The sequence below is a fragment of the Podarcis pityusensis genome, assembly GCF_964106645.2.
Source record: "Podarcis pityusensis genome assembly, chromosome: 14".
In the NCBI taxonomy this organism is placed as follows: domain Eukaryota; kingdom Metazoa; phylum Chordata; class Lepidosauria; order Squamata; family Lacertidae; genus Podarcis; species Podarcis pityusensis.
This window is the reverse complement of record NC_138039.1, coordinates 51,071,586-51,972,464: the sequence shown is the minus strand read 5'-3', so window position 1 is coordinate 51,972,464 and position 900,879 is coordinate 51,071,586. Positions and strand designations below refer to the sequence as shown.

At 45.0% G+C, this 900,879-nt stretch overlaps 9 protein-coding genes and 3 long non-coding RNA genes across 50 annotated transcripts; 5 read left to right on the top strand and 7 right to left on the bottom strand.

Annotated features, from left to right (window-relative positions):
* Positions 1 to 33,433: 33,433 nt before the first annotated feature.
* LRRC49 (leucine rich repeat containing 49) lies at positions 33,434 to 103,132 on the bottom strand. Of its 9 annotated transcripts, none has more exons than XM_080980709.1 (17): positions 102,938 to 103,132; positions 100,559 to 100,621; positions 98,358 to 98,445; positions 97,295 to 97,489; positions 95,397 to 95,487; positions 94,320 to 94,523; positions 89,229 to 89,295; positions 86,765 to 86,908; positions 84,192 to 84,253; positions 79,385 to 79,532; positions 70,595 to 70,678; positions 69,458 to 69,612; positions 49,047 to 49,284; positions 46,752 to 46,937; positions 42,949 to 43,058; positions 38,682 to 38,835; positions 33,434 to 34,131 (listed from the first exon to the last, which is right to left on the bottom strand). In XM_080980709.1, the coding sequence occupies exons 1-17, from the start codon at positions 103,115 to 103,117 to the stop codon at positions 33,925 to 33,927; spliced, it is 2,376 nt and encodes a 791-aa protein (XP_080836835.1). In that variant the 5' UTR covers positions 103,118 to 103,132; the 3' UTR covers positions 33,434 to 33,924. The 9 variants fall into 9 exon arrangements, with proteins under 9 accessions (XP_080836835.1, XP_080836840.1, XP_080836836.1 ...); XM_080980714.1 differs by having other exon boundaries at positions 33,434 to 33,744; XM_080980710.1 differs by having other exon boundaries at positions 95,397 to 95,451.
* A 3,204-nt stretch (positions 103,133 to 106,336) lies between these two features.
* On the top strand, positions 106,337 to 120,344 carry LARP6 (La ribonucleoprotein 6, translational regulator). Of its 4 annotated transcripts, none has more exons than XM_080981561.1 (3): positions 106,337 to 106,453; positions 117,897 to 118,092; positions 118,792 to 120,344. In XM_080981561.1, exons 2-3 carry the CDS (start codon positions 118,051 to 118,053, stop codon positions 119,881 to 119,883), a joined length of 1,134 nt encoding a protein of 377 aa, XP_080837687.1. In that variant the 5' UTR covers positions 106,337 to 106,453; positions 117,897 to 118,050; the 3' UTR covers positions 119,884 to 120,344. The 4 variants fall into 4 exon arrangements, with proteins under 4 accessions (XP_080837687.1, XP_080837684.1, XP_080837685.1 ...); XM_080981558.1 differs by lacking the exon at positions 106,337 to 106,453 and adding an exon at positions 106,928 to 107,199; XM_080981559.1 differs by lacking the exon at positions 106,337 to 106,453 and adding an exon at positions 108,653 to 108,820.
* Positions 120,345 to 122,231: 1,887 nt separating this feature from the next.
* LOC308462901 lies at positions 122,232 to 127,051 on the top strand. The gene is made up of 5 exons (XR_013979423.1): positions 122,232 to 122,348; positions 122,811 to 122,886; positions 124,105 to 124,183; positions 125,581 to 125,670; positions 126,933 to 127,051. It is a non-coding gene; the product is annotated as an uncharacterized lncRNA (long non-coding RNA).
* Positions 127,052 to 132,789: 5,738 nt separating this feature from the next.
* Positions 132,790 to 147,584, bottom strand: MAPDA (N6-Methyl-AMP deaminase). Of its 4 annotated transcripts, none has more exons than XM_080980825.1 (10): positions 147,486 to 147,584; positions 146,555 to 146,685; positions 145,688 to 145,748; positions 144,439 to 144,526; positions 143,272 to 143,353; positions 142,520 to 142,646; positions 141,376 to 141,456; positions 134,673 to 134,811; positions 133,972 to 134,072; positions 132,790 to 133,085 (listed from the first exon to the last, which is right to left on the bottom strand). In XM_080980825.1, exons 1-10 carry the CDS (start codon positions 147,537 to 147,539, stop codon positions 132,894 to 132,896), a joined length of 1,056 nt encoding a protein of 351 aa, XP_080836951.1. In that variant the 5' UTR covers positions 147,540 to 147,584; the 3' UTR covers positions 132,790 to 132,893. The 4 variants fall into 4 exon arrangements, with proteins under 4 accessions (XP_080836951.1, XP_080836952.1, XP_080836953.1 ...); XM_080980826.1 differs by having other exon boundaries at positions 142,550 to 142,646; XM_080980827.1 differs by lacking the exon at positions 147,486 to 147,584 and adding an exon at positions 147,046 to 147,207.
* Positions 138,019 to 141,369, top strand: LOC308462871. The gene is made up of 4 exons (XR_013979395.1): positions 138,019 to 138,454; positions 138,555 to 138,685; positions 139,491 to 139,551; positions 141,149 to 141,369. It is a non-coding gene; the product is annotated as an uncharacterized lncRNA (long non-coding RNA).
* Positions 147,585 to 149,080: 1,496 nt separating the features above from the next.
* TM2D3 (TM2 domain containing 3) lies at positions 149,081 to 157,243 on the bottom strand. 2 transcript variants are annotated; one of them, XM_080981774.1, is made up of 6 exons: positions 157,101 to 157,243; positions 155,258 to 155,353; positions 153,175 to 153,347; positions 151,288 to 151,462; positions 150,078 to 150,153; positions 149,081 to 149,906 (listed from the first exon to the last, which is right to left on the bottom strand). In XM_080981774.1, exons 1-6 carry the CDS (start codon positions 157,189 to 157,191, stop codon positions 149,741 to 149,743), a joined length of 777 nt encoding a protein of 258 aa, XP_080837900.1. In that variant the 5' UTR covers positions 157,192 to 157,243; the 3' UTR covers positions 149,081 to 149,740. The 2 variants fall into 2 exon arrangements, with proteins under 2 accessions (XP_080837900.1, XP_080837901.1); XM_080981775.1 differs by having other exon boundaries at positions 153,175 to 153,332.
* Positions 157,244 to 162,582: 5,339 nt separating this feature from the next.
* LOC308463326 (threonine--tRNA ligase 2, cytoplasmic-like) lies at positions 162,583 to 191,825 on the bottom strand. 4 transcript variants are annotated; one of them, XM_080981599.1, is made up of 19 exons: positions 191,784 to 191,825; positions 190,036 to 190,125; positions 188,689 to 188,879; positions 188,120 to 188,243; positions 186,806 to 186,927; positions 185,504 to 185,621; positions 183,367 to 183,431; positions 181,958 to 182,036; positions 177,889 to 178,035; positions 174,533 to 174,631; positions 173,420 to 173,586; positions 170,644 to 170,806; positions 169,723 to 169,860; positions 168,990 to 169,067; positions 168,783 to 168,883; positions 167,789 to 167,893; positions 166,958 to 167,030; positions 165,538 to 165,652; positions 162,583 to 164,156 (listed from the first exon to the last, which is right to left on the bottom strand). In XM_080981599.1, the coding sequence occupies exons 1-19, from the start codon at positions 191,808 to 191,810 to the stop codon at positions 164,008 to 164,010; spliced, it is 2,151 nt and encodes a 716-aa protein (XP_080837725.1). In that variant the 5' UTR covers positions 191,811 to 191,825; the 3' UTR covers positions 162,583 to 164,007. The 4 variants fall into 4 exon arrangements, with proteins under 4 accessions (XP_080837725.1, XP_080837724.1, XP_080837726.1 ...); XM_080981598.1 differs by lacking the exon at positions 191,784 to 191,825 and adding an exon at positions 191,256 to 191,540; XM_080981600.1 differs by lacking the exon at positions 191,784 to 191,825 and adding an exon at positions 190,830 to 190,850.
* Positions 191,826 to 195,068: 3,243 nt separating this feature from the next.
* On the top strand, positions 195,069 to 549,711 carry TJP1 (tight junction protein 1). 10 transcript variants are annotated; one of them, XM_080980658.1, is made up of 30 exons: positions 195,069 to 195,426; positions 198,206 to 198,359; positions 283,406 to 283,538; positions 474,791 to 474,847; positions 481,606 to 481,730; positions 483,074 to 483,176; positions 492,893 to 493,172; positions 503,646 to 503,749; positions 504,697 to 504,865; positions 505,614 to 505,758; positions 511,190 to 511,332; positions 513,375 to 513,480; positions 514,857 to 515,007; positions 515,656 to 515,764; positions 516,810 to 517,029; positions 517,490 to 517,674; positions 519,260 to 519,355; positions 521,339 to 521,421; positions 522,734 to 522,944; positions 523,632 to 523,732; positions 525,797 to 526,153; positions 527,933 to 528,184; positions 529,625 to 530,497; positions 532,351 to 532,448; positions 535,506 to 535,733; positions 538,887 to 539,056; positions 540,177 to 540,654; positions 542,156 to 542,373; positions 543,810 to 543,893; positions 547,819 to 549,711. In XM_080980658.1, the coding sequence occupies exons 1-30, from the start codon at positions 195,084 to 195,086 to the stop codon at positions 547,911 to 547,913; spliced, it is 5,871 nt and encodes a 1,956-aa protein (XP_080836784.1). In that variant the 5' UTR covers positions 195,069 to 195,083; the 3' UTR covers positions 547,914 to 549,711. The 10 variants fall into 10 exon arrangements, with proteins under 10 accessions (XP_080836784.1, XP_080836783.1, XP_080836781.1 ...); XM_080980657.1 differs by having other exon boundaries at positions 543,810 to 543,914; XM_080980655.1 differs by having other exon boundaries at positions 543,810 to 543,953.
* On the bottom strand, positions 486,589 to 492,138 carry LOC308462891. Its single transcript, XR_013979419.1, has 3 exons — positions 489,383 to 492,138; positions 488,933 to 489,330; positions 486,589 to 488,488 (listed from the first exon to the last, which is right to left on the bottom strand). It is a non-coding gene; the product is annotated as an uncharacterized lncRNA (long non-coding RNA).
* Positions 549,712 to 583,176: 33,465 nt separating the features above from the next.
* Positions 583,177 to 596,904, bottom strand: LOC308463295 (uncharacterized protein). 7 transcript variants are annotated; one of them, XR_013979549.1, is made up of 4 exons: positions 591,062 to 591,841; positions 587,744 to 588,069; positions 585,313 to 585,419; positions 583,177 to 584,222 (listed from the first exon to the last, which is right to left on the bottom strand). XR_013979549.1 is itself a non-coding variant. In XM_080981556.1 (3 exons), the coding sequence occupies exons 1-3, from the start codon at positions 591,312 to 591,314 to the stop codon at positions 584,152 to 584,154; spliced, it is 486 nt and encodes a 161-aa protein (XP_080837682.1). In that variant the 5' UTR covers positions 591,315 to 591,834; the 3' UTR covers positions 583,177 to 584,151. The 7 variants fall into 7 exon arrangements, 1 of the variants encoding a protein (XP_080837682.1); XR_013979547.1 differs by lacking the exons at positions 585,313 to 585,419; positions 591,062 to 591,841 and adding an exon at positions 591,957 to 592,057 and having other exon boundaries at positions 587,744 to 588,092; XR_013979548.1 differs by lacking the exons at positions 585,313 to 585,419; positions 591,062 to 591,841 and adding an exon at positions 591,957 to 592,057.
* Positions 596,905 to 597,394: 490 nt separating this feature from the next.
* Positions 597,395 to 793,408, top strand: ENTREP2 (endosomal transmembrane epsin interactor 2). Of its 2 annotated transcripts, none has more exons than XM_080980755.1 (11): positions 597,395 to 597,599; positions 675,923 to 675,979; positions 722,480 to 722,590; positions 741,024 to 741,152; positions 768,896 to 769,003; positions 784,520 to 784,683; positions 785,578 to 785,713; positions 786,798 to 786,837; positions 788,387 to 788,971; positions 791,048 to 791,376; positions 792,759 to 793,408. In XM_080980755.1, exons 1-11 carry the CDS (start codon positions 597,399 to 597,401, stop codon positions 792,936 to 792,938), a joined length of 2,040 nt encoding a protein of 679 aa, XP_080836881.1. In that variant the 5' UTR covers positions 597,395 to 597,398; the 3' UTR covers positions 792,939 to 793,408. The 2 variants fall into 2 exon arrangements, with proteins under 2 accessions (XP_080836881.1, XP_080836880.1); XM_080980754.1 differs by having other exon boundaries at positions 597,396 to 597,599; positions 786,798 to 786,873.
* A 1,157-nt stretch (positions 793,409 to 794,565) lies between these two features.
* APBA2 (amyloid beta precursor protein binding family A member 2) lies at positions 794,566 to 900,568 on the bottom strand. 5 transcript variants are annotated; one of them, XM_080980723.1, is made up of 14 exons: positions 900,396 to 900,568; positions 871,830 to 871,996; positions 839,074 to 840,080; positions 831,229 to 831,309; positions 829,221 to 829,257; positions 824,359 to 824,504; positions 819,345 to 819,380; positions 814,652 to 814,738; positions 810,400 to 810,585; positions 809,006 to 809,185; positions 805,220 to 805,432; positions 803,984 to 804,103; positions 798,586 to 798,726; positions 794,566 to 796,002 (listed from the first exon to the last, which is right to left on the bottom strand). In XM_080980723.1, the coding sequence occupies exons 3-14, from the start codon at positions 840,040 to 840,042 to the stop codon at positions 795,931 to 795,933; spliced, it is 2,268 nt and encodes a 755-aa protein (XP_080836849.1). In that variant the 5' UTR covers positions 840,043 to 840,080; positions 871,830 to 871,996; positions 900,396 to 900,568; the 3' UTR covers positions 794,566 to 795,930. The 5 variants fall into 5 exon arrangements, with proteins under 5 accessions (XP_080836849.1, XP_080836848.1, XP_080836850.1 ...); XM_080980722.1 differs by lacking the exon at positions 871,830 to 871,996; XM_080980724.1 differs by lacking the exons at positions 871,830 to 871,996; positions 900,396 to 900,568 and adding an exon at positions 900,251 to 900,338.
* Positions 900,569 to 900,879: the final 311 nt, after the last annotated feature.

Sequence of the window (900,879 nt, the reverse complement as noted above, 5' to 3'; positions counted from 1 at the left end):
CACAACACACATTCCAAGGCAGTTTCTATCAAGCCTTGCCCCATCTTCAACTAATGGTGTGAAAGAGGAAGGAGGAGCCTCTTCCGCCCCCAGAACCACATTCCCTCCCAAGGAAGCTTCCAGGGGCCACATGCCGGGGACTGGGGGTGCCAAAGGCTAAAGTGGACCAAGCAACAGACATTCCAGCCGCGCCAAAAGGTCAGAGAGGTTTTGATCTGCCTCCATCTGGCCCAGGTGAGAGCACTGGGGGGGGGAGGAGGGGGGAGGCCTCCGGAGAGGCTTGAGAGCCACATTTCATCCTCAGGCCTCTCAGTCCCCACAGTAGAACATTCAAACTTGCATCCTTAAAGGACAATCACCGTAACAGAAGTGAGGCAGACAGAATATGACAGGTAAAAACCCAGTGGAAAGACAGTTTGGGTTTTTAAAGATGCATTCACTGAGTTTTCAAAAGCAATATGCAATAAAAGCAATACAAAACAAAGAACAAGGACAGAGGAGAGCACATCACTGCAGCTGGAACTGAACATAAGGTTCAGGACACTGTTGCAGACACAGAGTCATAAAACAGATTCCAAGAATGGGGACATTTTGGAAGGAAGAGTCAAATTGTACCATAAGGGAGCTTCACCACCTGGCGCAACATAGGAACCAGCTCCTAGGGCCAAGGGGTCTTCAGCCCTCCAATAAAATATTTGAGGGGGCCAACCCTGCCCCCAAAGTTTAAGGGCATTGTCATTCAAATGGTGTGTGTGTGTGTGTGTGTGTGTGTGCGTGCGCACCGCATCATGTGATCAATTATGTGGATTGGGGCATACCTGCTCCGCCCCCAGTATTTTATTCAAGTTGACATTCTTTTTTTTTATGAGATATTTATTAAAGTTTCAACAATAAAAAAGAGTTACAATAGTAATAATAAGAAAGAATAAAAAAAGGAAGATGAAAATACAAAATACAAAAAAATACAAAAAAGTAAAAACAATTAAAAACAAATCAATCTTTCCATATCTTATGTTTCACTCACTTGTTTCCCTGACCTCCTCACACCTCCCTTTTTTTGTATTCCAGTTCAGTAAGTTAATTCAGCAAATCCTTTCCCTCTTTGTTTTTATCTTAGACCTTTGTCTTAATATATAATAATTGTATATTCTCATCTGTTAACAGTCCATTTTTACATACTCCTTGTAGCATTACTACTAAAAACCCCTTAGCTTCATTCCAACATCATCCTAACATTCATTAATTTTACAGTAGTTCTGTAGATAGTCTTTAAATTTCTTCCAATCTTCTTCCACCGACTATTCAAGTTGACATTCAGTGGGATGCTGTTTCTCTTTATGAAGCATGTCAGAAGCCAGGCAACATAAAAATGGTCTCATTTTGCATCCTCTCTTAGAACCATCCTGCAGTGGGTTAAACACTTAGACAAGGTAATGCCCTACCAGGGCAGGTGTGTGCACATCTGCCCCCACCCCAGGGGAGGACAGAAAACGCTAACCCCTCACTGCTGCTGGAGCGGGGGCAGGGTGTGGAGGGTGAAGAGCCCTCTTTCCTTGTCAGGCACAGGCAGCCCCATCCCCCAGCTGATGGGCAGTGGCTCCCACGCTGAGCAGGGGCGGGGCGTGGGGGGAGCCCCATCAGCTGGGAGCCAAGTGGGCTAGCGCGTGTGGGGGTGCGTGGTTCACCCCCCACACACCCCATGCTACATCACTGTGCCCCACAGGCTCTCAAACTATCCATCCCTAGAGCAACCCGATGCAGACTTCCAGTGTTTGATTATTTTGAGTCCGGTTGCAACCAGCAACAGAGCTAGGAGCTTCTTGTGAACAAGGGTGGAATTTAAATCACTTCCAATGGCCAGGAGGGCTAATACAGAGTCTGGAGTTAGAGAGTGGCTCATTGTTGCAGAAAGGCCTGTGGATATAGACATAGAGGTTTCAAAAAAGCTAAAGGGGGAATTTTTGTGCAGAGAATTCCATAGTCTGCATTGTTCAAATATTATGTATTTTTTAACTTTGTTGTAACAATTGGGGTGGAGTGGGTGGTAAATCTAACCTTGTAATTAAGTCCATTATAGTTCTAGGCTGAAAATAAGAAAATAAGCAAAACAAAACCAAAGTAGCTTGTGGTAAGAACATGAGAAGAGCCCTGTAGGATCAGGCCCATGACCCATCTAGGCCAATGCCTTCTGTTCTGCTCAATTCACTACGTCACCATTGCAACACCCTGCACTGCTCCTAGGCTTGGTATCTAGGGTGGCGGAATCAGTCTCACTGCCCTGAATCGGCCTCTGTCTCCAGCAAATGGCATTATAGCCATTGTAGCTGGTAGCCACTGGTAGGGCGCTCCTGTCCATGGCATCAGGTGACTGGCCTGCAGGTGGCCCTGCCCACCTGCCCAAAGTGGTCTGCAGCATGTTCCATTGGCTGCCCCCTGCCCTGCTATAACTAAAGCCAAGTATGTGCAATGGAAATCCGTGCCCAGGAGAGAAACCTACAACAAAATGTTGCAGCATGGAGTGCCTCCAGTCCAGTTTGGGGATGAAGTCAGCTAGTCAGCCATGCCCCTTTTGCACAGTACTCCATTTGATTCCCTCTCCACCATTTTTCTATCCTTCCCAGCAGAACTGAAACTGAGGCTAGGCGAGGCGAACCCTTGGGCCTCTCATAATCAGTCCAGGTAAGCAAATCACTCATCACCGTCCTTTTGCACAACCTGTTTACTGACAGGGAAAAGCATGCTTGATGCCAGCACAGATTTGTACCCTCCAAGATTCTTTCCCTTGTGAGTGGGCAGAGATGGAATGCGGATTGTACTCCCTCCAGTTATATCACTGTTGAAGCTTAGGTATTTCTATTCATTTACCTGGATTAACCTTGCTGAATGACAGAAGGAGTTGTGTAAACTTGCCTGGGTGATCTCATTAGACTAGGCAGAGGTAGGTTGAATGGTGAGGGTGGCAGAAGATACAGATTTGACCCTTAAATCCCAAAACAACAATGTCCTCGGGGAACACATGTGAAAACGGAAAGCAGTTTGCCCACAGTGTTTTCCCAACAGACGTTTCTGAGGCACCCAAAGGAAATATAATGTCAAAAATGTCACCTCTTGCGGCGAGTTCTCCTTTCTCATGTTTACCCTGAAAGACTAACAAATTTATCATGCCCTAAGATTTCATGGACTACGGTCTACTTCGCCAGATGCAGTTGTGGCTGTGGCTGCAGTTCACACAAGTGTAGCTAGAGCTACCCATTCCTGGTTCATGTCTCAGAAATCTATAATTCCACACTCTTATGTAGCAACTGCCGAAGGCTCTAATGTTAATGGTCCATTAATTCATCTAATCCTTAAAATAAAAGAAACTGCTATCAAAAGTGTCAGGGCCTCATCCTGTGGGTAATGATTTCCATAAGTTAATTTGGAACACATGAGCAATCCCAACAGAAATCAAAGTTCTTCCTCTGTCAATTTATGAGCAATTAAGATGTCTCTTTTGCCATCATGGCTGAAAAAAATGCTGAAGTTTTTATCTGATGCTTTCCAATATTTTGTCAAAAAATACCTATCCTCTTGCGGCTGGCGATTTGGGATAGGCAGTCCTTAGCTTCTCTATCTGTGTTCTGTGCACTTCTCACCCTCAAAAAAAAGGGGGGGGATATCCATTATTTGCTTATTTCTTCTTGTTTTACTAGTGGCGATCGCCCTGTGCTGCTTGGGAATTTGTAGAGACCATCAAATATTGTGTATTTTAAATGGATAGTGCAATTTGTGAGTTTGGATCTGTCATGCCAAAAATCAGGCAAAGTCATGCCAAAGTCACATTTTGGTCCACCCTTTTGATTCAAAATGGTGCAGGGCATCCAAACATCCATGAATATGGACACTCCCACCTCAGGAGCCCTCATGCTGAGTTTGGCAGCAGTATCTCAAGAGGCAGCCAAAACTATGTCAAAACATGGGTGAAGTCATGCCAATGGCCTGTTTCAGTCTGCTATCTTGAATCAAAATGGTGCCCGGCATCCGAGTGTCAATGAGGACTGCCACCGAGTGTCAATGAGTGGAATTTGCTGCCAAGGAGTGTGGTGGAGTCTCCTTCTTTGGAGGTCTTTAAGCAGAGGCTTGACAGCCATATGTTGGGAGTGCTCTGATGGTGTTTCCTGCTTGGCAGGGGGTTGGACTCGATGGCCCTTGTGGTCTCTTCCAACTATATGATTCTATGACCCCCATGTTGGGAACCCTCTTGCCGATTTTGGTGATGGTATCTTGAGAGGTGGCTGAACCTGTGGAGAACAAATGGCATAGGCGGAAAAATCACTTTCCAAAATATGTAATATATCTTTTAGGTAAAGGTAAAGGGACCCCTGACAATTAGGTCCAGTCTCAGATGACTCTGGGGTTGCAGCGCTCATCTCGCTTTACAGGCCGAGGGAGCCAGCATACAGCTTCTGGGTCATGTGGCCAGCATGACTAAGCCGCTTCTGGTGAACCAGAGCAGCTCATGGAAACGCCGTTTACCTTCCCACCGGAACGGTACTTATTTATCAACTTGCACTTTGACATGCTTTCAAACTGCTAGGTTGGCAGGAGCAGGGACCGAGCAACGGGAGCTCACCCCATCACAGAGATTCTGATTGGCAAGTCTTTGGCTCTGTGGTTTAACCCACAATGCCACTCGCGTCCCAATGTATCTTTTAAGACATGGCTATTTCCCAAGTTGGTGAGGAATATATATTAATAAACATTCAACACCTCCCTTCCTTCATGATGAACTAGGCCAGTGTGAAGTCAAGCAGACAGCTGAACTGCTGCTGAACCGTCACTCTTCTCATGCAGAAGGGCAGGATAGGAATCCTGTCATGGTGTCATTACAAATATAAAATAGATTTTAATTACATGTGGCATCTTACAAAAAGCGTACAGAGAAAACAGATGCAAGCCAGCAACCTTGGGACATGACTTGCCTGCTGTAGGTCTCTGGTTCTGCTGCAGATTAAGACAGACAAGTGAGACAGATGTTCCTGTGACTTAGCCAAAGGAAGATCTGCATTTGTTTTTAAAAAATCCTGATATGTTAGTTATGCAAGAGCTTGCTGAGCATGTTATGTAAAGAAATTTGGGGGTGCCAAGTCACAGGATGCATGCAGAGGAGGGCGACCAAGATGATAAAGGGTATGAAGGCAAGTCTTGTGAGGAACAGTTGAAGGTGTTAGGTAGGTTTAGTCTGGAGAAGGAAAGGCTAATAGGTGATACCATAGCCATCTTCAAATGGCTGCCTCTTGAGATATAGAAGGACTGATTGTCACATGGAAGATGGAGCAAGATTTTTCCCCCTGGGTTCCATTAAAGTACAAATTCTCACACATTATTATACACATTATTGTGTGCCCTGATTATAAGCTATATTATATGAGTAATATATTATACATGTAATTTATGTGCATCTACACTCCAGGTTTCCTAAAATAACCACCTCACAAAAATGTGAAAAGGCACAGGACCATAACAACAAGGCATCGATGGCGAGAAGACAAGAGAGAAAACATCATTACAGTTACAAAGTGTATATTTCAGTGATGCTTACAAAGAACCATGTAGCACAAAAGAATTACTTGTGCATTGCAGAATGCTGTAAGCAGCTGAGAAGAGATAGGCTTCCACATCATGTCCTGTTTCAGATATCTTCCTCTGAAAGCAACACCACTAGGAGGACACCAGAAATATTTACAGTATCTCTCCAAAGAAGTTACTTGATTCCAAGAGGACAAGGCCTCTGCAAGGTCCACATTACAAACCTGAGGTCTTGAAGTCCTCCCAATCGTGAAAAGACTTTATTTGCAGAGTGAGCAAAGGTTGGAGAAATAGCTGTTTCCTCTGGTTAGGGCTGCTTCTTAGGATCTTCTGGCTGTTTCACATTTACTACAGTGCTTCAGTGTGTGAGGTGAAAGTTGGCCTATTTCCAGTTGTGGAACCAACGACAGAACCAGTGAAAACTTTTCAAGAAATGGCTATGGCACTGAACGCCCCTCCCCTCTCTTTGGAAGCCTGCCCATTTACCCCCGTCTCCAAAGGATTAAAGAAAGGACTAATTACTTCATTAGCTGTTCTGACAGAGAAATGTGTCAAAAGTTTCAGGAGGTGGTGAAAATGTAGTTTTATTCGTTTGTCAACATTTCTCAGTGTTGCAGTCTCCACGATGTGCCCACAGCTGCCAGGCTCAAGGAGGAACTGGCTCATGGCTTTGATCAATGGGGCTTGTAGAGCCTCCAGAATGGAAGTCCTAACCCCTGGCCTTTGAGGGAAGCGCTGAGGGTTCATTCCAAAATTCCTCCTCCCACAGATTACAGTTCTTTTGGTGTGGTTAATTAAAGCCCTGTTACAAAACCAAGCAGGCAAAGGGGGCAGAGGAGGGGACATTTGACGCCATGAACATTTACCTCATTAAGCAACGTGTGCCAAGCAGACACACATGCACATCTTCAGAGAGGTTGTGCTTCAGCCAAAAGCTACCTATTAAAATGCAAACTACACTAATGAAGTCTTCTTGGCAGTGGGGTTATATTTACAGTTAGGCATGGCAAGAGGGGTTTTACAATGACCGTTTAAAAAACCAACAACCCACCGGGAGTTCTAAAATGTTTGCCAAACTTAGTAGTGCAAGATTTCTCAAGGTCGCTCATGGAAACGAGGACTTGCTTCCATTTCATGGTTAGAGGGTGTGCCTCTGCGACACCTGAGTAACAGATTGCCCAGGCATCTAACTAAAACAATTTAGCCATGCTTCCAAAATTTTCCTCATTTGGATTTCTCACTGGATGTTTAAAGTTTCAAAATGTCTGGTCTCTTCCCATCCTGCAAAACAGCAGGACTAATGAATGTGAATTCTCCATTGTTCTAATACCTGTTCTAATAGCTAGTTCAGGTGGGAAGTGCCAACAGAAATGGGTCCAAAGTGAGGCTACTGAGAAAGGAATTATCAGAAGTGCATATGGAACTCTCTCCCACAGGGGCAGAGACGGCCCCTAACTTGGACGGCTTTAAAAAAGGATTAGATAAATTCATGGAGGAATACTAGCCATGATGGCAGCGCTCTGCCCTCATGATCAGAGGCAGCCACGCTTCTGATTCCAGGGACTGGAAGCGGGGAGAGGGCTGCTCTTGTGCTCAAATCCTGCTTTCAAGTTTCCCAATGGTATCTGGATGGCCAATGTCAGAACAGGGTGCTGCACTAGGGGGTCTGGTCCAGAAGGCTCTTTTTATGCTCAGACGAATGCTGACATTTGCAGAAATACTGCATTGGAGGAAAAAATGAGGGACAACCCTCTTCGCCTCCCCTCCCCCTAAAAAAACCCTCAGACAAGGACTAAACATACTCAGTAGCAATGAAGGTTGAGAATCAATTGGAAAAGAAAATAGAAATCTGGGAGGTGGGAGGGAAGACTGTAATGACCTGCTGGAGGAGGGTGCAGCTACTGGGCTAGAACTATGGAAAGGGGAAGGAGAAGAAGGTGAGGATGCACTGCAATACTCTGCTGCAGTTCCCACTTGACCTTTTTCTATGTCTGAATTTTGCACACTGGACTTGCACAACACGTACCATCCGTTTGAAGGCCTGCATCTTTCTCCCTTCCACTTGCATTACCCATGTGGATAGCCTTTAATCCCTTGATAGTCCTCATTAGCACACACAGGACATAGCAGGGCTGCCTTCTCAGGACTGATCAGCTCACTCATGGGACTCGTCTTAAAACTTGGGGTGTCTAGGGTGGCATCCCCATAACACATTTTTATCTGTTGCACCTAAATGCTAAAAGTTAGACTCTGTTTTGATGGATAGGACCTTAAACACCAAATCTTTCTCTTGAGCAGAGAAATGTAAACGGAAAAAAGAATTTGAGGGTTCTTGATAGTACTAGGTAAAACCAAGCACTAAAGCTTCTGAACATTCAGTCTTTAGATTTTTGACAATTTTATGACCAGTGGTCTCCGGTAGGAAAAGCAAGGGAAATTTGTTCCCTAGAAATACTTCTTCATACACAAGTTAGTAGTGATAGGTTTAGAGCCGGCCCGCAGATGAGGCAGCGTGAATGAGCTGACTCAGGCAGTGAAAACCTAGGAGGAGGTGCATTGCCCACCCTCCCACCCCCAGCACCGCAGCTCTGCTTTGCCAATGATCTCCCCAATGGGGGGGGGGCAGAGAGAGGGACCAGCAGCAAAGCTCTGCAGGATTCCTCCCTTCGCCAAGTCAGGGAGAGGAGAGATGTTCTGCCACCCAGCGTTGCCACCAGGAGAGGAGGGAGGGGAAAGCCCTTGCAAAGCCTCACAATTTTGCCTCGGGCTAACAACATCTCAAAATCTAAAAATCACGCTAAAACCATCCCAATGAAAAGGAAATGCAAGAAAGCAAAGTGGCTGTCCAACGAGGCCTTACAAATAGCGGGGGAGAGAAGGCAAGCAAAATGCGAGGAAGATAGTGAAATATACAGGAAATTGAATGCAGATTTCCAAAGAATAGCAAGGAGAGACAAGAAGGCCTTCTTAAACGAGCAATGCAAAAAAATAGAGGAAAACAACAGAATGGGAAAAACCAGAGATCTGTTCAAGAAAATTGGACATATGAAAGGAACATTTCGTACAAGATTACCATAATAAAAGACAAAAGTGGAAAGGACCTAAAAGAAGCAGAAGACATCAAGAAGAGGTGGCAAGAATACACAGAGGAATTATACCAGAAAGAAATGGATGTCTCATACACCCCAGGTAGTGTGGTTGCTGACCTTGAGCCAGACATCCTGGAGAGTGAAGTCAAATGGGCCTTAGGAAGCACTTAGAAAGGCCAGTGAAAGTGATGACATTCCAGCTGAACTATTTAAAATTTTAAACAATGATGCTGTCAAGGTGCTACACTCAATATGCCAGCAAATTTGGAAAACTCAGCAGTGGCCAGAGGAATGGAGAAGATCAGTCTACATTCTGATCCCAAAGAAGGGCAGTGCCAAAGAATGCGCCAACCACCGCACAACTGCACTCATTTCACACGCTAGCAAGGTTATGCTTAAAATTCTACAAGGCAGGCTTAAGCAGTATGTGGACCGAGAACTCCCAGAAGTGCAAGCTGGATTTCGAAGGGGCAGAGGAACCAGAGACCAAATTGCAAACATGCGCTGGATTATGGAGAAAGCTAGAGAGTTCCAGAAAGACATCTACTTCTGTTCTGGAACAAGATGGAGACAGAATAAAATTGGAGAGCTTTGAAAAATTGAAAAATAAAGTGCGAGATTGGCTCCATTATTACCAAATAATGGAGGCATACAATTTGGACAAAAAAGTTGGTTTCCAGGTGGAAAAATCAAAATTGGAAACAGAACTGCTAGATCCAAAAATCAAGAATCTGTCAAGAATGTATAACTTGCTGTTGAAATGGAACACTCAGGATGAAATGGTGAAATCAGCTATGATTAAATGGGCACAAGATGTTGGACATAACATAATGATGGCTGACTGGGAAGTTATGGACCACAGGTATGAAATTCACGGCATGTACAGTGGTACCTCGCAAGACGGAAAACTCGCAAAACGAAAGGGTTTTTGGTTTTTAGAGTTGCTTCGCAAGACGATTTTCCCTATGGGCTTGCTTCGCAAGACGGAAACGTCTTGCAAGTTTGTTTCCTTTTTCTTAAAACCGTTAATACAGTTGCGACTTGACTTCGAGGAGCAACTCATAGCACGCGGTGTGGTAGCCTTTTTTGAGGTTTTTGAAGACTTTGGTGATTTTTGAAGCTTTTCCAAAGCTTTTCCGACACCGTGCTTCGCAAGACGAAAAAAACCGCAAGACGAAAAAACTCGCAGAACGAATTAATTTCGTCTTGCGAGGCACCACTGTAATGCCCTAAGAGAAAATTTAATGAAAATGAGTTATAGGTGGTACATGACACCAGTCAAGCTTGCAAAAATTTATCATTTGTCCGATAATAAATGTTGGAAATGTAATGAGACTGAAGGTCCATTCTTTCACCTTTGGTGGACATATGCAAGGATTAAGACATTTTGGGAGATGATCTATAACGAAATGAAAAAGATACTCAAACAAACTTTTCTGAAGAAACCAGAGGCCTTTCTCCTGGGCATGGTCGGCCAATTGGTGCCAAAGAAGGATAGAACTTTTTTTATGTATGCAACAACAGCAGCAAGAATACTCATCGCGAAGTGTTGGAAGACACAAGATTTACCCACCCGGGAAGAATGGCTGATGAAGTTGATGGACTACATGGAATTGGGGGAAATGACTGGCAGAATCCGAGACCAGGGAGAAGAGTCGGCGGAAGAAGACTGGAAAAAGTTTAAAGACTATTTACAGAAATATTGTAAAATTAATGAATGTTAGAAAAATGTTGGAATGAAGTTATATGGCTTTAGTAGAAATGTTTTAAGGAATTAAGTATAAATAGATTAATAGAGTATTAAAGGGAAAAATAAGGTTAGAATGTGTTAATTATAGGATAGAAAACAAAGGAAGATGGAAAGGAATTGCTGAAACAATTAATAGAAGTGGAATACAAAAAGGGAGGTGTGAGGAGGTCGTTGAAATAAGTGAATGAAAGACAAGATATTGAAACTGTTTGATGTGTTTTAAACTGTTTTTGTTTTGTTTTGTTAGTTTAATGTGTTAGTGTTATGTACTGTTTTTGTATTGTATTGTATTGGGTTTTTTTTGTAGTGTTTAAATTGTTGGAAAAGTAATAAATATTATTTAAAAAAAAACAAACAGAAAGACATCTACTTCTGCTTCATTGACTATGCAAAAGCCTTTGACTGTGTCGACCACAGCAAACTATGGCAAGTTCTTAAAGAAATGGGAGTGCCTGATCACTTCATCTGTCTCCTGAGAAATCTCTATGTGGGACAAGAAGCTACAGGTAGAACTGGATATGGAACAACTGATTGGTTCAAACTTGGGAAAGGAGTACAGCAAGGCTGTATATTGTCTCCCTGCTTATTTAACTTATATGCAGAATTCATCATGCGAAAGGCTGGGCTGGATGAATCCCAAGCCGGAATTAAGATCACCGGAAGAAATATCAACAACCTCAGATATGCAGATGACACAATCTTGATGGCAGAAAGTGAGGAGGAATTAAAGAACCTTTTAATGAGGATGAAAGAGGAGAGCGCAAAATATGGTCTGAAGCTCAACATCAAAAAAACGAAGGTCATGGCCACTGGTCCCATCACCTCCTGGCAAATAGAAGGGGAAGAAATGGAGGCAGTGAGAGATTTTACTTTCTTGGGCTCCATGATCACTGCAGATGGTGACAGCAGCCACGAAATTAAAAGACACCTGCTCCTTGGGAGAAAGGCGATGGCAAACCTAGACAGCATCTTAAAAAGCAGAGACATCACCTTGCCAACAAAGGTCCGTATAGTTAAAGCCCTGGTTTTCCCAGTAGTGATGTATGGAAGTGAGAGCTGGACCATCAAGAAGGCTGATCGCCGAAGAATTGATGCTTTTGAATTATGGTGCTGGAGGAGACTCTTGAGAGTCCCATGGACTGCAAGAAGATCAAACCTATCCATTCTGAAGGAAATCAGCCCTGAGTGCTCACTGGAAGGACAGATCCTGAAGCTAAGGCTCCAATACTTTGGCCACCTCATAAGAAGAGAAGACTCCCTGGACAAGACCCTGATGTTGGGAAAGATGGAGGGCACAAGGAGAAGGGGACGACAGAGGACGAGATGGTTGGATAGTGTTTGCGAAGCTACAAACATGAGCCTGACCAAACTGCGGGAGGCAGTGGAAGACAGGAGTGCCTGGCGTGCTCTGGTCCATGGGGTCACAAAGAGTCGGACACGACTAAACGACTAAACAACAACAACAACAACAACAACAACAACAACAACAACAACAACATCTCAAGCTGCTCCGGACATCTGTAGAAATGATTCCCTTATCAGAGGATATTAAGACTTTACAATGCAAGGGCCCTGCTGGATTTAAGAGCGTAAGAAGAGCCTGTGGGATCAGGCCAACGGCCCATCTCACCCAGGATCCAGTTCTCAACCTGGCCAACCAGATGCCTCTATTGAGAAGCCAGCAAGCAGGATTCAAGCCACACACTCCTCTCCTGTGTCTCCAGCAACTGGTATTCAGATGTTACAACTTGCTTCCCAATGCGGCCAGACAGATGCTTTTTAATAGAAAAACATAGCCCCGCTGGATGAAATGAAGGTCCACCACATCAGGCCTCCCATTTCCCCCAACAGGGTGCCTCTAGGAAGCCCACAAGCAGGGCCTTTCCTGCAGCTGCCCCTCATTGGTTCACTGCCTTTGCACAATGTTTTATTTATGGGCCACAACATACATTTAAAGCACGACGATGACGCTTTAAACAGTCAGGAATTCTGGGAGCTGTAGTTTGTTAAGGGTGCCAGGAGATGTTAGGAGGCCCCTTATCCCCTCACAGAGCTACAATTCCCAGAGTTCCCTGGGAAGAGGGATTGATTTGTCAACCACTCTGAGAACTGTACTTCTGGGAACCTTCCTTTCTTTAAGCCACCTGCTCTTCAGCTCAAAAACTAAGGAGGAATGTGTCTTTTGAACCCTGATCATGTTCTAAAGATTGATTAAAGAATACAAAAAGCTTTGCAGGCTGCTGTTGTCTCTGCTCAAGCCCCTGAGCTTGTACCTGGCTACACCAGGCGTGCACGAAAGGGACTCTTGGAGCAGCCCTCAGCCCCCTCCCCCTGCCGAGGCAGCCAAGCCAGAGACGGTGTTTGTTAAGCCTCTTGCTCATGTCAAACCTTTGGCTTCTGTTTCAGCTTTGGCAAGATGGAGCACGTAGAATTGCCACGCTAATAAATTACAAAAATGAAACACACAGAGAGAGGAAGACTAAATTTAGAAGCTGATTCTGTAAAAGAAAAATGTGAAAATTCTTGACCAATGGGAAAGCAAAGTTATTTCAAGACCAGGCAATTTCTGGGCAATCATGGGTTTGGGGAGGGAGATTAATGTGGGGAGATTTGTTTACAACATTTGCGTCCTCTAAGGAGCTCAGGGAGGAAACATGGTCTTCACTTCCATTGTTTATCCTCACACCAACCCTGTGAGGCAGGTTGGAGTAAGAGCAAGGGATGACAGAGGTGTGAACAGACATCCCCCAGGATACATCAGAAATACAGCTCTTCTTTGCCTGAGGACACATCTCCCACATTTTGTTCAAGGATTTTCCTTCAAGACATTCTGTGACATTATGGAAATTCAGCCAATGTCCCACCATGTCCCAGCCACCTCCGCCCCATAAAGCCACCCCTAAGAGAGCCACCATTAAACACATTGAAACAAATGTCAAGACAAACAGCAGCAGCAGCGGCGGCAGCAATATACCCTTTTGTCAGCAGAAACAGTAAACAGAGTTGGACCTGCATATATCCCTGGGGAAGGGATGCCACAGAGTGGGTTCTACAATAAGGAACATTTGATTCAATGTCCTGGCAGATTTTGCTTATGGAAATGAAAAGATGAGGAGCAAGACTTCTCCAGCTGATCTAACAAAATAGGGAAATATATTCAGGTGGGCCCTAAAATAGTCTGTTCAAGATTTTGAACATTTTGAACATTTTAAAAGTGTGTGCCTAGTGCTTGCTGATCATCCCTGTACCTTCACTAGGCAGAAGATTAGAAGATGCAAAGCAATTTGATTCTTAGAAGTTTATTTTGTGTGCTTGCTAGATCATTTGCTTATTTGTTTTCATTTTTGGACTGTGTGTCTTCCCATAAGATCCCATAGCAGTTCATAACATAATCAGATGAAACACAACATCACAAAACAATATTTAAAACAATAAAAAACCTTCTGATGCGAACACATTACAAGCATAAGCACTTCCTGTATGGCAGCAGGCTAAAGAATCGCTGCTGGGCTCCACAGAAGTTTTATCTCTTAAAAGCCTGAAGCAAAAGGTACGTTGTCATTTGACAGGGCTGGCCCAAGGAGAAAGGCTGCCCAAGACAGAACAGCAAATGATCCCTGATCCTCTTGTAGGAATGGGAGAAAAAAATCAGTTTGGTATTATTTAGTAAGAATTCACACTTCCCAAAACAATATACAATATAATATCCTTTGAAATTCACGCTTCTCCAGATTTCGTGATGCAGTTCTCCAGACAAAGAGCAGGCACAAAGATACATATATTAAAAGAAAATGGGCATTAAAATGCATGCATGTGATGGCCTGGGATTCGTACTCGGAGGCTGAACCTGAGGAATCCCAGCCTGCACAGGAGTCCCCGCCTCCAGAACCAGCTGAGCCGGGGCTGGGGCCTGAGCCTGAAGGGTCCTCACCTGTGCTGGGTCCTCAGGTGCAGGCACCAGCTGAGTCTGCTCTGGCCCCTGAGGTGATGGAGGTGCATTGCTTGCAGGTGCTCCACTCTCAGCCCCGTCAGAGGAAGCTGAGGTTGCCTCTGGGTCCGGGAACCCTCCAGCCTCTCCTGAGCTGCAGAGGCTCAGGGCAGAGAGGTGGAGGGAACTAAGTTCTCGCAAGAGGAGTGCTTGCCTCCAGGCCAGGAGAGGAAAGTCACCTGTGGACCGGGGCCGCCCTATGCCTCGGGGCAGATAAAAGCCAGCCAGCCCCAGTCCCAGGTTGCAGGAGCAACATTGTTGGTAGCCTGTTCCTGCCTGCACCCTGTCCTGCTCTTCTACCAGAGTTCCTGACCTCACCCGACTCCCTGCCTTGGACCCTGCTTCAGCTTTGACGGACAGCCTCCATACCGTACCCTTGACCTTGGACTGGAATCGGACCTCGCTGCACGGTTAGCCCTCGGGACCAGCACAATGTATATGTGAAAACAACATGCAGAAATGAATTTTATTACGGAAATCTGCTTGCAAAAATGTTTATGCGCAGCAAAATTGCATTCAGGAACATGTACATTAGGAGGAACATATGCTAAAATGCTGGTAAATTTTCATGAGGACTTTCTAAAATAAAAAATTAAACATCAGAACCAATGCAGGAATGTGGAGAAATGAACTCAGTATCACCTTATTTGTCCAATCTTGAGTTGCTGTTGTTGTTGTTAGGAAAATTCCTAAGCAGATAAAGCTGGGAATGTTCACAAAAGCAATGCACGATGTATTGAGCCCATAGCACCTCCTTTGAAAGTTACTGGCCTTCTGAGTCAGGCCGATGTGCTGGAATAATGTGAGGTGATGGCTCCATCCTTGAGTCCTTGATTAACTTTGCTTTCCATCAAAGCGTTGCTTGTCAATGGCCAACACAATAGCTAATTAGGGAGGCCATTGGGGTTAGCTAAATGGCAATAATGCCTCTCTCTATGTGTCCCACCACCTTTTTTATTTTGCAAATAGCAAGTCAGCCTCAGAAAACTTGAAACCTGCATTCAAGTACAGGTATGAGATGCAGATCAAAGGAACTGTTCCATTTGCTGCAACATGGTTTACAGAGCTGGGCCTCATGGCCACAGCCAATCTTTATGGAGAAAGAGAAAGGAGAAGGGGCAGGCAAGAGTGGACAAAAGTCTTTGTCAATTCTTCAAGTAACTCATGGAGAGGAGTTCTAGTAGAGATGTTTCAATTGCACAAAAGCCGAATTCAATTCTGTATGAAGTAGGACACTGGTGAGAGCCAACTCAAGACATTTGGGTGTCTCCTGCAACCCCTGCCAGGGAAGAAGGGGTGAGTGAAGATCAGTATCAGGAGCAAGTGAATGATAAAGATCTACATTGGAATCTGCCTCCTGAGGCTGTCACCTCGTCTTGCCTCCTGGTTGAGCCAGCCCTGGCATTGATCCAATAGAAAACTTAGTTGGTTGATTAATTGCATGCATTGCAGTTTATTAACCAAAGGTTTGATTTGGGTAAAAATGATTTTGCTGAAGTGCATAGCATACTTTAAGACAATGCATGCATTTCTCATAGAACACAGAGCAAATATTGTGTTGTTTTGTATAATTATGCTTCCAACTTAAGAAAATTTGTTCACCCTAACTACAAGGTTTGACTGGAAAGTTCAGTGAAAGGTCACAGAAATGAGACAGCAAGAAATATTCAAACATACAATCGGCATCAGAAACCCACAAAATGCTCACAATTGTGTACAGAGATGAGGCTGTAACTCGAAAGATAGTGTATGAGTGGTTTAAGCATTACCATGATGGGCTGCAAACCATCCAAGATGACCCTCGTTCTGGCAGACCGTCAACAAGCAGAACAGTTGCAAATGTCGACAGAGTTCGTGAGTTATTGATGCAGGATCGGCCGAATGACGGCAAAAGACTTGCATATTCTGCGTGAAATCATTACTGAGGTTACTGAGTTGTTCCACCCTCCATATTCTCCCAATCTAGCCCCACCGAATTTATTTATTTTTCCCCCAGAACTGAAATCTGCATTGAAAGGGCACAGATTTTCCAACATTTTACACGTCCAAGCTGCTGTGACGAGGGAACTGAAAGCAGTATGAAAAGAGGACTTCTCCAGAAGTTTCCAACAGTCCTGCCAACGTTGTCAATGGTGAATCGTATCAGAGGCGGCCTACTTTGAAGGCCTATAAGGCATGTATGTCCAAATATTTCTCACTGTCCGATTTCTGTGACCATTTAATGAACTTTCTGGTCATACCTTATATTTGTATTGCAAGTTTTATTCCCACCCCAAGCTCCACAAGCAAGGAGTTAGTCACTATTCCTCATTTCCACTGGTGGCTCTTTTAACAGTCCTCCAAAGAGAAACTTCTGAGTGGTTGCTCCATTTCTAAGATGGGGAAAAGGCAAGTGAGGCTGGGCCGGAGAAGCAAAGAGTTTAGTGGGTAAATGCTTGTTTAGGGATTGAATGCTTCAAGGGGGAAGGGTGGAGAGTGAAGATGGAAACATCTTACTATGCATTTCAGAGGTTATCCTCTCCTTCAAGAGGAGCATGTAGACATTCCTGGGTCTCCTGGTTAACCAGTGCAAAAAGTCTTTGGACAAAACCTCTGTGCTCTGGGCCAGACCACACAGAGCAACCCTGCAAGGAGCTGCCGGTGGGAAAGCTGAAATATCAGTGCAAATAAAGGGCTGCATCTGGAGAAAAATATCTGAACTCAGGCAAGCCACTGGCTGCATCTCCCTTCCTGCCAGTGAAAATAGTTTTTTAGCAAAGGTCTGAAAGATAATTGATACTTCACAAAATAAACCGCCCTGTTTGAATAGGCATCTGAATCACATTGATGACTTATAATGCAATTCTGTTCACATTTGCTTGGAAATTGTTTACCTGAGACTTGAATGCTTTTTCAAAAAAAATGTATTGACATTTTACGTCCCTGGTCTGCAGCTCAGTGGCAGAGTGTTATTTTAATTATTGGTATTATTTGGTTTCTTTTGCAACAAGAGATACAGAGAAAACTAAACCTGAAATCAAGGCAATTCACAAATATTAGAGCATCTGCTTTGCGGGCAGGAAGTCCCTGGTTCATTCACCAGCATCTCCAGGTCCTGCCTGAAACCCTGAAGGTCTGCTGCCCGTCAGTGTAGACAATACTGAGCTACATGGACCAAATGGCCCAATTCAGTAGAAGGCAGCAGTGCTCCTGTGTTCATAGCCACAACCTTGAGAGACCTTCTTAAAGCTCAAAAGTGGTGTGGGATAGTTTCATAATTTAAAAAACTGAATGTCTCCTTAAGTTCAGTAGGGCTTCCCTCCTGCTAAAACAATCTGGATGGGATGGATGCTGCAGCCCTAGTGGAGCAGGACCTCCCTGATTTCTGCTTGCAATTGTGGGAGATGTACTCTTAAAAATTCAAAAAGGCAGAGTAGATTATTTATTATTATTACTATTATTATTAATCACTTCATCTTGTCCAAGGTAACCCAAAGTTACTTACAACCAAATGGGTAAGTGGCTCTGTAAGGAAAACAGACTCTGCATGAGGTGAGCGGGGGGGGGGTGCATTCCACAAGCCAGGAGGCTCTCACCTGCCTCACCTGATAGAGAGGTAGGGATCCTGGAGAAGGAAGGGTCTCCGAGGAGATCCAGATTCATGAGAGGAAAGGTGGGTTATTTTGGTTGCGCTGTAAACTTTGCTTGCCCTTTTTGTGCTCACAAAGGCAGTCTACAGTCAGGGGATTTCTTTCTGGCAATTGAGAGGTTCTTTTTTGGTCAAGGTAAGCCAGATGTTCCAACTTTGCTAGCTCTGTCCTCCCCTGATTTATAGTCCCTGCCACCAAACAATCCTAGGAGTAAAAAGCGGCTCCACATTCCATGTCTGCTTGGCCTAGGAAGAAAAGCACAGGCTAGCGGGGGGGGGGGTGAGTTTGCCCCTGGGGTTCCATGTAACGGAGTCGTTCAGAAGCCAAGGTGCAGCCTTGAGATAGTTGCAGACCTATACAGAAGGCTATGGAAAACAAGGACAAAGTAGAGTTCAGCCCCTAATGAGGTATGAAGATGCTGCCAGATTTCTGCTGGAAATTGTTTTTAATTGAGCTGAAGTTGATTTTCCACTAAACTAAACTGTTCAGGGCCATTAGAACAAAATGCAAAGAGCTCCAAAAAGGATATCTCCAAACGGAAGGAATGGGCAGCAAAGCAGCAAATACAAATCTATATAAACAAGCGTTAACTGAAGCACAGGGTTGGTTTTTTCTTTCTTTCTTCATTTCACATATATGCTCATAGGAACTAGTAGTGACTGACCAGGAGTGAGACCTTGGGGTCATATTTAATTTTTACTTGTTTCATTGCATTTACATTCCCCCTTTTCTCCAAGAAGCTCCAGGTGGTGTACATGGTTTTCTCTCTCCTCATTTGATCCCCACAACAACCCTGTGAGGTAGGTTAGGCCAAGAAGCAGTGACTGGCCCCAATGGGCTTCATGGCCAAGATCTGGACCCTGGTCTCCCAGGCCGCAGTCCAACACCCAAACCATTGTTGCACACTGGCTCTCAATGAAGATGCTGACCGAGTGCAAGTCAGCTGCAGAAAATTCCACGCTAGCGGTCATGAGGAAGGAAATGAAAATAAAGCTACCAATATCAATAAAGGTGACAACCTTCTCAGGGGTCCAGATCAGCAGAGCAGACCCTCTGCCACCCTCAGAAGCTCAGGTGATCGTGGTGGTGGTGGTGGTGCATTCTCTGCATCAGCCCCAACAAAGGGGTGTTTGGCAACTTCATTATACAGGTTTTTTGGCAAATACTTTGGCAAATAGTTTGGAAAAATTGAAGAGAGATTTTGCTCAATTCAGCTGGTAAGATCAGTTTTTCACAAGGCACAGCCATGGAATAATGAGAAAAGCTCTCATACCTGGAGGGAATTGATCGGTACACAATCTGGTCAAAATACAGGTCTAGTAAAAGTGCAGATGACCTCTGCAGTAAATCCTTTCTTTCACAGTACTCAGCAACACAAACTCATACTGAATTCTAATTTGTGTGAGCGATGTCACCATTACATACGTGGCAATGCTTAGCATTCTTAGCCTAAGTCTGGATAAGTCTGTCAATAGCGCATGATGGAAATATAGAACCTCCCTGTACAGATGCAGTCTGAATCCCAGTCGTTGTGGTCAAACAACCAGGGAGGGCTGTTGCCTTCACAGCTTGCACATGGGATTATCATTGGTCTGATCCAGCAGAGCTTTTCTTATGCGAACTTTTCAGGGCAATTGTTCTACAGCCAGACCACTAGACCAACTTGCACCCACCCACCCCACCCCACAGGATGATAGGCTGGCAACAGACATTTAGTCAAAGTTATGGTCAGGGTGAAAAGTTTACTGCATCCTGTTGACACACACTCAAAATTAACAGATCATGGTGAGTTGCCTTCTGGTTTCTTGGCTGGTTTTATCACAGATAAATATGATGAGCCATTAAGTCTAGAGGGCATACAGATGCCTGCTATGGGGCTACGAAGGCACAAGGGCGAGTGCTCGGACACAGCAACACACACACAACAGATAATACACGGCTGGAAAGCCAAGCCTTTCTCAAAACACTGGCATGACTTGTTTCACCAAATGTAAATTACGTTAATGCCGTTAAAGTCTCTCGTATACCCAAATAAGATGTCTAGACGATGGGAGTGTATATAAAGTAATGCAAACACAACATTTCAAAGGCCCAGTTTCTTCACCACTGTATTTTGAATTAACTTTACAATCATTTGTCTAACAGTATATTTCAAGCCGATGGAAACCAGATGTGATTCTGGGCGATCCTCCCTTGCACTTAAGTGTTAAAGGCACGAATGGAGACATGCAAGGGGGGTTCTTTCCCCCCTTTCTTATCCTGATTCTTGCATGGGGACAGAATACGCAGTTTCTTGGGAGGTGAAATCTGGCACCTTCTGTGCATGGTCCCCACTTGAAGCAGAAGGGGGTTTCGCTTCAGTATCCAGATTAAGCCCCCCAACATGTGAGGTGGAATATGAGGTGGAATACATCTTGCTAATGTATGGAGGGGGGTCATCAATCAAGCTAACTAAAAAGGGGACTATTTGGCCTGAACTGAAATAGTATCACTTCCATGGGCACGGCTGCTGAGCGAGCGCCAACAGGACCGATCTGAGCACATTACTCTTTGAAGAGGCTTGGAAGGCAAGCCAACAGGGGGCTCAGAGCTACAATATTCAGAGCTGCAATACAGTTTCTTTGTTTTTTGTTTTTTAAATACTATCAATAATGGTGGCTGTGGTTCAAACTGCAACATTGCAGGACCACCACCCTCAAAATTCCAATCGGTATATCCCACCTAGGGTTATAAAACCCCATGGGTATCACCAGAGGGGGCGGGGGGCTCCCTCCCCACTTTCTCCCCTGCCACATAGATAAACTTCTATCATGAACATGCACTGTTATTTTTCCTTCAAATATCTTAAAATGTAAGATGCAAGTCACCCACCTAGAAAAGCAGAAGCTTACGAAAAGCATGGCCTATTGCTCAACATCCATAAAAAAAGTGCTGCACCAACAGGCACAAAGCAACCCCTCTGCAGTGCCACAAATCCAACTCAATAGTGTTATGTTGGAAAGTGTTGATCACTTCTCCTACCTGGGCAGCTATCTTCCCACAATGGCCGACATTGATGCCAAAATCCAACATCACCCAAGCTCTGCGAGTGCAGCTTTTTCCCGATTGAAGGGCAGAGTGTTTGAGGACCAGGACATTTGCAGGGAAACCATGATGCTTGTTTACAAAGCTATTTGTACAAAGCAACTTTACTGTATGCTTGTGAAACATGGACCACTTATAAACACCATCTCCCACACCTTGAAAGATTCCATCAATGGTGTCTCTGAAAAATTCTACATATCACTTGGTAAGACAGGCGAATTAATGCCAGTGTACTGGAAGAAGCAAATATCACCAGTGTTGAAGCAATGATTCTTCAACATCAACTTCGTTGGACTGGTCATGTTGTACAGATGCCTGATTATCATCTACCAAAGCAATTACTCTATTCTGAACTTAAAAATGAAAAGCGTAATGCTGGTGGTCAACAAAAGAGGTTTAAAGACTCTCTTCAAGACAAATGTAAAACAATGTAGGATAAACACCGACAACTGGGAAACACTGGCCTGCAGGCGCTCCAGTTGGAGAACAGCCTTTATCAAAGATGTCATGCACTTTGAAGACACTCGAACTCAGGACAAAAGGGAGAAATGTGCAAAGAGGAAGGCACGCTTGGCAAACCTTCACCATGATCAACTCCCACCCGGAAACCTATGATCCCACTGTGGAAGGACATGTGGATCCAGAATTGGCCTCCAACAGTCACTTATGGACTCACTGTTAAGGCCGTGTACATGGAAGACAATCTTACTCGGCTACGAGGGATTGCATTATTATTATTATTATTATTATTATTATTATTATTAATACCCCGCCCATCTGGCTGGGTTTCCGCAGCCACTCTGGGTTGCTCCCAACAAAATATTAATGATAATAATAATAATAATAAAGTGATAAAACATCAAACATTAAAAACTTCCCTAAACAGGGCTGCCTTCAGATGTCTTCTAAAAGTCAGATAGTTGTTTATTTCCTTGACATCTGGTGGGAGGGCATTCCACAGGGTGGGCGCCACTACCAAGAAGGCCCTCTGCCTGGTTCCCTGTAGCTTCACTTCTCGCAGTGAGGGAACCGCCAGAAGGCCCTCGGCGCTGGATCTCAGTGTCCGGGCTGAACGATGGGGGTGGAGACGCTCCTGCCATAATCTTTTTTCTGGTCCACCACCACTGTATACTGGTTTCTGGGTCCAATTCCAGGTGCACCTGAAACTCATTGCTCTATCACTCTCACAGAACTTTGGAAGTGATGGAGCGAGGCAGGAGGAATATGGCTTTCCTAGACATGGCATATCGGGGATGGACAGGACTGGTGTGCCACGAGGCATGCTGAGGCAGCCGCCTTGAATGGCAGAAGCCCACGGGCGCCCCACCACTACCAGTGAAGCAGCGTTGACTGTCCCAGCGGTCCCAGAGAGATCGTGCCAAAATCTCAAGGCAAGGTTGGCTTTGGTGGAGACGGGGGCAGGAGAGCACCTTCCAGTTTTGCCTCAGGCACACCCTCCCTATTTATTTTTTGTTACTACAGTTTATGTTCTGTCATGGTGGGACCAAAGGTCCTGGTGACCTTCAGCAAGGGAGATGCATCCTGTGAATCCAGAACCAGGAGAGCAGAGTTCTCATTTCCATGGAAAAGCAACCCCTGGATCTCTTGGGGCTGGGAAAGAGCCCTTGCAGAAGCCCTGGAGAGTTGCAAAAGTCAGTGCAGACAATACTGACCTCAGCAACCCATAGGTCTGAATTCTAAGGAGGCTTCCTAAGTTTCTGCCACTATAATGGCTGCTGCTATAGAACTGCCATGTGTTTTAGTGCAGCTATACTATGAAATTGTCTTATATTATTATAATTTGCTGTTTTTATATTTTTTGGTAAGCCACTGGAGAAGGGGAGCTGTCCTAGGGATCAAAGATACTGGGTACTGCATGTAGTAAGCTTAATGAAATAAAATATTTGCAAAGGTATAGGCTAACTGGGTAGGTTATATTCACACAACCTCTCAGGGGGGCTGCAGTGAGGGAAAACTGAGATAGCCCCGTGTAAGCCACACAGAGCTGCTTGGAGAAAGGGTGGGATCCTGAGAAACATTGCTAAAAGCTTGCTTTCTCATGCTTAAACTATGAAACTCCCAAACTAGGAGGCAATGTTGGCCACCAGTGTAGGTGGCACTGAAGGAGGACTGGACAAATTCATGGAAGAGGAGAGAGCTATTGATGAGCCACTAGCCACAAGGGCTCTGCTCTGCCTCCAGGCTCAAAGGCGACAGGGCTTCTAAATACCAAGTGCTTTGCAGGTTTCCCACAGGCATCTGGTTGGCCACTGTGGGAACAGGAGGCTAGACTAGATGGGCAGGCACTTGTTATTCATAATAATTTATTATACCTGAAAGCAAATGATATGCACTAGAAATCATATAAAAATAGTACAAGCCTTGTTCCACAGGCTGACAATCCTTTTTGGGTGCGGGACACAAAAGTGGAGGTGAGGTAAGGGAAAGGAGAAACTTACACAACAAGGGGAGAAAAAAAGAAAGGGACTCATAGAATCATAAATTCTAGATTTGGAAGGGACCCCAAGGGTCATCTAGCCCAACCCCCTGCAATGCAGGAATCTTAGCTAAAGCATCCATGACAGATCCAACCTCTGCTTAAAAACCTCCGAGGAAAGAGAGTCCATCACCTCCCGAGGAAGACCGTCCCACTGCTGAACAGCTCTTACTGAGTAATTCTGGGTAGGTAATGAATTTAGGGGAAATCAAATCGGAGGGTAGATGATCTGGTTACCAATTAGGGTGTTCATTTGGGAAAATTTATTCATATAAATTTAATATTTTCTCTAGATATTATTTTGGGGGTGATGGGTATAATTGAATGGAATTAAATTTATCTGGAGTAGGCTATGCTGGAGATCAATTGAGGGAAATGAACTGAAGAGGAACTTGTTTATGGTAAGTCACAAGTTAACTGAAGTATTTCTATGGGATTATCTGGCTGGGAAATCAGTTGGCTCACTTTCTGTGGCATTTAAAGCCTTAATTTGCATATACACATAGGCATTAGCACTGACACATTTTTTTGCAAATGTAGGCCTAAGGGCCCATGCCCTGCATCTCTGAAGCACTGGAACCCTTGAAGGTTAATATGGTTCGTATTCCAGGAATGGTGGGAAATGGAGAAAAAGCCACAAAGACAGACAAGTATCGACAAGAGGATGAAAAGACTTCAAAGTCTGAACTTACTAGAAAACAACAGAGGAAGCTAAGTCTGAACTTACTAGAAAACAACAGAGGAAGCTACTAAGAACTTCCAGGGGTCTAAGTTGCGCCAAACCCGTTTGTTGCCACAAATTACAACAGCAAAGCGAACCTATGGCTAAAATTAGCAAGATCCACCCACTGACTTCTTTTCAAATGGAGAGGCAGTAGGGGGGGGGGGTGAAATGTACTTGTGCTTGTTTGTAAGGAATGAGATACTTAGGACAAGTATGCATTTGAGACAGGCTGAGCTTCAGGATAGTTTCAATTTGTACTTTCAAAGGCTTGTAATTATTAAGATGATGAAAAGGGGAGATGGCTTATACAAACTTGTGCCAAGGTGGCTCAGAGTTTGATCACAAGATGGAGAAGCTCTTTGGAGATACAGATCTTTATTGGCAAACAAGGCAACTTATCTAACATGGGTTGCATGTGAATGAAAAACCTCCAGTCCACCCCCCACCCCTTTAGTTCTTTTCCCAATGTTGGCAAAGGCACATCATGTTGAATTGCTGCTCCTTTCATGCTACAGAGACTCTCCAGATAAACAAAAGAGCACACATTCACTTTTTCCCTTTAAGATCCTCTTTCCAAAGCAGGAAACGAGATACAGCCTTAGTCATCAAGATCTGGACTCCTACTCTGAACAAGAATGCATAACAAATGGGAAAACATGTCCAACCCGTGAAAGGCTTCAGGACTTGGTACACACCCTTACTGTGCAAGCAGTCCATATAAAAATATGCATCTTATTCAAATATGTATCTTATCTCTATGTTACTTGAGCCAAGAGATGCACAACAAAATTAGGAGAAGTGAGAAACCCAAAGGATAATTATGTTCCTAGCCGTGTATTAGTTCAGGGATGATGCTGGGCGATCACTCAACTAAGAAACCTAATCTGAAAGAGCAGGTAACCAGGACACCAAGTTCCCCTTGCTGCAATAATTCTTCCCCTGAGGCATGCAAATGAACAGATTCACCCCCACGTCAGAGCATCACACTCACCTGGATGCAATTGCCTGATACCTCTGAACAAAAATTGAGATCAACAAGGAAGGCATCCTAAGAAAAATCTGACAACAGCTATTAGTTAGTTTGATTCGTAATTGACCTTCCTCCTGCACAAACCTGCCAGAGCCTTGAGGTCATTCTCAGAAGCCTCTCCCTATGCCCTCTTTTCCCCACCTTCAGAAGTGAGATGAATGGTTGACACAGGAAGCTGCCTTACACTGAGTAAGTCCACTGGTCCATCTTGCTCAGTATGTTTACACTGAAGGGCAGCAGCTCTCCAAAGTTTCAGACAAGGGGCATCTCCCAGTCCTCCCTGGAGATGCCACAGAAGGAACTTGGGAGCTTCTGTGTGCAAGGCAGATACTCTGCCACTGAACTATGGCGATGCAGCCATTTCACTGAGGTTGCCCAGCTTTACTACAATAGCACCAAAAGAATTCTTTTTAGACAAAAACACTTTTTTAATGGCCAGACCTTTTAGATCCATAACTTGTAGATTTTTGATGAACATGCCTAACTTTGGTACATTCATTTCAGTGAGTCTGCTCTGAGTACACCTTGGCTGCATAGAGCCCTTAGGGTTTTTCTGTAGGGAATGCCAACACTTTCTGCCTGGCTTTATTTTGTAATGCTCTTGTTTCATTTGAGCTTTGCATTTTAAGGTTTTTAGATGTCTACCTGTCACCCTGGCAGTTTTTTTTAAGATCAGGGATGGAGCACCTGGAGCCTTCCAGATGCTTGGTTGTGCTTGTTGTAGCTGGTTCAAGTGTTTATATTGTTTTAGTAAGCTGCTATGAGTCACTTTTGTTTAGTTATAAACAACAGTCTCCACCAGAGACCAGCCTATTTGCTGCTTCTGAGAAATAGAGGAGGCAGTGAAGCCCCCTACATCAGCTTAGCAGGGACTGTCCTTTGGCTCCTCTCCCAGAACTGCCTCTATCAGCTGCTTCACAGGAAGAAGAGGAACAGTGAGGCCCCTTCCATTGGCCTCGCTGGGACCAACAGTTGTTTAGCTGCTCCTTTTCCAGGACTGCCTCCTGTACTGACCACTCCACCAGGAATCCAAACCATTGCCTGGATAATTTTAAATGCAGATTATGTAACAATGTGAAAGAGTTGGTGGCCTACAGATGCTTATTGCTCCCTTCCCTTCCCATTCTTTTCCTTTTCTATCATAATGTTCAATACACACACACACACACAAAACCACACCCTGATCGCTTTGAAAGAATATAAAAATAATGCACCCAAACATTTAGCTTGTAGGACTGTATTGTATGTTCTCATTTAACTTGGAGCCACTTCATACATTATCCGAACGCAAACATGCATTTGCTATCAAGTGTATGCTCAAACGGAACTTGACACTAATCCCTAATGAGTGTATTTGTACAAAATGTGAGTTGGATTTGCACATTACACTTAAAACCTCTTTTGGTGTGTGAAGGAGCCCTCAGGCTGACCAATTCCAATTGTTTCTTAATGTTTTAACCGGAAAATTTAAAATAACTAAGGGGACAAGACAAGGCTGTCCCCTGTTACTGTTACTGCTTATATTGGTTTTACAGGTTCTGACTAAAAGAATTAGATCTGGTAATGAAATCAAAGGGATAACAGTGGGGCAGAGAGCATATAAGCTCTTATATCAGCATTTGCAGGTGATGCAGTGATATCCGTAGAGGAACCTATGGTCAGTGTACCAAGGGTTTTAGAACAAATTCAGAGGGGTAGCAGGTTTCAAACTTAACAAAAACAAAACACAAATTATGGTGAAAAACATGAATGACCTAATTAAAAATGATCTACAATCATTAGGAATAATGATTGAAAAGAAAATTAAATATTTAGGAGTGTGGTTAACACTGAGAAATATAAATATTTTAAAAGATAATTATGTCAGAGCTTGGAGAGAGGTTAAAGAGTCTAGAAATTTGTGGAAGGGTGAACTTGTCACTTATGAGAAGAATATCTGTGATAAAAATGAATGTGCTACCAAAAATGTTATTTTTGTTTCAAACAGTACCAGGGATCAACAATATAAGATGCTTTAAAGAATGCAGTGGAAGAAACCAAGAATAAAGTATAAAGTATTGACTGATGCTAAAGGGAGAGGCGGATTCTCCTTACCAATTTGAAATTTTATTTTGAGACGTCTTGTATTTGCTGGCTAAAGGAATGGATATCATTGGGAAATGGTTCCATATTAGATCTTGAAGGGCATGATAACAGATTTGGTTGGCATGCTTATTTGTGGTATAACAAGGTTAAAGTTCATAAAGCTTTTCTGGATAAATGTAAAAATTTATTGGAACAAAAAGCACCATGTGGCTCTCTTCACTAGAAGTAATATCGGTGAAAAAAGAGAGTATGAGAAATGATTGGGCAACCTATAAAGAATTATGAAATGATGTAGATCAGGATTTAAAACTAAAGAGGTTTAATATATAATGAAGTAAAAAAGGTATTTAAGTATACCTTCCCTAAGAAACCAGAGGCCTTCCTCTTGGGCATAGTCGGCCAAATGGTGGTAAAGAAGGATAGAACTTTCTTTATGTATGCAACAACAGCAGCAAGAATACTCATCGCAAAGTATTGGAAGACACAAGAACTTCCCACGCTGGGGGAATGGCAGATGAAACTTATGGACTATATGGAATTGGCGGAAATGACTGGTAGAATCCATGACCAGGGAGAAGAGTCGATGGAGGAAGATTGGAAGAAATTCAAAGACTATCTTCAGAAACACTGCAAAATTAAGGAATGTTAGAGTGATGTTGGACTGAAAATAAGTGGTTTCCAGCTGGACAGGTTAAAGTTAATGATAGACTAAGATTAAAGATTAAGATTAAAGATGTTTAAAAAAAATGGAAATTTGATATTAAGAGGGAAAATTTTAACGGTATATGATATTAAGACCAAGGATTAGGTTTAAAGAAGTTGAAGTTATATATTTTAATATTTGATCAAACTGAAGATTGGGATTAAAAAAGTGGAAAAGAAACTGCTGGACAAATAATTGGGACTGGAATACAAAAGAGGGAGGTATGAGGAAGTCTAGAAAATAAGTAACTTAAAAAAGGAAATGGAAAAGAGATATTGTTTTTAATTGTTATGTTTTCTGGTGTGTTTTTTTAATTGTTGAATTTTGTGTTATTTTTTGTGTGTGTTGTTGTTATATGTATTGCGTATGTTTTTTTTTCTTTTTCTTTGTTGTTTAAAACCTTAATAAAAATTATTTTTAAAAAAAATAAAACTAAAGAGGTTTGAAGATATAAGGGAATTAGTAACAGATTGGTTGCAATATTACCAATTTAATGAAATGTTTAAGTTGGATAAAGAGAAGGGTTTTTCAAATAAAACCTCCCAGTTTGAAAGGGAACTGTTAGGAAATAAAATTATGTTCATTTCCAAAATGTATAACCTTCTATTAGAGTGGCAAACAAAAGATGAACAGGTCAAATCAGTTATGATCCACTGGGCCAAGCATTTTGGCTATAACATTGAATGAGCAGCGTGGGAGAGACTATGGACAAGAGGATTAAAATTTACAGTGTGTTACACTCTGTTGCATCTACCATGATGGATAGGACTCAGAGATCAAACGTATCGAACTCTGGCAGACTACCTAAGGCTTTCTTCGACTGACAAATTTGATTTGTCAGACATATGGAGAATAAGAAATCCAATGGAAAAAGACTTTACTTTTTTCTCAGATGCTAACCAAGTATTTTCGAGAATAGACTACCTATGGATATCCAGAGACTTGTTTCCTAAAGTAATAAAAACGGAAATTTGCCCTAAAACTTGCTCTGATCCTAATGCAGTTTCTATGGACTTGAAAATGTTTGTACAGGGTTCCTTCGGATGGAGAATGAATGATGATTTGTTGAGAAGTACTTCAATTGTGAATAAAGCCCAAAAAACCCTAAAGGATTATTTGGAACTTAATATGAATCAGGGAACGGAAACAAGGGTTATTTGGGATGCCAGTAAAGCAGTAATGAGAGGGATTCTGATACAACAAAACTCTATTAGGAGAAAGTCACAGAATGAGAGAAAAGATAAAATTATGGAACAATTAAAAGATAAAGAGAAGAAGCTTAGAGGAAACCCAAAGAATTTGCAGATTCAAAAAGAAATTAAGGCCCTACAGATTCAATATTCACAGTTAGTTAACCAAGAAATAGAATGGAAGATAAGAAGGATGAGACAAAGAAATTTTGAAACTGCAAATAAATGTGGGAAATTATTAGCCTGGCAGTTAACGAAGAGACAAAAGCAAAGTACTATCACAAATATTGTGACAGAAGGAAAATCTGTAGAGAACCCTGCAGATATAAGAAAATGTTTTTACAAATATTATAAACAGGACAAAGAGGATTTGGCAAAAATTGAGCAATTTATTAAAATGGTTTGCAGCAGATTCCAGATGATAAAAAGATCCTACTAAAAGGGTTAATTACAAGACAGGAAGTTGAACAGGCAATAAATTCAATGCAGCTTAGCAAGACACCGGGACCTGATGGTCTGTCAGCGAAATATTATAAGACACTGAAAGATTGGCTTATTCAACCTCTGGTAGAAGTAACCATCATGTGAGGGGGCAAAGCACCTGAAACCTGGAAGGAAGCTTATATTACTCTGATTCCTAAACAGGGTCAAGATAGATCCAATGTTAAAAACTATAGACCAATCTCCCTACTCAATGTGGATTACAAAATTTTTGCAAATATATTGGCTAACAGGCTAAAGAAGGTTCTATCTAAATATATCCACAAGGACCAGGCAGGATTTCTGCCTAGAAGACATATGAAAGATAATATTAGAAATGTTGTGGATATTTTGGAAAAACTGGAAGCAAGAAAGAATTGTAAAGCAATGTTAATGTTTATTGATGCAGAGAAGGCCTTTGACATATAACATAAATCTCCAAGATACATTGTTATATAATTTTGAGAGTATGGGGGTTGGTCAAGATTTTTAAAATGGTATCAAAGCGATCTTTCAGGAACAAAAAGCTAAAATTATTGTAAATAATGTGGTATCGGAGGAAATTAGAATAGAGAAGGGAACCAGGCAAGGCTGCCCACTTTCCCCTCTGCTGTTTATTTCAGTCCTAGAGGTCTTGCTAAGTATGATTAGAAAGGATGACCAAATTAAAGGTATTACAGTAGGATCCAAACAATATAAATTAAAACCCTTTGCGGATGATTTAGTATTGACTTTACAAGATCCAGACTCCAGTGCAGTTAAAGCACTGGAGCTGATACAAGAGTTTGGACAGGTAGTAGGATTTAGACTGAACAAGAGCAAAACCAAAGTATTAGAGAAAAATCTGGATAATGATGAAAGAAAATCATTACAAGAAAAGACGGGCCTGGATTTTGTGAAAAAAGTTAAATACTTAGGGGTGAATCTGTCTGGGAAAAACTTGAATTTATACAAAGATAATTATGAGAAATTATGGAACAAAATTAAGAGAGATCTGGAGATATGGTCAAATTTAAAATTGTCACTAATGGGCCAGATTTCAGTGGTTAAGAAGAATGTGCTCCCAAAGATGCTATTTTTGTTCCAAGCCCTTCCAATCATAGACAATGCAAAATGTTTTAAAGAATGGCAGAAGGCTTTATCTAGATTCATCTGGCAGGGGAAAAACCAAGAATTAAATATAAATTACTCATGGATTCTAAAGAAAGAGGGCGATTTTCCCTGCCAGATTTAAAAATTTATTTTGAAGCAGCAGCTTTCTGCTGGATTAAAGAGTGGATGCTTTTAGAAGATACAGATGTATTAGATTTGGAGGAATTTGAAAATGTGTTTGGCTGGCATGCATATATATAGTATGACAAGGTAAAGGCCCATAATACATTTAAAAACCATGTACCGTATTTTTCACTCCATAGGGCGCACCTGACCATAGGGCGCACCTAGTTTTCAGAGGGGGAAATCAAGGAAAAAAATATGACACACACCCCCAGCTCTGGAAGCAGCAGACAGGCTGCAGGCAGCCTATGCCCTTCTCCCAGACCTTCTCCCTGCTTTTGCGGGAGGTGGGGGAATTCCCCCATCTCCTGCAAAAGCCCACAGGAGCCACGCACTCTTTAAAGGGGCTTCGCGGCTTCTGCTGGCTTTTCTAGGAGGTGGGGGAATTCCCCCACCTCCCGCAGAAGCCGCGCGCTCTTTAAAGGGTGCATGGCTCATGTGGGCTTTTCTACGAGGTGGGAGAAGGGACTGATGCTGCCAGTCAGTCCCTTCTCCCTCCTGGGGAAAAGCCCGCAAGAACCACATGGAGCTTGTGTGCGGCTCTTGGGGGCTTTCCCCGCCTGCCTCCCCCCTGCATTCGCTCCACAGGACGCACACACATTTTCCCTTCTTTTTAGGAGGGAAAAAGTGCGTCCTATAGAGCGAAAAATACGGTAATTAGGAAATCATTGTATAATGTATGGATTGAATATAAAGATCTTTTAGAAAGAAAGACGCCCAGGTGGTTTTCACCAATGGAGGCAAAGGCCCAGAAAAAGTTAAACATGGATACCAAATGGTTGAGATATTCTGATTTAATATTGGAAGATCAAGAAGGATATAAATTAAAACCATTTAATCAAGTTAAAGATAAGTTAAACTGGCTACATTACTACCAGATTAATGAATTGTACAAACTGGATTTAAAAAAAAACGGTTTTGCTTCTGAAAAATCTAAGTTGGAGACAGAGTTGTTGGACACTAAAGGTAAAAATTTGTCTAAAATGTATAAGTTATTGTTGGAGTGGCATACAAAAGATGAATAAGTTAAATCTGTGATGATAGATTGGGCAAGAGACGTTGGACATCACATAATGCTTGATGATTGGGAAAGACTGTGGAAGGGGTTAAGTTCACCGCATGTACTGTGTTAAAGGAAAATATAATGAAAATGATGTATAGATGGTATTTGACCCCTGTTAAATTAGCTAAGATTTATCATAAGTGTGATAATTTATGTTGGAAATGTAAGGAAAAAGAAGGAACTTTTTATCACATGTGGTGGACCTGCCCCAAGGTGAAAGACTTCTGGGAAAAGATTTATAATGAATTGAAAAAAATGTTGAAATATATATTTATAAAGAAACCCGAGGCCTTTCTTCTTGGAATAATTGGTCGGGAATTGCCCAAGAAATATGTTAAATTATTTTTGTATGCCACAACTGCTGCTAGAATTTTACTAGCTAAAAAGAACTACCAACTGTGGAAGAATGGCAGATGAAGATGATGGATTTTTCGGAGCTAGCTGACCTAACCGGAAGAGTGCGCGACCAGAAGGAGGAGGAGTATCGGGAAGAATGGACAAAATTTAATAATTATTTAGCTAAATTTGTTAAGTTAAATTAATTGGAAACAGCTTGCGGGTATTAGATTGGCTTAGGATTTTTTATAAGTTAAGTGTTGAATTAATATGTTTAATTTCAAATTGAAAAGATATAAAGATGTTAAACAATTAAGTTAAGTTTATAAGAATTCTGATTTGGAAAACCGTTAAAAGGATATACACTGAAATTTAACCAAGGGGAAGCGAGGAAGTTGTTTAACAATGTTAATAAGTATAACTTTAATAAGGTTATGATTTATGATTGTTTATAATTTTGTGAAAATTAATAACAAAAAATTGGGGGGGGGATATACAGTGTGTTACACTCTGAAGGAGAATTATATGAAATTGATGTTATCACTGGTATTTAACTTCCAGCAAATTAGCTATGATGTACAAAAAAGAGTCTAAAACGTGCTAGAAATGTAAAGAAAAAGAGGGTACTTTTTATCATGTGTGGTGGTCATGTAAGATGATAAAAGATGATAAATGATATATAATGAACTGGAAAAAATGTTGAAGATAACTTTTCCTAATAAACCAGAAGCTTTTCTTTTAGGCAAAAGTGATTATATGTTTACATATTTAATTCATTTGTTTATGCAAAATAGAAAATGCAAAAATAAAATCTATTAAAAAAAATCCCTGATTTTTTTTAGTATTTGCAGGATCTATTAGTACCTTTTGCTACTGAATCCTTAAGCTTAGCATTGCAGGGTGCCATTGTAACCAAATGAAAGCAATTCTCTAAAGATCAAATTTGGGGTTTACAAAAAGAATAATTTATTGATTTTTCAATCCCCCCAATCCAGTATTTCCATCCGAGAAGTTCTGCCCCAACTCAAACAACAATAGTGCCAAATCAGGAAAACGGCTGAAAGGATGAGGATAAGAGAGAGCGGGACTTTTTACCTGGTAATTTGAGTGCTCTAGCAAAAAAGAACAGCAGCATCAGCAACAAAAAACAGCCAGTAAACCACAGCACAGATACCAAGTTACCTGCATATTGCTGCTTTAAGCTGGTGTATAGACACACGGGTGTATATTTGAACAAGGAAAAAGAACTCCATCTGAAAATGCAAAAGAGGGAACATTTTACGGTGAAAATGAGGCTTCTTCAATGGAATATATATATATACACACACACACACACACATACACACTGTCCTAGAATGATGGTAATTTTTACACTATTTTAGGCCTTTGTGGAAAATGTAGCGTGGCCCTGAAGGGCAGAGGAAGCCATGTCCCTACGATTTCTGGCTGGCGATCCGTTGCAGGCAGAGCTTCATGTAGGAATCCTTATTGCGAATCTCAATCACTGCGTCTCTGACGAGTTCAATGAACATCTGAGGCCAGAGCTTCTGCAAGGACTCATTCTTCATATTGATGTCAGCCGCTTCCTTCACCAAGTCTTGGATGTAGGAATGGCAGAAGTCCTTCCTGTCCTTCGCTTCCTATGCAAAAGAGCCATTTTCAAGGGTGAAGGTCAGGAAACAAATTCCTCCAGAGCAGCTAAGCTTAATTTAAAAAATGCCAGAGACATAAGACTGAAGCGGGCTGAAATGTTGGTCCTCAGTGAACAACAAGGAACACCAAAGGATCCGTTTTGAGAGCAGGTTCTGCTGGGGTAAGAGAACACAAGTGTTTGAGCATTGCCAAGCTCCCTTTGGCAGAAGAGAAAGGAAGCTATTTTTCAACTTATAAAGCAAGCCAAGGTAGGCTAAAAACAAAAATATTCTAGTCACTTCAGACAGCAGCCTGCTGTCAAAGTATTTTCCACTTCAAATGAATATACAAAATGTTAGCCCAGTTCAAATGTCAATATCAAAGCAAGGTGTGGCCATTAGCGCCATGTGCTCTCCCCTTGCTTGGCAACTGTTTGTTTGTTTATTGTTTGGAATATTTATAAAGCACTAAACACTGCAACATACCACAGCAGTGTACAATAAACAACATTTCTTTGTACAAAAATTCATCAATTTACTGTTTTCTCTTTTTACTTTTCCACAAATAATAATAATAATAATAATAATAATAATAATAATAATAATAATACCCTGCTCATCCGGTGGGGGTGGCACTGGAAACAGTGAAAAATAATTGCAACAGGAGAAAAAGAATCAAACACCAAAATGCATTTTCAAAATCTGTAGCCAGGGGGACTGTGAGACATGTACATATCAAGCTTGCGTATGCCCTTCCAGACCTTATACCAACATCTCCCTCAGTCCCAATTTCCTTTTCTCTCCATGTTTTTAAGACACAAATAGTCAAAAGCAAACTTCCCCAACAGACCTAATGTTAATAACTGGCAAAAATCAATGTGAGCAAAAGGAAATATGGAGCGCCTCTTGTATTTCATTTTGCTTAAACAATAGCAGCAAAGTCCAAAACACATGTACTCTGAAGTAAGTCCTATCGAATTCAGTGAGGCTTTCTCACAGGTAAGTAGGGTAATAATAATTTAAATATTTGTACCCCACTCATCTGACTGGCTTGCCCTAGCCACTCTGGGTTGCTTCCAACACATATAAAAACATAATTCACGCAAAAGCTATAGCTGGGTATTTGGTGGGAAACCCATCCAGCAGGTATTCGAATTCAGCTACCTGGGAATCACATTCCATCATAGGCTTCTATGGTCCTCGCACCGTGCAACGGCAGTGAGCCTGTAAGATGTCTATGCAGGCCACAATGCGTTTCTTTATAACAAGAGGTAATTCACATATCCCCTCTGCCCTCAAGGTCTTCAATGCCAAAGATATAGCTCAGTTGCTCTACGGAATTCCAGTCTGGCTGCCAGGGTTTCCCCAGCTGGTAGAACAAGTGCAGGCAGCTTTCCATTTTAAGATTTTTGCTGTCCCACGTTGTGTACCCTATGCAGCCTTGTGTCTAGAGGGAGGTCAACACAAGGTAGAGACCATAGCCTGGGCGAGATTTCTCACATGCTGGTTAAACATCTGCCTCACAACAGATAGAGATCCTCTCCCTAGTGAAGTTTTGCTAGATCCCTTTCTTTCCCCAGGGCTACAACGGTACAGCAACTTGGGCTGTCAGTGGAATCTTTGCGATCAATGTCCCCACCATCTGCCAAGGCTTCAATAAAAACTAGGTTGTGGGACATTGAACGCCAGGAACTAACAGCAGCAGCAGAGAAAACATGTTCCCCTCTTAACTTTCAACTTTCTTGGGCACATGAAATTAACCACAATTATCTTGAATTTTTGCTTAATCCTCAAGAAAGAAGAGCATTTTAATTCAAATCCTTCAAACCTCCTATGGAGAAGGTTCTCGGGAATGGTGGAAGGAAAAGAATTTGCCCATGTGAAGACCATCAGGTGGAAACTCTTACACATACGGTTCTTAAATGTAAACTATATGTTGATCTCTGCCAGCAGCTCCAAATGGAAACCAGAGTTAGAGATCATACATTTTCTATTATTGGGGAATAATCAGGAGCTCACCAAGGTAGTGGCTAAATATCTTTATCTGGTTTTTTGTCGTCGAAACACATTGCAGACATTTGATCTCCCTGGAGACCTAGAGATGTAATGTTAGACTGCCTTGCCTCTTTCATTTGACAAATGTTTTGTGTCACTGGGAAGGCGGTAATTCTGTACTTATTTGCTATGGATGTTTGTATGTGATGCCAATAAAAGGTTTGATGATGATGATGATATAAAAACATCATAAAACATCAAACATTAAAAACTTCCCAAAACAGGACTGCCGTCAGATGTCTTCTAAAGGTTATATAATTATATAGCAAGGATTGCAGTCTTTAAAAAGCAACGATGTGTGTTTCTTTTAGTGCCACAGTTGGCAGGAATGTATTTGGATGTAACTATTAACAACACTGGTGTGTATTTCTGGAAGCTGGCAGTCATTAATCATTTGGATGCAGCAACTTCTACTGTCAATACCGTTGGAAGTCTATTGTTATGAAAAAGTTTGTTAGGCAGTGTACTTTAATATTGTGCCATAGAGCACCATTTCCCATTATTATGTATTGAATTTGTATCTCTGAATTCTCTCTCTACACCCACCCACCAGTATTCCTTCTGTATCGGGAAACATTTTTTGATCAATGAGATCTAGAAAATCAAGCAATTTGGCCTCCACTGATGAGTGGGGAGGGGAGAATCTATTGTTGTGACACTGAGGCTTTCTTGTTCAATTATTCTAATCCCCTTCTATCAAGGCTTTCCACAAAGCCCTATGACAATTGGCTCTTTGGAAGCTGTCACAATGTTTAATCCAACTGATTTATAGCCCAGCTGAAAATGTGAGGTCATGACTTGCTCCTGCAAACCACATAGAACTGTTTTTAATGGGTAGTAGAAGAGAGGTAAAATCCCTTCCAGCTGCCTCGATCTGAAAATGTAACATTAACTTGCTGCCCTCAAGGGTGAACTACCCGTCACATTTATGATGATAGTTTGCAGTTGATGACAAGCTGAGCTGGCAGTTACTCTTCTTCTTACTTGTTCCCATAGGATGTTTGGTAAAATCCACAGCAGGGGTGGCCTATGTGGTGCCCTTCAGATGCTGGACTCCAACTCCCATCAGCCCTAGGAACACAGCCAATGGTCAAGGATGATGGGAGTTGGAGTCCAACAATACCTAGAGGGCTCCATGTTGGATACTCCTGATCTACAGGCACATGTGGAACATTGCCTTTCCTAACACACACCCCCCCAAAAAAATCTGCAATTTACCCAGTTGCGAGATTCCTCAAGGGACCTTATTTTGCTACATAGTCTTTTCTTGAGACGTGATGGAATCATGAAGTGAAGCCTTGTTATTAGCTTGTCTTGCATACTATTTACTGCTTCAAATCCCTGTGTTACACAGCCTCACTTTTCTTGATCTTATAAGAATTCTGTACACGTGGCTCTGGGAGTGGGGAAGGGCCTCTGTTCATAATTGACCTTGGCCATAAAAAGCACTAACTGGCCTCAGCTTCAGGCCCACCTATTAATATACAAAAGGTGGTCTCATGTCCTGGCCACATGCAGGCTAGACTACTGCAGTATGTTATGAAGTGGGCTGCCTTTGAAGACTACGCAGATCCTACAAGTGGTGAAGAAAAAGGAATGTAGACTACTGTGCCCTCTTTTGGTGGTGGGTTGTTTTTTTAGAGGAGTTTTTACATAATGTTTTAATCTGTCTTCTATCTTCTACTTCTACTACTTTTTTGCCTATATCCAGGCAATTCTAAACACAATTGCCTGGATATATGTGCTGTTGCACCCAATGGGATTTAGGACATGTGTAAGACCATACTGTTAGCCACTCAGAGGTCTCCCCTAAACAACACACATTTCTCAATGACAAACGAATTACGTAACTGTTCCCCACCAAGGGCCCCTAAGTGCTGCAGTTGGAAAGCAGTTGGGAGTGTCTGGAGGGGCACTAAGCCTGCTGGAAATCTAGAAGGCCACCAAGGCACTTGGTGGAGATGGTAGTAGAAGATACCATACCTCTCTCATACACTTTGGCTGCCCCCCCATCCCACACCACCAACTGATTGAACAGTGAATTTTAAACCCGGGAACTCTCTTTGCTGAAAGGTGGTCAATAAAAATAAATACATCTGTATTTGCTCATTCCCAGCTGCACATCTGTACCAAATATATATCAGCAGCTTTCTGCCCGTGAAACCCTAATCTGTTTATATTCATTTTACAGCAGAACAGAGGAGGAGAAAGAGAATGTCTTTGGGTATGTCCAGCCTGTGCTGAATATCTCCATTTACAACAAATGTGCATATGCCAGCTTTATGAATATTTTTAATAGTGCTACCGCTAGGTTGCAGAGCAGGAGGTATTGGTTATGTTCCAGTTAAATCTCAAAATAAACTGTTTCACTAGATAGAAGTCAACTGTGCTGTTCGAAGCAGAAGAAAATATATGATAAACCCATTAAAAAGTAAATGAGCTACTGTAACAAAAACAAACAGTTGGGAATTTTTTAAGTGTCTGCTCCACCTGGAACTCCTTACCTCCAGCTTTTCTGTCTGGGAATCTCTCGTGGTGTAATTCAGCGCCAGCCGATTGGCATTCTCTCCTCCCAGCTTTCGGCGATCATTGCCATCCTCACTGGCAGTCCCCAATTTCTTCCCCTTTGCTTCCAAAAGATAACACAATTGTTTCTTCCTAAGGACAGGCAAGGCAGGAGGGAGAGAGATTTACAGAGCTAAATTATTGTAGCTTGGCCATTGCCTGAGTAACCTTTCATTTGTGCTTGTCCATTCAAATTCATGGGTTCCTGGTTACTGAATATCTTGCTGCCCGATTCATGCAAGGTATTCCTCTGTTATCTCAGAACTGCAGCCCCTTGATAGATGTGTTTGACAGATACAGTGGTACCTCTGGTTGCGAATGGGATCCGTTCCGGAGGCCCGTTCGCAACATGAAAAGAGCGCATCCTGAAGCGCTGTATCTGCGAAGGTGCGCTGCATGATTTGGAGCTTGTGTGCATGCGCGAAACGCGATTTAGTGCTTGTGCGCATGTGCGAGCGACGAAATCCAGAAGTAACGGGTACTTCCGGGTTGCCACAGGACACAACCTGACAGAACGTAACATGAAGCAAACGTAACATGAGGTATGACTGTATTGTAAATGAGTCTCAGAGAGAGAGAGAAGTAGGGGTGGGGTTTGGGAAATCTAAACACATTGGCGATGGACCAAAATGAAAACTGAAAAAAGTAGTAGTGAAACTAAACATTTTCTTTATTTGAATTTTATATGAATGTTTCTATCTTGCCCTTCTGGTTCCCATGCCATCATGCAGGGCAACCGACAACATTTTAAAATAAAAATACAATAACATATATATTAAAATACAAAGAATAAAAACAACACTGTTGGGTTGAAATAAACGACAGACGAGTGGCAAGTATCATATGGGAGGCATCTACCGAGCATGTCTCGGAGAGTCCCTTTTATTGAATATTACAGCATTGCCACATATGTGCTTGTTGCTGATTGGTTAACACAAATACAATGCAAGGGTTGTATATAGGCATTAATCATCAATAGATTAAAGGTTGGGAAAGGGAACACATGGTTAGACAGGTATGAAATCCTCCTTGTTAAACTATTACTAGTGATTGATATTGCATGTCTTAATAAACTATTACTAGTGATTGATATTGCATGACTTGAAAAGAGCATAACAATCGCATTCCGTAGATGTGGTCAACAATGCGTTAAGAACAGGTCAGGGTATGATGAACTCAATGTGAACTGAACATTCCCAGACTCATGTGCAAAGGCAGAACTTCCCATCATCTCCCCCTTTCTTTTTTTGTTTTTTGCGAAATGTTGCTTTGTGATTTCAGGGTGGATGGGACAAAAATACTTCGGGATACGTGGTATGCCAGCGCATGCCCGAAATAAGTCTGCCCATGATGTTGCTATGTGATTTCAGGGTGGATGGGACAAAAATACTTCGGGATACGTGGTATGCCAGCGCATACCCGAAGTAAGTCTGCCCACATCTCCCCTATTATTTACTGGTGGTGCTGCCACTTCGCAAAGTAGGCAGCAATGATTTTATTAGGTGGCTGAGGAGGAGAAAGAAACTGAGACCAAAGACGCATGAGACCAGGAATGCATTGGATGAAGCAGCATAGCAAAATTAATATACATATTATGACAACAGCATATTGAAAAAGATTACGAAGCCAAGTCAGGTTTGGCAACCAGCCAGTGAGCCACTGGGCGAACGAATCCCAGAGGCCAGAAAATCCAACGTCCTATTTAATGTGATTAAACTTCCCATCACAACACAAATATAAAAAACATAACAAATCCATTTAAAGAAACATCAGATATCAGCCAGCAAAAAATGTCCAGAAAGGAAGCCATCCATTTAACAGGGCAAGGTTTTCCACAATACTGATGCATCCACTATCAAGGCCATCTCTCGAGTCATCATCAGCCATGTCTCCACCCAAAGTGGGACCCAAAGAAAGACCCTTCCTAGTGATCTTAGGGAGCTGGAAGAATAGCAGGGGAGGAGGCCATCTCTCAGGAACTTTGGGTTCCACCCATTATTGATGACAACACACTGTAAACCCCCAGACCAACTATCTCAGTGGTTCCACCAAGACATGTGAGCCTAATTGAAGTTATGAAGCTGCTTTATGTTAACATTAGGATAATAATGCTCTATGAGCACAGCTTTGGAACTTTTGTGTTAAGTGGTTTATTAAATCTTCTAAATAAATAAAGGGAGGGTGGCTGTTTTTAATTCTGCCTTTCTACAGGAGTCATCTGTCAGGGAAGAGTTAGATTTAGAAGTTCCCAGTTTCCCAGATGGAGAAAGCTTTCCCCAAGGGGGGAGGAGAGCAGTGAAGCTAATAGAAGAGAGCAAGAGGAACAACAGGGAGGGACAGGATGTTCCCAGGAAAGGCAAGGGTTCAGTTCTAGCTCAGATTCGGAGGAGGGGAGATGCAAGCCAGCTCTAGTGGGAAAGCGAAAGGAGCAGCGCCTTCACCATTTTGAGAGTGGCTGGTCACGGAATAAAATAAGTGAAATAAGTGGCTCTGAGGAATAATAGTTAAAGATAAGAACCTAAAAAAAGAACAGTTTGTATTACCTGTGAAAGGGATATCTAAAGGTAAAGGCACCCCTGACCGTTAGGTCCAGTCGCAGACGACTCTGGGGTTGCGGCGCTCATCTCGCTTTATTGGCCGAGTGAGCCGGCGTACAGCTTCCGGGTCATGTGGCCAACACGACTAAGCCGCTTCTGGCGAACCAGTGAAGCACGGAAACGCCGTTTACCTTCCCACCAGAGCGATACCTATTTGTCTACTTGCACTTTGACGTGCTTTCGAACTTCTAGGTTGGCAGGAGCTGGGACCGAGCAACAGAAGCTCACCAAGTCACAGGGATTCGAACCGCCGACCTTCTGATCGGCAAGCCCTAGGCTCTGTGGTTTAACCCACAACGCCACCCGCGTCCCAGGAACATAATCTGCCATCATTATGGGAAGATATTGCCACCTTGTGGTTGTAGGCAAAATCTGAAACTGAAGTCTCCAGAGAAAAGGAATGAAGAAGTCTCCACTGAAGTAGCACAATGATGGCAGACACATGCGCACTAGATTTCCATGCAAAATTAAAAAGGAAGTGGAAATTGCTGGTTTGTGTATTTGTCTGTGATCAGGAATGAAAATCATTCAAGCAGATACGAGAGTTATTCATTTATGTTGTGGGCGGGGGCTTTAAGTCCACAAACAATACATAATTAATTAATTATCTTCACATTGTTTGACGTTTCCTTTACACTGTAATGAATGTAAGTTACCTACATTAACTAGCATACTGTGAGAAAAATAACGTAGTATTTGGCAGAAACCATCTGAAGCAGAATGGAAACAGCCATTTGTGATGAATCTCTACTTGAAAGTCAACATACCAGAACAGCAGAGTTAAAGAAGGAGGAGGAAGCACAACCTTACAGATGGCACAATTCTGAGCAATTGCACGTGGCAGTCAAGGGGAGATGTACCTCTCTAAGGAGGACCTTCCGTTTTGTGGGTATCACAAAAGAAGGTGGTTCTCTGCCAGGGCCCTATTTGTTGTGCATCAGGGGACTTGAAGGGTGATCTCTAGGGTGGAATGGCGTTCTCATGCAGGCTCATGAGGGGGGAGGCAAACTAAACAAAATCAGTCCGCCTGTCCCACTACTGTACTGTCTATTCCAAATGTCTTCAGAGATGCTCTCGTAGCGCTCCTTCAGGCAGGGGTGAAGGAAGGCTAACCGGCCCCCGGTGCTGGGTGTCAGGGGGTGGGGCAAACCGCCTGGCGACCATGCATGTGCGCCATATGTATGGCGCATGCACAGCGTCGCTACATGAGCCAACGAGCGGCGGTGGGATCTTCTGCCCGCGGCTGCTGCTCTGAGAGAGCTGGAGCTGCAAAGCCACGCGCAGACGATGGCTAGTGGGTAGGCTTGTCTTTGCACGCCGCTTTGCAGCTCCCCCCTTTCCCCAGCTCGCTGTAGGCTTGGGAGTCGCCGGGGGGGGGGGCAGAATGTCAGCCCCATCAGGATGGCGCCCAAAGTGCGCCGCACCCACCTTGCTCCGCCTCTGCCTCCAGGGACATCCGCAGGAGGCTTCTTTTTGTGCATACAAAGAAGCTGCCCCTCTGTTAAATTGAATGGGGAAGCACAATCCCGGGGGAGCTCTATGTGTATGCAACTAATCACAGCCTTGGCATACAAAGCAAAATGACTCTCATGTGTGTATTTATATTTACCTGCAATCTCCGAGGAATGAAAGCAGGCGGCAGTAGGGTACATCTGAAGATGCTACATATGCTAAGACACCAAAGAGATTTTCGGCCATGACCATGTCATTCTGGGTAACCTGCAGAAGGGGAAAGATGGAGGGGTCAAAGTGGCACCATCTGGGACATGGTAATACACAATGGGCCAAGGACCTCACTGCTCTGGTTGCATTCAAACATATTTCACACAGGCATCCATTTGGACAGCTGAAGGGCTTGTGTTAACTTACATGTTTAATTTAAGATTCATGTACTGATAGTCACTCTATCCACAATATGAACTGAATGAGGTCTACTCTTATTATTCGAAATCTCTGTTTATTATTATTAATGTGTTTTTTCCTTCCTCTTCTTTTCATTTTAATTCATTTTTTTCTTTTCTTGTTAAATTTTCAAACAAAGCAATTAATAAAAAGACACCAAGTGATCCACTTCAAAGTGCTCTCCATTTCACCAGAAAGGTTTTGCACAAGTTTCCAAAAATGACTGGGTTTGGCAGTCGTGGCTTCTGGTAGCCAATGAAGGTCAGCACCTCAGTGTCCACACCTGCAAAGGCAAGCAAGCAGGTCCCTTCTGTACCCACAGCTGAGTGTGCAGTTTTGCGGGGGGGGGAGCAGCTGGTCACCTCTGTGTGTGCCTGTTCCCCCACCTTCCCTCCAGCCCATAACAAGAGCCTAACATCCTGGTGCCATTTTGACAGAGGCCTCCTTGTACTGCTGGTGGCCTTTTCTGCTATAGTAGATTACGTTGGTTAGAGAATTTTACTGCAGAATTTTACACCAAAATTAAAATGAAAGGTTGCCACTGGATACTGTATTTGTGGGCTCCCTGGTTTAATAACTCAGTAAAATGTCTCCCACTTGTATAGATGCATTGCAGGGGGTGGGGCTAGTTGACCCTATGGGCCCCTCCCAACTCCACAATTCTATGATTTGAAAACTGCTTTCTTTTGCATGGCCTGTGCCCATTCTTACTTAGCATTAACGAGTCTGTGCTGCAGCATGCACAAGTACTTTGCAAGCTTCCTCCTTTCACAACCGCCATGGCATACAGGGCATAATTACCTCCATTTTATAGACAAAGAACTAAAACTGACTATCATTTTGCCTGACGCTGCACAGCAAGACTGCAACCAAACTGGCAATTATTGCAAATAATAATACATAGTGTTTCAAAGCATTTCACACAATCATTCTTACAACAGCCATAAGGTAGAGTAGAATTTTTTATCACCTCCAGATAGAGTGGCTGGGACTTGGGCCTGATTCTATGAGCTCACTGCATTACTCATAGATCCACCTATGGAGCATCCTCCCCCAAAATAAATAAATAAATAAATAAATAAATAAATAAATAAATAAATAAATAAATAATAAATTGTTGCTGTTGTTGTTAATTTATTTATACCCCGCCCCTCTGGCTAGGTTTCCCCAGCCACTCTGGGAGGCTTCCAACAAAGGATTAAAAATACATTAAAACATCAGTCATTAAAAACTTCCCTAAACAGGGCTGCCTTGAGATGTCCTCTAAACGTCAAGATAGTTGTTTATTGCCTTGGCATCTGGTGGGAGGGCGTTCCACAGGGCAGGCACCACTACCGAGAAGGCCCTCTGCCTGGTTCCCTGTAACTTTGCTTCTCGCAGTGAGAGAACCGCCAGAAGGCCCGCAGAGCTGGACTTCAGGGTCTGGGTTGAATGATGGGGATGGAGACACTCATTCATATGGTGCCATAGCCTTTATAATATCTTTCAAAAGCCCATTACCTACACACTCTCTCTGCAGAGCCATTATTCTCCCCCCTCATATTGCAGACTTAGCTGCAGGGATCCTCCAGCTCACATATTTTCTTCTCCCTCCTCCAATATGGCTGCAAGGAAGAGAGTGGAAGCTTCCACTTCCATTTTAGATTCACTACAATTTAACCCAACTGCATTTATCCATTGCATGGTTAATCTTAAATCTGAATTGCTGAAACAAGCCAGCTCCATTAGCCAAGGCTTAACACTGGCTTGTTTCCACAGAACAGGGGTAGGGAACCTGGCTGGCTATCCGTATGCTGCTGGGTTACAAAGCAGCCCATCCTCTGGCCCTGCTGCTGACCAGGCTGGACAGTGTGAAGGGTAGATGGAGTCCAGAAACTAAGACAGACTGAAAAGGGAGGCATTCATTTTGCTTGATAGTACAAGATGGCTCTACAATTTCTCATAAATATAAGTTATGCTTAGCTAAGAAAAATGTCCAAACTGAGGTATTAGAAATTTTATGGCATGTTCTGCTTTATAAGGTCCTGAGTTACTATAGGGTAACTATTCCCTGGCTTTCTTTCTCCTCCCTCTGGGAGGTTTCATTTTTTTTTTTAAAAGCAATTTATTAGGTTTTACAATAAAAATGAACATAGTAAACAATATAACATTGATCTTAACATATTTTCACATTTTCTTTGGACTTCCTCACATCTCCCGCTCCCACTTTCATCATTGTAACATTTTGTCAGCAATTTATCATCTTATTTAAATTCTTATATCCCTTCTATATTTCATAATCTTATAATTCTCAAAAGGAGCTAAATTTCACAGTCTTACTTATTTTCTTAAAAACTTCTAAATTTAGTGGTGCTCAGTTATTTTGATCTAGCATCTTATTTAGCATTCACTCAAATTACAATACTTTTGTAAATAGTTCTTAAATTTCTTCCAGTCCTCCTCAATCCTCTCTTCTCCCAGGTCACGGATTCTGCCGGTCATTTCAGCCAGTTCCATGTAGTCTATCAGTTGTATCTGCCATTCTTCCAGTGTGGGTAGATCTTGAGTTTTCCAATGTTTTGCGAGAAGTATCCTTGCTGCTGTTGTTGCATACATAAAAAATGTCTGGTCCTTCTTTGCCACCCCTTGGCCGACAATACCCAAAAGGAAAGCCTCTGGTTTCTTAGTGAAGGTATATTTAAATACCTTTTTCAGTTCATTATAAATCATTTCCCAGAACGCCTTCACTTTAGGGCAAGTCCACCAGAGGTGGAAGAACGTTCCCTCACACTCTTTGCATTTCCAACACTTATTATCAGACAGGTGGTAAATTTTGGCAAGTTTGACTGGGAGTTTCAGTTGAGTTTAGTGATCCCCCCCCCCCACTCCATGGTTAATGCATGCCAGAAAAGAATTGGAAAGTAAATCTTGCCATTTGTACTCCTAGGTATATATTTCATTAGTTATCTAATATAAGCTCAGTTTGTAACAAATTATAAACAATGGTTTCCAATTATCAGTTAATTTAAGGCTTTCCTGTATGACCAATATAACCAATTAAACATACTGAACTTAACAAAAGATAGAATAGTTTTGCAAAACAAAAACAAAACAAAAATTGCAGCACAGATCCTAATTTATTTATTTTTTGCTTCCTGACCTCCGGATTTCTTGCTTAGCTTCTATAATGACTTCATTCTTTCTTTTTTTGCTGTTGGAATGACAGCTGGCTCAACAGACAGATCTGTCGCCTTGTGGAACACCAGAAAAATGGCTCAGATAAACAACCAATTCATGTAAGCAATGCAAAAGAGGCAGGAAAAACTCTTGCACGTCCTCTGTAACTGGGGCTCCTTGGAGATGAGACAGCCCTGTTGTGGGACTCCTGCAATCATACTGAGATTGTTTTACACTGTGAGTAGACCTCTCACACAAGCAATTTCTCTTGCAGAAGTGAGTCAGTGATAAGACCAACTGAACCAGCTCTAAGGTGTCTGAATGCCCCCCCTTGAAAATGCTGCCTATTCTTACCTCCATTCCATTTATTTTTTGCAGGTTGAAATGGCCCAGTCTAAACATCACGTAATACTTCCACAGGGTGAAGGTGACAACTGGATTTCCTTGAGCATCAACTGTTAGCTGCTCAAGGCGGCGAAGTTGGGCTAAAGCATTGAACTGTTTCAACACAGCAAGGTTGTTCTCCTTAAATTTCAAGTGCTGTAAAGAAACAAGCAAAACAAGAAGGCAGGCAGCATTAGACATTTAGTGGAAGATACAATGATTGCAAGGGGCTGGGTGGCCATTTTGAGAAATATCAGACAGCACCAGATTGGCTGTGCTAGTCAAAGGTCTCTACTCGCTTTGACATTAGGCCTTTGCACTGAGACCCAGCACAACGTACCTAATAGGGCAATAGCCAAGACCAGCCAACCATTAGCCAGATGCTGAGGGATGTGGAGCAGACATAGCCGGGTACCACACATCCTGACCTGTGCACCAGCCTGCTGCCGTCAAGTGCAATGGGGGATGCTCTCCCATTGCCAGTGGTGAAGATTTAACTGCCAGCCAAGGCAGCTTCTGTATAAGGAGTGGATATGTCATCTTATCCTTTGCCTCAGACAGCAAATCATCTTGAGCTGGACCTGGCAGTAAACCAAGGTCCTGGGACTCTTGCAGTGAGTATTCATGAGCTGGACAGGACCTTTATTAGACCCTGGAATCACTCAGCACATGCTGACACCCACATCCAAGCAGGGAGCCCACTAAACGGCCTCGGCCCAGTATACCTGAAGGAGCATCTCCACCCCCATTGCTCAGCCCGGACACTGAGGTCCAGCTCCAAGGGCCTTCTGGCGGTTCCCTCACTGTGAGAAGTGAAGCTACAGGGAACCAGGCAGAGGACCTTCTCGGTAGTGGCGCCCGCCCTGTAGAATGCCCTCCCATCAAGAAAAGAAACAACTATCTGACTTTTAGAAGACATCTGAAGGCAGCCGTTTAGGGAAGTTTTTAATGTTTGATGTTTTGTTGCTCTATTATTATTATTATTATTATTATTATTCTGTTGGGAGCTGCCCAGAGTGGCTGGGAAAACCCAGCCAGATGGACGGGGGAACAAATATATTATTACTACTACTACTACTACTACTCACCCCTGGACCTCCTCCTCTTCTTTGCTGTTCACCTGCTCTCTCCAAGCACACATGTACAAATACGAGCAAGGAGGTAGAGCTTCCTCTACTCACCTTGTCTCTCTCTTCTAGGCATGCAAAAGGAGCAGTGGTGGTACAGACTAGATGGCTAGAAGGCTACAATGGCTTGTTTCTGGATATTTCCATGCTTGTTTGCCCAAGTTAGCGCGCAAACTTCTACTTAAACACACATGACTATGTGCTTGAGGGTGTGTGGGTGTAGTCTGGGTGCCAATTTATCTATGCAGTGATGTAATCTGCTCTTCACTTAATTATTTTCTATGGCCGAGAAGAGCAAACTTCAGTCATTCCATCATAGCAGTCATCAGCAATTGCCAAATTCTGCTTTTACAAGTTTGCCCAATCTTGAGCACAACTACTTGCCACATAATGTCTCAGGAGGCCACCTGAGAACATTCACACATTTTCTGCTACAATGTGAATGTCTGCCATCCATGGGTTGTATGGTAAATTATCTGCTGCATGTGGTATGCCACACAAATAAGAGAGACAGACAAGCTAAGTCAAATGACATCCACAAAAAGTAGAAGGTAAAACTGGTTGGCTGTGGGTTCAGGACAAGCAAAAGAAAAGTACTTCTTGCCTTGCCACAAGACGTGGCACCGGTCATAAATCAGAAAGTTTTAAAGGGGAATTATACTACTTCATGGAGAAGGAGATCTGTTCATCACTGTTAGCCATGATGGCTAAACAGAATTTATCTCTTTATCCCACCTCCAAGGAGCTCTAAGTAGTGTACAGGGTGCTCCCTCCCTCACAGCAAGCCTGTCAGGCTGAGAGAATGTGGCTGGCCAAAGTCACCAAGTGAGCCTCATGGCCATGGGTCTCCTCAGCCTGAGTCAAATGGTCAAACTACTAAACCCTGGTTCCACATTCCACAATTAGAGGCAGATACTGGGAAGTACTGAAGGGAGAGTGTTATTGCCCTCATGTTCTGCTTGTGGGCTTTTCCAGAGGAATCTTGATGTCCACTGTGGGAAACAGAAGGCTGAACTAAATGGAGTCTTGGCCTGATCCAGAAGGGCATCTTGTAGATTCTTTTCTGAACCAAATTAGACATTTGGGCATCCTGCCTCTTGTCCCAGATTGCTAAAAGATCAAGAACAAAACTTCTTACTAGAGAATTGGGAAATCTGATCCTCAGTTTTGGCAACACTGGAACAATTTCATCAAAGTCTATGAAATTAAAGGAGATTGTGGTGATGCTCCCAGCCGTCTGTACACTCCAATTTCGATCAAGGGATTCCAGAGCTCCAGAGCCATATAGGTACACGGTGTCACCTTCTATCTCTACCAAGTGTGAATCAAGGACAGGCAGCCCTTGCGTGCCTTTGTTCAAAAGTGAATCAAGAGACCTGCAAGGAGAAATAAAACAGTCTTTTAAAGGCAAGCCCTACCAATTGAGGCAGTGGAAGACAGGAGTGCCTGGCGTGCTCTGGTCCATGGGGTCACGAAGAGTCGGACACGACTAAATGACTAAACAACAACAACAACCTACCGATTGACAACTAGCATGTGGCTCAGTAACACTTCCAGTCCATAGCATTTAGAATAGATATTTAACATTACAGTTTGTTTATTTATTTATACACCACTTAATGCCAAAATGGGATCCTAAGTGGCTCACAAAGTATAAAACCCCATTACAAAATGTTTAAAATACAAACATCCAAAGCATGCAATAAAACAATTACATTTAGACAACCCATCAAGGAATGCCAAGACAGATTATTTTAGCAGTGAGAGATAGTCAGATCAACTATCTAATTCAGTATTGTCTACATTAGCTGTTCCCAAACTTTTCCAGGCCACTGCCTCCTGGGTTCCATAAACTCATCCCCAGTGCCCCCTACCCTACCCTATAAAAGGCACTGTTCAGAATAACAGTTTGCACAACCCACTTTGGAAGATAATACAATAAAATTCAAAACAATAAAAATTAATTGCACATTAATTCAAAATCCAATTAAAACCATTTGGTTTAATTTATTCAACAAAATGGATGAACTTGATGCTGTGATACCAGCTTTTCAAGTCTGATAGTCATTTACACCTCCAGCACCCCCTGCCGCCCCCTTATCTCTTAACAATGCAAAGCAAAAGAACTGAATATAGAAATGTGCTTCCTTGGCAGTAGGGCGGTATCAGCTTGCAATCTATTCTTTGGAAAGCGGTGCCCACAAGCCCTACGCAAGTAGCGTAACTGCTGAGAGAGGGGGTCATGCTAACCAGGAAGTCTTCTTTTCAAATCTCTCCTCTTCTGACGTAAACTCACTAGGCAATGCACCCTGCCTCAGCCTTGTCGTGGCGAAGGGGCTTGAATAACTCAGAGAAGCTATGAGCTATGCCATGCAGGGCCACCCAATATGGACAGGTCATAGTGAAGAGTTTTGACTAAACGTAATCCACCTGGAGCAGGAACCGGCAAGCCACTCCAGTATCCCTGCCAAGAAAACTCCATGGACAAAGGCAACAGGCATATAAAAGTTATGACGCTGGAAGATGAGCCCCTCAGGTCGGAAGGCGTCCAACATGCTACTGGGGAAGAGCGGAGGACAAGTACAAGTAGATTCAGAGCTGATGAAGCGGCTGGGCCAAAGCCGAAAGGACGCTCAGTTGCGGATATGCCTGGAAGTGAAAAGAAAGTCCAATGCTGTAAAGAAAAATATTGCATAGGAACCTGGAATGTAAGATCTATGAACCACGGTAAGCTGGATGTGGTCAAAAATGAGATAGCAAGAATAAATACTGATATCCTGGTCGTCAGTGAACTAAAATGGACGGGAATGGGCGAATTCAGTTTCTTCTATGGGAGTCTTGCCCACAGTAGTAGATATGATGATCATCCAATCATCATATCTACTCCTGTGGGCAAGACTCCCATAGAAGAAATGGAGTGTCCCGCATAGTCAACAAAAGAGTGGCAAAAGCTGTACTGGGATGCAATCTCAATAATGACGGAATAATCTTGATACGAATCCAAGGCAGACCTTTTAACATCACAGTAATCCAAGTTTATGAACCAAGTTTATGCTGAAGAAACTGAAATTGACCAATTCTATGAAGCCTTCCAACACCTTCTAGAAATGACACCAAAGAAGGATGTTCTCCCCATTATAGGGGATTGGAATGCTAAAGTAGGGAGTCAAGAGATAAAAGAAATAACTGGCACATTTGGCCTTGGAGTTCAAAACGAAGCAGGGCAAAGGCCTGTCAAGAGAACAAGCTGGTCATCACAAACACTCTTTTCCAACAACACAAGAGACGACTCTACACATGGACATCACCAGATGGGCAGCATCGAAATCAGATTGATTATATTCTCTGCAGCCAAAGATGGAGAAGCTCTATACAGTCAGCAAAAACAAGACCTGGAGCTGACTGTGGCTCAGATCATCAGCTTCTTATAGCAAGCCTCATTTGAAGAAAGTAGAGAAAATCACTGGGCCTGTAAGATACAATCTAAATCAAATCCCTTATGTATAAACAGTGGAAATAAGGAACAGGTTTAAGGATTTAGATTTGGTGGACAGTGCCTGAAGAACTATGGATGGAGGCTCGCAACATTATACAGGAGGCAGCAACGAAAACCATCCCAATGAAAAGGAAATGCAAGAAAGCAAAGTGGCTGTCCAATGAGGCCATACAAACAGCGGGGGAGAGAAGGCAAGCAAAATGCGAGAGAGACAAGAGCAATGCAAAGATATAGAGGAAAACAATAGAATGGGAAAAACCAGATATCTGTTCCAAGAAAATTGGAGATATGAAAGGAACATTTTGTACAAAGATTACCATAATAAAGGACAAAAAGTGGTAAGGACCTAACAGAAACAGAAGACATCAAGAAGAAGTGGCAAGAATACACAGAGGAATTATACCAGAAAGATATGGATGTCTTGTACACCCCAGGTAGTGTGGTTGCTGACCTTGAGCCAGACATCCTGGAGAATGAAGTCAAATGGGCCTTAGAAAGCACTTAGAAAGGCCAGTGAAAGTGATGACATTCTAGCTGAACTATTTAAAATTTTAAAAGATGATGCTGTTAAGGTGCTACACTCAATATGCCAGCAAGTTTGGAAATCTCAGCAGTGGCTAGAGGACTGGAGAAGATCAGTCTACATCCCAATCCCAAAGAAGGGCAGTGCCAAAGAATACTCCAACTACCGCACAATTGCACTCATTTCACACGCTAGCAAGGTTATGCTTAAAATTCTACAAGGCAGGCTTAAGCAGTATGTGGACCGAGAACTCCCAGAAGTGTAAGCTGGATTTCGAAGGGGCAGAGGGGGCAGAGGAACCAGAGAACAAATTGCAAACATGTGCTGGATTATGGAGAAAGCTAGAGAGTTCCAGAAAGACATCTACTTCTGCTTCATTGACTACGCAAAAGCCTTTGACTGTGTCAACCACAGCATGTGTCAATCACAGTAAACTATGCCAAGATCTTAAAGAAATGGGAGTGCCTGATCACCTCATCTGTCTCCTGAGACATCTCTATGGGGGACAAGAAGCTACAGGTAGAACTGGATATGGAACAACTGATTGGTTCAAAATTGGGAAAGGAGTATGACAAGGCTGTATATTGTCTCCCTGCTTATTTAACTTATATGCAGAATTCATCATGCAAAAGGCTGGACTGGATGAATCCCAAGCCGGAATTAAGATCGCCGGAAGAAATATCAACAACCTCAGATATGCAGATGACACAACTTTGATGGCAGAAAGTGAGGAGGAATTAAAGAACCTTTTAATGAGGGTGAAAGAGGAGAGCGCAAAATATGGTCTGAAGCTCAACATCAAAAAAACGAAGGTCATGGCCACTGGTCCCATTACCTCCTGGCAAGTAGAAGGGGAAGAAATGGAGGCAGTGAGAGATTTTACTTTCTTGGGCTCCATGATCACTGCAGATGGTGACAGCAGCCACGAAATTAAATGACGCCTGCTTCTTGGCAGAAAAGCAATGACAAACCTAGACAGCATCTTAAAAAGCAGAGATATCACCTTGCCAACAAAGGTCCGTATAGTTAAAGCTATAGTTTTCCCAGTAGTGATGTATGGAAGTGAGAGCTGGACCATAAAGAAGGCTGGTCGCCGAAGAATGGGTGCTTTTGAATTATGGTGCTGGAGGAGACTCTTGAGAGTCCCATGGACTGCAAGAAGATCAAACCTATCCATTCTGAAGGAAATCACTGGAAGGACAGATCCTGAAGTTGAGGCTCCAATACTTTGGCCACCTCATGAGAAGAGAAGACTCCCTGGAAAAGACCCTGATGTTGGGAAAGATGGAGGGCACAAGGAGAAGGGGACGATAGAGGACGAGATGGTTGTGTTCTCGAAGCTACTAGCATGAGTTTGACCAAACTGCGGGAGGCAGTGGAAGACAGGAGTGCCTGGCGTGCTCGGGTCCATGGGGTCACGAAGAGTTGGACACGACTAAATGACTAAACAACAATGATGTATATACAGAAATAATGCATTGAAATGAACTCACTTGCAGGATTTGAGTAAAACACTTACAATGGACAAATATAAATAGAAAACACAAATATGAGGTAAAAATGTTAAGAATAGATTAAGAATACTATTTTAATTTTCGTAGATAAGGTATATAAAATTATAAGCAGAACAAACAAATATGTTATAAACCAGAAAGGGAAGCTGGGGGAAGTCGGGGGGGGGGCAGGTGTGAACTGAAATTGTAAAAAGCAATTTGAATTTTTGAATATGTTAAAACTTGTTGAAAAATCATAATAAAAATATTATTTTAAAAAAATGGATTGGAATCCAGCCCCGAACCCAGTAGGGGGTGGTTTCAGGAAGATGGGAAAGGGGGAGTCATTGTTCATCCTCACCACCACTCCTGTGAACTCACCCCCAAACCGTGAACAGCAATCCAAGTGTCCCGTTCTAGGCTGGATGGAACCCTATGCAGAAACACTTCTGTTAATAGCTGGGGATGCACTTCAACACTTGGTTGTATGCATCTACTTGGAGGTATAATACGGATATATCTTACATGGCTTTTGAGAGAATATATATGAAATACTTCCAACAGTAATATGCTTCACAGATGTTGTATTAGGAATAGTCTTATTAAGCTTGCTCACTACCCAGTTCTGAAGTTCTTGCTTATTTAACATAAAACATTTTTATCTAATTTTCCCTGTCAAATATTTGGGAGTATCGTAATGTACAATATGTCTAAGCACTTACTGGAAGAATCCAACCTTTGTGCCAACATTAAAAAAAAAATTGGCATCAACATCAATTGGGCATATTTATAGAAATCTAAAGGAATCTAGGCACTACTCAGAGAATGTTCATTGTGCATTAAGTTTACTTTCCTTGTACTGGCTCAGTTCCTCAAATTTATCACGTACAGAGCTTTTTTAAAAAAAGCAATTCCAGAGAACAGTAGAACAATGATATTGAAAATAAGTTTGGTTGTGTTCACTTTTATAATTAAAAAATCAAGCATCGCCTCTCGGAACTTGACCTATTATACCATGACACAGTCTTTGCCAACAGGGGGTCCTCCAGATGTTTTAGACTATGGTTTCTATCAGCCCCAACCAGCATGGAGGACACCCCGTTGGCAAAGGCTGCCATCATAAGTGTAAAGTTATGGTGGGGGAGTGACTGAAATTTTATTTTATGTTTCAGTCTGCTGTGCTACTTAGCATATTGGAGGAAAGTGTCGCATGGTCTTTCCTAATCTACGTATGATCCATGTCAACACCTGGGACCTTCTCAGTGTCTTCCCATGAACTACAGACCCTCCCGTGCATCTTGACTCCATTACACTAATGCTACTAAAAATCTGTCTGTTTCTGAATTAATATGAGATTAGACACATGCTTGCTGTATCATAGATTCTAGTTGTTCACCCCCTTGCCAAAACTCAAGGGATTATCTTTGTTCTTTGGAAAGAATATGGGGTACCGAAACTCTCTCTTGGGCACAGCAGGGAGTGAGAATGGTGTCTGGAGGGAGCAGTTATCTCCTACCCCAGTCCCTCAGGGGGAGAGGTGCAAAGTGAAGGCAAGGGCAGATTATCACGGGCAGGGAGGGACTTTTATAGTAGACTCCTGTAGGTCCCTCCTTTGGCCAGCCAAAGGTGAGAATCTCTGCTTATCTTCCCTTAGTCCCAGTTTCTGGGGGCCACAACAGGCTCAAATCCTGGCACTTACTTAAAGCAACAGCTTCTACCTGTATGTGCTCAGCAGTTTAATATAGAGGGGATGATCTGTTATTCTATTACCTAGAAATTAAACCTATTACTATAGAAATTCTACAGAGATTAAGAAATGTGAGACAACGCCCTGACAAAGGCCTCAAGTTGTGGAGAGGAGACAAGCCCTGACAGCCCCCCCCCAAAGTTGGTTACTCTAACACAGGCTGCCTTTAATAGTCTTCCTTCAGAGTAAATGGTGCCATGAACTGCAGGCCCACTTACCAAAGAGGGGGAACTATTTAAAAACTCGCTGCCTGGAAAATGCCCAGGATCATTGTAAACTCTGCAAGACTGTAGCCCAGCAAATAGTTCAGCTAATTTTGTAATAAAAGTAGTATTTTTGCCCCTTTATTTTGAGAGGGGAAAAGGCAGAGTGATTCTTCCAACATCTTCTCCTATAAAAGAAAATTACAGCTTCCAGAAAGAACGTGGAAACTTATTTTACATGTTACATTTTATTATAGACAGCTTGGCTAAAGAACCACAGCGTTCACAATCAGGAAATTACTAAGAATAAACCAGCTTCACAGCCCGTCCGAAAGTAAGTAAAAGAAAAGTTTACACAAAGAACTTTGCTTTAACTGGATAGAGGGGGAAATCTCTTAATACTACACTAATGCAGAGTTCTTGGGGAAAGGAAAGGGGAGGAATTATTAACATTAATAGATGCTACTGTAGGATGCAATGTTTTTACAAAATAAAACTTCATACAGATGACAGATACTGAAAAAAGGCCACTATAAAATATATTCAGGATAATTTCATAGAATCATAGAGTTGGAAGAGACCACAAGGGCCATCGAGTCCAACCCCCTGCCAAGCAGGAAACACCATCAGAGCACTCCTGACATATGGTTGTCAAGCCTCTGCTTAAAGACCTCCAAAGAAGGAGACTCCACCACACTCCTTGGCAGCAAATTCCACTGTCGCACAGCTCTTACTGTCAGGACGTTCTTTTTTTTTTTTAAAGCAATTTATTAAATTTTACAATAAAAATAAACATGATAAACAATGTAACATTGATCTTAACATATTTTCACATTTTCTTTGGACTTCCTCACATCTCCCGCTCCCACTTTCATCATTGTAACATTTTGTCAGCAATTTATCCTCTTATTTAAATTCTTATATCCCTTCTATATTTCCTAATCTTATAATTCTCAGAAGAAGCTAAATTTCACAGTCTTACTTATTTTCTTAAAAACTTCTAAATTTAGTGGTGCTCAGTTATTTTGATCTAGCATCTTATTTAACATTCACTCAAATTGCAATACTTTTGTAAATAGTTCTTAAATTTCTTCCAGTCCTCCTCAATCCTCTCTTCTCCCAGGTCACGGATTCTGCCGGTCATTTCAGCCAGTTCCATGTAGTCTATCAGTTGTATCTGCCATTCTTCCAGTGTGGGTAGATCTTGAGTTTTCCAGTGTTTTGCGAGAAGTATCCTTGCTGCTGTTGTTGCATACATAAAAAATGTCTGGTCCTTCTTTGCCACCCCTTGGCCGACAATACCCAAAAGGAAAGCCTCTGGTTTCTTAGTGAAGGTATATTTAAATACCTTTTTCAGTTCATTATAAATCGTTTCCCAGAACGCCTTCACTTTAGGGCAAGTCCACCAGAGGTGGAAGAACGTTCCGTCACACTCTTTGCATTTCCAACACTTATTATCAGACAGGTGGTAAATTTTAGCAAGTTTGACTGGGGTCATATACCATCTATAAATCATTTTCATTACATTTTCTTTCAGGGCGTTACATGCAGTAAATTTCAATCCATTACTCCACAACCTCTCCCAGTCCTCAAACATGATATTATGCCCAATATCCTGTGCCCACCTTATCATAGCCGATTTAACCGTTTCGTCTTGTGTATTCCATTTCAACAGCAAGTTATACATCCTTGAAAGTACCTTAATCTTTGGTTCTAACAATTCTGTTTCTAATTTCGATTTCTCCACCTGGAACCCTAGTTTCTTATCATTTTTAAAAACTTCTTTAATCTGAGCGTAATGTAACCAATCTCGCACTTTGTCTTTCATTTTCTCCAGACTCTGCAATTTCCAATTGTCTCCATCCTTTTCTAGTATTTCCCAATATTTTGGCCATTTAGCCTCCATATTGGGTCTTTTTCGGGCCTTGGCTTCCAAAGGTGAAAGCCACCTTGGTGTTTTATTTTCCAGCAAGTCTTTATATTTTGTCCAGACATTAAACAATGATTTTCTGACAATATGGTTCTTAAAGGCCTTATTTGCTTTAACCTTGTCATACCATAAATATGCATGCCATCCAAAGGTATTGTTGAACCCTTCCAAATCTAACACATCAGTGTCTTCAAGAAGTAGCCAGTCTTTTAGCCAGCAGAACGCTGCGGCTTCATAATACAACTTTAAGTCTGGCAGGGCAAAGCCCCCTCTTTGTTTTGCATCGGTTAATATCTTGAACTTAATTCTGGGCTTTTTGCCCTGCCAGACAAACTTAGAAATGTCTCTCTGCCACTTCTGAAAGCACTCCGTTTTGTCCAAAACCTGAAGTGTTTGAAATAAGAACAACATCCTTGGCAATACATTCATCTTGATAGCAGCAATTCGGCCTAACAAAGAAAGTTTCAATTTTGACCAACTATCTAAGTCTCTCTTAATTTCTGTCCAACATTTTTCATAATTGTCCTTAAATAGACTTAGATTTTTTGCTGTTATGTTTACCCCTAGGTATTTTACTTTTTTAACCACATTAAGTTCCGTCTCATTCTGAAACCGTTCTGACTCTGTATTAGTCAAGTTTTTCCCCAAAACCTTAGTTTTCTGTTTATTTAATTTAAATCCAGCCACCCGACCAAAGTCATTAATCAATTGTAATACTCTTTTCGTACTGGGCTCTGGCTTCTGCAAGGTCAAAACCAGGTCATCTGCGAAAGCTTTTAATTTATATTGTTTCTGACCGACCTGAATTCCTTCCACCAACCGATCCCTTCTAATCATGTTCAATAGCACTTCCAGAACCGAAATAAATAACAAAGGGGAGATAGGGCAACCTTGTCGTGTCCCTTTTTCAATTTTAAACTCTTCTGTAACCACATTATTAACTATCAGTTTAGCTTTCTGTTCTGAATATATCGCCTCAATCCCATTCTCAAAACCCCGTCCCACTCCCATCTCTTTCAAATTTCCCATCATAAATTTCCAGGAGATATTGTCAAAGGCCTTCTCCGCATCTATAAAAATTAAAACTGCTTTTGTGTTTATGTCTGTTTGCAAAAGTTCCAAAATGTCAATAATGTTCCTTGTATTGGCAAACAGATGTCTTCCTGGGAGAAAGCCAGCCTGGTCCTTATGAATTACTTCATTTAAAACTTTTTTAAATCTATTTGCCAAAATGTCTGCAAATATTTTGTAATCCACATTTAAAAGAGAGATGGGACGGTAGTTCTTAAGTTGTGTCTTTTCAGCTTCCGACTTTGGTATTAATGTGATAAACGCTTCCTTCCACGACTCCGGTGCCCTCCTCCCCTCCATAATTTCATTGCTGACCTCCATCAAAGGTTGTATCAAATAGTCTTTCAATGTCTTATAGTACTTGGAGGTCAGCCCATCTGGTCCTGGAGATTTGCCAAGTTGCATGTTCTGGATAGCTTGTTCGATCTCCTGTCGTGTTATTTTAGAATTCAGGGTTGTCCTATTTTCTTGTGACAATTTAGATAGTCCGTTTTTTGCCAAAAATTGTTTAATCTCAACCTCATCTTGCGGCCCTTGGGTGTATAGTTTTTTGAAGTATCTCTGGAAACACTTTCTAATGTCCACTGGATTCTGGATGTTTTTTCCATCAACCTCTAAGTTTGTAACAGTATTTAATCTTTGTCTTCTCTTCAACTGCCAAGCTAGCAGTTTTCCACATTTATTCGCCGACTCAAACGTTTTTTGTTTCATTAATTTAACCTTCCATTCAATTTCCTGATTTATCAATTTAGAATATTGTGTTTGATAAAGTTTAATTTCTCTCAGAGTTGGCTGTGACTTCGGATTCACTCTTAATTTCTTCTCTAATTCTTTTATTTTATCCAAGATCTTATCTTTTTTCTCATTTTGTGTTCTTTTCTTCACTGCATTCTGTTGTATCAAGAATCCCCTCATTACAGCTTTGCTTGCGTCCCAGATTATTCTTTTTTCCACCATATTATTCATGTTTATCTCAAAATAGTCCTTCAAAACTTTTTGGGCCTTCTTGGTAATTTCCTGATCTCTAAACAAATTGTCATTCATCTTCCATCTAAAGGATCCAGTTGGTAATAGTGTCATATCCATCTTTACTGCATTATGGTCGGAGCAGGTCTTTGGGCAGATTTCCACTTTTCTGACCTTAGGTGCCAGGCCTCTAGAAATCCATATTTGGTCGATTCTTGTCCAGGTCAGTTGGGCTTCAGAAAAGAATGTTCCCTCTCTTCCTAGTGGGTTCTTTGTCCTCCAAATGTCAATCAAATCCATATTGTCAATCATTTCGAAAAAGGTTTTAGGTAGTCTGCCGTCTTTTGTAACATTTTGACTTTGTGACTTGTCCATGTTAGTTGATACGACCCCATTCATATCTCCCATCATTATGATGTTGTTGTAGTCTAGATAGTCCAGCATTGTCTCCTGCAGCTTCTTGTAAAATTCCGATTTCCCTTCATTAGGTGCATAAATTCCTAATATCAGCAGTTTCTCTCCTTGATATTGTATCTCAATAGCCAAAATTCTTCCATGTTCATCTTTAAACAGGAATTTAGGTGACAGGCTCTCTTTTGCATATATCACCACGCCTCTCTTCTTAACTTTGTCCGAAGATACAAATTCCTGGCCCAATCTTTTATTTATTAACACTTTTCTGTGGAGCCTCGTCACATGTGTTTCTTGTAAACAAATAATGTCCAATTGTTCTTTTTTTAATATATGAAATATTTTCTTCCTTTTTTCCGGAATGTTACAACCATTAATATTCCAGCTCAACAGTTGCAGAGACATCCTGAACTATCTGGTTATTTTTCAAGGGGTGGTATCTTCTCAGGGTCTTCAGGTTCCACAGATGCTGATGTTGGTACTGGCGTTGCCTCAGGCCCAGAAGGTAGTTCAATTCTTTTTTGAAGGTCCTCTCCGTATGTAGACAGGAATTTGTCTCTCTCTTCAAGTGTTCTCACTTTGACCTTTCTCCCTCTAAAGGTAAAAGATAATCCTTGGGGAAATCCACCTGAATGGAATTGCGTTGCTCCTTAGTAGTTTAACAAGTTCAGAATAGGCGGCTCTAAGATCAAGCAGTAGTCTTGGGATATCTTTATAAATTTCAATTCTTCTATCCAACACCTCCAGTGATTTTACAAAGTGTAGTCCCAAAATCTTATCCCTTTCCTCCTTTGATCTCAATGTTATCAAACAGTCTCTGGGCCTCTCCTTCTTTATAAATCTTCCAAGTCTGAAAGCTGACACAATTTTAAAGTCCTTTTCTTCCAAGTTCCAGAACTTGGAGAATTCTTTGGTCAAAAACTCAGTTAGATGTCCTTCTTCTGCCTCTTGTAGTGATCTAATCCTTAAGTTGTTCTCACGGTTTCGCAGTTCTATCATCGAGAGATAAATCTGGTGTTCCCCGACTTGTTTAGTGAGTGGTCTTACCTCTTGCTCTAAATTTTCAAATCTTTGTCTGGTGTCCTCAGTCAATTTCCGATTTTCTGCTGAGGCCTCCGTTAACTGTCCAATTGCTTGTGCATTCTGTACCACTTGTGTGGTTAATTTATTTAGACATTCTGTGTTTTTATCAATCTTTGCTGATTGCGCATCTGCTTTCTTGTCCAAAGCTTCCAATTTTTCAAAAATTTTGTCTAGTACAGAAACAGATGCTCCTGAGGCCATATCTTCCAGTTGTAACTGCTCTGCTTCGCCCTCTCCCTCCACTTCTGAGGGCAAAGTAGGCACAGATGATCTGCATGTCTGTGAGGCTGAGGTTAGAGTTGTTAGAGTTGTTTGTTTAGCTCTCCCTCTTTTTCTTGTGCCACTCATTCCAACGTTATCTGTCAGTCAAGGTCACACTGAGTTGTTCCCATGGGAATGGAAAGGTCCAGAGCAAGCAAACAGCAAGGGGAATCGAAAGTAAAAAGTGTATGTAAAATCACTGTTATAATCCAATCCTCTAGAGGGAGCTTAATCTGTCTTTCAGAGTCTAATTTAATGTCCAAGAACCTTCAAATACAAATGTTTAGCAGAGTTTATAAATGGTCACTTTGTTGCAGACAGTGCTTATTTATCTCCAAAAAGAATGTTTCAAATTTAAAAGGTCTCAATACCCTCAGATTGTTTCAAGTTCCAATATACAGTATCCAAATCTGCAGTACTGACAGCTCCCTTAGTACTCAGGCAGCTCCTGATTCTGGGTTTCACCTTCTAGTTTGTAATCCAATAAGAGGAGGAAAGTCAAGTGCAAATAGAAATCCCAAATCTTTAGCTTAAAGTCTTTACTTTAAGATGCAAGTTCAAATAGATGCTTAGATCTGTAAAACTTAGAGTCTCTTTCTTTCAGCCTCCACTCCTCCAGCTGATTGCTTTTTTTTCAAGTTCAATGGCTGCGGAAGACGGACTTCCTGCTTCCACGTCTCTCCGCTCTCAGCCAAGTTCAAGCCAATTTAAGTTTCCCTTTTAAAGTCTCAAATTCAAGTGATTCAGTCTTTTACTCACGAGTTAGTTGCTTTTTCGTCCGGATCCGTAATTTAGCAGGAAAAGGGATCAGCGCTCACCGACAGTAGCAGCGCGGCTTCGCTCCTCAGGCTGTGAAACAGCTCACAGCGCCGCAACCCCCCTCCGTGCTCCGGAGCCCCTTACGGGGTTCCTTCTGCACTTGGAGGGTCGCTCTAGGCGCCCACCGAGCCTCAAGACCCCAGGCTCTTGCCGCCTGGGGTTTTCCAGAGTGGGTCTCCGCTTCGCCGTAGCGGACGACCCGTTGCCTGCGGAGCCTCCTCTCCCGTTCAGAAGAGGACCGCCATTGCCGTTCGCGCCGCCCCCGGAAGTCAGGACGTTCTTCCTAATGTTTAGGTGGAATCTTCTTTCTTGTAGTTTGGATCCATTGCTCCGTGTCCGCTTCTCTGGAGCAGCAGAAAACAACCTTTCTCCCTCCTCTATGTGACATCCTTTTATCTATTTGAACATGGCTATCATATCACCCCTTAACCTCCTCTTCTCCAGGCTAAACATGCCCAGCTCCCTTAGCCCTTCCTCATAAGGCATCGTTTCCAGGCCTTTGACCATTTTGGTTGCCCTCCTCTGGACACGTTCCAGTTTGTCAGTGTCCTTCTTGAACTGTGGTGCCCAGAACTGGACACAGTACTCCAGGTGAGGTCTGACCAGAGCAGAATACAGTGGCACTATTCCTTCCCTTGATCTAGATGCTATACTCCTATTGATGCAGCCCAGAATTGCATTGGCTTTTTTAGCTGCCGCGTCACACTGTTGGCTCATGTCAAGTTTGTGGTCAACCAAGACTCCTAGATCCTTTTCACATGTACTGCTCTCAAGCCAGGTGTCCCCCATCTTGTATTTGTGCCTCTCATTTTTTTTGCCCAAGTGCAATACTTTACATTTCTCCCTGTTAAAATTCATCTTGTTTGTTTTGGCCCAGTTCTCTAATCTGTCAAGGTCCTTTCGAAGTGTGATCCTGTCCTCTGGGGTGTTAACCACCCCTACCAGTTTGGTATCATCTGCAAATTTGATCAGGATGCCCTTGAGTCCATCATCCAAGTCGTTGATAAAGATGTTGAATAAGACCGGGCCCAAGACAGAACCCTGTGGCACCCCACTAGTCACTCTTCTCCAGGATGAAGAGGAACCATTGATGAGCACCCTTTGGGTTCGGTCAGTCAGCCAGTTACAAATCCACTGAGTGGTAGCATAGTCAAGACCGCATTTTACCAGATTCTTTACAAGAATATCATGGGGCACCTTGTCAAATGCCTTGCTGAAATCAAGGTAGGCTACATCCACTGCGTTCCCTTCATCTACCAGGCTTGTAATTCTGTCAAAAAACGAGATCAGGTTAGTCTGACATGACTTATTTTCAGAAATCCATGCTGACTATTGGTGATCACAGCATTCCTTTCTAGGTGCTCACAGACTGTTTGCTTAATGATCTGCTCCAGAATCTTCCCTGGTATTGATGTCAGACTGACTGGGCGGTAGTTATTTGGGTCCTCTCTTTTCCCCTTTTTGAAAATAGGGACAACATTTGCCCTCCTCCAGTCTGCCGGGACTTCGCCTGTTCTCCAGGAATTCTCAAAGATGACTGCCAGTGGTTCTGAGATCACATCTGCCAGTTCTTTTAATACTCTTGGATGCAGTTCATCTGGCCCTGGAGACTTGAATACATCTAAACTAGCCAAGTATTCTTGTACTATCTCCTTAGTTATTCTGGGCTGTGTTTCCTCTGCTGAATCATTTGCTCCAAATTCTTCAGGTCGGGCATTGTTTTCTTTATTGGAGAAGACTGAGGCAAAGAAGGCATTGAGGAGTTCAGCCCTTTCTGTGTCCCCTGTTTGAATTTCACCATCTTCTCCTCTGAGTGACCCCACTGTTTCTTTGTTCTTCCTTTTGCTACGAACATACCCATAAAAGCCTTTTTTGTTGCTTTTAACCTCTCTAGCAAGCCTGAGTTCATTCTGTGCTTTAGCTTTTCTGACTTTGTGTCTACACGTGCTGGCTATTTGTTTGAATTCCTCTTTGGTGGTTTCCCCCCTTTTCCATTTTTTGTACACATCCTTTTTTAATCTAAACTCAGTTAAAAGTTCTTTAGATAGCCACCCTGGCTTCTTTAGGCACCTTCCATGTTTCCGTCTCATTGGTATTGCCTGAAGTTGTGCTTTTACTATCTCCCTCTTAACAAACTCCCAGCCATCATGAACTCCCTTTCCTTTTAATATTACTGTCCATGGGATCTCACCCAGCACTTCCCTAAGTTTTATGAAGTCGGCTTTCTTAAAGTCAAGAAATTGAGTCCTAGTATGCTTGGCTGCTCCTTTCCGCTGTATAGTAAACTTCAGAAGAGCATGATCACTCGCGCCTAATGATCCTTCCACTTCTACCCCACTAACCAGGTCATCAACATTAGTTAGGACCAGATCTAAAATGGCTGTTCCTCTTGTTGCTTCTCCCACTTTCTGGACAATGAAGTTGTCTGCAAGGCCAGTGAGGAATCTGTTTGACCTTATGCTCTTGGCTGAGTTTGACATCCAACAAATATCCGGGTAATTGAAGTCCCCCATTACTACTATCTCCCTTCCTTTTGCATGCTTGGCCATCTGTTCCAGGAAGGCATCATCTATGTCCTCCATTTGGCTTGGGGATCTATAGTAAACTCCCACAATGAGGTCACTGTTATTCTTCTCTCCCTTAATTTTGACCCAAATGCTCTCACTTTGGCTTTGAGGTTCTAAATCTTGGATCTCTTCACAGGTATACACATCCCTGACATATAACGCCACTCCTCCTCCTTTCTTGTCTGGTCTGTTTCTCTGAAATAGATTGTATCCCTCCATTATTACATTCCAATCGTGGGACTTATCCCACCAGGTTTCAGTGATGCCTATTATGTCATATTTAGTTTGCTGTACCAAGAGCTCAAGCTCATCTTGTTTATCTCCCATGCTTTGTGCATTAGTGTACAGACATTGAAGTCCATTAATCATTCCATTTGTTCCATTTTGTTGCAAAGTCTAAAGAAACTTAATGTTAGAATTAAATATGCATATGGGAGGGGGAGTCAAAGCAAGGCATGCTGGGATTTATTCACATTTCTGCCCTGCTCCAGTATAAAGTGGGGCTCTGTCACTTCCCCACCTGCCTTTCCTCCCTGAATTCCACTGTGGAGGCTTCCCCACTTGGGTCAGCTCACCTCCACTCTGACAGCTGAGCCTGGGGAAAGGGGGTTTGAATTTATCTGAATGCACAAAGTGCTTTTCTTTAAGATACTCATTTGAAACATTTCTAGAGCACCCTTCATCCAACAGATGTTAGGGCAGGGCATAATGGGGAGGATGAATAAAGCTATTCCAGGCAGATACAAAAACAACCAAAAAGTAGAACATCAACTCTCATAATGCCATAGCAAAACGACATTTTGCCATCTTTCAGAGGCAGGGTGCCATTGAATACCTGCTTGCAGATTTCCTGCCAACATAAAGCTGTGGACCCTGTCAAGTAGGCTGCTGGAAAAGATGCATTCGTGGTCTGATCCTGTGGACGCTTCTTATGTTCTTTTTTATTTATTTGCATTTCTAGCTCACCTTTTCCACCCATGAGCTCAAGGTGGCGTACATAGTTCTCCCCTCCTAGTTTAATCCCCACAACAACCCTATGAAGTAGGTTAGGCTGAGAGGCAGGGACTGGCCCAAGGTGACCCAGTGGGCTGCATGGCCAAGTGGGGATTGGAACCCCCGTCTCCAAGGTCCGAGTCCGACACTCTCCCCACTACCCCGCCCTGCTTCTCTCATGTTCTGCAGCAAGGCAGGGCACATCATCAAGACGGGTCCCCCGTTTCTCAGCCAGGACTAAGACGGAGCCAGCATTGCATTTGCGCTGTCCCGCAAGGAGGATCTTGCCATTCCCAGGTATGAACTTATGGAAAGGAGTTCAGACATTTCTGCCTCACCTTTATGTCAACAAGAATTCCAGTCTCACAAAGTTTCCATTTAAGAATCCTAAAAGAAGCACTGGTGCCATTAGTTCAAAGATTTTTTTGTCTCATGTTTTTTTCTTTTAAAAAAAGCTTAAATAAATTACAATTATTGGCTTTGGCAGGCATACTCAAAGCTATATGAGAAAAATAACCCAAAATAATTCCAGAAATTATCTTATGAATCATCAACAAAGTAACAGTTAAAGAACAGTTTCTGTTAAAATAACACAGGTGCAGGCGTCAACCAGGGAAGCAGACGGTTCAATTTGTGGAGAGCTGTTCAGAGGAGCCTGTGTTTATGAAGTCTATTCATGCACAAAGAATTAACAGCTTCATTCAGCTGATTTTGCATTATCCGTTTGTTTGTTTGATCTTATTAAACTCACTGTATATTTTGAAAACATGCTGCCAATGGGGAAGGGAGAGAGGGGAAAAATCTGGACTTAAATACCAATGAAAAAACAGTATTTTGGAAGACTGGGGGATCATATACTCCTCTAACTATTACAGTGGTACTTCGGGTTAAGAACTTAATTCGTTCTGGAGGTCCGCTCTTAACCTGAAACTGTTCTTAACCTGAGGTACCACTTTAGCTAATGGGGCCTCCCGCTGCTGCCGCGCCGCCGGAGCACGATTTCTGTTCTTATCCTGAAGCAAAGTTCTTAACCTGAAGCACTATTTCAGGGTTAGAGGAGTCTGTAACCTGAAGTGTCTGTAACCCGAGGTACCACTGTAATACTTTTTAAAGCCAAATACTAAAATCACAAATTTAAAATACAGCACACTTACACTCTCTTGCAGCTTCCCTCCAGATGTTGGTGGGCTCACAACCCCCATCACCCCAGGAAGCAACGCCAATGGCCAGGGATGAAGGGAGCTGGAGTCCAGCAACATCCAGGTGGCTGCTGGATGGATCAAGGGAACACTTTCAGCAGAACTTCACTGGTATTTCTGAAGATGAATTCCTCCCATCTATGAAAGTATAGAATCAAGGAACTGAAGAGCTGGAAGGGATCCCCAAGGGACATCTAGTCCAACCCCCTGCAATGCAGGAATTTCAGCTAAAGCATCCATGACAGATGGCCGTCCAACCTCTCCTTCAAAATCTCCAAGGAAGGAAATCCACAACCTCCCGAGGGAGACCGTTCCACTGTCAAACAGTCAGAAAGCTCTTCCGAATGTTTAGTCAGAATCCATTGGTTAGGATCCTATCCTCCAGAAAAGGAGAAAACAAGCTTGTTCCCTCTTCTATGTGACAGCCCTTGAGATATTTGAAGATGGCTATCCTATCTCCTCTCAGTCCTCTCTTTTCCAGTGTTGTTGACGAGCAGCAGCTGCTCCATCGGCTGTCACCACAGAGCTCCCAGGCGGCGTGCACCACGCACTGAGGCCCATCGTCCAAGGCCAGGACGGCGGGCAGGCTACGCACGCGGAGTGCCAGGCAGCAGCGCTGAACTGGGCGCCAAGCTCTGGCTAAAGCCTCGCGAAGCACCTGTCACAATGCCCATGGTGCGGCCCAGACCCGCTGCCCACCCGCCAGCCTCTCCGCCCATGGCCGTGCCAGGTTTACCTCAGCGCATGGACAACAAGGAACTTCCTGCAGCCAATGTGAAACCGCACCAGCCTCACCTCCTGCCCAGAGGCGTCCGTGGCTTTGGATTGGCTGCAGGAGCTTCCTGGAGCCAAACCGAAGCCATGCCAGTGTTGTGGAAGTCAGTCCACGCGCGGCGAGGTGCCTGCGGCTTATTTTCAAGGAAATGCCATGCTGGTTTAGCTCAGGGCAGGGACTGACCGAGCAGGCGGCAGGGTCTGGGGACCGGATTTATGAGCCTGGTGGGCCGCATCCAGCCCCCGGGCCGTAGTTTGTCGACCCCTACTCTATGGCATGCAATTAAACACAAATCACTGCTTATAGCAGACAGTGCTTTTGAATTGTGTGGATGAATTTGGGGAGAGACTGCAGGTGTGTGGAATGGTGGAAGACTGTGGCAAGTTGGACGGTATAGCCTTCAGCTATTCTCTTAATCACAAGATCATTTTACTCAATTTTATCTTATAATTATAAGCGCCTTTTCCTAGCTGTCATTTGCTGTTCCTATTTTTAGGGTTTTATTGCAGATTTATTTTGGGGTCTGTGTGTTTATTTTAGTGTAGTTTATAGAGAAGGAGGGGGGGAGAAAGTGAGCCGCCTTGAGGACTTCACACCAGAAGACAATATAACTTTCCCTAAATAAAGAAGAAGAAAATTCTTGATACATTACAATAGTTTAACCCTTTAATTCCTATTGCAAATGGAATTTTAAAATGCACAAACATAGAACAGCAAATGAAAAATACCCTAAAATTCCTGGTACTCTGAACACTTATAGAGAATTCTCTGGTTTACTTTAGCAAAAGACCAAAGGTGTATACTTCTCCTCATACTTTTTGTGGACCTCTGATTATTTAAATTCCGTCACTACCTTTATAAACAACAGAAAGACGGGGATATCCAAAACAAGCTGAATCAAAGAGTCACAAAAAGCCTAAACTCCAATTCCAAAGGATCACTAATGCACAAAGACACACATTAATGTGGCCTAAACCTTTGAAAGATGTTTCAAACTGATGAAACAGCCCAAATTACACACACAGAACACCACTCTGTAATATACATCAGTGTAATGGAAACTTTCTGCTGGGGGGCAAAGTCTTTGACAAAACTAGTGCTCCCACCCACCCTCCCCACTGCTAACAAATCTTCTCCATTCATTTTAAGAGGAATTTGACCATCCAGTTGCATAATGCCTCAGGCAGTACTTTTATCCCACATTCCATAATTAATGTTGAATGACAAAATTTAGAGGGAGTAATAGGGCATGTAATAATATTTTTAGAGAGAGAGAGAGAGAGAGAGAGAGAGAGAGATGATTACCAAACTTCCTCCAGCCAGGAACCAGAAACCAAGGTTCCACATGTGGTTCTCTGAGGGCCTCTAGTGGCCAATGGCAGAATCACATCCCACTTCAGTAATAGAGAAAGACCATCTCCCATGGTAATATGGGGAGGGAAGCATGTGACTCTTGATTCCCTCTCTGCTCCATCTCCACAGGGCAATCTGCAGGAGAGGGGGGCAGGATTAAACTCTAAGCAAGAGTTTCACCTCCAATTTTGGCTTGTTTGTTGTCCCCTCTCCCCAGTACAAGATCCCATGCCTCATGACTGAGGCTGCTGTTGGGCTGTAGCCTTTCCCACTTCATTGTGGATTTTCTGGATTCTTCCCCCAAGAAGACACTGAAGTCCAGCTGACTGTTTGATTTTGGCTGCTAGAGCCTGAAAAAGGGGAGGAGGTAGCGGGGCAGCGGAAGCAAGAGAATTAAAGTGAAGGATTTTTATTTGTTGATTTCTTTTCTTTTCAGAAGGTGAATATAATAGCAGGGAAGAGAGTGATTCAGAAGCTATGAGTGAGACAAGGGAAAAATCAGACCGTAAAGAGAATGAATAGCAAGCTGTCTGTTTGGGATGGCAGGAAATGAAATTAGGGAAACACAGAGAGGAAGAGGAGGAGGGAGGAACTTCCTGCCTGGGCGGCTCTAAGAGGCTGCGTAGCCCTTGTTGGCCAGGAAAACAAGGCCTCCATACCTGGTTTCCTCAGGAAATACATATGGAGTACTCCTGCTGTTCTGAGAAGATTCGTTGTGTTCGTTGTTTTCTTGGCTGGAAGGCAGGTGGGCAGAGCGGTTCTGTTGACTCTCCCACTGATGGGCAATATTGCTAATGGTTAATCGTTTCTTTTCCTGAAATGAGATACAAATATACAGTTTGAGAAAAGAGTTTGCTAAAGTAAAACAAAACGGCATTCTGGAAACTAAGATCAAAGAAATGGAATTACAGCAATCAGAAAATTATGTTGATTTCAGTTGGCTATCTGTTTGCTCTCAACACCGATTATTCCATCGGTGGCTTTTAACTAAGATAGACCCCCTACAATCAGAGGATGCTAGACCCTCAATGACAGTTGCTGGGTAGTTTGTGGGCTCCCCATAGGCCTGTGAGAAGTAGGATGCCATGGCCTGTTCCAGAGAGGCTCTTGTGTTCTTATGGGTAAGACAGTAGGAAGCAAGGGCAGACTAGATCAAATACTCTATAGCAGGAGTTCCCAGTTGGCCAAGTTCTGTGGAACCCGTTTTTCAAAAGCCAAGCCATGGACCCCCTACATTTTCAAATGTTGATATCTCTGTGGTCATTTCTGTTATGTGACTGGTTCCGCCATACCCTCCACCATGTCCCAGAGCAAAGCCAGGCCGCGTCTTCCAGGCCATGCTCCCGCATGAGTCACACGACCTGCACAAGAGCATGGAACCCAAAAACAGGATGTCCCATGCCTTTGACGGGTATGTGCCTGGGTGGGTTATGCGGCCTTCCAAGAGGGAACATAGGAACACTTTTTAGGAACATAGGAAGCTGCCTTATATGGAGTCAGATCACTGGTCCATCGAGCTCAGTGCTGGAAGTACCTCTCCAGGATTTCAGACAGGATTCTCTCCCAGCCCAACCTAGAGATGCAGTGGATTGAACCTGGGACCTTCTGCAAGAAGAGCAGGTGCTTCACCACTGATCATTCTTCCCCTGCGATGGAGGATGCCATGTAGTTTGTTTCCAGCAGGGAAGGAGCAGCCATAACAAGGAGACGCAGCTACCAGGGGGGTGGGATAAGTGAAGGGAGGGAAGGGCCCGGTTCTCTTCCATTTGCATCACACGAAGGCCACCGCTTGGTACCTTCAGTAAGGTCTGCTTGTGGCTTTCACGCCTCTTCTCTTCCTCTTTTCGTAAGGCAACAGATGCCATGCGCCTTTCTTCTTCCTGGGTTAAAATAAAACAGAACACTTTGCGGTGAGACTCACGATGGTACTAGTCAAACTTTGCAAGGAGTCAGTCCATAGCAGGGTAGGGGATCTAAAGGTAACAGGGAAGTCATACTGGATTTTGTAAAAACACTGAAGTCATGAACAAGCTTTCAAGTTCCACAGAACAGTGTGTCCAGCTGCTAAGCAAAAAACAAAGAAACAAACCCAAAGTATCCCTACTGGGTAGACTGTGTAATTCAATTATAAGAAGTCCAAGCATTCCCATATTTTCCAAGTAACAAAGCAATGATCACAATGAAATAAAATATTAAAAGGTTCTTAATAACAATAATAAAAATATGTATACCCTGCCCATCTGACTGGATTGCCCCAGCCACTCTGGGCAGCTTCCAGAATATATAAAAACATAATAAAACATTGAACATTAAAAACTTCCCTATACATGGCTGCCTTCAGATGCCTTCTAAAGGTTGTATAGTTACTTATCTCCTTGACAACTGATAGGAGGGCATTCCACTGGGAGGGTGCCACTATCTCACTACATAGTGAGGGAACCACCAGAAGGCCCTTGGAGCTGGGCCTCCGTGTCCAGGCTGAGCGATGGGGGTGGAGACGCTCCTTCAGGGATACTGGGCCAAGACCGTTTAGGGCTTTAAATGTCAGCACCAATGCTTTGAATGGTGCTAAGAAATGTATTGGGAGCCAGCAAAGATCCTTTAGGACCAGTGTTATATGGTCTAGGCAGCCACTCCCAGTCACCAGACTAGCTGCCGCATTCTGGATTAGTTGTAGTTTCCAGGTCATCTTCAAAGGTAGCCCCACGCAGAGCGCATTGCAGTAGTCCAAGCAAGAGATAACTAGAGCATGCACCACTCTCGCAAGACAGTGCGCAGGCAGGTAGGGTCTTAGCCTGTGTACCAGATGGAGCTGGTAGACAGCTGCCCTGGATATAGAACTGACCTGTGCCTCCATGGGCAGCTGTGAGTCCAAAATGACTCCCAGGCTGCGCACCTGGTCCTTCAGTGGCACAGTTACCCCATTCAGGACCAGAGAGTCCCCCACACCTGCCTGCCCCGTGTCCCCCAGAAACAGTACTTCTGTCTTGTCAGGATGCAACCTCAATCCACTGACTGCAACCCAACTTCCAACAGCCTCCAGATGCTCACACAGGATGTTTACTGCCTTAACAGGTTCCGATTTAAATGAAAGGTAGAGCTGGGTATCGTCCGTATACAGATGAACACCCAGCCCAAACCCCCTGATGATCTCTCTCAGAGGCTTCATATAGATGTTAAAAAGCAGGGGGCGGCAGGACAGAGTTCTGAGGCACCCCACGTAAGAGCCGAGGGGTCTGAAGACTCATCCCGCAACACCACTTTCTGGACACAGCCCAGGAGGAAGGAGCGGAACCACGGCATAACATTGCCCCCAGCTGGCTTCCCCAGAAGAATACCATGGTCAATGGTATCAAAAGCCACGGTATCAAAAGAACTGAGAGATCCAGCAGAACTAGGAAACAGCTTTTCCCTCTGTTCCTCGTCTACCAAGATCATCGACCATCTTCCATTATTGGAAAAACTGACACAAAAATTGGAAGTAGCAAGAGGCCAAAAGAAACCTGACAATTTTAATGCAGTCTGGTGTGACAGTTATGGTAGAACAGTACTAATAGTTTACAGCACAGTTGTGCGCGCATGAAGGGCATATTTCAATTTTCCACCTTCCCCCTCCCTATAAATTTTTATAAATTCTAATCGTTATTGATACAAAGTACCTTTTACTTACGGTCACCAATCTAAGCATTAGACAATACTATACATAATTTCATATCTGTAATAATTGTAAGTTTTGGTATATACACTTTGACACAACTTTGTTAATACATTCAGAAATATATATATCTCAATGCAACCATGAATGAATAAAAATTATGTTACCATAAAATATATTAAAAGGTTCTCCAATGCAAGTATCTTGTGACTCTTAATTTTAGATTTATTTTATTCATTTATATACATCTTGGATGTTTAATAAAAAGCCGCAAAATATATTTTTATTAAGAGAAAGTTCTAGAAAGAAGAAAATCTGTATGGCCGTGTAATGGTTCAAGGGGTTGCTCGTGCGTAAGCCGGTGCCCACACCTGGCTGGGTTGCCTAAGTGAACCTTTTCTGTCCGGACAGCCACTCCCCCGTGGCTGTCTCAATCGCTGGCAGAATCCGTCAGTGGGCGTTTCTTAAACTTCTTCCAGCATAGAAGTTCTTTCACACCCAGTTGCCTCCTACTTTCCCTGCGCGGAAGCCTTCTGCGCAAGGAAGGCGTAGGCAGCGGAGGACCCTTCCTCCCCCCGCTGGTCCCAGGCAAGGAGTCATGTGACTCCCTCTCAGATTCCCCCTTCTCCACTGGAGCTGAGCTGATTCCCTCCCCCAGAAGATGGGCTGCCTCTCCCAATCCCGTGACGCTCTCTGGGATCCCTCTGGAGCTCTCTCTCTCCCTCCAGCACTGATGGCAGTTCCCTGACATCCACCTCCTCCTCAGGACCCCTCCCACCCCCGGCCCCCTTTTCCGACACAACCTCCTCTCTCTCCTCGGCCGACGATGCGGGGAACCCCCTGAAAGAGCTATCATCCTCTTCTGAGGATTCAACACCAGCCTCCCATCCGCTGGGATCTCTTCCCACTGGTTGAACTTCCCCATCTGATTCTTCTCCCTCGGACACCTCCTCTCCCTCCTCTTCTGAGGCAGGAAAACCCACAAAGTCCCCTTCGTCGTCTGTGGGTCCAAATTCTTCCTCCCAAAATCTGGCTAATGGTTTGGGCTTATCCGGGAACAAACTGTGGAATTCTTCCACCAGATACTCGTCAGTGATTGATTCAGCTGGGACCCACGTGTTTTCCGACCGGGGTTCCCCCTCCCAGGCTACCAAGTACTCTACCTGGCGACCTCGCCACCTTGAAACGAGTATTTCCGTGGCTTCGTTACAGTGTTCCCTCTCTTCGACCCGCGGGTGGGCGGTGACCCCTTGCTCCCGTCCCGGGAATTCCCGCCCCTCCCTGTACGGTGAAAGTAGGGACCTGTGGAACACCGGATGTATCTTCATGCTGTCAGGCAACTTGAGTTTAAATGCCACTGGGTTCACCTGCTGCGTTACCTCAAAAGGCCCCAGCCGCCTAGGCTGCAACTTCTTGCACCCTCCCTTTAGGGGCAACCTTTGGGATGACAACCACACCCTGTCTCCCACCCGTATAGCCTCCCCCTCCCGACGGTGCCTGTCTGCCTGCCTCTTGTAAACTTCCTTGGCCCGCTCTAAGTTCAGCCTGAGTTGCTGGTGTAAGGCCTCCATTTCCTCCACAAATTGCTCAACCGCAGGTACGCTCCATCCTTCCTCCCCACGCCCCGGGAATGCCCTGGGGTGACACCCGTAATTGGCCATGAAAGGGCTCATTCCCGTGGACACATGTTCAGTGTTGTTGTACGCAAATTCAGCCAAAGCTAATTTCTCTACCCAATCGTTCTGTCTCTCGCTGACATAGCAGCGTAGGTATTGCTGGAGCACGCCGTTCGCTCTTTCGGCTTGTCCGTTGGTTTCCGGGTGCCTCGCCGTCGAGAAGCTCACCTCGACCTGTAGCAAGCTCATGAGTTTCCGCCGGAACCGGGAAGTAAATTGTTTCCCACGATCCGAGATTACCCTCAATGGAGCCCCATGCAGTCTGAAAATGTGATCCACAAACAGTCTGGCTGTCTCCTCTGCCGTTGCTGCATGTGAGCACGCTACGAAATGGCACATTTTTGTCAGTAGATCGACTACTACCATGACCGCTGTCTTTCCCCTCGACTTGGGCAGATCTGTCATAAAATCAATGGATACCACCTCCCAGGGCCTTTCCGGTGTGGGTAAGGGTTCCAGTAACCCCGCAGGGGCAGCCCTTTCCCCCTTTGCCCTCTGGCATCGGTCGCACCCCCGTACATATTCTCTTACGTCTTCCCTCACCTTTGGCTACCAGAACTGCCTGGTGACAAGAAACATGGTCTTGTGCTGTCCAAAGTGCCCAGCTGTTGGGTTGTCGTGGAGTTGTTTAAGTACCTCCCCCCTCAAAGTCTCCCCCGGTACATACAGTGCCCCCTTATAGTACAATAGACCTTCCTTTTCCTCGAACCCTCCATTGACTTCCCTTCCGTCCCTGAGTTCCCTGATTTTCGCCTGAGCAAACTCATCATGCCTGGTGAGCCCTGCCAGTTCCCGTTTCCCAACCAACGCTCCCCCCCACACACACCTATCCTCGGGGAACACGTGCCTGGTCTCTGGGGGCCCCTCTCCTTCCATGTACTCCGGTTTCCGGGAGAGAGCATCTGCCCTTACGTTTTCCTCTCCCGGCACATATTGGATCTCAAAGAAAAACTTGGCGAACTCCTGGGACCATCTGATCTGTCTCTGGTTGAGCACTCGCGCGGTCCGCCAGTATTCCAAGTTCTTGTGGTCCGTTCTGACCTGGATCTTGTACCGCGTGCCCCTATCAATAGATGTCTCCATTGCCGAAATGCCGCATAGATGGCAAGCAGCTCGCGGTCATACACGGTGTAGTTTTGTTCTGACTTGCTCAGCTTCCTTGAGAAAAAGGCACACAGCATCCAGTTCTGCTTGTCCCCGGGCTGCAAAACGACCGCTCCAATGGCGCGGTCGGACGCGTCAGTCTCCAGCCTCATGGGCTTCTCCGGATTCACGTGCAGGAGCTGTTCTTCCGAGGCAAACGCCCTCTTCAGTCTTTCAAAGGATTGCTGCACTCCCTCTGTCCACGCAAACTTCTTTTTGCTACTAAGACGATCCATTATGGGCGCTGTCAAGTGAGCGAAGTTCCTTATGAACTTCCTATAGAAGTTGCTGAAGCCTAGGAACCTTTGCACATCCTTTCTGTTTTGGGGGGCTTTCCATTCCAGCACTGCCTTTACCTTTGCCCGGATCCATGGCTAGTCCCTTGTCTGACAGCCTGTATCCCAGGAACTCGACCTCTCTGGCGTGGAATTGGCATTTTTCCAGCTTGACCCACAACTGATGCTTCTTCAATCTCTGTAGCACCTCCCTGGCGTCTCTGACGTGTTGCCTTTCATCGTCCAAATAGATTAAGACGTCATCCAAAAAGGCTACGCAATTCTTGTACAGCAGGGGCCCCAACACATGGTGCATGAAGGCTTGAAAGCAGGCTGAGCCCGATTGTAATCCAAATGGCATCACTAAGTACTCAAAAGCCCCCAGGGGGGTGAACATGGTCGTTTTCCATTCGTCCCCCTCCCTTATCCTGATCAGATTGTATGCTCCCCTGAGGTCCAGCTTGGTAAAAATCTTTCCCTGCCTCACCCGTGTCAAAATATCGTCAATCCTGGGCATTGGGAAAGTCACGGGTTCTGACACCAGGTTTAGGGCCCGGTAATCCACGATTAATCTAGGCTGATTAGTCTCTTTCTTGTCCACAAAGAACACTGGACTGCCCCCCACTGCCTTAGATTCCTTTATGAAACCTCTCTTCAGGTTCTTGTCAATAAACTGCCGCAGCTCCTGCATCTCCCTCCACCTTGACGGGGTGCCCGTTTGGGAGTTCCAGCACCACCTCTATGGCTACCGCTGCCTTGGGGGGGTCAGGCTGGGGCACTTCTATTGGTTGCTGACCTGGCTGCTGGCCCTGCTGGTTGGCAGCCAGGCGTTGGCGTTTCCCTGCGCCTGCCCCTCCTCCCCCTTCTCGTCGTGGCCTGCAGCCCCCATCATGCCTTGCCAGGCCTTTCGTTGAGGGCAGACCTTTGCAAAATGTCCCGGTCGCTGACAGAGGAAACACTTCTTTCCCGCCCTTTTCCTCCTTTCACCAGCGTTTGAAACTTCGCGTGCGCGCGCTGCATCAATTTCCATCGGCTCTGCCACCTGGGAAGGCTCCCTCGGCATTTCAGGAATGCGGTTGTCATGAAAACGTTCCGCCCTTATCTCCCGCTTCTCCTGAGCCCGCGCTTCCTGGCGTACCCCGATCGCAAGCACAGTCCTTGTGAGTTCATCCATCGACCGCGGGCGGGGCGCTCAGGACAATTCATCCTTCACTTCAGGGGATAAACCCCCCTCGAACAACATTTGCATAGGTTCAGAGCTGAGATCCCACCCAAGTTTGTGGACTAACATCGCGAACCGCGACCAGTAGTTTCTGACGGACAGGCTCCCCTGCTTGCACCCCATCAGCTCCCGGCGCGTCACGCTTTGCTCAACCTCGCTGGAGTACATCACGTCCATCGCCTGATAGAATTTCTTGAGATCTTTCAATGCATCATTCTGCGTTGCCATTAGGGGCCTGATCCATTCACGCGCCCCATCCTGCAGATGTCCCACAATGTAAGCCACCCTCTCCCCGTCATTGGCAAAGTCATCCTTCTACAGTTCCAAAGCGTACTGGATTTCCGTTCGGAATGCATTGTAGTCCTGGGGCTTTCCACCAAATTTGTGTACCAGCCCCTGAACCTTCCTCCCTATCGGGGTGGCTCTGACCTGTGCATCCTGAGCCCGTCTCTCCTCCAGCCGCGCCGTCAGGGTAGCAACATGCGCCTCCAGTTCTCGGTTCCTCTCTACCAGACCTCGCATCAAGGCTTCTTGCTCTGTTCCTCCGGCCGGCTCTGTTTGGCTCAGCGTGCTGCCTCTCCGGTACTGCGCACAAGCAACGTCAAGGACTGACGGATTGCTGTAGTGGTTCAAGGGGTTGCTCGTGCGTAAGCCGGTGCCCACACCTGGCTGGGTTGCCTAAGTGAACCCTTTCTGTCCGGACAGCCACTCACCCGTGGCTGTCTCAATCGCTGGCAGAATCTGTCAGTGGGCGTTTCTTAAACTTCTTCCAGCATAGAAGTTCTTTCACACCCAGTCGCCTCCTACTTTCCCTGCGCGGAAGCCTTCTGCGCAAGGAAGGCGTAAGCAGCGGAGGACCCTTCCTCCCCCCGCTGGTCCCAGGCAAGGAGTCATGTGACTCCCTCTCAGATTCCCCCATCTGTCCCCCTTCTCCACTGGAGCTGAGCTGATTCCCTTCCCCAGAAGATGGGCTGCCTCTCCCAATCCCGTGACGCTCTCTGGGATCCCTCTGGAGCTCTCTCTCTCCCTCCGGCACTGATGGCAGTTCCCTGACAGGCCGGATAGACCCTGCATATTAAATGCAATGAGAGTATTCAGCAGGTGGTTTGTTTAAAAAAGAAAATCCTTGCTGTCAAATTTATTCAGGACATACCTATTCTGACATTTTCATTCTATTTATTTATTTGCAGCAGTTGTAAGGATGCCTGTTGAGAGATGGTAATTATAGTAATGTTGGCATTTCCAACATTTTTAACTAAGCTGTTAAATAGGCTGCTAAAAGAGCCATTGGTTCAAAGTAAAGCCTGTTTAGCTGTATCATACCTTTGGGATGGAGGAATTGTTTGGTGCAAGGTTCATACAAACATCTTTGGAGGGAATGTAAGACAGCTACTAAGTTTCAGAGTCATTTCTTTCACTGTAAAGTTGAACTGGACCTATTATTTCTCTTCTGGGGAGCAAATAAAGCCATCCTCTCCAAATGGTTAATGATCCATCTTCTCACAGCTGAGCGAATGGAGATAACCTTCCTCTGGAAAAGTGATCAACAATCTGCCCTTCCAAAGGTGGTATGACAGGAAGCTTTCTCTGTAAACTTACCCAATGATGTAGCCTAACCCAAAGTGAAATAAGAAGTGATGGGTTCTAGGAAGACTAGTTCCTTCCTGTTATATTAATTCCAGTCCAGGAGAACAGGCTGTCTCTCTCTCTTAATGCCTTAATGGTGAGGCGTTTATATTCTTGACATGGGAGGGAGTTTTTCTTTCATTCGTTTGTCTCTTCCTGTGGGGGCTATTTGTATTCTTGTGTCTTTATGCAGTACAATAAGCTCACAATTTAATCAGGGATTGGGTTCAATGGCGGGTGGGATTGCCAACACCATTTCCCCCAGAACTCAGCCCCTTTCTATTTTTTTATATTTATATATTTATATTTTTTGCCATATGTGTTAAGCTGAATGAGCACAAGTTAAATGTGTGTAAGTTGTGGGTTTACTGTACACAAAGGCTGGTTTCAAAAACAGCTTACCATGCAATTGGGACTGCTGCTTGTGCTCATTTATAATATCTGTATGTTATATGTTGGCTTTCTACTTCAGAGTGGCTTTCAACAAAAATACCAGTAAAATTAAAATGCTGAATATAAAATGCAAACTTAACAACAATGAAGAGAAGATGCATCTTAACTAAAGTTCCCAGTGCTTATTTATGGGAAGGGGATTCCATAATTTGGGAGGGGGAGACCGCTCTCTCCAGCTCTACCTGCCTAAATTCTGAATGAGCCAATACCCAGAGAAGAGCCTCAGAGAATGATCTTATGGAATGGGAAACTCATACTGACACAGACAGTCCTTCTGCTGTCTTATCCCAAACATAAATTCAATGAGTGTAGACCTCACTCCTTATGGGGTTGTCAATAAGACAAACCAGAGGAGATTGCTAAGCATTTTGTATATAGAAAATAGTAAAAATATTCTTAGTAACTGTAGTAAGTTTTTTAAAAATAATAAAAAACACAAAACCTGCTGGCACTGTGAATAGTCTGGTTAAATAAAACTCCTTCCTTATTTCAAGGTTTAACCCATCACAGAGTTTTCCCCACAGAGTTTCTCTTACTGTGATCTTCTTCATATCCAGCTGTCGAAGCTGCATCATATTGTGGAGAACAGTATGCTTGTAAAACGCCTCTTGCGCTATCGGGTTGCCATCTAGGGTGATGTCTGAAAGGGATGCAGAATCGGCAAGGCACAAGATGTCATCAAAACTAGGTGAAAAGAAAAAGGAATGGAACACAAGTCACGGATCTCAAACATACAATCATCAATTTCTATGACTATTAACCTTAAAATAACCATTATTGATATCATTCCACTAATTAAAAGTAAGCAGTAACAATACTATTCCCCCCATCAAATAGAGAAAGGTGAATTTTTGCAATAACTGGTCAAGGTTTTTTGACATATTTGGTTTTATGTGACTTTCAAACTTAATGGGATGTTTCAGTTAACTTTCCCAATATTCACTGGTTTTCTGTTGTAAAGGTTTGAAATGTGTGAATTGGGTTATATCCAGATCTGCTCCTGAGGGATGTCATATTAGTTACATCTATCACTGTCATGGTTTCAATCACTCAAATGTTTATCATGGCTGAGTGACCAACAAACAAAGCACCAATGCAGTTGGGAATGAAATATGCTCAGGAGAGGGCTGGCTGTTTCAGTTGCCCTTTTTTTAAAAAAGGAAATATATCAAAAAGTTTACATGTTTCCTCTGCACCTCTGCTTCTTTCTCCTGGACCCGCAAGCTTGTCTTTCCCATTCTCCCAATGTCAAATTTGCCCAACAACACCAATGCAGCCGGGGGGGGGGTAGCATAGGGCTCTCCCATGCAATAGGATCCTGAACTGAACAAAATACAAAGTCTCAACAGTGAACGAGCGCAAGTAAAGGCAGGGGCTCAGATAATGGCAGGAGGGTGCAATGGCCAAAGAGATACGTATGTGGGACCACTGATTCAGAGGGGATTTAACTGCAAACCTTCTGGCCTGTTTGCTGGTCCCACTGTGGCAAGGGAGGGGGACACACCCTCAGGCATGCAGGAATGGCGGCTGTTGTTGATGATTTAAGCGGGAACCCAGAGGTCCTCCAGGTGCAGTGGCTCAGGGGATGAGGCCCAATGCCAAATGGTAAATTGGGGATGAAGTCCATTATTTACTGCTCCCGGGCATCAAATTCCAGTGCAAATCCTCTATCTAATTTCCCCAAACAGATGGCCAGCTGGCAGAGACAAAAATAAGGTATTTAAAACACACATCAGTTTTTAGTTATAGGTTTCTATCTGTTTTTAGTTTATTGTTGATTTTAATTTTCTTGAACTTTTAAAATTATTGTCAGTTCTTTTTACTGATGATTTTATTATTTTTTTGAAAACCGCTTTGAGGGTTGTTGTTTTTACAATCAGTGTATAAAATTTATGAAATATATAGAAGTAACAGTAGAAATGACCTTCAGTTACTTTTATCAATAATTTATATTAATTGTTGTTGTTGCTGAAATTTGTATGCTGCCCTTCATCTACCGATCTCAGGGCAGTTCACAACATAAAAATACAATAGCTCTTTAGAAGAAGCAACTTTTCTGGATCTCTCTCAGCTACACAAAATATAAATGCTTTTTTCTCCTCTGTTGTGCTAGATAAACTTTTGCAGAGAAATAAAATATTAATCTAATATAAATGAATACACTTGACCTTAAAAGCTAGGGTTGAGTGTATTAAACACCTGCTACATCTTCCCTGAGGGATCCTAGACCTTCCTGTGATTTCCCCCCATAAGTGGAGAGAGGGCTGTGACCCCACTCTTGCCTCTGCCCCCCTTCCTCTTCATGCTGATGGGGGAGGAGCCCCCCAGCTCACTTTCTGTTCTTTTTCTACTGCCTCAGTAGGGATTACCTCTTTCACCTGCACCTTCCTTTCCCCTTCTGACACTGTTCTAGCAGCAGCCTGGCTGGCCTCCCCCGGCTTCACCAGGTGAGCAGGAAGAGGCAGGGCTGCCCTCGCAAGGTACCCAAGGCTGGGGCAGAGGGCAGTCACCCCTGGTTGTGCCTTCCCTGGGGTTTCAACTTAAGCAGGTCTGCAACATAGCTTTAAAAATGCTGCCATTCTTAGTGCATAATCCCTGCTTTAAAAATACTGCTTTATACACAAAAACAATGGCATAAGTGACAGCAATTGTGCAGCCTGAGGTGGAACCTTCACTACTTCAGGTGCTCTCCTGCGGTACATAGGCTCACAAGTAGGAGGAGAAATAACTCATGAAAGCCTAGAGATACAGAGAGATAGAAACAAAGATAAATGGGGGAAATACCAACGGGGAATACTGCAGGAATACAAGAGAGGGCTAGTCACAGAGAAGGAAAGATGGGGGGACGACCTCTGTTGGAAAGAAGATTCCCTCTTTCTGATGTACACATTTACCTGGACAAACTAACCCAGAAGGAGCATGGCCAGAGGTACAACTCCTCTTCCCTCATACACACACCCTCAATTATTACATCTCTATTTGAAGTGTCAAGAACTTAAGCTTCTACTTTAAAGAAAAACATAATATTAATGAACCATCACTTTTTATTTAAGCACTAAGAGTGATAAACATCATGGCTATCTCAAAAATGATTCACCTAGAAAGTACCATATTTTTCGCTCTATAGGACGCACTTTTTCCCCTCCAAAAATTAAGGGGAAATGTGTGTGCGTCCTATGGAGCGAATGCAGGCTCCTTGGCTTCAGCAATAGCAACGCGAAGCCTCCGAAGCACAGAGGGAGTGCTCCCTCTGCGCTCCGGAGACTTTGCGTTGCTTTCGCTGAAGCCTGGAGAGCGAGAGGGGTCGGTGCGCACCGACCCCTCTTGCTCTCCAGGGTTCAGGGATAGCCGCCTGAAGCCTTTGGAGTGCAGCGCGAGTTCCCGCTGCGTTCTGGAGGCTTCGGGTTCCTTTCGCTGAAGCCGGGAGAGTCTTGCTCTCCTGGCTTCAGCAGAGAGGGAGAGCTGCACAGCACCCCTTCAGCGAAGCGGGAGGAGAAATGGAAGGGGTTCCGTTTCTCCTGTTGCTTCGCTGAAGGGGCACTGAGCAGAGAGGGGGAGAATTTTTTTTTCTTGTTCTCCCCCTCTAAAACAAGGTGCGTCCTATGGTCGGGTGCGTCCTATAGAGCAAAAAATACGTTAAGTTTTGCATGTGACAACAGAATGGCAAGCAAACAGCAAGAACATAACTTGGGTTACTTCCGTGAACAGAGCTGATGAAACAGTTTCCTGTGAGGTGACTGCATCCCTGCCTTAGAGCATTTGGAAGAGCTAAACCCTCCTGAGTCCAGCGTGACATCACAGGAGAATGACCCCTCCAACTTCACAGCACAAGAAACAGTTAGCAAACTCAGGAAAGGGCCATTTAAGTTCAGCCCCAGTCTAGACATTGCAGTTTTCTTTTTTCTAATTCACAGTCTCCCTTCCCCAAGTACAGAACTACCACCACCACAGCGGAAATTTGCTTGAGAGAAACTGGGACACTGGAAAAAGGATGTTCAGTTACACTGAGCAGAAAGTAATTCTCACTGACTGCAGGGTTTACATCCTAAAGGCAGAGCAATATACCTCTGCACAGTCTTTCAACTGCTGAGCCCAGCCAAACACTCCCCCCCCTCCAAAAAAGTTAAATCAGGGTAGGATTTATGTGTCATTCAAAGCGAAACAATCCAAACCATAAAGGAGGGCGGGGCAGATTAAGCTGGAGGGTTAGTAGATGGCTGTGTTCATGTCTAAACAATGCTGCCAAATCCAATCTATGGAAGGATATACACTGAATGTGAAGTTCAGGTTCTCAGCACTGTTGCAATACATAAACTCTTAAGTACTGAAAACTCTACCCAGCAAGTGGCACATATCCTTCCATAGTTTAAACTGCAGCCAACAAGCAACACTTTCACAACAAAAGAGTTACCATTTTCACTTATTTCAATTAGTTCACTTCCCCATTCCACTTCTCCAGAACATAAGCACAATAAAACAAACAGCAGTAGTTCCACGTGGTTAAATTCCACTGAGAGCAATTAAAACCCCTTGCCTGCCTCCCCCACCCTCCCAATGTGTGAGTAATTGCTGCAATCCCAGGCTGAATATCCTGCAGTGAGGAATCGCTGCAACGCGTAATTGCCTCTGAGAAAGGATGTTAGACATACTAAATTGTGATCAAGGGGGAAGTGCATCCAGGAAAGAATACATTCGCTAATTTTGAAAACAGGCTTAATTAAATGCTGCAGCCAAAATTATATAAAAACAGAATAAAGGAGGGGGTGGGGAGAATAAGATTCAGAAAATGCAGCTCTTATTTAAAAAAAAGGTGTTTTACTCCTGATTTCATAACTAGGTTGAAGCATAGCATAGAAAGGAACAAGCTGCATCTTAGTAACTAAAAAAAGGATGCTCAATGACCTGCACAAATGGAAGCCTGTAACTTCAATTAAAGAGACATCAGTTTACATGACACTCTGGAGCAAATATAACAGGCTGTATAATCTAAACCCAGTTAGGGCATTTTTAAAATAATGAGAATAATAGTGATTCACAAACTAATTCAGATTAACTTTGACTCTGCAGTATCAATATCTGGGCTTTCTACTTAAGTATGGTAATGACATATTTTAAAACAGAAGAGAAACATTTCTTCTCTGTGCACTTAGAAAAAAAGATTAAATGTTTTGCTAAATTTTGGGTTCATAGTTGTTCTCTTTCTCCATATACTGTATCATTTGTCTAGCAGTCAGACAAAAGTAACCACTGGCAAATATTTAATTTTAAATGGATAGTGGTAATAAGTGAGGCACTGAGAGAGCAAACAGATTCTCTCCCCGCCCACCAGCAGTTTCTGCTTACCGAGATATATTGTTAAAGCTGAGGAAGAGACGTTGGAGGCAGGGCAAAGTATCCACATCTTTCTAGAACGAGAGAGAGAGAGAGAGAAAACACCAAATTCAGCATCTGAAGGACAGCATGCTCTATTGCTTCTCTGGAGGATGAAACATGCCTACTGCAATTTACTGTAACCTTGCTGCAGTGCCAACTGATGTCGAACACGCGGCTCCATCCCTCTGTGGTGCATAGATCCTCTTGGAAAATAAGCTGGACTGCTTGCAACAGAAAGTGTTGAGCAAAAGAGAGGGGAGACGCAGCGGCAGTAGATGCTGGCCTCTTTTTGAGCAGGCTTCTCAAAAAAGGAACTGAGGTGCTGACTCAGGGTTTCAGCTGCAGGGGAAAGCAGACCGCTATGAAACGGCAAGCAAAATAAAATCCAATTTTGTAGTCATGTTGTTGTCTAAAGCATCAAAGTGCTAACTCATGCATGCAGCTGTCCAACCAGCAGCAAGCAATACTGAAATGTGCTCTGCAGACATTTCCCTGCTTCCTCAAGTAGCTTAACGAGTTGGAGTCCCACCACAGACAACACAGAAATGCACTCCAGATCTCACAAAATGGTTATCAGTTTGTAATGCACAGCCTTTGTGGGAACACAGGGAAGGTATATATTATTATTATTACAGTGGTACCTCGGGTTACATACACTTCAGGTTACATACGCTTCAGGTTACAGACTCTGCTAACCCAGAAATATTACCTCGGGTTAAGAACTTTGCTTCAGGATGAGAACAGAAATCGTGCTCCAGCGGCGCAACGGCAGCAGGAGGCCCCATTAGCTAAAGTGGTGCTTCAGGTCAAGAACAGTTTCAGGTTAAGAACAGACCTCCAGAATGAATTAAGTACTTAACCCAAGGTACCACTGTATTATTATTACTATTAACAACAACAACAACATCATCACTTTAACAATCCATCCAATTCTTCCATGAGTCAGAGACGTTTATTTTTGCCATTGCCACCACCAAACAGATTAGTTCAGTGGGTGAGGCAACTCTCCAACTTGCAATGAGTGGATACAAATACACCAAGATAATGTTGATAATGATAACAATGATTTATTAAATTTCTATACCACCCTTCATCCAAGGATCACAGGGCAGTTTACAATATAAAAACACAAAAATGTATAACATAGTAACATACAAAAACAATAACCAAGGGGTCTCCTTGGCTTTCAGGAGCGGGACAAATATGTGGGTCATGATATGGACCAGTCCATGGTGTTTCTCACCCACATCATGATAGGCAAGATTGTTGATTTTCTGGAAGACACAAAAACCCCTTCCCTACACAATGTGAAAAGGAAGACTCATTTTGTCATGCAGATGTTTCATTCTCACCACCACAAGGTCTATGCTCAAGATAACAAGGATTAGTTGCTTCTTAAACAATTGTCCTGAGTGCACAGTCTAGATGGCTAATGTAGCAAAAGGTAGATTCTAACAGACAATGCAGCAATTTCAATCTATTTATACCCCCAACTCTCTAGCTGGATAAACTCCCAGAGTGTCTTACAAATAAAAAAAGTTCTTGCCCTCAGGCTTATAATCTAAAAAGCTGTGATATTAAAGGGAAAAGGGTCAAAGAGGGGAAGAAGAAAACGGGCAAACTCTAATACCAAATTCTTAATGTTATAAGATCCTCAGGACCAGCTTAGAACACTGTAGTGTAGAGGAAAAACAAACACTGCCAGCAAGGAGAAAACTATCACAACAATGAATGGCCTGGACAATTTTGTCCCTCTCTGATGTGCTGATTTTCTACTCAAATGGACTTCATGGACCACATCTCTCCATATGAACCAATCCAGACCCTGCAATCATCATCTGAGACCCTTCTTCATGGGCCTCCTCCGTGAGAGGTACAGAGGGTGGCAACACAAGAACAGGCCTTTTCTGTGGTGGCTCCCCACTTGTGGAATGCTCTCCCCAGGGAGGCTTGCCTGGAGCCTTTGCTACATATCTTTAGGTGCCAAGCGAAAACACTCCTCTTCTCCCAGGTCTTTGGCTAATTAAACAATTTTTTAACTATTGGGGGGGTGTTTCTCTCTCTCTCGCCTTTCCCTGCTGTCCAACTCAGACCACCACCCCTTTTCTCTGAGCCATGCTCTTCTGCAATCCTCCTTTCCCAAAACCTCTTCCTTTCCTTGGTGTATGGATATCTAACCTCTGCTTCTCTTCCTTGCCTAGAACCTTCAGCTTTCCCTCTTCTTACTCAAGAATACAGTTCAGACAATGGCCGTCAGACACCTTCTGTCTGCCCTGACTTTCCATGACCTTAAGATTCCAAGGCTTGCAGCAATTCAAACATCCCTTAGGTATATCACTTTATAGATCTCCTGCAAAATATGTATTCATAGGCTCTCTCTTCAACTGAAGACTATACATGACAATATACATTGATACCCCCCAAAAAATCCACCAAAACAAACTGATTTTTTTTAATCAAATTTGTTTTAAAATTCCAAAAGCAATATAGTTCATTCAAATTATAGCATTTTTTTCTAGAGCAAATGGATTCAGTTCACTTACCACAATTCTGATCTGATTATATCTAAGATTAAGTTCCGTCAGTGAATCTAGTCCGTTCAGGTTTTCAATGTATGTTAAGCAATTCCGGGCAAGATTCAGCACTCTGAGGTCACTTAAATGGTGGAGATTTTCTATGATAGCAATCTGTAAAAGAGAAGATGAGGAAGAATGAGGATTGTATCAGTTGATCCCAACTCTTCTTTCCCCCCTCTAAGAATGACACCATTAAACAAGCAGCTTCTCTTCTAAGCCTGAACTGTGCCTCCGGATCTTATGGAGGTAAAAAAGTGAAATGTTTATGGTCACACCCCTATGCACACTTACATGGGAGTAAGCTCCACTAAGCACTGTAGGACTTACTTCCAAGCAACCATGCAAAGGATAAGTTAATTGTAGAGCACCAACTACTTAAGAAGCAAATAACTGAAATAATAGGGTTAGCAAGCAGTACAGCTGACATCACACAGAAATGGAGAACAGGAACAAGTGGCTAAGAATGAAGACTGGAACTCTTGCTAGGAGTCCCTGCAGTGCCTCCTTTCAAAAGAGCAGAAGCATTTATCAGAACAGCAGAAATCTGGGATTCATGAAGAATTCATAGAGATGTTATTTATGAACTTCTTCTGTCAGTGTTAATGGAATTCCTTCCTATCACAGCTTTCCTTCTTTCCTTTTTAAAACACACACAAACTATCTATAGATCTACACACAGACACACACACATATATGGTTTTATAAAATTATGTTAACTAAAGTAGAAACAAAGCATTAGATGAAACAGAGCTCAAATATTACAGTACGGTTTGAGCACACACAAGATTAAGCATGATTTTCTCAGCTTATCCTTCTCACTCATCCTTCCCCAACAACTAATACTCAGGATACTCCCCTCTGTACACATGAATTCCTTTTAGTAAAAAGCACCATGAATGTTAATCCCTTTTGAAGCTATCTAAGCCAGTGACCATCAATACAGTTTAAGACAGCAAATTCCATAAATTAATTATGTATTGTGTGAAGAGGGATCTTCTTCTCTCTACCCTGATCCTACTAGAAATCAACTTCTTTGGCCGGCCTTGTTGTATGATGACACAAGAGAAATCTAATCGTTCCCTATTGTTTTGAATAAATTGATGGGCAGTTTTGCATGTTTTGGTGGGCTGCCATTTCTGCCAGGCCCAGGGTTCACTGCTGCTCCCAATACTTCCTGGGGAGGGCTCTTGAGCAAGACACCTTCCATGCTTCGCCTTCACCCTGTCCCTCAGCAAGTGAGCCTGCTTGTTGCAACAGGTCCAGGAGGGAACTCTTCTCCATCAGCCTCCTATGGGCCCTTAGCAGGTGCTCAACTCTGCTGATCCTTGATGCCAGCCCTGTACATGAACTGACTAACACTTTTTGGTAGTCAGGTGGGTTCTGTTGCAATTTTAATGGCAGACTCTAATCATAAGGTCACAGAAAATATAGCCATGTTCCTCACCATAGCCATCAAAACCAGGTTAGTTACTAAATGGAAAAAGTGGTCAATCAAAATTTTATGTATTTTAAACTATTTCTGACTGTTCACACATTTTATTATTTTAAAAGGCACAATTTGTGTGCACATATATGCATTTTCTCTCTGCTGTGGTTGTCTTGATAACATATGTTTGATGTTCAATGTCTGTAGACCAAATAACCAAAATGACTGATTTAACTGATTCATTTAGTGGATCACAACAATCTTGGCTAAAAAGCACAGAACTGTACAAATATAATGAATCAACATGATAACATTATTAATATGTCACCTACAGGAGAGATCAGTTATTTCATTTATTTGATTCCACTAAATAATCGTTTCTCAAAAAATAACTTGAAGTGATTCCATAGTGAAAATATCAATAAAGGTAATTACAAAAATTCCCTATGTCAAACCAATTTTATATGTCAGAACAGTTTCAAATCCAATACAGTCGCAGATTAGATAGATTTTCCCCTTACAAGGCTTGTTGAAAAGGGAGGGTCTTTGATAGGCACAGAAAAGAGAGATGGCACCTGAAGAGTAATGGAAGGATACTTCGAGGAGAATGTCCCACCACACTAAAGGCCCAGATTCTACAAGGTCGGATGGACGTCCTAATAAGATGGCATCTGATTTTGTAAACATTAGGTGTGCTCCCCCAACCCACTGGATGTCTTTTTCGAAATAAAAAGCCCCCAAACACTTTAACTCTTCAATATAGTGAAGGAGCAGGTGGTTATCTAGTCATCTGACAGCCCTAACGAAATGAATGATACACTAGACTCCACAGGCTGATGGCATAATTAACTCAATGTAAGATTCTGAAAAACTATGCAAAGTTAAGTTCCTTCAATTTAGCAAGTCTCATGAAAACAAAGGGGAGATGCAAAGCAGCACTACACCTAAAAAGACAGCAACAGGTACCCCATGGTACAAACTGAAAAAGCATTTATCACATTATACCTGATTTCCATGAAGGTCCAAGACATCAAGGCTTACAAGGTTATCCAGGTTTGATATTCTCCTTATTCTGAAACATTCAAGCATTCAAGAAGTATTTTTATTTCAAGGAGGGGAAATTTATTCCCATTTGACCCCTGCCCAGGCTTTAATCTACTATGGGCTTCTGTCCAGCATAACCAACCACCTGAGGATCTAATCCCAAGCAGAATGCCAGTGCATCCCAGAACCTCCAGCATACACAGGTCCCCAATGTGAAGGCAAGGACAGTGGGATTCAACCACAGATCTACCCCTGCTGCTAACGTAAATGGTAAAGCCAACATGCTGAACAGAGGCAGAAAAAAAGGGAAGACCTCCGTACACCAGCTTGAAATTGTATGGATTCTGGAAGTGGAGTGCTTAGCAAGAAGGTGGATACAGGACAAGATGCAACAGCAAACTTGGGAAAACAGCAGCTTCTGAGACTTCTTGCAGTATTAAGCATTCCAATAAAGGAGAGTGAAATTATGAATCTCCTAGCAATCTGTTCCTGACTGGCACCAGGAACTCACCCTCCTCCAATCCAAGGGTGGTTAGAAGTAAATAAAGAAGAAAGCCCCACTTAATTCATAGTTACTTGTGGTTTGTCCCATATTCAGACTTGCATTAATAGCCGCAACTGAACAACCTCCCCTCCGAGTTTGAGGCATCTTGAGTGTGTGGAAGAGGATCTTGCATTTCTCCTCCACTCTCACCCGGTTCCCGGTTGAGACCAGCAGGAGTGGTGAGTAAAGCTTGGAAAGAGTCTCAGAGGAAAATGTTGGGATTTGCAGGAGCTGCTCACTCCTAGGGAGGTGGTGTGCCATTCTGCAGTGCTGGGGGGAGGGAGCCTCACAGAAGGAGGACGATTTCCTCAGGCTCCCCTCACACAAGACAGGGAAAAGCTGGCAGGGCAAAGTTGGGACTCTTTCTGAGGTTAGCTCCTGCTCCTAGGCTATCCCAGCCCCGATATTCTCAGATAGTATGGAGTCTTTATCATGTATAGTTTGGCTTGCTCTCTAGCAGAGTGCAAGCTGGTATAAGATACTCTGTTTTTCTACTTGTTCAATGTTTTATGATGTTTTTATATACAGTGGTACCTCGGTTTAAGAACAGCTCTGTTTACGAACTATTCGGTATACGAATTCTGCAAAATCGGAAGTAGTGTTCCGGTTAGCAAACTTTATCTCGGTCTATGAACAGAAGCCGAATGGTAGAAGGGCACCAGCAGCAGGAGGCCTCATTAGGTAAAGCGCGCCTCACTTTAAGAACGGCTTTGGTTTAAGAACAGACTTCCAGAACGGATTACGTTTGTAAACCGAAGTACCACTATATTCTATATGCCACCCAGAGGGATATTAATAGTAATAATCTTACTCTTATTATTTTTTATTATTCAAAGCCAATATGTACATTTCTGCCATCAACTGGAAAAAAAATTTGCAGAGCTTATTAGGGTCTTGAAATATGCATGCTGTCGATTTCACCATTTTTTTTAAAAATGTATTTTTTTATTAAAGATTTATTGGTTTACAAAAGTATATGCAATATCTCTTTTTCCAAGTTACATTTTCTACAGATCAGTTTCATTTGTTGAGACATTAGTGTTACATTAGGAAGAAAAGGGGGAAAGAGGTGGGTGGAACGGTAAGTGGGGTGGGGTCAGGTGGTGATGCTTCTATTTTACTTAATGTATGTGGGGTTTTGTGTCAGCGTCGCTTGTGCTGGTTCTCTTTACTATTCACTTGTGTTCCTTTGGTGGCGAGAGAAGTTGGGGTTGGCCTAGGGTGTGGTTGTTTGTGGTTGGCTGTGGTGGTCGTTGTTTCCATGTGTGAGTGGGGTGGCTGGGTGTTTTTGGATCAGGTTAGCCATATTGATTCATATGCTATTGGTGGATTCTTGTCATTGTCTTGTTGGGCTGTATATGTGATAAAAGGGAGCCACACCGGGGTGAGGCGTCTTCTTCTATTTGTCCCCGTGTCAGTTTCAGTTGATTGGTTAATTTTTCTCGTAAGGCTGTTTCCCATACTACTTGGTACCATTGGTCCATGCTTACTCCTGACAGGTTCCTCCAGTGTCTGGTTATGATGTTTCTGGCTGCTGAGAGTAGGTGGGTGATGAGTTCTTTGTGATGTGAGTGGGAATTACTGTCTTGGAAGATGTTTAGTAGGGCCAGTTCTGGGGTGATTTCTAATACTTGCTTAGTTATTTTGCATATTACTCATATGGCTGTTGTCCAGAATAGTTGGATTTGGGGGCATTCCCACCACATGTGGAAGTATGTGCCTGTGGAGGTGCACTCTCTCCAGCATTTTGATGAGGTTCCTGGGTGTATTAGTGCTAATTTCCTCGGTGTTAGGTACCACCTGTGAGTTTCAGAGTGAGTTATTTCCTTTTCGTTGATATGGATTTAAAGAAAGGTTTAGACCAAATTCTGGTCCACTGAGTGGGGTTAATCTCATAGCCTATGCCGTCTTCCCATTGTTTTTTGATTACGTCTAGGGGGTTTGTGGGATTTTGTAGTAGTATTTTGTATATTGCGGATACCATCCTTTTGCCGTTTCCCTTTGTCGTTAGGAGAAGGTTTTCGAAGGTTGTCAGGGGCCTAGTTGCTGCTGATTTTACTACTGGATTGTTTACAAGGGCATGTAATTGGTGGCGTGTCAGCCAGGGCATTTGGGTGTCTTCTAGTTTGTCTTGTATTTCTTGTGTTGATAAGGGTTTGTTATTTTGATAGAAGTCTGTTAGGTGATATAAGCCTTTGGTTTGCCAGGTTTTTATCTGGAGGTTTTGTGCTGTGTGATGGAATAATGGGTGGTACGCCAGGGGAATTAGTGGGGCTGGGGCTGGGGACAGTTTACCTTTCCATGCTTTAAGCATGGTCTGTGTGCACCTGTTTAGTGTTGTGGGAATTTTCCTCCGTTTGGGAGGAATGGGTATGCTGTGGTGCAGGTATTTTCAATTGTGTCCCTCTCCAGGTGTATTCATTGTTTTGTCTCATCTTCTAGTATATATGGGATTATGTGACGTACTTGGTTGGCAATATAATATGCTTCGATGTTGGGGATTTCCCATCGTCCTTCTGAGGAGGGGAGGTGCAGGTATTTGGGGCTTATTCTTGGTTTTTTGTGTGAGAAAATAAATAAGTGTAGGTTTTTCTGCCATTTACGGAGTTGGGCTGGGGGAATCCAGGTTGGGAGGGTTTGGAATAGGTAGGTTAGTTTTGGGAGGGTGATCGTTTTGATCATGGCTATTTTGTCTGAGAGAGTGAAGTTCATGTTGTTCCATCTCTTTAGGTCTTTGTTAATTTGTCACCACAAGAGGTTGTAGTTGTGGAGCTATAATTTATTGAGGTTTCTGGTTATTTGTACCCCTAGCTTTCTGAACTTGGTGTGGCAAAGTTTTACCTTGGTGGCGTTAGCGCAGGCATAGGCAAACTCGGCCCTCCAGAAGTTTTGGGACTACAACTCCCATCATCCCTGACCACGAGTCCTGTTAGCTAGGGATGATGGGAGTTGTAGTCCCAAAACATCTGGAAGGCCAAGTTTGACTATGCCTGCGTTAGCGAGTTCTTTTTGGATGTGAGGAGCGGTGCTGAAGCACATAGCTTCCAACTTTGCAAAATTCACCTGTTGGCCCAACACCATTGCAAATGTAATGAGTTCTCTGATTAGGGAGGTTGCTGTGTTTATGGGGTCTGCAAAGAGACTTACCGTATTTTTCGCTCTATAGGACGCTCTTTTTCCACTCCAAAAATTAAGGGGAAGTGTGTTTGCGTCCTATGGAGCGAATGCAGGCTCCTTGGCTTCCGCGATAGCAGCGCGAAGCCTCTGAAGCCTGCGCTCCGGAGGCTTCGCGTTGCTTTTGCTGAAGCCAGGAGAGTCTGGTCTTTGAGGCTGGCGGTGGGGGAAAGCAGCGCTTCCCCCCACCGCCAGCCCCACAAGCTTGGGGGGCAGCGGGAAGGCATGCGACGCCTTTGTGCTGCTCCCTGACCTGGTTTTGAGGCTGGCAGTGGGGGAAAGCAGCACCCACAGGAATTCCCCCACCTCGTAGAAAAGCCCGCAGGAGCCACGCAGCCTTTAAAGAGTGCGCCGCTCTTGGGGGCTTTTCCCCAAGGAGGAAGAAGGGACTGACTGGCCAAGTCAGTCCCTTCTCCCTCCTCTGGGCTTTTGCGGGAGATGGGGGAATTCCCCCACCTCCCGCAATAGCAGGGAGGAGGTCTGGGAGAAGGGCACAGGCTGCGTGCAGCCTGTCCACTGCTCCCAGAGCTGGGGGGGGGGGGAAGAATCATATTTTTTCCCTTGATTTTCCCCTCTGAAAACTAGGTGCACCTATGGTCAGGTGTCAGGTGCACCCTATAGAGCGAAAAATACGATAATTTATAGGTTCAGTTTCACCCATGTTGTCAGTTTACACTTCACTGTACTGTAGAAGTAGCCAAGACTTTTGATAGCACAGGTCATGCACTGAATTTGGGCAAAGCATGCCTGTGTGTGTATAATTACATAATTTGGCCCAACATTAACGGTCTCTGTCTAACAGCCGACCAATTCAGTCTACTCCATTTGCTTCTACATTCCTTCCCACTGGCAGCCCATGTTCCCACTTGCCCTGGGCTTTGTATGCTTCTGAGAAGTTGAAAGGTTAATAAACATACCATAATATTTTGGCAGCTGAGGTAGTGACTTTTGAGGGTTCGTTTCAAGGTACACCTATGGAGATTTCAAAATCTACAGTCTGCATTCACCCCAGGTTGTGTTCTTGCTTGGGGAACAAATTGGCAAAACTGCTATTCTTTTTCTCATATCCACAAATTCTGTACCTTAGTTTGATACCACAGTCACCTCTGTATTGTCACATGTCCAAATTAGTCAGGGCTGGCTTTGACTTTGCAAGCAGACAGCTAGGTAAGTCGTGATTGCCAAACAATAAGAAGTAGATTATGCTGCATTCCGTCTCTGCCAACCGTAGGGGGACTTATTTGACATTACAGTGCACACACCCTATGCAAGTTTCACAGAGAACACTAGAAAAGTGTTTTTTTAAGTATGTCAAGGTCCCCTCCCTTTTTTACCTGTTATTTCCTAACAAAAGGACACGGAGGGACCTTAGTGTAGTAAGGCCGCTGATTTCCTCTATCTGATTATCATACAGATCTAAGAAAACAAGATGCTGCAAATTAGAGATATTCTGGATCCGTGTTATGCAGTTATGCTGGAAGCTCAGCAGACGAAGGTGCTCTTCTCCATCAATAATTGGGCAAACAGTCAGCTTTTGTCTAGAAGGGGGAAAGTTTTAAGAAATGTTTAGTACAGGTGACAACAAACACAGGGAATCACTTCTAAAAGCAAACTCAAGCAAAGTGTTGGCATGACTGAAGCAGTGAGAAAAAAGGTAGAGGTATCAGCATACTCAGGGGAAGTCCAAGGTTTTCAAAACCACAAAAATATCAGGAATTCAAAAAGATTGCAATGAGGACAGAGCATGCACTGTAGCCATGAGTACCCATTAAAAGAAAAAACCAGAAAACCAGGGGGAAGTGGCAATGCAAAGGACCTGATTTCCCAAACAGGTAAACTCCCGTTCTGAGGGAACATTTTGCCCTCAAATATTCCATAGTACTTTATTCAAACTTCCGCTGTTGTTTAAATCCATGATTTTTCTATCAGCTTTCTCCATCCCTGCTTTATTCAACCTTTTGCGGTTATTTTAACCACCACTTTTCCCCACCCCTCGATGTTTCTCCCTTCTCACTCCCATGCCGTGTCCACTGCTGTTGTGCAACCTTCCTTCTCTTTTGTTTCCCTCCACCACCCCAACTTCATGGAAATCCAGGATTGTGATATGGCACTACAAATCCTCCTGTGGGGGTTGTGCAGCCTTACCTTTTTATGTACATAGGAATAAAACCATTGAAGTTCTTAATACTAGCCACTGCTCATGATTTTCCCAGACAGACTAACAGTGCAATTCTATTCTAGTCAGAAATAAGTACCACTGAATTCAAATGGGGCTTACTCCCAGGTAAATGGGATTATGACTGTGGCCTAAGGCTGCAATCCTATGAGTATGTGTGATATGATATCATAACACCTTCTATGTAAACATGTACATTACTGTGAAAAGCATCACCCACCAATTCTATTTTTACCTTTCAAGGGTCAGCCTGTCAGAATGCTGCATTTTCTCTTCTGCAGTTCGGTGCACTAGGGGAAAAGCAGTGTTCCCATAAGTGATATTATCTAATAGAAAAATGAACATTTAAAGGAATTTAACTTTTAAAAAACACACATATTACCATTTTACTGTCCAATGATGCACGTGCCTAACTAGCTCTAGCAACAAACATGAGAGACTTGATGCCAAGGTTGCAATGCCAGAGTTAAGGAAGGGGATGTGCTCCTTATGCGCCAGTCGGAAGCAGTTTTGTTGGGAAATGCTTGTAAGTGACATGGCAATATGGCACATGGAAGGCAAGTATGTATATTCTAATTTCATATCTATGCTTATAAGGTCCAAATTAGCCATGACTATACAGGAAAGAGAAGTCAGGGTTATTGTGGAAATATTATTCCTCTTGTTGGGCAGGGCAAACTATGCATCTAAGTGTATAGCTACAATCAGCATGTAGGCCCTCTTGGTAGTTCTGCCTCTAACTGCTGCCCAGCTCACATGGACCCATGACAGGGCCTTCTTGGTGGTGGTTCCATCTGTGGAATACCCTCCCTGGTGAGGCGCATCTGTCTGTCTCACTCCCCAGGCATTTGAAGGCTTATAGGCACTGGCCAAAGCAACCATGAAATTAATAACTGTGAGGGTATGTATGTTACATTTATGATATGTGGGGTTGTGTTTCCAGCATAACATTAAATAAAAACATTGATGATGATGATGATGATGATGATGATGATAAAAATAATAATAATGTGATCCAGCATGGTATAACTCCATAGCCTTCCCCAACCTTAGGATGTTTTGCACTATAGTTTCCATTATCCCTGGTCACTGGTGACACTGGCTGGGGCTAATGCAAGCATAGGCAAACTCAACCATCCAGATGTTTTGAGATTACAATTCCCACCATCCCTGACCACTGGTCCTGTTAGCTAGGGACAGTGGGAGTTGTAGTCCCAACACATCTGGAGGGCCAGGTTTGCCTATGCCTGGGCTAATGGGAGTTTGTGCCTTCTTAATGTTTCAGACTACAAGTTAGGGAAGGCTGGATTAAGAGTGCCAGACTGGGGAGCTGCAGGTTCAAATCCCTGCTTGGTCATGAATCTTACTGACCAATCACAATTTATCAGTCTAACCTGCATCATGGGATTGTTCTAAGGATAAAGCATGACTGGGGTGGAGAGATCCATGGAAGACTTGAATATATTACTTAACTATAATAATTAAATATAATACTGATGAATATAAATATTATATGAACTGGAATAAACAAGCATTGGAAGATATGAGAAAGGTGGAAAGGAAGATGCAGTGCCCGTTATGCGAAGAGGAGCAGAGGCACAGAACAGGGCTGAGATCTTTACACAGATGCCCAACGTTCAACCCAGCTTCATGCCTAGCATGAAACCTAGCAATAATAATTGTATTATTTGTTTGTTTGTTTATTCATTCATTCAATTTATCAGAAGATCCAAAGGTAGTGGGATACAACTAATAATTGTACTTATTAGTTACTGCCTCAGATAATGAAGGTAGTACACAGGTATCGTGGCTAGTTACCAATGACAGCCTTACCATCCATGTATTTGTCTAATCCCCCTTTAATGCCATCCAAATTGGTCACCCTCACAACGTCTTGCAATAGCAAAATTCCTTCTGTCCAGCCTAAATTTACCACCATTCACTTTCACTGGATGCCCCATACTGGGTTCTAGTTCTACTGGGTTTTAGTTCTATGAAACATAGAAACATTTCTGTTTCTCCATATCAGCCACATCATGCTCACCTCTATCATGTCCTCCTTTACCTGTCTTTCAACAGACGCCAAATGTTTGGAGGCCTGCTTTATCCACCACATCAGTGCTCATCACTTACCTGAAATATTTGGACTAGCATTATGACAGCCCTGTTGAAGTCTGTATTTTGAAGGGTTGGGAAAGGAGGAATCTCCAAATGTTGCCAGAGAGCCTGCACCATATTTCACCTCCATGCTGGGAATATCTGCAAAATTTGGTGCTACAGGGACATACAACTTTTTACTGCGTGATAAAGGACTTAATCTTCCATCGGCTGGGGGGAAAATATATATATAAGGGTTATGACAGTGCTGCTCATCAAAATACAGAACTACAGTTGCAGTCCTTTGCACTCCTTGGCACATCCCACTCCTTGGGATGAAGTCCCTTTGAAATCAGCAGGTATGCTATAATTTATCAGCTATACATGAGAATTTCACAAACTTTCATACTTGCTATGACCACAGTCTCCCTCCATGTGTTATAGACTCAACTTCTACATGCATAGGAGAGAGCCTACATGAGTAGAAAAGGCTCCACAGTATGGAAGTTACCCCTCCAACTCATGGAAAGAAACAGAGACTGCAGTCAGGGGCAGAGCTAGAATGATCATCTCCTATCCCCCTCATCAAGCAGATCATTATTATTATTACAGTTATTCACTGCTTACTACATCCAGTGACTCAAAGCGGCATACATATGTAAAACGTATATACAAATACAAACGCTTAACACAACACCAAAATAATAAAACACCAGTATTTCCTAGAACATGCATGTCAAATGTGGATGACCTGTGACTTTGGAAGCCCCTGTAAAAGTTTTAAGAACCTGTTTGGACTGGGGCTCCCCAACACATCCCCACTGGGTGTGTCAGCCACCCTTTTATGTGTTTGCTGCAGACAACATCAATGCAACAGCAGTAAATTCACAGTAACTGTATCTGCCGTGTGGATCTCAAAGTGGTCCTAAACTAGAAAAAAATCTATGGTTTGCCTGCAGACAGCTTTGCTACCTATTTCAAGAAACAGTGAGAAATTAAATTACAAATAATGAAAATATGTTACAGCTGTAAAAACATTTATTCTTTTCATGGTTGGCATGCAAACTTTAAGAAAGAGGAGTCAGTCTCACAATGTTACCTTGTTTTCCTGGATAGTTCTTTTCAAGATCATGCTGCAAGAATCTGTTATGAAGATACGGCTGCTCTTTGTGTAATCTGAACTCAAGCTGCAACAGAAATTATTACAACAAACCATTATACGTCAATGCAAACAAATGAGAAAGTAAGAAAAACGTGGATCTGCATGTATTGGGACTGTAATAAGGCTGCAATCATACACACATTTTTCTGGAAATAAGTTCCACTTAACTCAGTAGGACTTACTTCTGAACATACAGGTATAGATAGGATTGCACTGTGACCTTGGTTTCAGATGTAGACTGGAAATTTCATATAACAGCCCAATGATATGTTGGTGTGGTTGGGAAGTTCAGTCCAGGCACAGGAAACTGGATACAGAGAACTACTTCCATATGTGGAAGGGCCATCACTCAATGGTAGAGCTTTGCAGGGAGGGGTGGAAAAGTCCCCTGCATGAGATCCTGGAGAGCCGCTGGCGGTGGTCTATGTAGACCAGGGGTGGCCAACTCCCAAGAGACTGCAATCTACTCATAGAGTTAAAAACTGGCAGTGATCTACCCCCTTTTGGGGGGTTCAGGTCAAAGTTGTTGAACTTTTCTTAGGGAGGAGGAAAGCCCAGTTTTTAAGGGGTTCAGGTCAAGAATGCTGAGCTTTTTTCAGGGGAACCAAACTTGTTGAGCTTCTTTGGGGGGAGCCACTGATCTACCAGTGATCTACCACAGACGTCCAGTGATCTACCGGTAGATCACGATCTACCTGTTGGACGTGCCTGATGTAGACAATACACACAAAGACAATATAAGTGGACCAATCTGTTTCAGCTTCCTACTGTCCTATCCATAGTTACATTAAGTTGTACCCCTTCCCCTCACCACACATATAACCAACCATGTGTATGATGTAGAATACCAATGTACACTTCTATGTCAGTATCACATTTCATAATATTCACAACAGGGGGCAGTCAATGCCTCACTGTGCATGTGGGATTCCCTTACAGTTTGGGACAGAGAAGGAGATGTACAGTAAATCTGCAATTTGCTTTACTTTACATGCGCAATCGCAACATTATCTGGAGGGAATAAATAAGCAACAGAGAGCAGTCTCTCTTTGTTTATTTATTTCCACAGACACACATGTACACCCAGAGGATTTCCCTTGCTTACCATGCTTTGGGGAGATCATGGCAGGGCCCTGGGAAGCTCCCAGAAGCCTTGCACCTCCTTCCCAGAGGCTGGGAAGCAAGGTGGCACCTCACCTACTGGGCTTTGGGAAGGAGACGCAAGGGTTCTGGGATGCTGCCAGTTCTGGGGGGCAGTTCCTGGGTTTCCTGAATTTGAGCAATTTTGCAATTCAGCACAGACCCCTAGAATCGATCTCCCCACATAAGTTGTAGGCCCACTGTATATTAAACAGCTGCTTTAATGCTATGCCTCATGCTGCTCAGATAGACCATTAGTGCATTGCGTTTGAATGCTTCTTTTTAAAGACATGCAGACAGGATATCTTAATAATATCTATTAAGCTGTTCCCAGATAGGTAACTGAAAGAAAGGAGTGATTTACTGGAGCACACGGTTAATATGAGGCTGTGTACTCATAGATACAGTATACATTTAAAAGACAACCAAGTGGTGCCAGTAAAGAAATTGAAAAAGGAGTTGGCAGCAATGTGCCCTGCCTGGATCACCTACCGAGGCAATAAAAATCAGTAGCCAGGTGAAGTGCTGCTGGCTATTCTCACCAGTGATGTAGCGTATATAGATACGTGTGTTTTCATGTCCTGGATCACTATTATTATTACTATTACTATTATTATATTTATATGCTGCCCATCTGACTGGACTGCCCCAGCCACTCAGGGTAACTCACAGGGTGACAACAAAATATATAAAACACAATAAAACATCAAACATTTGATCAGCCATTGTCAACCTGGAGCCCTCCAGATGTTTTGGACTACAATACTCATCAGCTCCAATCACTACTGCCAAACTTGCTGGGGCTAATGATTGTTGTAGTCCAAAACATCTGGAGGACACTAGATTGACAAAGGCTACATTAGATCATATGCACAGTTACAAATCATATGGGAAATTTCATTGAAAGCATTGTACTCTATCATTTGATGACACAAAACATCAAATACACTGGACAACTGTGTACAGCTGTATTTCAATAATAAAAAATCAGGTCTCACAGGCTTGGTTCTTTCTGCTGCTGATGTACTCTGGAGAACCAGCTGAAGCCCATAATTGTTGGCCTGGAAATTGAAGCGGTATTAATAACTTTCAGGAATATATAATTTAAATAACAGAAGGTGAAGAATGCTAGAAAATCAGATACACTGTATAATCTAATAATCTGAAATAAGAGATGGAAGATCGCTAATGAATCTGCCACCACATCCAGTGACCAGTTTTTGACCACATGTCATATAACAAACATTCCAATGTATGCTAAAGAAAGATTAAAACCTCATATAGATATGTATGAATTTAAAAGCAATGGAAATAAAAATTGGAACATAAATAATGATCTGTATGTGGTCACTATATGAATTTTACTGTTTAATTGTTTTTAATGATTTTTTTAAAATACGTTTCTATTTTAGTTGTAAGCTGGCTTGAGTCCCTATTAGGAAAAAAGGTGGGATATACTAATAATAATAATACAGTAATAATAATAATAATAATAATAATTACAGATGAAGGTGATAACATACACTAGTGGTCAAAATTGTGGAAATCTTTTGGGAAAAGTGTATTTCCAAGGTTTAATGGCTCATAACACCACATATTTTTGGAGTAATACCATAAAATTATATAATCAATGGAAAGATAATTTAATGAAGAATGTAATGCAACAAAGTTTGTTCAATTTTCTGTATTCTATCAAAAGTTATAGCCAAGTAACCAGAAAAAAGGAAGCACAACTTGCTTAGGTTGATATGCAGTAGCTTTCCTTCATTTGAATGTAGCCAATGAGCAGGAGGGTTTAGAGAGCCAATCAGGTGTCATCTTGTTTTGGCAATGATTCAATCAATGTCAGAGTAGGATTCAGCTACTGATGCTATGTACTGGAGATGAGAGGAGGACATTTTCAGTTGGTTGATTCTTTTGTGTTCTTCCATTTAGTGAGCTTGTAAAACGTAATAAAATTAAAGAAATGGCACAAAGAGTTGACTGGTCACCCAGAAAGCAATGTGAAATAGTACTATTAAGTGAACAAGGGTACAGTTATGAAGAAATTAGAAGAAAAATTGGTGGAAACTTAACCAAAGGTGGCATTTCTAAATTTATGAAGAGGTATCAGGAGACTCAGCCACTACAAAATCAGGAAGGCAGGAAAAGGTGCACAGCAGCAAGTGATGATAGAAGAAATGAGAGACTGTGCCTATGTGACAGAAGAAAATCATCTGGGTGTATACAAGATGACATGGTGCAAGGTAATGTGAAGTTGAGTGCAAGGACTGTTCAACACAGACTGCGGGAATATTGTCTAAATGCTAGAATTCCAAGGAAAAGGTCATCGTTATCTCTCAAACAAAGGTTCAAAAGAGGAAACTGGGCATGTTAACTGGACAGCGGAACAATGGGACAGTGTTATTTGGAATGATAAGACCCAAATCTCATTGCTTGGTAGTGATGGCATGAAATATGTGAGGAGAAGAATTGGAGAAGATTTACATCCTACTTGCATTACATCTACCGTGAAACACTCAGTTAACATTATGATCTGGGGTTGTAGGACAGCAAAAGGTGTGGGCAGAATTTGCATCATTAATGGGAATGTAAATGCCCAGAAATACATGGCCCAGTCCTTAACCCAACTGAAAATCTATGGAGCCGACTAAAGAAACTTGTTAGTCAGATCCAACCCAGCAATAAAACCCAATTAATACAGGCAATAATTCAATCTTGGTTTAACATTATTACAGCTGCAGAACTAAAAAACTTGATTCACTGCATGGGAAGGAATTGTAAGGCCGTAATTAAAGCTAAAGGTTACCAAACTAAATATTAACTGACATGGTGAAAAATTTTGTATATCTCATTTTTTCTATGTGTTTCACATTTCTTTTTTATGACTGCTGTTGTAATAAATAATCCTTCATAAAAGTTATTGCATTACATTCTTCATTAAATTAGCTTTCCATTGATATATAATTTTATGGTGTTACTCCAAAAATAAGTGGTGTTATATGCCATCAAACCTCGGAAATACACTTTTCCCAAAAGGTTTCTACAATTTTGGCCACTAGTGCACACATAATAACCAGAAATATAGATGTATGTGTATTTATTATTACATTCATTTGCATTATTATTATTATTATTATTATTCTATTTATATCCTGCCTTTTTCCAGCACTTGTTTTTGCATCCATATAAATAAGGATGAGAAAACGTTATATAGGTAGATGACTATTAAATATATGGATTCAGAAGCGTTAAATACACGAACGCAGGAGGGCCCGTGAGGCGACCCCCCCCCCGCAGGCGCGGCTCTGCCTCTCCCTTTGTGTCTCCTCAGAGCGGGCTCTGGAGAGGGAGGCGCCCCCCCCGCCCCCGCTTACCGAGACGGCGTGTCCCGGTCGGGCCCCGGCGACGGCCGGCCGGCATTTGCTGGGCACCATGGCAACGGGCTCCTCCTCCTCCTCCTCCTCCCGCGGCGGCGGCGGCGGCGCCCAAACCCCTCCGGGCGACGGACGCCTCCTCCCGCTCCCCTTCGGCCGGAAGCCACCGGCAGTCGCCATAGCAACCGCGGCGCTTCCGGACAAGGCCCCGCCCTCCCGCTCCCGCCTTTCTCTCGAGGCTTCGAAGCGAACTTGCCGGGGCGGGGCCGCTCGACTTTCCTGGACTCCAACTCCCATCAGCCCTCGGCGCCGGCAGCGCTTGGCTGAGGCTGATGGGAGTTGGAGTCCATCACCATCCTGGAGTGCTACCCGCCGCCTTTAAAGACATCGGCCTTCACGGGGACGCTCTCAGTGGGAGCGCAGGGCTTTCTTTCGGTTTTGTCAAGGCGCCCCGAGAATCATAGACTCGTAGAGTTGGAGGGGATCCCGAGGGTCATCTAGTCCAACCCCCTGCAATGCAGGAATACTGACGCGTGCCAGTCTCCCATCTAATTCAAAAGCATGCTGCACCCTGCTTAGCTTGGAAAATATGCTAGCAGTTTTGTTGCCCGCTGCAAGAGAAAGAGGCCATTAAACTTAATAAATTGTTGTTGGCATCCATCTGTCTCGGGTGATAAAGGAGGAGTGCACTTGGAAGGTTACAGCACCAGCTTTGACTGGGGAGACTGATACAGGAGAGACATGTTTTGTTGCAGCTGGGGCAGATGAAGGTATCCGCTTGTGCCGCTGCAGATGCACCAGGGAATTTCTTCTCTCTACACTCCTCTCAGGGGTCATTCCTCCTGTGGTCACAACATGTCTGTCTCCAGGTGCTGCCAGGGATTCCCACATGACAGGGTTAATGCTGCCTGCCCTCTTGTCATGTTGGCAGACATCTTTGCCTGAAGCCATCTCCCCTCCCAGAACGGGTCCTGGAGGATCCTGCCATCTTCCATTCTGCGGACATGACCAACCCAGCATAGATGTCTCTGAGACAGAAGTGCAAGCATGCTGGTAACATGAGCTTGGAAAAGCACATCTTTGTTTGTAGTTCTGTCCTGCCATGTGATGCCCAGAATCTTCCTGATGTAGCGCATGTGGAAGAGGTCGAGGCATTGCTCCTGCGGCCAAATGTCAGGTGCAACCAGCTAAGTCACAAAGGGAGTGAGGTGACACCTCACTACCTCCTGACTACCCTTTTAGCAACATTCACATGGAAGCTGGAGGTGTGGGTTGCATGAGGCACCTGCCTTGCTCCACCCCTATGGCGAGGGCTGGGGAACATGTGGCCTGCCAGATGTTGCCGGATTCCTATCAGGCCCTGGCCTCCGTGGCCAATACTCAGGGATGGGGGAGCTGGGCTTCAGCAGCATCTGGAGAAGATGCCATTGCGTTATTTAAGGACATTGGAAGAATCTGCTGGATTTAGTTGAGATTCCTGCACTGCAAGAGGTTGAACTAGATGAGCTTTGGAGTCCCTTCCAACTCTACTATTCTATTATCTAGTCCAGCATCCTCTTCTCCCAGTAGCTGACCAGATGCCTGTGGGAAACAACAAGGAGGACCTGAGCACAAGAACTGCTTCCCCTCCTGTAGTTTCCAGCAAGGAGTACTCAGAAGCATTGCTTCCTTCAGTTTTGGAGGCAGAGCACAGCCATCGCTGCTACCAACCATGGATAGACCTCTCCTCCATGAATTGGTCCAGGCCTTTCCAAGTTGGTGACCATCACTGCCTTTTCTGGGAGGGAGTTCCATAGTTTAAATATGCACTATATGAAAAAGTACTATCTTTTATCAGTCCTGAATCTTTCAACATTCAACTTAATTGAAAGTCCACAAGTTGTAGGTAAAGGTAAAGGACCCCTGGACAGTTTAGTCAAATTTGACTATGGGGTACAGCGCTCATCTCCGGCGTCCGTCTGCAGACAGCTTTCCAAGTCATCAAAACCATCAAGCCTCTTGAGCTTGATGATCCTAAGGTCAGCAATTCAAATCCACACAATGAGGTGAGCTCCTGTGGCTTTGTCCCAACTCCTGCCAGCCTAGCAGTTCAAAAGCATACCATCGCGAGTAGATAAGTAGGTACCAAAGTTGTAGCGCTATGAGAGGCAGAAAAACTTTTCTCCATCCCTGGTCTTCCTGCCAGGCATAATTTTATAAACTTCTATCATGTCACCTCTTTCTTGTCTTTTCTCTGAACAAAAATGTCCCACTTGATCATTTTCACTGCCCTTTTCTGAACCATGTTTGCCAGCTCTACAATATCCAAATGCGACTGTACAATCAACTTGTGTAATTGCATTCCATCAGCAGTTGCATTTTCCGTTCCTTTCCTATGATAGCATGGAATTTGCCTTTCTCACAGCTAGGTCAACATCTTCAGATGTCCACTATGACCCTAAGGGCTCATTCCTGTCAGTGGCTGCCAGTTCAAACCCTTGAGCATTTATATGAAGTTGAGGGGCTTTGCCCGATATGTTCTCACTTGACACTGGTTTAGATTGAATCACATCACCATTTTACTGCCTTTTCACTCCATTTGGATAGATCATTTTGGAGTTCTTCACAATATCTTTTTGTTTCAACCTGAACATTTTAGTATTGAAGACTTGGCCACCTCACTGCTCACCCCAAAGCTCTCTCCATTCCAATATCTGACAAACTGTTCCTGCTTCCAGCTTCTTAACCAATTCCTGATCCGCAAGAGGACCTCTCCTCTTATTCCATGGTTACTGCTAATCTTACTCATCAGTGAAAGCTTATTGAAAGTCCAAGGACACTATGTCAACCAGATCTCAGCTGTCTGTATGCTGGTTGATGCCCTCAAACACCTGGACTAGGTTCCTGAGACTTGCTTCAGATAGAACAGCTGACTATAAAGGAGACCGGTGGGGTTTGGAGGGGGGCTGAATTGTGGGGACCTGACCATCTGCCTGCCCCTAGAGCCCCCCTTGCTAGTTCCATCCCGGGTCAGCCCGGTGTGGTGTAGGGCTTAGACTCGGAGGTGAGAGAGACCAGGAGCCGCCTCTCCACTTGGCCCTGAAGCTGCCCAGGGGACCTGGCTCCAGTCCCGGCCTCGCCGGGTGGTTGCGGGGATTAAACCCGAGGAGCGGGGAGAGCCCTGGGCTCCAGGCCAGCGGAGCGACCTCGCGCGGCTGCCTCGGACGCGCCCGGCTTTGCGCGGCTGGAGGAGGCGGGCAGCGGCGGCGGCTGGAGGGCGGCTCCTCCGGCGAAGAGGCGGCGGGGGACGCGGCGCCTCCCGGCTCAGCTGGCGGGCGGAGGCTCCGGGCGCGGCATGGCGGAGGCGGGCGGGCGGCGGGCCGGGGGCGCTGGCCCCGTGGAGATCCGCGTGGCCGCGGCGCCTGATGCCCGGCTCGAGGGCGAGGACGCGCGCCTGAGTCTCGAGCCCGCGGGCAGCGGCAGCTGCAGCGACGACGAGGCCGGGCGGGACGGCGGCTTCGGCGGCGGGAGGTCCAGGTAGGGGGAGCCTGGCTTCCTCGGCGCCCTTCGCCATCCATCTCCCGCCTCGGGGCTGGCTTGGCCTGGGTTGACTCCGCATTCAGCGGGGCTGGAAGTGAGCGGCGCGTCCCGGAGCTGAAAAGGTCCCCTCGCTCGCTCGCTCCCAGGCGGGCTGCCTCGCTGCAAGGCTGCTATTTGGCAACTGCCGAGCGAGCGGCATGTGGTGCCAGGCGGGAGTCCGCTCCTAAACCTGCTCCCGGTCTTTCCCCCTGCAGCCCCGGGCAGAGAGGGGGTTTGGCTGGGCTAGAGCAACGCGGTTCTTTTCTTCTTCTTTCGTGAAGCCGTTTAGCAAGGCTTGACTCGCGGTATTTGGTGGATGATCCAAACGGCGCTATTAGTCCGCAATAGTGAATAAGGCTCACAATCCACCCGCGAAGTCTCCCGGGAGGTAGGACTCGAAGTCTAGGATTTCTGCATTTGGGGAATGGAGAGGTGTCAGCCCTTGTGATGGGCTTTTGCAAAAGAAAAAGCCCGGTGGCAAGGGGAAAGTCGCAAACTCTCCTTTACAGAAAGTGGGCGAGGAGGCAAAGAAAGATAGAAGTTTTCCCCCCACGAGCTTCCATAGGAAGTTCAGCGGTTTCCATCTATGATGGAGGGGAGCTCGCCCCGGAGAGCAGGCGGGTGAATCGGTGGAGCCGCTGGCTAAGCCTCCCGACCTGTGTTAGCTACAAGGAGGCAGTTTGGATCCAGCTCAGAGTGACCAGGTAACGTGCGCAGTCACCCTTTTAGGCACGCGTGGCCGTGTGTCTGTGATTGCATTTGCTATAATGCACTTCAGCTCATATTCCATCCACACAGTAACTAGCACTAATTCAATGCACAAAGAAGACATTTCTATTTTTGGTATCTTTGGACCAAAGAGATGCGATGCTGAGTGGTATCAGGATTCTTTTAAAAAAATGGTGGCAGGTGTGTGCGTGTGTCCATCAGGTCCACAGAATATCAAGAGAGCAGGCTTAAGTCTTTCCTTCCCTTACATGAACCCCCCACCCCCAACTCGAAGTGTCAAAATTTGCTCACCTGCTACTGTCTGTCTATCTATCTATCTATCTACGGTATCTATCCATGACCATAGGAAACTGTCTTATTAAACCAAGTCCCCCTAGCTCCTTACTTAGGGGCTTCAACCCGAGACCTCCTGACAAACTCCACCATGATTGCTAAAGATGCATTTGGTGTCACATCCAGTTTGGCTCTGCCAAGATGTGAAGAGAATGAGGTCCATAAAAAACCCAAAACCCAGTCCTCCTTATAGCTGCCCATTGGGCATGGGGCGCCCTTTCCGTGAAAACTTTTCTACCCCAATTCCTCCCTGTCCTGTCCCCTCACATTTGCTCCTCTCCAATTGCGCAGTCTGGGAACTCCCAGCATTCCCTTCCCTCTGCTGTGCAGAAAACAACTGTTTAGCCAACACTGGAACTGTTCACATTGGCAAAACTGCTGCCACCTGCCTTCCACCACCAAGGAAGGAACAGAATCTCAGCCCTTAGTTCAGAACCCGTTCTGTCAGCGATGGGGAATCCGTGACTGTCGAGATGTTGCGGGACTCCCCCTCCCATTGACATCCCACCCAGCCTGGCCAATTGTCAGGGGTGGTGGGCAGAGGGCCGCCCCCACAGTTCCGTTGACTCTGCATGCAGTTGGGGAAGCGGTGCGCACGTAGCTTTTGCCACAATCCTTATGCACCCTGGTGCTCTGCTTTGATGTGTTTCCTTCCCAAAGCAGCTTTGATTCGAATTGAGGAAAAGTACGACCTCGCGTTTTAAGCAGGCCATGTGTGCACAGCCTCAGAGTGTTGCAGGATCTGGAAGAGAGAATAACATCCTCCTCCCCGCGCCCCCCCCCGTCGGGCCCGCCTTCCCTTGCCCCCCCCCCCCTTGCATGATGTTTTGCTATTGCTCCATATTCGCTCCTGCTATAGATGCTGTTAAAACACCCCCTTCCATAAACAACGCAGAGGCTCCCCTGCCAAGGGGCACGCGGGCTAGCTTCTCCCCCCGGCAAGGAGCGGGCGGGTGCCCCGCATCCTCAAGGGGATCCTAGCGCAGTAGCTGACGCAGGCGCCGCGTGACGCGACCCAAGAGGCTCCCAAATCCTGCAGGAAGCTGGGCGCAACTGGAGCCGGATGTTGCACCAAGCGGCGCTCGCCCTGTCCTCCTCCTCCTCCGGTCCAGCCCATGCGATGCTGCAAAGTCGCCTTTGGCCGGGAGCCTGGGAGACGAGGTTCCCCCCACCCCGCCCCAGGGGAGAGGAAGGGATCTCCTGCTGACCTGGCACTGCGCTGTAATCTGATGCCCCCGAGGAGGAGCGGATGAGCAGAAGGAGGTGACCTCCGTTACTTTTCCATCCCGCGAAATCCGTCTGGCTCTGCTCCCTGGGGCGCTGGGAGGGTGTCAGCAAGCCACCTTCGGAAGCGCTTACAAGTTCGGGGTGGGCAGCCGGTGGCCCCTCCAGATGGTGCGGGGCTTGAACTCTCCGGTGAGGAGGGTTGATATTCAGCAACATCTGGAGGGCTGCACCTTCGCCAGCCTTATTACCGATGTTGTCCTCCAAGGGGGGGGCGGTTAATGCCGCCAGCTAAGGATGTGCCAAATGGGTTTTTCTCCACCACCCATAAAGTTTCTGCTTTCATGAAGAACGTGAAGGGGGGGGGGGGCTTGGAGATCCTTTAGTCCTACCAGCTGCTCAATTCAGGATCCACAGTTACAGCCTCCCTGACAGATGAACAGCCTCTGCTTAAATACCTCCAGTGAACTATCTGGTTAGATATTCTAAGATAACATAAGTAGAATTATTTGTAAGTACCAAATTGGCCTAGGAGTTAAATATGTTAAATTGTATAACATTATGGATAGAGAACACTATGAAGAGAGAGACAGATGTTATTTGAATAAGTTAATTTTATTCGAAATTAGATATTGGAAAACTGTTACAATGAGTTATATGGAAACTCAGCTAGGGAGACTTGAGGAAGTCATCCAATAATGATAATTAAAGTGGGATGTTAACAGTTAGGATATATGTTTGTTCATTTGTCTTTTTTATATTGTAATGTTTTTCTTTTATGTTTCTTATAAATTTGGAAAATTAATTTTAAAAATTGGGGGGGGGGGGATTAAATACCTCTAGTGAAGGGAGTTTGCCCCACTGTCAAACATCACCACTGAGATGCTCTGCCTCATGTTGAGCCCAGATTTAGTTCCCTGCCTTTCCCATACACTGAACATATCTGTATTGTCTACATAACAGATGTTTGAAGTCAGATGTTTGAAGTCAGCTTATCCTCTGTGCCCTTAATGTTCTCTTCTCCAGGTTAGATATACCCATTCCTTGTAAGGCTTTGCTTCCAGGAACCCCTCTGGACCAGGAACCCTGTGGCCCATCTAGTCTAGCCCAGCATCCTGCTTACCATGGTGCCAAACCAAATGCCTCTAGGAAGCCCATAATCGGGCCCCAGAGTGAACCCCTCTGTTACTTCCTAGCACTTTATCTTCCCTTGCTAGATGTGCAGGTTCCACTCCTCCCTGAATTTGCCTGATTCACTTTTAAAGCTATCTAAGCTAATAGCCAGCACCACTGCTTGGAACAGTGAACACAGAAACCTTTTCCTAAGAGAAAGTAGCTTCCTTGATGAAATGTTATGGAAGAAATACAGTAAGATGAATGAATCAAGAAAGGAAAGTCATAGATTTAGGGAAATTGTGTCATAACAAGGTGATCTAAAGTACATAACAAACAGCAGACACAACCACTTCTAATTCTATTGCAAATTCAGCTCAGGGTCATTAATCTTGAGAAGTGAATTTATGATTCTCCTGTGCAAGAGAGGAATGGGCAGTGGGGCCAGGGCAGGACTTGGGGGCAGATGCACAGTGCCCCACCTGTCCAAATGAGCAGGAGGACTCCCAAGGGCAGTAGGACCAGCTTATCACATTTTGAAGTGGAGGAGGGGGGAGGGAGAGAGACTGAAACCATTAAGTCCAAATTCTAAAATCACCTAACTGCACCACTGGGGACACCAAGACCTGTCACCTTCCACACCCTTTAACTGGAGATTGCACCGGACTACACTTTACAAATCCACTTCAGACCATGGGTTCTTTAACTGAAACTCACATCAATGTGGCTATGACTTTCATTTCAGGGAGTGTATGAGTCTCTGCTTGCTATCTCCAAATGACACTTGGAGAATGGGGGTGTTTTGGCTGTGCTGGATGTATGGGTGTGTGTTGCAGTCTTATGCAGGCACGCACGCACGCATATGAATGAGTGACCTGCTGGGCACCTGTTTCCATCAAGACTCTGGAGCAGTGGGCAGGTGGTTGTTTTCATGGTGGAGGAAAAAAGATTAGGGTGGCTGCATCACTCAGAGATTAGTGAAATAGGGCAGGACGGCCTGTTAGGAAGCTGCTGTTAATTAGTGTGATTGGCTTGTTGAAGTCTCCCTCTGGACTGTGACGCACTACTGGCTGCTTGCAAGGAGTCACCTAGAAATAAATGGATCTGGAAGATCCTAGGCATAATCTTGGCTTAATGAGCTGATGCTGGGCATCCCCCATAGCAGTGGCGTAGAATAGTAGCTCTGCAGCATTCTGTGCCTGTCTCTCCCTTCTTCCCCTACTACTGGTTTCACTTGACTTTTGAATAGGTTTCAATCACGCATACATTTGGAGGGTGTGTAGTATTGTGGGGGGAGGGACAGGGAGAGATCTAAATGAACTCTGGATAATGTTTACCCAGTAACCAGGACTCTGTGGTCCGAAGCAGAAGAGCTTTTGCTCAGTAAGTAGGAAGCACATCCAGAAGTCCCACCTGGGCTTGCTAACATGGCCCAGCATAGAACTAACTGATAGCCGTAACCCAAATCAAAATGGTGTGTGTGACCTGAAAAACTTTCTGGTAGGCTACAGAATTGTTGCGAGGGGGTGCCAGAAGAAAGGGTCTCTCTCATTCTTATCCCACCAGCATCCAAATCATGTTTGGTTAGAAAATAAAGAGGAGCCTCCACACAGTGGCTCTCCCACCCAAGAGAGTCCCTCCTTTTCCATAGTTCAAACCATGCTCAAGGTGGCTTTCAGCATGAAAAATATATATGTAGTTACAACATAACAAAAGTAGTCATAAGGAATAAATAAAACATCAACAAAACACACAAACAAATCCAACAATTTACACATACAAAAATTTTATATCAATAAAAAACCCTAAACACTACCCCTGCCCAATGCAGACACCAGCAGAAGAATTTCCCTTTTTTAAGGTGGCTTTTTGCTACACTATGCTGACTTGCAGACAGCTCTCTGCATTTGTAAGAAATAGGTGCTGTTCCCCTGTGACAGTATTCCCTTGCTGGGTGGAAGTCCTCGATGCACTTGGACTGCAAGGGGCTTACTTCTGAGTAGACATGCAGAGGGTTGTCCTGAAGCAGTACCATCTCCTTGTTGGAAAGTATGACTCAGAACAAAGAGATTTTCAGGGGTACTAAGGAGATTATGGCCCGTCTTAGACTCTCCGTACACACATACCCTCTATATGCTTCCTCGTTTCTGGCAAGTGCAAAAATAGCATGCTAACAGGGTGAGATTGGATGCCCCATCGACCTCACCACCCCATGACCACCTTAGTGCCTGCAGGAAACTACACGCAACATTTTCTATCCTGAATTCTGCTTAATTCAGTAAATAAGCTATACTGGTGTGTGTTGCATGTGTGTAGAAACTAGGCTTGGGTACCATCGTGGTAACTTTGTGAACCTGGACGCTAATGGGATTTCATTAACTTATTTTATTTTTGGTATTTCTTACCCACCCTTCACCCTAAGGTCCCAGAGTGGGTCATGTTAGCTAAATTACAACCACAAATTAGTGAATAATCAGCAAACTATAAAACAACATCTATATCATCTATATCTATATCTATATCTATATCTATATCTATATCTATATCTATATCTATATCTAAGGTAAAGGGCCCCTGGATGGTTAAGACCAGTCAAGGGCGACTATGGGGTTGTGGCTCTCATCTCGCTTTCAGGCCAAGGGAGCCGGTGTTTTTCCACAGAAAGCTTTCCAGGTCGTGTGGCCAGCAGGACTAAACCGCTTCTGGCTCAACAGAACACTGTGCCAAGTGCCAGAGCACACGGAAACGCTATTTACCTTTCCGCCCCAGCAGTACCTATTTATCTACTTGCACTGGTGTGCTTTCAAACTGCTAGGTTGGCAGGAGCTGGGACAGAGCAAAGGGAGCTCACTCCGTCACAGGGATTCGAACTACCAACCTTCCGATCGGCAAGCCCAAGAGGCTCAGTGGTTTAGACCACAGCGCCACGCACGTCACTATCTATATCTATTTCTAGAAGAAAAGGTGCCAGAACTCACAATGAATGCGAGTTCCTGCTGAAAAAAAGCCATACACACATAAAAAAATTCACTGTTGAAAGGAACGACAACTAGAGAACATTTTTCCTGCTCTTTTACCCTGATCCCTTAAGACCCTCCTGTGTCTCTTTCCACTCTTGGAAGGAAAAAGGAAATGCTTGCGACTTTTACATGTGCTTTGGAGAAGGACATGACACCAGTGTTTCCAGCCCAGTTGAGCAGGGAAGTGTTATACACGTGTGGTCTGCACTTCCCTCTCTTGAAAAGTAAAATAACAGCTGTTTCTAACCTCCTTTACCAGGTCAAGGTGTTGCTTTCCCTTCCGGCTGCCACCCTTGCAGAGCTGTCATTTGCAAAATGCAGCTGTTAATTCCCAAATTATATTTTGGCTGTTTTAGAAATGAGTACGCAACTACTGATATAAAGTTGAAGTGTGTGTGTGTTTCTCTCTCATTGGCTGAGGCAAACAAAATTGTCTCAAACCCTTTAAACAAAAGTTGAGAAGGAATCCTAGTGACTCAATGGCAGAGCGCCAGACAGCTTCTGGTTCAATCTCAAGAAGCTCTGCAACTTGAAAGGGCCAGGCAGCTGGTGATGAGAGAGGGCTGTTTCTTCCTCACCCCCAGGAAAGTCAGCTGTCAATCAGAGTGGAAAATCCCAGGCTAGAAAAACAGGCTAAACTGGCAAGAGGCAACTTCCTAGTGCATAGCGCACAAGTGCTCCGTTTTAGGTGGGACATCCCAGATGGACAGAAGCCGCCCAATCCAGGATGTTCCATTTTGACTCCTGTGCTCTGGCCACACCAGCGTGTGGGACCCAAAGACAGGCTTTTTTTGTCCTGCCCTGTGGTGTGAGTCAGTTGGCTCACACCAGAGTGAGGAGCGCGGGAGGGTAGCAACTTCTCCCTTGGGTGCCAGTTGACGCAACTTTGGTCAAGGCCTTGGAGGAGGAAGAGGAAGCCACAGAGGAGGAGGTTGCAGGTGAAGGTGTGGGGGAAGGAAGGGTGGCGGTGGGGTGGCAGTGGCAGCGAAGGAGCAAGTGGGTGAAGGAGCCGGCAGCTGGAGGGGGGCAATGGAGGGGGGTGCCACGATTTGCCCTCCTGAAATGTGGGGGCAGTTATGCTAATGGCACCTCTTTAAGAAACAAGGCAGTGAAGCAGGCCTTGAGAGTCCATGGCATTAAAGGTTTCCATTCTTTTGAAGTCCAGGCGTAACAGCTCACTCAGCTGTTTCTTCACTGGATTGGGCAGGTTATACATATATGAAAAATAAAAAGAATAGTTGCACCCAGTATAAAATTATAAGTGCACAAGGTAATACAAGACATGAAAAAATAACAATTGTTAAGATACACCCGTGTAAAAAAGATAAAAGAATAAAAAGAATTTTTAAAAAGACAAAAGAGGAAAAGAAGAAGAAAACATAAACATTACAAGATCGTTATTTCACTTATCCTAAACCTAACCTAATACAGTGTATAAAAATGATTTCCAAATATCATTAAATTTGTCCATGGTAAGTCTATGTTTGTACGCAACTTGTTGCAAGTTTATACCGTACATAGATTTTTTTCCATTCGTTGAAGGGAACCTCATTTTTTTCTTCCAGTTCATCAATACCTGTATTTTTGCCATAGTAAGGGTGCAGAGAGTCCATTCATATTGTCCCTTTGTTAGGTTCCATGTATTTGGTATATAATTCAAAATGATATTTTCTTCTGCAAATCTAAGAGATTTCCATACAGTCACATTAATCCTTTCTATTACGCTCTGCCAATGTAGAACATTGTAAGAACATATATTTTAAAGAAGCATTGTCCTTGTTACATCTCCAGCAGCTCAATGTCTTAGATAACACTTTCATGAACAAATGTAATGGAATCCAGTAAATTCTAAATATTATTTTTTTGTTGTATGAGTCTTAGTTTAAGGTCTAGAGACACCCCTGTTAGAGAATACAGTTTCCCATTGCTTGGTTGAGATTGAGACTTCAAGTTCTTTCTTACACTTCCTCCCTTAATATCTGTATTTCAAACTGGTTTGCTGCTAAAAAACATTTGTATAAGGTGATAGTGGGGTGTATTTGTTACATAAGAGTTAATTAGCTGTTTTAAGCTACTGGTCCATAAGTGGTAGTTAGCCAATCCTTTATCTGAACATATTGCCATTGAGCATTTAAGGGTAATTCATATTACCCTTAACATAACTCTTAACAAAGAGTATACATAAAATTCATCCTTCTCATCTATCAATTGGCCTAACGTTAATATGGCCAAATTTATTCAGCTCTTCCATATCCCCATTTATTTCCCTATTTTTAGAGTCTGCTCTCCCCACAAAGTCATTTTAGTGTGGGAGGAAAGGTCAAATTATTTTTTGGGACATGTGTTGCCATATTATTCAAATTGATGAAAATGTTTCAATAGCATCTCAGGTATTATTAATGTGTTTTGATCCAAGTGCTCCCCATCTTTCTAGAGGGTATACATAGCAGTATTCCAAGATAACCTAGTTTGGACAGTTATTATCAGTTATGGGTCACCAGAATCAAAAGCGAGGATTCCTGTTCTGAATATCAGTTGGAAGGGACCAGTGCCACCGAATGTCCAGCTTCTAGTTGAAGCCAGCTGGGCCTCTGTAACATGGGGGACAACCTCCAGAAGATCTCCATCGTAGAGCTGGGATACAAGGGCTCCCAGGGAACCCAAGCCCCTCTGTATTCTGCTTCTGCCCAGTGTGGCTGATGGAGCCTCCCTTTTGAAATGGCAGGAATCATCTGCTATTGAATCCATGTGTGTATGTGAGCAGTGGAGCAGGTGGAGAAGGAGAACCCCCAACGCCTCCACAGAGCCTAGCAATCTGCATTTGAAATATCCAGTGGGGGGTGGTAAGGGAAGAGGAGGGGTGCAAAATTATGGAGACGGCGAAATCCAAAAAAGAAATGATCAAGGAGCCAGAAAAACAACCACATTAGATTGTGACTCATCTGCCTGTGAGTCATCAGACAATCCCAACACAGGCACACGTCAAGGCTAATCCTATGTTCTTTGCCTCTCCAAAGCTGCTGAGGCAGAAGAGTATATTGCATTCTTCAGTGTGATATATTCGAAAAACACAATCTATGTTTTTAAATGGGGGGGGGGGGGGAGAGAGCAGTATTCAGCATCTTTGCTCTCTTTTTTTCCAGACCAAGTGACACTTGTAAGACAACAGCACTTGATGAATCATATCTCTGGTGGGCCATCCGTTTATCAAGACCTGGCATAATTCCATCACTTAACAAAGTAGTTTTTACTGCCCTTGAGGACTAGAGAGAGGTGACTAAAACATGTGGTTTTTGTTTGCAGAAGATGTAGTGATGGATAAGGCTGTCAGTGGGTACTGTTAATATTAGGAAGGGGCTTTCCCTGGACTGTTTCTGATGCCTGCTTAAAAACTTTTATGTTTGGGCAAGCCTACCCAGACATGTAATTCATATATATATATGTATTTGTTTTTAAATGGTTGACTTTGAGCACCCTCTCTCTGTCTCTCTCCCTCTCTATATATATATGGGGGGAGACACCTACATGTCTCCTGTTTTAAAAGCACACTTCCATGTATCTGGGGATTTTATCAGTATTTTCTTTGGAATATTTCATATTGTTTTATGTAAAGCACTTAGAGACTTTTGTTGATTAAAAGGTATATAAATAGTCACAAAAATAGCCCCGATGGCCGTATGCCCCCTCCAGTCTTGGGCCTGCTTAGGGGCACAAGAGGGGAGAGGGCTGGTCCTCTTAAGTCCTGCCTGTGGCTCTCCAAAGGGAGAGGCTTGTTCACTGTGAGAACAGATGGGCCTGTGGTCTAATCCAGTCCTAGAGCTCTTATTGGGTTCTTATATAGGATTGGTAATTGGTGCCTTAAATTGTTCTACATAAGTTGCAGGATTTAGTGTTTCATGGCTTTGGATTTCTGCAAAGTAAAAATGTGTTTTTCTGGGCCTGACATCAGTAAGTCAAACAAGCTTGTCAACCCTGTGAAGTGCACAGATTTTATTATTATTACCAGTATGTAATCATTCCCAGGGCTGGCAATCATGTCCAGTTCTCCCTCTAATACATGGATTTCACATGCTTTCTTTCCTGCTCTGTCACATTGTGACACGTGAATGAAAACGGACAACCTCATAAGACTTTGGTTACCATCTAGAATTGCTACTGTTCATTAATGTTCTACATACCGTACTTGATTCTTACAGACTTTATTCTTGGCAACCCATTACATTTCATTGATTTTGTTTTCCTTTGGGCCTGATTCATGGCGCCTTGTTTTCTTCTTTTAATTTTAAAATATGGTTGCAGCGCCACTCAAACGGGTGTAGAATAGCAAAGTGCTATTGAAGCTTTTCAGTGCTAGCATTGCCTTTGAATTAGAAGCTTCCGCTTGTGGCTTTTAGAAGTACAAAGGTTTAGAAGTACAAAATCAGTCACTTCTAGTTCCCTGCAGGAGAGTCATAATGGCTGCTCTCCTACCACTTTTATTTTTTATTTTTTTATTGTGAAATAGTTATTTTGGAATAGCAAAAAGACAGTATATCACAGTAAAGATAAAGAAAAACAAAACCAGTAATTAATCTGGATCAGGAACCGACAGGCGAAGGAGCAATTAATCAGTAACAGCACTGTCACACTAAACAGGAAGCAACAGCAAATAGAAGCTACAAATGGGAAAATAATAATTAACATTTCTCAGAACATTGCTTGAACAAGGCTTAATTCTGAGGAAACATCATAGTAGGACCATTGTTGCACAGCTGCATATTAAGTGTCACATGAAACCATCATTTTAGTTTCCTATTCAGGTGATTCCATTAGAAGAAATGCTTCTGTAGGTCAGAAGGACTCTCTTCTGAAAGTAGCCTTGCAAGAATGATTCCACCTTGCAGCAATATTTCCCTTGGAAGAAGCAGAAATGCAGGTGTAAAATTGTAATAAGATATCAAGGTGTGTTGAGCAATATCGTCTTCTTTTCTCTCTCTTCCTAGTGGTGGTGAGAATGACGGGGATGACTTTGGCCACAACTGGAAACCTCCGGAGCAGGAGCTGATCGTGAAGCTGGTGGCCCAGATTGAGTATTACTTCTCAGATGAAAACCTTGAAAAAGATGCCTTTCTCCTGAAGCATGTTCGGAGGAACAAGATGGGATACGTCAGTGTCAAGCTCCTGACATCTTTCAAAAAGGTGAGCTTTGTTGCATGGTGTCTGCAAAGTGTTGCTTCAACCAGAGGAGCCAGCAGAGTCCATTCAGGCTCCTATATGCATATGGTTTTCCCTTCCTGTCCCTTTTCCCTTGTGTGTCAGCCCAGAACTTGGATACCAGAGGGCATTTCCACGATAAGAAAGCTTTGCTGTCTTTCAATTACATGGGCCATGCAGGCAGCCTAAAGCTGCAGGAGGCAGTCATAGAATCATAGAGTTGGAAGGGGACCCCAAGGGTCATCTAATCCAACCCCCTGCAATGCAAGAATGCAGTCCTGGCTGTCTTGCAGGATATGCAGCTGGCCCAGCACAGAGCCACTGAGTGTCCTGCTGCTCCCTCCAGCAGCCTGAAGTAGGCTGTGTGTGCCTGTGTCCCTTGGTCTGCCAGGCTAATGGCAAATTATGCAAGTGAACGAAAGCTTCTCCCATTCACTCATGGCTATGTCATACTATTCTGGTGTTTTGTTTATTTGTTTGCTTGTTTGTTTGAATTTCTATAGTACCCTTGACCTGAGGATCACAGGGCTGTTTACAATATAAAACCACAAAAGACATAACATAGAAAGAAACGAAAACAATACCCTCAACAGTTTAAAAGACCATAGATAGTTCAAGTAGCCAAAGGCCTGGGAGAAGAGGAATGTTTTTGCCTTTTCTCAATGAGCTACCTTTCCCTTACAGGTAAAACACTTGACCCGTGACTGGAGAACCACATCTTATGCCCTGAAATATTCTGATGTTTTGGAGCTGAATGAAGACAACAGGAAGGTCCGTCGTAACACTCCTGTCCCCATCTTCCCTAGCGAGAATCTCCCAAGCAAGATGCTGCTTGTCTATGACATCTGCTTGGTTTCTGATCTCCATCCTCCAGATGGAGGACAAGAGAATGGATGTGTTCAAGAGAAGATAATGGAGCATCTCCTCAAAGCCTTTGTCAGGTTTGGTGTCATCTCGTCGGTTCGCATCCTCAAGCCTGGTCGGGATCTTCCACCAGATATCAAGAGATTCAGCAGCCGATACAGCCAAGTGGGAACCAAAGAATGTGCGATCATCGAGTTTGAAGAGGTAGATGCTGCTATCAAAGCTCACGAGTCTATGTCCATCAGGGATAATGAAACTGCCATGAAGGTTATCCTCATTGGAATGAAGCCTCCAAAAAAGAAGGTCCTCAAAGACAAGAACCGTGAAGAAGACTCCAGCAAGGCTCTCAGCAAAATGCATTCAGTGAACAAGAGGGTTGAAGAACTTCAGTTCATTGGTGATGAATCTTCAGCCAACAGCTCCTCCGAGCCTGAGAGCAACCCAGCATCACCCATGTCTGGGCGCAGAAGCAACTCTTCCAACAAATTGAGTCTTTCTGCCTACCAGAACAATCATCTTAGCCCAAACGTGTCTCCAAGATCCAGCCCTTGGAGCAGCCCTTCTGCACTGCGTAAAGTGTCCAGGATGTCCCCACTTGCTGGAGAAGGAAGGCTTAGCCTGAGCACCAGCCCTGAGACATCAAGGAGATGCATGGATTATTCATCGGACAGTAGTGTTACTCCTTCCAGCAGCCCGTGGGTCCAGAGGCGGCGGCAAGCTCAGACTCTGACACAAGAGAAAAGTCCTGTAGGCAGCCCAATGCAGAGTCCCAAAATACCGACTGCAGTTGGGTTACCCGTTGGCGTTCTGCGTCTGCCCAGGGGCCCTGATGGTACGAAGGGATTCTATAACTGCCACGAAAGGAACAGGCCCACAAAGAACGAAGAAGCTTCATGTGGTGCATTGAACTGATGGACTATTCCAGTGCTGTCCTCCTCAAGGACTTGCATTGCTGTAGTATTTTCCTTTTTTTAAAAAAAAGCTTTTCTATCTGTGTAGCTTTGTATGTTTATATTCGCACTTAAATCTATATGTTGTCTTCATTTTATTTTATTTTGGCTGAAATCTCAGCTATGCTGCATTTTACTTCTCTTTTTTATACCAGGAATAACCAAACATTTTAGGGGGGAAACCTTTTTATTTTGCAAAGTGCAAATATATTTTAGTGTGTGCAATGGTCAGAGTTGTACCCGTTATTTTACAGTATGTCAAAGCCTCTCTTGTATGTAATCTTTGAAAGGAACTCTGGAGTTTCTGATATATTGCTAGCATTGACTGTCAAAAAGACAATTCTGAGTGTTTTTTTAGACAAAAAGTGTATTGGTATGAATAAAAAGCCACAAACATTAAAAAATGTTTTATCTCCTGGCTCATCAGGCTTCAAGCCAAGCAGGTGTGGATTGGATTGTGGAATGTATAAAACTGTTTTCAGACATGGGTTTGCTTTGTCTTCTCCTGCCCCACAGGACCCTTGAGTGTTGCAAAGAATACTGGGTTCAGCAAAACTAATATGAAGTGAATTTTGGGGCCCTGCTATGATGGAAAATATTTACACAAATTCTGAGGGAATCTGTAAACACTTGAACCAAAATTTGCTACATTCATCTAGGTTGGAGGTGGGGGAAGTTACTGGATCACTGTGGCACATTCTAGGGTAGGCCATTAGCTTGTGTGGGGTCACCCGGTTATTTGGACCTAGACATCATCCACCTGCATAATCTGAGAATGCCTCTGAGTGGGCATGGTTGTGTATTTCAGAGAGAAACCAGCAACAGTGGGGTTGTTTTTATTCCGGTAAGCTGTTCATGATCCTTGATAAGATTTTGTTCTGAGAAATCTAAAGGTTACTGGGAAATACAGTTGGGGAAAGTGATGTGGCAGACTGCAGGACGTGAGATGCTTATGTGTCAGACTTTGGGGAATTAGATCCCTTCCCCGGTGGCAGTGATTGTAAGATCAAAGAAAATGAGCGTTCTTATCAGAGTTTCTTTAATAATCACAGCAGGAGACAAAGGAATGCATATCTCCCTAAAAAATGGTGTTGCTCCCAGTGAAGGTTCATCCCCCCCCCCCGTCTCCATTAATCTATGCCACTCCTACGTCGGGTAATCTGAGCTTGCTGCTGTTGCGCTTTTTGTTCTATCACTCTCAAAGCCTGTCTAGTCTTAGGCGAAGGGGGGTCAGGAATACTGTCCAAGGACACTGAATCTGCCAGCTATCTCTCTCCTGGTGTTTCCTCTTCTAGCTGCTCCTCACCCACTATTTCCCAGCTTCCCCCCTCTAGACTATGCCCTTCTGCAAACCACTGTTCTGCATCAATACTGTCCTCCTGCCCTTGGGAAGGTTCAGGAGAAGGGGGTGGGGCTCCCACCATTCCTCTTCAGTCCACTCCCTGACACCATGGAGGAAAAACAACTACCCTGCCCCACTACGGAATGGATGGCAGGGCCAGCCAAGGAAGTTTTGCTGCTAGAGGCAAAGCAGAAAATGCTGCCCCCGCTGCTCTTGTGTGTGCACCTGCCACCCCCAACTCCTCTACTGCCATGAACCCACTGCCAATGGTTTTTTTCCAGCCGGAACACACTGGATTTGGAACTCAGTTCCGGCACCTCTCTGGTGGGTGCCATTGCCATTCTAAGAGAACAAGGGAGGGTGTTCATGGTGAATTCTGGCACCTCTTTTTCTAGAAAAATAGCGCTGCCCGCTGCCATCAGCACACAGCAGAGAAGCCAGCAAGCAGAGGAGGCTCTCCACAAGGCTGGATCTGCCAGCCGCCTGCAGCAACGGCCTCACCTCACCTCATGAGCAGGCGACCTTTGAGATGCCTTCCCATTCTGATTCTAGAGCAAGGGAGGGGAGCCCTTTTCAGCCCAGGACCACCTTCCCTCATGGGAAGCCTTCTGGGGGCCACATGCCAGGAGCAGCAGGGCCAGAGGCAACAGTGGGCAAAACAACAGATGCAGCTCTTAGCCATTGGTAAGGCCAGTTGCATTCCAGCTACGTCTGAGGTTTTCCTGTGCCCACCTCTCCATCCAGGCAAGGGAGAGGCAGGGCTGGTGAGGGGGGTGGCCTGGAGGGGGGCTTAGGGAAGGTCTGGGGGGGCAGGTAGTGAGGTCTGGGCCCACAGGCTTCTGTGTTCTGCTGCTTGTGAATAAACAGCTTTTCTTCTGCTCCAGCCTCCTAATAAGTCTTGGTACCCCATGGGTCCAGCCTGGCAGTGAAGCCACACAGCACAATGGCCAATCAGCTTCAGACAGGAGCCATTGTGAGATCATGGGTAATACGTATGTAGGGTAATAGTGGTATTAATAATAATAATAATCAGACCTAGGGCCAGCCAAGTGCTGGGATGAACACAATATGGCTTTCCCCTACAGGTAAGTGTCATCTGCTCAGATGAGGTGCCTTCACACTGAGGACCTCCCTGCTTCTGGGACTGTGATAGAGGATCTCTAAAGCAGGGTGGGGGACCTGCCAGGGTCATCCAGATGTTGCAGGATGACAGCTCCCATCCCTGCTGACCACTGGCCATGCTGGCTGAGGCTCAGGGCCATCTTACCCATAGGTGCTAGAGGTGCGGGACACCCGGGTGCTGGGCTCTCAGGGGCACCAGGCCAAGAGTTCGGGGCCCGAGGGTTGAGTCTGGGGAACAGCCCGCCCGTTGATCGGAGCGCCGCAGCAGGCTCTTCTACTGTAGGTGGCTCTGCAGGTGGAGGAAACTGCCCTGCTGGGTGGGCACAGCCTTTCTGGATTTCTATTGTAGTAGGTGTAGGATTCATTTGTCAGAAAAGAACAGGAAAGCTAAGCCCTGCTTGTCCTCTGTCATGCCTTTTTCACAGAGCTTACCTGCCTCCCTATGCCATCGCCCCAGAATATGGCATCCACAGGCCCGCCTGCCTCTACGTTCCTAGTCCTGTAAGTATGGATTCCCCTCCCCCTATTTGTTTGTTGTCTTGGCCTTGGTGTAGCTCCAAGCCTAGACAACTGCATTATGAGCTCAATGTAGGGCTGCCCTTGAAGAGTGTTTGGGAGACAATCTGTTTCCTGGCTGAGTTGGGCGACCAAAAGTGCACATTGCCCATGGCTGAAAGTCGGGATTATTTCCCTCTGCCATATACAGGGAATGACCATCTTGCTCTCAACCAAAACATGCGAAACTGCTGATGCACACAGCTCGTTGGGCCCCAGAAGGGGGCGGAATGGGCTTACATGGAACTGGTGACACATATGATAACCCAGAACACAACCCCCGTACTGCACTTCACATGGCCAGCTCTATGATTTGGGGCTCTGAATGTTTAAAGGACTGTTCCTGCCCTGTGCCCCATTTGCAATTTATTTGAACAGCTGAGACTGTCTCCTTGTGTCTACAAGTCTAATGGCTTTGAAATGTTTTTCCTGACTCAGCCGGGACCCAATTTGCAAGACAAGCTTCCAATGTAGGAACCTCTTGGCATAACTGCAAACTTCAATGTGTGTTTTCCTGAAGATGCGTAATCAACTTGGATATCTTTTATAAGCTTGGTTTGTTCTCTTGCTCTTTCTCTCTCTCTCACTCCAACAAGTACTGATAATTTATTCTGTTTTCCTCAAAGTAAGCTTGTATATAAAGCTGCCATTGATCCACCCACCTCAGTACAGTATTGTCTACTCTGACTGGCAGTGGCTCTCCAGAAATGGGAAGCTATTTAGGTGGTGATGCTGGCGGGGACTGACCCTGACACCTTCTATGTGCAAAGTCAATTGTTACCACTGACGTAGCTATAGACCCTCTCCATAATGGAGGTGATTATGATGAACACAGCAGTGCAATTTTTGAAAATTAATTACATGTTAAAAAGAACAACACAAACGATTATTACTGAAGGAGTGTGGGGAAAGCATGTTGGTAATGCAGTTGGGGGAGGCCCGTGGCTCAGTGGCAGAGCTTCTGCCCCCCATGCATGTGGAAGGTTCCTGGTTCAATCCCTGGCATTACCATGGAGGCCGGGAGAGAGTCCTGCCTGAAACCCTGGAGAGCTGCTGCCAGCCAGTGTAGACATTAGTGAGCTAGATGGGGAGATGGGCAGATGGGCCAACTTGGTACAAGGCAGCTTCCTATATTCCTAATTTTATTTTATTGTTTCCTTGAAGATTGTAGACTACCGTGGATTCATGAGAGAATGCATTAAACACCGGGGAGCCATGATCATTGATCTGAGTGAGGCTACAGGTAAAAGCCTTATTAGGGTTAAGCTGATGTCTTGAAGGTGCCTTCATCCCTTGTTGCCACCCAAAAGCCATAGCATACGATTCCCACGAACTCCTTGCCAAGGTTTCTGCAAACATCTTGTACTTGAGGCATGTTTGTTTGGAATGAAACTGGAAACACAGTTCACTCTCCACTACAAATTGCCCTGGAGATTTGAAAACAGGATAATGCACCTTGATATAAGTTCATAGTGTTTTGTGCTAAACAAAGTAATGTATGTTTATTATGCTCTAATAGGAATATGTTCTGTTTTTTAAAACCCTAATTACTGATTTAATTACTCATTTTAAAGAGTAGTGATTTTTAATGATGCAAGTTTATCTGAATTCTGTCAGCTTAAATTTTGTTCTCTCGCTTTGTGCTGCTGAGTCTGAAGACCAATGTAATAAAAGATACTTGATTCTGCTCTCCCAGTTTTCAGACATGGAGTCTTTCCAAGCCCAGGGAGGCCAGGGATTGAACCCGAAGCCTTCTGCACACAGGGCATTCTCCCACTGACCTGCAGCCAATTGTTGTTGTTGGCATCTGTCTGTCTCAAGAGACAATGGAGTGCACCTCCGGGGGTGAAGTCATGCTGCTACATTAGCAGCATTAGTGACCTCCCTGGGGCGCAAGCCTGAGCAGTGTGTAGGGAGGTTCTGGGCTGCCCAGACGACAAGATCCCCTCTTGGCCTCGATGATGTGATCCCAAGGAAAGCAGAACAATGCCTTTGGCACCAGCCTGCGTTGCCAGTGTGATATTTGCTTTGTTGACAAGTATGCAGGCAGGGCATGAGTAGAGGCAGGCAAATGGCAAGATAACAGGTCTCCCCAGGTTCTGACCGCAGTTTCCACCACATCCAGCAAGAGAGATTAACTGTTTTGGAGGAAGAGCTGCAGCCAAGTAGAAGGTCCCAGGTTCCACCCCTGGCACCTCCAGAGAGGGTTGTGAGAGTCCCCTGCTTGAAATCCTGGAAAGCAGGCCCCTGTCCTGATGGGCAGTGCTGCCCCTGGGTCTCACTTGTATAAGGCAGTAATTTCTGTACTGCTCTGTGCGGGACCCAAAGCTGCGACTAATGAAGAAGCAAGCTGTCCTCAGGTGCTGACTCTGCGAGCCCTTCCATCCTGTGCTCAGGCTGCACATAGGGATAAATAAAACCATCTAGCCTAAAGACACTGCGGTCTCTCTTGACCTTCATTCCAAGGAAAGTGAACTCCAAGTAAAGCGCTTGGAACCCTTGGGGTCTCTTGTTGTTTGGAGATTGGGGGGCATGTATTATGAAGATCAGAGTGCAGCACCCTCAATTCATTCCTAAGAAGAATATTTTTTCTTCCATACATGGGAAACTATGCTAAACTCATCACTTTCCTTTCTTCAGGACCTGGCCTTACGTGGGAACAAAAGTGGATCAATTATGTCAATGTTGTCAACTCCGTCAAGCCCTGGAGAGCAGCTGGCAAACCCTTTGGTCAGTGCCTGGGTCTCTCCCTCCTTTCTCACCTTCTTTTCTTTCTTTCAGATGACACAGCGTGTGGTTTTCAATGCTAGCTCTGCCTGCACAAAACAGCCCCCTTCAAGATGTGACTGGCTTGGTTTTATTAATTTCAGCAGAGCTACTTTGAGTAGGATTAGCTGAATACCACCTGCAGGTTCTTGGAGTGGGTTTGGGCCAGTTCACACATGCATGCCCAACACTCAAGCAATGCCTCCGCCTGTGCGAATGTGGCCACAGGACTTCCTCTGCGTGAAGGATCATGACTAGTTTGGACTAGGGAGGCCTGGGTTCAAGCACATGAAGAGCACAAGAGGAGAGGAGGCTCTTGTGCTCAGACCTCGCTTGCGGGTTTCCCCCAGGCATCTGGTTGGCCCCTGGGCAGCAGCCTCTTCTTAGGTGACTTTGGGCAAGTCATGCGCTCCCCTGACAGGGTTGTTGCAAGGATAAAGAGTGATATAAGCCACATGTGCACCATCTTGAGTTCCTTGCAGGCAGGTGGGATAGAAGTGTGAAAAACAAAGAATGAAATGTGATATATTTCATAGGAACAGAGGGGGCTGCCTTATATGAAATCAGGCTATTTTGGCTGCATAGCCCAGTATTATTGACTCTAACTGGCAGCAGCTTTCCAGAGACTGAGATAGAGATAGGTCTATCTCCGTTACCTGGTGTTTGGTTACTTTCAATCAGGACTGAATGGTGGGGGGCGGGGGGGGGGGGAGATGTCCCTGAGAAGGGGAGTGAAGGTGGACAAGGATCTGGAAAGCAAATTCTATCAGTAAAAGCTGTTAGGAATACTATTGCAGGGGTGTTGGAGTAGATGACTTCTAAGGCCCCATCTAGCATGATACCCTTGCAAAGCTTGCAGACCTAAGTCAAGGGCAAGGAAACTGGCAGCTGCATACGTCCTCAGTATGCCCTCCTTGCCCCAATTTTAAGCTTGAACAAAGCCTTTATAAAAGGCTGCTTGAGTGCCTACTGGCAGTGCTGATGGCTATTTCCAGAGAGGTGACAATGGGCTGGGAGCAGTATCCCTTTCTGTGCACCTGCAACCCTCTGCTGGAAGGATGAAGTCAGGTAAGAAGCCTCCCTAGCTTTTGTCCAGGGATACCTTGCACTGTGAGATGCTCCACCTGCTACACCTGCCACCTGGGAAGGCAAGATGCCCATCTTCTCTTGGGGCTTTGGCTGTGAATTATTTCATACAATTTGCAACTCTCTTTGGTATTTTGTAGTGTGTGACCGATTCTGGCTCTGGACCAGTTAAAAGGCAAGAAAGCAAGATAAAGAAGAAAGAAAAGACCTAGACGGCTTCTAAGCTCTTTGTGCTTTTATTAAACTTGCCAGCACCAAATGAGAATGTTTTGCTGGGGTTAAGCTTGAACCTGCAAGTGGTAAAATGAAAACAAACCAGAGCAAGAGCAGTCATTTGACAAGAGTGGATCAATGTTTACCGTAAACGCAGCCCTCTTAAGCATTCCTGAATGGGCCTTTGCTCTTTGGAATATTCTCTGCTCTGGCATTTACTCATTCACTTTTCAGGGAGATGTCACTCATAAGGTTATTACAACAAGCTGAGTTTACAAAAGCAAAAGGTTACAATAGGATGGAAAAGACAACCTCTCTGTTTAGAAAAAGCTGTTGCTGCTTCTCCTCCTCCACCCTTTCGACAGAAAACGATGGCTCTAGGAGGGAGGGGCCACCAGGGGAGTGGGATGCCATGAATTTATTTCTCTCCACAAAGGGCAAAGGTGGTCCTTCCATCTGCATATCAATCTGGCTGCTTCCACTGCAGCCTTTAAAATGGCCATTCACAGCTCCCATTATTTCCTTTGGGCCTCACTGTTACACAACAGGTATTATCCTGCATTTTAATGCCACCTGCTTAAGCGCCTCTTAGACGTCTCTCTTTGCTGACACTTCTCTTCTTTAGCATCTGGGACTGGGATTTTGCACAATAAGCTCGGAAGAGGGGTGGGGGTGGGGACACTCTAGAAATAACAAATCTCCAACCTGACAGAGGCAGCTCACACTTTTAACATGCTTCTGATCTCATTGCCCTCCCTATAGCAGAGAACAGAAAGGAACCTCACCCACCCTCTGCCTGCTTTAAGAACATTCCATCCCAGGATAAGGTCTGCTAAATTTTCCAGTCATGCAAAACTAGCATATCAACTTTTCCCCTGACACATTCATTTTCTAGAGGCAGGGAGCTTTAACATCTGGGCCATTCAAAAACATGAGCTGCATACAGACCGGCTTCACCAGCTAATCCTTCTGAATGTATAAACTGACTCAGAAAACACTCTGCACTCTTTGCAGATGACCTAATGGTGTCAACACCAGACCCCATAAACACAGCAACGTCCCTAATCAGAGAACTCATTACATTTGCAACGGTGTCGGGCCAACAGGTGAATTTTGCAAAGTTGGAAGCTATGTGCTTCAGCACCCCTCCTCACATCCAAAAAGAACTCGCTAATGCAGGCATAGCCAAACTTGGCCTTCCAGATGTTTTGGGACTACAACTCCCATAATCCCTAGCTGACAGGACCCATGGTCAGGGATGATGGGAGTTGTAGTCCCAAAACATCTGGAGGGCCTATGCCTGGGCTAACGCCACCAAGGTAAAACTTTGCCACACCAAGTTCAGAAAGCTAGGGGTACAAATAACCAGAAACCTCAATAAATTATAGCTCCACAACTACAACCTCTTGTGGTGACAAATTAACAAAGACCTAAAGAGATGGAACAACATGAACTTCACTCTCTCAGACAAAATAGCCATAATCAAAACGATCACCCTCCCAAAACTAACCTACCTATTCCAAACCCTCCCAACCTGAATTCCCCCAGCCCAACTCCATAAATGGCCCCAAATACCTGCACCTCCCCTCCTCAGAAGGACGATGGGAAATCCCCAACATTGAAGCATATTATATTGCCAACCAAGTACGTCACATAATCCCATATATACTAGAAGATGAGACAAAACAATGAATACACCTGGAGAGGGACACAATTGAAAATACCTGCACCACAGCATACCCATTCCTCCCAAACGGAGGAAAATTCCCACAACACTAAACAGGTACACACAGACCATGCTTAAAGCATGGAAAGGTAAACTGTCCCCAGCCCCAGCCCCACTAATTCCCCTGGGGTACCACCCATTATTCCATCACACAGCACAAAACCTCCAGATAAAAACCTGGCAAACCAAAGGCTTATATCACCTAACAGACTTCTATCAAAATAACAAACCCTTATCAACACAAGAAATACAAGACAAACTAGAAGACACCCAAATGCCCTGGCTGACACGCCACCAATTACATGCCCTTGTAAACAATCCAGTAGTAAAATCAGCAGCAACTAGGCCCCTGACAACCTTCGAAAACCTTCTCCTAACGACAAAGGGAAACGGCAAAAGGATGGTATCCGCAATATACAAAATACTACTACAAAATCCCACAAACCCCCTAGACGTAATCAAAAAACAATGGGAAGACGACATAGGCTATGAGATTAACCCCACTCAGTGGACCAGAATTTGGTCTAAACCTTTCTTTAAATCCATATCAACGAAAAGGAAATAACTCACTCTGAAACTCACAGGTGGTACCTAACACCGAGGAAATTAGCACTAATACACCCAGGAACCTCATCAAAATGCTGGAGAGAGTGCACCTCCACAGGCACATACTTCCACATGTGGTGGGAATGCCCCCAAATCCATCTATTCTGGACAACAACCATACGAGAAATATGTAAAATAACCAAGCAAGTATTAGAAATCACCCCAGAACTGGCCCTACTAAACATCTTCCAAGACAATAATTCCCACTCACATCACAAAGAACTCATCACCCACCTACTCTCAGCAGCCAGAAACATCATAACCAGACACTGGAGAAACCTGTCAGGAGTAAGCATGGACCAATGGTACCAAGTAGTATGGGAAACAGCCTTACGAGAAAAATTAACCAATCAACTGAAACTGACACGGGGACAAATAGAAGAAGACGCCTCACCCCGGTGTGGCTCCCTTTTATCACATATACAGCCCAACAAGACAATGACAAGAATCCACCAATAGCATATGAATCAATATGGCTAACCTGATCCAAAAACACCCAGCCACCCCACTCACACATGGAAACAACGACCACCACAGCCAACCACAAACAACCACACCCTAGGCCAACCCCAACTTCTCTCGCCACCAAAGGAACACAAGTGAATAGTAAAGAGGGTAAATGAAACAATCGTTGAGATGGCTAGAGTGCCGGTGGCGGGTAACTCATTCTGAAGCTGACCGGACACGGGTTAGAGCTCAATGTTGAGCCTACCAAGTGGCGGTAGCGATGGCGAAGAAGACTTTCTTCACAGCCTCTGTTGCACCTGCGGAAAACAGCAGGAGGAGACTTTTTCAGGTGGTTCGCAATTTAGCGGAACCACTTGCTACATCGGGGCCCAGTACGGGCCACAAGATCCCCTGCAAGGATTTTGCAAAGTTTTTTTGCAGATAAAGTCGCTCAGATTCGGGGAGAGAGAGACTCCACCGTAGAAGCAGAGTCAGGGTGGGAGAGTGCTAGAATCCTGTCTAGTCAAGTTATGTGGGATCAATTCCAATCTGTTACCTCCGAGGATGTGGACAGGCTGCTTGGACGAGTGAAACCAACCACCTGTCTCCTTGATCCTTGCCCATCCTGGCTTATAAAAGCTAGCCGGGAAGGGCTGGGCGATGGGCTTTGTGGGGTGGTGAATGCTTCTCTCTGTGAGGGAGCCTTCCCAGACCCGCTGAAAGAGGTAGTTATCAAACTGCTTCTTAAAAAACCATCTTTAGATGCGGCCATGATGGCCAACTATCGCCCAGTCTCAAATCTTCCATTCTTGGGCAAGGTGATTGAGCGAGTGGTTGCTGAACAACTCCAGGCACGCCTGGAAGAAGCGGACCATTTGGATCCCTTCCAGTCGGGATTCAGGCCTCATCATGGGACTGAAACTGCCTTGGTCGCACTGGTTGATGATCTCCGGTGGGCTAGGGACAAAGGTGAGAGCTGTTTCCTAGTTCTGCTGGATCTCTCAGCAGCTTTTGACACCATCGACCATAACATCCTTCTGGACCATCTTGAGGGGCTGGGAGCTGGGGGCACTGTCATACAGTGGTTCCGCTCCTTCCTCCTAGGCCGTGTTCAGAAAGTGGTGGTGGGGGATGAGTGAGTGTTCAGACCCTTGGGCTCTCACTTGTGCGGTGCCTCGGAGTTCCATCCTCCTGCCCTGCTTTTCAACATCTACATGCAGCTGCTGGGAGAGATCATCAGGGGGTTTGGGCTGGATGTTCATCAGTATGCAGATGATACCCAGCTGTACCTATCTTTCAAATCAGAACCAGTGAAGGTGGTGAAGGTCCTGTGTGAATGTCTGGAGGCGGTTGGAGGATGGATGGTGGCTAACAGATTGAGGTTGAATCCTGACAAGACAGAAGTACCGTATTTTTCGCCCCATAGGACACACCGGCCCATAGGACGCATCAAGTTTTTTTGGGGGGAAATAAAGAAAAAAAAATTTATTTCCTCCCCAGGCGCTTGTGGGGCCAGCAGCAGGGAGAAGCGCTCTTCTCCCCGCAGTCCGCCTTCAGACCAGGTCCGGGGACAGCGGGAAGACGCGCTGCGTCTCCCAGCTGTCCCCGGAGCTTGCGGGGCAGGCAGCGGGGAGAAGCGCTCTTCTCCCCACCGCCGGCCTTCAGATTAGGTCCGGGGACAGCAGGAAGAAGCGCTGCGTCTCCCAGCTGTCCCCGGAGCTTGCGGGGCTGGCGGCGGGGTCTCCCCGCCGTCAGCCTCCAAACCACTTCGGGAGACAGCGGGATGGCGGCGTTCCGCCTCCCTCTGTCCCCCGACCTTGTGGGGCTGGCGCTGGGGCTCTCCTGAAGCCTGGAGAGCGAGAGGGGTCGGTGCGCACCGACACCTCTCGCTCTCCAGGCTTCAGTGAAAGCCTGCATTCGCCCCATAGGACGCACGCACATTTCCCCTTCATTTTTGGAGGGGAAAATGTGCGTCCTATAGAGCGAAAAATACGGTACTGTTTTTGGGGGACAGGAGGTGGGCGGGTGTGGAGGACTCCCTGGTCCTGAATAGGGTAACTGGGCCCCTGAAGGACCAGGTGCGCAGCCTGGGAGTCATTTTGGACTCACAGCTGTCCATGGAGGTGCAGGTCAATTCTGTGTCCAGGGCAGCTGTCTACCAGCTCCATCTGGTAAGCAGGCTGAGACCCTACCTGTCTGTGGACTGCCTCACCAAAGTGTTGCATGCTCTGGTTATCTCTCGCTTGGACTACTGCAATGCGCTCTACGTGGGGCTACCTTTGATGGTGACCCAGAAACTACAACTAATCCAGAATGCGGCAGCTAGACTGGTGACTGGGAGTGGCCGTCTTGAAAGACCTACACTGGATCCCAGTACATTTCCGAGCACAATTCAAAGTGTTGATGTTGACCTTTAAAGCCCTAAACGGCCTCGGTCCAATATACCTGAAGGAGCGTCTCCACCTCCATCATTCTGCCCGGACACTGAGGTCTAGTGCCGAGGGCCTTCTGGTGGTTCCCTCGCTACAAGAAGCCAAGTTACAGGGAACTAGGCAGAGGGCCTTCTGGGTAGTGGCACCTGCCCTTTGGAACGCCCTCCCACCAGATGTCAAAGAGAAAAATAACTACCAAACTGTTAGAAGACATCTGAAGGCAGCCCTGTTTAGGGAAGCTTTTAATGTTTAATAGGTTATTGTATTTTAGTGTTCTGTTCGAAGCTGCCCAGAGTGGCTGGGGAAACCCAGCCAGATGGGCGGGGTATAAATAATAAATTATTATTATTATTATTATTATTATTATTATTATTATTATTACCTGCACAAGCGATGCCGACACAAAACCCTGCACATACATTAAGTAAAATAGAAACATCGCCACCTGACCCCACCCCACTTACCGTTCCCCCCACCTCTTTCCCCCTTGTCTTCCTAATGTAACACTAATGTCTCAACAAATGAAACTGATCTGTAGAAAATGTAACTTGGAAAAAGAGATGTTGCACATACTTTTGTAAATCAAGAAATCTTTAATAAAAAATACGTTTTTTTAAAAAAAGAAAACACTCTACGCATGCAGCGTGAGTGCCATAGTTGTTGGTGGTCTGATATGGCTATTCAAGCACAGATGCTTTCAGTTGATGCCACTGCTCCTTCAGTTTCGTCTTTGTATGACTGGAAGCAAAAATGCAGTTGATGGCATTGTAGGAGATTTCCCAGATCTGTGCTTTGGACAGTTGGAATGTGTCCGCAAGCAGCTGGTACTCCTGGCTCAGGTCAGTCGCAAAAACCCCCTTGTCGTCCGTCTGGCAGTAAAAGAAAATGGTAAAAGGGTTAATTTTATAGGCTTTGGGCACTTACAAGGACTGCATCACAGAATATTTTCCTAGCCAACAATGTAGACTGCCTTCCAAAAATACTTTTTATATAAACTTTCTGTTCCTGATGTCCCTGCTGAGGGCTGTCGCTTGTGAGGCCGGAAGGGCGTGGGGTGTGGGAGGTGCCAGAAAGGCCATGATGAGATGGCTCAACCAGCAGCCATCCACCACGAGGGGAGGCAGAACTTCCATGCCCAGGGGCAGCAGACCTGGGAATGCTGCTTGCTAGATACAAAGTAGAGGGAAGGCTGTTCATGGACTTCCTGGAGGTAGCATGGTGTAAAGGTTGGAGTCTTGGGCTAGGACCTGGGAGACCAGGGTTCGAATCCCCGCTCGGCCATGAAGCGCACTGAGTGACCTTGGGCCTTTCAGCCTAGCCTAACTCACAGGGTTGTTGTGCGGAGTAAAAATGAGGATGCCACCTTGAGCTTATTGGAGAGGAAAAGTGTAATAAATAAATATCATTTGATTGGCTATTGTGGGAAATCAGAATGCTGCAACAGATGGCTCCTCCTGATCTGGCAAGGCTATTACAACATGTCAATGGGGGGGGCCTCCTCCCTATGCAGTGGTGTCCAAACTTTTTTTCAAAGAGGGCCAGATTTGATGAAGTGAAGGGCCTTGAGCTTTTTTTAGGATTGAAGTTGTTGAGGTTTTTTACCCCAGGAAATAAACTGCCACAGGGGCCAGATTAAACCGACCGGCAGGCAGATGAGGCCCCTGAAACAGACTTTGGACATGCCTTCCCTATTGTTTTTGAAGAGGTTCTCCGCGCTGACATCTTTGTGTGTCTGGATAACGCAGAGTGCCTTACGCAAAGCACGATGGGATGACCCAGGTTGTACCAGAATCCGAAGTGGTGTTGGTTGCTAGAAGGCACCGTCTGGCTTTTGAGGTTTGACGTCAGGCAGAGTTCTGAGGAAGACGAGAGAAGTCTGGTTCAGAAGGGGTCAAACGGGGAGAGCAAGCATGGGAAGGCCAGCCAAAGCACTTGCCCTAAAGCGGACGTGGTCACCTCGCACGAGCAAAGCCTCATTCCAGCGGAAGTATAGCAGTGAAGACAAAGACGCAGACCCTAGTGTGAAGGCCTTGGCGTTACTCTGGTTGTGTCTGCGGACTCAACATGAGATGGTGTCAGTAGTGGCAAGTGGCACAGCAGACCTCAAACCTCCTGGGAGGAAGCTCTGGCTTGAGGGGGCTTCCACATGGAAACTGGCCCTGCATTAAAGTAAGATTTTTCCCAGTGGAAGTGCCCCCAAATACCCTTGTGAAGCTAGAAACAGAATGTTTGATGTGGACGTTGTGAAGAAGGAAGAAGAGGACCAACGGTGCTCAGCACCAGCCACCTTCCTCCCCTCCTCTCACCAGGGACTGGCCTCCACCGGGCCTGAAAAAATGCTGCCGCAGCCACAGTTCTCTTGCTAACCTCAGTTGAGCTCTGCCAACCAAGGGTGAAATGGCAAAGGAAAGTGAATCCCAGGGAACCTCCATCTTTCCTTCAACGCCTTTCCTTACCTAGGGGTGTGCGATTTTGCCGAACCAGCTGCACAAGATCCCCTGAGGCCAATGATGAAGAATGAAGAAATGTACCGTGTCCAATTCTGTCAGGTGGCAGGCCCAGAAGAAGCCTGGTCTCCTCTTCCTGGTTTGGGATCTGAGAGAAGACACACAGATTAACTATGCACTGTCTTTTGACCGTCCTGAACCCACCATTCAGCTTTGCTGGAGGACCCTCTTTGGGTTCCAGTATCACGAGGAAGGAAGAAAACCCCCACCGTGTTGCCCTTCTGCCCACTGTGCATAATCTGATGGGTCTCTGCTGTGATGCCCCTGCGCTCACCTTCATCCCCTCAATGCATTTGGTCACCCACTGCACACCTTTTCAAGTTCTATGAGCTGAAATAACCAGACCAACCAACCAAAACAAGAGCCCCATAAGATCTATTGCCGGTTTTTTGGAAACAGTATGTAGTATATAAATGTTTGTTTTATTAAAACACAAAATCAAGTGTGGAATCATAGAATCATAGAGTTGGAAGAGACCACAAGAGCCATTGAGTCCAACCCCCTGCCAAGCAGGAAACACCATCAGAGCACTCCTGACATATGGTTGTCAAGCCTCTGCTTAAAGACCTCCAAAGAAGGAGACTCCACCACACTCCTTGGCAGCAAATTCCACTGTCGAACAGCTCTTACTGTCAGGAAGTTCTTCCTAATGTTTAGGTGGAATCTTCTTTCTTGTACTTTGGATCCATTGCTCCGTGTCCGCTTCTCTGGAGCAGCAGAAAACAACCTTTCTCCCTCCTCTATGTGACATCCTTTTATCTATTTGAACATGGCTATCATATCACCCCTTAACCTCCTCTTCTCCAGGCTAAACATGCCCAGCTCCCTTAGCCATTCCTCATAAGGCATCGTTTCCAGGCCTTTGACCATTTTGGTTGCCCTCCTCTGGACACGTTCCAGTTTGTCAGTGTCCTTCTTGAACTGTGGTGCCCAGAACTGGACACAGTACTCCAGGTGAGGTCTGACCAGAGCAGAATACAGTGGCACTATTACTTCCCTTGATCTAGATGCTATACTCCTATTGATGCAGCCCAGGATTGCATTGGCTTTTTTAGCTGCCGCGTCACACTGTTGGCTCATGTCAAGTTTGTGGTCAACCAAGACTCCTAGATCCTTTTCACATGTACTGCTCTCAAGCCAGGTGTCCCCCATCTTGTATTTGTGCCTCTCATTTTTTTTGCCCAAGTGCAATACTTTACATTTCTCCCTGTTAAAATTCATCTTGTTTGTTTTGGCCCAGTTCTCTAATCTGTCAAGGTCATTTTGAAGTGTGATCCTGTCCTCTGGGGTGTTAACCACCCCTACCAGTTTGGTGTCATCTGCAAATTTGATCAGGATGCCCTTGAGTCCATCATCCAAGTCGTTGATAAAGATGTTGAATAAGACCGGGCCCAAGACACAACCCTGTGGCACCCCACTAGTCACTCTTCTCCAGGATGAAGAGGAACCATTGATGAGCACCCTTTGGGTTCGGTCAGTCAGCCAGTTACAAATCCACTGAGTGGTAGCATAGTCAAGACCGCATTTTACCAGCTTCTTTACAAGAATATCATGGGGCACCTTGTCAAATGCCTTGCTGAAATCAAGGTAGGCTACATCCACTGCGTTCCCTTCATCTACCAGGCTTGTAATTCTGTCAAAAAACGAGATCAGGTTAGTCTGACATGACTTATTTTTCAGAAATCCATGCTGACTATTGGTGATCACAGCATTCCTTTCTAGGTGCTCACAGACTGTTTGCTTAATGATCTGCTCCAGAATCTTCCCTGGTATTGATGTCAGACTGACTGGGCGGTAGTTATTTGGGTCCTCTCTTTCCCCCTTTTTGAAAATAGGGACAACATTTGCCCTCCTCCAGTCTGCCGGGACTTCGCCTGTTCTCCAGGAATTCTCAAAGATGACTGCCAGTGGTTCTGAGATCACATCTGCCAGTTCTTTTAATACTCTTGGATGCAGTTCATCTGGCCCTGGAGACTTGAATACATCTAAACTAGCCAAGTATTCTTGTACTATCTCCTTAGTTATTCTGGGCTGTGTTTCCTCTGCTGAATCATTTGCTCCAAATTCTTCAGGTCGGGCATTGTTTTCTTTATTGGAGAAGACTGAGGCAAAGAAGGCATTGAGGAGTTCAACCCTTTCTGTGTCCCCTGTTTGCATTTCACCATCTTCTCCTCTGAGTGACCCCACTGTTTCTTTGTTCTTCCTTTTGCTACGAACATACCCATAAAAGCCTTTTTTGTTGCTTTTAACCTCTCTAGCAAGCCTGAGTTCATTCTGTGCTTTAGCTTTTCTGACTTTGTGTCTACACGTGCTGGCTATTTGTTTGAATTCCTCTTTGGTGGTTTCCCCCCTTTTCCATTTTTTGTACACATCCTTTTTTAATCTTAACTCAGTTAAAAGTTCTTTAGATAGCCACCCTGGCTTCTTTAGGCACCTTCCATGTTTCCGTCTCATTGGTATTGCCTGAAGTTGTGCTTTTACTATCTCCCTCTTAACAAACTCCCAGCCATCATGAACTCCCTTTCCTTTTAGTATTACTGTCCATGGGATCTCACCCAGCACTTCCCTAAGTTTTATGAAGTCGGCTTTCTTAAAGTCAAGAAATTGAGTCCTAGTATGCTTGGCTGCTCCTTTCTGCTGTATAGTAAACTTCAGAAGAGCATGATCACTCGCGCCTAATGATCCTTCCACTTCTACCCCACTAACCAGGTCATCAACATTGGTTAGGACCAGATCTAAAATGGCTGTTCCTCTTGTTGCTTCTCCCACTTTCTGGACAATGAAGTTGTCTGCAAGGCCAGTGAGGAATCTGTTTGACCTTATACTCTTGGCTGAGTTGGACATCCAACAAATATCCGGGTAACTGAAGTCCCCCATTACTACTATCTCCCTTCCTTTTGCATGCTTGGCCATCTGTTCCAGGAAGGCATCATCTATGTCCTCCGTTTGGCTTGGGGATCTATAGTAAACTCCCACAATGAAGAAGTGTGCTTGCACACGAAAGCTCATACCAAGAACTAACTTAGTTGGTCTTAAAGGTGCTACTGGAAGGATTTTTTTATTCCCACAATGAGGTCACTGTTATTCTTCTCTCCCTTGATTTTGACCCAAATGCTCTCACTTTGGCTTTGAGGTTCTAAATCTTGGATCTCTTCACAGGTATACACACCCCTGACATATAACGCCACTCCTCCTCCTTTCTTGTCTGGTCTGTTTCTCTGAAATAGATTGTATCCCTCCATTATTACATTCCAATCGTGGGACTTATCCCACCAGGTTTCAGTAATGCCTATTATGTCATATTTAGTTAGGAGCTCTGGCGAGTCCGTGGTCCCAATCCCTTCACTGAGCTGGGTGGATCAAGAGTCCGTCTTGGTGTAAGACAGCTTCTTACACTTGCTAGCCCTCCATTTTTTAGCCCCCCGAGGGAGTGACCATCACTGCATGCAGTTAATTCTGTAAGTGAATGGTTTGTTCTGTAAAAAAGAATTACTTTTGTCTTTCATGAACCTATTGCCAGTCAGTTCCGATGGATGATGAGAGAGAATTTATATATCCCACTGAGGAATTTCTTCCTGTGAAGCATCTTGAAGCTATCAGCTGTTGTTGATCCAACCACTTCTACTTCTTGTGGCCCCCAGAAGGCTGTCAAGAGGAGAATGCGGCCCTAAAAAAAAGTCCCCTGCTCTTGTGTTGTGTAGGCGGCCAGAAATAAGAACTGACAGCTTAAGGTTAAGGAAGAGAGGGAACTGGGAGGGGGAAAGGGGGTGTTTTTAAAATGTTTCTAATGAAATTTGGGGAGCGTTGAGCACGTATTTGCTTCTGAATTAGGAGCTGCATGCCCACCTGAATGGCTCCATCAGTTCTGCTACCATGAAGAAATTGATGGCCCAGAAACCAGACCTTCAGGTTCCTCATGGAATGACCATGATTGACAAGGGCAAGAGAAGAAGCCTGGAAGAGTGAGTATGTCTCAAGTCTGAGCCTTAAAGGAAAGGCCTGTGCTGGAATTTATTAGGTGAAGCATCTGCCTGGCTGCCTCCTCCCACAACAGATCCCATTCCCACCCTCTGCACCTGTTGGTCAGATGGATGTGTGCTGCTCTTTAGATGCAAGGAGAAATCCCTGCGCTGCAACTTCGGCCTTGTGCATGGTTGAATGTGTTAGCATCAGCAGCTGACCTTCAGATGAAGCACAGACCTGATGCTGCGTCCTCACCCCCTAATTCCCAACCAAACTCTTTGTTTGGCACTCCTGTTCCTCCTGCGCTGCATAATTAACGCCTCCATATGCTCTTAATTGGCAGCGTCAGGCTGTAGCAGAGAAGGGATGAGGACCTCTGCATCAGCATCCAAGGGACCAGCTCTTTTGATGCCTCTCTTCCTTGAATGCTTTCATCCCAGCTGGTCTTTAGAACAACTTGTAAGAGCTTGAACTTTAGGTTTGTTTCTTTTCTCCTCCCTCCCTATCCATTTTTCTTTTGTGCTGAGTCTTTTTAGGTTATAATGCTGAGGACAAGTTGTCTTCCTTTTTATATTTTATATTATTTATATTTATATCATTTGTATATTTAATATTCCTTTTATGTGTACATTTAATTCAGAGGTGCATGCGTGTGGGAAGGGATGCATGATAAATGCAGAAATCTATTTGAAACAAAGGTGATCTCTGGAAACGAGTTCAAAAAGCTGATTTTGGGGGAGTGTGCCACTTTTCCCTTTGTTTTGATGAATGCCTATTCATTGCAATTCTCTTTTCTTTCTTTAGGTGTTTTCAGATGTTCCAGATCATCCATCAGATTACCAATAGGACTGAAGACATATTAATGGTAAGCTAACTCAAACTTAATTTTAATGTGTGTTTTCATAGCATGGAGCTTCCTGCAGCCAATGGGAAGCCGGCCAGCATCGCAGAAGGTGGTCCCTGCTCTGCTCCGTGCTGGTTTAACATGGCGCACAGGAGCCAACTGAGCGGGTGGGGGGGATCCATGGGCCAGTTAAATGATCCCCATGGGCCGCTTGTGGCCTATGGGCCTTAGGTTGCCAACCCCTGGTGTGGTGCTTCGAGTGTTGGACCAGGGTTCATATCTACTCAGCCATGAAGCCTGGTGTGTGACCTTTGGCCACTTGCTGCCTCTCAGCCTTGCGTAGCACAGGGATGCTAGGGGGATGAAATGGGGTGGGGAGAACTAGCCCGGCCACCGTGAGCTCTTTGGAGGAAAGAAGGTGGAACAGAAATGCAGTAAGTAAATACAAAGAATAGAATAGAATCCGTCTTTTGCTGCTGATGAAAAGGAATCAATCACTGGCCAAGCATGGGGTTGTTTTTTGTTTTTTATTCTTGGTGTATTACTTACATATATCTCTGCTTTTCTTCCACCCTTCCCTTTAAGACTTATTAGACTTAGCTGAGAGGGCAAAATTGACATGCTTAATCAGAGAAAAGTCACTGTTAAGTTATTAAAGATTGGAAAGCTCTCATAGACCTTTTGCATGAAATAATGGCATTTTGGTTTGAAGGCTGAAGATAATGTTGGTTTATAGAAAGTAGTCATGCTGGGGATTATATTGGAGTGGATGAGTTGAATAATGTTTATATAGTTTGCTGACAGATTGTAAGAATTGTAAGTTCCTTAGTTTCTTAACTTTAATTTTTTTGTTCTCTCTCTCTTCCTTTCTTTCGTATCTGTGTTTTTATCTAAAGTAATGTTTTAGTCTGGATAAAAAAGATATGTGATAATAAACTTTGTATCTCTCTTTAAATTCTAATAAAATTTATTCAAACAAGAAGTAGATGATATACCCACAGACAGGTACTCCAGCTTGCCGTTTCAAGCTGCCAGCTTGAAGGAGGAAATATATAGGTTGGGAAAAGATTAAGGATCCCTCCATTGCCTCCTCCTCTCCCCTCCACTGTTACCTGGGGGCAGCCACATCCTCAGACCATGGGTAGGCAAACTAAGGCCTGGGGACCAGATCCGGCCCAATAGCCTTCTAAATCCGGCATGTGGACGGTCTGGGAATCAGCATGTTTTTACATGAACAGAATGTGTGCTTTTATTTAAAATGCATCTCTGGGTTATTTGTGTGGCATAGGAATTCGTTCACCCCCCCCCCCAATATAGTCCACCCCCTCAAGGTCTGAGGGACAGTGGACCGGTCCCCTGCTGAAAAAGTTTGCTGACCCCTGCCTCAGACTGTCCCAGTGGGAGAGACAGGAAGCAGGGCTAACTGCATCAGGGGCCTCGTTCCCTGAACCAGGCCGGCTGGCCAATACAGGAACTGCTATTTAGAAACTGGTGCCTCCGCACTGATTTTCCTCTTCCCTCCCTGTCCCTTTCCCCTTGCGTGTTGTGTTTTTTAGATTATAAGCCTTGTAGTAAGCCACTTACAGGTACTACTAATTTATTTATTGCCCATGCACAGTTCCCATGTGGCCAGTGCAACCTGAACAAGTGGCCCCTACACAGGCGGGACTGTCACACTGCAGCTTTGCACCATGGTGGCCTGCCAGTGCTGCGCTGATGGCAAAGACAACCTCCTTCCAGGTGACGCAGGGAACCCTACACACATCACTTAAAATAAATAAATCCTGGTGCCACATTTAGCCTGAGAAGCTGCTCAGTGAGCAAGTCCCGGCAGCAGAATGTTACCTCCGAAAGATGCAACGCCAGCTTCAGCCCGGCTTTTTTCGCTTCTAAGAGAGGCTCCAGAAAGTCCTTGCCATGACCTGCCTTGAAGGTAAAGCAAAAATATAGCTTAGGAAAGAAGTTTACATAATTATGCAAGTCGTGGAGAATGTGGAGAGAGAAAAATCCCCTCCCCCCCCGTAACGCTAGAACTCGTGGGCAGCCAGAGAAACCGAATGTTGGGAGGATTCAGGACAAAGCACCTCTTCAAGCAGCACAGAGTTGAACTATGGAAATTAAAGGTCCAGTCGCGGCCGACTCTGGGGTTGCAGCGCTCATCTTGCTTTATTGGCTGAGGGAGCCGGCGTACAGCTTCTGTGTCATGTGGCCAGCATGACTAAGCCGCTTCTGGCGAACCAGAGCAGTGCACGGAAATGCCGTTTACCCTCCCGCCAAAGTGGTACCTATTTATCTACTTGCACTTGACATGCTTTTGAACTGCTAGGTTGGCAGAAGCAGGGACCGAGCAACAGGAGCTCACCCCGTTGCAGGGATTCGAACCGCCGACCTTCCAAACAGCAAGTCCTAGGCTCTGTGGTTTAACCCACAGCGCCACCCGCGTCCCTAAACTATGGAACTTGGGTGGCTTTAAAAAAAGGGGTTGGACAAATTCATGGAGGAGGAGGGGGCTCTGGAGGGCTCCTGGCCATGAGGGCTCTGCTCTGCCTCCAGAGCCAAGAGGCAGCAATGCTTCTGAATGCCAGTTCCTGGAGGCGAGTCTTGTGCTCAAATCCTGCTTGCAGGTTTGGCACAGGCACCTGGTTGGCCACTGTGAGAACAGGATGCTGGGCTAAATGGGCCATTGGCCTGATCCTGCAGGCTCTTCTTAGGTTCTTAAGATACAGGTGAACAGAAGCCTTAACACAGCCTCCACCAACCTGGTGCCCTCCAGCTGTTTTGCATTACTACTCTGCTCAGCTTGAGCCAGCACAGTCCCAGCATCCACTTATTTGTTTATTTCCCACCATTCACCCGAAGGTCCCAAGGCAGGTCACAACACTCATGGTTTAAAGCAGGTTGACGAAGGCTGGCTTGAATCATGATAGAAACATATGATAGTTTGGGTGATGGCAGAGGTGTTTCTTTCTTCTTTTTAAAGGAAGCTTACTGAAGGGTTTCCACTGAGGTCCAAGCCTACCACCACTCCATCTGTGGAAAGCAGGAAATCTTCGGCGAGTTTGACTGTTTCCTTGGCAGCTGTTTGTCCTCCTCTTCTATCCACAGATAACAGAAACCTAGAATATAGATAGCCATATTATTGCAGAAGTAACAACCATTAGCTCACAAATGAGGAGTGTGATGTAGGGACTGGCCCAGGTTGAAAACTGTACAGCGGCAGCCAACTTCTTTTCCTGCTCAAGTGAATGCAATTAGCTCCTCTCGCAGAAAAGGCCAGGGAGACAGGGCAAACACCAGATAAGCTCGGGGAATCCTTTGCTGGAGATTCAGCACTAGAATCAGTGGCATTTAAAACAAAAGGAGTCTGGCTAACAAACTTAAGTAAAGGTAAAGGTTCCCCTGACCGTTAGGTCCAGTCGCGGACGACTCTGAGGATGCGCACTCATCTCGTTCTATAGGCTGAGGGAGACGGCGTTTGTCCGCAGACAGCTTCCAGGTCATGTCACCAGAATGACTAAGCCGCTTATGGCGAACCAGAGCAGCGTACGGAAATGCTGTAGCGGTAGCTATTTATCTACTTGCACTTGATGTGCTTTTGAGCTGCTAGGTGGGCAGGAGCAGGGACCAAGCAATGGGAGCTCACCCTGTCATGGGGATTCGAACTGCTGACCTTCCAATCGGCAAGCCCAAGGCTCTGTGGTTTAGACCACAGCGCCACCCGTGTATCACTTGCAAACTTACCTAACATCTATATCCAAGCCATCTTCCTTGCATTGTCTTACACCCTCAAGTACAGCTTCCACATAGGTCCTTTTGGTCATACCTATGAAGAGAAGATCTGCATTCCTTTCAAACAGAAGGTATAAAGTGTTTTTGACACACACACACACACACACACACACACACAAACCCTAGGGTTTTGTTTCCTGGTATGCCTTGACCTCAGTCATACCCCAATCCATATATCACTAAAGGTCAGGTCACAACTGACCGCCCCCCCCCCCCCGGCTTTCGTTTCACAGCACTCAAGTGCAGACATTTGCCAAGCCAGGGTTGCACTACTGCAGAAAGCCACTGGGGTCAAAAAATGGCGGGCTTTAGCTCCATCCTGAAAGCCAGGAGGTTCCAGGAAAGGGCACGAGATGAGGCTATTCATACCCAGCCCAGTCCAGTCCGGCCCACTGCACCAAAAACTTCTCCATGCCATTTAGTTATTAAGATGTGTGCTCTCGTATAGTCTCGTTTCTTCAGCTTGTAAGCTGCCTTGTGTATAGCAATGTAGAAAGCTGGTCTATCCCAATTAAGAAGGGAAATGAAATGAAATAAATAAAATCTATTCCCAATAGTTATGGACTGCTTTTCACCCTAGAGGAGGAATCTAGGTGGGGAACCTCCACCAGCCCTGGCCTCCCCTTTGGCCCCCAAGGGCTCCCCCCCGCCTTATGATGTCAGCTGTCGAGCGGGTAAGGGAGGGGCTTCAAGGCAAGACCTGGAGCTTGAAGTGAGCTGGAGCAAGAAGTGCTCCCCCCTGACCTCAGCTGGTGGGGGGGGAGGAGAACATGCTTTGCTCAAGAAGGGGGGAGCACTTCTCCCTCACACAGCTGCCTTTTTCAACTGATGTTCTATAATAATTTATTTTATTTGTAGTTTTGCTGAGTGGGTTTTTTTTAATGCAAGCAACCTTGAGTATGTTTTCTGTAAAATGAAAAATAAATTATTTCACTGAATGTATGTCTGTGGAAAGCAATGCCCCATCTTGGAAGGGAGTGGCTGTTGTGAGGTATTTGGATGTTCCACTCTCGCCAAATCCTGGTGAGGGGAGAGCATTTCTTCTTGGAGGAGAACTTGGGGGCGGGGGTGCTTAGTGGCAAAGAGCAGGCAATTATAAATTGAAAGGGAAATTGTCACCCGTGGCCGGCTCATCTCTGGGCGTGCTCCTTAGCTCTAGGTACTTGACTCCATCAGCAGCAAATTCCTGGACAACATCTTTCATTACCTGAAATTATAGCGGTATTTTGAACCTAAAGGATATTCACAAAGCACACTGCCATCATTTCAAATCTCAAATTCACTCACATACCTGGTTCTATTTTTCAGAAATAATTCTTATATCATCATGAAATATAAATATATGCAAAATCTAGAATATAAAAGTTATGCTTCATATACAATTCATTTACAACCCTAACACTTCAAAAATACTGTAATGTGAATTGTGAAATAGTAAGACATGAGTGTGTATTCATCTCCGCGCCTCTAAAAAGACTCCACCCATTAAGAATTCTTTTTATTAATGATTGGAATTCAGCTACCTACCACTTCACCAATTTTTAATAATTGCTCCAGCTGCCAAACCTTATTTAACCACACCTTACATGCTAATATTTTTCTGTTTCTTCAGTTCTTTGCAATGATCAGCTGTCCATCAGTCTCAAAACAGCGCACACAAGTCAGCCTCAAATCCTGTTCAGCCAGTAAGCTCACTGGGTGATCTTTGGCCAGTGATGATCACTGAGTCTAAACCTGCTCTGCTCCAAGGAGAACGTCTGAGCTGGGAAGGGCAAGAGATGGCTGTGTGCCCCACTCCGAGCTCCTTAAAGGGAAGGGTGGAAGAAAAGCAGAGATATATGTAAGTAATACACCAAGAATAAAAAACAAAAAACAACCCCATGCTTGGCCAGTGATTGATTCCTTTTCATCAGCAGCAAAAGACGGATTCTATTCTATTCTTTGTATTTACTTACTGCATTTCTGTTCCACCTTCTTTCCTCCAAAGAGCTCACGGTGGCCGGGCTAGTTCTCCCCACCCCATTTCATCCCCCTAGCATCCCTGTGCTACGCAAGGCTGAGAGGCAGCAAGTGGCCAAAGGTCACACACCAGGCTTCATGGCTGAGTAGATATGAACCCTGGTCCAACACTCGAAGCACCACACCAGGGGTTGGCAACCTAAGGCCCATAGGCCACAAGCGGCCCATGGGGATCATTTAACTGGCCCATGGATCCCCCCCACCCGCTCAGTTGGCTCCTGTGCGCCATGTTAAACCAGCACGGAGCAGAGCAGGGACCACCTTCTGCGATGCTGGTCGGCTTCCCATTGGCTGCAGGAAGCTCCATGCTATGAAAACACACATTAAAATTAAGTTTGAGTTAGCTTACCATTAATATGTCTTCAGTCCTATTGGTAATCTGATGGATGATCTGGAACATCTGAAAACACCTAAAGAAAGAAAAGAGAATTGCAATGAATAGGCATTCATCAAAACAAAGGGAAAAGTGGCACACTCCCCCAAAATCAGCTTTTTGAACTCGTTTCCAGAGATCACCTTTGTTTCAAATAGATTTCTGCATTTATCATGCATCCCTTCCCACACGCATGCACCTCTGAATTAAATGTACACATAAAAGGAATATTAAATATACAAATGATATAAATATAAATAAATATAAAATATAAAAAGGAAGACAACTTGTCCTCAGCATTATAACCTAAAAAGACTCAGCACAAAAGAAAAATGGATAGGGAGGGAGGAGAAAAGAAACAAACCTAAAGTTCAAGCTCTTACAAGTTGTTCTAAAGACCAGCTGGGATGAAAGCATTCAAGGAAGAGAGGCATCAAAAGAGCTGGTCCCTTGGATGCTGATGCAGAGGTCCTCATCCCTTCTCTGCTACAGCCTGACGCTGCCAATTAAGAGCATATGGAGGCGTTAATTATGCAGCGCAGGAGGAACAGGAGTGCCAAACAAAGAGTTTGGTTGGGAATTAGGGGGTGAGGACGCAGCATCAGGTCTGTGCTTCATCTGAAGGTCAGCTGCTGATGCTAACACATTCAACCATGCACAAGGCCGAAGTTGCAGCGCAGGGATTTCTCCTTGCATCTAAAGAGCAGCACACATCCATCTGACCAACAGGTGCAGAGGGTGGGAATGGGATCTGTTGTGGGAGGAGGCAGCCAGGCAGATGCTTCACCTAATAAATTCTAGCACAGGCCTTTCCTTTAAGGCTCAGACTTGAGACATACTCACTCTTCCAGGCTTCTTCTCTTGCCCTTGTCAATCATGGTCATTCCATGAGGAACCTGAAGGTCTGGTTTCTGGGCCATCAATTTCTTCATGGTAGCAGAACTGATGGAGCCATTCAGGTGGGCATGCAGCTCCTAATTCAGAAGCAAATACGTGCTCAACGCTCCCCAAATTTCATTAGAAACATTTTAAAAACACCCCCTTTCCCCCTCCCAGTTCCCTCTCTTCCTTAACCTTAAGCTGTCAGTTCTTATTTCTGGCCGCCTACACAACACAAGAGCAGGGGACTTTTTTTTAGGGCCGCATTCTCCTCTTGACAGCCTTCTGGGGGCCACAAGAAGTAGAACAACAGCTGATAGCTTCAAGATGCTTCACAGGAAGAAATTCCTCAGTGGGATATATAAATTCTCTCTCATCATCCATCGGAACTGACTGGCAATAGGTTCATGAAAGACAAAAGTAATTCTTTTTTACAGAACAAACCATTCACTTACAGAATTAACTGCATGCAGTGATGGTCACTCCCTCGGGGGGCTAAAAAATGGAGGGCTAGCAAGTGTAAGAAGCTGTCTTACACCAAGACGGACTCTTGATCCACCCAGCTCAGTGAAGGGATTGGGACCACGGACTCGCCAGAGCTCCTTTCAGGCGGGAGACCCGCTCAGCCCGGGAAAGCCGCCCCTGAGCCGGGACCCTCGGCCCGCGAGGCAGGCGCGCCCCCCAGATGCTCCCTGGAAGGCGGCCGGCGACTCTCGGGCCTTGCCCGTTCTTTCTCGGCATGCCGCCTTCTGCGGCGCCTCCTTTCCACCCCCGGCCTCTCCCTCGCCGCCACACCGCCCGGCTCTCGCCTTGCCCCAGGCCGCTCCCCGCAGGCCCCTGGCCGTGGGGGGAAGGAAGGCCTGGGCCCGGCGCCCCTCTCCCGCCCCGGCCTCACCACTTTGGGCAGCTCCCGGTAGAAGCCGCGCGCTCCCGGGGGCTCCGCCGCCATCCCCGCCCAGGAGGAGGCCGCCCTCGTCCGGGCGCCGGGCAGCAGCGCCGCCTCCCGGCCCGCGGCGCCTCATCGGAGGCCAGAGCAGCTCGCCAAAGGAGCCGGATCCTGGAAGCAGCCATTCTGCAAAGGATCCTCTTGCGCCTGCATGCTTTTGCAAAGTGACTGTCAGGTCACATATCACAGCCGCTTTGCTGTGCGACTAGGGCACCAAAAGATGGGTCAGTCCCACAGATGCTCTTGGTTTTTTACAGCCCCCCCCCCTGCATCATTACCCCAGAAAGACCAGCGGCCAGAGGTTTGCTGCATCCCCACTGCACACAAAAACTGAGAATCCATGTGGCTTTGCAGGTGGCCAGGCAGGGCTGCTGCTTTGGTGCTCAGCATGAGAGGAGAAAAGGCCTGCAGTCTCTGTCCTCCGCAATGGCTGGGAGAGGTGAAGGTAAGACTCCGGGAGAGCGAAGGCCTGTCGAATTTGACACTGGGGTGCCATCTCAGTTTTCAGGCCGAGGGAGCGCCAATGGCTGGGAGAACAGAGCTGCAAGTGCAGTTGGGAAAGACGCGGGAGTCTTCCGTCCCTTTCTCCCATCAGCCTTAGAAGGTTATTCTTTCAGGATACAGTGGTAGCTCAGGTTACATAAGCTTCAGGTTACAGATTCTGCTAACCCAGAAATAGTCCCTCGGGTTAAGAACTTTGCTTCAGGATGAGAACAGATATCGTGCTCCGGCAGCTAAAGTGGTGCTTCAGGTTAAGAACAGTTTCAGGTTAAGTACGGACCTCTGGAACGAATTAAGTTCGTAACTTGAGGTACCACTGTATGGGAGTCATAATGTTAACTTTGGGTCCTCCCAAGTTTTATATCTGAGGACAAAGCAGCAGAAGTCTCTGTGTTAATTTAATGGCTCTAGCCAAGTCTGCTTTTCTATACAGTACTTGCCTCCCAACCACCCTACCTTTGATCAGCATTGCTGTGGCAGGCGTCTGGTGGGCTATAAATACAGGTGAAACTCAAAAAATTAGAATATTGTGGAAAAGTTCATTTATTTCAGTAATTCAACTTAAAAGGTGAAACTAATATGAGATAGACTCATGACATGCAAAGCGAGATATGTCAAGCCTTTATTTGTTACGATTGTGATGTACGCCATAAACATCTTAAGAAGAAGAAGAGTTTGGATTTGATATCCGCTTTATCACTACCCGAAGGACTCTCAAAGCGGCTCACAATCTCCTTTCCCTTCCTCCCCTACAACAAACACTCTGTGTGGTGAGTGGGGCTGAGAGACTTCAGAGAAGTGTGACTAGCCCAAGGTCACCCAGCAGTTGCATGTGGAGGAGCGGGGAAGCAAACCCGGTTCCCCAGATTATGAGTCTACCGCTCTTAACCACTACACCACACTGGCTCTCAAGTCCAGGTGTATGCCCCTCCACTATACAAATGGCGGATTGAGCAGATGAGACCAATGGGTCCAATGGTAAAAAAGGTGCCGTACACGGAATTGAGCCCATTAGGAAAAGGAAAAGCATTAAAGGAAATATGTGTGGTGAAAGAAAATTTTATTACAGTCATTATATTAGAAGACTCAACTTCTAAGGTTATCTAGCAATAACAATGTAACATTCAGTCCTGCAGGAGCCAAAATATCAAGTTAAATTAACACATACACTGCATGTACCGTTCTCGGAAATAAAAAATAACTGAATGCAGGAGATAAACACATGTAATAAAAATTTAAAATCTGCTGCTCAATGGATTTACTCAGGGGGTAACAGAAAGATACTTTCTCTCCTTTTCTTCCTCTTCTTTATTTTCTTCCTTTTTTCTTATTTCTCTCCTCTAGATTAGTTTGGCTTTTATTGTATTTTATGTTAAAAACATTTAATAAAAATTGATGATAAAAAGGGAACTTGCTAGACATGTAGTGAATTAGTTTACATCTGTCCAAGAAACAGAACTGCACAACTTAAAACACCTTTTTTCATAGAAAAAAAATTAAGTGCATTTAAAAAGCCAAAAGGAAACAAACTCCAGAAAAAACCCCATCATCCAATGATCCATTCATTTATTTCACCTTAAGTTAAAGGCAGTCTAAGTACAGATGCTGTACATTAAATATATGTGAAATATGGAACAAGTTCTCCTAGGTGTGTTTGTGTGTTTCCAAGTGCAATCCATCTCTGACGTTTCTTGCATTGATGGTTAGATGTAAAGTGAGCCGTCAGCAGGGCCCACATAACCAACGCCTATGAGCAGTACATCTATGAGAGTCCAGATTCCCAGGCCTCCAAAGCTGAAAAGTTTGCCCAGACCTTCTCTCCACTGGCCCAAGTAGAAACGATCAGCTCCAAAACCGCCAAGTGTGATGCTGCAAATACAACACAATTATGTCTGAGAAGCTGTCCAAATCCAGACATCCATTACTGATGCCAGCAGCAAAGCATTTAAATTATTTGCACCTGACAAATAGCATAATGAAGTTGATTAACACTGACTTAAGAAAGTATTTTATTTAGAAAGCAGGTAATCCTATTCCTACCTTAAAGCCAAGGCAGTTGACCATTTATAGCCTCCTGTCCAGTTACAATAAAGCATCTTGGGGAAAGTACGGTTACCTTAAAATAAACAGACATTGAAATCATAAAGCCAAGACCACAAACAGGAATAGTGCTGCAGTGTGTGCTTTGAAATTATTTTAATTGATCTTATTGCAAAAACTGTGACAAATACTTTACAGCCCTGATTTAAGAGTGATATAGGCTCATCTGTTATCAGTGTTGCATCTTTCCCCTTTTTATTCATTAGTATTATTTTTTGCATTTCTCCCAAGTCTGGTATTTTTGCCCCCAAAACATCTGTTAGAATTTTATAGAATTCTTCAGGGACACCATCTTACTCAGGAGCCTTTTAGAGATCTTATCTCTTGTTGAATTTCAAGTGTGGTCAAAGAGGTACTTTCATAACTGATCAATTTTGGTCATGAGGACAAGATCCCGGATCAGAATCCTTTTCATGCTGAGGTGGCTCACCCATCATTTTCAACAGCTAGGTAAAGGTAAAGGGACCCCTGACCATTAGGTCCAGTCGTGACTGACTCTGGGGTTGCGGCGCTCATCTCGCTTTATTGGCCGAGGGAGCCAGCATACAGCTTCCGGGTCATGTGGCCAGCATGACTAAGCAGCTCCTGGCAAACCAGAGCAGCACACGGAAGCTACTTACACTCAACAGCTACTTACCACTAAATTAGATGCCAACACACATAACTGATAAGCTGCGAGGCTTTTCCCTCTGCCTAGTGTCTGCACAAGTTGATTGTGATTATTTATTGCAGTAAGGTCCAGCAATCATCTAATAGCCAGAAACTTTTAGGAAGGTAGACAGTTACTACACTGTCTAACACCAAATGACCATCATGGTATCATATTACTATAACTGTGGGCCAATAGGAACCCCCTGGGATGTGAGAGAGAAAACCTTTACCAGGAAAAATGGGATTGGTGATTTGCATTACAATACCCTCTTGCTCCAAAGTGGTGGGCATGGGCAGGGATGGTTAGAACATCTATGCCTATACCAATGCATATTACTTCATTTAATAAGCTGGATACCACACAGCTTAGTCATAACCTAAGATCCCAAACTTTTTCTTGGTCCGAACAAGATGCTCTGGAAATAGTGAATAATATTGTTCAGAAAGACGCCTTTCTTCTCCCCACCACGTCAAACACCCACACTAAGGCATTGCTTACCCAGACAATGAATATGATCCCGCACCGTGCAATTGGCACTATATCGTTCTCGTGGACAAGAGACCGTTTTGCAGTTTGTAGGATTGGAGCAGACATAATCTGATGGAGGGAGCTGCCAGCAAAGCTGGCAAGTCATGTTGATTGTGAAAGTTTCTGGGCGATTGTTTTTCTCATCCTGCATGAGAATCAGAAATCTTAACTCACCCTTCCAGAAATAATACACAGGTTAACCAGAGAGCACTTACTGGAGTGTGACAGAATCACCAAATACACTTGATTTTTTGGAAGCTGAGAGCACCTAAGTTCTAGATACTTTTACTAAATTAAATCTTTTTTTTCCCATTTCAGTGACTGACTCTACCTTGGGTGCCCTAATGGACGACCCTTATTGAGGGAAGGACCTGGCTGCTTCTGCTTGATCTCTCACCTGCTTCTGATACAAGGGAGCATGGCATCTGCCTATACTCTCTGAAAGAAAGGAGTATCAGGGGCATTGCTCTGGTCTCCTCTTCAGGGACAGTTCCAGCAGACGGCATTTAATAGTGTTTCTCAGCCCCATGGCTCTTGAGCTCTGAGGTGCCACAGTGCACTATGTAGTCCCCAATGCTATTTAACATCTATATGAAGCCATTAGGAGTGGTCATTAGGCGATATGGAGCAAGGTGTCATCAGTACACTGATAAACCCAGCTCTCTTTCGCCATAACATCTGAATCAGCAGAGGCTGTGCAAGCCCTGGGTCAGTGCCTGGGTGCAGTGGTGGGCTGGATAGCAGCCAACAGACTGAGTCTGAATCTTGACAAGACCAATGCACAATTTGTGAACACTTATTGAGTCCGTGTAATTGGTCAATTGCCTGCTTTGGGTAGAGAATGTACTTCCTCTGAAGGAGTGGGCTTGTTGTCCCGGGGTCTCCTGGATCCATCTGTCACTAAGGTGACCTTAGTGGCTAGGAGTGCCTTCTAACAGCTTTGGCCATTTCTAGACTGTGGCAGCTGGACCATCGTAGGTCATGCACCAAGGACCTCCCAATTGGTTTAGACCAGGGGTGGCCAACTCTCAAGAGGCTGCAATCTACTTTCAGAATTAAAAACTACCCCCGTTTTTTTGAGGTTCAGCTCAAAGTTGTTGAGCTATTTTTAGGGAGGAAAGCCCTGTTTTGGGGCTGGGGTTAAAGGCAGGGGACAAAGGGGTAAGATCACTCACAAAAAGATCGCTATGGATGAAAACAGCAGCACAGAGGAAGCTCCGTCTTCCCTTCCAGAGATCAAACAACAATAGAGGGCGGGGCAAGTCAGGAGTCAGTTTTAGCGATGCTAAGGAAAGGGAGCCAGAGATCTACCAAAACCTCACTGGGATCTACCAGCAGATCGCGATTGACCTGTTGACATCCCTGGTTGAGACCATCTATATAATCTTTTCAGCACTTGTTAACAACCTTCTTCTGCTTTCAACAAAACTTTGAAGTAGATATTTTTATTCCAGTCTTTATCAGCACTGGATCAGAAACTGTATTTGTTTTGACTGCTGGTACTTTTACTGTTTATCGCTTTGGGAAGAGTCTGTAAAACAGGATATTTTGGGAAAAAAATAATCTATAAATGCACATATGAAATGTTATAAGGGGTCACAGCAGCCAAACCCTACTGCTAACCACAAGCTGAGGTCTCTGTAATTAAAGTACAGAATTGAATCTTCCCCCTATCAGATAGAAAGCAAATGTCTAGGCCCAACAGAATATCCCTTTCATCCATATCCAGCATCTCCTGAATAAGGTATCTATTCAATTACATATTTTACAAAGTAATTATTCTCCTTCAAACAAGTAAGGTGTAGTATTTCCGCAAGATTCATGTTCATATTACAAATGAACAAGCATTCTACTTACAACACAGTGGACCTGGGATCTGGCTTTACATTCAAAAACAGCAGTTTTGCCATAGATACAGGAGCAATTTGTTTCACAGTCCATACATCCTGGAGGCAGTCGGCTGCACAGTCCATTACTAGGGCATTGGGTCATATACGATGGGGTCGCTGTGGCTTCTGAAGAATTAAAATCTGGTGAGAACAAAAGTTTCAGTATTCCCTAGAAAAAAGCTAGGGAACAAAATATCTGAAATTCCTAGGTTGCTGAACACGAATGCCTAAGCAACTACTTTTTCCTAACCTGCTCAATTTACATTTCACCTATTTTAGTAATGTGCAGCCTACCCAGGAGTAAGATCCACTATAAGGCCCAAAGAATTTAATGGGTCTCCCTTATATGTAAGTTATTTTTAGGATTAGGAAGATATGACTGTCTTAAACTGAGCCAGAACTTTAGACCATCTAGCTCAGTATTGTCTACACTAGAATGCCCTGTAGCCTTCTAAATATGGTTGGAATCCAATCCTGATTAGTCCCAACCAGCAAGCCTAATGGTCAGGGTTGCTGAAAGCTGTACTCCAGCAATATCTGGAGGGTCTACAGTGACAGGTGTCTTTCCCAGCCTTGCATGAAGAAGAAGAAGAAGAAGAAGAAGAAGAAGAGTTTGGATTTGATATCCCGCCTTTCACTCCCTTTAAGGTGTCTCAAAGCGGCTAACATTCTCCTTTCCCTTCCTCCCCCACAACAAACACTCTGTGAGGTGAGTGGGGCTGAGAGACTTCAAAGAAGTGTGATGGCCCAAGGTCACCCAGCAGCTGCATGTGGAGGAGCGGAGACGCGAACCCGGTTCCCCAGATTACGAGACTACTGCTCTTAACCACTACACCACACTGGCTCTCTGATGGGCACAGAACTGGGGACCTTTTGCATAACCCCAGCATTTTTCACAATTCAGATACATTTCTATGGGGAAAGTTATGGGTCACATTCAAATGAAAAGGCAAGTGACTGACTCACAGGCTATATAGAATTAAGTATATTAATACTCAAACAAAAAAGTCAGGTAAGCATTGAGAAATATTACTGGATTATCATTTTGAAACACGAAGCGTATTTAAGTACCATAGCTACTACACAAATAGGAGCTGCATCCATGGAGAGGGATGGACTCACAGAAGGGAAAGTGAAAAGAGAAAGTACTCTGGCATTTATCAATGCCATATGGTAACAGTATTTGTAATCACATGCATGAGTATTTATTCAGACCTGCTCACAATAATTCATGCTGGTTCCTTTGCTCAATTGGTGGCAACACCTTTCAGTTTCATTAGTGTTCTTTGGCTCTTAGTAGGAGATAATCAACAGCTTCTTTATCTGCAGGGTACAATTGTTTTGTTTCCAAATGAAAGACCTCCTTCATTTTTAAGTTCAAGGAAATTATTTTTGTTTCCTTGAGCCACTCAATGGGCTTTATCCACAGAAAAAGCTTTTGCTTCTAGTGTTAGAAATGCCTCCGAGTAAGTGCTTTCGGGAAACAACAACAGGAGTGGTTCCTGCCCTCCTGCCCTCCTTGTGGGCGCCCCAGAGGCATCTGGTTGGTCACTGCGGGAAACAGCATGCTGGACTAGATGAACCCTTGATCAGATCCAGCAGGGCTCTTCTTATGTTTTTGTTTCCTGTACAGGGGACCAAACAGTCCATTTCCCTCCCATTAAGGGCCACGTTATATAGTATGCACAAGTGGAACACGCCCATGTGGAACAGATTGTTGGTGGCAGCTTGGGGCAGTGTTCACAAGAGAGACTCTGAGTTGCAAAATACTATGATCTTAAGAATCAAGATATAACAGAACGGTGTGTCTTCTCTCATTAGCAAATGTAAAGCCCTAATTTCCTAGTTTTTCTTACATTTGAGAATTTGTTTCTAGAAATTAGGGGGTTTTTTTACATGGAGGAAGTGGGATGGAGAGTCCTTCAGAAATAAGGTGTTCTGTAGGCAAATATATCTCACAAACCTCTAAAGATCTGTGCAGAGTAAGGTTTACAAAGACATACATTTTCATTCTAAGAAGTACAAGACGGAATGGAAAAAAAAATACATACCTGATACTTTAGACACTGGAATGTGTGTGCTTGTAGGTACTATTGCAACTTTTGCCAGCTGAGCTTGTGGATGAGAGTGTTCTAAGCTCAGTGATCCTGGGGGTGGGGTGGGGGGAAAGAAACACAAAATACTAACAGGATTCAAAGCATGTTTAGTTACGACTTGGAAGCAACAGTGTGGTCCAGAGCATCAGGCTTGGGTTCAAATCCCTTGTGTGTTCAAAAGAAAGTGGTGCTGGTAAGATAAAGTGGCTTGAATTGCTCAGTACACTCCTCCTCTAGAGGCTAGTTGCCAATGCTGTACTGAGTGACTTTCTCTGCCCAGGGAACTATTACTCTGTAATAGTGCTGTCCCTCAGAATGTATTTCTCATCTTCCTCACCCTAACCCAGGACCTCCAGTCCAAGGAGTAGTACTGTGATCTTTCCACACTTACTTCAATTTGCATTTTAAAAGTGTGGGTAGTTCAGACCCATGAGCCGGTAAGTTAAATTACACAACAGCATCACTACTTTGAATTAAGGTGCTGAATTGCGAAGAAGAGAGAGAAGAAACACTGCCTGGTATTTGCACCTTTGACAACAGGTGTCTCAGATCTTTCAAGGCCTCTTAATGATGCACAGCACAACAACTGAGACGTTTGTCTGTGTTGGACATTACTTGTTTAAAAAAGTCCTACAGTAGCAAGACTGGATAAGACCTTGTGGCGTTCCTCAGACCTTGTGGGGGGGCCGGACTATATTTTGGGCAAAAATAATAATGAACAAATTCCTATGCCCTACGGATAACCCAGAGATGCATTTTAAATAAAAGCACACATTCTACTCATGTAAAAACACCAGGCAGGCCCCACAAATAACCCAGAGATGCATTTTAAATAAAAGCACACATTCTACTCATGTAAAAACACGCTGATTCCTGGACCATCCGCAGGTCGGATTGAGAAGGCAACTGGGCTGCATCCGGCCCCCGGGCCTTAGGTTGCCTACCCCTGTCCTAAAGCAACACTGCCAATCACAGCAAAGGATAGCAGTGAGAAGCCCCAAAGACTGACTTGAATATAATAGGTTTGCAGTTCCTCATAACCAGATTCGGGAACAACGTAAGAAGAGCCCTGACGGATCACAAGAAAGACCCATCTGGTCCAGCATCCTGTTCTTGGAGTGGTGAACCAGATGCCTATGGGGAGCCTGGAAACAGGATCTGAGCACAGCATTCTCCCCAACCGCAGTTCCCAGCAACGGGTATTCAGAGGCATACCCTTTAATCTAGCTTTGTATATTAGCCCCCTCACTCCCTGCATGCAATTCCTGGTCACCTATGGCGACCAGGTAATACTTAAACACAAGAAAGGCTGTGTCTGCGCCATATCCTGAAGTAACAAAACCCAGGTATATATTAACAAAATAAAAACATTACTCCCCCCCCTCCTTCATTTCGCTCTCCTTTCTTGGTTGTTTCTCCGCCCCAGTCCCATCATCCCAATGCCAGTTTCTATAGTGTAAGCCTGTCGGGGCAGAGACCTGTTTTCTTACGGTTTTGAGAGGATGACACAGCACCAGGCGCGAGGCCGGAAGAGGCTGTTCTGCCCCGGGGAAGCGACCCAAGGCTGGCGGTGCAGGCTGCCCCTCTCTCGGCTTCTGGGCAAACGCCAGTGCAGCAGAGCCCGGGAACAGGCCCCGGAGAGAGAGACCCCGCGGCCAGGCCTCCGTCCCGGCGAGGCAGCCTCCCGGCAGAGGCCCGGCCGGCCCCTGAGCGCGTGCAGAGTGCAAGGGCCCCGCCACCCCGGAGCCTCTTCGGCGTGACCTGGTGGGTCTACGAAGCGGCCCGGCCTGGCACTCACCGCGCCCGGAGAGGACGTAGAGCTGCGAGAGGAAGAGGGCGACGCGGCACAGCCTCTCCAGCGCCCGCAGCGCCGCCACCGCCGCCGCCATCTTGGCCTCATCCGGGGACTCCGCTCGGCTCCGCCCCCGCCGGCACGTCCCGCCTCCGCTGCGCTCTACGCAGGCGCCAACCCCAAGAGCCCGCGGGGCAGGCCGGGCCGTGCTCTCTGCTGCCACCACGAGGCCGGGAGCAGCGTGGCCTGTCTGAACATTAGGCGCCAGAGGGCGAGACCCAAGGACGGGAGAGTTGGAAGAGACCCCTGGGGTCATCTAGTCCGACCCCATGCAGTGCCCAACGTGGGGCTCCAACCCATGACTCTGAGACTGAGAGATGCTCTACACACCCAGAAGACACATCCAGGCACCCAGTTATCATTGATAGCCCCCCTGTCCTCTAAGGAGCAGGGGAGAAATACATTAAAAACCTCCTGTCTGCATCTCAAAGGCAGGAGAAGTAAAGGACACAGGCCGTGATAGAGAGGAGAGCTTTTGCCTTGAGCCTATAAATATAATGATGGCGCCTGGCGAGGCTTCCTGAGGAGCGCATCCCACAAACGGAGCCACCCCCACTCTCCCCCACCCCCTTCCTTCTTCTTGTCCTGCAGGGACCCTGTGAGACAGACGGGGATGGCAGGAAGGAAGCCCACCAAGGAGGCGTTGGAAGGCAACAGGGACTGTGGGGAATGGAAGGTGGCTCTGGCACAGGCCGGGCTGCTCCCTTAGCCTGTGGAGAACATCAACAAGGGAGGGAGAGACCAGCCTGGCCCCGAACCCAAAGGGTGCTCATCAATGGTTCCTCTTCAGAGGAACTCAGAGGACAAGATGGTGAAATGCAAACAGGGGACACAGAAAGGGCTGAACTCCTCAATGCCTTCTTTGCCTCAGTCTTCTCCAATAAAGAAAACAATGCCCGACCTGAAGAATTTGGAGCAAATGATTCAGCAGAGGAAACACAGCCCAGAATAACTAAGGAGATAGTACAAGAATACTTGGCTAGTTTAGATGTATTCAAGTCTCCAGGGCCAGATGAACTGCATCCAAGAGTATTAAAAGAACTGGCAGATGTGATCTCAGAACCACTGGCAGTCATCTTTGAGAATTCCTGGAGAACAGGCGAAGTCCCGGCAGACTGGAGGAGTTCAAGAAGGACACTGACAAACTGGAACGTGTCCAGAGGAGGGCAACCAAAATGGTCAAAGGCCTGGAAACGATGCCTTATGAGGAATGGCTAAGGGAGCTGGGCATGTTTAGCCTGGAGAAGAGGAGGTTAAGGGGTGATATGATAGCCATGTTCAAATAGATAAAAGGATGTCACATAGAGGAGGGAGAAAGGTTGTTTTCTGCTGCTCCAGAGAAGCGGACACGGAGCAATGGATCCAAAGTACAAGAAAGAAGATTCCACCTAAACATTAGGAAGAACTTCCTGACAGTAAGAGCTGTTCGACAGTGGAATTTGCTGCCAAGGAGTGTGGTGGAGTCTCCTTCTTTGGAGGTCTTTAAGCAGAGGCTTGACAACCATATGTCAGGAGTGCTCTGATGGTGTTTCCTGCTTGGCAGGGGGTTGGACTCAATGGCTCTTGTGGTCTCTTCCAACTCTATGATTCTATGATTCCACACTTGATTTTGTGTTTTAATAAAACAAACATTTATATACTACATACTGTTTCCAAAAAACCGGCAATAGATCTTATGGGGCTCTTGTTTTGGTTGGTTGGTCTGGTTATTTCAGCTCATAGAACTTGAAAAGGTGTGCAGTGGGTGACCAAATGCATTGAGGGGATGAAGGTGAGCGCAGGGGCATCACAGCAGAGACCCATCAGATTATGCACAGTGGGCAGAAGGGCAACACGGTGGGGGTTTTCTTCCTTCCTCGTGATACTGGAACCCAAAGAGGGTCCTCCAGCAAAGCTGAATGGTGGGTTCAGGACGGTCAAAAGACAGTGCATAGTTAATCTGTGTGTCTTCTCTCAGATCCCAAACCAGGAAGAGGAGACCAGGCTTCTTCTGGGCCTTCCACCTGACAGAATTGGACACGGTACATTTCTTCATTCTTCATCATTGGCCTCAGGGGATCTTGTGCAGCTGGTTCGGCAAAATCGCACACCCCTAGGTAAGGAAAGGCGTTGAAGGAAAGATGGAGGTTCCCTGGGATTCACTTTCCTTTGCCATTTCACCCTTGGTTGGCAGAGCTCAACTGAGGTTAGCAAGAGAACTGTGGCTGCGGCAGCATTTTTTCAGCCCAGTGGAGGCCAGTCCCTGGTGAGAGGAGGGGAGGAAGGTGGCTGGTGCTGAGCACCGTTGGTCCTCTTCTTCCTTCTTCACAACGTCCACATCAGACATTGTGATCTCAGAACCACTGGCAGTCATCTTTAAGAATTCCTGGAGAACAGGCGAAGTCCCGGCAGACTGGAGGAGGGCAAATGTTGTCCCCATTTTCAAAAAGGGGAAAAGAGAGGACCCAAATAATTACCGCCCAGTCAGTCTGACATCAATACCAGGGAAGATTCTGGAGCAGACCATTAAGCAAACAGTCTGTGAGCACCTAGAAAGGAATGCTGTGATCACCAATAGTCAGCATGGATTTCTGAAAAATAAGTCATGTCAGACTAACCTGATCTCGTTTTTTGACAGAATTACAAGCCTGATAGATGAAGGGAACGCAGTGGATGTAGCCTACCTTGATTTCAGCAAGGCATTTGACAAGGTGCCCCATGATATTCTTGTAAAGAAGCTGGTAAAATGCGGTCTTGACTATGCTACCACTCAGTGGATTTGTAACTAGCTGACTGACCGAACCCAAAGGGTGCTCATCAATGGTTCCTCTTCATCCTGGAGAAGAGTGACTAGAGGGGTGCCACAGGGTTCTGTCTTGGGCCCGGTCTTATTCAACATCTTTATCAACGACTTGGATGATGGACTCAAGGGCATCCTGATCAAATTTGCAGATGACACCAAACTGGTAGGGGTGGTTAACACCCCAGAGGACAGGATCACACTTCAAAATGACCTTGACACATTAGAGAACTGGGCCAAAACAAACAAGATGAATTTTAACAGGGAGAAATGTAAAGTATTGCACTTGGGCAAAAAAAATGAGAGGCACAAATACAAGATGGGTGACACCTGGCTTGAGAGCAGTACATGTGAAAAGGATCTAGGAGTCTTGGTTGACCACAAACTTGACATGAGCCAACAGTGTGACGCGGCAGCTAAAAAAGCCAATGCAATCCTGGGCTGCATCAATAGGAGTATAGCATCTAGATCAAGGGAAGTAATAGTGCCACTGTATTCTGCTCTGGTCAGACCTCACCTGGAGTACTGTGTCCAGTTCTGGGCACCACAGTTCAAGAAGGACACTGACAAACTGGAACGGGTCCAGAGGAGGGCAACCAAAATGGTCAAAGGCCTGGAAACGATGCCTTATGAGGAATGGCTAAGGGAGCTGGGCATGTTTAGCCTGGAGAAGAGGAGGTTAAGGGGTGATATGATAGCCATGTTCAAATAGATAAAAGGATGTCACATAGAGGAGGGAGAAAGGTTGTTTTCTGCTGCTCCAGAGAAGCGGACACGGAGCAATGGATCCAAACTACAAGAAAGAAGATTCCACCTAAACATTAGGAAGAACTTCCTGACAGTAAGAGCTGTTCGACAGTGGAATTTGCTGCCAAGGAGTGTGGTGGAGTCTCCTTCTTTGGAGGTCTTTAAGCAGAGGCTTGACAACCATATGTCAGGAGTGCTCTGATGGTGTTTCCTGCTTGGCAGGGGGTTGGACTCAATGGCTCTTGTGGTCTCTTCCAACTCTATGATTCTATGATTCCACACTTGATTTTGTGTTTTAATAAAACAAACATTTATATACTACATACTGTTTCCAAAAAACCGGCAATAGATCTTATGGGGCTCTTGTTTTGGTTGGTTGGTCTGGTTATTTCAGCTCATAGAACTTGAAAAGGTGTGCAGTGGGTGACCAAATGCATTGAGGGGATGAAGGTGAGCGCAGGGGCATCACAGCAGAGACCCATCAGATTATGCACAGTGGGCAGAAGGGCAACACGGTGGGGGTTTTCTTCCTTCCTCGTGATACTGGAACCCAAAGAGGGTCCTCCAGCAAAGCTGAATGGTGGGTTCAGGACGGTCAAAAGACAGTGCATAGTTAATCTGTGTGTCTTCTCTCAGATCCCAAACCAGGAAGAGGAGACCAGGCTTCTTCTGGGCCTTCCACCTGACAGAATTGGACACGGTACATTTCTTCATTCTTCATCATTGGCCTCAGGGGATCTTGTGCAGCTGGTTCGGCAAAATCGCACACCCCTAGGTAAGGAAAGGCGTTGAAGGAAAGATGGAGGTTCCCTGGGATTCACTTTCCTTTGCCATTTCACCCTTGGTTGGCAGAGCTCAACTGAGGTTAGCAAGAGAACTTCCATTGGTAAAAGAAACAAGTCGCCAATTAATTGCCTTTTCAAGCAAGGGCAGCATCAAGGGGAGATTGGCCTGGCCAGAACTGGACATAAATATCCCCTTATAGCTCCCCACTTTGTTCTGGGCCTGTGGAACTGATACCCCACCTCCTCTGCCTTTCCTCTCCCCTTGTGCGTATTGTCCTTTTAGTTTGAAAGTCAGACCTGATTCAAGCAGGACCCTTTTTTAAAAAAACATGAGCCACTTGGGGAGACAACTGCTTGAGAAACAGGATAAAAATCTAGGAAACAGGCACTTCACCTCCTCTTGCTCCCAAGTGTACTGATTTGAACTTCATGAATTCCATTTAAGCCAACATGACTAGCAACCATGGGAACTCCTCTTCCCATGTTTTATCTGATCCTCTAAAGCCATTTAAATTAGGATGTTTACCACATCTTGATGCAGCAGATTCAGTAAGTAATTGGGCATGTTGTGTGAAATAGTACTGTTGTCTTTCTGGACACTGTCCACTAATTGAAAACCTCAGGAGTTCAAGCACTGAGGGGAGCAGAAAGCCCTAACTGCTTTTTTGTACTATGCATAATAGTACAAACTTCAGTTAATTTGGTTTTTCACCCCAGGCATCAAAGACCAGCCCACACTGGTTCAGGGGCTACACATAAAGAAACACTTCAGTAATTTGTCTAGAGGAATTGTGTCTTTGTAAAGTGCCACCATTTTTTAAAAGCCAAGCAAACAAACAAACACGTCCATATTTTAAAAGATGTAGCAATCAAGATTATCATTTTCTCAAATATGAAGCATGAAGTGCTGGTTTTCCTTTTGCCCCTGTGCAAGGCACTGACATATCAAATCAGTATTGTAGCTTTCTCTATGCAGGAACACTGCACATTTAAATAATAATAATAATAATAATAATAATAATAATAATGTATACTTTAAGGTACAATAGTGATAATTCTGACTTGAATGCGTTATTTCAAATAAGAAAGTTACTTACAGAAAAAAAGAGGCAACTCATGCTGATTATAATTTAATTTTATTCAAAAGCTTCTATGTGGGCTTATTCATTGCTCTAAAGTGGGGGAAGCAACTCTAATTTGTCAGAGTTTGCTTTTTAAAAAATAAGAACACGTTATAAGGCTCAATCCATCAGGAAGGTGCACACCCAATGAAATGGACCAAACAACCTGTTCCGTTTCAATGAGGCTCCAGCAGGACTTCCTGATGGTTTGTACCCGCAAAGCGACAATGCTACGTAAATATGGAGATCTCCCATTTGTGCTACACAGAACTGTAGCATAACCTTACATATAAGCCAGTTCTCGGCACAATGTAGAACTTGACACCAGTGAAAGGCTATTCGAGTTCCACACTTGGGAGTCACTCTTCACTTGACTGATGCATCATGGAGTCTTTTCCTTTCAACCCAGACGCTATTATTTTGCAACATGACCTCTAAACATAAAGGCAACTCCAACATACTGATGAGAGAATCTAATACGAACAGGTGAGGTTGCCACAAATAAGATTGCTCAGACAGGCTCAAAATAACTTGCACACTAGCTCACAAAAAGTTGCATTTTGAGGATATGTTACTCTCCTCAGAAAGCAGTAGCAGTAACAGAACTTCTGTATGAACCTCCCCAGGCCTTTCATTCTATGAAAGGGAGATTTGCTGTGTAATTTTGAAGTGTTTTTTTAAAGCAAGATGCCTGTGGTATCTAATAATGCTTCTTCTTCGTCTTTTTGCAGTTTATACAACAGCTTCAAGGAGTTTTGTGTCACCTTAAAGACTAACAAATTTATTATGCTATAAACTTTCATGGACTACCATCAACTTCTGCAGATGCAAGAAGCTGATAACCTGAGTAACAGGTGTTGAGTTATGGTTCAACTTGTGCCATAATAAATAAATAAATAAATAAAATTGTTAGGGATGCATTCAACTAAATTATATTCAGAGGAGACCCCTTGAAATTAATTGGCCTGTTAGTTTGTCCATTATTTTCACTGCATCTACTATGAGTATTTACAGCATTTATATACTGTCTTTTTGTCAGTTTACAATTTTAAAGCACTAAAACAAATAATATAAAATGTAAACTGTGGAGAAGGCTCTGAAGTTGTCTTTGCCTGCTCCCATCACACGATTCTTCCTTCCTGTAAGACAACCCTAAGTCTTTAAGGTAACACAAGCCTCTTGGTTGTCTTTGCTACCCATCTGGAAATTGTTTCAAAAGAACCTGCATCACCTACATGTTTAGTTTTCTGAATGTCATGATGTACTATAGCATCAAACTACTGCCTTGATGGAGGGCTGCAGTCCTAAATGTACTTGCCAGGAAGTAAAGCCCACCAAGCATAGTGGAGCTAAATTCAAGGTGAACACATTTATGATAGAGCCAATATTTCACCTTTCAGCACACTCTCCATTAGCAATAACTAGAATTCCTCTTCTGCATGTAAAGTGTGTGATGCTTTCAATGCCTTTAGCTTTTCAATGGCAGATGTGACTGAAACTTCTCCATGGACCTTGTTGTCTCTTGTTCGCACATTCACAGCATTATTAGTTTTCTCCTTTTCTCCAACCACTGCAAGAAACAACGCAGAGCAATGTTACTTGGCACACAGCCACAATGCCTTGTACTGCGACAATGCTACACACTTACTCAATAAGATGTCCTACTGGATTCAGTAGGGTAATTTCTGAGCAATGCTGTGGCTCACACTAAGATTTATGAGGCCCATGAAAATCCACAGATGTACTTTTTCAGAATATATCCTGTGGCTATAATTTATTTACTCACATGAACTATCAATTCATGTATTTCTCTCTCAAACATATATAATTTATACACACAGTGTGTACTGCCTTCTATTGTGATGATGCTATGGTCTCCCTTTTCTACTCTCGCCAATCAACAAAGGCCTTGTGCACTGACAGACTGTTACGCTGCTCAATGGTTCAATTGTTACGAACATTCTATATCACCACTGGAGCTCAACAAATGCCTAGCAAGTTCTTATATCAAGCTACTAAACTCAGAGAACTTGCAGCCAATAGTGGTTTCTACTGGCCAGTACTTACTTTGGAGAAAAAATTAGTAAAGCCACTGTTTTCCTACAAATTTACATGTTTCTGTGCCAGTGTGGTGTAGTGGTTAAGAGCGGTAGTCTTGTAATCTGGGGAACCGGGTTCGCGTCTCCGCTCCTCCACATGCAGCTGCTGGGTGTCCTTGGGCCAGTCACACATCTTTGAAGTCTCTCAGCCCCACTCCCCTCACAGAGTGTTTGTTGTGGGGGAGGAAGGGAAAGGAGACTGTTAGCCGCCTTGAGACTCCTTAAAGGGAGTGAAAGGCAGGATATCAAATCCAAACTCTTTAATTAAAATCTCTGACCAAAAAAAGGAAAGCTAAATTCACAAGAAAACATTCAGATTCAAGAAGCATTTGTTAGTGCAGTTTTTCCCTAGGCTATGTGCTTTGCTCTTATATGTTTAGAAGCGCACCTTGCAAATAAACTATTAAGTAGCCCAATGAAGTCAGAGAAGAGGAAGAACTTCCTGACAGTAAGAGCTGTTCGACAGTGGAATTTGCTGCCAAGGAGTGTGGTGGAGTCTCCTTCTTTGGAGGTCTTTAAGCAGAGGCTTGACAACCATATGTCAGGAGTGCTCTGATGGTGTTTCCTGCTTGGCAGGGGGTTGGACTCGATGGCCCTTGTGGTCTCTTCCAACTCTATGATTCAATGATTCAATGATTCAAAGAGCTAAATAGCCCCTGAACCTATTAAGACTTAGTATGTTATCCAAACATGAAAACTGGGACAAGCTACCCTGAAACTGGCAGTAAATGAGGGACAGAACTTTTCCCTCTACCCAACAAGAACAACATTCTCTACTTGTGTCAACCATATTGGGTTTTTCATTCTGAGTAAGGTGGGAGGCAAGAATGATGAACGAAAAGTCATAGATACCAAAAATAAAATTATACTGAGCCAGTTGTGCGTTTCTTATCTTCTTGTTTAAGGTGCAGCTTTGATCTAGATCAACATCAGCCATGAATCCAGCTGAAAAAAAGTCACTGCAAATCTAAAAAAAAAAAAAAAAAAGACAATGTAAAAATGTGTTACATTTTACAATTTGGTAACATTTCTGTGCCAAATGATATATTCCGACGTATCTTGAGAAGCAGACTTTTCAAAGCTTCAAGGCTAGAGAAGCCTTTTCATGGCAATCTGTACACTGAGAAACCTCTGCGTGTCTGCCACAAAAACCCCTGCGTTGCAAGGTATATTTCTGGGGGATGTGTTCCAAATGGGCCCTCTCCATTCAAATAGGGCACCTACCACGTTAGGTTGGGCCACATCATTGGCCTAGGTCTAGCGAGAGTACATTTGAGAAGCCTCCCTGTGGTGGTTCGTTGGCAGGGAAACTCTCTAAAGGCAAAGAAGCTGACCTTCTGGGAAGCTTGGCCATTATGATCAAACATCTCAGTGCAGAAGGGTCATCAGCCCCCAAAGAATCCCAGAGTTCCTTGCAACACAGTTTAAAAACAGCTGCTGGGTAACACGCTTAGGTCTAAGTAACATTACTTACAGGCTTATGCTGACTCAGACCACTGACCCACCTAGCTCAGTGTTGTCTACCCAGAGTAACAACAGCTCTCCAGACAAGGGTCTTTCCCAGAGCTACACAGTGATGCTGCTGATTTAACCGGGGACCTTCTGCAAGCAAAGCACATGCTCTGGCAGAAGGAAATTCCACAGAGTTCAAGGCAGAAGCATGCTGAGGGTTGTATACATGCAGCCTCTATTCCTGAAGTTCTAAACATCACAACAGTGAACAATTATCTCCTTTACATAATATACTTTAAAAATTTCTATTTAAAACAAAAACAACAACAAAATACATGTAGGAAACAAAGTACAATTGCACAGCAGAGAGGCTGGAAACAGTAGATGGGATAAAAATACTAGCAGCAAAGATTCCCAAGCCATATTCAAGTCTTCGGAAATGTCATTAAAGTTTAGCAGAGTGAACACTCTGGCAGATCTGAACCAACTTTTAAAAAGGGTACAACTCGGCTGAAAATTACAGTAATTCAGGATTTTATAACTATATATAACTACACTTGACCTTAGCCAAAATGCTGAGAAGCTCAGTAGTAGAGGATCTGCCTTGCAAGCAGAAGGTCCCAGATTCAATTTCCAGCATCTCCAGATAAGATTGGGAGAGACGAAGGCCTGAAAGGCTGGAGAGCTGCTGCCAGCCAGTGTAGAGAATACTGAGCTAGATGGACTAATGGTTTGATTAAATACAAGGCAGCTTCCTATGTTATACCTGAATAAAACCAAAACACTTCAGTTGTTGTGCAGTTGACACTTCTGCTCTTACCTGTTGAGCATATTCTTCACAGGTGTGACCAACAGGAACTACCATGACCTGCCGAGGAGAAAGCCAAAAGGGCCTGACCAAAATAAGAACCTCAGTGAATATGCAGCTATTATAAACTTTTTTTTCCACACAGCGTTAATCACAGTTGCTTATACGTCACACACATACATGCAGACATACTTTGCATTATGGAAACGTTAAGTTCATATTGTGTCGTGTGCTCATGTTTGCACTACAAACTTCGTAGTGTGTTTCTAAGACTCAATTTATATAAAATGCAGATCACAGGTAAGTAATTACTTGTGCAAGTAGTCTATACGCCCCCAAGCATCTTGCATAAAAAATGCTTACTCTCTATGCCAACCCATGCTCATGCAGCACTCGCTTGCCAGCAGCCCGTGTTCTGGCAGAGTGTGCTGCTGGCGTGCAAACATCCACTGTGACAAAAGCATTTCACGGGGGGGGGGGGGATGTTCACACAGATGGATGTTTTACTGCTGGCTAACACCATAGGAACATTGGGCCTTACTCTTTTATGTTTGGAGTAGGTGAAAAGCTGCTCAGGAGCTTCTGCTCTATCATCCAGCAGGGAAGCCTTCCCCAGCCGAGCACTTGGGGGGGGTTAGACTACAACTCCCACCAACTCCAGGAAGGGAGGGAGCTGTAGTACAAAGCATCTGGAGGGCACCAGGGTAGCAAAGGCCGCATTGTGACAGGATGAAATTGTTCTAAAAACGGTATTTCTGCGAAAATTAAACTTTGTGTTCAAGACCACAGGGTGCTTTCTACTCTCTGCAACTTTCAAAACTGCTTCCAGTTACTGCTACGCACCATTTTCCACCATAGTTTTCTGCCAGAATGGCAATCATTCGCTCCACCGAGCCCAAAATAGCTCTATGGATTATCACTGGCCTCTTCTTGTCATCTCCATCTTTTCTGTGAAAGAATGGAAGTTAAAAAGTGGAAAAAATTAATACAAGCTTATCTTGATTTGAATCTGGTTTCACCCCTCTTTTACCAGAGTTAATTCTAGCACATTAAAAGGCATGGCTTCTAATTACATTACATTACTGAATTACAACTTCTCACAAGGAAGGAGTTGGGAAGAGGGCCATTTCAACAAGTTGCATCCCACTGACAGATCATTCAACACTTTGCATCACCAATCTATTCTGAAAACCTTGAGGCTCTCTTGAGCCTGCTGAAAACTCTTCCCTTGTTCGTGATTAGTTCTGTTTTGGCGAAAGAAGGATTGGCACTCAGATAATTTAGTTTACTGTTGGTACATATTATATTGCTTTAAGGTATTCACAGGTCTTTATTTATGTACTTCAGATTGTTGCAATCCTTACAACAATCCTCTGAAATAAGAGAGCAATTTTATCTCCTTATAGCACATGTGGCAGTCAGTGCTGATGTGGCTCACCTCAAATCAGACTTTGAGCTCGTCCACACGGGCCCTTGTCCTGTGCTTTCTAACCACGGGCCTGAAAGGCTGTGCCTCGGCCCCATCACTTTCCCCCAGAAAACCCGCACTTTGGTGATAAATCAGAACAAAGAGCAACCACTGGAAAACATGATTCAGCGCTAAACCATGGGTTTTCCTGGGGGAAAGCAGTGGGGCAAATGGAAGTGTGGATGAGCCCTTACTGTGCTCAGTTACTATGCCACACCAATGCTCCAGACATTTAAGCATTTCTTCAGCTTGTCACCTAGTACCTCCAAGTCCATTTACAGCCTCCTCTGATCCCTTGTTTCCTTGTTTTAGGCTCTACATATTTAAGCAGATCAGCTCAAGTCCTAAAAGACTCTTATGCAAACTTACCCCACATAAGTAAGATTAAATCTGATAGGTAACTGGAAGTCAAGCTGGATAGTAGCACACTGATGGTACCGACCAATAGCATCTCTGATGTTAATATCAATCTGCAAAGGACAACAATGGCAAAATTATAGTTTGGGCTTTGCCATTTATCCTCCACCTGTAGGCTTCAGTAAGAGCACGAGTACAAAAGCATGAATATTTACTAACCTTGGGACCATAAAATGCTCCATCTCCCAGATTTAGCTTCCAGGGCTCCCCCAAGTCATCCAGGCTGTTCTGGAGTTGCTAAGAATAAATCAGAAGAGCAGTTCTTCATTTACATTATCTTGTTGTATTCCTTACAATGATCCTCCAAAATAAATTAGTATTATTATCCCCCTATTGCAGATGGGAAGCGGATAGTACTGATTGCGGCTCACCTGAAGTTAAGACTTCTTACAGCTTAGCCCCCATGGCACACCAATGCTTAAAACATCTAACCATCCTCTGATCCATGTGTCCTCATGCTCTTCCTTGCTAGTTTAAATGTCAGAAATATAAGAACTGTTGCTATGACTGCTTCCGCTTCTACTTCTTATTTCTTACCTCTCCTTTATCATAAGGTCCCAAGGCAGGTTAAAGCAATTTAACAGTTCAAAACAAATTAGTTGGTCATTCACATTCACATTCACACACACACACACACACACACACACACACACAGGCATTGACCAATTTGTGCAGGGGTTATGTCCCTCACCCCTGTCTCTGCCCCCCTTTCCGGCCATTTCCGAGTCGCCATGATCATGTATCCATCAGATATTCATAAATACGTAAACACACACACACACACACACACACACACACACACAGAGGGAGAGACGTCTTATGGAAACTGCATAATAAAGGTGCCACACAAAGTCGCTGTGTTCTCTTTTTTAGAGTAGCAGAATTAAATTACCCTCTCTGCCTGGTCCCAGATCTCCTTTTCCCCTAGAAAGTTGGCGGGCCTTGTGGAAAGATGTAGTTGGAAGGTAAAACCGAAGACAGCATATACAGACTGCAAGAAGTTCAAGCAGCCTTTCATCTCTTCTTCAATCTGAAATTTAAAATGCAAATAAATTTACAGTGGAGATGTGTGTGGGATGGGATTTAATGGGTAGGAGACAATGTAGTAATTGCAATCTATCCCTCCAGGTGCCCACATGTGTGGGCTGAACAGAGTTTTAAAATCCCATCCTTGGCAGCAAAATTAAAAGCATAGGAATTAGGCTGAAAAACCTTGATTTGAGCAAGTTCAGCTATGAAGTAAGGAGGGTTCCTCCTTTTTACCCTGCTTAAGAATGTATCATGCTACAACTCGTAAAAGTAGTTTAAAAATATTATTTACTTACTTTGTATGCACTGGTTTACAGCAAAGGCAGCAGTTAAAACTATGCAGGCACTTTTATTTACAGTATAACCAGCTAGCTTTGGGTATGTGCATAACCAACTTTAGAGCTAGAGTGAGCTGAGGCATGTCTGCATCTATCACCGGTCAAAGGAAGAAAAGGGGTGGAACAGGGAGTACTACGTGCTCCTTCCTCTCTAGCAAAGGAGGGGAAATGACACCACACAGAGCCATCTCTGCTAATTGTAGTTCTATGGTCTGAATGTCTACCTATCAGCCTGTGGCTGATAAAAGTCTGTGGATTTAGTCCCTTCTCATGCTAACAAGCAAGAACATGCACAGGTTTGGTTTGGTTAGGAAGCCCTTTCACAACAGCTGCTGTCTATTTAGCACTCAGACCACACAGGGACTAGTTTATCATGAACTCTTTTATCATTAAAAAAACAGTGAAGGCATTCCTCTACTGTGGCAACCCCAACATAAGTGCACTACCTGCTCCATTGTGCAAAAGATATGGGCGTCGTCCTGCTGGAAGCGCCTGACCCGAGTCAACCCGCTTAGGGTCCCTGAAAGCTCATTTCGGTGAAGAACTCCAAAGTCAGCAAGTCTTAAAGGCATCTCCCTCCAAGACCGAGGACGATGGGCAAACATCAAGCTAGAGACATGAAATAGTTATTAGATCCAAGCATGGTTACTTGACCTATTTATTCACATGCCTCCTTTGTGTCCTGCCCTTTGTCCAGATGGGTTTTCCCACATTTTATCCTCACAATAATCTTGTGAGAAGGGCAAGCCAAGAGATGCTGATTGTCTCAGGGTCACCCAGTGGGTTTCATGCCATAGAGTCAAAATACCTACGATATGGAGATATGCAGTCAGTTCTCCTAACATTTTTAATTTTTTTATTACAGTTGCTAAACCAAACAATCCACTAGAAGACTTTTTGTGTGTAAAGCAAGAGTAAAAGACTCCAGATTTGACTGACCTAGTGGTGAAGGGAGAGGTTTGGTGGGATTTAAAAAAAAAATGCTTCCCCTGTGCCATTTCCCCCGCCTAAATCCTGCGCCCACCTGTCATTAAACCTTGCAGGCATGTATGTTTTCTCCATTGCAGAGTAATACGGGGGGGGGGGGGAGAGAGGAAGGCACACCAATGAAAGGTCAACCCCTGTAACAACACGGCCGGTCTGAAGAAAAGTCCACCGCCGCTATTTCTGTTTTAATACAGAAGTTAATATGTTGATATGATGATACTTCCGAGTAAAGGGTTGGTGACCTTCTGGCAGCCTGCTGCCGTCCATTACCCAAAGAATGGATCTGGGCCCCACTTGCATTATCTGGGTGGAATTCAATGTCACTCTAACAGGATTGTTCTGTCAGCATGAGCATATCTGCTAGCCAGATGAAACAAGTTTGCCTCTCCTCCCTCTGTACACTGGGGTTTGGTGGTTCTTCCAATCCTCCAGAGCAGTGCTAGAAACAGAGATATGAAAGCTAGGAGCTAAATGGCACCTTAAACCTAGTTATGGGCCCCACAATGGAGTATCAAGGTGTGCTTTTTTATAACAAGAATACAAAGCTGAAAATGAATGAACTGCAGCTAAAAACTTATGTTCATTTATTACATAGTCTAGTCCTCATCTGAAGACTGCAAAGAACAAAGCCATACTTCCCATGCCCACCCCCCTTATATTCTTATGAGGGTCCCTTCTTCAGTCTTCAGAGAGTGGCTAGAAGTGGGGAGGCAGAAAAAGGTCCTCCTTTTCTTCCAGCAGTGGTGGTTTTAATCTGAAATCTTAGGTTCAATACTGCACCCAAAGCTCAGAAACTGCTTGAATTAATGAAATTCCAGCACAAAACATGCCTACAACAAGGGGAGTTTCAAACGCTACTCCACAGCAAATCTGGGGAGAAGCAGGGGTACTGACTAGAGGGAGCCAGCAGTAAATCACATTGAGCCAGTTGGAGTTAACTCTTTATTAGGAAAAACAGGATCTGCCTAGGAGTGTCAGGCCTAATGAGCACAGCAATTCAAGTCTGGCAGGTCTTACCCCCATGCAGCAATTGCTGAGACTGAAGGTCCCTGCCTCCCCACAGCTGTCTGTCCCCTTTCTTCCAGGGTTTCCCCCAATTAATCTAAGACAGCGCCTACGTGAAGCTAACTTCTCTGCCACCCTCTTCATGCCTCTCCTGGTTCTTGGAGACTAGCGGGGAGAGGAGCTGGTCGTAGCAGAAGGGAGAGACACCCGTGCCTCTTCACCAGCCTGACTCCTCTCTGCCTCTTGGCCTCCCTCCTCTCCAGCTTCAGCTTCTGCCTCTGATTCTGGACTTCTTCTCACAAACTCCCCCCCCCCCCTACTAAGCCTTGTTACCTCTTCTGCTTCTAACACCTCCTCCCAGTCTTCTCCCTCTGACCACCCATCATTGTCCCACCACCCCTTTCCGGGCTCTGAACCTTCTTCCCTTGGGGGTTCCCCTGCTGGCACCTCCCACCATCCCTCTGCATCCAGCCAGTCTGTAACAGGTACGTGGGGGGGGGGGGGGAGCCCTGTTGTGCTAGTGGGAATCCTGGCACTGGCTTCCGCTAGCACATCTGGTTTGTTGAAATTGGCCCTCTAAAAAACCAAGATGCTGGAGAGCTGGAGCCTCACCCACAGCCTGTCTTGAAGTGCACTCAGCCAAGCAGAAAAGGGGGGGGGGTGTAGGGTGATCTGGGTGTAATGCGGGGGAATTAGAAAGGGGGACAGCTAGCAAGGAGACAGAAGAAAGCAAGAGGGCACAGGGGCCAGGAGAGAGAGAAGGCACACCCTCATAGAAGTTTGGCCCAGCAAGAGATCTTCTTGAACAGAGGTGGAGAGTATTTTCAGCCCAAGGGGTCACATTCCCTTCTGGGGGCCACATAACAGTGGTGGGTGTGGCCAGAGTAATATGTAAAAGTTACATTTGCACAGTAGTTTCTGCGCATGTGTGCACACACACACCTATCCTACAGGGGAGCCAAAGTGTTTATTAGAGTTCAAGGGCCCAATCCAGGCAGGAAAAAACACTCAAGCAGGGTGTGAAGCAGGGCCTGTAGCAGATGTGGCTGAGGAAGGGCTGTGGCCTGAGGAAGAGTCCCAAAGCCAGAGAGACTTGGAGGGGCCTCACCCCTGCTCTTGAATGCACATGTCCCCCCCCCCCCATTATGACTTATTTTTATTTAATCCAAACTGAAATAAATTTCCAATAGTTCAAAATAATTGGGAGTAATAATGAAAAGAACCACCAACCAGTGTCCAGGGCAGTTCATTGGCTTAAGGGCAAACATTTCCTTCTCAGCCTCAAAAGAGAACATGTTGTCACTGTAGTGCTGCCAGTGGCCAGAAGCCTCCCACAGTTTACTGTTGTAGATATTAGGAGACACAACCTCTGTGAAGTTACGCCGGTGATATTCTTCCTGCACAAGGAAACCAAATTCTTAATAAGCAGTAGGCAAACACACACAAACCAATTCTTGCTCTTTAAAGTATTTGCATTACGTATTAATGATTTGATTTATTCCCAGCCTTCACCCTAAGGTCCCAAGTCAGGTCACAATTTAAAATACAGTACTAAAAATGGTACAGTACAGTACAGTACAGTACTGTACAGTACACTAAAATGGTACTAAAAAACCACATCAAATGCCAGGCAAAGAGGTACATCCTTGTCACCTTAATTTATACCACACTTGCAAACAGGAATAGCCTTGCTGATCAGACCATTTAATAAGCATGTCGATACTTCTACACTCAAAGCTCATACCTGCTTAGAATTTATAACGCTTTTATCCTACCCTTCCTCAAAAATTGTTGAGAGGGTGGTGTATACACACTCCAAATTTCATCTTCACAGTAACCCTGTGAGGTAGGTTAGGTGAACAGATGGTGACTGAGCCAGTATTACGCACTAAGCTTCATGGCAGAGTGGGAATTTAAAGCTGGGCCACTCTAATCCCTACCCAGCACTTGCTCTTCAGTGGCACCACCTACAAAATGTCACGGTTTGTAGAGTTGCTGCTCTGGGCTCCAGCCCATCAGCCATGCCACTTTCTAGAATACTCCATTCCGCACCCCAACAGCCAGCCAGCACCTTCTAGCCTCTGAGCCTGCTCAGACCTCACTGGGCTGTTCTTTGGAGTCCCCCTCTTTAGGGTTTCTTTTCTCCTATAGGTTGTTTTGTACTTCTGAAAGCCTCAAGCCAGCTGGTATTTGCTTCTTCCAGGTGGGCAACACTGTTTGGGTTAAATAAATATCCAGGCCATAACAACCATATAATTAAATAAATAAGTAGCAACCAATGTCCATTTCTCTGCAGGGAAAAAAATATTTTATAACAATTTCAAATTAGTAAATGTCACTTACTTTGATAAAATCCATGAGTATATTATAAATAAAGGCACCTCTGGGCAGAAAGAAACAACTTCCTGGACTCAGTTCATGGAAGAAGAAGAGTTCTTGTTCCTGTATCCACACAATCAAACATCAGAAGTTAAAAGAAGACAGAAATGAGGCTTCTGGTCTCTGCAAGATGGCGAACGGAGCACAGATCTGATCGCTCTGACAGATCTGAGCCCCATGGAGAGTCAGGGGGAAACGCCAAGGCGAGGCGTACCCCCCCCCCAAAGTCTTGAGAGGGTCCTCAAGACGTCGAGGGGTCCAGCAGATTGCAAAGAGCTCTCCTACAATTCCCAGGCCCCTGCGCCGAAGAGGCGGGACTGAGTGCAGCCTTGGCAGCAATGCATCTCCGTGGGAGCGAAGCCTTAACGCTTCGGCCACCAGCAGAGATTTTCCATAACCAACATTCAAGCCGATGGAAATGTAAGAAGATTCACTATTGAAATTAATTAAGCTTAATTCGGTGCCAGACGAAGGATTAAAAAGGAAGTCCGTTCTTCATCTTCTGGGTAATTAACTGCACATGGAAAAAATTGCAAGTGGAAAACTTTATCTTATTTGATATTTACGGTGTGGGCCTGCTGATGGGAGAATTCAAAGCAACTGAAACCCATTCTTTATTGTTTGACATTGCTACGGGATTTTAAAGACTTGGTATTTGTGTATGGAAAAGGGAAGGTAGTGCCAGGACTCTGACAACACCTGAGAGCCCTTACGCAGCCCTTCCAAAGCTTTTCCTCAGTTGCAGGGAGGAAAGGTTAAGGCAACTGAAATCCACTCTTCTTGGCTTGTTATTGATACTGGAGTATAAAAGAGGAAACTGGATTTTGGACTGCAGCTGCCGTTAAAACGGAACTCAGCAGAGGAAATTTGGATTAAGACAATTAAAGTACTCTGTTGGGGGAATTATAAGATAGACATATCTTGGCTGGAGGGATTTACAGAGCACTGAACTCGGTTTCCTGTATATAAATTGGAATTTTAAGGAGAAAAAAATCTGGAAAGGGAGGTTGATATGCCCATTTATAAGGATCTTCAAGTGCTGCAACTCTACATTCTACTCTCTCTCCTGGACAATTAAGTGGTAATTCTTATGGATATATTGTTTCAGTCTCTTCTTTAAGGTAGATATTTGTAATATATGAATATCAACTTTAAATTTAGTTTTTATGTTAAATTGCATATGTGTATAAACGGGTCTAAAGAAGGGGGGCAGTGAGAAAGCACAGAAACTGTTTACTGTTTATTGGGAACTTACACTGAATGGCCTTGAAACTGATAAGGTGGTGGTGAAAACTGGATGTTTTGAGAACAACAGAAAGACAAAAATATGACAGTGATTAAACAGTCAGAGTTGAGTCTGAATAGAAGGGCCCAAGTACAGGACCCAGGGGATAAACCTCAATCTGAATTGGAAAAAGATTTCATGAAAGAGATGAGGGAAATTATGGCTAAAATAACAGAGGAGTTTACAACCTGAATGGATCAAAGCATTAAAAGGGTGACAGAACCGATTGAGACAATAGAGTCTTGGACAGGGAGAACTGAGGAAGGGGATATTCCTAGGCAAAAGTTGGAAAGGAAGCCTGAACACTGGGAAAAGATGACTGATATGAAGTCCAAAAGAACAGGGTAGATTTGGAAGTTTTGTGGTTTAGGCAGAAAACCCTTGAGGCGGCCTTGGTGAAAGTACAACCTCTGAGACTGAGAGAAGTTTGGAGGAAAGGCGAGCTGGAACTTGCCTCAACTGACAGATGTTTTCTGATGAAATTTAAGTACGCCAAAGTTAGGAAAAAGAATGGGAAATGGTCTTGGAAAAAGTTATTGTTTATGTGCAAAATATTGTAGATATTGTAGAAAAAAATCTGGAAAGGGAGGTTGATATGCCTATTTATAAGGCATATTTATAAGCTGCACTGGCTCCCGGTGGAGTACAGGGTCAGATTTAAGGTGCTGCTTTTGACCTTTCAAGCCCTTCATGGCCTAGGACCCTCGTACCTACGGGACCGCCTCTCCCAGTATGCCCCACGGAGAGCCTCAAGGTCCATAAACAGCAACACCCTAGTGGTCCCGGGCCCTAAGGAAGTTAGATTAGCTTCAACCAGAGCCAGGGCCTTCTCAACACTGGCCCCGGCCTGGGGGAATGCTCTGCCTCATGAGACCAGGGCCCTGCAGGATCTGATTTCTTTCCGCAGGGCCTGTGAGACAGAGTTGTTCCGCCTGGCCTTTGGCTTGGAGCCAATTTGATTCCCTCCCTCCCTCTCTTTCTTTTTTCTTTTCCTTCTCCTCCTGCGATGAGGCTACATTTTAATATTTTAATGTTCCATTATTTTAATGTTGTATTTTATTTTTGTTTTTAAGTTGTAATCATTCATCTTGTTTTTATTATTGCTTGTAAGCCACTCTGAGCCGCTCTGAGGCTGGGGAGAGCGGGGTATAAATAAAAAATTATTATTATTATTATTATAATTATTATTATTACACTACCAGGCTTTGATTAAACGCTTGCAATTAGTAGAGATGGGGATAAAATTAGAAGGGGAAAAAAATAGTTAAACACAGATGTGGAATGCAGAAAGTTGTTTTAAATGAAACTCTAGATGCTTAAATAACATCTGTGTTAATGATTTGAAGTGTTAGTAAGTTTTGATTAACTACAGGTAATTATTAGAAAATTATTAGAAAATGTGGAATTAAATTGTGAAAAAGAATAAAAAATTATTTAACAAAAAGAAGACGACGACAAATAATCATTATTCTGTGCAGTCATGCAATGCAAACATGTCATTCAACTGACTTATTTTTCTACAGTGAAATCAAGCTGTCATGGAGGTGGATTTCCACTCTCTGCTGTCAAAAACTTTCCCTTTCAGCAGCACCTTGCAAGGTGCTTTGAAATCCCTACTTCAAGACTTCAATATAGATTGCATATGGGGTCAAATTTGGCCCTCAAGACAGATCTGGATAAGAGAGCCAAAAAGATTCCTCCACCTTGCTTCTCTTTTAACCCTCATGTCAGAAAGCTGCTTCACACTTGACCACAGCTGCGCAATGCTGGACTGCCCATTGTTTCAGTCTTGAGTCAGCCCCCGCTCCTGAAAACACGGCAACTGTTCTGCAGTGTACACTTTTAACAGTTCTAGGGAGCCAAAAACAATAAAAGGACTCGTATGTCACATTAAAAACCAACATTTATTGCTGCATTTGTTGCATATGTATTGCATCTGACAAAGAAACTAGTCCACAAAGGCTTCTGCTGCAATAAATCTGTTAGTCTTAGATAAAAAAGGTTTCAAAGCCAAGAGAATGCATACAAACCATACTTTGCCAATTTTCCTGTGATCACGATTTTTGGCTTCCTCCTGGACCTTCTCCCACTCTTTCATCATTTTGTTTTCCGGAAAAGATATTCCATAAATTCTCTGCAGTGTTTCCATGTCAGCCTTTCCCTCCCAATAAGTGGAGGAATTCTGTTGTTGAAAGAGTTACCCCAAATGTAAGTACATTGCAAGAAAAAAATGTAATCTGAGCCATTTGTGGGAAATAAACCATCTCAGGTTGCCCAGTAATTCTTTATGAAACTAAGCCTGCAATCCTGTGCATTATTTACTTCTGCTTAAGCCCCACTGAATACAGTCTGACAGTGATATTCATTCCTTTAGGTCTCCTGCTGCCCCCATATGCTTGGAACTTCCTCTGAAAGCTCCTGTGAGATGCTCTCCCTCCAAACCCACCTTTTCTGCAGGGAAGCTCAAAGAAGCGCTGGGAGCGACCAAGTCACCAGGGATCCCATCTGCCCAAATAAATTAGTGGCTCACACCTACTGAGGTGACAGATGTCTCAAAGGTTACAAGAATACCTAGAAGAAACCTTCTGCAGCAGACACTAGCTAAAGGTTTACAAAGAAATTTGTCACTTGAAGCTTTTAGGGTTAGATCTTTTCTCAGGCTTACAAGTTGATGTGAACTCAATTCAGTAAATAATCATTTAAAAGGTTTGATTTCTTTATTACATGAAATGTTAATAAATATTTCATTTCAGTCTGCTCAGAATCAGAGACTCTGGTGAGAACTCAGTTGGGATACTCCAGTGGAAGAGGAGTGGTGGAAAGAATTTTGGCTTCTGTCTGCTCAAACAAGAGCCAGTTCATGGCTGGTACTTTATGCCTAGGCAGCTTTCATTTACCTTGTGTGGCCAGCAGCTCACCCATGTGCTGGAGGGGTGTTAAATTACTGGCACCTATAGACACATGTGGGATGCGGGTGGCGCTGTGGGTTAAACCACAGAGCCTAGGACTTGCCGATCACAAGGTCGGCGGTTCGAATCCCCACAACGGGGTGAGCTCCCGTTGCTCAGTCCCTGCTCCTGCCAACCTAGCAGCTCGAAAGCATGTCAAAGTGCAAGTAGATAAATAGGTACTGCTCCAGCGGGAAGGTAAACGGCATTTCCGTGCACTGCTCTGGTTCGCCAGAAGCGGCTTAGTCATGCTGGCCACAAACCCGGAAGCTGTACTCCAGCTCCCTCGGCCTATAGAGCAAGATGAGCACGCAACCCCAGAGTCGGTCATGACTGGACCTAATGGTCAGGGGTCCCTTTACCTTTATAGAGACATGTGGCGGGACTGCCCTAAGGTTGCAGAATTTTGGTGTAAATTCTTCAGTGACCATTTCTTTAATTACAAACCAGACAGTAACTCCATCGCTTTATTTCTATTATTGAATCACAGAGAAGGAAGCAGATTTACAAAGTAAAGAGCTTACCTTACATTTATTAACACTACACAGGCAGCTTTCGCAAAATTTTGGAAGACATTTGGTTTGCCTACTTTAGAATACTGGTTTACAAAAGTATGGCAGACAGTCCTCCTCAAAAAGATTTCTCATTAAAGTACCCAGAGGACCAAATAACAAATAACTTTTCTTTTGCCAAATGGTATCATTTTATTTCATATACAAATTAGGAAGCTCGTGGCCAGATGGTTCCTTCGGCATATGCCAAGATATGGATCTTGTGATTCCAAGAACAGAAAGTGGGGTTCTTATATTTGTTTTTCGTAACAAGCCAGCAAACATAATGATAAATGTATATATATCATAACTCTGCTATGACCAACCGTTTATACAAATATACACTGCAAGTTTCCCCCCTCCTGTTTGTGAAGGTACTGGTTATTATTTGCTTCTCCCCCCCCCCCCCCCCCGGTCCGTTTCTCTTTGACCCTGTGTCTTGTTTCTTTCTATTTTCCTTAAAAAACTCAACAAAAGTATTTTGAAAATAACAATTCAGTGGTTTACACATCAACCACCACATTCAATTCTATCAATACGAAAAGTCCCCACCTCAAAAAAACAATGTTTAATATACAGTGGTACCTTGGGTTAAGAACTTAATTTGTGGAGCTCCGCTAGGAGCGCCACAAAAGATGGCTGACAATACCATCTCTCTAGCTCCCACAAGGCAATTTAGAGGCTGAAATGGGAGTAATCAGCCTCCCAAATTCTTCCCGGTGGAAGGGAAGATGCAGTCTCATCCGCGGATACCCACAAACCACCCCCGAGTTCGTAAAGAAGGAGGGGTTGGGGGCACTGGATGGAAAACCCTCGAGGGTGTTCGGATCTCCTGGACGCTGTCTTCATGAGTGCTCCCAGTTCCATTTCTTAAGATAAAAAATTTGATTTAAGATCTTGGACATGCTTCGGGTGAAGAAAGGGTAATTAATCTGCCAATTAAGCCAGCCACTGAGGAGCCGAGAGTGATGGAGAGGAAGAAAGATAACATCAAAGAATAAGATCTAAGCCGGTATGTTGGAACGGAATGGAAAGGAGGGGGGATAAAACTTTTTCTTTTTCTACTACAATAATACCTAACAAACCCCCCCCCCCCGAAGAACCATCTACATTACTTATAGCAAGTGAGATTGGAAAATATAAACTGTGTGGAAATAACAATACTAATTAAAGCCTTTGTTCTTTGAAATATTCGGAAGAAGATAAAAGACTCTCCTGTGACGCACTATTTAATTGGGATCCACCATTATGGGATAGACTGTATTGCAGAGATAAATAGTCATAGGGGGAGGCAAGCTCTTAATTTGTTGTTATATCTTTACTTTAAGTCCGATTTGGCAAACCTCCCCTGGAAAGACTAATGTTTGATGCAACCAGTCTGAGAAAATTAACGAGCAAATGCCTAGATTTTATTTCATCGGAACTAAGAGAAGATGGCATCTGCCACCAGAGAAGGACTTTTGGATTGCTTTAGCGTAAACATCAGCGTGTGAGGACATACTGCAAAATAACAGACTTACCAGCTGCAAAAAAAAAAGAAAAAAAAAAAGGGAGAGTCATAGAAAGTTCACACAGAAGTATATTATCGTTCACTTCAACTCGCCTGTGGAAATAACTCAGAGGCCATGAAAGAAAGAAGGAGGATAACAACAGGAGGATTTAAACAAAGGACTATTGGAAACTCAAGGAAGTAAAAACATAATATGGTTGGACCCCACTGAACTTGAAGCATGGGAAGCCCCAACAAAAAAATTATAATTTGGCAAAATATTTGGACTTTATGATATGTATTTGTATAATTGGAATATTTAATCTGATCTGATTGGATTGTTAAAATGGAAAACTTAATAAAAATTATTATATACAAAAAGAACTTAATTTGTTCTGGAGGTCCATTCTTAACTTGAAACTGTTCTTAACCTGAGGCACCACTTTAGCTAATGGGTTGTGCCACCACCGTTCAATTTCTGTTCTCATCCTGAAGCAAAGTTCTTAACCCGAGGTACTATTTCTGGGTTAGCGGAGTCTGTAACCTGAAGCATCTGTAACCTGAAGCGTCTCTAACCCGAGGTACCACTGTAGTAATAGGGATTGCAAAGCTGAGGCAATATTATTATTTGTTTGTTCCGAAATAGAAAAAAGTGTTTAAACAGCCAAGCAATACGACAGCCTTTGGAAGATGAGTGGACCGTGACACAGTACCATACAAACTGCATTCCATATTACAGTGGTGCCTCGCAAGACGAAATTAATCCGTTCCGCAAGTCTCTTCGTCTTGCGGTTTTTTCGTCTTGCGAAGCACGGCTATTAGCGGCTATTAACGGCTTAGCGGCTTTAAGAAAAAGGAAACAAACTCGCAAGACGTTTCGTCTTGCGAAGCAAGCCCATAGGGAAATTTGTCTTGCGGAACGACTCAAAAAACGGAAAACTCTTTCGTCTAGCGAGTTTTTCGTCTTGCGAGGCATTCGTCTTGCGGGGCACCACTGTATTTGATGTACAGTCCAAGTTTACTACGAAGCAACCCCATTTCAACACAAGGGAGCTTACTCCCTGCTATAAGGGTGTTTCACTCTTGAAAATCCTAATCTTTAAAGGGCTTGCTTACCTTAAAAATCTTTAAGGCCTTAATTTTTCCAGTATGCCTCACGTGAGGGCCTCTGCATAAATCAATCAGCGGACCACACCTATTAGAAGATTATAAAGGTTAAGATGCAATTAGAAAAAATCAGGTTCCCAGTTCATTTAAGTCTATAGCCAATCAAAAGGTAATCCACTCTGAACTTTGTCACACATGCAGTTGTGTTAATCTGAACTTCTTGCACTTAAAATGAACCTGAGGCACCGCACCAAGCCATGGTTTGTGCTTCCAAAAATATAACTGGGAACCGTACTTTATGGCTGCTTGTTTGCTTTTGTTTTGCATCCTTGCAGTGCTTGTTCTCAGATGTGCACCTCTCCATGGCGCAGCAGCTTCTAAGGTGGAGCAACAGCTTATAACTACAGCTTTTCAATTCAGACATTCCAAAATACAGCTCAAAACCACTGTCTACAAAATCCACCTCAAACCATAGCTTCCATTTCTGATTGCATTGCACAAACTGTTGACGTAGGGATCATAATGAATCTTTGTTATGCTTCCCTTTAGCATGATGTATGAACCTGTATGTGTATATTGTATATTACAGATTATATGTTTAATTGAAACAAAAGAACTTCATGAAACTGTTCTTAACCTGAAGCACCACTTTAGCTAATGGGATGGGGCCTCCTGCTGCCGCTGCTGCACAATTTCTGTTCTCATCCTGAAGCAAAGTTCTTAACCTGAGGTACTATTTCTGGGTTAGCGGAGTCTGTAACCGGAAGCATCTGTAACCTGAAGCATACGTAACCCGAGGTACCACTATACTGATCCTTGCCTCACTTGAACCTCCTTTCGTAGAGTTTAGACTGTCAGATCTGTGCAGCAGCAACCTGCCTTTTGCTTGCCATAATGCACCATGTACACTGATGGTGTGATCAAAGAATCATCATAGAATTGTAGAGTTGGAAGGGACCTTGGGGGGTCATCTAGTCCAACCCCCTGCGATGTGGGAATCTGAGTCAAAGCATCCATGTCAGATGGCCATTCTGCTTAAAAACCTCCAAGGAAGGGGAGTCCACAACCCCCTGAGGGAGACTGTTCCACTGCCAAACAGCTCTTACTGTCAGAAAGTTTTCCCTGATGTTTAGTTGGAATCACCTTTCATGTAACTTGAAGCCACTGGTTTGGGTACGGTACTACCCTCCAGATCAGGAGAAAACAAGCTTGTTCCCTCCTCCATGATGTATGTTATAAGCAATAATAATAAAGCAACTATGTTCTCATTATATATACAGTATATTTTTTTTCTAAATTTGAGCATATAATTTTCTCTCAAAATTTAAAATTACATACATCTTACAAATGCCTTCTTCCTAAGTATTTAAAAAAATAGCACATTTGAAAGTTTGAGTCAAAACTGCGCATCCTTTTACCTGTACACTGTAGTTGTTGGTGTGTCAACCTTGTCATTCAAAATTCGGCATTTAAACTGGTTATACTATGCAGAAGAGGAGCAAAAAGGTAAGGGAGGAAACAAAATGAGAATTTGAATTTTCTTGAACAAGCATGAAGCCATATACTAGCCTTCTGCAACCTGGTGCCCTGGAGATGTCATACAACTCTTATCACCTCTACTGAGTGTGGCCAATGGTCAGGCATGATGGGAGTCGCAGTCTGGGCTGCCTTATTCTGGCAGACCACTGGCCTACCTCACTTCCTATTCTGACAAGCAGAAGCTCCAGGGTGTTACTGTTGAATCTTTGTGAGCATCTTTTCAAACTCACAAGGTGTCCTGCATGTTCCTCTGCGTGCTCCACTCTGCAAGTTGTCAAGCCTTTTGCGGAGACAATCACTGATGCAATAAACTCACTTCATGCCCATGGTTCAGGCGGTAAGGTTTATTGCCCGCTTACAGCTTAATGGTTCTGTACATCATTGGCCCATAAATCAGTCACTAGCATGCTGCTAGGACGGTCTGTATCTGGAGATGGTTCTCCCTCTCCCAGCAGGGAGAAGAGAAGAGCGAGAGAAATGAACAAACTCAGCTCTTTATCTCAGTCTCTGTATATAGGCCCAAAGAGACACTGTGCAGAACCTCATGCTTCTGACCCTGAAGCCACCTGCTTCTAGATTGTTTACATTGCACTGTGCAGATAAGGAATGGCTACTAGGGACGCGGGTGGCGCAGTGGGTAAAACCTCAGCACCTAGGACTTGCCGATCGCATGGTCGGCGGTTCGAATCCCCGCAGCGGGGTGAGCTCCCGTCGTTCGGTCCCAGCTCCTGCCCACCTAGCAGTTCGAAAGCACTCTTAAGTGCAAGTAGATAAATAGGTACCGCTGTATAGCGGGAAGGTAAACGGCGTTTCCGTGTGCTGCTCTGGTGCCGGTTCGCCGGAGCAGCTTCGTCACGCTGGCCACGTGACCCGGAAGTGTCTGCGGACAGCGCTGGCTCCTGGCCTCTAGAGTGAGATGAGCGCACAACCCTAGAGTCTGTCAAGACTGGCCCGTACGGGCAGGGGTACCTTTACCTTTACCTTTTACTAGTTTCCGTTTCACATATACCTACAGTTACTCCATATCCTTTTGTAATTGAAAATGTCAGAAATTGAGCCTAGGACCTTCTGCCTCTAGAGTACGGTCCCTCCTACATTCTTATTTAAAATGGGCACAGTAGCCGCCTTATTGTGCAGCGCTTGCAAGATTTCTGGATGCCTTGTTAAGAACTTCTTGAGTCCTTTCTTCAGACATAGCCTGGGAAGAATGACATTCCTACCAGCCAGAGAGTATGTTATGAAACATGCAGGGGAAGCTAGACAGGGAAGAGATGGTTTGGCTGCATATTAGCTATATTAAGCACAGCTTCTTTCAGGACACAATTTCATCACGAATTAAAGAAGATGGTGAGGTCACCAGGGCCAAAGTAACTGCAGGCTAAAGCAGTCTCCTGCTTCTCAAACCAAGAACTGCTAACAGAAGCTGCTGCTCTGAAATAACTACAGGCTTAAGCTACACACGGCCACTCACAGTGACTTTCTCTTCCTGCCCCAAGCAACATTTCAGGGGAAAAAGAGACTTTGTAGGACAGGGCTAAGGAAGAGTACTGTGGGCATGTACCTGATATGCAGAGCAAGGAGCATAAAAAATGGTTTGCAGCCTGTTGGGCAGGGAAGAGGAAACAGACAACTGAGAAGAAAACACTATTATCCCTAGAGTGGGATGGGGAACCTGTGGCCCTCCATAAGTTGTTGGGCTCAAACTCCCACCATCTCTGCCCACTGACTATGCTGGGAGGGGGGGTGATGTAAGCTGGAAGTCCAACAACGCTGGAAGAGCCCCAGGTTCCCTATCTGTTAAGAAAGGAGAAAAGCACCATTGAAAATATTTTCCCCTTTCCTGCCTGCTGTCTCCCTTGCACCCCTGACTGTGGAAAGTCAATGGTTTTGAGGGACTATCTGCATTTACATGCTGTGGAAACAGCCAGCATGAGCAAGTACTAGTCTTCAGATTCCAAAGTTCAGAGCAACGTTTGCAGTGGACGATTTTGAACATTAGCAAACCCAGAAACTTACCTTAAACATATCCAGCAGGATTTCTTTGCGAACTTCTAGCCTTTCAAAAGGCTGCTTCTCTTTTATGATGTTTTTACACAGATTCTCCAGTGTTGGAAATTCTGTACTAGATACACCTCTAGAAAAAAGAAAGGCCAATGATCTTAAAGTAAAAGAGCATGTAGAGCAGCATGAAAGTTTATCATCCTCCATTACAAGCTGAAAATCCTATGCAGTTCTTTTTTTCACCATTGTATGGCAGTTTAAAGAAGATGGTCTTATTTATGACTAAACTTCCTTTAAATTATAAACATGCAGCACAGCCCTAACCATGTCTACTCAGAAGTAAGCACCACTGAATGCAACGGGGCTTCCTCCCAGATAACTGGGGTTAAGGTGGCAGCCTTAGTTTCTATACATTTAAATATATAAATAATGATGCATTTAAAGGGCAAACATTTTAATGAGCAATATAGACTTTTAATATTGATTTAATCATCTTGGATTTTGGGGACAGTGGCAAGGTTGATGTTTAGGCACCAGGAAAAAAATTGTTTATTTCCACATCTGTATGACCATTTAGCTCGCTTAGCTTTGCTCTGCACACCTTACTGTGGTATGTTGTATTTTTGTTCTGGAGTGCCTTTGATCATTGTAAACCACCTTGGATACTATTGTTGGAAAAGCAAGGTATAAGCATTTTCATAAATAAAATACATTTTAAAATGTATGCAATCAAGACATTCAAGTGGCAAAACTTTGCCTGGGCTATCATCTGAGCCTGCAGGTGGGGAGATTTTGCATGCGTCAATTTTCCCTTAAAATAAAAAAATAGCTCCCAACACATAGGGAAAAATAGCATGTCAGCAAAGAGTATAAGCTGGACCCTTTCCTTTTCCTTTTTAAAAATGGTGCCACATGGTTGGACAGAGTATGCAACTATTCCAACATCCCACCTCCAGCCTCAACTGATACTCTCCACATCCGTACCACTTGATTTTGCTAAGTAAAGCTAATATTGTCTAAGATTTGCTATATAAAAATATTGGCTTCAGCCAGCTTTGGAGTATGAAATTCTATAACCAATGGTTCTTTCATTAAGAATAGTCATATTTTGCCTCTACATTTCCACTGGTGAAAGGAAATACAGGCACAAACACCTCCTTTGCAGAACACATTACTGCTACTGAGTACTGATGCTGTGGTGAAGATAGTAAATATTTTAACATAGTTTTAAGGAAGAGGTTACATTAAAACCCAAGTTTACACTTCAATTGTGCTATACCAACTCCAAAATGCCAACACTTGTTGACAAAACAATACCTGTTTTCAATGTACATGTCATAATAAAAACCATTCTCAATGGGAGGTCCATAGCACAAGCATCCACCATAATAATTTTCCATTGCTTCTCCAAGAACGTGAGCACTAGAATGCCAATAAACCTGCATGCAAAGATAAAAAATAGATCATGAGCCAATTAATTATTAGTAAGTTCCCTATTCCTCTCACAGATAGATTAGAGCTGAGCAACACACAATCAAATATTTACGTTTTCCAATATGAAACCTCTGCCTGTACCATGCCCCATGTATCAGAGATGGGCAGATTTCACAATCTGTTCCCCCACGTTGAACCCTAAGGGCCATCAACCAAGCCAGATGAAAAATGTTGACTCACAGAGTAGAGCCAATCACCTACTTGCCACCTTGAACCAACTACTGGGATAACATGTAGATTTGTATATCTGAGTTGCTTCAGATCAGGGGTTCAAACACAGAATTAGCTAGCAAAAATACCTGATCAAAAGCAATCTCTTAGCATTCATGTGTTGTAGGTAAAGAACAACAAGGTTGAGATAGAAAATTATCACAGCAGATTATTATTTTTTGGTTAGTTTCAATTTTACTTGCTAAAATATTAGGGATCAAAAACTCCAATCAGCTGCACGTCACTCAGAGCTCTATTAGTTGGTCCTGATCTACCTGATCCATGCCATACATGATCACCTGTACATAGTTAGATAAGGCTGGCTCACATCCTAGTCTACAATATCTAACCTTTTACTTCCATCATCCCTTCTCTATTTCCACACTGCTGCTATGTGCCATCACCACACTAAATTCCACAGAGGGGACCTGGCTGCCAGTGCCTGCTGGCATTTGGGTGAGGAGAGGAGCGGGCAGTATGCGGACTGTGCCTGCTTTCGTCCCCTGGCAAGTCCCAGCTCAGCCTCTCAGTGCCAGCCCCAGTCTGGGCAGCATCGCCTCTGAAGCTCGGCTGCCTGGGTCTCAAAAGCACCAGGTGAGCGAGGGAGGAAGGTGGTGCAGCCTCTGATGGGCTACAGGCTCTCATCCTGGGCTGTCCTCGATTGACTCTGGCTTCCTTCTCACTGCCCACCCTCCTGGCGACATACCAGTGAGGGGCAGCCTCCCCCAATATTTTACTGAAGTTGGTGCCATTGCCAGGCAGCCAGTGGGAAAGCCGGGGGTGGGAGTGGGGTGCTGGCCTGCAATGGCACCCATCTCGTTCCGGCTGAAAAAAGCCCTGCCTGTACAAGGATTTCCTTTGCTGGATCAGGACTTTTGTTTTCAAATTATTTTACAAAGAGAGAGATAAAAAAAAAAGTTTACGTACAGCTTGAGCTTCTTCACTATCAAAGGTGAGCAGCTCCAAGGAAGAGTCTCTTTCCATCGGCCGATCTAAATCCCACAGTTTCCCATTCACTTTGGCTATGATGGCATTATCAGCAAGTCCGCGACTAAAGAGAGCAAAGGCATGCTAAAAATGTTACCTCTAAAAAACCTGCCAGAGATGTCCTCCTTTTGAGGCCATCAAACTTTTAATTCTATAGTTGCTGAGAGATGAGCTTGATGGTAGGTCAGAGAGAAAGGTACAGATGTTAAAGCTTAATTGTACATAAAATAGATGTGCAAAAAATATAGTTTAAGCTTTAACTTGCACATAAAGTATTTTTAGCATTTCCCCCTCTCTAATCACAGCTATTATATATTTCTCTCTACGTGCTTTTTTCTGTGTGTACATGCATACATAAAATCATTAATCCAACCCCCTGCAACACAGGAATCCTGCCCACCACCATCCCTGGGTGGGCTCAAAACACTATCCTTCTGGTTAACAGCCAGACACACTGACCCACTGCGCCATCTGAGGATGACAAAAACCCTGTCTGCAAGGAAAATTACCTAATTCGTAGAGCTAGCTGATGTGGAGTTGTTTTCCAGGATTCCCCCTCCATCTTCCTCCCATCAACAAGAGTGATTTTGATAGGTCTGCTTTGGCTGGATGCTCTGGAATCAAGGAGAGCATCGTGCTCTTTCTTCAGTGCTTCATATAACTTCAGCCTTTCTTTGATGAAGCTTGGTTCCTGCTGTAGCTGTTAAAAAGTGTGCAGGGCAGAATGTCAGTGCAGGCTTTCAACACAAATAGGGCATGGAGAACGCATGTGAAATATTAATATTATTAATAATAATATCTATATGTCACCCATCTGACTGGGTTGCACCAGTTACTCTGGGCGGCTTCCAGCAAACTATAAAAACAAACTAAAACATCAATCATTAATAACTTACCTATACAGGGAAGTTCCAATGGGAGCTGCACAGTTGCATGGAAGCTCCCATTCACTGCAAATTCCCACCACCAATCACTTTCACACCTTTTCTAGACTGTATCAATAGTAGCTGTAAACATATGGGTCAGAATCGTGAACAGCTTGGACTTCATTTGACATTTCCAAATGACATTTTCAAACTGCTGTAGTTGAAAAGGAAAGTCATTATTTAGTCTAAAAGTGGCTTATATTGTTGCCTGTCAAATGGAAATGGCAAAGGCAAAAATACAAATGTGAGCTCCAGCCGTACATGCAGCTCCCATCCTCCTATATGTGTAGCTCCTCTGGACCATGATATAGAATCTCCTATAACTCTCATCCTAGCTAAGTGATAACTCATGCCTTCTTTTTAGCTAGCTGGTCCTTATACTGGACAGCACTGGACATTCGTAAAGCTCCTATGTTTTAGGGTTAAGTTCCACAGAATAGAGCAAATGCCATTTATTGCTGCTCATCTTCAAGACTACTTACTGAAAACTGGGAATCTGCAGATAATCATAGTCCACCTCTTGAAGTCACAATTTGTACTGTAGTGGTATACCTGTGCCCGGGTTGCAACCACCTCAGGCTGTGCACGGAAACTACTCCAAGCAAAAGATCCAAGACTGGGGAAGAGGGTTTGATCCTTTCCTCCCAGCACTGTTTTCCTGATGACTTCTACCCACCCAGCAGTTATTCTTGAATCCAAAAATTGTGGAACTGGAAAGAACCACAAGGACCATTGCACCCAACCCTCTGCAGTGTCAGAATCCTTTTGCCCAACTTGGTGCTTGAACACACAACCTGAGATTAAGAGCCTCATGCGCTAAAAAGAGGAAAGTTAAGGTCAAGGATCCCCACTGTCTCATCTAGTCAGGCACAACAGAGACAAAGACAATACCAAGAGTGGCTACCTGGACACCCTAAAAAGTTCACATACCTCACTTCTACATCCATCAGCAGCTTGACTTTCCTTCTTCTCCCTTTTATGTTTACTCTGGTGAACAGCAAGGTTTGCATTGGGAGGATCCTAAGTAAAGAAAAGGTAGAACTACATTATATAAAAAAATTTGCCAATCCAAATGCCAGAATTAAAGTCAAAGCAAAAAAAGTGGTCAGAATTAGTAATTAAAAACACAAAGACAGAGAGGGAGTCAAGGAAATTAATTTCCAAAGCTCAAATCTCTGAACTGTAATGCCAATTACATTACTAAAGTACCATGTATTCTAGAGATACTGTACTTCAGATCAGTCATTAACCGTTACAGGGCCTGCTGTGCCTGTAGAGATCAATATGGAAGAGACATGTTATTGCAGCTGGGGAAGATAAAGGGGGTGGGGGTGGATATGTATATAATGTTATAGATTTGGGGGGGCCTAAACCCTAGAAATTAATAAATGGTAGGATTTTGATTAATTGGGATGTGGATGAAAGTACAAGCTGCAGAACACTGCCAGACAAGGCTGGCCTAGCAAAGAGAAAATCTGTTAACAGGACAAGATGGTGCAGGGAGATAAAAGTTGCCAAGGTGTGTTGGAGATGACAGGAAAAGAGAGGTTTTGAGCAAAGTGTTCTGGGAAGAGGGAGGAATAAAGAGTGGGATCCATCTTGGGCAGGCTGGCTGCAGGCAGGCTGGGAGCGACGCCTTGGGGGTCAAGCCCCTCTTGAGAGGACCATGCCGTAAGATCGGGACTCCCTCCATGCACACCAAAGGTGTAAATAGGGGAATAAACCATCATTCTTAAAGCCACGACAGTCTCCGCCCTGTCTCAATTCTCCAAAGGGCTGCAGACCCCCAGGGAGCGCCCGGGACCCCCAGGAATCTTGCCGCGGCTCGACAGAGTGGCGCCCCACTTTTGCTGCAATCATCCTGTCACTGTTGGTATGGGATTGCGGCTTTGCACGCCCTTCCCTTGGAAGCCAGTGCGCGCCCCCCGCCCAAGCCTGCCCGCCGCTCCAGCTACAGAGCAGAAGGGGAGCGCGCCGGGACCCCGCCCTCCTCTCCCCGAGGCTCCGGCCGAGACGCGCCAGGTGACCCGGGGCCCCTTCCCGGCTGGCCCTCCGAAGGGAGCCCCGGCGGACCCGAGGCGCGCCCGACCCGAACGGGACCCCGCTCTCTCCCCGCCCGCCGCCCGCCAGGCCGCCTTCTCCTCACCCACCTGCGCGGCCGCCCGAGGCGGCTCTGGCCGGGGCTCCGGCGGAGGCCTGGTCCCGGCGCGGGCCAGCTCTGCTCCGAGGCTCCGCCGCAGGTGCCCCAGGCGGTAGCGGAGCTTCTCGTTCTCGGCCCGCAGCGCCTGCAGCCCCGGGCTCGCCTCCGGCCAGCGCTCCGGCTCCTTCAGGCGCGCGATCTCGGCCGCCAAGCAGCGGACCTCCTGCTCCTGCCGCGCCAGGCGGGACGCGACGCCCTCGGCCCAGGCGGGCGCCGCCATCGCCCTCGCCCTCGCCCTCGCCCTCGCCCGCTCCGCGCTCCGGCCTGGCCGGGAGGAGGAGAGGCGAGAAAGGGGCGGCGGCGGCGGCGGCTTCGCCCTCCCTCTCGAAATGCAGAATGCAGACACGTGGGGTTCATCAATTCAGTAAATGAGGCCAGGACGAAAAATAGAGAGAGATGGGAGTTCGTGGGGCAATTCTAATACAGAGGACTATTATTATTAATATTAAAGAATACATTCATTATTTGAGGCTGATACCTGTTTCTCCCATGAACACAGGGACATTCCGGGTTCAAATCAGAAACTGGGATGATGTCTGTAAATCTGGGACTGTGCCTGGAAAATAGGGACCCTTGGAGGGTCTGGAAACTTCAGCTGGTGCAAAAGGCAACGGCCAGATTGCTCACCAGAACAAGACGGTTTGAGCACCATCACACACCCCAGTCCTGCCCAGCTGCTTCCGGGCCCAATTCAAAGGGCTGCCTTAGGTGGCGGAGGCTTCCATGCCTTAAGAGCCACCTCTCCCCAAACAGACCAGCCCGGACTGCGCTTGTCCTCGGAGGCCCTTCTCTATGTCTCCCCCGCTGAGACGTTCGGAGGGCGGCAACAAGAGGACAGGCCTTTTCTGTGGTGGCTCCCCGATTGTGGAATGCTCTGCCCAGAGAGGCTCGCCTGGCGCCATCGTTACTTGTCTTTAGGTGCCAGGCAAAACCATTCCTCTTTACCCAGGCCTATGGCCATTAAATAATCTGTGGCCTGCAAAAGTATGGGAGAGTGGACTGTTAAGATGATTATTTTACAATTAGGCTATTTGTCAGTATGCTTATCACTGATGTTATGTGATGTGTTTTTAATGTTGTACACCACTCTGAGATCTTTTGATAAAGGGAGGTATATAAATTGAATAAATAATAATAATAATAATAATTAATTGGAAGGTTGGCAGAGTTCTATGAAGCAAACAAACAACTTTGGTCCATATAGAGGCATGTAATAGCAGCCACCAAGCACAAGATGGCGGAATTCTTGAACGTTTGGGTTTTTTAAAAATAACACCAGCCCATAGTTTCTCAGCAATAGCAATGAACATACCTTTCTTGAACCAGTTATCTAGGGAATAGCATGAAGTCTCATCCCAGCCCTAAACAATCAGTAATTGAGCACTGCCAGGAGATATACTGTAAAAATCAACTGTTTATGTATAAGATCCTTACCTTTATAAAAAAATAGACTGAAGATCACATTTTTACCTATTGTGTACTGATTTCTCTGATTTCCAAAATTTATGAACTTTGGCACAACTCCACATCTGCCAATAAGATCCTCACTCCTTGCAGCCCCACTTGATCTTGTAACATGAGCCACACATACCGGGATAATATACCACCAATTAGTAACATTTAAAGAGTTCTCCCTTATGCTGACAGAAACCAGTCTAAAGGGTTGGGTGGACCAGATCTTTGTGCATGGAGAGGCACCAAGATGTTCCTCAAGAACTGATTCCTTTTCCAATTTAAGTGAATCCTGGGGCAAAAATTGTAACTGCAAAAGTAGGGAGCATATGATTGATATCATTCCCCTCCGGATGCCCTGCTTAGTTTTCAGCAGGCATTTAAAAGCTGAAACAGAAGGCACCAGCTGAACCTTCAGCCAGAGTCTGCTGCCATCCAGACCAATCGGACTGAATTTTTCTGGTCCAGGCCCCACCTAAGGAAATCTTAAGCGTCAGTCTCTCTCCCTCTCCCTCTTCCCTTGTCAGAGCCTGTCACCATGAATGACTGCTATATAGGCTAGGCTTGTACTCATTTACAAAGCCCTGAGCAACTTAGGCTCAGGGAACCTCTGGGACCTCATTCGCTCAACGGCTGAGATCACCTGCAGGAACATTGTTGGTAGTCCTTTGAGTTGGCGAGGCTTATTTGACAACAAGAAAATGAGCCTTTGGTGTCATTGGCCCAGTATGGTGGAACACTGCCAATTCAGCACACACTTTCTGTGCCAACTTTTAAACACCTGCTGCAAACTTTTCTCTTCCACCAGGCCTGTGCAGGCAATTAAGAACACATCTTTCCATAATACTGTACTTAGCTGATTTCTGATTTTAACCTTTTCATGTTTTTGGTTTTCTGGTTTTCTGGACAATTGTTGTAAACAGCTCTGATTTATTTTTTTATCACGAATAGCAGTATAAATATTTTTAGAAATAAAATATAAATATTGTAACATGACAAGGCCTCATGGCTCTGTCAAAGAGGTCACAGAACATTTTATTTTCATTCCAAATACAAACCTTTATACATCACGTCTTCACACATCTCAACAGTTATATGCACTGTTTCCAAGGGACAGAGCTATCCTAGCACCCTGGTATGACGTTCCAAGCAAGATCAGAAGACATGGGAACCTGTAGGCCAGTCTTCACCAACCTGCTGCCCTCCAGAGTGTGCTGGTGCTGATGGGAGTTGTAGCCCCAAATTTCTGGAGGACAGCAGGTTGCTGAAGTCTGCTGCAGGCTGTATCTCTGCAAGTCATAAATGTGATAGTAACAGCATATGCAATGGGAAATGGCAGAAATATATGTGAAAGTATATCTTGTGCTGGGGGCTGAAGGTGACAGTCTGATGATGATTGAGGAAGGGAGTTGCCCTGGGCAATAGAGGCAGCATGAATGTCTCAGAAATCCTGGAGAAAGCAAGCAGATCAAAAAACAAAACAACACTGCTGCAGATTGCAGGAATTTACACGTTAAGAGGGGATGTTATACAAGCATGATCCGCAGTGAATAATTACTGCTGGCAGCACACCTACATTGGAGCTGTAAGAGTCTCTCTTAATCCTAATTCATTAAGTAGACACTATTTATGAGAGTTTTTTGTATTTTATTTTATTATGGGAGTTGACCTAGTAACCAGCACACATGATAGACATGCTCAGTGATGAAAGTTACGAATATCAGGCTTCAGGGAGAAAACAAATTCTTATCATAGGTCTTTCTGTTCATAAATGTGTTGCATGGAACATATTTCCTATGAAATACTACTTAAAAGGAGCCATCACCAATCAATCATACTGTGATTTGGATGATAGTCCTTCCAGGGTCAAACTTGGTATAACCCTGAAGACACATCCTCTTGTCTTAACACCATTTTGTCATGGGTGATTCATCTGATATTTTGTCTTCTTGAAAAAAGCATCCTTTTCATCTTAAAAAGAGGGTCTTTTAAAGATTGGTTACCGAATTAAAAAGTAACATTAGCCCAGCTATTTTCCTATCTCCTTCACTATGGTTGCAGAGATGCTTATTAACGCTTGTAAAGGGATAATTAGTGTAAAGTAATCCTCTTAGGGGACTGAAAGCCCTGGGCGTGGGCTTCCCCCCCTCCCTTTTATCATTTCAACATAGGCCTTTTCTATTCCAGCTGAATTGCAATAACCATAGGCAGGCAATACACACTTGCACTCCCTCTATCCTTGCATTATGCGGCCATCGCCTGCTAAAGACTGCACAGCCCAGGCGGAGTTGGAATATCTGCATTTATTTTTAGCTTAAATGCAAACATGTTTGGATGGTCGGCTCGCTCTTGCTTTTATAACTGTACAAAACTGACAAAAAAAGATAGCAGAGAGAAGAACCGCTGGCTTGCTGATATCCTAAGCAACCACAGGGAGAGAATCGAAGCAGAGCTGGATGTGCAGAAAGTGCTGTCATATCTGGTTTATGAGAGAGTTTTTTCCTTGGAGGAGTACAAAGACATTTTGTCCCAGGAGTGCTGTGAGAAGCAAGCTGCGTATCTTTTTGAGAAACTGACTTGCAAGGGCCCCGGCGCCTTGTCCACTTTCTGCTCTGTGCTGGAGGAGGTCTGCCCCCAGTTGCTCCATTCCATTCTCCTTGACTATCAAGGTAAGGTCATAGGTCCTGCTCTGAAATGTTCCAAGTGTGTTATTGGCAGTGCCCTCAAATCTTTCCACCCTGATAGTCTATAATTAGAGGCTACTTTCTCTGGTGCTAGGCGTTTGCTCCCTTTATAGCGCTTTGTTAAAGGGAAACCCAGGAGAAGAGAGAAAACTGAGATGCAGAAAGAGAATGTGATATAGATGTAATATAAAGCAGTGTTTGTAATAGAAATAGAAGAAATAGAATTAAGAATAGAAATTCTTAAGTGATTTACCTATTTATTATTACATTTATATCCCACCTTTTATCCAAGAAGCTGAAGAGGGCATGCACCATTCTTCCTTTCTCCATTTTATTCTAATTAAATTGAGATGATCACTGATGCTGAATAACCCATCAGTTGATGAGAAACTTTCTCAAATTAAAAAAGGAAAAGAAAAAAAATCAATGATTCATCTGATTATATAGTGGCCACTTTGTTCTATATGTTTAAGTGAGTGTAATTTGCAGTGTAATATTGCCTATGAGACAGGTAGACAGATGGATAGTCAAGTTACATTCATGATAGGTTCTACCACATTTTATTTATTTATTGCGTTTATATCTCACCTTTGGCTTCAATGAGCTCAAGGAGGCTTACATGGTCCTACCCCTCCTCATTTAACCTTCACAACAGCCCTGTGAGGCAGGTTAGGCTGAGTGAGAGCTATTGACTGACCCAAGGTCACTCACGGCTGAATGGGGATTTAAACCATGGTCTCCCCATTCCTAGTCTGATACCCTAACTGCTATGCCACACCGGCTTTGAGTCATAGGATCATTACATGAAACTACCCTTGGTTGAGTCATTACATGAAAACATCCTGACAGCTATTACTGAAAAAGGGAATGGTCAGCAGACAGTGGAAGAACAACTGCTAAAAGCAGGCTGCCAGCTACAAGCAAATGCAACATAGCATCAGGGACAGCTCTATTACATATCATAAAGAGATTTTGCAGGTCAACCCACAACACCTAAATCAGAATAACTGGATTGCTGCATTTGACTGAAGTCTTAATCCCATTTTCATCAGGGAAACTGGACCAGTTTCTCCTGTGCATCTTTACTCAGAAACATGTCCCATTGTATTCAGTGGTCTACTTCTAAATGTGCTTCGAGTGCAGCCTATTTTAGCTCAAGCAGGCTGGGGACATTTGGATTTTGGTTTCATGGCACTCATGTTGCTTGCGGTTGGGAGGCTGATTTATCCCAAAATCGTACATAGCCTGTGAGTTTATTGTATTGATTGCACACATCTCAAACAGAAACTTAAACGACCCAAAAGGCTTTCTATAGTAACAGCTACATTTCAGTAACCAAACGCACACCAAGGTGTGCTGATTAAAAAATAACACACTAACATTAACTTCACTTCTGAAATAGCCACTGCTTGCTCTGCCATTATTTCACACTTGTAAACTTAATTACCTTTAAAATTGACAGTTGCAAATCCAATTATGCAATAAGGTGACGGGCCGTTTACCATAATTTATCTATGAACAGACCACTATGCATCTCTCTCTGTTTCCTTCTTATGATTTACTGGACAGTTTTATGATGCTGACAAGGATGCAAATGCAAGAAATTGTGTTTTCCAAATATCCAAGTGAATTCTCACAGGTGCTGATACAGTATGTTCCATGTTGCCCCTGGGGACAGAGTAGGGAATCACATTAAGGAGTAAATGGGGGTGGGGAGCCTCTAGAGCAACGCTAGAATAGTTTGCAGATCATGTTTCTATCCTTCATTCACTATTTCCTCACCATTGCCATTTTGCCTTCTAAATTTTGTCCAACCTTTGAATGAAGGCACTTTTTTGTGAGGGCATCTAGATAAAAATATTATTGTGAATTCTTCACTTCCCTGAGCAGTGTGAGAAGTTCCAGGGTGGAGCTGCTCAGCGGAAGTTTACTTTGGGTGAGAGAGCCTTGGACACTTCCTGTGCCTGGACCAGCGTCCCATTCCCACAGCGGTCAGCCAGATCCTCTTGAAAGCCCACAAGCAGCGCAGGAGGACAACAGCACTCCTGCTTGTGTTCCAGCTAATGGTATTCAGAGGCATACTGTTTCCAATACGGGCGATAATGTACAGTCATCATTTCAAATAGCCATTGATAACCACATCAGTGGAACCTACATGCAGGTAAACAGGGCACTTCTACAGTGTTGGATATATTCTACACTGCTACAAATGAGGTCCCCCAATCCCAGCACCTTACATCTCTCTGGGTGTCCTTATCTCTCCTAACCTGTTATTTCTTCACACACACCCCTTAGGAGTGCATCATCCTCTGCCCCTTAGCTGTTTCTGTGTTTATGTCTGTGTTTATGATGGCAGGAGAGAGACCCCCCTCCCAGTGTTGGATGGTTAATCCATAGGTCATAGCTTAGTGTTGGTGTGCTGCTTTGCATGCAGGAGAATCCAGGATCATCCCATGACATCTCCAGGTAAAAATATCAGGTAGTAGAATGTGGGAAGCGCCTCTGTATTTCTCTGCCTCTGTCTACCTGAGACCCTGGATAACTGGTGTCAGAGGAGACAATATAGGGCTAGACAGCTCTTTGTTTCTCATTGCACTTCTCTGCTTGTTACTGGTATTGTTAAACAGAGCTGAAAAGTGTGTGAAAAACTGCATAATCATCTAACAAATCTGTCATAACAAATCTACATGACTGGTTTTCCATTGAACTAGAGTGACTTTGAATCCAGCACCAGTAATCAAAGGAACTCTTTGTTCTAATCCAGGTGTGCTGACCAGGAGTTTTGCAGGCTCATATTTCAATAATACAAAACTGAGGACAGTGCCAGATATGGACATTCATGAACCCAGCGAAGCCAGTGACCAGGAAGGAAACCCTTTGCCTGAGGATCACATAAATTTTTCCTTTGACAAACACAGGTAAAAAGTTCTACACTTGTTTCATTTTGTTCTGCTTTAGTCAATCACAGAATGCTTTCTTGCTGACCTCTGAATATTCATTGGATAGGAGGAGTTTCTTGCTCTTTTCCTCCCTACAATATGTCTAAGTAAAGGAAGATGCGGGAAAAAGCAGCCTGGCATTGTGTGCATGCCTGTGTGCATTATGTGTGTGTGCATTATGCCAAGACACTGGATCTAAGAGACAGCTGAATCGCTTCTAGAGGGCCAGGTTGCCACTGTGTCCAGAAATGTCCTTCAGCAGCTTTGGCTGGTGCATGGTCTGTAACCTTGAAAAAGCAGGTCAGGCCCACGGAGGTGGGGGCTGGGGGTAGCTTTGAATAGTTGGTTGGTTGGGAGCACAGGACAAGGCCTTCCTTGTGATGGTGCCAACCCAATGCACCAGAAGGCTTGTCTCTCTACCCATGAGGTCTGCACCACTGAGAAGACATCTCTTTATAAACACACCGCTGAGATCTAACTGATTCCCCGTTTAAGTGATGATTAGTCTCTGGTTGCTGTTTCAGTTCATTATGAATGTTTTATTTTACGTGATTGATTTGATCTTGTTCTTAATACACTGCTATTGATTGTAATATGCTTTGAGGTCCTTGAGCATGGTGAAAAAGGGGAATGACTGAATGTCATTACAAGCACACCCACCCACCCACCCATCCCCTTAGGGTCCAGATCCCCAGTAAATCATTTACACTAAGTCAGGGATGGTGCTGTCTGAGCCTCCAGACTGCAGGGGGCGGCATAGTGAGGCTGTGTTGCTCACCTAACCTCTGTCTGACTGAGTCTGTGTAGTATCCTGAACTGCAGAAGGCGAGGGGCATGACAGCAGAGAGGCTGGCGCAGTGCAAACCCACCAGCGGAGCCAATCCATTGCTCCTGCCAATACATTTGCACTGTGCCCACCTCACCACCATGTCCTTCCCCGTCTCCATCCCAGGATGCAACAGCAGTTCGGCCAGATGCAGGTCAGGTGAGCAATGCAGCCCCACTACACTGTCCACTTTTGCCTCCCATCAGCCCCAGTCACTGCAGCCAATGACCAAACGTGATAGTCCTGGGTAGCTGCTGCCTGGAGTGCCACAGGTTACCCATCCCTCCCTTGACCGACCTGTGATTTCCCTTCTGTTTCAAGGTGGATTTGTGGATGTTCATATACAGTCATACCTCGGGTTACGAACGTTGCGGGTTGTGCGTTTTCGGGTTGTGGACCGTGCCAAACATGGAAGTACTGGGTCACTTCCGGGTTTCGGCGCTCACGCATGCACAGAAACACAAAATGACATCACGCACATGCACAGAAGCACCGAACTGTGACATGCACGTGCGCAGATGCGGCGCTTGAGGCTTCGAACACTGCGGGTTGCGAACGTGCCTCCCGCACGGATCACGCTCGCAACCCATTGTATGACTATATTCAAGTACTCTATTTTTTAGTCTCTACTCAAGCCAGGGTTATTTTCATGCTTTAGTTGGTGATTTAAAAAAAGAAATAATTGAATTTGGCAATTTTGCATCTATACACATAAATATTCAATTTATATATTGTATTTTTTAAATAAATAAAAATCTATTCTCTTTTTTGCCACTGTAGACAGCCATCCTATAAACCATTGTTTTAAAAAAGAAATTATATAGTGTGCTAGGCAAAATGTAGTGACTTGTGTGTATAAAGAACAATATCTCCAACCAGTATCTGATCTGAACAGTCTCTGTTGTTGAAATTCTAACCTTTTGCTCACTGTGTTTAATTTCTTGTTCTTCATGTTGTGTGCAGCTGAGATGAAGACATATTCACTCTATAGGGCTGTGCTTATTATATCACAATGTAAGGTCACTTACAGAAGCAAACTAATTATAAAATGCCCAAATGCTTTCTTTAAAAGAAAAGAAATGGATAAATTGGGAGTCAACTGTCAAACTGATGTACGGTGGGAATGCTTAGTAGCACTAAAATAAATAAATTAAATTAAGCTACCAAAACATACATTAGGCTGTGATCCAACCTTGCTTTTCAATTGAGTTTGTGTTTCCATTGCATAGGGGTTTAATTGGAGGGTACACAATCTTGGTGTCCTTCTGTGATGGCCTGGGAATCTGATTCAGAGGCTGAACCGGAGGAACCCCAGCCTGCACAGGAGTCCCCGCCTCCAGGGCTGGCTGAGCCGGGGCAGGGCCTTGAATCTGAAGCGCCTGCACCTGTGCCAGATCCTCAGGAGCAGACACCAGATGAATCCACTCTGGCTCCGGAGCTGATTGAGGACCCATTGCCTACAGGTTCGCCTCTCCCAGCCCTGTCAGGGGAAGGTGAGCCTCCCCCTGGGTCCAGTAACCCTCCAGCCTCTCCTGAGCTGCAGAGGCTCAGGGCAGAGAGGCGGAGGGAACTGGGTTCTCTCAGGAGGAGTGCTTGCCTTAAGGCCAGGAGAGGCGGGTCACCTGTGGGCCGGGACCGCCCCTGGCCTCAGAGAAGATAAAGGCCAGTTAGCCCGGTCCCAGGTTGCGGGAGCAACGTCGTTGGAAACCTGTTTCTGCCAGCACCCAGACCTGTTCTTCCAGAGTTCCTGACCTTGCCCGGCTCCTTGCTTTGGACCCCTCTTCGCCCTTGGTGGACAGACTCTCGACCCAGGACCGGACTCTGACCACGCCTCACGGTAACCTCCCCCCGGGACCAGCACACCTTCTTTTGTCTATGGGCCCTGGTTCAGATATTTGTGTAGGGAGACATGCTCCTTCCACCACTTGCCCATTTGCAAGAGGCTTGTTAAAATTCAAAAGTACTTTGACGGTTAAAATGGGGGATGCAAAACTGATGAAACAATATTGTTAGGCATTCCCCACTTTTCCAAACAGTGAGATATTCCAGGGGTAGTGCTGTTGGGTTTGGAACTTAACAGGTTAAGAAGTTCCCATGATGCCTCAACATTCTGACGTCAGCTTTAGAAGCTGGGAGGAGTTTGGGAGGAGTTTGTCTGTTCCCCTCTGGTCTTTGAGGGTCTTTGAGGGAGGAAAGTCGCAGTTTGTCATGGCTGCGGTGAGCCCAGGAGATCCCTGGGGAATGTCGGAATAAAGAAACTGAAATGGACAAACCTGGACTCTGTGTGTGTTTGTCTGAAGCTAAGTGAAGCTACGTGACAGTTTTCACCGCTGTGTTCAACTCTGCTGAGGCGTGACTGAGAGCTCAGAGCGGAGGCGTGCCGGGCGGCCATAAAGAGCTAATTGAGGATCGCAAATCAATTAGCGGGGGTCACGTCAAACCAATAAATCACTTCCACAGGTTATGGACCCTTAATTACCGCTCGTAAAACTGTCACTGGAGGCTGCCGGAATGCGTTTGAAGTTGCGGCAGGAGGTGGTGAGATTTTTGCCTGTTGCTAGGAGGCAAAGGAGTAGCTGCGGAGCTAAGAGAGCAGCTGGAAAATCGTTTCTCCACGGATGGGTGCCGGAGGAGCTTGTAATCTGTGAGTACAGCTTGGGGCCCCTGGGGAGAACGGAAGACAATGGCAGGCAGCCAGGTCTTGGAGGACATTGCGTTTCAAAGGCTCACTCTAAGAAGTTGAGCAAGGGCTATCTGGGGATGTGCTGCGTTTGCTGTGAAGCTTCAGCAGGAGGCCAGAGCCCTGGAGAAGTATTGAGAAAAGCCTAGAGATGGCTGGTGCCCCTGTTCCTGATGTTTTAGCCTCAAGGAGTGCTAGTGAGCAGATCGGGGGGGCGAAGGATTCCAAAGGCAAGTGTAAAGGCTTGTCCACTGTGCGTGCTGGAGTGGAATGTCAACAAAGCAGGTTCCCAGAAAGCCGCAGTGGGAGCCAGGCCAGAGGGGGCGGAGCTGGCAAGGAGTGCTTTTCCGGAAGAAGGAGGGCCAAGCCAGCTGGGAGGAGCCCAGGGCAGTGTTTTTCCACTGGAGTTCGTCGCTGCTGCCCATGGAGAGCGGAGACAGCTGGGCAGGAAGAAGGTCCCAAGGTCAACCAGCTGAGTTCCCATGGGAATCAGTCTCGGAGAGGAGGCCAGCGTGGGAACGCAAGGGAAGGACGTGGCTCAGACGCTGGGGAGGGTTGTTTTCTTATCACTGCTTCTATGGCAACTGTGAAGAACAACTCCAGCCAGGACACGGTGACACGCTGGGTTTTGAATACTGCTGTTGGTCAGCACCTGCTAAGCGAGCCTGCTGGCAAAATGCGGAACTGCAGGGCTGTTTCAACAGGAACAACTGTGATGTTAGCAGACGGAATGAGAAAATCTGTTTCTGCTGTGGCTAACATGTTTTTTTCTCCTTTACAGGAGGAGCTAGAGGTCTACGTTGTGCCGGGTCTGAATTGTTGTTTGTTATCTGTATCAGCTCTAATGAAGCAGGGATACAAAATTTGCTTTGAAAATGACACCTGTTCCATTTTCAGAGGGGGGAAACAAGTGGCCAACGTGAAAAGGGGGCAGAACAATCTCTTTGTTCTGGAGTCACCTCTGGAGGGTGGTGGGAATGCTGGAAAAGCACAGGCGCAGTGTGCTAAGGTTCCCAGTCATGTGCAAAAGCTGCACAGGTGCACAAAAGGGTATAAACTCCGGAAATGTGGGAGGTCCCTAGGGTGCAGGGCATGCAAGGGTGCACAGGTACATGGTTTTCCCGGGTTTGGGAGGGTAGCCAAAGAGCCCTTTGAGCTCTTTGAGGCAGGTGGTCCAAAGGTTCAGGAAATGATCTTCTGTGGATATGATCCTGCAACCAATGGGTGGAAGTTTGCATACCCAGAGGGTGATCAAACCAAGCTGCTGGTCAGTAAGCAGGCTGAGTTCTGTGAACAGGATGGGTGTTCAAGGCTCAGGGATGGTCCTGATTTTCTCTCAGAATGTCTGTCTGATTCTGAGGAGGAAAGGGAGCCAGAGGCTGAACCCGGTGATGGGGACCAGGTCCAAGATCAGGGTTCAGGGCAGGTCTGGGCATCTCCAAAGGTTGTGAAAGGAGTGTCCAGGTGTGTGGCTTCATCTCCGGTTAGCGTAATGGAGAAAGCTCACAAACAGGGTGTCAAGTCAGAGGGGGAAGAGTCTGACGGAGAAGACACAACTGCTGGCCCAAATGGGTCAGTAGGGTTTCAGGTCACAAGTGCGTGGAAAAGTGTCGCACAGTGTGATTCTGGGAATGTTGAAGGGGTTCAACAGGTGCCTGGGAAAGATGCCGGGAAGGGGCACAAGGCAAAGGGAAAGGTGTTAAACTCAAAAAGGTCTTGTCAGAATTTTCGGCAAGAGGGGGTGTTGGGTTTGGAACTTAACAGGTTAAGAAGTTCCCATGATGCCTCAACATTCTGACGTCAGCTTTAGAAGCTGGGAGGAGTTTGGGAGGAGTTTGTCTGTTCCCCTCTGGTCTTTGAGGGTCTTTGAGGGAGGAAAGTCGCAGTTTGTCATGGCTGCGGTGAGCCCAGGAGATCCCTGGGGAATGTCGGAATAAAGAAACTGAAATGGACAAACCTGGACTCTGTGTGTGTTTGTCTGAAGCTAAGTGAAGCTACGTGACAGTTTTCACCGCTGTGTTCAACTCTGCTGAGGCGTGACTGAGAGCTCAGAGCGGAGGCGTGCCGGGCGGCCATAAAGAGCTAATTGAGGATCGCAAATCAATTAGCGGGGGTCACGTCAAACCAATAAATCACTTCCACAAGTGCTACTGGGTTCAGTTTCCTTTTGAGATGGCCTTGGAGCCTTGGGCTATCTTTGCAATATTTGTTTTATTTACAAATAAATAAATAGAACACAAGTGGAGGCAAAGAGACTTGTCTACTACAGGCAGAAGGTCTCCCAGAGAGTAATTTGGGTAATACCATCCTCAGACTGCACTCCCTAAGCTGGAGTGATGCCACTTCCAAACACCATTCCAAACTGCCCCCCTCAAAACTCACTGAGAGATTTCCAAATATCAGAATATCCTGATCCACTGAAGGAAGTGGGTCGGGCAGGAGTCCCAGGATTCTAGGTATGCAAGAAGGCAAGGCAAAATCAGCACATTGGAGAGGGACCTAGGTGTGGATTGCAGGACCAGAGTTAATAACCTGTAGTTAAGGCAGAACATAGAAGTTGTCTCAGTGGCATCCTGGTCTCAGTGCGTTCCCCTACGGTGTCCAGTGTGCCCCCTTTGGATTCTTCTAAGCACTGCAGTTTCAGGCTGTGGGAATACCTCCGCAGTGCTGTCCTGATCCTCTGAGGAGGGTGTGTTCCATTATCCAAGTCTGGTGACAGAAGTGTCTCTGTGGGGGTTTATGGGAGGATAAACAGACTCCAGTGACTGTGTCTCCACATGGGATGGAACGGGGAGTAGATCCATTTCCTCCTTGGGGTTGCCATCATCATAAGACCTTGCTTCTAAGAATTCCTGGTCTGAGGCCATAACGCCAGACACCAATAGCTATTATTTCCCTCCTATTGATAATACAGCACCCGGCTGACCTGAATATAAACCAGCAATCTGCGTAACACATAGCTGATTTTTTCTGGTCTTGTTTTGAAGCTTCCTAAACCCATGACCATTTCCAGGTCTTGTATTGTGTATACTTTGTTTTGCCTGACCCAAAGCTACAGCTTATCAATTTAATTGTGTGTTTCCAATTTTTTAGCTGGGGGATGGGACATTCCAAAAATAATTATTAAAGCAAGCTTGTAAATTTAAACTATCCCAGTGACCACCTGTAAGTAAACTTTTCTCCCAGTAACCATGCAAGCCAGCTTTTCTAGACTAAGAGAGGGTTGGTTTGTCTCCTTCATCTATATTTTACGGAAAACCTTGAAGGCTAGTAACTTTGTAGGTTTGATTTGCAAGGCTAGGTTAGAGCATATCCCAGGACGACTCAATCCTTATATAATTAATTGTAAGCATACCTTCAGAATTCAATCATACAGTACCTACTTCGCAATTCATCTTTATTGGTTTCTTTTGACAAACATTCATGAAATCACATTGTAACATTTCAATTCTTCTGTAACTAAACATGTGATTCTAAAACATAATAAAGAAAACAAAAAATATATTTTTATTAATTTGATTCATTTGTACTCCATTTACACTTGACTTCCCTCCCTTTCTTACTTGGGTCCTCTATTTTAATTAGCTGAATGCTCCTCATAACAAATCTATATATTTGGTAACCCATTTTTCCACTATATTTTAATGTTTTTCCTTACAAGAGTTATTCTAAACCAGACCATTCTCCATACAGTGGTACCTCGGGTTACAGACAATTCAGGTTACAGACGCTTCAGGTTGCAGACTCCGCTAACCCAGAAATAGTATCTCGGGTTAAGAACTTTGCTTCAGGATGAGAACAGAAATCGCGCAGCAGCAGCGCGGCAGCAGCAGGAGGCCCCATTAGCTAAAGTGGTGCTTCAGGTTAAGAACAGTTTCAGGTTAAGAACGGACCTCTGGAACGAATTAAGTACTTAACTTGAGGTATGACTGTAATGGTCTTTCAGATATTGTTTAAGTACATTCCAATCATTTTAAAATTTTTGTTTTGTTTGATCTCTTATCAGCCCTGTCAGCTTATCCATCTCAGCGTACTCCATCAATTTAATCAGCCAATCTTTCTTTGTCGGTAAGATCTCCTTTTTCCAAAGGGAACAGAGTCAACAGTTGTTAAAAATTACAGACCCATCTCATTACTTAACAATGATTATAAAATCTTTGCAGACATCTTAGCGAGTAGACTGAAATGGACTCTGAAGAACCATATCCATGATGATCAAGCAGGATTTCTCCCAGGCAGCCATATGTGACAGATATCTTAGAGTATTGTCAGGGAACTGACATCGGAGCTAGAGGTGGAGGGGAGGCTCTCTAATGATGCTGGAGAAGGGCCCAGCAGGGAGAGAGGCAGTTCAGCAGATGGGGAAGCAATTCAGTGCAACACCAGGAATAAGGAGGGGCAGATGGGGGAATCGGAGAGAGGGCTCCCAGACTCTTCACCGGACACCAGCGGGGAGAGCACTGGTCCTCCGCTACCCACGCCCTCCCTGCGCAGAAGACTTCCGCGCAGAGAAAGTAGGAGGAGACTGGGTGTCAAACAACTTTTATGTTGGAAAAGGTTTAAGAAACGCCCACTGACGGATTCTGCTAGCAACTGAGGCAGCCACGAAGTGAAGGGCTGTCCAGACAGAAAGGTTTAACAAGGCAACATAGCCAGGAGAGGCGGCAACTTACGCATGAGCAACCCCATACCATTATAGCAATCCATCAGTCCCTGACGTTGCTTGTGCACAGCGGCAGGCAGCATCATGAGCAAAACCGGAGAAGCTGGCGCCACGGAGGGAGCAGCAGGAGTGCAAAATCTGGTGGAGAGGAACCGAGATTTGGAGCAGCATGTGGCTCTTCTAACGGCGCAGCTGGACGAAAGGCGGTCTCAGGATGCACAGGTCAGACCCACCCCCGTAGCAAGGAAGGTACCGGGACTGGTACACAAATTTGGAGGGAAGCCTCAGGACTATAGTGCGTTCCGGACGGAAATAGAGTACGCTTTGGAACTGCAGCAGAATGATTTTGCAGACGACGGGGAGCGGGTGGCTTATATTGTTGGGCATCTGCAGGATGGGGCCAGGGAATGGATCAGGCCCCTAATGGCAACGCAGAATGCCGCCTTGAAGGACCTGAGGAAATTTTTTCAGGGGATGGACGCAATGTACTCCAGTGATGTGCAGCAAAGTGTGACTCGGCGGGAACTGATGAACTGTAAACAGGGGCACCAGTCAGTTAGAGACTACTGGTCACGCTTTGCCATGTTAGTTCACCGGCTCGGGTGGGAACTGGACTCTGAACCCATTCAAATGTTGTTAGAGGAGGGGTTGTCCCCAACGGTGAAGGACGAGCTTTCCCGCGCACCCCGCCCGCAGTCGATGGATCAGCTGACCAAGGCTGTGCTTGCGATTGGTGTAAGGCAGGAAGCGCGGGCTCAGGAGAAGCGGGAAGGGAGAGAGCAACGTTACCATGACTACCGCATTCCTGAAATACCAAGGCAGCCTTCCCTGCCGGCGGAGCCAATGGAAATAGATGGGGTGCGCGCGCGGGAGGTTTCAAATTCCAGCGACGGTCGCAAGAAGGAGGGAAAGGATTGGAAAACTAATAAGAAGTGTTTCCTCTGCCAGCAGCCAGGACATTTTGCCAGGGTCTGCCGTCAAAGAAAGGCCTGGCAAGGAATGGTGGGAGCTGCAGGGGGTGAGGAGGAGGTGGAAAAAGCAAAGGAGCCGGGAAATGACAACGCTTGGCTGCCACTCAGCAGCCAGGCCAGCAACCAATAGAAGTGCCCCAACCAGACCCCCCCAGGGCGGCTATAGCCATAGAAATGGTGCTAGAACTCCCAAATGGGCACCCAGTCAAGGTGAAAGGGCTGTTGGATTCAGGCAGTTCCTGCAATTTCTTCAGCAGAGCACCAGCTCCACCTGCTGCCCTTAGATTTCCCCTTGCAAGTAACCACCATTGATGGCAGAGAGCTACTGGGAGGGGAAGTGACATACCAGACCCCACCAATGAGAATGAGGGTTTCCAGGCACTCGGACACCATCGCCTTTCACGTAGCCTCACTGGCAGGGCCCCCAATAATATTAGGGATGAGCTGGCTAGCACAACATGATCCAGTGGTGGCGTGGCATCAGAGGACGGTCACCTTTGGATCCGCTTACTGTTTGGAACACTGTCTAGGGGGGGAAACCCCAAGAATGACCATGGCCAGGGTGGCTGGGATAGCTGTGGAGCGGAAAGGGGAGGTGCCACCACTATATGCTGACCTGCAGGAGGTCTTCAGCGAGAAGGAGGCGGATAGACTACCCCCCATAGGCCCTTTGACTGCCAAATCAACTTGCTCCCAGGGGCGCAGCTGCCGGTGGGTAAACTGTATGCCATGTCGGACAGGGAGATGAAGGAGTTGCGGGAATTTATTGACATGAACCTGAAAAGAGGCTTCATAAGAGAATCGAAAGCGGTGGGGGGCAGTCCGGTGTTCTTTGTGGACAAAAAGGACACAAATAAACCCAGGCTCGTTGTGGACTATAGGGCCGTCAATTTGGTGTCGGAACCCGTGACCTTCCCGATGCCCAGGATTGACGACATTTTAACACGGGTGAGGCAAGGGAAATTTTTTACCAAGCTGGACCTCAGGGGAGCATACAATTTGATTAGGATGAGGGAAGGGGACGAATGGAAGACCACAATGTTCACACCCCTAGGGGCCTTTGAGTACCTAGTTATGCCTTTTGGATTACAGTCGGGCTCCGCCTGTTTTCAAGCATTCATGCACCACGTGTTGGGGTCTCTGCTGTACAAGAACTGCGTAGCCTTCTTGGACGACGTCTTAATCTATTCGGACAATGAGGAGCAACATGTCAGGGACGTCAGGGAAGTGCTAAAATGACTGCAGAAGCACCAGTTGTGGGTCAAGCTGGGAAAATGTCAGTTTCACGCCAGAGAAGTCGAGTTTCTGGGGTACAGGTTGTCAGACAAGGGCCTAGCGATGGACCCAAGCAAGGTGCAGGCAGTGCTGGAGTGGAAGGCTCCCAAAACCCGGAAGGATGTGCAGAGGTTTCTAGGGTTCAGCAACTTCTACAGGAAGTTCATCAAGAACTTTGCCCACTTGACAGTGCCCATCACAGATTGTCTCAGTAGCAAAAGGAAGTTCGTCTGGACAGAGGGAGCCCAGCAGTCCTTTGAAAGACTGAAGAAGGCATTCGCATCGGAAGAGCAGCTCCTGCACGTGGATCTGGAGAAACCCATGAGGCTAGAGACCGACGCGTCCGACAGAGCCATTGGGGCGGTTCTTTTGCAGCCAGGGAGGAGCAAGCAGGAATGGAAGCCGTGTGCCTTTTTCTCGTGAAAGCTGAGCAAATCGGAGCAAAACTATACTGTGTATGACCGTGAACTGCTTGCGATCTATGCGGCGTTTCGTCGATGGCGCCATCTTCTAATAGGGGTGCAGCACAAGATCCAGGTTTGTACAGATCACAAGAACTTGGAATACTGGAGGACCGCACGAGTACTCAACCAGAGACAGATTCGATGGGCACAGGAGTTCTCCAAGTTTTCCTTCGAAATCCGATACGTACCTGGGGAGGAAAACGTGAGAGCAGATGCGCTCTCCAGGAAGCCAGAGTACTGGGAAGGAGAGGGGCCGCCGGAGATACGACACGTGATCCCCGAGGACCGGTGTGTGTGTGTGGGAATCTTGGTGGGGAAACGAGAACTGGCCGGACTCACTAGAAACGACGTGTTCGCACAAACTAAAATCCGGGAAATCCGAGATGGAAGAGAAACCCAGGGAGGGTTTGAGGAGAAGGAAGGGGTGCTGTACTATAAGGGGGCGCTGTATGTACCGGGGGAGACCCTACGGGGGAAGGTACTCAAACAACTCAACGACAACCCCACAGCTGGGCACTTTGGACAGCACAAAACCATGATGCTTGTCACCAGGCAGTTCTGGTGGCCCAGGGTGAGGGAGGATGTACGGGAATATGTACGGGGTTGCGACCGCTGCCAAAGGGCAAAGGGGGAGCGGGCTGCCCCCGCAGGATTACTGGAACCCTTACCCACGCCGGGAAAACCCTGGGAGGTGGTGTCCATTGATTTTATGACTGATCTGCCCAAGTCCCGAGGAAAGACAGCAGTCATGGTAGTGGTCGACCTACTGACAAAAATGTGCTATTTTATAGCCTGCTCACATAGGTTACGGCAGAGGAAACAGCCAGGTTGTTTGTAGATCACATCTTCAGGTTGCATGGGGCTCCCTCGAGCGTCATCTCCGACCGCGGGAAACAATTTACTTCTTGGTTCTGGAGGAAGCTCATGAGCTTGCTACAGGTCGAAGTGGGCTTCTCGACGGCGTGACACCCGGAAACCAACGGGCAAGCAGAAAGAGCGAACAGTATACTCCAGCAATACCTTCGCTGTTACGTCAGCGAGAGGCAGAACGATTGGGTAGAGAAACTAGCGCTGGCTGAATTTGCGTACAATAACGCTGAACATGTGTCCACGGGAATGAGCCCGTTCATGGCCAATTATGGGTGTCACCCCAGGGCCTTCCCGGGGAGTGGGGAGGAAAGTTGGAGCGTGCCTGCGGCAGAGCAGTTTGTGGAAGAAATGGAGGCCCTGCACCAGCAACTTAAGATGAACTTGGAGCGGGCCAAGGAAATTTACAAGAGGCAGGCAGACAAGCACCTTAGGGAAGGGGAAACCATACGGGTGGGGGACAGAGTGTGGTTGTCAACCCAAGGGTTACCCTTTAAGGGGGGGTGCAAGAAGTTGCAGCCCAGGCGGCTGGGACCGTTTGAAGTAACACAGCAGGTGAACCCTGTGGCATTCAAGCTCAAGTTGCCTGACAGCATGAAAATACACCCAGTGTTCCATAGGTCCCTACTCTCACCATACAGGGAGGGGCGGGAATTCCCGGGGCGAGAGGGAGAAGTCACCACACACCCGCAGGTAGAAGAGAGGGAGCACCACCACTTGGCCACGGAAATACTTGATTCAAGGTGGCGAGGACGCCAGGTGGAGTACTTGGTAGCTTGGGAGGGAGAACCCGGGTCGGAAACACGTGGGTTCCCGCGGAGGCAATTGATGACGGGTATCTGGTGGAGGAATTCCACCGCCTGTTCCCGGGCAAACCCAAACCACTGGCGAGATTCTGGGAGGAGCAATTTGGAACCACAGACGATGAAGAGGATTTTGTGGGTTTTCCTGCCTCCGAGGAGGAGGGAGGAGAGGTTTCGGAGGAAGAAGAATCAGACTGGGAGGCCCACCCCGCGGGAAGGGATCAGAACGGGTGGGAAGCGGGCTTCGAATCCTCTGAGGATGACAACAGCTCCTTCCAGGGGTTCCCCGCATCGTCGGCCGAAGAAAGGGACGAAGTTGGATCAACAGGTTGGGCCGGGGGTGGAGGGGGTCCTGGGGGGGAGGTGGATGTCAAGGAACTGACATCGGAGTAGAGGTGGAGGGGAGGCTCTCTAATGATGCTGGAGAAGGGCCCAGCAGGGAGAGAGGCAGCTCAGCAGATGGGGAAGCAATTCGGTGCAACACCAGGAATAAGGAGGGGCAGATGGGGGAATCGGAGAGAGGGCTCCCAGACTCTTCACCGGACACCAGCGGGGAGAGCACTGGTCCTCCGCTACCCACGCCCTCCCTGCGCAGAAGACTTCCGCGCAGAGAAAGTAGGAGGAGACTGGGTGTCAAACAACTTTTATGTTGGAAAAGGTTTAAGAAACGCCCACTGACGGATTCTGCTAGCGACTGAGGCAGCCACGAAGTGAAGGGCTGTCCAGACAGAAAGGTTTAACAAGGCAACATAGCCAGGAGAGGCGGCAACTTACGCACGAGCAACCCCATACCATTATAAGTATCTAGAAGCAAGAAATGATAAACAGGCAGCACTGCTGTTCATCGAGGCAGAAAAGGCCTTCGATAATGTTTCTTGGGGATTTATGAAGAAAACCTTAAAAATTATAGGAGCAAGAGAAAATTTCTGCAAGGCATAAATGCAATAAACGTGCAGCAAAGAACCAAATTAAATACAGTCAAACCTCGTTCTGCTTCCGCTTTGGCGAACATCTGTGGCAAACCTGGAAGTACCGGGACGGGTTACTTCCGGGTTCGCCGCTTGCACATGCACAGAAGCGCTAAATTGTGCCGCGTGCGTACACAGGCGCGGCACTTCGACATGCGTCATTTTTGGCTTGCAGACGGGCCTACGGAACGGATCCTGTAAAAGCATTTGCTGACGACTTGATAATAGCGATGAAGAACCCAAGAGAAAGTGTGCCAACAGTTATGAAGATTAACGAATTTGGGTCAGTTGCAGGCTTCAAATTAAATAAACATAAAACCAAAATGTTAGTCAAAAACATGAAAGAAGAGGATAAAAGAGAATTACAATAGTTTACAGGCCTTACGATTAGCAAGAAAATCAAATATTTAGGTATATGGATAACAGCTAAAAATATAAATTTGTACAAAGATAACTATATACCAATCTGGAAAGAGATAAAAAGAAATTTGGAAATATGGGACAGGTTAAAATTATCATTCTGGGGTAGGATCTCCACAATAAAAATGAATGTGTTGCCCAAAATACTATCCCCCCCCCCAAGCCATTCCAGTAGTAGGAAGCACAAGACATTTTAAAACGTGCCAGAAGGACATAAGAAAATTTATTTGGCAGGGCAAAAGACCTAGAATTAGTTATAAACTCCTGACGGATAGCAGAGAATCAGGAGGCTTTGCCCTGCCAAATCTTGAGCTGTATTATGAGGTTGCGTGTCTATGTTGGATCAAGGAGTGGCTGATCTTAAAAAACACAGATACAGTGGTACCTTGGGTTAAGAACTTAATTCGTTCCAGAGGTCCATTCTTAACCTGAAACCGTTCTTAACCTGAGGTACCACTTTAGCTAATGGGGCCTGCTGCCGCCGCCGCACCATCAGAGCGTGATTTCTGTTCTCATCCTGAAGCAAAGTTCTTAACCTGAGGTACTATTTTTAGGTTAGCGGAGTCTGTAACCTGAAGTGTCTGTAACCTGAAGCGTCTATAACCCGAGGTACCACTGTATATTAGATCTAGAGGACTTCAACAACAGTTTTGGCTGGCACGCCTATCTCTGTTATGAGAAAGCAAGGGTTTATGCAGTCTGGGTAAAAAAATAAGGGTATTTTGGAGCAAAAAACACCATGGTGGTTGTCACCAACGGAGGCCATGACTGTATAAAAGGTTAACATGAGGAACGATCGGGTAACATATAAAGAAATTCTCTGGGAGGAAGATAATAAATTAAAACTTAATTTTTTTGATGAGATAGAAAATAAAGTGACAGGCTGGCTAGAGTACCATCAAATATTTGATCTATTTAAACAAGATAAAAAGAAGGGATTCAGTAAAGAGCTTTCAAGATTTGAGAAAGACCTAGAATCATAGAATCATAGAATCATAGAGTTGGAAGAGACCACAAGGGCCATCGAGTCCAACCCCCTGCCAAGCAGGAAACACCATCAGAGCACTCCTGACATATGGTTGTCAAGCCTCTGCTTAAAGACCTCCAAAGAAGGAGACTCCACCACACTCCTTGGCAGCAAATTCCACTGTCGAACAGCTCTTACTGTCAGGAAGTTCTTCCTAATGTTTAGGTGGAATCTTCTTTCTTGTAGTTTGGATCCATTGCTCCGTGTCTGCTTCTCTGGAGCAGCAGAAAACAACCTTTCTCCCTCCTCTATGTGACATCCTTTTATCTATTTGAACATGGCTATCATATCACCCCTTAACCTCCTCTTCTCCAGGCTAAACATGCCCAGCTCCCTTAGCCGTTCCTCAGAAGGCATCGTTTCCAGGCCTTTGACCATTTTGGTTGCCCTCCTCTGGACACGTTCCAGTTTGTCAGTGTCCTTCTTGAACTGTGGTGCCCAGAACTGGACACAGTACTCCAGGTGAGGTCTGACCAGAGCAGAATACAGTGGCACTATTACTTCCCTTGATCTAGATGCTTTACTCCTATTGATGCAGCCCAGAATTGCATTGGCTTTTTTAGCTGCCGCGCCACACTGTTGGCTCATGTCAAGTTTGTGGTCAACCAAGACTCCTAGATCCTTTTCACATGTACTGCTCTCAAGCCAGATGTCACCCATCTTGTATTTGTGCCTCTCATTTTTTTTGCCCAAGTGCAATACTTTACATTTCTCCCTGTTAAAATTCATCTTGTTTGTTTTGGCCCAGTTCTCTAATCTGTCAAGGTCGTTTTGAAGTGTGATCCTGTCCTCTGGGGGTGTTAGCCACCCCTCCCAGTTTGGTGTCATCTGCAAATTTGATCAGGATGCCCTTGAGTCCATCATCCAAGTCGTTGATAAAGATGTTGAATAAGACCGGGCCCAAGACCCTGTGGCACCCCACTAATCACTCTTCTCCAGGATGAAGAGGAACCATTGATGAGCACCCTTTGGGTTCGGTCAGTCAGCCAGTTACAAATCCACTGAGTGGTAGCATAGTCAAGACCGCATTTTACCAGCTTCTTTACAAGAATATCATGGGGCACCTTGTCAAATGCCTTGCTGAAATCAAGGTAGGCTACATCCACTGCGTTCCCTTCATCTACCAGGCTTGTAATTCTGTCAAAAAACGAGATCAGGTTAGTCTGACATGACTTATTTTTCAGAAATCCATGCTGACTATTGGTGATCACAGCATTCCTTTCTAGGTGCTCACAGACTGTTTGCTTAATGCTCTGTCACAAGAGACTAGGGCCCTGCGGGACTTGACATCTTTCCGCAGGGCCTGCAAGACAGAGTTGTTCCGCCAGGCCTTTGATCAGGGCGCAGCCTGACTCCCTCCTCTGGCAACCTGCACAGAACTTTGCTTAATTGGTTGCCATCAATTTGATTTAATTAATTTTTATAATGAAATATTTTTAGATTGTGTGATTATTTGATTTTTTGATTATTTGATTGTTGTTAGCCGCCCTGAGCCCGGCTTCGGCTGGGGAGGGCGGGATATAAATAAAAATTTATTATTATTATTATTATTATTATTATTATTATTAATGATCTGCTCCAGAATCTTCCCTGGTATTGATGTCAGACTGACTGGACGGTAATTATTTGGGTCCTCTCTTTTCCCCTTTTTGAAAATAGGGACAACATTTGCCCTCCTCCAGTCTGCCGGGACTTCGCCTGTTCTCCAGGAATTCTCAAAGATGACTGCCAGTGGTTCTGAGATCACATCTGCCAGTTCTTTTAATACTCTTGGATGCAGTTCATCTGGCCCTGGAGACTTGAATACATCTAGACTAGCCAAGTATTCTTGTACTATCTCCTTAGTTATTCTGGGCTGTGTTTTCTCTGCTGAATCATTTGCTCCAAATTCTTCAGGTCGGGCATTGTTTTCTTTATCGGAGAAGACTGAGGCAAAGAAGGCATTGAGGAGTTCAGCCCTTTCTGTGTCCCCTGTTTGCATTTCACCATCTTCTCCTCTGAGTGACCCCACTGTTTCTTTGTTCTTCCTTTTGCTACGAACATACCCATAAAAGCCTTTTTTGTTGCTTTTAACCTCTCTAGCAAGCCTGAGTTCATTCTGTGCTTTAGCTTTTCTTACTTTGTGTCTACACGTGCTGGCTATTTGTTTGAATTCCTCTTTGGTGGTTTCCCCCCTTTTCCATTTTTTGTACGCATCCTTTTTAAATCTTAACTCAGTTAAAAGTTCTTTAGATAGCCACCCTGGCTTCTTTAGGCACCTTCCATGTTTCCGTCTCATTGGTATTGCCTGACGTTGTGCTTTTACTATCTCCCTCTTAACAAACTCCCAGCCATCATGAACTCCCTTTCCTTTTAGTATTACTGTCCATGGGATCTCACCCAGCACTTCCCTAAGTTTTATGAAGTCGGCTTTCTTAAAGTCAAGAAATTGAGTCCTAGTATGCTTGGCTGCTCCTTTCCGCTGTATAGTAAACTTCAGAAGAGCATGATCACTCACGCCTAATGATCCTTCCACTTCTACCTCACTAACCAGGTCATCAACATTGGTTAGGACCAGATCTAAAATGGCTGTTCCTCTTGTTGCTTCTCCCACTTTCTGGACAATGAAGTTGTCTGCAAGGCCAGTGAGGAATCTGTTTGACCTTATGCTCTTGGCTGAGTTTGACATCCAACAAATATCCGGGTAATTGAAGTCCCCCATTACTACTATCTCCCTTCTTTTTGCATGCTTGGCCATCTGTTCCAGGAAGGCATCATCTATGTCCTCCGTTTGGCTTGGGGATCTATAGTAAACTCCCACAATGAGGTCACTGTTATTCTTCTCTCCCTTTTGACCCAAATGCTCTCACTTTGGCTTTGAGGTTCTAAATCTTGGATCTCTTCACAGGTATACACATCCCTGACATATAACGCCACTCCTCCTCCTTTCTTGTCTGGTCTGTTTCTCTGAAATAGATTGTATCCCCCCATTATTACATTCCAATCGTGGGACTTATCCCACCAGGTTTCAGTGATGCCTATTATGTCATATTTAGTTTGCTGTACCAAGAGCTCAAGCTCATCTTGTTTATTTCCCATGCTTTGCGCATTAGTGTACAGTCATTGAAGTCCATTAATCATTCCCCCGTGTCTCTTATTTAAGGATTTTTTCCTCCCACCACTAGGTCTGCGTGCTGTTTGCTCCATTTGGTCTATGACATTTGGATGATCATCTTCATCAACTGATAGACTCCTACCTTCAGGAGCACTGTCTCCCTCCCCCACATTAGTCAGTTTAAAGCCCTCCTGATGAGGTTTCTGAGATTTCTGGCAAAAACATTTCTCCCAACCGTTGTGAGGTGCAGCCCATCACTTGCCAGAAGTCCATCTTCAAGAAACTGCAGTCCGTGATCTAAGAATCCAAACCGTTCCTGTTTACACCATTTGCGAAGCCAGCTGTTCACTTCCACTATTTTTCCCTCTCTCCCTGGGCCACGTCGTTCAACTGGGAGGACAGATGAGATGACAATTTGTGCATTTAATTGCTTCAATTTCCTGCCCAGAGCCTCGTAGTCTCTTTTGATCTTCTGGAGGCTATTGCTTGCAGTGTCATTGGTTCCCACATGAACCAAGAGGAAGGGGTATTTGTCAGTGGGTTTTATGATTCCTTGCAGTCGTTCAGTTACATCTTGGATCTTAGCCCCGGGGAGACAGCACACTTCCCGAGACATCTTGTCAGGCCCACAGATCACTGCTTCTGTTCCCCTCAGTAGAGAATCCCCTATCACCACTACACGCCTCCTCTTAGGTTTGGTTGGGGTTCTTCCGTGAGCTGTCCGTTCCAAGGTCGCCTGCACATTCCCTGAGGACTGACTTTGCTGCTCGTCTTCATATACCTGATCAACTGTAATGAGGGAGAGATCCTCAAATGGAGTCTGCTCTTCGCCTTCCATGCTAGGGGAGAGGACCTGATATACAATGACCAGAAAACTCTATCGAAAATGTACAAAATTTTACTAGAATGGTCGGTAAAGGACGAGGAGGTAAAGTCAGCTACGGTGAAGTGGGCAGTGGACTTAGGTCATACTATACAGTTGTCAGAGTGGGTGAAATCAATCATATTTGCTTCATCTGTTAAGAAAAGCTTTCACATATCTACTAATAAAATGACAAATTCCAGATGGAATGATATCTTCAGTAACATGTAGCCATTTACAAAACTATAGAAAGATGTCTTTTGAAGAAAATGTAACTCAGAGCCGAGCACATATGCCACCCCATCAGCCCTGCATAAATTTAAACAGTGTGGAAAACCAAGGTAACTGTTTCTCCTGCCAACCAGGCAACCAATTGGAAGCTACCAATCTTGTCTATAAATATAACTATAAGGTGACTATGGCATCAATAAAAATATGAGGAAATCTTGATGAAATTGCAACCTTATTTGAAAAAAAAGCAAGTAACTGCTAATAACTTGTCTCTGTCTATTTTTATGAGGGAAACAACTGATATTCTGGTCTTTATTGGTGAAAAATAACTTACCATCTTGCGTCTATTACTCCCCTCCCCCCCTTTTTTTGGGAGATGTAGAGGCTCATTTTGAACAGTTGATCGAATCTTCAGGTTGGATCCAACGTAGCACTGAGTTAGAATTACTTAGCAACATATCCGTTCCACTGGGGAAATGTTTGGGGCTGGCAGAACAAGAGTAGTGCAAGAGAATGCTCAAGCAGGTTGGTGGTAATTTTGTTGCATAATAGATTGTGCAATCTGTTGCGCAGCTACTTTCCGCTAGTGCAGCTCTTGCATTGGATCCCTTTGTTGCACAACAAGAGCCCTTGCGCTAGAAGACGGAGAGCGCTGAATGCAGCCCGTGGAGTTGGAAGGGTCCCTGAAAGCCAGCTAGCCCAACCCCACTTGTCAGCAATGCATAACAGGGAGTTTGGGCAATAATCTTTGATTCGAGGCTAAGAGTGTCACAAGTGTACTGTTATCAGGGCCGGCCAGCCCAAGAGTGAAGCCTCGGGCTGCGGAATCCCGGGCACCTCACCCGCCCATGCCACTGCTGTCAGGTTTGTGCGGCCATCTCATGGGAGTTCCACAGCATCTCGCAGAACTCACTCAGAGGGACCATTATATCTGTGTGACCTCAGTAAGCGAGGCAGTGGGGGGGGGGAGGGAGATGGCACCGGCGAGTTTCACCTCAGGTGGCAAAATGGGATGGGCCACCCATGAGCCTTATGTTCACCTGTGAAATGTTGTAAGGTACGTAATAAAGCTTTTCAAAAAAATACTTTGAAGACTGAATCCAAGCAATAGAAGTAGGAAACTGTGTGGTGGTTAAAAACAAAGATGAAGAATGTTGGAGGGAGCAGGGATGGAGTCCGGATAGTTTCTTTTTTAAGCGTGAGATATGTTCATGAGTTACCAATTGCCATAGTAACCTAATGCAGCTTACATAATTCTGCATTTGATTATTCCCTTCCTGACAGAGAGCAGCAAGCCTGCCACATTGCTCTTCTTCCTCTTGCTTTGAATCAAGGCTAGTCTTGTGGGTGAATGACCCCCTCCTGCACAAACAGAGGCTCCACATAAGGGTTCAGTGTAACCTCCCCTTGCATGGTAGATTATCTCCCAATTAGCGACTCCCTTGCCAGTAGGGATGTCACAAGATGTTGAACAGGGATGCTCACCGAAGTGAACACTGCCTGCTTCGTCCTGCAGGTAGATTCAGAGTGTGCCACACGGCCACCCCAAAAGAATACCTGCCCCAAATCTGTTTGCACTCATGCACTCTCTTGCAGCTTTAGTGGTAGAGATTGTGCAAAGTGGCAGATCAGGCAGCATCATAATCCATGCCTTGGAGAGTGTTGTCAGGAGCTGCATTAAACAATTCTGTATGGAACTGTTATCAACTATTTTGGGCCAGTGTCCGAGGTCACTGCATTCTTTGAAATCACTGAATTTGCTTCCAGTTTCATGTTTCTGCTCTGTCTCTGCTCGTTCCACGAAACTTTCATGTTGAACACTGTGATCATCATCTGTATCAAAAGTATTAACAGTGAGTTGAATATTGCTAGAAAGTGCACAAACTGTGGGAGCTCTATCACTGGTTTCAATGCTGTTTGCTTGACTTGTTTCAACTGTAGGTGTAGACAAACTTGTCATTACAAAATAGTTTTTTTGACATTGATAATTTTCATCACATCACTTTTCCCTTTAAGTACTTTTGTGAACTCAATTTATTCCTTTAGGGTCTTAACCTCTGTTAAAAGTGGGGGGAAATCTGTGCTACGGACTCGCAAACTTTGAGATTGTTGAAATATATATGGGCCTTGCAGAGCCAGACAGAGGCCTGGGCCAGGTAGATAATGTGCCCCCCCTTTTTTTACCCTGGGGTAAAAGTCTTTTTTACCCTGGGGTGAAGTCTTATAAATAAGTAAGTATAAAAATAATTTTCACAAAAGTTATGCTGACAAATAATTTTATTTCAAGGTTTGAACCGTATCTGAATATAAAGACAAAATGGAAAACTGTTGTTGTTGTTGTTGTTTTGTCGTTTAGTCGTGTCCGACTCTTCGTCCGACTCTCAAGTGATATTCTGTTGAAGCCCAATACTCTTTGGAGGAGCCATCAGGTTCCAAAATGTTTGTCCCTGCCATGTTGAAATGGGAAACGGATCTCCCTTGTACCCTACGCTTTCAACATGTGAAGGTGCCTTTAAATGATACTCATGCAGGAGACAGCTGCCAGGTCCACATTCCTACAGTACCAGTTCCTTTGTTGTTTAGTCGTTTAGTCGTGTCCGACTCTTTGTGACCCCATGGATCAGAGCACGCCAGGCACTTCTGTCTTCCACTGCCTCCTGCAGTTTGGTCAAACTCATGCTGGTAGCTTCGAGAACACTGTCCAACCATCTCGTCCTCTGTCGTCCCCTTCTCCTTGTGCCCTCAATCTTTCCCAACATCAGGGTCTTTTCCAGGGAGTCTTCTCTTCTCATGAGGTGGCCAAAGTATTGGAGCCTCGGCTTCACGATCTGTCCTTCCAGTGAGCACTCAGGGCTAATTTCCTTAAGAATGGATGCGTTTGATCTTCTTGCAGTCCATGGGACTCTCAAGAGTCTCCTCCAGCACCATAATTCAAAAGCATCAATTCTTCGGCGATCAGCCTTCTTGATGGTCCAGCTCTCACTTCCATACATCACTACTGGGAAAACCATGGCTTTAACTATACGGACCTTTGTTGGCAAGGTGATGTCTCTGCTTTTTAAGATGCTGTCTAGGTTTGCCATCGCCTTTCTCCCAAGGAGCAGGCGTCTTTTAATTTCGTGACTGCTGTCACCATCTGCAGTGATCATGGAGCCCAAGAAAGTAAAATCTCTCACTGCCTCCATTTCTTCCCCTTCTATTTGCCAGGAGGTGATGGGACCAGTGGCCATGATCTTAGTTTTTTGATGTTTGAGCTTCAGACCATATTTTGCGCTCTCCTCTTTCACCCTCATTAAAAGGTTCTTTAATTCCTCCTCACTTTCTGCCATCAAGGTTGTGTCATCTGCATATCTGAGGTTGTTGATATTTCTTCCGGTGATCTTAATTCCGGCTTGGGATTCATCCAGCCCAGCCTTTCGCATGATGAATTCTGCATATAAGTTAAATAAGCAGGGAGACAATATACAGCCTTGTCGTACTCCTTTCCCAATTTTGAACCAATCAGTCGTTCCATATCCAGTTCTAACAGTAGCTTCTTGTCCCACATAGAGATTTCTCAGGAGACAGATGAGGTGATCAGGCACTCCCATTTCTTTAAGAACTTGCCATAGTTTGCTATGGTCGACACAGTCAAAGGCTTTTGCATAGTCAATGAAGCAAAAGTAGATGTCTTTCTGGAACTCTCTAGCTTTCTCCATAATCCAGCGCATGTTTGCAATTTGGTCTCTGGTTCCTCTGCCTCTTCTAAATCCAGCTTGCACTTCTGGGAGTTCTCGGTCCACATACTGCTTAAGCCTGCCTTGTAGAATTTTAAGCATAACCTTGCTAGCGTGTGAAATGAGTGCAATTGTGCGGTAGTTGGAGCATTCTTTGGCACTGCCCTTCTTTGGGATTGGGATGTAGACTGATCTTCTCGAGTCCTCTAGCCACTGCTGAGATTTCCAAACTTGCTGGCATATTGAGTGTAGCACCTTAACAGCATCATCTTTTAAAATTTTAAATAGTTCAGCTGGAATGTCATCACTTTCACTGGCCTTTCTAAGTGCTTCCTAAGGCCCATTTGACTTCATTCTCCAGGATGTCTGGCTCAAGGTCAGCAACCACACTACCTGGGGTGTACAAGATATCCATATCTTTCTGGTATAATTCCTCTGTGTATTCTTGCCACCTCTTCTTGATGTCTTCTGCTTCTGTTAGGTCCTTACCACTTTTGTCCTTTATTATGGTAATCTTTGTACGAAATGTCCCTTTCATATCTCCAATTTTCTTGAACAGATCTCTGGTTCTTCCCATTCTGTTGTTTTCCTCTATTTCTTTGCATTGCTCGTTTAAGAAGGCCTTCTTGTCTTTCTTTTTTTAAAATGATATTTATTGAGAATTTAAAATTACAGAAAGAGAAAGGAAAAAACAAGAAAAAAGAAAAAGAAAAAAGGTAGACAGAAAGAGAGATTAAACATTATAAATCAATAAAAACAAAAGTAAAAAAAAAACCAAAACACACAATACATCAGAATCAAAAAAGAAAAATAAACAAAAAAATTAAAAGCGAATCCAATATTCCCCAATCTTTATCTTTCATTAACTTGTTTCATCGACCTCCTCACACCTCCCTTTTTTGTATTCTAGTTATTAATTATCTCAGCAAATCCTTTCCATCTTTCACAATATTCTGTCATTAAATTACCTTAATCTATTTTAACCTTATCTTACCATAATAAACCCTAAAGCTTAAAACTTAAATCTTATTTATACTTAATTCTTTTTAACAAAACATATTTATACATAATTCTTTTTAACATTTCTACTAAAGCCAAATAGTTTCATTCCAACATTTTTCTAATACTCATTAATTTTACAATGATTTTCTAGATGAATTTTTAAAACTTTCTTCCAATCTTCATCCGTCGTCTCTTCTTCCTGGTCTCGGGTTTTGTCAGTCCTTTCTGTCCCTCCGTCTAGTCCATCAACCTGGTGACGACCTATCCGAGGCTCTTAAGTCTTTTCCATGTCCCTTCTGCAGGTCTTCTTCATGTTTATACCTGCACTTTAGTTTATCTTCTGCTGATCTTATTCTTAATTTCCTTCCTTTCTCTCGGGGAGACTCCAACTTGACAATATCTTTATCCCTTCTCAACAAGTCAGCCCATTCTCCATAGTCGACACTGAAATCCAAAAGATATTTGAGGGCATGTTTCAAAGTCCCTCCAAGGTTGAGGGCCCCCACAACTCCAAACTCCCCCTGGCCCAAAGCCAGATCCAAAAAGTCAAAACACCCCTGCATAGGGGGATCTATCCAACTTCCCATCTCCAGACCAAACAGTACTCCATCTCTCCAAATCTGACTTTCTCCAGATTCAGTCGTCAAAAACAGCAGCTTATGTTCCTGCAAGGCCGCAGCTCTCTCCATTTCTGGTACTTGAGGTTCAGCAACTACCTCCTCCTTTATCTTCTTCACCACTTGCTCTGTCAAAGCACATTCCTGGATTAATTCCGGAGTGGTTTCTATATAAGTATTCACTGTTTGTCCAAAATTTCCAACTGCAACAGTCATCAAATCCATCTTCTCATGTAGCTGTTCCAGTAAAGCACTTGTCTTGCAAAAAGCAAGCACTAAAGCTTCTTCTGGGCACATTCTTGTTCAAGGTTGGTGTCTAGTTCCCACGATCTTTTATCTCTACAGCTGTAGAATTCCCCAGATCGACTCCAGCAACAGTTTCACAAGCTCCCTCTAGAGGAAACAATTTCTATTTGTATCCGTCTTTTTAAAAGCAGATCTAGTAACAAAGTCCCTTTCGTTTTCCAGATATTTTGTTCCTTTTAAGTGCAAAAGGGAACATTGGAATCAATATGTTTCTCTTTTTTAACTATCTGTCAAAAACGTTTTATCCACAGTCAATGAACTTCCCCAAAGTGTCTGTCTCTGACACCCCGCTCCCAGGATCAAGACGGTGGAAATTTATCTTTCTTTACTCTCTCTTCTGTAGGTTTAAACAGTCTAAAAAGATTCCCTCCTCTTCTCCTGCTTCCAAGGGGGGGTTTAGTGATTTTAGTTGATGGAAATTTAGTCCTTTACAAACGACTTTCCAGACTCTAGCTTGCAATGTCTTTGCTTCAATCTATTTACAAAAGCGGAAGGCGGACTTCCTGTTTAGACCTTCCCGCTTCGGTGCCAAATTAAAAAGTTTCTTAATCCAATTTTCCGTTCTACTCACGGGCAGTTGTTTAAAATCCAGTTGTCCACAGGAAAAAGTCAGCGCTCTTCGGCAACAGCAATGAGGCTTCACTCCGTGAAAAGAGCAGTCGATTCGAAGCACCGCGCCATTCACCCCACGTCGCTCCGGATCCCCGAAACCGGGTTTTCCCGCGAGTAGGGGAGGCACGAAAAATGCCAGCCAAATCCCACGTCCACAGGCTTCTCCCGCCTGTGGTTTTTAGTGGGTCTCCGCCTCGCCGCGGCGGTCCAGACCCTAGTTCTCACGAAGCGGATTCCTCCTAGTCAGAGGAAATCCGCCATTGCCGGAGGCGCTAACCCGGAAGTCCATTGGAAGGCCTACTTGTCTCTCCTTGCTATTTTTTGGAAATCTGCATTCAATTTCCTGTATCTTTCACTATCTCCATCGCATTTTGCTTGCCTTCTCTCCTCCGCTATTTGTAAGGCCTCGTTGGACAGCCACTTTGCTTTCTTGCATTTCCTTTTAGTTGGGATGGTTTTTCTTGCTGCCTCCTGTATAATGTTGCGAGCCTCCATCCATAGTTCTTCAGGCACTCTGTCCACCAAATCTAAATCCTTAAACCTGTTCCTCACTTCCACTGTGTATTCATAAGGGATTTGACTTAGATTGTATTTTACCGGCCCAGTGGTTTTTCCTACTTTTTTCAGTTTAAGCTTGAATTTTGCTATAAGAAGCTGATGATCTGAGCCACAGTCCGCTCCAGGTCTTGTTTTTGCTGACTGTATAGAGCTTCTCCATCTTTGGCTGCAGAGAATATAATCAATCTGATTTCGATGCTGCCCATCTGGTGATGTCCATGTGTAGAGTCGTCTCTTGTGTTGTTGGAAAAGAGTGTTTGTGATGACCAGCTTGTTCTCTTGGCAGAACTCTATTAGCCTTTGCCCTGCTTCGTTTTGAACTCCAAGGCCAAACTTGCCAGTTGTTCCTTTTATCTCTTGACTCCCTACTTTAGCATTCCAATCCCCTATAATGAGAAGAACATCCTTCTTTGGTGTCAGTTCTATAAGGTGTTGTAAGTCTTCATAGAATTGGTCAATTTCAGTTTCTTCAGCACCTGTGGTTGGTGCATAAACTTGGATTACTGTGATGTTAAAAGGTCTGCCTTGGATCGTATCGAGATCATTCTATCATTTTTGAGATTGCATCCCAATACAGCTTTTGCCACTCTTTTGTTGACTATGAGGGCCACTCCATTTCTTTTACGGAATTCTTGCCCACAGTAGTAGATATGATGGTCATCCGAACTGAATTCGCCCATTCCTGTCCATTTTAGTTCACTGATGCCCAGGATGTCAATATTTATTCTTGCCATCTCATTTTGACCACATCCAATTTACCATGGTTCATGGTTCTTACATTCCAGGTTCCTATGCAATATTTTTCTTTACAGCACTGGACTTTCCTTTCGCTTCCAGGCATATCCGCAACTGAGCGTCCTTTTGGCTTTGGCCCAGCCGCTTCATCAGCTCTGAATCTACTTGTACTTGTCCTCCGCTCTTCCTCAGTAGCATGTTGGACGCCTTCCAACCTGAGGGGCTCATCTTCCAGCATCATAACTTTTATATGCCTTTTATCTTTGTCCATGGAGTTTTCTTGGCAGGGATACTGGAGTGGCTTGCCGGTTCCTGCTCCAGGTGGATCACATTTGGTCAAAACTCTCCACTATGACCTGTCCATCTTGGGTGGCCCTGCACGGCATAGCTCATAGCTTCTCCGAGTTATTCAAGCCCCTTCGCCACGGCAAGGCAGTGATCCATGAAGGGGAAAATGGAAAATATAGATATACAATAGTGCTTTTTAAAAATACATAGGGAAAAGGATTATTTTAAGTATTTACATTTAAAAATGCTTTCTTGGCTTTCTTTTCTTTCTTCTCCAGTCTTTATGGAAAATTCATGAAAACCAAGAAAGCGCTCTTCAATTTCAAAACTTTTAGCTTCCCTCCTCACATATCTGATGATGAATGATAACTGTTCTTGGTGAGAGCAATCAGGGGTTGCATCAACAGCCATCGCAAAATACTTAGCTTCTTGTATTTCTTGAATGATACTCCTCTGGACGAATGATCCACAAATTTCAATAAACTCATTTTGAATTCTACTTGATAGGTAGTGTACTTGGAGTCTTACACCATTCTTCTGTGCATTTTGTCCTTGTGCAACATGTTCCTCTAATAATGAATCGTATTTACTGAGGAGCTCAACTAAACCCAAAAAGTTACCATTATGACTATCACCAAGTCATTCAGAAGAATCAAGGAAAGGGAGAGAAAAACAGGATAATGTCAAGGATGCATTGAAGTATTTTCTTCCATTTAGTGCTTTCAGCCTTGAGCTGGTCAACAACGTAATTGTCAACTGCAGAACCACATAGAGCAGCTCTACTTGACATTTTCCACATAATATAGTTTTCTTTATGTAAGTTAGAATTTTCATGGCTAGGAATGCGATCCTTTAATTTTCTCCATCCTTTCTGTATACTCCATCCTGGATGATCTGTTAATGCACTCACATTAGTCATAACTCCCCCTTAAAGAACAACAACAACAACAACAACAACAACAACAACAAGGTACACAATAAAGCGATTGCTTAACTTGGCTCCAACACAACCAGCCTCGTTTATGTTTTTAGCCATTTTTCATTTTTAGTCGTTTCAAGACGACTTGGAAATGAATTATTGTCCTTATCACTCGGAACATTCATTGGTACTTCGAAGTCCTGAACTTTTAAAAGTCTCTCGTATCATTTCTATTCCTCTCATTAATTAATCCAATATCAATTTGTGGCTGTGAGGCAGGGATTATTTTAACTGAAGATTCTGTATTATTATCTTCAGATTGTTGAGAAGGCGCTTGTTGTTCCACGGCTCGCTCTGTTGATTGATCGCCAGTTTCTTCGATAGCATTACCTCTATAACGGAAGGTCCTGATTCAGCAAGGTGATTAACAGGGTTGACTTGTTGTTGACTTCTGACTACAAATGCAGTAATAGATTTTGATTGTTTTACAGCTTCATCTTGTTGTTTAGCGCGTTTTCTCTTTGATGCACCACTTTCGACCTTCCTCCCTGTGGTACTCATGTCTGTGCTCTACAGAACTGATCTGTAAAAATATTTATATAACGTTGTTTTTTTTAGAAGGTATTATAATTTTAAATACATTTTACAATAAATACATTATTCATTTTAAAATGTATTATACAATTTTTAATAGTTCAATAATGTATTTAAAAATCTATTTTTAAGTGGACAAATTTGACTATTAATTATAATTAAATTATAATTAAAACTTCTCCATCTTCTTATTCTACTCTTAAAAAAGATGTATGCTTGTGAGAAAGCCACTATTGCTCATAAGCCACTATTTCTTTAAAAAAAATTGTTTCCACCAAATTTTATCCTCATTGAGCTATATGTACTCGGGTGTAAGTAATATTCCTGGCCTAGTCAACAAAATTTTAAACAAATGGCCACATCTTCATCAATTTTTCATCATTAAAAAAAAACATTAGCGATAAGAAAGCCAACACACTTATCTTTAAGGTACGTGTGGTTTTAATTTTTGGCAAACAAGATTTCAAACAAAAACTCGCCAACTTTTAACAGCATGAAAAACATGGTCCACCATCACATTTGCGGCGCCCTGGCTGCTGGAACCTTGGTCGCCTCCACCCACCCGGCGCCCCTTCCGCGCTCCTCTGCGGAGCCCGTTGCAGGCCCCGGGCGCCCCGGGCGCCAGGAAGCTTTTCTCTGGCGCTGCCAGCCAGGGCCCCAGGGAAGCCGCCCGCCTCTGCCTTTGCGCCTCCGCGTTCGCCCCAGTGCATCCCCTGTGGTTGTGAATATGCTGACCGAGGCCCCCTTTGGAATGGGGGGCCCGGGCCAAGTGGCCCATATGCCCCCCCCCCGTCTGGGCCTGTATATACTGTATATATTAAAAATCAGCTTGAGTTGCGTGACTCAAACTGGGCGTACTAGACCCAATTTTTTTAAGCATTGTGGACTAAAGTCATTTCTGGGGCCCTTCTGGGATGAGGGGTCCCGAAGCTTTCATAGTTGATTCCCCCCCCCCACCTGTGTTTTCATTTGTTCAAACTGAACTTGTTCAAAGTGAGCATTAATAAAAGCTATTCAAGTTAATAAATGAAACAAATAACATTTCTTCCATTCCAGAAGAATAGAAGTATAGAAATTTATCTTGTTCTTCAATCTGAAGAGCAGAAATTCGCCCAGACAAGCAAACTTTCCCCTCTTTCTTTAGTATTATGAAGAGGAAAGCAAGCACTGGAGAACTTGCTTCTTCTCTGGTTGATGGATACTTTTAGGCTGGTCTCTTCCATGCACCTGTGAAAAGCAGGGGTTGCATTTTTAACAACAGAACAAACACATAACCACCAGTTTCTGTTTAAGATGTTTATTAGCTCATTATTATCAAGAGTGGTATCAGTTTTGTTTGATGATTTGACCACTAGATGGTACTATATTAATATAATTAAGTAACTTGGATACTGTAATAGTCATTCAAAGCATATCTTCAACACACAGGGCTGGATCGAGGGAAGGCGGGCACCACATAAATTTTCCATTGGCAGATTTTTAACATCAATGGTCACAAATTGCTCAGCTGAACATTCATTTTCTCATTTGAAATATATTAAAAATCCCAACAGAACAACTCTGCAGCAAGAAAGGCTGGATGCCTTATCTCTACTATGTGTAGAAGCAAATGCATTACATAAGATTAGTTTTGAGGATCTGATCAAGCACTTTGCAATTAGAAAAAGTTGCAGAAAAAGTTTTAAATATAAATAAAGTGGAAGTATACAAAAATAAACATTATTTTCCATCTTACTGTAGGTTTTATTTATTGTGGTTTATTATTGTTAATAAGTTGAATTAGATATATATGGGGGCACCGAAATCATTTAAGTGCTTAGGGCCTCTAAAGGTCGTAATCCAGCCCTGTTAACATTTGTTTTCTGCAAAAAAAACTTTTTTTTATTCTCTGCTATGCTCCTACGTGACTTCCATCAGTGTGTTTTGTTTCCACTTCCTTAATCAGATTCTAAAGACTGGAGCACTGAGGAAGAGTGAGTGATATGTGCTTTTCCTTCCACTGCTTCTACTTTTCTTTTTTCTTTTTTAAATGATATTTATTAAGAATTTTAAAGTTACAGAAAAAACAAAGAGAAAAAGAAGAAAAAAAACAAGGGAAAAACAAACAGCAATCAAACAATACAAATCGATAAAAATCAAAATCAAAAAACAAAAACAAAACACATAGCACATCAAAATCAAAAAACAAAAATAAACCACAAAAATTTAAAAACAGATCCAATATTCCCAAATCCTTAACTGTCATTACCTTATTTCATCGACCTCCTCACACCTCCCTTTTTTGTATTCTAGTTATTAATTATCACAGCAAATCCTTCCCATTTTTCATAATATTCTGTCATTAAATTACCTTAATCTATTTTAACCTTATCTTACTATAAAAAACCCTAAAACTTAAAACTTAAATCTTATTTACACCAATTTCTCATAACCATAGCATATTCTTGCATAGTTCTTTTTAACATTTCTGCTAAAGCCAAATAATTTCGTTCCAACATTTTTCTAATACTCATTAATTTTACAAAACAATCCTAAATAAAAATTTTTAAAACTTTCTTCCAATCTTCATCCAACGTCTCTTCCTCCTGGTCCTGGGTTTTGTCAGTCCTTTCTATCCCATCCATCTAGTTCATTAACCTGGTAATCTTATGTCCGAGGCCCTTAAGTCTCTTCCATGTCCCTTCCGCAGATCTTCTTCATATTTATACCTGTACTTTACTTTGTCTCCTGGTCCTTTCACTCGTGGAAACTCTGACTTGACAGTATTTTTGTCCCTTCTCGACAGATCAGCCCCTTTTCCATAGTCCACACTGAACTCCATGTGGTATTTAAAAGCATGTTTCAAAGTCCCTCCAGAGTTGAGGACCCCCACAACCCCAAACTCCTCACGGCCCATTGCCAGACTTGAAAAGTCAAGACATCCCTGCATAGGGGGGTCTATCCAGCCCCCCATCTCCAAGCCAAACAAAACTCTATCTCTCCAAATCTGGCTTTTTCCAAGTTCATTTGTCAGATCCAACAACTCATGTTCCTGCTGGGCCACAGCTCCCTCCATCTCTGCCACCCGAGGTCCAGCAACAACCTCCTCCCTCATCTGATCTGTCAGAGCACACTCCTGAGTTGATTCCTGGGTGGGTTCTATATAGATACCCACTACCTGTCCAAAATTTCTAATCGCAACAGTCATCAAATCTGTCTTCTCATGTAACTGTTCCAATAAAGCACTTGTTTTGCAGAAAGCACGCACCAAAGCCTCTGAGTACATTGTTATGCAAGGTCAGAAGTCTGTTCCCACGATCTTAATCTATTGCAGCTGCGAAGCTCCCCAGTTCAAATTTAATAACAGTTTCACAAGCTCCCTCTAGGGGAAGAACTTCTATTTGTATCCATCTCTTTTCTTTCTTTTTTTTTTTTAACAGCAGATCTAACAACAAAGTTTCCTTTTTCAGATATTTTGTCAATATTTGTTCCTTTAAAATGCGAAAGAGAACAATGGAATCACTATGTTTCTCTTCTTTTAACTGTCTGTCAAAAACATTTGTCTATAGTCAATGAACTTCCCAAAAATGTCTATCCTGACACCCCGCTCCCAGGTTCAAGACGGTGGAAAATTACTTTTCTTTACACTCTCTTCTGCAGGTTTAAACAATCCGGAAAAAATCCCCCCTCTTCTCCTGCTTCCGAAGGGGGTTCAGTAATTTTAGATGATGAAAGTTGACCCTTTACAAACGATTTTCTAAACTCTAGTTTGCCATGTCTTTGCTTTAATCTATCTACAAGAAACGGAAGGCTGACTTCCTGTTTAGACCTTCCCGCTTCAGTGCCAAATTAAGAAGAAGTTTTTAATCCAATTTTCCGTTCTACTCACAGATCATTGTTTAAAGTCCAATTGTCCAAATTTGATCTGCTCACGGGTAGTTGTTTTTGTAGCCAAATTGTCCCAGGAAAAAGGTAGCGCTCTCCGGCAACGGCTGTGCGGCTTCGCTCCACGGAAGAAGCAGTTGACTCTCAGCACCGCGTCACTAGCCCCTCTTTGCTCCGAAGCCCGTAATTGGGTTCCTTTACGAATTGGGGGGGCGCGAAAGGTGCCCGCCGAGTCCCATGGTCACAGGCTTCATCCGCCTGTGATTTTTTTAAAGGGTCCCCGCTTCGCCGTAGCGGAACCGTTTTCCGTAGAGCCAGTCCCTCCAGATCAGAGGGAATCCGCCATTACCGATGGCGCCACCCCGGAAGTCCCACTGCTTCTACTTTTCTTCCTGCATCACAGTGGGTTGGACTAGTTGACTCTCAGGGTCCCCTCCAACTGTACAGTTCTATGGTTCTATGATCACGTACAGGACAGGAGGAAGGGTGTGGATGTCTCAACCCAGGGAGGTGCATGTTCTGTCACTGCGTCAGGGGAAAGTACATTGCCTTGTGGGGCTGATATGACACCCCCCCCCCCAATGCTCTCTCCATTCAATACACAGTAGGAAGGAATAGGGAGTGATGGGAAAGGAAGTGTTACTCGTGCTCCTTAGAAAAGGATGGGAACCTTTTCCAGTCCAAGGGGCTGCGTTCCCTCATGGGCCATCTTCCAAGGACTACATGCCAGTGTTGGGCAGATCGAGCCAAAGTGGGTGGCTCTAGAGGACAAAGCAGGCAGAGCAATGGGTACGACTCTCATTTTTGTATAGGAGGCTACATTCTAACCAAGCAAAAATCAAAGGTTTCTACTCACACCCACATCTCTTCATCCTTCCTCCAGGCAAGAAAGAGGCCTTATCACAGTTCTATCTTTATTTTGGAGGACAGAGTGTTAATAATGGAGAAGAAATTGCCATTTCTCACTTAAGGCAGGTTCTCTGTGTGACCATTTGGTCATATCACTTGGCTTTTAAATGATGCAACTTAGACACATACATTGGGTGTACCTCTAATTTGCCCTCCTCTAAAGCAAACCACAGGGGCAGGAGTACTTGCAAAAAAAAAGAAAAAAGTCAAGCCTTGTCTTTCTGTTCAGAATGCATGGATGTATTTCTATGAGGATATCCTTGCAGTCTGTTCCTCGTCAAGATCCCTCGTGTGGGGTATCTCCCCACCCCACAGATAATATTCCAAGCCAATGTCATTCAGAATGGAAGAAGGTAGAAAAGCCTCTTCCTTGCCAAAAGCTAATAAAATACATTTTCTGCCTTTCTCTAAACAACTCCATCTCTATATGACCCATCTCTTCTGCCAGAGCAAACATTGCACAATTACCAACATCCCTGATCTGTCCTGTTATTTGGGGGTTTAAATGCTGTGTGGTTCCTAGTGCAAAGTCAGCAGTTAAGATCAGCAGCTGGCAAGCCTGTAAGTGGTTTCTGGGGGGAAATTTGCATCTTCATTTTAGCTCCGTAAATATGCAATGACTGATGGCTGTAACACTGATCTGGAGTGTAGTAGTTTCCTTTCATAGCCTGAGACACGTGATTCGCTTGCGGCAACAACGAAGGCTGTCCTTGCGTTACCCAGTATGGATGTTGCTGTGGGGAAGGCTCTGGCTTCTGGTTTCACCCATGGTTAGGTCAAGGTGAATCGCTGAAAGAGGAAGGCATTTGTCTCTGTTTGCTACCTTGAACAGCTGTGCCAAGATTATGCTCAGCACTACAGAGGCAAAGAGGAGGGAGGAGCTGGTAATCCTATCAGGATGTACATCCTTCCCTGGATCTCTCCTGAAAGGAATACTCATCCTATCCTTTTGGGTTTCCTTCTATATGCCATGGATATACAAAACTGCTGCTATTTCATACTGTCTTCCCACATTTAAAAAAGTTTTCTTTAAATATTGTTTTCAACTACTGTAATTGTATTTAACAACAATTTTTAGAAAGGGATAGCTTAATTATACCTTATAGTGTCCCCTGAATTCAACTGGGCTCATGCCCATGTAAGTGTGTTTAATACTGTAGCCTTTCTTTCTTTCTTTCCCATCCTTCAACCTCAGGTCCCAGACCAGGTTACAAGATTAAAACACAGTATTAAAAATGGTTTAAAACAACTTACAATCACAGAAATAAGATGGATCCTAAAAAATCATTTAATTCATTTTTATACCACTTTTCAAGAGAAAGCCTTTCCAAGGTGTCTAGCAATATTATTTTCTTTACCACTCCCACACCCACCCACCCACCCTTTATTTATTTTTATTTGTTACATTTGTATCCCACTCTTTTCTCTAAGGAGTTCAAGGTGGCCTGCATGGTTCTCCCCCCCCCCCCCCATTTAATCCTGGTGCGCTAGGTTAGGCTGAGATTGGCCCAAGGTCACCCAGTGAGATTCATGGTCAAGCAGGAATTTGAGCCCTGGTCTCCTAGGTATTAATATGACACTCTAACCACTACACTACACTGTCTCTCATGTGATAATTGTGTGATTGTGGCCTGTTACAACACAATTTAAAACAATTCCAAGCAATAAAGAGTGGTTGAGAAGAAACATACTCCACTGAAGATCAGTCATAAAAACACTGATGGAGCATCCCTTAACGTCCAATTGCGGTGGCAGCTACCATCTCAGAAGTACCAAGGCAAACAGATAGGTCTTTTGCTGGAACTGAAATGCCAAAAAAGTGCCTCCAGTTGGATGGCATTTCACAGTCATGGCACCACCACAGAGAAGGCACCATTTATGCCACTACCCAGTATATCTCCTCTGGTGATGAGGCATTGAAAAGAGCCTCCCTCTGAGGACTTGGGCAGGTGGCCACACACAGAGGTCTTTCCATGTTAACACCAGCACCTTAAATGCAGCCAATGTAGATATGAGTGATAAATGTGCAAGTAATAAATAGTTAAAACAGCAAAAAGGAAGGTAGTAAAATACACCATCATAAAACCTCTAAAGCAGAAATGACGAACCAGCTTGGAAGCAATAATTCCGACTCTTTGGTGAATGCAAAATAGATATTGCATGCTTTTAACCAGGTTCCCTGTCCTCCCGCACACTTGCAACCACTGTCACACTGACAGATCTGTAAACATCATGGATCTGCTGCTTCCCAGTAGTGCATAAACATGGAGCCAGGGCATGAATCATTATGGATCCTCCTAATTTTTACAAGAGAACTTCTCCAAACCACTATCAAAACCAGCAATGCCTCCATGTTTCCAGATGTAGTCTCTGTTTTTTTATAACCTTAGTTTTAAAAAATCTTACATAGAAATCATGAAGATCTATGAGGACATGTGCCTTGTATCATGTTTGTGTGATTTTCACTATATAGGCAATCACTGGGAGCTTGAATTTGATGGTGGTGTAATATTTTTTTTAAAAAATAATTTTATTATTAAAATAATTCAACATTAATATGTACATGTTACAAATATACAAACATACATTTCATACAATCCTTAAGAATATTCAGACATACCCACACTCAGTCCCACAAGTACTTCCTTTTCCCACCACCATCCCTCACCCCTCACCCCACCCTTGTGATAAACTTCCAATCTACTCAATTGCAATTTCTTTCCACTTCTATTACTTTCTTTCACATACTTTTAAACAAATTTTCTGCTTTTTTTTCTGTTTTACATTGTTATCCACCTTATTTAGTACAGTGGTGCCTCGCAAGACGAAATTAATCCGTTCCGCGAGTGTCTTCATCTAGCGGTTTTTTCGTCTTGCGAAGCAACCCTATTAGCGGCTTAACGGATTAGCGCTATTAGCGGTTTAGCGGCTATTAAAGGCTTATCGGTTTAGCGGATTAGCTGCTAAAAGGCTATTAAAGGCTTAGCGGCTTAGATAAAGGGGGGGGGAGCGAAAAAAAAATCTCAAGACTCGCAAGACATTTTCGTCTTGCGAAGCAAGCCCATAGGGAAATTCGTCCTGCGAAGCAACTCAAAAACGGAAAACCCTTTCGTCTAGCGGGTTTTCCGTCTTGCGAGGCATTCGTCTTGCGGGGCACCACTGTATTTCAGTATTTATAACAGATCTTGTTTATTCTAATAGGAGTTCTGATTTTTCAATATAATTTTGCAAGTTTCCTTTAAACACCTTCCAGTCCTTGTCTATTTTCTCTTTTGATATCCTTCCAATTTCTCCCATTGTTTTGGATATATTGTAATACTCCAATAATTTGGCAAGCCACTCTGTTTTTGTCGGTATAATACCACTTTTCCAATTTTTTGCAACCAATAGCCTTGTGGCTACTGTTGCGTATAAATATAATGTCTTGTCTTCTTTCTTTAGACTTCCTGGTACTATTCCCAATAGAAAGCCTTCTGATGTTTTCCTAAATGAATATCTAAACTTTTTTTCATTTCATTGTGTATTCTTTCCCAAAATTGTTTGATTTTTAAACAATTCCACCATATATGCATCATAGTACCTTTTTCAGTGTTGCATCGCCAGCAGATATCGCTATAATTTTTATTCATTTTTGCTATTCTTTCAGGTGTTAAATACCATCTATGTTGTATTTTAAGATAATTTTCTTTCAATAAATAACACATAGTGAATTTCGTATCTTCTTTCCACAATATTTCCCATTGTTCGAGCATAATATTTTCCCTAATATCTTGCGCCCATTTAATCATGGATGCTTTAACCAGTTCATCCTTGGTTTCCCACTCTAAGATCAGATTATATAATTTAGATTTTTTTTTATTTTTCTTGTGTTAAATATTTATTGAATTTTGATATTTCTTTTTCAAATCCTATCTTTTTGTCTTTCGCTAATCTATACTTAATTTGAATATATTGGAACCAATCACTAATATGAGCTTTAATTTCTGTATAATCCTTTAATTCCAATTCTCCGTTTTCTTCCTTTAATACAATTTTATAAGTAGCCCAATTTTCTTTCATATTTAATTTTTTCACTGCGACAATTTCTGCCGGCGATGCCCACCAAGGAGTTTTTGGTTCTAGGAGTTTTTTATATTTCTCCCATATTTTGTGTATAGACTTTCTGACTACATGCCCTAGGAAGCCTTTATGTACTTTGACTTTTTCATCTATTAGATAGGCATGCCATCCAAATCTCGTCTCTACTCCCTCTAAATACAATACATCTGAATTGTCTAATTTAATCCATTCTTTTAGAGGGGGGGCTCCATGTAAAATAATCCAAATTAAAGATTTCACACTGGATCTAACTTTTACCCAAGCCCCTTGGAAGAACAAGGGCTGTGTCTGAGTGCCTACTTTCTCTCTGTTTGTCAGGGATGGGTGGGACCTACCAGGTGGGGTAGTGTCCACAACATTCTTTCAAAATCCCCCAAAGAATGGACTACAGTGAGGTTGTAGATTTATGCCCATTCCCCGATTCCCATGCCCAATTGCAACTTGCCCTATAGCCAAGTCTGAGAATCCATAACAGAAACAATCACCTATAGTTTTTGTGATTTTTGTTGTTGTTATAGCACCCTTCAAGCGGAAGTCCCAGGCTGGGTTACACCAATTAGAATACAATGTCAAGATTAAAACACCTTACAATCACAGAACCAAGGTGGGTCCTGAAAATATACCTTTTGGGTGTTAAAAGCCAGTGTAAAGAGGTGCATCTGCAGCATTTGCAGAAACTGTACAATAAAGATGTTGGAAGCAGCTCTGCCGGGAGCAAGTTCTGCAAATTAGGGCTGAGCACATGTTTTCTCCGGGGCATCACCACCCCTGAGTTTCTGAGGGCAGTGGGACAACTAGTAGCCTCCCCTCTGCCAATCTCAGCACCGAGAGGAGGTCGTCAGGGAAGGAGGTGGTCTTCCCAGAACTGGGGACCGGAGTCTATTAGGCTGGCTTTTCCCTGGCTCCCCTCCCTCTGTCCCTCACCCCACCCCATGCTGAATTTGAGATTGTAAACTCCTCAGGGCAGGGGCCTGCCCTCTTGTATTCTATGCAAACAAACAAATCCAAGATCTCCAAATCCACAAACAGATTATGCAAGGTATTAAATTTTGAAATGCTATATAATCCTTTTAAACATAATGTTTTTAATCTTTTTAAACAGGATGCATTAACCCTGCTTTCCCCTGCACATACTCCTCTCTAGGCATTACATGTAAGTGGGGTGTCAGATGAGGGGAGGGGAGAGAGAAGTGTTTATGTTCTAAATTAGTTCATTCTTATTGGGCTTTAACAAAGCCAGAGGGCAAAAGAAGTGGAATATATAACTAGTTCATTTGAAAAGCAAGGTGTGTGTGTGTCCCTGCGGATGCCTGTGCATTAGTGGTGAAGATTTAATATCCTTAACTGAATGCTAATACCTGTCAGTTCTCAAGAGAAATGTAACATTTCTTAAGCAGACCCAGCACTGGTTTGCATCAGAAATGCCATGCTATTCAAAAGTGACCTAAATAAATTTTCACCACCCGGCCTCCCTGTTGCCATCTTCTCCTGGTAGACTTTCCTTTGTCTACCGTTGGTCACAGATGGTGAATGTCAAGGTTCAAGCCATGCCAGAAGAGGGGGGCTGAGGGGGAAAAGGGCTGCCAGCAACCACAGTGTAAATGCAGACGCTGAAAAGGCTCTGAGCACAAGGCCCCTGGGCTGAATTGCAGGGTGAGGGGAGGAATCATACGCTAATCTATATTTATAGCTAGAGATTGAAATCTCTGAGCAAATTAAGACGGTGGATGCATGACTGGGGCCTCACTTGCTCTGTACTTTTGCAGAATGCCCAGCAGCTGTAAGCAAAGTGATGACCAAAATGAACCCAAGATTTAACAGAGATACAAGAGACACGAGGCCTAGTGGCTAGAGCAGGCATAGGCAACCTTCAGCCCTCCAGATGTTTTGAACTACAATTCCCATCATCCCTGACCACTGGTCCTGTTAGCTAGAGATCATGGGAGTTGTAGGCCAAAACTTCTGGAGGACCGAAGGTTGCCTGTGCCTGGGCTAGAGTGAAATAAAAGGTCTGCCTGTGGTGTGTGGCGCTGTGGGTTAAACGCTGTGGGACGCGGGTGGCGCTGTGGGTTAAAACACAGAGCTTAGGACTTGCCGATTAGAAGGTCAGTGGTTCGAATCCCCGCGATGGGGTGAGCTCCCGTTGCTCGGTCCCTGCTCCTGCCAACCTAGCAGTTTGAAAGCGCATCAAAGTGCAAGTAGATAAATAGGTAAACGGCCTTTCCGTGCACTGCTTTGGTTTTCCAGAAGCAGCTTAGTCATGCTGGCCACATGAAGCTGCATGCCGGCTCCCTCAGCCAGTAAAGCGAGATGAGCGCCACAACCCCAGAGTTGGCCATGACTGGACCTAATGGTCAGGGGTCCCTTTACCTTTACCTGTGGTGTGTGATGCATAATGGCCCCTGTTTCACACATGTGAGTAATCTCTGAGCTGCTTCTCAGAATACCTACGTGGTGCCACATCTTCCTTCAAATTGCTCCTCAAAATTCACTGTTCATTAAACCTTTGGCACAACCCCCAGATGCCATCCTGGACTGTAACTCAGCCTATGAAGGAACCACATCTTGCTTCCATTATCATATATACTAATTTCAAATGCATTCACAGAGAGCCCATCCCCATAGCCCAGTGATGGCGAACCGTTTAGAGACCGAGTGCCCAAACTGCAACCCAAAACCCACTTATTTATTGCAAAGTGCCAACGCGGCAATTAAACCTGAATACTGACATTTTAGTTTAGAAAAAGCAACTCATACATTAACATCTTTTGTCTTAAAAGAAAAACACAATAATAGAGCTTTCAATGATACAAACAACTTTTTACTGAAAGGTAAAGGTTTGCATTTGGCATGCTTTTGAACAATTAATGTGATTTTTGCTGTTGTACGCATGCTGATAGTTTGTCTAACCTTGCTGAACTCAAGGCGGCTTACTCCCGAGGAGGAACAACAGACTGGTGGGAGGCCCTGGCGCATCAAAAGTTGATGCCTGCTCAGCCCCTCGCTCGCCCACCAGGGTTACTAGGGCTCTCAGTGCGCCCGAGAGCAGAGAAGGCGGGTCAGGCACAACCAGGCATGATGGTGGGGAGGCGGAGCCAGCCCAGAGGCGGCTGTCAGGCTTGGCTGTGGTGGCAGGTGGACTTGAGTAGCGGAGGCGCAGGGTTTGGGTGGAGTGGCAGTTTCCTGGCACAAGCCCTCCTCTTATCCCCCCCCCCCGGCGCGGCCCTGAGGGTGAAAACGGTGCCCTAGCAGCGCTGGCACCATACTGGAAGCGGCCAGGAGCCTCCTGCAGTGCTGGAGCGCCAGTTTCACCCCCTGGCTACAGCCCTGCTGGGGAGACAGCACGCGTGCCCACAGAGAGGCCTCTGAGTGCCCCCTGGCACGCGTGCCACAGGTTCGCCACCACTGCTATAGCCCAAATCACTGTGGTATCAAACCTGTCCTTTAATTTTTCAGACGTTTTCTTCCCCCACAACAGAGACTTCTGTTTTTCTGCCTCATTTGCAGGCCTCTTTATAATTTATTTGTAATTTTGATGGGTGCCAGGTTGGTCTTACCTTGGTAATCTTGTGAGGTGTCTTTGTTTGTGTTTTCTTTCCAATAATCATTTCTTCTGAAATCTGCAGCTTCCCTGCCTGCCTCTGTGCTTCTGATTTGAAAAACAAGCCCCTCGTGGGAGGCACTACTTGGTAATATCTTTCCATGTGCTTCAGTTGAAGCACAGGGAACAGGAGAAGTTGCATGCAAAATGGCTGAGATGGGGGCTGTTATGTAGTGTAGTTTCACCCTGGGCCAACAGGGGGATACTGTATATAGTTTTCACTCAGGTCTGTAGATAGTTTTCACTCAGGTCCGCGGCAGTTATTTTAGGCGGGAACTCTGGGCTGTTGTGGTTACAATGTTGACAGCCGGCTGCCTATAAATACAGGCCGGCTGAGCTGTTCGCAGTCAGTTCTATTCCAGCTTACCATAATAAAGAGCTACTTGAAGAAATCGCTGTGCCGGCTGCTATGTCAACCCACGACTTAACTCTGGCGACGAGGATGGGATAGATGGACATCAGAGCACAGCCAGATGCGGCCAGCCTCTGAACTGAGCTGAATCACTGAGCTGAATCACAGAGCGAAATCACTGAGCGAAATCACTGGGCAGAACCAATTCAGAGCTGACTGTTCTGGCTAGAGCACTGTGTTCCATCCATCGCCCTTCACGCCGGCATCGGAATCATGGCTTCACTTGTGCCTCTACCGCCGTTTGCGCCAGCCTCTGAATCATGGGACTCCTACCTCGCTCGGTTCGACTGCTACCTCCAAGCCAACGAGCTGACAGCAGTATCAAAGTATCGGAAGCGGGGCCTATTCCTCAGCCTCTGTGGGCCTGAGGTGTTTGAGACGGCCCGAGCGTTGGTTGCGCCTGAAGCAGTCCAGGCAACACCATGGGACACGATCCAAGAGAAGCTCCGCAACCACTACGCACCAAAGCCGTCCAAGATTGCTGCCCGCCATGCGTTCTACCACCGGAACCAGGCAGAGGGGGAGTCAATCAACAACTACACCACCGCCCTGCGACAGGCTGCAATGCACTGTGAGTTCCGAGACTTAGACGATGCCCTGATGGATCGAATCGTCTGCGGGGTCCGGGACATCCATCTGCAACGGCGCCTCCTAGCCAAGCCAGACCTCACGCTACAGAAAGCCATTGAGGAGGCTGTGGCCTCAGAAGCTGCTGAACGCTCCGCCCAGGAGATCCGCAAGTCCAGCAGCCCGCGTCTTGCTAGGGCGCCAGTTCCGGTGCATCATGAAGAGGCCAGCAGTGAGGAGGCATCCTCCAGTGAAGACGAGGACGTGCACCAGACAAAGCGGGAGCGCAGGAAGTTCCAACAGAAGTCCAAGGGCCAACCGGAATGTGCTGGCTGCGGAGGCAACCATTCCCGTGCCAAGTGTCGATTCAGAGACGCCATCTGTAGGAAGTGTTCCAGAAGGGGCCACATCGCTAAGGTCTGCCGATCGGCTCCGTCTGACACCCCCCCTTCATCGACTCGCAAGTCCAAGTCTTCACTCCAGTCTGCCAAGGAAAGTTGTTTCGCTCTCACCAACTGCCGCTGCCCGTCTGGAACCACGATTGGCCAAACCGACTCGCCTACGCGACGCAAGCTGAACGTCACGGTGCTCATTGAAGGAGCTCCATGTGACATGGAGATCGACACCGGGTCTGCCCTGTCCATCGTGTCATGGAGCACCATCAAAAGACTGGTACCCAGAGTGTCCAAAAGGCAACTCGACTCTCACCGCGTACACCTGAGAGACTACCAGGGAAACGACATTCCCGTGGTAGGCGTTGGCCGGTTCCGGATCGCCTTCAAGGATTTTTCGGGCCTGCTCCGGTTGGTGGTGGTCGAAGGTCAGCGGCCAAGCCTCCTAGGGCTAGACTGGTTTGATGCCCTCGGCCTGGAAGTCACCGGCATCAACTGCATCTCTAACGCAGAGACTGAGGGTCTGGTCAAAGACTTTGCCGAGGTTTTTGACGGCACCTTGGGCCAATATACAGGTACGCCCATCTCCTTTAGCCTTGATCCACAAGTCGCCCCCATCAAGCTAAAGCCACGCCGGGTTCCCTTTGCTCTCAAGGCTAAGGTGGACGAACAACTGGACAAACTGATCGCCCAAGGAGTTTTGGAGCCGGTTGACCACGCAAAGTGGGAAACCCCCATTGTCACGCCTGTCAAGCCAGATGGGTCGGTGAGAATCTGCGCTGACTACAAGTGCACGATCAACAAGGCACTTCAGCAGCACGCTTATCCGGTTCCTGTTGTCCAACACCTGCTGCATTCCCTGGGTGAGGGTAAGGTCTTCGCTAAGCTGGACCTTGCCCAAGCCTATCAACAACTGCCAGTCGATGATGCCACTGCTGAAGCCCAGACGATCGTCACCCACCGGGGGGCATTCCGTTGCCGCCGGTTGCAGTTCGGGGTGAGTGTGGCTCCTGGCATCTTCCAAAGCCTTATGGAGCGTCTCCTGCAAGGGCTTCCGGGCGTGGTACCATATTTTGATGACGTCTTGGTGTCTGCAGACTCACACCAGCAGCTGTTCGAGCGCCTCCGTGCCGTGCTGACCAGGTTCCAGGAGGCCGGGCTCAAGGTAAAGAGGGAGAAGTGCCAGATCGCCGTTCCACAGGTAGAGTTCCTGGGCTATCTTATCGATGCCTCCGGTCTTCATCCAACCACATCCAAGCTAAGGGACACACCTGGGAGACGCCAAAGACACCCTGGTCGAGGGTGCACATCGATCTGGCTGGCCCCTTTCACGGCCGGACCTTTATGGTAGTGGTGGACGCCTATTCCAAATGGCTGGAGGTCGCCCTGATGCCCTCCACCACTACCGAAGCTGTCATCCGGGTGCTGCGAGGCCTGTTTGCAACGCATGGGTGTCCTGATGTTCTTGTCTCTGACAACGGACCGCAGTTCACGTCAGGCACGTTTGAGCGGTATCTTTTGGGACTGGGCATCCGCCATGCCCTAACGGCACCCTTTCATCCATCCAGCAACGGGCAAGCGGAAAGAATGGTGCGCTCGACAAAAGAGGCACTGGCGCGCCTGGACCGGGGAGACTGGCATGAGCGGGTCGCCGAATACTTGTTCGTGCAACACATCACCCCTCATGCGGCCACAGGGAGGAGTCCTGCTGAACTGCTTATGGGCCGCCGCCTCAGGTCACCGCTCGACCGGCTACACCCAGACTTTGCCGTGGCTGAACCCCCAGGCTGTGCCAACGCACCACGGTCATTTGTCCCAGGAGACCAGGTCTTTGCCCGGAACTATGTGGGGGACATCCCTTGGGTGCCAGCCACAGTAGTGGGAGTCACTGGACCTCGCTCGTACCAGGTGGCACTCGAAGACGGACGCTTGTGGCGACGGCACATAGACCAGCTTAGGCGCAGGGTTGGGGACTTGGACACTACCGAGGTGCCCCCAACTGCGCTTGCGGCTCCAGAAGAGACACGTACAGATGGCGAGGCCCCACCTACACCTCCCTCGCGAACTGCCAGCGTGGAGCCGAACCAAGCCGTTTCAGAACAGACTCAGACCACTCCACTTGCGGAGGCTCCACCCACAGCAGCGGATCCAGGGGAGTTGGTTCCAACGCCACCTAGGGTCGCACCACAGCCTCAGCGAGAACTGTGTGGCCCTCCGGACTTGGCTACCAGTCCCCGGCGGTCTGGCAGAGTTTCCAAGCGCCCAACTTATTTAAAGGACTATGTTGTTGGACAGGTATCACTGTTGGTCTAAGTATGGGAAATGTAACCGATATGTTTTTGTGCTTAATTGAACCATTACGCGTAGTGCTGTATATAAGGAAACCATTACGATTGTAACTAACGCCTTATCTCGGTGGGGAGGGGTGTTATGTAGTGTAGTTTCACCCTGGGCCAACAGGGGGATACTGTATATAGTTTTCACTCAGGTCTGTAGATAGTTTTCACTCAGGTCCGCAGCAGTTATTTTAGGCGGGAACTCTGGGCTGTTGTGGTTACAATGTTGACAGCCGGCTGCCTATAAATACAGGCCAGCTGAGCTGTTCGCAGTCAGTTCTATTCCAGCTTACCATAATAAAGAGCTACTTGAAGAAATCGCTGTGCCGGCTGCTATGTCAACCCACGACTTAACAGGGGCAGTCACCAACCTGCCTGGACTGCCCTGTGTCCCTCACCTTATATTGTCTGTCAAACCTAGTGTGTTATGCTGACATAAAGTGTGATGGGTGGGGGAAGAAGGGGATTAGAGTTAGAACTGGGCTGAGGAACGGGGGGTAGATTACAGAAAGTAGCCCATATAGGTATTTGTTTGGGGTAACAGTTAGTCCAGGTCTCAGCTGGCGGGGGGGGGGGCTTGTTTAAAAATAGGCCGTCCCTTCTGTCACTTGCGATAAGGGAGGGTCAGTGAGACAGTGTCAAGCGCCTTTCTGACGCTTGTGTTGGGGTGTAATCATATAAGGTCTATAAACAATGTTGTCAGTATTATTAACAACATTATTGGCTTGGTGGGGTGTTAGGATAGGGGTGTGGGTGTTGGTATGTTCTGGCACTACCTTTATGTTCGTAAGAACAAGTCTTGCTGAAGCTTAACTGGCATGGCTTTTACTAGGGTACAACCCGTCTCCCTAACCTTTGGAGTTCTCTGAAATTTCTCTACAAGATTATACATAAAGGTCATCCAGTTGATATTGTATACTCAGACTTTCAAAACGCTTTTGATACAACCTCACCACGGACGTCTGAGTAGTAAGCTTAGCACTCATGGAAGGAGATAGAAAGGCCTCTTATGAATCAGTAGCTGGTTAAGAACAGAGAGCAGAGAGCAGGAATAAATGGACAATCCTCCCAATGGAAGGGTGTGGAAAGTGGACTCCCCAAGGATAAGTATTAGGACCTGAGATTTTTAACTTCTTTTTTAACACTTTAAAATTCATTTTCACTTTTAGCATTTACCATCATACATAAATCATAATTATTTAAAACAGGATTATCAGAATCCTGGAACTCCCCCCCCCATGGTTTCCCCAGATATTCTTTTCAAACGGCATCGTATCATATTCTCCATATTTTCTTAAAACTCATTTTCTTATCATAGTTCTCGCTTCATTGCAAGTGTTTTCAAAATCATGCCAATGTTTTCAGTTGTTTACAGAGTTCCTTCAAATAACATCGAAAATTTCCCCATTCTTTGTTAAATTTATTGCCCTCTTGATCTCTGGTTTTCTGGGTCATTTTTGCCATAGTCCATCATCTTTATCTGCCATTCTTCTTTTGTAGGTAGATTGTCCTTCCATCTTTGGGCAAGCAGCACCTGTGCAGCTGTTGTATCATACGTAAATAGTCTCTTCTGATCATTAGGTATTTCTGGACCAAAAATACCGAGTAAGAAAGCTTCAGGGTTTTAGGTAATTTTAAACATTTTTTTACAAAGGTAATTTTAAACTCATTATAAATAATTTCCCAATATACCCTTTTTTTTTTTTTTGCATGTCCACCACATGTGGTAAAATGTGCCTTCTTTCTCTGTGATTATTAACTTTTTCATAGATGATCTAGAGATGGGGTGAGCAGTGAAGCAGCTAAGTTTGCTGATGATACCAAATTGTTCAGAGTGGTTAAAACAAGTAGAAATTGTGAGGAGTTCCAAAAGGATTTCTCCAAACTGGGTGAATGGGCAGTAAAATGGCAAATATAATGCAAGCAAGTGTAATGTTGTGCATTGGGAAACAAATCCTAATTTCACATATATATGGAAATGAAATCGGAACGGGTGGTTACTATTCAGGCATGAGACTGATGGGTTATCTCGCTGAAGATATTGACCTAGCTGAGAAAAAAGGTGAATTCCATGTTAGGAATCATTATTAAAGGGGGATTAAAAATAAAACTGCCAATATCATAATGCCATTATACAAATCTGTGGTGTGACCACGTATGGAATAGTATGTACAGTTTTGGTTGCCTTTCCTCAAAAAGGGTCCAGTGGTACCTCGGGTTGCAGATGCTTCAGGTTACAGACGCTTCAGGTTACAGACTCCACTAACCCAGAAATAGTACCTCGGGTTAAGAACTTTGCTTCAGGATGAGAACAGAAATTGTGCTCCGGTGGCATGGCAGCAGTGGGAGGCCCCATTAGCTAAAGTGGTGTTTCAGGTTAAGAACAGTTTCAGGTTAAGAACGGACCTCTGGAACAAATTAAGTTCTTAACCCGAGGTACCACTGTATTGTAGAGTTGGAAAAGGTTCAGAAAAGGCCAACGGAAATGATCAAGAGGCTGGAGCAATGCTCTTGTGAAGAAAGGTTACAACATTTGGGACTTTTTAGATATGGGGAGGACGCAATATGGGCGTACAAGAACATGTATGATGTGGCAAAAGTGGACATGGAGAAAGGTTAATTCCTCTCTCATAATCCTAGAACTGTGGCCATCCCATGAAGCTGCATGTTGGAAGAGAAAGGGCAGGGCAGATCAAAGAGCATCTCCTTCACAAGTGCATAGTTAAACTATGAAATCTGCTCTCACAGGTTGCAGTACTTGCCAGCAACGGGGATGTTTTAAAGGGGATTTAGGTAAATTCATAGTAGGCCTTTGTTCTAGCTGACGACAAGAGTTGTGCGCTGGATGGCTGACCTGCATTCTTATTTCATCATGAAAATAAAATATTGTGGTAGCAATGCACAAAATCAAATGCATGTTAACAGCAAGCACATTGCAGAAACAGTGCATGAACTGGATCCCGTCTGGTGGGCTGGAACAAGAGAGCTGAGTCAACATTTGAAAGCTTTGCTTGCCTCGGCGCCTATAGCTAATGCTTGTTTGCCAATGAGCAGCTTTTCTCTCCCCCTCTGTGTCGCAAGCTGACCCAAAGAACTCCCCTGGCTCACTAGGTCTCAATTTAGTAAAGTGGAAGTACCAAGAATACCTAGAGTAAGATGTCAGCTGCTTTTGCACTTCCTCAAGATATTTTTGGTATATGATCCTGCAGCGAATATTTGGCACTTTTCCTTGCATTTTTTAAAAAACTTTGCAGGTTGCATTCTATTCTTCTGCAAGTTACATTTGTTAGGTTTTTCCATGAGGTGTTAGATAATGGTCCCTCTGCTGGCACCAGCCTTCCCCAATCTGGTGCCCTCCAAATGTTACTGGGCTCCAACTCCCATCAGCCCCAGGCAAGATGGAAGTTGTAGTCCAGTATTTGGAAGGTACTCAGCTGGGGGAGGCTAATTTATGCCTATACAAATATTGGAAGCTTATGGCGGCCAGCCTTTGGTTCACTTCTGCATAGAACTGGGCAATGACCTTACACTGAGCTTTCAGGGAGGGGGAAAAGATGAAATTACTGATTAAATATTAATAAGAATAAAATCTGCGGAGCAGGCTTACATGCAGGGTTTCTGTTTTATCTACTCTGGCTGCATACTTGTTACACTTGGGGGGGGGGACCATGTACTGTACGAGTGTCTTCTTTCTTGTCTTGAAATGGAGACCACAAACAGTTTCCAGATGCATGCATTGAACTGCAGAAAGACCACCTTCACAGCTGAACCTAGCTTCAGGAATAAGCATTCTACCTTTGTTTCAAATGGTGGTAGAGTAGTGGCCCCGTGTTAGCTTTAATCATAATGATGGTTCGTAACAGTAAACCTTGGTTAACAGATACAGAGAAATGTGGGGGAGGGATTTGTGTACAAGGGAGCAGCAGGTGGAGAGAGAGGCAGTTCGCAAGATTAGGAACCTAGGAAGCTGCATTGTATCAGATCACACTATTTGCGCATCTAGCCCAGGACTGTTCTCTCTCTCTGCCAGCAGCTCTTCAGAGTCTCTGACAGAGGTACTGCCCACTACCTGCATCAGGGTCCTTTAGACGAGCTGCTGGGGGCTTAGCTATAAAGCTGGCATCCCTGCCTGCAAAGCAAGTGTGCTACAGCTGAGCGACGGCCCCTGCTTTCCTCTCAGCTTCTGACAAAGCCAAGCCAGCCATTGCTGAAGGCAAAATTCATGGTACTTTTACCACTCAGCTATAGTTCCTGTTTATAGGTCTGCAGCCTATTGTTAACCCTTTCAAAATGACCCTTTCAGAGTCTCATTCTGGTGTAAACACCAAGTCGGAGAGTAGCTGTGCAGAGATATTCTCCACCCCAGCCTTTTCCACATTCATGATAATGTCTGCAGAGAGTCCAGCTGCAGTGCTTTCTTCAGAACACATGGCTGTTCTCCTTCAGGTTGAATATGTAAAAAGAACCTTTGATGGTGGGTGGCAAGGGCCATCTCAGCACTGACTCGCCATCTCCTATTTGTTCTTTTTTACTCTGAAGAAGTCCCATTGTGTTCAGTGGTGCCTATTCTTTTCTTCATAAGGAAGCCATTCCATAACTCTGACTGTCATCCATTTTGTTAGTTTCCCACTCGTTCGTGCAATCCCCCTTTTCAAAACAAACATATCAGACTAGATTTCAGTTTATCTCCACAGGTGCAGTGCACCCAGGGAGTGCCATTTTAAGCATCTGACGTAAAAAAGACCTTAGTTTTGTGGATTTTAAAATCAACTTTTGAGTCTTTAAGACAATAGTCAATATTGACCCTTCCCCCTTTTACCCTAACGTTACTGAATAATAGCTTTTATTATGATTTAAATACCACCAAATATCTTAAATATGTTTTCTGATAGATCTGGGGCAGTAAATTCCTTCTGGACATCTATCTCTGGAATTACATTGAGAGGAATAAACAGCTGTCGGGAATATAAATGCTAAATCATCAGAATGCTGACTCAGTGCTGCAGAAATCACAATATGTTCGTACAGTGCGGAGGTAACATGTCAGATAGCGGCTACTCAAATTTCCCTGCTTTGGACAGCTGTAAACACCAAATAAAAAGCTGGAACCTGAGCATGGAATTAAAAGCAAACAGTGAAGTAAGCTTTTTAAAACTTTAGCTTCTGCTAAATGCAAATATAAATGGCTGACATGAATAATCATTCAATTTCCATAGCAATTCTACACTACATGTTAAATGTATTACAAGATTATATCATGGTTCCTCCTTCATCCCACATCATGGGAATTGTAGTTTGGTGAGGCTGCTGAGAATTCTCTGGGTATATTCATACCTACAAATACCTTCCATTTCAGCACCAGTATTTTACTCCTCCAGAAGTAAAATACTTCATGTCAGGAGGTGAAGGCACACTAAAATAACAGTAGTTGTTTATTTTCCACTGCACTGGTACTGCAGAGCACACAAGAGAAATATTGTACTGCTGCTGGATTTTTTTAAATAAAAAAACCTGTTGTCTGAGAGGCTAGGTGCAAATGCATCCTGGTGTAAGCCACCCAAGATGAGCCATGAACTGGGAACCAGTAATTGCACCAGGGGATTAAATTTGAGATGAAGACAGAAGTCAGGGCCAGAGAGCAGGTTGGGATTGATGGGCAAAATAGGAGGCTGGACCCAAAGTACAACCCAAGGATACAGGAACACATCAAAGCTGAAGAAGCCTGTGTTGCTTTTGCAAGGCTTTTTTTTTTTTTTAAATATTTTTTATTAAGTTTTCAATTTTACATTTCAAACTAAACATTTTACAAACTTTAAAATATCCAATGACTTCCCTTCTTCTCCTTCCATGGTTCATTTTATGTATCATACATCCCTGCATATTTTACTATAACCATTCAAATCAGTTTTCCACTTTTACATCCATCAAAAAAATTTTACTCTGTTGAATTTATCTTAATGTTGTGGATGACAGCCGTCTTATGAATCACTGACCTGGCATTGCACAGCAGCACCTTCAGGTCATGTGGGTCTCCCTTGTTGATTCTTGTTTCCTTCCGGTCAAGACCCGGAGACAGGGATAGTCTTCAAACAACGACTAAACCTGCCTCCTCGGTAATGACATGGTCTGGTCTTAGCGTAACTCCTCCTTCTCCCCGTGATCACTGAGAGCAGATGTCCCAGTGCACCCCCCCCCCAGTGGAACCTGCCCCAGCCATTCTGTTGGCTGGAGCCCACTCCTTAAAATCCTCCTTAAAATGTTTGAAGACAAGTTTAGAGTTCTGTGTGACCCTTGACATGAGAGCTGACAAAAGCAAGCCAAGATACAAGGTGAGCAGATGAGTGGAAGGAAACAAATGTCTGTGAATATTGACATGGTTGGTCAAACATGGATCAACCATGGCAAACAAAAACCACCAAACCCTTGACCTGAACCCCCCCTCCCCCAGAATGACTGCTTGAACCTCTCTTCAAGACCAGACAGCCACAGACATGACTTCTGGCATTTTAAAATGTGTCCCTCAACAGAAAAAAATGCCTAGCCCACCCCTGCCCTATGGAGTCATGTCTCACTCAAACTATTCCTCTCTATAGCTACAAAAGATGTATTGGGCAACGTCCTGATATGGCCTTAAAGTTTGACCAAAGTTAGTGCTGGGGGTGCTGCACACTGAAGCGAGTGCCCGTTTGTGAACCAAATCAGCTTCCCCTTAAGTCATTCATCAAACAACTTTTCCAAAGTCTCTTTGCATCCTCAAAACTGTTTTGCAAAGAAGAAACTGCTGATCTCTCCCTTCTGCATGTCTCGTCTCTGATCTCTGGGTAATTATTTGTGTAATATAGCTCCCTTGGGGACAGCAATCCAAACCTTGTCGAGGGGATGCTCACTCGGCCTTTGAGATGAGGTGCTGCTGTCTATGCCCTCAGCCCTTTGGCCTCGATGAAAAGGGAAGATGAGCCTGTATGTTTGGAACATTTGGCTTTGGGCATGTACTGAGCAAGGCTGGACATGTAAAGGAGATCAGTTTTTGTTTGTTTGTTTACAGGGACACACTCAGAATTAGGTAAGCTCTCTCTTTGCAAAATGGTAAAAATTCTGCTAGAAATTAGAAGTGCTGGTTTGCTGGTTTCAGGAAGTCAGTGGGTCTGGAAATGAAAGATTAAAGAACACAATTTAGTGGCATAAAGAAGTTTTCTTCAATCGAGAGAGGGCTGAAGGGTATTATAGGGATGGCCCAGGCGGCCTGAACCCCTCTTCTTTTGCCCCTTCTTCCACTGCTTTTATTTTTTTTAACTAACTTTGCTTATGAAGTGGCATTCCCTTGCAAGTCATCCTAAATTTGCACCTACAAGTATAAATCAGCATATGAACCTGTTATGCAAATCTGTGTCTACCCAGAGCCTTTTAAAGGACTAAGCAGTGTCCCTGGAGAGGACTGACACATTGAGCTTGCTTTGGCCATCTGATCTCCAAGCACAATTCCCCTCATCACTGGAACACCCCCAGCAACCTGTGTTCCGCTCCGGAGGCCTGATGTTTCCTTTTTCTTTGGGCTTCATTGATCCTGTGGTATCTTTGGCATGACTAAGCTGCCCTGGAAATCAGCAAAGGAGCTGGGAGACCTTCACATTTTAATCCAGAGGCAGTGTGGAACTCACTCTGAGAAAGGGTCAACTCCTTTTGTTAGCTGTCAGAAATAGCCCTTACACTGTTGTGCCAGAGTCTCCCGGCTTCAAGCCATTCAGCCATTATTAATTCACAATGTAGTTCCTGCCATCTCTGTGGCCAGCAAACCTTTGCTATGTTATTGCACCTCAAAGCAGAATGGATTTAATTTGATAGTCTTTCCTTCACAGCAGGGAACCCTGGAAACTGTAGTTTCTGTGGAGGTGGATGCTGATCTCTTCTCTGCATCCTCACCCAGCTACAGTTCTCAGAAGTTTTTCGGGAACCCATGACAGGTGAACTGAAATAAAACCAATATAGGTTTACGGTGCAAATTGCACAGCCCTGTGACCAGCTGTATAGTTAAGGCAGCTGGCTTTGACAGCACTGTATTCTTACATAGCCTGAGATTTTTCTTCATCATACATTCATGGACATTTTTGTCCTGGTAGCTTGAAATTTGGCATGGTTAATCTGTCTGAAGAAGGGTATAAGATGATAGATTTCAGAACATTCTGATGAAAGTTGCCTGAGTTGTAACAGTTTAAACATTTCCCCCCAAGTACTGATGGCATTTGTGTACCCCCCCCCTCTCTCTCTCTCTCTCTGTGTGTGTGTGTGTGTGTGTGTGTGCATCTGTTCGAAACAGGCCTTAAATTTCTCCTTTTGGCAGTTTAGAATATGCCAAAAATTCAAGGTTATTACAAAGGTCTCCCTTTTGCTTTTTTGGTGAAAATCCAGAGTTTATTCTAACATTACCAAGTTTCAAAGTACCTATTTTAATCCAGCACCAAATTAAGGGCAAGTTAAATAGCACACGCATGTCTGGCAAATTGAAGCTTACCTGGTGGAGCCTTCATCCTGAAAGAATGATTTCCATTGCTAGCGTTGTCAAGCTGCAGTAGCAAAAGCCATTAGGTGGAGAAACAGGAGCTGTTCCCTTTGTGGGTGTGGGTGCTGCTGCCGCCTGTCTCTGCAATGGCTTGTGTAGGGCTGCTATGTGTGTTTGCAGATGTGTTGCTCAGCACTTACCAGATTCTAGACACAGGCCTTCAGCACAAAACTTTTTCTCCATATTTAATTTATTTGCATAGGTTTTCATATGCAGATTTAGGCTTTTGAGCAAATTAAGGTAATAGATAGTTGGCATCTCACTAGCTCTGCCCTTTGTAGCATACTCAGCTATCCTGTAAGCAACTTGCCTTTATTTTTTTACATGTATAGGAGGGAGAGAAGATCCGCTGCCCAGGACAAAAGACTTATGCTTTTGTGTGTTTGTGTGACATGCTTCATCTCTGGTTGCAATGCACACCTCCTGTTCTCTGCTGTCGCACAAATTTTCATGGATGGCTCAAAAAGCCTTAGAGACTCTCAAGGCTTTTCTGTTATAATGGTGTGGCCACTGCTTATTAAAGCAAGATAAAAAGCAGAAGAGAACCACTTTAAAACCAAATGTGTGTGTGTCAAGTGTGTGTTTTAATTTAACTCTCCTCCCTCCCAATTTTATTGACAAGACGGTAATGCGGGGATCTTGTGCAATGTGTTGAGTAGGTAACTGTGTCCAGGCTTTGACATCTGGCACTGGGATCAGCAGGATCCTGTGTGTTTGAAATAATTTAACCTCTTGTCCTAATCTCAGTTTGTGCTGAGAAGCCTTTGTAGCTGCTGCAGTGCCTCAGAATTAGCCAAGGATTTCTTATGTGTTGGTCACACTAATCCTTCCAGCCAGGGACATACCTTCCTGGAGATCAAGGGAATGTTCTAAATACAGAGAGTTCTTTCCCTCCCTCTCTCCTTGTAGTCCTTCCTAAGTCAAAAGATGTTTTCCCTTTTTGCTGTCATGACCCCACTGCCGTCTCGCAGTGACCAGGACATGGAGTGAGAAGCACAGTGTTGCCAGCTAAGGAGCCAGAACAGGTTCTTGGCTCTAAGGTGGATGCTGGTGATCAGGGGACCACCAAACCCAAGACAGAAAAAAGATCCCACAGCGCCAGGGCTAGTAGAAACAGAGTCAGCAGGATTCTCTCGTGACCTCCATCCCCACCAATGAGTAATTCATCACCAGCTCCCTCAAACCTGGCGCCAACCCAACCCCAACGCAATGCACCTCTTCATCCCTTCTGAGAGCTGCACAAGATCACATAGGGTTTGTGTTCATTACACTAACACAAACACAATAATTTCCAAGTGAGAGCAAGAGTGTGCCTGTGGCATGTAGGTTGAGCTAGTAAGTCATTTTCTGTGCTAATAAGTCATTTTCTGTTTTGCAGTCTTATTGTGTTCTCCACATTTCCACATCAGTTTGTGAGCAAAAGAAAAATCCTCATGAAAATTCACTAATATGTTAGTGAAAATTTCTCTCAATATATATATTTTAATGCATTTTTTCTTATTAAAACACATTTTTGCAAAGTAATTCCCCTCAATATAATGCCTTTTGTATGTTACTTTCATAAACATATGCATTTATATGCACACTTTAGAATATGAATTTTTGTATTACTTGTCTGGAGAACAGCCCTCCAAAATTGTAAAGTTTGAAAGATGCTTGTGTTCAGAAAGTGTGAAGTCAGTAAGTTTGCCTTTGAATGTGAACTGAGTTGAATTTCCACCCCATTCCTAGTGGAAGATGGCTACAAGACCAGGACTACATCAGGACCAAGTCCTCTCACTGTGATTCTAGGGCCATTCCCTCAACTTTCAGTCCTCTTTTTAAAAGAAAAGTAAACTTCTAGCCCTTTTTATTTCTGGGGTGTAGCGGATCGCACCACTACTACCAATTGAGGTGGATCCCCCTCCCTATAATTCGATATTCTACTCTATAACCACCATGGTTTTTAACCATCTTGTGGTTTTTGTGTGAAGTAAAACTTTGATACTTGGAGACTCAGGCAGAAGTTGAACAAATAAGAAAGATTTATTTTACAGAACAAAGTTGGTAGAACAAAAGATTTGTCAGGTAATAAAATTGTTCCAGGAAACAGTTTAACTCTTTTATAATTGTACCAAATTTAGTGAATGTTACAGGCCTCTTGGGATGTGGGTGGCACTGTGGGTTAAACCACAGAGCCTAGGGCTTGCCGAATAGAAGGTTGGCGGTTCGAATCCCCACTACGGGGTGAGCTCCCGTTGCTCGGTCCCAGATCCTGCCAACCTAGCAGTTCAAAAGCACGAAGTGCAAGTCGATAAATAGGTACCGCTCTGGTGGGAACGTAAACAGCGTTTCCGTGTGCTGCTCTGGTTTCGCCAGAAGCAGCTTAGTCATGCTGGCCACATGACCCAGAAAAACTGTCTGCGGACCAACGGCAGCTCCCTTGGCCAGTAAAGCGAGATGAGCACCGCAACCCCAGAGTTGTCCATGACTGGACTTAATGGTCAGGGGTCCCTTTACCTTTTCTTACAGGCCTCTAAACGAAGTAGTAAACACACAGCTTTTTTTAAACCTCAGTTGCTTATGTTCAGTTATTACTCTTCTTCAGTTAGATGTTACAAGTTTCTAGACTAGCTTAGTTTATTTCAAGTTATTTCACTTCTGTTCCTTAATTTAGTTCTTACATAGGTGTCACAGCTTAATACTTTTGACAAGCCCACTCCTGAGGTACTTCAAATAGTACAGCAGAGCCAGGGGGTCAACCACACCCTTCCTAACTGGTCTGGGAGTCTCATTTTTCTGGAAGATCTCTCCCCTCCCGACCAGAAGGAAAACCAAGGAGATACATTTCCACAGCTTCTGCCCTCCTGGCACTGGACTGGGTGGGAGGATTTCAACCTCTCTGCCTTGTGTAATTCCTACTGCAGATCATTCTGCTGGTGGTGGCAAAATCTCGGAAGGTCCTTGGCAGGTCATTTAAACAGGTTTGGGGGCTGGACCCAGCAGATAAGCTGGCAGTTCATGATCACCCTTGGTTAAAAAGTTCACTGCCACAATCCAGGCAGAAATTCTGGTGAGGACGACTGGTCAAGCACCCCAAAAGCTATCATCAAGCATTTGAGCTAACTTCTAGGGGCCAAGGTCCCTTTGGCCCTGCCAGTGAAATATTTGAGGGGGCTGCCCCCAAGTTTACGGGCATTCAGATGATATCTGTGTGCTGTATCATGTGATCAGTTATGAGGGCTGGGGCATACTTGCCCCCCAAATATTTTATTCAAGTTGGCACCCCTGTCATCAAGCACTGCTGTCTGTTGACCAAGATCACATGTGATCATAAGAAGGTGGTTTCTGAAGCCCAAACTATTTCTGCCACAAATACTGAAAACATTTTTGAATGCCAGTGCTGCAGATTATTATTTTTTTAAAAAAGATTGGCACAGAGACATTTGCTGCTGTAGAGAAATTGTAGGCTGTTGCATTAACTAATAACAATAGGTGAATAAATCAGTTTGCTTGCTTCCTTTCCTGGCTGCCAGTCTGATAAACCTGCAATCAAGTTGGCAGCAGCTGGCTATGGCTACATTTTTGTTTTCATCCTCCATTTTGACATCTCTGCATTTGCTCCCCGCCATAAAAATCCATGCTCAGTTCTAAGTTCTCTTTGCTGTTCCCCTATAAACTATATCCACATTCATAATTCACAGACTCCTCTGGGAAAAGGATCTCTTCTTTATCTGTCCCCCTCTGCTTTTAAAGAAAATTGAATCATATTTTCAAAAACTAGCTGCTCCCAGATTCTAATGCTCTGCTTCTTTGTAAAAGTCACTTCCAGGCAATAGATCAATAAAGGGGTTTTGCTTCTACTGTCTTGGCAGGTGGATGGAGGCAGTGGGGGAGGAGCCTGTGGGAGGCAGGCTCTGTTCACCCTTCATGTGTGCTCCCCCATTGCGCGCCTCCATACCAGCTGCCTAGTCTACTGGGAGGGCACAAGCACTTGCCCTGCCTTGGGCGCCTGCAACCTGTGCTATGCCACTGTGTTGTGGTATTTCTGATGTGTGTGCGCATGTCTGTGAATGGGATGTTTTAGCTCTGACCACTGCCAGTATGCAGACCCCCCACTACTCCCCCCACATGGCATTTGGCTTGGTGTGTGTGTGCGGTTCTCATTCCCTGCTTTAGCCCAGTATAGGCTGCTTTGGCTGACAGTGTACGACAGAACAGGTCTCTTTGCCTTGCTACCTTTTAAATGGGAAATGCTGGAGAATTGACCTGCTTTGGGCTTGTAAATAAGCAAAGCATGATTCCCTGTGCTGTCTCTGCCCTCTGCTCCTCAGCGGGCTCACTGTGGTTGCATCCAAAAGGCTACAATCCGCTACACAACTGAATGCACATAAGTTCCAGTGATTTCACTAGGAAATAAACATGCATAACCATACACTGGATTGCAGCCAAGTTCTGAAAGGCTGGAGACAGAAATGTTGTCTTTAATGGCAAGAATGTGAAGAGCTAATGGAAAACTTCAAGGTCTCCTTCATAAAACCCCACACAACTCTCACACACATATACACAGCATCCAAATTAAAATGTAGAAAATAATTGTTTGGATTTTCCCCCTGCCCCCAATAAATGCCAACAGGGATCAAAAGTTTTAAAAATCTGATTACTAGAATAAAGTTTGCTAATGAGATTCAGAGAGACAGAAAGAGTATAAAGGTGTTAAGTGTATGTAGTGTGGATTAGAAGAGAAAAAAGAATAGAAAAGTTAAAAAGTGAAGTTAAATTCTGTTCAAGGAGAAAAAAACATTTTGAGAACCTTGCAAGGTTCATTGAGCACCAGCAAATACTTCACATATCTCTTGTAATTTTTGATTTGCATTTTTAATTGATTGACCAATTAATTAAATTTGTACCCAGCCATTCCACCAAATATTGCTCAAGGTGTCCAACAATAACATACCAAGTAAAATGCAAAAAACCAAAACAGATGGGTAGGTCATCAATAAAACCAATCAAAACAACCACTAATGGGATAATATTTCTCATTTATTCATACTCAGATCATGTGATTGTGCTGTGTGTCATGCAGTCTACAATGTCAGGCACCAGTTCTTTGCACCCCCAGGGAATATGGACACATCAGGCCAGAATCCACCTGTCCACTGTAAGCCAATCCTGTGCCATTGTCAGGTACGTGGTCTGCTGAGTTTTCTCAGTCTGTGTAAAATGTTGCTGAGAGAAGGCATACCCTCCAACATTTCTCCACTGAAAATTGAAATGTCCTAAATAATAATAATAATAATAATAATAATAATAATATACCCTGCCCAACTCACTAGGTTGCCCCAGCCACTCTGGGTGGCTTCCAACATACAATATATAAGAACATAATAAAATATTAAACATTTAAAAACTTCCCTATAGAGGGCTGCCCTCAGGGGTCGCATAACTCCATACCCTCCAACATTTCCCTGATGAAAATAGGGTTGTCCTAAGGAAAAGTGGGACATTCTGGGATCAAATCAGAAAACAGGATGGCTTCTGTTAATCTGGGACTGTCCCTGAAAAATAGGGGCAGGGAAGAACTTCCTTCTGTGAGTAGGTGGTGGCTGATGTTGATGCTTCTCCCCACATTGATGGTGGGGCAGGGGAGGGGGGCAAAACCAGTCCATTCTGTGGCATTGCCTCTTTTTCTTCTATTAGGTGTGGCAACCATTTTTTGGTTTTGTGCTATGGCCTATGGGAGCAGTCTTGCTAAAGGCTCCCAAGACGCTTTCTCAAAATTTCAAATGTGTCCACTGATCCAAAAATAATAAATAAATAAATGCGCCAAATGTTTTTTAAAAAAATAGTTTGTGCTTCATGTAGTAAGAACAGCATGGCTCTTGTTCATCTCTTGTTCCTCCCTAGGAGTTTCCAAGAGATCATACCCTCAGCCATCTTTTGCTAATATTAAGGCAATTCCTCTCTTGCTCCTGATTATAACAAATCCTATTACATTAATGTTCATTGTCACTTTAATCTGATTAACTGTGGGACTCTTAACAGTCTACTGTTTTTAATGGAAGTGCTTTTCCTTACAATTTACAAGGTTTTTCAAGATGAATCAAGCATGCAAAACCAGAATCTGACCTATCAGTGACCTGCAAATAGGATTTGGAAGTGGTTCTTTTTTCTCTGTGTTCAAATGGCATCAAAAACCACACTCTAGGTATTATAGAAAACTAGTAAAATCTACAACAAAATGTTGCTATGTGGAAGATTCCTTCCATTCTCCCTCCCTTCAGTTTTCCATCTCTTGCCATTCCATGACCACTGAGCACACCCAGTTCTCATGGGGTAGTTTTTGAGGGATTCCCACTCCAAACCTTTTTGTTTTCTTCTTGCACTCCTGCAAACCTTGCCAATACCCCCCCTCTCTCTGTATGTGTGTGTGTTGTGTTGTGTTGTGTTGTGTTGTGTTGTGTTGTTGTGTTGTGTTGCCTTGTGTCCTTTCATTTGTATAAGCAATGGCACTCTCCCCCTGAATTAGTATATGCCATCATGGGGTGTGAATCACCTTTCCATTAGAATTCAGTATGCAATATTGCTGATACAAACAATATTGTTGTTGGTATCCGTCAGTCTGAAGAGACAATGGAGTGTGCCTCCAGGGGTGAAGCTGAATCACTGCTTTGTAGCACCAAAGTGATCTCCCTGGGGCGCAAGCCAGGGCAGCATATATGGAGGTCCTGGGCTGCCCAAATGACAGGACCTCTTGGCCTCCTCTTGGCCTCACTGATGTGGTCCAAAGGAAAGCAGAGCAAGACGTTGGGCACCAGCTTGGCTGCAGAAGTTGCTGGAAGGAGGTGTACAAGGCACATCCAAACATCTTAGGGACCAAAAGGAGGTGTACAAGACACCATCCAAACATCTTAGGGAATCATAGAATCATAGAATCATAGAGTTGGAAGAGACCACAAGGGCCATCGAGTCCAACCCCCTGCCAAGCAGGAAACACCATCAGAGCACTCCTGACATATGGTTGTCAAGCCTCTGCTTAAAGACCTCCAAAGAAGGAGACTCCACCACACTCCTTGGCAGCAAATTCCACTGTCAAACAGCTCTTACTGTCAGGAAGTTCTTCCTAATGTTTAGGTGGAATCTTCTTTCTTGTAGTTTGGATCCATTGCTCCGTGTCCGCTTCTCTGGAGCAGCAGAAAACAACCTTTCTCCCTCCTCTATGTGACATCCTTTTATCTATTTGAACATGGCTATCATATCACCCCTTAACCTCCTCTTCTCCAGGCTAAACATGCCCAGCTCCCTTAGCCGTTCCTCATAAGGCATCGTTTCCAGGCCTTTGACCATTTTGGTTGCCCTCCTCTGGACATGTTCCAGTTTGTCAGTGTCCTCCTTGAACTGTGGTGCCCAGAACTGGACACAGTACTCCAGGTGAGGTCTGACCAGAGCAGAATACAGTGGCACTATTACTTCCCTTGATCTAGATGCTATACTCCTATTGATGCAGCCCAGAATTGCATTGGCTTTTTTAGCTGCCGCGTCACACTGTTGGCTCATGTCAAGTTTGTGGTCAACCAAGACTCCTAGATCCTTTTCACATGTACTGCTCTCAAGCCAGGTGTCACCCATCTTGTATTTGTGCCTCTCATTTTTTTTGCCCAAGTGCAATACTTTACATTTCTCCCTGTTAAAATTCATCTTGGTCTTGTCGACTCAAACTGCTGGAGCCTGTCTTCACCCTAACTCACTGAGGGTTTGAGACCCATCAGCTCCCCTCCCCTGGTTTAGCCAGCCCATTGAAGCCTTTCCTGGGGTGTATGGAGTGTTAGGGGAAGCGTGGGGGACACGTCTGGTGGGGGACACGTCCTGCTCCTTCTTGGGTAGTTTGCTACCTTTGGTTCCTTCCCTGCACTCAGCTCTCCCCTGTGGCTCCTAGGAGCTGTTATCATGTGACAGCAGCCACACACCAAGAGCTTGGTGTGGACAGAAAATAACTGAACACATTGAATCATATACTGTAGTTGGTGGAGTTTTGGGAGACCATATAGCCTAACGCCCTGCTCAATGCAGAAAATCCATAGCCAGAACAATCCCAGGAGGTGGCTGACACACTCACTAGGTATGTGTATAGATGCTAGGAGAGGAGATATTTATTAGATATTAGCCTTCCTTCTTCACATTTGTGAGTTCAGCAGAGTGCATCCCTTTGCAGCTTAAAAGGGAAGCTTTCATGGGCTAGTTTTAACCTTTTTTTTCTGAAGCAGTGAATCTTCAGAAAAGAAGAAGCCTTTTCACTCAGATCAGAATGCACCCACCTCTTCAAGGGTGGCTAAATACTGAGGTTCCACATGTAAAACTCGCTGGGAACTAATGGTAGCAAACTTACAATTTTGCTTGCTGTGGCTGGCGTTCTACAGTCCAATATTCATTAACTATATCACTATGGTTCTCTGTTTTGCTTTGTTCAGTAACATTTTATACACTTCCACACAGCTCCTTGCTTTGAGTACTGGTCACTAACCATAATAAAAGGAATAGATTGACAGATGGATGATTATGGTTTGTTATTTATGAAATGCCTCCCACACATATGTCTCAAGGCAATGTATAATGACGACAACAGCAAATGAATTTTAAAAGTAGCCCCCCATGGCAGAGACCCGTTCACGTAGCTGGGAGAGCTACATACGCCGAAGTGTTGTTTGGTTCCACATTCAGGTTATAGCTGCAAAGCACAGGTGATTGTAGTGGCAGTGGAAGGATTACAATAATATGGGACTATTCTCAGCGCTAATGAGATTTGGAGTGCTGAGGACAGAGACCCAGAGGGGAGAGGGCAGCGCCAGGCCTCAAAGGATGGCAGTGGCAAAGGTAGCTGCTCCCTCTGGTTCCTGGCACGGCTGTGGGACAGAGCTGCAGCATGGCTCTTCGCTAGCAGCAGCAGCAGCAGCAGCAGGAGAGCCCCAGCCTCATGGGACGGGGCCAAGGGAAGAGCCCAGCAGCCCCCTGCTGAGTGGGGGCAAAGGAGAACAGGTCCCAGGTAACGGGGGGGGGGGCAGCAGCTGTAAGGGTAGTGGGGACTTGGAAAGTTAGAGGGAGGGTGGCTGGGGTGGGGGTGGGGAGCAGAGCTGGAGGAGCTCCAGGCAGGCGCAGGGCAAGAAGAGGACACATGGAGGACCAGCTCCTAGGGAAGCAATGTCAGAGCCGTGTGTGTCTCTGTGTGCCTGCGTGCTTTAGAGAGCAGAGGAGAGAGAAATCCTGGGCACATAGGAGAAAGCTGCTGGAAGGGACTCTCCTGAAAGGACCTGCGTGTGTAAGGTTCAGACCAAGGTCATGCTGAGATCTGTGGGGAAAGGTGTGTGTAGAAAACAAGCAGCCCTTGGGTAGCCTTTATGTGACCACGGGGGGGGGGGCAGTGAGAGGAGAGCTTTGTTTCTGAACAGTGTGTGTGGGTTGTGTGGATGGGCAGTGAGTTGAAGGTAAGAGTTAAATGCCTGCATGAAAACACGGCTGGCCTAAGGCAGAGTCAGGCAGCTGCACAAGGCAGCCAATTTGGGGCTTAATGGAAGAGCAGCAAGCAGCGGGTTATTTTTACTATGTTCTACTCCAGGGTGAGATTTTCTGGCCACATTCACACGATACATGAAACGCCCTGTGGTGCCACTTCATACAGTCATGGCTTCCTCCAAAGAATCCTGGGAGCTATAGTTTGTTAAGGGTGCTGAGAGGGGTCTGGAGATTCCCATTCCCCTCCCAGAGCTACAGGTTGCAGAATCATAGATCATAGAATGATAGAGTTGGAAGGGACCCTGGGGAAATCTAGTCCAGCCCCCTGCAATGCAGGAATCTTTCGCCCAACATGGGGCTGGAACCACAGTCCTGAGACCAAGAGTCTCATGCTGTACAGAATGATCAATCCCTCTTCCCAGGGAACTCTGGTTACTGTGGCTCTGGAAGTGGAATGGGGGGGGGGGTCTCCTAGGAACTCTCAGCTCCCTTAACACACTATTATTCCCAGACCTATTTGTGGGAAGCCTAGGCTGTTTAAAGTGATATCATAGTGCTTTAAGTGTATGTTGTGAATGTGGCCTCAGTTTCAGGTGACAAAAATCACTTGGCCAGTCTTGGGTGTTATATACTTTGACTTGGGGAGCGGGACACTCTTTGATATTCCGCCTCGGGCAGCAATGTATCTTGGGCTAGTCCTAAATTTATGCCTAGAGCTCCTGCTATCCATGTACAGATGTGTGGGGGGGTATGTTAGACTGTATTATTGCATTTTTATACCCCCTTTTCTCTAAGGACCTTAAAGTATGTGGTCCTCTCCCACACTTTATCCATACAACAACCCTATGAAAATGGTTAGGCTGAGAGCTATAGCGACTGGCCTAAGGTTATTCATTAAGACTTTCATGGCCGAATGAAGATTGAACCTGAGTCACACACCCACACACCCACACACCCTCTCAGGCTCTTGCTGTCCTCCTCCACCAGACCCACCCTCTGCCCACACAGTTTTGAAAAGCAGCAGCAGCAGGAGGAACTCGAATACATGAAAAAAGGCATCCTGTTTGAAGTCCAAACTTTTATCCAAAAAAGGACAATCATGTTTTTTTAGGGATGGATGGCAACCCTAGGCTTATGCAGACAATTAAGAAAACATTTTCAGAAGCAAGAAGGTGATCTGTGATTTTAATCTGACTAAACATGCATAGGATTGTACTCTGTATGTTTGGGGGGGAGGGTCCTGTGTACACACCATAGATTTAGAGCACCCCCATGGAATATTGGGAACTGTAGTTTATGGAGGGTGTTAGGAATTGTAGCTCTGTGGGGCTAAATTACAGTTCCCATGATTCTTTGGGAGTTGTGTGTCTTAAATGTGCTTTAAATATATGGTGTGTACACAGCCAATGTCAGCAATTGGTTTTGGAGGGCAGAGGGAGATGCTACAAATGCAAAAGCAATGCAGGAGACCAGTTTGAGTTATGGAGGGAAAAAAGAGGACAAGAATATATTTTTAAAAGGGAGTTTCTCTGAACAGGAACCATTCTTGAATTAGGGGTTGGGGTGTTTGAAGAACCCTTCATGAGTTGATGTGTATGAGTACATGTGTGTTTGGATGTGTATAGATATGTATATAGATATAGGAACCTTTAGTAAAACCCATAAACCTCACCTCTGGACTCTTAACAAAATCTTGCTGCCTCCTCCTCAGTTTCCCTGTAATTTGAGCACAGAACCCCTTAGAATCCCTTCTCCTATTTTTTATAGAATATTTTTGTTTATTTAAACAAGATCATACAGTTCACTAACACACAATAACAAAAGACAGAAAGAAAAAAGAAACAGAGAAAAAGAAAAACAACAAAACTGAATGCAAACAAAAAATAAACATACATAAGTAATACAAATGTTGGTTGTTTCAGGCACATTCCTGTTGGGGTTATTATTATTGGTGTTGCAGGCTAGTAACATTTTTAAAAAGATTTGTTTTATTTATAAATATTAGGATATTGTCCTTGAGGTCTCATGATAGTCTCACATAACTTGCTCCAGGCTCTGAGATGGTTCCCACATACAGTGGTACCTTGGGTTACAGACACGTCAGGTTACAGACGCTTCAGGTTACAGACTCCGCTAACCCAGAAATAGTACCTCGGGTTAAGAACTTTGCTTCAGGATGAGAACAGAAATTGTGCAGTGGTGGCGCGGCAGCAGCAGGAGGCCCCATTAGCTAAAGTGGTGCTTCAGGTTAAGAACAGTTTCAGGTTAAGAACGGACCTCCGGAACGAATTAAGTACTTAACCCGAGGTACCACTGTATATGACTTTCACCTGCTTATTGCACACTCTTTGACTGGCAGCTGTGTAACTAGATTCTGTTAAATAGCATTGGACACGATAGGAAAATTCCACCAGGGTCTGCATCTGCAACAGTGGCCCATTCAAGCATGCTTGTCATCCATTGGTGATGCTCTAATTGAACAATGAGCATGTATTAGTGATCTGCAGCTAAAATGTCTGAACAAGTCCCCAGTTGTGTTGGAGGTGATGGGAGCCGATACAAAAGTGTGTGTGCTCTCTCCCTCTCTCTGTGTAGTGGTTTACCTGTATCTGCTCATTCACGTGTACAAAGAACCACTAAGACCACAGCCTTAATTACCTGGGAAGAAACAGGTGAGGTCCCTACAGACTGGAGGCAGGGAAATGTTGTCTCCATCTTCAAAAAGGGGGAAAAAGAAGACCCAGGTAACTACAGACCGGTGAGCTTGACATCGATACCAGCAAAGGTCCTAGAACAGATAATTCAACAGTCGTTCTGTGAGTACCGTATTTTTCGCTCTATAAGACGCACCAGACCACAAGACGCACCTAGTTTTTGGAGGAGGAAAACAAGAAAAAAATTATTCTGAATCTTAGAAGCCAGAACAGCAAGAGGAATCGCTGCGCAGTGAAAGCAGCAATCCCTCTTGCTGTTCTGGCTTCTGGGATAGCTGTGCAGCCTGTGTTCACTCCATAAGACGCACACACATTTCCCCTTACTTTTTAGGAGGGGAAAATTGAGTCTTATAGAGCAAAAAATACGGTACTTAGAAAAGGATGCTCTGATTACTAAGACCCAGCCTGGGTTTCTCAAAAACAAGTCATGCCAAACCAATCTGATTTATTTTTTGACGGAATTACAAACTTCATGGATCAGCAAGGCTTTTGACAAAGTCCCCCATGATATTCTCACAAGGAAGCTGAAAAATGTGGGATGAACAAGGTAGATTTAGGTGGATTTGTAGCTGGTTGACTGACCAAACCCAAAAATGGTTCCTTATCATCCTGGAAAAAAGTGGCAAGTGGGGTGCCACAGGGTTGTGTCCTGGACCCGTTGTTGTTCAACGTCTTTATAAACAACTTGGATGAAGGAATTGAGAAGATGCTCATCAAATTTGCAGATGACACCAAACTGGAAGGGATAGCTAATGCCGCAGAAACAGAAACAATTCAAAATGTCCTTAACTGATTGGAGAACTAGGCACAAGCTAACAAAATGAATTTCAACAGGGACAAATGTAAGGTTCTGCACTTAGGCAGGAAGAACCAGCTGCAAAAATATAGGATGGAGGACACCTGGCTTACTAGCAGCACATGTGAAAAGGATCTAGGGGTCTTGGTGGACCACAAGTTGAAGCAGTGTGATGCAGCGGGGGGCGGGGGGGAGCTAATGCTATTCTAGGCTGTATCAAGAGAAGTCTAGTGTCCAGATCAAGGGAAGTCACAGTCCCACTCTCTTCTGCCTTGGTCAGACCACACCTGGAATACTGTGTCCAATTCTGGGCACAGAATTCCGAGGAGGGAGACCAAGATGATCAAGGGTCTGCAAACTAAGCCTTATGAGGACAGCTTGAAGGAGCTGGGTGTGTTTAGCCTGGAAAAGAGGAGACTGTGAGCAGATATGATAGCCACCTGCAAATATCTCAAGGGCTGTCACAGGGAAGAGGGAACAAGCTTGTTTTCTCCTGCTCTGGAAGGGAGAACTCGAACCAATGGCTTCAAGTTACAAGAAAGGAGATTCTCACTAAACATTCAGAAAAACTTTTTGACGATTAGAGCTGTTCTGCAGTGGAACAGTCTCTCGCAGGAGGGGGGTGGACTCTCCTTCCTTGGAGGTTTTTAAAACAGAGATTGGATGGTAATTTGTCATGGATGCTTTAGCTGAGATTCCTGCATTGCGGGGGGTTGGACTAGATGACCCTTGGAGTCCTTTCCAATTCTACCATTCTATGATTCCATGATTCTAAGAGGGGCTTTCCCCACATCAACACACAAATGTAAGAATGTAAGAAGAGCTTGCTGGACAAGACCAGTGGAGTGTTCTGTACTCACAGGGTCCACCTAGATGCCCATAGGAAACCTGCAAGCAGGACCTGAGGACAAGAGCGCTCGCTCCTCCTGCAGTTCCCAGTGACTGGTATTCAGTAATGGAGGTGGAGCATAGCCCTCAGGGTTAGGGGCCACTGATTCATTCATCTACAACCATACTTTAAACACACCCACACAGTATACCTCGGGTTACAGACGCGTCAGGTTACAGATGCTTCAGGTTACAGACTCCGCTAACCCAGAAATAGTACCTCGGGTTAAGAACTTTGCTTCAGGATGAAAACAGAAATCGTGCAGTGGTGGCGCGGCAGCAGCAGGAGGCCCCATTAGCTAAAGTGGTGCTTCAGGTTAAGAACAGTTTCAGATTAAGAACAGACCTCCAGAACGAATTAAGATCTTAACTCGAGGTACCACTGTACTTCTGAATAACCGTGCCTAGGATTGCACTGCACATGTGTAAGGAGCCCCTTCAATATGTTATTGCTGAAATGCCTCAACGCATTGTGTTGACATTCAGTGATATAAAAGTTTAGTGTTGATGGTGGTGAATCTGAGAGGGCCCATTCACATGTGCAAATAATCACAACAATGGATTGATGACCATGTAAGTGGCCTGTTCACAAATGCAAATAATCCCTCATTTTGCAACTTTAAACTTATTCACGAACAAGCAAGCCTCTCTGAACTCCGACCTACTTCTTCGAAATGGTGTTCAGGGTTGAACTGTATGTGGTGCAATTATGAAGCATTGCATGTGTGAATCAGCCTTTCCACTGCTGGCACCCAAAAAGCTCCAAAGCATTACACTGGAGGAGATATTAATGTCATCTCCCTCTTTGTACTTGCACGTGAGTGTGTGTGTGTGTGTGTGTGTGTGTGTGAGAGAGAGAGAGAGAGAGAGAGAGAGAGAGATGCACTCCAATGGCCTGTTCACATGCAAAACCATTACCAAACCACCTTATGAAGGCATTTATGTGCCTATGTGTGTGAATCAGCACTTCTGCCCCTTAAATGATCCAAAAGCGTTGCACTGGAGACCACACCAATATTTTCTTCCTTTCTTTGAGTTTGTGTGTGTGTGTTGTAGCTGGGTTGGCCCATTCCCACGTGCAATCGGGCTAATCATGACGCGATAGGTACGCAAGTGTGAATGAACCCGGAGGGGGGCGGAACAGGAGCAGGGATCGCAAAGGTGGGCAAGAGTGAAGGGGCGAGGAGGAGGAGGAGGAGGAGAAAGAGGAGCTCCTGTCAGCTGAGGGAGAGAAAGAAAGAAAGAGCGAGGCAGCAGCAGGAGGAGGAGAAAGAAAGAGGCGAGCGCGAGCGGGGAGGAGAGAGGAGCTGCAGGAGGAGGCGGGGGCGGGGGGGCTGCCCGGCGCGAGCGAGCGGGAGCGCGAGGGAGCGAGGGAGCGCGGCAGGAGCAGGAGGAGGAGGCGGAGGAGGGAAGAAGCGCGACGCAGGGACGGCAGATGCCTGGAAATAAAAATTTGATGATTGCATGCAGCGGCTGGAGAGACTCTGTCGGTGGCGGCGGCGGGGACGCAGCAGGGACCGGGGGGGCGACGGCAAAATGAAGTATCAGAAATACCTGACTGTCTTGCAGATGGCCATCGGGGTGACCGCCTCCAACCGGGGCAGCCTCATGCCCTTAAAGAGGAAGCTCTGGTGAGTAGCGGGCGCCGCGCTGCGGGATCTGGGCGCTGCGCCGGCCGGGATGGGGCGCCTGCCCCGCTTGGCTTCGGGGCCGGAGAGGCGCTGCGCGCCCACGCGCGCGACCCGGGCGAAGGAAGCTCTTCCCGCTGACCTGCTCTTCCACGGCCACGCAGCTCGGCTCCGCGGGGCCAGGAGTGCTGCATTAATTAAAATGCGAACCGTGGCAAATCGGCAGAATCGCCCGGTTTCTTTGCAGTGAAATCCTCCCTCTCTGTCATCTGGATGCTGGAAAGACACCAGCGCACCAGGGGGGGTTTCCATGAATTATTTGCGGCAAAACAGGCCCCCTTCGCCGCAGAGTCAGACCTTGATGCTGTGCTTAGTAGTTTTCTTTTTTCTTTTCTTTTCGCAAAAGCCGGCCAGTTTCCTCGCCCCTCCGTGTGTGTGTGCGGGGTGGGGGTGGGGGTGGAGGAAGAGAGGCTTCGTTGCCATAACCAATTGGAAGCTGTTTTAGAGTTCAAAAGTGTCATGCTTTGCACTATCAAGCTCCCAATCTATTTCTTTTTTAACTGAGGATGTTGGTTAAATTTGATCTGAGATCATGGATGCTCTTCCAGAGAGATACAGGGGAGGGGGAGTGATAAGGGAGGGCCTTTATGGATTTCAGAACATGGAACATAGTCTTTGATCTGCTTGGTAACAGCATTTTGATTTTTTAAAAAACCCTAGATGAATAAAGTGTGTTTTATCCTTGCCAAATAATTGGTGCTTATGATAGTTACTGGAGGGGGTGGGATGTGTGAGAGTGTGTGTGTAATGCATTGTGAGAATTTGACCTTAGCTGCTTGATTCAGAATTAAATAGTGCATGTGTGCGTTTCTCTGTTTCCTTCAGTGGCTTTTGCTCAGCTCCTCTCTGTGCACACGCGCACACGGCATGTTGAGGGGGTAGACTGTCATATTGTGATTATGTACTGTGGGTGAGTAGGGTGCAAAGATGCATTGCAATAACTGGTGACTTGTGAAGGATCAGTTTGATTTCAAGCAATAGGACATGGGTAGTTTTTAGAAGGAAAAACCTGAAGGAGAATAAAATCTAAAATCAAACTGAATAGGCTGACATGGGGGGGGGGGGGGACAGAGCATAGCAGAATTGCCTCAACTATTTGGTTTAACAATATAGCACTACAAGTTTCCATGGGGGAGGGGAATGGCAGAACCAAAATCCATTTACTTCTCATATGCAATTCTTCATCTTTTGTATATGTGATTTTCTTTTTGATGTGCAAAATGAAATGTAGATACATAATGGATGCATCTTTCTCTCTCTTGCCCTGCCTGTCTCTGGCCAACAAGAGAGAGGCATTCATCATATTGCTTAAATTGTATTAACATATTTGAAGGTCCAGTCATGTACACAAGCTTAAAAAGCCACATCTGAGCAGTAACTTGCTCTCCTCCTGACCCTCGGTTGCAGCGAGAGAGTGTAAAATGTCAGAGGGGAAAAGTGCTGATGGCACAGAAGGTAGCTGGAGCATCTTAGAACCACCAGCTAATAGTCTGCTCCTGTTTCCTGCACTTGATATGATTGATTCTCTCTCCATTCAGATAGATTAGCAGAATATATGACATGAGAAAGAGAATACAGTGGTTACTACTCTGCTCATCTGAAGCCTCGTAGTGAGTAAGGAATACTGCCTTGACTATATGTGAAATGCACGTTGCTCATTCTGTCCCATGGCTTGCCCTTTATTCCCTCTGGCAGATATTTTTTACAAGCTTTTTTTTACCTGCTTAGAACCAATTTAGCTGGTTTCAGGATCACAATATAAATATCATAATATTTAAGGAATCTGCAAACACCTTGTATGCCTTTTCTAAAGAACTTCATATAGCATATCAACTTAACTTACCATAACTTAACTTAAAAAATCATTGCCAAACCTATTATGTTACAGTAAAGAAGAGTTGAAACTTTTATTTAAAAACCAGTTGTTTGCAGGGGTTCCTATGGCCATGTTCTCATTTGTCTGGGACACATAAAATGATAATTTAGCTCACTCTCAGCAGAATCATCTCTCTTCATTTTGCTGATAGTGCATGTGAGTCATTGAGGTGTATACAGATGCTAATGATAAAACATTATTTGTCAGGAACAAAACTGAGCATTAAATAGGTTCTATTTTTATACTGTTTTGTGTGCTCTCTTCTAAGTACTCTCAGATCATTGTACAACCTTGCTGTAGAAGTTGGGGAAAAATCATTTACAGCTCCCAGCTATCAGGCATGAGTGTATTGTACATAAGTTTCTCAATGATTGTTATGAAGGATCAAAACAAGGTTGCGCTGTGAGTGTGAAGTCTAATGGACACTTATAGACAAATTTGTTGTTAGGCTGCAGGACATGCTTAAGTTCTTTCTGTCATTATGTTTGCCTTGTGGCTTTAACATCCTTTTACATGACTATGTTTTATAAGAGCATCCTTAACCTGAATGACAGTACAACATAAAATCCAAAAGTAAGCAGATGTTCTTTAAAAAAAGATTAGCTGTGTTTTTGCCGAAGGGTAAGAATTCATCAGCATAAAAATTCTGGTCTTTGATTAAATAAATTTTATTATGTTGTTATTATTGTTATTTTAAAAAATATTTTGTTAGTATTAGAATGATGTGTGATTTTCATGTACACCATCCTGGAGTCCATAGTTTGGATGAAGGTGCTGTTGAGAAAATTACAAAATAATAAATGAATAAAAACTGACCTAATAAATGTTTTCTGCCTACTTAGTAACAAGAAAAGTATATATTTGGCTATGTTACATTGGAAGTGCAGGTCACAACCCTTTTACAAACAAACAATGCACTGCATGTGAAAGAAAATGAGTCAATCTGATTTTTAATTAGATATTTCAGCTTTTATGAATTCAAGTATCATGCTTTGAAAAAAAGAATGAAAATCAGGTTTTATGTATTCTGGTTTGCTCTCAGGTCAGTAACGTCTGTGATATATGTTACATACAGTTACTGCAAGCAAAATAGACCATTTAATAAAAACGGTTTAAAATACTCTTATCTTTTGCTGGGGGAGATAATCCACCTGAATCCCACTGAATGAAAAAATGCAAAGGTAGTGGTGACTGTTTGCTTCCTTCATGGAACATCTGCCACTCTAATTTCTTCCACAATAAAAGGTCTTGTCCTATGGAACATTAAAAGCACAGCTTCATTACTTGTTTTTGTTTGTTTCTCGTGTTTCATCATCACACAGTGTTGGAGAATTTAATTTCTAGGGGCTAATTCAATTTCTAGGGCTCCAAGTGTCAAAACAGTGGGCTGTACAGAAGCCATTTAGAGTCATTAAGAAAATGAATGGGGTGGTCTTGAGATCGATTCTCAGGGACAGTCATCCCGATCACCACAATCACTCCCCTGCTTGGCACCAGTCCAGCAGAGAGGCCACTAAGTGACTAAATTCTACTGTGATAAGATCTTCCAGCCACGTTAGATGTCATGCAGCGCCAACCTGCCAACCAGTGTAAATTCAAAAGGAAAGGGTAGAGGCTTGCCCCACACTGACTTTGACAGTTGCCAGCCCCATAGAAGTTGCCATACGTCCTGGTACAAATTCCAATAACATTAGCTTAGGTGTTTAAATATTTAGAGGCACCACAGGGAAGAACTGTAGCTCAATGGTCAGGCCTGCCCAGGCAAGGCTGGAAGGAATCCCAGAGTTGCTCCCTGTCAGTGGAGGCCACTCTGAGCTACGTGGGCCAAGGGCCTGACTTGGTGTCAGGCTCTGGGTTCCTAAGGGTTTACTCCATGTATTGCTTCAAATTATAGAGCAGCCTTTCCCAAGCTGGTGCTCCCCAAATGTTGGACTGCCATCGGCCCAGCCAAGCTAACAGGGCCCATAGTCAGGGATGATGGGAGAGGAAGCCCAAAACACCTGGAGGGCACCAGTTTGGGGGAAGTTGGTTTAGAGGCTCAGTGGGTTAAAAACCCCGTACATTGGTACCCTATGCATGTAGGGTTTGTAGGGTTTATGTAGGGTTGTAGCCAACTAAGTTCTACTCAGAGTAGCCCCATTAAAATTGCAGAACCTAAATTAGTCAGATCTGTTAATAGATCTTTCCTTCCTTGGTGGTTTTTAAGTGGAGGTCAGATGACCACCTGTCATGGATGCTTTAGCTGAGATTCCTGCATTGCAGGGGGTTGGACTAGATGACCCTTGGGGTCCATTCCAACTCTACAGTTTTATTATTCTAATGGCTGTACTCTGAGTAGGAATAACATGGGATACAACCCACTAACTTGCCTGTCCTCTGCAGCCAGTTGGAGAGGCTCTGCTAGATGTCCCTCTACCAGATGAGGTGTTGCTGGTGGAAACAAGGGACAAGACCTTCTTTGTAGCAATGCCCAGGATGTAGAACTCGCTGTCCTGAGATATTGGGTCTTCAGTCACCGGTCCCAAGTTTTGGGGGCTTGTCTCTCTGTGCTATTTTAAGAGCAAGCCTGTCACTTAGCTTGTTCAGTCAGAGATGGTTCAGTCCAGTTGATGAATGTTGTGTGTGGGTGTAGGTGTGGGTGCTCTCTTGTTAATAAAATACCCATTCTAAATTACTACATTGAATCTGAAACTACATGTTGAAGACAAGACATATTACCCCAATGCAAGACATCATGTGAGTCTATGGAATATTTGAGGGCTCTGTATCTTTCTTCTCTCTCGTATGAGGCAGCTGAGAAATGGATGAGGGAGAAGTTTCAGGATAGCAAGAAAGGAGTGCCAATGAGGGAACCGGTGGTTTTAAACAATAGCAGAGGTTTGACGAGAGCAAGCCAAGGTGGGAGACACTGAGAAAAAGAGGTGGCTTAGAACAAGGTTTCAATACAGCAAAAAAGGAATTGGGAGGGGTTCTGTTGTGTTAGCTTTTGGTGTTAGTTTCTATTTTGTTCCCATCTCTGCCATTTCTCTTTCCTGGTTAAAACACCTTTTTAAAAAGACAACAGCCCTCCTTTCCCAGTCCATTCAGACCTCTCTCATGACTTTTGTCCTCAGTGTCTTTTCCCCCTAGTGCCTATGCCATGGTTGCTGCTGTGGTGCAACCTGCCTTCTTGTTTGTTCCCCACCCTGACTTCATGCAAAACCAGGATTCTGATGAGGCACTACAAATCCTCCCATCGGGGGTGCATGACGACAGCCTTGCATTTTTATGTATATAGGAATATACATGAATAGGAAGCTGCTTTGAGTGTTTTCTGCTGAAGAAGGAAGGTTTTTTAAAAAATAAATAAGAATCCTGTAAATAGATAAAATTAATATGTGTAGACAAAGTGATACAGAATAACTTCTGCCAATGTATAGGCTATGTGTGAGAGAAAATGGGAATTAATTTGTCCTGGAGTGCTGTTTGTGGATGCAATTCTGATATTTAACAAGTTGACTGACTACCAACTATTAATTCTTGGCATTCATGATTCTCATATGCTATTTCTATGAAGGATGAGTTGGTCCATGTTGGTCCACATATGCTTGTGGTTTCTCAAATTTTGTGTGGGGCAGTTCATAATATGTGTCAAGGGAGAATGTACAACTGTTTTTGGCAGGGGTGGCAGTCTTTTTTCTGTCAAGGGCCACATTCCCTCGGATTAATTTCCTGGGGTCCATATGCTGCAGGTGGGCAGGGCTTGAGCACAAAGTGTTTGGGACTGAAGCCACGATTGAGTAGGGCACCTTCCTCCCCCTCTCATGCCCTTTTTCATTCTGTTTCCACTTCTCTTTGCCAGCCACCAACTACCTCTACTTCTTCCTTTCTTTTACACCACTATTCATAAAAAGGTACCAGAGCGGTTTACAAAAATTATATGTAAAATCATACAAAATAACCATATCAAAATGTTAAAATCAGAAATGAGGTAATTGTTATGGAAATGGGTTTTCCTAATTGCCTGTATAAACCTGAAAGAATTGAAAAACCCGCAGTGGGCTTAAAAGTTTAAAAGACCCTTGCTCCATCTCTAGTGGCAGGGTGTTCCACAGGACTGGGCTGATGACACTGAAGGCTTGGGTTCTTGTTGTAGCCAAATGAGCCTCACCAACTCGGGGAATGACCAACAAGACTCCTGCAGATGATCTCCGTGACTGAGCTGAGATAGAAGGGTTCAGGTGACCCCTGAGGTCCCCAGGATCTGAGTGGTTCAGGGCTTTGTAACAAACAGGAACCTTGAACCTGGCTCAGTAGCAGATAGGGAGTCACACTTAGTTGGCCGGATGCCTCCTTCAGCAGTCTGGCTACCTCCTTCTGCACCAGCTGGAGCTTCAAACTAGGCCCAGGGGCAGCCCCACAGAGAGTGCACTGCAGTAACCCAGCCTCAAGGTTACCAGCACAAGGACTACATATATGGAAACACATTCCACATGTTTGAAATGTGTTGTGATGTGGCATAAAATATAATATAAACCAGGTCTGCACATCTTACATCTCACTCAGTTAAAAGTAGAGTCGGAGAATAACAGAGTTGGAAGGGGACTTCAAAGGTCATTCAATTCAGCCACTTGTCAATGCAGGAAATTAATTTCTACAAGATCCCATATAGGTGGCTATCTGGCTTCTGAAGCAGGGAAGGAAGGATCAGCTCAGGGAGGGGAACTTGCTTCAGCCCAGGACCACATTATGTCATGGGCAACGTTCCTGGTGCTGCTTTTCAGCGTGGACAAAGTCAGTGGCAAAAGTAGGTGGAGCAAAGAAGGTGACTTTTTTTGTGCAGCAGGTTACATTCCAGGTTACAAAGCACATATACACATGAGTACTTCTGAATACCATCTCCTGGGGTCAAACAGCAGAAGTAACCTTCAAGCCCTGCTTGCAGACATCCTGGCAAGCAGCTTGCATTCTCTGCCTCTGAAGACAGAGCTTCCAGCATGGCTAACAGTCACTGAGGTCTCTCCTGCTCACACCGCCAGATGAAGTGAGCTAGGGACAAGGCCTTTTGGGTAGTGGCTCCCTGATTATGGAACAGCCTTCCCAGACAGATTTTCCTGGCACTGTGTTTTCAGTGTTCGGTGAAGATATTTCTATTTATCCAGGCTTTTTAAATAACTTAAGTTTTACAGTCTGGGCCTTTCCATTCCTTACATGGTGTTTAATTGTGCATTGCTGTTTTGTTTTTAATAAATGTTGTAGTTTTTACTGTTTTATAGACTTACATTCAGACTTACATTCTAAAAAGACATGTCACAAAATGAAAATGGCATCTTCAGTGAGAAGGTTCCAGCAGCAGATGGATTGGAAGCGCCCTTCTTTGTCTGCTGAGACCTGGAGAGCTACAACTGATCAGAGCAGACAAAATTGGACTAGGTGTATTCTTGGTCTGATTTGCTATGCGACAGCTTCATTAGCGGAGTCTGACATGGCATAAGGCAGCTTCCTAGTACAGGCTGCGGGCAGGAACTCTTGGGAAATGAGGTCAGAAAGACAGCGCTGCGTGCTGAAGAAGAGCTTGAAAGGGGGAGGGGCAGCAGGAAGGGTTAGGATGGGCACAGGACTCAAGTTTTGCAGGCCTGGATTCTAATTTGGATTGCTTTGTTTTAAAGGTTTTTAAAAAGAAAATGGAGAAGCAGATAAGAGAGGAATGTGGGACCTGGGGAGTCCTACAGGTGTTGCTGGACTCTCATCCTGCTTGACCATTGGCCATATTGGCTGGAGATGATGGGAGAGTCCAGCAACATCTGTAGAGACACAGGCGCTCCCCATCCCTGACATGTAGAAAGAGGAGGACAGGATGGAGCGTTACTTCTGTTACTGAACAGTTTGGAAAGTGCCTGCTTATCCCTTTGATTTTGTGGAGCTTAACTCCTATTGAATATGTTAAAACTGCTGTTAGCTAAGAGAAGATTCATGCATAGAATCTAAATGCTCTCTCTCTTTAGGTCTTTCACACTTATGCCAAGAGGATTGTAAACCTCTTTTGGCAAAAACCCATGAATGAATAGTATTGCCTGTGCTATTGTCCACTTTGGGAATATGAGAAGTTGAAAAAGTGATGTTTGCTGACAAGCAGACCAGGGCAAAGTCCCATTCCAGGCACCTGGTTCGTCTCTGATTTAGCTCTGTCGTTCCCTGATGGATGCATGTGTCTTGCTGATGTGAACTGAAGTGCAGCAGGATCTGGAGGGCCCAACTCTGGCATAGTGAAAAAGCAGCCACTGAAAGAGAGCACCCCAGAAAAATAAGGATAAAACTTTATGCATCTGATGACTCTAGTCCACGAAAGCTTGTGCCCTGATAGATTTCAGTACCTGTTGTATTTGCAGAAAGATTATTTTGCTACTGACCCCTGAGTCAGTATATCATCATAGTCTACACTGGAAATGTTTGCAGACCCACCACTTCTCTCTAACCTGTGTTGTTAGTCATTATTTTAATGAACATCACAATGTTCTCTCCATAGTAATTAAAATGAATGAATATAAATACGGAAACGGTTCTTTGGTCAATCAGCTGGAAAGGGATCAGCTTCTCCTCCTCCTTGTGCATGTTGGTGAGATGCACTGATCCTGTTCAGCTGAGTCCTACTGACCTCATCACTTTAGCTTTAGCATTAAAAAGACCTGGCATTTGATGTGATGTTATTTGGGAGAGCATGCTGGATGGCGGCAGTGGGGAGACAATCAGGGAGATGAAGTAAAGCGAAAGCACCGAGCTCAGAGCTGAGTAACAAACTCTCAGTAGCTGTGTCTGAGAAATGATAGAAGTACTCTTGCTGCAAGCACCAAACCCACCATGTTAGGGTTTGGCTGTGATAAAGCAACAAAGGCAAAACTACAAGGGGGGGAGGAAAGCTTTTTGAAAGTTAATTTGTCCTCCCCTTTGGGCAAGGTGGATCCTGAGGAGACCTGTGATGGCACAGTTGACAGAGGGAGAGGGCACATGAGCTGAAACTCTGGGAGCAAGATGTTCGGCAGCTTTCCAGGTATTTGAAATTTCAATTCTGCTCCTGTAGCCAAATCCACTGTCTCGGATCAGATCTCCAGAGAGAAGCAACTTCCCAAACAGCAGAAGCAGCTTAATTGTACAGTGCAATTTAAAAGTGTATATTAACAACTTTGCTTAGTATAGTGTGAATCCAATAGAAAACGGCTTCTTCTTTTCCATACCTTTATGAGCAAAGTTATTGTGAGATGTGATTGCTCTCATTTCCTCCTCATTGCAGGATCTGTTAATTGCCTGTTCTGAAAACAGGTATTTTTGAGATGTTCATCGCAAATCGTCAATGTCAAAGATTGTTTGTTTGCTTTTGAACATCTGATTTGTCTAATGTTGTATCTTACATTATCATTTTGCTGTTAGGTTAACCGGTTTGTCAATAGTTGATTTGTAAGAAGGCTTGGGAAAGTATTGAGTGTTTCACTTAAATAAGGAGGGTGGCAGCTTTACATTGTGTACAATAGCTTGTAATTCTTCATGTTAATGAAGAAGAGGTTTTTTTATGGCTTTTCTAAAACCATGAGTTGGAGGATAAGGCTACTAGCCATGATGGCTCGGCTTTGCCTCCACGGTCAGAGGCAGTAATGCTTCTGAACACCAGTTGCTGGAAGCCAAAGGAGAGGTCCTGATTTTAGATGCCACAGACATCTTGTTGGCCACTGATGCTGATCTAGCTGGCTCTTCTTATGATCCTAAGTTGGTTCGTAAAGCATAGCATCTGGCACTAGTATACAATTAACCTATGAAATTCATAGTTGCAAGATGTAGGGAAGACCGCTGGCTTAAATGTTTTTAACAGGTGAGACAAATTCTTCCAGGATCCAGAGGCAAAGTGTTTCTGACTACCAGTTGCTAGAGGGCAGTGGGAGAGAACTACCCTTGTGTCCTGCTTGTGGTCTTCCCCGAGGCATCTGGTGGCCACTGTGGGAAAGGGTATCAGATCTAATGGAACTCGCTTTATGTTCTTATGGTCCAGTTCTCGTGCAAGATGGCATCTGGAGACCTCTAGGTGACTCTGGCTGAACATGGAATGACCTGACATGGCCTTAGATGTCCTAGTAGAGCACAAAAAGGCTTGTGAGTCATCTTTTAGCTCTTGAACTAAATGTAGGGTCAGAAGGTTTGCTTGCTTGTTTGTTTAAAGGGTTTTTACCCAACTTGCCCTTAACCTCAGTGCTCAGCAAAATGTTGCTTGGCAGCAGCAGAACATTGAATGCCTATTAATATGCATTTGGCAAAGGAGAGAGTTACAGCAGTACATTGTTGCAAGGATTACCCCTTAGGAAGGCATTTCTTGTTTCCGGTAGAGCAACAATAAAACATTTTGGGCACTTGGAGAATAGCTTCCCCTTTGGCTCATCCCCCACCCCCTTTCCCCCATTAATATGGCCTTGTAATGCAAATGATGGCATTAGGAAGGTAACTTTCATATACAGGTCAGACCAGTAGAAGACACATGGAGTGTCTCCAGCAGTGGCTAATAATAGTTAGAGTAGAGGCAAGTGTAAAAGAGGTCAGAAGGTATCTCAGTCATTTCCTTTTCTCTTGCCAAAGGTTCGTAGGCAGCCTGGCCATGAGGTTGCACCGATATGCTGTTTATACATGAAGAGGGAACTTTGAGTTCTCATGAGGTTTCAGACCATGTGGAACTAGAAAGAGATTCCAGGGTATATAGGAGGAGGCCACCACCTTGCTGAAGCTGTGCAGGTCTGGGTCTGGTTTGAGTCAGGGAACCCCAAGTGGGCCACCTTGAGTTCTATAATGGAAGGAAGGCAGAATATAAATATAGCAAAATAAGTACATGAATACAGCTCTGTCCCCTCCTCCCACTTGTGTATGAAACAAGTGCTTAGAAATCAGGTCTAAAAATTGATTAAAAATGAAGTTTTGTTTATTTGTTTTTGCCTACACAACATAATTATTAATGTGGCTTTTGCTATCTTGCTGCAGCAATCTCACTGCAATCAGAAGGTTGACACAAATCTAAAAATGGAATAATTTGCTCATTTATAAATTTCCTCCAATGAAGGCAAGAAGAGGTTAAGATTTTTCTAAAAAAATAAAAATAAAACACTGAATTAATTCCTCTCAAGATGGCATTAAAATTGTTTGGCTCAAAGAGGCAGTAAATCTTGGTTTCTACGATACATGTTTGTTGATGAATGCCCATGCAAAATGCTCCATTCAGTGCTGAATGGAACCTCATGTAGGTTTGGTGAAGCCACGCAGGCAAAAATCAGGATGCAAGAAGAGCCGTGCTGGATCCGACCAAAGGCTTGTCTAGGCCAGCATCCTGCTCTCACAGTAGCTAACCAGATACACGCAGGAAGCCTACAAACTGGACCCGAGTCATCTCCCCACTACTGATTCCCAGCAACTGGTATTTAGGAGTAGCATGCAGCTGTCATGGCTGCTAGCCATTCATAACCCTGTCCTCCATGATTCTCTTTGAGAGTCAAAAGCCTTCATTGAAACTTATGAAATTGCCTTATATTAAGTCATCCTCTCTAATCTCTTGTCTGCTGTCTCTGGCAGTCGGTCTCTGTGGAATCAGTCACAGAAAGGGCTTTGGCCTCACCAGCTATTCTTCTTCTTCTTCTTCTTCTTCTTCTTCTTCTTCTTCTTCTTCTTCTTCTTCATTTATACGCCACCCGTTTGGCTGGGCCTCCCCAGCCACTCTGGGTGGTACCCAACAGAATATTAAAAATGTGATAAAACATCAAACATTAAAAACTTCCCTAAACAGGGAAGGGCTGCCTTCAGATGTATTCTAAAAGTCAGGTAGTTGTTTATTTCCTTGACATCTGACAGGAGGGCATTCCACAGGACGGGCGCCACTACTGAGAAGGCCCTCTGCCTGGTTCCCTGTAGCTTCACTTCTCGCAGTGAGGAAACTGCCAGAAGGCCCTCGGAGCTGGACCTCAGTGTCCGGGCTGAATGCTGGGGGTGGAGACGCTCCTTCAGGTATACTGGGCTGAGGCCGTTTAGGGCTTTCAAGGTCAGCACCAACACTTTGAATTGTGCTCGGAAACGTACTGGGAGCCAATGTAGGTCTTTCAGGACCAGTGTTATGTGGTCTAAGCGGCCGCTCCGAGTCACCAGTCTAGCTGCTGCATTCTGGATTAGTTGTAGTTTCAGGGTCACCTTCAAAGGTAGCCCCACATAGAGCGCATTGCAGTAGTCCAAGCGGGAGATAACTAGAGCATGCACCACTCTGGCGAGACAGTGCACAGGCAGGTAGGGTCTCAGCCAGTGTACCAGATGGAGCTGGTAGACAGCTGCCCTGGACACAGAATTGACCTGTGCCTCCATGGACAACTGTGAGTCCAAAATGACTACCAGGCTGCACACTTGGTCCTTCAGGGGCACAGTTGTCCCATTCAGGACCAGGGAGTCCCCCACACCTGCCCACCCCCTCCCTCAAAAACAGTATTTCTGTCTTGTCATGATTCAACCTCCATCTGTTAGCCACCAGCCATCCTCCAGCCGTCTCCAGACACACAGGACCTTCACTGCCTTCACTGGTTCTGATTTAAAAGAGAGGTAGAGCTGAGTATCATCCTCATACTGATGAACACCCAGCCCAAACCCCCTGATGATCTCTCCCAGTGGCTTCGTGTAGATGTTAAAAAGCATGTGGGAGAGGACGGAACCCTGAGGCACCCCACAAGTGAGAGCCCAGGGGTCTGAACACTCATCCCCCACCACCAATTCTAGACACGGCCCAGGAGGAAGGAGCGGAACCACTGTATGACAGTGCCCCAAGGATCAAGGAGACAGGTGGTTGGTTTCACTCGTCCAAGCAGCCTGTCCACATCCTCAGAGGTAACAGATTGGAACTGATCCCACACAACTTGACTACACAGGACTCTAGCACTCCTCTGCCCTGACCCTGCTCCCATGGTGGAGTCACCCTCTGATTGTTTTAGCTGGAGAGTTTGGGGATTGAATCTGGGACCTTCTGCATGAAAGCATAAGCTCTGTGTTTGAGTTGCAGCATAATTATGGCAGGGATAGTCCAGCTAAGCCAGCTTTACAGGGTTGTTGTACGATAATGCACACGAAGTACTTGCAGCATGCTATAGAAAGGTTAAGCATTATTCCTGTGGCTGTTACTGATGCTGAAGCATAGGTAAACCTTATCCACGTTGCTATTTAAAAACAGATTAAAGTCCTTGTCTTGTTACCAAAGGGTTCCGGTTCTTGAAGCTGGGAGGATCCCCAGGTTTGCTTTGCACATAAAAGAGTGGTCTGTACTTTAGAGTCTTTTGCATGCTGATAAAATGGGTGACAGTGCTTACCTTTGAAGCCCTACAAACAGTGGTCCCTGAATGAATGCTTGCTCTCATATCAACCTGCCATTACAGAATCACAGAATTGGCAGAGTTGGAAGGAACCTTGGAGGTCATACTGTCCAGCCTCCTGCTCTGTGCAGGTATCTGGAAATGACAGCATTTGTGATAGATGGTTCTATTTAGGCCACCTCCAGCAAAGGAAAGCCCTCCACTTCCCCAGGCACTGTGGAAGTTCCTCCTAATGTTTAGCCAAAATCTGCTTCATTGCATTAGTCTTGGTCCTGCCTTCTGGAGCCCTGGCAGTCTTCCGAGGCCCAGGTGCTCCTTGGACGGGTTTCAGGGATAGTCAAAATGGTGCACTTCCTTCCTTGCTTATTTATTCATTCCTGTGGTAACTTGTCGTTTGTTATATAGTACCATCAATGTGCAGAGTACTTTATAAAGTATAAGAGGACAGGACAATTATACTCCATGATTTGACATGGGGAAAACAGAGGACGGGGACGGAAACTGGAACAATGGAAAGAGTATGCTTTTATTTTTGTGATAGGCCAAATCAGCTGCTCCAGCACCCCTCGTAGGTGGCAGTCTAGGCTCTGCTTAAAACCTCTGATGAAGAAGTGCACCATCTTCTGAAGCATCCTGCTCCACAGTCAAATAGTTCATCCTCTCTGGGTTCCTCCTGACATTCAGTCAAAATCCCACTTGTATTTTGGACCCATCAGTCTGGGCTGTGCCCTTGGGAACTGGATTGGGGAACCTCTGACCTGAAGGTGGAATGCAGCCCCAAGGCCTCTCCCTCTGGCCCTCCGAACCGCCCTCAGGCCATACTCTCACTGGCCTGCTGCGCACCCTCCTTGACTCCTTTTGCAGAGCTGAAATGTGTCCTTGAGCTGTGATAGCATCTGCTGCTTGTCTGGATGAAGGATGGAGAAAGGTGCCTGTGTTTGTGTGTATAATAATAATAATAATAATAATAATAATAATTATTATTTATTATTTATTATTTATACCCCGCCCATCTGGCTGGGTTTCCCCAGCCACTCAGGGCGGCTTCCAACTGAATGTTAAAAACAGTACAGCATCAGACATTAAAAACGTCCCTAAAGAGGGCCGCCTTCAGTTGTCTTTTAAAAGTAAAATAGTTGTTTATTACTTTGACATCTGGTGGGAGGGTGTTCCACAGGGAGGGCACCACCACCGAGAAGGCCCTCTGCCTGGTTCCCTGTAACCTTACTTCTCGCAATGAGGGAACTGCCAGAAGGCCCTCGGCGCTGGATCTCAGTGTCTGGGCAGAATGATGGGGGTGGAGACGCTCCTTCAGGTATGCAGGACCGAGGCCATTTAGGGCTTTAAAGGTCAGCACCAACACTTTGAATTGTGCTCAGAAACGTACTGGGAGCCAATGCAGATCTCTCAGAACCGGTGTTATGTGGTCCCGGTGGCCACTCCCAGTCACCAGTCTAGCTGCCGCATTCTGGATTAATTGCAGTTTCCGGGTCACCTTCAAAGGTAGCCCCACGTAGAGTGCATTGCAGTAGTCCAAGCGGGAGATAACTAGAGCATGCACCACTTTGGCAAGACAGTCCGCAGGCAGGTAGGGTCTTAGCCTGCGTACCAGGTGGAGCTGGTAGACAGCTGCCCTGGACACAGAATTAACCTGTGCCTCCATGGACAGCTGTGAGTCCAAAATGACTCCCAGGCTGCGCACCTGGTCCTTCAGGGGCACAGTTACCCCATTCAGGACCAGGGAATCCCCCACACCCGCCCGTCCCCTGTCCCCCAAAAACAGTACTTCTGTCTTGTCAGGATTCAACCTCAATCTGTTAGCAGCAATCCATCCTCCAACAGCCTCCAAGCACTCACACAGGACCTTCACCGCCTTCACTGGTTCTGATTTAAAGGAGAGGTAGAGCTGGGTGTCATCTGCATACTGATGAACACCCTGCCCAAACCCCCTGATGACCTCTCCCAGCGGCTTCATATAGATATTAAAAAGCATGGGGGTGAGGACGGAACCCTGAGGCACCCCACAAGTGAGAGCCCAGGGGTCTGAACACTCATCCCCCACCACCAATTCTAGACACGGCCCAGGAGGAAGGAGCAGAACCACCGTATAACAGTGCCCCCAGCTCCCAGCCCCTCTAGACGGTCCAGAAGGATGTTATGGCCGATGGTGTCAAAGGCCGCTGAGAGATCCAGCAGAACTAGGAAACCGCTCTCACCTTTGTCCCTAGCGCGCCGGAGATCATCAACCAGCGCGACCAAGGCAGTTTCAGTCCCATGGTGAGGCCTGAATCCCAACTGGAAGGGATCCAAATGGTCCGCACCCTCCAGGCGTGCTTGGAGTTGTTCAGCAACCACTAGCTCAATCACCTTGCCCAAGAATGGTAAATTTGAGACTGGGCGATAGTTGGCCAAATTGGCTGGGTCTAAAGATGTTTTTTTAAGAAGCGGTTTAATGACCGCCTCTTTCAGCGGGTCTGGGAAGGCTCCCTCACAGAGGGAAGTATTCACTACCCCGCAGAGCCCATCGCCCAGCCCTTCCCGGCTTGCTTTTATCAGCCAGGATGGGCAAGGATCAAGGAGACAGGTGGTCGGTTTCACTTGTCCAAGCAGCCTGTCCACATCCTCAGAGGTAACAGATTGGAATTGATCCCATGTAACAGGACTAGACATAGGAACACCCTGGTTTTGCCTGGCTGAAATAGAGCCCACTGCCCAAAGATGGAAGTCCAACTCACTGCTCTGCCTGCTTTTGCTTCTGACCACACCTACTTTGGCCTCTGGCAGTGGTCACCTCTGTTCTGCAGACCCTGGAAGGCTGCCCATGACAAAGGGTGGTCATTGGACAGAAAAAGGTTCTGCTTAGCAGCAGCAGAAAACAAGTTCAGAAAATGTACCTAGGCTTGGTTAGTACAGGGTATGAGGACAAAGGACTTAGGCCTGTGTGGTGTTCAGAACAGGGTTTCTTCCTTTTAAAAATGCTGTCATTTCTCTCCAACAGGGTAACGCCATCCTCTGAAAATCCCACTGGCTCTAATTGTAGTATAAGCCAAGGAAAGCCTTCTCTAAGAAGAATAAAAGGGAGAATACATAGAAGCAAAAGCCTTGATAGCCTTGATTTCTGTGAGTTCAATGTAAGTACATGATTTGTCCTACCTTGCTTTTGCTTGATGTTCCTGAGAATCTCCCCTTAATCAGACAATATGAAAAAGGTTTTCACCTCCTTTTCATTCATTCACAGCATATATCTATCCATATGGTTAAATCAGTGGCTGGTTGTGCATTACGCTTGGTGAATGTGCCTGTGAAAAGTCCCAGCCTTCCAGAGCAGACCTCTCTAGGTTCATGCAAACAGCAGATGAGAAGCTGAAACTGTTTCTGGACTGTACCACTCTAGACTTCAGGAAGGGGGAGCCACATGACTGATTGCTGCTCTGTGGGAGAAAAATATATGACTGGGATACATACATTTACATATAAAAGCATTCACTCATTGGGTACCTCCTTGCAGCGATCTGAAGTGATGAAATCCAGAAGCACTATTGGCTCCTTCTTTGCCATAGCTGCATGCAGGATGTTGCTTCTTGCTCCACTGAGGCAAAAAAGCACCTGCTCAGGCGGAGCTCCCCATGTAAGCTGGAGTTGCTTCGTGTTCTCTGACATCTTTGGACAATGCTGTATAATTGCTTACTGATACACAATTTGCAAATTATGTTTTGGTTCCTATGAAACACAGTGACCGTTATAACTGAAATAACATTTGCTTCAATGCTCTTCACAAGCATTGAAAGAAAGAGATAGCGGGCTTTTTCCTGAAACTTTGTGGTTGTTAATTAGCAAAAATTAACAACCCTTTAGGTTACAGTGACATGCCTAGACATTGTACTCAGCAGAAAAATACTCAGTTTGGTCACAAATATTTTAATAATGCCTGTTGGCTATCATTGCAATCAATTTCATCAGAAAAGTTTGTTTTGATTTGGAATGCACATGCTTAAAATCACATAGCCAAAGTTAGCAGCAAATATATATTTGTTATTTTTCTCTGCTGAAGTTTTCTAGGTGTGAAAATGGAGCTTCCTTTTCAGTTTTCAGTTTAGAGGCAAGTAAGAGGTGACCTGTGATCCTTGGATGAAGTGTGGTGTAGAAATGTAATGAATAAAATAAAATGTATTATATTATGTATGGGGTAGAGAAAGTGGATAGAGAGAGGTTTTTCTTCTTTGCTCCTAATACTTGAACTCGTAGACATCCAAAAAAGGTAAATGTTGGAAGATGCAGGACAGATAAAAGAAATGACTTCTTGACGCAGCATGTAGCTGAACTCTGGAACTTGCTCCCTTTGGGGGCTGTGATGGCTTTATCTAAGGATGGGACAAATTCATGGAGGAGAAGCCTAGCAGTGGCTACTAGCCAGGATGGCCACTTTCTACCTCCACTGTCAGGCAGTAATGTTTCTAAAAAGCAGGAGGGGAGCGTGCTGCTTGGGGCATCCCTGGCTGAACACTGTGGGAACAGGCTGCTGGACCACGTGGGCCGTGGGCCTGATCCCGGAGGCGCTTCATGCTCTAGGTTTAACCCCAGCAACTGACTCAGGGACCAAAGACCTCTGCAATACATCATTCAGATACAAGTTTAGGTAATGGCCCAGAGAGTGGGAAAATCCTACGGAAGGCAAAGAGCAGCTTGGGGGAAACACAATTTTCACTGGGAAAACAGGGGCAACAGGTTAAAACAAAAAAAAATTAAAAAAAATTCACCCATTTCAACAGTCTTGATCCAAACCTCTTTCTGACCCTATTTGACTCATTTTCTCTCAGATGGGGGTTCCAATCTCAGATATCCCTCATCTTGTCTAGTATATTCCACAGAACAAACTAGGATGATACAAGAGCAGGTAAGGGCCAAACTATATGTCAACTTTCAACTTGGCTTATGTTGCTGAATTTTGAAGTGCTGTGCTTTGGGTGCGAGAACCCTAACCCTAACCAGCTTCTAACTGAGTGAAAATGTGTTTCCATAGGTTAAAGCAAAGTGACTACAGTGGATGCTCGGGTTGCGAACATGATCCATGCGGGATGCACGTTCGCAACCCGCAGTGTTCGCAACCCGCGTCTGCGCAGGCATGGCTTGCAATTTAGCGCTTCTGCGCATGTGCGACCACTGAAACCCAGAAGTAACCTGTTCCAGTACTTCCGGGTTTCGGTGGTCCGCAACCCGAAAAAGCACAACCTGAAGCGGCTGTAACCCGAGGTACTTTGAAGCAGTTCCATTAAAATTTGGGAGCAGAGCACTGTGTTAGATCAATAGAAATGCCTTGCTCACTACTACTCCAGATTCCCTGTTGTGTACTTGTGTGCAATGTTAGAAACTCAGATATATATATGCAAGGCGCCAAATGGCTCCTTAAACCAGGGTTACAGATGGCAAAATGGAATGCCTAGTTGCCATTTTTCATCCAAACACATTTTCAATATGACTTTTTGGTTCCTGAAATTCATTCTGATTGTGCAGATAAAATATGACAGACAGAATTCTACAGGATGTGTTGTTAGTGTGTGAATACAGGCAAGATCCAAGGATCCGCAGGCAGGCACCTCCAGATGGTGGAGACGTCAGGCACCATCCTGGCAAACGGGCATTTTCACTCGGTCGCAAGTGGCCAATGACCAGGTGCAAAATACACCTGGCACATTTCGAACTCTGCTTGTGTGTGATGCATGCCTCTACAAACCCTTGCTGCTTGTGTGGTGATCTGCCTCTGATGAAATATTTGAAGCACCTTGCTGTACCAAAAGATTGCAATATTTTTAAGAACCCTATTTTTCTGGAGTTAATGTTCTCATGAAATTTTCCTCTAAGATACATGGTGTGCCCCCCCCCCCCGCTTCTTTGGCACAAAGGACTCAGAAAGCCCAGTTTCGCCATTGTATCCAGCTCAGTGGTTCTCCTTCTCTCTCAGAGCTTGCCTGTCAGAGCAAAGGGTGAACAGAGAGTGGAAAGCAGGTCGGGCGGGATAGGAAGTGCGATGTGCAGCACATCAAAAGTGCTACCTGTGTGCCAGCAACTTTATGTAACACAAACCATCAGCTTGAACAATTGTATTTGACATCATGGACTTCTTTCTTTTTTGCTGTGAGTTTATATATTGGCCTCATCCCTGGGTTGTTCCCAAAATGTGACTGTGCTTCAGAGCTGTGTCATTAAGCTCTGTGCTGTGAAAGAGTTTTGCAATGGCAATGGTGACCCTGTTTTGCTGCCTATTCTAGTTAGGTTGAGGCTGTGTGTTGTTATCTTGATAGTGGTTAACACCTTGTTTGCTTGATGTCTCCTGGTGTCCTTTACCTGAGGAATGTGAGATTTTGTTCTAGGAGTTTTTTGTGGGGTGGAGCAGACGTTTGGTGTTAATCTCTAGGGCTAGAAAACTTAACATGTAGAGCATCCCTAGGACTGCTTCTGTATTTGAAATCCTTCTAGTCTGCAAAGAGACTGTCTCCTTTCCCACCTTTCTTCTCAACAGCCACACACATGCTAGTGGTCCTGTTCCCCAGGGGTGGTCATCATTTTCTGGTACCTCTCTCTTTTCCAGCTCCCTGTCAGTGGAGCATCCTTCCACCTGACTGTCAGCATCGCCCTTGAGCCAGTGCCACCAACTGGACTCATCCACTTCAGCCCCGACTGGGCTAGGCGAGCTGGGTAGCACTTCCAGAGACCACCTTCTGCACAGGAACAGGTCAAAGTGCTGTGGACTCACAGCTTAGAGTTGTGAGCACCGGATTCACTTCCACAAGAAGACAGTCGTCCCACAGCAGAGTACAGCAGACTCTAGCAGAGTATATAAACAACTCGGAGAGCAGCTCTGTAGAATATCTTCTTTATTCTGTAACTACAACTATACAAACTATATACAGAGCTTAATAGGTCTAAGCATAAATAAATGCTGCACTGCACTGAGTGTCTGCAGCTGCTCTTAGCAGCAACCTTATCTCTACACACGATCTCTAACACTCAGTCTCTCTCTCTTTCTCCAACACTGACTGACTGACTGATTTGGTGCTGGAGCAGAATAAGTAGAGAGCAGAACACACCTCCTCCTCTCTGGAGAATCAGCAGACTCCTCAGGAGATTCTTGGATATGGGAGGGGTGAAATCTCCTCACTGACATCCAGCTCTCTTCTTAAGGCACCTCTGCTCACCCTGCCTCAACCCAAGAGAAGTTCCTTCCCTTTTCCTAACCATTCATTTCCTCCTCAATGTGTCTCTCTCTTCACCTTTAGAATCTAAACCTGTAAATATGGCCCATTATTTCTGACCCTCATACAGTGCTTACTCATGTGTTAGGGTCCTCAACCAAGTGTGGTCTGGTGGACTGGAGGATCCCACGTTCAAATCCCCACTCTGCCAGGAAGCTTACTGGGTGAAGGATCATAGAATTGTAGAGCTGTAAGGGACCCAAGGGGCATCTAGTCCAACTCTCTGCAATCTAGGAATCTCAGTTAAAGCACCCATGGCAGATGGCCATCCAACCTCTGCTTAAAAACCTCCCATGAAGGAGCATCCATCACCTCCCAAGGGTGACTGTTCCACTGTCGAACCGCTCTTCCTGTCAGAAAGTTTTTCCATATGTTTGGTCTCCTTTCTTGCAACTTGAAGCCATTGATTCGAGTCCTACCCTCCAGAGTGGGAGAAAACAAGCTTGCTCCATCTTCCATGTGACAGATATTTGCAGGTGGCTATCATATCTCCTCTCATTCCTCTCTTTCCCAGGCTAAACATACCCAGCTCCTTCAACCACTCCTCATAAGTCTTGGTTTCCAGGCTCTTGGCCATCTTGGTTGACCTCCTTTAAAAAATTTTTATTGTCACATAATAGCCATTACGTACAACTGAAATGTGCAATAGCAGGGTGTTCCATATACAAAGCAAGCAAACAATAAATAACAAGAGAAAGAAATATTTCCCAAGCTTGTGTGGATGGATGGTGAATGTTGAGCATCTAAGTCCAACACGTGGGAAATAAAACCCCACCAGATGACATAAAAGCATTCTGGATCCTTTATCACTTTGGAGACACACAGTTTAGCTGTTATTTTTCCTTTAGCAGCCAAAGTCTGTAAGTTCTTACAGATAAATGTAGACTTTTCCCCAAGGTTTTCCATTGCTGTCTGTTTTCAAGTCTGTTTTCAAGTGCAAACAGTTTTCAAGTGCAAACTGTTTTCAAGTGCAAACAGTTGTTGAGCTTTTTTTGGGGAGAGGACGACCAAAACCTGGGGAGGCTTCAGCAAAGTTGATCGAACACGGACGCACCGTTATCAACCGGTGATGCCTAGATCTATCTTTCATTTCAATTGGAACCAGTGAATGTCTTGTTTAAGTGTCTGGAGGCAGTTGGAGGTTGGATGGTGGTCAATGGATTGAGGTTGAATCCCAGCAAGACAGAAGTACTGTTTCTGGGGGACAGGAGGCAGGCAGGTGTGGGGTTCTGAATGAGGTTCTGAATGAGGTTACCTTGCCCCTGAAATGCCAGGTGTGCAGTCTTGGGCTCATTTTAGACTCACAGCTGTCCATGGAAGTGCAGATCAATTCTGTGTCTAGGTACAGAGGCTGCGACCCTACCTGCCCGCAGACTGTCTCGCCAGAGTGGTGCATGCTCTAGTTATCTCCCGCTTGGACTACTGCAATGCGCTCTACGTGGGGCTACCTTTGAAACTACAGACCCAGAAACTACAACTAATGCAGAATGTGGCAGCTAGACTGGTGACTGGGGGTGGCTGCCAGGACCACATAACACCGGTCCTGAAAGACCTACATTGGCTCCTAGCACGTTTCCGAGCACAATTCAAAGTGTTGGTGCTGACCTTGAAAGCCCTAAACGGCCTCAGCCCAGTATACCTGAAGGAGCATCTCCACCCCCATCGTTCAGCCCAGACACTGAGGTCCAGCTCTGAGGGCCTTCTGGCGGTTTCCTCACTGTGAGAAGTGAAGCTACAGGGAACCAGGCAGAGGCCCTTCTGGGTGGTGGTGCCTGCCCTGTGGAATGCCCTCACATCAGATGTCAAGGAAATAAACAACTATCTGACTTTTATAAGACATCTGAAGGCAGCCGTGTTTAGGGAAGTTTTTAATGTTTGATGTTTTATTGTGTTTAATATTCTATTTGGAGCTGCCCAGAGTGACTGAGGAAACCCAGTCAGATGGGTGGGGTACAAATAATAAAACATATTATTATCCTTACTATCATTATCACTAAAAAATTTATCCCACCATTCCTCCCAAAGAAACCCCAGGGTGGCAAGCAGCAAAATGTTTAAACAGTACTGTTTAAAATCAATTTTTAAGTACTTCTTTATTTTTTAAAAAAACATCTAAAAACATTTAAACCATCTAAAGCACTTCTTAAAATTCAGGCTGAAGGGGTCCTCAAGCATGTCTGAGGCCCATAGGCAGCTTTCCCCAACTTGGTGCCCTCCACATGTTTTGGATTTCCATCAGCCTCTTCCCAGCCAGCCCAGCTTTGTAGCCCCAAACATCTAGAGAACACCAGGTCAGAGAAAGGTTTTACTAGAGCATCGCCTAATAGTCTGCTAGTCCACACATTTCATCCAGCTTCATATAGAAGCTGCCTTACACCAACTCAGACCGTTGGTCCATCTAGCCAGCATTGTCTGCCCTGGCTGGCAGCAGCTCTCTGGGGTTTCAGGAAGGGAACTTTCTCAGTCCCACTGTGACTTGAACCTGGGACCTTCTGCATTCAAAGCAGCTGCTCTGCCATGGAGCCACGGCCCTTCCTTCACATCAGCTGGTCAAGGGAGCAGAAACTGATATGGCAAAGTTCAGAGGGAGAGCACAAGACCTCCTCCTTGGCATGCAGAGGATCTGAAGGAGAAGTGAGTGATATGGGCACAGTGGAGATCTTGGGGAAGGTAACTGATTTTTTGTGTGTCTGTTCATAGGCAAGGGAAAGAACAGCCCTGAAAATCAGGGTTCATTTAATAAAAATCAATCTAACCTAATGCATAGAATTGTGTGTTTAAGCATCTTAGCAGTGAGAAACATTGGCCTCCAGTCCTTTGGGAAGAGATACATAAATAAGATCAAAGCCAAGCAGAAAGTGGCTCAGAATTAAAAGGTTTAAAAAAACCTTAAACGACAAGAGACATGCTCACTTTCCCTCTTAATCTGCAAATTTTAATTATCTGTAAGTTTTAACTACAAGTGTTTGGTACTTTGCTGTTAATTAGGATTCAGTGGTACATTCTAAAAGCCTAAAAATAGCATTTTACAGTTAGAAAGGGAGAAAGAGGAGCTTTTTACCTTGACAACTGCATGTACAAAAATGTTATTGTAAATGATAAACCTGCGCAATCTATTTTCAGCACCATCTGCCGCTGATTGTGCTTATGAATCTGATTTAATTAAGGGCTTTGGTCTCTTGCTGGAGACTTCTGCTCCAATTTGCTTTCCTGTTGCTGGGAAGTGACAGATAGAGACGTGATGAGTTTTATTGGGCCTTTGGCTGCTCAGAGTGTGGTAAGCTTTAGGTTTTCACAGAGCTCTTGGTTGGAAAATGGGAGCTCTCATAGGCTAGCACATAGGCCTAACATTCTTCCCTTGTAGATTTCCACCCACATTGCTCCTCTTCTCCTCAGCAAGTGCTCACAGGGAAGTTACGTTGGTTAGCAAATGGCATCAGCAACCCGCTTCCCCAAGCAGTGAGGCATTTCAGGGTCAGGTTGCTTTAGGCGAGAGAACCCTGGAGACATCCAGTATCTTTGTAATATCTCTTTTATTTACAAATGTGGAAATGGAGGGTCTGGGGAGGGGAAATCATTCCTACAATAGGCAACACAACTACAGACCCCACATCTGATTCCCAGAGAAAACAACTGCTCAGACCACATGCTCCGTGATCCTTCCCTCTGCTCAGACCACATGCCCCGTGATCCTTCCCTGACTGCCTGAAGTCCAGCTAAACTCAAGTGAAAAACTCTCAGCTTCTGTATCTGTTTCTGCCCAAGCCACATGTTGTCAGAGGCCACGAGAGGCCAGGCACAAGCCCATCATGGCTGATGCTCCTGAAGTCTTGCGGTGATAAGGCGGGTTATTGGGCTGGGGTTCCAGTGTGGCAGATCACTCCACTGCCTTTCATCTCCATTCCTTTTGATGGCTGGAGCCCTTTTAACTGTCTTTCAGTCTTCGTGGAAGAGAATCACATTGCAACATGTTGTTACCGTGCAGCAGTAAAGTACTGCTATTTACCATATCTGTAGGGACAAGTGGGTGGGCCCTTTCTCACCTCACCTGGCAGTACACCACAACATCTTTAGATGGAGAACAACCAGCCAAGGGAGGCTGTGTAGGTGAGTTGTGTGAGTTTTTGCAGATGCTGGAAGCTGGAGACTCACAGAAGCATGTCTTAATTTGTTCTGGACTTATGAGTTTGCCTGGAACCCAAATGGAAAAGCAAGTTTTACTAGAGTGTAAAAATTGTGACTCCCTCCATCCTATGCTCAGGAAGGAACCCAAACCTATAACAATATTAAAAACAAAACAAAACCCATAGCTCACTGTCAGGGAACTGACATCGGAGCTAGAGGCGGAGGGAAGGCTCTCAAATGATGCTGGAGAAGGGCCCAGCAGGGAGAGAGGCAGCTCCGCAGATGGGGAAGCAAATCAGCGCAACACCAGGGATAAAGGGGGGCAGATGGGGGAATCGGCGAGAGGGCTCCAGGACTCTTCACCGGACACCAGCGGGGAGAGCACGGGTCCTCCGCTACCCACGCCCTCCCTGCGCAGAAGACTTCCGCGCAGAGAGAGTAGGAGGAGACTGGGTGTCAAACAACTTTTATGTTGGAAAAGATTTAAGAAACGCCCACTGACGGATTCTGCTAGCGACTGAGGCAGCCACGAAGTGAAGGGCTGCCCAGACTGAAAGGTTTAACAAGGCAACAAAGCCAGGAGAGGCGGCAACTTACGCATGAGCAACCCATACTCATTACAGCAATCCGTCAGTCCCTGGCGTCGCTCGTGCACAGCGACAGGCAGGCAGCATCATGAGCGAAACAGGAGAAGCTTGCGCCACGGAGGGAGCAGCTGGAGTGCAAAATCTGGTGGAGAGGAACCGAGATTTGGAACAGCATGTGGCTCTGCTGACGGCGTGGCTGGACGAAAGGCGGTCTCAGGATGCTCAGGTCAGACCCACCCCCGTAGCAAGGAAGGTACCGGGACTGGTACACAAGTTTGGAGGGAAACCCCAGGACTACAGTGCGTTCCGAACAGAAATAGAGTACGCGTTGGAATTGCAACAGAATGATTTTGCAGACGATGGGGAGAGGGTTGCCTATATTGTCAGACATCTGCAGGATGGGGCCAGAGAATGGATCAGGCCCCTAATGGCAACGCAGAATGCCGCCTTGAAAGACCTGAGGAAATTCTTCCAGGCGATGGATGCGATGTATTCCAGTGATGTGCAGCAAAGTGTGACTCGGCGGGAACTGATGGGCTGCAAACAGGGGAACTAGTCAGTTAGAGACTACTGGTCACGCTTTGCCATGTTGGTCCACCGGCTCGGGTGGGATTTGGACTCTGAACCCATTCAAATGCTGTTCGAGGAGGGGTTGCCCCCAACAGTGAAGGACGAGCTTTCCTGCGCACCCCGCCCGCAGTCGATGGATCTGCTGACCAAGGCTGTGCTTGCGATTGGTGTAAGGCAGGAAGCGCGGGCCCAGGAGAAGCGGGAAAGGAGAGAGCAACGTTACCATGACTACCGCATTCCTGAAATACCAAGGCAGCCTTCCCTGCCGGCGGAGCCAATGGAAATAGATGGGGCGCGCGCGGGGGAGATTTCAAACTCCAGTGAAGGTCGCAAGAGGGAGGGAAAGGATGGGGAAACCACCAAGAAGTGTTTTCTCTGCCAGCGGCCAGGACATTTTGCCAGGGTCTGCCCGCAAAGAAAGGCCTGGCAAGGGATGGTGGGAGCTGCAGGGGGTGAGGAGGAGATGGTAAAGGAGCAGGGAAACGCCAACGCTTGCCTGCCACTCAGCGGGCACAGCAGCCAGGCCAGCAACCAATAGAAGTGCCCCGACCAGACCCCCCCAGGGCGGCTATAGCCATAGAAGTGGTGCTAGAACTCCCAAATGGGCACCCAGTCAAGGTGAAAGGGCTGTTGGATTCAGGCAGTTCCTGCAATTTCTTCAGCAAGGACTTTGCACTAGAGCACCAGCTCCACCTGCTGCCCTTAGATTTCCCCTTGCAAGTAACCACCATTGATGGCAGGGAGCTTCTGGGAGGGGAAGTGACGCACCAGACCCCACCAATGAGAATGAGGGTTTCCAGGCACACGGAGACCATCGCCTTTCACGTAGCCTCACTGGCAGGGCCCCCAATAATATTAGGGATGAGCTGGCTAGCACAACATGATCCAGTGGTGGCGTGGCATCAGAGGACGGTCACCTTTGGGTCCGCTTACTGCTTGGAACACTGTCTAGGGGGAGAAACCCCAAGAATGACCGTGGCCAGGGTGGCTGGGATAGCTGTGGAGCCGAAAGGGGAGGTGCCACCACAATATGCTGACCTGCAGGAGGTCTTCAGCGAGAAGGAGGCAGATAGACTACCCCCCCATAGGCCCTTTGACTGCCAAATCAACTTGCTCCCTGGGGCGCAGCTACCGGTGGGTAAACTGTATGCCATGTCGGACAGGGAGATGAAGGAGTTGCGGGAGTTTATTGACAAGAACCTGAAGAGGGGGTTCATAAGGGAATCAAAGGCGGTGGGGGGCAGTCCGGTGTTCTTCGTGGACAAAAAAGGGACTAACCAGCCCAGATTGGTCGTAGATTTTAGGGCGTTAAATTTGGTATCAGAACCCGCGACCTTCCCAATGCCCAGGATTGACGACATTTTAACACGGGTGAGGCAGGGAAAGATTTTTACTAAGCTGGACCTCAGGGGAGCATACAATTTGATTAGGATGAGGGAGGGGGACGAATGGAAGACCACAATGTTCACCCCCCTGGGGGCCTTTGAGTACTTAGTTATGCCATTTGGATTACAGTCAGGCTCCGCCTGTTTTCAAGCTTTCATGCACCACGTGTTGGGGTCCCTGCTGTACAAGAACTGCGTAGCCTTCTTGGACGACGTCTTAATCTATTCGGACAATGAGAAGCAACATGTCAGAGACGTCAGGGAAGTGCTAAAACGACTGCAGAAGCACCAGTTGTGGGTCAAGCTGGAAAAATGTCAGTTTCACGCCAGAGAAGTCGAGTTTCTGGGGTACAAGTTGTCAGACAAAGGCTTAGCGATGGACCCAAGCAAGGTGCAGGCAGTGCTGGAGTGGAAGGCTCCCAAAACCCGGAAGGACGTGCAGAGGTTCCTAGGGTTCAGCAACTTCTACAGGAAGTTCATCAAGAACTTCGCCCACTTGACAGCACCCATCACAGATTGTCTCAGTAGCAAAAGGAAGTTCGCCTGGACAGAGGAGGCCCAACAATCCTTTGAAAAACTGAAGAAGGCGTTCGCATCGGAAGAGCAGCTCCTGCACGTGGATCTGGAGAAACCCATGAGGCTAGAGACCGACGCGTCCGACAGAGCCATTGGGGCGGTTCTTTTGCAGCCAGGGAGGAGCAAGCAGGAATGGAGACCGTGTGCCTTTTTCTCGAGAAAGCTGAACAAGTCGGAGCAAAACTATACTGTGTATGACCGCGAACTGCTTGCGATCTATGCGGCGTTTCGTAGATGGCGACATCTACTAATAGGGGCGCAGCACAAGATCCAGGTTTGTACAGATCACAAGAACTTGGAATACGGGAGGACCGCACGAGTGCTCAACCAGAGACAGATTCGATGGGCACAGGAGTTCTCCAAGTTTTCCTTCGAAATCCGATACGTGCCAGGAGAGGAAAACGTGAGAGCAGATGCTCTCTCCCGGAAACCGGAGTACTTGGAAGGAGACGGGCCACCGGAGATACGACACGTGATCCCCGAGGACAGATGGGTGTGTGGGGGAACCTTGGTGGGGCAACGAGAACTGGCTGGACTTACTAGAAACGACGTGTTCGCACAAACTAAAATCCGGGAACTCCGAGACGGAAGAGAAACCCAAGGAGGGTTTGAGGAGAAGGAAGGGGTGCTGTACTATAAGGGGGCGCTGTATGTACCGGGGGAGACCCTACGGGGGAAGGTACTCAAACAACTCCACGACAACCCCACAGCTGGGCACTTTGGACAGCACAAAACCATGATGCTTGTCACCAGGCAGTTCTGGTGGCCCAGGGTGAGGGAGGATGTACGGGAATATGTACGGGGTTGCGACCGCTGCCAAAGGGCAAAGGGGGAGCGGGCTGCCCCCGCAGGATTACTGGAACCCTTACCCACGCCGGGGAAACCTTGGGAGGTGGTGTCCATTGATTTTATGACCGATTTGCCCAAGTCCTGGGGGAAGACAGCGGTCATGGTAGTGGTCGATCTACTAACAAAAATGTGCCATTTTATAGCTTGCTCACATGCGGTCACGGCAGAGGAAACAGGCAGGTTGTTTGTAGATCACATCTTCAGGTTGCATGGGGCTCCCTCGAGCGTCATCTCCGACCGCGGGAAACAATTTACTTCCCGTTTCTGGAGGAAGCTCATGAGCTTGCTGCAGGTCGAAGTGGGCTTCTCAACGGCGAGACACCCGGAAACCAACGGGCAAGCAGAAAGAGCGAACAGTATACTCCAGCAATACCTACGCTGCTACGTCAGTGAGAGGCAGAACGATTGGGTAGAGAAACTATCGCTGGCTGAATTTGCGTACAATAACGCTGAACATGTGTCAACGGGAATGAGCCCGTTCATGGCCAATTATGGGTGTCACCCCAGGGCCTTCCCGGGGAGTGGGGAGGAAGGTTGGAGCGTACCGGCAGCAGAGCAGTTTGTGGAAGAAATGGAAGCCCTGCACCAGCAACTTAAGATGAACTTGGAGCGGCCCAAGGAAATTTACAAGAGGCAGGCAGACAAGCGCCGTAGGGAAGGGGAGACCATACGGGTGGGAGATTGGGTGTGGTTGTCAACCCATGGGTTACCTTTTAAAGGGGGGTGCAAGAAGTTGCAGCCCAGGCGGCTGGGACCGTTTGAGGTAACACAGCAGGTGAACCCTGTGGCATTCAAGCTCAAATTGCCAGACAGCATGAAGATACACCCGGTGTTCCATAGGTCCCTACTCTCACCGTACAGGGAAGGACGGGGATTCCCGGGGCGAGAGGGAGAAGTCACCACACACCCGCAGGTAGAAGAGAGGGAGCACCACAACTTGGCCACGGAAATACTTGATTCAAGGTGGCAAGGGCGCCAGGTGGAGTACTTGGTGTCTTGGGAGGGAGAACCCGGGTCGGAAAACACGTGGGTTCCCGCGGAGGCAATCACTGACGGGTATCTGGTGGAGGAATTCCACCGCCTGTTCCCGGACAAACCCAAACCACTAGCGAGATTCTGGGAGGAGCAATTTGGAACCACAGACGATGAAGAGGATTTTGTGGGTTTTTATGTCTCCGAAGGGGAGGGAGAAGAGGCTTCGGAGGAAGAAGAATCAGACTGGGAGGCCCACCCCGCGGGAAGGGATCAGAACGGGTGGGAAGCGGGTTTTGAATCCTCAGAGGATGGTGACAGCTCCTTCCGGGGGTTCCCCGCATTGTCGGCCGAAGAAAGGGACGAAGTTGGGTCAACAGGTTGGGCCGGGGGTGGAGGGGGTCCTGGGGGGGAGGTGGATGTCAGGGAACTGACATCGGAGCTAGAGGCGGAGGGAAGGCTCTCAAATGATGCTGGAGAAGGGCCCAGCAGGGAGAGAGGCAGCTCAGCAGATGGGGAAGCAAATCAGCGCAACACCAGGGATAAAGGGGGGCAGATGGGGGAATCGGCGAGAGGGCTCCAGGACGCTTCACCGGACACCAGCGGGGAGAGCACGGGTCCTCCGCTACCCACGCCCTCCCTGCGCAGAAGGCTTCCGCGCAGGGAGAGTAGGAGGAGACTTGGCGTCAAACAACTTTTATGTTGGAAAAGGTTTAAGAAACGCCCACTGACAGATTCTGCTAGCGACTGAGGCAGCCATGAAGTGAAGGGCTGTCCAGACTGAAAGGTTTAACAAGGCAACATAGCCAGGAGAGGCGGCAACTTACGCACGAGCAACCCATACTCATTACACTCACATTCAGAACAATCCTATAGAGCATGCAATCTTAATTAAGGAGCTCAAGAGCAAGGCTACTTTTGTGATTGTTGCCCAGTTAATGAAAGAACTCTGTCATTCTCACTTGTGCTGATTGTTCTGCTGCAGTCAGGAACTGTGGAACCTCACCCAGGATGCAGATGCCCCTGCGTGTATTATGACAGGGGTCAGCAACCTTTTTCAGCCGTGGGCCAGTCCACTGTCCTTCAGACCATGTGGGGAGCCAGGCTATATTGGGGAGGGGGTTTGAACAAATTCCTATGCCCCACAAATAACCCAGAGGTACATTTTAAATAAAAGGGCACATTCTACTCATGTAAAAATACGCTGATTCCCAGACCATGCGCAGGCCGGATTTAGAAGGTGATTGGGCTATATCTGGCCCCTGGACCTTAGTTTGTCTACCCATGTATTATGCTTTGCTGCTTCCAGAATTATGAGTTTCACTCCTTTGCCATTGCAGCACAGGGCTCTTCTTTTGATTTGTGTTTTAAGGCCATTTTTCGTATTAACTTTTCTTGAAGGCATGTGATGACAACCTTATGTCTGTGTCTAATCTCTCAGTAGGATGCTATTTAAATTTAGAATGTGCCCTGAAGAATCACCTCCTTTCCCCCCTTCTTCTTCTTTGCCAGTGCATGATCCCCAACCCACGGGGGCTGCTGTAGCTGTAATTAAAATCAGCCGTGGAAAAAACAGGCAAATGAAACAAACAGCAGCCTAAATAAAAAAATTCCTTCCTGTAGCACCTTAAAGACCAACTAAGTTAGTTCTTGGTATAAGCTTTCGTGTGCATGCACACTTCTTCAGATACACTGAAACAGAAGTTACCAGATCCTTCTATATATTGAGAAGGTGGGGAGGGGTATTACTTAGAAGGGTGGTGGGAATCGGAGATTGGCAGATAGCTGAGATGAGCCTGTTGACGACTCTTAACGACTGTAATAGGTATTTCGACTATGGCAGACCAACACGGCTACCCATCTGTAACTGGAAACAGCAGCCTGTGTGGCTTATGCCATGCATCCCATAATGGGCTGCTGAACTAGGGGATATTTTTATTGAAGGGAGATGGCTCTATGGCAGCCTCTATTTCATAAGAAGTTTCCCATCCAAGTTTTTATCTTTGCTTTGAGTCTTTTCATGGGCCTTTTAAATTATTATGACTTAATAATCAAATAATTAAATGGCTTTCCCCCTTCAGTCTGACCCTCGTAGTTTGGAAAACTAGTGTTTGAATTGTGTTTGTTTCATTCTTCATAGGTTTTTCATAGGTTTCTACTGTTATATATTGTATTTTAATTGCTGCCTTTGTTTTGTGGGTTGTTTTGTGGTTGTGAGGAGGCTATCAAGTTAACAAGTAAATAAGCAATACAATAAAAATATTACATACAGTGTTTGTCTTAAAAAGTAGTAATCCCCTCCTGTCCATTTCTGTCCAACAATCCCCAGAAGTCAGCCGTGCTATGTGTAATTTTGCAGGAATAGGTTTTGATAAGATTTTCTACTCTATATCAGTGTAAGCTTTTATACAATTTCCAGTTTGGAATTTTTGTTTGCATCCAGACCTATCCAGTATTAGAAACTGAGATATGAAAGCTAGGAGCTAAATGGCACCTTAAGCCTGGGTTATGGGCGCCAGAAACAGAATGTCTAGGCATGCTTTTTTATAACAAGAATACAAAGCTGAAAATGAACGAACTGCAGCTGAAATCTTATGTTTGTTTTTCACATGGTCTAGTCCTCATCTGAAGACTGCAAAAAACAAAGCCATGTTTCACCTGCCCACCCCCCTTAATATTTTTAAGAGGGTCCCTTCTCCAGTCTTTAGAGAGTGGCTAGAAGTGGGGAGGCAGAAAAAGGTCCTCCTTTCCTTCCACTCTGCAGACAAGCTCTGGATTCTCCCTACACCCCCCCTTCCTTCATATAAATATATATTTTTGGCACCACAATTAACACATATTACAGGCCTATACAACTGATGGCAGAAACACCCACCTTGAGCGTCCAGTTCACAAACCTAAGACTTCAATGTCTTTCAGCGATCCTACTCCAACGTTTGTTTTGATGAGGTAGATAACACTTTAACATGCACTACTTAAACCAAACCTATTTAAGCCAATCCAAGGCCACAGAGAGCAACACACTGCCTTTCTGTAAGGCCAGCTGAGAGGTGGAATCTATCAGCTTGCCTGATGCTGCAGTGATCTCTTGGAAGTCCAGTGGGGAGGAATTTCTCCTCCCATGCCCTCAGCGCCAGCATTGGCAGTTTTAATCTGAAATCTTAGGCACAGTATTGCACCCAGAGCTCAGAAACTGCTTGCTCTAATGAAATTCCCTGTCTCAAAACGTGCCTAGAACAATGGGAGTTTTGAACACTGGACCTGGCGTATCCCAGTTCACCATCCATTTTATTCAGTTCAAGCCCATTATTTATTATTATTTAAATGTGTATGCCGCGTTTCCATATAAATATGCTCACAGCAGCTCACAACAAAAGAAAAATGCAGATCAATACTTTATTACAATATCAATCAAAACACTTTGATTAAGTGAACAATGTAACATTTTAAAGTCATCATAAAGCAAACTGTCAATCATTAAAACATATCAATTAACATATCATTGATTAATGACAGGTGTTATAACTGTTCCAATGCAATTGCATATCAACGATAATATAGGCAACAGCCACTATGTGGCACTAATATGCAAAATGATATGAAAAATTAAAAGTGTATAAAATGTTTCATGGTGGCTAAAAATGGAAAGTGTATATATATAATTATATAAGAGCTAGCACCCGTCTAGCTCTAAGAGGCGGCTCACCCTTTTCTAGCCAAGGGTCACATGGATTCAATGGCAGGGCGTTTGTGTCATGAAGCAGCTCAGGCATCTTCAGAGCTGCTCTTGGCAAAATAACAATGAGACTAAGCTATACTCCTTCATTATAGAACTTAATAGTAAAACTTCTCAGATCATAACTAGTCTTTGCATTTCCCCCTCGCTAGCTCTGTATTGCAAAAAAGATGGAACATGTGAATGATTTGCGTGTGAGAAGCAGTGACCCCAGATGGCTTGCTGGGGGTCCATGTGCCAAAGGCCATGGGCAGTGGAGGCTTCCTTTCTCCGCTTTGGTCTCAGTGCTGCTCAGCAGCAGGAAGATGGGGACGAAACTGGAATTGGCTCTGCCTGTCATTGGCTCTGGCGCCACCTACTGTCAGTCTTCCTGCCTTCTGCCCTACAATTCCCAATGAGCGCTAGCAACTGATGGGCACAGCAGGTGGAGATGAAAGGTCAGCACCTGTGTGCAGAAACTAGGGGAGAAGAGATTCCAATGAGGATTTTGCTTGGTAAGAAAAAAGCATATCAGCTAAGGATCCTATTTTGGGAGGAGGTCAGAATCATTGGATTGGACAGACAGTCTGAATAGTTAGACCAGCCTTCTCCAGTCTGGAGCCTTCCTGATTTTTCAAACTACGATTTCAATGCCATGTCCAGTAGTCAGGGACGAGTGGAGTTGTAGTCCAGCAACATCTGAAGGGTCACAGGTTCCCCAACCACAAGCAAGTGACGTAAGGCGTCTCTTGCTGCCTAGAAGCTGCTGGTGCAATGGCCTCTGTAGACCTGTTCCTGGTCTCACTTCTGGAGGGCTCCTTTCCTGCCCAGCTGTTAAGAGCAGAGACAGCTGCCGCTGCTGGACAGCTCCCTGGCCTGGCTGGGAAGGCTGCCATCTGACAAGGAGTGAAAAATCAGATCTCTGGGAAGGGAAACTAACACGATCCTCTGAGGGAATGAAGGATTTGAAAGTGGTAGCAGAGGGTAGGGGATGTTTAGACCCTAAAACCTGTATCTGAGGTGCCCTGTGACCAAGAGCCATGACCTTGTGTATTCAGACATGGGATGTCCCCCTGCACCACCCACTTCATCAGTTCAAGCGCACTTTTCTTCCAAGCTAATCGTTGAAGAACCATGAAGGTAGGATCCCAAGGGACTGAGCTGGTTCAGATGCATCACCGAACAATACCTGAGCGAGACTCCTGAACCCTCAGCTTCTCCTTTCTCTCTCCCTCCTCTTTCCCATGCTGAGTCCTATCCTCTTCTCCTGGTTTGAGGCAAACCAAAGGTTTCCATTTTGTCTGAAGCAGCAAACTATGGCTTATTTTGCCCTGCAAATCAGGTTTGGGAACCAGGAGGGAAGAATGGAGGGAGAAAGGAAGTGGGAGAATGTCTGTGAGCGACTTGGGCATGGAACAGAATATTCAAAGTAAAAATAAATAAATCTGAAATAGGTGGAAGGGGCTAAGTTTTTCCCCAGGGCTTGTTTTTAAGCAAACAAGTTACCAGCATGCTTGTAAACAACAGAGGGCTTGAAATTGAGTGACCTATAAAAGCAGATTTTCTTTTTGAAAAAACCAACCAAAAAACCCCAGAAGATGTAATATTCCCGCCTCCATTTGTTTAAGTGACAAATCTGCTCTCTCTCACGTTCAGTCTCATGTATAGAGATCAATAAATAAATTACAGTTTTCATGACCAGGCTGCTAAAAATACAACTTAATCTCTTTTATGTTGAACCAGAATGCTGATTCATACATTACGTGGGATAATATAGCAAATGTTATTTAAAAGAATAGGGTGTTATTGGACTCACCTAACACTGCAGAGAAAGCACTTATCTGTGCAGTTCTACATACAGCCCTTTAAGGTTTTCTAAGTTTTGTTGCATTTTATTGATTCCTTTCAGCATTTGACAGTTTTGCATAAAATGCCCTATTTTAGCCAGCCCCAACCTCTCTCACCACTAAAGGAACACAAGTGAATAGTAAAGAGAACCTGCACAAGCGACGCTGACACAAAACCCCGCACATACATTAAGTAAAACAGAAACATTGCCACCTGACCCCACCCCACTTACCGTTCCCCCCACCTCTTTCCCCCTTTTCTTCCTAATGTAACACTAATGTCTCAACAAATGAAACTGATCTGTAGAAAATGTACCTTGGAAAAAGAGACATTGCACATACTTTTGTAAACCAAGAAATCTTTAATAAAAATATGTTGAAAATAAATAAATGCCCCATTTTACAGATAAATTGTGTGGTTTCAGTGTACGAGTCACAACATACCACCAACTCCCAAGTCCTACATTTAGAGATATACATTCATAGAAGAATAGAACTGTAGGATTGGAAGAGACCCGAAGGGTCATGTAATCCAACCTTCTTTCCTGAAATGCAGGAATCTCAGCTACAGAACCCATAACTTCTGTTTAAAATCTCCAATGAAGGAGAGTCCACCACTGTTGAATAGCTCTTCCCATCAGAAAATTCTTCCTGATCTTTAGTCAGAATCTCCTTTCCTGTCATGTGAATTCACTGGTTCATGTTCTACCCTCCGGAGCAGCTGAAAACAAGCTTCCCCCATCTTCTGTGTGGCAGTAGGTCATTTCATTTCGTGGATGATACTTAATTTTTGCAAAATTATTCAGTGAGGGGTCTTAAAAAATATGTTTTGGAGTTTGAGGAATTCAAATCTGCAATTATGTTTGTGATTGGACAACATTTAGCTTGCTGTGTCTATGCTTAATGAAGAAGCACATAAACTGCTTTCAGAAAACCAAACAATTTTACTTTTACCTTCAGGAAATTCTAAATAATAAATAAATAAAACTAGTAAAATATAATATAACTGCATGTACTTGGCAATCATTTTTAATGATTTCTATGCAATTTTACAAACATTTTATTTACCAAGCAAAACTCAATTATATTAATTTAACCAATATGTCTTTTGAACTCCCAAGTCATGTTACAACTTTTCAGCACCCCTCATTTTTGGAATTTGAAAAATTCAGCACACCCAAATGTGACAGCCTTCAGCTATCTGACAATGGCAACCCTCTCTCCTCTCAGTCTCCTCTTTTCCAGGCTAAACAGACCCAACAGACCCTCATAAGGTTTGCTTTCCAGACCCTTGGTCATCTTGGTTGTCCTCCCTCTGCACATGGTCCAGCTTGAAAGTTTGTCCAGTGTGTGTGTAAAAATGTATTTTCTGGGTTTGGGTTTTTTTGATCATCCTCCCAATCTCTCCCTATTTTTTCCAATTATTTACTTGCCTCTTCTCCTGGCTGGAGGCAAACAACAAATTGCCCTTTTGTCTGAAGTAGCAAACTATTTTGCCGTGCAAACGAGAGAGGGTGCATGGACAAAACATTCATGTTTTTTTTTAAAGTTCCTAAAAAGTAGTTTTTAAAAAAAATAATTTCCAATTTGTTTGAGAAGGACCCTCTGTTATGTGAAGTATTCTACCATTTGAGTGTCATTTAAAAAATTCTGAATGTGAACTATTAAAGGGGGGAAAATAGAGCTCTCTCCATCTTGGCTTCAAGTTTCAAGCGCCTGGATATTGGAGGCATCCTCCTGGCTCTATGACGGCTGCTCCGAAACAACTGGTTTGGGGATTGCTGACTTAAAAGCTCAGACAGGAAAGCCAACGACACCCCCCGCCACTCCACAAGGCACAAAAGCAGCAATAATAATAATAATAACAATAATAATAATAAATTGTAATGAAGATTATAGTGTCACTAGTATTGCCATGCCGTGTTCTGACATCATTATTAATGCTATCTTGATGCTTTTAAAATGGCTTTTCCTTAAATCCTTTAATACTGTAAATGGGATTAGTTTGGGCTTTATTTATTTATTTAGGGTGCCCAAAGCATTTAGAGGAAATCTGCTGAGGTTGGCTTCTTGTGCAGCTGACGGTTTTTCCACTTATTCAGCGCCTTACCTTGCCCTCCTGAAGGAGAGGCTTCAACAAGCCCAGCCAACAGTGGTCCCAGGTTTTGCCAGCTGGCTTGGGCTTCACTTAAATCGACCAGGATCCAAGTGAAATATGGTCACCCACATCTCTCCCAAGTGACTCTTGTGATGCCAGTGATAAAAAAATGATACATACCAAATAAGTCAAGGTTGAGTTTCTGTACTCTCCTCTGGGTCCTGTGGTCGGTTGTGCAAGTAGAATAGGGGTGATGAAAGATGCCATCCCATCTGAAGTCAGGGCTTGGCTCCTTTGTGGGTCATAATCTACCAGCAGAGGAGCAGGGCTGAAAAATTCTCCTGCTGCTGTATAGTTTGGATTTCCGATTTTGCCAGCAACACCAAGGATTTGTGCCTGGCAAAGTTTCCAAAGCAGCAACATAGCACAAAGAATTGCACAAAACACCAATATTTTATACCAGCAATAACCAGACAAGAAGGCAAGGACTCTGTACCAGTCTTCCTGCCCCACATCTTCCAGGGGCATCAGGGGCTTTGATCTAGGATTTCATAATTCTTCTTGGGCAGGTTTTAGTGATTCAGAGACCTGTGTTGCCAGACAGGCACTGTGCTTTCTAGCTAATCCAGAGGCTTCATACTGTCAGCCAGTTACAAAGGTTGGTGTTGTGCACCTTTACTATCTTCTGAGCTTGAGAAGGGCTCCTTGGTCTGAAGCCACACAGTCCCTGCCTGATCACTAGCCGTGGTCCCAAATATGGCCCACGGGACTTCTGGTTCAATCAAAGCGAAAGTTGCTTTTGTGAGATGTCTGGGAAACACTACAAGGATTTTTCATGACTTTGAGGCCAAATTAACCATAAGAAAAAACTGCATATTCTGCTGACTCAATCATTCTTTGGAGAGTGACAAAGATATAGGAGGCAGAGTTCAATAATTCACTGAGCTAATCTTTCCAGTTATGCACACAATAATAATGCTAATAGTGTACAGGAAAGACATGATCTAGAAGAGGCCTGGAGAAAGATGCTCCATTCTGAATTCACAAACTGAGTAATGCTCCAGAATGTCTGACACCTTCAGTTTTTAATTTTGTTTTGATAGCAGCAGTGACACAATGGTTTGAGAAGTTGATGTCTAGTCCAGCTAGCTTTTTCAATGGTTGACATGTTATTCCCAACCACACATATTGCCAAAACTGGAAGGAAATTTTAAAAACCCACATATATTATAAAGAATAAAGTTTTGTTTTGAAACCGGCTTTTTCAGATCCCCTCCCCCTTCCCCTCTTGCCTGACCAAAGAAGCAGTGGCTTCCCTCTTCTGCACTTCATGACTTCTGGGATCCAGGACTGGAGAATACAAACTCCAAAACTGGATCCTGATTTAGTCACTCACAATTGTAATGTGGCATTAGCAGTTGTTAAGAGCAGGGATGGGGAACTTGGTGCCCTTCAGACATTGTGGAACTCCAACTCCTGCTAGCTCCAGCCAGCATGACCAACAACCAGGTGTGGTGAGAGTTGTAGACCAGCAGTATTTGGAGGTTCCTCATCACTAGTTTAGAGAGGACAGGGATTGTTCCACTTGGATCAGGAAGGATGGAGGAGAAATGAGCAGTGATGGTTCATCTGGTTAACTGCTATAAACAAATTCAGCATGTTCTGTTTCCTTTGTGGTTCTCAGCATCTAGGAAGAGAGAAGTAGCGAGTGTTTTCTCTCCAAGTGGGATGTGCTTTCCTGTATCTTGCCACTGCCGCCCAGTGTCATGAACGCAGCTCTCATGCTCTTTTTTGAGTTGATGTTGATTGTTCCTGATCTTTGTCCTTCTAGAGGAAAATGCCTATCGAACTTTGAGATACTGTCAACTGTCATAAAATTCATTGACTTGCACATGTCATTGATGGGGGGAAACCGATTAGGTCATCCAGCTCATCCTCGGCCAATGCAAGATTGCTCCCCATAGCATATTTCCTGTGGTGTTTTGCCCTATTCGGACTAGCTGATGGCACTCCTGGGAAGCCTAGTGGCTGTTGTACTGCTCACAGGGCCACCATATTCCTCTGTGAACTATGACCCAGAAACAATCAAAATCATGACTAATTAGTGATGCAGGCAATGAAGATGGCCTTGGTATCTCATCTCCAAAAGGCATGAATGAATCCTGGCACAGCAGGGGGAAATATCCACCAGCAGTATCCAGAAGGACAGGATGACTGAACAGACTTATCTTGCTATTTCTGAACCGGCAGGCACTCCTTGCCAAGGAGATGAACATCAATGACTAAATCTATTAGTTCAATATAACCACAATTGTCTATTCAAGTTAAGAAAACTTCTGGAAAAATTTTGAGATAACAGAACTCAACCCCCCCCCCCCCCCGTTATCTAACATGCAACTCATTGAACTGTTGCTGAAAATATTGTTATGGGTAAAACCACACACAGCATACGCACCATTGTTTCTATGGCACCCCATAGGTTTTCTGGGCACTGTAGATTCCCATTCCCCCTCCCACCCAGCTGTCAGCTTTTTCCACTCTTAACATGCGCTTGAGTTCTTCTTACAAGACAGTTTTGGGGTTCCTTCCTACTTTTAGAGGTTTCCCCCTAAATTTTTTTTTTTACTTTTGCAAACCTCAGCATTCCCTCACGTCTGCCAGTACCTTTGGTATGGGGGTGCTGCTATGCTGTCTACACAAGAGTGGGCACTCTCTACTGAAGCTTAGAAAAAGAATATGACAGCCCTCTCCTTTGGCATGACCAGCCCATAGGGGAAGGCTCTGCTCTCTGTCCCAGGATGGAAAGGGGCTTGGCTGGTGGGTGTGCTGGAGAAGCCCGTCTTTATATGGGTATCTGTACTCCACAGCACCTTGATCTGGGAGATTTCTGACTGGTTGGTTGGTTGGTTGGATGGATGGATGGCTGCCTCCCTGCTCCACTTAGATAACAGGCAAAGACTTTTATTGTGGTGGATTTATGTTTTGTGTAAAATTCTTTTTAACGATCGGCTGTTTTATTGTGTGCATGTATGTTTGTTCGCTTGTTTAATGACTTTATTGTTATGCAGAAAAGAACAATGGCATTACAGAAGTGAAAATAAAACGTACAGTTGAACATTAACATTGAAATGAGTATCCAGCTGGATATAAAACCCTCCCCCATTATCCATTCATATGCTTTATAATACATGCATTTTTATCAAAAATGCATTAGTTCATACACCATTATACTATCTTTGGTAGCTGCAATGATTTCCACAATGGAAGAGTTCTTGCACTAGCAGATGGGTGAGAGCCAGCGTGGTGTAGTGGTTGAGAGCAGTAGTCTTGTAATCTAGTGAACCGGGTTCGCGTCTCTGCTCCTCCACATGCAGCTGCTGGGTGACCTTGGGCCAGTCACACTTCTTTGAAGTCTCTCAGCCCCACTCACCACACAGAGTGTTTGTTGTGGGGAGGAAGGGAAAGGAGAATGTTAGCTGCTTTGAGACTCCTTAGGGTAGTGATAAAGCGGGATATGAAATCCAAACTCCTCCTCTTCTTTTAAAGTTGTGCAGCAGAGAGCTCTAACACTACACTTGCTTTAGCGCAAACGCATTGCGCTACAGATCATGAAATCTCTTGTGCAAGAGCAGCATCCGGCTTATGCATTCTCTTGGGCACCAATGTTCCACTAGTACAAAACTTTAACTTAGCTCTACACTGATACAATCTACATTTTTTGCCAAGATAAATAAGGTTAGCAGTTCCAAGTTGTCACTTCAGACAAGCACTTTTAAGGTAATTCAGATGGTACCACTTTTTGGAGAACTGTGGATTTTATGTCCAGATATATGTGAGCATTCAGGGTTTCTGGCCAAAGCCCTTGTGTAACTTGACAAGTTGTCTAGAACATGTGAAAGATGTCAGCATTCACGGGTTTGACACTCATTGTGTGATTGTATGCATTTGTGGTTTGTTTGTTTTTTAAAAAATGTGTTTTTACATTTTTATGTTGATTGTAATACAACTGCCTTGCATGTTAACTGTCAGTAATGGAAAAGTAAGACACATATATGGGGATAAGAAACCCAGAATTAATAAAAGAAGATGGTATAAACCCCAGAAAATAGGTGTGTCTTCCCAACATAAAGTTATATTATATAGCAAATAAGTTAAGATATATTATAGACGGGATAACAGAACAAAGAGAGTTAGAATGGTTAGAGGGTGGTACACAGGAAATGAGAGAGAAGTTAGTGAATATATTTTTTATCAAACCAAATAGGCAATTGTGGCAGAATATTGAAAATCCGTTATTAAGAAGCATCATTGAGATATGAGTGAAATATAAAGGAAAATTGATACCAGTAAATTCCCCACTAACTCCGGTGGTGATTTAAACAAGGAAATTGAAAAAGAAGCAAAAGAGAAGAAAATACTTAAAAAGGATTGGGTGGAGAGAATAAGAAGCAAAGAACAAGTAAGAGAAGCTCTAACAGGAAGTGAAATAACTTGGTTTAACTGTATACAACTGGAGCAACAGACAATGAAGTGGTTAAGGGAAAACAAGAAATGCAAAGAGTATACAAAATTTGAAAAAATGATTGTAAAAAGGGGAGCTGAAGAAAATATAGTTATAAAAGGGGAAACCAGTGAAATTTATAAAATATTAGTAGAAATGGAGGGTCAACAAGATCAGTTAAAAGAGATATGGGAAAAGGAGACAGCAGGGCAGATAAAGCTGGGGGGAAATATGGGAGAAACACACTCTGAAAATGTTGTCTAACAGGATAAAAGAACATTACTACAAGTTAGGATGAAAATGGTACTTAACACCAGTAAGACTAAATCAAATAAACAAGGAGGTGATGCCAGGAAACTGGAACTTAGGTTCACATGTGTAAATACAGTGGTACCTCGGGTTACAGACGCTTCAGGTTACAGACTTCGCTAACCCAGAAATAGTACCTCAGGTTAAGAACTTTGCTTCAGGATGAGAACAGAAATCATGCAGCAGCGGCGCAGCAGCAGCAGGAGGCCCCATTAGCGAAAGTGGTGCTTCAGATTAAGAACAGTTTCAGGTTAAGAATGGACCTCCGGAACAAATTAAGTTCTTAACCCGAGGTACCACTGTACATACAAACTTTTTGGGAAAGGGTGTTTAAGGAGATAACAAAAACCACTGAGTTAAAGCTGACCAAAAGTACACAGGTAGCATTGTGATCAATTTATGATGGGGTGGAAGGTTCACAGGCTATAAAGGATTTGCTCACAAATTTATTGACAGCTGAGGAAGTGGATAATTTATTATAGCTAGGAAGTGGAAGGGGCAAGGTGAATAAAGAATGAAAGAATGGTATAAAGAGAAAATAAAAAAAATCCTTCCAGTAGCACCTTTAAGACCAACTAAGTTAGTTCTTGGTATGAGCTTTCGTGTGCAAGCACACTTCTTCAGATACCAATCTTCTTCAGATACCAATGCTTGCACACAAAGAGCACTTCTTCAGATACCAATGCTTGCACACGAAAGCTCATACCAAGAACTAACTTAGTTGGTCTTAAAGGTGCTACTGGAAGGATTTTTTTTATTTTGACTATGGCAGACCAACACGGCTACCTATCTGTAACTGGTATAAAGAGGTGTGGGATATAGTTATTAATGGTAAATTAACATGTACTGTTAAGGTAAGACAGGGAATATGCAGGAGAAATGATTTTGAGGAGATATGGAAGGTATTTGTAGAATTTGTAGTTAAAATGGAAAGGGGTCAGACCTTTGCAAGAGGTGTTGAAATTTTGGGAGGTTGGATAGTTATAATGGAATGGTCTCAGGGATGCACATTTTTATTTCTAGTTATTTATTTATTTGTTTGTTTAAATAAATACATAAAAAGAAAAGCAAAATATAACTATTATAAGGAAAGAAAACAAACAAATACAAATATGGAAATAATTGTACTATAGAAAGGACTGGTTTGTTGTAATGGTTAAGTAACAGCTTGGACTTGTGCAAGTCCTTTGATTTCAGGGTGCCTCCTCTGCCTCGATGGGGCTGCAAGAGAGATTTTCAGCTCCTGGCTCTTTTCTCCATTTTGCAAACTCTGCAGACCTATATTCTCAGACATGCTGCGCCTTCATCCAGCTTGGCAAAGATGGAGAATCAAGAATCTATGATACAGGACAAAGAAGCAATTTCTCAAAGAGTGATAGATTGCATGGAAGCTCATGAAATATAGATGGATTGTCAAATTTAACTCACGTCAGAAGTATTTACCTTCCATTAACTATCATAAATCATGCAGTAATTTTGTTTTAAATAACTTTTTGCAATGCAGACCTGAAGAATGCCATGAATTGAGATTCCCACCCTTCACTTCTTATTTGTGCTTTGGGTCTCAAGAGCCACACAGCCATACCAGAGAGCAGCTGTGGGGAATCTTTGGCCCTCCAGATATTGCTCAACTGCAGCTCAAATCATCCCTGCCCGTGGACCAGGCTTGTTGAGGCTGCTGGGATTTGTAGTTCAGCCCAATTTGGAGGGCCAATGGTCACACCTGCTATAGAGGGAAAGTTCAGAAGAATGTAACTCAGGAGCAAAGACCCAGAAGCAGGGCTTAAGAGCAACAGCACTCTGCTGCCTGTAATTCAGAGGGGCATATTTGCTCCTGGTAGCACAGTATATAGCAAGCATCATAGCTGCTGATAGGCGTCTCCTCTGTTAATTTGTCTAATTCCTTTCCTATCTTTGAGTAGAAACTGTGCTCTACAGGGAGCAGTCAGGAGCATCTCTGAGCATTCAGGAAAGAGGAAGAAGCATTCTGATCTGCTCTGGCGTTTCCTTCTTGCTTCCTGAGTTCACCCCCCCTCCTGGCAATCTCTACTTGCAAAGTCGCCTTTTTGCTCCTGCTGCAGATGAGTGGGTGTTTGGGGGGCAAAAAATAAAGGCTTGGGTGGGGGTCTGGTCTCATCGGTGGATTAAACCATTTACCTCAGAATTTGCCCTTTGGAAAAGATCCTCAGTTGTCTAACCGGATCTACTAACAGAAGTGTGGTTCCTCTTGCTTGCCTTGCAGTCTTCATTCAGACATTGCAGTGACAGTCATGGCGGGCTGGAAAAGGTTTTGGGCAGGTGTTGGGCATGTGGTGCTTAAGGGGGTGGACAAACTTGGGAGAATTACAATGACAGTATCTATTAGTAATCCACATAATACCAGATCATTCCTTCCTGTGCTTAACAAAGCTTCAAAGCAGTAACCCTGATATTAACTTAATGAGTACATAGCAAATCATTTAGTTTGTTTAAGAATAACAGAGTGCCTTATTCAAAGGGGGCTTCCAGAGGGGGGCAGAATCCATTGATGCTGTTTGAAAAGAACCCTTCAGAGGTTTGCTCAAAGGAATCAAGTTGATATTTGCTCTAAATATAGATATTTTGGAACTTCTGTGGTTCTGCTGGAAGACCCCCTTGGGGTGTCTTTGTTACACCCAGTTTGAGTTGTTGCATGTTAATTAAAAGGCGAGTGTTAAATTCTAAACTGTAACATCCTTTCTTCAAATTGTGAAATTATCACCAGGGTTTAAAAGGCGTTAAATAAAAAGAAAGTAACATAGATGCAAAAAGAGTCAGAAATGTTGACTTTGGCCAGGCACTAGTCAGATGTTATATGAAGGAAAATTTAATTTATAGAGAGTAAAGCAGACAACATTTCAGCATCGACTGTGGTGGGGGGAAAGTGGTACAAAGTGGGTGGGGCCAAACCACACATATACCCCATTCTCTCTCTCTCTCTCTCTCTCTCTCTCTCTCTCTCTCGCACACATTCTCCCCTTTTCCCATTTGCCTTCCTTGCTGAAGTTAATGAACAGAGAGGACATGCACCAGGCTGGTCATGTGTGAATAGTGTCCTCTCTACCTGTGTGGCCAGTTTGCTGCAGGTGGGAGGCAGTGGGTGAAAGTGGTCTTTGGGAGAGTGCTGGAAGCAAATATTTTCAAAGCACATTTCTTCTCCAGAGTTGCTGAAAATGAGAACAATGAACATTTTTAATAATATAATACTAGTAAGAGACTTACACAGGGGTAAAACCAGTGCCATTCAATAAAAGTGAGCAATGGTATTTAAGGGTGAAAAATATTGTTGGAACAAGGATAGTGTTGTGCAAAATGAACCCTCAGCTGTGTAGCCAAAGCAGAATCTGTCAGAGAGTTGATGGGATGCTTGATTATATAAAAACAAGCCTTTTGTGCTGGCTCTTATTGGGCCTTGGTGGCATGTATGGATGGTACTGTTGAGCCTTCTGAGCCTTCTGCTCTGCTCTGAGACTTGTTCCCCTTCCCTTTCCCTTCTCTGGCTGTTCTCTGTTCTCCTGTCAGTTCCTTCCAGGTGTGGGGACTTGGGGGCTCCACCCTTCATTAGCTTCCCAGCTGTTCAGCCCCAGCAGGTGAGCTCCTGTGACTCTGTCTTGCGCTCTGCTGTGACTTGGCCAGAGGCTGCTTGGCTTTCTTCAGTGCCACTGGCCCTGTCACATCTGATTAAAAAGCTCTAATGGGAGAGGAAGCCATTGAAAGCATATTTGTAGAATGCTTTTTGCTCTGTTATGTGAAGCAAATGCCTTGTTTTTTTTGGGGGGGGGGGTTGGCAGACTATCGACAGACTGCCTGACTCCTGTCTTTGCTCTGTGCTGGGGCACCTACTTGTTTCCCCCTTTCCTCTTCCTCCACACTTCCGGTCTCCAGTACATCCCAGCTCTTCCCCTCCTCTGGGGTGTATCCGGTTGTCCACCACCAAGATCCTGGCTCTCAATCTTCTCCTGTGCTTTCCTGGAGGCTCTTGGTCAGATGGTTTCCAGCACTCCTCCTCATCTAGCCAGTCCCTGACCTCGCTGTCTCAAGGCAATTTACACATAAGAACAATTTTTTAAAAACCCCAGCCAATATATTTAAAATAAGATTCAAACCCTAACAAGTGGACACTCATTTATCCATCTGGGAAAGTCTATTGAAACAAAATGCATCTTCAGCCTTTTCCAGAAAGTGCAGATAGTGAGCACTTCTCGTATCTCAAAAGGTATGCTATTCCACAGAACAGGGACAGCCACACTAAAAACCCTGCTCCAGGTTACTGTGGAGTGGACTTCTGAGATCTTTGGAACTTGTAGGAAAGACTCTCTTGCAGAGCACAGAGATCTACTGGGTGCATAGCAGATAGGATCAGCTCAAGAAACAAATACTTACAACCTGTCCAGGGGGTCCCACTGCCTTTCTGCTTCTTTCACCTCACTGTCAGAGCCACCTTTGCAGAACTTCGCATGGAGGTGGGGGCTAGAATTGGATGGCTCCGCCTGTCATTGTCTCTCTGCCTTCCACCATACCAGTGGGCACCAGCTGTCCCTGCTCCCTGCAAGACTTAGAACCCTGGTTCTAAAGCAGGCTTTGCTTTCAGATGGTTGGTGGTAGGGGTGGTGCCTGAAAAGTTCTCAAGAGACTCCATGGCATTTTGAAGTTCTTTGTGGCCTTGTTTCTTGAGCTGAACAGAGCCATAAAATGAGATACCAAAATTATTATCTGATTGGCAGTGATTGGGTTCCCCTCTTGCCCCCTGCTTTGGTTTTCACTGTAGTTCCACACAACTTGGTGTTTGGCCAACAACTAATTATTTCACTAATTTGGGAGAGCACTTTGATTACCAGTGGGTATATTGATTAAAGAAGCGTGCTGAGAGAAAGAGAGACTGCTGTTCAAAGGATGGGCTTTTTTGGCATTCCCTGAAAAAGGAACACCACAAAAATGCAATGAAGATCAGCTTGAGCCGTTCATTCCAAGAACAGGGAGAAGGATGTTGGGCTCAGTCCCGCTGAGGGAGCTTAGCTTGCTCATTAAAACTGTAGGACTTAAAAAACAAAAAACCTCACTCATTTAACTGGTGTCACATCAAAATGAGCATCCTGTCAGTGCAACCATTTCTGCTTGCTGAATGAAATGACTTCCCCTCTTCCTGCCGGCTGTTGGAGGTGGGAGACAGAGCTACTTCACTGAATCTAGCCCTTTGGCCACATTTCAGACATCACATTTCTCAATCCTCCACACCACCCTTTTCAACCAGGTGACCTCCTAATGTTTCAAGTGTACAGCTTCCATTGTCCTCAGCCAGTACGGGAATTGCAGTCCAAAATGTTTGAAGGGCACCTGTTAAGGACTCGTGGACGGTTAAGTCCAGTCAAAGACGACTATGGGGTGCAGTGCTCATCTCCGCTTTCAGGCCGAGGGAGCCGGTGTTTGTCCGCAGACAGCTTTCTGGGTCATGTGGCCAGCATGACTAAACCACTTCTGGTGCAACAGGACACCATGACAAGTGCTAGAGCACACAGAAATGCAGTTTACTTTCCTGCCACAGGGGTATGCTCATGGGGGGATGCTTTCGAACTAGGTTGGCGGAAGCTGGGACAGAGCAACGGGAGCTCACCCCATGGCGCAGATTTGAATGACTGACCTTCTGATCGGCAAGCTCAAGAGGCTCAGTGGTTTAGACCACAGCGCCACCCGCGTCCCTGGTACCAGGTACCTGGTAGCAGAAGGCTTCTCCAGACCACACACCATGCTTCTGTGCTCCCCTCTCACAAGTAGCATAATACTTTACTTCCTAGTTTGACCAAACTCTTATGACTGAATTGTCAAACTATGATTTGAATGAGCTCTTCAGACCAGGATTGCAGGTCATAGCTTGCAATGATATTTCAAGTTTGGAGCAAATATGGTGCATTCAAGCCAGGAAGTAATAATATGTTTCAAGCCTTGTGCACAAGGAGAGGAGAAATCACAGGACTTGTCCCTGATCCCTCAAAGCACAGTTTGTGGGGAATTTGACCTATGGTATCTGAATGTAGCCTTTGGCCTGGCCCTGACTGTTTTGCAGTGATGTTTCTAGTCCCAGTTTCTGCTTTAGCCAGCCATTTACAGCCAGCCAAGGAGGTTTAAAATGAGTCCATAGTTTGATCACACCCCAGATGTTGTTGGATTCTCATCATCGCTGGCCACTGTCCATAGGCTTAAAGGCAAGACACAAAACAACTAAAGATAGACTTTAAAACAAAACAAATAAATACCCAAGGCAGAGACATAAATAAAATAAAACCAAGAAACAGACTAATCACAGCAGAGCAGGTGGAGCAAAACAAAGAAGAGGTAGAGCTGCATGGATCCCCAGGAGACCTGTGGCTTCTCATGGTTAGCACAAGGCCACGGGCAGAAGCCTCTGCTTGGAGGAGATGTTGCAGCTCCAGGTCCAGGCAGGCAGTTGTTGAAGCTGTAAGCTTGGGCCATTATGAAGCGGCAGCAGGAAGTGTAGCAGGGACAAAATCCTGTTCCATTGACCAAGAAAGGAACTATTACCAAGCTGCCAAGCTTTACAAAATGTTGCTCCTGCTCAGGGTGCTAGGAAGCCAGCCAGCTATGCCCACCTCCAGGATCAGAGCTGCCAACTTACGCCAAAGATTGAAGGGGCCGGCATCGTGCATGAGATGTCAGGAGGAGGCTGAACGCGGTGCGGCTTCCATGGCTGGAAGCTCCTCTCTCGCGCTTGGCCTCTTTCCGTGACAGGTGGAGGAGCCGCCAGCCACTGAAGTCATGCTCCACCCTCAGCTCCACCCTCAGCCTCCTCTGCCCCCTCAACATTGGGAGCCCCCAGCCCTCTCCCATTGGATATTGTGGGGGCCCAAAACAGCTCAGCTGCCACAAGCTGGCGGCCCTGTCTGGGATATGCTGTTCTATGCTCCCAGTTCCCATGTTGCTTTTCCAATGGACACTCATCATTCTGCGGCTGCTGAGTATGCTCAGTCGTCATTGGACTATTTGGTGGAGGTGGCAGGGGGTGCCTCCTTAGGTGGTCTTTGCAGAACATGGTTCTCTCTCCTTGCCCAGTTTAAACATCACAACAACCTCCTGAGGTCTCCCTGAGCCTGCTGGTACCTTCCCCTTGTTTCTCACTAGGCCTGTTTGGCTCAGTTTCCATCAACACCTCTCCCCACACCCCAGATCTGCCATGAGAGGGAATGACTTGGCCATTGCTGAAGCCTCCTGAGGGCTACTGCCACTGGTCTGGTGCTGCGCTTCCGTAATTCCCTTCTGGCCCTGAAGAGGGTGCTCTGAGACTTGTTTGTGCCACTTCAGCTTTTCCGGATCACATAAAATAAGACTTAAAATAAGGCTGTTCTGCAATAATAGAGTTGGAAAGGGACCTCATCTAGTCCAGCCGCCTGCCAGTGCAAGAAGCGCACTGTTACAGCATCCCTGAGAGGCAGCATTGCTTGGAAACCTGCCGTGAAAGAGAGTCTGCCACCTGCCGTGGGAATATCTCCCACCATTGAAGAGTGTCTACTGTCAGGATGCGCTTTCTAAATCCATTTTTTGTAATTTGAACCTGAAGGGTCAGGTCCTACCATCAGAAACAAGAGAAAGCAAATTTGCTCCATCATCTATGTGGTAGCCCTTCGAATATTTGAAGAGAGCTATCAATCATATCACCTCTTAATCGTATATAATAATGATGGGCCCCATTAACTATGAACCCCCAAAATTGGGATCCTCTCCAAACCTGTGCAAAGGTTTTGCAGTTGTTTTGCAAAGTTTTGCAGTGAAAGCCCCACATTTTGTAGCACCCCAAAAGCTGAGCCATTGCTGCTTAAACCTAGGGTCATAGGTATCACCCCAAAACCCAACATTGTCTGATTCACTCCGAATCAGTGCCAAAGTTTGGCAACAGTTTTGCAGCATGTTGCAGCGAAAACCCCACATTTTTTAGTACTCCACCAACTGAGTTTAAAGCACACAGAATATGCCCCAAAGAGCCCTTCAGGATTGCCTTCAGAGTAGTCAGACATAGGATTTCATTATGATATGTCAAGACATAACACTGCCCCTTTGGGCAGTGCAAGTCAATAATTTCATATATGGAGTTGCTTTTTCAAAGTCCCTTTTTATAGCATTAAAACAAAAACAAAAAGCTGTTTCTTGCTATTCCAGTTCCAGTGCCAACGTTTTACAATTGTTTGCAGTGTTTTGTAGTGTAAAATCATTTTTGCAGCGTCCCTTGAACTGTGACCTACTCAGGGTATGGTCTTTCTGGTCTCTTCAAATCCAGTCTTGTCCAATTGCCTCCAAAGCTATTGTTTTTTAGGCATCATCTCCCATGGAGTTATTTCTTAATATGTGTTTTTATGTAAGATAAGATGTTGGATTCAACCTGATAATAAAAATATAGATTGTAATAGTAATAATGTTTTGCTGAAACTTTAAAAACTCTTCAAGAAGAAAAGGTACAGAAAGAAATATACACACATCAATGTAAACATGTACAGAAGCATTAGCTGCAGATATCCACATACAAAATATCTGCAGATATCCACTACACATACACAAGTCAATTTTTGATAAAAGTATTTTCAGCAGTTAAAGTTTGATTCAAAAGGACTTGGAATGAATTGCAGAAGCATAATGTGTGATGAGTGAATGAAAATAGAACAGTCTGTAGACTGTATGAGCATATTTTTAAATCTTTAAGATTAAAACAGCATTTATAAATTGTAATGTGTGGTAAAATTGAGTCTTCAGGAAGACAGCAATTCAGAACTTCTATGGTTTCCTTACCAGAGTTACCTCCCCAATTCTCTCCTCACCCATATTGCAAATTAGGGGTGTAAGAACATGGTCCTATTGAACAATGGCTAGAACTGGCCCTGTCCCATTGAACATAATGAACATGCATAGAAATTGCACTAGAAGGGGTCAAACTTTTTGTTACTACTTCATTTACCTCCACTCTGCATCTTGTTACAGTGGAGTTTTTGTTTTGTTTTGCATTAATTTTGCCTATTTTAACAATGCAGAACAATGAATTTTGACTGAGGCAGTTGCATGATAAATTGACCAAGCTGAACTGAGGCTACCACAAGTATAACAATACTTCTAATGAAAACCCTCTTTTCATCCATGTTTTAGCTTCTTATCCTGATGGATTAAATTAAAGGCCTCTCTCAGCAACCAGCACAGCAATAAATTTTAAACCATTCTTTGTGCTTGACTACTTTTTTTAGATGGCAAAAAGCCTATGTAAGTAGTTAAGCGCATTTGATCGATAGGGGAATCCGGCTGTTTTGATCTCAGCGGATGGCTTCATCGATTTAACTCAACTCAACATAAATGCCCAGATCTTGGCTAAGGCTTTGGCGGTGGTGAGCAGCAAACCGTGTGTCTCAAAACCTGGAAAATCTGCAACCTGCCAAGCTGGACACAGACTGTAGACACGTACAGCTTGATTTTGTGTGTGTGTTTAATTTTCATTTATCCAAGAGAAAAACAATACAATGTCTGTGAGCAATACCTGCCACTGCAGTTGGGTGAAAGAGCCTTAGGGGATGTGGGAGCTGGGCAGAAGAGCTCACATCCAGCCCCTCCTCTTCCTAGGCCCCTGCTGGGTCATCACTTACAGGTGGACTCCTGGCAATAGAGACTGCTCACTTGGCTGTCAAAGAGAGAGAATCAGGGCTCAGTCAGAGCAGTTGGGCTGGGGGGAGGTTAAAGTCAAGACTTCATGAGACACGCCACCTTCTTGCACATTCTTCCAGGCCCTTAGTTGTAGCAGGGTTCTCAATAGGGCATCTTGGTTCTTTTTTAGAGGTCTTCCTGGGGTCTGGGTGAAGTGGGAAGTCTATGTGAGAAACCATTTTTGAGAAACAGTCTACACCTATTCAGCAATGACAATCATTCCTCTGGTGGGGTCTCATTGAATTCTGATCAGCAGTTCCTTTCCCTTGATATGAGACAATTCTTTGTTGGCCAAATAACATTTTATTTTCAACACTACATTTTTTGCTTTAATTATTAGAGAATTTTGTGTGTGTGTTTCACACGTGACTGCAGAACAATACTGTATGACTTGTATGAACCCTTTGGAAGCAAGACTTCTCTTCTCAAGGGGGACATTTTCTTTTCGTTCTTTTAAAAACAGCCTTCCGAGCACAATTTCAAAGGATCTCCCTGTCTTCCATGTATATGTAATAAGGCTCCAGATTTTAATCCACGTCAAATTTCTGAGGAAATTCTTTCAATGTTCCTGATCTTTAGAGTATAGAACATGGAGGTGACCTTCTCTTAACTAATTAGGACAAGCCTGTCCAGCTTTTGATTAATGGGGAGGGAGAATTCAGTTCGGTCCACATTTCATACTGGAACAATACATGAACAGAAAGGCAGCTATACTTTGAAATTCACACTTCTCTGGTTTTTCATAGAATCATAGAGTCAGAAGGGTCTCCAAGGGTTATTTCATTCAACCCCCTGCAATGGTGGTTCCATTTGATTTGATGGGTGAATTTGCCAATTTTGGTTACTCCTAATTTCTTATTATTTCCATTCTTAGGTTAAGTTTACCTTATTTCTGGATCAGTTTGTGATTATGATTTTAAAAATCTGTAGAACTCATCAGTGTGCACACATTTCTATATACATTTCAATTTCATTTAATGCATTTTTGTATATTATATTCATTAATATCTGTATCAGAGTCTGAACTGCTCCTGTCATGGGTTCCTCCTGCTCACTAAACTCTGTTGTCCCTTCGGTATTCAGCACCTCCTCCCAATTGTCTCCCTCTGACCTCTCCTCACCAAACCCCTGGCTCGGAGCCTTCCTCCTCTAGAGGTTCCCTTGGGGGTTCCCCAGCTGGTGCCCCCAGCACTCAAGCACATGAGCACATGCAACCATTCCAGCAGTAAAATGACAAGCCCAGCTTGGATTCATGTCTTTGGCTGTCTGGCTTGCAGTTTGATAAGAAAGATCATAATTTCTGTCATCCTCTCATGCAGGAAAAGAAGACGATGGCTCTGGCACACGCACAAATGACCAAGAAAGCACAAAACACACCAAATTGAGCTCTGTCATTCCCCATCTTTTGTTCTTCACACCAGTCACACGTCTGTGTTCTGTGATTTTCTTCCAGCCACCTTAACATATAAACATCTGCTTAGCTCCAAACCACCTGCTATTTCTGTAATGATAGGGTTGAAGTCTGCATGCAGCACAAATAATGGTAATTATTATATAGCTTTCCTGGGAAGAGTAATTTCATTCTTGCTTTGGGGTGACTTTTGGGGGAAAGGGATTTGGCATAGGAGTCTCCTTTAATTCCAAGTATACTAAGCCATTCTTAATTTTACAGCCGGTGTTGTTTAAAATTAAACATGTTTAAAGGCTTCATAATGTATTAATAAAACATGTCCTGAATCTTCTTCCAGATACTTAGACTGGAGACAGATGTAATTCAGAGGCTGCAGAAGAGGCCCCAATACTTGTGTGACACATATGCACTCTTATGGCTTGGACTGGGCTCAGTGACACCCTTTTTTCCATTTGTCTGACTAGCTGGACCTTGCACCAGTCATACTGCAGAGGAGCCAGGGTGGTGTAGTGGTTAGAGTGTCAGATTAGGACATGGGAGACCAAGATTCAAATCCCCATTCAGCTCCCTGGGTGACCGTGGGTCAGATGCTGCCTCTCAGCCTAACCTACCTCAGAGGGTTGTTGTGGGGAGGAGGAAAACTATGTGCTCCACCTTGAGGGATACAAATGCAATCAATAACAAATTAATGAACTATCTCACCCTCCTCTAAGCAGCTCAGGGCAGTGCCTGCTCTCCTTCCCTCTCACCAGTTTTATCAGCACAACAGCTCTGCAAGACAACTTTTCCTTTCTCAGTTCAAGGCTCCTCATGGTATTGATTGACTGGCTTTTGTATGTCAGAAAGCCCCTCAACCCAATTTCAAGGTACAAAAGAGAAAAAGAGAGGAGGGGTGGGTTGGTTCATGCACCTGTGTGAAGGAGGGGAAGCCTTGAAACAGTAAAGAAGCTAACTTTTAATCAGATAATCCTGCCATCTAATTTTGTGTACGGTGTATTGGAAAAAGTAATCGTGAATCAAAGAGTCTTCTTTTTGTCCCTTTCCCAGTTCTTTGTTCTCACTTTCGACACCAGAGCAAGGCACGTGGGTTGGTGCAGGAACAAGGATGCACCTCGTAGGACTGCCCCCTCCCCAAACCCTCCCCTGCCTTTCCTAGTGCGTCTCTCTCTGGCCTCAGAAAGTCATCTTGGTTCTCTTCTGGGTGAAGGAGCAGCTCAGCTTCCAGCCTGCAATCTTCCAGCCCGTGGAGATTGTTCACAAGATGACACATTAGATTTTGTTTCGAAAGGAGGTCTGGAGCTTTTGAAATGATCCTAGAGCACTTCTCAGCTTCCTTCTCCTTCTGAAGTTAAAAAAAAGTGACACACTGCATGCAATACTCTTTGGCATTCTAAATTTGGTTTCTGTAAAGTCTGGCGATGCATCAGGAGAATGGCTGAAGCTCATTGGCAAGGCAGGTACTTTGCATGCTGGAGCATCCCAGGTCCAGTTGGCATTTCCAGTTGAAAGGAAGAGGTAGCAGGTGGTGGAAACAGAATTCCTGCCTGAGATCCCACAAAGCTGCTGCCTGTAGAGGAGATGGACCACTGCTTCATAGGAGAAAGCAGTGCTTTTTTTCTAGAAAAAAGAGGCGCCGGAACTCGCCATGAGCACCTCCCTCGTTCTCTTGGAATGGCAACGTTGCCCACCTGAGAGGCGCCGCAACTGAGTTCCAGCTGGAAAAAAGCCCTGGGAGAGACTGTAATTCAATTAATGCTTTATATGCAGAAGGACCCAAGTTCAGTCCCTAGTAGCATCTTCGGGCAAAAGGATTCCAGGCAGCAGAAACAATGAGGAAGGGACCTCTGCCCACTATTTTCAGAGCCTGTTATTATTTTCTTTATTTCAGGTGTTGCTCTTCCAGCTCCCCTAATCCACCGCGAATGGCCTTGCTGGCTGAGGCCAAAGCATTTGGAGGTCATCACATTGGCTGACCTGGAACAGAACTAGATGGGAATGTATTATTAATAATAATCATCATATTTATTTAATTTAATATATTTATCACCTGTCTTTCTCCCAAGTTGGGCTTCAAGGTGGCTTACAATGTTTCAAAACATCAATTATGAAGTACAGAATAATAAAAACAATCTGGTTAAAAACAGTAATTAAAATACATCACAACATATCTAAAGAAAGCAATTGAAATTTAACCTGCCCTGACAGCAGCAAAGTGGAGCTAATGCTTCACTTTATCCTAATAACGCTCTTAAAGGCTCATTTTCTGAATGCCTCAGCTATGCTCCTGTTTGATCACCTTCCATCCTTGTGCTGCCATTTATTTTCAGCTGAAGTGCTGCGACCAACAAAGCTGACAATTTGTTATTATTATTTATTTTAAAGATGTGTACCCCAGTTCCCCCTCTACAAAGGAGTCGCAAAGAGAAACAAAGAAGCAGCAAACATAAATGCACAGATATTCTGACCTTTAAAACACAGATAAACTACAGATTGCAATAAAAACACAAAAGAGCAGCACCAAACCATCACTGCATGAAGGAGCAGCAGAATTGAAAGCATGGCTTACCATGCATGAGCTCCAACTTGGGCCTGCTTTGCTCCAGTGCTGTTTTTCTAGAAAAAGAGGTGCCAGAACTCACCATGAACGCCTCTCTTGTGCTTTTAGAATGGCCATGGCCCCCACCTGAGAGGCTCCAGAGCTGAGTCCCAGGGGATTCCGACTGAAAAAAGCCCTGCTTTGCTCCTCCTTGAAATAGTGTTACACCTGAACCAATGCAGCTGAAGTGGCACCGCCAGTCTTTTCTGTGAACCGCCCTGAGACCTCCAGGTATAGGGCAGTATATAAATTCAAATGCTACTAATAATAACAATAGGTGCCCCACCTGCCCTCCCGCCTCTGCCAGCCATGGAAAATGGGATGCACCACCCCTGACCTGAACCAAGGACCGAGGTTTGCTTCCCTCTCGACATTTGGTAGGCAAAGCTTGCCCTTGGCTTACTGCTGGTGGTTTGTTTGGAGCAAAATAAGCCATTACCCCTGGCTCAGAGCTCATGCTGAGCCGGGGAGCAGGAGCAGGGAAGGTAGCTTCGAAAAGCATGACCAACTGTCAACAATGGCTCACCATAATGTGCAAACTGGGGGAAAGGGGGCTGAATTTGCAAACAGGTCTTTGCCGTTCTTTTTTTCTGGGAGTACTCAAGGGTACACAGTACTGGCAATTTCCCCCCCAAATGTAAAATAATAATAATAATAATAATAATAATAATAATAATAATTATTATTATTTATACCCCGCCCATCTGGCTGGGTTTCTCCAGCCACTCTGGGCAGCTTCCAACAGAATATTAAAATTCAATAGTCTATTAAACATTAAAAGCTTCCCTAAAGAGGGCTGCCTTCAGATGTCTTCTAAAAGTCTGGTAGTTGTTTTTCTCTTTGACATCTGGTGGGAGGGTGTTCCACAGGGCGGGCGCCACTACCGAGAAGGCCATCTGTCTGGTTCCCTGTAACTTGGCTTCTCGCAGTGAGGGAACTGCCAGAAGGCCCTTGTGCTGGACCTCAGTGTCCAGGCAAGAACAATGGAGGTGGAGACGCTCCTTCAGGTATACTGGACCGAGGCCGTTTAGGGCTTTAAAGGTCAATATCAACACTTTGAATTGTGCTTGGAAACATACTGCAACAACTTCATGGTACCGGTACCTCTTTTTCTTTTAAAAAAAGTGCTGGTCATTGGTCATTGGTAACAGTTTTTTATCAGATTCCCCCCATAAAGGGTGTTTTCAGATTAAATTAGAGGGTGCCAGAATAGGGGCCTGTTATTTTGATGCCAGCAGTGTCGTCATGAGGACACTGGGGGAAAACCTTGCTTGCCCAAGAGGCAGCGATCCCCTGGAAGCTCCCAGACTTGGTCCCAAGACTTGAGCAATGGAGGTAATGTGGTGATTGGCAGGGAGGAGGAACAGAAGCCACCGGGAAATGGCAAGATGGGGGCCATTAAAATGCTAATGCTACTTTTGTCTTAATAACTAGTACGAAGTTTGCTGTATAAAAAGCAACCACGGGTAATAAGCATTTAATATGATCCCTGCTAAAGGGTGTAAATCCCTCAGCGCTGTCCTCCCAGCTCATAAAACCCGGGAGAGTTTAGACCACTTGAGACTTACAGCTGTTATATTATATTGCAATTTGTGAAGGATGATAAAGGGGGATTTGCTGCGGCACAGATCCTCACCCTCTTTGCAAATGTGACACGAGGGACAAATGTAGGCAAGAACCCTGTCAGAAGAAATTATCTGGTGTCTAGCCCTGAAATTGCAGTGGCCTTCACCTTTTAAAGATGTGCTGGAGCAGGCAGGCACATCACATTTCAAGGAGCTTTTCTGCAAAGGACATTTTGGGAAAAATCCTCCAGATGGCAGAATTTCTGCTTAAATAAATCAGACGTGGCGGAAAGAGGCAGAGTCACTTTTCCACATTCCCACACGGAGGATTATCATTGTTATAATGACTGGTGCTTTGAAGTTTTTCCTTCCAAACGGACTGTTGAAATAGAGGCTCTATGGAAGAGCTTTAACACGATTAATGCCTCTGATATTCAGGGATCATGAAGAGATCCCTGCAAAATCTCACAGCCCTGGCTTTCTCCCTTTCTTTCTGTAACTATAGTTTAGAGTATTACAGACTAGCAATAGAGAAGAAATTAATGTATATGGCAGGTCACACACCAACATTTTATAACTTTGCCACAGTCAGAATGTATTGCCCAACTTTCACACATTTATACAGATGTTATTTTATTATTTAGTTAGATATATCTAATGGATCAAGGCTTCTGGGAAGGGAACCATAGAACATGAAGAAAATTACTTTCCATTAATAATCATAATCGGATTTAATTTCCTATATGTCAAATTCAAATAAACAAAACTGTCTTTACCAAATCTCAAAATTTAGCTTTCATGGTGTGTTTTGCTGCTTTTATTTTTCTACATTAACTGCTCTATTATTTGGAAATACAGCCTCTGTACTGCTCCTGTGTTTTGTAACTGAGCTCTTTCCTGTTCGTTGGATGTACACAGCTTGAAATAATAATAATAATAATAATAATAATAATAATAATAATAATATTCTGCTCATCTGACTGGGTTGCCCCAGCCACTCTGGGTGGTTCTCAAAAGAATATTAAAAGTATTAGAAATGCAATAAAAATCATAGTTTATTTATTTATTAACAATATTTAAATACAGGTATTCATTTTAACTCCTGCCCACCTAGCAGTTCAAAAGCACATCAAAGTGCAAGTAGATAAATAGGTACCGCTCCGGCGGGAAGGTAAACGGCGTTTCTGTGCGCTGCTCTGGTTCGCCAGAAGCGGCTTGGTCATTCTGGCCACATGACCTGGAAGCTGTATGCCGGCTCCCTTGGCCAATAAAGCGAGATGAGCACCGCAACCCCAGAGTCAGTCACGACTGGACCTGATGGTCAGGGGTCCCTTTACCTTTACCTATTCATTTTAAAAAATCACAGTTGTTTACATGTGTACACAATGACACAATAAAAAACACAGAGAAAAAACTTAAACTCAGACCTCAACAATTGTGAAGATATGCCTGCCTAAACCTGATGGAATAGAAGTTTCCAGGAGGCATTTAATAGTTGGCACAGAAAGCAGTGGTGGAACTTCATGCTCCAGCACCAGGGGGTGGAGAGCAGGTAGGGGCAGGGCTGGTGCGCATCCTGGGGGCATGGCGCCCAGCGTGGGTGGGGGGGCAGCCGCGATGGCAGCCCACTGGGATCGCGCTGCCAAGGGTGGTGCACTCCCCCCGCACTCCTCTTCCTCCGCAGTGACAGAAAGTGTCTGCTGAAACTCTAGTGGCAGAGCGTTCCACAAGACTGGGGTGATGACACAAAAGGCTTGGTTCCTTGATGACAAATGAACCTCACTAACTTGGGGAATGACCAGTGGTGTTCCTGCAGATGATCTCAGCAATTGTGCTGGGATATAAGGGTTCAGGGGATCCTGAGGTACCCTGAACCTAAGTTGTTCAGGGTTTTGTAAATATATTCAAGGACCCTGAATATACAGTATAACATTGTTAGTAAATTTTGTGGGCTTCCAAAAGATGTTTAGAGCTCAAAATCAATATTTGTAGTCCCACAGGCAACAAACCTCCCATTTCTGACACTCTCCATCTCGCACCAGCTTGTATGTCTGAAGACTACTGCCATACTGATACCCACAGAGAGATTTGCCGCAAGTCCCGCTGCAGTGATAAGAATCCCAACATGTTATCCACCTGCCCCCTGCAAACAGCCAGCAGAATAATTTGTGGGAGGTGAATGATTTAGATGTGTGCCATTTCTGTCTTTAAGAAATGAGGGTGGGGGGAGAGGCAACCTTGAGGGAAATGAGGAAGGTGTAGGCCCAGATCCCTGTCCCATCCAAATGCAGTACTTGCTCTTGCTGCTAGAGAGTCCCTGTGTGTCATTTGCAGCAGCAAGGGGCCCTAGCTAGGCCACTGGAGCTGTAGGCAAACAGACACCACAGTGACAGGGCACAGCGGGGCAATGCTGTCCCAGCACCCCAGAGGCTGGCACTGAGATTTGCTGACTGCATGGTGACCGGCACTCCCCTGTGATTGCTGCATCGGCTGTGACATGACAAATCAGGTGAATAGTGAGATGGGAAGTCAGGCATGCAATCAGGGAAGGGAGGGGGAGAGAAGCCTGGACCCCTTTGCAGCTGATCTGTGTCCTTGCCATGTCTCCTTTTGCTTCACTCCCATTGAGCAGATGCAGAGCACGCAGGGAAGGCCAAGCTGCCTAGTTATTACAGGCTGCACCCTAAACCCCTGCAACTCTAAACCCTTGAAAAGAATAGCCATCTCTCTCACACCTCTATGTATGCCGGACAGCCAGAGCAGAGAAAGAGGTTGCAATTCTCTTCCTCCTTACCTGGGAATAAGTCCTGTAGAACTGTGCTTGGCCACTGTGAGAACAAATGCTGGCCTAGATGGACCATTGGCCTGATCCAGCAGGTTATTCTCATGTTCTTACTAGAATTCAGCAGGATCCACTTCTGTGCAGACATGTATAGAGCATAGGAGCCAACTCCTAGGGACCAAGGTCCCTCCCCCCCATAAAATATTTGCTCCCGCGGCAGGGAGCACCACCCTTTCCTGCACGCCCAGCAACCACAGCTAATGGCCTGAAGGGGTGGGCCCTTTTTAGGTATCCAGCTACCCTTGGTCAGCCTTCCCAAACCTTGAGCCACATATATTGTTGAACTGCAGCCCCCATCATCCCCGAGCATTGGCCATGCTGACCAGGAGTGGTGGGGTTCTCTGAGGAAGCCCCTAAGTTGTGGAACTCCCACCCCATAGAGGAGCGTCTGGTACCTTCATTGCACAGATTTTGGCAGATCATAGAATCATAGAATCATAGAGTTGGAAGAGACCACAAGGGCCATCGAGTCCAACCCCCTGCCAAGCAGGAAACACCATCAGAACACTCCTGACATATGGTTGTCAAGCCTCTGCTTAAAGACCTCCAAAGAAGGAGACTCCACCACACTCCTTGGCAGCAAATTCCACTGTCAAACAGCTCTTACTGTCAGGAAGTTCTTCCTAATGTTTAGGTGGAATCTTCTTTCTTGTAGTTTGGATCCATTGCTCCGTGTCTGCTTCTCTGGAGCAGCAGAAAACAACCTTTCTCCCTCCTCTATGTGACATCCTTTTATCTATTTGAACATGGCTATCATATCACCCCTTAACCTCCTCTTCTCCAGGCTAAACATGCCCAGCTCTCTTAGCCGTTCCTCATAAGGCATCGTTTCCAGGCCTTTGACCATTTTGGTTGCCCTCCTCTGGACACGTTCCAGTTTGTCAATGTCCTTCTGAAGACACACCTCTTTACCCAGGGCTTTTGGCACCTGAGATGTATGTTTTCACAACCCACCTTATTTCTGCAATTCTCAACTGTTTTTAATACTGTATTTTAATTGTTGTGACCCATCTTGGACTCTTAGGGTTAAAGGAGGACAATAATAATACAGTCTAGCTGCATCTAAGGACCTCAGCTGCATCCTCAGTAAACCCAAGTTAACCATGTCCATTAATTTCCAGGGTCTGCTCTAAGTAGCATTTAGTAGGTATAGCCTAAGTTTTGGGAAGACTGTTTGAAAGAAATGTGAACTAGCACAGCCTAAAACATCCTGCAGGTTCAAGCCTGGAGGTGCTGAACTGGGACTTCCCCAGATTTTGAAATTGGGGGCACCTGGATGCACCCCTAAGGACTGGACTGCAACATAACAATGGATCCACGTCATCTCAAGGGCTGCCACATGGGAGAGGGAACAAGCTTGTTTTCTCCTGCTCTGGAAGATAGGACTTGAACCCATGGCTTCAGGTTATAAGAAAAGAGATTCTAACTCAACATCAGGAAAAGCTTTCTGACAGTAAGAGCTGTTCAACAGTGGTGGACTCTCCTTCTTTGGAGGTTTTAAAGCAGAGTTTGGATGGCCATCTGTCTTGGATGCTTTAGCTGAGATTCCTGTATTGCAGGGGGTTGGACTAGATGACCATTGAGGTCTCTTCCAACTCTAAGATTCTATGATTTTATGATTCTCTAAAGCAGCCCCAGAGTCTCTCTCAGTAAGAGTCTCTCTCAGTAAGAGACTTGCTTGTGGATTGCTGCTCCCTAAGCTTTCCAAAGATGAATAAGGTGGTTTCAGCTCAGTCTCTCCTTTCTGATGTGGGCTTTCCCCCTCTTTCCTTCTCGTTTATTTCTGCTGATCCAAGAAGAAGCTCATTCCCTCTTCACCTATTTTAATTGTCTGGGACGGCTGCCATCTGCCATCTAGCTCACAGCCACCACCTCCCTAATTGGACCACCCAAATGGCAGAGGCCAGTCTCCCTAATCGCCACAGAGACAGCCTTTGAACACCTGATCAGCTTAAACCTCCCTAGCAGCTTGGTTGGTATTTGCTCTGGGTTTTGTATTTGTAGCAAATAAAAGAGGCAATTAATGCCTAGTCACATATAAAAAGGTAATGCAGTTGCCTCCTGCCTCCCTCAAGAAACAGTTCCAGAAACATATCTCTGTGGATACGTTGGATGACAAAATGCTGGATTTCCGTAGAAGCCAAGGACTGTAACAAATTTTAATTATTAGAAGCCTTTTTCTTCCCACTAGTTTTTACCCCACCACACACATCCTTTCCAAAATTAGTTATGGATCTAATTTTAGTCATCAACCTTCTCTTACATTTCTGTTTTTTGTTGTTGTTGTTGTTTTATAAAAATCTTACTAAATTTCTTGTTCTCAAGTATAAAGAAAAAGCTGAAAAAAGGTAGAGATGGGCATAGGGAAAAAGTTAAGCGTATCCACCACCCCACTAATGCTTCCCCCCCTAAAAGTTGCTCTCCCCGCTGCCGCTTTGCAGAGTAAACATGGAGTAGTATGCAACTAAGTTTTACTCAGGGCGGAGCAGCTGAAATCAATGAACATGATTAAGTTGGGTCCATTAATTTCAACAGGTCTACTATGAGTAAAATTTAGTTTAATTGTGTTCAGACACCCCAGACCATTGTTTGCCACCCAAAGTACAAGATCAGCCTTTAGTTTCATGTATCTTAGCTAGAGAGATGCTGAAGTTGCAAGATCTTGCACCAAGCAAGGGGTTAGGTTAGGTTTCCTCTAGATTTCCCTTCCAACATTCTGTTATTTACACAGTTCTGTGCATCCTGTAAGCCCGGCTTCTGCGTTCATAGCTAAATGTTCATCAAGAGCTATTTAGAGAATTTTCACTTCATGCTGTGCTGATCCAGTGAACTGAATGCGGTCCCTTGGGGTCAGCACGGAAGAAGAACTTCCAGCTCCTCTCCACCTGCTAAACATATCTATAAAATTCTCAGAGGGGGGTTTTCCACATTTTCAGACAGCAGTTTCCAAATGCTCTTCCTTTCCATGGAGCCCATGAAGCATTTCCAAATGGAAACTGTTGTTGACCCTAATGAAACTACTGGGTGGTCAGCACATTAAAACTGATTAAGATCAATCTAACATACTCTGGATAAATCGTATCCTTCTAACATGTGAGAGAAAACACATTTTGGCCCAGGGGGGCATGTGACCCTGTGCCAGCTAGTTTTAACAACTGACATACAAACAACTGCTGAAATTAGCATTTTGATGAAAATATTGACCAGCTATGAATAGCATCAAGTATGATACCTAATGTGTGAAAACACTGCACAGTCCAACCTTCTTGGGCAACGAAATACTTTACCAAAAGTTTGGCTATTGAGATATTGATTAGAGTGACATGATTCTCTTTGTTCATTTACTTAAAATCCTGCACCACGCAGATGGTGTGGACATTTAAAGGGAGCATTTTCAAAGCTATACATACTTTATTTAGCTGGTGTTGCTTGTATAATGGAAGCCAGGATGGCACAGTGGTTAGGATCCTGGACTTACAGTGCAGTCTTGTACGTGTCTAACTCAACTGAAAGCTCAACTGAGTTCCTAGGTAAAGGATTGAAACCTAAGACCAGGAAGAACCAAGTTCAAATCCCTACACACACACACAAGCTCAGTGGACCAGTCACCATCTCTTAGCCTAACTTACCTTTGATCTTTAACAGAACACTGTGAAGATAAAAGGGGTAAAACATGGTTATTAGCGGGTGGTTCAGGATCTTTTGCAACAGGTAGTTAATTAATGGCCTTGATGTCTGGTGGTTACACAGTCCTGTGTACAAACACACAGAGACACATTTTGCTGATACCCTTGCAATCAAATATGTCAAGTTGCAAGAATGAGTTTGGGTTCTTGGCTTGTTTCGTGCCTCACTTGAAGTTAGAAGGGAGGGAGGAGCAAAGTGTATTTCCGCATAAAACCACAGTTTATTTTAATGCTGAATGTGAACCAGGCCACTGTGGTGTATCAGTGTTCCAGTTTTAATGTTTGCTTTCATTTGACAAAAATTTTACTTGTAAGTTTTCCTGGGAGCATGTTGAAGAGTAAAGCGTGTACAAACAAATACATGAAAAGCATGGCATGGTCACAAATGGGAGCAGTACTCGGAGGAGCTGGAGTGAGTGCCGGTTACAAGGCTGGGTTCAACTGCATCGAAAGAGATTTTAAAGGTACTATGTGTCACTTAAAACAAATAAAACCCAAAGCGCCCAATTGATTCCAGGTTTCTAATCTATATCAAGAAAATATAACCAAGATTCCCCCTGCAGAAAATGGGTGAAAACGCTGACAAAAAAAAAGGCAAATATTTGGAAAGCCGAGAAGTATCAAGGAGTGGCAGAGCAGCACAGGAAAACATGGCCTTGTGTATTTTAGCAAAATGCCAAGTGGTTTGGAAAAGATTCAAGAATTGTGATTTGGTCTCGGGTGGGGGAGGCCTGTGAATGCAGATCTTTGCTAACAGAAGAAGTGCAGCTGATCAGGTCATTGTTTCTTCCAGGGGACAAAAACCAATCAAACGCTTTGCAATCAACACGCTTGCCATCATTCTGACACAAGGATAAAGGCAGCACTTTGGAGCTCCTGTAATCAGCAAGGCAGCACAACGAAATCTACAGAGGGGGCAGAGGCAAATATTCAGCAGATGCCCCCGTGTATTTTGGATCACAAATGACTAGTCTATAACTAAAGATGAAAACAGGACCACCAGTCTCTGCTTATTTTTATTTTGCTCCAGAAGCAGTTTAGACATGCTGGCCACATGACTTGGAAAGCTGTTTGCAGACAAATGCCGGCTCCCTTGGCCTGAAGCAAGATGAGCGCCACACCCCATAGTCGCCTTGGACTGGACTTAACTGTCCAGCACATTGAACTGGGCCTGGGAACTGCCATATTTTTAGCTCTATAGGACACACTTTTCCCCCTCAAAAAATGAAGGGGAAATGTGTGTGTGTCCTATGGAGCGAATGCAGGGGGAGAGGCAGGCAGGAAAAGCCCCCAAAAGCCGCACACAAGCTCCACGCGGTTCTTGCGGGCTTTTCCTCAGGAGGGAGAAGGGGCTGACGCGGCCAGTCAGTCCCTTCTCCCTTCTCCCTCCTCGTAGAAAAGCCCACAGGAGCCGCAAGCTCCTTAAAGGATGCGCGGCTCCTGTGGGCTTTTGCAGGAGGTGGGGGTATTGCCATAGCTGCGCGCAGCCTCTCCCTGCCAGAGAGGTTATGCGGGGCTAAAGAAGCCATAGCCCCGTTCAGCCTCTCCTGGCTGGAGAGGTTGCGCGCGGCTATGGCAGAAGCCAAGACAGTGAGCAGGATGTGTCCCACTCGCTGGCTTGGCTTCTTTGCTATTTGGGGCTGGGGGGGGGGACCCGGGCTTCCCCGGCAGCCCCAAGAAGCTCACGGAGCAGCGGGAAGGCTGCGCACCTTTCCGTTGCTCCCCGACCTGCTCTTTGGGGCTGGCGGTGGGGGAAAGCAGTGCTTCCCCCCACCGCCAGCCCCACAAGCTCGGGGAGCAGCGGAAGGCTGTGCGCCTTTCCGTTGCTCCCCTATCTGCTCTTTGGGGCTGGCAGTGGGCTTCCCCCCGCCAGCCCCAAAGAGCAGGTCGAAAGGAACTTAAAGCCTCCAGAGTGCAGCGGGAACTCCCGCAGCACTCCAGAGGCTTCAGGTTGCCTTCACTGAAGCCTGGAGAGCGAGAGGGGTCGGTGCGCAGCGACCCCTCTCGTTCTCCAGGCTTCCAAGGTAGCCGCCTGAAGGCGACTGAACGCACCTTGAACGGCACCTTGTTTTAGAGGGGGAGAACAAGGGGGGAATCCTCCCCCTCTCTGCGCAGCGCCTCCTGCCGCTTCGCTGAAGGGGCGCTGGGCAGAGAGGGGGAGAATTATTTTTTCTTGTTCTCCCCCTCTAAAACAAGGTGCATTCTATGGTTGGGTGCGTCCTATAGAACAAAAAATACGGTACTTAGTAGCCAGTGTGGTCAAGCCAGGATCGGTGCTGTGTGCTCAGACTGCCTTGCCCCACTGAGCAACCTGGCTGCTGAATTCTGCCCCAACTGCGGTTTCCAAACCGCCTTCAAAGGCAGCCCCACGTCTAACACATTGCAGTAATAATAACACATTGTATTGCCTTGCTTGGCATTGTCAAGACTTGATCTCTCCCCACCACTCACTTTGGTTAATATGACTAGGGTGGCAATGTGTCCTGCGTACAGAGGACTGTCCACTATTTGAAGAGCTGAATGGTCTGAAGACAAAGAGTCATCAGAGGTAAGAGCAGGGCGCTTGGAAGTTACCTCACTAACACCAAGCTCCTGGATGGCAGGCTGGAGGGCACAGAGGTCGCCTGCTCAGTCTTTCCCACTATGGTGAGATGTATGCAAAATTTATGCCCACATTTTGGGGGGGTGACATATTTCCCCCTTTTTGGCAGTGTGTGAGTGACCAACCTAAATATGACATTGAACCAGGTGCACCTTTGGTGTGATCTAGCTGGGCTCCTCTTACGCAATATATTCAGTGTCAACAGTATGCAGAACAAACACACACAGCCGCTCCCTAGACAGCTTGCAGTCCACACTGAAAGGGCAAAAGAAGAAGGCAGGGTGGCGACAGGTCAAGACTACCTGAGAAGGTTGGGTGTGAGCATGAGGGATAAATGCTGCAGTGCTGGAAAAGTGAAGCTGGAGTGATTCTGAAAAGGCTTAACTAAGAATGTTGTTGTTGTTTAGTTGTTTAGTCGTGTCCGCCTCTTCGTGACCCCATGGATCAGAGCACGCCAGGCACTCCTGTCTTCCACTGCCTCCTGCAGTTTGGTCAAACTCATGCTGGTAGCTTCGAGAACACTGTCCAACCATCTCGTCCTCTGTCGTCCCCTTCTCCTTGGGCCCTCCATCTTTCCCATCATCAGGGTCTTTTCCAGGGAGTCTTCTCTTCTCATGAGGTGGCCAAAGTCTTGGAGCCTCAGCTTCAGGATCTGTCCTTCCAGTGAGCACTCAGGGCTGATTTCCTTCAGAATGGAGAGGTCTGATCTTCTTGCAGTCCATGGGACTCTCAAGAGTCTCCTCCAGCACCATAATTCAAAAGCATCCATTCTTTGGCGATCAGCCTTCTTTATGGTCCAGCTTTCACTTCCATACATCACTACTGGGAAAACCATAGCTTTAACTATATGGACCTTTGTTGGCAAGGTGAGGTCTCTGCTTTTTAAGATGCTGTCTAGGTTTGTCATTGCTTTTCTAAGGTCTTCATAATGCATTTCAAAGCACCCCCTGTTAAGAACATCAGAAGAGCTTGCTGGATCAGGCCAAAGTTCCATCTAGTCCAGCATCCTGTTCTCACAGTGGCCAGGCAGAGCATAGCCATTGTGGCTTGTAGCCATCGAGTGAACTTTCCTCTATTTTATTTGTTTTTAATATTGTGTCTTAAAATTGCTGAAACCCGCCCTGGGACCTCAGGTGAAGAGCAGGTAAGAAATCAAATTGAACAATAATAGTAAAAACAATGCTAATGCTAATACTACTAACGAAAATATCCATGGTCACCCTCCTATCTTAGGTTGTTTTGTTATAATCAATTACATGGGTAATGGGGCGCTTCAACCTGGCCACGCTCCCTGCCGCGCACACTTGCCCCTGGAAGGGGGGCCCTGATGTTCCATTGCTGAGTGCTCCCTCGCACTTGCTGCAGAGGTTCTGCGTAGTGGAACAAGACGGAACAAGGATCGATAAAGAAATACAGCCCAAGTCTCTGCGGCATGCGCTGGGGCAATTTGTTACGGGAGCTGTTCTGCCCTGTTTACACAGGAGGAGGCTCGATCTGACAGGTTTTGCCATTCAACAGCTTCAGAAGAAATGTATATAAATCTTCAGCTGCTTTGGCTACATATTCAGGCTTTGGAGTGTGTAGAGCTCTCTTCATACAAATTACATTGCTAGATGAATATAAGTAAGAAAAACGTCCAAGTGGCATGCCTTGAGTGCTATTGATTAAAAACAGGATCAGATGTCGAGAAATAAAATACTGTTAAGCTGCAAATAATTCCAGCTATTACCTTACCAGGAAGTATCTTATACCCAGGTAGAGGTTACATGCCATTTTAAAAACAAATTATAGCAAAAGACAAAGGTGAACATAATCCTTGACACCTTTATAAATTAATATGAATAATGCTTAATGTTTTCCCTCAGTAAAGTTTACAGCAACCCTGATGAAGTAAGCCTCTTAGTTTAAATTAAACGTGGGTTTTAATTAGTAAATACAGAGGGAAACTTTCAGGATTTTCATGCTGTTGCTGTATATTTGTTTTTGACTAAATAAAAAAATGTTCTACTCTATTTATTAGCAGCTCTCTCTTGTTCACACTTGAAGAGTATGCTCTCAACACCAGGTTATGTTTATATATAATAGTATTGAATTTGTTTGGGTGTTTGCATTTCAAAATTTTGGACCAAACTATGACAATTAAATTTCACTTCCCTTGTAAGAGATCTTAGGAGAGATTTGGAGACCTGGCCAAAGGCAAATATGTCATGGACAGGCAGGGTGTTGGCTGTAAATGGTGGTGTAGTCAAAATTCATCTTTTTGTTCCAAGTTCTGCCTATTTGCATCCCCTTAGAGCTTTTGAACAAATGACAAAATATTATTGTGAATTTTGTCCATCAAGGCAAAAGTCCCAAACTGAGATTTTGCCATCTTAGCTTTGTCCTTTTCCATCTCTGGAACCTCCTGCTTTTATTTCTTTAACAAATGAGTCTGATGTGAGCCAAGCCATTAAAGCAGTGCTGATTCCTTTCCATTTCAGCTCCTTCTAAATGGGTACGGAATGGAATGGCCAATCCAAAGTTGGAGTCATCATACAATGTTAGAGAGAGAGTGTGTGTGTGTGTGTGCAGGCACACACACACACACAGAGAGAGAGAGAGAGAGAGAGAGAGAGAGAGAGAGAATTCTGCAGAGCATCTGATTCCTCGGGCTGCCCTTCTCATTCCACCTGGAGCAGCAATAACTCCAATCCAAGAGTGAAATCACACTCAATGCACTTGTTGCCTCTGCTGCTTAATGGGATGCGTGTTTCTTGAATATGAGCCCAGTGAGAGCAGTAAATAACTGCTGGAATGGCTTTGGAGGATGGCTCATTTGAGGGCAATCAGGCTGAGTAAGGTGTCAGGCAGCTGTAGAGGAAACACTCCAAGAAAAGTGTTGCGTAGCAGCAGCAAAGGCAAAAAGAGCAGGAAGTGAGAGGGCAACCCTGGGTTGGAGGGCAGTATTAAGAGGATTGCCCCCGGTGGGACAGTTCATGTTCTCTTGGTCACAGAAGAGGATGACCCCCAAGAACAGAGCAGCCTAATCTGCACTGAGGAAAGCAAGTGCTGTGTGGCTCTTGTTATGTAAGGCTTGGTTTCCAGACGCTTGATCATCTTGGTCTCCCTCCTCTGCACATGTTCCGGCTTGTCAATATCCTTCTTAAATTGTGGTGCCCACAATTGGACACGGTATTCCAGGTGTGGTCTGACCAAGGCAGAAGAGAGTGGGACTATTACTTCTCTTGATCTGGACACTACACTTCTGCGGATGCAGCCTTGAATAGCATTACATTTTCTTTTATTTTATTTTTTGCTGCTGCATCACATTGTTGATTCATGTTCAGCTTGTGGTCCACCAAGGCCCCTAGATACTTGTGCATCTGATTCTTCCTGTCTAAGTATAGAACCTGACATTTGTCCCTACTGAAATTCATCTTCTTAGTTTGGGCCCAGTTCTCCAAACTCTTAAGTTCTTCTTGAATCCTGATTCTGTCTTCTGTGGCATTAGCTACCCCTCAAAGTGTGATGTCATCTGCAAATGTGATGAGCATCCCCTCAATTCCTTAATCCAAGTCATTTATAAAGACACTGAACAACAACGGACCCAGGATAGAACTGTGCAACCGCACTTGCCAGTTTTTTCCAGGAGTATAAGAAACCATTACTGAGCACTCTTTGTTTTTGTTTTAAATTATTTTTATTAAGATTTTACAACAAGTTTTAGTATAATCAAAAATTCAAATTACATTTTCCATTTTCAGTTAACCCCCCCTCCCCGACTTCCCCCATCTTCCCTTTCTGGTTTATAGCATATTTATTTCTTCTGCTTATAATTTTATATGCTTTACGTACTAAAATTAAAGTTGTACCTTATCAATCAGTTCTTAACATTTTAACCTCATTTTTATAGTTTATATTTATATTTGTTCATTGTAAGTGTATTACTCGAATCCTGCAAGTGAGTTCATTTCAGTGCATTGTTTCTGTATATACTGTACATCATAAAAGATCCCCAATCTTTTTTGAAGTCATTGTTGTCCTTATCTTTGAGTCTCTCAGTTAACTTTGCCATTTCCGCATATTCCATCAACTTTTCTTGCCATTGTTCTTTTGTTGGTATTTCATCGCTTTTCCATCTTTGAGCTAATAGAATTCTGGCTGCTGTTGTCGCATAAATAAATAGATTCTTCTGGTCTTTTAACAAAGGTTATCTTGAACATTTTTTTCATTTCATTATAAATCATATCCCAGTAATTTCTGATTATTTTACAATTCCACCACATATGAAAAAAGGTACCTTCCTTTTCTTTACATTTCCAGCACTTATTGGAACTTGTTCTATACATTTTCACCATTTTCATCTGTACATCATTTTCATGTAATTCTCTTTCAGCAATATACAATCCGTAAATTTTAAATTACTTTTCCGTAATCTTTCCCAATCTTCCATTTGTATATTATGTCCTATATCTTGTGCCCATTTAATCATTACTGATTTCACCTCCTCATCTTTTTTCTCCCATTCTAACAATAAGCTGTAAGTTTTCTTTAGTAATTTACTATTCTCTTCTATTATTTCTCTTTGGAATCTAGATATGGTATAACTAAATCCTTTCTTATTATCTTCCTTAAAAATCTCGTTTAATTGTCGATGTTGCAGCCAATCATAAACCAAGTCTTTTATTTCATCATAATCTTTAAGTCTTAATTTCCCTTCTCTGTCTGTCAATAAATCTCTATATGTCAGCCATTTTGCCTCCATATTTGTTCTTTTGGTTGACATTGCCTCTGTTGGGGCCACCCACCTGGGGTTTTTTTGCTCTAATAGATTTTTATATTTTTCCCATACTTTTTTCAATGCTTTCCTAATTATATTATTATGAAATCATTTATGTATCTTCCCTTTGTTATACCATAAATATGCATGCCAACCAAACCTATTATTATGTCCTTCCAGATTTAATAAATCAGTATTTTCTAATTTGATCCAATCCCGGATCCAAGTAATGCAGCTTGCCTCATAATACAATTTTAAATCTGGAAGAGAGAAGCCTCCTCTATCCTTCACATCTGTTAATATTTTATATTTTATTCTTTGGTTCTTCCCTTTCCAGATAAATTTAAATATATCTTTTTGCCATTTCTTAAAGGAAACTGCATCACCAAACTGTATTGTTTGGAATAAACAACATTTTTGGCAATACATTCATCTTGATTGCTGCAATTCTTCCTATTAAGGGGAGATTCATTCTTCCCCGTATTTCTAGATTCCTTTTTATCTCATTCCAGCATTTTTCATAATTCCTAAATATTTAACTTTTTATGGGTTTCTGTTTCTGTAATTTGAGTTTTATCCACTTCTTTCAAATTTTTAACTATTTGGTCTTGTTTTTATTTAGTTTAAATCCTGCAACTTTCCCAAACTCCTGAATTTTTTCTATAACTTTTGGGAGAGAGTCTTTAGGATCTTCTACCATAATTACCAGATCATCTGCATAGGCTTTCAATTTATATGACTTTTGCCCTATTTTTATTCGTTTAATATTTTCATCTGCCCTGATATTTCTCGCCAGGACTTCTAATACCAATATAAATAATAAAGGTGATAACGGACATCCTTGTCTTGTACCTTTTTGTATTCTACATTCCTCTGTTACCACCTGATTAACAATTAATTTTGCTTTTTTGTCTGAATATATGGCTTGAATTCCTTTCTTAAATTTATCTCCGAAATTTATTTCTTGCAGAGTCCCCCCCCCATAAATTCCCAAGACACATTGTCAAAGGCTTTTTCAGCATCTATAAACATCAATGCTGCTTGTTTTTCATTTCTCATTTCCAGATACTCTATAATGTCAATAATATTTCTAATATTATCCTTCATTTGTCTGCCTGGGAGGAATCCCACCTGGTTCTGATGTATGTAATTTTCAATACTGATTTCATTCTGTTGGCCATTATGTTAGCAAATAATTTATAATCATTATTTAATAATGAAATTGGTTTATAATTGTTAACTGCTAACACATCAGCCTCTTGTTTTGGAATTGAAGTTATATATGCTTCTTTCCATGTCTTTGGGACTTTCCCTGAAGTTAAGGTTTCATTCATTATCTCCTGTAATGGACTCACCAATTGGTTATTTAGTTTCTTGCAATATTTTGATGGTAATCCATCCGGTCCTGACGATTTCCCTGTTTTTGCCAACTTAATTGCATCTAATATTTCCTATGGTGTTATATGGGCATTTAAAACTGCTAATTTCTCTTCTGTTATCCTTGGCAGGTTACTAGCCTTCAAATATTGGTCTATCTCTTTGCTTTTTTCCTCTTCCTTTCCTAAGTTCCTTCGGGTTGTCTATAATTTTTTCATTTACTTTGATTTTATTTATGATGGTTTTTTGCTCACTTTCATTTAACTGCCATGCTAATAATTTCCCTGGTTTGTTTGCATATTCAAAATGTTTTTGTTTCATTCTTTTATTTTCCACTTTATTTTCCACTTTTTATTTTATTTTCTTGATTAATAATCACTGAATATTGTGTTTGTAATAGTTTTATTGCTTGCTTTATGGACTCTTTATCTGGTTTATCTATTAACTTTTTTCATTTTTCATTAATGCCTCTAGTATCTCTCTTTTCTCTCTGTTTCCTTCTATGTGTATTTTGTTGAATGAATAGACCTCTCATGACTGCTTTGCTGGCATCCCATACTACCAGTGTTTTGGTACCTTTATTAAGATTTAATTCAAAATAATCTTCCAAGATTTTTTGTGCTTTTTCTAAAAAAAATTGATCTTCTCACAAATCCTCATTTAATCTCCACCTGAAGGTGGATTGAATTTCATTTTGCATTTCTAAAAACACAGGGTTATGGTCTGATATTATTCTTGGCACTCCATTCAAATCGCCCATCAAAATCATTTTCTGACCTGCAAAATCCATTAGGTCATACTCTAATATATATATATATATATATATATATATATATAATAAAATTTCATTTTTTTTCCATTTGGGGCATAAATTCCTATCAATAACTTTTTTCCCCGCCTTGCACCACAATCTGTGTCACTATAACTCTCCCTTGATCATCCTTTAATATTTGTTTGGGCTCCAATTTTGATTTAATGTAGAAGACCACTCCACGTTTTTATTCATTTATCTGCTATTATAAATTCGATTCCAAACTTTTTGTTACTAAGGACTCTTTGGTGTTTTTTTTGCTATATGTGCTTCTTGGAGACATGCTATGTCTAAATTTTGCTTGAGAAGTATATGATATTGTCAGGGGTACAGGGACAGAGGCACAGGGAAGGCAGGAAATGGAGAGTGATGGAGAGGAATCCCAGGACAGCGAGGAAGAGGATAGCAATGACGCAAGGGATTCCATGAGTCTCTCCAGCGAATCAGAGGATTCCCAGAAGGGGGCGCCTGTGGTAAGGGCAAGGGGAGCCCCAGGGGGAAAGTGTCAGGAGCGGGGGGCCAGCAGGGGACCCCAAAGCGGCAGCTGGGAATCAGGGCCAGCCTCCCCACCAGAGCGCAGCGAGGGGGGGGGAGGTTCCAGTGTGTCAGAGGGAGCAGCTCCAGCGACAGAGAAAGAGGAGGGATCAGAGCAAGCCGTTCTCCCGGAAGAGGAGGAGGGCAGTGAGGGGAGTAGCATAACTGTCAAAAGGAAGGTCAGAGGTTGGGCGCGCGCGCCAAGTTCAAATGAGGAGGCGCGCGGAAGAACAGGGAGCCCGGAGGAGGAGCCAGGTCCCAAAGCCCGCAGGAGGGGGGAGGAGCAGTCTGGAGATTCCGCTTCAGGAGAATCCAGGAGGGGAGGAACCCCGGCGGGCAGAAAGACCCTGTGGAAAAGGAAAGAGAGAAAAAGGTGGAGCAGCGTTAGCTTATTAAACTGGTGTAGGGGAGGGACCGATTCAGAGGGGACTTCTACCGTCTAAGGTTAACAGACGTGGGGGCTGCGCGCCTCGGTTGTGGAACTTACTATGAACTGCAATAAACGTCCTTGTATATAAGAAGAACCTGGCGTTGATCTTTTGTGAGCTGAGATCTGAGGCAGCCCTGACAGATATATTTTATTTCTTTTTGTTTTACTATTTAAGCCATTTACAGTCCAACTTAATAACAGGTTTGCCATTCTGTTTTCTTACTTGTTTTGACCTAAAAGTTGTTTAAGCTTCTCCTTTTTCCTGATTATTTAAAATATCTGTATCCCCACCTGTTGCTCTGCCTTCCCCTCCTTCTGCTCCCATTGGTAATTTATCTCCCTGTCCTGGTGAGCCCAAAGGGCGAGGTCCTGAAAATGGGTTGTCAAATTCAAAGTCCTTGCCATATTTGCACCAGAATTCCTGTGCTTGGTCTTCATTTGCCAATCTGTGTTTTTTACCTTTAAATTTAAAGGAAAGTCCTTCCGGAAATTTCCATCTGAATCTTATGTTGGCTTTATTCAGACCATTTTTTATAAAGCGAATCTCTGGCATCATTGTCTTATAATTGAAGGGATTTCTTTATACATGGTCACCTGAGTTCCGTCAACCTGGAGACTGCTTTCATAGCTTTTTTGAAGGATCGCACCTTTCTTAGAAGTAAATGTTACCAAACAGTCTCCAGCTTGCTTTGTGTCTCTTGACCTTTTGGAGTGAATTTGGTAACAACTTTCTATTGATTCGTCTAGAAATTCCTGACTCTCCCCCATCCAATCAGCAAGCGTCTTGGCTATATATGTCGTCAAATCCTGTCCCCCCTCCTTCTCTGGCATATCTCTTATTCTAAGGACGTTGGATTTTTGTCTCATCTCAAGCAGAACAAGCTGTAAATCAAATTGATCCTGCCTATCCGATAAACCTCTCATGTCTGCCTTTATAACGTCCTGTTCTTCCTGTAACTCTGGGTAGCTTTTTCTGTTTTTTTGAGTTCTGGATTCTAATTTTTTTACCATTATTTCCATAGTATCTAATTTATCTGTTTTTGCATTTCCCCCCCAAATCCCCCCTTATATCTTGCTTACAACTATCCAATTGTAATTGCATTTGAGCCAGCATTTCCTTATGAAAATTTCCCATTATGGATGATACCTCTGAAGCAACACTGCTCTCCGGGACTGAGTCCCTTCGGCCTGCTGGGGAGCAGGCGGAGTGAGTGGGAAAGTTTGTGCATTCAGCATTGCAGCTTTGAGCTGCTGCAATGGGGATTTGAGCGCTTTTGCGTTATCAATCACAGCCTTCCCTTTGTTTGGGAATGGGTGCTATTGGGCAGCCTTTGGCCGTTTCCCTTTTGTGCCCATCCCCCCATCATTGCCCTCCCTGTAGGTAAGCAGGAAAGGCTTTACGCCATAGCCAAATTCCTTCTGTTTCAAGCAGGGACTTAAGCAGCAATTGGCGAACTTAGAGTGCAACGTTCTTCATAGAGCAAATTGGAGGGAGCCTTCTTACAATGGCCTGGGTTTATTTAAGTGAATTTTCACCTCCAGATATGTATATATAAGAGTGTATGTTTGTGTGCGCGTGTGTAGCCCGGTCCGCCACAAGGTCTGAGGGACGGTGAACTGGCCCCCTGCTAAAAAAGTTTGCTGACCCCTGTTTAAGATCAAGGTCAGTGCTTTTAAATAATCTTCCCCATGCAGTTGGCTGTCTGCCAGAAAAAGGAGGTTGACTCCCTTTTTAGTTTCCGGTTTCACCAAATTATTTAATTAGAACAAAGTAGATTTTAAAAGCAGCTTACTGCCCATCCAGCTCCAAATGTTATTCGGAAAATACTCTGTTTTCAGTGGCAACCTGTGACTTCAGCCGGCGGAGCCGCGTTTTAGCCAGGAGCGCTCTCAACCGCTTCTCCCTCCCCCTCCCCCTTCGGCTTGGGTTTTTGGGCAAAAAGCAGGAGAACATCACTTCTGCCAGACCTCTAGACACCTCACAGACCTTCGTGAGGCTTTCTGGGGGTGTTCCTAGTCCTGGCACTCTCCTCTCTTGCTCCTGCCAGCTTTGGAAGGATTGCTTTGATCAGAGCGATCCGTTCTGCTCTGCCTTTTTCCGAGCGGCAGAGGACTGAGCACTCTTTGGATTTGGTCAGTCAAAGTTTTGTTTGGGTTGTTTTGCTTTAAACCCTCCCTACAAATAAAAGCTAGCCTATCGGGGAGAAAGAGTGACTAGGTGAGTATGTTCCCTACTTTGCTGAAATTTCTGTTGATGCAACAGAAGATTCAAAAAATGGGACAGTCCCACCTCCACCCACATCTTACAGTCCACTTGTGCCAACCAGGCCTGCTGTGTAGAAAACTAAAAGTCCAGTGCTGATTTGGACCAGTAAAAAGAGCTGGCTGGATTCACTGTAAAGAGCAACTACTGGTTAGTTTGACTTTTCCTTCTCTCTCCCTTTCTCCCTCCAAGGTTGCAGTTCTTCATGCAACCTGCTCAAAATCCTCTTCAACTCAACCAGCCTAGCCGTTCCTCGTAATCCAAGCTTCTCTCACACACAGATAAGGGCAGTTCATCTTAATCAAATGGCCTGCACTCCATGTTTTATGGTGCTGCACTGCCGTACTCTTATTAAAGCTGTTATTATGCCAGAATAACTGCAACAATAATTTCAAATGACATTAGAGGATAGCCTTCCACCACCATAGCTGGGGACGGGCCACAGCTCAGCGACAGAGCATCTGCCTTGCACGCAGAAGGTCTCTGGTTCAGTCCCTGGCATCCCCAGTTAGGACTGGGAGAGACCCCTGCCTGAAACTCTGAAGAGCTGCTGCCAGTCAGTGTGGTCAATACTAAGTTAGATGGACTAATGGTCTGAGTTGGTATAATGCAACTTCCTATGTTCCTGTGCACACACATGTAAAGATGCAGCTATAGGTTTTGGTCTGAGCTTGGCACATGGACTCATTAGGCAGGGTGTCCCTGCCCACCTGGACCCCTCTTAGATTCCTCCCCCCCCCTCAGTGTCAGACAACCCAGTGCCCCCAACATCTATAAAATGGTAAGAAATGGATGTGGTGCTGGTGATGCCTGAAGTCCTTTGAACATGATATATAACTGCCAAGTTTTATTATTTGACCATATGGGCTGTGATTTCCTCTTCCCCCTTTGTGTACTAGGTCAGGCAAAAGGAGGGTCTCCTCCAGGATCCCTGCAGTGCAGGCGGTTGGACTAGTTGACTCTTGGGCTCTATGATTCTCAGAGACACTTGCTCTTCCACAACCATAGATTGCTTCATCCATAGCAAGTTTCCTCAGAAACAAATCCTGTCAAGTTCCATAGGATTTATTTTCTAATAGGTATCCAAAAGATTGCAAGTCTAAACTCTAAACTTATGCTATAAAAATAAGAAGAGTCCCACTGGATTTAATTTCATTCCTGTTATTTGTATCCCACTTTTCTTCTCCATGGAGCTCAATGTGGTATACTGGCTTCTCCCCCTCCTCATTTAATCCCCACAACAATGAGGATGAGAGGCAATGACTGGCCAAAGTCACCCAGTGAGCTTCATAGCTGAGTGGGGATTTGAACCCTGGTTTCACAGGTCCTAGTCCAGCAGTCTTCATCCTGGAGAAGAGTGACTAGTGGGGTGCCACAGGGTTCTGTCTTGGGCCCGGTCTTATTCAACATCTTTATCAACGACTTGGATGATGGACTCAAGGGCATCCTGATCAAATTTGCAGATGACACCAAACTGGGAGGGGTGGCTAACACCCCCAGAGGACAGGATCACACTTCAGAACGACCTTGACAGATTAGAGAACTGGGCCAAAACAAACAAGATGAATTTTAACAGGGAGAAATGTAAAGTATTGCACTTGGGCAAAAAAAATGAGAGGCACAAATACAAGATGGGGGACACCTGGCTTGAGAGCAGTACATGTGAAAAGGATCTAGGAGTCTTGGTTGACCACAAACTTGACATGAGCCAAGAGTGTGACGCGGCAGCTAAAAAAGCCAATGCAATCCTGGGCTGCATCAATAGGAGTATAGCATCTAGATCAAGGGAAGTAATAGTGCCACTGTATTCTGCTCTGGTCAGACCTCACCTGGAGTACTGTGTCCAGTTCTGGGCACCACAGTTCAAGAAGGACACTGACAAACTGGAACGTGTCCAGAGGAGGGCAACCAAAATGGTCAAAGGCCTGGAAACGATGCCTTATGAGGAACGGCTAAGAGAGCTGGGCATGTTTAGCCTGGAGAAGAGGAGGTTAAGGGGTGATATGATAGCCATGTTCAAATATATAAAAGGATGTCACATAGAGGAGGGAGAAAGGTTGTTTTCTGCTGCTCCAGAGAAGCAGACACGGAGCAATGGATCCAAACTACAAGAAAGAAGATTCCACCTAAACATTAGGAAGAACTTCCTGACAGTAAGAGCTGTTCGACAGTGGAATTTGCTGCCAAGGAGTGTGGTGGAGTCTCCTTCTTTGGAGGTCTTTAAGCAGAGGCTTGACAACCATATGTCAGGAGTGCTCTGATGGTGTTTCCTGCTTGGCAGGGGGTTGGACTCGATGGCCCTTGTGGTCTCTTCCAACTCTATGATTCTATGATTCACTCTAACCACTACACCACACTGGCTCCACACAACATTAGGCCAAATACCCATCTAGTCAGCATCCTGCTCCTCACAGTGGCCTACCAGGTGCCTCTGGGAGCCGGGCTGAAGCAGCACATGAAGGCAATGGTCCTCACCTCTTGTTGCTGCAACAGAAAGTGCAATCCTCTGCATGCCTTCTCAGATGTAAGCTCCATTTAGTTCAATGGGACTTACTCCCAGGAAAGTGTGCACAGCCACAGTGCCACTGAACATGTAACAAATCTTTCCAATCAGCTATCTAATACCCTTTTAAAATCCACCCAAGTTAGCAACTATCAACATACCCTGTGTCAGAAAATCCTGTGAATCAATTTTGCACTGTGTTGCTTTCTTTTATCTGTCCTGAGGGTTTTTACATGAGTAGATGAGGGTTCATTGGATCAGCCCTGAGTGCTAGCATTACCTGAGGGAGAGGTAAGGAGAGGGAGGGAAAAGTCTCCCTGCCTGCTTTCTCCACACAGTGCTTTAAATACGTGGATGAGGAACAAGTGGACCCCAGATGTTGCTGGGCTCTGGCTCCCTGCAGCCTCTGCTAGCATGGCTAATCATCACGATTCTGGGAGCTGCAGTTCAACAAAATTGGGGAGTGGTGGGCACAGGCTCCCCATCCCTGCTCTGCTATGTCTCCAGTCATTTAGGTAAATGGAAAGGCCATTCATTTCTCTTTTTCATGGATGCTTTTGCTGCGATTCCTGCATTGCAGGGGGCTGGACTAGATGACCCTTGGGACCCTTCCAACTCTACCATTCTGTGATTCTTTATGAAGTGTGCTAGAACACACCCACACCCACACACACACCAGAGCTGAATCCAGGTGGCCAGACCATTTGTCAGGGTGGTCTTTGGCATTAGTAGTTTTGGAGGTGAGTGAAGCACACCATGAAGCAGACTTTTGTTCCATCACACATCTTCAGTGAAAACCTTTCCCGGCTGGGCCCACTTCTTCCCACTTAGCCCGTCCATTATTATCCAGCCAAGAGGGACCACAGCTGGCCATAGCTAGAGATCGGTGCATGTATCTTCTCTTTCTACTTTGACTTCCTCCCATTTTACTTCTGTCAACACCAGCAAAAACAATAGCAACCGGAAGCAGCTCCAGACTGACTGGTCTTTGGAAGCCCAGTGAATGAGGCTGCCTTGGTGGGATTTGTATTTTGGACGTTGGAGTTGAGAGGAGGAGGATGATAACAACGACGACTTGCATTCCACCCATCAGCCTCGGTTGCCCCAGCCACTCTGGGTGATGCAAGAGTTGGAAGAACTCTGTGGTTCCGCTCTGGATCCCTGGTTCTTCTAGAGCAGGGGTCAGCAAACTTTTTCAGCAGGGGGCCGGTCTACTGTCCCTCAGACCTTGGGGGGGCGGACTATATTTTGGGGGGGGGGATGAACGAATTCCTATGCCCCGCAAATAACCCAGAGATACATTTTAAATAAAAGGATACATTCTACTTAATTAAAAACATGCTGATTCCTGGACTGTCCGTGGGCTGGATTTAGAAGGCAATTGAGCCGGGCGGCCCCCGTGCCTTAGTTTGCCTACCCATGTTCTAGAGCCACAGGTCCCTCCCAAACTGGATTCTTTGCTTGGTGTGTTCTACAGTGTGTCAAACCCACCTCAGAGCATTTGTGGTGTATGGCAAGCTCCTTAAAAGAGGCTTTCCCATTTTTATTTCCTAAAGGGAATAATGATCAGTCTGTTTTCTTGCACATTTGATTTCCCTCTAACCTCAATGTTTACAATTACTCCCCCACCCTCAAAACCCACTGCTTGTATCCTGGAACTCAGGAGAACACTTCATGCACCTGATGGTCCACTCAAAACTTGATCGGTAATAAATTTGGTAGCATGGTAAGGTTACAAATTCATGAATCTTGATACAACTCACACAATTCAGCAACTCAGGATACAATTCTGTAGATGTTTATCTGGGCATAAAACTCTGCTGAATTTAATGGAGTTTACTTTTGAGTAGATACGCACAGGATTGCACTGTGAGATAAATTTACCAGGCAATCATATCCTAATTTCGCCTGTGGGTGCAGGGGGAGCACAAGGAGAGGGAGAGATGCACTATGGATCTTGTGCAGACTGGGAAGAGCAGTAATCTTAAAGAATCTGGAGCCATGCCAGAACTATTGTGTGTTGTGAGCAATTGGTGCTCTGAATCTGAGCATTGGTCATTTGTAGTCCAGATGTTCAGGGCGTGCCAAAGCCCTGCAAGAGCAAGGGCTTGCATGAGATATTTTCTTTTTTGGCTTCCTGGTTCAGCACCACCATTGCTATTGGGAAACCCTTAAAAAGGATTTCTTGTCTCTATTAATAGGTATAGTGCCAAATTTTCTCACTGTGGGCCAGCTGCTGACATGAATTCATTTAGAGTTTCTAATGCTTATTTCTATGGCAGAAAGCCAGAAGTGCGGAGTCAGCTGAAATCAGCAGGATTAATTCTTAAGGTGAGCAGCATTTTTGGGTGCACAGTAGAAGGCACCTTTATGCATTTGCACCACAGGTGAGCAACCTGCAGTCTTGAGGCTGCATGTGGTCCCCACTTCATTTTATGCACCTAGTGCACCTGGAAGCTGCTCCAAACTCCCATTACAGCTCTTTGCTTCTTGTTCCTTTCCTCATTTCCACTGGCTTTTGCAAGAGCTTCCCTCCGCAAGCAATATTTTATTTGATAACTGTACAGGTATGTGGTGTTGCTTCCTTCAAATGTCAAGGAGATAAAGAACTGTTCAACTTTTAGAAGACATCTGAAAACAGCCCTGTATCAGGAAGTTTTAAATGTTTGATTCTTTATTAAGTTTTATATATTCTGTAAGCTGCCCAGAGTGGCTGGGGAAACCCAGCTAGATGGGCAGGGTATAAATAATAAAATGATTATTATTATTAGTTTTTGAGCCATTTTTAAGGAAATTCGCCAAAATCGACACTTCCAACATGGGTTGCCATATGTCTGGATCTTCCCAGACATTTAAGCAATTTCTGCCCAGACACTGTTTCCCAGCTATGTCTGGGAAATTCCAGGTGTGTGGCAACCCTACTTTTTAAAAATGCAGGTTAGGAACACTTCTTAGGTTGTAACCTCTTCAATCCAGTGGGACTTACTTCTGAGTAGACCTGTACAGTGGTACCTCGGGTTAAGAACTTATTTCGTTCTGGAGGTCCGTTCTTAACCTGAAACTGTTCTTAACCTGAAGCACCACTTTTGCTAATGGGGCCTCCTGCTGCCGCCGCGCCGCCGGAGCACAATTTCTGTTCTCATCCTGAAGCAAAGTTCTTAACCCGAGGTACTATTTCTGGGTTAGCGGAGTCTGTAACCTGAAGCGTCTGTAACCCGAGTACCACTGTACAGGCTTCAGAACAGAGGTCTGAGACAGCCATGGTGACAATAGGAGCAGAGCAGCCTGGGTAAGTCTTTGGCTCCACCTGCCATTGACTCTGGCTTCACCCACTGCCCACTGGAGCACTTTTGTAATAAGGTGGCCTAGAGATCTAGTAAGTTAATGAACAGAGATGCAGGGAGAAGCAGAATTCAGTTTTTTTAAATAAGGCAACCCCCCAAAAAGGGGGGGGATGGGGACAAAATAAAGGTGTATTGAGGAAAGGATGAGCAAATAGGGGCTGTCCTTGGTAAATAGGAACAGCTGGAGTGTAAGACAATCTCCTGGAGTACCATGGTGCCTCTCCTGTTTCCAGCATCAGTTGCTGCATTCATTAATGGCTTGTGGAAGCCATTGATTTCCTTGCCGCTGGATGCTAATTAACAAAAAAAGAAATGGCTTTTTAATAAAGTGACTTTGATGAAGAAGAATAACCACAAAGTACCATATTTCCCTATGTTGTTGTTGCTGCTGTTATTTTCTGGAGGACAGAAATAATTAGGCCTGTGAGTCTAAAGAGAAATGGAAGCTGTAATTAAGAGGTTTGTCTCTAAGCAAAGCTCCTGGTTTTCTTTTTCATTGAATCAACCCCTCTCTGGTTCTTCTCTGCTCACTGAGCAAAGTCCCCATCTCTTGCTATTGGAACTTGAAATTTGTCTGCTTTGCTGCTTGATTTGAGTATTACCCCACTGGCAAAGGCAGAGAATGATCCAGAACTTTGAGGAAATCATAGAATCATAGAATCATAGAGTTGGAAGAGACCACAAGGGCCATGGAGTCCAACCCCCTGCCAAGCAGGAAACACCATCAGAGCACTCCTGACATATGGTTGTCAAGCCTCTGCTTAAAGACCTCCAAAGAAGGAGACTCCACCACACTCCTTGGCAGCAAATTCCACTGTCGAACAGCTCTTACTGTCAGGAAGTTCTTCCTAATGTTTAGGTGGAATCTTCTTTCTTGTAGTTTGGATCCATTGCTCCGTGTCCACTTCTCTGGAGCAGCAGAAAACAACCTTTCTCCCTCCTCTATGTGACATCCTTTTATCTATTTGAACATGGCTATCATATCACCCCTTAACCTCCTCTTCTCCAGGCTAAACATGCGCAGCTCCCTTAGCCGTTCCTCATAAGGCATCGTTTCCAGGCCTTTGACCATTTTGGTTGCCCTCCTCTGGACATGTTCCAGTTTGTCAGTGTCCTCCTTGAACTGTGGTGCCCAGAACTGGACACAGTACTCCAGGTGAGGTCTGACCAGAGCAGAATACAGTGGCACTATTACTTCCCTTGATCTAGATGCTATACTCCTATTGATGCAGCCCAGAATTGCATTGGCTTTTTTAGCTGCCGCGTCACACTGTTGGCTCATGTCAAGTTTGTGGTCAACCAAGACTCCTAGATCCTTTTCACATGTACTGCTCTCAAGCCAGGTGTCCCCCATCTTGTATTTGTGCCTCTCATTTTTTTTGCCCAAGTGCAATACTTTACATTTCTCCCTGTTAAAATTCATCTTGTTTGTTTTGGCCCAGTTCTCTAATCTGTCAAGGTCGTTTTGAAGTGTGATCCTGTCCTCTGGGGTGTTAGCCACCCCTCCCAGTTTGGTGTCATCTGCAAATTTGATCAGGATACCCTTGAGTCCATCATCCAAGTCGTTGATAAAGATGTTGAATAAGACCGGGCCCAAGACAGAACCCTGTGGCACCCCACTAGTCACTCTTCTCCAGGATGAAGAGGAACCATTGATGAGCACCCTTTGGGTTCGGTCAGTCAGCCAGTTACAAATCCACTGAGTGGTAGCATAGTCAAGACGGATATGCAAAAACTCAGGCAGAAATTCTTGTGCAACAGAAACCCCAAATTCCCACAAAGGGTTCTGGTCTGCTGATCACAGATATAATAAATCATGGACTTGCTGAAGTTCTGCTGCATTTGCTAATAGATAGCATCTTTGTCGGGGGTTGACATCCCATTAATCTTACTCTGGTTTCTCAACATAAAGGTTTCCTTTGGCTTTGCAGACCTGGCTCCGCTGCTCCCGCAGTATTGAGGGAGTGGATGTCCAATATCCCAGGCTAGTGTGGGCTTTCTATTGAAGGCTCCTCCTGTGCTTCTCTTGACCAGGTGTGGGGTTTGTGTGTTGCTTTGCCCCTCCAAGCACTAGTGAAATGGGCCATGAGTCAGCTTTTGGAATCATCGGACTCCCGTGATAAAGTCTTTCTTAGACCAGCCTTGGCCAAGCTGGACCCCTCCAAAACTTTTCGACTACCTATCAGCTGCAACCAGCACAGATGTCATTTAGGGTTGGGCGATAACTGATTTTCAATATTGCAATATTGAAACATTGTGTTAGATTGCAATGTTCAGCTGGTGATATTGTGAGGTTTAGCTGCTGATAACATTGCAACATTTAGCTGCTGAGTTACCGTGATGTTTAGCTGTTGAGTTATTGTGATGTTGAAAACCAGATATCGCCTAGCCCTTACACACATTGTGATTTGCAATATATTGCCAGTTCAAATATTATGAAACAATTATCACGATGTGAACTTCAAACCGGTGTTGAACGATATATGAATCTATTGCCCAGCCCTCCTGTCAATGGCCTCTCCTGGCTGTTCGCTTGTTGCTTCTTGGTGTGGTCTCTTGGCCTGAACCCTGGCCAGGCTCCCCCGTGATGACTCCTGATGGCTCAGCCCTGACAGAGGCTGCCCACTGCTGCTGCTTCCTAGCAAGAGGCACACTCAGGACCTGAACTAATGCAGAACAAGGGATGTAGCTTCTCTGAGGCACAGGCTGTAAATCGGAGGCCTCCATCTGTCACAGGGAGCCTTCTGGGGGCAGTGTCCCAGCAGTGGGCAGAGACCAAAGTGGGTGGAGTAATGGATGTGGCTCTTGCCTTTGCAAAATGGACTACCATCCATGCAAAAGACAGAGGTTTACACACACACTTCTCTTGCCTCTTTCCAGGCAAGCAGGACACATTATCACAGTTCAGAGACACATGTCAGCCAGGCAAAAGTATTTGAGGACATGGAGCAGAGCCAGCGGGAGCAGTGGCGGAGCTTCATGCGCCAGCACCGGGGGGCAGAGAGCAGGCGGAGGCAGGGCTGGCACGCATCCTGGGGGCGGGGCATGCTGCCTGTGGGGGCATGGCACTCAGCATGGGCAGGGGGCGATGCCCTCCCCCACCATAGCTGTCAACTTTTCCCTTTTCTTGCAAGGAATCCTATTCACAATAAGGGAATTTCCCTTTTAAAAAGGGAAACGTTGACAGCTATGCTCCCCCGCACTCCTCTTCCTCCGCCAGTGAGCGGGAGGTATGACCTGGCAGGGGAGAGGCATGTTCTAGGGACAGTCCTGCTGGCTGCATTTGGCCCCTGGTCCAGGGGATACCCACCCTGCTGCTGAAAATGAACTTTTTGGGAAGCAGGGGCAAGAGCAAAGCACCCCTTGATCCAACTTCGGGTGGGGAAGGGAGCAAGGTTCTTCTTGGATGCCATGACTTTCCAGGATTTGGGATCATGGGCAACTGGGCTCCTGAACCAGCCCCATTAGGAAGCCTCTGACTGAGGTGAACTAGGTTAGCCAATTGACTCCTTAATTGTTTAACTGTCACTTGCCTCAGCATTGTAGACGTTTCGGATTAAGGCCAAGCTGTAAATGGCATTGGTGCTGATAAGTCCCATTACCCTCGGTGGAATTATCCTCAGTCTGGACGTTCCCACAGTCTCCCTATTATCTGCAGCCAGGAGGGGCTGAGGGGGGCGGAGGCCTCGCGGGGCCTGGGGCCTGGGCCAGCCACCATGGGCAGCCATTAGGGGAGCCACAGTGGGGCCCGGAAAGCCTTTGGGTGGCTGCCACCTCCAGAGCCAAAGAAAGCAAGGCCCGCAGAAGTCCTTTGGCCGGCCAGCCGGGCTGGACCGTAAATCTCTGGGGAACAAGGACTCTTTGCATTGCCAAGAGAGAAGTGATGTGTTGTCCCAGCCTTCAGTTGCTTTAAGAATTATTAATCTTTCCGGTAAGGTTTTATGTCTTCCTTTCCTTCCTTCCCCCTTTTCCTCCCAGCGAGTCATCCGATTTTCTGATACTATGCTTAAGGCTAACCTTTAAATTGTGTGTTATATTATTCTTTGATGATGCTCCCTCCCCTCCCGTCCCTCTTCTTTCAGTCAATGTGCAAGTGTTGTATTTATTGCTGCATCTTTTTAAGCCTGTTTAAAATCGAGGCAGTTATTTTTAGCTGACTCCACATAGCTGTTAGCAGAAGCTGTGGGCATTCAGCGAGGATCACGGGTTCTTGTGCATTTTTTGGTGACTTGGAGAATTAATGCAAGATGTTCCAAGTATCTCTGGAGCCTGGGAGAAGGCAGAAAATAGAAAATGCCTGCAAGTGATCTCCGTCAGGGTTTCTGATTTGTGTGGAGTCCCCCCCCTCCCCTTTTCCTTGCTAAAACAACAAGTGTTGCTGTTTGTTGCTTTTTAAAAGTTTGACTGCTTTTGCATCAGCTTCTGCTGTGCTGTTCACTGTGGTTTTGGCCACAAGAAGAACACATACGTGATTTTGTGGGCATGCCACAGCAGTGTGCTCAGCAGGGCGCAAATACATATTAGTTTCAATATTATCAAAGATATTATTAAAGCCAGTAAAATATACATTGTAATTTCATTGTTGTGTGCTATGAAAATTAAGGTGGGAAAAACTTCTTGAAATAGTTGAGCAGGTTCTGCGGAGCACTTTTATTGAGGGACTCATGCATAAAGTCTTCTGGAAAGGCTTGCTGCTAGGTGGGGAAGGGAGCATCCGCCTCTGACTCGGCCACCACCATCCCTGCGGACTCTGCAAGGGTCATGCTCCATGTGGTCCCAAACAGGCAGCAGGCAGGTTCCAGGGAAGGAAGGGAGGGTTGAGGGGCCAAAGGCATGCATAGTTAAAACCAGACAGTGGACAAGGGTGAGAACAGCAGCCAAGGAGCATGAGTTAGGCAGATGGCATAACTGAGGTACAAGTTATGAGGCTGAGGTTTTATAGAGTCTGGTGGGCAGGGAGGGATTGGCCCTTGTGGTGGGAAAGTGGTCCTTAGGGGTTCCTGCACTGTAGGGCTCTTGACGTCAGGGTCTGTGTCTCAGTTTCATCCTTCTGTGGCCTTGGCTGTTGGCCCTTTTGATGTTGTCCGTCCCTCTTCATCTTGCCCTGGGACAGAGCTACCCACCTGGTGTGGTTCAATGTGTTGCTAATTTCTTAGAGGGATGTTGCATGGCAAAGATGCAGTTAAAGTATGGGAGTCCCATGTGGACATGGTCCCAAGGTATGAACTGAAAGCAGATGAGGCCACCACCTTGCTGAAGCTCAGCAAGACTTGGTCTGGTCACTTCCTGCATAGGTGACCACCTGTGAACCCCAGAGGAGGCATCATTGCATGATAACAAATAACTGTCCCTATCTTAGCTGTTCTAGGAAGAAGTTTTATTTTCTTTGGATATATTTTTGCATACCCTTTGCCCAATGCTGTTTTAGTTGCTGTTTTGTTCATACTGTAGTGATTTATAGATTATAATTGTTTTATTGATGATTTGGTAATTATTTTACATGATTTATACTGTATGTTCTATTATGTTATTGTTATTTATTGTTAGTAAGCCGCTTTGATATTCTTTTGAATGAAAAGCTGCATAGAAATACAATAAGTCAAATAAAATCTGACGGTTGGCCTAAATTTGCATCTTTACACATAAATTTGCACATGTTATGCAGATTTCTCTCCTAGAGCCTGTGCCTAGCAATGCCCTTGAGTCCAAGCCTCTGGGGTGGATTGGCAGGCCTCCGTCAGCTGACGCTGGGCTCTTCCCATCTTTATGGTCTTCCTGCAGCCTCCGTTTTGTAAGGCAGGCTTCATGGCTGAATAGGAATTTGAACCTGGTCTCCTCACTCTAAATATGTTACACTGTCCCAAGAGTGGGGGACCTTTTTCAGTCTGAGGGACACATTTTGTTCTGGTCAACCTTCCAGGGGCCACTTGACTGTGCTGGGTGGGGCCAGAGGCAAAAGGAGGTGAAGCAATGAAGGGAAATCTTATGTTTGTACAGTTGGCTAGTTTCTGCAAACACTCTCACTCCTCTCTAGGTCTTTGATCCAAGCAAGTTAAGAATCATTATCAGAAATTCAAGGGCACATTCCAGTCAGGCAAAAACACTCAAGTGGGGTGCATGGCCTGGGGGAGGCCAGGGCCAGATAGAGAGGCCTGAGGTTGTCTATCCCCTGCTCTCAGCCACCCCTTTTCCTTGATAAAAAAGCAAGTGCCCTTTTTCCGGCTTAATTTTTGGTTGTTTTGAAGTTTCCCCTGGTGTCTTGGCAATCTCTTATGTATTTCAGTCACGTTGAAAAAGCTGTGTAAGCTTTCTTACTAGAGGGTACGTCTTTAATATTTGTGTTATCCGTGCATAATGCAAGTTGACAGGATCTATATTTGAGGGGGGCAAGTCACATGAAGTGTGGATCCAAGGGTTTTCATTTTGTCAGGCAGAGGACAGGTTAGAAGTGCTGTATGAAGAAGCATATGAAGTTTCAGCCAACTCAGATTCAGCTAGTTGCTAGAGGCAGCAGGTTGGCAGCTGGTGTTGCTGGTTCTGAACCGGGTGGCAAAGGAGTGATCTTTCCTCAGAAGGAGCACCTTTCCTAGGAGGAAATGCAAGAGCATTTGGGGGCCTTTTCAGTTAGGGATAAAGGACAACTATTGGGGAGAATGCCACCCCTTTACATCCATTTCAGTTGTGGGCAGGTCTCAGTCATTCCTTAGGTCTACACTGGGATGTCCATAACCAAATGAGCTTTTACTGGAGCCACATCTATTGCTCAAGGAGCTGTCCAATGTTCTGGAGGCCTTTCCACACCTGGGTCTCTGTTTGCTCATTACCCACTTACTGCACCACATAATCCCAACAATTCAGGATCTGCAACAGGTTTCCACTTGCTGCCAGTCACCTCCACAATCGTTATGAAGTCTTGCCCGATGTCCAGTGTTTCTCTTCCACCTTTTCACTGGGTGAGCTCATATTCTCCATGTTCCTGGGCTCGACATTTTTACTACGTTTGGAAGGAACGCACATAGAATCATAGAATCATAGAGTTGGAAGACACCACAAGGGCCATCGAGTCCAACCCCCTGCCAAGCAGGAAACACCATCAGAGCACTCCTGACATATGGTTGTCAAGCCTCTGCTTAAAGACCTCCAAAGAAGGAGACTCCACCACACTCCTTGGCAGCAAATTCCACTGTTGAACAGCTCTTACTGTCAGGAAGTTCTTCCTAATGTTTAGGTGGAATCTTCTTTCTTGTAGTTTGGATCCATTGCTCCGTGTCCGCTTCTCTGGAGCAGCAGAAAACAACCTTTCTCCCTCCTCTATGTGACATCCTTTTATATATTTGAACATGGCTATCATATCACCCCTTAACCTCCTCTTCTCCAGGCTAAACATGCCCAGCTCCCTTAGCCGTTCCTCATAAGGCATCGTTTCCAGGCCTTTGACCATTTTGGTTGCCCTCCTCTGGACACGTTCCAGTTTGTCAGTGTCCTTCTTGAACTGTGGTGCCCAGAACTGGACACAGTACTCCAGGTGAGGTCTGACCAGAGCAGAATACAGTGGCACTATTCCTTCCCTTGATCTAGATGCTATACTCCTATTGATGCAGCCCAGAATTGCATTGGCTTTTTTAGCTGCCACGTCACACTGTTGGCTCATGTCAAGTTTGTGGTCAACCAAGACTCCTAGATCCTTTTCACATGTACTGCTCTCAAGCCAGGTGTCCCCCATCTTGTATTTGTGCCTCTCATTTTTTTTGCCCAAGTGCAATACTTTACATTTCTCCCTGTTAAAATTCATCTTGTTTGTTTTGGCCCAGTTCTCTAATCTGTCAAGGTTGTTTTGAAGTGTGATCCTGTCCTCTGGGGTGTTAGCCACCCCTCCCAGTTTGGTGTCATCTGCAAATTTGATCAGGATGCCCTTGAGTCCATCAGCCAAGTCGTTGATAAAGATGTTGGATAAGACCGGGCCCAAGACAGAACCATGTGGCACCCCACTAGTCACTCTTCTCCAGGATGAAGAGGAACCATTGATGAGCACCCTTTGGGTTCGGTCAGTCAGCCAGTTACAAATCCACTGAGTAGTAGCAGAGTCAAGACCGCATTTTACCAGCTTCTTTACAAGAATATCATGGGGCACCTTGTCAAATGCCTTGCTGAAATCAAGGTAGGCTACATCCACTGCGTTCCCTTCATCTACCAGGCTTGTAATTCTGTCAAAAAACGAGATCAGGTTAGTCTGACATGACTTATTTTTCAGAAATCCATGCTGACTATTGGTGATCACAGCATTCCTTTCTAGGTGCTCACAGACTGTTTGCTTAATGATCTGCTCCAGAATCTTCCCTGGTATTGATGTCAGACTGACTGGGCGGTAGTTATTTGGGTCCTCTCTTTTCCCCTTTTTGAAAATAGGGACAACATTTGCCCTCCTCCAGTCTGCCGGGACTTCGCCTGTTCTCCGGGAATTCTCAAAGATGACTGCCAGTGGTTCTGAGATCACAGCTGCCAGTTCTTTTAATACTCTTGGATGCAGTTCATCTGGCCCTGGAGACTTGAATACATCTAAACTAGCCAACTATTCTTGTACTATCTCCTTAGTTATTCTGGGCTGTGTTTCCTCTGCTGAATCATTTGCTCCAAATTCTTCAGGTCGGGCATTGTTTTCTTTATCGGAGAAGACTGAGGCAAAGAAGGCATTGAGGAGTTCAGCCCTTTCTGTGTCCCCTGTTTGCATTTCACCATCTTCTCCTCTGAGTGACCCCACTGTTTCTTTGTTCTTCCTTTTGCTACGAACATACCCATAAAAGCCTTTTTTGTTGCTTTTAACCTCTCTAGCAAGCCTGAGTTCATTCTGTGCTTTAGCTTTTCTGACTTTGTGTCTACACGTGCTGGCTATTTGTTTGAATTCCTCTTTGGTGGTTTCCCCCCTTTTCCATTTTTTGTACACATCCTTTTTTAATCTTAACTCAGTTAAAAGTTCTTTAGATAGCCACCCTGCCTTCTTTAGGCACCTTCCATGTTTCCGTCTCATTGGTATTGCCTGAAGTTGTGCTTTTACTATCTCCCTCTTAACAAACTCCCAGCCATCATGAACTCCCTTTCCTTTTAGTATTACTGTCCATGGGATCTCACCCAGCACTTCCCTAAGTTTTATGAAGTCGGCTTTCTTAAAGTCAAGAAATTGAGTCCTAGTATGCTTGGCTGCTCCTTTCCGCTGTATAGTAAACTTCAGAAGAGCATGATCACTCACGCCTCATGATCCTTCCACTTCTACCCCACTAACCAGGTCATCAACATTGGTTAGGACCAGATCTAAAATGGCTGTTCCTCTTGTTGCTTCTCCCACTTTCTGGACAATGAAGTTGTCTGCAAGGCCAGTGAGGAATCTGTTTGACCTTATGCTCTTGGCTGAGTTTGACATCCAACAAATATCCGGGTAACTGAAGTCCCCCATTACTACTATCTCCCTTCTAAGTTGTAATATCCTAGCCTTTGTGGAAGGGCTTTAGCTCAGCGGCAAAGCATCTGCCTTGCGTGCAGAAGTTCCCAGGCTCAGTCCTCCAGCATCCCCAGCTGTTGTGCTTGGATCCTGCTTATGGGCTTCGCATCCTATTGAGAACAACCAGCCAGATCCAGCAGGCTCTTCTTATGTTCTTATCTCGGGGTCTGGAACTATGGAGATCTGCTGGCCGTCATTGTGGACAATACTGAACTAGAGAGACCATTGGTCTGAATCAGTTAGGAAACTTCCCGTGATCCTTTGCGTGCAGAAAAATGTCAGATTTGGACAGTTTCTGAAAATCCCACTCCCCCCCCCAGTCAGCCCCAGCCACGCTCAGCATGTGCCACCATGTCCCCAGCATATGAACCCTTGTCGTTTTGTTTGTGAGTATCTGCTCTCTCAGGGAGCAGCTAGTAGAAGCAGCAACATGATTATTTTTCTGCATTAAGTGTCTTCTTGGATTTGGCAAGTTATTTCCTGATCTGAACTGTTGTATCTTAGGAGCAAAACCCGTGGTGAAAGCTGGAACAATTGTAAATCGGTTCTGCTTCGACACATGGGGCAGGTCCAGGAAAGGGGGAGATTTTGACCCTCCTGACCCAAGTACATTTCCATTCTGTTGCAGAGATAGGAAGGCAGCCTGCCTTGGAAAGTCACTGGACTTTTACATTATCATTTCAATGCAGTTAGCTGGAGGGGAAGGGCTACCTTTGTTCTCCATGCCTGGTTGTACAAACAGTCCCTAAAAAAGGAAGTAATATATTCAGCTGACAAACTAGGATAAGAGCAGCTCAGAAATGGAGAGAGGATATTAGAACCAAGGGACTGAGGCAGTTATTGCTAAGGGGCATGTGTTTAAAGACCTAATCTGAGTGGATATATACCAGGTTGCCTTTCCCACAAAGTCCTGAATCATAACTGAACAGAAGAAGGTGAGAAGAATCTGCTGGATCAGGCCAGCATCCCGTTCTCACTGCGGCCAGTCGGATGCCTGTGGGAAGCCTGCAAGCTGGCCCTCTGCGCAAGAGCCCTCTCCCCACCTGCACTTCCCAACAAGAGGTATTCAGAAGCGTTGGGTGCCTCTGGCAGTGGAGGCAGAACAGAGCCATCCTGACCAGGCTGCATCCCTGCATCACTTTAGGCAATTGGTCAAAAAGTGGGTGCTTAAAAGGGGCTTTGGCTGATACCCTCCCCCCTTTAACTTTCATGTTTTAGTTTTGCAATGGCTGTTCTTGAATGGGCCACTACAGTTTGGGGGTTTGGTGCAAACTTTTTCATCTTAATGGGGAATGTTATTTATATAGGTTTTTTATGCCTGTCATCTTTAGCAACCTTCCATTTTGTTTGAAAACTAGGCAGGGTCTGAAGTGATATTCCAGGCACAGAGGCCGTATATTGCTGAAAACTTGTTCCTGGGGAGCAAGACTGGGGGGCAGGCTGTTTCCTTCACGCCCTTCTCTTTGGGCTTCCTGGAATCATCTAATTGGCCAGCATAGGAGGCAGGACACAGCTGTATCTCTTAAGGTTCTCATCTCAAGCTTGGAAGTCCTCAATAGGTGCAAAGACTTGAGTGAGAAATCGGCAAATTCCTTGCTGCCTGTCAGCAGCACATAAAACACACAAGTCCAGCTAATTAAAAAGGATGGTTTATTGCCAAGAATAAACAGAACAGCCCGAGCAGCCTCCATCACAGCCTACGATGACTCAACTGGGGCCTGGTTTCCCTTTCTCTTCCTATGGAAAAAACAACAGAAATACATCCTCTTTCTGCACTGCTTCTCCCTCTCTCTATCTTGTAACCCACCTCTCTGGCGAAGTCTGTAGCTTATTGGTTCAGGCTCTCTCTCTGACAGGCTGTTACTGTGTCTCTCTCACTCTGTCGCTTGAACCTTCACCTAATTCCTGTCTGCTTGTTTCTCTGGCAACCTGCATATCATTCTCTTCCTCCCCTCTGTCTCCAACTTCTGCTGGCATTTGCTCTTCGGACAGTGGCAGATTATGAGATGTAGGTTCTTCAATCCTGACATCATTCCCTCCTCTAGGGGTCTCCTCCGGCTCCCCCTGCTCTTCCTCCTCCCCATAAGGGGCGCTATGGGGACCTCCCCACCATTCCCCTTCACTCTCTTTCCAGTAAGTGCTCCCCTGTGGATTCTCCTCTGTTTCCATTCCCCATTCTGCCTCACTCTCTTCATCTTCATCCTCATCCTCATACTCCTCCACCCACCCTCTGGATTTGGGTTTACTGGGGTAACTGCTGTGGAATTATCTCTGCAACCTCGGGGCATGTATGTTCCCAGAATCCTCCCAATAATTCTCCTCTTCCCCATACCCCTTCCAGGACACTAGGTACTGCAGTCCCTTCCCCCTCCAGCGAGACCACCTTGTATTCAGGCTCCCCTCCACCAGGATTGGAGGGGGAGGTGGCTCCTTCGTTGGTTGGTACTGGTGCACTGGCATCACAGGGGATAACAAGGACCTGTGGAACACTGGGTGTATCTCCATGGATGTGGAGCTTGAACGACACAGGGTTGAACGACACAGGGTTGATTTGTTCCACCACTTTGAATGGGCCCACTCTCTGGGGATCCAACTTACGACACTTCCCTTTACTAGGCAAGTCTTTTGTGCACAACCACAGTTGGTCCCCCACCCTTATCTCCTTGCCAGTTTATCTGTGCTTATCAGCATCCCTCTTGTATTGTGCCTTTGCTCTTTCTAGGTGGTCTCTCAACAAGCTGTTGTAGCACAGCCATTTCCTCTGCAAACTGTTCTGCGGCTGGCACTGCAAGGTTGTCTTCCTGCCCTGGAAACCCTCGTGGGTGTCACCCTTGACAGGCAAAGAATGGGGTCTGTTGTGTAGATGAGTGTACCGCATTGTTGTAGGCAAACTCGGCAAGCGCCAACTTCTCCACCCAGTCATCTTGCTGATAATTCACGTAGCAGCGTAGGTACTGTTGTAAGGTGGCGTTCGTTCTCTCTGACTCTCTGTTCGTCTGCAGGTGCCTAGCAGACGAAAGACATACTTCTACCTTCAGTAGTTGCATCAGTTTCCTCCAGAACTGGGAGGTAAAATGCGTTCCCCTGTCCGATATGACTTTTCATGGCAACCCATGCAGCTTGAACACGTGCTCTACGAAGAGTTGAGCCATCTCCTGTGTCGAAGGCAGTTTCTTGCAGGGCACGAAGTATGTCATCTTAGAGAACAGGTCTCCCACTACCCATATAATGGTCTGTTTCCATGACTCCAGTAGGTCGGTAATAAAGTCCATCCCTATTGCTTCCCATGGCCCTTGGGGAGTGGGAAGTGGTTGAAGCAACCCTGCTGGTGATTCCCAGGGCCTCTTTGCTCACTGACAAACCTCGCATGCCTTGACATAGTCCTTGATTTCTGCCTGCATTTTGGGCCACCAAAATTTCTGTGTCAATCGCTGTCCTGTCTTAAATTGTCCGAAATGTGCCGCTGTAGGGCTGCCATGGCATTGCCTCAGAACTTTGGTGTGAAGCTCCCCTTCTGGGATGTACAGCGCTTCCCACAGCAATCCTTCTCTTTCTGTGAAGCCTTCTGCGTCGCTCTCTCCCCCCTGTATCGCCTCTCTCTTCTTCCTAGCAAACTCATCCTCTGCCATCTGCTCCCGGAATTCGGACATCTCAGCTGCTGTAACTGCAGCGAGTTGTAGCTGTTCCGGCTTGAGGATATGTCTCTGTACTGGTGCCGTCTCTGCCTCCTGATACTCCGGCTTCCTGGACAGGGCATCCCCCCTTTGGTTCTGCAACCCCGATACGTACTGTACTCGAAAGTCAAACCTGGCAAAGAATGGTGCTCACCTTATCTGCCGCTGGTTCAGGTGCCTTGCCGTCTGCCAGTATTCCAGATTCTTATGAACAGTGCACACTTCCACTTCTTGCCGTCCCCCCTCTAGGAAATGGTGCCATGTTTGCAGAGCATCCTTAATGGCCAGCAGTTCCCGTTCCCAAATGGTGTAGTTCTGTTCTGACAGATTTAGCCTGCGAGAGTGGAACGTGCACGGCCTCAAGTTCCCGTTCTCATCTGCTTGGAACAACACCGCTTCCAGAGCCTTATCCGAGGCGTCTGTCTCGACTACCATTGGCTGGTGTGGGTCTGGATGAGCCAAATGCTCTTCTGATGCGAACATGGTCTTGAGCCTCTTGGAAGCTCTCTGAGCTTCTTCTGCCCACCAGAAAGGCCTTTTGCCCTTCAAACAGTACGTTAGTGGTGCTGTTAATCCAGAGTACCTGGGTATAAACTTGCGGTAGTAGTTCGCAAATCCGAAGAACCTTTGTACATCTTTCCTGGTTCTGGGCTCTTGCCACGACACCACAGCCTGCACCTTGGTGGGATCCATGTGTACTCCCTCCAGTGTGATGTGGTAGCCCAGGAACTCCACCTCAGTCAAGTGAAACTGACACTTCTCCAACTTGGCATAGAGCTGGTTCTCTCTCAGCTGCTGTAGCACTTCCTTCACATGTTCTGCGTGCTCCTCAGGGTTGTCTGAGTATATCAAGCGATCATAAAGATAACACAGTACCGTAGAGTCTAGCAATCCTGCCAACATGTGATTGATGAATGCCTGGAATGTCGCAGTGCCCAACTGTAGTCCAAACAGCATGACTAAGTACTCAAAGCTGCCGTATCTGGTTCAGAAGGTAGTCTTCCACTCCTCACCCTCTCACACCTATATCAGGTTGTACGCCCCCCCCCCCCAAGTGCAGCTTGGTAAAGTCCTTTGCCGACCTCAATCTCTCAACCAGATCCCCTATGCGTGGGAGGGGGTATTGGTTGGGTATCATCACCTTGTTCAGAAGCCTGTAGTCATTCCAAAGCCTCAGTTCTGCTGAGTCTTTCTTTTTCACGAACAACACAGGTGCGCCTCCTGGAGCCTTCAACGGGCAAATGAAACCGCGTTCTAGATTTTTGTCCAAAAACTCTCTTAACGCAGTCAACTCCACCTCAGACAGGGAGTACAGACGAGTGGTGGGTAGCTGGGTCCCTGGTAGTAAGTCAATCTTGCAATCATCAGGCCTGTGCGGGGGTAACCTATCGGCTTCCTTCTCACAAAACATGTCCCTGACAGCCTTATACTGCACAGGTAACTGTCCTTCCTCTCCCGTGAGAGGCCCACAGACCTTGGCCCCAATGGCCTTGCCGGTCTCTGGCATCCTCACCCCTAAGCAATGGAGTCTGCAATACACCAATCAGAATGTCATTGACCTCGGCCCTCACAAGATCATGGGGTCGTGCTTGAACCTTCACCTAATTCCTGTCTGCTTGTTTCTCTGGCAACCTGCATATCATTTTCTTCCTCCCCCCGTCTCCAACTTCTGCTGGCATTTGTTCTTCGGACAGTGGCAGATTATGAGATGTAGGTTCTTCAATCCTGACACTACCTTGTTTTGGTCCAGCTTCAGGAGCGAGCATCCTTAGCTTCCCCTCTCAACTACACTGTATGCTTGACTTTTCACCTCCCCCCCCCAAATCAGACATCCTAACTTCTGACTCAGTTGTGATTAGATCAAGGAGATATAGTTGTTTTGCTCATGCAGAACAAAAAAGCACAGACCAATTAAGTTGAGAGAAGGTCTTTTATTGGACCAATGTCTTGTTATTGGGCAGAGGGGGGGGGCAGAAAGAGAAAGGTGATCTTTTGAGTCAAAGTTATTGCCAGGCATAGCCTTTTTTTAGGAGGAGGAGGAGGAGGAGGAGGAGGAGGGAAAAGATTGAATTGAGGTGAGTTTCTATTCTGAATCACTTTTCTGCCTTGAAAAGTGATGCCTGAGTGAAAAGAAAGTGGGTGTTTCTTAATAACTGCAGGTGGTCTCTTGTGTTGATCCCTTATGTGTTTTGTGTCTCTGCATACATCTTTTTCTTCTTCTTTGGCGATCCGTCGTAGCCGAGTAAGATTGTCTTCCATGTACACGGTCTTAACAGTGAGTCCGTAAGTGACTGTGGAGGCCAATTCTGGATCCACACGTCCTTCCACAGTGGGGGGTCATAGGTTTTCAAGCGGGAGTTGATCACGGTGTGGATTTGCCAAGCGTGCCTTCCTCTTAGCACATTTCTCCCTTTTGTCCTGAGTTCAAGTGTCTTCAAAGTCCATGACACCTTTGATAAAGGCTGTTTTCCAACTGGAGCACTTGCAGGCCAGTGTTTCCCAGTTGTCAGTGTTTAGCCTACATTTTTCAAGATTTGAGAGAGTCTTTAAACCCCTTTTGTTGAGCACCAGCATTACACTTTCCATTTTTAAGTTCGGAATAGAGTAGTTGCTTTGACAGATGATAATCAGGCATCCGAACACCATCACCAGTCCAACAAACTTGATGTTGAAGAATCATTGCTTCAACACTGGTGATATTTGCCTCTTCCAGTATACTGGCATTAGTTCGCCTGTCTTTCCAAGTGATATGTAGAATTTTTTTGAGACACCTTTGATGGAATCTTTCAAGGTGTGGGAGTTAGCGTTTATAAGTAGTCCATGTTTCACAAGCATACAGTAAAGTTGCTTTGTACAAATAGCTTTGTAAACAAGCATCTTGGTTTCCCTGCAAATGTCCCGGTCCTCAAACACTATGCCCTTCAATCGGGAGAAAGCTGCACTCACAGAGCTCAGGCGATGTTAGATTTCGGCATCAATGTTAGGCCCTTGTGGAAAGATAACTGCCCAGGTAGGAGAAGTGACGGACACTTTCCAGCATTACAGCATTGAGTTGGATTTGTAGCGCCGCAGAAGGGTTGTTTTGTGCTTGTTGGTGCAGCACTTTGGTTTATTTGGATGTTGAGCGATAGGCCAAGCTTTTTGTAAGCTTCTGCAAATATATTTAGGTTGGTTTGGAGGTCCTCCAGACCTCTGCATACATACACCCCCCCCAAAGCCTCGTAATTTAGGATCAGCCAACAGCCATTGTACAGTGAGCTGGCAAAGAGTTAGCATGTTGAAATTAGGCTGCCGAAACCTAGGTCCAGATCCCTAATCAGCCCTGTGAAATCCCATGCATAGTTTCCTAGGAGTAAACTCAATTGACCTCTGGTGATTCCTTCTGGCTGCATGGACTCAATTTCTTTAAAAACTCTGGGCTTTTAAAAAAGATCTTTAGCCAGAAGAGATGCAGCCTTTGGCTTTTAATTAGAAATGCAAACAATCTTACAAAGAACTTTTATCATTTAAACTGGTAGTGTGAAGTAGGACCCCATCAAAAGAAAGGAAAGATGCATCCAGCCACTTGATTATTTTTCTCATTATCTGACTTGCTCTTTGAAGCCTTCCCCAGCCTGGTGCCCTGCAGTTGTTTTGGGCTGCAACTTCCACCATCCCTGACCATTGGGCAAGCTGGCTGGGGCTGATGGGATTTGGAGGAGTCCAGCTCCAACCGGAAGCCACAGATCCCCAGCCCGGGCCCACTTGGACAGACAGGGGATATCAGGCAGGATTTTTTTCTGTCGTCTGCTGTCTGAAATATTTTCAACTGGAGATGCTGGGGTTGAACCTGGGAAGGTTTACCACCCATAGGCTCCGCCTCTGATCCCTGGCTCCTCAGGTTCATATCAGGAGATGTGGAGAGAAGAACATCAGAAGAGACCTGGTGAATCAGACCAAAAGTCTGCATAGTCCAACAGCTTTTTTCACACAATGGCTACCCAGTGCCGGACCAAGACATTTTGCCACTTGAGGCAAAACAGAAAATTGGGGGGGGGGGCGTGCCACTGCCGCCTTCTCTGCTGCTGCTCCCGTCTCTTCCTCCACTGGAGGCAAATGGCGGCAGCCTGTGTTTGCTCTGGTATACTGAAGGAGCAGGGGGGAAAGAAGGAGGCCAGAGAGAAGAGGGGGTGACGAACACAGGAGACAGTGAGCTGCAAGCTCCTCGAGGGCCCAGATCTGCTACCCCTCTTCCTGCCTCCTGAGGTAACAACCTCACCAAGGCGAATGTGTGGACAAGCCCTGGGCCTACCAGATGCATCCTGGAAGCCCATAAGCAGAACATGAAGGTAACAGCCTTCCCTTGTCATTCAGAAGTAGACTGCCTCTGAACATGGGGGTTCCACTTCGCTATTCTGGATAATAGTCACTGAGTGACATTCCAGGCAGGGTTGAATCTTCTTTGCAGGGGTATTGCTAGGTTCTTAAAAGATACAGAGGACAGGCTCATAGACAGAAATTTATATAACATTTGCACTTGTACAGATGCAAATTCAGAATTTAAATGTCACAGAAGGCAAAATAACTAATTCCCATCAAAATACATTCTTCAATTAACTCCGTCCCAGATCACACCATTTACCCCCATTTGATTTTCCAGCGGATCCTACTTCAAGTGAATTTAATTCCCTTTCAATTATCCACATTCATTACCTCCAAAATTATCTCCAGATAAGGTCATTGTAAATGAACTGATTCCCCGCAAATTAATATTCTAACCAGTTCAGTATCTCACATTACGTATTTTGAGAAACAGCCAAGGCAGTTAGAAAAAGGGCTGAGACTTGCCCCCGTGACCTGACTCCTTCAGTTCCCCCTACTTCAGAGTCTGCTGTATTTATTTAATATTGGGGTGAAATCTTGCTGCACACGAAACCTGTTTTCAGTTTCAGGGGAGGCAGAGGCTGCTCCTGTTTTAGCTGGTGGGAACCAAGTAGGTTTTGAGCCAGAAATCCTCAATGATGGCTGTGTTGCAGAGAGGGAGGAAGAGAATTCCCTGCTGGAGGAGGCAATGTGGGTGAAAAGATACAACGCTTTCTAAGAATGTTGACGTATTAAGTTCAGCCATGAAATTTGACTTGCCAGCCTGAGAGCTTGTCGTTTGTTTGTTTGTTTGTTTGTTTGTTTGTTTGTTTTCCCCTCCCCATCTCTCCAGCGTTCATTCAATATAGAGTCCCAGGGCGGCAGTTTTAGTAATCAGGCTTCCCACACACATTCCTCATAATGGGGCATGTGGGAGATTCATCTAATCAAAGAGGAATGTTGCTCTCTGGCCTTGGGAGAAGATTTATATGTAAACAAGGAAGGCTTATCTCCTGAAATGGCAAACGTTGAGGATGTGTTTCCAATGGGTGCCTTTCCTGGATTCTTAAAATACAGCTCTTTAAGTTTGTATTTTGAGGAGCAGGTCAGTGTATACAGATTTTCCCCACCTAGCAAGGGAAGGAATGAGCATGAAAAGAGGAACGAAGAAAGGGTCCATCAAACCAAGTCTCAAACTGATACTCAGAAAAGAGTTTTATAGCTCTCCATACATTTATTTTGGCACATTGTGCCGTAAGAGAATTGCTGCAATAAGATACGGAATTTAGGTTGTGCATGTAAGAAATACGATTGGGAATATCACACAGTACAACCATTTTCTATTTTTCTGCATATCTGTTTGAGGGGCTTTGCCTCGTTTATCGGTCCTTCCCACTCCCTCCAATTTTCTCAATGTTCACATGTCAAACAGAAATATTTTAAGGGCCAAACTAGGTGCTTACGCTGTGGGGTTTTCTTTAGTCTGGTTGATTTAGCTCGGTAGAATTTATCGCTTTGGCTTTCTGTGGTAATTGATTGTAGCTGCAATGTTTTGCGCTTTAGAGCTCTGCTTTGGGGTGGTGGTTTGTTTTTACAGTTGCATTATTTGTTCCTACATTATTCTTCTTTTATTGGGATTGGGATTCCCCCCACCTGCTTGATTTTGTGCTGTCACTCAGATATCCATTACTCTTTGGGTGACCAATAAATTAAATTAATACAGAAGCAAACAAAAATTTGATAGGGAGGCTTTGTGCTTTCATTCCTATATCTCCCCTGTTTCTTTTCTTCTATTTTATTTGTGAAAATCTTTGAACATTTCAGAGCAACATACAAGAATCTAAAACATCAGTGTGCAATAAAACAGTATACAAATTTGGTTCAACAGTTCATGTAAATTAACAGTCTGCATGGCTGAGGTCCATCATCTTCAGCAGGCACCAAAAACCTATTATAGTTGACAGCTAGAAAGTGGGGGGTGTGTGCCTCAGTCCCTTGGGAGTCCTGCGTATGGGCTTCCCATAATGGGCATCTGTTTGGCCACTGTGGGAACAGGATGCTGGACTAGATGGGCCCCTTTGGTCTATCCCAGGTTTCCTCAGCCTCGGCCCTCCAGATGTTTTGAGACTACAATTCCCATCACCCTGACCACTGGTCCTGCTAGCTAGGGATCATGGGAGTTAGAATCATAGAATCATAGAGTTGGAAGAGACCACAAGGGCCATCGAGTCCAACCCCCTGCCAAACAGGAAACACCATCAGAGCACTCCTGACATATGGTTGTCAAGCCTCTGCTTAAAGACCTCCAAAGAAGGAGACTCCACCACACTCCTTGGCAGCAAATTCCACTGTTGAACAGCTCTTACTGTCAGGAAGTTCTTCCTAATGTTTAGGTGGAATCTTCTTTCTTGTAGTTTGGATCCATTGCTCCGTGTCCGCTTCTCTGGAGCAGCAGAAAACAACCTTTCTCCCTCCTCTATGTGACATCCTTTTATCTATTTGAACATGGCTATCATATCACCCCTTAACCTCCTCTTCTCCAGGCTAAACATGCCCAGCTCCCTTAGCCGTTCCTCATAAGGCATCGTTTCCAGGCCTTTGACCATTTTGGTTGCCCTCCTCTGGACACGTTCCAGTTTGTCAGTGTCCTTCTTGAACTGTGGTGCCCAGAACTGGACACAGTACTCCAGGTGAGGTCTGACCAGAGCAGAATACAGTGGCACTATTCCTTCCCTTGATCTAGATGCTATACTCCTATTGATGCAGGCCAGAATTGCATTGGCTTTTTTAGCTGCCGCGTCACACTGTTGGCTCATGTCAAGTTTGTGGTCAACCAAGACTCCTAGATCCTTTTCACATGTACTGCTCTCAAGCCAGGTGTCCCCCATCTTGTATTTGTGCCTCTCATTTTTTTTGCCCAAGTGCAATACTTTACATTTCTCCCTGTTAAAATTCATCTTGTTTGTTTTGGCCCAGTTCTCTAATCTGTCAAGGTCGTTTTGAAGTGTGATCCTGTCCTCTGGGGTGTTAGCCACCCCTCCCAGTTTGGTGTCATCTGCAAATTTGATCAGGATGCCCTTGAGTCCATCATCCAAGTCGTTGATAAAGATGTTGAATAAGACCGGGCCCAAGATAGAACCCTGTGGCACCCCACTAGTCACTCTTCTCCAGGATGAAGAGGAACCATTGATGAGCACCCTTTGGGTTCGGTCAGTCAGCCAGTTACAAATCCACTGAGTGGTAGCATAGTCAAGACCGCATTTTACCAGCTTCTTTACAAGAATATCATGGGGCACCTTGTCAAATGCCTTGCTGAAATCAAGGTAGGCTACATCCACTGCGTTCCCTTCATCTACCAGGCTTGTAATTCTGTCAAAAAACGAGATCAGGTTAGTCTGACATGACTTATTTTTCAGAAATCCATGCTGACTATTGGTGATCACAGCATTCCTTTCTAGGTGCTCACAGACTGTTTGCTTAATGATCTGCTCCAGAATCTTCCCTGGTATTGATGTCAGACTGACTGGGTGGTAATTATTTGGGTCCTCTCTTTTCCCCTTTTTGAAAATAGGGACAACATTTGCCCTCCTCCAGTCTGCCGGGACTTCGCCTGTTCTCCGGGAATTCTCAAAGATGACTGCCAGTGGTTCTGAGATCACAGCTGCCAGTTCTTTTAATACTCTTGGATGCAGTTCATCTGGCCCTGGAGACTTGAATACATCTAAACTAGCCAACTATTCTTGTACTATCTCCTTAGTTATTCTGGGCTGTTTCCTCTGCTGAATCATTTGCTCCAAATTCTTCAGGTCGGGCATTGTTTTCTTTATCGGAGAAGACTGAGGCAAAGAAGGCATTGAGGAGTTCAGCCCTTTCTGTGTCCCCTGTTTGCATTTCACCATCTTCTCCTCTGAGTGACCCCACTGTTTCTTTGTTCTTCCTTTTGCTACGAACATACCCATAAAAGCCTTTTTTGTTGCTTTTAACCTCTCTAGCAAGCCTGAGTTCATTCTGTGCTTTAGCTTTTCTGACTTTGTGTCTACACGTGCTGGCTATTTGTTTGAATTCCTCTTTGGTGGTTTCCCCCCTTTTCCATTTTTTGTACACATCCTTTTTTAATCCTAACTCAGTTAAAAGTTCTTTAGATAGCCACCCTGGCTTCTTTAGGCACCTTCCATGTTTCCGTCTCATTGGTATTGCCTGAAGTTGTGCTTTTACTATCTCCCTCTTAACAAACTCCCAGCCATCATGAACTCCCTTTCCTTTTAGTATTACTTTCCATGGGATCTCACCCAGCACTTCCCTAAGTTTTATGAAGTCGGCTTTCTTAAAGTCAAGAAATTGAGTCCTAGTATGCTTGGCTGCTCCTTTCCGCTGTATAGTAAACTTCAGAAGAGCATGATCACTCACGCCTAATGATCCTAGAATCATAGAATCATAGAACTGTAGAGTTGGAAGGGACCTTCCACTTCTACCCCACTAACCAGGTCATCAACATTGGTTAGGACCAGATCTAAAATGGCTGTTCCTCTTGTTGCTTCTCCCACTTTCTGGACAATGAAGTTGTCTGCAAGGCCAGTGAGGAATCTGTTTGACCTTATGCTCTTGGCTGAGTTTGACATCCAACAAATATCCGGGTAATTGAAGTCCCCCATTACTACTATCTCCCTTCCTTTTGCATGCTTGGCCATCTGTTCCAGGAAGGCATCATCTATGTCCTCCGTTTGGCTTGGGGATCTATAGTAACCTCCCACAATGAGGTCACTGTTATTCTTCTCTCCCTTAATTTTGACCCAAATGCTCTCACTTTGGCTTTGAGGTTCTAAATCTTGGATCTCTTCACAGGTATACACATCCCTGACATATAACGCCACTCCTCCTCCTTTCTTGTCTGGTCTGTTTCTCTGAAATAGATTGTATCCCCCCATTATTACATTCCAATCGTGGGACTTATCCCACCAGGTTTCAGTGATGCCTATTATGTCATATTTAGTTTGCTGTACCAAGAGCTCAAGCTCATCTTGTTTATTTCCCATGCTTTGCGCATTAGTATACAGACATTGAAGTCCATTAATCATTCCCCCGTGTCTCTTATTTAAGGATTTTTTTGTTGTAGGCCAAAAACATCTGGAGGGCTGAGGAAGCCTGGTCTATCCATTGGCTCCTCTCAAGCAGGAAGTACAGTGGTACCTTAGGTTAAATACTTAATTCGTTCTGGAGATCTGTTCTTAACCTAAAACTGTTCTTAACCTGAGGTACCACTTTAGCTAATGGGGCCTCCCGCTGTCACTGTGCCACTGCCACACGATTTCTGTTCTCATCCTGAAGCAAAGTTCTTAACCCGAGATACTATTTCTGGGTTAGCAGAGTCTGTAACCTGAAGCGTCTGTAACCCGAGGTACCACTGTATTATTGTTATTATTGTTATATTTGTACCCTGCCCAACAGACTGCTTTGCCCCAGCCATTCTGGGCGGCTTCCAAAGCATATTGCAAGAGAGCTTCCTCTTCCACCTGAGCCTTGCTGGAGCAGCAAGGGTCTTCCTGAGCCTCTGGCATGCGTCTCTGCCCTTGGTTGTTCTTTGTGCCTGCTTGCTCTTAGCTGGCTTCTCAGACTTCCTGCTGGTTGGGTCTTGGAGTCGGACTTGTGGTTTGGTTGCGGGTGCTGCTCTGTTCTATGGCTCCTGGCTTCTGGTTCTCCACCACTTGCTTTGCATGGACCAGCCCTGACTTTGCACCTGTTCTATGCCTACTTCACCACACGTGCACACTGAATTGTAGATAACCAGTCACTATAGAACCATGCGCTTGTTTTTTCTTGAAGGGCCACAAGGGCCTGTTATTTTTGTTGCCACTGTAGAATCAGTTATACAGGTGAGGACTAACTTACACACAGTCTGAGGCAGGGATGCCCTCTGCCCCGTCACCAAAGGGCCCCCTTGGTGATACATTTTATTATTTTAGCATCCACTGCCTTGAGACTGTGCAACCTTTCAGCACACACCAAAAAGCTTGAGGACATGTCTGCTCCAACTCTAGCGTCTGGTCTGCTGTCTTGCTCATTGAACCTCTCTGTTCCACAGTGAGCTCTTGGGGATTTTTGTATCAAGCCTGATTTAAAAACATTTTGAGGTTGCCATGAATTATATATGGTGGTTCTCATACCTTAGGGAATTTCCTTGTTCCAGGGGAGCACAATGCTGCCTTTCAACCAAACTTATGCCTGGCCTCTGCTGGAGAATTTTTGAAATGGGGAAGCACTCTTGCTGAAACCTCATGAAATCACATTGCCCTATAGTAATTTCTAGTTGGTGTTTGTTCCTTGTCTTATAGATATCACACCTCATAGATATCACCCCATGATCTAGGGAACCATCAGGCTAACAAAAGAGAAGAGGAGCAGAACAGCCTTAAAGTTGTGGTAGCCCTTTTTGTGGGGTAGAGCAGTGACATGGATTGGGGGGGGAGACAGGAGTCGCTCTATGGGGCACGCCATATTTGCCTAGCATTTCTTACTACTACCCACATTTCCTCCTTCAGTTGGAACCTGGAAGTGCAAATTGAAGTGCCAAGAGATAATGGCCACTGGCCTAAATAGCCATTCATTGATTCAGCCCACCTCCAATATCAGAAGTGCACTAGTTCGGGTGGGAAGGGAAGCCCGTCTTTGGGATCAGCAAAAGGAAGTCCCTCCTCCCCCCTCCTTGACTCCTCACAACAACCCTGTGACGAGGGTTAGCCTGAGAGGCAGTGACTGGTCCAAGGTCACGCAGTGAGCGGGGTTTTGAACCCTGATTTCACAGGTCCTCGTTCAACACTCTAACCATTACACTACCACTGGCTCTCAGAAACTCCAACATGGTTGTCTTAAGAGAGGTCCATACAACTTGGGACCCACCAAGTGGAGTGTTGCCTACAAGCTGTTTTTCCAGTGGCTGAAATCCCCCACCCCCATTTCTCAGCCTGCTGGAGTCCTGATGTAAATGGCAGATGGATCACTTTTGATTCCCTTGCACAGGCCTGGCTTAACATCTCTCAGTAATCTTCCAAGTGCCCCCGCTCCCTCTGCCCCAAGGCTAGGATAGAATAATATTGCTGCTTTGATATATCAAAACGGCTGGAATGTATTTAGGGAAGCAGACTCCAGGGGGCTTCTCTTTCCTGCCAAGAACATTAGCTCCACCTGAAACCATAGCACCCAAATTCCATTGCTGAATGCTTTTTAAAAAGTAAATAAAAACAGCAGGCTCTGTATTTTTAAGATCAGGTGATCTGTGCAATAACAAGCACACAATGTTTCTCTGAAAAGAGCTCTCTTGGGGCCTGAAAGCGCAACAGGAAGCACACCCAGTCCACAGCCTCTACTATTTCACAGATAAAAGCAGGGAGACGCTTCTCATGCCCTTGGTCTCATGTCAAGGCTTCCTGCTCAAGCACTTCTTGGTTACCAAGGGTGCAGTGCCGTTCAGTTCAGGAGCTTGACATGGCAGCCCCCCAAACCATGCCTACCAGGAAGTCCAAAATGCAGGTGGCTGTGTTGATCCATTAGGAGAGATCTTCCCTGCCCTGGTGCCCTACAGATATTTAGGAGTCCAGCTTCCATCAGCCCCATCCATATTGGCCATTGATCAGGAACAATAGGAGTTATAACATCTGGAGGGCACCAGGTTGGATAAAGCTGATCTGTATCATAGGGTCATACAACTGTAGAGTTGAAAGGGACCACAAGGGTCATCTAGTTCAACCCCCTGCCATGCAGGAATATTTTGCCCAAGTTCTACTGACTAAGTTATCAAGGCTCTCAATTTATGTGATTTTCACCAGAGCAGCTGATGAAGGCAGAAGCTGTATCATTTTGCAACAGAAGTTAAATATTGGGGGTGGGGTGGGGTGTGTAAAAATGCACATCCTACACAGAACAATAGATAGCATAGGATCTATTAATTGTAATCAGCTGACAGGCATACAAGACTGAGTTAGCAAAGTGTAGTGTAGCATTCAGCATGTTGGACTCTAGCTGGGGAGATGGTCAACCTTGAGCCCCTAATCCCTTCCCACAACTACAATTCCCAGATTGGTTTGTTGCCACAAAATCTGCCCTATTTTCCTTATGGGTTATCCAAGAACCTGTATAGAGTCCTTAAGTGGGTTCCCTATTGGTAGGAGAAAATAACAGAGGCCAGCCAGAGAATATTGTGAAGCAAAGCAGCTAGTAAGCCTGATCTTTATTAAAGCTGTTGCAACAGGGTGCTCCCCTCACACGCAGGAGGACCCAGAACAAAGGTGTGTGCGCCCTTATACAGACATTTTAAATTGCCCACCCTGGAGTCCAAGACCACCCCCAGAAACATCATATATACATCACAGAAGGGGTGTAGCCCAAGACCACCCCCCAGATACATCATACCTACATCACAGAAATCTGAGTGCATTGTTTATCTCCTGTCTGGCAGGTTACCTATTAATGCTCACTTGATTGGATACCCTGGGGAGCCTGGCCAGTCTTTTTAATGATAAATACTTAGTTCCTGAGCCAGGTCACAGGCTCGCCCTATTCATACACAGACATACCGTTAAGACAGGATTTGTGAACGAAAAGACAAGGGGGAGGCCTTTCCATTTTCCTTCGACCTTGCAGAGAAATATTTGAGGTCAATTTGGGAGGGACAAAATGGTTTCAGGACTCTTTCTGTGGGGTTTCAGACATGTGGTTTATATTTAGTTATGAACATTTATTATATATCCATATAACCTTAAAATTCTTATAACAGGTTTAACAATCAAGGTCTCTTCATTGCAAACTCTGGGAGTTGTAGTTGCATGAGGGGCGTAGGTGTTGCCTAACAACTGTCAGCGCCCTTAAGAAACTACAGCTCCCAGAATTCTCTGGGGGAAGCCAGGAGTCTTTTAAAGTGGTAGCATAGTGCTTTAAGGGTATGGGGTGAATGTGGCCCAGGTCAGGATTGCACAGAAAGTCATTGATGAAGACGTTTGCCCCGTTTCCAAAGCATTTTCCATTCCCTGTCTTTCTAGGCATTTTCTGTTTAACACCAATAACAGATCGGGTTTGCAGCTGTCCAGTTTCCCCCGTTTTCTGGTGACTGGTGCCAGAGCTGCTCTTTTTTCCACCTTTGACTACTTAGTGAGCCCTTGGGTGAAATATGGCCTGCCTTTCTCCTCTGTCCCCCTTCTATATCTACAAGAGTTAGAGCAGGCATAGGCAAACTCAGCCCTTCAGATGTTTTGGGACTACAACTCCCATCATCCCTGACCTGTTAGCTAGGGCTGATGGGAGTTGTAGTCCCAAAACATCTGGAGGGCCGAGTTTGCCTATGCCTGAGTTAGAGGCTTGGTCCTACATCTTTCATCCGTTCTGGGGCACCAGGTTGGCAAAGGCTGGATTAGAGGCATATCTGGAATATCCCTGATGAAGGGAGGAAGTTCGCAGCCCCAGGCAGCTGCCTCCTTCCCTCTGACATTGACAGACAACAGGACAAAACCGTGGCGACGGAGATGCTTTGCCCATGTAGGCCCTTCTCCATGTTACATAAGGTGTAGCCATGTAAACACTGGTATGCATTGAGAAGCTGATGTTACTGGTTAAGACAACTCGTAATCTCCCCTTACATTCTGTCTGCATATGACAGCACATTATGAGCGGCATGTCAATAGAAAACAGATCCGTCCTTGTCATGGCCAGGAGAAAAACAGCCAGCGCTATGGCAGTTTGCTCCCAGCAAGTTTCTCTCTTCTCAACAGGACTTTGAACTGGTGCAGCTGCAGGGCTGCTCAGCTGAATCAATGTTTTCCCCAAGTCTTCTGAATGGTGAAATATGTTCATATGAGGACATATGTGTGTGTGTGTATAAACACGCACACACACAAACACCACTGGGGGGGAATAAATTGTGCTCTGGACAATTAGACTATTGTGTTGTTGTTGTTATGTTATGTTATGTTATGTTATGTTATGTTATGTTATGTTATGTTATGTTATGTTATGTTGTTATGTTTTATGTTATGTTATGTTATGTTATGTTATGTTATGTTATGTTGTTATGTTTTATGTTATGTTATGTTATGTTATGTTTTATGTTATGTTATGTGTTGTTATGTGTTGTTATGTGTTGTTATGTTTTATGCTAAGTTATGTTATGTTATGTTATGTTATGTTATGTTATTATAATTCCTGTCTGTTTCCCCAGGTCAGGAAGGGTGGAGCTTGGAGTTGTAAGGGAGGTGTAGCAATTGGACCAGTTACACATCTGGAATAAGAGCATCAATCAGCATCCCGTTCCCCAATGCTTTTTTTCTACATCAAAAGGTGTTGGGATGCACCTCCCTCAGCAGACCTACCCCAGAGCCCAAAGATGATATCTCGTGAGCTGGAGGTGCAGCAGGGCTTTACTGGGGCTGGACAGGTCTCTCCCCACATTTCCAGCGCCTAGCTGAGAGGTCCTGGAACGCAGTTCCGGTGAGTTCCAGCTGGGAAAAAAGCCCAGCCATTCCCTACAGCGGCCAGCCACAGATACCTCTGAGAAGCCCATAGGCAATAGATCTCTTTCCCTCTTGTTTGCCCCCTAGTGACTAGTAACATATAGAAATCAGGGCCAGCTCAATATAGTTTGCTGCCAGAGACGCAGGTCCAGATGGCACCTTCCTTTATTCCATTTGCCAAAGCTGGCAGTTCAATCTTATTTCAACACTGGTGGCAGGAGAATGCCTTTCACTTGAAGCAGCCATCCAGCTTAGGGGAGCACAGAGTAGGCTGCATCGCACACAAAGCAGAGTCCACTAACTTCTGCTCAGCAGCTGCTTCACTCAGCCTAATGGTAGGGCCGGCACTGGCCATCCTGACTTGTAGCCACTGATAGCTTTATCCTGCTTGCATTTCTCAAACGCCTGTTAAAACCTTCTGGTGTAGATGTTGTGGGGTGCACAACATCTCCACCAGTCAGCCTTGTGCGTGTTCCTTCTTTTCCAGTGCTTGTGTATTGTGCAGCTGTGTACATGTTGTCTGAGATTTTTGTGCTGGAAGTGTGCCTGTGTGTGCATGACACTCAGCTCTTCCTTTCTTTTTTTGTCTGCAGCCATCAAAAAAATTGCCTTCTCGGATTGCTTGATCTTGTGGGTGGCAGCACTTTTACTCTCTTTTGGCTCAGAGCTGTAAACAACCTTCAGTAATATGGATAGTCAGAAAATATGTCAAATTTGTGCAGCTGCCTTGAAGGAGAAATTACTCACTAAAACCATCCATACCCACTCGTATACAGAAAGGGTAGAGGGAAGCGTTCTCTGTGCAGTTGTGGAGGGGCTCTTGTGTCTCTTTTCTTGTACATCATCCCAGGACCTGAAAGTGCACTTTCTCCAGTATTGCCTTGCCTGTCCAGTAAGATCTGCTGGGAAGCCTCTGCCATGAGTACTGGGGGGGGGGGGGAGCATGGAAGAGATGGTTGGACTTCGAGAAGAAGTGGGAGGACTTTGGAGAGTTAGATCTGGAGGACCCCAGGGAGGTCCCAGTTCGGTGGGGTGTGTGGATTCCAAACGCCAAGAGACGCCTGACCCTAGGCATCCCCCCTTGTGCCTCCCCTTGCCTCCCTTCCAGACACCCACTCCTAGCTTCTCCAGTTCAGGAGCAACATCCACTGCCTTCTCCTATTGCACAGCAGTCTCCACCTTCAAGGAAGGCAGCTGGGAGTAAATCAGATGCCCAACTTGCCTCCATCACCTAGGGCAAGGAGATGCCATGCTGGCATGCACCAATCTCACCTAGCCATCTCACTAGAAGGAGCGCCCATTTGCTTGCCTAGCCTGGGGACTTCAGCCCGTTGCCCTGCTAGATGCTGTGTCTGCCCTTCAAATGGAAGGTCCAGGGGGCTTTTGGGTTCAGCATCTTAGCTCTTGCTTAGCTATGCCTTAGATCTCTTGTGTAACCACTGACTTTGCAACCTGTGACTGCCTTGTGTACAAAAGCTAAACTGGAGTCATGAGTTCCAGTTCTGGTCATACAGGGAGAACCAGGACAGCCTTGTTTCGACTTTGGCTTCTGCTGGGCAGGCAGTGACGTGAGACAGGACATTCACAGTGGTGCTCCCTGGGGCCGGACAAAGATTTGCTAGATTTCTTACCCGTCCTTCACCAAGAGGTCTCAGGGCAGGTTTCAACAATTTACAAGTAATATTTTAAAAAAACAACAATATTAAAATCAGTTAAAAGAAATTGCAGCCCAAAGGCTTATGAAACCCCCTCCTGAATGACATTGGTTGTCCTCCATCCTGGCCTCATTTAGGTTCAAAGTAAAAACCTGTTTTCTTTGCATAGGCCTGTGGAAAGTAATCAGGCTTCCTGCTGATGCTGATGCTGCTTTGTATATGGAGTTACAATGTTAATGGTTTTTTTTTAATGTTGTTGTTCCGTGTTAGCCTCTGTGTGCTCCCATTGGGAGGAAGGGCAGGCTATGAGTACAGGGAAATAATGCTTGGTGCAAGAAATATCAGAGCACAGCATAAGCTGCCACAAATGTCAGTGTACTGACTATTTCGCTATTTTTATCTTATTTAAAGATTCTAGTCCTTAGCAATGTGACAAAAGCATGTTAGTTTGTGACGTTTTGGCTGGAGTCTAAGCTGCCAGGCATTTTTATGTAATTCTCCAAGGCCTTTGAAAGCTTTTTTTTTACCAGCACTGACTGTGGCTGATGGAAGTCATAGTCCAAAACATCTGGAGGTCACAAGGTTACAGAAGGCCATTTAAAACATTTTGATTAGTTGGTTGTACTTGCTTCTTCTACCTGGAGGGAGTTCAGTGGGACTCACCTCTGAGTAGACATAGAATTGTAGAGTTGTAGAGTTGGAAGGGTTCCAAGGGTCATCTAGTCTAACCCCTTCCATGCATAGGATGGCACTTAAGATTTTGTTGTCTTTCAAGCTTATGTCATTGATTATATTGTTTTAATCCCGGCAATCTTGCATTGTTCTGATATTGTAAATTTCCCAGGGAAACATGATGAAAGGTGTCATATAAATGAAAAACAACATAATAAAATAGAACTAAATAATGTTAGGCCAAATCTTGGAAAACTGCAGATGAGAAGGTGGAGTTTGAATGTCCAAAATAGATCCTCATCCTTTTTCCATTTACTATAGTTTTTCTGGATCCGTATCTCAAAACCCACCTGTCTCTTACTTCCACATTCCCAGGGCTGCCATGGGTGTCATTTTTGGCAGGTAGGGAAGACTTCATGATCCAGCATCTCTGGCAGCATCTGCTGTGAAAGGGAGAGTGGGAGGATGGAAAAACTGATGTTTTAGGGAGACATGCAGTGCTTTTTTCTGGGGGGATGCAGGGCTACGCATACCCCTAAATATTTTGTGAATCTAAGTTTGGCTTCATTGAGATGCAGTATTTCAATATGAGTAGGAAAACAAGATTACCCCTAAACTTTTTTTTTTTAGGAAAAAACCACTGGAAGAGAGAAGGAGCAGAGAGTCGTAGCTCAGGACTCTCTGGACTCACCGGCCGTGGGTCTCCACGGTTTCAGACAGGGAACATTCTCAGCTCTACCTGGAGAGACCTTCTGCATACAGAGCAGGTGCTCTGCCAGTGAGCTAGGGCTTTTTTGCAGCAAGGGAGGCAGACAAGAAGATGCAGAGGGCCTGAAGATAGTGTGTTATTGGCCAGGAAAGAGCAACAGCCCAACGTGGCTAATGAAGTTGAGAGGGAGGGCTTAACCTGGTTGGGGTCAGGATCTGAGGCTCATGGATTCCATGAAGGGCTGCCTACACCCCCAACCCAATAACGCAAGTATGGGTAGGAGCTGCAAAATCCTTTGCAGGTGGAGAGGCTGTAGTTCAGCGCTAGAGCATCTCCTTTGCATGCAAAAGGTCCCAGGTCCATTCCCCCCCAGCATCTCCAGGGAGGGCAGGGATAGGTTCCTGTCCGAACCTCTGGACAGCTGCTGCCAGCCAGTGTAATACTGAGAGAGGTGCATTGATGGCCTGACTCATAATAAATTGGCTGTGTATGCCGTGTGCACATGTCACTGGTGCTGGCAGAGTCAGCTCAGGATCTGTTGTACAAAGAAGTTCCGAAAAGTGAGAAATGGGAAAGACTTAATCATAATGTTAAAAATCTGTTATGCAATGAGCCTGTGTGTGTGTTCTGTGTTTCCTTGCTCAGATCTATAAATAGCTATCACAAGATGAGAAAAAAGGCTCCCTGCACTGATGCAGATTTACAGCACTGATCACTCTCTCCCAGTTCTGGAGAGGCAAAGTCTTGCTTGCCTTGTTCTGTTTTCTCTGCAACTTTATCTGATCTGCCACTACCTTGATGTTAGCTTTTGTTTGGGTCAGTTTTGGCTAAAACACTCTAAACATGTTTGCTTCTCCTTTGAAGTTTTTTTGGGGGGAGGGGAGGGGCTTTTGGCAATCAAGAAGAGAAAAGATATGCCTTGAAAAGAAGATAAGAAACCTGCTGGGTGAGCTCCCTTGATGAAGCCAAAACACAGTTGCAAGGAGTCAGTCCATTATGTCCAGAGAAGTGTGGCAAAACATGATCTGTTGGATCAAAGCAGACCTCCTTGCAAGACTGTAGCTCCTCTGAAAGCAAGCAAGCAAAGGCAAAGTTTGCAACATATTAGCTGCATGTGCAGTTTCACTAAGGTATGCTGTATAAGCTGAGCAAAAGAAGAAATTTTTTGAAGAAACTGTGTTTCATGCTGCTTGTTTTTTCTTCATATATAATAATATTACATGCATTAAGGGTGGTCTAGTGGCTAGAGTGTTAGTCTAAGATCAGTGAGAATTTAAAAAATTAATTTGCAAATGCAATAAAGAAAACAACAGACTAGAATACATCATAAAAATGGTCATAAAGGCAAGGAGAATAAAAAGACAAGTAGAAATATTAGAGCTAGGGGAAAATAGGGGAAAATACATTCCATGGTGGAATAAATAGTTCATATTTATATAACAAATATCAAGGTGCATCCTTCTATCCTTGAGAGATCATTAAACAAGGAGTGACCAGCAGATAGAGAATTAATTGTTGACAAAAAAGATCAGCACCATCAAAAATGGACAGAAGACATAACATGGTCCAAGCTGCTAGTCATTAATTTCTGTTACTACCTGCTTCCAGAACTTGTATGCAGAGTTACACCCCCAACACGTTCCTTACAATCCCACCTGCATAAGTGGGAGAACAGTAACTCACAATATGAGCTAGTTGGACTGGGGCTAGAGTCTTAGTTTAAAAAAAGAAAGGAAAGCTGAGAGTCTGGGGCCACTGTGGGTGCCATGGTGCCCATGGGCACCAGGTTGGTAACCCCACCCCTGGGTTAGCCTAATCTACTGCACAGGCTTGAAATTGCCATAGGAACAAAGAGCACATAAGTGGTCAGCTATTCACAGCACACGCCTATACACGCCTGTCTGCTAAGCCCTGCTTCTGTTGAGGGCAGTAGGATTGCAGCCTTTACATTTGCAGATCAGGGACTTCCAAACTGTGCTCCCTGAACTCCATTCAGGTGGTCTGCAGTGTGTTTGTGGATTTGTGGTTGAAGACAGGAGACAGCACATCTTTTGCATAAAATATACATATTGATTTTTAATTGTACTTTTATTGCTTCTTGTATTTCTTATATATTGCATTTTATTGCATTACAATTTGAATTCTATGGAATACAATAAAATACCATAAGAAATCAAACAAGCAATAAAAATACAATTAAAAGCATCTAGCACAGCTCATTACAATTGCTACTGCAAGCAGAAAAATAATTAAGTGGTCCACAAGACTCTCAGCAGTTTCAAATGGTCTAGGGGAGGGGGAGTTTGGGAATGATTCATCTATATCAGGGGTAGGCAACCTAAGCCCAATCGGCTTCTCAGTCCGGCCCGCGGACGGTCTGGGAATCAGCATGTTTTTACATGAGTAAAATGTGTGCTTTTATTTAAAATGCATCTCCGGGTTATTTGTGGGGCACAGGAATTCATTCTCCCCCCCCCCAAAAAAAATATATAGTCCGGCCCCCCACATGGTCTGAGGGACAGTGGACTGGCCCCCTGCTGAAAAAGTTTGCTGACCCCTGATGTATATGATGATGCATGAAGCTAAGACTTGATGCCCTCATCTCATAATGCAAATGCCTATGTAGGGGTGGTACCTGAATATCGTAACTCTGGTGGAGCAGCATCAACATTTTTGGCAAAAGAGGCAAGCCTAATTTAATCAGACCACATTCTATTAGCCCTGGAAACACAAACAATACCCAATCATGCAGTAGTCTGCATCTGAGTAGGATTGCAGTCCTACTCCAGTCAATGAAACCTATTGGAGTTTTGCCAATGACTTCAGTAAGGTGAGGCCACAGATGTCCCCTTTTCCCAGGGACAGTCCCCGGATTTACAAATCAGTCCCCTGACAAAATCCTATCATGTGTCCCCGAATTCATTGGGGGGGAAACCTGGTAACCTTACAGTAAGGTGCACTCTGAAGGTCTGCAGTCTGAGGGTTGTTGTTGTGGGACATCCCCCATAGTTAAGACAGAGCAGGTGACACTCCTAAGTAGGCTTCAGACTGAGAACATACTGAATAGGTTGAATGACAGCACTGTTTGTAAGGTAGATGAGGAGGCTTCATATCTGCACAGAATGAAAATGCCCAACTAAGAGTCCTGTGCAAACAGAATGCTTGCTGCATTAGCCTAATAACATTTACGGCCTGATGCAAACTGTTTTGGATCCCCTCCGCAGTGAAAGGTGTCATTTCCCCTCCATTTCTTATTCTACACTCGACATTTTCATTGAGGAAATAGCCACCAATGACTGGGGAAACGGAACTGTGCAGTGCGGAGTGCTGCTATTCAGGATTCCTTCCCACTCCCCTTGGCTTTTCATTCTCCTCTTTTCAACTTTTCTTGGCCACTGGGAACATGGTGTTCTCGCCCCCCCCCCCACCTTAGCCCCCCCCCCACTAAATATATGGCAATACCTCTCTTTGGTGTGAGAGGGGTGATGTTCTGACTACAGAACAACGGCGCTCACAGCCTGAATATTGGAAATGGAGGGAATTAAGTTTTGGTTACATTGCTTAGGTTCAAGCTATCTGAAAGACCCTATTCTCTCTTATGAACCTGCCTGGATTTTTAGGTTTTCAAGGGAGGCCCTTCTCTCGGTACCACCACCCCCACAGGCACACTTGGGGGGCGCATGAGAGGGTGGCTGCTCTGTGGCTGCTCCCAGACATTGGCACGTCCTTCCTAGAGAGAGGCTAGGCTGGCTCCCTCCTTGTTATCCTTTTGGGAACTGACTGCTTTTAATGAAAGGGCTGGTGCCGTGCTGTTTTAGCGTAATTATTTGTAAGTTTTAAACACTGTATATATAGATTTAATTCTATCTGTGTTTAATTGTTTTATTAATTATTGTTTTTTCTATGTTTTAGCGATTCTTGTTTTTACAGTGGTACCTCGGGTTACATACGCTTCAGGTTACAGACTCCGCTAACCCAGAAATAGTACCTCGGGTTAAGAACTTTGCTTCAGGATGAGAACAGAAATCGTGCTGCGGCAGCAGCAGGAGGCCCCATTAGCTAAAGTGGTGCTTCAGGTTAAGAACAGTTTCAGGTTAAGAACGGACCTCCGGAACGAATTAAGTTCTTAGCCCGAGGTACCGCTGTAATCTATGAGCTGCCTTGAGACCTGTCAAGGAAAAAGGCAGGATATAAATAAATTTATCATAATCAGAATAATAATCATAATCACAATAATCGTGAGTTCACTGGGAAATGTACACATACACCCGTGATAGGATGCTGTTAGGAGTTTGGAGAGGTGGGGTCAGTCCCTTCCAAGGCCACTTCTCTAGTAGAAGAGGCTGCTAGACAAGCCTTGGTTGAGAAAATGGCTTTGGCTGACTAGTTAAGTACTGTGAATTAACATATTCAAAGAGGTTGTTCTGCTGCCATGGAGACCAATGGGGGGGCATTTGTCCCCGTGTCGTCCTAGGATGGAGACCAACCAGCCAAGGAAGGGCTGGGTAAGAGAGAGTGGTGTTTGAGAGCTGAGCCAATGCTAGAAGCTGCAGATAGAGAGGGGTGCTCTACTTGGGGCTCCCCTGGAAACCTAATGGAGAAGCAAGATCTGTTGGGGCTGTGAGCCCCTCTATCCTATGCTCAGGTTGCATATATGCAGCTCAGAGTTTGGGGTACTTGCAACAGTACTAAATGCCTCTTTGTTTACTCCTGTGGTTTGGCAAACGGTGTACTGGATAACCTTCGGTCAATTCACTGTCTGTGACACCCATTGTTGATGATCTATATTGCCAGCCAACGTGCAAAAAATGCAGATTAATCACTGTGGTCACAGTTTTACACACTTTCTGGTACATGTGAATATTCATTGGTGTTTATGCAGTTTCACCCATCAACTCACCCCAACAGATAGATGATAATATTGAGGTGTAGGTTACTAGATGCATTGATATGCTGCCATTTTCCTGTTTGGTGGGAATAAATATTATTCTGTTGAAGACTCCTGGCCGTGTCTTTCCTAATGAATGCATTCGGGAGAGGGGCAAAGGATTTGCAGTAACATTGGGACTCTCAAATCCACAAGGCTAAAGACAATATTTGTCTTTCTCCTTCCATGTTCTCCTCCCTGCTCAGGGGCAGATCACTGTTGCTAAAGCATAATAGTTCAGTGAGTTGAAATCTCGGCGCTGTGCAGATTCCACAGTTTCTTTTCATTATGCAACTCAGTATGAATGCTAAGTATTTAGACAGGGAGGGCTGTCTAGACCAGCCTTCTCCAAGCTTGTGCCCTCCAGATGTTTTAGACTATATCTCACCTAAGGCTGTGCCAGCTGCGGCTGATGGGACTTGTGATCCAAAACATTTGGAGGGCACTAAGTAGGGAGAAATGAATAGCTAGAGGCTAGAGCGGAAGTGCACAACTTGTGGCCCTCCAGATGTTTCTGGACTACAACTCCCATCAGCCCCAGCCAGCATAGCCAGTGATCCAGGATGATGGGAGGTGTAGTCCAACAACATCTGGAAGGCCACAAGTTATGCCCCCCTGAGCTAGAGCAATAGAAGAGGCTAGTAAAAGAGATGTTTCAGAGGGCTGTGCCTCCACAAATATTTTATTCTTTAATTTACCTCACACTGTTCCATCGACTGGCCAATCAGCTATCCTCTCATCAGTGTTGTGTCCAGCATGAGTTGCCAGGTTGCACCTGTGGCTGCACATGCGCCTGCAGAGGCTTTTCCATGCGTTGCCCACTCTCATCCCCAGCTGACGTTGGAAGAAGCGCTCTGTGGTAACCAAGAGACTAGGCTGTGGTTTGTGCTTGGACAAGGTGTGCATGTGTCCTGCATGTTCCATGGAGATATAAGAAGAGGGGTTTTGTGCCATGTTAATTTGTGGAAGGAGGGGCTTCCTGTTATGGTTTTCAGTATGTGGTAAATACTCAATTGAATGTATGAAAATGGTATAATATAAAAATCTTGCATGGCCAGAGGGCAAAAAAGCCGAGGGACTTCCATGGTGGACTGGTGGCTATTTATCCAGCACACAAGGTCTCTACAGGACAAACTGTACCAGCCGCATTCCTCAATCTATAGCAGTGTCAACCTCTTCCTTTATATATTGACATCAGCAACATTTGGACTTCCTCCACTTTTGTGATTTTATGAACTATACCATTATTATAAGTTAATTAAGTTAAGTTGTATTATTAAGTTGTTGTTGTTGTTGTTATTTAGATCTGAACAGACCATTGGCTGTGGTGAGGACTGCAGGGCCTCTCCCTTCCAAGGCCTTTTCCTACTTGCCCAGGGGGTGGGGCCCTGGCCCTCACACTCCCAGCTACAAAAGGACTCTTGCTGCAGTGCCTAGAGAGTGGGGCTGGACTCATTTGGAACAAACTCTTGGGGAAGTGTGGGGTTGTTCTGCTATTGCTTCCCTGTTCCAAGTGTCTAATGTGTTTTAAAATGTCCTTAAATGTGGGGAGGAGGTGTCAGACGGAGCTGATCGACAGACCTTAGTGATGTGGCCCCTTCTGGAACACTTCCGACAGATGGCGTCTCTGAATTGGCACTTGGCATGGGAATGGTTGCCTCCACAGCCGGCACATTCCGATTGGCCCTTGGATTTCTTTTGGAACTTTCTGCGCTCCCGCTTTGTCTGGTGCATGTCATCGTCTTCACTGGAGGATGCCTCATCACTGTTGGCCTCTTCGTGATGCACTGGAACTGGCTTCCTAGCAAGACGCGGGCTGCTGGCCTTGCGGATCTCCTGGGCAGCTTCCGAGGCCACGGCCTCCTCAATGGCTTTCTGCAGCGTGAGGTCTGGTTTGGCGAGGAGGCGCCCTTGCAGACGGATATCCCGGACCCCGCAGACGATTCGATCCATCAGGGCATCGTCTAAGTCTCAGAACTCACAGTGCATTGCAGCCTGTCGGAGGGCGGCGGTGTAGTTGTTGATTGACTCCCCCTCTGCCTGGTTCCGGTGGTAGAACGTATGGCGGGCAGCAATCTTGGATGGCTTTGGCGCGTAGTGGTTACGGAGCTTCTCTTGAATCGTGTCCCACGGTGTTGCCTGGACTGCTACAGGCGCAACTAATGCTCAGGCCGTCTCGAACACCTCAGGCCCACAGAGGCTGAGGAATAGGCCCCGCTTACGCTCCTGTGATACTTCCGTCAGCTCGTTGGCTTGGAGGTAGCAGTCGAACCAAGAGAGGTAGGAGTCCCATGATTCAGAGGCTGGCGCAAACGGCGGTAGAGGCACAAGTGAAGCCATGGTTCCGATGCCGATGTGGAGGCGATGGATGGAACACAGTGCTCTAGCCAGAACAGTCAGCTCTGAATTGGTTCTGTTCAGTGATTTCGCTCGGTGTTTCAGCTCAGTGATTCAGCTCCACTCAGAGGGTGGCCGCATCTGGCTGTGCTCTGTTGTCCATCAATCCCACCTTCGTCGCCAGTGTTAAGTTGTGGGTGAACATATCAGACGACACAGCGATTCTTCAAACAGCTCTTGTTTATTCACAGGCCAGAACAGAACTGAACTGAAGGGTTCAGCCAGCCTGCTTATACAGAGCTCCACTAGAACGCAACAGTAACCATTTTCTGTAACTATCCAATCACTGAACGTCACTTTCGATCCCTTATTTGCATATGTGGACCTGAGTGAAAACTATCTACAGTATCCCTCTGCTAGCCCAGGGTGAGAACTTCAGTACATAACACTTAAGAAGTCAGTGGCATTTTCAGTTTTTTCTCCCCCCCCCCTTTTCTTTGCTTTGTTGGGGGTGGGGGGTGGGATGGATATCTTGTTGGGGATTAATTTTAGTATAACTGTTTTTTGTTGTTGTTGTTGTTTTATTGGTTGTTGTATAGTTTGCGTTTTGTTTTTAAGGGGCGGAATCAGGGCTGCCTGGGAGTGGGCTCCAGCCAACAGAATTGCTGGGGCAAGTTCCACAGGGGGGGGTGCACTGGGACATCCGATCTCAGTGATCACGGGCAGGAGGAGGAATTATGCTAAGACCAGACCATGTCATTACCGAGGAGGCAGGTTTAGTTGTTGTTTGAAGACTATCCCTGCCTGCGAGTCTGGTCTTGACCGGATGGATACTGGAATCAACAAGGGAAACCCACATGACCTGAAAGTGTTGCTGTGCAATGCCAGGTCAATGATGAGTAAAACCACTGCCATCCACGACTTGATTGTGGATGGAGGATTTGACCTGGCATGTGTAACAGAGACTTGGTTGGATGAAGCAGATGGGCCTGTCTTAGCTGCTGCTTATCCACCAGGTTTCTCTTACACACAGCAACCCAGGCCTTGTAGGCGGGGAGGGGGGGTTGCAGTGATTTTTAGGAAGTCACTAGCTTGCATCAGGCGTCCTACTGGAAAGACCCAGTTCTCTGAAGTTCCATGTTCTGAAAGCTGGGCAATAGGAGCAGTACAGGATTCCTTTTGGTGTACCGACCTCCCCGCTGCACCAAGGATTCCCTGCCTGAGCTGCTTCAGGTCGTGGCAGATGTTCTCCTGGAGACACCTAGTTTGGTTGTCCTAGGGGATTTTAACATCCATGCCGACATGACCTTACAAGGGGCCGCTTGGGACTTCGTGGAAAGCATAGCCTCCATGAGGCTGTCCCTGAATAAGTTTGGCCCAACTCATAGTCACGGACATGCCTTAGACCTGGTGTTCACCTCTAGTGATGTGGGTGATCTGACACTACGTATTCTGAATCCAGGGCAGCTGTCTACTAGCTCCATCTGGTACGCAGGCTGAGACCCTACCTGCCAGCGGACTGTCTTGCCAGACTGGTGCATGCTCTGGTTATCTCCCGCTTGGACTACTGCAATGCACTCTACCTTTGAAGGTGATCTGGAAACTACAACTAATCCAGAATGCGGCAACTAGACTGGTGAGTGGGAGCGGCCACCAAGACCATTATATGTTATATGACCATATAACACCGGTCCTGAAAGACCTACATTGGCTCCCAGTACGTTTCCGAGCACAATTCAAAGTGACCTTTAAAGCCCTAAATGGCCTCGGCCCAGTATACCTGAAGGAGCGTCTCTGCCCCCATTGTTCTGCCTGGACACTGAGGTCCAGCACAAGGGCCTTCTGGCAGTTCCCTCACTGCGAGAAGCAAAGCTACAAGGAACCAGGCAGAGGGCCTTCTCGGTAGTGGCACCTGCCCTGTGGAACGCCTCCCATCAGATGTAAAAGAGATAAACTACCAGACTTTTAGAAAACATCTGAAGGCAGCCCTGTTTAGGGAAGTTTTTAATGTGTGACATTTTAATGTATTTTTAATCTTTGTTGGAGGGACGCAGGTGGCGCTGTAGGTTAAACCACTGAGCCTAGGACTTGCTGATCAGAAGGTCGGCGGTTCGAATCCCCGCAACGGGATGAGCTCCCATTGCTTGGTCCCAGCTCCTGCCAACCTAGCAGTTTGAAAGCACGTCAAAGTGCAAGTAGATAAATAGGTACCGCTCCGGCGGGAAGGTAAACGGTGTTTCCGTGTGTTGTTCTGGTTTGCCAGAAGTGGCTTAGTCATGCTGGCCACATGACTTGGAACTGTCTGCGGACAAATGCCGGCTCCCTTGGCCAATAAAGCGAGATGAACGCCGCAACCCCAGAGTCGGTCACGACTGGACCTAATGGTCAGGGGTCCCTTTACCTTTACCTTTAATCTTTGTTGGAAGCTGCCCAGAGTGGTCAGGGAAACCCAGCCAGATGTGTGGGGTACAAATAATAAATAAATTTATTATTATTATTATTATTCAGATTGGGTAAAAGGGAGGAGGTTTACTGTTCATTTCCCCTTGTTCCTTATGTAACTCAATGTACCGTATTTTTTGCTCTATAAGACTCACTTTTTTCCTCCTAAAAAGTAAGGGGAAATGCGTGTGCGTCTTATGGAGCAAATGCAGGCTGCGCAGCTATCACAGAAGCCAGAACAGCAAGAGGGATTGCTGCTTTCACTGCGCAGCGATCCCTCTTGCTGTTCTGGCTTCTGAGAGTCAGAATATTTTTTTCCTGTTTTCCTCCTCCAAAAACTAGGTGCGTCTTGTGGTCTGGTGCGTCTTATAGAGCAAAAAATACGGTACATTATTTTTGCAAGTATAAAATGAATATATACACACATTCCATTGGGTTCTGTCAGATTAGAAGAGTGTGCTTCAATTTTAGGACCAGCAGGTCATAGCTGGTGAGCATTAGACTGTTGGGGCTGCTGGTCTCTCTAACTTCATGATATGCTATGCCCCCTCCATGGCAGCCATTTTGCGACTCGTGCCTCCAGCACTCTCTCAAAATTCAAAGTGTGCCCACCGGTCCCAAAAGGCTGGCAACCCCTGCTTTGCACTCTTGCGTGGCTCCTCCTCAATACAGCAAGACCACCACATGAGAATGTCCGGATGGGTTAGTGGGGGGAGGAAGTGAGTGGCCGCCTGGCTTTTCCCCTCAGGAGCCCCAAAGGGAACCCAAGTCTGAAATCTGAAGGAGCTCCAAGGGTGTGTTTGCAGCTTTCCTAAGATTCAGAAGGAGCTCTCACGGGGAAAAAACGAGAGAGAAAGACTTCTGCATATCAGAAAACATCTCACTGTCTCTTCTAGCACTTGCTCCTCATAAACAATTTCACACATGAAGTAACAGTTTAGCTGACTCTTGAAGGAAAAAAACATGCCAACTGACAACACTGGTTCTTCTCAGTGTGCAAAGTACCAAAGCAGGGAGATGTTTAACAAGTGGAGCATCTTGTGGAGAAGTGATAACCTCTGTGGGAGGGCAATGGGGGGCAATGCAGAAGCTTTCTTTCCTATTTTGGCATAGTATCATAGAACTTTAGAGTTGGAAGGGACGCCGAGGGTCATCTAGTCCAACCCCCTATAATGCAGGAATCTTTTCCCCCAATGTGGGGCCTGAACCCACGAGGCTAATATTAAGAGTCTAGGAGCCACAGGTGAGAGTGCAGGGGGTACCAAAGGTGGACAAACTATCCCAGAACGAACACGATATGTCCCCCACCAGAGGCACTATCCCTCCCCTAATACATGATACACCCCACAAAAAGAATAAAACCATAAAATAATAAAGACAGTCAAAGACAGCTATTTAAAACACTCACAAAGTGATTAAGATCAACCATGAGCTAAAAGCAGATAAAACACATGTAAACATTCTACATATCTGGGCTTGCCTAAACAACGATGTTTTTAGCAGGTGCCCCGAAGGTGCTTGCCTGATGTCAATAGGCATGGAGTTGCAAAGTATAGGAGCAGTCACTGAAAGGCCAATTTCCTTCATATGTGAAGCATGTATTATGTGGCACCTGCAAAGCTATTGAGTGGGCATAAGTGGGGTAAGACAATGGTTGGGCTCCCGTTTGCGCTGGGGAGGCCCATAGCATTTCTGCAGAGCCACGGGGCAAGAAAAGCTCCTTTGCCACCCGCACGCCACCTTGGTTGGTGCTGCTGCTGTGACTCTAGAGTAATCCCACCGATACCAGCTCTAGAGTAATCCCACCGATACCAGCTGGGGAAGCCCACACTGGGCGGCAAACACCAGGCTGGCAAGCCAGAGGGGCTCCTGGATGATGAACAGCGAGAGGGGCAGCAAACCCAGTGGTGGCTAACCCTAGATGTTATATTTAAAGAAATGTAGAGCCTTCGTGTTCTCTTATGCCCTCTCTGAAAATGGATAAGAAGAGGCTAGAATGACCATCAGGTGTTAGTGGCCTGGTTTCCAATTCTCTGCTTAATAATTCAAATGAAAGCAATATCACTAGATACTCAGCATCATGTTTTGTAGACGCAAGTTTCTATAGGGATCTACGTATTGCCACTTACTCTGGCATCAGTGTGTTCTCACCCCATTCTTTGAATCTTTGTACACGTTACCCACAATCCCCAGGTATCTTGTAGTTTCTTCTGAAACACTGTGTTTTGATGTGGTTTCCCCAGGTCTGCTTCACTCCAACTTATTTTACATTGTGTGGTGAATCCCATGTGCATAAAATCATAGAACTATAGAGCTGGAAGGGACCGTGGAGGTCCTCTAGTCCAACCCCCTGCAATGCAGGAATCTTATTGCCCGGTGTGGGGCTTGAAGCCATAACCCTGAGATTAAGAGTCCCCTGCTCCACCAACTAGGTTATCTCATAGGCTTTAGAGTGGAAACATTTGCTGGGGGGGGTGATGTGGGGCAGGGCATGTATTGTGGAGGAGCACCCCACTTTCCACCCACCCTGCCTCTTGCCATGTTCCCTAATCCTGTTGGCTCAGAACTAAGGTTGCCATTTTAACCGTGTCTCTTCAGAAGTAGGTGCCACTGGATTCCCTAGTAAGCGGGCCAGGACTGAGTCTCTGCAAGCAAGAGATCGGTTTCCTCTCATTTACTTGGGTTTTTTTAAGTGGCAACACCATACCCTCTAACATTCCTCAGATGAAATTTTTCTCCCTCTCCCCCAACTGATCTTCCTCAACCCCCCCCCCCGAGCATTTCCTATCGGAAGAAGGGTGAGTGCCACCAGCCCCACACCAATGGGACACAGACACCCTCCACCATCCTAGGAAAACTCTTAATCCCAATTTTCTTTATTTTATTTCATTCTCTCCTTTGGTAGATTTATCAAAACAAACAAACAAACAAACAGAAAACACCAATAAATAAATAAATAAATTTTAGAAAGGGGCAAGGTTAGACGTGGATGCACAAAAATCAAGACTCCTTGAGCTCTTCTCCGCTCCCCGCTTCTTCCCACACAGGGCACCCCTGCCCTCTGCCTGCCCCTCAGAGCTGGCGCATCACACGAGGCTGGGCTTCTGCAATGGCAGCCCCTCCTCTTCCTCACCTGCTCTCCAGCAGCCACTCCGAGTGCCCAAGCGAGGAGGACGGCAGCGGTGGCCATGGAGAGGCAAGGGGATGCTCTCTCACAGCTGCTGCAGCTGCCACTGTCCTTGCTCATCCTCCTCCCTGAGCTCGGCAGCAGCATTGGCCCTGGTGGGGGAAATAGGGGCATTCCAGGAACAAACCAGAAGGCTTTCATAATTGCAGGACTGTCCCTGGAAAATAGGGACACTTGGAGGGTATGCAACACTGGGGTGAATCAAAGCGGTGAACCATCTCCCTGCAGGATCCTGGAGGCTAAAGGGATCTGAGCCCAGAATGCACACACAGCTTCCTTCCCCGCCCACCTCCCTTTCCACCCAAGAGTGCATCAAATGCTAGGAAGGAGTTTAAACTCCAACTCTGTGGTGCATTCACTTAGACTGGGAGTCAGTCCTGTGGAAGGTGATTTGGGGAGGGCGGGGATGAATGGGAAACCAGGGACAGAGAGCTGGCAACATGGGAAGGCATTGACTTTAAACACAGTATGGAAAAATGACCTCACTGTGTTTTAAGCAGGTAATGTGTACATACTCTGGATGTGTACATCCAGGCTGGATGGTCTGTCATCTGCTGGGTTCCAAAAGCAGCATATTCAGGTTCTTAGGTCCCAGTTGACACACTTGCTAAATCGACATCTCAATTTACAGGGCAGAAGTAGAGGCACACACTGCTCAGGGCCTCTCCAGGAGACATAATCGGGCGGGGAGTTTGACTGGGCTGCCTGCCTGCCCAACATCACACAGGCATCTTAAGCAAGCTGAGGGAGGACAGAAACCCTGAAGATAAGCTCATTTGAACTTGAATTTTAGTAGGAATGCAGACCATGAAAGCAGAGTTTAATGATCCCCCCAAATGTTTTAAATATTTAACTGTTTTTACTGATAATCATTTTCTTTTTATAAACTGCTTTGACCTTCTTCTTTTTTTTACAATCAAGCACTATTTAAATCTTATTAAATAAATAGATTTTTAAAAAGATATACAGAAGAAAGGAAGCCAGACAAGTGTCTGAACTGTGCCAAAGTTTGGAAACCAGGCACCAGAAGCAGTCGCCCTTCCCCAGCCCTGTTACAAACCCTCCTTCAGTGCTGGAATGTGGTCTGGAATTGTGATAATGCCTCTTGTTTGCTGGGAGGGAGGGAGGTTTGTGTGTAGAAAAATCTATTGATGTTTATGTGGCTGGTAGATAACCTGCTTAAAGGTGAGCGTCGCATCAGTTCCCCACCCACCATTGCCACATGGCCCCTGGAAGCTTCTTCATGATGGAACGTGGCCCTTGGGCTGAAAAAGGCTCCCCATCCCCGCTTTATAATGACAAGAGTAAGATCTTAACCTTTGGATATTTTCTGTGTTCCCAATTCCTCTTTAACAGCAAGGCTTTATTCTTTTTATGGCCACCGACTGCTCTTTCTGATGAATTTCTGGAAAAAGAGCCATTTGAATTTTTCTTTAATGGAAACTGCCTTATAGCCATGTCCCTCTCAAGAAATAGCTCTGGATTTGAGGTTTCTGGACTGTGGTACACTAAAGAAAGCGAAGAGAAATTTCAAAACAGTCTGGCAGCAGGAAAAACCACACCCTAGCAAAACAGACACACACAGCTTTATCTGCCTGGATTTGAAACATTGAAGTGCTCTGCATGTTCTTGACATGGTCGTTTTGGAAGCATACAGCCTATTTTGATCTGGAGCATGAAAAATCACATCCTGGACTTAAGAGGCGTTTGCCAGCTCTGTTCATTTTTTAAAGAAGCAATTTCTATATATTTATTACCCCAAAGCACTGTAGCTGATAAACAAGTGTAACTAGTACAATTATACCCTGCTGTCTGAAGTAGTGATCCAGAAGCACTTTGGGACACCCAGGACATCAATGTCATTTCCGGTTTACTAGCCCCCTTCTTTTTCTTCCTTGTTCCTTCTTCCCACTTCCTCTTCCTCCCAACTTTGTCTTAAACTCTACAGAGCTTAAGAAGTGGCTTGTGGTTCTGGGGAGCGGCTTGGCTGCTGAATCAGAAAGGCCACTCAAATTGAGGGTGTGTGTGTGCTAAGGGCTTTGCTAAACTCTTGTCTTAACATGTGAGTTACACATGTCCTGGCTGCTCCTGTGTACTAGGGCCTATCACAAAACCACCAACCTTTTTTTGCTTTGAGAGCTCATGACAACCACCAGTTTTGATGCACAGTTTTCATTGGGTTTGGCCTGCCCATGAGGTGGACTGAAGCAGCCACCTTGGGTGGCAGAATCCCAGGGGGCACTGATACCACAAACGCTGTGCCCGCCCCTGCTGCTGCTGCCGCCACCAGGATTGTGTGGCGACTTCCGGCAAGATCTTGTGAGATCTAACGATATCTTGTTGAAAGTCGCCACATGGCCCTGGTAAGCGAGGCCTTGGCCACGGGGCAGCAGTGAGGGACACTTTCCTGTTTCGCCTCAAGACGGCAACATGGAACTGGCCACCCCTGGTTTTGATCAGATGGCTGAGATTGGTGGACTTCCCTGCACCAAGAAGGTGTTGTTAGAGCCCATGGACTCCTGGGTTGAGGCATATAATACCTTGTTAACGAGTCAGTAGCTGAATAAGTTTCCCAAAAGTTGTGTAAATCCTGGTCAAGGTTCAATTTGCAATACCTCCAAAACAAACCTTTCTAGTCTGACCAGGAGGATCCAGGATTGAAATGTCTTTAAGAATGTTTCCCTCAGCGGCAGTCAAGGGCGTGGGGTGTTGTGGGGAGATACAAAAACAGGGGAGATACATGGGCAGGGATACAGATTACACTGCTTGCAAGCCAAAGACAAGCAGGCAGAAGAGCAATGCTTGGATACATTCATGTGCTCCATCCAGTGCAAGCCGCTTAATCTTTTGACTTGCATTCTTGACATACTTGGTGCTAGAAACTGACCTGCAGGATTTAATTGTGTATCCAGCCAGCTTCAGGGGTGTCAGATTTGCCCCTGGATCATCAAACAGTTGAACAATGGAGATGACACTCTATTGTCCAGGATACGTCAACACTATTCCTGCCACCCAGTGCCAAAGCTTGCAGTCTTTCGTGTTCACAGCTCCACCACCCAAAGTTTGTTGGTGCTGATTAAGCTTTTCTTCCGTTTCACTCCCTGAGTGAATCAATAAAGAGCTTTGGGGCCTAGACAAAAGGTTCAAGGATAGAAGGAAATCCTGATTTGCTCTGATGGTTCTGGATAGTGCTGATCTACCTCACAGGGCTCTTGTAAGGATCATTGTGAGACCAAGAAAGGCAAAAGTAAACATGTTTGTCTATGAGAGGAAGAAAAGTTCTCAAATCCGCAGTTGGGCAGTCTGTTGATTAGGAACAACCAAACAGTGGACAGATTTCATGTTCTCCAGAACTCTGTATTAGTACAAATCTTACACTAAGTAAGGGATGAAATTGTGTGTGCAATGAGGAAAAATAGAATAAAAGTACAAAAATGAGTACAAAATCAGTTTGTCCCCTGGCAGGCCACATATATTTGGGTGTGATTTTAACTCAGAATTTTCATGTCTCCTGGGAACCTAGAACGGTCTCCCTCTGGAGGTTATGGACTCCCCTTTCTTGGAGGTTTTTAAGCAGAGGTTGGATGGCCATAGATGCTTTAGCTGAGATCCCTGGATTGCAGGGGGTTGGACTAGATGGCCCTTGGGGTCCCTTCCAACTCTACTATTCTATTATTCTCCCTGTTTTTCACCCATTTGCTGTTTCAGGCAACCTTGCCTCTTTAGAAGCTGCTTCACATCAAAAATGCCCACATAAAAACAAAAACAAAAAACTAGACAGAAGTGTCTACAGAAAGCTGGTATGAGTGCTTTTAAAGTGCAGTAGTTGCCCCTTTTGGATTTTCTGAGCCTAGGGAAACTCCAGATTTAGCAGAGAGAAAGTTTGGAATTCAAGGATGAACAAGCGGTACATAATCCACATTAACCTGGAGTGCAGCTGGACCCTACTCTCTGCTCTCTGCTAGGATTCTAGCAGAATCTCCATTTTTAAAAACAAAGCCCAGCTGTTGCCTAGATTTCTTGCATGCCTTAAGCTAAACACAGGGGCCTGTGTTTAGCCAGAAAGCAGAAGAAGAAAAAATACAGTATGTTTGCTTTACATTAGCAAATACAGAGATCGCTTTTTGGTAAAAGTGGAAACTGAAGCCAGATTTTGTAGCAATACCTAGTGTTGGAGGGGATGTGACTCTGAAAATAATACGAGATAATCTACACTCTCAAAGCTGTATATCATCATTTGTGCTACTAATAGTTTGGGGGTAGAGGCAACTGGCAGACAATCCAAGCTGAGAGTCTCTTGCCACTGTAGGGTGTATATTTGGACAAGAACGGGACAGATGCATCCACCTGAAACACAGCCGCTCCTGAAGGCGATGCATACAGTCTGTTTCTCAGTCTTTCTTTAGTCACTCCCAGAAAGTCAAGAGGAGCTGTGCAGAAATAGGATAAAAATAATCTAAAACTGTTCTGCAGCAGGAGCGGGGTGCCATGCAGCCAAACGATATTTTTCCATCATTCACTCCCGCCTCCCATCCATCGTTCTGATATATATATATTGAATATAAATACAGCGAGAGAAAGATTGGCTCTGATGCAGGAGGATGCTGGAGACATTATTAAGACAGAGCGAAACGAAGCCTTTGGGTGATGGCTCTGCCCCAGCAATTCTTTCCAACGAAAGAGAGAGAGAAGGTTCTTGGAAGAGTACACACGTTTTGCCCACTCAGCAGATTGTACCTTCTTCTGCAGTGCCTACAAGACGAAGGTGCACGCAATCCTTAACAGAAAGAAGGGAGCGCCAAGGAGTTCAGAATGCCTGGATCCAGGGAATGGGCTGCTGCCTTTTCAAAAAGAGCGCTGGATGTGCGCTTTGTTCCGTAGTTTAACAAACGATGTATAGCAACCTAACTCAGAATCAACTCTGTGCAACAACATTGGATGGTTGCTTTTCCCTGTATTGCTCTGACCTCCTGGCTATGCCGATATTTGAACTGCGATTGTGTGATGTTCCCTTATATCAAAAGAGACTGTTGATTCACCTGGCCCCATAATGATGGCTTGCCTTGTCAGTGGCTGCCCGAGGCCTGCTGCCTGAGATCATAGTGAGTGCCAGCTCCAGGTTTGGTGGGGCCCTTGAGTAGCCCCTCTCCTTGCCACTGCCATGGCTGCACATTAATCTTTTCTCCTCACCCACAGCAGCCGCCAGCGAGGCAAGTGGAGGCTCCTCCTCCTCCCTCCTCCTCTTGGATGGGGGACAAAAGGGTGGCCAGAACAAACAATCATCCCCTTGATTGTTCTGGCCACCCTTTTCTGCCCCATCCAAGCCCGTGAAACCAGTGAAAGAGGAGTAGGAAGGAGGAAAGGTTGCAGCATTTGGGACTTTTCAATTTGAGTTAGAGGTGACATGATGGAAGTTTATAACATTAAGGAGAGAGTGGAACAGAAAAGTTTTTCTTCCTCTCCACACTAGAACTCGTGGGCATCCAATGAAGCTGAATGGAGGAATATTCAGGACAGTTGAAGGAAAAGACTTCTTCATGCAGTGTAGAGTTAAACTGCGGAACTCCCTCCCACAGGAGGCAGTGATAGCCACCAGCTGGGATAGCTTTACAAGAGGAATGGACAAATTCAGGGAGAAGAGGGCTACTGATGGCTCCTAGCCCTGGTGGCTAGGCTCTGCCTCAACCGTCGGAGACAGAAATGGTAGCAGTGCAGAAGAGGAGCCCTGGGTGCAGCCGATGACGATGGTGGGGAGGAGGTGGCCTTGTGGGGGGAGGCCAAGGAGGGTGAGCTGCCCAAGAGCCCCCCAAGCCTGGAGCTGGCATCACACGTCCTTTGGTCTCGTTGGTGTAGGCATTAATTTTTCATTTGGATCCTACTGATTGTCCTTCATAATAATTATTTCTTTATTTCCTTTCTTGCATTTATTTATTTATGAAGGTTGTTAGCCTCAGGCTCATGAGGAAGGGCAGGGTATGAATAAATAAACAACTCTCTCTCTGCCTTAAAATTTTCCAGGTGAATTTGTACTTACAAATGGTACTTTTAGCAAACAAAACACTGTGCGTCCATGAGCTTGCGAAGGCAGAAACCTTTGTGGAAGGAACAAAGGTTTCCTTCCTTGTGAAAAGCAAAGGGTTGCCATACGTCTGGAATTTCCTGGACATCACTGGGACTTGGCCATCGGAAACAGTGTGTGGGCAGAAATCACTTAAATGTCTGGGAAAATCCAGACCTATGTCAACCCATTCTAGAAGTGCAGATTTTTGCGAATTACCTTAAAAATAGCTCAAAAAAAATTTCTTTCTTTTTTTGAGATCTTTGGTACCTGCCCCCATGGAAGCTCAGCTCAATAACTTTGCCCCCCCTAAAAGCAACTTTTGTGTCCGGATTTTCACTTTTTGAAATATGGTGCCTCTAATCTATCTAAGCCATGCAGTCAGTTTCTGAGCAATGAGGGGTTCCTGCGCTTAATCAGGATTTCTTAGGAATGACGGTGTCTTACAGATATATGGTTTATTTTCATGGATATACAACCTGAGCATAGGATGGAGGGGCTCGCAGCATCACCACCCCAAAAAGCTCTTGCTTCTCCATTGGGCCTCCAGGGAAACCCCCAGCTCCCAGCTTCAGTGTCCAGCACAGAGCAAAGCATCAACAAAGGCATAACTTCCCACATGACGTGGTCCACATCCAGGATTCCATCTTCCGGATCCACACTCCTGTGCGAGTCATGTGACCCCCCACAAGATTGTGGCCCCCCAAAAGCATTCTTTTGAGGCACAATGCCCCAAACAAATGTTTTTGGGCGCCATGCCCGAAAAAAGTGCAGCCTGAAATCGCATGAAAACTTGCAACAGCCATTTTGATTGCTGTGCTCTTGCAAGAAAAAATGAGACGTCCCATTTCTTCTTTATCTAAAAGGCATATTTCTTTTTTAAAAATAACAAGAGACAAGTGCTTATAGGACAAGTGCTTATAGTTTTCTAGGAGCAATTTATTTAGTTACTAGATAAAAACAACCCAAGGTGTAATTAACAGATCATGCTGGAGTTGGGGCCACTTGCGTCATCCGGATTAGTTCTAACCATTTAACTAAATTTGAAAAGGCCCTTTGCATTTTGAAAAGGGGGTTTATCATGGCTGGAAAGCCACCCAATGGTCCAGGCTCAGGCCATCTGAAGGAGCACTTGCGCACAATATCACAGAATGCTACCCACCTCTAAGATCAGCCACATCCCTGCTCTCTGGCCTGTCATTCTTTCGAATCAGATTGGCAGGTCCCAAGATAGGGTGTCTGTGGCATGCTTTATGGAGGACAGTCTGTTACCAGTTCTCAGTCCTCCCCAGTATGGTAAGATCTTCAGGACCAGAGGCATTATACTGGTGAATACCAGTTGCTAAGGGGCAAACAGCAGGAGGGGCAGGAGACTGTGTCCTATGGACTTGCGGTATCTGGTTGGTCACTGTGAGGACTGAATGCTGGAGTTGATAGGCCTTTAGTCTGATCCAGCAGCCAAGTTCTTAGGTTCTCATTGCTGAATTAGAACCATGTGCACACATGACATGTCCTTTCCATCATGAATGACTATCTTGTGTCATATTGCTCATGCTGTTTATACTTTAGCTATAAGCCATCTTGAGTCCCTGCTGGGGAAAAAGACAGAATGATGCTGATGATGCTGATGCTGTGAATTTATTTGGGTTCTCAAGATGTGTGTGGTGGGGACTTCTTTCCCATCCATACTGCTGGAGAAGAACCTTTGGACTGGAGATGCTGGGCAGTCCCCTCCAACTCTTCTGCATGCAGAGCAGCTCCCCCCCCCCCACTCACTCCGATAAACAACCTTCATCCTAACAGTTGGTTAAAATGGTGATAGCCGCCATTAATATTAACAGTGCTTTAAATATTAAATTGTATTCCTGCTGCGTCTGCAAGAAAAAAATAAAACAATGAAGCTATAATGGGATTTCCTCCATCCCAGAGCAGCTGAAAGACTCGACAAAGATGCCAGCTCTTTCCCAAGCTGCTGTGTTTCCTTTGGTTCTGATGCTTTAGTTATACACTTTTGTGTGTGCAAATGAAGGCTCTAGGGCTCTTCCATGTCTGTGGCCCCGGGCTGGATTAAGACTTTTAAAGGTCCTAAGCACTGAAAAGATTATGGTGACACAAAGTTTGCCTGTATGGTGAAATGTACATGTATGTATGCCATGTACAACACATGACAGAATCTGATTTCCTTACATTATTTCAATCTACATTAGCTGGGGATAATGGATAAGTAATAAAAAGAGAACAAAAAAATGGGGGAAGGGTGTAGAATGTAAGGAATTCTAAGAAGGTTGACTACTTCCATTAAAAAAAAAAAATCAAATGCCAATTCCCCCCCAAAATTTCTCACTTTTTTACACCCCATTTGCCGCTGTCCTAACCACATGCTTGCTTTGTCTTTTGGGTAATCTAGCACTGCTGTGGCCCTGTTCAGATGTAACAACAAACTGTGGTTTGCTGTTGCCTGATTGGTTCTGCATGAGCTTCCCACTTCTCCTTGCCCCACAAGAGAAAGAGTACTTCTGCTTGTAAAGAAACCAGGATATCAAAGCTCAGTTTGTCAGCAAACAAGAAGATCAGACCAGGATTGGATGTTGACATCCCAGCTAACTAACCAGCTGAACTGAACAAGCCACTGTTTGCTGTGTTTGGATGCAACAACAGTGCTTAATGCTTTAAGTCACCATCCATTGCATGCAATGAGGAGTGGAACATGCTTTTGCCTGCTCATTCACATGTCTTATGTTCCTCCTGTCTTGGAGGTGGTGCCAATATGCGCAAAGGTAGAAGCAAGCACATGGGCAGCTGCATTGAAGAGGAGAATGTGGTGTGGGGCACACTCAGAGAGTCCCCCCAAGAGCATATCCCTCCCCCCCAAACCTGGAACCTATACTGTTCACATAACAGCCATGGTTTACTGCAAGGGCTGCTATCTGTGGCCCTCCAGATGTTGTTGGATTGATGTCTAATAACATCTGGCGGGCACTATATTGGCTATCCCTGCTGTTTTGTCTAAATTGGTGCTAGTAATACCAGAGATTGGAATGGTGCTTACATTAAATGAAAATAACACTATTTACTGTACATAACTCTATCAGCTGGAACTGCCTTCCCCAGCAAAGGACTCTGCAGATGTTTTGGACTACAACCCCCAACAGCCCCATCCAACACGGCCAGTGGACAGAGATAATAGGAGTTGTAGTCTAAAACACACAGAAGGCACCATGTAGGGTTGTCCCTGCCCTAGGATGAGCAGTGGCTTCATTTGTGGCTGCAAAACATTTCAGTGGAACTTTACACGCCTCCATGCTGCTCAGAAATGTCTGCAAACTCATCACATTTTGTAAGCTTTATTTTCTTCTGGAAGCTTCCACAGCCTGCTTATCCTCAACAAAAGTTCTCTGTGTGATGTCAACTTCCTCTCTTTGTAAGGTTGCCATATCAAATATGGTAACTGGAACATAATCCTGGGAAACTCAATATGACTGGGTTGCACTTTCTTGAGCAATGGGAATCGTTTCTTAATACAATAGTGTGGGTGTTGTACAGGCCATAACACTATTGCAGTGGGAAGTGGGGAGAGAGGGCATTGCGGTATATCGAGGGGCATACAAAATATGTGCCCAAGTTAAAAATTTGTGGAGAAGGGTCAGTGAGGTGCCTTAAATAAGAAACAAAACTGGTGCATTAGTCTGCCTTTAGAATAAATACCGTTTTATGTTTTGCGTTTGTTTGTTTGTTTGTTTGTTTGTTTATCGACTTATTTTTAAAAGCAAAGAATGGAATAGAGTGTTTAATTTCACAATGACAGAACAGTCAAACAGTTTCAGTGTATTCAGTGTGAGTGAGCTACTTGGGGATGGGGAATAAAAGGAAAACTGGTACATTCTATTTTTGCTTTATGTCATGCCCAATAAACATTTCTTCCAGAGTCAAAGGCAGGAACAAAATACTCATTTACCAGAAAAGAGACTCTGTGCTGAGTTTTTAAACAGAGCAGATATTCTTTTTAGGTAGAGAACGGTCTGGGAAAACAAGAGGTTTCTAGCAAACTACCTACTGCATTTTCTCAGTTCAGAGGCTGGTTTCCTGTGGTGATCCCAGCCTTTTCCTTCCTGTCCATTCCATCAGGGTTGGAAGATGAAAGCTACAGAAAAGCAACAGTGAGTTCAGAATCCTGTGGCATTCTGAAAGAAAGCATTTTTTTTTATAGACTCATAGGGATTTCATAGAGTGAGGATTATTGGAGATTATTAGACTGGAGTTCTTCAACCTTGGATCCCCAGATATTGTTGAACTACAACTCCTGTTGTATGGGTTGTATGGGGTGTTAGGGGAAGGGTAGCACCTTTGGTGGGGGACACATCATACTCCTTCTGGGGTAGTTTGTCCACTTTTGGTCCCTACCCTGCATTCAGCTCTCCCCTGTGGCTCCTACGAGCTGTCAGCATGTGACAGCAGACACACCCCGGGAACAGCGTTAACTGGCCAGCTGAACCAGGTAAGGGTAGCCAATGAGTCTTAAACCATTGGTGAGTTACGGACTTCCTGTGCATGTGAAGATAGGCTCTGGTGGATTGAGTGGACGGCGCCAATAGTGGGTCCAACAGTCAAGAAGGCAGTTTCTGCAAGTGCTGTAGAGGGAAATGAGGGGCAGATGGGGCTTGTCAGCCCAGGAAGGTAGTCCATCTGATTCTAACCCTCCACTGCCTTGTGGGCTATCTTCAGGAAAAGAAAAGGCTAAAGAGTAAACCCTACACAAATCCTGGGTAGAGACTCCTTAAGAGCCACCTTGTACACCTCCTTCCAGCAAGTTCTGCAGCCAAGCTGGTGCCAAAAGTCTTGCTCTGCTTTCCTTTGGACCACATCAGTGAGGCCAAGAGGGGGGGGGTCTTGCCATCTGTGCAGCCCAGAACCTCCCTACACACTGCTCAGCCATGCGCCCCAGGGAAGTTACTTTGGTACTGCTAATGTAACATTCTGACTTCCTGGAGGTACACTCCATTGTCTCTCAAGACAGATGGAAGCCAACAGCAACAGAAATTCCTGTATCCCCAACCAGCTTAGCCAATGGTCTTGGATGGTTGCAGTCTAATGACACCTAGAGGGTCCCAAGGTTGAAGATGGTGTATCTTGTCCAATCTCCTGCTCAGGTGAGAAACGTGTGGCCCTCCAGCCACTGCTGGACCAACTCCCACTATCCTGCATTACTGGCCATGCCGGCTGAGGCTGGTGGAGTTGAGAGTCCCACGCCATTTGGAGGTCTGCAGGTACCCCTCTTGCTTTAAAATGCTGGTCAGGGGCAGCTTTGTCACAAGAGGCCCTGTGGGGCACCAGCTACTGCACATTTCTCCTGTGCATGCCCCTGGATTCTGGAGCAGCTAATTCATTTCAACAACACACATAGAGAAATCCCAGATGGGTTGTACTCCATGCCACTTGGCGAGAAGGGGTGCCATTTGGATTTTCCTCCACCGCAGGCATGACAATGTTTTAGACCAGTCCTTTGCAGTATTTGATAAAATAAGGCACATAAAGACAGTCCCCTGGTGCTTAAACGGTAAATGGAATGCCTGGATTTCAAAAAAGAGAGCACTGCTTCTTGTTCTTATTTTGTAGCGTTACCCAAGGCTCAGCTCTGCCGTTTAATAAGAGCTTTGTCTGAGCTGAATCTTGGCAGTGTTGAGACCAGATTCTGTTTCAGATACAAACAAGGGGTCCTAGAAGCCAAGCTGCAATAAACCCTTTCCTGGTAACATTAAGAAGCGCAGAGTAGAGTCCCTCATTTTCCAAATTAAGCTCTAGTATCAACTTTAAGCAACTGTCCTTGAAAGCTGAGTGGAATCAAAGTATTGTAGAGTTGGAAGGCACCCCAAGGCTCATCTAGACCAACTTTTTGCAATGCAGGAAATAGTTAAAAGTGTTCACAGCCAAGAGTGCAGCTGGAAACTAGAGACTGGTGCCATCTACACACTTTGCGTATGGGCAGAGGGCTCCATGCCTGGGAGGAGCAGTAGAGCTCTGCTGCCCCTGATGTCCATGTGTTGAGCAGCCAGCACAGCAACTGAATTTGGCAGGGGAAGAAGGCGCTTCCTCCTGTGAGGACTGTAATTGCCATCAAGTCAGCAGCCTGAAGGAAGGACTGTGCGGCAAGAGCTGCTCCATCCCCCTGGCCTGGACACTGTCCCCTACTATGCTCCTGGATCTGATCTGGAGGGACAAAGCCTTCTGGGGAGGAACTGCTCTTTATCAAGGTCAAGACAAACAGGCTCACCTCTAATGCTAGTGAATCGCCATTGTTCTACTTGGCAGCCAGAATCCACACGGACAGAACTATCTAATTGTATTATAAGAACTGTAACTTTAAGAACTGGCGCTTGCTTTCTCCTCCTTCCTCCCATTCCTTGTTCCTCCTGTGTCACATCTTTTTAGATTTTGAGTTTGAGGGCAGGGACAGTTTTAGCATTTTTTGTAAGCTGCCTTTTCAACCAAAGGGCACGGCATAAAAGTCTTAAAAGGATGAAAATGAACTCCAATTGTTCAGGGCTCCACACCAGGTGGAAATGCTCTGTGCGGACTTCCCACATTCAAATGTTTACGGACAATTCAGGGGCTCACATGTGGCCACACTGCCTCTTCTATATGTGAAGCTTCCTTCACGTGAAAAATGTGTGAAGGGGACTAAAGTCACAAGAAATTCAGCCTGGGGGAGTATCAGGCATGTTGGCAGCAGGTGCAGGAAATGGACACACGTGCTCCAACTGCACTTTCCTGGTGCCTATTGTTGGCAATTCACCACCTCTACAGTGGTACCTCTAGTTATGAACTTCATTCATTCCAGAGGTCCATTTTTAACCTAAAACTGTTCTTAACTAGAGGCGTTCTTTTGCTAATGGGGCCTCTTGCTGCCACCGCGCCGCTGGCACACAATTTCCGTTCTCATCCTGGGACAAAGTTCTCAACTTGAGGTAACTCTTCCAGGTTAGTGGAGATTGTAACCTGAAGCGTTTGTAACCTGAGGCGTTTGTAACTCAAGGTACCATTGTATTTTTTTTGCATTTGGCAGGTGATAAATTTTTGTGTGTGCTAGTCAGGAGGGTTCTCTGTCTCTCCTCCCCTCCTCTTGGTATGTAGACCTCACTTCTCTCACTCCTGAGACTTAAGGCATGGGATTGAAGTGTGCTTAACCTTGCCTGTATTGTGCCTCCAAATTTATCTGCTCATGTTATCATTTCACACTGATAAACAAAGCAGCAGGGACAGAGTTCTCCTGCCTTTGCAGGAACCCAAATAATCATTACCTCTACTTTACATTCAGCATGGAAAACTACACACACATTTGCTCAAAGCTGACTTTACTGTGGTGATCTGGGGGACCACAAGGCTTGATTTCTGCAAACCAGCCTTTGCCAGTCTGGTGCCCTCCATCTACAACTCCCATCACCCCCCCCCTTCCAGCACAGGTTGGCAAAGGCTGTTGTAAATCTTTGCTGTGCACGCTTCTGGCGGTGCTCATGGCTTCTCAGAATGCAGCACTGCAGCTCCATACGGTTCTAGGCCTCCACGAGTGATCAAATTATGCCCATCCTGCATCTTTGCTCTAGCTGACTATTGCAGAGCAACGCATTTGAATTTAAGATCACATTGCTCATTTTCAAGGCCCCAAGTGATGTAAGCCCTGTGCTCAAGAATTGGTTTCCTTTTTTTCTCCTTTAATGAAGAACAGGGTATTTTAATGTCATCATCATGTGTTTGTGGAGGGGATACATTGATTGAAAATGTCTAGTAAACCAGATCAGTGGTAGGGCATTTGGCGAGTCAGCATGGCAGTAATGTGGGATTGAGGATTGGAGTGATCGTTCTGTGGTGTTATGGCAGTAGACAAAGCTGTATTCTAACTTTTGAAAAAACTTTTGCAAAAAGGTGTATTTTTTTTATAAAAAAAGAATTGTTATTGGAACTGCAGTGACTGGCACTTTGCATCTCCGCTGCGGGGATCCCTTGATCACCTCCCTCCTATTTACTTCTGTCCCTCCTCACTTTTAGAAGGGCTCGGAGGCCTTGCTTTTCTCAAAGGCCTTTTGCAGGATCCACACTTGCCTTTCTTGCTTCCCTATATGGGGAAGTTTTTAATGTTTAATATTTTATTACGTTTTTGTGTATGAAGGAATCCGCCCAGAGTGGCTGGGGATTATCATTATTATTAGCACCAACTGAAAGTTTTATATTAATTAGGCATGAGCCATGTAGGGTTCTCTTGTGCCACCATGGCAAGAAGTGTGGCTGTGAGCCTACGTGTGAGTATTCAAAAGGTTGCTAAGATGAGTTCAATGGGACGTGCTCCTCGGAGACTGCACACTGGACTGAGGCTATGCCACTAGACCTCAGGCACTGATGCCTTATTGACTTTAGAAGAAACTGTTTTCTTTCAACAAACCTTTGCAGAGTGCTGTCCTTAAGTTGCTTTATGCTGCCACTGCCTTTTATCCTTTTTAAAAGAATGTTTACTGATTGGTTCTATTGATATTTTGGTTTTTCTTGTGCTGAGTTTTGGTTCTGATCTTAAGCTGCCTTGGATATTTCCTTGTTAGGTGTGGTATAAATGCAGAAAATAATGAAGATGCTAATGAGATTTTCTCCCAAGTTAAGTGCTGCAGCCACCAGTGATCAAAACTGCAAATATATGGCCTGTGATTCCTCATCTGTGCTAAACTGGGCCTTGGTTTTCTTTTGGCTAAAAAGCAGAAAATTTAAGTTTCCCACTTGCATTTTGGGAAGCAGTTCTGATGTTGATACCAAAAGCTTTTGGCAACAAGAAACCTGTTAAGACGTTAAGGTACCACAATTCTCTTAGCTGGTTTTGTTTTGTTTTTGCTGCAAGAGACCGTGTGTGGCAATTTTACACCCTTACCTGGGAGCAAGCCCAACTGAACTCGTGGAATTTACTGTACAGGACTACTCAGTATAGGATCGCACTGCTCAAACGCGGCTCTGGGAATGGTTATTCCGATTGCAAAACAGAATACTGAAAACAAGAAAAGAAAGCACGCTGGGCCTGGGAGAAGAACAAGAGTTCACAGCCTTTCCAAACTGGCGGCCGCTCTCTCTGCAAACCCTCTCCCTCCTCCTGCCGCCGCGTTTGGGTCGCTCTGCAACCCGCTCCAGCCTCCCGTCCGGTCCTCTGCCCGGCAGCAGCGGGAGCGCCCTGCCTTGCCAGCCTCCCTCCTCCGCGGCCGATGATAGGCTCGTCCGCGCCGGGAAAGTCGCTGCCCGGGTCCGAACCAAAGCGCGGGGAAGCAGCGGGGGGGGGGGGCGCTTGCAAAATCCCTGCCCCTTTTGCCCGGAGGGAAGCCAAGCAACTTTCTTGCAAAGCGCCCGTCTTCTTCTTTTTAAACACCCCGCACATTTCTTTGGAGCGGAGGGAAAGGAGGAAGAAAGCAAAATGATGGCGATGGACGAAGTCCTGGCGCCTCCTCAGCTGCCGCGCTGCCCGGCTCCTTGCGGAGCCCCGCGACTCCCGCGATTCCCTCCCTCCTATTGATTCTCCCCTCCTCCTCCTCCGCATTCCCCCGGGTCTGCGCACCCGCGCAAGCCCGGCTCCTCGGCGCGCCCCCTCCGGGAGGAGAGAGATGGACCCTCCCAGCAGCCCGGCCGACATGTCAGTGGTTGCTGGGAGAGACGGGGGAGGGAGCGGGCGGGGGGAGCGGGCGGCCAGCCGGGCGGGCGGGTAGCTGGACAGAGGCGCCTCGCCGCTCCGGCCCCAGGAAGCCGGGAAGCAGCAGCAGCGCCCCCCCCCCCAGACCCTCGCCGGGCCAGGCGCCGCTCTGCTCGGGGCCGACTTGCAGGCAACTTGGCGGGCCGGCGGGGGCGGCGGGCGATGCTGGCCGGGGCCGCCGCGGCGTGAGGAGGCGGAGGCAGAGCGCGCGAGAGCCAGCGGCCGCCCCGGGACTCCCTGGCGGGCGGGCGGGAGGCGGAGGCAGCGCGCCCCGGCGCCCCTCCCTCCCTCCTCGCCGCCGCCGCCCGCTCCTCCCTGCCTCCTCGGGGACGGGAAGGAAACAAGATGTCTGCCCGAGCCGCAGCTGCTGCTGCTGCTGCTGCTGCTTCCACCAAGGTAAGCGAAAGCCGCCTCGGCGGGGGGGGGGGGCCTCCGGAGCCAGCCGCCCTCCTCTCTGCCCCGCCGGCCCGGGAAGGGGAACGAGGGGCTGCCGGGGGGGGGGCTGCAGCCTGCCTGGGGGCGCGCGCCCCTTCGCCTTCGTGGCCAGGCGCCCCCCGCGCGCACCGTTCCCCGGGCTCCCCCCTCCAGGCCCACTGCAGCCCCATTGGACTGAAAGGGGATTGAAGAGGAGTGGGGAAAACACAACCCTCCGGCCCCATCTCCCGCCACTCTTCGCTCGGAAGTCTGTTTATTGTTGTTTAAATGCCCCACTCTTACAGACTTGGGCTCAGGACAAAATGATTTTTAAATCGGTAAAAACCAAGCTCTGTGAACCTTTGGGCAGGGTCTGGCTTGGTTGTGTGTGTCTGAAGTTAATGGAGCTCCTCTTTTTAGGTTCGCACAATTGTTCTTTTTCTCAAACTGCCCCCTCCCCCCCCCAAAACACCTGTTGGGTGAAGGGCTGGCTGGTGTGCTCAGGATACCACCAAACTCTAGATTAGTTCCTTTTGGAGTGGGTGGCCAAAGAGTGGATGGTTTCTCCTCTTGGAGGGCAAGTTTTAAAAGTTAAGCTCTACAGATGCTTTCAAAGGGGACCCAAGAGAAGATTCTAAGTCTCCTTACTCAGGAGTAAGTCATAACTGGGTTCAGTGAGACCTCTGCCCTAAATAAATGGACTTCCCATTACAGCCTTAGCCTGAGCACATTTTTTACGCAGAAGTAAGCCCCTCTTGGTTCAGCAAGACTTAATTCCCTTACTCTCCTTGCGCTCTGCTTTTGACATTGTACCGAGAAGGTGGGGTGGGTTCTGCCCTGCAATTTGTCAAGCAGCCAGCTTTTAAAGTGAGGTGTCTCAGGGTGGAAACTTGCTTCCTGTGTGCTTTTAAAATACAGATTGGGAAGTGCCTAGCTGTGGGGTTGCAGTTTTGCCTTGTAAAAATTGCAGCAGAAAACGTTTGCTTTGGGAGATTTCAACTCTTCATCTGAATCGCATGTTGTTTCTGTGCTTTAATCTGGGGTGTGAATGGAATTGGGCTGGGTTTGTTGTTTTTTTAGCACATGGTGTGTGTGATGTTTTTTGTACTCCAAAGGACGTGTCCTTTCTTAGGAATTTCACATCAGGAATTCCTGAAACAGCAGGTTTCACAATTCCTGAAATACAGGATTTCTCAGCAACTCCCTTTGAATCAGCTGCTGCTGACATTGTGCAAATATGTTTGGGTGGTGCTGGGAGCCCAAGAAAAGCTCCACCTGCTCTGTAGGTGTATTATATGGTACAGGTGCATGTAGTACTCTGACCTCCCTCAACTCTGCAGGAGTGAGTGAGTGAGTGAGTGAGTGAGTCAGCTGTGCTGTTTTACTCCTAGGGGAAGGAGGTGGAGTTGAAATGCTCAACAAGTTTCTCCTTATGCATGAAACCTTAGACTGGAAACTTTTTTGTTTTAAAAAAGGTAGAATAAAGCTTCCCCTTCCTACTCCAGAATTATAAACAGTTCTTGGTTCTTTTGGAGACAGTACATTGGTTGTTTTGTGTTGGCTGCGTTAAGGAATATTGCTCGATAGTTCTCTGGAAGGGTTTGCTCTCAAGTGAAACTGTGTAGTTTCTGTCTGATGTCATCTCTTGGTATGCGCTTGCACCTGAACTGTGCGCCTCTGATACTGCACTAATGCAGTGGCGTTGACGCTTGGCACAGATTCTTGGCAGTAGAATCAGTTTCTGGTGGCATTCATGAATACTCATTCTCCAATAGGTATTGGGTACAGTTTCATTTTTAACTTAAATCTCGCTTTATTGAGCTTGCAAAGTTTGTGACTCAGAGAAGCACCAGAAAGTTTATAGTAGTTTTTAAATTTCATTTTTTGGCATTATCTTGGCACTTTGAAAAAATATTATAACCTGCATTAGAATATTTTTCTTCTCAGTCTCCATAACATGTTCATTCTTAGGTTATGTCAGGTGAGCTATATCTGCCTTGATTAACCTGGGGTCCTCCAGATGTTTTGAACTATAATTTGCATTATCTCCAGACCTCATAGCGGATGGAGATTGTTGTCCTGCACATCAGGTTGACCAAGGCTGAGGCAGATGAATCCGATTCATACATTTGCTTTTGGAAATGGCACATTGATTACTTTGTTCTAGCAAAATGCAGGAAGGGGGAGAAAACCAGATACTTAAAGATAACTATGATGCCAAGGAATCTGAAATACTTTTCAGCTTTTCCAAAATTGCTTCCCTTAGAATGCTGGTTATACCTAGGTGATAAAAGTGAATACTGCTTTCATTTGTGTTCTCTTTGCCTTGTGAGAGTGCCTGTGTCGCTGTTGCATTGCCATGTAAATATGGCAGGGAGTGCAATGGTCTGTTTGGGCCTTTTGTGTTGCTCCTTGTTCTTAGTAGTAAGGAATGTTTTTTCCCCTTTTCCTGATTTTTGTTTTTAAAACTCAAATGTGCATATGGACAGGAGATTTGAACTGCTTGCTTCAAAGCATCATAGCCAGAAATAATGCAATTCCGTCTAATGGTTGTGCAGTGTGAACTTAAGGATGTAAACACATAGCACAAATTTTAAAGAATGATGAACAAAAGTCATGTCAAACTTGCTCTGTTCCCACTGATAGATTGTGGTGTTGCTTTACGACAGGGCTGGGGGGCTGGGTAGCCTTTGATGCCTTCCATGAGAGTATGTACCCCCCCCCCTTTAAAAAGATACATGAACAGTGGAGTAGCTTTAGAACACTTTGCTTTCAGAAGAAGTTAAAACAAATTAATTGTATGAGGGGTGATTTTATTTTGTTTTGTTTGTTGCTTTGGTAGTCTTACTGCTGCTATGTTTACTTGCAATGAATATTGAATAGTAAAAGTGGGGAAAACTTTGAAGGGCTTTTAACAAGAATGGGGAAGTATTGAGTAGATTCCTATGATACTTCTCAGTCACATTCCAGATAGCACCCAAAGTGATAATAACAGCATTGGTGGACAGGTAATTGTATTTTGTCTGTGATTAGCAGGTTACAGTTTGGGTACTGGTAAAATGCAGTTTCCAGTTTTCACATACCTGGGGATGGAATACTGGATTTTCTCCTTCACCCTCCTGCACAAGTTGAGAAGAAAGTTATTTAGACCCGTTTAATATCTAACAGCTGTGTGTACCTTCCACAATGAAACAATACTATGAAAAGGCCTTTACTAATCTTTTCTAATCACTTTAAAGTGTTCAAAGCTAACAGTTTCAACCAAGGCTCTGTACATAGAGGGAGGTAACTGAAATCTTGGGATATGTGGTCTTCCATTCCCTTCCTGCAGTAAATGACACTTTAACAATTGCATAGCTTCTCACCACACAATGCTTTCTTGTCTTATATATCTTGGGTAAGTTGGTCAATATATTAATCTGGATTCTTTGTCTAATGAGAAGTTTCTTTGTATAAGTGCTGACTTCCATTATCTGCTTAATGCTCTACTGCCAGGAAAACCTCTGCATCCTTATTGAAGGGTTTTTGCTGGGCCTGGTGATGACACCACGTGAATATTTTAGAATTCAAAAGGGATGATGCAGGCATTGCAGTAGGCATGGAGATCCAGTAATTAATACTTGCTTCATTCTTCTTACAAGGGAGGAGTTGGAAGTTTTTCTGTTGGCTTTTCTGCATCCAGAAAGTTAAGCAGTATATTTAGATTCTTGTGCAGTGGCAACCTTGGAATAAATCTGTCATCCCCATCTTAAAATAGAAGTTTTGCATCTTGAATACTGAAAATACAGTTCAGGTGGTTTTTATTATTATTAGCTATAGTGTAGTTTATGCTGCTAGCTCAGTAAGACTTCAGCATACTAAATAAGACTTAAAATGGGACATTTTAGGACAAACGGTGGATCTCTTGTTCATTTCTAAGAGTGTATGTAACTAGAGTAGGAATAGGAAGTGCATTGCCGGAAAACTGCACATGTCCCATCAAACAGGCATATTGAATATGTTGTCTGCCTTGAGTTTAAGGACAAGAAATACTAAACGTAATAAAGGCCCCCTATAATCTCCCCCCCATCATCAGCTGGCCTGTTGGACACCTGCCCATGATTTAAACTTTTATTATATGCCATTGAAAGATAACTTTGAATATGTCTGTTTACTTTAAAGTAATTTATATTGTCTTGTGTGCCAATTGTCCCATACCAGTGTTAGAAACTGGGATAGAAAAGCTAGGAGCCAAATGGCTTCTGGGACCTGGGTTGTGAATTAATATGCAATTCATGTAAGTGACACATTGTTAATAACACATTTTATGCAGAAATTCTTAATACAGTCATACCTCGACTTGAATGTTCTTTGGGTTGAGCACGTTCGAGTTGCGCTCTTGAGGCAACCCGGAAGTAACGGAGCATGCGCATACGCTCAAAATGACGTCACACACATGCGTGGAAGCGGTGAAATGTGACCCACGCATGCACAGACGCGCCGTCGCGTCTTGCGTTACGTTTGGGATGCGAACGGGGCTCCAGAACGGATCCCGTTTGCATCCCAAGGTACCACTGTCCATGTTTAATTTGGTGCTTACAGTAAAAATATTGGTACCATACTTCATGTTTCAAAACACTCTACTCTTTATTGTTAAATTCCTTAACATATTGTCTATCCTTAACATATACTTCGAAGCTTCAAAGCACATACATTTTGGTAATCCTTGAATGTCAGTCAGGCACACAAAAAATGGCACCCAGACTTTTTGAGGTGCTTGCAAATGGAGAATCTTTAGGTGCAAAATGCACCTGGCGCCCTGCAAATTTCTGTCTCTGTCCCATGCCCACGAATGCGTTAAGGAGACCTGACGTTGTTGTTGTTGTTTTTAGGTTTATTTCAATGGACTGAAGCTGCTTTATATTATCTAAAATGGGATGTGGAGTTAAGCACTGCAAAGGCCACAAGTATATATCCAGTTCGGTTTATCAGGAACCATGAATTGTGGTAGTTGGCTCTGTCCTATTAAAAATAGCTTTTGGGATGGAGTGAAAACAGAATTCTCTGTCTGTCATCAATTATCTATGTTTTATAGAAGGTATAGTCTAATTCTTATGTAAGTCTTTTTAAACTACTACTTATTAACCTGTTAGGAGGAATTGGTTGGGACCTTTTTTTGTCTAGTTGATGTTCACAGGCTTGGCTGTAGGAGGAGTTGTGACTCACACACATTTCAGCATCTGGTGGGCACGACGTTGGCTACGCCTGCGTAAACACATTCCAGTGCCTCTTTCCAGTGGAATCCACAAGAAAACAAATTACATTGTTGACCATCGACAGTCTTGTTTCCTGTCATGGTTCCATATGGTGTCATTTGTTGCCATTCCTGTTATGTGAACATTCAACTCTGAATTTCTTCATAAACAGCTTTGGGTAGTATGGTGAAATATGTTCAAAAAATAAACAGAATAATCTGCTAACCCAGGGTCCTATTTTTAGTAGGTTTGTATAAACGATATCACTTAACAAAGGAATTACAGGACTGTCATGTATGCCTTCCCACTGTCTTGCCAGTTTCTCTTTGAGCTGAGTGTGTGGCAAAACAAAGCAATTTTATTGCATACACATTGCCATGCCAGCCCTAAAGCTTATTTTAAAATTCCCACACACATCCTTCTGTAATTGGACAGAAATTGACACCAGTGTAGAGAGTAACATGTTTCTAATAAGATATATGAGAGGAAGACTAGTAATAATCCATTTTCCTCCTTCTACCCCTCCCCCTGCCCCCAATCAAAATGTGATTTGCAGTAAGAGTTGGGTTGAACATTTTTTGGTGGTTATGCATGATAAGGCTGCAAAATTGAACTCTGTGACACTGCTGAGCAATCATCCTGAGGGGTGCACTTGGAGACAGTTGTCATTTTAGGACATTGAGTGTATTCCTGCACAATGGCTGGGTTCAGATGATCATATCTCTGTTTAATAAAATCAGATACAGTGGTACCTTGGGTTAAGAACTTAATTCGTTCTGGAGGTCCGTTCTTAACCTGAAACTGTTCTTAACCTGAAGCACCACTTTAGCTAATGGGGCCTCCCGCTGTCACTGTGCCACCGCCACACGATTTCTGTTCTCATCCTGAAGCAAAGTTCTTAACCCGAGGTACTATTTCTGGGTTAGCAGAGTCTGTAACCTGAAGCGTCTGTAACCCGAGGTACCACTGTATGTGTGAATATTGTGGGTGTGTGCACAACTCCTTTATTTGAGCAAGGCAGCAAGCAGACAATCATAGAATCATAGAGTTGGAAGTGACCACAAGGGCCATCGAGTCCAACCCCCTGCCAAGCAGGAAACACCATCAGAGCACTCCTGACATATGGTTGTCAAGCCTCTGCTTAAAGACCTCCAAAGAAGGAGACTCCACCACACTCCTTGGCAGCAAATTCCACTGTCGAACAGCTCTTACTGTCAGGAAGTTCTTCCTAATGTTTAGGTGGAATCTTCTTTCTTGTACTTTGGATCCATTGCTCCGTGTCCGCTTCTCTGGAGCAGCAGAAAACAACCTTTCTCCCTCCTCTATGTGACATCCTTTTATATATTTGAACATGGCTATCATATCACCCCTTAACCTCCTCTTCTCCAGGCTAAACATGCCCAGCTCCCTTAACCGTTCCTCATAAGGCATCGTTTCCAGGCCTTTGACCATTTTGATTGCCCTCCTCTGGACACGTTCCAGTTTGTCAGTGTCCTTCTTGAACTGTGGTGCCCAGAACTGGACACAGTACTCCAGGTGAGGTCTGACCAGAGCAGAATACAGTGGCACTATTACTTCCCTTGATCTAGATGCTATACTCCTATTGATGCAGCCCAGAATTGCATTGGCTTTTTTAGCTGCCGCGTCACAAGACTCTTTTCCATTAGCTATAGTTTACTGTTTTGTCTGACCTGGGAAGCTATGGCTAATAGCTTTGAAATGAGCCAGAATAAGAAGGTATAGTTTGAAGTTAGCATAATATTAGTTTCCCAGTTCGGATAAAACAGGAAACTATAGTTCGTTGAAGAGTTCCTAGTAATTCACTCACTTCTGTCCTGAAAGGAGGAATGAAGAAGGGTGGTGTGCATGCCCACTGGGTTGGTTCCAAACTCAGCTTTCTCATTGGGCTGGTTTGGACAGTGGTTGACCTAAATGGAGAATGGTGGTCACCAAACAGCCCTAGTGTACACGTTAGACCTGTGAGTTTGGACTGTACTGGGTGAGAAATCTTTGTGTCTTATTTTTTAGACTGACATTTGGCAATGCTGGCTGGGGTTGATGGAAGTTCAACAACATACAGAGGGCCATAGGATTCCCACATCTGTTGCAAGAAAACATAATTGCAGTCTGGTTACTTATGACCAACTTCACTAATAGGCATTGTAGGTTCTCATCCTAGTGGGCCAATAAATGTTTAGAGTTTGTGGGATATATCGGGCTACATTTTTTTATTTTGAAGTGCAGCCACACTAAGTGTTTTGTGATGCTGACTGTTTCTACTAATCATCATTATTGTGTTTAGAGTAGCTTATGGTAATAGATTATTGCTTTTTATGGGGCATTTAATTGAAGACCAAGATCTTAGCTTTTGTCACTGTAGATTCAGGGTGTGTCCCCCCCCCCCAAATATCCAAAAAAAGTCTGCCTTTTGAGGGAAATGATGGTCAATATATACAATTCAAAAAATAGTATAGTGAAAAGGTAGAAAGGGTTTTAATTCTTTAGAAGGAGGTCAAGATGAATATTTTTAAAATGTCAGTTGCTCAGTCTAGTTTTAGATTTCTTTTGAGTTGGTGTAAGATACAAAGCATACACCTTTCACTTCTAAAATACTTTCCCTAGTATGGCTTCTAATGAGAATGAAGATAGACTGTTTTGCTTTTTGGTGAATGGGGGTTAATATCATGTTCGTTTTGGCACAAGGGAAGTCTGCTAAGTGAGGAATAAGCAAGAAGGCTTGTGAAATAATGTGGCATTATGCATTCCCCCCTTTCAAACTTCCATGCAGGGTTTTGTTGGACTCAGTGGAATACTATGGAGAGCTGGATGTTGAAGGGACAGTGAAATGTTTGTGTATCTGAGATGGCAAAGATGGTGACAGAAATATGATCAAATCTTGGAGACTGCAGAGGCCAAGCGCACATCTTAAACATAAGAAGAACTGATGGATGAAGCCAATGGCCCGTCTAGTCCAGCTTCCTCTTCTCACAGGGACCACCCAGATGCCTGTGGGAAACTCAAAAGTGGGACCTGAAAACAAGAACACTCTCCCCTCTGGTGGTTTCCCACAACTGGTATTGATAAGCATTGTTGCCTCTCTGACTGTGGAGGCAGAGGATAGCTATCCTGGCCATTGATAGCCTTTCTTTGCTTATTTGTCCTGAATCATCTACATTCAATGTCATGGGATATCCCTGAGTATTGTGAGCAAGGGAGAAAAACCTTTCTCCATCCACTTTCTCCATGCCACGCATAATTTTATAAACTTCTATTATGTCGCCTCTTACTGCCTTTTCTCTCAGCTAAAAAGTCCTAAGCGCTAGTCATTATCTAGTCCTCTTGACTTCTAAAACTGGCTCCAGGCCTCTCTTAAGGGTCTGTTTGTAAGCTACGGTGAGCATTCCCAAGGCTTCAAAAATGTTACGTAACCTAAAAACAACAGCAAGAAGAAACAACAGCTTGTAAGGATATGGCCTTTGTCATTCGTGTCCCCTCTGGCTTGAAAGAGAGAAATGAGGCTCATTTGAGGCACAGCACTCAAGGCATAGTAAGATGGGTGACTTCCAACCAATATGTACTTACTACTGTTCTGAAATACTGTTGTTGGTTGTATATTACCAGAAAAACTCAAAACATTATGATTACAGGCTTCCCTGCTTGCCTGAAAAGGGCTTCCTAAGAGAGGTTTGCTTGAGCCACCTTGAGTCCTGGTCTGGGAGAAAGGTGGGATGATTTGTTGGTTTGTTTGTTTATTATTATTAGAGTTTTGCTGTGCAGCAGTCTTACTAGACCTCTAATTGTTTTCTGTAATGAGCCTTGCTCAGCTTGAATTTGGTCCTGTGACTCTAGTGTAGCCTCCCACAATCAGATGTTGTTGGACTCCCACCTTGCACCGTTCCTGACTGTTGGGCCTGTGGGATGGGGCTGATGGGGATAGCTCAGCCAGTAGAACCAGAGACTCTCAATCTCAGTGTTATGGGTTCGAGCCCCATGCTGGACAAAAGATTCCTGCATTGCAAGGGGTTGGTCTAGATGACCATTGTGGTCACTTTCAACTCTACAGTTCTATGGTTCTGTAACATATGGAGGGCACCGGGTTGAGGACGGAAGTTCTAGTACAGCCAGGCTGGGTTGACCCCCAGGTGTTATGGAGGCTTGAAGAAAGCAGGATAGTATATTTTGATTAATTTAAGTTGAAAAGATCAATCTGATTGCAGTTGCAGTTCTAAACAGTTTCATGTGTCACTGCACATGACTCTAATTATGTCATTAGAAGCTGCATCAAGGTGTGTGTTTTTAATGAAATGGGTGATTTTTCATCAGGTTCACTCTGTGTGGGGTGGGGAGATTTAATCTTTCCCTCCCTCCTCTCCTTTGGATGCTCCTCCACCAAACAAAGAAAAGACTAAGGGATAGCAAAGTAAGGGAGATGGTTTTAATTGGGAGTACAGCTGAAGGAGGAGGGTTTAAATCTTCCCTCCCCAGTTCTGCAGTCCTGATACTTTTTTAAATAGGAGGCAGCAGAAAAGTATCCCAACATCCTTGTTGGGTGTTCCACAGCCCCAGAGCAATGCACATTTAATGGTGCATATAGTTTGATCTAAGGCCATGGAACACTGGCCAGGATCTGGCCCTGAATCAGTTTAAGAGACGAGGTAATGTTTAATTAGGGTTTTAAAAATTCTAATTAAGCATATGGTCAGGAGGGATATGGGAGAAGATGCTGACCCCCCCCCCCCCACATTACAGAAAGCAGAAAGTCAGTCCTGCTGAGGTCTGCTTTTCCAGTGTGTTCTCTGCAAGGAACGCGCTGGTGAAGCAGATCAGTGCTGCCTGCAGGATTGAATCCTGTGCTCCAGCTGATGAGCGAATGGTTCAGTCCTGCTCTGTTTGCCTGCACACGTGTGTCCTACTTCAGAGTAGGTGTATACAGCCAAAGCCCCTCCTTCCTGCCTGATGCCCTGTCCCCTGGCAGCCCAAGAATGCTTCAGGAGGCCTGTCCTGATCTGGGGCTGCCTCCACCTGACACAGCCAAAGCCCCCACATCCAGTTGAATCAACCTGGGATTCAGCCAAATCTGATGTGCCGCCCTAGTTTGCACCACCCGCTTAACTTGGATTGATTTCTGAGTGAGCTTGGTTAGGATTGCCATGTTGGTTTGCTGCACTTTGAGTTACAGATAAGCTGAGTGTTTTGTCTTTTTCTTAGGAGTATTGAGATATTTGTTTGGTACTGAACATAACATAAAGGAGCCAGTTGACCAGCTAGTCCAGCATTCTGTTCTCAGGGACACATTTTTCATCTAAGTGACTTTTAGCTTCAGGGTCTCAAAGCACCTTTGCTGAAGTAGTACAGCATGATAGATGCATCAAGGAAAAAAGTTAATTGATATTTTAGGGTTGATTTTTAAGCAGTTGAATATCCTTTAACTTGTTGGCAGTCACAGAGGAATGCTGCTTTTGTTTCACTGGTGCCTGCCTGTACCTGTGGTTGCAGTCAAAGCGCTGGAGAGCCTTAGAGAAAACTGCAGCTGTTGACCCCTACAGCTGATAACGCCCAGCTTTTTATCACTCAGAGTTCTTTTGCAGGGGGCAGGGTGGTTAGTTGGGGGAGGGATTGTGACCCATTGTCTGAGGCTGGCTTCAGCTGCCCATGTGACCAAAGCCTTGCTGGAATGTCTGCCGAGCAGGTCATATGACTGGGAAAACTAAATTCATGAGTCAGTGGAGTTTGCAGAAACCACTCTGTAGTGGACATTGAAGAGCACTTGCCAGACTTTTCTTCTTTCCCTTGGTTTCAAAACACCAATCACATTTTTTATTTTTAGAGAGGTGTTAATAATATATTGGTTTTCAAATAGCATGTTTCTCAAGTTGATTGTAGAATTTCTAATAGGATGCTGCTTACTAATCCACTGTGAACAGATGTATTCCCTCCCCCAACCCTGTGGGGATTGAGCAGAAAGGGAAATTACCTATGCATGCAGGGAAAATGTTAAGGTGGAAAAGCACAAAAACCTTTGGACTTACCTTCAGATCTAGGATACCGTACAAATGGAAAGGTTCAGCATTTTTTTAGCCTTCACATGCATTTATCTTGGTAATCTTTACAGCTGTGTAAATTAGACCTCAGATTGCAAGGGAAAGACTAAGGGAATAGTGGCTTGCTTCACCAGGGGTCGGCAACCTAAGGTCCATGGGCCACAAGCGGCCCATGGGGGTCGTTTAACCAGCCCATGAGCCGCCACCGAGCCGCCCGCTCGGCGAGTCCCCATGAGCTGCGCTAAACTGGCGCAGCATGGCGTGGGGACTCGCTTCCATGGCACTGAAAATCGCAGACGCCGGAAATCGCAGGCACGCGCACTCATGCGCGTGCACAATCAGACCCACAGAGGATCTCCACTGGAGTGAACTGGCCGACCCCTGCTTCAGACCATCAGGGAGTCTCCCCCTCCTGCTGCGACCAGCTCCTCTGCCCCCTGGTCTCTTAGGACCCGCAGAGAAATGAAATGGGCTGACCAGCAGGTGGTTGTGCACAGACGCAGCCTGAGACTGTGTGGGAAAGATCCTGGAGAGGAGGAGTCCTAGCGGACACTGGAAAGGCAGGGATCTTCAGTCCTCGCAAGGGCTTCACTAGGGCAAGACCTCCCAGAAAGAGTTGCTGAGACCACTTGACTGGAGCTGTGCTTGGATAAAGAGTTAACTTCATTCACTTGCCTCAAGTAATTTATAATTTTTGCTGCTGACCTATGCTCAACTCCAGCCCTGACATTGGTCCACCTTTGATGTTCTGTGGTCGTGTAGCCTCCCCACATGGTTTAGAACCCAGAAGCAGCAGGGATCTCAGTCACACGCGGCTCCTGCGCAAGCACAGTGTCCCAGCACTGCACAGTTTGCCTTCCTGACACATGGAAGGTGATGGAGACAGAGAGATGAGGCCAATGGGTTCTTCCACTGCTGAACAAAGCTACTGTTCCTTTCATTTTTCCGTGTTTCTGCATGATGAATGAGGCCAGCTTCACAATGAACTGTCTGCTTTCACACACAAGATAAGTGATTGAGGTGAAATTGAATAAGCTAGCTGGCTTTAATATTTCATGCCTTCCAGATTTTATGTCCTTCCAGATGACTTAGGACTGCAACTCCCACCACCCCTGACCAGTGGCAAATGCTGATGGGATCGGAGACAGTCCGAAATCACTTAGAGTGATGCAAGTTCTTATCCCTGCCCCCAAGCAGAACACAATCATTGGATAACAGCAGAGGAAAGCAGGCCTAAGAATTACTTTTCGAGAAGTGGCTATAGATTGGAGCTGGTACAAGTCAAGGATAAAACAAAAATAAGATGTGCATTTTACTTTGACTTAAGAAATGTACTTGTTAAATCACGCTTTTAAAAAAGAAGAGATTAAATTGGAATGTAATGCAAGCATGTAAACAAAGATCGTATGGAAGCTGGTCTAGCACAGCAATTATGTGACTGGACTGCAAACCAGGAAGTCTCCAGTTTGAATCTCGCCTCTGCTAAGACCTTGCTAGATGGCTTTTAGATAAATCGCTCTCATCTTCATCTGCAGTTGGGGGACAATAATACTGACTGACTGTACAGGGTTCTTGTAAAAATTACAAGGAGAAAATGCTGGTTAGAGTGTGGTGCTGATAATGTCCAGGTTGCAGGTTCAATCCCCATATGGGACAGCTGCATATTTCTGCATTGCAGGGGGTTGGATCATCAGGGTCCCTTCCAACTCTATGATTCTGTGTCCTTTCAGCACTTGAAAGGGCTATTCACATACTAAATATTATCATGAAAACTGGTTCCATGACCCTTTATGAGGCACACTGAATTGAATCTTGCATTTCTGTGTAAAGGAATGCCCTGGGACAAAAGTAACTCACCTCTGAAACTATTATAAAAGTAGGCATTGTGTGTGTTTAGACTCAACCAAAAGACTGTTGGTTCTGGACAGTTTCTCGGCATTTTAGACGGCAATTCTCTGCAGCAGCTTTTGCCAGCCTAGTGCTCTTTCGATGCTTAGGCGTAGTGTAGGCTGGGACTGATGAGAGTTGTAGTTCAAATAATCTGGATGGCTCTGCAACAGATGGACAGAGTTTGGTCCAGTCTCCTGGAGAATCAATAGCCAATCTGGAGGGGAGGGTAGATTTAAAAGAGAGAGCCTGGCAGTTAAACAGCCAGATAAGGCTTGGCTAGGGATTAGCTGCGTGGTTTGGGGTTTTCTAGGTAGAGCACCCCACATTATTTCCCTGAGGGAAAGGAAATGGTCCTAGAAGCCTGCTGGAAAAGTTTTGATGGCTTAATAGAACATACAGCCATTCTAGGAGGAATCAATTTAATGAGAAACAGTGGAATTTTAAAGTAAAGTTCTTAATTACGTCTGTAAAGTGATTTTGACCAAAACAAAGTGTTGTGCTTCCTCAGAGCAAACCATTAGACTTTAACCCTCATTGAGTTTGTTTTAATAAAATTCTAGTTTTGTTTCTAACGTATTGTTACTTTGATCCACTGGTTGAGGGTTTCCTTTCACTTTATATCACCAGCAGTATATCACCAGCCAAATGTTGTGGTCTGGCAATATACCGCGATGTAGAAAAAACAAGCTGCGTGGGCGCCGGGTGAAATTGCCGCAGCTCTCACTGCGGGAGCAGAGGCCGTTTTACCCCAGTGCCTAGCAGGCTGGGACAAGGCAGCTTCTTCGTATGGCTCAGCTGGAGGGCTCCCCATCCCTTGCACAGCCATCCCTCCTCGCTTGCGCGGGAGCCATCGCCAGGCTCGGGGATCCCTTCACTCAAGGGTCAGCAAACTTTTTCATCAGGGGGCCTGTCCACTGGCCCTCAGACCTTGTGGGGGGCCGGACTAGATTTTGAAGGGGGGGAAATGAACGACTTTGGGCCGGATCCGTCTGGATTGGGATGGATCCGGCCCCTGGGCCTTAGTTTGCCTACCCATGCCTTAACTACTTGGCAGAGTGGAGTAGCAACCGCGCCCTCCTCAGCCGAGCAGTTTAAAGATGCAGAGGGAAGAACAAGCTGTATTTGCGCCTCACCAGCGCAGCTTTGTTCTCCCTCTGCGCAGTATGAGGGCAGAGTGAGGTGGCGGTTTCAGTCGGCAATATAGCGCTGGTGAAACTGCCACCGCTCCTGAGTCCCTCTGCTAGCAAGGCTCACTGGAGGAAGCCACTAACAGAGGGATTCTGGAGCGGTGGCTGTTTCACCAGCAATATACTGCTGAGTGAAGCCAACATTGCCGTCTGCTCCTCATACCGGTCCTGGGCGATATATTGATATATCACCCAGGCCTATTACTGACAGGGAGTGTCCTAAATTTTAAAGCACCCAAAATCTGGTCATGTTACCTCACTCCCATCTTTATTTGAGGGAGTTTGCTTTGGGCACCTGGTAGCTGAAGGCTGCTGTACCTGAGAATAAGTCTCATTAAACTTGATGGAACCTTCAGTGTGACCCTATATGTGTCTACTCTGAAGTAAGTCTTCAAGTAAGTGATCTGACTCACTGCCAGAGCACAAGTATGGAGGGAACCAAACAGAAAACCCATGTCTTATGGCTGTTTCCTATAGTAGATGTAAAGTCTGTGCAAAAGGCACGTGAGCATCCTGTTTTTCTTCCTACTTTGCAGTGAGCATTTGTTGTGCTGTTCCTTCTAAAAATCATCCTGAAAGTGGAGGACATTTCTTTTAAGGATGATTGTGTGTTCTGTCTGGTTCAAGGAAACCTTGACCATCAAGATTCTTCCCTAATTATTTTTGAGGGAACTCTCCCCCTCCCCCCTCTTCTCCTGGGTCCTTCCATCCTGTCAGTTTCATTGGAGTCCTCAGTGTGCTGCTTTGCTCTTGTAACCCTTTCCCCTTCTGTAATCCCCCCCCCCGCCTGCAGTAATTACAGACCTGGAAATGATATTGCTTCCAGCTGAGCAGGGCTGCAGAACTGCCGCTCGCTTTCTTCCCAGGTATCCTTCGCCATGTAGCTAGCAGCATTTTGACCATGATCACCATTCGCTGCAGGGAGGTGGGATGTGATACAATTCCGCCCCCTCCAGTTTGAAATCAGTTGTTAGGAAACAGAAACAATGTAAGCATCTGGTGTACAAAGCCTTGAGCCGAGCACACTGTGTTGCCTCAAATGCTTATTTTTCCATGATGTGAAAGGACAATGGGGCAAAGCTGCAGAAGTTGTGGGTGAGGCACATGGACATTTCTCTTGCTTGTGGAAATAGGGGGGTGGCAGGGAGAGATAAGATGCAGGATGTTTTGCTTCCCGAGAACAACATGGCTACATTTTTAAAGCAGGCAAACAATGAATCATTAGTTGGAGTACGTAGACATGGCTTGAGTGCCGTAAATCAAGTTAACAGCCTGCAAAGGTTTCTGCTAACCTGTGAAGAGGGTTACTAGGTGAGTTGCTAAATGCAAGGCTATGGGTAAATAGTGTGGAGCCAGGTGGCCACTGCTAGCCAGCCAGTCCCTTTGCCTCACCTCATGCAGTTGTTGTTTTCTTTAGTTGAAAGGACCATGTCCATGATGCTCAAAACAACAACCATAAGCATAGGTATTGGGAATAAAAGTCAAACTTATTAGACACTTTTTAAACCAAAGTAACTCAAAGTGACTGGAAACAATAATTAAGTAAAATGTACATTAAACCAGCATGAAACAGAACACAGAAAAATGTAAAACATATTCATATTTTCAAAAGGCAGGATTTAAAAGAGCCACAGAGATTTAAAAACCAAAGGCCTGGTGGAAAAGTCCTAGTGCTGCCTCCTTCCAGATCTCCACATGGAGAAGGGTCCCAGACGACAATGGCAGGGCCATAGTCAATTCATATGGGGAGAAGTCGTCCTTGAGGGGCAGGTAACTGAGCTTTATGTGTTTGTCAAAAAAATTAAAAGGGGGTGGGGTCTGGGGAAAATGACTTTGGCCATCCCACCTTTCATTGTTTTGACTATATGTGATTTTGGCTTTACACACGATCCCTGGAACATAACCCCTGCATAAGTTGAGAGTCACCTATATTGGGGTCCTGGGACATAGAAGGCTATATAGGTCAATGTGATTCTTTTAGGTTGTGTAGGGAACGCCTGCCAAGGGGTCAAAGGGCCTCTCTCTGGTACCCAGCTATACCCCTCACTGACTCTGCTTTGTGTCCTCCTTGAGTGCTTTTGCCTGGCTAGAAGGTGTTTTGGATCTTTGTGAAAGAGTGCCTCTTCCTTGCCTGGATAGAGAGACCTGGGTAGATTGGGGTGTAGGAAGGAACTCCATGACATCTGTGTGGCTGTTCTGTACGAAGGTAGAATTGCATCTCTTGCCCTGCCCACCACTGGCTTGAAGACACCAGAAGGTCCGCCATGAGGAAATGTCATTTCTCAGGCTGCAAAAAAGTTCTCCACCCCTGTTCTCATTGATGTGCCCACAAAACACCAATTCCACAGCAAATGGAGATGGGAGGAGTTTGTTTGAAGGAAAGACCTTGGTAGAAAGAGCCTGCTGTTTTCCCTTTGCAGGCATGTCCAAAGTGAACAACTTTGGGGTAAATTTATAAAAAAAGCTCAACAACTTTGGTTGGCCCTCACAGCCCTTCACTTCATCAAATCTGGCCCTCTTTGAAAATAGTTTGGACATCCCTGCTAGTGTATCCTGTTTGGCTATGGCCTGTTGTAAAATGGATTTAACAAAATGGTAGGGATCGACTGTAATTGTGTTTCTGCTCTGAAACGTTTACCATGGAAGCAAAAATGTTAACATCACAGTGCTTTTAAATACTTGGCTTATCTGTTTGGCATTTAAACCGGCATCTTCACAGCACACACAGAGAGACTGGGTCAAGAATGCCTTTTGACTAAATTAGCTTTCTAAATGAGACTTCAGGAAGCATTTGATAATACAAACCTTAAAAAGAAAAAACGGAGTACAAAAGACTCAAACAGCCTGATGTGCAAGCTAATTTAAGGCAAGTAGATCCAGGCATTGTCACCCGTCCAACTAAGAAAAGTAACCAACACTCCAGAGAGAGAACAGCTCATTCGCTCCCCGCCCCCAATACGAAAGAAAAGAAAAGTTGCTGAAGTGATAGCCTAGAAATATTTCTGAAAGTGTTGGGGGATGATCCGTGGTGCTTTGATGGTTTTGTGTGTGTCTTTGCCAGGCAGGGAATGTCGACCTGGGATATTTAGAGGGAAGCCTTGATTTTGTAGCACAATGGCTTATGTTAGCTTTGTTCTTAGAGAATGTCATGCATGGAAGCAGGGCTGTAGCTAGGGAGTGGTGAGGTGGGCCCCTGCCAGAGGTGCACGTGAGGGGGGGCACAAAATCAGCTGCCGAGACCCTCCGCCAGGCGCCCTGTGCCCTCCAGCGCTCCCTGCCCGCAGCCCAGGCAGGGCAGAGAAGAGGGTGCGCTGGGCGGCAGCTGCTCCTGGCTGGGCCCCTTGACCCTCCTGGCAGCTGGGTGCCGCGGCTGGGCTGGCTGGGGAGCCTGCGCGTGCCCCAGCGCCCCATCCCGCCTGGCCCGCCTCTGCCTCTCCTGGACCTCACTTGGGGTTGGGGCCGGGAAGGTCCACCAGCCTTGGCCCCTGATGCTGCCCAGCCCACCTCACTGCCCACACCCTCCTCAAGGGTGCCAACTTGAATAAAATATATGGGGGGCAGGTAAGTACTGCCCAGTATAATCGAGACGGAGCGCACACACACTATTTGAATGGCAATGCCCATTAACGGGGGGGGGGCCTCAAATATTTTAGTGGGGGCCAAGGAACCTTGGCCCCAAGGAGTTGGCTCCCATGCCCTCCTCCCTATTAAAGTGGGGTGCCCCCCACTTTAGGCGACTTCACTTGTGCATGCAGGGGCCTGGAACGTAACCCGCGCATAAGTGGGGAGATGCCTATATACCATCATCTAGGTCAGCCTTCCCCACCTTGGTGTCCGTGCTCTGTTTTGGCCTCCTTCAATCAGAATTCATTACAAAAAAGAATTCATTATAAGGTGAAGTGCATGAGGAATTGAATGGGTGCAGGGGAGGGGTTGGAGGAGAGGCAGAAAGAAGAGCTACCATATTTTTCGCTCTATAAGACGCACTTTTTCCCTCCTAAAAAGTAAGGGCAAATGTGTGGGGGTCTTATAGAGAGAATGCAGGCTGCGCAGCGCTCCCTCTCGCTGTTCTAGCTTCTGGCTTAGCCCCTCAGTCCCTTCCCCCACCTCCCGGAAAAGCCCCCAAGAGCCACGCTCCCTTTAAAGAGCTCGGGGGGAAAGCCTGCAAGCGCCGCGCACACGCTCCACACGGCTCGTGAAAGGGAGTGCTGAGCAGAGCCTGGGATGCAGACAGGCTCTGCTCAGCGCTCCCTTTAAAGAAAAAAAATTTTCTTGCATTTCCCCTCTAAAATCTAGGTGCATCTTATGGAGCGAAAAATACGGTAATTTGTTCATGGCTAGGTGGTGCAAAATCACCTCGCTACGGCTCTGCATGGAAGAGGTCAAAAGAGTATATTTTTGGGGGGCACTGGATAATAGGCCTTCACAGCTTCCATGACTGGCAGGAGCCCCCGACTCTGAGCAAAAACAACAACCCAAGCTGCTTTTATAATTCACATCCTTTCCTTTTATGCTGGTTCTTGACTTTTTTATCCTGCCCTTATTCACTTTTGTAATCTCACTTGTTTTGTGAATTTAAATTTGTTCACTGCTTTGGCAGTCTGTTTGAAAAGCAGGTTAAAAGTACAGTGGTACCTTGGGTTACAGGCGCTTCAGGTTACATACGCTTCAGGTTACAGACTCCGCTAACCCAGAAATAGTACCTCAAGGTAAGAACTTTGCTTCAGGATGAGAACAGAAATTGTGTGGTGGCGGTGCAGCAGCAGTGGGAGGCCCCATTAGCTAAAGTGGTGCTTCAGGTTAAGAACAGTTTGAGGTTAAGAACGGACCTCTGGAACAAATTAAGTTCTTAACACGAGGTACCACTGTACTGCAAAAAATAAATATGTGTGAACCCAATAATACAGCTCTCTAGACTGTGTTGAGCTTTCTGGGTGCAAGGGGGTCACACAATCCTTTTTAGGATACTCTTTCTTCCATTTAAGCTCAGAGGGTGGGCCTTGGCTGTGGACAGTCATGTTGCTGGTAGTTGCTGACAGCAAGTCTGGAATTGGTGCCAGTTAATGGGATCCAATGTATTGCACTAGTTCTACTTCTTTTTCCTATGCTCTTTGAAGAACTCTGTGACATGACCAGCAGGATCATCATGTTCAAACTCTCACTTTGCAAGTGGGGTTCTGAGGCTGTGAGTAACTGCCTCCAAGACGTAATAAGGCACAGCGCTTAAGCTGGATGGAAGTGCTGGTGGATTAGTGGGACGGGGGTGTCACTTGCTAAGAACTGGCTTAATCAGCCCTTAAGGGCCCATTTACCAGGAAAGTGTTTTTTGTTGGCCATGTAAATACTTCAGTGGGTGAAACTCAGCGATATGGAACTCGCTGGGTAGGTGGACTTGGGCAAGCAACTGTTAGGAAGGAGAGTTTAATTAACCAAGTGTGGCTTTTGAATAGCTGAGTGAAGTGCGATTAAGAAAGCTCTGATATAATTGCACCAAAAGAGCTGATTTGAGGTTACAGGATTTGAGGGAGTTCAAGCATTAAGCAAATTGATGATTTCATAAAATACTGGATTATGAAAATGGTAAATGGAATAAAGTTAAGCTGCAGTGAGACTGCAAGATAGGGAAAAAAATTGCAGCCAAGCTACAAGCGTAAAAGAAATGGGAGATAAAGCATTTATGGTATGGTCATACTTAATCCATCTGTTAAAGTATCCATTTTGGCCTGGCAAATATATGTCAAGCTAAAAGGTTATGACATGAAATTCAGCAAGTCTCTCTTTTTCATTGTAAATCTGTCTTCCCATTTCTGAATTTTCTGCCGAACAATTTCCAAATGTTCCTGGAGACCGGATGCAGTTGTGCCAATTGGGATTTTGCCTTGCCTTTCCCCTGCCTCCACCTTGTTTATTCCACTGTGTTTCAGCTGCATATTAACTAGACTGTTTTAACAGAAAAACAATTGCTGCTTGTAGGCTCCTCCTGCTTCTTCCCTCGTGGAGATGGATGTTGCATAGATCAAAGTGCTGGTTCTTTTAGTAAGCGTTGAAGCTGAATCAGTGTTTCTGCTATCTATTTATTGAAATACCTTCTTTTTTTCTGCGGAGGGGATGCTGTGGCAAAGACCTGCCAGCTGGTAAGAGACAAAACCCATTTATAGTCAGAACACCAGCTTTCACTAACCAGGTGCCCTCCATTTGCTGTTGCACTACAAATCCCATCAGCCCCTGATGGGAGTTGTGGTCCAAAAATGTCTTTAATGTCCAACTTCTAGGCCCTTCCATGTATCTTGTAATATCTAAGGTAGAGTAAGACTGCTTTTTTGCTTATGTGCTTGACTTCATGTTGCAGTTCTCTCTGTGTATCACATCCTCAGTTGTTCAAAAGTTTTAATGCTCATGCAAGCCTTCGGCTGTTCTGAAGACATTGTACTTTTGATATAATACATAAAGAAAGCCTAACTATACACCAGGACAGCTGTCTTGAGATAAATAAGAAATGCTCATAGATGCCAGCTTTGTTCTCCTGACTGCTGATGGATCCCCAGGTCTCTTTCTCTCTCCCCCCCCCCCCCCCGGACTGGAAATAAAGGTCATCAACCGAGTGGTGGCAGTTGCACAGTAGTTTTTCACCAGTGTGGCTAGTAGTTAACGATTTGGTGGTTTTGAGAGGTAATGTGGATTGGTGCAGATGCATCATTTCCTAAGAACACAAGAGGAGCCTGCTGGATCAGGCCACTGACCCATCTTGTCCAGCAACCTGTTCTCACAGTAGCCAACTAGATGCCTGTGGGAAACTTGAAAGCAGGATTCGAGCACAAGAGCAGCCCTTTCCCTTCAAGCAACTGGTATTCAGAAGCATTGCTGCCTGTGGCCGTGGAAGCAGAGCAGAGCCATTGAAGATAGACTTCTCCATGAATTTGTCCAGCCCTTTTTCAGAGCCGTCCAAATTGGCAACCTGCCTCCTGTGGAAGGGAGTTCCATAGTTTAAGTATGCTCTGTGTGAAGAAATCCTTCCTTTTATCTGTCCTGAATCTTCCAGCATTCAGCTTCAGTGGATGTCCACGAGTTCTAATGTTATGAGAGAGGGAGAAAAACTTTTATCTATCCACATTCCCCATGTCATGTGTAATTTTATAAACTTCAATCATGTCACCTCTTACTTGCCTTATTTCAAAACCAAAAAGTTGCAAATGCAACCTTCTCTCCTTTCTGGACTTGTTTCTCGCTGATGCAGATGTAACATTCTATGCCCAGCCTGGTTTGCTGTCAGCATGTTGCATCTGCATCAGCACTAAAGATTCCCTTCTAACCAAAGTTCAAAAATCTATTTCAAACCCTGTTTTTGAACTCTTTATTTACAAAGGCAATCCTGGTTTGTGTTTATGCAGATACAGTGGACGCTCGGGTTGCGAACATGATCCGTTCGGGATGCATGTTCGCAATCCGCAGCGGTGCGTCTGTGCACGTGCGGGTTGCAATTCGGCACGTCTGCGCATTTGCAAAGCGCGATTTAGCGCTTCTGCGCATGTGCAACTGCTGAAACCCGGAAGTAACCCGTTCCAGTACTTCCAGGTTTTGGTGGTCTGTAACCCAAAAAAAGGGTCCCCAAAATGGACGCGGGTGGCGCTGTGGGTAAAACCTCAGTGCCTAGGACTTGCTGATTGCATGGTCGGCGGTTCGAATCCCCACGGCGGGGTGAGCTCCCGTCGTTCAGTCCCAGCTCCTGCCCACCTAGCAGTTCGAAAGCACCCTTAAGTGCAAGTAGATAAATAGGTACCACTTTATAGCGGGAAGGTAAACCGCGTTTCCCTGTACTGCGCTGGTGCTGGCTCTCCAGCTGCAGCTTCGTCACGCTGGCCACGTGATCCGGAAGTGTCTTTGGACGGCGCCGGCTCATGGCCTCTAGAGCGAGATGAGCACGCAACCCTAGAGTCGGACACGACTGGCCCGTACGGGCAGGGGTACCTTTACCTTTACTTTACCTTAACCCAAAAAAACGCAACCTGAAGGGGCTGTAACCCAAGGTATGACTGTATAATGTTTCAGAGGGAGGAGGTTTGTTTGCCTTTACTCTCCCAATAATGCTGGACTTTGGCTCCCACCTCACTTGACCATGCTGCCTGGGGCCAGTGGAAGTTTGAGTCCAAATTCTTCTAGACGGAAGCAGGTTGCTAAAGTCTGATCTAGAGAGCCACAGGTTCTGTGCCCCTGGCTTAAAATAGAGAGTTAGACTGAGAAAATAAAACACCTTCCTGGGCATCTGAAAATAGTCCCCAAGAATCTTGGTGTTTCTTCTGGCTTTGAGCATGGGTTGCTTCTGAAAGCTTGAGGCTACTTCTTGGATAATGGAGGAGGAGATATTTGACACTCACTAAAATAGTGACAGATTACATAGGTTCATTCAAGGAAGTACTGTAAAACAATAAATGAGCATTGTCTGGTTATGGTCATATGTTGCTAGTCTTATGTAATTTTTTTTGGTGTGTGTGTATGGCAAGCGCTTTATAGTAAAACAATATATAGGTGGATTCTGAAAGATTTTATATTGTTCTCAGTTGCTTTGCATAAGGTGTGGGTTGGCCTAAAAAAGCTTTGCTTGCCTTGAAGTATGAAACATAATTACAAAGGTTTTCTTTGCAGCAATTGTAGTAGATGGACTCCGTTGAGACATTGGATGAGATGAATAGATTGTATGTGGAGGGGAAACCTCTCTATCTTACTGCATAGATGATAGGCTAAAATCAAATACTTTTAAACTGTACGTTTTTGTAATCAAATTTTGCTAATTGCATTTTTGAGGAATTTCTTTTATTTGTGCAATGGTGTTTTAAAAACATAATCCCAACTCCATCTGTTCATATTTACTGAATGTGGGCAGATTTTGTTTTCAAGCGGTAATAGATTTTTGGGGCTGCAATAATAGACTTTAGATCTAACTGATCTTAGTAAGATTTGCTGGTTGCTGAGATTAAAGCAAGATCTTGCAGTACAGTGTTAAGTGGAAATTTTAAAGCACTAAAATGTTTGCAATTACTCAGTTTTTGGTTTTTTTGACCCAAAAACATTATTGTAAAGTTATTCCTCATCTATAGCTTTTCACAAACCCACCTGGTTGGTTTCCTTTTCCCCACACTACTGAATTTTCTAAGGAAATCAACACAACTCACTTACATTCTGCAATGTAACATTTCTTCCCATAGGGTCGTTCCCCCTTGCTAATTGGATGGGGTCACATCTCAACATTGTGTTTAGAAATGAGTGTACTGAATGGCAGAATGCCAGCTAATTTGCCAAGACCTGGCCAGCTGTAAACTTGCTTAGGAATTTGAAGTATTTGTCTACCACGCAGAGCGATTGCTTTCTGGTAGGACATAGGCTGTCTCTTTATATCGCTGCTGCTGCCGCCCTGTGCTCAGAAGGATGTGTGAGTAGACTAAAACTGAGCCATAAATTCTCATTGGAAAACTGTTTAAGTTTCTTCTCCAATGGGTGTAGATGCCTCCAAACACCCTCCAGGTTTCACTGAATTGATTTATCTTCTTGTGGTTCTATTTTGTGCAAAAGATTATTTAGCGCCTTTGATTTTACTTTGTGTAATGTGCTTTATGAACCTTTTTGTCAGCTGCTCTGAGCTCCTTTTATATAAAAAGCAGTGTATACATTTCGAGATACTCTCTGACAGTTCCTTGGGGGAGGATCACAATTTTTGTGTAGGCTGTCACTGCAGGTAATGGCAGCAGCAGAACTTGTGTGTGTTGATGCGCTAGCCACCACCTTGTCCTTCCACGGTGTCCTCAATAATACAGTTGCTCCAACACATTGTGGAGAACACCCCCCTTTCCATCAGCCTTCAGTTCCTGTTCTGCAGGAGAGTTGGCTGATTACATATCAGTGGCCAGGCTTATCTTTCATTCAATTCCCTTCCCAGCAAAAACAAAGCAAAACAAAAACCAACAAAAGGGTGTTTCCAAGCAATGCTTCAACAGGCAAATTCCACCCCCCCCCCCCAGTCTCCCATCATACCAATTTGCTCTCCCTGTTTACAGAGCAGAGAGTGCAAACTAGATTTTAGCCTAGTGTGGCTAAAATTCTTAACATCAGGAATTCACTCACTTAATGATTACGGAAATTGTAGTTGAGTGAGGAAATGGGTTAATTAAATGTAGACAAATGTGCATGAAAGGATAGTTCTGGGTTGGGGAAAGCATATTTTGTAAAACATGTCTGCATGTATTGCTGTCTTGGGAGAGGTGTTCCTACTATGTAAAAGGCAAGGCAGGATGCCTTTTCAGAGATGCTGTCAAATATGATTCTTGCATGAAAATTTTTTATCTTACAGTTGTAAAACAAAAATCTGCTTGGTTAATCTGGATGCTCTTAAACTGGCTAAAGATTGCAGCCCTAGATTTTGAGGCACAATTTAATTAAGTTCAAGTGGGGCAGCATAATATATGTGTTGGAGAGTTTTGTACAATTAAACCCTCTGGACATCTTTTGCTGTTCAAGAATTGCAGCAGTTGCTGAATCTGTATCCCTTGAGCTATAAATGCTGCATATTGTAAAACTAAGAGCTATGGCTGCAAATAAATGCAATTTGTAGAGCAGTAGCTGCTGCACCAATTGTCTGTTTTGCCTGTGCTGCCACCCATTTTAAACTGTGTAACCACACACTCTGGGAGCAGGAATTGGTGCTGAGTAGTTTAATATAAAACTATTTGTGATGGAGAGGAACATAAGAGTCCATAGGACATTCCCTGATAATGAGTATTTTTATTTTATTTTATTTTATTATTATCTTTACCCATAGATCTTAGGGCGGTTCACCATATAAAATCACAATATAAAAAACAGAAAATGCACAATAAAAGACAGTCCAATAACCCCCCCCCCTTCCGCAACACATTTTAAAAGGGCATCGGATGTAAATCAACTGAAGGCCTGGTTAAAAAGGAACATTTTTGCCTGGTGCCTAAAGGTGCATAATGCAGGGGCCAACTGAGCCTCCACAAACAGGGAGCCACTGCAGAAAGTTGTGTTGCCAGCCTCCGGACCTGACATGGAGGAGGCACATGAAGAAGCACCTCAGAGAATGATCTCGGGGTCTGAGTTGGTTCATAATGGAGAGAGGTAGTTCTTGAGGTATTGTAGTCTTGAGCCATTTAGAGTTTTATAGAACAAAACCAGCACTTGGAATTGGGCCCAGAAACTAACTGGCAGCAAGTGCACTTGGGCTAGGATTGGTGTAATATGCTCAAACTGTCTTGCCCCGGTGGGCAACTGGCCACCAAATTCTGCACCAGCTGAAGTTTCTGAACCATCTTCAGAGGTAGCCCTACGTATAGGTAAAGGTAAAGGGACCCCTGACCATTAGGTCCAGTCGTGGCTGACTCTGAGGTTGTGGCGCTCATCTCGCTTTAGTGGCCGAGGGAGCCAGCATACAGCTTCCGGGTCATGTGGCCAGCATGACTAAGCCACTTCTGGCAAACCAGAGCAGCGCATGGAAACACCGTTTATCTTCCCACCAGAGCGGTACCTATTTATCGACTTGCACTTTGTGCTCGTGCTTTTGAACTGCTAGGTTGGCAGGAGCAGGGACCGAGCAACAGGAGCTCACCCCGTCGCGGGGATTCGAACCACCGACCTTCTGATCGGCAAGCCCTGGGCTCTGTGGTTTAACCCACAGAGCGCCACCTACGTATAACACACATAATTATGAGTAAGACCAATGGTTCATCTATAATTATGAGTACGGCCAATGGTTCATCTAGCTCAAAATTATACTGACTGGCAACCGCGCTCCAGGGTTTCAGGGAGAGTTCTCTCCCAGATCTCCCTGAAGATGCCCAGGATTGAATTTGGGACCTTCTGCATGCTTTACCTCTGAGCCATGGCTCTTCCTCAAAGAGAAAGGCGTGTAGACAGAAAAAGATATGAAATTCTGAACAAGCTTAAGATGACCAAATTGCTGTTAGGAGCTGGAATTTAAACGCTAGAATTCAGGGTCGTCCCGTGAAGCTGAATGCTACAAGATTTCAGAACATACAAAAGAAATGGTTTCTTCACACTGTGTGTAGGCAGATGTTTCCCTCTGGAAGTAGTGATGGCCACCGATTTGGATGCCTTTAAAAGAGGATTAGATAAACTGTCCAGAGAGTGCACCTCTGATGGGAAGGCAAGTGGGGAGAGTGCTGTGCTTTCAGATCCTATTTGCTGCATTTCCATAGGCATCTCATTGGCTGTTGTGAGAACAGAATACTTGACGGGATGGCATTTGCCTGATTCAGCAGACTCTTCTTACCCTCGTATGAAAATAAAAGATGTCAACTTAGAATGTAGCTTTGGTGAAATATTCCCACTCTGTATTTTTTTTCCTGAAGTAGGCTTTGAAAAAATAGTAAGGGTGCTTCCTCTTTTTGATGTGAGGGGGAAATGATTCTTGTTTATTTTAGAAGGTATAAACTACAATCTTCCATTCATCTGATGGCTGTGAACAGTCAATGAGGCTGAATTCCTAGGAAAAGAGGTAACATGGGATGGGATATTTTGCATGATCAAATATGAGAAGAGAATAATATGACTTGTTTGCTTTGGAATAACAAATTGACTATGATTAGAGCCTACAATTCTTATTCATAGGTATTTTTATGTTATCCTTTGATCCCTGTGGGCAAAATTAATTGCCTTCACATGCAAGAACTCAAAACGTGCCTGAGTTGAACCTTCTAAGAAGCAAAACTGTGAATGGCCTCCCTGCATACCGAAAAGTGGCTATACCTGCTGAAAGAGTTTCTTGCATGTGCACCAAGGAAGAAAGAAGTCTTAACTGGATTCACACCATACTTTAGAATTAGGACCCATGGCAAGAGGGAAAAATTTGGTGGTTAGGGCACGCTTCACCCGGCTTGCTGAGCCACCCGTTGAGCAGGCATTTGTATGGATATGGTTATGGATATGCAGCCCTCCGCTCTTTAGTTTGCTGTGAGTTTGTATTTTTAGCTTACTTTTTATAATAGTTATTCCGTTCTAAGGGGGAGGGGAGGGCAGGGCTGCCTGAGAGTGGGCCTCAGCCAACAGAATGGCTAGGGCAGGTTCCACTAGGGAGGATGCACTGGGACACCTGATATCAGTGGTCACGGGTAGGAGGAGGAGTTTCACAACGACCAGACTGTGTCATTACCAAGTAGGCAGGTTTAGTCATTGCTTGAAGACTATCCCTGCCTCCGGTTCTGGTCCTAACCAGAATGATATTGGTATCAACAAAGGTGACCCATATGACCTTAAGGTGCTGCTGCGCAATGCCAGGTCATTGATTCACTAGACCACTACCATCCATGACTTGATCGTGGATGGAGGAATTGACCTGGCATGTGTAACAGAGACTTGGTTGGACATGGCAGATGGGCCTGTCATTGCTGCTGCTTGTCTGCCAGGTTTCTGTTATATACAGGTCCTATTGGGGAGACCCAGTTTTCTGAGTGCGTGTTCTGGAAGTTGGGCAATAGGAACAGTACAGGATTCCTATGGGTGTACCAAACTCCCCACTGCACCAAGAATTTCCTGCCCGAACTGTTTCAGGTTGTGGCGGATGTTCTCCTGGAGACACCTAGTCTGGTTGTCCATACCAACACAACCTTACAAGGGGCCGTTTGGGACTTCATGGAAAAAATAGCCTGAATAAGTTTGGCCTGACCTATAGCCGTGGACATGCCTTAGACTTGGTGTTCACCTCTATGGACGTGGGTGATCTAACACTAAGTTCCAGTGAAATAAAAGAAGTGCCATGAGCGGTTAACTTTCTGGTGCAACTAGACTTCTCCTCAACACTTTTCCTCCGCAGGAAGGTGGGACTGAGTTGGATGGTCCACCCCTGCCACTTATTGGATCCAAATGGTCTCTAGAGAATGGTAGGGAATGGTTTATCCCATGTTGATGGCCTCTCAGTTGATTCCCTGTTGGCCTTCTGGAAAGCGGAGTTAACCAGGGCTGTTGACTGTCTGGCTCCGAAGTGCCTCTGGTTGCTTGGAATCCGGACAGCCCCATGGTTTTCCCTGGAGCTGAGGGTGATGAAACAGTCGCTGAGACGGCTAGAGTGCTGGTGGCGGAAAACGCACTCTGAATCAGACCAAACACAGGTCAACGTTGAGCCTACCAAGTGGTGATAGTGATGGCGAAGGTTATATCTGCAGAAAACAGCACCAGGAAACTCTTTAACAGAACCAACTTCACCACTGGGACATGGTGAAGACCCCAAGATCTCCTGCAATGATTTTGCAAACTTTTTTGCAGATAAAGTTGCTCAGATTTGGAAAGAGGTAGACTCCACTGTGGTAGCAATCGGGGCGGGAGAGCACTAGAGTTCTTTCTAGTCAAGTTATATGGGATCCATTCCAATCTGTTACCTCTGAGGATCTGGACAGGCTGCCGGGAGAAGTGAAACCGACCACCTGGCTCCTTGCCCATCCTAGCTCATAAATGTGAGCTGAGCCAGGCTGGGCAATGGGTTCCACAGGGTAGTGAATGCTTCCTCTGTGAGGGAGTCTAAAGGATATTTGCTGGCTCCCAGTACATTTCTGAGCACAATTCAAAATGTTGGTGCTGACCTTTAAAGCCCTAAACGGCCTTGGCCCAGTATATCTGAAGGAGTGTCTCTGGATGTTGGACTTGGGGTGCCCTTGGCCTGATCCAACAGAACTGCTCTTGTGTGCTTATGAATTACTTCTGAGCAAGCTTATTACAGATTGCACAGTAAACATTGTTTAAGATGAGCAAGGGGAGGGAAGGGCCAGTTTGTGCTGGAGATGCATGTAGGGAAAAGAGAAGGAGTGTGTGTTCTCAGATTGGTTGACTCCAGATTTGTTAGCAATGCTTTGCATGGAGCCAGAGTTCGGTCTGCACTGGATCTCTACATTCTTGTATAAGCTTCTTCCCTGGGAGTAGTCTGGTGAAATGTGGTGGGCATGAGCTTTATTTTTTAAATATTAGGTCTTTCTAATTGTTTTATTAAATGTGGTGTGCTTGGTTGTATTTACCATCCTTGGTGGAAGAAACAGAGCCAACACCAGAGGAAACGCTGGGGTTCCTTGCTGCCCCCCATCATGTGCTCCTGTGTTTGTGTCTGCAGCTAGTAATGAGCTTCCTGGGCTAAGAGGCTGATGTATTTAAAATGGGTTTTGCTGCTTGGCTCAGCCCCATGTAATGGCAATGTGCTGCCATGCAGATTTAATCTTCTGAGGGAAGGAATGTGGGGCCAGAGCTACTTGCTGCAGCAGGTGCAATAAAAAGGCTGAGAGAATGCAGCTAAAACGCACATCCAGATTGTCCACTGAGGAATCTGCTTCTCAAATTGGCGGGGGGGGGGGCAGATTCTTTAGTTAATTTTGGAAGAAGGGATTAATGACAGCTGCTGATGCTTCCATGGCAACAAGGAGAGCAAATAATTTGTGTATAGCAACGTGAAATATATTAAGATTCTTACTGTGTGCAGGAGTGTGAATTTGTCTCGCGGTATAATCACCATAGCCTTGAAGGATCAATTTAGTTGTGAAAATACCACCTTCTGTAGAGATATATTCTTTGGGGCTATTTTTAAAAAATGATTGTAGTATACTAAAGTTAAAAACGGGTACTGTAGCATTGAACACAAATTGCTTTTTCTGAGTCCAGGGTTTAGAGGATTAAAATTTAGAGCAAGGAGGAACTTGCAAGGCAAGTTGAGTGAAAATAGCTGCTATGTTCTGCTGGTTGCAGAGGTAGGGGCTCTAGAGCAGTTACATCACAGAATTTTATGGGATCCCCATTAATGCTATTAGATAACACTCTTTCTAAGCTTCGGTTGAGTTGCAAATCTATAGTAATTTTTTCTCTACCCTTTCCCAAGTTCAAGTCGGTAGTTAAAAGTGGAAGGATAGCCACAATACTCACATCATCCTTAGTTGCCCCATATATCCACAATACTGGCCCACAGAGTTGTGCAGTTCTTTTGAAAAGTATACAGCAGAGGCGGGGGACTTCAGTTTAGCTTGAGGGCCGTATTCCCTTGTGGGCAGACTTTGGGGAGGCAGGCATGCTGGGGGCAAGTTATGCCAGAGGCAAAGGTGGGTGGGGCAGTCAATGTGACCTTGGGTGGTACCTTGGGTTACAGACGCTTCAAGTTATTGCCCCAGGATGAGAACAGAAATCGTGCGCTGGCGGTGTGGCGGCAGCGGGAGGCCCCATTAGCTAAAGTGGTGCTTCAGGTTAAGAACGGACCTCCGGAACGAATTAAGTTCTTAGCCCGAGGTACTACTGTAAGGGGTTACATTCAATGGTGTGGGTGTCCAGTAAATTAGAGTAATTTGCATCAGAAAATTTTCACCTTGCATTGGAATATTTTCTGATGCCCTATAGAGTGATCTAATTTAGTTTTACTTGTGTATAGTAAACAAAGCTAAAATGTTGAAATTGCCAAGATTACCTAATATTTATTTGCAACTGGCATCAATCCATCATTTCTAACAAACTTTTGAAATAGAAACTTCAGACATCACTGGTTACATTCCAGTTGTGTGGATGCACTGAGAAGAAAGTAAAGGAAATACTCAACCTTCGACATGTGTACATCTCATTGTTAATAAATTAGCTCTATACACTCATTCTTTGCTTTTTTAAAAACACCACCACTTGGTTTTCCCCGTGTTGCCCAAATTATGTTCCTCATCTTTTCCAGCCAGCTTTATTTGGAATCTAACCCTGCTGATCTGTGAAAAAAGAAGCAGAATAGATGTATACTGTGCAGTCCTTTACATAACTGTCTGTCTTGGTGAAGCGTTATATCCTGGCTAGATTACTTGAATGCACTCTATGTGAGTGTGCCCTTAAAGATTATTTGGAAACTTTAATTGCAGCAGGTAGAATGCTTGTGAAAGCTAGGCGTTTGGATCACATTGCCTCTGCTCCATCCCAGTTATACTTGCTGCCTGTTTATTTCTGGAACTAATTTAAGGTGCTGATACTGTCCTTTGAAGCTTTTCATGCTTTGCGACTGGACTATCTGAAGGACTGCCTGCACCCATATGGATCTGCCCAGGCCTTAAGATTTGGGGAACAGTGAGAACAGCAGGTTGAATAATAATAATAATAATAATAATAATAATAATAATAATAATAATATTTATACCTCGCCCACCTGGCTGGGTTTCCCTAGCCACTCCAAGCGGCTTCCAGCAAAATATAAAAACAAGACGGGTTATATTAAGGACAGGCCCTGTTCTGTGATGGCTCTGCATTTCTGGACTGACCTCACTGAGATGCAGATGGTCTCTGTTAGGTCTTTGGATAGCCTTAAAGATGTTTTTATTCCATCCACCATTTTATAGAGCTCTTTTTTAGCAATTGGTTTATGTTAATGTTTTGATCATTTGCCATTTTCTATGTTTTAGCTGCCTTGTGAAGCTATAACCTTGTATTTATAAAATGTTGAAAGGTGGGGTAAATTTATATAGACATATAATTTTTTTAAAGTCCTTAAAACAATATTGCGAAAATCTCCAGAAGAGTAAGTATCAAGTATGTATGTTCTGGTGGCTGAGTTACGTATTATATATAAAAGCAGCTGCGTCTTGGATTCGCAGAGAGGTTGATACCCAGCACCTGCTTTGAGAACATTTATTCCAGGGAACAGTTTTGGCTGGATCCTAATTGCTCTTAAATGCCTCTTTGGACTTCTTTTCCACTGAACTAAAAACATACAAGTGAAACTCAAAAAATTAGAATATCGTGGAAAAGTTCATTTATTTCAGTAATTCAACTTAAAAGGTGAAACTAATATATGAGATAGACTCATGACATGCAAAGCGAGAGCTGTCAAGCCTTCATTTGTTATAATTGTGATGATTATGGCATATAATAATAATAATAATAATAATAATGAAAACCCCAAATTAACAATCTCAGAAAATTAGAATATTGTGAAAAGGTGCAGTAGCTATTCAATCCATAACACCTGCAATGGGTTCCTGAGCCTTTAAATGGTCTCTCTGGTTCAGTAAGAAGCGCAGTCATGGGGAAGGCAGCTGACCTGACAGTTGTGCCGAAAGCCATCATTGAGACCCTCCATAAGGAGAGAAAGCCTCAAAAGGTAATTGCAGAAGAAGTTGGATGTTCCCAAAGTGCTTTATCGAAGCACATTAATGGAAAGTTATGCGGAAGGGAAAAGTGTGGAAGAAAAAGGTGCACAAGCAGCAGGGATGACCACAGCGTGGAGAGGATTGTCAGGAAAAGGCCATTCAAACATGTTGGGGACTTTCACAAGGAGTGGACTGAGGCTGGAGTTAGTGCATCAAGAGCCACCACACACAGACAGATCCTGGAGATGGGCTTCAAATGTCGCATTCCTCTTGTCAAGCCGCTTCTGAACAAGAAACGATGTCAGAAGCGTCTTACCTGGGCTAAAGAAAAAAAGAACTGGTCTGTTGCTCAGTGATCCCGAGTCCTCTTTTCTGATGAGATCAACTTTTGCATCTCATTTGGAAACCAAGGACCCAGAGTCTGGAGGAAGAATGGGGAGGCACACAATGCCAGATGCTTGAAGTCCAGTGTGAAGTTTCCACAGTCTGTGTTGATTTGGGGAGCCATGTCATCAGCTGGTGTTGGTCCACTGTGCTTCATCCAGGGTCAACGCAGCCATCTACCAGGAGAATTTGGAGCACTTCATGCTTTCTTTCACAGACGAGCTTTATGGGGATGCTGACTTCATTTTCCAGCAGGACTTGGCACCTGCCCACACTGCCAAAAGTACCAAAACCTGGTTCAATGCCCATGGGATTACTGTGCTTGATTGGCCAGCAAACTCACCTGACCTGAACCCTATGGAGAATCTATGGGGCATTGCCAAGAGAAAGATGAGAGACATGAGGCCGAGCAATGCAGAAGAGCTGAAGGCTGCTATTGAAGCATCCTGGTCTTCCATAACACCTCAGCAGTGCCACAGGCTGATAGCATCCATGCCATGCCGCATTGAGGCAGTAATTGATGCAAAAGGGGCCCAAACCAAGTACTGAGTATATATGCATGCTTCTACTTCTCAGAGGTCCAATATTGCTCTATTTGCAATTCTTGTTTTGCTGATTTCATTTAATATTCTAATTTTCTGAGATTGTTAATTTGGGGTTTTCATCAGCTGTACGCCATGATCATCACAAGTATAACAAATAAAGGCTTGACATATCTCGCTTTGCACGTCATGAGTCTATCTCATATATTAGTTTCACCTTTTATCTCATATATTAGTTTCACTGAAATAAATGAACTTTTCCATGATATTCTAATTTTTCGAGTTTCACCTGTACGTCCATCTTTTTCTGTAGAAGTGTTTTGTTTATAAACAAGAGCTTGGAAATGATTATTACCCCCACCCTCCAAGCTCACTATTCTCTTCTAAAAGATGTACATCCAAGAGAAAGCAAAACAAAAAACCAAGATCCGTATTAATGAACAAGAGTTATCACTTACAGGATCAATGGAGTGCTTGATGCTCCTCTCTTCTCCCTTATAAGCACCTCTGTGAAGCTGTCAGAATTTATTGTCTCTTCATGAGCTCTGGGCTCAACAGAAATTACCTTTTGGATACTTAGAATGTACAAGCAGCATTCCTCTACTTCCTTCTTGCTAACAGTCATCTTGTTTTCCTTAACTACATAGAAAGTTCATTACCATTGGGGTGGGAGATGCTTTTTCATCTAGAGAGCCACATGCCAGTGGAGGGTGCAGCCAGAGGCAAGAGTGGGGTGGAGCAGCAGATGTGTCAACTATATTCCGTTTGTGTGCAGAACACAGGCATGAACACAGATGGATATATCCATCCTGGCAAGCGAGAGGCGTTTCTGCAATTCAAAGGCACATTCCAGCTAGGGAAAAGCACTTGAGGGTGCCATGGAGCAGGGCCTGGGGGGGTGGATTGGGGAGGGGACATGGGAGCCAGGTAGAGAGATGTGGAGAGCCACATTTGACCCTTGGACCTGAGGTTCCCCACTCCTACATTAGTGTGACTAAAAAAACAGGGTGGGGAGCAGAATTTGGAGGAGGTATGTACCTTCCTCTTCTAGGAAATAGCTGCCCATATCCTCCTATTTCCTGACTTCCCTCCCTGGGAGAAGAGCGCAGGAATGAAATTTGGGGATGGTTACTGAGGAGTCAGCCACACTTCCATCACTGGGAATAGATGCAGCTTCCCCAGTGCTGAGAGCATCTGCATGCTCAACAGTCTTGCAGGACTCAAGAATCTCATGAGCCTAAAGCTTGGCTGGTGAGTCTGACCACCTGTTGGGACAACTTGGTTGCTTCTGTGCCCTTCCAAGCTCCTTGTCCTTAAACTTAGGCCACTGTTTCTAGCCCAGCTACCCTCACCTTTCCTGTCATGTAGCCTAAGCATAGTGGCATCTGTGATTCGTTATGTGTTGCCAAGCCTGTATCTCTTCTTCCCCCCAATAACAGTATTTCCCTTACTGTCAGATAAAAGCCTCTGTTTTCGTGGTCTGCGCAAGAGCTAGGGCAACATGTTTATGGTATTGGGGTGATATCTAGCTAAATTCTGCTCAGAGGAGACCCTCTGAATTGAATGGATATGAGTTGGTCATGTCCTTTAATTTCAGTGGGTCTATCTGTGAGTTTGACTATCATAGGATACAGCCCATGTGTGTCATATTTACTGCCCTCATCCACACTACTGTATGCATTTTTCTGATGTAATGTTAGGACAAAATGCCCATCATGATGACAGCTGGAAGGGCCTGCACATTAGAACAGGTGGTTTTTGGGGGGCGGTGAGAGAGTATGAGTGTTGTGCACACTGAGACACAGGGTCAAACCAGAGAGGAGACCGTTTCATGAGAATCTGGGAAACACCCAGTTTCTCCATGTTTAGTGGATGGGTATTGGAAAGGATTCAGCATTGTTAAAATGGAGGTGTTTGGCACACAGATGTTGCTTAATGTAGCTTTTGCAAAAATGGCATATTTTTGTCCCCAGCCCACCAGATAAAAGGAGAAGAGGCTGATTAGGCAGAATCAGTGGTAACTTGGAAGCTCTTGGCTACAGTCTTTAGTACTTTAATGCTAACATAATGAATTACAGTTTTTACTTACTTAACTTGATTAAGATGGCTTCAGAAAGTTAAAATGAACCCATTCCAGCCTGCTAGCTAATTAATTAAGCAGTTAAGGGAAAAAAGCCCTGGAGTTTTTCCAAAGAGAGAATCCCATTTTATTGTGAAATTACAATCCACCAGGAATTTGTCGTGCCTAAAACTCTCTGAAAGGATTGAGAATTGAGTAATACAAAGCTTTAGTTGGTTGATTATCCTAATTATCATATATGAGAGTACGGATTATAGTTTTGGCTTCTGTTATTACACAAGTTATTTAGAATTGTACTTAAAGAAAAAAATTGTTTCAATTTGTTTCAGTAATATTGTGTACAGAAGGTTGTGAAATGACTATTGAGGCTTTCGTTGTAACAGTACCAAAGCCTCTGTGTCCCAAGGTGGACTTTGAAACCAAGTTTCCAAGTTGATGTCAGACCATAGTATCCAATTCTGAATATCAAGACAAGCACAAATCATATTTCTGCTGCAATGACAAACTATGGTCTCCACTGAACAGGAAGCTAGGAAGGAAATTTTGGAATATGTAGGGAACTTATGACCCTTGCAATATTTCTGGATTCCTAATACTTAGCACACCTGACCATTGGCCATATTGGCTGGGATTGATGGAAGATAGAGTCCAATAGCACTCAAAGGGCCATAGGTTCCCCCTACCTGGTTTAGGAGATGGAGGCAAAGTATGGACTGAAGGTTGACTTGTGCAGCACCAAACAGTAGCTTGGCATTATGTGTGAACCCATGTTGTATTGTTTCATATGCAATGCTTTTACTCTTCTTTAAACCTGCATGTACTGGGTCTGGTGGTGGAGTCCTCATCCCAGGATGCTGCATCCAGGAACAAACATGTTCTGGGCATGTACTGACCATGATACTGAATTATATTCTATTAGATTTCTAAATTACCTACACATGGGTGTAAAGGTGGAGCTGGTTGGTTTGATATTTGTATTCTACTTTTCCAGTAACAAATCTCAGCCCCCAGTGGCTTGTGATAATAACAAAGAATTTGAAAATAGCACATAAAATTTCTGTCAACATGGCCGTTTTAAAAAACGCAGTGACATATCAGTAATGCAAGGCTTCAAGTCACAGGTGGAACTAATTCGTATATATATATTTCATAGAATTGGAAGAGACCCTGAGGATAATCTAGCCCAACCACCTGCAATGCTGGAATCTCAACACACGGTCCTCCATCCAATTTGAAACCATACCACACCCTGCGTAGCTTTTGCAAATGTGCTAGCAGTTTTATTGCTGCACCAGTAAGAGGACATTTTTTAATTCTTATTTATGCATTTGACAAAAACAAATACAGTTGCATTTTCTGAATCAAGAAATAAAGAAAGCACGTTTGGTTTGGAACTGTTCTGCCATTCCTGTTTAATGGTTGTAGAGAAAAATTCTGTTGAGTGGTTCAGTCCTGCTCAGTCTTGCTACTTACACCTTTTCCCTTGCTGGGAACATGCATATGCAGCCTAGAGTGCAATGTGAGGCTGCTTGAAAGCCCTTTTGCAAACAATCCAGTGCTGCACTTCAAAATCCCGACAGCTTAGACTCCTAAGCTTGGTATCACCTGGCATCACTATGACATCAGATGACTGACATGTCGATGGCCCTGCTCACATGTCATATTTTGGCCCCCAGGGTTGGGGAGATAAGAGGCCAGCCCGCCATCCAGTAAAAGGTCTCCACTTCTGGTATAGGCTGCAGTGAGCTAAGTGGACCCAATGGTCCCATCTGGTGTATGGAGCTTTCTCTGTTTCTTGTGAGGACACTCTGGACAGGGTTTTATAACTGGATTACAGTTTTTGCTTTGCATAGAAAGATGGGGCTTATCTGAAGCAATTTGGGAAACAACCCCCCCCCTTGCTATATGACATTCATGTTTTTAATTTTGTTCAGATTTCATAAAAAGCTTGTAAGACAAAGCTAGAGATTTATTTGCAAGTCACATTAGGTAAACCACAGGAATTTATGATTCAAGAACCTAGGACTTGTGTGTATCTGAAGAAGTGTGCTTGCACACGAAAGCTCATACCAAGAACTAACTTAGTTGGTCTTTAAGGTGCTACTGGAAGGAATTTTTTTGTTTTGACTAGGACTTGTACGTTGGGCAAATGTCCTGTAGGTCAGGTGTCACCAAGCTTTTCAGACCCAGGACCCACTTTTAACCCAACATACCTTTGTGGACTCATTTCTTAACATTTAGACATGTATTTGCATGGTGCTCCTGCTCCTGCCTCTAGCCATGGCCCACCAGCTGAAGACCAATGCGGTAGGTGATACAGTCACACGGTTTGAAAAACAAGAATTTTAAAGCAAGATGGGTTTTGACAAACTACCCAGTGGTGGAAGAACTTCAAATCTCTGCAAAGTTTTACAGTATGTGGTAGTTAAAAAGTAACTTTCAATAAACTAATTTTGTGACTCATTTTCTTCTCTCTCTCTCTCTCTCTCTCTCTCCCACCCACAAAAAACCCACAAATATTTTCCTTCTCTTTCTCTCTCTAGCTGTCTTTCATACCCCTATTCTGTAGCTTTTACGCAGTATTTTGTGAAGCACAAATTACTGCTGACTCCCTTGCTGGAGCCATATGCTTCTCTCAGAAAACATGAGACAAAAGTGGATAAGTTGCAATTCAGTGGAGGTAAATGGTAGCAAACTAAAACAGATTTGGGGCTAAATTTAAGTAACTGCATCTAGTTGGTTGTGCCTTTCACACAACTGATTTTTCAGTGGTGACCTCTATCAATTCATCTGCCTCTTGCACACAAGTAAAATGTATCTCTGTAACACTAAATGTCTTTGGTGGATGCATCTTTGGAGAAAATATTTTGTCACTGGCTTTGCTATAAATGCACAATCATTTTAAAAAGATGTATAATGGGATCATCACATTACAGATTTACTAGAGGCAAGAAACCCAAGATTCCTTCTTCTTACTGCAAGTAACTTTGTTTTCTGGGTCAATTTTGAGTAATAACTGTCTCAAAGCATCTGTTACCATGTCTGTGAAATCCCAGTCAGATATTAGTCAGACTGCATTAGGTGTACATTTCTTGGCCTTCAGTCAACAAAACAAATACAGTGGTACCTCGGAACTTGAATGTAGTCCTTTCCGGAAGACCGTTCGACTTCCAAAACATTTGACTTCCGAGGCATGGCTTCTGATTGGCCATAGCTAGGTTTTAGCACAGTGGAAGCCGCGTAAGACATTCGTGTTCCGAAAAACATTCAAAAACCGGAGCATGCACTTTTGGCGTTCAGGAACTGAAAGCTTCAAGAATGCAGCCGTTCGAGTTCCGAGGTACCTCTATACTCTGTGTTTCAAAACTGAAAGGTTACTGCGGACTCCCAATTCAGTATCATGCAGACCAACTTGGAAAATATTTAAATTGGCCCACATTGTAAAATCTGGGCTTCTTGTCCAATGTAGTTTTTTTTTTTAACATTAAGAATGGCCATCTACAGCAGGGGTCAGCAACCTTTTTCAGCCGTGGGCTGGTCCACCGTCCCTCAGACCGTGTGGTGGGCTAGACTATATTGGGGGGGGGGGATGAGTGAATTTCTATGCCCCACAAATAACCCAGAGATGCATTTTAAATAAAAGGACACATTCTACTCATGTAAAAACATGCTGATTCTGGGACCGTCCGTGGGCTGGATTGAGAAGGCGATTGGGCCACATCCAGCCCACAGGCCTTAGGTTGCCGACCCCTGATCTACAGTCTTGCCCTGGCACTTCAAATGCACATGACGGTTATTTTGCATTTCACTTCATTTGGTGCCACAGATGCCAGGTTGCCCCAAGATTGAAGGGGCCCGGTGTATACATGTGACATCACACATGCTCCAAATGCTGCAACAGGCTGGCGCAGCCTTCTGCTAGGCTGGTGTGACCATGCACCAGGCACATGGGTCCCTGCAGCATCTCCCGACACCCCCCAGGCCAGTGCAGCCTTCCCATCTCTCTGTGTGTGTGTGTTGAAATTCTCTTTTTTGGCTGAGGGCTTGATCCAGTTTTGGCCAACTCTTTGCAGGCTACATTGGATAGATGTGTGGGACCACCTGTCAGTCAGTTACTTGCTGTCCTGTGATGTCTGCTGAAGCAGAGAGTGGTTTGCATTATGTGGCAAATTTAAACAGCAACGAATGCATGCTGTTGTAACAAAGGAACAATCAGCAGGGCACTCTGAGGCTCCTCTTAATTCCTTTGCATCTTTACCAGGTCCACACCTGACATCACGTGATGTCATGTGAGTGACAGGTGCCTATGTTCCCATACTGTACTGAAAAACAAAATGGAGCATCAACTTCACATGCATTCAGTCCCAAGTTCAAGCCATTTCATCTTCAGTTGAAAAAAGATACTGCATAACAGAGACGTGAACGCCTGGCGGGGTGGAGGTGGCTAATGAGGATTTCCCCTCCACCATTTCCAGTGGAATAATTTTAAACTTTGGGAAACACTGAAATAAACCCCTCTTTGGAATGAGTGAATGCTTTTTAAGGCAAGGTTTTACTCAATCTGTGCTATGAAAACTAGACAGATCTCCTGTATTAATTCCCTTGTGTACTGTAGACATTTGCAATACCTAGTTGCATGATGCATTTCTGCACATAGTGTGATTCCTTTTTCATGAGAAGAGCATGCAGGTCTTTTGTTTCATTGTAAATTATATGCTTCTCTCTGTGAGGGAGCCTTCCCAGACCCGCTGAAAGAGGTGGTTATCAAACTGCTTCTTAAAAAACCATCTTTAGATGCTGCCCATATGGCCAACTATCGCCCAGTCTCAAATCTTCCATCCTTGGGCAAGGTGATTGAGCGAGTGGTTGCTGAACAACTCCAGGCATGCCTGGAGGATGCGGACCATTTGTGTGTTTTTTTTGTTTTTAAAAAAATAATATTTATTAATAATTTCAGAATTACAGAAATAAAAGAAAAAATAAGAAACATAAGAGACAACACTACAATACATAAAAAGAAGAAAAAACGCAAAACATAAAAACCAATACATCAATACAGTATATATATATATATATATATATATATATATATATATATATATGTATATGGAAAAAAAGAAAGACACAAATCCCATATAACTTCCATTTGCTTGTTTCATTGACCTCCTCGCACCTCCCTTTTTGTATTCTAGTTTAGTTAGTTATTTCAGCAAATTCTTTCCATCTTTCTCAATTTTAATTAAATAATTTATCTTAACAATTTAACCTATTAATTAACTCGACAGATCCTTTTCATCTTTCCCCATATTCTGTTATTCAAATTACCTTAATTTATTTAACCTTATCTTACCATAAAATACCTTAAAGCTTGAAACTTAATACTCATTTATACATAACCCCTGATATCATTTCTGCTAGAGTCATATAGTTTCATTTCAACATTTTCCCTAATATTCATTAATTTTAGGCTAATTCCCTAAATAAAAAGTTTTCTTTATAAATTTTCTTCCAATCTTCATCCAACGTCTCTTCTTCCTGGTCTCGGGTCGTGTCAGTCCTTACTGTCGATTCCATCTGGTCCATCAACCTGGAAGCCTTATGTCCGAGGCCCTTAAGTCTCTTCCATGTCCCTTCTGCAGATCTTCTTCTTCTTGTTTATACTTGCACTTTTCCTTGTCTTTTGTTGGTCTCTTTCTTAATTTCTTTCCTTTCTCGTTGAGGAGTAGGTCTCTGGGGGGTTCCAACCCAAAGTTATCTCCGTCTCCCTTCATCAAATCAGCCCATTCCCCACAGTCCCACTCCCCACAGTCATCAATATAATCCAAAAAATATTTGCGAGCATATTTCAAAGTCTCTCCAAAGTCAAAAGCCTCCTCAGCTCCAGACTCCAGACTCCCCCTGGCCCACTCCAACTTCAATCTTCAAAAACAACGGCGTATGCTCCTGTGGGGCCTTGGGCCTCTCCATTTGTATTATTTGAGTTGCAACCGCAGCCTCCTCCATTGTCTTCTGCACTTGCCCAATCAATACAGGTTCCTGAGTTGGACCCTGGATGATTTCTGTATCACTATTCACTAATTGTTCACAGTTATTGGCCACAACAGTCATCAAATCCATTTTCTCATTCATCAGATCCATCTTCTCATGCATCTGTTCCAACAAAGCACTTCTCAAAGCACTTGCGGACCATTTGGATCCCTTCCAGTCAGGATTCAGGTCTCTTCATGGGACTGAAACTGCCTTGGTCGCACTGGTCAATGATCTCCAGCGGGCTAGAGACAAAGGTGAGAGCTGTTTCCTAGTTCTGCTGGATCTCTCAGCAGCTTTTGACACCATCGACCATAACATCCTTCTGGATTGTCTAGAGGGGCTGGGAGCTGGGGGCACTGTTATACAGTGGTTCCGCTCCTTCCTCCTGGGCCGTGTCCAGAAAGTGGTGGTGGGGGATGAGTGTTCAGACCCCTGGGCTCTCACTTGTGGGGTGCCTCAGGGTTCTGTCCTCTCCCCCGTGCTTTTCAACATCTACATGCAGCCTCTGGGAGAGATCATCAGGGGGTTTGGGCTGGGTATTCATCAGTATGTGGGTGATACCCAGCTCTACCTCTCTTTCAAATCAGAACCAGTGAAGGTGGTGAAGGTCCTGTGTGAGTGTCTGGAGGCGGTTGAAGGATGGATGGTGGCTAACAGATTGAGATTGAATCCTGACAAGACAGAAGTACTGTTCTGGGGGGACAGGAGGCAGGCGGGTGTGGAGGACTCCCTGGTCCTGAATGGGGTAACTGGGCCCCTGAAGGACCAGGTGCACAGCCTGGGAGCCATTCTGGACTCACAGCTGTCCATGGAGGTGCAGGTCAATTCTGTGTCCAGGGCAGCTGTCTACCAGCTCCATCTGGTACGCAGGTTGAGACCCTACTGCCCACGGACTGTCTCGCCAGAGTGGTGCATGCTCTAGTTATCTCTCGCTTGGACTATTGCAATGTGCTCTATGTGGGGCTACCTTTGAAGATGACCCGGAAACTACAACTAATGCAGAATGCGGCAGCTAGACTGGTGACTGGGAGTGGCCATCTTGAAAGACACTGGATCCCAGTACATTTCCAAGCACAATTCAAAGTGTTGATGTTGACCTTTAAAGCCCTAAATGGCCTCGGTCCAGTATACCTGAAGGAGCGTCTCCACCTCCATTGTTCTTGCCTGGACGCTGAGGTCCAGCGCCGAGGGCCTTCTGGCGGTTCCCTTGCTACGAGAAGCCAAGTTACAGGGAACCAGGCAGAGGGCCTTTTGGTAGTGGCACCTGCCCTGTGGAACGCCCTCCCACCAGATGTCAAAGAGAAAAATAACTACCAAACTATTTGAAGACATCTGAAGGCAGCCCTGTTTAGGGAAGCTTTTAATGTTTAATAGGTTATTGTATTTTAGTGTTCTGTTGGAAGCCGCCCAGAGTAGCTGGGGAAACCCAGCCAGATGGGTGGGGTATAAATAAATTGTTGTTGCTGCTGCTGCTGCTGCTGCTGCTTTATTCCTTTCCATGGCATTTGATCTAGTTTGACACTACTATAAGCAAGTATCCTGCCTCTGTTGTCTTTTTGGCCTGGCCCCTCCCATGTGGTTAACCTCCTTTGTTTCTGCCCTCAAGTGTTCTCAGACACTTTGCTACAGAACGTAAGGCATTTATTCTTTTCAGGCTCCAGTCCAGTGTTAGAATCTCAGATATATAAGCTAGGTGCCAAATGGCTCCTTAAACCAGGGTTATAGTTGCAAAATGGAAGGCCTAGTTGCCATTTTGGGGCCAGACAACTCGAAAGTTGTATTTTTCAATATGATTTTTTGGTTCTTGAAATTCGTTCTGATTGTGCAGATAAAATATCATGGCTAGAATTCTACAGGATGTGTTGTTAGTGTGTGAAAACAGTTAATATCCAAGGATCCCCAAGCATGCACCTCTAGATGGTGGAGATGTCAGGCACCATCCTGGCAAACACGCATCGTCACTTGGTCGCCAGTGGGAGATTTTAATTAATTTATTTTATTTTATATACTGCTCTTCATCCGAGGAGCACAGGGTAATTTACAATATAATAACAGAAAAATGTACGACATAGTAACAAACAAAAACAATGCCCCCTCCCCAGTTTAAAAGGCCTTAGATTGGCTAATTCAACAAAGACCTGGGAGAAGAGGAATGTTGTTGCCTGGCAGCTAGATACGTAATGAAAGCGCCAGGTGATTCTCCCTGGAGAAAACCTTGCAGAAGTGGGGAGCCACTGCAGAAAAGGCCCATTCTCTTGTTGCCACACTCCAAGCCTCTTGTGGAGGAAGCACATGAAGAAAAGGCCTTTAAGCAGATTGGCCTATCTGAGTTAGGGGATTATTCTTCAAATTTCATTAATTGATAGAATATAAATTGTACTAAGTTATAAGCAAGGCGTTGTGGTGTTGAGAGCAGTAACATAATTTCAGGTTTGATGAGGGAGTTGTATGTTTCAGTTTCCCCATAAATTTCCACTTTTCACTGGGAGAAAACAGGCTTTCCCCATGGCTTTAAAATTTCTGGAAATATTAAATTTCTAGTACAGTGGTACCTCGGGTTACAAACACCTCGGGTTACAGACTCTGCTAATCCGGAAGTAGTACCTTGGGTTAAGAACTTTGACCCAGGATGAGAACTGAAATCGTACTCCGGCGGCGTGGCGGCAGCAGGAGGCCCCATTAGCTAAAGTGGTGCTTCAGGTTAAGAACAGTTTCAGGTTAAGAACGGACCTCCGGAACAAATTAAGGTTGTAACCAGAGGTACCTTTGTAGGAAGACTGCAGGGTGGATTTGATTTAAATCAAATCGATTTAATGATTTAAATCATTTTTTTACAGAAAGACTCATTCTTGCTGGTATAATCTTAATATTTACAACCAGATGAAATATTAATCTGGAATATTATCTGGAATAATAAATTATCAGAGTAGTTTTTACAGTTATATCAAAGATTACTGATTTGGTTATATTATTAGAAATACTGTACATAGACAGATAATTATGAAATTATTGTGAGGTTTAATAAGTTACCTGTTTATATTTGGACAACATTTCTGCTGTACTTTATTGGAAGGAGAAAAATAAATAAATGTTTCCTTAATAACAATTGAGACAATTTATTCAACTAAACCAAAAACATTCTAGCATATATATCTGTAATAAATATAGGGGTTGCTCGTGCATAAGTTGCCGCCACTCCTTGTTAAACCTTTTCTGTCTGGACAGCCCTTCACTTCGTGGCTGTTTCAGTCGCTAGCAGAATCCGTCAGTGGGCGTTTCTTAAACCTTTTCCAGCATAAAAGCTGTTTGACGCCAAGTCTCCTCCTACTCTCCCTGCGCGGAAGTCTTCTGCGCAGGGAGGGTGTGGGTAGCGGAGGACCCGTGCTCTCCCCGCTGGTCTCCGGCGAGGAGTCCTGGAGCCCCCTCGCCGATTCCCCCATCTCCCTGGTGTTACGCTGATGAGCTGCCTCTCTCCCTGCTGGGCCCTTCTCCAGCATCGCTTGGGAGCCTTGCCTCCACCTCTAGCTCCGATGTCAGTTCCCTGACAATATCCATGTTTGTTCACTGATTTGGTTAGAGACTTTATTGCTTGGACAATATCCGGCAAGCCCTGGGAAGAAGAGCCTGGAACCAGTGAACTCTTATTAGTTGACTGGCAAGCACTTCAAGGCCTTGCCAAGGACTTACAGATCACTGTTACTATTTCTTCCACCACCCCAATGGATTTGCGTCTACATTCAGGTGCCTATTCTGCACAGTTAAGTGTTAGTGCAGTTGTTGGAACCCAGTGGGATTGGGAAGAGGTTGCCAGTCCTGAAGAGCCTTCAGCACTTGCCTCTAGTCTGAGTTGCACAATTACTCCACAAAGATCCCAAGACTTGTGGAGTATTCTGCTCACAAGGTTGCACTTTCATTTTTACTGCTTCACACTTAACTACTTGTGCAGATCTATTCCACTCCAAACAATCTGTTTATTGAACCTCTTGGAACTTATCGTTTAAGAAGTACGGGGTTGATTCTGTGTATATAAATTTGCAAAGGAACAATGGGATTAAGGTTTTTTCCTCAGCCCTGTATGTTTATTTTATAACATTTTTCCTGTGAAGAAAAGGCATGTTATCTCTTCAGACACAAATTCACACTTTTGAAAACTTTGAAAACAAGAACCTGTGATAATATATTCTCATTAGAAAAACTGCCCCAAATAATCTTACAGAAACCTCTGGAAGAGCATGACATTGTGAATGGATTAATGGAATTCATTTATCAAAAAAATTAAACATTGCATATAATGCCTTATGCTACATAATTAAAAACAAATCCTTATTTCCTGATGAATAGCCTTTGGACTATAATGTAACTTAAATAGAATAAAAAAATTCCTTCCTGTAGCACCTTAAAGACCAACTAAGTTAGTTCTTGGTATAAGCTTTCGTGTGCATGCACACTTCTTCAGATACTTCTTCAGATATGTGTATCTGAAGAAGTGTGCATGCACACGAAAGCTTATTACCAAGAACTAACTTAGTTGGTCTTTAAGGTGCTACAGGAAGGAATTTTTTTATTTCGACTATGGCAGACCAACACGGCTACCCATCTGCAACTTAAATAGAATACTATCTTTAGAAAGATTTTTCCTCCAAAAGCATTTTATTTTTAAAAATCTGTTCAAATAAAAAAATCCAATTTAAATCAAAAAAATCAATTTTTTAAAATCTTTTAAAAAAACATTGATTTTTATCCACCCTGGAAGGCTGGACAATATCCCTGCATGAGACCCTGGAGACTCACTTTCAGCTGGAATAGATGCTTTGGGGGCAGAGGGGTCTGTCTCACTGTGGAAAATCGGTATGTTATAAGTTACTGTGGCATGTTGCTTTAGTTTCTTTTAATGCAGGATTGCCAACATTTTTGGGTCAGTAGACAGATTCAGTGTGTTGAGTGTCACAAAATGGATGCCATGGGGGCATGGCATAACACAAAATGGATGCTGTCAGAACATTCCATAATGGTTGTCACACCTAAGGGCAGAAAGGTGCTGCCATGTCCCCTCATCCATGAGGAAAAGGGGCTTGGAGCACACCCCCTCCTCCACCTCCCCTCTACTCAGAACTTTCTTGCCTCCATTGCACACTTTGCTCCTCTGTCAAAACTTGATGTGAGGCTGGAGGAGTGGAACCATTTCCTCCCTGACCCCTGATTCACTGCACATATGAACAAAATGATTAATTTTATGTGCAGATCACGGGAGTAGATGTGCAAAAGTGGGGAGGGCTTTCATGTCACCACTTTCCTCCAATGAATTAAATGCTAAAGCCTGTGGTGGTGAATTTTCATCAAATTCTGAACTACTTTCAACCCCAACAGGTGTTTATGGAGGTTTTTTATTGATACAATTCCCAATATAACATGGAATCTAATTTTAGTCCATTCATTATTTTTTTATTCACTTTTTCCTATCAGTACAAACATCAAACTAAAAAGACATGTACAACAAACAACCATAACAACAATAATAACACAAATTGACAACACAAATTTAGATACAGTAATATCCCTATGCCTACTCCTTGTTTATCACCACTTCCCCCCCCCCCATTTCCCACTGTTATCTGCCTTGTCACTTAGATAATAGTTCCAAATTTCTTTGTATTTATCCATTCTTATTTTGCATCAACAAGCAATTCTTTCATATGTAGCTAATCTGTACATATTATCAATCCATATGCTCAGTGGAATCTTTTTGAGACACTTTCAATTCATCAAAACAAGTTTTGTTGCTTCTAATATAGTGCAATACTACCACTTTTTTTGACCCCTTGAGATCTTCCAAGTTTCCAGAATATAATTTAGAATTAAATTCAGTTCTCCTAAATAACAATTTCTTTTTATTATTTTTACTATAAATATCCTCAACTCGCTCCAGAATGGTCTGATCGTCGGTCAGTTAATCAACATATGTATTAAGTTCGCATTTTTACTCCCACATCTCCAGCAATTATCTACACTTATTATTTCCCTCTGATATAATCTTGCTGGAGTCCAGTGGATTCTAAATACTATTTTCTGTTGAATAAGTCTTAAATCCATACAGGCTTTTTCTATTGATTTGATACTTGTCTCCCATATATCATTTGTTATCTGTACTCCTACCTCTTTACTCCATTTTTGTCTTTCATATTCTAAATCGTATTTCTTCCTGTTAAGTAAAGTTTTATATAGTACAAGTGTATGATTTTTTGTTTTTGTTGCAGAGATTAAATCTTGTAACAGCATGGGTGTTTCCAATGCTTCTATAGCGTCAGAGCCAAACTGCTTTTCCAACATAGGTTTCAATTGCATGTACAGTCATACCTCGGGTTGAAGTTGCTTCAGGTTGAGCGCTTTTGGGTTGCGCTCTGCGGTGACCCGGAAGTAACGGAATGCGTTACTCCCGGGTTTCGCTGCTCACGCATGCGCAGAAGTGGCGAATAGGGACCCGCGCACGCACAGTCGCAGCAAGCAGTGGGTCTTGGTGTACGTTACTTTCTGAGTGTACAAAACTTAGATTTCTAATTGTTAGCCTACACAGTTTTCTTTAAAGCTTTTTAAACCCTTTATTAGTGAACTGAATTTCAAAACATACTGCCTAACTTCGTATCAAAAAGCAACGTATGCATTTCAGTCAAGAGCAGTGTAGCAGCCTGTATTATTTATGGTCTGATAACCTTCCAGCTTAGTGGGATGTGCATTCCAAAGGGGTGATGAGCAACTTGCTGAAATCTTAATCCAGAATGTGCCCCTGGATGCCTAAGGTAATATTTGCCCATCTTAAAGTGATGAATTATTCCCCCCCCCCCCCGGGATGTGTACAGAACCTTGTGGCTGGTGCTGCCAGGTGACTAAGCTTGATGCCGGGGTGGTGTTACTTTAAAAATATTAGTAAGGTATTACAAATGTGTTAGTTTCATCCAGAAAAGAAAAGGGCACCACCTGCTCTAAAGCCTCTTGTTTCTGGCGTTTAAAATGTCAAGAGTGTGGAAGAAACTTACAAGACTTTCATGACTTCTGCTCTGTTTGCTAGGTTTTATGATCCTCTGATAGTGGCAAAATTCTATCAGCTGTAAGCAGGGGTGGGTTAATGTTTAGGAATGCTTGTGGGTTTCATGAGGATAGGGGCGCTTCCAGTTTTGTAGGGCATCAAAACCTTGAAGTAGTTTTCAAAACATTTCAAAATGTTATTATTTTTATTGTTTTTAAAAAATGGCCTCAGTTTGTAGCTTCTCTACAAATTGATTTTAACTGGTCTAGTAGTCTGCTAGCAAAAAGCAAGGCATTTTTGACTCCCAGTTTTTAACTGCCGTGGTACCTTGGTTCTCAAACGCCTTGGTACTCAAACAACTTGGAACCCAAACACTGCAAACCTTGAAGTAAGTATTCCGGTTTGCGAATTTTTTTCAGAAGCCGAACGTGCTCTGTTTTGAATGTTGTGCTTTCGATTTGAGTGTCACACTTCCGTTTTGAGTGTTATGCAGAGGTCTGTCTGTTTTTGCTATTTATTTTGAGTTTTTGTTTATGCGGCTCTTTTTTGTTTGTGACTGTGTGGAACCCAGTTCAGCTACTGATTGGTTGTGACTGCAGTAGATTGTTTATTGCTTTCATTTTATGGATCAATGGTCTCGTTAGATAGTAAGATTCATGTTAAATTGCTGTTTTAGAGGTTGTTTTTAAAGTCTGGAAAAGATTAATCTATTTTGCACTATTTTCTATGGGAAAGCGCGCCTTGGTTTTGGAACGGACTTCTGGAACAGATTAAGTTTGAGAACCAAGGTACCACTGTATAACAATAGCAGCCCCTCCCAACAATAAGACTGCTAAAATGAAAGAAGTGGGGTTGCAGGGTGAGCGACTAGGAGGATATTTTTGTGGAAGGAATGAGACATCAGTTCTGGTATGCAATAACTTGGCTGTATGTGCTAGTTATGCTGTCATATGGTTTACAGAGTGGAGTAGATAAACCATCATTTTGGATCTGCCTCTGCCTCCAAGCCTAAGGCCATGATCTTACTGATTTGGGAAATAAGTTGTCAAGTGAGAGTACAGCAGTATCGATGCCTCTTTAAGTGAAGTCCTGCCGTTCCAATTTTCAACTGTTAATGGGAATGTTAGCCTATTGGGTGGGGCCCTCTCTGCCCCTCCCAAGGTTTCTCTGTTCCCCACCTCTTCCTTCATTGGAGTAACCTCTGTGATTCATATGAACGCAGCTTGCGTAGGCAAGGTGTCCTTTCTCTCATGTTTTAGTCACATTTCCAGTTCTGGAAATGCTTTTTGACTGGTTGCCAGCTAAGGTGGAGGAAAGGTGAAGAACAATTTTGCAAGGAGCTCCCCACCCCCTGTCACCTTGGTGTAGCAGCAGCTAAAGGAACTGAGCACCTTACAGAAGTTGAGATTGTGTATCTTGAGGCATCAGAAGGTCTTGTGGCCCCAACCTGCTGATGGTATCCCACAAGACAGTTTCCCATAGACTAGCTCAGTCTTCCCCAGCCTGATGTTCCCCACTGTTTTGGAATTTAACTGCTATCATCCCCAACCATGCTAGCTGGGGCTGGTAGGAATTGTAGTCCATCTGTATTTGGGAGGCTCCAGGTTGGGGAAAGCTAGAATAGCCCATCCCATCCAGATTAGATAACATGGCATAGTGGGCAAGCAAGGGACACCAGGCAAAACTTAGGGACATAGGATAAAACTTGAATACGTGGATCTCTTGGTATTCACAGGCTAAGGTGCCTTATACTCCACAGGGAGTAGAATCAGGTGCTTCTCAGTTTAGAGTAAGTAGCCTGTGTTTCCAGGGCAGTGGGATTCTTTCTGGAATTAAAATACAGTTCTATCTTGGGTCATCCCAGGCAAAACAGTTTGTCTCTAGGTGTGACAGTCAGGCACACAAGAGGGGTGAAGAACTACAGAAACCCTTATCTGCACCAATCAATCTCAACACAAACCCTCAAGTATCCTTCCTAAAAGGTGTTAAGTGGTAAGGGTGGTGTTGGATTCGTAGAGATTCGGAGACTGGCAGCTTTCATTATAACATAAATGTATACATATTAACATACAAAATTACACTGGCACAAAGTTACAGAGTCACACTGTTGGTCCACCTAGTTTGGTCCTGTGCCCTAGTCCTTCTCTCCAGGGTCTCAAACAGAAGCGTATAGATGCAGGACATCTCAGGTTCAGTCCCTGGCATTTCCAGATATGTGCTCAACTACTGAACAATAGTCTTCTATGTGGGTGCTGTTATTTTAAGTTATATAGGGTGTTTCACAGTGCAGTGTCATATAAGTTTGCACAGAAGTAACATGTGCTCTGCTGAGCTTGCTCCATAATAATGTGTTTAAGGTGGCAGCCTGTGGCTTCCCACATGGTCCCTTGGGCACTGCAGTGGCCTCAGACATCCTCCTGCCAAGGCCCATTCCCTGCTCAGTTGTTTTTTTAATCTGTTTGGGTGGGATTCCTTTTTTTGGCGTGGGCTGCCTGTTTTTTTTTTGGGGGGGGGTGTATTTTATTTGTTTTAAGAAAGTTGTGGGTTTTTTGTCTGCTTTTTTGGGAATGGGATTCTGAGTATCTCTTACGAAAAGGGTATTTTGTAATGCTCATGACAGTTTTTTAAAATTTTCAGATGTGGAACCCCTGTGGTAAAAATATTGTAAATAGCTATTCATGTTAGTTTCTATCTCCTTTTTTTTTTTTTTTTTTTTAAGGAGAGGGAGAAGACAATTGATCACGTACATTTTCTTGTCAAAGGAATTATGTTTGTAGCGGTGAAAGTTAAATATATTACTGGCTGGGTAAATTTTGCTTTTTCATTTTGTGTGATGTCACACAAATTGCTTGCTGCTTTAATGCTCTGCTTCATACTCAAATTACATAAGTCATCTGGCAACAAATGTTGTACCCCTTTTGCATGACTGCTTCAGAATATCCCAGAGGATAACCCCCTCTCTCATTCTGATCTTTTAAAAAAAGGGGGGGAAAGATTTAGACTTGGCTGCTTATCATGCAGGAAACATCCTGGAGCCTTTGCGGAATGCTTGTCACATCTAAAAATGTATGAAGTATACAGAACAAAGGAAGATTGAGGGTATGACATGGCTTACAGGTTAAGGGTTAGAAATCTGAAACGTCTGTACTTTATGAACTTAAATAAGAAAATGAATGGTGTGGCCAAAATTATACAGGCAAAGTTACTAACCCTGTCATTTGTAGCCACAAATCCTTGTGAAGTTTATACACAGCTGCCCTAAAAATATATAACTTGACTGTGGAATTGACAATCAAGTAACATAAATACAAATCATCATGAGAAAAAGAACATAAACATCAATGGCTGTAAGCAAAGACAGGGAAGAAACAACGTGCCTGGGATACCTCTCAAATGTGCACATCTTGAAAATGATTGGGAGAGTCCAAAACCAACTCTTAAGCAGTGGGATTCAGTGTGCAACTTGGGGTTGCATCTCAAACATTTCACACTAGAGAGTGGTGATGCCTTTTGAATAGTGTTTCTTGGAACACTTCAGTTTCCTGAGAGCAGTTCCAAGTAAGAAGACAGCAATTGTAGAAATATTTTGATGAAATGCAGTTTCCTGGTCCCTGTTGGTTTTTATCTTGGAAGCTGCCTTAGACCATCTTATTTGTCCATCTAACCCAGCACTATCTGCTTCAGCAGGGACCTTTTCTGGTCTGTGGGCACATTTGCAAACCAGAGAAACAGTTGTGAACACCACACACAAGCCACAACCAAGCACACGCTACCAACTATTATAGTGGCTACAACTGAATGCTGTTTCAAGCCTAATTTCAGATGAGGAAGGGGACCCTTTGCAAGCCAGGGGAGTCTCTGTAAGCATGTTGGGAGTCTGTGCACGTCAGCACTAGTCTTGACTGGGATTCAGAAGTTCTGTTTTCTAGACAACTTGTTGATTGCTTGATGCCAATATGTTGCAAGGGCCCCTGGGCATCTGCTTGGGAGTCATTTCGGCTTCTGGATTCACCAAGGGCAACAGTGGGAACCTTGGGTGTGTGGGCCAAATGTGGCCCTCCAGGCATCTGTACCTGGCTCTCCTCAGATCTTTCCCCTGGCCCCACCAACTCTCCTTGAGTGTTTTTGCCTGGATGGAATATTCCTTGAACTCTTGATAGTGCTGCTTGCCTGCTTGCTAACCAGCCTACTGTGCAAAAGGTAAAATTTGTGTTTCCTTGCTCCACCTACGTTCTCCCCTTGTTTGGCCCACTGCTGGCATGTGACCCCTGGAAGGCTGCCCAGAAGAGAATGCAGCCCTCAGGCTGGAAACGATTCCACGTGGCTGCCTTACAGTCATGTGAAAGTGAAGGACAACATGCAGTGATGGGGAAAAGAAAGTGCACCCTCTTTGAATTCTGTGGTTTTACATATCAGGACATAATAACGGACCCCCAGCACACTAGACTCATGCTGACATTTTCCGACTCAGCTACTCCTGAAAAGCTCCTGAAATATAGGGCCCTCTTACAGGACTATAATATTGATTTGAGGTGCGTTTTTAAAGACACGGAACGAAAACAACTACTGCTAAACTTGCCGCATAGCCGGACCGACCCCAAGAAACCAACACTCTCTCTGCCGAAGGGCTTTTTCATAGGGCCGCAATTCATTCGGAAGGGCTGTCAAAGATGGATACGCATGGTGAACCCAGCCATAATACTCCCTTGGAGAGGAAAACCTCAGAGCAAATAGGCCAAACACATAAAGAATGCCAGCCCAATCTAGATAAGTCAAAGATAGGACACTCCATTAGATCTGTGGCAGATCCTGAATTTCACCACTCTTTACCCCGGCTGGAATCTGTTCAGCCAACGACAAATGACGCTCCTCCCAAGGGTAACGTGACACACAGAAAGTCAGAGATAGATCTAATTGTCTTCGACGAAGCGCCCCCCCCCCCCCCATGATCTCAGCAATTCAGATAACACTGTCTCTAGGAGAAACTACAGGGGACTATAATTCTAACATCGTTCCAAGTTCGAATGAACTCACCCATCAAATCGCTAACTCGAGTACGATCAAGGAGATGACAGTTGCAAGTTCAAGAAGTGATGACACCAGGGTCAAGGAACTAACAACCGAAGCCCCAGAGGGAGTGGAGGAAATACATCAGGACCCATCTGGGGCTCCAAGTAATAGCCAGCCTTCCGACACGCACCTAGATTGACCTTATGCCATGGCTGGGAACCTGGTGCAACATTCCTCTTCGAAGTTGTTATTGTGGAATGTGGCAAGGTGGTCTTCTAAGCTGTGTCTCCCTGACTTTACAAAGTTAATAAGGGCATATGATATAGTTTGTTTACAAGAAACCTGTTCATTACGTCACATTGAACTTGCAGGTTTTAATGCCTTTTCAGTTCCGGCAACCAAAAGCCACAAGAAAGGTAGGCCTTCGGGTGGATTGTTAACCCTGGTGGCTCCCCATATAAAAAGTAAACACATCCTGTCAACAAATGCTAGCTGTAAATTACAGTGGTACCTCGTGTTACATACGCTTCAGGTTACAGACTCCACTAACCCAGAAATTGTACCTCAGGTTAAGAACTTTGCTTCAGGATGAGGACAGAAATTGTGCTCCGACGGCAAAGCAGCAGTGGGAGGCCACATTAGCTAAAGTGGTGCTTCAGGTTAAGAACAGTTTCAGGTTAAGAACGGACCTCCAGAACGAATTAAGTATTTAACCCGAGGTACCACTGTACTGGTAACAAAGATAGAGCTAGTGTGCCAGGAACTGTTACTGATCAATGTGTATATTCCTCCCACTCCTACTGTCACAGCCAAGAACCTACAATGGGAATTTATTGCACACGTGCTCGAGAATCTGGACTTCATCTGCCCTGACCTACCTATTATCTTGACTGGAGACTTTAATGCCCGCCTGGGCCAAGGGTGGGAGGTGTATGCAAAAGCATGGGAGATCTTGGATACCTCTGTTCTTCCAGACTTCTGTTTTTGGGAATGTAGATCCCAAGATCCAGTAATTAATCTGGCTGGTCTGTGACTTACCAAGCTGACCACCACCAGGGCCCTGACGTGGCTCAATGGGCTAACTGATTGGGAAGGCTCTGGGAATTTTACCATAGGTCCAGAGCAGGCAGGGTTCAGGCCAGGGAAATCTGCTTTATGCAACTGCTTGGTGTTATCTCATTTAACCGTTAAGTACACGTGGCTTCATAAAGAATGTCTTTATGTGCCTTCCTTGATATCAAGGCTGCTTTTGACACTGTCGACAGGGGGCTGTTATGGTCCAAATTGGAGACAATGGGCCTAGAACCTAGATTACTTGATCAAAAAGCTTTACGCAAAGAACACCTGTCGCATAAGAACAACACCAGGGAATGTAATGACAGATCCTGTCATTATAAACAGAGGTGTAAAGCAGGGCTGTTTACTCGCTCCCTCTCTTTTTAACCTTTTTCTTAACGACCTCACTTCTTTACTAAAACAGGTGTATGCCCACAGCCCAAAACTCAATGCATCAAGCATTCCCATCCTTCTATACGCAGATATGATTTTGCTTTCACAGACAAGAATTCGCCTAAAACGTTTGTTAAATTCCTGTATTGACTCTCTGTCCAGAACGAAATTGTGCATGAACTTTGATAAAAGCAAAATAATGGTTTTTGGGAATTCACGCAAAAGCTATAGCTGGGTATTTGGTGGGAAACCCATCCAGCAGGTATTCGAATTCAGCTACCTGGGAATCACATTCCATCATAGGCTTCTATGGTCCTCGCACCGTGCAACGGCAGTGAGCCTGTAAGATGTCTATGCAGGCCACAATGCGTTTCTTTATAACAAGAGGTAATTCACATATCCCCTCTGCCCTCAAGGTCTTCAACGCCAAAGATATAGCTCAGTTGCTCTACGGAATTCCAGTCTGGCTGCCAGGGTTTACCCAGCTGGTAGAACAAGTGCAGGCAGCTTTCCATTTTAAGATTTTTGCTGTCCCACGTTGTGTACCCTATGCAGCCTTGTGTCTAGAGGGAGGTCAACACAAGGTAGAGACCATAGCCTGGGCGAGATTTCTCACATGCTGGTTAAACATCTGCCTCACAACAGATAGAGATCCTCTCCCTAGTGAAGTTTTGCTAGATCCCTTTCTTTCCCCAGGGCTACAACGGTACAGCAACTTGGGCTGTCAGTGGAATCTTTGCGATCAATGTCCCCACCATCTGCCAAGGCTACAATAAAAACTAGGTTGTGGGACATTGAACGCCAGGAACTAACAGCAGCAGCAGAGAAAACATGTTCCCCTCTTAACTTTCAACTTTCTTGGGCACATGAAATTAACCACAGTTACCTTGAATTTTTGCTTAATCCTCAAGAAAGAAGAGCATTTTAATTCAAATCCTTCAAACCTCCTATGGAGAAGGTTCTCGGGAATGGTGGAAGGAGAAGAATTTGCCCATGTGAAGACCATCAGGTGGAAACTCTTACACATACGGTTCTGAAATGTAAACTGTATGTTGATCTCTGCCCACAGTTCCAAATGGAAACTAGAGTTAGAGGTCATACATTTTCTATTATTGGGGAATAATCAGGAGATCACCAAGGTAGTGGCTAAATATCTTTATCTGGTTTTTTGTCGTCGAAACACATTGCAGACGTCTGATCTCCCTGGAGACCTAGAGATGTAATGTTAGACTGCCTTGCCTCTTTCATTTGACAAATGTTTTGTGTCACTGAGAAGGCGGTAATTTTGTACTGATTTGCTATGGATGTTTGTATGTGATGCCAATAAAAGGTTTGATGATGATCATCAGCAGCAAGTGTGCCCACCTCTATAAAAGTCAAAGGTTTTAGCAGTATGCTGGTCTGTAGCATTCAGATGTGTTTTAACTCAATGCCAAAGAGGAAAGATGAGACAGTGCTCTTAGAGAAGGAAGTGCTGCTGCCCATGAAACTGGGAAGGGTTCTAAGGTCATCTCCAACCAATTTTATGCCCATCATTCTACAGTGAGAAAGATTATTCAAAAGTGGAAAACATTCAAGACAGTTGCCAATCTTCTCAGGAGTGGACACCCCAGCAAATTCACCCCAAGGTCAGACTGTGCAGTACTCAGAGAAACTGCAAAAAACCCCAAAACAAAAACCCAAGAGTTACATCTCAGACTCCTCAGACCTCAGTTAGCATGTTAAATGTTAAAGTTAATGACAGTACAATTAGAAAAAGACTGAAGAAGTATGGCTTGTTTGGAAGGGTTATCAGGAGAAAGCCTCTTCTCTCTAAAAAGAATATGGCAGCATGGCTTAGGTTTGCAAAGTTGCATCTGAACAAACCACAAGATTTCTGGAACAATGTCTTTGGGCAGATGATACCAAAGTGGAGATATTTGGCCATAATGCACAGTGCCATGTTTGGTGCAAACCAAACACAGCATATCAGAACAAGCATTTCATACCAAGTGTCAAGCATGGTAGTGGAGCCACAGGACCTGGGAACCTTGCAATCATTGAGTCGCCTGTGAACTCCTGTGTATACCAAAGTATTCTACAGTCAAATGTGTGGCCATCTGCCCAACAGCTGAAGTTTGGCCAAAACCTCAGTTTTTCTTAACAACAACAGGACAAGGACCCCAAGCACTCCAGCAAATCTACAACAGAAAAAGAACAGAATCAATGTGTTGTCATGGCCCAGTCAAAGTCCAGACCTCAACCCAATTGAAATACTGTACGGGATCTTAATAGAGTTGTGCATAAACAAATGCCAGCAAACCTCAATGAAGTGAAGCAAAACTTAAAGAATGAGCCAAAATTCTTCCACAACGATGTGAGAGATGCATAAAGTCCTACAGAAATATTTTTTTCATGTTATTGCTGCTAAAGGTGGTTATACAAGCAATAGAATCATAAGGTGTGCTTAGTTTTTCACACATGGTTTTTCCATTTTGGCTTTATTTCTGTTAAATAAATATTGACATGGTGTAACATATCATGTGTTGTTGTTCATCTGAGGTTGTATTTACCTAATTTTACCTAAGGAACAGATGGTTGTTATTATGTCTTCATATGTAAAACCACAGAATTCAAAGAGGGTGCACTTTCTTTTTCCCATAACTGTAAGTGCATGGAAATCAGAGCTCTAGGTGTTAAGGCTTGTTGGCCCTGATCCAGAGGTGTAGTGGGGTGTGGGAGTCAAGGACTTTTCATTTGGCCAATGTGTATGTTGCCCATAAAATGGGTTCATTAGTTCTTGGTCTGAGTACACCAGCAGGTGGCTGAGCTACGTGCTATGTTACAAAAATACTGATTCTATTTTCCTTGGGCAACACAAAGCAGCTGCATTTTTGGATAACATATTCCGACCCCATCCTCAGCTTACTAACAACGCTACTATTCATAACTGTGAACAAACATGGTTAAATATAAAGTAGGCAAGATCTTTTTTTTTCTTTAGGAAGAATCAGGGATTACTGGATCATCTTGATAAGTATTCTTTATACATCACATTTAAAAACAAGTCGCTGTGGAGAAATTTGGTGGGTCAGTAAGCCCACAGAATTTACTAGCCTGCTGAGGGAGTGGCTGAGGAATGATAAGAGGGCTCCATCCCTGTTGCAAAAGCCTGCCACACTTCCATGCTGGTTGTGGGGATGGGCTTGTGGCAGCCCACCGGGTTTCACTGCTGTACACAGAAGTAATGGTAGGTGGGAGTGTTCCGCTTTCTCACTGCAGCCTCCCCCCTTGCCTGCATGTGGCCTTGTCACCCATGACTCCTAGGCTGGTGCTGAAATGCTACTTCAGTGTCTTGGTTGTTGGCATCCATCTGTCTGAGAGACAATGGAGTATAACTCCAGAGGTGAAGTCAAACTGCTGGAGAATCACAGCACCTGCTGTGGCTGCAGAGACCTGTAACTCATAACTGCTGCCTCCTGGATTATTTTTGTTGCATTAGCAGCACAGAAGTGACCTCTCCAGAGTGCAAGCCTGGGCAGTTGTTATGGAGGTCCTGGGCTGCCCAGACAACAAGACCCCTCTGTCAGCCTTGCTGGTGTGGTCCAAAGGAAAGCAGAGCAATACATTTGGTACCAGCTTAGCTGCAGGAGTTACTGGAAGGAAGCGTACAAGACTCCCATCTAACAATCTTAGTTTACTCCTTCGCCTTTTCTTCTCCCAAAGATGTCCCTCAAGGCAATGGGTATGGATTTCCCTTAGGGTATGCTTCTGAAGTGTCTGTATTCAGAAGTATATTGCCTCGATACATGAGGCTTCTCTTTGGGTCACCCAGTCCTAAATGCTTTGCTAGATTAGACTGAAGTGGTCCAGCAATGTGTTCTGTGCATTATCATGGTTCTTGCTTACCCTGGGCCTTTTCCCATTTTTTAAGCTGTGCTGTGATATGTGCATCTGTGTTGTGATAGGTGCTGCTGTAGCCTTTTATCTTTTTTAAAGTAGCTTCCCTTTGCAAGCTGAATTGGTTAAATTTTCTAAGCAGTGGTGGGATATGTGTGCTCAGTCCTTTCAGATACTCTTCCTGGACCCAAACAATCTAGGATTTAAAGATGCATACTGGGAGCTGGGACTTGGGGAATTAGAAAACCAGCTGGGAGCCAATGAAGCTACATTATTGTGGACCCCATGTTCTATGTGTGGTAGTCATACATTGAACCAGCTTTGGAAGAACTCTCAAAGGTTGCCCTGAATAAAGTACATGTCAGAGTCTTCAAAATTTCTGTTGATGTTCAGACACCCTAGATACAAATTGTGAAGTTGTATAAATGTGAAATATTTGCTTCCTCATGTTGTGAGATCAAAAAACCCAACAGGACTCTTGAGAGCATCTATTTTGTGTTCAGATTTTCTCCTCTTCATCGCCAGTTGCATGAGGGGAGTGTTTCCCCCCTCCCTAGTGATATAAAAGTTCCAAAACTTAAGTGACTAACAGAGAAGAAGTCGCCTCTTGTAGGGGGCAGGCTTGAACAGGAGACTCTCTCCACTTTTCCTAACTCATCATAGCTAGAGATTATCAAGGATAATTATTAAGCACTGGGCTGTTCTGAGCTTGACATATACTCAATAAAGTCAAAGACAGAGTAATGTGCATATTAAGGAGAATGCAGATTAGGCATTGCATAGCTTGTATAAATTAATTTTGCATATTATGTCATTCAAAATGAAACTCGCGTAATATACACCTGACGACCTGCCATCAATTCCTTTGTTGAAATGATTAGAATGCTTTGTGCAGTATATTAGATGCTTAGATGCAGTATATTAGATATTAGATGCTTTCAAATATTCAAGAGTTGCTGAAGAAAAAGATGCATCATCAGGGGCTGATGTTCACCTCTTTCCCTGCCTTTGTCCTGGGACTTGGGTGTGGTCCTGGGTTGGTCATGCTTCTTCCCTGTCCTGTGAAGTGAGCTTGGGCCATCAGATGGGCTTCTGCTCGCCTTTGACTCCTTTGCTCAGATCTTGCCCAAGGGAATGGGTACATGCAGATAAGAAGGCTGGATTTTACAATTTTGTAATAACCAGCCAGATATTGGGTTCTGGATTTCTTTGTGAATAATAAAGCAGTTTAGTCACTCATTTCTGTTCCTGCTTGCATTTTCTGTTTTGTTTTAAATATGTGCTCTTTTGAGTCTGACATATGTTATGACTTACAAGAAGCAAGGCATTTAAAATTCCAGCCTGCCTTTGGTTTGAAAGCAGGAGTAGATAATACTGGACAGGAAAATATTAACCGATGCAAAACAAAGAGGGGGCTTTGCCCTGCCAGACTTAAAGTTGTATTACGAAGCCGCAGCGTTTTGCTGGCTAAAAGACTGGCTACTTCTTGAAGACACTGATGTGTTGGATTTGGAAGGGTTTAACAATACCTTTGGATGGCATGCATATTTATGGTATGACAAGGTTAAAGCAAACAAGGCCTTTAAGAACCATATTGTCAGAAAATCATTGTTTAATGTCTGGTCAAAATATAAAGACTTGCTGGAAAATAAAACACCAAGGTGGCTTTCACCTTTGGAAGCCAAGGCCCGAAAAAGACCCAATATGGAGGCTAAATGGCCAAAATATTGGGAAATACTAGAAAAGGATGGAGACAAATGGAAATTGCAGAGTCTAGAGAAAATGAAAGACAAAGTGCGAGATTGGTTACATTACGCTCAGATCAAAGAAGTTTTTAAAAATGACAAGAAATTAGGGTTCCAGGTGGAGAAATCGAAACTAGAAACAGAATTGTTAGAACCAAAGATTAAGGTACTTTCAAGGATGTATAACTTGCTGTTGAAATGGAATACACAAGACGAAACGGTTAAATCGGCTATGATAAGGTGGGCACAGGACATTGGGCATAATATCATGTTTGAGGACTGGGAGAGGTTGTGGAGTAATGGATTGAAATTTACTGCATGTAACGCCCTGAAAGAAAATGTAATGAAAATGATTTATAGATGGTATATGACCCCAGTCAAACTTGCTAAAATTTATCACCTGTCTGATAATAAGTGTTGGAAATGCAAAGAGTGCGAGGGAACGTTCTTCCACCTCTGGTGGACTTGCCCTAAAGTGAAGGCGTTCTGGGAAATGATTTATAATGAACTGAAAAAGGTATTTAAATATACCTTCACTAAGAAACCAGAGGCTTTCCTTTTGGGTATTGTCGGCCAAGGGGTGGCAAAGAAGGACCAGACATTTTTTATGTATGCAACAACAGCAGCAAGGATACTTCTCGCAAAACACTGGAAAACTCAAGATCTACCCACACTGGAAGAATGGCAGATACAACTGATAGACTACATGGAACTGGCTGAAATGACTGGCAGAATCCGTGACCTGGGAGAAGAGAGGATTGAGGAGGATTGGAAGAAATTTAAGAACTATTTACAAAAACATTGTAATTTGAGTGAATGCTAAATAAGATGCTAGACTAAAACAACTGAGCACCACTAAATTTAGAAGTTTTTTAAGAAATTAAGTAAGACTGTGAAAATTTAGCTCCTTTTGAGAATTATATGATTATGAAATATAGAAGGGATATAAGATTTTAAATAAGATGATAAATTGCTGACAAAATGTTTCAACGATGAAAATGGGAGCGGGAGATGTGAGGAAGTCCAAAGAAAATGTGAAAATATGTTAAGACCGATGTTACATTGTTTATCTTGTCTATTTTTATTGTAAAATTTAATAAATTGCTTTAAAAAAAAAAAGGAAAAAAGAAAATAATTGCTTTTCTCCCACATGACATAATAAGGGCCCCGTAAACCAGCCAATCATTTCCAGGATTACTTTCCTGAGTCCACAGCTGAGCATGTTCCCTGAAAGGACCATTTTGCTAACTCAGATACAGAAACATGATTGGGAGGAAACGCTTCTCTTGATCCTGTTGTCTCTCTGTTAACAGGCAATATCTTAAACAGTTCTCAAAATGTACAGGGGTTTTTTTATCAGTAGTTGCCAGTAGTAGCAACAAAGCAAAATTGTACAGAGTATTGAATTGGCACTTCTTCACTATTCAAATAAAAATCAGGTGTAAAAACTGGAGCAAAGTTGGATGCTTGCCCCCCACCTCCAGTAAATATTTAAACAGAGTTCCAGAAAAGCGGTACTTCGCTTAAATATCATTATATAACTTTGGCTATGTTCCCACAATCTGATAAGGATGGAATGTGGTTTGTTTACAAAGTTTTCAACTAACTTTCCAATGGATTTATGTCTTCCAAGATTATGGTTTCTGCAGGCAGGAGTCACTTTTAACCTGATAATATTGGAGAAATCTATTTAACGAAACAACTGCATCAGCTAGTGACTATGCCCAGACAGAATTGGGATAACTCAAGCTTGAATTCCTTTTTTAAAAATGCAAATGTTGAAGGGGGTAGTATTTAGTCTGTGGCTTGTTTTTGCCAGGGCTAAACTTTTTAAACTGGCAGAATGAGGACACCCAAAGAAGCAGAGGGAACAAATAACTTTTCCAGTGGAAAGGCTGGGAACAGGCTTGGGATCCTATCCTGTGCATGTACTAAAGTGTACTTGGATGTGGGTGGGTGGTAGTAGTTTCATTGGTTGTGGGTCAAGGAATAAAAAATAAAAATTTATTCTGAAATCTACTGGTTTCACACCAGGTAGAATATTTGATTTTCAGAAGAAGTATTCTGATACCCCCTTTGAGTATTTATATACTCTTACAAGGGAAATCTGTTTAACTGCAAGCATTTGAATCTTTCTATTTAAGCAAAATAACAATGCTGGCAAAATAACAACACTGGCTTCAGTTTTGGGAGGGCCCTTGGACAAGGCCTTACTGCCCCACTCCCTTTCTGTGGCCAGAGGGAAATCATAGGGCAAGCAGGTGATGGTTTTCCATCTCCTCGCTCTTGCAGTTGTTTTTAGGGTTGGGAGAGCAGGTGAACAGACAGGAAGACCCCAGAGGAGGAAGGAGACACGTTCCAGAGAGTGGCAGTGGGCTCCACCAGAGTGTGGCGCTTGGCAGGTGCCGAGCTGTGCCAACCCTGCCGCCATCCCTGTGAAAACAGCTCCTTTTTTCCTCTTGGGAAAGACCTCTGCCCTTGGGAAGGGGCATTTTTGAACAGAATTTGATCTTTATATGAAACCTGTCTTACTGCAGGTTGGAAGTAGAAAAGAACTGCAGCATTAGTATAAAAATAATAATGTGTCTTCATTCAATTCAGTCATTCCATCTAGGATTTTACTTTGGCTTTAACAAAGGCTTTGTCAATGGCCTGTCAATGGCCGCTGGACTCTTCATGTCACAAAGTGTCCTGTTTGGGGGGTTTCCTTGTAAATGTCCAGACTGAAAGCCCAGGTCACGTCTCGTGAATGATAGGTCTTGCAGCAACGCAGCTTGGTGTGAGTTCTGCCTGTCCCTCTTTTTTGGCCCATTATGACCATTAATGTTTCATCTTGAAGACTGTGCTTTCTAAAGACAACACCACTTACATTTAAAGCAAAACCAAAAGCTGTGCTCTTTCTTTTTTGGTAATCCAGTTTTTAAAATTTGCTCCTATCAATACTCTTTAATCTGGCTGTCTGACATAGAAACCTATTTTGTTCCGCTATGCTGGAATTCACGTGAGAGAAGATTAGCATACACAGAACTGCAGAGTCAGTTAAACGTGACCTTCCTATATAGTACAGTAACTCAGCATGTCATAATCCATGCCTAGTGTAAAATGTGTGCCAAATAATATTTCTCTCAACAAAGCACCACAGTATTTTTGTAGTCGGGAAGCGGGGAGATTCTGAAATGATAGGTAGCTGTTTCTGGGTGTCGGGCACAAACCAGTTTTATTCATTTGCAATGTTCAGTGAAATGGAGAGAGTGCTGATACTATAACAAACATTTCATATGTTTATTGACTCTTAAAAGTCTCGTGCATTCTGCATATTGTGTTGAAAGTAGTTTGAGCTGTTCTCTGATAATTTGTACATTTTCACCCTTTTCAGAATTTTAATTATGGTTTACGGAGGAGGGGAAGCTAGATTGGTTCAGCTTGTTTATTTGATTGCAAATTATTTATCTCTTCATTCTTTTTTCTGCTGCTCTGGTGGGTAGGGTGGGAGAAGAGCTCAAGGGGCTTTCTTAAAACAGGAGCCCTAATACCATCAGTCTTAAATTCTTACTGAAATAATCCGGGAGAATGTGGATGTTGCATGTTTATCTCTTTGGATGGTTAGTGTAAGATGCCAGAGATTTCATTAGAAGCACTTGCTTGACGCAGTTTTCATTTATGTGGCTTGTGATAGCCATATTTCTGTGAAGTGTTTTGAAAGTGTGTTTTAAGCACAGTTAAATGGTGGGCAGAGAAATGCAACCCACTAGTATTTGCCACTATAGGGGATGCATTATATCAGTACATAAGGAAATGATGTTAAAGAAAAACTGAAGGCATGTGATAATGGGGACTAGAAGAAATTTATCACTTTGTGTTCCCTGAATGTGGGTTGTCAACTATATCAATAAGTATTTTTTTAAAAGAGGATTGACTATCTGGGTTTTCTGTATTGTAAGACTTCTTTGTAAAACATTAAAAGTTAAGAGTGGCTGAGCTAGACAAAGCACGACACGTTAAGTTTGTAGTTATTCATGCTGAAAATAGAGGAATTGATAGGAAGAGTTTGATAGGAAGAGTTGACAACTGTCCATGTATTCCAGTTAAACACAGGATGTTCCACTGATCAACTATGTGAATTTATTTCAAAAACAAAACAAAAATGTTATCTGTCTGCCTTCATTTTATTCACTGTTACAAAAACCCAAAGCCATTTTGAAAACACATGTACATTTTAAAGTCCTTATTAGTACACTGTCTTTATTAGTGTAACCAAGGTATCACAAAATAGTGTGCAAACTTTCAAGTTCTCCAGAAATCTTCCTCAGGTTAGTTAGTAAAGAAAGCAAGAAAGGAGAGAGGAAATATTTGGCTGGCTGTAAAGTCATCTCTGTCTGCATCTTGTAAGACTACACTTGTACTTGGATTGTTAGCAACGGCAAGAAAGTAATCTTGATTACTTTTTCCTTCCCTTTTAATCAGAGCACAACAATGGAAGAAACAGCTATATGGGAACAACACACAGTGACGCTTCACAGGGTAAGTTTCTGCAATTATAGATCTGTGTTCATAACTCAGGATACTGTCAGCTCTTGAAAACAATAGCAAAAATCCAGATGTCCGGAAGGAAAAAGAAAGGAAACTAGTTGTGTCATATTCCGTTGTTTGAAATTAGTGTGATTGTCAACTGCTTATAATAGTTTATTTATAGTCTCTTGACCACCTTTCTGTAGCAGCACTCCAGGGTTAGGGGCTGCTAGCTTGCCTCTTGTTTGGACAAGAGGGAGCTGGATCCCCTTCCCTACTTTAACTTCAGCTATCCAACAGTGAGCAGATCCTTCGCATTTCCAGAAGTAGAGCATATCCTTTGAAAGCAGAAGGTCCAGCATCTCCAGGGGAGCTGAGAAAGGCCCTGCCTAAAACACCAGTTTTTCTCAGTCAGTGTAAGCGATACTGACCTAGGTGGACCAGTCATCTGCCCCAGTAAAAGGCTTTCTCATGTCCAGGTTCTGCAGAAATGCCCAGAAAGCATCATTGGACATAATATTGAGCTTCACAAAGAACACTGGACTTCTTAAAGGCTTCAGTTCTTATTGAACTTTTTTATTTATTTACTGTTGTTCTCAGTGCTAAGTAGAATTTGATGGCTCGGGACCCAATACAAACCCCCAACATTGTACAGAAAGAGAGCAAGACTGAGGTTTTCCTGGGAGGAAGCTGGATCTGGTTACAGAGGTTCTGAGCACAGATAAAGGGGGCAGGGGGCCAAATATTTAAATAGAAATGGTATTAGCTTCCCAAGGAAGTCACAAGTGGCCAAGAAGTCTAGATGACTGGGGGAAGACAGTTAAGTAGTAGGACAGAACAAAGCTCCATGCTTTCCTCATAGAATGAGAAGGCAATAGGAGGTGTCAACAGCCAGCCAACTTTGCTTAAACTGCTGGACCAAGCAGTGCTGGTAAAGGGACACAAATCACAAGGGAGTGTAGATGTATGCATCCCTGTTGTAGACCCTTTTCCTGCAGCCAGTTTTGCGGCTTGGGATCCCAGGAAGGACAAGAGCATTGTAGCATTTTATTTAATAACTGGGGGCTGCTCGTCCTGCTTGCCAACCCTCCCTGTCCACTAGCCCCTTGGCCAAGTGCTCTAACCCACCACCTCGCCCATCCCTTCACAGCACTCCAAGCCCACCCCCTTGGAAAGGAGGTCAGGAAGCGCTTCACAGAGCTGCTTGCTAAACTGCTCCACCCCCCCAACCCCCCACCCCCGTTAAACCTTCCTGCAACTGTGTTTAACAGGGAGGAGGCATTTCACAAAATGAAGCATCTCCCCCCCCCCCCAATTACAGAGCTCTCCCCGGGGACTGTGCTACCAGGGCTGCTTCCTCACTCTGCAGTTGGTGTTGCTACGGATAGGACTATCTAAAGCAGCGTGTGACTAAAGCCTTAGATTTTTAGGTGTATAGGAATAAATTTATGCCCCAGCTTTTCCGTATGGCTGACGAGACAAAATAAGTTTCTAGTCCCTAGGATCGAAAAGATACATCCATTCATTTTATTTCTAAACCACTCTCCATCCCAAGGGTGGTGATTAGCAAGAAATAAATGCAATAGCGCAGCATATAAATTAAAAAAGACCCACCATAAAACTAATATATCTTACAATTCAAAATCATGACTCACAAAAATAATTCTCGGCTCACTCCTCCTCAAATGCCTGACGGAATGAAATAGCCTTGCCAGGTGATGAAAGGCTGGTAAAGAGGGGGGCAGTTGCGTTTCTAATGGGAGGGTGTGGAATTGTGCATGGTCAGTGCCTGACGCAAGTCCAAAGGGTGGCTGAGTAAGATATCCAGAGGTTGGAAGAACATTCCTCTCTGCTGAATCTCTTCATGACTGACAGAATATAAAAACAGCTCATGCACACTTGCCTAATTTTATGCAGATTGAAGAATGCCATTGTGTCTCAAAATTATTTGGTTTGGCAAAGGATAGCAAAAGATGCTGCGATAGCTACATTGTGTGCACAGGTCTAAAAACAGGAAGTTCCGTGAACAAGAAACGGGTTTCAAGGAATTCAGCAGCTAGAAAAGAGCAGCCTTCCCAGCCCCCTTCTCTCCCACCTCATCCACATGTGCCACATATTTTTCCACCTTGGCTGTTCCTGACAACATATAAGAAAATACATCCCTCCAAAGTAGCCCCCCCCCCCGGCTTTCCCCAGGTTGCAGGAGGGGTAAAGCCTGTAGCATAGGATCAACAGGACAAAAAAATGTCCCTTTAAGTTAAGCACCCTCCAGCTCTGGCCCAGGAATGTAAAATTCGATAAGCTGCTGTGGACTCTTTTCAGTTTGGAATCTCTTGGAGAATATGGAAAAGCCACATTCCTCTTGAAGCTTTATTATGCTTCTTTTTAAATTTCCCACTAAAGAGAAGAAGGAGTGTGTGTGTTTGTGTTATGGGGGGGGGGGGCAGTAGCCGTGGACTAGTTCAGAGATGAATTGTAGCTGCACAAGTTGGTGCACGATTGGCCACTTTCAAAATGTATGACACACAACACATATTTAAGAGCAGTTTAAACACCAGCCTAGTTGGATTACATCATGGCACCACAAACCACCGTTTAATGCTGTCATAACACTGGAAATTCTAGTATATTGACTCAGTTATGATACAGGTCTCAGCATTCCTTATCCTATCCTTGATTACTAAGTGCTCCAACAGCTTCCTGTCTTGCTGTGCATTAAAAATGCATGGTCCTATCTTGACAATCATTGACTTCCATAGATTGTGGATTGAAATATAATAGGATTAGATAAAACAATTCAAGCCAATTTTGTGTGTCCCGTCATTGAACACACAAAAAGAAACTGTGTGTGTGTTGGCATCCATCTGTCTCGAGAGACCATTGAATACTACCATCGGAGAGTTAGCAGTGTCTGCTGTGGCTGTAGAGACCAGAATGGGAGACGTGTGTTTTATTGCAGCTGGAGTAGATGAAGGTATCCGGCTTACCTTATCTAGGACAGATAAAAGAAAGGACTCCTTCACACAGTGCATACTTAAACTATTGAACTCACTTCCACAGGAGGCAGGGATGGCCACTAACCTGGATGGTTGCAGTGATGCTTCTAAATCCCAGTTGCTGGAAACTGCAGGAGGGGCTCTTGTGCACGAATCCCACTTGTAGGTTTCCCACAGGCATCTGGTCGGCCACTGTGAGAAGAGGACTGACTCTTTATGTTCTTATGACTTCTTCATTCAGTCACCACAATATGATTGCCTAACAATCTCAGGTTGATTTGTTGCGCCAGTGCGCTGGTGCAGTGAGACGTATACTGCAGTCTAGGGAATAAAGCTTGAAATGAGAGGCCTTCCAAAGTCACACAGAGAGCTAGACTGCACCATATGCTCTTCATTCCTGACGGAAAGAGAGCTTTCCAGAGTTTGAAAGTTAGCCTTCTTTCACCAACAGAAATTGGAATAATAAGAGGTATTCCTTCATCTCCTTCTTGTCTCAAGTTGGCTGGACTTCTTAAAGGCTGGATTTTGTTTTGTGTGAATAAGCATCTGTTTTGCTAATTGGATTAGCAAAACCACAGGAGAAGTTGCAACAGACATCATTTTTAAGATTTTTACCAGGAATGGGAGGAGTAATATTTCTTGGCTGGTGGAGATTTTTGCCCGACTGTGAGTTGGACTGAAATTGTGGCAAGTCCTGATCAAATATTCCTTTGAAAATTTGGAGAAAACTATAATACTTGGAGATAAGGCACACTGTGTCGCATATGGAACATAAGAAGGCCCCTTGGGTATGATGCCATAGAGCTCATTGAGTCTAGTTTTCTGTTTGCTAGCCAGATGTTTCAAAAAGGCTGGCAAGCAGGCCCTGAAAGCAGTCCTCCAGTTGTACCCCCCAGGACCACCCCACTCAGCTCAATCCTCAGTCCCTCGTGTTCAGAGCTATATTGTGTCTGATGTGAACACCGAGTTTATAGTCTTAATATAGGAACACCAGTAAATTAAAACCAAATATTTCACTGAGACTCTTGCATGAAAGATTCTTGCCTTTTGGTGTGTGGTTAAAGAATGCTTTGCATTACCTTTAATGATTATGTGTGTATAAACAATATTTCTATTAAAGGTGGTTCAATCGCTATCTCCTAAGCTCTTGTTGGGCTCTTGCTGTCAGGGCAGAAGTGAGGACAGAGAAAATGAGGTTCTCTGGTGGTGGTGGTTGTTTTGTAGCTCCCCTTTCTACAAAGAGAAAAAAATGGTTGGAAAAATTAGGGAATACTGGGTGAGAAATCAGGAGGAGAGTTTTACTCCACTGCCTGATCTGGAGTAAATCTCTGCCTAGTTTGGGAATGGGTCAGGCAGCTGAGATGGCTTTGGATCTGAGCCAATTCCCATCCTCCTCTGCAGCCCCCCAAGCTTCCTCCATTTGATGGGGTCGGGGCCAGAGACTGCCATGATATCTGAGAGGGGGATCCCATATATATTCTTTAGTCTATTGGAACAACCCTTCCAGCATTCTTAGGATTGTAGACTAAATGCTCATTTTTTTAAAAAAAAAGGTTTCCCTCTGTGAGGTTTTTGGGGTTTATTTTTTAAAACCTCTGGGAACCTAATACTAAAGTCATTGTTAAGCTTGCTCTATGACATCCCCTAGCAAAACCACCAGATGACAACCTTCCTTTTCATTCCTGGTATTGTTTTCCTAGAGTGCAGCTTACACTTGTGAAACATGAAAAGGAAGTACTATGCAACATACAGAGAGGCATTCATGCAAGATGGAATGTTGTGTCTTCGTGCTCCTCTGGGTTTAGAGTTCATTCTAAATTATGGTGGAATATAAAGCACATGAGTTGGCCTTGTAAAAGCTTTCAGGGAAGGAACACCTGGAGAAGCTGCTTCTGTTCTGATGATGGTCTCATCACAAGGAGCGATTAATTTTTAAATTGGGACAGTCATTTGGACTAAAACCAATTCTTAATATTTGTATACCATGTTAGAATTAAAGAGTTGCACGTCCAATTAAAGATACCTTATAAAAGAAACTATTGCATTTCAGCTAATCCATCAATTATTTACATGTGGATGTAAATAATAGTTTTGAACCAAAGCCCACATTTCCATCCATTTTAGATTATGCATGCATGGATCATAGCAAGCATTGGCTTAGTTCAGAAGTGTTGGGAAGGATTGCTTCTAGCTATTACACCAAGATGCTCTAAACCGCCTCTCCTTCGTATACTGGTGGATGAGATCAAGTGTTTTCACATCCAACTTGAAAACAAGCGAGGGTTGAGCACCTTCTTCCTGCATGCCCCTTTGTTTAAAATGGCAACTCCTGTCGTTTTGGGCATGATATTGCTGGCTCCAACTCCAGTCAGCCTCTTCACCATAGCCAGTGGCCAGAGATTATGGGAGTTGTAGTACACAACATAAGGAGGGAGCCTCATTGGCCACACCTTCCCTACAGAAGATTCCTGTTGCCTGTTTGGTCCAAACCATGTGTGCAGCGGGTCTGTAGTCAGATCTAATTAATTGGAATTCAAGGGGAAGTACTAAAGCTTTTCAGATCAGGGAGAATTAGAGTAGACCCCTGTATTATGACCTTCAAATGGTCTTCTCTTTGATAGAAAAAAGTAGCATCCACACCTTTTGCTTTGACAACTCCAGATCAAATATACTTAGTTTTCAAGGTAAATGTTCTGGCTTCTCTGTGTGCCTCACCCAAGGGACTTGTGGAAGTGACTTCATGAAAATGGGCCTTGTCAGTAGTGCCACCCCACCCATCTGGGGAATGCCCTCCTCATGGAGACTCACTCACTTGGTACATAATAATAATAATAATAATAATAATAATAAATAATAATAATAATTTATTATTTATACCCCGCCCATCTGGCTGGGTTTCCCCAGCCACTCTGGGCGGCTTCCAACAAAATATTAAAATACAATAGTCTGTTAAACATTAAAAGCTTCCCTGAACAGGGCTGTACAGTGTTTAGGTGCCAGACCTTTCTGTTTAACAATGTAGCTTCCTATGGTGGTGGTCATCTTTTTAGTGGGGTCTGTAGGACTTGATCCTTATTAGTACATCACTGGATGATCATGTTATCCATTATGTGCTGTTGAGTGTTTTCATTCTTTTCTAATTTCAAACTGTTTTTATGTGCCATACTTTATTCTTGTCAAGTTGATTTGAGACTCTTTATTGTAAAAGGAAACTGGTAGGTCAAAGAGAGAAACAATACAGCCTCTACAAACTGAACTGGACTATTTGTGATTATCACTGTCTTGCATCCATGTCTTGGGGATGCTGTGACATTGAATGTATTATAGGCTGGTTTCTGTCTCTGAGAGGAAGGAAGAGAATGAAAGGCTGAGAGCAACAGGTTGTGAACTGAAAAAATTGAGAGCCTCAGGATGTTTTGCTTGGTATAAAGTTGTTGCTTTGTTCAAAATCCTGATACCTGCATTTTGAAATACAGTGGTACCTTGGGTTACAGACGCTTCAGGTTACAGACTCCGCTAACCCAGAAATAGTACCTCGGGTTAAGAACTTTGCTTCGGGATGAGAACAGAAAGTGTGCTCCGGTGGTGCTGCAGCAGCGGGAGGCCCCATTAGCTAAAGTGGTGCTTCAGGTTAAGAACAGTTTCAGGTTAAGAACGGACCTCCAGAACGAATTAAGTACTTAACCCGAGGTACCACTGTAGATGGTATAAACGTTATCTGTTACATGAACTTGTTGATACCGCTAATCCAAGCTTCTTTCTGGTCTGTCATAGGCTCCTGGATTTGGGTTTGGTATTGCAATATCTGGTGGAAGAGATAATCCTCACTTCCAGAGTGGAGAAACATCTATCGTTATATCCGATGTGCTCAAAGGAGGCCCAGCAGAAGGACTACTACAGTAAGTTAATTTTGGGGAGTGGAGCTGTATGGGGATGGTTTATTCCTGCTTATCGTCTTATCCTCTGTTCCTGTAAGTGTTGCTGTAAAATTAATTCTTCCTCTCCTTAACCATTGTTGAAGGAATAGGCTTGACTCGAGGATCGTATTTCCTTCAATCAGGTCATACTCACACCATAAATTTAAATCCTATGACTTCCCACAAAGAATCCAGTGAGTTGTAGCTTAATGGTGCTGGGAATTTTATTGGTAAAACCTACTTGGTGTTTCGCAACTTTCTGACTAGTTGCAGGACCTTAGCCAGACCTAGCAGAGTAAACGCAGAATCCACGGAAGCAATTGGCAACTTGGCTGCAGACAGGATAGACGAAGCAGGAACCAGGAACTTGTAGTTAGGTGTTTATTATATACAGTGGACTATTTACAGGAACAGAACACGGATCTTTAGCTTGCTCTCTCATACACGACTCACATCCTACACTGAACTCCTGAACTAACACATTCCAGTTAGTAGGCCGTTAATTATCACTCCCTTGAGACAGCTTGACCAATCAGGGAGCTGTCTCCATGCCTCTGTTATCACCAGGGAGACTTACTCCTTCAGATTGCCTTCTGGCTGTCTGCCAAACCTTAATTGACTCTGTGTGAGTAGCTGCACGTACACAGATTCCCAACAAATTTTAGCTGTGTGGTGGGTAAACTACAGTTCCCAAGATTCTTTGGGGGAGAGCATGACTGAAATAAAGTGGTACAAATGTGATTTAAATGTATGGCAGGATTGTGACCTTTTTCCTCTCCCTCTTCTCTGTGCATCCTCGATCCCCCCCCCCCCCCCGCTTCACTTCACCATGGTTTCCCATTGCCTGCATGGGTGTGACCGTCAAACACAATTTGCTCCTAAGCTTGGTTTTTGCATCCAGTTTCAAATACAGGTTTGAGGAAACTCTGTTTGCCATTGACTGTGGCTAATGTTGGTGTGAACTTAAAGGGGTCATGATTGGCCCAAAAGAAGTTCAAGCGTTGGAGGAGGCAGTGTGCAGTCCTCTTGCAGCTGGCCCATTTCCTCCCTCTTAACAATGTTTATAGGATGGGGAAGTGTGTCTGTAGTCTCAGAGCTGGTGGCATCAACTTTTTAAAATATAGCAGAGGAACTTCAGAAATTTAGAAGCACATGATGAATATTACGAACAAAACATTCTGATAACTTTGTGGAAGAGAAGATCTGCATCCACAAAGCACCTCTGTTGGAGTGGCTATATAGCATAGTAATAGTAAGCTTTGCTTGTTTTCTTCAAGGCTTTTTCTTTACTCTTTTACCAACAAGCTTCTTTAATTTTTTTCCAGGGAGAATGACCGTGTTGCAATGGTCAATGGTGTTTCTATGGATAATGTGGAGCATGCTTTTGCTGTTCAGCAGCTGAGGAAAAGTGGTAAAAATGCCAAAATTGTAAGTTGTTGCTTTATCCTGTACTCCTAGATGTGTGCGCGAAGTATTCATATACCAGAATTGCTCAAACAAAATGATTGCAGCCTTGATGGTGGGTTCATTGACATCTGTCATACAATAGCACAAAACTTGTAAAATAGCCAACGTCTTTTAGCAAAAAGTTATGTGTGCTTGAACTGCTCTAGACATTTTAGTGGGTGGCGGGGTGGGGGAATGAAACCCTAAAGCAGACTTGATTACCATATTTTTCGCCCTATAGGACGCACTTTTCCCCCTCCAAAAATGAAGGGGAAATGTGTGTGCGTCCTATGGGGCGAATGCAGGCTTTCGCTGAAGCCTGGAGAGCGAGAGGTGTCGGTGCGCACCGACCCCTCTCGCTCTCCAGGCTTCAGGAAGCTATCCACAAGCCTTGGGAGCCCTCGGAAGTTCCCGCCGGGCTCCCCCGGCTTGCGCGGAGCTGCCTCTTACCCCGAAGCCCCAGCGCACTGAGCAGTCGCGCTGGGGCTTCAGGTAGCTCTGCGCAAGCCGCGGGAGCCCTCCCCCGGCTTGTGGAGAGCAGCCTGTTCCAGGGACTGGGGTCGGGGGAAGCTTGGGCTTCCCCCGCCCCAGCCTCGCACCTGGGGTGAAATAATTTTTTTCCCTTTATTTCCCCCCCAAAAAACTAGGTGCACCTTATGGGCCGGTGCGCCCTATGGGGCGAAAAATACGGTACTTACTAGCTGAGGCCACAGGGGATATGCTTAGCCTCTTCCCATGGTATCCACTGATTGCAGCCCCGAACTTCTTCCTGCATTTACTGCCTAGTAATGAACAGCAGCTAAAGAATACACTTGGGAGTAAAATGGTAAAGGTAAAGGACCCCTGGACAGTTAAGTCCAGTCAAAGGTGCTCAACTCGATTCAGGGCGAGGGAGCCGGTGTTTGTCCACAGACAGTTTTCTGGGTCATGTGGCCAGCATAACTAACTCGCTTCTGGTGCAACAGAACACCATGACGGAAGCCAGAGCGCACTGAAACGCTTGGGAGTAATGGTAGGGAGTGGGGACCTGCCCTTCCTCTACAACCCTGGGCTAATACTATTTAGCCTTGCTCTTTTACCTACACCAAACACAGCTTCTGTGTTGAGATAATTGGGAAGCTTTCCTTGTTCCTTCTCATGCCGTGAGGGAAGAGGGAGAAAGGCCAATCTTTGGAAGAGGCAGTCTGGGCCCATTCCTCAGCCTGTCTCCATAATGGATGAGTCGGGAAACATAGTGTGAAAGAGAGGGTTGGGATTTTCATTTTCTTGCTCCATATCAGGTGTGGGCTTAAGTCAGTCTGTTGGCTGTTACTCAGGTGGAAGAACCTACCCCAACTGAGACTGAAAACAGCGTTGTTCAAGCATGCTTTATAAGCTGCCTTTAATTCATTAGTTGCGGGAGAGACAGAATATAGCTCTCAAGGGATGTGGGTGGCACTGTGATCTAAACCACTGAGCCTCTTGGGCTTGCCAATCATATGGTCAGCAGTTCGAATCAGCATGAGGGGGTGAGCCCTTCTCTGTCCCGGCTCCTGCCAACCTCTCTGTTTGAAAGTGTACCATTGTGAGTAGATAAGCAGGTACCGTTGTGGTGGGAAGGTAAACAGTGTTTCCATGTGCTCTGGCACTCATCACATCCTCTGTGTGCCAGTAACAATTTAGTCATGCTGGCCACATGACTCGGAAAAGCTATCTACGGACAAACACTGGCTCCCTCGGCCTGAGAGCATAGATGAGCACCACACCCCATAGTTTTATTCGACTGGACTTACCGTATTTTTCGCCCTATAGGACACACTTTTCCCCCTCCAAAAATGAAGGGGAAATCTGTGTGCATCCTATGGGGCGAATGCAGGCGTTTGCTGAAGCGTGAAGAGCAAGAGGGGTCGGTGCGCACCGACCCCCTCTCGCTCACCAAGCTTCAGGAAGCTATCAGCAAGCCTGGGGAGCCCGCGGGAGTTCCCGCAGGGCTCCCTAGGCTGTGGATAGCAACCTGCTGCACGGAGCGCGGGGCGCGCCGAAGCAGGGTGCCCCGCGCTTCGGGCACACATCCGCAGCCTGCTGCCCGGGCACGCTGAAGCAGAGAACCCCGCGCTTCGGGCAGATATCCGCGGCTGGGGGGGGGGGAAATAAATTTTCCCCCTTTATTCCCCCCCCCCAAAAAAACTAGGTGCGTCCTATGGGCCAGTGAGTCCTTTAGGGCGAAAAATACGGTAACCATCCAGGGGTCCTTTGCCTTACTTTTACCTATATGACTTATGATTATTGGGAACAGAGGCACAAAATGTTCAGCAGTGCAGAAACCTCACTGTGCCTTCTAAACCTTTTGGCACAGGTTTGCATGTTTGATCTGCTTATCAGCACTTACAGGTTCAAAGTTGAAGCAGGGAGGTGGAGCTTTGATGATTCAGGCAGGAGAGCTGGAAACAGGAAAGGAATGTGTTTGCTTTGCAGAGCTAGCATTCCAGGACAAATTGTCTGAAGGCAGTGTTGCTGAGCAAAGTGGGCCTAGGTCTAAATTGTGCCCACACAAGGCTCTCTGTGACCCTGCTCCTTGGCAGCATTGACAAGCAGGATAGCACATGTGCAAAAATGTCTCAAGGCTTAAGTAAGCAATCCATTGGGATGTGCTCCGGGTACTCTACAGCTAGCACTGTGCTAGAGTTGTTGTGCAAACCAAGCAAACTCCATCTTGGATGTCTAGGTATTCTGCAGAATTCTGAACATGCAGAGTTCACATGGAATTCCTCTGCAGAGCTTTCTCCATTCCCAGATGAAACCTGATCAGGTTTAAGATTTTCATTCATTTGTGCTTTTCATTCATTTTGTGCTCTTAACTAAAATGTTAAAATATACATAAGCAGGGCATGTGGCAAAAAACCCCCACCACTATTCAAGTTGATAGAGTAAAGCACTGTGGAGAGTATACCATTTTAAAAGACCAAGGGGATGTCCACCTATGCAATGAGTGAGCAATCTAAAATGAACAGCAGGGCTTGTGTGGATGCAGTGAGCAACAACAGAGAGCCTTGGAGAGAACGTGAAGAGGGATATATCCAAAGATGGATAGGAGATGCTATAGGAGAAGAAACTCAAATGTACAGAGAGTGTTAGTAAAGGTAAAGGGACCCCTGACCATTAGGTCCAGTCGTGACCGACTCTGGGGTTGCGGCGCTCATCTCGCTTTATTGGCCGAGGGAGCCGGCGTACAGCTTCCAGGTCATGTGACCAGCATGACTAAGCCGCTTTTGGCGAACCAGAGCAGCGCACAGAAACACCGTTTACCTTCCCGCCAGAGTGGTACCTATTTACTTGCACTTTGACGTGCTTTCAAACTGCTAGGTTGGCAGGAGCAGGGACCGAGCAATGGGAGCTCACCCCGTTGCAGGGATTCGAACCGCCAACCTTCTGATCAGCAAGTCCTAGGCTCTGTGGTTTAACCCACAGCACCACCCGCGTCCCTTAGAGAGAGTGATAAAACTTGGCATGCTAGGGCTGATGTGAGCTGTAGTCCAAAATATCAATCTAGTGGAGGACAGTAGATTGACCGAGGCTCCAGTATCCTGTCCTCAGTGTCTCCTTTTTCTATAAATCACCGAAGGAACTGTAAGCACTGAGGGCAAGGCCTCAGTACCCATCCCCAAAGTCTCAGGTTCCCAGTATTCATTGCTTCTCCTTAGTCTGTCTTCATAGCAAGGCAGAATTGTGCCTAGCTTTTCACATGCCCTAGGTATTGAATGGCTTTACTTTCCTCTCATGCCTCAACAAGCAGCTTTTTCCTTCATTCTCAGCGCATACTATTTGCCACTGCATGGTGCAATTATATTGATTCCTGCTATTCTTTCAGACAGAGTGCATAGATAGCTTTTTCTTAAATCTGCAAAACAACCCATCATCAGCAATAGATCAGTCTGTCTTGTGGTAAACAATTGCAACGCTGTATTGTGTGAAAAATCGTAACACACTCATTGTTCCTCACATAGAGTGCATTGTAGTAATCAAATCATGAGGTTACTGGTGCATGGATTGCTGTGGTCAAGCCATCCCGATCCTGGAATGGCCATAGCTGTTCTTCTAGTCAAAGCTGGTGAAAAGCACTTTTAGTAACGAAGAACACTTGTGCCTCCAGTGGCACAGTGGGATGTCGTAGCCTCCATAGACTTTGCACCTGCTCCTTCAGGGCAGACAACTTACCAACTTCATGGATCCACAGAGCCTCTGTCTTCCCAGATTCAGACTCAGTTTGTTAGAACACCACTGGATCCAAGTCAAGGGCCTGCACAGCCATTCCCAGTTCAGACGTTACCTCACTCCAAACCTCCTTATGTCTACTCCCAACGGTGTCAGACAGAAGTTAAATAGCATTGGGGACAGAATAGTTACCTGTTTCACCTCATACCTCAAGAACCAGGAGGCTGAGAAAACCCTCATGCTACGTTGAATTCTGCACCCGTCCCATGAGATCAGACTGGACCTTCTGCAGAATGGTGCAGCTGATACGCATCTCCGAGAGGCCGTCCTGGAGGATAACAATCATCAGTGATCTCAAAAGCTAATGAGAAGTAGAAGCAGCAAGTTTTCTCCTCCAGTAAGATCCTCCATCAGGGCGACCAAGGCCAATTCCATCCTGAGCCTGGGCTGAACCCAGATTGCAATGGGTCTGGATAATCTGTTTCCTCTGAGAGGGCCTGCAACTGTGCCACCGTGACCCTGTCAGGTACCTTGCCCCACCTCCTTCAAGGCAAGAGGCACCAACCCCTCATCCAAAGACACAGTCACTGCACCTGGGACCCACCCAGCCATTCTCCGTGACTAGCAAACATTTTGTCAGAGTAACCAGGCTGCAAAAACTGAAACTGATCCTACAAAGCATGGCATTGAAAACCTCATTTCGAGCTCCATCTGTCATGGTGTCTAGCTCACTACAGGGGCGGACCTGTTATCCTCAACGTGCCTGGGAAGCAAAGAATAGAAAGTCTCTTGACCTTCAGACTTAGTCCTAGACTCCAACCACCTATGCAGGTGCCAGTAGCCTATGGACCACCTTGAAGTGTTCTGCTGGGATAGAGGCAGCAAAGGGTCAAAGGCCTACACTAAACAGTGGTTTGGAGGGTCAAAAGTATGCTTTGGGCTTGTGTGCTGCTTCTTCTTTTCTCACACGCTGGTTTCCTTCTCTCCCTTTTTGGTTTTTCATGATGAAGTGGGTTTTCAGACTGTAGTTGGTAGGTTAGTACTAGCTATAAGTCTGCCCAATTCAAATTTTCACAGCAACTTGTGATTTGGCAGTCTGATGGCTGACTTGAGTCAGTTGTTGTTGTTTAGTCGTTTAGTCGTGTCCGACTCTTCGTGACCCCATGGACCAGAGCACGCCAGGCACCTCTGTCCTCCACTGCCTCCCGCAGTTTGGTCAAACTCATGCTGGTAACCTCGAAAACACTATCCAACCATCTCGTCCTCTGTTGCCCCCTTCTCCTTGTGCCCTCCATCTTTCCCAACATCAGGGTCTTCTCCAGGGAGTCTTCTCTTCTCATGAGGTGGCCAAAGTATTGGAGCCTCAGCTTCACGATCTGTCCTTCCAGTGAGCACTCAGGGCTGATTTCCTTAAGAATGGATAGGTTTGATCTTCTTGCAGACCATGGGACTCTCAAGAGTCTCCTCCAGCACCATAATTCAAAAACATCAATTCTTCGGCGATCAGCCTTCTTTATGGTCCAGCTCTCACTTCCATACATCACTACTGGACTTGAGTCAGTAGGTTGAGCTTGATAGTATCTTTGCTGCTTCTTGTGACTTGTTTAAGTAGAAGCCTGAAAGATATCCTGAGCTTGAAACCCAAACAATCTTACTGCTAGTAAGAGGTGTTGGGTAGTATGTGGCAGATTATATATTTGCAGACAGGAGTGGGGTTGCCTGCGGGTAAAAGGGGTTTGTGCATGTATCTCTGCAAATGTCACCTGTAGCTCTGGGCAATGTTTGGATCATTTCCCCCCTCTCCTGTTTTGCTTGTAAGTCTTACCTGCATGATGCAGAATATTTATCTAGCTTACTAGGTCACTTGACAATTTTCATGTAAGCAGTGTCTGAGGCAGATGATCATAAACTGTAGGCTAAGCTACCCCTTCCTCCCCTGCTTAACCTCATGGAAGTTGTTGTGTTCGCTTCGGCAGCACATATACTAAAATTGGAACCTCATGGAAGTTGAAAAATCCTTGGTTGCTGCTTAGAGAACACCATGCACATTCCTTCACTATACTTTGGAGTACACAAAGAATATTGTTAACCCTCAGAATTACGTTTGATCATAAAAACAGCTTTGTGCTTTTCTCAGTCTGAAAGAAAGTTGAATTCCTCAGTTTTGAGGACAAATGTGTTGCTCTGCAGCAGGTTTTTGTTTTGATGGCTTGCCAACGATACTACAAAGGTCTGTATCGCATGCCTATTGACACAGCACATTATGAGAGACTAAGCCACTTTCCACTCCAGCAGTCTTGTCAAGCATTGAAATATTGATGAAGTTGCAGTGTCTGTAGATTATGGGATTCTTTTATATGTTTTGCCCTTTCTCAGAACCTGAGAATGCCCCCTTCCCTTTTTGGGTGGGTGGAGAAAAACTTCATTGAGGACAGTGGTAAGGATGGTGTGCTTGGATGTATCTAGGGATCGTAGACAACTTTGTGCTGTTTTTTAAACAGCTTATCAGCCACCTTGTTCAACTGTGATAAGGTATATCAATCAGTCATCAATCAAGTTTATTAGGAGATCAAATGCAGGTTATAGCCAGACAAAAACAATCCCACAGCACAGTGCAATGCATCGCCCTACCACAGCTCCATCAGAGAGGGAGAGAGGGCTGTCAAAGAAATTTTGCAGTACAGACCTACGCTAAGTTACTTGGAAGTAAGACCCATTAAAATGTGCATTGGATTGCAACCTTAGCTGATCAATCTTTTAGTAAACTAAGTTGGCATGTTTTTGCATATGGATAAGACAGTAGTTCTGATTTTTAAAAGTATTCTTTTATAGTAGGGCAGGATTCTACAAGCCCCTAGATGGTCTCCCTGTTCTGCTGCAGAATTTAGAATGCTTTTTTAAAAGAAGCATTCAAGAACCTATCTTCAAATCATAAAGCATTGTGAAACTGGCTTCTTTAGAGATGCCATTGTCTCTCAAAAACAATGATGCAAGTGAAGCTCTTTGTTAGACCATGGGTAGTGACTTTGGTGCCAGACTGCAATTCCCCTCATCCCTGATGCTTGGCCACACTGGCTAAGGTGAGTAAGGCCACTGAAAGTTTTCAGGCTTAGGTGTTCAGTGTGGTGCTGGGGGGTGGGGGAGAGAAGCTGCCCTAATTCTTCCCAGAACACCTGTGTGACACCATCATTCTTACTAATTTCAAAAACCTCAAGACCAGTCTTGCCCATGAAGCCTTTAGCACAGTCTCATGGTTCCCATGCCCTGCTGATTCTAAGCTTAAGCACATGTAACTAACCGACCCACATATTCATTCATATTTATCTCTGCATTCTCTTCCCTCCCTTTTAGGGGTAATTAAAATTATAGAATCATAGAGTTGGAAGGGACACCAAGGGTCATCTAGTCCAACCCCCAGCAATGCAAAATCACAGCTAAAGCACCTATGACAGATGGCCATCCTCCGCTTATAAACCTCCAGGGAAGGAGAGTCTATGACCACACGAGGAAGACCATTCCACTGCTGAATCGCTCTTACTGTCAGAAAGTTTTTCCTGATCTTTAGTCAGATTCTCCTTTCTTGTGATTTGAAGCTATTGGTTTCAGTCCTACCCTCCAGAGCAGGAGAGAACAAGCTTGTTCCCTCTTCCCTGTGACAGCCCTTGAGATATTTGCAGGTGGCTATCATATCTCCTCACAGTCTCCTCTTTTCCAGGCTAAACACACCCAGCTCCTTCAAGCTGTCCTCATAAGGCTTAGTTTGCAGACCCTTGATCATCTTGGTCTCCCTCCTCGAATTCTGGGCCCAGAATTGGACACAGTATTCCAGGTGTGGTCTGACCAAGGCAGAAGAGAGTGGGACTGTGACTTCCCTTGATCTGGACACTAGACTTCTCTTGATGCAGCCTAGAATAGCATTAGCTCCCCCCCGCCCCCCGCTGCATCACACTGCTTCAACTTGTGGTCCACCAAGACCCCTAGATCCTTTTCACATGTGCTGCTAGTAAGCCAGGTGTCCTCCATCCTATATTTTTACAGCTGGTTCTTACTTCCTAAGTGCAGAACCTTACATTTGTCCCTGTTGAAATTCATTTTGTTAGCTTGTGCCTAGTTCTCCAATCAGTTAAGGACATTTTGAATTCTGTTTCTGTTTCTGCGGCATTAGCTATCCCTTCCAGTTTGGTGTCATCCACAAATTGGATGAGCATCCTCTCAATTCCTTCATCCAAGTTGTTTATAAAGACACTGAACAACAACAGACCAAGGACACAACCCTGTGGCACCCCACTTGTCACTTTTTCCAGGATGACAAGGAACCCTTAATGAGTACTCTTTGGGTTCAGTCAGTCAGCCAGCTACAAATCCACCTAACAGTTAACCTTGTTCAACCCACATTTACCGGCTTCCTTTCAATAATACCAGGAGGGTATTTCCACAAAATTATGTTTTTCTTTACGACTGAAGTCCACACTGTGGTGTTTTTTTGTCACACAATTGAACAGTGAGGTTGGTGTGTGGGAGAGGAGCACTTCAGCTTTTCACTGTCTCCCACCTCACCAGGATGGCAGCTCATCCTGTTTTCTTTTGCCTCTTCTTCCAGTGTTCTGTAAAATTGCAGGGGTCTGCTGAGAGTTACCTTTTGGCTCCCATTTGGCATCTAAACATTGATGAAAATGTTGGCTATCCTATTTCCTTATTCTGTACAGGCACTCATGCTTTGCATTAAGTAAGGGCTTCAGAAGGAGTCTATTACTGTTGTGATTTCAGGAATCTTTGTGTACTAAAAGATATCTGTGTGGGAGGTCTCATGTGTTACTCAGAATTCAGGAAACCTCTATTCTGGGTTTTCCCAGCAAAGTCATGACTCTGACTCGATGAGATATCACTCTGCTGGACATAACCTTCTGGCCTCTTACTGCTCCTTCCCCAGAATGGATGGGACAAAGCAGTCTGGGTTGGCCTTTGGGAAGCAAGTGACCGTTTTGTCTGCCAGTCTTTTGTAATGTAGTCTGCTGTTTTATGCCTTCTTTGATAATAAAGTTTACTTGACCATGGTTCCCATTTTTACTGGGTGATATGCATCTAAGTCATGCTCTGAGTAGACCTACTGAAACCAATAGACATGTTACATAAATTCATTTATTACACTGAGTCTACTTTGAATATGACCCACTGTTTAAGTTTTAATGTTTTTCTAAGCCACCTTGAGTGTATTTTGGGAGCAGAAAGGTGGGGTAAGAAAATGGAATAAAATGAACAATTACTACATATTTTCTTCCTGAATTTCCCCCCCAGAAACAAAAAGAGTTAACAGTTTGCCACCACTAGATAAGAATGAAATCTACTATGGTGGTAAGCCAGAAGGAAAATTACTAGCATGAGCACAACTATAAATTCTGAAGGGTGCATGCAAAATGTTTATGTCCAAAACATTATACTTTCTAGATTTACATTGCAGGTAGTTTGCATTTTATCAGAAAGTGAAGGATTACTGTTGTACGTTACAGACCATCCGAAGAATGAAAAAAGTTCAGATTCCGGTAACTCGGACAGATCCAGACCCGGTCTCTGAAAACGATGAGGACAGCTATGAAGAGGATACGCACGACCCCAGAAGTTCCCGCGGAGCTTCAAGTGTGAGCCGGCGGCACGAGAAGAGCTGGGTGAGGGACCGAAGTGCAAGCAGGGAAAGAAGTTTATCACCGAGGTCGGATAGGAGGTCGGTGGCTTCCAGCCAGCCCGCAAAACCTACAAAAGTCACACTGGTGAAATCCAGGAAGAATGAAGGTATGTTGTGACTCAGCGGTAGGACTCAAAAGAGAAAGTGTTCCCTGACCTTGCACCTCATGCCATGTTTTAACCAAACAAGCTTTTAAACTTTGTATGCTCTTTAATAGTTTGGATTAGTCTTCTCCAACCTGGTGCCCTCCAGGTCTTTTAACTACAACTCTCATCAGCATGGCCATATCCTTTTGGTGCTTGATGGGAGTTGTAGTCCAAAACATCTGGAGGGCAGCAGATCAGGGAAGGCTGCATCAGAAGGAAATAGGATGTTTCCATTTATCCATTTGCCCCAAAGAGTTTTTTTAACTGGCCAATCAGCCATAATCTGTATGTTGTACTTTGAGAGTCAGTTGGCTTCCTGGGAGAGGAAGTAAGAGGCAGTTGTCTTTCCTCCTCTCTTGTGTGCCACTTACCACTAGCTTGAAAGAGCCATTCTGGAGAGAAATGGTTCAAGTCTGGCATATATATAAGGAGAGTTTAGTTTCTACATCTGGGTATGGTTGAGGAAGGCAGATTGGGGAGGATGACCGTCCTAAATGAGGGCAGAGTTGCATATTTAGTCCTGCTACAAGGCAAGATGAGAAAGTCTCCCCGCAATTGTTGAGCTGGTAGAATGTGAACTGTGCTCATGGGCCATGGAAGCCCCTTTATATCAACAGAGGTGCAGCCACCTATTTACACTGCAAAGAAGGGTACACATAGTATCTGCAGGACGATGTTTGGAAACAGAAACCATTTTTCATTGGCTTGATGTATGCACATACCTTTCAACTTGAGGTTGGGGCTTCATTTCATAGAATCAATAGAATTGTAGAGTTGGAAGAGAATTGTAGAGTTGCCCCCCTCCCCTGGTCATCTAATCCAGCCCTCTGCAATGCAGGAATCACAGCTAAAGAATCCCTGAAAGATGGCCATCCAACTTTTCTTTTAAAAAGTCTCCAGTGAAGGAGAGTCCACATCTTCCAAGGTCATTCTTTTCACTGTACAACAATTCTTGTCAACAATCTTGCTCCATCTTCCATGTGGCTATCATATCACCCCTTGGTCTTCTCTTCTCCAGGCTTCCCTTCTTCCTAAGGCTTGGGGAGTCTTAAGTTGGCATGGGAGCCTGCTTCCACAGAAGGTTTATTTTTGCTTTATGGGATTAATCTCCTGTATAGTGTTTTGGAAGTTTCTGATGGAAATTAGGAGTAAACCCCTCTTCTTGCACCTCCATAACATTAAGCCATCTCTGTTCTGTTCTTTTTGGATCTTGTCTTGGTTAGGGTTAAGATAGCAAGCTTTCCGACTGCACAGTACTCTTTCCGCAGGAAGAATTTCAAACTGAAAGCTACTTAACCTGGTCCAATAAAAAGTACCCATCAAAAATTTGAAGCATCTTTTCCTTGGGGGTTGACACAGCAATTGTTCTTGCTATGTACAACTTTCTAGGAAAGAAGGAACAGATTTGTCCTCTATTTCACATTTCCCCATTTACCATCTAAACTTTTTAATGCAAGTTTGGGGAGTTTTGCTTACCTGCACAAAGTGTGATGCTAATTTAGCTTGCTAAATTGCTGGCAAACAATTTGGTTATTCTGATTGCTGCTTCTCCCAAGAATGAATTTGCACAGTCTCGCTATACAGCCATTCCTCAATTATACAGAAAACTGCAGACTGCCTGTTAATGACCCGGGAGTCAATCTCACAGCAGTGTTTTGCATACCAGTTACAGAGCGTGCTGCACTAATTATGCAAATTTGAGATCCAGAGCCATTCAAAACTTAAGTATTTCATAGTTAGGTAACAATATTCCCTGCCTTCTAGCTGGATGCCACCATTCCAGTAACAACTTCCGTACAACACTGTATTGGCAACATTCAGATTTTTCTAAACCTTTTCTCTTTTAAAAAATGAATGTAGTGTCACAGACATCAAGTCATGTGAACCCTTCCCAAATGATGTACAACTCTGTAAGCTTAGGTCTAACATAGCAGGGAGAGAACAAGCCGTGGTAAGGATGTAGCAAGGATAGTAATAATAGTATCTCCCAAACGAGTTTCCTTGGCTAAAATTGGAGGTACTTGTGCTACTTAGAATCATAGAATCATAGAGTTGGAAGAGACCACAAGGGCCATCGAGTCCAACCCCCTGCCAAGCAGGAAACACCATCAGAGCACTCCTGACATATGGTTGTCAAGCCTCTGCTTAAAGACCTCCAAAGAAGGAGACTCCACCACACTCCTTGGCAGCAAATTCCACTGTCGAACAGCTCTTACTGTCAGGAAGTTCTTCCTAATGTTTAGGTGGAATCTTCTTTCTTGTCCTTTGGATCCATTGCTCCGTGTCCGCTTCTCTGGAGCAGCAGAAAACAACCTTTCTCCCTCCTCTATGTGACATCCTTTTATATATTTGAACATGGCTATCATATCACCCCTTAACCACCTCTTCTCCAGGCTAAACATGCCCAGCTCCCTTAGCCGTTCCTCATAAGGCATCATTTCCAGGCCTTTGACCATTTTGGTTGCCCTCCTCTGGACACGTTCCAGTTTGTCAGTGTCCTTCTTGAACTGTGGTGCCCAGAACTGGACACAGTACTCCAGGTGAGGTCTGACCAGAGCAGAATACAGTAGCACTATTACTTCCCTTGATCTAGATGCTATACTCCTATTGATGCAGCCCAGAATTGCATTGGCTTTTTTAGCTGCCGCGTCACACTGTTGGCTCATGTCAAGTTTGTGGTCAACCAAGACTCCTAGATCCTTTTCACATGTACTGCTCTCAAGCCAGGTGTCCCCCATCTTGTATTTGTGCCTCTCATTTTTTTTGCCCAAGTGCAATACTTTACATTTCTCCCTGTTAAAATTCATCTTGTTTGTTTTGGCCCAGTTCTCTAATCTGTCAAGGTCGTTTTGAAGTGTGATCCTGTCCTCTGGGGTGTTAGCCACCCCTCCCAGTTTGGTGTCATCTGCAAATTTGATCAGGATGCCCTTGAGTCCATCATCCAAGTCGTTGATAAAGATGTTGAATAAGACCGGGCCCAAGACAGAACCCTGTGGCACCCCACTAGTCACTCTTCTCCAGGATGAAGAGGAACCATTGATGAGCACCCTTTGGGTTCGGTCAGTCAGCCAGTTACAAATCCACTGAGTGGTAGCATAGTCAAGACCGCATTTTACCAGCTTCTTTACAAGAATATCATGGGGCACCTTGTCAAATGCCTTGCTGAAATCAAGGTAGGCTACATCCACTGCGTTCCCTTCATCTACCAGGCTTGTAATTCTGTCAAAAAACGAGATCAGGTTAGTCTGACATGACTTATTTTTCAGAAATCCATGCTGACTATTGGTGATCACAGCATTCCTTTCTAGGTGCTCACAGACTGTTTGCTTAATGATCTGCTCCAGAATCTTCCCTGGTATTGATGTCAGACTGACTGGGCGGTAATTATTTGGGTCCTCTCTTTTCCCCTTTTTGAAAATAGGGACAACATTTGCCCTCCTCCAGTCTGCCGGGACTTCGCCTGTTCTCCGGGAATTCTCAAAGATGACTGCCAGTGGTTCTGAGATCACATCTGCCAGTTCTTTTAATACTCTTGGATGCAGTTCATCTGGCCCTGGAGACTTGAATACATCTAGACTAGCCAAGTATTCTTGTACTATCTCCTTAGTTATTCTGGGCTGTGTTTCCTTTGCTGAATCATTTGCTCCAAATTCTTCAGGTCGGGCATTGTTTTCTTTATCGGAGAAGACTGAGGCAAAGAAGGCATTGAGGAGTTCAGCCCTTTCTGTGTCCCCTGTTTGCATTTCACCATCTTCTCCTCTGAGTGACCCCACTGTTTCTTTGTTCTTCCTTTTGCTACGAACATACCCATAAAAGCCTTTTTTGTTGCTTTTAACCTCTCTAGCAAGCCTGAGTTCATTCTGTGCTTTAGCTTTTCTGACTTTGTGTCTACACGTGCTGGCTATTTGTTTGAATTCCTCTTTGGTGATTTCCCCCCTTTTCCATTTTTTGTACACATCCTTTTTAAATCTTAACTCAGTTAAAAGTTCTTTAGATAGCCACCCTGGCTTCTTTAGGCACCTTCCATGTTTCCGTCTCATTGGTATTGCCTGACATTGTGCTTTTAGTATCTCCCTCTTAACAAACTCCCAGCCATCATGAACTCCCTTTCCTTTTAGTATTACTGTCCATGGGATCTCACCCAGCACTTCCCTAAGTTTTATGAAGTCGGCTTTCTTAAAGTCAAGAAATTGAGTCCTAGTATGCTTGGCTGCTCCTTTCCGCTGTATAGTAAACTTCAGAAGAGCATGATCACTCGCACCTAATGATCCTTCCACTTCTACCCCACTAACCAGGTCATCAACATTAGTTAGGACCAGATCTAAAATGGCTGTTCCTCTTGTTGCTTCTCCCACTTTCTGGACAATGAAGTTGTCTGCAAGGCCAGTGAGGAATCTGTTTGACCTTATGCTCTTGGCTGAGTTTGACATCCAACAAATATCCGGGTAATTGAAGTCCCCCATTACTACTATCTCCCTTCCTTTTGCATGCTTGGTCATCTGTTCCAGGAAGGCATCATCTATGTCCTCCGTTTGGCTTGGGGATCTATAGTAAACTCCCACAATGAGGTCCCTGTTATTCTTCTCTCCCTTAATTTTGACCCAAATGCTCTCACTTTGGCTTTGAGGTTCTAAATCTTGGATCTCTTCACAGGTATACACATCCCTGACATATAACGCCACTCCTCCTCCTTTCTTGTCTGGTCTGTTTCTCTGAAATAAATATCCCCCCATTATTACATTCCAATTGTGGGACTTATACCACCAGGTTTCAGTGATGCCTATTATGTCATATTTAGTTTGCTGTACCAAGAGCTCAAGCTCATCTTGTTTATTTCCCATGCTTTGCGCATTAGTGTACAGACATTGAAGTCCATTAATCATTCCCCCGTGTCTCTTATTTAAGGATTTTTTCCTCCCACCACTAGGTCTGCGTGCTGTTTGCTCCATTTGGTCTATGACATTTGGATGATCATGTTCATCAATTGATAGACTCCTACCTTCAGGAGCACTGCCTCCCTCCCCCACATTAGTCAGTTTAAAGCCCTCCTGATGAGGTTTCTGATATTTTTGGCAAAAACATTCCTCCCAACCATTGTGAGGTGCAGCCCATCGCTTGCCAGAAGTCCGTCTTCAAGAAACTGCAGTCCGTGATCTAAGAATCCAAACCGTTCCTGTTTACACCATTTGCGAAGCCAGCTGTTCACTTCCACTATTTTCCCCTCTCTCCCTGGGCCACGTCGTTCAACTGGGAGGACAGATGAGATGACAATTTGTGCATTTAATTGCTTCAATTTCCTGCCCAGAGCCTCGTAGTCTCTTTTGATCTTCTGGAGGCTATTGCTTGCAGTGTCATTGGTTCCCACATGAACCAAGAGGAAGGGGTATTTGTCAGTGGGTTTTATGATTCCTTGCAGTCGTTCAGTTACATCTTGGATCTTAGCTCCGGGGAGACAGCACTTCCCGAGACATCTTGTCAGGCCCACAGATCACTGCTTCTGTTCCCCTCAGTAGGGAATCCCCTATCACCACTACACGCCTCCTCTTAGGTTTGGTCAGGGTTCTTCCGTGAGCTGTCCGTTCCAAGGTCGCCTGCACATTCCCTGAGGACTGACTTTGCTGCTCGTCTTCATATACCTGATCGACTGTAATGAGGGAGAGATCCTCAAATGGAGTCTGCTCTTCGTCTTCCATGCTAGGGGAGAGGACCTCAAAGCGATTGTGTATTTCTAAACAATCAGAGCGAACCCTGGGCCTCCTACTTCTTTGAGTCACGTTTCTCCATATATCTGGCTCCAGTGTTGGTGAACTAGCCTCCTTCTCAGGGGAGTCCCCTGTCTCCTCCTTGGTGGAGACGATGTGCTCTGTTGCTTCCAAGAAGAGCTCCAGCTCTCTAATTCTTTGGAGCGTAGCTACACGTTCCTCCAGTTGCTGGACTTTGTCTTTTAAGAGGGCAATCAACATGCAATTGCTGCAGGTAAAGCTGCCTGCAGCCTTTGGCTAGATGGCAAACATTGCGCAGGAACCGCAGGCGACTGCAGCTGTTCCCTCCCCCTCCATCTTGAGAACGTGTCGTTGGGTGTGGCTACAGCGGTCCTCCATCATAAAAAGCGTGAAGACAGGACAAATAACTCCCCCCACAAAAAACCTAGGTCTCCCCCAACAAACGTTTGAGACTAGCTCCCCTAAATCTAAAAGATGGATGAAACTGCGTGCGCCGCTGCCCTGCAAGCTCTGATAAGCTCCTCCCACAGCTAATCACCTGCCTCAACAGAAACCCTGCCCCCTCTGACCTTTGCACAGGAAGAGCAGCTAATCAGCCACAAAGAAACACACACACACACACACACACACACACACACAAGAAAACCCGTTTTGCTCCTACTTCAACTGCTGCCCTGCAAGCTCCCACTTAAAGGCCTCGTTTGAACATAACAAACTGTGAATTAACATGAAGAAGCAAGCATGCTGGTTCATGAAGCAAAAAATCATGTGACATGCTTTGTTTCTCTCCCAGCTGAGCTGCTGCTATGATTGCAAGAACTAAGCCATGCTTTGACTTAGCGTTATGTGTGAAGTTGGACCCATTGTTTGTCTCAGTGCAAACAACCAGGCTTTTGCTTGGCTTACTGCTTATCGTTTGCTGTGTGTGGAGCATGGGGGGAGACAAATCACAAGCTCAGATTCATGCATGACACTAAGCCAAACCATGGCTTCATTTTTGGTGGCACGGCGGCAGCAGCAGGACAGAGAAAGGGGCAAAGGGGCTGCTGTTTTGCTTCTGTGCGCCAGCACACTTGCTCATTCATGGTCAGCCATGGTTTGGCTTACTGTTACATGCAAACATGACCAAAGAGTTAGATATTTCGTACATGAACTTTCAGAACATAGAATCATAGCTCAATGGTGGAACACCTGTTTAGCAAGCAGAAACTCCCAGTTCAAGCCCCATCACCTCTCTGTTAAAAGGAGCAGCGAAGAGTGACAGGAAAGACCCTTCTGTGCTCATTGGACTAGTGGGACTAGCCTAGTCCCCAATGTTCCTGGCAGTGAATTAGAGTATTAAAGTGTTTACCTTTTTTACACACCTAACCCCCTTGGTTCAGGTGAGGTATTTGGGTGGCTGGTCGATTCATTTTCCCCAAAGAGTGCTGGTGGGTGGAGAAGACAAGGCAACCAAAAAGCATGGAGGTTCCCTGCCCTAGAGAGATGGCCCTGTCTTCTCTGAAATGATTTCTGACTCACAGGGAGGAAAGGACACTGACAAACTGGAACGTGTCCAGAGGAGGGCAACCAAAATGGTCAAAGGCCTGGAAACGATGCCTTATGAGGAACGGCTAAGGGAGCTGGGCATGTTTAGCCTGGAGAAGAGGAGGTTAAGGGGTGATATGATAGCCATGTTCAAATAGATAAAAGGATGTCACATAGAGGAGGGAGAAAGGTTGTTTTCTGCGGCTCCAGAGAAGCGGACACGGAGCAATGGATCCAAACTACAAGAAAGAAGATTCCACCTAAACATTAGGAAGAACTTCCTGACAGTAAGAGCTGTTTGACAGTGGAATTTGCTGCCAAGGAGTGTGGTGGAGTCTCCTTCTTTGGAGGTCTTTAAGCAGAGGCTTGACAACCATATGTCAGGAGTGCTCTGATGGTGTTTCCTGCTTGGCAGGGGGTTGGACTCGATGGCCCTTGTGGTCTCTTCCAGCTCTATGATTCTATGATTCTAAGGGGCAGATTTGGTAGCCTAGCCTCACAGCTCAGTGTGCAGATGCATAGAGCGAAGTGTTTATTCAACCAAGCCCCTCTCCCTCCTTTCTAAATAATAATAATAATAATAATAATAATAATAATAATAATAATAATAATAAATTTATTATTCATAGCCTGCCCATCTGGCTGGGTTTCCCCAGCCACTCTGGGTGGCTCCCAAGAAAATATTAAAAACACGCTGCAACATCAAACATTAAAAACTTCCCTAAACAGGGCTGCCTTCAGATGTCTTCTAAAAGTCAGATAGTTGTTTATTTCCTTGACATCTGATAGGAGGGCATTCCACAGGGCAGGCACCACTACCAAGAAGGCCCTCTTCCTGGTTCCCTGTAGCTTCACTTCTCGCAGGGAGGGAACCACCAGAAGGCCCTCGGAGCTGGACCTCAGTGTCTGGGCTGAATGATGGGGGTGGAGATACTCCTTCAAGTATACAGTGGTACCTCGGGTTACATATGTTTCAGGTTACATACGCTTCAGGTTACAGACTCCGCTAACCCAGAAATAGTACCTCGGGTTAAGAACTTTGCTTCAGGATGAGAACAGAAATCGTGCTTCGGCAGCGCGACGGCAGCAGGAGGTCCCATTAGCTAAAGTGGTGCTTCAGGTTAAGAACCATTTCAGGTTAAGAACGGACCTCCGGAACAAATTAAGTACTTAACCGGAGGTACCACTGTACTGGGCCAAGGCCATTTAGGGCTTTAAAAGTCAGCATCAACACTTTGAATTGTGCTTGGAAATGTACTGGGAGCCAATGGAGCCCTTTCAGGACCTGTGTTATATGGTCCCAGCGGCCACTCCCAGTCACCAGTCTGGCAGCTACATTCTGGATTAGTTGTAGTTTCCGAATCACCTTCAAAGGTAGCCCCACGTAGTGCGCATGGCAGTAGTCCAAGTTGGGAGATCACCAGAGCATGCACCACTCTGGCGAGACAGTCTGCAGGCAGGGAGGGTCTCAGCCTGCGTACCAGGTGGAGCTGGTAGACAGCTGCCCTGGACACAGAATTGACCTGTGCCTCCATGGACAGCTGTGAATCCAAAATGACTCCCAGACTGTGCATGGTATACTTTAGTTAGAAAGTTGGTTGGAGAGAGTTGGTTGAGGAAATGCTTCTGTCTGCATGCGCTGCTGAGGTGTGGCACAACTTGGTGGATCCAAGAGGGCAGGTGGAGCATGGGAGACCTGTTTAGCAATGGGCGCTGTGAAAAGGATGGCCAAGTGTGCATGTCTGTCAGCTGCGGAGGCGCTTTATTCTCCCCCCTTCCTCCTTTGTTGTTTAGTCGTTTAGTCGTGTCCGACTCTTCGTGACCCCATGGACCAGAGCACGCCAGGCACTTCTGTCCTCCACTGCCTCCCGCAGTTTGATCAAACTCATGCTGGTAGACGAGGTAACCTGGTGGGGGCGTGGGGCGCTCACCAGCTTGTGTGCTCTGCAAGGGAGGCAGGCAGGTTAGGGTTAGTGCTCCCAGCCCATCTCAGGCCGAGCACCTTGGGGGGTGTGTGAAATGCTCCTTCGGGGTCCAAGAGCCTTCCTGCCCCCTTCCCACAAGGAGGCAGCAAGGCTCCAGCATCCAGGTTTTTACATTTCTTGAGAAGGTTGACAGGCAGTTGCTCTTTGGTGTCCCCAAGGAGCTCTTTGTGTCTGTAGCCATTGGGAATCTAAAGGTTGCTTAAATCCTCCCCCACTTTTTAACAAAGGAAGACATTCTTTGAATACAAACATTACATTCTAATGGCAAAGAAATACTTGAAGAAAAGCAGTGGCGCGGTTGTGTGTGTGTGTGTGTGTGTGCGCGCGCGCGCGTGTGCGCGCACACACACACACACACACACACACATTGAGGGGTGAAAGCTGAGGGGGGAAGGCCTTTTATCAATGGCTGGAAAAGCCTGAATGGATTTTAAGGAGCTGAAAGCCCACTAGAGAGTTCACATTTATGGGGAGAGCCTTTCTGAATGAAAAAGAGCACAACACTGTGTGTATGAAGGGCCTCAGGTGCAAACATTCTCATAATCTGTGCAGCAGCCTTGTAAGGCAGGCCAGTTTTGCTATCCCCACAGTACCAATTGCAAGGTATGCATGGAGACTCTTAGAAACATACAGTTGGAAAGGACCACAAGGGTCATCTAGTCCAACCCCCTTTTGCAATGAAAAATGTCACTGCATGCCACTGCTTCTGTGCCTGAAACCCTGGAGAACCTCTGCCAGTCTGAGAAAACATTAATGGGCTAAACAAGCCACCTGCAGAAAAGCTCAGGTGGTCATGCTTTTAGTTAAGGTCAGGTATGGGCTTATGCTTTCTGAGCCATAGCAATGCTTATGGGGTCCCCACCTTTTAGCTGTAGTGTGGGCTGCATCAGGAAGCCCCAATACATCCTTGACTCTTCCCGTATGTTGGCACAGGGTAGGAGCAGGGAATCAGTGTTGTGAAGGACTTTCCCCACCCCGCTTCTAGCACAGAGGAGTCACCACTTCCAGCCTGCTGACTTGGAAACATTAGGCCATACTTACTGTATCTTATTTCCTGGCAACGCTCTCTTTGTGTCCCAGCAAACCGTTTGGGAATTCTTGGGGCCAAGAAAGATTGAATTTATGGGAGCAGTGGTGGTGGACCCTGAAAATGCTTGTTAACAACAGGTATGCATTTGTTTTCTTTTTATTCGAAACAGAATATGGATTGCGCCTAGCCAGCCACATATTTGTGAAAGAAATATCCCAAGACAGTCTGGCAGCAAGAGATGGCAATATTCAGGAAGGTGACGTCGTACTGAAGGTACAGTAAATGTGCCCCCCCCCTTTCGTTTTCTTTTTGTTTGATGAAGGAGAGAACACTTTTACACAACCGGTTTCCTGGTAACTTGATGGTTTTAAAGGGACCAATCCTGATTCACTGGAGCAGAAGATTAAAAAGAGGGTGAATGTAAGCTCCTGTGCTGGCTGGGGTCAATGGGAGTTGTAGTCCAAAACACCTGGAGGTTTCCCATTTGGCAAATGCTGGTATATAGCAAAATGTCATTGTCTGCCAAGTCATGGCAGCAAAAGGCTAGTGTTGGGTACCATTTGCCAAGCCCTTGTAGGGATGTTCCACATGTGGAAGACTGAACTGCCTGTAGGCAACCTTGCTTTGGACAAGAGCTTGAGGAGCGAAATCATCTTGGCCAGAGGATATTAGTCCCTTGCTGACTATTCAGTGTAAATCATTGACAAATCTCTGAATCCCATTGACATAATTATGGCACTGGGGTGGGTTCTCCCATTCCTTTGGTGTCGAGTCACGCAATTACAGTAATTCCTTCTATAGGTGTTTTAAGGTATTCAAATGCAATGATTATGTTAAGCTTCAAAGCGTGATTGTGATTTCCATAAACCAGGTGTGTAGTTTTCTACCCTTTGGCTGGTGCCCCAGATTGAGTATTTAAACTGCACCCATCTCCCCTCCAAACCAGCACAAGTCACATCATCTCAGCCTTTCTGTAGTGTGGTATCCAATGAAGACATGTTCAAAGCATACCCATCAGTGGACTTAAGTTCATTTATTTCTAAGGGTCTGTTCTGAGTATGACTTGGTCAAATGCCACCACAGCCAGAGTGAGCAATCAGGCTTTTGTCTGTCTGTCTTGTCTCTTCCTTCCTTTCCCTCTAGTCTTCAAAGTTGCCATCAAGGTGAAACTGCTGACTTTCTGTTCGGTTCCTATCAGTAGTCCTTTTGCTCTGTTGCAGATAAACGGAACAGTCACAGAAAATATGTCATTGACAGATGCCAAGACCCTAATAGAAAGGTCAAAGGGCAAGTTGAAGATGGTGGTTCAAAGGGATGAACGAGCAACTTTGCTGAATGTCCCAGATCTTTCTGATAGTATTCACTCAGTCAATGCTTCAGAAAGAGATGGTGAGTATGGATCTGCTTGTCTTTAAAGGTAGAAACAGGGTTGTTGTTATATTCCAGTTCCACAAAGATGTAAAATGTTAAATGTAGCAAGACTCGGAGTGTGTATTTAGACAAGGGAGATGGGGTGGATTTTTGAGCTGGTACAAACATTGGTCATTAGAATTGCATGCCTTTAAAAATATATATCAGTGGTTTCTCAATATTGCACAAGTAGAATTATAGTTCACACATAATGCAAAGCCATGGTTTGTTTCACCAACAAGTGGCTTGTTTGAACATCTGAACACAGCCCAGCAGACGAACCATTGCCTGATTTCTGCCAAACAAACCACAATGTGAAGCCATGGTTTGTTGTTGGCTTATGAGTGGTCACTTACTTTAACTACAGTTTAGCATTTACGTTCTAACGCAACAGTCTCGCTTAACTATAGTATCCCTGGCCATCCCACACCAGATGCTTGCCAAGCTACAGAAGCACCAGGCAAGAGCAGCTGGGAAGCAGACAAAGCTTTGAAGAAGGAAGCCTGTGAGGCAACTTGTGGTTTGTTGAAACCATGGTTAAACACGCCTGCACCATGGCTTAGCATTATATGCAAATTTAGCCAGTACAAGTGATTGGGGGGGGGGGTGTAGATGGTCCAATACACTTCATATAATAAGTTCTGCAAAACCTTATATCCATTTTGGGCAGGTCATGTCATCATTTTTTATAAATCATTTCATGGAAAAAACAACTTTTATTTAACAGACATTTCAGAAATTCAGTCGCTGGCATCCGATCATTCCAACCGATCACATGACAGGCCCCGCCGCAGTCGTTCACGATCTCCTGACCAGAGGTCAGAGCCTTCAGACCATTCCAGACATTCTCCACAGCAGCCCAGCAATGGCAGGTGATGGTAGCCTTGTACTATTTTAAATCGACTTGTTAAACAAAATAGTAGACTAGACGCTTGGGAATATGTGTGCAGTATTTAGGTGCATGGCAGGCCAGCTATGTAGTTGCATGGTGCAGCAATTAATGGAATCCAAAGGCTTGACGCCGCAGGCATAACCTACCTACAAAATGTTAAACTGCCTGAATTTTGCATTGTTTGTTTGTGTCTGACTTGCTCTGGTTAGCCCAAGCGAGACAGGAGTGAGTAATGACGCTTCTGTATGTAGCCTGAGAGGGAGGAGATTTCAGGTTTGTGCTTGTATACAATTTCTGTTTTGACTTGTACACTCAAACACATGTGCTTGCTTTTGTGGGGGGGGGGGGCTAACACAAACCATTCCCCAGATTAAAGGTGGAAATGGCCATTTGGCGAGTATTTCATATTATAATATTGCAGATTCATTTCCCACCCATTTCCTTTGCGATTCGTATCTGGACCCAGTTCTAGGTGCTAGGCGATACTTTTAAAGTCTTCTGTGGCAGGGATGGGGAGCCTGTGGCCTCCAGATGTCACCCCCGCCAACATGGCAAGTAGGAATTGTGGGAGTTGAAGTCTGACAGCATCTGGAGGGCCACAGGCTCTCCCCCCCGCTCTACAGTTAAGGGCCAACTCCCCTTTTCTGGCTCCCACATGCGTCCGCGGAGCGCCTGTAAGCGTGCCCCACCCTGTTATGCCCTGCCCCTGTTGCACCTTCTTCTGGGTCCCAAAGGACCCCTGCATCCACGATTGCACATCAATTGGATGTTCTTAAAATGGTCACTGCCATCTCCTTGCTCCACCATCATGAGAGATTCACCTGGTTTTAAAGCACAAGAGGGTAGCAATGCCAAGGTTATGAAACTCCCTATCCGAGGCAGTCTGCTTAGCTCACACTTGGTTGGTGGTGTTACAACATCACTTTGCTGTGACATTTATTATGTGTTTAACAAGCGGCTGTTGTATTCTAATGCCGCCCTTTTTAAGTGCCTGCTGAAAAGATTTCTATTCTGCCAGGCCTGTGCCAGCAGTTAGGAATACATCATTCCACAATGGTTAATTGATGTCTGTTTTTAAAATTTTTATGGTTTTATTTTTTATTGCTGCAAACAGCACTGACATTTTTAATGATACAACTTTACAAATATTCTAATAAATGAGCGGGCAGTGGGGGAAGTCCCTGGTGCTGTTTGTGAGCCTCAGCCTTGTCCTCTTCCTGTCTTCTGGCTTTAATGGACTCTTACCTTCAAAGGCCTGAGGCAGGCATCTAGAGATAGCTTTTTGGACTTGATCTGAGACTCATTTGTAGAGATACTGATAGCCACGGCTTATTGGTAATTGCTGCTATGGTGTTTTTGTGCTGTAAAAATTCTGTGTTCAGGATTGTTCAGTATTTTTTTATTTGATATTTGAGTTGCTATCCATTTCAGAAGGTGAGCTATAAAACTGAAATATTTTTTAAGTCTCTTCATCTGTCTTGATTCCTTTCAGCTTTTTGCTCTATTTAGGTGCTTTATTAGAAATTGGCATCTAGCTCTCCACTGCTGGAGACACGAAGCTGGGCTAGATGGCTTGTCTTGGGAAAGGCAGTTCTTGTGGGTGTTCAGAATTATCATCTGTGGCAGAACCATTTTTTGGAAACCATCTCCTCCAGTAAAAGAGCTTTTGCCCACCAGTCCCAAAAGGCACCGGTGAGGTTTCACGCAGACTTATGAAAGAGGCAGAAAGTGTTCCTGTGGACAGGGCTCAGATGCCATTCACATTCTTGTGACACTGGGAGCATACAAGGATTAAATGGGGAGTGTTGTGTGTCTGAATTGTGTGCATTTGATTGGCAGGACAGAAATTTGTTAAGAAATGAGCTGCCACTGATGAAACAAACATGAAGCTGACTTCACTTTTTGTGACTGAAGGTTATTTTAAAATGCTGCAGCATTAAGCATCCTTTTTATATATAAAAAACCCTTCCTGACACAGCACAGATGTTAGAAGTAAAAGCAATACTGGCAGAACACATACACAGCGAAATAACACCTTTGATGACTCATGGGAAATGCAGCTGTAATTTTTAACAGCATTCTATCACCTAGGAACAATGAGGGTGTCAAGACACTTCGTGTATCTTAAAAACTGGGGAAGCTGAATGCTTACTAGAAAGTTCAAAAAATTGGGATGAGCTGCCATTCTTACGTTGGGGGGGGGGAGAGAGACTTTGACTGCATCTTTATTTTCCTTGTTGAAAGCTATACCTTGCCTTTCTGATTTGGGGCTTCCTTGTCCAGTGCATTTGGGAAGGAATTGAACCACTATTCTAGTACTGCTTACCTGCAAGAGTCTACCATCTTGTTCCTTAATTTACCTCAGTCATTCTTACTGTTGTAGCCAAAGGCCATAAAAACCATGACATTAAAGGAAAAAAGAAATTTTCAAAGCATATGCATGGTGGGGTATTAAAAAATGAACTTTCCAGCCCCAACGTATGTTTCTAAGAGGCACAGTGTTCACGAATGGGTGCAGCCAAACATCTCATTTCCCTCCTTCACTTCCTTTGTTTGTGCACATCACAGTTAGTCATTAACATCTGAACTGGGGTACAGACTATATTTTGCGTTGCTTTCCTGTCACAACAAAATTATGATTTACGTGAGAGCAAGGAAATGAGGGAGAGAACTGGAAGTGTGCAGTGGCTGAGGGGGAAAGAGTGAGCCCCAAGTTCAGGCACAAATAGCCAAACCATGGTTTGCAGTTAGATGCATGGAGCTGCCAGTGATGTACAGGAACTGTCAGCTGCTTCCCATTCATTCCTTTGTGGAAGATTCTTACTGTTGGTATCTGGGTGCCTGCTTTCCGGCAGTCCTGCGATGCACTTCCTCTCTGTGACATTGTCAGATTGAAGGTATGAAAGCAAATGGACTGTGAAGTCATGACTTCCCAAATGTCATTCACATAAATAACATCAAATAATTACGAGGCTGCGAAGAGGTGGGTGGAAGAAAAGAGGCTGAGGTCGATAAAGTACTGTTAGACAAAGCAGTACTTCATGCTTCAATATTTTAAGAAATCACTTAGTTGCACAGCTTAAGGACAGCAGCCATCACACTTTCACCTGGGAAGCAAGCAGCCCAGCCAAACCTGGAAGAGTGCATGGTTGCAAAGTAAGGTTTGGCAGCCTACAGTCAGTAGACCAAATCTCACCACCTGAGAGATGCTCTGGGTCCCTTTTCACTTAGTGGTCTTCAACCGTTCTTCTGCATTAAAGATAAGGGAGCCCAGGCCTCCATTGCATCAGCTGAAACAAGCAAGCAAATCCAGTGAACCCATTGGCATGACTCACTTTTTAGGTTTGTGTGGGTTCTAGCACACAAACTGAAGACAAATGTTCTAGATTAAAGGATTGGCTTGCCCATGGGAAAGGGCTGTAGCTTCCCCCATTTTCAAGCAGCCAGGTTCACCTCCCTACTTCCAACAGCCAAGATAGTATTTTAAGCAGGGCTGGAAAGACACCCAACCTCCTTTCTTTGAGATCCACCACAAATCAGAAGATTTATCTGAAGGAACTAGAGACTACCACTTCGCTGAAGCTAAACAGGTCTGAGTCTGCTCAGTGCTTGGATAGGAGACCTCCTGGGAACCTCGGGTTCCATTGTGGTATATGCTTAAGAAACAAACAAAAAAAAGTGAATAAATGCTGAGCTTGGTAGACTAGTTGTGGGATTCATCTGTAAGGCAGCTTTGTGTGTTTTGAGTAAAGCAAGCTGAAGTCCAAAAATTAGATGGTTGGGTTGGAGAGGGAGTTGGGAGTCAAAAGAGGCATCAGATGCTGGGTCCTCCTTTCAGATTTCAGTAGCTACAATAATTCTTTGTGCAGTTTCTCCAGTGGAACCACATGCAGCAAAAAGAATGAGGACTGTTCAGAAATGCAGCCCTGGGGTAGATGGCGTGTGTGTCACCCCTGCTGTTGAAGCAGGGACGCACATAGCATGACAACATCATTACAAAAGTAAGCTTACTTTTGTAATGATGTTGTCATGCTATGTGTGTCCCTGGTTCAAGAGCAGTAGCAATGTAGGGTTTGAACAAAGAACCATGCTGGGACCCCAGTATGTTTAACTGCAAACTGTGGAAGAGGAAGTGACCACAACATTGTGCTGTGGTTTTTGTATTTCCTTGTGTTTATTATAATGTATTTTGCCTATAAACGTCACTTCTTCTAGCTGTTAAGCATTTAGCATTTGTTTTCAAAATCGCAAGGCGTTCCTGCATGAAGTGCTTTTTCTTCGATGTGTATACAGTATTAATAACATTGTCGCATAGTCTTTGGGTTCTTTAAACGTCAAATCAAATAATTGGTGCTTAGTATTTGAATGCCTCCCCACCATGCATGATGATGAGGATGATGATGATGATGATGATGATGATGATAATAATACTAATACTAATACTAATAATAATACTAATAATAATAATAATACAGTTTATTATTTATACCCCACCCATCTGGCATAACTTGGTGGCAGCTCTGTTCCTCTTCTGAAAAACTGCTGGGTTTACAAAAGCTGTGCTTGACTTCAGGCATGGCCATCCAACCACTGACTTATTGCTGTTTGCAGTGTGGATATTGAGGCAGCGGTGCCATCTAGCTGTAGCAGATTGATTGTATGGTGGCAAAGAAAGCACTTCGTCTCTCCTTTCGGGAAATTTGCTAGTCATTTATGGTGGGGGACAATTGTATTAGCAAATCAAAACAAGTATTGTTTTCTCTTATTTAGTTATTCATTATATCTAAGTTAGGTTTGGCGGGGGGTGGGAGGTAAATCTGTGTGACTTTCTAAAAATGGTTTGTTCTGTATATCCTCCGAAGGAGAACAGGGTTTCTCCCATTTTCCCTAACCCAATCCTGTGAGGTAAGCTGGACTTGAGAGACAAGCCTGCTCCAGGGTCACCCAGTGAGCTTTGTGGCTGAGTGGGAATTTGAGCCTGCAGAACTCCAGCTTCTCTCACAGGAGCCATCTCCCAGCCCCCTTGACACTGTCTCCTTAACCCAGCAGGTGGGAACCTGGGTGGGGGGTGGGGGGAGGGGGAGCTCCAGATGCCGCTGAACAACAATTTCCACCATCCCTGACCCACTGACCATGCTGTCTGGGGCTGTTGGGAATTCGATCCCAGAAACATTTGGCGTGAAACAGGTTTGCCACATAAAAAGTGAGGAGGTCTGTAGCAATTAGTGCCTGCATCTCTGAGGATCTTGCCTAATCTGTGCTAGAGATTTCCACAGAAAATCCTCAGAGCAATGTCACCTGCATACTATTTTTATGACGGGTGTAATCTACAACTACTTGATTCTCTAGATTTCCTTGGTGGAATTACTGTTGAAGATTTTTAAATGAAGTTTTGTTTTTTCTTGATTTAGTCTCCGAAGTAGAGAGGATGAAAGAATAGCAAAGCCAGGAGCAGTATCCACACCTGTGAAAAATGTAGAGGAACCCACAATTTCCAAATCACTGGAAGAATCTGTAACGGAGAGAAATGATAAGCAGACTCCGCCACTTCCTGGCAAGTATTAAGGCTACTGCCTGGTTAAATTGACTAGGATTTCTTCAGTCCCCTGTGTTTTAAACCAATTCAGTCTGCATGTGAGGGTAAGCAATCATTCTGAAGCAAAAACATACTCAGCATTTTTAGATGACCTGCATCTTTGAGGCATTCCTTCATGGGGTAGAGAAAGGGTGAAGGGCTGCACCTCATGGTAGAACATCTGCTTTGCATGCAGAACGTCCCAGCTTCAGTCTCCAGGGCTGGGAATGTTCGGTCTGATGGACCAACTGTCTGGATTGCTATAAGGCAGTAGCATCCTATGCCTCTTCTAAGATGGTCTTTATCATGTACAGGTTTTTAAGTATACACACTTTAAAAAAAAATCTGCTTGATCAATCAGGTCATGCTTTTAGTTGATCAACAGTTGTAAAAATAGATCAGTTTGATTTATTAAGTGTTGCAACCCCTGGTATGTATAGCTATACTACCGTACTGCAGCAGTTGAGGATTTTATTTATTTACTTCCCATCCTTTTCCTAAGGTCCCCAGGACAGGTCACAAGATTAAAACACAACATTAAAAAACAGTTTAAAACAATAAAAAGTGGGTCCTAAAAACATACACCTCAGGTAAGGAAGTGTGTCATCCTCATTCTCCCGAAGCTGCGTAATGAAGAGGCCAGGCACACCACTGTGAGGAGGGAGTTTCACCACTGAGAAGGCCCTCCTAGGCTGCTGCCTGCCCTCTAAAAAGTGCTCATGACTTCAAATATAAAGTCGGATTTTATTTCTTCTAGTCTAATTAGCTGCAACTCAAGTTGGGCTTACCCCATTTGAAAAAAAATATTAATTCCTCATGTTTAAAGCCTATAGTTCCAGTGCCACTGCTTCCCTGCCCCCAACACTTAAAAACATCTCATTGTACAGTTCAGACAATTCTTAACTCATCTCTCTCCTGCATGATGCCGCTCGAAGTGGATCGCTTTTTGCTATACCTTGCCGCATGGCTCTGTGCACTCCTGAAATATATTTACCTGGTTCCCTGCTATCTTGGGTTTAAGACATCCTTGCTCATGAGTTAACTAATCTTAGGTGGTGACATTTCCCTATGGCTAGCAAATCGTGGGTGTTGGTCCTGGGCAGACGTTCGTCCTCTGCAGCTGCTCCTACACCATGATAGAGAAACATTCTAGCGCTGTTTGAATGCCGAGCTTCACATTGAATCTGAACAGAATATCTGTCCTAGGCTTTCAAGTTAAGCTCACTCCATGAAAGGGATGTAAAATATCTGAATTTGTGTAAGTTTGTTTTTTAAATGTAGAAGATCAGTTTTGAACAGTAAATTAAACACGAACAACTAATGAAAATTAAACACGGGCATCTATGTAATTACATTTTTCTATCATTTTTAAAAATGATTACCATAATATTAATTTCTATAGTCATGTTAAATTATTTTAATAAAGCAAAAGGCTGCAAGTCATATTGTATCCTCCAATTTATTGAATGCTCTCCAAGTAGAAGTTTAGCTTTTGTATTTTGAAGCATATACTATCTGCGGAGCTTTTTATGCAACCACATTAAATACTGTACATTATAAATTAAAAATTCTAGTACATTAAAAATAAATGTATTACTTCCCAGTCTGTCCTCTTAAATACATAATTGTGTAGAACAGCATTTGCCAGCTTGATGCTCTCCAGATGTTTTGGACCCCTGCTTTTGGCAAGGAGCTTTACCGGCCTCACATCTAATGATACATCTCTGATGTCAGGTACAAGGCAGATGGGTGTAGAAGTTTGGCATGCCTTATTTGGCTGACAGTCTGGAGGCTCCCCACCGTTGCCTTAGGCACAGCTTAGAGGCAGAAATAAAGATGTGTTAAATCTTGGTAAAATTATAAAGGATCAAACTGAGGACTTAAAAGCACTGTATTGTCCCCTGTTCTTCCTGAGATTGGATCTGAATGAATTTTGCAAAGGAGCAAGCCAAGTCATACCTGTATTTGTGTGTGCTTTTAAAATGCATTTTGTTCAATCTTCTTTTGTGCTTTCTAAACAGAACCAAAACCAGTCTATGCACAGGCGGGTCAGCCAGATGTGGATTTACCCGTTAGTCCATCCGATGGCCCTCTTCCAAACTCAACCCATGAAGATGGAATGCTTCGGTAATGGAACTCTTGCTTTTCCTTGTCTTTCACCAGATCAGCATGGGCAATGTCAGTTGTGTATCTGCCCCCTGACGGATCCGCCTGGTGGGGGGATCTGTGGTTCTGCAGATAGCCTTGGATTACAGCTCCTGTTAGTTCCACACAGCATGGCCAGTGATGAGGAGTGATAGAAGTTGTGGTCCAGCAAAATATGGAGGGCCACAGGCTCACCTAGCACAGTGTTTCTCAAACTTGGGTTCCCAGCTGTTTTTGGACTACAATTCCCATCATCCCTAGCTAGCAGGACCCAGGGATCAGGGGTGATGGGAGCTGTAGTCCAACAGCACCTGGCCTAGTGGCTGCAGTTTGCTGAGCCAGTGTCTTCAACCTACAGTTTCATCAGGAAGTTTTTGTGCTTCCAATACTGGAGGACCCCCTTCCCCCCAGTTACCTTAGCTACAGTTGCCATGATTTCCTTTAATAGTCACTCCACGCATTATGTAGAAGCAAGGCTGGTTCTTCCACTAAATCACACTCTGTAGGAAGCTGAAATCCATCCTGGCTTTACTGAGCATACCTGTATGATGCAAGTGTTTTATCTTGTTCACATTGCATGCTTAGGTGTAGGTATCCAAAACATAAATGTGTACAGAGGACCTATGCACTTCTGACAAACCCTCCCTTGCTCACTAAACCATCACTCAATGATGGTGTCCAAGCCAGGTCAGTGAGCAAGCTGTTAACATGCAAGTGAAGCAAACCTAAGATGGAGAAGGATCACAGCTCTGTGGCAGAGCACCAGCTTTGCATGCAGAAGGTCCCACGTTCAGTCCCCAGCATCGTCAGGTACCCCTAGGAACGTCCTCTGTCTGAAACCCGAGAGAACCATTCGCAGGCACTCTGCACAGTAGGAAGCTGGATGGACCAAGAGTCTCACTCTGTTTAAGGCAGCTTCCTATGTTCCTCTTGGGAGAAATGGAAGTAAAATGGCTGTTCTTTTTCCACACCACATTTTAAGCACCCATTGTTGGCCCAGGATCCTGATTTAAGGAGGCAGCTGGCATTCAGTGGAGAGGGTTGGGCAAGACCAGATTCCCAGGTACTCTAGAACAAAACAGCTCCCACTTTCCTAGTAAGTAATCATGAGCTGTCTTTTAAAATAGCATAATCTGTGGCCTGTTTCCATTTTGCACCTGGAAAGTTACATGGCCTAATTTTATAACTGCCTGAAACAGGTGCAAACATAAAGGATGCCTGAAAATGGGTGGTGCTAGGATAGAAGGGCTTTTGACAGCATTTCAGAGTACATAAATAAACTGGAAATGTAAAGGTTTTGTGGTGAGGGATGGGCTGGCAAGAGACAGTTATTAAACAATATTTCCTAATCCGTGCAGGCCAAGCATGAAGCTTGTGAAATTCAAAAAAGGAGACAGTGTGGGCTTGCGGCTGGCTGGTGGCAATGATGTCGGGATATTCGTAGCTGGTGTTCTAGAGGATAGCCCTGCTGCCAAAGAAGGCTTGGAAGAAGGAGATCAGATTCTCAGGGTAGGTGGCAATCTTGAATATTAAGGTGATGATGATGATGATATAGATTTATATAGCATCCCATCAATAAATATTCCCTGGGTGGCTTGCAGGAAAATAGTAATGAATTATAAACTAAGAATAAAAAACAATAAAAAAGAAATAATCCTTGCATGGAGGTAGCATACAATTTATAAAACTAGGTTTCTGAAATGTAAAGGTAAAGGACCCCTGGACAGTTAAGTCCAGTCAGAGGCAGCTATGGGATGCGGTGCTTCAGGCTGAGGGAGCCAGCGTTTGTCCACAGACAGTTTTCCAGGATATGTGGTCAGCATGACTAAACCGCTTCTGGCATAGTAGTTTAAAGGCCTGGATTCATCAAAAGTTCTTCACCTAGTGCCAAAATACCCCAAAGAAGGTACCAGGCAGGCCTTTCTAGGGAATATGCCACTACCAAAAAGGTACCCAGAGCAGGGCATTCAAAGATGGTCTTAAGGTTTGGTTGTGGAGAGTTCTCAACACGATTTGCTTAGGAGAAAGAGACTATAAAGTTCATGGCACATCTGCTACGAGATACAAACATAGTAATGCAACCAGAGAGAATGTCTAGATGCACACTTGGGTTCTGTCAACTGCGTAGTAACTTTTTGAACTGTTGCTTTGCACCAGGTAAATAACGTAGACTTCACAAATATCATCAGAGAGGAAGCAGTACTGTTTCTGCTTGACCTCCCTAAAGGGGAAGAGGTAACAATTTTGGCACAGAAGAAAAAGGATGGTAAGTAACTGCCTTTTAATGAAAGGACAAAAACTATTTTGATAGACTCTCTTGGATAATAATCAAAAGAGAGCTGTCCCCAACACCTTGGATTGGCAGCAGTGGGGCTTCCTTATCCAGGTCACTTCTTTTAAAGGCTACAGTATCTGCAATCTAATACTGTTGTCTGAGTCATTGGCATTAATTAGTCCAGGGTAGTAGGCAGCAGCAAAACAGAACCAAGCTACAACATTCCTTGCCTATACCAGGTGTGCGCACACTTCAGGCTTGTGGGATCTGCTTTGTGTGAATGGGAAATGGTAGAGGTAGAGCCCATTCCTTAATAAACCCCATGATGCGCTTGGCAGACCTGAACGTTTAAGTATAATCTACACCTGAGTTCCTTCAAAATGGGGACTCTAGCTTTCTGATTTTGCACTGGAGTATTTCTGATCCTGATTTGTGGTGTATTTTGTTTTATAACTTCATTATTAATTTTATGCTGTTCAACACATTGTTTTTTCTTAATGCTAATGGTATAGACATTTTTGCAAATAAATAAAATTCAGTCCTGTCAGCTTATTCCTGTATCTTAATGAATTGGTACATTGCAACACACCCGAGAAATTAGCTTTGTTGTGCTCCCAATTCAGTGCGCCTGGCATTGAAGTGTCTCAAGAGTTCCAAGCATGTTTACTTGGGATCTTTGTTCATCCCTGACCATGAGTACATGCTGGTACTGCAATACAAATTAGTTCTCGAGTACATTCTGATAGTGCTGAAAACCATCATGCCTTTTGCCATTTTCAGGTTTTTTAACCATCTGCAGTAGGGATGGGGATCCTGTGGCTCTCCAGATATTGTTGGACTCGCGTCAGCCTTGGACAGCATGACCAGTGGTCAAGGATTATGGGAAATGTAGGCTAGCAACAACTTGGGGAACCACAGGTTCACCACTCTGACCTACAGAATTCAGCTTATTCTCAAATCTATTGTTTCGATTCAATAATAGTTTTCTGTAAGTGCTATAAAGCATTATGTTTGTGCTTTTATTCCATTCTTGCAGTTTATCGGCGCATTGTGGAGTCAGATGTAGGAGATTCGTTTTATATAAGAACTCATTTTGAATACGAGAAGGAATCTCCCTACGGGCTTAGCTTCAACAAAGGAGAGGTGTTTCGAGTGGTGGATACATTATACAATGGCAAGCTTGGATCCTGGCTGGCTATTCGGATTGGCAAGAATCACAAAGAGGTGGAAAGAGGCATTATACCCAACAAAAACAGGTATTTCAGAATAGCTCTTGGAGAAGCGTTTATTTGGCTGAACAGCTAAGCTGTTGTAAACCTGCATTGTGCTGAACTTCTTGGATGGAATTGCTGAAACTTCAGACTAGTTAATTTAAGAGTTTTGCTTTAGAACATCAATTTGCAAACTTCAAGCTCCCAGAGCTGCAATTCAGAGTACATATGCAAGGTACAGATTTGCCCTTGATAATCATAACCGTATTTTGAATGTGTGAAGATGAAGCATTGGAGATGCTGGAGATGCATGCAGCTCTTTCAACCTATAGGGCAAACAGCAGAATCCTTTTTGGATTTAACCATTTTGCTTTGCCTGGAACCAAAGTTGGTATGTGAATTGGCACATGCACAGAAAAGCCTTGGAAACTCAGGTCTAGGAGCTAAGTGAGGCTGCTGTTTCCCCCCATTGTCAGTGTTCATTGTCCTTGTTTCTTCCACACAGAGCTGAGCAACTGGCTAGCGTGCAGTACACCCTTCCAAAGACAGCTGGTGGGGACCGTGCAGATTTCTGGAGGTTTCGGGGTCTACGTAGCTCGAAAAGAAACCTCAGGAAAAGCAGAGAGGACCTTTCTGCCCAGCCAGTTCAGACCAAGTTCCCTGCATACGAGAGAGTTGTTCTTCGAGAAGGTGGGGGTTCAAAGGAAATGGAAATGTTACTGTGATTAACATTGTTCAGGGTTTGTGTTTGGAAGGAGGGGAAATGAAAGGAAATGGCTTGGCATATGGAACGTTAACATAAGGGTGAAGGAGCAGTTGGAGAAAGCATGAAGAGATGATGATGATGATTACAACTGCAGTTCTAAAGATCCTGAAAGTTTCTAAGCAGTGTACACACATTAAAAGATAAGTTTCTACCTACAGGACTCTTAATCTAATGGACATGATACAAAAGTTTGGAGGGAATATGAAAGCAAGCATTAGAGCTGCTGTTCCCTCCTTAGCCAACAGCTGGGGTTGTTTGCCAGACAGAAGTGAAAAGTTGGAAGATGTGGACAATAGAAGGGATTAGTTGTGTAGGAGTGGGTTTAGAGTATTTCCACTAACTGATTGCATTCATCCCAGACCTCAGCTTGCTCAAGTAAACACTTTTATTCCCTAGGCCAGTCCCCAACCTAACAAATGCCTGTCATGTTTCCTTTCCAATCTTCCAAAGAAATGGCTTGCCCTTCTGGTGTTTTTGTTTCAGCCCATTGTTTCAAACTCCTAACCCAGAAGGGCAAACCTTCTTTCTCCTGTTCTGTGACACTGCCTTGCATCTTTTCCCTATGAAAGTGTACTGCAAAGGTTTGGTGGTTCATACCTCAGTAATGGACAAATTCCCCTTGGCTCTGAATGGGACCAGCTCTGAATGCGTGACCTTTCTTTGGTAAGCTTTGAGAGAAAAGCTTGCCTGTTCTGCCCACCACCTAATTCTCTTCAGCTCATAACGTTGGCATATGTGTGCTGACAGTGTAATACCTGGGTGCCTTGTTATATTGCCCTTGCTGGGAATGGTTGATTGGTTTCACCTGCCCCAGTAACAGCCATGGCAGGAATTCAAGCCCATGCATGCCCTGAGCAAACTCTGCTGAGGCCAAGAGAGGGCTTTAGGTTGAAAAGTGGGGAAACAGCCTCCTAACGCCCTTGCAAGAAACAGTCAGGATAATTGGCTGACCCAGGTAGAGGGGACACTTTCCAAACAAAAGGCTGCTTGGTTGGGTGGACTTGGTCCCATAAGATTACAGTAATCAACTAGAGCTTGTTTCATCATTAATTGGCACTTAACATTAAATAACTTCGATTATTATAAAGCAGCTGACTTCTAGCACTTCTTCTGCCAACTAGTGTTTTTTGTAAAAGTAAACACTTTCATCTTAAAATGTCAGAACTCGTAGCACACTAAGATTGACATTACTGGCAGTTATTATTATTATTATTTAAAAGATGACTGACCGCTCCCAATACTCCCCTGCCGTGAATCTGTTATTGCCCCTCCCCCGATCTCCCCAGTATGTGCCTTTTGAAAGAAAAAAAAATTGTCCAGACCCACTTTTGTGTTTCCGCCACACCCACTTTGCCATGTCCCCGCACAGGTTTAGCCATGGGTCAGTGCAGCCCTTGGCATGAAAAACAGCCATCCCCACTCAAGGCCATCAAAGAATGTATTGGTAGTTTTTTTTTTGTTTTTTTTTTTGTTTAAAGAAGACTTACTATGATTTCCCTTTAATTCCAGCTGGATTTCTCAGGCCTGTAACAATCTTTGGACCAATTGCCGATGTTGCGCGGGAGAAACTGGCAAGAGAAGAACCAGATATTTATCAGATTGCAAGTAAGCACCTTCTATGTCCTGCTTTCCCAGCTAAACCCCCTCCTGCTTACAGGTGCAGACCAAAGTTTTAAAACAATTCCTGGGATTAGAGAGGATTGATTTGTTTACCTGTTTACCACTTATATGCCAAAATGGCCTCTAAGCCATTAATTACTTTAAAATCAATACATAATTAAAATAAGCAGTAGCAAATCCATGGGAGATTAAGCATTTTTAATTAAAATATACAATAAAGCCATTTAAAAGCATAACTATTGGAACAGTTAAAAAAACCTTTTAAAATAAAATCACAAGGTCAGTTCAGGACAGTGCTTGCTTAAACAGGTGTGTCTTCAGGAGCCGGTGGAATGCCAGTCCTGATGGGGGCCCTCATATTTCAGCATGGAGTGCATTATGCAACCCTGGTGGCACACTGTATATGAGGAGAAAATGACTTGAGAGCATAGATGAGAAGTTTGCACTCTCTTATGCCAATATTTAAATGGTGATGAAACACCCAAGCAGATTAAATGAGGTGTCTGTATTATCAGTGGCTTCCTCATTTATGTGGCAGAAAGGAATTTTAAAATATAACACACATGAATATCTAGTTGTTGTAAATGCTCTGACATTGGAAAACAACGCTGCTTTATTGTGTCAGACCATTCACAGTCTTGCCTGCTGCTGACTACCAGAGAACCAACAGCTCTGCAGATGTTGCTGGACTTCAGCTCCCGTCATCCCAGGCCATTTGTCATGTGGACTGGGTTGATGGGAGTTAGAGTCCAAAAGTGTCAGGAGAGGCATTGCTCTCCACACCTGGTCTACTCTAGCACTAGGTTCTCTGACAGAGGTGTTTCCCCATACCTGTTCCTTTTTGAGTACTGGTGCTGGGGAAAGAACACAGGGCCTTCTGCACACAAAGCATGTGTTCCACCACCAAGCTGTTAATCAGCAGCCCAAGCTGTCTCTGCAAGAAGATGAGTGGTGTATTTGTGTGGTTCAAAGTAAAGCTGGTGTGTTTCCCATAGTTTTCTTGCACATTCAGCGAGGCCTGGGAGATATATCGTCATATTGCCCAGGACCGGTATGAGGAACAGACTGTGATGTCGGCTTCTCTCAGTGCTATATTGCTGGTGAAACCGCCACCACTCCTGAGTCCCTCTACTAGCAGAGTCTGCTGGAGGGAGTCAATAGAGGGACTCGAGCAGTGGTGGTTTCACCAGCGATATATCACTGAGAGAAGCTGACATCCCACTTTGCCCTCATACTGCGCAGAGGGAGAAAAAAGCTGTATTGGTGAGGTACCGATACAGCTTGTTCCTCCCTCTGCATCTTTAAACTGCTCGGTTGAGGAGTGTGCAGCTGCCCTTGCCTCAGTCAAGCAGTTAAAGCCCGCGGTGTGGTGGGGGCTCCGTGAAACCGCTCAGCTGAGGGGAGTGTGGTTGCGGCTCCCTGCAGTGAGCAGGTAAAGGAGCCCCGGTGCTGCCCCCGTTCATGGGTTCCCTCCCCCAGCTGAGCAGCCCAAAGCAGCCCCAGTGCTCCTGCTGAGCAACAAAAGCACCAGGACTGTCTCAGCTGGGGGGGGGGGGCATTCCCTCCTCCCAGCTGAGCGACACAAACAAGCTGCATTGTCCCAGTCCGTCAGCCTCAGTGAAACTGCCTCTTGAGGTGAGAGCTGGGGCAGTTTTACCCAGTGTCCCGCCGGCAGAGGCCACTGAATCTTGTTTTTTCAACATTGCGGTATATCGCCAAACCATGATGTTTGGCTGACAATACACCCTGATGTTGAAAAGCTGATATTGCCCAGCCCTACGCTCAGCACCCCAGAATGCATAAGCAATACTGTTCTGCCCTTACCATGAAAGAAGTGACTTTGGAAAATGATGTTTGAAAGCTTATAGAAGATTTTCAAAGAAGAAATTTCATAATCTCGTTACAGGCAGTAAAAATGTTATATGTAACTGACCCACAGCTGTTGATTAACTGTTTTCTCTTTAACAGAAAGTGAACCAAGGGATGCTGGTACAGACCAGCGTAGTTCGGGCATTATTCGTCTGCACACAATCAAACAAATAATTGACAGAGTAAGTGAGTAAATGCTCATTTGTATGTTTCTTGTTGGGTCAACAGGTATTGTAGTGCCTTTCATGCAGGAACGCAGAAGATGATAAAACCATTTTAAGGAACACATTAGCCACAAATTACTGAAAGTATGGGAAATGCAAGACATGGCATGGCAAGGTGTAATTTAGACATTGCTGCTGCAGTGTCAAAGCTGTGTTTCTGTGGCTTCACCCATGATGATGCTAGGATGAAATGCCACACACAACCATGTGGTGGGGATCGTTGTGCAGATCCTTGCCACGTGCCCATCTCCCCAGATCCTGGCAAGAATTGCATGGCCAGGTCCTGTGCAATTGTCCTGCCCCCTTCCCCAGCCTGGTGCCCTCCCCTGGTGTGTTGGACCACAGTTCCCGTCAGCCTCCTCTTTCCACACCCTGGACCTCCCAGTTTGCTAGAGCAACCCCTGGCTGAGCTTTGGATTTGGCACCTCAGCTTCCCGCTTGCTTGCTTCCTTTTTGGTGTTCTCTGACCTGCATATGAGGTTCAAATGTAGTTCTTTGTAAATTTCAAAAAAGAAAAATGCCAGTGGTATGTAACATTCCAGGTTCAGCAAATGATCTACTTCCAAAGTGCTTTTTACTCATGTGTGCTTGCATGTTCATTGACTAGCTAATCCTCTCTGCAGAAAGAACTAAACTGCCACTTGTGCTAAATGTTAAAGAAAACCCCTCTTCTGTCCACTTGCTATATATGCAGGATAAGCATGGTATAGATTTTTGAGGACCTACAACACTAAATCCTTGACCTGCTTAATAAATTATGCTTCAGATAGAATTGAATTTCACATAGCATTTTGGAAAAAAGTAACCCGCATCTTAGTGTTTGTCTTAGAGAGCTCTAAATTTTAAAGATCTATAATGATGGTTAGGCTCAAACAAGAAGATGGACACAAAGCTTAAAATCATTCTGCTGTTTTATTGTTCTGTTCAACCTTTCTCAACAATCCTTACATTTTCAGACCTCCCATATCTGCCTTTGTATTCTCTGTTGACTGCAGAATTAATCTTCAAGGTGTCCAGCTTCACTCTTCCCCCTGCCTCCCCTTTCCTGGTAATTGACTCTTCTACCTGCCTCTGATTTTTCTGCTCTTGAATACAGCTGCAGATGTGAAAATAATTTAAAATAATTGATTTTTGTGGAATCAGTTAGATTAAAGGTGGCAAGTTTGAAACCTAAATGATGCACACTTTTAGCAGGCTTTAGAGAACAGGTCAAGAGCCCTTGTTTTCCTGGGTTGTCTGACGGCTTTGTTCAATCTTTTCTGTTTCTCAGGACAAGCACGCCTTATTAGATGTCACTCCAAATGCAGTGGACCGCCTGAATTACGCACAGTGGTATCCCATTGTGGTGTTCTTGAACCCTGATTCAAAGCAGGGCGTAAAAACTATGAGGATGAGGCTCTGCCCAGAATCCCGGAAAAGTGCCAGAAAGTTATATGAGAGGGCCCACAAGCTACGGAAAAACAACCACCACCTCTTCACAGGTGAGTGCACCAGGACGGAGAAGAAGGCTGGGGAGGGAATGAATGAAACAATGCATTGTTTTTTCTTTCACTATGTGCTTACAACAGAATTTAATAGAGGATTGGACAAATTCATGGAGGATAATGGTTACTAGCCATGATGGCTGTATTCTGTCCCGACAGCCGGAGGCTGTAATGCTTCTGTATACAGTGGTACCTCGGGTTACAAACGCTTCGGGTTACATGTTTTTAGGTTGCAGACCACGGGAAACCCGGAAGTACCGGAAAGGGTTACTTCCAGGTTTCGCCACATGTGCAGAAGCGCTAAATCGCATCACACGCGTGCGCAGACGCAGCGCTGCAGGTTACAAACACAGCGGGTTGCGGACGTGCCTCCGGCACGGATTACATCCGCAACCCAAAGTTCCACTGTACAAGTTGTTGGAAGCCACAGGAGAGGAAAGTGCTCGTGTCTTCAGGTTCTGCATGCCAATGGCCTGTCTAGTCCAGCACCATCCTCTTACAGTGGCCAACTAGATGCCCATAGGACGCCTGCAAGCTGGGCTTGAGCACAAAAGCACTCTGCCCACCTGCAATTCCCAGCAGCTGGTATTCAAAGACATTACTGCCCCAGACACAGTGCCATTTTCCATAGTTTTGGTGTTGTTTTGACAAAACCTCATTCAAACTCTGTATTCTTATTTTTAGCTACTATTAACTTGAATTCGATGAACGATGGCTGGTATGGAGCTCTTAAGGAAGCGATTCAGCAGCAGCAGAATCAGCTGGTGTGGGTTTCAGAAGGAAAGGTATGGAATCTATTTTTATTTTTGTTTTCTAAGCTGTTGCGGTGTAGTGGTGACATTTAAATGGACCTGTCTGCCTTTTCATTTGGGGTTGATAATTTTGAATAAGTTATGGGAAGGTTTGTATTGGAATAATATGGGCAGTATCTTATTCTCAACTACGTCTTCGGCATGGATTCATCAATTTCTTCTAGTGAGGCATCTCAAAGCAATTTATAGTGTAATAAAACATGTATTAAAGCAATTGCAGATACAGAAGCAATCTAAATACAAAAAACTTCATATAAAACAATTTTTTAAACCCAACAATAATTTCATGCATAAAATCAGTTTCAAATCCAATGCATATACAAACCTGAATAACATTATCCACTTAGAAGGCTTGTTGAAAGAGGAAATTATTCACGCCTGTTGGTGCCTCTCTTGTGTGTGGACGGCGCCATTTTGGCTACCTAAGGACTGGCACTTCCTCTGAACCTTAGAAAAAGAAGCAAATGATGTTTGCAGATTCCTACAATTCAGCTTTTGCAAGTGGTTGAATTATGCCTTCTCAAGAGAGGCAAGAGTAAATAATTGAGGGGCAAGGGATCGCCTCTGTGAAGGGGACCCCTGGGAGAGTGCAGAATGTGTCTGTGCTCATCTCCATTGATCCCCTTGCAGCTCCTTACTCTGTACAAACCCTTTTCTACCCCAAATGTTTGTCCTAGTATGGCATAGCATCCACTGCAGGATAGAATCCCTAAACTGCCTACATGCTTACCCACTGCCTTTCTAGTGCTGACAGGCATTTCACTAGTTTCTGTGTATTATGTAAGGCTTTCTTCTTTTCTTTTCTTTTTTTCTTTTTTTGGGTGACTGTTAATATATATTGAACTGACATTTTCAGGGCAGCAATTCATTGCAATTCAAAGATCTGTCATGAGAAGTAATAGCTAATTTGCAATCCAATTGCTTCGAGTATAGCTGGGGTGATTTGTCATTCCAGTATTGGTTTACTTTTAATTTCATTCCCTGTGTTAGGACTACTTTGGGGGTTTTGAGTTCAGACAGTGTGTTGACCCTGCAAAATAAGGGACACAAACAAGGTAAACTTGAGCAACACGTAATCCTTAACATTCTAAGTTTTTTTGAACTCTGAGCTTTACAAGGAAAGGTGCTGAGAACTAGCATTGAGAACCAGCCTTGTTGTGTCCAGGGTGATGGATGACGCTTGCATCTTTTGTTGTTCAGAGCAAAGGAAAGGAAGAAAAGAGAAGAATAAGCTTTAATTAGATTACGCATGCTTAAGTCTTGCCCAGAACAATGGCTCATTAATTACAACTGGCCAGGATCCCATCCCCGGCACGTGACACCTTGAGCAGGAGAGGTGAGGTGGAGGGTGGGACACAGGAAAGCCAAGATGAGACTTAAGAGTCGGTGACTGTAACCACCAGGACAGCGAATGTGGGTTCTCGGTTGCTTTCCATGGTGGCAGCTGATACTTGGCAACTGGCTGAGGGGATTCTAGGAATCTGGGTTAGGGGAAACTTACCTCCTTGCTCTGCCTTCACTGCACCAGTGTACAGGATGGAGGAGGAGGTGTGAGGTGTCATTAGCCCCCCCCCCCATTACCTTTCCTTATCTGTGGCCCAAATCCTGTCAGCTGATATTTTAGATCATGGAAATATGTTCATAAAAAAACAAACAATAAGGCTACACATCCTGGTAGGATCATAGGGACTGCCTTGTGCTGAGGTCAAGCCACTCCTCCTCCTTTCTCAGCATGGTCATCACTGACTGACAGCGGCAGCTCTCCAGGGATTCAGGCAGGTTTTCCCCAGCCCTTCTTGGAGGCACCAGGGATCGAGCCCAAGGCCTTTTGCATGTGAAGCCTGTGCATTGTACCGCTGAGCTGAGGTCCCTCCTAGTGGTCTGTAACCTTTGAAATCTCTTTCTCTAAGATTCAGGTGCAGGCGAGTTAATCTTCATTCTGCACAGAAAGACATGGTGTTAGAATTTAGAACAGCAACTCTTCCTCTCCTCCCCCCCCGGCCATGTAAACACCCAACCCTCATGTGTTTGACACAGGCAGATGGTGCTACTAGCGACGACCTCGACCTCCACGACGATCGCCTGTCCTACCTGTCGGCTCCAGGCAGCGAGTACTCCATGTACAGCACAGACAGCAGACACACCTCTGACTACGAGGACACAGACACAGAAGGCGGGGCCTACACGGACCAGGAGCTAGACGAGACACTCAACGACGATGTCGGGACTCCTCCTGAATCAGCCATTACGCGGTCCTCTGAACCCGTAAGAGAAGATACATCAGGGGTGCATCATGATAGTCAGGCATACGTTCCTTATGCTGCCGCTCAAGCTCAACCACAACCAAACCACCGGATAGAGTCTCCTGGGTTTAAAACAAGTGCTGCTCAACCGGTAAGGAAGAAATACTTGCCTGCAGGTTTTAAGCAATAAGATTACATACAAAGCCCAGCAATTTTCTCCCTTGGATGCGTAAAATGTGGTCCCAGTTGGTCTTCATAGCTTTTTGGTTTTTACTCTACCTTAGCCACTTACTTCTCCTTCTCAGTTTGTTTGTTTGTTTGTTTGTTTGTTTGTTTGTTTGTTTGTTTGTGTGCATTGAGTGTTTAGGAGCATTGCCTTCTAAATGGTGCATTGAATAGCTATCATTTCGTTTTGCAAGCCCTGTGGGTCTCTACCATTTGAACACTGGATTCACATAGTTGGCATTTCCGTTGTTGAGGGGGGGCACATGCTCTTCAGTTGCCTTTTTAAAAAGAAATAAATAAAAGGATCAGCACTTTTAAAGAACATGACTCCCATGCTGGCTTCATGGTACAAGAAAGTCTGGCAACTAGTATTAGCAGAGACGCTAACCCCAAAAATAAAAATAGCAAAGGAAATGATACACCTTTTCAGTAACTGGTACTGCAGGGAAACATTATAGAATTATTTGGCTGGTATGACTGTATAGTGCACACAATTTCACCACAGGATGGGAAGTATGATATTGCAAGATTCATGTCTCTGAGAGTGGGTTCCTGTTGTTTCAGGTTGGTTGGTTGGTTGGTTTATTGGAGAATAATTTTTAAAAGAAAAGATAAAGAATAGTAATAAAATGATCAGCACTTTTAGAAGAACATGAGATTGTTTCCCACCTCTCCCCATCAAAAAGGAAATTATTTGGAAAAAGATGGAAATTCAGTTTAAAAATAACCATGGTGCCTGTTCAAGAGTTGGGCATGAGCAATCTAAAAATGAATCCACTTTAGCCTTATATGAATTCCAAATGAATTTTATCTCTTAGCTAGAGGCCTCTAGAATGATTCAAAGGAGTAGACAACATGGCGCCCTCCCAATGTGGTTGGACTCCAGAGAGGTGGTGGGACGCAGATGCCATGCACTTGCAGGTGGAGGCCACTGAAGTGGCTCAATTAAGGAATAAGAAATGGGCCCTTTGGGCATGGTTGGACTGAACCTCCCATCAGGTCCGGTCAGCTTGGCAAGTGCTGGGGACTGATAGGAGTTGTGGAACTACAGATCTGGTTGTAGCACAAATTCCCCAGCCTTGACTTGAACAGTGATGAGAGTAACAAGGAACAGCAGCTTCTTCTCCTTGTCTTGCTTTCACCTTCTGGGGTGTGGCATGGATTGGGTCCAGAGGAAGTAAGCAAATGTAACAATGGCAAGTGGGACAGTGGTTCCCATTGTGATGATGGCAACAAGGAGGTGAGCACACTTGGAGAGAGGTGCCACTGATAACATCTTACCCAAGGACCCCTAAAATTTTGAGCCAATGCTGTCATCTTTTGTCAATATGCTGTTAAGTTTACAAGATGCCCTGTTTTTCTCTCTGGCTAGCTAAATAGGATGTGGGTTATATAAACTTTGGTATAGTCGTGTACTCCAAAGAGGAGGTTTAGCTTTATGGAAGCAGCTGTCCCCAAAATGTTTTTCCAGATGTAGTTGGATTACACCCAGCACATCCCCTAGCCATTGACCATGCTGGCTTGGGCTGATGGGAGCTGGAGTTCAGCAACATTGAGGACCCTAAGGTCGTACTGAAGAACAGTTCAGTCCTGGTGTACAACTTGATTTTTTGCAATTAAATATGTTGGGTGGTTGTGGCTAATATGATTTTTGAATGGAAAATATGTCCACTTTACCAAAAACTATATTTTAAACACTTCACAGAAAGCAGAAGCCTCACCTGCAGCCCCCTACCTTTCCCCGTCGCCAGAAACAAACCCTTCAGCCTCATCAACTTCTGCCGTTAACCCCAGTATAAGTCTCACTAATGTCAGGCTGGAGGAGCCTGGCATGGCTTCTTACAACTCTTACCAACCACAAGCTGGCCCCCTCAGAACACCTGGCACTGAGGCACCTCACATAATGCTCAGAGAACAGGAGCCGCCGTCCTTATCGCCGCATATAGATCCAACAAAGGTACCTCCTGCCTGTGCTGTCATGTTGCACGGATTCACTCTGCACATGATCATTCTTGCTTTGCCCCCTCCCCCACCCTTACTAAAGGTGCCCCTTTGTGATTTCCCTCCCACTGAGCATTTGTGCAGCCTGAAAAAGAGCTTCTCTGCTGCTTCTTTCTAATAAAAATAAAAATCTAACTCTTGGTTTTGCTTTGTTGCATGAGTTCAAGTTGCCTTTCTCATTTCTGCTGGAAAATGAATGCATAAATCAGAAGATGTCGCAAGCCCACTTCATTCCAAAGCTTACTTTTACTTCATTTGTGTGTGGTTTAAACCTTCTCTTGTTCATTGCATTAGTTTCAGAGAAACATGATTCTGTCTTCCAAATCTACCTGTGTTTTGTTCTTTATGGCCTTCCTGTATACTAAATGGAAACTGTTCATTTTTTTGCATTTTTATTGGCTGGATGTGTCAGGATAAGCCAAAGATCCTCAAACAGTTCCCAAAATGAGTAATTCAAGAATAAAGTCTCATCATAAGTGTGGACCCTGAGATGGGAATGGTGAACTGTGGCACCCAGATGTTGGGCAGGAAGTTGAACCAAGGCCCAAAGTCAAATGAATTGAAACAAAAAGTTGGGGGAAGCTTTGCAGACACCAGCAGCATTAATGAGTGCATTAAATTGGGGTGCTGGTGCCAAGGTTTGGGCTGGATAGCATTTGGACTCCTGACCCCGTCCAGACTGAGGGGGTAGGAGAACCATTATCCCTCCAGGGGCAGCATCCCAGAGGGGGGGCAGAGCCAGAGGTAAAAGTGGGCAGGGCAACAGATGACACTTTCGAGCCACACCTGAATGTCAAGTTTACACCTGTCCACCTCCGTCCAGGCAAGCCAGAGGCCTTCTCACAGTCAAAGGCTACATTGCAGCCAGGCAAAAAGGCACAGGGCAGGGATGGCGAGGTGTGTGACCTGGGCAGACTCCCAAGGGCCAGATAGAGCAACTTGGAGGACCACCTTCAGCCCCGAGGCTGAGGTTCCCCACCCCTGGGCTAGATTAATCAAATAGTCTTTGGGCAGCTAAGCTAATGCTGCTGATTAAATCAGGCAACTTCCTTTTACTTATTTTTGTGAATACTTAGGCAGATTTTTACATGTACTTACCAAAGCCAAAACTTGCAAGCGGCTTCTTAAAATTCAATTCCTCCTCTGTATGGAAAAAGTGAAGGGGAATTGCCTCTTCCAAGGTTATGCATGTTGCAGCCCAGATGTTTGCTGCATCTAAAAATGAAGTGTGCTTTTTTTTTAACTTAATCCATTAATTAAAGCTCGTGCAGTTAATCAGTTACGATTAGGGTACTAGTTAAAATGGGTAAGCTGTGGTTGTAGGTTTCCTTCGACTTGTTAGTCTTCATGGTCTCAGTTGCTGGTGCACCTGAAGCAAACCACTCTCTTTCTACAGATGTACAGGAAGGACCCATTCAGCAATGAGGAAGCCCCTCGGCCGAACTATGTCTTGAAGCAGCCAGCCCAGAGGCAGGAGAAGGACTCCAATCTGACCTATGACCCTCAGGCCCAGTACACAGAGAAGCAAGCTAGCAGAGATTATGAGTCACTGGCCTACAGGTATGACTCCTCAAACTACGTGGACCAGTTTCCCCGTGGCTACGACCCTCGTCTTCATTACGAGGAGCGTGTCCCTCCCTATGATGACCATTGGACCTATTACGATGAGAACCAGCCCTATCAGCCCCGGCCACCTTACAGCAACCAACCTCCCAGAGAGTTTGATCCCCGGCAGAACATAGAAGAGAGCACAGAACACAGCTGCTACTTTCCAGCACAACCTCGCTTTGAAGAGCCGCCTCCCCTGGCTTATGACAGCAGGCCCCGCTATGAGCACGCAGCCAAAAACTTCAACGCCACTCAGCTGAGGTATGAAGAGCAACCCACTGCTGCGTATGAGGTTCACGGAAGATACAAAACAGAGACTCAAGCCTTCCCCCCAGCAGTGCCCAGATCCCCTGAGCCCAAGCATTACTTTGAGCCCCAGCCCAGAGGCTTTGAGCAAGGCCCCCCGCAAGGGTTCAGCGCAAAAGTGGGACAGTACGAGCCTCCTCACAGCACTGCAGGTGCACACCCTCCCCTCCCATTGCAAAGTAAACCAGAAGTTCTGCCTGCCAACAGTAAACCACTGCCTACCGAACCAGCTGAGGAAGAAGATGACCCAGCCATGAAGCCGCAGTCAGTGCTGACAAGGGTTAAAATGTTTGAAAACAAAAAATCGTCATCACTGGAAAAAATTAAGGACTCCAATGATGTTCCAGTAGTCAAGGTAAATGCTCAGTGGGCTTGTTTTAGCAACTGTTGTCAATCGTCTGTGGTCCTTGCACAAGACTTAGTTGGCATGAGCTGAATCTTTAATGGAGATGGGGCACTTACCTCATGGATGAAGGATTACTCCTTCTCCAGATCTGTCAATTTCACAGTCTTGGGGCCTCTGGGACCTGGTATTACCCTTTTCCTGGAACACTGAATGGTTGTTGTCCACAGTTAGGACATTGTGGGGTTACTTTAATAGACTGCACACTCACTTTGAAGCATTTTAGCCACACCTAACCTTTAGGAACTGATGGATACCAGGAAATGAATGGTGTTGCTGCCATGATGCTTTTACCAAGTGAGAATGGTCCATCATTCTAGCCTATCACTTGTCTATTGTGGGTGGCGTTGACTGTCTAGGTTCTCAGAGAGAAGTCTTTGCTGTCACCTGCTCCCTGATGCTTTTAGCAGGAGTATAGGCTGGCATCAGCAGCTGGTGTGGTTGGGAATCTGCTGAGGGCCCACAACCCAGCAAGGGGCCCACTGGCAATTCCACCTGCTGGCACACATTCCTTTCGTGCTGGACCAGCAGCTGTGTATCGGAAGCTGCCTTCTTAGGTGTGTTCACAGTAGATCATCAGCGATAGTTTTCTGTGATAAACAAACAAGGCCACTGTAGTGTGTGATCTAGAAATGGGATCAATAATCTGTTTTCAGCTTTAATGACTTTTTTTAACCTATTTGAAGAATGTCAACACTGTGCTGCTACCACAAAAGTTCCCAGAGCAATAACTTTGGCCTAATTTACAGAATTCTTGTGAGAATTACAGAGGTCTAATGTGTGGCAGTGATGACAAAGGCAATTTCCATGCTGGAGATCATGAGGAAAGGAACTGAAAATAAAACTGTCAGTAGCATAATGTGAAGTAGCAAGTAAAATATGACAGCATAGAAGTTTGTAAAATTGTGGGTGGCATGGAGAAAGTGGACAGATTCTCCCCCCCCCCATAACATTAGAACTCTTCCACAGATGTTGGAAGATTCAGGACTGATAAAGGAAAACACTTTTTCACAAAGCGCATAGTTAAACTATGGAACTTGCTCCCACAGTAGGCAGTGATAGTGACCAACCTAGAGGATTAGAGAAATTCATGGAGCAGAGGGCTATCAGAAGCTGCTAGCCGTGATGCCTATGTCCTGCGGCCACAGCTGGAGGCAGCAGTGCTTCTGAATGCCGGTTGTTGGAAACGACAGGAGCCCGCGGGGAGTGCTTTCGCACTCAGGTCCTGTCTGCAGGTTCCCCACAGGCACCTGGCTGGCCATTGTGAGAACAGGATGCTGGACCAGATGGGCCTCCATTGGCCTGATCCAGCAGCCCATTCTTACATTCTTCAGTGCTAAAATCATTCCCCCTGAATCCAGAATTTGCATTTTAAAGCAAACTGACCCAACTATCAGTTTCCAGGCTTCTATGCGAATCAGAACACAGTTAATAATCAGACTGCACATATCTCTGAATTAAAAAATGAGGAAATGCATGAAAATGTGTGTTTTCTGAGAAAAGTACAAAATGTGTACAATTTAAATGTGTTTGTGTGTGTGTGTGTGTGTGTGTGTGTGTGTGTGTGTGTTTGAAAAATTGCCACAGAATGCAGGAACAGACTCAAGTGTATGAAACAAGCATGGAATGGAAATGGACTGAACTAAGCATTAGTACCTTAAAATGGTTAAACTTTAGCTGTGTCAAGCTCCTTTTTATATGAATCTATCCTGAGGATGCCTTTTGTACATGATAGTACTAGAGTGTTAGCATTTTATCTTTTTTTTCAGTTGTTCTAATTTGGTCTTTGTGTGTGTGCTTTTCAGCAACCTCCAGAGCTTGCACCTAAACCTAATATCGCCCCAATGAGTGGTCCGAAACCAGTCTCTCAAAATCAATATGAGCATGACAAGCCAGCTTACAGGTAAGCACAGAGATGCAGCTTTAAAATGAAGGGCTGTTCTCACAAGCCCACAAACGGCTTAGAAGCCTTTCTGGGCATTGAGTGGTGTAGAAAATGATATAAAATAAATTAATAAATGATGTGTGTGTCATCTAAAAAAGAAGAAAATATGCTGTGGGATTCTGCACAAGACCATGACTATTCTGGGTTTTCTGAGCTCCACCTCAGGTCAGAGGGTGGGGCTTGGGGCTGCTCCTGGTCTCTCTGCCCTTGGACCTCAGAGCTCCAGTTCATCATAAGGGAGGGTTGGGGACTGCCCAGCCCTGCAAACCAGCTAGCTGTTCCTGGAGTCTTCTTTCTTCTCCAGCTGCTACATAACTTCAATCTTCTGCTGTCCTGTAGATCATTCCATCTCTCTCTCTCTCTCTCTCTCCCTCTCCCTCTCCCTCCCCCCCCCCCAGTCTCTCTCTCACACACTACATCCTCTAGCGTTTTCTAATGCTTATAAAGTGGAAGCAGACCTTCCCTGCTTGCACACACCCACCCCTGTTTTCCTTCCCCACTCTCCTCCAGTCCACCTGGGCATTGCCAGGGAGCCAAACTGTATCATTGTCTCTCCTGGGCTCAGTGCAAATGCCCCTCCCCTCTTTAGAGCCATTGTGCCAACTCTCATGAAGATGTGTGCAGATTTAATCAGCCTGTTCATTGGCTTAAGTACACTTCAACTGAGGCTTCTTCAGTTAGGTGACAGCCCAATTTTTAACTTTGTATAGAATCCACATCTGTTAGTAGCAGCTCAGTTTACACCAGTGTTTCCCAAACCCTTCCAGGCCACTGTCACCTTGGTGCCATGAACTCATCCCCAGTGCACCCCCCCCCCCCATAAAAAGTATCGTTCAGAATAGTGGTTTGCATAAACCACTTGGATGGCATCCTTCTGTCTTGGGAGACCATGGTGGAGTGCATCTTCAGGTAGGAAGTCAAGCCATTGGAGAGTTACAGCGCCTGCTGTGGCTGGATGGAGAGACTGATCTGGGAGAGACATATTTACTGCAGGTGGGGTAGATGAAGGCGTCCGCTTGTGCTGAGCACTGTCAAGAACTGTACACGTGGGGAAACTTGGTTGCTGACCCAGCAGTTGACAGTGCCCAAGCTGCCTGCCTTGGAAGAGTTGGATGTCCCTCCCTGCCATGACAAGCTGAAGAACACCATCAGCTCCAAGCTGTGTGGTGAATCCCCAGGACAGGATGGAATCTCAACAGAAGCTCTGAAAATTGGCCTCGATTCCTCCCTCATGACACACCTCCATGGCCTCCTCTTGCAGTGTTGGGAAGCAGGAGCCATGCCACAAGGCATGCACGACTCCGGCATTGTGACCTTCTACAAGAGCAAAGATGACCGCCATGACTTTAACTACTACGGTGGAATTTCCCTGTTGAGTACTGTAGGGAAAGCCTTCACCCGTGTCATTCTCAGCAGATTACAGTCACTCACTGACAAGGCTTATTTTTAGAGCTCCAGGGTCAACAATCGACATCATTCGACTTCATAGACCTGACAAAGGCCTTTGACCTCATCAGCTGTAAAGAACTCTTCACACTGCTCCACAAGATGATTGTGTCCTTTCACAAGAACCTGAGTGGCACCTTCCACCGTCCACAGTTCATCCTCAGATGCCTTCTCTATAAAAAGCAGCGTGAAACAGGGCTGTGGTCTTCTTGCCCAAACTCTCTTTTCAGCATTATTCCCCCTGTTGCTCTCCTGTGCCTTGATCCACTAAGGATATAATAACACAATAAAATTCAAAACAGTAATTGCACATTTGTTCAAAATCCAATTAAAAACTATTTAGCTTAATTAATTCAACAACATGAATGAACTTTAACCAGTGATACCAGCTTCTCAAAGTCTGAATATGATTTACACCTCCCAGTGCCCCCACCATTGCCTCTTGCCACCCCTTAGATCAGTGTTTTTCAACCACTGAGATGTTGCCTGGTGTGCCGTGGGAAAAATTGAAAAATTTGAAAGATTTAAAAAAAAAAATTCAAATTTTCGCCCACTAGGCGGGCGCCGGACTGTGTCCTGGGTATGGGGTGGGGTGGGGTTTTTGACCCCACCCTCGGCCAGCAGGGGCGCCGATTGGTGCTCCTCAGGGGGACACCCTCCACTTTTCTGATGTCCGGGCTGTGATTGGTCCAGACTCCAGCCTGGACCTATCACAGTAGGACATCATCTTCCGACTTCCTTCCCGCCCGAGCACAATGTGCGCAGCAGCGGAGAGAAGAAGACGTCGCGACTCGAGTCACCAGGAGGACCGGAGAAGTTGTCATTTTATTTCTCTTCAGTCTCCACTGAATGCCTTGACTGGGTTAGGGACCCTTATAGCTCAGCATCAGTTGGTGGAAAGGACATGACTTTACAGGAGCAGGAGGAACTAACTGAACTGAGACAAAATCGTGGTTTCAAGCTAAGATTTGCTGATCTACCTTTGGACAGTTTTTGGTTGGATACTGCCAAGGAGTTCCCCCTTCTGGCAAACAAAGCTATTTTGACATTGCTCCCATTTTCCACTACATATCTGTGTGAGATGAGCTTTTCAAGCATGATTGCTATAAAAACTAAATACAGAGAGAGACTGAGAGCTGTTGACGAAGAGCTACGTGTGTGTCTTTCTTCGATTCCAGCCAGAATATCAGCTTTGTGTTCAGCCAAACAGGCCCAGGTTGCGCACTGAATAAAGTATTTTATAATTTTTCATATTTCTGTTTACTTACTATTTCATAATAAAGTAATTATAAAATACTTTCTTTGTGTTTATTTGATTCCTATTCAAGATAATTACTTTATATATAGTCAATATAGGCACAGAGTTAAATTTTTTAACATTTTCTAATGGTGGTGTGCCTCGTGATTTTTTTCATGAAACAAGTGTGCCTTTGCCCAAAAAAGGTTGAAAAACACTGCCTTAGATAATCCCACTGCCTGCGTGGGGAATCACTGTTCTAGAACCTTGTTCCTTTTTAATGAGTGACAAAAATTTCTTAAGCATTTACTTTTAAAAATATTTCTGTTTAGGGCACCAGAACCACAAAGACCTCAAGCAAAGCCCCCGGAGGACATCGTTCGGGCAAACCACTACGACCCCGAGGAGGATGAGGAGTACTACCGCAAGCAGCTCTCGTATTTCGACCGTCGGAGTTACGAAAACAAGCCTGCTGCACAGGTCCCTGCTGGCCACCTGGCTGAGCCTGCTAAACCAGGCCACCTCCATAATCAGCTGAATTACACAAACTACCCTTCAAAGTAAGCCTCCCCTCTTTTGCACTTCTGTTATCATTTCAAAGGTTCCCCCTCTGATATCTGCAGATTCTAATAGAAATACTGTATAGCTTTGTTAACCCATCAGAGAGGAGGGTTTCCAGGGGATGGGGAGTTTCTCTCTTGGCAGGGCTGGGGGGGGGCAAATGTGGGATATAGACATATATAAATATGCTTATATGGGCATTTCTTTTCAAGTGAACACTGTGTACGGGTGTGGGTGTGTGCACACTATTAAAAATAAACCACAGAGCTAAGTCAGAAGCCAAAATGACAAGGCAGCTATTTTTTGCTTTTCAAATGAGGTTCTTTCAGAAATGGAAGACGGCAACATGAAGTGGGCCAAGTCTTTCCATCTATCATGCAAAAATGGGCCAGGTTCATTGCATCCTGAAGCATGGGTTCACCCCTTTCTTGGGGGTTCTAGGTTCAAATAAAGACTGGATCTAAATCATCAGTTAGCATTTGCATAAGGCTTTAGAGTGTTGGTGAAAGTGACTTTGCAGTTTTAACCTGGAGTCCAGGTTGCACTTTGCTTGTATGCCTTCCACCTGCCCTCACCCCCCCCCCCCCCCGGATCTCACTGCTGCTTGCTTCCTAGTTCACCTTCCATACTTCACTTTTTCTGTCATGGCGCCATCTGCTGCACTGGGAGCAGAACCACAAGCAATATCATGCTCATTGTGCACAGTACTGCAGACAAGCTCAAAGCCACTATGGTGATAAAGAGGGATGGTTGTGGGTCGCAGGGACGGGGACACAGCTGCATTCCCCACTCCTGCTGGCTTTGAAGAGTTGCCCATCTTCCCCTGCTTCATTTCCTGCTACATTTCCAGCTATTTCACTGACTGGAGAGCTACAAGTACAATGGCACATGGTGATAGAATACATGGTGCCACTGCAGGACGCAGGTGGGGGGAGGCCAGCCTTTAAATGTTCCACCATAGAGATAACCATGTACTTGATCCTCTTCTTGTAGAAAGAAAGCTTCAGGAGAAGAGATTGCATCCCTCTAATGTTGTTCTGCTTGTAGCTGAGATAGAGCTGTTTTGGAGTGATGGGGTTGGTCTTGGTTAAAGCTGAAGGCAAACTTCAGTCTTACACTCAAAGATACATAGGTGCATTTTTGTTAACCACTAACAGAAGAGCAGGCAGGCATCTCCTTCCACAGTTGCAGGATAGCTTACTTAACACAGCCTCCGAGATTTGTGCAGTTTGCCCCCCAGTTAGTCTGGTCCCATCCTGAGAACTATTCTCCTGGGCATTGATTGATTGATTGATTGATTGATTGATTGGCTGATTGCCAACCCTTCACCCTAAGGTCCCAGGGCAAGTCACAACATTAAAAAACAATATTTTTTTAAAAAAAGAATTAAAACAACTCTCAGGCACAGAAATAAGGTTGGTTCTAAAAATATACTCCAAAAAATATACACCTCAAGTGTTAAAAGGCAGAATAAAGAGGTATGTCTTCACAGCACCCACCAGAAATGAAATGAAGTGCCTGACAAGCCTCTGTGGGGAGGGAATTCCACAACTTAGGGGCCACATGCTCTCTCCCAGGCCACCCCACCCCCACACCTCTGAGAAGAGAGGAATGACCAAGAGAGCCACTTTGCTGATTCCTGAACCCAGGAAGTTCTGTAGGGGAGGAGGAGGAGGTCTTTCAAATATTTGAGGCCTGAGTCATTTAGGGCTTTAAACACTAATGCGTGCATCTTGATTTGGGCCCAGAAATGAACTCTAAATCAGTGCAGCTGTTTTAAAATGGGTTATATGAGCTCTAAATGGAACCCCTGCATTTTGGGCCAACTAAAGTTTCTGAGTTGTCTTCAGGGGCTGCGTTGCAATGGAAGACATTGCAATAATTCAGTCTGGAAGTTATTGGGAACGGAGTACAGTGGCCGGGTATTCTCTGCAATGGCAATGATGCTTCTAGTTGATGCTTCATGCACTTGTCAGCTGTAGCAAGAGGAGCAACAGAATATCATTGAATTGTACAGTTGGAAGGGATCCCAAGGGTCATCTAGTCCACCCTCCTGCAATACAGGATTCTCAACTAAAGTATCCAGTGAAGGAGAGTGCACCACCTCCCAAGGATTAGGGTTCCACCATCAAACTGCTTTTACTGTCAGAAAGTTCTTCCTATGCTTAGTTGGAATCTCCTTTCTTGAAACTTGAAACCCAGAAACTTTCTTGTAACTTGTGGTTCCCTGAACTGGACACAGTACTCCAGGTGTGGTCTGACCAGGGCAGAATAGAATGGTTCTATTACTTCCCTTGATCTGGACACTAGGCTTCTGTGGATGCAGCCTAGAGTAGCATTAGCTTTTTTGGATGCTGCATCACAATGTTGACTCATGTTTAGTTTGTGGTCCACAAGTTTATACAGACTTCGAACAACTGTGGGCCCAGGACAGAGCCCGGCAGCAGTCCACTTGTCATTTCCCCCCCAAGATGACGAGGAACTTCTTTGGGTTCGGTCCGCCAACTAGCTGCAAATCCACCTAACAATCACCTCGTTCAACCTGCAAGAATATTATGGAGGACTTTGTCAAAAGTCTTACTGAAATCAAAATACACTGTCCACAACATTCCCCTGATCATCCAAGCTTCCATAAGAAAAAGAGAGATTCATCTGACATGACCTATTTTTCATCTTACATGACTTGTGTTGCTTCTCTCTGTCACCTTTGGAGGAAAGAGCAAATCTTTTCTTCTGTCATCACTTAGACATTCAGCAGACCTGTATCTGAACAGATGGACAAAGAAGAGAAGAGTAACCTCTTCCTAGTGGTTTTATCTCTATCTTGGAAGAACAGAAGGAATTCAGGATTATGGTTGACTGATTGCTTTGCTTTAAGGCAGCAATGGGGAGCAACATCCTCCAGATGTTGCTGGACTAGAACGTCCACCCACCCAATTTCACAATTGGCTGTGCTAACTGGGGTTGATAGGAATTGTAGTCCAGCATCACGTGGAGGGACACAAGGTCAGCACCCCAGCCTTCCCATAGAAATTCACCCAGAAAAACTGTTCTCAAAAGTCTCTGTAAGGAAGATCCACAAACATCATTTGGAAGGCAAAGCAGCAACAGAGAACCCTGTAGCTGACTTATTTCTCTTTTCATCCCAACAGGGGGAAGCCAGTAGACGTGGAGCCTCTGGACAGGGCTGTTGGCGAAAAGCGCTATGAGCCAGTTCCTCAAGTGACAGCCCCTCCCCCTGCACCCCCCGGGCAGTACACCCAGCCACAGCCAGTGAATAACCCCATTGTGTCTCTGCAGCCCAAGTCCACACTTGCGGAAGGTAGGAGAGGAGCCTCAAGGCTTGATTTATTGAAATGTTTGGGGAAACTTAGTTTACAAAGGGAACAATAATTCAGGTCATACGACTGCTACTAAACAGCCGTAGTTTAAGAAAACCCCAACAAACAAAGCACAACTAGGAAAAGCACCACTAGTGTGTTCTGAGTCGACAGGGGTGGGTTGGGGGGCTCTCTAGTAAAATATGATGTGGCCATGTGTGATTTAAACTGGCTACATGGCCTTTGAGATTTAGCTGGCTACAAATGGCCTTGTTCTGATTTGATCTGAGTTTCCTATTCTCACGGCTGGTTTTATGGGGTGACGTCCAACGGTGGCTGCTCTTCAGAAGAACAGATCTGCTAGGGCAACAGCATGTCTTCTGCAGCTTCCCACGTATCCTCCAGATCAACTGTAGACAATCAAGGGATCCTGCCCCAAGCAGATTTGGAGTGGGTGTCCATTGCAAGATGTTGGATGTTGCCAGGGCATTTCTCATGTTTGCTGTTTCTTTTGGGGAGGGGTTGCATTACTGTATGGAAGTTGTATTAATGAATCTTTTACTGACTACTAGACACTTAAAAAAGAAAATGTTTAATAGTTTCCCTTTTCAAATATATAAGACTAAACAAAGGCTGAATAAATGCACAGCACTCCAAACTTGTGGATAGTAAGAAGAATTCCTCTCATAAGTATTTTAAATTCTTTCCCTGGGCAATAAAAACTATGCCGACTGACATAATGCCTCTTGTGGAATAATTCTACAATTTTTACTACTCATGGTTTATTTGGGGCAGTCAGTCATTTGGGGCGGGGGTTGCTGTCAGGCATAGGTGAAGAACTGAAGCCTTGCTCCTGACTACTAGACATCTGCAGTCAACCATGCTTCTAACTTCAGAGAACTGAGCAGGAACTATTCATATGCTTTTGAGTGCATAAGGACTAAAGACCTCTTTTTAGATGAAAGCTGAGATTCTTAAATGAATTGCTACCACCCAGTAACAGCTGCTTTTTCTTCTTTGTACACTCACAGAATGCAGCCGTGTCTGTGAAATAATTTGCAAACCTAAAAATGTTACCTTGGCATGCCATGTATTTAATTCTTTTAACATGTTTTGTTGCAGTCAACTCTGTGTCAGACTTTCAGAATTCCACCCTGTCCAAGCCCGAGCCGCCTCCGCCTCAGAACAAGCCAGCCGCTTTCCGGTCTGCCAGCCGAGAAGACACCGTGCAGTCCACTTACTACCCTCAGAAAAGTTTCCCTGACAAAGGCCCAGTGAATGGGACAGAGCAGATCCCAAAGACGGTCACCCCTGCTTATAATCGCTTCACAACAAAACCTTACACAAGTGCTGCCCGGCCGTTTGAACGCAAGTTTGAAAGCCCAAAGTTTAACCATAACCTCCTGCCAGACGAGAATCTGCATAAGCTGGAGTTGCCATCCAAATCTCAAAATTCTCCCCAGCCAGTTTTAAAAGCACACAGCTCGGCTCAACCCCAGTCCGAGTTTGACAACACAATGGAGACGTTCTCTGTCCAGCCCGACAAACTCAAATATCAACCAAATAACATCAACGCTGTGCCTAAAGCCATTCCTGTCAGGTAAGTCATAGTATTCTCCATGGGACTGTGTTTGCTTTGCAAAAGGGTTTGCCTCAATGCCTCCACTTAAAACAGTGAAGCTTGGGTAAATTTGACAGCTGAGAGAATCGCTGCACTTTGCCAGTTGTAAATTAAGCTTTCCTAAAACTTCACAACCCTTGGGGAGGGAGTATAGCCCCTTTGTAGACCACACACATTGAGTCCTGTTTAATCCAGTTTACCTGTGAGATCTCCTTACACAATATGTTTGGATGGCCCTCTGTCAGGGACGCTTCAGCTAAGATTCCTGCATTGCAAGGGGCGGGACGAGATGACTCTTGGCGTCCCTTCCATCTCTACAGTTCTATTCGACCTGCAGAACTGTCACTGCTGCAGTTGCCACATAATACTTGTTCCACATTTCTAGAAGTCAGTCTTGGAGTGTGGCAGCACCCACATTGCGGAACTCCCTGCCTGCTGACCTCAGGCGGACGACTGCATTGTATTCTTTTTGGCACCTGCTGAAACCATTTTTCTCTAGGCAATCCTGCCCAGATACGTAGGATGCTGACATGTGTTTCAATCTCTTTTTAGCTTATGGTTGATTTCATTTTTTTATCTTTTAAGCAGCTGGGTTTTGATTATCTTATTGTTTCATTCTTTTTGAAAACTGCTTTGAGGTGTTCCCCCCCCTTACAATCAAGTGGTATATACATTTTATTAAACAAACATATAAATAAATAAGACACACCCACACCCAGCATCTGTATTTGAAATCTTTTTAAGCAGTAGACCTGCAAAAGATCCACTACTTGAGATCCTGGAGGAAGTAGCTAGATGACATACATACCATTTTTTGCAGTGCGGCATGATTTAATTTTATTTAAAAAGGAAGAATCCTATGGCCATATGGGCCCTCCTGTTTATTCAAGGTGTGGATTGTCTGAAAGTACATTTAGGCAGACATAGGCTATTTATATTTTCTTGGATTACTAGTGATTGGCAAGCAAGGGAAACAAGGATGTTAACTCTTCCTTCTTTCATTTGGCAAGTTTCTATGAGAACTCCTTAGCCTACTTACATGGAAAATATTGCAATTCTTTTGTCTTCTCCAGCTGGATTTAATGTTACATATTATTTTAGTGCTTTTTTGTTTTTGCATGCAAATTCTGCCCTTCTCCCCCCGCCCCCCGGTAATAGTTTACAAATTTAAATAATAAAAAATCCCCAGCATTTTTAGTATATTGCATAGTATGATTCTAAACTCTTCTGCTTGTTCCTGTGCTTGCTCTAACCAGCTCATCAATAAAGTCATTTCCTCATGGAGGAGGAGGAAAGGGTGGAGCTGGTTCATGCGTCCTAATAATGGCTGCTCTCAGAATGAGCTGGTTGGGAGAAGGGGAGATGGGCAGGCTGGCAGGGCAGGCTCAAAAGAAACACCATTGTTTCCTCTAGCCCTGAAGTTGCAATATCACCTCTCTCCCTCGTGACAGCAGAAATAATTCTCTATGTCTGATTTTAGTCCTTCTGCTTTGGAAGATGACGATGAAGAGGATGGACACACTGTAGTAGCCACAGCAAGAGGAGTTTTTAACAGCAATGGTGGCGTGCTCAGCTCCATAGAGACTGGCGTTAGCATTATTATACCACAAGGAGCCATTCCAGAGGGGATAGAGCAAGAGATCTATTTCAAGGTCTGCCGAGATAACAGTATCCTCCCTCCTTTAGACAAAGAGAAAGGTGAGCGCCTTCATAATATTCACATTTTCTTCAATGCCTTTTTCAGTTCCATGTCACCCATGCAAAAAAGGATTCTGACAATCTTTTGGTTTTTTAAGAGGAGGAAGGGAAAATGGAAAGTAGTTCTTTCTCAGGATCCAGGAGGACAGCTGGAAACCCCATGGGAAGACACACACACCCCTTCCGCTTTCTCTGGTGGTGGGAGTGAGGACTCAGAAAGGAACATTTCGGAGTGGAGACAGGGCTTTGCCCTTCCCTTTTTTGCTAGTAGTGAAGATCCTCTCAGAAAACTCAGAAAATGTCAGACAAATTGACTTCCAACTTAGCAGGCAAAATAACTAACTTGGAAGATGATGGGCTCTCCATCATTTGGGGTTTTTACACAGAGGTTTCCTGGGGATGCTTTAGCTGTGATTCCTGCACTGCAGGGGGCTGGGCGAGGGACCCTTGGCGCTCCTTTCCAACTCTATGATGCTAGCAGAAGAGTGAAGGGAAGGTCAAGGGAGGGGGAATCACAAGCGTCCGATTTTAAACAAATTGGTTCAAACTTCCTAAACTAACAGGCAGATCAGAGTGCGACCATTTTTCATTTTTCATACTTCTCTGACTTTGGTGATATAGCTATGGATTCACAAGTTCCAAAATGTGCATTTTAGGTAAAATGCACCTGACATATGTATGTTTTGGGTTGTATCCAATGTAGCACTGAATTAAAGTCACTTGGTCATATATTTGAGTTTCTGAATTCATCCTTGCAGCTGCACTTGAGGAGTGGGGAGCATGCAAGCTCAAGTCTCACATAAACTCATCCTTGTAATGTCCAAGCTATGTCCAAACCAACATACTGTGTGTGTTCAACGTGTTTGTCTATAATGTCAAGGCGGAATGTAATGTGACTTATGCAGAGGTTACTTTCCAGGGATTATGCCTACAGCCCAAATTGTGTCTAGTCAAAATACATTGGGTTGAATGGCGGGTAGGATTGACAAAGTATTTTTTCCCAGCTGCCCGCCCCCTTTCTGCCCCCTTTGTTTGTCTGTTTGTTTGTTTGCCAAGTGCATAAAGCTAAATGTGCACAAGTTCAGTGCATGCAAGTTGTGGGGTTACTGCATGACTTAGAAGTGCGCAAGTGGACACTCTGCCTGGAGTTTCCCTCATCACCTCTTTGAGCTTACTTCAACAAAGAATTCCCCTCGTAGAAAGGTTGCCATCCTTTGCAGTCTGCCGTTATGCTACATTCTCAAGCAGTCTTCCCTTAAAGCTTCAGCTGCTGTTGGGTGACTCACCAGCTCCACCTGTCATGGCCACTCAGGGAGGCCAGGAGGTGATCCCAAGAGTATCTGGAGGGCCACAGTTCACACCTCTGGTGCAGATAGCATTAAGTACAAGAAGTGTTATCTCTTGCAAAACTTGTCCTTTTTGTCTGTTTACCACAGGTGAAACGCTGCTCAGCCCTTTGGTCATGTGTGGGCCCCATGGACTAAAATTCCTGAAGCCTGTGGAGCTGCGCTTGCCACATTGTGCGTCTATGACCCCTGATGGTTGGTCTTTTGCTCTAAAATCCTCCGACTCCTCGTCGGGTATGCTGTCCTCCCTCTGTCCTTTTGGGGCTTTTGGGTGCTATCGTATAATTTAAAACTCGCCTGACTGAAGGTGACACTGTGTAATATAAAGATATTACTAAATCACTGTATTTGTGTCCGCTCTCCATTTCATTTTCATTACAAGTGTCTTTCTCACACTTAACTCATGATGCAAAATCATTGCAGAAAATCATGATTGATAAACCAGAATGGCAAGGTAGATAATATAATACTATACTATTGTCATTGGTCCATTCAGTAGTACAATTATCTACCTTGTTTCCTATCTCTCACACTCTTCCTGTCTTTCTATCTCTTCCTGTCCTCCTTTCTCTCTCTCTCAAGGACTAATACTGCTGCAAAACACTCTTAAGATGAGAAAGTCACACTTTCCTTTATTTTTTGGGTAAATTGCCTAAGGAATTCTGATTGGGCTTTGTAACCACATATTCACATCTTTTTTCCTTTATTGACCATAGAATGCTGTAGCAGTCCCAGTATACTGAACTTGAAGCATTAATATTTTGAATAAGCTTCCTAATGCAACAGCTGCTTATGTATAAATTTGACCTTTCCAAGGGACGGGAGCCTCTCTTTGCAGAAGAAGCCCATGCAAGCTCACTCCCAACACATTTGGGCTCTCCACACAAATTTGTGCTCTCTTCTAAATTCTGAAATGTTATGGAGAGGTGGTCCTCTATTTCCCCCCACCCCACCCTATGGTTGAGACACATGGATATATCCCTGCACTGCCCCTTTTCCCATAGCTATGACAGCTGCCCCCTTCACTGAAGGGCGGGGGAAGCATTGCTGGTTTTAAAGCCTAGTGAAGTGAAGTGGCTGAAAAGTCACAGCCTTGAGTGAAAAATGAGTGTCTTCTGCATATTAGACAAAAAAATGTCTTAAGGGGGGGCGTTCTTGGCCACATAACAAATAACCTCTTTGACACCCTTAAATGTATACATATCTGTATATGGTATATAAAAGCAATGTACTTATGTGTACAGTATTTAAAAATGTATTCATATTTGTCACTGATGTATCTATCCTTTTCAATGCCACTGTGTCAATGCGCCAAAAAAAAAAGTTAGGACATCAGACGCTTCTCTGATGGGGGGGGGGGGGAGATCCAGTTACCTAGAGAAATCTTGGCCGGTTGACTATTGCTGGTATGCTATGCATGTGTTGCATGCAGCTGTTTAACTGTGTAAGCAAAAGCAGAAAGTGCTAAAAATGGACAGTTTCAAGTAATAAGGATCCAAAGTTTTGCCATTTATAATCCATATAATTCCTTCAAACCGTGCTTTTCAGTCATTATTTTGTAACAGATGAACCTTATCATGAATTTACTTGAAATGAAAAGAAAGAGGGGAATATGTTGGTTCTTCCAAGTAACCTCTGCTATTGTGCTAAAGATCATCTTCTTTTCCAAGTTAGAGTCTTATTTGTGTGTGCTCATTCAGCAGGTGTGTGTGTGTTAGGGGGGGGTCACCTCTTTCTGTCTGTATCGGAGCTATACATCCCTTGCAGCTAACATAGTTAAATGTGGTGTTATATCAGTAATCTTGCTCCTTGAGACAAACTTCACAATTGGCCAACTCTGTCTTCTGATGTGTAAGCCATACTGTGTCTTAAATAAATACTTGTTTTCTCTCTTTTTCTAAAAACAAAACAAAAAAACTTAATTGGTTATGGGATCTCTTTCTCGCTCTTTCTTTCTCTTAAGCTTTTCCTAACATGTTTTCCATTTTCTGTCCTTTGAAAAGAACATTTGATTATACATACTAACCTCTTCTGCAACACATTTTTTACAAAAAAAAAAAAAAAATCAAACGTACTGGCACATTATGCTAAAATATGTTACCTTGTTTCATCTCATTTCATGGAGTAGAGGGGGCAGCTAACTCCCAATTTAAATGGGCCAGAGCACAAAAAGTTAATTCCTGAGTACTTAGTATATTAAGCTGTTTTAGGTTGAGCCTTACTGTAACACTGCCACAAACTAGCCTCACATTTTTCTAAGTCGCCGGCACAAAATTTTGGCTTTTGCATTTTCAGACTATGGTTTCACTGTATGTAGTAAACAAATTATGTGAATATAGTTTATCACCTGTCAGGCTATACCAGCCTTCCCCAACCTGGTGCCCTCCAGGTGATCCAGTCTACAACTCCCATCAGCCCAAGCCAGCCAGCAGAGCTCTGCATCATCTGAAGGGCAGGTGGGAAGGTTGGACCATATTTCTGTATTACAACAAAGAAAAGGTCTTCTTTACTGACAGCTTTAAATCTAGCTTACACATAACAGTTTCTCCCAAAGACATTCCACTTGAAGTGTGTTGTTTATATTTAAAAGGACTGAATTTTTATTTTTGTATTAATGAAATGCCATTGTGGTAACTGGGACAACTCCACTGGCTGGCATAACTTAAAATGCAAACCAGGTCATTGAGTATGCCAACAAATTCTCAGCGAATCATACTTCTCTAGGCTCCACATCAGGTGTTGTCTCCCTTCCAGCACATTGGTCATTGTGTGCATCATGTTCGTTTCCATGGGTTACTCAACAGAACTGTGGGACTTATTTGTCTTCTGTAGGTCTGCATAACTTATATATGTGATCTGGAGTATTAATATCTAGCCTTGTTTAATACCAAAAGATCGCAAGAGCTTCACTGTGAGAGTGTGTCTTGATGCGCATATATTGATTAAAAAAGCAGTCTCCACCCACAAAATTTCACACAGCGATTGTATTGAACTACAGTTGATCAAAAATACCTCCACATGGAATGATGTGGTAATTAAGGAAAAGTTGAATTAATTTTCTCAGGATTCTAGTTTATATAAGTGGAATGATAACTTCATGTACCCTGTTCCTCTTTGCCCAGAAGTAGATCCTGCATTGTTCAGTGGGGTCTACTTTCATGTAAACACACACAAGGACTGCAGGCGTAGACTTGGAGTGTACAGTTCAACATGGCCCATGGGCCACTGCACCATAAGATGCCTCCTTTACTGACCTCAGATTTGCAATAAACCTTACCTCCTCTGCCCCCCCCCCCCGGCAAGAGAAGTTCGCTTTTTAAATTAGTGCTGTACTTGCAACCCCTAAATGAGGTCACCTATGTTGAAGACTGCACGGGCAGCCTTAAAGGGACAGGAAGCCAGGAGGAGGAACCTGTGACCCTCCAGCTCCCATCCTCTCCAGCCAGCATGGCCCAGTGACCAGGGGTGATGGGAGTTGTGGCCTAAAGCCTATATGGAGGCAACTGTTTGGGGAAGGCTGAGCTATTGCACCATGGCAGAGCCGTTTGCCTATAGCTAGCCTGCTTCACAGTGGACTTGAGAGAGTTTCTCCCTGCCCCCCATGACAGTTGTTGGAATTTTTTGTGTTTGCCCTATGATGAAATTTAAGGTTCACATGGTGGACTTGGTTCATGTAGCCTGGTTGCCCTTGAATCCCATAGTTTGTGACATGGAAGCCTCAGGGTTTGATAGTCATCCAAAATCCTCCTTTCACCATTCTGTTTATGAATCAATCTTATTATTAGATTCTCAGCCTCTATGCCTTAGCAAAGCTCTTTCTGGCTACCAGGAGAGGAAAAAATCATACTATGTGGGTCTGCAGGGTGAGTTCAGAACAGGAACTTACATTAATGGCCACCTACCGTGGGCATAATTCCTTGGAGTTGTTCAATTAAGAAAACCTTTAGAGCAGCTAAATTAAAAGTGTGGGTTCCTGTATAAAACGCGAGGCGATCTATACATCAAAACATATTCTGGTTAGCTTTAGAGGTATTGTTATCCAAGATGTTCCACCTTTTGATGATGGATACTAAACTACTACATTGTTTTCCTCCCACAGGTGACCCCAAAACCTGGCAGAACAAGTCTCTTCCTGGGGATCCAAACTATCTTGTTGGAGCAAATTGTGTTTCGGTTCTGATAGATCACTTCTAACCCTTACGTTAGCAGACCAAACCAAGATTTTAAAAGCAAAGCAAAACAAAAACACCTTGCCTAGAAACTGAACCAATCTTTTTTCAAGTATTAAGAGTTATCTTAGTGTTAAGCAATCTTTGCTTTGACTAACAATGGATAATGAGTACGTTTCTGAACCATGGTCAGGGTTTATGCTATTAAGCAGCAGGGCAGATCAGCCAGGGACCAAGGCAAGGTTCTCATGGGTTCCCTCTGGCTTTCCTTAACTGGACACTTCTAAGGCATCCTAGCTTAAAACTCACTGAACTACCACTGAAGCAATGCAAATCATCATTATTTTCAGATGGCATTTAGTTAGCGTTCCACTACTGAATTAGGTCTTTTTTCTTTCTAAAGCTTTTTTTCCCTCTCTCTCTTTTTTATATAAACAAAACACTTTAATATGTGTGTTCAGAATATGCAAAGACTCTTTTTCTTTTTTAAAAAACAAGCAACTTTTTAAATGCATTTTGCCCACAAAGTGGAGATTAAAAAATTGGCCAGCACAATATAGAAAATCCCCCCTCTGTTGAGAAGGGAGAGTTACATGCACGTCTACTTTGATTGTACATGAAACACACTTTTTTTTCCTTTTGTTATGGGGAAAGAGCGCATGTGGTATGACTATGGTTCATTTGCCTCTGTGGATCTGTAAATTAACCACATCTACAACAGACACGTTAACCAGCAGCCTTACCCTCATGTTTTTACTAGTCTTAGCTGTCATCGTAGTTTGTATGGCTTCTGTGCTTACTTAGATTAATACATATTGAGAGGGGTTGAAAAATTAATTCATTTTGTGAACTTGCTGGTTTAGAGAAAGAGGGAGAGGGAGAGGGAGAGAACTAGGCACACTTGTTTTTGTGTGGATCAACCAGAGGGGAAACCTGAAGAACATGATGGTATGTTTTCTGCTATGCATTTTGAAAATTTATAGATGTTATAGATTGCTTGTATATAACTCGTGCAGACCACTTTTGTTCTTGGTTTGTAAATTAACTTTTATAAGCTTTACCTTTTTTATATATATAAATATATATAAAAATACAAAACAAACGTTTCTTAATATCTTTGTATTCTCATACCTTTTGAGCCTTGAACTTTGACATCTTGCAGCAATAAAGCAGCATTTCTACAGTACGTGAAAACAAGGACTTTTTAAAAAAAGAAAATGCACAAAGTTCTTACCTTTTTAAGTGCTGCATTTAAAGACTAACTCAGAAGTCTATAGTTTGATTACATTCTTGGAGAATAAAAGTATCCCTACTGTAATTTGTGATAAGGATGCTGTACTATGTGCCCTGAAATGTATTTTTTTACTAATAGACAATTTATTATGGCACATCAGCACTATCTCTGTTTAGATAATATTCCACTGCATTCTGTTAATCAGTTATTTAGCTATTCAGGTGTGGCTGATTTTTTCTTTCTTTGCCGTTATTAAAAATTACACATTTCTAAGTATACAGAATAAAAACTGTTTTTAAAATAATAGAATTCTAGAATCTTCTTGTTTCTGTCTGAAATGCATGCATGCGCACACCTGAAGATTTGGAGGTCCTGATTCACTAAACTTTTACCTTGCATCATGAATACAGTTTTATTCAGTTCAAGACATATTAGAGTACAAGGCTTCATGCACAGGTGGAATGAACCTGACTGAGCTGTTAAGGCTCTCCTAAAAAATAGTGTTTTGTTGTTGTTGTTGTTTTTAAAAAAGATGTATCTAGCAATGAGACTTCTTATATTTATCACATTAAAAATCCCCTTAGTCCAAGCATGTTTGCACACTGTCATGTCTATCTAAAATTACAAATGTTATTCTTCTACTAAAAAGTGAAAAGTGTTTTTTTAAAGGGAAGAAACAGAAGCAATTAGGTAAGTGAAACATGTTTTCCAAGTAAGAGATAACTTGCTCTACCCAATAGGTAGTCCTTTGGCAGTTTCCCTCCCTGCTCTATCCAGACATTGCACTATATCATCTATCTATCATCTATCTATATCATTTATTTATTTATTTGTTTGTTTGTTTGTTTGTTTGTTTGTTTGTTTAAAGAGGAAATATCACAAGGAGAAGCTGGTCCTTGTGCATGTGTTTCTGATTTGTCAGCTGTGAGCAAATATATACAGAACTCTGATATAAGAGGATGACAGGAAACTCCAAAGTTAATTCCGGCTGCCATGCCTAAAGAAGCACTTCCTTTTCTGGGAGTTCACAACATTTACCAGTCAATTACTTTTGTCGGGATTCTGCATCCTAAGCAGTACTTGGTGCACGCACACACTGGTTTCCTTTGCAGCAGCCAGCTGCCTTTCCTTTTTAAGGTGGTGTTGCAGTACAGGTTAGTATTCGTCCCCTTTCTGGGGCAAGCCAAGTTTATATGATCAGTAGAATCAAGTGGTGCAACTCTAGACGTACCTTCAGAATGTTGGGGGTTATTTCATATTTGACTGCTGCCATTTGTAATGAAACTTCTTCATGACATTGCACTTTTTTTCTATGAGGGGGAAGTTTTTGTATGAAAGCAAGTCCAAACATGCAGTCCTTAATGCGAAGTCTAATGAAAGAACTGCATGATCTGATTCTGCTGATCATGTAGTTTGGCTTTGGGGTATTTGACAAAATGATAGAACATAAGTGCCATGTCTAAGTGATATAACTTACAGGGACAAGAGTTCATGGATCATACCAGGGATTTTGTCTTGTTGGGCTGTTGGAGTGACTGGTCCATTTCAGGGTTCAGAATAGGCCCACCAACAGCTATGTCAGAACTCTTGAGCAGGACTATGAGTTATTTCTGCAGTGGACCGCTCTGCAATAATAGGGCAAACATCAACTTCTACCCAGCATGTAAAAGTGCAAAGGATAGCAGACACAATGCTGTCTCCCTTGGGATTGCACTGGTGTTTAGTAAATGGATGCATGAACAAGGCAGTTCATTCTTCAAGAAGGTGAAGTCGTGTAAATGTGAAATACATTTTAAGTGCCATACGTTCAGCAGCCCACTACCAAAATATGTAACTGAGGGACAGAGCTTACCAAACATTAAAAGAAGAAAGATACTTTGGCTGCAGACTCATCACTGATTTATTTACTAATAAATCTAGAAAGGAGAAGCCTGTACCTGGTGCCTTTAGAACATGTGGCTGACATAAAGACTTATACGCACAATCAGACTGTGGTAAACCTACCCTCAGGGGTGTAAAGCTGAAAAAAATGACCATTCATTGCTGTCCATCTCAGTTGGTTTTTGTATTGCTGTGGTTATTGGGACTCCAGGTATCATCTGATTGTGTAAAGGAAAATGAATAAAAAGTGAATATATGTGTATATCGTAGTCAATGACAGATGATCACCATGAGAAGTCAGTGTTCCAAAAGGAGTGAACCCTCGTTGCCATTTGACTAGTCTTTTTTCGGGTGCCACCTTTTGCTCCAAAGCATTTTAAAAACAGCTAAAAATTGGTATTGCATTGCAAATGTAGGCATAATGGATTTTCAAGATGTTGTAAATCAGGATTTGGTTTGATCACTGCGATGGAGCAGCAACGGAGGAAACCCCACCAAGAGCTGCACCGAGGCCAACAGGAGAAAGGGTCTCCTCTGCTGAGAATTTTGATAGACAGGAACGCGATGCTAAAAGTGCCCATGTTGGTTGTAACTACAGAAGGGCAGCTACTGGAAGCATGGAGATGTGTGATGTCAGACTTTCCCTTAGTCAATAGGAAAGGAGTGCAGGAAAATTCACCACAAGGTAAGCATATGTTCTCTCATGAAAACATGAAATGAGACTTCTAATGTTGAAAACTCGAGCCTGGAAAATACAGTGGTACCTCAGGTTAAGTACTTAATTCGTTCCAGAGGTCCGTTCTTAACCTGAAACTGTTCTTAACCTGAAGCACCACTTTAGCTAATGGGGTCTCCTGCTGCTGCGCCGCTGGAGCATGATTTCTGTTCTCATCCTGAAGCAAAGTTCTTAACCCGAGGTACTATTTTTGGGTTAGCGGAATCTGTAACCTGAAGCGTATGTAACCAGAGGTACCACTGTACTGTGACATCAAGAGATCCTAGTGACACTATATCTCAGGGTGCCAATATCACAGTGTTTCGGATATCGTGATCTTTGCAACAGTGATCCTCAGAACAGATCCTCAGAACAGCAGCAACCTCTGTGTGTGTGTCTTTACTACATAGACGTCTGTGTTTTCAGGGACTGGGTGTGAGCAGGAGGCTTTGAGGACATAGCAACATTTCTTACAAATATTTTCTGCTGTAAGGCAGTCAAAATTGACTTGCTGTATTTTTTTAAAAAAGAAAACATACCATGAAACTTCTATGAAAAGCTAAGTTACCCCACTTAACTTTTTTTAAAATAAATGAACAGCTAGTTTGAGATGTTTGGTGGATCAGGAATGTGTTGTAGGTTTACAGAGTCTCACTCCCAATCAGCACACTTGCGTTCCAATTTCCTTCCTCCATTTCTGGGTTCCCCTAACCAGAATTTGTCATTCAATTTCAAATTGGGCAATCTATTCTTGGAGCTAACCTTCACACTGTGAGTTTGAAGAACTTTGCAGACCATGATTTTGGCAATTAACCATAGTTATTTGGGCATGCCAGCAAAGGTAAGGTTAAGGAAAAACTCAGAATGTACATAAGTCTTTAGGGTGTTCGTGATCCTGGAAACCATGGTGTTAATTAAACCAAAGTGAGAGGATTTGATTTAAATAACATTGCTGTCTGACTACCAAATAGTTTGGACTTTGCCACTTTGCCCAAATTTTCAACCATTTAGTGGTGATTAGACCAAGCCTGGTTTGTTCAGACATTTATTTGATAGTTGAAATCTTCACATAAGGAGCAATGGTGTGTCTGAAAAGTGAGTGCATTCTGGATCCGCAGGATATCAGTAGGATTTGATCCTACATTTAAATAAACCACCTGGTTGTGTCGTAAAGAAACGTGTAGCAGTATACATCTTAAAAGAAAATTTACTCCTTCCCAAAGATTGAACATTATGATGTAACAGACCTAGAAGATGGGTGTTTACAGTGCATCTACTGCACAGCAGTATGGGATAAGATCTGCACTACAAAGATTGTGCAGGCTGCTGGAATCTTGTGTGTATGGTGCTATATATTTTTTCTTTTCCAGAAATACCTTTTTAACAAGGGTGGAAAAAACAAGTTAGTTTGTTTGCATTCCTAAGCAGTTAAGACTAGCAAAGAGCTAAAAGAGAGTTTGGTGAGTGGACAAGGTTTCCCATTCGTCCCTTTGAAGATGGATATCAGCAGTGGTTAAAAGGCAACTTGTACATGGAAATGGATGTGTATTAATTCACACGATAAACTTAATTTTTGCATTTATTTTAAATATTTGAAATATATTTACCTGAGAATTTCTGCATTACTTCTCTAAGCAAATTAAGGCCCTCCCTTGCACAAATATAACAAATATATACAATGAAACCATCAATGCAAACTATTAGAATAATAAAAAGTACAGAAATGTGATGATGGAAGACCCATCTACCTTCTTTTTCCCAGTCTGGGACGGTTAATAACAAAATCAGATTATGAAGGGTAAATGACTGCTTCTCAGTGGCAGATGTCATGAAATGTATCTCATTCAGAGGAGAGAAGTCTTTTTCTGGCAGAGGGCCACGTTCTATCATGGTTGACCTGCTGGGGGCCACACTGCATCCTCTGTCCAGGCAAGCTGGAGGTGGTGTCACAGTCAAGGACATGTTCCAGGCAGGCAAACTCCCCCACAAAGCAGGGCCAGAGAGCTGGTAGAGAGTCCTGGAGGTTCAGGCATTGGAGAAAACTGGATATTTGGCTGATCTTGGCAAAACCCCTGAAGCAAGAGGGGTGATCTGACTCTAAATGATCTGCCGGGCTTTACCAGGCGGTGTTGACAATGTCAAGCCAGCCTGGGCTGTTATCCAATGCTGCAGGTCTTGACAGGAAAAATTCCAGGGCCAGATCTTCAGTTCACAGTTCTCCCAGATGTTCCTGCTGGTCTGGGAATGTGGCATCAACAGCTCTCAACAGAAGACATTGAGGTGACCGTGAACAATGGAGCCCTGCTTATCTTTAAATTTGTCAAAATCTGCCTTCTCTAACCTGGTCACCTCCAGATGTTGCTAGACTCTAGCTGCTATCAGCCCCAGAAAACACTGTCATTGGTCGGGGGGGGTGGGAGTTGGAGGCAGCGGCATAGCCAGCCACTTGGGTGCCCAGGGCAGCACGCGGCGCCCGTGGGGCGGGATAGGGCAGGGCACGCCAGAATCCCCGTGCCCAAGCCTCGTTCTGCTCCAGCATCCTGCAGGCCCACGTTGCTTTTTTAGCAGCACAGAGCCTCCACAGAATCCGCCCACCAGCACCTCCTCAGCTGTAGGGCAACTGAGGATGAGGCAGCGGGCAGATGCCAGTCCCACGCTGCCTGCAGCGTCTGCAGGCACCTAATCACTCCCAGGAGAGACGCGTGGCTTGGGCGCGCTGCAGGCCTCACGGTAAGTGCCACCCCCCATGGTGTGGTGCCTAGTGGCCCCTGGTGCCCTTCAGGTGTTTGGGAAATCTAGTCCATGTTTCCCTTTTAGTGCTACTGTAAACAAACCATTGCCGCACCTTGTGATCTGCATGTGAAGTGTGAACTAGGCAACATAGAGTCCAACTTCCCATGCCTATTGGGCCGCAAGAGTGCTTTGACATGGAACTTGTGGACCGCCCAGTGCCTTGTCACATGGGGTGGGGGGAGCAAGGCCAAAATTTGACACACACTCTTGCGCTGCTTTCCCAAAGCAGCCCAAGCGAGGCACTGGGCTTTGAGAAGGAGGTGTCAGACTGTGGCATGGTCCTAGAGCCCTCCCGCCTCTTTTCCAAAGCTGGGAAAGCACTAACTGGGCTTTGGGAAGGTGGCAAAATAACTCTCAGACCCTGTCAGAGCCATCACGTTCCTTCCCACACTGAGAGCCAGTGTGGTGTAATGGTTAAGAGTGGTGGACTCGTAATCTGGTGAACCGGGTTCGCTTCTCCGCTCCTCCACATGCAGCTGCTGGGTGACCTTGGGCCAGTCACACTTCTCTGAAGTCTCTCAGCCCCACTCACCTCACAGAGTGTTTGTTGTGGGGGAGGAAGGGAAAGGAGAATGTTAGCCGCTTTGAGACTCCTGAAGGGGAGTGATAAAGCGGATATCAAATCCAAACTCCTCCTCCTCCTCCTCCTCCTCCTCCTCCTCCTCCTCCTTCTTCTTCTTCTTCTTCTTCTTCCCAAAGCCCAGCGCCTCCTGACATGGCTTTGGGAAGGCTGCAGGTGGGTGTCAAAAGTTGCCACGATCCGACAAAAAAGGCTGCATGCAGGATCCCTCTGGTTTATGTAGTGAGCATAAGTCCTGCAATGACAGGAAGTAAGAACTGTTCTCATACCATTAATAATTCTATCAGCCTTTTGTATGCCCCCCCCTCCATTATTGTCCCTTTTCCTCACTAAGCTAGGTATAAGGCAACTTTCTGTGCTAGACTGGCTACCTAAGATGCCAGATATTTCAAGTAGGGAACCTGAAGAACAGGCGCTTGTAGAATTTGGAGAGGTGCTGCCAGTCAGTTTAGAGAATATTGAGTTAAATGGACCAGTGAAATGGACCAGTGAAATTCTGCAGAATCAGTTTCTTGGTCCATTTAGATCGATGTCATTGCACTGACTGGCAGCGGTCAGTGAGCTATGACAGATGCTTTTGTGGGACTAAAGCCAAAGGCATTTCAAGGAGACCAAGTGTGCAAGACTGCAACGTGTAGCAAGCAGCTTGCTTCCTCATTTCCTCCGTTTCTTCATAATTTAATGTTAATTATGCACTAATTTGTCAAATTTCAGGGCATATGGTGCTTGTTTAGTCAAGCTGCATGCGCCGGTGGTTGACTGGAAATCTCACTCTCATGGATCGTGTTCTGTGGAGCATGTTTCCTGTACATGGACACCAGAAAAGATGTTATTGGGAGAGTCTGGCAGACTGTGCCTCACATATCGACTCCCAAACCTGTTTGCATGTAAAAGAAAAAAATAAGTTAGGCTTTCCACACATCATCCTCTTTAGTTATAAGTTGCATATAAACCCCAGTTATAAGTTACAACAAAATACATTATATCAAAAAAAAGAGTCTCCTGTAGCACCTTAAAATTGATGGCAGAAGACTCCAACCCATGAAACCCGAAGCTACCACCAATCTGTAAAGGTTTGGTTAAGCATTAGGCCAGACATAGGCAAACTCGGCTCTCCATATGTTTTTGGGACTACAACTCCCATCATCCCTGACCACTGGTCCTGTTAGCTAGGGATCATGGGAGTTGCAGTCCAAACATCTGGAGGGCCAAGTTTTCCTAAGCCTGTCAAAAGTTGAGCCTCTGGAAGGAATAGACACGAGTAACTTGGGCCCGTTAATTTCAAGGGGTCTACAATGAGTAGCATAGGTGCCAACTTCTAGGGGCCGTGGGGGCTTCAGCCCCTGCAATAAAATATTTGAGGGGTCTGTGCGCCTGCAAACTTGATGGGCATTGTCATTCAAATGGTGTGTGTGATTATGTGGGGTGGGGCTTACCTGGCCCCCCAATATTTCATTCAAGTTAGCACCCCTGCTGAGTAGAATTTAATTGGCTGACAACTCTTAGTCTTTATTTATTACATTTATATTCCACCTTCCCTCCAAGGAGCTTGAGGGGCAGACGTGGCTCTACTCATCCTCACAACTGCCCTGTGAGGTAGGTTAGGCTGGAGGTGCATCTGGTACCATTCTGTTAGAAGGGAGCATGCTGAGTGGCTGAATATTTTAACTTCTTTCACCCTGCACAGAGACAAAGCAAGGCTCTTGCAACCTTCCTTGGCCATCTAGGGCTTCTAAGCAGGGAGAGAAGCTAAACAAGGTGCACAAGTTATTTTTGCCTCCTGGTGAATGATAAGCTGCTAGCTGATTCAGCCCCTTTCTGAAGGTTGCTACCGCACATTTGCAGTGATCGTCATCTGCAGTTATCCAGCCTTACAGCCACTAGGGGAGGGACTGTGATCATATATCAGAGCACACATCTCTGCCTCTAATGGAAAAGGTCAAGATTTATATGCTGAAGAGCCTACGGAAGCTGGTATAATTCTTGTGCCTTTTTTATTTCCACCCCCTTCAACACTGCTAACAAAACAAACTCCTTCCAGCCTTTACCTGATCTGTGCTTATTTGTGTCAAAAGGTTATAGCTGCCTTTTGTATGTATTTGTTCTCCTGCTGTGTGGGCTTTCCCCCCCTTAATGCAGTGTGTGTCTGACCTTTTCAAACATCTCTCAGCTATTGTGGTCTCTAGGCAACCACAAGGGACCGAGAGGGGAGGGGAGAGATGGTGGCAAGATGGGTGAGAGGCAGTGATCATGAGCAAAGGAAAAGCAGATGAAGATGACCCCACCTTTCCTCTGGGGAGTTTGGCACACCCTATACAGTGGTACCTCGGTTTTCAAACAGCTTAGTTCACGAACTATTTGGAACCCAAACACTTCAAAACCGGAAATGAGTGTTCTGGTTTTCGAACGTTTTTGGGAACCCGAATATATTCCATTCGGGGGGTGCACTTCCGTTTTGAGTGCCACACTTCCATTGGCTGCTCACTTGCCACCGGACCTGGGCTTCCTTTACTCAGCACCAGCTGCGCCAACCACTGGCGACACCCAGTACCGGAGGAGGGGGTGGCTGATGCTGCAGCGGTGGCAGCAGAGGGACCCAGCGAGAAGGGGGCCACCGCTTCAATAACCCCCTTCTCGGCTTCTGGATTTTGCTGCTGTGGAATCCCTAACTGAGTCGTGCCAAGCAGGCAAGCGATGTCGCTGCCGCACCGCACCGCTGGGTCCCTCTGCCGCCACCGTCACTGCAACATCAGCCACCCCCTCCTCCCGTACCGGGTGTCGCCTACAGCCGCTGCTCCAGACAACAGAGTAACGCCAAGCGGCTCAGCCCCAGAAGTGACTGCTGCGGCATCCCCTCACAGGGCACGGCCAATTAGCTACCAGGCCAAGATGAAGATGCTCCCGCAATTGGAAGCATTCCAGACAATGAAGTGCAGAACCCTAGAAACTGAATTCCAAATCTTTTGCAGTGCAGCCACTAAAACCTGTTCCCCGTTGGGGTTGGGAATTCCACCCTTGTTTGGCCAGGACACTCCCTATTTACACCAGCTTTACAATCCCCACCTACACAGATCTCTTTCCCTCGCAAGATTTAACATCTTACCGTCTGCAGTTTTGCAAGGTAGTGTTTTGAAAATCCCATCCTCTGAAAGATACTGTTTTATTGCCCATTTTATGCAAAAATATATAAGTATTTGACCCCCTTGTTGAAGGTGGGGATTTATCACACTGACTCTTCCAGTGTTTCTTATCTGCTGAACAATTGTAGGAATGATGTTGTGGAGATTTTTGAGTGACGCCATGAAATTACGTCACCATAGGTCCTAAGAGCCATTTTCATACCTCATTATGTCTTGACAGTTTATCCTAAAGTATCTCCTACCATGTTTCGTTAGCTGTGTTGTGTTCTGATCCATGTATACGATGCACTTTTTATGCCAGTGCAAAGTAGATAAATAGGTACTGCTGTGCCGGGAAGGTAAATGGCATTTCCATGCGCTCTGGCACTCATCACAGTGTTTCGTTGCACGAGAAGCAGTTTAGTCCTGCTGGCCACGTGACCTGGAAAGCTGTCTGCGGACAAATATCAGCTCCCTCGGTCTGAAAGCGCAAGATGAGCGCTGCACCCCATAGTCGCCTTTGACTGGCCTTAACCATCCAGGGGTCCTTTACCTTTACCTTTTTTACCTTTGGGGAATAAAGCCCTGTAGAGCCAAGGGACCAGGATGCCTAAAAAATCATCTTCGCCTGCGCTGTGCAGGTGAGGCAGACACCGCCTTATCTGGATTGTGCTGAGTGGATTTCCTGATATTTAGTGTTGTGGCGCCTAGTCTAAGAAATCTCCCCTTGAATTAGGCATGTGCCACCTCTGTTGTCTTTTTGGCACCTCCTGAGAAACTTCCTCTCCTTCTAAATGTTTTAAGTTGGGATCTTTCCCAGTCTGCACCTGGACTGGAATTGTTTGTTAAAAAAAATAAAATTAAAAAATGTTTTATCACAATGTTTGCTGACCTATCTCCTTTGCAAGGAAGGGCACAATATAAAATAAATAAATATTCCTTTTTCATGGTTACATTTGTATCTTTCTTTTCCTCCAAGTGGCTCACAATTATCCTCTCCCTCCCCATATCTCCCTTACAACCCTGTGCCGTAGATTAGGCTGACAGAAAGACAGTGACTGGAGTGACTGTCCAAGACGGAGTGGAGATTTGAAACCTGCTTTCTCCCAGGTCCAAGTCTGGCACTGGAGCCCCAGCACAGCCACTCGCTTTCCCAGGAAACAGCTTCCCCGTCAGCAAGGGAGCATGAGCTTGTACAAGGAGTGAGAAAATTAGTAATTTGAGTGGTTAATTTGAACCACACAGATGTGTCTGCATTTTGCACAGAGATCACTATGTGCATTTAACAAGCTAGATCCACAAGGGGACACTGGAGCCGTGCACTTCTCCACACCACTTACTGCTCCAGATGAGGCAGGTTAATAATAAAAAAAAATCCTCTCCCTGCACACAAACCCCTCCAAGAATTTTGCACGTGTTATCTGTGATTAATTTTAGTTAAAAGAATAATACAAAGAATACTGTGTACATTCTGAGTTGGAGAAAACATTGCTTCTGTCTCCCACCCCATTTTTTTGGAGCTGACTAATGTCCCACTCCTGTTACCATCTGTGCGGTCTCCCTGGCTGGGAAGGTCTCGATTTGCTGCAGCTCATCTGAAAGAGCTTGCAGAGAAGTGGTGGCTGCCCCAAGAGCTGTCCTAGGGGAGAAGAAATGCTTCTTGGCAGCTCTGGGTGAGAAATTTCCACAACTTGTAAATCAAAAGGGGTCAGAAAACAGTCCGGGGGGGGGGGTTGCAGGGAGGAACCACAGAGCACAGGGCAGCGTCCTCCTTTAGGTGGTGCAGTACCTGCCCTGCACTCAGAAGGTCCTGGTTCAGTTTCCAGAAGCAGCTGCTGAGCCCAGGCTGCAGGTGATGGAGAGCCACTGACAATCGGAGCAGGCCTTCTGCAGGTGAGTGGACCAGCCGCCCAAGCTAGGGGCCTTTGGCTGTGGGGAATATTGCCGTGGTTTTCCTGATTGTAATGCCAGGACCTCTGTCCCTGTCCTGTTGTCTGATGTTCCTTTCATACAGCAGTACCTGTTGCGTTGTGGAACTGTGGCTTTTGACTGACATATTAAGGGTGTGTTTTTTAAAAAAAAAAAATTTCATTAGTTTTCTTTTTTATACATTTTTTATTACAAAACAATTTACATAGAACATAAACACAACAAAAAACAACATAAACAGACCATACTCACTGACTAACACCACCTCATTTGACATTACATACCCTTTAACTTCCAGTTCACCTCATTGTGCTTTTTATACCTTGCTAGTCTATACACACTTAATTTTTATAATTCTTTTCAGTTAATTATCAGGGGGGATTTACTTTATAGTTTCCTTAAACTTCAATATTCAATCCAAATCTGTCAGGAGATTTGTGTTATTACAGTACTTCTTAAGATATTCTTTAAACATTGTCCAATCTTTACTAAATTTCTAGTTAGAATTTCCTCTTATTCTCCCAGTCATCCTTGCAGGTTCTGAATATTCTATCATCATTGCTTGTCAATCACTTTTTGTGGGGATTACATCACCTTTCCAGTTTTTTGCTATTAAAATCCTCGCCGCTGTGGTTGCGTACATAAAGAGGGTTCTGTGATTTTTTTGTGTATCAGTGGACATAATGCCTAACACGGGTCGGCAAACTACAGCCCCAGGGCGGGATCAGGCCCCCCAGGGTTCTAAATCCGGCCCGCTGGCTCCCGGCCCTTGCCCAGGCACTGCAGAGGGAGCGAGCAGCGGGGGGGGGGGGGGGGGGCACGATGGTTTCGGCTCAGGCGGCTCCATGGGGCGATGCAGCCGCTCAGGGCGGGGGGGCCTTTCCTGGGAGGGGCTGCGGCAGGCGGGCGCCAAAGGAGCCCAGGACCCTTTCCGTTGCAGGAAACCTGGCAGGCAGCAGCTCCTCCGAAAGGGGAAGGAGCAGGAGGCGGGGATCCGCACGTTGCTTCTCAGGTTGGGATCTCTCAGCTGGGAAGGGAGGCTTCACGCTGCCTGTCGGAGCAGCCCCGATCCCAACTCCTACCTGCGTGCAAGCAGGAGGGGGTGGGGATCTCTCTCCTGGGGCTTTTTTAAAAGCACCTTCCCACGTGTCCCTCAATCTTCACCTGGCCCCTCTCTCACCCTCATCTACTTTTTGCAGAAGGAGCAGTGCAGTCCCATGTTGCAGCAGCTTTAAAGAAGTCCTCGTCTGTGAGATGACACGTGCACTTCTTTCTCCCCCGACAGCCCTAGTTTTTTCCTTCCTTTTTCTGAGTGTGTAAAGGTCAGGGGTGGATATGGTCAAAGGGGTCTCTGGGGGACTTGGGAGTCTGGCTCCCTTTTTGCAAGAAGGCACCTGTGCTGGTGCTGGCTCAGGGCTTACCCAGCGCCAAAGTCCAGTCACACACACACACCCCCCCGTGCCGCTTCTCTGGAGCCGCCGTCCCTCCTTCGCCTCCACCATTCATCCCCCCCCCCCCAGTATAGTCCAGCCCCCCACAAGGTCTGAGGGACAGTGGACCAGCCCTCTGCTGAAAAGGTTTGCTGACCCCTGGCCTAACAAAGAAGCTTCAGGGGTTTTTTGAAACGAGAATTTAAAGATCTTTTTGAGTTCATTGTATATTATATCCCAAAATTCTCTTATCTTCACACAGTCCTACCACATGTGCATAAAGGTACCAACCCCTTTTTTGCATCTCCAGCAAATGTCAGAGCTTTTCTTGTACATCTTGGCCAGTTTGGCTGGGGTCAGATACTATTAGTACAGCATTTTCATTACATTTTCTCTCAGATTATAACATGCGGGTGAACCTTATGTCTCCTCTACTTACCTGGCAGGGGAGATACCATGATCACAATTTTATTAGTTTTCAATTACAATCCAATAATAGCCTCATTATGACAATACCAGTTTCATTCTCCCTATAAAAATAGCCAGCCTCTCTGTGGGCCTCAGTGACTCTGAGCGTGTCTGTGTTAGCGTGTCAGCCAGTGTGTGTGTTGTGTTGTTGCAGACAGAGTAGCTCCAGCACTCTAGTAAATCACTAAGACTGTGCCTCTGTGAAGAGTCAGATAGCTACTATGAGCACTCTGTGTATGCTCTTTAACTATGCTGTTTATGAACAACTTTATTTTCCCATGTAAAAGTTTTATTCTGTTTATGAAGAAGACTGTGCGTTGATTAATTTACCGCTGCACGACAAAACTGGTCCCATTATCTCTTTCTGTCAAGGTCATGCTGACTATAATAGTGAGGCCAGAAGGAGCCTGGGCTTCACACTCTCTTTCTGTCTCTCTTTCCTTCTGGTGTGGTGTTCTGTATATATCGTTAAGTTTTAGTCTTGTTATAAGTTCTTGTAAGTTTAAGTCTGTTGCAACTGGACTTCTTACAGACAGGGCCAATCCTGAATGTATTGCATTTGTGACCATTATGCTCATTTGCCTTCAGTAGCAGTAAAGCTCTGCTAGATGAAATACAATTGCCTCTGGTCTATTGTTTGAGAATCCCGCAACGTGTTTAAGTTTTTACTCTGCTAACTATACGTTGGAGTTCTGCTCTGGATCAGTATTGAGTAGAATCCATGACATATGGATTCCTCAGGGTTCCGTCCTCTCCCCCAAACTTTTAAACATCTATATGAAGCCGCTGGGAGAGATCATCAGGGGGTTTGCGGATGATACCCAGCTCTACCTCTCTTTCAAATCAGAACCAGTGAAGGTGGTGAAGGTCCTGTGTGAGTGTCTGGAGGTGGTTGGAGGATGGATCGCGGCTAACAGATTGAGGTTGAATCCTGACAAGACAGGAGTACTGTTTTGGGGGACAGGGGACGGGCAGGTTTGGAGGATTCCCTGGTCCTGAATGGGGCATCTATGAAGGACCAGGTGTGCAGCCTGGGAGTCATTTTGAACTCTCAGCTGTCCATGGAGGTGCAGGTCAATTGTGTGTCCAGGCCAGCTGTCTACCAGCTCCATCTGGTACGCAGGATGAGACCCTACCTGCCAGCAGACTGTCTCGCCAGAGTGGTGCATGCTCTAGTTATCTCTCACTTGGATTACTGCAATGCGCTCTATGTGGGGCTACCTTTGAAGGTGACCCAGAAACTACAACTAATCCAGAATGCGGCAGCCAGACTGGGGACTGGGAGCGGCCGCTGAGACCACATAACACCGGTCCTGAAAGACCTACATTGGCTCCCAGTACGTTTCCGAGCACAATTCAGAGTGTTGGTGCTGACCTTTAAAGCCCTAAACGGCCTTGGTCCAGTATCCCTGAAGGAGCGTCTCCACCCCCATCGCTCAGCTGAGCGTCCAGCGCCGAGGGCCTTCTGGCGGTTCCCTCACTGCAAGAAGTGAGGTTACAGGGAACCAGGCAGAGTGCCTTCTCGGTAGTGGCGCCCACCCTGTGAGATGCCCTCCCACCGGATGTCAAGGAAATAAACAACTATCTTTAAGAAGACATCTGAAGGCAGCCCTGTTTAGGGAAGTTTTTAATGTTTGATGTTGCTTTTTTATTATTAATATTCTGTTGGGAGCCATCCAGAGTGTCTGGGGAAACCCAGCCAGCTGGGCGGGGTATAAATATGTTGTTGTTGTTGTTGTTGTTGTTGTCCCATTCTTTCTTCTTCCTTCTTCCCAGAACACCCTGCTAAAAACTCCCTGTTCCTGCCAAACCCCCAGTCTCTCTCACACCTCAGGGCAAAGGGGAAGGACAGTTCTCTTGCATTGCTAGTGGCTCTCAGTGGCCTTGTGCTGTTTCTGAATGGCCCTCACTTGGCTAGGTAAATGGCCTTAAGCTAGCCCAGGGATTCCTCTGCAGCTTGTATTTCTCCCTTCACATCCCAAATAATCAAAATCCTACCATTTATTGATTTCTAGGGTTTAGGGAGGCCCCCATCCCAAATTTATAACAATATTTTATTATTCCACAGAGTCCCGTTGCACTCATGTTGTGTTTGTGGGCTTTGCAGAGACATGTGGCTCACCACTTTGAGAAAAGGATATTGAGTGTCTCCTATTCTTAACTCAGTTTCCACCAGGACTGTAGTGGGGAGGAAAGTTTAACCCTTCAGAAGCTGCAAGACCGACCCCACGCATTGTGCTGCCTGAGGCAAAGGACAAAATGGCCCAGCATACACCCATTCCACATAGAGTAGCGAATTCTACTTCTGTTTTCGCCGTGAGGCACTGCTCTGTCACTGAGGGAGATCAGCAGGGTGGTTATAATAAGGTTACCAGATTTTTTTCAATGAATCCACTACCCAGCCCCCAGCCCCGTAACTATTAATCAAACAAATCCTTGTGGTTTGCTTGCCAGTGATGCATTTAGTATCATGTGCTGTGAGTTTCCATGCAACCTTTGCTCTTGGCTCCCCCTATTTTCTTCTCCTTGTTGAAGATGCTTCTCAGTATGCTGTGTGATGCTGGAAACTCTGTGCCATCTTCCATCACCTCCAGATTGCTACATTTCCCTGCCTGGAGCAAAAGGAAGCAAAGGCAGAGATCCATGCTTTCTTCAGACAGAAAAGCCCCAGATGACACAACATGAATCAGGTGGAGATCCAGCTGTTCTTCTTGGTGTTGGTTCAAGGTCGAGGGGATGGGTGGTGTTCCCTGAAATGTGCCTGCTGTTCTTCCTCGTTTTCCGCTTTAGCAGTTTCTCAGTAGGCACTGGATGTTCCACCTTCTGCTGTCTTCTGACAGAGAAAGTCTGCTTTTAGCTTGGCAAAAAACTAGCATGAACTAATTGAAGCATTAGAAGTGGGCAAAATTTTCTGGAAAAAGAAGTCTCCTCCAGTGAATTAAAACTGCAACTATGTTAAGATAAACATAGATGCAGTTTTAATTCACTGGAGGAGAATTAAAATAAATTCAAGGCAGCATTTCAGATGAAGGAGCAGGGGTTGCTGGGGTGGGGGAGTCTGGCACAATGGCAGCCCCATCTAAAAGAGCACAAAATGACACACAACCACAACATGGTGCAGGCAGGCCCCCCATCAATAGGGGGAAAGGCAGCTATATCAGCCGTGACAAGCCTTCCTCACAGAGACATGCTCTTTGTATGCTTTCTTCAGAACAGATGGGTGTTCGATCCTGCATCCAATGAAATGGGGGCCTGTTTGACGGTGTGCTTGCAAACCATCTCTCATGTGTTGTGGATTTTCAAGGAGATGTAGGCCAAGACTTGTCTTGGGGGCTCTGGGAGGTTGTGGTGAGCAGTGAGGCTTGGGGGCTTCTTGTTGGCCTCTGCAAGAAGAGGATGCTGGACTAGGTGGCGTTTGGGCCTAATCCAGCAGGGCTCTTTTCGTGTTTTTAATCTTGGAAAGGCTCCTGCACAATAGACCCCACTATGAGTAAGGATAGAGGAGAAAACTGATTCAGTTTGTATATAAATCCAAATTTACTAAATCTGCGCTTTCTGTAACAAAGTGAGAACTAAAACACAGCCATCCTTCAAAATTTGCACTTATCCAAAATTCAGTATGGAAGAATTCTCCATCCAACCAATGTTGTAAAAAAATGTGTGAGAGAAATATGCATAAAATTTATAAATATAATTGAAAATAACATATAAAAAGTAATTATATTAGAATAATTTGCACATTTCTGAGGTACAATCTGGACTTTCCACTTCAAGCTGCTTTGGGGCTTTGCCACAAGCTCTCCTTGTGCTTGAGACACAGAGAGACTTTGTGTAGCCCTTATCTGCCCTTAACTTCCAGAAGAGGGCTGCTTAGCTTGGAACATGCTGTTTGGAAAGAATCACTCAGTTTATCTCTGCGGTCTCAGGACAGAGAAGCCTAAAATTTACTTCTAAGGCATTCATCAAAGTTAAATGTTTTTACCCATAAATTGTCGTTCTGGAAACAGACAACCAGTCCACCATTGGCTTCTCCTGCTAATCCTCTTGGTGGTTCTCCTGGAGAAACCCCATGGTGGTGGGGGGGGAGCTGGGATAGAGAGGCAGTGTGGTGTAGTGGCTGGAGGGCCTGGGAGATGAGGGATCAGTTCTCCTGCTCAGGCATGGTGCTCACGGAGTGACCTTGAGCCAGTCACTCCCATTCAGCGTGAGGTGCTTGTTTTCCACTTAATCATAAATTGTTGAACTTTTTTGGGGGGGCGCTTTTGGGGTGGGACACTTCTCTGCATTACAACACACCCCACAGCCTCCAACACGAGGCCATGAGCAGCATGAAGCCCAAAACCTCCACTACACTGTGGGACACTGCAAAGAGGTGACAACACACACCAAATAGGTGGCGGAACTCAGTTTCAGTGAGTTCTGGCTGGAAAAAAGCCCTGATCATAAGAAGCTCTATGCAGTGTACAGAAAATTAGCCACATATTTAAAGTATTCATGAAAGCCTGACTGAAGAACACGTTAAAGTAAAATAATTAAAAAATAAATAACATTAGCTGTTAAAAATGCACATTATAAAATAAATCAACAAACAAAAAATGCCAATTTTGCATATCTGGGTAAACTGGCCTAAAGAAAAAGAATTCATTAAGTGCCAAAAGTCGTACTATACAATGAAGGCAGTGGCATAGCGCTGGTTGCTGCCGCCCGGGCGATTCTACATCTTGATGAACAGAAGTAGCTTTTGGACATGTGGATGATGCAATTGCTTGCGAGGTCATGGCTGGAGGTCTATTTTTTGCAAGACAGACACTTTCCAAGACATGTTCTTGGCACCTTCCCAGTTTTGCCATCAAATTAACAGAGGCCTGGATTGGTTAATGCTCTAAATAGAGTAAAAACCCCAATCTGATTAATTAAAATTAAGTGGACTGGATCATTCACGTGTGTGTGTGTGTGTGTGTGTGTGTGTTACAGCACATTTCACAATTCAATAGCAGAATATTAATTTTCATTCAGATTTCCAAGCCACAGAACCCTTTCATCTTCGCATTTCAATACAGGTAGCTTTTCATTGTCATCCTTGTGACAACCTTATTAGGTAGGTTATTAATTGGCTGTTTCTCAGATGAGAAACTGAGGTTGAACAACTGGCTCTGGTCCATCACTTAGACATATGTCTCTGGCCACAAGGAACAATTAGTGACCTCAAAATTCTTGTCTTCCAGTGATAATGACAATACCAGAGAGAACGTTGTCCAATGGTTACAGCAGCCTTTTGGTGCCCTCTGGGTGTTTATGGACATTAGGAGAGAGAAAAGGGAAGGGAAAGGCCCATACAATGAAAGGCAGGAAAACTGGAATGAGTGGAAGATGTTGACCATTTTTGGTATAGGCTGGGTGTCAGGGTTGGAATTAGACGCAGGTCAGGACAAAAGGCGCAGGGCTCCATTGTCAGTAAAGTTAACTCTTTATTCAAGGAAACAGCATACAACTCAGCAACCCTTCCCTGCAGGTCTTGCCCATAAGGAGCAGTTGTCAGGACTGAAGGTCTCTGCCTCCACCTTCTCTAGGGCTCCTCCTCTCCTGGATGTTTCCCAAGCAGTTTCAAGTTGTGTCTGTGCACCTCTGGTCTCTGTTCTGCCCTCCTCATTTCTCTGTGCGTTCTTGGAGCTGGGGAGGGAGCTTGTCACAGCAGGAGAGGGAGACTCCCAGGATTCTTCAGCACCCTCTGCTTCAGCCTTGGAGTCTGACCTGCTCCCTGTCACCGGCTCTTCCTGCTCACTAAATCATGTTGCCCCTTCAGCATCCAACACATCCTCCCAATCATCTCCCTCTGACCTCTCCTCAGTGTCTCACCACAATCCCCTGGCTCTGAGCCTTCCTCCTCTGGGGGTTCCCTTGGGGGTCTCAAGGTGATTGCAGTAACAGCCATAGGAAAGTCCCAAAATGAAACAACACTAGAGAGGGCATTCCACAAGTGGATGTCAGGAGCAGGTAAGCAAAAATCCACACAGCATCAGTGAAGTTAACTAGCTTTGGTTAGGGGGTGGGGCAGAACCTCAGATTTGTATTGTTTTGTATTAATTTTTATTGATTATGGGGGGCAGCTGCTCCCCTGCCCCCCCAGCTACACCCATGCACCCCAGGATTGAATTTCTCTACTCCTGGTTTAGCCCTTGCAAGCTTTGTACCAGGATTTTTCTATGGTGATTCAGCACAGCACCAATTTATAAGCAAGATGCCTATTCTTCAGCATTTATTCATGTATGAAGTGAAGCTATTATGGTAAGCGACATGGATTTTATTAGGAAAAGGGTCTCGTTTTCTGCCTTCTCCTACTTTTCTCTCCTGGTCTATAATTAAAATATTTTCTCTTCCCCCTCCCCCCATAGCTAATCGGTGTGCAATTAATGAGAGGACTACAGCTTTTGTTAGGATGCAAAGATATTGTGGAGGATTCTTTATGTGAAATGCATGCTCTCAACCATTCACGTAGGCCGTAATTTCAGCCGAACTGGATAGATTGTTGTGGTTAATGAGTTGCTCGTTAACAATGTGCATTTGTCATCAAATACATTAGAATAATTATTTCATTGGGGAACAGTGAACAATTTATTCAATGTCCCATTATAACCATTATTATTATTGGCATTTTCTAAAAGTGCTGTCTAGTTTTCAGGATGGATGTCCTCAAAACTGGTAGTATTTGGGGATGTTTCACCTCCAAACGCTGGTGAATTTAGTATGCCATGTTTACTTTGTTAGGATAAATCATGCTGGGATATTGCCCAAGTATGATCTCATAGACAATATGAATATATTACTGGTGCAGCAGATGTGAAGCTACTGATGATAGTTAGGTCATGTATCTTGTGTCAATAGCATATTTGCTGTGCTTACAGCACTGTGTGTAGGTTTAGGAACTTGGGGGTGATATAAAGCTGTTTTAAGTGTGGGTTTCCTTGACAGTTACTCAGGGTTAACAACAGAGATTTGAGTAACAATTTAAAAAATCATAAGTAAACAGAAACAAACTAAGATGAATGCAATCAAAACTAAGTCCTGCTAAGAACCTAAGCAGAGTCTGCTGGATCAGGCCAAAGACCCATCTAATCCAGCTTCCTGCTCTTACAGGAAGACCAAGCAGATGCCCAGAGGGAAAGCTGCAAGCTGACCTGGGCCCCAGAGCCCTCTCCCATCCTGTGGCTTCAGCAACCGGTCTTCAGAAGTGCAACTGCTTCCAGCCATGGATGCAGAGCATAGTCATCATGGCTAGTATAGCTTTATCCTCTGTGAACGTATCTAATCCTCTTTTAAAGCCATCCTGCCGGAGTGAGTTCCATAGAGTAATTCTGTGCGGCATGAAGACGGACTTTCTCAGAGCTTGCAGGGCAGCAGCTGAAGAAGGTGCAAAAAGGGTTTTCTTGTGTGTGTGTTTCTTTGTGGCTGATTAGCTGCTCTCCCTGTGCAAAGGTCAGAGGGGGCAGGGTTTCTGTTGAGGCAGGTGATTAGCTGTGGGAGGAGCTTATCAGAGCTTGCAGGGCAGCGGCGCACGCTTAGCGGCACACGCAGTTTGATCCATCTTTTAGATTTAGGGAAGCTAGTCTCAAACGTTTGTTGGGGGAGACCTAGGTTTTTTTGGGGGGGAGTTATTTGTCCTGTCTTCACGCTTTTTATGATGGAGGACCGCTGTAGCCACCCCCAACGACACGTTCTCAAGATGGAGAGGGAGGGAACAGCTGCAGTCGCCTGCGGTTCCTGCGCAATGTTTGCCATCTTGCCAAAGGTTGCAGGCAGCTTTACCTGCAGCAATTGCATGTTGATTGCCCTCTTAGAAGACAAAGTCCAGCAACTGGAGGAACGTGTAGCTACGCTCCAAAGAATTAGAGAGCTGGAGCTCTTCTTGGAAGCAACAGAGCACACCGTCTCCACCAAGGAGGAGACAGGGGACTCCCCTGAGAAGGAGGCTAGTTCACCAACACAGGAGCCAGATATATGGAGAAATGTGACTCAAAGAAGTAGGAGGCCCAGGGTTCGCTCTGATTGTTTAGAAATACACAATCGCTTTGAGGTCCTCTCCCCTAGCATGGAAGACGAAGAGCAGACTCCATTTGAGGATCTCTCCCTCATTACAGTCGATCAGGTATATGAAGACGAGCAGCAAAGTCAGTCCTCAGGGAATGTGCAGGCGACCTTGGAACGGACAGCTCACGGAAGAACCCTGACCAAACCTAAGAGGAGGCGTGTAGTGGTGATAGGGGATTCCCTACTGAGGGGAACAGAAGCAGTGATCTGTGGGCCTGAGAAGATGTCTCGGGAAGTGTGCTGTGTCCCCGGGGCTAAGATCCAAGATGTAACTGAACGACTGCAAGGAATCATAAAACCCACTGACAAATACCCCTTCCTCTTGGTTCATGTGGGAACCAATGACACTGCAAGCAATAGCCTCCAGAAGATCAAAAGAGACTACGAGGCTCTGGGCAGGAAATTGAAGCAATTAAATGCACAAATTGTCATCTCATCTGTCCTCCCAGTTGAACGACGTGGCCAGGGAGAGAGGGAAAAATAGTGGAAGTGAACAGCTGGCTTCGCAAATGGTGTAAACAGGAACGGTTTGGATTCTTAGATCACGGACTGCAGTTTCTTGAAGATGGACGTCTGGCAAGCGATGGGCTGCACCTCCCAACAACGGTTGGGAGGAATGTTTTTGCCAAAAATATCAGAAACCTCATCAGGAGGGCTTTAAACTGACTAATGTGGGGGAGGGAGACAGTGCTCCTGAAGGTAGGAGTCTACCAATTGATGAAGATGATCATCCAAATGTCATAGACCAAATGGAGCAAACAGCACACAGACCTAGTGGTGGGAGGAAAAAATCCTTAAATAAGAGACATGGGGGAATGATTAATGGACTTCAATGTCTGTACACTAATGCGCAAAGCATGGGAAATAAACAAGATGAGCTTGAGCTCTTGGTACAGCAAACTAAATATGACATAATAGGCATCACTGAAACCTGGTGGGATAAGTCCCACGATTGGAATGTAATAATGGAGGGATACAATTTATTTCAGAGAAACAGACCAGACAAGAAAGGAGGAGGAGTGGCGTTATATGTCAGGGATGTGTATACCTGTGAAGAGATCCAAGATTTAGAACCTCAAAGCCAAAATGAGAGCATTTGGGTCAAAATTAAGGGAGAGAAGAATAACAGTGACCTCATTGTGGGAGTTTACTATAGATCCCCAAGCCAAACAGAGGACATAGATGATGCCTTCCTGGAACAGATGGCCAAGCATGCAAAAGGAAGGGAGATAGTAGTAATGGGGGACTTCAATGACCCGGATATTTATTGCATGTCAAACTCAGCCAAGAGCATAAGGTCAAACAGATTCCTCACTGGCCTTGCAGACAACTTCATTGTCCAGAAAGTGGGAGAAGCAACAAGAGGAACAGCCATTTTAGATCTGGTCCTAACCAATGTTGATGACCTGGTTAGTGGGGTAGAAGTGGAAGGATCATGAGGCGTGAGTGATCATGCTCTTCCGAAGTTTACTATACAGCGGAAAGGAGCAGCCAAGCATACTAGGACTCAGTCTCAGTCAGTTTTATTGCACATAGCCAAAGGCTACCGCAATGTACACAGAATTATTTGACAATTAAAAGAAAATATACTGAATTGGTAAAAAAAGACTTAAAACATTTATATTATTAAAACATTACATACTCTAAACAAAGCTATAAAAGTACCCCAATGTACAAATAAAAACATTAAAAGATAAAATTCATAAGCTAAAATCATCACATGGTCACTAATGTTAAAAACAATATCAATTAATACAGTGTGCAATTTATACTCAGAGTTTGGGGACAAAGATAGAGCATAGCCTGAGGTAGATAGATAGGATCAAATAAATTCATCTCCTTTACAGTTAATGGCTACCTTGGCTATATAATTTGCTCTAATTTTCCTAGCAGCAGTTGCAAAAAGTGCTACCCGCCAGGTCACATACTTATCTGTGTCTGCAAGGAGATATAACATCATATCAAGGGGGTTCTGGCCAGGGGACCCTGTCATTATAGGTACCAAAAATCTTTTTCTTGCATCATTATATAACGGACAGTGCAAGATATAATGCATAAGGTCCTCTACTTCAGAACATCCCCTAATGATCATGCTCTTCCGAAGTTTACTATACAGCGGAAAGGAGCAGCCAAGCATACTAGGACTCAATTTCTTGACTTTAAGAAAGCCAACTTCATAAAACTTAGGGAAGTGCTGGGTGAGATCCCATGGACAGTAATACTAAAAGGAAAGGGAGTTCATGATGGCTGGGAGTTTGTTAAGAGGGAGATAGTAAAAGCACAACTTCAGGCAATACCAATGAGACGGAAACATGGAAGGTGCCTAAAGAAGCCAGGGTGGCTATCTAAAGAACTTTTAACTGAGTTAAGATTAAAAAAGGATGTGTACAAAAAATGGAAAAGGGGGGAAACCACCAAAGAGGAATTCAAACAAATAGCCAGCACGTGAAGACACAAAGTCAGAAAAGCTAAAGCACAGAATGAACTCAGGCTTGCTAGAGAGGTTAAAAGCAACAAAAAAGGCTTTTATGGGTATGTTCGTAGCAAAAGGAAGAACAAAGAAACAGTGGGGTCACTCAGAGGAGAATAATAAATAATAGTAACAAATTTTATTTATATCCCGCCCTCCCCAGCCGAAGCCGGGCTCAGGGCAGCTAACAACAATAAAACAGTATAAAAGTATAGCATAAACAACACTCTAAAATCATTCATTATAAAATTAATTAATTCAGGCCACTGGCAACCATTGGGCCAGAGCTCCACGAAGATTGCCGAGGGAGGGAGTCAGGCTGTGCCCTGGCCAAAGTCCTGGTGGAACAGCTCTGTCTTGCAGGCCCTGCGGAAAGATGTCAAGTCCCGCAGGGCCCTGGTCTCTTGTGACAGAGTGTTCCACCAGATCGGAGCCACAGCCGAAAAAGCCCTGGCTCTAGTTGAGGCCAGCCTAACTTCTCTGTGGCCTGGGACCTTCAAGATGTTTTTATTTGAAGACCGTAAGTTTCTCTGTGGGGCATACCAGGAGAGGCGGTCCCATAGGTACGAGGGTCCTAGGCCGTATAGGGCTTTAAAGGTTAAAACCAGCACCTTAAACCTGATGGTGAAATGCAAACAGGGGACACAGAAAGGGCTGAACTCCTCAATGCCTTCTTTGCCTCAGTCTTCTCCGATAAAGAAAACAATGCCCGACCTGAAGAATTTGGAGCAAATGATTCAGCAGAGGAAACACAGCCCAGAATAACTAAGGAGATAGTACAAGAATACTTGGCTAGTCTAGATGTATTCAAGTCTCCAGGGCCAGATGAACTGCATCCAAGAGTATTAAAAGAACTGGCAGATGTGATCTCAGAACCACTGGCAGTCATCTTTGAGAATTCCTGGAGAACAGGCGAAGTCCCGGCAGACTGGAGGAGGGCAAATGTTGTCCCTATTTTCAAAAAGGGGAAAAGAGAGGACCCAAATAATTACCGCCCAGTCAGTCTGACATCAATACCAGGGAAGATTCTGGAGCAGATCATTAAGCAAACAGTCTGTGAGCACCTAGAAAGGAATGCTGTGATCACCAATAGTCAGCATGGATTTCTGAAAAATAAGTCATGTCAGACTAACCTGATCCCGTTTTTTGATAGAATTACAAGCCTGGTAGATGAAGGGAACGCAGTGGATGTAGCCTACCTTGATTTCAGCAAGGCATTTGACAAGGTGCCCCATGATATTCTTGTAAAGAAGCTGGTAAAATGCGGTCTTGACTATGCTACCACTCAGTGGATTTGTAACTGGCTGACTGACCGAACCCAAAGGGTGCTCATCAATGGTTCCTCTTCATCCTGGAGAAGAGTGACAATTGGGGTGCCACAGGGTTCTGTCTTGGGCCCGGTCTTATTCAACATCTGTATCAACGACTTGGATGATAGACTCAAGGGCATCCTGATCAAATTTGCAGATGACACCAAAGTGGGAGGGGTGGCTAACACCCCAGAGGACAGGATCACACTTGAAAATGACCTTGACAGATTAGAGAACTGGGCCAAAACAAACAAGATGAATTTTAACAGGGAGAAATGTAAAGTATTGCACTTGGGCAAAAAAAATGAGAGGCACAAATACAAGATGGGTGACACCTGGCTTGAGAGCAGTACATGTGAAAAGGATCTAGGAGTCTTGGTTGACCACAAACTTGACATGAGCCAACAGTGTGACGCAGCAGCTAAAAAAGCCAATGCAATTCTGGGCTGCATCAATAGGAGTATAGCATCTAGATCAAGGGAAGTAATAGTGCCACTGTATTCTGCTCTGGTCAGACCTCACCTGGAGTACTGTGTCCAGTTCTGGGCACCACAGTTCAAGAAGGACACTGACAAACTGGCACGTGTCCAGAGGAGGGCAACCAAAATGGTCAAAGGCCTGGAAATGATGCCTTATGAGGAACGGCTAAGGGAGCTGGGCATGTTTAGCCTGGAGAAGAGGAGGTTAAGGGGTGATATGATAGCCATGTTCAAATATATAAAAGGATGTCACATAGAGGAGGGAGAAAGGTTGTTTTCTGCTGCTCCAGAGAAGCGGACACGGAGCAATGGATCCAAACTACAAGAAAGAAGATTCCACCTAAACATTAGGAAGAACTTCCTGACAGTAAGAGCTGGTCGTCAGTGGAATTTGCTGCCAAGGAGTGTGGTGGAGTCTCCTTCTTTGGAGGTCTTTAAGCAGAGGCTTGACAACCATATGTCAGGAGTGCTCTGATGGTGTTTCCTGCTTGGCAGGGGGTTGGACTCGATGGCCCTTGTGGTCTCTTCCAACCCTATGATTCTATGATTCTCTTGTTTGCCCTGAATCTTCCAACATTCAGCTTCATTGGATGTCCTAGTGTTAATGCAGTGGCCTAGTGCGCTCTTATTCTCCTCATGCAAATATTGCCCACTGTCTCCTGCTCCCCCCACCACATGCCCTCATCTCTGTAGCCTGACACTGGAATACTCTTTCTGTGTGCTGAAGAGGCCTGGAAGAGTAGAGTTCTAGATCATGTGTGAGACCTTTTGAGTTGAACAGGCTCTCCAGGGTCGGGGGTCTGTGGGAGGGGCCACCCGGCTCTCCCTGCTGTCCCCCATATGCAATGGTAATCTGGTGGTGCTGAGAGGAGTGCCTTGCATCAGAAGAGGGAAGGCAGAGTGTGCAGGGTCCCTCTTGTCCATGCGGCTGAGAGATCCTTCTCTCCTGGAACCTTTCCACCCCAGATGGCCATAAGGAGAACTTGTAGCTAAGAACTGCAGTGCTTCAGAGCTACAGTTCCCAGAGGGGTAACAGTGAATCCCTTTTCACAGGGAATTTTGAGAACTGTAGTTCTGTGAGGGGGAAGGGGAGGGGCTTGTCTCACCTCCTTAGTAAGCCACAGCTCCCAGACTGCACTGGGGAAGCTGTGACTATTGCAAGTGGCATCCTAGCACTTTAAACACATGGTGTGAATGTGGCCCCAGAGCCCTACACAGAGCTGAAGACATTAGAAGTTTTCCACTTGCACCTGAAATAGCTTGTTTGCATCAAGCTTCCTTGCTAGTTCCAAGGTGGATTGAGTTTGAGAAAAGCAGGTGTTTAAGAACAAAAACAAAAGCTGGAGACAAATGAATATTGTGCCTGGACTAGTCCCTCTCAGAAAGGAGAGAAAGAGAGAGAACCTGCTCTTGGTTACATGAGGAACAATTTGCTCTCTGCCATTTTAGTGGGCTCCATTCTCTCTTCTCTGGGCTTACAGAGGTTATTGTTCTTGTTTCAGAGTGATGCTCTTGCTGATGTCTGATTGGCCAGCTCATTAGTAGACCTGCTCTTGGATGGTTATCACCCACTTGGTACCCTGGGAAGCCAGCCTTTCCTCTCATCTATTATGGTTAAGGAGCAGAGAGTACAGTGCTGATTCGGGCTAATAGCATCCACAGGGATCATTGCTGTACTGAGAGCCCCAAAATATCTCATTTCAATAAGACAAAGAGCCCTTTTATCCCCAGGATGCAAAAAGTAAGACCCAGTGACTCCTTGGACTGTAAATTATTTCAGCCTTTTAAGATGATGACAGCACTTCTGCTCCATCCGAAGGAGACAGTCCTTGGGGGGGGGGGGGGTTGATTAAGTTACAGAATGAATACAATGGATGTGTTGAATCGATAGCATTATAACCACCACTGAATACATGCAAGCCTTTCTTTGCACTCCTAGCCTTGATATGAAGATGCCTTTGCAAGGGAGGGAAAGACAGGCAGAAACCCTTGAAAGTGTGTGTTGTGTGTGTGTGTGTGTGTGTGTGTGTAAATATAAATCAATATATAAATGTATGTAGTCTTAGTGGAGCAGCCTCCACGGCATACATAGCCAAACTCTTCCAATAGTTAGTGATCCTCTCTCCTCCTGATGCTTTATCTATACCACAAGCCCTTCCCCGATACACTGAAGACTGTTTTCAGGGAGGATTCCCTTATTGTTCCTATACTTATTTCTTCGTTTCTCTTTATCACTTAATTTGTATTGTATTGTGTGGTGCTGTTCTCCCTTCCACCACCACCCTGCTTCAGGAAATAAAATTACATGTGTGTTGTTGTTGTTAAGTTAGTAACCATGAGGCAGGGAGCCAGGCTAGCATCCCAACCAAAGCCCCTTATTTTCTCCCATGTAAGTGAATGGTGTTATTTACTCATATATGGAAATGGTCAATGTTGCATTAGGAACACCAGGTTGAAAGGAATGCCCACCCCCCAACCCCCGCTCACAATAACCAGCACCCCCAGTATGCATCACCAACAACAGTCTTGTAGGGAAGTACACAATATTTCTCTCCTTCACGGAGCCCTCAGGCACATTGTACATTACCTCCCTGCTTTGCTCTTTGCTATATATATAAGCCTTGCTTCCTTGCATACCCCACCCATTTTAAGGACTGGCACTTTGCCAGCTCTGTAATAGGTTTTGCTTCCTAGTTAATCTCCAGGTTGGAAAGTGCAGCAAAAAATCCTGGATGGCAAAGTGATGTTCTAGAATAAACATCGAGGGAACATCACATCTGCAGAAAGCAAGCCATAAAAGCCACATGAGCCCAGGGAGCAAACCAGGTTATCCTCTGAGCTCCTTCTGCAAAAGAATTGGGGGGGGGGGGCCTAGAAATGAACTTCTGGGAGTTCCATGCAGTTTAATGGGCTGCAAGATGGCCCATGAGTTATAGGACCAGCAGAAAAAGGGTGAGAAGCCTGACTGGGAGGAGGAGGACAGGCAATCAGTGTAGCCTTTGGCAACCTGTTGCTCTCCAGAAGTCCCATCAGCCCCAGCCAAAGTGTCTGGAGGGCACCAGGTTGGCAAAGGCTGCATAGCAGCTGCAGATACAAATAATTCTGAGACTTCCCAACTCCTGGGCAGTCTGAAGTTTGGGGTCAAATATATTGCATGGTCCAGGATGGCCCAGCATCACCCTTTCTCCCCTTTCTCATAAGAACTTTATTTTTAAAAATCTCCTAGTACTGTAAATACATTTATTTTTTCTGTTATGTTTAACGCACATATCTATACACGTAAATTATATTCTATGCAAATTTGTGTTGTGAGGCTGTTGCCAGAGGGCTTTAAGCACCTTGTGTCACCCTTGGGCTCTGAGAGAGGCTTCTTCTCTCCATTGCTTCAATGTTATTCAGTGAAGGTCAGGGCTGCCTCTTGGGTTGCCTTTTGTTTTGTGGGAGGGATTCAAGGACATACCCAAAGTATAGGTTGGCATAATTAAAGCACATTATACAGTGGTGCCCCGCAAGACGAATGCCTCGCAAGACGAAAAACTCGCTAGACGAAAGGGTTTTGCGGTTTTTGAGCTGCTTCGCAAGACGAATTTCCCTATGGGCTTGCTTCGCAAGACGAAAACGTCTTGCAAGTTTGTTTCCTTTTTCTTAACACCGTTAATACCGTTGCGACTTGACTTCGAGGAGCAACTCATAGAACGCGGTGTGGTAGCCTTTTTTGAGGTTTTTGAAGACTTTGGCGATTTTTGAAGCTTTTCCAAAACTTCTTTTGCAGCCATTTGGTAAGTTAAACTTTTAAAACTTTTTTGGGGGGGGTTGGATATTGGGTTGGGGTGTTTGGAATTCAAGGACTTGGTGTTGGGGAGGGGTTTGCAAGAATCTGGAAGCTTGTGTGTTTTTTTCTGCATTTTTATGATTTTTTGTGACCATTGGGCCACTCTGCTGTTTTTTTTAAAAAAAATCTGGGTTTGAATTTCTGTGTGGTGGGTGGCTGGGGGAACAGTTGAGGAGGGGTTTGCAAGAATCTGGGAGCTTGTGTGGTTTTTTTCTGCATTTTTATGATTTTCTGTGACCATTGGGCCACTCTGCTGTTTTTTAAAAAAAATTTCTGGGTTTGAATTTCTGTGTGGTGGGTGGCTGGGGGAACAGTTGAGGAGGGGTTTTCAAGAATCTGGGAGCTTGTGTGGGTTGTTTTTTTTTTGTTTTTTTTTGAATTTTTATGATTTTCTGTGACCATTGGGCCATGTTGTTTTTTTTAAAAAAAAAAATTCTGGGTTTGAATTTCTGTGTGGTGGCTGGCTGGGGGAACAGTTGAGGAGGGGTTTGCAACAGTTGGGGAGGGGTTTGCAATTTCTGTGTGGTGGGTGGGTGGCTGGGGGAACAGTTGAGGTTTTTGAAGACTTTGGTGATTTTTGAAGCTTTTCCAAAACTTCTTTTGCAGCCATTTGGTAAGTTAAACTTTTAAAACTTTTTTTGGGGGGGTTGGATTTTGGGTTGGGTGTTTGGAATTCAAGGACTTGGTTCTGGGTTTGAATTTCTGTGTGGTGGGTGGCTGGGTGCTTTTGAATTTTTTCGATGTGAAGCACTGATTCTTTCTTTTCTTTTCTTTTCTTTTCTTTTTTTTTTTTTGAGTTTGCAAAGGTAGGAGCTGTGCTGCCATGGGACCCAAGAAGACTGCTGCTGCAGAGGCCGGCAAGAGGAAGAAGGAGAAGGTGACGCTGGAAATGAAGAAGGAGATCATCCGGAAGCACGACGGTTGAATGCGTGTGACAGACCTCGCCAGGGCGTACGGGAGGAATCCATCGACCATCGGCACCATCCTGAAGATGAGGGAGAAGATCCTTGTGACTGATGCAGCCAAGGGAGTCACCAGGATCGTGAAGAACCGCCCAGCTGTTCTGGAGGAGGTCGAGAAGTTGCTGCTCATCTGGTTAGAAGAGAAGCAGCGTGCAGGGGACACAGTGACTGAGGCCGTCATTTGTGAAAAGGCCAAGGCCTTGCACGCAGACCTCGTCCGGGAACAGCCAGGAACCTCAGGCGAGCCAGAAGTCTTCAAGGCAAGCAGAGGTTGGTTTGACCGGTTCAAGGCAAGATCTGGAATCCACAGCGTGGTCAGGCATGGAGAGGCTGCCAGTTCTGATGTTCCTGCGGCTGAAGACTTTGCAGCGGAGTTCCTGGAGGCTGTGAAGACGGAGGGCTACGTTCCACAGCAGGTCTTCAACTGCGACGAGACCAGGCTGTTTTGGAAGAGGATGCCCAAAAGGACTTTCATCACACAGGAGGAGGCCAAGTTGCCTGGCCACAAGCCCATGAAGGACCGTCTGACCCTGCTCTTCTGTGCCAACGCAAGCGGCGACCTGAAGATCAAGCCCCTGCTGGTGTACCACTCAGAGAACCCACGGGCCTTCAAGAAACACAAGGTCGACAAGGAGCAGCTGAGTGTCATGTGGCGATCCAACAGTAAGGCTTGGGTCACACGTGTGCTGTTTGTGGACTGGGTCAATCTTGCTTTTGGCCCTGCTCTCAAACAGTACCTGCTGGACAACGACCTGCCGCTGAAGGCTTTGCTTCTGATGGACAATGCTCCTGCTCATCCTAAAGGCCTTGAGGAGGACTTGTTGGAGGAGTTCAGCTTCATCAGCATCATGTTCCTGTTGCCTAACACCACGCCACTGCTCCAGCCGATGGATCAGCAGGTCATCGCCAATTTAAAAAAACTCTACACCAAGGAGCTTTTCAGGCGATGCTTCGAGGTGACTGATTGCACCAACATCACCCTGCGGGAATTCTGGAAGGACCACTTCGACATCGTCACCTGCTTGAAGATGATCACCACGGCCTGAAACGGGATCAGCCAGAGAAATTTGAATTGCGCTTGGCGCAGCCTGTGGCCGGACTGTGTGGCACCAAGTGACTCTGATGCACCAGAGTCAACAGTGGTGCAGGACATTGTTGCCTTGGGGAGGACCATGGGCCTGGAGGTCACAGAGGAGGACGTCAGCGAGCTGGTGGAGGAGCACGACCACGAGCTGACCACCCAGGAGCTGGTCGAACTGCAGGCAGAGGCTGCGCAGGAGCAGGCCTCGCTGGAAGAGGAGGAAGCAACTGAGGAACGGCTGTCCTCCAAAGAACTGAGGGACATTTGCATGAAGTGGAAGGATGTGCAGGCTTTTGCACAGCGGCACCACCCTAACAAGCACGTGGCACATGACCTTGCGAACACTTTTGATACGACGGTCATGTCGCCTTTCAGGGAGGTGCTGAAAAGGTGGATGAAGCAGCAGACCATGGACAGGTTCTTCAACAAGAAGCAAAGAGTGGAAGAGCAACCTTCTTCGAGTGGTCCCCCAGAGTCTTAGAAAATGTACTGTACACTTTGTTGATTTTTAAATGTTTTTCTGTCATGTTTAGAAACTTAATTTATTGTTCCTTCAATTTTTGAAATGCTCTTTACAGTATGTGTGACTTTAAAGAGCACTTAATAAACTCTTGTTGTACCAAATTTGGCTTTGTTTGGACTTTTTTTGACCATAGGAACGCATTAATTGAATTTCAATGCATTACTATGGGATTTCGTGCTTCGCAAGACGAAAAATTCGCTAGACGAAAAAACTCGCGGAACGAATTAATTTCGTCTTGCGAGGCACCACTGTATTGCTCTGCTGGCCTTTTTGCTGTTAGGAAAGTGATGGGGAAATGCATTAGAAAGTTCAGAATGGATGAATGATGAATGACAAGATATATAAACACCTTGCAAGAACATTATGATGAATGTGCATTGACATAGGACTTGCCCATGAAGTTAGACTGGAGGTTTAATGAAGTGCAGACATAGTCTAACTATGCATAAGCATTTTCACCAGCAAATCATGTTGAATGCTCAATAATCGGCACCTGGAGGAGTCACATATGAATGCTGCAGTGTTTTTCCATATTGCCATCAGCACTACTTTGCATTGCTGTTTGAGGTTGATTGTGGGTCGTCCTCCCCCCTCCCCCCCCGAGAGAGAGAGAGAGAGAGAGAGAGAGAGAGAGAGAGAGAGAGAATTATGTGACACTCATATGAGTAATGGAAACCTGCTCTCTTCATTGCTCAGACTGAAAGATGCCTGTAGACGTTGATTCTACACTGCCAAGTTTCAGCAAACTCACTTTTCTATTTTTAGGAAACCTGTCTGAGACTCTGTGAAGCAGACTGATGCACAGTCCTTAGGTCATCTCTGGAATTATATGCTTTTCATCTGCTACCAAACAAGAATTGTATCCTGTGCCTCCAACAGAGTGAGTGAAGTTGCCTCTCCTGCAACTTTTTGATGGTCCAAGGACTGTTTCCTTTGTGAGAAATAGTTGAGGCTTGGAGGAGACAATGGCAGTGGTCCCAATTTATCATCCCCTTGAAAAACCTGGTTCTTGCCCACCTTACTGACAGTTCCCTTCATTTCACTAATAGTCTTGGGAAAGGAACTGATGGGAAGCATCTCTGTCCCCGCCCCCTTTCCTGTCCTTGAAATTGAGGGAGACAACCTGAAGAGATAAATCCCTAAGAATCCTCCCCATTGCTCCTGCCTTTCACTGACTCTGCAGAGTGAAGCCACAGGGAGTAAGCCCTCAACAGGTGGAGCATATGCACCTGCCCTTTCCAGCACTGGGGTGGCACTGGCAGAGCAGGGCCACCCCCCCCAATCCTTCTGATTCTGTGTGCAACATTGGACACTTCCTTCTATTATGTACATGGATTGGTTTCAGACACAGGACATTCCCAGATCTACCTGTTTAGGGAAGTTTTTAATGACTGATGTTTTCATGTATTTTTAATCTTTTGTTGGAAGCTGCCCAGAGTGGCTGGGGAAACTCAGCCAGATGGATGGGGTATAAATAATAAATTGTTGTTGCTAGATACCTGGAGATGCTGGGGATTGAATGAGACCTCTGCATGCAACACAGGTGCTCTACCCACTGAGCTAAGGCCCTTCCCCCACACCAGCAGGAAACCCAGGACAGAAGAGCACGTGTGAGACTTGGAACAGTTGACCAGGTAGAGCAAGCAGAGGCTAGAAAGCCCCCTTAGGGGGGCCTCTGACTGCTGGAAGGATCGGCTGCTTCAGGGAGCCACTCAGCCAGGAGTCCCTTAAAAATGTATTCTTAAACTGAATGTCTCTCAATGGACGATGCAGAGGTGTGTGTAAGCCTCTGGTTTCTTTGTGGATGGGATGTTGCCTACTGTGCAAAGATATGAGTCATGTCAGTTGCTGACAATCTACTTGTATTTCCACCCTCTTTGCCTCTGACCTGCACCCACCATAGACATGTGGTGCCCATGATGGGATGTGGCTCTCAGATTAAAAAAGGATCCTCATCCGGATGTGATGGGGACAGGATTAGGCTAAGACCCAGGAAGGATCGTCTCTAACCTATATACACCGAGACTGAGGCTCTAGTCAGTTGACTGTGGGAAGAAGAGAAGAAGAGTTTGGATTTGATATCCCGCTTTATCACTACCCGAAGGAGTCTCAAAGCGGCTAACATTCTCCTTTCCCTTCCTCCCCCACAACAAACACTCTGTGTGGTGAGTGGGGCTGAGAGAATTCAGAGAAGTGTGACTAGCCCAAGGTCACCCAGCAGCTGCATGTGGAGGAGCAGAGACGCGAACCCGGTTCCCCAGATTACAAATCTACCGCTCTTAACCACTACACCACACTGGCTCCTGGGAATGGTGAAAGCAGACCCAACCCCTGTTCTCTTCCCTTGTTCTAGGCCTGGACCAAAAGGCACACCAAGTGTGACACAGCTTCTTTCAGTTTCATAGTTTCATGAATTTGACAGATTATCATTTTATTTATTTATTGGATGTGTTTATGAACCCCTCTCATTAACTGAGAAAAAGGCTTCTGGAGTGGTTTACAATGCTCATTAATGAAATGGTCTCTGCCCTCAGGTTTTACAAGCTAAAAGCCATGGCACAAAAGGAAAAAGGACTTGGAGGGGGATGAAAAATAGACGACTCAGGCACTAAGGCTTAGTTACAAAGTCTTTACAAGTGCTCTTTCTGTCAGCGAGTGGGGAAGCAAGCTCCCTGGAGCTTTGGGTCCCCTTGCAGATGGCAGACTCTGTGTGCTCCTCTTCAAGTTCTCCATGTGATTTATTGTACCACAAGGGGCAATATTTGCACATTGTTTGCTGATCAGGTGCTGATGCAGTACATTTCCCCACAGATGAAAATCAAGCAAACATCAATGGCCACATGCCAATTACTGTTGCCAGACTTACAAGTCAAGCTGGGAGCTTTTATTGCTTGTTTCCTCCAATGATGGAGCAGATAGCCTCTGGCAATTGCCCCTTGAGCCAAGAGTCCCTCCAAGCCTAGCTAATCCACCTAGTTGCTGCCCCCAAATCCAGCTCAGGCACCTCTCCATGCACTCACCAAACCTGTGAAAGAAGGTACTGCCTGTACATTAAGAAACTGCTCCAAGCCCTTCCTGGTGCAAATTATTAGCAATGAGAAGCATGTACAGTACTGTATAATCGGGGCATCTGACAATTGCAGGCATGTCCTGCTATCATGTTAGAGAACAGAGGTCCTAGAATGGCAACATTCGGATAGATTCTGTTATTGACTTTGGGCATCATGGCTTCCTTTCAAAGCAGGGAGAGCAACCCGTTCTGAGTTCAGCCCTGGGCAGGGTCAACTGACAGGAGCTTTGAATGGGATTCTGCAGGGCACGCAATGCAGGATCAACAGCAGCTGAAGGTCTGCCTTTGAAGCCTCCTGTTCTTCAGGCGCTCAAATGAAGTCTGATGACCAATAAGAGAGCTGATGGAGTGATCCCGCCGTCATATTTCTGAACTGCAAAGGAAAAAATTTAAAGGGTAAAGGAAGCACACTTTAGTGCTCTTTTAATGGCAGCTAAAAGACTTTGACATCAAAGGGAGTCCAAGGAAGTTGGCTAAATCTTTTCCATAATTATCACTGTTAATACGTTGTTGTTGTTGTTGTTGTTATTATTATTATTATTATTATTATTATTATTATTATTTTGCTGTCCTTGCTACCTGGCTCTTTTGTCCTTGCTGTTTTGCTTTCATTGTTGTTTAATTGTTTTATTGCCATTTTTATGGGACTTGCCACTTTGGCCAGATATGGAGAAGAAAAACCAAGTAAATTTATTTATTTATTTTCCATATTTTATATCCCACCTTTTTCTCCCAGGAGCTCAAATTGGTGTTCATAGCTCCCCCCCCCCACACACTGAATCTTCACAACAACCCTGTGAGGTAGGCTAGGCTGAAAGGCAGCGACTGACTCCGAGGTCACCCAGTGAGCTTCCTTGCTGAGTGAGGATTTGAACCCTGGTGTTCCAGGTCCTGTCTGACACTCTAACCACTTAACCACATTTGTTAGTCTTCTGTTGGAGGGTTGGGCTCCCCTGCTGGATAATGGCCTGGTGTAAGATGTGTCTCAATAATAGTATTTCCCACCATATAAATATATGGTAATCATATTAAGAAATGCATGTTTGAATTAAAGGTGGTCCTGGCCTTGCAAAGGCAGGGGCTATTGAACCAAAGAAGCCAATGTCATTATTCCATAGGCCTGGTAGGGGGAGCGAGAGTCTGCTTTGGCTACAAAATTTTGAATGCTTGGCTGCTTGAGCATCTTGGGAAGCAACACCACAGAATGGAGCAAAGATAAATGCATTTAAAACAAAAAACAAAACAAAAACCTCTAGATATATTAGGCATCCATTCGTAAAACGCTTGATGCAAATGGAATGAGCGGTTCCTCCTGGTACCAAATTTTCATTAGCTTGAGATCAGACAGATGCAATCAAAGTTTTCTTATAATTCATCCTCTGGGAAAGCGGGCATTGCTCCAACTGCTGACGAAGCCAATTTTATCTTTTCCAAAAGTAGCACATTGGAGGGTAACTACTTACGGTCAGGACCTATGAGCATTGATATACTGAACTCTGCTGCTAGGTTTGTTTATGGCCTTGGCTGCCTTACTTCTGCAGTTGCTCCCTGATTCTATTCAAAGGGGTTTCTGTGAAAGGGACAGAGCTGAAATAGTATTCTAACACTTGACATATTTTATCAGAGAGAGTGAGAGAAAATTGTGGAGTTGGAAGTGATCCTGAGGGTCATCTAGTCCAACCCCCTGAAACTGAAATACTTTATTGCCACTGGTACAACTTGTATACAGTGAGATTACACGAGCACCCCCAACTCAGCTCTCTTAGTCTTAATTCCCCTCGTTTGCTGACGCACACCCACCAAACCCAAAAGTCAGTTGCCCTGTTGTTATCTTTTCATTCAGCAGCCTAACAGCCCACGGATAGAAGCTGTTTTTTTACCCTGTTGGTGAGATTAATCATGCTTCTATATCTTCTGCCTGAGGGCAGGAGATCAAGAAATTGCCAGCCAGGATGTGAATCATCCCTGAGAATTTTCTTCACTCTCCTGAGGCAACGTTCTTCCGCTATTTCATCCAGCGGATTCACGGGACAGCCCATAATACCTGCAATGCAGGACTATGCAGCTGTCTCATACGGGGATTGAACCTGCAACCTTGATGTTATCAATGTGGGGACGTTTATATAATTTAGCAGAGTTTAAACCATCCCCTGTTTGAGTTTATGCAGCAACAGGCGGGTTGCTAACTTGTTTGAGTCCTATCAGTAATTATACCTTCCTGGTTGATAATCCCTTTCAGTCCCTCTTAAAGAAAACACACATGAATCTGAATCATATAAACTACTTTACTATCAGATTCATTCAGGTTGTCAGCCTGAAGGCAGACTTAGGTTACATAACTGATAAACTATATACTAGATAGTAGTGAATCATGAGAAGACTACATCCAAGCAGTTACCAGTTAACACTCCTTGCAGCAACCGACCAACAGACAAACTGCCTGCCACATAGAGGCAGTTAGTCCTCTCGGAATGTTGGACTTGACTGACAGCTTTATATCCCACAAACCCCTTCTCAGGCAATACAACATTAATAAATTAAACAACTTTAATCTACTACACAAAGTCCGAGTTTTTCTTGTAAACTCTGGAAACTTTCCTTAGTCAGAGGCTGTATTAGAATGTCAGCAGTCATCTCTTTGGTGCTGCAATAACATAGTTCCACAAGTCCACTTTGAATCATGTCACGGATATAGTGGTGCTTCACCCCAATGTGTTTTGATCTTGCGTGGACCTTCTCATTCTGAGATAATTTCATGCAACTTTGATTATCTTCCAGCAGTTTGACAGGTACCTTGCTCACCAACCCAAAATCTTTAATGAGTTGATCCAACCAGGCAACCACTGTGCATGCTTCCTAAGCTGCAACATATTCTGCTTCTTTGGAAGATAATGCTACACATTTCTGCCTATAACTACCCCATGAAATAAGTCCATCCCCAAACATAAATACATACCTAGATGTGGATTTATAATCAACATTGTCACTACCCAATCTGCATCAGTATACCCAAACAAACTAGGATTACTGACAGATGGTAATCTTATAATACATAGTACCCTTTAGATACCTCACTACCCTTTTTATACCTGCCCAATCATACTCAGTGGGAGCATTTACTTTCCTGTTAAGTATCCCCACTGCACTGGCAATATCAGGTCTACATGTGGTGACTAAATACAAAAGTTTACCAATAATTGATCTATATTCATTATTGTCTGGCAACGGCTTTGAGTTCTGCTGATTCTTTAAGAAATCAGTGGCCATGGGTGTAGCAACTGTGTTTGCATCTTGCATTTGCATGCATTCAATAAGTTATTGAATCTTTTGCCTTTGATTAAGAAGAAACATCTTCTTTGTTAAGATGTTTTACAATTTGTGCATAGTCTTTTTCATTTGATGTAGCAATAATCAAGTCATCTACAAATGCTAAGACGTATGAGAATTGTCCATTACTTGACTTACTATACAAACACTTATCAGCATGACCCTCCTTATAACCAAGCTGCGTCAGCATTCTATGCAATTTTTGGTTCCAGGCTCTAGCAGCCGGCTTGAGACCATAAAGACCTTTTTGCAGCTTGCAAACTAAATGTGCCTGATTTGGTTTTATAAAACCTTTAGGTTGACACATATAAATTTCTTCTGAAATTTGTCCGTGTAGAAAAGTTGTAGCAATGTCAATATGTTTCACTTGCAACTGCTTGGAGGCTGCGATACTTAGAAGCATCCTCACACTGCTGCATCTCACGGTTGGTGCAAAAACCTCATCATAATCTTCACCATATTGTTGTGAAAATCCTTGTGCTACAAGTCTGGCTTTGTGGTGTTGCACTTCTCCTTCTGCCCCCTTCTTAACCTTGAACACCCACTTACTGCCAATGGCCTTCTTACCGGGAGGTAGCTCAGTGAGAGTCCAGGATTTATTCTGATGCAGTGCATCCATCTCCTCCTGTGTGGCCTTCTTCCAGAGACTGGCTTGTGCATCTGGCATCTTCTCTATCTCTTCCCATGTGGAAGGTTCCTGTGGAAACGCCGACCCTGTGAAGTAGGACAGTCTTCTTGGTGGGACACCTTTGTTAGTTCTGGATGAGCGTCTGACCTCTGATATTGCAACCGCATCAGCTTCCTCATCCTCCTCCAACACTGGCATGTCTCCATCCGAGTCCTCCTCTTTGTCTCTGATGCCACCAGGAATCTGGTCCTCTGCAACTTCTACACTGGAAGACAGATCAGGACTTTGCTGGGGTATTGAATGAAAATACACAAGATCTTTAATCTTCTCTGTGTCTTCAAATAAAATACTATTCTTAGTATCAGCTTTACTGTGTTCATCAAAATACTGTATTTTTCGCCCTATAGGACGCACTTTTTCCCCTCCAAAAATGAAGAGGAAATGTGTGTGTGTCCTATGGGGCGAATGCAGGCTTTCACTGAAGCCTGGAGAGCGAGGGGGGTCGGTGCGCACCAACCCCTCTCGCTCTCCAGGCTTCAGGAAGCTATCCGCAAGTCGTGGGAGAGCTGCGCGAAGCCCGAGGCCTGGGGCGTGCTGAGCTCAGCGCGCCCCAAGCTTCTGGGTGCAGGCAAGCTCTCCGCTAGCCGTGGGAGAGCTGCAAACTAGGACACACCTAGTTTTTTTGGGGGGGGGGAATAAAGAAAAAAAATTATTTCCCCCCCAGGTGCGGGGCTGGGGCGGGGGAAGCCCGAGCTTCCCCCGACCCCCGACCCCAACCCCCAGAACAGGCTGCTATCCGCAAGCCGTGGGAGAGCTGCGCGACTTCGTGCAGCTCTCCCACAGCTAGCGGAGAGCTGTGTGAAGCCCGAAGCCTGGGGCGTGCTGAGCTCAGTGCGCCCCGAGCTTCTGGGTGCAGGCAAGCTCTCCGCTAGCCGTGGGAGAGCTGCGCGACTTCGCGCAGCTCTCCCACGGCTTGCGGTTAGCAGCCTGTTCTGGGGGCTGGGGTCAGGGGAAGCTCGGGCTTCCCCCGCCCCAGCCCCGCACCTGGGGGGGAAATAATTTTTTTTTTCTTTATTCCCCCCCCAAAAAAACTAGGTGCGTCCTATGGGCCGGTGTGCCCTATGGGGCGAAAAATACGGTACACTGCATGGTATACATTTATCTTACCAGTGTGTAAGTCCATAATTCTGTATCCCTTGCCTCCAGAAGCGTACCCCACAAGGATACCTGCTTGCGCTCTGGAATCAAGCTTGTGTCTGTGTTCTTTAGGTAAAGGTAAAGGTACCCCTGCCCGTACAGGCCAGTCGTGTCCAACTCTAGGGTTGTGCGCCCATCTCACTTAAGAGGCTGGGGGCCAGCGCTGTCCGGAGACACTTCCGGGTCACGTGGCCAGCGTGACGAAGCTGCTCTGGCGAGCCAGCACCAGCGCAGCACACGGAAACGCCGTTTACCTTCCCGCTATAAAGCGGTACCTATTTATCTACTTGCACTTAAGGGTGCTTTCGAACTGCTAGGTGGGCAGGAGCTGGGACCGAAAGACGGGAGCTCACCCCACCGTGGGGAATCGAACCGCCGACCATGCAATCGGCAAGCCCTAGGCACTGAGGTTTTACCCACAGCGCCACCCGCGTCCCCCTGTGTTCTTTAGGAACGTGATAATAACAGACTCCCAAATACACATATGTGTGACAGATTAGGAACGCTCCCATGCCAAAGTTCGAAAGGTGTGCACTTTGCTCCCTTTCTTGGCAATCTGTTCTGGAGATAAACTGCTGTATTCACTGCATCTGCCCACAGCTTGTGTGGTAGAGATGCATCCTTTAACATACATCTGGTCATTTCCATGATGGATCTAAATTTTCTCTCAGCTATAGAATTTTGTCGTGGTGTGTAAGAAATTGTGGTCACATGTTCAATTCCCTCCTTCTCCAGTATAGTCTGCATATCACGTGAGCAGTACTCTCCTCCATTGTCTGTCATCAGTATAGCTGGAGCTCTTTTGAACTTATTTTTAACCATCGCTAAATATTTTTGGAACATTTCCAGCGTGTCACTCTTTTCTTTGATGAAATACACTACACAGTATTTTGAAAAATCATCAAGAAAAATTAGTATGTATCTGTTCCCACCCAGTAAGGGAACATTCATTGGTCCACATAAGTCACTGTAGACTATATCAAGTACTTTACTGCTTCTCTGCTCTGTGCATCTTGGAAATGAAGATTTTACAGCTTTCTCAGTTATACAACTTATGCATTTCGTTGGAATTGTTTTGCTAGCTGTTACCTGTACTTTGCTTCAGGATGAGAACAGAAATCGTGCAGCGGCAGCAGGAGGCCCCATTAGCTAAAGTGGTACCTCAGGTTAAGAACAGTTTCCTGTTAAGAACGGACCTCCAGAACAAATTAAGTTCTTAACCCGAGGTACCACTGTAATCCTCTTGCAAGTTTACTTTTCTGGAGATCTAGAATGGTGCTGGTGTCTCTGTATCCAAGCCTTCTATGCCATAACTGCAGGTCCGCCTCATCCTTCTGGCTTGAATGTGCCACCTTTGCGGATTCATTCTCTGAACTATCAGCCTCATATACACCATTTATTAGTTTAGCTTGAACAAACAGTTTGCCATTCTTTGTTACTTTGCAATGTTGATTTCCAAACGTTATCTGGAAACCCTTTTTGTCCAAACTGGAGACACTAATCAGATTGCATCTGAGCTGTGCAACATACAGGACTCTTTCTACTGTGGTATGTAAAATTTGATTTTCTGCATTAAATTTCAAATTCACAGAACCAGCCCCTCTCGTTTTGACAATATTTCCATCTGCGATTTCAATTTCTGATCCTACTGCTTCATTAATTTCATTAAAACAGTCTTTTCTAAAAGAGTAATGTGAACTTGCTCCACTGTCTAGGATCCACCTATTACTATTATTTTTACAATTCCTGACAGTTAAATTCTTTTCTTGTAGTAGCCAACTGCATTCAGATTTCCCCTTCTTTTTGTCTTTTGGCTTAAAAGGGAATGGTTTATCTGTTTTGAGTAATCTACAATTCTTAGCGATATGACCTTGCTTTTTACAATTAAAAAAACCTACACTTTTCTGTGTGTCTTTGGGCCTTGCAAACTGTCTAGACGCATCATTGCTGTCTTTACTCTTAATATTTCTTTCTGGAGACTAAGCACTCCCTCTGCATTCCTGTCTTAAATAAGCAGTCAGGTCTCTTAATGTTAGACCTTTGTGGTCCCTTATACTCACAAATGCATCAAATCTTGGTCCTAGGGATGATAACAGAAATGATGTTTTCATTTCCTCATCAAATGGTTTGGGGGTAATCTGAATCTTTTGAATAATTTCTGTAAATTGGTTGATATGGTTTGTGAATTCATCTTTAGAATTCATTCTCAGTCTGGTTAACTCACGTATTAACATAGGGGCTCTTCATCGTGTCTCCAAACATGCACTCAATATCATTTAAAATTTGAGATGCAGTTTCTTCAGAATTTATCATTGAGAGGTGTTCATCGCGAAGTCCATTCAAAATGATTAATCTGGCTTTCCTAGTCTTTTCTTCCCAAACTCTTGTAAATCACCCTCATCCGTGCTTGTAGGTCAGGGGCTTTTATAGCATCGAGGACACCTTTCAGATCTAGAAGTGCTATTAAGCATTGCTTCCAGTGCACAAAATTATGTTCATTTAGAACAGGCAAGCCTCGTCCTAGATCACTTTTCAAAAACTCCACTAGACATCTCAAAAATATAATCTTCACTGCCTTTTGTTGTTGTTGTTTAGTCATTTAGTTGTGTCCGACTCTTCGTGACCCCCTGGACCAGAGCACGCCAGGCCCTCCTGTCTTCCACTGCCTCCTGCAGTTTGGTCAAACTCATGCTGGTAGCTTCGAGAACACTGTCCAACCATCTCGTCCTCTGTCGTCCCCTTCTCCTTGTGCCCTCCATCTTCCCCAACATCAGGGTCTTTTCCAGGGAGATCACTGCCTTAGGTTACTGTAACCTCTGAGGGAAGGGAGGGCTTACATAATCCCCACTAGATAACCGGGGGGGGGGGGAATTACACAACTCTGGGCCAGTAAAAACTCATAAACTATATACTAGATAGTAATGAATCATGAGAAGACTGCATCCGAGCAGTTACCAGTTAACACTCCTTGCAGCAACCGACCAACAGACAAACTGCCTGCCACATAGAGGCAGTTAGTCCTCTCGGAATGTTGGACTTGACTGACAGCTTTATATCCCACAATCAGCACCATGCTCTAACCAACTAGAACAATCCCAAAGGGCTGTAAGAAGATCCTATGTTCTGCATGCAGGAGGTGCCAGCCTTGCCCAATCCCTGGCATCTCCAGGTCAAGGCTGAGAGGAGAGTTCCCTGCCTGAAACCCTGGAGAGCCGCATGCAGTCAATATTGCAGACAACGCTGAGTTAGACGGACTCATGGTCTGATTCGTGGAAGGAAACTTTCTGTGTTTCATTTCCAATCACCAAAACAAGCAATTTGCTAGACTAACAGCCTGATCCTATGCTTAATTACTGGAAAGTAATTTATGTATTATTTGATTATTGCATTTATATCCCACCTTTTCCTCCAAGCTCAAGGTGGCATCCATGGTTCTCACCCACCACATTTTATCCTCACAACCACCCTGTGAGGTTTAGCCGGACGGGCAGTGACTGGCCCAAGGTCACCCAGTGAGATTCAGAGGTTCCCTCCCCTCCTGTGCTTACTTATTCTCTCATTATTTCCTCCCTGGTCTCTCCCCCCACCCATCCTCTGACTTTTATTCCCTTTGCTATCTCCATTTGAATTTGGAGTCTGACATCCTCCCATGGTGACACCCCCCCCCCCGTTCTTGCATTCCCTGTTCCAAACACACTGTCGTTTTGCTCTCCCAACACACCAAATATTCCATTTGATTCCTCATTTTAAAAATTTTATCTAGACATTCGTCAGACTTGTTTCTACCAAAAATTATTGAGCTGAGAGTATTAGTTCTGAAATTTGTAACCTAAGCAGATTTGCTACTGAAGACCCTTGTTCATCAGTTCTATATTTAAAAATCTCATCTAGGCATTCCCTAAGTTTTACTTTTTCTTAATTCTGTCAGCTCTTACTGCTTCTAGCTATGAGTCTAAGGTTTAGCATTTTGGGTTGTTTTTACTCTTGTTTTTAAATGCTTTGTTTCTGTAAGTCGCTTTGAGGTTACCTTTCTGAAGAAGTGACTAATAATAAATATGAATAATAACAAAAACTTTCAAGTAACGGGATGGGAGCGGCTTTTTTCTGAGCACTGCCCTGGACTCTTCCCTGTAAAACACACAGAATCAAGTATTTCCCTTCCAACAGGAAAAAATGCACTTTGACACGACTGGGGTTTTTATTTCTGCCCACTTTCTCAAAGCTGAGAACTTAGTAAGGATTGGCTTCTCTTCTTATCCTCCATCTTTACAGGTGGCATTTTTTGTATGCTAGGTGTGTAACTGAGTCATCAGAAAGCACAAGTAGAAGCAGGAGCAATGTCACCTTGCCTTGGACAGCAGCTATATAGCCAGAGGGCTTAAAAGTACAGTGTCTAAGAAGGGGAGCTGGTGACTCAGGAAAGTTATCTCCCTCTCCCTATAAGATGCTGGAGATCTGCAGCCAAAGATCTGGCTACTTCAAAATGATATGTGAATTTTGGCCTTCCTCAGGGGAATCTTGGAAGATGACTTAGGCTGTCAGAAGAATGGTCCACCTTGCTCAGAATTGTGAGGGGGCAACATCTGGCCAGGGAGCCCAGCGGGACCTAAATTAGCACCATGTTGTCGTCCCTCCCCCCCCCCCCGCCTTATGCCTGAGGCGATATATGAAGTCAGGCTATGGAGCAAGTAAAGCTGCACCTCCTTGATGAAAGAAGGGTTTGCAGAGTACCTGGAAACCACATTGGCAAAGGACGTGGGGTTTGCAAATACCACCCAGTGGCTGATCAGTGTAGTTAGGCTCTCAGCAGAATGTGCCTAGTTCTACAGTTCTACAGTTTATGACTGTTTCATAATTTATGACAATTTAGAATTTAAATGTATTTTCATGTAATATTTGATACTTCCAGCTGAATACATCGAAACAGGGCCCTGTCCTGATTTCCAGTCCATAACTTGACTTCTGCTCTATGATTGAAACTGAGTCTCCATCTGCAAGCTGATAAATTATAAGGATCAACATTATTGTCGAGTGGAAAAGAGAAAATCTTTGTAACGAATTATTGTGTTATACATATCTCTTTGAGTTTGAAATCTCTGTTAGAGTTTGTAATCTCTATTATAATACATATTTTTGAACAGATTAGTTTTTGTTACTATTGACTATTGAATTGTGAGTAGGGACCACTCCCACTATTGAAACCTACATTGGCCTCAGTTCTTGGTGTGTGTTTTTTCTCCGCAGAATGTTGAGTTCTACAGTTCAGGAGGCTGCTTTACTAAGGAGGAGGTCTGGACATGCTCAGAATGCAAGAATAATTCTAACTGGCTTGCAAAACTGCCAGGGCTTCAGAGTCAAAAGCCCACACAATTTGGGAGTGGGTTGGCTGGATTACCTATAAGGATGCAAATGGATATATATAGATCTAAGCAAGTGTCTGGGGCTGCCCTAGCAATTGCTATATGAATATGGTTTTCTGCCTGGAGATGTTTGGGTTTGGGTGGGAATAGTTTGGGACTGGGATTGGCAGAAGTGGATGTAGCAGTTCAAGTGGAAGGTCAGGGAGTATGCAGGTAACAGGAAATCATCTCGTTTTCTTTTTTATTTTCGGGAAAACTTTTAACCCCTCTCCCATTTAAGCTCCATGCCCAGGTGACCAGCCTCCCATTGGCAGCAAGTGTATTGTAGCCATGCCCGTTTCCCACATTTTTGTGGGGAAGTTGTGACACTGAACATGTTTTTTTAAAGGAAGGAGAAGGACCGTAGCTCCATGTAGGCAAAGCCTTCACTGGCTGCTGGAGGAAGCAACCAAATAATGCTTGATTTTTAAAAAACCCAACAGTTACCTAGTTGTATCTCCAACCCAGACGTTGGAGGTACTGAAGTCTACATGGCAGCGTTTTCCAAACTGCATCGCAGGAACCTTTGGAGCAGCTCATGGAGACCAGCGATGGTGGGGAGCTTGTTGGCCACCACTGCGGATCTTCTCTGGCAAGGACAGGGGTGGGTTATCTTCTTCTTTTTATAGTATTCTTCACTGGTTTACACCCTTTTATAGATTTTAACTAACCATTTCAAACATTAAAATAAAAGGTTCTTTTGAACCTTCGGACCTTCTTTCCTCCCTGCATTTTAAGCTGTATTTTAATTAACTGTTTGTTTGTTTGTTGTTGTTTTCTTCCTATTACAATTACTTTAATTCATATTTGGTGTTAGCCGCCCTGAGCCTGGCCCGAATATAAATAAATTATTATTATTATTATTATTATTCATGGGTTCCATATTTAAGATTTTTTTTTTGCATCTTTTACCATTATCCATCTGTTATATATCCAGTTACCATACTTAATTCCACATTACAAGTGTCATTACATCGCTGCCAATGATTTTAACTGTTTACAGTGGTCTTTTAAATAAATTAAGAATTTACTCCAGTCTTTTAAAAAATACTTGATCTTCCTGGTTTCAGATCTTCCCCGTCACTTTCACCATCTCCATGAGTTTCGTCTGCCATTCTTCTTTTGTTGGTACTTCTCCTTCCTTCCATCTCTGGGCTGGTAGCATTCTCGCTGCCGTCGTTGCATACATAAAAAGTATTTTATCCTCTCTTGGTATCTCTTTTTATACCTAACAAAAAGGTTTCTGGTTTTTTAACAAAAGTATTTTTAAACATTTTATTTAATTCATTATATATCATTTCCCAGAAAGCCTTTACCAGTGTACATGTCCACCACATATGGTAAAAAGTACCCTCCTTCACGTTGCATTGGCAACACAGATTTGAACCCATTTTGTACATTTTTGCAATTTTACTCCGTGTTAGATACCAACAATACATCATTTTCATATAGTTTTCTTTTAATGAACAGCATGCAGTAAATTTTATTTCCTTTCCATAACTTTTCCCAAGATGAAAGTTGGATATTATACCCAAATTCTCTAGCCCAATGTATCATCACTGCCTTGACTTCTTCATCTTTTGTATACCATTCCAAAAGTAGTTTGTACATTTTTGACAGCACTTTCAGATTATTCGCAGATCTATTTCAAATCTCGATCTCACTGTATCAAAACTTTTTTTTGTCTACCTTAAAAAAATTGTTTAGTGATACTGTAACCAATCCATTAATAATTTTCTTATATCTTCAATTTTTCTCCATTTTAGTTGGTCTTCTGCCTCTATTAACAAATCTTTATAGGTGGCCCAATCCCCTCTCATATTTAATATTTTAACTGAAATTGCTTCCTGTGGAGAGCGCCATCATGGTGTTCTCCGTTCTAGCAAGTTTTTGTATCTATCCCATACCTCATAGATTGATTTTCTCCAGGAATCCTTTATGTGCTTTTGTTTTATCATACCATAAATATGTGTGCCACCCAAACCTGTTATCATGACCTTCCAAATCTAATAGATCTGTATTTTTTAACAAAATCCATTCCTACAATATAACTTCAAATCTGGCAAGAAGCAGCCCCCCCTTTCTTTAGAAAATTAGTAACTTATATTTTATTCTTGGTTTCTTCCCCTGCCAGATCAAGTTGGATATTTTTTTCTGCCATTCTCTGGTGTGTCCAATCCCACTTATCAGGGGTATAGGTTGAAATAAAAATAGCATCCTTGGTAGCACATTCATTTTTAGAGCAGATATTCTTCCCCAAAATGATAGTTTCATCCTTCCCCACACTTCCAGATCTCTCTTAACTTCTTTCAGGTATGTAATTATCCTTAAATATATTTATGTTTTCAGCAGTTAACCATACCCCGAATGATTTAATCTTTCTTTCTACATTTATTTCTGTGATCTGTTGGAACAGGTGTGGCTTATCTTCCAGGGACCCGCTCCTTTCTCAGCGGAGGACCACGGCTAAACGCTGCAGGCTTTAGGAAGCTGCCTTAGACCACGGCGGGCCATCCGGACACGGACTGGCAGCGTCTCTCCAGAACTTCGGGCAGGAGACTCTGCCCCGGCGCCCGAGCCAAGGCGCCCCGAAATGCCCAGTTCCCCCGGGGGGGGGGCTTACTCTCGAGTAGGCGCGGCTGAGCTGGAGGGGGCGGGGCGTCCTCCTCTCTCTCCGGCCCCTCCTCGCGCTGCAGCACCTGCCCGGCCGGCGCGGAGGCTGAGCGGCGCCTGGCGGGGAAGGAGGCGCTAGCGGCGGAGGCGGCGCCAGCCAGAGCGGAGCCCGGACCGGCCATGCCGCCCGCCGAGGGGCTCCGGCCGCGGCCGAGCGCGCGATGAGGGGCCGGGCGGCCCTGGGCGAGGGCGGCGGGCGGCGGCGGGGGCGACGAGGGCGGCGCGGCTCCCCCGCGCGTGGCGGCGGGCTGGGCTGAGCCGCCCTCGGGAGATGCCTGGGGCCGGGCCAAGCAGCGCCGCCGCCGCCGCCGCCCCGCCGAGGAGGATGCCGCCCTTGGCGCGGGGTCCGCGCTCGCCGAGCCTCTCCCGCCTGCGCGAGTACCGCACCCGCTCGCGGATCATGCTGGCCCTCGGCGTCGCCCAGATGGCCCTCGGCTGCCTCATCGTGGCCGTCAGCTTCGCCGCCCTGGCGCTCACCACCTCGGCCCGCGTCCGCCACTCCTGCCCCTTCTGGGCCGGCTTCTCGGTAAGGCGCTCTCCGCCCGCCGCCCGGCAGCAGGCCTTGCTCTCTCCGCGGGGGGGGGGGGGGGGCGGGGGGCGGCGGGCCCGGAAAGTTCCTTGGCCCCTCGGGGTTTCCCCGGCTGGTCGCCTTCGGGTCCTGCGGCGCGCTTCCCGCCGAGGAGAGCCGCCAGCTTCGGGAGCAGTCTATCTCTGACAAGGGACACGGGAGGAAGGCTGATCCGTCTCCCAGCCCGGCTTTGCCCGAGGAGGCGTGGGAAGCTGCTGCGTTCAGGCGCAGTACATCGGTGACCGTCAGGAGGGCATTGGCCACGTCCCGGTTCTGGGCTCCTCGGTGGCATCTGGTTGATCCCTGTGGGAAGCAGGTTGTTTCACTAGGTTGATCTTTAGTCTAAGACAGAAAGCGTTCCTTAGGTGACACTGCTCAGGGCAGTTTTCTCACCCCTTTTCAACCCCTGTCCTAACACACACACACACCACACATATCCTTCAGATCTGGCTCTCCTAATGATTTTGTCGAATTTCCAAATGGATTGGGATTTTGTGGTGTTTATTTTTTAATTTTAGATTGCACTTTTTTATTTAAAAAATTCCCCTCACATGCCCTCTGAGATCTTCCTATCCTACCCCCTGTGAGGGTGGGGTGTGCCTTCTTGTTGAGAAACGCACTCTCAGGGGATGCCGGCTAGAGACCTCTGGGTTCCACTAGGTGCTTCTGCTGCTGCCACCTTCTGAAGAAAGGTTCAGTGTAACTGGATTCAAAATGTATTCTCTGAACTTGGTTTTGCACCCACTTCGTACTGCATCCTGGGCAAGGGCACTTGGATAATTCGGTAGCAGCAATATTACACCTCTCCTCAGAAGTTCATTTAATTTGACAAAGACCTTGCGTTTACAGAATTCATAGCATAAAAAAATAGACGTTAACCTTGCTGAAATGAATCATTGTTTTATTTTCATGCATTGGACTGAGGTGTTACCTTCTCTTTGTTCTGTTTTCTTGGAGTATCATTTATTTAAGAACTAGGAGCAGGTAAGAGTCAGCAGGGTAAAATCCTTGCTAGCCTGCAGATAAAAAGATTGTGAGCTCCCACTTGAAGGTCCTGTCCTGAGAGAAGGAGGTGCCCATCTGTGCATCCCAGTTCAGCTGAAAGGACTTTCGAATCACCTTTAATAGATGGGCTTAAATCCAAAGGACTTAATTTAACTAAATGGGGCTGTTACACTGGAGGAGGAGCTCCAGATTTGACCATGTGTCAGGGGACAAAGCCCTTATAAGGGGATTGTATTTTGTGAGTGGTCACTGTGCTTATTTTACATACAGAGCAGTTTTACATGAATTGCTTGTATTTTTGCATTTCATTGCTGTCTAACTCCCATCTTTTACAATTCTTCTATACCCCTGTATGTATTTTTATTTATTTATTATTGCATTAAAATCCCACCTTCTTTTGCCCAAGGAGCTCAAGGTGGCATACATGGGTCTCTTCCTCCTCCTCATTTAATCCCCACAACAACCTTGTGAGGTAAGTCAGGCTGAGAGGCAGGTCTGGCTCAGTGTCACCCTGTGAGCTTCATGACCAAGTGGTAATTTGAACCCTGGTTTCCCATATCCTAGTCTGCCACTCTAACCACTACGCTACACCACACTGGCTGGCTGCCTGTCCACGTAAAGCTGATGCCATCGTAACTGTTAGCCTGCAATCCAAATGGCAGGTACCTGAGTGTGAGCTCCATTGACTCAAACAGGACTTACTTCCAAGTAGACATGGTTAGGGCTCTTAATTTTTTTAAATTTATTTTTTTAATGTAAATTTGTTGCAGGAAGAAATTTGTTGCAGAAAGGTACCACAAGGGTCTTTGTCATTTTTGCTGCAAAGCAGGACAAACAGTTACACCACTAGAGAGAATTCCTCATTTATCCACCTTCCCTTTTTCAGATTGCTCATGTTAGGATCCTGGAGATTTTGTTTTCTTTTAAACAAAAAGTTTGAATTACCAGTTTCAAGTAGGAAGTGTCTATAGGACGGGATTCCTACAGTACTGGCAAAAGGAGGGAATGTGTTGCTTCACTTCTGTGGATAGACTGAAGTAGTTTGAAGAGGTTTGCAGAATAAACTGCCCAGAGTGAATGGATTGTCCTCTGAGCCTAAGCATGACTTGAGTTGCAATTTCTACTGCTGAGGATCATATTTTTTATTAATCTGTTAAGAAATTGCCCAAGAGAAGCAGATATTCACTACTGCTTTGCTTTCGTGCTCTTTTCAGCAAACAGAAGGCAACTTTGAAAAAATGAAGCTAGATCACTCAGTATTTGTAGGATTCCTTAAAAGGACCATCTCTTAGCTTGCTTGGTGTTAATCTAGTCTGCTATTAAAAGTTTCCTAATGGCAAAGCCCTAAGTGTGTGCTTCATTTCATTATCTAAATATAGCAAATATTAGAGAGGACTTGTACTGTTTTATTTAATTTTTCATCCAGTGAAGATGAGGAGAGGGTACCACTAGGGAAATCAAAATGTTTGAGATATGATGGAGTTAATGTTGGAAGGAAAAATGACTTTATTTGCAAATCAAGTTTTGCTTTTATTCTGATCCCCCTCCCGCTATGGATTCCATTTCTGTCTCTTGCTTTCTTCCTTGTCCCCATGCACCTTTCTGTGTTCATTGCAGAGCAATGGATTGAGTAATCAAGTTCCATTCTGGAGCCTTCAGTGCTGCAAAAACATGGGCATGCAGCTGAAGGCAGGCTGAGGGCCCAGAAGTTTAACTCAGAACTTCGACCCATCAGCACCCACTTAAACTGGCATAACTGAGTGGGAAACTGCTTTACACCTTGACCCTTGGGAAGTTGCCATCCTGTGAGGGTTTGGGCAGGAGTGTAACAAAGAGATTGAACTCTTGACCCAGAAAGTCCCCAATTTCAGCCTCAGCAACCCCTCCCAATCTGCAATATGAGGGTTGGGGAAAATAATACTAAGCAATCTTACATGGTTTACAGCTAGGTAGTGTCGCAATGAACCACAGTTAACTTTATAGTTTAAAGGGTCTTGGTGGACCACAAGCTGAACGTGAGTCAACAGTGTGATGCAGCAGCCAAAAAAGCTAATGCTGTTGTAGGCTGCATCAAGAGAAGTCTAGTGTCCAGATCAAGGGAAGTCACAGTCCCACTCTCTTCTGCCTTGGTCAGACCACACCTGGAATACTGTGTCCATTTCTCGGCTCCACAATTTAAGAAGGATGCTGACAAGCTGAAACTTGTGCCAAGGAGGGAGACCAAGAGGATCAAGGGTCTGGAAACTAAGCCTTAGGAGGAGCGGTTGAAGGAACTGGGTATGTTTAGTCTGGAAAAGAGGAGACTGAGAGGAGATAGGATACCCATCTTCAAATATCTGAAGGGCTGCCACATGGAGGAGGGAACAAGCTTGTTTTCTGCTGCTCTGGAGGGGAGAACTCGAACCAATGGCTTCAAGTTCCAAGAAAGGACATTCCGACTAAACACCAGGAATAACTTTCTGACAGTAAGAGCTGTTTGACAGTGGAACAGACTCCCTGGAAAGGTGGTGGACTCTCCTTCCTTGGAGGTTTTTAAGCAGAGCTTGGATGACCATCTGTAATTAATGCTTTAGCTGAGATTCCTGCATTCTAGGGGGTTGGCCTAGATGACCCTTGGGGTCCCTTCTATGCTCTTCCTAGGCTTGCTGCCCACGCAAATAGGGACTAGAGGGTTTTGCCAAAGGTTTTGTGGAATTGATGAGTCTTGTAAGAGGCATGATTTTCAACTCAGCTTGATCTGCAGAAAATCGCAGGGGCCACCAAGTTACAATCATTAGGATTAATATTATTATTGCATTTGTATCCCACCTTTTTCTCAAAGGTGGCACAGGTGGTTCTCCCGCCTCCTCATTTAATCCTCACAACAACCTCGCACAGTAGGTTAGGCTGAGATGCAATGACTGGCCCAGGGTGAGCTTCATGGCCAAGTGAGGATTTGAGCATAGGTCTCTGCCATGTCCTAGTCCAACACTCTAAGCCACTGTGCCAAACTGGCTTCCGAGAACAGAGGGCAGGAGCAGATTGTATCTCTAAAAGTAGGTTGAAAGGGTGGAGGGAAGTGATTATTCCACTTAAAATAGACAAGTCTGCTCTGTCTGTATGTTCTGATAAAACATTTAAGGTTACTTTCATTCTTATATGTGTTTGTGAACTTGCCATAAGTTGATTATCTCAGAAGTGCTTCAGCTCTAGCAAGGTCTGCCTTTCACTTAGCAACTCGGTTATTGCACAGCTGATTTTGCTTAATCTGATAGCTCTCATCATGAGCAACCTTTTAGGCAACTCATGCAAGGGATGGGGGTGGCCAGAGGCAAAGGTGAATGAGCAACGCAGCACTGCTATTTTCCTTGAAGCTTGAATTTGTTTTATTCTCACTGAAAAAATGGAAACTAGACATTCCGTTGTGGCAACCAAAACCTATGTGAAATATACTTGGAGTCCTATAGTGATTTCATGCTCTTTATTGTAGCTTGTAAAACAGTGATTGAATTGCCCCCCAAACCTCAGGCTTTTATATACAATATTTACACAATGAGTCCTGTCTGATTGGCTGATTCTGCTTCCCTCCTGGAGCCTGATTGGTCTTTTCCTGCAAGCCAATCAGTTGTTGCATTCTAGGATCCTACTTGCCTATTGTTCTAGGATCCAAGGTTAGTACATAACACTATGTTTGGCGATTAGCTTATATCCTGAGTTTCTAATCCTGGGTGCATTGCAGCCATGCAGAACTCAGAAGTTTCCCAACACCCACCTCCCCACATGTCTCTCCACCCAGGCTAGCAACAGGCATGGGTAAGTTATATTTTAATACTAGGCACTACTGCTCCTGTTTGTGTTGCTCACCAAACTCTTGCCCAACCTCTTCTTCCTCTACAGCTCCCCCCCCCCCCGCATCCTCTCACAGCTCCTTCAAGCCCCCAGAGCAGGGTCAATGATGGAGTTGGCCTGAGCATGTGGGAAAGTCCTGAGGGGTGAATAGGGAGGCCTCAAGCTCTCTGCTTGGCCCCTGAGTGTGGGGTCCCCCACGCCTTCCGTTGCAACTCCTTCAGAGCAAATCTGAACAAACAATTCCCTCCATAATGCAAATGAAGACCAACACTTAGAGTAGAAATTCATCACCCACAAAGATAAAGCTGAGGTGCACAAATGGAAGCTCTAAAAATAAGCACTGGGTGTCATCCTTCCAAATGACTTATCTCCAGTAAGGCTTCAGCAGCGCTTTATCTATGAAGAAAACTGGGTCCAATTCAGGCCTTGAGAGTTGCGCTCTGTTTGGAGGGGTCCTGATGTTTAGGTAGTTTCTGGAAGTCAACTGGATTTGTTCCTGGAGGCAGATTTGCCGCCTCTTCTCTCCCTGCATGTCTCCCACAGACTGAGCCTGGGAGGAGAGCAGGGGCTTGTGCAGGTTGATTTAAAGACTGGCTCTGGTGCCATGTGGGTGGTGCTCTGGTCAAGGAATGGCTGGCTGTAAAGAGACTTTGCACCTACTTTCCCAGTCAGCTTGTAAATTACACACATTGTCAAGTCCTCCTGATTTTTATGGGCAGCTGTGTTGGAAATAAGAGAATTATGTCCATGTTGTGCTTTGGGTGGCTGTTCTACTGAGAATTTTTGTTGCTCTTTTGTCCAGTGGGTAAATTGGCCTGTGGATTCGGAGCACTTTCCATTTGACTTAATTTTAACCATCTGGTCCCTCTCCTGACCTCTTCTCTGTGACCAGGCTCATGAGATACGGTATGTAAAATCACTTTAAGCAGAAAGGCAAACAGTTGCCCTGAAGCTGGCGCTCTCAGTTATTTCCTGACCTGGTAATAATCAGGGCTATGTGCATAGGCCATGGCAACACGGAATGGGGAAAAATACATCTTTATGTGAATCTCAGCTTTTGTTTAACAAAAGAAGGGTGTGCTTTTAGCCCTCATGGATGCAGATATGTACTTGAAGGGCTCCTGGGATTTCAACGTGCGGACAGAAATGAACAGGGTCTCCCGTAGGTTGGTCCAGGAGTTCAATGACCTGTCTCTCCTCCTGACTATCAGAACCAGAATAAATGGTGCTGGCAGTAAACCAGCGCAGACTGAAGTATGCAGAATGTTAATCTTTGCATAAACCAAGTAGGAGAGTCTCGCTTGTCTAGCTGCTTGTGCAGAGGGTATTTAACTCTGATAAGTAACTTCCCAACTACATGTGGTCACCTCAGAGTGACTCCTAAAAATAATGTCATTTCCTTTTCCTGTTACATCAGTCTTTTGCAGGCCCTGCCCACTGGTGAGGCAGGGGGAGGTGCCCACCTCTGAGTGGTGGAAGCCCAAGGGGGGCACTGGCCTCGCCTCTGCTGCCCACCCTGCCGTCTCCACCAGCAGCAGAAAAGTGCCGTTGGCAGCAGTTTTCAGGAAGATATTGCCAGGATCTTGTGAGATCTCATAGAACACATGAAATCTTGTAAGACTTTGGCAAGATCTCACCAGAAACTACTGGTGCTTCACTAGGATTGTCCAAGCAACAAACTAGTTTAAAATACTTGTGAAAATACATCACAGCATACCGGTATTTAAAACTGGCAGTTAAAATATAATTTGCCCTGGCAGCAGTCCAGTGGCTAGCCTCATCTGCACCTCAGTTTCCAAAGGCCTGTCTGAACAGGAATGTCTTAGGCTGGTGGCAGAAAGATAGCAGAGAGGGAGAGAGCCAGTCTCAGCTCTCTTGGGAGGGAATCTCAAAATATGGGGGCAGCCACAGAAAAGGCTGTTTCTCATATCACTGCCAACCGTGCCTCTGTTATGGGGGTGACAGAGTGGAGGTGCTCACCTGAGGATCTTATCACCTGGCCAGGTTCTTATGGGGAGATACAATCTTTCAGGTAGACTGGCTTCTCGCTGCTTGATCCTACATGTGTTCACTCACAAGTAAATGCCATAGAATCATAGAATCATAGAGTTGGAAGAGACCACAAGGGCCATCAAGTCCAACTATTTATTAATGTATATACCACACAATCACCGGTGGCTTTTATGCTTTTATGCCTGTTATGAAAAACACACATAATTAAAGTGTACAGTAAAACTGTTTAATCAAAATATTGAAATAAACACACAGAATTAAAATGAATCAAACAAGCCTGTTAAAACAGCACAACAATAATAAGGAGTTAAAGCAGCAAATGAAAAATGGGATGTTTAAGTCAGGAAACAGGTGTGTCTTCAAGAGCTGGTGGAATGCCAATATTGATGGGGGCCTCATATTTCAGCAGGAGAAGCATTCCACAGCACTGGTGCCACCAGTGAAAAAGTCCACCTAGGTGTTAAAACAAGTCGATGATAATTGTGTTCAGTAGACCTCCCATCCAGGTTAGCATCTATTGCATTGCAGTCTTAATCCCTGAGATGCTTGCCAATTAGGTTTTATATCTGTTTTCTTTATATACATCAGGCTGTTGGCAGGAGACAAATACTGAAGGCTACATCTTTCTAGCTAGCACCAGATGGACCGGTCTAAATTTGGAACTTTGTTAGCATGTGTTGAATTTTGAAATTTTTGAAAGTGTCAGTACTGTTTTGTTCTCCCTGTTTCAGGGGCAGCTTGTAGTTCGATCAGTTTGGGAAAGAGGGTGCTGGAGCCTTAAGTTTCCAGATGGTGCTTATCCATTAGACAGCATCAGTCCCCCAGAACCCAACAACCCTTGTGGCTCTCCGGAGCTGTCTCTTACTAGTCACATGCCAAATTCAGTCCCCCCCCCCCCGCTGCCCATTCTTACTGTTTCCCTTAGGTCTTACCCAGGTAGATGCATACATGTTTGGATTGGTAAGACATTTATGGCATCTAGCATCTAGATCAGCATTGGTAAGACATCTATGGCATTATAGCATCTAGATCAAGGGAAGTAATAGTGCCACTGTATTCTGCTCTGACCTCACCTGGAGTACTGTGTCCAGTTCTGGGCACCACAGTTCAAGAAGGACACTGACAAACTGGAACGTGTCCAGAGGAGGGCAACCAAAATGGTCAAAGGCCTGGAAACGATGCCTTATGAGGAACGGCTAAGGGAGCTGGGCATGTTTAGCCTGGAGAAGAGGAGGTTAAGGGGTGATGTGATAGCCATGTTCAAATATATAAAAGGATGTCACATAGAGGAGGGAGAAAGGTTTCTGTTTTCTGCTGCTCCAGAGAAGCGGACACGGAGCAATGGATCCAAACTACAAGAAAGAAGATTCCACCTAAACATTAGGAAGAACTTCCTGACAGTAAGAGCTGTTTGCCAGTGGAATTTGCTGCCAAGGAGTGTGGTGGAGTCTCCTTCTTTGGAGGTCTTTAAGCAGAGGCTTGACAACCATATGTCAGGAGTGCTCTGATGGTGTTTCCTGCTTGGCAGGGGGTTGGACTCGATGGCCCTTGTGGTCTCTTCCAACTCTGTGATTCTATGATTCTAGGATAATTTGATCAGAGCTGTCCATGCATTGGTAACCTCATGGTTGGATTACTGCAGTGCAGTCTATGTGGGGCTACCCTTGGGCTGGCCAAGAGGCTGCAGCTGGTGCAGAAGGGGGTGGCTAGGTTGCTTGTGGGGGAAACCACACCCAGCACATAAGAGTTTGCTGGCAGGATTTGCATTGGCTGCTAATTTGCTACCAGGCCAAGTTTGAGGTGTTGGTACTAACATATGTCACTATACACATCAGGACCACATTATTAGAGACTACCTTATCCCTTATCATGTTCCCAGTAGATCACTGCAGTCTGCAAAAAAGTTTCTCCTGCAAGTTCCAAAGATTTCAGAAGCGTACTCCATAGTGACTTGGAGAAGGGCTTCTATTGTGGATGCTCCTGTTCTGTGGAGCAGTATCTCTGCCAAGAAACCGTATTGGAACTTTTTGGAAATAGTTGAAAACGTTTCTGTTCCAACAGTTTTTCCCAGCTGGATAAATGGACCTTTCACCATGAGTGTCCACTTGTTAGGGTTTTAAATGAATTATTTGTATTTGTGTGTTTAACTTTTTAATTATCCGATGTATTAATCACCTTGAGAGAGTGGTTTAGAAGGTGATTAATAATTTAGTTGTAGTAATAATAATAATAATAATAATAATATAACATGTTGTGTATTCTAGTGGCTATCAGCCATAGAGGCCATTAAGCAAACCCCTTTGGCTAATAAAACGCAGCAGGTACTTGAGAGATCATTTTGCATGTATCCAAAAGGAATGCTCCCAAAACAAGTATTTCTTAGGGAGAGGAGGGTATGCTGTGTGACTGCAGAAATAGGACCAGGCGAGTGAGACATTTCTGGGTTGCAGCAAAGCTCATTAACAGGTTCAAGAATATTACTTTGGATGGTTTTTCAGTGTTGATATGTAATCAACACACCCAGAGAACAAAGCTGGATGGGCAGTAGAGGAGAAGTATAAATGGATTCATTCAAAATAAATACAGTAAGCAAACAAACCTGCACGCATCATGGAAAGTGGCTTTTTCAGTCCCATATTGCAACAATTTGTGTTCATTTCAAGACTGAGAATTGTTCCTGTTTCTCCCGGCACCTCCAAATCTGCAATGTTAAATGGCTTGTTCAGCTGGGCCTGGCATGATGGACCCTTGATCTCTCTGCTGCATTTTGCTGATTATTCTGATCTGCCTGTCTGTGCTGGGTGTCGAGATTATGATGCTCGCTTGGGCAGCTGCTGTGTCAGCAGTTCTGTTCCTCTACCACTGGAACATTTCAGGCTCTACTGAGATATGTGTGTGGTACTTTGGATTACTGCAGTACACTCTCTGTGGGGTTTCTTTTGTGCTTGATCTGGAAGCTGCAGTTAGTGCAAAATGCAGCACTGCTCAGAGATCTGTACTGGTTGCCCATCTGCTACCAGGCCAAGTTCACGGTGTTGCTATTGGTCTATAAAGCCCTGAACAGCTCTGGTGGCTGGTGTGAGAATAAAGGGTGTGAGTGTGTTGTTTATGCCACCCTGATGTCCTTGGAGGAAAGTGTAACAGGACAAAAAGACCATTAATAAGCAAATTATCCTCCAGGGATCTCTGGATGGTAATGACATTTTTATCCTTGCAACTAACCCTGTGAGATAGGTCAGGACACAAGGGTGCCAACTTAAATAAAATATTGGGGGTGGGGGTGGCCCAGGTAAGCCAGGCCCCATATAATTGATCATAAGACATCACGCACACCCCCCATTTGAATGGCAGTGCCCATCAACTTTGGGGGGGCAGGCCTCCTCAAATACTTTATGGGGGTGGGGCAAAGACCCCTCGGCCCCTTGGAGTTGGCTCCTATGCCAAGTCCTATGTCTTGCCCAGGAATGCCCAGGTCCAGGCCGAGCAGAATCTGCGATATTTATCGTTTTAGTCTGATATGTTGTTCTCCTGCCTTAAGGAAATGGCTGGGCCTCTGTGGAGACTTGTTAGATTCAGTCAGCTGGAAGAGATTCAGGGCCAACCTGTTGCGTCTCGCAAGGTGTTCAGTCTCTAAGCCAGACTGTGCAATCGCTGTGCAGGAGAGGTCTCTGTGCTTTGGGACATCGCCATTATTTCTTTCCCTGCTCATTTCCATCTTAATGGGTTCCCTCCCTTCCATTAGGAATGCTCATAATGGACATCCGTTCAGCCAGTTGCAAACCTCTTGCCCATTACTTGAATAATGTATTAAATGCAGCCTTGCAGCCACTTACTTCATGACCGTGACACACTGGCTTGGAGTGAGTGGCTCAAAGGTTGCAGCCAATCTCCTGTGGCTCAGGAGATGCATTTTAGCCCTTTCTAAAGTGGAAGTGTGTTAGCACTGGCGCAAAGGTACATTTTGAGCTGGCAATGTATTATGAAGCACAGCCTTCAAAACTCCAGGAGGCGCTATAATTGCGAGCCCTCTGGTGAGTGGCTGGCTGTCTTCCCTTTTGGTTCCCTTTCCCCTCCGATGGCAGAACAGTTCCACTTTCAGCCTCGGTGGCTCCCCTTAACTGTGGTGCCTCAACCCCTTCCAGGAATTGTGGCTGGGCTGCTTCCCCCTTCTCCCTCTGTCTAGGGAGGACTTGCCTGCCTCCAAGAGGAGGAATCTGCAGGGCACATAGCACACACCTATTAGTCTCCTTGACTGCTCCTTCGCCCGATCTCTACCCCCCTACATAGTTCCATGTTTCCAACATTGTGATCTATGACTAAATCACAGTGTTTAGCTGGTGATATATTGCGATGTTGGAAACCAGGTATCTCCCAGCCAGCCCTAAGTGAAAAGGTCAGCGGGTTGGACTTTGCCTGTAGAAACGTGGATTCACATCCTGGAAGTTTCCTGAGTGACCTTGGGCCAGTCACTGACTGAACCTAGCCTACCTCACTGGGTTGTTGTTGTAATGAGGATAAAGCGGGGTGTCCCCCCCCCCCGGCATGCCCTCTTGAGCTCAGGTGCTCCAGCAGATGATGCCCTGGAGCTGCGCTTCTGTTCCTTCTTGCTCTGCAACACCACAGCTGCTTCGCATTATGGTGGAGTTTTGCAAGAGGCAGGCTTTGGGAGCACGTCATGCTCAGGAGAGGCAGACAGGAGAGGCTTTCCCTAGAGAATCCAGGGGACTGTAGTTTAGAATAATAAGAGAATTTCTAATCACTTTCTCTCCATCCCAGATCCCCCAGGGTTCCCTTGGAAAAGGGGATAACTGTTATATCAGCTTCACGGTCCTGCCAGACTAGTATTTTTGTTTGTACATTCTGCAACATTATTTATTAAATTTGTATGCTGCCCTTCATTTGAAGATCTCAGGGTGGCTCACCACGTAAAAACACAAAATGCAATACAAGAATAATACGTTGGTGTTGGGTTTATAATGGACTGTCCACGCAGAGTTCCACTTTATTAGCTGTTCTGCAGTGCTTCCCAATTGTTATTCTTTTATGGTTGTCCAGAGAGGCACTTTTGCACTATAGCACGACAAAAATGAGCCCCTGGCCCCAAATACTGGTGGTATAAAAAGTTGCAGGGTTTAGCAGGAAGTTGTGGGACGTGCAGTGATTGAAAATGAAGCAGTATGACCTCCCTAAGAAAGCAGAATCGTGTATAACTGCCATGAGCACAAATAACCATACAATCTAAGAAGCCATTAAGGGCCGGGTGGGGGGTGGGGTTTGAGCCACACTTGTGCAGTCATTGTGGGTGATGCTACGCGTCTGATCCTGTGAACCTACACAAGTTTTGGAATTGTGATATTTCGTCTGTCTTTGCCTCAGATGTAATGTTTACTGTCCAGTTGATGACATTCTAAATGTGTATATGTATTTTTTATTTAAAAAATTATTTACTTGTTAAACGTCAAGTTGGCTTATACAACATTGCAAAACATCTGCAAAGCGACCTGCGTGCCCATTTCCCTCACAACTGTTTCCACTTTATGGCATCCTTCCTCCAACGCTTTTATTTCAAAAGGTCAAGACTTACCCTAGAGAAAACTAGATGTCTGGAGAAGGAACAAAAATTATGAGGGAGAGTCGTGTGTGTGACTGGCCGTGTGCCTGCTTCAGAGTTGTTTATGCATTTCTCCTCTCACCCTATTTTTTGTGGTTTCCCCGCCATTTCTGAAAAATTAGGGGGGAAACTGGGATTTCCCCCAGTTTTTTCTGGGGTTTTCCCCACCCACCCCATTGCATCTCTAGATGGGCCAAGTGTCTGATTCAGTATCGTATAGAACAGTTCATATGTGCTTGACATGTAGTATGTATTCATTGGTTTCTTATTCATTACGTTTACATACCACCTTCTCCTGCAGGTCACTGCTGGCTGTGTCTTTCTCCAAATGGTGAAGCGTCTGCTTTGCATGCAGAGGTCCTAGGTTCAATCCCCAACATCTCAGGTAGGGCTAGGAAAGTCTCCTTCCTGAAACCCTGGAGAGCTGCTGCCAGTCAGTGTAGGCAGTACTGAGCTAGATGTGTTCTTAAGATATCACTGGTTGCTTTGGGAATCTCTCTCGCTAAGTAACATCGGGTTTTTCACGAGTGGAAAATTGTGGTGCAAGAGCACAAGGTTTTTGGAGACTTTGTTGCACAATAGATTGTGCAGTCTGTTGTGCAACAAGTTTTTCCTGTTGCACTGGGTTCCTGTGTTGCACAGCACTAGAACTCTCCCACCAGTTAGCACAGGATGCTGTCAGCGGACAGAGAATACTGGAGAGAGAGCCTTAGGTTTGCTTAGCAAGTTCACCCTTGGCGCTCTCCCTCTCTCTCCCTCTCTCTCTCTCTCTCTCTTGTTTGAAATGATTGCTGTGCTCTTGTGGTTCTGTAATCCCTGCTTCAGCAAGTGCATTTGGCACATAAGGATTTTTTATTTGTTCCTCGAGGTAAAAAAGAGCCTTCGGCCAGAAAAGATAAGGCAGCATTTGCAACAGAAGCAGGTCTGTAGACAGATAGGGGCTATTAGCATAAAAGCTGTGTCCTGTTGTCTGTTAAGGACCTTTGCTGCCTGTGTCCCTTAACCTCAGCTGTGAATGAAGCATCTGGAAACATAAATATTGGGCAGCGCCACTGGGAAGCCAATTCCCCCAGGCTATACCTGGCAGTAGCAGATTAGGGTTGCTTTAAGCATTCACTTATCTTCATCTCCCCCAGGGGATGAATAGAGAGAGGCAAAATAAATGGTAAGCAAACTGAAAGGGACTGATAACATTTGACACTCCGTCTTCAGGCAGATAGTGGCCTTTGTTAGTTTTTCAGTTCATCCCACGCCTTGCATGTAATAAGAACATAAGAAGAGCCTGCTGGATCAGGCCAATGACCCATTGAGTGCAGTATCCTGTTATCACAGTGGCCAAACGGATGCCTGTGTGAAACTAGCAAGCAGGATTCGTGCACAAGAACCTTCTGCAGCTGCTACCCAGAAGCATGGCTGCCTCTGACTGGGGAGGCAGAGCAGAGCCATCCTGGCTGGTGCCCCTTCATAGCCCTCTCCTCCTCCGTGAATTTGTCTCCTCCTCTTTGAACCATCCAGGCTGGGGGCCATCTCTGCTTCCTGTGAGAGGGGGGGCGTAGTCTAACTCTGTGCTGCATGACTAAGTATTTTCTTTTATTCTGAATCTTCCAACATTTAGCTTCACTGGATGTCTGTGAGTTCTGGTGTTATGAGAGGGAGAACAACTTTTCTCTATCCACTCTTTCCATGCCATGCATGTCAATTTCTGTTGAAACTCCAAGTTTTGCCACCAATTTATTACTTCATTTCTATCCTGCCTTTTCTCTGAAGAGCTCAAGAGGGCATATACATCTCTCCTCCCCACTCTCCATTTTATCCTCACAACAACCCTGTAAGGTAGGTTAGGCTGAGATACAGCAACTTACCTAAAGTCACCCAGCTTCATGACTGAGTGGGGATTCGAACCCTGGTCTCTCAGGTCCTAGTCCACCACTCTGACCACTATGCCATCTTTGCAGCAAGTCAGGATTTTCTGAGTGTGCCTGCAAGATGCACACCAAAGTCACGTTTAGTGACTTTTGATGAAGACCCTCACCTTGGGAACCTTTGTGCAGTGTTTGGCATCATAACTTGAAAGGAAGCTAAACCTATGCCCAAAAATCTCACCAATATTCTGTTTTGGTCTGCCATTTTGATTCAAAATGGTGCCCAGCATCCAAATGGTTATGAAGCCTGCCTCCCGCATCTTGGAAACCCTTGTGCCCAGTTTGGTGATGATATCTTGAGAGGTGGCAGAACTTGTGCCAAAAAACCAGGCAAGGTCATGCCAAAGTGACGTTTTGGTCTGCCGTCAGAATGGCACCCAGCATCCACACATTGACATGACCCCCACCCCACCTCAGGAACCCTTGTGCCAAATTGGGTGATGTTATCTCAGTAGGTGGCTGAAGAGCAGGCAGACAAACACCTTTCCAAAAATATAGTACAAGATGCCTCTTGAGCAGATGTTCTGCCCAGTTGCACAGCTGGAAGTCAGACTCCTTTCAGAGCTACTACTGCATGTCACCCGGAGATCTACCAGTGCATCCATTCCCAGGCTGCCTTCCGCCACCCATTTGACCAAGGACCAGCTGAGTCTCTGTGTTGGTCCATGTGTAAGCAAGCATGTGCTGCAACAGTGATGCAGCTTTCAGCTCTCTGTCATCTCTCGCCATTCTTTGCCTCTCTTCTGCTTTTCTAAAGATGAAAAATTGCAGGCACCCTGCTTTCAAAAGAGGTTGAAGGAGCAGACAGACAGGTGGTTTAGAAGTTATGGAAAGCAGCCCGCACAATTTAGCTGTCGTTAGGAGGGGGAAGGTTAGCTGCTATTCAAACCATGAAAGACTGCAGGTATGCTCCTTGATAATCCCACTTTGCAGAAAATGAAAATGCTCTGCTTGTAGTGATTGATTGATTGAGTGTGTGTGTGTGTGTGTGTGTGTGTTTTAAGTACTTATCTTTAAGAGTTTAGACCAGTTAATCCAGAGATGGCTTTACCACAAGGCAAGGAGAGGTGGCGCCCTCCAGGTCTTGATGGACAGCTGCCATCATCTCAGTCCATTAGCTATGCTAATGGGACGAACGGGAGTTGGAGCCCCACAACATTTGAAGACCAACTTGTTGCCTTCCCCTGGCCTAATCCACAGGCCCAATCAGCTGGATACAGTCCTGCATAAAACCTCTTAGGCACTGGGTGCAGTTCCTGCCTGAAATTCTAGAGAGCCTCTGGCATCCAGGGTTGATGGAATGGAGACAGATGGACCAATGATCTGACTTGCTACAAAGTGGGTAGAGTGATTTTCTAGATGTATGAAGGACTCCCTCCAGCTGGAGTCTAAGAGTCAGTGAGACAGTGTGGTGTAGTGCTTAGAATGTCAGACTAGGACCTGGGAAACCACAGTTCAAATCCTCACTTGGCCATGAAGTTCGCTGGGTGACTTTGGGCCAGTCACTGTCTCTCAGCCTAACCTACCTCACAGGGTTGTTGTGAGGCATATAAAAGGGGGAAAGAGCCAGTTATGCCACCTTGAGCTCCTTAGATAAAAAAATGGGTTATTAATGCATTAAATAAATACCGTATTTTTCGTTCCATAGAACACACCGGCCCATAGGATGCACCTAGTTTTTTAGGGGGAAATTCCCCCCCTTTATTTCCCCCCCAAAACCAGGTCGGGGAATCCAAACCAGGTCGGGGAACAGCTGGATGGCGGTGCTGCGCCTTCCCGCCGTCCCCCGAGCTTGTGGGACTGCCCGATGTCTGCCCGAAGCGCGTGGCGCTCTGCTTCAGGGCGCCCCACGTGCCGGGCGGCAGGCTGCTATCCGCAGCCTAGGGAGCCCTGCGGGAACTCCCGCGGGCTCCCCAGGCTTGCTGATAGCTTCCTGAAGCCTGGAGAGCGAGAGGGGTCGGTGTGCACTGACCCCTCTCGCTCTCCAAGCTTCAGCGAAAGCCTGTATTCGCCCCATAGGATGCACACAGATTTCCCCTTCATTTTTGGAGGGGGAAAAGTGCGTCCTATAGGGCGAAAAATACGGTAAGTCAATTTGGTTTCACCTCTTCCAAAATGCTGGAACATCCAACCCACCTGGTCTAGAGCTGGTGGGGAGCCCCGTAATCATATTAAATGACAATGTGAAATCGTTTCTATGATTCTTTTGTATGTCTTATGAGTTAATATTGAATGACAGGCGGGAGCAGTAGGGAAGTGGGAATAGCTGGACCTTTTCAGCATACATTATAAGATCTTGTGATTTTGCTGTTCCATAACTTTCTGTAGTTTGATACCTTTGTAGTCTTGCATTGTAAAGTTCCTTTGTAAAAGAAATAAGTTTGCTGTTCAGCAGCCCAATAGAATTAAAAAGTGCAAGTTTGACTCCATTAATTGTAGCAGATTGTCAGAGAAACTCCTAAACCCCAATATAGAACATAGACGACTCCTGTTGATCCGAGATCTGCACAGCGATACTGACACGAGAGTCAGAGTGGGCCTAAATGACTGCTTGTCTCAATCTGTCAAGTAACTAGTGGTGTAAAACAAGGCTGCGTTTTAGCCCCCACGCTTTTCAACTTTTACATCAATGATATAGTTCCACATTTAGCCAAGCTCACTCCCCCTCTCTGGTACTTAGAAACAGGAAGGTGTTCTGCTCGCTGTATGCGAACCTGTCTGGGCCTTAAAAATCTCCTGGAGGCTCTCAAGTCATATTGTAAACAAGAAGACCTCCAGGTTAACCACTCCAAATCAAAAACCAAGGTCTTCGGAAAAAGTAGCCCCCAAAATAAATCGACCCTTGAGCACCACGAACTAGAGCAATCTCGTGTTTTCAAATATCTTGGAGTCCTTTTTAGTGAAACACTGACTTGGCAGTGGCACATCAAGGCGGTGAAAACCAGAGCGCAGAACAGCCAAATAGCATTGCATCTTCTTCTTCTTTTGCTATAAAGGCAACAGGAAGAAACTATTTTCCAGTTTCTTACAGACTCCAAGAAGAGTCTATATGTTAACCCTGATCTCAAATGCCACAAATAGAAATTATGAAGAGCTTCACATGCTCCCAGAAATGTTGGCTTAATTTGGGGGGCGGGGTCAGCCTATAGCTTATCTCTGATCTTCATATTTTCTACTTTTGACATTTGAGAGCTTTAGACACTCTCAAGAGCACTGGCTTAACTTGGTGGGTTTCCCCCTCTGAATCAAAAATGAGCTTCATTATCTGCTACATCATACTAACTACAGCCTCTGGGATGAGATTACTTGCAGGAAGGGGTCCCCGGGCCACAAGCTCCCCCCACCCTCTGTTGCTGTTTTTCTGGTGCATTGTATGAGAAGTAGAGGATCCAGTAAATACGTCTGCAGACTTGGAAAGTGTTATTAAGTTTTGCACAGAACAGTTGAAAAGACTTGGGTGCAGTGAGCGGTACAATTTCCAGTGTGGCAAATGTGGAGATTCAATAGCAAAAGAACACACAACACCTGGACAAAAGCATTCCCCGCCCCCCCCCCCCCCCGCTTCCATGTTTGAGATGGTCAGGTAGCTTTTTTATATGGGTGATTCCCAGTCTTCTTCTTTTAATTATTTATATATTTCAGAAGAACTTGCAACATTTTCTAATTTGCAGTCAGTTGTCTTTGGACTCCCCCCACCTCTCCGTGGTTTCTTTAATTTTCCAAATAATACAGTGGTACCTCGGGTTACATACGCTTCAGGTTACAGACTCCGCTAACCCAGATAGTACCTCTGGTTAAGAACTTTGCTTCAGGATGAGAACAGAAATCGTGCTCTGGCAGCGCAGCAGCAGCGGGAGGCCCCGTCAGCTAAAGTGGTGCTTCAGTTTCAGGTTAAGAACAGACCTCCAGAACGAATTAAGTACGTAACCAGAGGTACCACTGTACTGCATATTATAGTTCTTCTATACCTTATCTTCTCCATAATATTTTAAATTTTAAACTTTACTGCTTTTCTTACTCTAAAGCAACTTACATTTTAGTATGGTTACAATAATTTTAAAATAATCTAGAAACATTTTCCAATCCTACTTAAATTCTGCCTACTTAAATTTATTTCTAATTTTACTAGCTTAACTTGCCAATTTGGCATATAGTATTTCATCAGTTTCAACTGCCAGTCCTCTTTGGTAGGTACTACCTCATCTTGCCATTTTTATTCATATAATATTCTCGCTGCACTTCTCACCTTAAATATTTTCTTTATCTCATTATAAATCATCTCCCCAAATTCCTTGGCCACTCTACACATCCACCACTTATGTTAAAATGTACCTTCTCCTTCCTTACACTTCCAACAAATGCCTGATTCTGATTTTTACTTCTTTGCCCATTTACTTGGAGTTGAGTACCATCTGTAAATCATTTTCATTAAATTTTCTTTCACAGCGTAACATGCTGTGAATTTCAAACCTGATTTCCATAGTTTCCCCCACAATTCTAGTTCTATATTATTTCCCGCATCCCGGGCCCAGTGGATCATAGCAGATTTAACCATTTCATCGTTAGTTTCCCATTCTAACAGGATCTTATACAGCCTTGAGATTAGTTTTTCTCTGTTTTCTATTAGTTCCCTCTCGAACTGGGAACTTTGATCCATAAAACCATGCTGCTTGTCTTGTTTGAACACCTCATTCAGTTGGTAATATTGTTCTAAATACACCTCCCCCCACCCGCAAGAAGGAGAGTTAGTGTAGTTCTTCCACACCAGGGTCAGTTTCTGAAATTGCTGAAGTCCTTTTTTCTTTTAAAAAAAGGCTGTTGTCATTTTGCAGCCTAGAATAGGTGTACTGGAAAATTGCTTGTGCGTTTCTTTTTAAAAGCAATAAACAAAGGCTTTCTTTGCTGGGAATAAAAAGTGGTTATCTAGATTTTGTGCGGATGCTGAGAGCTGGGTGAGATGGTTGCTTGAAAGACACTTATTAAGAGTCTTTTTGCTTGAAAAATAACACCAGTAATTTCCACAACTTCCTTCTTGGTGTTTGATCAGAATTGCCCAAAGCAGATGATGTAGCAGGATAATGGATAAACTCATTTAGCGCTACAATTTTGTTGTTGGGCTGCATAGATGCTGTGATTCTGCAGAGAAAGTACAGGCAGGTTGCACTGGGGCTTCCTAAGAAACTGGGCTAAACAATAAAGAAAAAAACAAACCCCTAGCCTTCATGGTTATGAAGATATTCTTGGATCTTTCTTCTACCAGGTTATTTGCCCATCTAGCCCAACATTGCTTTCTCTGACTGGCAGTGGCTTTCCAGGGTGTCAGGAAGGTTATGGCCTTTGCCATCACCTGCCACCTGATGCTTTTAAAATGGGAGATCCCAGCAATTGAACCCAAAACATTCAGTGTTCTTCTGCCACTTGTGATGCTTCCGTAGGTGGGCGATATCTGCAGAAATCTGGGAAGCCGGTGGGTTAGCTGAATAATTCCAGCATTCGGAGGTCTGAGAGGCTTGAAAAGCCCTTTCTTTCGTTGGCACAGCCAGAAGACATTTTGCAAACTCAGTAAAAAAACAAAATAAGAATAAAATAGCAGGAAAAATTGTGCAAAATAGATGCATTGGCAGAATGTATCAGTGCATCTTGGCGAATCTGGTGCAGAGTTTGTGTGAGTAGCAGACACCAAACCATTCTAGGAGGGGCCCTCTTGATTCTACCACATAGCAGAGTACCTGCTTTGCATGCAGAAGGCTCCAGGCTCAGCCCTGGTATCTCCTGTTTCAAAAGGATCCGGAAGCAGGTGACGCGATGACTCTTCCATGCCTGAATCCCAAAGAACTTCTGCCAGCCAGAGCAGACCCCCCTGGGCTCGGTGGAGAGTCTGGAGCAAGGCAGCTTTCTGTCCTTGTAGGGTGAGGACGAGTGGGGGGCAGTTCCCAAATGGGTGGTTAGATTCATAAGGCTCAATCACTTCCTGCCCCCATTCCAGGGGGCTTTAAGAGCCAGCTTGTGATTCAGATGCCAGCAGAACTGTCACATGCACATAGAATCTGTATTTCCTTTTGAAATCAGCCAGTTCTAAATGCGGGCCTTCCTTGAGTGTGTTTTTTCTTTTGTCTTCTCAGAGAAATTATTTTTTATAAAGCCTTCTGGGAAGAAAGGGGTTCTGTTTCTTTTGTTAAGGCAGCTTTTCAGAGAGTTTTGTAATTAGGAAAGACGTTTTGGCATTTTCCAGCTACGCTTGGCTAATGAATGAGCAGGGGAGGGGGGAGCAGGTGTATGTGTGTGTGGGGGGGACATGAATATTTGATAACACATCCTGCGATTCCTCCTTTAGGATGCAAAATAGAACCTTCAGTCTCTCTCAAATGGAACGCTGGACCTCATGAAGGAGAAATGAAACAAGATGGAAGCGCATTCAGAATTTACGTGCCTTTAACATGCGCAGTTTCAACTTTATGTTGATGATAGCTGGCTGATTGAAATTGCACAAATTAAATGCATGGAAGGCGCAAAGAGAGCTTTTAAGTTCTCTGCCTTGCTTATTGGGCTCTGGCATGCTCTTGTGAGATCTCACAGGAACTTGGATGGCCCTGCAAGATCTTGCCAGAGCCTCCCAGAGCAAGGCTTCCTCAGCTCACAGCTCAAGAAAGGCAAGGATGGTCACAGGGGGTGGCTCCAAGGGGTTGTTTGAGTATACACATTGTTTGTGCAGACACACCATCCCCAGAACATAACATAAAGCTGAAAATGGGGGAGATGCCGAATAGGAGGGGTGGGTGGGTTGGTGGGCTTAAACAGAGGCCTTTGCAAAGCTGCTGGAAGTTCACCAAAAAGCCAACAAGTGTCAAGGCAGGGAATCATCTGGTTACAAAAAGCTGCAGGATCTGGAGGGCACCCAGAGAGACAACTTCTGTCGCTCTCAAGGTCTTCTTGCAGGCTTCCAGTAAGCATGTGGTTGGACACGGGGAGAACAGGATGCTGGGCTAGATGGGCCCTTGGCCTGATCTAATGGACAGACTCTTCTTCTGTTCACACCCCCCCCCCCCACATCAGAATTCCCCATTTTTCAGCGTTTGTCTCTTACTCATTCTTCCAGCTGATCACATTTCTCCTTTCGGAGGTCCAACTTGGCATTGGTTGTGCAGATTGAGGCTGATGAGAGTTGGAGTCCAATAGCTCCCTCTTTGCACTAGGAGAAGAGGGCATGTTGGGGTGCACAGTGCTCACCTCTGGTCATTTGCATAACTGCAGCTTACTAGCGTTGACCTTACTCCCCCCTCCCTGCTAAGCAGCCAGCATTGCGGTGGGAAGGAACTTGCAGCTGAAGCCAGGAAAAGTCAAAAGTAGAAAGAAGAGATTCTCCCTGCTCCCAGCTTCCTTGACATACCTTCATAGCCTTTAGACCAGCGGGGAGGATGCCTTGCAAAATGCTGCAGTAGCTAGGATTCTTGCAAAATGTGTAGTTATAGACTATCCAACATAGTGTTCTCCCAGTGTCCTTCCATTACACTCACACACACAATCAATACAATACAATACAATACAATACAATACAATACAATACAATACAATACAGTATAATACAATACAAATCTTAGAAGTTCAGTGAGCTATTGTGGTGAATGCCATTTAACTCTCTCCAGGTGTTGGACTGCTGTTCCTGTGCAGTACAAATTGTGTGTTTCCAAGGCTCTGTTTCAGTAAATGATCTCAATCTCCAGGGATACAAATCTGTGATAAGAAATAAACAACCCAATAGCAACTGCTGTAGTGCATTATAACACAGTTTACCCCAGGGAGAGCTCTTTGAAAATCAATACTCCTTATTACTCACGTTCTCTGTCGATTTTTATTTTTAGTTCACTGGGGGTGGATGAGGGAAATGTGTGCAAATTTATCTGTATGTGAAGTTGTCTGGAGATACATATTGAAACTGTATATAGCTAGCTGAATGTTCAAGCCGTCTGGCGCAGTTCCTAGAAATGCCAGACTCAAATTCACTTTGTTTGTAGCCCCCTCTGTTCAAAGGCTTTGTGTTTCTAATGGCATGTGGCCAGAAAATCTGTGGGTGGCCAAAATGCAGCCCACAGGAGTCTCCTGCAGCTCTTGCAGTAGGCTGGCATGTGACTTGGCTTACTTACATGAGTCACCTTCAGCAGTTTGCTCTGCAAGTACTTCAGCATTTGAACATAGGAAGGTGTATTGTGCTGAGTGGCACCATCAGATCTTGATCTCCTAGTAGATCTCTGGGTGATTTCAAGTTCTTCAGGGGTTCCTGACTCACTTGTGTTTAAGAAAAGCAAAAACAAAATTATTCTCCCCACCAACATTAGGCAGTTGAAATGAAGAAAGCCAACAAGGAGTGGACTGTTGTGTTCTCAGTTGTGTGCAAAGCTTGGTACCGGCTGGGATATGGGAGAGGGCAAGAAACGTTTCTTTATGCACTTCCATCTCTTACTCACCTTTTCTCTGAACAAAAAGTCCCAAACCTGCATCCTTTCCTCATAAGGCAGTCAACTCCATCACCTCCCTTGATCATTTTGGTTGTCCTTTCCTGAACCTTTTCCAACCATGCACCTTTCCTCCCTGGTAAGGCTCAGTTTCATAATCTCAGGCTTTTTGGAATCAGCTTGTCTAATAAACCTCCAGATTGCAATGTTGTGGAGATGGAGGAGCTTTGTCTTAAAAGGCAGCCTCTTGGGAGATTTGTTGAGATGAGATGGGAACAGGAACAGATGGATCCATGATGTTGGCTAAAACGCACATTTGATGATTCCTCCTTTGTTGAGAGGAAGGGACCACTTAGCAAATATCAGTCGCTCAAGCTGTCTGAAGTGATTCATGATTAAAAAATTAGGAGATGAAAAATACCCTCTGTGTGATTCTCCCCCATCCACCCTTCTCCACATCCTGCAGTGCCAAGTCTTTCAACATGCATAAATGAGTTTTGGGTTTCCTTGTTTGTACTGTGTGAATGTTCATATTAGCACCACTATCCCCCCCCCCCTTCCTTGCAGGTGGTGATTTATGTACTTTCCATTCCTGCTTGGATTCAGCCTCCGTCAGCCAATGGCAAACAGACCAGCTCAGCTGGAGCCCATGGTAGCCTCATGTTGATTATTCTTCAAACCAGCTTTAACAGGGCTTCAAAGTTAAGTGCTTCACTTTGGAGAGAATAGAACTGTCTGCGCCCAGCTTTGGGGCGAGGGAATTGTTTTATTGCTGGTTCGTGGGTGAGATTAGAAACAAGACTGTGTTTGATGGCTGATCCTTTTTTCCTTTTAAAAGACAAACCATTTAGTGTCCAATCCAGCATGAGCTTCTTCACCACTATTCCCATTCCAGCAAAAACTGAAGACAGAACAGCCTTCCCCAACCTGGTGCCCTTCGAGCATTGTTGTACTACAACTTCCATTGCCTCTAACCATCAGCCATCTTGAATGAGACTAATGGGAGCTGCAGTCCAAAGCATCTGGAGGGCAAGGCTGAGCTAGAGCAGTGGGTTACAGCTTTTCTCTCTGGAAATGTGGCCATTACCCATTGGAAACAAAACCCCATGCAATTGCTTATGTGAGATTCCACCTTCAGTTGTGTGTTAATTGAGCCAAGAGCCCCCAGTTTTCACAGCATTTCCCTCTCTCTTTTGATAAATTGGAGATGGATGTGAATTAAGGGGTAACTATATCATGACATTAGAGGGACGCGGGTGGCGCTGTGGACTAAACCACAGAGCCTAGGACTTGCTGATCAGAAGGTCGGAATCCTGCGACAGGGTGAGCTCCTGTTGCTTGGTCCCTGCTCCTGCCAACCTAGCAGTTCGAAAGCACATCTGGCGGGAAGGTATACGGCGTTTCCGTGCGCTGCTCTGGTTCTCCAGAAGCGGCTTAGTCATGCTGGCCACATAACCTGGAAGCTGTACTCTGGCTCCCTCGGCCAATAAAGCGAGATGAGCACCGCAACCCCACAGTCGGTCACGACTGGACCTAATGGTCAGGGGTACCTTTACCTGTACCTTATATCATGACATTTATGAAAAGATGCCATCTGTTGCCCTACTCTTAGAGGAAATGAAAGAAGACTCTGATGCAATGAAGCCATGCAATTTTTGTTGGGTATTGTTGGTGGTAATAAATCTGGTTTGGTTAAATAATAAAAGGAGGATTCTCTGGATGCCTAGAGCCATGTTTGAGGCAAGTACACCTTGGTGAGAGAACTCCAGCAGAGATTTAGGATCATAAAAACATGGACCAAAGTAAAGCATGGTAATATAGGACTTCCGGGTCAGCGCCATCGGTGAATGGCGGAGTTCCTCCGATTGGAGGAATGGGCTCCGTGGAAACTGGGTCTTCTCGCCGCGGCGAAGGTGGGGACCCGCTAGAAATCCCAGGCGGAGGAAGCCTGGGAACGTGGGGTTCGGCAGGGCACCAGGAGCGCCCCCCTACTCACCGGGAACCCCATTTTGGGGCGCCGGAGCAAAGTGGGGTGAGTGGCGCGGTGCTGCGAACTGATTGCTATTTTCACGGAGTGAAGCCGCACAGCCATTGCCAGAGAGTGCTGACTTTTTCCTGTGGACAATTGGATTTAAAACAAGTACCCGTGAGTAGAAACGGAAAATTGGATCAAGAAATATCTTAATTTGGTATCGAAGTGGGAAGGTTCAAAACAGGAAGTCCGCCTTCCGCTTTTTGTATATAGACTAAAGCAAAAACTTTGTAAGCTAAAGCCTGGAAAGCTGTCAAAAAAGTCTAAATTTCCTTCATTCAGAATTACTGAAACCCCCTTGGAAGTAGGAGAAAAGGGGGGGGGGACTTTGTTTAACCCTAGCAGGAGAGGGAGTGAAGAAGGATAAGTTTCCACCGTCTCTAACCTGGGAACGGGGTGTCAGAGACAGAAATTGTTGGAGAGGTTCATTGACTATGAATGGAATACTTTGACAGATAGCTAAAGAAGAGAAACAAGCTGATTCCAATGTTGCCTTTTGCATTCTAAAGAAACAAAATATCTGAAGGTGAGGGGATGTGACCCAGTTAGCTCTGGCAGAAGTGCTTCCTCTATGGTCTTAACCCCTTCATGCATTAACTAGTTCCTGGTTATATGAGGCTGATATTTATACCACAGTTATTGTGAATGTTGCCTCATTGACTTCCTTTGACTTCACACACAGATGGTGAGGTGGGGGCAATCTAGTGAAAAGCACCCAAGCTCATATTGTAACCATCTGATTTTCTAACTTTGGTTTTGTATCCAACGTTTGCTATGTTTTGAATATGGCCTATTTAAACTATCATGGTTAATAAGTGTTCTTGTCAAATTTTCAACCATTCACCTACCACTTAGAGTTGCTTGACATTTTGACAAGGCATTTAGAAAATATAAAGGCTTTTTATTTGAGTATTCAGCTACAGGCTACATCACAGGAATTGTTTAATGGGTTATTATCCGACTCTTATGTATCTTGGGAACAACCTGCTTGGAATCTCTCTGGTGTGAGCCCTGTGGAGACAAGACAGAGGCTTGGCTAGAATCTGCACATGAAAATCCAGGTGCCACCCTAGATCCCTTGCCCAAGGAAGCAGAGCACCTGCGTCGCCTGCAGAAGGGCTCCATCTCCAGAGACTCCCTGATTTGTTATATAGCTAAGGCTGTGGTGTTAGTGAAAAGGGGGCCTGTGCATGTCCCTCGGTCTCCCCACACATGTGCCATTAATTTAAAGTATCCTAGGAATTGCAGTCCGATTAGGGCACCAAGGATGGGGAGGAGACACCAATTCCCCTCACAGAACTACAGTTCCCACAGTTCTCTGGGAAGAGAGGTTGTCCATTAAGCCATCAGGGAATAGTAGCTCAGGGAGGGAAGGAGGGGGCCTCTTAACAACTCACAGCACCCTTAGCAAGCTACAGCTCCCATAATCCTTTGGGGGAAGCCGTGACTGTTAAAGTGGTTTGATGGTGCTCTAACTATGTGGTATGAATGTGGCCTTACTCCACACACAGAGATAGGCAGGCCTCTCCTGGCAAGTGGGCTCCCTCCAGGGATATATCTTGCAGACCCCATTCCAAGGAAGGCCAAAGGTGTGCCCATTGGGGAGAGGCTAAAGGGCCCTTTAGTGGGGTGGGGCTCACAGCCCCATCCTGATCACAAACTTACAGGGCCATTTTATCTTCAGTAAACTGCCTTTGTAATGTTATAGTGCAAATGGATTAAGTTGCTATTACAGTTTACAGTGGTGCCTCGCAAGACGAAAAGAATCCCTTCCGCGAGTCTCTTCGTCTTGCGGGTTTTTTCGTCTTGCGAAGCAAGCCCATTAGCGGTTTAGCGGATTAGCGCTACAGTATTAGCGGCTTAGCGGGCTTAGCGGATCAGCTGATAAGCGGCTTAACGATCAGCTGATAAGCGGCTTAGCGATCAGCTGTTAAGCGGTTTAGCCGATCAGCTGATAAGCGGTTTAGCGGCTTGGGAAAAAGGGGGGGAAAAGGAAAAAAAACCCGCAGGAACTCGCAAGACATTTTCGTCTTGCGAAGCAAGCACATAGGAAATTCGTTTTGCGAAGCACCTCCAAAACGGAAAACCCTTTCGTCTAGCGGGTTTTCCGTCTTGCGAGGCATTTGTCTTGCGGGGCACCACTGTATTAATTTATTGTGTTTTCCCCCAACCCGCTTTTACATTTATTATGTCTGTATATATTGTTGGGAAGCCACTGTGGGAGGGTTTGTCCTAAAAGGGGGCTTTTTAATATTGCTTATGCTCCAATATTTTCTAAGCCCTGTAGACAGTGTCCCCCCCCCAGGGGGCACTCAGGGGTACGCAGAACCAGCGCCTCTTTTTGTTGTTGTTAAAAAGTGTGGCACTTATGGTAACAAATTCATGGTGAGTACCAGCACCTATTTTTCTAGAAAAAAAGCACTGCCTGTAAATATACTTAAAGATACAAAAGGAAGCGGAATCAGGAGGAAGGAGGAAAGCAGGCATTATTTACACACATACACTCCTTGCTCCCTCTTCCATACATTTGCTTTTTGAATAGCATCTCCTTTATATTAGTAACAGTTTGAGGAAGTGAAGCTGGGTAAATGTAATAAAACACACAAAGAGACAAATATAAAATGGACTGGTAAAAAGTGTTTGTCCTTTGCGAAAGTTGGAATATAAAGAGTAAATGTGACCTAGAAAAATATATATTGACCTTGCATTAAGATTCCTTTTATTTAGTGTGAAAACACAACTTCCTACCCAAGAGAACAGTCGTGAGGATATAAGCAAGGGCGGGTGAGGAGGGAGCAATTCTTAGGTGAATTGCCATAAATGACATTTTTTGGTAAGCTGTATAGAGTTGACGTAGCATTTTGCGGTGTGGCTTGTGTTCAGATCAATAAGACAATCTGGAGAGATTAGATGCAGCCTGAACATCCTATAATAAAAATCCGCATTGTGTCCAGTGCTGGATGACATCTGTATGTTTTCGACTTAAGCATGGGATTACCTTGCTTATGAAATAAGATACTCGGAGCAAGGAGACATTGGCCATTTCCCCCACTTTATTGATTTGTGTATCTTTCCGTGTATATAGATTATATACCTTTTACAGATACCTGGAGCCAATTTACTATTTTTCTCCAAGGAGGACATTCTAGCACCCTTGTTGGGGTCACAGCGCAAGGCTCTTTTACAGACTGATCATGCAGCCATCAGGCTTCGCTGCATGAGTCTTCTTCCTCATGTTTCCCACTGTCACACGCTTTCCACTGCCTTGAGCAATCGAAGGTTTCAGAGAAATCACCACCAGGCTTAGTCTCCTTTGGATGAGAGACAATTCATCTAAAAATGAGAGACGACTCATCAGAAATCATGTAGCTGTTATGGAAAGATGTTTTCTTAATGGCCTGCATAAACCTGGCAGAATAAAAAGAGTTCTCAGCCAGCTTGTAAAAGGTGCCTGCTGAATCTCCAGTGGCAGAGCATTCCACAGGACTGGGCCAATGACATTAAAGACTTGGTTTCTTGTTGATGTAAAATGAGCCTCACCAACAATGACCAACAATCCTCTCAGATGATCTCAGTGATCAATCTGTGATCAAGGGTTCAGGAGATCCCTGAGATACCCTAGACCAAAGTTGTTCAGGACTTTGTAAATTAATGCACACCATACCACACCTCAACACTAGGCATCATTTTGTGCACCTGATGTTTCCTCTTGCTCAGCTTCCTTCTAAACGAAGAGGCTCCTGGTTGTTGAAAACTTTCCTCATAAGGGAGTTTCTTTTACCCCTCAATCATTTTGCTTTTCTGCACATTTTCCTGCTCTAAAATATCATTTTACAGACTTGCTGTGACCAGAACTAAATGCAGTGTTCCAAGAGTGACTACACCAAAGATTTTTATAGCAGCAGCAGCAGCAGCAGGATCCTGGCAGTTTTATTTTCCATCCCTTTCCTTAAAGATTCCTGACATGAAATTCACCCTTATCTCCCTCTCTCATGGTGGAGCAGACAAAAGAAAGCACTTTTTCATGCAACCTGCCATTAATTAATGGAAGCTGCTGCCATATGTTGTTGTGGTGGTGGCTGCTAGCATAGATGGTTTTAAAAGGGGAGTAAGAATGAGTCTACTAGTTTATGATAGCTATAGGGAACCTTTGGGATCAGTGGCAGGATGTGGCTGGTGTCCTACTTGTGGATTTCCTTGTGGGAAACAGGATGCTAGACTTGGTGAACCTTTGGAATGAGCATCAGGGCTGCTCATACGTCCTTAAACTTTTGTGGGTGCCTCATTCAAATGTGTAGGGAGATCCCCAGCTGTCATGGAGCCCATCTTTTAACCTTTAGCAGCCAGTAATGAAACACCAGCTGCCCAGCTTGGGCTACTGACCATCACCAATCTGTCTGACACAGAGGATTAGCCAACCAGCAGCTGTAGACCAAATTTGCATGCTGAGGTTTTTGCATTGTGAGATGGGAAAAAAATGAACAAACTAGTCTTCAGCAGAAGGTAAGAGGTGTGCCTGCTCAGGACTGGATATATGAACTTGAGGCTCTATTATGCCTGCCCTTTATAAGATGTGAAAATTACAGGGCTGGATAATCGTTCTCTAGCTCAGGGGCATTTTCCAAACTCTTAGTTGACTTAAGTTGGGTTGGCTCTGATTTAGTGGGAAATGGCTTGGTTTATCTTCTGATCTGTTGTGCAATGGGCAAAAGTTGTGCATCTCATCTAGAGACTGTTATTACTAGGTCTTTCTGTGATTTTCCAAGGTGTATAAAAACTCCAGAATGTGGTAGTGAATGCAGAATTTAGCTTCCTGAATGAAACATTGTGAAGATAATTATTCACTTGTTCATGTAAAGATAATCATGAACCTTACTGTAATTGCTGCAGTATAAATTATAACAATGCAGTCTGCTCACATTATACTTAAAATGCAATGCTAAATCTATGATTATTGCCATAAACCTCCCCCTTTTATGTTGAATGAATGCAGTGACACTAATTGGCTCAGAAAAGGGAGGACTCTGGTTAATTTGCCCATTAACATTCTCTTTCTTTCTTTGAATGTAGCATGATAAATTCTCTTGGACCCTGAGAGGTCAGCTTGAAATTTGGTCTGCTCAGGACACCATTATATGCTTGAAGCTTGAACTGCAGGTTGCATCCCCCATCCCTAAAATCCGTTTAAAGCGAGGTCCAGAAATTGTAAAACACAATACATTTTGGTGTGCCTATACACTTCAAAACCCAAGTTAAGCCAGTTCAGTAAGGAGTAAATTCCATCTTGAACCACAGCCCGGCTATTCCCCAGCAGTGGCTTGTTTTGGTGTGATGAAGGAACCCACGGAACAGACAGGGGTTTCAGCACCACGGAGAGCTCATGGAGAGCAACTTGACCTATCAAAGGTTGAACAACAAACTGAGCCTCAGAAAACCTTTGCTGCTTCTCCAGGATCCTTCCCCTCAACAGCTTAAAGGGTCCACTCTCTGGCCTGAAGACAGACACTCCTCCTATGCTCCATGGCTTCCTGTGCTTCCTGACTGGTGAAATAATGTGGGAGGCGTTTGGCTCATCAGGCTTTGGGGGAAGATGGCCATGGGAGTCTTGGCACTTACTCTCTACAGACCCTAGTGCTGTGGAAGGTTGCTCCATGGACTCCCAACCCCCACCAGTAGGCTCAGAGCCCTGAACTGGGTTTGGTTCCTTAGTTGGTGATAGCTGGAGTCATGACACACTGCTCCTGTGTTGAATACTATTCTATCCAGGATGGAAACGAGAGAAGTGTAGAGCAAAAAAATGGGAGATCATTGCAGGGTTTTGCTAGTGGCAAGGAGAAGTGCTGCTCATGTTTCATTGGTTCATTTCTTTTTCCAAAATATCTAAAAGCAACTTACAAAATGCTAAACTGCAGAGCAACTTATGAGAATTGTTTTCTGTCTCAGTTTGCATACTTGAGCTGATTTTGACAAGAGGGTTTTGTTAAGAGGAGAAGGGGGGTGTCTTTATTAAGTGCTGCTTGCTTAATCAAATAACATGGCTTACTGTTATGGTTAAGGTGCTACACTCAATATGCCAGCAAGTTTGGAAAACTCAGCAGTGGCCAGAGGATTGGAGAAGATCAGTCTACATCCCAATCCCAAAGAAGGGCAGTGCCAAAGAATGCTCCAACTACCGCACAATTGCACTCATTTCACACGCTAGCAAGGTTATGCTTAAAATTCTACAAGGCAGGCTTAAGCAGTATGTGGACCGAGAACTCCCAGAAGTGCAAGCTGGATTTCGAAGGGGCAGAGGAACCAGAGACCAAATTGCAAACATGCGCTGGATTATGGAGAAAGCTAGAGAGTTCCAGAAAGACATCTACTTCTGCTTCATTGACTACGCAAAAGCCTTTGACTGTGTCGACCACAGCAAACTATGGCAAGTTCTTAAAGAAATGGGAGTGCCTGATCACCTCATCTGTCTCCTGAGAAATCTCTATGTGGGACAAGAAGTTACAGTTAGAACTGGATATGGAACAACTGACTGGTTCAAAATTGGGAAAGGAGTACAGCAAGGCTGTATATTGTCTCCCTGCTTATTTAACTTATATGCAGAATTCATCATGCGAAAGGCTGGGCTGGATGAATCCCTAGCCGGAATTAAGATTGCCAGAAGAAATATCAACAACCTCAGATATGCAGATGACACAACCTTGATGGCAGAAAGTGAGGAGGAATTAAAGAACCTTTTAATGAGGGTGAAAGAGGAGAGTGCAAAATATGGTCTGAAGCTCAACATCAAAAAAACGAAGATCATGGCCACTGGTCCCATCACCTCCTGGCAAATAGAAGGGGAAGAAATGGAGGCAGTGAGAGATTTTACTTTCTTGGGCTCCATGATCACTGCAGATGGTGACAGCAGTCACGAAATTAAAAGACGCTTGCTCCTTGGGAGAAAGGCGATGGCAAACCTAGACAGCATCTTAAAAAGCAGAGACAGCACCTTGCCAACAAAGGTCCGTATAGTTAAAGCGATGGTTTTCCCAGTAGTGATGTATGGAAGTGAGAGCTGGACCATAAAGAAGGCTGATCGCCGAAGAATTGATGCTTTTGAATTATGGTGCTGGAGGAGACTCTTGAGAGTCCCATGGACTGCAAGAAGATCAAACGCATCCATTCTTAAGGAAATTAGCCCTGAGTGCTCACTGGAAGGACAGATCGTGAAGCTGAGGCTCCAATACTTTGGCCACTTCATGAGAAGAGAAGACTCCCTGGAAAAGACCCTGATGTTGGGAAAGATTGAGGGCACAAGGAGAAGGGGACGACAGAGGACGAGATGGTTGGACAGTGTTCTCGAAGCTACCAGCATGAGTTTGACCAAACTGCAGGAGGCAGTGGAAGACAGAAGTGCCTGGCGTGCTCTGATCCATGGGGTCACGAAGAGTAGGACACGACTAAACGACTAAACAACAAAGGAACTGGTACTGTAGGAATGTGGACCTGGCAGCTGTCTCCTGCATGAGTATCATTTAAAGGCACCTTCACATGTTGAAAGCGTAGGGTACAAGGGAGATCCGTTTCCCATTTCAACATGGCAGGGACAAACATTTTGGAACCTGATGGCTCCTCCAAAGAGTATTGGGCTTCAACAGAATATCACTTGACTCCATCTTCAGACAATGGACATCAAAGTGAATAACTATGTGGCTGGCAACTTTATGGCTGGCAGTACTCTTATTATTTTGATTAGACAAAGAATGAACATCCAGGTGGATCACAAGTGCTAGACACATGCTCAGAGTTGTTGCTTATCACCGCAAGATGTTAACTGACATTTGCCCCTACATCTTTCTCCCCCCCCCCCCATTTCTGGCTTTCAGGCAACCAGCTGTTATATAGAGGAGAACTCTTAAGGTCTGCCAGATACAGCAGATTAAAGTTAAAGACTGCAAGCACTCCACTGTGGTGATGATGGTCAAATCCCATGTTAGCTGCCTACCAAAACCAATTGCATCATGTGATTTACTTAACGGAGCTTCCCAAGTATTTTGCAGGATGGTTAAAACTTGGTAATTTTGAATATATCTAAAGTTCTGTCACCTTTCCTCATTTCATGCTTCATGCTGTAGTGAGGGTTCAAAAAATGAGCAGCTATCATTTTAAGCTTGGGGTTTTGGGGTCTGGAGCAAAGTTTGCATTGCTGTTTTATAGAAGAGGCCGTAGTGTGCATGCATGAGATTCACAGTTGACCCTCCCTGCCCACCCCCAAGTAACCAAGCTGTTTGGACAGGAATCTTAATTGCATCGATACAAAGACAGATCGGATGTCCTGCAAGGGAGAGTTGTGTGCCTTCTGTGTACTGTTGTACAACTGACTTAGGGGATCCCAATTTGCAGACTGCAGCAGTTTCTCAGGTCATGAAATTGAAAGTCAGCACTCTGTTGGAAGTGGTGCTGTGCCTCGGGTCATCGCTGGCCACATTGCTCCCATTTGATGAGGCAAATAAATTCCTCTTGATTTTTTAACCCCTTTTTTGCTGAGGAATGGGTGGGCATGCAGACCCTGGAGTTAGTTTTACAACTCTTGTTCACAGTGCAAAAGAAATTGTCTCCCTGATGTGCTTGTTCTTCATGGCAAGCTGGTAAGAGAAACTTTCTTTCTCCTCCTATGAATATAATATTTGAACCCAGTGGGGACCATGCAATGAATCTGAATGTTTGGAGATTATGGACAAAGCAAAGGAGGTACATTTTCACACAGCACAACATTCATCTATGACACTCATTCCTACAAGATGCAGTGATGGTTACCAATTTGGGTGGTTTCAGAAGGGTTAGGCAAATTACTGGAGGATAAGACTCTCAATATCTTCTAGTCATTATGAACATCAGAGCATTTTATGTTATTTTATAGAAATATTTATAAAGAACTATTCATAAAAAATCAGAACAGTTTATAACAATTGGACATAAAACTGTATAATAAAACCATTCAAAAAAGTTAAAATAAAAAATCAGGTAACTCTTATGGAAAGATGTATTCTTAACTGCCTGCATAAGCCTGATAGAATAGGAAGGTTTTCAGCAGGCATTTTAAAGTTAAAACAGAAAGCTCCTGCTTTATCTGTTGGCAGAACAGCCCACAATACTGGGCCAACAACACTAAAGGTTCGGTTTCTTCTTGTCAAATGACCAACGACGCTCCTGTAGATAATCTAAGTGATCAAGCTGGGATAGAAAGGTCCAGGCAATTCCTGAGGTAAAGGTAAAGGTACCCCTGACCGTTAGGTCCAGTCGCGAATGACTCTGGGGTTGTGTGCTCATCTTGCTCTATGGGCCGAGGGAGCTGGTGTTTGTCCACAGACAGCTTTCGGGTCATGTGGCCAGCAGGACTAAACCGCTTCTGGCGCAACGGAACACAGTGACAGAAACCAGAGCGCACAGAAACGCTGTTTACCTTCTCGCTGGAGTGGTACCTATTTACTTGCACTGGCGTGCTTTCGAACTGCGAGGTTGGCAGGAGCAGGGACTGAGCAGTGGGAGCTCACCCTGTCGCGGGGATTCAAACCGCCAGCCTTCTGATTGGCAAGCCCTAGGCTTTGTGGTTTAGACCACAGCACCACCCACGTCCCATAATTCCTGAGGTACCCAGACCTAAGTGGTTCAGGGCTTTGTAAATGAATACAAGAACCTTGAACCTAGCTTGGTAGCAGATGCACAGCCAGTGCAGATGATTTAAAAAATGGTGCCATGTTGCTGGCCAGATGCCCCCATCAGCAATCTGGCTGCCATATTCTGCACCAGCTGCAGCTTCCAATCTGATCCCAAGGGTAGTCCCACAGAGAGCGCACTGCCATAATCCAGTGCATGGTCTGTAAGAACTGGATCAGGGCAATGACCTAGTCCAGCATCCTGTTCTCACAGTGGCCAACCAGATGTCTGTGGAAACCTGCAGTCAAGACCCAAGCGGAAGACTGTGTACCAGTCATGACAAAGAGGTAAAGATGCTTAAATGCTAAGGATCCTGAATGGGAGAGTGTTTTGTGCTCATATCTTTCTTGTGGGCTTCCCACAGGCACTTTGAGAATCCTAGAATTGGAAGGGACCCCAAGGCTTATCTAGTCAAACCCCATGCAATTCAGGAATCTCAGCAAAGCATTCAAGACAAATGATCATCCAACCTCTGCTTAAAAACTTCAAGGAAAGAGAGTCCACCACGTCTCCTGGGAGTCCCTTCCACTGTTGAAGAGCTCTCCCTGTCAAAGTTCTTCCTGGTGTTTAGTCAGAATCTCCTTTCTTTCAACTTGAAGCCATTGGTTTGAGTCCTACCCTCCAGAGCAGGAGAAAACAAGCATGCTCCCTCCCCCATGTGACAGCCCTTGAGATATTTGAAGATGGCTATTGTATCTCCTCTCAGTCTCCTCTTTTCCAGGCTAAACATACCCAGCTCCTTCAAGCACTCCTCATAAGGCTTGATTTCCAGACCTTTGATCATCTTGGTTGCCTTCTTCTGCACACGTTCCAGCTTGTCATCATCCTTCTTAAATTGTCATGCCCAGAATTGGTGTACCAGTATTCCAGGTGTGTCTGACCAAAGCAGAATAGAGTGGTACTATTAATTTCAGGGAGGTGGTGGTACTGTGGTCTAAACCACTGACCCTCCCAGGCATGCCTGTCGGAAGGTCGGCAGTTTGAATCTGTGCAGTGGTATGAGCTCCTGTTGCTCTGTCCCAGCTTCTGCCAACCTAGCAGTTTGAAAGCATAGCATCACGAGTAGATAAATAGGTACTGCTGCAGTAAATGGTGTCTCCTTGTTCTCTGGCACTCATCACAGTGTCGCATTGCACCAGCAGCGGTTTACTCATGCTGCCACATGACCTGGAAAGCTGTCTGTGGACAAACGCCAGCTTCCTCAGCCTTAAAAGCGAGATGAGCGCCACACCCCATAGTGCTTTTGACTGAACTTAACCATCCAGGGCTCCTTTACCTTTACCTTACTACTAATTCCCTTGATTTGGACACTATACTTCTGTTGGTGCAGCCTAGAATAGCACACCTTCAAGCATGTCAACGTCCTTCTTAAATTATGGTGCCCAGAACTGGTCATGGTATACCAAGTATGGTCTGACTAAGGCAGAATAGAGCAAGACTATGACTTCCCTTGATCTGAACACTAGACTTCCTTCTGTTAATTCAGCCTAGAATAGCATTTGCTTGTTTGCTGCTGCATCACACTGTTGACTCATATTAAGCTTCTGGTCCACCAAGACCCCTAGATGCGTTTCACATGTACTGCTAGTAAGCCAGGTGTCCCCCATCTTATATTTGTGCATCTGGTTCTTCCTCTTCAAGTGCAGAACCTTACATTTGTCCCTATTGAAATTCATTTTGTTAGCTTGCACCCTGTTCTCCAATCTGTTAAGGTCATTTTGAATTCTGAATATGTATTCTGCAGCATTAGATACCCCTCCCAGTTTGGTGTCACCTGCAAATTTGATGAGCAATCCCCCAATTCCTTCATCCAAATCGTTTATAAAGACGTTGAACAAGAATGGACCCAGGACAAAACCCTGTGGCACCCCACTTGTCACTTTCCCCCCAGGATGACGAGGAACCATTAATGAGTAATTAATGGTTGCGTTCAGTCCACCCACCAGCTACAAATCCACCTACAGTAACAGTTACCTTGTTCAACACACATTTTACCAGCTTCCTTGCAAGAATATCATGGGGACTTTGTCAGAAGCCTTACTGAAATCAATATGCACTGTGTCCACAGCATTCCCCATATCCACCATCAAAAAAAGAAATGAGATTTGTCTGACATGAATCATAGAATCATAGAATCATAGAATCATAGAATCATAGAATCATAGAGTTGGAAGAGACCACAAGGGCCATCGAGTCCAACCCCCTGCCAAGCAGGAAACACCATCAGAGCACTCCTGACATATGGTTGTCAAGCCTCTGCTTAAAGACCTCCAAAGAAGGAGACTCCACCACACTCCTTGGCAGCAAATTCCACTGTCAAACAGCTCTTACTGTCAGGAAGTTCTTCCTAATGTTTAGGTGGAATCTTCTTTCTTGTAGTTTGGATCCATTGCTCCGTGTCCGCTTCTCTGGAGCAGCAGAAAACAACCTTTCTCCCTCCTCTATGTGACATCCTTTTATCTATTTGAACATGGCTATCATATCACCCCTTAACCTCCTCTTCTCCAGGCTAAACATGCCCAGCTCCCTTAGCCATTCCTCATAAGGCATCGTTTCCAGGCCTTTGACCATTTTGGTTGCCCTCCTCTGGACACGTTCCAGTTTGTCAGTGTCCTTCTTGAACTGTGGTGCCCAGAACTGGACACAGTACTCCAGGTGAGGTCTGACCAGAGCAGAATACAGTGGCACTATTACTTCCCTTGATCTAGATGCTATACTCCTATTGATGCAGCCCAGGATTGCATTGGCTTTTTTAGCTGCCGCGTCACACTGTTGGCTCATGTCAAGTTTGTGGTCAACCAAGACTCCTAGATCCTTTTCACATGTACTGCTCTCAAGCCAGGTGTCCCCCATCTTGTATTTGTGCCTCTCATTTTTTTTGCCCAAGTGCAATACTTTACATTTCTCCCTGTTAAAATTCATCTTGTTTGTTTTGGCCCAGTTCTCTAATCTCTCAAGGTCGTTTTGAAGTGTGATCCTGTCCTCTGGGGTGTTAGCCACCCCTCCCAGTTTGGTGTCATCTGCAAATTTGATCAGGATGACATTTTTGAGAAACTCATGCTTTGTCTTAGTAATTACAGCCTCCTTTTCTTAAGTGCTCACAGATTGACTGTTGAATTATTGGTTCTAGGACCTTTCCTGGAATCGATGTCAAGCTCACCAGTCAATAGTTACTGGGTCTTCATTTCCCCGCTTTTTGAAGATGGGGACAACATTTTTCCACCTCCAGTCTGCAGGGACATCACCTTTTTTGCAAGAATTTTCAAAGATAATAGACAAAAGCTCTGTGATACATTTGCAAGCTCCTTTAGTACCCTTGGATTCAGCTCATTAGGCCCTGGGGATTTGAATTCATTGAAAGTATCTAGGTGGTCCCTTACTACCTCTTTTTCTATTTTGGGCTGCAGCTCTTTCCTTACACCATTTATTCTGTTATCACCAGGTTGGGCATCGCTTTCCTTTTGGGTGAAGACAGAGGCAAAGTCGGTGTTCAGCAGTTCCGCTTTCTCTCTGTTACCCAATAGCATTGCTCCATTTACAGCACCTACCACTTGCTTGTTCTTTCTTTTGCTTCAAACATAGCCAAATAAACTATTATTATTATTATTATTATTATTACTATTATTATTTTTATTGGATATTACATTTTTATCATAATAACTACATATCAAATAGCAAAAAAGTACAATTCCCAAATTTCCCCCTCCTCCCCCACGATTTCCCTCAGCTTCCTCTTCTGGTTTTTACATATTAACTTCTCCTGTTTGCTTTATTGTATCTTAATATTGAGTTCTTTATATTAAATATTGTTATGCACATATCATTTTACCATCATCTTTGTAATTTATATTTTTGTTAATTGTAAGTGTTTACTCAAACCCTGCTAGTGAGTCCATTTCTTTACATTGTTTCTGTTGATACAACATAAATGGTTCCCAAACTTTTTAAAAGTCTCCATTGTCTTTGTCTCTAAGTCTTTCTGTTAGCTTTGCCATTTCAGCATATTCCATCAATTTTTCTTGCCATTCTTCTTTAGTTGGTATTTCCTCACTTTTCCATCTTTGGGCTAGCAGTATCTTAGCCGCAGTTGTAGCATACATAAAAAGTTTCTTCTTCTCTTTTGGCAGATCTTGACCTGAAATGCTTAATAAAAAGGCTTCTGGTCTTTTAACAAAGGTAATCTTAAACATTTTTTTGATTTCATTATAAATCATATCTCAATAATTTTAAATTATTTTGCAATTCCACCACATATGAAAAAACGTGCCTTCTTTTTCTTTACACTTCCAACACTTTATTAGAGCCTGATCTATACATTTTTGCAGGTGTGATATACCATCTATACATCATTTTCATATAATTCTCATTTAACAATATACAGTCAGTAAAATTTAAATTCACTTTCCAGTTTCCCCCAGTCTTCCATTTGTATATTATGTCCTAAATCTTGTGCCCACTTAATCATTACACATTTAACCTCCTCATCTTTTGTTTCCCATTCTAGTAGTAAATTAGACTCTTTCTTCAAAAGTTTGCTATTATCCTCTATGATTTCTCTTTGAAATTTAGATATGGTATAACTGAATCCTTTCTTATTGTCTTCTTTAAATACCTCATTTAGTTGACGATATTGCAGCCAATCGTATACATATTCTCTAATCTCATCAATTTCCTTAAGCTTTAATTTCCCTTCTATCTCTGTTAATAGATCTCTATATGTAGGACATTTTTCTTCCCTATTTATTTTTTTAATTGAAGTTACTTCTGCTGGGGGCAGCCACCATGGGTTTTTTTGTTCTAATAGATCCTTGTGTTTTCCCCATACGTTTAAGTATGATTATGAAATCCTTTATGTATTTTCCCTTTTATTATTATTATTTTTAACCTCTCTTTCAAGTCTGAGCTCATTCTGAGCTTTAGTCTGCCTGACCTTCACCCTGCAACTGTTGGCCACATGCATATTTCCCCTTTCTTCCATTTGTTATACATGCCCTTCCTAAATCTCAGCTCATGTGTAAGCTGCTTCTTACAGCTCATTCTGTAACCCACACTGGTTTCCTGAGATGCCTCCCAATTTTCTTTATTGTTGGAATTGTCTGCATTTGGGCCTTTTCTCCTTTTAGAAACCATCCATCTTGAACTCCCTTCTCTCTTAATATTTCTGACCATGGGATCTCACCCAGTAGCTCCTTAAGCTTTTTGAAACTGGCTTTCTTAAGGCATTGTCTATGCCCAGCTACACTCAGCTTTCCCTTGCCTCTGCATTGTGAAACCCAGGAGGATATGATCACTTCCTCCCAAGTTTCCGAGTACTTCCACTTCTTCCACTTCTTTGATCAGTTCCTCCATGTTGGTGAGGACCAGGTGCAGGATAGATGATCCCTTTGTTGCTTCTTCCACCTTCTGGAAAATGAAGTTGTCAGTGAGGCAATGGAGGAATTTGTCACACCTTAGATTGTTGGCAAAGTTTGAGTTGCAGCATTGTATTAATGCTCTCAGCGCTCTTTTGAGGCCAGTTGGTGTTCTTGAAAGTATTGCTGCATCGTCTGCATAGAGCAGAACAGAGATGTGTATTCCAGCTAGTTTTGGAAAGTGGAAGTTTATGTTTTGGAGATGGCCCACCGTGGAGTTGATATAGAAATTAAATAAGGATGGGGCCAATATGAAGCCTTGCTTGACACCTTTCTCAGTTTCAATGGCATTGGTGAAATGGCCCCGAGGGTTACATCTTACTCTGAGTGAGGTCCTTTCATGTAACATACAAATTAAATAAAGTATACGTCTGTCTATTGAGGTGGCCTCCAGTTTTTTTCCACAGTTTAGCTCTGGGTATGGAATCAAATGCTGCTTTGAAATCTATAGTAGCAGCATAGAGGGAGTTTGTGTTGCGGGAGGAGTACTTCTCAATGAGATGATGGAGTAGTAGGCACTGGTCAATAGTGGATCGGCCTTCCCTAAAGCCAGCTTGCTCCTCTGCAAGTATATTTTCTTGTTCCATCCAGTCATGGAATTTCCATTGTAGATGTCTTGCGTAAAGTTTACTGATTACGTTGAGGAGACTAATTGGTCTGTAGTTTGCAGGATCACCCTTTCCCAATTTTTAATATATAGGGACAATGATTGCAAGCCCCCAGTCCTTGGGGGCTTGGCCATGGGTGTCAATGCAGGTGAAGAGTGAGGCCAGAGTAGGGGCCCAGAATTCCATATTGTTTTTAATGGCCTCTGGTGGGATTAGATCTTTCCCTGGGACCTTCCCCAGTCTTAGCTGAGCTACCAAGTTCTTAATCTCTGTCACCATCCAAGCAGAGGTGTCTGAGTAGAGTTCCTGAAAGTGTGCCTCCCAGGTCCCTTGGGTGATGTGACAGTCCACCATGTTTGGGCCATTGCTTTGTGAGCTAGAAGTAATATGCCAGAATGTGCCTGAATCATTGGATTTGACTGCCTGGATAAGTCGTGTCTAGGTGTTCTTCATGGCTTCCCTTTTCTTGCGTCCCAGCAGATGTTTGTAGTCAGTATCTCTTCAGCTGGAGGAGGTCCATTGCAGCTGTTGGTCTTGGATATATAGTGTTGCTCGGTTGTTCACAGCAGCACTCAAGATTTGTAGGAGGATGACCTGTGCCACAAATCCGTTTTAATGAACACATCAAAGTGCTCTGTAAATGATAGTTAAAGCCTTTATCTATCAACCTTTTGTGCTCTTCCACACCTTCCCAATGTTCCTGACCCTTCTTTTGGATTCTTTTAGCTTCTTTTAAATTCTTATAGATTTTTATATTCACCTTGTGTTTTAGCTTTCGAAAGCACTTTTTAGATTGTAAATGCTGGTCTATGACCGTAATAAAGATTTGAAATTGATTTGCAGCAGATATTGGAGAAACTGAACTCTCCCACGACTACTATATCTCTCCTTTCTGAATTTTTGGCAATCTACTGTAGAAAGGCTCATCCAAGTCTTCTGTCTGGCTTGACAGTTTATAGCAGACACCCACAGCATGGTCACTGTTGTTTCTCTCTCCTGTATCATAAAATCTCCACACTCATAAAATCTCAGCCTGCTTTTCATGCTCCAGGCCATGGATTTCTTCACAAATGCACACATCCCCTACGTATAATGCTGCTGCTCCTCCTTTCCTGTGTGGTCTATTCCTTCTGAACAGGTTGTACCCCTCAATTCCTCAGTCATGGTCTCATCCCACCAGCCTTCAGAGAAGGCTTTTGATCTGGCCCAGCAGGGCAAGTCTTGTGTTCTGCTGTCAAAATTCTGCAGCTGCATTTCAGGCAACAGAGCAGAAGTGAATGTGCTCTTCAATTAATTTGGCAGGATAGCACTCCCTCCCTCTCTGCCATCATTTAAGCTCCTCTTTGTGAAATGGTGAGAAATGTTGTTTCCTGCACAGAGCTTTGATGTTGTGGACCATTTGAAGCAAAATGTCAGTGTAACTTTTTTACATATCTGTTACGTTTTGATTCGTGAAAAGTAGCATTCAGTCTTGGTAAGAAATGTTTGTGCCGATGTGATACATTTCCCAGTACTGTTCATTCTTTCCTGCTGGTGTCCCCCCCCCCCCCCGCCCTTGAACATTTTACCAAGAGAGAGGGCTTGGGAGATGCAGAGATTTTAAATTCACGCTTGCCTCCTTTGCCCTCCAGAGATTTTGTTTAGAGATCAGATGGGCTAATGTAGCAGAACAGCTCCCATGGAATTTGCAGCAAGTTACAGTCTGTGACAAGAGAAGGGGAGCGTTAACCTTCTGCAAAATCTGCACTCAGCGATGGAAATTGGAGGTTATGATGCTGATGTGTCACATCCAGATTTCTGTCTCTGTCTCTCACTGTAGTCTTATTATCAAAGGCATGTTACAGGAGAGTTACTTTACAAATGCTTGGGTTTTCAGGTGATCTTTTCATGGACACCTGAGATAACAGAGTCTCATCAAAGTCTGACACTTTTTCTCTCTCTCTCTTGGATGTTGATGCACGTATTCATCTGTGCAACCCCCATGTTTCCTCATTTCCTGCAAGTATAAAAACTGGTCAGTTAATAAAATGGCAATCCGTGATCAAGGGTGCAGTGTGTGACTCACTTTTAGTGTGTCTTGGTGAACAGGGGTTCAATAGAATATTTTACCTCCAAAGAGTTCTAGACCACTATGCAATGAATGCCTGGGGCCTTTTTAAAAAACCCCTAAAGCCACCATTAAACTTAAGCGGCAGACTCTGTATTTGTTGTGTGCTGTTGTCTTCCTTTCAGAAAACAGAGTCACCCTCTCTTATTCCTCAGAACGTCTTTATCAGATTGGTGAAAATGTAGATAGAAGAGCTGACTTGTCAAAACTTGGCTCTCCCTGGTGCAGCTGGAAATGGCTTTTGAGGTAGAATGAAACTGCTGCAAGGCCACATTCAGGTTTTGAAGAGCTCACGTGATGGGGGGGGGGAGGTGCTCCTCAGACTCACCTCCCCCTACTATATTCTCTCCATTTGCTGGAGGAGAAAGCTCTGCAGCACTGCTGCAGGGTCCTAAATGGGGGGGGGGGCTATTTCTGCAGTTCTTCTCCTTGAATATGTGGATGGCAGTCAGGTTGCAGCAGAGAGAGCAGAGAACCTGGGAAACTGTCAGTGCTGGTCTCTCTCAGTTTCAAGTGCACTTCTCCACATTTCCATACCATGAAGACCCATCAGCATTTTAGAACTCATTTCTCCAAATGCACACGTTTCTATGCAATTTTGCCTAAAATACACATTTTTGAAAGTTTTTTCCCCACAAATATACGCATTTTCTGCACCCTTCCCCCTAACACATTTATTATTGTAAACATAATTTGTTTGGAGAACTGCAAATTTCAAATAAACAATTGCTTTTGGTTGATGTAAAAGCTAGGAGCCAAATGGTACATTAACCCTAGGTTTCAGTCACCACAGTCATCTAGGCACTTTTTATATGTATTTTTATATGGCAGTAAATTTATGTAAAAAGAATTAAGGAATAAATGGGAGGTCAGGTATAAAAGATAATGAGATTTTTATTTTTATTGTAACATGAAATTGCAATCACAAATTTATGTCATAATTTTTATCTTATTAACAGATTGTGTAAATTTTATTTTCTTCCCTTTTTCTTCCCCTCTTAAGTTGTACCCCTTTTCAGTGTTTTTTTTTTTTTGTATGTAATAAGCATGGAAATAAGCATGAAAAATAATATTTATTTATTTATTTATTAAAAAGAAGACCTCAAGAGGAGAGGTCATCACTAACTATCCTCTAAGAAAACAAAGGAGAAAGCATGGCTGTCTTGTTCTTCTTTAGACTAGTTAGTCTAGAACTTGAAACTTTTTATCCAAGTTATGTACCTCCTACAATAAACAACTTTATTATTTTCTGACCTGCAGACACCTCTGTCTCTGTGTGTGACTGTAACAGGTAAAGTCTGCTCTGTGAAGCCAGCTCAGATTCTGCTCATGCTGCTAAGGGCTTTCAACAGGCAATTGACCCTGTCACCCCGTTATTCTTGTCCTGGAACTAAGCTTACCTGAGGCTCCCTGTTGCGGATACTGTCAATGGCAAAGCCAGATTTGCTGCTGTACATTGCATTGTTATGAAATGGCCCTGATTGGAATATTAACACCACCAAGAAATAAGTTGTTCCTGTGATAGTACAGCTATTAATGAAGATTGCCCTGTAAGGAAACCCCAAATCAACTTTTCATAAAGGTTTTCTTTTGCACACCCATTAAAATTATTGCTTTTTGAGGGGGGAAATGTTTCCCTTGGGTTCTTTACATCTGTTTTTCAAAACAGACCCATTCATTTTTGCTTCTCTGTTTTGAGCTCTGGAAACTACAGAGGGAGCCTCTGCCTGCCTGTGCATCTCCTGGTGAAGTAATGGAATACTTTCAAGCTTGTCGGAACTTTTGCCAGGCCTTGGCAGAGTAGCAGGCATGGCCAGCATTGCGAGCAACTCCTTCAAATTGGCAAACTGCTGTTGAAGCATCATCATCCTCATCCTCATCATCATTTTTAAAGCCCTTTGGAGTTACGTAGACTTTAATTGTAACACCAGAGGTTCCAGTCTTAGAGGTGTTTGCGGGGGAAGGCGAGAGAGAAAGAGAGAGAAAGAGCATCATAAACTGTAAGTGGGCCAAACCCAAAGGCCAGCTCTCTCTTAAGCTTTATTGATGTGTGGATCCAGATCCGAGCCTTGTTACTCCAGCCTAGCAGTAATGTTTTTGAAACTTACACACCCGTCTTTGAACTGGAGATTTGTGCGTTTCACTACCAGTATCTGAAAATGGTTTTAAGGTGAGTTTTTAAATATGTTGTGGAGGCTTGTGGGAGATACTTTAACTATCTTTCCCAAGACAGAAGCATTCAGTTTTGTATTTGAACGTGGTTCTTGAAATTAGGTTAACCTATCTGCAGTAAGCTTTATGGCAGAGCTGAGATTTGCAACTGGGCTTCCTGTAATTTTGGGTACATTCTGTGATTGACAGTGCAATCCTGTGCATATACCTGTATACGCGGAAGTCGGTCCCCACCATGCACACTGCTTTGACCATGTTTAGCCTAAATAGAATGCCTCTCTTGACATCTCAGGGGCATATTAAAAGAAGAACGTTTTGCTGTGGAAAAGTGAGATTTGATTACTTTCCCCCTTTCTGAGAAAATAAACTTGTGCTAGCTATGCTGGCAAGGTTTTGACTGCAGGCTAGCCTTTCCGAAACTGTTGCCTGCAACTGGAAATTAGGTAGGCAAGGATTGCCTTCCTAAATCCCCTTTTGGCTCTAACCTTGTAGGTGTGTGCTTCCCTCCAATGAAAACGTAATGTGTGAATTTCAGCTCCTGCATCTGCACCCAGCTCCTACAGGGAAGAGTCATGGCTCAGGGGTAGAGCATCTGCCTTGCAAGCAGCAGGTCCCACGTTCAATCTCCGGCATCTCTAGTCTGAAACCCCAGAAAGCAGCTGCCAGTCAGTGTAGGCAGTACTGAGCAAGAGGGACCAATGGCCTGACTCAGCATAAGGCATCTTTATGTGTTCATACAAGTGTGCTTTTCCTGCAGCTGCATGCAAGAGTTGACACCACCATGGCTATCTCATTGACATGACCTCCCACCTTTTGCTCCTTTTGTCCCATCTCCATCCATTTGCCACCTCCTCCTCCTCTCTCTCTCTCTGACTCTTTTCTCCCGCAAAAGTGCCTCCTTTCCTCTGCTTTGTCATCTCTTGTTTGGTCACAGTTATCCGTTCCGTTTGTGCTCAGTCTCGTTCTGTTTGTTTTATACTGCTGTGTGTCTTACAAATCCGTCCCCAGAGCATTGTCGTTTGCAGGGCTGCGTCCTCAGCTCTGCCTTGAAAGGCGATCCCGGAAAGCTGCTGAAGCATTCTGTGCCTTCTGCGGCAGCTGCAGTGAAGTGAACATCTTGCTGGGAGGGTGTGTTGCTTCACTTACTCTGTGCCTGACCAGTCTCTGGAGCATCTTTGGCCAGCCTGGTGCCCTCCAGATGGCCTTGGACTACAACTCCCATCAGCTCTAGCCAGTGCACCTGCCTCAGTACTTCTCCTTGGAACAGAAAGGTTGCCAGTTTGGGAACAAATCAAAGGTCTGCCAGCTTCTCTACCTGTTGCTGACTGGCAAGATTGTTCCAGGACATGGTATAATAAAGCAAGCTAGTCCCCGTTGATCATCCCTAGCATTCAACAATCAGAGGTACACTGTTATATATGGGTTGGGGTTTTTTTTGGGGGGGGGGGTTATTTGCCATGGCTTTCTGTATGTGCAAAGCTCCATGTGAGCTGGGATAATGCTTAGGCTAGGATAACCCCATGTGTGCAGAAGCTCCACATGCATACAAGCTCTCCTGGTGTGCCCTCCTCAGAAATCACATCATTGCATCCAGGGTTTCTTAACCCCACTATTGTCTAACCATTTTAAAAAACCACCTGAGCCAGCAACCACATTTTGTGCCGGTTAACTCCGTAAATTGCTTAGGAATCCTGAGAGTTTTCAATTGCCAGTCAGTTTTTGCTGGATGCAGTACGTTGTCATTTTTGCTGTTTTGCAGATAACTTACCTTAATTTTGCTAGTGCAAACAGGGGCAAGTGGCTTTACTGAAGTTTTCTCTTTCAATTCCACGCTCAATTTCCAGCCACCCTTCTGGCTTCTGAGGTTTCATCCATCATTGCCAAGTGCTTTAAAGAATTGACTTCACAGCAAGGAAGTCTAGAAGCTTACTATCCTTCCAGTGAAAGTGGTGATTCTGTACACGGCCTGATATCCTGTTTCTGCATCCCCTAAAAAAAAAAAGCTCAACAACAACTTTGTATGTAGAGCCTCAGAAATGGGATTTCAGTAGAAATAACAATGCAATAAAATGAAAACTGGTAATATAAAAAAGAAGAAATCTCAGCTAGTGCATGAAAAAACTACCAGACTTGATAAGAAAAGTGCCCCTTGGCAAGTTGTGCTATAGTCTGACATCTTATCTTCCTCTTGCTCAGGATTGGTTAATACCACTCTTAGCTCCCAGATCATAGGTAAGCAATGGTAGAAGGAGAAGACCCAAGGCCTCAAAGCCCTGTAAGGATGGAATGGAGGGGCGACAGAGTGCTTACATAACAAAGGAAAAGAGATGCTTTTGGAACTTTTTATTACAAGCAAATTCTTGGAATGTAAGTGAAAGAACAAAGCCAGAAGGTTAACTGTAATTGATAAGGCTTTGTTATTTGAAATTGCCTGGCTGAGTCCTTATCTGTAGCAGAACATTGCAAGACAATAAGTGTGGATTTTGCCTAAGCAGGGGGACATCCATGAGTATTGTACCTGTTCCTCTCAGCAATATATTGCTTTTGATAAAGTGATATTTGACCGATCTTTGCAACCCTAAACTATGTCTTGAAGGCTGGTTTTCTTCTGCACTGTGTAGTGATCAGAATCTGTTAGAATGTGTCAGCCTTTCTGTGCTGAGTGTCCTTGGAAGTTAAAGGCACATGTCAAGACATCCATCTTGTTGATCCTCTGTTGAAACCACACACAAAAGAATTGCCATTAGTTGCCGCTCAGAGCTTTGGCATTTTGAACAATTATTGTCTTCATCATCCCTGAGTGAAAAATGCAGCTTTTATTTCTGAAATGATAACTTCACATGGCAAAAAAAAAATTCTGCAGCAGTGGGCCTTTCTTACAAAGATGGATGGGTGTTTGTGCAGAGGTCCATCTGAAGCATATTATTATGAACTGCATTTCAGTCCATTAAGGCAAGGAAGGCAGCCAGTTGAGACACTCAAGAGCTGCTTAACCACCACCTTTAAATAAAAGAAACTTCCAGATCAGCCTCTCTCCGATCTCCCCTCAGAACTTGTGTGCGTTCCTTTTTCACATCTGGATTTGCTGCAGCTTGTATTGAAAAACATTACTTCCTCTGACCGTGAAGGCAGAGCAGAGCCATGGTGATTAGTAGCCGCTGCTAGCCTTCTCTTCATGAATTTGTCCAGGCCTCTTTGAAAGCATTCCAAGGCATCACTGCCTCTTGTGGCAGTGAGTTCCACAGTTTTTGTGCTGTATGAAGAATTACTGCCTTTTGCCTATATTTAATCTTCCGACATTCATCCTCACTGCATGTCCCTAGTTCTAGTGTTATGAGAGAGGGAGAAAAACTTTTCTGTACCCACCTTCTGCCTGCCGTGCATAATTTTATAAACGTCCATCCTGTCTCTTAACTTGCCTTTTCACTAAACTAAAAAGTCCTCAGCACTGCAGCCTTTCCTCATACGCGTGTTGCTCCATCCCCTTTCCTGAAGCTTTTGTGATTCCACAATGTCCTTTTTGAGGTGAGGCAACCAGAACTGTACACAGTATTCCAGATGCAGTTGCACCATAGATTTATGATACTAGCATTTTATTTTCAGTTCCTTTCCTAATGAAAGTAAGCTGAAGGTTCACAGGGCTGATGGCACAAGAAGTGGGGGCAGCTGGATAGAGGCCTCCGTCAGAGGCAGAGACAGGAGAGGCCTCTTCGGCTGCCTGCTTTCTCTTGCAGTGCTACCAGGCCAAGTGGCTACTGCTTCATGAAGGGGGACTATCACATACTGCTAATGGCACTGCAGACAGAGCCTAACCCTTTCGTCTAATCCTCCATCAAAGCCACCCAGGCTGGTGGCCATCACTGCTTCTTGCGGGAACAAATTCCATAGTGTAACTATGCCCTGTGTGAAGAATACATCCTTCTGTGTGTCTGAATTTGTGTTTTCCCAGTGTTTGGGAGGGTGTGTGTGTGTGTGTGTGTGTGGAGATATGGCTTGGTGACTGAGCCTGGGGTGGGGCGGGGCTCGCTTATCACTATTCTATACCACGTAGCACAAATAAATATTCAGATGAAAACACGCTCACTTTAGTCTTCGTCTAAAGACGAACTGATAAAAGAGGCAATGATAATGATAAAATGGGCTATTGATATTGGGCATAATATTGAAATTGCTGAGCAAATATTGCTGAGAAAATATGCAAAAAATGCAGTATAGATGGTATTTGACACTAGTCAAACTGGCTCAAAACTATGCTGGAAATGTCTAGAAGAAGAGGGTACATTTATTCATTTATGGTGGAAATGTAAACAGGCAAAGAAATTTTGGGAGATGGTTTACAATGAGTTAAAAAAAACCTTTAAATTCACTTTCCCCAAGAAACCGGAAGCATTCCTTCTAGGCGTACTTGGGAGTGAGTTACCAAAGAAGGCCCACAACCTTTTCTATATGCAACAGCAGCTGCGAGGATAGTGTATGCAAGATACTGGAAACAAAGAGAGACCCCAGGGAAAGAACAGTGCCTAAATAAACTAATTGAATATGCAGAGCTTGTCAGTATAACATCTAAAATAAGAAATCAAGATGACAAACAGACGAGGAGTGAGTGGGAGCATCTAGGGGAATATATACAAAAAAGTGACCTCAAATATCCAAAAATATCAAAAATCCAGGTAGGGGATACCTTGTGACCAACAGTAGACAACATAAAAGATATGAGAGTGTAGAAAATAAGGTGAAGGAATTAATGTATATGCAGCTAAGCAAGATGTAAAAAGAACTGTCATGGAATGCTGAGTGGAAAGTAAAAAAGGACTACTGCGTAAGAATGGAAAATGTTATTGTAAAACTGAAAACTTAATAATAATACATTATTATTATTATTATTATTATTATCATCATCATCATCATCTTCATTTTCATTTTCATTATCATTATCATCATCATCTACCAGCTAGCCTCAAACATAGCAGTTTAATCAGATAATCACCAGCTCCAGAAATGTCACTTGACAGGACAAATGTATGTTGGATTTTATAAGGCACAGCAGCAAATGGAGATGTTCTGTAGATGACAGATTTATCTTGATCTGAATACAAGAACCAATTCTTAACAAAACATGGGAACTCAGCAAGGGCCTGCGGCAACTTCCATAGAAATCTGCTTCTTGGGCCTTCATATAACAGGTGGCAAAATAGAAACATTACCTTCCAAAAAGAATGGTCCAGGAAGTGGCGGGCATCCACACTACATAGCAGAGAGATGCAAGGGTCAAAAACCCATGGAGGGTGGAAAGGCTAAGTGCATTGTCTAGCTAGCACATTTCAGTGGCAATTCCTGAGCAACTTCTAAGAAGAACAATGGAGGTCACTTCTTATAATCTCATTTAATCTCTGTCAAATTCACAAGTGTCAAAATTTAAGAACATATGTATACAAAAGGCACCCTAAAATGCTAACAGATTTTCATGTGAACTGTTTATTAATTGCAAAGTGATCAGGATATGTGGTAAGCCTAGCTCTCTAGTCCGGCCTGGTAGCTCCTTAAGGCACCACCATTCAGACCCATTAGAAGCTTCCTTTGGCAGATATGGCCGTCAGTGGCGGAGCTTCATGCTCCGGCACTCGGGGCAGAAAGCAGGTGGGGGCGGGGCTGGCGTGCATCCTGGGGGCATGGCGCGCTGCCTGTGGGGGCGTGGCGCCCAGCGCGTGGGGAGGGGGCAGCTGTGATGGCACCCCACCGGGATCGTGGTGCCAGGGGCGGTGTGCTCCCCCACCCCCTCTTCCTCTGCCAGTGATGTTCATCACCTGCTGAACACATTTAAACCTCCATGAGGTCTGGATACTTGCTTTGGTCGTGCTTTGCCCAATGCAAGTATCCATGCTGAATGCACAGAATAAATGTTTTCATTGACAGGGGATGAGTGGCAGCCACTACCATCTGATTGCAGGCATTCAGTAAACTAACGTAACCATGTGTGTGTATTTTGGGGGGGAGGGGAAAGATGTTTCCCCCCTCTTTTCCCTCATTTGCTTCCCTCTTCCTTTGCTGTATGATTTGTACATTATTAACATGAATTGACTCTTAACAAGCCTTCCCTGGCGTAGATCAGATGGCACACGTTAAGCTGTGGCCAATCCACCTACCTGCTGGTGTCTCGGGTTGTGCCTATTACAGCAGCCAGGTGCTTTTAGATTCCCAGTTACCTTGTGACACTTACCTGCCATTCACTGAGCTGAATGCTGTCTGATACGCAGGCTGATCCTTGCACCTTAATGAAGGGACAAACATTTGCGACTCAAGGCAGCTGCTCTGTAGAGATGAAATGTAATTCTGCCCCATTTAACCCACCTAGGCCAAATCCACACATGCAGCAGCAGGAAGTGCTGGGCTCTAGGAGTGTCCATTTGTTTTTGGACAAATCCAAATTTGTTTTTGGACAAATTTGGACAAATCTTTTTCTTATCTTTTTTCTTTTCTTTAATTTAAAGTGGAGCAGCAGGGAATTACACCATAACTATACAAAGCAAATAAACAATGGATAATAAGAAAAAGAAATGATGACACACCATTGTAAACCAAGACATCCCCATTTCCCCAGCTGGTACAGATGGTGAATGCTGAGCATCTAAATTCAAAGCACAGGAAATAAAATCCCACCAGGTGGCATAAAAATGTTATGGATTAAGGTTATCAGGATGTCCCATATGATGACTGTCTGTGTCCCTGTGGAGATGAAGAAGTTGAAACTTTGGGTCATGCCTTTTTTTAATCTTCACAGAGAGGAATCTTATAGCCTACTTTGCTTCCGTATGAGGAAACCTCCTGGAAGGACACTGGGATTGTCTGGAATATTTATTGACTGATGCAAGAAAGTTAACAGCAGAGTTAGTGGCCAAGTTCCTCTTCTCTGTTCAAAGATGATGCCCTCATTTTAATTGCAGTTTGTATCTCATGTTTTATCCGTGTATTGTATTCCATTTTAAATATATGTATGTTTTACCCTTTGTATCATATTGAATTGATTGAACTGAATGTGTCTCACTCAGTTCAGTTTGCATCCATTCCAAAATGCATGCAGATTGGAAGTACAGTGGTACCTCGGGATGCGAATGGGATCCATTTCGGAGCCCCGTTCGCATCCCGAAGCGAACATAACCTGTGTCTGCGCATGCGTGGGTCACGTTTCGGCGCTTCTGCGCATGCGCATGACATCATTTTGATGGTTTGTGCATGTGCGCGCGGTGAAACCCATAAATAATGCGCTCCATTACTTCCGGGTCGCGTGAAATGCAACCCGAAAATGCCTAACCCGAAGCGTATTCATCCCAAGGTATGACTGTAGTATTTCATGGGACGGGGAGCGTGGGCAGACTACAAGCAGGAACCCTCTCTGCTCCAATGCCCCTTCACTGCTGCAGTCAGTCCAGCTGAGGCCACTTCCCCTGCATCTGGGCTATTTGGTGATTTTGCTGGTTTGTATTGCTTTGATTGATTGATTGATTGATTGATTGCATCTAGTGCATCTTTCTTTTGTATTAATATGTGGTTTGCTACATTGGGGTATTTTGAACCAAAAATTGGTATAAAATTAAAGTATAACATACAGGTCTTTAAAGACACAGGCCTGTTTCCACCTCATTCCACCTGGAGCCCATTTTCAGAAAACCCACTTTAAAAGGAAAGCTGAAGCAACAAGCGAGGCACAGAGGCGCTCTAGATGCCAGGAGTCCCAAGAGTGCAGCAGGGTGAATCTGCTAAAGGGCAGCAAGAAAAATGGTCTTTGGAAGAGGGGTGGGCAGAAGGTGAATCATGTGGGCTTCCTGGGAAAATTGAACTGGAAAAATAGCTGCATTGGGAAATGTTCAGATTCCCTGATCTAATTTAGCATGTTTATTTTACTAGTATTTATTAAACAAAGCTAAAATCCTGGGAACCACCCAGTTTTCTTAAGATTAGATTTGCAGTTGGCAACATACTTTGCTATAAATTAATTTATGAAATGGAAAACTTTCTGCAAAAAAAAAATTAAAACTCATACTAGAAACTTTTCTGCCACAGATCATTGCAGAAGGTGATTTGCAGTAGAACTGGCGAGGGTTCCTGATTCTCGGTTGCTTAACCATCGCAGCAGCAAAATATATTTCCCCTACTTTACACTGTTGAAATGATGGACTTTGGGTAGAGTGGGGAAAGGAAGAGGTACCCAGGAGGGCATAGTTGTGGGTGGGGGCTGTGAGCTCCACTTGGTTCTGTTACACCCCCCCCCCCCATTTCCTGGCGTCAGAGTGCTTTAATTCCAAGTGTGCATCTTTTGTACTCGAATCCAGCTTTTGCACCTCAAGAGTAGAAAAAAAATGAAGTGGATTCTGCAAGCCTGAAATTTGCCCTCTTTAAAGGAATCCAACATAAATAAGATGAAGGTTTTGACTCAGAAGCAATTAATTTTGGGGTGGCGGAGGGAGATTGATGCAACTGTTTCTCAAATAGTGTAAGAAAGAGAACAAAAAACTCCCTCGCCCCCTTGGTGTACTTTCATTTCTTGAAAGACAGGGAAGGGGTGGTAGGAGTATTTGCCTTTGCTTAGGTTGTGGTCAGCATTAACCAGCCCCTGTTGCCATCTTCTTAGGCTCTGTAGTAAATTGCAAGGAGTAAATTAATCTCCTGGATCCGATTTCAATGGGACCCTGGTCTCTGCAGTAGGAGTATCAGAGGACGTCACTGATCTCCTTTTGGCAATCCTCGTGAGCTGTCTTGGCAGAGAAGATCAAGAAGCAAATTGGCAGGGAGATGTCAGTGCTACTGTTTCTCAGCCAAGAACCAAGGCACAAGATTATGTCTGTGTGAGCCCAAGAGAAAAGTCTAAAGCATGCATGATGAGGCTCAGTTGCCAAAGGAGGATCTGAAGATGGAGCTGATCAGGCAAACACATGTAAGCTATTTGGAGGAGCACTTCTATAACAAATGTTAGCAAGTGGCACTGGGCACTTCTGTCAGATTATTTAAGAGGGTGCTTGCCTCTCATTTTGGTACCATTTTCGTTGTAAGTAGTCCCATTGAGATCAATACCTGGGACTAACTAAAGTTCATTGATTTTGCTCCGGCCATGACTTCGCTGCATGCATCCTATTGTGTGCATCTTAAGAACAGGAAGGTTAATAAATAGATTTTTAGACCAGTTTGAGGGCAATGGCTTCCAAGGCAGCTAATAAATAATAAAATAATTTGCAACAGTTTTTAATTAAAGTTCACAGTTAACAATAGCATTCTGCAGAATAAGGAGGAATGGCAGCAATACAATCCCAGCAGTTATCAGTATAAAAGCAACAGGATAGAAACACAGCAGGAACATAAAAACATCTTTATACTCAGGACAGAAGAAATGACTTTGGCACTGGAAGTATTGCAAAGTCAGTGGCTGCTGAGCGTCACTGGGGAGAGCATTCCACAGCCATGGCCCCATCACTGAGAAGGTCCCCTCTCTCTGAGTATGGCCTCTGGGATTGAAAGATTGAAAGGGACAAAAATCTCAGTGTTTGATGAGCCGAGACAGTGTTTTGCGGAGCATATCCCAGGATCATATCTGCTTCCTATTTGGTGTTCTCTGCAGTGAGGGAGAATGGGTACCCTATAGAATCATAGAACTGTAGAGTTGGAAGGGACCCAAAGGATTGTCTAGTCTAGTCCAACTCCCTTCAATTCTGTAGTGTTCTAACAGTGCAGGATATATTATATTACTCCAATTTAACAAGGAATCTATTCTGTGGTTCTTGCCTCATTGAGAGAGACAGCTGATCCTCTGAAGGTTATTGGATTCTAACTCATAAGTGGCAGCCAACATGGTCAGTGATGATGGGAATTGTGGGGCAGTAACATCTCGAGGGCCACAGTTTCCCCATCCCTGAGTTAGAAGACTCATTTGTTTGTGTGGATGTGACCACCTTGTGCAAACTGCCCAGCTTCCTAAAATTTTATTGCTGATACCTAGGAACATGCGCATTTAATCAGCTTGGTAGAGGAGTGGCCAGGCTGAATGCAGCCACCGCCAACCCAAGCATTTTTTGGGGGGGGGGGGAGCTAATTACATTATTACTTTTTATGCAGATTAAAATTTGGTATCCCCACAATTTGGAAAGGCAAAATATTTTTCAGGTAGTAAAGGATGTATATTACCCACTTCAATGCTGCATCATTCTCGGATGTTCTGAGTACCAGTGACTGGGAATTGCAGGTGTGTATGGTGCTGTTCCACTCGTTGGGATACCTCAGTTGGTAGAGCATGAGGTGCTAAATCTCAGAGTTGTGGGTTCAAGCCCCCTCTTGGGCAAAAGATTCCTGCAATGCAGGGGTCTAAACTAGACGACCTTCATGCAATTCTGTAATTCTCTGTTCAGCTTGCTGGCTTCCCACAGGCATCTTCTTGGCCACTGTGAGAACAGGGCTATGCTGGACTACATGGGCCATTGGCCTGATCCAGGAGGGCTCTTCTTATGTCCTTATCAATGTGATGCATAATATGCAGGCAAATATGTGCATATATAGTATTGTGCTTGTGAAGCCTTGCCATGAAACAGGTGTTGTTGTTGTTGTTGTTGTTGTTGAAATATATAGCCTGCCATTTATCAGAAGATAACAAGGCAGTTTACAACATAAAAACACAAAATATATAACCTAATCATAGTTTTAAAAATGCATGCATGTGTAATCCTGGGAGAAGGGAGGCAGAGAGCTGGTGGAAGCTTGGACACAGTCTGATACTATGCATTTTTAATCCAGAGCAATTCCTATTGTGTTCAATGGGGCTTAGCCATATAGCTTACATGCACACAGGATTTCAGCCTGTGCCTGCCTCCTGCTTCTCTCCCCTGTGTCCTCCCCACAGTCAATCTGCCTGGTCCTCAGCTGGTGCTGCTACCTCTGCAAAGAAGCTGTTTGTTCTTTTCCATGACAGCAGCTGCTCTCAAGGTGGCTGCCTGCTGGAGCAACAACAAATAGGCTTTTTGGTAAAGAGAGCCTGAACTGCAGAAGACCAGATGAGGAGAGGAATGGCAGAGTGCACTGGTACGGAAGCAGCTCACTCTTTTCCCTCCCAGACTGAGCACAAGGAGGGCAAAGGTGGGGAAGTCGACAGTAAATTTAGTGGATCCTCCTTAGCTTTGCAAATGGTGCAGTAAATTTAGTGCACTTGCCAAGGGTTATTCCTAGTACACCCACCAGTCAGGACCTCTTGCCTCTTTCATAATATGAATGGGGGGGGGGGAGGATGCATGCACAACACAAACTTAAACCTTAGAAATTGTAATCCTGTAATGGTAGTTGGGAGTCTGGAACTGCAGCTGCTGCAGAATTTGGCAGCTAGGTTGCTCAGAGCAGCAAAACGGTCTGAGCACACGACACCAATCCTGGCCCAATTGCAAGGGCTGCCAATTAGTTTCTGGGCCCCGTTCAAAGTGCTGGTTTTGACCTATAAAGCCTTAAATGGCTCAGGACCACAATACCTCAAGGACTGCCTCTCCCCCTATGTACCACCCTGGACCCTGTGTTCACCCCGTGAGGCCCTTCTCCCTGTGCCCCCTTCCCAGGAGGTCCAGTGGGTGGCAACACAAGAACGGGTCTTTTCAGTGGTGGCTTCCCGCTTGTGAAATACTCTCCCCAGGGAAACCTGCCTGGCACCAGAATTACAAAATTTTAGGTGCCAGGTAAAAACATTTATTTTCCACCATTTCTTTGGCTTTCATTTGTCTCCTTGAGTGGGTGGGTTTTTAAAAGTGTTTTGATTCTGCCTTTTAAAAATATGATTGGCTTTTAGATTTTTCTTGGTTTTATTTTATGCTGTTTTTCATGTATGCATTTTTTATTGGTGTAAGTCCCTTTGGCTTACTTTTGTAGGGGTGGGGGAAATGACTAATAAGTAAACTTGACTCTATGGCAGCAGAAAGAAACCCACACTGGCACAATCCCCAAACCAACTGCTTTACCCAAGTAATTTGCTTTTAGTTTTAAAATGTGTGCTGACGTTTTAAGCCAATCTCATCAAAACATTGCATAACACATTTTGCAACAGGATATTAGCTTGTCCAGTGCGCTTCTCTTAAGGAGAGCCATTTGGGAGAGTTGAGTTGGCTTTTAACAAGAGTGCTCCTTAGAGCAGACATCAGGGAAGCCAGATCCCCATCCGAGGTCAAGGTGCCGCTGTAATAAACATAGAAAGTCACTTGGGACCCAAATGCCTGAGGGTGCCTCTTCTCCATTACTCCCTACCTACCTATCTATCTATCGAGATCTGCTGAAAATGCCTTGTTTGCTATTCCAACTTTAGACTCTTCTGTTGGGGAAGGGTATGTGTGACAGGGCACTCTCAGTGGTGCCTTTCCCAACCTGCCTCAGTTTATGGACCTGTTCCCTTAAAGCTGTTTGGTTGTCCCCCAAGTTGGCCACTTTTGTTGGAGGGTAATCAGTCTTTTTGCTGGCAGTAGCACTGAAGAGTGACAAAGAAAAGAAAAAGAAGGAAAAAAATGAGAATGAAAAAGAGAAAAAATACTCAGTTATATTCCTTACATTATATTAATTATTATTATTATTATCTTATTTAAATTTGTATACCGCCCTATACCCACAGGTCTCAGGGCGGTTCACAGAATAAAATCAGAATATAAAACCACAAAATACAGAATAAAAACAAAAACTACCCAATTAACCCCCGCCAACACATTTTAAAAGGGCTTAGGATGTCAAGCAACCAAAGGCCTGGTTAAAGAGGAACGTTTTTGTCTGGCAGCTAAAGTGTATAATGACGGTGCCAGGTGAACCTCCCTGGGGAGAGCATTCCTCAAATGGGGAGTCACCAGAGAAAAGGCCCTGTTCTCGTGTTGCCCCCCCGGACCTCTCACGGAGGAGGCACATGAAGAAGGGCCTCAGAAGATGATCTCAGGGTCCGGGGAGGTTCGTATGGGGCGGTCCTTGAGGTATTGCGGTCCTGAGTCGTTTAGTTACTAACAGATGTGCATAATCTTACTATCCTAATACACACATAGTTATCAATAACCTAATATATTCTGTGTAAACTCATTCCAAATATCATTGTATTTATCGAAAGAAAGTCTGTGTCTATAAGTTGTCCACTCATATATTGCCAATATTGTCATGTTGTGTCAGTTGTTACGATGTCGTTAATGTTACTATTTTTTTCTTGTGCTACATACATGGCATGGCATGCATTGCTTTCCTCTCTGTGCTTCTGTTGGGAGGAAAGGCAGCATCTAAGTGCAAGGAAATGAATGAATAAGTAATGCCAGTGGCGGCTGCAAGTCAAGAAAGAAGCTGACAATGCATCTGAACGGATACAAATTATTATTATTTAATAGTTGCTAGTTGCTGCCTTGGGCTCCTTTGGAGAGGAGGGTGGGATAAAAACTGAACAGCTGCATACATAAGTAAATAATGCATTCCAAGACTATAACACATAGTTTATTTTAATAATACCAGATCTCTGAGCACAGGTGTTATATGCTGACAAGCATTCCACACTAACTGCGGTTGCTGGATCAAGCATGAGGGAAGCCCCATGTAGAACTCAGTGCAGTAATCCAGCCTTGAAGTAAGCAACATATGAACTACTGTGGCAAGGCTTTCCTGGTCCAACCAATTGCAGTTGGTAAAAGCCACTTCTAGTCACAGAAGTTATCTAAACCTCCACTGACAGAGCTGGAGCCAGAAGCATCCCCAAACTGCGAACCTGTCTCTTCAGGGGGGATGCAGCCCCTTCCAGGCTGGGCAGTTGGCCCATTTATTGGAAACAGAACTGCTCACCCACAATGCCTGGTTTTGTTTTTAAATTGCAAAGTGCTATGACCATGAGCAATAAATGTTTGACTGGACTTGAATTCAAAAAACAAACTGATAGATTTTGGCTCCCTTTTTCAAACATGGCAGTGCAAATGCTTTTCCCCAACACAAAAGTTTCCTCTTGGTAAACATTAGCAGTCCTACTTAGGTGTTGATGAAGTCGAATGAAACATTGTCTTTTGCATTGCTTAGATTTCATTGCTGAGAGCTGCAAGATCCACCATTTGAGAAACTGATTCGCTGGTAATTGAAAGAGCCATTGTCTCATTTCAATTATCTAATGCAATTTCCAGCACCTCATTCCTATAATTATGGCAAACGGCCAGCAGCAAAGCCTGATTAGAGGCTCCTTAAAAGTATCTGGAGACAGAATTTTCCTGGAATAATTCAATGTGTGAAGCTGATGATGGGGTTTTGAAGTTGGCATAGAAAGTGATTGAGGATGGCACCAAACAGAATTTATTGCAATCATGTTTTCCATTGTCATTGCAGCACTTTGAGCATCCTTTTCTTGGTAACCTATGTGAAATGTCAAACTGAAAGTAAAGGACTCAATAGATGTCAAGTGTGCTGCTAACAGTTTGTATTTGCTGTGATGTCTGGAGAGGACAAATGGGACACGTACTTTCTAGGCATGGGGCATGTGGAAGTGTGGACTAGCCCAATATCCCACCTCCTGGCAACAGCCAAGATAGCAAGGGAGTCCTAGAAACCCCACACCCAGGTTGCTGCTGACAGTCCCTCTCCTGCAGAGACTTGCAAGGCTTCCAACTCTCCCGTGGTTTATGCTCTTTTACCACTAATGTTCGTATCCCAGGCAGAATACCCAACCGATTTATAAGGGGCCAAAAAATAACAGTGTATGTGTGCTTGGCTTTTTGAGCTAAAATTGGATTTACTTGCAAATAGGCTTCTTGACTGCAGTAGTTTTTAAGGGTGATTACATTTGCTGCAAGAGATGGTGGTGCTTTTACCCTTTGGAATCCCAACGCTAGCATAAACAGATGACTGTATTCTCTGACCTGTTGTGATGGCAATTGAAACAGAAACCCTAGATTAGTAAAGCAGATGAAAGCCCAGAAGGTGCCAATGACCAGGATCCAGAGTTCCCCAACATACACATCCCGGCAGGCTGTTTGGACAGGCAGGCAGGGCCACCCAAATGAGGGGAGAGGGGTCTGGTGCTCAGCTCCTGCTTGCAGGCTTCCCACAGGCATCTGGTTAGCCCCTGTGAAGACAGGATGCTGGACTAGAGGGGCCATGGGCCTGATCCAGCAGGCTCTTGTGATGTTCTTACAAGCGGTGAGGTGGAAGGGAGGGTGGTGGGGTGCAAGCACAAGATTGAGGAGGTCAGTGCTGACCTCACTGCCACCTCACACTTTCTGCTGCTGGCAAGCAGGTAGGTACCTCCAACCGACTCAATGCCTGCTGCCACATGGTGCCAGGTGCCCCTCTGTGGGGAGGGAGTTCCACAGCTTAGAGGCTGCCAGAGAGAAGGCCCTCTCCTAGGCTGGTGCTCCTCTGAGCCTGTGAGGAATTCTGCTGATCTTTGCAGCCAAGAGGGTCTGTGGGGAAGGAGGCAGTTGTTTACCATTTTGCCTCTGTGGGACTGTGACCTTCATGTTTCCGGGAAGAGGAATGATCCTAAATTTGGCTTTGGAATGGGTAGGGCCAAGTTGCCTTGCCAAGCCACTTCCTTCCCTGTGTTCTTCATTGCACTACAGTGCTTGCAAAGCTCCATCAGTAAAGGCTTGACTCAAAGCACACACAGCTTCCTTCAAATTCTCCAGGCTTATTGACTTGGAGGGGAAAGGCAAAGGTAATGATGGAGTTAAAATGAAATCCTCCAACTGCAGACTGTTAATAAACTCTGGCAGCTGTGTGAACGTGCAGGTAATTCAACTGTCCTGTTCCTGAGGAGCACCCAGGGATTTCGTGTCTATGTATCTGTTTCCATGGCAATTAGGATGAGATTAGTTTTCAGGTCTGCAGTAGGTAAATGAAAGAAAGCCGAGTCCGGATGATGCTGTGTTTGTTTGGCTGGGACGTATTGAGCCTGATGCCTTTAAAAAACGTTCACAATTTCTGGTGAGTTGTTGCATCCTGCTGCTCCAGTTTTTGGAACTGTGGTTATCTTTCAGCCTTTCCTCTGGCTGAAAGTCTTTAGCTGTTAGCCATAGAAATATGTCTCTGTGTTTTGTTTTTGCATGCCTAGATTTTCAAATAACAAATATATTTGGGTAGCACCTTCTATCTCTTGCCAGCTTGTGTGCATAGCATCAACAAAAATACAGTATAGTGTCCACATCAAGGGAAGGAATAGTACCACTCCATTCTTTTTTTTTTTTTTTTTAATAAATGTTTATTAGGATTTAAAATACAAATAGATATAATAAACAATGTAACATATGTCTTAACATAATTTCACATCTTCTTTGGACTCCCTCACATCTCCCGCTCCCACTTTCATCGTTATAACTTTTTGCCAGTGTCAGGGCTGCCTCAAGTCTCAGCTCACAAAAGACCAACGCCTATCTCTTCTTATATACAAAAGTGTTTATTGCAGTTCATTGTTTGCTTCACATCCGAGGCGCGCAGCCCTACGTCTGCTAGGCTTAGACCGCTGAAGTCCCCTCTGAATCCATCCCTCCCCTGCACCAGTTTAAGAGGCTTGCGCTGCTCCACCTCTTTCTCTCTTTCCTTTTCCGCAGGGTCTTTCTGCCCGCTGGGGTTTCGCCCCTCCTGGATTCCTCTGACGCGGAATCAGACTGCTCTTGCCCCCTCCTGCGGGCTTTGGGACCTGGCCCCTCCTCCGGGCTCCCTGTACTTCCGCGCGCCTCTACATTTGAACTTGGCGCGCACGCCCAACCTCTAACCTTCCTTTTGACAGCTACACTACTCCCTTCACTACTCCCCTCCCCTTCCGGGAGGGTGGCTTGCTCCGACCTCCCTCCTTTCTCTGCTGCCGGAGCCGCTTCCCCTGATACACTGAAACCTCCACCCCCTTCGCTGCACTCTGGCGGGGAGGCTGGTCCTGACGCCCAGCTGCCACTTTGGGATCCCCCGCTGGCCCCCTGCTCCTGACACGTCCCCCCTGGGGCTCCCCTGGCCTTGACCACCGGCGCCCCCTTCTGGGAATCCTCTGATTCGCTGGAAAGACTCATGGAATCTCTTGAGTCATTGTCATTCTCTTCCTCGCTGTCCTGGGATTCATCCCCATCGCTCTCCATCTCCTGCCTACCCTGTGCCTCTGTCCCTGAACCCCTGACATCCATCCCCCCCTCGAAGCCCCCCCCTTCCCCCCTCCCGCTGCTCGGGCGCAGGTTCCGGGAGCTCCGTTGTAGCGGGGGTAGACGCTGGATACAGTTCGTCGACATCGATCTCCTCTGTTTCCAGTTCAGTGTATGAGTGCTCGAAACCTCTCTTCTTTACTCTATCCAAAGATATAAATTCCTGGCCCAGTACCACTCCATTCTGCCTTGGTCAGACCACACCTGGAGTCCTGTGCCCAGTGTTAAGAAGGGTGTTGACTAGCTGGAGCATGTGCAGAGGAGGGCAACCAAGAGAGTTTGGAAACTAAGCCATGTAAGGAACAGTTGAGGGAATTGGTTATGTTTAACCTGGGAAAGAGGAGACTGAGATGAGATATGATAGCCACCTTCAAATATCTCAAGGGCTGTCACGTGAAGGATAGAGCAAGCTTGTTTTCTTCTATTTCAGAGGCTAGGAGCCAAACCAATGGGTTCAAGTTACAAGAGAGGTGATTCTGACTAAACATCAGGAAGACCTTTCTGACAGTAAGAGGTGTTTGGCAATGGAACAGACTCCCTGGAAAGGTGGTGGATTCTCCTTTCTTAGAGGTTTTTAGAGGTTTTTAGAGCCGCTTTGTTGGCGGCTTCCAACAAAGATTAAAAATACTTTAAAATGTCACACATTAAAAATTTCCCTAAACAGGGCTGCCTTCAGATGTCTTCTAAAAGTCTGGTAGTTTATCTCTTTGACATCTGATGGGAGGCCGTTCCACAGGGCGGGTGCCACTACCGAGAAGGCCCTCTGCCTCGTTCCCTGTAGCTTTGCTTCTCACAGTGAGGGAATCGCCAGAGGGCCCTCAGAGCTGGACCTCAGTGTCTGGGTTCGACGATGGGGCTGGAGACACTCCTTCAGGTCTACTGGGCCGAGGCCATTTAGGGCTTTAAAGGTCAACACCAGCACTTTGAATTGTCCTCAGAAACATACTGGGAGCCAATGTAGGTCATTCAAGACCAGTGTTATGTGGTCTTGGTGGCCGCTCCCAGTCACCAGTCTAGCTGCCACATTCTGGATTAGTTGTAGTTTCCGGGTTACCTTCAAAGGTAGCCCCACGTAGAGTGTGTTGCCGTAGTCCAAGCGGGAGATAACTAGAGCATGCACCACTCTGGCGAGACAGTCCGTGGGCAGTAGGGTCTCAACCTGCGTACCAGATGGAGCTGGTAGACAGCTGCCCTGGACACAGAATTGACCTGCGCCTCTATGGACATCTGTGAGTCCAAAACGACTCCCAGGCTGTGCACCTGGTCCTTCAGGGGCACAGTTACCCCATTCAGGACCAGGGAGTCCTCCACACCTGCCCACCTCCTGTCCCCCCAAAACAGTACTTCTGTCTTGTCAGGATTCAACCTCAATCCATTAGCCGCCATCCATCCTCCAACCACCTCCAGGCACTCGCACAGGACCTTCACTGGTTCTGATTTGAAAGCGAGGTAGAGCTGGGTATCATCCGCATACTGATGAACACCCAGCCCAAACCCCCTGATGATCTCCCCAGCGGCTTCATGTAGAAGTTAAAAAGCATGGGGGGGGGGGAGGACAGAACCCTGAGGCACCCCACAAGTGAGGGTCCAGGGGTCTGAACACTCATCCCCCACCACCACTTTCTGGACACGGCCCAGGAGGAAGGAGCTGAACCACCGTATAATAGTGCCCCCAGCTCCCAGCTCCTCTAGACTGTCCAGAAGAATGTTATGGTCGATTGTATCAAAGGCCACTGAGAGATCCAGCAGAACTAGGAAACAGCTCTCACCTTTGTCCCTAGCCCACCGGAGATCATCAACCAGTGCGACCAAGGCAGTTTCAGTCCCATGGTGAGGCCTGAATCCCAATTGGAAGGGATCCAAATGGTCCGCATCCTCCAGGCGTGCCTGGAGTTGTTCAGCAGCCACCTGCTCAATCACCTTGCCCAAGAATGGAAGATTTGAGACTGGGCGATAGTTGGCCATACTGGCCGGGTCTAAAGATATTTTTTTTTAAGAAGCGGTTTAATGACTACCTCTTTCAGCGGGTCTGGGAAGGCTCCCTCACAGAGGGAAGCATTCACCACCCCGTAGAGCCCATTGCCCAGCCCTTCCCGGCTTACTTTTATTAGCCAGGATGGGCAAGGATCAAGGAGACAGGTAGTTGGTTTCACGAGTCCAAGCAGCCTGTCCACATCTTCGGGGGTAACGGATTGAAATTGATTCCATGCAACTTGACCAGACAGGGCTCTAGCACTCTCCCACCCTGGCCCTGCTCCCACAGTGGTGTCTACCTCCTTCTGAATCTGAGCAACTTTATCTGCAAAAAAGCTTTGCAAATCATTGCAGGAGATCTTGGGGTCTTTACAAGGCCCCGATGGTAAAGGTGGTTCCGTTAAATTGTGAACCACCTGAAAGAGTCTCCTGCTACTATTTTCTGCAGATGCAATAGAGGCAGTGAAGAAAATCTTCTTCGCCGTCGCTATTGCCACTTGGTAGGCTCGACATTGAGCTCTAACCCATGTCCGGTCCAATTCAGAATGAGTTTTCTGCCACCGGCACTCTAGCTGTCTCAGCGTTTGTTTCCTTGCCCTCAGCTCTGAAGAAAACCACGGGGCTGTCCGGGCTCCATGCTTCGGAGCCAGACAGTCGATAGCCCTGGTTAACTCCACAATCCAGCAGGCCACCAGGGAATCAGCTGAAAGGCCATCAACATGGGATAAAGCATCCCTACCACGCTCTGGAAACCATTTGGATCCATTAAATGGCGGGGGCGGACCATCCGAATTGTGATTCCTGCATTGCAGAGGCTTGGACCAGATGACCCTTTTGGGGTCCTTCCAACTCTACAATTATATAATTCTATGGGCTTTTAAAAAAGGAGTGTGGCTCCTTGACCTGCGTTGCTAACATTGCAGTAGGTCATATGTATGAAAATATAACCACAGCAAATGCACTTCAGATACATTGCTTTTCCACTTCAGATGGTGGTTGCTGAGGGCAGGCCCAACATTTATTACATTATGCCATGAATATCATTTCAACCCATCCACATGGATGCAAATAATGTTTTCTATGTTACTTGTAAAAAAAGTGCCGTAAGTTTCCCTGGCTTGGTTGGTCACCTTGCAAGATTTGTGTTAAAAAACCTATGTGTTTTTTGTGTTGGCAGAAACAGCATTTCCTGGGCTTTTTGATCTCTCTCTTCCACCTGTGTTCTTAAACAGTATTTCACCCCAAGATAAGAGCCCTTAAAGCTGCAGCCTCTTGATTTGTTTCTAAGTACTGCACCTCCTGAGTCTCATCTCATCTAAAGAGATTGTTCTCTCTTGCTTTTTGCCTTTTGTCCTCTAAAGATTTTTAGATTAAAGCTTGGCTGTTTGGTGCTCTGAAAGGCCACTTCACATTATCCCTGTAAGTTTCACCTCAATAAACAGGAGTTTGTCCTCTCCAAAGCGGAACATTATCTTGGAGCTCAAGGTCAGAGCAGAAGATTTAAAGATTGCTGGTAGGTTTAGTTTCCTTTTTGTTATGAGTGAGCTACATTTGCAGTGCACACAAAGATGAAATGTCTGGCTTCATGAGAGTGAGTGGAGCAATATCACTGCTCATCTACTGTAGATCAGAGCTTTTCAGCATGGAATCTGCAGGTGTTGTTGGGCTGCAGCTCCTGTTATCCAGAGCTAGCTCAGCTAACAGTCAGGACTGATGAGAGTTGTAGTCCAATGACATATTGGGGGACCCAAGACTGAAGAGAATTGGTCCCAATTGCAGTGCACTGGGGAGTTCATGGGGGTGATAGTGAAGTCTCTGATTGGCTGAGCTTCTTTGATGTCACAAGAGGTCAGGCAGGCAGGGAGGGTCTTCAGCTACTGCTCAGATCCTGCAGAAGAGCAGGGCAGTCACATGGATCTAGGCAGGAGGGCAGAGGAGGCACGAAAAGGGACAAGGGTCAAAGCCTATGATGGCAGGATGCAGGCAGCCCATGAAAAGGAAGTTGAAAGGTGTTATAGTGAAATAAAGATGAGGAGCTCAAAGTGTCTGTTTCCCCAGATCAGGAAGACTTTTTGCTCTTGCTTCAGCAGTGAAACAGCCAAGACTGACAGCTTATATAGCAGGAACAGGGAATTGTCTGGTAGGCCAGTGCTATTTTTGTAGAAAAAGAGGTGCCGGAACTCACCATTAGCCCCTCTCTTGCTCTCTTATCATGGCAGCAGTGCCCACCTGAGAGGTGACGGGACCGAGTTCCTGTGAGTTCTGGATGGAAAAAAAGCACAGCCCCTACCGATACCCCAAATTTTACTGGTTGGTAGGACCACCCACCTGTCAATCACCTGCCATCACAGTGATGACAAGTGATGCTCCATGGGACTTCAAAGCACCCAATCAGCCAATGGGTGGTGACTTCAGGCTGGCTTTCTGCAGGGATGGAGTGCAGTCAGGTTCTCCACAGGAAGCCTGGTGGTCATCCAGCCCCACACTGTTGAGGTTCCTTTAATTGCTGTTGAGAAAAATCTGGTGGGTGGGTTCTTCCCTTATTTTGCACCTGCAGATCTTGTGATTAGGAGGTCACTGTGACCTGTCAGCCGGCCAAGGGTGTGGTCATTCTTGGGTATATTAAGAGGGGGCTGTACGTTGCCTTCTTGCTTTGCTGAGAGGAAGCTCTGCCAGATTGATACTGAACTCTGTGCTGTATGTATGCTGTGAGTTGTGCTTGCTTTGCATTTGAAGCCTGCATCTTCTGCTAGGGATCTAGGGGAAGCCTGTACAAGGTGTATATAATGAAACTGCCTTAATTCTTTGGAGCTGTCAGTAAAGGACTCAACTGACTGAAGAGTTGGAGGAGTCTGGCTGAATTTCTTCCAGCACAAGCTGCACTGCCACGAACCTACATGCCAAACACACATGATGCCACATATGATGTCACATGTGGAGAGGGTGTGGTTTGGAGAAAAAAGCCTTATGGATCCGATTGGGCCTGCAGGCCAGAGGTTCCTGGTCCCTCCTTTATAGGAATTGGCGGCTCCACCCCTTCCTAGCTCTCGGCTGGCCCTGATCTGGACTGCTTGTTGCATTCAGTTCTCTTTCTCCTGAGGAGTCTCATATACAGCACTCTGTTATTTCCCTCGGGAGACCCCAGCTCCCATACCTGGACAGGGCTGAACCCTGACAGAGAGGAAGGAGTTTGAGAGTAGGAGGAAAACTAGGGAAAAAGCACTGTAGAGCTGAGGAAGACTGAAGTCCGCTTGCTATCCACCCTTGCCAAACTACAGACCTTAGGTTTGAAAAGGAATAAGAATTTCAGAAGAGCCTCTTGGATCAGGCCAGGGGCCCATCTAGTCCAGCATCTTGTTCTCAAAGTGGCCAGCCAGATGCCCCAGGGGAACTGAGCAGGAACTGAGCACAAAGCAGTCTCCCCTCCTGCAGTTTCCAGTAACAGAAGCGTTTTCTGCCTTTGGCCATGGGCCAGAGCATAGCCATTATGGCTGGTAGCTTTTAATAGCCATGAATTTGTCCAACCCTCTTTTAAAGCCATCCAAGTTGGAGGCCACCATTGCCTCCTGCAGGGGCGAGTTCCATAGTTTATGCTGATGAAATCCTTCCTTTTATCTGTCCTGAATCTTTCAGCATTCAGCTTCATTGGATGTGCACAGGTTTCAGTGTTAAGAGAATCTGTGGACATCCAACGAAGCCAAATGATGGAAGATTCAGGACAGATAAAAAGAAGCACTTATTCAAGCAGCACATAGGCATGTGATGATGTATGAATTTCTTTGCCCAGCAATGGCCTTAGAGGCATATATTATTTCAGCTTGTTAGAAAGATGTGTCTGAATCCAAATGTTCTTTTAAAAAAAGAATTCAGAGAACAATAGTTGAAGAAGCAGTGACTCTGAAAGTTGTGGTTGCATGACGAGACTTTGTGTGTCTGGCAAGAATAACGACTTCTAATCACATGCCACTGATTGTAGCAGGGAAGCTGTTAGAACACGGATTGTGATGAGATGTTTCTTCCCACTTCAAGGGTATATTTTTTCAGTTTGGAGTATAAAGGCAGAAACCATTCTTGCAGTTTGAGACCTTGGGGTGTCTGATGAAAAACACATGACTGCTGGAGAGTTTTGAATGAGATTTGGGAGGCAGGAGCTCCGATTGCTCACTGTCTGCTTACCATCTGTGAAATGGGAATAACATTGACAGGTTATTTTTCTGTGTAAAGGTAAAGGGACCCCTGACCATTAGGTCCAGTCGTGACTGACTCTGGGGTTGCGGCACTCATCTCGCTTTATTGGCCGAGGGAGCCGGCGTACAGCTTCCGGGTCATGTGACCAGCATGACTAAGCCGCTTCTGGCAAACCAGAGCAGCGCATGGAAATGCCGTTTACCTTCCCGCCAGAGCGCTACCTATTTATCTACTTGCACTTTGACGTGCTTTCGAACTGCTAGGTTGGCAGGAGCACGGACCAAGCAACGGGAGCTCACCCCGTCGCGGGGATTCGAACCGCTGACCTTCTGATCGGCAAGTCCTAGGCTCTGTGTTTTAACCCACAGCGCCACCCTCGTCCCATATTTTTCTGTGTAGACTCCCCCAGTTTCTAATTATTTTCAGGGCACATCTGGATGGTTCTAGTTTTTGAGATAACATGCACCTTCTGAGCCTTTCAGCAAAATTGTGTGAGGTACTAGTCCACATGGTGGAGAAGAGGCAGTACAGTGGTACCTCGGGTTACGTATGCTTCAGGTTACATACGCTTCAGGTTACAGACTCCGCTAACCCAGAAATAGTACCTCGGGTTAAGAACTTTGCTTCGGGGTGAGAACAGAAATTGTGCAGCTGTGGCGTGGAGGCCCCATTAGCTAAAGTGGTGCTTCTGGTTAAGAACAGTTTCAGGTTAAGAACAGACCTCCGGAACGAATTAAGTTCTTAACCTGAGGTACCACTGTACTGTCTGTTTTATGCTAGATCGGCAATGAGAGTACATGGTCAGAAGCAGAATAAATTGTGATTTCAGTTCTATGGGTTCCATTGCTTTTGTAGTGCATGTGCACATGCACCATTTTGGCTTGGTGAGCAGAAGTGCAAAAATCCAAGGGGGCGGGGCTCCAAACAATGAAGCGCATGTAGCAACTGCAGTGAGGAGGAACCATGTGTGTGGAGGGGGGAATGGAATATTCTGGAAAAGGCCATGTCTTGCTGGCTGGAATGCTGAACAGGAACAGTCCACATGGCAACATTTTGTTGTGGGTCTCACTGTAAATGCCAGATTCTGAACGTAAGCAAGAGGCATCCGACACATCCATGCCGTTCTTTTGGGCTTCCCGGAGGCATTCGCCTGACCTGCTGTTGGAAAGGGAGGTAGACTGGGTAAGGCATAAGCTGCCAACACGGTGCTTTGTCTGGAAGGACTCAGGCATAGGAACATGGGAAGTGGCCTTACGCTGAGTCAAAGCATTGGTCCATCCTGCTCAGCATGCACTGACTGGCTGTGGCTCCCCAGGGGTTCAGACACAGTCCCTCTTAACCCTACCCAGCGATGCTACCAGGGACTGGACCTGGGGCTTCCAGCATTTAGAACTGAATGGAACTCTGAGGTTTACTCTTTCAACCCCTTACTCCAGGGGGGGCTAACTTGTGGGCCTCCACTTGTGACTATTCCACTTGGGCCAATCCAGAGGTGCCATTTCCTTCAGGGCAGGTATATATCTTTCCGTGAGTGAATGGATTGCCAGGTTTTGAAGAAGCTCTACTGAAATTTCTGCTGCTTTCCACCTGTGAAAGGAAGGAAAAGGGCAAGCTATGACTAATAAATACAAAGGAGAGTCCCACCCCCCACATTTATTTAAAATGTTGAAAAGTTTGCATTTAAATTATATTGGTTTATTCTTAAATAAAATATCCAGAGAAGGGCAAGTAAACAAACCTTGGTTTGTGCAAAATAGGAAACTGCAATAATCAATAATTGCCCCCCCCCCACTGTTACTACAGTTACCAAAGCATGTTACCTAGCAGTAAAACACAAAAAGGGTGACAAATATTTCCATCTAATCAAAGTGGTGCTAAATAACAAATACAGTAACCTGTTGACCATATCTGTCAACTTTCAGATTTGAAAATAAGGGATCAGCAGCCTCGAAAATAAGGGAATTTCCCACCAAATAAGGGAAGGTTGACAGCTATGATAGAATCTGAATTACATGCACCACAAGGCCTATGCAGCCTCAACTCCCTGGCCTGGCTTTGCAGCAGCACGCGCAACAAAACGGCATCCAGCGTTCTAAAACCCCTCAACTTGCATTAACTAGCCACACACACGAGGTGGTGGCAGCCTCCCCCCCTCGCCATGAGATCACCGCCTGCCATTTTAGTCAACCAGCTCCTTTCCTCTCCCCCATAACAGTCAATCGAAGGAGCCTCCAAAACAAATCCAAAAGCCCCCCCCACGAGATTGCCACCCGCCATTGTACTCAACCAGCCGCTCCTTCTCTTTCTCCCATGTGCCCCCGCTCTCGACAGACCTTATCCCCAGCAAGGGTGAGTGGGCTGTCAATGTATCCATCTGATTCTGAGCACAGGTACATTCTGAGCCTCTCTGAGCCAAAGGGCCAAAGGCAGAAAGCCCAGCCAGCAGCCAAACGAAGCCTCAAGCAGTGGTTCCCACAGCGCAGCAACCCGGCAAAGGGATACAGCAGCAAGGAAAACCACACCATCACCTCTCTGCTGGGAAGCGCTGAAGCAGAGGCGAGTCCCCAGGCAACGTGGCTGATTTTATCTGCACAAGGCGTGCAAGCTCCACCCCCCAGTCGTTCTCAGACTCCTTATTGGTGAGCAACGCAGTTGAGGAGCCTCCCTGGCCGGCAGGGAGCCGGGAGGGAGAGGAGCTGCTTCCTTTGAAATCTGGGAAATTTACGGGATATCAACAATCCGGGATAGCAGCGGGAAACGGCGCTGGAATAAGGGAGTTTCCCGCCATGTAAGGGAAGGTTGACAGCTATGCTGTTGACTAGAACTTTGAAGTCAGTGGGCTTTGAAATGTGGCCCAAATGAAATTCTCCCCCTGTCCCGAGCTCCCTTGGTTACTTGGCTTTTTTGTCTGAGGGAGAATACCAACCGGTAGCTTCACATGGGACTTTGCTTAGATGAGCTTATTACAAACAAAAACCTAACCAGCCCAGGGCACAAGGAGCTATGTATTATCTGTTGATATTTGACTTCTTTATTGAGACTCCACATAGGTCTTGATAACAAGCAGGGCATTTAATGGCTCCCTGCCAGGGCTTTAAGCTCAGCTGCCGCAGGTCCCCCCCCCCCCCCGAGGACAAGGGAAGAGAGCATGGTAGGCCACCCAGGCTGAGGTTTGGAGCATCTCTTTGAGCAGAGAAATACGCTGAGCCTCTGGTCTCCCCACATCCTCCCAGGCTGGTCACTGGGTCTTCCTTACCAGGAAGGGTGGCCAAGTGCTTCTGTTTAGGTTGAGTCTTTCCCCGGACTGTGGTCTTTTGGGTTTAGATCAACCTTTGCAGCATTGGCTCTGGAGCAGTCTTCGCCAACCTGGTGGCTTCCAGATGTTTTGGAGTACAGCTCCCATCAGCCCCAACCAGTGCTGCAGTTCCTCAAAACTACTGAAGGCTACCTGGTTGGCAAAGGTTGAAATAGTACATTTCAGTTCAATTCCTGGCTCCATCCCTTCATGTTTACTTATTGGCATAATTCTTTGTTGCCAGATCCTGACTCTCATCAGCCTCAACTCAGTGGCTGCCATTTCCCCTCCTGTATCTCAGTTTTCCCACACTGTTCTACTTCAGCAACCGTTTACCATTTCATTTCCTGGATCATAGGCTGCCCATCTGAACCAAACATAACCTGTGGGGCTGCTGCCACACTGCAGTTGTGTTGTGGGGCAATTATGTAAATTGGCTAAAACAGCACAATAGGTTGTCTTGAAAATCTACCAGGGCTGTATGCATTAAAGTTCCACATCTGTATGGGAGTCAGGAGGGGACTGTCTGTTTGCATACGTACATGTAAACATGTCCCCCCCCCAGTATATATACCTTTGCTAATTTACATTCTGATCCAATAAGCTTTTGAGTTCACGTAGTTCTGCAAATGAGTTTGCATAATTATACTCTGATAGCATTTTCATTAAGCTTGGTGTGTGCATAATAGAATTAATGTTCTGTAAAAACAAATACTTTTTTGCGGGGGAAATGTCATGGTTTCTTGGCTGCAAGAGAAAATGTAGAAAACAAAGAGGAAAGAAGAGACAATAGCACCTCATAACTTTTACAGCAGAGAAGGCAAACATGGATTTCAGAAGGAAAATGGTGTGTTCTCAATTATTTTGGCAAAAAACTGGATAGTTTTACTGGCATTGCAGTGTGTTTGTAGAACAGCTGCAGAGGGAAGCAGGTTTTAGCTTTTTCTTTTTAGAAAAAAAGGAAAGATGGCTAAAGCATAGTTTAGGGAAATAAAGGGGAATCATAGCAGAGGTTTATAAGATTTCTAGCAAAATGCTCAAATGTGCAGGGAGGGGAAGTGAGAAGTGATAGATGCATTTTGAGCAGAGAGAAGTGAAAGGACTGGGGCAAGAAGTGGGTGGGGGCCATTGTTTGAAAGTTTTTTTTTAAAAAAATTGTTTTCTATTGCTGTGCACCATCCTGGTATTTTAAGAGAGGCAGCATGTAAATACTTTTGTAAATAAGTAAATGAAGTGGTGGCCAGAGCAACTGATATAACACTTCATTTTGCAGAGTGGGCCAACTTCCAGCCATGCCAGTGAGAGGTTTCTACCCTCCATCCAGGCGAGTTAAGAGGTATTGCAGCAGTTCAAGGACACAACCTGGTACCTCCAGATGTTGTTGGACTCCAACTCCCAGCAGCCCACACCAGCATGACCAATAATCAGGTACGCTGGGAGTTGTAGTCCAGCAGCACCTGGAGGGCACCAGGCTAGGAAAGTCTGATTTCAGAGTATAAGAGCTTGCTAGATCAGCCAGTGGCCCATCTAGTCTGGCATCCTGTTATCACAGTGACCACTTAGATGCCTGTGAGAAACCCTCTGGCAGGATTAGAGCACAAGAACCTTCTCCCCTCCTGTGGCTTCCAGCACCTAGGATTCAGAAGGCAGAGCAGAGCCATCCTGGCTCTTCGCCATCCATAGCCCTCTCCTCCTCCATGAATTTTTCCAATCCTCTTTAAAGCCATCCAAGCTAGTGACCATCTAGTGTTCTGAGAGAGAGAGAAAAAGTTTTCTCTATTCACTTTCTCCCTGCCATGCATAACTTTATTACCTGAACCTTCACAATTTAGGCTGCAGTTGGAACGATATGTACTAAGAAGTATGTTCCAATAAAATCAGTGGGACCCGCTTCTTGTTTGCTGCAAGTTCAGAATGCTTTTCCAGTGGCACCATCCCTGAAGGTCTTTTTTTTAAAAAAACTTTTTCAAAACCTGTTGGGAACTGTGCAGTAAGTGGTGTAAATGTGAAGCCTTAGGGTTAACAGAGGCCTCCGGAGTGTGACCTGGTTATGACACTGAAAGTGGAATGCAAGTGTTGATTTTCCATGGGGCTGTTTGAGAGCCTGCTAATGGGAGCTCTGAGCTCAGTCCTGAGAGATTTTGGTTTCACTGCTGCTCTGCCATAATTGTTGTCAGCAGTGATGCTAAAGCCCATTAATTCAAAAATTTCCATCCTTTGTCTTGGACTGCTGACTCCTGGGAGATATTTCAAAGGTTAGATGCCAGTGCAGTTGCTGTGGACAAGGGTGCCTTCTGGCAGCACACCAGGATGTAGGAAACATTTCATTTGAATTGGAAGTAGAAATGAACGGATCAGCCTCTTTCTAGTCTAGGCCACTTTTGTGTGTGCTCAGCCACAAGTCTGTTTTGTTGTTTTTTTGTAGATTGTTTTTAAATATAAAAATTACACTTAAATCATGCATACTATCCCCAAAAATGTACTTCCTGAATGCATTCTGTCTCTAAAATATGCACGTTTTGTTTTTCAGGGCTTTTCACTTAATTTCCACCTACAATACACATTATACTTATATTTTATATACAAGTGAAACTCAAAAAATTAGAATATCGTGGAAAAGTTCATTTATTTCAGTAATTCAACTTAAAAGGTGAAACTAATATATGAGATAGACTCATGAGATGCAAAGTGAGATATGTCAAGCCTTTATTTGTTATAATTGTGATGATTATACACATTTTGTGTGTGCGTTATTTTGAACTGAAATTATATTGCAAAATTCAGAGAACTGCAAGATCCGATTAATAGCTGCATTCCAATCTGCATTTAAGTCTGCTGAATCAGTTGGGTTCACTTTATGATGCAGATCAAACCAATTTTTCTCAATTTATAATTAACAGTTCACTTTAATTCTGAGGGGAAATCTTTGAAGGACAGGGTTGGGCATTCTATCCAAAAATGATTTGGTTAATTGAATGGTCAAATATTGGGGAAATGATGGTCAAGCATGCTTAAAGCATTGATATTATTAGGAGAAGGAAAATAGGCTTTGATTGTCAACAGGTTTGATAGTTTTGCCAATTACAAAAGCAGACAAGCAAAGTGCTGTTGTGAAATTTAAACTAGAGAGGGAGAGAGAGAGAGAGAGAGAGAGAGAGAGGGAGGGAGGGAGAGGGAGAGGGAGGGTTGTGACCAGCTAAGCTACTCAGAATAGATTGGCTGAAATCAATAGACCCAAGTTAGCCATGGCTGTTAATTTCAATGAGCCTATTCTGAGTATGAATAATATAGAGAGAGCTGTTTTCAAATAAGTCAAAAACAGAGTAGACTTATTGTTTATTTGTACTTTAGCAAGTCTATCAGTTAGTTGAGCTGTGAATTTTAACTTTTGTATTATTTTTACTGCATGATTGTTGTAAGCTGTGTTGGTATATTTTTGTGAATAGCATTTTATAAATATTTATTTCTATATCCCTTTTTAAAGCCTTATATAGTTTAGGTCTAGGATACGTGAAGGACCATATTCTCTCATATGAACCTGCCTGGGCTGTGAGATCTTCAGGGGAGGCCTTTCTCCTGGTCCTGTCACCCTCACAGGCATGTTTGGTGGGGACTCAGGAGAGAGCCTTCTCAGTGGTTGCTCCCAGACTCTGGAACTCCTTTCCTGGAGGAGCCTGACTGGCTCCCTCCTTGCTGTCCTTCTGCTGGCAGGTGAAGACTGTTCTCTTCTGACAGGCTTTAGGGAACTAACTGCCTTTAAGGAGAGAGCTTAAAATTTAAATTGTCACTAGTCTGCCATGGAAATCTGAGCCTTTTTCCCCCTCTGGCCATATAAAGTTTTTGTGTCATTTTTCCAGAAAGTGCTAAATATATAAATAAAATCACTGATGCATACTTGTTTTAAAATTCGGTCAGTTTACATCAACTGATTTCAGTGTGTCTGCTTGATTCTATGATTCTATTACGAATTTAATATAAATTTTGACAATGTGGAGGTAGGTGTCAGGGTATATTATTCTCTGACATTTGTCTTGAAACAAAAGGGTTTGTGATTATATATTTCAATCAATTGGTTGATAAAATTAAATAAAAACAGAAATAAAGCAAAGTACCAGAAACTATTAAAAACAAAAACTTACATCCGTTTTTGAAAGCAGCTGTGCTGACTGGGCAGCAGGCCAATTCTTTAAGTGTTATGGCTTCATAAAATATTTGACTGCTGTCAGTTGAAAGTATTTTATCACTTGGCTAAATGGCAGGCCAGCTCTGGAGAAGGAGGCGAAACCTTCAGAATGCAAAAGCATTTGTTATCCGAAAGGGTTCTCCCAAAGGCTTCTGCATAAAAGGCTGCTCTGCATATACATACAAGAGGGTGGTTAAAACATCAGATAGCCATGAAAATGTGATAAAGTGCTGTTTTGCAGAATGGTCTTGCAAGGTAGTCCAGTGTTGTGCCTGGGGTTGAGAAGACTGTTACTTGCCTGGCATCTCTTCAGTTGTAGGAATAGGAAGCGTGAAATTGGGGGAAGAGGGAGACCACACACACTTTCACACACTCCAGCATTCTTTGCCTGCTATCTTGCTCTCCTTTCTTTTTTAAATATGACCTTACACTTTCAGCCAGACACTTATTTAATTGAGAGTATGTAGCTGCCCTGCCTTCTCTTGAACTGCCTCACCCTGTCATTTCACCTTCCTGAAAGCAATACTGCGTTGCAGGATTATCAACCCTGGGACCGTTATCGTAACAGTAATAACAGGCTCTCCTAGCTATGTGAGCAAATTTAATTAACTGCAGAGAGAAATTCTCTGCTCTTCTCTGACTTGGCTGTCATCCAGAAATCTACATTAATGCAGTAACATTTCGGTAATAAGGGATAGCTTGTGCGAAAGTTGCAGGCAGACACTGCAGAACACCCTCCACAGACGAGCCTGCGCTGGGAGTTTATCCTTTGGGTGGTGGCACCTGTAGGGTGATTGTCAACACTCTGTGCTGTGCTTCAACTCCTCTAGCCCCTGAGTCCAAATCTCTGCTCTGTTTGCCAGCCCTCATCCATTCCCTGAAAAGCTGCTGAAAATTTATGAATGTTGAGGTGTTAGGAAACAAACAGGGAAGTGAGTTTTCTGACACGCTTTTTCTTGGGTGACTGCCTTAAACTTTCAGCACAATGATTGTTGAAATTCTGGAATTTGTGAGGCTCCAGAGCATGAAAGCTAATCTCTTGCAGGGCAATGAATTCTCTAACACACCTCTGCTTTGTAAAACAGTTTGATATAAATGTATTATTGTAGCATTTTTTAATCTCTACATGCTTTTCTACAACAAGGGCTGCCAGGCATGTATTTACCTTTTAGCAGGTTGCCATTAATAATAGCCTGTCCTGTTTAATACACCCAGATGCTTAAGTGATTACAAACAAGTCTGGAAGTAATTTTTTTTGCTCTTTATATCTTAGTTTAGCTGTTCTGATTTTGAACCTTCAGTGAGGTTTCACGTGTGCCCATGCACCCACCTACCCACACAATTCATGTGGAAGCCACCACATTCATGTGGGTTTGTAAGAGAGAATGCAAACATGTGTTTGGATGTCATAGCTCAAGTGGCGGCTGGCAACCATTGGAACTGGCAGGGTAATGGGCAAGGTAGCTAATGCGAGAGAGAGCTGGGGGTCCCTGGAGACAGAGTCTACTGTTTCTGGCTTTCTGCCCATCTCTCCCCTAAAAACCTAAGCAATGGGCACCTAAGTGATGATCGATGCTAAAGAGAAATGCTGGAAATGTTGTATGAATCATGTGATTTTTTTCCAGTTCTGCTCATGCCAACAGAAATGGATGGAGTGTCCTACAAAAGGAAATGTATTAATATGGCTCTGGGGGACACAGGACTGATGGGATAAAGATCTGGGTTTGGGATTGCAAATAAATAATGGTACAACTCTGCCCCACCTTGCTCTAGTGACTGGCCTCCCCCGAGTGGTAAAGTGCAAGCTCTGCATGCAGAAAGTCCCAAGTTCAGGCCCTACTCTTTCAAAGTATTGCTGTGAAATATCCGTGCCTGAAATCCTTGAAAGCCCCTTCCAGTCAGAATCAACAAAACTAAGCTAGATGGACCAATGATATAAAAAGTCCAGTATTTTTATGCCAATGTCTATATAAGGATTTGTATGCATAAAGAAAACAAAAGCAACAAAGAGAGGGGGGACCCCAGCCAAATATATTTATGCAATTCTGTCCCATGGTTACATAATCAAAAAAGTTGTTAGTGTGTGATGTCGTATTTTAATTTTACTACTTTTGAGGGGTGGCTGGGGCAACCCAGTTAGGTGCGTGGCATATAAATTTATTATTATTATTATTATTATTATTATTATGTTCCTGCTAAAGTCGACCCTGGCTGTTCTCTCCCTCAAAGGTTTGCAGGAAACAGCCCCTTGGGGGTAAAGGACCAACAGCTGAGAGAAACTGGCAAGGAGCCCTGATCTGGTTCAGGAGCATGTTCTGGAATGGAGTCCTGTGGTTGCTTTTCCTTCAAAATAAAAATGATCAATTTAGGTACACTACTTTATTTTTTTTAAGACCACATTTATTGGAACACAGGGGGAGCCAAAGTGGTGCCATTCAGCTGTTGTTGGACCAACTCCCATCAGTCCCCAAACCAGCCAGTGATCAAGGATGATGGGAGTTGTAGTCCAACAACATCTGTAGGGCACCATGTTGGCTGCCCCCCCTTTACTCTTACTGCATTTTCTCTGGTGGTCTAGATGGGACCAACTACAATTGCTAATTTCAATGGCAGACATGCCCTTTGCCTTTCAGTTAACCCTTCTGGCATAATTTCAGGTGCTGCTCTCTGGACTGATCGGAGTTGTCTCATGGAAAAGGCCTCTCTCTCTTGTGGTAAGTAAAAATTCTTTTGTCTAGATAAAATAAAGGATGTCAATCTTTGCATGGTGCATAACTAATTTGTGGTATTCATAGTCCCATTAAATGATATTGTCATTTGAAAGGCGATGAGTCAGATTCATGGAGGATAATCTAGATGGGTCAGTCAGTGATTACTTGTTGCATTAGCTAAATGGATCCCTCATGGAGTCCTAGAGGTGGAGCAGGAGCGGAGAACCTGTGATCATCTAAATGTTGCTGGACTACAACTCCCATCATCCCTGACCACAGGCCATATTGGCTGGGACTTTGGGAGTTCAGCAACATCTGGAGGGGTCACTGGCTTCTCACCCTTGAGTGAGAAGGCACCTGGATCATACATGGTACAGGCTGTGCAGAGTTAGAATATCCTCAACAGATGGCTCCCCAGTCTTCACCTCCAGTGAGGGAGAGCACACCATTGCTCTAGGTCAGGGATGCAGAACCAGATCTTATTGGAATGCAGCTCCCATCATCCCTGAGCATTGGCCATGCTATCTGGGGCTGATGGGATCCAGAAACATCTGGAAGGCCGCATGTACTCTATCTTGGCACTAGGCAATTGATTGCATTGTCAAATTGTTCCTACCAACAATACCTTCTACTTTTCAATCAAATTTTACCTTCTTGTAATTTAAGCCCATTATATGTATTCATCCCTCTGGGGCAGCAGCCGAGAACAAGTCTTTGTTCTGTTTTGTGTGACAGCCCTTCAGAGATTTGAAGCGTGTCTGATGTTAGAGGCAGAGGACATGAAATCCCAGCAACCACGGGAGAGAGTTGTCCCATTCTTCTGTGCTTTCCAGAAGCATCTGGTTGGCCACTGTGAAAATTATGATTGTGGACAAGATGGACCTTTGGTCTGATTCACCTGGGCTCTTCATATGTACTTCTGAATCACGCCATCTGAATATTAGCAACTTTTAAATCAAGTCTGAACCCCACCTTTGGACTTTGTCAGTTTCTTTTCGAAAAAAATCCAGTTAAATCCTCTCTTTTTGGGGTAGCATCATTAGCTGCCTGCCAACATCTTCCTAAAAACCAGCTTTGTTAATCAAGATGCCAATTAAGGACTAAACACTTCTTGTTAGGCATGTTCATTAAACAGCCAGTGAAAAGATAAGGGAAGCGGCTCTTGTCTTTCACACAATTAATGTGGTATAAATTCACAGACATTAATGGAATGGTTCTGTGAGGAATATCTCTGCCAAAGGTGTTTATATACTGATATTGCAATGTTAATTGAAATGAATGCTATTCATTAATGAACTAAATAGGAAGAAGGATATTTTGAAAACCACTTTCCAGCAAAGGGGAAAAAAACCCAAGCAAAGTGCTTTTCTGCTTTTCACCTCCTTTAAATTGTGTACCCTCTCTGTACTTCCAACTCCCACTTCACATTCAGCTAAGAGTTTGTGATAGTTTGTGCCCTGTGCTCAAATACTGATGGATCCAGACAGTTGTTAATGTCTTCACTGTGGAGGCCAGTTTGCTGAGGAATTCATATACCATTTAGTAGTTTTCCCTTAATCCAAGGCAAGCCGTAGCCTCTGCTGAATAATTTATCTTGCTTCAGCTTGTTGAGGAAGCCCTCTGTTGTGCAACACTGAAACTCATCTTCTCCCTAGTGCATGTGCCCTTGTCCCTACTGGACAGAGAATATTGGGTACAGTCCTAAAATTTGACACCGGGGCAACCAGCAGGTCAAGGGAAAGGGTTCTAACTCAGTCGCCTTTCATACATCTGGTTATTATCCACAGGGAGTTGTTTTCTATGGAGATGCATCTAGTTGCGTGAGCCCCACTCCCTCGATACAGGGGTGCCTTTCTTTTCAGCCCCATCCCAGGGCTTATTCCCTGTTGTAGGGATAGGGGAGAAATTAGATTCAGTTCATGTTTAAAGGCTAGTCTATCTGAGTCATAGTTTCTAAAACAATTATTCTTCTAAATTTATCTGAATTTTGCAATACAGTCCACAATAATGTAAGTGTGCACAAAAGCATATATTTTAGTATTTTAAGAATGCGAAAATGTGTATGTGAGGAGCATCTTACAGTAAAATTTTGATTAATTTATTTGAGGATTTTTTAAAAAATCACAAATTGATGTGGAAATGTAGAGAACTGAATTTCAGATTTGGAAAATGAGAAACCCAAAATGAATAGATCCCTGCCCTGTTGTTAACCACCTTTATGATTCTTGTGACGTGAGAAACAGCTTGTTTTCTTTTTGAAGGCATTGAACTCCAGGGCCCTTACCTTCCACTGCACTCTCTGGCAGAATACATTTCACCCTGTGCAACGTGAAATTACCATAGAATGCCAAGATCCTTTTTAATTGGCCTGGTCAGCATTTTTGTACTTGCTGGGTCTGAACTGATATGCTATAAAATCTTAAGACTTCAGTAATGCATTCAGTTGCCCATCAGTCGTACTGATTGCAGCAGGACTGGAAGGATGAAGAAGCAAACACAGGATTGGGGCCAAATACTTCCCCCCGTTTATTTATTAAAACGTTTTATGTCTCACCTCCTGATCCTATGAGGATCCTACAGAGTCAGATTCAACAAAAGCAACTCATTATCTCGCCAGCCTTTGAAAGATGCCAAGTGGGGTGAGGCTGGCAGCCTTGCTAGGCAAAGAGTTCCAACACAGAGAAGGCCCTACAGCCACCATAGAATCCTAGACTCGTGTTGGAAGGGATCCCCGAGGGTCATCTAGTCCAACCCCCTGCAATGAAGGAATCTCAACTAAAGCTTGGTCAGCCAAGCTTGCTTTAAAACATCCAAGGAAGGAGAGTCCACCACCTTCCAAGGCAGTTCGTTCCCCTGTCAAACAGCTCTTGCTGTCAGAAAGGCCTTCCTGATGTTTAGTCAGACTCTCCTTTCTTGTGCTCCATGTAAGCAGAATCTGCTTCCAATCTTATTTAGGTTCCCCTCTCCTAAAAACCTCCTCTAATTAAAAACATGCTGGAGGCTAACCCGTCTACCACTCTGGCTGACCTAGCTGACTCTGCCTATTGTTGGCTCTGGCTCCATCCACTGGTCGTCTTCCTGCCTTATATACCAGTCCCAGTGGCACCAGCCAACACTGATCTCAAAGATGAAGCCCCAGAGGAAGCAGGAGAACCTGGATGTGTCTAGAGTCCTGGATGGACCGTTCGCTGTGGCTAGTGGAGCCTGTTTTGACTTGGCAGACCAGAAATTCTGTAGGCTTGTTCAGAGGGTTTGATCTGGCTGGTCACCCACTTGTTCAGCTAGCTAGAAGATGGAAGGACACTTCAGGCTTCAGACCAAGTTGTTCTGTGAGCACGAGTCCTGGTGTTTTAAAATCTGTGTAGCAGGAAGGAAAGAGGGAAATGTCATGTTCCCTGTTGCAGCAGTTTCATGGTTAGGAGTAGAGCCTCTGCTGGATCTTCCTTCCCTTGTAGGCAGCTGCTGCAGGCATAGAGGAAGCCAGTTTCAACCCTGTAGATCCCCTCTTAATGAGCCTGATTGCTCCAGGGTAAACTCCTGCAAATCACATAAAGCTCAGCCTTTCTTTAAAAAAAAAACCTGTCAAGATTTTTTGGGAGGGGTTAAATATAAAATAAACTTCTGTTCACCACCTTAAGAGAGCGTCAGCATTTTTCTTCATATCCTCTTTAGCCTCTGAAGGGATGAACTCTCAGAATTGGCACGTGCCATATCATTTGGATGGAACAGAACCCTCAAGGTGCAACTGGAAAATGAGTTTTCTGAATCAGTTATGAGCACTGACACATTTTTATGCTAATTATTAACTTCTGAGTCACCCATTTTTTTCAGGGTGGGGAGGAGAGAGAAAGAGAGAGAAGACCCTCAATGGAATTGTTAAAGCTGTGGCAAAGGTTACTGTAGAGAGAATGTGTTCCTCTCTACATGAAGTTGAAAAGGTCTTCCACTAAGTTTAACAGGTGAGCTATGTCACCTGTGAGAGCAGGGCCTACCACGGGGTGGCCATCACTCCCTCTTCTAGGAGCAAATGCCATAGCTTTTGCACTGCGCGAAGAAGTATGTTTTCTTTGCTCTCTTCTGAATCTCTGTGAGAGTCAAAGCTAGAAGCCCCAGCCACCTTTGGCTTCTTTCCGCACCTGTGTAGACTTTAGAGTGGGGGGAAGTTGTGGACTGGACTCCTTCATCATGGCCTGTGGCTTCTGATATTACTCAATTACTGTGAGAAGGAGCAAACACAATGACGTTTTCCTGGTTCATCTTCGCTCCAGTTCACACATGGCCTCAGCGAGTAGGTGCTACACCCTGTGGTGGGCAGGAGCAAATGCTGTGCATAGCATGTGAAGGACCTTGAGATAGGAACTGGGATCATACTGTGTCAAATGGGACGGGTGAATGAGGCATCTCCCTTTGAAGGCTCCCTTTCATGCCACGCTGCATGCCCATACAGTGGCAGCAATGATGTTGCTCAGGCCATCTATGAACGGGGCCTGAGGGCTGAATGTGTGCAGCAGGGAGTAGGAACCTCAGGCTCATGAGCCAAACTCAGCCCTCTTCATCCAGCCTCAGACCACCCCTCACCTGCCCTCCTGAAGTGCTGTTGCCTGTCTGGAATATGTCTCTGAAGCACCGGTCACTAGATGGTCCACAGAGGTTTGTCCTGGAAGAATGCAGCCCATTGTCTGGAAAAGGCTTATCACGCCTAGTGTGCATCATATACGTGTGAATCAGCTCTTTGTTGCCATGAGGTTGGTCAGTTCCATACAGTACATAGCAGGCCGTGCACACTGAGTGTGGCATTTCAGCCAATCCTGGTTCTCTGTTTCCCAAGCACCTATCTACCTCATTCATTTGTTACACTTTCAAGATGTGCTTTGACATGGAAATAAAAGAAACTCAGGTGCACACCTAAAAGCGTAATGTGTGAAACAGCACTTTGTCACCCCAAACACTTTGCTGCTTGGGTTTGTTTGGGATTAGCTTCTGCAGTGCAGAAAGCAATCAGTCCATCAAAAAATAAAATAAATAGTTGCCACTTTGAGTGATTAAGCAGTGAAAGAAGCAGTTCTAATTGATTGGTTTGCAACCATGTGCATGTTCATTTCCCCCTGGCTGAGTAGGAAATATTGTGTTACTTATGGACTTGCATGTCTAGCTCGGGATTATTATTTTCAAAACTCACTCTAATGCTTGACAAACCCTATCATCTCCCTGCATAAAGGGCCATCTGCATGCTAATGTGTTTTATTGCCTCTGAGTTGCTCATACTGTAAATATTCAAAGAGGTAGGCAATGTTTCTCTTCTTTTCTCTCCTGGTATTCTACAACCAGACAGGCTGGATGTAGGTGGTGGCAGAGCTAAAACACTTGCAAAGCAATGGAGGGCAATTGTGCTCATGTCCTGCCTTCTGGCTCCCAGTAAACATCTGCTTGGCCACTTTCCAGTGATGTCATAGGAGTCAACTCCTAGGGGCTGAGGTCCCTTTGGCCTCCCCAACCTAGAATAAAATATAAACCTAGAATAAAATATAAACTATTAACAGATGCAAAACAAAGAGGGGGATTCTCACTGCCAGATTTGAAATTATAATATGAGGCGTCCTGTCTGCTGGTTACGGGAGTGGATACAATTAAAGAATATGGATGTATTAGATTTAGAAGGACATGACAATAGATTTGGTTGACATGCTTACCTATGGTTCGACCTAAAGGTTCATAAGGGGTTCCTGAATCACATTGTAAGGAAATGAATTTATGAAATATGGGGGGAAATATAAGAATTTAGTAGAGAATAAAACACCTTGGTGGCTTTCCCCATTGGAAGCGATATCTGTGAAAAAAGTAAATATGGAAGACAACTGCGTTACATATAAAGATCTGTTAACAGAGGCGAAAAATAAATTGAAGGTGAAAAAACTATGGAGAAATAAAGCACCTGTTAACAGATTAGTTACAATACCACCAACTAAACGACATATTCAAAAGTGATAAGGAGAAAGGCCTTGGGAAGGAATTCTCAAAGTTTGAAAAAGAATTATTGGAAAATAATGAGAAATTATTATCAAGAATGTATAAGCTACTGTTGGAATGGGAGACGAAAGAGGAGGAGGTTAAAGATGTAATGATAAAATAGGCAAAGGATTTGGGACATAATATACCACTTGAGTCATGGGGAAAGCTGTGGAAAGAGGATTTGAAATTCACGGTGTGTAGTTCATTGAAAGACAATTACAGTGGTACCTCTGGTTGCGCATGGGATCTGTTCTTGAGCTCCAGTCGGATCCCAAGGAATTCGCAACTGGAGGTGCCTGTTCTGTGCATGTGCGCATGGTGCGTAGAGTGCTTCTGCGCATGTGGCGAAACCTGGAAAAATGTTTCCGGGTTTGTCGCACGTGTAACCCCAAGGATATATATCCAGAGGTGTGCGTATCCAGAGGTACCACTGTATATGAAAATGATGTATCGTTGGTATCTAACTCTGGTAAAGATTGCAAAGATGTATAAAAATTCCTCCAAAATATTTTGGAAATGTAAAGATAATGAAGGTTCATTTATACATATGTGGTGGACTTGTAAAAAGGCAAAGAACTTCTAGGAAATGATATATAATGAATTTTAAAAAACGTTTAAGATAACTTTTGATAAAAAACTAGAAGCCTTTTTGCTTGGAATAATGGAGGAAGAAATACCAAAGAACCTAAAGAGACTATTTATGTCTGCCACCATGGCTGCCAGAATGTTATTTGCCCAAAAGTGGAAAGAAGAAGGTGTCCCAACAAAGGAAGAATGGATAACTAAGATGATAGATGTCAGCTAACCAGCTGCATCGCGTTGCTGCTCTCAGCAGAGAAAGCACTCCAGGCAGCCAGCCATAAATTCCATTCTTTATTTCCTCCTGACACAATTACAGGCAGAATAAACCAAGCGATCCGTCTTTCATGACGCGTTGCTTCGACTGGCTTCTTTTTCCCTCGCTCCCCCCAGCACAGCCATCGGCCCAACCCCTTCCATTTTTCCCTGTGACGTGGAGCACCCCCTCTCGGAAGTCGCCCCTCCTGATCAGACTCACTCTCCTCTTCTCTTTCCTCTGAGGATGAACAAGTGCTAATCAGAGGGGATCGTTCTCTGTATCCTCCCTTTCTTTCCTCCCTCGCAGCCGGCAGTTCCCTGACAATAGACTATGCCAAAATGGCAAAACCTAAGATCAGGCATCAAGACGAGAAGAAGTTTTTTGCAAGAATGGGAAAAAAATAATAGATTACGTTAAGGAACACTGTAAATATGTTAAAACATTAGGAGGATTGATGTAGTATTTGTGAAGTATTTTGATAATTTAGTTAAAAATTAAGAACTGAAAATTAATGGGGAAAAGTTATTATATGCAAGGGAAAGAAATGTGAAATTTGGAAACCAGGGGTGGGTGGCTGGAGGGAAGTCAGATAAGATGAATTTGGTGTTAAGATGAATGAAAAATGTTGTTGAATTAAAAAAAATATTGGGAAATAAAAATAATAATAATAAAATTTTAGGGGTCGGTCCCCCACCCCCAGTTGATGGGCATTGCCATTCAAATGGTGTGTGCGTGTCGCGTCATGTGATGGATTGTGCAGGGCGGTGCTTACTTGAACCCCCCAATATTTGTGTCGTTGGCACCCCTGACTGATGTGGAGAAAGAGAAGAGGGAGGAGCCCCGGCCACTAGTCCCGTCAGGGCTTGTGGCATCCAGTGAGCGTCAGAAGATCAGAACAGAGAAAAGAAAGTAGTTATTCATGCAGCACACAGTTAAAACTATGGCGCTCCCTCATTCAAGATGCAGCAATGACTGCTTGGGGGCCTTTGAAAGAAGATGAGACAAATAGACGGAGTGTAAAGCTATCCATGGCAACTAAGCTGGATGCCTGATGTTCTCTCTCCGCGGCTGGAGGCCTCTGAATCCGTATTTGCTGCAGATTACAAATGGGGAGAGCGCTGTTGCCCTCAGGGCCTGCTTGCGTCTGGTTGGCTGCACTGGAAACAAAGTCCTGAACTCCATGGGCCTTTGGTCTGATCCAGCAGCAAGGCTCTTCTTACGTTCTTAGGGCAGCCAAAGCCCCAGCTCCGCATGAGGCCTCCGGGAAGAATCCTCCTTACCCCTGGTGCTACAGAGCTTCCCAAAACAGAGCTCACTCTCCAAAACGGCAGTTTGGCCCCTGGCTTCCCTTCCCCCCTCACACCCGCACTGGCATCTTTCTCTGCAGAAGGAGGGAGGTTGCTTGTTGCCCCACCCAGAAGACCTCTTTAAGAAGCAGCTACGGAAAGCACATCAGTTCCTGGGAGCCACCAGAGGGAAGAGTGTTCTTGGGACCCCGGCCTGCTTGCAGGTTTCCTTTGGGGCGCCTGGTGAGCCATTGTGAGAACAGGAGGCGGAACTAGATGGGCCCCTTTGGCCGGATCCAGAAGGCTCTTCCTCGATTCTTAGATTTGTTTGTTTTCCATCTTTCCCCTGAACTCTGGGATTTATTTTCCCCGATGTCAAAACAAGTTGATAGGAAAGTGAAGCTTAGCAAGCATTAAATATCACAAAGTTTCACGTGGGGGTTCCTCCCCCTCTTTTTTGCCACAAACAGTTTTTAAGCTGTCACAAAATGTCAACATCTTAGATACCAGAGTGTATCTTTGACACGGCACCATAATAAAATAAAGGAGACAAAAAAGAACCCTGTCTACAATTTGGGATTTGTGCCAAGCTGGATCTGTTTGTAATTTATCATGTGTTATCAATCATCTTTTTATGTGCCTCTAAGCTTTTATTTTACATACATAAATTTCATGCCCAAGCTGTGAAAAGGGGCAGTTTTTTTCTTCAAAGTTTGGTACTGGTTTAGTCCTTTGCTCTGTTTTGCAGGCAGCTCAGTTTTTAGTTCCAAGCCAAGCAGGTTTCTCTAGGAAGAACATTGATTGATTGCACTTCATGTCGTGTCTCTTAGCCCATGCTGTTAATTTGAGCTTCATTTCCCCACTGGAGTACCTAGCCAAGGATATCACGGTCCCAATAGCCATGATACTCAACAAGATAGCTCAGTCAGTAGAGCATGAGACTTTTCATATCAGGGTCATGGGTTCAAGTTGAGCAAAATAAAATCCTGCATTGCAAGACTAGATGACCCTTGCGGTCATCTAGGACCCTCCCTCCCAATTCTATGATTCTATGTTGGTATATTGAATTCAGAGCTTGAGAGAGTGGGGGGCATGGCGACATGGGAGAGGACATTCTCCATGGTAGCACCAGAGTTGTGGATTTCCTTCCCTAGAGAGGTGCTACTGGCACCTTCGTTAAGTAGTTTCTGGTGCATACTGAAGATTCTCCTCTTTTCCCCTGGCCTTTGGCACCTGAGTCACAACCACACCATAAATTTTAAATACAGGGATTCTCCCAAAGAATCCTGGTAATTGTAGTTTGTTAATGTGCTGGGAATTGTAGCTCTATGAGGTGTAAACTGCAGTTCCTGTGAGTCTGGGGGAAGCCAAGTGCTTTGAATATGTTGTGTGGATGTGACCATATATTTTTAGGACCCACTCTAGTCTCTAGACTATTCTAAAGTTGTGGTTTTTAAAATTGTTCTAATGTACCCTGGTGAAAGGGAGGTAAGCAATCAAGTAACAACAACAAAATTCATTTAGTTGGTAACGCAAGAATGTTTGTTTGTTTGTTTGTTTGTTTGTTTGTTTGTTTGAAGGACTAACCAATGTTAGCGATGGAATATTTAGATGGTTCAATTGCGCTAAATTTATCTTCTAAATGTTTAGGGCAGGCCCCCCCCCGGAAAAAAGATGATATTTCAAGTGAGCATACAAATTGCCCTAATGGACTGCGAAAACTGACTATGTGCCCAAGAAATTGGCCTGGGATCAGGGAGACATGGCTATAGATGACTACTAGCCAGGGTGGCTACATGGCCTCCATAACTAGAGGCGCCAGGCTTCTGAATACTGGCTGGTTGATGATCACCAGTGGAATGGGAGAGGACTATTCAACTCCTGTCTTGCTTGGCCTCCGTGAGAACACAATGCGGACTGGATGGGTATTTGGTCTGATTCAGCTGGGCTCTTCTTAACACCCTGAAATGCAGAAAGAATCCCCTGCAGATCAAAATTCTGAAAAACCGCTGCTGTCATGGCCTCCCCTTGAACTTGTCTCGCCAGTGTCAACATTAGCATCTCCAGCTGATGCTAAAGTGATGTGAGGAACTGGCCATGCAAGTCACTGAGAATCACTGTAATACTGGATGCCAGATAGATCTTAAATCTTTCATTAATTCCCAGTGACCTGTACCTACCGATGTGAAGGAGGCTGGGACCCATTACTTATGGCAGGGAAAATTCCAAGGTGGCTGTTTCCATGCCTCATGTGAGGTTTACAGAACGTGCCTGTCTTTCTCCAGAGCTCTGTTTGTGTAAGAGAGGATGAATATACTGGTTAATTTCATGGAGACTTCAGGAAGGCCAAATCCAATCACTCCTGCCAGCTTATGCGGTCTAATCATTATTCTGGCACTCAGCACTTTGATTAAATCCATAGCTTGCGAAGTCATGCAATTTTCTTCTGGTTCTCTCTCCCCCTACCCCAGTTTTATCATCTCTCATGACAGCATGTCTTAACTGTGGTTAGTTGAAATGAGCCAGCTTCAAAAACCTGAGCTTATTTCAGTCAACCATAGTTCAGATTAACCACAGTTTAGAGGTCAGACAGCATGCTAAACTGTGGTTAGTCTTCCAGTCTCCTCCTGGTGGTTGCACAACTGTGGCTTATAAATGGTAACACTTCCTGCTGAGTCAGACAATTGGCCTGCTTATCCAGGGATGACTTTCCAATAACTTGGGCAGATGTTTGCAAGTTAGCTATGTGTGCCTGTTTGTTAAAATATTTGTGTCCTTCCAATCCTCCTTTTGCTTATCACCAGGAAAACTCAAAATTGCTGCACCCTGTAAACTGAGGCCACAAATAGAATCTCAAATTCTGGTGAACACGGATGTATGAATTGCATGTTCTTTGTAACTGTAGGTTTGTCTATCTGTCAGCTTGGTTGTTAAATATGGATGCAGGTAGCCTTCCCAAATGGGTAAGTTGCTTGCTGATGGATGCCCTTTCACAAGGGGAAAGCCCCCACCCTCTCTCTCCCTTTCACAAGGGGAAAGCCCCCACCCTCTCTCTCTCTCTCTCTCTCTCTCTCTCTCTCTCTCTGTGTGTGTGTGTGTGTGTTTGGCTTCCTGTGGTTCCCTTTGCTCAGGCTGCTTTGGGTCACCACCCATCTTCCCTCCCATGGCACTCTTTTCTTCCAGAGCTGCCGCAGGCTGTTTATCTTGCATTTCTTGTTCCACCTCCACCTCTTCTTCTGCTCCCCACCCTCTGGCCTGACAAGACCACCTGCTAATCATGTAGTCTTGTGGGCTGGAATTTCCAGTGGCTGCAGACAGCTGTTTATACAAAGTGGAGGCAAGGATGTTGCTGGGCTGTTGTGCTCATCCCTTCCTGAAGAAGCGGGTCTTAATTACCCTTCAGCCAACTGTGATGCTCTTTGCTAGGTTCTCCTTGCATGGGGTCACCATGGTAACCCTGAATAGTAACAAGGGCACAACACACAAAAGCTGGAGCAGCCTGGCTGATAGGCTGATGTGACTCCTGAGAGCTACTGGAAATGTGCTCCATTTGCCTTTCCCCCTTCAGGTCCAGCAGCAATTCCACCCCTACCCCCATTCCCCAACTCCTTCTAAATTGCTCTTCCATTTCAAACTACAAGAAAGAAGATGCCACCTAAACATTAGGAAGAACTTCCTGACAGTAAGAGCTGTTTGACAGTGGAATTTGCTGCCAAGGAGTGTGGTGGAGTCTCCTTCTTTGGAGGTCTTTAAGCAGAGGCTTGACAACCATATGTCAGGAGTGCTCTGATGGTGTTTCCTGCTTGGCAGGGGGTTGGACTCGATGGCCCTTGTGGTCTCTTCCAACTTTATGATTCTATGATTCATTTCCTGCTTTGGGGGATCACAAGCCTACCTCATCTGGTGCATTTGGGTTTGGCAGCTTTTGCACACACTCATATCCAAAACGCCTTCCCTGGTGCAAGACAAGTTTCCTTCAGTATTTCTTCTTCTTCCCTAGGAAATTTATGTTGGTCATTGGCATCTGTCCTGCACTGCTAGAGAATGCAGTAGCAAATAAATTAATCTGGCTGTACAGTCCTTCATTTCCTTTCCTCTTTTTTATTTTGACATCCTTTTGAGGTCAGTAAGTAGCGTTTCATAATATGCGATGCAGTCTTTATTTTCAATTCCCAGTCTGTATGTGCACTATACAAAAATCATGACACGGGAAAAACTGTGAAGCTCGCCAATGCCTCAACATAGCCCCATCCTTATTTCAGACATCATGATATATCAGTAAAACATGATGTTTAGCTGGTGATGTTGAAAAACAGATATCGCCCAGCCCAACTCAGCACTCTTAACAAACAAATGGCTCCCATAATTCTCTGTGGGGGGAGCCATGACTGTTTAAAGTAGCATCATAGTGTTTTAAATGTAGGGTGTGAATGTGGCCAGAGCGCATGAGGAGATGCTCCATCTTCAAGCCCATGGAGGCTGTCATTGAATCTCTGACATTTCTTTTCTTTTTGGAAGTTGCTGTGACCAGAAGCAAAGATAAAAGAAGAAAAAATATATTCAATAAAATGCTGTTGGCTGAAAAAAATGCCAACATTCTAACAACTCAGATACCAACTAAATCTGTTTTTTGGTCATAGTCAAAAAACCAGTTGCTGCTAATTTTCCAGGTCTGTAACAATTTGAGCATGGAATAAGCTGAGACCCTTTCCTATTGAAATTTTTTTTGGGGGGGGGGGGGATTGTGTTGAGTGACCTCTTCCCTCCCAAAGATATTTGCAGCAGAGCTCACCCTTTGCATATGCAGAAGATCCCGTTTAAAAAATCTCCAATAGCCAGGCCAGGGAAAGATCTCTCCCTGGAGAGCCACTGGTGGTCAGAGGAGGCCAGGCTGAGAGAGAGCTGGGTGGATTGATTTTGGTATAAGGTCACTTTACATGTTCATGGGCAAGGATGGATGCTGTGCAAAGAGCACCGAGGATAACTTCTTGTGTTCAGAACATGAGCGCAAGAGAGCCAGTATGGCATAGTAACTGGCGCGTCAGACTAGGATCTGGGAGAGCAGTGTTCAAGTCCCTCACTCAGCCATGAAGCTCTCGCTGGGTGGTCTTGAGCCAGTTACTCACTCTCAGCCTAACCTACCTCACAGGGTTGTTGTGAGGATAAAATGGGGAGGAGAGAACCCTGTACACCACCTGGAGCTCCTTGGAGAAAAAAATGGTGTACAAATGTAATAAAGAAATAAGGAGAAACCACCTCAGCAGTGTACTTCCAAGTGTGGAACTTATTTCATTGCACTTCGTGAGAACCAGGCAGAAGTTGTTGTTGTTGTTGTTGTTGTTATTCTCTGTCTGTCTGTCTGTCTGTCTGTGTGTCCAATCTCCCATCATTTTTTTTAGAATATGTTCCTTCAGCTTGCCTGTGACACTTCCTCCTCATAAAAATCAATATTCAAAGCAACACTTTAATCTGAGGGTTGCTATTTATTAAGCAAGGCAGCAATAATTTTGCCTCTACTTATCTAGCAGGCCCTGCTCCAGCCTGGATTGCGTTCTTCTATTCCTTCCCCTATAGGAAAAGAAAGGAAGGGCAGGGGGAATGATAACAAGACATCCTTCTTGCTGAAAGTCCGCAATAGGTAATAGCTTTTAATAATAGCTCTATTTTGGCACTGCGGTAGTTTTTCCTTCATTTGATGGTGATAAAAAATAGAGCTTATTGAGTAAGACACACAGCTCTACAGGAAGCGAGGTTTTGACAGTTAAGATGTCTAGTGATTCCCGGTTAGTTCCCTTTAGTTCCCTTTCATGCTGCAGATCTGATTTCCATTAAGCACTTCTTTCTGATGGATGGCAGCCATGCTGGCCGGTTGGCACAAAGGGGCAGATCGCTTTAAGGCAGGTGTCTTCAGACCCAGGACCCACACTTAACCCAGACATGCATTTGGGGACCCAGCCCTTCATCCTTTACCATACATTTGCCTGGTGCTAGTTCTCCTGTTGCAATCCACCTTGCATCAGGCAACAACCCACCAGCTGAGGACTTGTGCTTTAATCCATAGCTCAGTGGCAGAACATGCACGCAGAAGGTCTAAAGCAGCACCTTTTGCTTCTGGTTTGTCTGTGGTGTGCTAAACTGCCAAACCAAAAAAGGTATTAAGGCAAAATTATGTTCTGCTTGTGAAAGCGCCCCTGTTGACAGTTGTCATGTTTACTGCAGTTTGACTGCAAGAGCATTGTGCATTTTGATGTATGTTGCCTAGTGGTAAATTTAATTATGTTACTTGCATAGCTGCTGCTATGACAACTGCTACTCTTTGGTCTTGAATGTGAGATGTGTATTGTGTAGATTCCTCTTTTATCAATCCCTTTTTGTTGAGATTTGTAAACTGCTCGGACTTCTATTGAAATATGAAGCGAAATATAAATCCGCTAACTAAAAAAATAGCAATGCTCCAGCCTGGTTTGTGGCAGTTTGCCGCATTCCTGAGGGGTGAGCTCCCCAGACTGCGGAAGTGCGGAAGATTGAGGACTAATGTGGAAAGATCTGACCCACAGGCCAATTCACCTCACGCAGTCCTCTGGATTCTCCACAGGTGACACCCTTCCTCAGCCCAGCTCTGTGCCCTGGAGTAGGAATCTGCACATTGATATGCCTCTTACTTGCATGCATGGAAAGATGTGTGCATGCGTTTAAGCTCTTACTTGGGCATGTCTGGAATATAACCTTTGGTACAAAGTTCAGAGTCGCATCCTTTTTCTGACTCAACACTGACATGTGGACCTCAGGTGGCTGCCCAGGAAAGAATGTGGCCCTCATGCTGAAAGGTTTCCTCAGCCCGAAATAGGTAATAGAATAAAGAAATACAGGAATCTGCCTCGTAGGGAGTCAGACCTTTGGTCCCTCTGGGTTAGTACTGTCCACTCAGACTAGCAGTGGCTGCCCAGGGTTTCAGTCATGAAGTCCTGCTCAGCCCTAGCTGGTCCCCAAGGTGGAGGAGATTCTTGGCTGTGCTGTTGCCTGTGGTGTCAAGGGAAGAAATAGTACCACCCTATTCTGCCTTGGTCAGACACCACCTGGACTGCTATGAGGGGCAGAGCATGATGGCGGCTTTACCTGGCAGTATATCGCGGGTCAAACAGCCGCCGCTCCTGAGTACCAGTGCTGCTTCCAACATCAGAAGGGACTCAGGAGCAACGGCTGTTTCACCAGTGATATACCGCCGGGTGAAGCCGCCATTATGCTCTGCCCCTCATAGCTCACATACAGCTTGTTCCTCCCTCGGCTTCTTTAAACTGCTCCACTAAGGCTCAAGCAGCTGCGCGCTCCTCAGCAGAGCAGTTTAAAGATCCCCCCCCCCCCAGCTCATGTGAGCCGGAGGGGGGCCTCCATTAAACTGCTCCCGCCCCCCAACTGAGCGAGCCCTGATGCCTCGCTCACTAGCCAGAGAGGCATTGGGGCTCGCTCAGCTGAGGTCGGGAGCCTTTGTGCTTCCCAGCTGAGTGGTGCAAGAGCAAGCTGCATCTCCCTGGCCCCGTGAGGCACTGGGGTGCAACCACCTCAGCTCCCTTGGCGAGGGCAGGGGCAGTTTCACCCCAGCGCCTCGCAAGGTTGGGGCAATGTAGCTTGTTGTTTTAATATCCCATTGTATCGCCATATCACGATGTTTGGCTAGTGATACATTGCAATGTTGATAACCGGACCCCGCCCAGCCCTCCTGGGCACCACAGTTTAAGAAGGATATTGGCAATATGCAACATGGATGACCAAGATGATCAAGGGTCTGGAAACCAAGCCTGGTGAGGTATAGTTGAAGGAGCTGGGTATGTTTAGCCTGGAAAAGAGGAAACTGAGAAGAGATACGATAGCCATCTTCAAATATCTTAAGGGCTATCACATGGAAGAGGAGTGCCACATGTTCTGGACTCGAACCAGTGGCTTTAAGTTACAAGAAAGGAGATTCTAACAAAACATTAGAAAAAACTTTCTGACAGTAAGAGCTGTTTGACAGTGGAACAGACTACCTGAGAAGGCAGTGGACTCTCCTTCACTTGAGGTTTTTCAACAGCTTGGGTTGCCATCTGTCAGGGATTCTCTCATTGTCATTCCAGCATTACAGGGGACTTGACTGGATGACCCTTGAAGACCCCATCCAGCTCTCCAGTCCTGTGATTCTACGGTACTCTCCCCCTCTGGACAGCAACCTTGGTGTGTAGCAAGTGGGGAATCACTGCTTGGCCTGCAGTTTAGTCCCTGGCGAGCTGACAGAGAGTCCCACATAGCTGCCATCCATCATATTCAAGTTTTTGATACAAATCAAGCCTGAAAGGAAGTGGAGACTGGTGTTCATTTATTTTTTCTTCTACCACAGAAACCCAGAGTAGCTAAAAGGAACACAAATCCAATCTTATGCTATGGAAAGTGATTATTAAAACCATAATTATAGATGCCAGTCTCTTGAAAAAAGAAACTAGTTCCACACAAATAAATTCAGGTGCTAAAGTGTGTTTTAAAAAGCTTGCCTAAAGTGTGCTGAAGGCTATAGTTCAGTGACAGAACAGCTGCTTTGCATGCAGAAGGTCCAGGTTCCATCCCTGGCATCTCCGTAAAGGGCTGGAAATGCACTCTCTGTGAAACCCCTGGAAACCCATCATTGTGGATAATACTGAGCTGGATTGACTGGCTCAGTAAAGGACAGCTTCCCATGTTCCAAAATGGGGAAAGGTCCAAAATTTAAGTCTGCTTCCCAAGTCCTTGGGTATATGGCATCTTTGGAAAAAGAAAGGAAGTAGACTTCATGGTGCACAAGAAGTGAGACAAGGGCACTGAGACAAACAATTTTGAAAACTGAGTTCCTCCTAAAGCTCATTCTTGAGCATTCAATTTCATGCCTGGCCTGACATGGTTTTATTTTGGCCAAAGTGTGGTTTGTTTGAACATCTGGACCCAACCCAGCAAGGGTTGTTTTCTGTCACAAACCACAGTGTGAAGCCGTGGTTGGTTATTGACTTATGAATGTTGACTTATTTTAGCGATAATTTGGCATTTATATTTGATCCCAACTGCTGTGTTCAACCATGGTTTGCGTAGCCACCTCTCTCCAGATGCTTGTCAAAGTACAGAGATGTGGGGCAAGGGGAGCTGGAAAGACATCCTGATTTGTTTGCTTATTTATGAGAGGTAACTTCTGGTTTGTTGAATAAAACTTGGTTAAAAGAAACCACAACCCAGCATTACATGCAAACGCATGTAGCAAAATAATTCCTTGCATTTGTGTAGACAGCCTAGGAATGCAGTTGGTTGTACAAGGGTGCCATTGTGAAAGATTTCTGTTTGAAACTTGTTTGTCTGTTTTTAAATGTCATTTGTGCACCTGAGATCTTGTTCCTTCCCCATCTGTTTATTGCTTTCTTGCTTTCCTCTTCTGTTTTTTAGTCCCAGACATCCACTATTGTCTCTCCATCTCCAATTTAAGGAAGAAATAATGAGGGGTGTTTTCTGTGTTGGCCATACATTTGGCAGAGTAAAAGATTGTTTGGCCCAGTGAGAATTTATAACGAGAGTATTTGTCACATGCTGGAGCAAACACTGTTGTTCAAATGAGCTGGTGAGGGTCATCTGCTATTCTCTAATCATGGCCATTAAGGCCAGTTCACACGACACCCCGCCTTAGAAGCAGAAGAGGACAGCCATTAAAACTAGCCTTGTGTTTCATGAAACGTGCATGGAGTATTTGTGTAGTATTTTGCCTCCATGTTCCTAGATTCCCCTCCATACACACACAGTTTGAGATAAATTGTGACTTTTTCAATGCCTTCGTTTTCAAATTTCAAATTTCCTTCTGTCAGAACCTCAAGGTGGGGGGAGGAGAGAGAAATCTTTAGCAAATGATGCAAAGTGAGATTTTCTTCCTTGTTACTATTTTTTTCCTTTTCCTTTTTCTAAAAAAAACTCCCTGTCAGATTTTATCATCCATGCCACCCACACATTCTCCCTATCTACTTTTTGATTGAATTAGTGTGTTGGTTTGAGTTGAAAATGAATGCAGATGAGACTGAGTTACAGCTTCTGGATCTTAAAATATTTTCAGGCTCAGGATCAACAGGGTGCCAAGTTTATTCCAGGAAGGGCCTGTGCTTGCTGTGTTTCTGTCCACAGTGACATGGAGTCCTGTCTCAGAATTCATGGAGGCTTTGATGAAAGCCAAGCAATTAGGCACAACTTCTCCCTGTTTCGACAACTTTAGGGGTGGCTTTTGCTCCCTCCCTCTTGAATGCACAGAAGTGGCTTCTGCTGTTGATTTCTTGACAGTAAATAAGTAATGGCATCTATTAGTGGCATTATTGCCTTTAAATAGGCACTTGCGCAGCCATTAGGAAGACGATTGTGTTTTTCTGTTCCTATTTTTAGTGAAAGTACAGTAAGTTATGTGAAGTTAACAAAGCAATCAAATATGCTTTCACTGTTCTAAGCAGTTGCTTAAATACAGAGAAGGAAGGGAAAAAGAAAAGAAGGGCAGCCTGCCACAGGCTGATTTAATCACTCAGTGTAGACGGCTAGCCAAACCATAGTTAAAGCAGATAAACCATGGTTTGCCCTGGTACCTGTATTGACAAAACATACATTACAAGTGTCCCATGAATCAGAAACAGAAAACAGGGTTTGAAGTGTGCTTGAAGACCATGGTTTATGGTAAGTGTGGTTTGGCATGAAACGAGTAGCCTAATAATGGATTACTCCACCTGAGGAGGCTGCTGTGTCATGGAGATGGATATGAATCTGAGTGCTCTGTGGATGGAATACACAAGCAGACAAGCATCTCTTCTTGTAAGCTGAAGTCATGGTTTCTGTTCTAAATTATGGTCAGCATAGCACAGAGAAACCAGATATGATCTATGAACTGACATCATGGCTTGAGCTAAGGGCAGCTCTCAGCATGCGAAACATTAAATCCTAATCAGGGCCCAATCAGAATTGGGTAGAACTCAGAATGTAAAGTTTAATCATAGCTCACACACTGAAAAGCAGCCTTCTGTAATATTAAGTAAGCCACTTTAGATATTAAATCAAGACTAATCCAGCATAATGTAAGTAGGCATATGCTGGAGAAGCAAGCAGCCACCTGCATACTTAGCACACCTCGTGGGGAGGGGTCCAGTCATTGAACTTTTTTTTTTTGGAAGGAGGTCTAAACCAGAATTTGTTTGGTCTTAGGTAAGACCCTGGAGGTAGAGAACACTCATGCCATAATAGTAGTAGTAGTAGTAGTAGTAGTAATAATAATAATAATAATAATAATAATAATAATTTATTATTTATACCCCGCCCATCTGGATGGGCTTCCCCAGCCACTCTGGGCGGCTTCCAAAAAAATATTAATAGAACATCCACCTGTTAATTGGAAGCTGATTAGGAGATAGTTCCATGGGCCCATGCCACACTCAGTGAGTATGGAGGGTTTGCTTCATGATCTTCTGAAACTGGTGGTTCATGAGCAGATCCTGAACAGCAGATAGGAAAAGATAGGAGCAAGTGATCATAGAATGTGGGCTGAGTTGAGAACTCTTTGCTGAGTGACACTCTAGGGCAGGCTTCCTCAAACTTGACCCTCCAGATGTTTTGTACAATTCCCATCATCCCTGACCACTGGTCCTGCTAGCTAGGGATCATGGGAGTTGTAGGCCAAAAACATCTGGACGGCCCAGTTTGAGGAAGCCTGCTCGAGTCAATTGCAATTGGAGACACACAACATAGACGGGAACCCTTTACTATTTATTTATTTATTTATTTATCCAGCTATTTATTTGTCTTTATTTTATTGATGTGCAATTGAACAATGTCCATCCAATTGTACTTGTACAGGTGTCTCTGACTGGGGGCGGGGAGACAGAAAAGCAGGGAATGGGGGAGCTGAAGGGGAAACTGTTGTAAGTCAAAAGGAGACATGAAAACCTTTAGTAAACTATTATTACAGAGAATGAGACTTGCACTTGGAGGTTGAGAACCAGGGAAGACCACCAAAGGTCAGAACATGGCGCCACTAGGAAAGGCTGCCATTGCATAGGCAAAGTCGCAACCTGAACAGGAATGGAATCCTTGAAAGTCTTTCCTGTGAAGGCACACCAGTGGCTAGTCTGAGTGGAGCTCCTCCAGGATCAAGGAATCATTCCAAACCATAGTCTGGGGATTCACCATATGGGCCAGCCATGCTCATTAAGCTGCTTTGAACACCACTGTTGACTGAAAGGCAGTGGACACACAATATTATAATAAATGATTAAGTGATTTCAACTGAATATTGTGGCAGCCCTGTATTGGAAAACATGATGCACCTGGTTACTTTAGAATGATGCCCGAGGGAGTTACACTTGTGTAGCATCACAATAGCGAGGGGACTCCCTTGCTGAGACAACATGCAGAATTGGAAGATGATCTTTAGGCTGTTCTCCGTTAGGCAGATGATGTTTTCAGACATCTGCTGACACACAGCTCTCTGGAGCGCTCCTGGGATTAATTAGTCATGTTCTCAATAGCAAGTCTTATTCGGCACTCATGTTCCTAACAGTTGAGGAGTATCTAAGCAAATCCTCATGGAAAGGCCTGGATCTCTTGACTCAAGTTATTGATGGGAGCAGAAACATGAAGAAGGCAACAGAGACAAAGGGGAAACTTAACACATGCTTGAGATATTACAGTCTAATCCCCCTTAGGTGATAGTTTTGTTTGAAGTATGCAAAAAAGAAAAGCAAAGCAAAAAGCAACCCTGTACTCCAAAGACTTTGCTTTGCTTTAATCGTGGGGTTGTTGTTGTTTTTGATGTTTTATTTTAAAACACAATTCTACAGTGTCCTTTTTGAGGTGAGGCAACCAGAACTCCATTTTACAATGAGACTATGACTGTATAAGTAAATGTGTGGTAATAGTGATGGCAGTGACAACAATAACAGTGATGTTGACTAATAAATTTGGTGTGATGTAACAAGAAAGCAAAGTTTGAAGCAGTCCAGTGAGCAAGAAGAAGAGGCCATTTATTTGTTTCTTCATTCAGAACACAAAGTTGGGTAGGTTGTGAATGGAAATTAAATGAAATTTTGGGAGTTGAAGTTGGGGAATAGAATGGCTGCAGGATTAATAGTGTCAGCTGAGTCCATTACAGTGCAGTATCAGTGTTTTTATCATTTCTTTTTCTGTTATAGTTTTTCAAATCAAAGAAAGGGGCAAATGACTAATTTAAGAGCTGGGAGAGGGATAATAGAGGCCAATTTTAGTCAGGGGGTAGCAAGCAGAACATGCAGACAGAAAGAGGGTAAGGACTTTGCTGCTGTAGCAAATTTTCAAGAAAGGTTTTGCAGAGCAAAATGAACCTCTGCAAGGGCAGCCAGCTTTGTGTATTCTCCATGCAGCCTTTGAGAGATCATGTGCAGCTACAGTTCAGCTTCCAAAAGTGCACCCTGAGATATTATGATGAAGGACGGTGTATAAATCTAATGCATATATACTTGGCTAGCAGGGAGAGATCTTCTCACCTCCTGCTACATGGGGGGACAGGACTGGAGATGCTAAAGTTTGAACATGGGACCTTGAGCATGCAAATGACATGTTCCATCACTGAATTTATGACCCCTCAACCACTTAGTGGGAGGTGCTTGTGTGAATGCTCCCCATCTCCATTACTGTGAGTCCCATCCTGCATGGCTAATAAGGATGATGGGAGTTGTAGTCCAAAACATCTGGACTGAACAACCAGGTTCGGAAAGGCTGCAACAGTAAACAGTCCACATTACAACCCCCTGGAAAGACTAATTAAAATGATGAATGCAAGACAGTCTTTGCCTACCTGGAGCCTTCCAGATCCTTTGGACAACAGCTCCTATTAGCCCCAGCCAGAACAATTGTGTTGTAGTCTGAAACAACTGGAGGTCTCCAGATTTGCTGATAACTAATGTAAGAAATGCTTGTGTGAAAAGACTCCTAATGTGAAACTTCCACACACACCCTTAAAAAAGTAGGCATTATTCAGTTTTCTACTACAGTGGTACATTGGTTTTTAATCCGTTCCAGAAGTCTGTTCCAAAACTAAAGAGTTCCAAAACCAAGGTGCGCTTTCCCATAGAAAGTAATGCAAAACGGATTAATCTGTTCCAGACTTTTATAAAAAACCGCTAAAACAGCAATTTAACATGAATTTTATTATCTCATGAGACCATTGATCCATAAAATGAAAGCAATAATCAATATACTGTACTATAAAATAAATAAGACATTATTGTAGATGATAAAAATTAAAATTTAATTTTTTTCTTACCTGCACTGATGGTAGTCATTGTTTGCATGGGGGGCTTTTTTCCATTTCCAACAGTCTCCCTGCCTGAGCTGACAGAGCTGGACTTGGAGGCGGCATTGAGGACTCCCAGACTGCTGGTTCTGGGAGACTTCAACATCCATGCCAAGGCAGCTGGCTCTGGGGCAGCTCAGAACTTCATGGCCGCCATGACAACCATGGGGCTGCCTCAACATGTCACCGGCCCAGTGCACATGGCAGGCCACACTCTGGACCTTGTTTTCTCAAGGAAGAGGTTGATTTGAAAGTGGGGGACATTGACATCAGTCCCTTGTCCTGGTCAGATCACTTCCTAATGAGATTTAGGCTGTCAGCACCTTTCCCCTCCTATTAGGAAGGTCCACCCTCGGAGGCTGATGGATCCAATGGGATTCCAAACAGCTCCGGGGGGGGGGGGGTTCTAGCTGATATGACTGGTGTTCCTGTTGAAGCCCTGGCCGACCTCCGGAACACCTGAATGGCTCGGGCTATTGACACAATCGCCCCTGAGCGCCCTCTCCCACTTTGTCGAGACCAATTGTCCCCCCTAGTATACTCCAGAGCTTATGACGAGGAAACAAGCTGGGAGATGGTGTAGCGTTATTGGAATTCACCGATTGGGTCTGCGTTGCTCCGGGACAGGAGGAAGGAAGTCAAACGACACCTGAGGTTGATTCAAAGAAAGAATTTATTCTGCTCTCCGGATAGCAGAAGGCGCTTGCGTGATCAAGTCCACAGCAAGTCCAAAGAAATGACAGGTTTCATTCAGTTTATATACTCTCCAGGCATCCTCTCCCCCTTCCCCAGCCACGTCAACTTGTATACGCAGGTTGACATCACGTATGTTCCTGCTCTGGTACTCTCAACCATAAAAGGATCTTCCTTCCTGTACTGCTGACTATAAAAGGATCTTCCTCTTCCTACTCTTATCTGGGGGGGACATCATAATCTCCGGGAACACACTTTTGGCGTTTTCCCCGGACATTGGTCTTGTGCGTATTTTGTGCTCGGCACATAAGATAAAGTTCTGACGTGTTTTCGTTGTTCCCTGGGGAGCCAAGGCCATGCCTTGCCTGTCCTGATAAAGGACAGAACTGTTTATGCAGTTGTGTCCTTATTATGGTTTTGCTCAACAGTTCAAGTTTTACGCATTTAAAAGTGCTCTCTTTTGAAAGAACAAAGGGGGGGGGTTGAGTCAGTTTTTAAACTTACTACACAGAAACCCATTCCTTCAATGGCTTGAATGCAAGTGGAAGAAAGATCCAAATGAATGCAGCCAAACACTGGTAAAGGCTCATTATCGAGCCTACCTAGTGCCAGTGAAGGCAGCAGAGAATGCATACTTTGCTGCCTCCATTGCTTTTCATCATGTCGTCCGGCAGAGCTTTTCTGGGTTGTATGGGGCTTTTTACCGCCTGGCCCGTAGGAAGTGATAGAAGCAATGGTAGCTCGCTGTGACTTGTTTGCAAAGCATTTTGAGGATAAAATTGCTTGCATTCACCAAGACCTTGACTCTGCTGTTATAGCAGATGTATCTCATGGGGTGTCCAGAGCACAGTCTAGTCCTGTTGTGTTGGCTGAGTTTCAGTTGGTAAGGCTCAAGGATGTGGTCAAGGTGCTCGGATCAGTCAGGGTGATCACTTGCGCTCTAGACCCTTGCCCCTCTTGGCTGATGAAAACCAGCAGGGAGGGAACAGCTGGCTGGGTCAGGGAGGTGATCAATGCCTCTTTACGAGACGGAGTGGTCCCCACCTGTTTGAAGGAGGCAGTGGCAAAACCACTCGTTAAGAAACTTTGCCTGGATTCAGAAAAACAAACTACCGGCCAGTGGCTAATCTCCCTTTCCTGGGCAAGGTTCTGGAGCGAGTGGTTGCAGACCAGATCCATGCACTTTTGGAAAAAACTGATTTTCTGAATCCATTTCAATCGGGGTTTAGGCCCGGTTTTGGCACAGAAACTGCTTTGGTTGCCCTGTATGAAGACCTCTGTCAAGAGAGAGACAAGGGAAACATGTCCCTGTTCATTGTTCTTGACCTCTCAGCGGCTTTTGATAACAGCAACCATGGTATCCTTCTGGAGCAACACTCCTAACTAAGGATGGGTGGCATCACTTTGCAGTGGTTCCAGTCCTACTTGGATGCTTGTTCCTAGAGGGTGTTACTTGGGGAATGTTTTTCAGCCCCATGGAGCCTTCAGTGTGGGGTTCCTCAGGGCTCAATCCTGTCCCCCACGTTGTTTAACACAGCTACATGAAACCGCTGGGTGGGGTTATCCGGAGGATCGGAGTACGTTGTCAGCAGTACGCTGATGACACTCCTCTGAAGGAGCAGGTTCGTAGCTTTGGGGGTCCTCCTGGATCCTTTGCTCAGTTGGCCTCAGTGGCACCAAGTGCCTTTCTTCAGCTTTGGCTGGTGGCCCAGCTACGCCTTATCTGGAGAGGGAGAGCCTAACTACTGTTGTCTATGCTCTGGTAACCTCAGGGTTAGATTACTGCAGTGTGTTGTACGTAGGGCTGTCTCTGAAGACGGTTCGGAAACTTCAGCTAGTGCAGAATTCAGTGGCCAGGTTGCTCACCGGAGCAAGACGGTTGAACATATTACATCAATCCTGGTCCGACTGCTCTGGCTGCCAATTAGTTTCCAGGCCCAATTCAAAGTGCTGGTTTTGACCTATAAAGCCTTAAACAGCTCAGGACAGCAATACCTCAAGAACCGCCTCTTTCCATATGAACCTGCGTGGACCCTGAGATCGCCTTCTGAGGCCCTTCTTTGTGTTTCCCCGTCCATGAGAGGTCTGGAGGGTGGCAACACAAGAATGGGCCTTCTCTGAAGTAGCTCCTGTCTGGGGAATGCTCTCCCCAGGAAAGTTTGACTGGCGCCTTCATTATACACCTTTAGGTGCCAGGCAAAAATGTTCCTTTTTAACCAGGCCTTTGGTTGATCTGATTGACATGCTATGCCCTTTCAAAATGCTCTTTTTTGGGGAGGGGGGGTTATTGGGTTGTTTTTATTTTGATTATATATATATTGGTTTTTATATTGTTCTTTTCTGCAAACCACCCTGAGGCCTTTGAGTATAGGGCAGTATATAAATTTAATAATAATAATAGTAATGATGATAATAATAATAATAATAATAATAATAATAATAATAATAATAATAATAATTTGAGACACCACCGAGATCTAAGATCATAGAATCATAGAGTTGGAAGGGACCCCCAGGGTCATCAAGTCCAACCCCCTGCATTGCAGGAATCTTAGCTAAAGCATCCATGACAGATAGCCATCCAAACTCTGTTTAAAAACCTCCAAGGAAGGAGACTATTCCACTGCTGAACAGCTCTTACTGTCAGAAAGTTCTTCCTGGTGTTTAGTCAGAATCTCCTTTCTTGCAACATGAAGCCATTGGTTCGAGTCCTACCCTCCAGAGCAGGAGAAAAGAAGCTTGCTCCCTCCTCCATGGGCAGCCCTTGAGGGGAGCGGCTTCCTCAGGCAAGACCTCCTTCCACCTGCCTGCCCCACCCTCTAGTCTCTGCTTCTCAATGTGTATTGTATTATTTTATGTACTGTGGCTTGCTGTTGTTTTATTGATTATAGTTTAGATATTATTTATTGTAACTGTTGAGTGGATTTCTGTTTAACTTTTATATGTTGATATTATTATTTTATAGTATTCTAATGATTGTTGAAAGTTACTTTTTTGATGTGGGTTGCTTATTTTAAAGTTTTGTTTTATTTTGTTATCATATTTTTGTATTGCATTAGATTGTTATAAGATGTACATTTTTTGTTTCTTCAGCTTGTAAACTGCCTTGAGTATTGTAAGATAGAAAGACGGTATACAAATTAAAAATGATGATGATGATGATGATATTTGCAGGTGGCTCTCATATCTCCTCTCAGTCTCCTCTTTTCCAGGCTAAATATGCAGCATCCTTGCCTGATGAAGGTCTGAGAAGCAACTAATAGATTAATGAGCATTTTTCACTTTCTGTTGCTCCTGGATTGTTTAAAAAAGTAATTACCGAATTATAGACATTCCAATCTTTTACACAACAGGCTTAGAAAAAGGCACCGGTGTCATGAGCCAGTGTGGTGTGGTGGTTGGAGTGTCAGTCTGGGACCTGGGAGACCAGGGTTCAGCCATGGAGCTTACCAGGTGACTTTGGGGCATGTCTCTTCCAGGTTTGTTGTGAAGATAAAATGAAGCTTAGAAGAGCTATTCACACCACCTTTTGCTCCTTGGATGAAACTGGGATATAAATGTAATGAATAAATTAGACAGATTCCTATAATTCACTGTCCATCAAGGTGGAAGCCAGGTTATTATATAAACCAGGGCTATGGGTGACTTGTGATTATGGCCCCCATTTTGATTTATTCTCAGCACCTGAACATTTGCATCATGCTTCTATTAATTTTTCTTATTCAGAATACTTACACCCCACTTTATAGCCCCAAGGGACTCTCAACGTGGCTTCCAAAAAGTTCTTTAAAAAAAATATAGGAACAGAAATTGCAGAGCATCCATAAAGTGCCAGGATTATGCAGACAGTGGTAGAGGATGCTAGCAATAGCTCAGGCTGAAACTGGGCTCAAGAAGCGTCTCCATCTAATCTCCCTCATGAGCAGAATCCCAGCATACCAGGTGCTAAATATCAGAGAGCGAGAGAGAAGGTCCCGGAAGGGCTCTCCATACTCCATGCGCATGCTGATAGCCAGGGCCAGGTCAGCCATGAGGCGGGATGAGGTGGTCCCCTCAGGTAGCAGATCTGGGCTCCTCCGCTGCAGCTGCCCTTGCAGCAATGGAGCACACCTGTGGAGGGTGGGCAGAGGGTTGCCTTAAGCACCGAAACACCTCAAGCCAGCCCTGCTCATAACTCTGACATTTTGCTGGTTGGAAGAACAAGGCAACAGAAGGGGTAGGACGTTTCTGAGTCTGAACTATTATCAGAATGGTTGGGAAAAGGCACAGCCCACCCCCCACCGCTGCTCCAAAAGAAACAGTAATGTCTACCTGCTGGTGTGGATAGTCCACTACGATTTTGTTCCCCCAAAACATAGCAACAAATGACAACAATAGCACTACAAATAATAGGTCTGGAAGAGCCCAGAATGTGTCAAAATAATGTAGAATTTTGGGCTGCTTAGTGATTTCGATGCGTTCATGAGCATCGCCATCTATCTAGATTTTCTTACCCTTTGGCAACCTTTAATCTGATTATATTTACCACCGCTCTCTGATCCTTGTGTGTGTGTATATATCTCTACATCTATCTATCTATCATCTATTTTATGGTTACCAGATTTTTTTCAATGAATCCGGGGACAGCTTTTTTTTTTTTTTTTAAAGCTGAATAGCAACAGGGAGTCAGTAGTGAGGATGGTGAGGCACAAGACCCTGGGCCCAAGCACACATGCACATTGTATAAAACAAACAGTTTTTAAAAAACTGAGCAACAGCGCGCTGCCCACCCGTGTCTCTGGAGCCTCCCCTGATCTCCTGCCCCCTTCCTCCTTTGTTTTGACTGATCGGGGGAGGCTTGGGAGTCATGGGCGGCCGCCGTTCCCCAGTTTTATTAAAACTCTGTGCATTTATGTTTCACAGGGTGCGAAAGAAGGGATTTGCACCTTGCCTGGCAGAGAAACCGCATGCCTTGAGCCTCTCCTAGGCAATGGCCACCCGCCCACAACTTCTGAGCCTCCCCGGATCTGTCAAAACAAAGGGGGAAGGGGGCAGGAGATCTGTACCTCTGGACGTCCCTGGTTCTCCCTTGGCAGTGGCGGCGGCAGCAAGCAGCTCCTGAAGCCAGCCAGAGCCAACTGCGCTACCAGGCTGGCTCTGGGCTGCTGAGGCTGCCGCTGCCACATTTCCTGGGGTCAGATTTGCAAATCTGGGGACATTCCAGGGATGGAATTTGTCCGGGGACAGATTTGCAAATCCGGGGACATCTGGTAACCCTAATCTATCTACCTATCTACTTGCTATAGTAAAACATGCCATTAAAAACTTTTCTGTTTATAGGTGATTAGGCTCCCAGCCTGCTTACCAAATGCAATTCAGACTAATTAGATTTCCTGGGAATGGGATTTGTAGGGACTCTTTCAGGTCCTGCTGGGAGACAAGCAAGCAGATGTGTGTGTTTGTGCATGACACAGATTATTTTACTATGAAAATGTGCATCCGCCTCCCCTAGCTGGGATCATTGTGGAAAATGTGCCAACGTTTGCCTTAGAGGCAGCTTTTTCTCTCTCTGTGTGACAAAGGTTGGAGGATTTCAGAGCGATCATCTGTCTTGGGAGAGGCAAGGAGGTTAGTGTTGCTTTACTAATTGGGAATCCTATTTAGTGGAGAGGAGCAGATAGAGAAATGACTGTGATGTTGACCTTTTCAGCTGGCCTCTGTCTGAATTTTGCTGCTATCGGAAGAGTCCGGGAGAGCCAGTCTGCTTCTGCAGTCCTTGGGTATCTGTCCTTTAGAAATTCAGCTTTAGAAGTGATTGGAGAGTGTGTGAGCTTTCTTTTTTCCAAGATTTTTTGGTTGCAGCTGAAGCCTTATGTACATAGGCTGGCATAGCCAATGTTCAGGAATTTATTTTTATCATTTTATCATTTATTAAATCTGTAGATCTCAGGGCAGTTCACAACATAAAAATACAATATAAAAAACACAAAATACATAATAAGAACAAGAACAAAACAAATCAGTAAGCCCTTGCGCTCCCCGTGCCTCCTCCCACAAATTTAAAAGGACATAGAGAGTTAATCAGCCAAAGGCCTGGTTAAAGAGTAAGCATATATATTCATACACTATTTTACACATACACTAGGTTTCATAAACAGGTACTTAAAATTATGCTGCATAAATATAGTACAGTACAGCAAGAAGCTTGACTTTTTATTATATTATTTGTGTAATATATTTATCTTTTCCATATCATTTTGTATATAAATGTTTTTTTTCTTTTTAAATCAAACCCAGCAATGCCTGAGTGGGTCAGACAGAAGTGGGAGCTTGACGTAAGAGGCAGTCTGATACAAGCCAAGCTGCATTGGATCAGAGCTGCCAAATTCCATGTATGGCTAAGTTTTGTGCTGCTGCTGCTGTAAAATTAAGGAGACAAGCTCTAAATGAATCTAATGACCAATGTCTTAACATGCACATTTTAAATTAGCAGTTAAGGTTTTAATCTACAGATTTCAATGGTTTTACATCTGTATTATTTTCCATGTTCTAGCTTATACAGTTTAATTTTAACCTATTTTTATTTACATGTTCCCTATTGCTCTATATTTTCATCTCTCTGGTCTGTGACCATAATAGATAGATAGATAGATAGATAGATAGATAGATGATAGATAGATAGATAGATAGATGATAGATAGATAGATAGATAGATAGATGATAGATAGATAGATAGATAGATAGATAGATAGATGATAGATAGATAGATAGATAGATAGATAGATAGATAGATAGATGATAGATAGATAGATAGATGATAGATAGATAGATAGATGATAGATAGATAGATAGATAGATAGATAGATAGATAGATGATAGATAGATAGATGATAGATTCATTTAAGATGGATTCCTTCACCGTCCTTCAGTCATGCTTATGTACACCATCCCATCTCTGGGACACAGAGATGGCAGCGACAGCTCTTTTTGTCTGCAGGGGAGGAATCGTATTTTCCAAAGGGGTGAAAACAGAGGACCTCTGAACTGGAGAAGCTCAGACCGGTTTAAGTGCCATGAAAACTCCCCAGCCACTCCTGGGAATTAAAGCTTAATGAGGATCCCTGAGCCCCCACTCCTTCATAGAACTAGTTTCCAGTTCTCCCTGAAGAGCTTTAGATTGCAAACCTACTTTACTGGTGGTAGGCACCATTGAAGACAGTAGGACAGTGGGAGAGATATACTCAGTAGGGTTGTGTTGTTGAGGCTGGAAGGCCCCTTTTGAGCGCTAAATGGCAGGTTGCAGGCATACATGTGGCTAGGGCTCTGTTTCACTGTCGTCACTCCAGAGTCCAGCAGCAATCATGACACGAGCCAGAGGCTAAACAGAGTCTGTCACTCAGGAGCCAGATCAGGTTTAGTGCCCCAAACCTCAGGATCAGGAGACTGAGGCTGATAGGAATCCACAGAACAAACTCTCATAGCACTGGGCCAGCAGATTCAGGACCCCCACAGGATGCTTCCCCTGAGCCTGATGAACCAAATGTAGATCACCAGTCTAGTGGCACAGGGAGCACATCAGGAGGTCATGGAATACCCATCTTCAGATCAGAGTGTTGGCCCTTTAAGAAGCAGCCAAGGGTGAAGAGCCTGGAAGGGTGAAGAGCCTGGAAGAGGCAGTTTGGGGGCAGAGGCTGGAAAAGTCAGCTTTAAAGCATTGTTCACTCAGGTTTGTGGTTCTACAACTCCTCGCCTTGTGGACTCCAGCACAGAGCAGACCAGGATGTGTACAGAGCAATAGCTCTAATCTAAAATGGTTCCCCGAGAACTTGTTTAAAAGATGAGAGGGTCTCTTTGCCATTATGAATGCGTGTGATTGAACTCACCTCAAGTTAGCAAAGTTGTTATCTCATATGATTCTCTTGTGTGACAAACAATACCATATATATATATACTGGTTGGTTCTAGCAGAGGACCTTCTTGGTAGTGGCGCCCGCCCTGTGGAACGCCCTCCCATCAGATGTCATGGAAATAAACAACTATCTGACATTTAGAAGACATCTGAAGGCAGTCCTATTTAAGAAAGTTTTTAATGTTTGAAGTTTTGTTGCTGTTTTATTATTATTGATAGTATTCTGCAGCGAGCTGCCCAGAGTGACTGGGGAAACCCAGCCACATGGGCAGGGTACAGTGGTACCTTGATTCTCAAATTTAATCAATTCTGGAAGTCCCTTCTACTCCCGAAACAGTTTGAAAACCAAGGTGTGGCTTCCAATTGGCTTCAGGAGCTTCCTGCACTCAATTGAAAGCTGCATTGGATGTTTGGCTTCCGAAAAACCTTCACAAACCTGAACACTCACTTCTGGGTATGTGGCATTTGGGAGCCAATTTGTTTGGGAGCCAATCCGTTTGATTACCAAGGTACCACTGTTGCTGTTGTTGTTGTTTAGTCGTATCCGACTCTTCGTGACCCCATGGACCAGAGCACTCCAGGCACTCCTCTCTTGCACATGGTCAAACTCATGTTAGTAGCTTCGAGAACACTGTCCCACCATCTCGTCCTCTGTCGTCCCCTTCTCCTTGTGCCCTCCATCTTTCCCAACATCAGGGTCTTTTCCAGGGAGTCTTCTCTTCTCATGAGGTGGCCAAAGTACTGGAGCCTCAGCTTCACGATCTGTCCTTCCAGTGAGCACTCAGGGCTAATTTCCTTAAGAATGGATGCGTTTGATCTTCTTGCAGTCCACGGGACTCTCAAGAGTCTCCTCCAGCACCATAATTCAAAAGCATCAATTCTTCGGCGATCAGCCTTCTTTATGGACCAGCTCTCACTTCCATACATCATTACTGGGAAAACCATAGCTTTAACTACAGTGGTACCTCAGGTTACAGATGCTTCAGGTTACAGATGCTTCAGGTTACAGACTCCGCTAACCCAGAAATAGTATCTCGGGTTAAGAACTTTGCTTCAGGATAAAAACAGAAATCGTGCAGCAGCGACGTGGCAGCAGCAGGAGGCCCCATTAGCTAAAGTGGTGCTTCAGGTTAAGAACAGACCTCCAGAACGAATTAAGTTCTTAACCCGAGGTACCACTGTATACGGACCTTTGTCAGCAAAGTCATGTCTCTGCTTTTTAAGATGCTGTCTAGGTTTGTCATTACTTTTCTCCCAGGAAGCAGGCGTCTTTTAATTTCGTGGCTGCTGTCATCATCTGCAGTGATCATGGAGCCCAAGAAAGTAAAATCTCTCACTGTTTTGGAACCAGGGAAATGACAGGACAGCAACATTTGTTACCAATTTCTTCTCTTTTATATCACAAATGAAGTATTGTAGAGTAGATTAAGAAGTCACACCTCCACCGCAATCTGTGGTCGTCAACAGGTCCCTATTCTACCTCTTTCAAGTTGCTGTATGGTTTCTCTGCTTACAACTTGACTTTCATGTTCCTCTTAGTGTTTCTGGGAAGGGGGAAAACGATTACCCTCACAAGTGTGTAGTTTTCATAGCAGCATGTTTCCACACCCTGTTTTAAAACCTAGCTTAGCACAGCAATCCTGCCATGAAGCTTGTTGCTCCCTCTGCTTTTCAGCATCCATTAAGGTTATACTTAAGACTACTTTGAAAGCATGGGAGAAAAAAATATGAAGTTCATTGGCCCACATAGGTAATAGAATCTCTAAAAGCTTGCCTCATTCATGGAGCCTCATGACAACCCCATGGAGAAGGCAAACCCATTTTATCCTGGTTAATTATAGATGTGTGTCTAAATATACCTTGAGTCACCATAGAGGACAGAAAAGACCATCTCTGTGCCAGTATCTTGGAGTAAAGAGCAGTTTCAGCTTGGAGAGTTAGTTGCTGATTGCCAGGGACGATCAAGTCAAGGAAGTGACATGGAAGTGACATGGAAGTGGCATGGAGTGAACCCCTTGCGTCTTGTTTCATTCATGCCATCAACTTGCCCCTTTCTATAGATATAGGGTGTGGTCCCATTGGGAGGAAGGTGGCTGTCACTGAAATGGATCAGCTCCTCCTATTCTGCTTTTTAATCTTCTCCCCCTTCCAGCTAGTATTCCATTTCTGTTTGCCTTTCTTTAAAAAAAAGATTGCAGAGTTGGAAAAGTTTCACCAGTCCAATTTCACAGGATCTTGTCAGGCAGACAGACGAAAAGCAGCTAAAGTGTTAGTCTTTCTTTTCCTTTTTGTCAAATCTTTTTTATTGAGTTTTACATTTCAAATTTAAGCATTAAACATCAACATCATCATTTAGGATTCCCTGAATCCTTTGACTCCCCTCAACCCTTCCATGGTTACCATTATTGATCTTTTTTCAGCTGCTTCACTTATTTTCTCTATTTTTAAAAATAACATTTTTACCATAGTTTTTAGTATATTACAAGCATTACTCAAATCCGGCCAAAGTTTTCAGTTGTTTACAGTGTTTTCTTAAATACATTGTAAATTTTCCCCATTCCTTCTTAAAAGTCTTCTCTTCCTGGTTTCTGATTTCCCCAGTCAATTTCGTCATTTCAGCATAATCCATCATCTTCATGAGCTATTCATCTCTGGTTGGGACTTTATCTTCTTTCCATCTCTTGGCCAGTAGTATCCGCGCTGCTGTCGTTGCATACATAAATAATTGTTTCTGCTCCTTTGATATTTCTGCACCTAAAAGACCTAATAAAAAAGCCTCTGTTTTTTTCACAAACGTTATTTTAAACATTTTTTTCAACTCATTAGAAATCATTTCCCAGAATGCTTTTGTTATCTTGCATGTCCACCACATGTGGTAGAACGCGCCTTCCTTCTCCTTACATTTCCAACAAACATTTGAAGCAGTTCTGTACATCTTTGCTAGTTTTATAGGTGTTAAATACCACCGACACATCATTTTCATATAGTTCTCCTTCAACGTACAGCACGCTGTAAATTTTAAATCCTCCCTCCATAACTTTTCCCAAGATGAAAATTGGATACTGTGCCCAGTATCTTGTGCCCATTGTATCATTACTGATTTAACTTCTTCATCTTTAGTATGCCACTGTAGCAACAACTTACACATTTTGGAAAGTAACTTCACATTGTTTTCCAATAACTATTTGTCAAACTCAAAGTTTAGCTCCGCTGACTATGGGTATTGTTTGAAATAAAAATAACATTATTGGCAATACATTCATTTTCATAACTGAAATTCTTCCCCCAGAGTGATAAATAGGAAACCCAGCCAGATGGGCAGGGTATAAATAATAAATTCCTCCTTCTGGCAAGCGATGGGCTGCACCTCACAACGGTTGGGAGGAATGTTTTTGCCAAAAATCTCAGAAACCTCATCAGGAGGGCTTTAAACTGACTAATGTGGGGGAGGGAGACAGTGCTCCTGAAGGTAGGAGTCTATCAATTGATGAAGATGATCATCCAAATGTCATAGACCAAATGGAGCAAACAGCACGCAGACCTAGTGGTGGGAGGAAAAAATCCTTAAATAAGAGACACGGGGGAATGATTAATGGACTTCAGTGTCTGTACACTAATGCGCAAAGCATGGGAAATAAACAAGATGAGCTTGAGCTCTTGGTACAGCAAACTAAATATGACATAATAGGCATCACTGAAACCTGGTGGGATAAGTCCCACGATTGGAATGTAATAATGGAGGGATACAATCTATTTCAGAGAAACAGACCAGACAAGAAAGGAGGAGGAGTGGCGTTATATGTCAGGGATGTGTATACCTGTGAAGAGATCCAAGCTTTAGAACCTCAAAGCCAAAGTGAGAGCATTTGGGTCAAAATTAAGGGAGAGAAGAATAATAGTGACCTCATTGTGGGAGTTTACTATAGATCCCCAAGCCAAACAGAGGACATAGATGATGCCTTCCTGGAACAGATGGCCAAGCATGCAAAAGGAAGGGAGATAGTAGTAATGGGGGACTTCAATGACCCGGATATTTGTGGGATGTCAAACTCAGCCAAGAGCATAAGGTCAAACAGATTCCTCACTGGCCTTGCAGACAACTTCATTGTCCAGAAAGTGGGAGAAGCAACAAGAGGAGCAGCCATTTTAGATCTGGTCCTAACCAATGTTGATGACCTGGTTAGTGGGGTAGAAGTGGAAGGATCATTAGGCGCGAGTGATCATGCTCTTCTGAAGTTTACTATACAGCGGAAAGGAGCAGCCAAGCATACTAGGACTCAATTTCTTGACTTTAAGAAAGCCGACTTTATAAAACCTAGGGAAGTGCTGGGTGAGATCCCATGGACAGTAATACTAAAAGGACAGGGAGTTCATGATGGCTGGGAGTTTGTTAAGAGGGAGATAGTAAAAGCACAACGTCAGGCAATACCAATGAGACGGAAACATGGAAGGTGCCTAAAGAAGCCAGGGTGGCTATCTAAAGAACTTTTAACTGAGTTAAGATTAAAAAAGGATGTGTACAAAAAATGGAAAAGGGGGGAAACCACCAAAGAGGAATTCAAACAAATAGCCAGCACGTGTAGACACAAAGTCAGAAAAGCTAAAGCACAGAATGAACTCAGGCTTGCTAGAGAGGTTAAAAGCAACAAAAAAGGTTTTTATGGGTATGTTCGTAGCAAAAGGAAGAACAAAGAAACAGTGGGGTCACTCAGAGGAGAAGATGGTGAAATGCAAACAGGGGACACAGAAAGGGCTGAACTCCTCAATGCCTTCTTTGCCTCAGTCTTCTCCGATAAAGAAAACAATGCCCGACCTGAAGAATTTGGAGCAAATGATTCAGCAGAGGAAACACAGCCCAGAATAACTAAGGAGATAGTACAAGAATACTTGGCTAGTTTAGATGTATTCAAGTCTCCAGGGCCAGATGAACTGCATCCAAGAGTATTAAAAGAACTGGCAGAGGTGATCTCAGAACCACTGGCAGTCATCTTTGAGAATTCCTGGAGAACAGGCGAAGTCCCGGCAGACTGGAGGAGGGCAAATGTTGTCCCTATTTTCAAAAAGGGGGAAAGAGAGGACCCAAATAATTACCGCCCAGTCAGTCTGACATCAATACCAGGGAAGATTCTGGAGCAGATCATTAAGCAAACAGTCTGTGAGCACCTAGAAAGGAATGCTGTGATCACCAATAGTCAGCATGGATTTCTGAAAAATAAGTCATGTCAGACTAACCTGATCTCGTTTTTTGACAGAATTACAAGCCTGGTAGATGAAGGGAACGCAGTGGATGTAGCCTACCTTGATTTCAGCAAGGCATTTGACAAGGTGCCCCATGATATTCTTGTAAAGAAGCTGGTAAAATGCGGTCTTGAATCTGCTACCACTCAGTGGATTTGTAACTGGCTGACTGACCGAACCCAAAGGGTGCTCATCAATGGTTCCTCTTCATCCTGGAGAAGAGTGACTAGTGGGGTGCCACAGGGTTCTGTCTTGGGCCCGGTCTTATTCAACATCTTTATCAACGACTTGGATGATGGACTCAAGGGCATCCTGATCAAATTTGCAGATGACACCAAACTGGGAGGGGTGGCTAACACCCCAGAGGACAGGATCACACTTCAAAACGACCTTGACAGATTAGAGAACTGGGCCAAAACAAACAAGATGAATTTTAACAGGGAGAAATGTAAAGTATTGCACTTGGGCAAAAAAAATGAGAGGCACAAATACAAGATGGGTGACACCTGGCTTGAGAGCAGTACATGTGAAAAGGATCTAGGAGTCTTGGTTGACCACAAACTTGACATGAGCCAACAGTGTGACGCGGCAGCTAAAAAAGCCAATGCAATTCTGGGCTGCATCAATAGGAGTATAGCATCTAGATCAAGGGAAGTAATAGTGCCACTGTATTCTGCTCTGACCTCACCTGGAGTACTGTGTCCAGTTCTGGGCACCACAGTTCAAGAAGGACACTGACAAACTGGAACGTGTCCAGAGGAGGGCAACCAAAATGGTCAAAGGCCTGGAAACGATGCCTTATGAGGAATGGCTAAGGGAGCTGGGCATGTTTAGCCTGGAGAAGAGGAGGTTAAGGGGTGATGTGATAGCCATGTTCAAATATATAAAAGGATGTCACATAGAGGAGGGAGAAAGGTTTCTGTTTTCTGCTGCTCCAGAGAAGCGGACACGGAGCAATGGATCCAAACTACAAGAAAGAAGATTCCACCTAAACATTAGGAAGAACTTCCTGACAGTAAGAGCTGTTCGACAGTGGAATTTGCTGCCAAGGAGTGTGGTGGAGTCTCCTTCTTTGGAGGTCTTTAAGCAGAGGCTTGACAACCATATGTCAGGAGTGCTCTGATGGTGTTTCCTGCTTGGTAGGGGGTTGGACTCGATGGCCCTTGTGGTCTATTCCAACTCTATGATTCTATGATCCTCCTCCTCCTCCTCCTCCACCACCACCACTACTTCTTCTTCTTCTTCTTCTTCTTCTTTTTTTTTCCAGGTTGCTACATAGTTATCCTTAAAGATATTTATGTTCTTTGCTGTCAACCAAACTCCCAAGTACTTCACTTTTTCCCCAATTGTCAGTTGTGTTGCTAGTTGTAGTTCATTTTAATTTTGTTCTGTCATATTTTTCACCAATACTTTCATTTTGTTTTTATTTAACTTGAATCCTGCTACCTGTCCAAACTCAGGTATTTTATCTAATACCCTTGGTATAATCACCAACAGGTTTTCTACTGTTATTACAAGGTCATCTTCAAATGCTCTCAGTTTGTATGCTTTGCACCCAACTGTTATACCTTTTATTTCTTCATCAGATCTTATGTTCCTCGCCAGGGTCTGTAACACTAAAATAAACAATAACGGTGACGGGATAACCCTGTCTTGTCCCTTTTGTAATTTTAAATTTTTCTGATATTACGTTATTCACTATCAACTTTGCCTGCTGGTCTGTATAAATTAGTTAGTCTTTCAAGTCTTCCAAGAGGGCAGAAGCTCAAACAAGTTGCTCACTAGGAGCTCTCTGTGGTGCTGAGACTAGGAGCTTTCCTTGGTGCTGACTTGTTCTGTGGGCTTCCCCAAGACCAGAACAAGAGCTCTAGCTCCCTTACGTTCTGTGCACCTGCCACTCCTACTTTTTGTACCTTAAAGCACTTTTGTCTCCCCTTTTCTCAAGAACTTTCTTTCTATTTCTCTCTTTAAAAAGAGAGCTTCCTCAACCATTCTGTCCCAAATTTCCCCTCCCTTTCTTTCAGATAACTTACCTTACCTGTTGTGAGGATGAACATGGGGCTAAAGGACCATGTTTGTTTAGCCCTTAGCTCCTGGGATGGAGGGAGGGAGGGAGAGGGGGGCATGTGTGTTAAAAGTGCAACAAATAAATAAATGAGAACTGAAACCAGAGCTTCAGTAAGAAGGAGATGTCTTTTTAAATGATACAACAGGGGGATCAAAGGAGGAATTTCAAAAGGCACTAGACTTGCTGCTTAAACTACAGACAGGTGGTGAGGGACATTCACAAGGCAATGGAGCAAGATTTTAGACAAATCTACCCCCCCCCCCCCGCAATTGGTTAGAAGAGAGTCACAAGAGAGAGTGATGAGTCACCTTTTCAGCTCTGCAGAGGCGTGAAGCTGTTTCCAACTGAGAGCAAAACAAGAAGCAGAAAGACTTGTTTCCTTTGGCTCTGAGAAAAACACATGAAATACAGTTTGCTCCCCTTACAAAGGACTCCATTTTTATTTTCTTGAGAGGTGTGAGAAGCTTGTCTCTGCAGAGCATTCTCTTATTTGCTCTGTGACCTTTAAATTATCTGTTGTATTAGGGAGCATGTTTAGACAAGCTAGCGAAACACATCTATCCATCTCACTTTTGATTTCCTTTCTGCGGGGATTATTGCTTGCCCATTTTTAATTTCCACTCAGTGCTGGCTTTTGTTTCATTAGTTCCTGACATGCCCTAGATAGACATATAGATAGATAGAATGTTCGGTTTATATGGCTTCAAAAAACAGTGCTGGCCAACTTGTTGGCTCTGAGCCAAATCTGATTTGCAAAACATATTAATCTGTTTGTACTGTCAACAACCATACTGAATTTTAATCAAGGTACTGATAACAAGGTGGGCTGCAGTTTTTGCCTGTAAGGAAAATGCTCTTTTTTTCCTTTACAAGTTATGAGAGAGGCATAAAAAAGATAAAGGTAAAGGACCCCTGGATGGTTAAGTCCAGTCAAAGACTACTATGGGGTGCAGCGCTCACCTCGCTTTCAGGCTGAGGGAGCCAGCATTTGTCCACAGACAGCTTTCTGGGTCATGTGGCCAGCAGGACTAAACTGCTACTGGCGCAATGGAACACCGTGACAAAAACCAGAGTGCATGGAAATGCCATAAAGACATAAGAGCAGAAGAGCTCTGCTGGATCAAGTTATCTCATCAAGCATCCTCTTCTCATGGTGGCTTAACAAAACTCTGATCCAGAAGGGAGCAAGGCAAGGGTGTCCATTGTCCCCATTGCTTTCATTTTGGTTTTGGAAGTCTTGCTTAGAAATATTAGGCAAGATGAGAGAATTAAGGGGATAAAGATCAAAAGGGAAAACTGTAAATTACTGTCTTTTGCTGATGATCTGGTGATAGTTCTGGAAATCCCTTTCCAGGGAGTGGAGTCTTATGAATAAATTAAATGAATTTGGCATGCTAGTAGGTTTTAAGGTTAAGCATCAGAAAATGAAAATGTTAATAATTAAAAACAAAAAACTCATGGAGAAAACTGAATTCCAAATTGAAAAAAGTAAAGTATAGACATTACCATGACAAATATAATTACTTTGAAATGATATACAATTAATGTTAAGACATGGATGGACAATTTAAAAGGATATATTAAGATGGGTAAAATTAAAACTGTCTTTACTGGGTAGAATTTCTATAATAAAGATGAATATAATGCCAAGAAAGTTTTTGTTCCAAACAATATGTGTTATAGCTAATGACTTGCAGTTCAAACAATGGCAAAAAGATTTATTTAGGTTTTTATAGCAAGGGGAAAGCCTATAAAACTTTACAAGATGCAAAGGAAAGGGGAGGGTTGGGTGTACCAAATCTAAAAATGTATTTTGCAGCTTGTTGTTTAATGAGGATGAAGGAGTTGTTGACATTAGGGCTGAGTGATATCTACTTTCCAACATCATAGTGTATCTCCAGCAAAACCTTGCGATATGCCAATATATAATGATGTTGGAACGGAGGAAAGAAGACAGGGAGGAAGGGGGCAGTTGCCGGCCACACAGGCAATCAGCTTCACCATGCACATCTTCTGCCGATTCCTGGCAAGGGCGTGCGCCGCTGCCCCGGGCTGAGCCTCGGGCAGAGCACATCAGCCAGGGCACCACATCGCATGGCACCATGAACACAGAGCCCCAGAGGCCACCGGCCTCCTCAGATCTGTTAGCCATGACTCACCCTAACAATAGCCTCTTGCCATACAAGTGGCATCTACCAGGAGCCACCGTGATGGGGGCACTAACCAAACATGTTCCGCTCAGACTTCATTAGAAGTGCCATACTAAGAACTTGGAATAAATATAAACCTTGGTTGTTCCAAAACACACTCTTTGTAGATTTCACCACAACAAGCTTTTAGCAGAAAAGAGATGACAGGCAAAGAGAAATGGATAACGTACCGAGAATTAATAGTACTGCATCAAGGAGATCACAAAACAAAAACAAAGAAGCAATTAATAAGGGAATGTTACAATCTTCATTGGTTCCCTTATATGCAGTTAGTAGAGAGGTTTAAGCTGGATAAAAAGAATTTTTGTATAGAGCAAGAATAGACAGGCTTTGAAATTCAGCTGTTCTCAGATGATGATTTTGCTATTGCAAAAATGTATAAACTTACTGAAATTTGAAACCGAAGAGCAGGTTAAAGAATGCACGGGCAAAAATAATTGGTTATAATATATTGACAGAACAGTGGGAACATATGTGAACTAAGGGTTAAAACTTACATTGTGTTATTAACTTAAATAGATTTTTTATAAAATGATTTATCATTGGTATTGAGCTCCTGAGAAACTATTCAGAATGGATAAAGGTGTTTCAAATGTTTGGTAGAAATGCCAAAACACAAAGGAACATTTTATAATGTTTGGTGGCTAAAAAAATGTTGGATGCAGGTACATACATTGATACAGCAAATTTCAAAGGTTAATATTCAATTGAAGCCAGAACTCTGTATTTTAGGGTTAATGAATACACAACTGGAAAAGTATTTGGGGAGATTACTCCAATATATAACCGCAGCAGTGAGATTGTTATATGCACAAAGATGGAAAGATTCAGCCCTACCCACTATAGAGGAATGGCTGATAAAACAATAGGACTTGACTGAGATGGCAAAGTTAGCGTATTTCATTAAAGAAAAGTCATTTATGACATTTATTAAGGACTGGAAATTTCTTTTGGACTTTTTGCGAGAAGGAGAAAATGAACTTATAATATATGGATTTGAAGATTGAAAAGATAGTGGCTTGCAGAAGATAAAATGGTTGGATCTTAATAAGTGAATACTAGAATCATAGAATAATAGAATCATAGAGTTGGAAGAGACCACAAGGGCCATCGAGTCCAACCCCCTGCCAAGCAGGAAACACCATCAGAGCACTCCTGACATATGGTTGTCAAGCCTCTGCTTAAAGACCTCCAAAGAAGGAGACTCCACCACACTCCTTGGCAGCAAATTCCACTGTCGAACAGCTCTTACTGTCAGGAAGTTCTTCCTAATGTTTAGGTGGAATCTTCTTTCTTGTAGTTTGGATCCATTGCTCCGTGTCCGCTTCTCTGGAGCAGCAGAAAACAACCTTTCTCCCTCCTCTATGTGACATCCTTTTATCTATTTGAACATGGCTATCATATCACCCCTTAACCTCCTCTTCTCCAGGCTAAACATGCCCAGCTCCCTTAGCCGTTCCTCATAAAGCCGTTCCATACTACTGTATATTTGGCTGCAGGACAGAGAATTGCAAGTCCTTTTATTTTTCTTTATTTTTCTTTGGAGAGCATGTGGAGCAACCCATATATTTATTAGACGTGATGTCTAAGATATTTGGTCATTTTAGAAAGCCCTGGTCTTGTGAGACAGTGGAAAACAAGAAGAAAGCAAAACCAAATAGCACAACAGAAGCAAACAAAGAGGAATCACCACAGGCAAATCCTGGGCAATGCAAAGATACAAGGAAGCGATATCACAACTTCTGTAAAACCCATCTGCCATTTTGTGGCATCAGTGGAAATAATGGGGTAGGGGAAGTTCAAAAGATGGCTAAGTTGTGCCTGCAATTAGAGAATGATGGAATATGTAACGCAATGGAAAGCTAACTGGTAATCAGGACACACAAGAATTAGTTTTGTGTTGAGAATATGAATCATTTTGTCCTGAATGGTAAAATCAACAACCCCACAAACAGGGTGAAAATGCCAATTACACACAGTTGCAGTACTGAGAGAGCTGCCTAGGAGACTGGTTGTGTTAACTGCCTATGTAAACTGCAGGCAAAGAGAGGATTTTGTAAAAATCATACCCCAGCCCCCATCCAGATCTTGAGAGCTGCAGCAGAGAATAAGCTTGAGCAACAGTAGAAATAATAAGAGGAGTAAAGTGAGCTCAGGGAATGCTAAGCAGTTACAGGACTGACATTGCTGTTGTCTGGGTCACTTAGCAACTGGCGAAGCAAGTGATAAAAGTGAAAGATCAGATACTTGGGAGAAAAAAGAAACTGTAGGAATTAAATGGGGGGGGGGGAACCTTTTGTATTTACTAGGGAGGAGTGGATGTCCGCAGCTCTATTTCAGTATTGTTCTGCCCCATGTCCCATTCCACCTGTCTTCTAATTTACCAGAGAGAAATTCTTGCATTAATTGTGGTACATGGGCAGGTTGCTGCCGTTTTCAGTCCTGCATCATTATTGTTTTTACAGGTTTGCAATGTACAGACTTAATCAGACCCTTGCATAAAGGGGGATATTGATGCAATCACATCATTGCGTCAGGATACATGCTGTGCATAATCAGCACGCACGTGCATTGATTAAACAGCAGCATGCACAGCCTTGATGGAGGTTTAGATGGGAGTATGTGATTATATCACTGTTCCCTTTTATGTGGCGTCTGGATTGATGCACGTATCCTGTGCATTAGTAACCAGCAAGTGAAGGGCCTGCCTAACTGGATTGCATTCCACCTGAACAAAGTTTCAAGTAAAACATGGAACAGTGGCAGATAGCTGATGCATTGGTGCCTCTTTCAAAGGAAAGCCATAATGAAATCAAGGGTTTATGGCCAGGGAGTTCCAATCAGTGGAGCAACTCAAAGTTTAGCTGAGGATGCCAATTGGCTATTCTCCTACTTTAGTGGCTACAGGTGAAAGGCACCAGAGAGAAGAATACAAAAAGCTCCCTGCTGGATCAGGCCAGTGGCCCATCTAGTCCAGCAACCTGTTCTCATAGTGTTGAGACAATCAGGACATGAATGCAACAGCACTCTCCCATATTTGCAATTGCCAGCAACCCCCTGCAACGAAGGAATCTCAACTGAAACATCTCTGACAGATGGCCATCCAACCTCTGCTTAAAAACCTCCAAGGAAGGAGAGTCCACCACCTTCCAAGGGAGTCCTTTCCACTGTCAAACTTGAGAGCTCTGGCATCTACTGGAGCTAAACCAATAAAGGCCTTTAACTTGCCTTGGATCTTGCCTATTTTGTATCTCCTATTGTGAGGTTACACCACTGCCACTCACCCTCAGATGTTGTTGGACTTTTATGATCAGGAATGATGAGAGTCGGAGTCTCAATAGCATCTAGAGTCATTAAATAGATACTAAGTAGGCCCCTACTTAGGCCACCTTGGATGGCCATCTTTCAGGGATTTTTAAATCATGATTCCTGCACTGTAGGGGCTTGGACTAGATGATCTTTTGGGTCCCTTCCAACCCTACAATTCTGTGTTTCTATTTCCCCTAGCAGCTTGGGGAAGCTGAATTGCAAAAGTCCATCTCCAGCTCACCCTTCACTACACCATGACCAACACAGTAGAACCCTTACCAGCAGAACAAGGTGAAACTGAGTGGCAGTGGCATTTGATCTTGCCATTTTTCCTCAAATTGCCATTCAGGCATGGATGAGCTTAGGGTTGCTCTGGGTGTTTGTAATTCTCGTGCTGTACCTTTCTTTTTTCCGCAGGCTGGAGAGCATGTTTGGAAACTATGTCAGGTTGTGTTTCTCTCCAGTGCTGTAAAGTACATCTATATTACAGCCCTTGGGCAACGTCTCTTCCTACCTGAAAAATGTGTCTTCCCTGTTCTCACACAATAGAGTAATTGCATACTGAAGTAGTGGATGAACAGTAATACAGCACTGGGGCTTTTTGCCCCCTTCCTTCCATTACCCTTTCCTTTCTGTGAATATGGCAGAGTGACTATGGGTGGAGGAAGGACCGTCTATGCACCGGGGTTGTGCTGGGTGCTCATTCAGAAGGTGGGGCTACAGCTCAGGGACAGGACACTTGCCTTGCATGCAGAAGGGGCTGGCTTGATTTTCCAGCATCTCCAGTTAAAGGATCAGGGAACAGAAGAAGCACAATCTTCTTTCAGCCAGAGGCCCCAAAGAGCTGATGGCAACCAACACTGTCAATACTGGGCTTGGCAGACAAATCATCTCACCTCCTGCAAGGCATCTCATGGTGCTGCTGTGCCAATGGAATAGTTCTGTTTCATGGTTCTATGATTGGACTAATGTGTAGAGGCAGTGGTGCACAGCATTGGGAAGTCAGGTCAGCAGTGCAGGACCCCCCCCCCCAATACTGGCTATTTCTGCCCTCGCAGACACAGAAGAAAGGGTTCCCAGTGTCGTGACTCCTCATCTTTGGGGGATGCTGCTGAGAATTTGGCTTGGGAAGAGGAACTGCCCTCAAGACTGGCCTCAGATGCCCCTGCCAATGCAGAAACGCTGGTGCAAGGGGAGCCCATCATATCGGTAACCCTCTGGCCTCCTCTGACTGGTAAACAACATACAGCATACAGCTTTTGAATTCAGAATCTCAGTTAATAGGTCGTTCAGGTTAGTTCTGGCAGATTCCTGCCCATGTGGAAATTGTTGCCAATGAGACTGATGGCAGATCAGGCTGCTAAGGAAGCATTGGGACATAAGGATATTGGCAGTGGAAGTCAGAAGGAGTGAGCAGCAAAGACAGTGAGAAAGACAGGTCTCTTGAACAACAGGAGAGATTTTAATGTTTTCAATCTGCAAGGGCAACTGAAACATGTCAGTCTGTTTAGCATGTTGACCGGACTCTGTGCTCTTCAGAATAGTTTGTTTAAGGTCGGGAGGATTGACACAGAATCTCTGTACTGTTTGTAGGGTGGAGGAAACAGCTGAAAACATAGCATTTAATTAATTAATTAAAACTTTTATGCTGCCTGATTCTAAAAAAGTCCAGTGCTGAAATCACATTTGGGCTCTGCAGCTATGGTCTTAGAACGAAGGGTCAAGACATTAAGACATTTAGGAATGGCACCTGAATTAGGTCAAGCAAATAGTGAGGAACCAAAGCCTGCTCGATGGATCAGCCAGCTGCGAAAACTAGATGACAGGAACCTGGAAATGTGTGCTTCTGCTGTAACCAACTCATTTCCTAAGAGTAGCTGGCCTCCATAAGATCTGCCAGTAAATTTATAACATTTGTTTAGTTGTCACCTGGAGACAAATTTGGAGTTGTTCAACAATATTTCTGTTCGTTAGAAATAGTTATTTCTTGGGGATTGGGAAGTCTTCAGATGGGGTGCTCTGCTCCCTGTTTTCAGAGGCATTGGGCAAAAGGAAGTACATTTTTCATCTACTCATTGTCAGCATGAAAGGGATTGCACTGCAAGAAATATCTGTGATTGTACAAGTAGATGTCTCTCTTTCTCACTTTATGAAAGTAAGCACATGTGCCCATATACAGCATCTACAGTAAATCAATGAATGTAGAATATTAAGCAAGTGCTGTAGAGAACCTGGGGGGTTGGCCATTGTCGCCAAATTCACATCATGCATCCAAAGCGCTATGATATCACTTTAAACAATCATGGCTTCCCCAAAGAATCCTGGGGACCATAGTTTCTTAAGGTTGGTAACAGTTGTTAGGAGATGGCAACGACCCACCCCCAGAGCTAATCCTGGGGTAGTTTAACAGTCAGTTTCTTTTACCAGGAAACTCTGAGAATTGTAGCTCTGGGAGAGGAACAGGGGTCTCCTAACAAGGCGGAGGACAGGGGGAGAGTATATGTTATTGCGGCCCCCCTCCTTTTGCACTGTTGGGAAGGAGGAAGATGAACAAGGGAAGTTTGTGGATCTCTGGACTGCCAAGTCTTTCTGTGTGTAATTAACAGGTCACTCTCCATCTCTTCTCCAGATCACCTTTTTCATGCTCTTGTCGGCCGTCTGTGTGATGCTCAACTTGGCAGGTTCCATCCTCTCCTGCCAGAATGCTCAGCTGGTCAATTCCTTGGAAGGATGTCAACTGGTGAGTAATGAAAAAACACATTATATTTTCTTTTGAAACAAATACTGATTTGAAAACCTATAAAATAAAAATTACAGGAAGAAATTGAGATTTTTAAAATAAAACTGCAAAACTTGGTGGTCATTTACTGGGAGTGATTGTCAAAACTTAATGGTGAGCTCCTCCCAAGGGTCTATTACCATGCCATCACAGACCTTTCATAGCAGCTACCTGGCTTGCTTCTAAGGAGAATATCCATGCAAGGATGGCTGTTGGTGGACTGAGGAGATTCTGTTCATTCAGTGCAATTCTGCAGCCACCCGATGCATACAAAAATTGCACAGTCTTTCCTCTCTCATAATGACACACAAAAATGTAGGGAAATTTGTATGAATTTTGAAGGATGGTTGTGCTTTGTTCTGCATATTATTTCTCAGAGGGGCAAATTAGGTATGTTCATCTTTGAATGTGAACTGAAGCAAATCAGGCAAACATTAAGACAACTGATCCAATAAATTCCAAAACTTGATAATAGAGAAAGGACACCAAGGAATAGCCAGTGACCCCAGATAGGCAACAAGGACGGAGAATCATAGCACTGGAAAGAACCTTGAAAGTCTAGAGCATCCAATGACCCTTCAGATATTGTGGCCTACAACTCCCATCATCCCTGACCATTGGCCATGCTGACTGGGTCTGATGGGAGCTGGAGTCCAATAACAGCTGGAGGCCATGTTGGCTTCTGCTGATCTAGTGCAGGATCTGCAATGCTGGGGTCAGCTAGTACAGCATCCTTGAAAGATGGCTGTCCAGCTTTCCTTCCACTGTCACGCGGTTCTTTATTGAGGTCTTGTCGAGTGTTTAGGTGAAATCTGCTCCCTTGTACTTCCCATGCATTAGTTGCCCTCTGGAGCAAAAGGGAACTGCTGTGCTCCAACTTGTATGCAGCAACCCTTCAGATATTTGAAGAGAGCTATCTTCTCTCTCTTGGACCTTCTCTTCTCCATGCTTAATACTGTTAGTATCTTCAGCCCACAGGCAGAGGTACCTGGCCTCCCCCGAGGCAATTGAGCGAGATACTGTGTGTTTACCGTCCGTCTGCGACCCCCGGCAGGCTAGGTAAACAAACCGGCGATCCTCCTCAAACGTGAGCAGGACACACCCTCCTCCTTCCTCCCTCCCTGCATTCTCCCAGGGAGGGGAAATGAGACAGACAGGAGTCCTCTCTACATGTTTTATTCCTGTCATTCAACAGTACATAGAAATGTGACTGTTCCCTTCAGACTCCATCAGAAGAGTCACACACTCCTCCCCTGTACTTCCAGCACAGGTCAGATGACACACTGAGCTAACATCCGGTGCTCAGTACAGAGAATAGGCTCCACCTTTTCTCCAACAGTACATCTGCACTGTTTTGCATTCCAGCCATCTGGAGCTGGCTTTTGCCTTGGTGCTTTTTCCCAACATCCTCCCCCAAAAGCATCAATTGGCAAAACATGATCCAGAGAAGAGAACAAACAGTTGTTATACATATAACAGTCCCCTGTTGTTTCAGTTCCACCCTTGGAACTCCCCACCACTGGTTTCACCAGTGTACCTCTCTGGTTGTCTGGCTTCCAAGGAATGAGTGCTTCTGCATTACCTTGGCTTGCTACCCTCTGTTGTGTCTTTGTCTCTGACTTAGACACTGCTTCAACCTGCTTTGAGTTGTTAACAATAGCAACACACGCAACAGCTAAGTTAGCAAACTCTTTTGAGTACCTCTTTGGTGGTACACCCTTTGTAACTCTCTCAGACCTGCGTATGAGGTTCTGATCCTCTGTGCTCACTGGTTCAACCTCTGGACTTTGTTGAGAACCAGTAGCAATCAGTGGTTCTTCCTTCACCTGTGAAGGTCTATCCATTGTGTGAGATTTCCTCTCAATGACTGTTACAACTGAACTCTCTGAGCTCTCACTGTCATCATCATCAGTACCACTGTAATCTGTGACATCAGAAAAATCATCATCATCATCTGAATCGTTTCCTGTGGGTAATGTCTGTACTATCCGCTCTTGCTTTGGAGCACTCTCTAGAAACTTTGTGAGAATCACCTGACCAGATTCAGACAAAATTACTCTGTAGAGACCCTTTTCATATCCCACAAAAATGCCTCTGGCATTCTTTACTGCACCTGGAGCTTCTGTTCTCACATGAGACCCGAAAACCTTAAAATAGGCAACAGAAGGTTTTCTATTGAACAGCTTCTCAAAAGGAGAACATCCCAACTCTGTTGAGACTTTTCTCAACCACACATGAAGATAGGACGCTAGCGATTCGGCCCAATATTCATGTGGCAAATGTGAACTCAGCAATTGCGCATTCATCCCCTTTTGCAATTCTTTGTTCACTCTTACACAGACCCCCCTGTTCCACGCTTCTTGCGAGACTGCAACTTTGTGGTCTATCCCTTTTCCATCCAGGAACTTCTGAAACTTCTGTAACAGAAAAATTTGCTTCTCATCTGTGAAAAGACAATCAATGTTAGCATCATGCATATTTTTAACCTTGTCACAAAACTCCTGAAACCTTTCTAAAGTTTCTTGCGGTTTCTCCATCATATAAACCCAAGAATAATTAGTGAAACAATCCACACACACAAGGTAAAATCGTGCACCGCCTCTAGATGGTTCTAGAGGACCAATCACATCAGCATACACCCGCTGAAATGCTCTGTCGACCATCTTGGTCTTGGTCACACCTGCAAGAGAGATTTCGTTAGAAACAGAAGAATTACATTTCATGTAATCACTTTGATCAAAAGTCAACAAATACAGTCCATCTTTCTCTTTGGCAGTAAGAAACAGTTCTCTATCTTTGTAGATCTTGCAGCTTTTAGCATCATAGGACAGTTTCAGTCCTTTCTTTGCAATCTGCGACACGCTCAGCAGATTAAATCTCAGTTCTGGAACCAGGAAAACATCACTTATAGTCAAGTTCAGACTCTCAAGATACACAGTCCCAATTCCAGTCGCTTCCAACTCCTGACCGTTGGGCTGTTTCACAGTGAAGCTTTGCTTCATCAACGTCGAAAATAGTCCTCTGTGCGGGCACATGTGAACCGTTGCGCCCGTGTCAATTTATGAACGAGTTCCCAACATCTGGCGTGGTTCCTTTCGCCATCATAGCCTTTGCAGGTTTCACCTGGCACTTGGTACGGCTTTTGCCTGATGCCTCAGGCTTCGTAGAGCTGCTCTTTGCTCCTCTTGACTGGCGCGGCTTCTTACAGTTTCGCTGTAGATGCCCAGTCTGTCCACAATTGTAGCATCGGACAGCACTCAATGCTACACCATGCTCCCTAGTAGCATCAGCAGTGGGGAGATTTGAACTCTGTTCTTCCCTCCCCCTGTCAGCAACACCCATTGCACCTTGTTCAGGAACACCAACAGTTCCTACAGCCACAGTTCCTGCACTCTCCCCTCTGGGGTCAAAGCTCTTCTCAGCTTTCGTTGAGCTCTTAGGAACTTGGCCAGCATCATCTTGGCTCACCCCTTCTGGGGTAGTTATCCATCCAGACCCTGATGAATAACTGTCTCTGGTCAGGGGAGATGGGTTAGGCAAGTCTCCCCCCTTCTTGGCATCCATCTTGAATCCAAGCCTCTCTCACTTTGTCAAACAAACTGTAAAATCCAACAGTTGTTTTTTCCTTTCTCACGCAGCAAACTGCAAGTTGTTTACGCCCTTTTGCACCTGGCAGCTAAACTCAGGCTGCTATTGAAAGTCCCTTCCAAGTAGCCAAAACATTCTCTGATTTTGTTTCGCTTTCCCAGGCTGACACTCACAGTCCAGCCCCTTTGCCAGTAACTTTCCGTTACCTAGCAACAATGCATTTCAATAGGACATCTTATCTACCACAAGAATTTGTGGAATGCAGGCCTCTTCTCCCGGAGCTTTTGTTTTCTTTGAAACGCAGCTCCGTGAACCAGGGAATTAATCTTCCTGCGTTCACACTTTTAGCCCGAAATGCAGCATACCTGGAGCTCCATTGCTTGGAAAACACCTCTTCTTTCCACCAGCTGTCTGTGGAGCCTCTGGCTTCTTTCAGACGCTTCTCTTCCTCCTTGGAGCAGAGGAGGACAATCCACCAGCCTCTCATGCAGATGTCCGATGAATCGCAACCATCCTCTGCTACCATATGTTAGTATCTTCAGCCCACAGGCAGAGGTACCTGGCCTCCCCCGAGGCAATTGAGCGAGATACTGTGTGTTTACCGTCCGTCTGCGACCCCCGGCAGGCTAGGTAAACAAACCGGCGATCCTCCTCAAACGTGAGCAGGACACACCCTCCTCCTTCCTCCCTCCCTGCATTCTCCCAGGGAGAGGAAATGAGACAGACAGGAGTCCTCTCTACATGTTTTATTCCTGTCATTCAACAGTACATAGAAATGTGACTGTTCCCTTCAGACTCCATCAGAAGAGTCACACACTCCTCCCCTGTACTTCCAGCACAGGTCAGATGACACACTGAGCTAACATCCGGTGCTCAGTACAGAGAATAGGCTCCACCTTTTCTCCAACAGTACATCTGCACTGTTTTGCATTCCAGCCATCTGGAGCTGGCTTTTGCCTTGGTGCTTTTTCCCAACAAATACACCCAACTCTTCCAAGTGTTCTTCATAGGACTTGGTTTCCAGGTGGGGGTGAGAGCTGAATTTCATGTACTGATGTGAACTCTGCAGTATGCTATGACTGCAGGCTTTTGGTAGTTCAGATTTCTGTATAGTCCAGTTTTCAAATTTAATTTCTTATTGTGGGGAGGGGAGACCAGGGAAGCTACATATTTATCATTCCAGTGGCAAATGAGACACCCAGCCGTGGGTGAAAACATGCAGATGCTTAAAGAGATGTTGCAAACATGATTGCAGTTTAATCAGGGGTCTGCTTGGTCTTTAAATTTAATGAGATGTATAAATTGGTAGGATGAAGCCATCGGAAGTGCAATCCAGCGGGGGAAACTCTGAAGAGGAAATAATGCTGATGAAATTGCAAAATAAATCAAGACAATTGTGTTACGGGCTTCTTTTCTGAACACAGAGTGGTAAAAATTAGCTTTGGAGGGCAGTTTTATTGATTCTGACTCAACAATGGCAACCCAAAACACAATTAATGCCTTCTTATAGTTGCAAATGGGAAATCAGGGATATTAAACCCTAGGAAATATTAGTTGCTTTGCACTATAAAATCTGGTTATCCCTTTTCCATTTCCCTCTATTTATAATTTTAATTAAAAGAGGACCCCCTTACAGCATTTCCTCTCTTGCATCTGTCTGCTTGCTTTTTATGCCAACAAGCATATTTGTTCTCCTGGAGACTTGATGTCACTCCACAAATGGAGATTGTGCTACCCATTAAGATGCACAGCATTCACTCAGGGCAATCAGGTCTGTGTTTCTTTAAGACAATCTAGTAGTGTGAATGCAGCTTTTTAAGATCTAGTAATCCAAACTGAGAGATAGAAGGGCTACCTAATACTTTTCTCCACATTTTGCATTTCAGTTGGACGATTTTGTTACTCTTGTTTATGCAGCTGTTCTTAAAAGGATTCAAAAGATAAATGGCAATGGTTTTTCCTGTTCCTAGACTGGCATGTGTAACAGAGACTTGGTTGGATGAAGCAGATGGGCCTGTTCTTGCTGCTGCTTGTCCACCAGGTTTATCTTACGCACAGCAACCCGGGTCATGTGGGCGGGGAAGGGGGTGCAGTGATTTTTAGGAAGTCATTAGCTTGCACCAGGCATCCTATTAGGAAGACCCAGTTTTCTGAGTGCATGTTCTGGAAGTTGCGCAATAGGGGCAGTACAAGATTCCCTTTGGTGTACTGACCTCCCCACTGCACCAAGGATTCCCTACCTGAGCTGCTTCAGGTCGTGGTGGATGATTTTAACATTCATGCCGACACAACCTTACAAAGGGGCCACTCGGGACTTTGTGAAAGCATGGCTTCCATGGGGCTGTCCCTGAATAAGTTTGGCCCAACTCATAGTCGTGGACATGCCTTAGACCTGGTGTCCACCTCTATGGATGTGGGTGATCTGACACTAAGTAAAAGTGAAACAAAAGAAGTGCCATGGTCAGATCACTTCCTGGTGCAACTTCTCTGTGACCCTTCCCCTCTGCAGGGAGGTGGGACCGATTTGGATGGTCCGCTCCCACCACTTAATGGATCCAAATGGTTTCCAGAGAGTGGTAGGGGAGGTTTTATCCCATGTTGATGGCCTTTCAGCTGATTTCCTGGTGGGCTGCTGGAATGCGGAGTTAACCAGGGCTATCAACTGTCTGGCTCTGAAGCACCCTCTCCGATTGCCCCATGGTTTTCACTGGAGCAGAGGGCGATGAAACAATCACTGAGATGGCTAGAGTACAGGTGGCGGAAAACTCACTCTTAATTGGAACAGGCATGGTTTAGAGCTCAGCGTCAAGGCTCCCAAGTGGCAATAGCAATGGCAAAGAGGACCTTCTTTACCACCTCTATTGCATCTGCAGAAAACAGCAGCAGGAGACTCTTTCAGGTGGTTCACAGTTTAATGGAACCACCTTTCCATTGGGGCCTGGTAAGGATCCCAAGATCTCCTGCAATGATTTTGCAAAGTTTTATGCAGATTAAGGGGCTCAGATTCGGGAAGAGATAGACTCCACCGTGGGAGCAGGGCCGGGGCGGGAGAGTGCTAGAGTCTTGTCTAGTCAGGTTGCGTGGGATCAATTCCAATCTTTTACCTCTGAGGATGTGACCAGGCTGCTTGGACGAGTGAAACCAATTACCTGTCTCCTTGATCCTTGCCCATCCGGGCTCATAAAAGTAAGCCGGGAAGGTCTGGGTGGTGGACTCTGTAGGGTGGTGAATGCTTCCCTCTGTGAGGGAGCCTTCCCAGGCCCACTGAAAGAGGCGGTTATTAAACCGTTTTTTTTAAAAAAAAACATCTTTGGAATCGTCCAATATGGCCAACTATCGCCCAGTCTCAAATCTTCCATTCTTGGGCAAGGTGATTGAGCGAGTGGTTGCTGAACAAGTCCAGGCACGCCTGGAGGATGCAGACCATTAGGATCCCTTCCAATTGGGATTCAGGCCTCATCATGGGACTGAAACTGCCTTGGTCAATGATCTTGGGCAGGCTAGGGACAAGGGTGTAAACTGTTTCCTAGTTCTGCTGGATCTCTCAGTGTCCTTTGATATTATTGACCATAACATCCTTCTGGACCATCTAGAGGGGTTGGGAGCTGGGGGAACTGTTATACAGTGGTTCCGCTCCTTCTTCCTGGGCCGTGTCCAGAAAGTGGGGGGGGGGTGAGTGTTCAGACCCCTGGGCTCTCACTTGTGGGGTGCCTCAGGGTTCCGTCCTCTCCCCCATGCTTTTTAATATCTATATGAAGCCGCTGGGAGAGGTCATCAGGGGGTTTGGGCAGGGTGTTCATCAGTATGCAGATGACACCCAGCTCTACCTCTCTTTTTAATCGGAACCAGTGAAGGTCCTGTGTGAGTATCTGGAGCTGGTTGGAGGATGGCTAACAGATCGAGGTTGGATCCTGACAAGACAGAAGTACTGTTTTTGAGGGACGGGGTGGGCAAGGGTGGGGGACTCCCTGGTCCTGAATGGGGTAACTGTGCCCCTGAAGGACTAGGAGCGCAGCCTGGGAGTCATTTTGGACTCACAGCTGTCCATCAAGGCACAGGTAAATTCTGTGTCCAGGGCAGCTGTCCACCAGCTCCATCTGGTATGGAGGCTGCGACCCTACCTGCCAGCAGACTGTCTCGCCAGAGTGGCGCATGCTCTGGTTATCTCCTGCTTGGACTACTGCAATGTGCTCTACGTGGGGCTACCTTTGAAACTGACCCAGAAACTACAACTAATCTAGAATGCATCAACTAGACTGGTGACTAGGAGTGGCCACCAAGACAATATAACACCGGTCCTGAAAGGCCTACATTAGCTCCCAGTATGTTTCCGAGCACAATTCAAAGTGTTGGTGTTGACCTTTAAAGCCCTAAGCATCCTCGGCCCAGTATACCTGAAGGAGCGTCTCCACCCCCATCGTTCATCCCAGACACTGAGGTCCAGCTCCAAGGGCCTTCTGGCGGTTCTCTCACTGCGAGAAGTGAGGTTACAGGGAACCAGGCAGAGGACCTGCTTGGTAGTGGCGTTCGCCCTATGGAACACCCTCCCATCAGATGTCAAGAAAATAATCAAAGATCTAGCTTTTATAAGACATCTGAAGGCAGCCCTGTTTAGGGAAGTTTTTAATGTTTGGTGTTTTATTGTGCTTTTAATTCTGTTGGGAACCACCCAGAGTGGCTGGGGAAACCCAGCCAGATGGGCAGGGTATAAATAATAAATTGTTGTTGTTGTTACTTTATGAACATATATTCCTGTATGTGACTACAGCAATTATAATACAAGCATCCCCCCACTTAGATCGGGGTTATGTTCCAGGCCCCGATGCATACTTGAAATTGCATAAAGTGGGGAGCAACCTCTAAAAAGCCTCTAAATGCCTATTTCTCCCTTCTTTCCAGCTCTCTCCCACTCTCTCTCCAATCCAGACCAAACTAAGTACAGTTGAAGCTCTGGGGCCGGCTGCTGCTGCGCCACTCGTCACATCAGCTGTTAAGCGAGGAGGCTGAGCAGTATAAGCAAAGCCCTGCTGCATCGCCAGCCTCTTTGGGGCTTCCTCCGCCCTCACTGATGTCCTCTTTGGGCTCAGGGGAGGGTCTCCTCATGAGTCACGGGACTCTCCAGCTCTGTCCAACCATTTCCAAGTTTGAATCAAATTATCTATTTCCTGGCACCACGTGTATACATGGTCACATGCAAGGAGAACATGTGTGAGTTGGGTGACGCCTATATTAGACCTAGCTTGCTTGATACCAAATTCTTCAGAGGGTAAACATATCAAGTAGCCTTATCAAGATGATGATATTTCTTTATATCCCACCTTTCTACCAGAACTGGATCTTTAGGCATCATAATCATAAAAATTAAAACAAATAAAACAGAGAAAGCTATACATATACAAGACAATGGTTGAAAAGTAATTAAGCTAAAATAGATTTAAAACACTAAAAACAAATTTACTAAAATAAGGTAGTAAATAAGGTAGTAAGGTAGTAAAAACATCATGGCACTGTTAAATTTAAAGCGCTTTCCTTAAAGCAGATAGTTCCCCGAAGCCCCCTGGAATAAAGCAGTCTTCACCTGCCAGTGGAAAGGCAACAAGGAGTACGCTAGTCAAGCTTCTTCAGGAAAGGAGTTCCAGAGTCTGGGAGCAACCACTGAGAAGGCTCTCTCCTGAGTCCCCACCAAACATGCCTGTGAGGGTGACAGGACCAGGAGAAAGGCCTCCCCTGAAGATCTCACAGCCCAGGCAGGTTCATATGGGAGAATATGGTCCTTCACGTATCCTAGACCTAAACTATATAAGGCTTTAAAAAGGGATATAGAAATAAATATTTATAAAATGCTATCCATAAAATATGGGGTCTTTATAGGTCATAACCAACACTTTGACTTGTGCCCAGAAACAAACTGGTAGCCTCTTGAGCTGTTGTAAGAAGGGGGTCGCTTCACCAAGCTGGTGAAAGATGGCAAGTGCTGGGCATTTTCTAGAAGCCCTCATCTTTCCCCCACCTCTTTAGCCTGGCCAAAAGAATAAGGCAGTCCAAATATTTTACTTATTTATCAAAATTTACATACTGCTTATCTGTAAAAAAAAATCCAAAACAGAAGCAGTATTATTATTGTTATTTCTGGCTGGGTTTCCTAGTCTAAGCTGGAAGGGGCACTTCCATAAATCAGCCATGAAATTTCTGCCACTCGCTGAATCCCAGGCTCTTGCGTTAAGCAAGGAGGAGAAAAGTGTCTCTTTCTCGGCCCAAACCCTTCACAAGGCCATTCTCGCATGTCCTTCTTGCACACATGCGGAGTGTGTTTTGGCAAAGAGCATTTTTTAAAATAATAATTTTTATTAAAGATTTTCATGGTTCACAAAAAATGTGCATTGTCTTTTCTCAAATTGTATAGAGAATGTTATGTTGCCATCTTTTTTGGTGATGCAATGTATTCTTGTTTTGAGTGATTTTTTTACGACACCTGTTTGCTAATAGTCTGGAGTTTTTCCCTCCATACACATGGAAGCGTTGCTTTGAGTATAGGATGTTTATCATTGTTTTGTTGATGTCTAGTGAGTCAAGGTCCCGTCTCTTTTGTTCTATAAGTTTAAGGAGTCTTTTAGCACCTGTTCATTTGTATTGTGATGAGAGAGCTGTGGTTTTTTGTTCCATTTTGCTAATTTTTTAGGTTTGTTGTTTAAGAGATGCTTTCTCTTTTATGCAGGCTCCTCTACTAACCACCTTCATTGTGTCCCAAAGAAGGGTGTGTGTGTGTTATATTTTTTTTCCAAGTGAATTTTTATTGTTTTCCTTACATATTCTTTTCCAACAAATTGTAATAGCACATATTGTAATAGCACAATAGTGTGTTATATTGTCTATATCATTTTATTTGAAATAGTTCTGGAGGGTTTTCATGAGGCTCTCTCTGATTGATTGATTGATTGATTGATTGATTGATTGATTTGTGGTTAGGATGGGACTGAAGGGCCATGATGAGGTGGATTGTGTTTCCTCTCCCGTTCTAAGGGTAGCTTCTACTGGGGCCTGGTTTGTGACTTTAATGTTGCCCAGGAGGATCAGACCTTGCATGAGCAGAATGCTATCCGGTTTGGACATTGTGCCGTGGTGCCCAGATTGGAACGTGTAGCTGGTGTTTCCCGGATTATTATTTTTTGCCCCATATGTTGTAAAGGCCTCCGTCTCGTAGCATTTTTAGCAGTTTGTAGGAGTCTCTAGTTGTTTGGGGTTTCCCTCAGAGGAAGGTTGCTCCATGGGCATGTGGGGTGGCTGTCTTTCAGGGAGATGCCTCTCATATTAAGGTTGACGTCACCTCCAAGGATTGCTATTACGTCAGAGAAAGAGAGGAATTGATTTAGTGTTTTCTGGATGAATTCTATTTGTTTTGAGTTGGGGGCATATATGGAGCCAATTGTCAGTTTGGTTTTTCCATCTAGTGTCCCTTTGGTGAAAGTAAGTCTACCTCTTTTGTCTTTTAGCACTGTCGTGGCTTTAAAGTTCAGGTCTGTACTGAACTTTTTTTTTTATTATTATTATTATTATTATTATTAATTAGTATTATGGCTACACCGCTAGCCTTTCCTGAGCTAGGTGCAACCCATTGTTGACTGAAGTGGGGTTTGCTCATGAGATTACATCCTTTTGGTGGATTGTGTTCTTCCTGTAGGAAGGCAATTTGTGGCTTCATGGTTAAAAATTAGATGTGGATATTGTAAAAGCAGGGGTGGGAGTGGGACGCAGGTGGCACTGTGGTCTAAACCATTGAGCCTCTTGGGCTTGCCGATCAGAAGGTTGGCGGTTCGAATCCCTGCAACGGGGTGAGCTCCCGTTGTTCAATCCCAGCTCCTACCCACTTAGCAGTTTGAAAGCACGTCAAAGTGCAAGTAGATAAATAGGTACCACTCCAGCGGGAAGGTAAACGGCGTTTCCGTGCGCTGCTCTGGTTCGCCAGAAGCGGCTTAGTCCTGCTGGCCACATGACCCGGAAGCTGTACGCCGGCTCCCTCGGCCAGTAAAGCGAGATGAGCGCCGCAACCCCAGAGTTGGTCACGAGTGGACCGAATGGTCAGGGGTCCCTTTACCTTTACCTTTAGGGGTGGGAGTAGGATTTAAAATTGAAACACAAAAAGTCAGAGATTAAAAATCTGAAAGTAACAGGACAGGTCTAGTTAGATTGAGGGGGGAGAAGGTAAAAAATAAAAAAGTAAAAAGTAAAAATGTTTTTCAGGGGTTAACTAATAGTAATGGTGAAAGTTATTATTTTTTGTCCTTTAAAAAGGAAGGGAAGGAGGAAGAAGAAACAGAGGAAAGGGGGGCGTTAGGACAGCAGTATTAAAATGCTAATAATACTAACAATAAAAAGTTGAGGATTGAAAGAATATATATATATATACACATACATACACACATAAATAAATACACAAAAATATGTATGTATATATATATATGTATATATATGGGCAAAAATTAAAAGATTAATGAAAGAGATAGGGTACAGGGGTAAGGGTAAGGATAGGGATTTAGAGGTAGAAGTCAAGAATCTTATCCTCCCTAAGTGAAACATGGGAGGGGAGATTAAAAATTTGAGAATAAAATATTTTTTCCCCTTTCTTTTTTTTTCTTAAAGAAAAATAGTGGCAAAAAGTAATCTCCACCAAAGTGGAGATTCAAGTTAAAGTGTGGAGTAAAGGTGAAAAAGCTTAATTTGGGGGGGGGGGTGGAGGGGAAGGGTATGTATATGTTTTAGTAATAATAGTTTGAAGGTATTGTTCAGCCAGTTGGTGTGTATTTTTACCTGGCTTGGAGTTCTAATTTATTCTGCAACAGGACCAGCTCCCTGTGTGATGGAGGAGGTGGGCGTGGGGGGGTGGGGTTCAAGCACTGGTAATAATAATGATGCTGATGGTGGCAGAGGAGGATAAAGAAACATTTAAAAATAGTAATAATGATGATGATGATGAGAAATAGAACCTAAAATAAAGGTAAAAATAAGGTAGGGGTAACCCCAAGATGACAGTGAAAGGAGATCAGAAAAAACAAAAAACTGGGGAAATACAGTTAGAAGAAGAAGGGGGTTGTCTCCCCCCCCCCGAGAAATGGGGAAGAAAAGGGGGAAGAAATGAGTAAAAAAAGAAAGAAAAGGAATCAAAATCCTAAGAAAGAAAGGAATAAAAATATCCTAACCTAAAATAAAAACGCAGGGCTAGGGTAGCCTCCTGGGTTCAAGGCTCCTCTGGGGGCGCTGCCATTTTCACCCTCCTCTGAGTTTGCCCATCAAAACAAAAAAACAATATATGGTGTTTTACAATTGAGGGGAAGGACCAAGCCAAACCAAGCAGACTTGATGCAGCTGTGGTTGCCGTCTTGCAGAGCGGCAGGGCCAGGGACTGCTTCTCTCTCTCTCTCTCTCTCTCTCCTGCTCATGGCTCCAGCTCTCCGATGGCAGGGGGAGGTTGCCTGGGGGTGACACTCGACCAGGCTTTGGAGGAGCACCCTCAAAGTTGGCTCCGGCAGGGCTGCAAGCTACTGTGGCTGCCGGAGCTGGTGACTTTGGAGCGGGTCTGTTAGTTAGCTGGCAAGTAGTTAGCCTTGCTCCAGCTGCAAAAGAGCCGGGCACCAGTCCTGGATGTTGGAGTAGGTTGGCGTGCTCTAGCAGGCTCTTCTTGTGTTCTCGGGTCTTCTGCATGCCAGGCATTTACCCAGCCCCTGAGCCAGGGATGGTCCTCATAAGCTGCTGTCTGGGACTCTGGAGACTGAACTGGGAACTACCTGAGGCTGGGAGCCTGTTCCCTTCAGCTACAGAAAGAAATCAAAGTGCACAATGCCAGCCTCTGCATGCTGGTGCCATCAGGCCTTGGGAATATTATGGGCCTGGTCCTCTTCCTTTGCCTGCCTGCCATGTTGGACTCCCCTCCCATCACCCCTGACCATTGGCAATGCCAGCGGGAAGGATGAGAGCTGTAATCGAAAACATCCAGAGGGCTCCAAGTTGGGGAAGGTGCCTTCCTTTGTATAGCAGATAGGTAGATTCACCTTTAAATGCAAACCAGATCTAATTCCTCCCCCATCCCTGCCCCACTCTGAATATTGGAATCCTGTGCACACTGAAAATGCTTGAAATGACCCTTTTCCCCCCATCCTGCCCCTCACTCTTTGCCCCTGCCTTTCACCTCACCTCCTTTACACTTAAAATATTTCTGTTTCTGCGTGTGAATATTCAGTTTTTAAGGAAAGAAAGAATTTTTATAAAGTTTTCTTGCCTTTCTAGTCTCATCCAGTTCTCCCCCCACCCCTTTCTTTGAAATTATTCCTGCCAGCATCCCCTTCTCCTTTCCACTCAGTGGGTACCAACGACTCTGTTTTATGAGACACTCTGTAGGGGTGGACGAGCACTGCTAAATTAATTTGCAAATGAGCTCTAGTTTACTTTATGACTTAGTTCAATCTTCAAATTATATTTTTCTCTCCCTTTATTCTGTGGAGGATGGACAACTTAATATTATTTTGACAGTATGTATTATTTATTTATTCCCTTGATATGACACTTTTTTATTTTATTTTATTTTATTTATACAACAAGAAAAAAACACACACAAAAAACACAAATACCAAATTACACACAAATTACAAAAATAACCATAGACACATAATTTTCTTGACAAACAATAAAACATCTATTGGTCTTAACACTAAAGACCCAACTTCCCGTCTATTCCATATTTCAACTTCATATTACGTATTGCCAATACACATTTTTTTTCATAATTAAACTTATTCTCAATAAATCTAATTTCTTCTATCTACCTAGCAACTATCACTAGTTGCTAGATATGACACATTTAAGCTCCCAGAGCTTTCACTTTCCAAGATAACATGGCTATATGAGTGAATAATATCAATCCGTTCCGGAAGTCCATTCTTAAACTGAAACCATTCTTAAACTGAGGCACGCTTTCCCTAATGAGGCCTCCTGCCGCCCTTCCACTGTTCGGATTCCATTCTTAGACAGAGGTAAAGTTCTCAAACCGGGACACTACTTCTGGTTTTGCGGAGTTCGTAAACCGAATCATTCTTAAACCGGACTGTTCTTAAACTGAGATACCACTATATTTAAATTGTAGCCAAAGATGGTGGTCCTCTTTCACATTGTATAGGAGGGGAAACATTCCATAGAGTGTGTTATCTAGTACAAATGATTTAATAATATCTGGTTGTGCTGGTTTCCTCACATATATTTTGCTTTTTATGTGTTTCATGCAAACCACAAAATCCTGCCCTCCTCCCCATAGCTGGATGTGCTGCTGTCATCAAAGAATTAAAAGCGCAAGAGAAATTTCCTCAGTTTTTTGGTGTGTTGTAGATTTTTCTCTTCTCCCTTCTCCCCCTTTCTTAGCTCTTTTGTTTTCAAGACTTCTTAAATTCACAAATTAAATGGAAAGGACAGCTTTTTTTGAACAAAACACCCCTGCCTGCTTCTCAGGCTAGGCTTTGGAAATTTATTCTGTCTTAGTGATAAAATAAATTTGGTTGGTCATGAAGGAGCAGCAAATGTAGAAACTCCTCAAGCAGAGTCAGGTTTGATGTGTAACCTCTAAGCAGGCAACTCCAAAAGAGAGGCCTTTCAACCTCTGGCCTCCAAAACCGCACCCTGAGCACAGCTGCCGGCATGAAGGACAACCAGGGGCTGCTTATTCCTGAGTAGACCCGTTGTAGAGGAAGGTAAGAAGAACCTGCTGGATCAGGTTAATGGCCCATCTAGTCCAGCATCCTGTTCTCACAGTGGCCAACCAGATGCGTCAATGGGAAACCCCCAAGCAGGATCCGAGCACAAGAGCCGTCCCTTCCTGCAGTTTCCACCAAATGGTATTCAGAAGCATTGCTGCTTCCAATGTGAAGGCAGAGAAGCCACCCTGGCAGCAGCCATTGATCGCCTCCTCCAGTCCAGTCCTCTTTTAAAGCCACCCAAGTTGGTGGCCATCGCTGCCTCCTGTGGGAGAGAGCTTACCTACGTGCTGCGTCATTCCTGCACTGCAGCAGGTTGGACCAGGTGACCCGTAGGGTGGTTTCCAATACTACTGTTCTACAATTTTATGAAATATTCAGCAAGGAGCAGTGAGGAGAGATATTTAATAGAGGAGATCTTTGGTTGACTGGGGGTGCTAGAGGTTCTGGGCAAGGTTATATCAAGAAATAAGAACTGAATGATAGGTTGGTACAAGGCTCTGAGTGTTTTGGAAGCTCTCCTGCCATTAGGACTGGGGTGCTGATTCAGTTGGTATTTTTCTTTGGATGTACATGTTTTTGGTTTTGAATACCAGGGGATTTCTTCCTCCATGCATCAAAGTAAAGTCTGAAGGTGGCCACCTGGGAAAATGCCGCACTCTCCAGCCCCACACAGAACCCACCATTGGTTCACATGAGAAGAGAGCCTCTGTCCCTTAGAAATACGGGGGGGGGGGGCTTCTGCACTCCCCCTGTTGTTCCTCTGCTTTGAGACCTCATTTGAGAAGAGCAGCAGATTATAATTCCTGAAATAAATACGTATTTATGCCCAGAAGTCCAAAAAGAGGTATCATATTTTAGGTTAAGTACTTAATTCGTTCCGGAGGTCTGTACTTAACCTGAAACTGTTCTTAACCTGAAGCACCACTTTAACTAATGGGGCCTCCCGCTGCTGCCGCGCCGCCGGAGCACAATTTCTGTTCTCATCCTGAAGCAAAGTTCTTAACCTGAAGCACTATTTCTGGGTTAGCGGAGTCTGTAACCTGAAGCGTATGTAACCCGAGGTACCACTGTATTTCTCTCTCCCCACCCCCCTTGGTATTTGACAACTATCAGTTAATTAAGACTAATGCTGCCGCTGTGTGGGAGGCTGGAATTATTTTATAGAGTTCAATGTGAACCACAAAGTCTGTGTCATGCTTGGCCAAGATACCACAGCAGGTCGGAGCCAGAGCGAAGAATAGAACAGAGGGGTCCCCTGTCCCCTCTTTCCTGCCCTCGCCAGCTCTGTAAATGGCTCAGAGGACACCCCAAGCTGCCAGTGAGCCAACACTACGAGTACACAAGGAGGGCTTAAAAAGATAGAGTGTTTCTGTTTTAAAAAATCTATTTTTGATCTTTGTTGTTTCTCTGGCAAGCTTTTATCAGCCTTTGGCAACTGTCAACAACGGGAGCAAAAAGTTGGGATGCTGTAAATTTCTAAATTTCTGCCAGCTGCACTTCCAAAATGTAAAGATGGGGTTGTAAGGAGCTGAAGGCTGAGCAATTAATCTGCCCCCTTTTGGTCTTCCAGTCAATAGCCCACCCCATCCTGTTGCATTGTCATGGTGCCCTGTTCCTTTACGCATTTTGTACACATTCCCCCACATAAAATATTTACTTTTTACATGGAATATGCACTTTCCACTGTTGTATAATGCATTTGTCAGTGAAGTATGTGTTTTGTATGTTCCTTTTCATAGAAGCATAGACTTATAGAACTGGAAGGGATCCCAAGGGTCATCTAGCCCAACCCCATTGGAAGTGTCAGATTGGGATGCTCTCTGTGCAACAAATTTAGCCCCTGCTTGTTGATAAGCAGGAGATCTGCCTTTCTTTGGTTTTGGAAATGAATCTTTCATCTCCAGTTCTTCCTGGAGATGAACCTGGGACATTTTGCATGGAAAGCAGATGTTGTGCTCCTTAGCAAGAAAATCCAGGTAACTACCAACAGGTGAGCTTCACCTCAATACCAGGAAAGGTCCTAGAACAGATAATTCAACAATTCGTCTGTAGGCACTTAGAGAAGGATGCAAGTCATACCAGACAAACCTCATTTCTTTTTTTGATGGAGTTACAAGCTTGGTGGATCAGGGGAATGCTGTAGACGTAGTATATATTGATTTCAGTAAGGCTTTTGATAAAATCCCCCATGATATTCTTGTGGAAAAGCTGGTAAAAAGTGGGTTGAACGAGGTAACTGTTAGGTGGATTTATAGCTGGCTGACTGACCAAACCCAAAGAGTGCTCATTAATGGTTCCCCGTCACCCTGGAAAAAGTGACAAGTGGGGTGCCACAGGGTTCTGTCCTGGGTCCGTTGTTGTTCAATATCTTTATAAACAGCTTGGATGAAGGAATTGAGGGGATGCTCATCCAATTTGCGGATGACACCAAACTGGGAGGGGTAGCTAATGCCACAGAAGAAGGAAATCAGATTCAAGATGACCTTAAAAAATTGGAGAACTGAGCCAAAACTAACAAAATGAATTCCATTGGTGCAAATGTCAGGTTCCACATTTAGGCAGGAAGAACCAGCTGCACAAATATAAGATGGGAGACATCTGACTTGCAGTAGAACATGTGAAAAGGTTTGGAAGGTAAGAGGCCTTCCTCTTCCTCCTCCTCTAGGCTCAGCCTCCTGACTCAGCTTCCTTCTTCCTAGGATTCTTTTCATCTAATTTACTTTCCATGCTATCAGATCAGCTGGAGGAAAGCCTGAGTCATCGAGGGCACCTGCAATGAAGCTCCCAGCGATGGTTACAATGAAAGGATGCCCCCCCCCAAAAAAAATCACCTTGCAAGTAGCAAAGTGTTCTGCCTATACTTCCCAGAGGGTTAAAGAAACATGATTTGATGCTTTTGAGTGAAAGGTGACTGGGCCATGGAAGCATTCATTCCTTAGTTTTTAGCATTCGTACCTTAGTTGACCAAATCAAGTCATGTTATTGAATCCTTTGTAGGTTTGGGGTGTTGTTGGGTTGGTTGTTTTGCACTTACTAAAACTTTGGCCTGTTCTTTTTTTTTCTTTTCTCAGATTAAATTTGACAGTGACAGTGTCTGCGTTTGCTGTGAGCTACAACACCAGCCCTCAGGCTGCAGCCTGGGTGAGATGCTGAAACTGAACCCTTTGCAGGAATGCAACACCGTCAGGCTGACCCTAAAGGTGAGATTCAGATAAATTCTCTCCTCCTCTTTTGCTAGGTTTCTTTGTGGCAAAATCAAAACCTCTGGAAATGGGAGATGCAGAAATACGAAAGCATGCTGAGAACCATTCAATATTAGAGGGACTTGACCTGCCATCCTGTGGGGGGGAGGTGTACCATTTTGTGAGTCTAGTCCCAGTAAACTCAGTTGACCATCCTTCCAAATAAACACAGAGGACTGGGCACACACAACATAGATGAGCAATTTTTGTTGTTTAGTCGTGTCCGACTCTTCGTGACCCCATGGACCAGAGCACGCCAGGCACTCCTGTCTTCCACTGCCTCCCGCAGTTTTGTCAAACTCATGCTGGTAGCTTTGAGAACACTGTCCAACCATCTCGTCCTCTGTCGTCCCCTTCTCCTTGTGCCCTCCATCTTTCCCAACATCAGGGTCTTTTCCAGGGAGTCTTCTCTTCTCATGAGGTGGCCAAAGTATTGGAGCCTCAGCTTCAGGATCTGTCCTTCCAGTGAGCACTCAGGGCTGATTTCCTTAAGAATGGATGCGTTTGATCTTCTTGCAGTCCATGGGACTCTCAAGAGTCTCCTCCAGCACCATAATTCAAAAGCATGCATTCTTTTAGCCTGCCTCATTTTGCCTGGAAGTCAAACAGTGGTGTTATGCAGGCAAATGCAGGAGCATATAACTCCTGGCCCTTTTCTACAGCACAAGTGATGTCATCTGCTGGAGCAACAGGGAACATTGCTTCCCTACCTGCATGTGTGTGTGTGAATCTGTATTGAGACTGTCTGTAGTACAGAGAGAGAGAGATTGTGATCAGCTCCTCTAACTGAAGGTGCCCTTTAAAAAATGAGAATCATGCATGTTAAGTCGCTCCTACGTTTCACTGATTGTGTTTACTCTTATCTGTTTCATTTGATGTATTGTTGCACTTGGCTCTTTTCTCTGCTAGATTTGTGTCGTTAAATACTAGACTATTCTGCCCCCTGCCAGTTGGCCCAGTGTTCTCTGATCTGTCAGAAGGCCAACCTTAGCTCAGCCTGACAGTTCCAGAGGACTTGTCTATAGCCATGCATGCCCATTCTCTGCAGAAATGAGAACTGTGTGATATGCAGCTTCTCCTATCCCACCCCCACCAACCTCCTTCAAAGGGAGAGAATTAGGGGATATGTGAAACCTATTTCTTAACAAGAAATCTCATTTTGAGTTTCAGGTTTGGTTTTTTTGTACTGGCATTGCATTTCATCTCTCCCCAACTCTCCCTATCAGAGGCGTCTTGCTAGACTTGTGAAGAAATTACAGCTAATCAAGTAAACACTGACAGTGATAATGTTCCCTTTCTATAATTATGATTAGTACAGTGGTACCTCTGGTTAAGAACTTAATTCATTCTGGAGGTCCGTTCTTAACCTGAAACTGTTCTTAACCTGAAGCACCACTTTAGCTAATGGGGCCTCCCGCTGCCGCTGCGCCGCCGGTGCACGATTTCTGTTCTCATCCTGAAGCAAAGTTCTTAACCCGAGGGGCTATTTCTGGGTTAGTGGCATGTGTAACCTGAAGTGTCTGTAACCCAAGGTACCACTGTAATTGCTACAGGCTGCTGTGAATGAAAACCGCTCTTAGGCACACGGGGTTTGGTGTGGCCATTTGCTTGAAAAAAGGAAGTGGCACAGAAAAGCCAGAAGACGGGAGATGTACGTACAGTGGTGCCCCGCAAGACGAATGCCTCGCAAGACGGAAAACCCGCTAGACGAAGGGTTTTCCGTTTTTGAGCTGCTTCGCAGGACGAATTTCCCTATGGGCTTGCTTCGCAAGACGAAAATGTCTTGCGAGTCTTGAGATTTTTTTTTCGCTCCCCCCCCCCCTTTATCTAAGCCGCTAAGCCTTTAATAGCCTTTTAGCAGCGAAGCCGATAAGCCGATAAGCCTTTAATAGCTGCTAAACCGCTAATAGCGCTAATCCGTTAAGCGGCTAATAGGGTTGCTTCGCAAGACGAAAAAACCGCTAGACGAAGACACTCGCGGAACGGATTAATTTCGTCTTGCGAGGCACCACTGTACCTTGTTTACAACGAGTAGCTTTAAAAGGGGGTAAGATAGATTCATAGATTCATAGAATTTCAGAGTTGGAAGGGACTACCTGTTGAATTCATAGGAACGTAAGAAGCTCCCTACTGGATCAGGCCAATGGCTCATGTAGTCCAGCATAGCCCTGTTGTCACAGTGGCCAACCAGATGCCTGTGGGGAACCAGCAAGCAGGACCTGAGCGCAAGAGCACTTTTCCTGCCCATGAGTCCCAGAAACTGGTATTCAGAGCATTACTGCCTCCGACCATGGAGGCAGAGCCAAGCAGTAGCCATCCACAGCCCTCTCCTCCTCCCTGAATTTATCCATTCTTCTTCTTCTTCTTCTTCTTCTTCTTCTTCTTCTTCTTCTTCTTCTTCTCCTAATGTATTTTTATTTTTAAAATTCTTGGTTTACAAAAGTATGAGCCGTGTCTCTCTCTGCGTATGTGATAAAGGGGAGCTAAAGCCATCCAAGTTGATGGTCCTCACTGCCTCCTGTGGGGGTGAGTTTCTTGGTTAACTCTGCTGCATGAAGAAATACTTTCTTTTATCTGTCCCAAATCTTCCAAATCTTCAGCTTCATTGGTTGACCTTGAATTCTAGCATTATGAGAGGGAGAAAAACAACCTCTTTCCATTATCTTCATGTCATGCATAATTTTATAAACTTACATCATGTCACCTCTTCCTCACCTTTAGACTAAGAAGTCCCAAATGCTGCAACCTTTTCTCATAGAGAAGTTGCTCCATCTCCTTGATAATTTTGGTTGTCCTTTTCTGAATCTTTTCCAACTCTACAATATCCTTTTTCAGGTGAGGTGACCAGAACCGCACACTGTCTTCCCAATGTATTAAAAAGGCATTATGATACTGTTCTTTCCTAATGATCCCTAGCATGGAATTTTCCCTTTTCACAAGCTCCACACACTGGGTTGATATCCAGTGCTAGAAAAGGAGATGCTGGAGCTCACCATGAACACCTCCCTCGTTCTCTTAGAATGGCAATGGTGCCCACCTGAGAGGTGCTGGAACTGAGTCCAGTGAGTTCTGGCTGAAAAAAGCCCTGAAACTATCCACTATGACCCCAAGATCCTGGTTAGTCACCACCAATTCAGACCCTATGAGTGTATATGTGAATAAGATTTTTTTTGTGCTGATATGCATTATTTTACACTTGTTTACATTGAAATGCATTTGCCATTTTAGTGCCCATTCACTCAGTTTGGAAAGCTCTTTGCAGTCTCTTTTTTTGTTTTAACAACCCTGAACAATTTACTATGATCAGCAAGTTTGGTTAAGAGCAATAGACTCATAATCTGGGGAACCAGGTTCGCGTCTCCGCTCCTCCACCTTCAGCTGCTGGGTGACCTTGGGCCAGTCACACTTCTCTGAAGTCTCTCAGCCCCACTCACCTCACAGAGTGTTTGTTGTTGGGGAGGAAGGGAAAGGAGAATGTTAGCCGCTTTGAGACTCCTTAAAGGGAGTGAAAGGCGGGATATCAAATCCAAACTCCTCCTCCTCTTCTTCTTCTTTTTCTTCTTCTTCATCTAACTCTAGATTGCTTATGAACAAGTTAAAAAGCACAGGTTCCAATACTTATCCTTCCCTTGCGGGACTCCACTTTCTACTCCTTTCTACCCAGTGAACTGTCCATTTTTCTTATTCTCTGCTTCCTGCAATTTAATGAATTCCTGATCCACAAGAGGACCTCTCCTCATATTCCATGTTTGCTAAGCCTACTCAGGTAGCTTTGGTGAAGTGCCTTGCTGAAAGCTTTTTTGAAAATCCAAGTACACGGTATCAATGGGATCATCTCTATTTTTATGCTTTTTGACACCCTGAAAGAATTCTGCTAGGTTCATGAGGCAGGGCTTGCCCTTGCAGAAACCATGCTAGCTTTACTTCAGCAAAACTTATTCTTCTATGTGCTTGTTTATTTTATCATTAATATTACTTTTTGCCAGTTTTACAGAGACAAACCCGTAATTTCTAGGATCCACCCTTTCACCCTGCCCAGATCCCATTTGAAAAATTAGTGTTACATTGGCTACTTCCTAGTCCTCAGGTATGGAGGCAGATCTGAGGGGCAAGTTACACCTTTTTGTCAGAAGATCAGCAGTTGCAGGTGGGCAGAGCCAGTGGAACATCCCCCTGTGTCTGATGGCACTGGGGGAGATGGTGTGACAGGCACTATGGAATGAGTGAGAGGTGGGGACGGACAGGGAGATGGGTGAGGTGAGAGAGCAGGTTCCTGCTGGACCCTCATTATCAGGCTGCCCCAGTTCTGGAAGGGGCCTCCACACCCTCACGCTCATAATGTGTTATTATAGTATGGCCTGGTGGTGATGATGCCTACTTGATGGTGCAGAGCGCAAGAAAACAGTTTGGTGTCCTTGCAGAGTAGTGTTTGAACCTAGTAATGTCCAGCCCATTCACATCCCACCCCGACACATGAGCAACGGTCCTTTTGTTCTTCTCCATAACCACCTCAGACAGCCCAAGTTGCACTGTTACTATAAGCCGCGAAATCCAATAAGCAAATGTGGGCAATAACTAGCGCATGAGAGCTACTCATATGGAGGGTATGACTACTGTATCTCAGAGGATTTCCATATCTCAAACAAAGGTTTCCTGTTATTCCCTCTTTCCCCTGCTCTATTTCTCAGATGTTTCAATAATAGAATGACTACATTATTTATGATTTTTTGTGATGGAGGGAGGTTGTTTGGAAAAAAACAAATTACATGAAAGTGAATGGCAGAAGTTCATGACTGAGGAGTAGGTAAGAGGGATCATTAAGCTATTGCCAATGACAGCCCTGTATTTATTTTATTGATTTATAGAGTGTCTTATCTCACAATTAATTGGCCTTCAGTAAACTTGACATTTGAACAGCTGACAAGGTCCAGTGCATGAAATCCTTGGCCACAGCATCAAAAGATGCACTGCTTAAATGCTCATGGCCCTGGGTCACCAAGTACAGAATAGCTGGCCTGGCTGCTTTATTATTTTTTATTATTAGGCCAACTTCTTTCTTTTGGCCTAGGAATATGCAAGTTTTTGTGCTGACACAGCTGATCCAACAGCCAGGCTCTTCTTTTGCTCTGATGTTGGGGTGGAGAACTTAGGAACCTAGGAAGCTGACTCATCCCAGGTCAAGCAGTTTGGCCATCTCACCTGATATTGTCTGTTTTGACTGGCAGTGGCTCTCCCACAGAGCTCTTCCCCTTCTCCTTCTACTGCACTTGCCAGCAATTAAGGTTATGGCCTTCTATTACTGAGCTATTGCTCTTCACTCCAAAATTTGCTCCACTTGCATAGAAACATGGTTGCCTCATACTGTGTCAGACTAATGGTCTGTGTACCTTAGTGTTGACTGCAACTGCCTTCCCTGGTCTTGGACTCCAAAGTCCCATCAACTGCAGTCATCTTTGCCCATGGTGAAGGGTGTTGGTATTCCAAAGCATCTGGAGGGCACATGGTTGGGGAGGTCTGGTCTTCATGGGCTGGCAGTGGCTCTCGAAGGGTTAATGGGAATCTTTTCCAATCCCTTGCCTACCTAGAGTCATAGAATTCTAGATTGGGAAGGAGCCCAAAGGACCATCTCGTTCAAGCCTCTGCAGTGCTCTCAGCTAAGAGGTCCCCCGGATTGATCCTCGGGTCTCCTGCTTGCAAAGCATCTGCTGCCCAAGTTCCTGCTATGTTCTGTTCTTTATCTGTTTCCTTGTTGCAACAAAGCTTTACTATAAAACACATTACAGTAAAATAAATGGCATTCGTTTTCACTCCAGCTCCAACATTAAAAATAATAACAATACAGTAAAGAAAGATTTGTTGCCTTGGAGGCATTAAAAAACCCCGAATGCTAAGTCCTAAGAGACCATTTTTACATCATTAGGCATTGAGTTAAAATATCCCCTCCCCCCGGTTTAAAAGTTTTATTAAAAGTAAAGTCATCCCTGGAGTAACTACAAAAGCAATACATCAAGATTAGATTATGAAATAGCTCCACAACCTCCTACATATTAAGGAAAAATAAATATTTTAATTCAGAACTGCAGTTTTTCTCCTGCTAGAAATGACTGCAAAATTATCTCACTCTGAAATTGTGCTAAACTGAAGGTGCTCAGTTGGCATCACAGGAGACAAATTGGGCCCCTGAAGCAGTTTTATCTTGCTTCATGTTACACTTCCATATTTTAATCTAGGAGTGGCAAAAAAGGCTCGGCCTATAAGGAAAGACGGGACACCCCATGTTTTCAAGTTTTAAGAGAGTCTGTGCTAAAACACTTCCATTTGAGCATCACAATAACCCAGACATATTATCACGGACAGCATCCAGATTCCAAACATTCTGTCCAAACTGTTGTTTGGACAGAATGTCCAATGTTGTCCAATGTTGATGACCTGGTTAGTGGGGTAGAAGTGGAAGGATCATTAGGCGCGAGTGATCATGCTCTTCTGAAGTTTACTATACAGCGGAAAGGAGCAGCCAAGCATACTAGGACTCAATTTCTTGACTTTAAGAAAGCCGACTTCATAAAACCTAGGGAAGTGCTGGGTGAGATCCCATGGACAGTAATACTAAAAGGAAAGGGAGTTCATGATGGCTGGGAGTTTGTTAAGAGGGAGATACTAAAAGCACAACGTCAGGCAATACCAATGAGACTGAAACATGGAAGGTGCCTAAAGAAGCCAGGGTGGCTATCTAAAGAACTTTTAACTGAGTTAAGATTAAAAAAGGATGTGTACAAAAACTGGAAAAGGGGGGAAACCACCAAAGAGGAATTCAAACAAATAGCCAGCACGTGTAGACACAAAGTCAGAAAAGCTAAAGCACAGAATGAACTCAGGCTTGCTAGAGAGGTTAAAAGCAACAAAAAAGGTTTTTATGGGTATGTTCGTAGCTAAAGGAAGAACAAAGAAACAGTGGGGTCACTCAGAGGAGAAGATGGTGAAATGCAAACAGGGGACACAGAAAGGGCTGAACTCCTCAATGCCTTCTTTGCCTCAGTCTTCTCCGATAAAGAAAACAATGCCCGACCTGAAGAATTTGGAGCAAATGATTCAGCAAAGGAAACACAGCCCAGAATAACTAAGGAGATAGTACAAGAATACTTGGCTAGTTTAGATGTATTCAAGTCTCCAGGGCCAGATGAACTGCATCCAAGAGTATTAAAAGAACTGGCAGAGGTGATCTCAGAACCACTGGCAGTCATCTTTGAGAATTCCTGGAGAACAGGCGAAGTCCCGGCAGACTAGAGGAGGGCAAATGTTGTCCCTATTTTCAAAAAGGGGAAAAGAGAGGACCCAAATAATTACCGCCCAGTCAGTCTGACATCAATACCAGGGAAGATTCTGGAGCAGATCATTAAGCAAACAGTCTGTGAGCACCTAGAAAGGAATGCTGTGATCACCAATAGTCAGCATGGATTTCTGAAAAACAAGTCATGTCAGACTAACCTGATCTTGTTTTTTGACAGAATTACAAGCCTGGTAGATGAAGGGAACGCAGTGGATGTAGTCTACCTTGATTTCAGCAAGGCATTTGACAAGGTGCCCCATGATATTCTTGTAAAGAAGCTGGTAAAATGCGGTCTTGACTATGCTACCACTCAGTGGATTTGTAACTGGCTGACTGACCGAACCCAAAGGGTGCTCATCAATGGTTCCTCTTCATCCTGGAGAAGAGTGACTAGTGGGGTGCCACAGGGTTCTGTCTTGGGCCCGGTCTTATTCAACATCTTTATCAACGACTTGGATGATGGACTCAAGGGCATCCTGATCAAATTTGCAGATGACACCAAACTGGGAGGGGTGGCTAACACCCCAGAGGACAGGATCATACTTCAAAACGACCTTGACAGATTAGAGAACTGGGCCAAAACAAACAAGATGAATTTTAACAGGGAGAAATGTAAAGTATTGCACTTGGGCAAAAAAAATGAGAGGCACAAATACAAGATGGGTGACACCTGGCTTGAGAGCAGTACATGTGAAAAGGATCTAGGAGTCTTGGTTGACCACAAACTTGACATGAGCCAAGAGTGTGACGCGGCAGCTAAAAAAGCCAATGCAATTCTGGGCTGCATCAATTCGAGTATAGCACCTAGATCAAGGGAAGTAATAGTGCCGCTGTATTCTGCTCTGGTCAGGCCTCACCTGGAGTACTGTGTCCAGTTCTGGGCACCACAGTTCAAGAAGGACACTGACAAACTGGAACGTGTCCAGAGGAGGGCAACCAAAATGGTCAAAGGCCTGGAAACGATGCCCTATGAGGAACGGCTAAGGGAGCTGGGCATGTTTAGCCTGGAGAAGAGGAGGTTAAGGGGTGATATGATAGCCATGTTCAAATATATAAAAGGATGTTACATAGAGGAGGGAGAAAGGTTGTTTTCTGCTGCTCCAGAGAAGCAGACACGGAGCAATGGATCCAAACTACAAGAAAGAAGATTCCACCTAAACATTAGGAAGAACTTCCTGACAGTAAGAGCTGGTCGTCAGTGGAATTTGCTGCCAAGGAGTGTGGTGGAGTCTCCTTCTTTGGAGGTCTTTAAGCAGAGGCTTGACAACCATATGTCAGGAGTGCTCTGATGGTGTTTCCTGCTTGGTAGGGGGTTGGACTCGATGGCCCTTGTGGTCTCTTCCAACTCTATGATTCTATGATTCTATGAAACTTACTAAGCTTTACTGGGAGCTGGCAGCAGGATGGTGCAGACTTTGCAATCACTTCCACTCTCCTCCTTCCATAGCATGAGCAGAAGGGGAATCAAACCACAAACCCAGCCAACCTGAAACCATGGTCTGTGTGCTGATCTTGGCTTATCAGGGAGCAGCAAACCATTATCCTTAGTTCAGACGCTTGTGTCAAGGGAAGGAGCAAAGTGGGTGCAATCGGGGAGCATGTATGGCCATTCTCAGTAAACCACTGTAGGTCAGATATTCTAGCTCATGGCGACATGAGACCACTGTGTCTTCTTTCTTTTGCCCATTGTGTGCCGCTGCTCCAGCTGTCTCAGAGGATGTATTTGAAGGCAGAAAACATTTAGTCCAAGTTGTGAAGAAAGTTAAAACATTGACCTCCTCTTGTCAGAATGGAGCAGTGATGGAACAAGATAAAAACATGTCCTGGATTTTTTAAACGGTTGCTATCAACTCAAGTCCCTGTTTTGGCATAGCCTTGCCGCAGTGCTGTGAGTTCTGGTAACATCACATCTTAATTATTGTATTGTTTTCTCTGTGGGGCTTCCCTTGAAGGCAGTCTAGAAACTGCAGCTAATTCATGTAAAACCCATTCTGCAGGATCTGCACTGAGCCCAGTTCAAGATGTTTTCATTAATTAAGCTGGGGCCAGGTACCTCTCAGAGCTTCTCTCCCTTTTCTGACTTGTTTGTGCCCTAAATTTGGCATGGGTGGCCCTTTATGCTTTCCCGTTGGCATGGATGGCACTCCACTATGGTGGCACCCTGGCTGTGGAACTCACTCTCCCGGAAGGTGCAGGTGGGTTACAAAGTTATGAAGCTTCTGATGTCTAGTCAGAACCAAGTTATCTCTCATAAGAATGTAAGAAGAACCTGATGGATCAGGCCGGTGACCCATCTAGTCCAGGGTCCTGTTCTCACAGGGGCCAAATGGATGTCTGTGGGAAGCCCACAAACAAGACTTTATCACAACAGGTAGTAGTTGTGTTGAAGAGCCTGGTAGGTAAGCAGCTCTCTTTTCTTCAGCAGCAACCAGTTAGACCACTGCCATTTATCATTTAAAATAAAATTAAAACCTTTTTTAAAAGAAAAGAACACATGCCTGTCCTTGAGCTTCCCAAGTAAAAGGAGTACACGGAGAGCAATTTCATGGGTGAAAAAGCTTTACTGCTCATTATCTCTCCTCACGTTATTGTGGGTATATCAGCAACAAAGCAGCGTAATTGAAGTCAATCAAGGGTAAAAGAAGTCTTCTTTACAGTATTGCCAAACTGGGCTTGTTTTCAGGCCTTTGTCAGAAACAATGTCAGTCCGTCACCTTTAGGGTTATTGATTACAAGAGTGTCTTTCGGCATCTGCACACTAATTCTGCCCTTTCCATGTTTGTGGAATGTGCCTCCAAAAGTTCAAGGGAATTAGAAGAGCTTTGCTAAAGAGCTATGAATCTTATTTCTCCAAGGGAAGCCAATCCTATGCAGGGAATTTGAGAAAGAGGTCAGCTGCATTTTCTTCACTGCTTTATCAATACTGCTCTATCCATACTAATATGACGGGGTGCAGAATTTGCAGCCTATGGGTCAAGTGGGGCCTTCAGGACACACCTCAAGTCATGCCCCTTAATGCATTTGGCCTGTAAACCAGAGAATTCCCACACCTGGTCTGAGATTAAAAACCTAGATACATACCAGGAGCCCCAGGGTGTTGGATCCCACAGTATAACAATATAACAATCAGTGACTGATACCCTTATATTGCATAAGGTCTTCTAAGCATTATTGCCTTGCCAAGTATTGGTTCATAAATTGTACTAATCCACATTTAGTTCTAGAGGCTCTGTCTAGGTGTAATTGCTTATAGCCACTGACTGTTGGGATTTTTCACCTTCCCTTTCAAAAGTCATCCACACCTGTGACCATCATTGCATCTTTCAGCAGGAAACTCTGCAAGTAAATCATGCTTTCCATGTCTGACTGAAAGCTACTGTCCATCAGTTTCACTGAAAATTGGAGCTGCACAGATTTTAACAAGTCTTCCCAGTAAGGCTGCCCCAATCCAATTTGGAGGGACGTGGTTGGCTTTCAGCTGAAACCTAGTACTGGGCTGCCAGGTCTGGGTTGAGGACAACCGTCTGTGGAGACCCAAGATGCAGGAGGTGTAGGGGGCAACACGTAGTCAGGAGAACCAGCGAGGGCAAACCAGAAGGCAAGACTGAAGAGCAGCCCTTTAGTTTGCACCCTCCAAACACCCCTCACAGGAACATGGGAAGCTGCCTGATATGGACTGTCCATCCAGCTTCATACTGTCTACACCGATTATACTGACAGCCCTAGCTGGAGATGATGGTGAATGAATCCAGGACCTTCTGGGTCCTGTGGGCAGGGCTAGCCACCTGCAGCGGCAGGGCGAGCATCCCAGGGGGCGGGGCAGTAATGTCACCCCCCCCCCCCCAGGGATGACACCTTGGACAGGTCGCACCCACTGCACCCCCCTTCCTCTCCCCGGGGGGGGGGGGTGAAGGACAAAGATGCTTTAAAATAAATAATAATGAAATAATAAAATAACTGTATGCTCTTCTATACAAAAGTTATGTTGCTATGTTCTAGGAAAGCAAAAAGCAAAAATATGTTTGTGTTAGGAAACAAAATCCTCCCTGCTAGGCTTTCTATGGAAAAGTTCAAATACCCCAATGTCAACAAAGTAAACAATGTCTAATAAGCCAGCACAGGAACCCGGTGACCCTGACAGGTAATCATTATAACTTGCTCAAGAACATATTTTGAGAAAACTTCCGGGGTGGCGCCACCAGCAATGGCGGACTCCCTCTGAACTGGAGGGACTAGCTCCGCGGAAAACGGGTCTTCTCCGCTACGGCGAAGCGGGGACCCACTTAAAAATCACAGGCGGATGAAGCCTGTGACCATGGGACTCAGCGGGCACCTTTAGCGCCCCCCCAACCCGCTAAGGAACCCACTAACGAGCTCAGAAGTGAAGAGGGAGAAGTGGCGCAGTGCTGTGAGTCAACTGCTATTTCCGTGGAGCGAAGCCGCATAGCTGTTGCTGGAGAGCGCTGCCTTTTTCCTGGAACAATTTGGACTTTAAAATAAGCACCCGTGAGTACTTAGACTTTGAATAATTGGACATCAAATAAGGACTTGCGAGTAGGAAAGAATCGGACCTTTAAAAATTTACTTGAATTTGGTACGGAACGGGAAGGTCTAAACAGGAAGTCATCCTTCCATTCTTTTGTAAACAGAATAAAGCAAAGGCAATTTAAACTAGAGCTCAGGAAATCGCTTTTAAAAGATTGGATTTCACCATTTAAAATTGTGGAACCCCCCTTCGACAGCAGGAGAAGGGGGGGATCTTTTTGGACTGTTTCAAGTGACTTTAAAGTGAAGTAACTTTCCTCCGTCCTGATCCTGGAGTGGGCTGTCAGGACTGACGTGTGAAGTTCATTAACCAAAGACAAGTGTTTTTGACAGATGGCTAAAAGAAGAGAAATCTAATGATTCCACTGTTCCCTTTTGCATTTTAAAGGATTATATATGGACAAAGTATCTTAAAAAAGGAAACTTTGTTGCAAGAATAAATAGAAGTCTTCCCCCTAGGGGGAGTCTGTGAAATTGTAACTGTGAAACTGTAACTAACTCCAGGGAGTCGACAGCTGTTACAGATTACAACCGTGGGAATAAGTATCTGACCTTGTAGGACAATGTATTCAGAAGCCTTGTTGTATGCTCTCTATAAAACAAACGATCTACTGGAACAATTACACGAGAAGGTGAATTGGATGGCGACTTCGACTAGAAATTTTGAACAGGCAGTGGGAAAATATGTGGAGCCCACTCAGGATTTAAATCAGGAGTGTGTCTTGACAGAACCGGAGTTTTTGACATTAAATCAGGAGTGTGTTTTGACAGAACAGGCCCAACAGGAATATGATTTTTTGGATTTGACAAATGAACTTGGAAAAAGCCATATCTGGAAAGGAAAAGTTTGGCTTGGTTTGGAAATGGGGGGCTGGATTGACCCTCCTATGCTGGGATGTTTGGACTTTTCAAATATGGCAACGGGCCGTGAGATGTTTGGGACAGTGGGGGCTCTCAATTTTGGAGGGCCTTTGAAACATGCTTTTAAATACTACATTGAATTCATTGTTGAACATGGAAAAGGGGCTGATTTGTCGAGAAGGGCTAAAAACATTGTCAAGCTGGAGTTACCACGAGCAGGAGACAAGGGAAAATACAGTTACAAATATGAAGAAGAGCCGCGGAAGGGTTATGGAAGAGACTTGAGGGCCTCGGACATAAGGTTGCCAGGTTAATGGGCTAGACTGACGGGAATAAGGACTGACAAAACCCGGAACCAGGAGGAAAGGATGCTGGATGAAGATTGGATCTGTTTATACCTCTTTTTTCAACCATTAGAACTGTTTTATAAAACTGATGAATGATAGAAGAATGTTGGAATGAAATTACTTGGCTTTAGCAAAGATGTTTAAAGAATTATGAAAGAATATTATGATTATGAGAAGTTGGTAAGGATAAGATTTAAGTTTTAAGTTTTAAGGTTTATTTTATTATAGAAAGATAAGGTCAAGGATTTGCTGGGATAATTAATAACTAGGATACAAAGAAAGGGAGGAGGAGGAGGTCTAAGAAAGAAGGTAATGACAGTTAAGGATTTGAAAATAATGAATTTGTTTTTAAATGTTTTTAAAGTTCTGTGATTTTTGCATTCTTCTTTTTTTCTTTTTTTCTGTCATTTTTTCTCATTTGGAATTTTTTTGTATATGGTGGGAAGGGGTTGGGGTTTTTTTTCTTTCTTTTTCTATTTTGTCAATTATTTTTATCCTTTGTACTCTCTTCTGCTTCTATTTTATTTTTTCTCTTTTTTGTAACATTTTGAAAAAATAAATATCTTAAAAAAAAAAGAAGAACATATTTTGAGAAATCAAGGATGAAGTGAGCAAGTTGATTGAGATGGAGAACAATGACACCAGCAGTTATCAGGAAAGTAGTGGCCTGGGCTGGATACGCAGGTCAAAGATTACTATGTCCAAGATTTCGTTATGAAACTGTTGACTTTTACAAATGTGTAATGTATTTTTCCTTTTATGGTATGGATTATAGACACAGAGAGCACAGTCTGTATAGATAACAATTTTACTGTGTTGTACAGGGAAATTTTTTCCTAAATACCCGTGGTCCTCTGTCAAAGTCAGTCCTAGCTGCAAATCACTGCGGGAAAGCAAATTGTATTTAGCAATAAAGTAAAATAAGAGCTGGTGAAATTTGGCAGAAAACCCAACCTTCTGGAAGCCTGAAAAATTTACAGAACTCTAAGAAAACATGGATCTGTTCAAAATTATAGTTTGTATAATTAAGTGGGCCTCAGATATAGTCCTTATTTTGGGGGGTATTTGATTCTTCTCTCAACTTGTTTCTACCTGCAGCAGACCAAAATGTGATACATACTCTCAGCTTAGAGCTGAAAATTTAAGCAAATGAGAGGTATGATTTGGTAAAAGACATGGTTATTTTTTGTTCACAGATATTTCATCATATTTAATTACGTCTCACTTCTTTGGTGTGTGGTGCTATTTTGTTTTGTTTTTAATTTTTTATTCTCCCTAAAGCTGGAAGTGGCCTAGGTATCTCTGGGGCACTGAAACCGAGTGTTCCTGATCATTGTTCTTGCTGGCCAGGGCTGGGAGCAGCACACAGGCACTCAAAGGCTTAGCCAGTATTCTCTGTAAAACGGACTGCACACACACACACACACACACAGAGAGAGAGAGAGAGAGAGAGAGAGAGGGAGAGGGAGAGAGAGAGCAAGCATGCCCCAGAACCTTTTGCAATTTGCAGTGCTTCTGAAATGCAGAAAATTTGAAAAGCACTGTAGACGGTAGAGTCTGCAACAAAATAAGCACTCCAGCATAAGTGTGCTATGAGATCGAATTCTTTTTATTGCTAAAAGAGATATAGCATAAAAGAAATACCTAAATACCGTATTTTTCGCTCTATAAGACACACTTTTCCCCTCCTAAAAAGTAAGGGGAAATGTGCGTGCGTCCTATGGAGTGAATGCAGGCAGGAGCCTCTGCTCAACACTCCCTTTAAAGAGCCACGTGGAACGGGGGCTTTTACCCGAGGAGGTAGAAGGGGAAAAACCCCCAAGAGCTGCACACATGGTCCGCGCGCTCTTTAAAGGGAGTGCAGCTCTTGGGGGAGCCTTCCTTCCGCTGCCTGGAAAAGGCTTCACGCGACTATCCCAGAAGCCAGATCCCTCTTGCTATTCTGGCTTCTGGGATTCAGAATATTTGTTTTCTTGTTTTCCTCCTCCAAAAACTAGGTGCGTCTTATGGTCTGGTGCATCTTATAGAGTGAAAAATATGGTGTAGCAGTTTTATGCTTTTCATTTATTCCTCCTATTTATAGTTAGGGTTAACTATGTTGTAAGCATCCCAGGGTAGGATACAGAAGCATTCAGTTAAAAAGAAAAAATCAAACAGAATATGCATTTGTTGTTGTTTAGTTGTTTAGTCGTGTCTGACTCTTCGTGACCCCCATGGACCAGAGCACGGGGTCATGAAGAAAATATGCATAAGAAAAGATAAAAACCAACAAATTTGATAATAAATATACACAACGTTCTATGCTACCGTTAAAAAGAAAGCCAGTCACAGGACTGGGGCCATTCCTTAGACACATTCCTAATGCGTCTGGCATGGTTTCCGTTTTAATTTGACTTTGATATCTCCGCCAAATAGTGGGTTTTTCTTCACATCAAGTGTCGCAGAAGAGTAATACTGCCTGCACTTTACCCTCAGCGATGGGCTTTCAGTGTCTGTAACACTTTCTGGGTCGTTTACAAATTTTTCCTTTGAAGTGTTTATTTCACTCATTTTCCAAAAATACTTTTCACCCAGAACCAGCGTTCCACTTAAGAGCTGTGAAGCTGCAGCAACAAACCCCACGTAGATAGAAATTCCAACATGTTGTTCTGTTGGACTGGGAGGCACTCCCAAAACCTCAGGAAGCTGAATTCCTTTGTTTGTTAATATAGAATGCAGATTCCACAAAATGGAAATAAGTACACATGTACCTGCTGCCATGTCCATCATTGCTCCAATGGAAAAGAAGGTAGCAATGAAATCATCGTGTTTTCCAGGCGCAAAGATGTTACATAGTGCAAAGGCACTGGGAGTGTAATGCTTTGAACCCCTCCTGTCAAAAACCTTAGAGGAATATTACCACAAGAAAGCTGTTACAAAGTAGAAGGGATGGTAAGCAGTGGGTTAAATTTGAACTACTTATAGTACCGGTACACACTAAATTTCCAGTGTTAAATGGAATTCTTCATAACTGTCTCAGTAGTGACCCCACCTATCCTCTAAGTCCCTCGCCTGGTAGCGGAAGGTAGCGGAAGGAAGAAACTTATTATACCCTCTGTTTATCCCCCCCCCCCACTCATTTTATTACTTGCTTCTGCTCTACAATGATAGCTCAGTCGGTAGAGCATGAGACTCTTAATCTCAGAGTCATGGGTTCAAGTCAAAGATTCCTACATTGCAGGGGATTGGACTAGATGACCCTCGTGGTCCCTTCCAACTTTACAATTCTGTGAAAGGCAATACACACACACACAAAAAGGTCACCGCATTGGCAATTGAGGCCAATGGCATCAAGTCCTGGACAAGGATGGTTTCAGAGGACAGGGACTCCTCATCGTTTAATGGTATGCATATAATGTTGATTTTCTTCATTGTAATTTTACGCATAGAACAGGCACCCCAGATCCCAATGCCTGCAATGCCAGGTTTGTTGCAGCCCATGATGTTCTCAACCTGCCACTCTCTCCATTCAAGGTTGGCAGATGTGGAGCAGATGCTCAAAATGCAGCCCATAAGAGCCAGGACAAAGGCACCCACTTGCAAGCAGGATACCCTGCACAACAGCCACACTGAAAAGGAGCCATAATGCGCCTGGGGTGGAACTTTAGCTTTGGTACTGGGAAGGCTAGCGATAGAAGGCATGGTGGAGAAAAACACAGGCAAAAGATAACCATTAGATACTTAGGCACAGTATCATATGGACATCTCCTAAAGTTTGAGCAAATAGTGATGTGCAGCTAAAACAATGCCATCATTCTAGGGCAAATTCTGCATTTCCCACCTTGAGACGTAGGAATGGAAAAGTCTGCTATGCCTGCAGTCATAGGTGCCAAGAATCAAACTTCCCCAGGGGTGAAGAAATTGCACAACCGCACAACCCCTTTTGTTCTAGGGACCCCCTCCATGCAGATAATTGGGCTCTTGTCTTGTCCACTACTCCTCTGCATTCCTATGCTCCCCTCCCCTCCCTCCCCATTGTTAAAATGTTAGGCATGATCCAACCAAAGTTACGCATTCAACCCTAGAAAGAAAGTTTGGTGCAACAGACCAATACAGCTACTGTTCAGGAAAGAATCCTTTCTCATATTCTCTCTCTCTCTCTCTCTCTCTCTCTCTCTCTCTCTCTCTCTCTCTCGCTCTCTCTCTCTCTCTCACACACACACACACACACACACAATGTGAAAAGCCTACCAAGTGGCTCTCAGACAGGACAAAAGGAAATAAAAGTCAATTTGTTCTCATCTGGGAAAACACTGTGTTATGTACTGAAGTTCTCACCCTGGGCCAGCAGGGGGATACTGTAGATAGTTTTCACTCAGGTCCACGTCAGTTATTTTAGGCGGGAAACCCTGGGATGTTGTTGCTACAATGTTGACAGCCGGCTGCCTATAAAAGCAGGCCGGCTGAGCTGTTTGCTGCTCAGTTCTGTTCCAGCTTACAAAATAAAGAGCTGCTTTGGAGAAATTGCTGTGTCGTCTGCTATGTCAACCCACAATTTAACACACTGCTATGTTGGTGGGGAACTGAGGAGTGCTGCATATATGCACCTACATGAAATCAGTTCTTCAACTAGTCTCTGGTCAGCCAGGGCTTTCTCCAGGGCTTCTTGTTCGTGTGTCTGACCTAAGAGAAGACCTGAGAAGAGTGAAGCTGGTCTGAGCGCTGCAGCAACTGCCCCTTGGAGTTCTGAGGCAGTTAGAATGCAGCTTGCTTTGAATGCTCGGAAGAACACCAATCATAACTCCAGGGTCCTGGTCATTTGGAACATTTGGCAACTGCTTGGAGGCAGCATGCTTTTGAATACCAGTATGATTCTGGCACTTTTAAAAGACACTTTTTTGTTAGATGTAAGCTTATGCAAAGATTGGGTACAAAATGTGGAAATAAACACTGAGCGAACAAGATTTGAAATAGACAAATAGACGAATAAACAAATATTTAGTTGTTTCCATTGGGTTTGAACTCCACTTTGAATGACAGCAACTTGATTCAGTAGCCCTGGTGGATCAGCTAAGGAGCCATCTAGTCCAGCATCCCTTTTCTAAAAATGAAAAGTTTTATAACAACTCTGTGGGGACAGGCATTTATTAGCTCCATATTGCAGTGTGGCAGAGGTGTGGAGACGTCTGATACTGTGAAATATTTTCTTGCTTAAGTTAAGACCACTCTGTAAATTCATGGTTAGGGGGATCTTTGAGTCAGAGGTTTCCCAGCTTCTTGGTTGCTTTCCTGGTCACCCAAATATCAGTTCTCCCTACTCTTGCTGGTCCCCAGGGTAGACTCTTTCGCTGATTTTCATGTGCTAGGGACTCGTCATATTTGTTTGTAGATTTATAAAAGTCTTCTATAAAGATTTTTTCTGCAACTGCTCGTGGGGATTCCTTCCCTTATAAAACGTGGGACTGAAATATCCTGCATTCCACAGCAGATTCCCAATTTGAACCCCTGAATGCAGCAGTGGAGCATATGCCCGCACTGCCCAGGGTGGGTGCGCTCCCGAGGGGGCAGGGCACGGAGGGTGCCCTCCCAGGTGCAGGATAGCCACTCGGGTGCACGGAGTGGTGTGGCATCCTGCAGCCAGGGGCGGAGTGAGCCGCCGATGGCGGACATTTGGCGCGCCGCCCGCCTGCGACTCCCAAGCCTTCCCCAAGCTGTCAAAATGAAGGGGGAAGGTGGAATGCCACTGGCAAAGGGGTGCAGCTCCCCCCTTCCCCCAACCCCTCGGGGTAGGCTTGGGAGTTACGGGCGGGCAACGCGCCGAATGTCACCCCTCTCAGCGAAGACACCAGGGGCAGTCCGCCCCCACCGCCCCCCTTCCTCCGCCCCTGCCTTCTGCATGCAAAGTTAAGTGCTCCATCACTGAGCGATGGCCCTTCCCTTAAAAATGGTAAGATCCTCCAGTCCTTGTAGTTCTGAAGAAACTGCCAATTTGATTAGGAAATGAGGAAGCTGCCTTATGCAGAGTCCAGCCCTTTATCCATCTAGCTCAGTATTGCCTGCACTGATTGGCAGCTCTCTAGGGATTTAGACAAGGGACATACCCTAACCCCCCCCCCCCCGACATGCTGGAGATTGAACCTCTGGCATGCAAAACAAGTCCTCTTCCAGTGAGCTGAGGCTCTTCCCCTGATGAGAGAAGTACAGAATGCTGGAATAACAGTCTTATACCAAGTCAGACCATTGGTTCATTGAACCATTGTCTACACTGAATGGCAGCTCTGCAGGGTTTCAGCCAGGAAGTCCTTATCAGCCCTCTCGGGAGATGCCATGGGGAACGGAGCCTGGGACTGCGCTGCAGGCACAGAAACCTCCCTGCCACTGAGCTTGGGCTCTTCCCTCCAGCCTGCCCTTTTGCAAAGCAGACTCTCAAAGTACACATTTCAGTCACAACATTGATGTATAAATTGGAAACAAAGATTCACTGGGGGGTGCATTTGCCATTAGAAGCCAGGGCCTGTAATTTGAAAAAAACTGACCTTTGGATATAAACATGAGTGTTTCCCGAATATTTATAAAGTGGCACCACACACACACACACACACACACACACACACCATTTAAGGACCTGGTAAAGAAATGCTGTCAGAAGGAAAAGGATGTTTGCAAATTACTATAATTTCCTGAGATTATAGAGGAAGTTCATCCACTGAAGTCTTAAAAGGTATTGCTTTGGAGAGAAGTAAACATGTTTTGAACGATCAGGTTCGATGTTGGATGCCCAGAAAAGCTGGCAGTGTCTTTGTGCATGTACTTATGTTTTTAAACGGGAACAGGTTTCAGGACTGTGAAAAAGGGGGGAAGCACACAATATTAGGCTGTCATTTTTCTGCAGATAAATTGTTATGGTGTGATTGGATTTGGATTAACCACAGGCTGCGCTTGATGGAATGCAGCATTGCAAAAACAAAAAACAAAAGGAAACCTGGTAACTTTTGTCTGTTCAAGTTTCCAAGGCTGCAAAATAGGTCTTTGGGATTTTGAAATCACAGTTTACTAAGGCCCTTCTCCAAAGCATTGAACCTCTCAGAGTTTCCTGCTAATTTTAGCTTCCTCTTTGTAGGATTCCGTTCTTGGGTTCCTTCTGCACAGAGCCCTGGAGATGGGGAGGGACTCAGCAGAGGCGGACAGCAGCCCTTGACCAGTGCCTCAAATGGCCTTTCCACGCCTGTGGCAAACCGTGTGTTGTGGGATCAGTGGAGGTGGTAGATTATCTATTTCTGACACAAGATTTGTATACCACTTAATCAAAAAAACCTCCAAGTGGTTTACAGAAAACTGTATTTTAAAACTCATTTAAAAATACTGATTAAAAACTGCTGTTAAAAACAAGTTGACATAGAATCCCAAAAAATCAGCCAGCATTCTTGTTCTTCTGACAGCACTGAGGCATTCAGCATGAGAGATGTAACCGTATGTTGTAGAGCCAGCCGGGTGGGTGGTCAGAGTGTCAGACTAGGACCTGGGAGAGCAGGGTTCAAATTCTCACTTGGCCGTGAAGCTGACTGGGTGGCCTTGGGCCAGTCACTGCCTCTCAGCCTAGCCTACCTCACAGGATTGTTGTGAGGATAAAATGAGGAGGTGGAGAACTATGGAAGCCACCTAGAACTCCCTGGGAGAAAGGTGGGATATAAACTCAATCAATCAATTTTTTGACAGATTTAAATCTGTTTGCTTAACTAGACTGGGCTGGGGGAAGATGCTCAGAAAAGGTTATCTCCTGTCTCAGTTGGCCTTGATTGTTTTATCTCAGGGGTCATCAAACTTTCAGCCGGGGGCCGGTCCACTGTCCCTCAGACCTTGGGGGGGCAGACTGTATTTTGGGGGGGAAATGAACGAATTCCTATGCCCCACAAATAACCCAGAGATGCATTTTAAATAAAAGGACACATTCTACTCATGTAAAAACACGCTGATTCCCGGACCGTCCGCGGGCAAGATTGAGAAGGCAATTGGGCAGGATCCGACCCTGGGCCTTAGTTTGCCTACCCATGCTTTATCTTGTGGTGGCTGTTTAGCACAGGTGCTGTTATCACACCCTTGCCAAAGGTTGCGGCATCCTGACATCCGTCATGTTGCACAACAGCCTTCACCAGCCTGGAGCCCTCCAGCTGTTTTGGACTACCGACTCCCATGATCCCAGCCAGAATAGTCCTGCTGACGGGGGCTGGTGGGGGCTGCAGTTAGGTGCCAAAGGCAGCTGGGGAGCGACAATATCTGTTTACATGATCCAGATGGGTTTCCAGGGTCTTGTGGATTTGGTTTGACACGTCCCATGACTCTAGCCCTGTAATCCAGTGATGGGGAACCTGAGGGACTCCAAATGATGCTCAGCGCTGTCTCCCATCATCTCTGATACCCTTGGGCATGCAGGCTAGGGCTGTTGGAGCTGAGAATCCAGCAATATCTGCAGGTTCACAGATTCCCGGTCCCTGCCACAATCCAAACCAAAGAACAAAACAGACCGCTTTTTAAACCTTCTGCTTTGTATGTTAGGAAAGTCAAGAGACAAGGCTGAGATTTTGGGGTTAGACCTGGAGGGCTGGATAGAATTCAATTGTTTGCAGCTACTTTGGTGTCTTTCATTCATGCAGAACAAAGTTCTTCCTGGGGGACCCTTTTACCTGCCTGATTTATTTTTAAAAGGTAGATTTATGAGGAGCCATCACCTTATCAATGTCTTTGCCCCAGGATTTTCTCTTCATTGGAAGAATTATGCTCACTCTTGGATTTCAGGCATCCTCCCGGCTTTCATAAGACTGCAAATATAAGATGCTGCCCTTCCCTTTCAGAACCCCTGGGAATAATTGCAGCAACTGCATACAGTGGTACCTCGGTCTACCAACAGCCTAGTTCACGAACTATTTGGAACATGAACACTTCAAAACCGGAAGAAGGTGTTCTGGTTGGCGAACTTTTTTTGGAATCCGAACATACTCCGTTCGGGGGTGCACTTCCATTTTGAGTGCCACACTTCCGTTGCCCGGCAGTGGAGAAGGGGGTCATCACGGCGTTTCCCGCAGCCGCAAGGGAGGGAAGCTGCCCGCCAGCTGGATTGCAGGAGTACAACTCCCCCCCCCCCCCGTGCCGGACTGGCGACACCCGGAAGTGGAGAAGGGGGACGTTTTCTCAGCTCTGCTGCAGTTTTCTCCCCCTGCTGCCGCCTCCAAGCGAGCTCCGCCCTTGCCTACTTTCCCCCCTTCACCCAGGGATGGTGTGCAGAGGGGTGTGTTGGGGGGAGGAGAAAGGCAGAGAGAGAGACACCTCCGCATGCACGGAACCAGCGTGGTGGCACATTTTTAGTGCATCCAAAGCTTTCCAAGAAAGTGCTCCTCCTCCTCCTCCTCGTGCTTGTCCGCCGCCACCGCCCTCCACCCCCGCTCTGCTTTCCCTCCCTGCCGCGCATCTCTTGCTACCATCGCTCTTACAACCACATGCGGATCTATGCCAATCCTTTCCATTTTGTTTCCATTTTCCATTACTTTCTATGGGAAAACACGCCTTGGTTTAAGAACACTTTGGTTTAAGAACAGACTTCCGGAATGGATTAAGTTTGTAAACCAAGGTACCACTGTATTGATATTTTAAGCATTGTGCCCCCTCCCCCCCCTCCCAAGTATCTTCTGGTGAAGAGGGAGCAGAGGAGGGTCAGGCAAGAAAGAAATGTGAGAGTGCTTTATTTATTTATTGGTCAATAGAACTTCTGGACCACCTTTCAGCCAAATGGGTCCTTTTATGTAATACAAACAGACAGAGCCAGAATGAAATTTGATTGTTCATTTGATATTGGCATGCCACTTTTCCAACAACCGAGTTGAGCTCAAAGCACCTCATGAGAATAGTAAAGGATTGACAAATAAATAAACCCTTCCTCATACAGAACACACACACATACAAAATAAGGATATAACAAGGATCAAAAGAATCAAAGCAATAATAGTACAATAAATACAACAAATGAATCAAAATGGTGGCCAACTAGATGCCTGTGGGGAACCAGCAAGCAGGACCCAAGCACAAGATCCCCCCCCCCGCCGCCGCCGCCGCCGCCCCGTGGCTTCCAGCAACTGGCATTCAAAGCAGGACTGCCTCCCACTGTGGAGGTTGAGCATAGCTGTTGTGGCTGGGGGCCATCGGCAGCCCTCTCCTCCATTAATTTGTCTTATTATCTTTTAAAGGCATCCAAATTGGTGGCCATCCCTGCCTTCTGGGGGAGTAAGTGCCATAGTTTAGCCACATGCTGTGTGAAGAAGTACTTTATTTTATCTGTCCTGAATCGTCAAACATTCAACTTCATTGTATGTCCCTGAGTTCCAGTGTTGAGAGAGAAAGAGAAAAGCTTTCTCCACTTCCCCCTGGCCATGCATAACTTCATAAATTGTGATTAATCTGAATAAATGGGGTGCATTCTGATGTTTAATTATGCTTTATTTGGTCTGCCATCTTGATCCCACATGGTGCTTGGAGTCTAAAGGTAAATGGAGATCTCAACCTCCCCCTTGGGAAGCCTCATGCAGAGTTGGCCAGAGGCATCCCAACTGGTGCAGGTTGGGCTGGTCATACCAAATTTGGCAATGTCCTACCAAATGGGGTTACAATATCTTCAGAGGCATCCTAATCGGTACAGTTTGGATCTGTCACACCAAAAAATGGTCACACCACAGCAATGTTTTGGTCTGCCATCTTGATTCAAAATGGCGGCTGGTTGCCCAAATTCAGTGAAAACTGCTTATCCCACCTCGGGAATCTTAACACATGGGGAACAAAAGGACAAATCATTTTCCAAAATATATAGTAGATAAGGGTGACTAATATATACAGATAGAAAGTGCTGTTTTTCTGGACACAGAAATGTGTTGTGCTTGGAACAGAGCACACCTGTTTGTGAGGCATGTTCCCAGTGGTCTGTGGTGGGGGTTTTGTGTTACTGAATTAAAAGGCTGCACTGGTCTAGGTTTGTGATTTGTTTTGTTTTACATGGTGGACTGCTGCGCTGTTGAAAAGCATTACTTCCAGTTCTTAGGTTGCTGAGGATCACAAGACCCTTGTCCTCCTTTCAAGCACTTGAAAAAGAGATGGATGTTAATTAAGATATGTCAGTGAGAGGAGGAGGAGGAGGAGGAGGAGAAAAAGGTTGAGAGAAAACGTAATTTATGTCTTTAATTTTCCAAATGTTTCTCTTCTCCGTCTTGCGCCACTTAACTTTAGGAGTAGTGGTCTTTAATTAGGTACAGTGGCAGCTATAGAGGGTGATTCAGTTTGCATGCCAGGGGTGTAATATATCAAGTTATATCCCCACAAGTCCTGTAAAATAAGCATGGGAGCAATTTTATAATTATGCTGTGGGTGGGTGGCCCCAGATTAATTCTGAAAATGAAAAAGAAGATGGGGGAAGGGGAGCAGTCTGTTATTTCAGATATCAGTATTTTGATGGAAATGTGGACCAGAATCCTTTCCCCACAAAAAAAACCCCTTAGGATGATGATATAGCATGACAAAACATCAATCTGGGACTTTTTGGTGAAGAAAACCTATGGAGTTGAGGAAATTCCACAAAAACGGGGAGAAATAAGACTTTCCCCCACATCAAGAAACCGTTGGGTGGTGCCCAACCAACTTTTACTCAGGTGCAAGCCCATTCAAATACATGGACCTCTATTAACCATGCCCATGGGTCAACTCTGAATACAACTCCATGGGTTTTCCTCCACCACCACCCTATAGTTATATCCTGCTTTTTAACTGGAGTCCTCAAAGCAGCTAAGAACATTTATAAATGCAACAACTAAATCCTACACAGTAGACCCACCAAAACCAATCAGCCTAATTTCATAATTTTGAGTGCAGTGGGGTTCATTATTCCTTCATCCTAAAAGAAAACTCAGGGAATCGAATGGACTCTAATATGCCCATTAATTTCAGTGGTTTTACTCTGAGTAGTACTAACATTGGGATTTATCCACAGTGGGCCATTCAGAGAAGAGCCAAATGGTAAGTGCTCCGAAGGTTTCTGCCTCTCTCCAATAAGCAACCACATTCTCCACCTGAGAATGGGGAGCTGCAATTTTCTCCTCCTTCTTGAGTTTTCTGTACAAGCAGCACATGCACAAGATCCTAATACATGATTAGAAATCACCATTCAGGTAAGATACAGGAGCCAAGAAGATGCTCATGGATTTTAAAAATCCTTCTTTCCTTACATGAAAACAAATTTACAGTTGATTTAATGCCACCCAGATTTTCACTTGCTGCTTGCATTCTGTATTTCATTAATGCCATAGATTTTCTGCACACAGGCGGGTAGGTGACATGGAACTGGAACGGGATCAGTTAACAAGCTGAACTACTTGTTCTCCTCAGTGTCTTGGGAGCTGCATTTCTGTTGCCTTCCCAGCTGACACAGGGGATGACCATGAGAGGGGCAGCAGGAGGGACGCAGTGCCCAGTAAGACTTTTCACACACAGCTCTTTTGGGGTAGCTTCAGGTGTGTGAGGCAGGTGAGCAGGGAATGAATGCCTGGCTGATGGAGCAACAAGGTCTTCAGAACTGTGTTTTGATTTTATTGTTTTTTATGGATATGATTCACAAATCACTTGGCAAGAAACTAGACTTCTAAAAACTGGGGCATAGAAGACTCACTCAGTCTCATTGCATCCTCTTTGATGTCTGGAACCCGGATGACCCATTTTTCTGGACTGAACCCGCTACCTGTCAGTTTGGAGCTCCCTGTATTCAAATGCCAGCAGCCTCCAGGTGAATGAAGAAAGCAGCCTTCCTGCCCACACCTGTACGTTCGCCAAGCCAACAATTCATCGGCCGAGTGTGGAAGTTATTCCGCTAAACAAGACATAAGAAACTGCACCTGTCTTTGAGACAAAGGCTTGAATTCCACTGAGGCCTCTTTTTCTGTTGAGGTGTTGCATTCACTGTTTGTTAACAGAACATTTTTTAGTATTTCCTGTAAAATTACATACCTGGTGCTTTGACCGCTTAGTCTTTTGTATGCATCACTGAAATCAGAGCAGGGGAAACCCTTTGAGGACACTACTGTTCATCATCAGGTGCAAAATTGAGAAGTATCAGTCAAATCTTTTCAAATTGAGGGGTGATGACCAAAAAAATTAAAGAATTGGCATTGTCTCACACTGGAGGGGAGATGGCAGTTCCAAGTTAGGAAGGAGTTGTCAACCTTTTTTAGGGGGTGGGGGTTGACTAATAATCTGTTATTGAACCAATTACTAGACTGCTGAAATTTAAATACAGTTGCACTTTAACTAAAGTTGAAATATAAGTGACTTTTTGAGAGATGAAGGAAGCTGCCCCAGGTAGGGCTGGGAAGGTCCCCTGCCCAAGACCCTGGAGAGCCACTGCCAGTCAGAGTAGACAATACTGAGCTAGATAGACTAATAGCTTTCTGTGCTATCCTATGTATGTTCTCAAGTGTGAGTCAGCTGCTTTTGAAATGCCCTCCAGTTTCAAAAACAAGTTGACTTTATGAAGTTCCTTTCAGCTGCACCAGGCCACTGGTCCAGTGAGCTCAGTACTGTTTGCTCTGACTGACAGCAGCTTGGCAAGGGCTCAGGCAGAGAAGAGTCTCTCCCCCCCCCCCCCTCCAGCCTCCTGTGATTCTTGTCACTGGCGGTATCTGGGGTTGAACCTAGGGGTCTTGTGCATTCAAAGTATGGGCTCTACCACTGAGCTGTGTCCTCTGAGCATTTGTCCTCTGTCATAGGCATCTGCTATTCTGAAAAAGGGAATCTGGAAGCCTGATGGGTGTAGAGCCTATTATGCATGTTGGCTATCTCCCTGCCCAAGAATGAGCCTATGCCCAAATAAATTTGTTAGTGTTAAAGATGCCCCAAGAATCTTTTGGGGTTTTTTATTGCAGGAGAGTTGATATAATTAGAAAAAGACTCAAGGGTGCTTCTCCAGCGTGCGGCCAGGAAAACCACACATGGCAACGAAAGACGGGTTGTGAGCATTCCGTGGCTCCCCTTCCCACCTTTGAGTATAGCTGTTTCATAGAATCACAGAACTGTAGCGTTCTAGTCCATCTAGTCCAACCTCCTACAATGCAGGAATCACAGCTAAATTGTTTTCCCACTTTGCAGACATTTATTGCCTTCCAAAGCAATTTCAATTAAGGGATGGCTGCTTACAGATTTATCTGGCTCACACACACACACCAGGGAAGCGTGTGTCTGTAGGAAATCAAATTGTAGCCAGGAATGTTGCAGAATTATGCTTGCAGAATTTCATTGACTAATAAGAAATAAGAAAGACTGTAATAAGAGTTGCTGCTGGAATGCTTTTGTGACCGCAATACAAACAGATGCATTTTCCTTTTTTAGGAGCTTCATATTTATTTTTCCTACGGGTTGGTCCCGCATTTCTTTCTGAGGAATGAAAGGGTTATGTGCAGTGTAAATTGGACAGGCCTAATAAAGACCCACATCAAGCAGATAACCATTGACAGCATTTATTATCCAATCTGCTGGAAATGTTTTTAGCGCCATCGTCTGTCTTGCTTTGATAAGGAGTGACGTTCTTGCGCTCTCTCTCTCTCTCTGTCTCCCCCTTGCAGGACCTGTTGTTTAGCGTCTGTGCTCTCAATATCATCTCCACTATTGTCTGTGCTCTGGCCACTGCGATGTGCTGCATGCAGATGGTCTCCTCTGACATTCTGCAAATGGTAAGTGAATTCCAGCATGAGAATGTGCAGTTATGCATCTATCTGTTCCCCCTTGCCTTGGTGTATCCATGCAATATTGAAGGGGCTCACCAAGGGGCAAGTCCAGATTCTCTTTTCAGGGGCTTTGTGTTTGTTTGTTTGTTTGTTTGTTTGTTTGTTTGTTTACCACTGTGTCATAAAAAACACCAAAGTTAACAGCAATAAAACTATAATGGAAACCATATAAAATAAGTTAAAAACAGGCATCAATTTACCATCATGGAAGGATGTATTCTTAATTGGCTGCATAGGCCTGGAGCAATGGAAAAATTATCAGCTGGCATTTAAAAGCTGGCAGAGAAGAAACGTACTGAATCTGTATTGGCAGAGCATTCTGCGTGACTGGGCCAATGTCAAATGAGCCTGGGGAATGACCAATGATGCTCCTCCAGATGATCTCATCAGCTGAGCTGTGATTCAGCATTTGATCTCTTAGAAACTGTTGAATGCTGCTATTCTGTATTCATAGCTCCCATTTCCTCTTATGTAATCCAGCTGTCCCCAACCTGGTCCTCTCCAGATGTTCCTGGACTCACAACTTCCATCAGTCTGAGCCCTCATGGCAAATGACTCACCAGACTCATTTGGCCCATGAGGCTTTTTTGGCTATGTCGTGCCCACCTGGCATTTTGGCCTGCAGGGGTGGGGGAAGTCCAGACTGCCAGCTCCAGTTCCCCAGCTAAGGTAGGATACCTTCTCCAGTCAGCCCCCAGTCTCCTCCAGTCAGCAGGGCTCATCTTAGAATAATAGATTCTAAGAATCTCCAAAGAACTGCACTGAACAAATAAATACTGTATCTTGACATGGTGCCTCTCAGCTGTTGTGGGAATCCAGCTGCCATCAGCCCAGCCAGCATGTTCAATGGTTAGGGATAGTGAGAATTGTAATCCAAAGACAGCTGGAGGGCAATGTGGAAAGCGCCACATTGGCCAGCCTTGCTCTGCTCTGATACAGCTTATGTGCTGCACATCAAACAGCAACACAAGTGTGAATCAGCCAGGGGAGGAAGAAAAGGGAATTGTTTGGTGATGGCTTATTTTTTGGCCCATTTATAAACTCTGTTGTTAACAAGGTAGTTTTTAAGGTCCGTCCAGCTCAATAATTGATGGGAATGAGAGTAGAAATGTGTGCTAAGGAACATGCTGAGCGGTAGGGGGTGTTGCTGAGTCAAGTACAGTTGCTTTTCTTATCCATACCTGTAATAAATGTAGGGGTTGCTCGTGCGCAAGTTGGTGCCACTCCTGGCTAGGTTGCCTTGTTAAACCTTTTCTGTCTGGACAGCCCTGCACTTTGTGGCTGTTCAGTCGATAGCAGAATCCGTCAGTGGGCGTTTCTTAAACCTTTTCCAGCATAAAAGTTGTTTGACTCCAAGTCTCCTCCTACTCTCCCTGCGCGGAAGCCTTCTGCGTAGGGAGGGCATGGGTAGCGGAGGACCGGTGCTCTCCTCGCTGGTCTCCGGCGAGGAGTCCTGGAGCCCCCTCGCCGATTCCCCCATCTGCCCCCCTTTATCCCTGGTGTTACGCTGATTTCTTTCCCCAGCTGGTGAGCCGCCTCTCCCCCTGCTGGGCCCTTCTCCAGCATCGCTTGAGAGCCTAGCCTCCGCCTCTGGCTCCGATGTCAGTTCCCTGACATCCACCTCCGCCCCAGGATCCCCTTCACCCCCGGCCTGACCTTTTGATTCAACTTCGTCCCTTTCCTCGGCCGACGATGCGGGGAATCCCCGGAAGGAGCTGTCGCCATCCTCTGAGGATTCAAAACCCGCTTCCCACCCGCTCCGATCTCTCCCCGCGGAGTGGGCCTCCCAGTCTGATTCTTCTTCCTCCGAAGCCTCTCCTCCCTCCTCTTCGGAGGCAGAAAAACCCACAAAATCCTCTTCATCGTCTGTGGTTCCAAATTGCTCCTCCCAGAATCTCGCTAGTGGCTTGGGTTTGTCTGGGAACAGGCTGTGGAATTCCTCCACAAGATACCCGTCATTGATTGCCTCCGCAGGAACCCACGTGTTTTCCGACCCGGGTTCTCCCTCCCAAGCTACCAGGTACTCCACCTGGCGCCCTCGCCACCTTGAATCTAGTATTTCCGTGGCCCGGTTGTGGTGTTCCCTCTCCTCTATCTGCGGGTGTGTGGTGACTTCTCCCTCTCGCCCCGGGACTCCCCGCCCCTCCCTGTACGGTGAGAGTAGGGACCTATGGAACACCGGGTGTATCTTCATGCTGTCCGGCAACTTGAGCTTGAATGCCACGGGGTTCACCTGCTGTGTTACCTCAAACGGCCCCAGCCGCCTTGGCTGCAACTTCTTGCACCCCCCCTTAAAGGGTAACCCTTGGGTTGACAACCACACCCGGTCCCCCACCCGTATGGTCTCCCCTTCCCTACGGTGCTTGTCTGTCTGCCTCTTGTAAATTTTCTTGGCCTGTTCTAAGTTCATCTTAAGTTGCTGGTGCAGAGCCTCCATTTCTTCCACAAACTGCTCTGCCTCAGGTACGCTCCACCCTTCCTCCCCACTCCCCGGGAAGGCCCTGGGGTGACACCCATCATTGGCCATGAACGGGCTCATTCCTGTGTTCCTGGACATTGTACGCAAATTCAGCCAGCGCTAGTTTCTCTACCCAATCGTTCTGCCTCTCGCTGACGTAGCAGCGTAGGTATTGCTGGAGTACACTGTTCGCTCTTTCTGCTTGCCTGTTGGTTTCCGGATGTCTCGCCGTCGAGAAGCTCACCTCTACCTGCAGCAAGCTCATGAGCTTCCTCCAGAACCGGGAAGTAAATTGTTTCCCGCGATCCGAAATTACTCTCGAGGGCGACCCATGCAACCTGAAGATGTGATCCACAAACAACTTGGCTGTCTCCTCTGCGGTCACCGCATGTGAACAAGCTATGAAATGGCACATCTTTGTCAATTGATCGACTACTACCATGACTGCTGTCTTCCCCCAGGACTTGGGCAAATCGGTCATAAAATCAATGGACACCACCTCCCAGGGTCTTCCCGGCGTGGGTAAGGGTTCCAGTAACCCTGCGGGGGCAGCCCTTTCCCCCTTTGCCCTTTGGCAGCGGTCGCACCCCCGTACATATTCCCGTACATCCTCCCTCACCCTTGGCCACCAGAACTGCCTGGTGACGAGCATCATGGTTTTGTGCTGTCCAAAGTGCCCAGCTGTGGGGTTGTCGTGGAGTTGTTTGAGTACCTTTCCCCTCAGGGTCTCCCCCGGTACATACAGCGCCCCCTTATAGTCCAGCACCCCTTCCTTTTCCTCAAAACCCCCTTGGTTTTCTCTTCCATCTCGGAGTTCCCGGATTTTAGTTTGAGCGAACACATCGTTTCTAGTAAGCCCGGCCAGTTCTCGTTTCCCAACCAAGGCTCCCCCACACACCCATCGGTCCTCGGGGATCACGTGTCGTATCTCCGGTGGTCCCTCTCCTTCCATGTACTCCGGCTTCCGGGAGAGAGCATCTGCTCTTACGTTTTCCTCTCCTGGCACGTATCGGATTTCGAAGGAAAACTTGGAGAACTCCTGTGCCCATCGAATCTGTCTCTGATTGAGTACTCTTGCGGTCCTCCAGTACTCCAAGTTCTTGTGATCAGTACAAACCTGGATCTTGTGCTGTGCCCCTATCAGCAGATGTCGCCATCGGCAAAACGCCGCATAGATCGCAAGCAGTTCGCGGTCGTACACCGTATAGTTTTGCTCCGACTTGCTCTGCTTCTTTGAGAAAAAGGCACACGGCTTCCATTCCTGCTTGCTCCTCCCTGGCTGCAAAAGAACCACCCCAATGGCTCTGTCAGACGCGTCGGTCTCTAGCCTCATGGCTTTCTCCAGATCAACGTGCAGGAGCTGCTCTTCCGAAGCGAACGCCTTCTTCAGTCTTTCAAAGGATTGCTGGGCACTTTCTGTCCAGACAAACTTCTTTTTGCTACTGAGACAATCTGTGATGGGCGCTGTCAAGTGGGCGAAGTTCTTGATGAACTTCCTGTAGAAGTTGCTGAACCCTAGGAACCTCTGCACGTCCTTCCGGGTTTTGGGGGCCTTCCATTCCAGCACCGCCTGCACCTTGCTTGGGTCCATAGCTAGGCCTTTGTCTGACAACTTGTACCCCAGAAACTCGACTTCTCTGGCGTGAAACTGACATTTTTCCAGCTTGACCCACAACTGGTGCTTCTGCAGTCTCTTTAGCACTTCCCTGACGTCTCTGACATGTTGCTTCTCATTGTCCGAATAGATTAAGACGTCGTCCAAGAAGGCTACGCAGTTCTTGTACAGCAGGGACCCCAACACGTGGTGCCTGAAAGCTTGAAAGCAGGCGGAGCCCGACTGTAATCCAAATGGCATAACTAAGTACTCAAAGGCCCCCAGGGGGGTGAACATTGTGGTCTTCCATTCGTCCCCCTCCCTCATCCTAATCAAATTGTAGGCTCCCCTGAGGTCCAGCTTGGTAAAAAAAAATTCCCTGCCTCACCCGTGTTAAAATGTCGTCAATCCTGGGCATTGGGAAGGTCACGGGTTCTGATACCAAATTTAACGCCCTAAAATCTACGACCAATCTGGGCTGGTTAGTCCCTTTTTTGTCCACAAAGAACACCGGACTGCCCCCCACCGCCTTTGATTCCCTTATGAACCCCCTCTTCAGGTTCTTGTCAATAAACTCCCGCAACTCCTTCATCTCCCGGTCTGACATGGCATACAGTTTACCCACTGGCAGCTGAGCCCCTGGGAGCAAGTTGATTTGGCAGTCAAAGGGTCTATGGGGGGGTAGTCTATCCACCTCCTTCTTGCTGAAGACCTCCTGCAGGTCAGCATATTGTGGTGGCACCTCCCCTTTCGGCTCCACCGCTAACCCAGCCACCCTGGCCACGGTCATCCTTGGGGTTTCCCCCCCTAGACAGTGTTCCAAGCAGTAAGCGGACCCAAAGGTGACCGTCCTCTGATGCCATGCCACTACTGGATCATGTAGTGCCAGCCAGCTCATCCCTAATATTATTGGGGGTCCTGCCAGTGTGGCTACGTGAAAGGCAATGGTCTCCGTGTGCCTGGAAACCCTCATTCTCGTTGGTGGGGTCTGGTGCGTCACTTCCCCTCCCAGAAGCTCCCTGCCATCAATGGTGGTCACTTGCAAGGGAAAATCCAGGGGCAGCAGGTGGAGCTGGCGCTCTAGGGCGAAGTCCTTGCTGAAGAAATTGCAGGAACTGCCTGAATCCAACAGCCCCTTCACCTTGACTGGGTGCCCATTCAGGAGTTCTAGCACCACTTCTATGGCTATGGCCACTCTGGGGGGGGGGGTCTGCCTGGGGCACTTCTATTGGTTGCTGGCCTGGCTGCTGTGCCCGCTGAGTGGCAGCCAAGCGTTGGCGTTTCCCTGCTCCTGCTCCTTTTCCCCCTCCTCCTCACCTCCAGCAGCTCCCACCATTCCTTGCCAGGCCTTTCTTTGAGGGCAGACCCTGGCAAAATGTCCTGGCCGCTGGCAGAGGAAACACTTCTTATTAGTTTTCCAATCCTTTCCCTCCCTTTTGCGACCTTCACTGGAGTTTGAAACCTCCCCCGCGCGCGCGCGCCATCAATTTCCATTGGCTCCGCTAGCGGGGAAGGCTGCCTCGGTATTTCAGGAATGCGGTAGTCATGGCAACGTTCCCCTCTCCCTTCCCGCTTCTCCTGAGCCCGCGCTTCCTGTGTTACGCCAATCGCAAGCACAGCCTTGGTCAGCTGATCCATCGACTGCGGGCGGGGCGCACGGGAAAGTTCGTCCTTCACCGTTGGGGACAACCCCTCCTCAAACAACATCTGAATGGGTTCCGAGTCCAATTCCCACCCGAGCCGGTGGACTAACATGGCAAAGCGCGACCAGTAGTCTCTGACTGACTGGTTCCCCTGTTTACAACCCATCAGTTCCCGCCGAGTCACACTTTGCTGCACATCACTGGAATACATCGCATCCATCGCCTGGAAGAATTTCCTCAGGTCTTTCAAGGTGGCATTTTGCGTTGCCATTAGGGGCCTGATCCATTCCCTGGCCCCATCCTGCAGATGCCTGACAATGTTGGCCACCCTGTCCCCATCGTCCGCAAAATCCTTATGCTGCAGTTCCAAAGCGTACTCTATTTCCGTTCGGAACGCGTTGTAGTCCTGGGGCTTCCCCCCAAACTTGTGTACCAGTCCCGGTACCTTCCTTGCTACGGGGGTGGTCCTGACCTGTGCATCGTGAGCCCGCCTTTCTTCCAACTGCGCCATGAGAAGAGCCACATGCTGTTCCAAATCTCGGTTCCTCTCCACCAGATTTTGCACTCCGGCTGCTCCCTCCGTGGCGCCGGCTTCTCCGGTTTGGCTCATTCTGCTGCCTGCCTGTCGCTGCGCACAAGCAACGTCAAGGACTGACGGATTGCTGTAATAAATGTAGGGGTTGCTCGTGCGCAAGTTGGTGCCACTCCTGGCTAGGTTGCCTTGTTAAACCTTTTCTGTCTGGACAGCCCTTCACTTCGTGGCTGTTCAGTCGCTAGCAGAATTCGTCAGTGGGCGTTTCTTAAACCTTTTCCAGCATAAAAGTTGTTTGACTCCAAGTCTCCTCCTACTCTCCCTGCGCGGAAGCCTTCTGCGCAGGGAGGGCATGGGTAGCGGAGGACCGGTGCTCTCCTCGCTGGTCTCCGGCGAGGAGTCCTGGAGCCCCCTCGCCGATTCCCCCATCTGCCCCCCTTTATCCCTGGTGTTACGCTGATTTCTTTCCCCAGCTGGTGAGCCGCCTCTCCCCCTGCTGGGCCCTTCTCCAGCATCGCTTGAGAGCCTAGCCTCCGCCTCTGGCTCCGATGTCAGTTCCCTGACAATACCTTTACAGGTTTTTGCTCTGCATTTTTTATTTTTATTTTTGCTGCATGATAGAAAGTGCTGATAAAGGAGACCCCTCCATTTCCTCTGAAAAGGAGCTTGAGGCGTTGTGCATGTTCCAACAAGTGTCCTTGTGAAAAGCCCTCGCAGGCGCTTAGAGCAGTTAGTGAGAGCGTCCTTTTCTTTTGGAACATTCCCTCTTGTGGGAAAGAGATGTTCCAAGCACCCACTCTTCCCCTTCTCCAGTGTGGAGGAGATGAAGGGGGCGTCAGTGGAGTGGCTCTAGGTGTTTGAAGGATGGGCCAAGCAGGTCTTGCTCATGGCAGGTTTCAAGCAGAGCCCACACAGCTTACAAGGGCAAAGGAACACTAGGGTCCTTTCATGCAAATTAAAAGCATGAAAGTCAAGTTCAAAATTAACAAGTCAGATTCATAGGAAAACACCACAGCACCCTCCCTAGAATTCTAAGATTTTTGTTTATGTTCTACCTTTTCACCAAATGATGATCCTCCTTTGCCTTAGTGGTTCACATAATCAGTCCTAAATGCCAACCCTGCCTCCTCTGTTAGCGCCTTAGCAACACAAAACGGGCATATATCATCACGGCCATCCAATCTCTTTCCACGCTTCGTGAGTCACCTTCTGTCTTTACGACCTGCATGCTCAGTAATCCCCTCAGCATCGATTCTTTGCCCTTAAATTACGAGTTGTGCTTGTGGTATCCTGGGTCTGTCGCTTAAATGTCCTGCTGAACTGAAGGCATGAACTGAACCAGAAATCACACCCTTTGCTAAGCTTGGCTTAAATTTACCGTAGGATTGGAAGTGGGATTAGTTTAAACCTACTTGTCAAGCCTCAAGGAATATTACTTCTCATTTTCTTCTGAGAGCGGCCTTCACCTGAACTATATGGTAAACTTGCTCAGTGTATCTTGAGAAGTAGGAATTAACAAGAGGAGCCTGTGACAAAATACTGCTGTCACATTGCATTCTCCAACCTGGTGCCCTCCATAAGTTGCTGGCCTACAACTCCCACCAGCCCCTGCCAAAGGCCAGGAATTATGGGAGTTGCAGCCCTGCACAGTCCAGAGGGCCCCAGGTCAGGGGAAGTTTATGGTTCCTTCCTCAATTGCAGGATATTCCCGTTGAGGGTGGTGCCCGTTCCTTCATCTCCACCTCCAGGTTTGAAGGACTGTGTTCAATGTCTGGATTACGAGAATACCGTTGACTGTAATGATGCTGGGCTGTTTATTGTGACTGTCACAGCCTCCCTCTGACTTAAAGCACTCTTGACATATTACCTCTTGTAAAAGTTCCAGCAATGGTATCCATCAGCAAATGTAAGAAGAAGTTAATGATGGTATGTGGTCACTGTATAGCTTCTGTTGTCAGCTACAGGTATAATAATAATAATTCATTGTGGGTCTCATTCGGTTCTGTTTCACTGAACAGCCTGCCTCTCAGTTTTCTACTTTTGAATACATTCATCAACAGATCTTCTGGTAGAGATGACCATAGTTCAGTAGCAGAACACATGCTCTGTGTGTAGAAGGTCCCAAATTACTCCCCAGCATCTCCCACTAGAGATGAAGCGTCAGGTGTTGGCAAAGGCCTCTCTCTGCCTGGGAGTCAATAGGTCCGTGTTGTGTTCAGGCACAGGAATTATCTGTGCACTGTTCATTCAAAGGCAACCCACAGCCTGCACCCTACCCCAAACTCTTAGGCTCAAGCAAAACCCTGACACAGGCAGAAATTTGTTGCCTTCCTGAAACCTCTGTCAGCCAGAAATCAAGCCAAGGGCCAACAATCTGTTCAGTTGCCTCATAATTCCCAGAGAGACTGGACTTCCAACACTTCTCATGGAAGTGATATCTTAAATTCAGAATATATATCAGGGATCCAGAGGCTTGGTTCACAAAAAATGTGGAGGATTTATAACTCTTATAACACTTTCATGGGGATTTAATTTCAGAGCTCTAGAAATAGGAATGCAATATTAGGGTGCAGGACAATATATTAATTCCTTTTTTATCATACTATTACAAGAAACTTGGGTGGAGGAGGAAATTGAGTTAAATGGCTTTGAGTTTATATGTCTGCCTGCTAGCCCGTCAATGAATGGTGGCCGCCCTAAAGGTGGCCTTACAATTGGTATCTCCCTTAAACTTCGGGCTAAACTTTCACTAGTGCACGCATTTCCGCCTTATGCTATTACCGGACTGATCTCTGGTGGAAACTTCTCTTTATTGGTTACAAATGTCTATTTCCCCCCGGGAGGGTTAGCAGCTGATCTTACTTCTAGATGGGAATCCCTAGAGGATTTTTTACTTTCTTGTTATCTTAAATATCCTAATGTCCCCTCCATTACCGGAGGCGATTTTAACGCTCGGATAGCCTCAAATCGGGAGGCTCTTATAAAGTCTAAATGGTGGGTCGACCCCGGCGCTCAAACCTACGATCTAGTATATATCCCCACTAGAATATCAAAGGATGTAAAAGTCAATAAGGCGGGAGTGATGCTTTACCAGATGGCTTTACGCCTTAATTTAATTATATTAAATGGCAGGTGTCCTCCAGATATACCAGGAGAGTTCACCCATCTGGGGTTAAAATCAAACAGTGTTCTTGACTATGTATTGGTTTCCCGGGATCTATTTTTGAATGTCACCTCTTTTAAAATTGATAATGCCCAATTTAGTGACCATCTTCCCCTGATAACCAAGTTATGTGTTGACTGGCACCTGCTCGAGCGCTCCCACCCAATCCCGGTGATTGTGGAGCCGTCCACTAAAATAAAGGGGATTAGATGGTCCCCTGCCCTCGCCCATAGATATACGGATTTTATCCGAGAAAAGTTTCCAGGTGATCAGCCGGACGTAGGAATAGTCCCGCGTGATCCTATTACCTGTATGAATTTTTTCTCTTGCCTGATAGAAGTTTTAACTCGCTTTTTTACTTCTCCAAGCTATGGAGTTAAAAACGATTATTTTAAATTTGGCGCCCCTTGGTTCAACTCTGCTTGTAAACTAGCCAGACTCCATCTACATACAATATATAATGACTATAAACTTTCCGGCGCTCTGGCCTTACCTCCATCTTATTCCCTGGCTAAAAAAGCATACAAACAGGCCCAGAAATCGGCCAAACGGGAATGGCATTTAAATCGCTGGCAGACTATAATTTCTGCCTCAAAATCTCATAACTCCCGGAAATTTTGGTCCTTAATAAAGGGAAGAAACACGAAATACCCCTTAACGGTGATCCCGGCCCCTACATGGGAGCAGTTCCTGAGAAAATATTTCTCAGTGGCAGAAGCTCCGGCCACTCACTGGAGACCTTCTAACCCCCTTCCCGTCTGGCCCAATACCGACCCTGCTGAAATCCTAGAATTGATAGCTGAGCTGAAAACTGGTAAGGCCCCTGGGCCAGATTTGGTCCCTGTTGAGGCTATAAAGCTACATTCTGCATGGTGGGCAGGGATTTTAGCTAAAACGTTTGACGCAATAAATGCCACGGGCTTAATACCAGGAACGTGGAAGGAGGCCATTATAATTCCTATCTACAAAAAAGGCCCTCCCGGTGACCCAGGGAATTACCGGAATATCAGTCTGCTATCGTCCATTGGGAAAATATATGCCCGTTTTTTGCTGGCAAGGCTGATGAAGTGGTCAGCTGAGGCTGACCTGATTGGGCATGAGCAAGCTGGATTTAGATCAAACCGATCCACAACAGATCAGGCAATTATTCTTTATCACTTAGCCCGGAAATACTCGACACCTCGACGGGGCCAACTTTGCGCAGCCTTCATAGATTTGAAAGCTGCGTTTGATAGTATTCCGAGGCAATTACTATGGGATAAACTTGCCTGCTGGGGAATAGATAGAAGGCTCCTGTGGCTTATCTCCCAACTTCATGCCGGGTCTGTGGCCAGGGTAAGAATATCCCCTGCTGGAGACCTAACTAACCCAGTGCCAGTAAATAAGGGTGTACGCCAGGGTTGTATTTTAGCGCCTCTTCTTTTTAACTTATTTATCAGTGATATGAGGAACCCATTAATCGACTCACAAAAATTTATCCACACACCCCGTATAGCAGATTATCGTTGTCCTTTACTTCTCTACGCAGATGATGCGGTACTACTCTCTTACTCCAGAGTGGGTTTAAGGAGGGCACTAAAGATTTTTGCATCATATTGCCATTCTAATCATCTGTCTATCAACCACACCAAGTCCAAAGTACTGATATTTTCAAGGAGTCGAAAATTATATTCATGGAAATTGGAGGGCACGAAAATCGAACAAGTACATAAATTTAAATATTTAGGAATTTATTTTCAATATAATTTAGGGTGGAAAGCGCACGTTGAATATCTTCAAAACAAGACAAAAGCCCTATCACACTCCCTCCTCCGTTTTTTCTACTCTGAGGGGGCCTTATTCATCCCTGCGGCCTTGAAAGTGTATAGCATCAAAGTGATGGCCACAATGGCCTATGCTGCACCTTTATGGGCTGCCTTTGCAAACCTCTCACCTTTAGAGTCGCTTCAAAGCCAATTCTTACGCCGACTTTTAAAACTACCAACATGCGTAAGTAATGCGGCTATTCGCTTAGAAATGAAGATCCCCTCAGTGGAGTTAGTTTTATGGAGGAGAGTTTTGATTTATTGGATATCCCTATGGCATAAACTCCCGAACCACTATCTCATTCAATGCATGTGGCGGGATGACTTCACAAATTTGTGGTCAGGAAAAATCCATGCCAAATTGCTGTCCTATGAGATCTCGCCCACGGAATTGCTCAAACTGGATCTAAACGCGGCAAAAAGGTGTATAAATCAAAGGCTGGATGATGTGGAGCTATACCAAAATTTCTTAGCTGGTGGTGGAGCCTGCTCGCCGTTAAATCTCGGCATAACCCCTATCTATCGTGCTCCGTCCTACTTAACATCGCTTATAGCCGCATCTCACCGATATGCCTTCATTAGAGCCAGGTTCAATGTTTTTCCAACAAACGTGCTGAGACATAGATTCACTAAGGGCCAAGTCCCTTCAATGTGTGCTTGTGAAATGAAAACATCTGAATCTTTACATCATGTTATGTTTATCTGCCCTATGTACAGTTCAGCTCGTGCTAGTATACTAAACTCCATAATCCAGCCTATGGCTGACAAACCAGTAGACCTACAGCTTGCCTGGGTTCTTCAAGATGCAGATCCTTATATTACTCTACAGGTTGCTAAATTCCTAACAGCCGTTCTCTCGTACAAGAGACGGAATGGAATGTTAGCTGATTATTGATAGTTATAAGAATTTTTGATATTGACATCAGATATTGATTTTAGCGTAGTGCCTAAATTTTTAACTTTAATCTTAAATTTCTGTTTTGATTTGCCAATATTTGTCCTTGTGAGCTGTGAATTGTGTTATATTACTTGTGGCTTGTACGAGACCGCTGTTTTATTTGATTTGTTTTGTGTGTTGTGCTTTATGATGGGCGTAAAGCCGAATAAACATTTTGACTTTGAGGGTGCAGGATGAAAGTTATTGGCGCTTCCTGCTGATTAATCTTACAAAACACTTCCTTTTTAACAGCCACACATAATTTTTCTATCAGAAGGAAGGGAATAGTGGCCTCAAATGACCCAGAGGACCTAGGAACTGAGTCCTAGAAGGATAGGGACCAAAGTTGTAGGGACATCTGGGAAAAATGTGGAGACAGACTTGGGGGCAAGGCAAGCTGTGGAATCAGGTAAGGAATCGGACAAAACAGTAGAGAGGAGAAGAAGAGTGAAAGATAGGTTTGCAGCCAGGTGAGCAGTCTGAAGGCACCACTGGTGTCAGGAAGACTCAGAGGCAAGGAGAGCGGAGGTCAAGAATGGCAGGTGTTACCTAGGAAGCAGGGAGTGGATGTTGGGAGCCAGCAGAGACAGCGCACATACACACACAAACTTCTTTTTTTAAATCAAATATGTCCTTATTTCCTTTTTTGTTACATAGGTAGAGAAAACAGTTACAAACTTTGAGAAAAATGATAAGGAAGACTCTACTATATATTTTAGGGGAATTTGTCCTTTATGTACCATATTGGCCTGAATATAAGCCACACTCGCAAATAAGCTGCACCTTTAAAATTCAAGGGGTAAAAAGAAAAAAAGACAATACCCAAATATAAGCCGCTCCCTTAAAATTGCCGACGCAGGTAAGTGATGAGCGTGCTTCCCTGGTGCTCTCCCCTTGTGGTTGTCCACCTGCAGTGGCGTGAGTGTGGCGTACCCATTTCCCAGCTGGTTTGCGGCGCGCTTACTTCTCGGCTGCTGCCCCCCCCCCCGCTAAGATCTATCCTGTAACGGGTGTGAGGCATGGCACCCAAAAAAAACTTTTCAGCTGCAGCAGCGGTGTTTGGGGGCGGTGCACAGGCTGCCTGGCGACTTGCCCCCTTTTATGATTCCTCCGTCCGCAGCAGTGATACTTGCAGGGTTGCATAAGGTTGTGGATATAAGCCACACTCTAACTTTGCATGATCAGAATGGGGGGGAGGGGAGTGTGGCTTATATTTGGGGCAATACGGTATTTGGATGGCTCTCGAGATACTGGGGTGAGGGTTCCTGAGGTGGGGCAGTGGTCATTGTCATCACTTGACTGGTGGATGCCATTTTGAATCAAGATGGTGACCAGAATGTGACTTTGGTGTGACACAAAATGTGTTTAGTATAGGTTTGGTCACCTCTTGTGATATCATCATCAAACTTGCCATGAGCGTTCCCAAGATGAGATAGAAGACTCTGTCGGAAGCCGGAAGAGTGGCTGGGGAAACTCAGCCAGATGGGCAGGTTATAAATAATAAGTTGTTGTTGTTGTTGTTGTTGTTGTTGTTGTGTGACAAGTCAAAATTCACAAATTACACTATCCATTTAAAAATCACATTATTGTTGGTTTCTACAATTTCCTGGGAAGCTCCATGCACTCACTATTAAGAAAGACAAAAAGAGAAAAATAAGTAATACAGTGGCGTAATAGTTACGTAGCACTGCATACCTTATGGGAGGAAGCACCTCTAAGCTAAAACTGTAAAAACCCATTATAAATACTATATGAGATATACCAAGTCAATCACTGTCCTGATATGTCCAGTTAGTGACAAAGACTGCTACCTGCACCCCAGCAACCCTCATGCTGAGTTTGGAGGTGCTATCCGAGAGGTGGCCAAGCCTTTGCCAAAAATGGGTAAAGTCATTCCGAAGTCGTGTTTTGGTCTGCCGTCATGATTTATAGTATTAATAATAGTAGTAGTAGTAGTAATAATAATAATAATAATAATTATTATTATTATTATTATTATTATTATTATTTATAGCCCACCCATCTGGCTGGGTCTCCCCAGCCACTCTGGGCGGCTTCCAACAAAATATTAAAATAAAATATTCTATTAAACATTAAAAGCTTCCCTAAACAGGGGCTGCCTTCAGATGTCTTCTGAAAGTCTGGTAGTTGTTTTTCTTTTGGACATCTGGTGGGAGGGCGTTCCACAGGGCGGGCGCCACTACCGAGAAGGCCCTCTGCCTGGTTCCCTGTAACTTGGCTTCTCGCAGGGAGGGAACCGCCAGAAGGCCCTCAGTTCTGGACCTCAGTGTCCGGGCAGAATGATGGGGGTGGAGATGCTCCTTCAGGTCCACTGGGCCAAGGCCGTTTAGGGCTTCAAAGGTCAGCACCAACACTTTGAATTGTGCTCGGAAACATGCTGGGAGCCAATGTAGGTCTTTCAAGACCAGTGTTATGTGGTCTCGGGGCGGCCACTCCCAGTCACCAGTCTAGCTGCTGCATTCTGGATTACTTGTAGTATGGTTTATGGTGTTCAAAAGCCAATGAAGACCACTGCCCCACCTGAGGATCCCTTGTGCTGAGTGTGGCAGTGATATCTCTAGAGGTGGCTGAATGTAGGGAACAAATGGACAAATCGTTTTCTAAAATATATACTAGATTAGACTAGATTCCCCCTCCCTCCTCCCCTCTCTTTGTCTCTAAACTATGAGATACCTTTACCCAACTTGTGCCCACTCAAGTGCTTCATGTGGCAGAACTGGCACTACTACAGGTTCCTCATAAGGCCCTTTCTGCATTTGTACGAACTCAGTCTTTTAGTGTGGCAGCACATACACTTTGGAACTCCCTGCCTGTTGAGATCAAGCAGGCGCCTTCACTCTACTCTTTTCAGTGCCAGCTCAAAACGTGCTTGTTTAGACAAGTCTGCTCAGATGCTTAGAAAGCTGCTGTGAATTTTAACCTGCTGTAGTATTTTTACTTTTTGTATGTTTTAAATTAATGTTGTAAATGTTACTTAATAATATTATTGTTTTATCTTTTTGTAAACTGCTTTTTTCTACAGCTACATCTTGTGGGAAAGGGGCTTACAAATAAATGGGTGACGATGATGAAGATAATGATGCTGATTGTGTGTCATAGTAATTAGGAGGAGGTACCATTCCCTCTAATGCTGAACTGAACATACATTACGCAGTGATTCCTTACTCCTATACGGGCGTTCTTTGGAAATGTGTTTTTGCCTTTTGCTCTGACCAGCGGCTGATGTGCCTTCTCCTGCTGTATGAACTTCCTAGAACCTACTGAGTGCTATTCCTAATGCATCTTGAATCTCCTGCTTGTATCACACAGTTCCTACCGCAGAGGTCTCATTCTGCCAACCCTGACTGCATGACACCCCATGGGACTATCTTGGGGCACCAGACCTTGGATTTTGACGAGTTCATCCCTCCAATTCCACCCCCACCCTACTACCCACCCGAGTACACATGCACTCCTGTGATAGAAGCACAAAGGTAAATGGTTTCTTTAGCCTGTGACTAACCGTTCACACAAGAGACATGAATGAGCTGATACTCAGCAAAGGGTTCTTGGTCTGCTGCCCTGTCCCAGGCCCCAGACAGCAAAGAGGGATTCTTCCAGGGCTGGCACTCTTGGGAGCCGCTGGCTCAGTTCAAATATGCAGCATTTTCATTCATTCATTGTAGATGTTCTTAGTACGTCTGTTCCTTAAGTTCAAAACAAGTCTTAGCTGATAAATCCTACAACATTTAGTTACCGTATTTTTTGCTCTATAAGACTCACTTTTTCCCTCCTAAAAAGTAAGGGGAAATGTGTGTGCGTCTTATGGAGCGAATGCAGGCTGCACAGCTATCCCAGAAGCCAGAACAGCAAGAGGGATTGCTGCTTTCACTGCGCAGCGATCCCTCTTGCTGTTCTGGCTTCTGAGATTCAGATTATTTTTTTTCTTGTTTTCCTCCTCCAAAAACTAGGTGCGTCTTGTGGTCTGGTGCATCTTATATAGCGAAAAATACGGTAATTCATTGAGTACAGTGTAAATTGGCATGCCTTTGTAAGAAGCATGCCATCTTTTGTCTTTAGATGACCCAAATGCATCAGAGCAGGAATAATCTTGAGAGAGGCATTCCCTCCTGTGGGTGAGTGAAAGGGGGATGCCTCTGCTAAGGGGTTGCTTGTCCTCTGCACTTTTAAGAAGTAGTTGCCTTCAAAAAGAAATCAGATTTTTTTATAGAAATGTCTGCCATCCAATTAATCAGGTCACATCTTTCATCTGAGCAAAAGTTGATTTTATTGATTGAACTGATTTGTTGATTAAATGTTAAAGCCGCAGTTGTTGATGGCTTTCTCTATTGCTGATTATTGTTGTCATTGTGTGTGTGTGTGTTTAGAGGGCTCCACCTGGACTTTCCTCACTCACCCTTTGGCGCTTTGTACGAGGTTGCCATCAACAGCCCTGGAATGCTCTATCCATCTGAGCTGCCCCCTCCCTATGAAGCAGTTATTGGACAAAGCCCAGCCAATCAGGTGAGACAGACCACTAGGGGGAGGATTGTTTGTTGGTTTGTTTGTATGTTTGTTTAAAAATTATTCATATACTGCTATGTCATTTTTTAATTAAAAAAAATCCAAGTGGTTTACAGCAATAAACTATAACACTGTACAACGAAAACCATCAAAAATAAGTTAAAAGTAGAAATCAGGTAACTATTGTGGAAAGATGTCTTCTTCATGGCCTGCATAGTCAGGAGGCCTTTGAAACTTGCCCCAGAAGGTGTGCTGAATCTCAGGATTGGGCCGATGACACTAAAGGCTCCATTTCTGATTGTCCATTGAGCCAGCTCAGGGAATGACCAACGACACTCCTGCTGGTGATCTCAGTGATCAAGCTGGGATAGAAGGGTTCAAGGAATTCAGGATCTGATCACTCTTCATCTGTGCCCAACCTGCCCAACCCAGCTTTTATCAGTCTCAGCCAGCATGACCAGTGCTCAGGCATTTTGGGAGTTTAGGGGGGGGGTGACAGTTTGAGGAAGGCTAATGCAATTCCATGCAAATGGGGAGCGAGTATAAATCACATGATCAGAAATAACTCTTCTTCAGGAAGAGTTAGACAGGGATTGAATCTGGGACCTTCTGCATGCAAAGCAGATGCTCTCCCAGTGAGCTACTGCCCTTTCCTCAGATGGCAAGCAGCAACCTAAGCAGGGATGGGCAACTTTTTCCCTTTTTTCCTGCCACAGGCCAACAGTGGGTAGTACCAGAGGCAAAAGCCTACTGGATCAAAGACTTTCCTGCTTCCATGTTCACCATGTTGGACTGGAATTCTGAGTACAAGTCAGGTCTGCCCCTTAGGGCTCAATGGAGCAGTGAGATCCCTGCGGAGCATGCTCCATCGGCCTGGAGATGGCACGGGGACGGGGTCTGATGTCAGCATATGACCGCAGAGATGCTGGTTCAGGATCCAGCATAGCTCCATGGGACTTCCAAATCAACATGCACAAGACTGGGCTGTGAGCAGCTAAATCTCAAGTGATTTCTTTGATGATGAATGCTCTGGTTCCATTAGCTTCTGCTCCTGATTTTCTTTGCTTTGCTTTGCTATTCACAGGTCACCGCTGTGGACCAGCAAGTCACAGAGCCCAGTCTGGGTGAGAGAAACACCACAGCAGGCTTCAGCAGCCAAGGTGCTCTATGCACTGCTCATTCATTGGCACAGGGCTCATGCCCACTTTGATGCCTGTACTTGTGACCACAGGCCACCTCGGCTGTGACTCCGGGAAGACCTGGTCCCTGCCTTGTAGGGCTTTTCCACCTGGCCTGGGGAAGGCGGGCCCAGACTGACTCCAGCTGCAAAAGCTGAGGCTGCTGAGCAGACACTTGGGCTGGGGTGTTGTCAATATTAATTTTTTGTATCTTTATTTTTAGATCTTATTGTGATTTATGTGGCCATTGTTCAATTTAGCTGTGTACTTTCTGAAGTGTTTTATTTATTGTTTATGACCATTTTTGTAATGTTTTGTAATTATGTAAATCTTTTCATGTTGTAAACTGCCTTGACCATGGTTTGAACCAGTGCTTTTTTCCTAGAAAAATAGGTGCCTGTACTCACCATGAAGTTGTTAGAGTAAGTGCCACAAAAAAGGTGCTGGTACTGCATGCCCTTGAGCGCCCCCTGGAAAAAAGCTCTGGTTTTAACCATGGAAAGGCAGCGTACAAATAACATGATGATGATGATGATACTGTACCTGGCAGCTGAAATGACAAAATCAGAGGCAATTAAGAGATGTTCAGTGCTGCATTAGATCTGCACCAGTCCATTCGTGTGTGGGACTCATTGCTTTATCTTGCGCTCGTCAAAGGATGCGCCTGCACATGCCAGCCAGCTCCAAATATGGGAAAATTTCATTTAACCTCCCTTGGAGTTTTCCTTAGAAGAGAACATGGAGAGTTGCTTGTAGGAAGAACACCACTAGACAAATGAAGGAAAATAGAAGAGTTTCCCAAGAATTTAAGAAATCTGGGAAGTTTATCTGAAAACAAGTGAATCACCCAAAGCCACAAGGGTGTTAGAGCACAGGCTTCAGGATTCAGGGCTACATGAGAAACATAATGATCAAGAGTGTTGCAGTACCTTCAGCCCAGGGTCCCAGGGTGGGTTACAGCTTTAAAACACAATTTAAAAACAATTTAAAACAACTTACAGTCATAAGGCAGGTGGGTCCAAAAAATATAAGGGCAGGGGTAAAGAGGTGCAGCTGCAGCATTCTCTGAAAGCTGTATAATATAGGTGTCAGGTGCACTTCTGTGGGGAGGGAGTTCCACAACGTAGGGGCCACCGCAGAGAAGGCTCTCCTGGGTTGCCACCCCCTGAACCTATGAGGACAGAGGAACTACCAAGAGGACCCCTCTCTGCTGATCTCAGCACCTGAAAGGGTCTTTAGCAAAGAAGGGGGTCTTTCAGATATTTGGGGCCTGAATTTGGGGCCTGAATATTTAGGGCTTTAAGTCTGAGCACCTTGAATTGAGCCGGGAAATGAATTGGCAACCAGTGCAGCTGATTTAAACCAGGTTGGCACTTTATGACACCACTATGTTCATTTCATTCTCCCTTTGCATTTTTGATGGTATCATAAAACCAGGTTGGCCTGTGCTCAATAGTGGCACTGCAGCAGTTTCTGACTCGGCTCTGTTTTGCAGCCTCGGCAGACAGCACTTCCCACGCGGCCTCTGAAGCAGCTGACACCCCTGAGCACCTCAGCTACTCCTCAGAGGACCTCTGTTCCCTGGAAGTCCAGGAGTCCCTCCTTTCCACGGACTTCTCTTCATACGAAGCAACCCACAAAGGTGCCGTAAATAGGAGCTGCTCCAGCTTAGACTACAGCATCCATTGTGGGCTACATAGGACTCGCTCCCAGGGTTCCCCAGGCGACGAGGCCAGCCAGACCTCTGTGAATGGGTCTCGTGGCCAGGAGCCCGAGACCTGCTCCCGTAGTCGCTCCTCAGACTGTTCCTCAGAGAACTTCACTGCCTCCAGGAGAGATTCACGCAGCTCAGTCAGAGAATGCAAAACCACACCCCCTCAGAAGCCACGGAAGATGTGTTGCGGGGTCTTCATCCCACCCGCTGGGCCACAGACTCACCATGCCCATTGCTCAGTGCCTGCAAACAGTTTGCCCCACAGCTGCCCAGAGAGGATGGTCCAACAGCGCACGAGGAAAACCAGGATTTCCAGCATAGTCCGATCCACTAGCGACCCTCTGTCATGTGCGTCTGCCACGGAAGGTGAGTGTCGCCTGCTGAGATACTGGTCAACAGAGCCAGTGGCGGTGTAGTGGTTAGAGTGCCAGACTAGGACCTGGGAGATCAGGGTTTGATCAGGCGTGTTGCTCACCAGGGGGATTTTGGCCAGTCACTCCCTCTCAGCCTAACCTACCTCACAAGGTTGTTCTGGGGACAAAAGTGGGGAGGAGAAGAAAGATGTGTGCTTCTTTGAGCTCCTTGGAGGAAAGGTGGCATCTAAATGTTGTAAATTAAACAAACAAACATAACATTTCCAGATGTTGTTGGACTGTGGGGTGAACACACCTGTCAACACTGCATTCTCTTCTGTTTTTCATTTTTCCATTTAAAGTTCAGTTTGCCACTAATGCATCAGTTAGCATTTTTTAAAATATTGTCAGCATTTTGTTCATTAATTTATAAAAATATTTAATAGACAACTATTTCATTAAAAATATCAAACTGGTTTCCAGCAAAAATACATAAAACCATACAGTAAAAACTATATTAAAAATCATATTAAAAGGATGTATTCTTAATTGGCGGCATAGACCTGGCAGAAAAGAAAACTTTTCAGCCAGTATTTAAAAGTCGGCACAGAAGGTGCCTGCTGAATATCCAGTGGCAGAGCATTCCACAGGACTGGACCAATGACACTGAAGGCTCATTTTCTTTCTGTTATCAAGTTAGCCTCAGCATTTAGTGTGCATTTTTCTTATATATGCATATATTGTATGCAATGTGTGATACCAGGGGATGGACCACTGGCAGAAGGCCACAGCTTTCCCCCCATGTGGTGCCCCCTTTGCATGAGTAGTACACAAAGAGGCCTAGAGAGCTGACTGATCATGACAGGGCAGGCATTGAACAATCAGAACAATTCTTATAATATCCGAACAATGATGTATACAGCCAGGGGTGTGCCTGTCTCATTTTGCTGCCTCAGGTGAAATGGGAAGGTGCTGCCCAACTGCCCCCAACCCTGCCAAAGCCTCGCTTACTAGCTTGCAGCGAGATCTCACAAAGTCCCAGGAGAGCTCAGGAGAGCTCAACCCCAGCAGCAGGAGCACGCACACACACCCTGGATTCTGCTGCCCACAGCAGCTGCTTCCATCTGTCTCATGAGTGGGCTGGCTCTGTCTATAGGCACTGGTGGTGGCAACAATGACCCACTGAACGCGCTGTGGGCCTTGTGTCTGAATTAATAATAATAATATTTTTTTATTATTATTTATACCCTGCCCTCCCCAGCCAAGGCCGGACTCAGAGCAGCTTACAAGCAATAATAAAAACAAGTTGAATGATTACAACTTAAAAACAAAATTAAAATAGAACATTAAAATATTGAAATATTAAAATATTAAAATGTAGCCTCATCGCAGGAGGAGAAGGAAAGGAAAAAAGAAAGAGAGGGACGGAATCAAATTGGCTCCAAGCCAAAGGCCAGGCGGAACAACTCTGTCTTACAGGCTCTGCGGAAAGAAATCAGATCCTGCAGGGCCCTGGTCTCATGAGGCAGAGCGTTCCACCAGGCTGGAGCCAGAGTTGAAAAGGCCCTGGCTCTGGTTGAAGCCAATCTAACTTCCTTAGGGCCTGGGACCTCTAGGGTGTTGCTGTTTATGGACCTTGAGGCTCTCCGTGGGGCAGACCGGGAGAGGCGGTCCCGTAGGTACAAGGGTCCTAGGCCGTGAAGGGCTTTAAAGGTCAAAAGCAGCACCTTAAATCTGACCCTGTACTCCACCGGGAGCCAGTGCAGCTGGAAAAGCACTGGGTGAATATGCTCCCATGGCAGAGACCCCGTGAGGAGCCTCGCTGCAGCATTCTGCACCCGCTGGAGTTTCTGGGTCAGCTTCAAGGGCAGCCCTGTGTAGAGCAAATTACAGTAGTCAAGCCTGGAGATGACCGTCGCATGGATCACTGTGGCCAGGTCAGGGCGGGAAAGGTAAGGGACCAACTGCTTGATGCGGCGAAGGTGGAAAAATGTTGCCTTGGCTGTTGCTGTAACTTGCGCCTCCATGGAAATTAGCGCTGTTTCTCCCCACCGCCTTCATAACATTTCTCCTTCCCGTTCGGTTTTAGTTCCTGCCTCTGGCCCTCACGTGGCTGCCTCTACTTATCAGGACTCCAGAAACCAGCTCCATCCAGTGGGGAAATTGAGGGACCCCAAAAAGGCTGAACGCTCCCGGAAGCCAAAGGCCTTCCAGACCATCTGCAAGGAGCGTCCCCACTCTCTGGTGGACCTGCAAGCCTACAAGGACACGAAGATTCTGGTGGCCAAGTTTTTGGAGCACTCGAACTGCAACCTTCCCCCGGAGGTGCGTCATGTGGTGAACAGCATCCGGTCGGTCATCAAGTCTGACGAGCGGCACATGGAAGAAGCCATCTTCAGTGCAAACATCATTGACCAGGTTGGCAGCTTTGACGTTTCGGTTTGGGTAACGACGGCCATGGTAGAATCTCCTTGTTCCATGGCAGTTTGCTGCTGGATACCAGTCACTGGGGAACAACAAAGCGAAGGCAATGGCCAGGGCAGGCAGAGGGCAGCCGACACCCTCCAGATTAGGGATCTCTGCGAAATTGCTACTTTCAAATTTGATATCAAAACTAGTCACAGTTAGGTTGCTTTGAGCTCAGTATCAAAGTGGATGCAGATTCCATGTACATGTGCGGAATGCCCCAGCCCCTTTTGCATGGCAGTGCCAACATTACAGATGTGGCCAGATGGTACCAAACAGGCCAGCAAAGCAGAGGTGGGGGGCGGGCATAGGAGAAGGCAGGCAGGCAGACACAGGGACTCATAGACGCACATCCACACTATCAGCCAAGCAGTCACAAACTCAACAAGAAGCTTCATGCAGGCAGGAAGGCAGGGGCTCAGCCCGGGGGGGGGGGGGACCTGCATCTTCAAGTGGGCTGGCAGATTCACACAGAGAGAAACACACACTAGAGGAGAGTAGGATGTAGAAAGGCAGGGCTGGCAGAATGAGGAAAAACAGGCTGGAAGGCATGGAAGAAGTAAACTGACAGGGAGAAATTGGGGGGAGGGTTTGCCACCATCTCAGAGAACACAAGGCAAACAAAGTAGGTGGGGAACTGAAATGAAGGTGAGAAAAGAACTTCCATCATCCCTGGCCATTGGCCACACTTGCTGGGGCTGATGGGAATTGTAGTTCGTCACCATCCAGTTTCCTACCTTCCTAAGATGTTGGATGTTGCACCAGATTATGTTCTCTGTTTTCATTATGTTTTGTTCGGTGTACTTTTTATTTTTTTACACTTGTACGATTTTGTGATGGGCTCCTGGCTAGGGAATAAAGATCACAAATCTGTGATCTATAGTGACTCAGAGGTAATTTGGGGGTGCAGGTCGTCCCACGGTGCACCCCACAGAGTGCCAGCGGGTAACTGGCTTGACTCCTTGAACCGCGATTCTGCATCCGGCTCCACCACCACCCAGATACCCCCCCCCCCACTTTGCACCAGGCGGTGGCTCTCAGGGTTCTAGCTTTTTAAAAAGCAGCAGCAAATTTTGCTACAAGCGCCTGCTGGAACCATCAGGGGCAAGCTATTCCAGCCCTTGCCTCAGACCCCTAAAAGGCGGAGCTTCTGTTTAAGTACTTTTTCTTGCTGTCTCTTACTGTTTTTGTGGGTCCAAAAGGCAGAATATGAATAAAGGAAAAAGTAACGTAACCTTCCGTCCCAGAAGTCTGCAGTCTGCCCACCTCTGGCTCTGCTCTGTATCTCGCTTTCCTCCTTGCTCTCAATTTGTGCCTCTCCTCTTTCTCTACAGGTGATCATGAGCTCCCGACAGAATGTGGATACCTCAAGAAAACGGCTTCAGGAAGACCTCCACCTACAGAGCTGTGGGGCACTGAGCTCTCCGGTGGCCTTGTCACGCAGGGCCCACGTTGGCCCCAGCTTAGAGAGACCACACAGTTTAATCGGAGTCTGTCGAGAAACCATCCTTTGACAAAGTACTGTGGCTGCTCCACAGAGGAATATTCCAGCTCCACTGCAGGCCTCTGGGGGAGCCCAGCATCCGGGGGGGGGGGGAGCGTTAAAAGGCAAAGCAAACCCAACAGACACCCCTGAAGAGTCTTCCTTTCATGGTCCGGCTTTGGATCTTAACTTTCAGTGGCACAGCGCCCCAGTTCCTGTGGCTGCCTATTGAAGGGGCTCCTTTTGCAAAAGACCATTGATTTATTATTTAACAAACAAACACAGACACATACTTTTTCTCATTCAAAGAAGTTGCTTTTAAAAGTTTTGAAGGACATGCTTGGGGCTGGAGGGCACCGCCCCCCCTTTGCCAAGCTGCGATGACCCTGCTTTACAACTTAGAAGTTGTATTTTATTCACTGTACCTCAAAAGTGTTTTAACTAATTCTGAACAGTGTTTTAATAAAAAGAAAAAAGAAAAAATGTATTTCTGGACACTGCATCTTCCAGAATTGATTTTCTGCAATCAATATGTGGATTTTCTGTTGGGTTTCTGGGGGAGGGGGTTTGATGTGTTTATTGTCTATGTCCCCCCCCCCTTTTTGGGCTAACTGATGTGCTGTTTCCCCCTTTTTAAAGATATTTCTGCTCCACTGATATTGACAATTCTAAGATTGAACCCAGGATAGTGGGATGGGGCACTTGTAACCTACTAACTACTGTTGGACCAATGCCCGTCATCCCTGACCAGTGACTGTGTTGGCCACAGTCCATGGTCTGGCAACATCTGGAGTGCCCTATTCTTCTAGGTTACAAGCTGGATCCCTGGGGAAAGCTAAGTGTCTTATTCACGGGCGGGGGGGGGGGATTGAGCTCATGCCCCTTTTATTTGGCAGTTGTGGACCAAACCAGAACCAGTGCTCACTGCAGAGCTGTCCTATGGGGCTTGGGAGTGGTTCCAGAAAGGAGAAACGTTTGTGCGAGAACTTAAGCACTTCTTCATCCAGCTCTTATGCAGCTGGAACACTTGCACCCTCCCTGCTGCAACAGAAGCTCATTCAACAGACGGCAGCGCCTTCCTGGGCACCTCTCTTGCTCCTTGCCTCTTTTGCTACAGCACCAGCCCCAAGGATTTGTTTGCAGTATCAGCTCAGAAAGATGTCAAAAGTTGCCATCTCTGAAAATGCTTTTTCAGCTCTGCTATTATGAAACTACAGTGACCTCCAGTGGAAGCCCAAGCATTCATCTAACTCGCACTCCCTCAAAATCTGCAGTGCTGATTTCTGGAGGGGAAGATGGATGGTGAGCAGGAAATTCCTTCTGCAATGTCACTTCAAGATGAAGCCCCAGTGGCTGAAGCCTGCACTCTGCGCAGCCTCTCTTGGAACGCGGCAGGGCACTCTTGCACAAATCCCCTTGGAGGAGGCAGGAGCTGTGCCACCAGCCGCACAAGCTGGTCCTGGTGTCACCGCACCTGCTAAGCGAGGGGTGGGGGACCTTTTCCCACACAGAGGCAGAACCCCCTTGGTGGGAACTGTTGGCAGCGGGTGGGGCCAGACCCCCAAGTGACCAGGCGGGTGAGGGGGGTTGGCCTGTGGGTTGAAGGTTTTCTATCCCTGCACTAAGCAGACTTCAAAAACAAACAAAAGAAGCCACAGTGCTTTATTACTCCAAATTTATTAGCGAGTCTCGATTATTTCTCTCCTAGGGTCACCTGCATGCAACAAGAGATCTACGGCGTTACTCCTTGAACTACAGTAATCCTAAAGCTTTTCTGTTACTGCATGTAAGGCTTCTTTAGTCACAGTGTATTATTGTTTTTTTCAAGGCCTTGGCCAAAAGGAGAGAGAGAGAAATCAAGACAAAAAAGGTTACATCAGTTGACATTTATCTCATAATGAACACAACATTACTAGTACTCGGTTTATCATCTCCACAAATTCTAATACTGTTGATGGTGATGACTTCCCCGTTTGCAGCCATCATTTACATTCAGACCACATGTTGGCTCAGAAAAAAACAAGAAAAAGGAAACAGGATTGACCTTAAAACTATTTAAACATGGCTTTCTGGTAGTAAACTCAAGTTCAACCAAAGAGGAAGAGATGGAAGGTTGTGGGATATTAAAAACTAGGAACCCCCTGTACCCCATATGCAAATCCATAAGAACAATTTCAGTCATTAAAAAACTTCAGTTTCCAAACCATAAATTTACTTGATCTAAATAAATATCCAGCTTTATATTGCGGCAAGTCTTTTGTTATTTTGCATCTGGGTTTTTGTTTTTTTAAAAAAACCTCCTCCTCCCCATCACCCCCACCAGCCCCCGCCCCTTGTTCTACACTTAAAGTCACATTTCATCAAAACTTGTTAACACGTTACACTTGTCAATAAGAATACCAAGGACAACAGTAGCTTTTCATTGGATTAGCATCAAACACTCCACCCCCAACCCCAGCCCCAACCAGAAGTGCATACATTCTTGGTCATTTCGAAACTGGCCTGCCCTCACTTATCTCCTCCAATTACACAGGCAGTTTTGCCACATTGCTTAGAAGCAGCAGGTGTGCATACCTGGGACGGGCATGCCGCAGTCAGTGTTCAAATAAATGCCACAAGCAGAATCCACCAGCAAGAGGGATTGCGCAGGCCCCACTGCCTGCAGCTGGATCCCAGACAACACACCAGTGGGGTTTGCACAGGGGCGTTTGTGGTGGATGCCGCCCTATGCTGCCAGCTTCCACAGGGAAAGGGCTTTGCAGATGATGTCGCAAAATACTTCCATGTATTGGAAAGGTGGTGTCAGTTGGTTATTGGTCCATAAGTAACAGATTCATCTTTTGGCAACAAAACGTTGTTTAAAAGAGAAAGAAATGGAGAAGAAAAAGGCAAAGAAGCTGGATCTGTTGAGTTTCCAGAATATATCCACGAATTGGTTCAAACCCTTTCTGTTCCTACAAAATACAAAAATTCCTCTTGAAGGTTCTAGAATGGCTGGGATCATTCAGTTCTTTTGATGAGAGTTAGATGTACAGTGGTGTCTCCTGTCCCGTTAGCAGCCTGAACATTGCTGCAGGCATGGTCTTCATATGAATCTGTCAAGTAGGCGAGAAGAGAATTGGCAGCGGTTAAGATCTGCTGTGTTGAATGTGGCAGTATCTTCTTCCTCTGCCCTCACTGCCTTCAGCCTCACTTAACCAGGGTGCCATAAAATCAGGCTCTGGTGACGCTTGTGATTGTGCTGATGACATCAATGATGCCTGTAAACAAAATCACTTGCTGCATCATAGCCAACAGAATTAGACACCACCGGTATGGACAAAGGAAGGCAAGGACAAGATGCCCACTGAGAAGCAGCTGAGAAACAAGCAAGCATCAAACCGTATCCAAACAACAGCAGCCTGGATCAGAGCTGTGCCAAACAGTTCATAATTTCGATATCCAGTCTGAAAGCAGCACCATCAACACAGAAAAACAAATTAGGGGTGGGTGGGGCTAACTCACCATCCTTCTTCACCGGCATGTTCTTGCCTTCATTTGCCTATAGTTGGTCCCCCTGCAGTGCACAATGTGATTTTGTTTACATGCTTCCGTAACATCATCACCAAAATCACATGGGTCACCACTGCCAATAGGATTTTATGTGTGTTGGTAAGTGAGGTCAAGGGCAGTGAGGGCATAGGAGGAAGGTGTCACTGCCTGTCTTCTCAGTGGCACTTCAAAAGCAGGTTGCAAAACAGTACAGGGTCCTCCTCCTAACCTCCCGAAACGGCTTCAGCCCAGTATACCTGAAGGAGGATCTCCATTCCCATCATCCAGACTGGACACGGAGGTTGGAGGTCCTTCTGGTGGTTCCCTCATTGCGAGAGGTGAGGTTACATGGAACCAGGCAGAAGGCCTTTTCAGTAGTCGCTCCCATCCTGTGGAACACTCTTCCACCAGATGTCAAACAGATAAACAGCTATGTGATTTTTAAAAGACATCTGAAGGCAGCTCTGTTCAGGGAAGTTTTTAGGCTGTGATGTATTGTGCTGGGGCAACCCAGTCAGATGGGCGGCATATAAATAATAAATTATTAGATTACAAGATTTGAGATTAGAAGACGTCAAAAAGAGAAAAGGAGTTCTTAAAAGCACGAAAGTCCAGCAGTATCAGGCCAAAGGCCCAGTATCATGTACACACAGTGGTCCACCAGAGGCCCTAGGAAGTGCATAAACTTGATGTGGACTGCTCAGAGATTATAATTACTTTCATAGGTGCATATAAATCTTGCTAGCTAAATAAACAGGCAGGATCTGAGTGCAACATCAGCCTCCCCACGTGTGACTCCCAGAAACTGGCTGCAATACTGCCTCAAACTAGACGTGGAAAACTGAAAAGACATATGTCCCGTTCTTATCGCTGACTACTGGAGAGCATTTCAAACATTTGGGGAGGCTCCTGTCTATGCCAACTCAAGTCATACCAACCCAGAACGGACTTGGGGGGGGGGGAGTGGTGAGCACAGATATTTGAAAATACCTTGGCAGCACAATCTCCTTGCACATGGAAAACAAGTCTTCCTACAGACCTGTCATGAGCACAGAAATTACAATCTGGGGATGACTTGAAAGAAAGACAATCCAATACCAATTGCAGGCAAGGGCTGTAGTACACATGAAGCGTCTGACTAACTTTTCAGTGCTTGTCCAGACAGGGTAAAATACATTAGTTTTGGAACTAGTTCAGGGTTAGAGCTTAGTGACCCTAGAATTGCTTTTTTAAACTAAGTATTGTACATTGTGTTTTCAACATTATGTTGTAAGTCACCCAGGGCAGCTATTTAAATGTGGTAAACAATAAGAATCTCAAGAGAAAAAGAATTCTAGAGAAGGACCCCTCCCTGGTAAGAATGCTGCCTCTCTGGGGTTCTAGTCCTTTTTGATATGCCTTGTATCAATCTGGGGCTCAAATGCCTGAAGGTGTTGGCATGCAAAAAGAAATGAAACCACACCCTGCACACAGAAATCATGCTAGCTGTGCCCTCTCCCTGGCATACTTTCTTTCTGCAGATCCTTACAATCCTCCCATAAGGATAGTATGCAGGCATTATACTTAGAAGGGCATTTGTTTGATGTTCAAGACAGAGATGGGACAAGGGGTGGATGTTGCTTCCAAGGCAACTCAAATTAGTGTGGATAGGGACAACAGATTAAATAAATTCTTCCCTTCCAGCACACTACCTTGAAATTCCCACTTTCCGATTTCTCTTTAGATCTTGACAAATGTTTACACATCTCATTCCTGTTTTACAAGCCTGCTCTCTTCAGTCAACTATCTGAATGCCAATTCATCAAACTACCACAACGTATGAAGACAAATGATCATTGTGCATTTCATGCATGAATCTACTGATTTCCAATACTTGATTAATTTTCTCCCCTAACACTGAAATTGAATAATGTATCTGAGTTTTCTTTTTTAAAGCACACACACACACACACACACACACACAGTCCAAACACACAATCTTTCTGGAAAACTAGATGAAAACCGGCAAGGCCACCATCTTGGATTCAGCCTACTGTTGGTTTCCTGGAACACAAATTATTCTTTTTCTTCCCCTTTCCTCCAACAAGGAGAAACTAAATCTGCCAGTCCTTTATTATGGGGGAAATATTCTGCTCTGGAAGCCTCACCTCTCCCACAGAGTTTGACAAAGCTTGTACAATCTTCTCATGAGCCGTGGCAACGACACTTTGACCGTTGATCTCAATGATGCGATGGCCAACCCTGACACCACCTCTCTCAGCTATCCCACCTCGCATCAGACTGCAGATCTGGAGAGAGAAAGAGGGAGAGAGATTCACATTCTTTTTTTTTTTTTTTTAAGGTTGTGCCAGGTGTCCTACAGAACTAGGAGGAAGGTCATGAGCTTTTGCCCTTGGGCCTAGATGTAAATGCACAAGACGAGCCCTGATGGATCAGGCCAATGGTGCATCTAGTCCAGCATCCTGCTCTCACACTGGCCACCCAGATCCTGGTGGGAAACCTGCAAGCAGGACCCAAACATAGTGAGCCCTCTAGTGGCTTGCAGCTACTGGTGTTCGGAGGCAAAACATAGTCACCATGGCCAATGGCCATCAATAGCCTCTTCCCCTTGAGGGGCCGGCTTAAGTCGGGCTTTGGGAAGGAGGTGGGAAATGGAACGTGATCCAGTGTTACCAGATTTTCAAAAGCTTATTGTTATTTACACCTCCAGTGCCCCCCCACTGCCACCTCCTTGCCTCTTAGCAACCCACCAGGGAATCCTACTGCCCCCCCCCCCACTTTGCAAACTACTGCTCTAAACATTTTATTTCAGTTTTGGCCCAGGTTAGGGGGGAAATGGTCTCCTAGCCTTATACCTGTCAATGCTCTTTTTTTCCTTTTGTTGAATTGTTTGAATAAATATGCAATTAATTGTTACTGCTTTGAATTTTATTGTGTTAGTATCTCCCTTCATGCAGACTGCTATTCTCAGTAACGCCTTTTTGTAGGGTAGGATGGGAAGCACAGTTTATGGAACCAAGAGGTGGATTTCCTGAAAAAGTTTGGGAACTAGAGGATCAGATTCTAGACCACCGTGAGGGATTAATTTCCAAGGCTAGGTTTGCTGTTCAGGCTAAATACTGTATCTATCTCTCCCTCCCTCCATTTTGGGGCCTGGAATCTCTTTCTGACTCCTAGGTTTATTTAGCAAGGAAGGTTTGCAACATAGCGCAACACAGTTGATAGGTGGGGGCGACATGCAGAAAACTTTTGAAACGGCTCTCTGTTCTTTAGGCTGGGCATCAACAGCCCTGAATTACTTTCAGGTCAGTTAGTGGTAACAGACCGAAAGCAGCAGCTGGAGATGACAAGAAGCCAACTCATCAATTCAAGCCTGAGGAAGGGGAATCCAACTGTGCTTCACGGACCTAAGATGAACACAGCTGGCTGGCTGGCAGGAAACGCCCCAAGCTCTTGTGGTGAGATCTCTCCCCCCCCCCCCCATCTCAATCCCTCAGCTGCTGGGCTATCTGTTGAAAATTCCCAAAGAGATCCCAAACAACTTGTCATCTCTGGGTGAAATGTGTACACAATGACAGCATTAAGTTCACAGGGGTGAGGGTTTCATCAGGTCCAGTTTAAGATGGGAATGAATCCAGCATCCAGGATGCGGAACTAGATGGGCCACTGGCCTGATCCAGCAGCTGGCTCTTCTTAAGTTCTTGCCGTTTGCACACTCCTCTGGACCTCGTGGTGCAAGGGCACCTCGGCTGCGTCTTTTGAGAACAGGCGCATGCATGGCTTCATTATTTCTCCAACTAGTTAGTTACCTAGAGCTATAGAACTCTTTTTCTCCATCAAGAATGTGCTTCCCTTCATAAGCATCAGCTTTCTTACTTCATACTTGGTCTGAATGCCTTCCAATCAAAGCAACGCTTCATTTCACTAAAGGTAACTTTTGCTCCATACGAATGTCATATGCTAATATATGCCCAATCAAATGGCATAGGGTGAGGGGGATGTGGCCCCAGGAGCAGAATTCTGAGGGGGCGCAACCCAGGGCCCCATGACAGGCTCTCTTGCAGAGGCTGCATGGCTAAGCTCCTGGCTGCCGCCTTCCAGAGCCTTCCGGAGGCTAGCTAGGCCTTCAGAGCTGCAGTGGCGCCTCCTCCTTGTGGCTGGTGAAGGTATGCCCGCCCTGGGCAGAACTTCTGCTGGATGGAGCCCAGACTTTTCCTGGCCTACGCTGGTCCTTCCCAGGGGCCTCCCTCCCGGCATGTGTCCTTGGACAAGACTCACACCTTGCAATGGCAACACAGAGAAGCTGTGGGAGCTCACTGTGATGAGAGAGGGAACACAGAAACCAGCAGGCAACCTCTGTGAGGAGCAGCTGCCACAGGGGCGCAGTGAAAGATATCTGTTGCCTCCTGCACAATGTCCAAAAGAGGAGCTGCAATGCTTGCCTTGCCCCAGGTTCTGGCAATGCCCACTACAGCACTGACCCAATCTTCCCTTTTTCTTAAGAACCTCGTGGGTTCTTAACTGTCTAGATCAGCCTTTCTCAGCCTATTATCCCTGGTAAGAAGGGCCAGCAGTCAGGGATAAGAGGAGTTGCAGTCCATCTGGGGAGCCAAGGTTGAGAAAGGTTTCCGTTGCTCTAAGGCTAGGTTGGCTGGGTCTGATTGGAGCTGTGATGCAAACCATCTGGAGGACTTCAGCTTGGGGAAGGCAGCTCCATGTCAGCTTTATGCAAACTTGCCAAAAGTGAGGGCTAAGGCCTTATACTGGGTGAGGGTCTGAGGGCTGGCCCCTCTTGCACAGGGATGCAGCCCAGAGCACATCCAAGGGCACAGCCTATATGGCAGGAGCCTGAGTCACAGCATTAAAACATAAAAATCCAGCTAGGTAAATTCACACCTTTACCTTCAGTAAATAGAGGCTCACAGGTTGGCTCCCCATTTGAAATTCAACATGCATACATGCAATTATCATTATTTGAATATATCAGATCAGAGATAGGAAACTTGTGGCCATGTTGACGTTGTTATTTGAATCCAGCCAGCAGAGCCAATGGTCAGGGGGGGGGAGTGCAATCCAGCCACACTGGAGGGCCATGGGATCCCCACCGTCACATTAGACTCTATGCAAAACAAAGTCCTTGCCAAGGTAAAATTGAGGCAGCAGTAATGTTTAACAATAACATCAGAAGCAAAATGCAAGATGTGAAAAACAAACCCAGGAAGGTAGAAAGTATGGAATGAGATCACACAGTGCAAAAGACAGAAATATCACAAATCTCAGTATATACTGAGAATTGCAACACAGGCATTCCTTTTCATATTGCTGCTGCTGCTGTTGTTGTTGCTAAAATTTGTTCAACCAAAGCAACTTACAAACAAACAGAGAAACCCCCTCACATAGAGGAAAAAGAAATACATTAATAACATCTCGCTCACTTCTAAAAGGCCAAAGATGGTTAAAGGCCAAAGGCCTAAAGATACGTGATACAAGGCACCTGGCGATCCTCCCTGGAGAGAGCATCCCTCAAAGAGGGAGCCACTGCAGAAAAGGCCCGTTCTCATGTTACCACCCTCTGGACCTCTCATGGAGGAGGCACACAAAGAAAGGCCTCAGGTGATGATTGCAGGGTCTGGCTCAGTTCCTATGGGGAGAGGCAGTCCTTGGGGTATTGTGGTCCTCAGCCATTTAGGGCTTTATAGGTCAAAACCAGCACTTTGAATTGGGCCTAGAAACTAATTGGTAGCCAGTGCAGTTGGACCAGGATCGGTGTAATACACTCAAACCGTCTTGTCCCAGTGAGCAGCCTGGTCACTGACTTCTGAACCACCTGAAGTTTCTGAACTGTTTTCAGAAGCAGCCCTACATATAATGCGTTGAAATAGTTATATGAAAAGAATTTCAGTCAGATGACGTTCTAATACTCCAGGTTCACCCTTTAGAAATCCTCCTACTCCTCAGGGCAAAGTGGATCCTTCTCTTTTGCCTTCAAAAGTGCTCGCTATGCCCTGCATTAGACATTCACTGAACAGCGTGGCATTGAGGCCAATTGTGAATATGCCTAACAGCCACTAGATGGTACCAAACCCCAGTTAAAGTGGTACTGCCTTATGGGAAACCTATTCAGAAAACAACCTGCTGCTGCAACTAGGTGACTTCCAAATAGAACAGCTGGCATGAACTTCTTTGAGATTAGGGCTCCTCTAAAGAATCTACAAGCAGGACTGCTGGCTAATATGGAAAGGGCTTCTTGTTCCCACGGTGCCCAGCTGTCTGCCGGATGACCTCTAGGCAGGTTGTGAAGCAAGAGTCCTCACTCACTGCTGCTCAACAAGGAGACTAAACTTGGCTGTATCATGGCTAGTAATGAGCTATTTGCAGAAGTCATCGTAATAACCAAAGACTTGATCAAACCAAGACCCATCTAGTTCTAGAATCATAGAACTGTAGAGTTGGAAGGGACCCCATGAGTGATCTAGTCCAGCCCCTGCATGGCAGGAATCTTTAGCCCAACGTGGGACATGAACCCATGAGCCTGAGATTAAAGGCCTCAGGCTCTACCAACTGAGCTCTCCCAGCTCCACAGAAGCCAGCCAGGTGTCTCTTTTGAGAAGCCCACAAGGATGGCATTAATGCAACAGTCCTCACTCTTGACTGTTGCCCCAAGCAACTGCTATTCAGAGGTATGATGACTCCATAGGTAGGTAATATACAGCCATCATGACTAGTTGCCAATGATAACCTTATCCTTCCTAAATTTCTCTAACCCTTTTTAAGCCACCCAAGCTAATGGTCACCATCACATCCTACAGCCGTGAATTTTGTAGTTTAGCTATGCACTGTGTGAAGAAGCACTTTTGTCTGTCCTGAATTTTTTGACACTCAGCTCCAATGGGGGCGCCCTGGGTGAGTGCATTATGCCACTGGGAGAAATGTATCTGTCATTTCTCCACCATGTGCAAAATTCACTCGCCTTTTTTCCTCAGCTAAATATTGCATTCTCAAAGCAGCCCAGCAATTTAAATTTTCATTTCCAATTCACCTTAAAGGGATGGTGGAATAAGGTAAGGCTGTTAGCAGTTGCAGAAAAAGCTACAGAATGTAACAGAAAACCTAGAGGAGTTAAATCTCAGTTACTTGGTCTCTGTTTGTTGAATTTATTTTGAGACAGCAGAGAGCAGTTCTTCCTCCAGAGCATCATTATGGGCAGGGATTATACCTAAACAGTTTTGGTCTGTAGATTAAAATCTACTACGAATTATCTTTGTTGGATTTCCATATCGCTCTTTGAGTATTTTCTAAATAATTATTTGGATTTTCTCTTTTTTCTGCGCATCCACAAGTAGCACAAGGACTAAGCTCGTAGTTAAGTTATTTCTTATGCGTTTTGTAATTATGTAATTTTTGTTTATTTGAAAAATCTCAGTAATAATTTTTTAAAACAGCAAATAAGAACCATTGTCCTTATCCATCCGACTCTTTTTGAGCAAAGACAATAGTTTTCAAATCCAACCACCATACCAACACTACAAGGAAAAGTGAACTTACAATTCCATTCTGTACACTGAAGCCCAACTGGTATTTCAAGTCTGGTCGCTTTATAAGGACAGTGGTGACTGGAGGGCAGCTGACAATGTTCAACTTCACTTGCGTCTGGTTCTTAAGACCCTGAAAAATGTCCTCAAGCTTAGCAAGTTCTTTATCACAAACAAAGGAAGGCAGTTTCCAGTGGCCGCCACTTCACAGTTGGTTGTGTCCAATGGTGTTTTTGTCTTATCCCATTTGGGGGCACTCAAAGGGCTCCTGCGTGGGAAGTGAGTTGATGCAACTGACTGTGTGTTTCATCTTATTGATCTAATGGAGTGGGGACAGGAGGCGCTGGTCCAGGAATTGACTCTGCACTCCAGGTCTCTCTCCCTGGCCTTTGGAACTATCCTCAGGCCACCCCTCCCCCCAAAAAACCCAATCTTTTTCTGCACCCTCCTTAAATGCTTTTGCCTGGTGCAAATGTATACTTGAACTTGGATCCTTGAACTTGAACAGTGGGTGTCTTGGTTGCCTGAATGCAAGGAGAAGTAGGGGTGTGGAATGGCTGGAATGGATGGAATGCCCCTCTGGATGGCCACCGCTGGCATATGGCCCCCAGAAGCCTGCCTTCAAGGGAATGTGGCCCTTGGGCTTGCAAGCGTTCCCCAATGCTTCAATTCCTCCACAACCTACCAAATAGGCAGACGAGCCAACAACTAAGGACATGCTTTTATCACCATCATTCATCATCATGATTTTAAAAATTCCCCTTACATTTCTACCCTGCCCTTCTCCCCTCATGGAACCCAATGTGGTAAGCATCTGATTCCCAGGCAGTCTCCAAGCCAGGCACTAACCAGAGTGAGACCTGCTTGACTTCGCAAGACAGAGAGGCCTCGTGGCTCTTGAGACGACTACCTTGGATTTTATAAACTGGTGACAATCTCATCCTTCCACTTTCTCCCTTTGCTGTCCGTAAGACCCACAGTGTTGGCAACATCAAAATTTGTAATTGTAGAATTTCTAGGAAGTGGGATTCCACAATCCACAGGACAGACCCCTCCCCTCTCATCCTAAACAGTTCCTTCCTTCCTTCCTTCCTTCCTTCCTTCCTTCCTTCCTTCCTTCCTTCCTTTAAAATGTTTTTATTAAAAGATTTTTCTTGGGTAACAAAAGTACATACAGAGTTTCTATTTTCAAGTATAGAGTCCTTCATACAGGTCAGTCACATTCAGAGTGAGACATTACATACAGTACCTTTATGATTCCTTGACATGTTGCCAGGGGAAGCCCCACGAGACTGGTCCCGTTAATGGACATAATCTGGTCCCCGATGCTGAGTTTCCCTGAACGAGCAGCAGGGGCCCCATTCATCATGTTGGCCAGGATCACTGTGGGTAAAATGGACCCCCAGCCAGACTCCACGATGACCACACCGAGAATCTCGCCCTTGTGTTTAGCTATCTGCAACTGCAAAATAAAACAAATTGGAGGGAGAATGTTTGTGGGAATTCTAGGGTTGCAGAATTCTGCAAGGAAGTGTTTGCCCAGCTTAGGGGGGAAAGGTGCAATGTTCTGATGGGATCCAAAAGCCCTCCCACTTACTCCCCGTCCCCCAAAAAAGCAGTGGACATTGGAATGAATAGCAGGAAAAGTCCCTCAAGGACAACATGCCAAATATGGGGAATATGTACTTAGGAAGCTGGACCTGCAGTGTAAGAATTTGCAAAGCCATTTTGGAAACATACAGTCAGCCTCACTATGTCTTTTTTAAAGATGCAAGACACAGGACATGAGCAATGCATCCTCTATGTAAAGCCACAGCAGGCAACAGGCCCACTCTGTGCAGTGCTGATTACCCCACAGCCGGAGGCCCATTACTGACTTTAAATATATAACACTTAGCAAAAGATGCAAAAATAAATAAATAATCCTACAGCAATAACGATGGGCATGGGCTTGGAATTCTATGAGAAAGATGTGCTTTGTTCAGGAAAAAGGAAAAGGATCATTGGCAGGGGGGAGACATGAAGGGAAAGCTCAGTGAGAGGGCATCTGAAGGTCCTGGGGGTGTCCCCCCTTTAAAACCCTGAGGAGATGCTGCCAGACGGTGTGGACACAATTCAGTGGACAGGATTTCATATAAGGCAGTTTCCTGTGTTCATGTATACAAGGTGTTGATACTTTACTGAGATTTACAAGTGTGAAGTGGAGCAGAGGGAGAGGAGCTATTCAACAAAGCCATGGGGATTAGGGGAGACACCAAAAGCAATAGACTAGTTTAGCCTTCCCCAATTTGGCATCTTCCAGATGGCATCTATTTCCATCAGTCCCAACCAAAGATTGAGCTAGTTACAACTGTGGGCTTCCAGTTCTGGTCTGCCTTAATGGATGCCACACCCACAATAATGGAGACCGTTAGCAAAGGATAAACAAGGATGATTTGAGGGCAATTGTCCTTACAAGCTCCCCGCCAATACAAATGGAAGTCAAAAACTTTGTAGCTGCTGATAAGGGATTAAGATCATGACTGAATGTAATTGGATTAATTAAGACTTTGGAAGCAGGATGAAATAAAATCATCTCAACTTGAAATCTAGCACGCGGGAGGCCACACAAAATGTATAATTGGCTTTATAGTTGATATGTATTTGTATTTGAATTGTAATTTGAAATTGATAAAATGTGGTTTATAGTGGATTTTATTAATTGAAAATTAATAAAAAATTATTTACCAAAAAATGAGAGAGATAGTTACAACTGTGTGAGAGGAACTTTGGCTGAGCTGAAAGCCAGAGAGACACTTGATTCTCTTGTCTCGGGAAACCCAGCCAGATGGGCAGGGTAGAAATAATAATAATAATAAATAATAATAATAATAATCTGTGCTGAATCCACAGCTATTAGTTTGTCCCCTCCCCAGGCACCTGACAGGGAGGCAAGATCTGTTGGAGCCCCTCCATCTTATGGCTCAGGTTGCATATATGTGTAAATAAAACTATATATCCTAAAGACACCACCGTCCCAGCTGACCTTCATTTTAAGGAAACAAAATCCTAGGTAAGCACTGGAACCCCTGGAGTCTCTCATTGCTCAGGGTTGTGGACACACAACAATATCAAATGCCTTTTCTTCAGCCTCATGAAGGAGTCCCACCACCTCACACTGGATGGGGGGAAATGTATTTTTGTGGTGTATGATTGGACTTTATTTTGCCTTGCAATGTTCAGTTTTATATTTGCTATTTTGGAAAATACTAAACATATTTTTTAAGAAGCTGCAGGGTGGTGGCAATTGCAATCTGGACAATGATAAGGGTGAAGGGTTAAGCTCCCATCCCCTCTGTCCTGGCCCTGATCTGGCTCCTCCCCCCACATTGACTATTGGTAAACAAACAACTACTATCAAAGGGAAACTATATGACAAACATCACATCTAGCTTTAGGTCACCTGTAATTTAGCAGTATATAAATTGACTATGTGGGACAAGAAGCTACAGTTAGAACTGGATATGGAACAACTGATTGTTTCAAAATCGGGAAAGGAGTATGACAAGGCTGTATATTGTCTCCCTGCTTATTTAACTTATATGCAGAATTCATCATGCGAAAGGCTGGGCTGGATGAATCCCTAGCCGGAATTAAGATTGCCAGAAGAAATATCAACAACCTCAGATATGCAGATGACACAGCATTGATGGCAGAAAGTGAGGAGGAATTAAAGAACCTTTTAATGAGGGTGAAAGAGGAGAGCGCAAAATATGGTCTGAAGCTCAACATCAAAAAAACGAAGATCATGGCCACTGGTCCCATCACCTCCTGGCAAATAGAAGGGGAAGAAATGGAGGCAGTGAGAGATTTTACTTTCTTGGGATCCATGATCACTGCAGATGGTGACAGCAGCCACGAAATTAAAAGACGCCTGCTTCTTGGGAGAAAAGCGATGACAAACCTAGACAGCATCTTAAAAAGCAGAGACATCACCTTGCCAACAAAGGTCCGTATAGTTAAAGCGATGGTTTTCCCAGTAGTGATGTCTGGAAGTGAGAGCTGGACCATAAAGAAGGCTGATCGCCGAAGAATTGATGCTTTTGAATTATGATGCTGGAGGAGACTCTTGAGAGTCCCATGGAATGCAAGAAGATCAAACCTATCCATTCTTAAGGAAATCAGCCCTGAGTGCTCACTGGAAGGACAGACCATGAAGCTGAGACTCCAATACTTTGGCCACCTCATGAGAAGAGAAGACTCCCTGGAAAAGACCCTGATGTTGGGAACAAGGAGAAGGGGACGACAGAGGATGAGATGGTTGGATAGTGTTTCTCGAAGCTACCAGCATGAGTTTGACCAAACTGTGGGAGGCAGTAGAAGACAGAAGTGCCTGGCGTGCTCTGGTCCATGGGGTCACGAAGAGGCAGACACGACTAAACGACTAAACAACAGCAACATAAATTGACTCCATAAATAGTTTGGTGCTCATTTATTTCCCTTCATTCATCACCCCTTCCTTCTCCATGAGGTTGTTTGTTATCCATGCACATCCAGGTGTGTGTTCATCATGGGATGTTGGAAGATTCAGGACAGACAAAAGAAAGCACTTTGGAACTCGCTCCCACAGGAGGCAGTGATAGACACCAACTTGGTTGGCCTTCAAAGAGGATTGGACAAATTCATGGAGGCATCTGGTTGGCCACTGTTGAGTACAGGATGCAGGACTAGAGGGGCCATGGGCCTGATCAAGCAGGGGCAATTATGTTCTTACAAGTGAATAGTGGGAGGTGTGGGAAAGCTGGGGGTGGCTGAAGGGGTAAAGGGGCTGCTTGAAAAAAGTCCAAACTCAATGAACTATATATAACAACAGCAAAATTCAAAACCCAGCTCAGGGAATTTAATTTTATGTTACTGTTTCCATACGATGAAAATATATGTTTGCAAATGAGTTCTTAAAACTCCACATGGGTTCCCAGCATGTACATTCCTAATCCTACAGTGAAGAAGGAGCAACAAAACATATGATTTTGCTTTAAGAACAGGGCAAATTAACCTCCTTGCAGTTTTCCGAGTTGGAAAAATGGATCAGATCATCGTTGTACATCTCCTGGGTGTTGATGATGTCACTGTATTCCTTCTGACTCAAATCCTCAGGGTTGATGCCATTAGCTCTGAGGAACTCCTGGTATGCCACACTGAAGGCCTGGCCAATTGACTGGGCAATCAGCTGAGCCTGCAAAAAAAAAAAAGTGGAATAATTTTTCTGCCTGTTGTTCAGCAATTTTGATGTACAATTGCTAGACATTGAAGTATTTTATTTAAAATATTTAAAATTCTATACCCCATCTTGCTGCCAGCCTTGGCTTTATTCCTTGGCTGTGCTGTACTCCTTCTGGGAGGACCACCAGGTTCTAAGGACAATGAAACAGCCTCTGTGCCCATCATTCATCATACACATGTAACTATGCCACTCTGCAGAGTCACCACTGTGTGCCACCTGGAAGAAGCTAATGGACTTGCACTGCAGGGGGTTGGACAATTCTAGTATTCCATGACCACTGATGATCCACAGACCACAGCATGGAAGCCTATGATCTAGCGCACACTAAACTAGAGTCAAGCACATGTCACATACATATTCCATATTACACTAGGGTTGTAAGGAAAGGTATTTAAGCTAGATTCTATTCAATTGCTCACTAAGGAGTAATGTAATTAAATCATGGCAGTTGTGTTAGATGACCTATATTTATGCTCTGACTGCTCTGCAATGATTTGCCAGCCCTTCAGTTCTCCCTGCTGCAAAGGTCTACCCATGGTCTGCATCACAATGACAGGAAGAAAGGGATGTCCCTTAAGGGTGGGGCAAGGGTGGGGACCTGTGGCCCTCCAGATGTAGCTCGACTCCAGTTCCCATCAGCCCCAGCCATCATGGCTCATGATCAGAGATGATGGGAGCTGTAGTCCAGGAACATCTGGATGACCCCCAGCTCACCATCCCAAGGCGGGAGAAGGACCATGGTTCAGGTATTGTAGCTTTGCATGTAGGAGAGAGTAACTTCGCTCCATGTCATCTCCAAATAAAAGTTGCAGATGGTGGGGAAGATCTTTCTCTGCCCAAGACCCTGAAGAGCAGCTGCCAGTCAAAGTAGATAACACTGAGCTATGAGTCCATGTTATGCTGTCATTTTAGGTCATGTCTGCTTTAAAAGACCTTTTAAAAGTAAGGTAAATTATTAAACGTTCAAGCACTCCAGGAGAAGGGCAATAACGTACAGATGTGCATTCTGAGCGGGGAATTCCAAGCGGAATAAAGAGGAAACTTCTTGGGAATGGAAAGGCAGCAAACACATTGGCCCTGAACATCTCTGAAAGGCTTAACCAAGCAAAAGCTTCAGTCATGCACAACCTCTAAATAATGCATTTTTCCAAATGCCGTTCACTTACATCCTCTGATTCGAAGACGTGGCAGATCATCTTGTACTGCTTCTTTCCTTCCTGTGCGCCGGGGGTCGTCTCAATGCAGTCCTGCGAAGCTGATCGGGGCATCCGGCGCCTGGCCATCAAAACGACGATGTTACCTATATCGGCAATGTAGGAGATGGTGCGCAGTGCATGGTCCATCATGGTTTCCTAGGAGCAACCGATAAGCCAAAACTATCAACATGGGCCCCCAACCATTTTAAAATGATGCATGTTCCTTCATATTTTATAAAGAAGAAGAGAGAAAACATTAGAAGAACAGTGCCCCACTGCCTTGAAACGGATGTGCCAGCCCACTTCTGCTGCCCAGAACTGAACCAGGGCTGGTGGAAGCTGGAGCCCAACAATATCTGGAGGGTCACAGGTTCCTCATCCCTGAACTCTTTGGTCCAGTCCAGTCCAGGCTCTGTTCTGTTCCTAGACTGGGCAAGTTCCCCATCTTCCTCATGTCCTGCTTGGGGGCTCTCAGGGGCATCTGAATGGGAAAGAGGTCACTGGACTAGACAGGCTTTGGCCTGAGCCAGCAGAGCTCCTCCAAAGTTCTTATGGTCTCCATGCTTCAGTTCATCAGTTCACTGCAATCCTGCACAATAATCTGCAGCAGAAATATCCATAATTCTCCCGCCTCTTCCTGTGTGATGTACAAATCAGCTCCTATTGAACTTGCACTGAAAAGCAAATTTGATTAATTTTTTGCCAATCATTATGGGTCATTTTAGAGTGTGCTAGTCTTCAGAAAAATCTTTCCATTACCAATATATAGAAAGAATCATTGATTTCTTATTCTTTGATAAATGATGTAAGCAACTCAAACTGTCATTTCAAATAAAAAGCCAAAAGTGTGGCGACACACGCACGCACACATACACACACACGTGTGCACACACACACCTGACATTTCAGTTAATTAAATGGGCATTTAGAGACCCTGGATGCAGCTCAATTTAAAGCCATTTAGTTTTTGCTTTTAATTAAATTTGGTGCTTTAAAAACCTTGGCTGTTAAGCCACATATAATGCAGTACTCATATGAAAAGTATTATATTCTGCAAAGCACCTCTTACATTTCAAAATGAAGCATTTCAAAATGAAATGGGTTCAGCAAGTCTTTGACAAATAAAACAAATAGACTGGCTATATGGCTCAAATCAACACAACTAAAATTCACGCGCACTTAAGGAATGAGAGGCATTCATGAGATCAATTAAGGGAAATAATAGACATTACTGAAAATGTACAATTTAGAAAGCAGGGGAGGGGAAGCTGAATGTAAGCTGAAGATGCAGGGGCTGGAATTTCCCCTAGGCAAGAAATGAAAGTCTGCTACTGTATTTTTAAAACAAGACAATAGAATTCAGGGATGAGCGTTCAGAGGACAGCAAATTGAATGCACATCTGCCTCCATTCCTGCTCCTCCTCATGGTCCACACTGATCAAACAAATAATCAATCTGCAGGGACAAAGGTCAAGAGTTGGATCAAAGGAGCTGTGAGTGGAAGAAAAAGGCAGCCACAAAAACTAATCTGCAAATGCATTTGACTGATGGAAGTTGTAATCAAAGCTTCATTAACGTGTGACCCCGAAATTCTGGATCCCCCTGTCAACTGATGCCAAGGTTTTGTGCTAGTTTGTGCCATTTTGTGTTGTGAAACCTGTGTTTTGTGCCACCCTCCAAACCGAGTAATTGACAAAGCAAATTGAGGTCACAAGTTAATGCCAAAAATCCAAAACTGTCCGATTGACACCAAACAGGTGCCAAAGTTTTGTGCTGCAAACACCATGTTTTGTGCTGCCCCACAAACTGAGTAATTAAGATGCAAACTGGGGGCCGTAGGGACACCCCAAAACCGAAGCTTGTCTGAAATCTCAGGATCACACATTAAAGAAGCTTTAAAAATAGCTGGAAGGCACTAGCTTGGCAAAAGTGGTGTTAATTTAAGCAGCCACTGCAAGCTGAAGACCCTGCCTTTGGCTTCCCCCTACCTTTAGTGTATTTGAGATGGCAGCCTATGATAAGAGACCTGTGACTCCCATTCCCTGTCATCTCCCCCCCCCCCCATCCCTGCTTTGAGCATCAGCTTGGTGGCTCCTTCCTGGCCTCCTGAATGAGTGCAGGATTGCAGACTACGTGGCCCTCCCACCGGGCCCTACGTGAAAGTTGGCTGGTTCCACTATAGGCCATGAGCTCTCCTCTGCAAGGAGTGTGTGTGCTATACTCCTCCTTGGTCCTGCTTCTCACCACCCGGAAGGGCTCTTTGCTTGGCTGGAATGTGTCCTGCAACCGTGATAATACTTCTTGCTTGTCTGGATGAAGAGATGTGTATGGAGGTGGGGGTAAGAGTCATACCATTGCTCCACCCATTCTTTCCCTCTGACCCCACCCACTACTGGTCTGTGGCCCCTCAAAAGATGGCCCAAGATGGTTGTCAGTCTGAAAAATGTTCCTCACCCCCGGTATACAGAATGTGAAAAGGGACTGCTTTCAGCTTCCAAGCACAGAGAGGGTGAGACAGATTTAACACATATACCTCATTTCCTGTTTCAGTTTGAAATCCATTGTTTTGGTGGCAGGATCATGCTGCAGGCAATGGTAGTGCTCTGTCACAGCCCCCTTCTCAAAAGGCCCATTTGCTAGGGATTCACTGTTAACCGACAACATTTATGTAACCGGACACCAGTTGTGTCAACCAAACTGCCTTGGGAGCGGCTGCATCCCTTGGCTATGACATTAACCCCCAGACTGTCAGCAGTGAGGACGGACAGAGACTCCTTGGCCAGTTTGGCTTTGAGGCTCCCTGCACAATGAGCGCTCAAGAGCCAAGCCAAGGAATATCTATTTAGAGAGCAAGCCTGACCCATCCCGTTGAGGAACAAATTAATTTGTTGACTGTTAAATCTTGCTTCTGGCTTTTGATGCTCACACACAAAGGAAACAGCTCCCATTCCTTCCCACTGTGCGCGCGCGCACACACACACACACACACACACACACACACCTTGAACTGACTTATTATTATTTATGTGCAGCAGCGAAATGCTGCTATGGAATGCATTTGTTGCAGCGGCTAGCAAGTCCCATTACCATTTGTCATTTTATTAAGCTTTACCAGCGGGCCTGAGGCAATGACGGTGGGGGATTTTAATGAAGATCTGAGCAATTGTCCTGCAGAAAGTATTGAGAATGTGAAAGGACAGCATGGGCAGCTGGCCTGAATGGTACACTTAGCAGACCTGTGTATGCTCTTATTTTTTAAAAGACCAGACTACAGAGATAAAAAATGGCTAATCCCAACCTGCAGGTTTACCATCTAAGGAAGAGACACAACACACAATGGAAGGAACCAAGTTATATTAGCAGTAGAAGGGTCCATCTGCTCATCTACCCTAGAACTTTCCTTCAATATGTATTAATAATAATAATAATAATAATAATAATAGGGGGTTGTCTGTCTCGGATGCAGGGAATGTTGTGTTGCTTTTCCTGATTATCACGCTAGTGCTTCTGCCCCATTTTCTAGTGTTCCTACCTCACTGCAGTCCCTGTTGCATGATAGAACGGTGGCTTTTTTATCCCTATATGTCACACTCAATTTCATTCACACCAGTGGGCATGGTAAGACACAACGACAAATGGCATTGGGCAACACTGCTACTCCCCCCTTTCCACACATGCCTGCTTCTCCTCGCCCCCTTAATTCCCCCATGGAAACAGCAGGAAAGAACCATGATGTTTCATCATTCCAAATTTTGTCACTTTACTCTCACTATTTTTAGGGTTAAGGGGGTTGCAAATGGGTGGTGGTTTGGGTCCCCCCCCCCCTTGAACCAGATAACACAGAAATGAGTGCTAAATTATTCCAGGCACAAGGTCTCAAATGAGTGACGGTAGGCTTACATAATCTTAAAGGAGGATTGTCATTTGACGCTCTGGCAGAGGCTAGCAGTGTTTCTCAAACTTGGGTCCCCAGCTGTTGCTGGACTACAACTCCCATCATCCCTAGCTAGCAGGGCCAATGGTCAAGGATGATGGGAGCTGTAGTCCAACAACAGCTGAGGGCCCAATTGGAGAAACACTGGTAGCGCTAGATTACTTCCTTATCCCTTTGGTGCTGGCTGGGGCTGATAGGAGTTGTAGTCCAGAACATCTGAAGGGCACCAGAAGGCTGAAGGCAACTCTAGATGCTCATTTTGCGGCATCGGGATTGTATGCCTGTTACCTGTGTATCTGCGTTCAGAACTTTAATCCTCTGTGTGGAGATGAATAGATCCACTTCTGTCAAAGCCTGGGAATCTCCCTCAGAGCTCTGAAAAAAGAAAAGAAGGAAATAACTTACTTAAGACTTCTTCTCTTGAAAACAGTGCCTTCCTCAACCAGCTATTTCAGACATGATGGGAGTACAATGACCAAGCTGTACAAAGTTACTGCAACACAGAACAGATATTTGGAATGGTCCATTTCCAATATACATGCACAAACAGAGATTGAGAGAGGAGCATTCTTAGGGCCTAGTTCACTTGAGGGTGTCCTAAGATAAGGATTTCTCACGTTGGCATCTCAGAAGATGGAGCCAGCAGGAGATGAATTCTCTTGACAAGAGAAACCCATTTAAGTTTAAGAGTAACAAGTTCAGGAGGGATTGGTTGCATTACTCTATTGCATCAAGAATATGCCTTAAAGACTAACAAATTCATTAGGCTTTTGACAGGCTTTTTAGCCCACAAGAGCTTAAGCCCCAATGGGTTTGTAAAGTTTTCCGAGTTGCCTTAAGACTCATGGTTGTCTTGATTCCTTAGATCATTGAGGCAGGAGGGGGGCAGGCTTTAGGTTTGCAGAGTATACTTTTGGGTTTCTTCTTCTTTTAATGGAACCCCAAAGTTCACCAACCAGAGCCAGATGGAAAAGGACCAGATAGATGACAATAGTCAAGGATCAGGGAGCCTCTGAGCATGAGAATTTGCTTTCAGTACTACAGCTTGACCTCACAGTCCTTTCACACAAAATTTAATTTAGTCTGCCCTCTGCCCCAAGGAAAACCCCATTCCTGGTTTTCCTACCTCACCCCAAGTTTAGCAAGCTAACTTGTGGGTTGCTTTTATTTATTTTTTTGGGGGGAAACTGGGACTATTGGTAGCTCTACTGCTAATAGATCTACCAGTGAACCTACCTTCTGTCCATCCCTAGTCTTAGATCACAGGTGCAGAGCCCCTTTAAAAAAGTGTCTTGTGCAAGTTGAGCACACAATTTAAAAAAATAAAACAATAAAACTGAAGGTGTTACACTACAATAAGACCATAAAAGCTTTCCTTTTATAAAGTATGTAAGTCAGAATTATTTGCCCTCAGTGCAGATTTGCAGAACACCCTTCCTCAGTTTTCCTATTCCAGAGTGTCCCCTGCCTGGAAGGAAGTCAGCCCAGCTCAGGGGCTCCTACAGAGATACAACAGGAGAACTCGTGTGAGTGTGGAAAATCCTCCTCTGCCTCTTCATTGGAAGTGAGTGAAGTCGCAACAGAGATGCAGCAGAGATGCCTTCCTTCTGGACAGGTGCTTTGAGCTCACTTCAATCATTTGATTTCTTTTCTCGGAGAACCGTAACCATTCTCTTCTAGCATGCTGATATACCCCAGCTCAAAATTAAAGAATTAACGTCAGCTTACAATGAGTTTGTGCCAGGGCTGGACACAACATCCCTCATTTGTGACGAAATGTTGGAGGCAAAATGGGAAGGTGCCACCCTGAGCAAGTGCTGTGCGCCCCCCACCCCCACCCCTTGCTGCCCCTGCCAAAGCCTTGCATATTGCAGTCGTGCGGCTGCGTTTGCCAGATTCTGGTGAGGACTCCCATGAGCCCCAGAGACCTCTGCGCAATCTCACAGGGCTCTCGCACAATCTTGCCTGAACATAGAAGGTGCAGCAGTCTCTTCTCTAGCGGCAGCGGCAGGGGAGACATCCCTGCAGAGGCACCCCACAGATTCTGCTGCCTGAGGCAACTGCCTCGGTCTGCCTCCTGGACAGGCCAGCCCTGACTGGAGGCCTCTCAGCAATAAAATAAAATAAATGGAAAGGTGGGGAAGGCTTATTGGAGTACTGCAAGGCCCTGTCAGGCTGCTAACAACTATTTTAAATTTTCCTGAATGACCTATATAAGGTGAGTGGAGAGGCAGTAGCATTCCACAAATGGCAGTCCCCACTGGCAACTACCATTTTGCCTCCCCACATGCACAGGGTATTCTGGGAAATATGTGATGATCAAGAATCCTACAGCCCCAGTAACTCCCTCACCCCCATTCCCCCCAAATGATGCTTTTCTCCATCTCTCTCCCTCCCCCCCTCCAGTTATAGGTGAAGAAGACTATCTAGCCAAAGTATCTATTTTGCATAGTAACAGGAAACTACACTCAATGGTATGGGACGTGGGTGGCGCTGTGGGTTAAACCACAGAGCCTAGGACTTGCCGATCAGAAGGTCGGCGGTTCGAATCCCTACGATGGGGTGAGCTCCCATTGCTTGGTCCCTGCTCCTGCCAACCTAGCAGTTCGAAAGCACGTCAAAGTGCAAGTAGATAAATAGGTACCGCTCTGGCGGGAAGCTAAACGGCGTTTCCGTGTGCTGCTCTGGTTCGCCAGAAGAGGCTTAGTCATGCTGGCCACATGACCCGGAAGCTGTACGCCGGCTCCCTCGGCCAATAAAGCGAGATGAGTGCTGCAACCCCAGAGTCGGCCACGACTGGACCTAATGGTCTGGGGTCCCTTTACCTTTACACTCAATGGAAGACTTATTCTGTTTGCTCATTTGCACAAAGGGAAGACAAAAAAGTCAATTCACACAACCCAAAGAGTTGTTTATATAACAGGGTTGTTTAACTTGTGAAGGGCTGCTGCGTTCAGACAGAGGTGAAGCTGCCCTCTGCTGTGTCTGTCTTTCTCAGAATTGGATTGACAGGGTCTCCATCTGGACATGGACGAAGGACCTTCTGCAAGGCAAAGCGGGTGCTCTGACCATTCCCTCTGAGCTCAAGGAAGTCAGACCTCACCTCCGTCAAGGCTGGCACTGCTGTACAGGCAGCTTGAGAGGAACAGTGTTTTCAACGGTCAACCAAGACAACCAGCTTTTGATCAAAAAGTTGCGTGCCCACACTTTCAGCAATGTTGCAATATTGATTTCTCCTGTCGTCCAGCACACACCTCAGGCCAACAAAAAGTTTGAGGTGGGCCCCCATTTTGTGCTATGTACACACGATGCCTTTAGAGTGCATTCTTTCCCTCAAAGAAAATTGCTGGGAACTGTGGTTCCACCACTCAGAATGTGCTTCGAGTGTATCATGTGTATGCAGCCTAAGGGGCTGCGGTGAGATTATTGAGGCATAAGCTATTTGACTGCCACCACCAAATCTACATTACGACAGAAAAAGTTTGGACCACGGCAGTGTAGTCAGAGCTTATGAAATCATCATTGGTATCTTCGGGTGAGTCTCTGTTAAGGCAGATCCACACCATGTAAGAGCACATCCAGTGCACATTTAAAGTGCATGGACTTCCCCAAAGTATCCTGGGCACTGCAGTATGTTAAGGGTGCTGGGAACTGCAGATCTGTGGGGGTAAACTACAGTTCCCACAAGTCTTCATGCGAGAATCCTGGAAACTGTAGTTTGTTAAGGGTGTCAGGAATTATTATTACCACCCACCACCCATTCTAAGGTCCCAGGGTGGATTACAACGTTAAAACACAATATTAAAAACTGTTCAATGTCACAAAAATAAAGTGGGTCCTAAAAATATCTACTTCAAGTGTCAAATGTCAGGACAAAGAGGCTCATTTTCAGCATTCACCAGAAGCTGTAAAATCAAGGAGCCAGACACACCTCTGTGGGAAGGCAGGGCCACAGGGTTGCCACAGAGATGGCCCTGATCCCAGGCCACCATCCCATGAGCCTCTGAGGGTGGAGGAACTTCTCAGCAGGAAGTTCTGTAAGGTGCTGTAGGCAGTCTTTCAGATATTTGGGGCTTGAGTCATTTATGGCTTCCAACACCTTAAACAGGGCCCAAAAACAAACTGGCAATTAGTTGTAGCTTTGAGAGAGGAAAACTACCGTTCCCAGTATTCTTTGGAAAAAGCGATATGCTATATATGTGCACTGAATGTGCTTCAAATGCATGGTGTGAAGTTGTATATATTGGTTCCCCATGTACAGCCCATATCCACCATAAGCTGTGCATGCAGTAATGTGGGCTCAAGTCTACAAAACTCCCTCCCAGGTGAGACTAACCCAAGTCCCCTCCCTGCTGAACTTCAGGTGCTTGACAAAGACTTTTCTATCCCCGCAGATGTTTTAAGGAAGTTCTCTGTGTTTTTGGTTATGTATGTTTTTTGAAATGTGTATGTTTACTGGTTAGAAATGATTAAGTGGTATCAAAATAAGCTCTAATAAATCGTAAATATTAATGAATATTGGGTTGCAACACCAGTCTTGGCTGCTTCTCCTCCAAAAAGCAATAAAGTATGTCAGATGGAAATAAACTCCTGCAAGAGGAAAATGTGATGTTTATCCAGGCTCAGCAAAACAACAAGAACAACAACAAAATCACCCCCCCCCCCAAAAAAACCCCATTTCACTAGGATGGATAGCCACAGAGGAAAAGAGGAGTTATTTAGCAGGAAAGTGGGGAACTCTCTAATGAAACCAACCAACCCTGCGAAAATGGGAAGGTCTCTGATGAAGCCAACCAATCTTTCCCACTCCATCTGGTCAACTGCATTTTAAAATGAGCAAAAACAGAAAGCTACAGCTTGACGAAGATCCACAATGAGAGACACAACACTCCAGGATGCACAAAGACCACAGAAAACATAAACAACAAAAATAACCAAATGTAAAACAGACAATAGCATTCAAGAAAAACAGTCTACACACCGCTTTTTTCTTGATTTTAGCTGCCTTTTGCATCCTCTGGGGAGAAGCATTTAAAAATAAAAAGGGAAACAGACAAATGCACAAAAAGAAAACGAGAGAAAGAGATATTATGTGAAGTCAGGGAAATCTTTCATCAAAAGATTCTCAAACCTATTATCTACAGAAATAAAGGAAGGAAGGCTATTGCTGGTCTTTATATGTGTGTACATGTGTGTCAGTATCATCCATCGGTTACAGAAACTGCTGCATAATTTTGTTGATCTTAGCTGCAGATTATATTTCCATACTACACATGCAGTTGCAACCCCAATCTGTTCCAGTGAACCCCCAAATCCCATGCCATCTAATATCCAAATGCAGAAACCAAGCTTTTGTATCCTAGGACATGGAGTTAATCCTCCAAGCTGGATCATTCTGATATTGCTGTAGCCCAGCCCACATAACCCAATGGTGTCATCAGGTCAGAGGTGAATGTAGTCTAGGACTAGTGAGCGAAAGCAGGAACAGCTTCCACATGCCTGTCAAAACCACACCCACTTTTATGTCAAGAATCACATTGCTAGTCCCAATACTATCAAACGCTTGTCAAGTTGCCTCTCAACTTGTCACTTAGCAAAACTGAACCCCAGTTCCTTCTCAGTCTGTCCACACAAACTTAGTTTCCTGCAAACCTTCCCCTTTTGGGCTCTCTTTCTCTGACTTTAGCAAGTGGGGGAAATGTACAAGATCCCTCCATCCTATAAAAAACAAATTGTGCAAATGTCAAAAGATTCAAACTTTCTCCAGATTGGCCATACAAGCAAATGTATGAAAGCTGCCATATACTGGAGTCCCACCAATGCTCTATCCAGCCCAACTGGCAAAGGGTTTCCAAATCTCAGACAAGAAGAGCCTTATCCAGCCCAGATACACTGGAAATGCCAAGAATTGTGCCTGGGACCTTCTGCATGCAGAGCACGGGATTCACCACATAACTACAGCCCCTCCTCCAGAGACATAAGAAGATAGCTGACACAGACCACACATTCCGTCTAGTCCAGCAGTGCCTACTTGGGCTAACAACAGATCTCCAGGGTCCCACACAGAAATCTTCCCCATCACCTGCTGTAGGATCATTTTAACTGAAGATGCCAGGGATTGAACCTAGGAACTTTCCCATGCCAAATCAGTGCTCTATCAGTGAGTTATGCCTCTTTCTTCCACTTTTGCAAAGGAAATTAACCTAAAAAAACCACCCAAGACTTGGATAAGTTCTGTGGCCCTCAGTGCAGCCAACAAAGTGGGGGGGGCAGGGATACATATTAAAATAAATTCTCCATTAAGATAGAATATCAAAACAAATTCAGATGCTTCTGGGGCAGCTTAAACTGGCATTAGCGTCATAATTCAACCTGGTGCCCTCCAGATGCTTGGACACCAACTACCATCACCCCCAGCCAGATTGGTCAGTGTTCAGGGATGGTGGGAGTCAAGAGTTCCACAACTTCTGAAGAGTACCTCATTGGGGAAGGCTGTTGTAGGCTCATAGCTCCTTGTAAACCATAAGGTTATATCCAAGGCTCGTCCTACTCAGAGCAGACTGTAACTTTGCTGTCTAAAGCAGCATTTTTATATAGTCGTTCACTCCTATTTTATATAATAAACCAAGTTTTCTTTATTTCTTTGTGTGAGAGATTCTTAAAGGTCAAAACATGTCTATAACAAGTGAACATCATAATTCCAGCAAAAGAACTGAAACCTCACAGGAGTGCTGGCTGTGCACATGTGAGTCCAGGTACACATTTGTAACAGCACAACAAAATCAGACCAAAGGTCCCTTTAGTCCAGCATCCACATGGTGGTCAGCCAGATCCTTCCAGGAGGCTCTTAATCAGATGTCAAGGAAGGGGTGCGGGGCTGGAGCCTGACTTGGAGAGGGGGACCAGTGAATTGTGGGGTACTGTTTTGGCCAGAAGGCAAGAGTCAAAAGCAGGGGAAGCTTCAGAGCTGGAGGGTGGAGCACAGAATGAGCCAGAAGAGGAGGAGGAGGAAGAGTTGGTCAGGTAAGTGAAGAGCCAGGTGCTCCCCCACACCCTTCTGCACCCCTGTCTCCCAGAATGAGCAGAGGAAGTTTCCATGCAGGCACAGCTTCCGGTTGTGAGTGTGCTGTCTGTCAGAGGAAGGTACATAAACTGGTGGAGAGAGAGTGGTCCCGGGTTGCTGCAACTGCGCCATAGAGTGTGGACCTGGGAATAGCTGCCAAGATGCTAGATTGGTGTGGATATGTCTCCAGAGCTGTAGAAGTGACTGTAAGTGTTATCTTTCACAATAAAGAATTGATTATTGAAATGAGTCCTTGAAATGAGACAGGCTACCCAGCAAATGCAGTAACATCTCATTGCAAGAAAAGAGGACTCAATTGGGGCAGAAATTTCTACTCTATTTAATAAATTAAAAAGAAAGAACAAGATAGTTTTGCTGCCCCCTTCTTATGAAGAGTTGCATGCAGTATTGAGCCGCTATTAAAATAGCAGCAGCCAACCGTCTTTGAGAGACTGCCTACCAAAGTAAACCAGACAGCATTGAAACTGATAAACAGTGCTGCACTTTGGCACAATACAAATCAAGTTTCGTTTGTGGCTGCCAGTTTCTCTCTTTTTTTACTTGAAAGCCAAACCACTCATTAGGAGCCGGAATGGGGAAAGCAATTAAAAGGGGGAAATGCTATTTCTCTAACGAGAATGAGCAGTGACACTTTTAACCTGTATTTAATGCTGAGATTTAGTAACACTGGGCTGTGCAAGGTGCCTTGACCACAAAAATGTCAAATGTCTGCAAGTATCTTCATGATTTGTATTTCATAGAACTGTAGAGCTGGAAGGGACCCCAAAAGTCATCTAGTCCAATGCTCTTCAATGCAGGAATCAGCACTAAAGTTTCCCCGACAGACAGCCATCCAACCAACCTCTGTTTAAGCGCCTCCAATGAACCTCCAATGATATATTGGCATATGCTTTACCAGCCCAATAGAAGTTAAGATATTTGCGCATACAGCTATTGTGGGCTATTTAGAAGCCTTCTTACTAGCCAAGCAACAACAGACAATTCCTTGTGCACCACCTTGAGCTCCTTGGGAGAAAAGGTGAATGAATGAATGAATGAATGAATGAATGAATGAATGAATGAGAGAACCTGCATAAGCAGCAGGAACTGGGCAGATGAAGGAGTGGGTCTGCACCAGGGCTGGGGAAGCCTTTTGGCGAGAGGGCTGCTTTCCCTTCTGCATTTCCTGCCTCACAGGGTTGTTGTGGGGATTAAATGAGGAGGGGGAGAACCATGTACGCCACTTGGAGTTCCTTGGATGAAAAGATGGGATATAAATGCAATAAAATCAAAGATAAATAATACAAGTTTTTGTTCCATCCATGCCTCTTAAAGAGCAAGGATCCTAGACCTCATGTCTATCAGGGGAGAGAGGCAGTGCTTAGATTCAAGAGTGTTTCAGACTAACTTCTAGGAGCAGCAGGTAAGGCAATTTCACAGATGTGCCTCCCTCCCTAGCTTTCCCCCTCCCCTCCCCCCCATTAGTGTTGTACCTAATGGGTAATTTAGCTAACCAACTCTGTTATTGCCAATATGCAGTAAGCTTAGGCTGAACATTATTCTTATTCTTATTCTTATTCTTCTTATTGATGTTGTGCTTGGCCCCTTATTAATTTTATTTTTACGCACCTCTTTCCACTCAATTTCCATTGCGGGCCTTTTGTATTTGCTTATGTTAACATAATTTCTAATGTTACAGGTGTCACATGATGCCAGTTCCACATTTGTAAGAGCTTGAAACACCTGCACTTTGGAACTCCCTGCCTATTGATATCAGGCAGACACCCTCACGCTGCTCTTTTTGAAACCTACTAAAACCATTTTTGTTTAGTCAAGTCTACCCAAGTATTCAGAAAGCTGATGCAAATTTTAATCTGTTTTCAGTTTATTGTTGATTTAAATTCTGTAAAAGCTTTAAATGGTTAATTCTTCTTATTGATAATGTTATTGTTTAAAACTTTGGTAACCCACTTTGAGGGGTTTTTTTATACCAATCAAACGATGTACAAATCTTATGAAATAAATTAATAATGGATTGGCCAAGATGTCGTTGGATGTGATTTTACATGTGGTTATCTGTAATTCTCCTCTGCATTTATTTTCAACTTTTCATTATATAGACATTCTCTGTCCTTATACCTGCAAAAAGATTGAAAGTAATATATTGCAGGGAGGAAATATGGCCCCTTTCAATCAATGGATTGGTGACACGACAACTCTTGCAACCCATGAATGGGTTGCTTGGACATATGCATGGACATATTTAATGATATTTAGAACGTATTTATCAAAACCATAGTGACCCATGGACCAACATATACCTGGGGGAAACAATAAGTTTATTCATTAACCTGTATACTACATTGTTCTGTAAATTATTGTTATTGTTATTATATGTTATTATTATTTTGTTACTGTTGTTTTCCCCTGCCTTTTAAAATGTTTATGCATCCTTTTTCTTTTTCCTCTTTCTTTTTTCCCTTCTTTCTTCTTCTCTTATTTACTTTACTGTAACCCACTGGAATAAAATATAAATAAAAAATAAAATAAAAATATAGATACTCCCTTCCACCTCCATCCACCAAAAGTAATGATGAAGCAACACTAAGATATCCACAACATACAAGGATACGAAAGCATTTATCTGAGCTTTTTGCTACACAAGCCTGGAAAGCCACAACTGGCTGTTACTCTGATTTGGGGGAACTTTGAAAGAACCTGTGCATTATTTATATTCTGCTGCTCAGTGGCTGCACACACAGTTTGGGTAGCAGGGAGAGAGAAATTAACGCAGTGGTGGGAGCCGAGAGGGTTTTGCCACAGCCATGCGGGAATCCTCTGCTGTGGATGCCGAGGAGCAGATGTTTCTGACTCTTCTGAGTTCAATCATCAAGGGATCCCAAGTCCTCTTCCATGGATCGAAAACATCTACCTTGACGCGGCTCACCGCCTCCTGGGCTTGCATCATTCGGATGTTTTTGGAGGGGTTGCGCTCCGAGAGCAGCTGCGTGGAGCCCAAGTAATTGGCTGCAAAGATGATGCCATCAATGAGGTCTTCGGGTTCGCAAGGTCCTGGAACTAAAAAGCCAGAAGGCAGGCAATTATTTCTCTCCTAAGACAGAGCAGCAGAGAGGCAAAACGGAGCAAGGAAGAGCGTACTTCCACACACTGCACTCAATAGACTATCCTTTTGCTGTAGATGCCTAGCTAATTGCAAAGAGCACAGCGCAACAGCAGCAACAAATATTTAAACAAGAGCATTCGGCCCATGCCCTTGTGGGTCAGGGAACAAGGAAGCAAAAAGCAGTGTTAAAATTAAAAGTAAAGCAGAAGAACTTAGCGGCAAGATATAACAACACCAACTTCAAACCATTTTAATGGCAATTTCACCTCCCCAAAGAAAGGGCTGTGAGTCAGGAAGAGAAAACTCTCACCATCCTCCCCAATCTGAGGCTGAGCTAAGAGGGAGGCGGGGGGGGGGGGAGGAAGAAATGCGGGATACTTAAAAGCAGGAGATGTTTTCAAGCAGGCTTTTCTAATGTTCTTCTATCCCCCCCCCCCCCCAGAACGGCCCCTTTGCAGTATTCTGGGGCATTTGGAGGAGGGGAGGGAACAGGGGCCACCACACTTCCCCCAACACACACACCAATAGCATAGTTCTTGAGAGGGTGCAGGGTGGTGGTGATAATATGACTGAAGTCACTGTTCCACCAGTGCCAAACCTCATCCCACATGCCATCTGGGAGGAAACTGCCCCTTGAAAAACTACCAAAAAGTCCTCAGATTTGCGAATGTCACCCAATTCCATTTCCCATGGTCCTTTGGGGGCAGTCCTGACAGTTAAGCAGATACAAAGCGAATAAAGGGTTGTAGAGAAACCTTGGCCAGCTAGGGGTGATTCATAAGTAATGGCAGTGAAATGCATGCCCTCTGGGACATAAGACTGGGCCAATGGCCCATCCAGTCCAGCATCCTGTTCTCACAGTGGCTAACTAGATGCCTGCAGGAAACTTGTAAGCAGGACCTGAGCACAGGAGGACAAGTCTTTGCAGCAGAGAACAAGGGAAACTAACACAATAACCCTCACACTTAAATGCACCCCATGTTGCCCACAATGAGCTCTCCTTGGTGCTGAGCCAGCCAACCTGCTTTGCTCTGAGAAACGAGAAGGGGAAATATATTGGTGGAGATGAACCCCTGGATCTGGGAGCAGTTAGAAGAGGTAGCTTTGGAGGCGCTTCCTTGTACCAACCAGCTCTAAGATTTCACCATTTGTTTAAAATGTTGCATCCTGCATTACCAGATATGCCAGACTATCAAAGTGCCCAAGGTTCCATAACCAACACTATAATAAAATGCTGCTGCTGTTGATTTCATTAAAATAAAAACAACAACAACTTTAAAATGCAGTAAAATAATTATCACAGGGTCCTAGCTTTCCAGAGCAGAGGTTAGCTGGGACTCTCTGCAGGACCCTGGTCTTTGCTCAGAGAGAAGGGGCTATAATTCCTTGCTGCTTTCAGTTGCTCTTTTCTGCACTTTCCCCAGCTCTCTGCAAATAGGTCCCCACCATGCATATGTTTGGCCAAATGGCTACAAATGGAATGATTGACGCCTTGCACTTATTTATTTTCTAAAGTTTTATTAAAATGCAAATTTATATTATTACATTCTTTAAAAACAGAGAGTTTTATCCAGCTATGTTTACTCAGAGTAAATCCACTGCATTAGTCATTCACCTAACAAGTCCCATCAGCAGAATCTCTGCAAATGAACTTCCATGCGCACAATGGGTCTTCTCCCTCTCCTCCCCCTGTGCCCCCATTTCCCTCACATTGGCTTGGGGGAGGGTCAGGAGAACCCTCCCCACAGAACAGCAGATGTGGGGAGGACAGGGGGCCATTCTATCTGACAAGCTGAAATGCTCGCACAGATGGAAGATTCATCATGGTGCTTCACTGAAGTCCACTCGGTGTATTTAGCTTTTTTATTTTTGCCATATCATTTTAATGATATGTTTGCTTGTTTATGCTACAATAACATTTCTGGCTCCTGACCAGACTAACTTATTAACTCAGATCTTCTTCAAAGGGAGGGTGTGCAGCGGTGAGATTGGGAGATCTCAAGCCACCTTTTATTTTGTGTGCTGAGATTTGCAGGCACCTGTGTCTCCTGCAATCTCTGATGTTTCCAGACCTTAGCCAGGTTTTGCTGGTTGCAAGTGTCAGGGAAAGAACTTTCCCTCCCTTTAGCAATGTGGTGACAGAAACAGAAGCTCTGAACATGCTCACTGCAGCTGGAGCTGGAAGCTGTTCAGAGAAATGGAGGAAGAGACTGAAAACTGAAGGGCTGAAAAGACTGATAAATCAGCCGTCAAGGGGGATGTGGCGAATCAAAAGACATACTTCCATCTGGAGCCTCAAAGGGCAGAGAGAATGACCAATAAGACTGAGTTTCTCCACTTTTAAAGCAAAAATGAGTGCAATAATTGACCCAAGACTAGAAGCAGAGCATTGTCTCTCCATGTAATGAATGTGGGCAGGGGAGGGGAGGTTATCTGGACAGGAGACTGCTGGGACAGTGGAGGCATAGCTGACACAACCCTCACCAGCCTGGTGCCTGCCAGATGCTCTGGGCTACAACAATCCTTTTATGAAGTTCTATGGCAATAAAGCAATGAAGAAAGATGCCTTGAACCATGTCAGATTATCTCTCCATCTAGCCCTGCACTGTCTACTCCATGGGTAGGCAACGTGGTGCCCCTCTGATGCTGTTGAACTCCAATTCCCATTCAGCCCCAGGAGGATAGGAGCTGCAGTTGCATAATATCTGGAAGGCATCATGTTGGCTGGCCTACTCTATTTTGACTGGTAGCAGCTCTCTGGGGACTCAGACAAAGATTTGTCCCTCTAATAGTTGTTGAAGGTGACGTCACTTCTGCATGCAAAGCAGCTACTCTCTCCCTGGAGCAAAAATGGGGGTGGGGGTGGGAGGATTTAGGGTTGATCTTTCAAGAGGGCTCAGTTGCTTGAATTAAGACAAGACCTACAATCCTAGTTAATACATACAGGTTATACATGACAAAGTATAAAAGAACCCAACAGGATCAGATGAATGTATCTATGTTTTTTATTCAAATATAGCTGCTATGCTTTGCACACTTACTGCTAGTAAGTCCAAATGAATTCAGCTGTGCTTACATCTGAGTAGACATGCATCGGATTGCTCTCTTACACATTGAAGCACCATACATAGCCTTGCTTTTATAGACTTAGCCGCATTAGAAGAAAATATTCCAGGGACAATTCAGTCTCTGATAAAAAGCTTATATCACTTTTGTCATAAATAAAACCTGTTAGTTGGGGTGGGGGTGAAACACACACACATGACTGAAATTCAACACACACCTAACTGGCAGTGAGTCACTGGCTGACTCCTGAGTAGACACGTGTAGGAAGGCACTGTAGGGCGCTCTCTACTCTGTGCCAGCTCTGCCTTCTTTTGCATGCACAACCCGTCAACAAGAGCTGGTTTCTCTCTCAGTCAGATTTAATGGAAGACAAGAAGCAGCCATAATGTCAGCCTCAGAAAAGGACAAATGAGGCACAGCTAAGTGGACCTTGCACCCTCTGCTGTCAACAAGATTCTCAGTGAAGATCAATCATACAAAGAAGTTTAATTTCATTAGGTCGGCCATCAGCACCAATTATTAGTATACTAATTAAAAGTCCCAAAGTCAGAGAGGTGCTAGAACCATACAAATAAGTCTGCATAATATGCTTTGCTGTGGGAGACTTCCAAATGCCAGTTTATTTAGCCTGTAAAATAGAAATTGCACTGATTTCTATTAACGGGACTCTCATAATCAGGTGTACTCTCCAAATGGCTGGAAGCAAAAAAAGAAATGCCATCTCTAAAAGACATAAGCACAGTTTCTTAACAGTATTCAGTCTAAGCCCGTGGTTCCCAAGGTAGGACACATGCCCCACAGGGGGGCAATTCAATTTTTAAGGGGGACAAATTGTGAATGAGTTATTAATAGTGAAATTTAGGCTTCCTCCATGTGAATAGGAGTTCACTTTGAATAATAAGAATTCTATGTCACGGGGGTGGGGTTGGCATCAGGATTTTAGAGATGCTTAGGTGGGGCATGGCCAAAAAAAGGTTGGGAACTACTGGTCTAAGCCATATAGGGAAATCAGCTGTTGACCATCTAGTTCATTTCAAGCCTCTAAACTGGGGTGCAAAAATCAAGCATATATTTGGGGCTTGGTAACAAGATTGGCAGGTTGGAGAAAGCTGGGCTGGACCTCCAGTTTGTGGGACTACTAACTCCCATCATAGCTGTTCACTGGCCAAGGGGGCTGGGGCTGATGGGAGCTGGAATCAACAGGCTCTCCAACCCTGGATTAAACAATAAAGCGACTCACTTCCCTTCTATGTAAGCACAGAAATCTCCCAGCTTTTAACGATAAGAGGCCATGTTCCAGCCACTCAAAAGTCACATCTGTTGCTCTGCCCAATTTTGACCCCGGCCCCTCTGACCACTGGCATGTGGCCCCTGGCAGGCTGCACTTTTGGAAATGTGGCCCTCAAGCTGCAAAGGTTTCTCAATCCCTCCCCTTCTCTCGCTGTAGAATGCAGGGTTGTCTCAGGAAGGAGACACAGCTGCCCCCAAGTCTCATAAATCTCATGGCACGTGATAAATCATCTCTCGATAAGTCAGGATTCCCCATCCCCACCCCTGCAGTCTTAATGTTATAAACATTAGGAATCCCATGAAGATGCACTTACCATCAACAAAGCTTGGGAAGGAGGACACCTTCTTTGTCTGTGTGGATATAAAAATAAAGAGCTTATAACGCTATAGAAATAGCAAGATGTTTATGATGAAAAATGCATGCACATGACGCGAAGGAAGAACAGAAGCATTTTTCATTCATTTTTCATCATAATTACCGTAATTTTAGGCGACTATATGACGCGGGTGGCACTGTGGGTAAAACCTCAGCGCCTAGGACTTGCCGATCGCATGGTCGGCGGTTTGAATCCCCGCGGCGGGGTGCGCTCCTGTCGTTCGGTCCCAGCGCCTGCCAACCTAGCAGTTCGAAAGCACCCCCGGGTGCAAGTAGATAAATAGGGACCGCTTACCAGCAGAAAGGTAAACGGTGTTCTGTGTGCTGCGCTGGCTCGCCAGATGCAGCTGTCACGCTGGCCACGTGACCCGGAAATGTCTGCGGACAGCGCTGGCTCCCGGCCTATAGAGTGAGATGAGCGCACAACCCTAGAGTCTGGCAAGACTGGCCCGTACGGGCAGGGGTACCTTTACCTTTACCTTACATGACATTGGCCTGATTCACACATCACAATAAGTGATAGCTCTGCTATTCCCATCCCCTGGGCAGGGAGAATACCATGATCTCTGGCTTAGCATTACATTCATACCAGGGGGTCATGGTTAGTCTCTCTCCGAACAAACAAGATTCATTTTTTCCCTTACTGACTGCGGTTTGTGGGGAGTGAAACCCACCGCAGTCCAAAGTTTAGATGAAATGCCAAGCCAGAGATTATGGTTTGTTTCCTCTGCATGGAAGCAGGAAGGAGTAGAAGAAGCTTCTTAGGCGTGGTCAAGGTGAACAATTAAGAAGTTGTTAAGGGCTTGGCAACATAACAATTATGTGTTCTTGATTAAAAGCAGCAGCACCCCTCTTAAAAAGTAATCTCTGCGTTATTGAACATGGCTCAACTCCACATGCAAATTAATCTTGTACAATCTGCTGGTTAGCACTGTTTTTATGGATGTACCGTATTTTTCGCTCTATAAGACGCACCAGACCACAAGATGCACCTAGTTTTTGGAGGAGGAAAACAAGAAAAAAAATATTCTGAATCTCAGAAGCCAGAACAGCAAGAGGGATCGCTGCGCAGTGAAAGCAGCAATCCCTCTTGCTGTTCTGGCTTCTGTGATAGCTGTGCAGCCTGCATTCGCTCCATAAGACGCACACACATTTCCCCTTACTTTTTAGAAGGGAAAAAGTGAGTCTCATAGAGCAAAAAATAGGGTATTTTCTTTAAAACTGTCATCACTTCCCCGGCATGCTTGCAGCTCAGAACAACACACTTCTGAAAAGTCTCATCAGCGTCAGAACGCCCAAGTGTCATTCCTGTTTTTTAAAAAACCCAAACCTGGCACAGTCTCAAATCTCATCTGGGGGCAAGCTGTGCTTATATTGTCACAAATTAGTATTATGGACAGACTCGTGTGTTTGTGTGTACAACTGACACCTCCACACACCTCTGAGAAAACATTCTCTGAGTTTAACCCTAAATGTCTCACCTTAACTGTCAGCCTAAACAAACCACAAAGGGCCAGCCTCTAGCCCCACAGACGTCTCTTATCACCCTTCACCACTGATCATGCTGGCTGGGGCCAGTCCAACACCACCTGGGGGGGCACAGGTGGGCCACCCCTGCTGTAAGCATGTTGTTATCATCATCATCATTATTATTACTACTTCTACTATTATTATTATTATTATTGCTATTTCCACATAACCCTTCCTCCCAAAGGAGCTCAGGTCAGTCAGCACATTGATAACAATGCCATGAAAAACACTCCAGATACAGTTAAAACAATCACATTCTCTTGGCCCATGATTTCAGGGCTGCCACAAAGAGTATCTTTTAGCCACTGAATTTCTGGGTTAACTGGGTTCACGGCTTTGGAAGAGAGAAGCATGACGTGAAATACAAGATGGAGACAAGACAGGGGAAACAGAGCACCTTGGCCTCTAGTACTTGCCTCTGGCATATTATTATTGTTGATCGGTCCATTGAGGTCAGAACGCTGCTGTTTCCGAGGCTGATCTAACCCGTTGCATACCTGTAAAAGAAGCAGAAAGACCGAACTGATCAGCAGCTCAGGGAGAAGGAGATCAAGGCAGCATCGTTCTATCACTGCCTGCTACCCATAATCTGCATTGCTGCTACTGTGGAAATAAGGGCTGATCCATCCATTGACTGTTTGTGAGCATATTAAAAGAATGTAGAAGATATAAAATATCTCTCAAGATGGTTGTTTTTTTGCTGGGTTTAAATCCCGAGTTATTTATTTATTCATTTATGGGGGGGAAATTATGCATCACTTGATTGTAAAAACAAAAACAAATAAAAACCTCAAGGTGGTTTACAAAGAGAATAAGACAATAAAATTATTAGTAAAAACACTTAAAAACCAACTATTTGCAACATTTTTTAAAAATCAACAAGCGAAAAACTGGTTAAAGTACCAGTATGTTATCAATATTCTACACGCACTGGCAGAGGAAGAGGGGGGCGGGGGGAGTTCACCGCCCCCGGCACCACGATCCTGGTGGGGTGCCATTATGGCTGCCGCCACTGCACGTTGGGCGTCGTGCCACACCCCTGTGGGCGGCGCACCATGCTCCGGGACACGCGCCACACCCCTGTGGGCGGCATGCCACACCCCAGGATGCATGCCTGCCAGCCAGCCCCCCGCCTGCTCTCTGCCTCCGGTGCTGGAGCATGAAGCTCTGCCACTGTCTACATGTCTGGGTAGGCTTGTCTAAACTAAAATGTTTTTAGCAGGCGCTGAAAGAGTACAGAGAAGGTGCTGGCCCGGTGTCAATAGGCAGGGAGTTCCAAAGTATAGATGCTGCCACACCAAAATATTGCTTTCATACAAATGTGGAAAATGGGTATTTTGTGGCACCTATAACAATTCCAGGTTCCAGAATGGCACACGTTTATTGTCTGGGTGGTGGAATATCAAGGCCATGGAAAATGCAGACACCCATGTGAAAAGGGATGCAATCCATGGCTTTCTTCTGCATCCAAGGGGTGGCGGGGGTGGCAGGGAAAGAGATTGTATAACTCTCTCCATGAGGAGCACTCTAAAAACATATGAAAAACCTGCTGGGTCAGGTCAATGGCGCATCTAGCCCACCCTCCTGTTCTCACTGTGGCCACCCAGTTAACCTGTGGGAAGCCAGCAAGCAGCACATGAGCAGAAGAGACCCCTCCCCTCCAGGGGCTTCCAGCAACTGGTATTCAGAAGCACGGCTGCCACCGGCTGAGGAAGCAGAACAGAGCTATCCTGAGTTGGATAGGACTCAGCCACCACAGCAGATGGCTGTTTTCAGAATTCCATTAAGGCCTATAAAAGACAGTTGTGAGAAACCCAATCACAACTGCACCATTACACTAAAAGTAAGATATGCATTGACATATGGACACACACTAACACAAGGGAACCAGCACATAGAAGATTGCAACACTGCCAAATAACATGTAAATTATTTTGGGAGCTGCCAGGATTAAATCAGAAAAGCTTTGGCAGAAAAGCAGGATGGCTGTGGGGGTGGGAAACAATTTTCAAACAAGAGTGACAGGACAGATATTGGGCCTGTGATGTGAAACGGCAGAACCACAGCTTCTTCTACCCTTTAAAGGCCTTGTCAGGTCTGATCACAATTCATTTGGCAGCACAAGAAATGCGTCCGTAGCCCAGACATGCCCACATACAAAATGGGTCAGAACAGCACCCGATTTAGACAGCATGTCTCAGACATGGTCAGTAAATGAGCTTGTTTCTCCCCCAAGTAATGATTCAGCACTTAGGGGTTTATCATGGTGGTGAGCAGCCTGTAGCTTTCAGACGCTAATGAATTGTGGCTCCCATCATCCCTGAGCACTGGCCATGCCGGTTGGGGCTAATGGGAGTTGTAGTTCAGGCACCAGGTGGAGAGGGCTGTGGTCTGCCCCTGTGGCTCTGAGCATATAGAAACAATTGAACACATGTCTTTCCATTGCCAATACTATACAGTCATACGTGACAGGTTTATTGTGCCAATAATACACAAATTTCACAGGGCAAGTCTATATCTCTTTACTGCTCCAAAATAGAAACCCCGATATAATATATTCAATCTCCAGATATTGTGCTGCTATGATTGACATACTTCGGAGGATGACAAGTGCCATACAACAGGTCTAAAACTGAAGGTTTACATCTACAAATTTTATATTCTGCTTGATTTATGTGCCTTACACACCAACTCGAGTTCCAGCTCCCACACCAGGGACTCATCATGGACACACAGTATTGTCTGAACTGACAGGCAGTGACTTTCTAGGGAATACTTCTTCCATCCGGTGCCCTCCAGATGTTTTGAATGGCAACTCCTATTATCCCTGACCATTGAGTGTTCTGGCTGAAGCTGACAGGAGCTGCAATCCAAAACATCTGGAGGACAGCTGGTTGGGAAAGGCTGCTCTAAGGTGTTCCAATCGCATAGGAGATGCTAAGGATGGAACCTGGAACCAACTGCATGCAATACCATTTCTCTGTCACTGAACAACACTCTTCCTCCAATACAAGATAATCGCTGGTCAACATATGCAGAGCCTAAGATGCAATGCAATTGTTACAAACCAGGGCTGCTTAACACACAGAATTTCAGTGCCAACAGTCCCTTACCCCAACCTACTTTTAAGAATAGATCTAATTATCTCCCCTGCTTTTGCATGTGGAAATGTCACCACTGATGTTGGAACACTGTTACCAGCTGATGCTGTCACATTGTAAAAGTCCCATATGCAAGCTAGCCATAAACAGCTCTATTTGCAAATAGGATATATGTCTCACTCTCCGGGGCATTTTGTGTGTGTGTTCCCTTGTTCGTTCCAATCAAAAATTAATGTTCCAGATGAGAACTTGTCCCAAAGATAGCGATAGATTATCTCGTTGCTAAAAGGGGGTGGAGAATTAATTGCAAGCAAAGGCGAGAGTGATGAGACAGTACCCTCCTCTTCTGCTTTCCCTCTCTGTGACTGAGGATCCAGCATGGGATTCTGGGATGAAAAAGGGAGGCTCCCCCCCCCCATGCAAGGGCACCTGGTACTGTGAATCAGGAGTCCCATCCAAGTGTTCTGCTTGTATTCAAAGCTGACGCAGTGCACTAATTTCTGCTCCCCAACTCATGGAGTGCAAAGATCTGAAGCTGGGGAGGGAGCTGCTCCACTCCAGGGGGAGGCTCTCCACCTCATTTAGAACCCCAGTTGTGTGGGTTTCTAAATGCGTGAGGACCCTTCACAAGTAGAGGGGGTTCCCCACTTGAGGCATTTGACCTCTGCAAGTTGGAGGGTGGTGGGGAGAGACACAGAGGGTGCTGGTGTTTGGCCTTCCTTCCATAATGTTCTTAAGAGGTAGGGATCATGAGGAAAGGAATAGAAAAGAAAACCACCAATATCATAATGCCATTATTCAAGTAGATGATGCAACTGTATCTGGAATAATGTGTGCGGTTCTGGTCACAACACCTCAGAAAGGATATTGTAGAGTTGGAAAAGGTCCAGAAAAGGGCCACCAAAATTATCAAAGCAAGGGATGAAGAAACTCCCCTGTGAGCAAAGCCTGCAGCAATTTGGAGCATTCAGTTTAGAAAAAAGGAGAGCAAGAGGCAACATGACAGAAGTTTATAAAAAGTGTGCATGATATGGATAGTGAAAAGTTTTTCTCCCTCTCATAAGACATGGACATCCAATGAAGCTGGAGGATTCGGGACAGACAAAAAGAAAGCACTTCTTCCTAGTCAAGAGAGGGAATCTGCTCCCAAAGGAGGCAGGGATGGCCACAAACTTGGACTACTTCCATAGAGGATTAGACTAATTCCTGGTGAAGACTACTGATGGCCTCTAACCAGTATGACAATGTCAGAGGGCGAAGGCCTCTGAATGGCAGCTGTTGGAAAGCACAGGACAGGAGAATGGATGCTCTTGCGCTCAGATGCTGCTTGCATGCCTCCCTTGGGCATCTGGTTGGCCACTGTGAGAACACAATGCTGGACAAGTTGGGCCACTGGTCCGATCCAGCAGACTCTTCTTGTGTCCTTAAGCAGATGTTCTACCACTGAGTTGTGGCACTTGACAACAGACACTAATTCACAGTATAATTTTTTTAAGGCATTGTCAAAGCCTTTTCAATAGGTAAATTAAGGAAGTAGAAGGATATGAGAACTGAGTCTGGTAAATGGGAACCATACAGCTGTACTGTGTTGTCTTAGATCAGCCTTGTGCTCTCCTGGGAGGAGCCACCAAAATGTCTGGAGGGCACTAGGGTGGTGAAGACTGTCCTAGATTCCTCCTACTTAAAAGTTAATGCATTTATAGAAAAATTAACACATCAATATAACTAAAATGCTTGCTGTCAAAGTAGGAGACAGGAACAGATTCTGCAGCCCACATAGCTGCCCAGCAATGCATCAGATGGCAGCTGCACCTCAAGCTGTTTCAGCTAATGAGCTAGTCTAGTTTATAAAGCTTAAGAAGAAGCAGTGTTCCCCTGCTCAGGGTGTATCTCCTAGGTCTCGCTAATAGACAGACTGCCATGCTCAGAAGACATAACAGGTTGGATGGCTTAGTTGAAATTCCTGTATTGGAGAGGAGTTGGACTAGATGGCCCTCAGGGTCCCTTCCAACTCTACGATTCTAGGATTCCAGGATTAAATTACAATAATAATTTATCACTCATACTAGAACATGAGTGACCTTCTAGATCAGCCTTCTCCAACCTGGTGCACTCCAGGTGATTTTGACAACAGCTCCCCTCAGTCCTGGCCATGCTGGCTGGAGCTGACAGAAGATGTAGTCCAATTTATCTGGAAGGCACCAGATTAGGGAAAGCCCCTTTTAGAGTTTGGATTTGATATCCCGCCTTTCACTTCCTTTAAGGAGTCTCAAAGCGGCTAACATTCTCCTTTCCCTTCCTCCCACACAACAAACACTCTGTGAGGTGAGTGGGGCTGAGAGACTTCAGAGAAGTGTGACTAGCCTAAGGTCACCCAGCAGCTGCATGTGGAGGAGTGGAGACGCGAACCCGGTTCCCCAGATTACGAGACTACCGCTCTTAACCACTACACCACACTGGCTCTTTTAGCACTTTCTCCTTTTAGCACTTTCTCAGGTCTAGAACTTTTTAAAAGCATTCTCAATAAACTGAGCAACACTCTTTTTAAAAAATCTAATAACTGTTTTTAACACAAGAACTGTAAATCAGGGCTGGTAGAGCTCTAGGTGATCAGCAAAGGGTTTCTGTCTCCCAATTGTCTAACAATAGGAACGGTAGAACTCTAACACTAGAAGTCATGGGAATTCAATGAAGCTGAATGTTGGAAGATTAAAGCTTTTTAGAACCATACCCAACTCCCTCAACCTTTCCCCATAAGGCTTGCTTTCCATACCCCAGTCACAACCAATCCTTTCATTTCTCTTTGTGTTCTAGAAGACCAGTAGGGAGGGGAGCTGGTCACAGCAGGAAGGGAAGACTCTCTGGATTCTTCAGCAGCCTGTCTCAACTTTGCCTCTTGCCACCCTCCCCTCCAGCCTCCGCTAAGCCTCAGAGTCTGAATTTCTCTCTGCCACAGGCTCTTCCTGCTCACTAAACCCTGTTACCTCTTCTGCTTCCAACACCTCCTCCTCCGTCTGCTCCTTCTTCTCCTTCTGACCACTCATCGTCATCCCACCACCACTCCCCTGGCTCTGAGACTTCTTCCTTGGGGAGTTCCCTTGGGGGCTCCCCAGCTGTGGCCTCCCACCACTCCTCTGCATCCAGCCAGTCCGTGACATATTATTATTATCATTATATTATATATTTATTTATACTCCACCTTTTGCCCTGAAAAGGACTCAAAGCAGCTTACAGATAAAGCAGGTGCCTGAGGCAAACCTGCAAAGAGAAGAGCCCCCTCCCCTCCCGCCGTTTCCAGAAACTGGCATTCAGAAGCATTACTGTCTCCAACTTTGGCAGCAAATCAGTGGAGTTTGACAGCTTGAGTCCACTGATTTTAAAGGGTCTACTCTGAGTATGACTGAGTGGGCTATCATCTCTAACCCTTATGTACCAACAGACATTTCTAAAAGTGTGGCCTGGAAATTATGGCTTTTGAATGACTGGTGCTTTGTGGAGAGAAACCATTTAAAAATATTATAGTGGCAAATGCAGCAGAAAGCAAATATCATGCTCCACGTGGACCCTGCTGCTACCATTTGTTGAGTGTTCAAAACAGGAAATCGAGAAAGCACTACTATCCCCACCCCTTGATGACCCATTGCCCTCTGGGAATCAAAGGCTGAGAGAGGAACTTGTGCCAGGCAGGGTCACAGCAGACCCTGATCCCAAAAAGGACACTGGCAGATACAGAGCCTGACTCCGGAGGCAGACACAAAGAATAAGGCTGCAACCAAGAGGAGAGTTTAGGCTCCCCAAAGACCGTTTTATTTTATTTTGTTTTATTTGTAAATTTTGTTAGCTGCTTTTCACTACTAGGAGTTCCCAAACAGGGTGCAATGTCAATACAACGTAACAGAAGAGCACAACATGAACAGAATCAGCACACCCAGTGTTTATTTTCTAGAAAAATAGGTGCCGGTACCAACCATGAAGTTGTTAACAGTACGTGCCACACTTTTTAACAACAACAAAAAGAGGTGCTGGTACTGAAAAAAAGCAGAGAGCACACCCGTGTGTGACCAAACTCCAACTATATTCCTGGGTGAATAAAGAAGCCTTCAATTGCCAGCAAATGCTCAAAGACCTGGTGTCAGGCAAAACTGAGAGGGTTTTGAGAGGGGAGGGAATTCTATAATCAGGGTGCCTATTCAGTAAATGCCATCTCTTGGCTTGCCAAATGTCAATGCCATGTCAGACTAGGACCTTGGAGACAGGGGTTCAAATCCCCACTTGGCCATGAAGCCCATTGGGTGACCTTTGGCCAGTTGCAGCCTCTCAGCCTAGCCTACTTCACAGGGTTGTTGTGGGGATTAAACAAGGAGGGGGAGAACCACATATGCCACCTTGAGCTCCTTGGATAAAACGGTAGGTTAAACTTGCAATCAATCAATCAAGCCAAAATCCTGACAACTGCAGCACTGTCAAGAGGATATTTTAAACATGGCATTCATTCGTTTATTTATAAAGGTATTTATACCCTGCCCTCATAAAATATCAGGGTTGTGTACATCAATTACAAGCAATAGAAAACAAACATTAAAATGACAGATCACAAAAAAGGTAAAATGTAGGCCTGCAATTTTGATGGATGGATGGATGGATTGTTGTCTAAACCCCCTTTGTGACCAAGTGAAATGAAATAATGTAAATAAATGTCTGTATCAGGCAGAGTGCCTATAGCCCTTTGATTTCAGGCCTAATTAACCTTGGCTGCTGGACATGCAGATAGGGCTGAGAGGAGGCTGGAGATTGGTGGGGGAGATGCTGACATGAAAAGGGCGCTAATGGCTCCCCTGAGTCCAACCCCATGAGGTTCCTAGGAGGAGAAGGGTCATTTGAAAAGCTTTTCTTCTGGGTCAGTCTGTGCAATTTCCCAGACCTATCACCTTACCATCTCTCTCAGCTTTCCAACACTGCCTTTCCCACCTATGCTGGAGAAAGAAGAGAGCAAAGCACATACTTCATAGGTATGGACTGTTAATATACAAGATCCTATGCGTATTTGTATGTATATGTATATGTATGACTTCACCCCCAAAGCCACACTCTTCCATTGCCTTGGACAGATGCCAACAACAAAATGTCCCCCTTAGCAAAAGAAGAGAGTCAACAACTCACCTGTTCTTGTGGCCACGTCTGTCTTTCCTCGGGGGTTCTTGACTTGGTTTTGAAGCCTCTGGGTACATCTCCCACTTGCTTTGATGCAGTGGGGATGTTCAATGATTTTGGCCTTCCCAGATGCCTGTTGGAGCTGTGGCCAGACTCTCCCTTTGGACAAGTCTCTGCATAGTCATTTGGCACGTTTTCAGTTCCTCCATGCTCCGGGCTCATCTCCGAGGCGCTGTTGATGCTGCTCATGCTCATGCTCATCTTAATCTCTGCAACGATCTGGTCAATGTCTTCCTCCTGTTCTTCTAGCTCGGCCTCTTCTTTCCCAGAGTGGTAAGGAGACATCCCGTGGGGATTCCCATTTGCTTCAGGCGAGTAGTAACCCTGGTAGCGCTCTTCGCTTGGATGGCAATACTGGAGGTTCTCTTCTTGGTCTTGGATCTCCAGGCAGGCCACCTCCCCTTCCAAAACCTGGACGCAGCCCTCGTGGTGGCCCGGGGCTTCTGTGGCTTCGCATTCATCCCGGTGCTGCATTTTCATGTCGGACCACTCCGCTTCCTCCACAGCTTCCTGGCACTCATCCGTCTCCACTGGATGTTCTTCATGGGGGACATACTCTTCCCCACTGCAGTCCATCCCTTCCAGGTAACCGTCATCCTCTGGGCAGTATCGGATATAGTAAGTAATCCCTTCTTCTTCCTCCGGGAGCCCCTCATCGTAATCCTCCTCTTCGGAAGTGTTGTTGACATAATCAGAACTGGAGTCGCCATCTCCGCTGTGGTCGAGACACTCGTGCTCGGCCAGCGTAGGGGTGCCTTCCCTGGCAGCCGCAACCTCCGTCTCCTTCTCCACATAGTCCTCCACAGGCAAGTTATCACCCTCATTTTCAGCCTCCCTACCCTGAGGCAAAGGCGGGGAAGCTCTCGCCCGGTGATCCAGCATGCTGGCTGTGGTGGTTTGACATTTCCTGCTCGCCATGGCTGACAACTCACATGACAATCATGTCTGAGGAACACCTGCAGGCAAGAGTCCAAAGAAGAAATCAGACACCAACAACAGTCATTGTTTAATCAAAAGGTTAGCAGTAGGAAATCAAAAAAATAATACTACTGGGGTGTACAGAAACACACACATATATATATATATATGCCAGGTAGGGTGGAGTGGGGGACGCGGGTGGCGCTGTGGTGTAAACCACAGAGCCTAGGGCTTGCTGATTGGAAGGTCGGCGGTTCGAATCCCCGCGACGGGGTGAGCTCCCGTTGCTTGGTCCCTGCTCCTGCCAACCTAGCAGTTCGAAAGCACCTCAAAGTGCAAGTAGATAAATAGGTACCACTCCGGCGGGAAGGTAAACGGCATTTCCGTGTGCTGCTCTGGTTCGCCAGAAGCGGCTTAGTCATGCTGGCCACATGACCTGGAAGCTGTACGCCGGCTCCCTCGGCCAATAAAGCGAGATGAGTGCCGCAACCCCAGAGTTGGTCACGACTGGACCTAATGGTCAGGGGTCCCTTTACCATTACCTAGGGTGGAGTGGAGCACAAGACTCATAAATTATCCCATCGAAAGCTGGAAATCTTACTGCAACAACTTTGCTGGATGTCAAGCCATGTTGAAATGCCATTAAATAATCCACATTGTAACAAAAAGGGGAAAAGGTAGATTTAGATGGTCTAATTCAGGGACTTTTCTATTCTAGAGTACTCTGGGTCCCCGGGACACCTCAGCACAAGAAGCAAAAATGAAAATCAAGCTTCTGTGAAAAGCAGCTTGCCCCCCCCCCCATGAATCTTCCCCTGCAAATCTGCAGTTGTCAAAGAGTGTGGGGTGCATTTTAGGATGTACTGCAGTCTCCTCCAACTGAGTGCCCCCCCCAAGCAATTCAACTGTTCAGCAAGTCTCTTGAGAACAGAATCTAGACTGCAGGGGCAGAGGTGCACCACACATGGAAGGGCCTATTGGACAAATTGCTGGTGCATTACAAAGGAAACTGTGAAGGCCATAAAGAGGCTGAGAGCCAACCAGGGCCAGAGGGAGGAATCAGGATCATTGGAAGCTTGGGAAAAGCAGCACATTAAATGGAAGTTGCAAAAAATGTCACTGCTCTGAAAACAACCATTTGCCCATCGTAATAATGATGAGATTGTTAGTGAGCGTTCATATTAAATCAAGCAGTTAAAAGTGCCATTTCAGGCAATATTGATTTGTCACTATAAATGTGATTAAAAAGGGAATAATCTGCACCTCTCAACAGAGAATACTAATTAGACTTCTAGTTACTGTTCCATATAACATGTCTTTCAAAGTGACCTGCCCCTTGACTCTCCTTCAGGCTTGTAGTCAATCCTCCCTTATTTCATACAGTGGTACCTCGGGTTAAGTACTTAATTCGTTCCGGAGGTCTGTTCTTAACCTGAAACTGTTCTTAACCTGAAGCACCACTTTAGCTAATGGGGCCTCCCGCTGCTGCCGCGCCGCCGGAGCACGATTTCTGTTCTCATCCTAAGCAAAGTTCTTAACCCGAGGTACTATTTCTGGGTTAGCGGAGTCTGTAACCTGAAGCATATGTAACCTGAAGCGTATGTAACCTGAGGTACCACTGTACAGGCTGGCTCTAAAAGTCAACCACAGGAAGGGCCTCATCAGAGACTGCCCTGCCTACCTCATGACAACAGGACACAGGTTGAGGCGCAGGGCTGCTTCCTACATATACACACAGGACAGGTCAGAAACGGGCAAATTTCCCCGTGTGGTCAAGGGCCACTAGTAGCGCCATCTGGGGGCAGACCCCCCTAATATTTTTGATAAGGGAGCCTCCCCGCCCCCCCCTCAATTCCACAGCAATCCTCAAAAGCAAGTGCCAAGGTAAGGAAGCTTCACCCTGCTGGGTCCTTTTGAAGATGACCAGGGACACGGAAGGGCAAAGTGTCTGCACCCAGAGCCTCCCTTTGCCAATTGCCAGAGCACCTCCCCAGAGGGTACACTGGCAATCTCTTTACCCTGCCATGTCCCTTTCACAAAGATAAGGAGCTGGTGGGGGATGGCGGTCCGAGTTGGTCTGGCTGGGTTGGGGGGGGCGTAGCAGATACGACGTCATGCACATGTGACACCCCCCCCCCCAATGTTGGGTGCAACTGGGTGCTTCGGAGTGCTGCATTCCCTTGGGGGTAATCTGCTGAGGGTCACATGGTGAGCAGGGCAGAAGACAACAGTGGGTGGGGGCAAAGCGCTCCTCCTCTCCATGCCAAGGGCTGCTGGGAAGACGGGCAGATGGCTTTTGAAATTAGGCTGAGGTCCACAAGCTGCCCACTCCTGTTATAAATGATCTAACCAAGCAACACACCGGACAGCTGCAACACAACTGAACTACGGCCATGTTAAGAAGTTAAGCCAGGTCACTATGTGAGTGACTATTTGGCACAAGGTTTAATCCTCCCCTAGCCCAAGGTGCCAACCAGAAAGAGGGCTCTAGGATTCACACCAAGCACCATGTCAGACCCTCCAAGTGCCCCTATTATCAAGGGACAGTCCCAGATTTACAGAAGCCATCCCAGTTTCTGATTCGATCCCAGAATGTCCCCCTTTTCCTTAGGACGTTCCTATTTTCATCGGTGAAATGTTGGAGGGTATGGTACCCAACCCCTGAGCCATCTGAAGGCAGCCCTGCATAGGGAAGTTTTTTAATGATTAATAGTTCATTATATTTTTATATATGTTGGTAGCTGCCCAGAGTGGCTGGGCCAACCCAGTCAGATCGGCAGTGTATAAATAGTAATATTATTATTATTACTGTGGAATAGGACATCCCTATTTTCATCAGAGAAATGTTGGAGGGTGTGCTGTGTATGATACCATGATACACTATATTCTTTATTAAATTTCTATTCTGCACTTCACCAAAGAATCACAGGGCGGTTTACAATATAAAAACACAAAAACACATAACATAGTAACAAAAGCAATAATCTCCTGCACAATTTAAATATTATTATTTAATTTAAATGGTCATAACTTCCCCAAAATAATTCTGGGTGCTGTAGTTTGTTAAAGGTGCTGAGAGTGGCTAGGAGAACCCTAATCCCTCACCACGCTACAATTCCCAGAGTGATTTAACAGTCAATCCCTTTGGGAACTGTAGCTCTGTGAGGAGAAGAGGGGCGTTTCCTAACAACTCTGAACACCCTTAACGAACTACAGTACCCAGAATTCTTTGGGGGAAGCCTTGACTGTTTAAAGTGGTATCCTAGCGTTTTATATGTACAGTGCGAATGTGGCCACAGGAAAACAGAAGACACATTCATTTTGATGGAAGAACAGGATCAGCAAGGTAGAAATCTTCATGGCTATATAAAAAACGAGAATAAATATTTCAAATATGGAAGGAAGCTTGCCCTGACGAATGGGGGGGGGGGAGCTAGTTATTCCTCCCCTGAAAGAAATGAGTCCACAGCAATTAAAAGCAATGACTGCCAACTCATATTGATCAGTAATACCTAGCACTTTCAAGATACAAAAGGAAATCAATGTGTAATTTGCAGTGCCATTCCTTTTGTTCCAATTTAGGACACAGTGATGAGGAGCTCACTCAGGTTTCATTACCTCAGCAGAAAGGGCCCACTCATTAGCATCAGAAACTCATAAATGCTTAGTAGTTTTTCCTTCCCAACTTTTTAACAATGTAAAAAGCAATGAACTCTGAATAAACAGCTCAGTCTGCATGCACCTTTCCGTATCTGTTTTTAGGCTCAGCCTAGACAAGTCATCAGGTAGTAAATGGCTCCTGGACTTATCACAGGGGAAGTTTTTGTGTTTGGGAAGAAGAATTGATTGTTAAGCCACTCTGGGAACTGTAGGTCTGTGCGGGGAATAGGTGTCCCCTAACAACTCTCAGCACCCTCCACAACTGCAGCTCCCAGGATTCTCTGGGGCAAGCCATGGCATGATAGCTCTTAAATGTATGGTGTGAATACTGCCTCTGTCGGACAAACTGATGATGGGAATTGTAGTCTACAAAACTATTGAGGGCACTACACTGCTGCCAGTCTGCCAGAGGTTTAAAGTATTATGCAGACTGAGTGGGCGAGACCAATAGTGGGTCCAGGTAGTTTCTGCACATGCTGTAGAGAAGAGCTTTCCAAACTGTGTGTAAGTGTGTCACACAAACACTCCAGGTGCTCCTCCTGGGGCTGGAAAGGGGTGAGTTTGCTCTGGTTTGCTAGGAAAACAGAATTACTGTGTCACAAAATGATGCATGTCTATGTCACCAACATGAAAAGTTTGGAAAGCTCTGCTGTAGAGGGAAGTGAGGGGCAGATGGGGCTTGTCCACCTGGGAAGGGAGCCCATCTAGTAGAAGGAAAACTCTGGTCCCTTGTGGATGTCTTGGGAGAAGAAAAGGCTAAGAAGTAAACCCTAAGAAGATCCAGAGTGGAATCCCTAAGACAGTTGGATGGTGCCTTGTACACTTCCTTCTGGCAACTCCTGCAGCCAAGCTGGTGCCAAATGTATTGTTCTGCTTTCTTTTGGACCACATCAGCAAGGCCAAGGGTCTTGTCATCTGGGCAGCCCAGGACCTCTGTACACACTGTCCAGGTTTGACCCTGGGGAGGCCACTTTGGGGCTGCTACTGCAGCAGTTTGACTTGACCCCCAGAACACTCCATTGTTGCTTGAGACAGATGGATGCCAAGAATAAGGTAGTCTCCTGGATTCCAGTGAGAATCATTAGGCTAAGCTGAATGGCAAAAGTAGCTAAGTGCTAAGCTTTCCTTGCCCAGATTGTTCTAGGGGCCCAAAAACAGCAGCTTCAGAAATGCCAGAATTCCTACAGACCAGGAACACAAGAGGATCATCACTGGCCAGCACCCAGAAATGTGTGAGGGCGGAGAAGCAGTTTGCGATGTGAGATAGTTTGTCATAGTAAAAGCTTTTGAAAAATGGTAAGAGAGATATATCTCCCTGTGGTCTGCTTAACAGGAAATTAATTTTGAGGTGGTTGGCAGTTGTTTGATCTCTGAGGAAACTCTGGGATAAGGTTTTTTCCCCTCCCTGACTCCACAAAGAAGGTGGCCTTGTTATCAGGATCAAATATTCCTTGGGGAAATTGGAGCAGATCAACATGAAAAGCATACACATTAGTAAGAGGTGGATGGTCTTCCAGACTTCTTTGCGTTATCACCATGATCTGCATAGAGGGCATTTGAGTCTGAAGCTTTCTATAATGACGGGCAACTAGACTGAAGAGCATTATGTAAAATGGCACAAAATATTACAGCAAGCTGTAGCTTCCTCCAGAGATGGCTGAAGAATACTTAAAAAGGTAAAGCGACCCCTGACCATTAGGTCCAGTCATGACTGACTCTGGGGTTGTGGCGCTCATCTCGCTTTATTGGCCAAGGGAGCTGGCGTACAGCTTCTGGGTCATGTGGCCAGCATGACTAAACCGCTTTTGGCGAACCAGAGCAGCGCACGGAAACGCCGTTTACCTTCCCGCCGGAGCAGTACCTATTTATCTACTTGCACTGGCATGCTTTCAAACTGCTAGGTTGGCAGGAGCAGGGACCGAGCAACGGGAGCTCACCCCATCACGGGGATTTGAACCGCCGACCTTCTGATCGGCAAGTCCTAGGCTCTGTGGTTTAACCCACAGCGCTACCCACGTCCCTTCTGAAGAATACTTACCTGCTCCATTTTACATTGCAGTATCTTCTCTCTGCAAATGCAAAGTTATTTGCTTTGGCAATGGGGGAGGGGGAGAAAGAAACATCCTTTCCTGTCTGTCCCTAGTGCAGACTGCACATATAATAAGGATAGGGAAGCCCATAATCTCTGAGACAGTGCAGTGATTGTGGTCATGCTACAACCTCCTGCTAGCACATAAGTAGCATCCGGTTGGGTTACAAATTGGATGGGGGACCACGTGTTGAGATTCCTGCATTGGGGTCCCTTCCAACTCTTTGATATTCTACAATCTTACAAGAGCTCAGTGGCATCATAAAAATTCTGAAGGGGTTCTAGAGATTTAGAGAACAGGACATGCAAGCTCTACAACAGAGCTGTTGCTGGTTCACCATCCTTGGGAGATGGGATGTCATGGCGCTGGGTTCCAGCAACCTAATCTAATCAGTTGGTATGTGCAGGATTCCTTGCAGATGAGCAGATACCTTGGGTCCTGCTCTGAAACATTTTGGTGGAGAGCAAAATTGGTTGATTCATCTCTACCCAAATTCTGGACTGGATCACAGAAGCCAGAAGATGAAGAGACTTTCCAAAGCACAAGAAGAGAGAAATTGTTTATTTTTATTTTTTTTAATCTAATCATCATGCAAATACACCTATTTTATGTTATTAGATAGAATATAAACTTATAGCATGTAGCTTTCACCATCAAAATGCTCAGTCATCTACTTTTCCAGGACCTCAAAACATACCGTATACATCTAACCTAATTGCCCTAATTACCTCCTTGTCATTCATTCTTAAAGCACTGAGTGCTTTGAAGTGCAGCAAATATTTACCATGAAGGGTATAACTGTCATCTTACAATTCCAATTATTATCTCCCACCTGCATTTTAAGAAGTGAATATTCAATGTTGTTCAAACGTTGTCAATGCGTAGCCTTATCCATCAAACAAAACTATTTCTTACAAGATAAAGTCCTTAGGACTGTCTTTGTTTCTTTCACAATGAAATATCCAACTATCACACTGGTTACACTTTCCAACTAGAGAACAACAAAATAAATTATCCCCAAAGCAATTTCATAATTATCCCCAAAGCATTTTCATATTCTTAATCACACTCATGTTTGCTTTATCGGTATCACCTCTTTAGATTCCTGATTTGCATTATCATAATTGAATATAACTTACACAGTACAATGAACAATTAACTTATTCCTGTGCAAAGGGAAAGGGGAGGTGTTTGTAAACGAGAACATCCACACCAGATTGCCTGATTTTGCTCAGGTATTTCACACAATACTAGAACTGGAAAGTTCAAAGGGATCCCAAGAGTCATCTAGTCCAACTCCCTGCAGTACAGGAGAGTAGAGTTGGGGGGTCACAGAAGAGGAGACCACACCCCTAAGTGTAGAAAGAATTGGGAGAGGCATTGAATGGTGGGAGTGGGAGAGGGAGTCTTGTTTGTCTTGCAGTATCATTGGAGGAGAGAGTTCCCAGCTGGCTAATAGAAATAATGGTTGGCTTACAGTCCTAGGTACAAATAGGGATGGAATAATCTGTCAGTTTTTGTTCTCTGTTTCTCTTTCTTCCAGATTTAAATTTGGTTATCCATATTTTGAAGCACTTTGCAATTCTTTTAATAAAAAGATTCCTCCTGAAAATTAATCAGCATCTTAATGCAATTTTATTTTCTGTTTGAGAGAAAACATATAATGGGGAGAACCAAGACCCCCTCCCATGTTAATTCCCAACCCCCAGGCCTAAAAGTTCCCTGTGCTCTTTCCTAATCACAATCCTTAAAACAAGGTGGCAACAAAAGCATTTCACCCTGTATTGATTTGCTAAGGCTGGTAAGTGTTTTGAAACAACAAGGGGCTTTCTTTTTTGGCTAACAACGAACCATGTCACTCTGTTTTGTAAAGAACCATTTCTTTATAAACATCCGTAGCCCTCAGCGGATTCTGTATGAGGTGTGTTGTTCCTCAGTGCATAATCTCTACACATAAAAAACGGGCTTTAAAATATTTATCCCCATCTCCAGTATGCACCAATAGACTCCAAAAATTACAGCTAGTTAGAAGATAAAATAAGCCTGTTGATGGTTTCAGCAGATATTCAGGCAAGCCCCCACCCCCCACCCCTTGCCTCCTACACACAGACACACTCTGCTTGCAGAAAATGTCAGGGATGATGATGTTGCCTAGAGAATTTATCGTCTTCAAGTTAACCTCCGCATAACGAAGGAGGATATTAAAGCTAAAGACAACCTACTCTTTCCACTCCATGACCACATTCACACCATACATTTAAAGCATTACGAGAGCACTTTAAATGGTCTTGGCTCCCCCACAAAGAAGGATGGGAGCTGCTGTTTGTTATGGGTGTTTCATGGTTCCCCGTGAAGAGGGACGGGTCATTAAGCCATTCTGAGAACTGTAGCTCTGGGAAGGGGAGGAGGGTCCCGTAACAGTGCCCGTAACACAGAGCAGCTCCCAGGATTCTTGGGGGGAAGCATAGCTATTTAGAGAAGCACCATCACACTTTAAATGTATCGCGTGAAATGTGTTGAAATGGCACCCTTTGTATATAATAATGTGAGGGGGAGAGCAGGGCTATCATTATGCCCCTTGCCAGCTCTCTATTAGGGAGCATGGAATTAAGCCTGACCAGAGCATGTGGAACCCTGATCGTGCAGGATTTCACACAACAGGGGAGCCTGCACTGCCCTCGCAGGTGTGCACCCCCAACATATAAACAGACAGGATGTGACACCATAGGTAGTCAGTGGGCAGAGCGCTGCTCCGTGACTCATGTCATGACTGATGGCCAAGGAACTGCAGTGGGTGCCAGTATCCAGAGGAATTCAGTTCAGTTCACCTTTAAAACCGAATCTCTCATTCCACACTTTCAGAAACAATGTGAGAACCAAAACACAGCCATCCCTCAAAATTCTGAATTTTGCATTACAGTTCTCCAACAACAGAATGCAAATATTCGGGGAAAGTGTCACACAAATCAATTCCTTAGTGAAAATAAAATACAGAAATGCATTAAGTTAAACTACTTGCAATAATGAATACCTTGGTCCAAACTGCAGGCAGCAATGCATTTATTAAGAGAAATTGCACTAATTTTTGAATAATTTTTATGAGGAGTTAAAAAACACCACAGATTGCTGAAGAAATGTGGAGAACTGAATTTAAGACTGGAAAAATGAGAATCTGAGAAAACAAAAATTGCCAGATTATTCCATCATTACCATAAGAGCCAACTCCTAGGTGCCAAGAGGTCACTTCGACCTTGATTACGGTTGGTTGGTTGGTTGGTTGGTTGGTTGGTTGATTATGCTGGGTAGGGCTTACCCCCCCCCCCCATATTTTATTCAAGATCACACCCCTGCTCATTACTCTTGGGCACTGTAAGAACATTGCACTAAATGGGTCTTTGGCCTGATCTAGCCAGACTTTTTATCTAAGACTTTTTATCTCCAGGGTGGGAGCTACCTACGCTTGGCTTCTCTTTCGTTCTGTCTTTCACCCACACAGAGCCACTGCTGCACAAGACAATTGTCTCACATCCCTTGCTGATGGAACAAGGATTCCTCCTTGCTAGCACACTGCCCTTGATTTCAAAAGAAATGTGTCAACTTTACACCTGCAGAGAAGCTGGCCTATTCATTATCAAGCATAAAAACATTTTTTTCTCCTCCCAGTGACTCATTTAATTCTTACAATTCCTAACAAGCTGAGCACTCCTAGCGACTGATATTAAATCACATGGCGAGACTGAGAGAACAAGCTGCTTTTGAACAAAATGTTTCTTTAAAAACAATAAAAATCAGAGACAGAAAAGTATAGGAGGGTCCAATAGGAATACCAAAGGGACTTTGATTAAAATAGGATTGATGGAATGCCATGGACATGCAACAGGAAGCAGGAAGTGTCATAAGCCTTTTCAGGGAAAACAAACAGCAGCATATCCACAAGGGGACATGAAGAAGAAGAAGAAGAAGAAGAAGAAGAAGAAGAAGAAGAAGAAGAAGAAGAGTTTGGATTTGATATCCTGCTTTATCACTACCCGAAGGAGTCTCAAAGCGGCTAACATTCTCCTTTCCCTTCCTCCCCCACAACAAACACTCTGTGAGGTGAGTGGGGCTGAGAGACTTCAGAGAAGTGTGACTAGTCCAAGGTCACCCAGCAGCTGCAGGTGGAGGAGCGGGGAAGCGAACCTGGTTCACCAGATTACGAGTCCACCGCTCTTCACCACTACACCACACTGACCTCAGCTTCATTTATAGTAAGCCTGCAACTGACACATGGGTTACGTTCCAGGGATTGCGCCTAAAGCTAAATGTGAGTATAGTCAGAACACATTGGGTTCAACTGCCAGTAGGATTGCCAAGGTCTTGTTTCCCAGATGCCTAACCCTTTCTCACCTATTTTTTATTTATTCATGAGCTGCAACTCTCATCATCCCATCTGTGCTTTAGCCTTTTTTGTCACTGCCTCTTAAGAAGGTAAGAAGAGCCCTGAGACTGGATTAGACCAAATTCCCAGCTAGTCTAGTATCCTGTTCCCTGTTCACTGTGTGAGTATCTGGAGGCGATTGGGGGATGGATGGCAGCTAACAGATTGACGTTGAATCCTGACAAGACAGAAGTACAGCCATACCTTGGAGGTCGAACGGAATCCGTTCCAGAAGTCCATTCTACTTCCAAAACATTTGAAAACCAAATTGTGGCTCCTGCAGCCAATCACAAGCCATGTAAGTCCTGTTGGACATTTGGGTTCCAAAAGAGCATTCGCAATCACTGGAACAATCACTTCCAGGTTTGCAGCATTTGGGAGTCAAAACGTCCAAGTTCTGGGGTGTTCGACAACCAAGGTACGACTGTACTGTTTTTGGGGGACAGGGGCAGGCAGGTGTGGAGGACTCCCTGGTCCTGAATGTGGTAACTGTCCTCCTGAAGGACCAGGTGCGCAGCCTGGGAGTCATTTTGGACTCACAGCTGTCCATGGAGGCGCAGGTCAATTCTTTGTCCAGGGCAGCTGTTTATCAGCTCCATCTGGTACGCAGGCTGAGACCCTACCTGCCAGCTCACCACCTTGCCAGAGTGGTGCATGCTCTGGTTATCTCCTGCCTGGACTACTACAATGCACTCTACGTGGGGCTACCTTTGAAGGTGACTCGGAAACTACAACTAATCGAGAATGCGGCAGGTAGACTGGTGACTGGGAGTGGCCGCTAAGACCATATAACACTGGTCCTAAAGGATTTACATTCAGTCCCAGTACGTTTCCAAGCACAATTTAAAGGTGCTGACCTTTAAAGCCCTAAACGGTCTTGGCCCTATAGACCTGAAGGAATGTCTCCACCCACATCGTCCAGCCCGGGCACTGAGATCCAGCTCCAAGGGCCTTCTGGCGGTTCTCTCACTGCGAGAAGTGAGGTTACAGAGAACCAGGCAGAGGGCCTTCTCAGTAGTGGTTCTCGCCCTGTGGAATGCTCTCCCACCAGATGTCAAGGAAATAAACAACTATCTGACTTTTAGAAGACATCTGAAGGCAGCCCTGTTTAGGGAAGTTTTTAATGTTTGATGTTTTATCATGTTCTAATATTCTGTTGGGAGCTGCCCAAAGTGGCTGGGGAAACACAGCCAGATGGGCAGGGTATAAATGAATTATTATTATTATTATTATTATTATTATTATTATTATTATTCCCACACTGGCCAACCAGATACTTGTGGCAAGCCCACAAGCAGGTCTGAGCACAACATCTGATTCCCAGCAACTGGTATCCAGAGGTATTCTGCCTCCAACAATGACCTTAATAAGTTTGCAAAAGGGTAGCTTTTGCCTTCCAGATGTGGCTGGGTTACAAATACCAGCCTACCTGACCATTGGCCATGCTGGCTGGGAGACATGGGAGCTTGAGATCAACAACATCTCTGTTTATGATGGCAGTATGTTGTTGAAAACCCGCTTTGAGGTTTGTCTACAATCAAGAAGTATGTACTTTTCTGAAATAATAATAAAATAATAATAATAATAAAAACATCTAGGGGGGACACTGGCTATCCATGGGTTTCGTTGTCCTTTTCTGCACCGCTCCCAGCTTCATGATACCCTTTTTTGAGACAAGTCAGGTCAGATCAGTGATTTTTGGGGGTGTGGAGAACTTCAGCATCCCAGGCTATATAGAACATGAGGTATTTGACAATACACATTTGATTTCCTTATTGGACTTTATAAAAGAGGCTAATTGGCAATGGTACTTGCAATTGAAATGATACACATGGCATGAGGTAGTAGAAAGACAGTATCTGATATGAACCAGTTGCCTTTTGGAATGTGTGGGCTGAGTGAGAACTCTCGAGAAGGCTCTGTGTAAATGCAGCAGGGAAGCAGATCGCTAATGTCTTTGCACTTACTGATATAGCTGTAAAATAATGTTATTTTGGCCTGCATAATTATGGGCAGAACAGATGGTGGAAGCCTAAAACTTTCATTAAAAAGGGGGGGGGGACAGTTTGCCAATGTCTCAGTAGTCTTTTTTAAAAAAGTAAAAAAAAATATGTACTTATTCTTGTACATTCCAGAAGGAATCCATATTGCTGTTGCAAGCAAGATAGTGGATTCAGACCTCGATTAAGGAAATAACATTAACTGGGGGGGGGGGGGAGAAATTAAAAGGCAGCGGACATAATTCATCTTTTTCTTGCTGAGAGACTTCCTGTTGATGTTTAATGCGCTCTCTCTCTCTCTCTCTCTCTTAAAGAAAACGATTTCAAAAAGTCTTACAGAAATGAAGTATAAATCATAGTTGGGTATGTTTTGCCTGGAAAAGAGGAGACTGAGAGGAGGTATGGCAGCCATCGTCACCGTTCTAAAGAGCTGCCATGTGGAAGATGGAGCAAGCTTGTTTTCTCCAGCTGTAGAGCAGGCATAGGCAAACTTGGCCCTCCAGATGTTTTGGGACTACAACTCCCATCATCCCTAGCTAACAGGACTAGTGGTCAGGGATAATGGGAATTGTAGTCTCCAAACATCTGGAGGCCTGAGTTTGCTTATACCTGCTCTAGAGGGTAGGACTAGAACTAATGGCTTCAAGTTACAAGACAAGAGATTCTGACTATACACCAGAAAGAACTTCCTGACAGTAAGAGCTGTTTGACAGTGGAACAGACTCCCTTGGGAGGTGGTGGACTCTCCTTCCTTGGAGGTCTTTAAGCAGTTTGGATGGCCATCTGTCGTGGATGCTTCAGCTGAGATTCCTGCATTGCCGGGGTTGGACTAGATGACCCTCAGGACCCCTTCCAACTCTACCATTCTACGATTTTATGAGTAATGTATAACACAAATTGAACTTTAATGTGCACAATGTCTCTTGCTCCTCTGGATGGAATTAAAGAGAGATGTGCGCGAAGGTAAAATGTCCATTTGCTGCTCTGCATACGTTTGCCTCTGGCATCGCTCACCAGTCGCATGTGTCCTTTGGCCGACTGCCCAGAAGAGAATATGGCCCCTATGCTGAAAATAGACTCTCCCCCTTGTACTGTAGGCTTTTCTTTTTAAAAGAGCAAATAGTTGCTGTAATGACATGAGAAAGGGGGCACACATTCTTAGGAATGCTGAGCAGTTACCCATAAAAACAATTTGATTATAATAATAATAATGATAATAATAATAATAATAATTTATTATTTGTACCCCGCCCATCTGGCTGGGTTTCCCCAGCCACTCTGGGCGGCTTCCATAGAAACAAAAAATACAGTAAAATATCACAGATTAAAAGCTTCCCTGAACAGGGCTGCCTTAAGATGCCCTCTAAATGTCAGGTAGTTATTTATTGCTTTGACATCTGATGGGAGGGCGTTCCACAGGGCGGGCGCCACTACCGAGAAGGCCCTCTGCCTGGTTCCCTGTAGCTTTGCTTCTCGCAATGAGGGAACCGCCAGAAGGCCCTCGGCGCTGGACCTCAGCGTCCGGGCAGAACGATGGGGGTGGAGACGCTCCTTCAGGTATACTGGGCCGAGGCCGTTTAGGGCTTTAAAGGTCAACACCAACACTTTGAATTGTGCTCGGAAACGTACTGGGAGCCAATGTAGGTCTTTCAAGACCGGTGTTATGTGGTCTCGGCGGCCACCCCCAGTCACCAGTCTAGCTGCCGCATTCTGTATTAATTGTAGTTTCCGGGTCACCTTCAAAGGTAGCCCCACGTAGAGCGCATTGCAGTAGTCCAAGCGGGAGATAACCAGAGCATGCACCACTCTGGCGAGACAGTCCGCGGGCAGGTAGGGTCTCAGCCTGCGTACCAGGTGGAGTTGGTAGACAGCTGCCCTGGATACAGAATTGACCTGTGCCTCCATGGACAGCTGTGAGTCCAAAATGACTCCCAGGCTGCGCACCTGGTCCTTCAGGGGCACAGTTACCCTATTCAGGACCAGGGAGTCCTCCACACCAGCCTGCCCCCTGTCTCCCAAAAACAATACTTCTGTCTTGTCAGGATTCAACTTCAATCCATTAGCCGCCATCCATCCTCCAACCGCCTCCAGGCACTCACACAGGACCTTCACCGCCTTCACTGGTTCTGATTTGAAAGAGAGGTAGAGCTGGGTATCATCTGCATACTGATGGACACCCAGTCCAAATCCCCTGATGATCTCTCCCAGCGGCTTCATATAGATGTTAAAAAGCATGGAGGAGAGGACGGAACCCTGAGGCACCCCACAAGTGAGGGCCCAGGGGTCTGAACACTCATCCCCCACCACCACTTTCTGGACACGGCCCAGGAGGAAGGAGCGGAACCACTGTATAACAGTGCCCCCAGCTCCCAGCCCCTCTAGACGGTCCAGAAGGATGTTATGATCGATTGTATCAAAGGCCGCTGAGAGATCCAGCAGAACCAGGAAACAACTCTCACCTTTGTCCCTAGCTCGCCGGAGATCATCAACCAGTGCGACCAAGGCAGTTTCAGTCCCATGGTGAGGCCTGAATCCCGATTGGAAGGGATCCAAATGGTCCGCATCCTCCAGGCGTGCCTGGAGTTGTTCAGCAACCACGCGCTCAATCACCTTGCCCAAGAATGGAAGATTTGAGACTGGGCGATAGTTGGCCATACTGGCCGGGTCTAAAGATGGTTTTTTAAGAAGCGGTTTAATGACCGCCTCTTTCAGCGGATCTGGGAATGTTCCCTCACAGAGGGAAGCATTCACCACCCCGCAGAGCCCATCGCCCAGCCCTTCCCGGCTTGCTTTTATTAGCCAGGATGGGCAAAGATCAAGGAGACAGGTGGTTGCTTTCACGCGTCCAAGCAGCCTGTCCACATTATGAGAAAGCTTTCCTCTGAAACATCTGCCCTGTTTCCCTACTTTAGCCTTTCCTTTCAGATCACTTTGTGCCACACCCATCCTTTAAACTCGGCTCCTTTTGCCTTGAGTCTGGAGTCTGGGGACTCAGCTATACAGCTGCAAATAAAACATTTTAAATGTGTTGTAAAGTGTAACTTACAAATGTCACACTTGATGGCAATGGTGAGCTATCGCAAATTCAATATATTTTTCAAAACGTTTTCTAAAAAAGCATTTTCACAGCATTTTTTATATGTGTGTAGATTCTACCTAGGTCTTCTGCGACACTCTCCTGGCTTCTCCTTCCCCCTGACCTCTATGCTCTTCTCTCTCCCGTTTACCAGCTTCACTGATGTAAAGGTAAAGGGACCCCTGACCATTAGGTCCAGTCGTGGCTGACTCTGGGGTTGCAGCGCTCATCTCGCTTTATTGGCCAAGGGAGCCGGCGTACAGCTTCCGGGTCATGTGGCCAGCATGACTAAGCCGCTTCTGGCGAACCAGAGCAGCACATGGAAACGCCGTTTACCTTCCCGCTGGAGCGATACCTATTTATCTACTTGCACTTTGACGTGCTTTCGAACTGCTAGGTTGGCAGGAGCTGGGACAGAGCAAAGGGAGCTCACCCCGTCGCGGGGATTCGAACTGCCAACCTTCTGATTGGCAAGCCCTAGGCTCAGTGGTTTAACCCACAGTGCCACCCGCGTCCCATTCACTGATATACAGTATACACTATAGTGAACACTATTCACGTTTTCCCCACCCAAATTCTTAACCAAGTAGAAGGGCATCATAATTTTGCTAAGTTTCTGATTTCTGCCCCCACATCTTATGTTTCAGTTTCCTGGGCTAATGTTTTGAACCCCCCTGGGTGCAGCAGCCTCTAAAACAGAAGGAAACCACTGTATGCTAAATACCAAACACAAAATGGCTCAACTGCTTTGCAGGTAGTTTTAATGTTTTATTCCCAAGAGTCAGTGAAGAAAAGCTAATGAAAGCTTTAAGCAGATATGAAAACCATGGTTGTGTTCAGGTCTCATGATAAACCAGGATTTCTGACAATTTGGGGGGCATTAACAGCGTTCCATTGTATGCCCCCATCACTTCCTCCATGGCATAAGTTGGAGAAACAAGCCAAAATTAAGCGCAGCTTCCCATGAAGTCTAAAACCAGGGCTGTGGGTTGCTTTCCCCCAACAAACCAGGATCCCTTAAATGGATCCTGTTGCTGGCTTGTTGGGCCTGGTTTGCAAGTGAAAAACAACCCATGATTTTGTGTTCAAATGCCGTGGGAAACTGCAGCTTCTGGATTTCAGTCTGATCAGGCTGTCAGCATGATACATGTCTGTGCCAGCCCCAGGTGAGTGTCTGTGGACAAGATACAACCGTGTGTCTTTAGCGGGTCCTCACTTCTCCTTCCACTGCCTATTCACTTGCTCTATGCCTATGAGACCCTACCCAACATGTATAAGGACAGAGAGAGGAGAAACCAGCCGAGTGAAGGATGCTTCTCACTTGAGTCACATCTTGCATGCCAGAGAAGGCAGGGGGAGCAGGGACAGTTGGATCTGTATGTTTGGGGGGGGGGCAGTGGGCCCCCTGGAGAACTGTGGGTGCTGACAGGCACTCAATGATTCTGACCCCTGAAATCCATTCTACTGTTCAATTAACCACAATAAGCCAGAAATGTGCACACTTGCCCTGAGCTTCCTAGAAGCCAGGTAAGAATTTAAATATGTAAAATAAATATAGTATACTGAAAAGTTTACGTTTGGGTACACACACATGAAAAAATGGTGTTGCTTCTTAGTTTGGAACTCTTCCCCAAGCAGGTTTACAGTGGTACCTTGGGTTACATACGCTTCAGGTTACATACGCTTCAGGTTACAGACTCTGCTAACCCAGAAATAGTACCTCAGGTTAAGAATTTTGCTTCAGGATGAGAACAGAAATCGTTCTCTGGCGGCGTGGCAGCAGCAGCAGAAGGAGGCCCCATTAGCTAAAGTGGTGCTTCAGGGTAAGAACAGTTTCAGGTTAAGAACAGACCTCCGGAACGAATTAAGTACTTAACCCGAGGTACCACTGTACTATAAGCCATCAGGCTCTGCACATGGAGCTTGACTGTTTCACAATCACAGCTTCATCGACCAGAAGCTCCATTTTCTAATCAGTTAGTTCTGGCAGTCCGAGATACACTCGGTGGTTTACTAGCTTCCTAAAAGGCTCTGGGCATGCTCCAGGATCCCTTCCAGCCAAGCTGGCTACAACAAGCAGCAAAATACCAAGCAGCTGGGGAGGCTCTCCAGAATGCACACATTTTATTTTTTAAAAAGAAGTTTTAAAAGCTCCCAAACTCTCCTTGCCTTTCCAGTGCTGTTTGTGCTCCAGTTCCAGATGGCATAAGACAAGCTTCACAGCTTAAGGGGAAAGAGGCTGCTTGTTAGCAGATTGCTTTTTGAAAGTCCTTGGTGAGCAACGTTCAAAATCTTCCCAGCTACACTCACAGATCTTTCTGACTGCCAAAGCGTTGGCATTGCAGGGTGGACAGCATTCATCAGCCAGAAGAGAAAAGAGGAGTTGTGATTCTCACAAGGGTTGCACCTTTAACAAATGGTTCATTGATGTAAAAGACGCATCGTTCCCCATTAAAACAGAAATGTTAAAGGGGGGAAGCCATTTCTTAATTTTGATAATTAACAACATCATTAATTTCATTATTATTTTATTCATTCATTTTCTTTCCACTCATTCTCTAAGGGGGACACAGCTATGATTCTGTTGCCTGTAACTTCTGTGTTTCCATATATGAGAGCCCATAATAATATTAACATCAGGAAGAACTCTCTGGTGGTAAGAGCTGTTTGACCATGGAACGGTCTCCCCTGGGAGGCTGTGGACTCTCCTTCCTTGGAGGTTTTGAAGCAGAGGTTGGGTGTCCATCTGTCAGGGATGCTATAGCTGAGATTCCAGCACTGCAGGGGGATAGACTAGATGGCCCTTGGGGTCCCTTCCAACTCTACAATTCTATGACTCTATGAAACCCTGTATTCCTGTACAACATACATCACAACTTATAACAATGGCAGCTGAAGTATTAAAGTTATTTATATATATATCTCCAGTGCTTTTTTCTGGAGAGATGCAGGGGTATGCATACCCCGAAACATTTTGTGAATCTAACATGAGAAGAAACTAAAAACTGACGGTGAATCGTCAGTTCTGTTGCTACCCCCGATGGCGGCCTCATTTCCTGTCATGGTGTTTCCTGAGTCTCAGACGGAAGCCAGCGTTTAATGTGTGAAGTAGGAGTTGGAATCTAGCAGGTGATTGGTCAGTTTCATTGTTACCACCCCCGATGGCGGCTTCATTTCCTTTCCCAGTGATTTTCGTGAGTCAAAATGAAAGTAACCCTAAACAAAACACTGTATATCTCTACCTCTGCATACCTAGGGATGGATAGATACCTCCTATCCACACACATCTACCTACCTACCATACCTATATCTAAAACCACAATACTAATAATATTAAATAACAACCATGTCAGGACTGGATACAACCATTTAAAAAAACAAAAAAAACAATCACAGTTGGAGTAAAATTTCATTCAAAGGAAAGGCCTGTCAAAATCAAAACATCTTCACTACAGGTGGTGACCAAGTTGCGCAGGCATTCCAATCCTGGCTGCTGCGCATGTCAGTGGAGAACAAATAAGAACGCCCTGCCCCATTACTTTGCGCCACACCCCCATAACAATCCCCACCACCCATTCTGCCTTCTTCTGGGTCCAAAAGGACCCACACGTCAGCTGGACATGCTCCAAATGTTTGCCGCCTGTACTTATGTGGGGGGAAAGGCCAACAATGAGGGGACAAAGCAGGCCTCTTTGTAAGGAGGGAGTTCCATAATCTGGGTGCCACATCCAAGAAAGCCCTGCTTTGTGTCCCAGAAAATCCAGAGAATCCTAATGGAAATAGGGACAGAAATTGCAGGTGGATGCTTATTCATTCTATGTCCAGTACAGAAATCAATCCATTGAATACAATCACAATTCACTGTTGTTGATGCTTTGCGTTGAAATAAAGGGAGCAAAATAACGTCATGGCAACACAATTTACACAACCTATGTTCCATGTAGGGAAAGGCTGTCCATCAGAGATATCCTGGCCCCAAACCCTGACCAGTAACCTCAAGCTGTTCCATTGTAGAAACAAATAAATGAGAAAAGAACATGCCACCTGAAACTCACCCCTGTCTATGCCATTTGCTCCTGTAAGAACCTATTTCCCTTTGTTTGCAAGTTTCATTTCCTATGAAGCAGGAGCTGTAACTGAAAGCTCTCCCCGTACCTTCCCCATAAGGCACACCTTCCCCCTTAGAGGAGTACCATGACACCACCGCTGATCATGGGTCCATCTAGCCCAGTGATATCAACAATGGCTGGCAGCAGCTCTCCAGTTTCAGACAGGAGTCTTTCCCCTTCCTGGGGATCAATCCTGTGGCCCTTCCGCATGCCCAGCAGCCTGGCCCTACGTAGGGCTGCTCAAGGTCTTTCCCAGGTCATAGGTTATTTGTTTCTTTCCCCACAAACCAGTGGGAACTGTTCACACAGCTGCTTTATTTGAGACATAGATTTGCAACAACAAATATATGATTTTTTACTTTGGGAATAAAAAGAAAGAAATGGGATTTATTTTTTTAAGCAGTCACTGCACCTTCTTCCCCCCGATTTTTGCCTCACTCTGCAGAGCAATGTCCAAAGAAGTGAAATGTCTTAAGGTACATCTCACATGTTTCTTCGTTCATCGTTCCAAATCCCTTTAATATTCTGAAATATACTCAGAGTCGCAAAGTGATTTCATGCTCTTTATTCAGCTCATAGTGGTGAGGAGGAATGAATGAATGTCCCCTCAAAGTATCTGCTTTATATACATTATTTACACAATGGGCTGCACATGATTGGCTCATTCTGCAATTCTACTGTAAGCCAATCAGGTTGTGGATTCACTTATATCTGGAGCATGATTGGGTGGTTCCTGCCAACCAATCATACTGCTGCATTGTTCTAGGACCAATCAGACTGCTGCATTCTGAATCCTATTGTTCTAGGACCAATCAGACTGCTGCAGTTTGGATCCTATTCAACTCAGTACATAACACCCCTCCCCTCTAAGTTCCAGTCCTGCCCGGGAGGTCGCATTCATAGTCCTCGAGGTACGCTGGCGGCCTACGTGTGCATTGCGGCCTGTGGTGTTCCTTGGTCCAGGGTTCAGGTTCTGGCTCGTGTTCCAAGGATGCTGGCTGTGATGGGCCTGTTTGGTCTGGCGCAACCGGCTCGCTCAGTCATGGTTCTGGTTCCGGTGTCCTTTCGGCCTCGCGGGTCCTCTCTGGGGCTTGGGACTCCTCTGACCTTTCCTCCTCCTGGTTTTCTCCCGGGAATCATCGCCGTATCTGGTCGCAGTGGCGGCGCCAGCATTGCCCCCCATCCGTTAGCACCTCGTACGACACGGGGCCAGTGACCCTGGTGACTGTGGCGGGTACCCATGCTGGGCCTGCCCCAAAATTCTTTGCGTACACTGGGTCCTGGGCCTCGAAGGTCCGGGGGTTCCTGCCTTCCCCCACCACTACCTCATCCTGAGCTCTATCGGGGTGAAGGCGGTCCAATCTGATTGCAAGGCGCCGACCTATTAGTAGTTCAGCGGGGCTCCGGTCAGTCGTTGAGCTGGGGGTGCTGTGCTGTGCTGTGCTAGGAGGAATGTGGCAAGGCGGTACTCCCAATCCCCTTGCGTCATGCGGCGAAGGGTGTCCTTGGTGGTCCGCACCATGCGTTCTGCTTGGCCATTGGTGGCAGGGTGGAATGGCGCCGAACGGATGTGGTGGATGGCGTTCTGCGCTGTGAAGGTTTGGAATTCTCCTGACGTAAATGCAGTCCCGTTGTCTGAGACGTGAGTGTCAGGGAGCCCATGGGTTGCAAACAGCCTGCGTAGAACCTTGATGGCTGCGGATGTAGAAGTGGACGATACCAGTGCGACTTCCAGCCATTTGGTGTAGGAGTCCACCACTATGAAGAATGTTTTCCCCTGAAAGGGGCCAGCGAAGTCCACACGCAGGCGTGACCATGGTGCTCGGGCGGACTCCCAGGACTGGACTGGGGCCCTTGGGGGATCTGGGCGGGATTCTTGGCAGGCCTGGCAGTGTTTGACCCAGGCCTCTATCTCTCCGTCGATCCCCGGGCACCACACATAACTCCTGGCCAGGGTCTTCATTCTTACTACCCCTGGGTGTGTCTCATGTAGGGCTGTGAGGACCCTTTTGCGGAGGGGCTGGGGAACAATGACCCTGCTTCCCCATAACAGGCACCCCTTGTGGGCCGACAGTTCATGTTTGCGGGTTGTGTAGCCAGCGAATTCTGGCCCAGGGCTGCTGCTGGGCCATCCCCTCCACACCCAGTCCAGGACCCGGGAGAGGACCCTCTCTTTCTTAGAATGGTGTGCAACTTCTTGTGCCTGAATGGGGCGGTCGGGAAGCAGCTCCAGGCTCATAAACTCTTGTGCAGGTGCTGGGTCGGGGCCTGTTTCCGGTAGTGGTAGCCTGCTGAGGGCGTCCGCATGGCCCATCGCCTTCCCCGGGCGGTGAATCAGTGCATACTGGTAGCTGGCAAGGAAAATTGACCACCTGAGGACGCGAGGAGACAGCACTTGGGGGGTCTGCTTTTCGGCAAACAAGCCAAGCAACGGCTTGTGGTCAGTCACCACGGTGAAGGGCCGCCCGTACAAGAAATCGTGGAATTTTTTTACTCCTTTCACGATTGCCAGCCCCTCCTTGTCTATTTGCGAGTAGTTCCGCTCGGTTGCGTTGAGTGTCTGGGAAAAGTATGCTACCGGTACCTCTCTTCCATCCGGGAGTTGGTGTCCCAGGACAGCGTCAATGCCATAGGGCGAGGCGTCGCATGCTAGCACCACCGGCAGCCTCTCATCGAAGTGTGCCAAGACCGAGTTTGAGACAAGCAAGTCCTTGACTGCCTGGAATGCAGCCTCCTGGCGCTGGCCCCACACCCAAGGGGCCTGCTTGTCCAGGAGTCTGTGTAGGGGCTCCGCTACCGCCGCCTTGTGGGGAAGGAAGGAATGGTAAAAGTTCAATAGTCCCAAGAAGGCCTGAAGTTCAGTCTTGCTCTTGGGCGCTGGGGCATCACAAATGGCCCGTACCTTGTCCCCAGTCGGGTGGACCCCTTCTGCGTCCACCATAAATCCCAGAAAGTCCACCTGAGGCACTCCTAGTAGACATTTTTCCCGCTTCACCTTGAGACCCGCCGTCTGGAAACGGTGCAGAATGGTGCGGAGGCGGTCCTCAAACTCCTCTGGTGTGGGCCCAGCAATCAACACATCATCGAAGAAGGGGGTGACGCCAGGAATCCCTTTAAGGAGCGAGTCCATTAGATTCTGGAATATGCCTGGTGCCACACTGACACCGAATTGCAGCCGCTTTACCCTGAACGCTCCTCTGTGCGTCACAATCGTCTGTGCCTCTGCTGTGGCCTCATCTACTGGCAGCTGTTGATATGCTTGGGCCAAGTCCAGCTTGCCAAAAATTTTCGACCCAGCCAGGGTGGCAAGGACATGGCTGAGCACTGGCACTGGGTATGCATGGGCTGTGAGGGCGTGTTTATGGTACATTTGTAGTCTGCGCAGATACGGACCGAACCATTAGGCTTGACGGGTGTGACGATTGGGGTTTCCCAGGGGGCATTAGGCACCGGCTCCAGCACTCCTTGCTCCACGAGCCGGTCCAATTCCTCGTCTATACGGGGTTTCAGGGCGAACGGGACTCGGCGGGCCTTGAACCTGACCGGTCGTACTGCGGGGTCAAGCTGTAGAGCAATGGGGGGGCCCGTATACTGTCCCAATTTCCCATCGAAAACCCCTGGAAATTCCTTGCATATGGCGTCCACGTCCACTTGTAAGGTAGTGTGGTTCACCCCGGTGATGGCTAGCCCCAGTGGTCCAAACCATGCCAATCCCAGTAAGCTAATGTAGGGGCCCTTGACCACAAGCAAGTCCAGTTGCCGCGTCCACCCTCGGTATTGCACCCTGAAGGTCCCCACCCCCATTGTGGGGACCTTACGTTTCTGGAAGTCCTGGACGGTTAATTGGGCCGGCCTGAGTTTGGGACCCCCAGTAGGACACAGTTTCCTTAAGGTCCTTGCCAAGATTATGGATAGAGTTGAACCCGTGTCAAGCTCCATGCGGCATGGGCCCCCCTCTATCTGTACCTCTACATAAATTTTCTCTACGTTGGGGTGGGGCAACTGGTATACCTGGAAGTCCGTGAGCTCCGTCGAGTTGCCTTGGTGCGTTGGGCCCCGGGACCTGGGGCTCTTGGATTGGTCATCTGATGCCTGGCATCGGGTGGGCCGAGCTCAACACACCCGGGCGATGTGTCCCGATTTTCTGCACTGCCTGCACTCTGCATTGCGGAAACGGCAGGTCCTCCTCTCGTGACTTTCCCCGCAGCTTGCGCAATTCCCTCTTTCTCGTCAAGGCAGCTGTGGTGTGTGGGCTGCTTGAGTGCGCTGCTGTACTCGGTGCACCTCCTCCCTGTCAAATCCTGAGTCATCGGTGAGGTCTTCGTGGTGGACCCTCGGTTGGGATGGCAGGCTCGGCCGTGCCTCTTGCGTCGACCTCTTGGCAGCTTCCGTTGCCAGGGCCTCCTCCAGAGCGACCTGGAACGTTAGGTCCTTCTTAGCGTAGAGGCGTCGTTGCAGCTTCTCATCCTTCAGGCCACCGACGAGGCGGTCACGAAGCATGTTCTCCAGCTCTGAGAAGTTGCAGAACCGGGCGGCTTGGCGGAGAGAGGTCACAAACCCAGTTATGGTTTCCCCAGGGGCTTGCCGCTTTGCGTAGAAGGCATTTCGACGAGCCACCACTGAGGGCTGCGGCGAAAAGTGCCTCTTCAGCTGTTCCATTCTTGTTTTGTATGGAACAGTAGCGACGTCTTCAGGCGCAAGGAGAGCCCGGGCGATTTCAAATGTCTCCTCTCCGCAGACACTGAAGAATATCGCCCTCTTCTTGGCGTCTTCTTCGTCAGTGACCCCTTTGGCTTCTAGGAGGAAGGTGAAACGGGAGGCCTATGCTTCCCAGTCTCCAGATGCTGGGTTGAACGGCGAGAAGCTGCTGTCGGTTGCCATTCTGAGTTCCTTGTGTCCCGAAGCTGAAGCCTGGATACATGGTGCGAGGTAGCGGTGCGGCAGGTGGCGGTGCTGCAGTGCTGTGTGTGGCAGTCAGCTCAGTGGGATCCCATCCTCGTCGCCAGTGAAATATACTCAGAGTCGCAAAGCGATTTCATGCTCTTTATTCAGCTCATAGTGGTGAGGAGGAATGAATGAATGTCCCCTCAAAGTATCTGCTTTATATACATTATTTACACAATGGGCTGCACATGATTGGCTAATTCTGCAATTCTACTGTAAGCCAATCAGGTTGTGGATTCACTTATATCTGGAGCATGATTGGGTGGTTCCTGCCAACCAGTCATACTGCTGCATTGTTCTAGGACCAATCAGACTGCTGCAGTTTGGATCCTATTCAACTCAGTACATAACATATTCAGTCCCCAAGATGCACAGGAAATCACCTCCTCTTGGGAAGCAACAGGCGTGTCGACAATGGAAGCCTCTGTGCCCTCTTTCCAACTGGCTTTTCATGTGCCATGCCATTGTGAGCAGCAGCTAAATTATTCCTGTGGCTTCAGAGAAGGTGAAAGCTTTATGCTAAATGGGGGAAAGGAAGAGCATGAAAATGGAGGTTGGTTGACCCACAAAGGGAAGGTTGAGAGCCAGCCATATCCAGAGAGAAGGGGAATGCAATTTGTGCAGAGTATCAGTCAATGACCTCTGACAGACAAACAAACTCTTCTAGAAGCGAAAACACATTTTGAAAAGATTCTCCACAGTCATTTGCCTAGGAAGTAGATTCTCAGCATGAATTCTGTGTAGGAGCACAGGAAGCTGTGAAAAAGGAAGATGGTCTTTAATCATTTACATGGGAAGCTGCTTTATAGAAAGTCACACCATGGATCCATGTAACTCAGTACTGTCTACACTGACTGGCAGCTGCTCTCCAGGATTTTTGGTCTACACAACATGACAATTACAGGAAGCTGCCTTATACAGTCATACCTCATGTTACGTCCGCTTCATGTTACATTCTTTCAGGATACGTCCTGCGGCGACCCAGAAGTACCAGAAGGGGTCCCGTTCGCAACCAGAGGTACCACTGTACTGAGCTCAGACCATTGATCCACCTCGCTCAGGGACACCCACCTAGCTCAGAAATTTCTCCTCCAACTGGCAATAACTCTTCAAGGTTTCAGGCAGCGGGATCTCCCAGTCCGACCTTTAGATGCCGGGCACTTTGGACCTTTTGCATACCACTGAGCCGCAGTCCTTTCCCAATCAGAATCTTGCAGAACAAGCAAAAACAAAAACCCACATGTCCAAACATGAAGGTTGCCCTGGCATAGGTTTGCCTCCTCTGTGGAATCCAGGCATTTGCTGTTTAAACAGTACAATGGGCTCTGATTCCTGGGGCCAGAAAAACTGGCCACGCAAGCCAGTCGGAGTGGCAATGTCTGACTGGGAGCCATTGGTGCCATGCGCTGTTCAAAAGCTGTGCCCTGAGATCAGATACCAATGCCGACATATAGTAGGCCTAGCTGGTAAATGATTTAAACATGAAAACAATTATAGCCATATTTGCAGATAACAGCAACATATCAAAAGATTGTTTAATGCTGTATTGTGTTTTTAATATTTGGTTGGGAGCTGCCCAAAGTGGCTGGGGAAACCCAGCCAGATGGGCAGGGTATATATTACTATTGTTGTTGTTGTTGTTGTTGTTGTTGTTGTTGTTGCTGCTGCTGCTGCTGCTGCTGAATTGTCAAACCTAACTTAAAGGCACACCATGTGTTAAAGACTACTATAAGGAACTCAAGATGACTTGACTTCAAAAAGATGCAATTCCACAGCTGAGAAGAAGTAAGAAGCCTTCTCTATCACAGAACTTCTAGAACAGGCTTCCTCATCCTCGGCCCTCCAGATGTTTTGAAACTACAATTCCCATCATCCCTGACCACTGGTCCTGCTAGCTAGGGATCATGGGAGTTGTAGGCCAAAAACATCTGGAGGGCCGAGGTTGAGGAAGCCTGGGATAGCTACTACAACCCATCTATAGCCAGGGTCAGCTCATTAGACCCAATGCATTAGGCAGTAAAGGGGGCAGGATCCCAGGTGCTCGAGGCCAATTCATCCCCTTTTCCATGCAGGTGGATGAAACAAAAGTATCTCCCTTTTGCTTTGGAAGCCAAAACACAACTGCCTCCAAAGTCGGGCCGGGGTGAGGTGGGGATTAATTTTTGCTGAGGGCAAGCAGAAATGTCTGCAGCAAGTGTCCCAGAGTTCATATAAGCCCAACAAGCTCCAAGCCCTGGAATTTTAAAACCTGCAGACAACATGAGCTGGCGAACTTTACAGCTTGACAGCTGCAGAAATTCAACCAGGACAGGTTTACGTTTAATTACTTTCTGCCCTCTGTCACAGGCTGCTGACCTGCATTTAGAAACCCGGACGTCTTAGCCCAGTGAAAAATGAGAACAGCTTCTCCCCTTTGCTCCTTCACAAAATGTCAGGGGAAGAAAAGACTGATGGATAATTCAACCTGCCTGCCTAAGACACAACTTCACTCGGCAACCTTTACCTGGTCAGGGTTTCAATTTGGACAGTCCCCTTCACATTACCCTGAGGAAATGGATGGGTTGCAACAACCACCACCACCATCTTCTTTGCCACACGAAAGATGGCAAGTGCCACGTAATGACCTAGACCAGAATTAGCCAAGTGGAAACTTATTCTTCCCTTTAAGTCTCACCACCTCTTCTTGACTGGCTTTGGTACTTTCTCACACATCTCCTCAGTCCCTCTGTTCATCAATCAGCAACCTCCTTTGAGCTAATTCTCCTACCTGGGCTCTCCTTCTCTAGCAGCTCTTAAACACCAGACTCTTGCTCTTGAAGACATGCGAGTCGCCTTCTCTTGTCCTGCCACGCAGTAAGTCAGACCATTGGGCCCTCTAGCTCAGGGTTGTCTACACTGGCTCTCCAGAGCAGTGGCTCTCCAGAGTTTCAGACAGAGGTCTTTTACATTCATGTATTAGACTGGGGTGGGATGCGGGTGGCCTACGACTTGCCAATCAAAAGGTCAGCGGTTGGAATCCCCGCCATGACGGGGTGAGCTCCCGTTGCTCGGTCCCTGCTCCTGCCAACCTAGCAGTTCAAAAGCACATCAAAGTGCAAGTAGATAAATAGGTACCGCTCCGGCGGGAAGGTAAACGGCGTTTCCGTGTGCTGCTCTGGTTCGCCAGAAGCGGTTTAGTCATGCTGGCCACATGACCCGGAAGCTGTACGCCGGCTCCCTCGGCCAATAAAGTGAGATGAGCGCCGCAACCCCAGAGTCGGTCACGACTGGACCTAATGGTCAGGGGTCCTTTGACCTTTTATTAGACTGGGAGCAACACAGAGGGGGAAATTGGTGGTTTTACACAGTCACAAAGGTAAAGATAGTTGGAGGGTTGCTGAGAAGGGTAAAGTGGCAGTTTCAAACCAGGTTTGAGTACAGTCAGAAGGGAGCTTGGAAAAGCTCAGCTGTGCTGGCTTTTGTATTGTACCCATCTGTGCTATTTCTTCTTGTTAGAGTTGGCTTAAAAAACCCCTAACCTCTCAGCATTCACCCATCCCTGCTTTACTCTAACTTCTGTTCTTTAAAACCTCCACATTGTTCTTCTCAGTGTCTCTCCAATGCTACTTTGCTCAAAATCATTCCATTGTTTTAAATCACAATTTTCCCCTTTGGTGGAAAAACTGTCGCACTTTCCCCCCACCAAGGCCGTCCCTTCCGCCCAAAAGTCATTTATTGCAGAGATACGTTTCCCTCCTGCTTCTACCTTTTTCCTCCTCCTTTCTCTTTAGACCTTGGGAAACAGACAGTGAAAAGAGGGTGATGACACAGTAGTGCAGATATAGTACAGAGAGAGAAAAAATAGTCTCTTCAACAACAGATTCCAGCCCATGCTGGCAAATTCCAACACACTCAACCTGAGCACCACTCAGTCACAGAAGAGGGAAAGAGGGAGGGGAGAGCAAGGGGGGGGAGAGAGATCTTCATTTGTCTCTCTCCTCCCCACCTCCTCTTCCATCCACTATTGCTGCCTTGTGAGCACCATCCATCATGCACAAATATTCTAGCATCACTCATTTCTCCCTCACTCTGTCAACTGGTCTCCTTGTCTCTCTCTCCCCTCCCTCTAGGCTGACACAAGCAGTATTCATCACAAGCCTAGAAATGTACAGTGTTTAGGTCTGACAGCCAATTAAATATATTTTAGCTGATTAATTATCTGTCTTCCAGCTGATCAAATCCATTTGCATATTCCCAAAAGCTTAAAGTGTTTCTTAAATATGATATGTTTGTTTTTCCTGGTTAACGCAGGAGCGCAACAACCAACAACACAAAAGAGGAACAATCTCTGTAGTTGCCTTGCCATACAAGACTGTCTGCCACTTCTTGTCTTGTTACTATTTTACAGTACAGAGTCCTTCCAGAGCAGCCTTTGCCAACCTGGGATCCTCCAGACATTTAGGTCCCTTCAGCCCAGCAAGCCTGGACGCGAGCGGTTGTCCAAAATATAAGGAGGGCACCAAGTGGGCAAAGGGTGCTCCACACAGTGACTCAGTCAGCTGCTCTCCTTTCTGTTGACATATGTAATAAAACATCTGTAGCTACTGTCCTCTTATTATTCCACATATGTCCCAAGGCAATGTACAAAATGTAATAAAAACCACCACAGAACAGTCACCAAACAGCACAAAATGCATCTGGACAGGGCTGTTGTTCCGCAGAGCAGGGGCAGCCACACCAAAAACCCTGCTCCAAGTTGCTGCAGAGTGGGCTCCTGAGATCTTTGGAACTCAAAGGAGAAACTCTCCTGCAGCGTGCAAGGATCTATTGAGTATATAAGGGATAAGGTTTCTTGCTTACACTACTATCCAAACCCTACTGTTTATTCTTAAAAATAAAGACCATGGCGAATAATTCCTCTCCCCTGTTCCTTATTATAGAATCACACCAGAGCCAAAATAGGCTAATAAATAGTACCTTTAACTTGCAACCTGGCAAACTGAAGTTGCCAATCATGGATCAGCTGAAGTTTCAGTTAATTGCTGGGGGAAAGCCTCCAGGCCACCCTGCAACATCCAAAGTGACTTTCTCAGGACTTCCAGATAAACAGTCTGGTATGTCTGAATTGCACCCAGTCCAGAGCAAGGGCCTCCAGCCTATGCTTCATCATCAGCCATCTTCTCATTCTCTCTGAAAGTGGCCAAGTTTGTGATACCAGCAGCAACAGTAAGTTGGGTTTGATGCAAGATCTCACCTTCTTTGCATTATGGGACCAGTGCAGCAAGTGTCAACACCCTCAAATAGCTGAAGGGGTGCTTCCTTCCACACAGACGGACAGCGGAGGTCCTCTTAGCAGCACCTCTGCCCTGTGAAGCTCAAGAGACTGTGGTGCGTGACACACCCTATGGAGGCTACCTTCCACACACACACACACACACCCCAGACTGCAGAATGCTTTCCCCTCCAAAGGGGGTGAGGCTCAGCCATCATAAATCTTCCACCAATGAGTCAAGGTGGGGAGCCTTTGAGGTGGAAGGAAAGGCCCCTCCCCATCTGTAGAGCTGTTACTATTTCAGATAAGTGTTTAAATATGTTGCTTTGATACATTATATTCATTCTGTATGGAGCCCACCATTAGACCATAAAGTGGACAGGTTAGAAAAACTCAATTAAAAACACACCAACCAGGCGCCCTCAAGATGTTGCAAGACAACAACTTCCATCAGTCCCCAGAAGCACAGGCAATGTGGTGAACTGCAGTCCAAAATGTCTGAAGGGCACCAGGTTGGGGAAAGTTGGTCAATACAAATTAAGAAGTGCATGGTGAGGGGATTGAGAGAAGATAAATAAGGTGGCAAATACAAGTACTGTATTCTTAGGCTTTAAATGCTGACTTTTGCTTTCTCCTAATTGTATTCTCGGGTTTCCTAAAGCACAATTGATACGTTAAAGACGGTGTTTAGCAGACATCAGGCGCACACTGTCTAGGGCTGCCATACGTCTGAAAAATTCCAGACATGTACGGAAATTGGACGCCTAAAATGGCAACTGGGGTAATATTTGAATTTTAATAGATGTCTGGAATTTCCCGCACATATGGCAACCCAGGTTTTTCTTAGGTTTTCTGGTTGTGTGTGTGTGTGTGTGTGTGTGTGTGTGTGTGTGTGCTACCGAGCCTTTCTGTCTCGCTTCAGTCACCGTCAGCTTCCCTTTTGGCCCCGTCCTCCCCCTCCTGGAGCATCTGCTTGGCCCACCGCTTTGGCCCTGCCCTTTGGAGGGAAGAGAAAGCGGGGGACGCATGCAGACATGGGCAAAGCGAAGTGCTTGGCGGGGAGGGCCTGCGCCAGGCATGGGGCACCCCCCCTCTCTCTCTCTGGGCTCCCGGGGTGGGCGGCGAGGGGATGGTCTCCCCTCCTTGAGGGCCTCTTCGGTCCTTCTCCCCCGGAGGTCTCCAGGTCTCCTCCCCACCTGCCGGCCTCTGGTGTTGCTGCTCCAGCGCAGCCTTTGCGTCTGTCCCTTGCGCATGGGGTGGGGGCTCCGCTGAGACCGGGGCTGTATTCTGCTGCCATTCTGGGCCGCCTCATAGAAGCAGCAGGAGGGAGTCACCACCTTCTCACCCGCGGCTTCTTCCTCCCTGCCCAGCAGCTCTCAGTCCTGTTCCCCTGCGCACAAGCCCCTCTCCAGGTATTCTGAACATGGTGGCATGGCTTTGACCCCACTTCTAGATCTTCTCAACAACTTTGGGGGTGTCAGGAATGTTACTTTTTGAAATGTGACAAGTCTACATACCGTCAAACAGTCCTCCCCAAACCAGAAGCCGTCACCCTTTTACCTCCTTTCCATCAGTACAAAGAAATCAGATGAGCAGAACCTTCAAGGCACCCAGACCTCCAAGTCAAAGCGGCCAGTTGTGGAGGAAGAGGAGACCATAAGGACAGGTTGCAGCATTTGGGACTTCTTATGTTTAGTGAAAAGAACAGTCCATTTAAAGTTAATGGACTATGCAGAGATGGTGAAGTTGACAGCAAAACTAAGAGATCAAAAAGATGAGAACTTTGTTGAAAAGTGGAGGTTCTTTTCAGACTATTTGAGAAAAAAACTACTGTCAAATGAAATCGCATACAGGAAGGAGGTAACAGGCAGAGGAAGGAGAATAAATAAATGACTATAATATAAGTTATAATACAATAGAAAATAAATGGTAGTTATAGCAACTGATAAAGGAATACAAGAGGAACACCACAGATGTAACAATGGGAAGTCAAAATGTAAGAAATTATTATACCAAAAGTGAATTGAATAATGTCAATTTTTGTGTAAAAAACTAGTAAGAATTATTTTAAAATAAAATAAATAAATAATAAAATTCATTTTAAAAAATCTTAATAGGTGTGAATAGCAGTCTGAGGGTCTCACAGAATGGTTTCAGTTCTGAGAAGAAAAGAGCTCACAGAGGAAGAGAGTCAAAGCAAGGGCTCAGTGCCAGTTATGGCAACAACTTGAGGTACTTGCCTTGTCATAATGCAGCAGTTTCTGGGATCTGAACTCCAGAGAGTCAGGGATGCTTCCTGAATGAACAAACAGTACTCCTGCCAAGATGTGCCAAAATGCCAGTGCAGATGCTGAACACGCTTGCACTGACAATCAGCCTAAGCAAGGCAACCTGCAGCAAAGAGGGTCTGGGGTGGGAGTCAGAGAGACAGAGAGAGATGGAAAAGTCCAGGGGGCTCCCTCAGCCCATCAGACTGAGCCACTCTGCTCAGCAGCCCTGCACAAGACCCACCAAGGCTTGACCCGGCAGCCGGGCTTGGTGCTCTTCTGGGTGTTTGCCAACCTCCTGCTTTTGAAATCCCAGGCAGGCAGCAAAAACAGGATCATTAAACTGAGAATTGTGAGGAGAAGGGCATCCTCAGTGCCCAGCAAAGTCAGGCCCACCAGCTGGTTTCACAATCTGCAGGCCTCCTGCTTCTCAGCCAGGGGTGGGGAGGCCACTGAAGACTTTCCCAGGGGACAAGGGGTGTGGTATCTGAGCAAGCTTAGGATCCCCTCATCCTCTCTGTTATCTTCATTCCAGTGCCTAAGCTGCACCTCACAGCTTGCAGTATTTGCCAAATAAATAAATAATTCACATGCTCCTAAACTATGAAGGATTACGCTAATTAGAATAAACTGGGAAGACATGAGAGAAAGAGGAGTGGGCTGGTGATATTTTGTCAGCTTAACACCAAACTAATTTATGCTTTAGGGGAAATATTTGAGATTTCTAATTAAAAATCTCTACAAAGCCTGTTTTGGAGAGGGGGCCTCTCATCACTTACATTCAAGGACATTAAAAGCTGCTGCTGCCTTTTCCTTGCCTTCTTCGCCAAGAAGTTCTCCCTTTGATTTTTTTTCTTCTTCAAAAGGAAGAGTTGAATAACTCTGGATACCAAACTGGCGGAGGAAGGGGGTGCGGCAGCGCCCCCCCCCCCCGGGATGCTCACTCCGGCTCGCCCCTCCCCCACCCCAGGTGCACAGCATGTGCGCCCCTCCGGGTGCCGGAGCAGCTAGCTCCGCCTCTGATACCAAAGAAGCTTGATTCATAGCCAGTGTGGTGTAGTGGTTAAGAGCGGTGGACTCGTAATCTGGGGAACCGGGTTCGCGTCTCCGCTCCTCCACCTGCAGCTGCTGGTCTAGTCACACTTCTCTGAAGTCTCTCAGCCCCACTCACCTCACAGAGTGTTCGTTGTGGGGGTGGAAGGGAAAGGAGAATGTTAGCCGCTTTGAGACTCCTGAAGGGGAGTGAAAGGCGGGATATCAAATCCAAACTCTTCTTCTTCTTCTCCTCCTCCTCCTCCTCCTCCTCCTCCTTCTTCTTCTTCTTCTTCTTCTTCTTCTTCTTCTTCTTCCTCTTCCTCTTCAGACTGCAGCAAAATCTTCTTTCCAATGTCCCATTCATAAACAAAAAACCCATTTTGTATTTTTTGGGTGGTGAGGAAGAGGAATCAATTTCATTTTTTGAATAGTCTCCAGCAGTAGTTGCACTCTGAGTAATCCCACTGAAATAAAGGGGCTTAAGTCCATCATTTTCAATAAGCTTGCTCAGAACCGTAATCTACTTTAATTTCACCCTTATAATTCAAACAAGCTATGGTCTCCCCAAGTTCAGAGCATCACTGAGCACTGTGGAAGCCCAAAGTCTGGGAACCCAGAGCACATGCAAAGGACAATTGTACTTTCCAATTGCATCTGAACAGGGCCATAATTTGGATCTGCCTTCCCCAACCTGGTGCCCTCCAGATCTTATTGAGGTGAAAGTTTCTATCTTCCCTGAACAATGGCCATGCTAGCTGATGAGAGTGGTAATCCAAAACATCTGGAAGACACCAGGTTGTGGAATGCTAGCTTAGATTTTAAATTTGTTTGTTTTTTAAATGGCTTATCCCCATTAATCCTTGGGAATTTCAGTACATTAGAAACCAACTGTTCCACTTTCAGCCAAAGAGCCAAATGACCCCCCCCCCAGATGCCTTGAGGTCTTTCCCCTGGCAACCATGAAGCCTGAGGCCTTTCCTATCCATCGCTCTCCTTGATTAAGAGATGGGGCCTGAGCTAGACAGCAAAGTCTCCCCACCACACACACAAATATGGAAATGGTTCAACTACGACTTGGTAGCTGTCCTACACCTTACACTAGAGTTGCCTAATGTTTGGCCCTCCAGATCAGGGGTGGACCTTGGCAATATGGCACCCTGCGCAAAACCAAAATTTAATGACCCACTCCCCACCAGCCTTCATGCCTCTTTCCTAAAGCTGGGTAAGAGAGGCACTGGGCAAGCACTAAGTAGGATTTGGGAAGGAGACAGGAGGACTCTAGGAACCTGTCAAAGCCTCATGGGTCCTTCCCAGAACAGGGCAAGGCACCCTCCCCCTTGGTGCTGCACCCAGTGCAAGGAAACCAGTCATGCTGTCCTAAATCCAACATCATCTGGGTGGACACAGGTTACCCAACCCTGCCATAGTCACTTCAGAATTTAAAACTTGTTTTCCAAAGTGTCCAGCCCCTTATGGTTGTGGAGATGCACAACTGAAATTTTGTACTGCAGGCTGGGGACTTCGTAAGATCCTCAATAGTTAGAGATGAGGCTTTGGTGACTTGTTCAGTTCCTTAACCCCATTCCACTAGCAAAAACAGAACTTATGCAAAATAGAAACAGACACGAGAGAGAGAGAGAGAGAGAGAGAGAGAGAGAGAGAGAGAGAGATTGTCATAGAATATGGTTGGTCAAAAAATAAGAAGTGGAATACAGTGGTACCTCGGGTTTAATACGCTTCAGGTTAAAGACGCTTCAGGTTACAGACTCCGCTACCCCAGAAATAGTCCCACGGGTTAAGAACTTTGCTTCAGGATGAGAACAGAAATTATGCGGTGGTGGCGTGGCGGCAGCAGGAGGCCCCATTAGTTAAAGTGGTGCTTCAGGTTAAGAACAGTTTCAGGTTAAGAACGGATCTCCAGAACGAATTAAGTACTTAACCCGAGGTACCACTGTACACAAAGTCCTGTTTAGGACTTTCCTTCCGTTTTTTATTTCCACCACTGATGCCTATCCCTGACCTAGAGACAGAATTCCCAGTTAAAACAGTCAGCCGGCTGCCAAGAAAGGTATAAACATTTTGCTCCCTTTCCAAGCCTTTGCTAAATGTGCTTTTTTAAATCACCCAAGCAGATGGCATACGTGCCTTTTTCACTGACAGTGAAACATATGGTGCCTTATAAAAGGTGCTTTAGGAAGAAACCACAATCACCTAAAGAGATTAAGATGCCACAAACTCCTTTCATTTTAGCTATCAGATTACATTTATTTATGAGACTATAAAATGAAGGCAAATCCAGGTATGTTCCAAGCTTGCTTTCTCTTCTCTGGAGAATAGGGCCCAAACCAATGGATTCAAGTTACAAGAAAGGAGATTCTGACTAAACATCAGAAGAACTTCCTGACAGTAAGGACTGTTCGACATTCAGGAGGTTGTGGACTCTCCTTTCTTGGAAGTTTTAAAGCAGAGGCTGGAAGGCCGTCTGCCATGGATGCTTTAGCTGACATTCCTTTTTTTTTTTTTTAATGATATTTATTGGGAATTTAAAGTTACCAAAAAAAAGAGAAGAAAGAAAAACAAAGAAAAACAAAGAAAAAAGAGATTAAGCAGTACAGATCAATAAAAAGAAAATAAAAAATACCAAACATACAATACACCGAAATCCAAAACAAAAACAACAAAAATAAATTTAAAAACAAATCCAATATTCCCATACCCTTATCTTCATTAACTTATTTCCTCGACCTCTTCACACCTCCCTTTTTTGTATTCTAATTATTAATTGTCTCAGCAAATCCTTTCCATCTTTCACTATATTCTGTCCTTTAATTGTCTTATTTTATTTTAGCCTTATCTTACCATAAAAAACCTAGAACTTAAAAGCTTATTTATACATAACTCCTTATAACATTTCTACTAAAGCCTAATAGTTTCATTCCAAGATTTTCCTAACAGTCGTTAATTTTGCACTATTTCTCTAAATAAATTTAAACTTTCTGCCAATGTTCATCCACCGTCTCTTCTTCCTGGTCTCGGGTTCTGTCAGTCCTTTCTATCTGTTTCATCTTATGTCCGAGGCTCTTAACTCTTTTCCATGTCCCTTCTGCAAATCTTCTTCATAGTTGTACCTGCACTTTATTTTGTCTTCTGCTGGTCTTGTTCTTAATTTCCTTCCTTTGTCTCTGAGGAGTAGATCTCGGGGGGACAACCTAAGAGTGTCTTTATCCCTTCTCAGCCGGTCAGCCCGTTCTCCATAGTTAACACTAAAATCCAAGAAATATTCCAAAATATACTTCAATGCCCCTCCAAAGTTGAGTGCCTCGACCACTCCAATCTCCTCCTGGCCCAAAACCAAATCCCATAGGTCAAAGCGTCCCTGCATAGGAGAATCTGACCAACTTGCCATCTCCAATCTCGACGGGACTCCGTCTCTCCAAGTCTGTCTCAGCTTATGCTCCTGCCGGGCCACATCTCTTTCAACTTGTATTACTTGAGGTTCAACAGCAACCTCCTCCTTTGTCTTCTCCGCACCTTGCCCTGTCAGGGCAGATTCCTGGGTCAGTTGTTGAGCAGGTTCTATATCAGTGGTCACTGTTTGACCAAAGTTATCAATTGCAATAGTCATCAAATCCATCTTCACATGAAGCTGCTCCAACAAAACACTTGTCCTGCACAAAGCAAACACTAAGGTTTCCTGTGTCAACATTCTTATCCAAGGTCAGAGCCTGTTTCTCACGCTCTCTAATTCTCTACAGCTGTAGAGTTCCCCATGTCCACTCCAACAACAGTTCAAAAGCTCCCTCTAGAGGAAACAATTTCTATTTGTATCCATCCTTTTACAAGCAGATCCAGCAACAAAATTGCTTTCGTTTTTCAAATCTTTGTTCCTTTTTAGTGCAAAAGGAAACATTGGAGTCAATATGTTTCTCTTATTTAGCTATCTGTCAACATGCGTTATTATTCACAGTCAATGACCTTTCCCCAAACGTCTATCTTTGACAGCCCGTTCCCAGGTTCAAGACGATAGAAATTTATCTTTCTTTACTCCCTCTCCTGCAGGCTTGAGCAATTTAAGATTTCCCCCTCTTCTCCTGTTTCCAAGGGGGATTTGTAGCTTAAACCTATGGAAATTTAGTCCTTTACAGATGACTTTCCAGACTTCAGCTTACGATGTCTTTGCTTCAAACTGTTTACAAAAGCGGAAGGCGGACTTCCTGTTTAGACCTTCCCGCTCCGGTGCCAAATTACGAAGTTTAGTAATCCAAATTTTCCGTTCTACTCATGGGTACTTGTTTAGAGTCCAATTGTCCACAGGAAAAAAGTCAGCGCTCTCCGACAACAGCAATGCGGCTTCACTCCGTGAAAAGAGCAATCGATTCGAAGCACCGCGCCGCTCACCCCACGTCGCTCCGGATCCCCGTAGCCGGGTTTCCCCGCGAGTAGGGGAGGCGCTAAAGGGGCCAGCCGAATCCCAGGTCCACAGGCTTCTCCCGCCTGTGGTTTTTGATGGGTCTCCGCCTCGCCGTGGCGGTCCAGACCCTAATTTTCACGGAGCGGGTTCCTCCAGATCAGAGGAAGCCCGCCATTGCCGGTGGCGCTAACCCGGAAGTCGCTTTAGCTGACATTCCAGCATTGCAGGGGGTTGGACTAGATCAAACATGTCCAACGTGTCGATTGCGATCCACCGGTCGATCGCAGGATGGATTTTGGTTGACCACACAACCAAGGCCCCCCTCGCCCATGGAATAGCTGTCAACATTTTCCTTTTTTTAAGGGAAATTCCCTTATTCCAAATAGGATTCCTCACAAGAAAAGGGAAAAGGTGACAGCTATGGCCCATGGCTGCTGGGGCCCCTCATCGCGCACTTGGTCGCAGCCGAAGCCCCTCCGCAGGCGGCATGGCCGGTCGAGGCTCCTCTTAGCCGCGCTGCCTCACCGCAGCAAGCGCTCTGGCTGGCGCTGCCTCCGCCTCTTCGTGGCCGCCTTTAGCGCCTCCTTCCCGCTCCAGACGCCGCTGATCCTCTGCGCCAGCAGGCAGGTGCTGCAGCGGCGCCGCTCCCTCCATGCCCCCCCCCAGGAAAGGCGGCAGGCGCCTCCCTCCGTCCCCAGCAAGCCACAGCCCCAGGCAGGGAGGGGGTGGCCGAGGAGGCGCGGGCTCCGTGCAGGCTGCAGCGCTGCAGGGGGAGCCACAGGAAGGAGGGGGGCATGGAGAGAGACGAGGACGCCCCTCCCCGCCCCCCCTTTCCAGCTCCAGCCTAGCTGCGTTTATTCGAAAGTAAGGCCCGCCCCCATAAAGGGGAAATTGGGCATTTCGGGGGGTGTTGGCTTCCCACGTGTTCCAAGGGCCCTGGGAGGGGGCTGATGTGGGGGTAATAATTTGTTATTATTTTTATCGTCATCATCATAATTTATTATTTATACCCCGCCCATCTGGCTGGGTTTCCCCAGCCAAATATAATATGTTTAAGTTGAAGAATGACAATGGGAGAATGTGGGCAGATCCCTGCCAGTTTTTGATACTGGATAGTAGATCACAGCCTACTGGAGCAGATGGCGCTTGGTCCCTTCCAACTCCACAGTTCTGTGATTCTATCATTCTAAAACAAAATTATCAGCCCCCTCATCTTACTATACACTACAAGAAGAATGTAATTTTCTTCAGCAGCACTGAATACATAATCAGTTTTATTATTATAGCCTATTAGGATTACAGGAGATGTTCCTTGAAATCATTTCACAGGGTGGGGAGTGAAGGACTATCACATAGAGGCTGTTCCATTTTGCCTCATACAAATGACTTCACTTGCTGCAGATCTAAACACTTCATCATTTTGTGGGGCAGGGGGAGGAAATGTTTTCACAATGACAAGACCTGTTTATTCTCTGCCATCCTTTGGCAGAACATAAACATAACCAATGCTGTCAAAAATGGACCAAAGTACATGTAAATCACAGCTATATGTGCCAAGAAGCAAATTTGTTTTTGCAGACTGGGAATGAGACCTAAATTTACTACTAGCCAGAAAAAAGTGTGCAGAGAGAGAGAGAGAGAGAGAGAGAGAGAGAGAGAGAAATGGGGGTGTCCAAATGCCAGCGTAAGGGCTCAGTTTGGCCCTTGGGTGCTCCTTGTCTTTCCCACCCACCATCAGAGCCCTGGATTCAGAGAATCCTCCATATATTTTTTATAAACCTCAGTAGCATTTTCTGTGAGGCATGGATCATCAGACAACATGGCATCTTAGTACCGATTCTGTGGCCTCTGTGACCTCGAGGCAGAAATTGCAACTGGTGACCATTAAATCATTCCATTCCTTTCTCAAAGGGGAGGTGATTCAATGGGCAAAGGTTGGGAGGTGAGTCAAAGCCCCCCAAATAAGTGCTGCTATTGGCATCCGCCCTAGTGCTTTGGACTCCTCCATTCCAGAGAAACTGGCATGGTGCTGGGAGGCCAGAAAGCATCTAAATCAGTGGCTCCCAAACTTTTTCAGGGCAGTGCCCCCTTAGTTCCATAAACCCATCCTCAGTGCCCCCTCCCCTATGCAAAGACATTATTCAGAATAGCAGTTTGCACAAGACACTCAGGTAAACGATAATACAATAAAATTCAAATCAGTAACAATTAATTTCAAACTCAAAATCTGTTAGATAGTGGATAGACATAGCAGACGAAGCAGAGATTTCTCCAAAGCAGCTCTTTATTTGTAAGCTGTCACAGAACTGAACAGCAAACAGCTCAGCCGGCCTGCTTTTATAGGCAGCCGGCTGTCAACATTGTAGCAACAACAACCCAGGGTTTCCCGCCTAAAATAACTGACGTGGACCTGAGTGAAAACTATATACACGATACTCCTGGTGGCCAGGGGGAGAACTTCAATACATAACAAAATCCAATTAAAGCTATTTAGTTTAATTCAAAAACACTGATGAATTGTGGACATAGTGTATATTGATTTCAGTAAGGCTTTTGACAAAGTCCCCATGATATTCTCGCGAGGAAGCTGTTAATCAGATTCAAGATGACCTTAAAAAATTGGGGGACTGAGCCAAAACTAACAAAATGAATTCCATTGGTGCAAATGTAAGGTTCTACACCTAGGCAGGAAGAACCAGCTGCGTAAATATAAGATGGGGGACACCTGACTTGCCAGTAGTACATGTGAAAAGGACATAGGGGTCTTAGTGGACCACAAGCTTAACATGAGTCCACAGTGTGATGCAGCAGCAAACAAGCAAATACTATTCTAGGCTGCATCCACAGAAGTTTAGTGTCCAGGTCAAAGGAAGTAATAGTCCCACTCTATTCCGCCTTGGTCAGATCACACCTGAAATCCTGAGTCCACATCTGGGAACCACAATTTAAGAAGGATATTGACAAGCTGGAACGTATGCAGAGGAGGGAGACCAAGATGATCAAGGGTCTGGAAACCAAGCCTTCTGAGGAGCACTTGAAGGAGCTGGGTATGTTTAGCCTGGAAAAAAGGAGACTGAGAGGAGATATGATAGCCTTTTCACATATCTCAAGGGCTGTCACATGGAAGATAGAGCAAGCTTCTTTTCTCCTGCTCTGGAGGGTTGGATTCGAACCAATGGCTTCAAGTTATAAGAAAGGAGATTCTGACTAAACACCAGGAAGAACTTTCTGACAGTAAGAGCTGTTTGGCAATGGAACAGTCTCCTGTGGGAGTTGGTGGACTCTACTTCTTTGAATGGTCATCTGTCAGAGATGCTTTAGCTGAGATTTCTTCAATGCAGGGGGTTGGACTAGATGTCCCTTGGGGTCCCTTCCAATGCTACAATTCTATGATTCTATACAATATGTTGTTTTCAACATGAAGTTCCTGAATCAATGTAATAATTTAGAATGGGTGTTTTATTAACAAGCAAACACACACACACACACACACACACACACACACACAACATCCACCAACTGAACTGAACCATCTCTGAACAAGCAAATCGACAGGCGTGCTCTTAAGATCCTATTCATCTTAAAGAGACCACATACGTCGTCATCATAGTATGAGTCTGTATGTAAAGGTGGCTGCACAACAGGAGGGACTTTTGTTGCCCCAGAGGGCAAGATTTCAACCAACGTGGTTATCACAAGGTAGCTGCATTTTGGCATTGTCTCAATCGCCTTTAACTTTTCTAGATTGCTTTGGTCTGATCCTGCAGGGCTCCTTTTCCATTCCTACCAGAGACCCCCTTGGCTGTGACTCTGGGAAGACCTGCTCCCTGCCTTGCAGGCCTTTCCCCCCTGGCCTGGGGAGGATGGGGCCCTGACTGACTCCAGCTACAAAAGCTGAGGCTGCTGAGCAGAACCTTGGGTTGTCTAGGGGTTTCTTCCTGGGGAGGTCATGTTGCTGCTGTTTTTGATATTAATTTTTTGTATCTTTATTTTAGATCTTATTATGATTTATGCAGAAATTGTTCAATTTGGTGGCATACTTTTTGATTTTTTATTCATTGTTTGCAATTGTGTATTTTTTAATGTTGTAAGCCACCTTGAGCATAGTTTGAACTATGAAAAGCTGGCATACAAATAAAGTATGTGAGTATTGCTACGCTGGTTCTCTCTTTTCCAAGTCTCCTCTCCTTCCACCGTATGGTTTTAGGTGGATGAGCTCGCAGTCAAGGGCCATTTCAAGTTCTTTCTGTGCAATGCCCAGACTGTTTTAGAATAGGCATCACAGTTCAGGGTAAACCACATGTTTTTCATGCAAAGGGCCCTGTATTCAATCCCTGGCACCTACAAATAAATGGGGGGGGGGGAATCTTCAGATGGGGGGACTGTGACAGACACTCCCCTCCAGCCTGTGGGACTAGGAAGAGCCACTGCCTGTGCAGACAGTGCTGAACTAGATGAACTCAACGATCCGACAAAGCAGGAGGCAGTGTCATTTGTTCACAGAGAAGACAAAAAGGATGTGCTAAAATGTATCCAGAAAGAAAAAAGAGCACATTGCCACTGTTCTCAAACATTTATCATGTGATATATAAATAAAACAGAAGAGAAACACTGACTTTGCACGAAACACATCTGATTTCATCAGTGCCAAATTTGCCAGACAGTTCAGCCACATCATAAGCATGCTAATTCCAAGTCCTTGCGAATCCCGGACAGCTCTCAAATCAGCTAAGCCGCCTTATCGCAGTTGCACAGGGGGACCAGTGTGTACCAGATTTTAATTGCATTGTGCGGTGGACGAAAAAGGATCTTCAAGATTACCGGGCACTTTGTATACAGAACAATCTGAACATTTGCGCATTTGAACTGGCAGCCTGGAGACAAGGCCCTTCTGGGACAATTCACATTCTAAGATGCATGTGACACAATTCACAACTCAAGGGGTAGGGTGGGTGGTTATGATGCCCACCCCACCCCCTCCCCAGATTCATTTTTAAAAGATGCTGTTGTATATGCAAGTGGGTGGGAGTTCGAAAAACCAAACAGCTGCAATAACTGCACACGTCAGTTTTTAAAGACAGGCCAAAGAAACAAGGTAGAATATGGGCAACTACTGACAGATGGGACCAGATCTGACTCCCTAAGAAGGTGGGAGCCCTGAAGCTGGATCAGGCCAGTGGCTCATGTAGCCCAGCATCCTGTTCCCAGAGTGGCCAACCAGATGCCTCTGGGACGCTCACAAGCAGGACCCGGGCACCAGTGCCCTCTCCTCACTGGGCATTCAAAGGCATATGGCCACTGTTACTGGAGGCATCACAACCACCTTCACCAGCAGCCATTTACAACTTTACCCTCCATGAATTTGCCAAATTTTCTTTTAAAAGCATCCAAGTTGGGGGCTATCACTACACCTTGTGGTAGCAAATTCCAGAATTTAACTCTGCAATGTGTGAAGAAGCCCTTTCGCTTGTTTGTCCTGAGTCTTCCAATGTTCAGCTGCATTGGATGCCCCCAAGTTCCATTCCTGTGAGGAAGAAGAAAACACTCTTTTCACTTTCTCCATGTGTTCTACACACCTCCAGCACATCCCCTCGGACTCACCATTTCTCTGTACGAGTGCTTCTCCAACTTGGGTCCCTTGCTGTTGCTGGACTATAACTCCCATCATCCCTGACCACTGGCCCTGCTATCTAGGGGTGATGGAAGTTGTAGTCCAACAACAGCAGAGGACCCAAGTTGCAGAAACACCGCGCGACTTTAAAGGCCCAAATGTTGTGTGTAAACTTTCCTTACACCGTATGGGATTAATGGAACCAGGAATACAGCCAATGCTGCAGGAACAGGTGACAACAAGAAGAGTTTAGAAGGTGTCCACCTAAAGGAAGGGAGACTGAGCTGCGGCTGTCAAGATGCTGCTGTGCTGCAACTCCCATCAGGCCCAGCTAGCACTGCCAATGGAATGGATTTATGGGAATTGTACTTCAGCAGCATCTGGAGAACCACAACTTCACTACTCCTCACCAAAAGCAATGTTTCTCGTTCCAACTATTGCTGTTTAGCGCTGATATATTTGCCTACAACAGCAACACAATACCACTAAGAATCTAAGACTGTCTCTGCTGGATCACAGAAGCTTACCAAATTTTTGTGAATTTTTGGGTGCTGTGAACAAAATTATTACCCAGCTGTGGACTCTGCAGGCTCCTTTTCCTTATAGACCAACATGTTTACCCTTGTGTGTATTTTCACAACAGTTTAAAATTGCACAAAAGATTGATTCACCACTGCTGTGCTGAAAGAGATTGCCAGTTTTATCGCAAGCCCATCAGGTCACAATCCATGCAAGGACAGCCTGCATTATGATAATTAAATCAATAATTTAGCCTCTTATTTCTCAAGGCAGTATGATAAATGAGTTTGCAGCTACAACCACAGATGGAATATTAATTAATGCAATGCCTTCAGGGTAAGTGTGCTTCTGTGTCATACAAGACACTTTATGAACTATTCTCATCTCAGGTATTGCACACATACACAAGACACCCAAAAGAAAATTGGGAAGGAACCATAAGACACCATGGTGGCTCTCGCCTCTTGAGGTAATGAGTGTGAAAAAGATAAATATGAGGAGACATTGGGCCACCTATGAACAAATAGTGAAGGAGATGGATAACTAATGGAAATTAAAACCATATGAGGAAGTTAAAGGTTTTGTGAATGATTGGTTGCATTGTTGTCAAATTAACAAAATGTTTAATGATGATAAAAAGAAAAATGGATTTGGATATACAAAATCGAAATTCAAATTAGAATTGTTAAATAACAAAGTTAAAATATTATCCAAAATGTATAAATTATTACTTGAATGGGATTTGAAAGATGAAGAAGTTAAATCAGTCATGATACACTGGGCTAAAGATATTGGTCATAATATACAATTAGAAGATTGGGAAAAATTATGGAAAGAGGGGATAATTTTCACTGCCTGCAGTGCTTTAAAGGAAGATAGAATGAAAATGATGTACAGATGGTATATAACACCAGTGAAATTAGCTAAAATGTACAAAACAAATAACAAATGCTAGAAAAAGAAGGTACTTTTTACCATATGTGGTGGGAATGTAAGAAAGTAAAGGACTTCTGGGAAATGATTTATAATGAGATTTTTAAAATGTTGAAAAATACATTTGCAAAAAAGCCAGAAGCCCTTTTACTTGGTATAGTAGGTACATTATATATATAAAAATTATATATTACAAAATTGTTTTTATCTGTGACAACTGCAGCAAGAATACTATTAGCCCAGCGATGGACGCAAGAAGAACTACCAACAAAAGAAGAGTGGCAGATGAAACTGATGGATTATGCAGAGTTGGCGAAATTAGCTAGGAAAATTCGGAACCAGCAAGACCAGACTTTCCTGAAAGATAAGAAGAAATTTATGATATATTTGAAAGACAATTGTAATCAATTGACATCGCTTGTAGGGTTGCAAGAAGTTTTGTAATGGGAACTATATTAATTATTGTGAAAAAGGACTAAGAAGGAGTTTATTGAGGATTTGGATTTTATAGCAATAACTATTAAAATAAAATGCAAAATCAGAAAGAAAGCTAGGGAACCATTAGTCGAGGTTGATGGAAGTCCTAGGCTGTGATAGCCAAAGGTTTGTTATACTGTATAAGATGGGATGTTATGTTTGGAAAACATGTGTAAAAAACAATAAAAAATATTTTAAAATGAAAAAATTGGGAAGGAACAAAGCAGATTGCACAACAATTCTAGCAACATTTGACAGGAGGAGGTGGGAGAAGAAAATAGAGGAGCAAAAACTACTCAAACGGCTCACTGGTAGCTTTGCCAGTGCTGAAAATTGTTCCTTGAATTTTTGGTAAAAAACAGGGCAGATCCACACTTAAGGGACATACAAAACACATTTAAAGCACAGGACTTCCCACCAAGAATTGTGGGAACTGTAGTTTGTTAAGGGTGCTAAGGATTGGTTGGGCAAGGCTGGTATAGAAGATGGGAGACTAGAAGAAGCCATTTTAATTCACCCCTCCAGATGATTCCCCCACTTTGGATGAAGAAGTGAGCAGGCAGGAGTCATCCTGTGTCCCCAAAACATTGGGAGAAATGCAGTGCAGAAACACAGCACCACAATCTGCATTTGGCTTCATTTCACTTTAACCTAACAGTCAGCATCAGAAGCTGTTCCTGGGGGTCACTCCTGGACAAATCACCAGGCCTGCTTTAACATTTCAGCAGAGTGAGGGGGGGAGGAATGAAAAATAAAGTCCCATATTTAAATGCAGCATATAATAGATGAGCTTTTGCTTCCCCAGACCATTTGAGATTAAAAATCCATGACATTAAGAACTTTAACTGCAGGTGGTTGGGAGGAAATTATTTTTATTCAGCTCTCTGCAAAAAAAAAAAAAAAAAAAAAAAAGGCTTATCGTCTGAGGATGAGGATTTATGGAAGAACTGGTCCCTAGTGATATCAAGCAAACAGAGCACTGGCAGATACTAAATCCTGCTGTATAAATAATCTCCCTAAACCCGAGTCTCTGAAATCCAACAGTGGAGGAACAATGTCTCCATCCCTGGTGCTCTATATGAAATAGTTTGATGAAGGACAGAGTCACATGAGGCACACACAAAGGAACGGGGGACTCTTGCAAGTGGGGGAGGACACAAAGCCTGCAGAATCCTGGTTGGTCCATGCACACAGAGAGAGTTGCACACTTGTAGCCAACATAGCAAACTGCCACAACCAGAAGATACTGGAGATTTGCTCATGGGCAGACTGAGGCATTTTGCTGCCTGTCGCAAAGGACAAGACGGTGACCCCACTCCACATCCAGAAACTGACTTGGCTGGCAGCTGAATGTGACTTCTGCGCTGGCAATGGCTGGCACAGCATCCTCCTCCACCATAGCAGAGGGCCAGCAGACAAGTGAAGCAGCCAGGCTTAGGGGTTTCAGGAAGAGATCCAAGAGGTTGCTGCCACACCCTGGCATCTGCCGCCTGAAGCAGCTGTCTCACTCGGCCTAATGGGCCAGACCACTGCTTTCAGCTGATGAGAAAATAAAAACCTGGTCTGCACTGCACTCAGGATCTGCTAAAGCAGTAATACAGTTGCACACTCCCTCCCTCCCTCTCCCCGCCCCAAGCTGGACCAAGAATTTCTTGGACACAATTACACACACAGAGTGATCACATGGTCCAGTTCTTCACAAACTATTTACCATCTAAAGCACTCCATACTTAATCTTAAATATCTCAGGAAACCACTCCTCACCTCTCAGCATTATTTTTTATTTGTAAAACTATTTATATACCACTATTCATTTTTTAAAACTGAGCAAAGGTTGACAACAATTGTACATAAAATGATACCAGCCCTGGATTTAGGGTGGTGAGGTCAGCTCCCCCGCACAGGGTGCCAAGGCGACGGGGCAGAAAATGGAGAGGATCCATTTGGGGGCGCCAAATTTTGGCCTTGCTCAGGGTGCCATAGTACCAAAGATTACCAAAGTCTGCCCTGACCATACAATAAAAACCATATTAAAAAGTTAAAAACAGAAATCAGCCCACTATTTTGGAAAGATGTATTCTTAATTGCTCGCATAAGCCTAATGGAACAGAAAAGTTTTCAACAGGCATTTAGAAATTGGCACAAGTTTTGCTGATCTCTCTTGTCAAGAGTATCACCAACCTGGGGAACAATCAATGACATTCCTGCAGCAGATCTCAGGGACTGAGCTGCAATTCAAGAGTTCAGGAGGTCCCTGAGGTCCCTGGACCTATGTTGCTCTGGACTTTGTAAATTAATACAAGGACCTAGAACCTGGCACGCTGTCACCTTAATTTTCCTGCACCACCACGGTCACTTTCCTGCCACACCCTTGCAGGTCCGGCAGTTGTCCTCAAAGGCACCACCTGTCACCTCGTGTCTACAAGGACCAACCCAGGGCTTGTGATTGTCCTCACAGGCCAGGTTCCAGGTGTTGCTATTATTACTGTACAGTGGTACCCCGCAAGACGAACGCCTCGCGAGACGAAAAACTCGCAAAACGAAAGGTTTTTTCGTTTTCGAGTTGCCTCGCAAGACGAATTTCCCTATGGGCTTGCTTCGCAAAACGAAGCTTGCCCCGGGGACAGCGGGTCTTCTCTTCGCGCTGCCCCCGGACCTCTTTTGAAGCAAGGGTTTGCGGGGAGATCGCTTCTCCCGGTGCTCCGAAGCGGGGTGGGGGGCGGGAACACCTTCTGAAGGCTGGCGGGGGGCAAAAGTCTTTGTCCCCCCTGCCTGCCTTCCCAGGGGCTTTTAAATCGCCCCGGACAGCGGAGAAGTCCTCCGCTGTCCCGGGGCGATTTTAAAATGCCGCCCGCCAGCATTTTAAGATCGCCCGGACAGCGGAGAAGTCCTCCGCTGTCCTGGGGTTTTTTAAAATGCTGGGGGTGGGAAGAAAAGCCCTTGTCCCCCCCCCCCCCCAGCCTTCAGAAGAGGTCCGGGGACAGACTGTCCCCGGACCTGGCCTGAAGGCGGTTTCCCTAGGAACGCATTAATTGATTTTCAATGCATTCCTATGGGAAACCGTGCATCGCAAGACGAAAAACCCGCAAGACGAAGAGACTTGCGGAACGAATTAATTTCGTCTTGCGAGGCACCACTGTATTGTAAAAATCCCTTAACCACCTGGGAAGAGTTTACTTGTGAGAAAGCCTTCCACTTGACCCCTTTGATCTGCAGGTCTCTTACAGGTGCCACATAATACTCATTCTGCGCTTGTAAAAGAAGAAGATATTTTAACATGGGGCACCTACACTTCGGAACTCCCGGCCTATTGACATCAGGCAGACACCTTCACTGTACTCTTTACAGCCTAAGCAAAAAAGATTTTTGTTTAGACATGTAGAATGTTGCCATGTGTTTTAAATGGCTTTTAGCTCATCAATTTTAATTATTTTCTGAATGTTTTAAATAGCTGTTTTTAACGGCTTTTACTGATAATTTTAGCGTTTTGTTCTTTGTGTAAACTGCTTTGTGTTGGTTTGTTTTTACAAACAAGCAGTATATCTATTTTATGAACTAAAATTAAAAATGCAAGCTGTAAGGCTGGAGCTCCCAAAGTGAGCTGGTCTCCCTCTGAGGGGATCCTGCCATGCTGAGCTCAGAAGCAGCAGCAGGAAAAAGCTCTCCTCACTTTAATGGGAGTAACACCTCATTCACTCAGGTCCATTTACTTCTATGCAAACTAAATGCACACAGCCTCGTCTTCTGCGCCAAAATGCAGCTCAAGCAATGCTATCCTTTCCCAGGAGTCCATTAATCTTAATAGCTTTTTTGGGTTGAAATCATTACTTCTAATTAGATCAACTGTTAGCGGATGGTTCCAGTTATACCAAACAGGGGACAACTGAGATACATGGTTCCAAGAGAGATTCTGTACAGAGAAAGATTTACTGTAATCCCAAAGAGCTAAAAACCACCTCCGTGTAAGCATATATAAAAGAAGGGCATTCAGGGAAGTCACTGGACATCACTTGAATTTCATTTCATTTTTTTTAATGTCTTCCAACAGAGAGAGAGAGAGAAATTAGTTTCAGCTATACCAAGCTTGTTATAATAATAATAATAATAATAATAATAATAATAATACAGATTTAAAATAAAATCTACACGGCCCAGGACCTCAGGACCTTAAGGTCTCCCCATTCTAGCCCCTGGAGAAATATGTACATTTGTATTTTGATCCAGGTCATGTGCTGCATTTCTTTGTTTTAAGCTAACCAAACACCCTGAGACAGGATTGAGATTTTAGCTGTGAAATATTTCAAGCACCGAAATAAAATAAATGCATTAATTATTTAGCTTTGCTTTATTGACCTATCTATAAATCTTTTCTGTGACTGGAGAATTTACAATCAGCAATGTTAACAGAATCCCTTTGCTTTCTATTTGCCATCCAATATACCACAGTTCTGCTCCCTTGGACCCTAATACATCAAGTTGTTCTACATAATTAAATCCATGTCCCTAAGTTGACTGTCATGAAGTAGCAGAGGGGAAATAGTCTTAAACCTGCCCCATCTTATTGCCCCATTTATTATTGGTTGTTAGCCACCCTGAGCCCGGTCTTGGCTGGGGAGGGCGGGATATAAATAAATTATTATTATTATTATTATTATTATTATTATTATTATTATTATTTATACTCAAAACCTGTTTTCCCTTAAAGGTAGGATATAAGTCAATTTGGTACCTAGTCCACACTTCTCCAAATTTTGTAATGCCGTTCTTCAACAACAAAAAGTATATGTGTGAAAATAGCTTGCAAATGTGCATATTAGGCAAAATTGTGATAATATATGAAATGTGGATGAAGAAGTGTTCAAGCTGGAAAATGCGGAATCAGAATTCTGATTTCTCCATGCCTATTACCAGTGACACAATACTTTTAAATGTGTGTGCATGTGTTTAGCTTTTTGTTTTTCAAAGAAGTGGCCAAGGCATAAGAAAGACACACAGTTATTTCCCAATTCTCTTTTGTGAGGAACTAATTCAAAAAACATATTTCCTAATGGAGACATTCTATGCAAACTGCTGTGCCCAGGGGTGATGCTGTCAACAGATGCCAAACTCTCTGAGCATTTATTTGGACTTGTTTTTGTTAACCCTCCAAAGTGGAGTGTGAAAAGACAGAAGACCAGGACCTGCTATTTGCATCTTCCTAAACGGGAACGCTGGCCCTGACCACATGTGTCACTTGCTTACACCATTTGTCATGGGCCTTGAGGAGCCATCATGGAGGGGCTGCTCAGATCAGGACAAAGGGTGGGGGGGGTGCCCAAAGAGGTGGCAGCTGAAAACTCTGGAGAGGAATGAGGATGAGGATGCTTTTATAGAATTTATATACCACCCTTTGCCTGCAGGTCTCAGGGCAGTTCATAGGATAAAACCAGCCTATAAAACCACAAAGGACAGTTAAAACAACAACAACCCAATAACACACACACACACACACACACACACACACACACACACACACCCTGCAAAAAAAATATATCTGCATTGCCTGCAGCAGATGGGGCAAGTCACATCAGGACACTGAGAAACATCAGAGGGAGAAGCTACAGGTGAGGAGTCCAGTCCCAGGAAGGGACCCAGTGAGTGGTCACTCTGCCAACCCACACCAATGGTCTCAACATCCAGTCCCCTTGCACCTACCCCACTTTCAGCCCCTTCACTGCCTTTTATGCAGCCGCAGCCTCTGCCTCCGTCAGCTTCTGCTGGCAAAGCCTCCAGCCACCCAGGAGCTTCCGTTGTCTGCTGGATCAGGCGAATGGCCCATCTAGTCCAGAATCTTGTTCTCCCAGTGGCCAATGGGAAACCCACAAACCAGACCTGAGCACAAGAGCATGCTCCCCCTCCTGCAGTTTCCAGCAACTGGCCTTCAGAACCATTTACTGCATCTGACTGTGGACTTAATCATACGGGTAGACCAGGCCACTGAGCCTTGAATGGGACAATTATAAGCCCATTTACTATGTCATGGTACCTGTTTCATGACTCTTGTGGTGATTCCTTGGCCTGGCTGGCCACAGAATCCTTGGCGCTAGGGAGGAAGGGAGGAGAGGGCTCTCGGGGGCTCTGCCCTGCCCCCGCAGGGGGAAGCGCCAATGCTTCTGAATACCAGTTGTTTGAGCAGAGGGGCCTCTTGTGCTCGGATCCTGCTTGCTGGCTTCCCACAGGTTATCTGCTTGGCCACTGAGAGAACAGGATGTTGGACTAGATGGGTCATGGACCTGATCCGGTATGGTTCTTCTCATGTTCCCTCTTCGCTCTGCCTATGGTAGCAAATAACCTCATAAGCCAACCTTTCTGTCTTTCCCAGAAAAGCCCCGTTTGGCACACTTAAGTGACTTATGGATGCAAGCCTGTGATTATAACAGGAAATAAATGGAGACCAAGAAGAAGGAATATTTGGATTCCATGCACATTCTGCCTCTGACCTAAAGGTTGCTGTAATAAAATGTCTGCCACTAGATATCAGGTGCTATTTAAAAACTAACAAATTGCCTGTCATTGTGATGGGAAATGTGGGCGGGTGGGGAGGGGGGGGGAGAAGTTATTGCATATTGTAAAGACTCCTTGGGGTGGAGAGCACAAGAAACCACCTCGTGCCGAGTGAGAACATCGGTCCATGGAGCTCAGTACTGTTTATGTTGAAGAGCAGCAGCTGCCCAGGGTCTCGGGCAAGATTCTCTCCCAGCCTGGGACCTTCCGCATGAAAACCATAAAACTCCTCTTCTATCACAGAAGTCAAGGAGACAGACATGGGAGCTTCTGGGTGATCTCCTGTTAGGTACTGACCAGATGCAGACCTGCTGAGCTCCATCACATGCCATTAAGCCTCGGCCTGGGTCCTTGATATGTCAACCATTGCACAGCCAGTCTATCTCTGTCCCCTCCAGCAGTACTTCCCTGCACTGCCCATATTCTCTTCCAAAGCACACACATTTATCAACAGCAGCTAGCCATGAAAGCACCAGCTTGGGTAATCCTTCTCCCATCCTAGGTCATCCCTGCTGCTTCCAAGCCATACTGCCTCATGTCAAATAGGGAGGTGGGGAACCAATGCCTAAGGTATCCTTTTTGCTTACCTACTTACAAAATGCTCTCTTAGATGATGCTCACCCTTCCCCCTCAGGCCACATGCCCACTGGAGTCTTCTTCACATGCAAGTGAAAATCAAAGCAATCTTTAGGTATCAGAGGGTTGTCTCTAATGGAGTGTCTACACCCATGTAGACACATGTCTGGAGAAGGACCATTTGGCTCAGGGATAGCATGCATGATTTGCCTGCAGAAGGTCCCAGATTCCATCCCTGGCTAGAAGAATCAGGTAGCTGGTGATGGGGAAAGAACCCTGAGATCCCCCTGGAGAGTCAGTGCCAGTCAGAGTAGACAGAGCTAGACAGACAATAGGAAGTGGCCTGACTCCAAGTCAGGCTATGCTGTTACAATGAAATTTTCCCAAGAAAGAAAAAATCACCATTGATTTATTAATCACTTTCTGCACAATAGTCAAGGCAATGCACAATAAAAAGATCCAAGCTGAATTTGAGCTAAATTTATGCCTGCACCCAGATCCAAGCTACACTGATGTCTTCATCCAGGAAGGGCTCTTCTTTGGAAAAGCCAGGCAGGGGTTCAGATCCACCACAACACACACTTCCCACAGGAATGCTTCTGGAGCTATTCCCATGAACAAGAGAGTCTAGAAGCAAGTCTGTCCCAAACACTTAATGCTGAAGGTGGAAATTCCAAATGGCAAACATGACACCACCTGATGCTGAGATTTTGCCCCAAACTGAAAGCTGACTGTGGAATCCAAATTCAGCCAGTAGACTTTATGCATTGGTTTGTCACTTTGAGATGAGAAACCAAGTTCATGACACAATTTCTCTTGCGGGATTCTCACACGGCGACAAGTCCCAGCCTGAGGCAAACCATTGAAAATTGGCACACAGTAAACAAGGTGGCATCAGAATCCTTTGGCTGGACACAGATTTTCAGAAAACCAAGTTCCTTGTGCTTGCCACTTCACTTCATAGTGAGTGAGGAAAGTAAAGCAAATCCTGCAGAATTACAGTGGTACCTCGCAAGACGAATGCCTCGCAAGACGGAAAACTCGCAAAACGAAAGGGTTTTCCGTTTTTTTGAGTTGCTTCGCAAGACGATTTTCCCTATGGGCTTGCTTCGCAAGACGGAAACGTCTTGCAAGTTTGTTTCCTTTTTCTTAAAACCGTTAATACAGTTGCGACTTGACTTTGAGGAGCAACTCATAGCACGCGGTGTGGTAGTCTTTTTTGAGGTTTTTGAGGACTTTGGTGATTTTTGAAGCTTTTCCAAAGCTTTTCCGACACCGTGCTTCGCAAGACGAAAAAAACCGCAAGACGAAAAAACTTGCGGAACGAATTAATTTTGTCTTGCGAGGCACCACTGTAATTCAAGCACACACATCCTGATTCCACAAAGGCAGCTTTTTCCTCAGTAGGTTAATCTTAAGTGTCACTGAATGCAAGTCCAAGCTAAGGGGTTGTCCTTCACCAGCCTCCTGGTCAGGTAACAGGATGTTTTTGAGTGGGACCCAAGCTCTGCTCCGTTCTGTGGTGGCTGCCCATGAGGCTTTTAAAATGATAGGTTCACAAATAAGAGTTTTGTTTTGTTTTTAAGAAGGAGATTAGCAAAATGTTCAAGCAAAAGGGGAAAGGGGAAAGATGCAGCTGTAGCAAAAATCCATCACAAACACATTTTAGGGTCAACCCTGTTTTGATAGAGAGGCCATTTCTTGGGGTTAGGATGGAGAGATGGGTTTTCTCACAACTCAGTAAAACTAGAATTGAGTTACTTAATAGTTTGAGGTGTGAAACCAGGAGACAGGAGGCACAGAGAACCACAAGGAGGAGGCAGTTGAGGAAGGGGCATCATGGCAAATCAGTGGTGTTGCTAAGGCTGAGCTTTGGAGCCCAGTCCCAAGTGTTCCCTGGTGGGCAATGCATTTGGGAGAAACTGATTTGGGCTGAAGATCTGGGTTCCTTTGTATGGTGCTAATTTGAGGGAATAAATTAGCAGAAGATGACTAAGGGGGGCAGGGAACAGGGAGAATTGATTTGATGTGGAGCAAGATCTGTTGGGAAATTAATTGGGGGTAAGATGCATTAAAGAGGAACTGATTTGGGGTGACCTGTGGTGGGGTGCAAATTAAATTTAAAAAATAATGGAGAGATTTGGGTGGGAAATTAGCTGGCTTGCCTTCTGTGACTTATAAATTCTAATTTTCATGCATGTGTGTGACAATGGGCTCACGCACCAAATCTTCTAAGTACCTAGCAATGTTCCTGTGTCAGACACACCACTTAATACACCCCTGCAAAGAGTTACTTCCACCAGCTGTCCTAATTGTTCCAGTGTCTTGCAGTCTTATCTTCAGAGATTTAAGAGTATGAAGGTCTTTAAAAGAAGGAGCTAAGAAAACAATGGGTCAACTAAAGTGCCTTAATTGCATGAAGCATTTCAAGCGCACACGCATATATAAACTTCCCATTAGGAAACTGCACACCATAAAATGAATTGTACAGTACAAGTCAAATTAAGATATTGCGACATTGTGTTGCATTTGGAAAGTGTAAAGGCTGCAGGGACAAATGCTACAGAAAATGTTACTGTTGCAACATGTGGGTGCTATTGAAAAACTATGTTTACTTGTTTTCTCAATCAGCTCCTAATCAAAATGAGAAGATATGGAATTTAGGAAGCTGCCTTCTATCATTTCAGACTCTTTCTCCACCTAGCCCAGTATTGCCTTCTCTGACTGGCAGCAGCTCCCCAGGGTCTCAGGCAGAGAAGAATCTTCCCTGTGGCTCCTTCTTCCGAATGTTACAGGGGCTAAGGGGAGCCAGGAAGTTCCTATTCCACGTCTTGCACAAGCAACACATTCACTAGGCGGTCTTAAGAGAAGGACATCTCCCTTTGCCCTCCACGCCAGGCCTGCAAAGAAGGGAGTTTGCAATCCTGACTTGGAGGGAGAGTTTGCCATTTTGGATGAAAAGAGGAACCTCCAATTTGTGCTAAAGACGAAGTAACTCAGTGAATCAGAGATCAAGAGGGAGGGAGAGAAAGGAAACAGGAAAGCACAAGTCTCAATCACACCTTGGTAAACCATGACTTGATATTATGCATGAGCCTGCAGCCTGTTCCTGCTCAGGAGGAAATCAGGGCCTATGCCCTGCACCACTTCACCCATCATGTGGGGAAGCAGCATTTCTTCCTATGGATATATATTTTAATGTGCCTTAACCAAATAAGCATTCCCTAAGGCATACACACATATTTTGATACCAAAATATTGAATTTTACATTAAAGTTAAGAGCACATATTACAAATATGATAAATGGAACATCCCTGAAACCTTGCTGATGGCAAGCTCTGTTCAACCCTTTCTCCAGAAGCTATCATACCAGCTCACGCTCAGATCAGCCGGCCTAGGCTGCCCCCTGCCCAGCATGTGCAGACAGGGACTCTTCCTTGAAAGCAAGAAAGTGATCCTTATACAGGCAAGTTCTATCACAGCCTGCCAGCCCAAGCCTAACTGTGACAGCACTGCTGGGCTCATGGTATGGCCACCAGAACAGGTTTGTAGATAGCCACTTGCCTAGTTGTAAAAATTGCCTCCAAGGAGCAAGTCAGAAATTACATATACTGTAAAACAAGACAATCTGTAATAAAAATACATCAGCCTTCAAAAAAGAAAGAAGAAAAAAAAGAAATTACATATACATATGTGTGTGCATCTGGTGTGCGTTTTTTTGTCCCTTTTCCTTTAAAGGTACAAAATGACTAACAATGTGGCGGGGGGGAGATTGTCTAGGTAACATTTAGTCTGGGCTACTAGGTTTTATAGATTTATTTGTGAGGCTGGACGCGGGTGGCGCTGTGGGTTAAACCACAGAGCCTAGGACTTGCCGATCAGAAGGTCGGTCGTTCGAATCCCCGCGACGGGGTGAGCTCCCATTGCTCGGTCCCTGCTCCTGCCAACCTAGCAGTTCAAAAGCACATCAAAGTGCAAGTAGATAAATAGGTACCGCTCCAGCGGGAAGATAAACGGCGTTTCCGTGCGCTGCTCTGGTTCGCCAGAAGCGGCTTAGTCATGCTGGCCACATGACCCAGAAGCTGTACACCGGCTCCCTCGGCCAGTAAAGCGAGATGAGCGCCGCAACCCCAGAGTCGGTCACGACTGAACCTAATGGTCAGGGGTCCCTTTACCTTTACCTTTACTAGAGTATAGTTTGTGAAACATCTCGTACAAAATTCTCCCAATATACACATTTTCGTATGAAATTTTTAGTATGCAATTATGCCTAACAGTAATATGTATGTTACATATGCATTTTGAGGCACACTTTGCCTAACTCTATGCATTTTTGCACACATTACTTGGTGGAAGAACAGCACTGCAAAATTCGGAGAAGTGGAAATTTCAAACGATGGCTTTGTTTTGGTTCTTGTATCATTTTGCAAAGTATGAATCAAATAGATCCACCTTTAAATGTGAACTGAATCACATTTCTCCCACACCCATAGCCTCAGTAGCATGAAAGAGTACAGTAACCAGTTTACACACCACATCTCTTCCCAGCCAGCCCAGCAGTCAATCTCTTCCCAGCCAGCCCAGCTGCTGCTTTAATTGCTGGTGGCCCATTGCACGAGGCTAGAAGACCAACTTGGCACACACACACCCCCCCCAGCAGCTGTGCAACCACAACTCCTATCAGCCACAGCCGACATGGTGAAAGACGATGGGCGCTTCAGTCCAGCAACACCCAGAGGTCCACATTGCCCACCCCCATGAGGCTAAGCTGAGACAGCCCCCCAGCCCCAAGCTTGCATCCCAAGCCCCAAGAGCAAATCCGCAACATCTTCACAGCAACATTATGAAAGGAGAAACTGAGCAAACCCTCCAATCGGAACTGCATGTAAAGCCCTTCACAAAACTGCAGCTAAGAATGGCATCCCAGGGGCAAACTATTTACCTCCCCCACAACATGGGGAAAACCTTAATCCATGTTACAATTTACCCCCATCCCATTTTTATTTATTTTTATGTAGTCAGATAAAAGTAAAATGTAACTGAACACAATAATAAATAATCAAATATTTCATGCATTTCACTGGGAAGACTTATCAAAACAGAGCATCAAGTCTGAGAGCATTCAGTCACCTTCTGTTTACCATCTTCACAAGGACACCAGAGAAAAAGGATAATAGGCCTTGCACTGAAGGAGAAGAGTATCGGCAATAAGCAAATTCCAAACTGGAAGAGTTAGAAATTCTGAAGTGTCACATAATGGGAAAGGGGGGGGGATCTGTTAGTGTTCTTTTTATATATGTAACTAATAAAGTCAAAACCAATGTCCAGCAAATGTTCCTCTTTTTGCTGCATCCCAAACCCAAGTCTGCATCTCAGTGAACCCCCAAAACCAGACCATCTGGTAACAGAGCTTGAGCAAGGCTTCCTTTCAGGCGCTTCCAATGCTTTTTACGTTTCTAAAGCCATCCTTCTTCCAAGAAGCTCAGGCTCAGAGAATGTGATTGCTTCAAGTTCTGAGCTTTGTGGCTGAGTGAGGATTTGAACCCAGGTCTCCCTTGTCCAGCAAAGGAAATAAAAGGCCGGGGAGGGGGGGTTGTGACAGAAAAATGCACATTATGTAGACATCATGACACAGGATAAATCATCCTGTGTGTTAGAGGAAAGACTAAGAAGAACTCGATAGAGTGAGGTATATTGGTAACCAGAGCGATTTTCAGAGACCACCACCACAAGGCCTGTGGATGTTTGCTCAGAGGTCCCACCATGTTCAATGGGGCCTATAATTTCTGTCATCACTGCTGCATTCTGGATTGAAAGCAGAGTCAGGCCCTGGACACCCTCCAAAGGCAGCCCCACTGACCCTCTGCAGTCCAACTCTGCAGGTCTTATAAACCCAGCCTTCCATCCGCGCCATGCACAGCAAGTGCTGAGCCCACCCACACCCACATCAGGCACGGGGCAACCTCAGGCTCTGCCACAGATGCCAACCAGCTGTGGCAAGCTGGTCTCCCAAAGCCCACACCTCCACAGGCAGGATTCAGCATTGCTACAATCTGCATAAGGGGGTGGTTTGGGGGTGGGTTGCTTTTTTAGTGCACACTTTCTCACTGGGGCACACAGAGCACATTGCCCAACCTCCCTTGACACATTAACACCAGAGGACCCCTCTCCATGTTACAAATGCTGCCAGTAGGTGGGGAGCACCAAGCACAATAATTTCATTAATGCAGCAATTCAAATATTCTGGTCTGTGTCCCAATTTCGGTGTTTAAGGGCTGGATGAGGGAGGGGAACCCACTCCTCCCCCACCCCTCTTCCAGTGCTAACATCTGAGAGAATTATCCAAGCAGAATAAAGGTGGGGGGTGAATAGAGAGAAGAAAACCAGGTTATAATTTGTCACGCTGTTTACCCCAAGAAAGATGAAGCGGAGAATTTTTAATTGAGTAGCTTCTCCCTCCAGACCTCATTACGGAGGGGAGGAAATAACTCGATCAAAAGCTTCAATTCAGTTGTTACACCGGAGGCATATATCCATATATATGGAAAACTCAGGGAAAGAGAGAAGGGGAGAGATATGCTGAATTTCCCTGGTTTTCCTTCTTCCATCTTTCCAACTTGACTAAAACAAATCTACTGCCAAGCCATCAGCATTGCGCACCTGGGAGCAAGATACAAGGTCAGAACACATGTGGGATATCTGGACATGTAGAAGGTCAGAATGTGGTCGGAGGAGGATTTGGAGGATTGTCCCATGCAGGTGTCATTACTCAATTTTGGACTCTGGACCAAACAATCGTCCAGCCCCCTCCTGTACCCCACATACCCTTGGGGGGGGGCGCCTGGCCTTCTGCCCTGACATCCAGTTTCATTTTACACCTGCCAATCCTGTGTATCAAGAAGACCATGCTGGAGACACAAATCCTGGGGGGGCAGATGTGTCAGTCCGGCTAAGCAAGAAATCATATGCATCTGAGCTCACCCTGTGATCAATCTGCTAATCTTTCAGATGCCACAGGACTTCTGTCACACGGATTAAATCACAGAACAGGGTTTTTAATAAATAAATAAATAAATAAAATTCAGTGTTGAAAGATAGATGACGGAGGACACATCACAAGGAATGACAGCGAAGACAGGTTGACCCGGAACAAAGCAAAGAGACTTGGGGGGGGGGGTCTTAAAGGAAGGTTCTGCTCTCCTTGCCTCTTTTCTGGATGGAGACTGTTCTCCCTCTCCTGTGCGCCCGGCATGAGGGAGATCAGCCAGCCATGGCTTGGCTAGCAAATCTCTCTCTCCCTCTCTGCAAGTCCCACAATAGCAGAGAAGAAAAAAGATGCCATGGTTGTGCCAGGAGGAGAAAATCTCCCTGCTTAGTCTCCATGTCTCCTTGCAAACCAGACATTCACAGCCCAAACCTCCCCTGCATACAGGCACAACTGTTCATTCCTCTGAGCCCCAAGCCATAGCAACAGATTGGCCAGCCTAGTGGGTGGGTGGGGGGCATTGCCTTGCCCTCGTCACCCACATCTTGGCAGAAAATGCTTAATAAAACAAAAACACACCAAGGAAATACCCAAAGGCACTGGGTCTGTGATACCTCTAAGTGCTCTGCTCCCCCCCCCCCATAAATGTGTGCTTTTCAGTGGAGGGGGGAAAGAAGAAAAGTGGATAACATCTCCCCCCCTCCAAAGCCCCTGCAGTACACTTGCATGGTTTCTCATGCACTTTGCTCTGTCTGCCCCCAAATCACCTGCACTGCTTTAAAATAAATAATAATAACAACAATAAATACCTAGTGAGATAAGGCTATATGACTTCTGACATACAAGTCCACACTCTCCTCCCAGTAGGGAAGGGAACTGTGGGTGGAGGGTGGGTTTCTTTGGGGGGGGGGGAGGGATGCGCAGAGATGGAAAGAGAGAGCAGGCAGGAAGGGTGGCAAATAGGAATGCAGAGCCCTAGCAAAAACAGCATCCTGCATTGCACTGCCAAAAGTTGAGCGGGGGAGGGGTATGAAGGGGGGGCACAGGTGTGTCCTCTGAGGGCATTACCCCCCCCCCGCCGCCAAATGCAGAGAGGGGAGGAGGAGGCGCACTATTCCTTGGACATCATCATCCCACCCTGTGCAAAAAGAGTGTGTCTGCATCCCCCTCCCGATCCAAGAAGCGTAGCCTGCAAGGCTCCGGGTTTCTGCGCCTCTAGCTATGGCTCGATCGCCCCCTCCCCTGACTTTCGAGAATAAAGGAGCCCCCGGGAGCGGGCGGCATCCATGCAGAAAACACCCACCTCTGCTAAGGATGCACAGGAGAGCTGGCAGCCTAAAAGCCCTTTGCGCCCATCCCCATCCTCTTGAGGGCTGGGGCTTTGTCTCGCTCGCCCGCCCGCCCGCCCTGGGGGGCACAGCCCAGCCTGGCGCGCGCCCCTTCCTTACCTGGCCAGCGCAGGGCGGGGAGGATTTGTCCTCCCCCGAGGAAGGAACTGGACTCCTTGCAGGCGGCCTGGGGAAGAAGAGCAGCAGCAGCAGCAGCAGGAGGAGGAGGAGGAGGAGGAAGGGGGGAGAGTCTGGAGGAGGAGGAGGAGGAGGAGGAGGAGGAGAGCAGCCGCCGCCGCCGCCGCCGCAGCTGCCCGGGCTCTTTTGTACGGCTCCTTCTCCTGCTTCCCAGCCACACACGGAGACTACTAATTAACCCGGGAAGCTGAGTGCGCCGAGCGCGCCCGGGAACCTGCATGGAGCTGGCAGGGAGCGGCCGCCCGGCGAGGCCAAGGCAGACGGGGAAGGTTGCAAGGCAGACTGCTCCTGCCCGGGGAGGCTTGGCTGGAGCAGGCCTGGCGGAGCTCCTGGCAAGGGGCTTGGCGCGGAAGCTGGCCTTCGAGGGTAGACTGCCCCTGCATGGGAGGTTCTGCCAAAGGAGTCC

Bases quoted from the DNA above. Each gene is read 5' to 3' on its own strand.
- LRRC49 (XM_080980709.1), bottom strand. From the start codon at position 103,117: ATGGCGACTGCCGGTGGCTTCCGGCCGAAGGGGAGCGGGAGGAGGCGT. The intron at 97,490-98,357 runs GTAACATTGTGA...TTTTCCCCCCAG, and splicing joins GAACTATCCAGGAAAACAAG to CCGATGGAAGATTAAGTCCT. The intron at 43,059-46,751 runs GTAAGAATAGGC...CCCCTTCTGCAG, and splicing joins AAAAAATAAATGGAATGGAG to GTTACCCAGAATGACATGGT.
- LARP6 (XM_080981558.1), top strand. From the start codon at position 106,943: ATGGGCTTTTGCAAAAGAAAAAGCCCGGTGGCAAGGGGAAAGTCGCAA. The intron at 107,200-117,896 runs GTAACGTGCGCA...CTCTCTTCCTAG, and splicing joins ATCCAGCTCAGAGTGACCAG to TGGTGGTGAGAATGACGGGG. The intron at 118,093-118,791 runs GTGAGCTTTGTT...TTTCCCTTACAG, and splicing joins TCCTGACATCTTTCAAAAAG to GTAAAACACTTGACCCGTGA.
- MAPDA (XM_080980825.1), bottom strand. From the start codon at position 147,539: ATGGCGGCGGAGCCCCCGGGAGCGCGCGGCTTCTACCGGGAGCTGCCC. The intron at 144,527-145,687 runs GTAAGCTAACTC...CTATAATTTCAG, and splicing joins GGACTGAAGACATATTAATG to GTAATGAAAGATGTTGTCCA. The intron at 133,086-133,971 runs GTAAGGCACTCT...TTTTACTGCCAG, and splicing joins GTCATCCCATCGTGCTTTGC to ACGGACGACAAGGGGGTTTT.
- TM2D3 (XM_080981774.1), bottom strand. From the start codon at position 157,191: ATGGCGGCGGCGGTGGCGGCGCTGCGGGCGCTGGAGAGGCTGTGCCGC. The intron at 155,354-157,100 runs GTGAGTGCCAGG...CCCCACCCCCAG, and splicing joins CTACGTCCTCTCCGGGCGCG to GATCACTGAGCTTAGAACAC. The intron at 150,154-151,287 runs GTAAGCAATGCC...GTTTATTTTAAG, and splicing joins GGATCATATTCATTGTCTGG to GTAACCGTACTTTCCCCAAG.
- LOC308463326 (XM_080981598.1), bottom strand. From the start codon at position 191,525: ATGGCGGCGCCCGCCTGGGCCGAGGGCGTCGCGTCCCGCCTGGCGCGG. The intron at 167,894-168,782 runs GTAAGTTTGCAT...ATTCTTTCACAG, and splicing joins TTTAATCTTACTTATGTGGG to AAAAGATGGAGATGACAAGA. The intron at 164,157-165,537 runs GTATCTATGACT...TGTTTCTTGCAG, and splicing joins TCAGTATAATTTTATTTTTG to TGGTTGGAGAAAAGGAGAAA.
- TJP1 (XM_080980655.1), top strand. From the start codon at position 195,084: ATGTTTGGATGGTCGGCTCGCTCTTGCTTTTATAACTGTACAAAACTG. The intron at 195,427-198,205 runs GTAAGGTCATAG...GTTCTAATCCAG, and splicing joins CATTCTCCTTGACTATCAAG to GTGTGCTGACCAGGAGTTTT. The intron at 505,759-511,189 runs GTGATGGTAGCC...TTCTTGATTTAG, and splicing joins CAGCAGCCCAGCAATGGCAG to TCTCCGAAGTAGAGAGGATG.
- LOC308463295 (XM_080981556.1), bottom strand. From the start codon at position 591,314: ATGATAAATTCTGAAGAAACTGCATCTCAAATTTTAAATGATATTGAG. The intron at 588,070-591,225 runs GTGAGTTAACCA...TCTGTCTTCCAG, and splicing joins AAGAGCCCCTATGTTAATAC to TGTAGAAGTTGCAGAGGACC. The intron at 584,223-587,743 runs GTAAGAAGGCCA...TTTCCTTTGCAG, and splicing joins TCTCACTGAGCTACCTCCCG to TTCAGAAATATGACGGCGGG.
- ENTREP2 (XM_080980754.1), top strand. From the start codon at position 597,399: ATGCCGCCCTTGGCGCGGGGTCCGCGCTCGCCGAGCCTCTCCCGCCTG. The intron at 597,600-675,922 runs GTAAGGCGCTCT...GCATAATTTCAG, and splicing joins CCTTCTGGGCCGGCTTCTCG to GTGCTGCTCTCTGGACTGAT. The intron at 769,004-784,519 runs GTAAGTGAATTC...TGTATCACACAG, and splicing joins CCTCTGACATTCTGCAAATG to TTCCTACCGCAGAGGTCTCA.
- APBA2 (XM_080980723.1), bottom strand. From the start codon at position 840,042: ATGGCGAGCAGGAAATGTCAAACCACCACAGCCAGCATGCTGGATCAC. The intron at 831,310-839,073 runs GTGAGTTGTTGA...CTTCTTTTACAG, and splicing joins AGACGTGGCCACAAGAACAG to GTATGCAACGGGTTAGATCA. The intron at 805,433-809,005 runs GTTAATTTGCCC...TTTATTTTGCAG, and splicing joins ACTCGGAAAACTGCAAGGAG to TTGCAGATAGCTAAACACAA.